At 40.2% G+C, this 965,177-nt stretch overlaps 484 protein-coding genes and 19 non-coding genes across 503 annotated transcripts in view, besides 2 other annotated features; 243 read left to right on the plus strand and 260 right to left on the minus strand.

Annotated features, from left to right (window-relative positions):
- Positions 1–1,302: 1,302 nt before the first annotated feature.
- On the minus strand, positions 1,303–1,376 carry HG535_0Dtrna8V. The gene has a single exon. It is a non-coding gene; the product is annotated as a tRNA-Val (tRNA).
- A 1,092-nt stretch (positions 1,377–2,468) lies between these two features.
- Positions 2,469–3,686, minus strand: MSS11 (Mss11p; the record flags this gene model as incomplete). Its single annotated transcript, XM_037288267.1, has 1 exon — positions 2,469–3,686. One exon carries the CDS (start codon positions 3,684–3,686, stop codon positions 2,469–2,471), a length of 1,218 nt encoding a protein of 405 aa, XP_037144162.1.
- A 470-nt stretch (positions 3,687–4,156) lies between these two features.
- PAH1 (phosphatidate phosphatase PAH1) lies at positions 4,157–6,556 on the minus strand (the record flags this gene model as incomplete). The annotated part of the gene is made up of 1 exon (XM_037288268.1): positions 4,157–6,556. The coding sequence occupies one exon, from the start codon at positions 6,554–6,556 to the stop codon at positions 4,157–4,159; it is 2,400 nt and encodes a 799-aa protein (XP_037144163.1).
- Positions 6,557–7,121: 565 nt separating this feature from the next.
- Positions 7,122–8,240, minus strand: MME1 (Mme1p; the record flags this gene model as incomplete). The annotated part of the gene is made up of 1 exon (XM_037288269.1): positions 7,122–8,240. The coding sequence occupies one exon, from the start codon at positions 8,238–8,240 to the stop codon at positions 7,122–7,124; it is 1,119 nt and encodes a 372-aa protein (XP_037144164.1).
- A 303-nt stretch (positions 8,241–8,543) lies between these two features.
- QRI7 (putative N(6)-L-threonylcarbamoyladenine synthase) lies at positions 8,544–9,920 on the plus strand (the record flags this gene model as incomplete). Its single annotated transcript, XM_037288270.1, has 1 exon — positions 8,544–9,920. The coding sequence occupies one exon, from the start codon at positions 8,544–8,546 to the stop codon at positions 9,918–9,920; it is 1,377 nt and encodes a 458-aa protein (XP_037144165.1).
- Positions 9,921–9,948: 28 nt separating this feature from the next.
- Positions 9,949–11,136, minus strand: NSE4 (Smc5-Smc6 complex subunit NSE4; the record flags this gene model as incomplete). The annotated part of the gene is made up of 1 exon (XM_037288271.1): positions 9,949–11,136. The coding sequence occupies one exon, from the start codon at positions 11,134–11,136 to the stop codon at positions 9,949–9,951; it is 1,188 nt and encodes a 395-aa protein (XP_037144166.1).
- Positions 11,137–11,818: 682 nt separating this feature from the next.
- MLH1 (mismatch repair ATPase MLH1) lies at positions 11,819–14,014 on the plus strand (the record flags this gene model as incomplete). The annotated part of the gene is made up of 1 exon (XM_037288272.1): positions 11,819–14,014. One exon carries the CDS (start codon positions 11,819–11,821, stop codon positions 14,012–14,014), a length of 2,196 nt encoding a protein of 731 aa, XP_037144167.1.
- Positions 14,015–14,030: 16 nt separating this feature from the next.
- On the minus strand, positions 14,031–15,887 carry CEP3 (Cep3p; the record flags this gene model as incomplete). The annotated part of the gene is made up of 1 exon (XM_037288273.1): positions 14,031–15,887. The coding sequence occupies one exon, from the start codon at positions 15,885–15,887 to the stop codon at positions 14,031–14,033; it is 1,857 nt and encodes a 618-aa protein (XP_037144168.1).
- A 433-nt stretch (positions 15,888–16,320) lies between these two features.
- On the minus strand, positions 16,321–17,832 carry HG535_0D01490 (uncharacterized protein; the record flags this gene model as incomplete). The annotated part of the gene is made up of 1 exon (XM_037288274.1): positions 16,321–17,832. The coding sequence occupies one exon, from the start codon at positions 17,830–17,832 to the stop codon at positions 16,321–16,323; it is 1,512 nt and encodes a 503-aa protein (XP_037144169.1).
- Positions 17,833–18,110: 278 nt separating this feature from the next.
- Positions 18,111–19,625, plus strand: HG535_0D01500 (uncharacterized protein; the record flags this gene model as incomplete). The annotated part of the gene is made up of 1 exon (XM_037288275.1): positions 18,111–19,625. The coding sequence occupies one exon, from the start codon at positions 18,111–18,113 to the stop codon at positions 19,623–19,625; it is 1,515 nt and encodes a 504-aa protein (XP_037144170.1).
- A 393-nt stretch (positions 19,626–20,018) lies between these two features.
- PHO2 (Pho2p) lies at positions 20,019–21,569 on the plus strand (the record flags this gene model as incomplete). Its single annotated transcript, XM_037288276.1, has 1 exon — positions 20,019–21,569. The coding sequence occupies one exon, from the start codon at positions 20,019–20,021 to the stop codon at positions 21,567–21,569; it is 1,551 nt and encodes a 516-aa protein (XP_037144171.1).
- Positions 21,570–21,931: 362 nt separating this feature from the next.
- Positions 21,932–23,665, minus strand: EAR1 (Ear1p; the record flags this gene model as incomplete). The annotated part of the gene is made up of 1 exon (XM_037288277.1): positions 21,932–23,665. The coding sequence occupies one exon, from the start codon at positions 23,663–23,665 to the stop codon at positions 21,932–21,934; it is 1,734 nt and encodes a 577-aa protein (XP_037144172.1).
- A 422-nt stretch (positions 23,666–24,087) lies between these two features.
- HUL5 (ubiquitin-ubiquitin ligase HUL5) lies at positions 24,088–26,838 on the minus strand (the record flags this gene model as incomplete). The annotated part of the gene is made up of 1 exon (XM_037288278.1): positions 24,088–26,838. The coding sequence occupies one exon, from the start codon at positions 26,836–26,838 to the stop codon at positions 24,088–24,090; it is 2,751 nt and encodes a 916-aa protein (XP_037144173.1).
- A 226-nt stretch (positions 26,839–27,064) lies between these two features.
- On the plus strand, positions 27,065–28,813 carry GPI10 (putative glycosylphosphatidylinositol-alpha 1,2 mannosyltransferase; the record flags this gene model as incomplete). The annotated part of the gene is made up of 1 exon (XM_037288279.1): positions 27,065–28,813. One exon carries the CDS (start codon positions 27,065–27,067, stop codon positions 28,811–28,813), a length of 1,749 nt encoding a protein of 582 aa, XP_037144174.1.
- Positions 28,808–30,049, minus strand: MSS2 (Mss2p; the record flags this gene model as incomplete). The annotated part of the gene is made up of 1 exon (XM_037288280.1): positions 28,808–30,049. The coding sequence occupies one exon, from the start codon at positions 30,047–30,049 to the stop codon at positions 28,808–28,810; it is 1,242 nt and encodes a 413-aa protein (XP_037144175.1).
- A 237-nt stretch (positions 30,050–30,286) lies between these two features.
- HG535_0D01560 (NAD(P)/FAD-dependent oxidoreductase) lies at positions 30,287–31,492 on the plus strand (the record flags this gene model as incomplete). The annotated part of the gene is made up of 1 exon (XM_037288281.1): positions 30,287–31,492. One exon carries the CDS (start codon positions 30,287–30,289, stop codon positions 31,490–31,492), a length of 1,206 nt encoding a protein of 401 aa, XP_037144176.1.
- Positions 31,493–31,583: 91 nt separating this feature from the next.
- On the minus strand, positions 31,584–32,556 carry KIN28 (TFIIH complex serine/threonine-protein kinase subunit KIN28; the record flags this gene model as incomplete). The annotated part of the gene is made up of 2 exons (XM_037288282.1): positions 31,584–32,473; positions 32,541–32,556. 2 exons carry the CDS (start codon positions 32,554–32,556, stop codon positions 31,584–31,586), a joined length of 906 nt encoding a protein of 301 aa, XP_037144177.1.
- A 173-nt stretch (positions 32,557–32,729) lies between these two features.
- MRF1 (Mrf1p) lies at positions 32,730–33,935 on the plus strand (the record flags this gene model as incomplete). The annotated part of the gene is made up of 1 exon (XM_037288283.1): positions 32,730–33,935. One exon carries the CDS (start codon positions 32,730–32,732, stop codon positions 33,933–33,935), a length of 1,206 nt encoding a protein of 401 aa, XP_037144178.1.
- Positions 33,936–34,129: 194 nt separating this feature from the next.
- On the plus strand, positions 34,130–36,163 carry HG535_0D01590 (lipase ROG1 family protein; the record flags this gene model as incomplete). The annotated part of the gene is made up of 1 exon (XM_037288284.1): positions 34,130–36,163. The coding sequence occupies one exon, from the start codon at positions 34,130–34,132 to the stop codon at positions 36,161–36,163; it is 2,034 nt and encodes a 677-aa protein (XP_037144179.1).
- A 35-nt stretch (positions 36,164–36,198) lies between these two features.
- On the minus strand, positions 36,199–38,247 carry TIP20 (Tip20p; the record flags this gene model as incomplete). Its single annotated transcript, XM_037288285.1, has 1 exon — positions 36,199–38,247. One exon carries the CDS (start codon positions 38,245–38,247, stop codon positions 36,199–36,201), a length of 2,049 nt encoding a protein of 682 aa, XP_037144180.1.
- A 311-nt stretch (positions 38,248–38,558) lies between these two features.
- TMA17 (Tma17p) lies at positions 38,559–38,924 on the plus strand (the record flags this gene model as incomplete). Its single annotated transcript, XM_037288286.1, has 1 exon — positions 38,559–38,924. The coding sequence occupies one exon, from the start codon at positions 38,559–38,561 to the stop codon at positions 38,922–38,924; it is 366 nt and encodes a 121-aa protein (XP_037144181.1).
- Positions 38,925–39,030: 106 nt separating this feature from the next.
- Positions 39,031–39,792, plus strand: RRT6 (Rrt6p; the record flags this gene model as incomplete). Its single annotated transcript, XM_037288287.1, has 1 exon — positions 39,031–39,792. One exon carries the CDS (start codon positions 39,031–39,033, stop codon positions 39,790–39,792), a length of 762 nt encoding a protein of 253 aa, XP_037144182.1.
- Positions 39,793–40,020: 228 nt separating this feature from the next.
- RRP42 (exosome non-catalytic core subunit RRP42) lies at positions 40,021–40,815 on the plus strand (the record flags this gene model as incomplete). The annotated part of the gene is made up of 1 exon (XM_037288288.1): positions 40,021–40,815. The coding sequence occupies one exon, from the start codon at positions 40,021–40,023 to the stop codon at positions 40,813–40,815; it is 795 nt and encodes a 264-aa protein (XP_037144183.1).
- A 72-nt stretch (positions 40,816–40,887) lies between these two features.
- On the minus strand, positions 40,888–45,162 carry TRM3 (tRNA (guanosine(18)-2'-O)-methyltransferase; the record flags this gene model as incomplete). The annotated part of the gene is made up of 1 exon (XM_037288289.1): positions 40,888–45,162. The coding sequence occupies one exon, from the start codon at positions 45,160–45,162 to the stop codon at positions 40,888–40,890; it is 4,275 nt and encodes a 1,424-aa protein (XP_037144184.1).
- Positions 45,163–45,470: 308 nt separating this feature from the next.
- On the plus strand, positions 45,471–47,465 carry ATG20 (Atg20p; the record flags this gene model as incomplete). The annotated part of the gene is made up of 1 exon (XM_037288290.1): positions 45,471–47,465. One exon carries the CDS (start codon positions 45,471–45,473, stop codon positions 47,463–47,465), a length of 1,995 nt encoding a protein of 664 aa, XP_037144185.1.
- Positions 47,466–47,561: 96 nt separating this feature from the next.
- On the minus strand, positions 47,562–48,431 carry HG535_0D01660 (short-chain dehydrogenase/reductase; the record flags this gene model as incomplete). Its single annotated transcript, XM_037288291.1, has 1 exon — positions 47,562–48,431. The coding sequence occupies one exon, from the start codon at positions 48,429–48,431 to the stop codon at positions 47,562–47,564; it is 870 nt and encodes a 289-aa protein (XP_037144186.1).
- A 495-nt stretch (positions 48,432–48,926) lies between these two features.
- On the plus strand, positions 48,927–50,042 carry IWR1 (Iwr1p; the record flags this gene model as incomplete). Its single annotated transcript, XM_037288292.1, has 1 exon — positions 48,927–50,042. One exon carries the CDS (start codon positions 48,927–48,929, stop codon positions 50,040–50,042), a length of 1,116 nt encoding a protein of 371 aa, XP_037144187.1.
- A 364-nt stretch (positions 50,043–50,406) lies between these two features.
- Positions 50,407–50,982, plus strand: RPL9A (60S ribosomal protein uL6; the record flags this gene model as incomplete). The annotated part of the gene is made up of 1 exon (XM_037288293.1): positions 50,407–50,982. The coding sequence occupies one exon, from the start codon at positions 50,407–50,409 to the stop codon at positions 50,980–50,982; it is 576 nt and encodes a 191-aa protein (XP_037144188.1).
- A 217-nt stretch (positions 50,983–51,199) lies between these two features.
- NUP84 (Nup84p) lies at positions 51,200–53,374 on the minus strand (the record flags this gene model as incomplete). The annotated part of the gene is made up of 1 exon (XM_037288294.1): positions 51,200–53,374. One exon carries the CDS (start codon positions 53,372–53,374, stop codon positions 51,200–51,202), a length of 2,175 nt encoding a protein of 724 aa, XP_037144189.1.
- Positions 53,375–53,652: 278 nt separating this feature from the next.
- CYK3 (Cyk3p) lies at positions 53,653–56,271 on the minus strand (the record flags this gene model as incomplete). The annotated part of the gene is made up of 1 exon (XM_037288295.1): positions 53,653–56,271. The coding sequence occupies one exon, from the start codon at positions 56,269–56,271 to the stop codon at positions 53,653–53,655; it is 2,619 nt and encodes an 872-aa protein (XP_037144190.1).
- Positions 56,272–56,786: 515 nt separating this feature from the next.
- ARO2 (bifunctional chorismate synthase/riboflavin reductase [NAD(P)H] ARO2) lies at positions 56,787–57,917 on the minus strand (the record flags this gene model as incomplete). The annotated part of the gene is made up of 1 exon (XM_037288296.1): positions 56,787–57,917. The coding sequence occupies one exon, from the start codon at positions 57,915–57,917 to the stop codon at positions 56,787–56,789; it is 1,131 nt and encodes a 376-aa protein (XP_037144191.1).
- Positions 57,918–59,268: 1,351 nt separating this feature from the next.
- INO80 (chromatin-remodeling ATPase INO80) lies at positions 59,269–63,645 on the plus strand (the record flags this gene model as incomplete). Its single annotated transcript, XM_037288297.1, has 1 exon — positions 59,269–63,645. One exon carries the CDS (start codon positions 59,269–59,271, stop codon positions 63,643–63,645), a length of 4,377 nt encoding a protein of 1,458 aa, XP_037144192.1.
- A 148-nt stretch (positions 63,646–63,793) lies between these two features.
- Positions 63,794–67,120, minus strand: NUT1 (Nut1p; the record flags this gene model as incomplete). The annotated part of the gene is made up of 1 exon (XM_037288298.1): positions 63,794–67,120. The coding sequence occupies one exon, from the start codon at positions 67,118–67,120 to the stop codon at positions 63,794–63,796; it is 3,327 nt and encodes a 1,108-aa protein (XP_037144193.1).
- A 100-nt stretch (positions 67,121–67,220) lies between these two features.
- Positions 67,221–68,261, minus strand: PEX14 (Pex14p; the record flags this gene model as incomplete). Its single annotated transcript, XM_037288299.1, has 1 exon — positions 67,221–68,261. The coding sequence occupies one exon, from the start codon at positions 68,259–68,261 to the stop codon at positions 67,221–67,223; it is 1,041 nt and encodes a 346-aa protein (XP_037144194.1).
- A 181-nt stretch (positions 68,262–68,442) lies between these two features.
- Positions 68,443–69,270, plus strand: LYS5 (holo-[acyl-carrier-protein] synthase; the record flags this gene model as incomplete). The annotated part of the gene is made up of 1 exon (XM_037288300.1): positions 68,443–69,270. One exon carries the CDS (start codon positions 68,443–68,445, stop codon positions 69,268–69,270), a length of 828 nt encoding a protein of 275 aa, XP_037144195.1.
- A 355-nt stretch (positions 69,271–69,625) lies between these two features.
- On the plus strand, positions 69,626–70,519 carry HEM25 (Hem25p; the record flags this gene model as incomplete). Its single annotated transcript, XM_037288301.1, has 1 exon — positions 69,626–70,519. One exon carries the CDS (start codon positions 69,626–69,628, stop codon positions 70,517–70,519), a length of 894 nt encoding a protein of 297 aa, XP_037144196.1.
- A 77-nt stretch (positions 70,520–70,596) lies between these two features.
- CDC43 (protein geranylgeranyltransferase type I subunit CDC43) lies at positions 70,597–71,688 on the minus strand (the record flags this gene model as incomplete). Its single annotated transcript, XM_037288302.1, has 1 exon — positions 70,597–71,688. One exon carries the CDS (start codon positions 71,686–71,688, stop codon positions 70,597–70,599), a length of 1,092 nt encoding a protein of 363 aa, XP_037144197.1.
- Positions 71,689–71,987: 299 nt separating this feature from the next.
- On the minus strand, positions 71,988–75,230 carry AMS1 (alpha-mannosidase; the record flags this gene model as incomplete). Its single annotated transcript, XM_037288303.1, has 1 exon — positions 71,988–75,230. The coding sequence occupies one exon, from the start codon at positions 75,228–75,230 to the stop codon at positions 71,988–71,990; it is 3,243 nt and encodes a 1,080-aa protein (XP_037144198.1).
- Positions 75,231–75,501: 271 nt separating this feature from the next.
- On the minus strand, positions 75,502–75,735 carry PBI2 (Pbi2p; the record flags this gene model as incomplete). The annotated part of the gene is made up of 1 exon (XM_037288304.1): positions 75,502–75,735. One exon carries the CDS (start codon positions 75,733–75,735, stop codon positions 75,502–75,504), a length of 234 nt encoding a protein of 77 aa, XP_037144199.1.
- Positions 75,736–76,033: 298 nt separating this feature from the next.
- On the minus strand, positions 76,034–76,576 carry YFH1 (ferroxidase; the record flags this gene model as incomplete). The annotated part of the gene is made up of 1 exon (XM_037288305.1): positions 76,034–76,576. One exon carries the CDS (start codon positions 76,574–76,576, stop codon positions 76,034–76,036), a length of 543 nt encoding a protein of 180 aa, XP_037144200.1.
- Positions 76,577–76,815: 239 nt separating this feature from the next.
- Positions 76,816–77,220, plus strand: EXP1 (Exp1p; the record flags this gene model as incomplete). Its single annotated transcript, XM_037288306.1, has 1 exon — positions 76,816–77,220. One exon carries the CDS (start codon positions 76,816–76,818, stop codon positions 77,218–77,220), a length of 405 nt encoding a protein of 134 aa, XP_037144201.1.
- Positions 77,221–77,567: 347 nt separating this feature from the next.
- HG535_0D01820 (uncharacterized protein) lies at positions 77,568–78,248 on the minus strand (the record flags this gene model as incomplete). The annotated part of the gene is made up of 1 exon (XM_037288307.1): positions 77,568–78,248. One exon carries the CDS (start codon positions 78,246–78,248, stop codon positions 77,568–77,570), a length of 681 nt encoding a protein of 226 aa, XP_037144202.1.
- Positions 78,249–79,813: 1,565 nt separating this feature from the next.
- On the minus strand, positions 79,814–82,135 carry UBP1 (ubiquitin-specific protease UBP1; the record flags this gene model as incomplete). The annotated part of the gene is made up of 1 exon (XM_037288308.1): positions 79,814–82,135. The coding sequence occupies one exon, from the start codon at positions 82,133–82,135 to the stop codon at positions 79,814–79,816; it is 2,322 nt and encodes a 773-aa protein (XP_037144203.1).
- A 606-nt stretch (positions 82,136–82,741) lies between these two features.
- Positions 82,742–84,091, minus strand: PUB1 (Pub1p; the record flags this gene model as incomplete). The annotated part of the gene is made up of 1 exon (XM_037288309.1): positions 82,742–84,091. The coding sequence occupies one exon, from the start codon at positions 84,089–84,091 to the stop codon at positions 82,742–82,744; it is 1,350 nt and encodes a 449-aa protein (XP_037144204.1).
- A 674-nt stretch (positions 84,092–84,765) lies between these two features.
- On the minus strand, positions 84,766–84,839 carry HG535_0Dtrna4I. The gene has a single exon. It is a non-coding gene; the product is annotated as a tRNA-Ile (tRNA).
- A 2,070-nt stretch (positions 84,840–86,909) lies between these two features.
- On the plus strand, positions 86,910–87,983 carry CAB2 (phosphopantothenate--cysteine ligase CAB2; the record flags this gene model as incomplete). The annotated part of the gene is made up of 1 exon (XM_037288310.1): positions 86,910–87,983. One exon carries the CDS (start codon positions 86,910–86,912, stop codon positions 87,981–87,983), a length of 1,074 nt encoding a protein of 357 aa, XP_037144205.1.
- Positions 87,984–88,057: 74 nt separating this feature from the next.
- Positions 88,058–89,518, minus strand: SAM50 (SAM complex subunit SAM50; the record flags this gene model as incomplete). The annotated part of the gene is made up of 1 exon (XM_037288311.1): positions 88,058–89,518. One exon carries the CDS (start codon positions 89,516–89,518, stop codon positions 88,058–88,060), a length of 1,461 nt encoding a protein of 486 aa, XP_037144206.1.
- A 258-nt stretch (positions 89,519–89,776) lies between these two features.
- On the minus strand, positions 89,777–91,387 carry CRZ1 (DNA-binding transcription factor CRZ1; the record flags this gene model as incomplete). The annotated part of the gene is made up of 1 exon (XM_037288312.1): positions 89,777–91,387. One exon carries the CDS (start codon positions 91,385–91,387, stop codon positions 89,777–89,779), a length of 1,611 nt encoding a protein of 536 aa, XP_037144207.1.
- A 665-nt stretch (positions 91,388–92,052) lies between these two features.
- On the minus strand, positions 92,053–93,339 carry TRM12 (tRNA(Phe) (4-demethylwyosine(37)-C(7)) aminocarboxypropyltransferase; the record flags this gene model as incomplete). The annotated part of the gene is made up of 1 exon (XM_037288313.1): positions 92,053–93,339. One exon carries the CDS (start codon positions 93,337–93,339, stop codon positions 92,053–92,055), a length of 1,287 nt encoding a protein of 428 aa, XP_037144208.1.
- Positions 93,340–93,549: 210 nt separating this feature from the next.
- On the plus strand, positions 93,550–94,623 carry SDS3 (Sds3p; the record flags this gene model as incomplete). Its single annotated transcript, XM_037288314.1, has 2 exons — positions 93,550–93,562; positions 93,671–94,623. The coding sequence occupies 2 exons, from the start codon at positions 93,550–93,552 to the stop codon at positions 94,621–94,623; spliced, it is 966 nt and encodes a 321-aa protein (XP_037144209.1).
- A 779-nt stretch (positions 94,624–95,402) lies between these two features.
- HG535_0D01900 (glycosyltransferase family 15 protein) lies at positions 95,403–96,986 on the plus strand (the record flags this gene model as incomplete). Its single annotated transcript, XM_037288315.1, has 1 exon — positions 95,403–96,986. The coding sequence occupies one exon, from the start codon at positions 95,403–95,405 to the stop codon at positions 96,984–96,986; it is 1,584 nt and encodes a 527-aa protein (XP_037144210.1).
- Positions 96,987–97,159: 173 nt separating this feature from the next.
- On the minus strand, positions 97,160–97,471 carry HHF2 (histone H4; the record flags this gene model as incomplete). Its single annotated transcript, XM_037288316.1, has 1 exon — positions 97,160–97,471. The coding sequence occupies one exon, from the start codon at positions 97,469–97,471 to the stop codon at positions 97,160–97,162; it is 312 nt and encodes a 103-aa protein (XP_037144211.1).
- Positions 97,472–98,191: 720 nt separating this feature from the next.
- Positions 98,192–98,602, plus strand: HHT2 (histone H3; the record flags this gene model as incomplete). Its single annotated transcript, XM_037288317.1, has 1 exon — positions 98,192–98,602. The coding sequence occupies one exon, from the start codon at positions 98,192–98,194 to the stop codon at positions 98,600–98,602; it is 411 nt and encodes a 136-aa protein (XP_037144212.1).
- Positions 98,603–98,907: 305 nt separating this feature from the next.
- AIM19 (Aim19p) lies at positions 98,908–99,387 on the plus strand (the record flags this gene model as incomplete). The annotated part of the gene is made up of 1 exon (XM_037288318.1): positions 98,908–99,387. One exon carries the CDS (start codon positions 98,908–98,910, stop codon positions 99,385–99,387), a length of 480 nt encoding a protein of 159 aa, XP_037144213.1.
- Positions 99,388–99,424: 37 nt separating this feature from the next.
- SIW14 (putative tyrosine protein phosphatase SIW14) lies at positions 99,425–100,249 on the minus strand (the record flags this gene model as incomplete). The annotated part of the gene is made up of 1 exon (XM_037288319.1): positions 99,425–100,249. The coding sequence occupies one exon, from the start codon at positions 100,247–100,249 to the stop codon at positions 99,425–99,427; it is 825 nt and encodes a 274-aa protein (XP_037144214.1).
- A 275-nt stretch (positions 100,250–100,524) lies between these two features.
- On the plus strand, positions 100,525–101,907 carry AVT7 (Avt7p; the record flags this gene model as incomplete). Its single annotated transcript, XM_037288320.1, has 1 exon — positions 100,525–101,907. The coding sequence occupies one exon, from the start codon at positions 100,525–100,527 to the stop codon at positions 101,905–101,907; it is 1,383 nt and encodes a 460-aa protein (XP_037144215.1).
- Positions 101,908–102,043: 136 nt separating this feature from the next.
- HG535_0Dtrna6E lies at positions 102,044–102,115 on the minus strand. The gene has a single exon. It is a non-coding gene; the product is annotated as a tRNA-Glu (tRNA).
- A 692-nt stretch (positions 102,116–102,807) lies between these two features.
- Positions 102,808–103,809, minus strand: SSN8 (cyclin-dependent protein serine/threonine kinase regulator SSN8; the record flags this gene model as incomplete). The annotated part of the gene is made up of 1 exon (XM_037288321.1): positions 102,808–103,809. One exon carries the CDS (start codon positions 103,807–103,809, stop codon positions 102,808–102,810), a length of 1,002 nt encoding a protein of 333 aa, XP_037144216.1.
- Positions 103,810–104,921: 1,112 nt separating this feature from the next.
- Positions 104,922–106,400, minus strand: ICE2 (Ice2p; the record flags this gene model as incomplete). Its single annotated transcript, XM_037288322.1, has 1 exon — positions 104,922–106,400. One exon carries the CDS (start codon positions 106,398–106,400, stop codon positions 104,922–104,924), a length of 1,479 nt encoding a protein of 492 aa, XP_037144217.1.
- Positions 106,401–106,842: 442 nt separating this feature from the next.
- Positions 106,843–108,999, plus strand: UTP25 (rRNA-binding ribosome biosynthesis protein UTP25; the record flags this gene model as incomplete). Its single annotated transcript, XM_037288323.1, has 1 exon — positions 106,843–108,999. The coding sequence occupies one exon, from the start codon at positions 106,843–106,845 to the stop codon at positions 108,997–108,999; it is 2,157 nt and encodes a 718-aa protein (XP_037144218.1).
- Positions 109,000–109,184: 185 nt separating this feature from the next.
- Positions 109,185–109,403, minus strand: KSH1 (Ksh1p; the record flags this gene model as incomplete). Its single annotated transcript, XM_037288324.1, has 1 exon — positions 109,185–109,403. One exon carries the CDS (start codon positions 109,401–109,403, stop codon positions 109,185–109,187), a length of 219 nt encoding a protein of 72 aa, XP_037144219.1.
- Positions 109,404–109,952: 549 nt separating this feature from the next.
- On the plus strand, positions 109,953–110,738 carry RSM25 (mitochondrial 37S ribosomal protein mS23; the record flags this gene model as incomplete). Its single annotated transcript, XM_037288325.1, has 1 exon — positions 109,953–110,738. One exon carries the CDS (start codon positions 109,953–109,955, stop codon positions 110,736–110,738), a length of 786 nt encoding a protein of 261 aa, XP_037144220.1.
- Positions 110,739–110,849: 111 nt separating this feature from the next.
- On the minus strand, positions 110,850–113,687 carry FAP1 (Fap1p; the record flags this gene model as incomplete). The annotated part of the gene is made up of 1 exon (XM_037288326.1): positions 110,850–113,687. The coding sequence occupies one exon, from the start codon at positions 113,685–113,687 to the stop codon at positions 110,850–110,852; it is 2,838 nt and encodes a 945-aa protein (XP_037144221.1).
- A 280-nt stretch (positions 113,688–113,967) lies between these two features.
- Positions 113,968–115,077, plus strand: LYS12 (homoisocitrate dehydrogenase; the record flags this gene model as incomplete). Its single annotated transcript, XM_037288327.1, has 1 exon — positions 113,968–115,077. The coding sequence occupies one exon, from the start codon at positions 113,968–113,970 to the stop codon at positions 115,075–115,077; it is 1,110 nt and encodes a 369-aa protein (XP_037144222.1).
- A 44-nt stretch (positions 115,078–115,121) lies between these two features.
- On the minus strand, positions 115,122–116,618 carry RCM1 (rRNA (cytosine-C5-)-methyltransferase RCM1; the record flags this gene model as incomplete). Its single annotated transcript, XM_037288328.1, has 1 exon — positions 115,122–116,618. One exon carries the CDS (start codon positions 116,616–116,618, stop codon positions 115,122–115,124), a length of 1,497 nt encoding a protein of 498 aa, XP_037144223.1.
- A 261-nt stretch (positions 116,619–116,879) lies between these two features.
- On the plus strand, positions 116,880–119,009 carry HDA1 (histone deacetylase HDA1; the record flags this gene model as incomplete). The annotated part of the gene is made up of 1 exon (XM_037288329.1): positions 116,880–119,009. One exon carries the CDS (start codon positions 116,880–116,882, stop codon positions 119,007–119,009), a length of 2,130 nt encoding a protein of 709 aa, XP_037144224.1.
- A 190-nt stretch (positions 119,010–119,199) lies between these two features.
- Positions 119,200–121,242, minus strand: HG535_0D02050 (Ark/Prk/Nak family serine/threonine-protein kinase; the record flags this gene model as incomplete). The annotated part of the gene is made up of 1 exon (XM_037288330.1): positions 119,200–121,242. One exon carries the CDS (start codon positions 121,240–121,242, stop codon positions 119,200–119,202), a length of 2,043 nt encoding a protein of 680 aa, XP_037144225.1.
- Positions 121,243–121,750: 508 nt separating this feature from the next.
- HG535_0Dtrna5I lies at positions 121,751–121,824 on the plus strand. The gene has a single exon. It is a non-coding gene; the product is annotated as a tRNA-Ile (tRNA).
- A 262-nt stretch (positions 121,825–122,086) lies between these two features.
- HG535_0D02060 (uncharacterized protein) lies at positions 122,087–123,271 on the plus strand (the record flags this gene model as incomplete). The annotated part of the gene is made up of 1 exon (XM_037288331.1): positions 122,087–123,271. One exon carries the CDS (start codon positions 122,087–122,089, stop codon positions 123,269–123,271), a length of 1,185 nt encoding a protein of 394 aa, XP_037144226.1.
- Positions 123,272–123,488: 217 nt separating this feature from the next.
- Positions 123,489–124,841, plus strand: HG535_0D02070 (putative alanine--tRNA ligase; the record flags this gene model as incomplete). The annotated part of the gene is made up of 1 exon (XM_037288332.1): positions 123,489–124,841. The coding sequence occupies one exon, from the start codon at positions 123,489–123,491 to the stop codon at positions 124,839–124,841; it is 1,353 nt and encodes a 450-aa protein (XP_037144227.1).
- Positions 124,842–125,096: 255 nt separating this feature from the next.
- Positions 125,097–126,833, plus strand: BDP1 (transcription factor TFIIIB subunit BDP1; the record flags this gene model as incomplete). Its single annotated transcript, XM_037288333.1, has 1 exon — positions 125,097–126,833. The coding sequence occupies one exon, from the start codon at positions 125,097–125,099 to the stop codon at positions 126,831–126,833; it is 1,737 nt and encodes a 578-aa protein (XP_037144228.1).
- Positions 126,834–127,042: 209 nt separating this feature from the next.
- Positions 127,043–127,591, plus strand: GPI15 (phosphatidylinositol N-acetylglucosaminyltransferase GPI15; the record flags this gene model as incomplete). Its single annotated transcript, XM_037288334.1, has 1 exon — positions 127,043–127,591. One exon carries the CDS (start codon positions 127,043–127,045, stop codon positions 127,589–127,591), a length of 549 nt encoding a protein of 182 aa, XP_037144229.1.
- A 246-nt stretch (positions 127,592–127,837) lies between these two features.
- On the plus strand, positions 127,838–128,809 carry BMT5 (25S rRNA (uracil2634-N3)-methyltransferase; the record flags this gene model as incomplete). The annotated part of the gene is made up of 1 exon (XM_037288335.1): positions 127,838–128,809. The coding sequence occupies one exon, from the start codon at positions 127,838–127,840 to the stop codon at positions 128,807–128,809; it is 972 nt and encodes a 323-aa protein (XP_037144230.1).
- Positions 128,810–128,845: 36 nt separating this feature from the next.
- FYV10 (glucose-induced degradation complex subunit FYV10) lies at positions 128,846–130,354 on the minus strand (the record flags this gene model as incomplete). Its single annotated transcript, XM_037288336.1, has 1 exon — positions 128,846–130,354. One exon carries the CDS (start codon positions 130,352–130,354, stop codon positions 128,846–128,848), a length of 1,509 nt encoding a protein of 502 aa, XP_037144231.1.
- Positions 130,355–130,716: 362 nt separating this feature from the next.
- IDH1 (isocitrate dehydrogenase (NAD(+)) IDH1) lies at positions 130,717–131,826 on the minus strand (the record flags this gene model as incomplete). The annotated part of the gene is made up of 1 exon (XM_037288337.1): positions 130,717–131,826. One exon carries the CDS (start codon positions 131,824–131,826, stop codon positions 130,717–130,719), a length of 1,110 nt encoding a protein of 369 aa, XP_037144232.1.
- Positions 131,827–132,398: 572 nt separating this feature from the next.
- On the plus strand, positions 132,399–132,890 carry FMC1 (Fmc1p; the record flags this gene model as incomplete). The annotated part of the gene is made up of 1 exon (XM_037288338.1): positions 132,399–132,890. The coding sequence occupies one exon, from the start codon at positions 132,399–132,401 to the stop codon at positions 132,888–132,890; it is 492 nt and encodes a 163-aa protein (XP_037144233.1).
- Positions 132,891–132,976: 86 nt separating this feature from the next.
- Positions 132,977–134,845, minus strand: SGA1 (glucan 1,4-alpha-glucosidase; the record flags this gene model as incomplete). The annotated part of the gene is made up of 1 exon (XM_037288339.1): positions 132,977–134,845. The coding sequence occupies one exon, from the start codon at positions 134,843–134,845 to the stop codon at positions 132,977–132,979; it is 1,869 nt and encodes a 622-aa protein (XP_037144234.1).
- A 1,497-nt stretch (positions 134,846–136,342) lies between these two features.
- Positions 136,343–136,981, plus strand: NCE103 (carbonate dehydratase NCE103; the record flags this gene model as incomplete). Its single annotated transcript, XM_037288340.1, has 1 exon — positions 136,343–136,981. The coding sequence occupies one exon, from the start codon at positions 136,343–136,345 to the stop codon at positions 136,979–136,981; it is 639 nt and encodes a 212-aa protein (XP_037144235.1).
- A 947-nt stretch (positions 136,982–137,928) lies between these two features.
- On the minus strand, positions 137,929–138,555 carry HG535_0D02160 (uncharacterized protein; the record flags this gene model as incomplete). Its single annotated transcript, XM_037288341.1, has 1 exon — positions 137,929–138,555. One exon carries the CDS (start codon positions 138,553–138,555, stop codon positions 137,929–137,931), a length of 627 nt encoding a protein of 208 aa, XP_037144236.1.
- A 99-nt stretch (positions 138,556–138,654) lies between these two features.
- Positions 138,655–140,145, plus strand: XBP1 (Xbp1p; the record flags this gene model as incomplete). Its single annotated transcript, XM_037288342.1, has 2 exons — positions 138,655–138,736; positions 139,022–140,145. The coding sequence occupies 2 exons, from the start codon at positions 138,655–138,657 to the stop codon at positions 140,143–140,145; spliced, it is 1,206 nt and encodes a 401-aa protein (XP_037144237.1).
- Positions 140,146–140,336: 191 nt separating this feature from the next.
- On the minus strand, positions 140,337–140,409 carry HG535_0Dtrna4T. Its single transcript has one exon. It is a non-coding gene; the product is annotated as a tRNA-Thr (tRNA).
- Positions 140,410–140,586: 177 nt separating this feature from the next.
- COG6 (Golgi transport complex subunit COG6) lies at positions 140,587–143,073 on the plus strand (the record flags this gene model as incomplete). Its single annotated transcript, XM_037288343.1, has 1 exon — positions 140,587–143,073. The coding sequence occupies one exon, from the start codon at positions 140,587–140,589 to the stop codon at positions 143,071–143,073; it is 2,487 nt and encodes an 828-aa protein (XP_037144238.1).
- Positions 143,074–143,124: 51 nt separating this feature from the next.
- On the minus strand, positions 143,125–144,393 carry DPH1 (2-(3-amino-3-carboxypropyl)histidine synthase; the record flags this gene model as incomplete). Its single annotated transcript, XM_037288344.1, has 1 exon — positions 143,125–144,393. One exon carries the CDS (start codon positions 144,391–144,393, stop codon positions 143,125–143,127), a length of 1,269 nt encoding a protein of 422 aa, XP_037144239.1.
- Positions 144,394–144,572: 179 nt separating this feature from the next.
- On the plus strand, positions 144,573–146,051 carry SHQ1 (Hsp90 cochaperone SHQ1; the record flags this gene model as incomplete). Its single annotated transcript, XM_037288345.1, has 1 exon — positions 144,573–146,051. The coding sequence occupies one exon, from the start codon at positions 144,573–144,575 to the stop codon at positions 146,049–146,051; it is 1,479 nt and encodes a 492-aa protein (XP_037144240.1).
- Positions 146,052–146,076: 25 nt separating this feature from the next.
- BOP3 (Bop3p) lies at positions 146,077–147,216 on the minus strand (the record flags this gene model as incomplete). Its single annotated transcript, XM_037288346.1, has 1 exon — positions 146,077–147,216. The coding sequence occupies one exon, from the start codon at positions 147,214–147,216 to the stop codon at positions 146,077–146,079; it is 1,140 nt and encodes a 379-aa protein (XP_037144241.1).
- Positions 147,217–147,759: 543 nt separating this feature from the next.
- YIP3 (Yip3p) lies at positions 147,760–148,405 on the minus strand (the record flags this gene model as incomplete). Its single annotated transcript, XM_037288347.1, has 2 exons — positions 147,760–148,266; positions 148,382–148,405. The coding sequence occupies 2 exons, from the start codon at positions 148,403–148,405 to the stop codon at positions 147,760–147,762; spliced, it is 531 nt and encodes a 176-aa protein (XP_037144242.1).
- A 2,367-nt stretch (positions 148,406–150,772) lies between these two features.
- On the plus strand, positions 150,773–152,857 carry HG535_0D02230 (uncharacterized protein; the record flags this gene model as incomplete). The annotated part of the gene is made up of 1 exon (XM_037288348.1): positions 150,773–152,857. The coding sequence occupies one exon, from the start codon at positions 150,773–150,775 to the stop codon at positions 152,855–152,857; it is 2,085 nt and encodes a 694-aa protein (XP_037144243.1).
- A 116-nt stretch (positions 152,858–152,973) lies between these two features.
- On the minus strand, positions 152,974–154,701 carry ALG11 (alpha-1,2-mannosyltransferase ALG11; the record flags this gene model as incomplete). The annotated part of the gene is made up of 1 exon (XM_037288349.1): positions 152,974–154,701. One exon carries the CDS (start codon positions 154,699–154,701, stop codon positions 152,974–152,976), a length of 1,728 nt encoding a protein of 575 aa, XP_037144244.1.
- An 830-nt stretch (positions 154,702–155,531) lies between these two features.
- MOB1 (Mob1p) lies at positions 155,532–156,206 on the minus strand (the record flags this gene model as incomplete). Its single annotated transcript, XM_037288350.1, has 1 exon — positions 155,532–156,206. One exon carries the CDS (start codon positions 156,204–156,206, stop codon positions 155,532–155,534), a length of 675 nt encoding a protein of 224 aa, XP_037144245.1.
- Positions 156,207–157,358: 1,152 nt separating this feature from the next.
- On the plus strand, positions 157,359–159,959 carry PFK26 (6-phosphofructo-2-kinase; the record flags this gene model as incomplete). The annotated part of the gene is made up of 1 exon (XM_037288351.1): positions 157,359–159,959. The coding sequence occupies one exon, from the start codon at positions 157,359–157,361 to the stop codon at positions 159,957–159,959; it is 2,601 nt and encodes an 866-aa protein (XP_037144246.1).
- A 206-nt stretch (positions 159,960–160,165) lies between these two features.
- Positions 160,166–162,241, minus strand: HG535_0D02270 (putative metalloendopeptidase; the record flags this gene model as incomplete). The annotated part of the gene is made up of 1 exon (XM_037288352.1): positions 160,166–162,241. The coding sequence occupies one exon, from the start codon at positions 162,239–162,241 to the stop codon at positions 160,166–160,168; it is 2,076 nt and encodes a 691-aa protein (XP_037144247.1).
- A 596-nt stretch (positions 162,242–162,837) lies between these two features.
- SEC24 (COPII subunit SEC24) lies at positions 162,838–165,558 on the plus strand (the record flags this gene model as incomplete). The annotated part of the gene is made up of 1 exon (XM_037288353.1): positions 162,838–165,558. One exon carries the CDS (start codon positions 162,838–162,840, stop codon positions 165,556–165,558), a length of 2,721 nt encoding a protein of 906 aa, XP_037144248.1.
- A 364-nt stretch (positions 165,559–165,922) lies between these two features.
- HG535_0D02290 (uncharacterized protein) lies at positions 165,923–166,701 on the plus strand (the record flags this gene model as incomplete). The annotated part of the gene is made up of 2 exons (XM_037288354.1): positions 165,923–165,939; positions 165,993–166,701. 2 exons carry the CDS (start codon positions 165,923–165,925, stop codon positions 166,699–166,701), a joined length of 726 nt encoding a protein of 241 aa, XP_037144249.1.
- Positions 166,702–166,730: 29 nt separating this feature from the next.
- On the minus strand, positions 166,731–167,879 carry COG5 (Golgi transport complex subunit COG5; the record flags this gene model as incomplete). Its single annotated transcript, XM_037288355.1, has 1 exon — positions 166,731–167,879. The coding sequence occupies one exon, from the start codon at positions 167,877–167,879 to the stop codon at positions 166,731–166,733; it is 1,149 nt and encodes a 382-aa protein (XP_037144250.1).
- Positions 167,880–168,002: 123 nt separating this feature from the next.
- Positions 168,003–169,118, minus strand: HPM1 (protein-histidine N-methyltransferase; the record flags this gene model as incomplete). Its single annotated transcript, XM_037288356.1, has 1 exon — positions 168,003–169,118. One exon carries the CDS (start codon positions 169,116–169,118, stop codon positions 168,003–168,005), a length of 1,116 nt encoding a protein of 371 aa, XP_037144251.1.
- Positions 169,119–169,471: 353 nt separating this feature from the next.
- HG535_0D02320 (cytochrome c oxidase subunit IV family protein) lies at positions 169,472–169,930 on the minus strand (the record flags this gene model as incomplete). Its single annotated transcript, XM_037288357.1, has 1 exon — positions 169,472–169,930. The coding sequence occupies one exon, from the start codon at positions 169,928–169,930 to the stop codon at positions 169,472–169,474; it is 459 nt and encodes a 152-aa protein (XP_037144252.1).
- Positions 169,931–170,513: 583 nt separating this feature from the next.
- HOS4 (Hos4p) lies at positions 170,514–173,843 on the minus strand (the record flags this gene model as incomplete). Its single annotated transcript, XM_037288358.1, has 1 exon — positions 170,514–173,843. One exon carries the CDS (start codon positions 173,841–173,843, stop codon positions 170,514–170,516), a length of 3,330 nt encoding a protein of 1,109 aa, XP_037144253.1.
- A 727-nt stretch (positions 173,844–174,570) lies between these two features.
- SDP1 (mitogen-activated protein kinase tyrosine protein phosphatase SDP1) lies at positions 174,571–176,010 on the minus strand (the record flags this gene model as incomplete). The annotated part of the gene is made up of 1 exon (XM_037288359.1): positions 174,571–176,010. One exon carries the CDS (start codon positions 176,008–176,010, stop codon positions 174,571–174,573), a length of 1,440 nt encoding a protein of 479 aa, XP_037144254.1.
- An 869-nt stretch (positions 176,011–176,879) lies between these two features.
- On the minus strand, positions 176,880–180,071 carry VAC7 (Vac7p; the record flags this gene model as incomplete). The annotated part of the gene is made up of 1 exon (XM_037288360.1): positions 176,880–180,071. One exon carries the CDS (start codon positions 180,069–180,071, stop codon positions 176,880–176,882), a length of 3,192 nt encoding a protein of 1,063 aa, XP_037144255.1.
- Positions 180,072–181,170: 1,099 nt separating this feature from the next.
- Positions 181,171–182,016, plus strand: POR1 (porin POR1; the record flags this gene model as incomplete). Its single annotated transcript, XM_037288361.1, has 1 exon — positions 181,171–182,016. The coding sequence occupies one exon, from the start codon at positions 181,171–181,173 to the stop codon at positions 182,014–182,016; it is 846 nt and encodes a 281-aa protein (XP_037144256.1).
- A 515-nt stretch (positions 182,017–182,531) lies between these two features.
- NUP159 (FG-nucleoporin NUP159) lies at positions 182,532–187,559 on the plus strand (the record flags this gene model as incomplete). The annotated part of the gene is made up of 1 exon (XM_037288362.1): positions 182,532–187,559. The coding sequence occupies one exon, from the start codon at positions 182,532–182,534 to the stop codon at positions 187,557–187,559; it is 5,028 nt and encodes a 1,675-aa protein (XP_037144257.1).
- A 112-nt stretch (positions 187,560–187,671) lies between these two features.
- Positions 187,672–188,823, minus strand: HIS5 (histidinol-phosphate transaminase; the record flags this gene model as incomplete). The annotated part of the gene is made up of 1 exon (XM_037288363.1): positions 187,672–188,823. The coding sequence occupies one exon, from the start codon at positions 188,821–188,823 to the stop codon at positions 187,672–187,674; it is 1,152 nt and encodes a 383-aa protein (XP_037144258.1).
- A 983-nt stretch (positions 188,824–189,806) lies between these two features.
- OCA2 (Oca2p) lies at positions 189,807–190,325 on the minus strand (the record flags this gene model as incomplete). Its single annotated transcript, XM_037288364.1, has 1 exon — positions 189,807–190,325. The coding sequence occupies one exon, from the start codon at positions 190,323–190,325 to the stop codon at positions 189,807–189,809; it is 519 nt and encodes a 172-aa protein (XP_037144259.1).
- A 1,504-nt stretch (positions 190,326–191,829) lies between these two features.
- On the plus strand, positions 191,830–192,792 carry HG535_0D02400 (uncharacterized protein; the record flags this gene model as incomplete). Its single annotated transcript, XM_037288365.1, has 1 exon — positions 191,830–192,792. The coding sequence occupies one exon, from the start codon at positions 191,830–191,832 to the stop codon at positions 192,790–192,792; it is 963 nt and encodes a 320-aa protein (XP_037144260.1).
- Positions 192,793–192,932: 140 nt separating this feature from the next.
- RHO3 (Rho family GTPase RHO3) lies at positions 192,933–193,646 on the minus strand (the record flags this gene model as incomplete). The annotated part of the gene is made up of 1 exon (XM_037288366.1): positions 192,933–193,646. One exon carries the CDS (start codon positions 193,644–193,646, stop codon positions 192,933–192,935), a length of 714 nt encoding a protein of 237 aa, XP_037144261.1.
- A 1,011-nt stretch (positions 193,647–194,657) lies between these two features.
- Positions 194,658–199,847, plus strand: HG535_0D02420 (uncharacterized protein; the record flags this gene model as incomplete). Its single annotated transcript, XM_037288367.1, has 1 exon — positions 194,658–199,847. One exon carries the CDS (start codon positions 194,658–194,660, stop codon positions 199,845–199,847), a length of 5,190 nt encoding a protein of 1,729 aa, XP_037144262.1.
- A 215-nt stretch (positions 199,848–200,062) lies between these two features.
- ARP5 (actin-related protein ARP5) lies at positions 200,063–202,330 on the plus strand (the record flags this gene model as incomplete). Its single annotated transcript, XM_037288368.1, has 1 exon — positions 200,063–202,330. One exon carries the CDS (start codon positions 200,063–200,065, stop codon positions 202,328–202,330), a length of 2,268 nt encoding a protein of 755 aa, XP_037144263.1.
- Positions 202,331–202,516: 186 nt separating this feature from the next.
- On the minus strand, positions 202,517–204,445 carry NOP2 (rRNA (cytosine-C5-)-methyltransferase NOP2; the record flags this gene model as incomplete). Its single annotated transcript, XM_037288369.1, has 1 exon — positions 202,517–204,445. One exon carries the CDS (start codon positions 204,443–204,445, stop codon positions 202,517–202,519), a length of 1,929 nt encoding a protein of 642 aa, XP_037144264.1.
- A 278-nt stretch (positions 204,446–204,723) lies between these two features.
- GCD10 (tRNA 1-methyladenosine methyltransferase subunit GCD10) lies at positions 204,724–206,205 on the plus strand (the record flags this gene model as incomplete). The annotated part of the gene is made up of 1 exon (XM_037288370.1): positions 204,724–206,205. One exon carries the CDS (start codon positions 204,724–204,726, stop codon positions 206,203–206,205), a length of 1,482 nt encoding a protein of 493 aa, XP_037144265.1.
- Positions 206,206–206,256: 51 nt separating this feature from the next.
- Positions 206,257–207,198, minus strand: MTQ1 (S-adenosylmethionine-dependent methyltransferase; the record flags this gene model as incomplete). The annotated part of the gene is made up of 1 exon (XM_037288371.1): positions 206,257–207,198. The coding sequence occupies one exon, from the start codon at positions 207,196–207,198 to the stop codon at positions 206,257–206,259; it is 942 nt and encodes a 313-aa protein (XP_037144266.1).
- A 2,132-nt stretch (positions 207,199–209,330) lies between these two features.
- Positions 209,331–210,488, plus strand: RPI1 (Rpi1p; the record flags this gene model as incomplete). The annotated part of the gene is made up of 1 exon (XM_037288372.1): positions 209,331–210,488. One exon carries the CDS (start codon positions 209,331–209,333, stop codon positions 210,486–210,488), a length of 1,158 nt encoding a protein of 385 aa, XP_037144267.1.
- A 1,796-nt stretch (positions 210,489–212,284) lies between these two features.
- On the plus strand, positions 212,285–213,508 carry YDJ1 (type I HSP40 co-chaperone YDJ1; the record flags this gene model as incomplete). Its single annotated transcript, XM_037288373.1, has 1 exon — positions 212,285–213,508. The coding sequence occupies one exon, from the start codon at positions 212,285–212,287 to the stop codon at positions 213,506–213,508; it is 1,224 nt and encodes a 407-aa protein (XP_037144268.1).
- Positions 213,509–213,870: 362 nt separating this feature from the next.
- On the minus strand, positions 213,871–215,556 carry AQR1 (Aqr1p; the record flags this gene model as incomplete). Its single annotated transcript, XM_037288374.1, has 1 exon — positions 213,871–215,556. One exon carries the CDS (start codon positions 215,554–215,556, stop codon positions 213,871–213,873), a length of 1,686 nt encoding a protein of 561 aa, XP_037144269.1.
- A 654-nt stretch (positions 215,557–216,210) lies between these two features.
- On the minus strand, positions 216,211–218,004 carry QDR2 (cation transporter; the record flags this gene model as incomplete). Its single annotated transcript, XM_037288375.1, has 1 exon — positions 216,211–218,004. One exon carries the CDS (start codon positions 218,002–218,004, stop codon positions 216,211–216,213), a length of 1,794 nt encoding a protein of 597 aa, XP_037144270.1.
- A 641-nt stretch (positions 218,005–218,645) lies between these two features.
- POG1 (Pog1p) lies at positions 218,646–219,893 on the minus strand (the record flags this gene model as incomplete). Its single annotated transcript, XM_037288376.1, has 1 exon — positions 218,646–219,893. One exon carries the CDS (start codon positions 219,891–219,893, stop codon positions 218,646–218,648), a length of 1,248 nt encoding a protein of 415 aa, XP_037144271.1.
- Positions 219,894–221,095: 1,202 nt separating this feature from the next.
- On the minus strand, positions 221,096–222,412 carry HG535_0D02520 (SUN domain-containing protein; the record flags this gene model as incomplete). Its single annotated transcript, XM_037288377.1, has 1 exon — positions 221,096–222,412. The coding sequence occupies one exon, from the start codon at positions 222,410–222,412 to the stop codon at positions 221,096–221,098; it is 1,317 nt and encodes a 438-aa protein (XP_037144272.1).
- Positions 222,413–223,407: 995 nt separating this feature from the next.
- Positions 223,408–224,469, minus strand: AYR1 (acylglycerone-phosphate reductase; the record flags this gene model as incomplete). The annotated part of the gene is made up of 1 exon (XM_037288378.1): positions 223,408–224,469. The coding sequence occupies one exon, from the start codon at positions 224,467–224,469 to the stop codon at positions 223,408–223,410; it is 1,062 nt and encodes a 353-aa protein (XP_037144273.1).
- Positions 224,470–224,702: 233 nt separating this feature from the next.
- On the minus strand, positions 224,703–227,768 carry KGD1 (alpha-ketoglutarate dehydrogenase KGD1; the record flags this gene model as incomplete). Its single annotated transcript, XM_037288379.1, has 1 exon — positions 224,703–227,768. One exon carries the CDS (start codon positions 227,766–227,768, stop codon positions 224,703–224,705), a length of 3,066 nt encoding a protein of 1,021 aa, XP_037144274.1.
- A 1,315-nt stretch (positions 227,769–229,083) lies between these two features.
- RPL9B (60S ribosomal protein uL6) lies at positions 229,084–229,659 on the minus strand (the record flags this gene model as incomplete). The annotated part of the gene is made up of 1 exon (XM_037288380.1): positions 229,084–229,659. One exon carries the CDS (start codon positions 229,657–229,659, stop codon positions 229,084–229,086), a length of 576 nt encoding a protein of 191 aa, XP_037144275.1.
- A 265-nt stretch (positions 229,660–229,924) lies between these two features.
- On the minus strand, positions 229,925–233,992 carry STH1 (RSC chromatin remodeling complex ATPase subunit STH1; the record flags this gene model as incomplete). The annotated part of the gene is made up of 1 exon (XM_037288381.1): positions 229,925–233,992. The coding sequence occupies one exon, from the start codon at positions 233,990–233,992 to the stop codon at positions 229,925–229,927; it is 4,068 nt and encodes a 1,355-aa protein (XP_037144276.1).
- Positions 233,993–234,543: 551 nt separating this feature from the next.
- Positions 234,544–235,173, plus strand: RRT14 (Rrt14p; the record flags this gene model as incomplete). The annotated part of the gene is made up of 1 exon (XM_037288382.1): positions 234,544–235,173. One exon carries the CDS (start codon positions 234,544–234,546, stop codon positions 235,171–235,173), a length of 630 nt encoding a protein of 209 aa, XP_037144277.1.
- Positions 235,174–235,231: 58 nt separating this feature from the next.
- On the minus strand, positions 235,232–238,309 carry MET18 (Met18p; the record flags this gene model as incomplete). Its single annotated transcript, XM_037288383.1, has 1 exon — positions 235,232–238,309. The coding sequence occupies one exon, from the start codon at positions 238,307–238,309 to the stop codon at positions 235,232–235,234; it is 3,078 nt and encodes a 1,025-aa protein (XP_037144278.1).
- A 1,234-nt stretch (positions 238,310–239,543) lies between these two features.
- On the plus strand, positions 239,544–247,076 carry TAO3 (Tao3p; the record flags this gene model as incomplete). The annotated part of the gene is made up of 1 exon (XM_037288384.1): positions 239,544–247,076. The coding sequence occupies one exon, from the start codon at positions 239,544–239,546 to the stop codon at positions 247,074–247,076; it is 7,533 nt and encodes a 2,510-aa protein (XP_037144279.1).
- Positions 247,077–247,201: 125 nt separating this feature from the next.
- On the minus strand, positions 247,202–250,129 carry ASG1 (Asg1p; the record flags this gene model as incomplete). Its single annotated transcript, XM_037288385.1, has 1 exon — positions 247,202–250,129. One exon carries the CDS (start codon positions 250,127–250,129, stop codon positions 247,202–247,204), a length of 2,928 nt encoding a protein of 975 aa, XP_037144280.1.
- Positions 250,130–250,173: 44 nt separating this feature from the next.
- HG535_0D02610 (uncharacterized protein) lies at positions 250,174–250,836 on the minus strand (the record flags this gene model as incomplete). The annotated part of the gene is made up of 1 exon (XM_037288386.1): positions 250,174–250,836. The coding sequence occupies one exon, from the start codon at positions 250,834–250,836 to the stop codon at positions 250,174–250,176; it is 663 nt and encodes a 220-aa protein (XP_037144281.1).
- A 256-nt stretch (positions 250,837–251,092) lies between these two features.
- Positions 251,093–253,438, plus strand: HG535_0D02620 (uncharacterized protein; the record flags this gene model as incomplete). Its single annotated transcript, XM_037288387.1, has 1 exon — positions 251,093–253,438. One exon carries the CDS (start codon positions 251,093–251,095, stop codon positions 253,436–253,438), a length of 2,346 nt encoding a protein of 781 aa, XP_037144282.1.
- Positions 253,439–253,676: 238 nt separating this feature from the next.
- Positions 253,677–254,330, plus strand: CSM2 (Csm2p; the record flags this gene model as incomplete). The annotated part of the gene is made up of 1 exon (XM_037288388.1): positions 253,677–254,330. The coding sequence occupies one exon, from the start codon at positions 253,677–253,679 to the stop codon at positions 254,328–254,330; it is 654 nt and encodes a 217-aa protein (XP_037144283.1).
- A 606-nt stretch (positions 254,331–254,936) lies between these two features.
- Positions 254,937–255,824, plus strand: RPL16B (60S ribosomal protein uL13; the record flags this gene model as incomplete). Its single annotated transcript, XM_037288389.1, has 2 exons — positions 254,937–254,964; positions 255,256–255,824. The coding sequence occupies 2 exons, from the start codon at positions 254,937–254,939 to the stop codon at positions 255,822–255,824; spliced, it is 597 nt and encodes a 198-aa protein (XP_037144284.1).
- A 307-nt stretch (positions 255,825–256,131) lies between these two features.
- Positions 256,132–257,073, minus strand: FLX1 (flavin adenine dinucleotide transporter FLX1; the record flags this gene model as incomplete). Its single annotated transcript, XM_037288390.1, has 1 exon — positions 256,132–257,073. The coding sequence occupies one exon, from the start codon at positions 257,071–257,073 to the stop codon at positions 256,132–256,134; it is 942 nt and encodes a 313-aa protein (XP_037144285.1).
- Positions 257,074–257,437: 364 nt separating this feature from the next.
- Positions 257,438–257,620, minus strand: TOM7 (Tom7p; the record flags this gene model as incomplete). The annotated part of the gene is made up of 1 exon (XM_037288391.1): positions 257,438–257,620. One exon carries the CDS (start codon positions 257,618–257,620, stop codon positions 257,438–257,440), a length of 183 nt encoding a protein of 60 aa, XP_037144286.1.
- Positions 257,621–257,947: 327 nt separating this feature from the next.
- On the minus strand, positions 257,948–259,351 carry LAT1 (dihydrolipoyllysine-residue acetyltransferase; the record flags this gene model as incomplete). Its single annotated transcript, XM_037288392.1, has 1 exon — positions 257,948–259,351. The coding sequence occupies one exon, from the start codon at positions 259,349–259,351 to the stop codon at positions 257,948–257,950; it is 1,404 nt and encodes a 467-aa protein (XP_037144287.1).
- A 488-nt stretch (positions 259,352–259,839) lies between these two features.
- Positions 259,840–260,787, minus strand: RNH201 (ribonuclease H2 catalytic subunit RNH201; the record flags this gene model as incomplete). The annotated part of the gene is made up of 1 exon (XM_037288393.1): positions 259,840–260,787. The coding sequence occupies one exon, from the start codon at positions 260,785–260,787 to the stop codon at positions 259,840–259,842; it is 948 nt and encodes a 315-aa protein (XP_037144288.1).
- A 167-nt stretch (positions 260,788–260,954) lies between these two features.
- MSK1 (lysine--tRNA ligase MSK1) lies at positions 260,955–262,604 on the minus strand (the record flags this gene model as incomplete). The annotated part of the gene is made up of 1 exon (XM_037288394.1): positions 260,955–262,604. The coding sequence occupies one exon, from the start codon at positions 262,602–262,604 to the stop codon at positions 260,955–260,957; it is 1,650 nt and encodes a 549-aa protein (XP_037144289.1).
- Positions 262,605–264,204: 1,600 nt separating this feature from the next.
- Positions 264,205–265,755, plus strand: MLF3 (Mlf3p; the record flags this gene model as incomplete). Its single annotated transcript, XM_037288395.1, has 1 exon — positions 264,205–265,755. The coding sequence occupies one exon, from the start codon at positions 264,205–264,207 to the stop codon at positions 265,753–265,755; it is 1,551 nt and encodes a 516-aa protein (XP_037144290.1).
- A 451-nt stretch (positions 265,756–266,206) lies between these two features.
- Positions 266,207–267,076, minus strand: IMP4 (snoRNA-binding rRNA-processing protein IMP4; the record flags this gene model as incomplete). The annotated part of the gene is made up of 1 exon (XM_037288396.1): positions 266,207–267,076. The coding sequence occupies one exon, from the start codon at positions 267,074–267,076 to the stop codon at positions 266,207–266,209; it is 870 nt and encodes a 289-aa protein (XP_037144291.1).
- Positions 267,077–267,339: 263 nt separating this feature from the next.
- MKS1 (Mks1p) lies at positions 267,340–269,223 on the minus strand (the record flags this gene model as incomplete). The annotated part of the gene is made up of 1 exon (XM_037288397.1): positions 267,340–269,223. One exon carries the CDS (start codon positions 269,221–269,223, stop codon positions 267,340–267,342), a length of 1,884 nt encoding a protein of 627 aa, XP_037144292.1.
- Positions 269,224–270,082: 859 nt separating this feature from the next.
- HG535_0D02730 (uncharacterized protein) lies at positions 270,083–271,525 on the minus strand (the record flags this gene model as incomplete). Its single annotated transcript, XM_037288398.1, has 1 exon — positions 270,083–271,525. One exon carries the CDS (start codon positions 271,523–271,525, stop codon positions 270,083–270,085), a length of 1,443 nt encoding a protein of 480 aa, XP_037144293.1.
- A 929-nt stretch (positions 271,526–272,454) lies between these two features.
- On the minus strand, positions 272,455–273,969 carry APJ1 (Apj1p; the record flags this gene model as incomplete). Its single annotated transcript, XM_037288399.1, has 1 exon — positions 272,455–273,969. One exon carries the CDS (start codon positions 273,967–273,969, stop codon positions 272,455–272,457), a length of 1,515 nt encoding a protein of 504 aa, XP_037144294.1.
- A 1,035-nt stretch (positions 273,970–275,004) lies between these two features.
- On the minus strand, positions 275,005–275,301 carry NCW1 (Ncw1p; the record flags this gene model as incomplete). Its single annotated transcript, XM_037288400.1, has 1 exon — positions 275,005–275,301. One exon carries the CDS (start codon positions 275,299–275,301, stop codon positions 275,005–275,007), a length of 297 nt encoding a protein of 98 aa, XP_037144295.1.
- Positions 275,302–276,093: 792 nt separating this feature from the next.
- On the plus strand, positions 276,094–276,708 carry HG535_0D02760 (60S ribosomal protein eL15; the record flags this gene model as incomplete). Its single annotated transcript, XM_037288401.1, has 1 exon — positions 276,094–276,708. The coding sequence occupies one exon, from the start codon at positions 276,094–276,096 to the stop codon at positions 276,706–276,708; it is 615 nt and encodes a 204-aa protein (XP_037144296.1).
- A 539-nt stretch (positions 276,709–277,247) lies between these two features.
- HG535_0D02770 (uncharacterized protein) lies at positions 277,248–279,026 on the plus strand (the record flags this gene model as incomplete). The annotated part of the gene is made up of 1 exon (XM_037288402.1): positions 277,248–279,026. One exon carries the CDS (start codon positions 277,248–277,250, stop codon positions 279,024–279,026), a length of 1,779 nt encoding a protein of 592 aa, XP_037144297.1.
- Positions 279,027–279,933: 907 nt separating this feature from the next.
- Positions 279,934–281,907, minus strand: ASI1 (putative ubiquitin-protein ligase ASI1; the record flags this gene model as incomplete). Its single annotated transcript, XM_037288403.1, has 1 exon — positions 279,934–281,907. One exon carries the CDS (start codon positions 281,905–281,907, stop codon positions 279,934–279,936), a length of 1,974 nt encoding a protein of 657 aa, XP_037144298.1.
- Positions 281,908–282,238: 331 nt separating this feature from the next.
- Positions 282,239–282,309, minus strand: HG535_0Dtrna1X. The gene has a single exon. It is a non-coding gene; the product is annotated as a tRNA-OTHER (tRNA).
- A 261-nt stretch (positions 282,310–282,570) lies between these two features.
- On the plus strand, positions 282,571–283,836 carry AAT2 (aspartate transaminase AAT2; the record flags this gene model as incomplete). Its single annotated transcript, XM_037288404.1, has 1 exon — positions 282,571–283,836. The coding sequence occupies one exon, from the start codon at positions 282,571–282,573 to the stop codon at positions 283,834–283,836; it is 1,266 nt and encodes a 421-aa protein (XP_037144299.1).
- A 267-nt stretch (positions 283,837–284,103) lies between these two features.
- Positions 284,104–285,072, plus strand: SED5 (t-SNARE syntaxin; the record flags this gene model as incomplete). The annotated part of the gene is made up of 1 exon (XM_037288405.1): positions 284,104–285,072. One exon carries the CDS (start codon positions 284,104–284,106, stop codon positions 285,070–285,072), a length of 969 nt encoding a protein of 322 aa, XP_037144300.1.
- A 96-nt stretch (positions 285,073–285,168) lies between these two features.
- On the minus strand, positions 285,169–285,861 carry SNF7 (ESCRT-III subunit protein SNF7; the record flags this gene model as incomplete). Its single annotated transcript, XM_037288406.1, has 1 exon — positions 285,169–285,861. The coding sequence occupies one exon, from the start codon at positions 285,859–285,861 to the stop codon at positions 285,169–285,171; it is 693 nt and encodes a 230-aa protein (XP_037144301.1).
- Positions 285,862–285,868: 7 nt separating this feature from the next.
- On the minus strand, positions 285,869–286,372 carry HG535_0D02820 (uncharacterized protein; the record flags this gene model as incomplete). Its single annotated transcript, XM_037288407.1, has 1 exon — positions 285,869–286,372. One exon carries the CDS (start codon positions 286,370–286,372, stop codon positions 285,869–285,871), a length of 504 nt encoding a protein of 167 aa, XP_037144302.1.
- Positions 286,373–286,700: 328 nt separating this feature from the next.
- On the plus strand, positions 286,701–287,441 carry HG535_0D02830 (uncharacterized protein; the record flags this gene model as incomplete). The annotated part of the gene is made up of 1 exon (XM_037288408.1): positions 286,701–287,441. One exon carries the CDS (start codon positions 286,701–286,703, stop codon positions 287,439–287,441), a length of 741 nt encoding a protein of 246 aa, XP_037144303.1.
- Positions 287,442–287,783: 342 nt separating this feature from the next.
- On the plus strand, positions 287,784–288,320 carry SDH3 (succinate dehydrogenase cytochrome b subunit SDH3; the record flags this gene model as incomplete). Its single annotated transcript, XM_037288409.1, has 1 exon — positions 287,784–288,320. The coding sequence occupies one exon, from the start codon at positions 287,784–287,786 to the stop codon at positions 288,318–288,320; it is 537 nt and encodes a 178-aa protein (XP_037144304.1).
- Positions 288,321–288,514: 194 nt separating this feature from the next.
- Positions 288,515–290,062, plus strand: TGL1 (sterol esterase; the record flags this gene model as incomplete). Its single annotated transcript, XM_037288410.1, has 1 exon — positions 288,515–290,062. The coding sequence occupies one exon, from the start codon at positions 288,515–288,517 to the stop codon at positions 290,060–290,062; it is 1,548 nt and encodes a 515-aa protein (XP_037144305.1).
- Positions 290,063–290,390: 328 nt separating this feature from the next.
- CTK1 (cyclin-dependent serine/threonine protein kinase CTK1) lies at positions 290,391–291,961 on the plus strand (the record flags this gene model as incomplete). Its single annotated transcript, XM_037288411.1, has 2 exons — positions 290,391–290,393; positions 290,981–291,961. The coding sequence occupies 2 exons, from the start codon at positions 290,391–290,393 to the stop codon at positions 291,959–291,961; spliced, it is 984 nt and encodes a 327-aa protein (XP_037144306.1).
- Positions 291,962–292,085: 124 nt separating this feature from the next.
- HSK3 (Hsk3p) lies at positions 292,086–292,298 on the minus strand (the record flags this gene model as incomplete). Its single annotated transcript, XM_037288412.1, has 1 exon — positions 292,086–292,298. One exon carries the CDS (start codon positions 292,296–292,298, stop codon positions 292,086–292,088), a length of 213 nt encoding a protein of 70 aa, XP_037144307.1.
- Positions 292,299–292,452: 154 nt separating this feature from the next.
- Positions 292,453–293,121, plus strand: SPC24 (kinetochore-associated Ndc80 complex subunit SPC24; the record flags this gene model as incomplete). The annotated part of the gene is made up of 1 exon (XM_037288413.1): positions 292,453–293,121. The coding sequence occupies one exon, from the start codon at positions 292,453–292,455 to the stop codon at positions 293,119–293,121; it is 669 nt and encodes a 222-aa protein (XP_037144308.1).
- Positions 293,122–293,233: 112 nt separating this feature from the next.
- Positions 293,234–293,629, minus strand: MRPL31 (mitochondrial 54S ribosomal protein mL60; the record flags this gene model as incomplete). Its single annotated transcript, XM_037288414.1, has 1 exon — positions 293,234–293,629. One exon carries the CDS (start codon positions 293,627–293,629, stop codon positions 293,234–293,236), a length of 396 nt encoding a protein of 131 aa, XP_037144309.1.
- Positions 293,630–293,821: 192 nt separating this feature from the next.
- Positions 293,822–294,145, plus strand: CMC1 (Cmc1p; the record flags this gene model as incomplete). Its single annotated transcript, XM_037288415.1, has 1 exon — positions 293,822–294,145. One exon carries the CDS (start codon positions 293,822–293,824, stop codon positions 294,143–294,145), a length of 324 nt encoding a protein of 107 aa, XP_037144310.1.
- A 121-nt stretch (positions 294,146–294,266) lies between these two features.
- Positions 294,267–296,378, minus strand: APL2 (Apl2p; the record flags this gene model as incomplete). The annotated part of the gene is made up of 1 exon (XM_037288416.1): positions 294,267–296,378. One exon carries the CDS (start codon positions 296,376–296,378, stop codon positions 294,267–294,269), a length of 2,112 nt encoding a protein of 703 aa, XP_037144311.1.
- A 2,011-nt stretch (positions 296,379–298,389) lies between these two features.
- On the plus strand, positions 298,390–299,101 carry ASC1 (40S ribosomal protein RACK1; the record flags this gene model as incomplete). The annotated part of the gene is made up of 2 exons (XM_037288417.1): positions 298,390–298,398; positions 298,679–299,101. The coding sequence occupies 2 exons, from the start codon at positions 298,390–298,392 to the stop codon at positions 299,099–299,101; spliced, it is 432 nt and encodes a 143-aa protein (XP_037144312.1).
- A 331-nt stretch (positions 299,102–299,432) lies between these two features.
- On the minus strand, positions 299,433–301,793 carry OCT1 (metalloendopeptidase; the record flags this gene model as incomplete). Its single annotated transcript, XM_037288418.1, has 1 exon — positions 299,433–301,793. One exon carries the CDS (start codon positions 301,791–301,793, stop codon positions 299,433–299,435), a length of 2,361 nt encoding a protein of 786 aa, XP_037144313.1.
- A 205-nt stretch (positions 301,794–301,998) lies between these two features.
- On the minus strand, positions 301,999–303,558 carry HG535_0D02940 (uncharacterized protein; the record flags this gene model as incomplete). Its single annotated transcript, XM_037288419.1, has 1 exon — positions 301,999–303,558. One exon carries the CDS (start codon positions 303,556–303,558, stop codon positions 301,999–302,001), a length of 1,560 nt encoding a protein of 519 aa, XP_037144314.1.
- Positions 303,559–303,686: 128 nt separating this feature from the next.
- HG535_0D02950 (putative peptide hydrolase) lies at positions 303,687–304,805 on the plus strand (the record flags this gene model as incomplete). Its single annotated transcript, XM_037288420.1, has 1 exon — positions 303,687–304,805. The coding sequence occupies one exon, from the start codon at positions 303,687–303,689 to the stop codon at positions 304,803–304,805; it is 1,119 nt and encodes a 372-aa protein (XP_037144315.1).
- Positions 304,806–304,831: 26 nt separating this feature from the next.
- Positions 304,832–306,118, minus strand: FOL3 (dihydrofolate synthase; the record flags this gene model as incomplete). Its single annotated transcript, XM_037288421.1, has 1 exon — positions 304,832–306,118. One exon carries the CDS (start codon positions 306,116–306,118, stop codon positions 304,832–304,834), a length of 1,287 nt encoding a protein of 428 aa, XP_037144316.1.
- A 160-nt stretch (positions 306,119–306,278) lies between these two features.
- MED11 (Med11p) lies at positions 306,279–306,620 on the plus strand (the record flags this gene model as incomplete). The annotated part of the gene is made up of 1 exon (XM_037288422.1): positions 306,279–306,620. One exon carries the CDS (start codon positions 306,279–306,281, stop codon positions 306,618–306,620), a length of 342 nt encoding a protein of 113 aa, XP_037144317.1.
- Positions 306,621–307,544: 924 nt separating this feature from the next.
- On the plus strand, positions 307,545–308,786 carry EUC1 (Euc1p; the record flags this gene model as incomplete). Its single annotated transcript, XM_037288423.1, has 1 exon — positions 307,545–308,786. One exon carries the CDS (start codon positions 307,545–307,547, stop codon positions 308,784–308,786), a length of 1,242 nt encoding a protein of 413 aa, XP_037144318.1.
- Positions 308,787–308,917: 131 nt separating this feature from the next.
- SHE2 (She2p) lies at positions 308,918–309,637 on the minus strand (the record flags this gene model as incomplete). Its single annotated transcript, XM_037288424.1, has 1 exon — positions 308,918–309,637. The coding sequence occupies one exon, from the start codon at positions 309,635–309,637 to the stop codon at positions 308,918–308,920; it is 720 nt and encodes a 239-aa protein (XP_037144319.1).
- Positions 309,638–309,990: 353 nt separating this feature from the next.
- HFD1 (hexadecenal dehydrogenase) lies at positions 309,991–311,577 on the plus strand (the record flags this gene model as incomplete). The annotated part of the gene is made up of 1 exon (XM_037288425.1): positions 309,991–311,577. One exon carries the CDS (start codon positions 309,991–309,993, stop codon positions 311,575–311,577), a length of 1,587 nt encoding a protein of 528 aa, XP_037144320.1.
- Positions 311,578–311,684: 107 nt separating this feature from the next.
- Positions 311,685–315,383, minus strand: MYO5 (myosin 5; the record flags this gene model as incomplete). The annotated part of the gene is made up of 1 exon (XM_037288426.1): positions 311,685–315,383. One exon carries the CDS (start codon positions 315,381–315,383, stop codon positions 311,685–311,687), a length of 3,699 nt encoding a protein of 1,232 aa, XP_037144321.1.
- Positions 315,384–316,030: 647 nt separating this feature from the next.
- On the minus strand, positions 316,031–318,088 carry ILV2 (acetolactate synthase catalytic subunit; the record flags this gene model as incomplete). The annotated part of the gene is made up of 1 exon (XM_037288427.1): positions 316,031–318,088. The coding sequence occupies one exon, from the start codon at positions 318,086–318,088 to the stop codon at positions 316,031–316,033; it is 2,058 nt and encodes a 685-aa protein (XP_037144322.1).
- Positions 318,089–318,452: 364 nt separating this feature from the next.
- On the minus strand, positions 318,453–319,358 carry PMU1 (putative phosphomutase; the record flags this gene model as incomplete). Its single annotated transcript, XM_037288428.1, has 1 exon — positions 318,453–319,358. One exon carries the CDS (start codon positions 319,356–319,358, stop codon positions 318,453–318,455), a length of 906 nt encoding a protein of 301 aa, XP_037144323.1.
- Positions 319,359–319,583: 225 nt separating this feature from the next.
- SPG4 (Spg4p) lies at positions 319,584–319,961 on the minus strand (the record flags this gene model as incomplete). Its single annotated transcript, XM_037288429.1, has 1 exon — positions 319,584–319,961. The coding sequence occupies one exon, from the start codon at positions 319,959–319,961 to the stop codon at positions 319,584–319,586; it is 378 nt and encodes a 125-aa protein (XP_037144324.1).
- A 2,720-nt stretch (positions 319,962–322,681) lies between these two features.
- HG535_0Dtrna9K lies at positions 322,682–322,754 on the plus strand. Its single transcript has one exon. It is a non-coding gene; the product is annotated as a tRNA-Lys (tRNA).
- A 140-nt stretch (positions 322,755–322,894) lies between these two features.
- On the plus strand, positions 322,895–324,745 carry YKU80 (ATP-dependent DNA helicase YKU80; the record flags this gene model as incomplete). The annotated part of the gene is made up of 1 exon (XM_037288430.1): positions 322,895–324,745. The coding sequence occupies one exon, from the start codon at positions 322,895–322,897 to the stop codon at positions 324,743–324,745; it is 1,851 nt and encodes a 616-aa protein (XP_037144325.1).
- A 448-nt stretch (positions 324,746–325,193) lies between these two features.
- Positions 325,194–327,308, minus strand: HG535_0D03060 (serine/threonine-protein kinase; the record flags this gene model as incomplete). Its single annotated transcript, XM_037288431.1, has 1 exon — positions 325,194–327,308. One exon carries the CDS (start codon positions 327,306–327,308, stop codon positions 325,194–325,196), a length of 2,115 nt encoding a protein of 704 aa, XP_037144326.1.
- A 269-nt stretch (positions 327,309–327,577) lies between these two features.
- On the minus strand, positions 327,578–329,296 carry HG535_0D03070 (uncharacterized protein; the record flags this gene model as incomplete). The annotated part of the gene is made up of 1 exon (XM_037288432.1): positions 327,578–329,296. One exon carries the CDS (start codon positions 329,294–329,296, stop codon positions 327,578–327,580), a length of 1,719 nt encoding a protein of 572 aa, XP_037144327.1.
- Positions 329,297–330,652: 1,356 nt separating this feature from the next.
- Positions 330,653–332,642, plus strand: RRN3 (rDNA-binding RNA polymerase I transcriptional factor; the record flags this gene model as incomplete). The annotated part of the gene is made up of 2 exons (XM_037288433.1): positions 330,653–330,856; positions 330,948–332,642. The coding sequence occupies 2 exons, from the start codon at positions 330,653–330,655 to the stop codon at positions 332,640–332,642; spliced, it is 1,899 nt and encodes a 632-aa protein (XP_037144328.1).
- Positions 332,643–332,831: 189 nt separating this feature from the next.
- Positions 332,832–334,577, plus strand: SSH4 (Ssh4p; the record flags this gene model as incomplete). Its single annotated transcript, XM_037288434.1, has 1 exon — positions 332,832–334,577. One exon carries the CDS (start codon positions 332,832–332,834, stop codon positions 334,575–334,577), a length of 1,746 nt encoding a protein of 581 aa, XP_037144329.1.
- Positions 334,578–334,736: 159 nt separating this feature from the next.
- On the minus strand, positions 334,737–335,243 carry SRP21 (signal recognition particle subunit SRP21; the record flags this gene model as incomplete). Its single annotated transcript, XM_037288435.1, has 1 exon — positions 334,737–335,243. The coding sequence occupies one exon, from the start codon at positions 335,241–335,243 to the stop codon at positions 334,737–334,739; it is 507 nt and encodes a 168-aa protein (XP_037144330.1).
- A 357-nt stretch (positions 335,244–335,600) lies between these two features.
- On the plus strand, positions 335,601–338,255 carry DGR2 (Dgr2p; the record flags this gene model as incomplete). The annotated part of the gene is made up of 1 exon (XM_037288436.1): positions 335,601–338,255. The coding sequence occupies one exon, from the start codon at positions 335,601–335,603 to the stop codon at positions 338,253–338,255; it is 2,655 nt and encodes an 884-aa protein (XP_037144331.1).
- A 565-nt stretch (positions 338,256–338,820) lies between these two features.
- OAC1 (Oac1p) lies at positions 338,821–339,789 on the plus strand (the record flags this gene model as incomplete). The annotated part of the gene is made up of 1 exon (XM_037288437.1): positions 338,821–339,789. One exon carries the CDS (start codon positions 338,821–338,823, stop codon positions 339,787–339,789), a length of 969 nt encoding a protein of 322 aa, XP_037144332.1.
- Positions 339,790–340,076: 287 nt separating this feature from the next.
- On the plus strand, positions 340,077–341,132 carry SRT1 (ditrans,polycis-polyprenyl diphosphate synthase; the record flags this gene model as incomplete). The annotated part of the gene is made up of 1 exon (XM_037288438.1): positions 340,077–341,132. The coding sequence occupies one exon, from the start codon at positions 340,077–340,079 to the stop codon at positions 341,130–341,132; it is 1,056 nt and encodes a 351-aa protein (XP_037144333.1).
- A 3-nt stretch (positions 341,133–341,135) lies between these two features.
- On the minus strand, positions 341,136–341,783 carry VPH2 (Vph2p; the record flags this gene model as incomplete). The annotated part of the gene is made up of 1 exon (XM_037288439.1): positions 341,136–341,783. One exon carries the CDS (start codon positions 341,781–341,783, stop codon positions 341,136–341,138), a length of 648 nt encoding a protein of 215 aa, XP_037144334.1.
- Positions 341,784–342,027: 244 nt separating this feature from the next.
- On the minus strand, positions 342,028–344,010 carry MUB1 (MYND-type zinc finger protein MUB1; the record flags this gene model as incomplete). The annotated part of the gene is made up of 1 exon (XM_037288440.1): positions 342,028–344,010. The coding sequence occupies one exon, from the start codon at positions 344,008–344,010 to the stop codon at positions 342,028–342,030; it is 1,983 nt and encodes a 660-aa protein (XP_037144335.1).
- A 909-nt stretch (positions 344,011–344,919) lies between these two features.
- Positions 344,920–344,992, plus strand: HG535_0Dtrna6A. Its single transcript has one exon. It is a non-coding gene; the product is annotated as a tRNA-Ala (tRNA).
- Positions 344,993–345,393: 401 nt separating this feature from the next.
- SBA1 (Hsp90 cochaperone SBA1) lies at positions 345,394–345,981 on the plus strand (the record flags this gene model as incomplete). Its single annotated transcript, XM_037288441.1, has 1 exon — positions 345,394–345,981. The coding sequence occupies one exon, from the start codon at positions 345,394–345,396 to the stop codon at positions 345,979–345,981; it is 588 nt and encodes a 195-aa protein (XP_037144336.1).
- A 100-nt stretch (positions 345,982–346,081) lies between these two features.
- On the minus strand, positions 346,082–347,065 carry HG535_0D03170 (glucose-6-phosphate 1-epimerase; the record flags this gene model as incomplete). The annotated part of the gene is made up of 1 exon (XM_037288442.1): positions 346,082–347,065. The coding sequence occupies one exon, from the start codon at positions 347,063–347,065 to the stop codon at positions 346,082–346,084; it is 984 nt and encodes a 327-aa protein (XP_037144337.1).
- Positions 347,066–347,231: 166 nt separating this feature from the next.
- On the minus strand, positions 347,232–348,722 carry PRR1 (serine/threonine protein kinase PRR1; the record flags this gene model as incomplete). The annotated part of the gene is made up of 1 exon (XM_037288443.1): positions 347,232–348,722. One exon carries the CDS (start codon positions 348,720–348,722, stop codon positions 347,232–347,234), a length of 1,491 nt encoding a protein of 496 aa, XP_037144338.1.
- A 276-nt stretch (positions 348,723–348,998) lies between these two features.
- Positions 348,999–350,078, minus strand: APN1 (DNA-(apurinic or apyrimidinic site) lyase APN1; the record flags this gene model as incomplete). The annotated part of the gene is made up of 1 exon (XM_037288444.1): positions 348,999–350,078. The coding sequence occupies one exon, from the start codon at positions 350,076–350,078 to the stop codon at positions 348,999–349,001; it is 1,080 nt and encodes a 359-aa protein (XP_037144339.1).
- A 237-nt stretch (positions 350,079–350,315) lies between these two features.
- Positions 350,316–351,461, minus strand: RAD27 (multifunctional nuclease RAD27; the record flags this gene model as incomplete). Its single annotated transcript, XM_037288445.1, has 1 exon — positions 350,316–351,461. The coding sequence occupies one exon, from the start codon at positions 351,459–351,461 to the stop codon at positions 350,316–350,318; it is 1,146 nt and encodes a 381-aa protein (XP_037144340.1).
- Positions 351,462–352,293: 832 nt separating this feature from the next.
- On the plus strand, positions 352,294–353,898 carry ABF1 (DNA-binding protein ABF1; the record flags this gene model as incomplete). Its single annotated transcript, XM_037288446.1, has 1 exon — positions 352,294–353,898. One exon carries the CDS (start codon positions 352,294–352,296, stop codon positions 353,896–353,898), a length of 1,605 nt encoding a protein of 534 aa, XP_037144341.1.
- Positions 353,899–354,164: 266 nt separating this feature from the next.
- On the plus strand, positions 354,165–355,994 carry ATP25 (Atp25p; the record flags this gene model as incomplete). Its single annotated transcript, XM_037288447.1, has 1 exon — positions 354,165–355,994. One exon carries the CDS (start codon positions 354,165–354,167, stop codon positions 355,992–355,994), a length of 1,830 nt encoding a protein of 609 aa, XP_037144342.1.
- On the minus strand, positions 355,991–356,929 carry KTI12 (Kti12p; the record flags this gene model as incomplete). Its single annotated transcript, XM_037288448.1, has 1 exon — positions 355,991–356,929. One exon carries the CDS (start codon positions 356,927–356,929, stop codon positions 355,991–355,993), a length of 939 nt encoding a protein of 312 aa, XP_037144343.1.
- A 182-nt stretch (positions 356,930–357,111) lies between these two features.
- Positions 357,112–358,173, plus strand: MTG1 (putative GTPase MTG1; the record flags this gene model as incomplete). The annotated part of the gene is made up of 1 exon (XM_037288449.1): positions 357,112–358,173. One exon carries the CDS (start codon positions 357,112–357,114, stop codon positions 358,171–358,173), a length of 1,062 nt encoding a protein of 353 aa, XP_037144344.1.
- Positions 358,174–359,089: 916 nt separating this feature from the next.
- HAP4 (transcription factor HAP4) lies at positions 359,090–360,595 on the plus strand (the record flags this gene model as incomplete). Its single annotated transcript, XM_037288450.1, has 1 exon — positions 359,090–360,595. The coding sequence occupies one exon, from the start codon at positions 359,090–359,092 to the stop codon at positions 360,593–360,595; it is 1,506 nt and encodes a 501-aa protein (XP_037144345.1).
- Positions 360,596–360,657: 62 nt separating this feature from the next.
- On the minus strand, positions 360,658–361,542 carry SNZ1 (pyridoxine biosynthesis protein SNZ1; the record flags this gene model as incomplete). The annotated part of the gene is made up of 1 exon (XM_037288451.1): positions 360,658–361,542. One exon carries the CDS (start codon positions 361,540–361,542, stop codon positions 360,658–360,660), a length of 885 nt encoding a protein of 294 aa, XP_037144346.1.
- A 636-nt stretch (positions 361,543–362,178) lies between these two features.
- On the plus strand, positions 362,179–362,811 carry SNO1 (putative pyridoxal 5'-phosphate synthase; the record flags this gene model as incomplete). Its single annotated transcript, XM_037288452.1, has 1 exon — positions 362,179–362,811. The coding sequence occupies one exon, from the start codon at positions 362,179–362,181 to the stop codon at positions 362,809–362,811; it is 633 nt and encodes a 210-aa protein (XP_037144347.1).
- Positions 362,798–364,084, minus strand: CTF13 (Ctf13p; the record flags this gene model as incomplete). Its single annotated transcript, XM_037288453.1, has 1 exon — positions 362,798–364,084. The coding sequence occupies one exon, from the start codon at positions 364,082–364,084 to the stop codon at positions 362,798–362,800; it is 1,287 nt and encodes a 428-aa protein (XP_037144348.1).
- Positions 364,085–364,259: 175 nt separating this feature from the next.
- Positions 364,260–365,378, plus strand: SLD2 (Sld2p; the record flags this gene model as incomplete). The annotated part of the gene is made up of 1 exon (XM_037288454.1): positions 364,260–365,378. The coding sequence occupies one exon, from the start codon at positions 364,260–364,262 to the stop codon at positions 365,376–365,378; it is 1,119 nt and encodes a 372-aa protein (XP_037144349.1).
- A 117-nt stretch (positions 365,379–365,495) lies between these two features.
- Positions 365,496–367,037, minus strand: UTP15 (snoRNA-binding rRNA-processing protein UTP15; the record flags this gene model as incomplete). The annotated part of the gene is made up of 1 exon (XM_037288455.1): positions 365,496–367,037. The coding sequence occupies one exon, from the start codon at positions 367,035–367,037 to the stop codon at positions 365,496–365,498; it is 1,542 nt and encodes a 513-aa protein (XP_037144350.1).
- A 614-nt stretch (positions 367,038–367,651) lies between these two features.
- Positions 367,652–369,484, plus strand: AIP1 (Aip1p; the record flags this gene model as incomplete). Its single annotated transcript, XM_037288456.1, has 1 exon — positions 367,652–369,484. The coding sequence occupies one exon, from the start codon at positions 367,652–367,654 to the stop codon at positions 369,482–369,484; it is 1,833 nt and encodes a 610-aa protein (XP_037144351.1).
- Positions 369,485–369,729: 245 nt separating this feature from the next.
- NPL6 (Npl6p) lies at positions 369,730–371,085 on the plus strand (the record flags this gene model as incomplete). Its single annotated transcript, XM_037288457.1, has 1 exon — positions 369,730–371,085. The coding sequence occupies one exon, from the start codon at positions 369,730–369,732 to the stop codon at positions 371,083–371,085; it is 1,356 nt and encodes a 451-aa protein (XP_037144352.1).
- A 558-nt stretch (positions 371,086–371,643) lies between these two features.
- On the plus strand, positions 371,644–374,139 carry YTA12 (m-AAA protease subunit YTA12; the record flags this gene model as incomplete). Its single annotated transcript, XM_037288458.1, has 1 exon — positions 371,644–374,139. One exon carries the CDS (start codon positions 371,644–371,646, stop codon positions 374,137–374,139), a length of 2,496 nt encoding a protein of 831 aa, XP_037144353.1.
- Positions 374,140–375,670: 1,531 nt separating this feature from the next.
- VBA1 (Vba1p) lies at positions 375,671–377,365 on the plus strand (the record flags this gene model as incomplete). The annotated part of the gene is made up of 1 exon (XM_037288459.1): positions 375,671–377,365. One exon carries the CDS (start codon positions 375,671–375,673, stop codon positions 377,363–377,365), a length of 1,695 nt encoding a protein of 564 aa, XP_037144354.1.
- Positions 377,366–377,403: 38 nt separating this feature from the next.
- Positions 377,404–378,225, minus strand: PDL32 (putative ADP-ribose 1''-phosphate phosphatase; the record flags this gene model as incomplete). The annotated part of the gene is made up of 1 exon (XM_037288460.1): positions 377,404–378,225. One exon carries the CDS (start codon positions 378,223–378,225, stop codon positions 377,404–377,406), a length of 822 nt encoding a protein of 273 aa, XP_037144355.1.
- A 632-nt stretch (positions 378,226–378,857) lies between these two features.
- Positions 378,858–380,153, plus strand: AAT1 (aspartate transaminase AAT1; the record flags this gene model as incomplete). Its single annotated transcript, XM_037288461.1, has 1 exon — positions 378,858–380,153. The coding sequence occupies one exon, from the start codon at positions 378,858–378,860 to the stop codon at positions 380,151–380,153; it is 1,296 nt and encodes a 431-aa protein (XP_037144356.1).
- A 171-nt stretch (positions 380,154–380,324) lies between these two features.
- On the minus strand, positions 380,325–383,087 carry HG535_0D03370 (uncharacterized protein; the record flags this gene model as incomplete). Its single annotated transcript, XM_037288462.1, has 1 exon — positions 380,325–383,087. The coding sequence occupies one exon, from the start codon at positions 383,085–383,087 to the stop codon at positions 380,325–380,327; it is 2,763 nt and encodes a 920-aa protein (XP_037144357.1).
- A 396-nt stretch (positions 383,088–383,483) lies between these two features.
- On the minus strand, positions 383,484–385,658 carry HG535_0D03380 (uncharacterized protein; the record flags this gene model as incomplete). Its single annotated transcript, XM_037288463.1, has 1 exon — positions 383,484–385,658. The coding sequence occupies one exon, from the start codon at positions 385,656–385,658 to the stop codon at positions 383,484–383,486; it is 2,175 nt and encodes a 724-aa protein (XP_037144358.1).
- A 635-nt stretch (positions 385,659–386,293) lies between these two features.
- APE1 (metalloaminopeptidase APE1) lies at positions 386,294–387,844 on the minus strand (the record flags this gene model as incomplete). Its single annotated transcript, XM_037288464.1, has 1 exon — positions 386,294–387,844. One exon carries the CDS (start codon positions 387,842–387,844, stop codon positions 386,294–386,296), a length of 1,551 nt encoding a protein of 516 aa, XP_037144359.1.
- A 968-nt stretch (positions 387,845–388,812) lies between these two features.
- On the plus strand, positions 388,813–393,021 carry HSL1 (protein kinase HSL1; the record flags this gene model as incomplete). Its single annotated transcript, XM_037288465.1, has 1 exon — positions 388,813–393,021. The coding sequence occupies one exon, from the start codon at positions 388,813–388,815 to the stop codon at positions 393,019–393,021; it is 4,209 nt and encodes a 1,402-aa protein (XP_037144360.1).
- Positions 393,022–393,186: 165 nt separating this feature from the next.
- Positions 393,187–394,308, minus strand: ADH3 (alcohol dehydrogenase ADH3; the record flags this gene model as incomplete). Its single annotated transcript, XM_037288466.1, has 1 exon — positions 393,187–394,308. One exon carries the CDS (start codon positions 394,306–394,308, stop codon positions 393,187–393,189), a length of 1,122 nt encoding a protein of 373 aa, XP_037144361.1.
- A 449-nt stretch (positions 394,309–394,757) lies between these two features.
- Positions 394,758–396,650, minus strand: YPF1 (aspartic endopeptidase; the record flags this gene model as incomplete). The annotated part of the gene is made up of 1 exon (XM_037288467.1): positions 394,758–396,650. The coding sequence occupies one exon, from the start codon at positions 396,648–396,650 to the stop codon at positions 394,758–394,760; it is 1,893 nt and encodes a 630-aa protein (XP_037144362.1).
- Positions 396,651–396,826: 176 nt separating this feature from the next.
- UTP11 (rRNA-processing protein UTP11) lies at positions 396,827–397,657 on the minus strand (the record flags this gene model as incomplete). Its single annotated transcript, XM_037288468.1, has 1 exon — positions 396,827–397,657. The coding sequence occupies one exon, from the start codon at positions 397,655–397,657 to the stop codon at positions 396,827–396,829; it is 831 nt and encodes a 276-aa protein (XP_037144363.1).
- A 156-nt stretch (positions 397,658–397,813) lies between these two features.
- MTC2 (Mtc2p) lies at positions 397,814–398,743 on the plus strand (the record flags this gene model as incomplete). Its single annotated transcript, XM_037288469.1, has 1 exon — positions 397,814–398,743. One exon carries the CDS (start codon positions 397,814–397,816, stop codon positions 398,741–398,743), a length of 930 nt encoding a protein of 309 aa, XP_037144364.1.
- Positions 398,744–399,274: 531 nt separating this feature from the next.
- On the plus strand, positions 399,275–399,997 carry HG535_0D03450 (uncharacterized protein; the record flags this gene model as incomplete). The annotated part of the gene is made up of 1 exon (XM_037288470.1): positions 399,275–399,997. One exon carries the CDS (start codon positions 399,275–399,277, stop codon positions 399,995–399,997), a length of 723 nt encoding a protein of 240 aa, XP_037144365.1.
- A 252-nt stretch (positions 399,998–400,249) lies between these two features.
- HG535_0D03460 (uncharacterized protein) lies at positions 400,250–400,894 on the plus strand (the record flags this gene model as incomplete). Its single annotated transcript, XM_037288471.1, has 1 exon — positions 400,250–400,894. One exon carries the CDS (start codon positions 400,250–400,252, stop codon positions 400,892–400,894), a length of 645 nt encoding a protein of 214 aa, XP_037144366.1.
- Positions 400,895–401,105: 211 nt separating this feature from the next.
- Positions 401,106–401,179, minus strand: HG535_0Dtrna9V. Its single transcript has one exon. It is a non-coding gene; the product is annotated as a tRNA-Val (tRNA).
- Positions 401,180–401,709: 530 nt separating this feature from the next.
- HG535_0D03470 (uncharacterized protein) lies at positions 401,710–404,823 on the plus strand (the record flags this gene model as incomplete). Its single annotated transcript, XM_037288472.1, has 1 exon — positions 401,710–404,823. One exon carries the CDS (start codon positions 401,710–401,712, stop codon positions 404,821–404,823), a length of 3,114 nt encoding a protein of 1,037 aa, XP_037144367.1.
- A 1,824-nt stretch (positions 404,824–406,647) lies between these two features.
- On the minus strand, positions 406,648–407,304 carry VPS20 (ESCRT-III subunit protein VPS20; the record flags this gene model as incomplete). Its single annotated transcript, XM_037288473.1, has 1 exon — positions 406,648–407,304. One exon carries the CDS (start codon positions 407,302–407,304, stop codon positions 406,648–406,650), a length of 657 nt encoding a protein of 218 aa, XP_037144368.1.
- Positions 407,305–407,602: 298 nt separating this feature from the next.
- On the minus strand, positions 407,603–409,828 carry CTF18 (Ctf18p; the record flags this gene model as incomplete). The annotated part of the gene is made up of 1 exon (XM_037288474.1): positions 407,603–409,828. The coding sequence occupies one exon, from the start codon at positions 409,826–409,828 to the stop codon at positions 407,603–407,605; it is 2,226 nt and encodes a 741-aa protein (XP_037144369.1).
- Positions 409,829–410,109: 281 nt separating this feature from the next.
- HG535_0D03500 (SEC14 family lipid-binding protein) lies at positions 410,110–411,176 on the plus strand (the record flags this gene model as incomplete). The annotated part of the gene is made up of 2 exons (XM_037288475.1): positions 410,110–410,118; positions 410,274–411,176. The coding sequence occupies 2 exons, from the start codon at positions 410,110–410,112 to the stop codon at positions 411,174–411,176; spliced, it is 912 nt and encodes a 303-aa protein (XP_037144370.1).
- Positions 411,177–411,603: 427 nt separating this feature from the next.
- Positions 411,604–414,711, plus strand: BUD2 (GTPase-activating protein BUD2; the record flags this gene model as incomplete). The annotated part of the gene is made up of 1 exon (XM_037288476.1): positions 411,604–414,711. One exon carries the CDS (start codon positions 411,604–411,606, stop codon positions 414,709–414,711), a length of 3,108 nt encoding a protein of 1,035 aa, XP_037144371.1.
- Positions 414,712–414,851: 140 nt separating this feature from the next.
- NAM7 (ATP-dependent RNA helicase NAM7) lies at positions 414,852–417,659 on the minus strand (the record flags this gene model as incomplete). The annotated part of the gene is made up of 1 exon (XM_037288477.1): positions 414,852–417,659. One exon carries the CDS (start codon positions 417,657–417,659, stop codon positions 414,852–414,854), a length of 2,808 nt encoding a protein of 935 aa, XP_037144372.1.
- A 331-nt stretch (positions 417,660–417,990) lies between these two features.
- Positions 417,991–418,677, minus strand: HG535_0D03530 (uncharacterized protein; the record flags this gene model as incomplete). Its single annotated transcript, XM_037288478.1, has 1 exon — positions 417,991–418,677. The coding sequence occupies one exon, from the start codon at positions 418,675–418,677 to the stop codon at positions 417,991–417,993; it is 687 nt and encodes a 228-aa protein (XP_037144373.1).
- Positions 418,678–418,790: 113 nt separating this feature from the next.
- Positions 418,791–419,297, plus strand: HG535_0D03540 (uncharacterized protein; the record flags this gene model as incomplete). The annotated part of the gene is made up of 1 exon (XM_037288479.1): positions 418,791–419,297. The coding sequence occupies one exon, from the start codon at positions 418,791–418,793 to the stop codon at positions 419,295–419,297; it is 507 nt and encodes a 168-aa protein (XP_037144374.1).
- Positions 419,298–419,573: 276 nt separating this feature from the next.
- On the minus strand, positions 419,574–420,503 carry YJU3 (acylglycerol lipase; the record flags this gene model as incomplete). Its single annotated transcript, XM_037288480.1, has 1 exon — positions 419,574–420,503. The coding sequence occupies one exon, from the start codon at positions 420,501–420,503 to the stop codon at positions 419,574–419,576; it is 930 nt and encodes a 309-aa protein (XP_037144375.1).
- Positions 420,504–420,661: 158 nt separating this feature from the next.
- On the minus strand, positions 420,662–421,435 carry YJU2 (mRNA splicing protein YJU2; the record flags this gene model as incomplete). Its single annotated transcript, XM_037288481.1, has 1 exon — positions 420,662–421,435. The coding sequence occupies one exon, from the start codon at positions 421,433–421,435 to the stop codon at positions 420,662–420,664; it is 774 nt and encodes a 257-aa protein (XP_037144376.1).
- Positions 421,436–422,180: 745 nt separating this feature from the next.
- On the plus strand, positions 422,181–425,099 carry HG535_0D03570 (uncharacterized protein; the record flags this gene model as incomplete). Its single annotated transcript, XM_037288482.1, has 1 exon — positions 422,181–425,099. One exon carries the CDS (start codon positions 422,181–422,183, stop codon positions 425,097–425,099), a length of 2,919 nt encoding a protein of 972 aa, XP_037144377.1.
- A 334-nt stretch (positions 425,100–425,433) lies between these two features.
- CUE2 (Cue2p) lies at positions 425,434–426,858 on the plus strand (the record flags this gene model as incomplete). The annotated part of the gene is made up of 1 exon (XM_037288483.1): positions 425,434–426,858. The coding sequence occupies one exon, from the start codon at positions 425,434–425,436 to the stop codon at positions 426,856–426,858; it is 1,425 nt and encodes a 474-aa protein (XP_037144378.1).
- Positions 426,859–427,567: 709 nt separating this feature from the next.
- Positions 427,568–429,301, plus strand: MIF2 (Mif2p; the record flags this gene model as incomplete). Its single annotated transcript, XM_037288484.1, has 1 exon — positions 427,568–429,301. The coding sequence occupies one exon, from the start codon at positions 427,568–427,570 to the stop codon at positions 429,299–429,301; it is 1,734 nt and encodes a 577-aa protein (XP_037144379.1).
- Positions 429,302–429,484: 183 nt separating this feature from the next.
- Positions 429,485–432,421, minus strand: STE20 (mitogen-activated protein kinase kinase kinase kinase STE20; the record flags this gene model as incomplete). Its single annotated transcript, XM_037288485.1, has 1 exon — positions 429,485–432,421. One exon carries the CDS (start codon positions 432,419–432,421, stop codon positions 429,485–429,487), a length of 2,937 nt encoding a protein of 978 aa, XP_037144380.1.
- A 529-nt stretch (positions 432,422–432,950) lies between these two features.
- Positions 432,951–437,429, minus strand: UFD4 (putative ubiquitin-protein ligase UFD4; the record flags this gene model as incomplete). Its single annotated transcript, XM_037288486.1, has 1 exon — positions 432,951–437,429. The coding sequence occupies one exon, from the start codon at positions 437,427–437,429 to the stop codon at positions 432,951–432,953; it is 4,479 nt and encodes a 1,492-aa protein (XP_037144381.1).
- A 389-nt stretch (positions 437,430–437,818) lies between these two features.
- MRT4 (ribosome assembly factor MRT4) lies at positions 437,819–438,532 on the plus strand (the record flags this gene model as incomplete). The annotated part of the gene is made up of 1 exon (XM_037288487.1): positions 437,819–438,532. One exon carries the CDS (start codon positions 437,819–437,821, stop codon positions 438,530–438,532), a length of 714 nt encoding a protein of 237 aa, XP_037144382.1.
- A 127-nt stretch (positions 438,533–438,659) lies between these two features.
- SHU1 (Shu1p) lies at positions 438,660–439,154 on the minus strand (the record flags this gene model as incomplete). Its single annotated transcript, XM_037288488.1, has 1 exon — positions 438,660–439,154. The coding sequence occupies one exon, from the start codon at positions 439,152–439,154 to the stop codon at positions 438,660–438,662; it is 495 nt and encodes a 164-aa protein (XP_037144383.1).
- A 1,383-nt stretch (positions 439,155–440,537) lies between these two features.
- Positions 440,538–441,776, plus strand: MRP4 (mitochondrial 37S ribosomal protein uS2m; the record flags this gene model as incomplete). Its single annotated transcript, XM_037288489.1, has 1 exon — positions 440,538–441,776. The coding sequence occupies one exon, from the start codon at positions 440,538–440,540 to the stop codon at positions 441,774–441,776; it is 1,239 nt and encodes a 412-aa protein (XP_037144384.1).
- Positions 441,777–442,020: 244 nt separating this feature from the next.
- Positions 442,021–443,274, minus strand: HG535_0D03650 (TLC domain-containing protein; the record flags this gene model as incomplete). The annotated part of the gene is made up of 1 exon (XM_037288490.1): positions 442,021–443,274. The coding sequence occupies one exon, from the start codon at positions 443,272–443,274 to the stop codon at positions 442,021–442,023; it is 1,254 nt and encodes a 417-aa protein (XP_037144385.1).
- An 815-nt stretch (positions 443,275–444,089) lies between these two features.
- On the plus strand, positions 444,090–445,466 carry HSE1 (ESCRT-0 subunit protein HSE1; the record flags this gene model as incomplete). Its single annotated transcript, XM_037288491.1, has 1 exon — positions 444,090–445,466. One exon carries the CDS (start codon positions 444,090–444,092, stop codon positions 445,464–445,466), a length of 1,377 nt encoding a protein of 458 aa, XP_037144386.1.
- Positions 445,467–445,675: 209 nt separating this feature from the next.
- Positions 445,676–446,473, plus strand: CAP1 (Cap1p; the record flags this gene model as incomplete). Its single annotated transcript, XM_037288492.1, has 1 exon — positions 445,676–446,473. One exon carries the CDS (start codon positions 445,676–445,678, stop codon positions 446,471–446,473), a length of 798 nt encoding a protein of 265 aa, XP_037144387.1.
- A 75-nt stretch (positions 446,474–446,548) lies between these two features.
- On the minus strand, positions 446,549–446,928 carry SFT1 (Sft1p; the record flags this gene model as incomplete). Its single annotated transcript, XM_037288493.1, has 2 exons — positions 446,549–446,806; positions 446,893–446,928. The coding sequence occupies 2 exons, from the start codon at positions 446,926–446,928 to the stop codon at positions 446,549–446,551; spliced, it is 294 nt and encodes a 97-aa protein (XP_037144388.1).
- A 1,070-nt stretch (positions 446,929–447,998) lies between these two features.
- On the plus strand, positions 447,999–448,607 carry RPL14A (60S ribosomal protein eL14; the record flags this gene model as incomplete). The annotated part of the gene is made up of 2 exons (XM_037288494.1): positions 447,999–448,127; positions 448,320–448,607. The coding sequence occupies 2 exons, from the start codon at positions 447,999–448,001 to the stop codon at positions 448,605–448,607; spliced, it is 417 nt and encodes a 138-aa protein (XP_037144389.1).
- Positions 448,608–448,845: 238 nt separating this feature from the next.
- On the minus strand, positions 448,846–450,312 carry BYE1 (Bye1p; the record flags this gene model as incomplete). Its single annotated transcript, XM_037288495.1, has 1 exon — positions 448,846–450,312. The coding sequence occupies one exon, from the start codon at positions 450,310–450,312 to the stop codon at positions 448,846–448,848; it is 1,467 nt and encodes a 488-aa protein (XP_037144390.1).
- Positions 450,313–451,410: 1,098 nt separating this feature from the next.
- On the plus strand, positions 451,411–452,661 carry AUR1 (inositol phosphorylceramide synthase; the record flags this gene model as incomplete). The annotated part of the gene is made up of 1 exon (XM_037288496.1): positions 451,411–452,661. The coding sequence occupies one exon, from the start codon at positions 451,411–451,413 to the stop codon at positions 452,659–452,661; it is 1,251 nt and encodes a 416-aa protein (XP_037144391.1).
- Positions 452,662–453,139: 478 nt separating this feature from the next.
- MRP17 (mitochondrial 37S ribosomal protein bS6m) lies at positions 453,140–453,529 on the minus strand (the record flags this gene model as incomplete). The annotated part of the gene is made up of 1 exon (XM_037288497.1): positions 453,140–453,529. The coding sequence occupies one exon, from the start codon at positions 453,527–453,529 to the stop codon at positions 453,140–453,142; it is 390 nt and encodes a 129-aa protein (XP_037144392.1).
- Positions 453,530–453,825: 296 nt separating this feature from the next.
- Positions 453,826–454,623, plus strand: DID4 (ESCRT-III subunit protein DID4; the record flags this gene model as incomplete). The annotated part of the gene is made up of 2 exons (XM_037288498.1): positions 453,826–453,885; positions 453,982–454,623. The coding sequence occupies 2 exons, from the start codon at positions 453,826–453,828 to the stop codon at positions 454,621–454,623; spliced, it is 702 nt and encodes a 233-aa protein (XP_037144393.1).
- An 88-nt stretch (positions 454,624–454,711) lies between these two features.
- Positions 454,712–455,320, minus strand: MET14 (adenylyl-sulfate kinase; the record flags this gene model as incomplete). Its single annotated transcript, XM_037288499.1, has 1 exon — positions 454,712–455,320. The coding sequence occupies one exon, from the start codon at positions 455,318–455,320 to the stop codon at positions 454,712–454,714; it is 609 nt and encodes a 202-aa protein (XP_037144394.1).
- A 1,046-nt stretch (positions 455,321–456,366) lies between these two features.
- VPS1 (dynamin-like GTPase VPS1) lies at positions 456,367–458,463 on the minus strand (the record flags this gene model as incomplete). The annotated part of the gene is made up of 1 exon (XM_037288500.1): positions 456,367–458,463. The coding sequence occupies one exon, from the start codon at positions 458,461–458,463 to the stop codon at positions 456,367–456,369; it is 2,097 nt and encodes a 698-aa protein (XP_037144395.1).
- Positions 458,464–459,050: 587 nt separating this feature from the next.
- PAP1 (polynucleotide adenylyltransferase PAP1) lies at positions 459,051–460,823 on the plus strand (the record flags this gene model as incomplete). The annotated part of the gene is made up of 1 exon (XM_037288501.1): positions 459,051–460,823. One exon carries the CDS (start codon positions 459,051–459,053, stop codon positions 460,821–460,823), a length of 1,773 nt encoding a protein of 590 aa, XP_037144396.1.
- Positions 460,824–461,098: 275 nt separating this feature from the next.
- OSH6 (oxysterol-binding protein OSH6) lies at positions 461,099–462,430 on the plus strand (the record flags this gene model as incomplete). Its single annotated transcript, XM_037288502.1, has 1 exon — positions 461,099–462,430. One exon carries the CDS (start codon positions 461,099–461,101, stop codon positions 462,428–462,430), a length of 1,332 nt encoding a protein of 443 aa, XP_037144397.1.
- Positions 462,431–462,553: 123 nt separating this feature from the next.
- On the minus strand, positions 462,554–463,738 carry ECM9 (Ecm9p; the record flags this gene model as incomplete). The annotated part of the gene is made up of 1 exon (XM_037288503.1): positions 462,554–463,738. One exon carries the CDS (start codon positions 463,736–463,738, stop codon positions 462,554–462,556), a length of 1,185 nt encoding a protein of 394 aa, XP_037144398.1.
- A 1,981-nt stretch (positions 463,739–465,719) lies between these two features.
- Positions 465,720–466,508, minus strand: MRPL13 (mitochondrial 54S ribosomal protein mL50 MRPL13; the record flags this gene model as incomplete). The annotated part of the gene is made up of 1 exon (XM_037288504.1): positions 465,720–466,508. One exon carries the CDS (start codon positions 466,506–466,508, stop codon positions 465,720–465,722), a length of 789 nt encoding a protein of 262 aa, XP_037144399.1.
- A 242-nt stretch (positions 466,509–466,750) lies between these two features.
- MEH1 (Meh1p) lies at positions 466,751–467,248 on the plus strand (the record flags this gene model as incomplete). The annotated part of the gene is made up of 1 exon (XM_037288505.1): positions 466,751–467,248. One exon carries the CDS (start codon positions 466,751–466,753, stop codon positions 467,246–467,248), a length of 498 nt encoding a protein of 165 aa, XP_037144400.1.
- Positions 467,249–467,491: 243 nt separating this feature from the next.
- Positions 467,492–469,168, plus strand: RSC4 (Rsc4p; the record flags this gene model as incomplete). The annotated part of the gene is made up of 1 exon (XM_037288506.1): positions 467,492–469,168. One exon carries the CDS (start codon positions 467,492–467,494, stop codon positions 469,166–469,168), a length of 1,677 nt encoding a protein of 558 aa, XP_037144401.1.
- A 384-nt stretch (positions 469,169–469,552) lies between these two features.
- HG535_0D03820 (glycosyltransferase family 15 protein) lies at positions 469,553–470,788 on the plus strand (the record flags this gene model as incomplete). The annotated part of the gene is made up of 1 exon (XM_037288507.1): positions 469,553–470,788. One exon carries the CDS (start codon positions 469,553–469,555, stop codon positions 470,786–470,788), a length of 1,236 nt encoding a protein of 411 aa, XP_037144402.1.
- A 358-nt stretch (positions 470,789–471,146) lies between these two features.
- On the plus strand, positions 471,147–471,452 carry QCR10 (ubiquinol--cytochrome-c reductase subunit 10; the record flags this gene model as incomplete). The annotated part of the gene is made up of 2 exons (XM_037288508.1): positions 471,147–471,155; positions 471,234–471,452. The coding sequence occupies 2 exons, from the start codon at positions 471,147–471,149 to the stop codon at positions 471,450–471,452; spliced, it is 228 nt and encodes a 75-aa protein (XP_037144403.1).
- Positions 471,453–471,702: 250 nt separating this feature from the next.
- FOX2 (bifunctional hydroxyacyl-CoA dehydrogenase/enoyl-CoA hydratase FOX2) lies at positions 471,703–474,414 on the minus strand (the record flags this gene model as incomplete). The annotated part of the gene is made up of 1 exon (XM_037288509.1): positions 471,703–474,414. The coding sequence occupies one exon, from the start codon at positions 474,412–474,414 to the stop codon at positions 471,703–471,705; it is 2,712 nt and encodes a 903-aa protein (XP_037144404.1).
- A 382-nt stretch (positions 474,415–474,796) lies between these two features.
- On the minus strand, positions 474,797–476,416 carry APM3 (Apm3p; the record flags this gene model as incomplete). Its single annotated transcript, XM_037288510.1, has 1 exon — positions 474,797–476,416. The coding sequence occupies one exon, from the start codon at positions 476,414–476,416 to the stop codon at positions 474,797–474,799; it is 1,620 nt and encodes a 539-aa protein (XP_037144405.1).
- A 181-nt stretch (positions 476,417–476,597) lies between these two features.
- SNF5 (Snf5p) lies at positions 476,598–479,615 on the plus strand (the record flags this gene model as incomplete). The annotated part of the gene is made up of 1 exon (XM_037288511.1): positions 476,598–479,615. The coding sequence occupies one exon, from the start codon at positions 476,598–476,600 to the stop codon at positions 479,613–479,615; it is 3,018 nt and encodes a 1,005-aa protein (XP_037144406.1).
- Positions 479,616–479,927: 312 nt separating this feature from the next.
- BSD2 (Bsd2p) lies at positions 479,928–480,857 on the plus strand (the record flags this gene model as incomplete). The annotated part of the gene is made up of 1 exon (XM_037288512.1): positions 479,928–480,857. One exon carries the CDS (start codon positions 479,928–479,930, stop codon positions 480,855–480,857), a length of 930 nt encoding a protein of 309 aa, XP_037144407.1.
- Positions 480,858–480,956: 99 nt separating this feature from the next.
- On the minus strand, positions 480,957–481,853 carry CTP1 (Ctp1p; the record flags this gene model as incomplete). Its single annotated transcript, XM_037288513.1, has 1 exon — positions 480,957–481,853. The coding sequence occupies one exon, from the start codon at positions 481,851–481,853 to the stop codon at positions 480,957–480,959; it is 897 nt and encodes a 298-aa protein (XP_037144408.1).
- Positions 481,854–482,616: 763 nt separating this feature from the next.
- On the plus strand, positions 482,617–483,681 carry LEU5 (coenzyme A transporter; the record flags this gene model as incomplete). Its single annotated transcript, XM_037288514.1, has 1 exon — positions 482,617–483,681. The coding sequence occupies one exon, from the start codon at positions 482,617–482,619 to the stop codon at positions 483,679–483,681; it is 1,065 nt and encodes a 354-aa protein (XP_037144409.1).
- A 130-nt stretch (positions 483,682–483,811) lies between these two features.
- Positions 483,812–485,125, minus strand: HG535_0D03900 (tRNA threonylcarbamoyladenosine dehydratase; the record flags this gene model as incomplete). The annotated part of the gene is made up of 1 exon (XM_037288515.1): positions 483,812–485,125. The coding sequence occupies one exon, from the start codon at positions 485,123–485,125 to the stop codon at positions 483,812–483,814; it is 1,314 nt and encodes a 437-aa protein (XP_037144410.1).
- A 271-nt stretch (positions 485,126–485,396) lies between these two features.
- Positions 485,397–486,821, minus strand: TFA1 (transcription factor TFIIE subunit TFA1; the record flags this gene model as incomplete). The annotated part of the gene is made up of 1 exon (XM_037288516.1): positions 485,397–486,821. The coding sequence occupies one exon, from the start codon at positions 486,819–486,821 to the stop codon at positions 485,397–485,399; it is 1,425 nt and encodes a 474-aa protein (XP_037144411.1).
- Positions 486,822–488,084: 1,263 nt separating this feature from the next.
- MAE1 (malate dehydrogenase (oxaloacetate-decarboxylating)) lies at positions 488,085–490,049 on the plus strand (the record flags this gene model as incomplete). Its single annotated transcript, XM_037288517.1, has 1 exon — positions 488,085–490,049. One exon carries the CDS (start codon positions 488,085–488,087, stop codon positions 490,047–490,049), a length of 1,965 nt encoding a protein of 654 aa, XP_037144412.1.
- A 69-nt stretch (positions 490,050–490,118) lies between these two features.
- Positions 490,119–491,369, minus strand: NEM1 (Nem1-Spo7 phosphatase catalytic subunit NEM1; the record flags this gene model as incomplete). The annotated part of the gene is made up of 1 exon (XM_037288518.1): positions 490,119–491,369. The coding sequence occupies one exon, from the start codon at positions 491,367–491,369 to the stop codon at positions 490,119–490,121; it is 1,251 nt and encodes a 416-aa protein (XP_037144413.1).
- Positions 491,370–491,591: 222 nt separating this feature from the next.
- On the plus strand, positions 491,592–492,452 carry NAT4 (N-terminal L-serine N(alpha)-acetyltransferase NatD; the record flags this gene model as incomplete). Its single annotated transcript, XM_037288519.1, has 1 exon — positions 491,592–492,452. One exon carries the CDS (start codon positions 491,592–491,594, stop codon positions 492,450–492,452), a length of 861 nt encoding a protein of 286 aa, XP_037144414.1.
- Positions 492,453–493,681: 1,229 nt separating this feature from the next.
- On the plus strand, positions 493,682–494,584 carry MOT3 (Mot3p; the record flags this gene model as incomplete). The annotated part of the gene is made up of 1 exon (XM_037288520.1): positions 493,682–494,584. The coding sequence occupies one exon, from the start codon at positions 493,682–493,684 to the stop codon at positions 494,582–494,584; it is 903 nt and encodes a 300-aa protein (XP_037144415.1).
- Positions 494,585–494,664: 80 nt separating this feature from the next.
- TVP18 (Tvp18p) lies at positions 494,665–495,168 on the minus strand (the record flags this gene model as incomplete). The annotated part of the gene is made up of 1 exon (XM_037288521.1): positions 494,665–495,168. The coding sequence occupies one exon, from the start codon at positions 495,166–495,168 to the stop codon at positions 494,665–494,667; it is 504 nt and encodes a 167-aa protein (XP_037144416.1).
- Positions 495,169–495,461: 293 nt separating this feature from the next.
- On the plus strand, positions 495,462–497,486 carry HG535_0D03970 (RING finger and CHY zinc finger domain-containing protein; the record flags this gene model as incomplete). Its single annotated transcript, XM_037288522.1, has 1 exon — positions 495,462–497,486. The coding sequence occupies one exon, from the start codon at positions 495,462–495,464 to the stop codon at positions 497,484–497,486; it is 2,025 nt and encodes a 674-aa protein (XP_037144417.1).
- A 520-nt stretch (positions 497,487–498,006) lies between these two features.
- HG535_0D03980 (NHP6B family protein) lies at positions 498,007–500,149 on the plus strand (the record flags this gene model as incomplete). Its single annotated transcript, XM_037288523.1, has 2 exons — positions 498,007–498,016; positions 498,939–500,149. The coding sequence occupies 2 exons, from the start codon at positions 498,007–498,009 to the stop codon at positions 500,147–500,149; spliced, it is 1,221 nt and encodes a 406-aa protein (XP_037144418.1).
- A 337-nt stretch (positions 500,150–500,486) lies between these two features.
- IRC21 (Irc21p) lies at positions 500,487–501,116 on the minus strand (the record flags this gene model as incomplete). The annotated part of the gene is made up of 1 exon (XM_037288524.1): positions 500,487–501,116. The coding sequence occupies one exon, from the start codon at positions 501,114–501,116 to the stop codon at positions 500,487–500,489; it is 630 nt and encodes a 209-aa protein (XP_037144419.1).
- Positions 501,117–501,411: 295 nt separating this feature from the next.
- Positions 501,412–503,445, minus strand: HG535_0D04000 (uncharacterized protein; the record flags this gene model as incomplete). Its single annotated transcript, XM_037288525.1, has 1 exon — positions 501,412–503,445. The coding sequence occupies one exon, from the start codon at positions 503,443–503,445 to the stop codon at positions 501,412–501,414; it is 2,034 nt and encodes a 677-aa protein (XP_037144420.1).
- A 335-nt stretch (positions 503,446–503,780) lies between these two features.
- On the minus strand, positions 503,781–504,245 carry SDD2 (Sdd2p; the record flags this gene model as incomplete). The annotated part of the gene is made up of 1 exon (XM_037288526.1): positions 503,781–504,245. The coding sequence occupies one exon, from the start codon at positions 504,243–504,245 to the stop codon at positions 503,781–503,783; it is 465 nt and encodes a 154-aa protein (XP_037144421.1).
- Positions 504,246–504,825: 580 nt separating this feature from the next.
- RCO1 (Rco1p) lies at positions 504,826–506,955 on the plus strand (the record flags this gene model as incomplete). The annotated part of the gene is made up of 1 exon (XM_037288527.1): positions 504,826–506,955. The coding sequence occupies one exon, from the start codon at positions 504,826–504,828 to the stop codon at positions 506,953–506,955; it is 2,130 nt and encodes a 709-aa protein (XP_037144422.1).
- Positions 506,956–507,076: 121 nt separating this feature from the next.
- Positions 507,077–510,958, minus strand: PDS5 (sister chromatid cohesion factor PDS5; the record flags this gene model as incomplete). The annotated part of the gene is made up of 1 exon (XM_037288528.1): positions 507,077–510,958. One exon carries the CDS (start codon positions 510,956–510,958, stop codon positions 507,077–507,079), a length of 3,882 nt encoding a protein of 1,293 aa, XP_037144423.1.
- Positions 510,959–511,386: 428 nt separating this feature from the next.
- Positions 511,387–513,213, minus strand: HG535_0D04040 (uncharacterized protein; the record flags this gene model as incomplete). Its single annotated transcript, XM_037288529.1, has 1 exon — positions 511,387–513,213. One exon carries the CDS (start codon positions 513,211–513,213, stop codon positions 511,387–511,389), a length of 1,827 nt encoding a protein of 608 aa, XP_037144424.1.
- A 523-nt stretch (positions 513,214–513,736) lies between these two features.
- Positions 513,737–516,865, minus strand: TTI1 (Tti1p; the record flags this gene model as incomplete). Its single annotated transcript, XM_037288530.1, has 1 exon — positions 513,737–516,865. The coding sequence occupies one exon, from the start codon at positions 516,863–516,865 to the stop codon at positions 513,737–513,739; it is 3,129 nt and encodes a 1,042-aa protein (XP_037144425.1).
- Positions 516,866–517,142: 277 nt separating this feature from the next.
- ETP1 (Etp1p) lies at positions 517,143–518,876 on the plus strand (the record flags this gene model as incomplete). Its single annotated transcript, XM_037288531.1, has 1 exon — positions 517,143–518,876. The coding sequence occupies one exon, from the start codon at positions 517,143–517,145 to the stop codon at positions 518,874–518,876; it is 1,734 nt and encodes a 577-aa protein (XP_037144426.1).
- Positions 518,877–519,396: 520 nt separating this feature from the next.
- On the plus strand, positions 519,397–520,359 carry PRS3 (ribose phosphate diphosphokinase subunit PRS3; the record flags this gene model as incomplete). The annotated part of the gene is made up of 1 exon (XM_037288532.1): positions 519,397–520,359. The coding sequence occupies one exon, from the start codon at positions 519,397–519,399 to the stop codon at positions 520,357–520,359; it is 963 nt and encodes a 320-aa protein (XP_037144427.1).
- A 171-nt stretch (positions 520,360–520,530) lies between these two features.
- HG535_0D04080 (haloacid dehalogenase superfamily protein) lies at positions 520,531–521,202 on the minus strand (the record flags this gene model as incomplete). The annotated part of the gene is made up of 1 exon (XM_037288533.1): positions 520,531–521,202. One exon carries the CDS (start codon positions 521,200–521,202, stop codon positions 520,531–520,533), a length of 672 nt encoding a protein of 223 aa, XP_037144428.1.
- A 691-nt stretch (positions 521,203–521,893) lies between these two features.
- YRA1 (RNA-binding protein YRA1) lies at positions 521,894–523,227 on the plus strand (the record flags this gene model as incomplete). The annotated part of the gene is made up of 2 exons (XM_037288534.1): positions 521,894–522,160; positions 522,829–523,227. 2 exons carry the CDS (start codon positions 521,894–521,896, stop codon positions 523,225–523,227), a joined length of 666 nt encoding a protein of 221 aa, XP_037144429.1.
- A 305-nt stretch (positions 523,228–523,532) lies between these two features.
- On the minus strand, positions 523,533–523,937 carry COI1 (Coi1p; the record flags this gene model as incomplete). The annotated part of the gene is made up of 2 exons (XM_037288535.1): positions 523,533–523,836; positions 523,918–523,937. 2 exons carry the CDS (start codon positions 523,935–523,937, stop codon positions 523,533–523,535), a joined length of 324 nt encoding a protein of 107 aa, XP_037144430.1.
- A 468-nt stretch (positions 523,938–524,405) lies between these two features.
- Positions 524,406–525,410, plus strand: HG535_0D04110 (uncharacterized protein; the record flags this gene model as incomplete). The annotated part of the gene is made up of 1 exon (XM_037288536.1): positions 524,406–525,410. One exon carries the CDS (start codon positions 524,406–524,408, stop codon positions 525,408–525,410), a length of 1,005 nt encoding a protein of 334 aa, XP_037144431.1.
- An 80-nt stretch (positions 525,411–525,490) lies between these two features.
- On the minus strand, positions 525,491–526,384 carry ORT1 (Ort1p; the record flags this gene model as incomplete). Its single annotated transcript, XM_037288537.1, has 1 exon — positions 525,491–526,384. The coding sequence occupies one exon, from the start codon at positions 526,382–526,384 to the stop codon at positions 525,491–525,493; it is 894 nt and encodes a 297-aa protein (XP_037144432.1).
- A 668-nt stretch (positions 526,385–527,052) lies between these two features.
- On the plus strand, positions 527,053–527,388 carry RPP2B (ribosomal protein P2; the record flags this gene model as incomplete). Its single annotated transcript, XM_037288538.1, has 1 exon — positions 527,053–527,388. One exon carries the CDS (start codon positions 527,053–527,055, stop codon positions 527,386–527,388), a length of 336 nt encoding a protein of 111 aa, XP_037144433.1.
- Positions 527,389–527,509: 121 nt separating this feature from the next.
- On the minus strand, positions 527,510–528,220 carry NKP1 (Nkp1p; the record flags this gene model as incomplete). Its single annotated transcript, XM_037288539.1, has 1 exon — positions 527,510–528,220. One exon carries the CDS (start codon positions 528,218–528,220, stop codon positions 527,510–527,512), a length of 711 nt encoding a protein of 236 aa, XP_037144434.1.
- Positions 528,221–528,365: 145 nt separating this feature from the next.
- On the plus strand, positions 528,366–528,437 carry HG535_0Dtrna4D. The gene has a single exon. It is a non-coding gene; the product is annotated as a tRNA-Asp (tRNA).
- Positions 528,438–528,638: 201 nt separating this feature from the next.
- Positions 528,639–529,475, minus strand: ATO3 (putative ammonium permease ATO3; the record flags this gene model as incomplete). Its single annotated transcript, XM_037288540.1, has 1 exon — positions 528,639–529,475. One exon carries the CDS (start codon positions 529,473–529,475, stop codon positions 528,639–528,641), a length of 837 nt encoding a protein of 278 aa, XP_037144435.1.
- Positions 529,476–530,240: 765 nt separating this feature from the next.
- HG535_0D04160 (putative haloacid dehalogenase-like hydrolase) lies at positions 530,241–530,879 on the minus strand (the record flags this gene model as incomplete). The annotated part of the gene is made up of 1 exon (XM_037288541.1): positions 530,241–530,879. One exon carries the CDS (start codon positions 530,877–530,879, stop codon positions 530,241–530,243), a length of 639 nt encoding a protein of 212 aa, XP_037144436.1.
- Positions 530,880–531,161: 282 nt separating this feature from the next.
- VPS17 (retromer subunit VPS17) lies at positions 531,162–532,841 on the plus strand (the record flags this gene model as incomplete). Its single annotated transcript, XM_037288542.1, has 1 exon — positions 531,162–532,841. One exon carries the CDS (start codon positions 531,162–531,164, stop codon positions 532,839–532,841), a length of 1,680 nt encoding a protein of 559 aa, XP_037144437.1.
- Positions 532,842–533,230: 389 nt separating this feature from the next.
- Positions 533,231–535,759, plus strand: EFT1 (elongation factor 2; the record flags this gene model as incomplete). Its single annotated transcript, XM_037288543.1, has 1 exon — positions 533,231–535,759. One exon carries the CDS (start codon positions 533,231–533,233, stop codon positions 535,757–535,759), a length of 2,529 nt encoding a protein of 842 aa, XP_037144438.1.
- A 252-nt stretch (positions 535,760–536,011) lies between these two features.
- On the plus strand, positions 536,012–537,877 carry MUS81 (Mus81p; the record flags this gene model as incomplete). The annotated part of the gene is made up of 1 exon (XM_037288544.1): positions 536,012–537,877. The coding sequence occupies one exon, from the start codon at positions 536,012–536,014 to the stop codon at positions 537,875–537,877; it is 1,866 nt and encodes a 621-aa protein (XP_037144439.1).
- An 88-nt stretch (positions 537,878–537,965) lies between these two features.
- On the minus strand, positions 537,966–539,615 carry CIN10 (Cin10p; the record flags this gene model as incomplete). The annotated part of the gene is made up of 1 exon (XM_037288545.1): positions 537,966–539,615. One exon carries the CDS (start codon positions 539,613–539,615, stop codon positions 537,966–537,968), a length of 1,650 nt encoding a protein of 549 aa, XP_037144440.1.
- Positions 539,616–540,086: 471 nt separating this feature from the next.
- On the plus strand, positions 540,087–541,514 carry RVS167 (amphiphysin; the record flags this gene model as incomplete). The annotated part of the gene is made up of 1 exon (XM_037288546.1): positions 540,087–541,514. One exon carries the CDS (start codon positions 540,087–540,089, stop codon positions 541,512–541,514), a length of 1,428 nt encoding a protein of 475 aa, XP_037144441.1.
- Positions 541,515–542,282: 768 nt separating this feature from the next.
- HG535_0D04220 (Rho GTPase-activating protein) lies at positions 542,283–544,268 on the plus strand (the record flags this gene model as incomplete). The annotated part of the gene is made up of 1 exon (XM_037288547.1): positions 542,283–544,268. The coding sequence occupies one exon, from the start codon at positions 542,283–542,285 to the stop codon at positions 544,266–544,268; it is 1,986 nt and encodes a 661-aa protein (XP_037144442.1).
- A 187-nt stretch (positions 544,269–544,455) lies between these two features.
- UBA2 (E1 ubiquitin-activating protein UBA2) lies at positions 544,456–546,357 on the minus strand (the record flags this gene model as incomplete). The annotated part of the gene is made up of 1 exon (XM_037288548.1): positions 544,456–546,357. The coding sequence occupies one exon, from the start codon at positions 546,355–546,357 to the stop codon at positions 544,456–544,458; it is 1,902 nt and encodes a 633-aa protein (XP_037144443.1).
- Positions 546,358–548,638: 2,281 nt separating this feature from the next.
- IDH2 (isocitrate dehydrogenase (NAD(+)) IDH2) lies at positions 548,639–549,745 on the plus strand (the record flags this gene model as incomplete). The annotated part of the gene is made up of 1 exon (XM_037288549.1): positions 548,639–549,745. One exon carries the CDS (start codon positions 548,639–548,641, stop codon positions 549,743–549,745), a length of 1,107 nt encoding a protein of 368 aa, XP_037144444.1.
- Positions 549,746–549,948: 203 nt separating this feature from the next.
- Positions 549,949–551,616, minus strand: SIA1 (Sia1p; the record flags this gene model as incomplete). Its single annotated transcript, XM_037288550.1, has 1 exon — positions 549,949–551,616. One exon carries the CDS (start codon positions 551,614–551,616, stop codon positions 549,949–549,951), a length of 1,668 nt encoding a protein of 555 aa, XP_037144445.1.
- Positions 551,617–552,020: 404 nt separating this feature from the next.
- RUP1 (Rup1p) lies at positions 552,021–553,874 on the minus strand (the record flags this gene model as incomplete). Its single annotated transcript, XM_037288551.1, has 1 exon — positions 552,021–553,874. One exon carries the CDS (start codon positions 553,872–553,874, stop codon positions 552,021–552,023), a length of 1,854 nt encoding a protein of 617 aa, XP_037144446.1.
- Positions 553,875–554,450: 576 nt separating this feature from the next.
- MIM1 (Mim1p) lies at positions 554,451–554,783 on the plus strand (the record flags this gene model as incomplete). Its single annotated transcript, XM_037288552.1, has 1 exon — positions 554,451–554,783. One exon carries the CDS (start codon positions 554,451–554,453, stop codon positions 554,781–554,783), a length of 333 nt encoding a protein of 110 aa, XP_037144447.1.
- Positions 554,784–554,821: 38 nt separating this feature from the next.
- Positions 554,822–555,259, minus strand: RPR2 (ribonuclease P protein subunit RPR2; the record flags this gene model as incomplete). Its single annotated transcript, XM_037288553.1, has 1 exon — positions 554,822–555,259. One exon carries the CDS (start codon positions 555,257–555,259, stop codon positions 554,822–554,824), a length of 438 nt encoding a protein of 145 aa, XP_037144448.1.
- A 17-nt stretch (positions 555,260–555,276) lies between these two features.
- On the minus strand, positions 555,277–556,077 carry VLD1 (Vld1p; the record flags this gene model as incomplete). The annotated part of the gene is made up of 1 exon (XM_037288554.1): positions 555,277–556,077. One exon carries the CDS (start codon positions 556,075–556,077, stop codon positions 555,277–555,279), a length of 801 nt encoding a protein of 266 aa, XP_037144449.1.
- A 239-nt stretch (positions 556,078–556,316) lies between these two features.
- MDM38 (ribosome-binding protein MDM38) lies at positions 556,317–558,224 on the plus strand (the record flags this gene model as incomplete). The annotated part of the gene is made up of 1 exon (XM_037288555.1): positions 556,317–558,224. One exon carries the CDS (start codon positions 556,317–556,319, stop codon positions 558,222–558,224), a length of 1,908 nt encoding a protein of 635 aa, XP_037144450.1.
- A 444-nt stretch (positions 558,225–558,668) lies between these two features.
- On the plus strand, positions 558,669–560,279 carry HG535_0D04310 (uncharacterized protein; the record flags this gene model as incomplete). The annotated part of the gene is made up of 1 exon (XM_037288556.1): positions 558,669–560,279. One exon carries the CDS (start codon positions 558,669–558,671, stop codon positions 560,277–560,279), a length of 1,611 nt encoding a protein of 536 aa, XP_037144451.1.
- A 166-nt stretch (positions 560,280–560,445) lies between these two features.
- GAS5 (1,3-beta-glucanosyltransferase) lies at positions 560,446–561,864 on the minus strand (the record flags this gene model as incomplete). Its single annotated transcript, XM_037288557.1, has 1 exon — positions 560,446–561,864. The coding sequence occupies one exon, from the start codon at positions 561,862–561,864 to the stop codon at positions 560,446–560,448; it is 1,419 nt and encodes a 472-aa protein (XP_037144452.1).
- Positions 561,865–562,149: 285 nt separating this feature from the next.
- HG535_0Dtrna5T lies at positions 562,150–562,222 on the minus strand. The gene has a single exon. It is a non-coding gene; the product is annotated as a tRNA-Thr (tRNA).
- An 836-nt stretch (positions 562,223–563,058) lies between these two features.
- MRPL10 (mitochondrial 54S ribosomal protein uL15m) lies at positions 563,059–563,958 on the plus strand (the record flags this gene model as incomplete). The annotated part of the gene is made up of 1 exon (XM_037288558.1): positions 563,059–563,958. The coding sequence occupies one exon, from the start codon at positions 563,059–563,061 to the stop codon at positions 563,956–563,958; it is 900 nt and encodes a 299-aa protein (XP_037144453.1).
- A 76-nt stretch (positions 563,959–564,034) lies between these two features.
- HG535_0D04340 (uncharacterized protein) lies at positions 564,035–565,165 on the minus strand (the record flags this gene model as incomplete). Its single annotated transcript, XM_037288559.1, has 1 exon — positions 564,035–565,165. The coding sequence occupies one exon, from the start codon at positions 565,163–565,165 to the stop codon at positions 564,035–564,037; it is 1,131 nt and encodes a 376-aa protein (XP_037144454.1).
- A 13-nt stretch (positions 565,166–565,178) lies between these two features.
- HG535_0Dtrna6R lies at positions 565,179–565,250 on the minus strand. Its single transcript has one exon. It is a non-coding gene; the product is annotated as a tRNA-Arg (tRNA).
- A 1,534-nt stretch (positions 565,251–566,784) lies between these two features.
- On the plus strand, positions 566,785–567,243 carry INO4 (Ino4p; the record flags this gene model as incomplete). The annotated part of the gene is made up of 1 exon (XM_037288560.1): positions 566,785–567,243. One exon carries the CDS (start codon positions 566,785–566,787, stop codon positions 567,241–567,243), a length of 459 nt encoding a protein of 152 aa, XP_037144455.1.
- A 71-nt stretch (positions 567,244–567,314) lies between these two features.
- Positions 567,315–567,388, minus strand: HG535_0Dtrna3N. Its single transcript has one exon. It is a non-coding gene; the product is annotated as a tRNA-Asn (tRNA).
- A 1,734-nt stretch (positions 567,389–569,122) lies between these two features.
- Positions 569,123–569,722, plus strand: MET28 (Met28p; the record flags this gene model as incomplete). The annotated part of the gene is made up of 1 exon (XM_037288561.1): positions 569,123–569,722. The coding sequence occupies one exon, from the start codon at positions 569,123–569,125 to the stop codon at positions 569,720–569,722; it is 600 nt and encodes a 199-aa protein (XP_037144456.1).
- Positions 569,723–569,804: 82 nt separating this feature from the next.
- HG535_0D04370 (uncharacterized protein) lies at positions 569,805–572,573 on the minus strand (the record flags this gene model as incomplete). The annotated part of the gene is made up of 1 exon (XM_037288562.1): positions 569,805–572,573. The coding sequence occupies one exon, from the start codon at positions 572,571–572,573 to the stop codon at positions 569,805–569,807; it is 2,769 nt and encodes a 922-aa protein (XP_037144457.1).
- A 532-nt stretch (positions 572,574–573,105) lies between these two features.
- On the minus strand, positions 573,106–573,909 carry PRE6 (proteasome core particle subunit alpha 4; the record flags this gene model as incomplete). Its single annotated transcript, XM_037288563.1, has 1 exon — positions 573,106–573,909. One exon carries the CDS (start codon positions 573,907–573,909, stop codon positions 573,106–573,108), a length of 804 nt encoding a protein of 267 aa, XP_037144458.1.
- A 1,723-nt stretch (positions 573,910–575,632) lies between these two features.
- On the plus strand, positions 575,633–578,170 carry SFL1 (Sfl1p; the record flags this gene model as incomplete). Its single annotated transcript, XM_037288564.1, has 1 exon — positions 575,633–578,170. One exon carries the CDS (start codon positions 575,633–575,635, stop codon positions 578,168–578,170), a length of 2,538 nt encoding a protein of 845 aa, XP_037144459.1.
- Positions 578,171–578,301: 131 nt separating this feature from the next.
- On the minus strand, positions 578,302–580,884 carry ARP8 (Arp8p; the record flags this gene model as incomplete). The annotated part of the gene is made up of 1 exon (XM_037288565.1): positions 578,302–580,884. One exon carries the CDS (start codon positions 580,882–580,884, stop codon positions 578,302–578,304), a length of 2,583 nt encoding a protein of 860 aa, XP_037144460.1.
- A 734-nt stretch (positions 580,885–581,618) lies between these two features.
- Positions 581,619–582,098, plus strand: HG535_0D04410 (uncharacterized protein; the record flags this gene model as incomplete). Its single annotated transcript, XM_037288566.1, has 1 exon — positions 581,619–582,098. One exon carries the CDS (start codon positions 581,619–581,621, stop codon positions 582,096–582,098), a length of 480 nt encoding a protein of 159 aa, XP_037144461.1.
- A 1,593-nt stretch (positions 582,099–583,691) lies between these two features.
- Positions 583,692–584,678, plus strand: LSC1 (succinate--CoA ligase (GDP-forming) subunit alpha; the record flags this gene model as incomplete). The annotated part of the gene is made up of 1 exon (XM_037288567.1): positions 583,692–584,678. The coding sequence occupies one exon, from the start codon at positions 583,692–583,694 to the stop codon at positions 584,676–584,678; it is 987 nt and encodes a 328-aa protein (XP_037144462.1).
- A 222-nt stretch (positions 584,679–584,900) lies between these two features.
- On the minus strand, positions 584,901–584,971 carry HG535_0Dtrna6G. Its single transcript has one exon. It is a non-coding gene; the product is annotated as a tRNA-Gly (tRNA).
- A 681-nt stretch (positions 584,972–585,652) lies between these two features.
- On the minus strand, positions 585,653–586,642 carry THI80 (thiamine diphosphokinase; the record flags this gene model as incomplete). The annotated part of the gene is made up of 1 exon (XM_037288568.1): positions 585,653–586,642. The coding sequence occupies one exon, from the start codon at positions 586,640–586,642 to the stop codon at positions 585,653–585,655; it is 990 nt and encodes a 329-aa protein (XP_037144463.1).
- Positions 586,643–586,782: 140 nt separating this feature from the next.
- SPT3 (transcriptional regulator SPT3) lies at positions 586,783–587,775 on the plus strand (the record flags this gene model as incomplete). The annotated part of the gene is made up of 1 exon (XM_037288569.1): positions 586,783–587,775. The coding sequence occupies one exon, from the start codon at positions 586,783–586,785 to the stop codon at positions 587,773–587,775; it is 993 nt and encodes a 330-aa protein (XP_037144464.1).
- A 59-nt stretch (positions 587,776–587,834) lies between these two features.
- On the minus strand, positions 587,835–590,150 carry ELG1 (Elg1p; the record flags this gene model as incomplete). The annotated part of the gene is made up of 1 exon (XM_037288570.1): positions 587,835–590,150. The coding sequence occupies one exon, from the start codon at positions 590,148–590,150 to the stop codon at positions 587,835–587,837; it is 2,316 nt and encodes a 771-aa protein (XP_037144465.1).
- Positions 590,151–590,353: 203 nt separating this feature from the next.
- Positions 590,354–591,172, minus strand: PNO1 (Pno1p; the record flags this gene model as incomplete). The annotated part of the gene is made up of 1 exon (XM_037288571.1): positions 590,354–591,172. The coding sequence occupies one exon, from the start codon at positions 591,170–591,172 to the stop codon at positions 590,354–590,356; it is 819 nt and encodes a 272-aa protein (XP_037144466.1).
- A 486-nt stretch (positions 591,173–591,658) lies between these two features.
- On the plus strand, positions 591,659–593,545 carry MDM32 (Mdm32p; the record flags this gene model as incomplete). Its single annotated transcript, XM_037288572.1, has 1 exon — positions 591,659–593,545. The coding sequence occupies one exon, from the start codon at positions 591,659–591,661 to the stop codon at positions 593,543–593,545; it is 1,887 nt and encodes a 628-aa protein (XP_037144467.1).
- Positions 593,546–593,688: 143 nt separating this feature from the next.
- Positions 593,689–594,354, minus strand: SPP2 (spliceosome ATPase-activating subunit SPP2; the record flags this gene model as incomplete). The annotated part of the gene is made up of 1 exon (XM_037288573.1): positions 593,689–594,354. One exon carries the CDS (start codon positions 594,352–594,354, stop codon positions 593,689–593,691), a length of 666 nt encoding a protein of 221 aa, XP_037144468.1.
- Positions 594,355–594,537: 183 nt separating this feature from the next.
- SHE9 (She9p) lies at positions 594,538–595,905 on the plus strand (the record flags this gene model as incomplete). The annotated part of the gene is made up of 1 exon (XM_037288574.1): positions 594,538–595,905. The coding sequence occupies one exon, from the start codon at positions 594,538–594,540 to the stop codon at positions 595,903–595,905; it is 1,368 nt and encodes a 455-aa protein (XP_037144469.1).
- Positions 595,906–596,166: 261 nt separating this feature from the next.
- RPT3 (proteasome regulatory particle base subunit RPT3) lies at positions 596,167–597,447 on the plus strand (the record flags this gene model as incomplete). The annotated part of the gene is made up of 1 exon (XM_037288575.1): positions 596,167–597,447. One exon carries the CDS (start codon positions 596,167–596,169, stop codon positions 597,445–597,447), a length of 1,281 nt encoding a protein of 426 aa, XP_037144470.1.
- A 124-nt stretch (positions 597,448–597,571) lies between these two features.
- SMP3 (glycosylphosphatidylinositol-alpha 1,2 mannosyltransferase) lies at positions 597,572–599,113 on the minus strand (the record flags this gene model as incomplete). The annotated part of the gene is made up of 1 exon (XM_037288576.1): positions 597,572–599,113. The coding sequence occupies one exon, from the start codon at positions 599,111–599,113 to the stop codon at positions 597,572–597,574; it is 1,542 nt and encodes a 513-aa protein (XP_037144471.1).
- A 272-nt stretch (positions 599,114–599,385) lies between these two features.
- Positions 599,386–602,241, plus strand: SXM1 (Sxm1p; the record flags this gene model as incomplete). Its single annotated transcript, XM_037288577.1, has 1 exon — positions 599,386–602,241. One exon carries the CDS (start codon positions 599,386–599,388, stop codon positions 602,239–602,241), a length of 2,856 nt encoding a protein of 951 aa, XP_037144472.1.
- Positions 602,242–602,925: 684 nt separating this feature from the next.
- Positions 602,926–602,933: a sequence feature (Short protein (HG535_0D04540, QLG72745.1) was converted to a misc_feature.).
- Positions 602,934–602,997: 64 nt separating this feature from the next.
- Positions 602,998–603,034: a sequence feature (Short protein (HG535_0D04540, QLG72745.1) was converted to a misc_feature.).
- A 439-nt stretch (positions 603,035–603,473) lies between these two features.
- Positions 603,474–605,399, plus strand: UTP5 (Utp5p; the record flags this gene model as incomplete). The annotated part of the gene is made up of 1 exon (XM_037288578.1): positions 603,474–605,399. The coding sequence occupies one exon, from the start codon at positions 603,474–603,476 to the stop codon at positions 605,397–605,399; it is 1,926 nt and encodes a 641-aa protein (XP_037144473.1).
- A 76-nt stretch (positions 605,400–605,475) lies between these two features.
- HG535_0D04560 (aldo/keto reductase family protein) lies at positions 605,476–606,360 on the minus strand (the record flags this gene model as incomplete). The annotated part of the gene is made up of 1 exon (XM_037288579.1): positions 605,476–606,360. One exon carries the CDS (start codon positions 606,358–606,360, stop codon positions 605,476–605,478), a length of 885 nt encoding a protein of 294 aa, XP_037144474.1.
- A 1,142-nt stretch (positions 606,361–607,502) lies between these two features.
- HPT1 (hypoxanthine phosphoribosyltransferase) lies at positions 607,503–608,141 on the plus strand (the record flags this gene model as incomplete). The annotated part of the gene is made up of 1 exon (XM_037288580.1): positions 607,503–608,141. The coding sequence occupies one exon, from the start codon at positions 607,503–607,505 to the stop codon at positions 608,139–608,141; it is 639 nt and encodes a 212-aa protein (XP_037144475.1).
- Positions 608,142–608,369: 228 nt separating this feature from the next.
- On the plus strand, positions 608,370–609,386 carry URH1 (trifunctional uridine nucleosidase/nicotinamide riboside hydrolase/nicotinic acid riboside hydrolase; the record flags this gene model as incomplete). Its single annotated transcript, XM_037288581.1, has 1 exon — positions 608,370–609,386. One exon carries the CDS (start codon positions 608,370–608,372, stop codon positions 609,384–609,386), a length of 1,017 nt encoding a protein of 338 aa, XP_037144476.1.
- A 65-nt stretch (positions 609,387–609,451) lies between these two features.
- DIT2 (putative cytochrome P450) lies at positions 609,452–610,969 on the minus strand (the record flags this gene model as incomplete). Its single annotated transcript, XM_037288582.1, has 1 exon — positions 609,452–610,969. The coding sequence occupies one exon, from the start codon at positions 610,967–610,969 to the stop codon at positions 609,452–609,454; it is 1,518 nt and encodes a 505-aa protein (XP_037144477.1).
- An 803-nt stretch (positions 610,970–611,772) lies between these two features.
- On the plus strand, positions 611,773–613,380 carry DIT1 (Dit1p; the record flags this gene model as incomplete). Its single annotated transcript, XM_037288583.1, has 1 exon — positions 611,773–613,380. One exon carries the CDS (start codon positions 611,773–611,775, stop codon positions 613,378–613,380), a length of 1,608 nt encoding a protein of 535 aa, XP_037144478.1.
- Positions 613,381–614,178: 798 nt separating this feature from the next.
- On the minus strand, positions 614,179–614,694 carry RPB7 (DNA-directed RNA polymerase II subunit RPB7; the record flags this gene model as incomplete). The annotated part of the gene is made up of 1 exon (XM_037288584.1): positions 614,179–614,694. One exon carries the CDS (start codon positions 614,692–614,694, stop codon positions 614,179–614,181), a length of 516 nt encoding a protein of 171 aa, XP_037144479.1.
- Positions 614,695–614,953: 259 nt separating this feature from the next.
- MRPL23 (mitochondrial 54S ribosomal protein uL13m) lies at positions 614,954–615,430 on the plus strand (the record flags this gene model as incomplete). Its single annotated transcript, XM_037288585.1, has 1 exon — positions 614,954–615,430. One exon carries the CDS (start codon positions 614,954–614,956, stop codon positions 615,428–615,430), a length of 477 nt encoding a protein of 158 aa, XP_037144480.1.
- A 240-nt stretch (positions 615,431–615,670) lies between these two features.
- On the minus strand, positions 615,671–619,342 carry RPB2 (DNA-directed RNA polymerase II subunit RPB2; the record flags this gene model as incomplete). Its single annotated transcript, XM_037288586.1, has 1 exon — positions 615,671–619,342. One exon carries the CDS (start codon positions 619,340–619,342, stop codon positions 615,671–615,673), a length of 3,672 nt encoding a protein of 1,223 aa, XP_037144481.1.
- A 484-nt stretch (positions 619,343–619,826) lies between these two features.
- MRP20 (mitochondrial 54S ribosomal protein uL23m) lies at positions 619,827–620,549 on the plus strand (the record flags this gene model as incomplete). Its single annotated transcript, XM_037288587.1, has 1 exon — positions 619,827–620,549. One exon carries the CDS (start codon positions 619,827–619,829, stop codon positions 620,547–620,549), a length of 723 nt encoding a protein of 240 aa, XP_037144482.1.
- A 132-nt stretch (positions 620,550–620,681) lies between these two features.
- ATG40 (Atg40p) lies at positions 620,682–621,455 on the minus strand (the record flags this gene model as incomplete). The annotated part of the gene is made up of 1 exon (XM_037288588.1): positions 620,682–621,455. One exon carries the CDS (start codon positions 621,453–621,455, stop codon positions 620,682–620,684), a length of 774 nt encoding a protein of 257 aa, XP_037144483.1.
- An 809-nt stretch (positions 621,456–622,264) lies between these two features.
- HG535_0D04660 (uncharacterized protein) lies at positions 622,265–622,753 on the plus strand (the record flags this gene model as incomplete). The annotated part of the gene is made up of 1 exon (XM_037288589.1): positions 622,265–622,753. One exon carries the CDS (start codon positions 622,265–622,267, stop codon positions 622,751–622,753), a length of 489 nt encoding a protein of 162 aa, XP_037144484.1.
- A 503-nt stretch (positions 622,754–623,256) lies between these two features.
- Positions 623,257–627,744, plus strand: HG535_0D04670 (pleiotropic drug resistance family ABC transporter; the record flags this gene model as incomplete). The annotated part of the gene is made up of 1 exon (XM_037288590.1): positions 623,257–627,744. One exon carries the CDS (start codon positions 623,257–623,259, stop codon positions 627,742–627,744), a length of 4,488 nt encoding a protein of 1,495 aa, XP_037144485.1.
- A 150-nt stretch (positions 627,745–627,894) lies between these two features.
- On the minus strand, positions 627,895–629,229 carry ISN1 (IMP 5'-nucleotidase; the record flags this gene model as incomplete). The annotated part of the gene is made up of 1 exon (XM_037288591.1): positions 627,895–629,229. The coding sequence occupies one exon, from the start codon at positions 629,227–629,229 to the stop codon at positions 627,895–627,897; it is 1,335 nt and encodes a 444-aa protein (XP_037144486.1).
- A 589-nt stretch (positions 629,230–629,818) lies between these two features.
- On the plus strand, positions 629,819–631,495 carry PNS1 (Pns1p; the record flags this gene model as incomplete). Its single annotated transcript, XM_037288592.1, has 1 exon — positions 629,819–631,495. The coding sequence occupies one exon, from the start codon at positions 629,819–629,821 to the stop codon at positions 631,493–631,495; it is 1,677 nt and encodes a 558-aa protein (XP_037144487.1).
- Positions 631,496–631,715: 220 nt separating this feature from the next.
- Positions 631,716–634,631, minus strand: MTR10 (mRNA transport regulator MTR10; the record flags this gene model as incomplete). Its single annotated transcript, XM_037288593.1, has 1 exon — positions 631,716–634,631. The coding sequence occupies one exon, from the start codon at positions 634,629–634,631 to the stop codon at positions 631,716–631,718; it is 2,916 nt and encodes a 971-aa protein (XP_037144488.1).
- A 199-nt stretch (positions 634,632–634,830) lies between these two features.
- Positions 634,831–635,112, plus strand: SME1 (mRNA splicing protein SME1; the record flags this gene model as incomplete). The annotated part of the gene is made up of 1 exon (XM_037288594.1): positions 634,831–635,112. One exon carries the CDS (start codon positions 634,831–634,833, stop codon positions 635,110–635,112), a length of 282 nt encoding a protein of 93 aa, XP_037144489.1.
- An 88-nt stretch (positions 635,113–635,200) lies between these two features.
- Positions 635,201–636,121, minus strand: PET123 (mitochondrial 37S ribosomal protein mS26 PET123; the record flags this gene model as incomplete). Its single annotated transcript, XM_037288595.1, has 1 exon — positions 635,201–636,121. One exon carries the CDS (start codon positions 636,119–636,121, stop codon positions 635,201–635,203), a length of 921 nt encoding a protein of 306 aa, XP_037144490.1.
- Positions 636,122–636,307: 186 nt separating this feature from the next.
- Positions 636,308–640,111, minus strand: TRS120 (TRAPPII-specific subunit TRS120; the record flags this gene model as incomplete). Its single annotated transcript, XM_037288596.1, has 1 exon — positions 636,308–640,111. One exon carries the CDS (start codon positions 640,109–640,111, stop codon positions 636,308–636,310), a length of 3,804 nt encoding a protein of 1,267 aa, XP_037144491.1.
- Positions 640,112–640,402: 291 nt separating this feature from the next.
- Positions 640,403–641,188, plus strand: PUP1 (proteasome core particle subunit beta 2; the record flags this gene model as incomplete). Its single annotated transcript, XM_037288597.1, has 1 exon — positions 640,403–641,188. The coding sequence occupies one exon, from the start codon at positions 640,403–640,405 to the stop codon at positions 641,186–641,188; it is 786 nt and encodes a 261-aa protein (XP_037144492.1).
- Positions 641,189–641,260: 72 nt separating this feature from the next.
- Positions 641,261–642,001, minus strand: ADE8 (phosphoribosylglycinamide formyltransferase; the record flags this gene model as incomplete). Its single annotated transcript, XM_037288598.1, has 1 exon — positions 641,261–642,001. One exon carries the CDS (start codon positions 641,999–642,001, stop codon positions 641,261–641,263), a length of 741 nt encoding a protein of 246 aa, XP_037144493.1.
- Positions 642,002–642,589: 588 nt separating this feature from the next.
- Positions 642,590–645,040, plus strand: HG535_0D04760 (uncharacterized protein; the record flags this gene model as incomplete). The annotated part of the gene is made up of 1 exon (XM_037288599.1): positions 642,590–645,040. One exon carries the CDS (start codon positions 642,590–642,592, stop codon positions 645,038–645,040), a length of 2,451 nt encoding a protein of 816 aa, XP_037144494.1.
- Positions 645,041–645,116: 76 nt separating this feature from the next.
- On the minus strand, positions 645,117–645,857 carry STE14 (protein-S-isoprenylcysteine carboxyl O-methyltransferase; the record flags this gene model as incomplete). Its single annotated transcript, XM_037288600.1, has 1 exon — positions 645,117–645,857. One exon carries the CDS (start codon positions 645,855–645,857, stop codon positions 645,117–645,119), a length of 741 nt encoding a protein of 246 aa, XP_037144495.1.
- A 207-nt stretch (positions 645,858–646,064) lies between these two features.
- On the minus strand, positions 646,065–646,859 carry VPS71 (Vps71p; the record flags this gene model as incomplete). The annotated part of the gene is made up of 1 exon (XM_037288601.1): positions 646,065–646,859. The coding sequence occupies one exon, from the start codon at positions 646,857–646,859 to the stop codon at positions 646,065–646,067; it is 795 nt and encodes a 264-aa protein (XP_037144496.1).
- Positions 646,860–648,140: 1,281 nt separating this feature from the next.
- CAT2 (carnitine O-acetyltransferase CAT2) lies at positions 648,141–650,147 on the minus strand (the record flags this gene model as incomplete). The annotated part of the gene is made up of 1 exon (XM_037288602.1): positions 648,141–650,147. The coding sequence occupies one exon, from the start codon at positions 650,145–650,147 to the stop codon at positions 648,141–648,143; it is 2,007 nt and encodes a 668-aa protein (XP_037144497.1).
- A 632-nt stretch (positions 650,148–650,779) lies between these two features.
- DFM1 (Dfm1p) lies at positions 650,780–651,595 on the minus strand (the record flags this gene model as incomplete). The annotated part of the gene is made up of 1 exon (XM_037288603.1): positions 650,780–651,595. The coding sequence occupies one exon, from the start codon at positions 651,593–651,595 to the stop codon at positions 650,780–650,782; it is 816 nt and encodes a 271-aa protein (XP_037144498.1).
- A 288-nt stretch (positions 651,596–651,883) lies between these two features.
- RRP17 (rRNA-processing protein RRP17) lies at positions 651,884–652,558 on the plus strand (the record flags this gene model as incomplete). Its single annotated transcript, XM_037288604.1, has 1 exon — positions 651,884–652,558. The coding sequence occupies one exon, from the start codon at positions 651,884–651,886 to the stop codon at positions 652,556–652,558; it is 675 nt and encodes a 224-aa protein (XP_037144499.1).
- A 2-nt stretch (positions 652,559–652,560) lies between these two features.
- On the minus strand, positions 652,561–653,721 carry ERD1 (Erd1p; the record flags this gene model as incomplete). The annotated part of the gene is made up of 1 exon (XM_037288605.1): positions 652,561–653,721. One exon carries the CDS (start codon positions 653,719–653,721, stop codon positions 652,561–652,563), a length of 1,161 nt encoding a protein of 386 aa, XP_037144500.1.
- Positions 653,722–654,496: 775 nt separating this feature from the next.
- Positions 654,497–655,672, plus strand: RML2 (mitochondrial 54S ribosomal protein uL2m; the record flags this gene model as incomplete). The annotated part of the gene is made up of 1 exon (XM_037288606.1): positions 654,497–655,672. The coding sequence occupies one exon, from the start codon at positions 654,497–654,499 to the stop codon at positions 655,670–655,672; it is 1,176 nt and encodes a 391-aa protein (XP_037144501.1).
- An 89-nt stretch (positions 655,673–655,761) lies between these two features.
- HG535_0D04840 (putative aminopeptidase) lies at positions 655,762–656,892 on the minus strand (the record flags this gene model as incomplete). Its single annotated transcript, XM_037288607.1, has 1 exon — positions 655,762–656,892. The coding sequence occupies one exon, from the start codon at positions 656,890–656,892 to the stop codon at positions 655,762–655,764; it is 1,131 nt and encodes a 376-aa protein (XP_037144502.1).
- A 125-nt stretch (positions 656,893–657,017) lies between these two features.
- VMA8 (H(+)-transporting V1 sector ATPase subunit D) lies at positions 657,018–657,845 on the minus strand (the record flags this gene model as incomplete). The annotated part of the gene is made up of 1 exon (XM_037288608.1): positions 657,018–657,845. The coding sequence occupies one exon, from the start codon at positions 657,843–657,845 to the stop codon at positions 657,018–657,020; it is 828 nt and encodes a 275-aa protein (XP_037144503.1).
- Positions 657,846–658,145: 300 nt separating this feature from the next.
- On the plus strand, positions 658,146–660,587 carry SYF1 (mRNA splicing protein SYF1; the record flags this gene model as incomplete). Its single annotated transcript, XM_037288609.1, has 1 exon — positions 658,146–660,587. The coding sequence occupies one exon, from the start codon at positions 658,146–658,148 to the stop codon at positions 660,585–660,587; it is 2,442 nt and encodes an 813-aa protein (XP_037144504.1).
- Positions 660,588–660,623: 36 nt separating this feature from the next.
- Positions 660,624–662,147, minus strand: AFG1 (Afg1p; the record flags this gene model as incomplete). Its single annotated transcript, XM_037288610.1, has 1 exon — positions 660,624–662,147. The coding sequence occupies one exon, from the start codon at positions 662,145–662,147 to the stop codon at positions 660,624–660,626; it is 1,524 nt and encodes a 507-aa protein (XP_037144505.1).
- A 529-nt stretch (positions 662,148–662,676) lies between these two features.
- Positions 662,677–664,989, plus strand: MAK10 (Mak10p; the record flags this gene model as incomplete). The annotated part of the gene is made up of 1 exon (XM_037288611.1): positions 662,677–664,989. One exon carries the CDS (start codon positions 662,677–662,679, stop codon positions 664,987–664,989), a length of 2,313 nt encoding a protein of 770 aa, XP_037144506.1.
- Positions 664,990–665,803: 814 nt separating this feature from the next.
- On the plus strand, positions 665,804–666,301 carry RPL12B (60S ribosomal protein uL11; the record flags this gene model as incomplete). Its single annotated transcript, XM_037288612.1, has 1 exon — positions 665,804–666,301. One exon carries the CDS (start codon positions 665,804–665,806, stop codon positions 666,299–666,301), a length of 498 nt encoding a protein of 165 aa, XP_037144507.1.
- Positions 666,302–667,151: 850 nt separating this feature from the next.
- On the plus strand, positions 667,152–669,104 carry RAD30 (DNA-directed DNA polymerase eta; the record flags this gene model as incomplete). The annotated part of the gene is made up of 1 exon (XM_037288613.1): positions 667,152–669,104. One exon carries the CDS (start codon positions 667,152–667,154, stop codon positions 669,102–669,104), a length of 1,953 nt encoding a protein of 650 aa, XP_037144508.1.
- Positions 669,105–670,138: 1,034 nt separating this feature from the next.
- HG535_0Dtrna9S lies at positions 670,139–670,220 on the plus strand. Its single transcript has one exon. It is a non-coding gene; the product is annotated as a tRNA-Ser (tRNA).
- Positions 670,221–670,653: 433 nt separating this feature from the next.
- HKR1 (Hkr1p) lies at positions 670,654–675,483 on the plus strand (the record flags this gene model as incomplete). Its single annotated transcript, XM_037288614.1, has 1 exon — positions 670,654–675,483. The coding sequence occupies one exon, from the start codon at positions 670,654–670,656 to the stop codon at positions 675,481–675,483; it is 4,830 nt and encodes a 1,609-aa protein (XP_037144509.1).
- A 573-nt stretch (positions 675,484–676,056) lies between these two features.
- ARO80 (Aro80p) lies at positions 676,057–678,618 on the plus strand (the record flags this gene model as incomplete). Its single annotated transcript, XM_037288615.1, has 1 exon — positions 676,057–678,618. The coding sequence occupies one exon, from the start codon at positions 676,057–676,059 to the stop codon at positions 678,616–678,618; it is 2,562 nt and encodes an 853-aa protein (XP_037144510.1).
- A 1,079-nt stretch (positions 678,619–679,697) lies between these two features.
- Positions 679,698–681,833, plus strand: GIS4 (Gis4p; the record flags this gene model as incomplete). Its single annotated transcript, XM_037288616.1, has 1 exon — positions 679,698–681,833. One exon carries the CDS (start codon positions 679,698–679,700, stop codon positions 681,831–681,833), a length of 2,136 nt encoding a protein of 711 aa, XP_037144511.1.
- A 79-nt stretch (positions 681,834–681,912) lies between these two features.
- Positions 681,913–684,135, minus strand: SIP1 (Sip1p; the record flags this gene model as incomplete). The annotated part of the gene is made up of 1 exon (XM_037288617.1): positions 681,913–684,135. The coding sequence occupies one exon, from the start codon at positions 684,133–684,135 to the stop codon at positions 681,913–681,915; it is 2,223 nt and encodes a 740-aa protein (XP_037144512.1).
- A 411-nt stretch (positions 684,136–684,546) lies between these two features.
- Positions 684,547–686,385, minus strand: HG535_0D04950 (uncharacterized protein; the record flags this gene model as incomplete). The annotated part of the gene is made up of 1 exon (XM_037288618.1): positions 684,547–686,385. The coding sequence occupies one exon, from the start codon at positions 686,383–686,385 to the stop codon at positions 684,547–684,549; it is 1,839 nt and encodes a 612-aa protein (XP_037144513.1).
- Positions 686,386–687,473: 1,088 nt separating this feature from the next.
- ERG6 (sterol 24-C-methyltransferase) lies at positions 687,474–688,592 on the plus strand (the record flags this gene model as incomplete). The annotated part of the gene is made up of 1 exon (XM_037288619.1): positions 687,474–688,592. One exon carries the CDS (start codon positions 687,474–687,476, stop codon positions 688,590–688,592), a length of 1,119 nt encoding a protein of 372 aa, XP_037144514.1.
- Positions 688,593–689,265: 673 nt separating this feature from the next.
- HG535_0D04970 (uncharacterized protein) lies at positions 689,266–691,005 on the plus strand (the record flags this gene model as incomplete). Its single annotated transcript, XM_037288620.1, has 1 exon — positions 689,266–691,005. The coding sequence occupies one exon, from the start codon at positions 689,266–689,268 to the stop codon at positions 691,003–691,005; it is 1,740 nt and encodes a 579-aa protein (XP_037144515.1).
- Positions 691,006–691,219: 214 nt separating this feature from the next.
- DYN2 (dynein light chain) lies at positions 691,220–691,627 on the minus strand (the record flags this gene model as incomplete). The annotated part of the gene is made up of 3 exons (XM_037288621.1): positions 691,220–691,450; positions 691,516–691,538; positions 691,606–691,627. The coding sequence occupies 3 exons, from the start codon at positions 691,625–691,627 to the stop codon at positions 691,220–691,222; spliced, it is 276 nt and encodes a 91-aa protein (XP_037144516.1).
- A 176-nt stretch (positions 691,628–691,803) lies between these two features.
- SNX41 (Snx41p) lies at positions 691,804–693,666 on the plus strand (the record flags this gene model as incomplete). The annotated part of the gene is made up of 1 exon (XM_037288622.1): positions 691,804–693,666. The coding sequence occupies one exon, from the start codon at positions 691,804–691,806 to the stop codon at positions 693,664–693,666; it is 1,863 nt and encodes a 620-aa protein (XP_037144517.1).
- Positions 693,667–693,843: 177 nt separating this feature from the next.
- On the plus strand, positions 693,844–695,091 carry RPN9 (proteasome regulatory particle lid subunit RPN9; the record flags this gene model as incomplete). The annotated part of the gene is made up of 1 exon (XM_037288623.1): positions 693,844–695,091. One exon carries the CDS (start codon positions 693,844–693,846, stop codon positions 695,089–695,091), a length of 1,248 nt encoding a protein of 415 aa, XP_037144518.1.
- A 33-nt stretch (positions 695,092–695,124) lies between these two features.
- BNA7 (arylformamidase) lies at positions 695,125–695,883 on the minus strand (the record flags this gene model as incomplete). The annotated part of the gene is made up of 1 exon (XM_037288624.1): positions 695,125–695,883. One exon carries the CDS (start codon positions 695,881–695,883, stop codon positions 695,125–695,127), a length of 759 nt encoding a protein of 252 aa, XP_037144519.1.
- Positions 695,884–696,087: 204 nt separating this feature from the next.
- Positions 696,088–696,933, minus strand: TIF35 (translation initiation factor eIF3 core subunit g; the record flags this gene model as incomplete). The annotated part of the gene is made up of 1 exon (XM_037288625.1): positions 696,088–696,933. The coding sequence occupies one exon, from the start codon at positions 696,931–696,933 to the stop codon at positions 696,088–696,090; it is 846 nt and encodes a 281-aa protein (XP_037144520.1).
- A 281-nt stretch (positions 696,934–697,214) lies between these two features.
- On the plus strand, positions 697,215–697,427 carry MRPL39 (mitochondrial 54S ribosomal protein bL33m; the record flags this gene model as incomplete). Its single annotated transcript, XM_037288626.1, has 1 exon — positions 697,215–697,427. The coding sequence occupies one exon, from the start codon at positions 697,215–697,217 to the stop codon at positions 697,425–697,427; it is 213 nt and encodes a 70-aa protein (XP_037144521.1).
- Positions 697,428–697,606: 179 nt separating this feature from the next.
- On the minus strand, positions 697,607–700,798 carry SPT5 (transcription elongation factor SPT5; the record flags this gene model as incomplete). Its single annotated transcript, XM_037288627.1, has 1 exon — positions 697,607–700,798. One exon carries the CDS (start codon positions 700,796–700,798, stop codon positions 697,607–697,609), a length of 3,192 nt encoding a protein of 1,063 aa, XP_037144522.1.
- Positions 700,799–701,071: 273 nt separating this feature from the next.
- Positions 701,072–701,593, plus strand: RAD33 (Rad33p; the record flags this gene model as incomplete). The annotated part of the gene is made up of 1 exon (XM_037288628.1): positions 701,072–701,593. The coding sequence occupies one exon, from the start codon at positions 701,072–701,074 to the stop codon at positions 701,591–701,593; it is 522 nt and encodes a 173-aa protein (XP_037144523.1).
- Positions 701,594–701,608: 15 nt separating this feature from the next.
- Positions 701,609–702,250, minus strand: ERV25 (Erv25p; the record flags this gene model as incomplete). Its single annotated transcript, XM_037288629.1, has 1 exon — positions 701,609–702,250. The coding sequence occupies one exon, from the start codon at positions 702,248–702,250 to the stop codon at positions 701,609–701,611; it is 642 nt and encodes a 213-aa protein (XP_037144524.1).
- Positions 702,251–702,465: 215 nt separating this feature from the next.
- CYM1 (pitrilysin family metalloprotease) lies at positions 702,466–705,435 on the minus strand (the record flags this gene model as incomplete). Its single annotated transcript, XM_037288630.1, has 1 exon — positions 702,466–705,435. One exon carries the CDS (start codon positions 705,433–705,435, stop codon positions 702,466–702,468), a length of 2,970 nt encoding a protein of 989 aa, XP_037144525.1.
- A 388-nt stretch (positions 705,436–705,823) lies between these two features.
- Positions 705,824–707,023, plus strand: NPL3 (mRNA-binding protein NPL3; the record flags this gene model as incomplete). The annotated part of the gene is made up of 1 exon (XM_037288631.1): positions 705,824–707,023. The coding sequence occupies one exon, from the start codon at positions 705,824–705,826 to the stop codon at positions 707,021–707,023; it is 1,200 nt and encodes a 399-aa protein (XP_037144526.1).
- Positions 707,024–707,723: 700 nt separating this feature from the next.
- Positions 707,724–709,544, minus strand: UBX2 (Ubx2p; the record flags this gene model as incomplete). The annotated part of the gene is made up of 1 exon (XM_037288632.1): positions 707,724–709,544. One exon carries the CDS (start codon positions 709,542–709,544, stop codon positions 707,724–707,726), a length of 1,821 nt encoding a protein of 606 aa, XP_037144527.1.
- Positions 709,545–709,836: 292 nt separating this feature from the next.
- TRM9 (tRNA (carboxymethyluridine(34)-5-O)-methyltransferase) lies at positions 709,837–710,649 on the minus strand (the record flags this gene model as incomplete). Its single annotated transcript, XM_037288633.1, has 1 exon — positions 709,837–710,649. The coding sequence occupies one exon, from the start codon at positions 710,647–710,649 to the stop codon at positions 709,837–709,839; it is 813 nt and encodes a 270-aa protein (XP_037144528.1).
- A 562-nt stretch (positions 710,650–711,211) lies between these two features.
- GPI17 (GPI-anchor transamidase GPI17) lies at positions 711,212–712,771 on the plus strand (the record flags this gene model as incomplete). The annotated part of the gene is made up of 1 exon (XM_037288634.1): positions 711,212–712,771. One exon carries the CDS (start codon positions 711,212–711,214, stop codon positions 712,769–712,771), a length of 1,560 nt encoding a protein of 519 aa, XP_037144529.1.
- Positions 712,772–713,032: 261 nt separating this feature from the next.
- Positions 713,033–714,079, plus strand: TAF11 (TATA-binding protein-associated factor TAF11; the record flags this gene model as incomplete). Its single annotated transcript, XM_037288635.1, has 1 exon — positions 713,033–714,079. One exon carries the CDS (start codon positions 713,033–713,035, stop codon positions 714,077–714,079), a length of 1,047 nt encoding a protein of 348 aa, XP_037144530.1.
- Positions 714,080–714,087: 8 nt separating this feature from the next.
- Positions 714,088–715,053, minus strand: PPM1 (leucine carboxy methyltransferase; the record flags this gene model as incomplete). Its single annotated transcript, XM_037288636.1, has 1 exon — positions 714,088–715,053. One exon carries the CDS (start codon positions 715,051–715,053, stop codon positions 714,088–714,090), a length of 966 nt encoding a protein of 321 aa, XP_037144531.1.
- Positions 715,054–715,772: 719 nt separating this feature from the next.
- Positions 715,773–717,899, plus strand: PPZ1 (salt homeostasis regulator; the record flags this gene model as incomplete). Its single annotated transcript, XM_037288637.1, has 1 exon — positions 715,773–717,899. One exon carries the CDS (start codon positions 715,773–715,775, stop codon positions 717,897–717,899), a length of 2,127 nt encoding a protein of 708 aa, XP_037144532.1.
- A 370-nt stretch (positions 717,900–718,269) lies between these two features.
- Positions 718,270–718,686, plus strand: GPI19 (phosphatidylinositol N-acetylglucosaminyltransferase GPI19; the record flags this gene model as incomplete). The annotated part of the gene is made up of 1 exon (XM_037288638.1): positions 718,270–718,686. One exon carries the CDS (start codon positions 718,270–718,272, stop codon positions 718,684–718,686), a length of 417 nt encoding a protein of 138 aa, XP_037144533.1.
- A 152-nt stretch (positions 718,687–718,838) lies between these two features.
- On the minus strand, positions 718,839–720,530 carry PSP2 (Psp2p; the record flags this gene model as incomplete). Its single annotated transcript, XM_037288639.1, has 1 exon — positions 718,839–720,530. One exon carries the CDS (start codon positions 720,528–720,530, stop codon positions 718,839–718,841), a length of 1,692 nt encoding a protein of 563 aa, XP_037144534.1.
- Positions 720,531–721,501: 971 nt separating this feature from the next.
- On the plus strand, positions 721,502–722,707 carry HG535_0D05170 (DMT family transporter; the record flags this gene model as incomplete). The annotated part of the gene is made up of 1 exon (XM_037288640.1): positions 721,502–722,707. The coding sequence occupies one exon, from the start codon at positions 721,502–721,504 to the stop codon at positions 722,705–722,707; it is 1,206 nt and encodes a 401-aa protein (XP_037144535.1).
- Positions 722,708–722,861: 154 nt separating this feature from the next.
- On the minus strand, positions 722,862–723,830 carry OST6 (dolichyl-diphosphooligosaccharide--protein glycotransferase; the record flags this gene model as incomplete). The annotated part of the gene is made up of 1 exon (XM_037288641.1): positions 722,862–723,830. One exon carries the CDS (start codon positions 723,828–723,830, stop codon positions 722,862–722,864), a length of 969 nt encoding a protein of 322 aa, XP_037144536.1.
- Positions 723,831–724,028: 198 nt separating this feature from the next.
- On the plus strand, positions 724,029–724,805 carry LRS4 (Lrs4p; the record flags this gene model as incomplete). Its single annotated transcript, XM_037288642.1, has 1 exon — positions 724,029–724,805. The coding sequence occupies one exon, from the start codon at positions 724,029–724,031 to the stop codon at positions 724,803–724,805; it is 777 nt and encodes a 258-aa protein (XP_037144537.1).
- Positions 724,806–724,984: 179 nt separating this feature from the next.
- On the minus strand, positions 724,985–726,916 carry HG535_0D05200 (uncharacterized protein; the record flags this gene model as incomplete). The annotated part of the gene is made up of 1 exon (XM_037288643.1): positions 724,985–726,916. One exon carries the CDS (start codon positions 726,914–726,916, stop codon positions 724,985–724,987), a length of 1,932 nt encoding a protein of 643 aa, XP_037144538.1.
- Positions 726,917–727,228: 312 nt separating this feature from the next.
- On the plus strand, positions 727,229–728,266 carry UNG1 (uracil-DNA glycosylase; the record flags this gene model as incomplete). Its single annotated transcript, XM_037288644.1, has 1 exon — positions 727,229–728,266. One exon carries the CDS (start codon positions 727,229–727,231, stop codon positions 728,264–728,266), a length of 1,038 nt encoding a protein of 345 aa, XP_037144539.1.
- A 216-nt stretch (positions 728,267–728,482) lies between these two features.
- Positions 728,483–730,171, plus strand: DOT1 (histone methyltransferase DOT1; the record flags this gene model as incomplete). The annotated part of the gene is made up of 1 exon (XM_037288645.1): positions 728,483–730,171. The coding sequence occupies one exon, from the start codon at positions 728,483–728,485 to the stop codon at positions 730,169–730,171; it is 1,689 nt and encodes a 562-aa protein (XP_037144540.1).
- Positions 730,172–730,544: 373 nt separating this feature from the next.
- APT2 (adenine phosphoribosyltransferase APT2) lies at positions 730,545–731,108 on the minus strand (the record flags this gene model as incomplete). Its single annotated transcript, XM_037288646.1, has 1 exon — positions 730,545–731,108. One exon carries the CDS (start codon positions 731,106–731,108, stop codon positions 730,545–730,547), a length of 564 nt encoding a protein of 187 aa, XP_037144541.1.
- A 222-nt stretch (positions 731,109–731,330) lies between these two features.
- On the plus strand, positions 731,331–732,899 carry NSE5 (Smc5-Smc6 complex subunit NSE5; the record flags this gene model as incomplete). Its single annotated transcript, XM_037288647.1, has 1 exon — positions 731,331–732,899. One exon carries the CDS (start codon positions 731,331–731,333, stop codon positions 732,897–732,899), a length of 1,569 nt encoding a protein of 522 aa, XP_037144542.1.
- Positions 732,900–732,938: 39 nt separating this feature from the next.
- On the minus strand, positions 732,939–736,991 carry SSN2 (Ssn2p; the record flags this gene model as incomplete). Its single annotated transcript, XM_037288648.1, has 1 exon — positions 732,939–736,991. The coding sequence occupies one exon, from the start codon at positions 736,989–736,991 to the stop codon at positions 732,939–732,941; it is 4,053 nt and encodes a 1,350-aa protein (XP_037144543.1).
- Positions 736,992–737,345: 354 nt separating this feature from the next.
- HG535_0D05260 (glutathione peroxidase) lies at positions 737,346–737,825 on the minus strand (the record flags this gene model as incomplete). Its single annotated transcript, XM_037288649.1, has 1 exon — positions 737,346–737,825. One exon carries the CDS (start codon positions 737,823–737,825, stop codon positions 737,346–737,348), a length of 480 nt encoding a protein of 159 aa, XP_037144544.1.
- A 1,162-nt stretch (positions 737,826–738,987) lies between these two features.
- On the plus strand, positions 738,988–740,943 carry HG535_0D05270 (putative hydrolase; the record flags this gene model as incomplete). The annotated part of the gene is made up of 1 exon (XM_037288650.1): positions 738,988–740,943. One exon carries the CDS (start codon positions 738,988–738,990, stop codon positions 740,941–740,943), a length of 1,956 nt encoding a protein of 651 aa, XP_037144545.1.
- Positions 740,944–741,409: 466 nt separating this feature from the next.
- HG535_0Dtrna10K lies at positions 741,410–741,482 on the minus strand. The gene has a single exon. It is a non-coding gene; the product is annotated as a tRNA-Lys (tRNA).
- A 215-nt stretch (positions 741,483–741,697) lies between these two features.
- ECM11 (Ecm11p) lies at positions 741,698–742,636 on the plus strand (the record flags this gene model as incomplete). Its single annotated transcript, XM_037288651.1, has 1 exon — positions 741,698–742,636. The coding sequence occupies one exon, from the start codon at positions 741,698–741,700 to the stop codon at positions 742,634–742,636; it is 939 nt and encodes a 312-aa protein (XP_037144546.1).
- Positions 742,637–742,834: 198 nt separating this feature from the next.
- RPS17B (40S ribosomal protein eS17) lies at positions 742,835–743,534 on the minus strand (the record flags this gene model as incomplete). Its single annotated transcript, XM_037288652.1, has 2 exons — positions 742,835–743,242; positions 743,532–743,534. 2 exons carry the CDS (start codon positions 743,532–743,534, stop codon positions 742,835–742,837), a joined length of 411 nt encoding a protein of 136 aa, XP_037144547.1.
- A 731-nt stretch (positions 743,535–744,265) lies between these two features.
- Positions 744,266–745,570, plus strand: ADA2 (chromatin-binding transcription regulator ADA2; the record flags this gene model as incomplete). The annotated part of the gene is made up of 1 exon (XM_037288653.1): positions 744,266–745,570. One exon carries the CDS (start codon positions 744,266–744,268, stop codon positions 745,568–745,570), a length of 1,305 nt encoding a protein of 434 aa, XP_037144548.1.
- A 36-nt stretch (positions 745,571–745,606) lies between these two features.
- On the minus strand, positions 745,607–746,944 carry UTP6 (snoRNA-binding rRNA-processing protein UTP6; the record flags this gene model as incomplete). Its single annotated transcript, XM_037288654.1, has 1 exon — positions 745,607–746,944. The coding sequence occupies one exon, from the start codon at positions 746,942–746,944 to the stop codon at positions 745,607–745,609; it is 1,338 nt and encodes a 445-aa protein (XP_037144549.1).
- A 301-nt stretch (positions 746,945–747,245) lies between these two features.
- Positions 747,246–748,136, plus strand: YML6 (mitochondrial 54S ribosomal protein uL4m; the record flags this gene model as incomplete). Its single annotated transcript, XM_037288655.1, has 2 exons — positions 747,246–747,272; positions 747,354–748,136. The coding sequence occupies 2 exons, from the start codon at positions 747,246–747,248 to the stop codon at positions 748,134–748,136; spliced, it is 810 nt and encodes a 269-aa protein (XP_037144550.1).
- Positions 748,137–748,898: 762 nt separating this feature from the next.
- RPS18A (40S ribosomal protein uS13) lies at positions 748,899–749,663 on the plus strand (the record flags this gene model as incomplete). Its single annotated transcript, XM_037288656.1, has 2 exons — positions 748,899–748,945; positions 749,270–749,663. The coding sequence occupies 2 exons, from the start codon at positions 748,899–748,901 to the stop codon at positions 749,661–749,663; spliced, it is 441 nt and encodes a 146-aa protein (XP_037144551.1).
- Positions 749,664–750,020: 357 nt separating this feature from the next.
- Positions 750,021–751,211, minus strand: YHP1 (Yhp1p; the record flags this gene model as incomplete). Its single annotated transcript, XM_037288657.1, has 1 exon — positions 750,021–751,211. One exon carries the CDS (start codon positions 751,209–751,211, stop codon positions 750,021–750,023), a length of 1,191 nt encoding a protein of 396 aa, XP_037144552.1.
- A 761-nt stretch (positions 751,212–751,972) lies between these two features.
- Positions 751,973–753,991, plus strand: PPN1 (endopolyphosphatase; the record flags this gene model as incomplete). Its single annotated transcript, XM_037288658.1, has 1 exon — positions 751,973–753,991. One exon carries the CDS (start codon positions 751,973–751,975, stop codon positions 753,989–753,991), a length of 2,019 nt encoding a protein of 672 aa, XP_037144553.1.
- A 115-nt stretch (positions 753,992–754,106) lies between these two features.
- Positions 754,107–754,697, minus strand: TSA2 (thioredoxin peroxidase TSA2; the record flags this gene model as incomplete). Its single annotated transcript, XM_037288659.1, has 1 exon — positions 754,107–754,697. One exon carries the CDS (start codon positions 754,695–754,697, stop codon positions 754,107–754,109), a length of 591 nt encoding a protein of 196 aa, XP_037144554.1.
- Positions 754,698–755,029: 332 nt separating this feature from the next.
- On the minus strand, positions 755,030–757,708 carry USA1 (Usa1p; the record flags this gene model as incomplete). The annotated part of the gene is made up of 1 exon (XM_037288660.1): positions 755,030–757,708. The coding sequence occupies one exon, from the start codon at positions 757,706–757,708 to the stop codon at positions 755,030–755,032; it is 2,679 nt and encodes an 892-aa protein (XP_037144555.1).
- Positions 757,709–758,001: 293 nt separating this feature from the next.
- RCF1 (respiratory supercomplex assembly factor RCF1) lies at positions 758,002–758,487 on the minus strand (the record flags this gene model as incomplete). The annotated part of the gene is made up of 1 exon (XM_037288661.1): positions 758,002–758,487. The coding sequence occupies one exon, from the start codon at positions 758,485–758,487 to the stop codon at positions 758,002–758,004; it is 486 nt and encodes a 161-aa protein (XP_037144556.1).
- Positions 758,488–760,259: 1,772 nt separating this feature from the next.
- On the minus strand, positions 760,260–760,820 carry GUK1 (guanylate kinase; the record flags this gene model as incomplete). Its single annotated transcript, XM_037288662.1, has 1 exon — positions 760,260–760,820. The coding sequence occupies one exon, from the start codon at positions 760,818–760,820 to the stop codon at positions 760,260–760,262; it is 561 nt and encodes a 186-aa protein (XP_037144557.1).
- A 620-nt stretch (positions 760,821–761,440) lies between these two features.
- NHX1 (bifunctional K:H/Na:H antiporter NHX1) lies at positions 761,441–763,327 on the plus strand (the record flags this gene model as incomplete). Its single annotated transcript, XM_037288663.1, has 1 exon — positions 761,441–763,327. One exon carries the CDS (start codon positions 761,441–761,443, stop codon positions 763,325–763,327), a length of 1,887 nt encoding a protein of 628 aa, XP_037144558.1.
- Positions 763,328–763,401: 74 nt separating this feature from the next.
- On the minus strand, positions 763,402–765,237 carry NDC1 (Ndc1p; the record flags this gene model as incomplete). Its single annotated transcript, XM_037288664.1, has 1 exon — positions 763,402–765,237. The coding sequence occupies one exon, from the start codon at positions 765,235–765,237 to the stop codon at positions 763,402–763,404; it is 1,836 nt and encodes a 611-aa protein (XP_037144559.1).
- Positions 765,238–765,512: 275 nt separating this feature from the next.
- On the plus strand, positions 765,513–766,850 carry RAD52 (recombinase RAD52; the record flags this gene model as incomplete). Its single annotated transcript, XM_037288665.1, has 1 exon — positions 765,513–766,850. The coding sequence occupies one exon, from the start codon at positions 765,513–765,515 to the stop codon at positions 766,848–766,850; it is 1,338 nt and encodes a 445-aa protein (XP_037144560.1).
- Positions 766,851–767,258: 408 nt separating this feature from the next.
- TOM1 (E3 ubiquitin-protein ligase TOM1) lies at positions 767,259–777,047 on the plus strand (the record flags this gene model as incomplete). Its single annotated transcript, XM_037288666.1, has 1 exon — positions 767,259–777,047. The coding sequence occupies one exon, from the start codon at positions 767,259–767,261 to the stop codon at positions 777,045–777,047; it is 9,789 nt and encodes a 3,262-aa protein (XP_037144561.1).
- Positions 777,048–777,722: 675 nt separating this feature from the next.
- Positions 777,723–780,302, minus strand: HG535_0D05440 (uncharacterized protein; the record flags this gene model as incomplete). Its single annotated transcript, XM_037288667.1, has 1 exon — positions 777,723–780,302. One exon carries the CDS (start codon positions 780,300–780,302, stop codon positions 777,723–777,725), a length of 2,580 nt encoding a protein of 859 aa, XP_037144562.1.
- A 271-nt stretch (positions 780,303–780,573) lies between these two features.
- AMD1 (AMP deaminase) lies at positions 780,574–782,991 on the plus strand (the record flags this gene model as incomplete). The annotated part of the gene is made up of 1 exon (XM_037288668.1): positions 780,574–782,991. One exon carries the CDS (start codon positions 780,574–780,576, stop codon positions 782,989–782,991), a length of 2,418 nt encoding a protein of 805 aa, XP_037144563.1.
- A 361-nt stretch (positions 782,992–783,352) lies between these two features.
- Positions 783,353–784,321, plus strand: TFB3 (TFIIH/NER complex subunit TFB3; the record flags this gene model as incomplete). The annotated part of the gene is made up of 1 exon (XM_037288669.1): positions 783,353–784,321. One exon carries the CDS (start codon positions 783,353–783,355, stop codon positions 784,319–784,321), a length of 969 nt encoding a protein of 322 aa, XP_037144564.1.
- CGI121 (Cgi121p) lies at positions 784,307–784,920 on the minus strand (the record flags this gene model as incomplete). The annotated part of the gene is made up of 2 exons (XM_037288670.1): positions 784,307–784,396; positions 784,474–784,920. 2 exons carry the CDS (start codon positions 784,918–784,920, stop codon positions 784,307–784,309), a joined length of 537 nt encoding a protein of 178 aa, XP_037144565.1.
- Positions 784,921–785,130: 210 nt separating this feature from the next.
- LFT1 (Lft1p) lies at positions 785,131–786,423 on the plus strand (the record flags this gene model as incomplete). Its single annotated transcript, XM_037288671.1, has 1 exon — positions 785,131–786,423. One exon carries the CDS (start codon positions 785,131–785,133, stop codon positions 786,421–786,423), a length of 1,293 nt encoding a protein of 430 aa, XP_037144566.1.
- Positions 786,424–786,570: 147 nt separating this feature from the next.
- On the minus strand, positions 786,571–786,774 carry CMI8 (Cmi8p; the record flags this gene model as incomplete). The annotated part of the gene is made up of 1 exon (XM_037288672.1): positions 786,571–786,774. The coding sequence occupies one exon, from the start codon at positions 786,772–786,774 to the stop codon at positions 786,571–786,573; it is 204 nt and encodes a 67-aa protein (XP_037144567.1).
- Positions 786,775–787,190: 416 nt separating this feature from the next.
- Positions 787,191–787,847, plus strand: MRPL28 (mitochondrial 54S ribosomal protein mL40; the record flags this gene model as incomplete). Its single annotated transcript, XM_037288673.1, has 1 exon — positions 787,191–787,847. One exon carries the CDS (start codon positions 787,191–787,193, stop codon positions 787,845–787,847), a length of 657 nt encoding a protein of 218 aa, XP_037144568.1.
- A 206-nt stretch (positions 787,848–788,053) lies between these two features.
- On the plus strand, positions 788,054–789,379 carry YMD8 (Ymd8p; the record flags this gene model as incomplete). Its single annotated transcript, XM_037288674.1, has 1 exon — positions 788,054–789,379. The coding sequence occupies one exon, from the start codon at positions 788,054–788,056 to the stop codon at positions 789,377–789,379; it is 1,326 nt and encodes a 441-aa protein (XP_037144569.1).
- A 584-nt stretch (positions 789,380–789,963) lies between these two features.
- On the plus strand, positions 789,964–791,781 carry STP1 (Stp1p; the record flags this gene model as incomplete). The annotated part of the gene is made up of 1 exon (XM_037288675.1): positions 789,964–791,781. The coding sequence occupies one exon, from the start codon at positions 789,964–789,966 to the stop codon at positions 791,779–791,781; it is 1,818 nt and encodes a 605-aa protein (XP_037144570.1).
- Positions 791,782–792,132: 351 nt separating this feature from the next.
- Positions 792,133–796,434, plus strand: SPP41 (Spp41p; the record flags this gene model as incomplete). The annotated part of the gene is made up of 1 exon (XM_037288676.1): positions 792,133–796,434. One exon carries the CDS (start codon positions 792,133–792,135, stop codon positions 796,432–796,434), a length of 4,302 nt encoding a protein of 1,433 aa, XP_037144571.1.
- Positions 796,435–796,725: 291 nt separating this feature from the next.
- On the minus strand, positions 796,726–798,324 carry ERG11 (sterol 14-demethylase; the record flags this gene model as incomplete). Its single annotated transcript, XM_037288677.1, has 1 exon — positions 796,726–798,324. One exon carries the CDS (start codon positions 798,322–798,324, stop codon positions 796,726–796,728), a length of 1,599 nt encoding a protein of 532 aa, XP_037144572.1.
- A 412-nt stretch (positions 798,325–798,736) lies between these two features.
- On the minus strand, positions 798,737–799,924 carry RMT2 (protein-arginine N5-methyltransferase; the record flags this gene model as incomplete). Its single annotated transcript, XM_037288678.1, has 1 exon — positions 798,737–799,924. One exon carries the CDS (start codon positions 799,922–799,924, stop codon positions 798,737–798,739), a length of 1,188 nt encoding a protein of 395 aa, XP_037144573.1.
- A 163-nt stretch (positions 799,925–800,087) lies between these two features.
- Positions 800,088–800,774, minus strand: SOD2 (superoxide dismutase SOD2; the record flags this gene model as incomplete). Its single annotated transcript, XM_037288679.1, has 1 exon — positions 800,088–800,774. One exon carries the CDS (start codon positions 800,772–800,774, stop codon positions 800,088–800,090), a length of 687 nt encoding a protein of 228 aa, XP_037144574.1.
- An 822-nt stretch (positions 800,775–801,596) lies between these two features.
- PKH3 (protein kinase PKH3) lies at positions 801,597–804,086 on the plus strand (the record flags this gene model as incomplete). Its single annotated transcript, XM_037288680.1, has 1 exon — positions 801,597–804,086. The coding sequence occupies one exon, from the start codon at positions 801,597–801,599 to the stop codon at positions 804,084–804,086; it is 2,490 nt and encodes an 829-aa protein (XP_037144575.1).
- Positions 804,087–804,255: 169 nt separating this feature from the next.
- Positions 804,256–806,001, minus strand: TDA3 (Tda3p; the record flags this gene model as incomplete). The annotated part of the gene is made up of 1 exon (XM_037288681.1): positions 804,256–806,001. The coding sequence occupies one exon, from the start codon at positions 805,999–806,001 to the stop codon at positions 804,256–804,258; it is 1,746 nt and encodes a 581-aa protein (XP_037144576.1).
- Positions 806,002–807,370: 1,369 nt separating this feature from the next.
- Positions 807,371–808,009, minus strand: TLG1 (Tlg1p; the record flags this gene model as incomplete). The annotated part of the gene is made up of 1 exon (XM_037288682.1): positions 807,371–808,009. One exon carries the CDS (start codon positions 808,007–808,009, stop codon positions 807,371–807,373), a length of 639 nt encoding a protein of 212 aa, XP_037144577.1.
- Positions 808,010–808,144: 135 nt separating this feature from the next.
- Positions 808,145–808,360, plus strand: SDC1 (Sdc1p; the record flags this gene model as incomplete). The annotated part of the gene is made up of 1 exon (XM_037288683.1): positions 808,145–808,360. The coding sequence occupies one exon, from the start codon at positions 808,145–808,147 to the stop codon at positions 808,358–808,360; it is 216 nt and encodes a 71-aa protein (XP_037144578.1).
- Positions 808,361–808,391: 31 nt separating this feature from the next.
- Positions 808,392–809,858, minus strand: UGO1 (mitofusin complex protein UGO1; the record flags this gene model as incomplete). Its single annotated transcript, XM_037288684.1, has 1 exon — positions 808,392–809,858. One exon carries the CDS (start codon positions 809,856–809,858, stop codon positions 808,392–808,394), a length of 1,467 nt encoding a protein of 488 aa, XP_037144579.1.
- A 1,069-nt stretch (positions 809,859–810,927) lies between these two features.
- On the plus strand, positions 810,928–811,715 carry HG535_0D05620 (60S ribosomal protein eL27; the record flags this gene model as incomplete). The annotated part of the gene is made up of 2 exons (XM_037288685.1): positions 810,928–810,958; positions 811,336–811,715. The coding sequence occupies 2 exons, from the start codon at positions 810,928–810,930 to the stop codon at positions 811,713–811,715; spliced, it is 411 nt and encodes a 136-aa protein (XP_037144580.1).
- Positions 811,716–812,048: 333 nt separating this feature from the next.
- DIA4 (putative serine--tRNA ligase DIA4) lies at positions 812,049–813,398 on the plus strand (the record flags this gene model as incomplete). Its single annotated transcript, XM_037288686.1, has 1 exon — positions 812,049–813,398. The coding sequence occupies one exon, from the start codon at positions 812,049–812,051 to the stop codon at positions 813,396–813,398; it is 1,350 nt and encodes a 449-aa protein (XP_037144581.1).
- A 173-nt stretch (positions 813,399–813,571) lies between these two features.
- On the plus strand, positions 813,572–814,550 carry VPS29 (retromer subunit VPS29; the record flags this gene model as incomplete). Its single annotated transcript, XM_037288687.1, has 2 exons — positions 813,572–813,619; positions 813,693–814,550. 2 exons carry the CDS (start codon positions 813,572–813,574, stop codon positions 814,548–814,550), a joined length of 906 nt encoding a protein of 301 aa, XP_037144582.1.
- Positions 814,551–814,978: 428 nt separating this feature from the next.
- Positions 814,979–815,632, minus strand: ARD1 (peptide alpha-N-acetyltransferase complex A subunit ARD1; the record flags this gene model as incomplete). The annotated part of the gene is made up of 1 exon (XM_037288688.1): positions 814,979–815,632. The coding sequence occupies one exon, from the start codon at positions 815,630–815,632 to the stop codon at positions 814,979–814,981; it is 654 nt and encodes a 217-aa protein (XP_037144583.1).
- Positions 815,633–815,815: 183 nt separating this feature from the next.
- On the plus strand, positions 815,816–816,664 carry TRS31 (TRAPP subunit TRS31; the record flags this gene model as incomplete). Its single annotated transcript, XM_037288689.1, has 1 exon — positions 815,816–816,664. One exon carries the CDS (start codon positions 815,816–815,818, stop codon positions 816,662–816,664), a length of 849 nt encoding a protein of 282 aa, XP_037144584.1.
- Positions 816,665–816,843: 179 nt separating this feature from the next.
- SPO13 (Spo13p) lies at positions 816,844–817,767 on the plus strand (the record flags this gene model as incomplete). Its single annotated transcript, XM_037288690.1, has 1 exon — positions 816,844–817,767. One exon carries the CDS (start codon positions 816,844–816,846, stop codon positions 817,765–817,767), a length of 924 nt encoding a protein of 307 aa, XP_037144585.1.
- A 265-nt stretch (positions 817,768–818,032) lies between these two features.
- Positions 818,033–818,114, minus strand: HG535_0Dtrna10S. The gene has a single exon. It is a non-coding gene; the product is annotated as a tRNA-Ser (tRNA).
- A 224-nt stretch (positions 818,115–818,338) lies between these two features.
- Positions 818,339–820,126, plus strand: AHC1 (Ahc1p; the record flags this gene model as incomplete). Its single annotated transcript, XM_037288691.1, has 1 exon — positions 818,339–820,126. One exon carries the CDS (start codon positions 818,339–818,341, stop codon positions 820,124–820,126), a length of 1,788 nt encoding a protein of 595 aa, XP_037144586.1.
- A 210-nt stretch (positions 820,127–820,336) lies between these two features.
- Positions 820,337–822,922, minus strand: BUD27 (prefoldin-like protein; the record flags this gene model as incomplete). The annotated part of the gene is made up of 1 exon (XM_037288692.1): positions 820,337–822,922. The coding sequence occupies one exon, from the start codon at positions 822,920–822,922 to the stop codon at positions 820,337–820,339; it is 2,586 nt and encodes an 861-aa protein (XP_037144587.1).
- A 916-nt stretch (positions 822,923–823,838) lies between these two features.
- Positions 823,839–826,424, plus strand: EPL1 (Epl1p; the record flags this gene model as incomplete). Its single annotated transcript, XM_037288693.1, has 1 exon — positions 823,839–826,424. One exon carries the CDS (start codon positions 823,839–823,841, stop codon positions 826,422–826,424), a length of 2,586 nt encoding a protein of 861 aa, XP_037144588.1.
- A 449-nt stretch (positions 826,425–826,873) lies between these two features.
- Positions 826,874–830,002, plus strand: BST1 (Bst1p; the record flags this gene model as incomplete). Its single annotated transcript, XM_037288694.1, has 1 exon — positions 826,874–830,002. The coding sequence occupies one exon, from the start codon at positions 826,874–826,876 to the stop codon at positions 830,000–830,002; it is 3,129 nt and encodes a 1,042-aa protein (XP_037144589.1).
- A 74-nt stretch (positions 830,003–830,076) lies between these two features.
- On the minus strand, positions 830,077–831,486 carry STE2 (alpha-factor pheromone receptor STE2; the record flags this gene model as incomplete). Its single annotated transcript, XM_037288695.1, has 1 exon — positions 830,077–831,486. One exon carries the CDS (start codon positions 831,484–831,486, stop codon positions 830,077–830,079), a length of 1,410 nt encoding a protein of 469 aa, XP_037144590.1.
- A 994-nt stretch (positions 831,487–832,480) lies between these two features.
- GYP8 (GTPase-activating protein GYP8) lies at positions 832,481–834,139 on the plus strand (the record flags this gene model as incomplete). The annotated part of the gene is made up of 1 exon (XM_037288696.1): positions 832,481–834,139. The coding sequence occupies one exon, from the start codon at positions 832,481–832,483 to the stop codon at positions 834,137–834,139; it is 1,659 nt and encodes a 552-aa protein (XP_037144591.1).
- A 45-nt stretch (positions 834,140–834,184) lies between these two features.
- Positions 834,185–836,230, minus strand: SPT8 (SAGA complex subunit SPT8; the record flags this gene model as incomplete). The annotated part of the gene is made up of 1 exon (XM_037288697.1): positions 834,185–836,230. One exon carries the CDS (start codon positions 836,228–836,230, stop codon positions 834,185–834,187), a length of 2,046 nt encoding a protein of 681 aa, XP_037144592.1.
- Positions 836,231–836,426: 196 nt separating this feature from the next.
- On the plus strand, positions 836,427–837,290 carry CAF16 (putative ATP-binding cassette family ATPase CAF16; the record flags this gene model as incomplete). Its single annotated transcript, XM_037288698.1, has 1 exon — positions 836,427–837,290. The coding sequence occupies one exon, from the start codon at positions 836,427–836,429 to the stop codon at positions 837,288–837,290; it is 864 nt and encodes a 287-aa protein (XP_037144593.1).
- Positions 837,291–837,840: 550 nt separating this feature from the next.
- Positions 837,841–838,941, plus strand: ERG3 (C-5 sterol desaturase; the record flags this gene model as incomplete). The annotated part of the gene is made up of 1 exon (XM_037288699.1): positions 837,841–838,941. The coding sequence occupies one exon, from the start codon at positions 837,841–837,843 to the stop codon at positions 838,939–838,941; it is 1,101 nt and encodes a 366-aa protein (XP_037144594.1).
- Positions 838,942–839,235: 294 nt separating this feature from the next.
- On the plus strand, positions 839,236–840,318 carry CAK1 (cyclin-dependent protein kinase-activating kinase CAK1; the record flags this gene model as incomplete). Its single annotated transcript, XM_037288700.1, has 1 exon — positions 839,236–840,318. One exon carries the CDS (start codon positions 839,236–839,238, stop codon positions 840,316–840,318), a length of 1,083 nt encoding a protein of 360 aa, XP_037144595.1.
- Positions 840,319–840,327: 9 nt separating this feature from the next.
- On the minus strand, positions 840,328–840,552 carry HG535_0D05780 (uncharacterized protein; the record flags this gene model as incomplete). Its single annotated transcript, XM_037288701.1, has 1 exon — positions 840,328–840,552. One exon carries the CDS (start codon positions 840,550–840,552, stop codon positions 840,328–840,330), a length of 225 nt encoding a protein of 74 aa, XP_037144596.1.
- A 210-nt stretch (positions 840,553–840,762) lies between these two features.
- On the plus strand, positions 840,763–843,120 carry MNL2 (putative mannosidase MNL2; the record flags this gene model as incomplete). Its single annotated transcript, XM_037288702.1, has 1 exon — positions 840,763–843,120. The coding sequence occupies one exon, from the start codon at positions 840,763–840,765 to the stop codon at positions 843,118–843,120; it is 2,358 nt and encodes a 785-aa protein (XP_037144597.1).
- A 241-nt stretch (positions 843,121–843,361) lies between these two features.
- On the minus strand, positions 843,362–844,771 carry SHM2 (glycine hydroxymethyltransferase SHM2; the record flags this gene model as incomplete). Its single annotated transcript, XM_037288703.1, has 1 exon — positions 843,362–844,771. The coding sequence occupies one exon, from the start codon at positions 844,769–844,771 to the stop codon at positions 843,362–843,364; it is 1,410 nt and encodes a 469-aa protein (XP_037144598.1).
- Positions 844,772–845,694: 923 nt separating this feature from the next.
- HAC1 (transcription factor HAC1) lies at positions 845,695–846,474 on the minus strand (the record flags this gene model as incomplete). The annotated part of the gene is made up of 1 exon (XM_037288704.1): positions 845,695–846,474. The coding sequence occupies one exon, from the start codon at positions 846,472–846,474 to the stop codon at positions 845,695–845,697; it is 780 nt and encodes a 259-aa protein (XP_037144599.1).
- Positions 846,475–846,872: 398 nt separating this feature from the next.
- On the minus strand, positions 846,873–847,778 carry REX2 (Rex2p; the record flags this gene model as incomplete). Its single annotated transcript, XM_037288705.1, has 1 exon — positions 846,873–847,778. One exon carries the CDS (start codon positions 847,776–847,778, stop codon positions 846,873–846,875), a length of 906 nt encoding a protein of 301 aa, XP_037144600.1.
- A 552-nt stretch (positions 847,779–848,330) lies between these two features.
- Positions 848,331–853,151, plus strand: RIM15 (protein kinase RIM15; the record flags this gene model as incomplete). The annotated part of the gene is made up of 1 exon (XM_037288706.1): positions 848,331–853,151. One exon carries the CDS (start codon positions 848,331–848,333, stop codon positions 853,149–853,151), a length of 4,821 nt encoding a protein of 1,606 aa, XP_037144601.1.
- A 1,328-nt stretch (positions 853,152–854,479) lies between these two features.
- On the plus strand, positions 854,480–856,267 carry FRS1 (phenylalanine--tRNA ligase subunit beta; the record flags this gene model as incomplete). The annotated part of the gene is made up of 1 exon (XM_037288707.1): positions 854,480–856,267. One exon carries the CDS (start codon positions 854,480–854,482, stop codon positions 856,265–856,267), a length of 1,788 nt encoding a protein of 595 aa, XP_037144602.1.
- Positions 856,268–856,437: 170 nt separating this feature from the next.
- Positions 856,438–859,725, minus strand: MIL1 (Mil1p; the record flags this gene model as incomplete). The annotated part of the gene is made up of 1 exon (XM_037288708.1): positions 856,438–859,725. One exon carries the CDS (start codon positions 859,723–859,725, stop codon positions 856,438–856,440), a length of 3,288 nt encoding a protein of 1,095 aa, XP_037144603.1.
- A 531-nt stretch (positions 859,726–860,256) lies between these two features.
- HG535_0D05860 (60S ribosomal protein eL22) lies at positions 860,257–860,907 on the plus strand (the record flags this gene model as incomplete). The annotated part of the gene is made up of 2 exons (XM_037288709.1): positions 860,257–860,268; positions 860,560–860,907. The coding sequence occupies 2 exons, from the start codon at positions 860,257–860,259 to the stop codon at positions 860,905–860,907; spliced, it is 360 nt and encodes a 119-aa protein (XP_037144604.1).
- A 246-nt stretch (positions 860,908–861,153) lies between these two features.
- Positions 861,154–862,104, plus strand: BMT6 (25S rRNA (uracil2843-N3)-methyltransferase; the record flags this gene model as incomplete). Its single annotated transcript, XM_037288710.1, has 1 exon — positions 861,154–862,104. One exon carries the CDS (start codon positions 861,154–861,156, stop codon positions 862,102–862,104), a length of 951 nt encoding a protein of 316 aa, XP_037144605.1.
- Positions 862,105–862,337: 233 nt separating this feature from the next.
- Positions 862,338–863,213, plus strand: MOB2 (Mob2p; the record flags this gene model as incomplete). Its single annotated transcript, XM_037288711.1, has 1 exon — positions 862,338–863,213. The coding sequence occupies one exon, from the start codon at positions 862,338–862,340 to the stop codon at positions 863,211–863,213; it is 876 nt and encodes a 291-aa protein (XP_037144606.1).
- Positions 863,214–863,514: 301 nt separating this feature from the next.
- Positions 863,515–867,507, minus strand: RPO41 (DNA-directed RNA polymerase; the record flags this gene model as incomplete). The annotated part of the gene is made up of 1 exon (XM_037288712.1): positions 863,515–867,507. The coding sequence occupies one exon, from the start codon at positions 867,505–867,507 to the stop codon at positions 863,515–863,517; it is 3,993 nt and encodes a 1,330-aa protein (XP_037144607.1).
- A 405-nt stretch (positions 867,508–867,912) lies between these two features.
- TUB2 (beta-tubulin) lies at positions 867,913–869,363 on the minus strand (the record flags this gene model as incomplete). Its single annotated transcript, XM_037288713.1, has 2 exons — positions 867,913–869,253; positions 869,352–869,363. The coding sequence occupies 2 exons, from the start codon at positions 869,361–869,363 to the stop codon at positions 867,913–867,915; spliced, it is 1,353 nt and encodes a 450-aa protein (XP_037144608.1).
- A 575-nt stretch (positions 869,364–869,938) lies between these two features.
- Positions 869,939–870,802, plus strand: PER33 (Per33p; the record flags this gene model as incomplete). Its single annotated transcript, XM_037288714.1, has 1 exon — positions 869,939–870,802. The coding sequence occupies one exon, from the start codon at positions 869,939–869,941 to the stop codon at positions 870,800–870,802; it is 864 nt and encodes a 287-aa protein (XP_037144609.1).
- Positions 870,803–871,589: 787 nt separating this feature from the next.
- On the plus strand, positions 871,590–872,219 carry YPT1 (Rab family GTPase YPT1; the record flags this gene model as incomplete). Its single annotated transcript, XM_037288715.1, has 1 exon — positions 871,590–872,219. One exon carries the CDS (start codon positions 871,590–871,592, stop codon positions 872,217–872,219), a length of 630 nt encoding a protein of 209 aa, XP_037144610.1.
- A 241-nt stretch (positions 872,220–872,460) lies between these two features.
- SND2 (Snd2p) lies at positions 872,461–873,057 on the minus strand (the record flags this gene model as incomplete). The annotated part of the gene is made up of 1 exon (XM_037288716.1): positions 872,461–873,057. One exon carries the CDS (start codon positions 873,055–873,057, stop codon positions 872,461–872,463), a length of 597 nt encoding a protein of 198 aa, XP_037144611.1.
- A 454-nt stretch (positions 873,058–873,511) lies between these two features.
- ACT1 (actin) lies at positions 873,512–875,189 on the plus strand (the record flags this gene model as incomplete). Its single annotated transcript, XM_037288717.1, has 2 exons — positions 873,512–873,521; positions 874,072–875,189. The coding sequence occupies 2 exons, from the start codon at positions 873,512–873,514 to the stop codon at positions 875,187–875,189; spliced, it is 1,128 nt and encodes a 375-aa protein (XP_037144612.1).
- Positions 875,190–875,509: 320 nt separating this feature from the next.
- On the minus strand, positions 875,510–882,192 carry HG535_0D05950 (uncharacterized protein; the record flags this gene model as incomplete). Its single annotated transcript, XM_037288718.1, has 2 exons — positions 875,510–881,485; positions 881,521–882,192. The coding sequence occupies 2 exons, from the start codon at positions 882,190–882,192 to the stop codon at positions 875,510–875,512; spliced, it is 6,648 nt and encodes a 2,215-aa protein (XP_037144613.1).
- Positions 882,193–883,693: 1,501 nt separating this feature from the next.
- On the minus strand, positions 883,694–885,253 carry HG535_0D05960 (uncharacterized protein; the record flags this gene model as incomplete). Its single annotated transcript, XM_037288719.1, has 1 exon — positions 883,694–885,253. One exon carries the CDS (start codon positions 885,251–885,253, stop codon positions 883,694–883,696), a length of 1,560 nt encoding a protein of 519 aa, XP_037144614.1.
- Positions 885,254–885,531: 278 nt separating this feature from the next.
- SPC3 (signal peptidase complex subunit SPC3) lies at positions 885,532–886,119 on the plus strand (the record flags this gene model as incomplete). Its single annotated transcript, XM_037288720.1, has 1 exon — positions 885,532–886,119. One exon carries the CDS (start codon positions 885,532–885,534, stop codon positions 886,117–886,119), a length of 588 nt encoding a protein of 195 aa, XP_037144615.1.
- Positions 886,120–886,411: 292 nt separating this feature from the next.
- On the minus strand, positions 886,412–889,246 carry PET309 (Pet309p; the record flags this gene model as incomplete). Its single annotated transcript, XM_037288721.1, has 1 exon — positions 886,412–889,246. The coding sequence occupies one exon, from the start codon at positions 889,244–889,246 to the stop codon at positions 886,412–886,414; it is 2,835 nt and encodes a 944-aa protein (XP_037144616.1).
- Positions 889,247–889,589: 343 nt separating this feature from the next.
- On the plus strand, positions 889,590–890,036 carry FYV7 (Fyv7p; the record flags this gene model as incomplete). Its single annotated transcript, XM_037288722.1, has 1 exon — positions 889,590–890,036. The coding sequence occupies one exon, from the start codon at positions 889,590–889,592 to the stop codon at positions 890,034–890,036; it is 447 nt and encodes a 148-aa protein (XP_037144617.1).
- Positions 890,037–890,130: 94 nt separating this feature from the next.
- MEF1 (Mef1p) lies at positions 890,131–892,431 on the minus strand (the record flags this gene model as incomplete). Its single annotated transcript, XM_037288723.1, has 1 exon — positions 890,131–892,431. One exon carries the CDS (start codon positions 892,429–892,431, stop codon positions 890,131–890,133), a length of 2,301 nt encoding a protein of 766 aa, XP_037144618.1.
- Positions 892,432–892,651: 220 nt separating this feature from the next.
- FET5 (ferroxidase FET5) lies at positions 892,652–894,514 on the minus strand (the record flags this gene model as incomplete). The annotated part of the gene is made up of 1 exon (XM_037288724.1): positions 892,652–894,514. The coding sequence occupies one exon, from the start codon at positions 894,512–894,514 to the stop codon at positions 892,652–892,654; it is 1,863 nt and encodes a 620-aa protein (XP_037144619.1).
- A 373-nt stretch (positions 894,515–894,887) lies between these two features.
- Positions 894,888–895,955, minus strand: XYL2 (D-xylulose reductase XYL2; the record flags this gene model as incomplete). The annotated part of the gene is made up of 1 exon (XM_037288725.1): positions 894,888–895,955. The coding sequence occupies one exon, from the start codon at positions 895,953–895,955 to the stop codon at positions 894,888–894,890; it is 1,068 nt and encodes a 355-aa protein (XP_037144620.1).
- A 176-nt stretch (positions 895,956–896,131) lies between these two features.
- RGR1 (Rgr1p) lies at positions 896,132–899,488 on the minus strand (the record flags this gene model as incomplete). The annotated part of the gene is made up of 1 exon (XM_037288726.1): positions 896,132–899,488. The coding sequence occupies one exon, from the start codon at positions 899,486–899,488 to the stop codon at positions 896,132–896,134; it is 3,357 nt and encodes a 1,118-aa protein (XP_037144621.1).
- A 436-nt stretch (positions 899,489–899,924) lies between these two features.
- Positions 899,925–902,708, plus strand: LAM6 (Lam6p; the record flags this gene model as incomplete). Its single annotated transcript, XM_037288727.1, has 1 exon — positions 899,925–902,708. The coding sequence occupies one exon, from the start codon at positions 899,925–899,927 to the stop codon at positions 902,706–902,708; it is 2,784 nt and encodes a 927-aa protein (XP_037144622.1).
- A 759-nt stretch (positions 902,709–903,467) lies between these two features.
- OTU1 (ubiquitin-specific protease OTU1) lies at positions 903,468–904,403 on the plus strand (the record flags this gene model as incomplete). The annotated part of the gene is made up of 1 exon (XM_037288728.1): positions 903,468–904,403. The coding sequence occupies one exon, from the start codon at positions 903,468–903,470 to the stop codon at positions 904,401–904,403; it is 936 nt and encodes a 311-aa protein (XP_037144623.1).
- Positions 904,404–904,447: 44 nt separating this feature from the next.
- BUD20 (Bud20p) lies at positions 904,448–904,930 on the minus strand (the record flags this gene model as incomplete). The annotated part of the gene is made up of 1 exon (XM_037288729.1): positions 904,448–904,930. One exon carries the CDS (start codon positions 904,928–904,930, stop codon positions 904,448–904,450), a length of 483 nt encoding a protein of 160 aa, XP_037144624.1.
- A 512-nt stretch (positions 904,931–905,442) lies between these two features.
- On the plus strand, positions 905,443–906,108 carry RPL10 (60S ribosomal protein uL16; the record flags this gene model as incomplete). Its single annotated transcript, XM_037288730.1, has 1 exon — positions 905,443–906,108. The coding sequence occupies one exon, from the start codon at positions 905,443–905,445 to the stop codon at positions 906,106–906,108; it is 666 nt and encodes a 221-aa protein (XP_037144625.1).
- A 339-nt stretch (positions 906,109–906,447) lies between these two features.
- Positions 906,448–907,212, plus strand: SEC53 (phosphomannomutase SEC53; the record flags this gene model as incomplete). Its single annotated transcript, XM_037288731.1, has 1 exon — positions 906,448–907,212. One exon carries the CDS (start codon positions 906,448–906,450, stop codon positions 907,210–907,212), a length of 765 nt encoding a protein of 254 aa, XP_037144626.1.
- A 67-nt stretch (positions 907,213–907,279) lies between these two features.
- FMP32 (Fmp32p) lies at positions 907,280–907,894 on the minus strand (the record flags this gene model as incomplete). Its single annotated transcript, XM_037288732.1, has 1 exon — positions 907,280–907,894. The coding sequence occupies one exon, from the start codon at positions 907,892–907,894 to the stop codon at positions 907,280–907,282; it is 615 nt and encodes a 204-aa protein (XP_037144627.1).
- A 214-nt stretch (positions 907,895–908,108) lies between these two features.
- On the plus strand, positions 908,109–909,893 carry FMP25 (Fmp25p; the record flags this gene model as incomplete). Its single annotated transcript, XM_037288733.1, has 1 exon — positions 908,109–909,893. The coding sequence occupies one exon, from the start codon at positions 908,109–908,111 to the stop codon at positions 909,891–909,893; it is 1,785 nt and encodes a 594-aa protein (XP_037144628.1).
- A 62-nt stretch (positions 909,894–909,955) lies between these two features.
- BOS1 (Bos1p) lies at positions 909,956–910,777 on the minus strand (the record flags this gene model as incomplete). Its single annotated transcript, XM_037288734.1, has 2 exons — positions 909,956–910,699; positions 910,775–910,777. 2 exons carry the CDS (start codon positions 910,775–910,777, stop codon positions 909,956–909,958), a joined length of 747 nt encoding a protein of 248 aa, XP_037144629.1.
- A 577-nt stretch (positions 910,778–911,354) lies between these two features.
- SIC1 (cyclin-dependent protein serine/threonine kinase inhibiting protein SIC1) lies at positions 911,355–912,206 on the plus strand (the record flags this gene model as incomplete). Its single annotated transcript, XM_037288735.1, has 1 exon — positions 911,355–912,206. The coding sequence occupies one exon, from the start codon at positions 911,355–911,357 to the stop codon at positions 912,204–912,206; it is 852 nt and encodes a 283-aa protein (XP_037144630.1).
- A 136-nt stretch (positions 912,207–912,342) lies between these two features.
- On the minus strand, positions 912,343–914,508 carry RGD2 (GTPase-activating protein RGD2; the record flags this gene model as incomplete). Its single annotated transcript, XM_037288736.1, has 1 exon — positions 912,343–914,508. The coding sequence occupies one exon, from the start codon at positions 914,506–914,508 to the stop codon at positions 912,343–912,345; it is 2,166 nt and encodes a 721-aa protein (XP_037144631.1).
- Positions 914,509–914,715: 207 nt separating this feature from the next.
- On the plus strand, positions 914,716–915,102 carry HG535_0D06140 (SelT/SelW/SelH family protein; the record flags this gene model as incomplete). The annotated part of the gene is made up of 1 exon (XM_037288737.1): positions 914,716–915,102. The coding sequence occupies one exon, from the start codon at positions 914,716–914,718 to the stop codon at positions 915,100–915,102; it is 387 nt and encodes a 128-aa protein (XP_037144632.1).
- A 220-nt stretch (positions 915,103–915,322) lies between these two features.
- On the plus strand, positions 915,323–916,606 carry HG535_0D06150 (uncharacterized protein; the record flags this gene model as incomplete). Its single annotated transcript, XM_037288738.1, has 1 exon — positions 915,323–916,606. The coding sequence occupies one exon, from the start codon at positions 915,323–915,325 to the stop codon at positions 916,604–916,606; it is 1,284 nt and encodes a 427-aa protein (XP_037144633.1).
- A 35-nt stretch (positions 916,607–916,641) lies between these two features.
- Positions 916,642–918,330, minus strand: SWP82 (Swp82p; the record flags this gene model as incomplete). Its single annotated transcript, XM_037288739.1, has 1 exon — positions 916,642–918,330. One exon carries the CDS (start codon positions 918,328–918,330, stop codon positions 916,642–916,644), a length of 1,689 nt encoding a protein of 562 aa, XP_037144634.1.
- A 2,073-nt stretch (positions 918,331–920,403) lies between these two features.
- HG535_0D06170 (SDR family oxidoreductase) lies at positions 920,404–921,429 on the plus strand (the record flags this gene model as incomplete). Its single annotated transcript, XM_037288740.1, has 1 exon — positions 920,404–921,429. The coding sequence occupies one exon, from the start codon at positions 920,404–920,406 to the stop codon at positions 921,427–921,429; it is 1,026 nt and encodes a 341-aa protein (XP_037144635.1).
- A 773-nt stretch (positions 921,430–922,202) lies between these two features.
- HG535_0D06180 (MDR family NADP-dependent oxidoreductase) lies at positions 922,203–923,321 on the minus strand (the record flags this gene model as incomplete). The annotated part of the gene is made up of 1 exon (XM_037288741.1): positions 922,203–923,321. The coding sequence occupies one exon, from the start codon at positions 923,319–923,321 to the stop codon at positions 922,203–922,205; it is 1,119 nt and encodes a 372-aa protein (XP_037144636.1).
- Positions 923,322–924,065: 744 nt separating this feature from the next.
- HG535_0D06190 (uncharacterized protein) lies at positions 924,066–924,698 on the plus strand (the record flags this gene model as incomplete). The annotated part of the gene is made up of 1 exon (XM_037288742.1): positions 924,066–924,698. One exon carries the CDS (start codon positions 924,066–924,068, stop codon positions 924,696–924,698), a length of 633 nt encoding a protein of 210 aa, XP_037144637.1.
- A 773-nt stretch (positions 924,699–925,471) lies between these two features.
- HG535_0D06200 (MDR family NADP-dependent oxidoreductase) lies at positions 925,472–926,590 on the minus strand (the record flags this gene model as incomplete). The annotated part of the gene is made up of 1 exon (XM_037288743.1): positions 925,472–926,590. The coding sequence occupies one exon, from the start codon at positions 926,588–926,590 to the stop codon at positions 925,472–925,474; it is 1,119 nt and encodes a 372-aa protein (XP_037144638.1).
- Positions 926,591–926,935: 345 nt separating this feature from the next.
- ZRT1 (high-affinity Zn(2+) transporter ZRT1) lies at positions 926,936–928,144 on the minus strand (the record flags this gene model as incomplete). Its single annotated transcript, XM_037288744.1, has 1 exon — positions 926,936–928,144. One exon carries the CDS (start codon positions 928,142–928,144, stop codon positions 926,936–926,938), a length of 1,209 nt encoding a protein of 402 aa, XP_037144639.1.
- Positions 928,145–930,623: 2,479 nt separating this feature from the next.
- On the minus strand, positions 930,624–931,637 carry HG535_0D06220 (aldo/keto reductase; the record flags this gene model as incomplete). The annotated part of the gene is made up of 1 exon (XM_037288745.1): positions 930,624–931,637. One exon carries the CDS (start codon positions 931,635–931,637, stop codon positions 930,624–930,626), a length of 1,014 nt encoding a protein of 337 aa, XP_037144640.1.
- A 2,401-nt stretch (positions 931,638–934,038) lies between these two features.
- On the minus strand, positions 934,039–935,961 carry HG535_0D06230 (uncharacterized protein; the record flags this gene model as incomplete). The annotated part of the gene is made up of 1 exon (XM_037288746.1): positions 934,039–935,961. One exon carries the CDS (start codon positions 935,959–935,961, stop codon positions 934,039–934,041), a length of 1,923 nt encoding a protein of 640 aa, XP_037144641.1.
- Positions 935,962–942,321: 6,360 nt separating this feature from the next.
- HG535_0D06240 (2-hydroxyacid dehydrogenase) lies at positions 942,322–943,323 on the plus strand (the record flags this gene model as incomplete). Its single annotated transcript, XM_037288747.1, has 1 exon — positions 942,322–943,323. The coding sequence occupies one exon, from the start codon at positions 942,322–942,324 to the stop codon at positions 943,321–943,323; it is 1,002 nt and encodes a 333-aa protein (XP_037144642.1).
- A 1,608-nt stretch (positions 943,324–944,931) lies between these two features.
- HG535_0D06250 (SRPBCC domain-containing protein) lies at positions 944,932–945,414 on the minus strand (the record flags this gene model as incomplete). Its single annotated transcript, XM_037288748.1, has 1 exon — positions 944,932–945,414. The coding sequence occupies one exon, from the start codon at positions 945,412–945,414 to the stop codon at positions 944,932–944,934; it is 483 nt and encodes a 160-aa protein (XP_037144643.1).
- Positions 945,415–946,121: 707 nt separating this feature from the next.
- Positions 946,122–947,264, minus strand: HG535_0D06260 (uncharacterized protein; the record flags this gene model as incomplete). The annotated part of the gene is made up of 1 exon (XM_037288749.1): positions 946,122–947,264. One exon carries the CDS (start codon positions 947,262–947,264, stop codon positions 946,122–946,124), a length of 1,143 nt encoding a protein of 380 aa, XP_037144644.1.
- A 6,828-nt stretch (positions 947,265–954,092) lies between these two features.
- Positions 954,093–958,088, plus strand: HG535_0D06290 (uncharacterized protein; the record flags this gene model as incomplete). The annotated part of the gene is made up of 1 exon (XM_037288750.1): positions 954,093–958,088. The coding sequence occupies one exon, from the start codon at positions 954,093–954,095 to the stop codon at positions 958,086–958,088; it is 3,996 nt and encodes a 1,331-aa protein (XP_037144645.1).
- A 3,929-nt stretch (positions 958,089–962,017) lies between these two features.
- Positions 962,018–962,138, minus strand: HG535_RND5b. Its single transcript, XR_005101500.1, has one exon. It is a non-coding gene; the product is annotated as a 5S ribosomal RNA (ribosomal RNA).
- Positions 962,139–963,751: 1,613 nt separating this feature from the next.
- Positions 963,752–965,177, plus strand: part of HG535_RND18b — a 1,800-nt gene continuing 374 nt past the window's right edge. The window contains exon 1 of the ribosomal RNA XR_005101482.1: positions 963,752–965,177. This exon is cut by the window's right edge and continues 374 nt beyond it. This is a non-coding gene — a ribosomal RNA (18S ribosomal RNA).

Raw genomic sequence — 965,177 nt, forward strand, 5'->3', positions numbered from 1 at the left:
AATAGTCAAGATACTGATTATGATCGGAAAACCTACCGGCAGCTGTACATATAGCTAGGTTTCTTGGCAGGCTGTACTGTCGCTGTGGAAGGTTTTGACACGCTGAATAAATCATTGTAGTGCACTCTAGTATTTGCGGTTGTCGATGAATACAAACTGTCCAGCAAAAACAAGTCTATCGTATCGGTGAAAGGGTACTGTCAGCTGTTATATGAATTCCTCCTCTCATCACTCGCGAGGGTTTGTTTCGGATTTAGACGTGATTCAAATGAAGAAGGCCATTTGAGACGAAAGTTTTCCTTACGCTCCCAGGTAATACCTGATATATGTTGGAATAATCCTTTTAGACGTTGGTGATAAAAACACAGTGCTCACTTGTGAGGTTACTAAGTCTCTGCTTTCTTATATCATGAAACGGATTCTTTATTTAATGAATCTTGATTGAGCTTCTGGAATGGCGCGAGTATTCATATAGGAAAAGCAACCTAGTTGAACCTTATTACAGGACGAGGAGTGCAACATTCCTAACCTTATAACTCTTGCGGTGAGAAGACCCATTATTTCAAACCCGAGGGAGATATCACGGCTGTTATTTCTAATTCCATGTCATATATTCCTCGGTAATCAGATCCATTTATTGTGAACTTCTTGCTGGGGATCATCAGCTGATAAACGTTCAAGGTAAATTGATGTTCTGCTAGAGCTTCATTCGGCTGTATTCTTACAATCGAACCATTAAGCTGAGCTTCCTCTCAGATGTCTTTTCTTGTGCTTTAGTATCAACATCTATTTCGACATGGGTGCAGCGATGCTCTCCCCACTTCCTTTCGAGTTTGCAAAAGAGGAACTCTTAGTACAAGGATACTTACGTATATACAGGGAGTTTGTTATTCTCACAAAATAGCCGCCGAAGTGTTCCTCAAAAAGACTTTTCAGATATACGTTTGTCGAATGTCTCTTATTAAGGAGTAGTTACCCTTTGCTGAAGTGGAATCACCTCCTTAATATCGTGTACTTACTACCCCATACTATCCACATGTTAGAAGTGAGAATGGTCGTATCAGCTAGGTGGCACATTGTAAAAGAAATGGTGCATAAACTCTGTTCTTCACGTGGGCATGTAGTCAAATTGATATATTATACTGGGTGATAGATATGATGGCGACATCTTTATTTAGAGGAACAATAAAAGCTGTTCCTCGGTTAAAGGTCGTGTAGAGGCGGTCTTTCTTCACAGTTAGGGATTTTTATGCAACCTTTAATCATTCAATTATTTTAATATTCAAATAATAAAAATAATAATGATTTCGCCCAGGATCGAACTGGGGACGTTCTGCGTGTTAAGCAGATGCCATAACCGACTAGACCACGAAACCACTGTAATTGGTGATTATTTTCGATAAATCGACATTACCCATAAAGGTTAATAAATCTTTGTGATAAGGATTATACACTTTTACTGTTGAAATATAAATCAAGATTGTAAGATATATTAAAGAGATGACTTATAAGCATCAGAAATAAGACAATCGGTCTGTAAAACAAAATAAACGAAGTCAGATGAAACTATTTAGAAAGAATGTTTTCTTCGGCGTTGTCGATAGTAACTTGGTTTGACGTTGATGATAATGCTATGATATTCAATTATAGAGATATATAATTCCTTCATTCGCTATATCATGAATTGAGATAAAACTAATTGAATTTGAATTAATATCTGGAAAATACGTCAGTATTTATACCTAATACTTCGCGCCTATTGAACCATAAGAGAGGACGACGAGTGAAGAATTTTCATCGTCATCACACCATTTCTAGTCCCATATAATCCACAGTACAACTGCTATTTCGTGTTCATTCCATAGACCCCTTTGTAGTCAGATTCCTGAATTATAAACGTCTCGCGATAGATTATCATCCGATATCTTTCCAAGATCGATAGATATACTGTTAGGGCTTCATCTGACTTCAGTTCTTTGTACCATACTTTCTAATCAATATCAACAGTTACCTTGTATTGGTGATATTTTGCACATACTTAATGGTCGTATTTTTCGTATTGCTTTGGGAGCAAGCGCAGCGTCAGAGTAAAATATTCTTTCTGTCACATTCGTGTGTTTCAGGGCTATTTCACCATTGCTACTTCGTGTTCATTTCTTACGTTTAACACACTAATGCAGTCAAATCATTGCTTAGTATTATTCAATGTCTTTATAGCCATAGTAGCTGTTGGTGATGCATCTTCATTATTTTTGTTCTATGCCGCGTTATGCGTTATACGGCCTTTGAAGCTATGCAACCTTTCTGATCATTATTTTTTTATGTCGATTCAGACTTGATAACTTGTCATGTCGGATGTAAAGAATTTGTTATAACAAGCATTCCTCTCTCTATTCTATCATATATTCTTGAAAAGTGAGTTCGTGGTGGAAAGAATAAAAGGGTCTGTGGACATTAAATTTCTGGTTTTACTTTTTTAATCTTTGTTGTTTCTGGTTCTTTGACTGCTGCTGTCGCTGTCGCTGTTGTTGTTGTTGTTGTTGTTGTTGTAGTTGTTGTTGTTGTTGTTGTTGTTGCTGTTGTTGCTGTTGCTGTTGTTGTTGTTGGAGGATCTGCATTTGCTGCTGTTGAAGATGTTGATGCTGTAGGTAAAACTGATACTGTTGAGCTTGCTGTTGCATGAATGCGATATTTCCATCCGCAAAATTCCTACTATTTGCTTCACTTTGCTGTTGCTGTTGATGAATAAACTGTTGCTGCTGAAGTTGCTGTAATTGTTGTTGCTGTTGCTGCTGCTGCTGCTGCTGTTGTTGTTGTTGTTGTTGTTGTTGTTGTTGTTGTTGTTGTTGTTGTTGTTGCTGTTGCTGTTGCTGTTGTTGTTGTTGTTGTTGGTTTTGTTGTTGCTGTTGCTGTTGCTGTTGCTGCTGCTGTTGTTGTTGTTGTTGTTGTTTTTGTTGATGTTGATGTTGATGTTGATGTTGATGTTGATGTTGTTGCTGTTGCTGTTGCTGTTGCTGTTGCTGTTGCTGTTGCTGTTGTTGTAGTTGTTGTTGGAGCTGCTGGGGTTCTAGTTGGTTGGGAGCGAAATTCGAACTCCAGTAAGCCTGAGGGTTTCCGTAGAGAGCATACGGGTTCATAGTCGGAAACATAGAAGAAAGCGGCTGTTGAAAACCGTTCGGGTTTGCCTTACTGCTTAACGTCTCAGATTGCAGCCTACTAAGAGTCGCTACATTTACCGGGTCCGCATGTGTCATTGGGATTATAGGCACCTGATCCGCATGGTTTGTATTCACTGTTCCAGTGGTGCCTCCCACACTTCCGTGTAATGCACTAAAACATTTCCACCATTCTAACAGAAAAGTATCTTCGCAGTCCATCAACATTTTTGTGGGGAGTAAATCCTTAGGGCCTTGGACATTTGATATACCACCAGTATTCCCTTGTTTGGCATTTCTTTGTTCATATATAGGAACATCCGCCTCCAGCAAAAATTGCTTCGCGCTCTCGTACCGTTTATTGCTGATCAGATAATTATATATATGAGCATAAAGCAATTGCTTAGAATTTTTAGCCATTGCATCTGATACTATCATGTTCAATTCACGTTTATAATTAGCCTTCGACTTAGGCTGTGCTTGTATGCTATCATCTTTTTCCTCATTGACATGAAAAGAAAATTCGCTCATAGTGGGACCCAGTGCCCTATCAGTTTTACTGAGACTCTATAAGAACACTTGTTTCCAGATTTCGTAATCGTTGAAGTCTCTACTCTCTGTTTTTAAATATTTTCAGTGGTTAACATTCGCCTGTTCCGCCCTAAAAATATGGGTAAAAAAGAAAAAAGTCACAACAATAGGCTTTTGAGATCTAGCTGTTCGGCAAGATCCGATCATTAAGAATAAGATTGTTTTAGTAATAAGTGCAATTAAAGCTTTAGGTCTATTATGTTTATATATATGTGAACGTCGAGTACAAGTTCAACATTGCCTATTTTTGCTTCTCGGGATTATGCTTTTCCAAACCGTTCCTGACTGATTCGCCTGCTATGCAAACCGAAGAACAAGATAATTGGCACATGTTAATAAATTGAGATCCCAAGAGCGCTCAAAGAGATTGGTACTGAAGTTATTTATATGCAGTTCAATTGTGAAAGATGCTAGGTGTCAATAAATTCGTCCTCATCAAATTCATCATCCAGACCCTCTTCTTCCTCATCAGTATCATGATTGTACTCATCATCGCCATCATGATCCGATGACAGCTGTCCTGCTTCCTTTGTGGATGGAGAATGCACATCATCCATAACACTGACCTTGGAAACACCAGATATGGCGGGTGCTGGTTTTGACAGTGAAATTTTGTCTAAGCCCTGTGCTAAATCCTTCGTGTCGATGTAATTAATCTTGGGCGAGCTTAACGGTGAACCAAGTCCCAGATAAATTCGTTTACCAATTTCGTCCCTCGAGGATGTAGCTCTCTTTTTCTTTGGCGTACACAAATCTGCATCATACTGTGAGCTCCAACTTCTATCGCCCGTATTATATTTGTGGAGTTCTGATGATTCTTTCTTGTCCGTAGCGAGCGGTCGGGCTTCCGATGGTTGTTCGACATCACTGTCATTCAGTTCAGATAAATCATCAAGCTTCAAAATTGGTTCCCTCCAAAAATTCGCATCGGTAAACCTGTTTTCTTGATTACTTCTGAATAGGAAGTTGCTATCGGTATTGGCTTCCATATCCATTGTATTATTCTGTGGTGAGCCGGGTGTCGATGCTATACTTCTCTGCTCATCATCAATGCATGCCACAGGGGGGAAAAAATGATCAACTAATTCATTGATGAAAACGTAAGAACTCTTGTATCCAGCCAGTTCAAGTAACTCCATGTGTACTTCGCCCTCCGTATTTATGGTGAAAATCCTAGAACTTGGGATTCCAACGGTTCTGTATGAAAGTGCATCAGTTATCCTATTTCCGAATCCCGCAAAAAATGGTGTTGGTTTTTCATCTGGATTCTCGCCTTCCTCATCGTCAACACTCTCTCCCTTCATTGATTTTTGATCAAAATATAACGACCTAATATCATTCAAACAAGCAATTTTGAAAACCTCAGGTTTCTTTAAAATGACCTCACGCCGTAGAGCTGCCATGGTTCTATCAGGTGACAATATGACGGGGCCTGCGGGCAGATGGTTGCCATTTTGAGAAATAGACCTAAGATAACTCCTAGTGGAATCCGCCTGTCCAGCACTTCTTGCCGTTAGATACATGACGTTATAACCATTTTTATAGATTTCGGAAAATAATTTGGCAACACCCACATGTGTCCAATCCTTCCCCAGCATGGTCAAGACATGCCCCAATGCATCAGATTTCGTAATTGTTCCATCAATATCACTGATAACTATGGGAACATCCCACCTCCAAACGAATAATTTTGCTGTGGTCACTGCCCTACCTTGGTCCACTGAAAAAGTTACCTCATTTTCACCGTATTTCAGGTCCAGACACTTTAATTGATCGCTAGATAATCTCAAAGTTTTGATATAATGATGACCACTGCTAGTCTCAGAGTTTTCTTTCGATTCCAGATGGCTTTCACTATCAGATGATAAGGAGAACGCAGAACTGTCTGCCGAGTCGAATTTTGACTCCAAATTTGAAGCAGATTCATCAGCACTCGCTGGAGGTGACACTAACGGAGTACCCAAATGCTTTTCAAATGGATTGACTATTCTTACATTTCCTTCAGAGTCCTCCTTTATGAAGTTCGATATATCAAATTCGGTTCCCAGTTCTTCTTGAAGCAATTGTTTCAATTGATTATCGGCATTATGAACTTTGTCCTTGTTGGGCTTGTAACCCTCAATATCCAACAGTAAATCCCCATTGTTATCCAATTTACTGGGAATGTGAATCTGAGTTAGTTTTTTATTCAGTTTTTCCTGGAAAATCTTCGTCTTTGATATCGGTACTGAGTCTTTTCCAGTTAATAACGGTATGTTTAGGTCTGCATCTGGCCCCACGTCATTTATATCAAGAAAGTCTGGTTCTTCTAGAGTACTGGGCCCGCTGGACTCCTTCTTTTGGTCATTACTATTCCCACGTCTATCATTGCTATTGTCATTATTTTCATTCTCATTGTTATTCTCATTATCTTCGTCATTAGTACTGATTTCGTAGCTGTTGTCCAATTCCGTACGACTAGACTTGGGGGACTCTGGAGGGCTGCTTGTTGCACTTATAACTGGCGATGATAACAATTCATTTGGTATACCCTCAACATCGGATGTCGTCTCAAAAACAAAATACGCTTCCCCTGAATCTCCCAGTTTCATGGGAATATTAGTTGATTTGCCATTTACCAAAACTTCTACTTTCTTTTGGGATGGCTGTAATATCTGAAACTTACCAAATCGAACATGAAATGGTGAGCATGCTAGCGTACCGTCTGGATGATCAACCACAATAACGTCTATCGCTCCAGACAAAGTCGCAGGGTTCAGAGAAGACCATGTTTTTGATACAGACCCAATAGCTCTTCCAAAATATTGCATTCGGCTCTTGAATACCTGAACTTTTGTTCTTATTTTCTAAATCAATTATTGTTGAATTTAAGGAAGTTCAGTTTTTAAATGTAATAGTTATTTTCGCTGCGTCTGAAAGGCTATTCCAAACCAAAGTAAAGCAAATGTTTAAACGAAAATTGATAGTGGCCTCAAATATGAAGGCTTATCGAAACTCTATAAGTTCAATTCAGCTTCGGTAAAAATATTTTGATAAGAATGGATTAAATAATCTCCTTAAATATTCGATTTCGCTTCAATAACTTTTAGGATTTCTAGCTGCAATCTAGGAGAAACTGTGACGGAAATGGTAAATTAAGAGCAGAAACATAAAAACTATGTGCCCCAATATATATGAAAAAAAACAGCTAGCGATCTAGAGAGGAAAAGTAAAAGATTACCACCAGATTTAATATGTACAGAGGGAAATAATATATATAGATGGCAGTTTTGAGTATCGACAGAATAAGAAATGCTGTACCCGATAAAACATAGCCAGTAATGCAATTAAAAAATTCAGATTGAAATTGATGTTCAACTGGATTAGTTTGTATGCTTATTTAATTTTATCACTTCTCGGGAAGAATTCATTGAGATCCCTCAATGCAATTTGATATAATAAAAGCATTATACTACTTTGAACACTTGTCCAAATAAACCGGGGCCCAACACCGCTGAAGAATCCTAAGATTCCTTCAGATTTATAAACAGTTCTGAGACTGAAAAATAGCGAGTTTGACAAATTTGCGGGCTTAGCAGAAGAGGTATATTTATTAGGATTTATGGGCTGTTGAGTCTGAACTCTAGTCTTAATGACATCGAGTGGCGTTGTCAATATACCTGCTAGGCCACCGGCTACAGCACCGGTTATGATTTCACTCGATAAGGACAATTCGTCTTTCATAATATCTTTATTTTCTACTTTGTAAGCCCATTGTCTACATTTCTCATAAAATGCAAATTGAAGAGCACTAAATGGCAAGTCTCTAGCCAATGTCGCCTTGTAGCCAAAAAGCAAAGCTCCAGCGCCTTCAGCCTTGATCACAGTTTTGACTGTATCACGCAGATTTTTATAATTATATCCAGAATTGAAATATGGATTATTATATTTTCCCTGCAATTGTAACCTTGTTTTCAGAACTTCTGAAGGTACATAAACAATACTTGAAAACAGATCTCCCAGAAATCCGGAAGATAAATGAGATATTGTTTCGTTTATCTTCCAATGATCGATGAACTTCCTTTTGAAGTATTCGTAAGTCCCAAAGAAAATCGCTGCACTAGGAAAAGATCCTAACATAGCCGCACAGTATCCACCATATAAGCCTTTTCTGAAACCTTCTTGCATGAATATGGTGCGATAAGCGCTAAGCATATTTCTATAGCTAGGCACAGAAGGCGCACCCTGTTGTCTTGTTTTGACTGTATCCAAGGAGTGCATTGAGGTGTCACCAATAGCACCTCCTATACCACCTGCAACTATACAGAGCAACAAAGGACTATTGTTTTCCTCTAGAGACCTTCTAGCTGATCCATTTTGTTTGTTATTATCATCATCCTTATCACTGTCATCATCATCTCCAGCACCTTGATGCGCAAAAGCCCTGGTAGGTTTCATATGAGGGTGGTCGTGGTGGTAGTGCGCCACGGGTATCGAAGAGGTGTAATTCCACATAACATATATGTAGAATTTTTGTGCAGTTGACAACTAACCTGCTGACTATCCTAACTTGGGTTACCTTTGTACCTGTCTTTTTTCGCAAAGAGATAATCTGAACTATAATACAATCCCTTCCATAAAATGCGGAGATCCAATTGGCACAAATTATTGAGACCTAAATAATTGTACCAGATTAGATGCTCGAAGTTTGAATTAGCAAATCTGAAATCAATTTGCAAGTTCGAAATCGAAGCGATTGAAAAAGAAGTTCAGTAAGCCTCTGATTAGCAGAGATGAAAGATATCTCAAAAATCCTTGATGCGGGCGATGAAGGGTTCGATGATCTCACTGCACTACTCTCTCTTTTCGCATCTTTGGCAATATTCTCATCTTGATAAATCATTCCTATTTTCTGTCCCAGGGCGTAAAGCTGAGGCGCGAAGGCTTTCCGATAGGTGGAAAAGATCAAAAGCGAATAAGAGTGCTAACAGAGGATGCCCTCTATTGGACGTGCAGTATACCGATCAATGCTACATGAATGCCCTTGGAGCAACTCGAAGAGTTGCGTGGAGTAAGATTTGGGGCTTCGTTTCCAGAGGCTACAAGATATTGGCGATCGAAACTTCCTGCGATGACACCTGCGTCGCAATTTTGAACAGACACACGAAAAATGAGCCTCCGAAGGTTCTTGCTCATCTTAAGGATACATTGAATAGCGATTCTTATGGCGGAATCATCCCAACGAAGGCGCATGTGCATCACCAGCTGAAAATAGGAAGTCTCACCCTTCAAGCATTGCGAGAAACTGAGGCATCTGACATAGACCTTATATGCGTCACTAGAGGCCCCGGAATGCCTGGATCTCTTTCCGTTGGCTTAGATTTTGCAAAAGGTCTCTCGGTGGCGTGGAAAAAACCTATGATAGGCATGCATCATATGTTGGGCCATCTCCTACTACCCCGTATGTCAACCAATGGGCAAGCTCCTTGTTTCCCGTTTCTGAGTTTACTAGTAAGTGGTGGCCACACCGTATTAGTACTCTCAAAGAGTGTATTAGAACATGAGGTACTTTGTGATTCGATGGACATTGCAGTAGGCGACTCCTTAGACAAATGTGGGAGAGAGCTTGGAATTAAAGGAACAATGATTGCGAAAGAAATGGAAAAGTTTATTGATCAAGACCCGCTATGCTCTAAGAATGTTAAGATCAAGATGAAGCTGCCTAACCCTTTGCAAAATAAACCTAGTAGAGTCGACGCAATGGCATTTTCGTTTTCTCCATTCATATCAGCAGTAAAGAACAATTTAGAAAAGCCACTACAAGAGTATTCAGAAGAGGAAATTCGATCAATGGCTTTCCAGGTACAGGAGGCCACTTTTGCGCACATTATTACAAAGTTGAAAAAAGTTATCGAACTAAATAGGGAGAGCTTGGGCAATGTCAAACATTTTGTTTGTTCCGGTGGTGTTGGCGCCAATAAAAGGTTGCGGGTCTTGTTAGAAAGATCATTCGCGAATGATTTTGAATCATTTCACTATCCACCACTTGATTTATGTTCTGATAACGCAATGATGATTGGTTGGGCAGGAATCGAGCTGTCTGAATTCTCTGGATTAAGGAGTTCTCTAGATATGACACCAATTCGAAAATGGCCATTGTCCGATATACTCAACGTATCAGGATGGGTACATTAGTGCCTGATTTTTGTCGTTTTCCAAGCACTTATTCCAGAAATGCAACTTTAATATTAAATTTATCTATAAATGTCCTCCAAGAAGGCATATCCAATTGGAAGATAATGTGATTTTGCTGTGCATCACGTCTTTTTTGAGCTTCAATAGCTTTCTCTTGCGGATCTCTTGGAAGTTCTTCCTTGATACGTACACATGGGAAACCCTGTGCATCTTCTTCCATCACTACTCTTCCTTCTTTGACCAAGAAACTGGCATAAAAGAGATTTTCTACAGACTTCGAAAACGAAATCGGATCGATGATAAACTCATACAAATTTATAGCTTCGTGACCCTTCTTCTTCAAAAGAACCTTAAAACACCGCCTGACGTGCTCCGGTGTCGTGGCCTCTTGAACACTGCTCAATGAATTTTGGGTGACTTTTTCCGCTGTTACAGCTGCACCCACTGTCTCACGCTCCCTTCTATTTATTACAGATCTGGCTTTCCTCGTAAGCGACAGTGGCCCCAAAAGATGATCCACTGATTGTGGCATTTTTGATAAATGTTCAAAAAGAGCTCCCATCCTCGACCAGTTGAACTGGTCAAATTCATTGTATGTAGCAAATTGCTGTAGATGGGTTCTTCTTATTATGCCCTCTTTGAACCGGTCGACCTCACTGACCTCTAGATCTCCTTCCACATGCGACGCTGCGCTCTCCTTGGGCTCCTTCGGACTCCCATTCGGAGACTCGCTATTAGAAACGGTGTAAGCATCACTTGTTATAAGATTCTCTGAACCTCCACTGCTGGCGAGGTATTCCTTCAGCATATATTTTTTTAGACTGTTGACAATATCATGCAGATTAACCAGACTTTTGCCGTCGTCAAATTTTAGATTTCTGACACTTATTTCAGCTAGTTCGCTTATACAGACCATAGCACGGGCATCGTGCGCAAACAGGCCATTGTTCTTGGTCCCTTCGACTTTCTTATATAGTGCATCTACCTTGTCTAAGCTATCCATGGCAATTTTGATGTCACCCGTGCGTGCAACTTGAACCCTATCTTGATTCATAGCTTCTTCAAATTTCCTATACGCTTGCAATACTTCGAATTCAGTTCCTGCTCCAATATCACGAGTCTCAACATTGTAGCCCTCCGCACCGCGTCTTTTACTTACACCTTCTTCATCTGCATCTCCAGGACTACGTGCCCTTTTATTTGACGGATTTGACATGCTACTTTCCTCTTTTCAAGGCTTTTTTTCTCATCTGATTGATATTAATTCACTTATTTTGTTATGGATTGACATTTTGTTATTTCAGCTCATCCCATGTAAAGGTCGCGATGATTACCTACAAGAAACAAGATACTTAAGAAAAACAAATACTTCTTCAATCATTTAGTGCAGCGCTATTTACTTTACCTCATATTTCAGGTCTCTTGAGTTTTATGTGCAAAATTTTCCTGTATTTCTTGCAGCTATTGCACCGCCTAGTTCAAGGTACTGACTGGGGAGCACGCTCTTGGATCAAATGTAGGTTGGTAATTAAACCAATAAGTCGAATGTAGGCACCAACTGATGACCCAAGGAAGTTGGAGCAAACCGGCATTCTTCTTCCAGCAAAATCGAACCTTAGCCTCGATAAGCATGAAATTCTTCTATTATACTACTATCCCATCTTGAAAGCTCTTTAACTGTGCTAATTCTGCGTTGTGCTAGCACCACTCAGCAAGCGCCCCATTTTCAATTCTTTCAGTTTTCATTACTGTTTTGTCTTTAGTTCGTATATCTATTTTCGATTCAATCACTCGCGAACTTGGATTGTGACTTCACCAAATTTAACTCATAAGATACTCAATAGTACGCGAATAGTACGACTGAACTCAAACGGAGATCAAGTCTTAGCAAAACTGAGATGGGAGCTAGTATCAGGCGTTTGGACGAGTCCGTGGTAAACAAGATTGCAGCCGGTGAGATTATCATCTCTCCAGTGAATGCTCTTAAGGAGATGATGGAGAACAGTATCGATGCTGGTGCCACCTCATTGGATGTGTTAGTGCGAGATGGTGGTATAAAATTGTTGCAGATTAGCGATAACGGATCTGGAATCAGTAAAGAAGACTTACCTATATTGTGTGAAAGGTTCACCACATCGAAGCTCAGCAAGTTCGAAGACCTCGAGAGTATAGCGACATATGGGTTCAGAGGTGAAGCACTAGCCAGTATATCACATATCGCTAGAGTTACGATTACCACAAAGACTGCAGCAGATAGATGTGCCTGGAAGGCAAGCTACAGTGATGGCAAAATGCTGGAGCCGCCGAAGGCAGTTGCAGGAAAAGATGGCACTGTGATTCTTGTAGAAGATCTTTTCTATAATATGCCATCAAGATTGCAAGCCTTGAGGTCTCCAAGTGAAGAGTATGGAAAGATTCTGGATGTAATAGGCCGCTATTCGATTCATTCTAAAAGTATCGGATTCTCATGCAAGAAATTTGGTGACTCTCAGTTTGCATTGACTGTGAAAATGGATTCTACTGACGAGGATAGAATAAGGACTGTTTTTGGCAATTCTGTATCTAAAAATCTACTGGACATAGCATTGGATGCTGATACAGAATTAAATATAATGAGCGTTAAGGGAAAAGTAAGCAACCCCGATTTCAACTGTAAAAGATCTATACCACCTGTTTTTTTCATAAACAATAGGCTTGTATCGTGTAATCCTCTGGCAAGAGCACTGCGACAGGTTTACTCTAATTATTTGCCAAAGGGCAATAAACCTTTTATCCATTTGAGCATTATGATCGATCCAAAGTCCGTTGACGTTAATGTGCACCCTACAAAGAGAGAGGTCAGGTTTTTACATCAGGATCAGATCATTGAAAAAATCAACTCGCAATTGAACGAAAATCTTTCCCACATAGATACCTCACGCTCTTTCAAAGCTTCATCCATCTTGACTGGGAGACAACTAGGTAGTTCATTAGAGACGGGTAGCAAAGCAAATGAGCACTACCAACACATATCAGCAACACAAAATTCTGGGTTTGTCCAAAAGGATTATGAAGCTAAAACTTCGAAGAGATATGAGAATAAGCTAGTTCGAACTGATGCTTCTCAAAGCAAAATCACTTCTTTTTTACAATCCAATCCGACGCCTTTGATAAGAGGCTCCAGCCAAGTTCTGAACAATAAAGATGCTGTTCCTAATTCTGATATCTCAAATGATTTGGAGGAACCAACTCAAGTAGCGACTTTAAGCTCTCGGGAGTTCACGAAAGGCAATAAATCTTACAAAATTGTTACCAAAGAAAGAGTAAATGTTAATCTGTCTAGCATAAAAAGGTTGCGAGAGGTTGTTGACAATTCGACCCATAAAGAGTTGACAAATGTATTTGCTAATTTGACATATGTGGGAATCGCCGATGAAGAAAGAAGACTAGCCACAATACAGCAAGATTTGAAACTATTTTTGGTAGATTACGGTGCTGTATGCAATGAATTATTTTACCAAATTTGTTTAACAGACTTCTGTAACTATGGTAGTATCGAATTACACTCAGATTCGAAGGAAAATCTTTGTCTTGTCAATTTACTAATTGGATTTCAACACTTAGAAAAAGATGAAATAAACAGAATAGTTGAGAAAATATGGGAGATGCGCGATATGCTGCTTGAATACTTCTCTATTAGATTAGAATCTGATGAGAAAGATGTAGATCAACATGTTGGCAGTATCAGACTTTCCGGTCTGCCATTACTGCTGAAGGGCTATAATCCGCCCCTATTGAAGCTACCGTTCTTTATCTACAGAATTGGAACCAAGGTAAACTGGGAAGAGGAAGAGCTATGTCTTGATGGCATAATGAGGCAAATTGCTCTGTTCTACGTACCCGAAATTATTGAGCAGGTTGATGAGTGCGATCAGAGCTTGAGTGAAGAAGATAAAATCACTTTTGTCGCAAAATCCAATGAAATGTCCTCAACTTTGGAGAATGTGATATTTCCTTGCATAAAGAGACGGTTCCTGGCTCCACAAAAGTTAGTTACAGATGTCATAGAGATAGCGAACCTCCCTGGCTTGTACAAAGTCTTCGAGAGATGCTAAATCCGCTCTTACCCAATCATGCTATGGCACTTTCAATGGGATGCTGTGATTCAAATCTTGAGATAATCTGTCTCAAGCTATTGTGCTCAATTACGTTAGATTGATGATCGTCAAAGCTTCGCTTTCGACTGATTGAATTGACATTCCTGATAAGCGATGGAAATTGTTGGAACCTTTGAGATACACTGTCCACATCATTCTGCAAAATTTCAATAACTGGATGCTTCAGATAATCAGAAGTATCCTTCAATTGCACTGTAGTCCAGATAGTCCGTAAATAACTAAATCGGCTCAGCAAATACTGCAAATTCACAAGTTTTGACTTGAATACCGACGGGAGGTTTGAAATAAGCTCAGAGATGTCAAGATTCAATTCCTCTACTGCATCCGACTGTTTGAATAAACTATAGAATGCGTAAAAGGAGCTTATTCTGACCACTGACTGAAGTACCATATAATGCGAATTGAAAATAATCTTTTTGGACTGTCTTATATTTCTGACGATCAAAGATATTAAACTTTTAGCGTAGTGAATTGATTTATCAAAAGAGTTCGCGGCGTCATGATAAATAAAATAAATCTTATAGAGTTTCCACGATATCATCCTTAAAAGATATGTAATGAGAAATTTCTCGAAATCTGATTTCAAAATGTTACTTTCCTGCTCCATAGAGTGCTTTTCATTGAATATCTCTATTTGTCTTTGGATAGCGTCAAGAGTTTTGAGGGGTGGCTTGATGTCTTTGGTCAAATACTGATCTAAATCTCTGTCCAACGATACAATCTTCCAAAAAAAGACCTCGAAATTTTGCTCACTTTGATAAACGTCAACGTTTGGCAGATCCTCCAAATAAGCAGCGTGCTGTAAAAGTGAGGATAATTCAGTGTGAAAGCAAATGTTCGAGTTTGGATTAGAATGAAGATAGTCACATATGCATAGACGATACCATAATTTCTCGCAATTCAATTTTGTTAGCCTCAAAAGAGTAGAATCGCTCATAGAGAGCTTGAAATCATTTAAATGGAAAGCTTTGGAAATTTGGAAACATATTATGCGCATACTATTCGCCAAACAAATGTTTGTCCAAGGAAATGACGTGTTTGCTAGGATAAGATAAATTTGGACTAACCTGACATCTGCCGTCGACAAAAATTTGGCACAATAAAGCTGTGATACTGTGCATTCAGTGAATGCTCCAATAATGTCGATTTTTACGTCCTCCGTCCATTTCTGTTCGTCATTTTCCTCTCTAATACTCTTGGATAATGGCTGGTGATTGAGAGGTAGAGGAATCACTTTTCGCAACTCTTTCAACGGCATGTAGTATACAGTCAGTGTAAATAATGACCAAAGAAGTGTGTCAGAATAGTAATCATCAGATGAAAAGAGCGGGGGATCTTCAGTGTTTCCACTTTCCATATCTCTCCTTTGCCAGTACTCTTCCAGCAGTAAATAGAGCTCACCTATGTCGCTAAAACATCCAAAGTATAGTGCCCCCAATCTTTCCATCGAGTAATCCAGTAGTTTAAATGACTGATCGCGCTTTAGAAAAGTCATCCAATATTTGCACTCCTGCAAATCATCTGAGACATCCACGAAGTTGTCTGCTACCTTAGTATTATCAGTCTTTAATAATCCAATATCCATAATCCAATACTCATACTTTTGCCAAAGTTGCAAAATCTTAGTGAAGGATAGGTAGGAATTGGTCTCTAGCTCCGACTTTCTATTCGCTTCAATGCATTCTTTTTCTTGTCCTCGTTTTACGCAGTTAGTGCAAGGTATCAAACGATCGCATTTTACCTTCCTCTTAGCACAAATAGGACATGGGTGCGCTGATCTTTTCGTCTCTGCACTTGCACCATCTCTCATAACGAGTTACTACCTTCTCTTGTCTATACTGCTCAAAGATAAACAATCGGCTGTTTTTCTTGATCTTAATCATGATAATGCGCCTTGAAGAGACCTGAAAAATCAACTACGGTTGGATTGATTAATTCGAGGAACAGTAAATGAGGACTCACTTCTTGCTATCTTGTTTTGCAAGCATGGTGGACATAATACTGGAAGGCGATATCAGTTGGCTGATTCACTGCTTTTTGAAACGCGTAACAGATATCTGACGAGACCAGCTGATAATCTGATGCTATTAGTGGTATTACAAGATCAGTAGTACTACAGTTCTTTTACCCCATTATGTAAGAATGCACGAAAAATGTCTATTTTGAAACTTAATCTAGCTATTTAATTGAGTGCGCATTTTCCCATTTCGTCTAAAACATATATAGACAGCCCTACCGATTCGTTAATAATCCGATATATTGAAATGAGCTGCCTTTGTTTGACAATAAGCAGTCACTCCGCTTTCCCCCAACTCTCTACCTATCCCCGAAGACTTGAATCCACCGAATGGAACCGAAATTTCCTCATCGTTAGATGAATTAACCCAAACCGTACCTGCGTTGATATCTCTCACGAATCTATTTGCTAATCTTATATTTTCTGTAAAAACTGCCGAAGCCAGCCCATAAGCCGTATCATTTGCAAGCTCTATAGCCTCGTCGTAGTCTTTGAATTTGGAAATAACTGCCACTGGACCAAATATTTCCTCTTTGTTCAACTTAGATATCTGTGGAACATCTGTGAAAAAAATTGGAGGAATGAAATAACCCTTTGAGTTAGCGGGAAAATCGCCGAGCGTTATGATATTTAATTTTTCTTCGTTAACGCCATGATCAACGTAGGCTCTAATCTTCTTGTACTGAACTTCGGAAATGACGGGCCCCAACGTACATTCCTTGTCGAACGGATCTAACCGCGTACCAAACCTCCATTCTGACTGAATATGTGACTTAAATTTCTTGAGAAATTCATCATAAATTGTTTCTTGAACGTAGATACGGGAATTTGCCGTACAATTTTGACCAGAATTATATAAAATTCCACCGGCAATCCACTCAACAGAATTATCTAAATCAGCATCGTCAAATACCACAGCCGGAGATTTACCACCGCATTCCAAAGTGACATCCTTGAGATTGGATTGCGCTGCAATCTGCATAATCTTTTGCCCTACAGCTGTACTTCCTGTAAATGCAATTTTGTCAACATCAGGATGATTAGCCAAGGCTGCCCCAGCGACTGATCCCAACCCAGGCACAACATTCAATACACCGGACGGGAAACCTGCTTCAGTAAACAATTGTGCCATGTAGAGTAACGAAAGTGACGTATTCTCCGCCGGTTTGATAACAATGGTATTGCCCGCTGCAAGGCAACCTTGGATCTTCCATGACGCCATTGCCAAAGGATAATTCCAAGGAATCACCTGTCCGACAACGCCATACGGCACTTTGAAAGTTAACGCATACTTTTCATGTTTCAAGGGTACGGTTTGACCCTTGGTATATTTATCGGCTCCTCCAGCGAAATACCTAGTTAGCTGTATAATCTGATCTAGATCTCCCTGCGCATTCGAATGATACGGCTTGCCGGAGTCCAAGGTTTCCAAAGCAGCAAGTTTGTGCCGGTTTTTTTCTATCAGCTCCCCCAACCTGTATAACAACTTACCACGGTCCTCAGCTGAAGTCTTCGACCAAACAGTTTTATAGCATTTTCGAGCTGCTTTCACAGCCTTATCGACGTCGTTCACACCAGCTGCATAGAAAGACGTCAATTTCTCTCCAGTGGCCGGATTGAATGTATCAATTTTTTCATTGCCTTCACTTGCAACATATTCGTTTCCGATAAACAACCCAACAGGAACTTTATCGTCCCAACCAACTTGTGGTGCATTTAGAATCTCAAACAGTGACATGGTCTATCTTTACAAAAAACGCTAAATCTAATCCCGCCAGCATTTGGACCCTCTTGTCCCTTTATATGATTTCAGTAAATACTAAGTTCCGATAAGCTCAACACCGCGATTGGCGCGATGAAAAAGTCATATCGGGAAATTGGAGGCGAGAAGATTTATCAATGTGGCATATTGGATTTGATGGGTATATAAACAGGTCGAATACTGCGATTAATAGGTCCAATTGATATGTATTCGGTAGTGGTGGTCACAGATATCTGGTAAATTGGTGGTGAAAAATGACTCTAACCAAAGAAATAAGCTTGCCATCAGGTGCAAAGTATACTCAACCGCTGGGTCTTTTCATCAACAATGAAAACGTGGATTCTTCTTGTGAAGATGTTGTGAAATCGTATAATCCAGCTACTGGTGAGGCAATAGTAGCAATTCAAGCAGCGGATCCCAAGAAGGATGTCGATAGAGCTGTTAAAGCCGCAAGAGATGCATTTGGGGGGTGGAAAAATTTGCCAGCAACTGAGAAAAGAGACTTATTCTACAAGCTATGCAGTCTCATAGAGGAAAATTTGGAGCTGCTGGCGGAGGTTGAGTCTCTTGATACCGGGAAACCCGTGGAGACGAATGCAAAATATGACATCCAGGAGCTTATCGCAGTGCTGAAATATTACGCTGGTTGGATTGATAAGAACAACGGGCAGTCATTTGTTCCGCAACCAAACAAGTTATGCTATACTGTGCATCAGCCATTGGGTGTTGTAGGATGTATTATTCCGTTTAATTACCCATTAGCGATGATGTCGTGGAAATGGACAGCCATCGCCACTGGTAACACGGCAGTTTTTAAATCTGCTGAGCAAACGCCACTATCCATCCTTTTCTTTGCGCAACTGGTGGCCAAAGCAGGTTTTCCGCCTGGTGTGTTCAACGTTATATCTGGTTTAGGTGAAACTGTGGGCGATTCGTTGGTCAAGCACCTTGGCGTTAACAAGATTGCCTTTACTGGTAGTACAAAAGTTGGCCAGATAATCCAAAGAAACGCCTCAGTGAACTTGAAGCCAATCACACTTGAATGTGGGGGGAAGTCGCCGCTTATGGTATTCGACGATGCTGATATTGACCAAGCTGTAAAATGGACCGCTTTCGGCATCTTTAATAATATGGGTCAGATTTGTTCAGGTACTTCTAGATGCTTTGTTCAGGAATCGAGTTATGAAGCATTCTTAACAAAACTAGCGAAACACGTTGAAGACGAATACATCGTAGGCAACCCAATTCATGCAAAAACTGTCGTTGGTCCTCAAATATCAAAAGACCAACAATCTACAGTACAAAAATATATTAAGATTGGCATAGATGAGGGCTGTAGAGTGGTACTTGGTGGTCTGGGACTGCCAGAAATTGTGGAAAATGATGAGCAGTTGTCTAAGGGTTACTACGTCAAGCCGACCATTTTGGCTGATGTGAAGAATCATTTCAAGATTGCACAGGAGGAAATTTTCGGCCCCGTTATCGTCATTGGTACGTTCAAGGACTTTGATGATGCTTTGGAGATTGCTAACGATGTTCAATACGGTTTGGGATCTGCCATTTTCTCCAAGGACTTGGTCAAATGCCACAAATTCGCCCATAATGTTGAAGCCGGTATGTGTTGGATTAACTCATCCAATGACGTAGATATTAATGTGCCATTTGGTGGTGCAAAAATGAGTGGGTTTGGCCGCGAATTGGGATCATACGGGTTATCCAATTTTACCTCTGTTAAATCTGTCTACGTAAACCTTGGCGATCAACTATAATCAGAAACTGGTGATTCCAAGGATATCTTACATAGCAGTCATATATATCGCCAACTAATGGTATGCATACTCACCTTTATACCATTTGAGGGACAGTAAAAGGGACCTTATTCTATATATCTAAACATTATAGTATCATATTCTTTATGTTCGTGCGTGTGCAGCAATCTATTATTGCATCATTTATTACGCTTTGTTTTCTGGATCCGCCATGAACAATCAAGATACAGGGATTCGATACAGCTAAGTTCAGTAGTAGTCTTTGATCAGAACTAGGTTGGCTGAGGCACATACTAGCGGAGAAGCTACAGGGTGCTCAGGAAACTACATACAAGGTGGGTGTGACATATTTGGGGGAGCCTTTTTCTCTGAGAGATCGCTTGTAATAGCAAAATGAGTGGTTATGGGGAAAGTGAAGAGCATTTTGCATCTGATTTTAATACTGGATTCGATATACTATCCGAGGAGAATCACGAAGAAGAGCAACATCAACAGCAGCCCGAACATGGGAGTCGCCTGGAATGGGAACACAATGGTGATGATCAGCATGAAAGTCATGATATTGCGCATGGCGGATCACGGGCTGCAGGGGATGAAGGTGAAGTGCTAGGTAACTCTCACAATAGCATTGAGATAATGAAACCATCAAAATTTGAAGGAGACATCTTACCAAATGAGGCAAATCCGAATTCAAATTATGAAGATGATAAGCGGCATTCCAGACCAAGAAGGACGCGAGCAAGAGGTGAAGCATTGGACCTTTTGAAAAAAGAGTTTAATTCCAATCCAAATCTCACCTCCCAACGTAGAAAGAAAATTTCAGAATCAACAGGATTGCCGGAGAAGAACGTGAGAATATGGTTTCAAAACAGAAGGGCCAAATATAGGAACAAAAAAGGCGAACAACGTGATGCGTCTAATGGGGCAGCCGATCAGGGAGGCTCAGATCCATTGGCTCGTTATAGCAGTCCTGATTGTCTCACATTTTTCGACAAGATACCACTTAATATAAATAACAACTATTACTTTATTGACATTTGCTCAATAACCGTTGGGAGCTGGAACAGAATGAAAAGTGGTGCATTAAGAAAGGATAACTTAGAGATCATTAAGGATTTATCAAACTTATCACCAATTTCCATCAATGAAATTATGTCAAATGCGACAGATTTACTAGTTTTAATCTCTAAGAAAAACTTTGAGATAAATTATTTTTTCAGTGCAATGGCCAATAATACAAAGATCTTGTTCAGAATATTTTTCCCTATAAATGCAGTAATAAATTGCTCATTGAGTTTGGAAACTGACGATATTATAGAAAGCAGTAGTGGTCAAAGAGACGGTGACAAGACTGAGAGCAAAGTAGTTGGCAGTAGAAAGGATGAAGATGGTGATAAAGAATTCAATGAGAAATTCGCGGAGCTGAAAATAACAGTTTCAAGACCGCCAAATTTTGCTGTTTATTTTTTGGATGCTTCTGATGAGGCAACAAAGAATCAATGGTCTATTTGCGAAGACTTTTCGGAGGGTAGACAAGTCAATGACGCATTCGTGGGCGGTTCAAATATACCGCATGCATTGAAGGGATCTCAGAGCTCTTTAAAATTTATGAATTCACTGATATTGGATTATAATAGCACCAATCAAATAATACCACCACCTCCAGTCCCAAATGCTCATGACACAGGTCTCTTAGATGTACAGCCTCTGTCTTTACAACAACAGCAGCAGCCATTTTTTGATCATTATGATGCCACGGGTGATCTATTGAACATTAACCGAGGCTCTCCAAGTATTGTTGAATCTGTTCACCAAGATAATATCAATCTTCAGGAAACCAATAATACGAATTTGCTATCCCTACCCCATGAAAATCATTTACCGAGTATATCAGATTTTTTTAAAAATTCGAATGAATTAACTGATGATAATAGATGGCTATGATTTGTGCCAAGAAAAAGTCCGATATAAAATCAAAACTATGGAGATTTATTCCATCTCAAACAGTGCATCGCTTGAACTATTTGTTTAGTTGTAGATAATTAAGTAATAGAAGCATATATATAAACAAATCCTCATTGCATTAAAAGAATATCCGATTCGTCTCGGGTATATAGGCCCAGAGGCCCTAATTGATTGGTATCTACTCGTGAATAAAAAAAATTTGGCATTCCCATAACGAAGTTTAGAAGCAATATATGCTTGAATGCCCTCCGTGCCAATAAAAAAAGAATAAAAATTCAAATATTGATTTCCTTAGTATAAATTGTGGCTACATCATTCTTTTAATTTCCTCTCCATAATACTCAGTCCTGAATAAACTGATTTGCTAGGGTATTCCCCTTTGTATCTCCATTGTTTCCAGTGTTTCCATTGTTTCCATTGTTTCCATTGTTTCCATTTTCATCATTTTCATCATTAGCGGTGGCATCATTACCATTAAGATTTTCCATATCACCCACGTTGTCTGGATCATCCTCGTGCTCGTCATCTGTAAATCCATCGACCTCCTCCTCAATTGCTTGAACTCCCGGATTAATATGACGCGAGCTACTTCCAACTTTTGGGGCATTCGACTTTAACTTTGAAGATTGCTCGTCATCTGAATAGCTTGGTGGCTCAATCGGTAAAGAATCTAGATCAATCTCTTCGACGTTTCGACCCAATGAGTTTTCAAAATTTGGTGAAGTGCTATATTGAAAGCTTGGAGGTGGCGGTAAGAGTTCGCCTTGACTATCTATAATATCACCATCATTAATCGATGAGTTGGTCTCATTATCTGATCCTTCATCCTCACAACCACTCTCAAGCAAAGTATCCTGTCCATATTCCTCGTATGAAGGAGGCGGTAATTTGGTACCGTTTGATTTAGCATATCCCCATTTTTTAACATTTGCTTCAATATATACAAATCCATAAGTACCAAAATTGACGTGAACCTTACAAGGGACGTTAGAACCCACTATTGGGTATACGTATTTGAATTTCCAACCCTTTACATGTCCGCCAACAGAATCTTCCTTCAACTTTTTACCATTTCTAGTGAAAAAAACTGTGCCACTATTTGATCTATACCCAATACCAACAACATCACCCTTCTCCAAACGGGGGAACAACGTACCCAGTTTAGGTTCCAGTTCAAATGAATCATTGAATCTCCGTGCACCGTTTGAGTCGTATGCAATAGAATGATGGTGCTTACCGGGCAATCTGAAATAAGGATAAGGGCACGTAGACAATCCAAATGAAATCGTTTGCCCATCTTCTAAGTGATTACTGGCGAAACTGCCACCATTATCTCCACTATTATTTAATTCGAATATTTTAAACTCACAATAATACACACGGTTTATTCTTGGAATAGGTAAGTTTGTCATGATCGATGCTTCGTAGTTAAAATTAAGGAATGTAATTTCGGTTTTATTTTCGACTATAATTGTATCATTAGGTAGATTTGGATCTGGTTGAAATTCCCACGCATAAGCCCCTTCATCATTTATATATTGCCTAGTGGTATCATCTATCACAGGATCTTCTATCTGCTCTTGGGAAGATTGCGCATGTGGAACGATCAAAGGGGGATTCTGTTTGATATATTCTTCACCTTGCTTGTAATAAAACTGTTCTTCCGGGCTTAACCGGACCAATTTGTTCTTGACGAGTTCCTGGTCATCCAAGATATTGGGCCATCTGGCATTTAGCCGTTCCGTTGTCCTCCGATGACGTCTATTTTCATCATCATCATTTAGCAAAGAGATTCTATTATCCCTTGCAAAGACGTTCCTTACAAAAAACCTTATTAATATGTAAACGCAACAGACGAATGCGTATACCAAAATCATGGTGACCAAGGAGAACAGTAAAAGGTTTATCTCATCTTCATCACTGCTTATGCTCACCTCCTCGCCAGACTGAAGTGGCACATCATACTCAGATGTATCGCCTTCATCAAAATTCAAAAGGCTTCTGGGGATAAGGTGACAAAATACTCCATCATCCAACACAGACAAGCTGATTAACAAACTCGCTACACTGATCATTTCGAAACACCTCAAAGAAAGGAAACAGTTATAGCAGCTCGCTACTCGCTAAACACAGCTTTCTTTTTATAGTCTCCTCTTACCGATAGGTAAATGTTCAAACGTATAGCTAAAATTTCTATTCCTGCGAGCACTGAACTAAAGAGTGACCTTTGTTTTTTGGTTCAAACTTTGTAACTTCTTTGAGCCTTGCCTCAATGGAAACCTCCTATTTTTTCCTCATAGCTTTTCTGGCGCGGTTTACAAAGGTGAATGACAAAAACAGAAACTGATTACTTCGAAGACAGATGATACACTGAAAGAGATCGTATGTAGCTTGTCGAAAACGTTTATAAAAGTAGTAATGGGAGGCCAGTTAAGTTCCGAATGTTTTCATATATAAATTCTGTTTACGTGCGCGGTGAGTCCTACTATAGTGGCAATTAAGAAAGGTCAAACCGGGCACCCGAGTTTATTGCGTAAAGAAGTTTCCTGCGCAGCAGTTCTTTATTTTGATAATCAGGTAATTTGAGTAGATTAACGCATGTTGAAGCAGTGGGCAGTCTATCCAACTCTCCTCCAGCGTTTCGTATCCCGAATTTGGGCTCTAACGATCCAAAACCTTGCAATGGAGCTCGAGGCACGGACGTTACAAATTTGATGAAATTTAGCCTTTCTTCTGGGGAAAACTCCTTGAGTATCTCCCAAAAGGCCTGTATACTCTTGTCTGTATCGAGATATCCTCCGTACTCTGTGTTATCTCTCAAGTCTTTCAAATCGATGTCTTTGCCTCCCCCAGAAATGAGCATTTGTAATTCAACAGAATTAAACATTTCCATCCAATGTGGGGCTATTACCATACTCATACCACCGTGAAAATTACGAATTTGTTTATTTAAAGATCTGTTAAGCTTAAAATCAGCAACTTTGAAAATGTAAAGCAACACGTTAGATTTGGATACTTTTATGTTGGAACCATTCGGAATCAATTGAACAACTTGAGAATCGTTCTTGTTGCTGTTAATCTCGAAACTCAAGTCTAATGCTTCTATTTGCTCAGAGCTCATTGATAGAAGCTTGACCAGATTCGAATACAGAGAAACATCTAAACTGTAGAGGTCGTCAAATGATGAAATAAATTTCGAGGAGTAATTTAATATTTTCTTAAGGAAAAAATCAGCAAAGGTAACATCAATTAAAACATGATCATATAAACATTTGCCCACTATTTTGCCCATAAACCACATGTACGTAAGTTTTTGGGAATCAAACTCTGTTGAGGGGTACAATTCGTGTTGATCATTCGTGTCAAAAAGATGATATTTATCACCTTTGAAGCCTTCATCAGAAACTGAAGTTAAAAACTCTTTTGTTATTCCACCACCATCAATACCTGCTTCCGGCCCAAATTCATTGACAAATGTTACCGCTAATTTCGATTTGAATCTTTCACCGATACCATTAAATGCGTTACAGGCATCTTCCAAAACGTGCTCTCTTGATATAGTAGCCGACTGTCTAGAATGGGCGCCTAAATTCCAAGGCATCAGTAGTGCCATCATTTGGCTATCATCGGATAAATTTAATCTTTGTTTATCTATAGCGATGAACATGTAAAAAAGATTAACTCTTTGCTCGAATGGTATAAAAAATGGGGCCTTTATGAGAATTTCCAACTTTTTAAACTGTCGGGTGGATACAGAATTTTTGTAGCTCAAGCTTAAGTGATTGAGAATCTCGTACTTCATTGAACCCAAGTCGTCAACACCAGTGTCATCGTCAGCCTCCGAAAACATGTCCTCTCTTCTATCGGCGTATTCTCTATACAACCGCTCATAGTCTTCAATGTATTTGAAAGGACTAACACGTAAGAATTCGGGATTCTTATTACACCAAAATTGGGGGTCATTTTTTGTCGAACAGAAATGCAAACGAGAATCTCTTAAATACAGCTTTTGCAAAAGAGGTAAGGCCGCATCCGCCATGTTAGTTTTTGACTCTGAAGTTGGTTCCCAAATATTTGAGAACACAAAATGTTTCAAATCTGTTGTAAATTCAGTCAAATCCTGATCTGTGAATCCAGAACTGCCAGAGAGTAGTTCGTGATCTGTAGATACCAAAAGATGCATTTGCAACAGTCTGGTAAATAGTATGAAGGATGCGCGTGATTGATCTTCACTTGTCCAGACGTTATTATGTTGTTTGAAGGCTATATACGATTGTCTCAGAAAAGAAGACCTCGATAGGAGAGCAATTAACATAGAATTTTTGGAGTTGTCATCCGCAGCGCCTTCAATGTATCCAATCACATTTTCCATATCTATATCGTATGAATTCGGGTCTTCTATCATGCCAGCGATCTTATCAATAAACGATGTTTCGTACAACTCAGTAACGTACGCTTCTAGATCGCGATTTACCGGCGTATAATGTAAATTTCTAAAGCATGACGCAATACAGTGCTCCAAACCTTTTTGTTTTTCGGGAGTATTGAAGTAAATATATGATAAATTCTCCAACAGGGAAGAGGAGTTCTTATTTGGTTTTGGAAAAATACCTTCAGATGCAAGGAATTGGTAGAAATCCAGCACAATTTTAGGATATAGAGCTTCGCTCGCATTAATTTCAAATAATGGCGTTATTATTTCAGAAGAGTTGAGCTTCCAGACCATCATAACATGCAAAAGAGCCCTGGCAGACTCTTCTTCTAAACTTCTGGTTTTCTTCAAAAATGACTTCAATGCGTTCAAAAAAGCTTCTTTTGTTTCTTTCTTCAAATTGATACATTTTAAGGTTTCGACCATTATCGAGGCATCATCGTAGCTTGAAATCAAAGAAAATATTTGCAAGTTGCCCAGAGTTCCAGGATATGTGGTTAAAGAGCTCGAATGTTTGATGATTTCGAGAGTAGATTCCTTGGTGAGAAAGGTGTGCAGCAGACATCCAAAAGCAGGAATGATATGCTTAACCTTTTCTTTAGGGATGCTTGGTAGCAAATCGGTAAACAACATTTTGATTGCCTGGTGCCTTCTAATGTAACATTGTAACACTATGGCTGCTTGTTCGCGCTGTCGATTTTGAGCTCTTTTCTCCCTTTCCAATTGGGCTTTTGCTAAAAGATCCTGCTTACTAGTGACTGTCCTATTCCCGAGATTGATATTCCTTCTTCTACTCTGACCTGTGAAGTTCAGCATTCCTTTAGGATCGCTTAGCTATCGTCGAAACGCTACGCCTTCGTAGTACGTATTTGATCTTTCAAAGTTAGGTCAACTTTTTATTTTGTTGATCTTCAGGACGTCGTATTAATGCCAAATACTCGGACCTTGAAAAATGGCAGAACTGTCAGAAGTTCTTTGAAACAAAAGAATACAAGTGGCTCCTTATACATTTTTTGTTGTTAAACATTTGAAAACTCATGAGATGTCAAATGTTCTGCTGCTAATCTTGGCTCTCAGAGTCCTCAATTCTTTTCTAACTCGCACATATTTCCAAGCAGATGAATTTTGGCAGGCACTCGAGCCTGCTCATTTTAAAGCTTTTGGATATGGGCACTTGACCTGGGAATGGGAACACGGATTGAGAAGTTATGCGTTTCCATTACTTTTCGAGCTTGGGTATCGATCTGTGAAATTGCTCATGATTATCCAGAATCACTTTTTGGCTGCTATCGCATACATCGTAGATATTATTCCTTTGACTACAGATTGGGGGAGCAAACTTACATATTATGCAGATGTTTACTCTACGATATGTGAATATTACATGGTATTATACACACCTAAGATAATAATGAGTGCTGTGGCAGCTACTGGGGAGTATTATACAATCAAATGGATACAGAAAATATATCTACTGACAATGGATAAGAGCAGTGATTCGAAAGCGGTAGAGAGACTACCTAAGTTGACCCAAATTTCGGTACTGCTTACTCTTACAAACTTTTTTAATTGTTTTATCATAACAAGAACATTTATTAATTCATTCGAAATGTGTTCGACATGCGTTGCCTTGTTTTATTGGGATTGGTCTGGAGGTGTTTTTATTGAATCGAAAGAATTCACTACATCCCTAGCGATTGCCATGTTTACATGCCTACAAAGACCAAGCAATGGCTTGATATGGCTAATCTTAGGAGGATACCTGATACTAAATCTGCTTTTCGCTGGGCAAACGATGAAAATTGCATATTTGCTGCGCAAAGTGGCATTGGTACTCATTAGTACAGTTGCCTGCAACGCATTGATTGATTATTATTTTTATGGAAGTTTTGTACTGCCAGTTTTTCGTTTCCTGAAGTTCAATCTCACCACTTCCTTATCTAGCTTCTATGGTGTAGCGCCGTGGCATTTTCATGTAGCACAAAGCCTGCCAATTATTTTGGGATACAGCATCCCGCTGTTTGCTTATGGTATGCTAACACCGCAAACTAAAAAAAAATTCCCACATTTCTGGATGAATCCGTATGTTCAAGTTAAAACTGTGATCGTTTTTAACCTAGTAATATACTCATTGCTACAGCATAAAGAGTTCAGATTCATTTATCCATTGCAGCCGCTATTCATTCTCATTTCTTCTGTATCTGCCATAAACATACTTGATCGATTTAAAGCCAATCAGAACAAATTAAAAAACTTGACATATGCCCTTTCATTCATTTCCGTTCTGGTAGCATGTATTTTGAATCTTCTCTTAGAAGGAGGTGTGATCTCGGTTGTGATAGATCTACACAAGGGATCGGATATTCACAGCATAGGCTTCATTATGCCCTGCCACTCAACCCCATGGCAGTCACATCTGCATAGAAACGATATCAACACGTTATGGTCAATAAGCTGCGACCCACCATTGCATTTACTGGATGATTCAGATGCTCAGAACAAGCTTCTGCTTTATATGGATCGAAGTGATTATTTATATGAGAACATACCGAAATTCATCCATAACAATTTCCCCCCACTGACATCCCCGCTGAATGAGGGACTTGAGAAAGAATTTAGATATGAATGGCCACAGTATTTGATTATTTTTGAGCATCTTGATGATGCCTTCATGAAATCCTTCCTACAGGGGACACCTTATGTTCAGTCCACTCGTTATTTTAACACGTTCTCTCATTGGGATCATAGGCGACGAGGTGATGTTATCGTATATAAAAGAACTGATCTATAGCCCCCATTTACTGCTTCTGAATATTGACTGCTCCGTTGCTTTAGCTTCCCCGATCAATTCTTTGTTAAAGACTGGTTGGAAACTGTACTGCGAAGATGTCATTATTTTGTCAGAACGCGCTACGTCAAATTCTTCCAGCAGAGGTCTATATTTTGGATTGATCTCTGCCATTCTTTGCAAACTTTTGTAGCATTTATTTGCCATTGCCCATTCTTTCAGTGTACAGCAACAATCAAAATACCCAATGAAGCATTCTATATCGAAAAGCTCCATACCTAACTTAAACCATTCTTGTGATTTGTAGTAATCTTTAAAATAATTCATTTCTAAGTAACCCAGAGATCTAAATGACTCCTTGAAACCTTGAGTGGCACAGTTTTCCATCAACGTTCTTGCCTTCAACGGATCAGAACTCATATACATCTGACTCAAGTAAAAATATGAGTGCACTGAGTATTTTAAAGGTGATAATTGAATGGATTTAAGAAAGAATCTTTCAGCGTCAGCTAAATTAGATGCTCTTAAGCCAATTAGGCCCAGCTGTCCATAAACCTCGCCAGCTAGAAAGGTATCATCTTCCACATCAAGAAACTGCTTGTAATAATTTTCAGCTTCTTTCAAGTTATTATTTTTGAATGCTAGATCTCCTGTTAACTTCAACGTGAGATGATGTTTTCTTTTGTACAGATCTTTAATAAGTAATTTGGAGTATTCGACATCTTCGCTAGTGTTTTGAGACGGATCTTTCAACACATCAAATGCCAGCAGTGCTACAGCATCCTTATTACCCATTTCGGCAGCACTATCAAGTAATGAGTTTTCTAATTCAAGTAGGTGCTTGTTGATGCTTTTAGTTCTATGCCTCACCTTCTCAAGAACTTTCTTCATAATCATAACATCTGAGGCATTGAAACTGTTAGGAAATTCCCTTGTATAATTCTCCTTATCAAGATTGTTGTAGACGCTTTCATAAACAACATAGAGCTTTCCTGACGCATACCTACTGTCCAGGTCAAATAGTATCTTATTAATCATTCTTTTCGGTGGGAATATCTCATTGAATGGAGGCCTCTTCAAAGCTGAAAAGTTACCATAGTATCTCTTAGCAATTTGAACACTCAATCTAAACATTGCGGGTCCATAATAAATCCTGCAAGCTAGAAGAGCAGTCAAGAGTGTTCCTTTTCTTACTTCACTTTTAGTTCGTATGTGAAAGGCGCATGGCATTGAATCCATAGAAACTAAATTACTTGAGATAAAGTGACATCAAAGAAAAGGATGTCAACAAATAAGCATATAATCATCAACATTAAAAATTTATCTGCTTAGCATCGCAATTGTTTCTGGACAAACGCTAGCTAGGAGGAAATCGGCAGCAGGACGGTAGAAGTAGGAGATAAATATATGGCCTGCAAGGAATATTTGGATTACTATTCAGAAGATCGAGGCAATTGACGATACTTAAAGTGGGATATGTACACTGTACCGGGCTTGGTATTGAGCCGTATGTTAAGATCCTTCAGTGTGTCGTGCGCGACCAGATCCATGGACTACTCTCATGTAATTGTGGGAGGCGGCGTTGTAGGATTGGCTATTGCTGCTGAGTTGAGTAAGGTAAAAAGCAACAGCGTTGTATTACTCGAGAAAAATGATATGATTGGTGCCGAAACGTCTTCACGAAATTCAGAGGTCATTCATGCAGGCATCTATTACCCTAGTGATTCTCTAAAGACTAAACTTTGTATCGAAGGAAAAAAAATCATTTATAATGAACTGGATCCTTTGAAAACCGGTGTTTCCTGGAGGAAATGTGGCAAATGGGTAGTTTCACAGACAGGGTACGAAGATTCTATTGTTGAACAATTTTATAGAAAGTGTAAAGATCTCAATGTCGATGTTATGCTTCTGACTTCGGAACAGGCTAAAAGAATCGAGCCCTCAGTGCTGGTGAAGAAATCCGTACTGAATTCCCCTACCTCAGGAATTATTGATTCGCATTCACTGATGGAATATCTAAGTGGTGTTATCCAGAGCAACGATGGAGAAGTGATTACCGGATCTGAGGTCGTTGATCTACAATATAAAGAAGGACAAGGCTACGTAGTTGCAGCAAATGACCGATTTGGTGATGAGGCTTCCATTATTGAGTTAAGAACTGAAAATTTAATAAATGCGGCAGGTCTTTATGCGGACAGGATTTGCAATATGCTTTTACCAAATGAACGGCATATGAAGCAATACTATGCTCGAGGAAACTATTTCAAGCTTTCAAGAGGCGGGTTCCCTCCAGTCCATAGACTCATATATCCAGTACCTCCGAAAAATGTTAATTCACTTGGCACTCATCTTACCATAGACTTGGACAATCAGGTTCGATTTGGCCCTGATTTGGAATACGTCAAATCACCTACAGATTATAGCCCAAATCCTGCTAATATCCCCGCTGCCTATGAAGCAATATCAACTTACTATCCTTATATTTCCTTGCAAAATTTAGAAGTGTCATATTCAGGTATTAGACCAAAGCTTGGTGGACCTGGTGACAAAACATTTCGTGATTTCTACATAAAAGAGGAGGACGGCTTTCCAGGCTTTGTCAATCTATTGGGGATTGAATCACCTGGTCTCACTGCAAGTATAGCCATAGGTAGGTACGTGAAACGTATTTACCACGACTAGAGCATATATACTCATCCTTTTAGGCGGCATTCAAAGAAGTGCACATTAATTGGGTATCGTCCTACGCCAGACGTACATACATTATACATACTTATGATATTTTGATTTTTGATGGTTCTGTTGGAGATGGTGCTTCCTTGAAGTACTCACTTTCCAAGCACTGAACTGTGTTCCAACGTTTCTGAGGGTTCATGGTCAACATTCCGCATAGATAGTCTAATGCATTTTCGCTAGCCGCTATGAATCTTCTTCTCAGCTCTTCTCTGGATGGTGGTGTGTACATTTGAAGCTTATTATAGGCGGGAAAAGAAGATACGTCCGGCCAGTCTCTATCTGTTGGAGTTCCCAATGCTCTGAATGTGACTTCGACCTGGTCAATGTCACTTTTCCCCGGCAAGTAAGGGATTCGAAGCATAAGTTCTGCAAATATCACACCGACAGACCAAACATCAATTGCCGATGTATAGTGCTTTGCGCCAAACAGTAATTCGGGAGCTCTATACCACCGTGTCACCACATTACTCGTTAAGATTTCGTGCGGGGAAGGAACAGTTCGTGCCAACCCAAAATCTGCTACTTTTATTTGTCCATCAGGTGCTATCAAAAGATTATTTGGCTTCAAATCTCTGTGCAGTATGAAATTTCTGTGGCAATGATGAACACCTCTTAAAGTCATTAACATCCAGGACTTTATATCAGCAGGTGTGAACAGTATTGATTTATCCTTAATTATAACTTCCAAATCAGAAGGTAAAAACTCTAAAACAAGATTCAAATTTTCAGATGCCAGAAATATATCCACAAGTTCAATCACATTTTCATGCTGTATCTCTTGTAAATACTTTACCTCACGAATGGCAGACATATCCAAACCATCTTTAAATGCCGAACTTTTGATTTCTTTTACTGCAATGCTCCTTCCTGTTGACTGCTTGGTTCCAAGATAGACAACAGCATACGTTCCCTCACCAACCTTTTTTTCTAATAAAAATATGCTTTGTTAGTAAATCTAAGGAAAAATTGATATAGACGCTAATGAATATCATACCCTTTGTGTACTCCATTTGAACCACTACCTAGCATTCGCCTCCTTGAACTTTTTATATGTAACAGCTTTTCTAGATGTGATCACTAAATAAGAGGCATTCTTACATCTTATTCGCATGCCGAAATAGCTAAAATTCTAATATCACAACTAGATGAAAACATCGAAAATTATCACGAGCCAGAGACATAAATGATCTCCCGATCTTTATTTCCTCGACTATCCTTCAATAAATACTTCCGTTTAGGGCCAACAGCAAAGAAATGGTTTTCTTCTGCCGCTGAGAATGGTTTTATCATTGATGAATTGCATCCATCTTTGATCAAGAGAGTGGTGAAATATGTTGATGATATGCACTCATTAGAGGCTTTGCTCTCTCAAGGTGAGAGTTTCGATGAGACTACGCAGAAGAGGTATGCGAAAGTGTCTTTTATTAAAGATATGTACGAAAGATATCAGCAGCAACTACAGGGACTGGAAGAGCTGCAGGAGCTCATAGAAGAAGACCCAAGTTTGAGAGATGAGGCTGAGATAGAGTTCACCAGATTATTACCAGATTTGAAAGGCACATCCAATGAATTACTGAACAGACTAATACCTCCACACCCCTTCGCGGAAAAACCCTGCATATTAGAATTAAGACCTGGGGTGGGCGGTATTGAAGCAATGATATTTGCGCAGGATCTGCTGAATATGTACACAGGCTATGCTCACAGCAAGAGATGGAAGTACCGTATAATTTCGAAAAACGAGAACCAAAGTGGATCCGGTATCGTTGATGCGATTTTAAGTATTGACGAGCCTGGATCATATGATCGGTTGAAATATGAAGCCGGTGTACATAGAGTCCAAAGAGTTCCAGCTACAGAAACTAAAGGAAGGACACATACTTCCACGGCAGCTGTTGTCGTCCTTCCCCAAATGGGTGATGATAAGGAAGTAGACTCCTTTGAACGAACATTCAAGCCAGATGAAATTAGAATTGATGTTATGAGAGCAAGTGGTAAAGGTGGCCAGCATGTGAATACCACTGATTCGGCGGTGAGATTGACTCATTACCCTTCGGGAATTGTCATATCCATGCAGGACGAACGTTCTCAACATAAAAACAAAGCCAAGGCATTTGCAATATTGCGTTCCAAACTGGCCGAAAAAGAGAGAAAGGAAAAGGAGGACAAGGAACGTTCAGCAAGAAAAGACCAGGTCAGTACAATAGATCGATCAGATAAAATTCGCACTTATAATTACCCGCAGAACCGTATAACAGATCATAGATCTGGATACAATTTGCATGATATGGAAGGAATTATGTCAGGGGAGAGACTTGACGAGGTCATCGATGCGATCCAAAAATTTGACTGTGATTTGAAAGCAAAAGAACTTTTGAGTGCAGATTGAAGACTGATACCTCTGTAAATAGCATTTGTATAGAAATCCCTTTAAAAGATCTGTCTGCACTTCGTACATTTTTCAACAATATATATACTTGCATCACAGCGCGATGACATTTTATTATATATATGACGAAACCAAGTCATACAAAATAGTATACATCCATTCGACACACTAGGATAGCAGCAGAGCCAGGCGCTATGACAAACGATGAACCTGGTAATCTGCTGTTTTTCAACAAGTCTTCGGTGGGTATAGGTGATCTCGAGCGTTATGTGATCACATATGACCTATACGAAGGTGACGAGATTCCCGATGACGTAAAATTGGACTCACTTTGGCTTAAAGTGAAAAACATAGAAGGTTTGTCATTCAGGGCTGCATATCTAATGGGCCCATTCATGTTATATTGTGATGTGAGGACTGAGGACTATCATCACTCACAGAAAATCATAGCTTCGGCGGATCAGCCAAGATTCGAATCTACTCTGCAAGCACAACAAGATTGCATCGTAGAGCTGTCAGTACACAGGCTAAAGCCCAGGTATGTTTGGGTAGTCGATATTTTGAGTCAAATCGTATTCACCACGAACACAAAGGTATCGTTCGAGATAAATGTTGCGAATACAAAGAATTCATTATGCGGAGAACAAGACTGTGGTATAAATAACTCAGTTTCAGATAAAATCACAGTAACCAGGCTGACCACATTAGATGTTTGGAATTTACCGGCAGAGATAGGTTTACCTAAAAAGGCAAAACACTTGGTTATATTGACTCATGGCCTTCATTCTAATGTCTCTACCGACATGTCATATTTAATGGAGCAGATCTATAAAAAACAGGAGAACTATCCAGATGAACAAATTGTCGTAAAGGGCTACACAAAAAATGTCTGTCAGACGGAAAAGGGAGTGAAATATCTCGGTACCCAAGTAGCAAACTTCATAATTGATGAACTATACGACGAGTCGGTAACTAAGATTAGTTTTGTTGGGCATTCACTGGGTGGCCTAGTACAGTCGTTTGCTATCGCATATATAGCTGTAAAATTTCCATGGTTTTTTGAAAAAGTGAAACCAGTTAATTTCATAGGCATAGCGTCACCTTTTTTGGGCATTGTTACAGATAATCCGGCCTATATCAACCTCTTATTATCATTCGGTGTTATTGGCAAAACTGGACAAGATTTAGGACTTGAGAAAGACTCCGGGAACAATGAAGCGCTGCTTCACCTTTTACCGGGGGAACCGTTGAAAAGTGTCCTCCAGAAGTTTAAGCGGAGAACTCTTTATATGAATGCCGTCAATGACGGTATAGTTCCATTATACACTGCCTCAATGCTCTTTTTGGATTATGATGAGATATTGCAGCAACTAGAAAAAAGAAAACTTCAAGGGCTGCAAATTAACTCTAGCAATATTGATCTGGTGAGTCAATCGCATTTTCTGAGCAGAAACATCATTTCTCCTTTTGTGAAAATTCTTGGGATACTAGCTCCTCAAAAATTCCCATCAAACAACCCTTCCTTACCTAGAATATCATTTCTCGAATCAATGGTGTCGACTTTGGTCCCGCCACTTCCAGAGAAATTATATATAACAGACCCTTCTTCCCGAAACCCCGTCATTATTCATGATAAGGTTTATACGGAAGAGGATCTTCCTCCTATAGCTGAAGGTGGCATTGACGCTTTTGAAGGTACTCATAACATATTATTGGATCAATTTATGATGGATAGGGGTAAACCTAAGTGCCAAAAACTTGAAGAAAGAATAGCACGGGAATGGCATCAAGGCTTATCATGGCGAAAAGTTGTCGTAGCACTAAAGCCGGATGCTCATAATAATATAATCGTGCGTAGAAGATTCTCAAACGCTTACGGCTGGCCCGTAATTGATCATCTTATTGATGCACATTTTAGTGGTGAAGATGAGGAAAGTGCATATGAGGAATTGGCTGACAAAATCAATAGCGATGTTACGAATAACTTGTCTCCTCGATCTATTCCAGACAGCAGTGACATAGAACCCAATAAGAACTTTGCGTGGATTACGAGAGTCGAGAATCCAAGGTTGTTCGATGAAGGTCCAACAGGAATGATATCAACCATGAGTGAAATGATTGAATCATTTGCTAAAAGCCGGAATGCATTGGGAAATGATGTGAACCTGGAGTCGTCAACTAACAACAATTTGATAAGCTACGAAAGTCTCGACAGCAATTCTATGTAAAAAGTATTGCTCCTCCGCTTCAGTGATTTTCTTTTCTATAAAATGTTTCCATATGCTATTCTATAAAGTGCATCTTGAATTTCGAAATCTGTCAGTGTCTTGATACGCAAATGATTCTTCAGATCACGATAATTTAATTCTTTGATATAGGCAGTTCCGAAGAACTTTTGTCCATCCGGGTCGTATTTGAGCGAAAGCACTTTGACAAGTTCAAAAAGGACACCTTCTTGTGCATTGGTATTGTCATTTGAGAGATTCAAAGCATCTCTAATTGTCCGGAAATCTAATTCAAACTGATCTAGTCCCTGTTTGCTAAACTTGTTCAATTTTAAAATTGATTCGATGAAGTAGTTGACTATTATATTCAAGAGTTCATTCTTAATACAGGTTGAAACTGCTAACGGAATGGATAAAGAGTCTAGTTTCATCATTATTCGGGTGATTAATTTTATTGCGTCAACTAATTCTGATGTTGCTGTATCAGAATCCGGATTTGCAACCGTTGACCAAACTCCTAACTTAAAGTAATTTCTCAATGACTCTTTCAATAACTTCTTGACTCTATGAACAACAGTTGGTTGGACACTTTCCTCCATAATTTTCCTGTAGTCCTCCAGAACGTTTTGGAATAACGTGGTATAATTTTTTGATTCCCATTCGTTAACAACATCTGTTAAATGAATGAAGATATATTCCTCCGATAATTCTATGATTCTTTCATAAACAATGTTGATATTTTGCAGCTTCATTAACGTCTGATTCAATTCATCCTCTCCTGTGTGTGTGTCCCCTAAAGAGTTAATAGTCAGCAGGCGATCAAGATAGAGAGAGGATAGCTTAATAAAAATCTGGGAACAGCTCAATAGTTTGTACTTTTTTAGAGGTTCAAATTCCAAACCATAAAACGGTTTTAAATAGCTGTAGACCTTATTTAAGAGCTTGATAAAGTCTGATGATGACTCAACCATTTCCTTCGGATTCGAAATAAGCTTATCGAACTGGTTTGTGGCCGTTTCCACTTCGTAAGCAAGCCACATATCCCAAATCTCTGCAGGCACCAGAGAAATCATGCCCCTTCCATGGTAATGAAAGAAGGTTTCCAAATTTTTATCTGTATTTAGAATTTCAGAAATCAAAGATATCAGCACCTTGCTGTCAGCATGAGATAAACCGCTTACAACTTTTTCTCTTATCGGTTGCAACACATGATCGATGAATTGCTCATGTATTAACTGTCTTGTTATTCCATGTACCTCATCGTGAAATATACTGATACACCTATAAAGATTTTTATTCAGGTAATCGTTCATGTATTTGAAAAATGTCTCCATCTTCAAGGAATCGTCATGAAAGTGATAGGTAAATTTTATTTCAAAATTGTTAGCAATACATTGGAAGTTCCAAAAAAAGGAGGATTGATTATGGTTAAGGTTACCTATAATCAACAACGACAATTTATAAAGATCCGTGGATCTACGTCTCAGATCTCCCATCGTATCGCTGGATATAGTCGCAGAAGTATCCCATTTCGACTCCAGCAGGCGATCTTTGAATTGACCACAGAGCACTTTGGCTCGCAAAGATACAGCGCCATTCAACTGGTTATACGCGGCCAATCCTTCATCCGAATCATCGCCTAGTCTTTCGCGCACAGATGCAACCCTCTTGCCGACCCGGTCAAGTTCTTGCAATGAGGTCTCCTCCTCAAAACCATCCATTTCCTCACGCAAAGATCCCAGCTCTACCAAGGCCAAATCTTTTGTCTCCCGCTGTTTGAACGCCCTCTCAAGCACGTCCAGAACCCGCAGCGCACCATATTTGGTCCTCAGCCTGCGTATTCCTTCCAACGATGTCGCATTGCTGGTAATATCCTTAGCAATGCTTCTAAGATACTCCTCACTGTCTACATCAGTGCCCATGGTATCCATGATGCCATCACCCACATTGTGATTGCCGCCGCCGTTGCCGCCCACGCTCACCTCTTGTGCCCTCTTCAATCGCAGCGCAAGCTGCTCCCGCTTCTCATTTATCGCGGAAATTCTCTTCTCGACCTCAAGAACATCATGCACAGATGTTAATGCCATTTTATTAGACTGTATAAGCTTTCAATCCCGTTCATTTCGAACATCGAATGTGGCCTTTGTTTCCACCATCTCTTGTTTTTTCATATCCTGTTTCGCCTTCCCCATAACACACAACAGCAACAAAGAACTTTAAGGGACAAGGGGGGGTAACATGTAAGGCGTTGCTTTCCTACATATATAAGGAGCAGGAATAGAAACATCAGGACTTTAAGGTATTCGAATGTTTCTTACTGGCTCCGTTGTACGGATTTGGCTCGTTGGGGTTGTTCTGTGAACGAGAGACTGAAACCGTTTTATTTGAAAGATTGATTATGTGTTCCGCCGGAGGTATTAGGAGACCAGTTCAAATTGAGGAGTTCAAGACGGCGATTGGAGAAATGACCAAGGAGGAGCTCACACGTTTGGAGCAAGAAATAGAGAACAGTATTAGCCATTTAAACCGTTCCAATTCCAGATTGCAGAGATACATCGCTAAATTGCAGGGAACTCACGCCGGTGGGGACGAAGAGGAGAGCGAAGAGCTCGACATGGAGAAAGTTGAAGATGGTGATTTGCAATTGTACCAGGAATCTTTGCGGGAGAATGACATTTTACTCAAGAACAGTGTAGAAAGACTGGAGGCACTACGCCAGGAGGACTTGTACAGGTCGAGCCATTCGGGAACACCTGAAGTGTAACGGAGCGTAATGGCTTCTATATATATATATAGGCGTAAGGTTTTTATTGCATTTGCTTTTTTCTAGTATATTTGCCCGCAATTTGAATTCTTGGTTGAACTAGCAAATGCTCTTGTTGAATGCGTCATCATATGTCTTCATCGTAACTTTATATGGAGGCATCGGTGTGTGCGACATTGTGGGCTCTGTTGGGCCGGAATTCAGCCCCAATGTGCATTTGCAGCTGGATGTGATGCCACTGAAGGCATCGTTGCATTTTCTGCCCCAGCAGATGGAAACATGCGTTGAGTTGAGGTCGCCATTTGAAGATTGCACCGAGTTGGTGTTTACGTTTGCAGTTGACGATACTATACCAACAAATGGAAATTCGGGAAGGCTCAGCAGAATGCAAAGTAGGATTAGCAAACAGGCATTAAGTTTTCAAATCATTAATTCAGAAACTAGAGAAAAAATTAGAGGTAAAAGGTGTCTCAAGGCCGGTACGACTATTGTGGAGATTGATTCGCGTGGTTACAATTATTTTACAGTATGTTTTATTAATCTCAGTTTTGATTCCTCGTGGACCGCTATAGACACAGTGAAAAATGTCGATATCAAGGTGACTGCTAATGATTTTGAAAGCAATCCGTCAGAGCTAGCGCGACAAATGAAGGACGATACCATACTGATCCTCCAAAATTCTGCCGAAATGCTAACTGAAATCGCAGACACAGACAAGAGTACAAATCTGATCACAATGGAAAGCTATCGAAGAGATCTAAATGAAGAAGTGTTTTCTAAACTGTTGTATTCGGAGATCATCTTTATTATTGCGCTTTTAGCCTCCCAGTTGCTGGTAGCATCTTATCTCATAAAAGAAAATGGTTAAAAGACCCATTTAACAGTAAGTTTTACCCAGTTTGATTAACGTAAGTGAACTATTCATTTTGTCTATGAATTTTATGTGTGTAGTTTAGGTCGAGGTGCCATTTCATATCTGTTAGCTGCTTTTTCCTTTAAATGAAAAATTAATCTTGCAAAAAAAAAACATCTTTTGAAGAGATGCAATCGAGAAGACAGAAAAGTAATCCTCAGAGCTAAGTTTCGCAGAGTACAGATGCTGTCTGTAACGGAAAAACTCTATCTTTATGATTCATTAGCGGGATCTCCTACGGTGAGACCCGATGGAAGATTGCCTCATCAATTCAGACCCATTGAGATTTACACAGATTTCTTACCCAGCTCAAATGGCTCCTCTAGAATCATTGCAAGTGATGGCAGTGAATGCATTGTTAGTGTCAAGGTAAAAGTTGTTGATCACACAGTATCGGACGACCTATTACAGGTAGAAGTTGATATAGCGGGGCAAAGAGATGATTCTCCGCAAGTAGAGACAATTACCGCCTTTCTAAATAAGGTTCTCGAGCCAACAGTGGGTATCGATACCTCAAATTTGACACTTACTAAGAAATATAGTTTCAAAATTTTCATCGATGTCCTTGTTCTTTCATCATATTCGCATCCAGTCTCTTTAATATCATTCGCAATTTATTCTGCTTTAAAATCGACCTATCTACCGAAACTTGTGTCAAGCTTTGATGATTTGGAAGTCGAAGAGTATCCCACCTTCCACGATCATGATTTGGTTAAACTAAATATCAACCCGCCACTAGTTTTTGTTACCGCAATAATAGGCGATAACATCTTCATGGATGCATCCGCCAGTGAATGTGACGTATCAAGCAACGGTCTCATTGTAACATGGTTAGATGGCAAGGTGATAGCACCTATAAGAACGACTATTTTAAGTGATAATGATGTAAAAGGATTCAATCCCCAAATAATTCCAAAGGCAATCAAGATGATAGAGCAATATGCTGGTGATATTTTGCAGGCTTTGGAAAATCTATAGATATACAAAGGTCCGAGAAAAAATATAGAAGTCAATCTGATAATTTTATATGATATTATTATATTACATCATTTACATGTGTTGTACTGTATAGGAATGTGCTATAACTGCGGTGGCAGTTTGAATATTCATAGATCTGATTACACCGAATTGCTTGATCTCCACGCATATATCGAGCTCACTTAATAGATGGCCTGGAATACCAAGCGCTTCAATGCCTAGCAAGATAAGCGATTTTTTTGGAAATTTAAAGTTTTCATCTAATTTGATAGATTGATCAGTTTGTTCTAAACCAATTAGCGTATAGCCCTCTTTTTTTTTCCCTCTCATGAACTCTGTTATTTGCTCGACAGTAACCTCTTGAATTGGCATCCATCTGTCAGCAGTAACGGCAACTCTCTTAAATTGCGGATGATTTTTCACTCTCAAGTCTTGAACAGTTAGCAACCCAACACCAAGAACGTCACATAATCTGCAGATGCCCCCCAGGTTAGGAGCCTTGTCCACTAGCGATGATACAATAATCAATTCTGATCTTTTCACATTTCTCATCGTTTCATTATCGTCAATGTCAAACATTGCTTCCCAAGCACCACTCTTGGTTTGGAATTGTGAAGAGGTCGGAGGGCTATTGGACGTTATTTTTTCCTTTGGTTTGGTTACCCTTTCCCCTACCCACAAATCGCATTCATCTTCCCCAATCGGTATCGAGTTTTTCACCTGTAAATGAGTTTTGAATTGTTGCTTGGTGATATATGGCAAATCATGGTCCATGATCTTCTTGAGAACTCCTCCAAATAGGCCGGTCAAGGTGATATCTTCGTAAAGAGACCATAAAATCGCATCACCAGCTCTATAGTGTCCCTCATTTTTCTGGCTTTGAGCATTTTTGTAAAGTTCCTCAAAAATATTTCGAAGTGTCTTATCTTTGATTTCTTTTTGGAACAAGGGCCAATATGATAGTGTTAAGGAGTTCGAAAAATGTCTCACTAAAGGCTTATTGGATGTAGCATTTGAAACTAAAGTGCTGGTAAATCTTTCCATGAATCTCTGGATATTAGCTTTTCCTTTCAATGCTTTTAAAACAATGAAACATATTCTTTCGGCTCCAACAACCAAGATAGGTTTGGAGTGCTCATTCATTACAGAAAACACCTTGTCTTCCAAAAATATCGCAGCCTCCTCTTCGTAGTTTTCTGCCAGTGCTAATGCAATAGACCACTCCATATAAACCCTGATTGAAGGGGAAAATTCTGTCAAAAATCCATTGAAGATCATCTTTTCAGCAATTTCAAGCATCATTATGGGATTGATATCTGGAATACAAAGCACAAAGAGCTGCCATTTCAAAAGTCTTTCCCGCTCTTCATCGCCATCCGTCTTTCTGTTTGCAGTCAAAAAGTTTTCGAGTTCACTTAATCTACATACGAATTTCTCTTTGAAGCTTGCTGGAGAGGTAATAAGTGTCTCAATCACTGAAATTTTTGCTGCAATTTCGTTTGATTTGTAGATATCTAAATAGAGCCCATTCTTACTCTCACTGTATAAGCATATGTTCTTATCATACAGTTCAGCAATTACTGGCTTTATTTGGAAAATGCTAACTTTGCTTTGCTCCATAGCGAAGATCGATGCCATTAAGTAGACAATCCAGTCATATTTTGAGTTTTTCGTACCCAGTAATTCCCCATATCTTTTGATAAAACTGCAAATAGAGCTACTCAGCAAAGGTAAAACACCCCTTCTTGATTGTGCCTGCTCTAAGATGTCCTGTCCATACTCACATAACTTCTGAGAGACTGAGTTTGAATGGTGGTTTTCCGTGAGACACGCATAATGCAAAACTTTCGAATGAAATAAACAGTTAATAGTTGACAAATGTAGACTCCTCTGTTTCAAAACAAGTCGTTCGCTGGTTATTGATTCCCACATAGTGGATACGATGAGGAAAACACTGAAGATAGGATTGTTGTTCTCTTGTGTCTGAAACGTTGCGTAATTTTCAAGTAGATAGCTGCATATATTGGAAACTTGTAAGTTTCCCTCAAAATTGCCATTGTCTCGATCAATATTCTCTTTTAGAAGATTCAATAGTTCTGTGAGGTCAGCAACCTCTAGTGAATGAGATTTCATGTAAACCAAAACAAAATCAAAGTAAGCAGAATAGGTTTTATCTCTAATCTTGAAGAAAATACTTGTGCTTTTTTTAATCTGCTGTTGTATAGTTGAATATAGATCTTTGACTTCCGTAAACTTTAAGTCATCAAATTCAGTACTATAATCAGTCACTTTCTTAAAAGCAGCTACAAAAAAAAACAGCTTGTCAGGACAAAAATCTGAGAACAGTGAATCAAATAAGGGTTTCAGTTTGATGGACTTCCAAGTTAGGGAACTGAAGCAAGAAAGATCGAGCAGCAAACTGGTCGATTTATAGCTAGTGGAGTCTTCTACCAGCAATAACTGGCTTAAAATATCTGTTGCTTCCTTTGCATAGCTGTTGACTGACTCGTTTGATATAGCAAGTTCTAATAAAAAGGATTTGTTGATTATGACAGAATCATTTTCAAATAATATCACAGACAAGACTTCAAATGTCGGGTCATTACTAATATATTGGCTAATTTCATTTATAGCTGTGTTTGGATCGAAATAAGTGACGGCAAAATCTTTGAAGATATCCATTAAAGGAGTCAAGTACTTGTAATTGTTTTCATTGCATTTCAAATGTGTCACAATTGCCTGAATCCATTGAACCGGCGTAACACTTTTATCAACATGAAGGAGAAACTTGAGGTAAATACTTTTTATGGTAGTCTCAAATAACACCTCTTCACTTTCAAATTCAAACAACTTTTTGATATACCGTAAATGTTGAAGTGATATGACCCTTACATGTTTCTCCTTTAATGATTTTAGAACTCCATAAGATAGATATATTCTTGCAGGATCATAGGACGTTCCATATTTGACTAAGACGTCCAGGAGAGCTTCCAAAATGGCTGATATTTGATCTCCAGAATTTGAAATGACAGATGTTACAAACTCAACTAGTCTTTCACCGTAAAGACAAGATTTACCATCAGAGGCAAAATAGTGGGCCTCCATGGCACTTGGAAGAATACTTTCCTTGAGTACATCAATATCGGCAGAAAACACAGCTGGATCGTCAACCTGAAATAATAGAGACATCATGTACTTTCTGATACCCTCCATCGGAGCTCTCAATCCGGTGGAAAATAGAATAAGGCCCCAAGTAGGCGGTAAAAAAGGATCGTTGAAGAGCTCCAAAATATAGTCACTTGCAGCCTGAATCTGATTCAAAGCGCTCTCAAGAGAGACAATCTCATAAAGAGTAGTGAATTTTTCCCAAGCTTGTATTGTTTTTATCTTCTCCGATGAATTCCAGAAAAAAAGTGGAGATTCGAAACTCTCCATATTATCTGATGACTTTTGTATAGATAGTTTCAATATTGAAAGTCCTAGTTTACGGTATTCATGCGAGTCATGGATCAATGCATTCTTAATATGATCCCAAATATCTGTTTGCATAAAATTAACCAACTGAGGGGATGGCGGTGTCTGTAAAAGAAGTCTTAGTAATAGTGTGAGGCCAATTTTCTGCTGCCATGCACCATTGTGCTTCCCTTTGAAGGTTTCTTTCAAAGACTTTAAAGTAAGGAGATCGAAAATAGCTGATTGATTGCATTTTTTTGAAATTTGGGAAACACGCCACTTGATTAAGTTGGAGCATGTGTTTGCAAGCGTCTCGTCGTCGCACGCAAGAAGTCCAATCACAATTGCGTCCAGCTTATTGCACGATATCAGGCTAGCTTCACTTGCGAATGTGTAAGAGAGTTCCAGTACTTTCATCAGCGCGATGAACTCAACGTCATCATATTCTTTTGCGATTGTGTCACCCTTAGTTTTAAATTCACTTATCAGCTGTTGGAAAACTTTATCGTAAAAATCACCACGAAAAAGCTTTTCTTTTCTCTCTACACTATGGCGCACAAGTTTTTCACTTAGCCAATCCTCATAAAGTGCCCAAACATGAGGCAGTTTGCACGCCAATTCTGCTAATGTCTTTAGTTCATCACTCTCCAGTATTTCTGAATATTGATGGATGTGGTTATCAGACGAGCGTATTACGTCAATAACACCAGATATTTTCAAAATCAGCTTTTCAAACAGAAGTCTGCATAATTTAGCATTGTCTGAAATATCCACGAGCTGGGAATTCAAAATATCAACTACTTGTTCAAACTTTTCATGATTTGTCAAATCCGTCAATAAGGCCGCCTGAGCCTCCTTAGTAAGGTAGTTCGACAAAAAAAGGGCTGTGCTCATTCCAAGCCAGTCAATTCGGTGTTAACTCGTGAGCGATGTCTTTTGTACGCTCCAACAAGCTGCTAAGCTATTTCATGCTCAAGATACTCAAAATGCGATGAGATATGGCTACTTCAATTGGAAAAACGTCCGAACTCATCTCCAACGAAGTTCTCTTTTTAGCCTGATAGGCGCGATGAATTATAACAAACCAAGGCTAAACCACCAGCAACCCCTAGCTGTTGAGATAAGTTAGCGTGGCTGCCCGTAGTAGTTTATTGCCCGGAAAGCTTAGAAAGGAGCTATCGTTACAGTAGTTGGTATTTATTATGAATGTAAATGACGAAAACGGGTATTCTAATTATTCAACACAGCCCCTAAATATGAGCGCTGTTGAGCATGTAACTCATGATGATGAGCCAGCTACTAGCGGCTCAAACTTGCTGGCTGCTGCTGTCGATACAGCTGGTGTGGAAGATCATGATGAAGCAGATGATGGCAGATCACTGTCGGAAGCTAGCGGCTCGAAAGAGTCCAGCGATTTGAAGGCCTCTAGCGTCGATCAATCCATGGTTCATACGGCGATTACTGTAAACGATAATCCCTTTATAGACCAGGAGGAAAAGCTTTTTGGAATTAATGGAAATGGAAGCACAGAGGTTTATGATGGCAGGTCAGCGAAGGTAAAGCCTTTCCAAAATGGGAAATCTCTGGTCAATCCCAATGATATTTACCAAGATGACTTGGAAGACCTTTTACCACTAAACCATGGACCATCTGAAACGACACGTAACAGTAGTGGCGACGATAGCATCAGTGTTTCAAATCATAATGGTGTACCGCCCAGTTCGCACAATGACATTGTTGCAGTTGGAAACGCAAAGCACGAAATTAATAGGCGCCCAAAGGCACAAATACTAGAGGCCAACAAGCTATCCGAAGGTCAAGGTAGAACTTACATTGCTTATACTATCAGGTACGAAGATTCTCTGGTTCGGAGAAGGTATAGCGATTTCGAGAGCTTAAGGAATATTTTGGTCAAGCTTTTTCCCATGACTCTATTGCCACCTATACCGGAAAAGCAATCCTTTAAGACTTATGGGAAAGCGATAGCCGGATCTAAATCGAATTATTTGCTGCCTTCAGAAGGGACAGGATCGGTGGATTTGTCACTTTCTGTTATCAATGGATCTGTGAACAATAGTGATGAGAGACTTATACGGCACAGAATAAGAATGTTAACAGGATTCCTGAACAAGCTACTTCAAAATGAAGAGATTACAAAGACCACTATTATTTCTGATTTTTTAGATCCTAATAATTCTAATTGGAATGACTTCGTGACGAGTTCGGCAACCTTTTCTTCATTGCCAAAAAGTGTCCTTCAATGCAACCCACTAGATCCAACTAACACGACAAGAATTCATGCTTCATTACCAGTTGTACATTCTACGTCACAGTCCATTTTGAACAAAGACAGTTCATCTGCAACTTTGGAGAGCAAAGATGGGTTTGTTACCATTGAACAGGACTACAAAAGATATGAAAGTATTTTGAACAATGGATTATATAAATACAATAGGAGAATTACGAAAAACTTTCATGATTTAAAATGTTTGATCAAAGAACTGGGCGAAGCGTATGCCCAATTTGCTACCAATCAGAACCGTGGAGCGGACTTGGCAGAACAATTTTCCCACATTAGTGATACCTTTGACGAGTATTCCATACAATTAGATAATCTAGTTGGGAAATTTTATTACAATATTAATGAGCCGCTGAGTGAGTGTGTTCACATGGCCGGATCCGCTAAGGATTTAATAAAATATCGCAAGTTGAAGCTAATGCAAACTGATATGATAAAAAAATCATTGCAAAATAAAAAACAACAACTAGCTAAATTGCAGGAACACGAAAAAGATGTACAGGATGTCGAAAGTCAAGTAAATGAAGAGGTAGGTAGTAGTCAAAAGATTAATTTGCAGCATCCTCAGCCTAGATCATATAGTGGTAAACTGTTCAATAAATTCAATAAATTGGCAACAATGGTCAAGGAATCTGTCAGCTACCAAGACCCTGATCTTCATACGACTATGGAAAGCTTGAAGAAGGATATCAAGGAATTAGAGAAATCATCAAAAGTTTGTGAAAGTGATATGACTGTTATAACTGAGGTTATAAAAGATCAACAATTGAGCGCTTTTTCCAAACAAAGGGAGCAAGAACTAGTGAGCATCTTAGAAAACTATTCCAAGTACATGCGAGAGTATGCAGAGAAAAATTTGGAGATATGGCGTGAGATTAAGGCAAAACAAGCGCAGTAGGATGGATTTTTGGGACGATGTGGGTCAGATACTTTATAGATTTTCTATAGGTTTCAGTCAATATCTTGGATTAAAAAATGGGAAAAAATAATATTTTTAAATAGCAGTTACTTTATTCATGCCACTGAATTTCTTGAAAGCTTTTATATGGGGCCAATTGAGCTCCTTGAAAAATGGAACAATGTTTGTGTAGTATGGGTAACTTAGAGTATTTGTGGCGTTGCATTCGATTGACGTGAGGATTCGTTTAGCTAACTTCGAAGGTTCAACATCCGGAGCCAAAAACTTCGAAGGTGTTTCGACATTTTGAAACATCGTAGTTTTTAGTTTCCCTGGACAAACCAACAGTGTTTTGATGTTGTTTTTGCCGTAGTTTGATCTCAGATAGCGGGTAATTGATATATGCAGAGCGATGAGACCTGCCTTAGAAGCACCATACGAACTCAATCTTGCTGGAGTTATAACGCCAAGTATAGACGCAATATTGACTACATAGCCTCTGTTATTCTTGATCATTTCTGGCAAAAAGATCTGGATCATATTATAGGCCCCAATAAAATTCACATCTATGACCCGCCGCATGTCGTCATTTGAAGAAGACTTGAGTAGGGAGATACTGGTTAACCCTGCATTATTCAAAAGGATACTCACGGTACCATGCTCATATTTTATTCTATTATAGAGTTCCTCTACCTGGTCGTAGTCTGTAATGTCACATCGATAAAATACTACCCTATCAGCTGTACCGAAATCAGTCGTGGGCGGATGTATGTCCACAATGATGACCTTATTTTTGCATACAAGTAGTCTTTTTACAAGTTCCAATCCAAGGCCACCGGAGCCACCGGTGACTAAAACAATGGTATTCTCATCCAAAAGATTTTCGTCGAATAGACTGAACCTGTTAGTGAAAAACTCTAAAATGTCGGAGGTAAAACGGCATCCTTTATCACCAATGAATACCATGATCTTTCCTGGGAAACAGCTGTTATAAGGGTAAAAATTAACTGCTTTCTTGAGAAAATATTAGGCTTCACCTCAGTTCATTTATAGAAACTATTATGCTACAAGAGATACACAAAAATAACACTGTGAGTCCGCGTCAGTAATTACTGACGCGGATTGCCTGAGCTGAATTGCTTTATCTACATTAATAAACACAAAAGCGTTTAAGTAAGAATCTGATCCATTTTAAAAAATTGAGCTGCTGCTAGATGGAGATGATCCAAGTCCGTATTTATTGCAGGTTACAACAAGACTAGATCCGATCTAAAGCCACCGTACTCCATAGTCCAAATAATACTGTGGAAAGATCAAATGCCGGGTAATGCATATATATTCAGAAGTGACGACTTTGGACCTATAGTTCCAGATATAACGGCTTAAATGATGTGAGTATGATTTCTTTAACCACAGCTCACTCAATGAAGACGTGCCACAAGGGGCACTATACTATGCAATATGAACGATGCTCCTGAATTCATCCGTTTAAAGAGAAGGAGAGATGAAGGGAGCGTGAACAGTCTCCTTATTGATGATCAGAAACCAGTCAAGAGAGTAAAATTTGTGTTCAAACTTACGAGAACTGTAGAACAGCAGTTTTACGAGACGGATGGGCAAAACTCGACACCACTTTTGAAACTGGCAGACAATGAACATCATCATTTTGTTCTGGAACAAAATAGGAAAAGACGCAGAGAATCCCAGGACAAAAACAGAGGTGATGATGACGCAAGACATCAATCGTTTGATGACCCACTCGAGGACTCTTCCGACGGTGATGGCTTGCCTCCGGAAATCAGTCAAATGTTAAAGCAACATCTATCATTAAAAGGAACGGACCCAGATGCGTCTCCAACTACCAAGATACGAAAACGGAGCAAGAGGCATTACACCGGGCAAGCCGCCCCGGTTATCAGCATGCCAAGCCTTGATTACGTTTATGATATTTACCATCTGGAAAAGGTCACCGAAGATGAGATGAGCAAATTTGAGAAAAGTGACGTTGGATATGTCAAGATAGTTAACAGAGACGTAGATCTAATTCCTGATGAGGAAACAGATTCAGCAAATGCGGCCTCAGACGACCAGGATTCGAATGAAGAGGGCTTCTATCAAAACGACTACCCAGAAGACGAAGACGACGACCGCTCGATACTATTTGGAAGTGAAGGTGAAGAGGTTGCAGCCGACGAAACAGCGGACCTTATTCAAAGTTTATATGACTCAGATCGTATGCCATCGTCCACAGAGAATGGAATCGAACTGAAGGAGCAAAAAGAATATATTGAGCTCTTCAATCAACTGGGAAGCAGCGGCGACATCCTCAACTCGCTCAACGCAATGAATTTTGTTGATCTCGATGACAGAGATGAAGATGCAGCCGTTCTAAATTACAGCGACCTTGAAGAGTGCTGCGACAATGAAGATGAGATGAATGACACTGTTGACGATGCACTCGATCATGAAGTCGAATATGCTAGAAATACGTTCTTCAAATCTGATGTGGAAGATCCCCTAGCTGTTCATCGTGATATAATATTCGGCAAATTGCAAGACATGATTAACAAGACGTAACAGATTGATATCTTCAAGGTATCTCTTGTTTGTGACTGTTTTTAACGCTGTTGTGTCTGGGTTAAAATGAAAAAGTCGGACAGATAGCCCTGTTTTTTTGATACTTTTTGTACAGTGACACATATTTTTGACCAGTTTTCTTCTTTTTGAATGTGGTGTTTGGGTTTGGGTGAAAAATTCAGCCTAAAGTTCGTGAAGGACGCAGATCTGGACGTTTGCGCATGGAAACTTTCCAGCCAGATTGGAACCGTAGCTGCAGAGGATGATGGCCAGAGTAATTGGATTGGTATATGGTGATAGGGTTAGATTACATAGAGTTTAGTACTGTGATAGGAGGCAGTGAAAAGACTAAAGCAGCGACGCAATGAAGTACATCCAAACTGAGCAATTCATTGAAATCCCAGAAGGCGTTACCGTTAACATCAAATCCAGAGTTGTTAAGGTCACTGGTCCAAGAGGTACTTTGGTCAAAAACTTGAAGCACATCGATGTTACTTTCACCAAGCTCAGCAGCAAGCAAATCAAGGTTGCTGTTCACAACGGTGACAGAAAGCATGTTGCTGCTTTGAGAACTGTTAAGTCATTGGTTGACAACTTGATCACTGGTGTCACCAAGGGTTACAAGTACAAGATGAGATATGTTTACGCGCATTTCCCAATCAACGTCAACGTTGTTGACAAGGACAGCAAGAAGTTTGTCGAAATCAGAAACTATTTGGGTGACAAGAAGGTCAGATTAGTTCCAGTTAGAGAAGGTGTCGACATTGAATTCTCCGCCAACCAGAAGGACGAAATTGTTCTATCTGGTAACTCAGTCGAAGACGTTTCTCAAAACGCTGCCGACATTCAGCAAATCTGTCGTGCCAGAAACAAGGATATCCGTAAATTTTTGGATGGTATCTACGTCTCTGAGAAGGGTGTCATTGCTGAAGAAGAATAAGCAAATCTATAAACTATATTAACTGTATCATATAGGTAGTTTATCTTCAAATCCTCAAATTCTTTAATGCTAATTTTATAATTTTATTATTTTGTTTGTACGAAAAGACATTCGAAGGATTGTAAAAAAAACTCATTCGCTCTTCTTGAAGTCTTCTCTCTCTATAGTACAGATTTTTAAATGAACAAAATTACAGAATTAGAAGAAAATCTTTAAATTATAAAAAATCTGACCCTGTGAGAGTTGCTGTACGAGCAACAAGACGTAGATACTCTTTCAATTTACCGCTTGATTGAAACAAGAGATATATTTTATCGGCTTCGTTCGCTACTAAATTGGCAATGTTTAGAGCATCCTTAATAAAGGTAGGTATTCTTAATAGACTTGCCGCTTCAACTAATCCCTTGTGAAGTTCGATAATCAAATAAGGGGTATACAGAGCTCTTATCTCGAAAAAAATGTCTTTATCAGCATGACTCTCCAATTCCGAGAGTTCAACTAGAAAGCCTTTTATCAAATCATGCGTACCTCTGGAATACTCTTGGAATTTTTCTATTAATGAGGGAATGTTGGATTCAGAGTTTAGTAAACCTACGATTTTTTGCCATTCTTCATGCTTTTTTAGTTCATCAATCAATAATCTATAATCTAAGAGTTCTTTTGTCTTATCATCTCCTTCATCAGCAAAAATTCGATTGGATATTTTCTCCAAATCATAATTTTTTATCAGATTCTCGATATTGTTATGATCCATAAAGTATTCCAACGATTTTATTCTACCATTCAACAGGAATCTTCTAGATAGAGCAATTACTGAATCCATAGCATCAATATAAAGTTTGCCTTCAATCAGCCATTCAACGCCGAGGATCAAGTGCTTGTCGACTTCTGAAACAACAGTTGTAACTTCTATTTCACCTTTTGGAGTATAATCATCTTCTGTTTCCATAAAGACTCGTTGTGTCGTTTTTCTGAGGATATTTGAAGTAGGCAACTTGAGGAAATTTGCGATTTCAATTTGTTTAGTCCTAATCTCTGGATGTTTCAACGTGGAAAGAATGAATGAAAACGCTTCTATGATATCTTCTTCCTCTAAGAAACTGATATATATAGGAATAATTTCGTATAGGCCACGTAATTTCATTATGCTAACATAGGCAGTAATAAGTTTCGATTTGTCTGATGAAGACACAAATCCTGGAGATATGATATCCAATACGATACTTATGTGCGTCACAACCCTTAACAGATAAGGGTTCTCCCCCAGATAGTCTTCAGTGGTAACACCTTTGATAATATCTAGCAGCACTTCGACTGAGGAATGAAGAACGGATGGCAATGTATCCAATATTACTGCCGCAATCAATACTCTCAATGGATGCTCGCTTTCACTTTCATATCTAGCAGATATTATATCTAGAACGTTTTGAATGCTTGGCGATTGTGAAGATAGACCTCCAAGTATTAGTTCACCTTTTTCGATTTTGTTGTTTTGTAACAGGTAGTTTTCAATTTCAGTCTGTAAGATTTTGTTCAAATAGAATAAAAGTGCTAAATCCCAGCTTGAAGTAGCCAATACTTTGTCAGGCGGTATATCACCTGCCAGAAAGCTGTAAATTGCACGTTCATAAGAACTCAGTTCGAGGTTCTGTGAAAGAGAGAAAACTGCTCTTCTCCATAATGCATGCTTTTTAATCCCCTGATGAGTCTCAAGCTCGTCACCTAGCTGTGTGTCTATGTTTGGGTCCATGTATTCTTGCATCCCAGTTAATATCATGCTCATCGTTAAATTATCTGTAAGTCCGCATGCTTCTATGGCCTCCTCGAACTTTCCTGCAATTAGCAGCTCAAAAAGATACCGAAAAAAAACATTATCTTCTTCTTTATCCCTTGGATCTATCTCTGCCTCGGAGTCACGTAGAGGAAAGTCTAGATCGCAACTTTTTAGTCCACCACTAATTATTGTATTTGACCATTTTGAAGTCGGAAGATTGGAGGGTCTTTCAACCGGTTTCATGTTGTCCTGAATCCAAACGATAACAATCCAAATCTGGTAAAGTTCCCTATTTTTTTGCAAAAGCTCCTTTTCCATGACAGCATTAGAATTGAATGGATGCACATCAATTGTATCCAGATCGTGATCTGACGTTCTATAGTTCAATAGTAACTCTAGTATATGCCATAGTTTAGCTTCTAGCTCCCAATCAAGACTAGCCTCCGAATCAGTTTTGGAAAACTTGAGAGAGGCCTCCCCTGCGATTGAGCGAAATTCTTTTATGATGTTGAAAGGATCAGGGAGCGTCTTCCCATCAAGCCCTTCAATTTCAAAATCTTTCAAAGTATTTGCTGATTTTAAAAAAAAGTCAACGTCTTTAGGGCCGTCAATCTCCATCTTACACCACGAACCAACTTGAAAGTGGGTCAGATAATGCCCAATTGGTCTTTATCAAGCGTGTTCTGTTTTTCCGCAGTCATCTTTCTTGTTAGATGTTCTTAATGAATTTCATAATACACATTTATTTTCAAGAGACCGTCCAAAGTGCCCACACCAAATCCTGAAGTATCAGTGGGGGGATCATGTCGAACACATATTGAAAAGTTGAGTATTAACCTATTGATTATTTATTTCTATCGTTTAATATTAAAGATAAGCTTAGTATTATATGGCCTTCATAGACATAGCCATTCAGCAAAGGTACACGATCCGCAACCTGAATCGGCAGCCACGAGCGCTTTCCAGATACCCGGCTCTTTCACAGTAATAGTTGTCCTGGATGTACCGTATGCAAAATGTGGATCATTCTTCTCAAATTCGTATCTCTTTCCAGAGGGTGCCTTTATGATCATTGGTTGTCTGCGATTTCTTGTGGGCGATGAACGCTCGTAAATTATTCCATCGAAGGATTTTTGAATGATTTCGAAGTTATATTCGTTGTTTTGAAAGAGGTACCTATTCTGAGGCTCAACAATATACATTTCAACTTTTTGAATACTCTCTGATGGTTTTCTAACAGTGAACTCATACTTCATTTCCGTGCCGCTATGATACAAAGGCACCATCATGCTCAATGGATGAACGTTCACGACAGAAGTTTGTTCGCCTCTTAACCCGGCATGAAGGTAAAGGGAACCTTTTTTGACACCAGGAGGCAGGACTGCTTTAACCACGGCAATTCTGCGTGTGCTATCGGATTTGTGGCTTTTTACTTGTACTAAAGCCAGTTCCATCTTCCCGTATGAATGCTTCCTTTGAACGTCATCTGTGGATACAACAACAGATGCGAAAAGTTCAACATCGCTTGGAATTTCCAAAGAACATTCGTAAATTTCAGAATCTTCAAGATAGCTCAGAGCTGTGCTGAATTTGTAGAGACTCAAACCGTATTTGAAAAAAGATGGAAAAACTAAAGGTAAGTATAATGCTGATAATCTATCAATGCTTGGAATAATATGCTGTTCATATTCTCTTTGCGGAATATGTGTGTAGATGAATTGTAGTGGTTCAACCAGGAAATAATCGTCTTCTGCCTTTGTTATCTTTTTGTTGTTCACGAACTCATGAATAGGATTAGATATATTACCCAAAATGATATCAATGAATCTCCACTCTTTGTTGACTAAAACACGCAACCAGCAATGGTTGTATTTGTAATCGCTATTGTCATTAACAGGCGTCTTTAAAAAACCGTATACCATCTCGCATGTTATTCCCAATGCCTTCGAGAGCTCTTTGAAGAGACATGTTAGCTGAAACGGGGTACAGTGTCTGCTGTAAAGAATTTTTTCCAAGTCTCTAGGTGGTTTCGAAAAATCTGTACCACCATTATCGTCAACTAGTTCGAAGGTCTCGGCACAGAAAATGTATATACCTCTTAGTGTTTCTGCAGTTGTAGAATATCTTGCAGAAAAAGTGGTTTGTGACCAAGTGCTTAGGGTCATCGATCCATCTTTGATGCATCTTTTTCTAGTCATATCGTCAATATATTCCAAGTTCAAACCTGCAAGTTCTATGTCGATAAGACCAGGTTGACCATTATATCTGACCTCATTCGTATTGAGCCCATTACTGACGGCATCTTGGGGGTGTAAAACCAGGTCGTGATTTTGTTCTAGAACTCTGATATACCTAGGGTGTTTTTCGTATTTTGTTAATGATCGTGATCTATTAAGTTGGGCTTTGACTGTCAACCAGTCACGGGCATCATCGTGTGTGGAAGTTATTTTCAAATTTTGAATATCTGGGAGTTTTGGATATTCTGCTGTAGGTGAAATTGGACTGTTCGGCGAATTTGAGTAATTTGGATGCCCTCTTGGCATTAATTTCCTTAGAATTCCACCCATTTTACCATTTCCAGATCCCGAATTTATTGACTCTAATGAGGAAAATGTTTGAGATCTTTCTAGGGAATCTGAAAAAGATTGAGCAAATCTATGTCTTGCTAAACTGCCCGCACTTGTGGCACTAAAATCACTCATAAGAGCGAAACTATCTTCGCTACTAGTGGTAGAACCGTCCATATATTTAGAATTAGAGAATAGATCACTTGAATTTGAATCATCAGTTACTGATGACCTCTTTGAAGGAGAGTAATAGTAATTTCTATCACCGTTATAAGCTTGAAGACCATTATGACTTATGCGAGGATCCCTTGCACTTCGTGTTGTAGAAACATCGTTAAGGGAGGAAGATTTAGGCATCTTTTGTTGTGTAAGATTGCCATGATGCTTGTCGGCACATGGGATCGGAGGAAGAGGAGGGATGTTATCTGCTTCGTTAATATAGCGATTAAATTCAGGAGAGGTTCTCTTTTTTGTCCGTGTATTCTTGTACCTCCCATAATCAAGTTTATCGTGCACATGTACTTCAGGTAAGTTTGGTGTTGAGTGATGCTGCGAAATCTTGTACATGCTCGAATCTTTTTTCTTTACATCTCTAAGAGACGAAGATGACGAAGATGACGAAACTGAAGAGCGAGGGTTTAACCTAGCAGGAATTGGTGGAATTACAACCTTTACAGGAGAGGTAGGTTGAGACTTTGAATAGACTTTAGTTTCATTTGCATTGTTTTGATTCATTTTTTCCCCCAAAACATTAACAAAATTATTTGGGAAGTAGCCAGAACATTTACGGTTTCTTAAAAGTCTACCGTAGAACCAATCGCCAGTAATTTTAGTCACCTCCATGACATCACCCTCTAAAAAGCCTAGGTCACCCCTTGCCTGACCTGACCAACCATATCTTGCTTTGACTTTGAAGGGTGGTGCTAATTGTTGTACGCTGACAGACATATCTCCTGATAATGACTATAGTAAGTGTTATAATTGTGCAGGTGTAGAAACGAGCAAGAGAGTGTTATGAAATAGTTGGAAGTAATTAGTTTGAGTGAGTGGATTGATCCTAATCCTTGACTGGCGTTACTAACATGTAGCGAATGATCCTAAAAAACACTCTCAAGTTAAAATAACACTATCTGTACTAAAATAAATAAAAAGATAGAATTCTGCAAATTTGGCAGGCAGTTATGGTATTGGATAGCTGTTTCATGTTTGCGAATACAGAAGCTTAATTTTATTTTTCAGTATAGTTTTCGTTTTGATCCGTTAAAATAATAGATATGCCCGGCCCAGCCATTCCAAAAAAATGTAAAAAAGTAAACAAAATGAGAAAGCGTTGAAATGCAAAGCAGTCCAAGGAAACAAGAACATGTGTAGCAGGGTGAGCCGAGCATTTTATTTTATTATATGGCAGTGAATACATTAATACTAAATTTATTTCGAAATGAAAATTTTCAATCGCTTACCAACTAGTGGGTAACACTCTTAGCGAAATCTCTTGATTTTTGAATTAGCAAAGCATCTGCCAAGACCAATGCTGTCATTGCCTCAACGATTGGGATAGCCCTTGGCGTGACTGCAGGATCGTGCCTTCCCTTTGCTGCCAAAACACCTGGCTTACCGTCATAATCAGCAGTTTCCTGCTCTTGAGAGATTGTTGCAACAGATTTGAACGCTACCGAGAAGTAGATATTTTCTCCATTGGAGATACCACCTTGTATACCACCGGAGTGATTGGTCTTTGTTCTTAGCTTTTGCTTTTCCTCGTCGAAGTAAAATGGATCGTTATGCTTCGAGCCTGGGACAGAAACACCTTCAAAACCAGAACCAATTTCAAAACCCTTTGAGGCAGGTATAGATAACATCGCGTGGGCGAGCAGCGCTTCCAACTTGTCAAAACAAGGCTCGCCAAGTCCCGTTGGCACGTTTCTCACCACACAAGTAACAACCCCCCCAATAGAGTCTTGATTGCCTCTGTATTTCTCGATCTCTTTGACCATGCCGCCGGCCAGGTTTGGATCCGGACATCTGATGGGCCCCGCGGAATCGACTTTCTCCCTTGTGATAGTGTTTAAAAGATGATGGAAACTGGGATCGAACGGATCTCTGTTCATCTTGATAGACCCAATCTGGGTGACAAACCCGACTATCTGCACGTTTGACACCTGTGCCAAAAACTTTTCAGCTATTGCGCCCGCGGCAACACGCCCGATGGTCTCTCTTGCAGACGCACGCCCCCCGCCAGAGGATGCCTTCAGGTTGTACTTCTCCAAATACGTGTAGTCCGCATGCGAGGGTCTAGGGAAATTGTCCATGTCGCTGTAGTCGTGTGGCCTTTGGTCCTCGTTCCTGATCAGCATCGCAATCGGCGTACCAAGAGTTTTCTTGAACTCCACACCAGACTGGATTTCCACCTTATCTTTCTCATTCCTTGGCGTCGAAAGCTTTGACTGCCCAGGTCTTCTTCTGGTCAGCTGCGGTTGGATATCCTCCTCGGTCAGCGTCATTCCGGGAGGCACACCGTCCACAATACAGCCGACAGATTTACAATGCGACTCACCATAGGTGGTTACACGGAATATATAACCAAACGTAGACATCTTCAGCTCCCAATGATTACAGTGTCCTGTTCAAGCAACACAATAGCACTTTATCTGAGGTCTCTGAGTACTTGTCTTCCTTCTTGTGACCACATACCTGTCCTGCCCGATGACTGAGTTTCCACTTTTTCAACTTTTTCACATCATCGTCAAGTTACGCCGGAGATCACAAAAAGTTCGTCCATCGCGACATTTTAACCCTAACTTTCGCCATTTCCAAACTGTTTCTCAAGCGGTTCCCATTCTCACACTGTTCGCGTTCGGCTTACCGCGCAGTAAAAGTGCCACAAGGTTGTCACGCTGTAGTCACGTGCAGTTTTCCCGAATGCTTCCGAAACGTTTCTCAAGCCCATTTGGTTTCCAACTCCGCTGAAAATGCAATTTTACATTACCAAATTTATTCATCACGCTGCACTCTGCGGCCGGGCAACCCTCCGCACAGCAGTACGAGTTGCCATCTGTCGCTTAAAGGGATGGAGAGACGGCTAGCTGCGCTAGTGCCATCTCTTGCGACTCCATTCAAGAGGCCAACAAGACGCTGGCGGTGGCCTGAGATGCCGCAATGGGTTATACACGACAATACGCTGTTTGTGCGACACAGCACTCGATATGCCTTCTTATCATAAAGTGAAAAACAAGTTTCTTCCGGCAAGAGAGAAAAGACAGGGAAGTAGAGAAAAGTAAAAGAAGACACAGAGGGTGACAGACACTTGACAGTCCTCCTGTACGTTGTGCAGCGTGTAGGGCATACTAACGTGATATTCTCGCATCTGCGCCGGTGTCTCTTTTCTTACATGTTGGTTCATTCCCCTTATCTTTCTACAGTTGAGAGAATGTCACGTCAAACCTCTTGAACTTGACAAGGACGACACAAAAGCAAGGTGCCCATGAGTGGTGACGGTGCGCGAGCCTTGATCTATAGTGGGCAATTGCACGGGATGCTGGATACACGCACTTAGTAGATGGTCGCAGTCAGTTGCGATCAGTGTAAAAATTTTTCAGTTTAGTTTTTTTTTTTTTTTTTTCGAACCGAAAGGCTTTCAATGCTTGCTTGATCCTGCTCCTATTGAGTGATTTGAAGTGCAACAAGAAGAACGACAAGCCCCAGGTGGGTGGAGTGGAAGTTGGAGGACAACGGGGAGACAAGACGAAAGCCGGGACGTAAAAATATACAACAAGGTAAATTTATCTTAAACACTACTCTTGCGCACAGTATTTATTATTATCTAAGAACATATTGCATGTATTAGTAGCTAGCTATAGCAGTAGCATTCAACAGTAGCTTGCATTGTATTAGGTTATTGATATACCGTGATCGGTAGTTAGTAGTGGTTGTCCGAGCAGGTGAACAATGTCGTTAGCGTCATTACTCAACAGGGAGGACAAGGATATCGTAAGGAGGGCATCAACACCGTCTTCTGGCGAAACTGTGGTTAAGGCCAATGGGGGAAGTGAGAGCACACAGCGAGACAGAGAGAGGTTTGTAGAGAGACTGAATCGGGATTTTGATGTGATAAGTCAGAGAGATTTGCTGGAACATGGGTATCAGGACTGGAAATTCATTAACTTCCAGGAATTTGAGCTGATATCTGAGTGGAACAACCAGTCCAAGGACTGGTCACAAAATGACGAGAGCTTCAGAAAACTGTACAAAGATATGAATGCTATTCAGAAGGAGTGGAACTCGTACAGCAAGTACAAGGAGTATAAAGCTGCTTTGGTGGAAGAGATCAACGAGAAGCAACGCAAAGAGCAATTGAAGAAGCAGCAGCTCCAACAACAAGAGCACCAGCACCAGCAGGAGCTGCAGGAGCAACAACAACAATTACAACAGGAGAACGGTGGCACACTCCGGGAGCACCATAATGGTACTGCCAACGACGGAGACAAGAAGAAAAGAAAGCGTAGGGCCAAGAGAACTGTTACTCAGGAAGTATCAGCACAGGAGCCAGACGAGAACGTTGAAAATTTGAAAAGGAAACGGAAGTTTGCCGAGGTGGTGGACGCTGATGTTCAGTCTGGTGATGATAATAGTAATAAATTACAGGAGGAGGACACGCACGATGTGTCGCCAAAGAATGAGCAGGATGATCGGATAATAGATGAAGGCGAAAGCGTCACTGAAGATCAAGAAAATCACAGTGAGGAACACGAAGAGCCCGATGATGTAGAAGACGATCTTGCTGGCGGTGAAGATGACAAAACTTCTGTTGATGATGCAGAAGAAGAAATGATTGATCAAGAGATACCGATTGCTGAGGACGACGAGTATGATGATAATGATAAAGACTTTTCACCAGACGATGAAAATAGATTGAAGGGTTCAGGCAAAAAAAATAAGAATGTGAACCTAGACAGTGAAAGATCAAGAATTGTCCGTGAGTTGATAAAAATGTGTAATAAGAACAGAAGTGCAAAGGCTAAAAAGAGAAGATTTACAAACTCAACAGTCATTGAATACAATCCATTGGATAGTAAATTAGTACTCAAGATTACTCTAAAACAATTTCATGTAAAAAAATTGAAAAGATTAATTAATGAAGCTAAAAGAATTGCCGCATTGGAAGAAGCGGCCAAGAGTAATCCAGACGATCAATTAGGATCCTTGTCACCAGCAAGTAAGAAAAGGAAAATTTTAGCTAAAAATGGTGCAGTAAATGGCAATCTGTTTGCTGAAGTAAATTCATTGGCATCGTCAAATATAAATTCTGAAACAAAGGACGGATTACCAACTTATGGATTAAGAATGACAGCAAAAGAAGCACGTGCAATTCAACGTCATTATGATAATACTCTATTTACTATATGGAAAGATATGGCACGTAAAGATTCAGCGAAGGTTGCTCGTCTTGTTCAGCAAATGCAATCCATTAGAGCTGCAAATTTCAAGAAAACTTCATCATTATGTGCAAGGGAAGCAAGAAAATGGCAATTTAGAAATTTCAAGCAAGTAAAGGATTTTCAGACTAGAGCGAGAAGGGGTATAAGAGAAATGGCTAGTTTCTGGAAAAGAAATGAACGTGAAGAAAGAGACTTAAAGAAAAAAGCTGAGAAGGAAGCAATTGAACAGGCAAGAAAAGAGGAAGAGGTCAGAGAGAATAAGAGACAAGCAAAAAAATTAAATTTCTTGTTGACACAAACAGAATTATATTCTCATTTCATCGGTAGAAAAATAAAAACAAATGAACTCGAGGGTACTATGTCAGACAGTCAACTTGCTCACTCAATGGATCTTGGTCATGATGGTATCGATCTTGATAATACTGAAGCCAATAAAAATGAATTCCATAACATTGATTTTGACAATGAAGATGATGAGCAATTAAGGATTAAAGCTGCTCAAAACGCATCAAACGCTTTAGCTGAAACAAGAGCTAAAACCAAACAATTTGATGATGATGCAAACGGTGAAGAATTAAATTTTCAAAATCCTACTTCTTTGGGTGAAATTACCATTGAACAACCAAAAATTTTAGCATGTACATTGAAAGAGTATCAATTGAAAGGTTTAAACTGGCTGGCCAACTTATATGACCAAGGTATTAATGGTATTTTGGCTGATGAAATGGGATTAGGTAAAACTGTCCAATCCATTTCTGTTTTAGCCCATTTAGCCGAGAACAATAATAATTGGGGGCCTTTCCTTGTTGTAACTCCAGCATCAACTTTGCATAATTGGGTTAATGAAATCACAAAATTTCTTCCACAATTCAAAATCCTACCATATTGGGGGAATGCTAACGATCGTAAAATTTTAAGAAGATTTTGGGACAGAAAGAATTTCAGATACACAAAGGACTCTCCATTCCACGTAATGGTTACATCTTATCAAATGGTAGTTTCTGATGTTGGATATCTACAGAAGATGAAATGGCAATACATGATTTTGGATGAAGCTCAGGCAATTAAATCATCTCAATCTTCACGTTGGAAGAATCTTTTAAGTTTCCACTGTCGTAACAGATTATTGTTGACCGGTACACCAATTCAAAATAGTATGCAAGAACTATGGGCGTTGCTTCATTTTATAATGCCATCACTTTTTGATTCCCACGACGAATTCAACGAATGGTTCTCGAGAGACATCGAGTCACATGCAGAAGCTAACACAAAACTGAATCAGCAACAACTGCGTCGTTTACATATGATCTTGAAACCATTCATGTTGAGGCGTGTCAAGAGAAATGTCCAATCAGAATTAGGTGATAAGATTGAAATTGATGTTCTTTGCGATTTAACCCAACGTCAAGCCAAATTATATCAAGTGCTAAAATCTCAAATTTCGGGAGCTTATGATGCAATTGAAAATGCGGCAGGTAATGATGATGCCTCTGATCAAAATTTAATTAATACGGTCATGCAGTTCAGAAAGGTCTGCAATCATCCGGATCTTTTTGAAAGAGCAGATGTATCATCCCCGTTCCGTTTTGTTGATTTTGGAAGAGCGGGTGCTACAGGTAAAAATGGTGAAATAGCAGATGTATTTTATTCCACCAAAAATCCAATTAAATTCCATTTACCTCGTTTGATTTACGATGATTTGTTGCTGCCCAATTACGAAAATTCAATCACCGCAGCTGCTAAATTAGTGAACCATACAATGAATATACTAAATCCTAATATTAATAAAGAACTCACACAAACGTTGTCATTATTAACAGGCCTCGCATCTTCAAAGTTTGCTGAAATCTTGAACAAGAGTTTAGTCGAAAGAATACTAGATTTCTCTCGTGAAAAAGAGCCACTTCCTGAAAGATTATCTTTGTTATATGAGGGTGATTTGAATTTTAACCCTAGATATGAGATACCAGTTGTGGATAAACTAAAACGCGTTCAAAATCTTGGGAAAATCACAACAGATGGCGTTCTCAGCTCACTTCTGAATATTAAAGAGTCAGTATACACTCAACAGTACTTGAACTCACTACATCCTGCATTCCACCCTGGTGCTTCTGCTGCACCAATATCTATCGACGTCAAAGGATGTAGTAACGTATCAGGAAAGGTGGAGCGTGAGCTTTTTGATCCTGTGATGTCTACGGCACTTTCAGGTATCCCAGTGGAAACCCAATACAACATGCATATCACCAAAGGTATTCCTGTGGAAAAATTCCCTGTATCTGAATTGCATCCACCAGCCCTCAATAAATTCTTCTCCTCGTATATATCCATGCCATCTATGGATAGATTCATTACAGAGTCTGCGAAATTGAAAAAGCTGGATGAAATGTTAGTTGATCTGAAAAAAGGTGGCCATCGTGTACTAATTTATTTTCAAATGACAAAAATGATGGACTTAATGGAAGAGTATCTGACTTACAGACAATACAAACATATTCGTCTAGATGGATCTTCTAAACTGGAAGACCGCCGAGACTTGGTTCATGACTGGCAAACAGTTCCTGATTTATTTGTTTTTCTTCTAAGCACTAGAGCAGGTGGACTCGGTATTAATCTAACTGCTGCTGATACAGTTATTTTTTACGACTCGGACTGGAATCCAACCATAGATTCTCAAGCTATGGATAGAGCTCATAGACTAGGTCAGACTAGACAGGTTACGGTCTACAGATTATTGGTTCGTGGCACAATTGAAGAAAGAATGAGAGATAGAGCCAAGCAGAAGGAGCATGTTCAACAAGTTGTCATGGAAGGTAAAACTATGGATAAAAAGATAAAGACAATCGAAGCACATAGTGATGAGGTCAACATGGAGCTCAAACAATAATTTACAGCACGTCTCTTGAATGGTGTTTCGTTCTCTAGACCACTAAAGAATTTTCATGAACAATTTTTACTCAAACAGATCCGCATCTCTTCCTGAGTTATCTAATTACGTCGATTGTCTATATATTCTCGCATTAAGACGCATTTCATTAAAAATTGCAACTTTTTAATACTTGTAAATATTTTTCATGATATTTGCAAATTTTATCGTAATTCTCTTTGCTTACGTCGCCCGAGGATACAGCCAATTCATAATTCTTTTTCATTTCATGAATAATCAAACCAAATGACCTACGGATAGGTACAATGGTATCTTGATTTGCTTGTATTTCGTTATTGGGTTGAGATACTGGTAAATCCTCAGCGCCCTGTATGCTGGTGTCGTTTTCTCCAAACAGCATGTCAAAGTCATCATCTGGCGCAGTCTCCTGCTTTGGAGAACCCTCCAGTTTCAAATACGCTCCATCAACAATACTGTTTGCTGAATTGCTATCCATCAGTGATAACAGTTCGAGTGCATCTGCAGGGGATTTGATATCATTCAAAACCAGAAAGTAAAAAAAATAGTTTAATACGCTCTCCGATTCTACCGAAATAATCTTATTTCTTGTTCCTGGGACACCATAGGTGGCAAGTTTGTATTCTAACGTGCGGAAAACATCAACTAGAAAATAACGAGGTGTGACCAAATCGATGATATAGTTCAAATAGTCCAGATTATAATAGGTACTGCTATGAAGATTCCAAAATGAGTTTATTTGATTGGTCATAATCTTGTTGATTGGAGTCTCATTGAGTATTAAAAAACTAGAGTATCCCAAATGTTTCTGGGGATAATCATTTTCTGTATTCAAAATTCGGGGGTCAATGTTGTAGTTCGGAGAAATTTGTAAAACGGTCAAGAATTTTTTGATTAACAGCTCCAAATCGGGATTACCTGTAGCTTCCGATGAATATATCCCATAATTTGACTGCGACTGTACACGAAATCTTCTCAGTACTTTTAATAATTTCGTTGCATTTAGCCTTAAAACGGCACTATGAAAAGATGCGGAATCCTCGTTCAGGGAACTTGGATTGAAAATAACATTCAACAGCATGAAGATGTTCTCGATTAGCCCATCAGAAATGGTATCACTTTTAAGTGAACACAAATACTGCTCCAGCCAATAAACTACTTTTATGAGTCCGATTAACATGAAAGGCTGCAAAAAGTATTCTAAACCACCGACCACATCGGAAACCTTATTAATCGAGCCAACTTCAAAGCCTAACAATATTTGTTTAAAGATGAATGGCACTAGCAAAGATAATTGCTTAGCGTTGATGCTTTGCAGTAATGAGTCCGAAATAGATCCATTTATGAACAGATCTTTCAACCAATTTTCCACCATTAGATTGGATGCCATTTGTATCTCCTTATCATTGGGCTTTTCTAGGTCTAACGAAAACACATCGGGTATCTCAGTGAGCTTTGAGATAAATAGCAATGTGAATGAATCCTGTGTCCGCAAGTGAGGAGATTTCACAGCTACATTTATTAGTGAAAAGTCGTAAGTTTGCGCAATCACAATAAGCAGAAGTAAGGACCAGCTAAATGATAAAAAAATATTCATTGTTTCAAATTCAGAATCACCGAATTCTTTTCTCTTCACATCGACAGACGTTTGCCATGTTTTATCGACGAATCGCATTAAGATCTCACATACTTTCGAAGGTGTGACAAAAGCCAGCATAGATGTCAAGGAATGAGAAAAGTTAAACGAAAGAAGAGCACATATTTTTGTTACACGATTGAAGTCGAGATTCTTTGTTGCATCATCCAACATGCTTATAAGACAATGTGAAAGCTCCTTTTGCTTTGTTGGCGATATGTTCTCAAAATCATTTAGAATTTGCTGCACTCCATCGCAATTCTCACTAGCGGAGTTCCCAATAAGTTCCACTTCTAGAGAATCTAAAGATGTAGAAATAAAGCTGTCGATATCCTTCACAACCTCTTGGACTCCTTGTGAATTCTTAAGTACCAAGTCATCAGTGACCAGTAATGCTTTGACATCTATCATTTGATCTTCTCTAAGATATTTCATTATTACATTTGGTGATTGCAAATTAAGTCGGATCAAATTTTTAATGAAATCATGCCTTATATCGAGGCTTGTCGATGGATAATTATCAAATAAATCTTCGTTTCTATTCTTGAAGTCATCTTTCTCTGAGTAATAAGTCCTAATGGACTTCATGACTTTACCGTCAATATTATCCAAAGCGGTTGTAACGATTTGTGGGCTCTCCGGGACATGTTGCAGTACTAATAGCGGTATTTGCTTTGTTATAAATATGATCCACTGTCTTTCAAGTAAGCTGAAATATGAATTTGACTGATGGTATTGCTTATTACTCACAAATTGTGCAAAACAAGTAAATGATGTTTCTATTAAGTCAGCAATAGCCAGATCGAAGGGTTGTAATTTAATATGTGACTCTTGAAATACAGAGGATGCAATTGATGCATATTTCTGAAGATATTCGGGGTGGCCCGTTTCCCAATTGAAAATTTTGTTATTCAACCAAATATTCTTAAAATATCGAAGCAGTTTCATATCCTGATATTTCAAATTATTGTTACCCTTGGTCATTGTATTTTTTGCCATCGAAAAGGGACTCGCAATAAACTGGGGTGAGGTTATCGATGGCGAGCTGATTGCTTCATGTGTAGAATCTCTTTTCAAAGAGACTTGAGCGTCCTTGAAGACTAGTTTGGATTCTATAATATAATTCAGCTTTTTGAATAAAAGCTTATTAATTTTTGACAACTGAGATGTCAGTTCATGCAAATTATCTCTGACACTATCCGATGAGATTGTTACATTGGATGGAATGCATGCTAGAATGTCGTGCAAAAGTTTACTTCTTGCAATTATAAGGTTATTACCACCAGTGGCATTGGTACTCAGTATATTAGGCAATATGGAATCTGATAAATCGGCACATACTTGGTCTATCACAATCGCATCAGTTAAATTTGCAAAAAATGAGCAGGAATGAGAGAGAAAGTGCTGTAACATGGAAATGTTCTCAATTGAATACATGTGCGGCAAAAAGCAGCGCACCAAATTGGAGTTGTAGTTAACAAACAGCACTTCAACTGCATAATCAGCCAATATGAGTAGGTCATGAGTGGTCAAAAGCTCAACAAAATCTGAAGCCAATGTGCTACATATATTAGACAACTCAGAGTCATCGTTCGGCGTGTCTGCATGTTCAAGTCTGTTTGTAACTTTCTCGTTGTAAAACTCTTTGTACAGATTCAAAAAGTCGGCTGCTGCGATTTGTCGATCAGCGCATCGCAATGCCAGCTTACTTACACTCTCAAATTCCATCCCACAGTCACTGAAAATCCTACTAGATAAACCTATACTGCTGTGTGTGTCAATATCTTGCCTATTGATCTCATATTCAATCAAGGCTTTCATATTTGAAAAACATGCAGCTAACGAGCAGACTCCGATCACATGATCATAACTGTGTAGTTAAACTAAATAATACATAAAGGAATATCATATTCAGCTTCAATCAGTCCGATTGTTGAGTTTCTGTTGCTTTTTCCTGCTCTTCTTCAGCTTGCTCTAAGGTGTGTTGCCAATTGGGCACTGTAACCTGATTCAAGGGACTCTTCTGCCATTCTGGAATAGAATAGGTACTTGACCCCAAAGATTCTTCTCTTGCCTTCTTCCACGCAGGTTCATTGGAATCAATACTCTTATCCTTCTTATTCATGTTGAGCTTTGCTAAGATATCCGCAGCTGAAGGTATAGAATCAGCGCTTGGGACAGCATTGTTAGGTATGGGCGATTTATTTCTTCCCAAGCTTTCAGCACTACTTCCATGGGAGCCTTCTGCAAATCCAGAGTTTTTGATGAGACTTTTGAGGGAGTTCAACTCACTGTTGATTTTTTCTAATGCTGCACTATTATCCTTCTTTATAATAAACTTATCGATAGAGTTTTGCAAGTTTGTCATTTCCAGTTTAAGCATTCTAAAGTCATCCTCCATTTTTTCCCTTGTCCTTGTTGTATACTCAAGACACTTCTTCAACTGCCCAAGAGTAACATCCAATTCAGCAAGTTTCTCCTGATCTCTAACTCTGAATGCTTCTTGCTCTTGCTCAATGGCGTCCAGCACTTTATCCACACGGGAAAACTGGTCCTGAATCTCTTTTTTATCTTGCTCCAACTTGCTTTTAGATTCTGGCAAGATATTTGGTACCACATACCTTTTCGTAAATTCATATACACCGTAAATTAGACCTGCTGAGACGGATGCCATTATGAAGTAATCCTTCCAATCGCGGCGCGGTAATGGCGGTGGTACAGCCTCGTAAACATAATCATTCCTCGTTGGAACCGCACTCCACTGGGTATTATCTGCTAAATTTTCCGGTTTAGATTGGTCCTGCGATTGTCGCAAGGCTGCCTCCACCTCCTCTTGCGAGAGACCTTTTGTTTGTAGAAACTCTACCTTCTTCGTCAAAGGAGCATTCTTTATGCTGGGGTCACTCAAAAACGATACCGCAGACTCAAGAAGTTGCTTTCTATCCTTTTGAACAGTACTCATAGATAGTCTAAAAATTCTTCACAGATCAGTTGTGTTAACCTTCCCGTATATTATATCTTTTAACATCTTTCTAGTGGATGTAATGTCGGATTTCCTTACAAAGATCACTGGATTTTCAATCGCATGAGATTGATGGTGGGCAAAACAACGGCAATGAAAAGAACCAGTGCCTGACTTCTGTATGGAGGATCTTTTCTCTGATTTGCAGTCCAGTGAGATTTGGAGTGGTGTTTTACTGGTTGACTACCAGAATTCGAACCTTGATGATCCTTATACATTTGAAGAAGCACTGCGATTTCTTCCTTTCGAGGTTCAGAGGAAAATACTGAGCAAGCGAATCTCTACTGCCAGAAATGCATCACTATCCAATGCCTTATTACAGACATTTGGGTGCAGTGTTGCTTCCAGCACAACAATGAATGAATTATGCCTGAAGTATGGTACATTCGGTAAACCCTACCTCGATAATGACCATTCTATTGCGTTCAGTATGTCGAACGGCCAGCAGTATGTCGTTCAATATCTCGTAAAAACTGCTGGCGAGACTGTAGACGTTGGGATTGATATTGCATCCAAACAAGACTACATTAACGATCAAGATATAGATGTGTTTCGTGCCATATTTTCAACCATGGAGTACGAACAGTTGGAATCATGTAGTCAATATAATGAAAAGCGAGAATTGTTTTCTTATTTATGGTCTTTGAAAGAATGCTACACAAAGCTAGTAGGCTGTGGACTTAATTGCGATTTATCGCTGATCGACTTTGGTAAACCTCGAATTCTGGAATCACCAGCTGTCATACACAGAACAATAAACAATACGTCGGTTACGTTCTATTCCCAATGGTTAGAGCCAGAAAAGGAGGAAGTAGTCACTGTATGCCATTATACAAGCAGCGCCACAGAACGTTTTTTGACAATGCCCCCAAAATTTTACAAGTTAACATTAGATGATTTGATCAAGTACTTTACCTCTCACATAGAGAAAGAAAAGGAGTGTACCTAGCGCATGTTTATCCCTCAACATCCAATAGACTCAAGGGTGCTCATATTCAGTATTATCTTTCTTCCCTGAGGTGCTCCCGCAACGTCGCTCTAGGCAATACCAAATACCCATACACTCTATTTCTGTGAATTTATAAGCATTACTTAGTTACACAGCACTTGGTCTCGATGAGAAACAAAGTTCTTACAGTTCTATAGGAAATCACATTAGCATTAATACTGTTTAAAAATACCTTGCTGAATCAATAGCGGCAAAAACTCTTCTTGAAGGGGAAAAATATACGCAATGGAATTGAGCTTACTTTGGTACAAAATTAGAAAATATAGAATCTGAAACATTGGGAACAGACCTGTAAATGTCTGAAGGCTTTTCCAAAACTAGGTCTCATCTGGTTGGTGGTTTCTTTGGTGGACTTTCTGCTGCGATTACGTTGCAACCTTTGGATCTGCTGAAGACAAGGATCCAACAAAGTAAAACCACATCTATATGGTCCATAATCAGTCAGCTTAATAGTCCAATTGAATTATGGAGGGGAACCGTATCTTCTGCAATCAGGACTTCCGTGGGTAGTGCACTGTATCTTTCAAGTCTGCACATGATGAGAGTAGCATTGGCATCGAATAAAGGATCCGAGTTTACATTGAACAAGAGTAGCAGACTACCACAACTGCAAATGTATGAAAATTTACTGACAGGAGCTCTAGCCAGAGGACTTGTAGGATATTTTACCATGCCAATCACTGTCCTCAAGGTAAGGTACGAGTCAACCTTTTACAAATACACTAGCCTTGGAGAAGCAACTCGTCATATTTATAAAGAAGAGGGCATCAAGGGATTTTTTCGAGGCTTCGGTCCTACATGCTTGAGAGATGCTCCTTACTCTGGCATATATGTGTTATTATATGAGAAAACCAAGACTATTTTGCCAAGTATACTGCCAAGTCGAATGATTAATCAAGACATAGATGGAAATTTCACTACTTACACATCTACAACAGTCAATGCACTTAGTGCTATTTTCTCAGCCAGTTTAGCAACAACAATAACAGCTCCTTTCGATACAATCAAGACAAGAATGCAATTAGAGCCTTCAAAATTCAGGAGCTTCTTTGGTAGTCTTGACCAAATAATACGACACGAAGGATTTTTCACGATTTTTAGTGGGTTAAGTATGAGATTGGCCAGAAAAGCCTTGAGTGCAGGTATTGCGTGGGGTATCTATGAAGAAATTATCAAAAGATTCATGTAAATATTTTGTTCATTAATGATACAGTAAATAGTTATTTCCGGAATAGTACATCACAAACTTATTTATTTGTCCTCTTGTTAGGAAGACACATCTATGGCACTAGGCAGGAAAAGGACACCATTGAATGTACCTTCTATAAGTTTGAGTGCCGCCACCCCTAAGCAGGTATGATAAAGATCTGGATCATCAACGTCATTCTTGCTGAAACCACCAATAATTGTATTTTGTGTTCTACTCAACAAATACATTTTTGCTGATTCGAAAGTACCTAGTGTAGCGCTCGTATTGAACTGTAATATATTCATTGAATTCAAACACCAAAAAGCGTAGCATGTATCGGCAAATTTATTCTCTCTGCCCTGAAATCCACCATGATCTTCTTCGTCAAAGAATGGATTCTTACATTGCAATTGCATGCAGCCCTCATCTGAAACTTGTCGATGCACCAGCCATAGCAGTGTCAATTCCTTGAATTCGTCAGTCAAGCAAGCTAAACTTTCAAGAAGACTCAGTGTTGAAAGAGCACACGAAGTGTATCCTGCATGTGGTTCACCATACGACCCAAAGCCTCCCGAATCGCATTGCTGTGATAGAATGTAAGCTATCAATTTGTCGACGTTTATGTACTTGGAATAATCCTGCAGCTTTCGACATCCGAGTAAGCATAAGATCTCTACTGCGATAAAACAGAACCGGAGATCACTTGCATCAAGTGGTGAAGGTAAAAAGTGCTTATTAGCCAGTACAGAAGTGAAAGAGCCATCCTCCGCGACCTGGCAAGTTGATACGAACGCACATATGGTTTCTCTATTTCGCACACTGCAGAAGAACTCATCACATTTTAGCAGCCTTAATACCAACAGTGCGAAAAGTGTGTTGGGTAGGCTAACTGTGTTTGTATTCGGTATATCCAACGTTAAACTACCAACAAAACCGGATAGCGCCACCTTGGAGCCAGAAGACTCCAGGGCAATTCGATGTCTGCAAATCCATTGAGCACTCGATCCGTATTCTTTAGCAACATCAATACCGATAGCAGAGAGACTTACTAATGAATAAAATATGATTGCCATTTTATTTACATCATGACTTTGTTGGGACGAAGGCAATAGGCCCAAATGCCTCTTTAAGTATTTAACATGTTTCTCCGTAGCAAATTGAGTGTGCATTCTGATGAAGCCATTCAAACAGGCCCTTGCAAAGCACGTTCAGCGTACTAGCCAGCCCAGAAAATTCATTAAACTGCTCTTTTGGTTATTCTTTTTATTTCATTTAACCACATTTCCAATTTCGATCAAAATGCGCATCTCACGGGAGTTCAAATAATCATAAAAATAACATACATAACTATATGTTCTTAAAAAGAAGAGAATTTAGCTTAGATGGGAGATACCAAAGTGCAATCAACTTACATCAGGCGTCACTGGTTCTATTGAAGTTAGCCTATTCAGAATTGCTTGCATGAGTTTTAAAAGAAAAGTTTGAAGGACGCAATCTCAAAGGGTCTCAAAGTGATTGGAATCTCTTTTATTTTTTTATTCTCCTTACAGCATGAAAATTCTACCTTACCCAAGATTTTCAGCTCCAGATTATCAATCTTTTCAACCCGTGATATAGGTAAAGAAGTGAGCAGAGTTGCATTGGATTCACCACCCAAGGATTCATATACTCTGACTACCATGGATGAATCATCGCTCTTTTTAGAAAGAGCATAATTGGAATGGAGATCTTGATCATCCTCACCTCTTTTAATGTTAGAAAGAATAACGTTTGAATCCCCTCTAATTTTGATGATGTTCTCGAAATCCTCATATATCTCAGCGGATATCATGTACTCATAGTTGTAGTTAAATTCAAGAGCAAGTTTAACAGTTTTACTAGAGAGTGGACCACGATGAGGATAAATGGAGTATTTGATTTCATGTGATCCCATGTCAGCATGTGCATCCGGAGCCTTCGAAGACCGCAATAAGGACAGTCTCATCAGATTACCATGCGTAGCAAAACCGTATTTGGAACTGTTCAAAATAGAAACACCTTTATTAAATTCAGAGTAATCAGCAAATTTATGGTGACAGACTTCAAATTTAGCAACATCCCAGGAGGTGTTGTAATGTGTTGGCCTTTTGGTGATACCGAATTGCGTCTCATAGGAGGCAAAATCGTTCCGAACATTGACTGGAAATTCTACCTTCAAAAACTTGTTTCTCAAATTCCAGTTCTCAACATGTGTCGTTATATCAATTCTGCTTTCTCCGACAGTGCCAGACTGCACTGCAGCTAATGAGATTTGTGACCTGATCTTACAATTTTCCGAAATGGCAATCACAACTTCCACTGTACCTATATACTTACTGGATTCCAAAATATTAATGCTCTCCAGCTTTGTTAGGTAATTATACTGATTCACTGAATACAATTCGGTATCCCATGCCTGCCAAGATAATGGTTTATCATCAAAAATGACAAATTGATTGGCACCCAACTTATTTCTACCATTTTTCAGATCTAAAAATTGTGTGCCACTTTTTTTATCAATAATGCTTATAATGGATCCGCTCATCTTACTTATTTCAATTGACAATTCACTATTTCCTAAAACAATCGCGTCATCCTTCATGCTCACATTGACACCACTGAATGAGTCTGATTTTTTTGGCACTTCCAATTGTTCCGGCCAAACAATCGTTTTTACAGAGATGCCGTTTTCAGATTGTTTTTTCAAACATTTAACTGCTTCTTTAATTAAAGATTGGCATTTATCAATAACAGTTTGAAGCATAGGTACTGCTTCATATTTATAAACCATTTCAATACAAGATCCGGGCAAAACATCATGAAATTGACATAATAAAACATCTTCCCAAAGATCATTGATTTTGTTCACAGGATATTCATATGAATTTTGGTGAAGGATGGAAGCCTTGGTTGCCAACCATTCAAGATCGTGTAAATTAATCTCAGACAGTCTCATTAATTTTTTCGTTAGCGCCTGCGTTGTATATGTTCCTCTATGAAACTCAAAGTACAATTCACCACACCAAGTAGCAAGCTTTTTACCATTGTTAGTTTTTGATAATATATCATCATAAAAATCATCAATCGTTTTACCCACATGCAACTTAGGAACAATGTTGCCATTGCGATTACTCATGGATCTGATACGCCTCATTTTTTCCAGCATTTCTCTTGTAGGCCCACCTCCACCGTCACCTATACCGTAAAGCATCAACCCCGAAGGATAAGTTTCGGCAGTTTTGTTCTGTTTTGCACTACGTAATACATCGCCAAAATGAGAGCTTGCGGTGTAAGTATTACCTGGGGGCATATGTGTTAATAATTGAGAACCATCAATACCAGCCCAATTAAAAGTCGAATGTGGGAAACTGTTGATATTATTCCAGGATAATTTTTGAGTTAGAAACTTATCAATGCCTGATAATTGACAAATTTGTGGAATTTGAGATGAATAACCAAAAGTATCAGGTAGCCAAAAAACTGTCGATTTTAGACCAAAATATTTTAAGAAAAATCTTTGACCGAAGAAGAATTGCCTTGCGAGAGACTCACCACCAGGTATATTAGTATCATTTTCGACCCAAGAACCACCGATTGGGAAGAACTGGGACTGCTGAATCTTTGGTATAAGTACTTTATTGAAAAATTCGGAATGTTCTTCTAGTAACCATTTGAACTGCTGCCCTTGCGATGCGACAAATTGATATTCAGGATATTCATCCATAATTGTGCATTGAGAAGACCACGACCGAACAACTTTCCGCTTCGTTTCGGCAAACGGCCATAACCAAGCGGTATCAATATGACAATTACCCATTGCAAAGACGTTATTCACAATCTGTGAATCCCCTTCAGAATAAACTTTGTCAGATTCAATGAATTTATCAAAAAATTCTTTCTTCACGAAATCTCGACATTTGCTTACTGAAGACCTGTCATTGGGATCAAACATATCAATAATCTCATTCCCAATTTGCCTAGCCTTGTGTTTCTGCCAAGAATCCCCAGGAAGCTCTCTTGCAGCATCTGTCAACATCCAATAATCAATATACAACGCACGCGCCTCCCAGTCTGGCCACACGATATCTGCATTTCTAAGGTGAAAAAACCTATTATCATCAGGCGGATTGATTGTGCCACCAGAACCACAACCGAACATCCCATTGTTTCCAGCTTCGATATAAAAGAAGTATTTACCATCCTCGTTTTTGGGCAAAATATACTCTTTTCTGTCGCCGCCAGAGAATGCTGTGGCCGGAATTAGCCTCTTTGCATCGATGACAACACCCTCATTCTCACAATTCCATTCAAAAACCAACCTTTCGGACGAGTCTCTCCATTCACTCGGCAAAGATAACTCTACTTTGAACCAGGTAGTCGACCAACTCGGTCCAAATGGCTGTCCCATGGACGCTTTACGAAACTCAAGCTTGCCAGCTTTATCCTGATCGATGATACTCTTCCAAGAGGGCCTCTTGTCCGGTGAAACAGGCGAAGAACCCTTTTCGAAGGCCACCTGATACCACCACACCTTCACGTGCTTGTCATCCAGTGAAATTCGTGCCTTGTCATAGAACTTGGGCAAATTCAAATCGCGGTAGTCGCCATTATCGGTAAACTGTCTCAACCTGTTCTCGTAAATGCTCTGAACCGACTTGAATTGCGGGTCGTAGCCAATATTTTCATACCCCATACTGGCTATTAAATATGTAAGTATGTATGGTCGTTTCAGCACTCCTGGACCTGAAACTGCTCTCAGTAAATCGCCATTTGACGCTTGGACATTTACAATTACAACATTGTAATACACTTGTATTTATACTTATGTTCATTTATTTATATATAGATATTCCATCCCCTAAAAAAAGCTCCGTAACTTGGTGTTACCCTGCGCCCCGCGCTTATCGAGATCTCCAACTTATCATAGACATATCTATTAGCATTCCAAATATGGCACTTGGACACTACTTTTGGATAGATACCTCTTTGTCCTCTTCGACACTAGCGATCATGGAGTCAAAGCCGTCCTTCAACTTGTTGATGTGAAGCTCTTCTGGTAACTTGACCGTGTAGCCCTTAATTAGAGAGAACTCATGAGTAATTGAACCACCGAGGTTTCCAACCGTTTTCTTGAATTTCTCAACCTCAATGTCTGGGGCTGAGTCTTTGAGAGTAACGATGAATGATTTTGGTGCCATTGCTATAATCCGTGATGAGATTCAAGGCGTGCTATACGATGTTAGGTATATTAATGCCGTAGTTATGCCGTAAACTATAATATGACTTGTTATCGCTCCTTTTTATATACTTGAAAATGAGGAATCAACAGCAAAGCTGGCCCCTTGGAACAATCGCCAAGCTGAATCGCTAATAACGACGTTCTAACAAGGTACAGAAGGTGGTAATAGGCCAACAAGATGACGGCGATGTGACTAAGTAGCATGCTATATGGGTGCACAACCGTTCGCTGGTCCTTGCAAACCGCGTGTCGTGCCATCACAGTGAGATACTGCCCTGTTCTTGTGGTATTGCGTCGTTCATCTCATGTGTTAGAATCTCGAGAAGCTTGGTGTCGTCCCTGAGAGAGACCCACTGATCTTGGTAGAGATCGAATCTGTTTGGCCCTGAGACAGGCGACGAGAGCCATATCTGCTTGTTCGGTGGCTGTTTGTTAATGACATAGGTTCCGACCTCGTCAACCTCCAGTGTCATCACGCCTTGAGAGTACTCGACATCGGGGATTTTATCTGGGTACCGGTCGCTGAGTGCTTCTAGCTTGTCAAGCAGAGCTTCGAGGAGTGTGTCTGACTCTTTCTGATACCTCTCAGCCGAAAGCTGTAAAATTTCCTTTGGGATTCCATGTCCGTCGGTGGATCCAACGGCAAACGACCTAGAGCAATTGACTATCGTAGGTACAAATATATAGGAGTGAAGGGCAGGTGAGCGAACCGACCTTCGTGCGACAGGTGCAGCATTGTGCTGCAACAGCTTGGTGCCAAAGCCACGACAGTTTTTTATAATACTTAGCCTCCTCATCATTGTTGAAAAAGCTCTGAAGAAGAAGAGAAGCAGTGAACAGAATCAAAGCTATGTGGGATGCTGTAATAAATGAGAAATCTATTTCACTCCTTTCTGCCCTTCCACTTGTGCCCATATGCCTGCGAATGAATTTTCGAGATGCCGAGATACTTTAAGTTTTGGATATTGAAAAAATCAGTGGTCAATGGGAAGAACAGTTTACGTATTCGTTGAAAAGTGGACCGAAAACAACTTTTAGGATGAACTTCTACACATTTTTGATTGCATTTGTACTGGTTGTGATTTTTGCCATATTACTCCCCATTGTGTCAGGTATCGGCACTTTCAAAGTAGAGAAGCAACAGAGGGGAAGCACAAATGCACATTTGAAAGACAAAAGGGGCGTCAAATTTGAGTTATCAAGCAACACTGAGAGTTTTGGGACCGCTTCTTCGACTAATAGGAAAGAGCGTAACTTTGACATCCATTCGAGAACAGGTTTGAAGAAAAGAGTCATTGGTAAATACGATGAGGACCCCAATACTTATGATTACGATGTGAATGAATTTATCAATGAGGATGCTGAAGAAGAAAAAAGAGCACAGGTCGAAAGACTGCAGAAGTTTGATGGGAGCAAAGAAAAGGCCTATGAGGAGCTTGTATGAAAGAATTTACTAAAAAGGGGTCGTTATGAACAAAGCCACGATAGAAGATCAATATCATAGTCGCCAAACTGTAGTTTTATGTAGCATGTTTCGAATGTTGTAATTTGAGGCTTTAATAAACCACCTGCGAGGCTTCTTAATACAATATATGATTTGCGCACATGATAGAGTATCATTAGTTGTATCTTGCAATAGGATTCTTGTAACTTTTTCAATTGGATATGGTCTTCAGCGGTGCCAAGCGGATTCAACCTCTCGCAGTAGGGAAGTTGTGAAAGAAGTGAACGCTCTTAATGGGATTACCATGAGTCGCTTCACTCTATTTTGAGAACCCTATACTTCTTATCTTAAACTATTGATTCATCACGCATGAGACTATTCCAGAAGTCATCCACACTCTCTTGATAAGCTTTGACAGCTTCTTTAATGTATGGCTCAAGCTCAAGTTTTTGGCTTCGCTGCACAGGTGGTTCATTTAAATCGTGAGCGGCACCATTGCCACTTGACTGGTGTTGTTCGTTACTGCTTCCACGTTCACCTTGATTTTCGATTTTTAAATAAGGGTTAAGAAATTTCGATCTGAAACATGATTGGCACGACTCTCCATCATAAAAGAAATATGGGGTGGCTTCCCTAGAATTTTGGTAGAATACCCGGTTCAGATTACCAGCAATGGTATCCCACTTTCTGCTATCAAGACCCGGTCTTATTATGACCACTTGCTTCAGGAATAACAATTCATTCTCTTTAGTAAATTCTATTTTGTAGGCTATTAAAAGAGCAAAACACCCTAACAAAATCATAGTGAGAGATCCAAAAAACATCAGGAAAAATATCGCAACTTCATCATGTCTCTGAAACCATATGAGCAACAGCATAATGATTAATACACCAAAGAAAACAAGCGAAAAACGCTTGTTAGTGAAAAAGAAGTGAGAGAATCGACAGAAAAAAACATCCCGCGGCAACTGAGGAGTTTCCTCTTCATATTCAAGTCCGTTCTCCCTGCCATCCTTTTGAGAAATCATCTTCAACCTTGAATTCAGCGAGCCCAAGTTGCAGTGATCCCCTTAGTATCGAAGTATGCTTTTTTGCCAAGCGCCTTATTTGGCCGAATGTAGACGTCAATCCAAAAATCAAGTCCGCGTTTATAAGAGTTTTAATGTAATATTTGGGACTGTAGAAAGAGACCTGTATCAAGTCATTGAAAACTGGCGGCAGTCTGCCCACTATAGAAATTGCTTATATTTTACCTGACTTGCAGGAAAGTGACCTTTCAAAGATAGCTGCCTTAAAGAACATATTTTGCATATTCAAGAGTGTACTATCGATTCAGAAAGCTCGCAGTAAAAATCGGTATGTTCGTTGTACTGGAACACTGAAGCAATCATTTAATGGTTAGTAGCGAAGAATATACGGGTTGCGGAAATTGATGGTCAGCACGCACATAATTAACTATTTAAATCTCGTCATTCATTCTAGGAGTCAACTGCATTTTGGCAAGAATATATACCTTCATCTCCAATCAATGATTCTCTACGCAAGATGTTTTTCCAGCAGGCATTGAAACTCCCTTGATAAGCTTTAACAGCCTCTTTGATGTAAGGTTTTATCTCAAATCTTTGGCTATGCTACGCTGGTGGCTCACTAAAAGCTTCAGGGACAGAATTGCGAGCTGGCTCAGCTTATTGGTTCCTTATTTCACCTCTAGTCTAATTATCTCTTTACAGATATGAATTGAAGGCTTCTCGTTTGAAAAATGATTGGCACAATTCTCCATCATAAAAGAAATATGGGATGACTGATGTCGAATTTTCGAAAAAAATGAGGTTCGGTTTTATAGCAGTGATATCGCACTCTCTGTTAGCAGATTATGGTCTTACTGTGATCATCTCTCGTAAGAGGACCAATTCATTTCTCTAGTAGATCCAAATCTGCAGACTGCAAGAGACAAAGCTACATATACTGAGAGGAGTACGATAAGACTTTCAAGTAATGAAGTGGCAAATATCACAACTCCCTTATGTGCATGGGTGAATATGAGCAATAACATAACAAATAATTCACCAAAGATAACAAGGAGAAAAACTCTGTGGGTGAAAATGAAGTAAGAGAGTCTGCAGAAAAAATATACTTATGCAAACTGAGGATCCCTCATTTTCATATTCTAGTCCGCCTACCGTACTCTCCCTCCTGAATTTATATTTGTCTTGATAGGCCAGTAGTTCCAAGCTGGTATGCGCATGCATTTTCACTTTATAGTTTGTATTTTTAAGGAAGAGCCAGGTTTCAATAGCTCTCGGAATCTGAATGTAGAAACTAATTGGCTAGCAAATCATTTTAGCTGTTGAAGACTCGTGTTCATCTAACACGAAGTATAAGCGCCCACACTGTTTAATAAATTCTATGTCGTAGTCAAAAACGCACAACTAGAAATTTTATGGATACTATGCTAAATGTTTAATTTGTATTTGATGATAACTAGGATAGGATGAAACACACATATACAAAATTGCGGAAGTTGAAAGTGAAGCAATGAGAAGCCTTGACCTCTTTGACTAACTATGCAATCTGCCTAGTATTTCTGTATTAACTAGTCTTCAGTAAGACCTTCACTACCATCAGCCTGACGTTTATTTGATATTTCAATTTTATCAAACGCACTTTGCTCAGCTTCGATATCCTCTGACATTCTACCGCTAGCTGCATGGTAATCATATTCATAAAATAGCATAAAGACACCAGGTGTTGACAGCACTTCAGCCTCTTCGACGACATACACTGTCTCATCTGAAATTCTCCACCAGCAGCCTCGGTACTTCCTGAAGGCGATGTAATGGCCGTAATTGTGTGTACCGTAATGGACAATAACAGATCTCAGCACGTACGTTAAAGGGCCCGCTGGCACACTGTAAGGAGCTGACGAGGCACTCGAAAGAGGGAGAACCGGATGTTCAACTTCGGTCTCAATTTCGACGTCTTCACTTTCTGACTCAGAAGATAGACTATGAGCACCATTCTCACGAATTTCGACACTCACTAAGTTATCATCGTCATCACTATGAGAAATTTCATTTGATTTGTGAATGACTTTTTGAATTGTATTGCCAAGGGCATCTGTTTCTTCCAGATATTCAGCGCTCTCCTCATCTTCAGCGTCTTCTTCGTAGTTTGAAATTGACGAAGAGCTCTCCACATCTCTATTTAATGGGTCATAGTTACTAATGTCTCTATTAGTATATCCGGTGCCTTTTTGTGCGGTATTGTCATATTCATCTTCATCACTGTCCTCAAATTCTTTTTCGTAGGTTTGATGAAGCTTCGCATAGTATTCCTCACCGGAATTTTCATCTTCGCCAGAGTCAGAAACAACTACTTCCTTCTTAGACATTGGCAATCGCGCATCTAAATTTAGCTCATCAATGTCACAACACCATGGGGATAAATTCAGTCTTGGTTTAAATATGACTTTTGAATTATTCTTTCGGATCATGTATGTCCTAGGGTCAAATACGGATCTATTGATATGGATTGCTAATAAGGGTGGTGGTCTAGAAATTAAGATTTGTTTTGACTTGGAAGATTTACGTACCATATTTTCTGTATGCAGTTTTTTATAGTCTTCATCATCAATAACAGGTTTAGCTAGTATTTCCTCGAGCTCTTCTATTCTGGTTTTAAAAGCCTTTATCAACTTTTCTGGAATCGTATTCTCCTTTTTGCTTTTATATTGCTTTAATTGTTCTAGTAAATGCTCATGAACGGCTTGCAATGCACAGCGATTACACTCAACTCCATCAATTATTTCAGGTTTGATCCATTCGTTCAAAAGATCTGTTAACTTTATTGCGGACCCCATATCATCATTAGGTAAATTTAAGCTCAAACCAGAAGTCACTGAGTATCTTATACCACCATTTTCACCACATTGAAGACACCCGATCCTTTCGACTGTTATACCATCTAAAGGGGTAATGAGTTTGAAAGGGGAATAATAGCGTTCCTTATGGTCCTCCAAAATTATGTTAGGCTGGATTTGCTCGGTTGGTATGTAAACTGTGCCAACTTTGTTCAAATGGGCTTGGCCAATCAACGCGTCATCAGGCAATTCACTCTCTGGGATGGGCTTTTTATCTGGTTCATCTTGATACAGTGATTTAACATTTTTTTCCAGTTCGGACAAAATGTTTTGAAAAAACTCTTGTGCATCTTCCTGGTCGTATCCCAGTAACATGTTCTTATGCGGTGTCTTGGTCATTGTCTTCAAGAGCTTATTGGTCTTGAAGTAAGGTTTTTCATTGTAATATTTTGTGTTTAGCTTATCCAACATTTCTTTAAGGGCTATAGTAAAGGACAAGTCTGGAACCGATTCTTCTTTTTCACTCAATTCTTTAGATTGTTTATTTGTGCTTCGTTTGCTTCTACCATATACTTTATTCTTTGACTTTTTTTGATTCGAATTACTATTATCACTAGTAGTGTCCAGCGATTCATCGGTAGTCTCACACTCAACTGTGAGTTCGGATTGCATATTTTCCTTCGTTTGGATTTCTTGATCTAGAAACGACATTAACTCTGTTGATGATGCAAGAGATTGAATAACAGAGTTCATGAAGCACGTATTACCATCATTGAGTAAGCCTGCAATATATCCACCTTTTTCAAGCACGCGAGGGTCCATCTGTCCAATTCTTGGCATCCAACGACGAAACGTTCCATTTTGATTGAAGTTTCTTGTGGCCCCTCTGATATTTTCCATAATACTCTTCTTGTTCCTGACAAAAATGAATGCTGTCGAAACGAAGATTATAACCAAAGTAAAAGACAGATTTTGTTTACCGCTAAAAATTCTGTTGTATGGCTCTATGAAATGAATGCTGATGGTTCGTGATATTGATTCTCGTAATGAATTCATACAAGAACAAAAAAAGCGACGCAATAATGAAGGTGAGCAATCAATGGTTAGAACTAAAAAAACAGTACAAAGAACTACCCCCCACAAATTTCTAATGCAAATTCCTCAATATCTGAATGAGGAAGTTTTACTGCTACTCTATTTCCTAGCGCATTCGCTTTCTTTTCGATGAGTATTAAAATCGCATGCGCAGCTAGGAAACCAAAATTTTTTCAATCATAGAAAACGGTTAAATCAACGAAGAAGGCATTACAGCTATTGATCTTAGATGGAGGGGATAGATCCAAACAACAACATCAGAGAAACATATTTAGAGGCCTTGTGCGGTCTGTTGGCATATATAAAAAATTAGTTAGTGCAAATCAAGGAAGCATTTATTTATCTTGGATGATGCTGGAATGAAAGAGCAGGAATAAACAAAACCTCGACTTTCCTTTGTACCTATGATAGCAATCAATAGAGAGTGCTATTTAGTGTAAATAGCTAAAATTAACAAATTTTTTCAGTTTGTGAACATAAAAGATTGAACCAAAAAAATATTAATAAGTGGAAAAAAGTAGATTAGATAATGTTTTGATAGTAGTACAATCGTCAATTCTATTATTATTATTCTTGCTGTGGCTGCTGCTGCTGCTGCTGCTGCTGTTGTTGTTGCTGTTGATGTTGCTCTTGAACTGCATCTTGTTGCATTTGCATGTGTTGCTGATCATGCATTATATGGTGCATAGGCTGTTGCTGTTGAGTAATCATTGGAACCAAACCTGCTCTTTCTTTACCCCAACCAGTTCTTAAATTTCTGCCCTGGAATGGAAAACTGGATAAGGCGACAATACAGACAGCTGCCTGTTCATGAGTGTCATATTTGATAAAGCAACAGCCCTTTTCTGGGTAATGTTTGAAATCCAAAATGAAGCCGAAATTTTGCAGCAATGGAATTAAATCAGCTTCTGTAGCAAAATGAGGAATGTTACCAATGTAAGCTGTTGTGACTCTTGGTGGAGCCCTTCTAATTACAGCGTCAACAGCTTGCGGATTTACTGGCGGTGGAACAGTAGGTCCAGAAGGCGGAGCGCCAACTGCCTGTGGAGGTATAACACCAGCTAACTGTGGCGGTAAGCCCATTGAAGCTGGAGAAGGCATTGACATACCTCTATTACCGTTATGGAAAGGACGGAACCCTCCTGGAGCACGAGGACCATTGTTATGGCGACGTTGATTATTACTCATATTATGGCTGTTATTGTTTTCACGTTTTGAAGCCCAGTTAATCCTTAATTGTCTACCATTCAATTCAGTACCTTGCATGGCATCGATTGCCTTTTGAGCATCTTCTTGATTACTAAATGAAACAAAGCCATAACCTCTTGAACCGCCAGTCTGCATATCCCACATGACATGCGCTTTTGTATATGATGGGAAATCCTTGAAAGCATTTCTTAAAGTTTCATCATCTACATCAACATTCAAGTCACCGACAAATAAATTGAACGTTTCTACATCAGGAGAGGTTTGCTGAGATTGAAAAGCCCAGTTGATCTTGACAACATTGTTTTCAACTTGTTTTCCATTCAAAGTTTGCAGAGCAATATTTGCGTCATGAGCTTCGTGATATTCAACAAACGCATAATTTGCCTTATTATTGTTCTTGTCAACCATGATTTTCACATTGGCAATTGGCCCCCCAACTTGAAAATACTGCTTTAGAATTTCTTCCGTAATGGAGGTGTCCAAATTGCCCACGTAAAGAACTCTGTCGGAAGTTTCTCTACCTCCTTTTATAGCATTGGCAGGCACTACTGGCGTTGTGTCCTTTTCAGCACTAGATCCGGAACCTTCTGCTCCCTGAGAAACTGTCTCAGGGCTCTTTTGGTTCTCGTTCTCCATTTGGTGGGAGATTACCTCAGATTGCGGCGTCTCGACCACTTGTGGTTCTTCTTGCTGTTGTGCTTCAGACATGATGTGCTACGATACTCACTATATGTTAACACGATATCTATAACGTCTATCGGATAAGTGTAAAATGCAATTCAAGTGTTAAATAAAATGAATGGCAAAGAACAATAAAAAACAAAAAGAGTAATTTTTCAGGATTTTCAGGTCACCCACGTAATCTTTAAGTAGCAGAAACAGAATTAAACGACGTTCTTGATAGAAGTAACAGTCCAATAACGATAGGATGAAAAAAATCAGAATGCAATTGATCTAAACTGAATGAAAATGCGCGCTTTAAAGATGTCTCGAGAAGATTTCTATACTCACCGTGCTCCCACTAATAAAAGTTGGACCGCTGCAAAGAAATATAGATGGTAAGTTCATTCTCAAGTGTTCTACTCTGTTTCGAAGGAACTTCGAAACTTGATAATAGACGGCGATCGAACGTTATTCGACCTACTTTCCACTGTCTGTCGTCCGTCAACCAGACAAACACATGGCCCAGTAGCTCGTAGCCTTCGTTTTCGAACCCGGAAGTTTTTTCCTCTGCGCACATTCTTAACGTCCAGCCACCAGCGTAGAAAGTGACAAAACCTTAGCATCTAAAGAGGAGATTATGAGGAATTGGGGCCTAACAACCGGACAGCAAACAATAATCTCGGACAATTGGCAGGCAAAACCTTAAAAAATAAAGTGAGTGGTCTCTAGCGGGATCGAACCGCTGATCCCCGCGTTATTAGCACGGTGCCTTAACCAACTGGGCCAAGAGACCATACAATTGTATGTTTTATGCGAGGTGTTTATGTGGTCATACCGAGTACACAATACCATTTATTTTTTTGTCGGCGGCTATTTGTTACACACTTGCTCTTGATTAATACGTGGAATTGCCGTATTTGGAAAGAATGTTTTCTTCGGCGTTGTCGATAGTAACTTGGTTTGACATTGATGATGATACTATGATATTCAATTATAGAGATATATAATTCCTTGGTTTTCTATATCATGAATTGAGATAAAACTAATTGAACTTGGATTAATATCTGGAAAATACGTCAGTATTTATACCTAATATTTCGCACCTATTGAACCATAAGAGAGGACGACGAGTGAAGAATTTTCACCGTCATCACACCATTTCTAGTCCCATAGAATCCACAGTACAACTGTTATTTCATGTTCCATGCCATACACTCCTTCGTAGTCAGACTCCTGAGTTGTAAACGTCTCGCGATAGACTGTCATCCGATATCTTTCCAGTATCGATTGACATTCTGTTAGGGCTTCATCTGGCTTCGTTTATTTTGTTTTACTGACCATTTGTCTTGTTTCTGATTCTTATAAGTCATCTCTTTAATATATCTTACAATATCGATCTATATTTCAACACAATTATTGTCTTTTGTCAGTTATATAACAGCACTTGTTCCAGAGACTCAATATTCATCATTTCATTTTTTGTTTTCCGCCACGTAACGGTCTAACCACTTTGGTGATATCCATTTGATAAAGATCAACTATCATGATATATCGGTCAGATAATGAAAGTGAGCTCTCACCAATGAGAGGGGGATAGCTCCTAGCGTTTATTGAACTGGGTATCAAGCGCGTTTATAATAGGTATAACTCATGGGTGCCCCTTTTAGAACTTCATTCTCATTATATGCTGTTTAATTTCACTTGGAATATTGAATTGCTAAATCTGTGTGACTTAACAACTACCTATCACCAATGCCCCTTAATCGAGTATCGAGAATGCCGTAAAGTTTCAGTTCTTGAGAGAGCGGATTATCCTCGGAGTTATATTTGAATAGTAAATTTCATTTTAACATCATTTTTTCTGCGGAAACATCTATTTCTTCCTTAGTATCGCTCAAAGGTACCGCAATATTAATAAAGGTAAGTCCTTTGCTTTCAAGAAAAGCATTTTTCTACCCTAGTGGCTGCTGACGCAACTTATACTCAACCTTCACGCAAAGGTGACACAACCAAAGCAAGCAGTCGTAATGCGATTCTTGGGCTGTTGTTAAATAATATGGCTCTTTTCAAAGTCCCTCCTATGTGTAAGATCCCGAGGGACAACTCTCGCTCGTTGTTACAAGTGCCAGTAGCTTCCATCTGATGCTATGCTAACAATGGTTTTTATTCCGCAACTGTCGGAGATTAGTTTCTAGCAGCAGCCTAACCATCATATGCCGTTCTATTGAATATCGGGTATGTATGGATGGTGGTGCAAATTTCTCGCAGCTGTTGTGGGAAAGGGAATTTAACATTGATGAGCCGTTTCCATTGAGACTACTTGAGAAATATTCAGATCTATGGGAGGAATAATATTATTTAATATTTTGTTTAATTTTCGACTGTAAAAAATGCTAGCAGCAAAAGTATAGCCAGTGCTGTGAACATTGAATGACAAATCGCATTCCTTTCAGTTCTGTCATCACAACAGGATGCATGAAGGCTCTATAATGTTAAACTCTAGTTTCACCATATATTGCTCCTCAATAGATCCATATTTGTATCATCTTTGGTGCTATTAGAAGCATTATTATTCCTTTTTTATTTTAGGGGCACTGGGTGAATTGAGCCTCTCATCTGTCGAGGTGTGATTACACTTGACATAGTCAATACCTCTTGAATGTTGGTTTATTAGTGTATGAGAACCGTTTTATCAGATCAATAGATTAATTAATGGCTAGCGAAAAAATAGAATCTTCATTAATGTATCCTTTTTTCAAAGTTTGTCGTTTCCTCTATAAGAGACTTCCGGCGACATTTGAAAAAGTGTGGTCAGCATCTTGAGTAAGAAATATAGTCGTTACGAAAATCTATAATTTCAGCAATGTCCTCTAATTCCCAGAAACGGAAGATTCATTCTTCCATCACAGAAATATCTCATGCAATCGATAGGTCGATTAGTGAGAATGTTTTCCCTATTGCCAAAACAAGTGATGAGGATAAGTACTTCTTGACCAACCCATCACCACCTTATCTCGAAGAGTTGGTCAAAGAAGCTGCTAGCTTTATTGAATTGCAACACTCCTCGAATCGTGAGAGAATCGTTTTAGTGACATCGGGTGGTACGACAGTACCTTTAGAGAATAATACCGTGAGATTCATTGATAACTTTTCTGCTGGGACAAGAGGTGCTTCAAGTGCTGAGCAATTTCTGAAAAACGGGTACTCAGTAATATTTCTTCATCGTGAATTTTCGTTGACACCATATAATAGATTTTTCACCCACAACGTTGGCAGTTGCTTTTTGGACTATTTTAATGAGATCGGTACAGTTAAGGAAGATTTCAGAGCAGAGATATTAGAGAAAAAAAAGCTTTACGAGAAATATACGAATGATGAGAAGCGCCTAATACTTTTGCCATTTACTACAGTTAATCAGTATCTTTGGTCCCTCAAAAGTATTGCAAAGTTATTAAACAGCAAAGGAAGCTTGTTTTATCTTGCGGCTGCAGTCAGTGACTTTTTCGTTCCCTATTCGAGATTACCAGAGCATAAAATTCAATCAAGAGACTACGGCGATACCACCGAAGCAAATAATGATGTCAATTCCACCACGACACCGGATGGGAAGTTAGTGGTCAATCTAGACCCCGTTCCCAAGTTCTTACGAAGATTAGTTGAATCGTGGGCAAAACAGGCAATGATTGTTTCCTTCAAATTGGAAACTGATATAAATGTACTAATTAAAAAGGCCACCCAAGCATTGGACAGATATAATCATCAATTGGTGGTCGGAAATCTGCTGCAAACGAGGAATAAAGAGGTCGTATTCGTTGACCAAGAAAACAGAAAAGGTGATTGGATTAAGCTTGACCATAGCGAGAACGTCATCGAGGCGCTCATTATCCCAGAAGTAATAAAACACCACGATCGCTGGATAAAACTTCAAGAGGATTAAAGGGAGCAGCTCGATTACTACTAAAACTTTTATTTTCTTCTTCTGCATAATACTAGAGCTCTATAAGTGTTTATTTACAAAAATGAGATTCCAATACCATATTGAAACCCTTTTCTTACAGCATCTCCTGTGTGGCATGCTAAAGGAAGTGTGAAATTTAACTCGAATCTCGCAACGGGATGTCTCAATACAATGCCCACACCTGTTGAAAGAGAATGTTGCGACGAAAGTTCATTAATTAGTGTGTACAGTGATGCGTTATTATGATTTATTAATTTTCCGCCATTCAAAAACCAATGTAGTCTAAAATTTGAGTGCGCCCACCTTTTGATTGGCAACCGGCTGAATAAACTAACACCATAAGCGACAAAAGCGTCACCGCCAATTGAATCGAAAAGATCCTTCGGACCCAGTCCCTTCACTGTAAAACTACGGATATCATTGGCGCCACCATTCTGAAATTTATCATAGGTTTTTAGTGAGTTTGTATCTGGTTTCAAATTTTTAATGTAGCCAGCTTTCGTAGTGCAAGATACTGTTATGAAGTCATTTTTTAGCCAACTTATGTTTTGTGATAATTCAATCTGAGATTTCCAAAATTTCCCCAGTGCGAGCTCATTATATAGCTTCATGAAGCCTCCTTTTGAGGGAGAGACTGGATTGTCCCTTTTATCAAGAACGACAGTGTGACCCAATGAACATTTTAAATCATCACCTGCCTGAAATAACAATGTATCAGACGCATTTAAGGATGCGACTTTAGATTTCCTCCATTCAGTTGCGTAAGATAGCTCGTGGTTAAAAGCTGAGGAGCCCACGAAACCACTTCTGAGATTTGTTCTGAATCCATTGATTAATAAGCCAGTCAAATTATTCTTGAATAGCATAGAATCCCAAATCCACCATGCTGTCACTGGCTGGTTATAGTTTAGCACATAGGATGAATGTGTCTTTGTGCCCTTTGTAAAATCCAGTTTCAAACTTTCGCCGGCACCGAACATATTACGAAGTTGAAATTCCAGATACCCATCACCTTCATTGTTACCAATATTTGTTCCGGTTTTAGCAATGAATCTTTTAATCGGTACTAGCTGCAAGCGAGAAACAATATCAATAACTGGAATATCCTTCGGAATCGCTTCTCCGGAATAAATCATACTGGGATACTGCATATTTGCCAAAGGTAATGAATATATTCCTCTGCTATCGAGCGATTGTGAGACTTGTTCTACCAAACCATGTTGTATGAGTTTTTGATTCAGTATATCAGCCTGCTCGCAAAGTTCATGGAAATTAACGGCTTGTAGGATGGTAGCGTCAAAATATTTCTGCAAAGTACCAGCTCGAATGGACTGTGAGTTTTCAGCAACAACAGCACCCACTGATATTGGTGAATTGGCATTTTTCGCAAACAGCTCCGTCAATGCCTTATGTTGTTCGTTTGCCAAAGTTTCACTTGGTTTTGCGACACCAATTGTCTCATTAGAGGTCGGTTTCGGGCTTCCGTCAATGAAGGACTCATGAAAGTTTTCCATGTGTAACTAGCAAAGCTGTAGAGACCTGGTTGTGCCTATTCAGCTTTATATTTGCTGTTTGATCTGTACTTACTTTTCAAAGCAGATTTGTTATTTTTCTTAACTCGCATTTAATTAGAATATGTAGAAAAAGTTAATTAAGCTTGAGAATTAAATTTATATTACAACTTTGAATTCACTTTACTAAGGTAAGTCCTATGATATTATAACAATTCAGGATTTCTGAAACACTTACTGGCGTATCTGCCCTTATTCTGCTTAATCGTTTTGCAGTTGTTTTTCTCTAGCAGCTTCAGCAAACAAAGGTGCAATGCATTTTCTACCGCTCTCAGTCTTGAAGTGTCTTCCCAAGGCATCACTTCTAGCAAACTTTTTACCGCATCCCCACGGAGTACCATCCTTGAGTACACCGCCACAAACATATCTTTTCTTACCAGTGTGCAAATCTTCATGTCTTTTCTTATCATGTTGCCTCGCAAAAGCTTTGCCGCATATATTACATATGAAAGGTTTCTCATTGGTGTGAGTTCGCAAATGAGATTTCAAATTATAAGGTCTTGTAAACCTTTTACCGCATAGCTCACATGCGAAGGCAGCTGTGACCTTCTGCCCATGCTTTTTTTTATTCTCGCCGGAAAGGCTCTGTGAAGTTTCGGTGTCATCTAATGGACTTGAATTACTTGCCTTGTTGTCAGAGCCTTCCCGTGGTGTTGCAGGATGTAAATTTGCAAGTTCAAGAAGCCTTTCGCTATCTCCACTTATTGCGCGAGCTTTCTCATCCGGAGAGACACTTCGGCTAAAGCTCCTATGCGACGACCTCGAAGAAGCTCCTGTTGATGAATAGGATCTTCTCTTCGCTATTCTGCCATGGCGCTTTTCTTCGTGAGATATGTCACCCACATTATCCGGAGAAAGCAATGCATTTTTTGGTATGTCTTCCTGTTCTTCTAGTTTTATGGGTACAACCGAAGATGAGAAAATGTCTTCTTTCTCATACAGCGGCCGACTTCCTTTTTGCTCATTTTCCTGGAACTCTTGAATTGATATTACAGGAGGAAATCCGAAAGGTTGTTGATCTGGATTATCTGATGGTAAGGATGGTTCCGTAGAATCGTAAAACGTTGTAAAATCTGACTCGGGAACTGTCAGTAGATTGTCTAAATCGTTTAGATTTGTGATATATTTGTAACCACCGGAATTCAACGGTAAAGAGATGTTGGATGTTGCACTCACTTCAGAGTTAATACTTAAAATATCATCAATTTCATCATCACCAGTTGTCAGATATGACATTACTGGAGATATAGCGGGGTCCATTGGGGCGATTGTAGGAGTTTGGTACATTGATGAGGCATAACTGGATTCTGTATCGCTTTTATATACATCATTGTGATATCGACTCGGCGTAAAAGGATTCAAATATTGAATATCTTGCTGGGTTGAGGTTTCGTTCAGGTCCTGAGCATATGCGTGTGATGAGGGCAACATATCTTGCCAAACATCTTCGTGGCATTCGATCTTGAGTGTAGGTGTTACAACATTCCTATGCGATGAAGAGGAGCTTGGTGAGAACAGCAGATCTGCATCTAAACCTAAATATTGATTGACTGTTTGTTGCGGGCCATGCTCCTCTGCCCCGCTTTGAGTGTAATTAGAGTTTGGTAAAAGGGACCCGATAAAGCCTTCATGATTATGGCTGCCGTCATCCGATTGCAATAGACTTACATAGTTAACATGCTCAGCATTCCTCTCTAGCTTCTCAAAGCTCGGTATATTTAGTCTGAGGTCATCCTTCTTGTAACCTTTCTCATTTTCTGCACGCTGGGGTTTATCGGGGAGCTTCTCACCATATCTCTGGGCGTCACACATGGCCACACCTGCACTCTGATGTAAAAATTTCCTGAGAACACGCTATTTACAGCACTGATTGATCCTGATAAACTAATGGTTTGCGTCAGCCTTTTGCACTGTATCCCTACGGCTATTTCGGAGGCTTGCAGGTTCAACGTCTTTCAGTTTTCACTCCTCATCGGGAAGAAAAATTCGACTGCGTCCTACAAGATACAACAGAAACAACAGAAACAACATCAATAGAATATAGCACAAATGTTTAGACCATCCGCTTAAAAAGGCTAATGTAAGTCCTTAACTTTCTTTTCAATTTAAGCAAGACTACCGCTTATTAAGTGGCACATATTTAATTCAAAAACTGATCACCAGAGCAATTGGCATTAAGTAAGCTGCGCAGAACGTTTTAGGGGCAACATCTGGTGAAAAAGTATTCACGCGCGATAAGATCAACTGTTGGCATGCTTGATTGACAATGAGCTTCATGATTGTACTTCTTCGTGCAATCATATACTTTGAGTTGTAACTTGTCCTTGAAGCACAGCAAGTAACTAAATAGATCCGTAGCGAAAAAACGCGATAGATAGAGGTCTTGGCCTCTTTCACTGTGATAAATCCGCAGAGGCCTTCAAATATTTGATGTATTGCAAATTACATTCAGTGTCTGAAATATGATGAATCAATGCTTAAGTAAGCGGTACAAGACTGGAGAGCTCAAGACATTTAACATCTACATCAAGACAAATATGCCAAATGTCGGGCGCAAAAGTTTTAATCCTTTCCAGATGCTTGGCCTCGTAACACATATCTTTGTCAATAGCCTTCAATGCATTTAGGGTCTTGGTGATGAAGGAATCATCTTGCAGGTGAATAATGTGGACATTTTCGTGTATATGCAACGACACGATGTTCATCGAACTGGTGCTATACTGTAATCTGATTACTTCAAGAGCCAGCGGCCAGCTCGGCTTACTTGTTGGTAGTAGACCTAAATTTATGTGTCGTATGCGCATTTTTCTAGTGACTGCTTCCCTGATTCTTGCCGTACAATTCTCATTACTCTCGTTGTATATTTTACATCTTTGAGGGTCTATTGCATTCGCATCTAAACCCTTTCTTAGAGCTTCAACACTCCAAGGATTTATTTCAAAACAATAGACTTTTCTTGCATTCCTTTTTAGATAGCACAACGTGAAATACCCTATCCCAGCGTACATGTCAACGACATCGTTACCTTCAATGTCTTGAAATTTGTCCAGTATTCTTTTTTTCTCTTTAATATTACCCCTGCTAAACATTGTGAACATTGGTGCCCAGTATTGATGAATTCCATTCTGTATTGTATGGCACCAAAGAGTACTTTGAAAATCAGTTTCAGTGGGGCTGTCCCACAATTCTTCTGCCCTTACATCCAAAGCGGGTGATACCAACTCCCCATAGAGTGGATATATGTTGAAAGGTCGTCTCATTACATCGGCCTCTATAATGGGCATATTTATAGCTACATGTGTTAGTTTCAACTTCACGAAAACTTTGGACAGCATTTGCTTGCAGTACTCATCCTTAACAGGAAGCCCTACTAATTGAAAAAATTCCCTCCATTTTATATGGTTGAAAGATTTCTCTTTGGAATTATTGAATAGTAGCAGCGGAGTATAAACGGTATAACGTATGGGCAAATGACTGATGAGCTCTTCAAAGTTTGCCACATTGCGAGCTTTTAGAAATGATCTGGTAAAGCCCACAATGTTGTTTTCATCATTTTTGTCACATAAACGTCCTGCAGTATACTTTCTCAATAAGTACGACTTTTGTTTCGCTAACAATGGATGATCGTCTTCGGTAATGGTCGTTCTGATAACTTTATAACGGCCATCTTGATAAATTGGCTTCACAAACTTCTTCTCGCTCTCCAATTCGAGCTTGATGTCTTTTATCAGGGTGGAATCAGTCAATAAGAGTTCGTACGGCATGTGGTAAGTTCAAGGCATTTTATGTAAGGAGTAGCCTATAAAATAGATTTTCCACTAAGTTTTCTTTTTCTTTTATCGCTTGTTTTTAAAATTGAATAATCACGGAAAAAAGAATAAAGGAATATATTTCAAGAGTCTATTGTAGTAAGTACCCAGAAGTCAAACAGAAAAGGTAGAAGTGTTTTCTTACATGGTATGAATCAGAAACAAATGAATCAAGAACGTATGTTAAATAACTTTTTTCTCATCCCCTTCGAAAGTTTCAGCGGGAAGGGACCAATGAATGGCGGCATGATGGACTAACTTATAATACCATCTTTGTTCTTGACAGTATCTCGAAAGGATAAAAGAAGGCATAACATCGAAACAAAGGTAAGTAAGATTTACCACAACTTCATATTGGACAAGGATTCGCATTACAAAAATCGTTTGACTTCTTTACAAACAGATTTGACTACATTGCACCAGGGCAACAATAAAGCGTATATTCGTAAAGTACGTGATTTGGAAGAAGCAAGAGATTTGGAGTTAGTAAGACTGCGTCTATATGAAGAGTACAGAGTATCTCGCTCCAGTATAGAGTTTCAAGAGGACATTGAAAGTGCGAAAGCAGAGCATGAAAAATTGGTCAAATTGTGTAAGGAGAAACTGTATGAGTCTATCGAACAGAAGATAAAGCAGCTGCAAGAAGACAGGCTACTGATGGATGTTGCGAATACACATTCGTATGCGATGGACTATACCAGAACAAAATTTCAAAAATATACAAGAAGCCATACGGCTAGTGGTTGGGAATCCTCGTCTAATGAGCTTGGTAGGGAGTCTCAGAATGAAAGTGCTACAGATACTGGGAATGAAAGAAGGTTTCTCAGAAAACGTGTGGGAGTGAAGGGAGTAAATGGTTCCTCAAGACTAGGGAAAAACGCAGACGAATCAGATTTCCAGACCAATTCCTCTAGTAACGTTGTAACGAACCTCAACGGTAAAATTAGCACTCTTTCCAGGCAGACCAACAACGAGCCCCGTACTGACGTCAACTCTGACACTGATTTCCTTCAATCAATAAGCGATAGCGGGAATCTTCATACGCTGCTATTTGGCGAAAAGGAATCCGAGAGTAAAGCTAACGACAAAAAGAAGCACAGAACATCTCAACGATATACAGCAAAAGCAGCGCCTCCACTCCAGTCGTTGAAGCCAGATGAAGTAAAGGACGATATAGCTTTCATAAGGCAGTTGACCAGCCAACCACCCGCACCATTCAAAAGTCGTGTCGTGGAATGAGCTTTGTCGTGGGATAAGCTTCGAGAATATCTTTTGAACTGCTTGAGCATGAGGAGATTATAAAATCATGGCACAGGCTGTTCGTGCAAATTTCAAAATAAATATGCAAATCTCATTATTTCCTTCGTATCCTGAGCTACGGAGCAGGATTGTAACTATAGCAACCAAGAAACCATCTGTAACAGTAGGCATAAAGTAACCAGAGGAAGTGCATGCGTCAGACCTGTATTCGCGTTGGACCATTCGAAGTACGCAACGAGCACACTTTTTGTTAATGTACTTCGCTTAACTTGTTTACATGGCACAATGGAAAGCTAATCACGAGAAGGAGGTGTTGCACAAGTTGAGCGCTGTATAAAAGAAAACTCTGGTGTAAGTTGAACATTCTAGCATGGACTTTTCCGTATACTAGTTTTACAGTTGTGCCGATGAAAAGCGACTCTTCAATATATATATATAACGGCTGTTTGTGTAAAAAACATGTGCACTTGATGAAGATGATGAAAAATTATCACTCTTCATATTCATATTTCTCTCCAGCAAAACAATTTCTATCATACATATCTGAATGGGCCATCCATTCTAAAACCATTAAAAGAGTCTTTTGGTTGCGTCTGTTTTTCCGATATTTTTACGTCAAAACGGCTATCTTCGAATCAAGCGGATATTTACGAACGAAGCAAGTGAGCAATATATTCGTATTTCAAGGCGCTTCAGTTTAAGAAGGTGAAATTAGTTCTACATGTGTAATTGCTTATAAGGATCTGCCATTGTAAAAGATGCTTAAATGGAATCTCCACTTCAAAAGGCGATGTAGACGAATACTGGGTAAATATAGAGTCATTATAAGTTGTCTCGTTATAATATTATTCCCTACTTTACTAGTTTTAACGCTAGGTGCTAGAAATTCCAGTACATCCCTCGCTAATGAGGAAATAATCACAAAGAGGGATGGCGTTTTCTTCAAAGGATGTGTCGATACCCCTGAATACTTGGAGGATCCATATTACACCAAGATGAATGCGACATTCGTTATGTTGACTAGAAATGAGGAAATGGACGAAGTTTTGAAAACGATGCAAAGTATAGAGACTCATTTCAACCAATGGTTTCAGTACCCATATGTTTTCTTGAATAACGAGCCATTCACGGAAGAATTCAAATTGCGAATTACTTCGATGACTAACGCCGAAGTTGATTTTGGCATGATTGAAGAGACTGATTGGGAGTTTCCTGAAGATATCCGCGATACTTTTGCATTTAAGAACGCTATTCAAGAACAAGGTGATAGAGGTATTTTATATGCGCACATGGAATCATACCACAAGATGTGTCGATTTTATTCTGGTATTTTCTACAAGCATCCACTGGTAAGGAGACATGAGTGGTATTGGAGGCTGGAACCAGATGTAGAGTTTTTCTGTGATATATCGTACGATCCTTTTTACGAAATGGCCAAAACCAATAAGAAGTACGGATTTACCGTCGTACTCCCGGAGATTTATTGGAGTGTACCCAATCTTTTCCGATACACTAGGGCCTTCATTCGTGAAAATCGAGTCAAAGTGGGTAATCTGTGGAACTTATTTGTCACAAACTATGATATTCTGGACACCGATGATGAAGAGCTGTCGGAATTTGTCAATCACGAAGAAGACGTCGAACCAAAAATGAGCGAAAAGGTTGCAATTGACCATATGTTTGACACAAAAGAATTTGATGAGGACAGCATGGGGATGCACATGCTGATTAGGAGAGCAAAATCGAAAATACCGACCAAAGAGGACAAATTCGATAATCAGGAGTACAACTTATGCCATTTCTGGTCAAATTTTGAGATCGCAAGGATCGACGTTTTTGACAACGATTTTTACAATTCATACTTTGAGTTTCTAGAGAAGAGCGGCGGTTTTTGGAGAGAAAGATGGGGAGACGCCCCAATCCATTCCCTCGGGCTTGGGATGATGTTGGATGTTGACGATATACACTATTTCAGAGATATCGGCTACCGCCACGCCGACGTCCAGCATTGCCCCAAGAACTGGAACGGTTTCCAACAGGAAAAGAAAGTAGGCCATGGCCAACTGCCCTACATGCCGTTCGAAGACAGGTTCAAACGCAGAGCCGGCCTGTGGAACTCATACGACACAGGGACCGCAGCAGGATCTGGCTGCAGATGCAAGTGCAGCAAGAGAAGGAAAGATATAGAGGACCGCGCGTACGAGTGTATAGATCTCTGGGCCTCCCTGGTGTCTGCCAGCGATTCATTCCTGGAAAGCGGAGGTTTCGTGCCCAACATGAATGCCCAGGAAATCGAGTCCAGCATCGAGCGCGATTACGAATCTCACTTTGCCGCCCAGTAAATAGACACAATTACGCACACATACACACATACAAAAATTTTTCTGAAAAAAACACCATTGACCCTGATAAAATTCTCTAATTTAATGAAGATGATCTATATATGTATGAAATGTAGATACAGTCTGTTATTTTTATGTTTACCCAAAAGCTATCGAAAATACACTTTCCATGACTAACCGCCGAAACCATACAAAGTTCTACCTTGCCTCTTCAACGCGTACACCACATCCAACGATGTGACAGTCTTTCTCTTGGCGTGTTCTGTATATGTGACAGCGTCCCTGATAACACTTTCCAGAAACGTTTTCAAGACGGCTCTAACTTCTTCGTAAATCAAACCCGAAATACGCTTGACACCACCTCTTCTTGCCAGTCTTCTGATGGCTGGTTTTGTGATACCTTGAATGTTATCTCTAAGAATCTTTCTGTGACGCTTGGCACCACCTTTTCCTAGACCTTTACCACCTTTACCTCTACCGGACATTGTATATATATATTAGCTTTGTTTTTGTTTTCTTGCCTTTGTCTATACTCATAAAAGAGCTTGAAAGAAAGGTATGGGACGAACTACAGGAGAAAAACTCGCTGGTTATATAATCATTTATCCATCTTTGCGTGCAGCGAAACGCAACGTCCTTCGTTCCACGCTACTCGCCCCAACAGGAGGCCTCATAATCTTCCATACTATGGGAGCCGGTAAATTCACGCTCTAAAACACGAATTTAGTGTGCAAAACCACGATTCGACGTTCATTATGCACACTTCAACAATCATCTAAAAGGGGACGAGGCGTTTCCCCGAAACTTTCAGAACGGCCTGCACTACGCGGTCGTCGCACAGCATACGACCATAAGAAGAGAAGAAACTGATGAATTATGAAAAAAGAATGCGAAATTCTGAGACCGGCTGTCTTCTCGCGTGACACGGCGCCCGTGTCAACAATGCGGTCGTGCTCAGAGCTTCGCGCCACGAGCTGTTGCAGTGCGAAGCCACCAGAACGGGCCCAAACAGGTTTTCTACTCGGTACGAATGGGCCATAATTGAATCTCGGGAATTTGTATGGCAATTCGTCGTGGTGTCTTATCATGCATTGATGGCGATTTTTACGATATTTAAACGGGATGCAATCGGTCAGTTTTACAGATGAATTTTCTTGTCACTCTTGGACTAGAATCAACCAGTAGCACAGAAAGGGAAAGCAGCAATGGCTAGAACTAAGCAAACAGCAAGAAAATCCACAGGTGGTAAAGCACCAAGAAAGCAGCTGGCCTCCAAGGCAGCCAGAAAGTCCGCACCATCTACCGGTGGTGTCAAGAAACCACACAGATATAAGCCAGGTACCGTCGCGTTGAGAGAAATCAGAAGATTTCAAAAATCGACCGAACTTTTGATCAGAAAGCTGCCCTTCCAGAGATTGGTCAGGGAGATCGCGCAGGATTTCAAGACAGACTTGAGGTTCCAATCTTCAGCCATCGGGGCCTTGCAAGAGTCGGTTGAAGCGTACTTGGTCTCTCTGTTTGAAGACACCAATTTGGCAGCCATCCACGCCAAGCGTGTCACCATCCAGAAGAAGGATATCAAGCTGGCTAGAAGATTGAGAGGTGAAAGATCGTGAACGTGACGTCTTTTGAGTTGGAAAGCGGGTGTGTGTCATACCATTCAAAGAGTAAGTTTCTACTTTTATGTTATTTGTAATGGTTAATCGATAATAATGGGATGTTAAATATAAATTTAGTGCAATATGTATATTTATACTATCAACGATAACAGGTTTTAGTTATGTTTTTTTTGCGGAAGGGGGGACTGGGGAACTGGGGTGAAAAAAGGATTCTCTGCTGAACTACTTCAACAGCGAATGTCACTTGTAGAACAAGTCAGGGTCGGGGTTGTCGCTACAAGTTGCAGACAGGTCGAATCACTATGGAGAACCCAGCAGATGCACAGGGCCGTCTCAAGAGTCCAGTTCCGGAGAAGCCAAATGGGAAGCAGCTATTTAGCTACACGGATACCCCAACGCCAGCACTGCTAAACTGCTCTATGTTATTGCTGACGCCAATCATATCGCCAGCGACAGTTTCACCAGTTTCTGTGGCTCAGAGATCAGCTAGCTCACGGTTGGCGAATATGCTAACGAAACCGAAATACCTAGGACCTACAAAGAAAACGGCGCTGCTCTTCGGTGGTGCACAGGCACTGGGAGCATGGATGATACATGACGGCGATCTAGAAAGCGGATGTGGATTCTTGGCTGCATGGTCGACTTTGTACTTAATTGTAGGCGGGCGTGGCTCGCTCAAGAGTCTCAGGTATGGCAAAGTATGGCCGCTGATGTTAAGTACAATCTCATTGGGTAATGCATATTTGTATGGTAGAAGATTCATCTCTGGAGGCTTTTCATGAAGGAAGCAAATAAAATATGTTTATATATGTATGAAAATTACCATTGTATAGGAAGCCAGTTTTTCTTATTTGCTAGAGTAATTATCTCTTTATCGTCATACATCTCAATAAATTGCTGATCCAAGGCTCTTGCCTTGGGGAATGCAAATCTTCTGTATTCGTCAAATATCATTGTTAAAGACCAATTTTGTAATTTACGTATGCATCCGATTAAACAACCGGTTCTGTGCTTACCTCTGTTGCAGTGAATTAACACCGGTTGATGGTCTGGATTTAACACAATCTCCAGAGCTTTTGTAAGTAAATCCGACGGTATGTTCACGAACGGTTCCTTATTACCACTCATGCCAACCTGATACAGTTTAATACCCGATTTTTCCAAAAATTCTTTATTTTCCGCTGGATACTCTTCCGGTATCAGGACCAGAATTGATTTCAACTTTAATCTTGTCTGTAAAAACTGGAAGTTTTCAACCCTTGGAAAGCTACTGCGATATATTTCCCCCGCTACATGACTGAAGTTCTCTGGCGGTATTACTTCCTCTTGCTGTGCTTCACTTTGGAATTCACGCTTTTCCTCGCTTTTAGTCATATGCTCATCCTTATCAAACAAGTCTTCCTCATCCTCTTCTAATAGTTGTCCGTCTTCTCTCTTGCAATTATCATGAAATCTCTGTAGAATATGTTCAAATTCTCCTTTCAATATCTTATCCTCATTGATAATTCTGTGAATATCATTGCCATTACCATTGTCTCTCAGCATACTGACATCCTTTTGTATCAGTCGTATAATTTCCGCTTCATTTTCTATTAGACTATCGATAGCACTTGCTTCGCCAGTTTCATTATTGGAACCTGTCATTTTTTTTGAACTCTAGAATATAAAATGATTACGAGGCCCCCTCGATCAATAGATTGTATACTTTTCTTATTGCATTCCATTATCACTTAACATTTTAGTTCAAATTGTTTTTTCACCAGGCGGGATATCCGCGCCAGCGGAAATTGGCTGATTGGAAGAGGCCACTTCAAATACTTCAATGCAACAAACTACGAAAACAATAACATAAAGGGAGTGGTAAGAAGGCCACCTAAATTTCAAGTCAAGCGTTCGAGGTTTACAGTCGTTAGTTTCTAATGGAACCAACTGCTACTGTTTTGTCGTCCAGTGCAAACTTATTAAAAACTATCGTCGGTGCTGGTGTCCTGGCAGTTCCATATGCTTTTCGGAATGACGGCATATTAGTTGGGTCTCTGTTGATACTACTGGCAGCGGTAACATCAGCCTTTGGTCTTTTTGTACTTGGCAAATGTTCCAAGACTTTGATCAACCCCAGAAACTCTTCTTTTTTCACATTTTGCATGCTAACATATCCTTCCTTGTCTCCTCTTTTCGATTTAGCAATGTTCATTCAATGTTTTGGTGTTGGTCTGAGTTATCTTGTTCTCATTGGTGACATTTTCCCGGGATTATTTGGGGGTACTCGCGAGTATTGGATTTTGGGTTCAGCACTGTTAATAGTTCCACTTTGTACACTCAGAAAGTTGGATAGCTTAAGATATTCTAGTATACTCGGTCTGTTTGCACTTGGGTACATATCTTTGCTTGTTCTCTCAATATTTGTCTACGATGTCATTCTTACAGATAATTACAAAGCTTTTAGGGGGGACGTGTATTGGTTCAAGGTTTATGATTATAGCGGATTGCTGTCTACGTTTAGCATTATTATATTTGCATTCACAGGTTCCATGAATTTGTGCAGTATAATTAACGAATTGGAAGATAACTCGCTTTCAAATATTTCTACTGTCATTGGCTGGTCTTTATCCATTGCTACAACACTTTTTATGGCCATAGGTATAACTGGATATCTGACTTTTGGCAGCAATGTATCAGGCAACATTATTTTAAATTACGACGCGGATTCTCCATGGGTTTTCCTTGGCAAGCTATGTTTAGGGACCATGGTCATTTTATCGTTTCCGCTCTTATTTCACCCATGTCGTATATCTGTTAATAACATGATCGTATGGGGGAAGTTAAAGTTCGAGAAACAACCTCATAGTGAACTAAATACTAGATCAAGCGAGATCCCAATTAGACTCTCCATACAAGATGATGACAACGAGTCATTGGCATCTGATCAGACTCACGAGTCGCATGAAGCGGTGGTCAGTGTCGAAAATAATACAAGCATTACACACGATGTTCCATTTCCACAGCGCAGATTTTATGTTAGCACTGCTATCTTGTTATTTGTGATGTTCTTTCTCTCATTGCGCGTTACCTCGTTCGCACTCGTATTGTCTCTGGTGGGAGCCACGGGTTCCACTTCAATTTCATTTACTTTACCTGGTCTTTTCGGGTACAAGCTTATTGGAACAGATTCCTTAGCGGTAGGTCAGATGGTTTCTCCAAAAGATAGGTTCTATAGAGGTTGCAGTGCGCTGCTGGTGTGGTTCGGCTTGGCAGTTACATTTTTCTCCTTATACGTGATTTTTTTTCATGGTAACAACTAGAATAATAATCTTTTAATAACTTTATAGCATTAAAAATCGAATGGAGTGGTAGGATTGCCGTCTGTAATATTAAAAGAGTTGTGTTCCACAATGATCTTATTTTCGAGATGTGAAGTGAAGTAAATGAAAAAATAAACTCCGAAGCGGGGAGTCGAACCCCGGTTTCCACGGTGAGAGCGTGATGTGATAGCCGTTACACTACATCGGATTAGTACTTGTTATGTTAGTAGAGAATTTCTTAATGGTATATTATGCAGAACATTCTGAATTGAGACAGTTACATTCGGAGCAATTAATATTTGGAAAGAATGTTTTCTTCGGCGTTGTCGATAGTAACTTGGTTTGACATTGATGATGATACTATGATATTCAATTATAGAGATATATAATTCCTTGATTTTCTATATCATGAATTGAGATAAAACTAATTGAACTTGGATTAATATCTGGAAAATACGTCAGTATTTATACCTAATACTTCGCGCCTATTGAACCATAAGAGAGGACGACGAGGGAAGAATTTTCATCGTCATCACACCATTGCTAGTCCCATAGAATCCACAGTACAACTGTTATTTCATGTTCCATGCCATAGACTCCTTCGTAGTCAGATTCCTGAATTGTAAACGTCTCGCGATAGATTATCATCCGATATCTTTTGATATCGATTGATATTCTGTTAGGGCTTCATCTGACTTTATTCCTTTTATTTTGTCATTTCAAAGGTGCTGTTTCTTGTTCTCGCAGTTTGTCTCTTTCATAATATTTTGCTTCTATCAAAACATCGATTTATAATTCAACACAATTAAAGGCCCGATAGTTTTCGCATTTATGATGAGCTGGTGTCTAACACATCATCCGTTCCAGGATTCGATCACCATGTTGAAGTATTTGGTCCCATTAAGACGAGGAAACAGAAGGAGGTGGCGTACCTGGACGCAAGTATAATGCATGAAGTAAAAATTTGATCCAAGGCTCATGATACTTGTCCCAATGCTCATATAGAGTTATTAGGCCCTGAATAGTATCCATAACTTCTTCTAGGTCCACTTGTGATTCTGCTATAAATCGGTTAAATAACTCCTGCTGTTTAAGAGTCTTCATGAATACTGGATCGTCTTGGTTCATAGTGTCGGCGGACGCTGTAGAACTGGACAGGGAATTCTTAGCTGATCGGCCCCTTATGCAAATTGTAATGAAAAGGCATGCAATAGCAATGATATGCGGTGGGTATATTAAATGCGCGTCATTGATATAGCTGTCGTTTATCAGAGACCAGCAACTTTGCAGCTCGTCTTGGGACAAACGCAACTCAAAAGGTGGCTCCTTCAAAACATCGACTATTTGCTCCATAGACTTGTAAGGATGATGCACAATTAGAAAGCTCTGCAACTCCTCTATCAGATAAAACTCAAATTCTGTCACCTTCGTCGGATCTGGTGGCACAAACTCCGGCCATAGTGATCTCGCCTCACTAACCAACGTTCTTATATATTGCGGACTCTCCTCAACCTTGCAGGCCAAATAAACGCAGGTTGTCACCAAAAGATATAAGTTGATTTCTCGTACCGATACACGCAGTAAAAACCTAGAAAGGTACACATGAGCTGTCGCCAGGGCGCATTGTCTAATGTTTAATCTTCTGCCTAATTTCATTACTAAAAAATAGCAATATATTCGCAAATTATAGTCTCTATCATAATGCAAATCTCGATGCGTGATAGCGATATTTTTAGTCATTGATCGCTCAGACCCATTCGTCTTACCATCCATAACTATATTCAAACCCTGCGGAAACAGCTGACATTCCATGATCCAAAGCTTTTCTCTCTCTTTAGCGAGCGAATCCTTGGTGAATTGCCACTTATTTCTCTGGGTGGACGTCCAATAACTTCCAGACATTGTTTATAATTGCTAAGTTCTCAATTTGAACACACTCAACAGCCTCTAAAATACATCTCTTCCCTTATTACTCGATCACTTTCATCTGTAGGAGATCCATATTGACAAATGTGAAATGACGAATGTCCGGCCCATGCTTGATCTCTGTCCGAACAACGTCAAAAAGGACAATAAAAATTTTCGATGAGCATTCAAAAAACTTTTGGTATATAAAGGACAGCCGTTTGAAATTTGGAAGATAAAGAATACTAACCATTTCTTATTACTTTCCGTTCTTTTTTTCAGAAAAACAATCCATGGCCGAAGAATCGTCACTGTTCGAAGCTTGCAAACTAGAATGTGAGAATCATTCAAGTATTATGCTTTGGGTAGAAAGTCTCCGACCAGTCCGTATGCGGAAACGCAATGAGATTTAAAAATTTTAATTATTAAATCAACTCATTAAGTTAACGCGAGGTGCTCTTTTGCGCTTTGTGTTTGCTTTCTGTCCTGGGGCAACTCGCTCCAGTGAATTTCGGTAGGGAAATCAGTTAGATTTCAAACGATAGTTATGACGATTGTCCAACGCCCTTGGCATTGGATAACCCAATGGAGCTTACTACTCGGCTCATGGATTCACTTTTTTTTTTCACAGTTTGAAGCTTTTAAGAAGTTTTTGCGTAGTCAAATGCGCCAAACTGCATAATTCTGTAAATATCATCTATCGCTCCATGGATTCAAAATGTCAAAAGTCAGACGATTTTTCCTTTTGAGCATTAATGTTTGGAGCAACTAGATTTCAACTTGGAATGAGACTGGAATATCATGATGAAATACCAATGCAACATAGAGTCAAGCTCTGAGCCAAAAGGCATGGACGAGACTTGCTTTTATTATTATAACTGATTTTTTAATTTCCATTTCTTCAATTCTTCGTTGGTCCATAGAAAACAATACTGTGTGGAAGGTTTTTATCTTCAAATCGTAAATCAATCTTAAAGATTATTTATGTATCGTACTTAAAAATCTTGATGGAATGAAATGGGACAATATTTCCGTCTTCAAGTTTCAGTTGGAGGGAAATAATGTGCTATGCAATGCTTTTTCATGACGAAGTGATAAACCACACTAGACTATTTTTTCCCTCCTATCAGTTCGCTACCATATATCAAAATAGTCCAAAAAATATTACACCAGTTCCAAAATCCCCATGAGTCTACTAAAATTTTAGGCTGGTCGGAATTGAACCACTTGGAATTACAGCCCCATAAACATAAATCACCACTCAACTCGCCTGAATACTGCAAAATCAGATGGGTGTACATAGCAATTAGTATACATGGGCTGTACCAATATATCAGGCTCAGCATGCGACGACTTTTCCTCAATTCAGTTGGACTTTTGCGCTGTAATGCAGGTATTATCTTTGTTGCTGAATAAAAGATGAGTATCCTGAAACAAAGATTTATAACTATAGCGGGGGATACAGACTCCGCTGCCATCTTTAGAGTAACTTGAAACATACCATTTATGGACGACGGTACGGAGGCAGTAAAATTCTTAACGAGCCCCCAAACGGGTTTCAATCTAAACCAAAGTTTACTGAATCTTTCTAATGTTAGATACGAGGATTTCTGGTATAGCGGATCAGATTGTTTGGTTCTAGTTACAATTGAATCCCATACCATTTCGAAATTGCTCAAAACGATATCGTGATAGTAGGATAATAGGCTGTTCGTGCCAGATAAGGTTCTTTGATGTCTTTGCCAAGCCTCTTTGAATACTTCTAGGATTTCATCGGTTGCAGCAGTAGCCAATTTTGGTGAAATTTCATAAATACAACGAACAATGTAAGCGAAAAACAGAGAGCTTTCTATTACGGATCCACTTTTACTAATGATTCCATATAAGCCTAGCCCACAAACCAACGACAGTGTAAATCCCAAAAGAGAGGCTGTCTGTATTGACAGGTTCCATATTGGTGTCACGTAGATCCTGTATAAGTAATAAAGAGACGCAGTGATTACACCACCCGAAGTAAGCAGTGAAGAAATAATCCACGTATTAGAATTACGCTCATAGAGTAACCATCTATTAGTCTCGCCAATAGCTTGAATCCCCAAAACAGCAAAAAACCCTTCGGAGAGAGCGAAAAATGCTGTGAAATGAGATAACGTGAATTGCCATGGCTGCACAATAAAACGATAGTAGTAGTAATATAGCATCCAGTTAGAGTGACTTGAAAAAACGTTGCTCTTCAGCATATCTACAAAAGATTTTTCAGGCTGCGAACCATCTTCTAAAACCCTTGTCAATTCATCGTTCGAAAAGCCTGACAAAAACAGATATAACAGAGAAGCAATCACAAAATGCTGCAGATAGTAGAGAAATGTCGTCCAAACCACATGAAAATGGTTTCCGTAGCTGCGTGCAATGATGGACAAAGTCGTTGTAATGAAGTATAAATTGAAAATCGTAACCGTAAATGATAGCCCACAATACAGTCCGCCCACCTTAAATGCCACTGGTATCGAGATCAATATGGAAACCAAGTAGAAACAGGCCAAAGCCATTCTCATACCCTGGAGAAAGCTCTGTGAAAGTTTTGGCATGTTTTAAAACAATTCGCAGCTAGCTTGAAAGTAGAAAATGTACTGAAAACACCAATCGATCACTGTAAAATTCGCTCTCTTTGCTCACCATGCAAAAGACAATTTTTAGCTCCCGTTTCGCTGTTTGATCCGTACTGAAGATTTGAGTTCCAGTATTTCTCTTATTCGGACCTCGGAAATCAGCTCACAGCACTATTTTCTTTACAAATAAGCGCCATTCAATCAAGAATTCCTTAAAGGTGTGTCCTTCTTGTTGATGCGGTATTCGCGGAGCTCATCACCAAACAGCCAAATCGACCTAAAACATACCGTGCGCTGTGATTGATAAAAATTTTAAGCTCATCGCATCTAAATTGAAAGTAGTTGGAAACTAAATGATAATATAGCTCTTCGAATTCTCCCTTTATCTCTTTTTATTGCATTACATTATAGTATTATAGATATGAGCATTGCTGGAAATTATGCCAGTAAGGATGGTAACGCAAACAGTTTCAAAAAGAGAGGTAGAAAAGAGTTGAGAACGATTAAAAGAGCTGACCACAGATATAATAAGGAGAATGGGCCAGTGATCAGTGATAAGGACATAGGTCATATCGACAGTGTCGTGCAGGATAAAGAGTCTGCTGGAAAACGTCGAAAACATATTCGCTCCGACGAAGAGGATGATGAGAACAAGGAGAGGGCATATCAGGCGTTGCTGACAATATTGAAATCAGAGCATCCCAAAAGGAAGCCCCAAAAAAAAATCAAAAATGATCGGAAAGAACCTCTAGAAGGTTCTGATGGAGAGGCTGAGACAGTCACTGAAATTGAGGAGCTCGAAGACAACTTAGAAAGAGTTGCGGACGAGCATCAATCCGATGAAGAAGTGATGGACGCAGAGGATGATGTTGAAGATGTAAAGGACCCTTTCGAGTTCCATTTCAACCAGGTATCAGAGCAGTTCATCAACAAGTTAGATCGTGGCTTCAAGGACAAAGAGATAAAGTACAAGACGAAGAAATTTTACATGGGAGATAAAGAACAGATGATATTTTCGAAGCCAGAACTGTCAATGGACAGTGATAAGCAATTGATTGTCCCTGATATAAGTAAGCCATCTCTGCATTCATATTTCTTAAAGCAAAGGTTAAAAGTCCAAAATGATCTGCTTGATTCAAACACGAATAATCTAACAACTTTACAAAAGGAAATTGTGGATCCGATGTTTCAATATAACGACTTGTTGTATGAGTATGAGTCATACGGGAAAGACGAAGATGAGTATCGGTACCTCTACGTATTGCATGTTTTAAACCATATTTACAAGACAAGGGACAGAATCTTAAAGAATAATCAACGACTAAGTGATAATCCAGACGCTGAATGTTTAGATCAGGGTTTCACTAGACCGAAGGTACTAATTGTAGTTCCAACAAGAGATACGGCATACTCGGTTGTTGAAAAAATAATTTCAGAATCAGGAATAGATCAAGTAGACAAAAAATCAAAGTTTCGCGACCAATTTTATCAAGACTCTGTTCCACCTTCAGCTAAACCAAAGTCTTTCCAAAAGGTTTTTAAGGGTAATAGCAACGATTTTTTTGTGCTTGGTCTAAAGTTCACCAGAAAAGCCATCAAGCTCTACAGCAATTTCTATCAATCGGATGTTATTGTCTGTTCACCGTTGGGTCTTCAACTTATCATAGAAAACACAGACAAGAAAAAGAGACAAGACGACTTTCTTTCATCAATCGAAATAACAATCTTTGATCAGTTACATTCAATTGAGTTTCAGAATTTTTCTCATGTTTTATCCATATTTGATCATCTCAACAAGATTCCACAAGAGCAACATGATACGGATTTTGGTAGAGTTAAAATGTGGTACATCAATGAGCAGGCAAAGTTACTGAGGCAAACCATGATATTCACCAGATACGTCTCTCCGATGACAAATTCTCTGATCAACAATAGATGTCGTAATTGGGCAGGTAGATGGAAGAATCATCATGTAGTGGCACCTGCTGATTCAAGTATTGAACAGCTGGGTTTCAATATAAGACAAATATTTCAAAGATTTGATATTGGCGGAGCGTCAATCGTAGATGAACCCAATTCGCGGTTTAAATATTTCACCAGCGTCGTTATACCCGGTATTGTGAATTCGACCGGTTATGAAGATGGAATTCTGCTTTATATTCCTGATTATGCAGACTTTATCAGGATTCGTAATCATCTAAAGGACAAGACAACGCTCCTCTTTGGAGATATCAACGAATATTCTGATCAAAGACAATTAGGCAGCGCCAGAGCGTTGTTCCAGCAGGGGCGCGTTAAAGTATTATTATACACCGAAAGATTGCACCATTTCAGACGTTACGAAATCAAGGGTGTCAAAAGCGTAATATTCTATCAACCACCAACTAATCCTGAGTTTTACAATGAAGTTATAAGATTTATAGCCAAAAGCTCATTTCTGGGTGACGCCGACTTGAATATTTCTACGGTAAGATGTGTGTACAGTAAGCTTGATGGACTAGCCCTGGAGAGAATAGTCGGAACCAAAAGAGCTGCAGTTCTCACGCATGCGCAAAACGAAGTTTACGAATTCAAATAATTGAGTAGTTAGATAAGTTTTTTTTCTTTTCGATTTTTTTTTATTAATCTTGGAGTGTGAAAGCTTATATCGAGCAGCAAAATCTAAAAAGTCTCAAAATAATACATCGAGTGTTAGGGTTTCTTGACCTACATATTTATGTATCGCAAAACTTTCCTTTACATTTCGTTATTAGTGCAAAGGTATCAACTGTTCAGTTGGTTGACGGCCATGATGATGCAGGCCAAACTTACGTAGGGACTAGCCCTTTCTCCGATGCGTGCCATCTTCCAAAATGCTCCGTAAACTCCATGTGCCTTATAGCGATCCAGGATCGACGGCCACTGGGTGTGGATATATGTGCACGAACATATGAGAAGAAGAAGCACTTGTAGTAAAGCCTTAAAATTGAATAATGCGGACATTCCAAAGAAACACGAGGTAAAGATAAAAGGAAAGGGCAGGACAAACTTCTATTCTCTAACGGTCTCACTGAGATAGTCCTCCGCTCGCAACAACAACCTCCCTGCCTTTTTTTGGGCTCGTAGTAGTTCTTTAATCTGTAGCTTCTTCGATGTTCATACTAATAAGTCTAAATATGCATCGCGTACTACGGCAAACTGCCAAGGTAATAGAGTATAGTGAATAACACACAGGAAGAATGAATAGAAGGATTAGTAACGCTCATTACAGCCGTCTAAGTATCATGAATGCTTTGAGTCTAACCAGTCAAGTGACACTAGATTTGTACGTCTTTAGGAGTCGAGTTTGTATGGGTAAATCCGTACACCTCAGTGATAAAAGTGATAACATCCTCGACAAAGCTCTAACTATACCAAAAATTTTCGTGTGATGTAGTTTGATGTAGAGCTCTATTATTTTGTAAAATGCAAGTAACTGAGGCTAAAAGGATAGCAATCATATTCTAACTGTCAATCTGGCAATCACTTGGAAGCCATTAATAGGTTTGCGGAATGAAAGTTCAAACGAATGCCGTGAACGTGCTCCAACGCACATCAGCCTACTTGAGGTCTGGACTGCTGTTGAACACTCCTGCATGGTACGAAGTTGTTGCTTCTTTACCACCAAGTAACAAATTTACCCGTGAGCCTAGACTGGTGAATCCGTCATCAAATGAAAATATCGCCTGTTTAAAGGAAGCTTCTCAACATCCGAATGCCAAGGGCTTATATAAAACGAGAACAAAGAGATCTGAAAGAAGAATAACTGCGAATAGGCTTTATAAGGCACCACAGTTGAAATTTGTTGAGGACAAATTGCGGGAAATCTTTTATCAACAGCACCCTTGGGAGCTCTCAAGACCCAAAATCCTTGTGGAGAATGAGGGGGGAGAAGAATATGACTGGTGTAACATTCAACAATTAGGGAAGCCACTTGACGGTGAAAGTGTTGTACAAAGGACTCTTTATTTATTGAAAAGGCAGAAAGAGTTTATAGAAGCGTACGACCAGGCCAGATTTGAGTTTTATCGTTTGAGAATGCAGCAGGAGGTGGAACAGCAGGTAGCGCAGGAAGAGGCTGAAATGTTTGGATCAGTTTATGGGCCATCTGCTATAGAGTTCGGTGTGGAGCAAGAGCAAAAAGTTATTGATGCTTGGAAGCAAAGGGCAATTGAAGAAACTGAACTGCTTTCAGCAAGACGGGCTAACCCCTCTGAATCGTGGAGCAGTAATGCGAATGAGGAAAATGAACGGGAACAGAGGAGGGATGAAGATGGTACTGAAGAAGTCATACTATAACCATTGCAATTTCAGAAATACTCAAGTAAATGGTTGAATTCACAAGTGCTCTGTATATAAATACGTACAGAGTTGTAAATAGTTAAAATTTGGGGACTATTTAGCCCTATACTATAAGCCAATCTGGTCTTCAGCAAGTAATCTCACGTCAAACTTGCATAGTCCAACGGTTTCTGCAACGAATAAATCCTTGATGATGAAATCAAAATGACCTACAAGTCTTTCTAAGTCCTCTTGTACATTAACATTAACGTTGGTATAATCTTCCGGAAATATAAATGCAGTTTTTCCGGCAGCATCCAATTTGTATCGTGGATTTTTAACCAAAGTGTGCTTAAGGTATGTTGAGAAAATTCTCTCGAGATCTTGCTCTGTTGTCCCCCTAGCGATATTTTTAATTATAAATGCATTTTTTTCAGCAGGTTTGATCTTTGGAGTATCCATTGAAGTGTAATTTATGAGCCTTACTGTAGTTTTTGATTCGAAGTGATCGGACTTCCTTTCTTTCTCGAGCTCCTTGAAGGAAACATATATTGGCAGTGACTCGTTTAACGATAGCAATGGTTTACCATACCCGCTTCCTTCCATTTTATTAATGTAAACGGACCTCTTTGGCTCACGGTCCTGAGATTCAGAATAAAGCTTGTATGCCTTTGCAAGCTCATGAATGAAGCTACGTTGCGGTGGTTTCATAGGTTTGAAGTGAAGACTATTTTTTTGTGAATCGTCCATAAAAGAATTCAAAACCTTTTCTATTGAAGAGCACCATGCAAAATGTTTAGAGTAGACATTTAAAGCTACCTCGGTGAAGGGCAACTCCAATTCTTCAAAGGTCGTTGCGCTTGAAACCAATTTTTCATGAGAGATAAGGCCAGACGTGGAGGAGGCATTAGCCTCATCGGATATTCCAAATGCAGTTTTTAGCTCCAATTGCCTCTTTCTCATTTCACAAGAGTCATCACACGGTAGGGACTCGGTGCAGGCAGGGCTCGAAGCTCTCGAGAAAGCCCCACAAACAACTTCCTTTTCTAGCAACCCACACGAACAGGTAATTTTGATAATAGCGGTGCATGGCGTGTCAGGGCAGCTTTCTTTACCATGACATGGTCTCGTGCATTTGTGGTCACAATATTTCTTTTCAGCATTACATGTACCCTTGCATTTTCTTTGGCAGTTTCCTGGAGAATGGCAGAGCTTCTGACAATTATGTCGACACGTTTGCAATGGTTTGTTACATATCTGACCACATGAGACATCATTTTGAAAACAAACTGTCCGAACCGTATCCCTTTTACCACATTTGCATCGCTTTTGTACAGGAGCTGTACAAGGAGGACATGGTCGATCTAAAGGATGACATGTATGCGGCATTGGTTTATGTCCACACTGATAAAGACCCTGTACGACTTTGATGCAGGGATAGTCACAAGTAGGTAGCTTGGTTCCGCAACGAACGGGTGCTTCAACAACTGTTTTACCACACGGACATACCAGATCGTCAGAACTGCTCTCTAGACATGGAGGACATTTCCCAGGATGACACTTTCGCTGGCACTTATGCTTTCCGCATGAAAGCATCAGATTACAGTCCTTGAGACAAATGTGCTCTGCTTCAACAAGTGACTCGTCCTGCAACTCATTTGATCCGTACGGGGTCTTTCTTCTCACTTCTGCTGCCGGTTTGCCGGAACAACACCTCTCTATGCATCTATGACGACGACAGGACATCAAAGATTCACATTTAATGTTGCAACTTGGCATATGCTTGAAGTTGCAGGGAGTTATGAATTTCCTTTGTTGACATGAGCAGTTGAGGATATTTGTTTGAATGCACGGGTCCATGCAAGGGCCCTCATGACATTTAAAAGGACATGTATGCTTACCGCACCTCAGTTTCTTACCACATCTCGATTCGCAGGTGAAAATTGGATCTGTACACACTTTTCTCTTTGTAGTCAAATGCTTTAGTGTGGTCTTACCACAAGGGCAAGTTTTCATAAACTTAGGTGAGAAAGGACATCGATTCTTGCCATCTATTGATGGATTTGACTTGCAACCCTCAAGAAATGAATGCTGATGACATGAATATTCAACTGATCTGATCTTGCTACATGAAAACAAGCCCACCCATGTGTCACCATTTGCGTTTTCAGACGGTTTCTTCGCCATCCTGATATCCTTGCACTTGATGGATTTGAAATGCGTGTTCCCGCAATAGCATACGAGTGAAAGGTCTGTGTTGGTAGTTGTCAAAACCTCTGGACAAGGCCCACAGGACTTAGAGTGACATAGTCTCTTGCAAGCGTGTCTACCACAATGCAGTGATTTCCCGCATTTATTCTCACACCTGAATCTTCCCCTTTCCTTGGCGTCGTGGAATTCGTGGCAGAAAACATCTTTCTTATGCTTACCGCACCTACACTTGATACTTATCGTCCTCATACATTCTTCATGAGGCCCTAAGTGACATATCTGGGAGCAACCATGGCGACAAATGCGCGCGTTGCAAGTCTGACCACATGAGTTCGGGTCCATGGGGTTCGCATCCGGTCGCACAACCTTCCCACACCAACATCGAGGCTTGTCTTTTGCAGGCACTTGCTTGGATACGTGCAAACAATTTGGACATTTCCAACTGCCATCAGCTGTCCGTTTCGTCGATTTTAGGGCCCATTCCCTTATACATTCGTAATCATATACCCTATAGCACTTTCCACATGCATACATGCTACATGTATAGTCCATCTCCACGGTGCAGATCATACACACGTATGAGTCGCCTCGAGCAATCTCACGCACGGACTTCTCGTAAAATGCCATCTCTTCATCGTTCCCCACATTTGAAACATGTCCCTGCTGGTGATCAATATCTCCCACTACTAGATTATCAATTGTCATGAGGCTGAGATGTATTATAGCCTCTCTCTTCCATTGCTTCACATAGCTCATCCTAGCTCATCACGAAGTCCTTTTATTTTGAAGTATAATTTTTCAAAAAACCCACGCAACTTTTTCAGGTGTCAAAATGTTGAAATTCCGTAGGAAATCGTCGAAGTTTTCAAGGTGAATGAATCATATGGTGCCTTTTAGCCAGGAAACCTCATACGCTTTGTGTTGCAGGTCCAATTCTATATAAGTTCTGGAGGTGTTGCAATTACCATTGTTTTCAAGTTAAAGTGTTTGGCAACAGTAAAAGACAGACAAAAATTTTAAGACATACTTCCATATCATGCTAAGGTCGAGTTCTCTAAGGGCTGCTGCGAAACGTGCTTATGCTTCCGCTCCAAAATCGATGACCATTGGGTTGATCCCAGGTGATGGTATCGGTAAGGAAGTTATCCCTGCTGGTAAACAGGTGTTACAAAGCGTGCAAAGTAAGCACGGATTGAAATTCGACTTCATCGATCTGTATGCTGGTTGGGAAACTTTCCAGAAGACTGGTAAAGCTCTTCCTCAAGAGACGGTGCAAATTCTGAAAAACCAGTGCCAGGGTGCATTGTTCGGTGCTGTTCAGTCTCCAACCACCAAGGTTGAAGGTTACTCTTCGCCAATTGTAGCACTAAGAAAGGAATTGGGATTATTTGCCAATGTTCGTCCCGTAAAGTCTGTTGAGGGAACCAAAGATAGAAAAGTAGACATGGTCATTGTCAGAGAAAACACTGAGGATTTGTATATCAAGCTAGAGAAGACGTACATTGATCCAAAGACAGGCACCAGAGTTGCAGACGCTACGAAGAGAATCAGTGAAGTTGCAACCAGAAGGATTGCGCAAATTGCGTTGGACATCGCTTTACAGAGATTGAAGACATACGGACATGCCACTTTAACTGTCACACATAAATCCAACGTTTTGTCTCAAAGTGATGGACTATTCAGAGAAGTCTGTAAGGACGTTTATGAAACCCAAAAGGATAAATACGGACAAATTGTTTACAACGAGCAAATTGTCGACTCCATGGTCTACAGAATGTTTAGAGAACCTGAATGTTTCGACGTAATCGTCGCACCAAATTTGTATGGTGATATCTTATCGGATGGTGCTGCTGCTTTGGTCGGATCTTTAGGTGTAGTTCCAAGTGCCAATGTCGGCCCTGAGATTGTTGTCGGCGAGCCATGCCATGGTTCTGCTCCTGATATCGCTGGCAAAGGTATTTCCAATCCAATTGCAACCATCAGATCTACTGCCTTGATGCTGCAGTTTTTGGGCCACAATGAATCCGCTCAAGACATTTATAAGGCTGTCGATGCTAACTTAAGGGACAACCAAGTTAAAACCCCAGATCTTGGTGGTAAATCCAGTACCCAGGATGTTGTTGATGACATCCTATCCAGATTGTAATTTAAATGTTACATATCATACGTATAATTGATGAATGATTTTTATTATCTCTCAAAGCAGACTGCAAAAAAACCTATGCCTCCGTCTTCCCTTGGCAATGCCCTGATACAACTATCAGCCAATTCTTGGCATTTCGCAGTTTCCTTCCTAAAAACTTGGTCAAACTCTCCCTTGATACCCCTTCTCGGCCAATCAGGAATCACATTTTCTCGCCCAGCAACTTTCCAACCCCATTCCTGAACTTTTCTATCTAGTAGTAAATCTATCACCACTTTTTCATTCTCTTCTGGATGTACTGAACAAGTGCTGTAGACAATTTTTTTGGCATTAGGTAAACTCATTGCATGTTTTACTACCTGGAATTGAAAGGAAGACAGCTTAGATAGACGACTTTGCAAGTCTGGGTCATCCGAAGCGACCGCCTGCTCTTCTTCTTCTAGGATAAGATCATTTTCTTCCTTGTCATTTTGTTGATGTTTTTTCTCTTGATCTTGTAAACGCTTGGCCCTATTTAGAGAATCGACATATTTCCTCCCAAATATTCCACTACCGGAGCAGCTGGGATCTAAAATTAGACCCGTGACATCTTTATATTGGTCCGGAATTGCAAGTTTTGTAAAGTCACCAACGTTAATTTTGACCGCTTTACCACAACCAGCAATATTGGTCATTTTTTGTAATACTTGAGCTCTTCTCGGCTCTTTTTCAAACGCATATATTTTAGTGAGTTGGCCCTTTTCACATTTTGGAAGAAGATGAGCCGCTACATGAGTTGTCTTATTTCCAGGAGCAGCACATGCATCTATGATAACATCGTTTTTATCTGGGTTCAATATATGAGCTGGAAAACACGAGGCTCTGTCCTGTATTATCACTTTACCCTGACGATACAGTTCATGAGAGGTAATTTTGTCTTGTGGATGTATACCGAAAACGTTAGGGATGAAATCATCATGATATATACATCCTGGCACAATATCTTTCCAATGGTCCACTCGCTGCGTAAATTTTTTTTCCAGCTCCGCTAAGACAGAATTTACATCATTTCCCGGACATCTAAGTGGATTTATTCTTATCCACCTCACTGGGGTTACATCATTTGAAATCTCCTCTTTTTCAATTAGTTGACTCAGATCTTTCACTTTAAGCTTCAACTTCAATTTGACCAGCTCACTATGAAGCCTCGTCTTATGTTTCAAAACGTATTCTTTGATGGGTAACTTCCCCATTTGTATTCTCTTCTGTTTGGAAAATAACAAGTCGTGACAGAGCAAAAGTACTGTCAGCCTTGAATACATTGGGCTCCCTTTCTTCTTTGGAATGTCCTTTAGAATGTCTGATTTCTTCATGATGATTTCCAAATAAGGCTTATATTTCCATGCAGAATCCACCAATGCATAAATATGTTTTGGATTACTCTTCAGCTTATACCTTGTGCATGCTCTGAGAACCAAGGATTGCATCGAGCCTTCAATTCTACCCTTCTTATCCTCCTCTTCAACATACTCTAGCACCCATGTAGCATCCCGGTAAACATTCATCTCGGGTTTCTCTTAGATCACTGAAATAAGAGGTTGTTAGCTCATCTCATCTTATGAGTCCTCGTTTTTTTTTTCAGATGAGACAAATTCTCTTTTAGGAGTGAAATTTTCAAACTTATCATAAAGGAAATAGAAATGAGAAAATATAAATCTGATAGAGAACAACAGTCGTTTAATAAATTCAATGAAAGTAGCTCTTAACTCAATTGCTAATACTTAGTACATAGAAAGGGTGGAGAAAAAAATTAGGTTGCTTTTGCCATGAGCGTAGAAGTGGTGAAGAAAGAGGAAATGCATACTCTGGATAGGAAACATAAACTAGAAGACTCACAAAGTGAATTGGTGGATGGACACGACAGTTCTAGTTGGCAGAGTAATGGGAAGAAGAAACAGGTAATAGTACCTATATGCACACCAAAGATTCATTATACTCCTTTAAAAACCGGTCTTTGTTACGATGTTCGAATGCGGTATCATGCAAAGATATTCACCTCGTATTTTGAATATATCGATCCTCATCCCGAGGATCCAAGAAGAATATACCGTATCTACAAAATACTAGCTGAAAACGGTCTCATAAAAGATCCCACGTTAATTGGTGCTGATGATATTGGTGATTTAATGCTCAAAATACCTGCTAGAGCAGCTACCGACGAAGAGATTCTGCAAGTACACTCCAAAGAGCATCTTGACTCCATAGAGAAAGTTTCCAAAATGAACCGTGAACAGTTACTGAAGGAGACAGAAAGTGGAGACTCAGTTTACTTTAACAATGACTCCTACTTTGGAGCCAAATTATCATGTGGAGGTGTCATTGAGGCTTGCAAAGCTGTTGTTGAGGGAAGAGTAAAAAATTCCATAGCTGTCGTGAGGCCTCCTGGCCATCACGCCGAACCTGAGGCTGCTGGTGGCTTTTGCTTATTCAGCAACGTTGCAGTCGCTACACAAAATATTCTTAAGAATTATCCAGAGAGTGTAAGGAGAATTCTAATTTTGGACTGGGATATTCATCATGGTAACGGCACGCAAAAAGCTTTTTATGAGGATGATAGAGTTCTTTATATCTCTATACACAGATATGAGGGAGGAAAGTATTACCCCGGTACAATTCACGGCAGATATGATCAGGTCGGAGAGAGCAAAGGTGCCGGTTTTAATTGTAATATTACATGGCCTGTTGCAGAAGTTGGTGATTCAGAATACATGCTGGCTTTTGAGGAGGTTGTGATGCCCATGGCAAGAGAGTTCCGACCTGATTTTGTTATCATCTCATCTGGATTTGATGCTGCAGAAGGAGATACCATCGGCCGATGTCATGTCAGTCCAAGCTGCTATGGACATATGACACACATGCTGAAATCATTGGCTAGAGGAAACATGTGTGTAGCACTTGAAGGAGGATATAGTTTAGACGCTATTGCAAAAAGTGCTCTTAGCGTTGCGAAAATACTTATCGGCGAGCCACCTGACGAGCTACCGGACCCCAAAAAGACCCCAAAAATCGAGGCTGTTGAAATGATCAATAAGGTTATTCGCATTCAATCTAAACACTGGAATTGCTTCAAGTACAAAAATGGTAATGCTGGCTACAAATTTAACGAAGAAATAACGGAATCTCTCATCAGTAGGACATTCCCACTTCAAAAGGCAATCCGTGAAGAGCAATTGCGACAACTGGCAAAAAATTATGGATTCATAACTCTTCCTTTGAATGAAATAGAGGTTCCAGAAGACACCATTTTATGCTCACCCGATATCTTTCAAGAAAAAACGATCATAATATTAGTGCATGACACACCTGAAATATGGGCTGCAGGAGACACAATAACTGGTTTAATTGATCCATCAACTTCTATCATTGTAGATTCCACTCTGGACTTTCTCAAATGGGCTGTAGATCGCAAATATGGTGTTATTGATGTGAACGTTCCACAGTCATTATATGAACAAGACAATTACTCTGCAATGATAACTGCACAGGAAATTTTATTGAATCTATGGGATAACTTTATCAAATTTTTACCGTCAATTGCGAAAGTCGCTTTTATTGGTGTAGGTGACGCATATTCAGGAATTGTTCATCTGCTTGGTCATAGAGATACTAGAACTTTGGTGAAATCATCAGTCAGTTTTGTCGGTAGAAAACCCTTGAAACCACTCGTTCCCTTAGTAGACGAATCGTTAAGCGATTGGTACTTTAAAAACTCTCTGGTATTTACCGATAAAAACCATCCTTGTTGGGTAGATAATGAGAATAAGAAGCCAAGAAAAAAGTTTGGAAGGGTGTTAAGGTGTGAGTCAGACGGCTTAAGCAGCAATATGCAGGAAAGGTTCGAAGAAGGAACAGATTTTATTTTGGACTCTTTCGAGGAATGGAGCGATAGTGATTGAAAGAAAGGTGTTAGCGCGGGCGACCTTCTGAGACTCTCCAAAACTGATTTAAGTATTAGAAAGGACACTGGTTGACGTCAAGTCTTCTTTAGGTGTTATGAATTATTGAATTGAATCTACATTTTTATGTAAGGAACTCGCTGTATGTAACTTCCAACTACTTAAATAGCAGGAAATTTAAGTGCGCTTGTTAAAGGGTACTCGCAACCTCCTTTCTGACATTTCTCGTCAATCCTTCAACTTCGCCATCCAAAACGGCTATCTGATCTTCCTTCTTAATTTTAGCTCCACGAAGAAAGTTTGGCTTTGCTGGCTTTTTCGGTCTCAAATGAGCTGGTTTTGGTGGTAGCGGAGGTGGTGTCGCCTTTCCTTTCCTAGAATGTGGAAAGATTGGTTGAGTTTGTCTATCAGCGTTTTCGCGGTCATGGTCTTCTTTGGGGCTGTTTCCTTGTAATGATTCCTCAGAAGAGTTCAATAACTCATGAACCCTTTTTTGTATGGCCTGCTTTGAGTCCTCTCTCGAGGGACCGTCTCTTTCATATTTGCTATCAAGCTTCTTCACAGGATTCAATCTCGGGTATTGCAATGTATGATCCGATGATAAGTCATTAGTTTTGGTGTTCAACGAATACGGTTTTTCGCGGTGATTATCTAGGGTGTCAGGAGACAAACTGCGTCCCTGGTCTTTTGCGGTGAGGTTTGTCGATATACTAGATCCTGTTTTAGAGGCACTTTGAGCTAAGGCCCTTCTGGTGAGCTGCATGGTATCAACTGTAGGCTTTGGAAGTGAAAGGTCTCGAGGCTCTTTTGATTCGAGGGATGTGCTTGTATCAAAAGTCTGTGTCTCTGAGTCCACATAAAGCGACCCGCGATGATACTGAATTGGATTTGATTGCATCATTTGACTGATTTTCCCTCGACCACTCTTTTCTGGACTTGTTGATGCGATGCTGAGATTTGAATGGGCTGATTGATAGTTTTGAAGACCATACATTTTTCCACCTTCCACGTCCGCAACCTTTGCTGTCTGAAAATGACTCTTGAGATCATCAAGGTGAGCACTTGATCGTGCTTGTTGTATCTGCGGTACTGGAATAAATGTTGACAATGTATTTGATGTAGTGATTTGATGCATTTGCTGAGGTACCGGTGTCGCCTGTTGCATACTTGGTAAAGAATTAATATGATGTGTATTTATGATAGGAATGGACGAATGGCCAAGTGTTGGATGCGTTTTACTATTGTATAATTGATAGTTCTGAAGGTCTTTGCTCCGGTCATTCTGCTCCATTGCGCGTAGCAGATAAAAGTCCCGAATTGGACAGGGTAGACCTTGCATTCTCGAGACCTCTTCAAGAACTTGGCAAATGTTAGGTCTTTGAATAGGCGATTCCATCAGCATAGTTTGAATCAAGTTTTTCAATCTGCCGCTATACAGTGGCTGAGCGGGAAATTCGTACCTTGAATGTAAAATTGCCAGTTCACCGCCTTTTTCGAATGGTGTGGTATAGTAACATAATTTGTATAGGAAAACACCAAGTGCCCAAATATCTGATTTTTCATCGATTGGGAATCCGCGATACAGATCGATCATTTCCGGTGCTCTATATTGAGCTGTTGTACTTTTCATGATATCGTGTTCGACATATGCCAATTCTTGAGGATTCTTGGGGGGCCTTATAACTCCACAAACTGAACCAAAATCGCAGACTTTATACTCGCCCCTTTGTGAAATTAACACATTTTCTATTTTAATATCTCGATGAACCAAAGGAGGTATTAACGCATGCATGGCGGCAATACCTTGCGTCACTTGACTCATTATATTCAAAATTTCGAATTCTTGAAACCTGTTTTGAAGTCTAGTGTTCATGAAATCAATTAAACCTCCCCCAGCGCAAAATTCCATCAGAAGAAACACCTCATAACTTCCATTTTGGAGGCTCGACTTTGCGGCATGCGAATCTATGTAGGACACAACATACTTTCGATCCTTCAGTAATTTCATCGCATCCACCTCTGCCCTGAGAGTATTCAAACTGGGTTTGTCTGGCACAATGACTCTTTTCAAACATACTACATTGGACTCTGAGGTGCCATCATTGGGAAACATTTCGGCTGTATAGACTTGCGCATATCCACCACTTGTAATATAGTTCAGCACTTTACACTGATGTGATCCAACTGTCAGAACTGTGCCAGGCGCATACTTACCGATATTGGGCTGATTCATCGTCTATCTTGGAATGTATAAATGCAATGTATCGTGACAGTGAAAGAACGTGAGTGCAAAATGCAAAAACTGTGACGCTGAGATAGAAAAATGAATTTCAAATATGAATCTAAGTGAGAAAAGAATGAGAGTGATTCAAGGTGAAGACCAGCAATGCAAAGAAGGCTTGTACTCTTGCCGTATTTAACGTTTCGATTTAATTTGATCTGCGTCTTCTTCTCAAAAATGGGCTTAAAATTGCAGAAAAGGAGACTGCGGCGCACGCACGCTTGAAGCGAGATCGTAAACTTGCAGCGTATTACATTATATAGCCAAGATGAGGCCGGAGTGGTGCCGAATTTGTCTACTGCGCTCGATGGCTAAAGGTCTGAGGCGCTATTATTGCTGAAGTGCAGGACAAGAGCTGTTGTCTCTTCATCTGAACAGCAAACTGCACTGTTTTCGGTAGGTCCTTGAAGTTCATGATTTGAGAACAAATGTATGAGACCCTGAAAACAGATAATAAATAGGTCTCTTGGCCCAGTTGGTTAAGGCACCGTGCTAATAACGCGGGGATCAGCGGTTCGATCCCGCTAGAGACCAATTTTTTATTCACTACCTGTACTAGAGGTAGTAGTGTCTTTATCTACAGAATTACATAATCCATTCTGTTCTGGTAGATTTGTTTCACTCAATGTACCATCTGAAGATTTTCAGACTAGCGTGAAGTTGCGATTATTTCTCTTTTTTCCTGCCTTGCAAAAGCATTGCAAGTGATGCCTTAGTTTGTTATATCATAAATTTCAAGATATTTGAAAATGTAAATCGTCTATACAATTTATTCGGGAACTAAATCTTCGAAGAAATGGATGAGACGCCAAGTTACAAGTCACTGGAGTGCATTGATTTTGGCGCAAATAATTGGTGTTTAGCCTTTCAACCGCTTTATAAACACGCCCTTCTGACAAGTTTGAGCAATGGCGAAGTCCACCATTTAGACTGGGACACAGGAAAATCAAAGCAAGTCACAGAGACAGGCGACATCTCATGCAACGATTTGAAAGTCATAAATAGTGACTACAATAACGGCACACTCTATGCTGTAGCGTCTGGTAGCTCAGTTAAAATCTTTGACATCAGATCCCAGAATGCTGTGGCACTACTCAAAAATGATAAAAATGCTCCGTTTCTGTCTCTGGATTCTCGTCATAACTTTCTAGCTTCAGGCACGGAACTAAGTGGTGTCGATGCAGAGATTTTAATGCATGATATCAGGAAGTGGAATGTACCTGTCAAAACCTTCATTGACTCTCACCACGATGACGTAACGGATCTCAAATTTCATCCTAGTGACCCTCATATATTGCTTAGTGGATCCACTGATGGCTACACCAACATCTATGATCTCAGGCACCAAGATGAGGAGGATTGTCTGCATCAAGTTATCAATTTTGCTTCAATCCATTCCTGTGGGTGGCTTTCACCAAAAAGAATATATACGCTATCGCACATGGAAACTTTTGCCATTCACGAATTGAATGATATTACGGATGAAGCCCGCGAACCCAAGCCTCTAGACTTTTGTGACGTTCGAGAAACATGGAACTGCGGTTATGTTATTGATATATACCCAGGTTTCATCGCAGCTGGCAGTTCACAACAGAATTGCGGATTCTTAAAGTTGCTTCCTTTTGAAAACGAGATAGTGGAAGTCAAAAATTCAATTGTCATTCCGTCTGCCCACGGTAACGAGGTAATAAGAGATGTTTACATTCCCCCAGAGCAATCAGATCTACTTTACTCTTGCGGTGAGGACGGCTGTGTTAGAATCTGGAAAGGCCGAAAGGCCTTGAACGTCCCTTCCGAATTTTGGGAGTACTCTGCAAAATTAGACGTTCTATCAGATTCGACACCAGTGCCTGTGCAACCAAATACTTTAGACGCAGAAGCCACTAAGAGACCAATTGAAGTGATTCATTCTGATAGCAGGAAGGAAAAGAATAAGAAAAATTCGAAAAAGTCTCAATCAAAAAGATACAAACCTTATTAAGATCTATAGATAGGTATGCCTCAGCGAGTTGTGTAATTGCGATCAGCCTACTTCTCTCTTTAATTTGCATGATAGTTTTTCTGTCACCATTTTCCGTTTTTTGCATTATAAATGCGAGATTACGAGTTAATCGATATCAAACAGAGATTTAACAGATTTAGCAATGTAATTTTCTTACTCTACAATTATTTTGGCAAGCAAAATATATTTGTTCTCAATGGAAACTGAGGCAAGCGTTAAGCGTACGTACGTTGGAAGTTTGAGATGTCAAAGGGAATCTCTTCTATTAGACGGTTTTAAGACATTCGTTATTTCGAGCGACCCTATTGAGAATAACGGCAAGAAAGCTAAAGGTGTGAAAAAATATGAGGTTGAATTGCAGGACACAATTCTTTTCCCTGAGGGCGGTGGACAACCCAGTGATACAGGTTTTCTCAAACTTATAGGTGATGCACAAAATGTAAACATTCCGGTGGATTACGTTCATAGGGCAGGATTGCATGCAAAACATGAGGTCGATAGGCATATTGAGCCGGGAACAGAGGTAGAAATTACGGTTGATGCAGACAGGAGATTAGATTACATGCAGCAACATACCGGCCAGCACCTGCTCAGCGCCATTTTAGATACCAAGTATAAGTTGAACACAGTATCATGGTCTATGGGAGGCGTGCCCACTGAGAAAAAGCCTCAGCTTGAAATAAACGATTACTTTAATTACGTTGAACTTGACGGAAAGTTGAGCTTTGAAGAAGTGAGTGAAATCTCCAAGATAATTGAAGATTATATCATCCTCAATCATCAAGATATATCTGTTGAAGAGAGTACTCCTGAGCAGCAAGCCGACGTCAAGACCCATAAGGTCCCGGATGATTATGATCTTGAAAAAGGCATTTTGAGGACCATTCACATAGGCTCGCTAGATGCGAATCCGTGCTGCGGTACGCATTTAACATCAACTAGTCAGATTGGCTCTTTCCTTATCTTACCCAATCAGACCAACATTAGGGGAAACAACTCACGTTTGTATTTCATATGTGGTAATCGTGTAGCCAAATATGGCCGTTTGGCAAATGAAATTCTCTTCAAATCGAAGAATATTTTGAGCTGTCCTGAGCAAGAGATAACAGGTAAAATTGAAAAGATGAAAGATCAAATACAGAAGTCAAGTAAACGAGAACAGTTTTGGATGAAAGAGCTGGCTACCTATGACGCTGAGAAAATCTCGCAAAAGCTTAATGACACTGGAAAGGCCTTCTTGCTTAGAGATGAATTCGGTGCGCTTGATTATCTTTTGCAAGTATCTAAAGAGCTTTCTAGCACAATTTCCAATTTTTCAGAATATGAGATTGTACTGTGTGGTCGTGAAAAACAATCAGCCAGTGGCTCGTTGATCATATTGTCAGAGTCAGGAGATAAGATAGTAAAAATAAGTGACTCACTATTTGCTCTTCTTGAAACTTTGAAAGGTGGTGGTGGCAAGAAGGGCGGTAAGTGGCAAGGAAAAATTGCAAATTTTTCTGACTCACAATACAACGCCTCATTGGACTATTTGAGCACAAACTTTTGATTACAGAGACTGTTTTTAATAAATGTAGCACACTTTATTTATTTTTTTACTTGCGCATAAGAGTATTATCCTTCAAATGATAGCCCGGTTTTGGATGCGGTGACGAGATTTTTGTGTCACTAAAGAACGTTTTTCGCATGATGCGCAATTCTGAACGATAGTATACAAAAAAACATCACGAGAAGAAGCCTCATAGTGCCTTCAAAAGTCGGTATAAGAAGTTACTTCCTATCTTTAGCAGTAGTACGGGTGATAATGAGTAGTGTAGTTAACAAAAGTGGTGTTAGGTTTACTCCTAAGACGAGGCAGCGTCGGCTACTGACAACTGCGAGAACAGTACAGCCTTCAATAGTTGCGAACGAAGAAAGATCACAGGCAGACAAGAGTGGTGATGGTAACGAAAACGAGGACACGGCTGTGGAAACTCGAGAAACAGTCAGTCAAAATGCGCATGATGCGAGCGCTGACGAAGATGAGGGCGATGAGGAAGACGAAGATGATAACGATACATATGTGGCAGATACGAAATTAGGACCTCTAGAAAAGCTCGACGGCACACATATTAATGCAAAACTTAAAGTTCCTTCCACTGTAAGTTCTAGTAGCCGACGTCGACACTCAAGTAGACTGGACTCTCTTGGCGGTGCAACAAGTGCGAAGCCATTATTCAAACCAGGATTCAACGAGCCTTCGATAGGTAATGATGGAAGGAGATTATCCACAATCTCAAATTCAACGACAAGAAAGGTTAGACTCAGCAGTATATCAGAAAAAGATGTAGCCCTGCAAGCACTAAAACGAAGTAGAATGTCGGCCAGAACGTCGATTTCGAAAAAGTCTGGCTCTGCTCATAGAATCAGTATAGTATCTAGGATGAGTTCACCTGATGCAAATGTGCACACAGCTACGGCAGTACCGAAATCGGAGGGTAAGAAAGAGTCATCCGCAGATCTTTTCCAAAGAACAGATAGCTTATATGAAAAATACACAATAAAAAATCTTCAAGAAATACCCAAAAATATTCAAGACTTCGATTCTAACCGTTATACCTTAGATGAAGAAGAGTTTACGATGGCGGAGCTATGTAAACCCAAACTTCCGATTGGTGAGCCATCTGAGAATTTTGAAAGAGCTAAACAGGCTTGTAAAGCCAAGATCGAGAAGAGGAAACTGCGTCGAGAACTAAGGCACAAGGCCCGATTGGAGTTTAAGTCTTTAAAGTCTTTGCGTAAGGAGGAACAAGAAAAAGAACTAGAGGAACGTAAAAAGGCAACAGAAAAGCTTCTTAATAGTGATGTTCCTGAGAGCCAAGGTTCACATGCGGCTATCCAATTAAAGATGGGGCCAGATGGTAAATTGATCGTTGACGAAGACTCCACGGTCGTAGATAGACATAAAAATGCCAGTATGGAAAACGCACATAAGCAAAAACTTGATGAGAACCCTTTTGAAAATTTGTACAACTCAGCTACCTATGGTAGAAATGCCTACACTGATCCATGGACGACCGAGGAGTTGATAAAATTTTACAAAGCATTATCTATGTGGGGGACTGACTTTAATCTCATTGCGCAATTATTCCCTTACAGAACGAGGAAGCAGGTGAAGGCGAAGTTTGTAAACGAAGAAAGAAAACACACTATTATCGTGGAACTGGCGTTACAATCAAAGCTACCCCCTGACTTTGAGCAGTACTGTATAGACACGAAGAAAGAAATTGGTACGGTTTCTGAATTCAACGAAAGGTTGAATGAATTGAAAGTGAAACACGAGGAACATTTGAGGGCTATTGATGCGGCAAAGGCAAATGCCAAAGAAGAAGATTTGAAGAGCTTCAAGCTAAGTGATGGTGATGATTCAAAAAAGAAAACTTCCGGTGGTTTCACGAGAGACCAACTGAAAGTCTATAGAAAGTCTGAAATCGTATTGGGAACAATCGAGGAGAAGAGGAAACAGGCTATCAAGGAAGCTGAAGAATATGCTATGGGTTAGAATAAGAGAGGTTAAGTAATTAAACGATATATATATAAATATACTTCACATATGTACCTATCTGTAGTGTTTTGTCACTTCGACTCTTTTTTTGCCTTCGATGCCTTGGAAATTGATGGCATTCGTTCGCACAGAGACAGCTTTGAAAAAGAACAGGCAAATTTAGGCGTGTTCAAGTCCAGGACTCGCTATATGGTTCAACATAAGCTATGTCTATTATCGAATCAATCTCTTTGGAGCCACTGATGAGGCAACGCTATAGTTTAGAGATTCATCAAAATAGCAATGGAGGAATCTTGAGAATCACTATGGTTCCCACTTGGAACACAAATAAAAACGCAATGAACTTACTAATAGTCGCTTTAGGAACTATAACAGGGATTTTTACATTAGCAAGATATGTTCAGCTCTCAAATACTGGGCAGCTGTTTTCAATTGCCACCATTTTCTTCTTGTTGAGCCTCATTTTCAGGAGGCCTACGATGGAGACTCTCACGGTTCTGGCAAATTATGGAGTGCAGATCAGAAAGGTCCGAGGACTTGCGTTCTTGCCTCGCAGTTTCAACAGACATTGGTTTGCTGAGACCGAGTTTATACCGAGAGACCAAGTTGTTGACGTTGTCATCAATGAAGGTTTTGTTAGAGGCTTTCAGGTGATCTTTTACTTAGCCGTGCTTGTCAAGGAATCAACAAAACTCAGGCTACTATTTGCGGTATGTAAACACGTTTTTTCTCTTACAACCAGGGCACTATACTAACTACATCACCCTATGACTATAGACAACAAGACCTACGCTCGAGGATCAAAAATTAATCTACAATATGATTAGAAAGTGTCTGTTTAATAATGGTGAGAGTCCGACTCACACATGAACATTTAACCCAGACATCTTTTGGATAGAGATGAGATGAAAAAAGTTATTTGATTGGGATGAGACGACTTCCGGTTACCAATATGGAGATACATTCAAGCAAGTAGGCCGAGCTATCGAATTGTTCAAGTCATGGGAAGGCCATTAAAGGGCAAGTCAGGTGCCAAGTCATTGAAGGCAGCTCTTCAAAGGCATCAAACACATGACCAATTAGCACAACAGTACAGGAAGAAAGCTGAAAATAAGCTAAAAAAAAAATCTCAGCCGAGTACAAAAGTGAAGAAGAATCAAGAGATGCAAAAGCTGATGCAAAGCAATTTTGTTCCATTTGAAAAGAACCAGACCTTGCTGTTGATAGGTGAAGGTGATATGTCCTACGCCAAGTCCATAATTGAAGAGGGATATGTCGTGCCAGAAAATTTAATAGTGACCAGTTATGATAATTCAATTTCTGAACTAGAGCTTAAATATCCACATTCTTTTCATGAGAACTATCATTACCTTCTGGGCCAAAATGTGAAACTGTTCTTCAAAATCGATGCAAAAAACCTAACCAAATCTTTCAAATTATCCAAAAAGACACCATGGAACAAAGTTCTAGGTCCTACATGGAAGAATAAAATATTACAGAATATATTGTTCAACTTTCCTCATACGGGAAAAGGTATTAAAGATCAGGATCGAAATGTTGCAGATCATCAAGAGCTAGTACTCGGATATCTACGAAGTTGCAAAGAATTATTCGAATTGGTAAATAAGCCCATAATGACCAATTTATCGAATTACAATCAGGGCTACGACATAAAGGAGTCTCAGAATAACCAGGAAATTACCAGTGAAGGATATGGTAAATTTTTATTAACAGTCTTCACTGGAGAACCTTACGATTCATGGATGATCAAGACTTTAGCTAAGAGTATTGGTTTGTGTGTACAACGCTCCGGAAAATTTCATTGGGATCTCTACCCATCTTATCAGCACAGGAGGACCAATAGCGAGCAGGATACTACGAAACCTGCAAAGGAAAGGGATGCAAGAGTTTACGTTTTCGAGAAATTCGAGCGTAAAAAGAAGAAAAATCAAGCCTCTGACGAAGACGATTAAAAAAAGACCCAAATTTCTGCTGTAACAGATAGATATTCATGTGGGATACATAGTAATGAATTCTGATTCCGAGTAAATGTTCTTATCAATGGGATCCATGACTTTGCCGTCATCCAATGAACATAAATTCTTACGATTTAGCGTTGTCGCTAATAATTTCAACTTCTTTGCATCATATATATTCCCATTAGGTAGCATTACAGGATTTTCGAAAAGTTTTGATTCAGTATGGTGTGCATAAGGTAAATTTTTAGCAATTGGTGCGAACTCTTCACTGCAAACCGGACAGTTACTTGTCAATACGTTTTCGTCTATGAACGAATCTAATTTCTCGTTATCAGATGATATAACCACTCTATGGTTCACGCATTCTTTGGTTTTCAACGCCGATATTCCAAGCGATAAATACATCAAAAGTGGTTCTTGATGCGATATTCCATACATTGAATAATACTCTTTAGTAAATAAGTCATTCAACGTGCTCCACCTTTTCTCATCCAACAGATCTGTGTATCTTTCAAAATCTAAATTTTTATTGCAGTAATTTAAATTAAAATCATTGCTCGAGTATGGCAAGCTAGGTTTTGGGAGAACTTTTTTGTGAAAAAAGTGCTTGTATATCTGGTCTCTAGTTGTGAAACAGGCCTCAGATTTCCCATTTGGTATGTTGTTATTGCGCTCTTGATCGTAAGATATTTTGCTTTGGCTCATTATTTGATTGTACTCGCAGCTTTTAATGAAGACTAATAGACCCGAAGCCAGCTTCAGGTCAGCGAAATTGCTCTCCATGAACTGTAGAAGATAATTCCGAAAACATGCTATAGCATCAATGAAATTAGCAGTTTTTATGAGCTCCACGTATTCTTGCAGTCTTGCTTCAAATTCTAAGAAGGAATAATTTCTTTTAAGAAAAGATTTATTCTCACCAATCCAAGATAATAGTGGACCTAAATCATGACTTTCTGTTAACGCTTTTGATATCCTATTAGCTGATAATAGTATATCATAATCTAATAGGGTTTTGAGATTCTGTTGTCTTAAAAACACCACTCCTGGGTTCCAATACTTTTCATCTTCATTTGAAATATTTTCTGGTACTGACGAATTTGAACGAACCGTACTGTTTCTCATCAGATAATCGCCAACTAACAAATTTGTGAATTTTTGATACCACTCCGTCAATCTTGAGACATCTCTTGAAGCTTTTGATTCCTCCAATTCTTTGAAGAATTTTATCCTTGAATCAATTCTATTCAATAGTTTCAATTCTTCTTCCCCTCTCTTATTTAGCCTTTTTTCTATATGATCGACATGTTTTATGATATCATTTAATTTAACGAGTGCCAGTTTATCCTGCTCCAATGTGTTTGATTCTAACAGTTTATTCATTTCAGTAAACAGTTTTTGAAGAACTGCTGTTTCTCTGTCTATAAGCTTCTGAACTTGTTTAACATTTTTACGAACCAATTCATGAGGAATATGGAAAAGTTGCTCGTTAAGCTTAAGATGGAAATCGGTATCCGGCTCGTTCATTAATGAACCCATTCTTTTAGGACTATAGAACGTTCAGTTATTAGCGTGAACTGACGTTTTTAATGGTGTTTTTGAAGGAAATAACAATCTACTTTCATTTTTTTTTTTTTTTTATGTGTTCCCTTAAAGTTCCATCTAATGATTTATGCCCTTATCGAGATAAATTCTATATTCATAGTACTAAATTATGCCTTTCTGCTGCTCTGTTGACTTTGAGATGTATATATCTAATTTATATTATTCATGTTATTTATATATAAGAATAGAACTAATTCACGTTGCTCTTGGGACTTTCATTAACTTATTAAGAGGTAAAGTGGGTTATGAATCTAGTGATAAAGAAAAAGAATCTATCATTTACTTCGAATATAAGTTCATTTGTAGGAAGATAACTTTTCGATAACAGCCTTCGTAAAATCTGTTGTTGAGGAAGAGCCACCGATATCCTTGGTGGTGGATTTACCCTCGGCGATAACTTCATGAACGGCTTTTGAAATTCTAGCGGAAGATGTTTCCAAGCCTAGGTGATTCAACATAAGCGCAGCTGATAGAATCATAGCAGTGGGGTTTGCGATATTTTGGCCCTTGATATCTAAACCAACATGCCTTGAACCGGGCTCAAAAACTGCATATTCTCTGCCAAAATTGGCACCGGCGACTAAACCTGGGCCTCCAATCAAAGCAGCGCCGATGTTACCCAGAATGGTACCATACATGGAGGGTGTAACTAAAACGTCAAATTGATGGGGTTTGGCAACAGTTTGCATTGAAGCATTATCAACAATGATGGAATCAACTTTAACATCTGGGTATTCTCCCTCCCCAATTCTTGTAACTGTATTTCTGAATAGACCATCACCTAATTTCATGATGTTTGCCTTATGGACAGCGGTTACCGCCTTTCTGTTGTACTTTTTGGCAAAATCAAAGGCAAATCTCGCAATTCTCTCAGTCTTTGCCTTGGTCATAATTTTCAAAGACTCTACCACACCTGGAACGGACTCGTGTTCCAAGCCGGAATATTCACCTTCAGTGTTCTCCCTGATAACCACCAAATCCACATTTGGGATCCTTGTCTTGACACCTTCGATAGATTTGAATAGGGCGACATTAGCGTATATGTCCAATTCCTTTCTCAAAGCAACATTCAAAGACCCGCCCCCGGCTTGGTCTGCTGCATTTGTGTGCCATATACCCTTCAGACCAATCTTGTTTCTTTTCAAAGAGTCAACAGCCGCTTTGACGTCCTCCTTGCGGTCTACCCCGGAGATATCAACTCTGTCCCAATCAATTGGTAAATTTTCAGCTTCAAAAATCGACACAACAGAATCTGTGATTTCTTTACCAACACCATCACCAGGTATCAAAGTAACGACAAAACGACCACCGTACTTCTTTGGCAGAACCTTTTCAGTCGTGGCAATTGAAGCAAACGTTCTCTTTGCGGCGCTCTTGGCGACCATTGAGTTTCTATAAGACATCATCCTTAGTACTTGGGGTTGATTGATCCCTTACCCTATCAATCTGGTTATCACGTTCGATGTCGCTGACGTCGTTAACTAACAAGTACTCAATGCAAGCCTGCAACTTTTATATTGAAATCATGATCCATTAAATGGATGCACGAGAACCCCCAAATTCGAGACCCCCTTCGAATATCATGCATTTCGGCTCCGAAATTCGGCCATTTTTAAAATCATATGAAAAAAAGTTTCGGAAAATTCGATTCCGAGATCGGATGGAAAATGGAACAGATTAACAATGTACCTTCCCACGAGAGACCTCTCGGCACGGTAGCACTATTTCTGGGACCGGGTAACTTTATAGTTCATTTTTCTTCTCTCATTGTGCACGGCTCAGTTCTCTCAGTCCTGTGCTCGCGCATGGCCAGGGCAGTTCTTGATTGAGATGGTGGTAGTCAAGGTGAGAAGTACATAGTGATATGATATTTGAGTTATGAAGAGAAAAAAGAGATGAAATAATGAATTGATCGGAGATCGTGAAGTGAAGGTTTATTGGTCTCAAGACTGAGCTAGATAAGTTTTCTATTTACAAAATGGGCCCACTCCAATCAGAAGCATTACATGCATACAAAGCTGTTATAAAGGCAATGGTTCGAAGTAATAAAAAATCAAAAATTGCACTGCGATTGGGTGAGAAAAAGCAAGAAATTGCGGTTCTGACATATAAACGCATGAATGTGGTCAGAGAAATGAACGTGAAGAACATAGACGTGTTGCGAAAGTCAAGATTAGTTAGAGACTTGCAAAGTTTGAATCGTAAAGTAGAAACACTGAAAAACAGCGATCCATCTAGGGACAGAAAGCTGCATTTCATCGAAGACAGTGGATCGATAAAGAAAGAGTTCCTGTCACATGCGTTGAATGAAAGGAATATCATCCACTTCAAAGACGTGGCATCATTTCTGACGAATCAAAGAGAATACGATGAGTTAATTGAAAGGTACAACCCAGGTACGAAACTGTCACAGGAGGAAATCGTCAAACGTACAGCGGAAAGGGTTGGATTGAATGTGCCCTTTCAGTGAAGAAAGGGAAAAATAGCGGCGTTTAAAGATAAGATGTTTTTAGAATAGACTGCTATCTGGTTAAAATTTAAAAAAAACGATCTGATTTATTGTAAAAGCTCAAGAACTTTAGACCTGACGTTACAACTCGTCCAAAATGCACCGTATGACCAACTTAAATTCTCAGCTCCTTGTAGATATCCTGTATATTTGTTAAATTGCTCGCTCATATTCCCATCATCACTGACATGCTCTCTAATTTTGTCCAAAAACGACTCAGCAAGATCGAAAATTGATAACATTGTTTGATTGAAGGCCGGGGAATTAAATGGTATAACCAGCTGATAGGTGTTTTTGTTTCCGTTTGAATTTCCGTTATAGTTGAGGTTGTCTTCGGCAACATAATCATCGAACCCTTCAAAAATTAGAGTCCAAAATTCTGATTCCCAATTATCTAACGATATAATTAAATCATCACCAAACTGATAGTTTCTCAAAATCAGTCTATATAATAATTCAGATGCATATGCAGTTGATAAAAACCATGGATTACCTTCGGATGTCTTGACACCGTCATAGATATCTTCCGGATATCTGCCCAGTGCTACACCAGTTTTTAGTTTTGCACGTTGATGATTGATGGGGTAAATAATTTCCATTGACCGAACCATTGAATACAACGTATTCAAAACTCCTGAATCGTCAACATCAAATGGAATTGAATTCGAACTGTTGCTCAGTTCATAGTTATGTGTTAATATGGATCCAATTATAACTGCTATATCTAATCCCGATCTCGAATGTAACATTGATGGCGTTTCGACTATAAAATTTTTGTTTGGATTTAGGAATCCAGATTCCTCAAAAATAAAGCTAGTTAACTCATCATAACAGGTCTCCAAATCGTTCACAAATTCTTGCAAATCTGACCAATCCTTCTCATGATCTTTTAAAAAAGCTATTGCAACTTTGATAGAAGATATTTGAACAATAGAAGTAAAGAAATGTTGTCCTTGAATTTCTTCCCAGAGATCAAAAGTATTGTCTTTCCAATTTTTCACCACAAATTGTAGATCCCAAAATATTATATTTTCATATAATTCTCTTTCATTTTCAAAAGGTAAATCCAATTCATGTTGAAAGTGTGATTCGTACTGCGCAATAACGTCTTCCAGTGAAACCGAGTTTTTTTGTAGTTCCCTTAGAAAATGGAATGACGTTAACGTTCTCAAAGACGGCCCGTCATTCTGTGGACGCCCCCACGCATCTAAAAATGGTCTATTGTCTACATTCCATTTGGGTTCGCCCAGTCCCTTTAGGAGATCGCTATCGACTCCGCTGCCGGATGGATTCTCTAATCTTTGCAACTCGTATGAATTTTTCAGATATTTCAAAACTGTGCCTGCGAGAGTTACATTTAAACCTGCACTTTCTGCACTTTCTGCATCCAGTGAAAATAAATTGAACACAATTGTATTCATCGCAATCGCAGAATCCCTAATCCATTGGAAAAAATAATTAGGTTCATTTTGCGATGGCGACGCTATAATAACGCCTTCCAACACATTATTGCCTCTCAGCGAGTCATAGTTTGCTAGATTTTGGTCCCCGATATTCAACAACAACCTCTCGAACGAAATATCATATTGCTCATCAATCCACACGGTGAAATTGACTCTTGGAATACTGTAAGGCGATAGCGGTCTCAAATTGATTTTTTTGAAAAATCTAGACGTGGGTGCGGAGGTGGGATAAGCTGGATCGTACGGTTTGAAAAAATCGACTATCGTAATATTGTTCCCACTCCTATTGGCGCCATCCACGTCATTGCGGTGGCTATGCCCCACAAGGGGGTCTCCGGTAACCGAATAGTGATCTTTTGATTTGAGGAGAGTGACTAGTGCCAAGAAAACTACCGTCAGTACAACCGTGAAGTTCCTGAATTTATTGCATCCTTTAGCTTTTTCAAATCCCATCTTCGAAGACCTTCTCTACAGTTTTACCTGATAAAAAACCTAGAAGAGGCCAAGGAGGCGATAAGCGTTTCTTTGAAATATATAGTCGCGACAAAATTCAAATTTACAGTCCCCACTGATCGATCGTAATTATATTTACACAAAGACTGTACCTGTAGGTGCCATAACGCTAATCAGCTAGAGACTGTAGACGATTGTTCCACAGGTCCTGAAATCCTTCTTACATTTGTCCTTTTGTGGCATCGAACGCCGCCGCACTTGCTTTCCGCTCCCGGCTCCCCTGAACAAAATGCAAAAAGCTGCTTTCGGTGCATCTCACCTGAAGGAAAGAACATGGTCCGCAAGGGTGATCTTCGAGCCGTTTAAGGGACACCCCATGGCTCTCCCTTATCGCTGCTCGTGCACAAGCACAGCTACTGTAGCTGCGCTATCAATACGGTCGTGGCTCCCACTATCAGAAGCGTAAGATGCTAGTCCATCACTTCTACGGCATACTGATCCATGCTGCTCTGCGCTGATCGGAATCTCTGGTGGGTGGCCAGAAGCGTGTGAACCGATATCTCACCCTGCTGCCGCCCTGCTGGGAGCTATCAACCAGTGTCGTTTTTTTATTGCTGCACAGTGGCTCTCGTTGTGCACGGCGCAGGCCAAAAGCAGTGTACAAGTCCTGTTGAACTCAGCTTTCTCGGCGGCTAAAACAGTGGAAGGCCATTCACCGATCAATGCATGTTACACACCTCGATTGACGCCAAGCAGCGATGACTCCTTCACAGTTTCCACCACAAGTCATGACCGCTTCCGGAATGTAAATCATCATGACACTTCAAGCATTTCCAATAGAAAGTTTATTGCACCTGTAGTCAAAGATATATGTTGACGTATTCAGTACCAGTGTCGTCACGCATTATGGTGGAAACGAATGATGATCGTATGCGATCGTTTTTTCTACTCAGCCATGACAGAATATGCGTAACCCTCAGTCATGGTGACGTCAAGAGCCGTCAGGCGTGACGCCCGCACATGCATTTCACGAAACTCGAACGAGCTCTCCGGCGATACCTCGATGATCCCGTTGTCATACAGACTACGCCAGGCGGAACGAGGAGCAAAGCGAGGGGCATGGGGGCAGACAGAGGGCCGACGGAGGGGCAGAAAGCTGTTTTGTGGCATCGCGTCTCACGACATACGTCCTTCTGCATCCCGTTACAAACGGTTGAAAAAAAACAATGGCTACGCAACATGTCGTAACTCAGGTAGTGACGAAATAGTTACGAAAAAGCGTTGAAAATCTTAATCAGTACACATGTCACCGATACCTAGTCAACGACGTGACGACTTAGTGAAAATCCTTCACCTGCAAGAAGCACATGGGTATATGTATGTATATATATATATATATAAAGATGGTGGGAATCTGGGTCGCAGAGGGAGCTAGTGTTTGGCTGCTCACAACACCAAGAACCCAGCCCAACCCGACTCACTTCCCACACAACAACTATGATCAGCGACTCCCCATTCACCCTGTCACATGACTCCAAGCTAGATGACTTGCTGCAGGCGAACAAACTCTGGGCGCAGCAGATGAACCACGTACACCCAAGTCTTTTCCCGGAGTTCAACGGCAAAGGCCAGCAGCCACACACACTTTTCATTGGCTGCTCGGACTCGCGCTACAACGAGACGTGTCTAGGGGTGCTGCCGGGCGAGGTGTTCACCTGGAAAACCGTCGCAAACATATGCTCTCACAAGGACCTGTCGTTCAAGGCAACGCTGGAATTCGCAATCAGGTGTTTGAAGGTAAACAAAGTCGTTATCTGCGGGCACACCGACTGTGGTGGTATCAAGACGTGTCTAACGCACCAGCGCGAACCGCTGCGCGAGAACAAATGCGAGCACCTGCACGAGTATCTGCAGGACATCGACGACCTGTACCATGAGAACAAGTCGTCGCTGAAGCGATACACAGATTTGACCTCGCAGAGCAAATATCTATCCCAATGCAACGTCGCAAGGCAATTCAACAGAGTAATGGAAAACGAAACAGTCCAGGAAGCCGTCCAGGAAGGTATACTTGCAGTTTACGGTTTACTGTACAACGTCGACTCTGGTCTTCTCGAAAAGGTAACCAGCAACTGAAAAGGGCGTCCCCTTTTGTCCCAGGGGATTGCAGGAAAGCGGAAAAAACGAAAAGAAGCCCGCAGCGGTGCCTCGGAACAATATCTGCACGTCAAGGCAAGCCACTGTCCGAAGACGTAAGCACGGTCTTATAGATATTTATATATTCAACGGGTAGCTACATGTATATCATTCAACGAAAACAACACGAAACAGTCCAGGTGGACCAGCAAAAACTCACCGTTATTCTCACGCTTCAGTTGCAAAAAAATTCTCTGAGAGTATTACTACTAGTGATCTATGAGAGAGAGCCTCAAGTCCCTCCAGGAATTAGTCCTGCACTTGACACCGTGCGCCGGCATACAGAGATGTTTCTGTATGCACCACAGCGCCGGACAAATCGACTAAAACGATAATCACCTTGTTTTGTTAGATACAACGCGGTTCATGCATTTACCTGTTCATGCATTTACCTGTTTTGTTCTCCCAGCGAGGCACGGAAGCCTGCAGCAGCTTCATTCCATACCTTGAAATAAGATGTTGCGCATATTAAGTCTTAATTCGAACAGCAGACTCGACAGATGATGTGCAGACTTGCTACTTAAACCTTTGCTGATAAAATAAGGGGACAGAAAGGGAGGAATCCTTTCGTGGACAACGGTAATTAACAACATGCAAGAAATGTTTGAGAGAGCTTAGGATTTTCATTGCATAAAATTGTATTGACTTGTGCACGGATTAGTAGTAGCGCATATTTATTCCTCATTCACACATTCCACAATCGTCGCTTTCCTATCTTATGAAATCATATAATGTTCTCAATAAGAAAAGCCCAATACAAGCTCTTCCGTCTGGTCTACTTTTCTTTTCAAAGTTTTTTCTTTTACAATGCGGGTTTCAAGGGATGGTGAGAACGAAAGTTTAAAGGCCACTTTTCTAACTAAGGGATGCTCTGGACTTGCAAAGTTTTATTGTATTGTATATAAACTTGAAGGGAGGATATTGGTGAAGTGAGTTTTGAGTGAATTTTTTGCCACATTTCTTGATATCATTTTTTTGCTACCAACAATCAAGGCGCTGTTTGGAGGATGGCGTTGGTTCAGGACAACGGAACGCCGCGATTCCCAGTGCATCATGTGAATCTCGATGAGGTGGTTCTTTCGGACAGCCCGCTCGATGATTACCAGAGGTTGTATTTTGGAAGTTTGGGGAGCGACGAGGGCGAGGGCCATTACAAGACAAAAATAGCTACGTACAAGTCTAATATAGCGGAGTCGTTTGCGAATCCGCTCAAGGTCTCGGAGGAGACGGTGCGGCACCAGGCTAAACAGAGTGTTCTCAATTGCTTTGAGTATCAATTGCCGGACGTGTTGACGTCGAAGGAGACGGCTGCTACAGAGTTCGAGAAGCTTTCCGCGACTCGAAGAAAAAACCTGCAGCTGGACCGATATCCGCAGCAGGTGCTGAAGGTGGTAGTCATAAAGGATGGCGATGCTTCGAACGAGGATGTTCATGTGGTGGACCCGGAGGATGTGTCTGCGACACTGACGAAGAACCAGCAGTTCAAAATGCGTAAATTGGACCATAATTTGCATAATAACGATAAATTAATCAATCCGAACAACTGCATTCTTTGGACCAGAGATTCTGGTTATGTCTTCCTTACAGGTATATGGAGACTGTACCAGGATGTTATGCGTGGGCTGATTCATGTGCCGCGAACGGGACAAGAGGAGCATGATCATTCCTTGCAGGATTCGTGCCTGAGAAGTTTGGGTATGATCATTGACTATGCGCTGTACGAAAACCCAAAGGATGTGACGTCGCCAACTTCGAGTACTGGCTTTTCAGACAGAAGAAGGAGACGTTCATCGCTGGCCAACGAGACTAACTTTGCCACTCCGCCGTCTAGCAACTCGAACGGGCAATCTCAGACTCATCCTCCATTTTCAGCTCAATCCCAGCCCCTAGCGCAGACCCAGCTTCCACCTCAGTCGCAGTCGGGTGACAGCTCTGGTAGTGCAGGTCACCCTGTCAGCGCAGGTGGTTCAGGCAATGCAGGTTCATTCTCAACTGCGTATACAGACTTGCATTGGAACAATCTTGTTAGAGATCTGAAGAGTCAAATGTTAGAAATGTACAAAGACTATCTAATCGATGAGAAAGGTCTTGGAAGAAATGAAGTTGAAGATTTATCTATAACAGATATAATAAAGAGAATTAGAGGTGGTTATATTAAGATTCAAGGCACCTGGCTACCTTTGGAAATTGCCAAACTACTATGTGCCAGATTTTGTTTCCCCATACGGTACCTTTTAGTGCCGATATTTGGCGAGCAGTTTCCCGAAGAATGTGAGACCATGTTTAATAATATTCATAAGCAAGTTGGCAGTAATTTGACTACAATTAATCAAACATCTTACCTGTCACCAAATCCCTGGATGGACGTGAATTCTTCTGTCATGTCACCCATTAATCAATATGCTTTTATGCCCACCCAAAAGAGAAAAAAAAAGAATGACTATGCAGCTGCAAGAAAAAAATTACTACCTAATTATGTGGCGGTTCCGGAAGTGAAACATTTTGTGAACAAATCACCTTCTCCTTCGTTTTCGAGAAGAAATAGTACCATGTCTTGGGGCCCTGAATCGAGCCATTTCATGATGAGGAAGTGCTCGAATGAAAACTTGCCCCCAATAAGTACTATTATGGATACTCTTTCCCAGCAAATATTGCCGGTCCCTGTGAATGATAGCTATAACTATAACCAAAGTCAATACCAATATCAAACACCACATAACGTTTCCATAAATGGTTCGACATTTACGCCTCACCAGCAGGTTTTTTCCGAACCCACTGTACAAACGCTGTCGCATCTTGCAACTTTTTATACCACGAATGGACATAGATACTCATATCCTGGTAATGTGTATCTTTCGAATCAAAAGCAATCGCCAATAATGGAGAATTTTTCAAATGATTATTTTGCACCAAAATCGAATCAAGCGTCGTATGCTCCAACCCACGATTACTCAGCGTGGAATAATATATACTCTACAGAAAGAAGTGCAGAATACTGGCTACCGAAAACGAATAATGATTATTCGAAGGTTCAGAATTCGCAACGAAATGAAAGTGTTAAATACCCTGCTACAAACCAAGGACCATTCAGCGAAAGTCGCTGAAATAAGAAGAGCATTGAATTTATCTACGTTAACTATTACGTAGTTTGTAATTTTATTCTTTCCATGTCTTACGACATATATATGATGACGCAAAAGCGTCAGAACCTCTTCTTTTTGATAATAGTCTGGACGACAACTTCTAAACAATTTACCTTATCCCGGCGTTCAAAAAGAATGTTTTTTTCAAAAAATGCTTCCAACCAGAGTCGAACTGATGATCTCCACATTACTAGTGTGGCGCCTTACCAACTTGGCCATAGAAGCTTACTCTAAGCTAGTTTGTCTAATTGCAACATCGATTGTTACCGGTTTGAATGGGGATGGTCTGGTTTTTTGAACAAGCAGAGACATCGTGCAAAATAGTGCCTGATATGTCAACTTCTGCATAAAACCAAGATACAAACTATGCATTATAATATTAAACGCTAATGTCTAGCTGGAATGGATTTCATTGATTACGAGTCCTTTGCTGTAATAGATCAGTCAAGCGGGGAAGATGCAACTAACTCTTTACCCGAACCCTCGTCAACCCTCAACATATCGTCATTTCGAGAAGAATCTAAGACTCAACAAGACGAATTCAAGTTGCCTTACTTTCTGAATAATGGGACTGCAGATGAAAATGGTAAGAAGTCAAGCTTATATGACAAAATGGCGGTATATGCCAATTTGTCGATAGAATCATTGAATCTTAATGAACCAAAAACAAGCAAAAAAGAGCAACCTGTGGATACTGTACCTCAATTCAATGAACCAACAAAAGCTGCTTTGCCTAGTTCTGGTATTTCTGATTTTCTTTCAGGCAAGAGTTCTAAGACTACAGATGCAGCCAATATGGTTTTATCTAGAAAACTCTCGAACGTCTTGACTGATTATATTTTGACTAATTATAAGAGTCGAACTCAATTGAGAAAATCTCTAGACTTTTTGGAAGAAAATGAAGACCAGTTGCCTTTTGATACAGAAAAGCTAATAGATTCAGGCTACATCGGGACATTAGCAAGGAGAAGTCTTCGGAGTGACATCGAAAATGAGCTTTTGAAGGAGCATCTTATTGTACTGGAGGAATTTAGGCCTATAGTGAGAAGGATCAAGCGTTTTTCGAGCTCTGTCGAAACTATAAGAGTTGCTGGCGATGATATTCTCAAAGACAACGAATCGGTTGACGAGGACGAAGCTAGTGTCATGAATGAGTTAACTTCTTTGCATACAAACTTGAGTTCTTTACGCCTGAAGAAAAGTTTGTTAGTATCTTTGCAGAAACTTTTCTCTTTGACGCAAGTTGAGGACGACGTTATTTTTAACGGAACTGTCGATTTGGAATTTTTTAGAGTCGCTGACAAAGTATTGTCTATAAAAAAGCACGCAACCTATTTGTTATCCCTTCCTGATGCTAAGGCGGGTACCTCCTTGATAAACAAGCTCAACAACACTTTGAAATCTATCAACAACAAGGTATACAACTACTTAGTTGACTTTATCTATCACTACGAGTCTAGTTCTAATTATTATGGTGAAAAGACTCTTGAAGTGAATACAAAAAAATTAAATGTTTTCCGAAAGGGTCTTATTTATTTGACAAATGATTTGGAGTATTTCAACGAGTTCTTGAAAAAAGTCACCACTGTTAGATCAAAGATCGTTTTGGATGAGTTCCTGTCTGTATTTGACTACGACCCTAAAGATTCTTTACCCATAGCAATTTCAGCGCATGACCCATTACGCTATATTGGTGATGTTTTAGCAAGTGTTCATTCCTCAATTGCCAATGAAGCCGATTTTGTGAAATCATTGTTTCAGTTCCAAGTCACACAGTTGGAAGCTGGATCGGAAACAACAAAATTACAAAACGAAGAATATTTGGATTCTCTCGATGTAAAGCTTTTAAATCAAATTGTTCAATCCCTTTCAAATTCTTGTAGAATTAGAATAGAGCAGATTGTCAGATTTGAGGAGAACCCTGTTACCAACCTCGAAATTGTGAGGCTCTTGAAGTTGTACCAGATTATGTTTGAGAGAAAAGGAATAAATGCTCAAAGTTCAATCATCTCGAGTCTTAAAATGCTTGAAGTCCTTTCTAAGGAGAAAATTACAAACTCGTTTACAAAAATTATCGATGGTATATCGGCTATAGGTAATGAAAACAACGATACCATGCCTCCTGAATGGCTCGCTGACTATATCAGTAGACTGGTAGAATTTTTTGAAGCATATGAAAGGGGTAAAGATTCTGACTCCAATGAGAATGATGCGCTTGCCAGTGCATCATTTCTTAAAAAGGCTGTGGAGGATCCAATTCAAAACAAACTTTCAAAAATGATACAAAATGAATTTCCTACAGCAAGAAAAAATGAAGAAGTTAGATCTTCATTACTTACTATGCAAATCAACTGTTTCGATCTGATAAAATCTAGGTTGCAACCGTTTTCTACAACTATATTCGCGCAAAACGAGGAAACATCAGCAATTTACCAAAAAATCACGGATAAATTACAGCAATTTATTAATCGCATGCTGGAGCTTCAAAACAAGCTTCTTTTCGAAAATAGCGGATTAGAGCTTTATTACAACTTATTGAATATGATCTTTCCTATAAGCTCTATCCAGGATGAATTGGATTATGACATGTACTTATCGCTTTCTGACAACGCATTAATGGAACTTGATACAATAATGAATAAGGTACATGCTAAGCTAACTGATTATCTTCCCCAAGCGCTTACGGACCTGCAGGAGAATTTATTATTCAGATTAACTTCTCCTTCTATCGCTGATGAAATCTCAGAGACCTGCTTTGAGAATCTCTTTAAATTTTACATTAATTTCAGAAGGATTTTGATGCATCTCTACCCTGATAGAAAGGAAAAAATAACCAGCATCCTAAACTTTACCGAGGAAGAATTCAAAACATTGATAGGGCTAAATTGATTATGTAAAAATAGCTTTTATCCCAATTTTTATGAACAGCTTAATTTTGTATTATGTATTGATTTGACCTTCATGAACAGGATTTTGACCTCTTCCATATCCTTTGCTTTCGTAATAATCCATCGGATAATATTTATCGGTGAACATTACATCTTTTTGTAGCAAAACATTGGCTTCGTATGGGGTCAATAAGGGTTTGCTGAATGCGTAACCCCAGTCAATAGACAATCGAGGGCACGCAACTTGGACAAAAACATCAATATCATCAAACATTGCGAGTTTCTGAGGAAAAATTTCGCTTAATATTATTTTAACGACTTTTTTACCGGAATCTTTTAATGAGTTCTCTAGCTTTTCTAAAGTTGCCAAATTTCCTTGTCTACCGAGAGCACCTAGGATTAATCCAAAAGTCTTTCCATGTCGTGCTGCATTGATCGCTTCAGATCTGAGTTCTACAAGTCTCTTTTGGTCATAGTATTCGCGAGTGAACTTTCTACTGTAAGGATCGTATCTGAAAGCCGGAATTTCAGGATTGTGGATCATTGACGATTCTAAATGAAATCTTCCATCCCCAATATATACCATAGCATCTGTTTGTTTCTTATCCAATCTTTGAGATGTACAACCCAAAACCTCACCCTTCGACAAAGGTCTAGTTTGCGGAGGAATGATGTATAACATATGGCCATCGTCATTGAGTAGTTTATCTTTTATGCTATGGATGGCTGGGTTGAATTGAATGGTTCCAAAAGTTGCTAAGCGTTCACCCTTAGCAAAATTCCTTTGTAAAGTCTTTATTATATGGTCTTCATTAATATTTATGGTTACGAACACATAGAGCACTTTAATTGAAGTGATATCTATAGGCACTAAACAGGAGTGTGCGTAATGTACCAAAAAATCACAATCTAATGCACGCGCTGTATAATCATCAATGCAACATGCACCATAGGAAACATCCCCCATTACAACAGTTTCACAATTACAAAACTGCTCCAATATGTCACTTATAACCAAAGAGTACATCAGAAGACCTTCCGGCATTTGTAGCGCTACTCGTTTCGCAGAGTGCTTTTTGATATTCCAAATGGTCTTGTGCACCTCGAAGTTATAGTTTGGCGGTAATAATTTAACACTTTCATTGAGCTCCTTGTCATTTAAAATTTCATCTGGTATATGATTGATAGCTCTCGTAGCATTGATTCTGGTTCTTGGTCTATGAACTACCGCAGATTTGTCATTACCTGAGGAAGAGTTAGAATAATCATCTTTTTTGATGCCAACGAATCTTCTCCTGGCAGTTTTAGTCACTTCGGCCATCCTAGTTGTGCAGTCTGTGTAAACGCACAGGTCTTCATCGGCTACAAGAAACTTGAGTATATTTTTTTAATAGCCATAACAAATTTTTCAATTTTAGAAGGTCCGTCCTGTCCGTAAGTTAAAAAATCGATGAGCATCTTACAGAGAATGTTGATGAAATAAAACCAAAACGACCAAAGATGTTGACACCCAAGTTTGAAGTAACTCAGGATGATGAATTTGTGTTTGTGACTGTTATAATATCCAGTATACGTTTCAATGCTGCCGGTCTTGAAATGGTAGTGAACGACAATGTGTTCGTTTTTCACTTGTCTCCCTACTATCTGAGGTTAAGATTCCCATATAACATTGTTGATGATGAAAGATCGACCGCAAAGTATCAAGCAGGCAATGAAACCATCAAAATTCAACTACCGAAGGAGGAGAAGGGTAAGTTCTTCGAAGATTTAGATGTGCCCACGAAATTGCTGGCACGCCAAGGCGATTTGATTGGTGCTGATACAATTGACGAGAACAAAAAAGAGGCCACTGGGCCACTTATTCAGGAAATTGACGTTACACCTAAAACTTTGGAGGTTGAGAATATTCAATCAGTGGGAGAAGCATTCAATTGGGAAATCGAGCAGACGCCACATGATGTCGCAGATGGTTTGTTAGCTATAAAGTATGGATTTGAAAATCAATATAATAGTATAATACAAGTATCAGTATCAAATGGGAACGACATTAATGAATTAAATGATCCGGAACATACCTCAGCCAACGATCGCGTTGAAGAGCGACTACAGAAAGAAAACTTGAAGTTTGATCCTGAATACTACGTCTCTGAATATATGATTTTTAAACACGAATCACCAGAAGATCTAGAAATCAATGGAATACAGGAGATATTAAAATACACACCACCTGTGGTTAAGGAGTACTTAAAATGGTATAAAAAGAGTAATGAAGATGATAAAGCTATGCCAGTTGAATTTACAGAAAAGGAGCAAAATCAAATGCATGAAAATATACCGCGTAAAGAATATTTAGTTAGTGATGCCAAAAGATTGTACATTACTATTTTGAGCTTACTTTTTGCACACGTTTTCACTCTCTTAGAAACTGAGGGTACCCAAAATCCAGAGATACCGTGGACGATCGGAAAGCTAACACCACAAATATCATCTTTGGATCAACAACTTTTAACTGACGATGCAATCAAATATCATTCAATAATAAAAGCTGCCATTGTGACAGGTATTAGAAGATCATTAAGTTATCCACTTCATAGGAACTATGAGTTGTCTTTGAAGGCATGGACTTTTGTATACTACCTTCTTCGTGGTGGTAAAAGGTTGGTCATTAAGTGTTTGCTGAATATTCATGAAGTGTTTAGGTATCATGACGTCTATTACGTCTATAATAAAATGTTATTGGATGACCTATGCTCGTGGTTCATATCGCAGGGAAATGAAACCGTCATTAAAAGTCTCGCGATAGAAACGAAGAAGGAGATTGATCTACTAACCAAAGAAGACATCGGCTTTGAATGCATGTCAGATTTCAATCCTGAAACGGGGGAACCAATTTGGGAAAACATGACAATAAAAGAAATGGAAATTTTGGCAGAAATTCAATACCAAGAGTCTCAGTTGGCGTCTGATCAACAATCGTGAAATATTTATATATTGCATTTTTCCTTTAAGAATTGTTCAACAACTTTGCAACGGGATTAAGAGCTTTGATATCGGTAGAATCGGAGGCTTTGCGCACAGGACTTTCATTTCTACTGCTACTTTCACTGCATGTTTTTTCATCGTATTCGTGATGTTTTTCGTGACTTGATCTTCCTTGCATATCTCGCTGTTTCGCCTCATCTATAACATTCAAATCTATCACACCAAATGAGGAAGCAGATCTTGTTCTTCTATGTTTCTTGGCTACGCCGGAAGGTTTCCGTAGCGTCGTAGCGTTAGTATTACCATTGCTAGGTGCGTGGCTTTTGTTGTTTGACGTTGTGGTAGTGTGAGAACTGCTGAACGTCAAAGCTTGTGGGTTAGATGTGGACGCTGTAGTGGGTATGGTCGATTGAGTACTACTATTTTCCGCATCTTCCTTGTTGAAACTTAATATTGAAGTCATTCCGGAAGGTATCGTAGCATTATATAACTTTGTAATGGGCAGCGAAAGGTTGCGATTGTGGTACGTTGATTTCCTAGAAAACGGCGACTCCGCTGTATGATTGTCTTCTTCTTTTATTACGATAGAGTCGTTCAAAGCTGCAACGGCTGACGCGCCAATCCTTGCAGGTGAATTAGTTCTCCAGCTCGAAAGCTCCCTGGAGCTGTTAGTCAGTGATACAGGTCTCGGTAGCAGATTACTCCCGGCAGGAGGGAACCTATAGCTGAGGGGCTGTCTGCTCAGAGAGTCTGCGCCTCCAGATCCTGACTCTAGTGAGCTAGATCGGCCATTTTTAGTCGCATTTCGCGACAGTGGAGGAGCCGAAGGCGTCGGATTCGTCCCAGCACCGCTCTTCGCTACCGCAGGTACCGCAGGTACGTGAGAGGACTCTGCACTAAACAGCCTGCTTATCTCCTGCGAGGGAACGCCCAGGTCCCTCGCCAGTTTGAACAGCTCGATCGACCTGTTTATATTCTCCAGTCTGTAGTACTGCTGCTTCGTCCTCTCCTGCTCAACTTTGTAGTCCAGAGCCCTCTCAATCGCTCTCTCGCTTATGTCGCTGTCCTTCAGCTTCGTCCCGAACAAGACCTCCATCAGCGACTTGGGTTGCTGCTGCTGCTCGTCATCCATTGGCGAGTTTGAGTTGTTTGGCGTGTTCATCTAGAAAAAAATAAAAAAAGGAAAGAAAACGAAACTCTTGTCCATTTGTTCCACCTTATCTTCCACCTCAAACCGAACTTCCACAGCTCCGTAATTCTGCTAGCACAGTTGTTGTTTAGATCTTTCAACCCACCCTACGCATCTGCTCCAGAGTCACAACTTCTTGAACTAAAAAACCTGGGCTCAAAAATAAATATATATTGCTTGACCGGGAGCATCCTTCCAAATTTTGCATAGAACGAATATTCCGAAGCCTACAAGTGCAATTTAGATCGAAGATGTGCCCCTTCGGGAAATATTCCAAACTAGTACTAAGGAACCGTTTTGTGCGATTTTAATGAAAATTACTCACGAAATAACACAGCCAGCAATTCCCGACAACGATATTTGGCATGGCATGCCCAAACAAGGACGACAGCAATTGTAAGAAATGACGGTAAAAAAATGTTTCTTGTAAAATTTGTATTCTATGTAAAGCGGGTACTGCTGAATATATAGTGCCCTCAGTAGACAGGAAAATAGCGGGCCAGCTGTACTGGCGAGTTATACCGTCTCTTCTTCGAACACGGTCTCGATTGGCTTTTCCATAAAGGAGGCGTGGCCGAATACAGTAACGGCAGAGGCACCGATCAACCACAGCAAGGTCGAAATGGGCGATGCCAAGAACCCTAGCGGGATGGCTACAAACATGACGGCTGTGTAGAGCTGGTTGGTCTTGAGTGTGCCGAAGGGGGTGACTAGGTCTTGGCCGTTCAACTTGTTGATACCAGCGAGACTGAGAAACACAAAGACGATGACGAAGAGCAGCAGCGGCTTGGTCAACAAAGTGTAGATACTCAGCAACGCGATGATGGCAGCGTAGTTGGTCGAGTAGTACTTCAAGTTGTATGAAACGCGAGACTGCAAGTCAGCGAAATTCTGCGGCTTGGAGACGTTCTTGACATTGAAAAACTCCTGTGGAGGACGAATCGAGGACAATCTGCTTTGTATGTTGTTGAACTCGCTCTTGATCTTGTCCATGGACAGGTTCTCGGTGAAACGGGACACTTGCTGCAAGCACTCAAGTTAGTAAAAATACGTTCGCTTTCATCATTGCCATTGCGATCACTGGGGCTACCACGCAGCTTGGTGCTGCTGGACGACGGGACGAAGTGCGACTACATACTGCTAGCGTACCTAGTTGGTTCATTTTCGGCCTGTTTCAGTGCGGGAGATCTAAAGTTGTTGTATATTTTCGATCATGCTCTCTCATATGTTATGTTTACTTGTTTACGCCATTGTACCAGTTCGTGGCATTAACGCGATCTATGCACACGAAAGGTGTCCAAAAAATTTGTTTTTCGGGCGGGGCTCTGCTGAAAAACGGCATTCTTCGCCCTTTCAGCTTATAGCTATAATATAAAAGAATATACAGAGCTACGGGACGTTGGGAAACTTGAATCTCAGTAGCGAGTTAGAAAGTTTCCAACTCATAGCTGGATGGTCGTCTGGCGTTCAGCGGCGTTAGCGCAAGCTGACTCGCCTAAGGCGCTGTCCAGCCTCGGATGACCCAAACGGCACTACTTGCCATCGCTTATTTAGTGGAGCTATTCTTGTATCTTTCGTAAAAGTCTCACGTAACAGCATAGCCAGATGATGCAACAATGCCGGATACCGTGAATATGATTTGCAACTGCTAGATATTGCGTAGATATTGCAGTTTCGAGGGCAACTCCATTGCCTCTTGGGCTCGGCAGCCTGAGAGCCTAAAGCATCAGAACGCATGAGCTGTTTAACTTTCCATGCAGAGCAGCTGGAAACAATAGCATGTGAAGTCGAGGGATATCTTGGGCTGTGTGGGATGGTTGTTTTCAGGCTATGTGCCAACCGAGTAGCCTCTTTTCAGATGGACAACCAGCATTTATATATTTGCAACAAACAGCGAGTTGAACCGAAAGCACTCTCGTATTGTTGGGATGGTTGCCATGTAGGTGCTTCAGACTCACAGATGGCTGCCGCGAAGCATGTTAAGGGGAGGTATGGATACGTGAATGCAAACAATACTTCAATTGCACTGTATAATCTGATGAATCAGTCACTTACGAGCTTTGATCACGGCTTTTCATGCAACAAAACAATTATATCAACTTGGGCAATCAGTAGGAGGACATACAGACACGATACATTGATACATTGATACATTGATCCATTGTTGTCTTGACAGTCCACAAAAGGTGCAGTTTACTGAGAAAGAGCAGTGGAAAATGGAACACACTGGCGTACAACATCATTTTTGCGTCAGATGGCGTAGAAATAGCTCCAATATGGCACTGAGTTGTTACTTAAAACGCAACCTCATGAAGCTCAAGAAATACAACAAACATCTTTAACGTGCAGAGTCCCGGTGTACCATTAAAAAGCTGCATTTCCTGGTTGAAAACATTGGCCGTTGGTTAAGAACACTTGTTGTAGTTCCTGTTTGTAACTGCTACAAACATGGCGCGCGGGAAACGACTGGCGGCTAAACGACATAATCAACAGAAATACCAACTAACAGAAACTAATACGAAACACGTTTGAACATTTGAACAATGACACATGAGTACGAGTATAGCTTTGTTATCGGAAGTGTCCCTTGGCCGGAAAACAGCGAGCCCAAAACGAGCTGCCATTTCAGTAACACAGAAACAAGTCCCAGCAGATCGTGCACTATGAACACTGAGGCCATAATCGCGCCAAACGCTAGAACAGTAAGGAAGCACAAAAATACTACAGAAGATACGGGCAGATCCTTCAGATGTTGCAGACTTCTGCTTATCCTATCCTGTGATGGCTTCCGTTTCTGCTTTTGTGTCAATCCTACATGCCATTTGCTCCAACCCCGTCTAATAGGTCTCACGCTCTCCCGCTTCGTTAACCATATGCTTCTGATACTCATCCAACTACCTGATCAGTGTTGTAATTGGGTATCAGCGTTCATGACCCTCATCTTCCCTGCTGCTTATAACGCTGCCCCATTAATTTGAATGGCTGGCTTATCAAAATAGTCACCCGGCTCTGGAAGGTAAGCATTGTTCTGTGCATTTACCAATGGGATTGGATCCCTAGGAGCTCCAAGCCCCGGGAACCTGGGGCCTGGATAGTTTAGACAGTAAAGCTCATTAGCAGTCGCTTCTGAGACAAACTGGTATCCTTGTTGACTAATTTGAGAAACTTCAGTAGAGCAAAGTGGGCTCTTTTTTTTGACATTTTCATAGAAATTTTAGTCCTCAAGCTGCAGGGCGTTCTATGCGTGGTGATAAAAATTTCGAGAGATACCTTCTTTGAAACTCAGCAAGGGCGCAAAGGATAGCAAAAGAACACTACTACTTTTCGGAAGTGTACGGTATTGAGAGTCATTGCCAGGTATAGGGAGATATAGGACGAGTTATTTACCACTGTAGCTTTTAACGGTTGAAGCACGTTAAGTTTATAATCCGTATAGTCACCGAATCGTTACCTCCGTTGCTTCAAAGTTTGCTTAAGAGACTTTCGACCTAGCACAGAGGTGGTGGGCACGTTTTAGAATCGAGGTATCATGTCAAAGCATAATACGATGACTTCGAATGTCAGTGGCATGTTATCTCAGAAACAGAATAACTTACAGCAGTTACAAAACCTACAGAACCATACTAAAAGTTTAACATCCAATGAAGTGCCACCTTCAACTAACGGTTTTGCCCCTGGAAGTATTTCTGGTAGTTCCCAACCGCAATTTCAGCAGCCGGCTCCGTACCCTTTGGAAGGGTTGACGTCGGAGACAACAGCTCAAAATACCTTAACGGGGCAGCAGATTCGTTCAGATAGCGGGTCTACTTATCGTAGAGTTCAATCCGTTCAGTTGCAGTCTCCTCAGCAGATAAATGGATCACCGGGCCTGCAACAAGGTTTCCAGCAAGTAATACCGCAGGGCAGCTCGCAGGGGCATCCTCAGATGCAATCTCAAGTACAATCTCAGGGATTTCCTTCACAGATGCAGTCTTCCGCACCCGTCGGTTACAGCACTATGACAACAAATACTTCTGGCAGACCTTTGCAGGGAAGAAATTCTTTGACTAGTACTTCAAACATCTCAAGAGCGCGTACCTCTGCTCATCGGCAAAGAAACTCATTGATTAATCAACATGACCCAAGGTCACCTTTAGTTGTTCTAATGCCTACCTCAGCACAACCAACAGAGATTCTGGCCAATAGATTTTCTGCATGGAGGAATATCATCAAATCAATAATAATATACCTCACAGAGACCGCTTCTATTCAGGATGAAATTGTAAGACAGCAGCTGAGACTAACTCATGCAATTCAGTTTCCTTTTTTCGTTATCGAAAACCAGCATCAGCCGACAACTTCAGAGGAAAAAGCATCGCAGAAGTTCTTCCTTCCATTGGGAAATGGATCTATTCAGGATCTACCAACCATTTTAAACCAATACCATGGCTCTTTGGCATCACATGCCTCTCGTGCATCGAAAGAATTAACAAATGACGTTATTCCGCGTCTAGAAGATCTAAGACGTGACTTGCTGGTCAAGATGAAAGAAATCAAGTCTCTACAATCTGATTTCAAAAATAATTGTGGTAGGGAATTGCAACAAACAAAGCAGGATATGAAGCATTTTCTAGAATCTATCGAGGAAGCGACTTTTGGAACAGCAAAACAAGACCCCTATTTAACAAAGATTATCTTAGATAAACAGATAAGAAAGCAGCTGACGGAAGAGAATTTTGTCCATGAAGCTTTTGACAATTTGGAAAATTCTGGAGCAGAATTAGAACGAGTTGTTGTTATGGAAATTCAGAATGCTTTGACGTTGTATGCGCGTTTGCTTGGTGAAGAATCGCAACTTGTGTTCGACATCTTGATATCTAAATTGGATAATGGATTCTTCAATAAAGATCCTCAATTTGAATGGGAAAACTTCATTTTAAGAGATCCGAATTTCATCGTTCCAAATCTGCCAATGAGAAAAATGAAGGAAATCGTTTACAAACACCAATACAATCCTTTAATTCATGAAATTAAGTCAGGCGTACTGGAAAGGAGATCAAAATTCTTGAAGTCATATTCAAAAGGTTTTTATGTCCTAACACCAAGTTTTCTGCATGAGTTCAAAACAGCTGATAGGAAGAAGGACATGATCCCAGTTATGTCATTATCATTAAGTGAATGTACTGTAACTGAGCATTCGAAGAAGGGATCTGCTGATGATAGATTTGTTGTACATGCTAAACAAAATGGTATAATCCATCGTGGTCATAATTGGGTTTTTAGGGCTGATAATTATGAGACAATGATGTCGTGGTTTGAAGATTTGAAAATTTTGACCTCTACAAGTAATATTCAAGAAAAGACTAAATTTGTTACGGAGAAATTGAATTTGCAACCTGACGGTAGGCCAAAGCCAAAGTCAAGTTCTGCACAAACGTCAGTTACAAATACGCCAACTCGTCCACATGTGGAAATTGCGAGCGCTAATAACTTCCCAACTTCAACGCCCAGATTGGACGATCAAACAAATACTAATACGACTTCATCAATTCCGGACACAAATGATATTCAATTGGACGCTATACCGAATATTTATGTTGACGCCCCTGAACGTCCAACGAAAGAAGTAAGGTAACAATATTATAACAGCAGCAGTATCACTGTTGCAAAGACATCGCTGTCTAAAAGTGTGTGTATATATAAACTTTTTTTTTTTATGATATATATGCAAATGTGTAAAAGTATTACTATTCAAAGATTCTTTTTACTCTCGTTCACTTGTCTAACAAAACTTTCCAATTGTATCAGAACCTCTGTCCAATCTTGATTGAACTTCATATCTGAAAACTTGAACAAGACACATTCTCTACCACGCTTAGATAATGAAAACTTCTCTTCATCTGTTAAATTGGTCACCGTTACAAATAATTCGCTTAAATCAGGATATTTGTTACTGTCCGAAACGTCTTTGAAATCTGGGTCAGTTTTATCTCTGAAAAAAAAGCCCGTCCTTGTTTCTGTTGTATTATGCTTGGCCTGCTCTTTCCTTGTAGTGTCCCAAGGTACTACAATATCAAGCAACGGTCCAGCAGAAGCGTGGACCATTGGTATTAGCCCTGAAGCTATATATTCAACGACAGCAATGCCAAAGTGTTCATTCCACATAGCATTAATACCATAAGAAGATTCTTTCAAATACTTTTGGATGGCGGAGTAGGGACAATCCGTATGGAATTCGATTAAACTCGTTGGAATTTTGAATTCTCCTGTAGCCAGTTTATTTAAATATGCGACGTAGTCTTTATCTTCCTGAGATCTAGTAGATCCTATCAAGATAAGAGTAGGAGATTCCGATACATCTTCCGTTGCCGCCAAATACTGTGCAAAGGACTTTATTATCAATTCATGTCTCTTTTCGGGTCTAAATTGTGCAATCACTACGGCCTGGTTCTTTCTATTCCACTTTGAATCATTAACAATTAGCTTTTCCGTTGAACATGGCGGATAAATTATTCTTGGTTCAGAGGATGACCATATTTGCTTGATGTGGTTACAGGTCCAAGTTGAATTGGTTATTGCAATGGTAACAAATGAACCGACAAATTTGTAAGCAAGCATGAACGCTTTCCAATAGCAGTACTTCAGAAAAGTTCTCAGATTATGAGAATTAGTATTCTTCAACTTATTTAACATATCAGAAGAGATAACAGGATAATGAGTATATGTGACGATTGGGATCTTGGTAAAAAAATTCACAATTGGATATCCAAAAGGATATCCCATGGTGTCACACCAGACATCAGGCGGGCATTTTAAAATTGCCTCTAAAGTTAGTAAAATGGACCCAACCGCTTGCCCTAAAAGGGTTAAATGTGGCCACATTTTGCTGTCTACGAATCTCCTCTTACTCAAGTATATGAAAACAATACGGTCCTTGTCCAAATTGTAATCAAAACGGTTGCGAACATTTTGTAAAATCACATCAACACTGGCATCTAAGTCACCTGTGTAAACCAGCGCAATGTTGTCATCATTTTTTGATAGAGTCGATTCAATAGCTTTCCAAAGCACTTTCTCTCCACCACCACCAGCGTTACAATAAGGATGAAAAAACCCAAAGAGAATCCTTTTCTGTTTTCTAAATTGTGGGACCAAATTGTTTATGAACTCTTGTCTGTTAAGTTTATCTGATTGTCCAATGGAAATTCTGTTATTTTTACCACGACCGTTTGTATACTCACAAGGCCTTGAACTTGCCAAAATCATATTCCTCCTAACGGCACCATTTTTCCAAGCACCAAAGTTCAATTGAACATTCTTCGTTGGGTTCGACTCTATCTTTTTCATGCAATCATTGATTCTTACCCTATATTTTGGAGGTGGTTCCAAAGTCAAGGCGGAAAGATCTGTTCGACTTAAAGCAAAAAGGATTATTGCAAAGATAAAGAGTGCCTGAGCAATAGTGTAAAGTGCTGTCATTTCCTGCTATCTCTACGCCAAATCAGTTCTGAGATACGTTCACATGGAGATTTGTAATCTAATGTTCAAAAACCTTCCTTCTCGCTCACTGCGCGATGATTTGCCTTGGAAATATCGATAGTTGATGTATTTCAAAAACAGAGAATTTTGATTATGAGTTGAACTCAAACATGTTCAGGTGCACACATGAATACCAATTAAATGTTCTTGCTTCCACTGAAAAGTCTTTTGATAAATTACAAGCGACCATCTGGAATTTCAACGCAGAGTTTTCGTTGTACTTTTTGATTATCATATTAATGCCTTTGTCGTAGATAAGTTGTAACTAGCTAAAGCACGACCCATAACGATTCGCAAAATGTCTTCAACTTAATGGAATCCATTTCTTCCATGAAAACCCGTTTTATTGGCAGGATGAGAACGATAGGCCTGATAGGTGTCTCTGATTTAGACATGCATTATCAAGGAGCATAAAAGCGTTTCTCATGATGGCTGCTCCTACAGGATATGTTGCAAGTATTGATCCAAATGTTCTTCCTGCTTTGCTATATTTCATTCATATGTTCACTTAAAAGAACAAGGCTGATTGCCAAAGTAGTTACAATCATCGGTCGATATGGCGCTCTGAGTATGTATTAGACTTTGAAAAGGCTAACTCCTATATACTTGATTTTCACAATAGCAGGGCGATGGTAGTTCCTGCTTAATTAGTGCGCGTTCAAGTCATTATTCCAAATTTGCTTAATGATCTTGATCTTCCTGTTGTTTCTTGGGTGAATGAAAGAAAATTATAATATACAATACATAGTAAACACATATAAACCGTAGTGTTACCTGTCTCTCAGTTCCATGACTAATTCAAGCAGTGGGCCGAAATCTGCCGGTCTCAGTAACTCAAATTCCTGCGAAAAGAGACAGAAATGTCTGAAACTTGTGTTCAGAACCGTTTGTAGATTCAGTTCTAAGATTTCATTAAAATGATGACAGTAGATATGAGCGTAGACTCTAAATAGTCTTCTTAGCATTTGAACCACGTATTTGGAGATAAATTTTGGGGGAAACTGGCCAGACAGTTTTGCAGGGAAAATGCTTTCGTCGTCAAATTGATCCTGACACCATCTCATCAAACATTCAACATATTTGGGGGCTGAAACAGCAACTGGGACCTGCCCCTTCTGAAAACACCAAAGATATTCGTATTCATTTGTTGCAATCATTCTTGGACAACTTTGTGGTGAGCAAAATTCTGTTATCGTTCCATAAAGCATGTTGATTTGATTGTAAAAATCGACACAATGCACTGCACACCATTCGTTTTCATCTTCACCACGGGGAAGTTTGACGGCCTGATTGAGCACACCTTCAGATCCCAAAGTCATTTCCACAATTTGCTTCAAATCTTGATGCGAACTCACAGTGGTACCCACCGCGGGCTGTAAAAACTGTTTCTGATGCGAGGGCGTGTAGTTAAAATCGGTCACTACAGGCCCGCCATTCTCCCTCATTGTTTGCTGCTGCTGCAATGCTGGCAATAGATCGAAATCGACATCATTCCTGGCTGGCTTAGTCTTTGAAGGTGTAGCCCATATTTCGTTCGTTACGGTATTTGGTTGAAGATTGGCGAAAAGCTTGGGCTCTTCCTTTTTTGGCGAGCCTTGCAGATCCGTGGCATTCGTGTTCCATTTGAAACCCCTGGTCGACCTTATGGTTTGGCCCGGACTTAGATGACTGTACTATACTAGTTAGCAACAATGAGCAATAACGCAAATTGGATTACGAAAGATCGAGCAAACTTTCACACATACAAATTTTGCAGGAACGACATGACTATGGGCGCGCTGATTACAATGACAAACTGAAAACCGATACTTTGATCCCTTCCTGTTCCAGCCTTCAGCTTTTGGTCTTTGGTATATAGTTTTCAAGGTTCACTTGCCCTACGATAGTCTTGCCGGGATAGTGGCCTTTTGCAGTAACTAACATAAAAGTGTCAGAAACTTCTATCTTTGGGGCTTTCTTAGCGATTCCTTCCCGATTTTCACTTTCCTGTTTACGTATTGTGTTGACACATTTTCGAGCTTTAACTGTATTCGGAGCCTCACTTTGCACGCTCGGCGTGGCTTCCTTTTCAGGGGACTCCTTTTTGGGATTCTTTCTTGTTTCGAAAATCTGAAAGAAAATGTACAGAACCTCACATCATACGAGTATATCATCCTGTACGTCAACGCCGGGTAATGGAGAATGCACACCGGGTAATGGCCTAGTCACATTGCTCGGGTAACGTGTATGAGTATGTCCGGGTATCGCAGTATTCGACGCCGGGTAACTTTCTCCAGTATTTTGCAAAAAATCATGTAATTCCGGGTTACACCCGTTCTCACTCTTGCGGATTCAACAAAGAGTGGGATTGTCGTCCTCTGCAGAAGTAGGGGAGAGTAAGCACTCTTGAGGGGAAGGCTATGAAGGCGGGTATTTCCTGGAAGAATAGCTTTCACTCTACCGGAGACTTATAAAAAGAGTAGGGAAAGCTGGGAAGCTGTAGTATTGGAGGCAGTAGTATTGGAAGCTGTGGTACTGTAAGACTGTAGTGTTGGAAGACGGTGAGGATTTACTGCTACTAAGAGTTGCTGCAGTATACAGAGGCAAGTAGATGGGATATGTTCAAAAATGATATATTTGATACAGCAGTGCCCTCTCCGTCAGATTCGGAATGCGAACCGACGGAACCACTGGGAAGAGGGAATGTGAACAGTGGAGGCCAGTCTGAGTCCGAAAACAGGACAGAGACGGGCCCGAATGAGGACCGCAAGAGCGGTCGCGGTCAGATGAAGCATGTCAGAATAGTAGTGGATGAGGATACCAGCGGTGGCGACGAGGAGGCCTACGATGAGGACGACGAGGATGGCGGGGAGGATGACGGCAACGAGGGAGAAGAAAGAACCTCTAGACTGCCGAGTCTACCGACGTTCCAGAAGAGACCGTTGAGTGATACTCCAGTCACAAGTACGTGGAATTCGCCATCAAGCTCAGCAGACACAACACCGCTGACGTCTCCGGAAGCTAGTTCTACGAATTTAGCGCAAATGCACCGTGCCTTGTTACGTCCTGGAGCAACAGCGACGAGGGGTAACCTGAGTGCACCAATGGTGCCAACCACAAACAATAATGCTAGCAATGGAAATATCGCGACATCTACGGTGCTACCTATGGGGGCTACAGGTGCTATATCGCCTTCAAAATTTCAGCATCCTGCTAGACGGCCTACCACCATCGATGTTCCCGGTTTGACTAAATCGAAATCTTCACCCGACGGTACCATCTCTAGAGAAGATCCTGGATCCAAGTTGGTTATCGTAATGGTTGGTTTACCAGCTACGGGTAAATCCTTCATTACTAATAAACTGTCAAGATATCTAAACTTTTCAATGTATTACTGTAAAGTTTTCAATGTTGGTAATACAAGAAGACAATTTGCCAAAGAGCACGGTTTGAATGATCAAGATTCCAATTTTTTTGACCCAAAGAACAGCAAATATTCGAAATTAAGGGATAAATGGGCTCTGGATACTCTAGATCAATTATTGGATTACTTATTGGAGGGACCGGGATCGGTCGGTATTTTCGATGCAACAAATACAACAAATGAACGAAGAAAAGTGGTGTTAGAAACTATAAGAAAGAGAAATGCACATCTGAAAGTCCTTTTTTTGGAATCCGTGTGTTCAAATAAATCAGTCGTGGAGAAGAATATTCAGTTGAAGTTATTTGGCCCCGATTATAAAGGTAAAGACCCTGAATCTTCATTAAGAGACTTTAAGGAAAGACTGGTGAATTATATGAAAGCCTACGAGCCAATTGAAGATGAAGAGAATATTCAATTCATCAAAATGATAGATGTTGGCAAAAAAGTTATCGCATATAATATTCAAGGATTCTTGGCTTCACAAACAGTTTATTATTTATTAAATTTCAATTTGACGGAAAGACAAATCTGGATAACAAGAAATGGCGAGAGTGAAGACAATGTTTTGGGTAGACTAGGAGGTGATTCAAATTTGACTCGTCGCGGTGAGAATTATGCTCGTGCACTAGCAAAATTTATGGATTTTCAAAGAGCAAAATTTTATGCAGATGAATGTGAGAAGCAGCACAATAAAATTCATCAAAATGGTGGTGTGGACACAAATAGTAATGATAATGATACCGACAATAATAAAAAAAACAAAAATGACAAAGTTAAATTTAATAATGACGATGATGAAGGCTACCAGTGTAATGAGTTTTTCGTTTGGACAAGTATGCGTAATAGATCGATAGAAACAGCAAAATATTTCAACGAAGAAGAATATCCAATCAAGCAAATGAGAATGCTTGATGAATTAAGTGCAGGAGATTATGAGGGTATGACATATCCAGAAATTCAAGATGAATTTCCAGATGAATTTGAAGAAAGAAGAAAGGATAAATTAAGGTACCGCTATCCTGGAATTGGTGGCGAATCATATATGGATGTTACAAATCGTTTGAGACCTGTCATAACGGAAATTGAAAGGATCCAGGATAACGTCTTGATAATTACACATAGAGTCGTTGCAAGAATTTTATTAGGATATTTTATGAACTTGAATAAAGATATTATTTGCAATGTTGATGTACCATTACATTGTGTTTATTGCTTAGAATTAAAACCTTACGGAATTACATGGGCTCTTTGGGAATACGACGAAGTAAATGACAGATTTTTCAAAGTTCCTCAATCTGAAATGAATACAACGAAGGTTAAAGAAAATGAATTGGTCTTTGCAGAAAGACGGTATTCTGTTGTTCCTACGGCTCCACCGAGTGCAAGCAGTCCATCTAGTGATTCGCTACCAAAGAGATCAAGTTCAAGCAGATCCTCCTCGCTCTCAAGGGTTGAAGAGGGAAACGAGTCCTCCAAAACTTCTGAAACTAAAGGAGATATTCATCCTACCTCTCTGACTTCAGTCCCATTTCCTCCCCCTATATCGAGTGGAGCAAATCTTATCGATGGTGGTGGTACAAGTATATCGACAAGTAGGCAAAGGCTAGCCATGCCATTACAATCGCATCCAAAACCCTCAGTTTTAACTAATAATAATTCTGAGAATTCAAAGCTTGTCAGATCTCCAAAAAAAGGATTTGAAATTGATCAGTTAAATGAAAAATTATCAAAATTAAAAGCAAATGCCTCCGAGAATGAAACGCTCAAAAGTATTGACAAAAAAATTACTGATTAATACTTTCTAAAGAGATGCTGTCAGCAGATATACTTTCCGTTTTGTATTAACGACCATGTGCCGGAACTGAAGACAATCATGAACTATGTATCTTTAGATATATTTGAACATATTTAGTAAAACATGCATTACATGCAGGCTCCTTACTTTTATTGGGCGGGGTAAAGGCTACTTGAAAGGCTGTATACAGTGTAGTACTGTTTTGATCAAAGAGGGCCGTAAATGATTCCAAAGGCATCAACCCATTGACCTATTCTACCTTGCAATCCTAAAATATACTGGCCTGCTGGTGGACTTAATTCACCAAGACCTCCTCCAGCGCCGCCCATCATACGTGACACACGGCCTTCGCTTGTTAACACTTGAATAGCATCAACCCAACCACCAGATCGAACATTGAACCCCGTCAAATACTCACCTGGCTCTAATACGACATCTGTGAAATCATTGGTCTGCTTGCCAAATAGTACACTATCGGTGTTATTCTCATTGACAGTTGCAGCTTTAAAAGAGTGCACTAGTTTCTTGATTGAATTTCTCGGTGGGATTGGTGGAGCGTTCGTGGAAGTAGGACGCCTCATATAAACTCTCACCCCATCGAGCGCACCACCATGAAAAATTCTCAGCGCAGTAACATTTCTTATGTCAATTGGTATTATTCCAGCGTCCTGGCCACCATTTGGATTTCCAAACAATTGAGACTTAAATCCCACAACCTCACTTGAGAATCCATATTTTTTCATAGGAATAGGTTCGACGTTCAAAAATGAGGGAAAGTTTGGAATTGTTACCTCAGAAGCATTAACCGACAACACTTTCAGAGCAAATGAATTTCCGAACTGTTCAATTTTATCCTTCGGTAGGCGGGAACGAAGGTCATCTAATGAGACAACTATGTTTCTTTGTGGACCACTTCCACCTAAGCTTTTGGGTAAATATTCAATAGAACCATGAGCCAAATCTCCACAAATAAGTTCAATCAAAAAAATCCCTGTCTCACCACTTATATTGCACTCTCCTTTTCCAATAGGATATAGAGAAGGTTGTGGGGCAATGAAATTACCAAGCATTCCCGGTCTTAAGTATGAGGCATCATAGTAATCTGCTGGAAGTGTAAAGGAAGGATGGTATAAAAACCTTACCAGGTCTAAACGATTCCATGTACATTCCTCTTTTGGGTAAATGGGAGATGCTGCCCCATAGGAGTTGTTTTTGGAAGAGAAAGCTTCTTTTGTAAGAAATGATCTGTTTAACCGCACATAATCTCGCAACATCACACCATTCACTTGATGAGGACATCCTAATAAGTGACCAATCTCATGCATGAAAGCACCAAGTGTCACATTGAGAGTTTCCCAATGAGTTCCACATTCACCACTATCGTTGGCTACTTCGTTTAGTGAAGTTCGAGTGTCATCCATAAAATATGGAACGACATCTTCGATACAAGTAGGCCATGAATATAATCCATGGGATCCGAATATCGCTAATTTTATTCGATCATCACCACCGCCAAGAGCAGCGTGGGCAGTAATAAAATTACCATCCCAGTGAGTGTCTAAAAACATGACAGCCGCTTGTACAGGCTTATTCTCTGCAGCAAAAGGACCGCCATAGCCTTTCAAGGTTTCCATAGCTATACCAAACAACCCGCCAGCATTTGAAGCTTTGGGATTTTGTTGTGCAAGATCGTGATTCCTCAGCTCGCTAGTCGTCTTATTGCAGCGAATGATGTGGATTTTAACCGAGTTTCTCATTTCGGTTTGTTGCTTGAAAGTATAATCTGGGCCAAATTCTTCTTCGAACCTGAACGTCCTATTACCAAATCCAGCTCTCAACATTTGTTCGTTAGTGAAGGCCTGCATCAAATGAGCACCCATTTTTAGCTTTTTTATTGCCAAGTCGAGCCCATTACCTCCCTCCCTATCTCTTTGGATCTTAGGGCAGTCATATGCTAAAGGAGAATCTTTGGCGATCAGTAGACACATGTGAACGGGTGGATTCTGCAATAGAGGCGTATAGGAGCAGGTGACAGTCTTGCTGACGTTCGTGTCTGTCACAAATGTCAGTATATTTTCGCCTGGAGTGAGCATGATTGTAGCTTTGAAGAATCCCTCGTTGATGGGATATGTAACTGGTGCTAATTGAGGATGCGACACCTGCATCATCTTAGCATCGGTACTTTTTGAACATTTGCCATGAACAATCAGACATGGTGACGAAAGCTGCGCCTTGTCCTGTAAGTTGAATAGTTCAATGTGATTCGACCCTGTAATTCTCATTCTTAAACTTTTCCTATCTGTTTGTTGCCCTTGAAATTTATCTCGATATCAACTTGTCCTGATAGTTGTGTATAAGTTAAGATCTCCGTTCACATTCAGATGCCACCTTAAACGGCGCAAAAGAAAAGGCAAGATCTATATAGCGAATTCACCATTACTACCTGTGTTGGCGCATTGAAAAACCTCACTTTACGCACATCACAACCCCCTCAAATACACTACCGTAACAAGCATATATGCGGCCAAGATGGCATTCTTAAGTGGACGACATAAACTTCTACACTTCCACGTACACGTGAGCTACGGACACGACAGCGCAGAAGTTGCCTTATGGACAAGTGAGATCCCACATGTCAGTCATTTGCTGATTTCACGGTGAGATTAAGAACTAAAGGTTTCCTCAACAACAATCCTTGACCATGTACTGTTCTCAAGTTCAAAAGTTTCCATGTTCACTAAAAAAACCGTTTTTTCGTCCCGGAGCACGAAGGGACATGGTGGCAAGAAATGATGAAAATAAAATGGATCCTGTCAGGGCAGTAATAAATAAACAAAAGATTTAAGAGATAGTTAGGATATCAGAATCATAGGCAGCGATGTCTCATCACAAGAAGCGAGTTTATCCTCAGGCACAGTATGGGCAGACTCCAGTACAGCAGCCAATGGCACCCCTTAACGCGAATGGTGTTTATCCTCCAGGAGGTGCGTCGTCAGGAGTCTATCCTCAAATGCAGCAGCCCGGAGAATCTCAACAGCCTCTACAGCAGCAGTTCTTTACCCCGGTTCAGCAGCAATTGAATCAGCAAATTGACCAGACAACAGTAGCCTTGGAGAACATGCAATTGCACAACGTTCCTGTAGTCGATCCCAATGCGGCGTTTTATCAGCAGCAACAGCAAGCGCAGATGCCTATGCAATCACAGGTGAATATGCCAGTACAATCGGATGGTATGCATGCTAGAGGCGGTAAGGCAATGAATCAGTTGTATCCTGTTGACCTCTTGACCGAACTTCCTCCTCCAATTAATGATCTAACTCTTCCTCCTCCACCTTTGATGGTTCCGCCCGAGAGAATGATAGTACCATCGGAATCTTCAAATGCATCTCCAGATTATATCAGATGCACTTTGAATGCAGTTCCAAAAACTAATTCTTTGTTCAAAAAGTCAAAGTTGCCACTAGCTCTGGTTATAAGACCCTATCAACACCTACAAGATGACATCAATCCACCACCTTTGAATGAGGATGGTTTGGTCGTTCGTTGTCGTCGCTGTAGGTCCTATATGAATCCGTTTGTCACATTCATTGATGGAGGGAGGAAATGGAGGTGTAATTTCTGTCGTTTATCGAATGATGTACCAATGCAATTCGATAAAACAACCTCCGGCGTTCCATCAAATCGTTACGAAAGAAACGAGATCAAACATGCTGTCATGGAATATCTAGCTCCAAAAGAGTATACCATGAGACAACCTCCACCTTCTACTTACGCCTTTATTTTAGACGTTTCTCAAAATGCTATCAAAACTGGCCTGTTAGCTACTACTACAAGAACTTTATTAGAGACTTTGGATAATTTACCAAATCATGATGATAGAACAAGAATTTCTATTCTGTGTGTTGATAATTCTATCCATTACTTTGCCATTCCATTAGATGAGGAATCTGACCAGGTCACCATGATGGACGTTTGCGATTTGGATGAGCCTTTTTTCCCAAGACCAAACTCTATGGTTGTCCCATTGAATGCATGCAGGAACAATTTGGAGAAATTACTTAATCAAATTCCTGAGATTTTCCAGTTTAATATAATGAGTAAATTCGCACTAGGACCAGCCTTGAAATCTGCTTTCAATTTAATCAGTGGTATTGGGGGTAAGATTATTGTCGTATCTTCTACTTTACCAAATATTGGAATTGGTAAATTACAAAAAAGAAATGAAAATGGTGTTGTTAATAGCTCAAAAGAGTCGGCACAATTACTTAACTGTCAAGATTCGTTTTATAAAACATTCACGATTGATTGCAGTAAATCTCAGATAACTGTAGATGTCTTTTTAGCCTCTGAGGATTATATGGATGTCGCGTCATTATCTAACTTAGGTCGCTACACTGGTGGTCAAACACATTTCTACCCTGGTTTCTCAGCAACAAAGTTAACAGATGTAACTAAATTTACAAATGAATTTTCGAAGCATTTGTGCATGGACATTTCTTTAGAAACAGTTATGAGAGCCCGTGGTACGACAGGATTAAGAATGAACGCTTTCTTTGGTCATTTTTTCAACAGATCTTCCGACTTGTGTGCCTTTTCTACCATGCCAAGAGATCAATCCTACGTTTTTGAAGTTACGATGGATGACTCGATTGTTGGTGATTACTGTTGCTTTCAAATCGCTGTTCTGCTATCGCTGAACACCGGCCAACGTAGAATCAGAGTTATTACTGTCAGTTTACCAACTTCAGAGTCCCTACCTGAAGTTTATGCCTCAGCGGATCAACTCGCAATGACAGCTTACTATACACAAAAAGCGGTTGAAAAGGCAGGTTCCAATCTTGAAGACGCTAGAGATTATCTTAACAAAACAGTTCAGGATATATTATCTGTTTACAAGAAAGAGATTGTTGTTTCTAACACGGCAGGGGGTGCACCGCTACGTTTATGTGCCAATTTAAGAATGTTCCCACTTTTGATGCATTCTCTGACCAAGCATATGGCATTCAGGCCAGGAATTGTTCCAAGTGACCACAGAGCCGCGTCGCTGAATAATCTAGAATCAATACCATTGAAATACCTAATCAAAAATATTTACGCAAAAGTCTACTCTTTGCATGATATGCCTGACGATGTTGGTTTGTTTGACGATAATGGCGAAATTATTCTTCCAAAGCCAATAAATGCATCGGCGTCACTATTCGAAAGGTACGGTCTATACCTTATTGACAATAGTAATGAGTTGTTTCTCTGGATCGGTGGTGATGCTGTCAATGAATTAGTTCTAGATGTTTTCGGTATCGGCGATATTTTCGAAGTACCAATCGGTAAACAAGAGTTGCCGTTTGTTGAAAACTCTGAGTTTAATGAGAGATTAAGAAACATCATTGCCAAAGTAAGAGAACATAATGACGTTATTACGTACCAGTCTCTCTATATTGTCAGAGGCGCTTCTCTAAGTGAGCCTGTCAATCATGCATCTGCGAGAGAAGTGGCTACCCTCAGGTTATGGGCAACGAGTACCTTGGTTGAAGATAAAGTACTCAACAGTGAAAGTTACCGCGAATTTCTACAAAATACGAAAATGAAAATAACGAAATAAACTTGAAATTGAAAAAAAAAACATTTAGTAATTTGAATACTACGTAAATTTGAATATTCAGACTATAGAAGAGAGTCAAAAGCTAGTATTTTTGTATACAAATTTTTTAGTAACTGTCATATGTCATATTGTATATCAAACGTCACCCATGGGTTCGTGTATCAGGTACTCATGCCAATTATATTTAAGCTTCGGTGGTTTCCTTGTGTTAAAAGTTAAAAACCATTTGGTTATCTTTTGAGCGTGGATCTAAAACTGGAGGAACCCGAAATTGGCAGAAACACAACTAATAATAAAAAATGAAAAATTATTAGAAAGTGTGCATTCTTCCGTCAGTAAACGTATATGAATTCAAGTCCGCAATATGACTGAATTCAAAGTGTATGTTACCAAATAGTAAGTCTACGCCAACCAACGAGTTTTTTTACTGACAGCAATTGCAGTGTTTCACGGAAGGATTTATATGAAGGTGAAGTTAAATTAGAGAGAAAGACCGGATTGCGTGATATAGTCCCAGAGTTTGAACTCATTGAGGTAAGTAGTGCGCAATCTCCAGTTGAAGTATCCACCCAATTAGAACAGGATGAATTTGAATTTCCATTGTTTTCCTTTGCCCATGCAGAAGTACAAGAGTCGAATGAAGATGAAGCAAATAAAGCAAATTACGACGAGTCAGGAAATAAGACTGAATTACAATTAACGAAAATTACCCTTCGAGAATCGCCGTGCGAGACATTTAAGCAGGAGAGGCCACAGAGCTATTATTTTGCCAGGTATAGTAAGGAAGAGTTGACAACCTTTGAAGAAAGTGCTATAGATTACGATACTATATTCAAGGATGCAAAAATTGGGCCCATTGTAGGCTGGGAAAGATCTAGTCGCAAAACCGTTGTTGATATTACCCAATGCAATGAAGAGATCGAAAGAGCTATTCTTCGAGAAGAAAGGCAAAGGAGAGCGAGACCTAGTAAGAGGCAGAGATTGGGAAAACGACTTGGAGCAGAACGTGAAAGAGAGAGGGAAGCAAAAGATAAGCAAATAAAGAAGCTACTCAAGAAGAAGTTTCACAAGCGCGGAGGCAAAAAGAACAAAAAATCTACAACCTCATCGAAAATGGCTCGCATATCGCCTTTTCCGAAGTAATTATTTCGAATAGGTACAATAAAATATAACTAATCGTTCTGTAATATAGAAACAGATGCAAGCATCATATCTAGGTAGCTGTTGATCGCAGCGTTATTACTCATCGCTTGTTTTATTGTGTCCGCTATCATAGTTTCATGTCTAGATAAAGACTTACCAACAGGTCCACCTCTTGTGTAAGAAAGGTCAAATTCTTTTTTGAAATTACTTGCTATTCTGCTCCAAAAAAGTTTGGTCGGCGAAAGTGGCTTAGGTCTCATTTGTGACATGAATTCGTTGAGTAGATTGAATTTTTCGACTTTTTCTTTCCGCATTATTTCTTCTAGTTGATATATGATAGATCCCCTACTGACAACTTCCTCGAATGCAGTGGGAAATGTTTTAATAGAGTTCAACGTCTTAGCTAAGGTTTGTGCGCTAAGAGCTATACTCGTTAAAACAATTTTATGAATTGTTGATACATATTCTTGCTTGGATAAGCCGTATAATGATTTCATAAGTTTTGCTACTGTTTCTGTATTGTCTCTTGATTTGTCATAGTTCGTGCACTGCTTTGAGAGAGTTACAGCTATGAAATTTAGTACCTCTTTCTTATTTGGTAGGGCAACTTCGGCTTCTAGCTTCTTAATCAATCTTAATGATGTCAAATTGGCATTCTTTTCCATATTGAGTCTTAATTGAGTATGTATCGATGCTAATTGCAAGGACCTTTCTGTAGTTAATGTGGTCTGCTCTTCAAGTAGCGATTGCATTCTGCTTACCAAATGAATATAGACCAGAGCATCACGCAATAAAGAAGAGGTTTGATGTACCTTGCTAAGCACATTTTGAAGTTTCTGTGCCTTGCTATGGGGTTCCAAAACCTCATTTTGCAATCTTTGATATGACATATCCAAATACTCTAAACTCGGTTTCAGGCCCGCTGCTGTTGTCTTCTGCAAGGACTTTACCCTAAACACCTCATCCATAAGTCCATTATGATTTGTCTTTATCGTGTCATCAATTCTCAGATTTATTTCGCCTATATCATAGTTAATCTTTTTAATCGAAGTTCCTAAATCTAGTTCTGCTGTTGATGGTCCACCATTCGTTGCCTTCAGAAGGTCATTGCTAAATTGAATGGCACTAAAATCGGTATCCAGCAAGGCCTCGAAATCCTCCAGCTGTTCCCCACTCATATCTCAGTTGCTATATGTTGGTTCAGTCTTCAAAACACTATTAAGATCTTCATTTTTCCAAGTGAAACTTCAATGTTTAAATGACTGGGGGAAAAGCGCGAAAGTACACAATACATGAAGAGATTATTCTAAAGAAACGATAGATCTTTTAAGACCTGCGTCAATTTTATATGTATTTAGAGACAACGGGATAGATCTGTTTTTAATAGCGATATTCAAATACTTTTCAAGTTCCACTATACTACCTCCAACGCCAAAATATATATCTTTTGCAGCGATTAGGGCCTTTGACTTGTGAAGATTCGCTAAGAGCATTTCTATGAGCGTTTCTGCCACAACGGGGAGGTTTTCAGGCTGATAAATAGTCTCTGATGTGATTAAAAGCAAAGAAGTATTCACGACAATCTGAGATTCGGCAATTTTGTTGAAAAAACGTCCCCAAGTACCTGAGATAAACACAAGGGATATATTTCTCGATTGAATATCTTGATAAAATGCATCTAACAATGTAGGAGTCAACAACAATTCATCATCTTGGATAGTTACATCAGAACTGTTCCCTGATTGTTGAAGTAGATTCCATTGTTCATTTGATAAGGTTGTTTTTGCCCAAGTAATTATTAGATTTGGAATTGTTACAAGTCTTAAAACGCTTTTATTGTAATCCGACAAGATTAATCTGAGTCCATGAGTAACACTCTGTTGCAAATATCGCTGGAAAATGTATTCTGAAGGAAGTGATGTACCGCAACCCAATTCCAAAACACAGTCAAAATCATTAACGAGATCTGCTTCATCAGAAATTGTCTCTACTACATCGATTGAGCATTCCCACGATTTCAAGCCTCCTTCATAAACATTTTTGCGCAAATCTTCAGATGTTTCCCCCAACAGGATATCTAATTCAACATTTTGCAGGGGGTCATCGCTGTCACCTACTTCACTCATAAGTTGATGCTTTACATCAAAGAGCTCTCTTCGATAGAGAGTAACATGCTTCTTTGGGGTTTTGAATTGCTCAAAAGAGATTCTCACATTGTTCAAACTGGTAAGAAGATCACTTAGATCGACTAGCTCGGGTTGCAGCACATCTGCAGCTTTAAGACGATCCTCATCTAACGGATTGCCATTATTGCTCACGCTACTGTATTTAGCAGAGTTTGTAGCACTCAATTGCGACTCACCTTCGAGTTCGTCGTCACTCAAATCATTTGAATTGAAACCAAATGAAAAGGACATCTTATTATATGTTTACTGATTGACTTGTTCCGTCATTTTTCTCTACATCAGGAACTACTGTAGCGATGAGCGATCGAATTTTTCACTATCCTCGGCACCACTTTAACAAATGATATTTTGATTGTTTATTATAAATAGTTTATGAATAATAATATAAAGTAGTAGAAATTATGTTGTAGTCGTTTTTTCGTTTTTCCAACATCCGTGGGGAAATAAAAATCGTGTCCAATTTTATTGAATGTAAACAAATCGTAATAGTAATGATAGAAAAAAATAAATTGGAATGCTTTCTTGAATGTATATTTTGTGGCGTTTAGTAGAAATGAAGATTAGTGAGCTGCGCTCGAATTGAATCATTTCGATTGAACTTGAGAGTAGCCACCCCATGGATTAGCATTCTTCGATTTCAAATACTCGTCAGACTTTAATTGCCATTCCTTGTTCATTGTAATTGGTGCATCTTGGGCAAATTGTCTAGAAAAGGCAAAGAGTCCAAAGGAAAAGACCAAGCCAACAACCACACCTTTTAAGATGTAACTACCATCACCCTTGGCATGAACTGGTCTTCTTGGTCCCCACTCACCGTAAGAGATATACCAAGCTGCTTGCTTTTCAGAATCCGATAAATCCTTCCATGCTAGTTTTTGACGCTCTGAAAGCTTTGTAACAATATCGTTTTGCTCTGCAGGTGGCATGCTCTCCCATCTGCTTGCTAAATCACCAATGGCGGCCTTTGAAAGTGCCTGCGTAGAAGCCAATCTCAAACCAGCGCTGTGTGCAATTCGTGAAACTCTACTGAATGAACTCAACATCTCTATTTATTTCTCTGTGACAAAACTGTGAGTTATGTTATATTGTGCGGTGCTGAGCTTTGCTCTTGTGTGCTTTGTAGCGCTTTGTTTTGCAATGCTGTGCTCTAGTTTAACCTCGCTACTTAACTTAAGAAACGAAATAAATACTTCTACCGATATTTGAAGTAGTAAGAACCTGTGCAACTGACTGATATTATTTCTTCTAGAGGCTTCCCCGGTTGCAAGAGTTTTATCTCAACCTTTAAATTCAACTTTATCAGCTCTGTCTGACCATTCGCGCCTATCGGAGGTTCTGGTCGAAAAAAAATTTACTGTCTGTTATGCTGCGAGCTGCACTTCAACCAATCAGATCGCACGAAATCACACATTTGGCATGAAATGGATAATAAAAAAATGTCAGTTTCTCGTACATAGCGATACACATGGAGTGACAGTAAATGATGAATAAAAGGTGACAGGAAATGCTGACGTCAAGTTCCGAGGGACTGAGGACCCAGTGGTCTGGCTAGAGCATCAATAGACCCGAAAGGTGAAGAGCATTGCGCAGGAATTGGTAGGTGGCAGACCGCGTCATTGGGCTGTTTCACCACATTGGTCGGGCGCTCGAAGGATCCGAGAGCCACGAGGTTGATTCCCTGTGTTGGAACTTGATTGGCAATTTTCGAGTTTCGGGAGCTTGCGGCAGGGCTTCGGATGAAGATGCAGGTGTCGATGAGTGACTGAATATTGGTGAGGGCCCTGTCGTCGATGGGTCTATGAGAGATAACTCGATCATTTCGCGTTGAATTCGCTCTCGCATGAGTGGATCATCTATGTTAATGTCATCCCATCTGATCCAATGCAACGGAAGTTGCAGGAACTTGCGATACTCATTGGTCTCGAATTGTATTCTCGCCTCGAGAGAGTTGCCGTACAGGTCGACAAAGTATTTGTAATCATTACGCGAATTTCGATAGCCACCACAAAGCAGAATGAAGCGTAGTACGTTCCATAGTTGTTGGTTATGAGCTGGCGAAACTTCTATTCTTTCTTTGATCGCACTTTGACTGGAAAATATTGTTTTGTCCTTCAAGATTACACATACTTGCAAATCCAAAACATATCTGACGTCGCCTTCTGCGTCACTTCCATCGCGTATGCTCCTTTTTTCAATATAATACAGTGGTAAATAATCCAAATAGTCCTTATTGTCTCTGAAATCAATCAACTTGAGTCCTAATGGATACATCGCTCGTACTTCCTTTCTTCTAGCGAGCTCCGCTTCTTGCTTGCGTTTCCCTAGTTCCATTTGCCTTTCCTTTTGCTGTCTTTCTAGTTTTCTAACCTCTTCTACTTTTTGTTTCTGTTTCTCCTGTTCTCTTTTCTCCTCGTCTTCAGCCAGCTTCCTCAAAAGCTCCTGTTCTTTCTTCTTTTTATTTTGCAATCTTTTTTGAATATACTCTTCTTCTGCCTTCAATTTTTGCTCCTTCTCCTCTGGTGTCTCCTCATTTGCTCTTACTACAACGTTCCCACTTGCTTGATCTACCTTGATATCTGAATTGAGAATTTTAGCTGTGGATATTGCATCTGAGTTTTCCGTTAATGGCATGGATCCTGGAGATAGGGCCTGTCTCTTGGTTGGCAGTGGTATTGGTGATAGCGTCTTCCTTTTACGACCTGTATTTACTATGTGTTCTGCATCACAACTTGGACTATTGTAATTACTGTCATTACTATCATTGCCTTTATCATTAGGTTTCGCGACTGCATTGTCTTTATCGTTAAATATGCCACCAGCATCAGAGTTCATTTCACCTTCATGATTCTGTGGAAGGCTGGAATTTGTTGCCTCTTGAATTTCATTATCACTTTCATCCTCTTTGTTTCGTACTGGAATCGTTTTCTTTTTAGAGCTAATGCCATCAGCAGCATCCTTTCTTATCTTACCATCCTTTTCATTATCATACGCATATTTTTTAATCGTTTCCCTCAATATTTCTATCTCTTCAGGCTCGAGAACACCCATTGCGCTGTTTTGCGCATAATAGAGAGCTGTATGACCTTTCTTGTTCTTCTTAGTGGGATCAGCACCGGCAGCTATTAGTAGCTTGACCGTCCCTACATGCCCTCTTCCAACCGAGTTCATCAATGCTGTAGTCCCATCTTTTAAAACGGCATTTACCTCGGCACCAAATGCCAGAAACAGACTAGCAATATCCTCATGTCCGAATTTGACCGCTTCAAAAAATGACTTAACATCGACGCGACCACCGTTCTCCAAATAAGCTCCCACATACGCTAATTTACCATCCTTAGATGCCTTGAACAATTTTTCCCGGCCAGCTTTCGAAGTTATATCCGTCCAAAAGAATTCATAATCTCCTAATGGTTCCTCTATTTGCCTATTGATGGTAGGTGATGCTCTCTCCCCAATAGGAGCTGCATTTTCTGATATCTTTCCAACAGGCAATTCAGCATTATTTCTTTTACGGGCGGCAGACCTAAGGCAGTTTCTGATACCATGCACAATCTCTCTTTCTTGTTCATCTAAATCCGACTCCTCCTCTATAGATTCATATGCTGTTAGATCCTTGGCATTTGATATTGTTGGATCAGCGCCGTGATCCAGTAGGTATACAACTACATCCAAGTGCCCATTTGCTGATGCATCTATTAAAGGAGTATCTTTGAACATCTCGAAGGACTGAATGTTAACGTCGGCTCCATGTTTCTTTAATAATTTTACTAGCTCCAGATGCCCATTCAGAGCAGCTTCATGTAAAGCTGTGTTTCCAGCATTATCCTGATCATTCACATCGTAATTTTCTTCCTCGATTAATTTCTTGGCTAAATCGTAGTTTCCCTTATCACATGCTATCTGTAATCTTGTTCTACCACCTGCATCTCTATACAACCCTCTTTTTTGTTTGGGAACTTTAGAGACAGCAAAATGGGCTCTAGGTTTCTTTGGTGAGCCTTTTCTGGGTGATGATGATTGTTGTGACTCTCTATAATTATGCCGGGCCTGTCTTGTCGGCGAGGAATCTTCATGTAGTATGCTGCTCGACAATTGTAGACTTTTTAACTCATCTATATCTGACAATTCGGAATCAGAATCGTTATCAAACACATTATTTCGAGGTGACAAGGAAGAAAGTCTATCTGCTCTAATTAACCTACGACGTCGCGGTTTGGGAGGAGAAGCAGGTTCTGTGGGAGCATCACTATCTATCTCGTCACTATTTGTTTCCAGTTTTTCATCATCATTATGACGGATATGATTTTCGTTGTTTCCCTCCGATGATAGCTCCTGCTCGTAGGCCTTATTCTCTGGATCTCTGAGAGCCCTATGGAGATCATTCCTGTATAGAGGCTTCACAGGAGCCTCAGGACTTCTATCTTCACTCCCGCTACGTTCTGTTTGCGGTACTGATTCTTGAACGTTAAACTGATCACTTCCACTAATGAGAGCTGTTTGTTTGAATTCAAGTACTTGTTCTTGTAAAGAAGATTGTGCTGACGACTTTTCGTCTGATTTCCGAGTATCCACTTCCTTATGATTATAGGGAATGTCTTGACGATTTCGATCTATTTCATGATCGTATTGCTGCTCTGTTTGTGGTTCTGTTGTCAACTCTTTCTTTTCCAGTCCTCGTATTGCCTGCTTTAGCGTTTGTTCAGTTTCTACAGAGTCTTGTTCTTGCTGCTGTTTTAAATTTTCTTGTTTTACATTTTCTTGTCTGACATCCTCTTGTTTGACATCCTCTTGTTTGACATCCTCTTGTTTGACATCCTCTTGTATGATATCTTCCCGTTTGACATCTTGTTGAAACTTTAACTTCTCTAGCTCTTCTCTTCTAGATGTGACATTAGACAAGTAGCTGCTAAGCGTTCTTTTCTTGACAGGCAAATCTGAACCGCTGACAGTTGACATACTCAGTTTTCTTATAGCAAGCGGCCGTCTATGCCCTTTCTTTCTTTAACTTGTGTTTTGTTAAAGCGTTTGTGTTCGTTTTTCGCCTGGCGCCTACATAAAAAGACATGTTGATACTAAGCTTCATAGATTTAGAATTTAAGACGCAACTAAAAGGACAGAAACAAAGGGTGCACTCATGATATAACTTTCATTGTCTAGTCTGCAATATTTAGTCTTCATTTCTACCCCTATGCATCAGTTATATATCGTATTATGCATTTCCAATCCATCAGGGTTGATTCCCTCTCCCAGAATCCCTGACTCAAGTTTGTATGGGGAACAAAAAGACCTTTTCTTCAAGTTAAGGGCACTTCCTATAGCTCTAAAATTTGTAGGGAGGTGCTGATGACCATTTGAGCCAAATATCGGCTAATAGCTTTACTGTGGAGATTCCAGCAGTAGCCGATATTCAGAGGGAGAAGCTCGACGCAAATTGCTTCAAACCGCTGAGCTTCAACATGCCACATTAGACACGCAGATTTCTCAAAGAGATGGATGCACATGTCTGTAAACGTAAGGAGAAAGATATTAGAAGAAATGAAAGGCTTATAGAAAGCATTATATAAAATTACAGAATAAAAGTACAAAGTTGAACATATACCTATGCCTGGCCAGCAGAAAGAAAAAATTTTGAAAAATGTAACGCCCATATTTTTGTCGAAACAACTCCCCACAACGATGTATACTATCTCCAGATACTTGAGCTGCTAGAGACTGATACTTCACTTGAAGTTGGTATGTAGCCTTTTAATTCTGAAGGCATTTCGAGCGATTCCGGGGTTACTTGACTTTCAACGATTGTGCTACTTGAAGTTGATGCTGACGATGATGCAGATGAAGTTTTGAAAAAATCATCTGATGTTTTAGGAGTATTTTCTGGCGATAAGGTAATATCATTTTGAGACGAGAAATCTGATATTGGTATACCAAAGCTCTCTAGACTAGGACTGTTTTCTTGGTCTATCGCAATATGTGCCTCCACCGACTGACATTTATTCAGTTTATTTTCCTCATTTTTTGTTGAAATTGCATCTTTTTTCTGCGAGAGTTGTTCGCTCCACTCCATCAACTGGAAGATTAATCCCATATTTGGACTCATTTCTGTGGCCACCTGTTTCAGCTGACCGTATGCATCATTTAAACTCATATCGAAGTATCTCATAATATATGCTACAATAAGTGAAGCAGAGCGTGAAACACCACATTGACAATGAACCAAAACTCTCTTATTTTCCAGAACGGCAACTCGCATAATATTCGTCAGATACTCAAGATCGAGAGATATTTTTGAACTATGGGTCCACGGTATATGATAGTACTCTAATTTTCCATCCCTTGGTATCAGATTTGTATAATCCACAATTTCTTTTGCAACATTAATAACAACATCGAAACTTAAAATTTCTTCTAGGTTCGGCTCTGAGTAAAGAAATATTTTCCGAGGTATAACTAACAGCGGCCCATTTGGATATGCATTTTCTTTGTAGACTTTCGAAAAAGACACATCCACATCATCGTTAAAGTTACTCTTCAGATTATATGATCCCCGTTGTGATATATTGAAGGAACCTTGCTCAGGTATAACCCATGTTTTCTTGCCTCCTGATTCAGCTGCTAATGGAGTAGACGTCGCCAAAGAAGAAGACATGGTCTGCGAACGAGACCTTCCGCTAGCCAAAGACTGCAGCTCCTTCGTGTTGACAGAAAGCGATGGGGACTGTACTCGTTCACTCTTGTTGGACAGTGAACGTAAATTCGAGTTACTGCGACATTTGCGTGCTGCGTACAATGGAGATGTACAGACCGCGCTAGGTAACGAATAGATAGACGTATCATTACGTTTGAATATGGGCGATGAAGGCGAATACTTGGAGTTTGATGTCGGTGTTAAGACCTTCGTTACCTGCTGTTGACTGTGTCCGTTACCATTGAATGTACCAATAATCATTGGTTTAGCTGTACTGTTCGGCAGATACCCGCTAGCCCTTTTCGAATCTGTTCCCGTCGCATTATTGTCCCCTATGTTCAAGAAGAGATTCTTGGTATTCTTTGCCTGTAACGATCTCGGCGACTTGGAATGCCCATTCAACATGGTCGAAGCATTGTTCGCTCCCTCCTCGACCATGGCTAACCCCTCTATCAAAATCGAGAGACACACACGTTAAAAATAGCAAGCCAACGCCAATATGATCAAAACTGTATTTCGACAGGCACTAAATTTGAGCCTATTATACCTGTTCAACTATGAAGAAATATGTTCAAAACTGAAACACGACTCTGTCTTCAACTGCGTCTGCTTCAACGAGTGGTCTGAACGTATATTTGAGCGTGCAACTTCAACGTGTGACTTCACTAGTGACTTCTACTCGAGCCTTTCTTACTACTTTTGGTTCTTCTGTCCTCCACAAAGTGTTCTTCAGTGCTTATGCCCACCAGTAATATTGGATAGTTGACAAAACAGAATAACGAGTACTGCTACCTAAATTCTTGATCTTTCATAATACATATCTGATCTGTTTCTTTTTCTAAAACATTTCCAAATTTGTTTCGAATTTTTACGTTTTGGGTTTTCTCCTGGTACATATTGAGAACCGGCTTGATATCGAACATCGAATGGAACAAACCGGCCTCGCTGAATCTAAAAAAAGCAAGAGAGTGACGAGCCGTAGAAAACGCTGTTGGCGGACAGGATTCAGAGTTGCCGAACAATGCTGCTGGACACATGATAGCTATAGAACTGTTGAAGTGGAATCATCGAACTTTGCTGCTGAAGTTTGAGACCCATTAAGTCTCAATTGGTCGAGCTCAGGACTTGTTTCTGGTGCCCCCGAGAATGCCACGGTTGTCTTGAAAAACGTAGCGGCCTAGAAGGTGAAAACAGAAAGAGCAAATTTAGTTATTTAGACGTATAGAAACATTTCAATATTGAAATTTACAGGATTAAACTCCCATGTGGTAGAATGCTGTGTACAAAGGACTGATGACAGCCACCCATCACAACAAAACTATGGGGGAAGATGTGTGTGATGTATTTTGATCATCATCGTCTTTATCTGGATGCACTTCGACGCTTCCCTGCACTGCAATAGATTTTTCACTTCTGAAAAACGGGATTTTGTATTTCATATTACCTCTGAAAATCAAGTCATAGTCGTGTTTGATTAGAGATCTCCATTTTTTTGTCTCATCATCTTTGTCTTGTCCAGGTGATAAAAAACGACTCTCGTTGTCCTCGGGAGAATCGAGCTTTGCTCCGGGGTCTAATAGTTTGACACTTGATACACTAACATCATAGTTTCTTTTGATGAAGCCGCCAGCGAACTTCAATGGGGTTTCCAGTTTATAAACGGTTCCAAGTTTCAAAGTCTCCATTGCGGGTGGCTTATCTTCATCCTGCAGCTCTTTGGTCTTGCCAATATATGCACTTTTAGCAAAAATGTCCAAATTTACATCCTGAATCTGCAATACGAAAAACCCTGGATTGAACGCTGTGGCCGTGATATCGAACAGTAATTCATCCGCGCTCGATAAAATATTATCTATAATGATAATATTAAAGTCCTGTAGCTCTTTATTAGTTGCTAATAGGAAACCCAGGATAAATCCCACCGTCAACAGCGAAACAACAACAAATGTGAAATAGATAAAATGCTTAATTTTGGCCCATGAAGATTTCCTCGTATAGAAATTGTGAGGTGAGTACCCTAGCGGATCTCTCAAGAACTGCTTTTTTGGTTGTAATGAAGTGTATTCATTAGCATTTGGATTAAATGGACCGTTGTGACTGTAAACCCCATTTGGTTGAAGTGTGGATGGTAATGTACCAAAATATCTACCCTGTCTGTTCAGGTTCGAATTTGGATTGATGTTGCTATTGCTCACATAATCGTTACCATAAGAGTAGTTATAATAGTGATCATCCTGATTATCATCATCTAATTCTTCATCATCGTCATCTTGATCATAGTCTGAAATTTGGGGCCTTGCTTCCAAATCACCTCGATGATTATAATAGAACATAGAACGCATATCATCTTCATCGGCCTCTTGATCAGTGCGTTCCTCTGCTACCTCCTGTATTGCGCTTGTATGCTCAAAATCTGTTAAATCGTGACTAGCACGTTTGAAATCATTGAGATGATTGTTTTCCATATAGTTTTTGAGTCTATCATCTCTTTTAATGCTGTTTGATGTTGTCGTCATTAGATGTCCATTTGATTGCTCGATGTAATCCTCAAGATTAACATCATCCGGTACTCCAGAATACCTCCTCAATGGAGCTCCGTTGGCATCAAATAGTTTTGACGCAGTAGTTCTTAGGTTCCTCTTACCATTATTGGCCGGATTGATCACTGCACTGCTGATACCATCAGAAGACGGTGCCTTGGTCCTTGGGACGGCTGCTTGTGATGATGTAAAATGCCTTAATGTGGAGTTGGATACTGAGGGTTTTCTCGAAGTTGAGAATGCATTGTTATTATTATTAGTATTATTCATACTGTTATTGTATAAATTATTACTCGTATTATTATTATTATTATTATTATTATTATTATTAGTATTAGTAGTGTTATTAATATTATTAGTATTATTACTGTTGCTAATTGGAGCATTAGAATTGATGTTATTCGTACTATATGTGTTACCGTTCCTATTCCCATTCGTAACCCCTATATTGTTAGTACCTTTGGTCAATGAAATTAAACTCATTCTTTTATCAGGTGATCGTGGTTCCGAAACAAATGACTTGACTGACTGCATATCGATCTGTCGACTGTTGCTATTATTGTTGGAATTCACATTATTATTCTGGCGGTTAGATGAACTCATACTTTTTAAATCATCTGCTTGGGGGGCATTTGTACTAGTGTTTGCCAGTGAACTTGTTGGCATACCCGTTAATACATTGTTCATAGGCGTAAACTGTGGAGAATTTACATTTTTTGTAGATGCATTCAGAGGAAGTGCACCCATGCTTGTGTGTCTTGTATCTTTAAGTCTCGTTAACAATTTTGCATTGTTGTTTAGAACAGGAACACTCATTTTTGAAGCAATACCATGGTTGACTTGCTGGCTCTGTGATTGATCGAGCTGCATGTCAATTCGTATTGGTGTCACAGTATTTTTCGTAGAGTTTGCTGCAGATTCATAGATAAAAGTCTCCTCAGAATCACTTATTTCATTTTCTCCAACAGCAGAGGCTAGTCTGGCCGCGAATACATCGGCTTTCGTTTGCTTATTCGTTGCATCTAATTCGTGATCAGAATCTTCATCACCCGCGCGATGACCGGAAGAAGAGCGATGCCGTACATTCAAAGGGTCTTCGTTGCTATTCGTCGACGATCCGGCCTTATTCGAACTTGTATTGTTATTATTGTTATTGCTATTATTGAGCGCAAGCGAGTTTGTAAGGGCATTGTTGTCTTCCAATAGAATTTCTCTGGAATGCATCAGGGGAGCTTTTGATCGTTCTAGCGTCTTGGAAGATTTCGAATCGATTGCTGTAGCTGCCACCGGAAGCATCAAAGGCGTGGGTACGGCCGAACCATTCTTGGACGAATGATTGGATATGCTGTGCTGAAGAGTGTGATTTTGACTGCTGTCTGATTTTTTATGAGCATCTTCCGAAGACGCCACCAGCGCGGAATCCCCATCTTTCTTAGATCCAGTTGTCGAATGCTTCGGTACTTCCTCGGTGTCTCTAGCCTTTTTGCCCTTGTGTGACAGGGACGAATCTATCAGCAAAGAGCTCTTCTTATTCCTCAAAGACGTCTGCGTTACGTGAGGCGATAGCGGGTTGAGATCTATCAGATTAATGTTGGTGCCAGGGACAGTGCTGCCCCCCACAGCTCCGTCGCGCACCAACAAAGGCTTAGATCCACTAGCCACATGAGACTGCGACTCAGGCAAACCATTCGTGTTGCTCTGCGAACGTCTCTGTCCCTGCGAATTTGCCAATCCTCCCTCATCCAGCGTAACGCTCTCAGCATCCGCAGCCGATACAGCGGCGCCAGCCGCTGTACCAGCTGCGTTGCTGCTACCAACCCCGCCAGCCCCAGCCCCAGCCCCAGCGTTCTGCTTGACAGACGACGGCCTGTTAGCCTCCGCAGTCGACATCAGTAGGCTCGAAACTGGCGCCTCTACCGTTTCCGTCTCCACTGTAATTTTGTGATCATCTTCGCTCATGGTCCACCTCTCTGCACACTTCCAAGAACCAGGTCACCCAAAACACGATCTCAATATCTTGAACAACCAGAATACCGATATTGATATACAACTTTCTGCTTACTGGTGCTATTGTGATTCATGTAATATTGCATCTACTTCCCACTTGGCGGAAAAATGCGCGCCAAATGATGATCATCACCGCTCTCGCTAGCGCTCTCCCTTTAACCAAGTCACTGTAAACCCGACGACACAATAGCTTCCAAAAATCCATCGCAAGATCTGGCACCAGACGCTTCTCCTGCTTACCACACTTCTAAATTTGGTATTTATTCTCTTTTCGGAAAGCGGACAACTGGCAAAAGCAAAAAACGCTGCCAATGCTCGTTGAGTGTTGATCGTAACCAGACCCGTCTGCAGGGTAATCACAGAGATCGATCGTTACCCGGGTACCTAAGTCATATCCCCCCTTTCCACCACTCAACATCATACCATACGGCAGAGCCAGCGGCATTTGAGCCCCGCGTTCTCTAGAATGTTCCACGCGACCAGCAGCCCCCCGGACAGCAGGTGTCTCCCGGACACGCGCTCTCTCACCGCGGCGTATTGCGAGATCGGCTAATGCCCAAACTCGCATGTGAAAGAGAGAAAAAAGGGCGGACAAAGTGCTGCATTATGCTTTTACTGGAAGCCAACGGCGGTAATACCGTGCAGAACGACAGAACGACAGAACGGGAAAAAATGTAGCTGTCTCGATCCGCCTCGGTCTGTTGGGCGAGCGTCTTTCCGATGTTTGGTGGGCGTGGGCGGCTTACGCTTACGGACAAATCCCCAGTAATTGACGCACACCTAGACAATGATAATTGAGCTCTAAATTCAACAGTTGTTAACAGACAAATTGGAACACGTTTAAATTGTGGAGACGTGAAGGTGTTTTGTACGAAGTGCGTTTCCACCAGTATATATAAGGACCGTGTGACGCCTGGAAATATACATACTGCTGTGAACCAATATAGATCTTGATTATTCCGTCTTACTTGTGTTTCTTGCTTGTTTCTGAATAGATAGAGTTCGGTTCTTCTGGCCTTAGTTTAATATATTCATACAATCTTTCATAGCAATGGCTCCACCATTTTTTTCCGACATCAACAAGGGTATCAATGATCTATTGAACAGGGATTACTATCACAACAGTGTTGCGGCATTTGATGTCAGCACGGTTGCCAAGAACGGTGTCAAGTTCAATTTGAAAGCCAAGCAGACCGTGAAAGACGGCCCACTTGCCGCCGACGTTGAGACCAAGGTGTCTGACAAAGCGACTGGGTTGACTTTGACCCAGGGATGGTCCAATAGTAACAATTTGAACACGAAGATTGAGTTGACTGACTTGACTCCTGGTTTGAAGAGCGAGCTGGTTACGTCTTTGGTGCCTGGTGTTTCCAAAGCAGCTAAGTTGAATGTCAACTTTGTGCAGCCATTTTTCACTGCTAGAGGTGCGTTTGATCTGTTGAAGGGTCCTTCATTCGTGGGAGACTTGACTTTGGCCCACGAGGGTATTGTCGGCGGTGCCGAAATCGGTTATGACATCACCGGCGGCTCTTTATCTCGTTATGCTGTTGCATTGGGTTACTCTGCTGGCGATTACTCTCTGGGTCTTTCCGTTAACAATGCTCAATTGACTACTGTATCGTTTTTCCAAAAAGTCAGTCCAATTTTGCAAGTTGGAGCTAAAGCCGTTTCCACTCCAAAGCAATTGGCCAACGTCAACATCGAGTTCGCTACCTTATATCTGCCTGACGCAACTTCTCAAGTGAAGGCCAAGGTTGCTGATTCTGGTGTTGTTGCTTTGGCTTACAAGCAACAATTGAGACCTGGTGTCACTTTGGGTGTTGGTGCTTCGTTCAACGCCTTGAGCCTATCTGAACCAGTCCACAAATTGGGTGGCTCTTTGTCTTTCTCTGCCTAGATTCTGGCAGGACTTGCAAGAGGAGGTGTGTGTGCTTAATAGCCCACGCACCATATAATATGTTTAATAATTTAAATACCATTATGCTGTAATTAGGAAAAACTTACCCAGTCCTTATCTGCATAGAGATTAGGCAGTAGATTCAATCTACCTCAATTATATATTCTGTTCCTTAGCGGGTAATAGATCTTTTTCTCCAAGTGCATGGAATACATGAGTATAATTCGTTCTTTTACAAAAAGCGCTTGGCAATGTCCCTTAATAGTTGCATTTGATGGAGTGCGCTTCAGAGCTTAAGTTGCTTGTTGTAGGAGCTTAGCGGAGTGCTTACCAGGTAGAGAGACGTCTGTACTATAGCAATTCAGCTGAATCGATATCACATGTCACGAAGGCTTAAAGTGCCGACTATTTACAGTACTTTCAAGATTGAAAAGTAAAAATGAAGGAAGGGCTAAACCTCATCGATAATTCAAACTATTGTAAGACCGATCTGTGGGGCCACCAGTAGTCCAGACATGAGCACCATAGGTGAAGAGATAGGTACGATAACTTCGGAAAATTTCGGCTTCAAAAAGCTGGGACAATCAACTATTTTGCCCTCATATGACGAGAAAGTACCGTTTGCTGCATTACAAAATTTTGATATCTCAAATACGAATAATAGATATGTGGCAGCTTCTGCTGACAAAATTGTTATTGGCGAACTTCAGCTTTTGAGAGACTTTATACAAAATGACTCTCATGATGATGCGTCATTTCTATGGGAAAGCAACTTGCGAGACATCATTTTGGTCAAGATATTTTCGAATGATACAGTGATTGCCATTCTTAAAAATGGTACTGTGTATTCGGTAAGCCTCAGTCGCTTAGGTGATTTAAAAGAAGTTCATAATTTCTCTCATGGCATCGTCCAATCGTTCGCATCAAAACGACAGAACAGGGGATTCGTCCTGGAAAGCAATGGAACGCTGCATACGTATGATCCTGTCAGTGGCGAAACTCATAATATATTAGATTCTGTTGCATCATTTGATGTATTCGATAATGTCATTTATACCTTTGGGAAAGACTACACAATAAGGGCACATAGTTTGGAGTTCAATGATGGTAAGGTAGAGTTAAAATATGAAGTCAACACCCCAACCGAGATGGTAGAAGAATTTCATGACCAATATTTTCCTTTAAGCATTAATGTCTTAGACACAAATCACTTTTTACTCGTTTACGGTTTACTTAATTCAGAATCTGACGATGAAGTAATATATGACCACAAGATGTTTATCATGAATAATTCAAGCACTGAGCCAATATTTCAAGAATCCTTTGATATTACACCCGCGTTTGGCTCGGTACTACGGTATCCAGCTTATTATAATTTGAGGTTATTTGATTTAGTACCGGAGAGTAAAATCACTAATATAATTACTTCTTCCTGCTCAAGCGAGGTTACCATTTGGGATTCGAAAGAGGTTGTACAACCTTCTCAAGATAGCGAAAGGGCGGTTTTACCAATTAGTAAAATAACAGATAACGATACAAACCCTGTCGGAATAGCACTTGATATATCAACGACTGGAGTCATCGCAAATCCTTGTCCAGGCGTTGACGTTGTGGAGGAACTACCATTAATTTACATATTGAATAATGAAGGAAGCGTGCAAATCGTAGGATTATACCACTCATCTGCCATCAAGCAAGGGAGATTTAACATTAATGCACTTAGAGAGTATACCACTGAAGAGGAGGTAGAAGAGGAGAGAGTGACCTCAAATGTATCGGATATGTCTGTAAAAAAGGGTGATGATGAGGGCCATTCTGATAGAGATTTCTCGAAGTTAACCTTGGTAAGTTCTGTAGATGTTGAGACGGGAAAGTCAAACCCTATTCAGAGGAGCACCCCTCCAAAAGAACGTCAAGCAACAGACACAGAGGGGCCGCTCCTTTCTAGTACTGCAAGTGGAAAGTCGTTCTTCGATGGCGATAAAACGACCTGCGCAACAACATCCATTGCAGGTTCTCCTGTAAATACAAAAGAACAGTCAGATATCAACAAAACATTCATCGATAAGCAGTCAGAAAATTCGGGATTTGGTTCTACGTATGGCAAACCAGCATTTGGAAAGACAGAATTTGGTAAGGCAGAGTCAGGTCCAACGGTTGGAAAACTATCATTCGGTAAAACAGCATTGGGTGCCACGGAGGCTAGCTCACCATTTGGCAAACCATCATTTGGTAAGACAGAATTCGGTGCCACGGAGGCTAGCTCACCATTTGGCAAACCATCATTTGGTAAGACAGAATTCGGTGCCACGGAGGCTAGCTCACCATTTGGCAAACCATCATTTGGTAAGACAGAATTCGGTGCCACGGAGGCTAGCTCACCATTTGGCAAACCATCATTTGGTAAGACAGAATTCGGTGCCACGAAGGCTAGCTCACCATTTGGCAAACCATCATTTGGTAAGACAGAATTCGGTGCCACGGAGGCTAGCTCACCATTTGGCAAACCATCATTTGGTAAGACAGAATTCGGTGCCATGAAGGCTAGCTCACCATTTGGCAAACCATCATTTGGTAAGACAGAATTCGGTGCCACGGAGGCTAGCTCACCATTTGGCAAACCATCATTTGGTAAGACAGAATTCGGTGCCACGAAGGCTAGCTCACCATTTGGTAACCCATCATTTGGTAAGACAGCATTCGGTACCGCAGAAGCTAGTCCGCCATTTGACAAAATGCAATTTGGCAGCCAAGAATCTGGTTCAGCATTTGGCAAGCCATTATTCGGCAAGACAGGATTTGGCTCCACGGAAAGCAGCGCATCTTTTGGCAGTTTAGCATTTGGCAAGACACAGATTGGTGGCGGAGGATCCGGTGCAGCATTCGACAAACCATCATTTAGGTCCACGGAAATAGTCGCAGAGAAAACTAGCTCACAAGATGAAAAACCGTCACTTGGCAGGACAGAATTCAGCTCCGCGAAAGTAAGTTCGCCATTTGGCAAGGCGCAACCTATTAGCGCGAACTCAGGCTCAACATTTATGAAGGCTGAGCTTGACAAAATGCCATCCAGTAGTACGGATACATCTTCATCCGATAATAAAGACCATGCTCCGGTATTTGGCAAGCCAGAGTTTGGTAAAGCACAATTTTCCAACGCGCAGTTTGATAAAGAATTTGGAAAATCAGGATTTCGCGGCAACTTACCCAGTTCGCAATCGGACTCTTTGAAAGCAGGAAAGCAACCTTTTTCAGGCTTTGCAAGCTTCAATTCTCAAACAGGTAAACTGGACAACCCATTTCTTTCCTCTTCAAATTCTCCTTCACCCTTCGCAAATCTTTCAGATCTTTCTTTGAAAACAAGTGAGAAAAACCTTAAAACTGCCCTGAATGATAAGGGTGAGGAAGAGGTTGATTATAGTGAAGTTATTCCAAAGGACGCGAATGCAGAAGGTCAGACCGTTCCGGTCCAGAACAAACAAGCATCCGATGAAAAGTCGTCCCCAATAGCAGAAACTGCGGATAAAAACGTAATCACAAATGAAAAAAAGTCGATTGAATTAAGGAAGATGGGTACATCAATTAAAAAAGAGGAAGGTAATATGTCTGAGCAAGATCAAGATCTGAGAGTAGAGGGAATTGAGGAATCGCAACCAGAGTATGAATCAGAATTTAAAGGAACAGAGACAGGGTCTGAGATGCAAAGTGTCATCTCGAGTAACTCACTTGCTAATGATAAAGCCGAACTTCAGGACAGTGAAAAAGGTGAATCAATACAGGACAGCGTTGTGAACAGGGATCTGAGCGATAATAGCAGTTCTACTAACGAGGAATTAACAAATTTATCTGACAGCACGATAGAAGATACTGCTTCACTTACAAAATTATCTAACAATGACCTCACTAAAGAAAATTCCATTTCTTCAATTGCAGCCCGCTTGAAAGATAGCGCCAATATTCTAGAAACGGGGTCCACTATCCGTCAATCTAAAGTGAAATCTGATGTCGATAAATCACTATCTCCATCCTCTTCTTTCAACAATGATATGAAAACCTCTTCTAACTTAGGTTTCACCTTTAAGAATATGGGCAGCACTAAGGAAAGAAGAAAAAATTTGATTTCAGAAACTAATGCGGACACTAATAACTCATATAGCACTATTAAAGGCGCGTCTCCAGTAATATCTGATACGGAAAACTCAAAGATCAACCCGGAAGTTCATCAAACGGTGAAAGAAGGCAGTTTCATGAGAAATGACGATCCAGCGCATATCAGTAACAACTATTCAGAGCAGAAAGAAAAACGAGAACACTGTACGTCTACAATTGCAGGACCCAAACATGAAAATAGCGGTGTATTCAAAACGGAAGTCGCGAATGCCAAGAGCTCAAAACAGAAAGAAAGTGCAGACTTAGAGGTCCAGAAAAAAGAATCAAGACAACAATCAAATTCCAAAGATAGCAACAGTGAAGAGTCTTATGATGCTTTGGACGACTTCACGCAAGATGAGCTGGAAAGCGCGATGGATAGTGATCAAGTTACTTACAATTCTGAGAAACAAAATACGGATAAAGAAGTTCAAACAACTGAAGTATCACTGGAGGAAGCTTCTACTCAAGCAGTACCTAGTATCGTCTCTCAAAGCAATCAGACCAACCCAATCAAGTATTGCGATTTTCAAGTCCAGGCATTCGAAAACAATGAGGTGCATTTGGCAACGGCTCACCTACCGCGCCCATTAAAAGAGTATTTGACAGGGGCAATGCTGGGCCAAATAGAGTATTTCTCACAAAACCCTACTACACGGTTGATTGAAAAGAGCTACCACTTGCTCTGTGCCGAAATGGAGGTTCTTTTAGATAACATCACGTTTTTGAATGAGTTCCTGCAGGATCAATCAATGAATAACCTTTTCGAGCGAACTGTAGAAAGTTTGCCAAACCTTTATACTTGGAGGTTAACGGAAGCTAGGAAGTTCCAAGACATTATGACAGAAAAAGTGGCAAACTTTTCAAACGTTTCAAAGGTTCAGACTGTATATGAAGAAATTTCCAAGCTAACCAACGAAGATTTCAAATCCCTTTCAAATGAAATTAAGAGATGTAAGGAGATCTATGAACAATTACAGTATAGCGAACAAAACATAAACATTAATGGATTAAGAGATCATCAGTTGAAGATGCGGATGCAACTGCGAGAAAAGATGTCTCAAGTTTATACAAGACTCGATAACGTTGAAAAATCATTACAGGTACTAAAGCTATGCACTGTTCAGAAGGATAAATTAGGAGGAATTTCTCTTTTTGAAACATTATCAAGAGATCTTTCAGGGCGTCAGAATCTGCTGTCAAACATTGAGCGTTTAAGGGAGGAGCTTCATGATCTGAAGGTAGGTGAGTTATATGTCAAAGAAAAGAAAGAGAATGATACACCACTGATAAAAGGCGAGATGGAAACTCTTTCAATTGTAAATGTCGGTCTAAGTCTACACAATAAAAAGGAGCTTGGAAATATCCTAAAATACCGATCTCTCGATATATAAATTCGCCATTTGTATATCCCAACTTTTGTGTTAATAGTTTGGTATCAACACATAAAAAACTCTTCAAAGTGAAAAAAGATGTATATACGATACTTTTATTCAATTTCTATAATTAAGCTGCTGTCAATTCGGCTAAAATCTTTGAAAACTCTCTGAAAAGTATATCGTTTTCTTCAGGTGTTCCAACTGTTATACGTAAACATCCCGAGCAGCCTAATTCATTGCCCCTGAACCTGACGACGACCTTGGATTCAGTAGCTAACTTGTAATAAAGTTTCTGTGCGAGCTCATTATCACCATCTTTGATCCTGATCATCAAAAAGTTGGCATCCAATCCACCAACATGTTCATCATCAACGTTTTTCAAAGATGTTAATCGCTTCAAAAGGCGAAGTTTCTCTGTATTGATTTTCTTGGCATTGTCTTCCATGGCCTTCAAACTACTATCTTCAAAAGCCTTCAAAGCGAATTCAGATGTGCTTGAAGAAATATTATATGGTGCTTTCATTGCGTTTAATACACGCGACATTTCTTTGGACGAAAACGTAATACCCAATCTTATGCCAGCTAATCCAAACGATTTGGATAATGTTTGCAAGACACATATATTTGGATATTTATTGACTAGCGCCGCTGTAGATCCACCGCTGAAGTCAATGTAGGCCTCATCGACAACAACCATTCCTTTATCCCAACTTTGTAACAACTGTTCAATTCTACTGGTTTCAATCTTGGCACCAGTTGGATTTCCAGGGGACGTAAGGAAAACAATTTTTATCAATGGGTCCTTCTTCAAAAGATCATGTACAGCATCCGTATTCATTTGAAATGAGTTATCCTCCACTATCAATGGGCATTTAACGACTTCGACATCGTTAATGCTCGAACTGACAGAATACATTGAATATGTGGGTGGAAGAACTAATATTTTATCTTTTCCAGGAACACAGCAAGCTCTAATGAGAGCATCGATGCTCTCATCTGACCCAACACCAAAACAAAGGTTCTCAGCCGTTAGTTCTTCCTTGATATTGTCGCAGCTGTTTGTTTTATTACGATATTCAGCTATAGCATTTTTCAATTGGATTTGATGTGGATCTGGATAGCGATGCAAAGAAGTATTTAATAGTGCCTGTGGGACTGGACCGTGTGCATTTTCATTTGCATCCAGAAGGATACCCTCTTGGAAATCGTCTCTTGCACATCGGTAAGGTTCTAAGTTGTAAATCTTAGGCCTGACTATATTTTGAAGGTCGAAAGCCATTTTAAATCAATGTTGCAGCTGTTCTAGTTGTTTCTGTGCCTATAGGTATAGCTTTGTTTAATTTCGAGAGCTATTTTTCATTTTCTTTATATACAACGGGCGTTATTCAACATGACTCACAAGATAGCTTCCTCGACGTTGTCGTCTTCCCATATAAGGAGGCCGTACGACCAATGTAAAATTTAAACTCTAGCTAAAACTAAGCCAAAAATGAACCTAACTAGAGGCCCTATTGCATCTAAACAAAATCCAGAAAAGAACTAAGGCTGTGCTGAAGAAAGTCAGAAGCATGCCTAAAATCAACATGACGGAGCCTGCAGCACTTCCACTTCTCTAAAGTAATACATCCAAGAGGCCACATTAACTTATCGTAATAGATTTAGGCTTGATTATGCTACACATCTACCTCTCACCCGTCGGCACATTAAACTGCTATTTAATTGCTTAAAGTGGAAAAATTTTCACGAGCATGCCAATAAAAAGCGTTTTTATACTAGAAAGGCACATACCCCGTTTCATTAGAGCAGAATACCCAATTTGAATAGTTCAATTCATTCTTGTTTGTACTCTGTCAATCATTTTCTGCACTTCGTACAACTGATAGCTCAATTTGTTGAGTTCCTGAGTGATAGACACGACTATGTGAGACTTCTCTCCAGAGACTTGTTTAATAGTTCAATCAGAAAGTTCCATCTATTTATTAAATGTGCGACTTTGCACCAATGTTGAATCAAGTATTGACTATCTACTTCCGAATCGAAATGTATTCATTTTATCAAATTTCTGGTAATACTAGAGACCAGAAGGTAAAATTCCAGTCTATTGAACAGGTGCATACTGTAAAACTGCACAATGGAAGATTTTAACAGGGTTGCAAGTATTTGAATTGTAAATCTCCCGTGAACTATTTAGAAAACCGTGATATTAACCGACAGAGGGAGGTTAATCAAATTTGTCAAGTAACCGACGGACATATTTAGTACTCAAAATATAGCAAATCTTGGAACCTTCTCTTTCGGTACCTTGAGACAAGTTTCGAACATTGTTACGTACTCCATGTCGGCTTCCCCTTTGAGGCCACCTGAGAAGATTCCGTATTCCTGATATATTCCCGTAAGTGACCAGCCCTGTAAAACCTTTCTAATGATACCTACTACGACGCCAACTCTGTGTTTGCCCTTATTCGAGTGAATCAGGATTGGATAATTATCGATGTCAAGAACGAGCTTTAGTACTTCGTTCATACGTTCATCTACAGCTGGATCACGGCACGAGTCCATGAATATGTTGTGAAATTTGATATTTTCTGTGGCCAAGAAATCTTGATATTCTTGTGAGAGCTCTTGTTTATCGCCGACGTAAATAATGGTTCGCAGGTGAAGTTGGTCCCTAATAAAGGGAAAGTTTAAGGGCATTGGATACCCTGATCTATATAGAGACACATCAGTACTCACTACTGGAGAAAAGCTTAAGGGTGGAATGTAGTTTGTGGACTCTGGCATCTTTATTGTGCTTTTTGTAGCTTTTTTCGAGGTATTGCGAGGAAAGAGCGATCTGTTTAAATCAGGCCTGCAAGAAACAAAAACAACAACTTGTATTCAACAAAGGAACAGCAGGACAAAAGGAGCCACCCTGCTGTATAATATCGAAATATAAAGGGAATCGTGTAGATAGTTTACAAGCGGCATTATTCATGAGATGCATCGGGAACGAGTACGGGTACCTCCAATACCGCAGAGCAGTTTGGCTTGCCCATCTAGTTCAATGCAGAGCTGATACCATAGCATCAGCACATTACCAGAAAAGTTAATCAGTTTGATGCGTGTCGTGAAATCTTTTTATTAGGGTTTTCAATTTATGTTCTTCCACCATGTTGGAACGCATCTGTTCACCATTAAAGGCCAATAATTGGCGCAAATGACAGACCTTATCATATGTGTCATTAAGAAATTGACTACATTTGATTTCCACGCTTTATTCTTGGAAATCCATTTTTATTTATTAACACCATCATGAGGGTGTATCATTGGCCAGTAAAATGTGAAGTTCCTGACATCCTGTCGCTTGGTTTTCATACATCAGTCAAAATTCCTCGGTATACTCAGCGATTCCGATATTAGAAGTCTGATATCTGCCTACTTCTGGCCTGATCAGCACAAGGATCCCATAAAATGAACCTTCCCACCAAAAACTCAAGCCCCGAAGCAGCGACTCTCTCACTGTCGTCATTAGGTTGATCGATATGCACTACTATGTCAATATCACTTGATTAAATTGGCTGGAAAAGGTCTTGTGTAAAGTTAGCTGGCCTAGTTAAATGTGTTGGTGTCACCTGCGCTAGGAATAACATCAGTGTCATATATTCACGTCATCTTATGAGCAACAAATATTTCCGTGCCTCCTTTTGCTCTACTAAGCAAGCCTACTCGAGTCTCAAACAAATAACAGACGTTCCGTAATTTTCTGCAAATTTAAGCCGATTGCAGGAATTCAAAGTAGAATAAAAAGCTCTCTTTTACGTTTTGCTACAGACAAGGGTTCACCAACTATTTCCAGTGTGTCAGTTCCATAGGATATGGTTTTAAATGTTGCTGACAACTCAGATGAGCTCAGCTTTAGTATTATACTATTTCTGAAATATTTCAACGCCGTTCATTGCACCTGATAGGTTAGTTAAGAAGAGTAAGTGTATGGTGAAAAACATGAGAATCGTCTGTGTATGTGATGCTTGTTGGAGTGCTATTATATAGTTCAGGAAACTGAAATGACCGCTCTAACATTCGAATATATGTTCCGGCGGTACGCTGATATACACGTTTCGTAGGTTTTATTCTTTTTGATTATTTCTGTTTTTCTTTGTTTAATAGTTTCTTTATATAATGCCAAATCGGGCAATGCATCAAAGATTCTTTTTCGGTATTGAGGATTCTAAATATATATCAGCACAATTGTGGGACACAATTACAACAAATGGAATAGAGTCGGTCACTGAAGTCGTGGCATGAAATGTTGTCAATTATGGGTGCCGCAAGAGATTTACCAAGGCTGTCGACTTCTAGAGCGACTTCAGCTGCTACAAGCGCCGTCTCCTCAAGTACAAGGACTTCCAGCTCTTATACGGCAACTGTGACACCACCCTCCCCTTCAGGAAATCCTAATATATTTCATAGTGATAGCAGACCCGATGGAACTGTTTTCATAGCGGTTGGAAGTATTGTGGGAGCGATTATCGCTGCTTTGTTTCTATGGTGGATCATTACAAATGTAATATCTCGTAGAATTGCGAGAAAAGCATTGTATGGAGGTCTAGAAAGTCAATCAAAAGGCCACGGAAGCTCGCCGCTTGAGTATAGCTATGGTGATGATAAGGACATGTTTCTTCCATTGAGAGGCTTACCGGATGCGTATGAGGAACGCGCCTCCAGATCTAAATCAAGACTATTTGTAAATGGCGGTGGCAGTGACAAAAGTAATCTAAGGGATTCAACTTCGTGGGATTCCTTACCTGAGTTTCAGCCCGACGCACATGATCTAAACCCGGTTGAAAAGGTGAATGCTATTCAGGATAATGTTTTCAATCACTATAAGAGGAATTCACTTTTCGTTTCACCAGTAATGGAGGTTCTTCAGCAGCAACAACAGCAACAAACAAACAGATCACGAGCAACAGAATCTGAAAATGACTCAAAAACATGCCTATCTTCCTCACTGACACCACCATCTGGCGAATTGAATAGACCTGAGAGGGCTGCTTCACCTGAGAGAAAACTGAAAAAAACCCCAGGAAATGACTATCACAAAAGAAACGGTTCGACACTTGGTATCACTCCAGTTGATTCATCCGTTAGTCAGTCAAATATTGCCAGCAGCGATTCTAGCACAAATAAAAAGAATGGACATAGAAAGCAAGTGCCATCAATGTACTTAGAAGACATGTTGGAAGGAAATGACAAGCTTAATTTACAGTAGACAAGCATTTATCTATTAGCTATATATATAACTATGGGTTAGCGAATATAAAATTAAATAGAGACTTAAAATATTATCACTAATTATTACCTAAATTCAATTATTTATTAATTTTTTTTATCTTATTCTCTTTTACCAAGCTACATAATTGAACAGCTTGAGTCCGATTCTTCCTTTTTATTATTCTTCATTTCATCTGTTAATACTACTCGAGCGGCTTCAGTGAACGCTTCATTGACACCTCTATTGAACTTTGCACTACATTCCAAGTAACGCAAAGCGCCAATTTTCTTGGCCATTGCCAATCCTTCTTCATATGAAATATAGTCGTTCTTTGCGTTATTCATACCAGAGTTTGAATCACTGAGGTTATTCTTCATATCAACTGTATCAGGCTGGGATCGCTGTTGTTGAATCACAGCAGGGTTGATCGCTTTGGCATCATTATCACTGCTTCTCAAATCACATTTTAAAGCAACTAATACGAGTTTAATACCTTCGCAGTGATCAGCTATTTCACCAACCCATTTGTGTTGCACATTTGCCAATGAATCACGAGAGTCAACACTGAAACATAACATAATTGTATCAGTGTCAGAGTAAGAAAGTGATCGCAATCTATCAAACTCCTCTTGCCCTGCCGTATCCCATAAAGACAGTGTTATATGTCTCCCATCAACAAAAATATCATGAATGTAATTTTCGAAGACCGTTGGCTCGTAAACCTCAGGAAAATATCCCCTGGTGAAAACATTTAGTAATGATGTTTTACCACACGCACCATCTCCAAGAATCACTATCTTCTTTTCAATAGGCTTCTTAGAACTGCTTGACGACCCACAAAGAAACGACATCAAGTTATTGCGTACACTTGATCAGGGTCCACTTGCAACAACACTTCAAATACCGAATCTTTCAAGATATTATGATTTTGGCTATTGATTTGACACCAAATACTTCATTTTTGGTGTTGTTTATTTTTCTTTTAGGATGAGGCTGCGAAAATCAAAGGGACAAAAACCGTTACCCGCAATATATCACCTAAAAAACAAAGAAACCCACTTTTACGATAAAAATACGCTAAAGAACAAAGTAAATGTCAAAGCCAAGGTCATAAAGGGTAACCACTGGCGTACGCACATAGCTGGCTCCTTAAAACCCTACTGCCAGGAACGGTTATGTAGCATGTCACGAGATAGCAGCGTAACTCGTTACCCATTTTTTTAGACATTGAATCATTGAATCGAAGGTAACAGTGGGCGGCTATCTTCAAATTTTACAACAAATATACACCTGTTAACAACAAGCAATGTGCTTTTATGTCATTTTTGTTATGACTGTGGCACCCCGTTGCTGCGTTTGGTTCAGGGAGGCGCAAAGAATAGGAACGACAAGGTTAAGAGGACCTGACATTAGTCATGACATTAGTCACGATGCCTTAGCACCCTTTATGCTTACTGCCGACCTCCAAGGCCGCACACGTTATGTTGTTTTCCGCCTGATGTCTTTGTTGAGAAATCTTCTGTTGACTGTCAGCTTTATTCAAGGTTTGGGTCGTCGTTTAGAGCGCTGCGGTCCAAACAAATTCGGCGAAAAACAAAGGTACGGCTATATTGTTAACTCATGTGGCTTATCGAGCGTTTACAAATTTCAATGCTTGACCAACATAATAATTCAGAATTATGTTGGCATTAATATGATATGATTTTTCTATATTGTTGGGCCGCTTATTTTTAGTGTAATTGGATTAAATGGTGTTGAGATATCAATATTTGATTTTTTCATTTATAATGAAGTCGCCAAACACCTAGCGGTGTTCTAATCCTGACCAATTTTCTCGCCACAGAGGACCAATTTGCACTAAAATGACTATTAAACCAGAATATAGGGATGAACTTTGCGTCACGCTTTTGACTGAATTATTGGCGTACCAGTTTACGTCTCCTGTCAGATGGATTGAAACTCAAAATGTCATTTTGAATGATTTCAAAGCAGAACGAATTATTGAGGTTGGCCCTTCTCCAATTTTAGCGAACATGGCAAAGAGAACCATAAGTGCCAACGAATCTTGTGAAATGGCTAAGGCTTCGCTTCTCAGAAAAGAAGTTTATTGCACTTCAAATCATCTGGACAAAATTTATTACAATGGCGAGCCACCTATGGTGATGAATAAAGAAAATGAGAAGCAAAATGTTGGTCAATTAGTTGCAGTACCAGAAACGGCTTCTCCTTCCCCGTCTTCTAATTTAAGCACAGTGGATTCAAGACATCGATTGAACATTGATGTCAAATTGAATGCAGAACACTTGGCGAAAGCCATAGTTTCAAGTAAGCTTCGAGCTTCAAGATACTCTGAGCTCAATATGACTAAAAGTCTGAAAGAATTATGTCATGGAAAATCCACTTTGCAAAATGAAATAAAATCGGATCTTATCAAAGAATTTGCAACTTTTAGTGAAGACAATATCGAAGATACAGCCTTATTGGATATCTGTTCGGATATAACCGTAGATGGCTTGGGACCTGTGGTACTTCCTCAAGTCATGAAATTTGTTGGAAAGAATCTTACTGGTCGCTTTTCGACCTTGAAATATCTCAGGGCCTATTTAACAAATGAATGGTCTATGGTAGATCCGAACCCATTTTTGGTTTACCTCACGTATAGTAATGATTCGATTAGTCATAATTGCACCTCAGAAACCATATGCAAGGAGCTTATTGATAAATGTTGCCACTCGTTCGCTGCTAGTGAAAATGCGTTTGTCATTTATAATCCTGTGTCTACAGAAAATTCAGATGATATCGAGTTGCTGAAACCATCTACTATCAGCATGGAACAGTTTGGCTCTTTCAAGGACCAACTCTGCAGATTACATACGGAACAGAACAACATCCTCAGTACGCATATCTGTGAACATTCTAATAGAGCAACGACCACTACAAACGAGGAATTGCAGCAAATGAAGGATAAGATGACATGTCTTGAGAATGAATTTGGGAAGGATCTTTTGAACAATTCTATTGATCTGATGTTTTCCTCAAAGAAAGTTCGAGTATATTCTTCATCGTGGAATTGGGTTAGACAAGATGTATTGAATTTCTGCCATCTTGATCTGACTGAAACCACGAGGAACTCTCTTACTGATATTCGCAAAAAAATGAAGGATATCCAAAACCGTGTTGACCCTATCTCACTGAAAATGCTTCAATATTTTGTAGATAATCAGTGTCATGATGGGCCAAAGAAAGAGCTGCTGAATGTACTTATCAAGGATTGTGTAAATATCATTAAGTTGAATCCAGTTTATTCTGGAGAGTTGGAATCTTTTGGGTTTCAAATTGTTGAAAACGGAAACTCAAAGGTAATAGACGAAAAAGTCAACCTGGAAGTCTATATCAAAACTATGTCCTTAGGAAAAGGCACAAACGAGGTTCAAAAAAATACTTCTGTTGTCTCATCCAAGTTGGATATAGATGTTTCCAGTTATTATAAGATTGAAACTGATCTCTTTCAAGTTTATTCAAAGATTATACAATATGCTCTAGCGTCATCCAATTCAAATCCAAGTGAGTTGTGGGGTCAATTCAAATCCTTATACGAGCAGATCCTAATATTCCTAAAAAATTCTGATCAGATCGCGTCGTACTTCAGGGCCATTGTGTCTGATGCTCTTTCTGCCATCAACAAACCATTGTATTCTAAGACTGAAAATATTCTTGTTGAAGACTATTCGGTGGACTCTTCCTCAGATGATGAATCTGAAACTTCTGCTGATGAAGAAACTGTTGTTTCTGAGACAGCAAAATCTCACTCCATATTGCCCAAAAAGGAGAAATCTATAGATTCATGTGCAATACCCGTTGGTGTCATCCCTTTTTTGCATATCAAAAGACACTCTCATACCAATGAAAACTGGGTATATGATAAATCGAATACTCAAGTCTTCCTTAATAACTTATTAAATATTGGGAGAAATGGTATATCCCTGAGAGGCAAAACTATATTACTATTAGTTTCCCACTTTGGAAATGATTTCACTCGGGAAGTAATCAAAGCTTTGGTCCAAACAGGCGGAACTGTTCTTCTGGCTACAGATGACTACAAATTGGAGACTACGAGGACTCTACAGAAAATTTATCATCAACATGGTGCTAAAGGTTCACATCTTGTTGTATTGCCATTGAATCACGCTTCTCAAGTAGATGTTAAACGCTTGTGTGATTATATTTATTCGAAATATGGCGATATAGACTACCTGCTGCCGTTGAATGCGCCAAAGCGAGAAAAAAGTGTGTTCGATGTAAGCTCTGAAGATGAGCTGCAAATGAGGGCCACTATTCTCAATGTGCTGCGATTATTAGGCAACATCGTAAGGATAAAGAAAAGCAAGAAGATAGAGACTCGACCAACGTTTGTTTTGTTGCCACTGTCACCGACATTTGGATCTAAACCTTGTAATGGATTTCTGTCAGAATCTTATTCGTCACTTAATAAAGTGCTTGACATGTGGCATATTGAAGATTGGAAAAACGAGATTAGTATTTGTGGATGCGTTTATGGATGGACCATTGAAACTGGTGAAGACATGGATATCTCCGTTACAGATTTAGAACACTTGGGAATTAGGACATTTTCTCCAAGTGAGATGGCTTTCAACGTACTTGGTTTGCTCACTTATGACATTGTTTCTTTGTCCCAAGACTCTCCAATAGTGGCTGACCTTAATGGCGGTCTACATACTCTACCTAGCGTGATGCCCGTCTTGAATGCGATGAAAGCACACACCTTTGAACAGAACCTAATCAAAAAAACGCTTCAAGCCGAGACACATCTTGATTTTAGCAATAAGAAAAAAGAGTCCATTGTGAATGCAACCGTGATTTCGCCAAGGGGAAATATCAGTATTGATTTCCCTGCGCTCCTGAACTACTCTGAATTGCATGGCAGCTTCAATGGCTCTTCCCTGGAAGGGTTGATCGATTCTTCTCATATGGTTGTTGTGACAGGTTTTTCTGAGATAGGACCTTGGGGGAATGCGAGAACAAGATGGGAAATGGAGAGTAGTGGCACTTTTTCTTTGGAGGGCTGTATAGAGATGGCATGGATTATGGGGCTCATTAAGTATGAAAAATCAAATGATTATTGTGGATGGGTTGACTCTAAAAACGGGGCACCTGTAGAGGGATTGCATATTAAAGAAAAATATGAACCTACTATACTTAAACATGCCGGTATAAGAATCATAGAGCCTGAATTATTCTGCGGGTATAACCCATCTAAAAAGCAAATGCTGCAGGAGGTAGTATTAAATTTTGACCTGCAGCCTGTACGAACGTCTGCTGAGCTTGGAGAACAATACAAACTCGAGCAAGGTGAAAGGGTGGAAATAATCCCGCTAGAAGATGATGAATGCCTCGTTCACTTCTTAAAAGGAGCTTTGTTATACGTTCCAAAAGCATTAGATACACAGAGAACGGTCGCAGGCCAAATACCTAGTGGGTGGGATGCTAGATCATACGGTTTACCCGATGAAATTGTATCGCAAATCGATCCAATTACTCTTTTTTCCTTAGTTTCCACAGCAGAGGCTTTGATTTCTTCGGGGGTAACAGATCCTTATGAGATGTATAAGTATGTGCATGTCTCTGAAGTTGGGAATTGCGTTGGTTCTGGCATAGGTGGAATGAAGTCACTACAAGCTGTTCAGTTACTGAGAAACAAAGGTGAAAATATTCAGAGCGACATTTTGCCAGAAACATTTGTAAATATGACTGCCGCCTGGATTAACATGCTGCTAATATCATCTAGTGGACCTATAAAGACACCGGTAGGAGCCTGTGCTACTTCTGTAGAGTCATTGGAAATAGGCTACGAAACTATTAGAGCCGGAAAGGCAAAGATATGTATAGTTGGTGGTGTTGATGACTTTCATGAAAGTGTCTCGCACGAATTCGCTAACATGGGTGCAACTTCCAATTCGACTGAAGAAATGGCTAGCGGCCGTGAGCCCCAAGAAATGTGCCGTCCAGCAACTTCAACAAGGAACGGGTTCATGGAATCACAGGGTGCAGGTATTCAAATTATTATGAGAGGTGATCTGGCTATTCAGATGGGAGTTCCTATTTATGGAGTGGTAGGATTGACTTCGACAGCGTCAGATAAAATAAGCAAATCGCTACCCGCACCAGGAAAAGGTATCCTAACCTGTGCTAGAGAACTATCAAACAAGCCACGATTCAATATTTCCAAGCTGGACATCAAGTATAGAAAGAGGCAATTGGAATTTAGAATAAAAGAAATAAACAATTGGCGTGAACAGGAGATACTTTTGGGATCTTATCCTGGACTAGTTGATGAGTTAGTGCAAAAACAAATTGTGGAAGCCAAGTCTCTTTGGGGTTCGGATTTCTGGAAAACTGATCCAAATATTGCTCCAATCAGAGGCGCTCTAAGCGTTTTTGGTCTTTCAGTTGATGATTTAAATGTGGTGTCTTGTCATGGGACATCGACAAAGGCTAATGAAAAAAACGAGTCACAAATCATTGACAAAATGATGGAACACCTGGGAAGAACAAAAGGAAACCCCTTGCCTGCGGTATTTCAAAAGCATCTTACCGGTCATCCCAAAGGGGCAGCTGGTGCCTGGATGCTGAACGGATGTTTGCAAATGATGAATAGCTCTGTCATTCCAGGAAACAGGAATGCGGACGATATTGATAGTTCGTTTCAGCATTTTGAACATTTGCTTTTTCCTTCAGCATCTCTTCGTGTAGGTGCCGTGAAAGCTTCTATGTTAACGTCGTTTGGTTTCGGGCAAAAGGGAGCAATGGCACTTGTTTTCAATCCAAATTATCTATTGGCCTCCCTATCTGAGGACGAGTACACTTTGTATGCCCAGAAAAGGGCACAAAGAGAGAGAATTGCTCAAAACTTTTTCGTACATGGACTGGTTAATAATAATATAGTTCAAATTAAGACCTCTGCACCTTATAGCAAAGAGGAAGAGGAACGCGTTTATCTGGATCCATTAATAAGATTTCCTGTTAATCATTAGACTCTATACTTCAATAGCATTATTTTTTAAATTTCTTTTAGCTTTCGCTTTTTATATTGAATAAGTTAATCTTCGCTATCGAATGTTGAGATTTCGGCCGTCGTCGCTTCAGGAACAGTTACTTATTTCAATGCTCTCTTTCTCCTGCCATGTCCAAACACAAAAAATTTCCATTAAAGACGGCGTGCTGAGGTCAAGATAGAAATAGCGACTCAATGACCAGTTCAACCATGTCGAGAGACTCATCGCTAGCTCCACTGAAGGTGTGTGTTATTGATGATCCACCCTTATTGGAAGCCCAAGAGAAGTTCGACGATCGAAGTTCCTATGACACATCAACGCCAATCGCTATTGATTTTGGATCTAGCCATGTCAGAGCGGGTTTCACAAGTTCTAAGAGACCTTCCCATATCTTTACGAATAAATTAACTAGATATAGAGATCGCAAGATAAGTAGGACCATGACTTTTATTGGTAATGATGTCTGCTTGGATCAAACTGTTCGAGCTCAGGCAAGGACTCCGTTCGATGGACCTCTTGTCACGAATTGGGAATATGTTGAGGAGATAATGGAGTATACTTTCAACCATCTTGGTGTTCAAGGTGATGGTGGGGTATCCAATCCTCTTTTACTTACAGAGCGCATGGCAACGATTCAGTCCCAAAGAACGAATTGGTATCAGTTGTTATTCGAATGCTTTGATGTTCCAGGCGTGGCATTCGGCATTGATGCATTGTTTTCTTACTATGGCAATAACTCATCAAATAGCACCGGTTTAGTAATCGGGTGTGGAAATGAAGATACAAATGTCATACCAATAATTGAGGGAAGAGGTATTTTAACAGATGCTAAGAGAATTAACTGGGGAGGTCATCAGTCGGTAGACTACTTGACAAATCTCATGTCTTTAAAGTACCCGTATTTTCCAGCTAAGCTATCGAACTTTCAATTTGAAACAATGTACCAAGACTATTGCTATGTTTCCACCAATTATGAGAAGGATATAGATTCATATCTTACTTTGCAATCACTAGAGGCTAAAAATATCGTTGTCGAAGCACCATTCACTGAAGTCATTCAGCCACAAAAGACTGAAGAGGAGTTACGAATTCAAATTGAAAAGAGAAAAGAAAGCGGTAAAAGACTTCAAGAGCAAGCCAAGCAAAAAAGAATCGAAAGGCTTGTCCAAAAGGAAGAAGAGTTCGAGTATTATTGCCAAGTTAGAGAACAGCTCAAGGACCAAAATAAGAAAAAAGTGCTATCAATTTTGCAGAATGCAGGTTTCGATGATGAGAGAGATTTTAAAAAATATCTTTACAACCTAGAAAGGTCCTTAAAGAGGTCCCAGGTAGTAAATGCTGATGATGTCGAAGATGTCGATCAAGACCAGGAATTGGATGACAAATTTGATCTTTTGGACATACCAGACGAGGATTTGACGGAAGATCAGGTCAAGGAAAAGAAAAAACAAAGAATATTAAAAGCCAGCTCTGATGCTAGAAACAAAGTTAAAGAAGAGAAAGAAAGACTTGCTCAAGAGGCGGAAGAAAGGGAAGTGCAAGATCGGCAATGGAGAGAATCCGATCTAGTGGGATGGATTAAGGATAAACGAAAAAAGCTTTCTGAACTAGTGAACAGAAGAAAAGAAAAAATCAAAATCAAAAACGAGATGAAAGATCGGAAATCTCAGATATCTCAAAATAGGATGAAAAATCTAGCAACTTTGGCCGAGGACGGTGCTCGCGGAAATTCAAAAAGAACACGGCAGCAGGCTACGATAGATAACGATCCTAATGATACATTTGGTGCGAACGATGACGATTGGTCAGTTTATAATGATATAACTCAAAACCCAGAGGCGTTGGAACAAATTATCGAAGAAGAATACAAGGAAATCGTAGATTTGGAGGGTGTACTTCTAGAGCATGATCCTAACTTTACTGATGAGGATACAATGGATGCTCAATACGATTGGAGGAATTCGGTTTTGCACTTATTTCTAAGGGGTCCAAGACCGCATGATAGTGAGAACTCTCATGAACAGCATCAAATGCATCTGAATATCGAGCGTATAAGAGTACCTGAAGTCTTGTTTCAGCCTACCATGGGCGGAGAAGATCAAGCCGGAATTACAGAACTTTGCCAAAATGTTATTTTAGGTAAATTTGGATCATCTCCACGCGGCCTGAGTCCGATAACGTCTTCAATGGCCTCTAATGTATGGATAACAGGTGGGAATGCCAGGCTTCCTGGTTTAAAAGAGAGAATGGTGAGGGAATTTACCGAATTTCTCCCGGCACGTACACCATTTAGTATCAATATAACAAGTGAGCCAGCATTGGATTGCTGGAAGGGAATGGCTAAGTTCGCTAACAATGAAGTCGACTTCAAAAAAGGCTTTGTTACTAGAAAGGAATATGAGGAGTATGGACCAGAATACATAAAGGAACATAACCTAGGCAATGTCAACTATTTTGAATGAACGCAGTCTTGATCTTTTTACGAGAAACACTACATCGCATTGCAAATAAATTAGTTCGCATCACTTGATTTTAGTAATTATTTAATATACAATAGGCGCCTTCTAGTTAATACAAGATATTGCTTATAAACAGAAAAATGAAATCGCATTCAGACATTCGAAGTGTTAAATTTGCATGTGTGGCATCTACTTCTTTTCAGATTTCGCAGCTTTGGGATTTATACCTTTCTTCAATAAGCTGTTCTTTTGAGATTTCTGAATATACTTCTTGTCTTCCTCGTCGTTGAAAGTCGAGAAATCTGAATGAATTATACCTTCTTCCAATGCTTCCTGTCTTGCAGCGAGTTCCTTTTCTCTTGGAGTGGCTTGGTTGTCGTCATGAGGTGATGGGCCAATCTTCTGAAATTTAGCGACAAAAAACCCATCGACGTTATAAGTATGTGGATAATATCTTCTCGTTAATTTCACACTTGGATGAAACTTCTTACCCCTGAAACTTGTGAAACCTTCCTTACCTATTTGTAAGCCAGTTTCTACTAGTTTAACATTTGGCCTTTTTCTTAATGCGTAATCGACGACGGATTCATCCTCTTCAACTGCAACCGAACACGTCGAATAAACGATTATTCCACCACTCTTAGAGTGAGAGTCCACTGAGTCGATGGCAGAAAGTAATAGTTGTTTTTGAAGGTGAGGGATTTGAATGAAATCTTTCTCAGTACGTGACACCTTAACCGATTGATCCTTACCAATGACACCAGTACCAGAGCAAGGCGCATCCAACAAAATTCTATCAAAACCTCCTATAACCTTGGGAAATTCACGAGCATCATAATTACAAACGATAGTATTTGTACAGCCAAGACGATGAATGTTAGCAATTAAAGATTTGGTTCTTGCCTTGTTGGCATCATTTGCAAAAACGCATCCTGTGTTTTTCATTAATGCTGAAATGTATGTTGTTTTTCCGCCCGGGGCAGCTGCCATATCAAGAATACGCTCATTTTCTTGTGGATCCAAAGCAACGACAGGTAAAAAGGAGGAAGCGGCTTGCAAAATGTACTGACCTGCTAAGTACTCAGGGGTTGCACCAATGGGAACTTGAGAATCAAAAATCTGTAAACCAACCTTCGTCCAGGGACCAATAGGTTGTAAGTTAACACCTCTATTTACTAACGCTTGCGCTAAATCCCTTCTTCTCGTTTTTAAAGTGTTTGTTCTGATTGTAATAGGTCTAGAGATCTCGTTGGCCTCGAAAAATTCTAAGGCCTCCGCTGGGGAGAATAAGTTAAACAGCTTTTCTGCCAAAAATGGGGTATAACCAAAATATTCACAAATATCCTTTAACAATCTATCGGTATAGTCTGTTCTTGAACGTCCTTCAGCACCCAGGTTCTTAAAATCCTCAAGAACCTTGACAATTTCTATCATTCTCGTTCTAATGGTAGTTAAATCAGGTGCTTGCTGAGCCATAAGCTCTTCTTCCTCTTGCGTTGGAAGTACATCTGCTCTTGGCTGAAGCTGATCGGCTCCCGTTAATTCTTTCTCTGCATCCTGCTCTTCGGCTGCGTTTTCTTCGTCTAACTTTCTCGAAAGCTCTTCCATATTTGCAGCATTTAGATCTTCCAGATCAATTCCCTCTTCATCGGAGAATACCGGTTGCTCATCAGCATCTTCTTCGTAATCGTATTCTTGCTCCAGATCAAACTCATCCTTCAACTCATCATCTTCATCTTCCTGATCATCATCATCATCATCAAAAAGTGACTTTTTAGCTTTAGAAAGCTCTTCCAAGTCGACCTCTGGCAAGCCATCATCCCGATGCTCAACCTCTTCTGTCTGAGAATTTTCTAATGCTGAATCTTCCGAATCCTCAGTTATTGAGGTCTTATCCTCTTTGGAAGCTTTTTTCGATTTAGTCTTTGAGCGAGCTCCATTAACTTTCTGCTTTGAGCGTGAGTCTGTTTTCTGTTTCTTCACTTTATTGTTTTCATCAGAAGCTATCGATTTCTTGGACTTCTCCCTTTCTCTCTTCAACTTCTTATCCTTTCTGGCTTGAAACTCCTCAATGGATGGAGGATCTTTTTGCTTATTCTTTGCACGTCTACTACCCATCTTGTCGTTCTGGGTTTGGATCTTTAAAGCACCTACTGATTCTCTCACTGTCCTTTATATTGTGATCATTTTAAATGCGATGAGCTTGACATCAAATTTTTCATCGCATCTCACTTTCGTCTGCAACGATCTGAAAATTTTTGGGAAAATGAAATGAATCAAGTAACTCATCGCATCGCATCTTATCTGCTTTGAAGAAAGGAAGCATATTGGCAGTGGGCCCCGCTGTTAGCACGTAAGGTTATCTTTCGAAATTCGCCTCAATTTATTTGTAAATCATGAACCCCAATAAGAGGCTAGGATTCAATCAGCATGTTATTTTAAGGCTGCCGTCTAATAATTTTAAAATTGTGGAATTGAAACCTGATGGCTCTATATCCTTGGGTAAATTTGGCGCCTTTTATACAAATGATATCGTAGGATATCCATTGGGCACTACTTTCGAAATATATTACGATGGGAGCTACGAACCTGATGAAAAAAATAAAAACAGAACACCAATTGGTAAGGTGAGAGTGATGAACACGGGAATCGACCAAAGTGACTTGGAAAGTACACCGACTCCATTGCCAATGGAACTAACCAATAAAATGAGTAGTGCAACAAATAAAGAACTCATCAATATAGGTAATGAGATACAAGGGATGACAATGGAGGAAATTGAATCGTTAAAAAAACAATCCGCCACACACGCTGAGATTATCTCCAAGATGATTGAATCGCACGGAAGCTTCCATAAGAAAACAGTCTATTCACAAGAGAAATACTTAAATAGAAAAAAACAGAAATTTTCCAAGTTTTTTACAGCTGAGTATTTAAGTAGCTCTGCAATGTTACAGTTCTTGTTAGAGAAAGGTGACGTTCAGAGAGTAATGGATCTGTCACAAGAATCGATTGGCATGCTACTCAATTTAGGTAATATAAGGTCCAATGGCCAATATTTATGTGTGGATGAAACGGGCGGTCTTCTGGTGTATGCTATGCTGGAAAGAATGTTTGGTGGTCAAACTAGCAGCGCACTTGAGGACGTTGGTTCGATTGTTGTGATACACGAAAACGAGCATCCAAATCTTGATTTGTTAAAATTCTCGAACTATTCGGACCAATTCATCAAGAATCACGTCAAAGCGATCTCTTTATTAGATTTTTTTGAACCACCAATTATGGAAGAAGTTAAGCAAGCATTCAAGCCACTGAGTAAGGAAGAGATCTCTAGTTTGAAAAGTGGGAAAAAAAATGCATATTATAGGAGGCTCAAATGGTACAATACACAACTCCAAACAATTGAGCTCTCGAAACATGTAGAATACGATGGTTTAATTATTGCTTCCACACTACATTTACCAACTTTAGTACGCAAATTGGGTCGAAAAGTCCATGGTTCAAGACCGATTGTGTGTTACAGTCAATTCAAAGAAACACTTCTGGAGCTCACGCATGTGTTGTACAAAGATCTAAACTATTTGGCTCCATCAATATATGAAACAAGATGTAGGCCGTTCCAATCTATTCGAGGAAAACTACATCCTCTGATGACTATGAGAGGCGGTGGAGGTTATCTTATGTGGTGCCATAGAGTTATTCCCGCTCCCGATCCGCCAACCAATTTGGAGACAACCAATGGCAACGGCACTGATATTAACATCAATAGCAATGGTACCAATGGCAATGATACCGAAAACGATGCCAATGGCATGGAAAAGAACAGCCATGGTGACGCCACTGCCCCTGAAATGAACAAAAAGCAAAAAACTAGATAAATGTATTCCATGCTTCCGTCTCGTTAATATCGCGGAGAGACACTTAGTTCGCTAGTTCAGCTTACCAAAATTGTCAAATAGTTCATGATATTTAAACGAGGTATTGTTTTTTCCATTTTTTCGAAAACCGTAGAGAACGCGAGGGTTACCGTTTGCATCACGTTTCACGCCTGTAGACCAGACTGTATTCAATTCTGTATCATTTATAATAGCGTTGTGAACAAAATCTGCTTGATTGATGTCACCAATCTCATAAACGAATGAATTGATCTTCGGCAACCAATGCTCGATCAGGTTTTGGTAAAATTCCTTATCGCCAACAAGTGCCAATCTTGGCTCATGAATCTTAACTGATCGACTTGTCTCTTTGACAAAACTGTCCTCTGAAATATAGGGTGGGTTACACACCAGAATATCAATCATCGAGCCAGGGTTCGGCGGGTTATGTAGTACATCGGCGGATATCACAGAAACATCCTTGATGCCGTTTCTTGCCATATTTCTTTTTATCAGACTGATTGCTTTTTGCGAGATGTCTAAAGCTGTTATATTTACATCCTTGAAAGCTTGCAACTCTTGTTTCAGCAGCAAAGCAATGCATCCCGAGCCAGAGCACAGATCCCAGATTACCATCTTCTGCTTATTGTTCGTGGCATTCTTTCTTATTCTGTGAGCAAGCTCGTACGACCATTCTTCCGTCTCCCATCTAGGAATAAGAACTCCTTTTCGACACACGAGTTCCAAAGACCCAAATGGCTGAGAACCAAGTATGTATTGCAAAGGCAAATACCGAAACCGTTGCAAACATGCATTATATATTGCCTCTCGTAATTTGCGGTTGGTGTTTAGATGTTCTAAACTGCTGAGTTCATTGGAGATCCATTTGAATTCCAAATTGCTGCGTTCCACTGTCCTGCACGCCGGTAGAAGAAGCCTGAGAAAGCGGTTTACCCTGTTGCAAGCTCTTACTGAACTGGGCGAGATTCGAGGCATGAAAAGAATTGGAATGTGCCCGGCAATTACCTTCCACGCTTCTTCAGTTGCCTTTCCACAATACCCACAATGGGAAAAGAACACCTGTCTATGCTAACAGTGTTCCACTCTCTTCGTAACCCTTTGTACTACTTCTGTTTTCGTGTTTCTAAGTCTGTTTCCATCCTCTGGTTCGATATTCGAACATGATGAGATCATCAATGATGCATAGTAGATCATGCTCGTTTGACAGCATACATCTTGCAACTGGAACCTACCTGGGCAAATGCTCCCGTTACCCGACGCTTCTGGAAGCATCATATGCATATCAGTCTTTTGTTTCTCCGCCACTGTTGCGATACTTCGAAATTCCAAAGCAACCTGACGACGACAACGCTGACATCATCGAATAAGCAATTCTATCTTTCTATTTTCGGCGATTCGACCAATGGCTTTTTCTTTGTTACCCCTCTTTGGAACTCGCTGTTGGGGTAACCCTCCTGAAATGAGGAATACGAATATCACGCCGAGGGTGATCTCGTTCATTGTTTTCGTTTCCTGTTCTGCTGCATTAGGGCCGATGTTAGCGGCCATCGTGTGTCCCTCTTGGGCTGGAGGCCCGATCGAGACTCCAGTGCTAACTTTTTTTATAGTTCACACACATAGACATCCTCGAAGCTGTCAGATAAGAATTGGCTTGAAAACACAGCAGGTTATATGATAAACGAGTGAATTCTTGTAGCGTTTCATGCCACAATTAATTCACAGCTTCAAGAATCAAAGGGATATTTTTACGTCCACTGCAGAGACAAGTGGGGACATTGGGGGAGAAAAAATACCGATGCAAATCCAAAATGATGGAAAAAAAATTCGGATCAGCGGATTAACCATTGTCTGTCCCCCGTAAAGTCGAGGAACATTGTTTCAAAGAAAGGAATTCGAGTCAAAAGGTAACATTTCTCGTCAAATGATTGCCTGCACCTAATTGGGACACATTTTTGTGCCATTTCCCAAAAGGGTCAATTGGTCGAAAGAGTTCGAGACCAAACACAAGAAATACTTCAAGAAAGGTATTCTTGTACGGAGATTTCTTGGAGCATGACTTAAGACAATGGACCCAGCTATGATTTCTTCGATAAATAATGCATACAATACCCAATTAGAGAGTAGAATTTTTGGAAGCCTGGAACAATTTATTGAAATAAATCTTGGGCCACCCAAGTTTCTTTTTGTGTATTCTATAAATGTCATGTTTGTAATAATCGATATACTTGATATGTAGAATTTTCATATCAATGACTTTTTTGCAACACTGATCCGCTGGACTCTGAAAGGGGAGGATGTGATGCGGTGTGGTGCTGGCGATTAGCCAAAATCGTAGATCTGATAAACTTTGTTGCCGTTCGCTTTGATGGGTATCTCTCGTGGTATTGCAATCACACCAATGGAAACAGTTACTACACTGTGGTAACAGTCACTTCATTGTTTTGACCCATTCTGCACCTCGCCATCTCCGTATTCTACTCTTGCAATTTCGTATCTTTGTAAAATCCATGGTACCATATGTCTTTTTCTTGTGTATGTAGGATGGCCACGGTCTGATACGCTGTGACGTTATGTTTACCGCAAGTTGTGCGGGTCAATGTTTTGCATTGTCAAAGGCAAGAAGAATAAGAAAAAAGGACCAAGTGACTATGATTTTTTTGACTTTTTTCAAAACTCGTTCAGATGAGCATACACGCAAAGGCGGCCTTCCATTTCTTCGGCAGACCACCTAACCACAATTTAATCACCGGGGAGATAAATTGCATATTGCGGTTTCCATATCTGACTCTAAAGCTAAAATTCGTGAAGTGGCCAAGATAAATACCAGGCACATATCATTTTTTTTTTTCTTCAGTTCTTAAAATTTCGTTTTTTGAGTGCTGTTTAAATGGAAGAAGACTTTTAGCCCAATTGACTAATAATAGTATTAGAGATTCTATACCAGTAGGATTGAACATACTTATCGGTCTAATTTTTTTTCTATTATTTTTTTTTTAATCGTTAAACTGGTTTCCTTTCACTCTCTTTATTTATATCAGTTGACCTCTTTCTTTATCATAGCACACTCGTTTATATTTTATGGTAACGAGTAATAATATTCATTCGAGATGGACATTTTTCAATCAGATCTTGGGCTTTTTCAAGAAAACTCAAGGGCTTCGGATGGAATCAGGCTAAATACTGACAGGCCATTTATGTATTTAGCTCGAAATGACGACTGTCCATTTGATTACAAGCCAATTGATATGGACAATGAAGAGTCGCCAACCAGCTGCCGCGAATTTGAAGATACGACAAACTCTCTAAAAAGAGAATCTATTTCGTCGTCTTCTCTATCTTCGCTATGCACAACACTATCGTCAAACAATATTTCCAAGGACTTAAACGGAAGTCCAACTATTAATACTAAAGCATTAACGACTACAGTTAAGATGGCAGGAGCAACAACAGCAGGATCTACTACAACAACCACTCCAGCTACAACTACAAGTGAAAAAACCGATACTGTATCCCCAGCAGAAAAAGAAATGAAAATACCAAGAGCATCAGCATATGATAACGAGCATCAAAGAAAAACCCGGAAAAAGTGGAAAAAGACCGAAGACTTAGCATTAATGGAAATGTTACTACAATACTCACATCTACTTAACTTTGTAGAATATTTTAAGCCAATGAAGAAATTTTGGATTAAAATTTCTCTGGTTCTAAAGCAACATCATGGTTTCGAGAGAAACGCGCGGCAATGCCACGATAGATTCAAAGTGCTTTACTTCAAAGCGATGAAACTAAACGAGAAGACATTGGGATCCAACCCAGATATTACAAAGACCCTCTTCCTCCAAACAAGGAACACATTTATATTTTGCAATGGTAACATAACGCTAAAATCGCCGCCAGCTCCACTGCAGTCTGTGAGTGACGTCTCGTCCCCAGATAGCCAAGGATTTGTACATCATAATAACCGTCATACCAATAATGATAATCCCAACTATCACAAGAACTTCAAGAACTACAACGACCTCAACGATCTTAACGATCCTCCTCACATTTCAAACGCCCAATTCATGTCATTTTTGCAGCAACCATTGGTCGACATGCGTCAAGCGCCCTACAACTCTGCCCAGCAGTATTTCGTCAATGGCTTGATCAACCTACAGACGCAGATTGACGTGCTGAAAACCCAACTGCAAGCAAGCGAGAGGAGAAACACTGAGCTGACTCGCCTAGTTGAGAGCCTCCATGCCGGCCGATACAATACTCGATGATTCCAAGTGGAAATACTCCAGCGACGCACCGCACACCCAATATACAAGAAAAACCTCTCTACAATAAAAATTACACACCTACTAAGAAGCACCTTTAAACGATAATAGCAAACCGCTCATGCACCCGCACCCGCGAAATATACGAGCCCCACTGGTACCTGTTCTATTTGCATAATGTATAACATAAATAGCGATAACGTATAAGCCATCGAGAAGACCACAAAAATCATCCATGTTGCCTCAGCAATCTTTTACGAGGCACGCAAGACGTAACATCGGCTTTTATTAGCTCACGAGAGGATAAGAGGGCATTCCGACCGAAACTCAGCTCAAAAAAATATTGTCCTAAAAGAATTTGAGAGACAAAAACGATCCATCTCACCAGCCCATCGCTCCGCTCAAGGAGACACCAGGTGAAACGCCAATGTCATGGATACCTTGAGGTTGTCCCACGGTCTTCCCCGCTGCAAAGATATGGTATGCCATACCATACTCGATCCGCCGCCACATTCCCAAATCTCTAACACCTTCTAATCTTCTATCTTATCAATTAAGATTTCTGTCAAACTTATTTTATTTGTGAGATGAGTGCCACTTACGGCATAAAGAAGCCGTGTGCATTCTCGACGCAGTTTGCACCTTGACAAAAACATTCCCAGTAGAGAGAAGATCTCGCTGCCACTTTAGTATACGGAACCCCGGGTAACTGTGCGGGACTGACCCCGGCCCCAGACTCAAAAAAGAAACAACAATTGTGGTATTGTGGTATTGTCGTATTGTCGACTTTGTCCGTCCATCCTCATACTCAGATGTTGCGCGAGTATGCGAGAGGACAAGCCCCACGTGCATGTGTCCCTATTACGAGCTGTCCTGCTGGCACACGGTCTCCCGTTGGCGGTGGACGACGAATACACGAGGGTCACGAGGGCATGTAAACCGCTTGCTGAACGAGGGTCGCGCAAGAAACAAGTTGGAAGCTGGAAGCAGGGGAGAAACGTGTGGGAAATGAACCAGAAACGTGTGAGAAATGCGTGTGAAATACATCGGAAATGCGAAGGAGATCTGACCGTGTTGTACTGGCCTCTCAGCTGTGGCGCACGCATATGCTCATACGTCGACCGCCGTGGCCGTGCGGCAGATGGTCCCTAGAAGGTTCGAGAAGAACTCTTCGGCGTCGGAACCACTGCAATCCGACTCCGGGCCGGGTAGCGGCGACGGACGCCACTTGTTGCGTCTGTATTTCTTTTTTTTCTTATATGTAATATTTCGTTTTTCGCAGACCTAGCGCGACGGGAAGTGTCCGGGCGCGTTAAAACAGTAAGGGCAGCCCAGTCTTTTGGCAACGTAGGCTTCAGTTGCTACAGTGTCAGAGGTTCGTTAAAAAAGAACAGAGTTAGACTGTACAAGGAGCTCGTTGTTGCTTGCTGGTGGCTTCTTGTTGCCTGCTGCTTCTTGTCTTTACTTGTTTCACGTGTTTTGTCTTGTCTTGCCCCCCTCCCCTTCGGTGTCTCGCGTACTTCGCGTAGTCGCGCTCTGCTTTGTAATCTTCTAGAAGTTTCTTTCCGATCACGGTCGATTTCAAACTGGAAAATTTTTCGTCTTTGTCTCAACATGCGCACAACGAACGAACGATGAGTTTGGGCCTTGATACATCGCAATCAAGATATAACAAGCAGATATCGCTGGATTCGATGGTATATCAGTGGTTGATTCATAAAGGCTCCAAGTTGCTCTAGTACCTTCACTGTAGTAGTGTTTCAAAGCTGTCCTCGACAAGAAGTTATAAAAGATCTAAAATGGTTGCAGACACAAAATTGTATGAGCTCCTAGAGGTCAGTGCAACCGCAACTGACATCGAAATCAAGAAGGCATATAGAAAGTCTGCTCTGAGATACCACCCTGATAAAAACCCATCTGAAGAAGCAGCTGAGAAGTTCAAGGAAGTTAGCTCGGCGTATGAGGTCCTTTCAGATCCGCAAAAGAGAGATATTTATGACCAGTATGGTATGGAAGGCTTAAGTGGCAGCGGTGGGCCAGGCGGCCCCGGTGGATTTGGTGGATTTGGTGACGACATCTTTTCACAGTTCTTTGGTGGCGGCGGAGCTCAAAGACCAAAGGGCCCACAAAGGGGTAGAGATATCAAGCACGAAATCTCTGTCTCACTAGAAGAATTGTTCAAGGGTAGAACAACCAAGTTGGCGCTTAATAAACAGGTTACCTGTAAAACTTGTAAAGGTTTAGGTGGTAAAGAAGGCGCCGTCAAGAAATGTACGGCATGTAATGGTGTTGGTATCAAATTTGTCACCAGGCAAATGGGACCTATGATTCAAAGATTCCAAACAGAATGTGATGTTTGTCACGGTACGGGTACTATAATTGATCCAAAGGGTCGTTGTAAGGTTTGTTTGGGTAAGAAAGTTGTTAATGAAAGAAAAATTCTGGAAGTACACGTCGATCCAGGTATGAAAGACGGTCAACGAATTGTATTCAAAGGTGAAGCCGATCAAGCACCTGATATTATTCCTGGTGATGTAGTTTTTGTCGTTTCCGAAAAGCCACATAAGGATTTCAAGAGAGTAGGTGATGATTTGGTGTACGAAGCGGAAGTTGACCTATTAACCGCTATTGCCGGTGGTGCCTTTTCTCTAAAGCACGTGTCTGGTGACTGGTTAAAGATTACAATTATCCCTGGTGAGATTATATCTCCTGGTATGCGCAAGATCGTCGAAGGCAAAGGTATGCCAATTCAAAAATTCGGAGGTTACGGTAATCTTTTGATTAACTTCAAGATTAAGTTCCCAGAGAATCACTTCACCACTGAAGAGAACTTGAAGAAGTTAGAAGAAGTTCTACCACCAAGAAAACAGGAGGTTATTCCTGAGGGTGTGCACGTAGAAGAATGTATCTTATCAGAATTCGATTCATCCAAGTATAACTCAAACGGTAGAGGCCAAAGTTACGACGAAGATGATGATGAAGGACATGGTGGTGCTGAAGGTGTCCAATGTGCATCCCAATGATTCATTTTATTTTCACATCGTTTTGTTTTGTTTTTCATCACTTTTCGAAATTAGAGGGGGGTATAAAGTAAGTTTCAGTTGAAATGGTACTGCTGATACATCGTAATATTAATCATATGTCTTTGAAATTATTATTACTTTAATAACTACTATTTTGCTGTATAGTTTATGTGTATATTTATAAAAAAACTGAGACTACACTTGAAATTATCATAGGAAATATATCAATAGTATCATTAGTGTTATAACTTTTATTGGTCGAGCAAATAGCGTCAAGTATAATCTATAATTAATATATTTACAAAATTTCTATAAGGAACATCGAATCTATAAAAAATGCAAAGGGTTTTTTTTTGTGGTGTTTATTTTGTCATCAATTTAAGTTCAGACTTTAAAGCTCTTTGACGTCTCCACTTCATTCCGGAACGCATTGGAAAATATAATAAGAAATTTCCAACAAACACTAATGCACATAGGAAACTAAAAGTGCCACCTACTGTCATTGAAGTTTTCATTTTAGCGAAACAACCCATGAAAATCGCGCTTAAAATGCATCTAATGAAATTAAAGCAACTTGTTGCTGTAGATGACCTGTTAGGATATAAATCGACTAATAATGTGGATGACGTTGATAAAGTAGACATTGTACAGAACGAGCTCACACATGACGTTATTAATACGGCAGAAATATGCCAGCCTTTGTCGACACTCCAACCAAATAATAAGAACGAAACAACTGCAATAAAGTTTTGTGGTAAACCTGCCATTACACGAGCTCTGAAAATATTAAATTCGGCTTCTTCAGCAATTAAACCTTGTTTTTTCCTCTCCTCAAATTTTTTTAGATAATATTTGTAGCATATATCAATGATTCTCCCGGTGATTAGTGATCCAAATAAACCTCCAATACCACCCGGTAGATAACAAACACCTACAATTGTTAATTTGTAATTATATGGAGAAGAAGTCAATTGAGAAGAGATTGCTGCAAGCATTAAAGTCCACATAGCAAACTGCAACCCCGCTGGAAACAGCGACAATATGATTTCAGGTTTTGAAATGATCTTAAGTGGAGAAATTAGATCCAGTTTTGGCACATTTTTATCTAATGTTGAAATATCGGGACGATCGTATCTAAATCTTTTCTGGACTCTCTTTAACAAAAATATTGGGGTTCGATTGACAACATTCTTTGGCTGAATTGATAAATTGCCTACAATTGTTCTCTTTGTTTCAGGTAACAGACAAAAGACGATGGCTAAACTTGTACCGCAACCAATGACTAAGAACCAGAAGATTGCTCTCCAATCCCAAGCTGCGGCTAATGCTGCACCAATTAAAGAACCAAACGCCTGTCCCAATAAAGCAAACCCTGACGTCGCGCCAACAAATGTGCCTCTTTCGTGTTTCAACGTAAAGTCACCAACCACACCGGATGATATAGCTATAGTAGGAGAGATGCACGCACTTTGTACACATCTCAAGAAAATTATAACACCGAAAGAGTTGCAACATGCCAATGCTGCTGAAACACCAACGTAGATGATCATACCTCCAATGATCACTGGTCTCCGACCATAAATGTCTGCTACACCGCCGCTCACTGTGGGTGCGATACCTTGGAATAGCAAGTAGACCACTACTGTTACATTAACCATATCCTCGTCCACATTGAACTTTCTCTCTAACTGCTTCAAAGCTGGATAATAAATTGGTGAACCCAATGACGACCAAAAGGTACACATGGTCAATAAAGCGACCATTCCCCATTTTTGTGCGTAACTGAGAAGAGTATAAGGCGGTTCCTCTGTTTTTTCCTCACCAAAGTCTTGTAAAGTAGATGCCTCTGAGTGTTCGGCTGTGTCTGCGATTTCTCTTGTCGTTGTTCTTGACAACGACCCAATATTCTCCTTCCCACCAAACGACTTGGAATTCACGTCCTCTGTAGACATGCTCGCCATGCAATGCGGTACCTGGCTGTTTTCCTGGTATGGACCCTCGCTTGCAATACTATCACTGTCTTGCGACAATTGTACATCATGAACCATTTTCCACTGCTAGCTATGATAATTTGTCACTGCCTCTGGTAGACAATCAATTGCTCCATCCTGCCAAATAACAAAAGTTTTGCTGCAGCTTCAATATCTACAATCTGTATATATATATATATATGTGTGTTCATCTGCAAGAATACCTTTACAGTACGAGATGGATTCAGCGCATGGCTCGTGAACTGAGCTGCAAAGCATCTAGTAGCATCCTACAACTCCCGCCTTCCCTCTCGTCTACTCCGAAGTCTTGTTTCACTCGAGATACTTTGCATGAAGATCTGGCAAGTGCACTGCCATATGCTGATACATCGGAAGTTGTCATGTTCTATTTCTTTTTGTTCCTTTTTCTGGAAAAAAAATTTTTCGATATTTCACGTTTCGCCGATGGTTCGGAACTGTTCGGAAGATAGGAGCATTTTTCAGAATCGAACATGACAACTTCCGATATCAGTCCGTTCGATATCAGATTAGACCTCGAAGATTAGAAAGGTGCTGCAGTGCGAACCTGGAAGACTCCGATGATTCATAGGTGATAGAGAGCACCAACATTGCTTGCGAATACTGAGGTTGAATGTAATGTTGAAGGGAAATGTCATGTTGAATGAAAATGTAATGTCGAATGAAAATGTAAACTGGTGATGTCAATTGTTTCTAGTTTGTCGCTGCGGCAGCCCTCTCAGCGTTTTTCTCAATAATCAAGTTTTCTTGTTGTCTTCTCTTGTACGTCAGTTTTTTTCCATGTGTTATAATGGTCAGTAAAACAAACGATGAGGCACCCGTTAGGCCACCCATCAATGTGAATACACCTCCGTAGGTCATGGAGGCGGCCATTCTGCTTAAAGCGACAACAAACACTGCTGATAGAATGCATCTAAAGAGATTTAGGCATCCCGTCGCTGTGGAGGACTTTGATGGGAAAAGGTCCACAATTAGGGTAACTGACATGGTTAGAATGCAGTTCGAAAATAAAGACGAAAATCCGCTTAAACACAGTAAGGCGGCTATGGGGGCATGCGCATATATGCACCAGCCAAACGAAATGAATCCACAACAGCTGATGAGTATTGTTACTAATGCTGGCTGCAGTCGTGCCTTGAAGATGTTGAAAGTGTAACGGAAGTCGCCTTCCATCAATTTCCTCGCTTCTTGAATGTCAATTTTATGCTCCGTCATGAATTTGGCTTCTTCCGTTTTGATCCATTCACGATGTTTCACTATATTTCTCTCGTAACTCCAGTTCAAATACCTTCCAGATGTGACAACACTAATCAAAGTGCATATACCTGCAGGTAGAAAGCATAATCCAATCTTTGCAACGGACAAATGGTAATTCTTACTTAGCACGATCGATAAGGCCGTTTGATGAGTTGTCCACATTGCGAATTGCAAGCCAGCACATAGTAAAACCGCTGAGATTTCAGGTATCATAAATACCGATAGCGATGCCAAAATATTGATTTTTGTTGGTGGTAATAAAGTATCATAATCCGGATTATCTAAATGAAGAGATTTTCTAACCATCGGTAAACCTAATATTGGAGCTTTGTTGACAATCTGTTTAGGAGGAATGGACCCATTGCCCGTTACAGTTCTTTTTGTTTCCGGTAGTATTATAAATGATACTATCAGACAAATGCCAGATCCAATAGCCAGAAACCAAAAAATGGCTCTCCAACTCCATCGCGATGATAAACCTGCACCAATTAGTGCACCAAATGCACTTCCAACAACCTGAAATCCAGACACATAGCCCACATAGCCACCCCTCTCCATCCTAGTGGTCACGTCACCCATAATCCCACTATTAATGGCAATTACTGGTGCGATACCTGCAGCTTGAAGACATCTCAACCCAACGATTTGACCATACGTTTTCGAACATGCTAAACCAACACAGGCTACAAAGTAAACCATAACAGAAAACAAAACAACTGGTCGTCTTCCTAAGGAATCCGCAAACCCACCCATAATCGTAGGTGAAACACCTTGAAATATAAAATAAACAACCACGGTTACATTAACCGCTTCTTCACTGATATTGAACTCTTGTTCAATGACAGTAAGCACAGGATAATAAATTGCACCTGCTATAGTAGAGAAAAACCCGGTAAAGGCACATTGGATGACTAGCGCCAGTTTTGCCCTTCTCCCAAATCTAGAATATGGTGGTGAAGAAAAATGTGGCTCTTGCTTCTCTGACCTCGTTCTTGTGAGAATAGTTTCTTCTTCCAGGGAGTTCAGCGACTCAGATCCAACCGCGTCATCCTGATCGTTGTCAAAGTCGCACTCAGAACCATGTTCTTGTTCATGTTCATTGTCAACGTAGGTGTCACACACCGGGACGGATCGATACCGCTCCCTTTCTGAGTTGCCAGTATAGCTAGGTAGCTCTCTACTTGATTTCTGATTGGCTGAAGTTGAACTGTCATTATCAAAAGTTTTCATTCTATTGCTTCCTAGAATCCCGGAAAGTAGCTCTGATGTACCAGCACTATTCTGCGGCTGATTTTATATAACGGGTTTATTATGCTTACACTTGTACAATAAAAAGTCCTGCTGTCTCTAAGTGATATATTATATTGCATACCAACCGTTTACATATGGGCACCAAAACGGGATCCATCATTTCGTGATAGGCATATATGTATTTGATGTACATGTATTTTGATCTTTTATATTATCTAATACACAATGGAAATTGTGACGGAAATAAGAAAACCTTGATAGCTCTTGGCATTCATTCATGACGCAAATTAAACAAGAAACGTGAAGGGCGATGTGATAAATATGAAAAACAATATCAAGAGATAAGCGAAGCATACAGACAGGCTTTAAAGATTCAAGACCTTTGAGAATGGCTAACAATAAATCTGTATTTTAAAATTAGGTAATTCGTTATGTTGATCCTGCGAAATTTTGATAGTAGTTTATAGATGCTAAGAAAACGCTTTTTCAGAATATGTATGGGGTATAAGTAGTATTTCCGATGAAGTCTTCTTCTTTTTTTGGCCTCATACGTGAGTCCTAATCCGTGATTATTGCACAAGCATGTAACTGGGTATTGCGCATTGGGGAATATATTATATTTAGGTTGGAGGAGGATATTTTGGGGTGTGTATGAGAAAGTTGACTGGCTTCTGCGGAGTAGCTTGCAATTCCTTAATAGGCGATCTCAAGGAATAATTCGATGAGGGTGTTATCGAACTTTGTGACCTTCGATGGTTTCCTTGTCTTCGAATTGGTACGCCCTCTCCCTTGAAGCGAGAATGAGGTTGAAATTGCTGTGTGGGTGGCAGATAATTTGGGATACCTGCTTGAGTTGATTCTTGATTCGTATTTTGCTGTGCCATCAACCCAGGAGGTCGACGTGTTGATCCAGGAGGCATCAGATAAGATGTGGGTGTCGCGTACGTAGGATTAGCAGGTGGGTATGCTAAGTTTTGTGAAGCGGTAGTTGATATTCCAGACGAAACGTTTTGCGATGTAGTCCTTGGGTTTGATCCACTGACTGACTCGGCAGTGGTGGCGTCTGAATTACTTCGTGGAGATAAATTTTGAGGTCCCAGTCCTGCTAGGATTTGACCCTGTGGCCCAAGTTGCTGCGGCAGCCATCGATTTGGTCCCTGGCCACCTTGGTATTGAAAATGGTAGGGGAACATAAACGGTTGTTGTAATTGAAACTGTGACTGTGAACGGCCCTGTGAATGACCGTGCTCAGGACCCAAGGGTGCATACTGAAACTGTGACTCCCTCGCGTAATCTGAAGCTACTCCCTGGCGTGCATTGTGGCGCATTATAGGAGGTTCCAGTCGTTTTCTTTTTCTATCAGAAGGATATATATCAAAATCGTTTTCCTGACGCGGTGTGGCATGTCCTCGATTGCTAAAAATATCAATGATATCATTAACGGATTGGCTTGTTAACGTTTCACTTGAGCTGCATTTATCTAAAATGAAGTTCAACTTCTCCAGGTTACAATCCCGTAGTTTTTCTACATCCTTTCTTTCTTGCTCCAATTTAATTTGCAAAAAATAGCTTAGGAATTCATCGTCCTCTTTATTAAGGGCAGATATATTTTTGATTCCCAATTGTTCCAGAATCTTTAATTTGAGAGTAACAGATGATTCTGCAGTTGTGGAAGAAGCCGATGATGGCGCTGGTCCTCTACTTCGATCCGTTGTAGCCTCTGAGGAGCTAATAGTAGTCTGAACATCGGACTTGGGTTGCTTTTCCGCTCTTTCGCCGACATTTTCAGTGTTGATTTCAGATGACTCCGCACTCATTTGCCCTGCATCTGGTGTCTGGCTCTCCACATTTGCTTTATCAGCTGACATCAACGATCTACTGAGCCTCTTGATTGAAGTTTCTCTCGATGCGATGCGAGTTATCGATTTCAAATATATTTTTGTAATTCAGGAAGTACCGAAAAAGAAAAAGTTTGTGTGGGTCCCTCAGTACCGCGACCAGGACAGTAAATGGTTCACGATAAACCAAAAAAATATGTATTCAATATGCGCTGTTTATACTAAGAATTACGTGACCTTGCAGTTTGTTCACTTCCTCTCTGTAAGAGATAATTTTTCCTCTAGACAAAAGCTTGCCATCGGAGGACACAGGGATCAGGAGTTCGCTACGCCACTCCCCACTAACCCTCCTACAAATCCTTTTATAGTGTGTTCCCTGATTGCCGCAAGAGAGAGGGCAAGAATTGTGAAAATTGAATAGAAGATGTCGTAGCTAGAACGAACAAGTTTTCTTCTTGCATTGTGTCATTGCGAATGACTACCGCTAGCGCTTGCCGCATGATGGGGTAAAAACTGAGCCTCTCAAGTTATAACGAAACATCCTAGAATGAAGACTTCCATCCAAGCTTTCTTGCAAGGAAATGAAATATAAAAATATTCCATTTCGAACAGTAATACCCAAATGCACTCAAATTAAGGGTTCTTTTCCGACCTTCCTTTTCTCACATCAAATTCAACACGTATGTGGGGCTACATTCGCGCAAAAGCAGAATATAAATAGTCTCCCAAAAGGGCTGTTCTTGCCAAGTCGCAATGCGGTCCATTTGGGATTGTGAATTTCGATGCATAGTACTTTCTTAAATAGATTTACGCTTCCAGAACATGGAAGTGCTGATTCCATGAAACCCATTCATTTGATTGTTTGGTTCAGATAACGTTCAGTTCAGTCTAAGGGGATGCCTCATAAAAGGCGGGGAAATCAAAAGTGAATTATCATGGTTTCTGTTCAAAGAATGGACCTTGATATGTAGAATACGCTTCGCGATCCCTGGTATAAGATAATTACATTAAAAAACAATTTTATGTAAAAAAAATATAAAACAACAGCAGTCATGATGTGATGTCCTTACGGTGGAATGCTGGAAAAAAGATAATCTGATGAGTTATCGAAGAGTATAGTTCTAGCCTCTTAATGCTCCTTAGCGATGAGGATACAACAGACCACGCCATAAAAACTTTGAGAAAGGAAAACTTTAAAAAAAAAAGGCCAAGGCCGGGCTTGAATAATCAGCTTAGTTGTATAACACGAATTTAGCCATTCCAGATGTAACGGAAACGGTACAGCCATCAGAGCCACCCTGGAATGAACCATTTTCGTAGGCACACTCTCCGATCACGTTTGCTGAAGAGTCAGCTGCAACGATCTTTACATTGAAATTTAATGGGGATTTGTTGTTTGGATTTGGGATCAGGGACAAATAACTGACACCGCTGGCCGAACCAGCTCCGAAGTTTAATGGAGCCCAGTTACCGATACCGGAGCCTGGTTCACCCCAGATACAACCGTCTTCCACAGAAACACCAGCATTGTTCACATAATATTGAGCAGATGTTTTCATACCTCTCCAAGTGTAATAGGTGTCTTGATTGACGATGGTTAGTGGTGAGGAATTACCAGCCTGAACAAAAGTTGGAATGACCATATTTTCGGTACCTGGATAGTCAGTTCTGCAAATAGCAACATCTTTGTCAAGTTCAGAAACAACTTCGGCAGCTTGTACACCCCATTCGCACAAGTAATCGTGATCAGTGTTGGAACGATACAGAAAGCCGCCTTTACAGTACAATCCACCAATGGATCTACCGTCAGATGGTTGATTGGATGGCCATTGGGTCTTTGACATACCTGATTGACAGGCATAAGAACAGTAGGAGCCTTCAGAACAGCTGCCACCGACGGAAGTGTCTGGATTTTCGATTCCAGACCAGCCACCCTGGTTCATCCAATCGATTGGAACAACACCTTGACCAGCTGGGAAGTGGCTACAAGGGATAGTACCATCAGAGAATTTCTCCGTTGGAGGAGAAAATGAATTCAAATCGCCGGCAAGACCACCCGAAGAAGACGAAGTTGAAGAGGACACAGAGGACACAGAGGAAGTAGCGGTTGATGAGGTTCCTGCTGCGGATGAAGTGGTTACCGAAGAAGAGGTAATCGAAGATGCTGATGGAACTTCGCTAGACGATGTAGTGGTGCTGGATACAGAAGTAGCAACAGAGGAAGAAGAAACTGGAGCAGCAGAAGAAGAAACTGCGGAAGCAGTGGCAGTGCTAGAGATTTCTGGTACCAAAGTTGAGGTCAAAACTGATGAAACACCTGAGTATGAAACTGCAGGTTTGGTTGCTGCACTGGTGATTGGTTGACCGCTGTTGTCAACGGTAATAGTCTCGTAAACATATTCGACGGCAACGGCTCTCTTATGCTTGTGAGAGTCATTAACAGTGGTAATACAATCGTCGTCACGCTTGACGTGGAGATGGGGTAAGCCAGAAACAATAGCGCTAGAGCCTAACAAGCAAGCAGCTAGTGTAACAGATGAAACTTTCATTTTATCTCTTTTCAATCAATTAATGTAACTCTTATTTTCTAGTATCAACATTATTTTGAACTGTTAGTGGATCATGTCTTGAAGTTAAAAAATTTCGCCCATATCCAGTCCAATTGCTCGAATAAACAATCCCATCTTCGACACCTGTACTGTTGAACAATAACAATGTTTGTCTGAATCGGTATTTTTCATTATCAAACGCGAAATTTTCGCTCAAAACGACACCGCGAAAAAAATGAAAACCGCTGAAAAGAGAATTCTATCAGAATGGCTGGTCAATGTACAGTTGAAACGTATCGATATTCCGGCAATAACTGTTTTTTTTGTTTCGACTGGTACATCAAAATGTTAAACACGTTTCTGGGGCTTGGATGTTGTTTCGGCCAATGGAAATGTTTCGAGGTTTCAGACATGGATGGAATAGCAGAAAACGCTGTAAAATACATACTTTAGAGTAAGCCAAACTTCTTTGAAATTGAACAAGGTCTGTTTGATAAAGGAAGGAATAGTAGTTGGATTAATGAACGGTCAATACTTTGGAAAAAGGTGAAAACACGTTCTAAAAAGGAATGTAAATAGTTGGGATTTTTTTAAATGAGTGTAAAAGGTTGAGTTCCTAAAAGTTCAATATCTTCAGTTAATAGGTCAGTAAATCGGTAAGTCGGTTAATGAAACTATGTAGTTCTTAAGTAATAAACATAGAGTGATAACAATAAATGAGGAATAAACAAAAAAAAACCCACCTGTATTTATCAGCTTTTTCCCGCTCATTTGTCACCTCGAGAAAAGGTAAAACATGCAGGTGAAAAAATTACTTTTGAAAAACGTAAACAATGGGAGACCAGTAAAAAAAGTAAACGAGTTTGAAAATAAGAAACAGGCGTGGCTATGCCCTGCGTTAAGGTTTGAGAGAGAGCATAGCTCGCGGAGGTCTAGTGGGAATAAGTTCTTTTTCAAGAACATGATCATCATGAACATATCTGTGTGCATGATAATCAGTGCTGTTTTTCTCTCAACACTTTGTAGGCAGCATGGAGTCTGAATTTCTTCTCAACCCCCCATTCAATTAGCCAGTACGGCAAAAAAGTGTATACCAAGGTTAGAAGTCTGGCCAATTTTCCTCTGTATACATCCAGCGGATCTCTTGAACTTAGAATATCGCCAACGACTTGTTTTGCGTACTCCTCCACAGGAGTTGGGTGGTTTCTTTTTGCCATTTCACGTCTTCTGTCAAATGCCTCTATACCTTCCTTGAAGTTGAGATAAGAATGATCAGGTAACGGTCTTTTCTCAGCGATATCTGTGGCGACACCACCGGTGATCGTGTTGATCACTCTAACACCAAAGGGTCTCATCTCTAAATGCAAAACTCTGGCATACTGATGGATTGCTGCTTTCGTAGCACCATAGATGCTTCCGAATGGAAATGCTGCAATACCTGCCAGAGAACCGGTGAATGTAATAGTCCCTTTAGCGTTGATTAGGAACTCAGCTAGTTGCGCGCACATGTTGATATGGCCAAATACGTTGACTTGGAAGCATTGTTCCACCATCGCATCAGTAACATCGATGGCCGGGACTGTACAACTTTGGCCTGCATTGTTGAACAAGAGATCCAGCCTCTGGCCAGGTAATTCTAGGCCCAACTTTTCTTTAAATTTTTTAATCTCAACAACCTTAGAGATGTCCAGGTGACATGGAATAATGACGCCTTCGGCAAAGTTCTCAGCTAATTTCTCTATGGCTTCAGTGTGCCTCGCACATGCGTATACTTTATAATTGTGCTGGGCTAGCTCACGGGAGACATGGTAGCCAATACCTTGAGAAGCACCTGTGACAACAGCAATCTTTCTGTTGGATAAGTTTGACATCTTCGACGTTGGATACTTAATGCGAATAGAGTAATACTGTGAAGGAATGAACCTTGACCGTATTGCATTTTTTATATGTTTTAATTTTTTGCTGGAGCAACTTACAAGTCCCTTGAAAAAGGGCATTCGGGCGAACCTGAGTGATGACATGTAGTAGAAATCATCCGAAGTATAGTGTTGATACATATATTCAAGCAATGCAAAGGTTAATTAAGTACCATGGGGCGGACCAGGCGTACATATGAGCTTGAAACTTCATCGTAGACAATAAAAGTGTTTTTCGTTCTCATAAACAAACACCAATCATCCATGAATAAAATATTGGATTGAATACATATAATCTAATGTAATAAATAAAAAGGCGAGATAATCATAAGAATGTTATATTTGCAAAGTAAAGATGATGATAATTAGAACAATCACTGCTGTTGACCAAATACCTCACTTAAGAATGCTTCTTCTTCTGCGGTATGTAAAGTCTTGTTACCAGCCGCAACAGCACCACTTGGATTTCTTCCACAATATTGCACATTGAAATCCTTATACTTTTCTGTCTCCTTCAAAACAGTAGCTATTCTTGGAGCTTGGTAAGACCATGAACCCATATTTAATGGCTCTTCTTGACAGAATTTAATTTCTTCTAAGTTTGGATAAGAGTTGATTGTGTCACGTAACTGAGCAAATGGGAATGGATGAGGTTGCTCAATCCTGAGGAAAGCGGTTGTTTTATCACCCAATTCAGCACGCTTCTTATGCAATGCAGTGTACACTTGACCTGTCAATAATACCAGTCTCTTGGTTTCTTCTCTGGTACCAATGCTCTTTCCATGTTCAGCATCTTCGATCACCCATTGGAAACTTCCATCAGTAAACTCTGATAGTTCAGATCTTGCTAATGGATGACGTAGCAGCTGTTTCGAGAAGAATAAAACTAGTGGTTTACGGAATTGACGATGCTGTTGTCTTCTCAAGATATGGAATAAGTTTGCTGGTGTTGTTGGATACACAACTTGGAAATTACAATCCTGATGTTGCCTCTTCAGTTTCTCTTCCGATGGGAAAAATCTTTGATCTTCATTCGCCAACTGTAAGAATCTCTCCAATCTGCCAGAAGAATGTTCAGGACCTTGACCGTCATAACCGTGAGGTAAAGAAAGAACTAAACCTGAACGTTGTTTCCATTTTTGTTCGGCACCTGCAATGAATTGATCAATAATAACTTGCGCAGTATTTGCGAAATCACCAAACTGAGCCTCCCACATAACAAAATAATCTGGACTTGTTAAAGAATAACCATACTCGAACCCCATAACACCGTATTCCGATAGTGAAGAGTTTGAGATCGTGAAATCACCTTGCTTTTCGCTTAGGTTTTTTAATGGAGTATATATATTTTCAGAATTCTGGTCATGTAAAACAGCATGACGTTGAGAAAATGTACCTCTTTCGACATCTTCACCAGAAATTCTGACATGATAACCTTCAAGAGCCAAAGTACCAAAAGCTAAGGCTTCACCGGTAGACCAATCAATTCCTTTTTCAGTGTCAATAGATTTACCTCTATTATTCAATATTCTTTTCAAATTTCTGTGAATTTCAAAGCCTTCTGGTGCTGAAGAGATTACTTTACCGATATGTTTCAGAGTATCAGCGGGAACGTTTGTTGGTTCATGCGGCAAAATTTCAGTTGCTAATTCTTTTGGTGATTTGAAATTTTCCCAGGCAGCAGTTAACCATTCTCTTGAGTTTGGTTTATATTCTTTTCCCTTTTCAAAAGCTTCTTCAAATAATCCCCAAACCCATTTTTTATGTTCTTCAATGTCAGCCTTCGTAAATGAACCTTCAATTATCAATTTCTCAGTGTAAACATCAATAACAGATTTTTGTTTAGCAATCTTTTGATACATCAAAGGTTGAGTGAAGGATGGTTGATCTGTTTCGTTATGACCATGTTTTCTCCAACCAACAACATCAATTATAGCATCAGTATGGAACTTACTTCTCCATTCGGCGGCTAAATTGAAGATGAATGTAACAGCTTCAACATCATTAGCATTAACGTGGAAGATTGGTGCATCGATAGCTTTAGCAATATCAGAGGGGTATGGTGTGGATCTAGCAAATCTTGGGTCTGTAGTGAACCCAATTTGATTGTTGAAAATAACGTGGATGGTACCACCTGTAGAATATTCTGGCAAGTTCAAGAATTCCATTGTCTCATAAACCACACCTTGACCGGCAAAAGCGGCATCACCATGCATTAAGACGGATAAAGCCTTGTCTTTCTTCTCAAGGTCGTTCTTTGCATGAAGAATAGACCTTGTCCTACCCAAACAAACGGGATCATTTGCCTCTAAATGGGATGGATTTGCGACCAACGAAATGTTGACATATTTACCTGAAGTTGTTGGTCTTTTGTAATGCATACCTAGATGATATTTCACATCACCTGACCCTTCGATATCGTCCTGGGCAGTTGACCCCTTGAATTCAGAGAAGATAGATTCATTTGGCTTACGAACAACGTTCGATAAAACATTTAATCTACCACGATGAGCCATACCTAATACAACATCTTCAACGCCTAATTCAACAGAACGATCGATTAAGGTCTTGATACCTGGGACAGCGACTTCAAGACCTTCTAAACCGAATCTTTTATCATTTGGAAATTTTGTTGATAAGAAACTTTCAAATGAGGTAGCCCAAGTCAGCCTATCTAATATTTGTCTCTTTTGATCAATAGTGTACTGGTAAGGAGTTGCAATTTCAATTCTCTCTCTTAACCATTCACACTTCTCCTTTGATGGAATATGAGTATACTGCACACCATAAGATGAACAGTATAACTTTTCCATGGAGCTAACAATCTCTCTCAAAGTCATCTTCGTCTTACCATCTCTAGCAAATCTGGGTAAGATACCGGGACCTAAGTTTATTTGCTTGTCGAGATCACGCTCAGTGAAACCATAGTACTCTAATGTTAGTTCTTTTGGAACCGGCTTTGTCTTGTCATCACCAAAAGAAATCTGTAAAGGATCGATGTGTGCTTTCAAATGGCCTCTGACCTGGTAAGCTCTACATAGAAGCTGGATCTTCAAATGGCACATCACATTTTCGTCAACTGTAGTGCCCATTGGCTTATCTAATGCCAAATTCTCAGCACCCGTAGGACCGCTTACTAAATTTGGTGGCGCCTGAAATGCGCTAGACGACTTGATGTTCATGTTGCCCATGTTTTTGAAGTACGCATTCCAAGACGCATGGACAGAACTTGGATCCTTCTGCCAAGCCTCATACATCTCGTCGATATAGTTGGCGTTAGAAGTAGACAAAAAAGTGTCTGTGCCGCTGGCAAACCCTCTCGCTCCCCTGGCAGCACACAGCAGTGATCCTCCCAGCGGTCTCGAATGCGAGCCTGCATTCTTCAACAAGCAACGCCTTAGCATGTTACGCGATGAAAGTTGTGAAACTGTTCTCAACATATTCAACTCGCGCCTTAGACTGCACTCTGTGTTTTCGTTCTCGTTCTCCTTCTTTTCCCCCTTTCTTCAACTAAGAGGCAGAGCTATCTTATTCCGAAGTTTACAAGACACACGACAACTCTTTTTTATTGTGCTTTCTTTGATTTATCCTTTAAATCTTTTTAAAAATGCGAGAGTACCCGGTATGAAAATAATACCGAATTTAACCCACTCGCAAAAACAAAGACAAAAAAAAGGACAATTGCTACGCTACTAAACCCTCTTTCAGCAATGCTCAAACGACACTGGTCGATCAAGTACTAGTTTCTGTCATATCTTGAACCTACATGCACGTATTTACACTTTATACAACCGTTAAAATCGCCGTGTTTTGAACGATCCGGTGGCATCAAGATCTGGTCCAAATAATAACTGCTTGATTGTCATTCGTCTACAGTCATAACAACAACACGCAACTGTATCAAATTCGACAAATAGGCCTCGATGAGCTTCTTTCCGGGGGTGAGAGGTGAGGACCTCATCCAGGACAGTTCAGAGGCAGCTGCATCATCAGTTCGGGTGCCCTTGTCCGGAGCCTTTTCGGCATCGGGATCGTTCGGAGCCGCTCGGAGAAGATATCACGGCTGAAAAGGACACCGCAAGTATTATATTCCGGGTCCGATTACGCAGTGACATGTTTCGTGTGTAGCGATGTTATTCGATAGTTTGTTTTTGTTGATTAGATGCCCTGTTTTAGGGCTTGTATGTAGGTGGTTCAATGATACAACTTAGCGATCAGGCAGAGACTACCTAAAAAGAAGAGTGTTGCGACATGCATACAATGCCTTATCACCCAGGGTGGTAGCACTTGTAGCACTTGTAGCACTTGTAGCACTTGTGAGCATAATGACGTGTAGCACTTAGGGCAGCGACGCTATGTAGAGCGCCCGTTTAGATCTAGAGATTTCTTGATGGAGTAGGCTCCCTACAAGATTGAATTAGTTTCTGTGCTTATGATTCGAGCTATGAAACACAACACGTTAAGAGCCTATTGTAGAGATAGAGAAAAATAGAATAAGCTGTCTAAGGTGACATTTACATTAAATGGTTTGGGTTTTGCTTAAAAGAACAGAAAAATAACTTGGTAACGTAGATATGTGGCTCTTCATTATTGGAGCACAAGCAACGTTACCTGATGCAAGGACGGACGAGTCCCTGCGGTAGTGGGTAAGGCGCGTATCCGCGCCGCGGTCTACATAAAGGTCCTCTCGCTACGTAAAAATAATATACATGGGTGTGCTGCTTCATTGAATTGAACTGATCAAGTGTAGGTGGTTCACTCTTCTTCAGCAATGACACCCTTCTCAGAGACGTAGATACCATCCAAAAATTTACGGATATCCTTGTTTCTGGCACGACAGATTTGCTGAATGTCGGCAGCGTTTTGAGAAACGTCTTCGACTGAGTTACCAGATAGAACAATTTCGTCCTTCTGGTTGGCGGAGAATTCAATGTCGACACCTTCTCTCACTGGAACTAATCTGACCTTCTTGTCACCCAAATAGTTTCTGATTTCGACAAACTTCTTGCTGTCCTTGTCAACAACGTTAACGTTGATTGGGAAATGCGCGTAAACGTATCTCATCTTGTACTTGTAGCCCTTGGTGACACCAGTGATCAGGTTGTCAACCAATGACTTAACAGTTCTCAAAGCAGCAACATGCTTTCTGTCACCGTTGTGAACAGCAACCTTGATTTGCTTGCTGCCGATCTTGGTGAAAGTAACATCGATGTGCTTCAAGTTTTTGACCAAAGTACCTCTTGGACCAGTGACCTTAACAACTCTGGACTTGATGTTAACGGTAACGCCTTCTGGGATTTCAATGAATTGCTCAGTTTGAATGTACTTCATTGTCGAGTTTCTTGTTTTGTTTTATTATTCGAACGACGGACGGCCTGTAGAGCAATATTCACACAGAGGTGGTTTGTGATCAACACACTCTTTTATATACTTTTTCATTTGAAAATTTTTTCGTGAGTTGCGTCGTCGTCGTCGTACATCCCAAGATGGAAAAATCGTAGTGCGGGTAATGAGTCCACATTTCAAATATAATTACACTGGGTGAATTAGAAACTATAAACATATTACAACGTTGAGTATACAAGTATTTTCTCGTCTAACTGTTTTGATTGAACCACTCATCAGTAAATACGTTCAACTTATCTGCATCATTATAAACCCACGATCCTTCCTCATTATAGAAGCGAGCATTATCGTACATAGTCTGGATATCATTTTTCACATCATCTAAGCTCTCGTAACTGCCCTTCTTATTCTTCTTCGATATTGTGTCAAGCGCTATGGGCTTTTTGATTACAGCAAAATAATCAGGATACTCTTTTTTCAAAGGTAATTTTTCAAAAATTGAAGTCCTTGGATGGTCATCTGTTTCATCAACTTGCCCACGCATAGCATCGATCAGCTCAGTTATCTTTGTGGAAACTTCTAATTTGGCATCGTTTACACAAGTGGCCTTATTGCTCGCAGCATTAGTAGTCTTACCTTTTTTTGCCTTTAGCGACTTTTCGTTTTCTTCCTTAACGTCAACTTTACCTTTTTCATTAGTTTCCAACTTTCCTGTGGCTCCTGGTTCGCCTTTTAATTTTAATCTTATTTTTAACTTAGGCTTCTTTTTCTCTGGCTCATCTATTTCCATAGGAGTAACATTCTGCTTATCAGGTAGGTTTTCCACAGCAGATGCTGTTCTCTTTTTCCTTGATCTAACCTTGCGCTTAGGTGCCACCACCTGAGGTGATTCATTTTCATCGACCACAGGGATGTGCTGGTCAGAGATCGTTGGCTCTCTGTTTTCGTCTTCGACAGGCTCCTGGTAAGACGGTTCCGGCGAATTATCAATTGTGTCGAGCCCTTCATCCTCTTCAAACCTGGGTTTTTGTCTTTTGGTCCTGGCCTCCCGTCTCCTTTGAATTACTTCTTCAAGGGTGCTGCCCTCATCTTCTACAGCTTGTAAGAATTGCTCTTCAGTCAGGCCATCATCGTAATAAACTTTTTTTCTTTCTCTTACCCTTCCCACTGCCACAGGTTCTGGCTGCAGATGGGTTGAAATATCTTCCGTGAAAACCTCCGGAAGCTCATCGGTTTCTATTAGACGTGGTAATGGTTTTGATAAGCCCTCCGCTTTGGCTTCCAACCTTTCCTGTTCTATTCTCTCGCGATCAATTTTATCAAAAAACTCCTTTTCACCCTCACTACGCGCTAATATTTCATTTAATTCTTCATCATCGAGTTCAGCTTTATCATCGTCATCTTTACTGGACTCACTTTCAATTAATCTTCTTAAAAATGCTTCTTGTTCTTCTGCCGTAGATTTGTTGTCAAATTTACCAGCTTGAATAACTTTCCCATCAATATCCAGCTTCTGCATTGCTCTTTCAAGAATGACCTCCTCAACGGAATCAGTTGTAATTAATCGTAAAATTCTAACCTCATTCTTTTGACCAATTCTATGAGCTCTATCTTGTGCCTGTAAATCTTGGTGAGGATTCCAATCTGTATCAAAGATAATAACCGTATCAGCAGTTTGAAGATTCAGACCTAAACCACCGGCTCTTGTTGACAACAGAAAGCAAAAGTAGTCAGAATTTGGCGCATTAAATGCTTTCAGCATCTCAGTCCTTTCTTCGGTCTTTGTAGAACCATCCAGTCTCATATATTTCAAATCTCTCAATCTTAAGAAGTCTTCCATGATATCCATAACTTGAGTCATTTGAAAAAACATCAATACACGATGCCCTGTTGCCTTAAACTTAGGCAGCACCCTATCTAGCAATTCGAATTTACCGGCTACACGGTAAAGAAGAGAACTATTCGCACGAGTTGGATTAATCACACTTTCAACTTCGTCAAAAACAAATGGATGGTTACAAATCTTTCTCAATTGCATGATCTTATTATTTAGACCTTTGATTCCACCTTTTGTAGCTCCTTCTGTACCAGCTCCCACAAAAAGAGCATTGTGATTAAGCATTTGTTGATACAGCTGATGCTGTAAACCCGAAAGTCTACATTTAACAACTTTTTCCACTTTATCGGGTAAATCCTTTTCAACTTCTTTCTTCAAACGACGTAACAAGAAAGGTCTCAAAACTTTATGTAATCTCCTGATGATCAATAACATCTCTTCTTCTGTTAATTCAAGTTTTTCTTGAGTACCAGTATTTGCGAAAGGAGTATTAAACCAGTCTTCAAATGTCTTTGCTGAATTAAAGATTTTGGGAAGAACAAAGTTCAAAAGTGCCCACAGTTCAGGTAAATTATTCTGCAAAGGTGTACCTGTCAAAATTAGTCTGTTTCTTGTGCGATAGTAATGTGTGATGGTATAAGATAACTTAGATTGAGCATTTTTCATTCTGTGACCTTCATCAATGATCATATGAGCCCAATCCGGTTTAGCCAAAACAGAACGATCTTTGATGATGTATTCATATGTAGTTAAAAGAACATCAAAGTTTCCGATTCTTACTTGTTGCTGCAATCCACGTCTTTGGTTTGGCGTGCCCTTGTATATAATTGTATTCAAACCGGGGGCCCACTTTTCAAACTCCAAGGTCCAATTTGTGATAGTAGATAAAGGTACAATAACTAGGAATGGCCCCTTTTCTTTTTTGACTTCAGATAAGTATGTGATAAGAGATATAGACTGAATGGTCTTACCGAGACCCATTTCATCTGCCAAAATACCATTTAGATGATTGTTGTATAACGAAACCATCCATTCTAAACCACGAATTTGATATTCCTTCAAGGTACCACCAACTAACATGGATGGCTGTTTAACCACCTTCTCCTTAACCGTATGTGCAACCTCGTAATAATCGACCTTTTCCCTTTCTTCGTCTGTTATTGGGGGAATTTCTTCACCTCTAAGTATCTTAGCTTCATTCTGTTGAACCTTAACTGCCTGAGCTAGAGAATCTAAGAAGGTGTTGGTTTGTTTCAACAGCTGTGTAATTCTTGTATCTTTTGTTTGATCTAACAGTTTCAAATAAGCTTCTTCATCATTAGACTTCAATGCAGCCAAACGCTGTTTTGCAGTTCTTTCCATTCTCCTTTGCTCCTCCTTTTCTATTTGGTTATGAGTCATCTGTCCCAATTTACCAAATTGGATCGCACGATCACGATACGACCAATTGTTTGATTGCCTATTTTGCACAAAATCAATAATTCCCGTGACCTTCTTCATATGCAAGTTACTTTCCTTTTTACGTTTCTCCAGCAGCTGTTGTCTCTCTAATTCTTCTGCAAGTCTTACCGTCTGTGGAACAATTACTTTGGATCTCACCTGAACAGATCTTTGTGCAGCCATTGTGAAAGGCGAATCCCTCAAAAAAGGAACTGTGTGATGAGCTTGACTTAAAACGTTTGTAATCAATTTTTGCCTCAGAGATTTTTGCTTCGTGAGAAGCTTAAGACTTTTCAACTCAACAAGTGCCTTTATCTTCAATTCGTCAATTCTAGATGGTATATCGTCCTTCGTAGTAAACTCTAAAGAATCTTCTAAAGAATAGGTACCCAGATTGGCAGGCAGCCTCTCCAGTTCGCTGATTCTCTTAGCTATATGCGAAGATATCATAGTTTCTGTTTGATAATGACCAAGTTCTGTTGGTGTAGTATTTGTAAATTTATCAAAAAGCTTGAACTCAATTGCTTTCTGATCAAAATCCATTGAAACATTTACTGGTCTCAATTCTTGCTCAGTCGTTATTTTCGAACCATAATTCTCCTGTTCATCATTGTTTTCTGATAGTAAATTATCTGGTATATCCAGGTCCTTTTCCAGTAGTTGGAAAGCTAATATCTGTTTGCTTAATAAAGCATCATCATATTGACATTCCTCATTTTTCACTGAACGCAATTCCTCGAGACGTTGAATGTATACATCCTGATCTCTAGAAATTTCGTAGAAGGCGCGTTCAAGCGCTTCTACTTCCACTCTGCTCGCTTTGCCCTGATCAGATATTGCCCGATAACGATACAGCAATTGATCCAGCTGCGCTATAGAATTCGGTTTGGGTATATGTATTGTCAGTGACTTCTTCGGGTCATCCGTTGTGGAGCTCGCTGCATCTGAAAGAATGTCAGAAGATACATCTATCAGACCTTCCGGATGAGGCTGATGTTGCTCCATTCCAATCATATTAGGAGCAGTTGAAATTAAATCCATCGTAGATGCTCACCAATTGCCTTCGTTGCTCAAACGTTGTCCAACCTTGGTACTGATTCGTTTCTATCTACGTGAGCGGCTCTCTCGTCGAATGAAGTACTTTCAAACTTATAAAATATCGTACGCCCCTCCTTGTAATGCCAGTAAAAAAAACTTCGCTCTTACTGTAATCCTTCTATATACGTGCGTATATTAGCTTGTCAATTCTTTTTCTTTTTCTTTTTCCCTTGTTCTTTAAAACCTTGATTTGCCCTTTCGTGTTATTTTATCTTTTCAGAAGATCCTCTTGATATTCAGTATTGCATTTAGTTCGCCAGTTCTTATTTTTCCCAGAAAACAAAAATTTGATTTTTAACAAAATACAAATGGTTAAAGGTAGTCGGGTAACAGATAATCAAACGACGGGTAACACCTACATTTGAAAAATTTCATGATTGTTTAATGTAAATGGTGCGATGAGGTGATAGTACATCTGATTCAGGGAACTAAAGTGCTATTAGTGGTGCTTATTATTGCTACCCCTAGTACGTCTTGACTACGAGAAAGTTCACATGTCATCGTTTTCGAAATCCACGGAGTTCCAAGCCACCAATGCGGTGAACAGTCTAATAAAACGCATACTTCCAGGTATGCAGAAGATAGCTGTACATAACAAGGATAAAAAGAAATCGAAGTTTAAGCAAAAGGGCAGTACAGCACAATTCATTGACCGTAATTTAAAAGAAAGAGTTGAATTGAATGAGAAAAATGTCTTTCTGTCAAAGAAGAGGGAGCGCAAGGTGAGAAAACAGGAAAACAAGTCAAAAAGAGCACATAATGAGAAATTGGAGCAGCAAGCGAGGTTGCAGCTACTTGTAAAACACCAGGCTGAGGGTACCTTAACAGATACGGAATGTGACTATCTGAGTAAGCTGACAAAGAGAAATGTATTAAACGCAAAGGCATGGGATTTAGACGAAGATGACGAAGATGAGTCAATAGAATTACAGAGGTATATACTAGAGAAGTTATCGGAATCTCAAAAGGACTCAAGAAGTCTGAACAGAAGAAAAAGAGTTAAGCTTTTCAAAGAGGAGATTAAGGAAAAGGCGAACACTTCTTTGGAAAGGAAATATCCCGGTTTGACACCAGGTCTGGCACCCGTTGGACTAAGTGACGAGGAATCTAGTGATGATGAATAGAGGGAATATTTACTGGTGTCTACTAATAGTAAGAATGTGTAATATATAGTGTCTGAATTTATTCGAAAGGGACTTGCCCCAATTCAAAAAAAGCTTGACGGGTGATAACACATTGAGTCCTGACGACTCTTTTATTATCGTCTAAAACCGATTCCAGCGATGAAATTATCTCTTTCTTCATTGGCAAAGTGTAATTTAAGGGCACAATTTTAGTTAGAGTCTCTAAGAGCTCTAAAGATTTTAACCTGACCACGACATTATTATAGTTACCGGGAACCGAAAGTTTCAATAAAGATTTCACTAGCGTTTGAGCTTGCGGCGAGATTAGTTGATGAAATTTTTCTGCTGTGTCTTTCAAGGTATCAAGTGCTGAAATGACAACATCAGATATTGGTAAGTCCAGTGCTTGCAATAGCATCGGCAACATTTCATCCATATGTGTTTCGATAAGTTGACTTGGAGTATGTTTCAATACAAGCGATAGAGCTGTTAAGTAATTAGACTTTAACATGGGATCAGAAGCATCCTTATAAGATTTAACTAAGCTGTGAAAAATCTCACCGAAAAACTTTTGCTTGTATAAAGTCTTTGTATTATTACACCAGGAGTTTCCTTTGTACCTTTCCATCGAAACGATATCTATGACAAATATTTCGAAAAGTTTGGCAATATAAGAGCCATTAGTCTTATCTGACAATAATGTGAGAAAATTATTGTTGAATTCCACAGCTAAAGATGAGTTTTTCATCAATAGTCCTTTATTGATCCAAATTAAAGTTTCCAAGTTTTTCCTTGAATTATCTTTCCAATCACAGTGGGCTCTTATTGAGTCTTCCTTGAGCCACTTGTTGGATAGAATCATGAGCAACTCCAAATAACCTAATCTTTGGGAATCTTTGATACAAGAGAGACGGTCACTCACCAGAGCAAGTGTTTTTTTGAAAACTTCCTCAACACCATCGAATTCAGAATCTTTATCAAGGGCACATATCAATTTCACAAACGGAACGACTAGTTGGGAAGGTGCATTGAGAATATCTAAATCATCAATGAAATGTTTTTGATACTTTATCAGCTGTGTTTGATGTGTCTCCTTCGCCGTTTTTAGATTAATGAAAAATAAAACATTCGACAATAACATTAAATTGTGATTATCTAGCAGAATATCACCGTGTGTTTCTAACGCTGAGAGAAGCCTTGTTTCAATCGTGGCTTTGATCAAACTTGAATCTTCCTCCCTTATCATGTTGATGTTGTTTACCAAAAGAGTGTATAAAGAAGATATTATCAAAAAGCAGTATCTCCCGGCATTTTGTTGAGAAGCAACCAAAGAAAGTTTCTCTGATAATCCGCATAAGCTTTCTCTGATTAACGTATGTTTAGACGTTGTGAAGTCCAAAATAACTTTGAGAATGTGTTCTTTCTCTACTGGTTCATTGTTTGACAAATGAATATCTGCAATTGGAGTTACAGGTAAGAGATCGAGCAAACTTTTCAACGAGACCGAGTAAACCAGTTCTTCATAACTTTCACCAATGGTTTTCAGTCCCTCCAAGCATGTGTGATAAGTCGTCTTGTTAGTGTCCGTCAGGATGGTATCAGTCAGATACTGCAGGATCAGAGCAACTTCTTCGCGATTCAAGTAATTATTCATTTTGACCATCTTAGTAAACTGAATTACGGCCAAAGTTCGTACCGTGGTTTCAACTTTCGAGCTACCGGTCAGCGCTTTCCCTAGAATAATTAGTATATCATCTTTGAATTGATTTAAGGAAGCATCCGGAATTTTTTTCATTATTTCAGGATCTGCAGTATTAAATACTGTAATATAAGCATCAAAGAAAAAAGAGAGGTTCATAATTACTAATTTTAGCTTTGGAATCTCAGAAGTATCTTTTAAAAATAGCGGCAATGAACACTCAATAACCTTGTTAAATGATGTAGTGTTTGCACTACCAATGGATGCTAGAACGCTGCAGCTCTGCTTTAAGTCCTTTTCATATTGGAAGTTAGGCTTCAACTCTTCAAGTATGTGAGACAAAAACGTATCAAACGCATGCTCGTCTACATGAATCAGTTGATTAGCTAAAGATCTCAAAATGTTCAATGCCACTTGGAAATTGCTTAGCTCAAATGTTTCCGATGAAACTGAACCAAAAGGCTCTGAAGCTGTAACCTCACCGCCATCACTTCCATGCATTATTTCAAACTTGAGAGCATTCCATAGTGGAAGCCAATACTTCATGGAAGGCTGACCGCCAAAATTATCGACACAGGCTTCGATAGTCAAAAGCGTGTCATTTTTAACATTAGGGGAAGAAGCTGTCAATTTATCAATGAGGTTTCCGAATGCATCTTCAGCAAATAGAGAAGTTGAGGAGATAGCTGATCTCAAAGCGATTTTTAAATCATTATTAGAAATGTTGTACGGGTCATTTTTTGGCGGTTTGAAAGTAATAGGGAAATAGCAGAAAAGTACATCGAAAAGATCTTCCTTGAACTGATCGATATCGCTTAAACTGGAGGATATCCTACGGTTTAAATTGAAAGATATTAGAAGATTTTTTGGATCTTTCTCCCCGTTAGCGATATGCAGAAATGTCTTCACAAATGTATACGTCAAGTCGTCCTCTTTCTTCAATATATCGTTGAATTTTTCGTATATGTTCTCCACAATTTTGAATGTGAAATATCTGACGGGTGCCAAAAACGATCCAGGTTTGTATTGGTTCAACAAATAGTCGAGGACAGATCTTACATCACCAATCGTTGTGTACCTCATTTGGACGAGAGAGCAGAATCCAAATAAAGAATCTTCCACTAGAAACTCATCTTCTATCTTCGAGAAGTAGAAAGCAAAAAGTACAGACACCTCCTTTTTAGTCAAGCGGCTTTCAGATATCTTGGAAAGAACACCCGATAGGCAGAACAAAGCTTTTCTCCTATTTGAGTTGTCCTCAGAGGTTAAGTTATCTTTAAGTGCAACCACCAACTGAAGAAGTTTGAGCTTGTTTGCAACAATGCCGTCTGCCAATTGCGCCGAAAGCTGTTCAGCTTTATCTTGATTAGCGTCTACATTGGCAATGAAAGAGATGATTGTATCACTCAAGAACCGTGGCACGCCTTGATTAGACATCTTGTACGCCTCCAATTAGTAGGGAGCTGTTTATTCCTTATTCATACAATTTGGCTAAAAAGCTCTGATTTTTTCATATACACACCGATGCTTGAAAAACTTGACAAATGCTATAAAACAATTTTGAAAGACAGCAGCGCATTTCTTCATGACTGCAAAACGCTTAGTTCTATAATTGAGTTGTATCATGAGATTATGAACTTTAAGCCCCATGTTTCTTGCAGAGCAATTTCATACTATTTAGAATATGTCATTCTTAAAATCGATGGGTAAATAAATAGTCGTGGAATAACTGTTTCTTGAAGGTAATAAAGACATCAAGACATATCAGTTCTCAGTAAATTGAACACTTTTCTCCATTTCTGCATACTATATGTTTTTCTTTATGACCTCGGTGGCAGATCTGGCCAAAGATGACCTTGATATTTCAAGTTTAGCGAGAGGGCCATACCATCTGGACGCATGCTTTGCTTAGACAGTGTAAGCAACAAATCAGATAGCTATTTTCCAGCTCTATGATTACATGTAACCTCGTCAAATTGTCTCAAATTCTAAATGATTGTGGTGCCAAAACTGCAAAAAGGGGCCCTTTCGGCAAGATTGTCACAAACAAGTATGATCAAATCAAATTTGGCGGTGGTTTCACGAATAGAGTTAATATTTTATTTTGCCGTAATGTGATGAATGTTGGGATAACACCGATTGCTTAACAGTTAAAAAATTTGGCTCTTATCATTCATACGAAAAAATATTTAATGTTTCTTTTCAATTCTTTGAGTTTTAACAAAAAGCAGAACTAAAGAATAAAAAACAAAAATCCAACACTGACAATTTAAAGATTTATCGTTAAACCAAAAGTACACTCAGAAACCTCAGAGGTGCTGAAATGTTGTGTTTTCTTCTATTATATGTCTAATAATTTAGGAATTACCGACATCTCGTATATCCGGGTAACATGCAGCTTCCTCATCATTGGTTGATTTCGATATGAAGCTAAAGGCAGAAAGAGTGCATTGTGAACCAGTGAGGGATACTTCAAAATACAAAGTGAAACACTCAGCTGTCTGGTTAGTCGTTAGATTTCTTTCTACGAAAAGCAAAGTCGAATAGCCTGGCTAAAAAATTAAATCAGAACTCCACTAAAAAATCAGAATCAAGTCAGTTTTTCAAGGCCATCACAACACTCAGTTTTAGTGCAAAAAGACAAGGACGATCTGGTCCAGCAAAAGAAGAAATGGACAGCAAACCCGAATCCAGCTCTCCAGGAGTTGGCACAACTTCATTTAAGTTTCCCAGCTCTCTTCAAACAGACGGCGCGGCGATTTTGCTAGAAGCACAACCAGATATCCAAACAGTCGATCCCCAACATATTTTACAGCAAGTGGGTTTCAAGCCCAATTTGAAAAAGCAAGTTGACGAGATAGCACCAATTATCGATATTCCACCCCCATTAGAGAACAACGAGGATATAACCAGACTTTCACTGATCAGGAGCCCCGAGCATGCTTTAGATCACCACTTATCAGAAGACGATATTATTCCAAAAGTTTCCGCTTCGCCGAACCATGTCGCAGTCGTTGTTAATTCAGAAGGTGCTAATCACTCTGTAACTGAGGAATACGTTAACAGCCTGAGGCAGAGATTGGCAACTGATTGGAAAAGTCCTTCGGAGTATGCGTTGCACATTTTGTTTACAAAATTTGTTCGCCATGCCGAAAGTAAGCTTAACGCTTGCCTACAGTATCCAATTGTGTCCGAACCACCGATTGTCGACATATTAGGTGATGGAGTGGATGTTATGTTTGACAAAATAATCGAGTCTCTAGGCCATATAGCAAGAAAGAAGCCCAAGCCAGTTATTGACGCAATGATGTTTTGGAGGAAAACAAAGTCTGAAATAGCGAGCCTGGCCGCAGAATCTGTAGACAAACTGATCAACGGCTATGAAAATGAGCAAGCAAAAGGTATTCCTGCCAAATCTCAACCCTTATCGTACAATAATATCTCCAGAACTCATAGTAAGACGTTGAGCAATGGCAGCAAAATTTCTCACAAGAGAAATAGCTCATCAAAATCGTCTGTGGGGAGTAAGAACGTATTAGAGAGTAGCAGAATAAGGGACTTGGAACTGCAAATTGAATCTGCCAAGCAGGCTGCTTTTCAAGCAGACCGAAAGTCCCTTATAAGCATTTTCCTCCTATGTCGGGTTTTAATCGAGATTGTTAAACAAGCACCAGATGATAGTGATATAGACTTAAGTGATAAGCTTGAGGAAATAGTATTTACACAACTTAAGACAACCGATCCAATGTCAATCTCATCTAGCATAATTAAGTCCTCAAACTGGAATTCTTTCGCAGAGCTGTTGGGTTGGATGTCCGAAAAAAAATTTCTATCTGTCAGTGACAGATTCATATCAGATTTAGAGAAGTTGCCGAGATTGATCCCTACTTCCCTAGAACCTGGTGTACATCTACTTATACTAGGTATGAGATATTTGCGATTGAAAAACTATCCTTTGGACAAATTCGAAGAAAGTGCCGATTTCATGAAAAGTATATCGAAGTTTTTCTTGCATGCTGAAAACCCATCGGTGAAGTTAGCTTACGCAGAGGTTATCAGCCAGCTTCTTTTGCCTTTGGCAGGTTCTTTGACAGCAGAAGTTAATCATCCAACCTGGGTAGAGGCTATGACAACGCTGCTAGATGCGGCAATCAATTTGCAATCCGAGTCAAAATACTGGGCAAGCGGATTCAGGTTAACTGTGTCGGTACTCTGTACCTCACCTGCAGACTTATTTTCACAGCATTGGATTCCTTTAGTTGAAAAAAGCTCAAAAAAAATAAGAAATAAGGATCTATCAGCCCGAGTACTCTTTGTAGTCGGTTTATCGAGACTTGTGTGGGTGTATTTGTATAGATGTCCTGAGACTCTTAATAACACTACTAGGACACTTACAAAAATCATGGCTTTGTATCTCAATTCAAAAAGAAAAGAATCATGGATCACAGCCGATTTAGAGCTCATAAATCCACTCTCAGATGTATTAGTCACAGTAGGGTACGCTTATCCAAGCTTTTTAATGGAAAATACGTTAAGTCCTCTTATCCGAAGATCCTTTAATGGAACAACCCTAGATGGTATTAGTTACGAAAAGCTTATTTTAGCCATAAGTACTTATCGAGGTTTACTTATGACAAACAAAAAACCAGAATTCCCAGAAAGCGACAGTAGATATTACGAACTAGGTTTGAATGATGTTTCTGTCCGGCACAGTGAATCACTAAGCGCCATTCGTGAGGAGATATGTGGAAGTTTTTATCAGCTGTTCCTTCTGTTGGACTCAAATATTGGCTCTGAGGTTTGGTCGCCAGAAAACCGTCATAACAAGCAGCCGACCACCCCATTCGAAAAGATTGCCTTTAGTTTCTCTAATGAAAGCAACATTAATGTGAACAGAAATCTCAATATCGCGCTCTTTGCAACTTTGATAGAAACTATTCCCAGTTGTTTATGTGTCTCTTCACAAATTCCCTTCAAGTCAACTATAGAGATTATTTCAAGGAACGCAGTTCATGCAGACTTGCTTATTGCAGCAAGTTGCCAAAATGCTCTCAAAGCTCTGGCCTCCAAGAAAAATCCTTACACTTTAATCACCTGGTTTGCCAAGTATTCTTTTGATTTTGACGAGAAAACGCAGTCAAGCTACAATATGTCATATTTATCCTCTATTGAATATAGAAGATTACTAGTTCTCTATGTTGAACTGCTAGAATGTTGGCTTGAAGAGTTTCAATCAAGCAAGTTGGAAGAAAAGAAGCGAGAGACTGGACTAGATGGTATTCAACTTATATCTGTTGAGAAAGACTTAGACGAGTCCAGTGAGACGAAGATGCTAGAGTGGAAGAACACAGTAACTGTTATAGAGGAAGTTGAAGGAAATGGCTTATTCTTCTTGTGTTCCCAAGATCCTGCAACGCGGAAATTGGGGATTCAAATACTTCGAATAATTTCCAAATTCGATGAAGCAATGATGGAAAAAACGATTAAAGGGACGCAAGGACATTCGCGCTCTTCATCACATTTTGCTGCTGATAGAGGTACTCGACTAGTTGACTTGCTGAATGAGTGTGACTATCAGACGTTACTTGACCACAAGTCAATGGCAGCGCTTAGTGATGCTGAAAGAGATAGAATTGCCAAATTCAACTTAAAATACAAAAAAGGTGTGTTGATCAAGTTGGCAGAATCCGAGTATGGCGTTGACGCTGCTCTTTGGCAAAGAGTCTTTCCGAAAATTCTATCTATAATATTTGAATCTTGTCCTGTAACGATGGCTCTTTGTAGATCAATCGTATGCATCAGACTCGTACAAGTACATGAAATAATTTTGCAAATCGCTAATAATGTGGACTATCGAATGAAGGATGTATCTCCAGAAACAATTGTCGGACAATGGAAGCTTTTCTTAATAGTGGCTTGCACTTCCTTGACATCCACAGGCAATCAGAAACTTCATATTCCAACAAGCAATATTCAACATGGTAGAAAAAAGAGCCAACAAATATTTACTGTGCAACATCAGAAAATAAAATCAGCAACATCGATATTCAAAATGGTATTGCCTCTTTTAAATGCAAAATCGAGTATAATCAAAGATGCCATCATCGTTGGCCTAAGCTCCATGAACGTTAATATTTATCGAGCTTACCTCGAGAATATCGAGAAATTTTTAACAAGCTGGAAGATCGAAAGCTCCAACAACCAGATTAGGCTAGAGATGTTTCACATTCTTGCTATCCTGGCATGGCTTCTGCGCGAACCCATTATCTCGGATGACATCTGGACACTGAGTAAGCTGTCCGAATTCATAAGGCATGCAAAGACCTTTTTGGAAGAAGATGTTGTACAGTGTTCATTCGAGTATCAACCTTTGAGGAGCCATTTCGCGGGCCTTCTAAAAGTTTTCTACGCAGTAATAAGAGAAAGACCTAACTTGGATTATTTATTTCCTTTTCAAGCCCGAGCTTCCTGTTTCAATTATTTGAAAGAGTGGTGTGGATATGGTGAATATGCATACATTGCTGAGGAAAGATATGCATCCATGATTCGAAAAACTCCAAACCAGAGAGATCGAACAGCAGTAGCGGCTGGTGTTGAATTCCAAAAGGGTAGACTTCAAACGATAGCTCTTGAAACCATGGTTGTCTTATGTTCAGATTCTTTCACCAAAACACTGGATAATGTACCGGACTTACCAGTTATCATCTCATTTGACACTGCTGGACTTTTGTCCTGGATTGAAGCATTATTTTTGTCAGAGGACGAGAGCATTCGGAAGTTAGGAGTGCTTGCATTGACAAACGCATTGAGCAACAACAGAGAAAATGCCCAGTTTTTCAGGGACGTTACTGTACAATGCATTTCGCATCACAGCAATCCGGGCATTTCCAATTTGTATTACACAACCCTATGCAAGAGCTTATTAGAAATGAAAGATTTCATTCTAGAAGAGGAGGAGCTTGTGTCTCTTGGTCTTTGCGGCATAATAGCCTTTCAGGAAGAGACAAGATCGTATGCTGCAGATTTATTATCTGCGGTGGAAACAAAGCTGCGTAGCACATCCTATACCAAGGTTTTTAAGGAGAGACTGGGAAGCTCTTCAAGGACTGTCTATATTGCCACCGCGAAGGAAATAACAAGTATTTTTGCAGATCTTTTATCTCAGGATTTGAGTTTGAAAATATTCTCAAATATTGTAAGAGTACTGATTTTGTTCCCGCCTGATCTCAAAAAATATTACCTAATTCTGTTGGTACCATGGGTGAATAAGTTCTCCCTAAAAACAGTAGATGATATAGACACTTTCATGGTTTTGAACAATCTTTTTTACATCACAATTGAACTGAATCATAAACTACCTATGGAAGTCGAGCAGCTTTGGGTATCGTTGGGAAAAGGTAATTCCTTTCAAAATATTTATGTCTCCCTTGAATATATCATGGCCATGTCGATAAATCACCGCAATCCGCGGTTTGTTCAAATTGCGAGGGATGTTGTTCTGTATCTAGCGAATGTCCCTGGTAGTATCGGTCTCGTAGATGCTCTTACAAAAAATCTAGATCCAAAATCAATTATACCGATTGCGAAAACAGCTATTAATGAGCCAAAAGAAAGCGATAAGTACTCCTTTATTGCCAATATATGGGAACAGCTAAATTACAAAGGGAAAACAGTGACTTTCTCAAGAACCCATTTGTCGATCATTTTTCTTGTTAATCTATCAACAAATCCATCTGAGTTTTTGAGAGATCATATACCCTCTTTGGTGCATATAACGATCTGTCTATTGGATCATTATATGCCACTAATTAGAGGAAGTGCATGTAAAATATTGTGCGATATCATATGTGGCATGCATGCCACGCATGAAAAATCTGAAGTTACCGTTGCGCTTTTAAAAGACAAGCACAGGCTTTGGTCTTACGATACTTTAGTGAAAGATAAAAATGGCGCGCGTTCCCCTAAGGAAATGGATGCTTTAATTCGCAATATTGTCACAATCTTTTCTGAGCAAGAGGGTTTTCATATCAACTGGCAGAGAACATCTTTAAAGTGGGCTACTACCTGCTCCGTGAGACATGTTGCTTGTCGCTCATTCCAAGTTTTCAGATCTCTTCTTACATTTTTAGACCAAGAAATGCTAAGGGATATGTTGCATCGACTTTCAAACACTGTATCTGACACAAATCATGATATTCATGGATTTGCAATGCAAATACTGATGACATTGAATGCAATTACGGCAGAACTCAATGCTGCGGATTTGATAAATTTCCCTCAGCTCTTTTGGTCCATAACGGCATGCTTAAGTAGCGTTCATGAGCAAGAATTCATCGAAGTTCTTTCTTGTTTCACAAAATTCATCTCCAAAATTGATTTAGACTCTCCTGATACAGTGCAATGCCTGGTAGCGACCTTCCCATCAAATTGGGAGGGCAGGTTTGACGGCCTGCAACAGATTGTCATGACAGGGTTGAGATCCTCAAATTCCGTTGATATAACGTGGAAATTTTTGGACAAACTAAATTTGCTGCGAGATAGCCGAATAATTGCAAATTCAGATTCACGTCTGCTGTTTGCTCTAATAACAAATTTGCCAAGATTTTTGCATGCCATGGCTCAAAAGGACTTCGCGAGCATACAAACTGCAGTGGACTCTCTCATTAGCTTGTCGGATGCTTATAATCAACCATCTTTATCCAGGCTGATTGACTCGTTATCAAAAAACAAATTCCGATCGAAGAGGGATTTCATGAGTCAAGTTGTGAGTTTCATTTCAAGAAATTATTTCCCTACCCACTCGGCACAGACGCTTGTGTTTCTTTTGGGACTGCTCTTGAATAAATTAGGCTGGATTAAAGAAGAAACGATGGCGATACTTAAGTATATTCTTCCTTTAGTTGATTTGAAAAGTCCAGAATTCACAGGTGTCGGAGCGGATATAATTTCTCCTCTATTAAGATTGCTTTTGACAGATTATGAAGCGAAGGCGCTTGAAGTTCTCGATTTTGTACCGACAGTATCTGGTAGTAAGCTGGACAAGGATATTTTGAGGATATGCATGGGTAATAAGGATGTGAAAAATAGTACTGGTAATAGTACAACACTTTTTGGAATACCAGACGAAAGCGGATGGTCTATACCTATGTCGGCCATGATAGCTGCCACTACACGGCATAATGTACATGCCGTCTTCATGACATGTGTGGTGAACACGGCGGGAGACGAATATACCGAAGACCCGCCAGTAATGGAAGATATTGTCGAATTTCACGCCGATACTGACTATGGACTTGAAAGAACAGAAACAAACGACTCGCTTTCACTAGCAGAGGAAAAAGATGCCTCCTTGAGTCATATGTGGGCAGAACTAGATAATCTGGATAGTTTTTTCACGAAGAGCACGGCAGGAGCGTCAAATGTTCCTGCTGCAGGATTGGGTATTCTTCGTGATCGCACAAACTCCGTGGAGACGACACGAACTGAACAAACGTTTACGCTGGATTCGGCCCCCCAACTATACGATAAGAAAGTGTCGGAACTATTAAATGGGACTCTGACAAAATTTCCATCTAATGTGTCTTTCAAAACATATTTGGCCGACTCATTTGCAGTTGATCCCAGTAATGATGACCTAAGTAAAGAAGTTGGTCCGAAAGTTGCCTATCATAGTCCGCTATTGTATAACAAAGAAACCACTCCTCGCTCGAGAAACTCAAATATTTTGAAATCTCCGGGGAGTGCAGTTTTAGGTGCTGTCTCATCAAATCGTCTTAAATCTACAGAATCACCGCAGGACAGCCTATTTAGATTCGAAGGATTCCTCAGAAGTTCACAAAGAGGTGGTAGTAGAAGGAAATGGCAATACCAGCAACAGCATCAGCAATTGTTGTCTCAGACAATTCATGAACAGACTGCTCCTGCACAATACGATGTTGAAAGTTCGTCTTCTCCGGTACGTGCTTCTTCTGCGTCTCCGGTGCTGGCATTAGGAACGCAAAACAACTTCATCCTCAACAACGAGGCGAATAAGCCGTTCAAATCGGTGGCTAAACAAGCTTCGGTTAAACAAGCGGGCAACAAACAAAATAACAAGCAGATTAACGGCAAACAAGGTCGATATCAAAAGCATTATCATTTGCCACATTTTTCAGGCAATAAGACACAAACATGGACAACTAATGTCCACAATGAAAATGAATGAGCAACGTCAATAAGGCAGTGTGGGAAGATGATTCATCTGGTACTGCACAAGCAAGAATTACAGTAGCATAAACATTAATTATTCATAATCTATAATAGTACATACGTAGAACGTTAATCACTTCATTATTGCTTGAAGTCACTTTGAGGAGTTGTCTGTTGGTCGTTTCCGTTTTGCTGTGACATATATGGTGGTAAGTATCTACCAAATAATTGAATATCTAATTGATCAAACACACCAGGAATGTACGATTCAGAATCAATTGGTTCCTGTTTTAATTTTGGTGATACGCCAGCATTATTGCCATTTATTTGATCACCAGATAGAGATATTTGATCAAGTCCTTTCAGTGAATTATCAGCCGAAGTACCTTCACTAAAGAGTTCTTTCGGATTGTTATCAAACATGAATAACCCATCCAATGGTGTATTATCTGAATTAAGGAAAATATCATTTTCATTATTCGAAAAGTTGGAAGTAGCAGCAGTGTTTATTGTATTCACACCACTTATAGTCTTGGCTGTATTGGTAACTCCCTTAAATGGTGATTGATTTGAGCTATTGGCCTGAGGTGATACTTGATTTTGTAGTCCAGCAGCGAAATTAGCATCAATATAGGTTTCTAGGCTGTAAGGGTTGGATTGTTGAGATATGGAGGTTCCACTATCATTACGATCGGCACTTAATCGTATTTGGTCGATAGGTTGTTGCTGTTGTTGCTGTTGTTGCTGTTGTTGCTGTTGTTGCTGTTGCTGTTGTTGTTGCTGTTGCTGTTGTTGCTGTTGTTGTTGTCGTTGTCGTTGCGGCATTGTTTGTGGTTGAGATATATTATCCGTAGAGATTCCGTGAGTTGCCGAGAGTCTGATAGTTTTATAGTTCAATCTTTCAAACAATTTATTTAGCAAATTATAAGTTCTGTTAGCAGCCATACTTGAATCTTTTAATTGTAATAATATATTTCTACCAAGTTCAGCATCTTTTAAAATTTCATTATACTCTTTAGCATTTTCCTTATCACATGGTTCAGCCTCGTGAATGTAAAATAATACACCTGCAACGGAATAAAAAATCGTATAGTTACCATACCAATATGAACCCATTAGTAAGTTTTTTTTCACCATTCCTTTAGCTAAATTAACAACTGTTCTTGCAACGCTTATAGAATTTCTCGCTCTTTGGATTGATAAAGAATCTGGATGGTTAGCCACAACTTTCCTTGATAAGTAATGAATGAATGGTCTGTACAAAATCAATTGAACATGTAAGAAGGATAGATGTAGTAATCGGTTTGCAGTTTCGTATTTTTTGGGTACATTCTCCAGACCTGGTATCAATTCTGGGGGTAAACCATCCAACCAGTTTCTCAACTTTAATTCTAATTCTGTGACATCTTCATGTGAAATCAGATTGTTTGTCTTCTTAATTGGATATAATTTTCTTACAATAATATCAAGTATCAAAATTAATTTCGTATGTTGATTAGCGATACCGGCACTGGACAATATACCATTTTGATTGACTGGGAAATATCCCTCCTCCGTGATATTTTCATCTGCCAATTCAACCGGTAAAACTTGATCATAGTCACAAGGTGCAATCGATCTTGGTAAACCTAACATCGCGTTGACATAAATATCTAATTTATGAATTGTGAAAAACAGTCTTTTCCTCATCTCAATTTCGATTGGTGAAAATCCAGAATCTTGACTTAAACATCTATGAAGACCTTCTCTCAGAGCACTTCTCATTGCAACACCAATATACGCATAGCATGTCGATAAACGCGCAGAGCACTGCAAAAAAATGAATAACATTAATATAGTTTGAATGGAATTAAGATCTCTTGCATTGGTGATGTCAATCAATTTTCTTGCTGCAATAAAATACTTGTAACCTTCATCCTCCAGAAATTTGTCCCTCGCACTTTTCATTTCGTCGTCATTCTCCTCATCCGAGTCGGTGTTGACTGATTTTGAAAAGAGTGCACCGACCGCCATAGTGGAATAGCATAGCGGTAAAAACTCCATTTGATCGTGCGTGTAATTCTGAGGATCGCTTTCGTAGAGAACGTCCAACTGTTTGATGAACGTCGGTCTGTGATAAAATCTCAATAACACACAACAGTGTTCCCACGCATTCTTCATAAACTCCAGCGCTATTGGTTTCGGGGGCAGAATTATCTTGATTTCCCGACCAACCGTCGATTGGATGGATCCGTCAATTGATTCCACTATATCTGAGTTTAGAAAATGCGATGAATTTATCGAATTTGCATTTGAGTTCGAGTTGCAGCCCTCAGGTGTCGTAGTCGTCGAGGACAGCGGCGTGGCGTGGCTGGCAATCAGGTTATATTCTTTGATCGTATCATCGAGGGTGGACGAATGCTCGCCCTTGTCCGAGCTGAAGTTCTGGTAGATCTGTGAGAACGTCGGAAGATCCAACGAATCGATGTCCGGCAGCTGGGGCAGGATCTCGTGAACAAGGTTTTTATATTTGTTCAGCTGCGCGGCCAACTTGCCACTGGTGTTCACACTGGCGTGGCGCTTGCCGCCGCCCGCGCCCGCGCCCCCGCAATGATGAGCAGGGAGACCCGGCAGCGGCGATGGGATGCGTTGTGCACTCGACGTCGAACCAGCCGCACCAGCAGGAGCAGCCCCAGCTGCTCCTGCTACCGCACTGCAGCTGGCACCGCTGGCACCGCTCCCCTCGCCGCCCAGCCGCGCCGCCGCCTGCGACTGGTTCCTCTTCGTGGGCTGGTTGTACGTGCACTCATACGAATACACTGTGCAATGAATGCACGGCTGCTGGCCGTCACACTTCACCTTCTTCTTCCGACACTCGTCGCACGCCCTCGTCACTCTCCTCCTCTTGACCTGCTGTCCGTGAGCGCCCACCAGCGGCTGCACCACTGGCGGTTGCGACACGTTGCACTGGCCCAAACTGTCTTTGCCGCCGCCAGGCTGCCCGCTCCCGCCTCCACCTACATCGTTGTTTCCAATGTCTTCGCGCGCCTCTGGAGCACTCGTCTGCGCACTTTCGCGTTGATCAACCATTCCTTCTGGGCCTCTCTTGTAAAAACCAGAGATCCACCTATTGTCTATTGATGCTGTGCCACCGAGAGCGAGTAAATGTATGTATATGTATGTGTGTGCAACTTCAGCGAGCACTGTGTAATAACAATTTTTTCTTTCTCTTGAGAGCCAGAGCCAACCAAAAAGTAAAAAAAACTTTCTTTACGGTCCTGCCCTTTCTGCCCTGTTCGCCCTGTGACCCTGTTTGTTGTTGTGAAAGAGCCACCGATCGGGAAAAAAGGCAGAAAGCGGCCCAAAAAAGCAAAGGCCCGCGTTTCTTGTTGGAGCTGACGCTGCTTGCTCCGCAGAAACGGCTCTAGCAGAGTCACGCCATTTCGGGCCAAATGAGGGCCAAAGGGGAGCCAAACAGGAAGCAGAGCGAAACCCTCACGGCTGAAGGGGGAAGGTTGCACAGGCAGGGACTTAGCGTCGATCGCGCACACCCCTGAAACGTATGCGGCGGGCCGTAGGGCTGGGGGACGAGGGCGCTGTCCGGGGCATGGGTGTCGAGGTAGGGCTGCGAGAGTAGGTCTAGGGCGCGGAGCATAGGGCTTCCGTCTCTGCCCCGAGCGCGCTGTGATCACTGGACACGGCCAGCGCTCATCGGTGACAGCTGTTTCCCTGCAAGCTGTCCGTGCTGTCCGGCTTTCGGCTGTAGGCTCGATTTCTGTCTCCTCGTCTGTTGTCATGATGAAAAATTGTTTTTCTTTGCAAATGTAAACAAACAATTCAAAGGATAGAGGTGTTTAGATGAAATAGAAGGCATCAAACAGAGCTTGTTGGTGTCTGCGTTGCTTCAGGGTCGGTCAGCAGTAGTGTTTTCGCACTTTTTGAGCACAGTTCGGGCCAGGATCACAGGCTACTGTTTTTTCTCCACTAGGTTTCCCCCTTCGCAGTTAGCACGTTCTTTGTATCCAGCTGCCCCTTTCCCCTCCTCCGGTTCCGATGTCTATTATCAATAGTGCTGATGCGGCGTCGCATCGTGCACGTCAGGCGAATGGTGGCGCCAGCGCCAGTAGCAGGTCAAAGGGCGATCTGACAAACGCGATAGATCTGTCGAGATACAGCTCTCAGCAGCATCAAGGTCTCATTAATGCGGTCATATCCGTTTTGCAGACTCCCGAGCAGGCGACCATGGTGTCGAAGCAGTTTTCGAATGAGCGAAATGTGGCTTCGGAAGTGCAGGCGTACGCCAAGATCTCCGGCAAGGACTGGACCTACTACGTCAAGGACCTGGAGATTTCCATCGGCCGAAACACCGACAATCCACAGCAGATGAATGTGAACATGAGCGGCAACGACAGCAACGACAGCAACAGCATCAACGTCGATCTCGGGCCTGCCAAGGTCGTTTCGCGGAAACACGCGATTATCAAGTTCAACATGCAGCATGGGGGGTGGGAGTTATTGGTGCTTGGAAGAAACGGTGCCAAGGTGAATTTCAAAAGGATCCCCGTTGGTTCCTCTTCGTCGCCTGTGCTTTTGTCCTCGGGCACAGTACTGGATATTGGTGGAACTCAGATGATGTTTATTTTACCGGATCGTGAAGCGTTTGTCTCTCAATCCTGTGTCCAACATCTGATTCAAAAGCTAGTAGCAGCATACGGCACTGGCATCGGCAACAATGATCCTAATGACGTCAATGCTCTACTCTACGATATATTGCGAGAATCAGATTACGTCAAGCAGAATCGATTTCAGTTACACCAGCATCAACAACAGCCGCATCAACAACAGCAGGTAAGAGCCTTCAAGATGTACGGCAGTAATACGCGTCCTGCAACGAGTGGCGATCCAAATGGCATCAATTACAATAATGATGCTAATTTCACCAGTAATGGTATGAATTCCATTTACGATAGTAACAGTAATAACAGATTAATGAACCAATCATATTCAGCATCCAATCATTCAATATCCCAAGCAGGCTTCCCGCAATCGTTGGATTTTGCTTCAGATCTTTCAAGAGATGAAAACAAAAACGTCAAACCACCTCATTCCTATGCAACGATGATCACGCAAGCAATTTTATCTACACAAGAGGGTGTGATTTCCCTGGCCGATATTTATAAGTACATCTCGACGAATTATGCTTATTATAGATTTGCGAAGACTGGTTGGCAAAATTCTATTAGGCACAACTTATCATTAAATAAAGCATTCGAAAAGGTGCCACGAAGACCAAATGAGCCTGGGAAGGGTATGAAATGGAGAATAAGTGAAGATTATCAACGTGACTTTTTGAATAAATGGAATGCTGGTAAGATTGGTAAAGTAAGAAGAGGTTCTTCTGTTGCAAGACAATTACAATTACATTTATCGAAGTTTAACACTTTGCCACAACAACAAGAATATATTGATAGAGAAACAAAAATTATAAAGCCCCAGCGAATGTCTCATCCACGGATGCCAAGTCTAGATGAGCTTGACACTTCATTATCGCGATCCACAGATACTCAAACAAGTTTTGTCAACATTCAACAACAACAACAACAACAACAACAGCAGCAACAGCAGCAACATTCTCCACAATTGCCCTCGTTGCAATCTCATCCAGATTCTCAATCACAATCTCACTCAGGCATATCGTCTCAGGCACATTCTGAAGCGGACCATACTCAATTAGAGTCTCAGCTGCAACCGCAAACCTCTAATCTCATGCAACCACCTACATCTGTAGCATTGGTACACAAGAATGCAACAAACAATGCACTTTCATCTTTCAATAATGCTTCCCCCGCAGTGGCACGATCGAGCATTGCGCCAATAATTACTGCGACTGCTTCCACAGGTCCTCATCTATCGCCAACCCACTCTTCAATTTTGAGATCGCCAACCAAAGCTTTTCACATCACTGCAATGGAAGCCTATACACCAGAGAGAGGGAGTGCTCAAAATAAATCCCCGACCCAATCAAATATGAACAATCATAATACAAATTCCAAACTCCTATCTGCTGATGATACAGAGACAATTCTCGATAATAATAATGGTAATTTAAACCTGAATGAAAAATCGAATACTGCCAATAGAAGTTCACCTGGTGTCTGGAATCTCTTACAGTTCAGTTCAGTGAATAACACTCCAGCTGTTGATTCCACTGAAAATGGCAACACAAATCGTAGATCCGTTGAGAATAATGCAAATCCATCTCATAATAACAATATGCCCGATCTTAAAATGAAGGATGTTCAATCGTCACCATTGAAAAGACAAAAGAATCAAAGTAGTACAGGGAAAGAGTTAATGCTAGATACAGATGGAGCTAAAATTAGTATCAGTAACGATTAAACGATAAACATCAATAAAAGAAACTCTTAGTTCTCAAAGACTTGTATAGAAAAGAAACATTATTGTAAGACATTATTTCTTGCCTGACTGTGTGTCAGTAGGGCTCATCATCTGCTTGTTGATCATGTTGTTTTTTACCTACAACGCGCCCGCGCTTAAAACGCGAAACGTAAGAATCAATGAAAGCTGAGTTACACCGCCCAATCCACATTGAAATGGAATCAGCAAGCGGAAGAACATGGCATTCCTCAATTATACCGAAGCTAAGTTACTTTCCGTGTGGTTATCTCCCTCTCCCCACAATATCGTAGAAACAATACGAAAGAAGTTCGCAACGAATGGCGGCGTTGATGCCACTGTTAATAGTACAGTCTATTTTTTAGACGCTATAAATGACTTCCCCCTAAAAGAATTTCAAAATACTATACCACTGGATAACAAAGTTGTCTACGATAACATCAGGATATCCACATGCCTAGATTTACAGGAAATGATGCAAACCGTTACCAAAATAATGCAACAACTTACGATGAATGTACTTCAAAAGCAGAATTCAAATCAGGAGTCCCACAAGCCCGTGGAAATTCTGCTTCTCATAAATGGTTTGAACGTTATGTTTCAAAACACTCAAATTAAAGAAACTGCACCAATTGCCCTGCTTCGTCTACGAGATATACTCTTAAAACTCCGTTTCACTGCCAACAATCCGCAATCCGACGGTTCAAATTTGAAAGCTGCAGTGATATTCCCCGAAGAAGAGATTATCAAGTTCAGCTCAAATCAAGGCGGCGAAATCAACAATAACAACAAGAGGGCAAAACGCGGAATTTCGAATGACGGTAATACTCTTGCTCAATACATTGCTAAATTTTATGCAGATGCTGTGATATAGATATTTCTATGGAAAAATGCGATGAGATGCCACTGAACGAAAGGAAAGACTGAAAAAAACAATCAATAAGTTTCAAGTGACTGCTCTAACATCTGTACATCTACATAGCATTGATACATCCATACACCATGGATCCGGTAAATAATTTTCGTCAAACTCATGAATATCTAAGAAAATCTCTACAAGTAGCGTTCATTTTCAGTCCTGTCGCAGCTGGAAAATGCGTCAGGCGACAGCCTCAGAGAGGGTGGTGTATCTCATTGACCAGCGTACGCTCGGCGCCATTCCCAGGCAGATGCGTTGTGTTGCCACAGCGCGTAGGCAGAGCCTCGTGGGGTGTTGCAAGACAGGAGCAGCAGGTCTCACTGTAACGATGGGCCTGTGCTGGCAGGAAGAACAGTAAGTAAGCGTTAGAGTTCGGAAATCTGGCTTGGTGAGACTGAGAGAGTGCAAGGTTGAGCATTGAGAACTCGGGTAGTGTAGGATCGTCCAAGGTCGCAAACGGTGTGAAATCAAGTCAAAGACTGATAACTTTAGATATACTTAAAGTATAGTGTTAGCATTGTGTTAAGTTAATTCGACGAATACACAACCAACCTCTAAGAGATGTCTGAACCAGTTGTTGTTATTGATGGTACGTAAAACTATAACATGATATTCCAGATGCAAGGGCTTATCGATAATCATGCAGAATGTCATCAAGCAAAAGATATTTAGAAATGGAACAAGAGTTGAGTGAATGATCAGCCAACAGTCGAGCTTCACGATGGACGTGTTAACGGAGTGACATCAGCCAGTAAGAATGTCGGTTCATTATTGTGAAATCTCGCGTTGGGCTTGGATAACATTCGATGATATGTCGATTGAGCTTGATATCTCCGTTTCTTTGAGGAATCGTTACTAACAAATATTATTTTTTTAATAGCTAAGGGTCATTTATTAGGTCGTTTGGCCTCCACTGTTGCTAAGCAATTGTTGAACGGTCAAAAGATTGTTATTGTCAGAGCTGAAGCTTTGAACATCTCTGGTGAATTCTTCAGAAACAAATTGAAGTACCACGACTACTTGAGAAAAGCTACCGCTTTCAACAAAAACCGTGGTCCATTCCACTTCAGAGCCCCATCCAGAATCTTTTACAAGGCTATCCGTGGTATGGTTGCCCACAAAACTGCTCGTGGTAAGGCTGCTTTGGAACGTTTAAAGGTCTTTGAAGGTATCCCACCTCCATACGACAAGAAGAAGAGAGTTGTTGTCCCACAAGCTTTGAGAGTCTTGAGATTGAAGCCAGGTAGAAAATACACTACTTTGGGTAAGTTGTCTTCCTCTGTCGGCTGGAAATACGAAGATGTTGTCGCCAAATTGGAAGAAAAGAGAAAAGTCAGATCTGCTGAATATTACGCTAAGAAGAAGGCTTTCAACAAGACTGTCCTTGCTGCCAGTGCTGCCAGTGCTGAATCCGAAGCTGCTAAGAAGTTGGCTACTTTCGGTTACTAAATTTAATATTAATGATAATAGTTGGGTTTCCCAATATAAATCATTTTTATTTTCACTTCATCACTCTCAAAAGAAAATTTTTTTATTTTTGTCAATGAATTATCTACACTTTCGAGAATGAAACCATTGGTATAGTATTGTGTTTTTACTTACTCATTTGTACCTTAAACAAAAATTAATACAATTTTTATCGTTAAGCAAAATTTTTGATGAAAGTTTCTTGAGCCATAAACAAATACGAAGCTGTTGAATATATAATTTATCTTGATAAAGGATTGACTGTATAACGCACCACGAGAGTCAATGATTAGAGCAAACTTTTCAGATTTTCGTATATGCCGAATGTAATACAAGTAGAAGGGATTGCTCGAAACAGATTGGCTGACAGCCCTTTGTAAAAACCTTTAACCCCCTCAGTTCCATATATGAAATTGATCAATCTATTCATTGTATACTTTTTTTCCCGTGCATCAAAGCATTGTAAATTCGATTTTAGTAATTGGAAAGGATATACGGCTGTCACCGAAATAAGTTTGCTAGCCGAAGAGATCACAAAGATCTCAGAGTTTTTTAGGCCCTTATTTGATTTTTCATCATCACTATAATGACGTAGAGAACTGAATCTATACTTCAACGTATCATAGATCATAAAATATATTGCCCCTTGGGAGACGCCGAACAACGAAGGTATGAGACCCCTCCAGAATGAACGTGGACCTTCCTCACTGAGCAGCCGTTTTACTCCATTTAATGTAGATTTATACGAATAGTGATCACTGCTACTCGTTGACATTATGCGTGTTTTTATAACCCAAATGGGGTTAGTCAATACAGCTGTTATTATGCCGCTCAAAGCACCGGCGGATAAAAACATTAACGATGACATCTTAGAATCTTTTTGAACGTCATTCTTAGTTCCTGAAACATGGACAGCTTTATAGTCATATAGCATATCTTTGGAAGTGCGATACAGCCCGAAATAAAGTCCCCAGGCAACGGCATTACCAAATAGATTTATTCCTAGCCCTCGATACAGCTCCCGTAGCAGCCCTCCTTTAATGGGGTTGGTATCCGCTGAGCGAGAAATGCTGCCAAAGATATATCGATATCCTAGCTTTGTGGTGCTAGTTGCTAGAAGTTGAAGCCTAATTTTAATCAAATCCAAAGGATGCACCACCACTGTCGTCAGGGCACCCGTTGTCAGGCCTGCCACAAGTTCTTTCTGTATCGGGGTCAGTGCATCAACCATATGGCCATCCTTATTATGAGAAAATTGCTGTAGAGGTTCCGGTCTGGCCTTCAAATTTGATTTCACAGCACTTGTCTCCAAAATAATGACTGTGATAATAAAAAAAAGTGTGATAGAAAAAGGCAGGTATAATAGACTGTCACATTAAAAGCTACAAAAAGCTCGGATCATTATCTGCTTGGAATCTCATTGCAGTCCTATAACGGTCTATTTGAGAGTATTTTAAGTATTCATTGATTTGAACGTAAATATCCTTATATACATGAAATGATCTATGAAAAAGATGACAGCAGATAGCAAAATGGAGAAATACCGCTCTAAGCTTGACTCAGCAATCAACTACAGTCAAAAATCATACTTTAAGCTAGATGCTTGGTAATGGGGACAGTAAGTTCAAGACATTTGGCTTGTTTGAACTGCTTGCCCATCCTAAATACAAAATGAATGGAACCCAACCATAGTGAGCAACCGTGTGAGTTATGTTGATTAGCTTAGTGATTCTTTCCTTTGACTCATCACTTAAAATGAAGGAGGGTAAAAATGCCATTTCAATAATGAAGTGCTCGTCTTAATGGGCTTAGCTTTCAATACCAGTCAAATTTCTAGAATGTTGAAGTACATACACTTTTTGGTAAAATACTGAAAAAAGTTCAGTTCTTCGTTTTCAGTGACAATATTCAACTGGAAAGAAGCATGTTCACTTCAAGAATAAAAGGCACTTCTGGAAATAGCTCTTTATCAAAAATGTGCCAATGTAAGAAGAATCCTATGCGTAGGCTAATTTCAAATATTATGGCAAGAAAACTATAAATTGTAAAATTATCAAAGTACAAGATAAAATATAATCAATTACATTAATTAAAAATGAAGGTACTCATAGAAGTAGTTCCAATGGGTTTTCGATAACTGTTTTCAACTCTTTCATGAATTCACCACCTTTAGCACCATCGATCGTCCTGTGATCAAATGTACCTGTGATATTAATCTTATCATCGAAAGAAATACCATTTTCCGAACCCGCATCCTCAACGGCAACTCTTCTGACAGTACCGATAGCTAGGATTGTTGATTGGGGTGGATTGATGATAGAAGTGAACATTGTAACCGCAGCGTTCATACCCATGTTGGAGATACAAATGGTACCACCTTGGAATTCCTCTGGTGTTAATTTGTTTATCTTAGCGCGAGACACAAGTTCTTTAACCTCACTGGAAATGGCCACTAAACCCTTAGATTCAGCGTTTTTTACAATAGGTGTTAGCAAACCTGATGGTGTAGCTACAGCAACAGAAACATCAACATTCTTGAACTTTCTTATAATACCCTTATCCTCTAACCAATATGCGTTTGCGTCAGGAACTCTTTTTGCTGCCACAGTGATACCTTTTATCAAAATGTCGTTTATTGACAATTTATATTTGTCTTTTGCAGACGCATTCAAGGATTGCCTCAATTTCAATAATTTGGAAACAGAGATTTCAGAAGAAACAATGTACGAAGGAATACTTTGTGTCGATTCCAGTAAGCGCTTGGCAATAATTCCCCTCATAGTAGATATTTCGACATCTTCATAAGAAGCTGAGGCAGCATTGACAGCAGCGGAACCAGAGCCAGCAGTTGCAGAAGCAGATGAAGATGGTGCTTTTTTTAAGAATGCTTCGACGTCTGCTTTGGTAATTCTACCACGAGGACCTGTGCCGCTAACGTTCTTCAAAGCAATACCCTTTTCCAGAGCGATAGTCTTAGCTAACGGAGAGGCAAAGATTCTATCAGTTGGAGCAGAGGGTTGGGCTGAAGCATATTTTGGCTCTGCTTTCTTTTCGGAAGTGGCGGTTGGCTTCTCTTCAGTCTTCTTTTCTGTTTCTTTGCCTTTCGGTTCCCCCGAACCGCTGTCTTCAACTTTGAAGTCCTTGAACGCGGCAACATCACCTTCATCTTCAACATAAACAGCAATTGGCTTGTTGACTGGAATATCCTTGGTTCCCTCAGGAACAAGAATCTTAGCCAGGTAACCATCTTCTTGGAATTCGAAGTCCATCTGAGCTTTGTCAGTTTCCACTTCGGCAATCACTTCGCCAGGACTCAACTTATCACCTTCCTTCTTGGACCAAACAGCCAAGTTACCTTGTACCATTGTTGGAGATAAAGCAGGCATGCCAATGATAGTGTGTGGAGGATAAGACGCGTAGCATCTCAATTGAAATTGAGTTTGACATCTAGCTGCTGATAAGAGGGAAGCTCTAGAAACCCTTGGAATTGCTCTGATAAGTGCCGACATTTGTTAATGCTCTTTTTTTTGATACGTAACTTGATGAATTGCTTGCGCAATAAATCCTAACGGTTGAAATGAGGTTTTACAAATGCTGGAACTCCTAACAGATACTACAGATACTAGCTGCAGTCTACGAATATGAAAATGTACCAAAAGACAAAGTGGGAACTAACCTTTTCAGTAGAAAACACTATTCCTAAGTTTCTTAACACAAATAGCGCTTGAAACTGGTTACAAGTTGATATTCTATATTATAAGCTAGTCTATCGAAACGAGTTCAAACCCAGTTCTCCTCAATTCGTGTGATGTCTAGTTGTCCAAAAGGTGGGTAGTAATCATATCACCCAGTACGGTATGGACAGCACGCGTTTATACATGCGATATGAAAAGCTGTAACAAATAGGCATCCTTCTGGCTCTTAAGGAACCGAAAGTATATGCTGTGAAGAGTCTATAGGATCTGAAAGATCGTATGCAGAAATTTGTCGTGACAGTTTAGGAAGAGAACCAATTATCGAGCGTTATAGGTTCATTGTTAACCATTGATTTTGCAGCCCACTGCTGTGCCATATTCTTTTTTGAGTTTAGAAACTGTTCTTCCCATTCGATGGGAATACTGCCTGTGGACGGATTATTCATGAGCGTTTCACACGTTTGCCACGAGAATCTGACCATCTCTTTGGGCCATGCAAATAATGGTGATTGGTTTTTCCTTAGCCATGCAGTTGTCTTGGGATCAGATGGATAGCCGGAACCGATAATTTCGCCTGGAGAGGACCTCAATGAGTCAACCAGAATGTCTCTTGTTACTTTTGCAACGACACTGGCGACGCTTACAATGCAATAAAGTGAATCAGCTTTCTTGGCCACCGTAAATTTGACATGGGGAAATCTACCCTCTAGTTTTTTCTGGTAAGATGCTGGTGGTCCAACGGTATCAACATAGACATGATCTATATTGACACCTTGATCCAAAACACCTTGAATGAGGTTCATTGTAACATCATGTGCCTGAGCGTTCAAGTTATAGTTCTTTGATGGAGGGTATCTTAACATCCCAGTAGAAATGTCTACGGGAGTAATGCAAGTGGTCGCATAGCCCACACCATCAATTTCTGTCCTTTTCGCAGAGCCGGTAGGTGGTTCATCTTGAACCTCTGGCAATGGACACCACATTTTCTGGAACAGTGATCGGCGCACCGGATCAGTCAGCTTCTTTGAATCGTCGAATTCATATTTCGGGATCAGAATATTGTCTTGGTAGTCTTTAGTACAGTAACTAACCGCGTATACCATAGGTCCCATCACAGGGCCACGACCAGCCTCATCAACACCCAGTATTATGGGGGACTGGGGATCGAGATTCAATGGCACTTCAGAGAAGAAATTTTTTGTATGAAGTGAGTTCAGCGAGCCCGGAATCGTAGGTGGCAATTCTGTCATCCCACAGATCTGGTGAATTTTAGGCTCTTTCAGTTCTCTCTATTTCATATCGAGAATTTTTAATTGAGAATGCCCAGTTGGTGTTTTACGCGTGCGCGTTATTGATCAGCTGCTAGCTGTACAAGAAAAAGAAGAAGCAAACTAAGATATTTACATGCATTTTCTATCTACTGCCTATTTACATCATCAAGACAGCCAAAGGCGATTACTTCCTCCAATCGTTTTTTATTCAGAAGAAGCATGCAAAGTCTATCTATTCCCAGACCAAATCCTCCAATCGGAGGCATCCCCCATTTCATTGCTTCTACGTAATTGTAGTCGACGTTCAAAGATTCCTTATCGTTGTAAGTTTCGCCAGCTTTCTGTTGTGCCTCGAATTTGGCCAATTGTAATTGAGGGCAATTTTCTTCTTCATACGCATTGATATACTCTTGGCCATTTATAAAAATCTCGAATCTTTTGGTAGTATCTGGATTTAGCGGATTTGTCTTCGCCAAGGGTGACATTACAGTCGGATGGTGATATATCACTGTTGGTAGCAATGCATTACAATGCAGGGGTTCGATATACTTCGCGCATAGTTTATTCAGCAATTGTTGCGAGGATAAATTCTTCGGGATTTCTGCATCCCTTGGCAGCACACCATAGATTTCATCTGCGTTTTCCAAATTGACCTTGGAAAAATCTACACCTAATTCCTTTGTCAACGTGGGCAGGAACTCAACTCGCTTGAATTTCCAGTTGTTCTCGCGTAATACACTGTTGAGTTTTCCTAAGACATCGTTATCGTGGCTTTTGGTTAGGTCTAATAACACCTTTTTGAACAATTCTTCGCTGATCTCAATGAGCTGTTCCATTGAAGTGAATGACTGATAAAACTCGAGGGTTGTAAATTCAGCATTGTGAATTGCATCGACACCTTCGTTTCTAAAAACTTTACCGATTTCATAAACTTTATCTAGTCCACTTACTACGAGTCTCTTCAGCCATAACTCTGGAGCAACCCTCATTTCCAGCTCATTAGCATTTTTCGGTAAAGAATGCGATGTCGTCTTGAAGGGCTGGGCTGCGGCACCATTACTCTTTGATGACAAAATAGGCGTTTCGACTTCGACAAATCCCCTGGAGTCAAAGAAGTCCCTGAGAGATTTCAATATCGAATGTCTGAGCAGTAGAACTTCCACGCCGTTAACTTGGTAATCTACCACGCGATTGTTTTTGATTTTTGCAGCGTCACTCAGTTTAGGCGGCAGTGAGAGCTGAGCCGCTGAGAGCAGAACCGGTAATTTCGTACAGTTCAAAGACATCGTCCTGGCCCTGGATTTCGAGTAGCTCGGGAACCCATAAGCCTGGATGAAATCCCCAACCTTCAGAAATTCCAAACTGCCTACAAATTCACACTGCTCCTTTCGATCGATTCGCTGGAAATTTATTATCAATTGCAGTTGCGCCCCTGATTGGTTGCTGTAAACGTCAATGAAACAGATTTTCTTGCCAGAAAACCTTATACTCTTGACTCTGCCGTTGACGTAAAACTGATTGCTCTCGTCATCAACAGGGCCCTCTTGTGCAACGACATAATCCGCTCGGAACTTTTCCAGCGTGGTAGGCTTATACAGGGGATCAACACGAATGTTGGAGAGCGAGGGATAGTACTGCTTCAGTTTTCCCTCCAAGATGCCGTTTCTCTTGCTGAACTCCAGTGTGCCCGCATCTATGCTCAGCTGTTTTCGGCTACCTGAAGAATAAAGCCTCGCAAGTGCCCGGCGACATGCACCGCTCCTCAACGCAGACATGGACCCGCGATACGCCAACATCTAGCTTCTTCTGACGGAATATGAGCCTTCCACCCACGAGTGGAACCTCGTTATACTTCGCAAGACGTGAACAATTTCACCGGTCACGTGACCCCAATGCCCAGCCAGTCACTCCCGCCCGGCCTCCCTTCACGCCAACTATATACACAAGATTCAAAGGTATCTCAGCAAGGTGTTAATAGACGATTTCCTGCAACTGATCCGCTAGCAGTACTGAAACCACGAGCTTACGATCAGCATTTCAAGACGATAACGCAGTTTTCGAACTCATCATTTGATACCAAAATCAAGAAGCACCAAAGGTGCACAATTGCGCGACGCAGCACGACGCAGCACGACACAAACCGAGAGATAGACCTATCTCTACGTGCTGTCGATGTGCCGTCGCTGCTGTGTCCCGATTCCACTGCTCCCTACGCCCTCCTCGAAGACAAGTGCAGCTCAGGGGAGTGTTCTTGAATATCGACAACTCGCCAGCGCCCAGTGCGAAAAACTTTTCATGTCCGGAACCTACTCTGTTACCCTGCCCTCTCACCGATGTCACAGCACACGGGCAGTACACCTGGAGCCCTATACGATATCAGCTATCTCCTCCAGCGCGTGGCACCGCTCGCCGTGCAGTTTCCTATCGCACTGGGCCGCAAAAAAAGGGGCGGAGGCAACGACAATTCCCGAGCTGCCTCGGGCCGCACACAGGCGTGGGGACGGACACTCTGACGCACGGATCAACGGACAGCAAAATGCCGTTACCCGCCCGAGTTGCGATCGGGACATTTGGAGGCTGGTTGCTGCGACAATCTGAAACTCAAAAATACCGCTCGCACCCCTCGCCCCCCTTCGCGCCTTGTGCCGCGTCCGCGCAGTCGCCACGCACGAAAAAAGGGGCGCCCCCCCTGCCGCGGGGTCCACCGCTGCCTCCTGTTGTTGTCAATCCTTCGTTCATCCTCGGCGAATCAAAACAACGCAGTCGAGCCAAAAAATCCTCAAGGCACGAAAACTGTGGGCAGCAGCTAAACATAAACATACACCCTGACACCCTGCATGATAACCCAAAATAGGATCAGCTCTCTTGAGGAACCCAAATGCGGTGTTGTTGTGCTGCTGTCGCGTTGTCTCCTTCTGCAGCAATGGGCGGCCGAGGCGCTCGCTCTCGATTTCATGTCCAGTTTTTGTGTTTTTGTCGCTTTATGTGGCAGCATGTGTATGAGCGTTTTAAATGACTTGTAGATGGAACTATACACAATTTATAATATGGTTATTCGGAATGTGGCAGTACAGGAGGGTATCAGTAGATAATCAAATAGATTTTGACAGAAAAGTCAGTAGATAGTTGGGATTTGTTTTGCTCTTTGTAGATTATCTAGTAAGCAAGCAGCGTTGAAGTTTACAGTACTCTCGACTGGTAGAAGATCGTTCTGTTTTCTGAAAGGTAGGTAGACTTTGAACGGGTAGACTTTGAACAGGTAGACTAGTGGGTGTCAGTTTTCGATTGTTGATATCCGTCTGCAGTTTCAGGGCACAGGGTGTTGAGAAACAAAGAGAGAAGTAGAGCTAGGCGCGTTGCCATACAGGATATAGAGATACAGAGAGGCAGTGAGGTATGAACGACGAAGCTCTTTCACGTTCGAGTACGCAGGCTACGACGTACTCGTTGGAGGGACACAGCCATGCGGACGAGATGCACAGCACCTGTCCTCCGTCGCCCACGCTGAGCGACTCGAACCAGTCCATGATTTTTGAGCGGAACGTGGAGGACCCTTATATGGTGTCTGCGGGCATGAACTCGAACCCGATTTCCAAGCACGGCAGCACCACGAGTCTGCTATCTAGACAGTACAGTAATGCTTCGCAGCATCTGCAACCACAGTTCTACGGCGGCGGTGCCGGGGGCCATAGACAGAGCGTGTCGCATCCGTTGCCACACTCTCCGCCCTCGGAGGGGCATTCTCCCGAGGTTGTTATGCCGAAGCTGGATCGTCGTCGCACCTTGGAAAACTTCGTTGCGCCAGCCTTGGATGCGAGCTGTTCGATTGTCACGGATGATAACGCAGATTTGGACGACCTTGACATCGTCTATATGCGCAGACCGTCTACTTTGGGTTTAGACATGGCGTTGGGAAGAACGAAGAGCAACTCATCGGCTACGATAACCAGCTCCCAGAACATGAATGCCAGTAATAATACCAATACCTATAATAATAACAACTACAATAATAATATTACACAGACTCCTCTTTTAGGACTATCAAGATCGTATTCCAATTCGAATTCGAGCCCAAATCCAGCCGCAAATGCGAATGGCGGTGGACAGCAACAAGATGCGAAAACTCTAAGATTTTACTCGTATGCTGATATGTTGTCGGACGAAATGGCTTCAAACCCATCCGCCAAAAATTTCAGAAGACCCTCTTTATCGCATTCTTCATCACTTTGCCATCTTAGACCAAATCAATTAAAGCCATCATTAACTACCAATTTTTCAAATCCGTTTATTAAGAAACGTGATTCTGTTTCAAATCCATCCTCTGCATCCACATCAAATTTGTCTAGGCATTACTCAAATACGGTTTTGTCAAGATCTCCAACATACCAACCTTCTTCACAGCAGCAAGAAAGGGCAAAATGCTGTTGCGTTAAAGACGATATGAATGAGAAGGGATCAAAATTCCAAAATAAGGACAATCCAAACCTGAATGTGAACCAGAGTATAAACCAGAATCTGAATGCAAATTCTAATCCTCGGTACGCTATATCCAAAGTGTCACAGAGATCTGGCAAATCTAATTTTCATATAGAATCAAGTGGAAGTGAAGAACTTTCTACAGACGACGAGGATGATAATTTTCATCCCTTAACCACAACCTCACCAAACGTTATGTCACCATCAACATTCTTGGGTCCAAGAGTTTCAAGATCTTCAACACAAAACAGTATTAATAGTGGTTCGCCATTATACTCTTCAAGGACATATTCCAATGGTGGGAATAATCCAATAAGTCCATCAATTATAAGAAGGAGAGAAAGCGGATCAGCTTTTTCGCCACACTCAATCAATAATGTAATGATGTATGATGATACCTTACAAACTGAAACAGTTGGGGAGGCTTTGCGGAAGAAGGTAAGTAATAGAAGAGACAATGCTATAAATTGACTATTTTATCACCGGTACCATTCCCTTCAGTTTTAATATCCAATTTAAGGTTGTTTTTTTTAATCCTTAATTTTTTACTGATCGCATAACTTTGAATCGATCGTTTGAGGATTGCCACATTTTTTATTTTTGTTTTTCACAATTCATATTATTTCGTTATCTGTTGACTTGTGGAAAGAGGACTTTTGCCTCGATATTCAAAAAATATTTTAACTTTTGATCTTTTTTACCATAACATGTTGATTTTGTTTTATCTTTTTATTATTATTTTGCCACGGTTTTTTTCCACAGGCAGTATATACTTTGGTTTTCTTCTTTATCCTGAAAAGCTTATTTGATGACAAAAACAATAAAATTTAAAAAATGTTCATGTACGCTTTATAAAGAAATTTGTAAGAAAAACATAATTAAGAAGCTTAAAGTAGATTGAGTGAAATCTAATTAAAAAATTCTATAGATATTCTTTTCTACTTGCAGTTCTTACAAATCTCCTTAATTGCCATTCTACATCAGCATCTTTATTATCTAAAGTACCTAGTCTTAGTTCGAACAACCTCATTTCAAATCTTGGCCCAACTTCTGCAACTTCAACTCCCTCTCTAGTCCTTACATAGACATGCTGTCTTACACTAATAAAATCACCTCTGTTTGCAAATGTTATCACTCTTGCAGAGTCTTTTTTTGGTCCAGGTGAAAATAAATGCTTTAAAACCGATACGACTCTCTGACCTAATGGTGTTGTAAAATTGTCAAATATTAAATGAGGATTCACTTCACTCTGATTTCCCTGATTCATAATATCATGCCTCAATACGACATTGTGTAGACTAAAATATGCAGTTGGTCCATGTGGAAAATGCGATATTGTTAATGATGTAGGTACACCTCTGTGTTCATGTAATACAACGAGATCGGATGTACCTGATTTGATACAAGCGCCCACCAAATTAGGCATAATGTAATTACCCCTGTTCAACCTAACTGCACCTGGGAAAAGTAACTTTATCTCTTTAGCAAATTGTGACAACCTCGTACTTGGATCTCTCGATGTCGTTACAATTATCCTTGGATCACTAATACCACTAGTAGCTGCATATTCATCATCAATTCGTTCTGTGTCATCGTTTGATGCCTTCATAGATTGATCATATCTAAAATCTTTTTGAAGTTGCTCATCTTCTGCTAATTCCCTCGGTAGTGGTTTACCTTGAGCTAAAGCATCCTTGATAATCTGCCTCTTTTGTTCTAACTGAGTTTCTTGTAATTCTTGAGCCTTGCGGTACAAATACTCCCTTCTTTCACGTGCCTGTCTTCTTAACATATTCAATAATTTGTATGATCAATCTTCAGTTTACCTTGGACGCTTGAACCTGTAAAATGATCACAACAATTGGTGGTCTACCTCATCGCATTATAAATTTTTTATTTTTCAGCTTCCAAGTTTTCGTTTTTTTTTCATATGTCAATCACAGAAAACGAGCGAGAATTGTTAAAAAAAAAAAATTATGTACACACATTCTACAACGATTTATAAATATGATCTATAGCCTTTAAACAATTACCTGAATTGACCTTGATTCAGTCTCATAAATTTCGTCGCGAATAAACTCTTGAAAACTTTTCTTCCTCTGAGATCTCAACTCGGGTTTTCAAAGACGTTTTGCTTCTATTTTTCGATGGTATATCCATAGATTCTCGCCGTGCTTGTTTCTCCTTGAATTCATGCATTATAAAGGAATGCGCCTCATTTCTGCCAATTTTCCTCCCCAAGTTTTCTGATGCGGCACTCGCCGCCATACGTTGCTGATGAATATTATTTGGCAGAAACATATGGGTTGTGAGAGCGGTTGGAAGGATAGTTTGGGCCGCTGGAGGAGCATTCGATTCACCTGTATAGCATTGCCTTGTTGAGTCGGAAATTATGCTACTGAAACTACCACGAGCAGACTTTGTTGACCTATAAAGTGCTGCCGGTAATCCGCCGTTCGTAGATGCCACCCTTTGCGGAGGAGTAACCGATCCAACAGCTGTAACGTTGCTTGTCTCTAGAGTAGCTCTTTGACTATATATTTCTTTTGCACCTGTGTGAGGTACACTAGTAGACATTAAGCTTTGTGATGTTTTCGTCCTTTGTAGAGTGGAAGAAGGATCTTTCTCATTATCTAATTTCTCATTAGAGTTATTTTGACTTCTGCTACCGTTGTTGTGGTGATTGACATGTTCACTTAAAAACAATCCACTGAGCAAACTTCTTTTTATTGGATCATGAGAAGATGTAGATGTCGGCGTAACATTACCCGAGGAAACAGCACTAGAAGAATGATGACCTTGATTCTTTGTGAACAAGAGTTTATCCCATTGTCTTCTATAATATTGGTCCTCTTCTTCATCATCGAAATGATCGTCTTCTTCTTCATCATACAAAAGTGAATCGTCATCCCAATCCGTATCATCCTCATCCTCATCTTCGCTACTGAAGAACAAGGTACTTCTATTACTTGCAGATGTTCCATTGTTAACCTCAGTGGTTGGTTGTTTACCAAATAGCGATTCTTGTCTTGAAATCAACGTTTTTTGTGAAGTCGAAGTGTTTGTAGCTCCTGGCTCGGGTGAGGGACTTGCTCCAATGTAAAAAGTGTTCTTTTTTTGTTTTGAGTCATCTACATTATTCTTTGATCTCTCCTTTTGAGAAGCGGAACCATCTGTTGAGTTAGCACCTTTGGTACCAGTAATTAGTGTATTTGGAATAAAACCTTTGACAATAGTTTGTGGATCTTCTTTTTTCGAGATGCTATGAAAAGGATGATGATGGTGATTAAGTTGATGATTAGAGTTCTGATTGATATTATTATGGGTTGAGTGTGCGTGATGATTGGACAATGTATGTGTGAGTGCACCCGTAGATTTGTTTTGCTTTGAGGCTGTGAATAAAGAAGTGTTCGGGGCCTCTTTTCGAGATGGTTCCAATGACTGAAGCCGCAAAGGTGTGTGTTGCTGCCTATTACTGCCGGTGCTTCCGATTCTTGATACATGAGACCTGGCGAGATTATCTTGCGAATGCGCCTTCTGCTGTCGTTCATGCAGTTGCTGTTTTCCTTGCTGTTTTCCTTGCTGTTTCCCCTGCTGCTGTGCTTGATGCTGTGCTTGTTGATTTACTTGATGCTTATTGGTCATGGGGTTTAAAACATAGTACAAATTCTTAACACCCTCTCGTTTCTTATCTTTGTTTATATCTCGATCCTTAAGCATCGCTTTATTTATAATTCTCCAACTGATATTGTGCAATCGCTCACCTTGCTCGATGTTCTTACTGCATTTGATCAAAGAGGCATAAAGATCTAGAGAATCAAACAAATGTAATCTATCTGGCGTGAATAGATTGGGAGTAACTTTCAAGAACTTACTGTCATCTTCATGATCCTTCACCGTGAGCGGAGTCGGTACCTCCCGTTTCCTCTCTTCTGACATGTGTATTGCAGTCTATAATAGTAAATTAAAATTACGGATCTTGCCGCAGATTTCGTTCCTTTAAATTGTATCTGTTCGTGTACAATTGGTTTCGAAATAGCAGTGTTATAACTGTTTATGAGTCAACTGCGTTAAATGGTAAGAAATCTTTGATGCTTCCTCGTTGGTGATACAGGTATCTTTACGGATCAGTACATTCCTTTGCTCTTGCCACTAAATGATTATTGAGTGACCTTAATCACGAGTCGATGACGATCTATAATATTAGGGTGTGAGCCACCTTTGCTTTAGCCCCTCACTGCTAGTGCCATTCAATGGTCGGAAACTCTTGTTGGTCGTGGTCACACATCTTTCATCTTGCATCATTATAAGAAAACGCCGTATGGCGTGACCCGATCAGGTAGGCACCTTAGCGTCGCTTCATGACGATGACGCCAGAAGGTAATCAAGAGATGATAATAAAGTTTTGGCAATGCCAAGACACCCGATGCACCTGGAGATCAGTGGTGTTTCACCCAAGAGCAGTTTGATTCTAGATTCCAATATACGAAAGGAGTACAAGTGGAGTTCAGATGGGAGCAAGAGGAAGACATGCGAAAAGGATAGTTGCTGATGGTAACAATGTCGGGGTACCACGTCATTACTTAGTTCTACATCTCTATCGAAGCCGCATGGTATCAAAACGCATGATTGCGAATTTCAAGACAGCTACAGATGATGCAGAAATCGTTTCGTAAGTAACTTGATAATTACATTATTTACTGATGCATTCTTGAATATGTATTTTACTGACTTGTAACCGTTGAGAAAAAACGTAGGACATAATGGCTAATACGAAGGGATGATACTCTCGAATCATCTACTCTTCTAACAATTGCTCTTGTTCAACATTATCCTGCGAATCGTGCAATTTCCCCTGAGTTTTGTCACGGGCCTGATCAGCTGCATTTTGTGCAACTCTTATAGCATCGTCGGCACTACTCCAGAATTTGGCAGAGGATTTATCACTCCAATCAGAGAGTGTTTTCTTTGCGGCTTCGTAATTTTTTTGCGCCTCAGCATACTTTTTAGATGCTTCATCTGATATCTCATTTGTTTTCTCTTTGCCCTTGCTCCACCACTTTGAACTTGTCTCATCAACAGTTTTCTTTGCGTCTTGCAACTTTTTCCAAGCGTCGTCGACTGCTTTGGAGGCATCTTCTCTGGAAGCGATGTTTCTGGCCTTATTTGCAAGTCTCTTCGATTCGTCAATCTCTTCTTGAGCAAACTGAGCAGCACTTTCTCCCCATCCTGACAAACCCTTTGCTGCTGCTTTAGCCATTTCTTCATCGGTAGAAGAACCTTGATGATGTTGGTACCAGCCCTCTTCTTTCAGTCTTTTCAAAACATCAAGCCTTTTCTGAGCCTCGCTTGGTCCAATTTCCTTGTTTCTTAATTGTTCCTCAATTTGCTCTTGACTGAAAAATGCAGCATTTTCACCGAACCCAGCAAGTGGGTTGTTTTTGGTTGAATTGGTTTCATTACCGGATTTTTCCTTCTCACCTTTGACTGGGGTCCTGGTCAACCATTTGAAAAATCCGCCTTCTTTTCTGATTTTTTCATCTTGTTCATCCAGCTTGTTGGAGATTTCATTGAAGTTGTGTCTCGTGTAATCCGCGTACTCCTTAGAAGCCTTATCCAGGGCTTCTTTCTTCTCCTTGACGACATTTTTAAAATCGTCTAGCTGCTGCTTCAAAAGAGCGTCACCGGAATCAAACATACCTTTCTTACTTTCGTTAAATCTTGCCAACAAAGTATTGAACTCTTTATTGACCCTGTCGTAGTCGCCGATAGCAATAGCCTTAGCTCTTTCGGCCTCATTGAAGCTTCTGTTGAAGATCGACTTGTTATGGTCTTTTGCCTTCTTATCATCATCGGAGCCTAGTAGAGCCTCTTTGATACTCTTACCGTCTTCACTGACTCCTTCCTTGATCCTTTCCCAACCTCTTGAGGCATCCTTTGAAGTATCTGCCGCGGTTGACTGGACAGCTGCTTTCTGATGTTCAAACTCGTCTTTGACACTTTTCTTCTTCTCTTCAGCTTGTTCTTTGATCCATTTCGCAGACTCGTCCTTCCGTTGCTGGACCTCCTTGCTCAAAGCACGCGCTTTTTCATCTACGGTGGCACCGCTGCTCCTGTCTCGAGTTGCAGTACTTGGGGGAATTAGCGCGCTTCTATTTCTTTCATTTTGCTGTTGATACTCATATATCATGTAGCCCGCAGCTGCAGCGGCAGCACCTCCCATTATCAATCTTCCTGACATCTCGTATATATCCTAGCTACGTCAATTGTTTGTTCGCTTCTTGCGTGTCTGTTTGCTTGTTCTCAAACCTACTTCTTCAAACCTGTGATTAACATGTTGGCTAATGGGAAAGTATATTAAACGAACACTCTTTCTTATATAAATACGCCCCTTAAATGGGAGGGGTTATTGATTTTCGTTAAGGGTTAGAGGACAAAATACGATTCTATGCACTTGTCTCTGAATAAGACTATTTTGACCCACACAGCTTGCATAATTAACCGCTCATTACCTCCAAACTTTGAGAACTTAGGGGCAAGCAATAACACATCTGAAGAGCAATTATTAAATCGGATCCGTTAATTTCATCACCTTCCCACCGTAAAAGCAATTCGCGAAACGCAAAAAATGTACGGAAGTCCGAATCCGGGTACCGTCTAGCTTTTAATAAAGTGCGGCTGATCACCTATATCACACATCAATTGAGATTGACGACCCTACGAAAACAGATTCTCACGAGAAGACAGGCCCATGTTAGATCAAATTATTCTCTGATGGACTGATGCAGTGGTAAGAGGCGATTCGGTCACAGTAATGCTGGTAAGCATATATCAACTATGAATATCGGCTTAGTTTGAGCTCAGTTTCGTAATTGGATCCCGACAGGCACTAGATGCAATATCGGGGGAAAAGCGGGAGCAGACGGTTCTGATTCGCAGGGGATATTTTTTGATATATAGCGGTATCGGGGAAGGTTGTGTGTGGAAGCATATGCGAAAACCAAAGAAATATATATTTATCTATATGTATATATAAATATATATTTCGATGGGTCGGGTAACCCACCATATAGCGCAGCCGTTTTTAGCCGCCGATGTGGTGCAGCCACTTCACTCATTACGATGCTATTCTTTGATATATATGTAATCCTTGCCCTATTTAACGAATATTTAGTGAATAGTACAATCCTGAGGTTCAGCCTTATCCCTGTCGTTAGATGAGCTACAATCGGAGTCGAATTCCAGGTCATCCTGTTGACTATCAAAGCTGTCACGAGCTCTCTTCCTATTGCCGGATTTGTCTCCACTGTTGTGTTTTGATTTTTTATGCGTAGAGTTTATGTCATTGAAATTTGGCACGAAATCGCTTAAAACGTGGTCTTCCATTTCAATGCAATCATCCAGCCTGTCGTAAACGGTACTTTCCTGTGACGTTAATTGATCTTTTACACTTTTATCGTTTTTGAGAACCTGCATCAGATTCTGAACAGTCTCTGGTTCGAGTTTATCTGGAAAGTCGACTTCAAACTGAATGTAAAGGTTGCCGTAACCTTCCGTTATTATGTTCCCCTGGCTATCCTTTTGATTGATATACCTGGGCATCCCCATGTTCTCAACGCTTTTGAAACAGTTTGGCTTGATGATTTCGCCCGGAATGATGGAAATCTTGAGAAGTCGGTTGTTTGGATGTCCATCTATATAAATTTCACCACCGCAGAGACTTGTTAAAAGTGGTATTTTACAGTGTCTCATCACTAGATCACAACCGTTTTTGTTACATCTTTGAAATTTTTGGTCTGTCACCTGATTGATTGTTATAACGACGTCACCTGGCACAACCTTCTCAGTGCCATAGCTTGTAGTTATTATTTCATCAGCTTCTCCTGGAAGCAAAATCGCTTGGCCGTGGTTCATACCCGGTTTAACCTCAACATCAAATATTTTACGCTCTTTAATATAGCATTCTCCATGACAATCCTTGCAAAGATCGCTATTCTTCATTAGATATCCACTACCCCCGCAATCCGGACAAGTTTGTGTCCAGGTCTGCACCATGGGCCCCATCCTGCGTGTCTCCGTGATTTGACCTTGTCCCTGACACCTTTTACAATCTCTTTTTTTCATGCCCCCAAGGCCTCCACAACTTTGACAAATGCGCCGCCTATTAAGGCCTAGTTTTGTTTTTTTACCATAATAAAGAGCTGATAATGTGCAGTTCAAAGAATGCCTTATATCTGGACCACGACTCGTGCTTGATGATTGAGATGGTACGGAAACGTTCCATCCCGACATATTGCTCTTACGACTTCCAAATCCAGGCATAGGCATAGAAGATACGTTATCAAAAAATTGTGAAAACAAATCACCAGGCGACATCCCCATGGGACCAGTTGACCTGAAGAACGATGATTCTCCCATGAACCCTCTCTGTTGTTGTTGCTGCTGCTGCTTAATTGCGATTTCATCGGTAGTCCCATACTGGTCATATAATTCTCTCTTATGGTTGTCGCTCAAAATCTCATACGCAGAGCATACTTTCAAAAACTTTGCCTTTGATTCCTCAGAATGATTATTCTTATCGGGATGATATTTCAGCGCCAAAATCCTGTAGGCTTTCTTAATGTCCGCCGTTGTTGCCTCTGCTGGCAGATTCAAAATATTATATAGTTCCATAAATTTACCCATCGCAATACCAGAAAGATACTATCCTTCAAATCTTATCTAACAAATTGTATATTTCGTCCAAGTAGCTTACGTATGAGCCAGCGTAAAATGTTCCAACATTAATAGCATAGGAATGCGTTCACCTATCGTTACTAATTCTTATTTCAACTATATTTTAGGAAACGCGTAGCATTTTTCTTCTCTTAATATTGAAGATTGTCACATCTCTTATCTTATACCAATTGCGGACTGCTTTTTTTTTCTAGAAAAAACGAGAAAATCACTTTTGATTTTTTTTCGAAAATCCGAGAATTCTGGCAGAATGGCGATATCGCCGATGCCAGCTAACTATCTCGAAGTAACGTGACTACCAAGTGACCAAGTGATCGGTAGTTGTGTACTAGAACTGTATCTACAAATGAATCCTGAATTTCAACAATCTACATTTCGGGATGTCTAATGTACCTATCCTAGGATTGGGAGTCGCAAGCGTTCCAAAATCTCAGAGCCTCACGGATGGAACACGTTAGTTGCAACATTGTTATTAAATAGCGAAATATATAACGGCGAATGTGCGGATGAGGTAAATTAGAAAGTGCCCCAGATTGCTTTTCACCTACCCTGCGTTCGTTGCATAAATGCGGAGGAAAGCAGAAGCTTACCAATGCAAGTCTAATCGGCTTAAGATACGTTCTTCATAAAACTGAAGACAAACGCATATCTCAAGTTAGAGTCCCCCCAACCTCACTAGGATATTCCATTCAAAAGAGACCACTAGAAGCCATATGATGTCACTTCCAAACTTAATTTAGTAAGAGCACGACAACGTCGACCTCTAGTTTCCTTGGGGTTGTTGCAATGGACCTCATTGTGGAATCAAACGTACAGAGGGCAGCAACCCCGGATTAAACATCAAAACGAACATGGGTCCAAATTATGTAAACTTTTTCTCACAAATCATTAGTTATATACCTGGACGTACACATTATTGATGCAATATAGAGGGCACATCCGCGTGCGCCGTTATAAAATACAGTTACAGGACTCCCTCGGGAACTAGATACCTGCACCTAAAACGAAAGACCCTGCAACAACGGCTCCTAATGCAATACCGTATTTCCAGGAGATTGGATGAGCAACCATGTTTGGCGAGGCAGCATTGCTGCTGGAGGAGCTGGAGGATGCAGATGAAGCAGCGCTCGATGCGGAGCTTGAAGCTGCAGAAGTTACCGACGAAGCAAATGAGCTGACCGAGGACATGACTGAGGATACCGAAGAGGCACTGACCGATGAAGCGGCAACTGCACCGTTTGAAACTAAATTGCTGTTTGTTGTGTGAGCGCTACTGGACATTTCTTGCTATGATACGATGTGAGGAATTGGTGTTGTACACTGTGAGAAAATGATGCCTGCGAACTACGAACAGCGACTACACGGGGTTTTAGATGAATTATTCATCCCACTTATATATCAGTTACTAGAACTCTCCGTCTCTGATGCAATTCAGTTATATTTGGCGTAACCTCTTTACCTGATTCGGCAATGTCTCGAAAATCGAGAACTAGCTGCGATAATTGAAATGGCTTGTAGTATTTTATTCTTTATAACGATTCATGTAGTTATTAACCAGTTGCTAAGGACATTTGTTGCCAAGAATGTATAACCCATTCGGCTTGTAACAAGACGCTGCACGAGGTGTCAGGCTGCAAGCTACTTCTAATTTTAGGTCTCATTTAATTAAATACCAGAAAAATTCCTTTGAGATCGAAAGATGCCCTCGTATGCCTATTATTGCGCATCATGCTTGCAAATTCAATAATGGTGTGCATTAACGGCAGAAATGCTCGCTAATGACGTAGGAAGGAAAATCAGCGCCTAGGGTTACCCGAATAGAAAAAATCGCTGGTGCGAAAAAACTGGTACGGTTACCCGGATAATGTGAAAGGCACAGAACGCTAGACGCAAACGTTCAGTTTTTTTTTTCACAAATACCGTCGGGACGACGATGGCAAGCATCGTCGTCTCCATATATAGTTTTTTCACATCATATATAGTGTAAACTAGCATATCATTTTACAATTCAGTTCATATTCAGTTCTGTCTTTTGTTTGTTTAGAGGAACCATCAACAAGTTATCAATCAGCAATGGGTGCCTACAAGTATTTGGAAGAATTGCAAAGAAAGAAGCAATCTGATGTCCTAAGATTTTTGCAAAGAGTCAGAGTCTGGGAATACAGACAAAAGAATGTCATTCACAGAGCTTCCAGACCATCTAGACCAGACAAGGCTAGAAGATTGGGCTACAAGGCCAAGCAAGGTTTCGTTATCTATCGTGTCAGAGTTAGACGTGGTAACAGAAAGAGACCTGTTCCAAAGGGTGCTACCTACGGTAAGCCAACCAACCAAGGTGTCAACGAATTGAAATACCAAAGAGCTTTGAGAGCTACTGCCGAGGAAAGAGTTGGTCGTCGTGCTGCTAACTTGAGAGTATTGAACTCCTACTGGGTTAACCAAGACTCCACCTACAAATACTTCGAAGTTATTCTTGTTGATCCATCTCACAAAGCTATCAGAAGAGATGCTCGTTACAACTGGATCTGTAACCCTGTTCACAAGCACCGTGAAGCTAGAGGTTTGACCGCTACTGGTAAGAAATCCAGAGGTATTAACAAAGGTCACAGATACCACAACACCAGTTCTGGTAGAAGAAAGATCTGGAAGAAGCACAACACTTTGTCTTTGTGGAGATACAGAAAATAATCTGGTCGTTAAAGAATTATTTAGCGCTGTATATAAAATTTTTATAGCACTCTTTTCCTATAACAACCTTTTTTTTTATTTTCGAACTCTTAAAGGCTTTAAAACCCACGTCTAGGTCGACGTCTATTAAAGAGTGACTTCCTGTTAGTTTTTTATGGAGGTTAAACCTTTTTTGATTTTTTTTTTTTGACTCGTCTGCATTGGCTCATTAATTTTAATGGAATGTAATGCATTGCACAATATTGGAAAAAAAAAATCACGGGAGCACTTCAAAGTACTTGATCTTTTCCTGGTGATTTTATCGATTGTATATTTAAGAATTCTCGGAACTGTTTAAGTGACGACGTTTTGCGTTTATAGCCTTTTTTATTTCTTTCAATTGTTGGAGGTACTATCATATTTTGTCGCAGATTGTCGTTTGAAGATAGAGACTTCAAGAAACGGAGAAAAAAATTGTTCAACAGTTTAACAATCAGAGTTAGATAAAGTATCCTTTCAGAAGGCACAAATTCTATTACAGTAATAAGAATATAGTTGCAATGTCAGAGTTCAAGAAAACTGCTATCCTATCGGTTTATGATAAGACAGGTTTGTTAGACCTTGCCAAAGGATTGGCTGAAAAAAAAGTTCGCATTCTGGCCTCGGGAGGTACTGCACGTATGGTTCGTGAAGCTGGGTTTCCTGTTGATGATGTCTCATCCATTACTCATGCACCTGAAATGTTAGGTGGAAGAGTTAAAACTTTACATCCTGCTGTTCATGGTGGTATTTTAGCAAGAAATTTAGAGAGCGACGAAGAAGATTTGAAGAAGCAGAACATTGATAAAGTTGACTATGTTGTCTGCAACTTGTATCCTTTCAAAGAAACCGTTGCCAAGGTTGGTGTTACTGTCGCTGAAGCCGTTGAAGAAATTGATATTGGTGGTGTCACTTTACTAAGGGCTGCCGCTAAAAATCATGCTAGAGTTACTATCTTATCTGATCCAAATGACTATTCAACCTTTTTGTCGGAATTGACCGAAGAAGGAGATGTCACTCAAGAATTGAGAAATAGATTGGCTTTGAAAGCATTCGAACACACTGCGGATTATGATGCTGCGATTTCTGATTTTTTTAGGAAGCAGTACTCCGAAGGTAAAGCACAATTGCCATTACGTTATGGTGCTAACCCTCACCAGAAGCCAGCTCAAGCTTTTGTAGCATTGCAAGAAGAACTACCCTTCAAAGTTCTAAGTGGATCTCCCGGCTATATCAACCTACTGGATGCTTTGAACTCTTGGCCATTAGTTAAAGAGTTATCCGCATCTTTGAATTTACCTGCAGCTGCCTCTTTTAAACATGTATCCCCAGCAGGTGCAGCTGTTGGTATTCCATTGTCTGATGTAGAGAAACAGGTTTATTTCGTCTCCGATATCGAAAACCTTTCACCTCTTGCTGCTGCCTATGCTAGAGCTCGTGGCGCTGACAGAATGTCTTCGTTTGGTGACTGGATTGCATTGTCCAACATTGTCGATGTGCCCACTGCCAAAATCATCTCAAGAGAAGTCTCTGATGGTATCATCGCTCCTGGTTTTGAGCCAGAAGCCTTGGAAATGTTGAAAAAAAAGAAAGGTGGTAAATATTGTGTCTTACAGATCGATCCAAACTACATCCCTGATTCTGTTGAAACAAGACAAGTTTACGGTGTCAATTTACAGCAAAAGAGAAATGATGCCATCATAAATAAGTCTTCCTTCCGTGAAATTGTATCTGAAAACAAAGCTTTAACAGAACAAGCTGTTATTGATTTGACAGTTGCCACCATCGCATTGAAATACACTCAATCGAACTCTGTATGCTACGCTAAGAACGGTATGGTCGTTGGATTGGGTGCAGGACAACAATCGAGAATTCATTGTACTAGATTAGCTGGTGATAAGGCTGATAACTGGTGGTTCAGACAGCATCCAAGAGTATTAGCATTTAAATGGGCTAAAGGTGTTAAGAGACCAGAGAAATCAAATGCTATTGATTTATACGTTACAGGCCAAATCCCAACTGACGACCCTGAAAAATCGGAATACGAATCTAAATTCGAAGAAATACCAGTTCCATTGACTGAAGCAGAGAGAAAAGAATGGATGTCCAAATTAACTAATGTCTCCTTATCTTCTGATGCTTTCTTTCCATTCCCAGACAACGTTTACAGAGCTGTCAGATCTGGTGTCAAATATATTGCCGCACCAGCTGGTTCAGTTATGGATAAGGCTGTTTTTGGTGCTGCTGATTCTTTCAACCTAGTCTATGTCGAAAACCCAATCCGTCTATTTCATCACTGATAGACTATAAGTTTGTTTCTTCTGTAATTTTCTCACCTCTATAATACACTTTTTCATTATTGCAGTAGAAAACGAGATGTAAGACCTGAGACATAATAAATTACCAAGAATTATTTATTTATTATTGGATCATGCGTCGCCTCTCTATAGCGTCCAGCCTGATGTTTTTACTTCTAAACAAATCGATAATAATTTAGCTTTAATAGATGTTTGCAGTATGGTTTTACAAAAGTGATAATCGACCAAATATGATCTTCACAGTGTTTAGGAATATACTGCCATAGAATGACAAGTTGATCGAGCTCAATCACCCAAAATGAATTGAATGAGAGCTCAAAATCGGCATTCTACTCGATCTAAAATTGACTTGTTGACGGGGCTACTTCTGTCTTATCCATATACATCATGACAAAAGCCATAGACGTGAAATGACATTATCGACTCAATACCCCAACTCCAAAGAGTTAGAGGAGAAGACTAACGCCAAAGCCTAATGACTTCCTAAGACTATGCCTCTCGAGCGCCAAATCGTTAAAAGAAAATAAAGGAAAGTTAAGCAACAATAGCAAGGAGCAGACGTGCCGGTCTGTGACTCAGTAAATGAGCTAAGAAGCAGCACAACTCCTCTTTCCATAGTATTCTTCCAACACAAGCCTATGGTTACTTAAACATTCAAAAGAGAAAATATGAAAACGAGACGTAGAAATGCTGAAAGCCCACTTATATATGTTTTTCTCAGTTGGCAGATCGAAAATTTTTCAACTGTTACCCCGCCGTCTGATTTTTTTAAGATAAAGGGCTTATAGACAATAAGACAAGTTAAACTTCAAAATAAAGTCAATGTTTTTCAGGTCGTGATCATCGTAATCATCAATTTACATTATCTACCGCACTAATTAATCTATACTTAAACAGCGTTTAACTTACTGTACCCATGTACTTCACTCCTGCAGCAAACGCAGGACTTGAAACCTCTTAAACCTAGTGAAACTCTACAATCCTCGCATATCGCAAAACATCTACAAGGCCACAGGACCACGTTTCTTTGGTTTATTCTACAAACGACACAAACAAGTTCCATTTGTTGATCACTTGTGTCATTATCCGTAACTTTTTCGTTTTCGTAGAGAGTACTTTGCAACTTGAGATTTGAGCTTCTTTCTACCATAACTTCCGCCAGAATGCCTTCAGGATTTAAAGAAGCATAAGTAGACCTTGTTATCCGTTTCTCAGTAAATTGGGTGCGGCTCAGAATTGACCATACTGACATGAACCATTTCATGTCCTCGTGCAAGTTTTGCGTATCGTTTGGTGCCAATAGCTGAGACAACTCGCTAGCCATATTCTCACCCGAGGGAGTATTATTAACGTCTACAATCTCCAATTCGGCAGTGTCTGAGTCTTCATAATCATTTTCAATTGGTGAGTAGTCTTCTGAAAGATCTTCGTCAGGTAGCAAAACCTCCTTTACATTCTCTGTACCGACTTTTCTTGGTTTCGTCAAAAATTTGACATAATTTTTGTCAGTAATAAATCTGTTACAATCCTTTGTTTGAGTCTTTGCCCTTGATCTCTTCAGACTCTTATTTGTGGACCCTTTCCTCGCTTTATATTTGCCCTTGAGATAAAACAAAACACCATGCTTGATAAGATTAAAAGTCAGTTTTACTCTTGTCACAAAAGCGAGGGTACCGTTGGAATTCGTAGTTTGGTCAACGCATTTTGCGGACGTGTCTGCGTCATCCGGTATGGTTGAGATCCGATTCATATATGGACTCACGAAATAACTTGGGTGAACATTTTGGGGCGCGTTCAAGGGCGAAAACTCCCTGTGTATTCCTTTTTCCATCGATTCTGTTCCACTACATAGTAAGAGTGCCAATTTGCTAATGACACTAGAAAATTCTTCCTCTCCTGTACAGTTCAAGTGATTCCACCAGTTATGCATAAAGGAATGAAATTGGAGCTCTGATGTATCGAATTGCCGAGAGCTGAAAGGATTCTTTCGAACCAGACATGCTAACAGATACGTCAACACCGAGAGAAGTATCAGAAATATCGAAAATATTTTGGGGAAATGCCTAATTCTTGTGAAAGCAGGTAAGGAATCAAGACCTGAATGTTGAACTCTGTACGCTAGATAGCCAATACTAAAGAAATTCAGTATAGTACTACTCCAGAGTCTATAGCGCCTGAGGTCCAACATTTCAACGGTATGGATCAAAACTCTGCCAATTAAGGCCGTCAGGAAATCTGGCAAGTGCCCTTGGAGCTGCGCATAATTTTGTGGACTCTGACATAGAAAATAAAACTGCAGAGAGAGTTCAAAAATTGTATAATCTGATTCTTCCAAAGGTTTGAGATTTGTTGTGGTTGTGATAAACGTTTCCACACAATGTGACCATGCAAAAATCAAAAAGGTACGCGCAAGGAAGAATGGCACTTCTACAGGCGGAAATACTGCTATAACTTCCAGCTGGCATAACGCTTGCGTTATATTATAAACCAGCGGAACGATTGCCATCAGATGTACAGTATATCTGGACCAAACAGGCAACAAGACAGTCCTGGTGTTTGATCGTAATGAAGCCATAAGCACGAATCTGTTCAAAATCAGGGCAATTACGAAGCACGCGACTGCGTACGTGCTAAAAAAGTACCCAATAATATCTAGTGCAGATTGGAGATTAATGAGTAGTCCACTTGATGCAACGGCTTCTTGGTAATGTACATTGACGGCCTCCATCAGGGAGAAAGCTAGCCTATAGGGGTAGTTGACTAAATGGCCCAAGATAATGTCATCCGGCAATAATGAGTGTTTCGTTTGATTTAAATATGCAAATGCCTCCTTTGTTGTTTCTCGACCATCTGTAGCGTTCATCTTTGCCCTTTATATCAACTTGTATCGACTTGTATGCAGCTATCTGCAAGTTGCTTACGAAATCTAAGCGCTTGCTGCTGCTGCCCTTTTCACGACTGCGGGTCACCTCTCGTGATATAACTGATATATGCTGTTCTGCGAGTACCAAAGTTGAACTTCTTACAGATAAAATGTCAATAGGCCCAAGCAAATAGACATATATCTTGATGGACGCCTCAGTTACTCGTACCAACTTCTTGATTAAAAGTCATAAAAACAAAAAAATGATGGTTGCTAAGAGATTCGAACTCTTGCATCTTACGATACCTGAGAATTCCTAAGTGTGACAGTTTGCTGCACACAAGATTCGAACCGGAGCTCTAAATCTTGAATCAGGCGCCTTAGACCGCTCGGCCAAACAACCATGTTAATACTGTTAAAAATACAACATCGAAAGAAAGCTAGATCCTGCATGGGATCTCAGCCATGAAAGGAAAGGAGTCAGGTGTTAGTTTGTTTAATGGTTGAAAAATTTAAGGCGAATTGTAGAAATGATTCATCTCCAACATAATGATTCATATTCTTAAAATTTATATATATTTTAAGACTTTTAAATAACTTTCTTTCCAAGGTTAATTTACAAATAGAGTATTAGTGCGAATCTACTTGGCATAAATTCACAAAATGTCTCAAACTGTTCTAAATAATATTCCACAACTTCCCGCTGACGCTTTGTTTGGCATAAAACAGAGGTCATCCCGTGATGCTAGAGACTTCAAAGTCGATTTGGGTATCGGTGCCTACAGAGATGAAAACGGCAGGCCATGGGTATTACCAAGTGTACGGTCTGCAGAGAAAGCTATTCATGAAGATCCATTATACAATCACGAATACTTAGCGATTAATGGGCTACCCGAGTTGAGCATTGGAGCCGCTAAGATTTTATTCGGCGAGGAGTCACATGCCTTGAAAGAGGGAAGAATTATTTCCGTGCAGTCAATATCGGGTACTGGTGCGCTACATATTGTTTCGAAGTTTGTAGCCAAATTCTTAGCAGGCAGAGCAGTCTACCTTTCTGAACCTACCTGGGCGAATCATAAGGCTATTTTCAAGACACAAAATGTCAAGACAGAAGCCTACCCATACTGGAAGTCTTCTACTAAAACGTTGGATATGGATGGCTTTCTAGGAGCAATTAAGAGTGCACCAAATGGTTCGATTTTCCTTTTGCATGCCTGTGCACACAACCCAACCGGTTTGGACCCAAGCAAAGAGCAATGGCCAACTATTTTGGACACACTTGCCTCCAAGGAACACATTGTCATCTTTGATTCTGCTTACCAAGGCTTTGCCTCTGGTAGCTTAGATAATGATGCATTTGCCGTGCGCTTGGGTCTTGAAAAGCTAGCTAAAAGTTGCCCAATTTTCGTTTGCCAATCATTTGCAAAGAACTTTGGTATGTACGGTGAACGTGTTGGTTGTTTCCACCTAGTTTTGCCTCAACAGGACGCCAATGTTGATATTTCAAAAATTAATAGAGCCATATCTTCGCAATTATCCACCATAATTAGAAGCGAAGTGTCCAACTCTCCAGCTTATGGTGCCAAAATTGTTGCTAAGATCTTAAACAGTCCCGACTTGACCAAACAATGGCACAAGGATATGATCACTATGTCATCCAGAATCACCAGCATGAGACATGCTCTGAGAGACAAGTTAGTTGAGTTAGGAACTCCAGGTAATTGGGATCATATAGTTTCCCAATGTGGTATGTTTTCGTATACAGGCTTGACCGCTAGCATGGTAGAAAGACTGGAAACTCAGCATGCCGTATATTTGGTTTCCTCCGGTAGAGCTTCTATTGCCGGATTGAACAAAGGTAACCTTGAACACGTCGCCAAATCTATTGACGAAGTAGTACGTTATTGTTCTAAAGATGCCAAGTTTTGAAATGTAATCCAGCTCCCACTTTTCTATTACCAATGCTTCATATATATATAACCATATATAATAGTTGTTATACATCTGCTCGTTACCCCGCCGTTTTTTTGAAGATGACGTTTTGGCACGCGTTGCCAACGAAAATTGTAAAAGATCTAAGATTGCACAGCTAAATAGTAAATAAGGAAACACCGATTATCAGTAAATGTTAATTATTTATCTAACTCATCAAAAGTGCACCGTGATTTGAAGCCTATCCAAAAAAGAGTAGTACGGATGAATATCAAAGATAGATCAACAGAGTTTCAACAGAGCGTACTTGTTTGCAAAAAGCGTAAAAAGCTTAATATACGAACCCAAGATGGCATGAATGGCCAGGAGCCAAGGCGTGCTAAGTCATCTGAGTTTCAGACTAAGGCATCTGCCATTGCGCATGAAATTTCATCCACAGCACAACTACTCTCAAAGTTGGCCATTCTTGCGAAAAGAAAGCCTATGTTTAATGACAACCCTGTTGAAATAGCCGAATTATCATTTTTAATCAAAAGGAAGATTTATACTATTGAGCACAGTTTGGTAGACTTAAGCAAATATCAAAGGTCACGGCAGCAGTCACAGACTAGCACACCTGGAGGAGATTCACAACACTCAAAAAATGTTGTCACTCTTTTGAATACAAAGATGAAGAACATTTCAGGGAATTTTAAGGATGTACTGGAAGAGAGGCAAAAATTAGAAATGAGCAACAGGGAACGATGGGAAAAAATATCGGAAAAGCAAGACAGTAGCCTTGAAGACGAAGAGTCAAGCAATGTCAATCGAACAACATACAATAGCTCGAATCCGTTTATGTCTTCTATGATAGAAAATGATGAAAATTCTGGTAACAACAAGCAAACTAATAACGAGCTTTCTTTACCGCAAGACTCGCAATTGATGCTAATGGAAGAGGGTCAGCTCTCCACAAATCAATACCTACAAGAACGTAACCGCGCCGTAGAGACAATTGAAAGTACTATTCAAGAGGTTGGTAATCTATTTCAGCAGTTGGCGTCAATGGTCCAGGAACAAGGAGAAGTTATACAAAGGATTGATGCCAACGTCGATGACATAGATATGAATATAACGGGTGCACAAAGGGAACTTTTAAAATATTTTGATAGAGTTAAGAGCAATAGATGGTTAGCGGTTAAGATTTTTCTCATTATATTCGTCTTCTTCTTAGTCTGGGTATTAGTGAATTAGACAAACTGCCGGTAAGCTGGAGCAGAAAAAAATTAAACTATAAAAAAGGAAGCACATTCAGATATATATATATATATATATATATACAAGTTACTATTATTGCAGACCCATTTCCATTTGTAATTCTCTTAATGCACGTTCATCTTCATCCTCCTCATCCTCAGCTTCCTTGCTTAGCTCCTCACGACTTGTCGATTTTATTTTATCATCAGGAACATTGGGTAGGTTCATCTGTTCTGTAGCTTTTGTTTCCTTTACAGGCACGGACTCTTGTGCTAACATATCAAGCTCTTCGTCTAGCTCATCCTCATCCACTTCATTGACACCAGTATACATCGGTCTGGATATCGCGTCGCTGATCTCTTCACCCAGCTCAACCTGTTCTCTGATCTCATCCATCGTCTCGTCCACCTTATCTATATCCAGCCCGTTATGCATGGTTTTCATGGCTTTTGCACCTTGTTTCATCGCCCTCATGGTTTCGAGGTTCAAATTAGCACTTTCGATCGAGAACAGTTGCTGTTCCAGCAAATCTATTTGTCCATCCAGCTTGGCCGATTGCGCTTCATATATTTTTTTCTTCTTCAAAGAGTTTTTGGCCATATTCTTGTTGTTTTTGCTGAGAAATGTGCGTGCCTCATTCTCCTGATTCACTATCTGTGTCTGCAAATGACTCTGCTTCTTCGAGAGCAGATTTATCTGCTCTCTTAATTCCACTATGGCCTTCTTGGGCAGGTCTTTACTCTTAGCGCTGGAGCCATTTGATCCCCCAAAAAAATAAGATAACATCTTGAAACTAGATTACCACGCAATCAAAAGAACCTGACACACTCGGTACCCTAACGTTCCACAAACTGCCCGTTGTTATCCCTCTTACTCTACGATGATCTTTATCTCTTAGAAAGGGTGAACCAGCAAACCCAGACTTGTTACCTTCCTTTGAAGATACCATACTGATAAAAAACCGTTTAAAGGGATTTTTGAAATATATCAAGAAACAAAGAAACCAAAACAGCATGTGAGATTCACGTGAAGCGTTGTATTGCTGATCTGTAACTCTCAAGAGATCTGCTAGATATCCAATCCACTCCAGTGGCCGAATTCGACTCAATAGGATCCGAAAGTCCCGGCACCAAGCTACGCAACTACTGCCATGTGTGTAGAACAAACGGCTTGAAAGATAGAATGAGATCGATCGTGCATTTGGCGCAGGCATCGAGCACGCTCCATTTCGCCCTATAAATGGGTTGCCCTGGTTCCATACGTTTGCAATGGCATTTTCTTGCGCCTGCTCCCCCATTCTCGACCGTTCAGACAACCCCGGACAGGTTGTCGATCACAGAACGGCTGAACGCCTCTTCTGCAATGTTGAGTCTGGACTTTGCAGCTCTCATGGCAGCACAATTAAGGCTCCTACCACCATGCACATCTTCTTGATTAGATCGAGTTTCTCATGTTTTTTCAGTTTTTAATCTCTCTTTCCCGGATTCTTTTTTTCTTTTTCGCTTGGTTGTCGTATTTTCATCTTTTGCATTATATATCGAGCAGTTGCACCTCGTTGAAACAGCGTCGTTTAGATTTCAAGGATCCAATTGCTCCTATGCTCAGTGTGTATCGGCGGGCTTGAGATGAATATAAGGAATTCTTCAGATGCACAATCACGCCTGATACCAAACCACCAGCGGATAATCTCTTCGAAACAATGGATCATAGAGGACAAGAACAGCAAAAACCAAGTAATGACCAAGAGTGATGGAAAACGCACCACAGCGACTACCAAATCAGATAGGAAAAGCTCCAAGGAGCTTGAAACAGCTAAGCTGCAGATGGAGTACAACTCCGTGAAACAGGAAAACGATAAGCTGAAAAACGTGATTGGGAAGCTAAAACAAGAGATAGATATATACACGAACCTGCTGAACCACACGAACGGCGCATGCCCAGGGACCAAGAGTAAGGGCAGGTCAGGCAAGTACCAGGACAACGCAATGATGAAGAGTCTGCTTATAAACACGCCAAAGAGAAGAAAAAAGTCTGAAGTCTCGACGACTGCGCCGGCTGCGATGCGAGCTCCCACACCTGCACCGGCTCACGCCTCCGGGACGAAGCACGCAAGACAAGCGACGCCCAAGGCTGCAAGTGCACCAGAACCTACCGACATCAAGAGCACGGCAACCACACCTGCCCTTGGTGCTACATTTGCATCTGCGTCTGTTCCAGGCTCCGCCTCAGTATCTGCCTCAGGCTCTGCCTCAGTATCTGCCTCCCCTTCCACTCCCACGACGTCCCAGACTTCCGATGACATGGTCAGCCCAGATGATCTCATGTTAATGAACACCCTCACAGACGTTTTGAATCACATGAAATAAAATTCAACAAAATCAGACTTACATATAACTATATATTCACGCAGCGCTACATAACGATATTCTAATGATAATTAACGATTCTTACCTCATCTAAGTGTCACCATTGGTATTGCCAGTGTTTTTATTGCAGCCTGGAAGGCTTCTTAGATAGGCGATTTCGGTCCCGGCGAATTGCAGCTCGGAGCTTTTTAGGCCCTTCCCCGTTCAACGCGGTGTGGGCAAACAGAAAATTTTATAAGCCAGCAGTATAAAAGGGAAACGTCTGGAGAGACCGCCGATAAGAATAATAAAAACGAGCAGTTGTCGAAGGGTCGGTTTTGGCAATTTGAAGGGTTGGTAAAAATGATCGTTACGCTCGGATTGAATAGAAGTAGCCGCGCTTTCTTTGGACCAAGTGTGATTTCAAGAAGTTGCAGGCTTTTGATAAGCAAGAGACTGAACAGCAATGTGGCCAAGACAACATTTAAACAGGAGAACCAGTTGCTGGTTGCACAGAGGAAGCATAGACCTGTCTCACCGCATCTAACTATTTATCAGCCACAAATTACGTGGTATTTGTCATCTTTACATCGTATCTCTGGTGTCGTCCTGGGGATGGGGTTCTTCGCGGTGACCATGGCATTTGGAGTATCGACCATCTTTGGATTGGGGTTGAATACTGACAACTTGAAGGCCTTCTACAAGGAGAAAGTGCCCTCGTGGGCTGATCTGACGATGAAGGCAGGCGCGGCTTACCTGTTCGTCTTCCATTTTGGTAACGGTATTAGACATTTAGTTTGGGACATGGGTAAGGAACTGAGTATCAAGGGGGTCAACAGAACTGGTATTGCAGTCCTAATTGTAGCTGCGATTGGTGGCACGTCACTGCTTTTCAAGTAAGCAACAGTCAGTCGATATATATGTCTATAGGCTATATTTATTCATCTATTTATGAAAGTGTTATTTTGTCATTCTGATCTGTTTTGCTTCTTGGAAGCTTAGGTTTCGTTTAATTTATTACTTTTTTCATTTATTTCTCTTTACCCTTTGAATGCAATATAAGAGATGGGAACAAAATAAAAAAATAATCTCCGATGCACCACCAGACAACGAAGTTGAGGAATCAACGTGCCAAGATGTCGATATTCGGTAGATTTTCTATAATCGACACGGTCATCATGATATTGGTCTATGTCGAGACCGTGTTGGCACTAACGCTAAGACTGGTCCCACAGCCAATAATATCGTTTGGTACATGGTTAATAAACCTATCAGAAACCTCTGATGAGTACACGATGGAGCAAAAAATCAGGCATGCCGCTACTATCCATGAAATTTGCCGTCTTTTTGATATAGATGTCGAAGACCATCTCGTTAGGACAGAGGACGATTACATACTTACGATTCACAGAATCCCGCCAAAGAGACGTATATACAACGGTAGAGTTGTTTACTTACATCATGGACTACTAATGTGCTCGGACGTTTGGGTTTGTAATTTAGAGAGAAATAAAAATTTGCCTTTTGTTTTACATGATCTAGGATTTGATGTTTGGATGGGTAATAATAGAGGTAACAAGTATTCAACGGCACATCTTTTGAGAGTACCGAAATCCAAAAAGTTTTGGGATTTCTCCATTGATGAGTTTGCTTTCTTCGATATACCAAACTCGGTCCAATTCGTACTGGACCGTACCAAGGTGGAACAATTGATTTGCATTGGATTTTCACAAGGTTCCGCTCAAATGTTTGCTGCATTCTCTTTGAGTGAGGAACTAAATAGGAAGGTTTCTCAGTTTATCGCTATTTCACCTGCCATGACACCCCGAGGACTACACAACAGAATTGTAGATGCTATGGCCAAGTCATCACCGGGATTAATGTATCTTTTTTTCGGTCGTAAAATTGTTTTACCTACCGCTGTGCTTTGGCAAAGAACTTTACATCCTAAGCTTTTCAATCTTGGCGTTGATTTGGGTTGTCGATTGCTGTTTGATTGGAACGCGAGAAACATCACTGCAAGACAAAAGCTGGCTTCCTACGGCAAATTATATTCCACAACAAGTGTTAAATCAATTGTTCATTGGTTTCAAATTTTACATTCTCAGAAGTTTCAAATGTTTGAAGAATCAGACGACATATTGAACTCCCTACACAGACCGTATGAGGTCGCCACATTCCCAACGAGAACAAATATAAAAATACCTATTCTTCTAATCTATGGTGGCAGTGACTCATTGGTTGACATCAAAGTAATGAAAGAGAATCTGCCAGCAAAAAGGGTGTTTGATATCAGAATTGATGATCACGAGCATTTAGATTTGTTGTGGGGGAAAGATGTTGACACATTAGTCGTTTTGAATGTAATAAAATTCATTCAATTTTTCGACGAACCAGTCAAAATTCCCTTATTGGAGGCTCAAAAGGATGTCCTTGATTTACCTTCTCCAAGAGCACTCGATTCCAACTCGGGTACAAATGAGGATAACGATGACAACGATGACAACGAATCACAAACGATATCCTACCACAAATATAACGATGACTACTCCAATAAAAATGGCATGAACGAAATCAGCAAAATATTCTCTAAACAGCAGAGGATGCTAAGTGAATCGTTCCTAGACGAACTACGTCTATGACAAAGACCCTTAAAGAGAAGATACGAGGTCAATTCAGAGGTGGAATTTTGATGCTTAGGGCTCATATTCAAATACTTTACATATTCGCTTTCAAATTCAGTAGCTGATTTCATTTCAACATTATTCATTATTTCAATGTTATATATTTTAAATATATGTATATGGTTCTTGTTTTTTTTTTCATTTCGCTTTCAAAAATTTAATGTGAGTTCCCATTGCCTAGATGCTCACTTAGTTGAAAATCCCAAAAAGAAGCCATCAATAATTGAATTACTTATCCCAGGCAGACATTTTAGAAAGCTTTCAACGTACATGATGGGATATGATAATGGTATGTTCTTAAATTAGCGGCACTTTCACTATGAATTACTTTACTAACCATTAGATATGTCAGGCCATCATAACTTGAAAAGAAGAGTGGGCAGTCCGCCACCGGCAAGACCAGCCCCCAAAAGGCTGCGGGCCGCCAATACTCCACGTCTACCATTGCCAAAGTATCCCAGCACAAATGACACCAACCATCACAAAGGGCTAGAATCTCGTTATGGCAACAATGGAGGAACTACAAATATTAACACATCAAACATAAATAGTAACACTAGACCATTTTCTCGCTATGAGGGATCACAGACCAACCAAACCTTTACAAGAGGAACTAACAATCGATTCAAAAATGGCAGCTCAAATGGGGCCATTTCAAAGGATATCAAAAAACCTCCTGGCCAAAGTAACCAAGACGGTTTTCTTTCGCAACTACCAAAAGGGCCTAAAAAACCAATATCTCGGTTCAACAATGGAAAGCCATTAGCAGGGGCTACATCGACATCATATCAAAGACCTATGGCACCCAAAAAGCTTCCGACTCCATCGTTGGTAATTCAAAAGAGTAAAAGTTCTATTTACGAAAGAATAATACAGGTTGGAGAGGGTACCTATGGAAAGGTTTATAAAGCTCGAAATACAATAACAGGTAAAATGGTAGCATTAAAAAGACTGAGACTAGAGGGAGAAAGAGACGGATTCCCTATTACATCCATTCGAGAAATCAAACTTTTGCAAAGTTTTGATCACCCTAATATTTCTACTTTAAAAGAAATAATGGTAGAATCTCAAAAAACCGTGTATATGATATTTGAATATGCGGACAACGATCTGAGTGGGCTTCTTTTGAATAAACAGATAGATATTGGACCTGCACAGTGTAAACATATTTTTAAACAACTTTTACTTGGAATACAATATTTGCATGAAAATGGAATTTTACATCGAGATATCAAAGGATCTAATATTTTAATAGACAATAAAGGACAACTAAGGATTACAGATTTCGGTCTAGCAAGAAAAATTAAAGCGAGCCATGACTATACTAATAGGGTCATAACGTTGTGGTACCGGCCACCTGAACTATTGCTCGGTTCAACTACTTATGGTTTTGAAGTCGATATGTGGGGATGTGGATGTGTTTTGATTGAAATGTTCAATAAAAGCTCAATATTTCAGGGACAAAATGAGTTGGAACAATTAGATTCCATCTTCAAAATAATGGGCACACCATCAATTGAAAAATGGCCCAAGCTTTTTGAAATGCCATGGTTTTTCATGGTCATGCCCCAACAGAGTAAAAGATATGATAATGTCTTCAAAGAAAGATATGGCTCCCTTATTCCATCCGAGAATTGCATAAAATTAATAGAGGGTTTACTAGACTATAATCAAAGAACGAGACTTACAGCAACCCAAGCATTACAAAGCGAATATTTTAAAGAAGACCCTAAACCTGAACCATTAAGTTTAGAAGGAACACCAGGATGTCATGAATATGAGGTAAAATTAGCTAGAAAACAAAAAAGAGCTAAAGACGTCGAGGACCAGTCTTCAAAAAAAGATATCTCCAAATAAATATCAACAGCGTAATGGTATCTAATGTGAAACTTCTTGTTACATAGATCATCAAATTATTCATTCTCATTTACGTTCAAATTTCATAAAAAGTAATCAAAAGATACCCTTTTGAAGATGCAGTTTATTTTTGCTTGCCAAGCATTTCTTCTTCAAAGTACCTGTTACTACCAATAAACCAACTAGCATGCACTTTACCCAATTGATCGACGACACTTTTGTTGCACTGTTCAGACATCCTCTCCAGCTGACGCGTAGTTTCTAAGAGGTTGCTGTGCAAAGATTCGAGCTGTTTGGCCATATGAGCATACTGAATTCGTTTTGTGGAGTTGGGCATATTAGCCTGTTTAGTACACGTTTATGTCTTTCAATTGTGCATTCCCGTAAGATGTATTTACATTTTTCTTCGAATAAGAGAGCATCACTCCGTTGTAGAACTAACTTATACGTGCCAGAAAACAAACAGAAAAATAAAAACACACAAAAGTTCAATGAAGGACAATCTTCTCGAGAACCCAGCAGACCTATTGCGAGATGTTCGTGATAATTTCATTATTGAAGAAGATGTGGAGTCCATCCTAAATATAGATAAAAGAATAGACGAGATGCGAAATAAATCTCACCAAAATACTGAGAGCAAGAAAATCGAAGTTGCCAAGCTGAGCGTTCAATTAGAGTCACGAAACTCCAAGATAAGCGAGCTTCAAGCAGCTATGGAAAGGATCAAGGCAGAATCAGAAGAATTGGCCAGTCAACACGAAATTGTAGATTATGTTGATGAACTCGACGAGCTAGAGAAAAGCATAATATCCCTGAGGTGCCAATTGGACGAACGTATTGTAACATTTGTTAAAAATGAAAGGAGCATGTCCAATGACCTGACACTAGGGTCGCCAAATGTACCAGTAACTCAAATAGAAGGTCTAGCGGCGACGACCGACGATACAGCAGAAATAATGAATGATCCTATCGCCCGTGCCAACATTCTAAAGCTGAAGCTTTGTAGAACGATGGGCCTAATAATAGATGAGGACACTAACCAGGTTATCATAGAAACTGCTGATAACAAAGTCGAGACTTTGCCCTTGGACGATGACTTGAGTGATTTTTTCAAAACAAAGTATATTTGGCAAAGAATTCAATCGAGAAAAGTAAGGTAAACACAGTGGATTGAGCCAATCTACGTTTTAAAGTAATGAATAAATGTCTATTTAGATTATATACAGGAGAATAAAGAAGACCATAGTGTACAAAAGTGTAAAATAGACGCCCCTAATAAAATTTGGGATTTCTTCTTAGAGAGAGCTTAGTGAACTTGGGTACCTTATGAATTCCTTTTCTGTAATCCTTTTCTTTCTTATCAAAGACCGTATATTTGTCTTTTGATGACATCTGAAATTCTTTAGGAAAAATTGAGGATTTGTTCAGCAGACGTAATGTCTTAAGTCTTGGTTTGAGCAATGTTTTGGAACTTATGGCTTTATCATAGGCTAATCCTTTCTTTTCACTCCTTTCGACATGCAAGCCTAAATTAACTTGCCTCAACACTTCATCAACGTCTTTTAATCTTTGTCTAACTCTTTGTTTTTGGTGTGAGGACATTCTCCAAGGGATCTTCCACAATAGCCCCCCCATTAGTGTGCTTGTCGCCTTAAATGGACCAAACATAGTAATTGATTATCCCTTTTGATGTCTGTCTTTTTTTGTGCTTCAGGCTGTCAAATAATTTCCCACCTTTTCAGATTTTTCTTGCAGGCGAGCTAGCTGTTAATCAGATAGGAACTTCGAAATTAATAAATGAAACAGTTTGCTGAATGATAAAATAAACATAGCCATTCAGTTTGCTGATTCCACATTGAAATGGCTGATAGTCCAAATACACACACAGGAACAAGACTGCCTATCTGGGTGCTGGGGCCGCAGGAAGAAAAGGAGGCACGTGTCAATTTGAAATCCTTCGCGTATCAGAAGTGTGATGAATTTGTAAAGGCAATGGCAGATTGTGCTAAGACCAATGGTATTAGAGTTTTCCCTACCTGTGAGAAGCAACGTGAGAAAATGGGCGAATGTCTTTTATTCTACCAAGTGGATACAAGATATCTAGATGAGCAAAGGGACAAGATAGTTGAGCGAAAGATCAACCGATTAGAAGAAAAGATACGGAAAAGGGAACAGGAAAAGTGAATTGGAAAGATGTGAATTTAGTTCAACTATGACGCTATGTAAATATCAGTTAAGCTCAATACTAGTAAATATTAAACACGTTTTCAAAATTTTTTTTGTATTGTTCGATTACGCTAATACTTTAGAACAAGTTAAGAAGATCTTGGGTATTGGTAGTCGATGTGTTCATCTTGTTAGTACTTGATTGCATATCCTTAGTTTCACTTGAAGTTGTAGCTCCCGTTGAATTAAACCCAAATATGTCATCTAAATCATCAAGCAAATTTGATGAAACATTTCCGCTTGAAGACGTTTTCGGTTCATCATCACCAAAATCTAATAATACGTCATCATTCATGTTCTTTGCAATTTCATTCTTTGCCATATCTTTGAGTTCATCCATGCGTTTCCCTCGGACAATGTTTTGGCGTAGAACATACCTTTTAGCTCTAACCGACTGTGGCCTGAAATAGATAGAGCTTATTGTTGACAACTCATTTAGCAGCTTTTCTAAAGTTTCAGTTGAAAAGTTATCCAAAGCGTTTTCGAATATAGGGGCAACAGATTTACATAGCTGATCAACCAAAGTATCTGAATTTGGCATTGACAAGCACCTCCAGTAGATCATAGCCATGTCTCTAATGTCTATCTCATTGACAGATGTGGTAGCCATCTCTAATACGTTTTGAAGTGTACTACCTGGCAATTGCGTGTGCAGTCTTACGACAGTCATTAGTATTGAAGCTTGCGTCATGCACTCCTCCTGCACAAAATTTTCTATCATTTGATCTAGCTTCCCTTCAAGATCAGTAAATTTTTCGGGATAATGGCCCATTAACCATATGTAATTGCATTTTGCTGCATCTGAGATTAATGATGACTCTGGGACCGCCCATGAATTCAATAAGGCACAAATGTCACTAGCTATTTTTTCGTTTGTGGGGCAATGTCTCAGTAAATCGCACATTGCTATACAGCAATCGTCTTTCAAATTCTCTGTTCTATCTACTAACTCCAGCAAATCATCTAACGCCTTCGAAACAAATTTCTCACCAGAGTATTTAATAGCAAGTTGTGTAATTCCCTGAATAGATTTCGACACAAATTCAGGTTCAAATTCCATCGCATACTCTTTCAATTCCGTTAGTAATAAATTACACTGCTTCAAATTTGTTGCATCCACCAATCTAACCATAATGTCAATTTTTTCCAATTTCACATATAGTGGGTCATTAAACTTGACGTAGAAAATTCTTAGTTCTTTTACCAAGAGTTCAGGATACTTCTCCAGTATTATTCGAATATTTTTCAAAGCAACGTACTGCATCTCAGGCGGTGTTGACATTATAGAAACTAGTGCAGATGACAATTTCAAGCTTATCGCTTTGAAATTCTGTTGCTGTATTTGAGGGAGATTTCTGATTATGACCTTTATAGTGGCCAGCACTACAGCAGGATTGACATGTTGCAGATGAGCCGAGACGCGATCTATGATGTCTTGTGCTTCCAGTGAATCTTTTGCGGAATAGTCGGCAAGGGCCCCCAAAATGGTAATCCTTGCCCATTCCGTGCATTCGTTCAATGCTAGTAAAAACTGTGAAACATGTGAATTTATTAACTTTGGTAAGGATACCACACTTGGATCCACACCATGAATTTCTGTAAGCGCAGCTGTTGCATTTGCAACGACCATTGGGTTGGAGTCGTCTAATGCCGAAACGAGATCTTCCAAAACACCGAGTTCAATGCAGAGCTCCTGATTTAATTGGAAAAGCTTAGCAACACATATAACTGCAGTTTTGCGAACATATGGATTATCGTCCTGCAATGTGCGGCGCAATGGAATCTCCACATATTCTAGAATTTTGTCTACTCTCACCATTGACATAGTCCTGATAGACATACAGCGAATCAAGGGATTGGGATCTTGTGCATCAGTCACAAACGTGTTCACCGCCAGGATACAGAGTTCAGGATGTGATTCCGCATAATTCATGACATACAAATACACCAATTTTTTCTGTTCGACGTCATTCGTGGCAATATTTTTTAGAACGTCAGGAAATAGAGATGAAACATCCTTCCCCAACGTCATCTGTTGAATGGTCTTTTTGATTGCATCTTTACGAGTTTGTGGGTATGGCGACACTAAACCATTTCTCAGTTCGGCTAGCTCACCTTTCTTTGATATCTTAGGGGCAACTCTTATCGAATCTTTGAGGAACTTTTGAATTTTTTTATTCAATGGAGCCATGTTTCCCTATCCTGAACTATTGACGAGCCACGATTATCTCAGCTGGTTACTGTCCCCTCGTTACCTTTGACGCCAATATTTTGCAAATCAGTCATTAGTATTGTTTCAATTCGTTTACTCGCCCAGAACTTCCCTTTAGCAGAGCACGAGTTTTAGAAGTTACCCGCCCCTGCTTCACCTTGAACACCTGATATGACATATCTAAATATATGAGCTTCAACCTAATAACATACCCTTACATAGTATTGCTGCATATCTGACTTTACGTTTCGGGTTCTGCCTATAGTCATGAAGAGAGGAAACAGCTGGGCCAGAAGAGAGCATCCTCAGTAAAATTTAGTGCAGGATTTTTTTGTATATGACTTCCTTTGTCGATAACTATGTTTCCAGCAATGGACTCCCATGATAAATGATCAAACTTGGCTGAAACAAGAAATACTTTTTCCCACTTTTAATTTAAATCAAAGCGGATACTAGCTAATCCCAAGTATCTTCGCAAGGCTCCTCCTTTGATTAAAACTTCTAGGTCATCAAACAGCACAATTTATCCCCCATGATGCTCTTTTAGCTCGTTGATTAGTATCCCACTTATTGGTGTGCTTCTCTGGACTGTCCCATACTCCCTGTACCACCTGAACTGCCCAAGAAAGGGCTAGGCTTGAGTTCGCGTACCCAAAATATGAGTTCGAGATGCCCAGGTCTCAACTTTTCTCAAATCGCTTCCCTGTCGACATCTTTCTGAGCCAAATGTATATTTGCAGTAGGAAAAAACTCCAGTGAGTCACCAGATTCGTACTCTCATGTGGATATCAAAGTTGAAAGAGCCTTGCCTAGACTCGCTTTATGTTTTGGAGCGGATATGTATCATTAAGGCTCATACATCTCTAGACGTAGTACAAATCTCTGTTTTCTCTGAAAGTTTTATTTTATTTCTCCTGTCGTTATACTTTTCTTTAGCCGCCCAAGTCACATATATCCATTGTTTTAACTGCTCAACCCAGTACGGTATCATCACTATAGCAACAAAGGCGCACCGTCCGAACCTGTTTTTACCACTTAAATCAACAAACTCCTAACCAAAACTGAATACACTTTAAAAAATCTAAACATTTTCTTTGAGCTATATGTGTTTGGTGCGGTGTCTGAGTGTTGATAAAGGAAAAAGTACAGAAAATGTCCGGATTTTGGCAGTCCCTCAGTGTCGTGCTGAGTCCTTCGCGCAAATTTGACAAAAAGCCGAACACCACGAGAGAAAATTGAGTCACGTTTGGTGAAATTTCTGCAGTAGCTCACTTGGATTCTACCAACGCACAACATATTGCACGCTGACGGGAGATGGTGCTGTTTGGTTTGGACAACGATCGACTCCTTCATGCGTTGTTGAAGACACCTGGATTATTCTTCAAAACAAAATGTTCTTTGTAACTGTTTCCCACTTCTTTTTCAATCGGTAAATTAGCAAATAAAGAGCATACAGTATAAAATGTCTAACGCTGAAGTTTTAGTTCTAAGAGGTACTTTGGAAGGTCACAACGGCTGGGTTACATCCTTGGCTACTTCTGCTGGTCAACCAAACTTGTTGTTGTCAGCTTCTCGTGACAAGACTTTGATTTCCTGGAAATTGACTGGTGATGACCAACAGTACGGTGTCCCAGTTAGATCTTTCAAGGGTCACAGTCACATTGTTCAAGATTGTGCTTTGACCGGTGACGGTGCTTACGCTCTTTCTTCCTCTTGGGATAAAACTTTGAGATTGTGGGATGTTGCTACTGGTGAAACTTACCAAAGATTTGTCGGCCACAAGTCTGATGTCATGTCCGTTGCCATCGACAGAAAGGCTTCCATGATCATCTCAGGTTCCCGTGACAAGACCGTCAAGGTCTGGACCATTAAAGGTCAATGTTTGGCCACCATGTTGGGTCACAATGACTGGGTTTCCCAAGTCAGAATTGTCCCAAGTGAAGATGCCGACGATGAAAACATTACTGTCATTTCCGCCGGTATGGATAAGATGGTTAAGGTATGTTATTTTCTTACTAATTTTTTTTATGAAACGATCATCGGGATTTTTCTTCAGAAAGTGATGATATGAATTGATTTTATGATTTCAAATGATGCAATTAATATATTTGCTACTTCAGACAAGTTTTAAAGCACTTGAATGAGACATACTAATTATCACCAAGATCTCTGATGGAACTAAAAAATCAATAATTGTCACCATGTTTCTCGGGACTTTCCATGGGGATTGTATTATGGAGGGAATTTATTTTACTAACAAAATTTTCACTTTACAATAGGCATGGAACTTGAACCAATTCAAGATTGAGGCTGATTTCATTGGTCACAACAACTACGTCAACACCATCACTGCTTCCCCAGATGGATCTTTGATCGCTTCTGCTGGTAAAGATGGTGAAATTATGCTATGGAATTTGTCTGCTAAGGCCCCAATGCACACCTTCTCTGCTCAGGATGAAGTCTTCGCTTTGGCTTTCTCACCAAACAGATACTGGTTAAGTGCTGCTACCTCTTCCGGTATCAAGATCTTCTGCCTAGATCCAAAATCTTTGGTTGATGAATTGAAACCGGAATTCGCTGGTTACACCAAGGCAGCCGAACCACATGCTATCTCCTTGGCTTGGTCCGCTGACGGTCAAACTTTGTTTGCTGGTTACACCGACAACGTCATCAGAGTTTGGCAAGTTATGACTGCTAACTGAATAGATAAATCTTATTTCAGTTGAGTTACGTTATTAAATATCACCTTGAAAAAAGATATGGATTTCATCGTTTTCTGTATAGATATCAATGAGACTCATCTATCAAGATGTGCATAATTCTTTTCATCCATCGTGATTTACTACAAATTATTAACTACGTATTGTATATTATAATGGAATCATATCAAGTAAAATGACGTGATTTTATTGTCGTAAAAACAATTGAGTGAATATTTTGAAATTATATGAACGGTTCATTTGTTATTTACATATTTACATCCGGCAAAGTATACCACTACCTGAAGGAGCTGCCGATGGCCTCTCTTGTCTTTTATAAATCTTGAGCCTGCCCAATAAACTCCATAGCTCTTGTTCCTCCTTTCGACAGTTCTGGTTTATCAAAAAGGTCGGCAATACAAGCCCAAGGATCTCTCGAGCCTCCCCACTTCAGGACACATTCAATGAATTTCTCTCCATTTTTTCTACTGTAAGGTTCTTTCGAAAAAAGCTCATCCCAAATCTTTGACGCTATAGCGCGATCAAACAGATAACTGTAATATGTTGCACCGTACCCGAATAGATGTCCAAATTTGCCACACCAATTGCTCTTGTCATCAACTAGAACTTTCATTTTTCTCTCTAATTCTTGATACAAATTAGTGACATCCAAAGTCTCAAGCCCTTTAACTATCTTTTCACTGTGCAACTCTTGATCCAACATTGCCATTTTCGCTTGAGAATAAGTTTCGCAATATTGCATAAAATTTGATTCTTGGATATGTGACTGTAGCAAACTGTCAGGAATTGGGGCACCAGTTTCGTAGTGCCGTCCTATTTCTTTCAGGACTCTTGAATCACGCGCGAAATGTTCCATAAGAATACTTGGTAATTCCACAAAATCTGTGACACATCGGGTACCCGAAATATTCTGAAGACGTGTTCTACCAAGCATCGAATGCATAGCATGACCCATCTCATGAAACAAAGTTTCAACTTCGCTTAATTGCAAGAGGCATACAGATTTTCCAGTAGAATCTGTTGCCGACGAAAAGTTGCAAATAAGACTTATTATGGGTAGTTGAAAACGGGTGCCATCACGATTTCTACCCATTTGTACTGTTGATGTATCCAGTTCATGGGGATATATTTGTCTCGAACAACAAATGGTGAAATGGGATGGGTTGCTTGTTTTGCCCTGACGTTCGAAAAGATCGCAATATACCACACCGATCAAGCCATCTCTCTCTGATACAACATTCAAGCGTCTAACTTCGGGTGACCACGTCTCACCTCTCTCAGCTATAATTGGTTCAAGTCTGATTCCGTATATTCTTTGAAACAAGTCTGAGAGACCTTCCATTACGGTACCGAGTGTAAAGTATGAGCTGATCTGCTCGTCATCTGCGGCTGACCGCCGTTGCTGAATGGAATGAACAGTACTGTAAAAATCACGGTCCCAAGGTCTAACGTCGGAAAGTATGCCATCGACGGAATCAGCTGCCATCCGCTTTTTATCAAGATTGGGATTCTTCAAATTGTGAATAAATTTCAGTTCATCAGCAGCCTTGGGTTTTATATTATCCATCAGAGTACTAATGAAATCGCAAACTTGTTCAGGCGTCTTCGCCATCTTACCATCCAGCTGATACTCAGCAAAACTTTTTCTACCCATTAGATTTGCTAACACAGCTCGAAGACTTATAAGCTGTTTCAACCTTTTTATCTGTTTCTCGGAACAACTATGCATCGCCGCCCAGACCTTCATTCTAATTTGGTCATCGGGACAGCTTCTCAATATAGAGTAAGCAACATAGCCATTTGTGGGAACTCTATAGCATTGCCCACTAATATCTTGGGATAGTTGATTTAGGATTAAAGAATTGAGCCCGCTTTTTCTCAAATCCTCGCATTTTATCTTCAAATAATTGGACTGCACGTAATCTGTATTATTTATAAAATCTTGTCCCACAACACTTATTTGCTGAGAAAGTGCAATGAACTGTTCCCTGATATCTGGCTCCATTCGAATACCTGATTTTTCAAAGTCTTCTAGAAGAAGTTTCCCCACCTTAATCTCTTCTTCTGACAATCTGGAAGATATTTCTGTATTGCTTAAAACGCTTTTTAAAGTGTCACAGAGAGCGACATCTGTATTTAGAACATTCATGAACTCAAACATCTCTTCGTGACAGGCTTGCGCTGCTTCTAAATAGGAGTTATCAGGGTGTGATGATCGTATGAACTCGCATAGATCAATTACTCTACACAATGTGTCACTCAGTTGATCCAATCTCATAATGTACTTTAAAAGACCTTCCTTGGAATGATCTGATCTCATATCTTCCAAAGCACTCTCTGCTTGCATAAGTGAATGCCGACTAAACTTTCGCAGTCCGTCTGGGGATTTTAAATATGGGTTCCTGAAAAGACCTGCATTGGATTGCGATTGACCACCGAATGTGAGGTTAGACAGCACCTTTCCCTTTACGGTTTTTGCAGTAAAGTTATCTCTGTTCGCATCATGCCAATAATCAAGATCATCAAAAGTTCTTCTTAGCTGCCCATTAGCTTTATGTGATGCACCAAATGATGTATAAGGCAATGCTTCTGTCGCAAAGAATCTAGCATGATATCCAGAGTTCCAAAGATTTTTTATACCTGTAACATTTCTCGAAAATGTTGACTTCAACATGACATTACTCTAATCTATCCTCCACTATATTTAAATTTGTCTCTTCTTTATTATACTAACATAAAAAATATTTCAGTCAGTACACTTGTGATGTAAGCGAGTCACTATTTGAGTTGAAATTGACGGTCCCCATCAATTTCGTAAAAGGGCAAAAAAAACACAACCAAATATAAACATATATATAGTGGTTGAAACATACCATTATTTATTGATTTATTTCTAAAGCTGGTGATTGCTTTTCCAATTTTAGTTTAGCTGTTTTCTTCAATTCATTCTGCGCTTCTTTCAGTAGCTCATCAAAGTCAATTTCTTTGGCCATCGCCATTGAATCTTTAAGCAGTTTCTCAGCTTCTGCTAGCACACCTTGATGTAAATTTAATACACCCAATCCATATGTGGACAGAGCAATAGCCTGTGAGATAGAGGGATCCAGCTGATCTTTCATATTAAACCTTAATTTATTGTTTTTCTTGGCGAACTGCACAACACTATCGTAACATTTGCTGGCCATTTTTAAACAAATATCTCTATTCCTGCGGAGATAGCGAAGAGATTTTATTAAATTATCACTTTCTTGATCACCTTGGTCAGCAACAATTTCTTTGCGTTTCCCTTCTGCTTTGAATATTTCAGCTTCGAATTTTTCACCTTGTAGATAAAGAAGGGATCCTAGATTTGCTTGGGACAGCAATATTTGGCCCGGTGGCATATCTGCCATAACCATCCATTCTACGGTGGTCATTTTGCAGCTTAAAGCGGCTGAGATATCCTTGGCAGACAAACAGAAAGCAGTGTACAAGTCTCTGGCCGTGAAGAATTCTTCCTTGAAAGGCTCCCAGGCACTGCTATTTTTCTTCAAATCTAAAATCATGTATCCGTCATCATTGAATTTGATATTATCTGTATTGACAAACGTTTTGAAATCAGATGCGTCATGCGCTTTACCTTGAAACATGTTATTGGCCTTCTGCTTCCTACTCTCGAAAAACTCTTTAAGTTCCGGAGACCTGCTCAAGACCTCTTCTTGGGCTAATAGTAAATGTGCCAGAAGATTTCTTTTGGTAATGCTGGCATCTTTATTGACGTCTAAAGATTGAACCTCGAGAGATTTAATCAAAACTCTCAGATCTCTTCTGATCATATCTGGTCTTTTATCTTCTGGAACCTTACCTGGTGTGTTTAGAGCATCAAAGTAACGATATAAAAGCTCTAAATACACCGAATTAGCCTGTTCCATTAAATTTAACTTCTCATACATCTCGGCGATTTTTAACTCAATTCCGGTGTACTCATCAGTAATCGGATCCATGCTAAGCTTTTGGCACTCCTCTATTGCCTCTATATAAAATTTGAGAGCTTTTTGATAATCATATTGCTGCTTATCAGATTCAGCCCAAATGCCCTTCCTCAATGTGGCAGCTACAGACGGTGGAAAAGTGTGATGTGGCCAGTAGTAATACCACAATCCATAGGAAACAGCCGATAGTCCTACCAAAGACAACACCAATTTTTGAAGTTTGTCGTTTTTCTGACGCATTTGACTTTGAAATAAAGAACTAGTGTTCCTTAAAACGGCATCATGGTGCAATAACCGCCTACTATCAAATGGCACAGTAATTAGAGCCTTTCTCAATTGCTTTATCGAAGGCTGCCTGCTGGCTAGTCTGAACATTACTGCTGGGTAGATTTTGGGGAGTGTTACTTCTCGGATTCTATGTGATACCTTTTTCATCGTTGACTTATTTGTCCATGGTTGAAAGGTCATTGTGTTTAGCCGAAAAATATTGAGAGCAAATGAGCAATAATATATACATATTTTGAGTTACAGTTACAAACTTACGTTTGCAGAGTGTATTAAATGTGCCTTAGGATAACTGTTGACAAGTAGTTACGATGTGTGGAAGATACGCACTTGCGTTCGACAGCAACGAGATTGCCGCACAATTCAAAGCTTACAACTTGGAAGTCCGTCCAGAATTGGCAAAAGATGAGTATCACTCAAGGAGTTACAATGTTGCACCAACTAATGACGGAGTTGTATACCGTACAAAGGACAAGGAACTGAGGTATATGAAGTGGGGTCTCGTGCCGCATTGGACCGAAAACGTCTCTGAATTCAAAACCTATAGAACGTTCAATGCTCGTTTGGAGAATCTACAAGAGAGCAGGATGTGGATCCAGTGTTGCAATAGAAAACGGTGTGCTATACCTATCAGCGGGTATTATGAATGGAAAACCCAAGGGAAGGCCAAATATCCTTACTACATAAAGAGAAAAGATAATAAACTTATGTTTTTGGCCGGGATGTATGACTATGTGGAAAAGGAGGATTTATGGACATACACAATTGTAACGGCAGAAGCCCCACATGAGCTCTCTTGGCTCCATGCTCGTATGCCGATCGTTATAGTGCCTGGGTCGGATGCGTGGGATGCTTGGATGAATCCCAAGAAGGTTGAGTGGTCAACTAACGGGCTGAATTCTATTTGCGCAGCCCACTATGACAATAACGCTCTGACAATTTATAGGGTAAGTGAGGATGTTGGCAAGGTGCAGAATAATGGTGAGCATTTGATCAAACCAATTTTTAGAGAGGATCGTATCAAAGCAGAAATAAGGAGAGAGGATGAATCGAACGAGTTACCAGTAGAAGAAGAATATGAAAGGGATCAAACGTTCAAAGATGAGAAAAAGGGTAGCTCAAAAGTACCTGAAAATCTTGAAAAAGAAGCAAAAGCTGCTAAACTCAAAGAAGAGGCATCTGTTAAGGAAGAAGACAATCCTTCCGGAGAGAATGAGCTATATGAAGAGAAAGCCGATCAACCAAAACATGCACTACGCGGTGCTAGTCGTGGACAAAAAAGCTCTATGAATGAAGATACCGGCAGCGAAAGTAACAAGACAGGACCTTTCGCAACCCGAATCCGTAAGAATTCCAATGGAGCAAAGAGACTTAGGAGAGATATTAAGACTGAATTAAAAGAGGCCTCTGCTAAGAAGAGACGCAAGTAAAAATTAAATACACAAGTCCGAGATGTCTAAGAGTTCAGGTTATCGCTGTGAATTCGAAGCAATTCGCCACAAAGGTATAGAGATCCACAAACTACTATCGGACAGATGCCATCATTATGGCACGCGTCCACTATTGAGGGTATAACTTTGGTCAATAATGGTTGGGTCTCCACGTTTTTCGTATATTTTCGTTTAATATAGGTAGCCAATTCAGTGTAGGGTGTGGCGTGTATCCATGGCATACCGTCCACTTTTCCAAATTCTGTTGTAATTACCTTGTCCTCGCTTCTTAACAAAGGCGAAAGTAATGAATCCAAGTTTTTGCCTGACGTTACTGCTAAAACGAAAGTTAATGGCTTATCGCCGTACTTATCTCGTAGATACCTGGCTAGTTCAACAGCTGCTGCACCGTTGTGAGCGCCATCGAGTAACACAGATACAGTGGACTTTTTCTCAGAATCGAAGCAGTAATCTAACTCGTGCAATCGCCCTGGCCAATTAACATTTTGTAAACCTCCATGAATGTCATTCGCGGAAAGGCAAATATGACCCTTTTGTTGTAAATTATCTAACATAGAACAAGCAACCCTAAGATTGTTTATTTGATAGAAACCATTCAGCGGGAGTTTTTTCGGAGTGATGACTTCCCAAGATTTCGTCTTTACTGAAGAATCTGCATAGGTAGCCTCCGTAATGTCGAGTTCACACAATTTATCGTTACATTGTTCCTTTACCTCTTTGATGACCGAAATATCGTTAGATCCATCAACCGCAGCAAAGGGAACACCTTTAGTTATAATACCAGCTTTCTCTTTAGCGATCTGTGCCAGATTATTCCCAAGAATCGATTCGTGGTCGAGCCCTACCTTTGTTATACCGCAAGCCAACTTACACCGTCCCGGAATAACATTTGTAGCATCTAATCTACCACCGAGACCTACCTCAATAACGCACCAATCACATTTTACATCATGAAAGTATTTTAGTGCTGTGCACGTAAGTAATTCAAATTCCGTGCACTGTAGACTGTGACTATTATTCAATGTATCGAGGTGATTTCTGATATCCTCATAACAATTCCATGGTATTGGTGTCCCATTGATTGTAATTGAGTCCGTCACATGTATTAAATGGGGGCTCGTGAATTTACCAATAAGGCTAGGTTTGTGCTGTTGAAGGATCGATGTTAGGTAAGAACATACAGATCCTTTTCCATTGGTGCCTGCTACATGTAGCACCTTCAAACGCTCCTGAGGATTTCCAAGATAGCCTAGAAGTGCCACAACTCTTCGCAACCCCAGATTGATACTCATCAGCTATGCTTTTTAGGCTTAATTCGTAATTACCTATTCTTTTTGGTACATCCTTTTGCTTGTCATCACCGCTGGTAAGCGAGGGTGAAAAATGTCATGAATTTAAAAACGACATCAAAGCAGCAAGAGATCAAACGTCAGATAAAACACTACATTGTCAATGCAGCCAGTGTATGTTCAAGAAAGGTTGGAATCACTTTCAGAGATTGATTCAAAGCTTTGCAACTTATTGAAAATCGCCTCACAAGTTGTATTCACCTTTAGTGAGCTCAAGCAAGGTAACCATGATTTGAAGCCTCAATTCGAACAGCACGTTAAGGATTTCTACACTGATTTGGAGGGAGCAACAACTAACTTAAGAAAAGAAATTAAACTGCTAGACAAAAATGTCGGGACACGTCTGTTGCCAATCAACGTTAATAAAAAAGCCACTGGACAGGACGATGATAAATTAAAAGAGCAAATAGCTCTTCTTGAGAGAGTTCTAACAGAACAGAATTGAGCTTCGAAAGACCTGACAAATGGTGCAATATGGGATTGCAAGTGTTAACAAAGTGATGACAGATTGGTGCCAATACGCAATAAGATGTTCATTTCAAGCCCACCTGTGCGCGGAAACATAGTATTTCTCATTTACCATTTAAGTCAGAGGGCTTTCCAATTGGATAGTATGTTCACAGCAAATATGCTCAATCTTAAATGCTAAGTGGAATTTGAAGTGGTTTTCCTGCCGTCTGATATCGAAGAAATTGCTTCTAATATTTTATTGTATCATTCTGACGACGAAAATGCTTTATATGTGCACCTTGTTTAACCGTTTCTGCTTCTTATAAGCAGAATAACTGCAGAGGTTTGAAGGGGTAAGGATGACATACCACGCCAATTATTGAATAGTTGAGATGTAAATAGTGTATAGACTGCACTTCCTGAGCTTAAAGTGCAAATAGTTTTACAGATACCAAATGGAGACTGTATCTGTCAAAATTTCTTATAAGAAGAAGAAAACACAAATATCAAACCTCATGCATGGAAACATAGGTCGCTCACTATTCGTATATTTTCCGACTTGATTTTTCTTGAAACTGATGTTGAGTAGAATTATTGCAAACAGGTTATTTTGACATATTATCCGACAGGTACTCATTTCAACCTGAGATTATCTCATAAAAGATATTCATCATCACATTTGAACCACTGGTCTCAACAATGTATGGTGCGATTGATATTGATGATATTGTCTTGTTTTACGGGTTATATATTAAAGACCCTTCAAAAGGAGCTTGGCAATGAAAGCGTTTCTGATGGACCGATGGACCCGAGATCTCGAATTTGCGAGTCACGACTGGTAAAACAGCCTGAGGAAGTTTTCGAGTTCACTTAAACTATCTATTTCGCGATTGCACAGTGGTTCACTCTGAAGTTGGATATGACACCCTCCTCTCGAGATTCTTTCTCAGGCCCTAATGCTGAATCGCATCCTGATAACTTGTCACAAAATGGTAAGGCTAAAACAGGAACGAAGAAGGATAGTCTAGATAGCATAGAATTTCAATCTTTCCTCATAGACCAGTTGGCTAAAGTTCAGGAGCAAAATGAGGACTTGCTGGCTAGAATCAAACGTTTAGAAAAGGAACAGGAAGAGTTTTACATCAGTGGTCAAAAAAAAATGGAAACAGGATTCAAAAACGTTAAAAAATGTACTGAGGACGTCGCTGCAATGAAAGAAGTATTCAAGGAGATCGTGGGAATCATGACTGGCGAAAGAGTCAGATTTATCGATCATGCACAGGAGAGTATTACAGATGGAGACGCTCAGCGAGTTTCATCGTCAAGTTTGCTGGCGTCGAATTCGAGGCAAGAAACTAGAGCAAGAGTTAGGCAGTCTATTTCTGATGTAGCTGCCCTGAACGGGATTCCTGAATTCAAAGTGGAAGAATCAGAAGTTTATTCGGGGTTTCTTTCTCCAGATATCTATGACGATACACGTCGAAGTAACAATGGACAGCAGCGAGTATTTGGAATGGGCAGCAGTGAGCAAACTCAAAACAACGGTGGTGACTCTGATGGAAATGAGGATGTTCAAAACAATGAGACAAATTCTCACGATTTGTGGATACCGACGGACTCCGGAGGTACTCCTCACGTTGATAGCGCTACTAGTTTATCGATGGATAGCATACCAAACTACAGAATGAACCGAGCCATACAAAGTGTTCATGACGTTGCACGTGAATATTTCGAAGGATTTCCTGGAAGACCATCTCTAATGTTTTTGGAAAGGCGGTACGGTTCAACCTGGAGACGCAGTTCTAAAGAGAGAACATTATTTGCCAAGCGTATGTGTATTATACACAAAATCAATGATATCAGGGACAATCCGAAAAAGTACGAACTGCCAGAAAGAATTCATCGTAATCAGGCTATCAAAGTTGTAGAAAATATTCGGCTCGGAAATAATAACTTCAAAGGCCACAATTGTAGACTGTCAATATCACAGCTATACACCTATTTTTCCAAAAAGATGGATACACTACAGGATTATTCTTTAGAACTCAAAAAGAGAGGTGAACCTAGAAGAAATCATCTAATGAGGGAAAGAATGGCACGTCTAGAACGGACAAATGCTGGGTCTGAGTCAATACCGACCATAGCGAACCACTCAGAGTAATCAAGGCTTGTCCTATTTTTGGAGGAACCATTTCACATGTATTATATAACCTACTTGTCATGTGGTGTATATCGACACTAGCTATTAAATAAAGGGAGCAGATATGTTGTTTTAAATGAAAAATGCATTTCTCATTTAGCGTCTTTCTTTTTATCGAATTTTTCACTCCAGTGATTCAAAATCTGAACGAAATGAATATCGAGTGCAAGTGTCTTTTCTTCTAAAAGTAATGACCACTCTTTGGAGAGATTATCATATTCCTCAGAATCCTCCACAGGAGCCACTTCTTGCAGGAATATATCATTCGTGCTTTCAAGATCTACGTTATCTTCAATTGCGCATTTCTTAGCAAACTGTATTACTTCAATTTGAAGAAAAGGGGTTCCAATGTCTAATGATTCAATCATCCACTCGGCAAACTTGACAAAATGATTGTAGCAGTCCTCAATAGTGGATATGGATTCCTCTGGTAGGGTCAAGTCATTATTCAAGGTTTTCGAGATGATTTCTTTCTGCAATGATTGTGTCAAGTAGAAATTCAGCATATCTAAAAGTTCAACGATCTTCAAGTAGAAAGATGCCATAGGCAAGATTTCATTTGCCAATGCTGTCTCGCCATCAATATTTATGTCTGAGTAGACATCGTAACTCGTCAAGGTATCATGCAAGAACCTTAATTTTTTGACATATTTGATTAACGTCGTTCTCTCAAACCTCAGAGTAGCTACTTTCCGTAAGTGACCAATAAACTTGTTCAAAAAGCGGATATAATCTGAAATATATTTTGCGAAAACCTTGCAAATCTCATGCAGATTGTTTACTATTCCAGTTGTTGCTACTACAGTAGTCATTGTGGAAGTTTGATCCTTTTATTTTCAGATGTCAGACTGAGGTATAGTCCTTTCACTCAGAGTATGAACAGTACCGATTCTAACGTGCCACCGCGACGAAAAGCCTATCCAGTGTGATGCCAATGCGTGATTTTATCTTTAAACTCGATTATCCGCTAAGTATGGCGACTGATTTTGCTAGAAAATTCATTCTGCTGTTGCCGTTGAAGCATTGGATGGAGATTTTTGCTCCATGTCCCTTTGAGGTAACCCAAAATAAAAGACGATATATAACTTCTTCCTGAAGCCTGTTTGCAGTACCTACATCTACACAAGATAATTACATTAATTAAGGTGCTGCTATCTTCAGCGGCATGACAGAGAACACGACTTTGAAGTATACTCCCTTGCAGGAGATAGACAGCAAAATTCGTTTAGCCAACGAATATTTTCATGAGAAACAGTTAAAGCTGTCCAAGACCCCATCGCCCCGCAAGGCTGATTTGAAAATACGGTCCTTGCAGTTAAAGAAGCTCTATTATGCCATCAAAAATCATGAGCAAGATATCTTAGATGCCATGTATAGGGACTTCCATCGCTCACCTACAGAAACGACAGTCTTGGAAATTATACCGGTCTATAACGCTATTTTGCATATTATAGATCGGTTGCACATTTGGATGGCCCCAAAAAGGATCAGGGACAATTCGTCTCCGGCTTTCATGTTCAGCAAAATCGTTATCGAAAAAATTGCAAGGGGTTCTGCTCTCATTATTGGACCATTCAATTTCCCGTTTTTCTTATCATTATTACCGGTTGCGTATGCAATATCTGCTGGGAACAGTGTTATATTGAAGCCAAGTGAATTGGTGCCTTCATGTGCGCAGCTTCTGGAAGAGATATTATATGATGCTGATTTCCCACAAGGGATGGTCCAGGTGGTACAAGGGTCAATTCCAGAAACTGAAAGTTTAGTTCAAAGTGGCAGATTTGACTTGATTTTCTTCACAGGGGCACCAAAAACTGGGTCAATAATAGCCCAAGAAGCCGCCAAAAGCTTAACTCCATGTGTTTTAGAACTCGGTGGAAAGTCTCCTGCATTCATAACAGAAACCTTGGAGAACAAATATCTGGAGACCACTTTAAAAAGGCTATTTTTCAGCTCGTTTGGTAATTCAGGTCAGATATGTGTTTCCCCAGATTATGCGTTAGTGCATGAATCTAAATATTCAGAGGTAGTTGACTTGGCAAAAAAAATATTACAAGATTTTTTTCCAAGAATAGATGAAAGTGTAGAATATTCGCATATGGTAAATGAGAAGGCTTACAACGAAGTCTGTAAGAAATTAGAATCTACCAAAGGGACAAAATTCACATCGGGAGGGCAAACTCCAGAAAAATTGGACTTTTTCATACCTCCCACTCTGGTTTTCGATGTGGATTGGAATGATTCGCTTATGCAGAGCGAAAATTTTGCTCCTATCTTGCCCTTTATCAAATACAGGGATCTAGATGATACAATAGAGAGACTGCTTCGGTCTTGTGATACGCCATTAGCCCAATACATTTTCTCAGGAAGCGATCAGGAAATACAACATATTTTGAGCCGTGTGAGATCGGGTGGTTGCGTTGTTGGGGACACCTTGATTCATGTTGGTATTACAGATGCCCCATTTGGTGGTATAGGCACATCAGGATATGGAAGTTCTGGCGGAATTTACGGCTTCAATGCTTTTTCGCATGAAAGAACTATCCTTAAGCAGCCATTTTTGGTTGAAAGATTGTTATCAATGAGGTACCCACCCGCATCAAGCTTCAGAAGAAGTATCTTAAGAGTTGGCATGGAGAGGAAACCTTGGTTTGACAGAACCGGCAAAAACAACATCCCCTTTTTACGTTCGGTTGTTATCTCAGTCCTCGTTCTTTGTTTTTCAGTGTGTTTTTATTCGTACAAGTCCTAACTACCTTGTTAGGTAAACTTCCTTTCCAAATTTGAACTAACAGAACGTTCACATTTTGTGCTTATTTCTATTTACATAGCTATATGATATATGAGAAAGACTATTATTTACCAATCATCATCTTCTTCTTCACTTTGTGCGCCATCTTCATCATCGCTCTCTTTCCGCATTTTGGTGGCTCTGGCGGCGAGCGCCGAAGCGAGACCGTCACTGAAGCTTTGTTGTTGCGCAACCGGCGCGGCAGCAGCAGAGTCATCGCTTAGCGTTATAGCTGCTGTGTCCGAGATAATTGCAGAGACCGCTGAAACATTGTAATTATTAGCAGCAGGAGAAGATGCTGTACCAGAACTGGTTTCTTTATGCTCAACCATGTACGCAGTAGGGACCCAGCCTTCCCTGGTCCCATCCAAGGTCTTACCTAAAGACCATCCGCTTGGTTCGTGCCTATTGACATAGACTACATCTCCCTTTTTTAATGGTAGTTCGGATGGAGCACCTGAACCCGGAAAATCATAAGCTGCCTCAAACATTGGCTCTGTTGGCTTTGACATCTGAGGAGGAGGAGGAGGTGGTGGAACGGTTTTGGCTGCTGGCTGAGAAGCCGTCGTGGGTTCTGTTAATGGCCTAGATGTGGCTTCTTGTCTTGCAACAGTGTTACTTTGTTGAGGTGATGCCGTCACATTAACCGCATGAGTGTTCACCACTGCACCGTTAGGATGATAAGCAGCTTGGGCAGCAGAAGCAGCAAGAGAGGTCGAGTTAACCTGTTTACGACCCGGCGGTGGTGGTGCCGCCTTTTTTACAGTTCGTGAAATAGGAGTGGAGGGTTTCTGTTTAGCCTTGGAAATCGTGTGCCTCCTAGGCGCCGTATACGAGGAGTTGGCATAGCTGCCTTTATTAGGTTTTTTTTTGGATTTTGAGTTAGCTGGATGACCTCGACGAACTGATATAGTGCTCGACTTGTAGCAATCACTATATTTTGGAGCAGCTTCACTGATTTGGCATTTGACTGAGTGCAGTTTTCCCGGCTTTTTTTGATATTGAAGTGTCGGCCCTATTTTAATCTGAATGTTACCATTCAATTTCTTCAGGTGTGTTATTAATTCAGTTTTAAAGTATGTGTTAATCAAAGGGTCGGGCTGAGTAGAATTTATCAGATTAATACCAATCCAATCATCCTGAAGGTTGGTCATGCTCACCCCACTTATGCTTTTGAGGTCTATCTTGTAGTCCACCATATATTGCAAGGTATTTTGAGTCATCACTTGGCCAACTATATAGATATGGCTCTTCGTAAGAATGAAGGTTTTTTTCATTCTTTGAGCAGATCTTCCAAACTTACTATGCAAAGACTCACCATGTATTGAAAAAACTGCTTTATCTGATATTCCAGCCTGCTTTTTTATGAAGCTTCCTTTTGATTTTTTTTCATTACACGACAAGTAATCGCCCATGAAGGCACGGTAACCAAGAAGTGACATTGATCTTCTTTCCTTTCGAGAGCCTAGCAGTTTAGTACCATAATCGCGCAGCTGTTCAAATTTATTACCGCCTTTTCTTTCTTTGATTGCGCGTTGTATTTTGATGGCTGCGTCAATTCTTCTTTGTAGAAACCTCCGCCAAGCTCTTTGAATTCTGGCAGCCATATTGTACCAATACTTGTCTCTCATATGCTCGAGAGCAAAGAGTGTTTCTGGTGTCTTGATAAATACGCTGGTGACACCAAGTTGATACTCCTTTTCTGGTATTGAGGCATCCGCCAAAATCATCTTTACAGCCTCCAAGGTTTCACCATGCCATGTATAGTCACCAGCGTACGAACAGCGCGGAGATAATAAGTAGAATCTCTCTACAAATTTGTCAAACACCTGTCTATAAGCGAAACCTGCTCTTCTAATACGCACATTTTCCTGTAAACCCAAGTATTTGACTTGGTGAAGAACCTGCTTATCATCGTAATCATTTGGAGACTTTGTTTGATTGGGTTTTATTGTTCTAATGTATGCAGGCTGAGCCTTTGATAAAGTTTCGACAAGCTCGTTGGCACTTTTAATAATCTTATCACCGGCAGTCGGTGGCCTTCTTTTTGAGTTTTTATCAACGGCATCTGGATAAATAGAAGAGATAAAAGGGTTTACAGTTGTTTGAATTAATTCCACCAAATCTTTTTGAAGCTGGTCTTTATTTTTATCGGTAATTCCATTCACGTCATAAGTCACATCACCTGCATAATGCTTGATAACAAACTTGGAAGATCTCAATTCAAAATGAGGATTTGTGGTAAAGAGATTCAAACGCTGAGCAAACGCTTGATCAGCTGCGTTGGAATCGGCATGAGCTGTTGCTACAGAATCATTCATAGCGGCAAAAATACCTGGTGGCCTTTTGGCTTCAATCAAATCACAGACGACTTTATTATCAAAAAACTTGATTGGGGTCCACTTGATCTTTTCCCTTTCATATGTCTCTTGCTCTGATTTTAGAGTTAATTGGATGAAGATTTGTTGCAGTTTTTCGTTGACATAGTTAATACAAATTTGCTCAAAAGAATTGTGATCAAAGATCTCAAATCCATAGATATCCAAGATACCGATCGATTTATCAGCTCCTGGAAAAGCCTGGAGTGATACATTAACTCTATCAACAATCCAATCAAACAGATTATTGTATATGGACTTTGCAAGTGCATCCTTGACAGCACCTGCTTGGACAGCATTCAAGGGAACATGATAAACGGAGCCTCTTCTCATACCATGGTTTGTTTCTAGGACTCTTTCGACTAGAGATTTTATCAGAAGTTGGGCGTCAACCTGCAAAAGATATGCAACAAAATCAGTCACAGAGGTATCTCTTATTTGTGCATTGCCCTCTGCATCTTCGATAAAAGTAATATTACCGATCCACAAAATGGCAGCTAAAAGCCTAAAAATCTGATCTTGCTCGTCCTGTGATAACCCAATAACTTGCATAGCCTTTAATGTATCCTGGAAATCCTTCGAATCATCGATCGTATCCACTGATGTACATTTGGACGCTGAAGTGTATACATATTGCTCAGGCTTTTGGACGCCGAATATCTGCCTATAGTTATCTGAAGCGCCTTTGGTAAACTGGTAAAAAATGTGAAAATTTCTCTCGTTTTGAATCTGGCTTACAACTCTTTGCTTCTCCAACAAATAATTGGTAATATTACCAGCGCATGGTTCAAATTGGGAATTGAATCGAATTTCTAAATATTTACCGTGTCTTGAAGAGTTATTATTCCTTAGAGTCTTTGCACATCCAAATGATTCTAACAAGGGGTTAGTGGCCAAGACCATATCTTTGATTTTACCAATTTGATCAGAATGAGTCGTTGAAGCTGCTGCAATATATTGCATAATTCTCTTTGCAGCTTCAGTTTTCCCTGCTCCTGATTCACCAGAGATAATGACACATTGGTTCTCATTGTAAGCCTTCATATTATAGTACATGGTCTCAGCAATAGCAAAGACGTGTGGTGGAACTTCTAATCTATTTTTACCTTTATAAGTTTCCATTATAGCATCTGTATATATACCCAAATCCCTGAATGGATTAACACTGATCAGCACATGGCCGATATATGTATATATTGTCCCGTTGAGAAACCTCTTCTTCAAATTTTCGTTGATTGCTTGATCAGATATCGTACTCAAAAGAGTAAGATCAGAAACACCAACTTCTTTTTTCTTTGACGAGTCGAAGGTAGCCTTCTTTATATTGGTTGATCTCTTTGTGGGCGCCACTGCCGTCTTGTTACGGGCACCTCTTTTGATAATTGCCATCTTTGCCACTTGCAAATGTCAATGCCACTGGAAAGATGAAGAATCAAAATTTCGATTCAGTGGCTCGAGCTCTAGATATCGTCAGCCTTGTTACCAATATTGATCCGGAGCCTGCTTTTTTTGCCCCTTTTCAGGTACGGTTTTTTTTATCGTGCGAAACGGATCGCCTTGAGCTTCACAAAAATAAGAATATTTGTTTAATACTCTCTCACTTAGCTTCAAACAGTCCCATTAAAGTTTAATGGAAGCTCATCAAACGACCCAATCCATTATAGAAATGGGCAGTCGAAGTTGAATTAACTAGAAGTGAGCAAGAATATTTCTGTAGAAAGGCTCATGAAAATTTATTGTGGTGCTTCGCATCTTTGCAGTCTTGTGTGCACATCTTCTTTTTGGATGTCTCCAGCAAAATATAAAATGTAAGCAATATGTGCATTTTTGGAGACTGTCAAAAGTTTAATAGAAGCTTATCATGAAAAGAATGACAGATCGCCTTTTTTGTTTTCCGTTTTAGATACTATCTATACATACAAATTATGACATTAAATGAAAAACTCCCCGTAATGTGAAAAAATTGAGAAGCTTCTGAAAAATTTTGAAACTTTTATTAAATCTCGAATTCTGTGTCTTATATTTTCTATGGAACATTAATGTTTACCGCCAGTACGTTTGAAGCGCAGTTCATTTTGTTCTCTTTCCATGTCTGGATCGAAGTTGATGAACTCATCCAATCCTTTACCTGCTGGGACCATTGGCAGGACAGGGACCTTTGGTTCAACTTCGACTTCCAATAAAACTGGGCCTTTACAATCGACAAACTCTTTTAAAGTTGAGTCGATGTCCTTTTGGTTTGACAGACGCATTCCCTTCAATCCCATAGCTTCCGCCAATTTTACAAAATCAGGATTCAGTTGATGTGTGTGGGAGTAACGGTGTTGATAGAACAATGATTGCCATTGTGTAACCATACCTTGCTCTTCATTGTTTAGTAACAGAATTTTGATGGGAGTACCAGCTTGAACTGCAGACGCCAATTCCATCAAAGTCATACTGAAAGAGGCATCACCATCGATATCAATTACCATAGCATCTGGCTTTGCGACCTGAGCACCTATAGCAGCTGGTAGACCAAATCCCATAGTACCCAAGCCACCGGAAGTGATGAAAGTACGAGGTGTTTTCCAAGTCCAATGCTGGGCCGCCCACATTTGATGTTGACCAACACCTGTAGTGACAATAACTGGTCTACCACTAGCATTAGCTATTTCAGAGAGTCTGGAAATAACAGTTTGAGGTTTGATCTTGGAGCCTGGAGTTTCTTTCATGTATGCGTAAGGGTATTCTTCTTTCCATTTCTTAATTTGACCTAACCACTGAGGTCTCTCCTTAACGGGGAATACCGAAGGAAGCAATTTTTCCAAATTAGCAGCAGCATCGCCTTCAACAGATACCTGAGTGTCAATGATTTTGTTAATATTTTTTGGGGAGATTTCGAAATGAATAATACCACCTCTTTTTTCTAGAGCTGCCCGACGGGCTTCAGGCGCAAACTTTGGAATACAACAAGTTACACGATCATCAAATCTGGCACCAACAGCGATAATTAAATCTGCATTTTGAATAGCAAAATTAGCTGTTGCACAACCATGCATACCTAACATATCTAGCGATTTTGGATCTTCTTGATTATAAGTACCTAAACCTTGTAGCGTAGTGGTAACTGGAATTTGGGCGCGGTCACTTAATTCCTTTAATAATCTTGGGCCATCCACATTATTTAGGATACCTCCACCAACATATAAAACAGGTTTCTTAGCAATGTTAATTAAGTCTGCAGCTTTTTTTATGTTGTCATTGGTAAAATCGTCTTGGGCGCGTTTCATTAATTGAGCTAGTGCTGTCGATGGCAAGGTGGACTTTGTTGGGATTGGATTTCTTAAGATAGCTGCGGTCACATCTTTTGGTAGATCAACTAAAACTGGGCCTGGTCTACCACTGGTAGCAATTTCAAAAGCTTCATTGATACGTAAAGGCAATTCCTCAACAGTCTTCACCATAACATTCCACTTGGTACAAGACCTAGATATACCAACGACATCAGCTTCTTGAAATGCATCCGTACCAATGGCTGAAGTAGCCACTTGACCGGTGAAAACAACCATTGCGACACCATCAGCAAGTGCATCAGCCATTGGTGTGACGACGTTTGTGGCACCTGGACCAGATGTAACCAACACCACACCTGGCTTACCAGACGCTCTGGCATAGCCTTCTGCCATGTGCCCAGCACCTTGTTCATGTCTTGGCAATACAAAGTTAAATGCTTTACTATCGTGAATAGCATCGTACACAGGTAAAATTGCACCACCTGGGTAACCAAAAACAGTATCCACGTTGTGTCTAATCATCATCTCATGAAATATCTGTCCACCAGATAACCCAATGAATGATGTATCCATCTCAGATTCCTGACGGAGTCTTTCATTTAGCTTAGATGGTTTTTCAGCAGTTTCAGCATTAAAACTTGGAGCGGGTCTGGGCCTTTCCTCATCTACTGCTGTGGCAGCTGATGCGCTGTATTTGCGTGTTATATTACTGTAATAGCGAAGATATCCACTCACCTGTGCAGAAGCGCCCACTTTGCTCGCTAGCTGTTTGAAGCAACGTTTGGCAGCAAGCTGCTTAATCGTAGTTTGTCTGATCATTTCTAGTAAACTTCAACCACGTTCCTGAAGTATATTTGTCTTCTCCAAAAATGGTTTGAATTAACCGAAGATGATATAACAAAAAAAAGTACCACAGTTATCGAGTTAAGAATAACTAATTTTCACTTTCTCTTGGTTTAAAATACGAATCAATGGATCGTGAGTAATGCAGACCTAACTGAAGATTTTACTAGGTTTGGACTCACTAATGAAAGAAAAAAGTATATATGACTAAATGGCCCTCGGCATTTCGTATGTGAAAAATTTTCAGTTTGATATGCGCCTGACTCATTATCGGCTTGAGAGCCAAAAAAAAAAAAAAAAAAATTGAGATTTTTCACCTGATCGAAACGAAAACATCGCTTTACTTAAACGTATTTATCTTATCAATATCAAGTTGAACTACTGCACAGACAATGCCACCAGTATTCAAAAAATTTACTCTGGGGTGTCTGAGATTACGCAAAGTGCTGTGAATAACACCTGAATGACAAGTAAGAGAAACAATTTTCTGGTGAGGTTGAACATGATTGAACATTTTCAACAATCCTTTGCATACACGTTGATCCATATCTCCGACACTCTCTCTAACATTCGGTAACCACAGGGTGTCATGTTCTGGGTAGTTAGCTTCAAATATCCATTGGATAGTGTGGCCAGAAGTAGTCTTGAAATCTTGGTACTCCTCGATAAGTTCGCTATGAGGAACTCTCTTGTCGCAGTAGTGTTCACCGAGTGTCTCCCTGAGCTCTTCTATGATGTTTACTGGAATGACAGCATCTCGAGCCAATTCCTTATGTTCTGCTAAATTCGGGGTCCAGGATCCTACAAAAGTCTCCAAGCAGCGTCTCATGGGAGAACTGAAAAATATGTGAGGAAAAGAGCCCAAACTTTTGACAATCGGTGAAAACAGTTCTTCACCGGTTGCTTGAACCTGTTTTTTACCCACTGGCGTCAATCTTGAATCTACCCAGCTCCCGTATTCATCTCCTTCAAGCATTGACCAGTGGCCTTCCCACTGTGCTAAGCCGTAGCGGGCAAGCGCTGCATTGTGATAGCCCTGACCATGTCTTGCCAAGATAAGAAGTTTATAGTGGTATTTCTCTGTATCTGAGGGGATCGAATGATATAAATCTTCCCAGCTGGTGTGACTTGCGAATTCAGTTGGATCCTGGATCGTTGAGTCGATGCCAAGGGAATCTTTCTCTTCGAAGGCTTTAAAGTATCCCGGCAACGCTTCAAAATAGCATGGTAAATCTTCGTAAGTCATCGAATGCTCTTCTCACTTGAACCACCGAGTGGGACCTAGTAGATCTGGTGTTTACGGTACTCTGTACTCTGTACCTTGTTATCTATATATTACCGCACACCACGCGCTGTCCGTCAGATATAAAAAGAAAAAACGCGCTTCAGAATAAAAAAAAAAATGCTTAATAAACTATATACTATGTTACTGGTTGCTCCACCGTAAGAGGAGTGTTGCAAAGCGGTTAGCTCAGCGATTGACCCTGTTATCGGGCTCGCCCTTCCTCATCGAATCATAAAGTCTCTTGAACTCATTAGGCGATAGCTGCGAAATATCCACCAAGTTAGTGTTCGCATTTTCCGAGCCCATTATCTTATCACCACCAATACCGGACGCCTCGGACGAATCTGAAGACACCGACGACTTCCTTGCATTCACCAGTTTATCTCCATCCATAACCAGTTCCTGGTTCTCGACCATTTTTTTATGCGTCCTAGGCTCATAGTACTCGTGCGAGTACAAGTACGTTGTCTTCTGCTCGCCTATATTAGAGTGATTTCCACCGAACATGCGCGGATCTGAATGCTTATCTTTATTATAAACCTGAAACGAATCCCAAAATCCCATTTTGTTCTCTTTTGTTTTTAGCTTTGTGTTGCGTTCTCTTTGCACTTGATAACTCTGATGACGGTAGTACAAAGCAAAACCGACTGCTGATCGCCACGAATCATGAGGGTCAGACCGAACTCCCTGCTATTTATACTCCGATATTAGAGGGGTCAACCAGTCATCACATCAACGATCATTCAGCAAAAAGAACCTCCTAGTGGTTGGTACGGGTTCTGTTCCTCGTCATTCGATTATTTCCTGTAACAGCCATTTCCCCAACTTTTCTGAAGTGCTTCCCCATCGGCTCTGCGTGGTAAAGAGAACGGAGTTTTCTGATTATGATATCACTTGCAACGGAAGGAGTTAACTAGAGGCGGAGAAGTACCAGACTCGATATACTTCGCTCGACAGGAGTCCTTCAAGACTACAAGCAACAACCTGAACAGTAACGTCAGATGGCTCCCACTCTCATCAAACTCTTGATAAGTGGGCAAAAGATTGCTGATCAAACTCGCATTCCCCAGCACCCCTTTATAAATGTTTTTTAGTCGATATAATGCTTCTCTTCGTAGCGTGTTCCCTTGTCGGAGTCACCTCACCACTGCAGTCGGACATCCCTTGAGGCGTGCGATTACAAACTTTTAGAGGATGTCAAGGAATGCTGATCAAAAATAGTATGACTGGAGGATTATACCTATGGTGGAAATATGTTTGCGAGGTAAAATCATGATTTATCGTTGCGTCCCGCGTGTCTTCGAAGAGTCTTCCTCCGTAATTTGTGGAGATACGTTTTTACGGCATTTCTTGTTGATAATCTGTCGTGAGGCACTCGTGTTGAAGTATAGCATGGGCCAGTTTAAACCACATTTTTCTCAATAGGATAGTAGACAGATGAAGCGCCAACTGGACATCATTCGATTCTGAAAAGTTTTCGGCTAATATTCTATCGCAAACAGTGTAATCGAGGAATCTGATTAGGGTGAATCTATGGTATGCAATAAGACACAACACTCGTGCTACAGAATCTATGGGATTGAAAAAATGGTGTGATGACAGCGGAATTATGAGCAGAGAAATTTTTCCATTTGTCGTGCTCTCTTGTGGTTCAATAGGTGCAATTTTTCAGTTATAAACGGTTTAGCGTCTTTTTCAGATACCAAATCTCGTTCCGTGTAGTTTAATTTCAAGTTATGATGTAGAGAATCAAGGACTTATCTATCACCATAACCGAACACCAGGATATCATTATCGATGTCTCATCTGTCTAGTAGCAGCAACACTGAAGGCAATCAACCCTTTCAATATAATATCGCTATCAATGTCGACCCAATTCAGTATCAACAACTCCGAGGTTAATGCATCGTCTTATCATTTTTCGCTTTTTCCACATTTCAGTAAAAAGCTAGATAAATTTCTTGGCACATGTGCAGACAAGGAACTGTATTGATCGTAATTATCGTAGCGCGTGATAAAGGTAAAGCTACAACTATAAAAGAGATCAGCGGCTATTAGCTATTACCGATTACTATTTCTATCACTGTTGAAATAGGAATGGATATTGTGAGAGAAGTTAGTTACATTAAAGAGATGACTTACAAGAATCAGAAACGAGACAATTGGTATATACAACAAAAGAAATGAAGTGAGATGAAGCCCTAGTAGAATATCAATCAACACTGGAAAGAAATCGAATTATGATCTATCGCGAGACGTTTACAATTCAGGAATCTGACTAAGAAGGAGTCTATGGCATGGAACAAGAAATAACAGTTGTACTGTGGATTCTATGGGACTAGAAATGGTGTGATGACGATGAAAATTCTTCACTCGTCGTCCTCTCTTATGGTTCAATAGGTGCGAAATGCTGGGTATAATGTTGAAATATAAATCGAGATTGTAAGATATATTAAAGAGATGACTTATAAGAATCAGAAAGAGACAATTGGTCTGTAAAACAAAATAAACGAAGTCAGATGAAACCCTAACAGAATGTCAATCGATACTGGAAAGATATCGGATGATAATCTATCACGAGACGTTTACAACTCAGGAGTCTGACTACGAAGGAGTCTATGGCATGGAACATGAAATAACAGTTGTACTGTGGATTCTATGGGACTAGAAATGGTGTGATGACGATGAAAATTCTTCACTCGTCGTCCTCTCTTATGGTTCAATAGGTGCGAAATGCTAGGTATAAATACTGACGTATTTTCCAGATATTAATCCAAGTTCAATTGGTTTTATCTCAATTCATGATATAGAAAACCAAGGAATTATATATCTCTATAATTGAATATCATAGCATTATCATCAATGTCAAACCAAGTTACTATCGACAACGCCGAAGAAAACATTCTTTCTAAATATATAAATACTGACGTATTTTCCAGATATTAATCCAAGTTCAATTAGTCTTATCTCAATTCATGATATAGAAAACAAAGGAATTATATATCTCTATAATTGAATATCATAGTATCATCATCAATGTCAAACCAAGTTAATATCGACAACGCCGAAGAAAACATTCTTTCCAAATAATCATCAATTTCGAACCAAGATACTAGTAATAGCTCCGAAGAATACACTCTTTCCAATCACTGATGAAAGTAATCTCAAGATATTTTACTTAATTGAACTAGACCTCAACGACAGAATACAGAACTTGCTTATCATATGGCATAATTGTCAGTTGATAGACTACTCTGATATCTTCAGAACATATCAAATATAAGGCCTTGTTGGCGCAATCGGTAGCGCGTGTGACTCTTAATCACAAGGTTAGGGGTTCGAGCCCCCTACAGGGCTAATATTTTTATTGAAAATAAACATATTTGTTTAAATTCCATCCTTTGGATCAAAAACACAATTATTTAATTTAAACACTTTTATATATTCTAATCTTAATGGGTATGCCAAGTTCATTAAATTCAAAGGGGTCTTCTTAAATGTCCGCTGAAAGTACCTCTTTTATCATTGATGCTTCCCGTTCTATGGTTCAGGACGGGAATGTTGCCAAAGCGATGGCTTATTTGGAATATGCATTGTTAGAGAAAGTTAAGAGGCAACGTAAAACTGACTGGATCAGTTGCTATTTGTCGAATTGTCACAATACCAAAAACTCACAAGATATTCCGGGAATATATCAAGTGCAATCATTTGTTGCACCAATTTCCACAGAACAGACGTTGAACATACTTCGAGAGGTAAACAGCTATTCGCAGGATTTAGTAAATGATGAGGTTAAGAAAGAGATTCCAGATAATGAGTTGCAATGTATGATTCAATGTCTTCTCGTGGCCTCTCTGGATTTGAAATCCCAATTTAACAAGAGAAAACTGCTACGACAAATTGTTATTTTTACAGATGATTTAAATGGGTTAGATTTAACTCCCAATGAAATAGTCGTTCTTCAGGAAGAACTGAATTTAAGGTTAATACTCGTTGACTGCTGTAAAGAGACTTCCAGCGAGGACATCTTTGGAAGTAAATGGGGTTTGTTGATCAAAGCCATTCCAGGGTCTAAAGTATACAGAATAAATGAATTACTGATCGATATTACTTCCCTAAAATTTCCTATTATCAAGCCTGTCAGAGTTTTTAGCGGTGAATTAAGACTGGGATCAGATCCAATTGGCCTTATCAGGAACAATTTTGACCCATCCGCAGATTTTAAATGTTTAAGCATTCAAGTCGAAGGTTATCCAGCAACAAAGCATGTTCCATCGCTCAATAGGAAGACTGTTCTGAAAAAAGAAGAGTCTGGTGAAGTAGAATATGAGCCTGTTAAGTCGATAGTTGAATATGAAACACTTGGCTATGACACAGATAAGCGAATCAGCATTTCGCAAGAATCAGTCGCAAAGGCATTCAGGTATGGATCGGACTACGTTGTGCTACCATCAATTTTGGATGAAAAGAGATTTTTAAACACTCTCCCAGGACTGGATGTGAGAGGATTTCTGGATAGAAAAAAGATGCAAAATTACTACCTAACTTCTGAATCGAGATTCATACTTGCAGACACTAAGTCGGGCGGTATTGCAGACGTTACAATGTTCAACGCCTTAGTTGACGCAATGTTAGAGTACGACAAAATAGCTATCGCAAGATTTGTAGCTAAGCGACAAACAGAGGTGCAAATGTGTATACTATGTCCACTTCTTGTCGATAGCGGCGTTGTAGTTCCAAATCAAGTCAATGGTGAAAATTTCCAGCGCACATTCATATTGAGTAGGTTACCGTTTGCTGAAGATGAAAGAGTTTCTGACTTTCCCCGTCTAATCAACAGAACAACTACTTCAGGCAAAGCTATATCTCAGGGCAAAGATTCAGAACAGATAGACGCACTAATGTCTCAGTATGTAGACTCTTTGGATTTGGATGCTCAAAAGTATGAGACTGTCCCAGATACAAAGTATTACTCAATGTTGAATCCAATTGCTAAAGAGACCTCTCTACCATTACCCGATGATTTTGAAGGCGAGTCAACCAATGATCCTTCAAGAATCCCCGCAATTCACATACGTAGACAGCAGCAAGTTCTTCTTGAATACATTCATCAAAAACTGATAAACAGATCATCAGAATTCCAAATTCCGGAGTTGCCGGATATGTTGAGAGATATAATTACTCCACATTTTGATTCGCATTCTGCAAAAGAACAAACTGAGTTAGTCAAACTGCTTGCAATAAAGAAGGTGGAAAAGGAATCTAAGAGGCCGGATGAGGTTTACGAAAGTGACGATGAAGATAATATACCCTCTTTCGAAGAAATTATGGCGAAAGGTGCCCGCTAGAATACCCCCTATCTTGCTAAGAGGGCGAACCTCCTTTTCTTATGATCCAGACAGTATTAGCAGCCATTTGTAGTACAGCAAGATTCACTCAACAGAACTGTTTCAAATTCTATTATTATTGTGCTATTTACAGATCTTTGAGGTCTTTTACGATATTCATCGATGATACTGGCTTCTCTTATTTGAGTACGTGCTAACAGTAGAAAGATAACACTGATAATTTGCAGATGAATAAAAATAGATCAAAAAGCCATAACACATATATGAATCTATTATTGATGTGTATGTAGATAGGGACTCTCAAGTAAACAATTCAGGTAGGCTTATCTACTTCAATGTAACTTGAAAAGTTTTTCCAGCACTGGAGAGGATTCCCGAATTATTCCATCCAGTTCCATAGTGACGGAAAGTTCCTATTAAATATATTTGTTTATCTAGAAAAATGGTTTCATCTGATGCTCCTGCCTTGAGGCATTGAGCTACCCAATTGTTCAGAGCCAACGTAGGTCCAGCCCCCAAACTGCTTTTGTACGCTTTCGCTCAAAAATTCATCTACCACACTGTCTATTGGCTTTTCTTTGGTAAATTCTTGATCAAAGTTACTAGTATCCATTGCACTTGTTACAGGTGGCTTGTATGGAGGAATATAGCCCTTCATTAATAGACGCTTCCATGACATTTGACTAAAGAACGGATGATGCTTTATTTCCTCGGCACCAGCGTAGCCCAGTCTTCTCTTTGGATCACGACTCAATAATCCTATGAGCAAATCTTTTGCGTCCCTATCGAAACCGTCAGGAAACCTCAGTGGTTCTTGTAGAATTTTTTTATACATTTTTGGAACATCTTCGTCATAATATGGAGGTAGACCCGTCAACATTTCATATAGAAGAACACCCAAGGTCCACCAATCAACAACCTTCGAATAACCTTGTCCCAGTAAAAGTTCAGGTGCCAAGTACTCGGGAGTGCCACAAAAAGTGTCAGTTTTATCCTTATCTTTCATGTTTAATTTACATAATCCGAAATCACATAATGCAATGTGGCCTTGGTAGTCCAACAAAATATTCTCTGGCTTTAAATCACGGTAGATAACGTCAAGATCATGCAAAGTTTCCAATGCACATAGCAGTTCCGCTGTATAAAACCTAGCACGAGACAAATCAAATCTTCCTTCCTTCTGTAAGTGATAAAAAAGCTCTCCACCATTGATAAATGCCAATACTAAGTATAATTTTTCAGGAGATTGAAATGAAAATTTCAGAGGAACAATAAAAGGACACTCAACACGAGCTAAAACTGTCCTTTCCGCTAGAGTATGTGTAACTTCAGACTTGGAGACAATGTATGTCTTCCTTATTGCCTTTAAGGCATAAATTTTCTGCGTATCTTTCTTTCTAACCTGCATAACTTTTCCAAATGAACCTTTACCGATGACTTTCAAAAGATCAAAATCATCAATTGACAAAGGCTTGTTTTTAGAGGGTTTATAATCGACACTGATATTAATTCTCCCATAGCCATTTTCAAGTTCCACCCAATGATGATTAAATAGTCTGATAGTTGCTGCAGAATCAAATTGTAAATTAACCGGCAGATGAAAAGAATCCAGATGAATATCTTGATTTGAATTTATCTTTTGTAGCATAGCATTCATCTTTTCATCTGCAGCACACATTTCCTGTTGCCAAGTCTTTGATGGCAGCAAAATGGATGGTATTCTCGCAAAGACATCAATTTTCAAATATGGCATCTTTCTAGTGACATCAAATGTTGATATTTTATTGAACACAGGTTGGGCCATGGTACCACGTTCAGGTTCAATAGTAGCAACCGTATTATCAAACTCGATAGTGAAATAAAGCAGTGGGTTCAAAGCTGTAGAGCCTGGTAGCATTATTGTTGAAGGGATGAACTTCGTGCTTTGATCTCCTGGCAGTAGGATATCGTCAGCAGGACCCTGCTTTTGTAACTGTATCCTAGATAATTGGGAGGTTAATGAGTCTATTTCTAGCGAATTCGTTCTTTGAGCGTCAGCTCCGGAACTCAACAATTTGCTCAGTATCGGCTCATTAGAAGTAATAGGGAATGGAAGTCCGAAATTATCTCCATTATATACTTTGATGGTCATAATACCGGCACTGGTATTGGTGTTGTGAGGATGGAACGAAGATGACGATATTACACTCTCATCGTGTTTTGTTGATGAAGTGGGGATATCATGATTAACGCGACTAGTATCAGAAGAAGGTCCATCACTTACACCGCTGGCCACGTCCTCCCTCACTGCCGAAGCAGTTGAAGATGCATCGTGGGACAGACGGACTGGAGCTATTGAAGCGGATGATGGTACCATAGTTTCCTTCCTATCCATCGAGTGACGATCCATCGAATTGTCGAGGAAAGTAGAGCTGTCAGATGATGTTGACCGTTCATGATTGCTGTGAAAGAACCCGCTACTGCCACTGCCCTTTGCCTCTTCCTTTTTATCTTTTTCCTTTTCGTTCTCTTTATCTTCCTTGGATTTACCAAACTTGAACTTCGATATCTTCCAATAGTACATCGTCTTGAATTTATGGAGTATGAACTGGAAGTTGTCCTAAGGGTCTATGACAAATGGCCAATTCTACAGTTATTTTATATATCGTTGTTTTTTGATGACGCCTCATTCATCAAAATACGCGATTTTTTCGAACCCCCTTTAGCGAAGGCAGGATCTTTTACGGAAATATTTGACATAATCTAGCTGACATTAACATATTTACGATGCATATATAAGATATACGCACATATACATAAACATACACATTACTGCTTTCGTATAGGTATGTATTATGTTTTGACGGTTGGTTCAGTAGTACCCAGAATTTCTTGGAAGTTCAAAAACTTCGTCACAGCCTTTATGATCGGCATTAAGTACTCTTCAGCCGTCAAATGGTAGGTAGACTTATCATCTGAGTATTTTTCGATGTACAATCTTATAGTTGCACCCGAAGATCCTGTACCAGATAGTCTCAATACGAATCTTGCACCATTAGAAAATTTGACGTACAAACCTTGATTCGAAGAAACTGAACCATCGAGATCAGTATATTCGAAGTCACCGGCATCAACCACTACTAAAGAAGGATCAGTGGGGAATTTAGAATTTTTAACATTAGAAGTCGTGACGAACTTATTCAAATGTTTAACAATTTCATCAGCCTTCTCATTCGTAACGTGTTCAAAATCATAACGAGTGAAGAAAACACGACCATACTTTAACCAGAATTCATCTTGTATAGTCTTGATCGACGCTTCATTTTCAGGATGATGCTTGTTATAAATTGCCAAAATATTTAGCCAAGCAACAATGGCCCAAACACCGTCTTTCTCTCTAACATGGTTAGAACCAGTACCAAAGGATTCTTCCCCGCAGATAGATAACTTCTTGGCGTCGAATAAAGCACAGAAAAATTTCCATCCAGTTGGGACTTCGTAACAGTTCAAACCGTTTGCAGCAGCAACGCGATCGATAGCACTTGCTGTCGGAAATGAACGTGCTAAACCATAAATACCCTGCTTAGCAAAATATGGAATCTCAGGCGCATACTCCGCAATGATGGCAACCGAATCACCGGGAGAGACAAAAGCAGGCCCACAACCGTAAATCATATTTCTATCACCGTCACCATCTGAGGCAGCACCGAATTCTATCTGCTCTTTATCAACTCTATCGACTAACGTTCTTGCATACGTCAAATTTGGGTCGGGATGAATTCCGCCAAAATCTGGTTTTGGGTGGCAGTTTTGCAAGACTTCAGCTTCCGGTAACCCCAATTCCTCAACAAAAATAGCTTTACCATACGGGCCTGTAACACCGTTCAAAGCATCGAATAATAGCTTCCAATTTTTGGTCTTACGTTGATTCATAACGAATTTCTTGATCAAATCAAAGTCAAAAATTTCCCGCAATAGTTCGACATAGGCTGTAGTGGTATCAATGATATCAATTGACAGCGGACCGTATTTACGTTCACCAATTGTTTCCAGGTCAATTTTTGGGAAATCACGTACTATTTTGTAAGAAGTCAATTTTTTGGAGACCTCCCAAATGGCGTTCGTAACAGATTCTGGTGCTGGACCACCGTTTGACAAATTATATTTGATACCAAGGTCATTTTCTGGACCACCAGGGTTATGTGAAGCCGTTAGAATTATGCCACCAGTAACCTTCTTTCCGTTGTCATCCTTATACGTCCTGATTATATGAGAGGCCGCAGGAGTCGAAAGCAGTCCTTTATGACCAATAACCAGCTTACTTACACCATTTGCGGCAGCAATGGCGCCAATCTTATTCAAAATAACATCATTGTAGTAACGGCCATCACCACCCACAACAAGCAGCGCTCCTTTAGCTCCCTCTGGAATGGCTTCTATTATAGATTGGATGAAATTCTCCGTGTAGTGGGGTTCCTTTTCGAAAATCTTGGTTTTCTTACGCAAACCAGAAGTACCAGGCCTCTGATCTTGGTAAGGTTTAGTCTCTATGGTATCAACGGCAGAAGACATGGCAAGTCACAGTTTAAAGTCAAAGCGAAACAATTCAGTTCCTCTGGTGATATACAAATAAGAAAACAATCAATGCACGATTGGTAAAAGTAGATGCAGTATTATTTCTTCTTTTATAGTGAAAACACTTAAGGGCAATCAAGGGGTTGAGGATTTTAATCGATGAGTTTTTTTCTCTCTTATATTCCATTTGATGGAATCCTTCCCTTAGTGGAACCAAACGGGAGTGAAAATGAAGAAAACGACAGATAACCGGGCCACAGCGAAAGAAGGAGAGATCGATAGAATTAAGACAGCCCTTACCCTGTAACTCGTAGTGACTAGATATCAAGTTTGCGGTTTCTATAAGAACGAAATAACATATCATCTGTAAGTAGCTTTTTGACATTCAATTGAGCATTACGTTCCTGTGCACTTTGCTGGGCATCGACAGCGAAGTGGCTCTTCACATACTTTCAAAATTAGAGTGATTGATTTACACCAAAATGATTACTTGCAACAACGCAAGAACTCCGATTGAGATCTCGGAAATGAGCTAGATGCAAGAAAAGTGGGGGGATATGCAAACGATTCGAGACTTGTTTCCATAAAAGGAACCAGCTCTTGTGTTCTTTCAAAAAAGATGGCAACTGATGGCGGACTGTGAACTTGAAGGCTTGTTAGCACACACGTAGTGAATCTACAGATATCTCATATGATCCGGGTTCTGAAAATACTTGTGCTGGACTCTGCTGAGAAAGCTCCCCGTGATACTAGGATGATTCTGAGCAAACATGTCTCAAAATCATGCCTCAGTTCAATAAAGATCAAATCACACAGGTTATCATTATCGCAGACTTTTGTGCTCAGTTTCAATCACACGACCCAAAGACAATAAAAAATACGGCTTCTCTGCGGCACTAAAAGTGCTGTTTGTGGCAGATAGCTAAAACCATCAACTAGAGTCATGTTGGCAAACAGCAAACAGCAGCATTGTTGATGTTTAGATTGGTTTCTTAACGAGATAAAAACTGGAATTTGTAAATTCGAGCATGTCACATACGAAGTCGTACTTAGTGTGCCAACCAATTTACGCCATAGAACCCAGGGAAAGTGGTGCCTGAGCTCCACATGTTGTCCTCTCGTCCTCTTTTCCTCTTGTCACTTTCCTCCTTGCCTCCGTATCATCACGGTACATCATAGAAGAATCATTCGGTTCTTTTATGGTGTGTAAAAGTCACTTCGTACTATGCGAGAACAACCGAAGGGGCAACAGATTATCAAAAAATTTTAAGCGATGAGCATCTCGCTAAACTGCACTTACTTCAAGAGTATTTCCAAAGTTCCATATTTTGCAATAAGGTTAGTTTCTCCACGATGATGATGGCGTTCGAGAATATCGGCAAAAGACCTGCACAAGACCTGGCGGCAAATAGGATAGAACAGCCAAAAAAGAGAAAAGTCGAGTTCTCAGATGAAATAACATCACATCCGGCGCCTCAAGATATGAATGAAAATGGAGCCTTCTCAATGGAAATTTTCAGAAGATTTGTCAAGTCAGGATTAGACGAAATGGAAAAAGTATGTATCATTTTTTGTTGCTTGCGGATTTTCTCGCAATCGATTGTCAACTAAAATGAAGTACTAACAGTTTCATGAATAATTGTTATAGAATGAGTCCACGCACATCGATCAGATTGCCCAACAGATAGCCCTTCCGAGCAACAACACAAACAGAATCAGCGCAGAGCATTTTGGTGTCTTACTAGATGTTCTATCCAATAACATTAACAAGATTGACTCGGGACGGGGAGCAATTTTGATACAAGCTATAATCAACTTTGAGAAATGGTGGGAATTACCATCACCAACTCTAAGTAAATATATATTCTTCATTAGAATCCTCTGCTCCAGTATACCCAAATGGTGGCAAGACGTTTCTATGATTCTGATATCAGGCTTTCATTTGCCACTTGAAAAGACGGCATGTCATCATGAAATGCTGAAGTTTTTCTTAAGAATGATACCATCATCAATGGGATTCATTGATCTATACATGATCCGTTTTTTTCCAAACAACAATGACACCCGCAAAAAGCTGATTAATTATATCTCGAATGTGCTGCAACTGACAACATATTGCAAAGAATTACAGTTCCAAGCGTGGTCACTGTTAATGGAAAGGGCAATTTCGTTAGACGTTGCACTACAAAATGAATTAGATGAACTGGATGATGACATTGAAGATAATCTGAGCGAATCTTCGGACAATGACAACGAATCAGATAGTGACGATGCTCCCGCTGCTGCTGCTGCTGATGATGATGATGATGATGATGATGAAGATAACGAAAATGGGGAAAAATCAGATGAACCAGAGGATGAACAAGAAAATGAAATTTTAAGCGGTGACGAATATGACGAAGGTGAAGAAGAGTATAATGTCCAGGCTTCCATGAACATCAAAGAACTCTCTTGCAAGCTAGATTCGATTTTAACCTTGATAAGTACACGCCTCGGTGAAAGACTAACCCCAGAAAGTTTGGAAAGTGGTGAAGGTGTATCTATCTTTAATACCTTGAGTACCTTATTCAAGACACACGTGCTTCCAACATACTACACAAGATCAATTCAGTATATCATGTTCCACATGTCTCAGCAGCAAGTCGAACTAATGGACTCATTTTTAGTGACACTGATCGATATTTCATTTTCGCCGAACGAAACTTACGAGAAAAAGATCAAGTCACTGCAGTATTTGGGTTCTTTCATTGCTCGCGCTAAGAAACTGTCGAGGACTCAAATTATCTTTGTTGCCAGTTATCTAACGTCATGGCTCAACCGCTACGTAATAGAAAGGGAGGATGAAGTTGAACAATCGGGTGGAATGGATAGATTTAAGCATTTTTATGCTGCGTTCCAAGCCCTCTGCTACATCTTCTGTTTTAGGTACTCTTTATTCAGGGACGCAGATGGGAATTGGGAGTGCGAACTGGAGAAATTCTTTCCTAGAATGGTTCTTTCAAAGTTCAATCCATTGAAGTATTGCAATGAAAATGTGATGCTTATGTTCTCACGCATCTCACAGCATGAGGATGTCGCATATTGTTTTAGCATTATAGAAAATAACAATAACGAGAGATTAAGAGGTATTATTGGAAGAGGTGACAAAAATAAAAAAAATTCAGTAGCATCGGCAGCTGCATCAACGTGGTCTCTGGCTACAAGGCAACAGTTTATTGATTTGCAAAGCTATTTCCCGTTCGATCCACTATTCTTGAAGCAATTCAAATCGATGATGAAGGAATACTATATCGAATGGAGCGAGGCGGGAGGAGAATATGAGAGTGACGAACTTGATGAATAAGTCGATATTGAGTGATGTTCTATAACCCAATGATCCGTCTATCATTTAGATATATATATGCATGATAAGTAGACTTTCAAAACAGCATTTAACTACTTAAATCGATATTATGTTTCTTCGTATTTCATGATTAACACCTTTTTTTTAAAGAGACATTTATTAAGCATCTGACTTTCTTTCGATAGTTCAATGGGTTTAATAGGGACGAAGTCTGATTTCTTCATATTCATCACTCCTTTAAGAGTCTCACAAACTTCGGGTTGTATTATGTATAATACTGATACAGATACAATAAAGGATATTGCATATAGCCCGTCAAACGTAAAGCTATTTGATGAGCTGTTCACACCGCCAACGATGGATGACTCAGATACGATAAGCTTAGCATTTTTGATAAGTCTCTCCGTTACATTTGCGGTACTTATGGTAGTACTAATTGTGGTAGCTATATACGTTACTTTCTGCGGTGCAGATGAAAGTGAATATGATGAAGAAGCTGGTCTTGGGCGCAACACCGGAGGAGGGATTCATGGTTTCTTCCAGAAGAAGAAAGGAGGTATCCTTTTAGATTCCAGTTTCGCATCGCCGGGTCAGTTTGATGATGACGCCATATTTCAGGAGCAGGAAGCTGCACAGGTTTCTAAGATGTCTGCCTTTGAGCTTGATCTTTACTATCGTGCCAAAGAGTTTCAAAGAATCAACCCGCCTAATGTCAAAGAATTTGGAACATTTTTGAATGAGAGTGATATCCAATTTATTAAAGATCGGGGTATTCAAAGCTACTTTCTTTTACCTAGCATAAACGACAATACTGATCAAGACGGGAATTTTTTACCTAGCTTCTTGATTCAGGATAAACTTGATATTAGTTTTACGAAATACAATAAAAGCTCATCAACTATCATGAACTATCCATTGCCTTTCAATAAAAAAGATGCAGTTTACTTCGAAGTCAAGGTATTCAAGCATTCAGGCAGTTCTAATGCTGTCTTCAGTATTGGATTAATGACGTTTCCCTATCCATATTTCAGGATACCGGGAATGTCACTTTATTCCATCGCTTATGAATCTACAGGAAAACTACGCATAAATAATCCTTTTATGGCAAGTACATTACTTCCAAAATTACAAGAGGGCGATGTTGTGGGGTTTGGTTATAGGTTTAGAACAGGAACGGTATTCATCACACACAATGGTAAGAAACTGATGGATGTTACGCAAAATGTGGGAATTGATCTCTTCATTGGTATTGGATCATTAAATGCTGCATATACAAGAACTTACACCAAAGACGGCCTACTCGAGGATCCTGATAATGTTGAACTTCGCGAATTGTTATCCGAAGGCAGAGATATTGATTTGCCGGGAGATTTGCAGACTGTTCATGATCCAACCTCTTCTTATGAAATTGAATCTGATGAGGTTGAGTTGCATGTTAATTTGGGCCAAGTGGGATTTGTTTTTATAGAAGCCAACGTGAAAAAATATGCTTTCGGTAGCCTCTACGGCGAAATTGGAATTCCCCCATCTTACAATGGTACTGAGATCACGAAGGATACCATTTTACAGAAGGGAGAAGATATACCACCAAAATATCATGACGAAGCTCAAAGCGACACATTTTTTGGTAATATCACAATTAATAATGGCAGTAATCTTTCGGCTGTTGCCTCCGGCTCTCGCCTGTCATCAGCAACAAAGAACCAAGGATTGCCATCCATTTCGGAAGAAACTGAAGAAGACAACGAAAGGTATGAAAGGTTTTCGTCAGCCTACGATAGGGAACATAACTTTAGCAATGATGATTTACCGAATAACAGTAGCACGGCTAACGATGAAAATGGGCAAGATATGCAAGAGAATCAGTTGAATGCTGACACAGGTAGCAAAAGGAGTAAAAAAAAGAAGAAAAGAAAGAAAAGATCTAAGAAATAGTAAGCTTACAGGTAGATAAGATAATATATTCTACACAAATGGGAAACACAGGAGGACATTAATGAGGATGCATATATTTACATAATTTTATAATATACACAAATTTACTGGTGATTTATAATAAAAATGGTACCCCAAAATTTTTTGGGAAAGGTGAATTTAACGCTTCTTCTTATTCTTGTTCTTATTTTGCTTCTTCTTCTTGGATGAAGACCCTTGCTTACCATCAGTCTGTTGACTACTGGCCTCCTGCACAGGCACATACTCTTTAACGTCAGTATTCACTAACAAGGTACTTATGCCTGCGATGTCGTTCGATTTGAACTGCTTAACATTGTCTCTCTTCTTTTTAATCTGCTGATCGTTGGCCTTGGTCGATTTTCTAATTTTTTTGTCCACCTTGGAAACTGCTATCGTGACACCCTTGGGGCCTAAGGCGCTTAGAAGTCTTGAGACATCCTTGCTTTTCCTCGTTGTGAATTTATAATTTGTTGACAGCGAGCCATTATGAGTTTTAAACGAAACCTGTGGTATGTTGTTGGGTTTCTCTCCTGTATATTTACGAGCACGATGTTGATACAATATCGTGAACGTTGTTTGCGATGGATTCACCTCAAAGAGCTTCACGCTGTTCGTAATAAACGTATCTATGGGTTTGACAGACATCTCTTAGAAGAATTGGGAGCTCTTGCTATTGGTTCTGATGAGCATATGTGTCTCTTGATATTTTTTACTCATTTCAAAATTTCATTTAACGTAGAAAAGTGATTAGAAACGAAAATCAAAGGGTTCAATTCAGCACTAGAAAACGAAATGAAAGCTAGAAATATATTCAATCTATCACAGCATTATTTGAACCATTGAGCTATTTTTTTCAATACTTTTCTTGAGACTCATCCAACAGGGTTTTTTGCAACTTGACAAGCTCTCGATAAAGAAGAAAGTGTATTCGCAAGAGTTTTTCACTAGCAAGTTGTAAGAGGGTCCTTATTTGCCATTCAAATATTGGTAAACTAGGTGGACATGGATTTATTTAGAACTAGGTCAATCACACATGAGAGTCAGAAAAAGCAAGCTGCACAGTCGAAGAGAGAAGAAAACGGTGGCAAAGGAATCGAAAAGAACGGCAATAGTGAATCTGTGGTAACTCCTGCTACGGATGACTCGACTGTACTTTCAGTGCCTATCAAATCAAATGATGTCGATAGTGCTTCAAACGTGGAATACTCGGCAGACATTAGACCCTTAACTTTCAATGTCAGTAGATCGATGTTAACTAAAGAGGCAGGTCCTACGGCAGACGCTCACTTCCGGAATTCATTGTCGAAGGTTAAGGAGAAATTGTCCAAGAATCATAAAACGTACAATAAACCTGATGCAATGATCAAAAGCCTTTTTGGCTCTATAGACAGAGAGCAATTTGAGGATTATCTTAGAGAGCCTCATTACATCAAGATGCTGAAACGTGGTAAAAATTTAAAACAATTCAGGAGGCTATTCCTGGCACAAGAGATAGTTGTAAATGATAGTTCATTCGGAGAAAATAGTCCCAGGGTTCCATCTTTAAACTCAGAGGCAGCACCCAATGCTATTTGGGTGACGCGGTTTAGTCAAGATGGAAATTATATGGCCTCTGGAGGGAAAGACGGCGTCTTACGGCTTTGGAAAGTCATTGCATCTCCTTTAGAAAGATGGCATTTAGATTTTACAGAGGAGAACATTCAGGCACTCAAAAATAAAGCAATAGTACTAAAGCAACAGGCATCCCCGGGAAGTGCTGCAGCTCCCCTCCCGAATTGTACAGGCAAAGACACTCATAAAAATGGGCATAGCTTCAAAACTGGAATTAGTAATTTATATGCTCCAGTCTTCCATCCCACCCCTTTTAGCGTATTTAAGCACCATACAGCTGATATTTTGGATATTAATTGGTCGAAGAATAATTTTATTGTAACAGCATCTATGGACAAATCGGTATGTCTTTGGCATCCTGAGCGCGACCGCCCATTGAAAAGCTTCATGCACCCCGATTTTGTCACATGTGTGGCTTTCCATCCAACTGATGATAGATTTTTAATCACTGGATGTCTAGATCACAAATGTCGGCTCTGGTCAATACTAGATGATGAGGTTAGCTTCGAATTTGATTGTCAGGACCTAATAACTTCAATAGCTGTCTCTAAAAATGATGCAGCCTATACTTTTGTGGGTACGTTCAATGGTTACGTCTACATCTTGGCTACAAAGGGGCTTGATTATATCAAATCGTTTCACGTTACCGACAAGGAAACTCAAGAAGGAAGTTTTAGTGGTAACGCGAACATCAAGATGCATCATGGTCCTCGTGTAATTTGTTTGGAGTCTTATCGCGATGCTGTTGATAAATCGCTTAGGCTTTTAGTTACATCAAATGATTCGAGAATACGAGTATTCGATGCAAAGACAAAAAAATGTCTGGAAATAATGAAAGGCTTTCAAAGTGGGTCCTCTCAAACAAATTCTCAATTAACCATGATGGGAAATAAAGCTATTGTAACATGCGGTAGTGAGGATCATTGGGTCTATGCGTGGAAAATTAGAGCACAAGCTAAATCGTCTCATGTGCAAGAAAAAGAGAACGATCAGTCTATTAAAAAGACAGGTCTCCGAGGTATTTTTAGTCATCATAAGGACAATGACAATAAACATTCAAAAAATGAGCAACATCAGCAGCGCCGCCACAGCATAAGTCACAATCCGCTGCACTTAAAAAGTTTTTTTCAGCATGCTTCGGGTGGATCAAATGATCAGATTATAAAAAATAATTACTCCATTTCATTTCATGCGCATCATGCTCCTGTAACTACCGTCAATATTGCACCCCCAGTCACTACTAAATTATTATCATTGTCGAACGACCTCATATGTGAATTATCACTACAATTCTATCTGGAATCTGACAACTTAGATATTGTTACTGATCGCGCCGAAGAAAAATCACTAGACAACGAAAGTGATTCCGCATCTGTGTCCACTTCCTCATCAAACCCGAGTATCTCGAATCATTCTTCCCTTCTTGATTTGTATAAAACTGAAGAGAATGCCAAGTCTCATGAACAAGCGTTGCCTAATGTTGTTGACGCCATTGGCACGATAATGGTAACAACGGATTCTATGGGTGTGATAAGAGTATTCAGAGCTGATTTACCTGTTAACATTCGGAAACGAGTTCTTGAAAAGCTCGAAGAATATCGAATGTCTGAGACCAATGGAAGGAAGTACGCAAGTTCTGATTCCTTAAACACCCTCGGTCAAGGCAGTATTTACAGTGCAAATGTAGCCTCGGGAACGGGTAATGCACAATGCAAGAACAATACGGGAGTCGTGGAAGATGCATTTTGTGCAGGTGTCGGTGCATCAAAGCGTATCAGAGCTAGTTCGGTCTTCAAAAATTCACTTTTCAATCATTCAAATGCGAGTCTTAGCTCTTTGAGAACCAATAGAGGAAGCGCATCTTCGTATGCACCTGAAGAAGACACTGTTAAAAAAAGTCCACTCCACGGTGCGGGGGACACAAGATTACGATGTGATGTATGCAACGGTACCAAATTTGGCACGACTCCGATGTCCACTCAAACTTCTCGCGATGCTGGAAACTACTGCTTGGACTGCGGAACTATGCTTAACAATTTCAGATGAATCAAGCAGAAATTTCATCATCGCAGCAACTGTCAACGTATCCTCATCTGTAAATAGTAAATAGGTCTATCTGAGTATATAATGTCTCATCATTTACCGCATACATGTTAAGTAATGATCTACATCGGAGAAAAAGACGAGCGGGCCGGTACCGGCCCGATCTATGAAATTACAATTGCTTACCCCTCCCCTCTCATCAAATTGATTGCAGTTGGACGGTCTCACTGTCTTATGGCAGCTAGATGAACATCTGACTATATTGTTGGTATGAGAACTAATGGTAAAGATCATGCCTTCTCCTTAGACTATCTCTTTTTCCTTTTTCTATGATTTTTGTTTTTATCTTTCCGCTTATTCTTGATTTTCATTTTTTTTCTCTGAAAAATATCTGAAAAAATAAAAGCGATATCTCATAGTGAAGTGAAAAAAATGGGTTGCATAGAAGTATTTAAGATCTGTAGTTTGATAGGCCACTTGATTTGATTTACCTGTTGATAGGCCACTTGATTCGTTTTACGCACTGGATTGAAATACAAACGTCAGACGCTTAACTTGTTTATAACCAATGTCAAAGGAAAAAGATGACAAACTGAACCAAAAAACCGCTGCTCAAAAGGTGACCAAGTTCGGTTCCTTCGTTGCAGGTGGATTGGCAGCATGTATAGCAGTAACGGTTACAAACCCAATCGAATTGGTCAAGACGAGAATGCAGCTTCAAGGTGAGCTATCGGCATCTGCCCAAAGAATTTACAAAAATCCGCTCCAAGGTATGGCGGTGATCTTCAGAAATGAAGGAATAAAGGGACTACAGAAAGGGCTGGTTGCCGCCTACATCTATCAGATTTGCTTAAATGGTTCAAGGCTAGGGTTTTACGAGCCTATTAGAGGCGTTTTAAATAGTACATTTTACCCAGATCAGGAGTCCCATAAAGTCCAAAGTGTAGCTATTAACGTCATATCAGGTGCTTCATCTGGTATCATCGGTGCCGTTCTAGGATCTCCTCTGTTTCTTGTGAAGACCAGATTGCAATCTTACTCTGAATCTATCAAGATTGGCGAGCAAACTCACTATAGAGGTGTCTATGATGGTTTGAAGACAATTTTTCAGAAGGAAGGCTTTGTCGGTTTGTATCGTGGTATCGATGCAGCAATCTTGAGAACGGGTGCTGGTTCTTCTGTTCAGCTGCCCATCTATAACACTGCTAAGCGAATTTTACTGAAAAACGACATTATGGAAGAAGGCACTGGACTTCATTTGGTAGCAAGTACCATCTCTGGTATTGGTGTTGGTATCGTGATGAACCCTTGGGACGTTATCCTTACAAGAATCTACAATCAAAAAGGTGACCTGTACAAAGGCCCTGTAGATTGCTTTATCAAGACAGTGAGAATTGAGGGTGTCACAGCCCTTTACAAAGGTTTTGAAGCACAGCTGTTTAGAATTGCTCCTCACACAATTATGTGTTTGACATTTATGGAACAAACCATGAAGCTTGTTTATTCTGTGGAAAACAAGATTTTTGGCTACGACTAGAGTAGATGACTGAAACGGTACTTCAGCACTATGTAGCAATTTTATAAGGACTTGTAATAGTTTCATGATAGAGTATAAAACAAATAGCCTGTGCTGGATTTTTTTTTTTTTTATAAGTGAGTGTTTGTCTTGGTGTTTCATATCCGTCGCTGTCTCTTTGCACTTTGGCGGCTATTCCAAATAGGGCAGTAAAAAGGAAATCAGCTATAAAAAGTAGATTATCTGAAAGATGGAGCCCACAACTCAACTCACATTACCCTTAAGTTTCTTTCATCCAGGACTCATCCATGAAACTACCAAATGTGTTCAGATCGCGTTTTGTTGATTATGCAACAAGACGTAACAAGTCAACAAAACTAAATGCAATTACGAACTATTTGGTGGAGAAGTCAAAATTATATATTGTATGGCTTCAGGAACTCAAAATATCTATCAAATTGTATCAAAAATTGCAAAATATTTGTATTGCTGTACTTTCCACGGGACCGGTGCCGGAGCATGTTTCTTTCATAATGGATGGTAATAGAAGATACGCCAAAAAATCTGGACTGGTAGTCAAGAAAGGACATGAAGCTGGAGGATTGACATTGTTGAGCCTATGTTACGCATGCAAGAAGATTGGAGTAAGCTGCGTGTCTGCATACGCTTTCTCAATTGAGAATTTCAACAGATCGCCACAAGAAGTGGATATATTGATGACATTGTTCGGAAGCAAGTTAGACGAATTTGCAAAAAGAGCTGTAAATTTTCAAGACCCACTCTATGGGTCTCGATTGAGAATCGTGGGAGATATTTCATTGGTGTCGAAGGATCTGAAAACCAAGATAGAAAATGCGGAAGAAGTTACAAAAGATGGAAAGGATTTCACTCTCTATATATGTTTCCCATATACTTCTAGGAATGACATTTTTCATGCTATGTGTGATTTGATTGCGAAATGCCAAAACCAAACGCTAGAATCCAAAAATCTGACAATTCCCCTACTGACTGAAGACATGTACCTCGATAATTTTTCAAATAAATGTGACCTTCTAATTAGGACTAGCGGGCATATGAGATTATCGGATTACATGCTGTGGCAAGTGCATGAGAATGCAGACATTGTGTTTACCTCAACTTTATGGCCAGACTTTGATTTCACCAAATTGTATGTCATGATTTTGAAATGGTCATTTTTTACCACACTTCAAAGATATTCTGAAAGAGGTGTCACTTTAAAAGACCGAATACTTTTCAATACGCCTTTTATTAATCGAAGTAGACCAATTGGTCCTTCATCAGTTTATGATTCACTACCAAAGCCTCCGATTGCCATGTCTATCACGGGAGAAACTGATTCATGATTGCTAGATGATGATTTTTTTCACAATCCTTTTTGTTTCCTTTTTGTTCCTCTCTCTTGTCTTTGCGTCCTTAACTTTGTTCAAGTAGCTATTATAAACGACTACATCGGCGATCAATACCAGAACCCCAAAGAACAAGCATGCAATAACTCTATAATGAAGCGCAAATTCTGTTGAAGATCCTGTCCAGTACCAGACTGCCACTACCACGGACGCAACACTGACAAGGACATTGAACACAGTTGTCACTTGTTCCCTTATCGCTTTATTTAAAGTGGCAAATGTAATTTCTTCTTCAGCATTGTTTGTAGCTGTCAACTGGCTGTTTAAATCTTTCTTCCTAATTAAATTTTGGTAATCTATTTCCTGTTGTTGAACTCTTAGCTTTTCCAGATGTTCCTTAAATTCAGGAGTATATTTTAATCCTGGTGTGTATCTGGGAGCGAAATGAAAATTCAAAGGCATCATTAACTGTTTGAGTGAGATATCAGTTTTCCAAAAGTTGTTGTAGTAATCCAGCAGTGCATCCATCGGTATACTTTCTTTCTTCAAAAAAGACTGAATTTCTTGGTGCCGATTGGAGCAGGACTCATCCTTTTCTAGCTTCAGTAGATGAGACTTTATGTTTGAATTTAATTCAATCTCGAACATTTGTGGCGGACTAGTTTCGTTTATTGTTAATAGTACAAATATTAATCAAGTTGGATGCTTTTATATGAACGAGAGAAATAACGGGAAAAAGCTTAATTAAAGTTTTTCAGATTCTTTTCTGAAATGAAAGAAAAAATTATCCTAGTAAATTCATACTATGTATACGTAATCTAGCTACCTTATAAAAGATTTACACCTGTCCTCTTTTTAAACAAGAGATTTTACTCATCATCTTTGTCTTAGATTACCTATTCTCACTAAGATGATGCGAGTGATCAATAACATTTCGGTTTTGAATAATATCTAGGGGCTCGGTAGGGGCAGCTACTCTTTCCAGTGTAGCAGCAGTTGTGATGTTCGCCTCAGCCCCTGAGTCCTCTGCACTAATGGTAACGGACGTGTTTTCAATGATTGTTGCATTTGGTTCATGATCGTTCGCTGCACTTACTAATGTGTCAGCTAAAGGAATATTCCCATGAATAGTACGAGTGGCAGTTGTTGATGTATCCGAGTTTTGGGCAGTACCTGGTGTGGTTTCGCCAGTATTACCACCTGACGACTCAACACTAGAACCGCCTTCGTGGCACCAAAATCTATGATATGTCCATGCCTTCAATTGACACTCTCGGGAACAGTATTTCGTTCGCTTGCAGCGGCGGCATTTAGCGAATTGTCTGGGATAGTCTTCCCACTTCCCGCAATCGAAATTTGCACATTGACGCACACCAGTGATTTCGTTTTTTCTGCAAGAATTTCTCATTATCACAGAGCTCCAATAAACCATATCATGAGGATTCTCATGGCTAACTGTACACCTCTCGACCAGAGGGAATAGATTCAAGTGTCTCTTTGAATTAATATATGTCCATGTATCATCATCAAGATCGATCGATAGGTTATCATAGTTCCATTTTTCCTCAAAATCTCTAACCAAATGCTTCTCTTGTAATACTCGTGATTTATCTGTTACAGTAAAATTGCTGGTATCACGAAAACCATACGATCTTTGATTCCCGAACATGGCATTGGAATCACTTTTCGTTTGTGTGTCTCTACATTCGTCCACAAGCTTTTGAAGCTCTACTAAAAAAGGATCTATTTCTGGGCGTTTTTCAGTACCTATGGGATAGGCATCTAGCATATCGGTGTCTTTTGCTAGTGGTAATTTTAAAGTCTCTATTGGGTTTCTGGTGAGTTTTATCCTTTCCTTTACTCTCCCCAAAATCGCCCTGAATGAAAGAGTTTCTATAAGCTCAACGTTTTGCAACTGCTGCTTCATGTATGTGTACTTGGAAATAAATGCTAATAGTTGTAAAGACCAAATTACGTCGTCCTGTTTCGGAACTATTCTTCCCAGGAAAAAGTCCCTCGGAATGGTTATGGATAGCTGATGATCATCTTCCTCGTCCAGCTGGAAATAACAATCTTCGTTGGGCTCTTTGTCCGCCAATGTTTCCTCGCTATCATTATGGTGCTTACAGCTGTGAATAGCGTCATCACGAGAATTTCCTGCATTTTTGTGATGACACTTTGAATCAGAGCACCAGATATCAACAAAATCTGACGGAAGTGTCATTGATGGTCTTGATAATTCCTCATAAACAAAATCCTTATCATTCGATAATCTAAGTGGTTCCCGTCCAGTAATATATTCGATGTATTCTTCATAAGTTTCACTCGAGTCCTTGCGAAGCTTTAAATAAGATTCTTCAGTTTCCAATGAAGGCAGATCTATATCGAGTTGAGCTCCGGTAAAATGATCGTAATTCTTATGATAAATTAAATAATTATCAAGCTCAGTTGCCAATAACGGCACTACTCCTGATGATACCACTTTTTTCCTTATCTGTTCAGTGCCTCTCGTACCGGTAAGTACCAGGCATTGAAATGCTAAAGTCCATTTCCATGCACACATTGCCAAATTTTTCTGTCTCCAGATCATTTCTGCATGTTTGTGCTTGCTTACATGTTTCAAATCATGTCCTAGAAGCTGGAACAGCGGTATATAGCAACCATGTAATATCGAGACGAGCCTTTCCAACGCACCATCGCTCGCTAAGGTTTCTCTGACTTTTTCGGAGTTCGAAGTCAAATAAGTCAAATGATTTAGAGAGTTTATTAGAGGAATGTTCGAGTCCACATCCAAAGCTCTACGATCGTAAACTGTTGGTGTGATCGTAACTACGGGTCTATTCCCCAGTACAGATCTATGATTTGAGTCCCTCATAAATGTATGTAAAAAGCACTACCCTCGTACTTTTTGCCGCCCTGTTGAATCTCCAGGTCTTCCAACAGTTAAATATCCTCTGTAAATCTACTGTAAAGTAATAGAAGATAAATATTAAAACAATAATAATATCAATAAACAAACCCAAAAAAAAAAAACAATGAAATGTAAACCCAAACGAAGTCCGCTGTAATCAATCCTACCGGGACTATCTTATGCCAATCTGTATATGAAGGGTTGAATGTTATCTATAGAAACTCAACGAGAACGTAGCCATTAATCTCTTTCGGCTATTGAGAATGTTTATCTCTCGGTTTGCCACCACTAAATTCTAGTTTTTTTTATGTTCTCCTTCAAAAAGGAGAAAGGCGAAGATAATATAGAACTACGAGAGTTTAACGAATCGAAACTACACAGAGCTCAAATACTCCTGGTCTCTCGTGCTGCTGAGATCTATCAGTTTATGTATTTATGTCGAAAAGGATTAGTCTAGCTAACACTTCTCTGACAGCCACCTGCCATTGCAGAACGCCTTAAGCCTCAAAGGAGCCGATATTTCTCGCACAACTTTCAATCGGAGGTCAAAAGCGTCATCATCTTGAAAATGACACATTGCTCATACAATATACTGCCTTGTTATACCTAGTGATTCCAAGAGTGGGAAAAACGTACAATTTTGATAAGAATTGCCCGTTACTTGCCATTTCGCGGCTATAACCCCATTACGTACGCCTGAAAGAGTATTTTTGTAACAAGGGTGCTTCCAACACTATCAAGCAATTATAAACTATGTCAAAAGTATTCTTTCCAAATAACCATATGAGTAATACATGTCTGGTTGAAAGGTCATGTTACCTTTCTTTTTGTACATATATGACTTGACTTGTTCTCAGTTGTAACCTAATTATTGGGCATGTGGCGTAGTTGGTAGCGCGCTCCCTTAGCATGGGAGAGGTCTTCGGTTCGACTCCGGACTTGTCCATTTTTTTTACTTTTCTGCAAGTGGAATTCTTCACTCACCGCTCTCATGATTCGCTTTGCTGATCATTAAGCTGAATTGTTGATAGGAGCAGTTACGTATCTCCGTGAAACAACGAAGCACGCTGCTCGAGATGAAATGAGTCGATTGCTTCTTTTTTCGCTTACCGATGCTTACTGTCTACTTTGCCTTTCACTCTATGTGCCGCCGGCTTGTTCTGGAATATTCGGCCTCCTGGCCCTCAGAAAAAACATGTATTTTTTTTTGTATAAAGGGTTAAAGGTAAAACCAGCTATATTACTAGAATGGTTTGGATGGTAGAAGAGCCTTAAATCAACAGTCAGAAGCTTTGGAGTGGTTTTTTGCACAAACAGCTTCCCTCAATTGATCAACGTATAATAGGAATGTCTCAACCAAAAGTATTAACCCCTGAAGTCCTATGGGCACAAAGATCAAGTGAAAGTATTCCTGAGGAGAATTATCTGCTCGTTACAATTGCAGTACCAGACTGTGAAGAACCAGAAGTTAAAGTTAGTGAAAAGACACTTGATTTTAGTGCAGTCTCGAAAGGCCATGTTGGTGACGAGCAACCACATCACTACAAACTGAAGATCAACTTTTACAAGGATGTCGATTCAAGCAAGACGTTGAAGAAGATTGCCAATGGACAGCACTATTTCTTAAAGATTTTCAAAAAGGATTTGGGAATTGAGTATTGGCCGCGTCTGACTGAAGAAAAAGTCAAATATTCTTACATCAAAACAGATTTCAACAAGTGGGTAGATGAGGATGAGCAGAACTCGGTGCCAGAAGCAGCAGCAGCCGCTGGTCCAGACTTTAATGAAATGTTAATGAACGGAAACCCGGATATGGAAATGCTAAAGCAGCAATTGGCGCAAGGAGGTGGTGGAATGCCAGATCTAAGTGCTGCAGGTCTTGGCGAAGAATTAGGGGATTATGAAAACGAAGAGGAAGAGGAGGAGGAAAAATAAGGCTTGTCATTATCAATTATATAAAATATTGTGTCTATGTATTGTAGAAGAAGGAATTAGTTCCTACGCGCTAACCCACTTAAAATCGTCTAGGGCTTTATCACAATTCGACACGTTGGAAAGCTATGGAAGTTTTGTCTAACAACTGTGCCGCTTTCCACGACTGACCTGGTTCAAGAGTAATGAAATCGTGTACGTGACCCGGCTCCACGCAAATCATATGCTGATAACCTGACTTAGGTTCAAAATCTCCCATCGATTTTGATTTTTCAATCCATGGATTCCAGACAACGGCATCTGGCAAATTAATTCGCTTTATGGTATGCAGAGCTACGCCTTTGTTGACGATCTGAATGATACGATCATCATCGACATTCTGGTAAATAAGGTCTTTCTCCTCGTGAATAGTAATAACAGGATGTTTATCGACATAAGTTTCCTTTAATAACTGATCGTAAACTTTCATGCCTACAAGGTTTGAAACAAAGGCACCTTCAACATCTTCGATTCTAAAATAGCTGTGAAACAACCAATTGAACTTCAATGAGTCAGTCTTTGATGGATTATTAACTTCAATAGATGTCTTTAAGTGCTCCAGGCCCAGTTCAACCGTCAAAATAAGGGAAAAGTCAACTGGCCATAATGCAGTCATTTCTTGGTTAGCGATCTCTGGATACAGTGCGAATTGAACTGTTGGTGGATTACTCTTGGTCTGACCTAAAAATTCCCAAGTGGAATTCCTTGCTAAACCATGTTGCGGTAATTTGCTCAATAGCTCATCAGAAGCGTTTTTACCGAAAACTGGGAAAACTAATGGAATACCACCCCTGACGGGTTTTGATCCATCCAATTTGGCACCACTAGAAAGCCACAACTGCTCGTCACCTTTTAATTTCCAACTTATAACAGTGGCACCGTATTTTAAAATTGTGGTAGAGCAGCTTGAATCATCTGGATGAGTTAAGATAACCTCGCTTTCGTTGGACTGAACAGACATCTTTATCTGGTTCCCTTGCAAATTTCTTTCCTTAAAATATCTGGTTTCGTGTTTGTTATAGTTTTCCGTTTTTTTATGCCTTGCCATCCCCGACAAAAATATAGTTTCCCTTATTGTTCATGATGCTACAAATAAATTATTATTATTATTAAGATTATTTACATAAAATGCGAGGATTAACAAACATGCTAACCTTAAATTAATGATGTTATAGCTTGAGGATACGTTATTTGAAACATAGGGCTTATGGAGCTTACTCTATTTCCTTTTTCTTTTGCTGTACATTTCTATGTTGAAAAATCAGCGAAATAGCCGTATCCTTGACGAATGCTGACAGGAATATCTTATTTATGTCCCACCTATGACTTTTTCTTGTGAGAGTATTTTCCACAATCTCTTTGGCTTTGAGATCTTCACTAGCCAATCTAACCCATTTCCAATCGTACCTTGCAATTCTGTGTGATGTTGCTCTATTTCTTTGTCTTGAAGAGGAGTTTGGAGGTGCATCAAATGGTAATCTATCTTCGAGTAAACCATATAATATGACACCTAATGCCCAGGTATCACTTAAACGGCCATCATAGGGCACCCCCATTAAAATTTCAGGTGACACATAATCTTCAGAGCCACATCTTGCGGTACATAATTCGCCAGCTTCAATCTTTTTACAGAGGCCAAAGTCAGCCAACTCAATTATATTTTTGTGGGTGAAGTCAATGGAATCTTTCATATTATATATTTCATTCAGTGAGTACTTGAGAAGCACGTTTTCCAACTTTAAATCTCTATGAATAACAAAGTTCTCGTGCAAATATTGGACTGCTATTACAAGCTCTGCAAAAATTCTTTGAATCAACCATAGTTCTAGGTTTCCATTGCAGCTAGCGGCTGCCATTAACAGATCTCCACCCGGGCAGTAAGACATGATCATATCGCAACGAGGGAGTTGCTTATTTTTCAACATTAAATTCCTCAACGGTTTCTTACTTTCGATAAGAATAGGATTATTAACACCATATAGTTTCACGATACAGGGGTGATTCAAAGATTTCAAAATTGCCAATTCTCTGGTCAAAGAGCTTTCCAATCGTGACAGCAAATCTGTATACAGTATCTGCCCTCTCACATTTTCATCCAACAGTTCCTTAGGAAATTTAATTCTCTTCACACAAACTTGTTTAAATTTATAATCCACGGGTCTCAGAGAGTGGTAAAGATAAACGGTGCTGAAATTACCTGAACCAATTTCTTCAACTCTTCTCCATTTAAGCGGTGTAGTTAGATCATCAAGCAGATATCCTGTCAAAATATCATCGTCGCTTTCTGTGTCATTGAAGGAAGGAGCAGCGCGTTCTACGTCTGCTGTTGACGAGGTTTCGCTAACTGTCGGAAGCGAACTAATCCTCTTCTGCAGAGGATCCGCAAATGGTGGTAGTTCAGAGACAACCCTCAGCTGAGAGCCATTTTCAAATCTCTGCAAAAGATTCACCTCACCCCTTCTTTTTGGTACATTTAGACTGTGACCTAGTGGTGATCTTTGTTGTGATGACGGGGGTGTATAAGTCATGGGAGTCGGCAGCATGTTTACGGAATCAAACTTTGGGATAACGAGCGCTAATGGAGTCCTATCGCCAAACGCTATTGCTTCATCAACCACCTGGGAGCGATTTATTGTATCATCATTCGCAAATTCATTTTGCTTTAGCTTTGGAGCTGGTGGGAACTCATCTTGTCGGTTTGTCATTTATAATTCTGCAATTGTTATTAGAACCAAGTTTTTCTCTCCCAATAAGTATATTTGGAAGAATGAAATTGGATGAATCACCAAGAGATTCTCTTGCTTCTTGATGCGCTTCTCTTCTCATTGTTTTCTTGGGCTTCCCAGTTTTTTTACATGTTTACTGCTATAAAAAATGCCGATTGGCACATGCGAGACAAGATAAGGCCAACCATAAAAAAGACAAAAATCGAAGCACACTTGAAGAATAGAAGGTCTTCACCGAAGAAGTCATTATTACGATCATTCCTTTTTTGCTTTCAATCTCTTATGTTGTTTAAGTTGATCTTGAATAGAATTTTCAGGCTTCGCAGAAAGCTTTCTCTTGCTATTTGTTGATTTCTTCTTTTTTGCCTCGAATTTGGATAGTTGTTCTTTCCTTGCTTTTTCACCTTTGGCCTGTAAAGCAGTATTCTTTTCTTGCACTTCTTTATCGTCTTCATCTCTGGTTTCAATCCATTCCAACAATTTGATCTCTTCTCCATATCCCTCATCTTTTTTCTGAGGAGTTTCCAAAATTATTGGAAGATTCACTAGTTTGTCACAGTGAGAAATAAGCCTGAACACTTCTAACCCCAAAAAGCCTTCTCCGAGAAGCTCATGAAGGTCCCTGTTTGCGCCCAATGGAGCTTTGGAGTCATTGAGATGAATTGCACTTAAATATTTGAATCCAATGATTTCATCAAAATCATTCCAAAATTTATCGAAACTATCTTTCGTGCTAATATCGTATCCTGCTGCATAGGTATGGCAAGTGTCAATACAAACACCTACTCTGTCCTTTTCTTCAATTAGATCTATAACATTTCGAATATCCTGCAATTCACTGCCAATTAAACTACCAGTGCCTGCCATGTTTTCCAGTACAATCTTGACAAATTTGGTTTCCTTTAGGGCCTTATTCAAATATTTTGCCAATTGTTTAATTTGTTCATTATGATCCGCGTTCAGCGAGGATCCAGGATGTAAATTGTATAAACCAACTCCCAGTTGCTCACATCTGTGAAGATCATCTAGCAGGGAATCGTAAGCCTTCTCTGCCTTTTCTATATCGGGGTTTGCTAAATTAATGAAATATTGGCCATGCGGTAGAATGTCTGTCAATGGATCGTAACCATACTCTTTGCAGTGTAATTTAAATTTTTCAATTTCTTCCGTTGTATACTGTGGTGAAACCCATTTTCTTGGAGATTTCAAAAACATTGCAAAGGCATTGCATCCGATGTTGAACGCATTGAGGATACTCTTAGAGATTCCTCCGGCAGCAGAAATATGAGCACCAAACTTATACTTAGAGGTAGTAGATCGAACAAAAGTAGACATTATATTTTGTTTCTTTAAACTTGCTTTTTCTCTTCTCTAGTGTTCCCTTCATTTCTCTCTTGAGCTCGGTCGGTGATCTATACATTTGCTAACTGCTACGCCCTGATACTTCATTTTAAAGATCAAAAAAGAAAAAAAATACACATGTATACAAGAAAATCTCAACAAGGTAATACAGAGTTCGACACCGGCGCAAATAAAAGTTTGGCCGAAATTCGTAACGTAAAGGAGAAACGACTAGTTACCTCTCTTGCCAACTTTGCCTTTAGTCTTAGCATTCTTTTTAGCTAATTTAGCCTTCGCGGCAGCAGCGTCTAGTTGTTCTTTTGTCTTTGGCACCATTTGAAAAAAGCCATCCAACCGTCCTTGTGTCCCCGATTTTAGACCCTTGTGCAATCTTTTGATGCCAGCTTTTACTCTTTCTTCACTGAATCTCTTTTGTACGCATAAAAATTCGATTAATTCGTCCTCCTTTGGTTGAGTCCATTTGAGGTTAACGTCTTTACCGTCAATAACCTCTGGATCGGCAAAGAGTTCACGAACTTCTTTATATGGCCAATTTTCTGGAATTTTCCATTTAGCATTAGCCTCACCAGATTCAAAAAAATCTGCTATTTTTTCCAACGATCCATGTTCTTTGATTAGTTTTAATGCTGTCACCGGGCCAACGCCTTTTATGCTTTCGCAGTAATCACATCCTAGCATAATGCACAAATCTATGAACTGTTCTATTGTAAGGTCCAATCCTTTCAGTACGAGCTCAGTGTCTATTTCATGAATTGGTTCCTTTTTGGCTTCTGAGAATGTTAGATGTCTCAACAAATAGGGAGTTCTGTAACAGAGCGTATCCATATCTTCACTTGCGGCCGCATAAACGACTCCTTTCTTAGCTAGCTCCGCACACTGGGCCTCCGCTTCTGTGGGAGCATTAACGTACGGGATCCCCATCAGTTCGAGAAGGTGCTTGGCTTCTTCGTTGTGCTCCTTCGACACTTTCACCAGGCGTCTCTCCTGTTTCATCTTCTCGACCTGGTCAATTGCTTCTGCTAATTTCTTTTCAGTTTCAGCTCTTCTTGAAGTTCTCTTGTCCAACTCATGGGATTTTAGTGTTGGTGGTTTACCATCGAATACGTAACAGGGCTTGATACCGTTATCAATCATCCTCAGTGTACGATAGAACATTCCCATCAAGTGGGATGTAGTCTCACCAGTCTCGGTCGTCAGTTGGCCACCATCCTGCTGTCTCACTGCGATCAAGAATTGATATAACGACATTGAAGCGTCAATTGCCACTTTTCTGCCAAAAAAAGCCTTGATATCGCTCTTGCGAATTGCAGTGGGAACATGCTCAGATATTATTGCATTTAATCCCTTAATACCCATGATTCTAAGTAGCACTACGTCTTTTGTTGTCTGTCATTTGGCTCTTGAATCAAGAGTTCTGCAACTTTTCAGCATGGACGCGATGAGCAGAAGTGACGCGACACACTCAAAATTTCCCTACATACAAAAAAAGGCAACTTTTTTCACAGAACTACCTCGAGGTGCAATAATTGCCTGCATGGCTTCATTAGAAAATGATCATGCTACGAACTGCAGTTGATGTACAGGATTTGAGCGTACAGAACCACATGTCTTCTCTCAACCAACCCTTTTTTTACGATTAGTGTGCAAGATGAAAAATTCAAAAAGCACCCACCTTCAGAAGTTTTTTTTAAAAAATATAAAAAATAATAATGTAGAAAGCATAAGTTATAGTACTCGCATTTTGACCAATGATTCTACGGCCATCATATAATTCCTCTCCCCACCAGTTCCTCATTCGGGCAAGCTCTTCCTCTTTCTTGATATTCAATTCTGCGCATCTTAAAACCGCCAGGCAAGCCTTCTTCGTTAAAAAGTACGGTCAAAGAGTGTCCGGGACTACGAGCCCGGACACTTTGCTCCCCCCACCTCTCGGGTACAATCCCCCCACCTTGAGTGGCACAAAGCGCAGAAAAAATTTAAAAAACAAAGGTCGTTGCCAGCGATCACTGGAGGTCAATTTTGTAAGATTTTTCGTATTAAACAACAGAACAAGGAGACAACCATTGATGGTACCAATCTAAACATATTCAACATCTCATCTAACGAAGAAAGGTAGTCCAAGACAATCTACAGCTAGTCGAACTGGACAATATCACTGAAATATATAAGGTAGACAGGTGGGTATAAAATGACAAGTTTGTATGAGTACAAACATCCGATTATCAACAAACAGCTTGCTTCGGGAACGGATGATCAGTCTGGTAGAAAGTTTCCGTCTCTAGAAGCCTGGTATGATGTTGTCAACGACTATGAATTTCAAGCAAGGTGTCCGATCATCCTTAAGAATTCGCACAGAAACAAGCATTTTACGTTTGCTTGCCATTTGAAGGATTGCCCTTTCAAAGTTTTGCTCAGTTACTGCGGTAATCAAAGTGGTAATATACAGGATGACCTGGAAGGTGGTGTACAGCACGAACATAGTCATCATGGAGATTCGTTGGTGTCGATGGATCAGAAGGCCAAGTTGCCAGGACAGGAGCAAGATGGTAAAATCAAAGGAAACGATGGAGAGGGGTCCCACCAGGTTGATAATGGCGATCACAATCATAACGGCCATGGGGACAACGTTGGGCCGGATACAAGAAAGTACACAGATGCGGACGCTGAAGATGATGACGTGAGTGCGGCTATTGCTGCGGCAGTTGCAGCAGTACAAGACGTGCGCGGTAAGGAGGAGGGACAGTTCGGCGAGGAGTACATGTCGGCGCCCGCTTTACATGGTGCTGCCGCTGGTGGTCAGTCCACTGAAGCTGTGGTGAGGGGACCGTTCATTGTTACCAAGATCGAGCCTTATCATAACCATCCTTTGGAGTCTAATTTGTCGTTGAGCAAGTTTGTGTTGACAAAAGTACCAAGAATATTGCAACACGATTTGAATTTTGATCAAATACTGGAGAGTTTGTGCAATGAAGAGGATAATACTGTATCTAAATTCCGTGTTTCTCAATACGTTGAAGAGTCGGGTCTGTTAGATATTTTGAAGGAACGTTACGGCCTCACAGATGCTGATATTGATAAAAAATTACTGTCACATATTTCAAGACGTGTTACCACGTACAAGGCACGTTTCGTGCTTAAGAAGAAGAAAAATGGAGACTACGGTACTGTATCTCAGAATACTGGCAACGGCAACGCTAGCGGCGCCAGCCATTACGGTCAACGTTCAGGAAGGGGGGCTTCAATGAATTCCCGTTCCACTGGCGATCAAGGAGAACATCACCTTCATCAAATGAACCACCATCATCATCAGCTCCAGCAGGCTATACAACGTGCCGTTGATGATCATGAAAATGCAGGTTCCCATGGTCACTTGCAATCATTGGAGGACAGTAATTTGAATCCTGAATTGAACGACGATGCTGAAGCACAAGCTGCTGCACAGGCTGCAATGGGTGAAGCTGCAGCATTGAAAAGATCTGTTCAGGAGATGGTTGATCAGGAAGAAACAGATGACGAAAACGCAAGAAAACGTCAAATGATGAAATTAACAGCTTCAATGCACAGTAATCTAGTTAATGATGATGGCTCTCTAGTTTCATTAGATGATACACAAGACGATAAACTGCCACGCGATGTAGCAGAACAGCTAAGATTACTTTCGTCCCATTTCAAGGAAGTCGAGGCACATAACATGGGTAATCAGTCAGGTGGAGATGGTGAGGATGAATCAAAACTCATTGTCAAGGACGAGATTCCAGATGAAAATATTCAACCTGAATTAAGGGGACAGTAATACGCTAAAGTCGGTTATTGTTCCCATGATAATCATTACTACTCTTATTACTTTTAATTTTTTTTAGACTATTTTGTTGTAAACTATAATATATATGTAAGTAAATTTGTATTTTGGAGAAATATGGCTTTATTTTAACTCAAGGTGATAAGGATGGCACGTGACTCCTGTGCGCATAAGCGTTAACAAAATTGAAGCTGATTTGAGAAGACATCGAAAGTGAATCGAAAATAACTTGTGGCAGATTGCAAACGATTAAAACAGCGATGCTTACCCCAAGAGTGAGACTTTTATTGATAAGGCGGCTGATTACTGTTGGGCCTATTGTAACTCCTTTGCGACATACTATTACCAGGAAGTACTCAACTAACGGCACTAAATTGCTCGAAGATGAAGCACTGAAAGATAATGGTGCAAAGAATGAAAAGGGGCCTGCTACTTCCAACTCACCTGTAGATACTAAGCCATGGTATTTGTCTATGGTTGACAGAGACATTTCTCAGAATCTGTCTGCAGTCGAGAATGAATATATTAACTTGCCCGATGAATCACCGGAATCACTACTCAAGATCACAAAGTATTTAAAAGGTGAAATGGGACTAAAAGATATCTTGATATTTGATCTCAAAGAAAAAAAAAGTGGTGATTATAATACCGCAGTAACCAAGATAAGTGATTTTGTTATCATTGCAACGGCTAGATCAGCAAAGCATTGCCAAAGTACATTTGTTCAACTGAATGCTATGCTGAAACAAACATTTAAATCAGTCGCATATGTAGAAGGTAATGTAAATTCCAAAGAGGAAAGGAAAAAATTCAAAAGAATGGCCAGAAAATCTAATTTAGGTAAATCTTGGGGAGCAAACTCGGGAACAACTTCAACAGGATTTGCAAAAGATTCAGAAGCATGGTTTATGATAGACTGCAATGTGGATAAAATTTTTGTAAATATTTTAACTGAGAGAAGACGTGGTGAATTAAATCTAGAAGAATTATATGCACCAGAGAGTGAAAGAGATAAATATCAATTACGCCAAAAGTCAACAGCTACTCAACCTAAAGACGATAATCTATTACAAGTTGGTGAAGAAAATAATGTTCTTTCAGGATTGAGACGTTTAGCATACCAGAGAAGACAGTACTCAACATCGTCGCCAATAAACACTGAACCTACAAAGGAACATTTCAAAGATTTTTTGAAAAAGGCTTTAAATGAAAAAAATTTCGAAGAAGCTCATAGTATAATTAAACAGAGTCAAGAGCTAGAATCCCTGTCGTTGTTACAAACCATCACTGATTCTTTGGCCAATGTTAATGTTACGACAGACGCTATAAATGAAATAGATAAATGGCAAGACATATTTGAATATTGTTGGCCACTACCTTTACCCATGGAAACATCATTTCAATACTGGTCATTGAGAATGAAATTTCTTAAAATGTTAAATGTTGCAAATCCACAGCTATACCCGTGTTCCAAGATTATCGATGATTATCTTATAAGAAAAAAAACAAGCGGATTTTACCTAAGTAGCGATGATCTGTTGCAATATTTGCAGTTGGTAAAGATAAATTTGAATCTAATTCAAGGTGGGAATTATTGGGATTTATTAAAAAGTAACGAAAACATAGTAAAAGCTTTAAAAGTTTTTAACGAATTGAATTTAGCGAATGATCATATAATCGTATCAATGTTGTTGAAACTCATGGTAATGGAAAATAATACATCTATCAAACTGCATTCACTATATGAGGTTATTGATTTTTTATGTTGCCAAAGAGATAATTTAAGCAGTAATGTTATTGTAGCAGTTCTAGAAACATTAGCGTCAGTTAAGGATTGGAATAAATTTTTCCAGTTTTGGGAAGTAGGAATCAAAGGCGTGGTTCCTGGACAAGATTATAGACCATGGAGTAAATTCATAAGAATAATACTTAACTCAAACGACATTGAATTAATGCAAAAACTAATAGAAGAAGGCCATCTTTTATGGATAAAGAGGAATGAGGTGGAGATTACGAATGATTTAATTGAACAATTGCGTAAATTGTTCCGAAGGACTGATTACGATCTGAAATCATATTTAGATATTTAATCGTTTAAATTTTTACTCAAATAATCTGCAAATAACGGTACAATTCTTTTTTCATCCATGTCTCTCAATTTATTTAATGTGACAAACTGCCTTTTGAGTCTTTGCAAGTGTGGTAAAGAGATCGAAATCGTTGGTAGATCGACGTAAAAACAATTGTCGTCATTGATGTCTGTCACACCTTCGGAGACAATGACTCTTGCTGAGCAGTTAGAATTTCCAATCGATTGTAAAGTCTTTATATGGTTCATGATCTTTTTCACAACAAGCGTCGTTTCGGAATCCAGTTTTTGAATGAAGTTTGTTTGTGAGGCGGGCTTCAAAATTGTGGCACTGTTGGGCTTCTGCAATGCTTTGGAAAGTGAATCGCGAGAGTTAGCTGCTCTATTGAACACCGCAACGGTGATATCATCGATGAAGTCCGATATGGAATCTTGAGTCGTTAATACCGGGAACAACGGCGAGTCCCATCGGGTTTGCGCGTTTGGCTCTTCATACCTCTGTATCAATTGATCTAACAGTTCCCTGTCCCAAACGTCCTCGGGCTCCCCGCGCTGTTGATTCCATTCCAGGATCTGATCTACCGGGCACATTGTCTGGATCAGACAATAGGTTGTAGACACATTTTTCACCTCGCAGTGCAACTGGTACCTAAAACCCTTGATATAGTTCAACGAGTCGACTATCACAATATTGGTTTTGGTCAAATCCCTTTTCACAGCGCTGATGATTTCAGAACGCAGTTTCCTCTCATTTTTCGACGAAATGTAGTCCGAATGCTTGATGCCCAGAGACTTGTCTGAGTGATAAATTATGTTATAATTTTTCTTCGCCAGTTGCGGATCGCTCTCTAACCGTTTCTGCAACAGCGCTACCAATTCTCTGGCAACAGTTGTCTTCCCAGTACACGGATACCCGGTGAGCAAGATTAGTGGCATTGCTTTCCCTCCATCTTCTACATCTCCAACGCCATATCCGCACACCGTCTACTTTTTCCAATTATTTTTTTATTTTTTTCATCTTGTTGCAATGCAACAAATTTTTCTGCAAGCCTACATACATAAGGACCTCGATCGATGCCCGCACCCCGCTGCTGCACCACACCCACAGCAAATCAGTCATGTTCATGCCCAGATATGTGTTCCCCACATACAACATAGCAAAACAAGATTTCAAAGGACACCAGCTGAAAGCACTGAGAAAACTGGACTCCCTGAAGCCGCAAATCCAACTGATCTGCGAAATCAGAGATATAAGGGCGCCGCTCTCCACACGCAACGTGCTCATCGACAAGATAATCGACAAGAGGTTCCACGAAAAACTCGTAATCTACACCAGGAAGGACCTGATGACACACAATCCGGAGTACCTCCAGAAGCTCTCCGCATGGCACGAACAAATTGGCGAAAACTACATAATGATCAACTCCAAGAGAGCGCCTGATGTAGCGAACGTCCTCAAGACGCTGCAATGGTACAAGAAAAAGTATCACGACAACCTGGACGGCATCCCGCCGCCAATGGGATACAAAGTCCTCGTCAGTGGCATGCCCAACGTCGGCAAGTCCACGTTAATAAACTCATTGAGATACCTAGGGAGCGACGCCAACAGGGGCAAAAAAGTCGCCAGAACCGGGGCCGAGGCCGGCATTACGCGCTCGACGAGCGAGTTGATCCGGATCGGCGCGGCGCACGACCAACTCTATCTGATCGATACCCCGGGAATTGGCCTGCCGGGGCGACTCAACGTCGGCAACAAGATGATAGTGCTGTCGCTGTGCGGATGCATCAAACAGGGCGTCATCGACCCGATAATAGAGGCTGACTACCTGCTGTTCTTGATGAACCTACAACGCGGGGCAACAGAACGCTCGTCTTTCCTGCAGTGGTATCCCGCGATCGGTGAACGCCCGAGTAACGACATCTACGAGGTACTGGAAAGGATGAGAAAGAACAGGAAATCGACGCTCGAAGACCTTGCCAGATCGTGGATCCAGAGGACCATCCTTTCGCATGATCTCATTTTTGACAAGGAGCTGCTGCTACCCGCCGACGACTTCTCCTTCCGAGACTATGTCAGGAACGAAGTTGCGTCATCCGCAAGTTTCGGAATGTCGACGGAGAACACGCGCAGAACGACGCGTCAGAACGACTCGTCCTTGTTCCGAAAGCACATACAATGAGCGCACGACTGCGTGCTGCGTGCTGCGTGCTGCGGGCTGCAGGCTGCGGGGCCCCCTTGCCCCTCGGTTTCCCCTCGTTTTCCCCTCGGTCGCCCCTCGGTCGCCCCTCGGCGCCGCCCCTGCCCTCCTTGTGGGGCACTGCTGCGTAACTGCCGCGCGTCATTGTCTCTAGGCTTGCTTCGGCAATGCATAGCAAAGACGTCGCCCTGAAAGTAATGTTTTCCTTTTGACATTTCCGTGTCGGGACACGGAAATGTTTGCTTCCACCCAGAGGGCGGTGGCAGGCGGGCGTTCGAAGTGATCGGAAATCGTTCTTTTTTGTTTTTCTCTTTGTGGTAACGAAAACTCAGCGTTCTGTTCGGCGTATTTTCCCTCCGCGCGACGTTTCCCCCCCAGTAGGGCGATGATCCCGGATCCTGAAGTCGTACTCTCACGGTTGAGAAAATTTTCATGTCAAACAAAGCTTCAGATGCAGATGCAGTTTTTGGTTTTTTTTTTCTTTCTTCCTTGAAATTATTTAAGTTTGTATCCGATGCAACATCTCTCAAAGTATCTCAGGCTCTTGTTGCTCGTTCCGATCCTATAGGAGTGGTGGTTACATTTTGTAAATATTCTTCTCATATATATATACACACTGGCAGCAGCAGGGTTTGCATATCAGCTGGACGATTTTTCAGGTGAAAGTAACGAACGCTGATTTCTATTTATTTTCTTCTGAGTGGCTGTCGAAAGTGTGATTTTGAAGTTGAATTGAGTTGAACCGCAAGAATCTAGGCATGTTGTGGGGATATTAACGTTGATGTTTTGAAAAAAAAAATTTTTATTACTATTTATTATATTCTTACCATACACACGCGCGCTTATTGTACATTTACGCTTCACGTTTTAGGATTTACTATTCTTTTGTTATTTATTGATGTCTGTAACGAAACATTTGCCAATACAGCCATATCCGGGTATTCACAGCGCAGTTGGAAGCGATGCGCACGATCACGCAGGCAGCGGAAATGCGACTGCGAAGGAGTGTTCCAAGGGGCTCAAGATAAGGACGTCGAGACACTGGGTGCTGCCACCTAGACCCAAGCCGGGGCGCAAGCCCAACCATTCGCATGATAGTTCAAAAAAGAAGAAGCAGGCCCAAAGCCAGACCCAAAGCCAGGTGCGAACGCAGGCCCAGACGCCCGTGCCGGAACCAGTGCAGGCGGAAAAGTCGAACAAAGGTCTTCTCAAGAAAGAAATCATCTCGATCAAGTTGGAGAACAACAAGTTGAAAGTGGAGCTGGGCCAGCTGGTCGACAATCTGCAGGATCTGAAGCAGAAGTATAATCTAGCGAGGCAAAAAAGCCACGACAACGATCTGATAAAGGAGAAGGCGAAGCAGAAGCCCAAAGACAAGGCGAGACCGAAAAAAACGACAAACACGAGCATGAGCGCTAGTGCTGGCACGAAAGCTAATCCCAAGAAAAGAGAATACCTTGACGATTCGACGTTCGCATTCTTGAAGTTTGAGGACGAAAGCGATGAAATGCGTACAGAATCTGAATCAGTGGGCTTATCACCCATTTTGATCTCGAACGCAAAGATGAACTGCACGTCGTCGATTTCCAGCTGCAAGACAATCCTAACTGATGATGAGGACATTCTAACGGTGTCGTCATCTACACCGAATTCTCTATTCTCATCAGATTTACAGCATTCCTCTTCGATTTCGTCCGCTTCTTCCATCAATGTGACTGCTGCATCTACGACGAATCATCAATTGAACAATAGAGCTTCGCCAGGTAAAAATACAGTTGCGGCAAGCAATGATCTAAGGTTTTTGGACAGCTATGAACAAATGCACTTTTATGACAAATACATGTGTGCCGAGCCTGTCGCTCAGCCGGTGCTCGAAGCAGAACACCAGCATCAGCAGCACCAACCACAACAGCAACAGCAAAGTTTACACTCCATCAAGGAAGAAGACTCTGATTTCCCATTGATGTCACTTGCATCAAACGATAACGAAAACGTTTTGAGTTTCTTACAACAAAACAATGATAGCGAATTACCGTCCTTTACTTCAGATCCAAGTAAGCCATGCTACAATGGCCTTTTTTTTAACTCAAAACCAAGTTACGAAACTGATGATTTATTTCAAAATATATCTGTACCTCAAGATACTGATGATACTTTGATGACAACAACAACTGCAACAACTGCAACGACTGCAACAACAAGCTTCTACGTTCCTCCCTCATTAGAGGAATTGATGGAAGAACAAGATGGTGGAACGAAATTTTTCTCAATGATAAATACTACCACTACCACGGCTACCACTATTCCCGCTAATGCTGATGATGATGACGATGCTTTAAATTTACATAATTACGATGACGATTTTGATATGTTAAAAGTTGAGGTTTTTGACATGGTTAACTAAAATAATTATATATATATATATTCCTTCTAATGCTAATGTCTTTTACGAAAACTCTGCAACTTCTACCAGCCGATTTCGGCTAGTCTTTTGTCACTTTGCTTTATGGATTCAACGGAAATACCGCCCATTAAATCACCCAAATCGCTTGAAACCTGAAGCAATTTAGCTGCATCGTTATAGTGTGTCGTTGCTTCAACGATTGCCTTGGCCAACTTCTCTGGGTTGGATGATTTGAAAATACCTGATCCAACAAAGACACCTTCACAACCTAGTTGCATCAATAATGCAGCATCTGCTGGTGTGGCTACACCGCCTGCGGCAAAATTAACCACTGGCAACTTGCCTTGTTCGAGCACTTGCATTAATAATTCTGTAGGAACTCTTAATTCTTTTGCTTTTGCTTTTATTTCTTCATCCGTCTTCAAGGTTTTCTTATATTCTGCAATTTCACCTTTAATTTTTGTGATATGTTTGACTGCCTCTGATACATCTCCAGTCCCCGCTTCACCCTTCGTACGGATCATTGCAGCACCTTCATCAATTCTCCTTAGTGCCTCCCCCAGATTCTTGGCACCGCAAACAAACGGAACATTATATTCATTCTTTTTAATATGATGCTCCCAATCAGCAGGCGTCAATACTTCACTTTCGTCAATATAATCAACTTCCAGAGCTTGTAAAATCTGTGCTTCCACAAAATGCCCAATACGTACTTTTGCCATCACAGGAATCGAAACACTTGCCATGATGTCTTTAATCATCTTTGGATCGGACATACGACACACCTGGCCAGATTTACGCATATCGGCAGGTATACGTTCCAACGCCATAACAGCACAAGCTCCGGCTTTCTCTGCAATGATGGCCTGTTCAGGATTAACGACATCCATGATAACACCACCTTTCAACATTTGGGCTAAGCCACTCTTAATCTTCAACTCTGACATCTCCTTCTATTGGTTTATTCAGTTGAACTTGTCAAGTATTAAGATATGTAAGGCAAGACAATATGTAGCCGAACATTTATCTTTTCCATTCTTACCTCAATTATATATGTTCGTTACAACAAGCCGTATCAATCATTCTCCACTTATTATGCTCAGCTACTGCAGCGTTCCTCAATTGCCCTTTGATATCCTTCTCCGTCTGAATTAGTTAGTGAAAGATCGCCGTGACATTTGCTCGCGCTAAAGCCTCGTCAGTGAAGAGCGACTCATTGAAAGAAGTCAAAAGATGATAAAACAGCCTTAGAAAACAATAGCGGAATCACAGAAGGAAACTGCATAGGAACAATCGCTTTCAATTATTATGACTCAATGCGCATAAAGAGTTGTTTCTTCTTTGTTATGAGTAAAACTCCAAATAGGCCACGCTGGCATATCTAATTAACAATCTACATGCACTATGTAGAAAAAAAGAACAAAAAAAATCGGGCGTCAGAAAAGGGTCTTATTTCTTGCCTCGTCAAGTGCACATATCTTTTGTTAAAGACCTGCCCTCCGTTACTTTCAATATATAAGACAGATATTGTAAAGGCTCATGAAATTTCCTTATTGTAGAGTGAGGCCGTGTTGATATATAAGATGGGCAAATGTGTTGGTATACTAGCTTTACAGGGTGCCTTCATAGAGCACATACAACATCTTGAGAAATGTATAACAGAAAACAAGTACGATCTGAGTGTTACCACGGTGAAGACGCCTGAAGAACTGGAAATATGTGATGCATTGATTATACCTGGTGGTGAGTCCACGTCCATGTCATTAATCGCACAAAGAACAGGGATGTATCCTCATCTGTTGAAGTTTGTACATGATCCAAGCAAAGCTATATGGGGTACATGTGCTGGACTAATTTATCTGTCAAAGGAACTCTCGAATGAAAAGGAACTTGTAAAGCCGCTGAATTTATTGAAGGTTAAGGTTAAGAGAAATGCATTCGGTAGACAAGCTCAATCCTTCATTAAGGATTGTGATTTTTCAAGCTTTATCCCAGACTGCACTGACTTTCCTACTGTTTTCATTAGAGCACCAGTCATTGAAACAATTCTTGATCCGCAAGAAGTATTGCCACTATACACGTTAGATAATGGCTTGATTGTTGCCGCGACTCAGGGTAAAAACATATTGGCGACATCATTTCATCCGGAATTAGCTGAAAATGACAGCAGGTTTCATGATTGGTTTATCAAAAAATTTGTACTCAAACAACTATGATTTCTTTTACAGTCCGCATAGTTGTTCCATGTAGCAATATCCTTTTATTGTCATAAAGATTACTTGGGACAACGATTTTGTTTCCTTTTATCTGCTGTACATCCTGTATTCTAATTAGGTTTAATGACCCCAAAGCATTGAAGACTAATGTTTTGCATTCTTCAATTTTATCTAGATCATCAATCGAACTATTATTTATTCTCTTTAAGGTTGTGTAACCATAAGGAGAGTCATTTTTCCATTTTTGAAAATGATTCTCTTGAATTCTAGCTTCAATGGCATCTAGAAGCAGCCACCAATTCAGCGTATTGACTTTTCTGACGTTCAATACCTGACATTTGCTCGGTATAACAAGCATATTTAAATTGATCTCCTGCACATTGATTAAAGTCAATTCTCTTAAATTTTCCCAACGAGTCAAGTCACATAACCCTAACTTTGGAATTTGTGTCAAGTTTATTTTTTTAATTCTGCTTCTAACAATATAATTTATTGTCTTTCCTGGATTGTCTCTGACCCCATGCATATTAATCAAAGTCTCATATAAATGATATCCTCTCACTCCAATCTCAATAAGGTTCTTCATAGATTCCATATTTTTTATTATACTGATGACACTAACATCTGTCAGTTGGTAGGGTGAATCTTCGTCTAGATCCTGATGATACTTCATGCTCAAATCATCTTCTTTCTCATCCTCCAGCAAGATGCAGTTGATAAAGGGAAGCATTTCATTTTGCTTTAAATCATGCAGTAGCGTGTCTAGTTTTGCGGATGTATAATTCTCTAAATTGACCCTCACATAATCTATATCCATCTCGGTCCCTATATTGGCAATCCATCGTACATATTCGCGATACGTGTACCATAATTGAATCATACTATCTTTGAAGTATGCCAGTCGTAGCTTGTTGCCCAATTCAACGCAATCGATTTGTCCTAGCAGTTCCCCGCCGTAAACGTGATTCAACCGTAGACTGTCTAGTACAATACCATCATATCTTAGCCACAGCGAATACTCTAACCATTTATCAATTAATGCAGGGGAGTACTCAAAAATGTCGAGGTATTGAGAAAACCAGTGGTAAAGCTCTTTGTGAATTAGTTTTTGGTATTTGGTCCTTTTGTATAGCCCAGTAAGCACCTGAACAGTTTCTGCTGCATACAACTTCTCTATGCATTGCGGCCCGGCCAGAGTGAATTCTCCATCTAGTTGGAAATAGACTAAGCAACGAATATCAACAGGTAATTGTAGAAATAAACGTATATCCATTCCCTTGATTTAATTCTCTTTTTTTACTTCAATGCCTTATTGGATCTCATTGAGCGCGTCTTTTAAAGCTTACGCGCAATATGTAAATTGACAGTCTCTTTTCAATGGATCAGGCGGCTGGATGTATCTAAAGCAACACTAAAACAATAACAGGTGAACCAGAGAAAACTAATTGATGGCACCACAAATAGATGAACTGAAAATTGACTTAAAGAAGTGGGAACATAGCTTCATAAAAGACCGAGGAAGAGAACCAACAAAGGATGACATTAAACGATTGCCTGATGTGAAAAAGTTGTACAAGCAGTATTCTGCCTTGAAGAAAGGGAATACGTCACAAGACACCAAAGAGAGGGTATTTGCAGAAAATCGATCTCCAAAAAAGAACCTAGCAGCCTCTTTAGAAAGCATATCACTGGTAGAGTTGGGGCCGACACCGCAGATCCATGGCAAGGCAATGAGCATATTTGAGATGGGGATTTCCCCAATCAAACAACCCAATCCAATGGATGAAACACTAGATCATCCATTCGCTGTAGTTCCAACGTCTAAAAGTGGCTATTTTTGGTCTGATAGGGACGACGAAAAGAGCGTGAAGAGGCAACTGCAATTCACAGATACGATACCCAATTCATCGCCCTTCAAAAATCAACAAGTACATCTCCGACCTAAATATTATGGCCCAAATTCCCCTCTAAAACTATCCGACACAAATATTGAACTCAGTCTTGTACAATGGCAGCCTATTAGAGGTACTCCGAGAAAGCATAAGACAGATGTCAATGAGATCAATTCCTTCAGTCCCTCTCCTTTGGTAAAGAGACCACTTACAAAGTCACTGCTTGAACTAGTACAAGAGCAGGAAGCTATTGTCGAAGAATTCAAAAATATGAGTGCTGAGCACGACTCTTTAATGAACCTGGAACAGAGTACAGAACCGGAGGAGCTTTCCGAGCAAGAGACCGCTGGACAAGGTCCTAGTAAGCCCAAAAGAAGAATTCTGCGAAGATTTGCGCCAGCTGCCACTCATGAGACTGTGAAAAGAAACATTTCGGAAGAATTGATCAAATTGAAGCAAAGACATGTCAATGAGTTCTACGGAAACCAGGTCTTTGCGGAACCTGAGGAGAGTGAACAGCATGAGAAAGATCCGAACAAAGCAGAGAACACGACTGTAAAGAAGACTGTAAAGCGGAAAAACAAGAAGTATAATCTGGTGAGCAACAACTTTAAGAGACTCAGATTACCAAAAAAGGGCTCTTCCAAAAAGTTTTGGGGTAAGAGAAGAAGATAAACATAATATACCAAATAATTACTTACATGCATTTTATAGAATTGACTAGTTTGTCCCTTTCTTGTCGTATGACGATTTTATCACATTTCAAGGCTATCTCCACTACAAATATCTCAATTACGAGGTTAGAAGTTGAAGCATACCTTCGATCTTTTGTGCTTCTTTGGCCTTGTAAACTTCTTGTCTTACTTTATTTTTCATATTCAAAACCATCTCTTTTAGTATTGGTGAACTCTCTAACACTCCTCCATACAGTTCTATTACTACAGCGATCCAATCAGACACGACAGGTGCTGCTCTGACATCTTCAATGCCTTTCAGGCACCAATTTAAAAGAGGTTCTAAGGATGATTCATCTCTGTTGTAAAGCGCAACGCGGATTTTTCCACGCTTACGCAGTTCTTCTAGTACCGTCAAAGTGAGCTCTTTTGCCATTCCTGGCACAAATGCACTATCCAATGCCTCACTCCATTTAAAATGGTTAAGGTTCCTTTCGAATGCACGTACGCGACGTTGGGGCTTTGTTTTATCATTATGTATAATATGCTCTTGATCACCCTCATACGCTGATCCACGCATCATCCTTTGAAAGTTGTTACTCTTCTTGGAAACAGATAGAACAATTTGCTCTGAGTCAAAGACTTTTTCTTTCTTTTCTTTCTTCTTAGTTCTGATAGCTAAAAGACCCGACGACATTCCTGCTACTAAGTGCTTATTTCCTTGCGCATCGCTAGGTGACAGAGCACAGCTTAGCACAGCTCCTGAGAACTTCCAGCCGAATTTGACACGGTAATTATCCAATGGGTCAAAAACTTTAACGTGACCATCCAAGGAAGAGGCAATCAATGCCGAATGACTTCCTTGTTCGTAATTTTCAACATAATCAAGACAAGTGACGGTCTTATTGAAATTACCACGTTCGTAAAGCTTTTTGTTACTGGCCAAGTCCCATACCTTAAAGTTAGAGCCACCACCAGATATAATTTGAGTTGGCCCAATAGATATGACGCTTTCTACTGGATCATTATGTTTAAACATATGCACTGGGGTGGCTCCACTGGATCGCGTATCATATAATCTCAAAAACCCGTCATACGATCCTGTCACAACAAGATGTGGCGCAGAGGGTACGAAACACAGCGTGCGTACATAATCTGTAGCACCCGTTAATTCTAATTGTGGTTCATATGCGTGGGAAATATCCCAGAGTCTAGTAACTCTGTCATCACTTGCTGTCACTAAACTCTTGCTGTCCTGACTGTGAAACTTCGTAACATGTGTGGGATGTGTAGACGCATTAATAGACAGTAGAAGTACTCTGGGGTTATAACTATCATAAACGGAAACTAATCCAGTGGCATCACCTGCGCATAGAAGCTTCCCATCATTTCTGAAAGAAGCTGAATATACCACGTCTTTAAACCGAGAAAACGTTTTTATAACTTGTCTAGTTCTTGATGAAAAAATTTGGAGACGAGTGGAGGATGTTACTGCAAAATCATGTGGATGTTGAGGATTGAAAGCAATATGTGTCACGCTGTTATGCTCTTTCACTAACTGTGCCGAAGCATACTGACGCCAGTAACGCTGTTCTGGCGTAGTCTGTTGCGGTAGCACAGGTGCTCTGGATGTGACAATTCTCTGTCTATTAGATGACATGTTGTGATTGCAGACCTCGAGTCAGATAATATGAATATTTAGTCAATTCGTCCGTGCTATTCAATCACTCATACACACAAGTTTGATCAGATGCGATGAGCTACTATGATAAAAATTTTCCATATCGCCATGTACGTTTACTCGTAAATATAAATGAAACTGAGAGTTGTTATGGAAGCATTCCTGTAGAGAGTATTGTGGGGGTATCAAATAAGCTTGTATGACTAAACTAATAGTCTCACGCCATTATTCGTATTAATACGCTTTGCAGCTCCCAGTATCTTTGCTCTATTCATGCCTGATCACATCTTCTTTGCACTATTTAACCTGAGGTGCTAGCAAGAATAAATCTAGCGACTAGCAGCTTGATAAATGCGAACTTGGGCTTAACATAATTCAAATATGTGTTGGTCAATTTATACCACTTATCGTTATCATTAGAGATCATTAGAAAGATGTTGTATTATTATCTAGAAATATTGTGGTGTGTAGGTGGAATTGTCTTCTTGGAAAGTTGACAGTATCGAAATATATAAACTAGTAGCTTTTATTGCAAAGGGGCAGTGTTTACTATTGAGAAGTGTTGCAAACAACGACTAAGGGTGCACTTCGCAATGCCGTCCATTCAATTTGATTCTGTAATACCGCCACAACCGGCTACCCAGAGAAATTTCACGACACACCTGTCGTATGACGAAGCTAGCAATGCAATTGCGTATCCATGTGGCAAATCTGCATTTGTTCGATTTTTTGATGAAGATGAAATTGCGATCCAGTTTACGGGCCACGGAACTGCGAGTGTTACCGTGGTAAGGTTCTCTCCAATCAAGGGCTCCCAATATATCTGTTCAGGTGACGATTCAGGTAAGGTGATTGTATGGGGATATGCACGTGATGAAAAGTCTAAATCTATTCAAACTACAATCAAATCCGAATTTCAGGTCCTTGCCGGGCCTATCACCGATATTTCTTGGGATTTTGAAGGGCGCAGGCTTTGTGTTGTCGGCGAAGGACGTGACAAGTTTGGTGCCTTCATATCTTGGGATTCCGGAAATACGCTGGGTGAAATATCGGGCCACTCTCAGAGAATCAATGCCTGCCACTTCAAACAATCGAGACCCATGAGGGCTATCACAGTGGGCGATGATGGCGCAGTTGTTTTTTATCAGGGACCACCTTTCAAGTTTATTACTAGTGATCGTGTGCACCATGATCAAGGTAAGTTCGTCAGGGATGTTCAATTTTCTCCTGGTAATGGTGAATATGCCATTACTGTTGGGTACGACCGAAAAATTGTTTGCTTTGATGGCAAGACGGGTGAGTTTGTGAAGTATGTTGAAGATAAGAAAAATGGTGAAGAAATTGGCGGCGGCATTTTTGCACTTTCCTGGATTGACGGTGACAGGTTTGTTACAGCAAGTGCTGATGGCTGCATCAGAGTTTGGGCGGTTAAAAGTTCAAAAATTGTCCAAAAGTGGCAATTCTCTGGCAAAAGCTTAGAAAATCAGCAGGTAGGCGTCGTAGCAATTAAAAATGACCAAATCGTCTCGCTTTCGTTGGATGGAACCTTGAATTTTTTCAGGATTGGTGAAAGTTCCATAGTGAAAACTATAAAAGGTCACAATAAAGGAATCACGGCACTGACAGTGAGCCCTCTACTTAGCGGCTCTTATGACGGGAGAATAATGGACTGGAGTACTAATCCGGAGACAATGCATAATGATCACTCCAATCTCATTGTCGCTATCGATAACAGCATGCCACCCAAATATGCAAGTGTTTCTTGGGATGATACTTTAAAGATTTCCGGAATTCCCAAATATGAATTCAAAGGTCAACCAAAAGTAAGTTCGTCTGCCAATGACAGTGGAATTATGGCTGCCGTGACCGATAAAGATGTTTTGATGATATTAGACTCTTACAAGGGAGAAATTCTGCATGAAATAAGTTTGACTGAACCAGCATCAGCTGTCGGGATTACAGGAGATGTAGTCGCTGTTGGTCTCGCACAATCTTATAATATACAAGTTTTCAGAGCATCTGACCTGTCTGTCAGCTACACGCTGAGTACACCACTTCGTGCTAATGCGTCATGCATTTCCATTTCCCCTTCCAAAAAGTATTTAGCTGCCGGGGACGTAATGGGTAAGATTCTACTCTACGACTTGGAGACCAAGAATGTCACCACTTCCAGATGGGCTTTCCATACAAGCAGAATCAATGCCATCTCATGGAGACCAAGTGATACAGATGTAGAAGATCTAGTTGCGACGGCCTCCTTAGATACCAATATTTTCATTTATTCTGTCAAAAGACCTATGAGAACAATCAAATATTTGAACGCCCATAAGGATGGGGTTACTGCTGTGCTATGGGACACTTCAGCTTCTTTAGTAACAGCTGGGTCCGATTCCTGTATCAAAAAGTGGTCTGTTGATTTTGAATAGTCGTAAAGAACCGTTTATAGAGTTTTTTAATTAGATTAGTCTCAATAACTTATTGAACCGAAGGCCGCTGCTTTCATGTACTTGATTTAGCTTCCTCGTTTATAGTGACTAGCTGAAATATTCATAGATCGCAGCGTTTGTTGAACATCTAAATCTGTAAATAAGTAGCCCTATCATAACCTACATATGGAAACTCTAGTGGAAATAGACGAGTTCAATATTTACTACGCTAACGAATTTTCTCGATGAATTCCGAACTCGAGGATGGAAATGAAAGCTCAGACACTGGTAGTAGAGGCGCAAGCAGAAGCAGAAAGAGAGCCTCGAGAGCAAGTAGTGCAAGACCGCAGTACCAGTTAGATATGGAGGACGTGGATGTACAAAGAAATGAGGAGGACGATGAAGAGTATCACGATGAGGACGAGGACCTTGGTGATGATAGGCAGGCAGGGGACGATGACGTGGAGGAAGTAGTGGTACCATCAGTTTCAAGACGGGGAAGGCCCTCTAAAAGAAGAAGAGGAGATATCACAGACGATAATAAGTCAGAAACTGAAGACTCGAGAAGCGGATCTGCCGTGCCGCCTGGAATGTTTGCAAAAAGACCTCACCATGCTTTCCCCGTAGATTCGTCCGGAGCACCATTATCTGTTATCAATGAAGAATACGATCTCCCTGATGATCCAGAGGGAGAAACCAAAATCACTGAAGATGGCGACCTTTTAGGAAACAGACAGTTCTTAGTTCGCTCATTTACTGTGAAAGACAAGGGTCAGAGGAAGTATATGTTATCCACAGAACCTGCAAGAGCTGTGGGATTTAGAGATTCCTACCTTTTTTTTCAATATCACCCAAATTTATACAAATTTATCTTATCACAGGACCAGAAGAATGAGTTAATTGATCGTGGTGTCTTGCCGTACTCCTATAGAAGTAGACAAATTGCGTTGGTTACCGCTAGAAGTGTTTTCAAGGAGTTTGGCGCCAAAATAATTGCTAACGGAAGGAATATTACAGACGACTATTATGCAACGAGGCTGAGAGAAGAAGGGCGTGTCGTGGAAGGAACATACGTCAAAGATCAATCTAAAAGGGGTAGCGTTAGAGGCTCAACCGGACTAGAATTTGCTAGCACAAACTCGATAAATCCTGCCAAGAACGCAGTTGAATTTTTTGTTAGGAGAAATCAAAATCAGGTTAGTAGTGGGACAGGTGTAGATCCCTCAAGCAAAATGACAGCTACAAATTGGCTTTATCAACATGCGGCGGCATGCAGCAGGTTGAACAGCGATATGTATTATGACAGGGTACGCGTTTTATTAATAGAGCGACAAGGACTCAGAGATCCGTATACTAATACGTTACATATACCAGGTTCTACACAATCCTCCAGGGTCGTAGCACGGTATAGAAAACCATCGAACAAGCAAGAATTGGCAAATGACCATTGTATAACATACGAGACGGTGATAGAGGATCAAGATTTGACTAGAAATAAAACCGGTTTGCTAGATGTTCCGAGAGAGCTCTTTGACGATATTGTAAGCGACGATGTGAGAGAAGCCATATTAGAGCAACAGACTTTTGAAAAGGCGATTTAAAGAGATCCAAGGTCAATTGCGTTGTAGGTTCACAGTCATTATAGTTGTATCATTAAAAAAATGAATCAATACGTACAATCAATGCAAATTCCTAATAGTTTGGGCGCTTTATAAGGAAAATGAACAACAGAAGCGGAATTGCGTAACTGCTCGCAAATATTAGGTGTTTTGCTGACAGAACAATAAGTAATGCTTCTTTTTATTATGTACTACACCACCTTAAATATGCATCAATTACTTTTAAAACTAACGCTCACATTTCACGAGCAGGGAATATCCCAAAAATGATAGGGCGGTAATAGGTACTTGCCACTGATAGATCCACTTGTAATGAAGTGATTGAATTCATATTCATTATAGAGAAAAGAGTTAAGTTAAGACAGAAGTTCAATCGTGGGTGGATTTCGTCGCGTCAATTGTATGTTAAATTTTTGAAAGCCGTAATTTCTATGCATTTTGCAATATTGAAAAATATTGAAATTGAACATAATATTGGCGTTGGTAGTATATTGAACATTTAAACTGACAAAGAAAGCCAGATAATACGTTATAAATTAGATGTTAGGTATTTCACGGCCATACGCAAGGATAATAGCCAGGAAGTGGGTACACTCAAGAGCAGGTAGAGCTTTGGTGACCTCACATATAAGTCCATTGACTTACAACAGACAAATTCACACCTACTCTCCACTACTGCTAAAGCAAAACGATCACGATAACGACAGTCGGGACAAGGGCTCCAGAGACAATGATCAAAAGAAAAAAGATGCTGATGCTTCATCAGAGGACCTTGAAGCAATTGAAAAGGAAGTAATGAGATTTTTGAAGGAGGCCAAGAAAGGTACAAATGAAGATCTAGAGAGGCAGAAGAAGAATTTAGATGAAAAAATTAAACGATTGCAAGGGACAGTAGCAAGGCAGCAAGCTAGGTTGGATAAGGATGACAAATTGGTCGGAGAAAGTAAATCAGGTGCCACAAACAAGAATGAGGACCCATTCAATTTTCATTCAAGACAGGCGGAAGAAATGCATAAAAGAATTAATGACCAGAAGAAGAAAGAATCCGAAGACCTTAAGAAATCTTTAAACGATCCAAATGCATCGATGTCCAATAATATTGGATTTGTACAGGTAGGTTTGATATCGCTTTTACTCTCGTTTCTGCTTAATGTTTTCGCAGAAGCAGAAGAGCAACGTGAGATAACGTGGCAAGAATTCCGCGCTAAACTACTAGCAAAGGGCTATGTATCCAAGCTCATCGTTGTCAACAAATCATTTGTTAAAGTATTGCTAAATGATACGGGCAAGAATCAGCCAGAGAATAATGGACATGATTATTATTTCTTTACCATTGGCACAGTAGAAAGTTTTGAACGTAAATTACTGAAAGCTCAGGATGAATTAAAAATCGAAAGTGATTTTAGGATTCCCGTGGTGTATGTTCAAGAGGGAAATTGGGCTCGAGCAATGTTTCAGATCTTACCAACTGCTCTGATGATCGCCGGTATAGTCTGGTTAACACGAAGATCTGCATCCGCTGCTAACGGTGGTAGAGGAGGAATATTCGGTATGGGAAAGTCCAAAGCGAAACAGTTCAACACAGAGACTGCCGTTAAGGTCAATTTCAAAGATGTAGCTGGATGCGATGAAGCTAAAGAAGAAATTATGGAGTTTGTTAGCTTTTTGAAAGAGCCCTCAAGATATGAGAAAATGGGTGCAAAAATTCCAAGGGGTGCGATTCTGTCTGGACCTCCAGGTACTGGTAAAACTCTGTTAGCTAAGGCGACTGCAGGTGAAGCAGGTGTCCCCTTTTATTTTGTGTCAGGATCAGAATTTGTTGAGATGTTTGTCGGTGTCGGTGCCTCGAGGGTCCGTGATCTATTCAAAACTGCTAGAGAAAATGCACCATCTATCGTTTTCATCGATGAAATAGATGCAATTGGTAAGGCAAGGCAGAAAGGGAATTTTTCTGGTGCAAACGATGAAAGAGAAAACACATTAAATCAATTATTGGTTGAAATGGATGGTTTTACTCCGGCAGATCATGTTGTTGTTCTCGCAGGTACGAATAGACCTGATATCCTGGATAAAGCCCTATTGAGGCCAGGGAGATTTGATAGGCACGTGAATATTGATAAGCCAGAATTAACGGGTCGTCAAGCAATCTTTGAAGTCCACTTGCACAAAATTAAACTAGCAGGCAACATTTTTGACCTAAAAAATAGATTAGCCGCATTAACTCCTGGATTTTCTGGCGCTGATATTGCTAATGTATGTAATGAAGCTGCGTTAATCGCTGCAAGAAATGATTCGCACTCAGTAAAATTGGAGCATTTTGAACAAGCAATTGAGAGAGTTATTGGAGGCGTAGAAAGAAAATCCAAAGTGCTATCTCCAGAAGAAAAGCGTGTCGTTGCATACCATGAAGCGGGACATGCTGTATGCGGGTGGTTTTTGAAATATGCGGATCCATTGTTAAAGGTAAGTATTATCCCTCGTGGTCAAGGCGCCCTCGGTTATGCGCAATATCTGCCAGGTGACTTGTATTTACTATCGGAACAACAGCTAAATGATAGAATGACTATGTCTCTTGGAGGCAGGATCTCGGAAGAATTGCACTTCAGTAGTGTTACTAGTGGAGGTTCAGACGATTTCAAAAAAGTGACCAGGATGGCAACTGCTATGGTTACCGAGCTTGGAATGAGTCCCAAGATAGGATGGATTAACTATCAAAAAAAGGATGAAAACGACTTAACAAAACCGTTTTCCGAAGAAACTGGGAATATAATCGACAGTGAAGTTCACAGAATTGTACGGGAGTGTCACGCGAGATGCACTACTCTGCTGAAAGAAAATGCCGATGCCGTTGAAAGGATAGCTCAATTACTTTTGAAAAAAGAAGTTCTTACTAGGGAGGACATGATTTCTCTTCTTGGCAAACGTCCATTCCCGGAAAGAAACGATGCATTTGACAAATACTTGAATGAGAGTGAGACGGACAGAATCAAGAAAAGCGAGCACCATAAAGATGATGCAACAAACGTAGAGCCATAAGAATCGTAGATAATATCCCAATTGTTATATATATATATATAAGAAGGCTCTAAAAGCATGTAAATATTTAGTAAACCTTATCAGTGGGAGTATTTGTCCATCTGCATGGCAGGATCTCTTCTTCGCACATCATGAAACTCTAAGAAGCTGTTTTAGACATATTCGAGTCTGTCGGACAGTTTTATAGACAACTATGACTGCATCTCGGCCCCCTTCATTTATTTTTCGTTGGAAATAAGCCTTTAAGCTGAGGAAGGAAAACGGACCCCAGATAAAAACTATTCAACGCAAAATTTAGAGCTTTGAAAGAGAATTTTAATCGAGTATCTCTGCAAGAGACCATTGGTGATAAAATGTTAGGTTGATTGAACCAGCCAAAACCAGGATATCCTGACACCAACAGAAAGGAGCTAAAGTATCAAGAGCCACAGTCAAAATATATTCTCGAAATAGCTGTATAAGTTTACCTTTTTATCAAACCGAATATAGAAAACACCTTAAACATCACAAAGACAAATCCCTGGAGCTGCAGAACGGTCCTTCTTTTACACTCAGATACAATTTATCTTATCCATTATGTCTTGGTTTTCTTTTTTTGCCGCCGGCGAAAAATACAAAACTCAGCGGCTATTTTATATTACTGTTTTATACGATTGAGAGGTACAAATGAGGCAGAAGATCATTCAGGTCACCAACCCTCAAGCAACCTACCAAGGAGGTAGTACTTATGATTCTATGGAGATATAAATGACCAGAACAGATAAATACACTGTGAGATATTTCGGCACCTCGATATTATTGAGATGATTATTATCTTGCTCCCACCTGAAAAGTAGCGGATTATATAAAGGGTTACAATAGTTTCCCAGGTCCGTGGCCTTATTCGAAGTATAAAAATCAAATATAAACACCCTAGCTGCTATAAGGAAGAAATAGCACCAGTGTATAAGAATTCAAAGCATCATGAAGGATTCAGAAAGAAAATACCATTGCAATGTGTCTAACACATTTGATAAGTCAAGGTTTGATGAGAATTCAATTTTAAGTATGGCATTATATTTGAATATAAAGTGGATTCTCTAGGTGCCATAAGAAGATAATTTAAGGTGGAACAAGTTGGTAGATAAGTGCTCCATCATATAGCACTTAATTGGCGGAATGAGAAAATAATGCCAAGTATGCCATGCCAAAGAGCTTTTAAAGATAACACCACAGTAAAACTCGGGAACGAAAATCTTAAGGAGCTAAAAGGACTATACATTCAATACGCTCTTACCGGGTTATTCGTATAATGCCTACTACAGTCAGTGCTCGGGTATATGTCTTGCTGGTTTGCTTATCTAGGCTTCGGCGGATTGCGAAATATGAAAAATGAAAAATACACTTATCTTTCCAACAACATTGACTCTTGTCTTTGGAAGTCACCAGCTATACCATTCAATAATATTTACCTACTGAAAGTTTTGGTAATCCTTCTACATTGCCCGTGAATCTTGCATTACTAATATTATAGTACTAGTGAACGACTGCTATGGAACCTCTTGATGAGACATCGTACTTATTGCCTAGAGAAGCAACAGAGGACCACAATGAATTGGAAGAGGTGTACCACCGTCACAATCTTTCAATACCAAAGGGCCCTATATTAATTTCCCTCTGGCTGGGAAGTTTCATCAGCTCATTAGATGGTACAGTTGTTGCCAATATAATGAATAGGGTGGCAGAAGAGTTCTCTGAATCCGATAAGAAACAATGGATGGCAACCAGTTTCCTTCTGACAAACACAGCATTTCAACCTCTCTATGGTAAGCTATCTGATGTGACAGGGAGAAGATTTGCTCTATTAACAGCATATTTTTTCTTCAGCATCGGATGTGTTTTTACTTGTTTTGCGCAGAATGTTACACAATTTTCAATTGCAAGAGCTATTTGCGGTATTGGTGGCGGTGGTATGAATGCATGTAGTAGTATCATTGTCAGTGATATATGCTCAGCGCAGGAACGTGGTATTTATCAAGGCTACGCAAACATTGTCTTTGGTTTGGGACAAATGTTAGGTGGTCCATTAGGAGGATTGTTTATTGGCACAATCGGATGGAGAGCGATATTCGCTATTCAAGTGCCAATCATCATCCTATGTACCATTATCGCTTTATTTAAGCTCGACATCAAGTTGGTTCACGTACCGGTTGGATCTAAAAGATTCAGTGCCGAAAATTTGGCAAGAATTGACATTTTTGGCTCTCTATCATTGACGGCAACCATCTGTGGATTGATTTTCCTTTGTTCTACTGATCTGAACAAACTCATTCTAACGGTGATCACATTGTTGAGTTTTTTTCTGTTTATGTGGATTGAACTGTACTACGCCAAGGAAAGAATTTTACCAATAGAGTTATTGAAGGGCTCTTTTGGCCTCTGCTCCATTGCGACACTTGCTTCCTCTTTTATCATCTTTGGGGACCTTTTCAGATCTCCAATATATTTACAATTGATCCATAATATCGGCGTAACTAAGAGCGGTCTGTATATGGTTTTCCCATCGATTTCCGTCGCAGCTGGTTCATTAGTTACGGGGGCAGTACTGAGGAGAACCAAGATGAATTTAGCGACCTGTTCGTATCTCATTGCCTCTGCAGGCATTTGTTTGCAATTAATAGGGTTGGTGATCAACTCAGTCCTGACAAGCATCGTTACTCCTGACTCTACAAGTACAAATATTTCACCGTTTCTTGATGAACTCGTCTCGTTTTCCTCCGACTCTGTCGTATGGAAAATTATTTACATCTGCGCATCTGTGTTTGTTGGCTTTGGCTACGCGTGTCTACTGGTAGCAACATTGGTGAGCATTGTTTTCTCAGTTGAGAAATCTCAGCAGGCCACCATGACCGGTATTTTCTACCTGTGGCGATCCATCGGTAATGTTCTCGGTGCTTCGTTGACTCTAGTTGTATTCGAAAACGCTTTGGGTAAAATGTTGTGGGACTACATGTTCAATAAATCCGACCACGGCGACTACACATTCAAGGAAAAGGAGTACACAAAGCTACTAAAGGATTCCAGCTATCTCAGAGATCACTTCTCCACCGCTGTGGTCGGCGGCCTACTAAAGGTTTACAAATCAGCTCTCGTGATGTCGTATGCGCCTAACATAGCTGTGGGAATTATCGGGGTGACAGCCGCGTTCATCCTAATCAGGGCTCACCGGGAAGCAAAGACACCTTAACTATGCACCTCTATACAATGCTCCTTTACGCTCCGACCCTAAACCGTGGGGCACGGCCGGTTGAAAGGAAGCAACCTATCAATGTCATCGACCTTGACGTCAAATTTGTCCAAATCTTCCCATTCTATCCCCAACAATTCACATTCTTTCATGCATTCTTTAGCCCAAAATGGCTTAAAAGGATAACCTAAAAAACACATAATCAAGACATTCTTCAACTCTTCGGATACGTCATTCTCCAATAAATAGAGCTTTAACGCAAATGCCATGCTTTTGCAACTCACCGAAGCAGGTACCCCAACGTATCCAGTGCACATGCCGGGCATGACCAGAGTCTCCACATCTTTTGGAGTGCCCGTCAGCGCGCTCCAAGTGGCGTTGAACACAGGCTCGTAGCCTGTTCGCACAGCCCTCGAAGCTTCGAATAGTGATCTGCACGGCGCGACCACCGTTGGAGTATAAACGACGTATTTGACGTTATTGCGCAAGTTACGGCTGTAGCTCGTTACGTCAATCGCTTTTACAGACCCCACGGGGCTGTAACTGCAATGCAGCGCCTCTCGTAACCACCCTTCAAAGGGCACTCCACCGAAATAGTCGCGAATACCAAGGTCGAACCCTCCGCCGAGGAACCCAAATGAGTTTCCCGGTGAAACGATGGCTATGCTGCAATTACCCACAGCCTTCGTGCCTGGCGCCCCGTTGTCTGTGTCTCGTTCTTTCTGGCCAGATTCTAGTTCTTTCATGGCCTCGCATAGCTCGCCGTGATGAATACGGGCTGAGTACGGGCTCAGGCCCTGTAAGAGTTGCCGCCAGAGTCTGCATACGGTTTCGTTGGTGTCGCACAGCACTACCTTCATAGCTGAAATATTAAATTACTTTTCGCCGCTTACCCCAACTTTTAGTTGTACTTTGATGGAAAGGCCCTTAAATTCAATCAACTTTTGAACGTTCCTTGTTCTTGATCCCCGCATACCCCAACTTTTGACAATGTTGGGGTCATATAAATACCAATCGTGACAACAATATGACAATGCTTTATCGAATGTGGAATCGTCCGCAAATTCTTTCTGGGAAGCTGGAATTTAGAGAACCCTTCCGGTTAGGAATCAGGTCAACTTTGCGCCATCACGCATACTTTCTTGGCAAGGTTGCAAAAAAACAAGCTGTTGTGAAAAACAAAAAATAATCAAAAAAAAAAAAAAAAAATAAAAAAAGATAAAAAATAAAAAGAGATGTATTATTTTAATTCGATGTGGAACGATCAATTGGTTGATAAACATAAACGACGGCTGTTATACAGGTTCAACAAGCTTAATACGGATCTTCAACTTACACTGCCTACTGTGAGCTTATTGTTGCTAGGTAGAACTGTCGATTTCTTTCTGGAGGTTTTAGAGACATAGTCGGAGTTCAAGGCAGCCACACACGCACACACTCATTTGGCTTAAGCACAGGCATAAACACGGATACAGACGAGGCAGTGTATCAGATGGACCGGAGCAAAGGGATAAGGACACTGGGAAAGCGGTTTTTTGCTTCGATAGATAAGATTCCAAGGGCACCTCCAGATCGCATTTTAGGATTGACTGAAAAATTCAATGAAGATCGCAACAAGAAAAAGGTAAACTTGACAGTTGGAATTTATAAAGACGCATGGGGTCAGGTGACCACGTTTCCTTCTGTAGCAAAGGCACAAAGACTTATAGATGCTGATTTGGTGCTGAATACAGATCTTTCTTATCTACCGATAACCGGTTGTCCGGATTACAGCGAGCATGTGCTGAATTTCTTGTTCAAAGAATCGTGTCCCCTATCAGGCCCCAAACTATTGAAAGAAGGTAGAGTTAGTTTCACCCAAACTTTGAGTGGAACAGGCGCATTAGCGGTTGCCTCAAAACTGTTAGCTTTATGGGTCTCACAAACCGTTTGGTTACCACAACCGTCGTGGTCTAATCATCGAAATATATTCAGAAGTAACGGATTCACAAACGTGAAAGAGTATCCGTATTATAAAGACGGAAGAATTACAGTTGAAGAGTGGCTTGATCATCTAAGGAGCGCCGTTGACAAGAACTCCAAAACTCGTGATTGCATTCTTTTGCATGCATGTTGTCATAATCCTACCGGGTTAGATCCGACAAAGGAGCAATGGAAACAGATCTTGGACACAATTCATGAGTTAGGTATGATACCTATTATCGATATGGCTTATCAAGGTTTAGAATCAGGTAATCCTCCAAAGGATGCATATCTTTTACGATTATGTCTGGATGAATCTCTGTACAAAAGTTGGCCCCATGGCTTATTTGTTTGTCAATCATTTGCTAAAAATATGGGTCTTTATGGCGAAAGAGTTGGTTCATTAAGTGTAGTTACTCCACCTTTTCAACCTGAAACGAAGGATAATGTCGATTCTCAATTGAAACAGATTGTTAGAAGTATTTACTCTTCTCCTCCGGGGTATGGTTCTCGTGTTGCCACAATGGTCTTATCAAAATCCTTTCTCAAGATGCAATGGTATAAAGATGTAGAATTTATGGTGAGTAGATTATCACAAGTGAGAAAGGAAATGCATGAACTGCTAGAATGGCCTTCTTTGATAGATTTTGATAGGCAACATGGAATGTTTTACTATACCGGTTTAAACCCTAAACAAATAAATGCTTTGAGGAACGACTACTCAGTGTATATGACAATGGATGGTAGAATATCCCTAAGCGGAATTAATGATTGCAATATCGAATATGTCTGTAAAGCTCTAAAGAGTGTTACCAAAACCATTTAATTTTTCTAAACCAAAACAAGACGAGAGAGAAAGGTTAGTGTTCTAAGTTATTAAAGGGTTTGATTTAGATTTTGATAAAACTACACTTACATAATATGCATATTATCGAAATATCAACTTTCAGTATATTTTACCTATCAAACAAAAAGATTAAAAAAATTAGTATTGAATTTAAGATTTTCTCCCAAATAGTTTTTTCAGTTTTTTACCAAGGGCATTCTTCTTTTTTGTTGGTGTCCCATCATCAACAACAGTATTTGCCCTTAACGTCTTGGATTTCATCACTTCACCCTTGTTATTATTGTTGTTATTATCATTATTATTGCTATTATTACCAGTGTTCATAGTTGCATGACTATGATATCTTTTCTGACTTTTATCGCTCTTCGGTGTTTCTAATGAACGTAGCTCATGCACATCACCTGTACTTGAAGATCGTAGTGACATTCTACTCAGTTTTTTATTAATTTTGTTTGGTGTACTATGTGTAGAATCAGCAGCTGATTTTTCTTTCGTCAAATTTGCATCCAAGTATCGTGGTTGTGGTGGTGAAAAATTTACCTCTGTTTCGTTACTCTGCTGTTTACTTTTATTTTTATTCTTGAAGAATGAAAATCCTTTACCTCCATTTGAGCTGTCAGGTTGATTGTCATTACTTGTGGCTTGTGTTGATCCACTCGTACCAGCACTGCTGAAAAGCGCGACATCTTCTTCAGAATCAGAATCATGAATTCTTGACTTCCATCCACTATTCTGCAGGAAATTTCGATTCGCATCATATGCGTTTACAGCGCTATCATTTCTTTGCTTGTTGGACATTTTTCCTACATCGTTTCCTGCATATCCCTTCTTGTACCCCTGATCATTTCCTAAATTATCAGCCACAATAGTTTCATCTCTCAAAGACAACTTCTTGAAGCCCATATGAGAAGACTCCTGATTTCTGAGCTTCTCGAAACTTGATTTCTTGGCAGGCGGTTCCCTTGGATATAGTATATCATTATTAATCGATGAATTGCGTTTACTTGTATGTGATGTTTTCCTTGCTTGTTCTTCGGAACCATTTTGATGAAACTTAGTTGTGTTACTTGTTGATGTCATAGGTTTACGTGAATTGACTGAAACTTTTGCTGCGTTAATCGCTACGCTTGCATTAGAATCGTTGGAAGTTTTGTATACGGAATTTCGTGTAACCTTCTGCGGTTGTCCAGTGGACTCTCGTTTTGTTTTATGACCATCCCTCGCTACTGGAGATGATGACCTATTAGCAGCCGAATTAACCATTGATTGTGGTCTTGCGGGATGTCTTGGTTTATATGAAGGAGTTTCTGTCTTGACTAGTTTTGCATTCAATCTTGTATTTTCAGCTGTTGTGAGGGATAAGTAGGCATCATTGGCGGGTGAGTACTCCGAATATACTGAAGACGTATTGCTAGAACGAGTTGTACTTTTTTTCAATGCCGATTTCATAGGAGATGGAACCTTATAGAGATCCTTATCATTCCCTTTTGAGCTCTCAGCAGTTAACTTGCCATTATCTGTTGCTTGGGCTTGCTTATCTTCTGCGTTTTCAACTTGGCTCAGGTAAGGGTTCATCGCACGAAGGTGCTGTGCCAAACTTGTACCACCTCTCGTATGCGTACTTATTGGCAAAATAGTTTCCTCCTCTTGACCATTAAAATGATTTACGACCGGAAGGGGTTCTATAACTTCTTTGGAGTCGAAAAATTCGGTATCCGCAGTATCTGAATGTTTCAGTTCAGAATTTAATTCCGTTCTGAGACTGTCATCGACTGTTGTTTCCACCATCTTTTTTGTTACTGGTGAAGATTCACTCTTCTCTTCGGTTATAGCTTCATCATGTTTTATCACTTTTTCATTTATCACCACAGTTTCTTCGAGCGGTTCTATAGGATTTCCTTTAGAATGCTCATCTGTAGAGGATACTGCTTCCGTGGTATTTCTGCCTTTTTCCTTTCCTTTCAAATTGATATCTGGAGCATCGACTTTTAACTCTGACTCTAGTTCCGATTTTGGCTCTCGGTTTGCTTGTAGTTGAATTTCTTTGCTTTCTGATACTTTTATTGGCCTAACTACATCCTCTTGGTGCAATTCTTGCTCAGTCTCTTCCACTACGTAAGTCTCTATCAAAGGATGCGGTGCCATTGAGTTTGTTGCAGCTCTTGTGGAGGCGCTGTGTAACTTCGACGAAGATACCGATGACGAAGATACCGATGACGATTCCGTTAATGAGGAATGTCTCTTTTGTTGTGTTTTCGAAGGAGCATTAATGGTCTTCTTTCTCGTCAAAGAGCCACTCCGAGATAGCGAGAGTCCGTTCGTAGAAGCAGATCTTCTTAAGGATGATGATCTTGATTTTGCCCCCTCATTATCTTGAACTGGAACCTCAATCGCTATTAAACCGTTTGCACTTGGAACGTACCTCTTGACCATTCTCGGTGCTTCAGATGGCTGATGAATAACTCCGCTGGCCTGCACACCTCCAAATTCGTGAAATGCACGTTGTAAATCACCATTAGACTCTCTTTTCCTACTGATAAGTGAATTGTTCCGACTAGAGTTTCTTCTTTGAGATTCTAAGCTTTGAGAACGAGAATTATTTCCACCACCAATATATGACACGGGCCGTGAATTATGAATATTGTGGTGGGAACCACTGCTCATACTGGATCGATTGCTCAAACTGTTATTCCTTCCTGCAGACATTCCTCTTTGTAACGAGTTCTGCCTTGATCCCATCATGGACGAAGAACGCTTGATTTCATTGGGAACCTGATTGTAAAAAGGCAGTTTTGTTCGATCAACTGCCCTTCCATTATTAATAGTGGCCTTACCAATCGCTGACGCCGCGGCAAGAGCTCCTGTGTTTATTGGCTGACTGGCCTCCCTTGAATGTCTTTGCTTAGAAAACATCGAATGCTACTGTGAATGCTCTCTGCTTCACCTCTCAAAGATGGAACCCCTGCCAAATAGTCACTGCGCTGGAAATATCCACCTAAGTAAGATGTTTATTTTGTAGATCAAACTGGCGTTAATACGTTAAGGCAACTAGGTGGGTTTTCAGTTTTTGCTCGGCAAAATCATAGCGCCCCTGGAAGAAATTTTTCGTTTCTCGAAGATAAGTTGAATATGTATAGAAAGTGATATAAACGCACAATTGGTCTAGATATAAAAATAGTAAAATCAAAATTACATCAAATCGTTTTATGTATATTAATTCAATAATAGTTGAAGATTGGAAAACGTTTAATTAGGAGATTCTCAACAATCGAGGCAATAGGATTGTCAAAAGGATTAATTGGTGGAAAACTACTCCACGGTGACTGATTTCGCTAAGTTTCTTGGGAAATCAACGTCAATACCTTTGTTGACAGCCAGCCAATAAGAAATCAATTGTAGTGGAATGATATTCAATAAGCCCTGTAAACAATCCACTGTTTGTGGAACTTCCAAGGTTTGCATGTTAATACTCTTTGCTTTATTTTCCCAGACTTCATCATTTTTGTTACAGATAATAATTGGATGTCCCTTTCTTGCCGTTACTTGTTCGATAGAAGAAACGACTTTTGGAAACAATGAGTCTCTTGTACCAAATGCAATGATAGGTAAATTTTCATCGACTAGTGCCAAAACACCATGTTTCAACTCACCAGCCAACACACCTTCCGAATGCATGTAAGAAATTTCTTTTATCTTCAAAGCACCCTCTAAAGCCGATGCAAACTGGTAACCTCTACCTAGTAATAGCAAAGATTTTTGATCTTTGAGATCGTTCTCGCAAAGATACTTAATCTTGTCTTCCAATTGTAAAACTTCTTTAATTTGCTCTGGAATCAATTTAAGACCTTGTATAATTTCTTTTCTTCTTTCCAATTTAGAGACCCTGTCATCAGAAAGTGACAGTGCAAACATAACTAACGCGATGTATTGTGAAGTGTAGGCCTTAGTAGAAGCAACACCAATTTCAGGACCTGCATTGATATGAACACCACAATGGGTAACCCTTGAAATTGATGAGCCAACACTATTAACAATACCCACTGTTAATGCACCTCTTTCCAAACAATAAGTCAATGCTAGCATTGTATCAGCGGTTTCACCACTCTGTGAGACAAAAACACAAATATCATCTCTGAAAACAGGAGACAACCTATCAAGAAAATCCGATGCCAATTCTACACATACCGGAATTTCAGATAATTCTTCAAATATTGAGCGAGTAGCTAGACATGAATGATAAGAAGTACCACAAGCAACCATGATAAGTCTACGCGCTCTCCTAATAGCGGGTAGCCACGCTTTTAAACCACCCAACATAATGCTATTATTTTCGAAATCAGTTCTACCTCTCATAGTGTTAAACGTGGATTCTGGCTGTTCAAAAATCTCCTTTTGCATAAAATGTGTGTATGGACCTTTCATTATTTGAGCCAATTCCATTTCCAAAGTCTGGATAGATCTCGTCATAGAAGCACCGACTTCTCTTCTGGATCTATGAATATGAATTTCACCATCATATATATGTGCAATATCATTATCCTCCAGAAATAAAACTTTCTTTGTATGCTTAACAACTGAAGAGGCATCAGAAGACAGGAAAAATTCAACTGGATTTGGCGTACCGTCTTCTGACAGGAAAGCTCTTGATTGAGAATGTCTCAGATTGAATTCATTAGCAGCAATTGGTAAAAGATTGTTTTGGCCACCGTTTTGTTCATAAGGACGCATTTTTCTGCCGTTAACAGTTCCACCATTTAAATTTTTCAAACCTCCATTGACCTTATTATAGCCCAAAGGTGTTTCAGGCTTGCTATCATCATCGGGGAATTCAACATCAACAAAATCAACTTTCAACTTTTTGTCGGATTTCACACCAATCAACAGAGGAGATCCCTTTCTGGTGGCTATCACCTCATCCGGGTAGTGAGATGATCTGCATAATAGACCATAAGAGCCTTCTAGTTCTAGCAGCACTAATTTAGTCAATTCATGAAAATCCAATTCATGGCCGTTTTGCAAATTAGTATCGTACAAATGTTTGAACAGTTTCGCGATACATTCAGTATCCGTGTCACTTTCAAATTTGTAACCTTTGTTCAACAATAACGTCTTCAACTCTCTGAAGTTTGTAATAATACCATTATGAACAATTACAAAATCGCAGTGCGGGTCAGATATTTGGGGATGACAGTTGGATTGTTTTGGTTCACCATGTGTTGCCCATCTTGTATGTGCAATACCACAGTGAGACGCGAAAGTAACTTCCCTGTTAGGATTCTGTTCTGCAATCTCCTCCTTCAAGGCACTAACTTTACCAATTTGCTTGTACACAAGGGTAGAGTCAACTTGGTCTCCATCAATGGCAATACCAGTAGAATCGTAACCTCTATATTCCAAGCGTTGCAACCCTTCGACCAGTGTGTCAATGATCTCTCCTCTTGATCTCTCAACCAAAAAATTACAGTACCCAAAAATACCACACATGTTGCTATTGCTTAAATCGTACCGAGACTAGTTTGAAATCTGTGATCTTCAGAGGTTTTTCACTTGTAGAAATCGTGACGGGTCGTTTTTTTATATCTTATTTTACTTCTTAAAGTAGTAAAAACTTGTTGTTATTTTTGGTGTCAGCGAGCGCCCTGCGAATAGACAAAAGAATGATTCACTCTAGTCTATTTTACAAATAAAAAAGAATGTAACATTAAGAGAGTCCAAGAGCATATTCTACCATATTTATAGCTATGAAAATGCTGAGAATTACGAGGAAACCAAGAATCTACCACACTCAAGTTAAACTTTCCGGTATTTCAACCGATCTGAAGGATACGTGCTCTCGGAACGGTAGAAAACATGAGACAAAGAATGGAAGAGATGAGATTCGTGATTTCCTCTATTCGCTGTAAAAATTAAGTTAAGATCTGTAGTCGATTTACTCGTTTTTTTTCTGTGATTTCTTCACTTTGCTGCATGTTTCACTCAAAGTAAAATGTTTCTCTATTCGAAACGTTGCATATTTCTCAAATAAAAATAGAAAAACTTCTCTGATAAGAAGAGAAATGTTTCAAAAACCAAATAATACTTTTACGGATGGATTACACATACATATCTCGAGTTTTATTCTATAAATCTTCGAATTGATCGTAAACTGGTCTCCAATTTTTCAAAAAATTTCTGAAGAATTTGATACCGAGGCCAATATCTTTGGAACCAGTGGCTGCTCTAATACTATGCATGGATAATTGAGCAATACCTAAGTCAATAGCTCTTGCACCTGTTTGGGAGGAAATTGATGGACCAATAGTACCACCTGATCTTGAATTATTTTTGATTTGGAAGTATTGCACCTTGTCGTCATTCAAACGAGCTAGTTCTTCCACAAATGCTGTGCCAACCACATCTGTTGACATGTGGACATTTGGATCGAGGGATAGAGTCACTCCAACATTTGGTTTTGGCGAATGATTCTTCATGTAAACGCTTGCAAAATTTGGATTGAACATGTGATTGACATCAGCTGACAAGATGATTGAATTAGCATACAAAGTCCTTAAGTCAACGTCCTTATCTTGATCTTTGAAGTAAGCGCTAGAAACACGATTGACTACCGATTCCAGTAGGCCACCTTTAGCACCTTGTCTAGAAAGTGACCCAATTTCCTCATTGTCAAACAACGTGACATCAACAAAGGTGTCCATTTCTTCAACATTGATGGATTGTGAATATTCGACCAAAGAGTTGACAGCTGCGAAAGTGCATAATCTGTCGTCTAGGCGTGGGGCAAAGAGAAAATCGCTGCTGATACCACCGATAACACCTTTTTGGACATCGAAAAGATCCAAATCCAATTGAACTAGTTGCTTGACTTCAACACCGGCTAATTTGGCAATATATCTTAGGACACTGATATCATGTTTATCGCTTAAAGGTGAATTTTTTTCGTCCTCAGTAATTCCTTTATCTGGTTCTGCAGATGCATAGCTTATGATTGGCACTGCTTGGTCCTCCTTATCGAATGGGCCTACAGCAGGAGCACCGAAATGTGGTGCCAACGTTGGTATCTTCGCAATTGGGTGTGGGGCGGAATTAATCAACTTGCTTTTAATATGGTTGTCGCTGTCCTTGTAGAGAACGCGGCCACCAATACCCAAGTCTCTGTCGAACCACATATCATTCAGAGTACCTCCATATGGAGCTACACCTAATAAGCCAAACCCTTCGACTTGGTCCTTCTTAGAAGAAGGCTTCAATTTTGCTGTAAGCGCATCCGCATGCGACCCAATCACACCAACCCCCTTTTCCAGCGTCCATTTTTTACCAACCACAAACGCCGACAAATTGGTACCATTTCTGATAGTATAAAATTTTGAACCCTTCGACAGCTTAGCATCCCAATTCTCCTTCTCGCTCAGATACTCGAACCCTGACTTTTCGAACATTTTTGAAGCATAATCAATTACATGATATGTTGTTGGATTTTCAAACGTGAAATCGATGTACGCATTTGAGTAGTCTTCGAAAGATCTGCTTGGCTCAACGCCGTTTAACTCGTGTCCACTGCTGCTAAAGCCCCCCCTGACAGAGCTGCTTTCATGGGCTTTCTCGTTTCTCTCCACTCTGAGAAGCTCCAAAGTCTTAGTTAGTTGTTCGATTATTTGCCTCTCTTCACTCATGATTACCTCAAATCCAATTGTACAATCTGAAATTGACGAAGTTAAATCAGAGACGACCTAGTGTTACCATTAGCTCTGTTTGCCCTTTATATATGTGCAGCAACCACTCTCGAAGCGATGATCGCTGATGACGAATCTCATCAAACATGGAAGGCCATTTACCCCCTGCATTCAATCCGGTTCTACCCAGGTCTAGTTTTTCTTTCATTCGCACATTACACTATGAATTAATAACTATATGTCCAGGGCCTGTCACCATTCAACACGTTATGTCAGCTTTCCTTAGCCGGCTGACTCGAATTCTTGGTATCCACATCAGACTTCATACCGTTGAAAATGTCAAGGAAAACAATTCAATCGCACGCCCCGTCGTTGACATGCTAACCAGCATGCCAAGTGCTCTTCTCACACGCGCACCAGTAGCTTATGTTTCATCTCAAAATCGACATCTTAGTCTTAGTTTTCAACTTCTGTTCATTCTCACCCAGACATGTTATTATGAACCGCGAAAATATCGATATTTCGTTAACTTCGCGTTTTGAGATGGGGGAGAATATTTCTGAAAATAAATAACAAAAGGTTCTAACTTACAACTACTGTTTGACTAGTATTCCATTTGGTCTCCATCATCAAGCTACAGACAATCGTTCCTTGTATTTATTTATTGGGTATTGATAGAGCTGCCATTTTTTATAAGGTGAGCACGGAGTGACTATTTGTTATCGATAAGTGCGCTTGAAGTGGTAGTTACCGGTTTGAAACAAACTACACTGAGACGAGTCAGTTAAGCTTTCTTTGACTTAGTTTTCTGTTACTTCGACCTGCTAAACTTTCGTTGGTTTTGTCAACCGCATTTGTATCAACTTGTTGGTTCTCTCTGCATCTGAGCTAGAGTACGCAATATCAAATACACCAACTATTATTCATTCACTTTTGCAAAACTCTCGCCAGACAGTCAGTAATCCAGCATGCCAGCTCCTGCTAGGAAAAGAACTATCAACAGCCAGCGCTCATCCTCTGTCGCAAAGAAAGCAGCTAGAAATGCGATGTTGAAAGTCGCGGGAACGACAAAAGTTTCTCAAACGCAGTTGGAGAGAGTAGTCCAGTCTGTCAATGATGCAACAAAACGTTTATCCCAGCCGGAATCCATCCTAAGTACGAGCACTACTACTAAATCGTCAAAGCGTAAGTCGAGAGACACGGTCGGGCCATGGAAGTTGGGGAAGACATTGGGCAAGGGCTCTTCAGGACGAGTGCGCCTCGCCAAAAATATGGAAACTGGTCAACTTGCGGCTATCAAGATTGTCCCGAGGAAGAATAATAAGCATGCCAAAAATGAGCCTGCTTCCACATGTTCTTCCGTATCTCACGTGTCAGCATCCTCAAACGCTACGTCGACAATGGTCAATGGCACTGCAACAAATAGTACGAACACTGGCGCAGAAACTGATCCTATCAATCCTTATGGTATTGAGCGTGAAATCGTTATTATGAAACTAATATCACATGCCAACGTATTGGGACTTTACGAAGTTTGGGAGAATAAGTCCGAGCTATATCTAGTATTGGAATATGTTGATGGTGGTGAACTGTTTGATTATCTTGTTTCTAAAGGCAAACTTTGTGAAAGTGAGGCTGTCCATTACTTCAAGCAAATAATCCAAGGTGTTTCGTATTGTCATTCATTCAACATTTGTCATCGTGATTTGAAGCCAGAGAATTTGCTTCTAGATAAGAAAAATCGTAGCATCAAGATTGCAGATTTTGGTATGGCAGCACTCGAGATATCTAATAAACTATTGGAAACGTCTTGTGGATCTCCCCATTATGCTTCACCCGAAATTGTCATGGGGAAACCCTATCATGGTGGTCCCAGTGATGTATGGTCATGTGGTATTATATTATTTGCTTTATTGACTGGGCATCTGCCATTCAATGACGACAACATCAAAAAACTTCTACTAAAAGTTCAATCTGGAAGGTACCAGATGCCGATGAGTCTTTCAAAGGAAGCACGAGATTTAATTAGCAGAATTCTGGTAGTTAACCCAGCAAGAAGAATAACAACGGAAGAAATATTGAGCCATCCGCTAATTACGAAGTATGAAAAGCCCCCTTTCAAAATAAGAAGTAATAAGACTACTAAATTCAGTATGAGACAAGGTAAATCAAATGCAGACCTTCATCTTCTCAATGAATATGATAGATCAACTCTTGAATTGAATTCGAAGGAAGATGTAGATGAACGGATCCTAAGCAATTTGCAGATCCTTTGGCATGGGGCTTCGCGGGAATTAATAATGGCAAAGCTACTTCAACCTAGTATGTGTGAGGAAAAGGTATTTTATTCTTTGCTTTTAAAATACAAGGAAAAACATAGAACTAGAGTCGAAGCAGAATCTGAAGCTCTACTTCAAAAGAACAAAATAAACATAATTGATGAAACTAATGAAACTAATGAGGCCAATGAAACCAATGAGGCCGATGAAACTTTAGAGGGCAGGAGAATTTCAGATCCGAGTGCACCACACCTTTTACAAAAGTCTCAGTTCAGTATCCCATCGTTGAAACAAGAAAAATCTCCTTCAGTCTCTGCATTACGCCCCACAGCTTTGCCCATATTTGCCGTATCATCTTCAAGAACCTTTAAGAAAAGTGGCTCGTTGATGTCGATGCAATCCCAGAGATCATTGAAATCAAAAATAAAGATAACCAAATCCTCATCTAAAAAATCTATGAGCGAATCATCGTCTAAAAGAACGCTGCAAAACTCGTCTTCGAAAAGATCTCTTTACTCGTTAACATCCATTTCCAAGAGATCTTTGAATCTAAATGATTATGTGACGAACGAAATTAGTGAACGCAAGGCTGAGCAACTGCCGCCATTACCGTCGATTGGTTCAAATAACGATTTTGAAGACCTTTGTAATCAAATTCTCTTTGGAGATGCTCTTGATAAAATTTTAGAAGAAGAGGAAGAAGAAGAATATGATAATAAGACTGTGGACAGTGCCTCTCGAACTACAAATAAAACAGACACAGAAGTCTCAAGTGGTAATAGCAGTCCGGTTGTTACGCCGCCTCAAGAAGCTTTGAGACCAGCTTTTGTTTTTGGTCAACAGTTATCAGACACTACCACGTCTGTAAATAATTCAACAGCAGATCTGTCTTCTCCTCCAAGAAGTGCATTTAAGGACCTGACGAACACTGTTACGAATACTGCTCTTTCAAGGAAACCGAGTTTCTCCGGGCTCAAAAGGGATATCTCTCAGAAATCAAACTTAAAAGACATGTTAGCGAGGCCAAATCAAAACTCAAACTATCCTTACCGTAGTGTTCACAATGTAACAGCTTTCTCTGGCACTTTTGCAAGGGAGCAGGACTTCTCATTAGATCCTCGCCGCAATGCTTCGCAACCGGCAAACTCAAAGGTTGTCGAATCGTTATTAGATAGGTTCAAAGAGAAATCGAATCTAAAAAGCAAAAGAAAAAGCAATGGCTGGTCATATGAAACTGGCTCAATATTTGGCGCCAACCAAGGTGTGGAGGATCAATCATCTGGATTAACAAAAGAATCAGATGTAGAAATGTCATCTTTTATGAACCATAATCAAGGGCTCGAATCACTTTCTGATTTTCACAACATGGATGCAGATGTTCTAGCCCATTCGAGTACAGTTCGCACGAAGCCCTTGATTTCACTGCCGAGCTCGAGCTTGAATCCCACCATGTCTTTCAAAAATCTGAATGATTACTTGCGAAATCCTGATGAATCATACGTCACAAGCTCAAGGAGAGCAAGTGCTAGTCGAAATTCTACTACAGCAAGAAAGCAATCGACGAAGATTTCTCAGCCGCAAAAAAGTTCTCTAGCCGTTGGAAGAACACATAGCAAAGCTAATTCTTCCACCAGTAATGATTTTGATTTGATATCTGATATGAGTTATGCCTTAGATATCCCAACTAATACTTTTATGGCTCAAGCGGTCACAATTTCCAATCATGGCTCTGCAGAGCGTATAGTACCAGACCATCTGGGTCACGTAAATCGCAACGAGAATATGAAGAACAACAATGGAAATAATACTCTAGCGACAATTTATGATGATACCAAGGTAAATATCTTCGAAGATGCACCAACAGATACGGAATCTTTGGATGTTACTTCATCAGAAGGTGATTCGATCCCCAACGTACATCGTAAAGCCGTTTCGATAGAAACTTTGAACAACACAAATGTTTTGGCACCATCTACTAATGTAAGGGTGAGTTTATATGTTAACAACAATACGAATTCGAATGCCATTCTGCCCCGTGAGACAACGGAAGAAATTATATCCAAATTTCAAATGCCACACGAGAAATTCTCAGAGGATGCGCAAAGAAGAGTTTCATCGACGAATGCTACTGGAAAGGGTAATGATGCGATAGAAAACTCGCAAAGTGTGTTGCCTATGTTTAAAGATGTTGAAGAAGCAGATTCCGAAGACAGAAGTGCGCATAAGGACATTTCCTTCAATGGCTTACAGCAGAAGGATCTAGAGCCCCAACCAAATAGGGTGACTATGCTCTTTGATGCTGATGAGGAGGAGCACCGCAAATCTGAAGAGGAAACCCAGCAAAGGGGAAAAGACACTCCCAGTAAAACAGAAGCAGTGAAGGAACATAATGGGACTATCAAAACTACCATCAAAACTACCAAAAAAATTAGGGAAGAAAAGATTAAAGTGAGACCAAAGGTGAAAGTTATGAATTCAACTCTTAATGAGCCACCAGCGAAAAAAAGCTGGTTTAAAAAATTGTTTAGTGGATTGAAAGCTAGTCGTGAAGATCTTAGATTAGTACAAACTCATAAGACATCACTTTCCTTCGAAGACGCACATTTATTAACGTTAAACGAATTTGATAAAAACGCGGTAGATTATTTTCTTAAAAGTTCTAGCAGGAATAATGTTAGTGAGATAGTTCAGTATGATTGCAAATTCGTGAAGGGAAATTTTAAATTTAGAATAAAGATTATAAACGATGGAACACTAAGAACTGATAAACAGACATTAATTATAATCAAAAAAAAGAGCGGCAGAAATACATCAGAATCGGAACATGCCTTCCAAATATTCAATGCTGACGTAGCAAGAGTCATCAGACGTCTTGAATTGAAGACCAAGACAGAGTGAGGTGAGGCGAGGCAGGGCTTCCTTTCATTTGACATGATATAAATCGAATTGTATAGTAACTTAATACTTTGAAATTATTTTTTTTTTAGAAGCTTAGTTTTAAACATTCAAATTGAGAAATAAGGAGAAGAAAAAAAAATCATAAAATACCTGATGACCTACAGATCATTTGTAGGTGTCGACCACATATCTACCTAAGATAGCACCCTTTTCCATTAAATCGTAAACTTTTGGCAATTCTGATAAACCAACCACCGTAATTGGCGACTTCACAAGGCCTCTCGAGAAGAAATCGATAGCTTCTCTTGTGTCAGCCCTATTGCCCACATAAGAACCTTTGATGCTAATAGATTTAACAACATGCGAGAACACTTCAGATTTCACATACGCATGTGCCGGCAAACCAACCAAAACAACTGTACCCGTGGGTCTAACATACTGAGTGGACATTGAGATTGCAGCTTCTGATACAGCGACATTAATAACTGCATGTGGACCACCCTGAGTTGCTTCAATAATCTCTTCAGCGGTATTCTTGCTCTTTGTGAAATCGACGAAAACTTCACCGCCGAGCGACTTGAACAACTGCTCTTTACCTGGGCCACCATCGATACCTACCACCCTTAACCCCATAGCCTTAGCGTATTGCACTGCCAGTGATCCCAGACCACCAGTTGCACCAGATACAGTGACCCACTGGCCGGGACGAGCATTCGATGTTTTCAATGCCTTATAGACAGTCACACCGGCACACAAGATTGGTGCGACTTGCGCCAAATCTGTACCCTTTGGAATTTGAGCCGCTTGAACCGCATCCGCCGTGGCATATTGTTGGAATGATCCGTCGTGAGTGTAGCCTGATAAATCAGCCTTAGCACAGTTGGATTCATACCCTGTCTCGCAGAGATCGCAAGTCATACACGAGCTGTTCAGCCATTTGATACCAGCTAGGTCGCCAATTTCAAAGTTGTTGACGTGCGAACCTTTAGCAACAACAACCCCAGCCCCCTCATGACCACCGATTAAAGGCAGCTTGGTGTCCAAAGGCCAGTCTCCCTTCCATGCGTGTAAATCCGTGTGACATACACCGGAGTACTTGATATTGATTAAAATCTCATTAGGCTTGGGCTTCGGAACAGGCACATCTTTGTAATGCAGTTCTCCACCACTTTCATAGAATATTACACCCTTTTGAGTCTTCGGAATTTCAAAGGTCGATTGTAATCTGATAAATTTGCCATAATTACCCACTGGTCTTGTTCCTAACCTCGTAGCTGCTCTAATCATTGTGACTCTTAGTGACTCTTAGTGACTCTTACGTTACTTACGCTTCTTGCCTCCTCTCTTACACTTAATCTGTGCACTAACCATTCGGGTACCAACCTTCTTGAGTGCGTTTATGCCAGTGAGATATATACCTGGAAATATTCCACCCTATTTTTGTGTCAGCACCCGGTTCTCCCCACATATAACTTCCCTTTAACTTCCCTTTGGTTCGCTACGTTCGCCCTTCGCCCTTTCGCCCTTTACTTTGTTTCTTTTTGAATCATCTCGAAGAAAGATGAAAAAAAAATTCAACCAAAACTTGTTACAGGACGGCATTGACGGACTTCCTTACTAATGATAGGTCATTACATGAGCATATGTTGAGTAAACTTGTGAGGATTCGCGAAAGTTGGAGATGGAAGGCGTTCAAGGACTTTCTTTTTCTTCTTTTACATGCAATTGTATGTACACTATAATTCGTCGGCATCAAGGATGACGGTGTCTGTTTCGCTGTCCAAGTCAGGACCGTCATCATCAAGAACAAAGTCTGCGTCTTCGCCTTCTGGTGAATGTGCTGCGTCGTCAAGCAGACGTAGTATGTCGGTAGGCTTGTATTCGGGAACAGCGATTTCGAAGTCGTCCTCATTCACTTCGGAGTCATAGTCTAGGTCGTCGTCGCTTTCGTAGTCTATTAGAGCATCATTGTACGTGTAGTTCTCTTCTTCGTCGTCATCGTCGTTTTCTATGCAATCGGATTGAAAAAAATCGGAGTATGTTACGGGGTATTCTTTTGCGTCGGTGTTACTGTCACTGTCATCATGTTCTGTACTCAATTTGTTTTCCCCCAACTCAATAACGTCATATTGGAAAGTCCAAAATTGAGCAAGATCGCCCTGGATCCAAGCCGTAAATATCGTAGAAATTAATAGAAATGGAACGATGTACAATAATGCTGGTTGTGCAACTTTGTATTTTGCAAGGGCAAACATGCAGGTACCCAACGCCAGCAGGTAACTGATCATGGATGTAATGAAGTATCTTCCCACGTAAGACCAATTCAGTAGATGGAATTCGATATCGTTATTTTCGTAGTGCCATTTCCAGATGTCATATTTGTAGCACAGTGAAATGAAAGAGCCAGGTAGGACAATATCACCTAACCCTAACATGGAAAACTCGAATTTACCTTGGGCGACATTGAAGTTGGTAGGTAGAGAAAGCTTGATTGGTAAATCGAGATTCGTGGCAACGGTGACCATGACATTTGTGCCAAAAACGAAATAAATATCGTAAAGGAACAATGCGAATAATATCAAGGCACCAGACTTCAAGTTCTTGAGCTTCAACTGGGAAATTGTCCAGAGGGCGAAATTTATGCTCACGACGTTTCGAACAAGCCAATCGTTTGGGCAGAAAAAATAGCAAGCGCTCAGCATGATAGACAGTATGAGAGAAATAGCTGTGGTGCCGTTGGCATAAATGTTTGCCATCTGTCTATTGGATTTGACCTCTTTTGGTTTTGTAAATTCTCGAGAATAAAGTCTTTTCAAGTGAGAATCTTCCTTGTTAAGTTTATCAACGGTGTCTTTGAATCCCAGTTCATTTGTAAGGACATCACGGTAGGAAAAATTTTGAACAAAACACCCACTTCTGGTAATCTCTTCATTATCGTCGGATATAGTTATCCTCACTCTAGAGCATATCTTGAGTGGATTGCAGGATATCCAATGGGAAATATGTCTTGTGATAGTATTTGCAACATAGTTGTACACAAAGAAACTGGCTGGAACGCTCATAAGTATCATTATGAAATTCAGGAATTTCAACAGATATAGTTTCCATTGTAATTCCAGTTTGGTCACAATAAAGTAGAGTACTAGTAAAATTGCGCCACTGCGGAGTGGTAATAAAATCGCTTGTTTCTCATCTAAATGTAATAGATCAGTTTTTTTGTCCTCTGTATCTGCGTATACGATTTCACAATCTTGTTCCAGGTCAAAGTCGCTAGGATCAAATAGTGGGTGTAGCTTTGTTGGTGGAAGAGCAGTATAGGGTATCGAATCTATGGAGGCAAATGTGCCATACATCACAAGTAAGGTGGCAATTAGGGTCAAAACAATGTAATTTATGAAAACAAAATGAGACTCGAGGAGTTTCACTAGTAAGCGTGCAGTTTCTTGCGAAAACTTGTCAACTTTGGTTACAAGGTACGACTCATTGTTCTCCAATACGTTACTTATTTGCTCGAAAACATGCTCGAGCTCGCTACCACTGTTTTTGGATGAAATACGCATCGAATCCTGTAAGACCCTGCGTGGCAGTTTGCCTAATTGATTGGTAAGTAGTTTCAAATACTGATTCATCTTCAATGAATGTACTCTGCGTGTCTAGCCTTCCTCTTCTTTTATTTTTATTGGTATTTATCTACTTTCCTTTAATATACAATTTTCGCTATCATGATCGATATTCGAAAAAAAAAAGTATTTGCTAAAATACATAAAATTCACATCAAAAGACATATGTTGCTGTTTTGTTTTCCTTAACGCTTACGCTGTTTCTTCCACTTGAATGAAACGTTTCCATTGGCATCAGTGATTTTTTTCTTGGATCCATTTTTCATCACTTCTCTTTGGAAATCCATTTTTTGCTGTACCCTCTTTAAATCAGCCTCTCTTTCTAGATGCTCTTTGACAAGTTTTAGTTTTTTCAATCTCTTCTTGTCCAGAGATTCTTTTGGCATGATGGCTTTTGGGTTAGGTACAAAACTGTTTTCGGAGCCCAAATTTGAAGTCAACTGTTCCTTGGTTAATCTATTTTGTCTTCTGTTTAACATTTCCACAGTTGTATTGAAGAATTTCTCCGGTGTAAACTCTCCTAACTCCTCCTTCGTGTCGACAAAGACTGTGTGCGAACCACTTGCATCAAACGTCAAATCGTTGGACTTTCTTGTCATCTTATGTAATTCCATTTGTCTCAGTGTTCTAATGTAATTGCTATCCTGGGTTTTAAGCAGCTTTACCTGGTCTGTTGATAGAGATGCGTCTTCATCACTACCATGACGACTTGCATGCAGCAGACCTTGAGCGTCCGTACTTCGGGAATGCATCGCATGAAAGTACTCATCTGGATTCCTTTCTTTGGCCTTAGTCCTTAGAATCTTCAGACTTTTCTCCTTCTTGTGATAATCTTGTGCACGTTTAACGTAGTCCTTGTGTTTCTCAAGGAACCCCAACCTAGAGCGTCCTGCCAACTGGGAACGCTCCTTATGTTGCTTTTTTTGAACATTATGCACTAGTTTAGCCATATTGAAGCGTCTCACAATCGATTTGATCCTCCTAGATATGATTGCTGCGGTGCGATGAGATGCCATTTCATATTTTTCAACTTTTCATTTATTCGAGGACAAAGAAGCAAACACCGTTCATGATGATGATTTGGGTTACAAGGTTGACGAATATCCTTCAAGATACTTACACACACAGCTAATGGTAATGATATTATCTCTTAGTGGACCAAAAGAAGTGCAATGCTGGTTAAGGCCTTACCTGATTTCGGAACCTGTTTAAGCTACTCCATTAGCGCGAGGAGGAATCTTGTCTATATTTATAAGAAGCAAAGCGGGAACAATATTGATACCGAACGACACTCCGAAATTGTGAAGAATACGATCGACCGCAGTTATGAGGGCCGCGGAATCGTATCCCGCATCATGGAGAAATACCCCAGTGAAGAAGACCAAGACCTGCTATCACCTGCTGGCAACTCCGTCTCGAAACTGGAAATCGTAATTATACCTAACATTTGTCAATATAACAAGGAGGAACAAGTCAAACTGGTCAAGATGATCAAAAATTGCAACTCTGGAGGCTCCAGGTCTTCCAGGATATTCATCGGGATGGTTCCATGGGCCATGGCTGACCACGAAAGACATATCATTTCGATGAGAGATTGGCTCAAGCACAGATTTTGGATTGCTTGTTTAGAACCAAACGAAACTGACTCTGTGAATTTAAGAACAGAGCCTAGTTACGATATCCCGTATACAGAGGTCCATTGTAGTCCGGCAGTTCGTCGCTACGTGCTAGATGTAATGGTTCATCTGCGAATGCACCGATTCGTGGATATCACCAAGGGAGGTGGCATCCAAACCATGGCGCTCAATGACGTCATCGTCTTAAGCCAACTCATCAGTAAAACCACCTTCAAAAAAAACTTTATAACCCCGGAACATGTCAAAATCGCATGCATCTGGTACTTTCCCCTGCATATTGACATGCTGAAGGATGCATCCATCGACACAACCGTACAGTACGGCAGCCGACCTGATATGATAGATGATTTCCTGGACAAACTCTATAAACTGAATGACGAAGAAGCTAAAAAAATAGAAAATCCTCTTTTTTTAGAAACACTAGTTGTGCATGACGTGCTGAATAAAATCGTGCCCCCCGTATAGTCAAGGCATATCAACTCAGACCTGTTGCATAGTCTTACCGGTATCTCGCCTCCTTTACAAGCTACCCCAAGCCTATGGGTCTTCTCGAAGATCTTTACACGGTTTCTAACCCACTGATTTCCTTTTTTGGAAATGTGTCAAAATACAGCCGTGTCAAAATACGGCTCAAAACTTACTTTTTTTGCAAAGAGTCCAAAAATAGAACATTTTTGACGTCATAACGTCATTGAAGAGTGGAGATACCAAAAGAAAAGGACACCCGCTATGATGTGAATCTCTACATGCCGAAGGCTAATAGCACATTGTGAATGTCCATGCCAAGCGATTACCGCTGACTTTCCTTTCTTGTTAGTGGTAATTATAGAAGCATTCTGTCTCTGTAATAAAACGGGTCTCCAAGAGCGCGCATACGTATAAATGCTGGTGGTAAGCTCTAGCTTTAGGTCTGAGATCTGAGTCTGGGTCTTGTTCTCTCGTATGGAACTTAAGAAGAAATACAAAATACATTTGACTCTTGTACTTTGGTAAGAAATGCACTTTTCGGCTTCCTTTCAAATAGCTTTACTTTCTTTCGCGAGAGTTATCACAGCAGCGTCGGAGTCTTTTGGCTTTCTGGGCATCCATTCAGGAACCGATCTACAGTTCTCTTCCGTTTACAATGAGAACGGGAATCTCATGATAGGTTCCGGAGAGAACGGCGTCTCTGGCATAGTCACCGATGATGGTTCTGTTAGGTTGGACGGCAATACTTACATCACCGTCGCCTCCGACGGGACGATGAAAGAAGGCACTCAGGCAGAGAGCGCTTTGGGTTTTTCGATTCAAAATGGCGATTTAGCGTACAGGGGATCGGAGGGTTTCTACGCTATTCCGATTGGTAGTGCATATCTCTTCTCGACTGCTCGTGGCAATGGGTCTATCGGTGTACTGATTAAGGCCGTCTCTAACGGACAATCTATACCAGATTTTACGCCAAACGGTCAAAACGGTACATCGAGTTCTGCGACCACGACGATGGCACCTACCTCCTCTGGTGATTCCACAGTCAGCACCTGGCTCCCCAATTACAATTCTACAGCATACTACCCAGACAACAATGCCACGGTGACAACAAGGACTCAGACTTCCATAAATACTGCAACGGAAACATGCACCACATGTCCAACAATTTTACCCACTGAAGGGGGTGCAAATTGCGTTGTTCCTGGTATTGCAGCTGGTGCAGTCGCTGCAGTCGCTGCCTTGCTGTTATAATAGTTAATTATGTGTTTATAGGTTTTGTGATCAGTTTCTCATTTAAATTAATTGTGCTATGGAGTTTGCCAGTATTGTATCGTTGTTATGCACGCAGTCGTTCATTTTTGTGTAGCAAAATCTTTAAAGTGGTTATGGCGGGAAAATATATAAATGCCACAATCTGACACACAATCGCTGCATCGCTCTGTGACTTTTCATGTAATAAGATCTCAATACTAGTCAAGATAACGTTCGACTTTTTGGTGAGCTATGAAATTGTCTATTATAATTCCTGCTAGTATACTTTCAATTGTGGCACTGGTTGAAGCTGACTCAGACCCCTTTGGCATGATTGCCATCAGGTCAGGTTCTGATTTGCAATACGCCAGCGTTTTCGCTCAAAATAGTACACTTTATTTTGGCCATGTTGCAAACTCTTCCTTTTCTGGGATAGTTACAGATTGTGGTCAATTGAAACTCTCTGACGATAGCTATGTCTCTATTGCTAATAGCGGTGAACTGCAAGAAGTAAAAGGGTCTGCGTCGGCAACAGATGGATTTGCTATTCAAGACGGTCACTTAACATTCAAGAGCGGCCAAGAGATATTCTACGCGATTCCCCAAAGCCCCTCAGCTTATCTGGTATCAGCTCAAAATCATGGTAACGAATCACTAGGAGTTATCATTAGAGCTCAAGGTTTTTCTGGCAGCGTTGTGAGCGATTTCTATCCAACCAAAAACTGTTCTGTACCAACGGGCAGTCATACAAACTACTCAAACAACACTTCTCCCAAGCAACCAAGCTCAACAAACCCAGTGGTCAATGTGCAGAACCAGGCTGGCATAGTCGATATTTTCAGCAGCTTTGGTTTAGGCTGCGGTGCTATTGTTGGTATTGTTGCATTGCTCATTTGAGTCTCTATATAAAAATTCAAAAATCTGTGAACAGGCTTGAGTGAAAATACTTTTTTAATTTGCATACCTGCAGCTTGTTAAGAAGGACTATTTGCTTATTTTAATCATAACCTATTTAACTATCATTTAATTATCATTCATTTAATCTGATTTTGTGTCATCCATCAGTCAAAAATGAAAACTAAAAAAATGAAAATAAAACAAAAAATAATGATTTCGCCCAGGATCGAACTGGGGACGTTCTGCGTGTTAAGCAGATGCCATAACCGACTAGACCACGAAACCACTTCAATTGATGTTACCGATTACACATGAAGGATACTTGAGTGACGCAAAACTGACCTTAGCACTAGAGGTGTCTATCGACAAATTGAAAGAATAAGTCAATTGCAGAGCTATTGATACATACTTGGTTAGCAATCGATAATCTGTTGAAATATAAATCTAGATTGTAAGATATATTAAAGAGATGACTTATAAGAATCAGAAAGAGACAATTGGTCTGTAAAACAAAATAAACGAAGTCAGATGAAACCCTAACAGAATGTCAATCGATAATGGAAAGATATCGGATGATAATCTATCACGAGACGTTTACAACTCAGGAGTCTGACTACGAAGGAGTCTATGGCATGGAACATGAAATAACAGTTGTACTGTGGATTCTATGGGACTAGAAATGGTGTGATGACGATGAAAATTCTTCCCTCGTCGTCCTCTCTTATGGTTCAATAGGCGCGAAGTATTAGGTATAAATACTGACGTATTTTCCAGATATTAAAACCCAGTTCAACACAAAGGTACGCAGCTTCCAAATGGACAGAGGATCCGAATATACTAATAAGACAATTCGTAACTTCTTCAAGGAGTACGGAATAATCCCGTGCTACACTTCCGTAGGTGACTCAAAAGCAAACGGAGTAGCTGAACGCCTTAATTATACACTGCTCGATGATTGCCGGACACTGCTTCGCAGTAGCAATCTACCATTACATCTTTGGTTCTATGCAGTGCAGTTCTCGACGCTAATGAGGAACTCATTAATAACGTCCAGTGTTGGCACTTCCTCCAGGGCCAAAGCAGGCCTGACAGGACTAGATGTCAGCACTATTTTACCATTTGGACAACGTGTCATGGTAAATATTCCGCCAAAGAACAAACTTAGACCACGGGGTATAGTGGGATTCGCACTCACACCATCCGCGGAATCCCATGGCTATCTAATATACATCCCATCGAAACATACCGTCACTGACACTACGAACTACCTGATAATTCGGGGTGATCCTCACGACAGAACAGATGACGCCGACGCAGTCATTGCTCCCCTACTTGATCAACTCGAAGCCAGACAGGACGGTGAATTCGATAATAATATGTCCACCCATTCGGGTGGTATGGAAATGGATGTGTCAATCCATTCGGGTGGTACCATTCATCAAAGGCCTGTATCACCAACCCCAACAGCCGATAACCTATCTACCTCGTCGGGTGGTAATGACCCCATCCAAACTGGAACCACAGATACAACTGAAGTCATACCAGAGTATATCCCCGAGGGCAACAATGATGTTCTAGGACCAGACATCCATGATGATCCACCGGAACATACCAATGATGATCCTCCTGAACATACCAGTGACGAGATCGCTGATAATATCGAGGAACATGGTTCAAACATGATCAATGAAGATCCCCGAATCAATCTTCAAAGCGCAAACCATGCTGTCACCTATGATAATACAGAAGGTGACGATCAGCCCACGCAGAATGAACCAACGTCAAACCCCATAAATGATCCAGCAAACGATCACCCATCGTCCGCCATCATTGACAGCACTAAGACACCGGATCCAATTCCCGATACCGTCTCAAGAAGAACCATCAATAATGATATTGACCCAAGCAGTGCAATTGCATCCACAGTCGGAATACAGGCATCTGCTTACGATGATGTTGCTCCTATTACGGAAGATGAGCGCACCACATCATCGACCTCCACAGCAGAACTCGATCCACTTCCCAGCGAGGAAGACTCCCCCGTACCAGAGAGTACTACTGTAGCAACTCCCGATAGCGAAACACCTGAGTCTATCTCCAATGTGGGTGGTAACGATCAGTCTCCAGAAGTTAATGCTAAAAGTTTAGAAGAAAGAAAGAATAGAATTTTTCAGTACCGTAATGGCGACATCCCGAGGGTAAAGCCACCAAGTACAAAAAGAAAAAGTAATTTAGCTCTAGGTGAAATTGAAGATAGGACTCAACGCAAGAGACCAAAGCGTCATATACTTTATGTCAACGCAGTACACTCGAATCCAACTCCTCATGTTAAACCCTCCTTAAGTTACTATGAGGCAATTGTCAATAATGATGATAAAAATGATGCAAAAGGATACAACGAAGCCTACATGAAGGAATATGACCAATTGATCAAAATGAAGACCTGGGATCCTAACAAACCTATGAATGAAAAGACGATCCCTAGACAACAAATAATAAACTCCATGTTTATTTTCAACACTAAGAGAGATGGAAGGAAGAAATGCAGATTCGTTGCAAGAGGTGACCAGCAGAAGGCTGGAACTTACAAAGAAGACCTCAAAGCAAACACGGTACATCATTACGCCCTGATGACCAGTCTCAACATAGCACTAGACAAGAAAATGTTTATCACCCAATTAGACATATCCTCAGCGTACCTATACGCTGAATTGGAAGAAGATCTGTACATCAGAGCACCTCCACACATGAAGCTCAAAGGAAAAGCATTCAAGTTGAACAAGTCACTATATGGACTTAAGCAGAGCGGAGCGAACTGGTACAAGATGATTGGCAGTTACTTAACCAACTCTTGCAACATGACAGAATTAACCGGTTGGCCATGCGTGTTCAAAGATGAAAATGAATGTTTTGTATGCCTCTTTGTAGACGACATGATCGTCCTGTCTAAAGATATCAAGGCAGCAAACAAACTGGTCAAAACTCTAAAGAAAAAGTTCGAGACCAAAGTGATCCATGATGGGAAATTAGACGAAAACAACATGGCCACATACGATATTCTAGGACTGGAAATAGAATATACGTTCGGAAAGAAAATGACAATAGGAATGGAAAACTCCTTAACCGAAAAGCTTCCACATTTAGGTTTTGATATCGAAAAGGATAACAAGAAGTTTCTTGTGCCAGGCACACCAGGTGAACATATCCACAAAGATAATCTGGTCGTTGAAGAAGACGACTACAAAGAAAAGGTTAAGCAAATGCAGAAGGCTATAGGATTGCTATCATATGTGGGATACAAATATAGATTCGATATTCTATATTATGTGAACATCTTAGCTCAGCATACACTATACCCCTCAGAGCAAGTGGAGAAACTCACCAAACAGCTGTTGAACTTCGTGTGGCAGTCAAAACACAAAAAGCTGATTTGGCATGCCAACAAGCATACCAAGACAAATAGGATTACCGCTATCACTGACGCATCGTTTGCGAATGAAGAAGGATTCCGATCACAATTGGGCCATTACTACTGCCTAAATGGAAAAGTCATCGGTGGGAGATCTTCTAGCGAAAAACTGCGTGTCATATCATCTACCGAAGCAGAAATATATGCGGTAAGCGAGTCAGTCCCAATGTTACAAGGATTAGCATGCCTAGTAAAACAAATTGATCCATCATCATCACTTAGATCGAAGATACTAACTGACTCAAAACCTACTATATCAATAGTAGAGGACCAAAGTGAAGTTTCAAGAGCGTTCAGAAATCGTTTCTTCGGGACACGAGCTTTCAGGTTAAGAGATGAAGCTAGACGCAACGATCTGAAGTTCGAATACATAAAGACAGAAGATAACTATGCGGACATATTGACCAAACCTACATCAATAGCCATATTCAAGAAGCTTACTCATTCATGGGTGAAATAGCATTATTGAACCATGGGTGGTATGTTGAAATATAAATCTAGATTGTAAGATATATTAAAGAGATGACTTATAAGAATTAGAAAGAGACAATTGGTCTGTAAAACAAAATAAACGAAGTCAGATGAAACCCTAACAGAATGTCAATCGATAATGGAAAGATATCGGATGATAATCTATCACGAGACGTTTACAACTCAGGAGTCTGACTACAGAGGAGTCTATGGCATGGAACATGAAATAACAGTTGTACTGTGGATTCTATGGGACTAGAAATGGTGTGATGACGATGAAAATTCTTCCCTCGTCGTCCTCTCTTATGGTTCAATAGGCGCGAAGTATTAGGTATAAATACTGACGTATTTTCCAGATATTAATCCAAGTTCAATCAGTTTTATCTCAATTCATGATATAGAAAACCAAGGAATTATATATCTCTATAATTGAATATCATAGCATTATCATCAATGTCAAACCAAGTTACTATCGACAACGCCGAAGAAAACATTCTTTCTAAATATAATCATATTGTGATATTCAGTTACAGAGGTACCCAAGGCCTTGATTTCCTAAATTGGAATGAAATAAAGGTGAATAAAAAGAGATTGAGTAGCTGGAAATATGTTAGTATAATAACCTGAGCCTGACGAATTAAACACATTGTGCCACAAACAGGAAGGCGAATTTTTACTCTCATCAGCTCTTAATTTAAAGTATCATCACACCCTTATATCAAAGCCATAAAATCCACTGGACTTAGACTCCGAAATTGTAAGCTTCTCACGATAGATTGTCAGTTGAAACTATCGGAATGTATTGATACTGTTGAAATATAAACTGACAATAGAGCTACTGATTGATATTATGATATAACAAGTGAAACTAAGAAGAAAGCCTTAGTGAGTCAAAAATGAAACTTTCACAGTGACATTGCAAAAGAAATGAAGTCATATGATGCCCTAAGAGAATATCAATCTTTTTTAGAGAATCGTTGCCTGATGTTCCATCGGGAGACGCTTAAAATTCAGGATCTTACTACGGAGGAATCTATTGCGTGAAATAAGAAATAACGAGCTGTGTCATAGATTCTGGGAGACTAGAAACATATCGTCATGACAACACGACCTATGAACTGCTAAGGGTGAAATTATATTACTCATTATACTGGTTACGGTGCAATAGGTGCAGAATGTCAGGTATAAATACTGATGTCTTTTCCCGATATCCTATCTCATTTCATTTGGTTTTCAACTCATTCTATGATATAGGAAATCAAGGTGTTATATGTCTCTATAAGTCGGAATCGCTATACTATCACCAATCGCTGAGCATGCTAATATCGCTTACTTCGAAGTTAACGTACTCTATCAACGGATATCTTATTAGAACTTCATGGGACCTGATTTCTCTTGCTATGTCCCAGGGAAAAATTCCATCTCGACAAAACTAACTCTGTTACGGCTGATAATACCAATACCATAAGGAGTGCATTTTTTTAGATATGATATATTTAGAGTCTGTGAGCTTCATTATCTTTTCCTGAAGAAAAATATGCCGTAGTTGCAGTTTTTTTCCAATCGATTGACATTGATAATTTGAAACTATATTGTGAGACTTACCCCGGCTTTTAAAATGCAATCGCTTCGCCACTCATAAAAATTTGGCATACTCTTCTAAATCCACCGACAATAAATGGAGACCTGAATTCATGTTTTTGATAACTCAACTCGTTGTCATTTAAAAGAAATGAATAGCGTTCCTTTACCTTCTTTCTTTGAGCAACTACAGGAGATGATGAAAGCCTTAGCAGTATAAGCCTGTATCAGGTTAGGCAAGTAAAGGCGGTTCTTCGGTCTGCGGTGCTTTAATATTTTCCTCTGCGTTCAGTGATGGCCCCTGTATTTTATTCGATTCTTCATTTTGCTGCAAAGGCGGTAGGTTATCAGTCGATGGTAAATGAAGAGATGTTTTAGGATTGACCTCGCTATCCAATTGTTCCAACTCTTTATCAAGTTCGTCTTCAAAGTCATCGACACCTACAATGCTGTGTGATAAGACATTATCAATTTCATTTTGATACGATATTTGTTCGTGCACGCCATCCACTAGTTCATCGACATTCTTGAATTCTTGATTCAATTTGCTTAGTATGTCTTTACCTCTTTCTAAACCTTTTATGAACTGCACCTCAACTAATTTGAATTCCAAAGTTGACACTAAATTCTCTAAATTTATCAGCTGTTCAGAAGCTTGTTGTAATAGATGGTCTTGATAGTGTATCCTTTTCAACAGAAATCGAACCTTTCTATCATTTTTATAGCCCTTTGGATTATCCTTTATCATATGTTTAAGCCTTTCACGTTCTGTTCCAATCAATTGGTCAGTTTTCCTTGTGAATTTATGTATTTCATCCTTGGATCTTTTCAACTGCAAAATTGCGCGATCATTCTCTGTTATCTGGACTTTACTACCTTTCTGACCCATAATTTCACCGTTTGAACGTGTCTAGACTTGTTCTTTGACCTACAAACCATACGTATATTCAGTTTGTTCATTAAACATCTTTTACAAGACTTTCCTTTTCTTTGATTGTAGAAAGATACTTCGGATGTGGGCTGTATCTAGATTATGGAAAGCTAAAAAAAAAGAGAAAAAGTTTAATTTCATTATTTTTCAGCATAATGGGTTGATCACATCAGTAAATGTTGGCATACAATCATCTATAAAATACTATTTACCATTAGGGGTTCACTTATTTTGATAAGCCGCACCGCTACATAGTTTATGACCAAAGATCCTTCCAAGACACATTCTTCCTGACCGCGTCTGAAAATCCTTCTTTGTATTTGACCCAAATCCTCACGCCATCTTTCTTTTCCCTTTTATTGAGTTTATCATTGACTGCCGCTTTGGAGTCAGGCTGCCTCTTGTCGCCCAACCCATACTGAATTTTGAAGAAATCCACCGAATTAGCACCGGACTTCGCTTTTTTGCTTCTAATTTCAAGGTTTTTGTCCTTTTCTCTTGTTACTTGATCTCTGTGTCTTTTTCTAGCCTTGCTTTCCTCTGACTTTGCTAGTAGAACATTGTAGATCGGTGGTCTTTTAGTGAGGGTTTCCTTCTGGCGTTTTTCATCGAGTAAGACAATGTTCTCTATAGGCGGTTCGATTCCCAGTAAATTTCTCGTTTCTAGACCTTCGTGATATTTAGGTTGTAATGTCAGTTGAAACTCCCTCAAAACACCCACCATCAGATCATATATTGATTGTCTCAGCTTCAAATCTCGGCATTTGTTGACATCTGAAGAAAGCATATAGTCAACAAAAGGTAATATGTGGGATATCAAGGATTGCTGACTGATAAAAGGTGCTCTAGATGGCATATTCACAGTAATTCTATGTTGTAGCAGTCTACAGACGTCCAAATTACTTTTCTGCTTCTCTTTAAACTCAAAATCCGAGTTTTTTATTCTCATATCTTCCCTGTTTGCTATATCTGAGAAATAATTATAAAACGCCAGTGGAGTAATAGAACAGTACCTTAATAACTCGCCGTTATGGTCAAATAATGATTTAAACATAAGATCATGGAAAATTAGCCAATCAGAAAGAGCTGCAGGCTTCATCAGGCCATTATCGGAATACTTTTCAAGAAGGTACAGAGAATGACATCCGTGTACAAGCCTCTCATAGTTTCCATTCAATTCAACCTGTCGTGTCAGTTCTTTTATTTCAGACTTGGGATCCGCTCGAGGATCTTTTCGAAACAAAGCATTGCATATTCGAAACCAAGACGTGGAAAAATCCTTCGAGCTTGACTCCAACTTATTTGCAACCCCGACCTGCACTTCAGAATTAAACTCCTGATTAGATGATAAGAACTGTAAGTTGTTAATGCAACTTCGGACATCACCTTGAGAAAGATCCATTAATTCCTTGAGTGTCTTTGGTGCAATTTCCAAATTTTCTATCTGGCAAATTCTCTCTAACCGCTCTTGCAACGAGCTATCGGACGGTCTTTTGAACGAGATTATTTCGCAATGAGGCTTCAATTTTTCTAATGCAGGTGCGTACAAGTTATTGCAAATCGCTATTATTGGTCTAAGTAGCATTTTAGAGCTTTTTTTCTTCTTTTTTGATTTAACCTTCAATTGTGACCCCAATATCAGCTTTTGTGTGGCCTTAGCATCATTACTTACAATGTCTATCAACACTTTTATAAAACCGCTCTCCACACTCCCATCTATTTCATCCGCAACGAGGCACACTGCACTTTCATTGAAGGTGTGATTGAAAAGTGTATTATGCGTTTTGTCTCTAACCACGGTACCTGCCCTTTCATCGCTCGCATTGATCTCAACCACTGAGAATCCAGCCTGCTTAGCAACAACATGCGTTACAGATGTTTTACCCACGCCGGGAGGGCCGTGTATCAATAAGATCCTTTTCTGCGGTCTCTGTAAAGGATCTAACAACTCCTCGTCTTCTGAATTGTCTTCTGTATTCTCTTGCGGTTTCTTCTGAGGACCCCTAGGTAGGGCTTCGTTGAATACACACGGCGACCATTGTCTCAGCCATCGCAGAATTCTTCGGTTGGTCTTATCGTTTCCTACAAGATCAAGAAAGTTTCTAGGGCGCCACTTCTCAACCAGCAATTCACTTCTATGGCGCTTCGAGTGAGTTTGATAACGAGAACTTAAGCCCCCTTTGGCCTCATTTTTCGCTTCAATCCTGTCCAATAATGCATTGATATTGATCCCGTAGGTCTCGTCATTTCTCCAGGCGCTTTTGGCGTACCCGAGACGCGTTGCATCCAGCCCCTCAGCTACTGACACCTTCTTCTTTCTTAATTTTACAACTTTACCACAGCTGCTTGTAAACTCTGTGGCCCTCTGCTCGCAATGGTCATTTTCTCTATCATCGTGGATTGCTCGATGCTCTATAACGTCTCCAGTGTCAAAAAGAGTACTACCTCCGGTCAATCCAGCGAAATTAAATAGATCACTCATCAATTGATAAACCGATAGAGCCACAGAGTGATTAAACAATCTTTCATGATATCCTTACGTTAAACAGTAATATTCTAAGGAAGACCTTTCGCGTATACTTATTATACTACAACACGTCAGAAATGACGCCAGCTATTTTTGCCATCGGAAAATCAACAAAGAATCAAGACGAAACAGAAACATATAGGAAGAGGCCTTTGAAGCTTACCTTTTTTTAATGCATATCAGACTTTTTGCAGTGCTATTTTAGCGTCCAAGACTATTATTATTCCAATCAAAGAATGGTTACCGTATGAGTTAATATTCTTGCGTTCTTTTCCAGTGAAGGGCTTGTGGTGTTCTTCGAAGAACGCTCTCACAAGAACTTCAAAAAACGTGGAACGAGCTTATGGTATCTATGAAGCATTATACTAACATTGATCGGTTTTAATCTCTTTATATCCAGCAAGAAGAAAGGAAGCTTTTAGAGTCATACCCTCAGGTTTGCGCACCGGGTTCCTGTTCAGGATGCCCAGGTAACACTGATGAGGCCCAAGAGAATGCACTTTCACAACTCAGAGAGGAGTTGACGTCAGAGGGTTACGAAGAGCGTCTTGATGACTCTACGCTTTTGCGTTTCCTGAGAGCGAGAAAGTTTGACGTTGCTTTGGCTAAAGAAATGTTTACGGCGTGCGAGAAATGGAGAAAAGAATATGATACTGATACTATTTTGACAGACTTCAAATATGAGGAAAAGCCATTAGTCGCTAAATTCTATCCACAATACTATCACAAGACAGATATCGAGGGACGTCCAGTCTACATCGAAGAGTTGGGCTCTGTGAACCTAACAGAAATGTACAAGATTACGACGCAAGAGCGTATGTTGAAAAATCTGGTTTGGGAATACGAATCATTTGTTAAATATAGATTGCCTGCATGCTCCAGATATTGTGGGAATCTTGTCGAGACTTCGTGTACGATTATGGATTTGAAAGGTATTTCTATTTCGAGCGCATATCAAGTCCTATCCTACGTGAGAGAGGCATCCTACATTGGACAAAACTATTATCCGGAGCGCATGGGTAAGTTCTATTTGATCAATGCACCATTTGGATTTTCCACTGCTTTTAGATTGTTCAAGCCGTTCTTGGACCCCGTCACAGTTTCAAAGATTTTCATTCACGGTTCATCTTATAAAAAGGATCTATTGAAACAAATTCCGGAAGAAAATTTGCCTGCAAAATTCGGTGGTAAATCAGAAGTTAGCGAAGCGGACGGTGGTCTGTACCTATCCGATATTGGTCCATGGAGAGATCCAAAATTCATAGGTCCTGAGGGAGAAGCTCCACAGGTTTATCATGTATAAAAAGGAGGGCTCTTCGTATCTTCAAGATTTCTGATAGATGTCCTTCTTGAGTTTACTGCTATTTCATATATAATCTTATCCTTTCCTGCTCCGTTGAACTGGAACTTCATTCACATCTATCTTCGAATTTGTTTTGCCAATCATTGAGCAGCAATGGAGGTTATAGTATCGTCTACTTCGCCAGCTGATGAACAATCACATTTTATTTCATTTTTATACGGTTTATGATATTATCAATCTTCGGTCGCTTCGCGCTTCGTTCTAAGCGCTGTCTCACAATTAGAGACTCTCGATAGTACATCTTATTGCTTTGTTTAAGAATCTTATGCACCATTCAATTGAAAAAAAAGAGGTCGAATTCATGATCGCTATCTCAGTTGTGCTATTTCCCATATATATCACCATTTAGCTGGCCTTGGTTTGAATCATGGGTAATGCGGACCTTTTGCACAAAGCGACAGAGCGATCTTTCTCTTCGAATACAATGGAGCTGAGGACAATTTTATCGGGAGTTCAGACATACAACGGGACATTCAAGGGTCAAGTTCAGTGGTGTGAAAGTTTGGTTGAAGGGCATTGGAGATTGCAACACTTGGAGATTACCGAACATGGATCACTGAGATATCGTTTAGATTCAGCGACACTTACATCATCCTGCATTGAAGATGATACTTTTATATTTGAGAATGTTAGGACGAAAGCTATTATTGAACATTTGCAGAGCTGTGTACTTCAATTGATCGAAGGTAATGAAGACTCACTACCAACAATCAAGGTGGAGTTAAAAGCGCAACAGGCGCAGTACCTTCGTGTTGAAGATCCAAGCACTTTTGAATCGCTATTTTTTTCGTTGTTATGGTGGAGTGCACTAAAGCCTGAAGGTGTTTTCAGCAAAACTTTACTGAAAGCTCCATCTGCACCTGAGGAAAGGAATCCTACTAAACTTTTGGTTTCCCAGCTTTTTGTATATGGACCTTTACCACAGTCAAAAAACATTGGGGTTTTGCAATTGAGTAGGCCCAGTTTCTTTTCCGAGACTGATGCAGAAGAAGGATGGTTTCCAGCCATGGGAGTTTTGAAGTCTAACGGTATTCTTGACCTGCACCTGCAAAGTGATGGTTCTTTAATATATTCATTTGATATTACCATTTTAACAAGGTCTGAGATCAGATTGGTTGATTCCTCATTGAATTGTGACAATTTTTTATTTATGGGGGTCCTTCCCAAATTGAGGGAACAACTCAATCTCTCGAGTGCCTGTAGGTTTATTCTTAACGGGCGTACACAGAGGAGGAGTAGCGGAGTTGTATTCAAATTTCCTCTGACGATAGATGTAGAGGATTGGATAGTTGCACTAAAATCTTTTGCTCTCGCAGAGAGCATTTCACTTATAGGCAGTCATGACTCTAACAGACTTCGTGTTTCAAATCGTTTCAAAGTATCGATTATTGAAGGTTCTTTTACGAGATCCGATCTAATGCCCCACAGCCCAACCTTGTATGTCGAATGTCTTTTGTGGGACCGTATTTGGGCAAGGACTCCGATAGTTTCCGGCAGTTTCACCCCTTTTTGGAGAGAAGAGTTTATGTTCCATGAATCTACTAGAATTGATAAGTTGAGAATTGAAATTAAGGAAAAGGGAAGTCAAAAGAATAGAACTGATAAAACAATTGGGGTCATTGAATTATCCCAAGAATCAATATGTGACGGTAGCTTAAGCAAGGAAACCAGGTTACCTGTTTTGAGTCCGCAAGATAAAAAGATAAAAATAGGAACGCTGTGCATCAAGATAACATCAAGTCTAAATTTTGTGCTTCCATCTGTAAATTTCACCACGTTTGAGAGAATTTTATCTGAGGACTGTCATAGAAGTCTTGCAAACTACGTGAATGATTCTTCATTTGCATATGATTTCAAATTTGAAGATTTTGCGATGGTGCTGCTAGACATATTTCAGGCAATTGGTAAGGAAAACGCGTGGCTTTCAGCTCTGATTGATAGAGAATTGGTTGATGTTGATGGCTCCATTACAAGAAATACAATAAATAACAAAACGTCTTCGCATATTTACAGCACGCTATTTAGAGGGAACTCGGCACTAACAAAATCAATGGAAAAGTATTTTTACCGCATTGGCAAGGAATATTTGGATAATTCTATAGGAAGCATATTGAGGCAGATTGTTTATGACAGGATATCGTGTGAAGTTGATCCAAGCAGAATAGACGAACCAGATCCAGAACGGAAAAGAAAAATATTGGAGAAGAATCGGGAAACCCTCCTAAATTTGGTTGAGAGCATTTGGGTTACAATATACAAAACAAGTAATGATCTTCCAATGTCGATAAAAACACAAATGAAGACTTTCCGTACAAAAGTTGAGTTAATTTGCATGGGTGAAAATTCGAACACTATCGTCCATTGCGTTTCCAGTTTATTATTTTTACGATTCTTTTGTCCAGTCATTTTGAATCCCAAACTTTTTGATTTCGTTAGAAGTCATTTGGATGATACCCCCAGAAGAACACTTACGCTAGTGAGCAAAGTACTTCTCAACCTATCAATTGTCACATACTTTGGTAAAAAGGAGCCCTATATGGTAGAGTTGAATGATTTCATTGGAGCCCATAAAGAAGAGGTTCTAGATTATGTTGATAAAGTGACTCAGAAAAAATTGGATTTTTCACCAAAAACTTTGAAATTAAGTAGCAGTTTGTCCAGACCTAAATTGACAATGAATGAGGATTGTCTGATTGATTTGCCCAGCAATCCTTACCTCATTGATAGGTATTTACGTGAAACAGAGCTGTTTACTGCATTGGCAACAGTTGCAACTGAAAGGGATGGTGATCCTAAAATATTGCAAAGTGTTAGTATAGAGCAAATAACAAAAAATGTTGCTCATCTGGAAGTATCATCGGAACATAAAGTACTAGATATAGGAGAATTAGAATTTGAAAAGATAACCAACAATAACACTGAAGTATTCGGCTCTGATTTAATGAAATACCTGGAGAAGGAAAATAGTTCAAGTCCTGTACCGAACGAATATCTTCAGCAAAGTTTTAAAGATGATTCCGCTAGGATGAAAGTGCTTGAACAAGAATCGATATTGCTCATAAATCGAAGTGAGCATCTGAAACAAGTGTTCTCTGATTATGAAATACCCGCACAAGAAATAAAGGAAAGGGTAAATCATACTCAATACCTAATTAAAAACTCATATTACAATAAAGATTTGAAGGTTTTTGTCGATGGAAACGCTAAATTTGATAAAAACGAAGCACATAAGAGGCTATTTGACCTCACCACTGGGAGATGCCCTTTATTAGAAAGTCTCATTCCGGATCCAAGGATTGAGTATGCGGAAGGATCTAGCGCATCGTCTTCTTGGAATTCTCCATCAGTCAAGACAAGAGGCTTCTCGAGACTTAAATCTACAAAGATACAAAGAAAGCTAACAAAAAGTTCTGAAGACACAAAAAGGCAAGAAAGCACCAGTGTGATAAAAAGATGGTTCAAAAGAGGAACGTAAGTTCAGAAGGACTTACAATAAGAATAATAGAGCGAACGGGAGCATAAAAATAAAATGTGTTTCCAAATTCTGTAGTATATTTTGATGTTAATATTTTTAAATGGAATTATAAATTCAAAAATGAAAGTGAATTCAGCTATTTAAATATGAAGTGAGTTCAAACCTTTGCGAAGCTCATCTGATAGAAGTTCTTCTCCATCGTGTAGCTGCGAATGCATGTTATGTGATCCATTTGCAGGATTTGCTCTATCGCGACGGCCAGCGGGGTTTTCAGTACTCCAAAGTTGATTATTTAGATAAGAGGATAATTCTTTGGTAGCATTGTTAAAAGTTTCGGCTTGACCAAAAGACATTAAACTTTGAGTATCAAAATCCTGATAGCTGGGAAATTCACTGGCTCCTGCGCCCAAATTGAATGCATATCTATCTTTTTGATTTCTTTTCGGGTGATTTCGCGTTAGTTGTACCGTGCATAATTGTAAATTATTCAAAGAACCTTCAACTAAGCAACCTTTCTCTCTAAAATGTAATAGAAGATTATTCCAGATAATATTTCTTGACAGTGCACTAGGGTTACCTAATATCACTAATCCATATTTTGCACGAGTTAGACCCACATTTAGACGACGTGGATCACTTAGGAAACCAATCACCTGTTGATCATTTGCACGAACACATGATAGAATTGTATAATCCTTCTCACGACCTTGAAATGCATCAACGGATGCGACTTCCACATTAATATACAGTTCTTTATCCAATGAACCATTCATTTGCATGTACTGTAAAATAAAAGCTCTTTGACCTTCATAAGGGGTTATAACACCAATCTGTTCAGGTTTAACACCGTCTTTAAATAGTCTTGTTATTACTTTTTCACAGTTCATTGCTTCTATTCTGTTTAGATACGAAGTACCTTTAGCAGATATTTCTTCTCTACCATAATTAGCCCAAAACATCATTGGGACGTCATGGATAGGCCATGGAAATGAGCTATTTTTTACGGTACGTTGTTCTATGGTTACACCATTTTGTAAACTACCTTCGTAAAACATATTACTTGGTAATTCACTTAAATGAGGATTCATACGGTATTGAACTTCTAAGCGAATAGGAACGTGGCCTAATGAGATGAATCTTTCAAATAATGACTGGTTTAACCCCGCATCACCAGCTTTACGTTCCAATATAACAGGACCTAATTGTTGATGATCACCAACTAAGATAATTTGTTTTGCCCCTTTCACTATTGGAATTAAACATTCAGGTTCAGAAGCCTGCGTACTTTCATCAATCAAAACGGTACTAAACTTAGTATCTAATCTCTTATCGCCAGCACCGACACAAGTACAACAAACAACATCAGCTTTTTTCAGAATTTCAGATTCTGCTTTCTTGACTAATTTAACAAATCTCTTTGTATCTCTTAATGATAACTCTCCAACATCTTCTTTCAACTTTAATAACTTTTTCAATTCACCTTGTGATGACCTTCCAACCAAATTGTGTAGTGCAATATCAGAAACCGAGCTTTCCACGTCTTCTCTGCTCTTTGCAGTGACCCTAACAACTTTAAGTCCAAGATTTCTTAGTTTCAAAGCTAAATGATCAACCGCAACATTTGATGGAGCACATACAAGGATACGATCCTTATGTAGTTTGGATAAATGATAGACGATTGTTGCTGAAGTAACTGTTTTACCTGTACCTGGTGGACCTTGAATTAAAGATAATGGCTTTTGAAGAGCATTCTCAACAGCATACGATTGTGATGCATTCAACTGTGCAAATGCCGGTATTGAGAATTCTTTTGGCAAAGGAACATTAAAATCAATATCAACAATTTCATGACCTAAGATTTTATAATATAAAAATCCGGAAACTGATTTTTTATCAACAGCGAATTTTTTCAAAGCATCCTGCATCCTGGTATAAGACGTACCTTTCCAAATGAACTCAGCTGTAAACCCGGTACCTAGATGAATCGGTGGTGGTACTTTGCTTGGCCTTAATTCAAGGGTAAATTCATCCTGAAAACTACTTGGTAATCTAACGATATACCCTCTACCCTCCCATTCTGGATGTTGCAACCCTGAATATCTAAGAAGCATTTCATCACCAACAGCCACCTTTAGCTCATTCGATTCGAATGTGGATAATGCGAATGATGCTAGACGCCTATTATTCAACGCGAGTGACCACGTGACTGAAATGTGTTCTAATGCCTGTGACTCCTTCAGTTGTTGATCGTAGTCGGCCTCCAGCTTGATCAGAGGGCCATAGGTTCTTTGATATTCATAAGCATCTTGGTATCTCAGCAATGTTGGCGGGATTTCCTCCTGTTCTTCGGATATTTCGATGTCATTCAAGGTTGCATCTTTATTTGATTTCCACTTTGCTTCCAGTTTAGACATTTGTGACGGGGTGATCAGTCTTGCCTTCAACTTATCTTCATTTGGAGGTTCTTCGGCGACCCAACTCAACAACTGTCTATCTTCGATTAAAGGTTGCCACTGATCTGTGTCCCAGTTAGCGTTCTTCGTCTGGGCACAAGGGATACGACATAATAATACAACCACCGCTTCTCTCTTTGCGGAAACAAACCCCAACAGGAACACGTTCTTGCAACCGCAATTATAGCATTCCAGCACAGTATCACCTAAATCAGAATCCGGATGCAAAGAAACGACATTATGGTGAGACAGAACCAAATGGTTAACGATATGCGAGCTTGAGCAGCCGTGCTTAGAGTTACAGAACCACTTACGACAGGTGTAACACCTGACCACAGAGGTTGGTGAGTCGATACCACAGTAAGCGCACGCATGCTCAGAAGTAACCAGACTTCGCTCAGTGTTCAGTTGCGGATCAACCTCGTTCATCATCTCATTGATCTCATCTTCGTATTCATTGACCTCCGAGTCAGCGTCGCTACCCTGGCGGTACATATTCGATCGTTCGACGTCTTTGAGTGGTTCACCCAGATGTCATCGGAGCCATATGGCCTGAATGAAACTCACAGCTTTCTGCTTTATGATTTTCAGCAAGTAGTTCGAAAAAAAAAGATGCTTCGTATCGAGCGATGTCTTGATTTAAATAGTTGAAAAGATCACAGTACGTATCATGTAGATAATTAAGATTCGAAAATGTAGAGGGGGAGCCCCGGTGAGCCGCAAATTAGATCCGATGCAGCTCAATGCAATGTAATTTGATGTAGTGTAATGTTGATATTGTGATAGAATTAGAGCGCAATGCGGGAGGCGCCGGCGGCGTTGAAAACTATTGTGAAAATGACTTGGCCAGTGACGTTTCGATGAACGATTTCTTCCTCGAGTCGCACTGCGGCTTCGAGAAAGACGACGATTGGCTTGACAGCGGAGACGAAACCGCAGACTCCGCAGCCGTCAGGGACTCCGGCACATCCTGATAGTCGCCCGTCGACAGCGCGTCCAAGACCGACGAAACGTATTTTTCAAGTCCATACAGATGAGTTGGAATACAAGCGCACGACGACCGCGTGCGCTGCAGCGTGGGAGTCGGCGACGGAGTTTGCTGCTGCGTGGGAGTCGGCGACGGAGTTTGCTGCTGCTGCTGCTGCTGCCGCTGTGGTACGAACTCCATCGGCTGGCCCTCCTCGATCGACATCCCCGCTGGCGCTACCACGTCCAGCGTCGACTGCCGCGATATCTGCCGGATCAACGTGGCGCTATTCGCCCGCCGCCTCGCCGGCTGCGACGTCTGCATGGCGGGCGACGACTGGTGGCGCACCAGCGCATTTCGAACACACTTGGTGCCGCCGCCCCCGCTCCGCTCCTCGAGAGGGTCGTGTTCCTCGTCCCCGTCGCCGTGCTCGCTTCTCTCGTAGCAGCGCCCGTCCTCGTGGTCGCAGCCGTCGCAACATGGATCCTGCACCGCCCTTTCGAAGATGTTCAACGAGAACATCTCATTACTGAATTCTTTGCCCATACTAAACTACACTTAACCAGTGCCTTCTTTGTTGAGTCTCGTCAACCTGTGTTGCAAGCTACCTCTGAAACACAATTCTTCCTACCACCCCACACACGCACACATATATTTATATGTATATGTATGTGTATGTGTATATGCTTGAAGCCAGGAAAAATACAAATCCAATGGTGCCCCTTGTTTGCGTTCGAAAATCTCCTGGGGATGCAGAACCGTCAAAACCTTGTTTCCTTGATATCTCTCCTGTTCATTCCTTCCGTGTTTCTGCTGTTCCTGCGAATAGAGCAAAAGGACAAAGTCTTGACCGTTATCACGACATACGCCCCGATGCCGTTGGTGGAACCACACGCCGCTGTAACCACAGTGCGCTTTGGGAACACCCAGCGCCCAGCCCAGGTTCGCGAAGCCAGACGCGGAATGGATTCTCAGAATGCATCGAACAGCGCGCTGCTGCGATAAAAGCCAAAATCGAGCTTTTTGTGGGTGAGCGAGCAAAAAAGAAACGACGTGGGCCAGATTGCTGTTTGGTTTCGACGGGCCGTCGCGATCCCGCGTTCCGTTGCCGAGAGTCCGCTGCGCGACGCGCAGCGGACGAGAAGGGGATAAGCCAGAACAGATAAGCAGCAACCGAAAAAGAAACGGGAGGCCATCGACCGACTAATTTTTTCTTTTGCGGCACAGAGCTGCGCTTGGAGACCGTTGGAGACCGCCGGGCTGCGACTTTGGGCCTCGCGCCAGCAGGGCCAACGGACGCGCGTGGCACAGGTTCTGGATCGTCGGTGCCTCCTGGGCCACGCCCTCTCCCCGCCCCGCTGCATTTGTCCCTCCTGGCCCTCCTGTCCCCTACGATCTGCGATCTGCGTGATCTGGTTGCTGAGCACTACAAGCGCGGCTTCTTACTTCGATACACAACATCTATTTAGCCAGGCCAGATAGTCATCGAACACGGTGCGGAACACGTCGTCCGTCTCCAATGACAATATCGAATGTTTGGCCTCCCGGTACAATTTGAGGGTCTTGTCCTCCGCTGGACAAACTGTCTCGACAAAGTGTTTGGAAGCCGCAGGGTCGTTGATGGTGTCGTCGGTTCCGTGCATGACGAGCACGGGTCGGTCCCGGATGAAATTGGCGCTGATGTGGCCGCCCCGGTTCTCATACAGCGCCTCTCCCCGCTTGAGGAAATCGTAGATTTGTCTCAGAGTGCCGATCAACGGGGTGCTCAGGGGGATGTCGTGTTTCAGGAAGTCCTGGTAGCGTTTGTCGCTGGTGATTCCGTCGAGGTCTAGTTCGGTGTCGATCTGGAAGGATGGCAGACATTTGGCCAGGAGCGGCGACAGCAGGGACACCAGTCTGCTCGGTCTCGAGTGCGGGTGCAGCAAGATAAGCGGGCCGGTGCAGCTGAAGGCGGCGACGCGGCTGCGGAAGCGGCCGTGTGCTGCATACTGCAGCACAATGCCGCCGCCCATCGAGTGGCCGAACAGCACCAGTGGTGTGTTGTTCTCGCGGCACTGTTCCAGATTCTTCTCGACGAAATGGTCCAGATCTTTGAAGGTGTGGTGTTCGTCGGTGCGGCCCCTTAATTTGCCCGGCGAGGTGAGCCCTGCGCCGCGCTGGTCGAAGGTGAACGATTCGTAGCCGTTCTGGGCCAGGTTGTCCATCAGTCTGTGCTGGATCTTGCAGTGCTCGCAGAACCCGTGGACAATCAGCACACGTCCCTTGGGGGTCTCGGTGGCGGTCTTCCATTGGATGAAGGCGAAGTTGGCTTGGTCGAACTGCTCGTATTGCGTCTCGGGGACCTCGGTCGCACACTCGTAGGGGTAGCTCATTCTGGCGGCTGCTGGGTCGATGGGCCTGTTGTGTCACGGCATCGCAGGCCAGGTCGCGTGTGTGTATATTTATATGTTTGTGTTGCGGCAGCTTGTTGGCGGAGCGATGGGGAAAAACGACGAGTTCCGTATGAGACGACATCGCAGGTGGGTGACGATCAACGTTTTTTGATTGTCACTCCGAGTGGGTTCTTCTTCTTCTTCTTGGTGAGGCCAGCTATCTTGGCGACGCGCTGGTGGGACGGGGCCGTGGTGTGTGGTTGTGGCGCGGACCTGCGTTTAGCGAATGCTGCTTCAGCCAGCTGATCCAGGTCCGCGTCTGCGTCGTCTGTCGGCACCTCGTCCTCCTGGTGCGCTAGCTTCGACTCGTTGGCTCTTCTCACGTCGTTGAGGCGTTTGACAAGCTCGAGCTCTTCGTCTGCTTCTCGTTCCCTTTCCAGCTTCATCAGTCTTTTCTCCAGGACCTCCATTTTGTCGTCTGCGTCGTTGCCGATTTCTGCCCGTTTCTGTGCGTCGACGAGTCTCTCCAGCGTTTCCTTGACGCTTTCGATCTTATCGGCCCCCGTCGCGGCGGTAGCTGGTTCGTAGTTTCTCTTGCCGCCCAGTTCCATCACGTAGTCGGCGCTCTTCGGATCGGTCCTGAAACAGATCACGTTGTTGCATCTCGGGCACTTGATGGAAAACCTGTAGATCTTGATGGTGTCAAGGTATCTCTCCTTCGCCAGCTCTTTCTTGCCGTTGAACTTCCGGCTTTTTGCAATGTACTCTGAGCATTTCAGACAGCGCATGCTGAACGGTGTCATTAGTCGAATGGTGATCGAGTCCCTGTTCTTGCTTTTGAGTTTCTTCGCGGCCTTCTGGACCGCATTTTCGGCTGCCAGTGGGTTGTAGTCCGGTGGGTAGTACTTGTTGATGGATTTCCTTTCAGACATAGCTGTGCTTGGTCACCTCTGGTCTCAGCTTACCACCAGGTCCGTCCGATCGCATCTCATCTCATCTGAGTCTTCTTTGTATTGCCTCTGCTCCAGACAGCAAACAGCGAAAAACGAAAAAGAACACGTGAAAAAAAATATCAGACCAAACGAAAAAGAGATGCAGCTGCACAGTCACTTGACGGATTTAAAGGGCTTGCCAAAATGCCTTCAGGTATGCGTGCAAATCAATGTTTATTAGTCAAACAAGTAGGCGCCGCGCATGCGAACACGCCGTGGTGATTGAAGAGCGCCAAGATGTATGAGCATTCTCAGCTCTCGGCTCTGCTTTGACAGCGCAGTCGCTGAATGTGTGCATTCCTGGTAGATCTCAGCCACTTTCGCGAGTGGCAATTGTTCAGCGTCAGCTTTGTGCTCACGTTGCGGCCCCTTCTTCCACTTGTTCTTGCGCTTTCAGCAGTATGCACTCTAGGGTGGTTTTCGTCTTGAGTGATGGGATGCGATATGTATTGTGAATCATCATCACCACCCAGGTTTTTAAGGTATGTTGATATGCATATGTGTTAACCTACAGCTACAAGCATTTAAAAGTTATATATAACAAGGTATCCAGCGAATAGAAATCGGAGCAAGACAGTGTTAGAGTTGCTGCTACTGCATTTTCCTGTATCGGTCTTCTTCGTCATTTGATGAGTAGGTAACTCGCCTCTTTCAGTCAACAGGTGTACGTGGAAACGTTCGAATTATGGCTACAAATTTACATTCAGGCCATGGGAGCAATAGCACTGAAAGCTCGTACGGCGGCAATAAGGATTCTCCCGGTATAGAAAACTACAACTCCAACCTAAATGACACGCATATTGGGGCTGCTAGTAACGAAGTCTTTCGTAAAAGAACGTCCAAGGGAGTGGCGGAAACCGGTGGCGAGGGCAGTGCGGATGGTAACGGCACGGTCAAGAAAAGAAGGCGTAAGGCAATCAAATCGTGCGCATTTTGTCGCAAGAGAAAACTACGATGTGACCAACAGAAGCCTATGTGCTCCACATGTAAAGCTAGAAATCATAAAGAATGTGTCTACAACACGGGCTTTGAAAATGAATTGGATAACAGCGGCTCCAGCTGTTCCGGTAGTGGCGGTGTCAGCAAGCTGGGTGGCGCAGGAATTCCTTGCGGAGCCGTCGCTGGTACAGCCAGGACCACGTCAGATGGTGGGTTCAATGACGAAGGCGGAAATGGCAGTGTGTACAGAAAGGAAAAGTCGGAGTCCATAATGGAATCCACCATCCCATTAATGGAAAGACTGAATCAGTTACAAAAACAGCTCGAAGACAATGGAGCGATTGTGAAGGAAAGCGTCTTGTCGGCGAATAGCGGCACAAACATTCCTACAAATTCTACTGAAGAAAGCGCTCCTATTGATCACTATCGTTCCAAAGATTCTTTTGAGGTTTCTATCTATAATCAAAGTTCTTATGGTAATAGGAAAACAGACTATGTCACTTTGACGCGATCACAATTGCATGAAAATACAAACGGAAACATTTTAAAAGATTATTTTACATTGCAATGTAAAGAGAGTGGTAGAAGAATTTTATATGGTCCAACTTCAACAAGAATTTTTATCGCAAAGGGAAAATGGGCAATGCTGGATAAATTTCGTCAAGTTTGGTTAAAAGTAAAAGCTGCAAGAGCTAAATGGAAGAAGGAAACTAACTACACAATGCTAAAAGAAATGAAATGTGTTGAGCAACCACTAGAGAAACCCCGTAACTTTGGAAATAGCGACTGTGGTAGCGATTGTGGAATTAATTCAGAAATCAATTTAAAAAGTCTAGTTTGCTCCTGCTTGCCTACTTTTGAAAAAATTGATTCACTCATTGATTTTTTTTTTTCCAACGATACACTTTTTGAAGCTTCGGATGTTCTTGATAAATTTAAAGTTAAAAACGATTTTAAATCGGCTTTTATTCCTGGTAAACCATCACCAAATCTCAATCATGAAAGACCAATTATTGCTTTAGTTGCCAATGAAAAGAAAAATTACTATAAAATAGGCGTTATTTTAATGATTTTGGCAACAACTCATTATCAATCAGAGTTACCAACAGAAATTGAAAATTTTTCTGTTCATTTATCAGGTCTCAGTACAGCAAAAGCTCTATACATTGAAAGAGTGCAATTTTTAGTCGTTAAATTCCATTACCGATTAAAATATGGGTTTACTGGTGGTGATGGCTCTCATAATATGTTGGTAATCGATGACGCAATAGCATCTTCTACCGCTATAGGCTTAAACCGTAATATCAAAATACTTTACAAAGGCCAGGAGTCTGTTGTTGGCAGTCTAGAAACTTTACAAAAATTGTGGTTGTGGATTTTATTTGCTGATTGCGATATTTCTATTCAAATTGGCAGACCGTTAAGAATAAGTGATGATGAAATAGATGATTCTGTTTTTCTCAATAATGATTCTTCCAGGACTTTTTATGACACATTCAAAAGATTCATACTTATGACTCGTCGTATGTTATCCGATATTCACAATAAAGATAAAAAGCCACCACTGGGTGATCATTGCGAAACACTGATAAATTTTATTGAAAATGAATTTCCACCGTTGAGTGAATTCACAGGTAAAAGTTTAACTACTATTATTCATCTACGCAAGGCAAGATTACTCGCTCAGACTGTTTCCCTCTTAATAACATTCTATTGCCTAAGATATTTGGCTTTTAACGAAATAGGTATTGGTTTAAAAAATGGAGTGATGAAAGCAAGTTTAATCTCGTTCTCATTATATGTCAATATCCTGTTATACTCATTCGAATTGGATAAGAAAATTTTCCCCGAACGATTAGACCTAAATTATAAATTTGTTCCGCCATATCTTTGTCATTCATTTTCTATTGTGCATGGATTGCCCTTTAGAGCAATCATTGTATTTTATTCATTAGCCTATAATTCATTAACACTGTTTGAAAGTGGGCTAATGTGTTCAAAGAAAAATCTGCAGACAACAGAGTGTGATTTGAGTACCTTACGTGTGCAAAATGAATCATATATTTCATTTTTAACTTTTTTCAAACTTTTTCTAGAGACTTTTGATAGGTTAATGGGTCCTCACAATCAACAATTTGCAATAATAGCTAGAAGAAGTCATGTGTTTGTTATTGGTGCTGCTTTTGAAAGAGTTTGTAGAAAAGTTATAGAAAAAGTCATGGAGTGTAGAACAAATGCAGAAAATAATTGGATTAACGAGTCAAAAAATCAGCAACCAAATTCAGATTATGCATCGTTTGAATCATTCAAAAAGACAAATGAACTACAGCAAAACATCAAAAAATTTCAAAGCGATATTGACAACAGTTTAAACATGAATATACTGGATACTGCAGATTATATTACTGCACTCCCTTCGATGAACATCAATAGTGATAACAACTGTAATACAGACAAAAGCCCAACGGCGCAAATTGCTCAGGCCACTGAAACTGCACAAGCCCCTCAGCCTGGTCCAGCACTCTCACTCTCACTATCACTCTCAGAGCAAGAAGATATCGCGCAAACGATTTCAGATGATTTTTGGCAAAGCTATAACGTAGGTTGGCAAGAAATTTTGGATAACGCGGAATATGATAACTTTTTTCAAGAATTAATTTTGTAGTTAAGCATGAAATGCAACTTGTATATAGTCAACTGGTTGAAGATTACTCAACGTAATAAACTAATGTATCAAAACTCTATCTTGGTGCTAACTCTTAATATACAGTACCGATTTTTTTTAGTGTAATCTAAATTCTTGTTTAGTTCGGCTCTTTTTAAATTAGTTTTTGCTAGTCCGTTGCAATAAAAAAAAAAGTCTTTCAAGGCAAAAATTTATTGAAACTTAAGCGCTTTGACAAATAAATATCTACCTTCATGAAAAGTTTGGTAAATCAAACTATATTGATTAACACACAGAAGCCTCCAATTAGAATTGCTACTAGCATGGCAGTAATATGGATGGTATAATAAATAATAATTTCAATACTGAAGGTCAAATAAACGAGTACGAAGAAAAAATAGCTGAATTATGCGATATTTTTCCTGATAAGAGTCAAACAGAAATACAAAAGGCATTCCTGTCAAGCAACAAAAATCTACCAGCAACATGTGAGCTATTGCTGACGGGACATGAAACACTTCTCAAAGAATCCGATGTGGCGGGAGTCGATCCTCAAGTAAATAGGAAACAGGAATTTACACCGGTTGATGAACTAGGTGCCATGTTTCCTAACATTGACCGCAAAGCAATTACGACTGCTTTGCAGTCTAATAAAAACTCCTTAGATGATACTATTGGGGATTTACTCAATTTTGATATCCTGTCTGTCGAGCAAGGTAACGAACAGAAAAGGCTGGAAAGCCAAATCAAGAAAGGGAATAGATATCGTGACGTAGACAAAAACGATTGGAAACTAACATCAAATTATCTGGAAATAGTACAGCAGTATACCAATGTCGATAATGATACCGCAATGAAGTCCTACTATAACAATTTCATGAACATGGGCAAAACAATAATAAATATAATTTGGACTGCCGAAAATGATCACAATGCCAGACAGAAAAATGATAGCAAAATTTTGACCAGGAAACCAACTACTGGTGGCAGAGTGCAATCAGCGTATGGATATGCTCACGAAGCGACTAATTCATTTACTGCTCTTGAGAAAAAGAGGTACCTCAATGGAAACGATAAATCAATGCAAAGTTCACCTTATGTATACAATCCAAACACTGAAGAGACAAAAAAGGTCAGTGAAATACTCACGGAAAATCCGATTGTGAAATGCATAAGTAGGGATTTCTTGAAGAAAGCTCTCAAGTTTTATAATGGAGACATGAAAAGAACCCTTTCCGTTATATTATTCATTATTGACCTGAATGCTTCAAAAGACACCTATTGCAGAGTGAACGCTTCAAAGGATTGCGCTGGGTATAAGCATCATACGGCAAGCAGCTACCCTAAGGCCTTTAAACAAAAGACCCCTTCTGCTGGCACTATTGCCTTGCGATGCAGCGATTTCCAGAGTGAAGAGCATTATAAAATAGGATGCGAAATGATTGAAACAATCCTTATTGCACCTAGGTTAGATTTTCATGGGTTTATACCGGAAGATGCTATTCAGATCCTCAAAATCTGTCTGAAGAAATGGTGGAATCATGAATTATTGGAGAGAGAGCTCAAGGCACAGAAATTATCTATATCCAAGGCATTTAATGTATCTGCAGTAGAAGTAGTCACAGGGCGAGGAATCCACAGCGTGGGAGGCGTTTCTGTCTTGAGGAAAAGAGTCAAAATGTTTTTAGATCGGGAGAATTACCTCTATTGGGAAGAGCCTTCGTATTTCATTGTCACCGGTAAAAAACCAGTGAAGTAGCAGTGATATCCCAAATTTAGCTCTGTCAATTCACTTAGATCTGAACTATTGTACTGCACACGCATAACAAAAAAAACAGGACCTTTGATGAAAGGATACCGGTCACAGTATATCAACTTAGGATTAAATGGAATAAGTGCTTGATCAGTATGCTTAAGGCTTGTTCTGATCATTCTGATCGTACTTCTCCATCGAAGGAAACGAAAAGCTAAGCGTTGAAGAACATCGCTAGATCGGAGCTACGTACCAAGATTTTTCCAAGATGATATTCGTGTTCCCATGCTTTTGGCGCAAACAATATGATCCGACTTTACATCCTCAGACCTTTGAGCTTGATCGCTATACGGATTGTCAACGGAAGCAGGTAGAACTTGCTACGGCAGCCTCGACCCTTCTTATTGTGAAAGCTGAGAATACGCAGCACCGTTAAAGCTCTCGAAATATGCTCAAAAATTATTCACTGGGTAGCAATTATGTACGTTCGACATATATATAGTGTTCAATCTTTTAATTTTTTTTCCTATTTATATGAGGTTTTTGTTTATTTCTGTCAAGTTACCACTTTGAGTCTATGGGCATAAGGCGCACGCGTATATAGAGAACTGCAATAAGCAAGTGAGAACACTACTTGAGAGTATACACTTGTAACGGCAGAGCTAAAACTTCTGCATCGTCCAGTTAGGTGAAAATTTTATGAGCTCTTATAAGGATGGATTACATGCTGTTAGGAGTGCAGTCAAGAAAGACTGGTTTAAATGTGAAAGAAAATATCAAGAAAGATGAGTATAGTATGGAGAATATTGATGATTTCTTCAAGGATGATGATACCAGCCTAATAAATTCAAAAGGAAACAACAGAAGGTCATCTTTACTCTCATCTCTCACTAAAAATAACGTTTTATCTCATACGGAACATCAATCTCCCATACTGAAAGGACTTCAAAGTAGCAATTTTGACTCGTCACGCCGTTCTACCGAGCAGTTTCATGGGCAGAATTCTTCCATAATACAGAATCATCTTAGTATAGTCGAAGAAGATCTGTTACCAGTCGATAACTCCCAGTATGAGGAGATTGTCAAAGATGCTCATCTCACACCGAAAGATTCAAAGATTAGACGCGACACAACTATCGATAGAGGTTCCATAAGGCTCACTCCAGAAAAGCCGCTCAATGACTATCTCTATAATGATGTGCCAGACCTAGTTGATGATGATGACGAAGATACGAGAGATTTCACTTCGTTGAATACATCTGAAAATGCCCTATTGGAGGATGAATTGGACGATGACTTCGTCCTAGAAAGTGAGGAAGATAGGGATTATGTAGAAGGGGAGTCTATACTGAATGAGGAAGAAAATAGTAATGATGATGATGACGACGAGAGAGATGATGAGAGTAGTAACGACTCAAATGACACTGATAATGGGGATGAAATATCAAGCCAATCCTTAAGTCATCCGAAATACACATATGGTGATGCTAAATTGTCTACAGAAATTTACGATTCTGATGAAGAGTCCATACGAGAGCAGGCGCGTGAAGTCATCGATACCGAAACGGAGGGTAGAGCGAATGGATTGAGGCGATCACGAAGAGTAAAAGTAGCTCCTTTAGAGTATTGGAGAAATGAGAAAGTCGTATATAAAAGAAAATCAGGAAAACCGGTACTGGATATTGATAAAATTATTACTTATGATCAGAATGATGACGACGAAGAAGAAGAATTAGGAAGAGGGAAGAAGAAAAGGAAAAAATCCGTCAGAACGAGACCTTACAATTACATTCCCACAGGCAAGCCGCGAGGTCGACCCAGAAAAAATAAGCTCCCTGATGGCGATGCTTTTGACCCGAATACTGAATTGTTGGATGATATCAATTCAGGCAAGGTAGAGACTGCAGAGTGGCTCAAGCACGGTATATTGGAGGCTAGCGTTAATAATGCCAATGATAAGGTCTCAAAAGAAATCGTGGCATTTGCTCCAAACCTAGCTCAGTCAGAGCAGATAAAGGAAACGGATGAAGAACGTTTTTCATTAGAAGTAATGTTTGACAAATACAAAGAAAACTTTGCTAGCGGAATGCTCAAACTGCCTGTACGAGGTAATAAAAAAGTAAGTGACTCTCACCGCACCTTTATTACCTTTTATATCATTGAGGGCGTCCTCGAAGTAACACTAGCGGGAAATGTCTTCTTAATCACGAAAGGGTCCTCAATTCAAATACCAGCATTCAATCAGTATAGTTTCCGTAATAAGGGCAATAATGAGGCTAAGATGTTCTTCGTCCAAGTCACACTTTCAGAAGCTGAAAGTAAGGTTTTTATGAATGAAAAGGAAATGGAAAAACAAGACCATTCGCTCTCGCCAAGAGGAATCGACAAGGCTTCAGAAGAGTCAGAAAGTGAGGGCTCCCTGAGTAGTATGAGCATTTCAGAGATTTAGTACATAACCGATAATGTATAGAAAGTGAACATTGTGCAATATGCACATTTCATTGGCCGGTGCTCGCGTCAGAGTGGCTAAATAATACAACTACACTATCTTCCCATTAATATAAGTTTTACATAAGTGCAACCAAACATAACTGCTGTTTGGCTATAATTCGAGTTACCGTGATGATGACCTCTATGCATCAGCCTCATCATCTTCCATCTTTTCAGCTATCTTTTTCATGCGGGCAAGTTTAACCAATGGCGCAAGAGATTCGTTTTTATCAGCATACTCGGAAATAAATTGGTCATGCAAAAGTTCAGTGGCGCTTGCTCTTTCATCGGGATCAATATTTAAACACCAAGAAAGAAACTTTTTCAACTCCTGGCTGAGATTATCAGGTTCTTTCAGTTGTGGTGTTCCATTGGTTGCAATCAGATATAGGGCTCTGAGAGGTGTTTCATTCAAGTAAGGGGGTTCTCCTTCAATCATCTCTATAATCATAATTCCCAATGACCATATATCGACTTTTGGTCCATATTCTTTTCTAGAAACAACTTCTGGAGCCATCCAGTAGGGTGTTCCTACCATAGTCGTTCTTTTGAGGTTTACTTCATTTATCTGGGCACAAAATCCAAAATCAGTGAGCTTGATTTCACCTTCCATTGATAGAAGAATATTGTCAGATTTTATATCTCTATGAATAACACCTTTAGAATGTAAGAACTTAAGTCCAGCTAATGTTTCGCGACATACAGCTCCGATTTGTCCCTCTGTTAGAATACAATGGGTTACAACATCGGTCAACGATCCACCTTCCATGTATTCCATCACCACCCACAGGTCTCCTCTTAAGAGATATGAATCAATGAAATTTACAATATTTCTGTGCTTACTTCCTTTCATAACCAAGATTTCGTTAATAATTAATTCTTTTTTCGGTTGCTTTTCTAGATTCATTTGCTTAATTGCTACAGATGCATTCGTGCCAACTTCATAGGCAGTATATACACCACCTGATGCACCTTGCCCAATCTTGGTTAAGTTCAAGTATATTTTACTTGGGTCTCCATCAGTGCATATTTGTGAAAGTTTAGCATATAGTTGTTTCGTTTTTCTTTCTCTTTCTTCTGCTTTCTTCTCAGCTAGAGCAACATTGGCTTTTCGTGAAGCATCCCGTGACAATACGTTGGAATGTCCGTTCGTTTTATCAGCAGAAGTAACATTTTTCAGGTCTTGAGTCTCATTATTTATATCACTGCTATTTTCTTGAGTACATGTTTGAGGTATTGGAGGCAGCGGTTGTTCCTCTCTTTTGATACTTGCTTGGCGAGATGCGAGTGAAAGTGAAGAGCCGGAAGTGTCTTTAGGAACGGTTATCGAGGACGATGTGGTCTTGGAAGCATGCGCTGCTGACGTTGACGTCTTCGATCTTTGAACGGGTGGTTTTGGGGCCGGCCTACTGGGTATAAACTTTTCATTCGAAATCTTTTCTGTCGAATCAGGCCCACCTAGAGAAGACGGTGGAGAAGGTGGGTTTGGTGGAGTTCTGTAAGCATTCACTTGCGGTGAAGGAATTGAGGAGCTTTGAGCCAAATTTGGTGTTTGCCGACTAAGATCAGGCGTCGACGAGCCACTGGGAGTGTAAAATTTGTTTACAAAACTACCTGAACCCGTTCTAAATGAGGGTGTGTTATGAATACTATAGCCAGCGTTTCCAACATTGTAGGTTTTGAAGACTTTATCTTCTCCGCTTGCCTCTGTCACATCTTGATAAAATTTTACAATATCGACAACAGCTTGCATATTCTGTTGTTGCTCCTTTTTTGTTATACCGCTCGATGTCAACAATCTTTCCCATTCTTCGGGTAAACCCGTGTATTCACCAGTTTTGATATCTATTCCAACATGGTGAAGGTGTTTGGCGTTATAGGGAGTTGATATCTTGACTCCGTTAGGGGTTTTGTTTTTCTCTCCTTGCGAATTTCGTTTGATATTTTGAACAAATGATGAGAAAACACCCTTCATCCTGCTGCTTCCGCTACTTTTTCTTTTACTGGACTCATTTCTGCTTTGCGGTTGAATAACAGGTGAAGATGATGGAGGAGAAATATTTCTAGGACTCCTTACAGCCGATTTACTGGTAAATGCTTTAAATGGCGAGCTTTTCGCAACACTAGTTTGTGTAGGGCCTACTATGGGCGCAGATGCATTTTGCTGTGGGATTTTCGGTGTCGTCACGGGCGTATTGGTCTTCGAACTGGTTCGTTGCTTCGTATCTAAATTATTCACGGGGAGTAATGGGATCTTATTGCTACTTGTATTGGCCTGTTCTGAGGATAGTTCAAAAATACTTTCACTGGTAGTCGAAGCTATTAATGTTCCGTTTACATGTTGGTCTGATTCGGAAGCTCTGATAGTTGAATTTGTTTGATCACCCACTGAAGAGAAGTCCCTCATTCCATTGTACGCCGAGCTCTTGAGATCCGAGCTTGTAGGAGGTCTATCATCTGCACTCTGACCCTCAATCTCTTCTTCGCCGGATTTGGTAAATGTTCTGCTATCCATGCCTTCATTTTTTATTGCCGGATTGTTGGTCTGCTCCGAATTTTTGATCGAGTGTTCTTCATTTTCGTAAGAGGAAATTCCACTCAGTGCAGACGAGGATGAAACTCGCGTAAACTGTATTGGCTCGTCTAATGAAGCAGAAATTGCTGTTTCTGTTGTGTCCTTGGGTGTGTCAATGGGCGATTTCTTTGGGTCCATTGACCTATATTCGCACAAATCGCGCGTGCGGTCATCCTCCTCGGAATGACCATTCAGGGCGTTGACATTCAATGTACCTGGTGCTCTTGGTAGCTCGAACGTGTTCTGTTCGTTATTTTCCACCTCGTCATGGGTACTTAGTGATGGTTTTGTGGAAGCGTCCTTAGTATGACTAGCCTTTTCGGCTCCAGGATTGCCATCAAGCCCGTTCGCGAGCTCAATACATGCGTCGGATTCACCAGTAGCTACTTCTGTAGATGATCCATCTTTCTTTATTATTTGTTCCGGTCGATTGGCGTCATCACCCTGTTTTAGTGTGCCACAATCCCGTTCCCTAAAACTGTCATACTTGTTCTCGTCACTCATTATCAATATAAATGAAATTCTTCTACAAGTACAGCTTGACCGTCACTGAGATACAACTTCGCAAACTAAAGTATGTTTATTCAATTGCCTCTTGAAAAGGTTTTTTGATCTGAAAGTTTATGATTTCTTCTGATCGGCAACAAACAAGAATTTTTAAAAAAAAAAAATCGATAATCTGGGAAAAAAAGCTTTTCAGTACAATATGAATGACTATATGTTCAGGTCGAATTGTCTCATAAACTTTCACGTTTGTTTATCTTCCCAGCCTTATTATTCTGCACAAATTTCAGTACAGAGGCAGTTGTTTACATAGTTTGTGTGAAAATGGCTCGTCTGAAGATATTTCCTGGGATGAACGTTCAATATGCTAAAATTTTTCCGTAGAAGACGCCTTTGAGAAGGTTCGAAGTACCATATCTCAAAGCGAGGTCTAGATGTTTAATATTTAGCTGCACAGAGTTTTAGGAAAGGAATGTGACTGCATCCAATATAATATATGTAGTTGCATAAAAAAGAAAGAGAAATGAAATCAGGATAACAGAAAAGGTCCCATTCCTTCGTTCATTGCCTGAACGATCCTGGACCGCATCATGTTCCGATCACTGTACTTTGGTAATTTGAAGTAGTTTGCACAGGTCATAACACTTGGGAGATATGCGTCTGCAGTTAAATTGTCGTCGGGATGCTTCAAAACTACCGTCAGTTTGGGTTTGAGGCTCTTGAATCCACCTATTGGAAGCTTTGGTGAACCCGTCAAAAACTGTAAGAAAAGACGTCTTTCTTGTATGGAAAAAGATCCCATGATAGATACCAACTCGTGAATGGAAGGTGAGTCCATAGTGTACCCATGATCTGCATTGATGGTTGCGTATAGCGTCGCAGAGGACCAGTCCTCTTGGAAATTACCATATAAGCCAACTAGCTCATCTGGATCCAGTAACAGTAAAGAAGTATAGGGAAACACCTTGGAAAACCCATCGATAAAACGGTCCAGTTGTTCTTTGATACCACTTGCCAGGACAAAATCAATCACAAGGGTGATATAGTTTTCAACGTTTTGATTGGTGACTTGTATGCTTGATCCATTCTCTATCAAATCTATATCGTAGCCTGGCAAAGTGAAAAAAAGTGTTAGCTGTTCCAAATCAACCTCACTGTCTCTGTGGTCATAGAGGAATTTCAAGGACTTAGCCAAATGGCCGTCCACAAGAGACAATAAAAATAAATTATCTTCGAGATCTTCATGAAACTTCATATTGTTTCTACTTCTGCATCTTCTGTGAGTTAACTCGAAGAAAACCCTATTGAAGTTGAAATCCAAGATTCTGTTGTCTAACATGGACCTAGCCACAAATGTCCCTAAATGAAGGAACAGTTCAAGAACTTTTTCGTTGTCTTCCTTCGGGTCAAGTGGTGCAGGAAACAAAGGGGTAGCCACATAATCGGCGTCTTGATGCGCGTATCGATCATAACGCCATATTTGCAAGTTTTTTTTGGTAAACTCTCTCGACACAGACGCATAGAATTCCAATGTAGGCCCCAAACCGGTCCCAACTTCATCTTGATATTCAATTTCTAAGACGCTGGGACTTGATCCATATTTATCCAGGATTTTCAGACCGCTTAAAAACATCGAGCTTCTAGATATGCGCAACTTGTGTCTTGTTATCCTGCCCAGTTTCTGTAGAGAATCATCACCATGCGAATCTTTCACAGTCCCAGTCTTATTCCTCCAAAGTTGAATTAATCTACCGTAACCAAAAGACGTACATTGCAGAAAAAATAACCTGGTATCAAAAGGAAACAGAAAATAGTACCTCTTTGTAAGCTGCAGAGTCCAATGAGGCAGAAGCCCGCTTGCTACAACCAGGGGCTCTTCTAACTGTCTCGACAACTTGGCACTTAACTTTGAGTTGATAAAGATGTCACTTGGAAGCTCCTTGATTCTCAAAAATTTCAAAAGTGTGAAGATATCATCTGCCGGCTTCAAGATTTCGTTCTTATCGTCAAGTTCATGGTCATATAGTGCCATCAAAGACTCAACTTGCGCGACAGTTTCATTAACTTTCTTAAATTTGATGACCTGTGGCTCATGCCATAACGTATTAAGATCTTTCCCAGATGCTTTGTATGCTCTAAATAAACCATAAAAGATTGTATCATTTAGTTTGAGCGTTTCCTGCTCGGTAGAGAATTCAAAGACCCAGTTTCGGACTTCTTCTAAGCCATTATTATTTGAGGAACCAGGTTCAGTTGATGTCAAGCTTGGCATTACTGAGCTCAAGAACCTTGCCTGTGCCATTCTGTGCTTTAAGAACTCGTTCAGAGTTTTAAAAGATGCAATACAGTGAATGTGGATCGTTGATCCTGATAAGGTTTGCCCAATTTGGTCAATATCAGAATCTTCATCATAAACAAGCTTAATTTTTACATGCTTGCCCAGAGAAGCCACCCTTTCTTCGCTTCCCTGCAGGCCACATTCTGTGACGCGAAATGATTCAAGTCTAGTTAATGTTGATTGCAAAATAAGCACAAGCCGTTTAGCATCATCATCCCGAAACACTTCCAAAAATGCTCGCCTTGGTATTGAGCCAATGATCCCAAACTTTCTGATGGTCGCAGCAAGCGCAGCTGCCAGTCCGGTTGAAATAAATTCGAAGCTAGATATTTCAAATCCTGCCTTGAAAATACAATTTCTTATCCGGACCCAAAGCTCTCTCCAGCTCTGCTGATTGTTCTCCTTCCATTCGATATGAAGCAAATACTCAACTAATTTCTCGATATCACGTAACTCCTCGCTCACGACACCTTCATCTACGTCAAATGTCGTAAGCAGTCGGTCGCTAAGTTCTAGAATTTTCCAATATATGAAGTCTTGGGGCATGTATCGCAACACTTCAAATTTGATGTTGTTTGGCTTGATTTCTGTTGGTATATCCATTGTGCTAAACTGCATATCATATTCGTCATCACCATCATCATCATCATCATCATCATCATCATCATCATCATCGTCTTCGTCGTCTTCGTCGTCTTCCTCCTCTTCAAAAAATTCTTCACTCTCAGTGGTTGGAGACCTCTCAATATCAGAATCCTGAGCGAAAATGGTAATTGTACCTTCATTCTTCCGTTCTAGGAGCATACGTTTCAAGCTCTTTACTAGATTGAAGATGCCCTCTCTTTTGAGCGGAGTTAATACACTAGATGAAAACCTCGCAGCCAAGATATCAAGTAAAGATAATACACCAACGAACAAAGTGCTCGAGACCATTATTTGATCTTTTTCCTTGTCCAAAAGAGAATCACTCTGGGCCAAGGTGGACCCAGCTAAACCAATGATTCTTTCACATATTGGACCTGCTTCTGAAATACCGACACATGTTGCAATTCTAGCTAGAGCAATCAGAACTAAGCGACGAACATCGAAATCGACGGTATTTACATATATTTCAATTAATAGTGGAGTGAGATTCTTCATGAGTTTATCAAACCCCTTTCTGTTTAAATGCAAATCCGGTTTTTTAGCATTATCCATCGAAAGAATTTGTTCTTTCTCTGAAGGAAAGATCAATACGGCTGTACGTGAGATTGCATGTAGAAGTGGCTTCGGGACATATATTAAAGTTTCATGAAGGGCTGCTTTTGAATTTTTAGAATAACTATTGAAACAGTTTAATAAAATATCAACAACATTGCAGTTTTCAATGAAATCCTTCGAAAGAAGGCAACTTGCTTTCACCAAGACTGAAATGATATCAAAGCATCTGACCTTGCTTTCTAAACTGGATTCCGGAGTCGACGCCAACTGGGCTAATCGTTGCATGACATCTATTGTAAAAAGCGATTCCAACAATGGTTTTTTACGTAAACCTTCACAAATACCATATAGAGCCTTTAATATTTTATCCAAAATTAAAAAGTCAGAACCATTCACAAAAATTGGTATCAAAGTAGGAAATATCTCTTTAATTATCTCGAAATCGTCTGTTCGTACTTTACAACATGAATTGGAAACTATTGTAACAGCTTTCCTTTGTGCATGTATTGTAAAAAAGTCAAGGTATTGTAAGCATGCTGTCAATGCGCCCGACCTCAGAACTTCTTTACCGTGAACTCTTGATATCAGTTCTAACGTTTCCAGAATTTGTTCGGCTAAATCAATATAACTAATCTCCTGTAACTTAACTTGAAGATTTGGAATAAGCCCCTGATCAACCGCCGCTGTTATAGTGTCCGGATTCATTTCAAACAAGTTGTAGAGGCATCTACAGGACATAAGCTGCAATTCCAATTCCTCATTCAATGCTGAGTCTGAAATAATGCCGATTATTCCTTTCAAAAGCTTTTCTGTAGGTAGCATTCTTTCTAGCACTAACTGATCCATCATCAGTAAGTGCTGGGAAAGTTCTTTTAGACTTTCCATTGCGATGTAGGTATCTTCTGGAGCATTTAAAACGTTATTAACAAGGGTTGAAAATCTATCATTTCGCTCACCATTATTGCCCCTCCTCACACCATCGTTAATTAATGAAATTATTTCCGGAAATGCCTCCGCTAAGTTTCCAAGGCCTTGCCGAGTTCCAAATACATGTGTTCCACCACCACCAATATGTCCTTCATTATCATTGCTCTCACCTTCAAATCCCTGTGCCATGTTCCCCAAAAGATTCTGAACAGAAAACAATCTTTCGTTTACTCTACTGAATGGTGTGGAACCACTTCTGTCCGTATCATGGCCACGATTTCGACGATCAGATACATCACTTTCATGATCCATGTCGTCATCTGCGCCGACTAAAATGCCTTGATCTTCCTCTTCATTGCTCCCTTCCTCGCCATAATAATCGCCACCCGAATGATTGTCTTCGTAATCTTCATCCCTGTCGCTCATCCCTATAATTTCCTCCTGGTGATAGCTGTAAGGCTCGCTGCCCTCCCCAGAATTATGATCATCCATTCCATAGTCACTGCTACCCAGCGTTTCGCTATTCTCGTCACCACGGCTCATAATTGTGCAATCTATAAGCCAACTGCCACACCTTATTGCAAAAAACTAAGAGATCTTACCAGTCTATTCAAGGCATTCACCTTATTCTGACGTTACTTGTCCTAATTAAAAGACTACAAGAAGATCCACAGCAAAGCAGTGTTAAGTTGGTACTTATACCCTCCGAAGATGACGACGGTATTATCCACCTTTTCAGCTGAAACTACGTCAGTTGTGACATTTCCCTTTTTCCTTTCATCACATTGAATTGAAAATTGTCAAAAATTTTCAAGCTCATCTCATCTCATCTCTGCCTTCGATTTGATGAGAGGATAAAACCAGAACACACAGAGTAGATAATTCCTCCGGCTCAGTGGATATCATAATCTCCCGTAGTAAAAATATAAAGTATGCCAAGATCAAAACGTTCAAAGCTAGTTACGCTAGCAAACACTGAAAAGAAAGGTAGAGAAAACAAAGAAAGAATTTTTGATGAAGTCAGGGAAGCTTTAGATACCTATAGATACGTCTGGGTACTACACCTGGACGATGTGAGAACTCCTGTCTTGCAGGAAATTAGGTCTTCCTGGGCTGGTTCTAAGCTGATTTTGGGAAAGAGAAAGGTTTTAGAAAAAGCATTAGGAAGCAAGAGAGAAGACGAGTACAAGGAAAATCTTCATCTATTAGCTAAGGATTGCGCAGGTGTTACTGGATTGCTATTTACTGATGAATCCTCCCAGACAGTCGAAGATTACTTCAAAACATACAGCAGATCTGACTACTCAAGACCAAATTCTAGAGCTCCGCTAACATTCACCATCCCTGCCGGTATCATTTATTCTCGTGGTGGACAAATTCCTCTTGAAGAAGACGTACCAATGGTTCACTCCTTGGAGCCTACTTTGAGAAATAAATTTCTCATCCCGACGAAAATTAAGGCTGGTAAAATTACACTAGAAACACCTTTTACGGTCTGTGAAAAGGGAGAGAAGCTTGATGTCCGTAAAGCACTGATACTCAAGCAATTTGGTATTGCTGATTCTCAGTTCAAAGTGAAAGTAGCTTCCTACTACGATACTGAATCGTCAGACGTGAAAAAAGTATCTATTAATATGGAAAAATGAGGTTCGCTGCACACATTTGTCCATCCACTATTTTTCATGCTCTCTTCTGTCCTCTGATGCATTTTTACCTTGTACAATATATCTATGTAGAATTATAAACTACATAAATAATTCGCCATCGAAGTATTCAACAGACATGTCTCCAATATCGCTCAAGCCTTTGCAGGGTCATTGTTAAGTCACTGTTGTCATCAAATGGTACAAAGGTGATTGCCTTGAGGGAATGTTTTCGCTTTATGCGAAAAGCAGCATTGAATATTAGATTTGAGAGTCTTAATTGATCTTCATTAATTTTATCATTTTCGTCATCGACCTGTTTCAAGAGGGCATCTAATCCGTATACGACAAACCTATCGTACTTCACAGCTGATGGGTCCTCTTCCGCCTCAAATTTCATTAAATACATGAATAAATACTGTAAGCGATTCAAAAATAAAACATGTATTGCATCTCGACTTTTCACCACCGCATTGATGGATGACAGCAGATGTGATTCTGTTTTCTTGCCGTTTTCTACATGAGCTCTTGCTTTGTCACCGAGAACAAAGATGAATGTTTGTACTGCATCTTCATTGGATTTCTTCGGTTCCAGCAGAGAAGCCAGTACATACTCGATAGACATCCAAAGAGCATCAACTATACCGACAGGGCAATAGGAATAATAAGGAAGTACTCACCTCGTTTGTTTTCTTCACTTAAGAAGGAAGGGCTCCAACGCGTTGTCTCGTCGCCATAATATGTATTTTATTAAACTATTCGCAACAGACAAGAAAGAGTCAACATACACTGCTTCATCTATGTTCTGTCAAACACTTGGGTATGTTATTTCTTCAAACATGGCAGTGGCTGCTGAAAAATCAGTACTTTCAATATTTGTTACAGTCATTGGTGGTGAGTGTCTTCTGAGAAATTCTGCTTCAATACCGTTGTTCAGTATGCATTGAAACGGCTCGAGCCCATAGAGTACTATCTGCTGAAGAGGATCTTACTAGGCTAGTATTCTAAGAAAAGTTCATGGATTGAGTAGTGATTACCGTTTTGGAGCATGAATCGGGCTTTTCATGATTTTCCTGGTCATGTCGCCATAACCCACGTAATAGGTGCCCACAGTTCATGCATTTTTACTTTCTGAATTACATTTTGAGTTCTGAAGAGTTCTTCTGATGAAAGCACAGGGATGTTGTATGGTGACGGTTCTTTTGTACTAGTTTTTTCTCGTCCCTCTATAGGGCACATACAAACACATTCATATCGATAGGAATAAATAGGGGGGGGTATCATAACTATTCGATCTTGCTTTTGTGAGCGCAAAGTCGGATGACAGCATTGATATAAAGGGCCATTCTTGCTATCTGATTAGCCGCCGAGGTGTATTGAGATTCTTGAGACGTAAAGATGTAGTGCGGAAGGTCCGTAGAGCTAAAGATATCATTACTACAAGGAGAAACTCTTTTCAACGTTTGTCTATCTGCTTCATGAATTGTACGCTTCACATTCGCCCGTCTCAGGCACCTAGTTGCCACAGTTTGATGTAGTCATTTGCTGGGTTTGCAGCTCACGATAGCCATCTATCACATGCACTTCTGCTCTTGCCTCTACAATTGAGGAGTGAATGGCGACCAACAGAGTCTGTTGCCTGTCATTTTGAAGCTATTACACATCCACTACATCGCGTTGAGACACTTCTACAATAAAACAAAAATGATAGTTAACTGGGCAAGAGCTGAATTATAAGATTCGAACAAAATGTGAGCTGGCATTCTCAGTAAAATTCAACGTACCAAAAATCTGCGTTGAAATGGCCATTTGCCATGATCGCCTAACCTATATTTAAAGCTTGGGCGAAAAGTTCAGATCGTTTTGTGCGGCCTGCTTAAGGACTTCCTCGTTTTCAGTATGGAAAAGAAAATTTTAGTAAAGCTGAAAATCCATTAAAATAGAAAGAAATATTCGAGATATCGTATTGCCGAGTTACCAAACTTCACGAGTCATAATCCCCTCTGTTATGAGTGCAATCATTTTTTATAGAGGCATTACATATTCACGACTCTCAGCGAGAAAGCTGTTGGGACGGTTTCAATCAACAACCAGTAGGGCGGATAATAGGATTGAGCCTGAGACTGTTGAAAGCGGTTTGAAAGCCAACATTGAAGATCCCGAAAAGGCACCAGAGGATGAAGTTTTCTCACTACGCCAGAAACAATTTAACGATCAAGTTGTTGAGCAATTGAATTCAATTTCTCAGCTGTACAAAGATGAATACAGCACCTTTGAGTCACAGTTGAAACAAAACTTAACTGCAAAGGAAAAGCAATTAGATGAAGAGCTGGCTGATTTTCTCAAGAAGTATTCTCAATTGAACAAACTGATAAATGCGGAGGATGACGCTCAAGATTTATCCCATAAATTTATTTCTGCAGCAGCGACTCAAAATAGAAGATATCCTTACTTAGTGCCATCTGCGAGGGATAAACCTTATACACCTCAAGAACTTTTCTTACGTCAAATGAAACATGCCAAACATACTGCTAGACTAGGCGCAAACATAGAGAAAGTATATTTCCCCCATCGGGATGTGCATAATCCACCTACAGCTGATAAAATGTCTATTCAAAAATTGCTAGCGGCAGGGGTTCATTTGGGTCAATCAACCTCATTATGGAGACCTTCTACACAATCATTTGTGTATGGTGAGTACAAAGGGATCCATATCATTGATTTGAACAAGACATTATCCTATTTGAAAAGAGCTGCAAAAGTTGTTGAAGGCATTGCCGAAAGGGGCGGTATTATCTTATTTTTAGGAACTAGAGACGGACAGAAAAGGGCGCTAGAGGAAGCAGCAAAAAAAACTCACGGCTTTTACATATCAACTAGATGGATACCTGGCACTTTAACCAATTCGACGGAGATTTCAGGTGTTTGGGAGAGACATGAAGTTGATTTTGCAGACCGTCCGACTGGCAGAGTACTGTCACCCGATGAAAACTCTAGTATTGTTAAGCCAGACCTTTTGGTCGTCCTGAATCCCACAGAGAATAGAAATGCTTTAAAAGAAGCAATGCAAGCTAGGATTCCTACGATTGGTATAATTGATACGGATTCAGAGCCATCAATTGTAACGTATCCAATTCCTGGTAATGATGATTCTTTACGCTCAGTTAATCTTCTGTTGAGTGTCTTAGCCAAAGCTGGTGAAACCGGATTGCGTAATCGTATTCGGAAAGTCGTTGGTACTGAATGAAACTCAAATAATTAGTTCAAAAATCTTGTATATACACTTGTATGTCACGACAACAATATTCACATATGAACTTCCAGTCTGACTTTAAACGCTATTGGCAGGTTCCATTTGTTTAAAATAATTTTCTATTGGTTATTATGTAAACATAAATATATCTATGTCCATATATTTGTTTAGCTGTGCTTATAGGTATGCTTGTAAAAATTGCGAGGATAAAAATCAATCCATTCAATATGTGTATTTTTCAATTCTGTTTCTCCGCTTTTAGGTCATCTTTTTCATCGTCAGATTCATCAGATTCAGTTTCGCTTCTCTCATCTTTTTGGATTCCCTTCCATAGTAATCTGTACAAGATCCTGAAAATCAATAACAGCCAATATATGTTGACCAATTGCAATGCAAGAATGAGTACGAAAACAATAGGCAGTGAAATCCAACATTTGTATTGCTGGGTAGCAAAATTTAAAACATAGCTGCCTTCAGTACGGAACTCGGTAAGAACCGACCAAAGGATACATATGTTGATATAGTGACGCAAATATATCCAAACGGCAATGAAAGTGAAAAAAACTGGGGGAACTACTGGTGAGTCCAAATAATTTAGGGTCTTGGACAAAGAGAGGAAAAAATCGGAGACATCCATAGTAATATATATCAGAAGTCCGATCTTTGTGAAATGGAAAGCATAAGAAGACCAAATCAAAAGTAACGTGACAATATGATGGAAAACCAGTTCTTTATAATCCTTCCTTGGCTTCTCTAATTGTAATACGAGAACACAGGCTTGTTGGGCCCAAAATGCGGCTTGACACAAATAAAACAGTTTAAAATCGAAACTGTTGGTCAAATCTGGATATGTTCTGTACATTGGCGCAGTTTCAAAAAACCATAAGTCGCTATTATACATAATGTAAAGACCAGCAGGGCCTGAAACTCCATAGTAGATAATTGCATAGACCTGTTCCATCATTCTTTTTACTCTGTGAGGAGAAGTGACATTCAACCATTTCGTGAGAGGCCTGATTGCTATATCCATTAAGAACTCCCTCAAAAAGGTGAAGAAGATCATGTAGAAAAAGACAAAGTATAGATCTTTAATACCCTTCCCATACATATTACTATCACCAATTTGATAAGAGATAGTAACAAACATATTCAGTGGATTCGTCTTAGTTCTGTTGCCCGATGAAAAATAGGCACCGTAGACAGTGGCTAACACTACTAGTGGAGTGACCCAAGCATGGCGATAACTCATCTCTCGGTACGTTAACCAAAACTTCTGTAGTAGATCCATATCATTCTTTGATGCCGATGCCAATGCCTTCATCCGTTGATTGGATGCAGCCCGCGCGGCCCTGGTCTCTGACATGGTGCCAATACCAGGAACAGTATCGCCAAGATCAATTTTCCCCACAGATGAGGTACGTCTTGTCCTTGATTTCGCACTCAACTTGGTAGCTGGTGTCATTGGTCTTAAATTGTTGCCCGATGATGACATGACCAATGTGCCCCTTGAGTATTATATAATGATATGCCCCTAACTTATACTTCTTTCTCCAATGAGCCAAATCACTACGTGAGGAAAAGAAAAAAAATAGGTTTCTTGTTGTGCAGTTCTGACTTGTAATTATTTCAGGCAAGTTATCTATATTTATTCTCGTGATGGTTTTTAACGTGATGAAAACTAACAACTCCTTTTTTCAAATATCATGCAAAACACAAGTTTTCAATGAAAAAATCCCAGTTGCAAGAGCCAATCGGCAATCGGCCGCATCCACCAAAATTTCTCTTCTCCTGTCGTTTAATTTTTTGTTTTTTTTTACTTTTTCTCTACTAATCTTCACCCCAGCCATCGCCAATCGTCACTTAGCACTAAGCTTGTCCCTATTACTATCTACATAACACAATACAACAGGACCTGCTTCCACGGAATACGCCATAAAGGCAAAGGTGCATTGGCAATTGGCGTTTCTACATACCTACCAATATAGACAATTTTCCATCTGCATCTACCTCGTTTTTGTAAAAAACAAACGTCATCGACGTAGACTAGTCTGACCTCAGAGTGAAAAGAAGGCATTCGGCTGAAATACTTCAACTTGTACCGTAGTTACTGCATAAGCTAGCACATCACCAAGACTGTTAGCCCCATAGTAGTAGGCTTGCTTCGAGACATACTTTGCCGTACCGTACGATCTAGATAAAATGGGACATCTTTTAAGTTATAGAAAGGGGGACCCTTGGCCAATGTAGATGAATTTAGATGAATGTCACATAATATGCAGAGCAGCTTAATTGAATAGTACTGGGAGAATGAGTATAAGACAAGCTATATTAAAAGCAACGGACGCTAAGTTAAGGGCTGATAACTGGCAATATATCCTCGAGGTTTGTGACCGTGTTAGTGAGGACCCCGAAGATGGTGGCGAAGAGGCTGTCGAAGTTATAGAGCAAAGGCTGGGGCAAAAGGACGCTAATGTTGTACTTAGAACGCTTTCACTCATCATTTCGTTGGCAGAGAATTGTGGGTCACGATTAAAGCAGGCGATAGACTCTAAGAAGTTCACCAAGCTTCTATTGTCACTGATAGAGAACAGATCAGTTCATAACGAGGTGAAAAAAGAGATCGTGAAGACCGTCCAGCAATTATCACAGTCATTCAACGATGATCCCTCTTTACGTTACATGAGTGATTTGCTCAGACAAATAACGAAAAGCTATCCTATGCTGCTGAATGATCAACAACCAAGCGTTCCTTCCAAAAAAGAGATGACACTAGATTCCAAGCAAAAAGAGGAGAAAGAGCTTGAAGAGGCTTTAAAGTTATCGCTAGTCGAGTTTGAAAATCAGAAAAACACGCAACATTCACCAGCTGCACAACAGCAGCAACAAGACGAACCAAGGCAGCAAAATGCAGCAAGGCAACAAGGGCAGGTGGAAGGCCTTGCGGCTCCTGCCTTAGTTAAAAAAGTAAGAGCTATGTATGATTTATCAGGTACAGAGCCAGATGAGCTATCATTTAGTAAGGGTGATGTGATAATTGTATTGGAGCAGGTTTATAGGGATTGGTGGAGGGGCACATTAAGAGGGAAAGTGGGGATATTTCCATTGAATTATGTTATGCCAATAGAAGAACAATCACCACAAGAATTGCGGATGGAAATAGAAAAGGAAAACAAAATAATGGGACAAAAGGCCAACGTTGACCAATTATACTTTACGCTGAAAAGTGCCAAAAGCGGAAATAATGAAAATCTTGGTGACCCAACTCAAAATCCAGCAATAAACGATTTATATGGATCAGTTACGCCATTACGACCAGAGGTCGCAAAAATGATCGGTAAATATGCACGTAAGAGAGAGGACTTGGTGTCACTGCGCCAGGTCTTAGCTAATGCTGAAGTAACATACAACCAGTTACTAGATCGCGCAACAAACGCGTACACGTCTCCCATTCCAATGGCTCAGAGTCAGCCATTCGATGCGCGTGTACAGGAGCACCATTCTTATCAAACACAACCATCGGAAAATGGTAATAATACACTTCAACAGATGCAGCAAACAAGGCAGCAAGATCTATATCCCATGCCTCAAGCACAGCTTCCCCAACCGCCTCAATATGGGGCGAATTACGCTCAAACTCATACACTATTTCAAGCTCCATCATATACATCGCGTACAGAATATTGAGTCGGATTATATGTTAACATATACCTATTATTTAAATTGTGTATTCACTTTCTCACTCACTACTAATGAAAAAGCGTACTTCATACCCAGGCGCGCGACATGGGAAAACTGACCTTGAACCGTTTCACAACCCCTTTACAAAGAAAACAGTAGAATCTCTATTAGACCTTCGTGTAATATAAGTTCAGTTAACCGATACTCCGCTCGTTATGTCTGACTCTCAATTCGAGTCAATCATATCGCAAATCATTTCAGATACACCTAGTGGTGAAATCAAACAAGTGTATGAAGATTTAATTACCATTGCAGGAGAAAACTCCAAAGAGACTGTATTGGATGCAATTGAACAGTACAATATAAAAAATTTGATTCCCATAGAAGTCGACGGGAAATCAGTGGTTCTTTCAAGGTATAATAGGGAGGGTTCGAAATTTTTTGATCCCGCCTCTTCTATATCCTTCAATGTGGATCACTTAAATAGGGAAGGCTTCGATATCCAACCTTTTCAGTCTACTCAATTGAATCAGGTGCAGGAAGATCTGCTCAAAAATTTACAAAAGTATGCTGAAAAGAACTTTCCTGGATATTTGACCACATCGATTTATCCAATTCCAGAGGAAAGCAATAAGATTGTTCTCTCAATTGTTAGCATGAAGTACAATCCCTCGAATTTCTGGAATGGGCACTGGAGATCTGAATACATCTTCGACTCAAATTTCAATAAACTCAAAGGTTCAATAGATGTTCAAGTACATTACTACGAAGATGGTAACGTTAGCTTCAAATCTAGCGAGACATTTGATCTGGATGATATTACTGATGTCATAAAAACGATTGCAGTAAAAGAGAAAGAATTTGAAGAGAACTTGGACACTTCTTTCTCGCAATTGAATGAAACCCAATTCAAAAGCTTAAGAAGGAGATTACCAATCACGAGGTCAAGAGTTAACTGGGGTAAGGCAATTGGAACGTACAGACTAGGAAAAGATGCCGCTCAAGGTAAGTAGGAGTTGAAGAATCCTCATACTCTCTTGAGGGGAATGGGACGATATAGTGAGGGAAGAAGAAGAATGCAATATATTTCAAAATAGTTTAAATAACGTATACAAGATGAAAAAGAGTAAAAGTGTCAAACCGACCATTTTCCATACGTTATTTCCTATGTTCATCGACCTCGTTAGTCGTTGTGAAGAGTTTTTAACATTATTCAACATAGAATCAAACGCATTTGATACCTGATTGGCTACCGAACTGTCATTCACTGCCTGATCACCAATATCTTGGTTTATGCTTCTAAAGGTTGCCAATTTACTTGCCAGATTATCTAAATTCTGGTCATTCTAAAATGAAATTAATTAGTGGATTCCAGAAGTGTTAGTTATAGGTCAAAACGAATCATGGCTTGTCATAAGGCAATGCTACATACTCTATTCTCGAGTTGCGAATATCTGGAATTGGACATTTAACCGGCCTGCTCCATATACTTACGTATTGTTTTTACCATTGGTATTTATTCTGATTATCCTTTTTTTGAAGCTTCTAACTCTTATAACCAAAATAAAGTTCACAAGGCATGTATGTCAAAGCAGACGAAAGCAAGGCTATAATACTAAATGTAATGTCATATACAAAGATTGTAAAGATCAAGGTGACTTAATCCACAGAATTGACGAAGTTATAGAGTCAGAGTAGATCTTGGTGTAATAATATGCTATATTTTCATCAAAATTTCAAAAAATTTGGCGATATTTTTTCATCATCTATATAACTTCGAAAACTTGCTTAATTGCCACAGTAATAAATATTAACAAACATATGACTTTCCTAAGTCATAACACCATCATAATTGCGTATGCATTGTGCAGTAGATATCAGATTAATAAATTTTTCGCATTCCACAAGACACCTTTAATGAAACTAGGCATGTCCCAGGTAATCTCGTCCTAGATCGCAAATTATATCATCACATAAATCTAGTTACAAAATGCAGACAACAATCATTTATGGAGATGTCTGTTGATAGCTATTACATTTATAGGCGTTCTCCGTCAATGGATGTATATTAGTTGAGAACGTTAGGTTTGTTATACATTTGTCTTCTTTTTCTTTATATATACGTGAAAAACTCTTTTGTGACTGTCTGATGTTTTTCGCACCTGTACACTTATTTGACTTTTTTGCGTTTACACGCCATACACCACATCACTTTTTCCAGTACCTGCCTAAAGGATTCGACGGTGACTATCCCAGGCGGGTTCGCTCGGCCCTCGCAAAGGAAGAAGCTGAGCCTAGCAAAAAGCTAGTGGGAGTTTAGGACGAGCAGACCGGTTCAGATACGCGAAACAAACAAACCGACGGAATTGGCAAAGCTCTGTAAATTCCAAATTCTAAGTTCGAGTAACGAGTAAGCCTTTGACGAAAAGCTGTAGATATTCACCAAATTCAAAGGTGTTTAATAATTTATATTCAAGCCTTGCTTAGTATTGGTTACTGGTTTCTAAAGCAAAAAATCCGTGTAAAATATTGCGAGAAATGTCCACCGATTCTATTGTCAAGGCTTCTAACTGGAGATTGGTTGAAGTTGGCCGTGTTGTCTTAGTCCAAAAGGGCCAATCCGCTGGAAAGTTGGCTGCAATTTCCGAAATCATCGACCAAAAGAAGGTATGTTAACTTATTACATAAGAATAAAAATCAGGAGCGTTGAAGTTGAAGCAATTTGAGTGCACCCAATGAGAGAATTCCCGAGGAAACAAAAACGAGTGAATGATTGCACTGCAGTTTTTTCCTTGTATTGCCCTGATTCATTGCAAGAATATAACATTACTAACAAGAATAATTAATTTTTCATTGCAGGTTTTGATTGATGGTCCAGAAACCGGTGTCCCACGTCAAGCTATTAACTTGGGTCAAGTTGTTTTGACTCCATTGTCTTTCAGTCTACCAAGAGGTGCTAGAACTTCTACCATTTCCAAGAAATGGACTGCTTCTGGTGTCACCGAAAAATGGAATGCCACTTCATGGGCTAAGAAGATCGCACAACGTGAAAGACGTTCTACTTTGTCTGACTTTGAAAGATTCCAAGTTATGGTTCTAAGAAAGCAAAAGAGATACGCTGTTAAGAAAGCTGTTGCTAAGGCTTAAAGATGTTGAAGAAAAAACTTTATTTCAACAAATCTTAAAATAAGAAAGCCAGAACAATTAAAAAAACAATTAGTAGTAGTTGTTTTTTTTCTTACGGTATATCGGATCCCATAAATAAATTACACATTTTTAATGTATTTCATATGTAATTTTCTTTTGAATCGTTTTTCATCATTTTTGAACTAAAAATAATTGGCATAACATTATTATAATATTATTATATTATTGTACTATATAATTACAAGAGTTCAGGTTTGATCACAATCAGCATAAACAATTTTGTACTATCTTCGACGACATTTTTTGACAGATCACTACTCATTACGCTCCCCATAATAATAGATTGACCAATGTATTCTGTCGGGATTAAGTAGATGTTCTTTTCATATTTTTTTTTGCACTCAATGCCTATTACCTTTTCATTTTTTATTAGAAAATCATGTAATGAGATGAAGTTTTCTTCTGATACTGGTGATTTACTTTTATTCGGATTTATTGAAAACAGTAAAAAGTTTCTTATGGATTTCATCTCATTCAAGTAGCTCAATACTCTACCTTTAGATAGTCGACCTTCAACATTTAATCGACCATCACCTAATGCTGTCATGTAAGGGTTTTCCTTAAGTTCTTTGGATGAACCTAGATACTTCACAGCACCAGCAAACTCATTATTGATTTCTGGATAAGAAACAATGACTTCCATTGATTGGCTTGTAGCCTTTGTTATATTGTCATCAGAGACGTGTTGATGCACCTCACCTTTCGGCGATAGGAGCAACGGTTCTTCTGATGGTTCCTCAAGGATGCCGCTGCCGCCTTCATGCTTTTCTTCTTCTACTTTCATGAATTCACTGTTACGTCCGCGGCCCATGATGTTATCTCTTTCAAAGATTATATCATTTTCAGGTTTAAACTCGTCTTGTGCTTCAACCAATTCTTCCCCTTTGTGGGTTTTTATCCATCTGGGTTTTTCGGTTGGCGGTTCAATAATCAGCTTGTTAAGCGATTTTGTATCGATTTCTTCTTTGAAATGCTGTAGATCTGGATTAGCCAATTCAGACGTATTCATTCTGACTAAGTTCGCAAAAGCAATCTTCCCATTGATAATATGATCTTTTAGGGTCAAATTTTTTGGATCTTTTATATTGGAATACAGTATTCTCACTTTTTCAGCATAATATCTGTTCAATTGGTTCAGTTCCTTATCAAAACAGGCATTATAAAGTTCTTCTTCCAGAGACCTAGACAGCTTTTCCGTCAACAAATCCACAGATGTCTCAGCTTGCAACGTGTAGACGTTGGCATTCACAGTGTCGGGTATTATGAATTTAGCGAAAAGATCAGCGAACAGTTTCTTCGCATTTTGTCTCAGTTTCAAATCTTTGTCGGCGTGCGTTCCCGTATCTTTTTTGATCCGTTTATTCGTTTTCACGCCTATATTTGTTTTATTTGGTGCTGTTCGATGACGCTTCTTAGCTCTAGTCCCGCGAAAATCAGTATCCTCAGCGTCATCAATGAAATCGTCATCATGATTCTCCTGGACGTCTTCGTTCTGATACTCGGCATCGCCATCATTAGCTATTTTCACGTCTTTCTCTGTAACATATGAATCCTGTGCGTTTTGTTGTTCCTGCTCTTCCCTCAATAAAGCTTCCATATATTTATTTGTACCTTTGTTAGACCTATTGGATCGACGTAAGGACATCTTAAACGGTTTGGCTGACTACAAATATAAGTATACAGAGGGGTGGTGGATACGAGACGAGGAGATAGGAAGGGAAACGATGTAGTCAAAGAAATAGATATACAGTACGAGATATATTATAAGATAGCGTGTTATGCGTCACTTGTTTTACACCTTGTAACACAATACAGCAAAATACCGTTCGTTATATGAGTCTTCCTTTCAACACCTGCCGATGGCGCTTGCCAGTCAATCCATATACTTGACTTGATTTCTCACAAAGTATTGTTCAGGTTGTTAAAGACCTTCGGCATCCTTTGCGGCACATCTCCGAGAACGCAAGGGAAAAAAAGCAGTGTGAAAGGAAGGGCAAACCAGAGAAGAAGTTGAAAACAAGAAACAAACAACGGTAAACAGAAACGAGAAACATCGTCGTGCAAAGTCATCATTGATGGCCTTTGACGGGTAATCTTGCCACTTTCAAAAGGGGCCGAAATAGAATTCTTTAGACAGGTTATCCTCTTCTATTACCCCAGGCCCGCCCCCAAGTGCCCGAACATATACGTAATATTTATTAATGCGACTACTAAGTAGTCGGGTAACTGGAGAGGGGAACTTTGGCATCTGACAGTACATTTTCCGCATTTTCCCTTTTTTTTTGTTTGTTGAGACTGTTGGCCCCAGGTGACAGAATAAGAGCATGAGAAAAATCAAAATGGCATGGTGAATGACCGCATGGAAGACCATTCTATTCATGACATCATGAGAAGCAGTGCAAAGCTGCTACTTGTTAAGTGCAAGATGTTATAAAATACCTGTGATAGCATTTGTAGTAGTAATTCGAGCTGACAGAATTTCAGCAGTCGGGTTTTGTTCTTTTGTCCATCAACTTACTTTTTCTCTCTTATTTCTCCTATTTAACATTCTCTATTTATGCACATCTTATACGACCGCAGCAACTAGCTTGTTATGTTGTTTTTTTCTTATTTATATGGAATTGAAAAGGTCATCAAATGGCGGAGGAAAACAAAGGAATATAACACACACCAACGGATTAGAGTTGTTTGTTGACTTCGGCTGCAAAATCCAAGCTACTCGTCGTGTATTCGGTTTTGAATAATGGCGACTGCTATACAAAGGTTTTTCCTTTCGGATAAACCGCCCTATTCCCACATTGCTGATCTAGAGAGAAGTTTTAATCCCAAGGTAACCTTCAAGAAGGTGTCAAACTACAAGCTTAAGGCAAGCGACTATATCCATTTTGGGTTCCTGGGGTCCGTTTTTTTATTTGTGTTATACGCAAATCCTGCTCCGCTTTTTTACAAGCTTTTATTTTATGCTCTTTTATGTGTGTTATTCATCATTCCAGTCACATCCCAATTTTTTTTTAATGCATTACCGATTTGGGCGTGGTTAGCGCTTTATTTCACTTCCTCTTACATTCCAGCGACACATAGACCAAAAATTACAGTCAAGGTTTTACCAGCTGTTGAGACTGTTCTCTATGGTGATAACTTGAGTGAATTACTAGCAGCCTCAACTAATATCTACCTCGATATATTAGCCTGGATCCCCTACGGGTTGTTCCATTTTGGTGCACCGTTTGTCGTGGCCATAATACTGTTCCTTTTTGGCCCTCCAACAGTATTGAGGGGGTATGCATTTGCATTTGGTTACATGAATCTCTTAGGTGTTATAATTCAAAATTTGTTTCCAGCCGCTCCCCCTTGGTATAAGATTCTGTATGGGCTGAAAACAGCATATTATGGTATGCATGGTTCTCCCGGTGGCTTAAAAAGAATTGATAAATTATTAGGTATTGACCTTTACACAAGTGGTTTTGAAAACTCTTCTGTTATATTTGGGGCTTTCCCATCCCTGCATTCGGGTTGCTCGACAATGGAAGCTTTATTTTTTTCCTATTGCTTTCCAAAATTGAAACCTCTTTTCATTGTTTATGTTTGTTGGCTCTGGTGGTCAACGATGTACTTAACTCATCATTATTTTGTTGATTTAGTTGCTGGTTCCGTTCTTTCTTACGTTTTTTTCCAATATACACGGTTATACCATCTGCCTTCTGATACAAGTTTATTCTCTAGATGGTCGTATTCTACCATCGAGAAATATGACATGAATAAAATGAATCCATTACTTTCGGAATCAAACGATATAGAAAACGTTCCTTTATCAAATCTGGAGACAGATTTTGAGCTAAATTCGATGGGGGAGAGAAGTACAAGTCCTTCAATCTTTGATGGTGCTACTTCAACCTCGAGATCATCCGCCACCTCCAACACCTCGTTAGGTGAATTTCAAAATGAGTACGTTGGTGCATCACCCCGCGTAACAAGTAAACTAAGATTTGATTGATTCAATCACAACTTAGATAATAAGCGAACAAGAACAGAAAACTGAAAAAAACGAAAATACCCTCTGCATATTTGAATTCTCTGTTCTAAACTTTTCGCCATTTTTCTCCTTTGATTTTTCTTTTCAGTAGAGTTTTTGTTTTTTGTCGTCCTTGTTCTTTGATAGATATTTTTAAGAACACCAACTTTAATCGAGTGTCTTCTATGAGTTCTACCATTGCTCGTTGTTTATGTTCACATCATTATAATTGGTAATATTACTACTTTAACATATGCTATATAGTACAGTATTGGTCCTTTTTTGTAACAATTAATAAAAATCATGTATATGTATATGTCCCTTAATTTTGACATTATGATCTATGAGTTGTATTTACAAGTTTTACCTACTGGAACCGCCGATATTTTATTAGCCTTGGTTTTAGTAAACTGATTTTATTATGCACTCATTCTCCTCCAATCAGCCCGTGTCCTCTTTACTAAATGAAATCTTTACTTACTTTTTCCAAAATTGAATTATAACCTGAAGATTTTTCCACCGATGAAGCAATATCTAGCTGTTTATTAGTCTTTACCTTAACAATAGATGATCTAATGACACGAGGATCGTTCTTCAAAGTCCTTAAAATCTCACTTTGAACTGCAGCTGATGAATCAAAGAGCATTAAGAAGTGAAATCCTTGAAAATGTTGCTCTTGATCTTTTTTTAATATTCTCGGTAGTAGTTTATTACCCATTGGTAAGATTCTTCTGACAACACCTCTATTTTGAATGACTAATTTACCAATTGTTGTAGCGAGTTCCTTAGCCTCCTTATTAGCGCTTGTAGGGTTAACCACACGCACAATACTTACAAGTTCATACAGCATTTCTCAAAATCTAGAAAAGTAATTAGTAAATGAGCGGCTAATCTGATAAATAGATAATAAACGGCCGCTATCTTCAATATTTTTATCTTTGCTTCACAGCATGTATATATTTTCAGCGTAGTGCCATGCTCTATCATATTTTTTCACTGATGGCTGGTCCGGGTATCCCGGAAATTATCATCAAGCGTAAGGAAAGGGAGATATGTTTACCACTTATTCATCTGTGGGAAAAGTAAATCTATTTGACAAACTATCTGAATCAACTATTCTCCGCCCTCACCAATAGCGTTCCTGCTATGAGCGTACTTGAATGGTTTTTTGGAAAAAGTTTAACCCCACAGGAGAGGCTGAAAAAAGTATGTTATGTTCCGCTTCAATACGTTAATCTAATTGCAGAGATACACTTTAAAATACGGAATCATATATTAACAGACATTTTGAAATATTAACAGAACCAAAGAGCGTTGGAAAGGACGCAAAGAGAACTGGATAGGGAAAAACGAAAATTAGAAGCACAAGAAAAGAAATTAATCGCTGATATTAAAAAATCTGCAAAAAATGGTCAAGTGAACGCTGCCAAAGTACAAGCAAAAGATCTTGTAAGAACCAAAAACTACGTTAAGAAATTTGAAAATATGAGGACACAACTGCAGGCAATATCTTTAAGGATACAAGCAGTAAGAAGTAGTGATCAGATGAGTAGATCAATGAGGGAGGCGACAGTTCTTCTTGGAGGTATGAACAGATCGATGAATATACCTCAGCTCCAAAGAATTGCCATGGAATTTGAAAAACAAAGTGATCTTATGGATCAACGCCAGGAGTTTATGGACGAATCCATTGACAATGTGATGGGAGATGAGCTTGAAGATGACGAGGAGGCAGAAGAGATTGTCAACAAAGTTTTGGATGAGATTGGTGTCGATCTAAATGCACAATTGCAGAGTACGCCTCAAAATCTGGTTTCAGATGGTCAATTACAAGAATCAAGAGAACGAGTCGCACAGCCGTTGGGAGCATCAGGCGAGGTAACATCCAGCAATCCAGATGATGAATTACAGGCACGTCTGGATAGTCTGAAACGGCAAACATGACACGAAGCTAATATATACGTTATTGATTTTTCTATTGATTTTCGTATTTCTTTTTTTGTTATCTAATGGTATTGAGTATCATTTTTTATTAATCGCTACCTGGAATAATTTTCTCTCTACTTAAAAATGCAAAAATCTCTGCTGCACATTCTTCAATAGATTTTAAATCAGTTCTCATATGTATTTCTGGATTCTCAGGAGCTTCGTAAGGTGCAGAAATACCGGTGAATTCCTTGATAACTCCCTCTCTGGCCTTTTTATATAAACCTTTTGGGTCCCTTTGTTCAGCAACCTCTAGTGGAACATCTACGAAAACTTCAATAAATTTTAATCCGCTCTCTTTGTGTAATTCACGAGCTTTTTCTCTATCAGTTCTGTATGGTGAGATGAAAGAGGTAATACTGATTGTACAAGAATCAGCGAAAAGTTTCGAAACCTCACTTATTCTTCTAATATTTTCGTTTCTGTCCTTTTCAGAGAACCCGAGGTCTTTGTTCAGCCCAAATCTAACATTATCACCATCTAATCTGTAGGCGGCTATGTTGTTTTGTAGTAGCAGCTGCTCTAGGGCACACGCAATAGTACTTTTTCCAGATGCGCTTAAACCTGTGAGCCAAATGGTACAACCATCTTGCTTTCTCAAATTTTGACGTTCTTTATAGGTTAAATTATGATGCCAGGTAATGTTCGTTGCCATGATTATAAAGCAGGAATTTTATAATAATTAATGAAAGATATACGAAGAAATCTTGAATGGTCAGTGTACAAGTAAAAAAGCTAAATAACTGATCAATTTATCAACGCTCAACTGCTCAAAATACTGTGTGTATATATATGGTTGGCAATTACAAAGAATCGACGTCCTCAGAGTACTTACTTACCAATAAAACCCTCCAAGCCGCACAATATCTAACCACACTTTCATAGTGGCTGACACTTTGGGCACGTGATATGACCTATTGCAGGAAGAATGTGAGAACAGTTGGCCTAAGGAAACTCAATGACACTGTTAGCTAGTGCGCCATACCTGATGCATTTAAACGATTTTGACGTCGTTGAGCTCCAGCAACCAATGGTATGTAATAACTGAAATTTCAGTTGGTTTCACAACAAAAAATGTTGAAATTCTAGTAAAGCTCACAACAGCACAATACCAAAAAAAGCTCTGCTAACTAGAAGCTTTACGAGCCAACCCATGCACCATAACTTAAACCGTAATCCAGACAACATCGCTCTTTCGAAGAGTAATCAGGTATCTGTCGTAAAGAGTTACTTTATCTTCTTACCTTAAAACCTAGTATCGATGTTCGGAAATAAATTACAAAGGCACTTTTGCATAACAGTAAAATTCCTGGCTAATACAAATATGGATCGTTTGTTCTTTTATCTTAACTGTAAAACTATTTTTTCAAAACTATTAATAATTTAATATAATGTTAGTTTTTTAATATTTAATCAGTCATGTGACTGTCATCATTTCAACGTGAAGGTATGTATTTGCTAGATTCTTGAGATGTCTAGTTCGGTAGAGAGAGCGAAGGGATCGCAGTGTTTTCACAATGTTTTTCTGTGTGAAAAAGTCAATGTCGCTCTATTATGTTCAAGTTGTCATTAGTGTATGATGTTAAAAGTCAGCATTTCTAAAATACGATTCATGCGCCGAATAGTAAGTTCATAGCGCTACATTTAAAAAAAGTATACAAGTTACTTCTACCTATTAGCAAGAGTGATTTAACATTTGCGCTACACAGACGACACTATATCACTTGCATGTCTGAGAATTTCAACCATTTTCTTGCATTCCTTTCTTCTTTGAATTGTGATATCGTTTTCTTTCGTCAAGTCTTCGATGTCTTGATTGCCATACAATTTCTCCAATAGAACTTTCTGAATATCAGTTCTACTTTTCACTATAAGTTTAAGCATCAACGCCTTGGGGATTATATCGGCAATTGTACGTTTAACAATGCAAAAGTAGCTACTAATTAATAGTTTGATCACCTCGGTTTCCATGGTTTCTCTCTCTGTCATTTGACCACTTGCTTTTAACACAGGTGGAGGAGATTCCAAAGCTGCAAGCTTCTTCTTGTTTTTTGTAGAGAAGAACCCTCCGAAAAACCCAGATTTCTCTTCGGCTTGTAATGGCTTAACAGGAGGCTGATTAGCTAATGCTTTTCCGGTTTTAGGATCGACAGCTGGCTGACGAGGATGTAGCTTCTCTTCTACCATTGTCATCGCTTGAGAGCCCTTCAATAAGTCTGGGTGCGCCGTATTGATATATGTCTGCTCTGCGTTTACAATGTCTACAACGAAATCATTCGTTGGTATGATTGCCTCCTTTAGATATTCGACAAACTGATTAGAAATTGCCTCTCTCAAAGCTGGGTACCTTGCATACTTTGGCTGGGAAATTATTTGTTTCAGCATACGAACTAGTTCATCGAAAACTAAATTTACTAATCTTAGAGATGGTTCCTCGAAACGCTTTATTTGCTGCTTCACTAACACCTCAAAAGCGTCGGTTCCGACAAAAAGAGATGGTGCTGAACCAGAGCTGTTGTACATTATAGTTCTGATGTCAGAGTCCTTAATCTGGTCGAACGGATCCAATGCATCAACACCATTCTTGAAGACTTCATGGAAGACAAAAGAAATCCTAGCACCACCTGATAGTTCTTGACTGGAGAGTTCCCTAGCTTCACCATCTAAAATCCCAGCGTACTCATTGGAGAAGTCTGTGATCATACTTAGAACAACAGAACTAGCGGAGTCCATAGTTTCGGGACCAAGGTTGTATAGTTCACTTTGGTATTTCTTCAGCGTTGCCTCAATTTTAGCCTTAATGTCAGGCAAGGTTTGTCTTATATGATGTAATAGAATGGAATTAAGTTTCTTGGCAAGGTAAGGTGTGCCGCAATAGTGAGCTTTGGAGCTATAAGAAGGATGATTCTCAAAATATTTTCTCTCATCTTCTAGCGCTTGTCTAATTGTCTTTTTGCGTTCGATATCCTTTTGACCTCTATTTATAACCGGAATATAGCCATATCTTAAAGGAATGACTCTACCGGCCAGAATATCAATAACATCAGTCCCTTGGTCCATTAAGTCGACCTTAGTCAAGACACCTATGGTTCTAGTTCCTTCCGGATCAACTTCCCTAGCCAACTTTAGGCCATCGCTATTCGCTAAATCTGTATTCGCAGCATTTACAGATAATATGATTGCATTTGGTTTGGAAATGTACTTCAAAAGCATGTCCTTAATCTGCCTTTCGATGTCTGGGGGCTGATCACCTACCGGAACCTTCGTCAGGCCTGGTAAATCCACCAAAGTTAAAGTCAATACATATGGAGAGTATATTCTCAAGTTTATTGGGACTGAGGATATACCAGCATTCGCCCCAGTGACCTTGTCAGTTTCTCTAACGATTTCTTGTCTTATCTCATCGAAGTTAAAAAACTTTTTTCCTGGTAGATGCAAAAATTCACCCCATTCCTGGGAATTATCTTCAGACTGACCCTGGTTGTTCTCTGGCTTATCTTTATTGCTGTCTTCAATGTTGAGATCAATCAATTGCTTCGTCGTGGAATCAGCGCTGTGGTCGTTTTTCTTGACTCTCCTATTGATCAATTGTAGCACTAACGGTCTTCTAGTAACAATACCTGTTCCTCTGGGAAGGAAATCTCTTCCCACAATGTTTTCAAGAACCGATGACTTACCTGATGACTGAGAGCCGACCACAGTGATTTGCGGTAAATCAATAGGAGATTGAGAGCCACCTCCTAAAGGTGCTAAAGCATCTTGCAGCTTATTAATTGTTGAAATTAAATGTTCATCCATTCTCCAAAACAATCTGCTATTTTTTGGTGTTTGAGAATTTCTGTACACGTAATTGAGTTGTGCTTAATTGTAAATCAGGCCTACCGTGTTTTCCATCAAAGATTAAGATTAAAGATTCCGCCACCTTTTAGCCCCTTCGGGGTAAATTACGTTACCCGGACGCTTTCGTTATTTCTTTGTTTTAGGTTGTGGAAGATCAGAAGTATAACTCACGTTTGAATTAAGAACAAACGAAAACAGTCTATCTAGCATCCTCCTCTTAGTCATAACTTTTTCGCAAGCTATATTGCGCTGTTACGTAGATCTGCGTGCCGCCAGTTTGTACCAAGTGGGTTCCTTTTATAGTAAACTTCAAAATTCCACAAGAAAGGAAGGCCAACTCGCCAGTCGGTACTCTCGATCGCGATTTTTGGTATCTAAGCGTAGAAAGCGCAAATTCCGTCAAACAATCCCTGTCAGCTTATCATAAGCAATCAACGGTTCAAAGAAAATTTAACGAAAAAACACGTTTGGAACTCCAGCATTCCAACGCAGATATAAGCAACTGCAGGAAGTTTGAAGATAACGGTAAAGCGAAAGAAATAGGAATGAACTATCAAAAGATCTACGGTATTACAGGACCTGTGTCCACTGCAGGCTCTACGGCAGCAGAAAACAGGCTTAATGATGAGCTGATTCAGGAGCTGAAGAGGGAGGGCTCTTTTGAAACGGAGCAGGAAACCGAAAATAGAGTTAAAGTCCTAAAAATTCTGCAAGAATTGGCTCAAGAGTTTGTTTTCAGGGTATCCAAAAAAAAGAATATGTCAGATGGTATGGCAAGAGACGCTGGTGGTAAAATATTCACTTTTGGTTCTTATAGACTTGGCGTCCACGGGCCTGGCAGTGATATAGACACATTGGTTGTTGTACCTAAACATGTCACTAGAGATGATTTTTTCATGGTTTTTGATGAGCTTCTGAGAGCCCGTCCTGAATTGGAAGAAATTGCACCGGTACCGGATGCATTCGTGCCTATAATAAAGATAAAATTTAGTGGAATATCCATAGATTTGATTTGTGCTCGACTTGACATTGCACAAGTCTCGCAGTCCTTAACTTTGGCGGACAAAAATTTGCTGAGAAACTTGGATGAGAAAGATCTTCGAGCCTTAAATGGTACCAGAGTAACTGATGAGATTTTGGAATTAGTTCCAAAACCCATAGTATTCAGAATTGCGTTAAGAGCTATTAAGCTTTGGGCTCAACGCAGAGCCGTGTATGCCAACGTTTTCGGATTTCCTGGAGGTGTGGCTTGGGCTATGCTAGTTGCCAGAATATGTCAATTATATCCGAATGCTAATAGTGCAGTTATATTAAATAGATTTTTCAAAATTTTGTCTGAATGGAAATGGCCCCAACCAGTTGTTTTAAAACCTATTGAAGATGGACCTCTACAAGTACGGGTGTGGAATCCGAAAATTTACGCTCAAGACAGATCACACAGGATGCCAGTTATTACTCCAGCTTATCCTTCAATGTGTGCTACGCACAACATTACCGACTCGACAAGAAAGGTCATTCTAGAAGAATTTGAAAGGGGCATTCGTATAACGACTGACATTTTTTCAAGCAAAAAGAAATGGGTTGATCTCTTTGAAAAGCATAACTTTTTCTATAAATATAAGTTTTACTTGACGGCTATGGCTGCTACTAGAGGAAACGACGAGCAACATTTAAAATGGAGCGGAATGGTTGAAAGTAAGGTCAGGCTTCTCGTTTTGAAATTGGAAGCATTGAGTGGAATTAAATCAGCACACCCATTCACCAAGCCATTTGAGGCAGTATATTGTTATTCTACCAATGAAGATTGTAAGCATATTTTAGACAGTTTCGGTACGCATAAGACTGAGGAGGAGCTTCGGAACTTTAAAAGGGTCACTGACGAAAATAAAGGTGATGAGGAAATAGAAAAACAATCAAAAGTCTACATTACTACGATGTATATTGGGTTGGACGTTAACGTGGAGGATAAAAAGGAAAAGATTGATATACATGTTCCTTGTAATGAATTTTTTAATTTGTGCCGGAACTTCAACGAGGAATATCAGGATTCTGAGGTCTATTCATTGGTGATAAAATACGTGAAATTGCATGATTTACCAGATGACGTTTACGAGGAAGGTGAAGAAAGACCAGTAAAAAAGAAGAGTAAGAGAAAAAAAATGGATAAGATCAGCAATGGCTCGAAAAGGACTAAGTCTGAAACATCAAATACTAAAGAGACTTGCAACAATTCGGACTCTGCAGAGACTAATGGTTCAGGCACAACTCAAAACGGTTCTGTTACAGCAAGTACGGCAACCGAGGTAACGAAGGCATAACAAGTGTTAATTTAGATATGTCCATATAGCATTTTTTATAAAATCGAGATAACCGCAACCTTTCAAATCATTTTTCAACCGGTAAAAAGACGTTATCAACGGCCTGATATTACACGTTGAATTCCGCAAAACACCCTGACGCGGAAAAAGTGAAATCATCTTCACAAGAGAATATTACGAATAGGGAGGAGAGAGGATAAGAGCGCTGCAACTTAAAACATTCTTCAATAAACTGCTATTATTTTTATCAGGTAAGGTGAATTGTTCGAGGCACAATGGCATTAGGAAAATTGAAGGCAAAATCGCTGCAAAGTAGCTCCTCTAGTGTTCTCACGAAAGATGGAGCCACCGGGTCGCACGAAGAAGTGTTAGACACGGACGATGTGGATGAAAATGATGAGTCAGGCCAAAACATTCTGTTGAACATCATTTCCCAATTAAAACCAGGCTGTGATTTGTCAAGAATAACTTTGCCTACGTTTATTCTCGAAAAGAAGTCAATGCTTGAGAGAATAACAAATCAACTACAATTTCCGGACATAGTTATGGATGCACATAGAGAGCACGACGATTTACAGAGGTTTGTGAAGGTTGTTAAATGGTATTTGGCCGGTTGGCATATTGCTCCCAAGGCTGTGAAAAAACCTTTGAACCCTGTTTTAGGAGAGCACTTCACTTGTTATTGGGATTTACCTAATAAGCAACAGGCCTTCTATATTGCCGAACAGACAAGTCACCACCCTCCAGAGTCGGCTTATTTTTATATGATTCCAGAATCCTCAATAAGGGTAGATGGTGTGTGCATACCAAAATCCAGATTTTTAGGCAATTCGACCGCCGCTATGATGGCAGGTTTAACAGTCCTGCAGTTCCTCGATATAATGGACTCCAAGAATAAACCAGAAAAGTATACCCTATCTCAGCCAAATATGTACGCTAGAGGAATATTATTCGGAAAGATGAGAATTGAACTTGGAGACCATATGATCATTAAAGGGCCAAAGTTTCAGGTGGATGTTGAGTTCAAAACGAAAGGTTTTATTTCCGGAACATATGATGCAATTTCAGGTACTATTAAAGATTATGAAGGCAAGGAATATTATGAAATCAGCGGGAAATGGAATGATGTTATGTATATTAAAGACCTCAGGGATAAATGTTTCAAAAAAACTATTCTTTTCGACACAAGCAAGGCAACCGTGAGCAAACCAAAAGTCCGTCCATTGTCTGAACAAGGAGAATACGAGTCAAGGAGATTGTGGAAGAAGGTCACAGATGCGTTAGCCATGCGTGATCATGAAGTTGCCACAGAGGAAAAGTTCAAGATAGAGAATCATCAGAGGGAGCTTGCAAAGAAAAGACTTGAGGATGGGGTTGAGTTCCATTCAAAGCTTTTCAAGAGAGCTGGTCCTCATGAGGATTTGGATTTGGATTATTACTTATATAAAAAAATACCAGGCGGAAACAACCATGAAGAGCAGATCAAAAGTATTCTAGAAATAGCCCCCATCCTACCAGGTCAAAAATTCACGGAGAAATTTCAGATCCCCGCATATAAAAAGCAGGAGATACAGGAAAAGGTACTTACCCAGAATTCGAAGAGCTAGTTATTTCGTTTCTGGTTTCAATAAGGGGCTATGTACGTGCTTCATTTCACATGAAGCGATATAGACTAATTACGTAAATGTAGAGCTTTGTGCAGAAATTACTGTGGTTCAAGCATTAGATAGCTAACAGTTGCTGTCTGTTTTACATGATTGACTTGGCAAGCAATCTAGGAATCGCTTTTTAAACCCAACGTTTTTCGATTTTCTGAAGAGCATCAGATCATTTGATACATTAATAGGTACTATGGGATTCCTCCTTTTGAATGTGACCGGACCGCATACCGTCTCGAAAGCCTGCACCTCTTCCTTCCAAGATGTGAGAAATGAAAGCGTTCCATTCTTAGGTAGAGCATTCAAAGCGGAGAGCAGACAAAGAAAAGGAGGCCAATCTTGAATTGTCAAGGTATTAATGCTGTGTGCAATATCGCAAGCAACACCTTCGATGTCAACATCAAATCCTGGGGGTATTTGCCTAAAATTCAATCCGCATTTCAAGCTGTTCTGTAATCGAATACTATCATGCCAATTGAAATCAATTTTTGCCTTCTTTTGACAAATCATGTACGCCAGGGCACTCCATGAAGACGAGTCCCTCGTGTTTTGAAGGCAAAAGATCTTCGTTGCAGAAAATAATTCCATCTTAGCAAGCTCAGTGGGTACCACATCATAAAACCATCTGACAGTCTCCCAGCAGTAATAATTCGAAAAGTGGCGACTGGCGGAACACACAAATATAGTGATGTAATCAATGGTACCAGCTGCATCTCTGAGCAATAGGTATAACTTGCGATACAAACACCATAGGGAGGAAGATTTATTTAGTTTATTGTTTGAAGATGTCAGAAGACGGCCGACGAGGGTTGCTTCTTCCTGTAGAATTGCGGCCTTATAATTGGTAAGACCTGAAAAATCATTCAGTTTATACAGCACTGAATCTAAATATAAGTTTATTGCAGTTTTATTTTCAGGGGTTGTTAAAAGAAGCCCTATTGTAGCGACATAAGTGTTCATATCTAGTGGTGCTTGATAAAGAGGAGGTTCTTCGTTAGTAATCTGTTGAAACATGGTTAACCCATTTCTTTTGCACTTACTATTCTTATACCCGTTTGTGAAGAAGTAATTGTGGCATTCTTCAAAAATTGATATATAAGTTTTCTTAAAGCACACAATCTCGATATGCTGATCCTCATTTACTGAAAAGTATCTCTCCGTTATGCCAGCTTGGTCCGGAGCAAATGTTAACCGAAATTTACCTTGGGCAGAGTTTGCAATTAGAATTTTATACAATTCCTGGCAAAGTTGAAGCATGAATTCAGGCGTATTGAAAAATCTTGCCCATTATTTTTTAGAAGTGTCTCTCTTCTTTCTCTGATTGCTATGATATAAAAATTTATAATTGAAAAACTAAACTAAACATAAAAACATCGCTTTGGCAGAAGTAGATGTAGCGAAGCAGATTCCGATCAAGAGATAGGGACACATTACAGAAATATTAGAACACCACGAAGGATACTCTTTCGAAATCTGAAGGGGTAGATGGATCTCCCATTCGCAAGAGGTAGTCGTATCAGCATCTGTCGGAGGGAATACGATGGCCTTGCCTTTATTTCCTCGCATTTGGTATCATGATTACCTATTGTATTATATAGAACCCTAACTCCAATTAGAAAGGTGAAGGTGGCTACATAATTTAGAGATAAGGTACTGTCCCCGTAGCTCGCACAATTGCCATCAAAAGAATAAACTTCATCTCCTAGCTAATAAGATACATTGCAAGTATTTGGAAACAGTTTTTTTTTGGACTGTTTCAAAGGGTGAAAACGGTGTAAGATCATCAGGAATCAAAAAAAACGCATGCTTCAGGCCGGATGCTAACTTCTCTAGCTCCTTCATTCCTTTCGTCCTCTCGTTAGATGCCTGATGGGGGAGTGGCATGATAAGTATTTTCTTTCCACTGCATTTCTTGTGGACGAGCTTAGATCTTCCTTCTTATGCCTTGATCTCTGCAATCATATATTGAGCCTGGGGTGTTGCTTAGTTTCAGCTGTCTGAAGCGCTATTCTCATCATTTTTGTATGGTTCAGTCAGCATCTTTGATTCTGCGAGGTTCAAGATAAATTCTGCTCTCTTGGAGGGCAGACGCTCAAAGAGCACACAGCTTACTTTATATTATTAATTGGTAACATCACTTGCTTTGATCTTGGCAAGTTTTGTGTGGACCGAGATCCAGACAAAACTTTCAAAAAATGAATTGTTACAGCGATTCATTTATTTTATCACAGTTGTTGTTCACAAAAAAGGATGCTCCCATCATTTTCCAAATAAATTGGATACAGCTTCAATTGTAAATCGTTATTTCTAGAAGTGCAGAGGCATTATTGGTGTTCCTACCAAAATTTCGAAAGACACATTTGCTTTAACTGGGACTCCTCTATCACGTAGTGGGACCTGTATTGTAGTTAAAGCAACGGGATAAAATGAATGCATTATATAGAGTCGTATTCAACAAAATAGGGGGCATCAGGAAATATGATTCGTGTCGCGTCAGGAAGCTCTTGAAGATGCCACGTACTATAAGGATGGGCAGATGAATTTGATCAACTGACACAATCTAATCTCGGGCATAATCAGGGCCACTGTTCTTCAGTTGAATGCGTTTGAGGACGAATACTGTCGTCACTAAATACTCCGGTGTCACAAATTCGTGTTTTATTTGCCACAAGCCATGTCAAAAGAATCACTACACCCCATACAAAAACCGAGAGTAAAGGACAGTGTCTGAAACTGACATGAAGCAGCCAGTCAGTGCATCAGCTTTTTAACCTGTGAATTATTTAGAATTATGGCAGTACAGCATCAAATTCGGATTTAACAGACAGATCAGTTTCGACAAATTGTGTTGAAGACGACCAGTTCGAAGTGAATGTTCACCAAATAGTTTGGCACCCCGATGAGCAGAAGCCAAATCAGGGAAAAATAGAGCATGATTAGTAAGATTGATTGGCTCCATTTGTCACTTATTGCTTGGCTCAAGATCTCCATGACAGGTTATAAACCACTTTCAAATCTGAAACAAGTGAAAAAAACTTGAATATCACGGCAAAGCGCTCTCTTAATAGTGAAAGCTTTTTACTCCGATGTGACGCACCTGCATCCAAGATAACTAGGTTTAACATTTTACTATGTACAGGATGAAGGCAATTGCTATCATATACAGGAGCATGCCAATGCATTTAAGACTTAATGAGCCCTAGTTTGGCCAACAAATTGACACTAGCGCTGAATATTCTCAGATTCTCTTTATAAGTTCGATCGATTTTTTGGTATGCTCTGCTTCCAGTGATTGGGCCTCATACATAATCTTACCAAATCTCTTCTTTTGAGACTTTGCATCAATATCTGGTGCTATGTAAACGTTCGGAGGGCTATGCCTGGTGGAAAGATTAATCGCGTGTGGCTCAGATTCTTTGAATTTGGAAGACTTTCCGGATATTATTTCCGTGCAATAGAATTCTACAAATTGTGAGGGTGAATTCAATATCGTCAATTTATTATCCGGAATCAGATAGCCCGTCCTTGCCTGCAAAAGCTTAGTGAAATTGAACTTGGTTACCAAATCTGTAAAGTCTGCACTATATGGTGCCTCATCAACCGACGATATTGTTAAGTCTTGCGACGCTGCGTTAAAACTTTCTATAGCGATGGACTTCAGCTGCTGGTCATTGGCAACCTTAGACCCATTAAGCCATACGTTAAAGGGTACATCCATAAGCAGTGCTTGGCGCGCTTTTCTTTCAATTTTGGCTGAATCATCTCCTATAAAGTTCTCTGGTCTGAGATCGAGCTTTTCCCTGTTTGAAATTTTCGATTTTTTACCACTTTCAATGTCTTTAATAAGTTCTTTAGTATCTTGTGTCGCCACAAGAGAATCAGCCTCTTGCTCCTTCTTCTTTCTGAACCATGAAAAGAAATCAGACTGTTTTGATGTACTATGTAGTGCGCCCACAGCGTAGCGTTGCATCTGTTTCTCAGCAGTTCTAAAGGCAACTGCGCAGCCCCCCGCACTCAAAATCATCATCACCAGTGATCAATTCGGAATTATAGACTAAACTAATAATGGTACTTGCATTTATGATACTTTCAATTCTTCCTGACTTCGTTTATCCCACCCACCCAACCTGAAAATTTGATAGTAATAAAATATGTTACCCGCTCAAAAAATAGTATGGCTTTACAAAGTGGTAGGGAAACACCTCAATATGCTTTATATTGTAGCTGAATGACCACATCTCTCATAAAAGTTACTTAATAAGCTCTAGCATGGGCATCGTGCTAAGTTGCTGCCAGGACAACGATTCTGAAGAAAATGAGGCTCTGCTTGCGGGACAGCAGAATGGTTTTGGCGATGACTCCGCGGAAGATTACAATGCTCGACAGCTTCAGACGAAGCTTCATGAGGAGCAGATGCGTGCAAGAGATGAAGCATTGAAAGAGATTGTATCAAATACGAATGATAAGCTTATAGACATTTCTATGATTAGCAACAGTGGAATTGTGATTCAGGGTACGGATTTGAAGAAAGGTCAGGGAGAAATGGAGTGCATATCTCAAGAACGACCTCGATCAGATGCCGATGAATTGATACTAGAAGGTGTAGGTACGGGCGCAATGAAGTACACTGTTCTGGATGCAGAGAAAGTACTATCAGCAGAAATGAGGCAACAGCTGAAAGCACTCCACAACGCGATATTTGAAAGTCTTGATGAGCAATTACAGGAAGAAATACCAAGCGATCTTGTCGTTAGTCTCTCCAAATAAAATCTCAGCATTTCTAATGTCATCAAAACATAGTTAACGCCCGGTGTGTTTTAGTCAAAAGCTCAACTCATAATTAAATAGTAACTTGTAAAGTGTAACTAATTATAGTTTTGAACGAGGTACCGCTAGCGGCGGACTACTTTCAAACAGCTTCAAAATAATGTATTCGACAGGTGAATGAATATCTTTGGAGACAATTCGCTCAAGAAGTTAGCTCCAAAGAGGGCACTATAAGAAGTCAATATGCCACCAAAGAAAAGAAAGCTTGTAGAAGAAGAGGAGGAGAAACCTGTTACGAAATATGCAGCAGGAAAGCAGCCCAGAAATGGCGTTTTACCTGAGGTCGTGTATAATCACCCTATGTATCCTGAATCGGAGCTTCATCAGGAAATGTGGACTATCCCCAAATTTAATCTTTTTATTAGTTTCACATTAAATTATTTGATTGAGTCTTATAAGGCGATGTTTAAGGATTTCATCAAATTGCCAAGCAGAAAGTTCCATCCCCAATACTATTACAAGATTCAGCAACCGATTTCCATAAATGAAATAAAGTCAAGAGATTATGAGTTTCCAGACGGACCACATACGTTTCTTCTAGATATTGAATTGCTCGCTAAAAACTGCATATCTTATAATGAGCCAGATAGCCTGATTGTCAAAAATTCTCTTCAAGTAGTTCAGTATATTGAATATGAGGTGTTGAAGGCCAAAAATGTTACTCGAAACTATTTAGTATCAGATGATGTCAAGTATCGATTGTTAACCTACCTAAAACGTGTTATAAACGCAACTGACAAGAATATCGAGGAGGAAATGGGTGTCGTACATTCCAATACCGACGATGTTATGAAAATAGCAGAACCCTTCATGCAATTGGTAGATAGAGATGAGCTTCCGGACTATTATGAAGTGATTCATAGGCCAACGGCTTTGGGGCTGATCAGACAAAACTTAGAAGTGGGATATTACTCTAAGATATATGATTTCATTGTAGATACGCAAGCAACATTTCAAAATGCGCTGGTGTTCAATGATTTAGATACACTGATATACCAAGATGCCAAAAAGCTATTGGGATATTTTAATCATCTGATGCAGCACAAATTCTTCCCAGAGCTACAAGACGCTAGTGAAAGGGGTGAAACTAAACTTGAATATGACAAGATTGAATACGAACAGTATCTTGCAGACGGTGGAAATGAAAACACTAATGAGTTATTAGAGGATGATGATTTAACCGATTACGATTTTAATCATATTGAAGGTTTGGGAAATGGCTATAATAGAACTATACTTTCAGAGGATTATCTTTTAGGGCCAAACGCGACGGAGTCTCAGTCAAAAAAGCCAATGCTCTCCACGCCAATTGAAGAGCCACCAAAAATATTAAAATATAATATAATAAAATCCATGCAAAAGGAGTTGATTTCTCAAGAGCACACAATAGAAAAAGTACCTTACGATATGATAGATCAGGTCTCTATTTTTTCTTCAAAAAGTTTGTATCACCAGGCAACAAACCCCGGTCCAGGTGCAAAACCGTCATGCAATCAAAACTGGGTTGCTTATACGTTCAATGGCGCACAGATGAATCAGAATGAAAATATGTATTCCTTTAATTTACAACCAGTTCAGACTTTTTTAACACTGACGGCAAAAATAAGGCATGCCGGATTAGAGTCTTCTTTGATGGTCAATTCAGAGAATATAAAGTCGCTTAAGGTGAGCACCGATGCAATGAAGCAGGAGGATGGTCAACAATTGGAACAGAATGAAGAGAAAGAAGTAATAAAGAATGATTCTGAAAGATTTGACATCCGATTAAACGAGGGGTTGAATTATATTGTATTCAAATGTCAAAATTCTGACAAAGAAAAAATTGAATTCATGAAGTTTTGGGTAAATGTATTGCCATGATCTATAAGACGTGATGATGTACCAATAGTATCATGGTAACGACATTTTGAAGTACACTTTGCAGTTCTGGTCTTCAATGTCACCAGAAATCTCTTTGTTTTGTTTCATTTATTTTATTGCCATACGACTCCTTGAAAAACACAAAAACGGGTGGATCAGACTGGCAATTTTATGTATTCTGTTGTAATGCTTGTATTTGCACTTCTGTGCAAGTGCTTTTTATAAAAATCCACTTCGCGACGAGAAAGGAATCTTGACATTTTCTGGAAGACTCAGTCAAAGAGTGATGTGTAATATAGAGCGTGAATTGCGGTTAGTAAAGGTTTACTGAGTGATCAAAAGCGTCAGCATTACTTGTAATTAATCAGTCTTCCAACGGTGACGATGCAATTCTCAATAATTTTCAGGCGATATTTGCATGGAAAATACTTACGGGTTGTATTGTTACTGCTTGTAATATCTGTAACGACAATATTCTGCTCATTTAAGATAGGCGATACCTCACTGCTAGTCCCGAAAGGCAACTCTTATAGCGAAAAAGGTAAAAATTCGGTGAAAACGTCTGCAGAGCCTACCTCGAACTCCAAACTTCGAACTGGACAGGACATCATTTTGACACTCGCAAGAAATTCCGAGTTAGAAGACATGAAAGATTCGATCATATCATTTGAGAGAAGCTTTAACTCGAAATTTCATTACGATTGGTGGTTTATGAATGACGAAGAGTTTGATCAAGAGTTCAAATCAGTGGTGAAATCACTGGTTTCAGGTGATGTAAAGTTTATTAAGATCCCAAAAGAGTATTGGTCATATCCGGAACACATCGACCAGAAGAAGGCAGCATCGAGCAGGAATGAGTACGAAAAGAAGAAAGTCATGTACGGCAAGAGTGAATCATACAGGTTTATGTGCCGCTTCAACTCCGGTATGTTTTACAAACTGCCCGAGCTAGAGGGCGTAGATTATTATTGGAGAATCGAACCAGCTGTTCGCTTTGATTGTGACATTACCTATGACGTTTTTCAGTACATGAGAGAGAACGATAAACAATATGCTTTCAGTATGGCATTGCAAGAGGACATTCGAACTATTCCTAGTCTTTGGGATGTCACCAAGGAATTTTTTAAAGATAATCCGGAATTAATAGCACCTGGTAATAGTATTGATTTTGTCACTGATGATAGAGGAGTTTCGTATAATTTGTGTCATTTTTGGTCGAATTTTGAAATTGCCAGTCTTGAATTCTTTCGCGAATCAGGTTACGATGAATATTTTAAATTTTTGGATGAAAGAGGAGGATTTTTTTATGAGCGATGGGGTGATGCACCAGTGCATACTATAGCTGTCAGCGTTCTGCTACCTGCCGAAAAGATTCATTTTGTAGGGAATACTGGTTACTTCCATAACCCCAACCAAGACTGTCCTAGGAATAGCGAACTAAGAAGCTCACTAAAATGTCGATGTGATCCAAGCACAGATTTTACGTGGCACAAATGGAGTTGCGTCAACAAGTTTTTCGAGATCCACAACTATGTACGACCAGATTCGTTAGACAATATCAAGAAATATTATCCCACAATATATGAAACCATAGATCTGCACGAAAGCAAAGATACGTAAAGTAAGACGAATTCGAACAATCACTTGCTCCTCCTTTCGAGAAATTCCATCATGTACATCGTGAGCTTCGTTTCTTGACCAAATAGGTGTGATGGCATGTATAAAGAGTATACAATTGTATCTTCCTTTATGCAATTTCAGGGCCTATTTAAATGGAACAATTTTCACGTGATAATGCACCAATGAAAACATACGACTAATCACTCGTACAAGGAGATGACCGGTAAATTGCATCAAGAGTAGTAAGTCAAAGAGAGTCGTAGTTAACTTATAACTAGGAAGGAAGCCTTTCATTGTGCAATATGCTACATATTTTGATCTATATCCAACGAAGAACAAACTTCACAAATAAGCTTTAATGGTCTCAGTATGTAACGCAAATGAAAAGAACCACACGCCAACTCGTAACTAATTGACTAACCCGTTTTTTTCGATATTTTGTTAGTACATCTCTCAATTAACTTCTAAATCTGCCGGTAGATTCAACTTTAAAGGCATGGCAGCGATTGCGCCAGACCTTTTTCTATGGGGAGGTGCTTGGGCTGCCAGCTTGATGGTTTTCACTGAGGGTTGGCCAAGATTTCAATCTACACTTTATGAAAAGATCCCATATTTCGGGCAACATTGGGTCGACAATACCCCAGCGGAGGACAAGCCAAACTAAGTTGGTCTGAAACTGAATATAAACCTCTTATCAAGGTTGAAAGACAGATCGTATTAGGCTATTTAATTACTACTTAAGATAAATGTTGGCGAGTAAGATTTAACTTCAGCAGGAACTACAAACAAATTTCATGAGACAGTCAAATTTTGCGATTCAGGCCCAAATATTGAAATTCAACTTATCATTTCTATTCATACAGAAAGAAAAAACTAGTAGAGTATGTAGTATTAACGTATCAATTATTCATATTTCATAACCTGGCACCCGACCCGACCAATTTGACAGCGGCAAAGTCCAAAACGGTAACATTTCTGTTGACATCCACAGTTTGGAAAATTACCGTCCCATTATCTTCTTTCCACGCCCTAATTTTCAGTTTATCTCCAGGAAAAACAACGTTTGTGAATCTAACTTTTAACTCATCATATGCACCAAAGTGTTCTAACAGAGCCTTGGCACTCACGCCCAACGTACATAACCCATGTAAAATTGGTCTGGGGAACTTCACAGATTTGGCTACTTTTGGGTCAATATGCAACGGATTGTAGTCGCCCGATAACCTGTACAGAGCAGCTTGATCCTCATCCGTTTTGACTTCTGTTTCAAAATCCGGTGGCCTATTTGCAGGTGCTTTGAATACCTTCGTGGCAAACTTAGCTCTTTCACCTTTGATTGGTTTCCTGTTCTTAGCCTCACGCGCACCTCTAATGAAGAAAGTACCTTCATTATAAGCAAGCAACTTATTCGTTTTTGAGTCATACGTTTTGAAACCACCAATGATTACGGCAGCTTTACCACCTTTGTCCGAAACTTGCAATGGCTCTGCGATAGTTTTCAAAGACCCTTGTGTCGGTAAAGGACATTCATACAATTTGAAATATTGCTCACCATGCAACAACATCGAATAATTGAAGTTGTCAACTAAGCGATCCATTTTAAGAGGCGAAATATTCGACATAAATGGAATGACCACAAACGAAGGCAATACCTGAAAATTTGGATCATTTTCATAAACATATTTCAACTCCTTACTGGAAGCTCCCAAACCCAGGTTATAAAGGATACAGTCTTTAGACGTATATTTAAAGATATCTTTAGACTTTGTACCCATTTGCGCATTTTGGACAGACTGCAATATTGCCATAGATGAGTCCTCCGTAGAGCTTGGATTGAAAGTGTCTCCTTTGAAATTTGTAACTTCACTCCAATTAGCACGTAAAAGCTCAGGCTCAACAGGATCATCAACTGCGACAAAGCCTTTACTCCTTTGCCATCTCGTTTGTCCACACCAGCCACCACCCACCTCGAACAGCTGTCCATTCACACCTTTTGCACCACATAATGTTTGCAATTCCCCACTTGCGAGAAGCACCACAAATGGTGAAACTTGTGAGGCATCAAAATGGTTAATCAACTCCCTTTGAGTGAATATAGTCTTTGTCATGGCAGTTTCAGCATGTGGAGCGATCACATTTACCCTGATACCCCTCTTAAAGCCTTCCAAAGCAATGGTTTTGGAAAAACCTAGAATCGCAGCTTTCGCCGCTGCATAATTAGCCTGACCAAAATTACCATAGATACCCGAGGTTGAAGTGGTGTTGATTATATACCCTGACTTTTGTTTGACAAATACCGGCCATGCTGCCTTTGACATTGCAAAGGTAGCAGTTAAGTGGACTTTCAAAACATCAAACCATTCTTGATCAGTCATCTTCTTGAAAGATCTGTCTCTTAAGATACCAGCATTATTGACTAATACATCGACACGACCAAAGCTCTTCAAAGCAGTTTCAATGACTTGAAAAGCTTGCGAAACTATATCATGAGTGTCAGCAACAGCAGTGCCTGCGCCAAACATTTCATTTAGCTCTGCAACGACATCAGTGGGATTCCTAATATCATTGATGACAAGTTTAGCACCATATCTTGCGAACCATTGAGCATGTGATCTACCTAAACCCCCACCAGCGCCCGTGATTACAACAACCTTGTTGCGCAATGATTGGATCTTCTTTTTGCCTTGATCATTCTCAACTGGCAACTTTTTAGCTTTTACGATCAAATCATTATAATCTGAAAGTTGAATTGGATGCTGAACCTCATTAAATGACTTGTCTTTGAAGTCTGTAACTGCTTTCCATTTATTTAAAATAGCTTCTGGCGTAAAGAACTTTGGGTTGGGATTGAAAATTTGACCGGACGATCTCTCCCATCTCAACTGTCCATAAAATCCCCCGGCAAGCTCAAAAATCGAGTTAGTTACATTTGTGGATTCGTGCGTTAAGTATAAGACTAAAGGCACAATCTTTTCTGGACCTAATTGTTTTAAAATATGCGGGGGCAATACGTTTTCTGTCATTCTCGACCTTGCTAAAGGTGCTATTGCATTAACTTGAATGTTATGCCTAAACCCCTCTTTAGCCAAAGTTTCTGCCATTCCGACCAACCCTAATTTGGCAGCAGAATAATTCGCTTGGCCATAGTTACCATATAGACCTGCTGGTGAAGCTGTATTTATAATTTTACCAAATTTTTGATCCAACATGTAAGGCCACGCGGCCTTACATAACTTATAAGCACCATTCAAATGGACGTCAACTACCGCGTTAAATTCATTTTCAGTCATCTTAGCGAAAGAAACATCTCTCAAAATGCCAGCATTGTTTACAAGAATATCGACACGACCAAAATTGTCAATAGCGGCCTGTACAATCTTATCACCATGGACATTCACGGAGTCGTAATTTGCCACGGCAATACCCCCATTTTTTTTAATCTCCTCCACAACTACATCAGCCGCACGACTGCTGGATCCTCCTCCTCCTAGGGTACCACCTAAATCATTTACAATAACTTTAGCACCTCGTTTAGCATATTCCAAAGCATACGCCTTCCCTAAACCTCCACCGGAGCCCGTTATAATAACAACCTTATCCTTAAATAGTAACTTTTCAGATACCATTATCTCTTGCACGTATATTCTACTTTTGCTAATGCACTTGTGATCTGATAAAAGGAAAGAAGGTTGAAACTAATTTTCCATCTTCCTTTATACTTTATAGAACTGTCTATGGATTAATACTCCAACTACTTTACTCCTTTAACCGCCAATACATCTTGTCCCCTTGTCATCAAGTTTCACTTTTCGTGCCGTTATTATGCCCCCGCTTCTTTTTCCCGGTGTTAAGAGTGCGAGTCCGAGTCCGGTTTTTAAGGAGGGTAAGAAATCGAAAAATGTTTAATGACGTGCATTGCATCAAAAGATATAACTTAAAATATACAAAATATCATTTCAAGCACAGGTAACATACCCTTTTATATATTTGAGAACAGGCCTACTAAGGCTATCCTCTTATTACAAAATCTCCAGATGCTGTTGTATATTTAACTCCCTTGAACAATTTCAAGCTCTTCAAATTCCGGACTCCGGAGGTGATGTTTATTGCATTAACCTGTATCCCACTCGCCAGTTCGCCTGCGTAATTGTAAGAAACTGATACCCTTTTAACCTTAACATAAATGGCGGAATTCCAAACGTTTTCTACGCACCCCCTAAGAACCGGTAACGCACCTACAGCAGTATCTTTTTGAAATATCCAGGTACCTTTTCCTGGAACGACGTCATTTTCAAATCTGCCATGCGTATTGCGTAGGACTTTAATCTTGTGTTCTGAGAAATCTGGATTGGGATCATCCACTTCTTGGTTTTTATTTTTATTTGACCTTTCATCTGTGGTATTGTTTCGTGGCATAACTTCGGGAGTGACCTCCACATCGATTCTTAAATCCTTAATGTCAGTAACTTTAGTTGAATTACTGATATTTATTATAATTTCGAATTCATCATGTTTACTTCCTAACCCGTCTTGAAAATCAACACTGACCATGCCGATGCTTCCACTTTTATACACTGCATTTCTTGCCTGCAACATATCCAAATCAATGTTATACTCCATCAAACAAAATTTACCATCTGGAGGAATAAACCTGAGTTTATCTACAGGTTTTCCAGGCTCACTTGACGTTTCAACGGATTCGTGCAGTGACGGGACACCAAGATAATTGCCAGCGAGATTTAAGTCAAGTTCAATGGTTGGATTCTCACTTATATGCGATCTGAAATTAATTTGACCACATATTGAGCCACAAACCATCTTGATTTCTGCACCAGTTTCATTTTTACCTCTGTAGGATCTGCGTCTTTTCTTTTGCCTCTGTGAGTAAACCAAATGCATAGTTTCTAGTACATCAACATATATTTCATTATCTTTATACTTTAGATTGCCAGTTCGCCAAGGAACAACTTCGTTTTCAAAAGCATCGTTGGTACTGCTGCCACTGCCCTGTTCGAATAATAATGAACCTTTAGTTGCGGAATGTTCGAATAATCGTTGATTTTGCAATGCAGGTTGACGTACGGCCTTTTGAAAGCTATGTGCAGTAGAATTGATGATTTTTGATAAGTCGGATCTCATTGGAACCATACGTTTAATCATATTCTCGTGTAGTCTTCCTACAGCTGGTTCCCCTGAATCGACACACATATAAAAAATCATTGAAAGACGATCATGATTATTGATTAGTTTGCTCACCGTCAACCGTTCCTTCTCAAAATATTCTAACAAAATTCTATCCATGTTTTCTAAGAAGAGAAGAGGTTCAATACTTGCCTGACCTTTCGAAAGCGATGTTAAACAGAAATAGTTTATGTTGTTCGTGACCGAATGGTATTTATATACCTCTAAATCTTTCCCCAATGAGCTATGGATGGAACTTGTATATTTGAGTGAATCTTGGCCCATGATGGACTCATCACGCTCCTCATCATGATGTTCAGAGATTAATTCTGGACATACGTTCTGTATTTTTGTCAATAGATGTGAAAATAAAGGTGAGCTGGAGCTTAAAAGGTATTGAAAAATTAATGCATTCTTCGTATCAGCGATATAGAAAGATATAAACATCGGATAAGCGGAATTGTCCTACTGCAGCTCTTCTGTTCCCGTTATGTACTCATTTGAACAACGTTCACATTTTTATTTTTCATTTTGAGAAAGAAAGCGACGACAATGAAAACAAACAAATAAGCACAATATCAAGAGGTGAAGTTTAGAGAAGGGTGACAGCAGCGAGCAGAACAATCGGATGAGTGCTAGTGATGCAAATGGTCGGAACAATGTTTCCAGCAATAGCCCTAGAGGTGTGGGACAGGGGCAGGCCAATCCATTTAGTAAAATAGGAACACCTTCCTTTAGCATTTCCCAAATTCCTGCCCAAATACTACAAAATTTAACACCCGCGCAGATTCAGATGATCCAGCAAAGACACCAACATATATTGATGACCCGTATGCAACAGCAACAGCAGCAGCAACAACAGCAGCAACAACAGCAGCAACAACAGCAGCAGCAACAACAGCAGCAGCAAGCACAACAGCAGCAAACACAGCAGCAACAACAGCAGCAGCAGCAAGCACAACAGCAGCAAGCACAGCAGCAGCAAGCACAGCAGCAGCAAGCACAACAGCAGCAAGCACAACAGCAGCAAGCACAACAGCAGCAAGCACAGCAGCAGCAAGCACAACAGCAGCAAGCACAACAGCAGCAAGCACAGCAGCAGCAAGCACAGCAGCAGCAAGCACAGCAGCAGCAAGCACAGCAGCAGCAGCAGCAGCTGGGACAAACTCAATCGCCACATCAATTAACAGGTCAGAAAGGACCAATACAGCAATCGCAGAAATCCATGGTTGTTCCAAGCCAAACTCAAGCGCAAGAGCATAATCAATCTTCAACTCCTGGCGGAATGCAGCAGTCGCTTCACTTACAACAATCACCATCATCGCATCCTGTGGCGTCCCAACAGTATCAGAGTCAAAAAGAATTTAAGTCTTCTGGTATGCAGAACGGTGAAGAGGAAGGAGCCTCAAGGTTGGTAAACCCACAGAATACCTTGCCTACACAGTCAATGGGAAACAGTGGAACTCAGTCCGCTCCTATTAACCTCCCCCCTCAAATAGCTCGGCTACCACTGCCGACACAACAAGGAGTGCTTGATTTTTTGAAGCAGCAAGCATTGGCAAGGAACAATCCTGCAGTGGTTACTGCCGTCACACTGGCTCAACAGCAGTTACAGTTACAAATACAACAACAGCAAGAACAGGCTCAAATATCACAGCAGAAGAAGACATATGCACAGCAAGGTCAAAAAGGACAGCATGCGCAATCAACTCCGGTGCATCAGGTACAATTGCAAGAACAAGCACGACAGGTGCAACAAGGACAGACCTCAGAAATACAAGGAAATTTAGGACAAGCAAACGCTGGAACGGTAAAGAAGAATATACAATTCTCTCAACAGAAGCGACAGCAGCACATTTCAATTCAACAGGAGCGGTCAAGCCACCTAAATGCTTACCCAAACAAGGATGCTTCTATGCAAGTATATCCTTCGAATGCTACTGCTCAATCGCCATCAATGGAAGCAGCCATCAATTCTATGCAACTTCCGCCCATGCCTAAGCTTAATCTGCCAAAGTATCAAACTATCAACTATGATATGCCTGAAAGAAACGTGCCGAGCTCAACTTTTTGGTCCTCCCAAAAGAGAGACACCGACACATTATTGTACGAACAAATAATTCAACGTGATAAAGCTAATAAGTTCGACCTTGCCAGAGAGAATAATGGCTGCGAACCTTTCAGCATTTATGGCTTTAGTAACAAAGAGTACTTAGGAAAATTGTGGCATACATTGAAATATTACCAAGAGCTCAAATCAACCAGGATGAAATCCATAACAAATACCTCTCAAAATATACCAGCTGCAAGCGTTTGGGGTAAGGGATACTCGGGTTACGGCAATGGAGTTACCAACACAGTGACACAGGTTATACCAGAATCCCGTGTAGATGATCGTCCACATGTTTATCAGAACAAATTGCAAGTTTACAGGCAGGCAATGAGTGAAAAATCCGAAGATTTAGTTCCTATACGGCTAGAGTTCGATCATGAACGTGATAAGTTTTTTTTGAGGGACACTTTATTATGGAATAAGAACGATTCTCTTGTAAAAATAGAAGAATTCGTAGATGATATGATGAGAGATTATCGATATGCACCATCGCATAGAGAACAATTTGCTGAAAATTTAACAAATTCTATGAAGGAGCAAATCTCTGAATATCAACCCAATCCATATTTGGAATTGAATCAAGAGCGCATTGGGGGTGATGACATGCGTATAAACATCAAACTTGACATAGTGGTGGGTCATAACCAGCTGATAGATCAGTTTGAGTGGGATATATCAAATAGTGAAAATTGTCCCGAGGAATTCGCAGAAGGCATGTGTCAAGAATTATGTCTACCAGGAGAGTTTGTTACCGCGATCGCTCACTCAATTAGAGAGCAAGTTTATTTGTATCATAAATCTCTTGCACTGTTGGGGTACAATTTTGACGGATCAGTTGTGGAAGACGATGATATCAGAAGTCGGATGCTGCCGTTAATAACTGTAGATGACGTTTACAGGACACCTTCCGACGCAAAGGTTTACACACCAAACCTGCTTCAGATATCCATAGCGGAACTAGAAAGACTGGATAGGGATAAGGATAGAGATACGAGACGTAAGCGAAGGCAAGGCAGATCCAGTAGACGCGGTGTCATTCTAGCAGGTAATGTCAATAATGGTGCAATAACAAATATTGGATCCAGCGCCTTAGGGAATGGTGCTTCGTCTACTACAAACGTGCCGTCAGCATCTGGTATCATCGAAGTATCTCTGCCAGATATTGCAGACATACCAAGAACATTCCGCACTCCCGTACCAACTACAACGCAACCTGGAGGGATAGACTTAGGTCCGCCAGTGGGGTCATATCAGCTGGAAACGGCAACGGAGAATGTTGCGAGACCTCCTCGATCTCCTGAAGCAATGCCTCTTTGTCATATTGTTGATCATGTACCAGGAAAGTTTCTGCTCATTTCCATAAATTTGAAAGATAAAATTAATCGAAATTTGACGGACAAGAGGGAGGTAGGGGATGAAAAGACATTTATCTCTTCACTTTCTTCTCAGCCGGAAGCTAGTAATTATCGTCGTAGCGAAACTGAACATCGTGTCCCGGCGAACAGCAATGAGGCCGTAATCGAAAACGAATGAAGAAACAAGTATGTATTTGCGTAATATGATCTTATATAAAAACCACCAGTTACTAATGGATATTGCCTCTCTTATAGTTCGTCCATATAGCGTCGTCTGCTGCGGTCTATTTCCAGGCTTTACAAATGTATATCCGGGTAAGATTTTGAACGTCTAAGCTGCGCTTCGGAGGTGTCAGACAAATGGAGTAAGATATTATATAAGCCTCTAACGTATATCACAAAAAAGACAATTATAACATAAGAAGGCCTATTCGCTAATAATCTTGCAGATTTCTGTCAATCGTTCAAACAGACGGGTTCAAAAATACGCATGATAGAAGGAAACTTGGCTTCGGATCAGCAACAAGTCGGAAGCTCAACGGCGGCGAGGGAAATACATGAAGGTCAACCTTCACCCAATGTCATGGTAACTGAAGCAGCTGATGATGTGGCTCCTGAGCTAAGAACCGATGAACAGAATCAGGAGGAGGCAAGCAGTTCAAGTGGATTAGGTGCAAATAGCTTTTCAGTTAATTTGCTCAGAAGGATTAAGGTTGCGGGCAAACTTTTTAATATTCTCGACAGAATATACAAAAAAAACAACCAGCAAGCATCGCATCTACAGCTAGGTGCAAATTTTGATGGGGTATTCAGTAATTTAAGTGCAAAACCTGATTGTCAAACTAACAGCTCTGGTAGTGAACAGGATCATCCTCCCACATACGATGAAGCTGCTGTAGATATGGCACCTTCTTATTATGGTGTTGATGATTATTCTGGTTTATACAATAATGAAATATGCATCGAAGGATTGCCTGTCGGAAACCTTGCCAATCTAATATGGAATATTGTTGTGAGCTCAAGCTTTCAGTTTATTGGATTTCTAATCACATATATTCTTCATACGTCGCACGCTGCAAAGCAAGGGTCTCGCTTTGGCTTAGGAATCACATTTCTCGGATACGCTTATTCGATGATTCCGAACAATGTAACGTCTAAAGTTGGTAAGGATAAAGCACTGGACAGAGTTGAATTACAAAATCCGAACGAATATGATGATTTGAGCCCATCATCTCGACCTGCTAAAAGCGGTGGATACACCTCGAACTTGAGTTCAGGTTTGAAACAAGAGAAACGAGAGCTACCGGCTCTCGCCGTCGTTATTGGGTTGCTTGGTGGATTTATTATTTTAAAGAGCATATACGATTACGTCAAGGTGAAAAAAATGGAGCATAAATATCAATCACAGGATCCTAGCTAGGACACGGCTAGTTCAAATGGTCTCAAAAATCGGCTGAAGGAGCAAAATTAAAAATTCTATAAACTATATATCATGTAACTCAGGAGAGAAAGGAAATCGTTAACCTAATACTAGTAGGACTTTTTCATAAATCGTAAACACAATACCTCCACTTAATATTAGACGACCAAGTCTTGGAGTTGCACCTTTCCAAAAAGTCTTCAGGCCTTCTTGTTTGAAAATTGTTGCGAAACAATTTAATGTTGAAGAGTATTGGGAAGCATTCAAACTTTGCATTCTTGTCTTGACTGTATCAATTGGCATAGTGGCGTAAACAGTAATGACACCGCTAAAGGCACCGACAGCAAAGGTCAAACCTGATGACAGAGGTTTGTCTTTTGGAGAGTTTGTATAGTCCTGAATCATCGTTTTGATCTTATTGTAACAGCCCAGTCTCACAGCTTGATTCGCAGCCTGTCTCATCGAAACGGGCAAGACACCGTTGTAGAGACCGCTAAGACCTTTATCACGGACCAATGATGCATAATTCCGTGCAATACCTAAACCATTATTATGGTATTTTGGTTTTAATGATTGCTTATCGTCAATTAAAGCCGTCTTGATAGCTTCGAATGGTGTCACCGCTACAACGCTTTCAAGTAGACCAGCTCCTAGGCCCGCAATGATACCCCGAGGTCCACTTAATTCACCGGTTTGCGGATCTCTCAAGACATTTTTGATAGCATCAAACCCCAAGAATCTTACACCTGCTTTGGCTGTATTACCAACGATGAAAGCGGGACAACCGACATAGATAGAGGCAATCGACTGAGTTTTTGCCGTATTATATATCAAAACCAATGGATTTCTAGAACTCTTTGATGCTTTATCCAGGAGTTGAAGTCTGGTTTTTGCGAATTCAAATGGATACGTTATGGACGCTTCGACGGCACCAGCAAGAGATCCAGCTAAGAAAGATTTCAAAGGATCCACTTGCTTTTTCGGTTGAGATGACATTTTATTGTTATTTCTATTTAACTTGAATTCGAATCTAAACAGTGTATTCCAATAAAATTATACAAGCAAGCGCCTTATGCATAAGCTAGACTTGATTGTTACTTATACTCACCCAAACTGAAAAATTGGCTCTATTACCGATCAACTGCTCATCTCTAAAAAACTTTTTTCCCACGGAATATCTGATGAAATAGTACTCCAAGGTGAGTTCGACGCACATCAGCATACTTTGTTGGTGCCGCATACAACGGCGAAAAGGGACTAGGTGTGATACATATGAGTTGGTATCTTATGATACTCTTCGCGCCACAGATTGTGTGAGACCCTCGAGCCGCAACTTTGAGTTTGAATAGCTCTGCATTGGCGCTGAAAAGGTGTGGAAATATCCATCTCTTATTGTATCATCAAGACAGTAATATTCGTAGTCTCACAGCATGATGAGCCTAAAGCATTTCTCTATATCAGAATTGTCAGTCAGCAAGTCTTGCAATCGCGGACTCTTCAAGAATTAATAGGTGAGTCAAATTCACTTTACATTTGTCCGAGTTTTTCATTTCGAGCTTCCAAAGGTAAAAATAAAATACAATAAAAAAAAAAACTGTGATATAATATCATTCAAATCCAGGAATTTTCTCCGGCAGATCTACAGTTGTTATTTGAAGAGACAACACCGTACTTCATTCTGTTGTTTGAACGCTGAGCAAAGGGGCATTTAACGCTGTCAAATTTGAAGATTTTGCACCGCCATTGCCTTAGTGTGCAAATGGCCAACGAAATTGAAACAACGCAGGCAGATATCAATGCTAAAAAGCAGCAAATCGTAACGATCAATAAAGGCTCGTTAGATTATGTGATACGTTCAGGGATAGCGGGCGGCATTTCGGGTTCATGTGCTAAAACTCTCATCGCTCCGTTAGATAGAATCAAGATATTATTTCAGACGTCAAACCCGCATTATACAAAATATGCAGGTTCTCTAGTCGGCTTGGTGGAAGCGGCAAAGCACATTTGGATAAATGATGGTATACGAGGATTTTATCAAGGCCATTCAGTAACGCTAATTAGAATATTTCCTTATGCGGCGGTCAAGTTTGTTGCCTATGAACAAATAAGGAGTTTTCTTATACCGTCTAGAGATTACGAGTTACATTGGAGGAGATTAATGAGTGGCTCGCTTGCCGGATTATGTAGTGTGTTTCTCACTTACCCTTTAGATCTGATAAGGGTTAGATTAGCGTATGTCACGGATCACAATCGGGTGAAATTAACTAAAATAATAAGGACTATATGGTCAGAACCGGCATCAGTGACGCTCTCCTCCAAACCGTATGTACCTCAATGGTTTGGACACTGGTGTAATTTCTATCGAGGTTACATACCGACAGTCTTTGGAATGATTCCCTACGCGGGAGTCTCCTTCTTCGCCCACGATTTACTACATGATTTATTAAGACTACCCTCCTTGGCTCCACACGCGGTACTTAAACTATCAGACGAGGAAGAAGAGCTACGTAATCATAAGAAGCAAAGGATTCCTCTGAAGACATGGGCAGAACTTTTCTCCGGTGGTTTGGCTGGTATGGCGTCTCAAACAGCAGCATATCCTTTTGAAATTATAAGAAGAAGATTACAGGTCAGTACTTTGGCTCCGAGAAATATGTATGAGCATAAATTTCAATCGATTGGTGATATTACCAGAATCATATACCAGGAGCGTGGTTGGAGAGGGTTTTTCGTCGGTCTGAGCATCGGATATATAAAGGTAGTACCTATGGTTGCTTGCAGCTTCTTCGTTTACGAAAGAATGAAATGGCATTTGGGTATTTGAAATCCTATCCTAGTTCTATGTTTTTCGACCAGAACTCTCAAGAAAAAGACATATACTTCTTGTGCATATTATTTATTTTCTATATTCATGAACAAACCAACAAAGAGAAGTTATCTATGGCGGACTTTTTTTACCTAAATTGCGAGTAGTATCTTTCCTCTTGAAATTTTGCGTCAATCCTATCCAAAATGTGTTTGGGATATACGTCCTCCAGCTTTTCGCCCCCATTTAGTACGCGGTCCTCATGTTTCTGTCTTTCCTCTTTGGTCAAAATTACAACGTTTTGCAATGAAACAGGTTTTGAGGGGTCCCACTTGGATAAAGTAAGCTTGGTCGAATACCCACTAATTGGAGATTTACCTCTAAAAATTTCTTCCAAAACATAACTTACGTCTGATAAGGCTACCGGAACACGTTGATCTTTTATTCCAATCCGTGTCATTTGTCCAGCCAAAGTCTGAAATAATCCATCATAGAGCTTCATTCTGTTCTTTCCCTCGATTGGATCCATTGGATAACCAGATACTTTTGCCAGGATCCATGTGGCAATTGTCAAGCCAAATATTCCGGGCATTGTGCCTAAAACCGGAAGAATTCTTACACGAAAATCTTTTAAAGCACTCAACTCACCTACTTTACCCTTTTCATACTCTTCATCGGGCAAAGGCAATAGTTTTGCCTTACGTGGATCGGGCTTTTCGGCACTGAAAGCTACTGGTATACCCGTGTGTACACCCTTAAGCTTTAAGCGCCTTCTCACAGAACGTGCCAATGGGTCTTCTTCGGTCGCTGTGATATCTCCAATATTTATACGGGTTGGGTCGCTTTTTGTGGAAGCACCCATAGATGATATAACCTGCAGTTTTTGATCATAAACATATTTCAATAAATCAACTTTCGTATTCAAGTTATCAATACAATCAACAACCATTGTTGGCTTCCCTCCGCCATAAATAAGTCTTTCAGCATTTTCAATAGTCCACAATTCATTTATAGCTTCAATTTCACACCATGGTGCAATTTTCAGTAGATGCTCTTTCAGGCAATTCACTTTTGGTGTCCCAACATCACTCAAATTGGCACAGCTATGCCTATTTAGAGAGCTCAGTGATACTTGATCAAAGTCAATCACTCGTATATGGAAACATCCTGAGCGTACTAGCATTGTAACAACCCACGAACCTACGCCACCAGCTCCCACTACAACAATGTATTGTTCTTTGAGTTTTTCCATACCTTCCTCACCTAAGAATGCATAGTTACGAGCAAGTTGTTCTCTGAATAATTCATCATCATATTCTTTGTCCTTTGAAGCCTTATCTATTCCTGTATTGACCTTCGGGGGTTTTGAAGACCTCAACTTCCAAGCTATATCTATACATTTCGTGATGGCTACTGAACATAAGGCTGTAACAGCAATAATTTTCCAGGCATCTTTAGACATCACTGCAAGGCTTTTTTAACTTATCAAAGACAAGGCAGGTGTTTACAAGTGCCAAGGATTCGTAGACAAATAGAGTTATGGCGCTATATGATTTAATGTTTCATTTTTCAATTCTAAATTGTAGCTCATCGCGTAATTTTGAAAATTTTTTAATTCTTCATTTTCTTTACTTCGGTCAGAGCAGAAAGGCGTTAAGTTGATCTATACATCTATCTAGTATAAAAAAAGCCGAACAAAAAAAAAAAGTATGCTCGATGAGTTGGTGAAGCGACTAAACATCTTCAAATTCTATATCCATTTCTTCATCGTCATCGTCGTTGTCATCACTGGTTCGTCGATTGGTATTGCTATCAGTAGTACCACTAATGCCGTTGATACCATTGACTTTAGGTTCCTCTTGTTTAATGTTCTGTTCCCCCTCCTGATCATTTTTCTCAGCGACGTCTTCAAGATCGTCGTCATCATCATCATCGTCATCATCATCATCATCGTCCTTTAACGGAACATCATCATAATCTCCGGGTTCATCATCATCATCGTCATCATCCTCTTCATCATCTTTGAGTTCTTTTTGTTTCTTGGCTAGAGAAGCATAATATTCATTTAATGTTCTCTCATTTTCCCTTTCTTCTATTTCTTTCTCGGTCAAAGGACGATGCTTTGGATAAAACTCATCAACACCTTTTCCATCACCATTAACACCATCGATGGCCGTTTCTTCGAGAGACATATTTGCCTGTGCGGTAGTCCTTGGATCAAATTCTTCATCCTCATCCAGCCTGCCCAACGCAGATTTTCCAATAGTACTCTGCTTATGCCACTCAGGAACAGCATTTTGCTTTCTTTTCTCTTCCGCTTGACGTTCTTGTAGCACCCGTTGAGCGATCTCATCATTTGCAGTTGTAATATTGACATGTAGCGTAGCTTGTGAATTAGCTCCTGCACGCCTGCTACTATCATTACCAAGTAAAGTACCATCCACACCAGCAGTCAATGAGGAATCCCCTGGTCTGAACATCGTACTGCCCTTCTTTGGGTTATATGTGTAAGCAGCACGAGATTGATTTTGCGGTGGTATTAATCTTGCTAGAGCGGTTTCGAAGGTATTTTCGTCGATTCTTGAGTCATCAATTTTTTTCAGATAATCAATAATAGGTTGAACTTGGTCCATAAGTCTATTCAACCTATCTTGTTTTTCTTTATTTTTCTTACCCGAGTCATCTTCCACCAGTGGATGATCACATAATGAGCAGACAAACTCCGTTCTATCGTAATTCAATAGCTGTACAGCTTCTAGTTGACTATATTTCGTAGAGCATATTTCGCACATGTACCCATTTGGAGCTGAATTTTTATCTAGATCATCTTTCAGTCTTTGTACAACTTGATGAACCTTCCATTTTATTGCATCAATAGCGTGTGGAAACTTAATATAAAAATATATCCTCTCTACACTCTTGGAATTTGGTGGATATTCTCTCTGCTTATGAGTAGACATTAAACCGTCAGATCTAAGTCTAGCCACCAAGGGTCCTAAATCTGTTTTATTTATGCCTAGTAATTGCTTTAAATCCTCTTCTGCCAGAACAGAGTGGAAGAGTATCGCATCCAGTAGCAAAACGTACGAACCACCGTAAAATCCTCGCACTACGAATTTCAAAAGATTTTTGACGATTTCATCAATAGGTCTATCCATTTTCTTTTGTCGTCAAGTGTATCTGAAAAATCCCTATCTTATCCTGCTAAATATAGAGTGTAATGGGAGCACAGATATTGATACAGCTATAAGATCAGCAGAACCTTGGTTAGCCTGCGTTGTTGTAAATCAGCGAAATGCTAATTCATCTGATGGCTTTTCATGTTTCCATATGCTTCGCTTCCCAGTGAAAAAAGACAGCATTAACGTACAAAGTGATCATCAATTGTCAAATATCGAATACCAAAGCGATCAAAAAATTTCAAGGAAACACACTCAATTATAGGCTAACTAAGCTGAGCCCCCCTACGTTGTGCTATGCGAAGCGGTACATGCTCATCATACAAGCACTCCAAATAATTCCATAGGCAATGCGTAACCTTAACATAACTCAGTACAAGCATGCCTATGCTCTAAAAAGAGCAGTACCGGCGATGCGGTGAAAAAGAAAAAGTACCGAAAAACGATAATTTTTCAAAAATGTACCAGTTTGGCCGATAAAGATAGCGAGTGCAGCATCTTCTCTTCGTATTGTGTGGAACTGCAACGTTTGTTTACTATCAGTGATTTGTTGCCATGTAGCGGCCCGATTTACTCCGGTAACCACTGCATTAGAGAGTGATTGGCAGTTACTGTACCTGTGCCGTCAAAAATTAGAGGCTAATTGTAAGTGCTGAAGTCAAATATTTAAAAAAAAAAGATTGCTCATCAAGCTAGCATCTCACTACTTGGAGCCAAAAATTTCCACTTGGGCGGCTACATTAAACGAGGTCAAAACGCGCAAACACTGCCAAGACACACATTTCTCTCTGCAGCATTGTCAGTTTTTACTGCAAGTATCATCTGATTATACAGTCGCTTTCTGCCAAATCTCGCCGAAGTCTTTCTCTTGATGCATTGAGTGTTTAACGGTTTTGATGATAATCATATGACGAGCTAATCATCAGACTTCTTCTCGAATTAACTATACAGACGACGTTTGATTTTTTACACCTGATGCGCGATTCCTCCCGATGAGCTTCATGCGAAGCGTTTTTTTTTTCAAGAAATTTTTTTTTCTTCTTTACATTCACCGAATCGGATTAATACGGCCAGAGAGATACAGTTATATACATACATATATATTAGTCGAAATCAAGTGCGACTGGCTAGTTAACACGTCAAGTTAGGGCGAAATTGGATGATCTAACATACAGCGGCTTTAGTCTTCACGTTTTTTTCTCACACATAGATTCAATATTTTTTTTTTGTCATTAGCTCGATATGTTAGCCTCGAAAACTGCAAGCTCAGTTACTAGAAGGGCATTACTGATTAGACAAACATGTCGTCTATATACTTCCAAATCCAGAAGTAACTTCGCAACCACAACGAGGGACACAACGTTTAATCAAGCCAATTTTGACGAAAGTCAGGTCCAAAAGACCCCAGTTGGTTCCAAGGCAAAGCAACTCTTCGAATCCGGCAAGCCAAAATTAACTCGTCTTTCTGTTGATGGCCCTATCGAGTGTCCTTTACAAAGTTTTCAACTTTTGAACTCACCATTGTTTAACAAAGGCTCTGCTTTTACTCAAGAAGAGAGAGAAGCTTTTAACTTGGATGCTTTGTTACCACCACAAGTGAATACTCTGGATGAGCAGGTGGAAAGAGCTTACAAACAGCTTTGTTATCTGAAAACACCATTAGCCAAAAATGATTTCATGACCTCAATGCGTGTTCAGAACAAAGTTCTTTATTTTGCGTTGGTAAGAAGACACATTAGAGAATTAGTTCCCATCATTTATACGCCAACCGAAGGTGATGCTATTGCAGCATATTCTCATAGATTCAGAAAACCTGAGGGTGTTTTTCTAGATATCACAGAGCCCGAGTCTGTTGAAAGAAGACTATCTGTTTATGGATCAGATAAAGATGTTGATTACATCGTTGTTTCAGATTCGGAAGGTATTCTTGGTATCGGTGATCAAGGTATCGGTGGTATTCGTATCGCAATTTCAAAGTTAGCATTGATGACTCTTTGTGCGGGTATTCACCCAGGACGTGTTATGCCAGTTTGTCTTGATGTTGGTACAAATAATAAAAAATTAGCACGTGACGAACTATATATGGGTAACAGATTTGCAAGAGTCAGAGGTAAACAGTATGACGAACTTGTTGATAAGTTTATTAAAGCTGTCAAGAAAAGATTCCCAAATGCTGTTTTACATTTCGAAGATTTTGGTGTGAAAAACGCTAGAAGAATTCTTGATAGATATCGCAATGAATTATCATGTTTTAATGACGATATACAAGGTACAGGTGCTGTTGTTATGGCTTCGTTAATCGCAGCTCTAAAACACACCAATAGAGATCTAAATGATACTAAAGTTATTGTTTACGGTGCAGGATCAGCTGGTTTAGGTATTGCTGATCAAATTGTTAATCATATGATTACACATGGTTTAACAAAAGAAGAAGCTCGTTCAAAGATTTATTTGATGGACAGACGTGGTTTAATTCTATCGTCCCTACAACAAACCTCTACCAACGCGCAACACGTTTATGCAAAGGATGATAAAGAATGGGAAGGTTGTAATACAAAATCCTTATTGGATGTTGTGTCAAAGGTCCAACCAACTTGTCTGATAGGTTGTTCAACGCAAGCTGGAGCTTTCAACAAATCAATTGTTCAAGAAATGTATAAGCATAATCCAAGACCAATTATTTTCCCATTATCAAATCCAACAAGATTACACGAAGCTGTTCCAGAAGATTTAATGCAATGGACAGATTTTAATGCTTTAGTTGCTACAGGCTCACCATTTCCTCCAGTTAATGGATATCGTATATCTGAAAATAACAACTGTTTTTCATTCCCTGGTATTGGTCTAGGTGCAGTTTTATCTCGTGCAACAGTTATTTCTGATAAAATGATTTCAGCGGCTGTTGATCAATTAGCATCACTTTCGCCACTAGAAGAAGGTAACTCAAAGCCGGGCTTACTGCCACCTTTAGAAGTTATTCAAGACACTTCATCAAAAGTTGCTGCAGCTGTGATTTTGCAAGCACTAAATGAAGGTGTTGCCCGTATTGAAGATGAAGAAGTTCCTGGTTTACCAGGCAAAAAGGTCCAAGTTCCACGTGACTTTGACAAATGTTTAACTTGGGTGAGAAACCAAATGTGGGAACCAATTTATAGACCAATGATCAAAGTCAATCATGATCCTTCGATTCATACTCATCAAATTTAAGATACAGTTTTTGTAATATATTCCGTAGTGTATATTAAATATGCATATTTTAGAACTAATTATATGTAATTATGAAAATGCTTGTTCACCATTCTTCAATGCCAGAATATCTCTAACGTCGGTTGTATACCTCAGAGCCTCTAAAAACGGTAAAAGCGTTAAAAGATCTGTATCTGAAGGATCGCTTATCCAGCCTTCCACTTGAATTGCATTGTCAACATTCAATGCATAGCTAACAGGACTGTTATCCACCAATATGATCTCACCAAGACCACCACCATTCAAATTTGCTACCGCCATTTGATTTGAGTTACCACAAAGTATCGAAAGGTCCTTAATATATCCAACACCATCTCGCAGGATACAGTTGTTTCTGTATAACCTTTTGGTGAAATTTCCAGGAATCGAACTTTCAAGCCAATCAATGACGGGGTCGGCATATTCCTTCATCGAGGCCGTGAATACGACCAAATCGTACCACTTGCTTACTTTTGAGAGGAACAGGTCGCAGTACGGTCTCTTGTGAACATAATACAATGTCGAAACCCCGCTGACCGCGAACCTAACTTCAACCATATGGCCTTGTGAGGAATTGCTGTGAGAAGTATTTCGCGATGCAGAATGAATTAGCGTCTCGTCCAGGTCCATGACTAGAATCTTCCTCCTCTGGGCGTTCAGCACCGATTTTGGTATGAGTTTCTTGGGGAATAAAAATCTCCCCATTTTCTTTGTCCCCAACACGTTTCCGGACGACGTATCTGACCTGCCCGAAGACCTGGCGTGCGCATGCCCCGTAGCGCTGAGATTGCCGCCGTTTGCCTTCGAGTTTCTGGCCGGCGTGGCCGTCGTCTGCAGCAGCGAACCCTTGACAAAGTCCCTCTGCAAGTACAACTCGCCGCCCCCGCTCAAGTCGTCCTCATCGTTTTCGCTGATCTTCGCCAACGTGCTGCTCACCTCACTCTTTGTCGCCGCCAACGCTCCAGAACTCTCCTGCCCCCCGCCCTTGTTTCGATTTTTGTGCAGTTTCGACTTCACACCATACTCTATGAGCATCAGTGGCGAAGTCACGAGGAACCACAGAAACTGCGTCGGCTTCAAAATCAGATAATGCGGACAGAACAGAACGATCGACCACACCACCAACCTGATCCGTGTTCTGATGCCGACCTGCTGTTTCGCACTGCTGCCCTCGCCCTCGCCGCCGCCGTCTGCTGCACTCGAACACCCAGCTTCCTCGTTCTGAACCTCGCTGTAGTCGCCGCTATCATCTTGCTGATTGGAACTCTGAAGATTACTACTTATGTAAGATAGAGCATTCATGAGACCATTACTGGAGACCTGACAACAAAGTAGACCGAAGATGATCGACTGACTAGTAGCAAGTTTTCCTTTTTCCCTCTAATTTTTCATATGGCCTGCCCTTAATCCGCTGGCACCGGGAGTTGAAGTACACGCGATGGAGGCCCAAACCGCAACAACACGGAATTCTGTTGAACTCCTCGTACACAGTGACAGACTCCTCTGGCCCTCCAGCAGCTCTTCATGTGCCCGCCGCGACCCACGCGCCGCAATGTGACGGAACCACTCTTCAACACAGCTACCCAGCCGCAACCTGTCCCCTTGGCCACGTCCTCCAGCCTCACAGGAACCGCCCCCCCCTCGGAAGAAGAAAAAACGATCTCTCCCTCCATGCAAATCAACACGCAAAGATTCCTCGAGCTGATACACGCCGAATTCCCCGATCAACTCGCCACACCGCGCGCAGACACGCTGCACAGACGAACCTTCAGAATCGACCATGCCACCCCCGACAACGGCTGCCCTAGCTCCGCCACGCTGCCCAAGCTCCTACACCTGCTCGCCACCAACCTCGGACAAAAGTACGATGCCTGCAACGCGCGCCTGTACCACAACTCCACGCCGTGGCAGCAAAACAAACTACACGAAATGAACACCAGCGGGCTAGCCTACGTGGTATACTCCAGCAACGACGAACCTCAGATGTTTCTCTCCTTCCTGATATGCGAAGAATGCGACATCCGCAAACAGCACGACCAGCACCAGGTCCTGTACCTGTACGAGATTCAGATCCATGCAGCGTATCAGAGAATGGGGCTCGGTCGAACCTTATTGCACCATTTGAGGCGTCTCGTCCCGTCCATCAACTCCAACCTCCAGCTATCGGTCTACTGTATAGAATTGACTGTTTTCGGAGATAACCACAATGCAATACGCCTGTACAAGAGCGTTGGCGGTAAATTGACTTTTGGATCTCCCAAAATAGAATTCGAAGTCGAGAACGAAAATCAGAGAGTGACGCGCACAACTGCCGCGGCCCGCAACGCAAGATCGTCAAGATGTCGGTTTGTAATTCCACTTTATTTCACCTTCTACATTACCTAACTGACTGTGCGCGCCAGCTTGCTGGCTCCTGCTGCCTGTCGCAGCGACTGTATTCCGGACCGAGCTCGCGTGCCCCTGGATCCTCTCTGGGTCCTCAGTCCGTCGTTCTTCTTGCGTTGCGATCCTCTCCCACGATCGCCCCTTTTTTCCTTCCACGCTGTGGCAGCCGCGAGTTCCGGTTCCTACAGAAGAACCCCACCAAAAAAAGCGCGCCCCCATCGACCAGAGATCAACGCAGTTGCTCCAAGACGAAAATTCGTGACGTACAGCTGATGCTTCGTGACGTACGGATGTCCCACTTCATTCTCGAACAACCTTTTTTTTATTTTTTTTTTTTCATTTTTTATATTTTTAGTTTGTTCCACGAATGGAACAAAAACAAAAATTGCTCTTGACATGTGAAGGAACAATTCGATCATTTCATCATCCTTTATTTTTTCATTTTTTTTTTTTTGTTTTTTCAGTTTTTCATTTCCGCACTTGCCTGATTTGTCGCGGTACGGCCCATTCTTGGTCGTCGGAGAATCCCGCAAATCCCTTTTACGGGCAATGAAACAAAAAAGACGGAACAGACGCAAAAGAACGAATGAAACGAACAAAACGTACAAACATTACTGGAATAGTGCGAACGGTGCCCTGTCAAATAATTGGAAATTCCTGCCTTAAAGTTTTTCCACAAATCCGTTCCTTTTGTTGGCTTTTTTTGGATTTCTTTTAACGGGCACTTTTAGCCGATTTTCTCACTGCACTGGTATCTGGGTAAATGCTTGTGGGCTTATTTATCGAAAAACAAAGTTTAAGGTACAAATTACAGTACAGTACGTGAATTTGGCTGTTCTTTCTTTCAGCGGGCGTGAGCTTTTGAAGCGAATGATGGGAAAATGTAGTCGTTTTTCTTTTCGAAGGAAAATATAAAGGAAAACGAAAAAGGACGGTTATTGTTTGCAATCGCTTGTGCTGCGTGTGGGTATTTTTTTGTATATATATTTCACGTTCACGTTACAGTTGAGTGAGTTCCTTGGATATCGGTGTGTATATATATATATATATACATATTTATGCCTACATATATACTGTCTGCAAGATATATATGTGCATGCGTGTATATATATCTGTATATATATACACATATTTAGATATAGTCGATTTTCAAGTTTTTCCTTATATGCAAAGAAACTTCTTTTAGGGTCGGAGCTGGCTTATTAATTGAGATTTTTTGACTCCAAAAAATGATGATGATGAACTGGAACCATGAACAACAACAGCAGCAGCACTTTCCCATCCACCAGCCGATGCTCTCCGCGCAGCAGCAGCAGCAGCAACAGCAGCAGCAGCAGCAGCAGCAACAACAGCCGGCACAGCCTTCTGCTCCACCGCCTCCACAGACTCAGGAAGGCGCTTTTTTTTTCCCACAACAGCATCCTCCACAACAACTGCCGTCACAACGACATCAAGCACTGCCGTCGTACCAATACTTTCTTAGTCAAACTCGTTCGTCTCCGCAAAATCGGTCTTCATCGACAGAGGGGCCACAGCAACAACAGCAACAGCAGCAACAGCAGCAACAGCAGCAACATCCCAAGTTACAACCGTTTTTGCCTGGTTTATCACAAGCCCGAAATACTAGTGTAATAAACACCCAGACGAATACAATCGTTGACAATACTGCAACCACTGTAAGAACAAATCCGACTGATGAAAACAGTCAAAGCAAAAATTCAAGCGTAGATTCTTCAACGACATCATCAAAATTCCTAAATATTAAGTCTGATAATAGAGCTACGTCGGTTGATGAAGAATCACTCATACATAAATGCCACCTTTGCGAAAAATCTTTCAAAAGAAAATCATGGTTAAAGAGACACCTATTATCACATTCTCCAAGGCGACATTTTCAATGCCCCTGGTGTTTAAGTAAGCATAAGAGGAAGGACAATTTATTGCAGCATATGAAATTAAAGCATACCGATTACGTATTAAGGGAATTAAAACGCAACGATATTTCTTTCAGTCCTCCATCAGACACAACCAATGAAAATATTAGAACTTTACTTTGCGAAGGTAGGCTAAATAAAGACGAAGTCAAAAAGGTTTTAAATTTATTGATTGATAAACACAATGATGAGACTTGAAAAAAATAATACTGGAGAACAGAGTTCATTTACTATACATACACATATAGATATTGATATAAACACTAAGAATCCATGGTTCATAACATTTCCCTTACAATTGCTTCATGTGGGAAATCGTCATCTTGTGGATTTTTCAATATCTTTGTATTTTGAAATTCCTGATGCTTACTGAATGCAATGCCATAGCTGATTGCTGATATTGTTAGTCCAACTGCAACAACTATTAAACTTGTTGCTTGTAGAATTATTGAGCACCATTGGATTACACTCATACCAATATAAAAGAGACATCTGTAACCATTAGTTTCGAATTTCTTAATAAATTCAATAAAATTATTACTCAATGGACATATCTTCAACAGAAACGGGATCTCAATAAAAAGTATAATCAGTCCTTGAACTATACTAACAATTCCAAACGCGATTACTGCGCTAACATGAAATAAGTTTGCTATGCCTAATGCGAGGCAAAGAATAATATTGATGTATCCAAACCATTGCCCATATAAGCTGAAATTGAAACTTTTCAAATCACTGATAATACCACCAACATTTATAAATTGTCGAATATTTACAGCCATGTCTATTCTTACTCGATTATATGATTGCGTGGCGTTTCGATAACTGTTGTCTTCTCATAGTCTATATGGGCTTTTTCTCTCCCCTGGGTGCTATCTTTTTTTTTTTTAGTTTTGGGCTCATCGTAAAAAAACCATCGATGTAACTAGTGTAAAAACGAGCTTTGGTGGACTCCGCCAGAAATGAGACGTACTCTCCCAAATACAACCTTACGAGTGCAACGTCTTACTTTACCAAGTAACTTTAACTCACTGGAATAAATTATAATATTATCAGTTATCTGTATAGTTTGGCAATGAATAATCGGGAAGATCTTATGATTGATGTTTCCACCAACTGTAATATACGGGATACAGAAATGGCTTCCCAGGCAAAATTGCCCAGCAACGAAATTACTTCTCTCTCCAGAAAATTCCAATTAAGTACTTTCATTTATGATTTGCAACATGGTCTAAGTTTTAGTAATGCATTAACAAGGCTTCAAACCATGAAAGCTCTGATGGAGCAAGTAGTTTCAGAAGCTATTGAAAATAATATTGATAGCGAGGAGGATATTTTCGAAGATGCAAGCTCTACAATAGATGAAGGTGATGAACCTATAGGTATTGTACCCGTTACAGAGCCCAAAAAGATACCGACATACAATAACGTGATAATACCACAGGATAAAGATCCCATGATCAATACTGGAAGTAACAATGATCACGATGATGAACATGAGCATAATAATATTAGCTGTCAACATCACCATACTGAAACTGATACATCTTATGATCATCTTACGGTTATCTCGCAAGCAGAAAAGACAGATCATCAATTTTTAAGACTGCGTATTGGGGAAATTAATGCATTAGATATTAACTCAAAACAGAAGGCAACCATGGTTCAAAAGCTCATGATGGGAAATTATAACATAGAGCCTCCATCATTCAAGGATGGGGTACGGCCAGAGCAAAACCCTTCAGAAGTTCAAGATACCTATTTAGATGCGTTATCTAGTGTAAATTCTGATGATTGGAGACCCGAATATTATAAGCCAGGGGTTTACGGATGCCCTCACTACCAGCGGGCCTGTAAATTACAATGTAATATATGTCATTCATGGCATACATGCAGGTTTTGCCATGACGAGAAGCAAAATGAAAACTCAGCGTCATATCATCCTCTCCAAAGGAATGAAACAAAATGGATTATGTGTATGAGATGTCAAAATGTTCAAAGACCATCAAGAAATTGTGAAAAATGCAACGAAGAATTCGCACTTTACTATTGTGATAAGTGTGTCCTTTATGATAATGATGAGGCAAAGGATATATATCATTGCGATAAGTGTGGAATTTGTAGATTGGGTTTAGGATTGGGAATCGATTTTTTTCATTGTGATGGATGTCAGGCATGCCTTTCCATTGAGCTACTCAACAATCATAAATGTATTGAACGTGCAACAATGTCAAATTGTCCAATTTGTGGGGAGTATATGTTCACATCGGTAAAACCAGTTGTTTATATGTCACCTTGCGGACATGCGATTCACCAACATTGTTTCGATGAATACACAAAACATTCTTACAAATGTCCACACTGCCAAGTAACTGTTCTAAATATGGATGCCCAATTTAGAGTTCTTGATAAAGATATTGAAGAACAGCCATTACCAGAACCATATTGCAACTGGATCTGTATCGTTTCCTGCAATGACTGTAAGGGAAGAAGCAAATGCCCGTATCATATTTTAGGTTTAAAATGTGGCCACTGCCTGAGCTATAACACTGTCCAATTAAAATTGATAAAACCTGGAAATAAGGATGACGAAGATGTTGATCCAGCCGCATTGGAACAGTTCAATCATTCTATGAATCGTTCCTTAAGTGAAAATTTACTGAACGATCATTTTCAAACCGAAGACATATCCCCGCTAATAAATATGGATAACTTTGTGATGTCAAATATCGACCACTATATGAATTCATATTTCAAAGAAAAACCAGGAAAATTAAGAGAAAGTGATAATGTTAACGACTTTATAAATACTAACGGCCTTTTTAAGAGTCAAACAAAAGCAAGATATTCAAATGAAATCATGGCTTCAACAAGTATGCAAAGAGTGAGTTCGCTAACGGAGAAATTCAAACAGTTTATAAGCGGTAACGCCACAACCACCTCAATCGATAGTGCTATTTCCTTACAACATACAACAGAACGGTCAATCGGTGAAATATTTCAAGTGTGGCGAAGGGACGCAGCGCAATTCCGAGGGCAAGACCTCAGCAAGGACGACAGTCCAACTATGCCCAAAATTCCAGACTCCGAAGGCTCTTGAACTCATAGTATCCAGCTGTAGTATTTTATATAACTTAATCTAGTGTACAGGTCAACGTTTTTTAGCGATAAGACACATCTCTTGTTTCAAAAAAAGTTTTTTAGGGGCGAGAGTACCTACTTCTGTATAAATAGGCATTTGATTTTTTCCGTCTGAGAAGGAATTGACTGCCTGTGAAAGCGGCTCTCCATCTTAACAGATAGATCTTTCAAAGAATACAATTGACTTAGGTACGTAAAACCATCTTTAAGAGGCTACCAGATATATTAGACTTTTACCACTCAGGAACAAAATGAAGTTTTGGTGAAGTGATCAATTTTGTCGCGTGTTTTTGCATTGCCTTTGGTTTGCTTAGCTGGGCGGCTATGGGACGAAGAATCTCAGCACTTTATTCGTTACCCTCACGCAAGATATTGGCTCTCGTTTTCGTATGAAGGCATCACATTTTAATAAGAAATTGGGAAATATGGGCTTCAGGGTAACAGCCCAGTGACGGAGATTATACTGCTGTCGGCCGGGAATGGGTGCTTGTATGTCCGCTTTGGTCAGGTTCTGGTGAGGTCTTTGCTTGCGTTGCGAGAGGCGCATGCTACGCTGCGGTTCCTCATCTCGTACAGAGCGTTTTGATGCCGCAAGAGGCAATGCATGTATTTCCGGCAGCGTTTGGCAGTAAGTTTGTCTACACAGCTTTGTTTGTTGCATTTTTCATGCTAATCCCTCCCTGGACACTCTCTACTGGTTCATCTGCAAGCTAGCGAATTTTATTTAGGCTTTTTTTTCTCGTAAGTGTTGCCACTTTACACTAATAGGCATTGTGCAACATCCGTTCTGCTTCTTTTTTTCCTGCAAACCTCTACCTGCGTTCGCAAGCCACTACAAGCTTTCACAAGGTACTAGAGCAGAAGACAAATACCGCATCTTCCACACACAAGCGCCTACCAACTGTCAAGTTCAGGTAGTCACAAATAAGATTTCGAGTTGTGTACGTCCTTCCCCGTATTATTTGAAACGTTGTTGTTCCTAACTGCTAGGGGCTATTCAGAGAGTACTTCCAGTTTTTTTCGTTTATTCCTCCAAATCATCCATCCGCTGAAAATTTGCGCTGGATCCTTCCATAGGTACTTGTCCCCATTTTGTTTCGCTGAAAAATAAAGGAGACACAACAGACTCCCCGAAACAACAAAACAGTACATCTAAAACAAAACAGCTGTTTCCGAAAACAGAACGGTAAACAATACAATAACGTAATCAGGCTCGAAGGAAGAGCTACTGAATATTGTACTTATTGATTTGAATCCTACTGAGATTGTCTTATTAGTTGCCATTCTCCCTCATTATTTTTAGCTCCATTTTAGACTTTTACAATTTCGTTCACAATTCAAGTTCCTAGTTTAAATCCCGGTGACTCCCCTAAGCAGGAGGATACTTCTAATAATACTAACAACTTATTAGGGATTTCCCACGATCATCCATTGCAATTCCAGCAACTTGATCATACGGATAATCAATTTCATTCACCTCCACAACAACAAAGTTTGAATCAATTTCAGCCTCAAGCTTTTCAACCACCATATCATCAACAGTTTCAACAGCAATTTGGTGGACAAGGTAGTCAACAGCAGTTTAATCAGATAAGACAGCAACCGCAGCAGCCACAACAACAGCATCACCAACATCAATCGCAGCAGCAACATCAATCGCAGCAGCAACGTCAATCGCAGCAGCAACCGCAACACACACTGTCTAATCAACAATCGCAACAACAGCAAGCTCAATATTCACAAGCAGGTCTACCTCATCAACCAAATAATAGTATACCTCAATTACCTCAGGACTTCAGTTATATTCAGGGCAATTCGGGTGTTCAAACCATCAATCAACAACAATTATCTGAACTAATGTATAACTCTTTTCTGTCACATTTGGCTCAGAAACAAGTCTCTACTGCTCTAACGAGCGCTCTTGGGACTGCTTCTCATATCAACCCAGCTACAGCGGCAGCAGCTGCAGGTAATACTTTTCTTAATCAGCCTACTCAAAGATATTTCCACAATAATGTAAGCAATTCAGCTACAATGATGGATGCAACTCATCCGGCTATGATGCAACCATCTCAGGAAGTTCAGGTTCAAGCACCTCAACCAGTTGCCAAGAAAATGTCATCTACTCAAAGTAGAATTGAGAAGAGGAAACAGCTGAAAAAGCAAGGCCCAAAGAGACCCTCTTCAGCATATTTCTTGTTCTCTATGTCAATAAGAAACGATCTTTTGCAACAATTTCCAGAAGCCAAGGTTCCTGAACTATCTAAACTCGCCTCTGCCAAATGGAAAGAACTGACTGATGATCAAAAGAAGCCATACTATGAAGAATTCAGAGTAAATTGGGGCAAATATAGGGTGTTAAGGGACGAATATGAAAAAACTTTACCACCCAAGAGACCTTCAGGCCCATTCATTCAGTTTACTCAAGAAGTTCGTCCAATTGTTGTCAAGGAAAATCCTGATAAAAATTTAATTGAAGTAACAAAGATGATTGGTGAGAGATGGCGTGGATTGGATCCTGAGAAAAAAGCAGAGTACACGGAAACTTACAAGAGGAGATTGAAGGAATGGGAAAGTTGTTACCCAGAAGAGACTAGTGAAAAAACTTCTAAGAAAAAATAGACCCTTTCCGATACTCTCACAATAAGTTTTGTGAGGCTTTTTTCAACCTTTTTCGTGATGAAAGGTTTTGTATTATTTCATTTTCTTAATATCCATTGATTCTATTCTATTCTATAATACAGTTCGAAGTAATTTAAAATAGCTTGTTCTCTTATTTGAGACAATGTAACGCCTCTCCGTAATTCTAGCTTTTTTTTGCTTTTCTGAACTGCTCAATTAGCATCCGATCAATAACGTTGTTCTCTCTATATGCAAGTTAAATAGATGTAAGCGCTAACTACTACCTGTTTTACAATGTCAGGTAAAAACTGCCTATTTCCCTTTGACAGGCAGAATTTCAATTGATCCAAATACCAACAAGACTTATTTCTAACAATTTATCAACACTAACCCAACGGTGATATTTATTAAATGCTGCGGTGCCATCTCTTCCGGCGCAATGTTTAAAGAGAATGTCAACACCACCGGGGTGAAAATCAAAATAATCTGTCATGGAGTAAACTCTCCCATTTATCACACTCCAGCAGTCTTCTTGTGTATTGTGCTTCCGTAATATTTCTGCATTAATTCTTAATGGTGGTTTAATTAAATATGGCGGAACTCCATTTTTAAGCTGCGTAAGACTATGAGGACTATTCAGTTGTTCTAGAGTCTTGACATCTTCACCAAGTAGTTTATCTACACGGGTGACTAAACCTTTTGACCTTTTCTTAGTTACTAATGCATGCCAATCTAGGGCACTATGACCAGGTTTCAGACTTACTTTCTTACGATATCCTCCACCTTTTAAGGTGGTACATCCGGCTTGGATGGGTACAGCAGACGTATCTTGGAACCGCACATGTGGAATGTTCAGAGATCGTGACGCGTTAGCTGCTGATTCTTTTGTTATAGGGATATGTGGTCTCTTGAAGGTATCATTCGAATCTTCCTGATTTCGAGATATTGGAGTCCTTAAAAAGTTCATTTTCGAATCTATAAAATTGAAATTTTGTTATGTTAAAACGATTTTGGCAATAGTCTTACTATCTCTTTTTTTTGGCTTGCTTTTTAAATTATCATATAGTACTTCAAGGATCACCGAGCGATGGCCTTTCTTACTCTCAAATTATTGACTACAAACGTCTAGTATCTGAAAAAACAGGAAAAATAAAGTAAAATGATCTCGACTTGTACATATAAGCGAGTATGAATAAAAGCTTATATTTCAGATAAGATATAAATATAGAGCTTTCTAACGAATATATTATATAGTTGGATTATCATAAATTGCTTTTGCAACAGGAAGCTGATTTGTTCACCGACTCTTCAAAGTAAACGGATTTGTTGAAGTTATTAGACGCTAATGGTACGTCAAGTGCTGGATTCTGAGTGAAAAATGAAGCGGGAGTTACTAGGAATTGCATGAAATCTGACGTCATGACTGGAAACTGTTCAGTGACTGGAGGATGAGTTAAGGCAAGCGTTGCCCAGACAACAGTATCGGTATTTCTGACGGAGTCAGTACCATCCGCCCAGTCGACCAGACCATTGTCCCTTTGAGACTGGTTGGTAAATTCACCTGCTGGGTAAAGTTGATCTTCTCCATATTTGGTAACCCAAAACTGTTTAGTGGCATAGTGTGCCCTCTTTACGTTATACGATTTTGGAGAAGCCAAAATCATTTGTTTCGCTGGCATCTCAAACTTATACCCAACAGGTTTCAAGGTAACAGGATTGATAGAGTTTTCATTGATAACTTTATAAGTTCTATTTGTGAAGGGTGACTGATCAACAGACCCTGATTTCTCAACGAAACTTCTTTTTTGATAACCTCCAACATTATATTTATTGTGTGGCAAATCTTCCTCCATGGGGACAATATCATCATAAACTACACTATTTTTATCACCATCAACCCTTGTATCAAATCTAAAGGATAGAAGATGCTGATGGAAAGCTGCTGTAACACCGGGTGCCACAATCGTTCCAAAATCGGTAACGTTATTTAAATCATTCGGCATAGTGGAAAGTATACCTGTTGCTCTTACTTGAACCGTGATAGCACCAGCTTGATCAAATATCATATTTATGATATACTCATAGTTTGCAACGGTAGCAATTGTTTGAATGACAAACTCTCTTCTACGGGTCACAACTGAATTGTCAGTTCTATAATTTTTGTGCAAAAATAGTAAACCATAATCCTGCTCATGCATACAAATGGTTGATGGTATTAAAACAGGATTACCTTCCATATCGGATCTTCTAGTGTCAAGATATTTGATGACCCCCAGACAATGACAACCTAAAGCCAATGAATTAGCAGTGTTACCAAACCCACAGTCGCCTAAATCGAAGGCCTGCTTCCTATGGAATGGAGGACGTGAGTCCAGGTAAGGTACCGTCATTTCTACTAGGGAAGCTCGGTAAAACAAAGATCTGCCCTTGAAATGAACATCGTAAATGGCAAAACCTTCTCTGACATTGGAGCACACCCTAAATTCCCACCCTTGCCAGGTGATCTTAGAACCATCAACATTGAAAGATGGCCCCTCTGGTTGACTAATGATAAGTGGTTTTAGACCTTCCCTAGGCTGATAGTCTTCAACTAGATCGGGATGATATTCAACAATTGCAGGTATTTTAGAGAGAGGTAACGTTTCGGTTATGAATCTTTCATCAGCACCTGAAGGTAAGTAGTCCATTCTAACAAATTTATGAGAGAGATACTCAAAAACAGGTGAAAATTTGAGCGGAATACTGTAATGGTTACTCTCGCTGTGATCAACGGCCAAATACATATAGGCTTGTATCATTGGTATCTTATCGTGAATGGAGTCTGTACCATACATCCATGGCTCACAAATAACTGTATATTTAAGTTTCCCCAAGGAGGGATGAGAATACGTGTGTTTGTCCAACTTCAATTTGGCAATTTCCGCTTGCACAATCGGATGATCCAGGATTGCCTTTTCGATAGCGGCAACACCGTCTGGTTGCAATGGTCCCACTGTACCCTCTGGAGTAATCTTGGAACTGATAACGAATTTCTCAGACACGTTAACAACTGCTTTGTATAGCGGCATCTTATTGTTTACATAGTAATATGCGTACACTCTTCTTGGAACATATGGCAATGGCCCACCACCGTATCTCTCGATATCAAGATACTTAATCGCATCCTTCTTTGGAGGATCTAATCTGTCTACTTGTGAAAACGACAGTTTACCGTCACCATGCAAATCCTTGAGCAAACTGGTCGCGGTCACAATCTCCTCGTCAGTGACAGGGTCAAATATATGCAGGTTTGCCATTTTCAAAGATCCGAAATTCCTTCAATAGTTCTTGTATAAGGAGACGAGAACAAGGAAAGAAGGTTAAGAGAATCAAACTTATAAAGGTCGAAAAAGCGTACGAGACTCGTAATCCAGTTTATATATGTATCGATGTTCTCAGCACAATCACAGATAGGAGCAACGTTCAATCAAACTTCTAAAATTGAATTGTCCTGAAAAGATTAGATATCTAAAGGCAGGCTAGGCCGCATGGAATTACCGTATTGGGCGAAGGCCGCATTTTACAAGCGCTCGCGCGCGCGTTGCACTCACTATCAAAAAGTTGACTAACCGTTGCAAGTTCCAATCAACGTTCAATCAAAGAAGTCATCCTCATCGTCATCAGTATCATCATTGGCCTTACTATTTTTGGTACTAAAACTGAACAATTCATCGTTGCCAACCAATTCTCTTCTGTTGAATATGATCTTGGTCTCATTCTTCTTGTTTTGTTCTCTGGCTACGCCATGTAAGATTTGAACGATTTCATCTTCCGTAATCTTGTGTGTTACTGTACCCTGTCTGAGAAGCTGTACAAGATACTGCTCGACAGCCTTGGCACGATCTGGCCTAACCAAAGAGACTCTGGTCAACCTCTCAAGTGCCTGTGGTTGCAGATGGCCAGCGATCAGGGAACCAATCGCTCCTGCCCCGGGTTCATCTCTGGCGGCGCCGTTACTGCTGCCGCTACCGTCTCTGTCGCCGGGGCCGGGGCCACCGGAACTTCTCTTTAGTTCAGCCAATCTGGCTTCTCTCAAAGCCTGCAACTCTGGATCCATACCGTATTTTTAAATTTTGCAATTGGCAGTTCTCATCGAGGAAATCATCGCGAAATGTATTCGAAAAAGTACATTCATTGTAGATATATCTTGTTCTTCACTAGATTTCCAGATTTTGCCATACTTTCGCATCTCAACTAACATAACAGCGGAAAAAATTGAAAATTGTTAGACTTACCCGGTCATACTGCCTGTCCGAATAGTTTCTCAAAAAGGTCTCCTCGGACAATTAATGGTTACCCGAATGTACTCGAAATTTTCTTGAAAATCGAATTTCGGCATGTCAAATTAAAAGTCTGAACAAGAGCATCAGCGCAGGTGTAGAAATATCAATTAAAGCCAAAAGATCTGCACTAGCAGCCATTTATTGGCATTGAAAACTGGCTTAAACTGCTCTGATATATTTTGGAATTATTTTGAATTGGTTGTTTTTATTGATAGTACCAAATTCGGTTTCATTGAGGTCATTTTTTTTCATTTTATTGTGGTCATTTTTTCCTGGTGCTACCTGTTTACATAAAACGGCACTGTTTGCCTCATAATATCCAGTCTTCTCTTTGAAAGGTTCTTACATATTACCATGGAGCACTCATCACGGTCCTCTGCCCCTCTAGAATCAGGAGGTAACCCTGAGACGAGTTTAAACAGCCTGATGCCAGCACCAACATCCGCAGATGATGCACAGGTTTCTTCGAAAACTGTGCCGAAAAATGGTAAAAATGGACGTAAGGCTGTTGAGTCTATCTCCTCTGATAAGCCGAACTCTCAGGTTAAAAGACCTAGGAGAACCACTTCTCAGTATGTGGATTATAACTTGAAAAAGCGAAGAATTATACCGCCTGATGACTATTCCAAAAGGGGGAAGCCCAGTAGTGTAACAGCCAGTAACTCAGAGGGGGACAGCGATATTTTCGAAGAGGACCAAAAAAGTATTATAGACCTCGATGAAAATGGTACACCCCAAATGAATGAGCCAAAACATATTATAGATGCAAAAAATGGAGCCACAGGAGTTTTTCTTAGTCAAGGACCTTCAGAAAAAATCAAAAAGGAGTATCTTTGGAATTACAAGAAGAATTCATCCGGATCACTCACTAATAACATTAATAATAATAAAAACTCAAATTCTGAAATGATTATACAGCCAGATTGGAATTTTCAAGATAAGTTGCTTGAGAATGAACTATACAAATCAAAGCTTAGAACGGTAAAATCTGAGTCAATGACTAAGTTAAGTAGTTTGCGAGAACAATTAAGGGCAAAGGATATACACGAAAATGAAAGGGATAAACTAATAGATAATGTCAATCGAACGGAGCAAGAATCCAACGATTGCAATCATAGTAGTCGCCATTCTACAACGCACATAAAAATTAAGGCCACAATATCAAAAGAATCAAAGAGCAAGTTATTTGGACAAAATTCAATTGCAAATTTGCCCCCTAATAGCAATTGTACAAAACCAAATAACTCAAGGTTAACAAATCCAGCGGAGGAGATTGAAAATGATGATTTTTGTTCGTCCTGCTCACAGACAGGTTCATTTTTATGTTGCGATACATGCCCTAGATCGTTTCATTTCCTTTGCTTAAATCCTCCGCTAAATGCAAACAATTTACCCGAAGGTGATTGGTCATGCCCACAATGTACATTCAAGCTCAAATACAGCAGTCAAACCCAAATTAAAAAAGTTGAAAAAGATTTCATACAGAATAAATTACCTACAAAGGGAAAGCTTTTTGGCAAATTAATTTTTCAGTTGGGGGCAACAAATCCAAGACAATTCAAGCTACCCCATGCGATAAGGGACTACTTCGTCAATATAAATACAGGGTCAAGAGATCAATATCAGGACGAAAAAGAAAAGGACCCTTTAACAGAGAAGCAATTGTTCGGTACGCCGTACGGCCAAAGTATCACAAAATTAGACGCATATAATCCAGATTCGCATTTCGACCCAGAAACAGGAGAGCTATTACTATGTTATAAATGCGGCAAATCCAAAATGGGCACTTGGGATAATCCAAACGATTCTCGTTTGATAACGAGGTGTGATTATTGCCGTACTCCTTGGCATTTGGATTGTATACCTGAAGTTCCCCGAGCTTCTTTAAAAAATTTGGGGACAAATTGGAAATGCCCTCTTCATGCTCCGACGGACAAATTAATGCATAAACAGCGAAGAATGACGAAAAATCAAAAATTTATAGAGCCATTCCAAACTTGTGGTTTTAAAAATAATGGTGATATTGATGTAGACTTAGTCGAAATATCAGCACCAGGCTCCAGGCAGATGATAGAATCGGCAAAAAATATAGGCAACTTTCCTCCAGTTCCCATATTAAAAGAGAGCTCTATTAAATTAGATTTCATGGACAAAATATATCGTGCTAAAAAAGTTCGGAGGGATAATGAATTAAAATGTCAGGAACATTTAATTGATCGACTAATTGTATCTTCATCGTTGGTAGCAATGGAGAATAATCACAGCAACTTAGCAGAGCTAATATCATTCATCTATTTCACATTAAATAAAGATGCACATGCAAAAAAGTTGTGGGATTTCAAAGAACTTTGCCATGTTGCCGAACAGGAATTGGAAAAGGTTGAAATATCCTCTGGAGAAATAAAACAACTCATAATACTAAAGAAGCTGCTAGAATCAAAACCGAAAGAAGAGTTGATAAGATTTTTTAATTTGGAGCCTTAAGGAAACGGTGTTTCCCATAGCAAATGAAAACTACCCATTTTAAAGCGCATATAAATCATATATTCATACGTATTTGAGGGGCTCTATAGCAGCTTATGCAACGATTTCCGAGCAATGAAAATTACTCAATCCCACCATCATCATTCTTATTATTCTCATCATATGCGACTTGGCCCTCTTCGCTTGAATCTATGTCATCATCTGCATCTTTATAGTCAATTTCCTTTCTAACTCTAAGGTTCTTCTTCACAATCGGAAGAGCGCCCCGTTTGCCCTCTGCCCTACTTGGAGAAATGTAAGATTGATCATCGCCATTTGCAATCGCAGACGACTCCTTTGGTTCTTTTACGACTCTTCTCTTTTTTTTTTCATTTTCATGATACTCATTCGCCAACAATCTTTTTTGAGCCTTTTGACGTTGTGTTTGAGATGCGGTTAAAACTCGACCGACCTTGGCCTTTATGTTAAGTCGTAGCTTTCCTGCAAATTTATCAGGGAGATGGGTCCTAAAAGAAGCTTGTGCTTCTTGCACACTCGAGAAAGGCATGAACAGGTCTGCCGGTAAATTCAATTTTCCGGGATATGTGGAATGCTGCCATCCCTGACGTTCCTTTAATGATAGTAAGATCATCTGTGCAAGTTCACCAATAATATACATCCGGAGGCAAGCAGTTTCGAGCTCATCCCCATTTGCAACTGTTGTGGACTGAGTTTCTTGATCATCATTATCTTCGAAATCTTGTTCATTTGATACAGCATCTTTGTAATTTTTGACCCTTTCTGCCAGGTAGTAAAGCAAACTGAAATTCTCTTGTGTTGCAACAGAATCAAAGTAGAATAACAGATAATCTATGGCAGTAGTCAACGAATTTAAATATGTATCATCTTTGGATGCCAGTCCTTCGACAATATCTGGGTGATGTGCGACAGCGTGTATTAATCTAGGTAGAGCTCTTTCAAAGAAAGTATTCTTCTTGAAGGATGGTTTGGTAAACGTATAATTTATCCAGGTTTTTGTACTAGACTTCAGTACCGCATCAGGTTCATAAGCGGTAAAAAAGATGAGTGGCAAAAATTTAATCGAAATCAGCTCGTATGAAATATAATGCTTTAACTGATCAAGAAATTCTTTTCTCACAGGCAGTGATTCATCCTCCACTAAGTTAATCAACTTGACAATATCTGTTGGATTAATAAAATCTCCTAAAATGGGAACTCGAGCCAATTTGAGTACCTGTAGCCCAGTACAGCATCTCAACTTAGTTTGATAGTTTGCAGGAGTTGGAAAGTATTCTTTATTCTGCTCAGATATAAGCTCACCACCACTTGCAATTAAATATGAAAAAAGTTTCATTGTTTTCTCGGTAAACGCCCTTGATAATTCGTCATTTGGAATTTCGAATGCGATTGATCTGAGCTTGTTCGTAAACAGCTTCAGTGTAAACAGCTTTGAACTCAAAGCAGAGTATCTTATGTCGTTTAAAACAAAATTTTCAAGCCATTTTGGCTGATTTTTGGAATCACCGACAACCTGATTTTTTAGTAGTACCTCTTTAATTAGATATCCCACAATATCCGTCGAATCCTCCGCTAAAATTTCGGGTGCATACTTCATGATTTCAGCTAATACAATAATATGGGAAGATATATTATTATCTTTCTGCAGATTCAATGGTAATAAACAGGACTTCACTTCTTTCAGTTTCTGTTGAGCAGATGGCAATAACGCAATTAATTTTGTAGCGTATTTGGCCTCGAGTGGATTACCCTTCAAAGCAAGTTTTTTCAGATTGATATGAAGGATGGTGTCGTCCAATTCTAGATGATCTTTCATTACCTTAGAGATCTTGTACAAAGTCTTCAGCGTTTCATCCACACTCAACACGTCTTTATTGCTGTCAATTACATCGTGTTTTTCGACAGTGTCTTTCAACGTCTTGATCTGCTCCTTAAAAAGAGAGGGATTCACTTCGGCTATATTATCAAGCAGTTTTCGTTTCAAAGTTATCTCATCGGAGGAGTAATGACTTCCGACATCCAGAAAGACAGAAATATTAGAAACGTTGTAAATAAATGGAGAAGACCTATAAAGGAGGACTTCAAGCTCATGAGCAATTTCTTTTGGGATGATATTTGAGACATTTCTCACATTATTCTTTCTAAATAATGCTGGGTCTTGTATCTTTATGATGAGCTCCTTCATACTGTTGACCAAAGAACTGTATGGCACGTCGTTTGCAATACAAGTTTTGATAAGATAAAAAACTCTTTTGTCATTAAGTAGTTTTAATACCTCTAAAGCTGCTGTTCCTTTTTGCTTATCAGCTAAACCAGATGCTAGCCAATCCACTGTTTTTCTAAACCTATTGGCTGTATCAGTATCATCTTCTGAATCTTTTTTCGCATTCAATTCATCGCAGAACTCAACATACTTTGAAAGTGCTAATGAAATCTGCAACTGCCTTTTATTGAAGGCGAAAAAGGAGGCAAATGCCTTTTTGTCAAAATTCGAAAGCATATTCAATATCTTCTTCACTCTCTTTTCATTATCCAGCTCAAAAGGTAAAAGATATTTGAATATTGCGTGATCTACTTGTTCGTTGATATGTTGATCGTTGATGTAATACAGTTCAAAAAGAACTCGGGGAGTAGTGTCGACAACCTCCCAAACATCAGCGTTTTGGTTCGTTCTTGCTATTTTTTCTAGCGATTCGGTATAAAATTGTGCAACTGTTAGTATGCATAACTCTCTGACTTCTCTGTTTTTCTCACGAGTTAATTGCAATAGACAGGAGAAAAAGGTTGCATTGGTTATCGACATCCAGATTCTTTGAACGCTTACGTCGCTGAGCACTAGCACAGAGCTCTTACGTATTTTATACTCGGAATCTATTAGTGTTTTTGTGAGTCCTTTGCTAATTTCTTGTGATACGTCATCCCTTACAGACAGCACTTCGGGAACCGATTCAACCCATTGCTGTCTTACTTCAACACTTACGTCTGCTATTTTAGACAACCAAGCTTTGAAAGTATCACTATGAGTTGTGACAAAATTGATACTGGAATTTACACTTAACAATGAACCAATCAACTTAGTGGCCTGTTTACGCAAAGTTTCGTTATCTGATAAAAGCTCATGATAAATAAACCCAATTACAGCAGACACCAAATCCGGAACATTTTCCCAGAGTCTAATGACAAGCTTATGAAGTTTTTCCACTGTTCGGAATGCGCTTGGTTTTGAATCATAAGCAGATACTGCATTTTCACCAGTGATTTGATACAAAATCTCGGAATAGTATTTCGTTAAATGCCGACTCATTCTGCTCGAGTATGAGTCACACAAAATGATAGATACTTCATAACCACAATTCGATACCACACCTAATCCCTCTGGGACTTTACCGGGGTTATAGGTTAAAAATTTGTTGAAGATCATTTTCAAAACTGGCAAAGGGACAGAGTCAAACTCCGATATCACTTCACCTAGAATTCCTCCTATGACTTTGAATAATTTCTGCCCAAAAACCTTTGTATCGTCGTAAAAAATTTGGAATAGCTCTTCCAACAATCGCCCGGAAGAGGGCAAATCTGTAAGCAATACTATAGATCTATATTCCAGCAGTCTTGTTATTAGGTATGTTTGTTGAATATAATAACCATTCTCGGGATCACCAAGCTTCTCAAATTGTGCCAAAATTAATTTGAAGATATCTGTAAGCTGTGGTTCAGTATAAGGCGCATCTGGCGCGTACAATCTGAGAACATCGCTAAGGCAACACGCAACAAAGGAACGAACACCTAGATCCTTGTGCCTCAAAAGCTTTTTACTAACGAGCGCTAATCGATAGGCATCCAGACTTGAGAGTTCCACTTCACCTTGCACTGTTGTCGATAATTCTTCATGAAGGGCAGCAAGCCTAGAGAGTAGTTCATCTGTAGCAATGAAACTGTCTGAAGTTGATATAATCGGTTTGTTGAACCTAAAGGTTGTCTTTGCCATTCTGGTCACCGATTCTTGAGCGGAGTAGCTGCTTTATCATGTATTGCTCAGATTACTCTCACGATGTGTTTTGTATATACAGTATTAAAACAAGTTTCGGAATTTCATGTTGACGCGTTCGAAAAGTGCGGCGCGTCAACAAATAGCCTTTTCAATGTTATTAAAAACTAGGACATGATATGTATATATAGTCGAGTGCCTACATCAGTCGAAGCTACTGGGAATCATCATCCGGCATACCTCTTAGGCAATGGAAAATAACAAAAAGTCGGTGTATGCATTTAGGGACAAGAATTGTTATAAAAAGGGAATGTAGACTATTTGAGAGCAGACCCTTCACAGAACTGAATCTCCGATAATTGATATACATAGCGAAAATGTTTATCGATAGGGAAGAGAAAAAGTCATGGGAGGGTCTCAACTTGTTTCTAAGGCGTGCTATGGGAATTGTGTTTCCTCAATGGAGCCGTTATTGGTGTCGGAAAATCCATAGGACTGTAGTTTGCAATGCCAGCCACACTGTTGGATGAGGCGGCAGCCTTCTGAGATACTCCGGCCTGCTTAAGTTCCTTGTTAAAATCGTTTATATTTTCGGAATGCCTTCTCGGTATAAACTGTTGCGACATTGTCCTAAAGAGGCTACTGTTTCTTGAGCTGGGACGTTCGGAGTATGTGCGACTATTAGCTGCGGGTCTGTTGAAAGGAAACGTGTCTTGGGTGGTTCTTGGTAGTTCCGCAGTACTTTTTCTTTCTCGAGGTTTACGCTCAACTAATCTCGTTATAGCTCTCTCCAACTTTGCACCCGGCCTATCATCAATTGCGCTATAGCTACCTGCTTCATGAACCTCATCACTTCTGTCATCCACAGCTCTAGATGCTGGTGGTACTTCAGTTTGGGATCGTTTTATCGGCAGACTGCGGGGTATTTGAATTTTCTTTGCTTCGACAGAATCAAAACCATCAATAGAAGAACGGGCAGATACTGAATATGGATTTTCAATCGTTTTCTCTCTTGCAAGAGGCTCACCCATTCCTCTAACCGGAAATACACCCTGCGGTGACCTCAATATAGGACGTTTTCTCGAACGTGTGGAGATAAGAGAATGTCCGCTATAATTTGATTTAAGAGTGCTGAACCTTGTTAGCAGGTTAGAAGGTACATCCGAAGCGGTGTACGCGCGAGGAGCACTCTCTTCTGGCAGTGAGGCATATGACCCTTGAAAATTAGCATGATCGATATTCTCATCTTCTTGATTGCTAAACGAATCATCTGTCGCTCTTTTTTCGGAAAGTCCATCCAAGTTGTCTCCTTCGGACTCCTCAGCTTCTTCTGCATCCTCTTCTTCAGCTCTATTTTCATGAGGAGTGATCCTAACAACTCTGGAATCAAAGTTAAGTTCCGGTTGCTCATCTCTAGCCTCATACTCAGGTAAAGAGAGTCTCTTTCTATCGCGTTCAACCACAACTAGATGCAAATAAAATGGTACTACGAGGCTGAACGAAAATCCACCAATAATATTACCGATAACCGCAGGAATGAGTAGCTTCCAAATGTATTTCCCAACCGAGACATCGGCTCCATTAAGCATACCAATAAAAGACAATGTCATATCTGCTACAGTATGCGTGAACCCGCATGCAACAAAAGTAAATATTGGTGCCACTAATACCATAAACTTGACATGAATAGGCTTTGCTAATAGTTGTAAATAGATAGCAAGACACACCAAAAAGTTACCCACAATAGCTTTTAACATAGTCTCAATAAACGAGAAGCTTGCCTTGCCTTCGACGAGTGCTCGAGAACCGGTTTTCCAGAGCGGCTGTGAACTCACACCAGATAGATGACAAAAAACATAAGAGACAAGCAAAGACCCACCAAGATTGGCGAAAAGGCATACTGTCCACGATACGAGTAGATCGAAAACTGATACAGCTCTTCTCAGCACTCCAACGGAGAAGAATAGAATATTGGAATTGAAAAGATCGGCTCCCATTATGACCACGTAGAAAAGACCGATACCAAAAGCAATACCGGACATCATATTTAATATCCCAGGGTTATTTTCCTCTATCCCAGGATTTTCTGAGTGTATCGCGACACATAATATTGATCCCGAACTAAATAGTATCCCACCAAGAATTGCATTCACGACTAAAGTATTAAACTGCAATCTAGCTTTTTTCATGGATGTTGCCACGGCAGCAAGTGCTGCCTCGTGAGGCGTAATGTAGTATGCATCATCGACGACCATAAATGTAATTAAAGTTCCTCCGAATCAGACCTTTTTTCTCTCCTTGTCGACCAATATTACCTAATAGAAGCTGACATAAACCGTTTCCAAAATATGTCTTTTCACAAAGTTTTAAAAAGTCCTCAATATCGGTTCATGCGTCACGTAATGTATCCGACGTGATATAATTTATCACCAATATCTTGTTTATATATTTCAAATGTCTGCTCTTTGCACATTGCGGTTTAATGTTAATAATTCCCATAGAGCTAATTGTTATAGTGCGGGAGAATCCGATTTAGGATATTGCCGCTCTAAGACATCCATAAACCGGTCTCGCAAGGAAGTACGGCGCCATACAAAATGTCAAAAAAGACAAAAAAAATACAAAAAAAATACAGATCATACCAAGATGAGCATGGCTGTAAATGCTAGTTACGATCAACTCAAATGTTAAATAGAAAAGAGTTCTTATTCTTGATGCAAGTTTGTAGAGTTGTCGAAGCTTTGCTAACTTCAGAAATTCCAGGAAATTTCGGCAATTTCAGACGAGATCGTGAGTTATAGCGTAGACTACATCGGCCGCAACGAAGGATTGGTTACTAACAGTTTTGGCCGGTAAGACCTGTAGGCAACCGTAGATCATTTCTTTTAATGTGGAATCGGTGAGCATTAAACCGGCCACGGAAATTCCTTCCAGTAAGACGTTGCACATGGAGAGGAGAGCTTTATATGCTACTGGGGGGAACTTCGTCTTATAAAGTGTCAGTGATTTGTTAGAATTATTTTGAATGCTAGACCAGCGCCCTGGGTGAAGTTCTTTCAGAAGTGCAGATTTCTCTTGCCATCTGCCCCAGAGGTCAAGAAACCGCTTGGTGATAAAATCTTGAGAGCAACGAGTCATTTCCTGAAGACAGTCGCATGAATACTTAACAACTGCGAGGTCGTGGTCTATCGAGCATGCAACCATAACATCCCAGGATTGTGCAATCTGGGGAAGCAAGGAGTCGTATTGTGTTGCGAGCATCGGAACTATTAGTTTAAGAGTTATTAAAATCTGAATTCTTAACTGCCTGGATCTGTGCGTCAATAGTCTATCACCATAGTTGAAGATTTGCAACAAAATCCGGTACGAAGCTAACGGTATAGGACTTATCCACTCAATCTTCTCGTTACCACCAAAACTCTGCTGTGCATTCCCGTTTGCGTCATCTTCTTCCTCTTGGTCCTCATCGTCACTGTCAATTTCTCTGACCTTTGAGTTGAATAATTCCTCAAAATTTTTAGGAGTGTTATCGTCATCAAATAAGGCCGTATTCTCGGGCTCCGCTTTCCCTATGTTTTCCTCATCAAGAAGAGACATCAAATCTTGAAGACTCGTCATTCCCCAAGGTTCATAGCTGCCCCTCATTGTGCTGTCACTAGTAACCTTAAACTGCGCATCATTTTGAGAGTAGTATCTTTTTTTCATCTCCAGCACGATCACCTCAAATAGTTGAAAAAATTGCAGGCACATCTCATCATACCCATGGTAATGATCTATCAGTTTAAAAATTGATTCAAATATATCTTTAAAACTTTCAATAATTTGATATCCTGCAATTTTGCAAATAACGCCTAGAACTGTACTCACACGCTCAGTCAATCCGGAGTTGAGACGCACAGAGACAGATTCAGTCAAATAGTCTATATTATCCAGAACCATCTCTCTCACTGACCCCCCATATATATTTTGTGCAATAGACAGGGCAGATGATTGTGCAGATTGGCGAATGGTTGGAGAACTTGAGGCCAAATTTTCGATCACCGTGTAAATATGATCAATGAGTTCACATTCGAAATCCTTTTTCAATATACCGGAAACAGCTTCAATTGAAAACAGAATAGTACGCAGCGCGGTCTCCGTTTCCCTATTCAATGCCTTCCCTTCAGATGCAAGAACGACTTCTTGCGCCAGACTGTCACAATATTCCAAAATGCTATAACACCCTGTGACATCTCTCTCTTGCACTTCTTTGAAAACAAGCAGTTCTTGGGCACTCGTCTCAGCATCTTCTTTCATTCCTTTTAACAACCAAGTTGACAGCCATAGGCTGGCAGTCTTACGGTACAGTGACACTGTCGCGTCTTCAGTAAGAATTGTCTCAATTAATTCTGACAATCGATTTCTGTCAGCGGAAATACTTCCGAGAACAATTAGAAGATCACCCAGATACTCTTCTATTTCATTTGAAAAGCACGAAAAGATAGGTGAAGGCGTATTTGCAGACTTTACTAAACTTTTATCGAATGCCTCACTCATAAACACATTGCTACTTTGCTCCAATATTTTATGGTGTCCGTTCATAGCGCTACTTTGTTCTATTATTTCGGTAACTTGCATACTCAGGTCAGGTATCATGAGGTCTTCGTACTTAAAAGAACACTGATTTAAAACTTTGATTGCGAATAAAAGCGATTTGAATCCATTCACATCTTCAAATTGTATTATATGATTAATTCGCGAAATTTTCTCTCTTATGATGTCAACAAGACATTTGTGATGCTTCGGCAACTGATATTTCGGATCCATTCGCAGCTCAATCAATGCTGATAGCACCAGGTGCTCGCAATTCGATAATGAAATTGAACATCGCATTAGCAGATGTGATAGAAAATCCGCTAAAGCAGTCATGATATTTCGATTATTCCTCTTGGTCATTTTGTGAACAAAGCTTTTTAATGCAATTTTAATCTGGCCCGATGTGGCTCGTAGCCAACTTGAATCTCTATGGCGCTTAAAATCTGTTGCTTTATCAATTGTAATCATGTTACTTTTAGCAGAGTCTTGATCTTGATTGTGTACTTGTTTGTTTACAATGCCCTGTATATTTGTAGGACGATTATCATGGACCATCAGTGAAAAATCATCGTAAACAAGCGCTAACAGAGTCCCAAAAATCTCCAAAGTTCTTATTACTACTTTATAGTTCACAGTTAAGCCAGGTTTCGACAGTAGCTTGGAGAAAGTAGATACATTTCCTGGCAAAACGAAAGACAGAATTTCGCCATCTTTAAGAATACCTTGATACAGTAAAAATAGTGTTTCCAACGCCGAGAGCTGTACTTGCGGGTCAGGTATGGAGCTTTCGAGTATTTCCAACAAAATGGTAATGCCATGGCCTAGACCTGAAAGATTATACGAGTTAACAGAAGAGAAGAATTCGTGAACATAAACCTGGTTTTTCAGAGATCTAAAATATTCAAGCAGGACTGCAGCACTCGAACTTCTGTAGCTAGTCGATCGTTTATTTAAGGTCATAATTTTAGCATTCGGAGCAATCAAAAAGTTTATCAATGTCAATAACTGCTGAGATAGCTCTTTAGGAAACGTACCTATTTCTCGCCAAGATAATCGAAGCATGTGTGAAAGTATAAGCAGTACTAACTCAGTATGCTGGTCACCGAGCCTTTCTTGCTTCAACAAGCTCGCAATTGGTACAAACAAGTAATCAGCCAAACTTTGGGAGAAGACCTCATTTTGATACAGCGCCAATTTAGTGTCTAGTCTTGAAAGCGCATTCAATAGTGCTGTAGAATTTGGATTGAAAACTTTTTGTGGTTGAAAGGCGATGCGAGAAAGTTCTACACACAGTGGCCTCAATTCTTGGAATATTAATGATTCATCTGTCATCAAAACTTCTGATGATGCTGTTGCTTTATTATCGATTTCTTATTTCTCATTTCGATTTAGTCATCTATTTTTTTACTTTGTTCGACATTAAAGGGCCGCCTTGAGATGATACTTTCCATAGTCTCAGACTGCAATGCTGTCGATGCGGAAAAAAAATCATACCTCCCTTAAGTGTGTCCATGAAGTCAATTAATCAAATCATCGGACATATATGTATAAATAAGGTAGCATCAAGTAAAACTGTGTACTAGCGAAATTCTCTTGTCTGATTGCACTTATGGAAGCAATATACCGCATTCAAGTCGACTTCTTAAACACAAAACAGGTCAATCGTGCATATAATTCATTCATTGCGGAGGAAAGACATACTACTGACACGTCAGTGTCTGAAGCTTTAGAAGAAAGGACTGAGTGTAAGGAAGGTTTCAATCAAGATAATAAGCAAGATTGGAGAATTGGTGAGCTGGTAATAGAGAGACAAGCAGAAATGAAGCAAAATATGGATACACAGGACAAGGATTTGTTAATTTCTAGCTACTTGGGACATGGAACTGTTCGTCTGTTCAGACTTAATGAGGCTCATGACCTGGCCAGTTTTGACAAAGATTTGAAGATCGTTCCAGGAGACGATACGATGGTGTGTATCTTATTTGTACCCACATATTTCACTGTTCATGATCTACTTCATTTCTACATTGGTGATGACATAATTTCAAAACAAATATCAACTTTCCGTATTCTGAGAAATAAAAAAGATGAATTGGGATACAATTACATGGTGCTCATCAAGTTCAGGGATCCTGTACTTGCCAAAAATTTCAAGGAAGAGTTTAATGGCAAAAAATTCAGTAAGGTAGATCCAGAGACTTGTCATGTCGTGTCTATCAAGGAAGTCGTATTCAAGAAATCATTATTTGAGCGTCTGGAAACAGAAAAAATACCGTATCTTCTCACAGACCCTTTCACAACGATTGAGGGTGATATTGCACCATTGAAGGAAGTTGAGCTCCCGACGTGTCCAGTGTGCTTGGAAAGAATGGATTCAGATACAACAGGCTTGATCACAATCCCCTGTCAGCATACTTTCCATTGTTCATGCTTAGACAAATGGAAAAATTCACAATGCCCCGTTTGCAGATACTCGACTTTAAGACTTAGCAGAAATTCAGCAATCAGACAGACTGGGGAAACAAATGGCTGCAGCACATGTCAATGTCACGAAAATCTATGGATCTGTCTGATATGCGGAAATATTGGATGCGGCAGATACAACTCCAAGCATGCGATTCAGCATTATGAAGCCACTTCACATTGCTTTGCGATGGATATGAGAACTCAAAGAGTATGGGATTATGCCGGGGATAATTACGTTCATCGGCTGGTTCAAAATGAAGTGGACGGAAAACTTGTAGAGGTTCAGGCAGATGGTTTAGCGAGACAAGGCAATTCCCACAATGGTATAGAAACTAATAAGGATGGCGAAATGGCATCAAATTTCATGAGGAATAAAGAATATCATTTAGAATATGTTCAAGTTTTGATTTCTCAACTCGAATCACAAAGGGAGTATTATGAAATGAAGCTTGGACAATCTAGAAAAGTGGAGAACCAATTAGAGGAACAAGAAATAGTCCCCGTAAGAAAGCAATTCGAGCAATTAAAAGTGACAATGAAGAATAGTCGCTCGGAATGGGAACAAGAACGAGCAACCCTAAAAAAAGAGGTGGATGAAGATAGCCTCGTTATTCGTGGTTTACAGGAGAACTTGAACCATGCAGCAACTCAGAGAGCCTCCTTGAGCAGCGAAATCAATAATCTGAAAAAGAGCAATTCTGAACTTAAGGAACAGGTTCAAGATTTGATGTTTTACTTGCAGACACAGGAAAAGTTCAAGGATGCGGATGAAAGTGTAAGAGAAGGAACGATTGTCATTCCAGCTGCCCTAGATCCACCGTCGAACTCTGCCAAAAATAGTCGGAAGAAAAAGGTAAAGAAAAAGAAGAAGACGTGAGGAGAGCAGTAGCTCGGTTCGTTACTACAACCATTTCAAATGAGCTCAACGGTCAACCGAGTCAGTGCATCATCGCAAGAAGTGAGGCAAACCTCAAAGTTCTCATACAGCACCTGCTGGATCATAGTCCAATTATTTACTGGTAATCTGATTTCACAAAGCAACCAACCAGTTTCAAACACTTTTGTTAATCCTCATGCTGTTATTGAGTACTTGCCTGTCGGGATTTACCCGACGGGATTTGATTATATCCACCGGCATTTGCGAAAAAAATTTTTTATCATAGTAGCGGTAATGATATGATGAATTTTCGAAGTTATACTGATGAGCATGACTTACTTGAAGTAGTCATTTAAGCACTTATCTTTGTTTATTTAATTATTTTTTAAGGTTTATTAGAAGTGAATGTTTATTTCTCTAATCATTTGTTGGGATATTCAATCAGTTAAGCTGCAATCCATTTAAAGAATCGGTTGAGTTATTCTTTGCTGGAGAACAAGTTTTATTCTTAATAGGTGTAATGGCTACAAATTCTATCAAACTTTTGGCACCCGATGTCCACAGAGGACTAGCAGAGTTGGTGTCGAAAAGATTGGGTGTCCAATTGACAGATACTGTATTGAAGAGAGATCCTACGGGTGAAGTTTCATTCTCTATAGGTGAATCGGTCAGAGATCAGGACATATTTATAATTACACAGATTGGATCCGGTATCGTCAATGACAGGGTTTTGGAACTCCTAATCATGATAAATGCCTCCAAGACAGCATCTGCAAGAAGAGTCACCGCAATAATCCCAAATTTCCCGTATGCTCGCCAAGATCGAAAAGACAAATCTCGTGCTCCAATCACCGCAAAGTTAATGGCAGACATGCTAACTACCGCTGGTTGTGATCATGTTATCACAATGGATTTACACGCCTCACAAATACAAGGGTTTTTCGATGTTCCTGTAGATAACCTGTATGCTGAACCCAGTGTGGTGAGATACATCAAAGAGAACGTCAACTACAAGGAATCTATAATAATCTCTCCCGATGCAGGCGGAGCGAAACGTGCGGCAACCTTGGCCGATCGTTTAGATTTAAATTTTGCTTTGATCCATAAGGAAAGAGCTCGTGCCAATGAGGTCTCCCGTATGGTCCTCGTTGGTGATGTTACGGATAAAATTTGTATCATCGTTGATGATATGGCTGATACCTGCGGTACTTTAGCAAAAGCGGCTGAAATATTACTTGAGAATCAGGCTAAATCCGTTATTGCCATCGTTACACATGGGGTGTTATCAGGAAAAGCTATACAAAATATAAACAATTCAAAGCTTGATAGAGTTGTTTGTACCAATACAGTGCCATTTGAGGAGAAGATGAAAGATTGTCCTAAACTAGATGTCATCGATATTAGCAGCGTTTTGGCAGAAAGTATTCGCAGATTGCATAATGGTGAAAGTATATCTTATCTGTTTAAGCACTATCCTCTATAATAAACGATATCTTCATACACAATAGCAAACCAAAATTGTGATAGGAGCGCTTTCATAAAAAAGGAACTATTGTGTACTAGTATATATCCGCATATACATACATAATATATGTATGTATTCAATTCGGGCTCAACACGAAATAGATCGCTTGAAGTTGACGTCATGCGCTCTTCATAAACCATACTTTGACTTGTTCAACAGTTCTAGGGACTTCAAAAGCTCGCCATTATTGCCCAACAGCATTTTCGTGTCACCCAGATACTCGTAGGCCCCAGGATGAGGAACCCAAATAACGTTGGCGCCAAATGCTAACCCTGATTTGACTCCGGGTATACCATCTTCGAAAACAAGACATTCCTGTGGTTCAATAGCAGTGCCAAATTTTTCGATTAATTCCTTCAATCCAAGCTGCCAAATGTTTGGGAAGGGTTTTCCTCTTCCTTTTGGAATTCTTGGGTCATCACCAGTGACAATTGTATCGAACAATTGAAAATTCTCCTGCAAATGTTTTGTCTTCAACTGGTACTTGATTTTAGCTGATGAAGTGCAGAGCGCAATTGGTATTTTTTCAGAATTCAGGTATTTAATAAGCTCTACAGCACCGGGAAGAAATTTACACTGGCCCCACATTCTAGCCTGGATATCATGATTCAATCTGTTGTATTCCTCATAGCTGATTGGCAGGTCATATGTGTCAATCACTTTTTGTCCGGCTTCCTCACCAGGTAAGCCCTGTAAATGAATTTTAACATCCCATGTCAGTGGTCCTTTGCCATAAGTTGCAAGGATTTCATTCAGCGACAAGGTATAAATGTCTTCGGTATTAAGTAACAATCCATCCATGTCAAATAGACATGCCTTTACTCTATATATTAGTTGTTAGTCACCCATTGAACTATAATGTAGCGAGATTTGAAAGACATACTGTTTCGAATTTGACATTATAAAATGGTTAGGCTCTATCCGCGTATATCTCGTGTTATTAACAATCTACAGTATATTTTGATGTGTCTTTAAGTTACTTTCGAGGAGCTGTATGATACGAGAGCATATCTGACGATCTGAACATCGTACAGATCATTACGGATACGTGACAGCGGGAACGTTTAAATCTACGGCTAAACCTCCAGATCGAAAACAAATAGTATTTGACTAGAGCAAAAGCATGTATGACCCCAGCCTATGCTCTTCATCACTGCTACTAGCTTTTACATATTCTTTCTTGCTATCCATCTCGTGTTATATTGTTCATCCAGGAAAAACATGAAATAACCTTGAAATAATTATTTTTTTTGTTTCCTTTTCATAGTGACGGTAAAAGTATAAAAGGGGAGGAAAGATTGCGGAAAAAAAACTTTTCGCCACCGGTCGCCTTATGCTCAATATAATTAACAAAAACTGGAAAACAAGTTAAAAAGTTTCCTTTGATTTTCAGAAGAACTTAAGAAATCGAAAAGAGCTTTACCTTCCTCCCCTCTTTTTGAATTCGATATTCAGCACTGGAATCAGAATAATAAAACAAAAAAATATAAAAATGTCTGCAAACTTGGATAAATCTTTAGATGAGATTATTGGCTCCGGAAGGAAAGCGGTTAGAGCACGTGTTAACAAGCGTGCCCTAGGCCCTGGTCCAAGAAGAGCTCCTAAACAAGTTCGCCGTCCAATTGTTGGTGACAGTAGAAGGGCTAAGTTCTCTGCTGATGGAACTGCTACTAGAATGGCAAGACTTCTGGATGCTTCCAGAGAAGCCAAGGTTAACGTTGAGGGTCTTCCAAGAGACATTAAGCAGGATGCCGTCAAAGTATGTTATTATATCGCTTGGTAACTTGTGAGCGCAAGTAAATCAAAGACGGAAAGTGAGATGGGAAAGAAAAGCGTGAAAATAAAGGATAGCACCAATAGGTTGGAACAAAGCTTTGATTAGCTATAGCTTTTTAGTACTGTCATGTTGGCTGGGTTATTCTCGAAACATCTGTAAAATATTCATGTCGTTGGTGATCACAACCGGTTTCATTGTCACTCAATGAAACCATACGATGAAGGAAAAACTGGAGAAGCACATGGTTGAGGGTCATATTAGCAATAAGGAGCAATTGAATTTGTTATCTTCACTGGGGAGGGAATGATGCTCGTTCAATCGGCGATTAGTATCTCAAGATCGAGATTCGTTGCCATAAAAAACTTTCGAGACGGAATTTCTAAGTTTTTGTTTTCTTGCTACTCCAGTGTATCGTGCCAATGATCACCAGACATTTTACGTTTTAAGAGTGAGACCATGAAACCTGCATAATAGGAAATATTTCGAAATTTGGCAAAGCACAATTTTCAGATTTCAAAGCTTACAACAGTTTTGTTGTCTATCATTTCAGTAATCGCAAATCTTTTCCTTTATCCTTTCTCGGTAGGAAAGTCACATTAAGCGTAAGAATCAAATGACTAACAAATTTACTTAACATTTTTTTTAAATAGGAGTTCTTCTCTTCTCAAATTGGTGGTGTCCAAAGGGTCTTATTAAGTTACAATGAAAGAGGTCAATCGACTGGTATGGCCAATGTAACATTCAAAAATGGTGAAATGGCAAAAAAGGCTGTAGCTAAATTCAATGGTGCTCCTATCGATGGCGGCAGATCTAAATTGAAGTTGAATTTGATTATTGATCCTAATCAACAACCTGTTAGATCTCTATCCGATAGAATTAGAGCTGTTCCACAGAAGAATAATAGACAGTCTAATATTCCACAAAAAAAGGCACCAAATAAGAAGGCTGCTTTAGTGGAGAAGCAAAAGGTCCCAAGAGCCAAACCTGAAAAAAAGAGTCTTGAAGATTTAGATAAGGAAATGGCAGACTACTTCGAGGAAAAGAAATAGGTTAATTTAGGAAACAATTGAAGATTAGATAGGTTTTTTCTAGAAAAAATTGTTGTTAAAGTTTCTATTTAAGTATTTAATTAATGTATTATTAATCGTGTTTTTATTGAGGGCTGATGTAATGAACGAATCTCAAGAAGGGACGGAACGTTTTCACTCATCCACCCTATATGGAAGCCCGCAGTACTAACAATATGCCTTATACATAATAATATAAGCAGCCGTGTTTTGACTTGCTAACTCATGCACGGGAACCTCACGCTTTACGTGAAGAACTTGCCTGACACGGGACGTCAGCATTCGAGCTATTTTTCACTTCTTCTGTCGATGAAACCCAGTCTGTCTCCTCTTTTCCTACTTAGTACACTCATCCCAGAGCCTTCAAATTGACTCTTTCTGGTACTTTGGTCTTCCGGGTTGTCCTTTGGCAACGGAAAACCTGGCTTCACATCAGCCAAATTATCGTAATATTCTTTCGATTGCTCACTATCATTCTTGCCGCGAGCTAGTGCTGGTGGTGTATATCTAGCCTCTTTTTTGGATCTTATTATGCCTTTGACAACAGTCACTGATATTACTGCAAGGATACTTGCATAGAGAATATTTTTACTAAAACATGATAGGAAACAGTGTTAGTGAATGGCTTCGATTTGATCATATCACTTAGTAAGTAGATTCTATTTCACATACCCTACGTGCTTGGCAGACATGGCTTTCAGCGATTCTTTCCTTTACGTATTACGTCTTCGCTTTGTCCAGCAGATCTTTGTAACTCCAATCGGTGATATACAATTGAGACTCCAATTCAAGAGTACCCTGTGCGAGTGAAAAAAAAAGGGAACACACCAATACTCATATCGAAATACAATATCTTGCTGATGCCTGATGATTGTAAAGGAGGTTTGATGCAAATCCTTTTTGAACGCATGTCGTAAGTCCAGACTCCGTTCTGTATTGGCTGTTGTTTAGTAAAAGGGGTGTCCTCGAGTAAGAGCTAAAAGCAAAGTTATATCAAGTGTCGAAGTTTTCAAAAGCCTACTCTGAAGTTTACATAATCCAAAACCCCAATCTTTTTTATCTATAACTTGAATCTTGTAAAAGGAGATTTCCTTGAAGAACGCATCTATTTTATTTTACGTTTATTCCTGGAAAGAAAGGCCACATTGAGAAATAAAGGCATGTCGACTGAAGATAGAGCTAGCCAGCAAAATGTTGGTGAAATTGTACATGCCCTTTCAGGAGCTGGGGCTGGAGTACTGTCACTATCAGTAACATACCCTCTGCTAACTATTTCAACAAAACTGCAGTCTGAAGACAAAAATAAAGACGCTCAAATTGAACAAAAGAAATCTGCAAAGGAGATCATCAAAAGCATTTACGCAAAAGACGGTCTACTTGGGTACTATGCTGGTCTCGAAAGTGCCGTTTACGGTATTGCCGTAACAAACTTTGTCTACTACTATTTTTATGAGTTAGCCGCAAACTCGATCAAGAGAGTTCGTGCAAATAATCAACTAAATACCCTCCAATCTATGGCTACTGGTGCAGTTGCAGGTTCGATCACTGCTATCGTTTCTAATCCGATCTGGATAGCCAACACAAGAATGACGGTCACGAAATCCCAGGAGAGTACTTTATCAACTATTATAAAAATAATCCAAAAGGATGGACCAATGACCCTTTTCAATGGATTGAAACCGGCATTGATCCTTGTTTTGAATCCTGTAATCCAATACACAGTTTTTGAACAGCTCAAGAATATAATCTTGGCATTACAGAAAAAGAAAAACCAGAAAGAAGTATTATCACCCCTTTGGGCATTCGTCCTTGGAGCTCTGGGCAAACTCATAGCTACCGGTGCAACCTATCCATATCTTACTTTAAAAACTAGACTTCATCTAGCTGGGCATGATAATGTCAACAAGAAATCGGCAGAAGCTGGTCAGAGAAGTGAAGAAAAAGTAACTATGATCTCGGAAGCGCTTAAAATCATAAAAAAAGATGGTGTATCAGGCTTTTACAGTGGCATTAGTTACAAATTGGTCCAAAGTATATTGAACGCCGCATTCCTATTCTTTTTTAAGGAAGGGCTGGTGATGTGGTCCGTGCGTTTGATATCTGAAATGCGTAGTGTAATATCTATGAAGAACAAAATGCTGAAAATACAAGCTGTGAAAAAATAATTGCAGAGGGCCAGAGTTTTTGTCTATCTATCTATATGTCTACAGCTTCTAATTGACATTTTCCTTTATGTCCGCTTTCACTAAAAACTCATTTTTGACAGTGATTCATAGGTGTAAAAGACGGCTGCGTTAGCTGGTACTGCTCTCGCTAAAGTTATACCTAGCCCACGATAAAATCCACTGATACCTGATTTTGCAAAGATTTTTTTGGCACAGTCAATTAATCCTATTTGCTCTGTTTGCATCATTGATTTTAAGGTATCGACGGGAAAAATACTTGCATTATATGTCAGACCTGCGGATGCACCACTGGCAAGCAGCTCCCAAGTGTAAACATCACTACCGTCCTTGTGGGTACTTTTCAGGTACTCCTTCAACAGTTCGTAAGTGGCAAACCATGCGCAGCCACCAAATGATTCTCTCAAGAAGGTGCCTGACTGACCTTGCCATAAACCCAAAAGTCCTCTTTCCTTAAGAACAGCTTTTATTGTAGGTATGATTTGTGTAGGCCTTGTTTCGCCCTTTGCAGCATTTTGCAAATTTGAGACCTGCAACTTACATTTGATCAATTCCACAGGTGTTAATACTAAACTTGCGCATGATCCCGCAAAGGCACCAGAAGTGATAATTTGTTGTAACTGCGAGAATTCTGTGTGCTTCTCCAGAAGTGCTGCACATTGATTATAAGAAAAAAATAAAACAGCATTTTCTAATGATGCTCCAAACACTGGTGATCCAATACCCTGAAAGAATCCTCTCATTATACCCTCGTTCTTATAAGTATATTGTATGCAAGACCACGTGGTTGGAAAAAGTTTCGAGTCTTGCGTTTGCAATCTCACCTTGATGGTATCGAAAGGGTATTCAATTGTCTTACCAATGGCTCCTGCGATAGATCCATTGATTATATCTCGTAATGCTTTACTTTGGAGCCCTCTGTCCCTTTGTTCTGCAATGATAATGCTATCCTCCATCGCGAAGTGTTCTAATCTGATGAATCTGCTGCTTTAACCCACTAAATTTCAATGCAGAAGATTCAGAGTACTACTGCCCACGCCGTTGAAATGCTTTAATAACTGTACGTAAATATACACGAATTCATCGTTTTTCAATACATCTTGTCATAATGAAATTTTTTTTCTTCCGATGTCAGCTTCAAAAGATTGGCGCGATGACAGAGTGCATTAAGTGAAAAAAGGAAAATCCCAGATGATAGGATACTTTCAGATTTGAGCTTGGACATTGCTAGTTAGGATTATAGTCCGTCAACAAATCGTCATTCCGAGGATAAATTGGTACTAAAACTATCACGTGATATAATATCTCTGTTCTGAGAATTTCGCTGTGCGCGCGAAACTCTCAGACTTATTCGTAAGCAATGACACAAGCGGAAAAGATGGTATTTTTTTTTTTTTTCATTTCCTCACTGAAAAATTTTCGATGTTCTTGCCAATATGGAGTGCGTTGAGTTGATGCTTTCTGAGAAGTTTCAGTTAGTTAAATTCAATGATAAATTTTTCAATAGAGATCATTTATCATTAAGACTACTTTTAAATATACTAAGGAATAGTCTGCGCTTTTAAATATCGCTTAAATTGATTATTTCATTAAACCATAAGTCTCAGATTTAGTTAAAAACAAAATGAAATACTTAGCTGCTTATTTGTTGTTGACCCAAGGTGGCAAGGAATCCCCATCTGCTGCTGACATCAAATCTGTCATTGAATCTATTGGTGTTGAAGCTGACGATGCCAGAATCAACGAATTGCTATCCTCTCTACAAGGTAAGGGTTCTTTGGATGAAATCATTGCTGAAGGTCAACAAAAATTCGCTTCTGTTCCAGCTGGTGGTGCTGCTTCCGCTGGTGCTGCCGCTGGTGGTGCTGCCGCTGGTGGTGATGCTGCTGCTGAAGAAGAAGCTGCTGAGGAAGAGAAGGAAGAATCCGATGACGACATGGGATTCGGTTTATTCGATTAAGAGTAGTCATCGAATTTACTTCTCATGATTCTCTAACTGCTTGTATTCCATTGTTATATAAAAGCATATGTGTATTTTTGTATATGTATGTTCGATTTAGCAAAAAAAGTTGAATAAATTGTTAGATTGAAACCCTTTTCATCATTTCTTTGAGGTTAGCTTGCGTAAGTGGAGATGTATCGGAACGTTTGATAGCGTCCTCGAGTAAAAAAGTAAACTCTTCCAGATTTAGCCTTATCTCTCCATCATATCGGGCAAAAAAATCAGTTATGTTTTCAGTTGGGTCGAGTTTTTCTTCAATTGATTCCAAAAGATGTCGTATTTTGTTTAATTTGTTTTCTGTTTCTTCAATCTTTGTATTACCAAATGCAATGGCATGGCATTTGTTTACTAATTCTTTCCTTAAATTGCTGTATTCATTTAATATTCTTACGTCTCTTTCTTGGTTGTCAGCAATTGAATTAGAAGATGCTATTCCAATTCGAGGTAGATTTCCAATATCCTGCATTAGTTTCTCTAGTGACAATCCCGGATCATTGCTATCGTCATCGTCACCTCTCAATTCAGTACCAATTGAGTACCGCGGTATATCACCTATAAGATCCGAAATGAGGTTTAGTTGTTCACGTCTCCAATCTGACTCGAAATCTACAACTTGTTTGCAAATTGCATCCTGCTTGCTCAACTTATACAGTTCATGTCTCTTTAAGTCAACTTGTGCCCGCAAAGCTTGCAAGCAGGCGTTGGGAATTTGCTCCTGTAGATCATCAATAGGCTCAACTGAGTGTAAACCGGCACTATGAGACACGAAGTCTGCTATTTCTTTGTACATTGGAATGTCTCTTGGCCTTTTCGTGGAATGTTGTGCTATTATTCCCAGTCAGCAGGGGAACATTTGAGAGTAGGTGCTGCCCCATTTGGTCATGCCTCAACTTTATAAAGAGACATTTCTTTTTTTACTTCGTGAAATCTACTAATCCGCGATAGTTTAATGGTAAGAATGGGCGCTTGTCGCGTGCCAGATCGGGGTTCAATTCCCCGTCGCGGAGATTTTTTTAGATTCCTGCTGGACACAATCTGTCCATGTGTCAGCCTGCTACGACGCAACACAAGTACCGGCACTAATACCTATCTCTATCTCTATTTCTAGCTCTATGTGTGCAGAGTCTCGTACTTGTCATCATTATTACAACTTGCTTAGCTATATATATCTCCATTATCATTATTTTTTGTTAACTATATATATGCGACTACACCAGACCTGCATCAGGCATCGGGTATGCAACTAATGGAACATAGGAGTTACTAGGACTAGCGATAGCACAATACAACGAATACCAACCGCAGCAACTACTCAATATACCAAAATAACCACCTGCCATAAGAACATTCACGTTGGAGATGAAAGTGCCGATGCATAACATTAAAAATGTCAAATCTAGGAAGAACAGCAGCAAAAACAATCCCCAGGTGCTCTTCATCGAACAGATCATAACAAGAAAAGTAAACACCGTCCACCCAGCAAGGAAAAATCCTTGTATGCTACTCAACATTTCCGGGTCATCGGCATACGCTCTGGCAACCCCGAATTGCTCTATATTGATACAGCCCCAGCAGATCCAGAAGCCGCCAAACGAACTGAAAACAGTCATCGCATAGGTGTCCCCCGTGCAGAAACACAGCAACCCAGCAAACAACTCAATGGCCCCACCGAAAAACATAAAGGCAGAAATCAGAAGGTTGTTATTTGTAACTCCGCGCACCCTCGCATTGCACAACGACAGCGTCAGGCAACAGAACGAGAAAGAGGCTAACCCCAGCGGAATCGGATTGGCGAGCTTCTTCGACTTTGGTCGCCTCCTATAGGTTTCCTCGTCCAAATCACTGGCGAAAATATTCACAAATTCGCTTCTTCTGAAAGTCTGGTCGCCGATTGTCACGTACTCGCCTTCCGCGCTGATGCTTCTCACAACGCGCTCCTGTGGTCTTGTTCCCTCCGCGCCACGAGAAACGTTGTCTCCGTGGAGAGCCCTGATGCCGTCCTTTTCACTCCCCTGCGATATCGATTCTGATGAGCCCGACGTCATACTCTAGAGTATATTGGTAGTATATCGATAGTATACCGATAGTATATGGATAAGATATGGAGTTCAATTTAGTATTCTTGCTCCTTAGACCTTTGATCTTGTCACGACGACGCGACACACCACCACGCAATACACGTATTCTTTTTATACATTTACGTTTTCTGCAGAGTCACATACACTCACCACCCTCTTCCTTGGCCACCACCGCTGTCCCTTGAGGAGTGGCCTCGTTTAACATCTTCCGTTGAACTCGACACAATGCCTCCACCATCATTTCATCCATTTTATTGGAAACTCGCACCATCTTGTTATTTCACTCGCCAATTGGAGATGCATCATCATTTGAGAATAAAATTTCTTTCTCGTCTCGCATCAGCTCATCTTGTGATGCCCTGTTTGCTGCATTGCTGCTGCACCGCGGAAGCGAAAAATCGGAGAAAAAATATGTGAAAAGAAAAAAACAGAAGGCGTTGCCGTTGGACCGAGAGGGCCGAAACAAGGCAGCATCGAACGGTGTGCATCGTGTTGCAGCGTAGTGTCGTATCGGTTGGATAGTTGAGACTGGAGAACAGCAAGTGATGGGCAAAAGGTCTTTGAAGAGGGTCAAGGTGGTATATAGTAAGAGGTGAGACTGCGCACCATGAGGAATGGTGGAGGGTTGGGGGATGAGGAATGGAGGAATGGAGGAATGGAGGGTGGAAGGAATGGAGAAGAGAAGAAAGGAGAGGAGAGTGTTGACGGTTTTCTATAAAAATTTGTTGGATTTCAGTCTATCAAAGATATGATTTCAGAGAGGTCGTCCACTGCGACGTCTATCAAGGAGGAATGCTCCCCGTGATCTAGCATTGGGCTGTTGGCGGGGTTTCTTAGTAGCACAGTGACACAGCCTGCCTGACGACCGCTCTTCATGTCGTCATAGGAGTCACCCACCATCATTATCTGGTCTGGAGCCAGCGAGAGTAAACCGGCAATGTGAAGCAATGGTTCCGGACTGGGCTTGGGGGGCTTGAACTCTCTTGTGATTATGTGATCAAAGTGTCTGTACTCGATTGGGATGTAACTTGTAATGAGATGCGTGACAGGAGGTAGCAGGTTTCTTGTCAGGACGTTTTTGCTCAAATTTTTCAGTGAGAGATATTTCATGAGCGGAACTAGACCTGGCTGCGGTATCATCTCGCGCATTGCCTTCGCTTCGACTGCTTCGATTCGCTGCAATGCTTGTTCGCGCTCGAGTGACGAGGGGGCCTTCTCGATGAAGGTCAGGATGTCCATCGATTTGTCTGTGAGTCCCACAGACTCTCGCATTGCTGGGAACATCCATGGTTGGGGCAGGCACAGGGTTCCGTCCATGTCGAACACCACGGCGCGGATACCCTTGAACGATGTGGGCAGTATCTTGGTCATTTGAAATTGGTGCGTAAAACTGGTATCTTGAGCCCGTGTTGCTGACACTCGGTTCTTGACGCTGGGCTGCAAATCAAGCGGTGTGGAGCGAAGAGGAGTTTTATATCTTGCAGATTCCTTTTTAATAGTAGGTATTTTTTACTTTTTTACAATGACGAAAAACCAAAAAAAATTCGGCAGTAGGGGTTTTCTGTCAGTACTTGAATGATTTTTTTTTTTGATGTAACGGTGCAGAACTGTTGTCACTTGAGCAGCTGATTGAGTTCAAACTGTGTCGTGATCATGACTTCAGTTGTAGCTTACGATCCTAATGAAGATGATGACGATATGATAGATAACAATCCGTTTGCGAGGTCGATACTCGAGAACCAGCCGTCAATAGGGGAGACGCCGCCACAGGAAGAAAACGAGAGTGAAGAACGGAGAGAAAACAGTCACAATGAAGCTGAACAGGAACAACAGGTCCTAAGAGATGCCAGCTTGGATCCCAATGACGACAATCAACAGGAGGAAGAGGAGAGCTTCAGAATCCTCCCTGAGCGTAGACCCTCCAAATACACATTGCTGGTGAAGATTAAGGGAATGGAACGAATCGGATCGACCAGCAACAAGAAGGAAAACCCAACACTGATCATGGATGTACAAACCAATTTGCCAACATTTAGAAAGCAGAATCATAAGAATATACGCAAGACGCCTGACGAATTTCAGCAGCTTTTCAAATATCTCAATGGAGCTATTCAAGAATCTTTTATTCCGTCAGTTCCACGATCTTTCACCAATTACGGTATAAACAGTAATGAAGATTACGAAAAAACGATTAAAAACTTTCAGGAATGGTTTAATAGAATTTGTGAGGACCCGTTGATTTTAAGAAACGAGGAAGTTGCATTTTTCATTGAAAGTGATTTTAACACCTACTCGCCAATAAATAAATCAAAATTGCCCGCAACTGGGTTGAAAAGGAAAACTCTGAAACAGCTAGCACCTCCATACGATGAAACGGTTGAATTGGCAGAATTTAGGCCGTTGGTTAAATCTATTTACTGGCGTTGCCAGGATATTGATTCAAAATTGTCAAAAGTAAGTAGAAGCAAAAAAATACTGTCACAAGAAGAAAACTCCTTCGGTCAAGGCTTTGTCAATATGGATGACCAGGGTCAAAGTCATTTGTATAAAAAATTTGGCAAAATTCTAATTGCTGTTGGTGACATAGATAGTGTTATTGCAACACTGGATATCGCCACGTTACACGATGCTCTCGAATGGATCGTGAAGGATTCATATGTTGTCAAAGAGGCGTTGACCAACCGGCATTTGATCATGAGAGAGCTAATGCAAGCACAACAAATTTTGAGAACTAGACAAGACCAAGCAAGAAAACTGAGAGCCAAGAGGGACATCAATCCTTTGAAAGTTGATGAAGCACTTCGTCATCTGAAAACTTCAACAATGGATGAACAGCTTTTGACCAATAAGTTGAAAAGAGTCACAATGAACATGCTTATAGAACGTCAAACATGGTTAGAATGGTACGAAAACAAAATGTCCAATTCCATCAAAGAATATGCACTGCGCAAGATAGAATATGAGCGCAAAAAATTAACCTTACTGGAAAGAATAAGATCTGATGTAAGAAGAGCTGATACAAATGGTGGTCTTTCGCGACTGGGGCGTGAAGGACGTGTTTCCGGTAATGATGCCATGACCACAGATATAATATCCCAAAGCGTTGATGGCGACGACTGGACTGGCGAAGCTCGTCGTCGCTCAACAAGCCAAATGGATAAACTGGCACATACGGAGTTCGATAAGGCGCTAACTATCGAGGCAGGTGCTGCCACTTTTTCAGAAACACAAAGCTCTTCGCCTTTTGATACAAATGAAACTGCAAGAGCTTCTGAATCTACGTCACTTGATGCTCGCAGTGCCGCTACAATGCTTGGCTTACCAACTTTCTAATGCCTTTTACGTATCTGAAATATAACTGTACCGTATTTAATCACCATCCTAGTATTACCATCATGTTTAACGATTAGCGAAACTTTCAGCACGGGCGCAGTCTCGTAATTTCTCAGTACGCGGGAAAAAGAAAGTTCGAAGTTTTAATATGAAAAAAAAAAAAATGAAGGGCATATTGCAAATTTTGAATGAGCAGATATGATGGGAAGGAATGGTTAAGGAAAAAATTTTTTTACTGAATTAGTATAACTAGTTTGGAATTTTTTTTACTACACTTACTTATAAGTTGTATATATATTATTTATTTGGGTTTTATTAGTATTAGTTTCAATTCTTGAAACCCTTGTGCGAAAAGCTAATCATAGACTCATTGAATAATTTAAACAGAGATGGTTGCTTTCACTGTTGACCAAATGCGTTCCCTGATGGACAAGGTTACCAATGTGCGTAACATGTCTGTTATTGCCCATGTCGATCATGGTAAATCTACCTTGACCGATTCCTTGGTCCAAAAGGCTGGTATCATTTCTGCTGCAAAGGCTGGTGAAGCCCGTTTCATGGATACCAGAAAGGACGAACAAGAAAGAGGTATTACTATCAAGTCTACCGCTATCTCTTTGTTTGCTGAAATCAATGATGAGGATGTCAAGGACATTAAGCAAAAGAGCGACGGTAACTCTTTCTTGATTAACTTGATCGATTCTCCAGGTCACGTTGATTTCTCTTCAGAAGTTACTGCCGCTTTGCGTGTTACCGATGGTGCTTTAGTTGTCGTCGACACTGTTGAAGGTGTCTGTGTGCAAACTGAAACCGTCTTGAGACAAGCTTTGGGTGAAAGAATCAAGCCTGTTGTTGTTATTAACAAAGTTGACAGAGCTTTGTTGGAATTGCAAGTTACCAAGGAAGATTTGTACCAATCTTTCTCCAGAACTGTTGAATCCGTTAACGTCATTATCTCTACTTATGCTGATGAAGTTTTAGGTGATGTTCAAGTTTACCCATCTCAAGGTACCGTTGCTTTCGGTTCTGGTTTACATGGTTGGGCTTTCACCATCCGTCAATTCGCCAACAGATACGGTAAGAAATTCGGTGTTGACAAATCAAAGATGATGGAAAGATTATGGGGTGACTCTTACTTCAACCCAAAGACCAAGAAATGGACTAACAAAGAAACTGATGCCTCTGGTAAGCCGTTGGAAAGAGCTTTCAATATGTTCGTCTTGGATCCAATCTTCAGATTATTCGCTGCTATCATGAACTTCAAGAAGGATGAAATTCCAGTTCTTTTGGAGAAATTGGAAATCAATTTGAAGGGTGACGAAAAAGAATTGGAAGGTAAAGCTTTGTTGAAGGTTGTTATGAAGAAATTTTTACCAGCTGCCGATGCTTTATTGGAAATGATCGTTATGCATTTGCCATCTCCAGTTACTGCTCAAAACTACAGAGCTGAACAACTATACGAAGGTCCTTCTGATGATCCATTCTGTTTGGCTATCAAGAAGTGTGATCCAAACGCTGATTTAATGTTGTACGTCTCTAAGATGGTTCCAACATCGGATAAGGGTAGATTCTACGCTTTCGGTAGAGTTTTCGCCGGTACCGTTAAATCTGGTCAAAAGGTCAGAATTCAAGGTCCAAACTATGTCCCAGGTAAGAAGGATGATTTGTTCTTGAAGGCTATTCAAAGAGTTGTTCTTATGATGGGTTCCAGAACTGAACCAATCGATGACTGTCCAGCTGGTAACATTGTTGGTCTAGTCGGTGTCGATCAATTCTTATTGAAGACTGGTACTTTAACCACCAACGAAGCTGCACACAACATGAAGGTCATGAAATTCTCTGTCTCCCCAGTTGTCCAAGTCGCTGTCGAAGTTAAAAATGCCAACGATCTACCAAAATTGGTTGAAGGTCTAAAGAGATTATCCAAATCTGATCCATGTGTTTTGACCTACATGTCCGAATCTGGTGAACATATTGTTGCTGGTACCGGTGAATTGCATTTGGAAATCTGTCTGCAAGATTTGGAAAATGATCATGCCGGTATTCCATTGAAGATTTCTCCACCTGTTGTTGCCTACAGAGAAACAGTCGAAGGTGAATCTTCTCAAGTCGCTTTATCTAAATCTCCAAACAAGCATAACAGAATTTACTTAAAGGCCGAACCAATTGATGAAGAAGTTTCTTTGGCAATTGAAAATGGTAAGATCAACCCAAGAGATGATTTCAAAGCAAGAGCTAGAATCATGGCTGATGAATTCAACTGGGATGTCACCGATGCCAGAAAGATTTGGTGTTTCGGCCCAGATGGTAATGGTCCAAATTTGGTTGTCGACCAAACCAAAGCCGTCCAATACTTGCACGAAATTAAAGATTCTGTTGTTGCTGCTTTCCAATGGGCTACAAAAGAGGGTCCAATTTTCGGTGAACAAATGAGATCTGTCAGAGTTAACATCTTAGATGTTACTTTACACGCCGATGCCATTCACAGAGGTGGTGGTCAAATCATTCCTACCATGAGAAGAGCTACTTACGCAGGTTTCTTGTTAGCTGAACCAAAGATTCAAGAACCAGTTTTCTTGGTCGAAATTCAATGTCCAGAACAAGCTGTCGGTGGTATTTACTCCGTCTTGAACAAGAAGAGAGGTCAAGTTGTCTCTGAAGAACAAAGACCAGGTACTCCATTATTCACTGTCAAGGCTTACTTGCCAGTCAACGAGTCTTTCGGTTTCACCGGTGAATTGAGACAAGCTACAGGTGGTCAAGCTTTCCCACAAATGGTGTTCGATCACTGGGCTACTCTAGGTAGTGATCCATTGGACCCAACCACTAAGGCTGGTGAAATTGTTCTTGCTGCTCGTAAGAGACACGGTATGAAGGAGGAAGTTCCAGGCTGGCAAGAATACTACGACAAATTATAAGCAATGTATTTTAGGTTTGTTCTTCCTTTCTTAAGCGTTTATTAACAGCGTTAAATATAATATATATTGCCAATTTGTTTGTAGTTTTTTAACATAGTATCAATTTATCATATCAAATATTTCACAGTAGTCATTTTCGTTTTTATTTTTTTTTCTGCAAACGCGTGGCGGCTATGATTTTTATCTTGCCATTATGATAATTGTAAATGCTAAAACCAGATTAAATTGAACTATGAATGGAGGGGTTGCTGAATGTCATTACCTTCGAATTTGAAGAACTTATATGCGGAATGGCTACAGGAGTTGATAGTTGAATTAAACCCCCGTCAGGAGCAGCTAAACTTGACCTATGAAAAGGCCAGAAGGCACCTCTTGGAAACTGAAGGGATCATCTTCTATCCCAAGGATCTTAAGAAGATAAAAGGGATAGGCGAAACTATCATGAAAAGGCTTGAGAAAAAGCTTATGCAGCATTGTCAAGAGATTGGAGCCGAGTTTCCACAACCAAGGCCTGCTGTGGAGTCAAGCAGTTTAGGTAAAAGAACAACTACAATCCTACGATCTAAGAGTTTTAATGGAGGCTTTGATGAACCAGAGGAGCAGCAGTTACCCAAAAAAAAAAAGGTAAGCTACATCCCAAGGAAAAGATCCGGTGGTTACGGTATTCTTCTTGCTCTTTTGGAACATCGTGCAATACTGAAGGGTATTAGCCGAGACGATGTGATCAAAACAGCTCAGAAATATTGTGACAGCAGTATGGATCCAAATTTTATGACAAAAGAGTTACGCGGTGCATGGTCGGCAATTCATTCATTAAAAAAACATGATCTAGTTCTAGAAGGTGGCAGGCCAAGAAAGTACTCTCTAACTGAAGCGGGCGTAACGATGGCGACTACGCTTAAATCAGCTGCCGACATAACTTTTCCATTTGAGAATCAAACATCTGCGGGTCATCAATGTGAAAGTGAAACTAGTTGTGCTGACATAACCGCTGACTTCTGTGCTTTGTTTGAGTCAGATAGCAATAAACGACGGGAAGCACTACTTGACAATGAAAGCACATCATTGATGGACATGACATTTCATAATTCTATTGTAGCAGAATCAAAAGAAGAGGATATTCCACGAAATGATGATACAATGACCACATCTTCACCAAAGCTGACTTCAAATCGGCATAAAACTGTCAACCGGGACCACATTTTGAAAAGAAAATTTAACGGAGTGAGTTATGAACTGTGGTTGCAAGGTAGTTATGAAGTTTACCCCATTATTGACCATCGTGAAATAAAATCCCATGGAAACCGTGATTTCTTTTCAATTGCATTGGAGACGAAAGGAATAAAATGTGGCATGCGGCAACTCGCATTAGGAGATATTCTTTGGGTTGCTAAACATAAAAAAAGTGGGAGTGAGTGCATTATCAATACAATTATTGAGAGAAAAAGATTGGATGATCTTGCTTTTAGTATCCGTGATAATCGATTTATGGAACAGAAAAGTCGGTTGGATAAGTCAGGTTGCAGGAATAAATACTACCTAATTGAAGAAACAATGTCTAAGGCGCTGGAAGGCATGAACGAAGCATTAAAAACGGCACTCTGGTTGATACTTGTCTACTATAGATTCTCAATGATAAGGACATCGAACTCTGATGAAACTGTTGATAGATTACATGCCCTTCATACTGTTATCGTTAAAGAATATTCCAAAAAAAAACTGATAGTTATATACCCCACCAGTTTGAGGAATCAAGATGATTACCTTAAGGTTCTTGAACAGTTCCGAGACGAGTTTGAAAAATTTCCAGATATTGAGTGCTGCCATAGTTTCCAGTGCTTTCAAGAAATTTTGGGTAAAGGGGAACTGAGCACCATACGAGAGCTAACTATCCAAATATTAATGTACGTGAAAGGCGTTTCTATAGAAAAAGCAGTTGCTATACAGACGTTATTCCCCACGCTGAATCATCTCCTGGTGGCTTATCGCAATTGCCGTACTGATGAAGAAGCTAAATTGCTAATGTTTCACAAATTAGGAGAAGCCCCTGGTGCAAAAAAAATAACCAAGAGTCTATCAGAAAAGTTGGCCGGGGTATTTGGATCATTTACGTCATAAATAATACACGTTCTAACATTCTTATGCAGAATCCTCACAATAGAAATCAGATGCATCCATCACATGTTTGAAGAAAACATAACCTAAGTCAATGATAGTTTCTATAGACGTAATGGACGTCGATACCATTTTCAAAAACTTTGCCGATCTCCTCCAGAGAAAGTCCTTTAACTTCTGGAAAGAAAAAATATACGAATATCCAGTTGAGAACAGCAAAGAAGACAAATATCATCATTGTATGTTCATTTCCAACTCTATTCATAATTGAAAGATATGACATAGACACAATAGCATTAGTTAGCCAGTTAACACATGATATGCATCCGCTACCAAATGATCTTCTATTCAAAGGAAGCAGTTCAACAGTGCTCCACGGTATTGCCCCCATTCCTGAAGCATAGGCTGCCACAAATATTAAAAGTGATGTTATTATGAGCCTTGTATCAGTTCTTGCAAATCCAACACTACTTAGTAAAAGTCCTATAATCATAATGAAAACTGTACAAAGAAGTGTACTCCTTCTTCCGACCGAATCCACAAGTTTTAATGCAACGAATGTGAAAATGAAATTAGTAAAGGCAACTGCCATTGCGGGAATCAATGGATTCTCGACTTTAAGGTTCGCGAAAATAATTGTAGCGTAGTACATAAATGCATTAAATCCTGTAATCTGCTGAAAAAACATCAAAACGCATCCAACAGTTAGTGCTCTTTTTGCTCGTGGTTCCATTCTGTGAATGCGCCTACGAGTACTTCTTTGACCCGCGTTCTTTGGTAAGATGAAGACCTCCGAATTTGAAGGATCCGTAGGTGGTTCTTCTAAGAGTTGTAACGAATTTGAAGAATGGTTGTATCTAAAGAAAAAACATGAAGAACGTCGTAAAAGTGGCTCCTCCACATCTTGATACCTCCGCATCTTATTGATATCAATAATAAGTCTTTTCAATTTCAATGCTATTTGTCGAGGTGTTGCTTTTGGATAAATAATTTTTATCGATTCATGAGCTTTTGTCAAACTACCAAATGAAATCAGCCATCTTGGCGATTCCGGTATGAAATCCAGCAGACATATGAAGAGCAGAGCTGGAATTGCAGATAATCCAAATAGGTACCTCCACGACTGATCTATACTTGAAAAGAAAAAGGAAATAATGTAAGAAATTAATTGTCCTCCCGTGATGGCTAATGAGTTCAGCGTAAGTATAGTTCCACGAGCGTTCGAGGGAGATATTTCACTCATGTATACTGGAACACATTGAGCAGCAATTCCAACAGCAATTCCAACAATAAATCGCCCAAAGACCAAAAATGTGAGCGTCATTGATGTCGCCATCAATAGTGCGGCTAGGACGAATACTATGCAACAATACGCTAATGTCATTTTCCTGCCATACTTGTCCGCCATCGGAATAGCCAATGCAGATCCAAAGAAGGAGCCCACACAAGTTATGGAGGTTATGATTTCTTTATCAAAATTGGTGATAACAGATCTTGATATATCTTGCGGTTTCAAACTTAAAAGTACTCCAGAAATCACGCCCGTGTCGTAGCCAAATAGCAGCCCACCCACAGTAGCTCCTAGTAGGATGAAACATGTTCTCCAAGTGAAGGAGAAGAGTAACTGTTCGATGTCATTGGCAGTCGTCGATGTGACCTGAGACAATGTAGAGTATAAATCTGAGTAAACTTCATCAACTTCATAAGAGGACCTTACATTAGCCTCCCGACGTTGCTCCATATCAAAGATGTACTCTAAAATGAATATGAGAACAATTATCGAAGAAGCTGATCTCTCGCAAAGTAGTGATGAGATTCCGAAATTTCATTATTCTGACCTTCGGTTTCCATACATCTTGAGGGAACACAAATAGAAAACCCCGCTCCCAATAAAGAACATAATTCGAAAAACGCTGTAATAGAAACTCTGCTTGTGACTTAAATTCAAAGCAGATACGGCACAGTTAATAGGATCATTAATCGTTCTAAATGGAACTATTCTTTACTGAATCACAGCGTTTATCTTGATTTGACCAGTCTCACGTGATGTCCCAGCCCTCTTTTAACTTCTCGGAAATGAACAAATAAAGGAGAAAAGTCATGCTTGACTGGAAAAGTAAATCTTAGGATTGATATAACTAAGTTAATCATCTGAATAGAGCAGTATTGGGGCATTTGAAATCGAGCTATAGGCTACTCGTAAAACTGTGGTATGAGTTTTAAGGGCTTTACGAGGGCTGTTGCCAGAGCACCTCAATCGTTTCGCCATAAATTCAATATGGGGGAACAGATTGAGGATCCTGTTTATGAAGATGCAGAACGTCGTTTCAAGGAGTTGGAAATAGAGGTGAAAAAGTTAAGTGATGAGTCAAAGAGATACTCAGGGGCCGTGAACGGTATGTTATCGCATCAGATCGGTTTTGCAAAAGCAATGGAGGAAATATTCAAGCCAATAAGTGGTAAGATGAGTGATCCGAATGCAGCTGTTCCTGAAGATAATCCTGAAGGTATTGAAGCGTGTGAACAATACAAGGCAATTGTCGCGGAGCTTCAGGAAGCCTTGAAGCCAGATTTAGCTTTGATCGACGAAAAAATTATGGCACCGTGTCAAGAACTGTTGAAGACGATTGGATACATTCGCAAAATGTCAACTAAAAGAAATCACAAAAAGCTGGATTTAGATAGACATTATAACACATATAAAAAGCAGGAAACGAAAGCCAAACCACAGCCAAAGGATGAGGAAAGATTGTATAAAGCACAAGCAGAGATGGAAGTGGCTCAACAGGAGTACGATTACTACAACGATATGCTAAAGAACCAATTGCCTCTGTTGTTCACTCTGGAAGCGCAGTTCGTACAACCACTTTTTGTCTCATTTTATTTCATGCAGCTAAACATTTTCTACACCCTGTACAATAGATTTCAAGAGATGAAAATTCCGTATTTTGATTTGAACAGCGATATCGTAGAAACTTTCCACTTTAAGAGGGGCAACGTGGAGGAACAATGTGATTCTTTGACAATAACTAACTTCAAAGTAGGTTATTCCAAAGCAAAGTTGGAAATGACAAGAAAGAAATATGGTGCTGGCGGAGCGCCAGGTATGCAATCTCCTACTTCTCCAGGTACACCAGGCGCGCCCTCGGGTTACGATCCAGTTACGGGACAACCTATTTACCAAAGTAGCCAACCGGGCTACGGTAGTCCTGCAGCCGCAGGATATGCTGGGTCTCCGGCAGGCTACGCCGGTGCTGTCCCAGGGTATGCTGGTGCTGCAGTCACTAGTCCAGGGGCCTACGGTGCTCAATCTCCACAGCCTGCCGGTTATGGGGCAACGATGACACCAACGGCGTATCCCGGCTCTTTCCAATCACCAGATGCCGCTGCAGCTCCACCAGCATACACTACTGGCGTGCCAATGCAGACACCTGTGCAACCACAACCTACTCCAGCTGTAGAAACCGTAACAGCCTTGTACGACTATCAGGCTCAAGCAGCAGGCGACTTATCCTTCCCTGCTGGTGCTGTCATTGAAGTTGTCCAACGTACGGCGGACCCTAATGAGTGGTGGACAGGAAGATACAATGGCCAAGAAGGTGTATTCCCTGGCAACTATGTTCAAGTGCACAAGCAATGAACCATTTCAATATGTTATTCTTATTCATAGTTTTTCGTATTACTTCTCCTAATTAGGCTTTGTACTCAATTTATTTCCCAAATGGACATAATCGTGTGGACTAAAAGGGAACGGAATGGTGACCAGGCTCCATTTTGGGATATAGTAAAGCAATGGCAACCGTCATCAAATACGATATAAAATTAAAATTAGAATTCCAAGTTATAATTACTATCAAAAGAGCCTGGCGACTACGTTCCTAGTTGCACAAGAAGTGATATCTAGCGGAATATTAGACTCAATTCACAGGAATCCACTATTTTAAACAGCCAGTGGTTTTATAAGCAGACATTTCCTCTCTCTCATAAGATTTTCTCGAGAGCAGAGTTATTTTTAGGTTCGTAAAGATTGTGATTTACGTGTACCCGTTGAGAGGAGAAACCAGTCATCGCGGAGTTCGCCAGGGAAATAAAATCAGAGAAGTTAGATTGGCATACTAGTCTCAGCCGTTATAGTTTACAGTGACTCAGAAAGTAGGACGGGTTCTGGATTCCAAAAGTTTAGCTTCTATACAACGTTGTGTCTTCTCTTTCCAAATTCGTGTACAAAAATACAACGACCTGAGAAACAAAGTTCCATTAATCTGGCATCACGCATACTGACCGTTTTTGAACAGACCAGCCGCAGTGATTCTATTTTGGGATAATAAAAATAAGGTTTGAGATATCAATTATATCTGGTTCCATTCTATTTGGTCTGAGTTCCTTTTCTTGATATAAGTCTGCTTCAATGACAAACAGTAATCCTATCGTTACAGTATCACCAGCGAAATCGCCAATATCAGCGCTTTGGAAACAGTGGAGCAACAATCCTAAAAGCGCTTCAAGTGAATCGCTAGGGCTTCCGTCGATTAATCAAAGCAAAGCCGGATCAGATTCAAAAAAATCGGTATACTCAGACGTCAACTCGCAAGCATTGAGCAAAAATACCATGAGTGCACTGTCATCGTCACCCCAACCATCGGATGATTACAAAAACTATCGAGATAATTTTTTATCGAATCGACATGGCTTTACTGGAAGAGTTTTTGGAGTATCATTGTCTGAGTCCTTAAGCATAGCTAGTGCCGAGGTTATTGTTCAAAGTGAATTGGTAAGCTTTGGAAGAATACCCGTTGTGGTTGCTAAATGTGGGGCATATTTGAAAAAGTACGGCCTTGAGACTTCGGGTATATTTCGAATTGCAGGAAACAGTAAACGTGTCAAGGAATTACAGTATATATTCTCGTCTCCCCCAGATTATGGAGCAAAATTTTCTAGTTGGGACTCGTATACAGTACACGATGTCGCATCATTATTGAGAAGATACTTGAATAATTTAAAAGAGCCTTTGATTCCTTTAGATCTTTACGAAGACTTTAGGAAACCTTTGAAGGATAAACCTCGGATAATAAAATATATGACAAGTCAGCCCGTGATGAATCCAGGTCAATCGGGAAACAACGCAAATACAATTAAGAGTAACAAAGATGCACAGCAGGCAGTTGTTCCCGTAGATGACAGAGAAAATGATGGTGACGAGGAACTAGAAGATGATAGTAAAACTTTGGCTGAAGAAGAAAACAAGAAGAAACAGCGTCACAAGAAAAGGCTAATACGGGATATCAGAGCGGCGATTAAGGATTACGAAACACTTTTCATCTCAATTTCCAATGATGCTAAACAATTAACGATCTATTTGTTAGATCTGCTAAGTTTATTTTCAAGACAATCGCAGTTCAATTTAATGTCTGCTAGAAATCTGGCTGCCATTTTTCAACCTTCAATACTTTCACATCCACAACATGACATGGATCCAAGGGAATATGAGCTGTCCAGGGTTGTAACAGAGTTTCTAATTGAATACTCCTACAAACTATTACCTCATCTCCTAAAATTGGCGAAGTCAGAACAAGAAATAGCGAAAATCGAGTCACAGAAGAAGTCTAAAACATCTGCTAAGGAAGAGCAGTTAAAAGAACGGGTAAATGCCGACGTAGTAAAAACTGCGAAAGTTGTAATCGCAAATGAGGAAAAGGAAGAGTTGACGACTGCCATACCGTCTTCAAAACCGATCAATATCTTACCTCCTAAAAAAATTGATATTAGTCAAGCGACTGGTATCAGTTTTTCTGCGGACAAAAAATATGAGATGTCCCCAAAGAAACAACAGCTGCAACTGCCGAGACATGGAAGGCCACATTCGAAATCTTTTGGCTCTGTTGTGACACCGCCTGATGTGATTGCGAGCAGCAAACGGAGATCTAAGTTGTTTCCTTGGCTACATAAACCGGGCATATTAAGCGATAACGGTGGAGACCTAACAGCAACCGAAGAAGAAGGTGAGGAAGGATATTTCGATGAAAGAGAAAGTGATGGCTTTGCACAATCTCCTGGAAGTTCGTTCTCCAACTCGGCGCCAAGACAGGTTTACCTGCCAATACCGAATATGGATCGTAGCTTAAGTTGGAACAGCATCACATCTCCTAGTCGTCGACCTATGTCTACGATCTTCAGTGGCAGTAGAAACAACTCAGTTGAAGCCTTCGAGGGGTTATCATCTGCAAGAAGAGCAAGAAGCTCGTCGGGCAACGAGCAGTCTAATCTGGGAACATCCTCAAACCCAATGGCCGATGGCCAAGAGGAATCGACGGAAGAACGCCATTCGAGATCCCGCAGAAGCGAATCTTGGTTTAGGAGGCTTAGAAGTCGCTCAAGATCTAAGACACGTTCCTAGCCTTCGTGAAACCTTTTTTGTGGGGCTAACTTTTTCATAATTGTTCTTTTATAGGGAGTTCATAGTGTATTATTATAGGGGTTGTCTTTTCATTTTATTTCTATATCAGAGCTTCTAATTACTGATTTCCCTACTTGACTACTTATCATCATATTTGCGGTAGAGAAAATTGATTACTGGAAAACATCTAATCGAGTTCGATAACATTGTCTTCAGCGGGGGGTTCGCTAATCTTGTTTTTCTTTCTGATCTCCTCTGTTACTTCATCAGCTGATTCTTCTGGTAATGGACGCTTTAGGCGCTTGTTTTCCGGAGCAGTTTCTTCGTCTTCATCAAGTATTATAGTTTGGTCTTCCTTTGACTTGTCCTGAGGTTCTCGTAGATCTTGCTCACTTGTTTCATCATGGAGACTTCTCCTAGCTGTAATGTAGGACGACTCGATTTGTGGCAATAATATTTCGTTTTCCAAAGGACCAGAGGCAATTTCAAAATAGAATTCAATGGGCTTTTTGAATTTCAGATCTGTTCCATCGCCCTCTTCATCTGAAAATAACAAAACAGACCCCTCGCCTAAGCTGAGATCCGTAAGTTTTTTGCCTTCAAGATCATCAAAATCAAAATCATAGAGAAGTCTGTTATCACTTGTATCAAGAATGGAGACTTCTTCCGGAAAAATGTACTTTTCGCGAAGTAGATTAGTCAATTGATATAGTGAGATTGTTGATAACCCCATTTCGGTAATTTGAATAATGCCACGATTTACTCTCGAGCTTACTGGACAATATGGATTAGATGGAGCTAATTTTGGATTAGATATATATCGGTCTTGAGAGAGATTACTTGCTTTAGCCGTGAAAGCCATATTGAGATCAGTAGCGCTTTTTGTGGCGGCGTAACACAACAAATTGAGCACCCTCAAAGATGTTAAAGTCGACAAACCTGCTATTATAGCATTTGTAGTGGCAATTGCTGGAATAATATTTCCAGCTATTTGTTTGATATCAAATAGCGTTTTCATCGGGATGTTGAAGATAAATGATCTGATATTTGCTGCTGTTGCCACAAACTCTAAAGTATCTTTATCATCTTTATGGAATTCGATATCAATTTTTTCTTTCTTTAACCTGAGCATTAGCGACTTGATGCTTTGAATAAATTTATTGACCTGCTCTTCAATTGTCCACAAGGAGTTTTCATTAAGATGCGCACCTGAATTGTTATGTAGCGCTTTTTCGATTATCAATATACTTAATGGAACTGGTTTAGTTCTCGTTTTCCAGAGGTTTTCAATTTGTAGTAGCTTTTCAATATCATCTACAAATAACTTTTTTAAAATTTGTTCTATTCTGGATTCATCCTGTGCTGTAATGATATTTTTTAATGCACTTAGCTCGCCTGTTTCTTGTTTGATTCGCTCAATTTCCGCCTGATCATCCGTACCCCAATCATTGCCATTGTCATTCTCAGAATCGTTATCAAAAGTGAACAGTTGGCCAAATAAAAAATTCTTGGCCCATGCGATGCAATGTATAGATTGTGAAGGTGTTGATCTTATGGTACACACAGGAAAAGTTTTTTGAGTTTCTTTTTTAGTGCAATCAAAACATTCTGTTTTGCCTGGAATTATTGGCTGAATGTAACCATCGAACCCCGATGTACCAGATTCAATTAGCGGAGTCGATAAGAACTGGGACATCTTATTTACGTAGCGTCTTGCGGCTAAATTATCCAGCCCATTGAAAATGATATCAAATTGTTTAAACCAGTTTAACGGAAATTGTGCATTGTCCATAACGTTCCCTTGATATGGTACTAATTTTGAGTTGTTAAAATATTGAACCGCGTTCACAGCAACAGTCGATTTTGGCCTTTTAATATCACGTTGTCTAAAAAGAAATTGTCTGTTCAGGTTGGACAAATCGATAGTGTCCAAATCAACAATGTGTATCTCACCAAATTCCATCAATATACAGTCTTTCAGGAGCTCGCAGCCTATACCACCAGCACCGACTATGAGACATTTAAATGACCTTAACTTTTCATAGTTAGATTTTCCAACAATCTTGATTAGATTCGATTCTCTGGCCATAATTCCTGACAGCTCGAGAGGTTTCCTGACTTCTTTTCGTGGTTCTTTCTTCAAAACTGTGATTTTTGCAAACTTCAAGTACTAGCTGATGTCAGCAAATCAACATAATAACATCACGTGAAGAAAATTATGTCTATTGCTTCGTCTTTGAATATGGTGCTTCTCACAACAGCAAGATCACTTCTGTTGGCTGCATTCTCCTCGTTAGCGACTCCCGATGAATGATTTGAAGACATCTTTTCACCTACAATATTTCCCGCCAACACTTTGCGTGTGATGTTCGGCAAACCGCACATTTATATGATAATTAAACAAGTTGAACATGACCGGGATTAGACCTCAGCCAATGTGTACGAAAGTACAAACGAAACCACTAGATATCTTTCGCAAATTGTGGTGTACCCTTCATTGTTCTAGAAAACCTTGGATCTGTGTGCATGGCAATCAAACTGTTCAAGCAGCACCGGGTTGCCCCTCTTTCTGATGACTATACGAAAATTGCAGAGCTCTTATGTTTGAATGAACGGGGGATGTTCCTTTCTGTAACTAACTGAAATTCTTGTCGTTCTTTAGCCTCAATTGTCCTTGAACCTCAATTGTTCTGGAAAGAGCGGACTTTTCTGCATGCAGTGTACAAGGCTAAGAAGCACCACAAAACACATTGACGTGGTGAGCAGCACAGACAGCTTATGGTTACTCCTTGTTCAAATCACAAGGTATATGTGTGCGGACCAACTTTTTCTTTTTAGTTTAAGAAACCCGTTTTCAAGTGTATTTTTATGATATTGAAAACAGCAACTCCTGTTCCTTTACCTCTATGTTCTAGAGCAAACAGAATACCACGGTCTGCTTCCATTTTGACTCCTTGCGATCTTATGTCGGTTTCGACAATATTCTGCGCCTGTGGCGTCGTATTTGGAGCTTCCCGTACTTCCTTAAACTATCTTCTTCTCATGCTAGCAGCCAATGTCACCTCTAAGCTAACAATCACCTAGCAACTGTGAAGTTTTCCATTTTTCACAGTTGCGCCATAGGCTGAAAGAATTTTTGCACCAGCCGCATCCTTCACCTTTATATCAAGGAATATTTTATGGCAGCGTACGACTTTATTACATTACGTCGAAAACTCATCTAAGAAACGTCGTGAAAACAGGATTAGATCGGTGCCTGACTATCAAAACAGCGGAGCAGAATCTGCTGCTCTTTGAGTACAATTTTGGCCAGCAAAGATCGGGTGCTTTTTTTATCAGAAGTGGAAGATATCTCTCAAGTTATAGTGAAAAACTACAATCCGGCAGTCAGCTGCAAAGTTCCGCATTTTTTAGTTTCATAAATACCCCAGTTTCAGGAGCATCGTCTCATCCAGGGAACAAGTCTAAAATATGCCGCAGCCTCGTGCACTATTTTACGCCACAGAGGGCTCGTCACGAACTCGCGAATACTGCACCAAGCATATAGCTCATAATGACTACTGCATATGTCATGTCACTCCTGAAACTCACTCTACCAACCTTTTCCAGGTGCCCAGCAATGGGATGGGCTGTCCTCTCGACTTGTGACATTACAGCACTAGAAACGTCTTACTGAATCTTTCGCTTGATACCTTTCCTTGCCTTGATTAATAACAGTTTTTTGGCGTTCAGCACTGTGTTTCCATAGAAAACCATCCTTTGAGCATTAATAGTGCCAAAAGAAAGTGCTGATGCTCAGCGGCTAAAATTGATGTCTTCACATCCCTTCTCTTTTAGAACTAACTACCTCGCTGAAAAATATCACAATCACCATATCAATGACTGAATGAGCTGTACAGTCCTCCAATGTAGAGTTCCATCATCTAGCCGTCTATCATATCTCTTGTGGTTGGAATCTAATAGATCTTATGTTAATAGTAACTAGTCTCACACTTGATGTACAATTAGGCTTTTGGTGCTCTATCAGAGTCATGCGTACAAAGCGATGTCCGATCTTCGGTTCCGAAATTTCGGTGATCCTCGGATCCGAAACGTAACTTGAAGTATCATTCCAAAGAGACCGGGTTAACATGCAAGTGCAATCATCAAGGGGAACATGCAAAGTGGAATCTTTTAAAAAGAAGCAGCTTGAGTTCGAAAGATTGCTTGAAATATCTAATTGCTAACCCATAATCATCAACATTTCGATCGCGACAGAGCTGGAATTGATCAAATAAAAAGAGATATCTGGTGATCATCAATCGACATTTTCTTTTTTATTTGCAAACATTGAACATTGGGATTAAATATAGAACCGAAGCGTTTTAAAGATGTTTAGGAGCCAGGTTTGCAGACGCACATTTGGTAGATTGTTAGCTACCAAGCAACCAACAATTGGTAGATACACTGGTAAACCAAATCCAGCTACAGGAAGATACACGGTGTCGTTTATCGAAGGTGACGGTGTGGGACCGGAGATTTCCAAATCCGTTAAGGAAATTTTCAGTGCAGCCAAGGTTCCAGTGGATTGGGAAGTGTGTGAGGTCAAGCCATTGTTGGTTAATGGTGTCACTACAATCCCGGAGCCTGCAGTGAAATCTATCAACAAAAACCTAATTGCGTTGAAGGGTCCGCTAGCCACGCCAATTGGTAAAGGTCATAGATCGATGAATTTGACACTAAGAAAGACCTTTGGTCTTTTCGCGAATGTTCGTCCAGCTAGGAGTGTAGAGGGCTTCAAAACTACTTATAGCGATGTTGACTTGGTTCTGATCAGAGAAAATACTGAAGGTGAATATGCAGGTATTGAGCATGTTATCGTGCCAGGGGTTGTTCAATCGATTAAATTGATCACCAGGGAGGCCTCTGAGAGAGTCATCAGATATGCTTATGAATATTGTAGAGCTGTTGGTAGACCAAGACTGGTTGTTGTTCATAAATCTACCATTCAGAGACTAGCTGATGGTTTATTTGTTACTGTGGCTAAGGAGATGGCTTCTGAATTCCCAGATATTAAATTGGAGACCGAACTAATCGATAATACAGTTTTGAATGTTGTTTCAAACCCAGGTCAATATACTGATGCTGTCTCAGTGTGTCCAAACTTATACGGTGATATCTTATCTGATTTGAACTCTGGTCTGAGCGCAGGTTCTCTAGGTTTGACTCCATCGGGTAATATTGGTCACAAAGTTTCTATTTTTGAGGCGGTTCATGGTTCTGCTCCAGATATTGCTGGTCAAAATAAGGCAAACCCAACCGCTTTATTATTATCTTCAGTTATGATGTTGAACCACATGGGTTTAAATGAATACGCTGATAGAATTGAAAAAGCCGTTTTGTCTACTATTGCCGCAGGTCCAGAAACTAGAACCGGTGATTTAGCTGGTAGTGCATCAACTTCCTCATTCACGGCAGCTGTCATTGGAAAACTATGAAAGATAAACTATGCGCTTTTACTATATTAAGTCAATTACCGGTACTTCACTTTTTCTCAAATTTTATCTTTCTTTTGTTCCAATTGTTTTCCCCATACATGCTAATATGTAAATATTATCCAGATAGAAGTATGTATAGTACTGATATATATTATATATACCTATGTTGAAACGAATAAGACTAACAAAGAAAAAAGCAAGATTTATTGCACGCTTCTTATGTACTGATAGTCATAGACAGAGTCAACTGAAATGAAATTTCTCTTCCACGATGTTATCTCACCTTTATCATCATCGATGTTAAAAACTCTCACATTCGCAGGCATATCAAACATCTTGCCTAACCCGACACCAGAACTTCCCCCATAACATAGCCATATTTCGTCATTTGATTTCAAACAGCAGTCATTGTTGTGTTCGTAGCCACAGCTCATTGCCATTATCTTGAATCTTTTCAGAATATCTCCCAAATTTGAATCTATTTTTAAACTGGATTCAAGAGCAAATCTTTCATTATATTGTCCAATCAATGGAAACGATCCTTCCGGTCTATATTCTTTGATTGGCAAGCTTCGGAAAGCTAAAGAATATTTTGGCAATGACAATCTCTCTCTTTCAATAAAAAAAGGTTCCACGCTCTTGAACGAATCCAAGACATAAAGCACTATGTCAGATCCCGAGTTCAACTTGATATCAATAGCCATGTGATTGTTTAAGGAAGACCATTTATTCATGCAAAATGGTAATCGTGAAATAAATGCCGTGATCTGGGTCTCTGTTGCATATAGAGAATAATCGGCTTCTCCAAATGAGAACGCGTAAGATATACCTTTTCGTATCATCGGTTGCACAAGTTTTAAGATGCAAGCTTGGTAATCGAACGACTTGAGACCATCAAGAAAATCACCGGTAATAACAACAAGGTCGGGAACTTCTCTATCAAGTATATTAATAATGAAATTTACAGTCTGGAATTCATTCAACAATATTGTCCCATCGTCAGAGCATCTAAAGTGCACATCCGTTATTTGCAAAATTTTGAATGACCTATCATGAGTCATAGGTAATTTTAAGCGTAAAGAATCGTCAAACGGCTCCACTTCGGGCTCAGAGAGACTTTTGACCTTTTTTGTTATTGAAAGCGGTATATATTTGTTCGATTTGACATAGGGCCTGAAATACTCACTGATAACTTCTTTCCATTGTGGCCTGGATTCAACAAATCCTGCTCCTAGATATACTTCAATGTCAACTAGTGGGTCGTTCCTGCTCTCGTATTTACACCATATGCCACCCCCTTTGTATTGCCAATCTTCACCTAGCAGGTGTATTTCTCCCTTACTTTTATGATTCCACGGGCTAAATCTTTCCCATATCGATGGCTCTTGCTGGTATATATGCTTATGAAACGCTGAACTATCCCTGGATTGTATCAACTTTTGTACTTCGGACAAAACACGTAGCGGTACAGTCAATGGATCTTTTGAGATAGCAAGATCAGTCATGGGCTGAGAATTGCTCGATTTTTTCCATCTATGCACGTATACGTAAGTGTCATACAAAACACCAGATTCTATAGCGTAGGAAGTCTCCTCAGACAGATTCTTTGAGACTCTCGCCCATGCTGCTAAATTTCTGTCAGCTGAACTAAGGGGCCTAATGAGTGACTGGCATTGTCTGAACCAACGATAACATTTGATAAATTGGATGTCATCAATCAGCCCACCTTGATACTCCGAAGTTTGAGGGTGGAAGATAATGTTAGCAATATGAAAAATCAGTTGAGCCCTGAAAAAGAAGACTGCAAAAACGATCGTGAATACAAGTGTTCTATTGAGACTTCTTATGCTTCGTTTGCGTCGTAATCTCATCAATTAAGACTATGCTGAGGAACCTGACGCCAATAGGAAACTGCTGTCAAATGATAAAAAAATAAAAATATGCCCTCAAACTGAACAAGATATCGTGGTCAGTCCATGAATACACGACTAGCACCTGAGCTTCATGAAAATTATGAAATTTTCAATCATAAATTGATATATATAGTATTTCTTTAGGCTATTCCGTTCTCAAAGGCATTCTTTTTTTTTCACACTTATATACTTAAATATAGATCAGATCACATTTCCCGATTTGTTAAAAAAGCATACACGGAGCTGCAAAGAATGAAACACGAGCATATCACAGAGAAGGCGAAGACTCGACGATTGAAATAATCGTTTAGTTGGATATTAGCCTCGGAGCTTCACATTAGACTATTCTGTACAGCTGTATTCTACGCACTATAATCATGGGCATACTCCTCATGCTGGTGCTTCTGATGAGACTTGTTCAGTTCCAGCTGGTCCAGTTTCGCAAAATTTAGGCAGCCTTCGTTCATTTCTAGGGCCCTGTTGACCTGGTCAATTTGCGGAATAAAGTGTTCTTTGCAATATATGAACATTAAAGGTGATTCACTTGCTTGCTTGGTACACTGTTTAATAGAGTCTTGAACTTCAAGTTCGGAAGAGCAAGTTCGTACCTTGAAATCCGATCCTGCCATGTTGCAGTGCACGTAGTGCCAAGTACCAGATCTGTCTCTTGAGAAGTAGTTATAGGGCGAAATTGCAGCCAATGTTAGGATGTATGGTTCGTCTATGAGACCTCTGTCCTTTGCGGTATTCACAAGAGATATTTCTGGGTGTGATAAGTTCCACTCTGTTTGTAATTGTTGAGCTAAATGTTTGTATTCGTTAGTTCTAGTGGTCTTCCTTGATAATATTTCATCTTTCAATAACAGTAGCTGGTTTATCAAATCACTATCCTTATTGTCAAGCTGCAAATAATCTATTGTACTGTTCAAAAACTTCAGAATATCTTTACCTTGGAAGCTTTTCAAATTTGTAATATCTTGTAAGATGCTCCTTGATAATAGTTGCGCCTGTTTCCTTTTCTCCAAAATTGGTCTGATTAATTCATCCTTACATTTCTTCGTGTATAATTGAGGGTAAAATTTTAATGGAACTTCCACACCTTCAGTGAGGTTAACGTGCTCTGTGGATTCGTCCATTTCATCAAACACTATGGTTAGAATAGGCGCAATCACATCCAAAGAGTTTTCGTTCTTCTCTGCTTCGCTATCGTTTTCATGATTAATTTCAAGATTAATTGATTCGTCAGGATGCAGAAGTGCATTAAACATCCGGTAAAGATTTGAATCATACTCTTCAGGCAAAAAATGAAACAAAGATAACCATGTTTGTTTAGTAGACTCATCAACCGACGGTGTATGAAATGCTGATGAAATGAATAAATTTTTGATCTCATTTGTGTCAAAGTCTGGACACATTTCAAGATCAATGGCCAAAGATTTTATGAAAGCCGGTAGTATTTCATAAAGGTGCTCAGCTTCACCGAGTTTCCTTTGTATTTGAGAATCTAATGCTATGGCGAACATCTTGGAACGAACAAAAGCTCTATCTGAAATGGTTGAATTTACGATCGATCCGAATTTTTGCAACTGCCAAAGTAGTTCAGGCTGCATTATATTACTATCTTCTGATTTTGCTGTTGGAATTAGTTCCTGCTCCTCGTTAAAATCTAGCTTCAATAAAGGCTTATTTACGCTGATTCCCTTGAACCAGTTTTTGTCATAGTTCAAGTCCTTGAAATCAGGTCTGAACAAGTACTGCGGGAGATAATTGACAACAAATAGAGAAAATAAGGCAAAGTAGTTTTCAAATAAAAAGTTTGGTGGCAAAGGTAAAACGATTGTACTATCGTCAATTTCAAATTTATGAATGGACAATTTGTCGTCCGATGTATTCGGTGGGGAGCTCTCAAACTGCACATCGGAGTCATCAGAATCTGTATCAATTATTTGCTCAGTTCTTGTCGTAGCAATTATATTTGAGAGATCACCCTTATTGAAGCCATTCGCGGACGATGCTAACTCTACATGCTCACCCTTACCGATGAAAGAGCTGTCTTTCACATTTTCCCTGATTGGTTGGTTAATTTCGTCAGGTAATTCATTCGAAAATATGTAGCTTGCTGCTGCTTCGATATTGCCACCCGCTTTATTTAAAGCATTTTTGGCCACATCTTCTGGGATACCCATATCCATCAAAGATTGAACAGCCCTCTCCATATCTATTGAGTCGCACCAAGACACGCGGTATTCCTCTATGTAAGATCAGCTGGCTGAATTAAAACAAAACCCTTTTCGTATTATATATTTGGAGATACATAGCTGCAAGACTTAGATCACATGATGCATGCGTATAATAAATGAAGCGGCGAACCTTACCAAGCGTACAGGTGGCGTTTAGTATAACTTTAATTTTATTGATGCCTATTAATCATATTCTCAATCAAAAATTATCTTGTTGTAAGATTCATGCTAATGGACCGGGCTTGCATTCTGATTGGATTTACAAAATAAGCTGAAATGCATACCCGCAGTATGCAGATAATTCATTATTCAAATTACTCTGACATTACAGACCCCCTCTTGATCAATTTCGAACCTTTCCAGTGCTAGAAATCCCCTACTATCACTCTCTGCCATGCCAAATATTTCTCTTGGTCAAAGCGGGCCTAGCTTTGCAATAAGTCAGGTGATAATACCTTCAAGACAAACGACATAGATTAATTAGCAAAGGAGTATCAGTAACGTAACCTTTGTGTGACATATTCAATCTCATCTTTCAAGCAGCATTGAGCGATGGATAACGAATTGCTCCAGGATATCCCACATCAGGTGCTGGAGACGCTAGAGGCAGGCACTGTTAGAGAACCGAAGAATGACGACGTTGACGTACACAGCTCCGGTTTCAACGTCAACGGTATACTGTCATTCACTGGCTCGTGTATGATCAACTTGATATTACCATTTTTCAATGGTCTGATGTTAGGATTCGGTGAACTTTTAGCTCACGAAATATGCTGGAGAAAGAATATTTTCAACCGTTTGACCAACAAGGGCTATAGGGTGTACCCACAGACAAGAATCACAAGAGAAAGAGAAAGAAATTCGTCAGCAGGGAAGTTTCTCTAAAAGTTCCATTTGACTATATTTAACTATATAGTTTATTATTACATATGTAACAAGTTTTCTGGCTTATCATAGAATGTTCTGTAGCTCCTATTTGTACCGATAGGAAATTTCTTGATGTACCCGCATCGACATTCCCAAACCAATATGTCCTTCCCATCAGAGGCTTGCTTCAGAGTCATCTGGACAGTACGTTTTGGCACCAGTACTCTGTGACATTTCTTACAAAAGGTTCTCTTAACATAAGGCAAAAGGCTGCTTTTTGTCTTTTTGCTAACCAGATCCATATTCTTGATGTACATTCGTGAGAGGCCTTGATCTGTATCCTGCCTATTTGCTGCCGTTTGCCACATCGACAACTGATACAGGTAGTTCATCCGCTGAAAATTTTCAGCATTACCAATGCTCTTTGGTGGATCCGAAAGAATCGTTCCATCTTCATTTACCGCAAGCGTCCTTCTTTGTTTGATCTTAGCCATTGCGGTGCACCGTCGCTTCAGGGAAGTAGACCGCCCATCTCATCACCAGAAACAGTATCCTCTTCTTCTATTGTTTGTCCATCGGACGTGCTTCCGTAGTTTGGGTTACCCGCATGTGGTCTAGGGACGATACAAAGATCGAGTCCACCATCAACAGCAAGATCCTCGGACCATAAATTCAATAATAGAATACTCAAAATCCCGTGCTTCTGTACTTGGAGCTGCGTTATGCTCAAAGATTTATTCCTGGAATCAGATCTCAAAGAATTTGTGACTATAATCAGTTCAAATAAGATGATCAAAACATCAAGGAACCAAACAAACCATTTGCCCCGTTCAGAACAATCTAATTCTCCCAGCAACAGCAGTGTAGTAAATCCAAATCGGTTCTGACAGAATTTCTCATCCAGCTTCAAACAAAAATGGTATGAGAAAGAGTAAATCGTTTGCGTTAAGATAATTATTTGGAAATATTTAAGCGCTCTTAACAGTATCGCCTTTATAGCTGCATCATCCAGTATCACGCTGACATCGCTATCATCATCGACCTCAGCTTCATTAGCAGGTCCGGAATTGCCAGCGGACCATTGATTTCGTTTGAGATATGCCAGCATCAGACTCTTGATGAAGTCGCTCAAAGATATTAAAATGAGTGCGAAGACAGCCAGCATTAAGGAGCCATCCCTCACGTAGCGCAGGTACACACAAGCGTAACAAGCCATGGCCAGCTCCCCTGTAAACAATAGCTTGTTCCTAACATTATCTGATGCACTACTGTTAATCATATCTTCTGGCATATATACCACTAAACGGCTCATAAGCAAGCCTCATAGATGGCTTTAATGCTTCCTTATACTCCTCCTAAAGGGCGTCTATTTTTATTTGAATATGTCGTGATTCGTGACATTCATCACTTGCTGCGCAAGTTTAAGTCAAGTCGGAATTGAGATTTTATTGAGATTTCAGTTCACTTTGAAACTCAACATTTTGAGCCATTGAAGTCTTGAAGTTGCCGTTTCCAGTTTATTCACGACTTCATTAAGATACTGTAGGTATAATGTTCCGCTACAATACTTCAGAAGCTGCTGTAAGGACCGCTTTCTCAACGGTTTCGAAGAAGCAGTTGGGGTTCAGATTGGCAAGTAAGAAGACGAGTCCATGGGCGGCTTCAATTGTGGCAAGCTCCATGATTCATAGGAGATATGTTACGCTTTCTAATGAGAGACAGGAACCATCCATATCTGATGTAGAAAGTATTCCAAGAGCGAAAGCAGGCAAGAACGCATCGTCACCGTTATCGTCACCATCGGTGAAGTCTGGTGTCGCTAAGGCTGCCAATGCCTCTGCTAGTAATACTTCTAATGCCTCTAGTGCTGCTAATGCTCCTAATACTCCTAATGCAGCTTCATCATCTGCTGTACCTCCATCATCTGCTGCATCTTCATCTCCGGCGCCAAATGTGTCGAAACCTAAAAAGACAAAGGAACCACTTATGCAAAGGATTAAGCACGAGATTAAACATTATGTAAATGGTACAAAACTTTTGGGATTTGAAATAAAAGTCTCAACAAAATTGCTTTTCAAATTTGTGCAGGGCTATGAGTTAACAAGACGTGAAATCAATCAACTGAAGAGAACTATGGGAGATATATTTAGGCTAGTGCCATTCTCAGCTTTTCTCATTATCCCGTTCGCTGAACTGCTGTTGCCGGTGGCTCTTAAAATTTTCCCAAATCTCTTGCCATCCACTTACGAGTCCGGTAAGGACAAGCAGGCGAAAAGAAACAAACTGATCGAAATTAGAAAAAAAACTTCAGATTTCTTGCATGACACACTGGAGGAATCGTCTTTATTGAGTTATAACTCTATTGAAAGCACCGAGAAGAAGAAAACATTTTTGAATTTCTTTAAAAAACTCTATTCGCCTAAAGATGGCAAGGCCAACGTTTTCACACATGAAGAAATTCTAACAGTTGCCAAAATGTTCAAAAATGACACCGTTTTAGATAATTTATCGAGACCCCAATTGGTTGCAATGTCAAAATTCATGTCTATCACACCTTTTGGAAATGATAATATGCTGAGATATCAAATTCGTCATTCCTTGAAAAAAATCATGGGTGATGATAAAGTTATCGATTATGAGGGCATCAACTCTCTATCGACCGATGAAATTTATCTGGCTTGTGTCTCTAGAGGTGTAAAAGCATATGGTGTACCTACTGAAGAGCTTAAGGAAAATCTTAAGGTGTGGTTGGATTTAAGATTAAGGCAAAAAGTACCATCAGTACTACTAGTCCTAAGCTCAACTTACACATTTGGTGGATTGGAGAAAAGACATGAAATGAATCAAAAGGCGTACAGCCCTATCGCTGAAGAAAAGGAGAAAAAAAACAGGTACGATGAGCTCATGGATGTCTATTATGATGGTATTTTACAGGTCTTAAGTTCTATCCCTGATCCAGTATATAATGTCGCAAAATTGGACGTCTCAGAATCCAAATCACCTGCTGCTCCTACCCCTCCTGCTACAGTTGCATCCGAACACTCAGACTCTGGCCCAGTTGCGAGTGCGAACGAAGTTTTGAAATCCCTGAAGGAAGCAGGAAAAGAACCAAATGATTTCGCTGAAGCTGCTGAAGAAGCGCAACAAGCAACGAAGGCTGCAGAGAAACAACCCTCCGTTGCAGTGAAAACATCAGAACCCGCAAAGGAAGAACAAACCGAAGAAGTTGAAAAGCAACACGAAGAAGAAGAGCCTATTTCAAGAACTGATGAGAACGAATTTAAGTTGAATGTTTTGAAGGAGCAAGAAGCCTTGATCAAAAAGGAACAAGAAGAAGCAAAGGAAAGAACGTCTGCACTTCCTATTTCTGATGATATAACTCTTGATGAAGATGATAAATCACAACCACCAATTCCGACTGACCAGGCTCCGGAAACAAAAGTCATCAAGAAGGAATGAAGGCCATATCTGTGATCTATTTATTTATTTATTGCTTTCCCTCAGCTGGTTGTCTTATCAAATATATTCCTTATATAAAATGTTCAAAAACATACATACCATAGTAATAACAGAAGGTAAATATTCTATGATCGTGATAATTGCCGACGTTGTAGTTGGACGGGCTTTTTCTTGCATTGACATGACTATAAAATGGGTGCCATGTTCAGCTTTTCACCCTACTTTTTCTCCCGCTTGACTACAAAAAGAGTAATCCTTCTACAAAGAGAAAGCTATAGCAGAGGATACAAATGGTTTCATCGAAGAACATTCAAAACGGATTCCGCATTCCCCCTACAAATCTTTCAGAATTCTTTACATAGACTGTTAACAGTTTTCTGAATATAATTTGCTGTCTAGCAGTGAATTCAAGGCCTGGCCCTGGTACGTGGTACGCGGTAAAGCATGAAGGCCAGATCAGAACCTCTCTTCAACAAATATGCTAAACTTGTTCCTAAAAATCCAATTGAGACCGAATTAGCAATGTCAAAGGTTCATCTTTCGAAGAACTGGAAGATCCCACCTCGTTTGAAGCCAGGGAGGCGTCCTGATCCTCGCAGCGATGTTAAGAACACATTAGGGAATGAAACAGAACCAAATGGCAAGGAAAGCAATGGTTTTGAGTATGCTTCTCAAGAAAAAAGGAAAATTCAGAATAGGGATGCCCAGAGAGCATATAGGGAACGGCGTGCCAATAGAATCGATGAGCTGGAGGGAACTGTCGAGACCCTTCAAAATATGGTAAAATCTTGGAGAAAAAAGTGTAAGGCCACTCAGGAGGAGCTTTTGCAGAGTAACAAGATTATCTATAATTTGCGAAAAGAAAACAAGCAGTTGAAAGATAATGTAGAGCAGCTAGAATTAAAGACAGCTTCAAAAGCACTTACGAAGACTCCCCGCAGAGTGAAGAAAACATCCATTTCTCCCGCTCAATCTTCCGATAGCAACGAAAGTAACACCTGTAGTAATGATAGCATGTTGTTCCTGAATCCTGTGTTACAAAATGTCATAAAAAATTTCAAGCCCATGAAAGCTGTCACATTAAAGAAACGTAAAATCTCAACGCTATCACAGCCTTCATTATTCGAAGATTCCGCTACTACGCCAGTTTCATACAACAGGTCATCTTCATTGTCAAGAAGCTCTGAGATAACGGTGTCTCCAGATGGTAAATGCGGGTTCTGTTCAGATTCTACTACATGTGTTTGTAAAGAGTTAGAAAAGGAAGCCCAAGAAGTCAAGCTAAAGGATGGTTGCAATGGAAACATTGCTACATGCTTTCGTTGCAGTTCCAAAGTGGAAACGCTGGAGAAGTTGAAAGGGAACTGTGACGTGTCAAGGGAGTCTGGCGTTATATGTCCTTCAAGTCCCCTGATCACCCATTCGAAAAAGAAACGTTTGAAACTTAACGATGCCAGTTGCATCGATAAACCTCCAAGCGTTTCATCCCACAAATTAGTGGGACATGCTGACGAGAGTGAAGAAAAAAAAAAAGATGACGATTCCCTCAATATTTTTGAGATTTCTGATCGATCGAGACCAAATACCTTGAGTTCAGAGTCAAGTCCAGATTCACGAGATAATTCCCTAGCTGTTTCAATAGTCAGAGCTGCTCGCGATGCCTCAGGGCTAATTAAAAATGATGAGGTCACGCGGACCCAAATCGGGAAGACATGTAGAGGTTTGGAGCCTGGGTCGTGCGTTCAATGTCGAGCCGATCCACAAAGTGCAATTTTCTGTAAAACGGTGTGTACACGAGATAAGGAACAGAAACTCAATGGTTCTCAGTCGAATCCTGTACAAAGGCCTTCTGAAGTAATACCTATCAGTGATGCATATCAAAGGGTAAGGAAATACATGAAATTGAAAAATATGTGCGAAGACCAGGTAGGCCCCTCGACTTTACCAGTCTCATTGCATAAGGTAGCATCGGATCTACGAATAAGTGATAGAGAAGTTGAAAGAAGAAGTGTTGACGATGCTATTAAGGAGTTAGATAAAAATGCTATGGAGTAAAATATAAATCAAAATGTTTAAAAGGCGTAATATAAGAAAATAAAGTAAATATGTATGGAATTTTTGGTAGAACTGGGTAGTTCACAAAACTTAAAATGTAATAACTCATTTAATATATAAACAATCGATAAGAAAAAAGTGTAAACAATAGTAAAATTTGGTACCGCTAGAACATCATGTTGAACATTTCGCATATTATTTGGAAGAATAAGGGAGTCTCTAGAACTGCTGCCGAACCTCTTGAACTGCTTGAACTTTCTCTGGAAGATGATGATGATGATGATGGAGTTGCGGAAGAACTGGAAATCCCGCTTGAAGAAGCAGCTGAGGAAGTAGAAGAAGAGGATGATGATGAGGATGATGATGAAGATGAACTCGAGGAGGAGTCGTCATCATTGTCAGAGGCATCGTTATAACAACTATCTTGAGTGAGGAACCCAGTTCCTTGCGCAGCACCTGCTCCACTTCTAAAATAAGCAGAGGCAGCACTGGGCATCTCTGGAATAGTGTTATTTGCTTCCCATGTACCTGCATCATAATCTGGGCAACTAGAATGATCATTTGACGTCGAGTAACCGCCGCCGCCAGAAGGGTTGGAAGTGTTACCATATTCATATTTCAGATTATAGAAGTCTGGTAACCTGGTAACCTCAGTTTCACTTTCAATTTGAACCAAACCGTATCTGTTATCTTCATTAGAGTACTCATACACCAAACCACCAGAGAAAACCGAAGACATCCGAGAAGAATAAATGGAGCCAATTTCAGTAAACGGTCTTGAACTGGGAACCTCATTGCATCCGAATTCACTCAAAAAAATGGGAACCGAATAATCCTGATAAATTTGCATCTTAGTAGAGTATCCCGAAACTTGAAATGAAGATCTACCGCACCATGAATAGTCATTGACACCGAACATATCAATTCTAGCATCTGCATCATCACCGCAATTGAAGTATTCCGCAACTAGTTGTCTATTAGAAGATATATCAGCGGCCGAGTACCCAACAGGAATTCTCCTATAGCCTCTAGTTCTGATGTACCTCTTCATATCTCTCACAACAGATTTCACATATGGTGCGGTATAGGTGTTATTCACCTGGTTGATAACTTCATTTCCAGCAAAGAATCCAAGGACATTGTCATAATTGGCGAAGGCATCCACAGTTGCAAAGATGCTCTGCAAATAGTCAGTGTTATAGGAACAATTTGGGTTGCTACGAGAAATTGAACTATCAGGTGTATTGACATCAAGGATTAAATATATGCCTGCATGCTGTAGCATTTCCATGCATTCTTGATGGTCTAAACTATTATCAACGGTATAGACTCTAATTGTGTTGATGCCCAATTCTTGGAAGACTGGAATATCTCTTCTGCAGATAGTAGGAGAAGCTAACGGATCTGTCAAATTCGAAGACCCACCTGGCTGGTAATCAACACCTCTGATATAAAATCTTTCACCAGTTGCTGAATTGAAGAAAGCGTTGCCGGTTATATTGATTGCTGAACTGTTAGTGTCATTAGCACACCTTGCAAATCCAACCAAAAATAGAAGGCCTACAAATGAAGCGAATGAAACCATTTGATTACAACCTGACTAGAGGAACAAAAGGAAACACAATTGCTCACGAGCGACAATTAGGGATTGCTTAGCAACAGGATTAATATTTTATAATCAAAATCACTAAAGATGCTCTTTGTTCAAATCGTTTTCTGTTTTGTTTTTGTTTTTGTTTTTTGTTTGCATCGAAATCATTTTTTTCTTTTTCACTTTTTCATTCTTCAGGAAACTATCTTTTTGGGAACAACCAGGGTGATCTGAAGAATGCGCGGAACAATCGAAGATTACACAGAGGATTAAAAAAAATGCTTCCAACCAGAGTCGAACTGATGATCTCCACATTACTAGTGTGGCGCCTTACCAACTTGGCCATAGAAGCTCTAAAACACGTTGTCCTTGAGAGAACTTTGTTGTGTATGTAGGATTTATTGAGGGGGATGTTGCTGGACGATTGTTGGCATTATCGAGGAAATAATATTTGGTAAGAATGTTTTCTTCGGCGTTGTCGATAGTAACTTGGTTTGACATTGATGATGATACTATGATATTCAATTATAGAGATATATAATTCCTTGATTTTCTATATCATGAATTGAGATAAAACTAATTGAACTTGGATTAATATCTGGAAAATACGTCAGTATTTATACCTAATACTTCGCGCCTATTGAACCATAAGAGAGGACGACGAGGGAAGAATTTTCATCGTCATCACACCATTGCTAGTCCCATAGAATCCACAGTACAACTGTTATTTCATGTTCCATGCCATAGACTCCTTCGTAGTCAGACTCCTGAGTTGTAAACGTCTCGTGATAGATTATCATCCGATATCTTTCCATTATCGATTGACATTCTGTTAGGGTTTCATCTGACTTCGTTTATTTTGTTTTACAGACCAATTGTCTCTTTCTGATTCTTATAAGTCATCTCTTTAATATATCTTACAATATCGATTTATATTTCAACATCAATAATTGCACCATATGTCGACTGGAAAATATTGAGACTCTCTTTAAGTGGTAAACTTCAGCTCTTTTTGTCTTGCTAATTCTCATGTATGCGCCGAAGATCCTAAGTCACTTTAGACGCGTTGCCAATTTTTTGTTTCATCAATGCAACGAACATGTTAGAAACGAGTCTAAATGACAGATTCAGTGTAACATACTTACGTTACAAGCGTTCAAGTCGGACTGGTGCTGATAAAGTAGCTTAATGATCGGGTTGTTTCTGAATAATACCCTTAATCCATGTGGTTTAGGTGGAAACTTTTTTTCTTTCCGCAATGTGCGCCTATTGTCGATGTTAGGAACATTGAGACCTTCTGAAGGAGCAGTTAAAAAATATAGAAGGGTGGGTAGAGGTCCTTCAAGTTCTAAAGGTAAAACTTCAGGTAGGGGTCAAAAAGGTCAAAAGGCGCGCGGTAAAGTGAAATCATGGTTTGAGGGTGGTCAAACTCCACTGTACAAGTTATTTCCGAAAATTGGGTTTACCAATGCCAATGCAAGACCACTTAAAGAATTGAGTTTAGAGAAAATTCAATGGTTTCACAGTGTGGGAAGACTTACTTTGAAAGAAGGAGAAGTTCTTGATATGAAAAAAATGAGAGATGTCGGACTTGTGACCGGCTCGATTAAGCATGGTATTAAAATATTAGGCAATGGTAAGACAAGTTATAATCTTCCAATCAAGATTGAGGCCTCGAAAGCTACCTCAGAATCCCTCAAGGCTATAGAAAGTGCAGGCGGGGATTTCACCGCTCGATACTATAACAGGTTAGGCTTGAGAGCACATTTATCACCCAACTGGTTTCTGAATAAAAGGGGAAGAATTCCATTACAGGCAAGACCAACCAGAAGAAAAGATATTGAATATTACAGTGATGAATCTAGGAAAGGTTATTTAGTCAAGGAAAGTCATGACTTGTTACAGCAAATTGATGAAGCAAAACGAAGCGGTGCTTCAAACATTGCAAGGAAAGCAGGCAAGAGGAGTGCACTTAGAGCACAACTAGACGATATCACAAAAGATATCTCGTATAGCAGCTCCACACCATTCAATATCGACTCAAATATAATGACAATGGAAGACTTTAAACAGTTGAAGAGTAAATAGAAGTTCTACATAGTAAACATTTCCTGTAAATAATATTCCCCAAGGTAAAAAAACAAAAAACAGAAGAGGTTAAGATTTATGGCTCAACCATTCGCTCTTGAAGAATTTGAAGTGCAAGTTGTTTGCGTCTCTCTTCAGTTGTATTCGTAATTTTTTTGGCACCTCTATGCTCAGCAACGCTGTTACCTCTGTCGATGTCGTCAATTTCAAATGATCGTACAATTTTGAGTCTGACAGATAGAATGTTGTATGTAAAATCGAAAATTGGTCTCAATACCGGTTTGATAAGATCTGGGAAAAAATAAATTAGTTGAAAAGTGTCTGAAGCGTCACCGAGGAGGCAGTCTCCGGTATTCTCAAAATTAATCTGCAAAACCTGGTAAAACCTTAAGTATGTCCAGGATGAGAAAAAAGTTATCCAAATAGACAGCAGTTGCGCAAAGTGGTGAAAGACAAACAGTTGCGAAAATGTCAAGATGAACATAATGAATATAGGTAAAAGCTTAAACCTAAAATTTTTGGAAAAATATCCCAAATTTTTCAGTCGGAATATCGTGGTCTCTGGATACAGTTGTTTGAGTATTATTGGGAATCCAATAATCATGGTATAGTTTCCGTCCAATGGTGAGTTCAAATCTATGGCGGGGAAAAAGAGCGACAAAGTAGCAGTAATTGTAACTGTTAACATGTTGGTCAATGATCCAATTATAAGGACAAACTTTAATAGCTCTTTTGAGCTGTTCCAACTTCTTTCAATGTGAGATCCGCCAATAAGTAAAAAAACTAAATTGGCTATCGCTTTCCAAATCTTGACATCGATCAAATTCGATAAAACAATCGAGTATGGATACTTAAGCAGTGTTGCTGGAATTAATTGTAGTATAGGGGAGACGATGGAACTGAACTCCAGATTGTCATCGCTCTTTTCCAGCTTGTTGTATGTAGATCGTCTCAGAACATACAAAGTTGTTGAGAATATTGTATAGCTTAACGTTAAGAATTGTGTGGCACCCGGCACATCTCTGATATTTAATAGAGATTTTGACGTATTAATCTCAATGAACCTAGAATTCCAGTGCATTATTATTACACTTTCCGTCCTCTCTGGTTGTTGAGTAGTGAAACTTATGTGAGAAAATAGGGTTGGACTGTGTAAAATCTGCAAGCAGGTCTTGCATTCATTCACCCCACAGTTAAAAATAAGCATCCAAAGTAAAAAACACTCACGGTGGGGGTCGAACCCACAATCTTCTGATTAGAAGTCAGACGCGTTGCCATTACGCCACGCGAGCTTATAACTTGTATAGTAAGTGAAGTATCTTTCACATAATACTGCATGTTACGGTCGTGTGCAGGATGTAAAGTGTCTTCTTTTGTTGAGTACCAATTAAATAAACTCAATAATTTTTATTTGGAAAGGATGTTTTCTTCGGAGTTGTTGATAGTATTTGGAAAAAATGGTTTCTTCGGAGTTAGTGATGATAACTTGGTTTGACATTGATGATAATACTATGACATTCAATTATAGAGATATATAATTCCTTGGTTTCCTATATCATGAATTGAGATAAAACTAATTGAACGTGGATTAATATCTGGAAAATACGTCAGTATTTATACCTAACATTTCGCACCTATTGAACCATAAGAGAGGACGACGAGTGAAGAATTTTCATCGTCATCACACCATTGCTAGTCCCATAGAATCCACAGTACAACTGTTATTTCATGTTCCATGCCATAGACTCCTTCGTAGTCGGACTCCTGAGTTGTAAACGTCTCGCGATAGACTGTCATCCGATATCTTTCCAGGATCGATTGACATTCTGTTAGGGCTTCATCTGGCTTCGTTTATTTTGTTTTACAGACCAATTGTCTTGTTTCTGATGCTTATAAGTCATCTCTTTAATATATCTTACAATATCGATCTATATTTCAACAAAACCAACATAACAAACAAAACAAACAAAAGCTTTTCGTAGTATATAACGTAATCTGATTATATTCTTTTATATTTCTTTTAGCTGAAAGTAAAAGGAAGAGTAATAGCTAAAAGCCAATAGCCGCTGATTCTTTTATAGTCGTAGCTTTACATTTATCATGCGCTACGATAATTACGATCATTAAAAACGTGAAGTGTCAGCATGTCAAGACTCCTGAAGGTGGAATATGTCACATGACTTCAAGAAGTAGGATGATTCTAATACCAAGTTTAAGAGGATTATGTTTGATTCATTGCGATTTGAAAGCGGTATTGCAATCAATTACCAACTATCAATACACATTTTTTTTAAGAACTTTGTTTACACTTTTTATTTTCTTGAAAGCTTTTTTAATTTTAAATGAATTCAATTAAGGACCAACAAAATGTTAATTGATCAGATCTTGATTAAAATCAAAAGTAAGAGGGTTTAATGTATAGTATTGACAATTCAGTTCAACTTGGCAAATATCTACTTCTTCACAGCGATGTGCTCCAGATTTACTCACTTTAATTCATCATAGCTAATACTAGCGTATGAAGAAGGTGTAGAAAAATGGGATCGCAGACTGTCTCAGTGTTTTGAGAGACTGATATCTGTTCAGTTTCTGCACCTTTTTTTTCTGCAAAATATTGCAATGATACAGTGTCTGTGCGATATCTCATATCTTTGTAGTTCTTCAGACTTGCTTATAACGCTGTCATATAAAAATGATTTCTTAGCGTCCCTTCGCGAAAAAATCGGAAGTTTGACAGGTGCGCTACAAATATTCATGATTCGAATACGGGAAAGCTATAGTTAAAAATATCATTGACTCCGAAGCCTTCCTACAGCAGTTACTGAAATGAATCCTAAGGCAGTGGAAAATGGAGTGGCCTGTGCCAAGGTTGTCACAGAGAATGAAGGAAAAGCGAAGAAGAGGAAACCAAGAGCAAAGAAGATGAACAATTTGTCGCTGGACGAGGTACGAAAGAACCACGTTGTATCCGAAAAGAGAAGACGTGAGTTGGTTAGGGCCATATATGATGACTTGGTTAACATAGTACCAGATCTCCGTCCCAACGAGAACAGATCGGAAATGGTGATATATTTGAAGACGATGAATTATCTGAAATGGATTTATCGGCGAAATAGACATCTGAGAAGTCAGCTTTTACAGAACTACAGTTCTGATTCAAACAAAAAAATACCTGAACATCTTATATGGGAATTTTGCAACGAATCTGACCTGCGGGAAGAGCAGAAATCGTCACCACAACTACAGGACGTGCATATGATAGACAAATTACCTAGTTCTAATTAAAGATCTCCCCATCAGTATATAGTGTTAAAAAAAAGAATATCCTAAGAAGACACATTTTTTAACAAAAAGAACGACCCCAGTGAGGATTGAACTCACGATCTTGCGATTAACAGTCGCACGCCTTAACCAGCTTGGCCATGGAGTCTACTTATTTGTGATGTCTCGTAGTTGTCCAGCTCTCCTGTACGTCTGGCTTTCAGTGGAACTCTGCCTTCCATTATCATTAAAATGAAGTTAACATTCCTGTGAAAATAGAGATTATTTGAAAAGAAGGGTTTCTTCTATTTGGAAAGAATGTTTTCTTCGGCGTTGTCGATAGTAACTTGGTTTGACATTGATGATAATACTATGACATTCAATTATAGAGATATATAATTCCTTGGTTTCCTATATCATGAAGTGAAATAAAGCTGATTCCATTTAGATTAATATCTTGAAAATACGTCACTATTTATACCTGACATTTTGCACCTATTGAACCATAAGAAAGGACGACGAGTGAAGAATTTTCATCGTCATCACACCATTGCTAGTCCCATAGAATCCACAGTACAACTGTTATTTCATGTTCCATGCCATAGACTCCTTCGTAGTCAGACTCCTGAGTTGTAAACGTCTCGCGATAGACTGTCATCCGATATCTTTCCAGTATCGATTGACATTCTGTTAGGGCTTCATCTGGCTTCGTTTATTTTGTTTTACAGACCAATTGTCTTGTTTCTGATTCCTATAAGTCATCTCTTTCATATATCTTATAATATCGATCTATATTTCAACAGAGATTGATGACAAGACAGGCAAGAGTCGGCTCATAATGGCATTTCTAGTGACACAGTCAATCGCATGAATCCAGATGCAATCCTAGCGGAATATCAATTGATTCTAGAATGGTGTTGGCTGTTAGATATCGTGCGACCCTAACAATTGGAACCTCAGAGATGAGAAATTAATGACAGTAGGCGAGAATAACAGTTGTGCTAAAGACTACATGGAATAACGAATTTCGAAAAAAATTAGTGCCTAATGTTCCGAGTAGGACAAGATCTCTCAAAAAATCTTCAACTACCGTCATGCTCGATGGTTCAATGGCATCATTTATTTTAAGTGGTGATATTTTCAGATACCTGAGTGAGCGTGCTCTTCCACAGAGTTTCATGCGAAGGAAGGTAAAATGTCACCCACTCCATAATGAGATAACCACGTTTAATAGCAATGGCTGAAACGACTGGCACTGGATTTTTGGGAAAACACTCGGAAAATGACTATGTGTAATGATATGTCAGTTTTGTACCTGTCATTCCAACAAAACGTTAGGGTGCAGCTAATAGGCGTACCTCACGCAGAAGTCATTGCACTTGTACATGATCTTTAGCATTTGGATTTGGATTCCATCGCTAGTGCGAAGGGTTCGGTTACCTAACGCTGGGATAATTTAGATCGAAGCTCGAGATAATTAACAACAAAAGGACACAATTTGCCATATAATGATTAGGTATAGCAGATGGTAGACTCTTGTACCAACGTCTTGCCGGTAGGACCCCTTCGACGTTTACCTATAAATACAACTTGGCGGGAAATCAAGCAGTGGCTCCACCACCACAGTTTTGGCGAAAATGCGTCATTAGAAGGAGTTTCTCACAGGACGAAAAAAAAAAAAAATTTCAAAATGAGCAAGGGCGTAGACATAACTAAAGCTATTCTAACTATTTGTAATGTTTAACAGCCTGATTCTACAGACCCGTTGCTGGAGTGTTGGGCGGATTGTATGAATAGTGGGTAGCTGCGTAAGTGATCTCGATACTGACTTTTATTTTTGCCGGCTGAAGAATCTAGAGCGAAGACAAAAGAGTCATCTCAGACACATATTTATAAAATAAGCATGACAAAAGGGAAAAAAAATAACAATGAATCTGATGAAAGTAATATATCATCTTTGAAAGTATCACAGGACTTGCAAAATTTGATATCGAGCAATTCTGAACTGGGGTCAAGATTACTATCACTATTGCTGGTAAGTAGTGGTAATGGGAAGGAAATTATAGATGCAATAAATAATGGCGATATTGCAAAGATTCAAAATTTAGACATAGATTTGAACTTGAAGGTGCCAGAGATGCGCAATGAAGAAAATAATAATGATAAAAATAAGACGGATAATTTGGGTATAACTCGTTTGGAGCCGAATGAGGTAAAAAAATCGGGGAATGCAGAGGATAATGCTATAACAAACCATGTGGACAAGAGGAGACGGAATACTGAAGCCTCAGCACGATTTCGTATCCGTAAAAAATTGAGAGAACAAGAGAAATTGAACAGAATTCAAGAATTGAATGCCAAAATCAATGGACTCTACAAAAATATCGATCGCTTGTTGGAAGAGAATCGTCATTGGAAAGCCAAACTGGAGGAGCTTAATGAAAGAAAATCTAAGGAACTTTTAGAGCGAATTAAGAGTGGCAATGCCGCCTCACCTTTATAAAAAAGGATAATAAATAATACTTAATTATCGACTACATATAGCAAGTTTTGCAAATGTTTAAAGTAGTTTTTTTTTTCTCCTTTCAATAATCTAGCTTGCTTTGATAGAAAGAAATTCTTTCAGCCCATCTTTTACTAATGATGATTCTTTTTTGTTTAATTGATCTTATATCATCTTTGGAACACCAACCAGATTCAGTAAAATTTCTCTCGAGTAAAGCCAATCTCTCATCTTCTACTTGTTGTTGTTTCATCAAAATTCCCACGTACTCCTTTAATGTCATCATTTCTGGTTTATCTGACCCATTTTTCGAACCTATTTCTGTACCAGAAAAAAACTGTTTATGAATTTTCTTCCCACGTCCCATATACACAGCATCCAAAGATATATTTGACTGTTGCTGAATTGATACACAGGATCTCGAATTAATTTTATCCGTGACAGTTATTACCGGAATAGATTTTGTCAATTTATCCAAATCGACAGTTACATCATATTCATCATCATTTTTTCCCATTTGTAGTTTTTTAGTGCTACATTTCTCCCTTAAACCGTGTATTTCATTATCCGTTGAACTATTAAATTGTTCATTGGTTAACTCAATATGCCCCGTTGAACTGGCATCATCGTTTTTGTCCAAACTATCATTTATTTGCATTACCGCTGATGCCACTGGTGACATCATTGTTGAAGTAGAAATTGGTGTAACGTTTGTAATAGGATCTTTTGATCTAACATCGATTGGTGAACTGCGTTTTGTTGAACTCGAATTTGAGCAAGATTCACCCATTAGTACTAATGCATCTTTCTTCTTCGGGCTTATACGGTTTTCAATTGAAAATGTTTCAAGTGGAGACGAAAGAGCTGTTACTTGAGTCATCCTCATGTTCATCTCACTATCATTTGACTGGCCATTGCCATTACCAATTCCTTTCCCAATCCTGTCTTCATTCTGTGCTAACATATCAGTTTTCAGAGATGATGAGGATACTGCTCTTTTAACGGACCCGCCTGAGCTCATAATCCTGGAAATACCCTTTCGCATTCGGGATCGAATTGAAGGATTCCTTGACGGTGGTCTATAAGAATCATTTAGTTGTGTAACATAATGTAAATCATCTTCTTCAGCATCCGATAGACATTTTGGGAAGTAATCTATACTGTCGTCTTTTTCCATAAGTGATGAACAGTATTTCTGTTTATTTAAAGGTGGAGTTCTTTTAACCGAGTCCGCATCAAAAAATGAAGAATTTGGTAATATTGGTGTTGTTGATGCACTTCTACTTCTTTGAAAATCCTTATCAAAATTACTTGTGCCATTATTTTTCATCGAGGTTTTCCTTAACAATGCAGTCGAAGCTCTTCTCAATAAAGGTAATTTTTTAATGTTTTTATTTGAATCACGAGGAAAAAAACTGTTAGTTGCAGTGTTCGTTGATGTTACGGATGATTCATGATTCAGTCCATCCAACGAAAGTGTTGACGATACTAAGTTCGAATTTGAGTTTGAACGTGAGCGTGAACATGATGGTCTCTGCAATTTTGGTGGTGGTATTTTGTATAACAGCTCATCTGATACCGATGCATTGGAAAATGAGCTACTGCTACTATTATTAGTACTAAATTTTTTGTTTGATCTTTTATCATTTGATATCTTTGAAGAGAAGGGATTGAAATTTTCGTTTGTACTACTTTCGAGTGATGTAGCATCTAGTCCTGCGTTAAAACTGGGTAAGAAGTATTGGAAACTTGTTGGATTTGAATTACTATTACTCCTTAATCCATTAATCTTGGAATCGTGGAATTGTGATAGATCGATTGGTGATGAACCTTGTGATAATGCATTATGGGTGTCAGAGCTCAATAAAACATTTGAGCCCTTTCTTTTAGATGAATTGGTCTTGGGTGTTGCAATAATTGAAGTGGAAGAATCACTATTATTATTTGATGAATGAGTTGTGGAGTTAAAATTCCCAATGCCAAAGCCGACTCCGACGCTATTGCTAGCATCAGTAGAAGTAGTATTCACACTAATTTCTTGATTCTTGATATTGCCGCCGAGAGGATTGTTACCCATTGTTCCTGGTGTTGTTTTAAAGGAGGTAGGAATCTCCAGAGCTTTCGAAAGGTCGAATGGTGCACCGAGACCCTTCATAATATCATTATCATGTTCGATGGTGCTCAAAAAATTCTCCGGATCTCTAAGCTGTTGTTTCAGACTTCCTGGTTGTATGCTATCAGTATCTATAATGCTATGAGGTTGATCGTTTACTCGATCGATATGCAGTTGGTTATTCTTGTTATTATGATTGTTATTATCATTATTATTATTATTATTGTTGTTATTATTGTTGTTATGACTTTCATTGAATTTATTGCTGCCATCGCCGTTGCCAATGCTGTCATTATTATCATCATTGCTAATACTAATGTCGATTTTACGTGAACTGATTTCATTATCAAGATCATCCCGTACTGTCAATGATGGATGCGTAGAAATAACATTTTCAATAGTGTTTGGTAATGGAGGTAACAGCGATAGGTCGTCGATGCTTCCCGCTTTTCCAGCAATAATACTTAGCTTATCATTCTGAATGGACACGCTGTGCGAGCTAATTGTAGTGCTCTCGAGCTGGTGGCGTCCACCACTTGATAAAGATGAATTCGGAGAGCCTTTATTTTTGCTCAAGCAACTGCCGTTACTGTCCAGCTTGGTTAATTCTATGTCTTCTTCTTCTTTGATGTCCTGCAGGTGAGAAAGGGCTGCAACTGTGCCCCCTGGCAAAACCACACTCGTTGGGCTGCCATCAGGGTGTGTTCGCATATCTCGTGCACCATATAACGTGCTCATCGGAGAGAAAGCTATGAACTAAAGCGAGACTTGTTGAATTTTGATACTATTTCGAAAAAGGAGTTATTTTTCTATTTTGGATCCAGCTTCAGCAGCTTTTCCACTTCCAATTGCTAGGGAGAGGCCTTCTATTGTAAATTCAATTTGCAAATTGTTAGAATTAAATAAAGCCTTCGTTCTTTAGGCTGAAATTTCAAGAGCGTAACGAAAAAACGACCTGATAGATGTGCTGAGTGAAGTGTACAACGAGACGTAAAAACCGATGTATTGAAGAAAACGCTTGTTAATTTCAAAGCATACCAAAGGAGAATACAGATCTAGTTCAGATTTTCCTGATGGCTTCATCAGGTAAGAAAACCTGTCCGGGATTCCAGATTTCTTTTTTGGTTGCCGAATGGACAAGAAAAATGGGTTTCGAGAAAACAAAAAGAAACGACGAGGCCAAAGCGGAAGCCGGGTAGCGCAGGTAATGTAGTGAAAGATGATACTACAGTACATACTATATTAACATACGTTGACATACATGAGTATACTATAGTGCCGCTGTAGCTGGCGTTGGTGCTGCTGGTGTGGATGCGGATTTCTTCTTCTTCTCGTGCTCCTCCTGGCTCTGTTGTTTTTCCCGTTCTATTTCCTCGACAAACTTGCCAATCTCTTGAGAACTCAAAGTGGCAATCTTTGAATCTGGCTCGACCACTGTGATTTCTATGTTTTTGGCACCCGTCTGGACAACTTCTAGCAGCGACTTTATCGTCAATTTGACACAATCATTTACAGACGCCGGGGGATCGTCTCTGTTATAGTTTTTCTCCAGGAATTCTCGAACGGTTTTCGAGTTTCTCCCGATCGTCTGCGCCGTCCAGGCAGAGTATATGCCGCTGGGTTCTGTCTGGTACAGCTTTGGCGTCGAGTCTCGTGGGTCGAAACCGGCGATCAACGTCGACACACCGAATGGCCTGACACCTCCGGACTGCGTATACCTCTGTTGCACTCCGGCCACGTACCTCGTCAGGTACTCGATCGTAACCGGGTCTTCGAGCGTCAACCTGTGACTTTGCGCCTCCACTCTTGCCTTTTCGATCAGGATCCGCGAGTCTGCGTTCAGACCGGAGAACGACAGCACGACGTGGTTGTCAATCCTAGATATCTTGGATGGCGTGATCCTCGTGTCCTGCAGTTTCAAAGTCGACCTCCTTTCGCAGCCCAGGACCACACACTGCTTACCCTTTATGCCCACAGCGCACGTACCCCTCTTGACGGCCTCCGCTGCGTACTCGACCTGGAAGATGTGGCCATCTGGCGAAAATATACTCAATGCTCTATCGTACCCACTCATACTTGTCCCGATGTCCTGGCTGCTCAGAGGCGCCCAACCGTGTGGGTTGCACTTGTCTTGTATCTAGCGAACCTTTACGCTCTCCAGGTGGCAAAACCCAGGTCGGCGGGCACCACCGGTCCTTGTCCGGGGCTGTCCCCGGACACCGGACACCGGACACCGTCCGGCTCCCAGTCCCCAACCCTACACCCAGCGCTGCCTGTTGCCCGGACACCGCTCGCCCCCCCTGCACCCGTCCACCAAAACCAGGTGCAGATCCGTACCGCACACCGCCGGAGATCCGCCACCTGCCACCTGCCACCTGCCACCTGCCACCTGCCACCGTGCCCTCCCTGCCCCTCGGCCCTGCGCCGGCAAATCCCACATTCTCCCCTGGTGAAACACCAGACTGAAACTCTCTGTCCGCCCGCGCGCTTCTTTCTCCCGGGCTGGCACATCACTTCTCCTCCCTTTGCTCCTCTTGGTATTTTCTCCCCTTCGGACGCACACAGTATGCATACTATTGTGCGTCCTCCGCCGTCACTTGCCCGAAAGCATCTTTTGCTGTGCGTCTTTTCTGTCCCGCCTCGGCCGAAAGTGAAAACAGGTAAAGCAATTTACAACAAGTCAAACAGGTAAAAACTGCTTGAGAAAGCAAACTTTATTCCGGTATCATTTGCCATTCTTCACGGCACTGTCATATCCGCTTGACACTGGGCCCATTGCACCACACCGCTCAACTTTAGTAATCATACTGTGCCATTCCCACGCCATTCGCGTGCGCATTCCCTTCCTCATTCCCAGATATTGTTTCATACACGCAAGTCACAGCGCCAGAAAAATTTTTTTTCCCCCCAAGTGTGCCCGATTTCTCCATTTTTGACTGATATTCTGGACAGAGATTCTGGACAGAGATTTTGGACAGACAGACAGACAGACAGACAGGCCAGCTCAGGCCAGCGCAAGACAAACAGGGAAGGCGAGCAGCAGGAAAACCTGCAGAGCGCCGTCGGTTGCACAAGGTCGGTCAGTTGGTGGGATTTTCCTTGGGATTTTCTGTTCTGTGTCCGTTTTCCAGAGCTGTTCTCTTTTAGGTTTTTTGGGTTTTCTTCGCCTTTTCAGGTCAGACGCCACTTGAAAATCACATTTATTATTTTTATTACTATCGCCTGGTAAACTAACTACATTGCCAAAAGCATAAACGAACAGGAAAGGGGAACAAGCGCAGCAAGAAGTTGTCAATTCTCTCTCACAAGCGATTAGCCACATTAGAAAAGCTTGCAGGAAACAATAAAAGGCAATCGTTTGGTCGGTTGTTCCACATTGAAAAGAAAGATTTGCATCACTTGGCTTAAAATTCGTCACCTTTTTGCGGTGTTCTTGTCGGTTTCTTTATTTTTTTGTTTTCGAGTTTTCGTCCTTTTCCCTATTTGAAGTTTGACGCGAACATCGATAGTGATACTTATTGTATATAGACATCAGTGTTTTTGCGGTGCTTCCGGTGAGAAATAGGACAGACTTGGTGGAAGTGAAGAGCGAGAAAAAAAAAAAAAGGATTTGGTGTACGACCCCAAGGAGAAAAGTGATTTTCAGGACTAGATTCCCCCAGGAAAAATAGAAATATTGATTTGAAAAGGTAGATTTTTTTTTTGGTTTTTGGGTATACGGGCGGGAGCTGTGCTTTTTTTTTAATCTCTATATTACGACGACTGGATCCACCCTTGGTGCAAGGATAGTGCCAGGCATGGTTCAGCAGCAGAGGTCCGAAGACAGTGCCGCTGGCGTCCACGGGACGGGCAGCGGCAGAAGAGCGTCCATCTTGTGCGGGAACAATCCGCAGGCGAACACGGGGGCGGCCACGAGTCAGCCGCAAGGGCAGGGCCAGGGCCAGGGCCAGGGCCAGACACCGGGGTCGTCGAGTTCGAGCAGCAATGCGGGCCACGGTCCGCTGCAGAACACAGTGTTCATTCACAAGCTGTACAATATCCTGGAAGACGACGACCTGAAAGACTTGATATGGTGGTCGTCCAGTGGGCTGTCGTTCCTGATCAGGCCCACGGAGCAGTTCAGCCGGGCGCTGGCGACGTATTTCAAACACACCAATATCGCTAGTTTTGTGCGTCAGCTGAACATGTATGGGTTTCACAAGGTGTCCAACGACCACAACAAGGATGTGCAGACATCGACAACCACGTCCTCAGCGCAACAGCCGCCGCCGCCACCGCCGAGTGCGCACGGAGGCCCGCAAGTCGATTCCGACGGCATAAAGATATGGGAATTCAGGCATAGCACGGGGCTTTTCAAAAAAGGCGATATCGAAGGACTGAAATTCATCAAGAGAAGATCTTCAAGAAACATCACGCCTCTAAGCGTCAGAAAAAATTCCAACCCAAACAGTGCGTTTGCGGGTGGTATGGCGGACGATGACAGGGAGAGAGAAAATGAAAGCTTGAGAATATCGAGACCTCCCTCGCAGCCGTCGCAAATTCAACTCCAGCAGCAGCAGCAGCAACTCCAGCAGCAACAACAACAACAGCAACAGTATCATCAACAGTTACAACAGTGGCAAAGATCTCAATTCATGTCGAATCCAGATTTAGAGGTTCCCGCTCAAGCGCAGCAACAACCAGCATTACCGCGGTCACATTCGCAAATATCGCATCAACAATCTGCTGTTACTCCAGCAAATGGTCCTGCATTCTCTACGTACCCATCGACTGACTCTTTTTTCAGCCAGAGGTATCATCAACATAATTTCGATACGAAATATTCCGAATTATCACAAAACTTTAACGATTTAAGATATGATTACTCTAATTTACAAATGAAGCATGAAGAAAAACTTGAAAGTCTTAGAAATTTGAGTTTCGATATGACGAAACTTTTAGACTTTTTAGCCAGCTTTATTTCCCTCCACAACAATTCATCAGTCACATATCGCGAGCTAATCAGTATTCATATAGATGAAAAGAAATTGAGCAACGATTCTCAGAAAAAGCTTAAGAATAATGAAATCGAATTAAATAATTTGGAGCAAGAATTGATAAAGTTTAAGGCGAGCTTGATATCTCGTTCTCAAAAAAATCCAGATTTTGTACGACAACAACAGCAGTCGCAGCAACCATTACAACCACAACCACTGCATAAGCAACAACCGCAACCGCAACCGCAACCGCAACCGCAGCCCCAACCACACCCCCAATCTCATGCATCTACAAATTCCATTTCAATTCCGACAGCTCCAAATTTAGCACCTAATGTTTTCGTAGTTCCTGCTCCACCAGGAACAACTGTAAATCCTCCTCAACCAGCTGGTCCTCCGTTTTTAGCTACTGATAATTTTGCTGCATCAGGAATGATGATGATGAATCCTTTCGAGAGTAACGGTCATCAGACTTCAGCGAAAAGAAATATGAGTATTTTAATGGATCCATTATCTTCTGCACCACCAATAAATGCAATGATACCTCCTCATTTAACTTCTTCACCTGTCAGACAACCATATTATACAAGTCATACTCCAGGAAGTCAAATTGTTCGTAATCCATCTCCATTAATGAACTCAACAAAGGCTCCTAAATTCGAAAATTCAAACAATAGTGAAACATCAAATAATTTGTCATCAGCAACAACCATAAAGAGAAATACTCGTTTATCGGTTAAAGACGGTACTTTTGTTATGAAACCATCAAAATCAAATGCAACAACAGTAGCGGCGAATGGCAAAAGAAATAGTGTTCAAAGTGATGGTAGTAGTAGAAGTAATAGCGTTGTTTCACTGGCAAATGAAAATTTCATTTCAAATGCTTCAAACACCGAATTAACAGGTTCAAAAGATAGTGCAACGCTTGGTTTACCATTCAAGACTTTTTACTCGCATAACAATTCAATTAATGAACCTAATAGTAGTGCTAATAGTAATAATGAATCCACGGTTTTACAAAATTATAACCAAAAAACAACGTCCGAATCCAATAATAACTCCCATCAAAATAGACAATCACCATCAAATGCATTTAGTCAAAAGAATTATAAAGCTGCAGAACCAGAGAACAACAATAGTATGTCTGAGCTTTTTCACAAGCGTGAATTAACATCAACTGTCAATGACGTTAATATTGACGCTCAAGTTAATATCGTAAGCCCAATTCCAACAAGGTCGATTAATGCAGATATCGGTAGTAGCCGCGGGAGCAGCGGTGTTTATTCCTTGCTTAACAAAGAAGGCTCAGCTGCTTCAACAAATGAAGAAGAGAATTCAGCAAAAAGAGTAAAATTATAGTTATACATTTATGAGCTTATTGTGACATTTTTTACTACCTTTTCTTTTATTTTTTTATTCATCTCACCTATGTAACAATAATTGTTAATAACTTTTATTTATAATAGTTTTCCTTCACATATCAATATTTATCAGTATGTGAAGAGGCACTTGTATTGTAAAATTCGGCTACCATGAATATCCCAATCTGTACTTGTCAAATATAATTCTTCCACCAGTTTGATTTGTGCTAGCACACTTGCACCTTTCCAAATTAACATTGAGGGATCCATATCACGAGGTGGAGGAAGTACATTGACTGGCAATAAGTGTTCATTGCCATTTTGTGCCTCTATACTATCCCAATATTTTTGCAATTCTTCTTTTATCATTGAGTCAACTTTCAGTTTCATCTCTTCTTCTTCTTCTTCTGCCTTTCCGGATTTAACAGTTGCTCTCATATCCTTTGCCTGTTTTAAAACTTTCTTATAAAAGTTTGGGAATGTAGTTAAACTTAACAGCCTTGGTCTCCATATATTAATGCGATCCGTTAAGATAAAATCTAACGCTGGGATATTTGATCCACCACCCACTACTAAAATGTTCGAGTAGAATGTTGACATTTTAGCGATATCCAACGGAATACTTGCATTTGTGATACTTTGAACAATAGCTTTTTCTAATGGAGTATAGTTTTTTCTCATATCAGGATTCATTGGGGCTTCGTTTTGAAAGTCTTCAATTTTCGTGGGTAAATCCAGTATTTTCGTGATTACATCGACATCATTATTGTTCCCACAATATAATGTCCCGTTTAAACAATCATTTTGTGAATATGATCTCCAGTCATTAACACACTCAGTAAATATATCTTTTGAGATAGGAAGTTGAGCTTGCAAGATTTTGTTCTTTTGTTCATTCATTTTGGTAGTGGAATGCAAAGTCGAAATTATTTCTGGATAAAAAATCGCTAGCGGAGCCAACATAACCTCATCGAATACTTTCAACTCGTATTTTTCTAGTGGTGCCTTTGGTACACGGTTGTTGAAATTATAGAGCTGAACTGTGACATTAGCATCTTGAAACGTGACAAAGTCTTTCTTCAGTTGTTCCGCCAATAACCATCCATGGGGTGACGTTATATCCCAATCTTTATATGGAAATGCACTTTGCATTAAAAAAATTGCAAATAATTTCGTTATATCATCGCCACCGTAGTTTAGATTCACTAAGCTGTTTTCTAATACAGTGCCTTCATCAATACATGCTATACTAGTTTGAGTAGCGCCAATATTAACTATACATGTCGAAGAGCTCAAACCAGCTCCATAGCATGTTGCAAGTGATTCCTGAATGATTGCGACAGCCTGGAATTGCATTTCAGTCAGTAAAGTCCTGATGAAAAGTTCAACATGACTTTTCTCGAATAAATCAGGTATGACGAGTACAACTTTATATTGGGAGAATTGTGATGGTGTCAGATTGAATTTTTCCATTGAAAATGCGTGTTCCAACAGTTTAATAACGTCGCTTAGTAGATCCTGCAAAGAAGCATAGTATGGTGAAGAGATATTGAAGGATCCTCCATTGTGGAATGGATACCTAATGACAAATTTTTCCAGTGAGCATTTGATGGCTTCGTCGCCGTAATAACGTTTGTCTCCATCTAATATCCAGTTTATTCTTTGCGGGTCACCCTTAGAATCTATTATTTGTGGTTTAGAGGCTTTATTATAACTTAAAACTTGTTCTCGGGAATTTGGCTGCATTTTTCTCTTGTAATACCTCATTCTATCTCTGAAACTTTGCTGAATCTCCAATTTTTCATTTTCGAATTTCTCTGACTGTTCTTTCGATATTTTAGGTGCCTTTGGACTTTTCTCTTTATCTGCAAGTTCACTTTTTGGTATAGCCGTACAACACGGTATTACGGTAGGAGTTTCATCTTTCGCAAATCCGATTTTCAAGAACTTTGAGCCTGGATGTATGACAATTGTTGTATTTGCATCACTCAAGTCAATGTCTTCATCAGGATTATTTATGATATCGTTAGCTTCCGTCTGACTATTTTTTAGGTCAGTTACATCAGGTGTGTTATTAACTGTTGACACTTGAGCATTATTTCTAATAGTTTTTCTTTCTCGTAGTGCAAACACCTGTTCATCTTTTTTGAGGTAATCAGATGAGTAATTTTTCTGATTGATCAATAAAACAGGTTGAAATAGGCCTGTTGGGGGCAAAGTATTGGCCTCAATTTTTTCGATACCGATCTGTTTTAATTTTCTAGCAAATTCCTCTGCAGCTTTGATACGACCCAACCTCCTCTTCTCTAAAAGATGCAGTGGGACTTTTTTGCCCGGAGGCGCTTTTGTAGGGTCCAGTTTCGCAAACTTGTTTACTCTATCCTGTGAAGAAGAGGGTGATCTTTTCCCATCCTCCATATCTCCATCATTGCCGTCAGTGTCTCCAGTTTCCGATACCGTATTAGGACGACTGATCGGCGTTGCGGTGCTGCTTCTCAGAATCTCACTTCCCTGATTGTCGCCATCATCATCATCGTCTTCGTCATCCTCGTCGTCGTCATCATCATCATCATCGCCACCGCCATCCTCCTCGTCTTCACTGTGACCAATCTGCTCATCTTCCTCGTCTTCCTCGTCGTCGTCTTCCTCCTCTAGTGGAATATCTATAGGATCTTCATACACTATACTAGATTCTCTTGTCTCCTGACTCATACCTGCGCCAAAATTGAGATCGATTGAGCCCTACAACCATTAATTGTCTTCTCTTTCATCTCAATTCTAGAGATTAGAAGCTTGGAATTTTTCTAAGTAAAGCCATATTGAAGAAAACGATGGGTTACCCGCAGAGTACCGTACAACACTACAACCCAAAATATCACAAGGTTCTTCAGCGCGGGTAGGCATTCGGCAGGGTTTGTGTCGGGTAACGACCTATCAACTCCATTCGTATACAGCATTTTTTTTGTAGCACCCATTCTGTTACCCGTCATGATACTTGTCCAATCTATCAGGCACTGGTTCGAAAATAGTGCTGCTAAATAACACTACCCGGACATCAAGTAAACGCGAAAGAGCTGAAATTAGAACATATGTTCAGGATATTACAACAGCGGCTAGCATATATGAAAAGTTAGAAAGATTATTCTCGTTCCTAGACCCTATATCTACTATCTTTAAATGAGCGAAGAAGAAGCGAATACGCTAATCAATGAACTGAACCGCAGCTTCGGAAGCCAGCATTCGATAGCCAGCATTCCCCCAGTGCTTAGATTGCGGCTCTAGTCAGAGTGGCACAACTACTGTGGAAGGGGAGCATTTGAAATGGATTATAAGGCAAAGCTTAGTGTCACTTCAGCATATGAGAAGAAAGAGGCCAGAGAATTGCCACTTGCTGACATTGCAAAAATGGTTTAGGGAGAGTATGTATACGCGAAATCTATGGAAGCATGTCGATTATGGGTCACTTCTTAGTGATAGAGCAAGCTCACAACAGTCACCTTCAGGACTATGTAGACGTCGGTGGCTTTGGATACAGCGGTGAAAATGTTTTGACAGCCATAGTGGCAGGTTTAATGAAGTACCAGATTGTTCAAAAAGCAGCAACGATTACTGCCAACAACGCTGCAAATGACACTTGTGCGCACTTCTATTTGACAAATATGAAAGTTTTAAAAGTGGAGGTCCATCGCTTTTTGAATGGCTGTCACCTCATTCGTTGCCGCAACCACGTTTTGAACAATTTATTCAAGACAACAGATAAACCTCTCAAGATTTACAAAAATATCGGTAGGGTACTCATCAATTTAACGAAGCTGGCTAAATTGCTTACAAAACTACCCTTTTATGAGCGTCACTCTTCGAAGAGGGTTGCCACTGATACCCGTCACAACAGGGGCACAATGGTTGTCCATTTGGAAGCAGTTTGATGCGTACTTGAAATATCGAGATCGATACCTGCGGTGGTTGGAGGTGCTGCAAAAGTCGTCTCAGTATGACAAAGTCGACGTAAAGGTACAGCGGTAGATCGAACTCGACGCTCATACTCAACATTTGCTTCAATATTTCGTAGAGATGATGTTCAATTTTCAGTTATCTCAACGATCATCTTCAAAATGTAGACTTCATTCGCCTTCCGAAGCCGGCTACCTTCTATTACATTATGAAACGGTTTTGCTGAATGTGTAGCTTAGCTGGACCGGAGCATATTGAACTAGCTTTGGAAGGTCATTTCGATTTTACACCTAGCGCAAGCCTATCAATAGCGGAAATAAGCAAGCTTCCCATAGTATGCCAAGGAGACCTACCGTGGGCGCGTTGACGTGGTTGGGCAGCGAAGAATGGGACTTTTACAAGAGAAAACTCAGATAACGATAGGATCTGTAGTTGATGCTTTGAAACGGGTGGTAATCCAGAAGCTCGATCTGTCCAAATTTATTTCGACCCGCGGTTCCCCTCTTTTGTTCTTAAGTCAGTACTTGTGGGGTTGAGAGGACATTCACTATTAGTGGAAGACAGATGCGTAAGGACAGCATTTATTGTTTTTTTTAGGTAGCGCCAACACGAAAAGAGCGATGCTGCTCAGAAATCGCTTTGCAACGTATGGTCGTCAAGACAAAGAGCTAGAATTGTGCCTCCGAGAATGACGACTTTTTGTTTGTTCTGTCAGACGTAGGTGAAGATGATCTGGATATGAGTTCGGATTACGCCTCCCTTGTCCAGTAACAATCTTGTCACACTACATAAGAGGGTATAGTAAAATATTCTCATCTAAGAATGACTGGTTTGGTTATACATACGATCTGGTGGACGTACCCGCTCAACTAATCAGGTTCGATGCCAACCACCCGCCGCGCCAGAAAACGTAACTACAGGACTACCTCTAAGCGTCGACTTCGTACACAATGACTATTAAGAGTACTCAGTGTGTAACTCGGACTGTACCGTTGGGCCGCTCTGCGAATATAAACATTTCAAAGCCGGGTAAAGTACATGTGTTACCCGAGTGATATCTTGACTCGTCTCTCTTTCTTTCCCCACTTTCAATCCATTTTTTACGATGGGTGGGACTTGAGAAAAACACCCGAAGTGTCTTCTCGGACACCTCGGACAGTTTCGGGGAACTTGGAATACTTTCGGACGAATTCGTAATCTTCTTGTAGGACCAAGCAGCTGACCGCCCAAACCACGAGAATCGGAAAATATCACCGTCTTCGAGGTCAGAATAGAAACAGGAAACAAGAACAAGAACCAGGAAACAAGAATCAGGAAACGAGAAACTGATAGCTTTATTATTAATCTTTTGATAATCCATCAACTTGTGATCAATTGTTGAATAGGTGCTTAGGTTTCCGATATCTGGATCAACTTCAATTGGCACGGCTGACTTGCTCGAGTAGTAAGTTTTGTTGATCTTTAAACTCGATACGAATTAACACGATATTCGTGCATTTCTGTATTTTTATTTCTGACATCTATTGAACTGGCGGTTAGGTTAGTATTTCCGGACAACTATATCAATCATGCTAAGAACATCAGCTGTTAGAGGGAGACCCCTATGTCGTTTATTCTCGCGTGAGGCCACCCCAAACGACAAGACTATTAAGAATTTATTGCTGAACAGGGATACAAAGGTCATCATCCAAGGATTCACAGGTAAGCAAGCAACTTTCCATGCAAAAATTTCGCAAGAATATGGCACCAATATCGTTGGAGGTACCAATCCAAAGAAGGCTGGTCAGACACATTTGGGCCAACCTGTTTTCGCGACGGTCAAGGATGCCATGAAGGAAACGGGTGCCACAGCTAGTGGAATCTTCGTTCCACCACCAATTGCAGCCTCTGCTATCAGGGAAGCGATCGAAGCTGAGGTTCCATTAGCTGTTTGCATCACGGAGGGGATCCCCCAGCACGATATGTTGTACGTCGCGGAAATGCTGAAATCACAAGACAAGACTAGATTGGTTGGACCAAATTGCCCAGGTATTATAAGTCCAGTAAATCGGGTTAGAATCGGTATCCAACCCACCAAGATCTTCCAACCAGGTAAAATCGGTATTGTATCTAAATCCGGAACTCTAACCTACGAGGCAGTTCAACAAACAACTCTAGCCGGCTTAGGCCAAACCATGGTTATTGGTATTGGTGGAGATGCTTTCCCTGGTACAGATTTTATTGACACTTTGAAATTGTTCATGGAAGATCCAACTACAGAAGGTATTATCATGCTAGGTGAAATTGGTGGTAAAGCAGAAATAGAAGCGGCTGAGTACTTGAAAGAATTCAATTTTTCAAGATCGAATCCATTACCTGTTGCGTCGTTTATTGCAGGTACTGTTGCCGGCCAAATGAAGGGCGTCAGAATGGGTCATTCTGGTGCCATCGTAGAAGGTTCAGGTACTGATGCTGAATCCAAAAAGAAAGCCCTAAGAGAAGTCGGTGTTGCAGTAGTTGAATCGCCTGGTCATCTTGGTAAAGCTTTACTGGACGAGTTTGCTAAGTTGAAATAAGCTAATTTATATTCTTCAGCCTAAGGGCACATTGCTTTTATATATACTATCATATATGTTATTAAATTTTCATAGTATATTGTTAAGCAGATCTGAATTGGGCCCCATTAACGGTTAACAGTAGCGAATGCAGAATCATCTCAACACCTATTAAAAAAAATTCAACCATGGAGTTTCCATTTATGACATGTGGAAAAATTACGAGCAGCTCATACGAAAAAATGCATGCACCGGGAATCGAACCCGGGTCTTACGCGTGGGAAGCGTAAATTCTACCACTAGACCATGCATGCTGCTATTTCTTTTTATTTGGAAGTGATACTAGCTCCATATGACTCGTTGAGATCACTTGGCTCACCATCAGCTTGTAAGCTAATTTATGACACTTTAATGTAGCCTTAAAATGAGATCTGTTGAAACATAGATTGTTGAAATATAAATCGAGATTGTAAGATATATGAAAGAGATGACTCATAAGAACCAGAAACACGACAATTGGTATATGCAACAAAAGAAATGAAGTCAGATGAAGCCCTAACCGAGTATCAACCGATTCTAGAGAGTTGTGAGCTGAATTTCTATCGCGAGACGCTCACAATTCAGGGATCTGACTATGGATGAATCTATGGCATGAAGTAAGAAATTACGAGCTTTGCATTAGATTCATGAAGAGTAGAAATATAGCTTCATGGCAACATGGCCTATGAACTGCTAGGTATGAAAATATTTTATTCATTATCCTGATTATGGCTCAGGTGCAGAATGTGAGGTATAAATACTGGCCTCTTTTCCAGATATCCAATCTCATTTCATTTGATTTTTATCCCATTCTATGATATAGGAAATCCAGGACCTATCTATCTCTATAAGTTAGAATCACAATACTGTCACCAATTTCTGAGCAAGCTAATATATCTCTGACTCCGAAGCTAGCTTGCTCTCACTTTAATTATAACATTTAATAGGAACTAGGTCTATATATAGTTGTATAGTTTATCAGTAAATACTTCAATGTTCATAACAATGCCTTCTTTGCAATCCACAAAACATTTATCAATTCCTGAAAACCGATTGCTGCTGCTTACCTTGCCAGATGCTATGCTTGTGTACCAATTTCCAACATCCCATTTCAGACCACGAGTCTCATAAATCTCTGTAGGCCCCCCCAGGGGCAAGAGACCACAACATCCAATACATTCATCTCGAAATTTCTTTGAGTACTCAATCAGTACTCCTCCGGGCGATATTAGAAAAATGAGATCTGTGGCACTCAAGTAACATAGATTGAATAGGCTCTCTTTAACTGATAATTGGTACAATTGAGTTATAGAATGAATCGTTTGGTCAAATCTTCCGTCTATAGCACCAATAGCCAGTAGCCTTATACTTTTGGGGATTATGATATTTGAATCTTTGAGCATGGCATCATATAGATCGTGAATTCCCGAATAAGCTTCAATTGTTTGTTGGTTAACTATTTTGTCTCTAAAGCTGCCTGAATAGATATGTAGCGCTATCAAGCACAAACATTTTGAAAAATCTGTTGAATATTGTGTCTCTTGTTTGATAAGCGGTACTCCTGATTTCTGGTAGTATTCCCCTACGTGAGGTTTTAAGGAATCAAAATCGCCGATTATGTAGTCAGGTAAATATTTTGATCTTGCATCCTCATTCTTTTCAAAAAGTTCGTAAAGACGGTTGGCACCACCATCAGCACAGACTCTTAATGGATATTTATTCCATAGTTTGAGGAATAAATTCGGTGTGCCAATTGCTTGATTCAGTATTAAGAGTGCTGCTTTTTCACTTTTAGGAGGATTTACATAATCTTCCAGATTTACCGTACGAGAATATTTTGACTGAGTCGCTGAAACATCTATCCTGTCTTCATTTTCTATACACCATTCAGCCATTCTGATACTTGTGTTCAGAGCTCCTGAAGTATTGCTGACTTTATTCAACATTAAAGTGACTTTTGTATACACGATTCATTTCGCTCGGGGCATGGCGGCCAAAAATTGATTCAAAGGTGATTTATGAACTTAAGTGCTCAAAAGTGATATTAAAGAATCAAACACAGATACTCATTCACATCTTTACCACCATGGATAAACATAAATATCGTTTAGAAATACAGCAGATGATGTTTGTCTCAGGGGAAACGAATGAGGCCCCCGTGGAGACTACGTCTTTGATTGAAGATATAGTGAGAGGACAAGTCATAGAAATACTACTACAGTCAACAAAGACAGCCCAGATGCGTAACAGTAAATCAATTTTACCAGAAGACGTAATATTTCTTATTAGACATGATAAGGCTAAGGTAAACCGTCTTAGAACGTATCTTTCATGGAAAGATTTGCGTAAAAATGCTAAAGATCAAGATGCAGCGGCAGCAGCAGGGTCAGGTTCAGGTCCTGGGGGAATCGAAGATGATGAAAAGAAGGCTGGTCCTGAAAAGGATGAGAAAGAAGGGGGTAATGTCATGAAAGTAAAGAAATCTCAGATCAAACTACCTTGGGAGTTGCAATTCATGTTCAATGAACAACCCCTGGAAAAAAACGAGGACGACGATGAGCTGGACGAAGATGAAAGGGAAGCAAATATGGCAACTCTAAAAAGGTTGAAAACTGCTGATGATCGTACTAGAAATATGACTAAAGAGGAATATGTCCATTGGTCTGACTGTCGACAAGCAAGTTTTACATTTAGAAAAGCTAAAAGATTCAAGGAATGGTCAGGAATATCTCAGCTTACAGACAGTAAACCACACGACGATGTGATTGATATTCTAGGTTTCCTGACATTCGAAATTGTTTGCTCTTTAACCGAAACTGCCTTAAGAATTAAAAAACAAGGACAAATACTACAGCTTCAAAAAAACAAGTCTCAAAAATCTGCTCCTGACTTGAAATTGGAGATTACTAATATACATAGGAAAAAGAGACTTTTTGATGGTCCTGATAATGTAGCGAACCCACTTAAACGGAAACATGTGGAAGAGGCGTGGAGAATACTTCAAACCATAGATATGAAGCACAGAGCATTGACGAATTTTAGAGGTGGTAAATTAAACTCAAGACCAGTTATTATGTAGTTATGCTTTATGTATTTGTATGTGGTTTCTAGAATCTTACCACAATAAATGTATTAATGTCAATTGTCTATCACAAGTTTCGGATTTCCTTTGAACCATATTGGCTTCATTGCCCCATGTGCTAGCAACTTATACACAAGTTCATCATACTGGTCCTTTGCAACTCCTTTGGAAGCGTCCAGAAATACTTGCTTATTTTTTTCTTTAGATAGAGCATCCGACTTGGCTATTTCATATGCAAATGGATACACTTGCTCCTTGATATTTTTGCTTACTGAAACAGCAAAGTCATGCTTGATGTTCTCTTCTGTCGAAGTCTGGGCATATTTTCCATCAAAACTATCTAGAATTTCTTGATATTTTTTGGAATTTCTCGTTCGTCTTGCTTGTACTTCCGTACCTTGTTGTTGGAAATCAATTCTAGTGCTCAAGTAAGATATAGCTGCTCTGCAAATATTATTAAAACTTTTTTGTGTGTTAAGATGACGAACCTCAAATAATGGATATATTTTTTTGAGTGTTGAGTTGATTTCTTTAGCAATATTAAGTTCAAAGGGCAACATTCGATGGTTGATTTTGTTCAGAAGATGCAGTCTATAATCTATCAAATAATCGTTTCGAAGCTTCTCTTGGTCTTCGCTAAAGTTATTATATTTTGCGACTACTTGTGGTGACATCAAGGTTAAATCATCGTGCTGGGCTATTGATGACATCCATTCAGTTTTGGTGAGAAGGATATTACATGAGGAGATGCTATCAGCATATAATGCTGCTTTGTTCAGATCGCCCGGATCGAAATCCCTTTTTTCGTCACTTTGAGCAGAAAAGCCTCCCGGGAAAGTGCATATAAATTGCAGTTCCATCAGGCATTTTCTTATGTCATTGTTATTGGAATTCACAAGTAGTTCCAATATGGGTACACTGATATCGAGTCCAAGCCTTTGGCAATATCGCTGTAAAAATCTGATAACAGTTTGGCTTGATACCTTTTTCGCATGGAAAAGTGCACCTTCATCGGCTGCTAATCGAACGATACTATAGGGAATGTAGTTAAGATCGCGACACAGCAATAATATTGGTCGCCTGCTGCCTAAAAGCACTCTTTCAACGGCTTGCCAAAAAAATTTGTCATGTTCTTTGAAAAGAACATCAACGTCATCGAATAATATGACTCCCTTGGCACCCTTGCCTTTAACATAATGAGAAGTTGAGAACTCTTTCAAGCTGTCAAATATGTTTTTCTTGGATCTGTTCGAAGACGTATCAATTTCGTAAACATGCCCTCCGAGCTGTTTCATTATAACCTCAATCAGTGTATTCTTGCCAATACCTTCTCCGAATAGAATCATGATAGGTACAAACTCTCTAATCCCAGTGGCGTCTTCATCCGTTTCATCGTTCACTATGAAATCATCTAGAGGCGTTTTATCCTCTACTCTCTGCCTCTTTAAAAGTTTATGCCTTGTGGTTGGTCTTTTTAGCTTCATAAAAGCTTGAGAGATCCATGCAGAGACGTTACTCTTAAGTGATTTATCCAAAAGAACATCATTGATTGATTTCGGTTTCATAAGACGTGTCCATAGGGAGGCATGTTTTTCGTTATTTGTGGATATTTTTGTGAACATTTTATTGTGTTGTTTGTTTTCCTTTGCAGTCAGCAGTTCATACTCAAAAGATTCAAAGTTTGAGGTCGATTGGTCTGTTAGATTTCTTTTTTTGCAAGATATGTGCAACTTTCTGTATTTAATATTGTCATTATCAGGTTCTATCAACTGTTTAGACGGGAATGGCGCTTCGATAGATGTGGGTTTTGAGCACGTTTTGCGTTTCTTCTTACTTATTCCATCACGATCAAGGGTGCGAGTAACTGTAGCAGAATTTAATTCAATTGGCTTCGAAGGGGCTTGCTTTAGGTCTTTGAACAAGTCCTTTAACCTTGTTGTTTTGAAATTTGCGGGATATGAAACTTTACTTGGCATCTGCTTCGAACTGCTTTTTTCATAAAATTCGACATTATCAACAAATACTCCATCTTGGCTGGTTTCTTCAATATCTGATGAGATAATAACAGTATTGTCTAAGTCGTCAATCGGTTCCACCTTCCTTTTATTTTTTCTACTCATTAGAAAATCTTGTACTGATTGTGGCTCCTTTTCAGCCAGCGTTTGAGAACTCGTTTTCTTTACTGGTGGCAGTATATCTTCTGATATTACCATTGAGCTTGCGTCTATATCTTCGTCCTGTAAACCAGAGTTGTCACTATGTAACTCATCTCCTGATATTAGCGGCTCGTCTGGATTGACGATAAGTCGTTCCAGCTTTTTTTTCTTCGAGTTACCATCCAAAAGTTCCGTTAGAGAAACGGCATGACTCATGGCGTCAAAGGGGCTGCTATCTTTCCCCAGTTCTTCAATTTAGAACATTTCAATTCATTTTTATCCTTGTGCAAATTGAAGTACGCGTAATACTGATACACGCGACTAGCGAGCGCACAAGTGAAATTCTGCAATAGAAAAAAAAAATCCAATTTAAACGCGACTACTTTACAAAAATTAAATATATGAAAACCCAAAGTTCATTAATAACGTTCCTTTAATCTTGAAGCAACGGTACGCAGGTTACCATAGACCTTACCTGGAGGAGAACCCAAAATTAAACTGACCACAGCTTCTCTGGCCATTCTAATATGCGTGAATCCACCCAAAATATGAATCTTTGTATCGGCAAGCACTATTCTGGTTCTTGTGGCATTTTCAATTGCAAACTTTGTCTTCCCGTCTTTACCTGCAATACGACCAATTGCTCTTGAAAGATGATCACCCGTCAGCGTTTTCACATCCTTGACCTCAAAAGTCTCAATATACAGATCATCCAGTCTGAGCAATGCAATTGAGTCATCCAAGTCAAACCCTAATGTGAAAGCTTTGATGAAATCTGCACCCTTTTGCAAAGCTCCAGGATCCGTTGTGTGTTTGGGATTCGTCCTTAGTTCAACCGATCTGGTTTTCAAATTCATCCTCACTTGAAGTTTTAGATGATCAACCAGGGGTGGATATATTTTTGTCCAGTTGTTTCTCAGTGGCGTCATTCTATGTGGTGGGACAGGCACTTTTCTGCCTTCCAGCTTGACTTTAGATTCGTTCGAATCCTTAGCTGATGCAAACCTAGGTTTGCCCTCTTCGTCAAGCACAACGCCCGCTTTTTCGGAAACCTCCTTATCATTCGAGGACCTCGCCGTAACCTCTACAGCTTCATCCTGCCCTACAAGAACCTCATCGTCGTCCTCGTCATCGATATGCTCTGTATTATCAATTCCAATGATTCTACTGGAACCCCCAGCTATTTTGCCAACAGAAACTGGTTCATTATCCATTTTCAAAGCAGTTGGTGCAACCATCACTTGAGCTGACACTGTAACTCTATATGCCGATCCTCTAGGTACTCCACGACCTCCAGAAAAGCCCTATATAAGACACCTAAAGGTAATAGGTGATGAGATGAGCTGAAAATTTTTTCAGATTTATTCTATTGATTTAAACGGGAAAAAGTGAAAAAATCTGATGTCCATCGTCACGTGAAATCTCAAAATAGCATCCTAAGCAAGTTCAAGAGTTATATCAAGCCTTTTGAGGTTGCAATCCCTTACAACTGCCATTTATGATCTAGTGAGTCTACCTTATGTGGTGGCAGACGGGTTTGCGACATTTGCCTATGCTGCTTTTGTGCTTTCTAGGCCCTTATAAAGGTTTTATCTTTTGACACAATCAGGGAATACCAAATTATGAACGACGGAGAAAAAACAGAAACCCCATATTAAAGAGGGTTGCTGGTCAGAGTAGCTTTCCAACACGTCTCTTGATCCGTTTTTGGGATTGTTCGTGACATGCAAAGGTTACTGTGGCAAGGTCTTGCCAAAACGGTGCGAACTTCAGCAGTTCGGTGTAGTACTAATGGGAGTTTTACAGGTCACCGATTTGCGCTGAATAGATCACGCTGGAGGGATACTGCTATGTTACTTAACTACCGCACATTTCATGAGGGGGCAAGTTTACAGACTAAGAGAGGAAAGAATCCCGAAAACGTTTTTTCCAATAGCACTGATTATTTGCATATACAAAATATTCTTCTGCAGAAGAACCAAGCGAGAATGGACAAGAAGAAGCTGTTATCCGAGGCTAGTAACTTTTATGAAAGATTCAGAGTTAACACAAAATGGCTGCTCATCCGAGGAGACAGACCATTCTCTGCTACTGAAATAGGCACGATGTTTTCGTGGCTACTGATATCGCAAATACTTTGGATCATCTTGGGAACAACAACGTTCATTTCTATTTTATTATTAATTTTGAATACTGTTTTTGCCAAGGAAATGGTGGGGAAGTGTGTGGGGAAATTATTGAATACTTTCTTGGATGATGTCGATGTCAGTTTTAAAGATGCTCTGGTACCCGAGTGGAAAAAGGGATGTATACGATTCAATCAAGTTCAGCTCAAAACATGTGCCGGTGATCTAAAAAATGAAATATATGATGATGATGATGATGATGATGATGATGATGATGATGATGATGATGATGAAGCAAGCAGCTCTGTCAAACCGACCCTGACTTTTGACCTTAAGTTTCATCAGATCGAACTAACACTTTCACTCAAGAAGTGGATGTTCGGCCATGGGCTTATCAAAGACATATCAGTTTTTGGAATGAGCGGTAACGCTACCATTAATTATAGCTATACTGCCGATTCACCAGAAAATACAAAATTATTTGTTGATTGGTTTTCAAACAAAGAGTACCATTTGGGGAGAGTACAAATAAATGACTCCTGCATCAAGGTTTACGACAAACAACTCGGAATGCATTATAGGGTATCTATATATAATATGCTGATGCCACAGTTGAGATTTGGATATATGCTCACGGATTTCTTTAATTCTGCAGTCGTGACAGGATCCATAAACCATTCGCTTTTCACAATCCATAAGAGACAACACAAGCTTGCTTATTTGGACGATTTAGAGCAAGATTTAACGCCTTGGAAGAGAATTACAAGGTTAAGGCTTGATTCAATCAATGCCAAAGATATGGGTCTAACAAAGAGCAATACTTTCAACTGGATAGAAGATGGCAATTTGGAAATAGTAGCAGATATCATGCTTCCTCATGAAGAAGACGGTGTAAAACAAAATGAGGATACGAACAAATATGTGGTTTTGGATTTGAAGTTCAAATTCAAAGATCTAAAAGCTGCGTTTCCAGATGTTGCACCACGCCTGTCTACAGGTGAAACAATAATATCTTTGAACGAATTGAAACCACTCATTACCTACATTAATACTCAAAACAGTCTCTTTCGATCAGTGATGAATATAGAAAATGCAAGTTCTGCGTGGAATTATCCTTACACCTCAATAACAAAACCGAAGTCGTACCCCAATGTCACCATTATCCCATCAAGTGTTCAATGGCCAGAGGACGAAGACGGATCTACTGCTATGAATCAAGAAATCATTAAGTTTCATGATCAGCCAGTCAACACTAACAACGAGATCGTTCTTCGATGTAGAATTGTGAAAAATGTTCAAGAATTGAAAAACATGGTAATGTTTCAGGAAACTGGAATTTACGATACATTAAGCATGGAGCTTTATGTTGATTTGATACGAATGGTGGAGGAATGGGAATATAAAAAAAAAAGTGATTGGATGAAATTGTGGGGCACCACCATTGCTTCGCAACTTTTATTATTTGGATTCGGTGCCATGGTTTAGTTCGCATTAACCTTCACTTAACGAAACGATATGAAATGAATGCATTACGACTTGGGCTCATTAAAATGCCTTTCGCTTGTTATATACTCTTTATTTTTTGTATTAATCGAGGACACTTTGTGTCTTCAAAATTCTCGATCCTATCATGCTCTTTTCTTAGTATCTTTTTTGATCTTAATTATAGGCAAATATGTTTGGTCTCTTTGGCTGTTTTTTAATTTACCGCCTGAAGGTTCAACTTCGGCGCCAATCCCTGCATAATCGGGCCTGGAAACATTCGGTAGGTGTAGTTTCTTCTGATGTGGTTCTTTAAATGCTCGTGCTTCGTCATCATCATATCTCCCATCCCATCCCATACCTCTTAATAGAGCATCACCGAATTCTTCAACGGGGACATTTTCGTATTCTTCCTCTTGCGTCATTTCTGGCGCTAATCCAAGCAGCTCCATCTCTCGCCGTTGCAACTGCTCTTCAGAATTTTTGATTATACTTCTGCTGTTGCTGGTATCGTCTTTAGTAGCACTAGTGCAATTTTTAGTGAGCCCAAACTTCAGCTCTTCATTATGCGTTTCAGTATCATCAGACCTTGACAAGGAATATCGCAGACTACCCTCAGGCTTGATTGTTAATTTAGGCTGTTCTTCTATTTCCTTCTCTACAAACTCGTCTACATGCGTCAATTTGGTGATATTGCTCTGCTTACCAACATTTTGAATACCAAACACGTTTGCACTCTGTGTTGAGCCTTTTTTCTTGACCCTCAACGACTTTTTACCTTTACTTTTTAGGTTTATCGAAAATCCACTCATCGCTTACTTTAAATTATTACCTTTAAAAGCAGTGGCATTGTGCTTTCGCTGCAATGATACTTTAGCTCATTCATTGTCTCTTGGTATCTGTTCGGCATATGAGCCCGCATATAAACATAAAAAGACTCTACACTTTTGGAAAACATCAACTTTTCAAAAAGTAGTTATAATGAAGCTCAGAAGATGTTGTTACGATGCCGATTGAGACCCTTGGTGATCAATCACAAGTGCCCATGTTTGTCTGTTATAAGACTTGCGAGTTATAGATCGTTTTCTAAAACTACACTTGTATTGGAGGCGTCGGATCCGAAAGGTGCAAGATCAACTACAAAGGAGCACCAAAAGAGTTTAGGCAACATTGCTGAGCCATATTGGAGAGCGTTCACCTCACGAATGCAACAGTATAAATCCGCGGTGGCCCGAATAAAGCACCAGTTTTCCATTCACGCCAAGAAAGCACAAGATTCAATTCGTGAAGCCAACCAAAAATTGGCAGAACAGGAGAGGAATAGAATGGACACACGCTTGAATTATGATAAGGACATCGAAACCAGCAGAAGGATTGTGGATCTGCCCTCGCAAAGAGAGGTCCATCGACGTCAATGGTCCAGAAAATTAGAATTTTACTTGGACTCGTTACAGGAGACTGTTCTGACGGCTACGAAAGCTCTAAACGACGTCACAGGATATACTAGTATTCAAAAGCTTAGAAAAAGCATTGATCTCATGGAGCACAATCTAGAACAGAACAGAACCTATCTCAAATCGTTGAAAGCAAGGTATGCCACTGCGATTGAACAGCGTACCGAATCCCAAAGGGAGCTCAACGAATTACTTCAAAGGAAAAGTTCATGGTCGCCTGCAGATCTCGAAAGGTTCACTAAGCTGTACAAGGACGATGCCATGAATTTGAAAAGAGAACGAGACCTGAAGGAAGAAGTCAGAATAAAGGACTCTGAGCAAGAGGAACTTATCAATGACTTGTACCATGCCATTCTTACCCGCTATCACGAGGAGCAGATATGGTCCGACAAAATTAGAAGAACTTCAACATGGGGTACGTTCATTCTGATGGGTGTCAATATTGTGCTCTTCCTCGTGTTTCAATTACTACTAGAGCCATGGAAAAGGCGGAGATTGACGAAATCCTTTGAAGATAAAGTTAAAAGAGCACTGGATCAATATTCAATTGAACAAACTCAGAAATTTGAGGAGTTGTCAAGTAATTTGAAGGAATCAGGGAACTTGGAGCAGTCAAAAACGAAAGAGAAGGATTCAGAACGAACTGTTACATTTGAAGAAAACGCTTCATTAGAAAACTCTTCACATCATTCAGAGGTGCTGCCAGGTGTAAAGGTTACTACACATCACTTTCCTGCCGAAGATATGTCATTCAGTAGAATCTATCATTGGCTAGTCAATTTCGCAACGAAATTGAAACCCTCCACGGTCCTACGGCTTGATTCCGTATTTAGCTTGTCCAGCATAGAGCTTTACCTCTATTCAGCATTACTACTATTTCTTGGTGCCCTATCAGGATCAATTTTATAGTCCCATAGAACGTTATAAATCTTGTAAATACCAAACTATGTGAGTATTCCTCTATTACATTCATTTTGTATTGTCGCGTATACAGTGATGTATTTTTCAAATAATAAGGTCTTGAAGGATCGGTGGCAAATTGCTAGGTGGACAGATAAAAGTAAGCATTTACAATCTTACATCCACGAGTATCGGGGGAGTGATTGAGTCTACAATTACCAGTTGTTTGTGAGCTTACAGGTTAGACTCACGGGTTAGATCAGTTTTGCAATGGAAGAGCTCGGAATTCAAAGTGCAGGAGAGACCCTTGTAGAAGAAAAAAATTCAATCAAGTCTTATGGCGCCCTTATCTCACAGTTAAGTAATAATAATGTCAGTAATACCAATAACACTAGTTCCGATATATATTTGAAGTTGAAAAGACTCGAGAAGGAGTATGAACTGCTTACTTTGCAAGGCGAATATATTAAGGATGAGCAACGTCATTTGAAGCGTGAGTTATTGAGAGCCCAAGAGGAGGTTAAAAGGATCCAAAGTGTACCACTAGTGATTGGGCAGTTTCTGGAGCCTATTGACCAGAACACAGGTATCGTGTCGAGTACGACGGGTATGAGTTATGTGGTGAGAATACTTTCCACCTTAGACCGTGAATTGTTGAAACCATCCATGTCAGTGGCACTTCACCGCCATTCGAACGCATTAGTTGATATTCTACCACCAGATTCCGATTCTAGCATCTCCATTATGGGGCAAAACGAGAAGCCTGATGTCACATATGCGGACGTTGGTGGTCTCGATATGCAAAAGCAAGAAATTAGGGAGGCAGTTGAGTTACCTCTTACTCAAGCAGACTTATACCAGCAGATTGGTATCGATCCGCCAAGAGGTGTTTTATTATATGGTCCACCAGGTACAGGTAAAACAATGCTTGTAAAAGCAGTTGCAAATAGTACGAAAGCATCTTTCATCAGGGTTAATGGTTCTGAATTTGTACACAAATACCTGGGAGAAGGTCCCAGAATGGTAAGAGACGTTTTCAGATTAGCAAGGGAGAATTCACCCTCCATAATCTTCATCGACGAAGTCGACTCCATTGCTACTAAACGTTTCGATGCTCAGACTGGTTCCGATAGGGAAGTTCAACGTATTTTGATCGAGCTGTTAACTCAGATGGACGGTTTTGACCAGTCGACGAACGTAAAAGTTATCATGGCCACCAATAGAGCTGATACACTAGACCCAGCATTATTAAGACCAGGTAGATTGGATAGAAAAATAGAATTTCCATCACTACGTGATAGGCGTGAACGTCGTCTAATCTTTGGTACAATTGCAGCAAAGATGTCGCTAGCGCCAGAAGCCGATTTAGATTCATTAATTATAAGAAACGATTCTTTATCAGGTGCGGTGATCGCTGCTATTATGCAGGAAGCGGGCCTAAGGGCTGTAAGGAAAAACAGATATGTCATTCTGCAAAGTGATCTGGAAGAAGCATATGCCTCCCAAGTGAAAACGGATAGCGATGTCGATAAGTTCGATTTCTACAAATAATCAAAGGAATGAAAACCTATGGTAACTTAAAGTACATAATCAAAAGTATAGAGGTCATTTTTTATTTTAAAGAATCCAAACAGGCGCGCAAGTATTTGGAAACAAGTTCGCATTGAGTTATTTACTAGGACGAGACATTATAGGAAGCGAGTCCGAGAGCCAGACTACTCGGATTCGAGAAATCTATATGATCTAAATCCAGATGGAGCTTCCATTCGGCGAGCCTCTCTAATCTGAAATTTGTAGTATCTTGCATTGAATTGAGAAGTACTCTCATAGAGTTTGGGGCTATCAAGGTGACAGATGCGCCAGCATTCTCAAAGTGGATCAGTGACTTGATAAGAAGCTCTAAATTTGAACCTCGTAAGTCAATAACATGATTGTTCACAACATGAAATGGAATTTCATCTATTGATTCTACACCATTTACAGTATTCATTGCTGAAACGGTCAAATTTTTATTCCTGTACATCCAGGCTGGGGGTGAGTACGTTTTCCACCAGATATGAACATTTATAGGACTTTCATTCTTATGAAAATCATTTATAGCTCTGAGAATTCCCCCTTGATGAAGAACGCCCATTATAAGCCCCGCAATGAGATTGAATAAAAACCATGCTCTAAATATGTATTCCCATTTCAACCTCTTGAAAGGTGACCTTGGTATAAAACAGGAAAACAATAGAGGAGCTAATGGTGTAAGAAATCGAAGTTCTTGATGTTTGAATAAGGATAAGAAAGTCATTCCAGATAATACAGAAAGCGCAGCCTGGTTTTCGCAGACTTTTGAGAAAGAGCGGAATGCATTAGGGAGCAAAATAATTCCAGGACCGACTATCTGGGGCAGATTGACGAACATGTGGGTTATTCTAGGATGAATACCATGAAGTGCGAGATTAGATTCATCCAGGTTGTAAAGGAGATTATTAATCGGAGCCACCACATATGATGAACTCTGGTAGATTGCTGTATCAAAACATACAAAAGTGACAGAACAGGTTATTATCGAAATAATTAGCACAAAAAAAGAACGCCATTGGCCGCAATAGAAGCGTAGAAACAGTGATACGAAAGGTAACAGAATAAACCCCGCAAATGTTATCCGATTGAAAGTTCCTAAAGTTATGAGAGTCCCCAGTAAAAAAGATTTTTTATATTGATTTTCATGTTCTCCTGATTTCCGTTCAACAAACTTGGTGAATAATGCGAGCACCGCCAACAACAGAATAGTTTCGATGGAATTGGAGAACGAGTGACTCTGATACGACCATGTAATATAAGAGGATATCACAAATAGCTCAGCTGCGCTCCTGTTTCCGTGCTTCACATTTATCGCTTTCAGAGCAAAGTGACATACTATCGTGTAAACCAAGTAGTTCTGAATCCTAATAATTCTCAAAATTGTCAAAGGCTGCTCGATAAGATGCCATTTCAAAAGAGGCCGTAAACCACAAAGTAAAGGACCATAGAATATATACAACGGAATAAAACTTCGAGCGGCATGCTTGCTTTCAAATTCCCAAGGAACGAACCCTTTATAATTGTAAAATTTGTCACATAAGATCTCTAGGCTCTGGAAATGCTCATCCGGATGCAAATACGAGGGTTGTACCGCAAACCATAACCCAATTGAAAAGAGTATGAAACGATTAGATATCGATGTCATATGTTATTCGCTCGTAACATCACTGCCTTTACAATTTGGTTCCTTCAACTTGTGATGGGGGGGATCCTTAATGTTCTTCATATTACCCTCATCTCTTTGAGACTGTGCAAAAAAATTTTTTCAGAATTTGTAACGATCGGTATTTGAACAAAAAAAAGAAGGAAGTAGCATATGAAAGATCGGAAAAGAGCGATCGTGATAGCATTCCCTCATCAATTGATTGTAGCTCACGGAGGCTGGGGGGATTAGTGGCTGAGTTTTCGACGAGTACAATGAATGAACAGGACGAGCGAGAAATTCTGCAATGTATTGAGCATACTATGGTTGCTGATGCTAAGGTAATCAAACTCGCTGAGCAACAATTGTTTGAATTTCAAAAGCAATCAGGTTTTGCGACATTCCTGTTGAGAGTAGTGTCTAATACTGATATTCCACTAAACATACGTCTGTCTTCGGCAATATATTTGAAGAATAAAATCCAAAGGTCATGGAATGCTATTAAGCGGGAAGACGGGATTAAAGCGGATGAACAGCAAATTATTAAAGAAAATTTGATTCAAGCATTGGTTAGTAACTCCCAGAACAATCACCTGAGACCACATCTGACCGAATCCATTCGACGTATTCTCAATACCAACTGTGAGTGGGATTTAACAAGCGCAATAGTGGAGCTTCTCTCAAGTGGCAAACAAGACTATGTATATTCAGGTCTACTTATACTGTTTGAGGTCTGTATTGTTCATAGATGGGATATGTCAGATAGTCGTCAAACGATTGATGACGTTATATCATTAGTTTTGCCTATCGTTGAAGGAATTGCCTCGCAATTAGTTTCTCAAAATGACTACAGGTCAAATGAGTTACTGTATTTAATTTTGAAATGTTTCAAATATGCGTGTCTGAACAACTTTCCACAGTACTTTAACAATACGGATAAACTAAGTGCGTGGATCCAAATGCATCTTTTTCTTTGCTCAAAACCATTGCCTGCCGAAGTTTTACAATTAGATCCAGCCGATAGATCTTTAGATAAAAGGGTGAAGGTAAACAAATGGGCATTTGGCAACTTGAATAGATTTATTCACAAGTTTTCCCGACCAACAAAATCTATCTCGGAAGAATTTGTTTCTTACGTTTTAGCAAACTTGATTCCTTCCATATTGGAGGATTATTTCAAGATCATCCAGAGTTGGTCAGATCAGTCCCTCTGGTTGAGCCAAGCTTCTTTGCATTTTTTGATACAGTTTTTGGAGAAGTGCATGGTGATGGACCAGATATATCCTTTACTAGAGCCTCACTTAGGTACAATTTTGGAAAGCGTTATTTTTCCCTGTCTGTGTGCCAGTTCGCAAAGTGTTGAATTGCTTGAAGACGATCCAGAAGAATATACGAGGCGTTATTTTGATATGAATAAAGAAGGATCAACAGCAGATGTCGCATCTTCAGATTTTATATTTGTTGTTGGGCACAAGCGCGATTCCCAGCTAAGTAAAATCCTTCCATTTGTCAACAACATCTTTTTGAGCTACTCAACAAATGAAAATGATATCTATTGCGCTTATAAACAAGAAGGTGCAATGAGAATCATTTCAACTTTATTCGCATTTATAGATCCTTCGGCCGATCTAGAAGGTATCTTTTCCCATTATATTATTTCCTTCTTAACCCAAACAAAATATCCATTTCTAACTGCAAGGGCTCTTGAAACTATTGCCATTTATGGCAATCCTTTTGAAGATATGGGGACTTTATCAAAATTATTTGAATTGACATACACACATTTTCTGAATAGTAATATCCTGCCTATTCAAATCGAAGCAGCGGATGCTCTTAAAACTTTGGTTGTTTCTAATCCTAACATACACAGCCATATCTCTTCACAAGTTCCTGGTATTATGGAAAAACTGCTCAAGCTTTCAAAAGAGTTTCAAATAGATATAATATCCGAAGTTATGGAGGTATTTGTGGAGCGATTTTCTGACGAACTAACTGCGTTTGGAGAAGACTTGGCAGATAATCTAGTCGACCAGTTTTTGACTCTAGGGAGATCCATGGTCGAGTCTTCGGGAGGTACCTATTCAACTGGTGATCAAGATCAAGAAATCCAGGTTAGTGCTTTATTACAAACTATGACTACCATGGTGATGTCCATGACCAAAGTTCCATTGATAGATAAATTTTTACCTGTTGTCAAATTCACCATTGTGAATGCACAAATCACATTCTTAAGCGAGCTTGTAGATTTGATGGACTCCTTGGCATTGTCCTCTCAGACTTTGTACAATCAATTCACTCCAGCTGTTTGGGAAATGTTCCACGACGTTCTTGATTCATTCCAAACATATGCAATGGATTATTTTGAAACATACTTGGTTTTTTTTCAAACTGTTGTAACCCATGGATTTCCAAAGGACCAAACATTTTTACAGCCCTTCTTGGAAATTCTAAGCGTCAAGATGGAAAGTGAAATAGATTATGATGTTGAAGGTGTTTTGGATATTCTGGTTCTTTACGCTTTATCTATGAGAGACACCCCGTTATTCGATAGGGCTCTAAAAGCATCGTCTAATGATGAATTGGAGATAGATGACGCTCGAATTGTGAAAACATTTTTGGCCAACCTGTTCGTTAAACCAATTGAAACGCTTCAAACGTGTGAAAATGAAGGGGCCACGTTATCCATGTTGACGAAGTGGTTTTCGTGCAAATTTTCAAGTGTTTTCGCTATAAAGTTGCAAATACTAGCTATAATAGCTCTGTTCAAGTTGCCAGAGTTACCTAGCTGCGTAAAAGGTTTCACTAATCAGTTTTCTGATAAGTTGATTACGCTAACAGAGCAATTGCCCGAAGCTATAAGGAAAAGAGACGCGATATCCAAGGGCGATGATTTCATTCAAGAAGCTCTTGAAGTAGGTCCAAATGGAGAGGATGATGAATATTTCGATGAATATGAGGACGATCTAAATGAAACCGTGTTGGATCAAATCAATGCATTCCAGGAAATCCATAATTTCTTCTCTCAGCTTCAAGCTCAGAATCCAAGCAAGTACCAGCAGATCGTGGGTTCACTAACGGACGTAAAGAGACATTCATTGAATGTAATTCTTGAATTTGTGTCGCAAAACTGAACCAGAATCATGCGGGCCGTGATGGGCTGCTTTTGTACATCGGTACTACAGAATTTGGCCCTTCACAAACTTGAGGCTGAGTCACGCGCATAAGTATAAATACATACATTAATACAACATCACAGACTACCAGTGGTGTATTCATTGGAAAATACCATTTTTCGTACTACACATAATATGGCTCTGAAAGCAACCGTAATGAAATTACAAAAGATTTAGTTTCATCTGCTAAAAGTCTTCACATTTGGCCGAAGCATCTAGAGCTCATATGTTATTCCTCAGACTTAACGCTCTCATCATTACTTGCCCCGCTCACACTGGATTGATGCAACCGTGACCTCGATTGTCTGAACAATTCTTCTTGTTGTCGTAGTAGTTCTTCTTCGGAAAGCCCTGACTTCTTGAACTTCGCATCTCGCTTCTCCTTCACTCTTTGAGACCCCTTATACTCCACCAACTGTTGCTCCAAATATGGGATAAAGTCGCTATATTCTAGTTCTTCTAAAGCTTTTATCACGTGCTCCGGTGCAATGGTCTTTTTAGCATCACTTTCGGCCATGTCGGATGCCATCGATGACAGTATCATGATAAACTCGATACCAGACTTGATAATTATCTCCCGAGCTTCCTTACTGAATGTTAAATCTGTCTCCAGTACCTCCGAAATGATTTTTTGTACCGTAGCTATAAAACTATGTTAGTACCATAAACAAGCTGACACTAAAAGTGGAGAAAATGCACACTTATCTCACATACCTTTAGGGAGTGATATGTCATCTAACTCGTTTCCCATCATTGCGAAGAGTCTTATCTGCGCTGTTCTCTACATAATTTGGCACAATGCCCATCTTTTTTATGCCAAATTTAAAGACGTTCCAGCCTATTTATACTTTTAGCGACAGAAAATAGCTACCTTGAAAAACTAAAAAAGAGGAAAAAAAGTGTTTTTACTTAAAAAAAAAGCTCAAAGAAGTCCTCCATCCTAGTACATTGTGTCTTCCGACATAAATTGGTATACACTAATGCAAAATTAAGCTCAGCGTGGCTCTTGACGACTTTCTTTTTACAGACTTTATAGTACTTGCAATTAGAATTACCTTAGACTCACTTTCGACGAGGGTGAAAATTTTTGGTTAGCTGTTAAAAATCGAGATGAGATGAGATGAGATGAGCTTTAAAGTGAAACCTTTGGTCGAAATTTTGAGGATAGAGTCAACAATTTACGGTTCGATATGTCAACAATTGAGTCACCTGTGGTCCTGTCGAAGTTTGATAACGATGGCCGGTCTCTATGTAGTGTCTCAGTGGCGTTGAACAAACAGAGAGTAGGCGTGGAAGCTGTGCATGGCGGTGAGACACTCAATACAAACTTTTTATACCTGGAAGACTCTTCGCTTAGAGTTGGATCGATGCGATGGAGTCAAATTTCTTCCACTGATACCCTGTGCGTCTTCCTTGGTCTTAACAATGGTGAAATATGGATATATTCCCCTGCGGCAAATGAGGTAGTTTATAAAATGAGCACCGGTAATTCTTACGAGATCAAGGACATGAAAATCAGTTCTGGAGGTACGATTTTATGGTGCATTGATTCGGACGATTTTTTTTACAAATTTGACCTTACGAATTTCACACTGAAGGATCACTTCAAAATTGAAACGTGCTCCCAGTTGTCAAAGCTGTGTCTATTACCTAAGGATAGCTCAAAAATTTTAGTCGCATCCTTTACGATTTTCTTGGTGGATGTGGAGTCTAGAAAGGTATCTCAAACTTATCCCGGTCATGTTTCACCTGTGACACATCTTTCCACGTTAAACGACGATTATTTTTTAAGTGGTGCAATCAATGATAGGTTCTTGAACATCTACGACATTAAGAGTTCTATGACAAAGAGTGTGTTAGTGCTGCAGTCAAATTTAAAAGAAGTTTCCATATACAACGACGAGTCAGTCGCTGCCACCACGGAAGATGGTGATGTTGAAGTCTTTTCAGATCCTTTGGTGAGTGCCAATACTGCAAATAACAAAAGAAGAGGTAATAATAAATCCAAGCAATCCAATAAAAAACTTCATGTTCAGGAGACTCCCACCAAAGTTCTACCAGTGATAAACGTTTCTATAAAAAAGGATATTTTAACAATTTGTTGGTTACAAAATGCAATAATACCACATTTTGAACAGCTAAAATGGCAAGACTTACCTTTGAACTACACCTTGGAAGTATCTAGTGATAAATCGGGCATCGCTGGTAAACATTCTCGCTCCTTGTATGGAACAGAGTTGTCAGCAAGTAAAAACTACGTGGAAGGAAATGCAAAGATTACATCGGGTGACAACTTTAAGCATGTTAATGATGCTATCAAGCAATGGGAGCTCGAAGTTACAGAGCAAGAAAGAAGTAATGATCAAGACAGTGATAGTAACTTGAATGAATCCCTGGCAGATAAACTGGAAGCAGCAAGCATATCGCATGTCCAGATAGGCAAAAAGAAAAATTCAACAGCAACAACTGTTGGTACAGTAACAGTTGTGCTGTCACAGGCATTGCAGGCTAATGATCACTCTTTGCTGGAAACAGTTCTCAATAACCGTGATGAAAGAGTCATAAAAGATACTATATTCAGATTGAAACCGCCGCTAGCTGTCATCTTACTTGAAAGGTTGGCCGAACGGATAGCAAGACAAACTCATCGTCAAGGTGTATTGAATGTTTGGGTTAAATGGTGTCTAATCATTCATGGTGGCTATCTCGTCACCATTCCTAATCTAATGTCATCACTTTCATCGCTACATTCGACATTGAAAAGACGATCAGATCTCTTGCCAAGGCTTTTATCCCTCGAATCTCGTTTGGAATACGCTCTGGATAGGTTGAGCAGTGATTCATTGCATGAAGATGAAGATAACTTGGAAGAACTACTGGAGGAAGAATTTGAAGAAGATGTTGAGTACAACGAAGAATTGGATGATGCAGGCCTGATAGAAGACGGTGAAGAAGACGAGCAGTTTGAAGACGACGAGGATGAAGAGAGTGACAATGATGACAGCGAAGAAAGAAAAGTCAATGGAACACGTAGCGACGGGCTGTCCAAAAATGAAGTAGATGTTGAAAGTATCAACAGCGATGAAGCTGGTTATAGCGATGTAGAGATGCAATAAAAAGGCCATAGATAGGCCGTTTGGCGTATAAAATATATATTAATATATAAAGTAGATCAAAAACAACATTAAGAAGCTAACCTTGATACTTTACTGGATCCCAGCCTGCAATCACTCCATAATCATCTGGATGGGTCAATAAAGCCATATCGTCATCGGTTATCTCGAAATCATAAACATCAAAATTACTGATTAGCCTGTCTTGATGAACGGTCTTGGGAATCACTATAAATTGCAACTGTAGAGACCACCTCAACAAAATTTGACCTGGATCCTTTTTATACTTTTCTGCTAATCGCTTAACAGTGGCATCACCTAATTTTCTGCCTCGTGTTAATGGGGAATAAGCCTCAACTTGAATATCATTATGGTGGCAGAAGTCCACCAGATCCTTTCTAAGCAACCAGGGATTAATTTCAACCTGATTAATTACTGGTCTTGTCTTTAATCCTTCCCATTCTAAGAGCTCTTTCAAGTGTCTGACGCCATAGTTAGAAACACCAATCGACTTGACTCTCCCACTTTCAACAAATTCTTGCAGTGCCTTCCATGTACTTAGTCTTTTCTCTGTATTTGACTGCGGTGAATGGACCAAAACCAAATCGATATAATCCAGACCTGCTGCGGTTTTCAAGGACTTTTCTAATGATTTCTTCGTCTTCTCGTATCCGTGACTGACATCCGCAATTTTTGTGGTGTAGAAGACATCTTGTCTCTTGGAATTAGGTACGTCATCTAACCATTTTTCAATCCCATTTGATACGCCGGCTTCATTTCTGTACAGCTGTGCGGAATCAAAATGTCTGTATCCCACCTTCAATGCTTGATACACAACTCGTTCTGCAGTCTTGTTATCCACCTGGTAAACACCTAGCCCTATGCTCGGAATGCTTACGTGATTGCTCAAGCGTTTAAACTTACTGACTTCGGCCATCTTAATACCCTTACTTGCCAAGCTCATTGCTAAACATGTTTGTCAAGGAGAGCAGCTTTCCGTGTAGACCACCATCTGATTTTATACCACTCATATCAAGTTACCGGTGGCGCTTATAATTCTACTTGAGGCAGAATTTTTTGGCAGCATTAAGCGTATTCTTCTAATTGCATCCTTCCAGAGCGTAACACCAAGAGCGAGTCTGTCAATGAGCGGAAATGAGCTTGTAAAAGCCTGCGAAGAGAAAAAGCTACTCCGTTACTAATTTCACAAGGTCCAGCCAACGTATTTCAGCAATGACTAGACAATAAGCGAGCGATCAAATACTTTGCTCTAACTGAACGCATCGCTTTGGGACGGAACGAATCGTCAGCGCAAAGAACGCATCATCCTTTCCAAGGGAGATATCAAGCATTGTGTGGCCCACTTCTCCCGCAAGATTACACTTCACGCAAAGGTGGTGCATCTATGAGGAAACCGAAAAGATCTCTGCCCTGTGTCACACAATAGGGTGACTATTATTCATATCAATGAAAAGAAGAGCGTATAATCTCCAATACGCAGCACAGACACTGTGCGTCACCACTATCTATACAATTTACTGCTGGAGAAACTGTTCCGGTGTAATGGAACTTAGCAGTTTTCTTGCCATGATTGGCTATCCTGAGCGTACATTTCGATTCGCAGTCTCATTATATATCCAGTGCTGGATAGTAGGGATAAGGTGTTGCCCTCTAGTGTGACGTCTAATTCGTTCGTCCCACGGTTTTCCTCATCTGTGCTGCTGGAGATTTGGGCTACTATACAATGTCAAACTCATGATACCAATCACATTTTACAGATAGCCCTGTAGCTTTATCGACATCAAGTTCTAATCATCTATTCTTTGAACCGATTTGCTTGTTTCTTCACTTCTCAACTATACAACGGCTTTTCCACCCGGCTTTCAAGAGTCGCTCTGTGTTGGTTGGCTTTTCAGCGTAACTTCTTATCGCGTCAAATTTTTGCAATAATTATGAAAATGCACATTTATATTATAATGAAGTGCTGAAAGTTTATTCCAGGTACCGCTTGCTGAAGTCATCGAAAAACGATACTCAAAGTTAGTATTCTGGTAGCCGTTTCAGATTGGTGCCCAAAAATCAGTGATTTTACAATAGTACTGGAAGATGTCCGACGATAAAGAATACATTTCCTATAACAACGTCCACCAGTTATGTCAAATTTCAGCCGAAAGGATTAAAAATTTCAAGCCAGACCTTATCATTGCTATCGGCGGTGGTGGTTTCATCCCTGCCAGAATTTTGCGTACCTTTCTAAAGGAGCCAAACTCCCGTACAATCAGAATTTTTGCCATTATTCTTTCTCTGTATGAGCAAACTGGCTCCAGTGGCGAGGAAAGTATCGGTACCAAGGTCCAGAGAACCCAGTGGATTGACTATGAGCAATGTAAGCTGGATTTGGTCGGCAAGAACGTTCTAATCGTCGATGAAGTCGATGACACACGTACCACCTTGCATTACGCCCTCAGTGAATTAGAGAAGGATGCAGAAGAACAGGCGAAGGCCAAGGGTATTGATCTAGAGAAAAATCCCGAGTCAAAGACAACTTTTGCCATCTTTGTCTTGCATGATAAATTAAAGCCAAAGAAGGCTGACCTTCCACCAGAGATCATCAATGATAACAATCGTTATTTCGCTGCTAAGCAAGTGCCAGACAAATGGTTTGCATATCCATGGGAATCCAAAGATATTGTATACCACACAAAAAGAGCTATGGAACAAGGTAATGACGTATTTTTACCATAGTTTAGTTATATAGTTATAACAAAGCCAATTTTAGCGAGTTATTTAGTCGTTCACCCATCTGAATTATTTGTGTTACTTTTTACTATCTTGATTATGTGCACATCGACGATTGTACGTTGAGTAGGTATACTTTTATCACGTACAGTCGCCTTTGCTGATTAAGAGCGCCTCGGGGGTGTTCTTTATTAAGCACAAGATTGAAACACAAATCTATCAACAAGAAGTAAAATGACTATAGGCAAGATCCCAATATGGTTAGATTGTGACCCCGGGCATGACGATGCAATCGCATTGCTTCTCGCTTGTTTCAATCCCGCTTTTGACTTGTTAGGTGTAAGCGCATGTCATGGTAACGCACCCCAGTCAAACACATCATACAATACAAGATCTTTGATCACTGCATTTGGCGAACAGAAAAGGGTTCCAGTATATGCTGGTGCTATTAAGCCTTGGGTTCGTGAACCCAAATATGCCCCCGATATTCACGGAGCAAGCGGTCTGGACGGTACTACACTTTTGCCGGTACCTGAGTGTGAACTTCATACGGGATCATACTTAGATGCGATGGAAGAAGCCATCATGGAGCACCAAGGGGAGATCTCCCTCGTTTCTACGGGGTCTTTGACTTCAGTGGCTACCGTTTTCAAAGAAAGGCCACATCTGATAAAGATGATAAAGTATATAAGTATTATGGGTGGCGGCATTGGCATTGGAAATACAAATATGAACATGTCTGCTGAGTTTAACATTTGTATTGATCCTCAGGCGGCAAGTTTCATTTTTGGTCACAAGGTTCTTAAAGATAAATGCATTTTGTTACCGCTGAATATCACCCATAAGGCTATTGCGACCGCAGATATCCTTCATAAAATCCAAGGAAATGATGGCAATAAGTTGCGTCAATTGTTCTTTGAATTGTTTCAATTTTTTGCGCATTCGTATAAGGACGCTCAAGGCTTTGATCTTGGCCCTCCTGTTCATGATCCGCTAGCTTTAATTCCATTGCTAGAATTCTATAAATGGGAGCCTTCCTCCAGAGTTCAATTTTCCTACAAGCGCTTTGATCTACAAGTCGTTGAAGACCTTGACAGTGCAGATGTTGGCAAACTTTGTGTCCTGAAGGAATACTCCCCAGAAGACTCCCAAGGGTCAATCGTCGGCTTCGATTTGAACTTTGACTTTTTCTGGGATCAAGTTTATGAGGCGTTGTACTTGGCAGAGAAGTCATCTACGATCGAGGTCTAAAAGGTAGTTGCGATTTGAGCTGATCGCTGTATGTATCAGCCATTTTAAAAAGGGAATTTTATAAATTATGTAGTCTCTTTTTTCGATAAACCGAATTCGAGTCTTTTCAACTTCAGTTCCAGCTTGAAAGGACTTAGAGGACCGGCAGGCGTCATTTTTTCTTTCCAGTGTGGTGACAGTGACCATTCAAAGTTTCTAAGCATTTCAGCAATTGTTATTCTCATTTCCGCCATTCCTAGTTTTTCTCCCAAACATGCACGACGCCCACCATGGAACGCTGACATAGCATGTGTGCTTTTGGCACTTTTCCATTTTTTACTTATAGAGGCCATGTCATCACCCCATCTCTCAGGATGAAACTTGTCAGCTTCAGTGCCCCAAGATTTAGCTTCATGAGCTGCTCCGAAATTATTATATCCAACGTAAGTGTTCTGCGGAATTATGATATCTGACCCAAGGCGACAAGAACGAGATGTACGGCGATTAATGATAGTGTTCAAGGGCGGTAACATTCTTGTAGCTTCGTATAAGAAAGAGTTAAGCAATGGAAGCTCTCCCAACGTTTTTGGCTCCGAAACATTCTCAATTTCATTTCTAATTTTATGTTGCCATGTATCCTTGTACTTACCTAAAAAGTAGAGTGAAGTAGTCAATAGTAGCTGAGGGTTCTCATGACCGGCAACGAGCAAGATTACTAAATTATCTGTTAACTGTTTGTAATTTATTGTTTGATTATTGAATGCTCTTACCAAATCACTTGAAACAAACGTAGTCTGCTCAAACTTAAAATTTTTTATCAATTGCTGTTGAATGTGAGATACAAGTTCTTGACGAAAATATTCAACTTCTTTGAATGCTTTCTTTCTTGCTGGAATTGGAAATGAATCGAAGAATGGGAATGTTAGGAAAAAAGGATGAAATATTTGCTTCTTGATATTAACAAGATGCTCCAGTAAAGGGTTATACTCTTCACGAAGACCTCCGAAGTCAAATCCGAGAGTGACTTGAGATATGTTGTCAAGACACAGACGTTGAATATCAGCAGATATAGGAATCAGCGCTTCATCTTTGTCTCCGATTTTTTTTTGGAGGATGTCACAAAAGAGCTTTGCGTTATGGTAAAATGGTGTCTCATCGAACTGTTGTAATCCATTGGCCATAATAGATCTATACGTTTTCCAGACTTCCCCATGAGCACTAATTATATTATCTCCTGTGTATGCAGCTATCACACTATAAGGAATTTTTTTCTGATTGCCACTCTTAGCAAAGGTTTCTTCATCTTTAAAAATCTGTGCGAGATACTCAGGTTTGCTTACAACTATATTCCAACGGGATCCAAAAAATATTTTGGCGGCACCGTATTTCTTCAAAGGCTCTTTCAAATATAAATTGAATAGATCCACCTGGTCGATGTCAAAGATTGAGGGTAAAAATATGACATAGAAAGGTATAGTCGGAATCGTTCTCGGAAAGTTCAAAGGTGGCACGACTATTCTAAATGCTAAGTAAAAGAATAAAATAAGTAACACCACCAGAATAATTTGCATCATTTTGGATTCAAATAAAAACGGGGACACCATTTTGCTTTGCTTCCTTCATTTGCCACAATAATGTGTCGCAAGTTTCAATGATAGAGCGCCATTAAATACCAATGTCAGTCGCGCGTCTGCTTTGCGAAAAGTGATTCATACTATAGAAGCTTTGCGAAGTACTTTAGAGAAACAAAGGCATTTTTTAGGTTCAATGGCTACGCTGTGTACCATATGAAGGCTGGCTATTGAGCTAAAATATGCTCTGGACTAAAATTAGATGGCACTATGTCACACAGAAAGACAATGTTCAATAACCATTCGTGAAACATTGTAAAAAAAGCTACCTAATTTTAGCAAGTATGTCCAGCAATAGAAAAAGAGAGAAACTTGCTTTTATATCATCCCTCTGATTCTATTGACTTCCAGTTGCAGTTATTTTTTTTTTATGTTTTTACTTAGCAAGACATATTCCGTGTGTGACAAAGGGAATATCATAAAAGTTTCAACAATAAACAATTATAGCTTTTTTGTTTGCACTACATATACACACAACTTGAAATAAACATTATTTCTAGCTTTCTTGAGGAAAAAGGTCTGTAAAGTCTAGATGCATGTTTCCTTTCCACACATATTCCTGGGAAATGGCAATCCGTCAAAATCAGCTCATGCTAATTTCTCTTGAAAGGTTGAACAAAGCACACTATCAATTTATATAAATTCAAATATTTTATAGTATCTCTGGATCCTCAAAAGTTAGAAATATTTTTTCTTATATGATGCTTTATTTGTGCTTTACTGTATTGTGATATCCTACGCTAAGTTGGGCTAGTAAGCTTTACAATTAATTAACAATGACAATAACAGAAAAATATACTCCTGCAGCACAATCATCAATTAAATGCAATGGAACGTATTTGGATTCGAAAGGAGATATTGCTATTCCTCATGACTTGAAAGATCTTTCCACTTACAGTAAATTTTTAGCTCTTTATACCAGAGACCGCCAATCTAGTGCATACAAATCAATAGAAGAAAAACAGGATTTCAATGTCAAATCACAGTGGACTTCCTTTATTCAGCTAATTAGTGAATTTGAACCGGTAAAGGCTTCTGTCAGTGACAGTATAACCGAGTACCATATTCCATCAGACATCGCAGACAAGTACACCGGTGGCCTTTCGATACCTATTAAAATATCCGAGTATTGCAAAGAGAGCGAACATCAGGTCAGAGGTTGTGTCACCACAATTGAAAACGAAAATGAATTCAACGACTGGTTCATTTTCCACATTTTAGACCAGGCTCGACTGGGTTTGAGTGAAAAAAAAGTGTGTGAGACAGGGAAACCATATCATGAAATATTTAGCGACTATTTTGAAAAAAAATTGAAAAACACCATCAAAGATGACAAATGGGATGCTCAAGGTCGTGAATATTTTACGAAAAGGGTTAAATACTTTACCGATAGATATACAACGATTGAATGTGTCCTACCGGCATTCCCATGCAAGTCGTCGAATATCGATAAAGTGGTTGACGAGAGCCCCGACAAGGGCGAGGAGCTTGCCTTGAAAAGATTGATAAAAGCCACCATTGAGGTGGGCAAAATATACCCTCCAGGAATGAAAATATGGATTATTAGTGATGGCCATGTCTTCTCTGATTGTATAGGTGTCGATGACGATGTAGTTAACAGCTATACTGTCAAGTTACATCAGCTTTATGAAAAGATTGCAGTACCAGGGGTCGACGCTATCGGATTTTGCGGTTTGAATGATCTCTTTTTCAATGGTGCTGCAGCTTCGTCATTTAATCCTCAAATGATTGAGGATATCGTGGTTGACCATTTCACCGGCTCGAAGATATGTGCTCTGTCAGATGTTTCCAGGGCGATCTTGATGAAAGGTTGTGATACCGACGATGGGAGACTAAGAAAACAAATTTCAATTGATGGACACCCACGTTTAAATCTTTACAGAGGATTCTCACGTTTCATGTCGGAAGACTTGGCTCTTTTACCAAATTTTCAGGCAGCTTCAAAAAAGAGCTTCAAAAAAATAGTCTCGAAGATAGCTTTCAATATGATCAAAAGGAACGATGCTTACTCTAACTTGGTAGAGCTGGTATTTCCACACCACATGAGACTATCAATTCATGCCCATACGAACAGTGGACCGAAATTTGGAGTTAAAGTCATTTCTATGGAGCAATGTATGATTGTGAAATCTTTGAACAGCGGACAGGAGCCAAAATTTGAAGACTTATTGCATATACCCACACCATGGCACAATTGTGTTGCACTGCTAGACAATAACCAATATGTTCTGACAAAATCAAAAATTGTCAAAGAGGCTATACTCAACGGCACCTACGAGGGCGAATGGCAAAACACATGTTTGGATACAGGCGAAGGAGGATTTTATGTTATCAAAAAGAGGAAGGAGATGAACGACTTTTAACTTGGCGTACACGTTACCCTTTTTCTAATGAAGTGGATCTCTTCTACCCAACTATTTTTCATTGCTATTAATACTCTTATTTTATTTTACTTTTCCCATTGAAAGTACGTTTTGATTTCAACTAGCTTTAGTATGATCACATCTTTCAGATTGACATAGTTTTTAGTTACTTTTCATATTACTTCACATCTTTTTAATTGCTTTTCATGTTGATGTTATCTCTTAGTTTGAATGTTCAAATAAATGTAATAACAAAGGAAATTAAATGACAGGTTTTCTCACCTAAAAAGATGCAGACTTGACAATAATGCAACGATGGCCAATCAGCATGTTTACCTAGCAACACCAAACGGTTCAATTTACGAATTAAAAAAAGGCAATCTTAAACGTTCTCGATAAGCAACATAAAACTAGCAAGAGGGAATGCTGGCATTATTTTGAGGATGCAACTATTAAAGTTTAATTTTTGTAACTATCAGGAAAGTATAATAAAATGCTTGAATGATACAGGTTGTGGAGAGTTCTACACTAAGATGGCCTTATAAATGTAATGGAGTCTACGATTAGGAACCCAGAAGAAACAGGACAGTCTTCAGTATTACGATAAAGTAGTTTAAAATTGAATAGTGCCAATATTCAGTGATGCGATATACTGCGAACATCTGATGCGATAATATTTGTAGTTTTAGCTCAGTAGGGTAGGTCCTCTCCTTCCGTAGATAATATAATACAATTCACGTTTGATTCACCATGTTGAGAATGAGTAAATTTCTGCTGAACAAAATGAACCATGGTGACTCAAATGGCACCCAAATAATCTTCCTTGATACTACCAATTGCATGAATAGAGCTAACTTGACTTATGCAACCTTCAATTTTCACCCGAATTCGACTTTTTATTGTGATAACATCTTCTGAACTTTGGTATGATGGTGGGTTTGAACCTGCATTGAATACTAGATCCTGGGGCATCAAGTGCTTGGTAACGAAAACTTTCATAGGACCAACCTGAACTTCAAAACCATGTTGAGAGCAGGAAACCACAGTCCCATCAACGACTTCACCTTTGAAAGGTTTGAATACAACAGCACGATACTTAACAGTAAATTCAGCAGATCCGTCAGTGGGTAAAATACGGCCACGTTCAATTTCAATACTCTCGTAATCTAGTACGCAGAGAATGTAACCAAATTTACCTGTACAAGACCCTTCTACCTCCTGCAAAAGCTTAGTCTTCAGGTAGTCCTTCATACGAGGTCCAAAAAAAGAAGGATGAAGTGTAATGTTAAGCGAAAGATCCTTAATGAAAAACATGGTTGATTCACTTCGTACCCCAAACTGACAGATTTATGGGTATCAATGGCTAATCTAATAGTCACAATCTGCTTAATAGCTTGCAAAAGTCCATGTAAAACTTCACCATCTTTTTTCATTCATTCTTTATTTTGAAAAATTGTCCGTCAAGAGCGACGATAAATTTTTGTAAAGTACTCGAACAATGTCATACATTGCCTTTAAGTAAAAATAAATTTTGAGAGAACTGAGCAGTAAAGAGTCATCCAGTGCCAACACTATGTCTCAGAAACTAGGTCATACTGGTATTGCATTTGCACGCTTGTGGCACCACGTTGATCTTGCTCGCGATAAGAGGACATTGGGTAGGTTAGCCTCAGCGATCGCAATCACTTTAATTGGAAAACACAAGCCTGTGTATCATCAGAGTCAGGACTGCGGTGACTATGTTGTAGTATCAAATTGTCAGGCTTTACGTGTTACCGGTAAAAAATTTGAACAAAAGACATACTGGTCCCATTCTTCGAAGCCAGGGCAATTGAAATTGAGAACAATGGAGAAAGTGGTGGCTGATAAGGGTTACGGAGAAATCTTAAAAAAAGCTGTTAGTGGTATGTTACCCAAAAATAGATTACGTAAGTCTAGACTGGAAAGACTGAAGGTGTTTGATGGCGGAGAGCATCCTTATAAACAGAATATCACAGCATTCGCGTATGAGCAGCCCCAGGTAGAGGCAATAATGGCAAAAAAACAATAAGATAATCATGCAAACGAAGAATCCTGCAAAGAAACACATAATATATTCAGGGGTTCACTCATTCTTGTACATACGATAAATAAAGGAAAATTACTAGGCTGAAAAATACAACAACCAGAAATATATTACATGCATTTTATTTTGATTTATTTCGTATAGTAGTGCAGAGACTTTTTTATCATAGGTATAAAGGTATAAAGCGGGAAGCGGGCCCTATTAACATATCAAATGTTCAAAAGTTCAAAAGTCTCTTGACCTGTCGGTGTACAAACGAGGGGTAATGTTCATTGCCATCAGTTCCTGGAACAACAGCTTGGCCGCATAAGGAATATGAATTTGATAAATATCTATCTTATTATCACAGCCTTTACATTCAAATTGATTGTGATTTAATTTGGCAATAACACTCATCAAACCACAGATACCACAAATATGGACTCTGAAGGCGTCGGATGCCTCCATTAATCTTTCCTTCAAAAAAGCAGCTGCACCATGGGCAATCATACAATCACGTTCCATTTCACCGAATCTCAAACCACCATCCCTAGATCTACCTTCAACAGGTTGCCTAGTCAAAACTTGCATTGGACCACGGGCTCTTGCGTGGATTTTGTCGTCCACCATATGTCTTAGACGTTGATAGTAAGTAGGTCCAAAAAAGATTTGTGCCATCAACTTTTTACCAGTATGACCATTATACATAACTTCAAAACCACGTGACTGATATCCATGCTCACGCAGAAGTTTAGATATACCTTCAACTGTAATATCTGTAAATGGAGATGCATCACCCTCATTACCAGATAATGCAGCAACTTTACTCAGTAGGCATTCGATTAAATGCGCAACTGTCATACGAGATGGAATAGCGTGCGGATTGATAATCAGGTCGGGAACAATACCTTCTGATGTGAATGGCATGTCCTCTCTACCATAAGTTATACCAATAGTACCTTTTTGACCATGACGAGAAGCAAACTTATCACCAATCTGTGGAACTTTTGTTGTCCTCACACGAACTTTGACAAATTTCAAACCATCTTGATTTGTTGTTATGAGAACTTGATCAACAATACCATTTTCTGTACTACGCAATGGTGTTGACGCATCACGCTTTGAATGATAAGCTGTTCTTTGACCCAACTCTTCTTCATCCGGTGAAATAGGTGTAGTCTTACCAATGATAATATCTTCACCTGACACTCTGACACCAGGAGCTATTAAACCGTCGTCATCCAATTTATCATATGTACCATGCTTCATCCTTAAAGTATTTGTACGCTGAGGCTTTTCGAAAGTCTCTGTAATGGACATACCATATTTTTTTTCTTGATCCATATAAGATCTGAAAAATAAAGATCTGAACAAACCACGATCAATCGAAGATTGATTCATAATCATAGAATCTTCTTGGTTATAACCTGAGTAACAAGCAATTGCAACAATAGCGTTCTGACCAGCGGGTAGTTCTCTGAACTTTAAGTATTCCATCGCACGTGTTGTTCCGAGAGGTTTTTGAGGATAGTATAGAATGTTAGCCATTGTATCCATACGGACGTTATAGTTAGTTAAGAAAACACCCATGGCCTGCTTACCCATGGCAGATTGATAGGTATTACGTGGAGATTGATTATGATCTGGAAACGGAATAATGGATGCTGCAACACCCAAGATCATAGATGGATGAATTTCACAATGAGTGAATGTTGTAGCATGTTGGGTTGCTCTAATACGTTTAGCCAAATCGTCTTCTTCATCAAATTCTGGAGTCTTTTGAATCGGTTCCAAATCCTCAGGTTGCATAGATATTAAAATGGTTTCTTCTTCCTCAGCGTCTATATATTCCACTAAACCTTCATTTAATAGAGAAGACCACGTGTAGTCTTCTGAATCTTCAAAACCACCTTCGATATCTTGATATTCTGTCGCCATAAGTTTTGAAATATGACCTTTTCTGACCTTCAATTCTTTGTGACCTAAGGTTTCATCATCTTCAACAATAAATAATGGTCTGTAAACTCTACCAGCATCAGTAAAAATCTTCAACTCTTTTTCACGTATATCTCTAACCATAGAAACCTCTGGATTGATATCACCTTTTCTTCTCAAGGTTCTTAAAGTTTCCATCAGTCTTGCTGGGTTTCTGTGAACACCATGCCACACACCATTCACAAATACACGAGTGGCGTCTGGTGATTGATGTGGTACGTAATCTTCCAATGGTTCCATACCCCATTCACTCAAGAAAGTAATAATTGGCATTGGATCAGTACCAACAGAAATACATGACATTAGTGACAAATTCTTGACCAAGCCACAAGCTTGACCTTCGGGCGTTTCTGCGGGACACACCAAACCCCAATGGGTGTTATGTAACTGACGCGGTTTTGCTAATTTTCCATCACGACCAATAGGAGTATTAGTTCTTCTTAAATGGGATAAGGTTGATGAATAAGTGTAACGGTTTAAAACCTGTGAAACACCTGCTCTTGAAGACATTGCCTTTTTCTGCTCACCCCAATTACCTGTAGCCAAAGCATATTTCAAACCTGAAGTAATTGTCTTTGCATTTATTGCCAATTTCATATTGAAATCTTTAGCTTCTTCGACAGTTCTTTGCATATAACGGAAGATATCTTTTGTCAATTTTCTGAATAATGTCTTGAAAAGTTGGGCTAACAATGGGCCAGCCAGATCCAATCTTTTCTTACCAAAATGATCACGATCATCTTGATCTTTACGATCCAATGCACATAATAGTAATCTGTTGATCATGTAGCCCAGGAAAAATGCTTTTCTACTTTCAAAACCTTCCAATTGTGTAATATGCGGTAAAAATTCCTTTTGTAAAATATCTCTAGCATATTGAATTCTTTTCTCTTTCTTGATACCAAGTGCGGTACCACGACGGCCAATAAAATCTAAAGCAGTCTCACGATCTTGAATGACAAACCCGTCTTCAACACAAGGCTTTAGCATTTCTAACATTTGCCAATCGTTGACGTCATAACAAATATGTTCAAGGATTTCACCATCTGGAATAATACCTAAAGCTCTGAAGATAATAACAATAGGAATATCTTGCTTGATGTATGGTAAAGTTGCTTTTATGGTACGTGCAGAATTACCTTCACGACCATATAATTTAACTTGCAACGTACTAATGAATCTTGAACCTTTTTCTAATGCCGATCTTATTTCTGCTACATGGGAAATTGGAGATGGTGCAGCCTTCTTGAACACTTGAACGATATTACCTGCAGAACGTTCCTGAGCAATCAGAACTTTTTCGGAACCATTGATAATGAAATATCCACCCATATCAAATGGACATTCTTTCAATTTGTATAGATCTGATTCTGTGGCTTCACTCAAATAACAATTTTTCGATCTTAACATGATAGGCATACGGCCGATGAAAACTTTGCCACTTTCGTTGTCATCTTCCGACTCTTCGGCGATCAGTTCATATTTCAATTCCCTTCCCGGCACATCAACCGCTTCATAGGTTCTCTTTTTAACGTCAACGAACAAACCTGACGAATAGGTCAAATTTCTTAATCTCGCCTCTTGAGGATACAAAGCATGTGTCACACCGTCTGACTCATTAACCATTGGCTTGGTTACGTATATCTTTCCGAAACCAATCTCATATTTCCTACTGACATTATCAGCCTCGGTTGTGTGTTGGGCCAACTGCTCCAGTATTAGTGTTGAATCCTCTGAAATGATATCTTGGAGAGTATAGTCTACAAACTGATTGAATGAGTCCAACTGTTGCGATACCAAACCCTTCTCACGGAAGAATGCTGATATTACAGCCCACGAATCCTCTGCGGTTATAGGCGAATTCTCATCTTCGTAACCATATGAATCTTCATTATAGTATTCATCATCTACAGAAGCTGACATGATCCCTTTGAATTGCTCTATCCTCTATAGATCTCTGTCCTGTAAAGACTGACTTGTCAACAAAAACACTCAGCGTAAGAACTTCGTAAGAACTTCAGGAATCCTATATTGCCCTTGAAACAAAAGTTCCTACCAACACTTTACCACTCCTTGCGACCAAAGTGTTTCAGTTGATCACTTGACTTAAGTTCAATCTTCGTTTCTCACCAATCTCCAGTTAACCATTTCAGTGGGGATGATCGTGGTTACATTTCCTGTGTTCGCCACCAAACTGCAAAAAGGTGCCATAAAAAAATTTCATATCGTATCCCACGAAGCTTTTTCCCTCAACGAACAAAATCGAAATTTCAAAGTTATCATCTCATTTCATTATAAGACGAAAACGGCTCACTGAATAGCACAGTAATAACCTCGACTACTCAATTGCTGTTATTATTTGCGTAGTAAAGTGATTAAGCCGCAAAATTATTATAGGGTGTCCAGAATGCTCGCTATAAATACGTTAGCATCACTGATATCTTCAAAAGGGCTTCTAGGACTCAGATCTTTGGCTACTGTAGCAGGAACAAACGTGGCAGCATCCACAAAAACCAGGGTTAGTGATACCATCCTTTCCAGGAGTCGCGAAGATATCGCTAAGGGGACAGCACATTTTAGACTTGGTGGAAAGAAACTTTATTTCCCAAAAGCGCGTGTCATCCTATTGAGACCCAATGCAAAGCACACACCCTACCAGGCAAAATTCATTGTTCCAAAGTCTTTCAATAAGCTAGATTTAAGAGACTACTTGTTTCATCTTTATGGACTAAGAGCAATGAATATAACAACTCAACTGCTACATGGTAGGTACGCAAGAGTCAACTTGGGCACACCAAGATATAGAGAACCACAAATCAAGAAGATGACAATAGATATGGCAGAACCATTTATTTGGCCTGAAGAACCTAAAAAAGAAGAGAATAATGCATGGAACGATTATTTGGTGAAAAACTTGCAAAAATACAGAGAAGATAGATTACGTCTGGGGTCTGATGAATTCAAACCTGGTACAGCCTTTGACGGAGCCGTAGGACCTTTCAAGCAAGTCGCACAGCCATTCATTCCAAAATTCTTGGGTAAAAGAATTGAAAACAAAAAAACCAGGTATCAAGCCAAGCTTACACGCATGAGGCAGCTATCAAAACTAGACAAGTTTGTTAATCTTTGACAAGAGATGAGAGAGCCTCCTCTGATTTCTTTCCTCCTCCCATGTAAATAAATAAAAAAGTAATTAAAAAAAAAAGATTTGTTCCCCCTTTACCTTTACTGTTAAACTAATACTATACTATTCCTTAATAACCTAATTTTTTCGCTGTCTGCTTTCTTGAAGGATATCGTCGAGCATATCGTAACCTTCACTGAATCTTGAAGCTGTTGATTTCCTGCCAACATTTGCTGATGTATCCTGCTCGTGATCTCGCGGTTGTCTGGCTTGGCGCTGCTGCTGCTGCTGTCCGTAGGCTTCACGTTGCATGATAATCGTGTGCGTGAATTGTCTCAAGTACAGTTCCATAATGTTGAAACCACGGTCCAAATAATCAGTGCGTGAAAAAGGAGACCTGTTGGCCAGCGAGATGACGAACTGTGTCAGTTTACCGAACACAAAATTTGAAGCAACGTTATTTTCGTCGTACGTCGTTGCATAATTCACCCACTGCCACCAAGTGACGTTCGAGTCATTGAACTTATTGAAGAGAAAGAAAACCTTGCCGTCTTGACTCTCAATGAACTCAATAAACTGATAAACTAACTCCAAAGTGACAAATCCGTTGAGACACAGAAAGCCAAGAGACCCAAATGGCAAAACGCTCAAAAGCGTCCACGTTAAATTAGACAGCATCCCAAACAGCATCACGTACAGCGTCCAGTATTTCAACATATAGATAAGCGTCCGAACATTGACATCTGATGACGAAATTGTCGGGATTGAGGAACTCGACCCCTTTCTGCCGCTTTTGCTGGCTGCGTTGTCGGTGCTCTTCGTGGTCAGACACACCATGTTGAGCACTTCCAGCGTCAAAATCAGCGGGATGACTAACGACACCAGATGGATGAAGGGCGAGAGTAGCAGCATTGCGAACTTGCAACGAGTCTTAGCTTAGAAGAGAAAAGACGCAGCGTGTGGCCAGTATTTTCCTCGGTATAGTACCACCAAAGAACAGCAAAACCTAGTGATCCACTTGACGATTACAAGTACTTTCTACGAATATCGTCAACCTTGTCCGGCCCTGCCATCGGCTCCCCTGCTCCACTTCCATTTCGATTTCCTTGATAGCACGCGCTGAAAAACATCCCAGGGGTTACCCGGCACACACTTTTGTCAGTCCTGCATTTTTCGCATGCATTCCATACGGCCCACATACGGCTGTCACACCGTGCCCCCGTGCCTTCGTTCCGTGCATATGCATCGAAGTCAGTTTAGCGGGCTAAAGTTAAAAATAGCATTAGAAGGAAATACTCTTTCTATTGATAGTGCGGTACAAGAAGTTGCGGCGAGTCCGACCGCAAAGGCTGCCACGTTGCGAGTCCCAGTTGCACGACACAGACCACACAGAGCCTGGCCTGAACAGCTCTTACTTTGCCAACGTTTGCCAACGGCGTCAGCGCAACATGTATGTCAGCGCAGGTGCATTTCAAGGCGACTACGGCCGTTCACAGTAGCTGGGGATATATGCCAAATAAAGTTACAGTTCTGAGCCAGCAGTGGACGCAAAGCGGGTAACAACCAACAAGTATCCGCGTCTGTCCCAAGCTATCAGATGGCCCCCCATCGCCCTTCAATTATATAGTTTCAATTACCTTCACGAAACTCATATCTTGACTGCTATCATTGTGTACGCCCAGTGCGTATCGCCTCGATAAGCCATATCTGATACCACAGGCATGTTGGCTGAGGAACCGCGGAAACCTGTTTTTCACTCAGTCCGTGGACCGGCTGCCCTCCGCGGCTCCGCGGACCACCTTTCTGCAGCAGCACCCCTCACGCACAGCCCTCTTCGGAAGGTTTCCTCCGCGGAGCTAACGCCCCTCAATTCCTTAGAGCCCCTCCTCCTCCGCCGCTCTCTCCTAAACGACGGTGCATGTTCCAATGCCCGCTTTAGGGGCGCTTATCGCATTCCATGCCACCAGTCAGATGTCCGCAGAGGCCATGAAGCAACGGCCGCACATGGCGGGAAAACCCAAAAGTCAAAGTCAAAGGTGCCATCTCGCCACGGAACGCATCGCAAAGAATCCACCGATCGTGAGGCGGAACATACCAATGCGGTAATTCTCATTCCGTTAGGCGTCGTCACACATGACACAGATCCCAAAACAAAACACTTTCTTCTGTCCAAGGCGAGAATTCTCATACTGCAAAGTAGTTTCCATTAGTGTAGATTATTCGGACGGATTCCATCACACGTACGGAGAAAGAAAAAAGATCTGTTTAGTATGTATCTCTGCGATGATGAAGACTGACACGGAAAGATTAAATGTCTCTCAGCGGAACAAGAAGAAAATATGAGCGGTTAGTTCCTTCTTCTTGATATGTCATCATGACGGCTCCGCTCAGGTCAATTTTGTTTTTGTTAGTGTTGTTGTTGCTGCGATAGTACTATTTTAGTTCTTGCTGGAAGTGTTTTTCTTGCGGGTGGCAAGATATATAAGGATAGAGTTTGTTCTACATTTTTAATTTTCAGCTTATTATTTATCGGGAGAACACAGCATACTCACACTAACACTCATCGGTATAGTTGTGCTCATCGGTATAGTTATAGTTATTGGTTCTTGTGGTCATTGTTGTGCTTATACTCATAGCCCGTATAGTTATCGGAGACAGCACAGTCAAGAGAGGACATAATAAGTAAGGTAACGCAGAGTAGTGGTGTTTGACGATGACTTCGGAAGCGCCAAAGGAGGACTCTAGCTCGTCCTCTGTGCAATCAGAGAGGGTTTCGTACAATGGATTCGACGAAAAGACGCAGGACGAGATTCACCAGTTGGCTGAGACGTTCTCACATCAGAGTCTAGCGAAAGTGGCATCTTCAATCGCCGCGGAGGGTGTGAACCCGGTTTTTGATGGCGAAACAGACGCCAACTATAGTGCCAAGCTCGACCCTACGTCAGACGACTTCAGCAGTGCTGACTGGGTCAAAAATATGTCTCGACTAGTGCAGTCGGACCCGGAATATTTCAAGCCGTACGAACTGGATTGTTGCTGGAAGAACCTGAGTGCTTCGGGTGATTCTGCGGACGTTGCTTATCAAACGACCGTTTCGAATCTGCCAACGAAGCTAATTTCTACAGCCTATAGACAGCTCAGACCTGCAAAGGAGACTGATACTTTCCAAATTCTGAAGCCAATGGATGGTTTAGTCAAGGCCGGCGAACTGCTGGTCGTGCTGGGTAGACCGGGTTCTGGTTGCTCCACGCTGTTGAAGACCATTTCATCGAATTCCCACGGGTTCAAGGTTTCCAAAGACTCTGTTATCTCATACAAAGGTTTATCGCCACTTGATATAAGCAAACATTTCAGAGGTGAAGTTGTCTACAATGCAGAAGCCGATATTCATTTGCCTCATCTTACAGTCTATCAAACGCTATTGACAGTGGCACGCTTAAAGACTCCAAGTAATCGTATACCAGGCATTTCAAGGGAAGCTTGGGCCAACCACGTGACCGAGGTTGCAATGGCAACTTACGGTCTATCACACACGAGAAATACCAAAGTTGGTAACGAACTAGTACGGGGTGTTTCTGGTGGTGAAAGAAAGCGTGTATCTATCGCAGAGGTTACAATTTGTGGTTCAAAATTCCAGTGTTGGGATAACGCAACAAGAGGTTTGGATTCTGCCACTGCATATGAATTTATTCGTGCTTTAAAGACTCAGGCAACCATTCAAAACACTGCTGCCACCATTGCCATTTATCAATGTTCACAAGATGCATACGATTTATTTGACAAAGTTTGTGTCCTTGACGCTGGTTACCAAATTTTCTTCGGTCCTTCAAATGAAGCTAAAAAATACTTTCAAGATATGGGTTATTACTGTCCTGAAAGACAAACTACTGCAGATTTCTTAACAGCTGTTACAAGCCCTCAAGAGAGAATTATAAATCAAGAATTCATTGAAAAAGGTATTCATGTGCCACAAACTCCAAAAGAAATGTCAGACCATTGGTTAAAATCAGAAAACTATAAAAAACTACTAAGAGATATCGATGCCAATCTGTCGGAAAATGACGAGGAGAGTAAAACTGCAGTTAGAGAAGCTCATATTGCAAAGCAGTCTAAGAGGGCCAGGCCTTCTTCACCTTATACTGTAAGTTATATGATGCAGGTGAAATATCTAATAATCCGTAATTTTTGGAGAATTAGAAACAGTTCAGGTGTTACTCTTTTCCAAGTTATTGGTAATTCTGCCATGGCCTTAATTTTAGGTTCCATGTTTTATAAAATTATGAAAGTCCCCGATACTGATACTTTCTATTATCGTGGTGCTTCAATGTTTTTCGCTGTTTTATTCAATGCTTTTTCATCGTTATTAGAAATTTTCTCTCTATTCGAGGCAAGACCAATTACTGAAAAGCATAGAACTTATTCTTTATACCATCCAAGTGCTGATGCGTTTGCATCAGTTCTATCAGAGGTTCCAAGCAAAATACTTACTTCAGTTTGTTTCAACATTATCTTTTATTTTTTGGTCAATTTCAGAAGAAATGGTGGTAGATTTTTCTTTTACTTTTTAATCAATAATGTTGCAACATTTACAATGTCACATCTTTTCAGATGCGTTGGTTCACTCTGTAATAGTTTTACAGAATCAATGGTTCCTGCTTCTATGTTACTATTAGCATTCGTTATGTTTACAGGTTTTGCAGTGCCAGAGACAAAAATGCTTGGTTGGTCGAAATGGATTTGGTATATCAATCCGCTTGCATACCTCTTCGAATCATTGATGGTAAATGAATTTCATGGTCGTGATTTTGAATGTTCAACCTTTATTCCTAGTGGATCCGGTTATCAAAGTGCTACAGGTACCGAACGCGTTTGTTCTGCAGTTGGTGCTGTTGCCGGCAATGATTTTGTCAATGGTGATGCCTTTTTGAGTACATCTTACAATTATGTTAATAACCATAAATGGCGTGGATTCGGTGTTGGTATGGCGTTTTTGATTTTCTTTTTCTTTGTTTATTTAGTCCTTTGTGAATACAACCAAGGTGCAAAGCAAAAGGGTGAAATGCTAGTATTTCCTCATTCTATTGTTAGAAAATATAAGAAGGAGCAAAAATTGAACACACCTCGTAATTCTGATGATATCGAAAAAACTGCTGGAAATGATTCTATAAGTACTACAGATAAACAACTCCTACAAGATTCTTCTGATTCTTCATCCGATAGTAACGGTGTAGGTTTGAGTAAATCTGAGGCAATTTTCCACTGGAGAGATTTATGTTACGATGTCCAAATCAAGAAAGAAACCAGACGTATCTTGAACAATGTCGATGGATGGGTTAAACCCGGTACTTTGACAGCTTTAATGGGTGCTTCAGGCGCAGGTAAAACAACTTTGCTGGATAGTTTAGCGGAAAGAATTACCATGGGTGTTATTACCGGTGATGTTTTCATTGATGGTGAACCTCGTGACAGTTCCTTCCCTAGATCTATTGGTTATTGTCAGCAGCAAGATTTGCACTTGAAAACTGCAACTGTGAGAGAATCTTTAATCTTTTCAGCACACTTGCGTCAACCAGCTTCTGTTTCTGTTGAGGATAAGAATAAATACGTGGATGAGGTTATTAAGATTTTGGAAATGGAAAAGTATGCAGATGCTGTTGTTGGTGTTGCTGGTGAAGGTTTGAATGTTGAACAAAGAAAAAGACTTACAATCGGCGTTGAGCTAGTCGCTAAACCAAAGTTGTTGGTTTTCTTGGACGAACCTACATCTGGTTTGGATTCTCAAACTGCTTGGTCTATCTGTCAATTAATGAAAAAACTTGCTGATCACGGGCAAGCAATTCTTTGTACAATTCATCAACCTTCTGCTATCTTGATGCAAGAATTTGATCGTTTATTATTTTTACAACGTGGTGGTAAAACCGTATATTTTGGTGAATTAGGTGAAGGATGCCAAACCATGATTGACTATTTTGAATCACATGGCTCACATAAATGTCCGCCAGATGCAAACCCCGCGGAATGGATGTTAGAAGTCGTAGGTGCTGCACCCGGTAGTCATGCCAATCAAGATTATAACGAAGTTTGGAGAAATTCTGAGGAATACAGAGCTGTTCAAGCGGAATTAGATTGGATGGAAAGGGAGTTACCAAATAAAGTTAAGAACACGACTGACGATGACGATAAGCATTCACAGTATGCAACCTCTTTATGGAAACAGACTTGCTATGTTTGCATTCGTTTATTCCAACAATATTGGAGATCTCCAGATTATATTTGGCCAAAATTCATTATGACAGTGTTCAACAATTTATTCATTGGATTTACTTTCTTCAAAGCGGATAGATCACTTCAAGGTCTACAGAATCAAATGTTGTCAGTTTTCATGTTCACAGTTATCTTTAATACCCTTTTACAACAATATCTTCCATCCTTTGTTGAACAAAGAGATCTTTACGAAGCTAGAGAGAGACCTTCGAGAACTTTTTCGTGGAAAGCATTTATCACTTCTCAAATTGTCGTTGAGGTACCTTGGAACTTTTTGGCTGGTACCCTCGCATATCTCATTTATTACTATGCCGTTGGTTTCTACTCAAATGCTTCCATGGCAGGCCAACTTCACGAAAGAGGAGCCTTGTTTTGGTTATACTCAACTGCATTCTACGTTTGGATTGGTTCTATGGGGTCCATGTGTATCGCTTTAGTTCCAGTTAAGGAGGCAGCTGCCAATTTAGCTTCTTTGTTGTTCACAATATCGTTATCGTTTTGTGGTGTTATGGCTACTGCTTCAGCAATGCCAAGATTTTGGATTTTCATGTACAGAGTTTCACCATTGACATATGTTATTGATGGTTTACTAAGCACTGGTATTGCTAATGTTAATATTGAATGTGCTGATTATGAATTGGTTCACTTTGATCCAGCATCGGGACAAACTTGCTCAGAATATATGCAACCTTTTATACAGAGTCGGGGAACTGGTTATTTGACAAATCCATCTGCTACTTCCGATTGTTCTTTCTGCAGCGTTTCTCATACTAATGATTATCTGAGCGGTGTTGGATCGTCTTATCACCACAGGTGGAGAAACTATGGTATATTCATCGCTTACATCGTTTTTGATTATGCTGCGACCGTATTTTTGTACTGGTACATGAGGGAGCCAAAGTCAGCAAAGAAAGCTAAGAAAGATAAGAAAGAGTGATTTAACTCTTCTTTTTCTGATTTACATTCAATTTGTTACATTGTTTATAATATACATCTTATAGAAATATTAATTTGTCTATTTCGATGAATAGTTAGAGGGATACCATATATTCCCAGACAATGATTTTTTTCTATCTATATGCGCCAACTACTCGATTAATAGTCTATGTAAATTAGTTACAGTTTCAGCAGGCGATGCAATCCAGATAGTACACCCCGCTAATCTAGCCTTGAAATCGTTTGCCGAACCAATTGGGGCAAATTGATCACCGATGTGCAGAGTTTCGCACGGTTTTATAGGATCATCAGGCGAGTAAAAATTCTGCAAGATACGCAATCCTAAATCTTTACCACCAATATCACACCAAACATCACTGCCACCATCAAAACAGCTAAATTGAATGTTTCTTGCTGGCAAAAAACTTTCTAATGTTGCTTGCAGAGTTAGAACAACTTCTTCCAATTGTTCTCTTGCTAATTTAACGCTGGCTTGTCTCTGAGTCACTGGATCAAATCTTTCACCAGGAATAATCCCAACGGCTCTTTTCTTCCTAATTATTGTTGCTTCAGCGGGCAAATGCAGCCTTTCTCTCAAATTGCGCAATGTTTTTTCCGCAAAATCTAGTGTCTGAGTCATATCCTCTTCCTCCCATGCCTTCATTGATGGTAAAAACCATTCTTCATGACTGATTGACTGAAATCCATAATCATCAGGTTCCTCGCCTTCGAAATATCTGAAAAGGTAGTTAGATTCGCCACCCATAATGGTCAAACTGTGCTTTTGTTCCAAAGTCAAGACAGAAGAGTCATGAATTGCGACGATCAACCCCCTCAACCTTTGATCATACTGAGCTGCCTCATCGTAGCCAGCAGCCGTGACGATGCCTACTTTAATGTCTGATTCCAAAAGCTTCAGAATATAGCTGATTACCGGATTCGTGTAGTCCAGATTCCCGCCATCCTCATACAGTGTGACATCACCATCAAACGTGACCAGTTTCAATGTGTTCCTACTGTACTTACGTCTCTGGTCGGTGAAGTAGAAGATCTGCGCCGTGTTAAGGATTCTTCTGACATCGTTGAAACTCGGTGCAACCATTCGGCGTTCACTTATCCCCCGTTCAGCGTCCTCCCATAAAAACGCCTTTTCTAGCGGCAACTCAGTGAAGAATTTACCGATAGTAGGGACCAGTTGGTTCAATCTGGACTTGCCCATCAATTCATACTTTTCGTTGTCGTCCACCGACTCGTTCAATTGCCCGTTTCTCGAGTCAAACTCTATTTTGTTCGAAACTAACGACGATATGTCGTCGAAGATCTCCGCATATTGAGATCTCACTCTCTGTGTGGTGGTCAAGTCGTCCATATCGTGCGACACTGCATGCAGCACAAACGGCGTAGCCAGCAGCCCTTTGATCCAATCGACAAATCCATCCTTACGGTGGCTTTTCAAATGGTATTCAACCCTATATCTTGAAGACATTACGCAAAATTCCGGTCTGTTTTCGTCCAAAGAAGCCACAAAAACCACGCTTCACGCACCCAGTTACTTCAATTCTGAAACTATCCAATCCAAACCGAGGATGAATCTCTTCCCTTCAATTGACCTTCACGATTCTATCTCAGATCTTGTCGTTATCGTCAAATTTCACTATCATATGGATATATCGATAGCACGCCCCTGTTACCCGGAAGTGTCAAAAGTCGTTTGACGTTACTCGCATAGAAAAAAGATGCCATTTCCTCTTTTGTCAATTGTTTCTGTGCGTTCTCTCTTTGAAGCCGTAGAAGCTTTTACGTCAACAAGGAAGCATCACCCAGGATGGTAGCAATATAAAAACAAGCCGCAATGACATATCTTCGAACAAGCAGAAAAAGAGAAACAGACTCTTATTTAAAGGCAGCACTACCGTGGGTGTTGAGGTAAGGTTCGTGAGCTTGCTTCCAAGTGTCTAGAAAGAATCTTGATTTGAGAAAGGTCGTCGTAGAGGTGTAAGACTGATTCATTTTTGTCATTAAAGCACCCTTTCTAGTGTCGGAGTTATATATCTCGAAGTTTTAAGCATCAGAAAATGAGTGATGAAAAATACCAGAGGCCAAGTAAACCCCCTCCCAGCTACTCAACCGGAGGGGACAGCAACATGGGGCAGACGTCAGAAATGTCAGGTTCGGGACAGGCCGCTTATTACCAGCACGAGCCTAATACCGGTCAACAGCCGCAGGGCGGGCAGGGCGCGCAGCAGCCAGGGCAGCCTCAGTTTCGTCAGGACCAGTACTATAATCTGAACTCGAAGAGCGACGGGGCGCCAATAGAAAGTTTTGCGGAAGCTTTTCCAACTGAGAACGACAATAAGCCCAAATTCAATGATTGGCCCTTCACGGTTTTTTTCATTTTGACAGTGTGTGCGTTTATTGTCATTTCCTCGATAACTTTAAGAGCGTGGGCTCAGACCTATTCAAGCAACGGTGCGGGAATCTACTCTGATTACAATACGGGGACAATGAATACCAATTCAGCTATTTTGTTAGTTTTTGCTGCGGTAATTGCACTTGTGATAGCTTTCTGTGGTTTCGTGTTGTGCCGAATGTTCCCTAAATTTTTCATCTATTGCGGTATGATAGTGAACATTGTAGCAGGTTTGGGGACTGCGGTTATGTATCTGTCATTGAGATATTGGTCGGCCGGAATTGTTTTCCTTGTTTTCACGGCGATTACGGCATTGTGCTACTGGGGGATGAGATCAAGAATTCCACTTAGCGTTGCAATTTTGAAAACGGTGATTGATGCAATGAAAAAATGTCCCCAAACAATGTTTGTCTCATTTGTGGGAACTTTATTTGCGACAGGTTTTTCTGTTTTATTTTCTCTTGTGCTTGTCGCAACCTACATCAAATATGATCCAAAAAGCTCAAACGAAGGTTGTCAAGTTAGTGGAGGTGGCTGTTCAAATTCTAAACTCATTGGTATCCTTGTCTTGGTTTTCTTTTGTGGATTTTACATTAGTGAGGTCATAAGAAATGTTATTCATTGTACAGTTTCAGGTGTTTTCGGTTGCTGGTATTATATGTCAAAATCAGATCAGGGAATGCCGAGGTGGCCAGCTTTTGGATCTTTGAAAAGATCTCTAACTTATTCTTTCGGATCGATTTGCTTCGGGTCGTTAGTGGTTTCACTTATTGAAACTTTGAGGACCGTTATAAATATAATAAGACAAAGTGTCACTGCAAATGGGAATGGTGGAATTGCAGCGCAAATTGGATTTATGATTTTGGGTTGGCTTATTGGTTTTTTAAAATGGTTAGCCTCTTATTTCAATCATTACGCCTATTGTTTCATTGCACTTTACGGTAAACCATATCTGAGAGCTGCAAAGGAAACGTGGTATATGCTGAGAGAAAAAGGTATCGACGCATTAATAAATGACAATTTAATCAACATTGCTTTGGGTTTATATTCCATGTTTGCAAGCTATCTCACTGCATTATTTGCATTTTTATTTTTGAGATTCACAAATCCTTCATACAACTCAACTGGTGGGTTTAACGCTCCTTTGATTGCCTTTTCGTTTCTACTCGCTTTACAGATCACGAATATCGCAAACGAAACCATTAGATCGGGCACTGCCACGTTTTTCGTAGCATTGGGCAACGATCCAGAAGTTTTTCATGCATCTTATCCAGACAGATTCGATGAAATATTCAAGGCTTATCCTGATGTCTTGAAGAAGTTGAGCCATCACAATGTTTGATACTTCGCAAAACAAATAATTAGTATCTGATAAGATTCTTTCTCACTGCAAAGGTTAATATATATAATATAAGGACCAGCATGCAATCTTCTTCTTTACTTTAAGACGACGGTGGTAAACCTAATTTAATAATAAACAAGTAGGGAAAAATTGGTAATTTAATTGATTATTTTCTTGTTATGCTACAGGTTTGAGTGGGGACAATCTCTTCTTATAAAAGCTAATAGCATCGAGGATTTACATTCTTTCTCAAATACCATTCAATAAATGCTTTAATACCTTCTCTCATTTTCCGGGAATCTTCTCGATTAAGTCCATTCATAATGTTACCACTTAGATTATCCTTTTCCTTTGTAGTTACTTGATCCAATTGATCAACAGATTGGCAAATCCATTGAATGCAGATCTTTGGATCATTATTATTGGCCTCAAATGCTAGTTTCAAGCACTTGACAATGCAAGTTACTGCCTCGGAATGTGCATTCATGTGCAGATTTGTCACAAGTGCAATAAATAAACAAGAAATTAATTGAGCACCTCTAGCTACAATGACTTCCCGCATAATTTGTACTCTCCAATCATCTGGAACCTCGACAAGTGAGACTGTTGAAATTGGTGGAGTTTTAAAGCCCCATGAAATTATATCGTCCAAAGAACGTAAAATTAACATGTATGCATCGAAATTTTCAAGCCTGATCAAACTTTTTAATGCAACATCCACGACTTCGCCAAGTTGCTGGCCAGATAATATGAATTCTCTTGGATAAAACATGACTAGATCCGTAACCATAGTAAAAAAATCCATTATTAGTTCGTAATAATCATTCAAATGTGTCAGATCAATTTTGTTAAAAGCCTCAATAAAAGTTTTACATTGTGTGGTTGCGAACTGCCATACCGCTCCTTTAAGATGAGACGGAACAGGTAATGATTCATCATCACCAAAGACTACTATGATCGAACCTGAACACCAGAGATATGACCCTAATCCGGTAGCTGCATAACCTTGTGCCAGTAACTCAGCAACGGGTGCTAGAATTGGTTCACAAAACAAATGGAAATTATCGAAAAATCTTCTAAGAAGTTTGCTGCTTCTTTCAACAATAATCGGTTCTGTCATTGCTCCGAAGTTCACCAATAGGCTGTTCAGGGTGTTCCAAATATATTCAATTTGTGGTACCAACGGTTCTGAACCTTGTTGTGGAATTTCAAAACGAGGCCTTAGCTCTTCAAATAAAGCATATATCAAATCAATTTTATCAGCAATTTGAAGGCTAAATGACGAAGGGGAGCTTTTCCATTTGGGAATCAAGTCAGAGATCCTTGACAAATTGTCGTCTAACAATTTCTGCAAAACTGATGCAACTATATCATTAGGCTGCTTGTTAATGACGGCGCTCAGACCCTGGCACAACTCAAATTGAGATTCAATGTCCATGACAGCTTCCACCTTGAAATAGAAGTCAATCAACTGTTCAATATGTGTGCTCAACAATTCTGAACAATCTGTGCAGAAAAACATAAGCGCATGAGCAGATGCTGTCATAATTTCTGAATTACCATTACCATGCGAGAATCCATCAAAAATATACTGTAATTGCATCTCTAATAGTTCGGGATGCTTTGCTGTCCATTCTGTGTATCTTCCAAGAACCAAGGTGGATGCATATCTTAGCTTTGGATGTTCGGGTAGGTTGCATACGATGTTTAGGATCTGTGGTAATTGTGCATTCTCGATATGTGATATTTCTTGCGCCATGGTTCTCAATGAAAATAATGGAGCTTCAAGTTGTTGCCAGGATCCATTAATATTTAAACCTTCCTTAATTTTGGTCAAAGGCTGGCTGAGCGCATTTGAAGTTCCTACGACAGCAGCACAATCTTTCAGAACATCACCCATATGGTACCTGAAATCCTTAAACTTGTCTTCAGCTTCCTTCGTAGAGAAACCATCTGATGGATACTGCAAATGTTTGATGATCCCATTGATTAAGTTAATGAAAGTTGGTATATATAGCTCTCTTGAATTCTTATACCTGGGTAAGACCAAATTTTGCTTCAAGTTGAACCAAAAGGGAAATGAATATGCCACAAGATCCAAATCCGTGTTCTTACAGGTGAGCATCAATAATATGGAAACGATTGGCTGATAAACCTCAGGAGATTTAGATATGAAGACACACCATGCCTCGCCTGCCTCCACAAATAATCTTGTAAGTCCTTCCATGAGTTCTTCATCTTGTTCATCCTCATCTTCACTCTGAAAACTGAGCAATGAGGGCAGGAGCTTAGTTTGTAAAGATATTAGATCTTGAAGAAGTGACAGAACCAATTGTTCGTTGGGGGCGTCTCGACTTTCTCTAAGAATGACGGAAAGACAATCAATAGCTGCATCGAAAACTCCAGGCTCACTGTCAACACCGCGGAGTAATGATTCAAATATCAGAGCTATCAGCGGTTTCACAGTAAGTAACTGATCAACTGGAAACTCGAATGACCATGAACCTAAACAGCGCATTATATTTTCCAAGGTAATATCAGTGTTTGTATGTTCCTGAGATTGCAAAATATCAATGCAAGATATTAGGAATTTCAAGACATCTTCAGCAATGGTATTGATAAGCTCATGAGTTCTTGAATTAAATTCATCCTCGGTCAGTGGCGTCGATCCAATATCTAATGTTTCTTCTGGTAAAATTCTCAAAAATCTAAGCAACTTTGAAGGATATGGATTTAGTGTGCTAATTATTTCCATTATGGGATTTTTCCATTCTAGATATTGAATGGCTAGCCGTGCTAGGGCAACATTTAGTTGAGTAAGCACGACGTTTTGATTATGAATGAGTAGGAATTTTAGAAGAGAGTCCTTCAACTGTGCCAAACCTCCATCTAGCTGTGATAAATCATAAGTGACTTTGTTCCTCAAGGTTTGTGCAGAAAATATTTGAAGTTCCAATTCAGTGGGATCTATTGTCATTAAAACCTCATAACATATGGGCCATGCTTGCGGAGACTTTTGAAACTGCTCTAAATAGTGCAGAGCTTCATTTTTTTTCTCCTGGGTCGCAGTGGAAGAGATACATAGGAGCGAACTCTTAAGATTGGACAGATTGTATGACATCATTAGTCCAGTCATAAAGACCTAGTTGTACTTTATTGTAGCTCTACATTTTACTGTGAAGATCATTAACCTTCAAATTTACAGTTGCAGGATGCCTACGCGAATTTTTTTAAAATGAAAAACCATCTGGAAGTACAAATGGACGGAATCAGCCAAGAACAAAACTGATTGAGCACCGTTGAGCACCGTTGAATATAACTGGGCTAATTTTGATATGTCATCCAAATCTAGATCTGTGATTCCACCTATAAACTGTATTTTCAATCATCTTCAGCAACAGACTATTGTGACATTTTGGCTGTTTGAACAGATTGGTATAAGGATAAGAGGTAAAATAAGCGGATTCGACGAGTTCATGAACGTTGTGATTGATGAAGCACTAGAAATACCCGTAGATTACAAAACAGGTACAGAAAATATTGAAAACGCTAGAAGCTTGGGTAGAATTCTTCTAAAGGGGGATAATATAACGCTGATAACAACTGTAGATGAATGATAATAAAAAGTTAGCGGCTTTAAGATATGTATATTTACATGACATGACATAGATTTTACGTAAAGTTTTTTTTTTGGATTTTTCTGTCTTAGATCTGCAGGATGTTATCATTATTTTCCTTCCGCTGATTAAGAGCTTCAATGCTTCTCGACTCTACTTCCTCTGCGAATTTTTTCATCTCGCCATTTAGATATTCTTTCACAGTAGGAAGACCGACATGCTCACCATCTCCAATGGTGCCGAAAAGAGCGTCGCCTAACTTATTCTCATTTCTAGCTCTTATTCTAGATGTGCCCAAACTTAGTTTCGTTCTTAGGACATCGGAACCCTCATTGTTGAAGGCCTCATCAATCTTTTCCAGAAGTTGTTCTTCGGTGACGATGAATTCACTGGAAACATGATACAGTTCCAGAAGTTTTTCCAGTTTTCTTTCATTCGACTTAAACTGAATCATTTCCCTATTATATTTTCTCTTCATGGCAAGGACTTCTTTCTCCTCTGGCGTTCTTTGCCTCATCAGAGGTTCTTTTATGATACTTTCCAGAGTTGGTATTGTTAGATCAGACGATCTACTCTCATTGAGTAATGCTAACTCGTTACTTTTCTCTTCCTGTAATGCTTGTGCTCTTTGTTTCATTGTTTGCTCCAGTTTGAGCAATCTGCTCTCCTCATTCCTGAAGGCTTCGGACAAAAACTTCCTACGAAGTTCGGCCATTCTTAACTTCTTTTCCTGTTGAGGGGAGACCACGGATCTTATGCTGGAAGGTGGTGCTGACGTCTTCGCAATTAAGTCCTCCACGTCAATGAATTTCACGGGGGAGGGCTCCCGATGAGACCCCTTCGGATGCTTTACACCCTCGGCATAACCTACACCATCAATACCCTTTGGTTTGGGTGCTTTAGCTTTAGCAACTATACTCTCTTGAAGGACAGTTGGCTTCTTCAAAATTGACCTGGTAATCGGTAGTACACCACTTTTGAAACCGTGCTTTGCTGCACCTTTTCCCATTGGGTTCTAATTTTAAATTTTAGTGGTATAAAAGATGCTTAATAGAATATATCCTGCAAAACAGCTATATATGAGGCACGGACGGTCGATAGTTTCTCATTTTTCTATAATGCTTTGAGTTATCCGATATCAAAAATTTTTCCAGTGTAAAGATAATCAATGATAGTCACGTGAAATTAGAGAATATCAAGTAACAATGAATGGAACTGGCTCGAATTGCGACTGGACAATTGTGAGTTCATCATCTCTCGGTTCCGAAATACATGCGGTTATCTCATAATTACCTTTTTCGATGGGAAGAAGCTCAATGTTGGCTTGAGTATGCTCTGAAGCCGAAATGTGTTGCGTTAGAGTTCCATTGTAAAGTATTCTTCTGTTCGACTTTGACAAGACTTTAGACGCAGATCTATCGAATATGATGATGTTCATTGTCAAGTCGTTTGAATTTGCTTTCTTCATAACATTGTTCTTTTTTGCCTTTGTTTTTGTCCTAGAATGTGGATCTAGAGTTGCTGCGGTTGTTGGAGTGACACTAATCTTGGCCTCGATCTGTTCCCCTACAGCCACTTTATTCTTGTCGATAACTACTGATATACGACAGAAAGATGTAGGGTGATATAGGACCGCGACCATTCTGGAATCAAACTTATCTAAAAACTGAGAAAAATCCACTGTTCCGTTGATACAGGTATCGGCAGATAATTTCCAGTTACAGATGAGGTGGGACAGTACATGCTCCCTAGACCAGAACTTTTCCCTCATCTCATTTTCTTGTTCTACGTTGAGACCGCTGCTCAAATATTGTCTTCCTTGGAATAATCTGGGAATGGGCTTATTCTTGAATTGAGTTTCATTTGGATGCAATTTTTTAATAGGTATTATGACCCGGGTGGTATGAGAACCTTCTATCAGGTGCGATTTGCCTTTGAAATCGCCGTACTCCATTTCTGCAATTATGCCTTGAAGCCATGAATTTCGAACATCAACGAGTAATAAAATGAAATCTTGAACTTTAAACGCCTTATCCATTCGTCTCTGCTCCATAATGTAATTTATCCAATCAACGGACTTCACACTTGGTGCGGGTAGCTCATTTAAGGGTACTAGCTCAACATTTGGGATTTCAATACTTCTTTTCAACGTCACTTTGAAAGGTAAAAGAAGTTTTTTAAGGTATATACATTGCTTGTCACCGGAAATCATCCCATAATCTATCCAAAGATCAAATCCGTTATATTGAAAAGGAACCGAAACAGCATCGACTTCAAGCTCAACAGTGACAGTCTCATTAGGAATAATTTTGGACGGCGCATTGATTATTTTTACAGATGAGTTTTTTAGCCACTCCAGCTGTTTATCCATGGCGTAAATGTCATCTAAGGGTAATTTTTTCCAGTAATTTGGCTTCATTGATTTTTCTACATTGGTTGTATGTGAAAAATGCAAATAATCAATGCTGCAAGATAATGATTTGTTTCTGAAAGTTATGAATAACCTCTTCTTAGTTCCATGCATTATCATGAAAGAGTTATCAGGCATATTTTTTGTTTGAATGAATTGTAATTCAGGTTGATCAGGTAAAATTTTCATCTCAATCTTTTCCGTATTGTACCGTTTATGATCCTGTTGCAAGTTTTGCGATTTATTTTCAGAGGGAACTATCTTAAATTCTTGCAAAGGCAAACCTATGACAGAAAATTTCAATGAGCTCAATGTGTGCCACTTGTGGTTTGTAGAAGATCTAATTTCCATAGGCAGGTTGATCATTCTTATGGATTCAGGTGATACTATAAACGGCGTCTTCGCACTGATATTATTCTTCCCTAGGGCGCAAAATTTGAGTGTACTGGAGTTGAATTGTACCTCATCGATACTTATTTCAAACTTGAAAGGATTCTGTACCACACATGTAATGACTCCTTTATCTTTCTCCAAGAAAATATTTCTCATCTCATTCGGGGTCGCCTGATCAGAGTCTTTAGTAGGCTTAACTTCCTTGAAAGGATTGAAGACTTCGTGTGTATCAATTTGCGAAGCTGGAGCATTTGATTTGTCAGACTGCGTCAGCTTTGATTCGACTGGAATCCCATCATTTTCGGCAGAATAAGTCCCATTTTCTAATCTAATTAGTTTGATTTCTCTGAGCATGAATGGATCCATATACTCTTTTATATGACCGCCTTCTACCAAAGGCTTTAAGAAATCTTCAAAGAGGCTTTGCTGTTCTGAGCGATTCAAAAGATGTGTGTATTTCTTGATCAACAGAACAGCAAACCGTGCTGCGGACTCATTATCGCCGACTTTATTTGCTACAGTCAGGCACAGCTGAAGACATCTTTTTTGCAAAATCAACCAAGTCGGTTTCGTTGAGTTTGAGAAAGGCAATACATTTGAAGAGCAATAAGGATCGACACCATACAGTATTAATATCTCACTAAAAAGACTTTTATAGTCTAGATTCCAGCACATTTGAGAAGAGTTTGACATCAAGGCAACCATTAACAGTCTGAGGACAAAAGATTTCTTTCGCATAAATCCAAGTGAGCCATATATCTCTGCCAACACAATATATATTCTTGTTTGGGACTCAATACTCATTTCCTTCAGCTGCAACTCGAAAATCTTGTTCGCAAAATAGTATATCTCTGGCTTCGAAAAAAATGGTTCAATTGAAGCGTGCCTTTCTTTGTCATGCAAGGGCAACTTTCCTTCTGTGATTGATTTCAGTACATCCGGTGATAATTCGGTATTATTGGAGAATGAAACCATGAAAGTTAGTGTCTTCAATAGTAGCTCTGAATAAACAACCTGAGGAGCATAATCAGTGATATCTGATAAAGTCATTTCATAATAGTACAAAACTTTCTCAGATATTGCTTTCACTAACAGAGGCAAGTTGACATTTTGAGCGTCCACCACAGCCATTGACACAGCTGAACTAGAGGAAGCTCTTGGAGATCCGAGGGGAGTAAAATTAACACTGTTTCTAGGAGAGCTCATATCTGTCGTACCATTTATCGTCTGAGTCGGACACAGGACATTTACAATTTGCGGTATTTGGAAGGGCATGTTCAAATAAGAAAGCATTAGAAAACAAATTGCCACACCGTCGAGCGCGGATCCAAGCCAAAGATAGTCTTTGATTTTATGCAACGAAGCTACAGCTTCTGTAAAACTCTGTAAAGCATCTTTATATCTACCTGACAATAGCTGGAAGTTACCTAGAATCTTGAGCTGCCTTCCTTGAGATCGTTGTTGATTTCTATTTTCCGACGGAGTCAATGTCTTCGAAATTTTTAGCGATGCTGACCTTTTGATATTATTAGTTGTGACTTCCATGGACGATAACCTCTTAGATGCCACATTTCCAGCAGAAAAGGATATTGTACTTGCCGAAGCTCTGACGGTCAAACTCGTTTTCAGCACAGAATTGCCACCAATAGCGCCTGGTGATCGCAGAGTCATATGCTTGTATGAAGAGTAATAATGATTCAAAGCTAAAAGGAAATTTTTGCCGATATCGCACGCGATTGTTTCCAGACCTTCGATCATACCAGGACTATAAAACACGTTAGAGCATCCTGAACCTTTAGTCTTCGTTGTGTATATCATATTATGTGAAATAACAGTAGCGTATTTTTCTTTCAGGATCTTGATATTATGTTGTGCATCGCTGTCATCATTCACTAGTCCAATGACTACAAAAGTTTTCCTGAAAGGCTCAAAATCATACAAAAACAGATCCATAGAATCATTGATTCCGACTGTGAGGAACTTGAAGAATAGCCTTCCTTGCGGAAACCCCTGTGGAGTGAACAGTGAACTGTCAATTGGTGTGATGTCCAGCAGCCTGATTTCACTGTACTGTTTCAAACGGTTTACGGCATCCACAAACTCCTTTCTTCGCCATTTACCGACAGGGACTACGAGCACACGTATTCTCGACGGCTCTACAAATGACGAGTGATTATCTGCTGGCTCCATAACCATATCCTGTACCGGCACAAAACGAAACAGACATACACCTTCTGCAGCTGCTTGTAGTTTCCAATCTTTAAAAATTGATCTTCAAAGCCTTCTGTTCTTTGAGATAGGACTTGTCAAGCTGTACAATCTTAGCTTACGAGCTCTAGGAAGTTTATGTGATCAAGCCGCTCGCGTCGCACGGGCGACTTAAAGCTCGCTTCAATAAGCATTTTGGATTGAAAAGTGGAAGCTTTGCCACCCTTTGAGTATGGTTTATTTGAACAGAAGAACCATTGAACCATCTATTAGATCGATATGGCTGGTCTGTCCTTTGAAAACTATCAGAGAAACAACTTCTTGTCGTCTACGTCAAACAAACAGCCGAAGGCGACTTCTACGGGTACCACAATTGTTGGCGTAAAGTATAATAATGGTGTAGTCATTGCTGCAGATACAAGATCAACACAAGGTCCTATTGTCGCCGACAAGAATTGTGCCAAGCTCCATCGTATTGCACCACGTATTTGGTGTGCTGGTGCGGGTACGGCTGCAGATACCGAGGCTGTTACACAACTGATTGGATCTAATCTGGAATTGCATTCATTATACGCTGGAAGGGAACCAAGGGTAGTTTCAGCATTGCAGATGTTGAAACAGCATCTTTTCAAATACCAAGGACACATTGGGGCCTACCTTATTGTTGCTGGTATCGATCCAACGGGGGCACACCTTTTCTCTATTCATGCACATGGTTCAACAGATGTGGGATTCTATCAGAGTTTGGGTTCAGGCTCTTTAGCGGCCATGGCAGTCCTAGAGTCCAACTGGAGGCAAGACCTTTCAAAAGATGAAGCTATAAAATTAGCATCTGATGCCATCCAAGCTGGTATATGGAACGATTTGGGATCAGGTTCAAATGTGGATGTATGTGTGATGGAAATTGGCAAAGACGCAGAATACCTGAGAAACTATTTGACACCGAATGTGAGAGAAGCAAAACAACAAAGTTACAGATTTGCTAGAGGTACAACTGCGGTACTCAAAGAGAGTATCGTGAAAGTATGCGAAGTTGAAGAAGAAACGGTCGATATCGTTGGATAGAATGGGGCTATATAATGTACTGTAGTTTTTTGTACAAATACATACTTAAAATTTGCACATATAATGCAAGAACTAATTACTCTTTTGAAGTATTACTTTCCTCGTGGCTTCAACTATAGCTGAATGTTCCGTATCATGGACTCTTTCTTCGTATTCTTCTAACGTCTCCTTGCCTGGGACGATTTCCAATTCCTTAATGACAATGGGCTCTCCTCTGTCTACTTCCTCGATGACATAATGTACCATACAGCCCGCTACCAAAGGTTTCTTTGTATCCTGCGCTTTCTGCCATGCCATTTCGATTGCATGCGTCGTACCATCGAACGCGCCTGGCAAGGCTGGATGTAGGTTGATTATAGGAACCCGCTTTGTGCGTCTCAAAAATTCTGCTCCAAGAATTAGTAACCACCCTGCACATACAACTAGATCAGGTTCATCACCTAAGACCACTTCTGCAAGATCTTTTTCAAACTCCACCCTAGCGTCTGCTCTTTTTTCTCTATCATCTTTTGAAATATCTCTTGTATATGGGAACAAAGAGTGCACCCTTGTTGGAATATTAGCTTTAGTCGCCCTTGTCAATCCAAAAGCCTTTTTGCTTGACGAAATGACCGACACAATCTTGGCATTGCCCAATTCTTTCTTAGCCTCTGCGTCAATTAGCGCTTGTAAATTGGAGCCAGATCCAGATATTAATACACTTATCCTTAGAGCCTTGCCCCCCATTATGCTAACGAGCGAAAAGCGAAATACGAAGAGTAATAACCTTGTATATTGAAGCGTTGTGCTCTTCAACATGTAATTTGAAAACATTCACTTTTTGTCACTTGACTCAATTTATTTTTCATTTGATGCAGTCACAGTACGTTGATATCCAGCAGGACATAAAGACAGTTTTTAAAATCATGAAGATAAATATTATGCCAATGGTGCCCTCTTACATGATAAGTTCGTATTCATACAAGATACCGTAAATTCGTCATACATATAGTGAAATGGTTCTACTTTGCGTGTGGCTTACTTTTCTTGACAAAAAATAATAAGCATCTCATTATGAAGATCAAAACCAAAATGTTTGCAGCTGGTACTCACAATTATCACGGTCGAGCTCTGCAGACAAAGATAGAGCAGTTAAGAATCACTATGTGAGATACTAGATCCTATGGTTGATTATTACGTATTTTATAATTGGCCGGGTAACATTAACTACTTAGCATTACAAGCCGTCTAAGTTTCATTAACATCAAATTGAAATCGATGTGCCAAGGTCAAGTATTAAGGACATTAGTTTATCAGATTACTCTTTCTAGTAGGTATATTTGGGTATCCACTGCCCGGTTTTACAAGTATCGGGATTTTTAGGGGGGGGAAGCTATTAGCAGGTTTCACAAAAGGCAGTATATGTCTACTGCTGGCCTAAGTATGTCTGTGGGGTCCGGTGGTGGGTTACACCATGAGATACAGGAAGCAATAGCACAGATGGAGCTTTTGAAAGTACCGGAGCTCAAAGCTGTTTGCAGATCAATTGAACTCCCGATAACTGGTCGTAAATCCATCTTACAAGACCGAATACGAGCGTACTTAAAAAATTCATGCTCCATAGGACGTATAGACCCTTGGCGACCCAAGACAATAAAGATATTAATAGAGAAATCCAAGGCTGGTCAGGTGCTGCCGAAATACGAAATGGTGTGGCAGACGATAAGAAGTGGGGCTTTCAATCACCCCGTGGCCACTGGACAGCTTCCCGTGAGTAGTCTGCAGGAGGATGGTACGTTGACTGTTGGAAATCAAGTGGACTACAATGCCACAAATACCGTGAGACCTAGTGATGTTTATGTGGGCCCTACAAGACCCAGTATGTCTGTGGAGCCTAGGAAAACCTACATTCATTTTAAAGAGTCGCCATTTTACAAGATGAGAAAACTGATTCCCGAAACAGCTCAAAAAATTAATGTTACAAATGTTCGAGGAGTTTGCTCTTGCAAATTCAAATTCACAAAGGCTGAATGGAACTTATTACAGGGAAATAAAAAATTCAAAGTATACCTGTTTTGTGCAGCGGCAAGCCCATCAGCGGAAGCTGGCAATGTGCCTATTCAATTTCCACATCCGAACGAAATAAGATTCAATGATACGCAGGTGAAAGACAATGTTAGAGGATTAAAAAATAAAGTGGGGACGGCTAAGCCCGCAGATTTAACTCCATATCTACGACCACCGCCTGCTCAAAACGTTTTAGAAATTGTTTATGCATTCACGAAAAACGAGTTTTTCACCTACTGCTACATTGTGGAGGAAGTGCTCCCAGAAGAGTTGTTACAAGAAGTTTTAAAGCATCCAAAAATTATAAAACATGCAACGTTGCAATATATAAAGCAAACATTGCGTGAAGAAGAAGATGACGACTTGGTAACCACCTCAACAGTCATGAGTCTGCAATGTCCAGTCTCGTTCACCAGAATGAAGTATCCGGCCAAGTCAATAATGTGCAAACATCTTCAGTGTTTCGATGCACTATGGTACATATATTCGCAAATGCAAATTCCCACTTGGCAATGTCCTGTTTGTCAAATTGAGATTAACTTGAAGGACTTGGCTGTATGTGAGTACGTTGATGAGATTTTGAAGAATTCTGAAGAAGATGTCGAACAAGTTGAGCTATCTTCTGACGGATCCTGGACTCCAGTGGTCGAAGAAACGACAGCAAAACCAAATGATCGACAGCAATCTAATACAATGGTCAAAACAGAGAATGATTATGACGATTACGACAATGTGCCTCTTTCTAAACAAAATGCTAAAGAAATTGGAGCTTCTGCTTCGAACCAGCCTGTCGTTATCTCTTTGGATAGCGACTTGGAAGATGAAGATGACATTGAGCAGAATGACACACCGAATTCTGATAAGACACAAGAAAATAATAGAAGTGCTGCAGTACGATTGAGTAGCGATGCTGATCATCCCGGATTGTATATGGACAGTTCCTCAACACCTTCTGAAGCTACGCTGGACCCAAGGGCACACACGGCAGAAACTCCCACGGCTATGAGAACAGAGAGTGACAGAACAGAAAGTAACACAAGTTATTTCAACAGAGAGATACCGAACTCTTTGGATAAGACCCCACTTAACAATAGCATATCAGATAATGACACATCATTACCTGACGCCAGCACATCGTCACCAGCACCGTCTACCATAATTCGAGGGTTATTTACACCGGCGTATCAACCGGCTTCCAGTGTTGGACACCCATATAATGGTGTAAATGATAGCCATGGCTCTCCCACAATTAGAAGCAATGGTACTTCATCGACGATGACAACCGTTGGCACACCTGATCTCAATAAACGGGAACATTCTAGACGCACCTCCCAAGTCGTTTCCAATTCACTTTTAGGACTGACAGGGAACTCAGTTGTTGCACCCTCTCTTCCTGTGATGAATTGTGCTCTTCAAGATGCTGAAGGCACAGCGAATAATGGTGAAGGAAACGGTATCATCCCCCAACTGCCTCCATTGCCTGTGACGCAAGCGATCGAGATCGCAGCTCATGGAGCAAGGAAAAACATCAATGGAAGAAGTAATTTAGCCACACATGGCAGTAATCTTCATGCGAGGACCAAAAAGCCAGTAGTGTCCCCATTTATTCCCAAGAAGCCGTATTTAAACATGCTTCCGCAGAAAAGAAATATCTCAAATGCGAGTAGTAGATCTATACTATCACCAGAGTCACCGGCATCAATACATAATAATCAAGGCGCTGACAATAATAACACCACATCTCAGCCTATTGAAAGCAGTTCAGAACCTCGTGATAGTTCTGTCATAGATTTGACATCAGATTGATTAAATATTGAATATGTACTATGCAACGTAGTAAGGTGAAACGAGTGAACCTATATACACGAATAACTTCTCATCTTCACTCAATGAATGGGATTCTTACGGGAACACATGTCTTGAATTTTATATAGTCATCGCCAAAAAATTTAATCAAATATATCTCCTCTGTCTTGATTCTATCATGAAAGAACTTCCATAATACAACTGCAAAAAGTGTAAAAGAAACTGGGTTGAGCAAAATCATTTGTGTACCCAACGCCCACCAAAAGAATCCAAAATAACTTGGATGTCTAAACCATTGATAGACTCCTGATTGAATCAACGTGTGATCTTTTTTTTTTTTGGTTTGTAATACATGAGAAAATGATTTACCAGCAGTTGACATGGCTAAAGATCTTATCGCTTGACCAGCGCTTATGCATAGATATCCGGCAACGATAATTGAAAAACGAAACTTGGAATGTCCAGTGACCTTTATATTTGGATAGAAAATGTACTCAATGACGTATTCCAGTGTTGCAATAAGATGACACAATATGTAAACCGATCCATTATTAAGTAAAAAAGAATCTTGATTGACTTTCAAAGGGTTGTACTTGGCAGTAATAAAATACTCCATGAAATGAAAGAAGCAGAGAAACACAATATAGGCATTCAAGTTTTTCATTTTGACGACTTTTATCAAACCCAAAAACAAACCTAGTACTGTTCCCAGTGCAAACGACGTAAATGTAACGGTGTGTAATGGGTTATTACTAATATCGGCATAACGATTCACATCTGCAGAACTTTTATCCATTGAATTGGTAACCCTTGACATTTTTAAAGTCAAACCGATCTCTCATAAAGTCTTTGATACTTTTCTTCCCATCCTGAGAGACTTTAAAATACATCTTTCTTATTTATTGAAGTTTTTGAACCTATATCTATTTCATTGTTCACCTTGCAGAATTCGAAATTTTCCTGATAGGTGTAAGACAATGAGCGAAAAGAGCCCCATCAAAACAAAGTAAAAAATGCTTTGTGGCTAACGATGTATACACCTCGTTTCATTATGTAAGTTAAAGCATCTCAAAGAACAAATTTTGCTGCCACAGTGAACGCAACTAGAAATACTGTCATAGCCTCCGCATACAGAGCAAATTGTAATCACCGGCAGTACTTTTAGAAATTTTTTATTTGAGACATTATGGTATATGATTGATCTATTGACCTGATCTAGAGTTTCAAGATAACTTTGCAGTGTTCTTCGTGATGACAATGTTTTTTTCAGTGCAACGATTCTATTTGTATTTTTTCTCTTCGGTACTGGTGGTTTTGTTGATCGGTAAGAAAGATGTATATTTTTAGGCACTTCAATTTTATTCTTGTGTCTTATAACACCAGTTCCATTAGAGCCACTGGATACTTCTATCTTATTTCTATCGACACCGGTAATGGTACTCAGCAGAGATGGCACCTCCACGATATCTTTTTGATTTTCCATATCTAACTCTAAACATCGCTTTTTTGATTGTAGAACCTCCTTTTGGGTAAATTTATCTAGCATATTCAGATTGGTATCATTGTGTCCAGGATTTGACGACTCGTTGTTTGGTTCTCTTTGCTGGTTGAATAATTTGTTCTCCAAATCGGCCAACGAGTAGTTTATGCGTTTTGTCGAACGAGACGATGCATTTGGTTTGGATACTCTACTTCTTGATCGCGAAAGTGAAGCAGGGTCATGCGATGTGAAATAGACATTTGGATCGTAAGTCCGCTTATCAATCTCTTCAACAAGCATTTCTCCTGTCGTACTACTCTGTTTGGTTCTTTCTGACATATTATGAAGTCCATTTTCATTTTGTAGAACTTGAGCGCGATCTGAGCCAAAATGACCTTCCGCCTTTACTAGACAACAATTTTGATAATCAAAGTATATTGTGCATTCTAAGGTACAGCATATCTGAACTAAATCATACAAACCGCGTTGCTTCAATCCGGAGACCCTAAAATGATCAAATGAAGTAATCTTGCACTGTAGACAGAAAGCAATTCGCCAAGTGTTTTATGAGTTTGGTATAACAGTTTTGGGCAACCTAAAACGATTTTTCTTATGTGCTTCAATTGGGCATGGATCAGGAAATACCAGGAGATGATCCCGGCCTTCTGATCACTTTTTTTTGAATAAGAGGAGCTCATTAATCCACAAAAACTGGTCATAAATATCTTTTCAAACATTCTTCGATTACGAAGTTTTGATGTCAAAATACATCTTTATAATCATGTGGGAGCTTTTCTTTCGACTCCATATTCTGCTATTTTTGAAGTTTAAGTAGCTCAGTAAAGTCACGTAGCGCAGTTAGTCTCCAGGCAGACATAAATTCTTGAGTTGACATAATACTCGAAATCTGCAACCATTTGTCTGATTTCCAGATAGCCTGTCTGTGAATTGCTTTCATAAGCACATGAACCCTTGAGCTCCACTCACTGCCATATGTCAAATTACTTTTTCTCAATAGAATACCATCAGTTTCACCCTATCTTTAGTAGAGCTTAGTATTTTGTTATTTGTCATAAAGCAGTTGGCTATCAGTTCTGCACAGCATTTATTGGTCTTGTGAAACGGTATATTCTTTAAGGCTCTTGGAGATACGCTGCTTAAAACTTTTATGGCTCGGACTTTCTAGCCGCCGAGCTATTATAACGAAATCGAGTAAGTAAATAAGACTTAAAACACTGTTCAGCGATCTGATACATATTGATAAGGTACTGAGCAAATTTCATCCAGGAAATCATGTGAATTGAGGAGAGTCTGTGGGGGTATATTGTTTGAAAAGAAGTCAGGCTGCGAGTGATGATCACACCGCTGCAGAGTATGTCAAATATCGAAGATATTGAACATTCTAATACTTGCCTTAATTCTAAGGCTCCTGTGACCAAGACTATTTATATTGCTGTAATTTTACAGAGAACACCTACTGTACAAGGGCATAATTCGCTTTTTCGCTATTGACCTTGTGCAAAATTAATTGCCGATTATTAGAATTTTTTTGATACACTTCGATATTACAAATAAGTGTGGATGTACGCATATATAAGGCATTAGAAATATAAATTGTTGTCATAGTTTCGATTTCAAAGGTTCTGCAGATGATATTAAAGTATCCGCGATTTCATCCGCTGCTTCACACAAGTAATAGTGCATGCTGTTTACCGACAGCCCACTTTTCATAGGTTTGTTAACGATATTAATATGCAACCACTCATTATTCAGCATATAAGCCAGACCAAATCCATTGTCATTAACTTGGGACCAGCCATAACCACTAAAGAACTCAGATGACAGTTGTGAAGTTGAAATTAACCATGTCGATGAATAATTAAAAAGTGGATCTTGAAATAATTTCGGAGTCTCATCAGAATTCTGTAACATATTTTTCATACCAAAGAAATGTCGGTCAATACCATTACCTGCTGCAGCTGCTTTCAAATAATCGGAGTGGTATTTAGCTGATTTTTTCAAAACGTCAATTTTCTCTGAAATTGTCGCTGATGGGTCTTCCCAAGTTGAAACAAACTTCGCTGATGGAATTGATACCGATCTACCAGTTTCAGTGCGACCTTTGAAAAACTTTCTTGTTGATGCTGCCTCATAAGTTGGTAACTGTTTACCCAAGTATCTATAAACTGCCAATTGAATTATTTGTTGGATGAATGCATCTGGTGACATACCTTGTTTTTTGATGAAATTCTTGCCATACCTATTATAATGCCACACCCTCAAATCGTGTTCATCCATTGTTTCAGCAAATAATTCATTAGCTTTTTCAATCCAACCTTTAATAAACGGCGTTATCAAGAATGGTAAATGAGTAACATCTTTTGCAGGCAAGACTGAACTTTTCTGTCTATTGAATACGTTATCAATGAATTCTGTTGGTGCCAAATTTGAAATTTCTTTGCAAATGTAGTGGTTTAAAAAGCATGTCGGGGTACCATCCATCTTCGAGTGTTCACCCAAGAATCCTGAACTGCCATTACCACAAACAAAGAACTGTACAAACTTATCGAAAAATCTATTGATGCCATCACCGTGCCACGCATTTCTTGATTTTTCCTCCAGGCTTATCGGTTGATCATCTAAATCCAGTGCTAATAAATACGAGGCCTTGTGGATTGTCGACAGGGAATCCTTAGACAATGGGTTCTTTGCTAATTCGTGATGCACTTTTCTCCATTGGTCACGTGGCAGACTCGTTAACAATCCGATACCAGCATTGGTGTCAGATTGCAACTGAGAGTTCAAGCCACTAACGATGAAATATAGCTGTTCCCAGATTTCACGTGGGTTTAAAGGAGTACCGTCACTCTCATTATGTGTCAGAACTTTGTAGTAATTACCTTTGAAAGACACAATGATGAAGTTATTTTCATAGATCGAATAGAAAATACTTGTATCGCGATTGTCCTCGGCATTGCCCGGTAATCGACAACTGTTAAACATCAACTCAAAGCTGTTCATACAAAAGGGCGTCCCCTTAATCAGTTCCTGCGGTAAAGATTGGTCCTTCAGCGCCTCGATGAATCTACTAGCTGTGACTATAATTGCGGTAGCCTTCAACAGCGGATCTGCATCGATCCGCTTGTGCGATTTTGGCAGCCTCTGATGGGTGTAGAAATAAGACACATACGGAACTACAGGGTCGTTGTACTCCAAGTACGACTGGTTGTCCCAAAACTCCGACATCCAATTTCTCTTGCCTTCCGAAAACTTGACGAGCCGCTGATGCAGAACAGGCCCCATGTTGCCCAGGAAATCCCTGACCAACAGCTCCTGTTTATAGTACTCCGACGCGTCCTTACAGAAAGGCTTGATAGACTCGAGATACTTTGCCATTGTTTGGTTCAGTTCGGGCACCACCAAAGATGGTAAATCCGCTTGGTGCGCGAATGTGGCGCCTTTGAATCCTGCCCTCGCAGACTGATAGCTCCTATTATCTTTAGCCGCCCAATAATGCTCGCCATTTTGCGTCTCAAATGGGAACCGCTGTAAGCTGCTCATACGTCTCAAACTTGATAAACTATTTTTCACACCTGCAAGTACAGACCGCTTACTGCACACCTTCATCCCACGATTGTATAGAAGCAAGAAAGGTACTGTTCGAATAGAGTCCTTAATTACCCGCCGCTGAATCCGATCAGAACCCAATGCCCACACGAGCAGTCTCAACCAACTCCCTTATCCAATGTCTCTTTATATACCTTACCGGATACTGACCTTTCACTCCAACAATCCGAATAAATCCGCATTCTATCTGATTTAGCAATCCCTGTACTTCAGTGATCACAATCCTCAAGACATGTTTCTTGTTTCTGTCATTTGGTATTTGAGTCAGCCATTTCTACCGCGGGGTATCGCACACAATCTCCGAGCCCGCCCCCTCCCCCGCGTGCATGACGGTGCTTTTTAGCCACACAGACACCCCGCATGTGACGGGTAACCTTTTTAGATTTCACAAAACCGCCATTGGACCGCCTCGAATACTGACACCGACGCTGACGCCAACGCTGACGCCAATGCTGACGCAAATAGTATAGAAGATATGCATTGCTGTATGTATTCAGCAATAAAACTAGACACGAAAGATTCTATCATGGCGCACCATCGTGCGCCAGCGCCAGTCGTTCCACTGCCCAATTGCACGATCCACGTTCTGTAAAACTCACAAGTGCTGCTGAGGCATGGAGACAACAAGTAACTCAGTCTCCGAGCCGTCTGCCCTTTCCAGGAAACTCGTGACGCACTGGTCTCGCAGACCTCGCAGAAGCGGCTGTAGGTGCGCCCGGCTGGCGGAAGCTGTTGTTTCTGGTTGCGAAGATGTTTTTGACGATTTTCGGCATACCAAAGTGGCCCGTTGGCGAGAAGCCATAGCCGTGGATATGACGTATGGAGCCGTATATGGGTCCTAAGGACGTGGTATCGAGGCACTGGAACACGTAGGCGACCATCAGGCCCATAAGGGGAGCGATGAAGTTCTCGTTGAACAGAAAGGCCAAAAACAACTCCATTATCGGTATATATTTGGCCAAGATGGGGAACAGACCAAAGTACACAACCCGTGCATTTGCGTTGTCGACAGACCAGGTGTAGGATAGGAAAAACTTGAAACTAGTCTCCAGATTGACGTAGGATCTTAGTCCGAAGAATGCGGCAGCTAGTGCAGCAAGTGCCGAAATGCAGAACCACATGTAGAACAGGTAGTCCAATGTGTTTCTTCTTCGCTCCAGGTCGGCCGATCTCGAGTATATGGTGTACAGATCCATCAGGGCCATTGCGGAGCTGGGAGGCAGCAGAAAGCACGCCGTAACGGGCCTCCAGATCTGTAGTTTTTTTGCGGAAAGGGCGAAATGGTAGTACGTTTTCTCAGCAGGGAGAATCTCCAGTCTGATTACGATAGTTTGCAGTATTATGGCACCAATCACCCATCTGGTCACAATGGGTATTTTATTGAGCATCGAGCTCAATTCGCTGCGTGCATATCCACTGTCGCGGCCTGTATGGATGTTCTTGTTCATTCGGATCTGCTGTCTTGATTGTAGATTCGGTAGGGACGCTTTCTGTACAAGTCATATCCTCCGCATCCAAATCTTATCCCTCGTATGCTTTCCTTTGGATCCTTTCCTTGCAGTGTCCTCTAGAGTCTGTGTTACCCGGCTCGGAACATTTGGACGCGGAAATGAAAAATTTCACTATAGTGATAGAGATGATCTATCTCATCGAAGGGCCGTGCCAGGTCTTTTATAGATATAGCATCATTTAGAGGTACATGTATCCTCAGATATAGAACAGCACACAAAAATATAATGTCATTGAGGACTAATAGACAGATCCTATCGCGTGGTAAGAATTATGCTAACAAGCAGCTGAAAAAATTCGGGACAGATGAAGTGACGTTTGATAAAGATCAAAGATTAGATTACTTAACTGGGTTTCATAAACGTAAAATACAGAGGCAGAAAAAGGCTCAGGATTTCAATAAAGAGCAGGATCGTTTGGCCAAAATTGAGCAAAGAAAAAATATACGTGCAGAAAGAAGACAACAACTAGACGAAAAATTACGAAATTTCAAAGAGGGGCTTGATTTGGATAGTGACCATGACGAGCAAGAAGTACAGGTTGGCGAAGACGAGGAAGAGTGGAAAGGATTCGATTCAGATAACGGAAGTGAAACAGAGAAAGTCAAACCAATTTTGAAGACTCTCTATAGTGATAGTACCTCTGTTAGTGTGGAAACGCTGGAGCCAAACGATAACTTTGAATATTTGGCAGAGGTCAATAATGTCAAGCTTGATAAAAGTCGCGAAATACTCGACCAAAGTATCACAAGAGCAAGCAAATATGCAAAATTCTTAGGTATTAAAGATGCCGATGAAAAGACAAAACAGAAGCAGAAAAAGAAAAAATTTAGATATTTAACCAAAAATGAAAGAAAAGCCAATCAGTATAAGGCTAATGGAAACAAGAGAAGGAGGCAGTGAATTTACTTCTCATCATTGTTCTTTGTGATTATGATAAACTCAGATTCTAATTTGAAAATTATCCATATTGATCTTCTTAAGATTTCGAAATATTGCTGCTCATTAGCAAAGAAAATTTCATGCCTTTGACCATTTATGGTCCAGATCCACCAGAATTTAACTAGTAAATTGAATAATGTACCCATATAGTAGAAGTATCTTGGAAACATCATAGTTTCATGTTTTTTATTGATTGCTCTTATCTTGAAAAATGATTGAAATTTCCAATCCATTTTAATATCCCAGAAAAATGTGTAACAGGAATTGAGGCATAAGAACCATCCATGTTTCATGTAATCATATTTTTCGGGTTGTACCCTGCTGTACCACACATATGTGATTATTGGTATACTTGAACAGTACTTTATTGTATTGAATATCAGTGACCTATCCTTTGTCAAGTAAAACTCTCGTATACATTGGGTTACTCTTACTATTAATGGGAGTAATGAAATCAGCAAATCAAAATGTGTCCAAATGCTATCCTGAGGAAGACAGAGTGCTGTTAGGTATAGTGAGAAATCAACCAATGGCTTACCAAATGAAGTTAATGTGTCAGATAATAGAATATACATATTTCTTAACACTCGAGGCGTGGGTTCAATAAGAAGAAGTCTCTCGGTACAATACCTGATGATGACAGAATCTTTCCAAATAAAACCAAGAATTACGACAAATTGTAGTAGTGGAAGAAAAGATATTGCTGAATAAATGAAACTACTCGTCTCCTTGTCGAATGATTGAAATGCAACACTAATTATTATAAGCGGCACAATCATTTTGGAAAGCTTGATTCCAAAAGCTCTTGAGAATCTAATCAGTTGCGAATGTGCTAACGGAACTTTCAATTCATCTGGTCTCCGTGTTTGAAGCACACTTGATATATCAATTTTACGAGAGTACATTATTACCAATATCCAATGCCATAGCCATATAGCAATTAGCAACAGCACATTAACGCGCTCTGCAGGGGGAATTTGTAAACTCCAACCTTTTGGCAATTCTCCTGATACTTTTTCGCCATCCATTGACCCTCTTTGACGTCTTTTGTTTGCCAATCGCCAGTCAAGGAGGAGCAGATGTATCGAGTTTTCGTGTTTCCATTTTTTTTTCATTTTCATCATTCAAGACAAGAAAAGACCCTTTCATCGTTACAACATTAATCAGAAAAAACTGTTTTTAATCATTATAAAGATGCTTATTATGGCTTCTTTAAATCATGATTAGCATGGAAATGTATATTATCTACAATCATCATAAAAAAATATTGTTTTGGAAACTTTTGAAAGTCTCAAATTTACAAAGAGTAGGTATTTGTGTTATTAATGAATAGAATACGTTTCAGCTCTTGCTTTCACTGATAAACTGTTTCAAAGAGTCTCTTTTAACATTAGATCAGAATTTTCAGTGTTTGGCTAATGTGTTGTATAGATCGGTCATTTCGGTATTAGATCCGCTTGGGGCGACAACTTGTCATCATTCTAACGTCAAAGTGAAAGTCCTCGAACTAGTTAAATGCAGTAATATATATAGCAAAAACCGTATATTCTATTCAGCAGCAACATCTGTTCCTGCAAAATAATATCCACAAATCACCGGAGCCGTGCCTGAGATGCGTTAAGCAATTATCTAGCTACTCAGAGAAGAAGCTTATGATGGCTCTTTCTTTTAAACTTACATTGTACAATGTAGCAAATGGAGGTTAATATTTAGCTTTTCACATAGAAAAATTTTCGGAATTTATAGGTTGAGAAGTGTTGGACGGGTAATGTCGCGTTCATTTCGATTAGGTTAAAGAGAAAAAAACGGGCATGGAAAGGTTCAATTCGAGGATTATTCGAAGTATACGGTTGAAGAGCATAGATTTAGGCCTAATATAATCAGTAGCAGTCTGCCAGGATGCTTTTATTGACAACTGTAAGAAACCAGTTATCGATATACTTTCGTGGCAGCTCCTTAGTCGCTGCTTCGTCTGCTCTCGGCAGTGGTAAAAGATGGCTTTCTTCAGCAACACAGCCGGAGGTGAAAGGCTCTAAAATGGAGATGAACTCCACATATGTATCAGCACAAATGTTGAAGATTGTACCCGATAATACTGACGTGGCCACTCTGGAGAAACAGGATGAATTAGTCAAAAGACGTCGCAAGTTGTCCAAAGAAATCACACAAATGAAAAAACTGAAACCGATCTCACCTGGTCTCAGATGGTACATGTCGCCAATATATCCATACTTACATAAAGGAAGACCAATATACTCGCTGACGATAGCGAAGAGGGGTAAAGGTGGCAGAAATAACTCCGGTAAAATTACAGTCCGTCACAGAGGAGGTGGTCACAAGAGGCGTATTAGAATAGTCGATTTCCATCGTATGGCATCAGGAAAGCAAATAGTTGAGAGGATTGAATATGATCCAGGTAGAACTTCTCACATTGCATTGTTGAAGCACACTGTCACAGGGAGCTTGTCTTACATTGTCGCATGCGATGGGTTAAGAGAGGGCGATACGGTCGAATCATTTAGAAATGGTATCCCACAGGACCTGTTAGATGAAATGGGTGGGAAAGTAGATCCAGCAATCTTAAGTGTGAGAACTGCCCAAAGAGGTAATTGTCTACCAATTTCTATGATCCCAGTGGGTAGCATCATACATAACGTCGGTATCACACCAGTTGGACCGGGCAAGTTCTGTCGTGCTGCCGGCACTTACGCAAGAGTACTGTCCAAAATTCCTGAGAAGAAAAAAGCTATTATTCGTCTGCAAAGTGGTGAACATCGTTATGTATCTTTGGAATCATGTGCCACTATTGGTATCGTATCAAACATTGATCACCAAAACAGGTCTCTTGGAAAAGCAGGAAGATCAAGATGGTTGGGTATAAGACCAACTGTAAGAGGTGTCGCGATGAATAAATGTGATCATCCTCATGGTGGTGGTCGTGGTAAATCAAAATCCAAAAAACTGTCTATGTCTCCGTGGGGTCAGTTAGCAAAAGGGTACAAGACAAGAAGAGGTAAAAATCAAAATAAAATGAAGGTTAAAGATAGACCAAGAGGTAAAATTGCAAGGCTTTGAATGCCATTGATACACTGATATTCTCATGATATGTATAATATATCCCAGTCTTTTGTGCAGCTTGTAAATAATATTATGTTGAACTTTCCTTACTTTCTCTCAACTTTCCAGTTGTCAAGCTCAATAATAAATCCCAGCACTAGCTTTACATGCTCTTTCATGTGGTCAAAGTTGAGCCTATCTATCGTATCCATCGTTGTGTGAATATACTTATTGGTTTTAGCATGAACAGACTCTAAAACAAAGGAAGCTGGGAACCCATTCTTAATGGCGCTGCCATGATCACTACAGGCGTAGCCACAAGTTGATTCTTTAAATGGTATCAACAAATACGTGTCAATGACAATTTTTAAAAAATCATTGAGTGCTTCTGATGTAAAATCTGTCACGATGCTAACATGTTCATCTTTCATGTCGGGGACGTATCCCGTCATGTCTTGTTGTAACATGGCAACAACACTTTTACCAGCCTCTCTGTATTTGCTAAAAACGTCGAATGAACCCAATAACCCACCTTCTTCGGCAGAAAAGAAATGAAATTCTACGCTATTCTTGGGTTGATATCCTTTGCGCAAAATTACAGAATAAACTCTCAATGCCTCAAGCACGGTAACTGTCCCAGACCCATTATCATCCGCCCCCGGTGCGGCTATCCAGGATGGGAATAAAAGATTCATTGAATCCTGATGAGATCCTATCATGATTATATTCTCTGGAGTTTCAATTCCTATTACTCTTACACTAATGGAAAATTGCATCCACCCCTCATGATAATGATGTTCTACAAGCACTGCATTTTCTGACAGCCCTGCTACTGTTTCGTTAATTCTCGAAGACAGCCACTTGGCAGAATCGTAGCCATGTTGTGATTTATAATATCGAGTGAAAAAACTTGTAAATTTTGCTAAATTATCGTATAGCTCTTTTCCATTTATAAATGAGGCCAACTCCTGAAATTCCTTCCCATTTGTCAGCTGATTTGGATAGTTGTATACCGGTATCTCATCGAATTTAGTATATTTTTTGCCCCAAGGTAAAGTGCCGTGTTTGCTTATATCTATAAATCGAACTCCCCTTCTTCTTAAAGCTAGCTTTTCTGATTCCCTAACAACTAGAGGTTTATCCTCGCCAACATCTAATACTTTCAGCGGATCATTAAACAATGCAGTGACTGTAGTTAGTAGTCCTAAAATCACTGCGATGAATATAGAACACAGCATCCTATATTACTCCGCTCTCTAAATGCATAAATTGTTACATTTCACTAGACAGCTCTCTTTTTTATTATTTGTGGTAGGAGTCAAAAAACATGAGGAAATGTTTACGAAAAATATAAATCTATATATCAAAAGATAACATCGTCCTCCTGTTCTTGTATCAAATCAGCCGATGGTGAACCTTTTGGAGTTGCGGCAACTCCTTGCGTCTCACTATTTTGTTCACTCGACAATTTCTCGTCACCCAGATCGGTATCATTATTTCCATTCTGTTCGGCCAATTTAGCCTGTTTCATCTCCTCATCTATCCGAGCAGTTTCTATTTGTTTTTTCTCTTGGACTTTCTTTAATCTATAAAATTCTTCTCTATCCAATTCATCCAGTTCACTATTAATGTAAGCGATAGTATTCTCAGTCCTTGGAATAATTACGTGCTCGATGGCATTAACTCTTCTATTAGTGACTTTGATAACTTCATCCAATATAATAAATGCAGTCTGCAATGAAGCCAACTCTACTAAAGTCTCTACTGCCTTGGAATAGATTTCTTTTGCACGCTGAACTTGTTGGCCACCACGACCTAAACCGGTCAATTTGAAATCATTAATACTTGAATCAATATACGCTTCGAACTGCGGTAAATACACACCACTAACGTTTTCTTGACGTGCCTTGACCTTGAATCTAGCATTGTAGACGCTTTCTTGAACCTGATAGCCGATGTTTTCACCGGTCGCATATGAAACCTCAGCTAGAGAGAATGCAGCAGTCTGCATTACGCGACCCATTTTTTGCTTGGCATCGTCAATCCGCTTGGTAATATCACGAAATCTCTTGGTCAAAGCCTCCGATTTACGCTTTAAAAGTGAGTAACCTTGGTTGGCTCCCTTCAATTTGGTCTTCATTAGCCCAAGCGTCATACGCGTGGGAAATACCTGTTCTCTGGTACCAGACATCACGCTGTATTCACAAAAGTTGCCTTCTCCTTACAATTGTGCACGAATGCTCTGCACTGCACCTTGCTACCTTATATCAAACGACAATACTACCATTCTTGAAGTAATTGAATCTCCCATCCCTCACTGTGCAGCCAAATGATTTCCCCGAAGGCAGGGTAATTTTCCTTCAAAAAGATGTTGTGGTATAATAATGACATCTTAGCGGGCCATCGAGCAATGCAAAGAAATAACAAAGTCAATCACCAATAGCTAAACATTCTCTGTGTCCATTTCAAGCTGTACATTCGGCAGTCACTTATGGAAGAATATATAACTGATAGTGATGATATTGCCTTTGAGTATGAGTTGCAGAGCACGCCAAACAATAAAGTGACTTGGAAACGATATTTGGACAGCTGGAAGTCTCAATATAATAAAAAGAAATCGGTCAATCATATTGTCTGGCTTTATGAGCGATTTTGCTTACAATTCACTCGTGATTTGGAAGCATGGGAGGAATACATCAAATGGGTGCTCGACAGCGACATGTTTGAGTACCATGCAATTACCAACCTGTTTAAACGATGCTTGGCGAATTTTAGCCATAAGTGCGATCGAATATGTTTGATGTTCCTAAAATTTGCAATTGCTGAATATGATCTTTCAGTGATCAGAGTGGCGCTTGATGAAAGCTTATCGAAAATCTCAAGGGACTCGCACGCCAAAGTTTGGGGATTACTTCTCCCTTTTATTTGTCAGACAATGCTTCCACTGTCTAGAATAGAACATGTTCCCAACGAGGGTCAGTATGAGGAGCTGTTGGAAGTGGTGCATAGATGTCTATTCAAAAACAGAACTGAGATCGAAAGTCATGCCCAGGGTGATATGTGGTCGGCAGAACTTCTTGTAAGATATCTAGAGGTTTGCCCCAAGGACAAGATACCTGAAACGCTCATTTATTTGTCTTCAACCGGTGTTAATGAGGTTGTTGTCTCTTCATTTGACAGGTATATAGGAAAAAACGAGAACATCTCCCCCGATATCAATTTACAGTATCAAATTTATACCAGCTATTTGAAGGCACTTAAACAACTGCGACAGTTCAATGAGTACAAAGAATTTTCCGCTAAGGTGCAAACTATCTTTCCACATCAAAAATTTACACTGATAGTAGAGTTGGTTAGGTTTTATATCAAGGAAGCAAGATTAAAAGACGCGGAAAATCTGCTTAAATCCTCTTTGGCAGATACATTAACCGTTAGAGATTTTGCTGCAATATATGACTTCCATATTGACTACGAGAAAGCTTGTGCTGAAGTCATCTTGCAGGAACTGGATACACCGGGCGTAGAGCTGCGAAAAGATCTTTGGGAGCCTATACTGATTAGTCATATGAACAATTTAGAAACTTTGACCAAGGAGCGTGAGCTCAAACTCAATGACCTGAAGTTACGGCAAAATTCAAACGTAGTAAATACTTGGCTGGAGAGAGCCAGCTTATTCCATGCAAATAATGAAAAATGCGATGTATTTGCTCAAGCCATTCTGCAAATAGATCCCTCTAAAATAATAACTCCGGGATCGTTTGGAGAGCTGTGGTGCCGATATGCTGCACTATACTGGGAAGCTGGTCAGTACGAGAATGCTAGAGAGGTTTGGGACAGGGGTTTGCGCGTGCCTTACGTACATATGGAAGACTTAGAAAAAATATGGGACTGCTGGGTAAACCATGAACTGGAATTAGGACCACATGGAATGGAGAAAGCTATCAAGTTGCTGGAAACAGCTCTAGAAGTGCCTGAAAATCCCGACTTACAACTCGAGAAGTACAAGAAAGGCAAAAAAAAGATGCCATCCCAAATAATAGTATTCAGCTCATTGTGCTTATGGAACTTACTGCTGGATCTTGTGGAATCTTTTTGTGATAGAAATCCTGAAGAGGTTGGTAAAGTAATTAATATTTACGAGCAGGTGATCATGTTGAAGGTAGCAACACCTCTTATCTTCATAAATTATGCTCATTTCCTGCAAAAATACAAGAGCACTGAGGCGGGCTTTCAAGTTTACGAAAGGGCTATTGCAACCTTCCCTCCGGAGACGCAATTCGAAATATGGAACATGTATCTTGCGGAGGGTATGGATAAAAACGCACCATTATCCACTGAGCATATACGTGATTTGTTTGATCAAGCATTAGAAACACTGCTACCAAATAAAATTGATTGTAAAGCGATCTTCATTCTATACAGTGATTTCGAAGAAAAAAATGGTTTTGCCAACCGCAGTGTTGAAATCTTGTTTCAAGGCTGCAAATGTACAGAGGATATTGAGAGTAGACTCTCATTATGGAAAATATGTCTTTCTAAAGCAAAATCATTGCTAGGCGAGGGAGGGTCAAGGAAACTTTACGAGGAATGTATACAGTCTATGCCAAATTCTAAAATTATAGGTATTGTTATAGATTTTGCAGAAACAGAAACCCGTTTGAACGAAATAGATAGGGCCAGAGAAATTTTTAGATATGGCGCACAATTGTTACCCCCGCAAAAGAATATAAATTTATGGGGGAGCTGGGATGAGTTCGAACTGCAACACGGTGATAAAGAGACATACAAGGAAATGCTTAAACTGAAAAAGAATTTGGAAAATGAGATGCTGGTTGATACAGAATCTGAAAGTAAATTTGAAGGTAACGTTGCGTTTGTTTCAGCCTCAAATAGCAAAGCAGTCAATCCTGAAGAGATAGAACTGGATTTATAGGTTATTGAAGCCTTTCGTATAACGTTTGACGTATTTTCACCTCCTCTCCACCCAATCTGTAGAGCTCATTTGGGTTAGCCTGCTGAGCGCCCTTGCAAAAGCAAACCTTTCTTCATCAAGTGCAAATATTTGTGCTTTTTTGGCAATCTCTTTTGAAAATCCATGATTTTTAACCAGATCATCGTCACTTTCATCATGTTCCTCAATACTCTCGTTTTTTGGTCTGACTATTAACTCGTAATTACTTTTTATCTCTTCAGGCTCAACAAACAGAGATGTAAAATCTGCGGCGCCTGTAGTAGCCAATTTACCTCCATTATCGTAGACTGCATCTAAAAATGTGATAAACCTTCTGATTTCGTCACGCACATATACTGAGAGATAGGGAATATCAGTAACGATGAACGCCTTGAAATTTTGTGCCAATGCTAAGTAGTCGCCAGCTGCCAAAGGTCTTTCACATAACTGCTTGAATGTGAATTGGGCCACCCGAGGTGCAGTGCATTTTGGAACGTTAAACTCACGACCCCAAATAGTCAATGTAAAGTCATTTATAATATCATGATCAACTTCTATAGTGTTTTCATCTTGAGCAAAATAATCATACCATTGTCTAATATGGGACTCTCTTGCTTTTTTACATTTTTCACTATCATATTTCAATTCATTCTCAGGATAATAATAAACTGAAAGTGATGGCCTCGGAATCTTACGATAATCGGTTGGAGAGTTTAAAAATATGACTTCGGTTCTTCGTTTTATTAGTTCAATACAAGGAATGAAAGACTTTCTTTGAACACCATTAATATACAGCTCGTCCGGTGGTCTATTTGATGTTGCAAAGAGAACGACACCATGATTTTTGGATAATAAAGTTGAGATCAGTCTTCTCAAGATCATCGCATCTGCGACGTCAGTAACCTGGAACTCGTCAAAGCACAGTAGCCGAGCAGTATTGGCGATCTCAGCAGCCAAGAAAGGAATTGAGTCGATCTCTCTCCCCTTGGCTTTACCCAACACGTCTAAGTTCTGTTCTATCATAATTTCATGAGACCTCCTATGGACGTATTGCATGAATTGGTGGAAGTGAATTCTCTTTTTGGTGAGGTGCGAAGGTACTGTGGAATAGAAAAGATCCATTAGCATTGTTTTGCCGCATCCCACATCACCATATAGATATATGCCCTTGGGAATCTTCTCCGATATTTCATCGCTGTAGCTGAATTTATTAACCCCCAGAAGTTTGCCTAGAAACCCCGACTTCCAACCAACCTGATCCAAAGCATCTGGGGATACGATTTCTGCCGGTTTGTACTCCACTAATGAGTCATAGAGGGAGCCTAGAGATTTTATAATGCTTCTCTGATATGGATCGTCTCTTAATTTCTTCAGCTTTACCAGGCGTTCGTATTCTTGCAGTGGTGTTACCGCAGAATGCGCTGCCGGGAGATGAACCACATCTGAGCAACCCCTATTGAACTGTTGGACGCTGACACGAAATTTTCGAAAGCATACCCACTGTAGTCTTCCGCTTCTCACGACCTGAGCAACATATATCATTTGATAGGCGTCTACAATTCAATTTTAACCCGCAAAAGTGACCAGTATGAATCAAATTACTCTTCAATCTCTTCTATTCCTTTTGAAGTTCCTCGAAGGAAACTTCTCCACAAATAACCCAATCTCGGTGATCTCAATAGGTTTTCCATGCGGACCGCCATGGTAACTGATTGACACTTCCGAGACTCCAGAAATTTTTCAGAAAAAAAAAACGGACATTTTGAAAGTCATTATCAAAGGAGTAAAACTTCTCATTAAATTTGATGGCAGTAACTTGTGGTAGATGACGGTGGTACTTCTGCAAATATCGTGTTAGATCGTTTGCGGTGCGTTAAATCATCAACATTGCAAACAACGTATTGCGAGACATGAAGAGCACTTCCCGAATTTCGGACAGTGATGACCGAAAATCTTGTGCACTCGAAACGATTTCGTGATTCAAAAAGGTCACTGTAAAACACCTACGAAAGAACCAAAAAGAACATTGCTTTAACTGTAGCAAGCAGTTAGCTAGTGGTAGGTTTTTTCGATGGTACTGGAACAAGGACTGAGGAAATTGCATGTGGAGGAGCAGAGAGGGCCACAATTGTTTTCGGATAATACTGTGACGGCAGATGATCTCATAGACATTACTGAAACCCTAAAAAGAATGCGATTGGCATTGCAGCCTGATTCAATCATAAAAGAACCTAGTTTCGATCTTTTTGAAGGAACACACTCCCTTGAAGTGAACAATAAAAAATTGGATACCAGTCTTATCACCTTATCGCAAGAAGAGACTGAATATGATTGCAACACAGCTCATGGTGAGAGTCAAGTTGAGAAATTGGGATTCGTAACAGGAATTGTGGATCAGTTGTGTCGGTATTTGATATGTTGGCTGAATGATTATCAACTGCTACCTACCACCATTCTTAGTTGCCGCTACTTAGAGTATCTGCTAATAGAGTCTGCAAATATTGATGACATGGTGTATTTGAAAACTGGTGATTTGCTGTATGATCAAGTGTTATGCAGTGCTATCTATGGTATCAGCTACTTTGCCAAATTTGTTGAAAGGTTGATGAAAAACGGTGGTGTTTGTCCAGAGGAGGATCTGAATTTTAACAGCATGGGCCTCGATTTCCTGTCATATGTTTGTGAACCAAGCAAAATCAATAAGTCTCTCAAGGTAAGTTTAGAACATTTAAGCGCGTATGGGGACACCGCCAATCATTTGGTGCATCTTTTGAAATTGATCGAATGCCTCGTCTGTATGGAAGAGTGTCTGACAAAATATTCAGCAGGCACAGCGCACCTTGATAAATTAATGGCGGAAGCCCTGTACTTGCAGAATAAAAATGACTCCGAGACTTTCATTCTGCCGCTGGGTTGTTTCTCAATGGGCATTCAGAAAAGGCTTTCCAATCAATCGCCTCCAAAAAGTCTTGTAATACCGTCTAAAAACTACGATGGATTCATTGTAATGGCCACTGATCTAAAACTGATCTTGAGCGTAAATGAGGCAAAAACAGTAATGGAGCTTATGCAATTTACGAAGTTTTTCAACAAGGCTACACAACGACACGTTATTTCAAGAGCTGTATTTTTTGCATTCATCATTAGACATGATGAAACTGTGCTTGGAAGGTATACGTTTTCACAATTTGCGCAACTACATCCTTTAGAATTCTCTTTGGCCTCAACAGAAATTTCAAAAAAGTTACCGGAAGAAGCAGTTCCAGTTCTAGAAGATATTACCAACGTCCTGTTCGATTGGTATCAAAATGCCGCTCAAAATACATCCCGTTATAGGCAAGGTTACAACAGACAGTTGTTATTGTGGGATGCATTACAAGTCCAAATGGAAAACATTGAGCTCGAGTTCGAATCAAAAATGATGGCTGATCGTGCCAATGAACCATTTTCAGACGATAGCATGCTTCCCTTCACATCATGGATATTTGCAATGAAGGTTACAGCAATGATTGAGTTCGTTTTAAAAGGGTTTGATCTAGACGTGTATAAACCGTTTGAGTCTTACGTAATGTTCTGGTACTCATACTATCTTTCGTACCAACTAGAATCGTGTCTGGAAAAAATTCATAAATTCGTAGACTCAAGGATCAATAAAATTGTTAGCCTTAATAAAAAGATAAAGAAACTGAAAGCAGGCGAGAAGAAAGAAAAGCTAAGAGCACAATATCGTTTTTTGATGGACACAGAGATGGCGCAATTGCAAACCAATAAAAAATTTCTGACTTTTCTTCTAATGGAATGCACAATAATTAGATCATTATCGCTATCACAGGTTCTGCAGTTTGCTATTTTGAAATCTTTTAACGTTATTGACAATAAATCAACCACGAAGTGTCAATTTACGAGTAATGAGCTTCTTTATGAACTAAGAATGAAGGTATTCTCATCAATCGGTGTTCCAGAAGTTGTCCCATATAACATGATAGAGTCTACTTTGAACGACTTCATGATCTCAGAACCGATGTTTGCTTTAAAACTCAAAAAAACCATGGAGTGTATCCAAAAGGAAACACAGAACGCCTCTATTGCCGTCGACAACGTTATAAAATGTATAGCAAGCGATAAGGATGGTGAAGTGCTTTATTCGGCCACAAGATTGGTGAAACCACAGGCGACCGACTATTTCCAAAGACTCAAAACGTCAGCAAAAGCCATCCAGCTCAATAGCAAGGTGATAAATGCAAAGCTAGAGAACAAGCAGACAAAAAATGACCCCAAAAGTTTATTTACCATGAGATTGAAATCTTGTGAAAATGCATCATCATTTTTCCCCCTGCTTGAGTTAGTAGATACTAGGAGGCAGAAAAGCAAATCTAAAAAGTGACTTGAGAGATGGCACAAAGGTTATTAAACTATACCTACATACGCAAAAGCTCCATGTTTTTTGTAGAACTTTATAGAAAACGATGTCGAATTTTTATTCATGAAATCCATTCACAGCTCAGAACTTAACCGCCGAGGTCACAGAGCCTAAACTCTTATAAGACTGTTTCAACTTCAAACACCCACACATCTCGGATGTTTATTGAATTTATCTTTCTGATGTGGGGGGTGGGTTTTATGAGACTATCTTAAAAAACGGGTGAAAAGCCATTTCTTCACGACTTATTTAGTACAGAAGTATCGATCACCGTCAGTGCTCTCGAATCGGTATGTGGCTACCCACAAGCCTTACTCTGTTGCAGTGCCCTTCGCCATTTGTACTTCATGTTAGCTTTTTTGCGTCTTTCTCCGTGTGTTGAGGGAGCGCTCCTATGCTGCGAAATTATTGTCGCACCGCCCGGCCCCGGCGACCTCAGCAGGCGGCCCTCGCGCAGGGCTCATTTCCTGATCATTCAGCCTAGCTATCCTCGACCTTTCCGATCCCAGGCTCAATTGCCATGCCGGCCGGGCTGAGCATTCACTCTAGCTACACCGAGCGCTAGACTGCTCAGTCTACACAGACTGCTCATGCCCTCCGGCGACTCACAGGATTATGGATGCATCTTCGCCATTCTGGTCTGGAGCTCGCCCCCAGTAAGATAGTAATGAAAGATGAATAAAATGATAAGATGTATTAGAAGTACTACATATGTTTTCTTCATTGGACTTACAAATAAAGTAGAGTGCCCCAAACACGAGCTTAATATTAAGACACTATGCCTCCAAAGTTTGACCCAAATGAAGTTAAGTTCTTGTACTTGAGAGCTGTCGGTGGTGAAGTCGGTGCTTCTGCTGCCTTAGCTCCAAAGATTGGTCCTTTGGGTTTGTCCCCAAAGAAGGTTGGTGAAGATATCGCCAAGGCCACCAAGGATTTCAAAGGTATCAAAGTTACTGTTCAATTGAAAATCCAAAACAGACAGGCTACTGCTTCTGTTGTTCCAGCTGCTTCCTCTTTGGTCATTACTGCTTTGAAAGAAGCACCAAGAGACAGAAAGAAGGACAAGAACGTCAAGCACAGTGGTAACATCCAATTGGATGACATCATTGAGATTGCCAGACAAATGAGAGAAAAGTCATTCGGTAAAAACCTGGCTTCTGTCACAAAGGAAATCTTGGGAACTGCTCAGTCCGTTGGCTGCCGTGTCGACTTCAAAAACCCTCACGATATCATTGACGCCATCAACGCTGGTGAAGTTGAAATTCCTGAAAAATAATGGATTTCTTCATCTCATAAGGTTTAATATCCAAAAGCAAGAAACATCATTACTCAATTTCTGTATTTTTTAGTCTAGGGTTTTTTATTGAAAAAAAACTATAATGTATTTTTTTCGTTGATGGATTAATTGAAGCTGCTCCGAATTTTATTTTATTTTTTGCCCCAAATGCGTTTCTTGTCATTCACTAACGTTTGAGACACTCTGGAATTTGGTTTTGGTATCGATATTCTGGTTTCAGGATATTGGGCTGAATTTACCTCCATACTATCTTCCGATTTATGATCAAACAAGATTTACTTCGACAACTACTCACCAACATAGCCCTGTAATGACTATATTGGTCCTTTTTTCACTGTCGTAAATTTCTAACCAATCATCGTAGATCTGTCTTGTTCTTAATCTTGATGCTTGCAATTCTCAAAGAGTTCTTTGAGCTATAATCCAGTAAATTGGAATATTGAAATCGTAACAGAAAATACCTGATAGCTATAATCTTTAAGAGTCTGCACCATCCTCTAAGTTCGGATTGTAGCTGCTGTGTTTTGCTGTTTATTATAATGAGCTATTGATTTTGTATAGTAAATCATAATTCATTCCGCCTTCGATACCAAAAACTGCAAAAGGTTGTGCTGTTACATCATGTTCTAAATTTTCCGTTAGAGAACATCAAAATTTAATTTTGTGCTACAAGACATAATTACTATTCTCGCTTGTTATCAGCACAAAATTGAAAAGAAAAATGATACTGCCTCAGAGATTGCTTGCCTGCTATATGTCTAACGCTATTCATTGTATATTTCACAGTAACTAGTTTCATGCATAAGTTGTTATTTAAACCTACTCTCTGATGTCGAAATTCAAATGGAGTGACCTTATCAAATTAAATTCAAAGGAGGAAGCGTATATCTCGCCATTAGCAGTGCTTTCCCACATTGACGCAAATGCCTTCTTTGCACAGGTTGAAGAGGTCAGATGTGGCTATACCAAGGACGCTCCCGTTGTATGTGTACAGTGGAATTCTATCATCGCTGTCTCTTACGCTGCAAGAAAATATGGAATATCAAGAATGGATACTATTCAGCAAGCTTTAAAAAAATCAGACAAAATTATACCTATTCATACTGCTGTATTCCGGAAGGGTGAAGATTTTTGGCAGTATCATGATGGTTGTGGATCCTGGATGGAAGACAAGGACAAACAGCTACCGAATGAACTTTATAAGGTATCGCTAGACCCTTACAGGAGAGAAAGCCGAAAAATATTCAAGATTTTCACACAGTTTTGTGACCTGGCAGAAAAAGCAAGTGTTGACGAGGTTTTTCTAGATCTAGGCCGACTTTGCTTTCAAAAGTTGATGTTCAGCAAGGAGCTTATACCCCATCAAAAGAACGCAGAGGATTTGGAAAGAATCCGAGAAATTTTTATCAATGGACAATACCAACTTGATGCATACTTACCACAAATTCCGGATAGTCTTAGAAAAATAAAATTCGAAGGTGATGTTTATAATCCAAATGCTATTCCCCTAATAGATGACTGGGATGATGTTCTACTTGCGTTGGGATCACAACTTACTCAGCTTATCAGAGAGCAAATCGAGAAGTCTCTTGGGTACACGACCTCATGTGGTGTAGCGAAAACAAAAACAGTTTGTAAATTAGCATCAAATTTTAAAAAGCCTAACGCTCAAACGGTAATACTGAATCGGTGTACCGAGACGTTTCTGGATTGTGGGAAATTCGAAATAACAAGTTTTTGGTCATTAGGAGGCTTATTGGGAAAAGAATTGATCGATGCTTTGAATGCACCCAATAGTGGTAGTATTAAATTTATAAGGGAGAAGTGGTCATCTTCCCCTAATGACCTGAAACAATATATTGAAGTGCAATTGAGTTCAAAAGATGCAAACCACAAAAGTACTGTCATAGAGCGCTCAAAGATCGGATCCTTGGCTGAAAAGCTCTTTGCGTTGGTCAGAGGCGACTACTGGTCCCCCCTAACACCGCAAACAATGGTCAAATCTATGATGTCAAATAAGAATATGAACGGTGACTCTTGTAAAACATTGGTGGACTGTATTTCTTGGCTTGAGGTATTTTCCGGTGAGTTATCATCTAGACTGCATGAGTTAGAGCAGGAATATGATAAAACTGTAATTCCAAGAACAGTCACTGTACTTGTTAGAACAAAATCCGGCTTGACACATAGCAAATCAGGACCGCTTACAAAGACAGGCTCAAAAATAGATAGTCAATGTCTCTTAAAAGTAGGAAGCAAATTAATTATGGAACTTGGTACAAAGTTTGGAAAAGAAGTGCAATACTATCCACTGCAAAATATCAATATGTCCGTTTCTCATTTTGAAGTTTTTTCATCAAAAAAGAGTATAGTCGATATGTTTGGTAATCAGGCACAAATTTTGGAGTCAGACGATCCTGCAACTCGATCTGTCTCACCAGCAATCGTGGACCCGGGCAGGCAACCGTGCTTATCAAGCGAGGTAAAATTTGAATGTCAGCCATGTCGACTGACATTTGCGACTGAAAAACATCTACAAGAACATAGAGATTATCACGTAGCAATGCGACTCTCCGAGAATATTAACGGAGCTGACGAAAACTCACAGAATATCTCTATAGGAGAGAAAAGACTTTTGCTCACAAAAAGAACTCCATCAACGCCGGTACAGTCACACTCAATTAAAAGGATAAAGACCAAAGGACCGAAAGGTATCAAGCAAACAAAAAAGAGCAAGCCTGAGTCATCGAATGGCATCATGAAGTATTTCTCAAAACAGTAGAAGAAGTGGTGGGCATGCAGTTTAAGGCAGAAATCCGACCTCGTTCCAACATTCAATGCAAGCGTCGTGACATCCTTTCAGTGAAGCAAATTTGTTGAGTACGCACGCATATACAGCTCGCTGCGATCTTGAAGGCTTTTTGGGTTTTTCGCACTATTACCGCCAATGGTAGCACAAGCCAACTGAAAGCGATAACATATTCGTCATATTTCAATTGGTACTGCAAGAATACATAATATATTGGTAAAAAAAATGCTTGATATGGATATTAGATGTCAATGTTCCGCAGGGGTGGCCAAGCTACTGTTCTCCAAATGGCATGATGATCAGTGAAGAGAGAAAGACCAATCAAATACCAACAAGATATCGATCGAGTTTGAGCATCTACTTATATAGGATATTTCCGGAACTGTCGATACTCAGTTGGTTGAGCTGTAGTAATGGTATTGTATTATTCAGTATAGAGATATATAAGTCCTTACTTTCCCTACATCATAAAATGAGATAAAAACTAAACGACTTGAGATTGAATACCTGGCAGATATGTCAGTAATTATACCTGACAAACTGCACCTTGTGCGCCATAAGAGGGCGACGAGTAAAGAATACCCGTTGTCATCAGCTTAGAATTCCCGTTGTCATCACACCAATTTTCCGATCCCATACAATCTATAGCACACCTCGTTATTTCTTATTCCATAGCATAGATTCCTCTGTAGTCAAATTCCCCAATTGTAAGCTTCTCACGATCCAACATCAGCCAAGGAATCTTCAGACTCGATTGATATTTTGTCGGGGCTTCATCCGACTTCACCCTTATGCTGTGCCGTTGCAAAGGTTCTTTTTCATACTCTTTCAGGTCGTTTCTTGAGCGCGTCTTACTTCTATCTCAATGTAAACAGCCAGCTCTTTTCTCAAAGATCTCGACACTAGCAGTGAAACGGCTTATTTATCACTTATTGTGACTTCATTCTTGCTCCATTTATTCATTTCTAGAGGATCTTGGCAACACATACATGCATGTTATTTTTCTAGGCAACTTGGCCGAGTGGTTAAGGCGAAAGATTAGAAATCTTTTGGGCTCTGCCCGCGCAGGTTCGAGTCCTGCAGTTGTCGTTATTTTTGCCCATTTTCCCTATTTGAGGCTCTTTCCTAAACGGGAAGGCTCTTTGAAATGGATATTTCCCAATCTGTCTTGCCGAAGTTCTCTTGTTTTTAGTCAACGAGGCGACGTGGGGCGCCTTTGTTCAGTAAAAATTCGATATCTGGTTCCTTTTTGGCCCCGTAAGATAGGTGAAAAAAACGTTTAGTTTCTTTTTTTACTTTTATTGTATATGCATTAGAATTAACAATTGGAAAATCTTCAAAAGAAGGTATATTTAGAACAGATAGAGAATTATCATCATGAATTAGCGATATCAGGAAAAACCTCCACATCAATCCTTTAGTTCGCATAGCATTCAGCCATTCTGTAACAAAGGGCACGCAAGATCATTACACGCGGTGAGATATATCGATCAGAGTTTGTTTTCAAGGGCTTCATGGTCATATGCAACAAGTCCAAGTAATAATACGACGTTTGTGCATAATATGCGTATTCATACTTGCTGTTCGAGCCCAATCGAACACAGAGAGAGAATCAAATACAGTTGGGTCAACACTCTCGAACTACGATGCCAGTGAAAGTACACTGCCCAGTATTTCGCGAAGCTTCATGCCACTTGCAGGGTCAAGCGCAGGAGCAACGTCCACTACAAGCACAGAAGCAACTTCCACAACAAGCACAGAAGGAACATCCACAACAAACACAGAAGGAATATCCACTACAAACGCACAAGCAACTTCCACAACAAGCACAGAATCAACTCTCACTACAAGTAGAGCGGGAACTTTGACCTCAAGTGCCGGGGCAGGTGTAGCCATAAGTACTGATGCAGTGCTCACGGCAAGCGCAGAAGCAACCCCCACCACAAGCGCAGAATCAAGTGCCATCACAAGCGCAGAATCAAGTGCCACCACAAGCGCAGAATCAAGTGCCACTACAAGCGCAGAATCAACTCCCACAACAAGCGCAGAAGCAACATCCACAACAAGCACACAAGCATTGTCCACCACAAGCGCAGAATCAAGTGCCACTACAAGCGCAGAATCAAGTGCCACCACAAGCGCAGAATCAAGTGTCACTACAAGCGCAGAATCAACTCCCACAACAAGCGCAGAAGCAACATCCACAACAAGCACACAAGCATTGTCCACCACAAGCGCAGAATCAAGTGTCACTACAAGCACAGAATCAAGTGTCACTACAAGCGCAGAATCAATTCCCTCAACAAACACAGAAGGAACATCCACTACAAACGCACAAGCAACTTCCACAATAAGCGCAGAATCAATTCCCACAACAAGTAGAGCGGGAACTTTGACCTCAAGTGCCGGGGTAGGTGAAGCCACAAGTACTGATGCAGTGCCCACGCCAAACGCACAAGCATTGAGCACGACAAGTGCCGAGGCAACTTCCTCTAGTGCAGATGATAGCTTTACAACAAGCACTAAGGCAATAAATGCAAATTCTGTCTTCACAACGAGCAGAGTACCAACGCCCACAACAAGCACAGATGCAGTTTTCACAACAAGCACAGATGCAGTTTTCACAACAATCACAGATGCAGTTTTCACAACAAGCACGGATGCAGTTTTCACATCAAGACCTAATCCAGAGTTCACAACTACAGATGCTGATTACAGGAGACAAACAGAGCCCAGCACTACCTCCCGGCGGTCAACTAGGGATTCCGCCTCTTTATATACTGATGAAGTGGAAAGCGCTATTATTTCGGTAGGCACTTCGACTGGATCTAGAATCGACTCCCGCAGCAGAGAGCCTGCTGCTTATTTTGGTTCAGCTACTACTGCAGCCACATTTTTCTCTGACTCTTCGCCGGCATCGCAGATATATACCGAGTTACCAACCTCATCTTCTGCTGCAACCACAAACTTTGAAAGTACCTCAGACAGTAACGCACCTGTATCATACGAATCAGTTGCAGCTCAAGAAGGTTCCTCACTTCTCCGATCGACTTCAAGTTTAACCGACTTGCCACATGGTTCTTCCTTACCTTATGGAGAAGCGACGGATTTGGAGACAGCAACTACTTCTGATACCCAAGGAACTTCAAATATCTCGCCGCCAACCACATATATGGTGTCAACTGCATTTTCGCCAACTTTTCAATCTTCTGGCATATCAAGTATGTCATATGTGACAGCATCATCATTTTCTACTGAACCAAATGTCGAAACTTCTGATCCCCAGGATTCCACAGATCAATATAGAACGATTCTCTCAGGATCATCTGAAAGCACCTCCCAAATTGTTTCTTCTCTGGACACAGAGAGCAGTATTACCGCGCAGGATGTGAGACCCTACAGCTCCAGTGAAAGGTCTAGATCGGTTGAAACTTCAGAAGCTTCAACACACTTTTCTTTCACAACAGATATTTATTCCGCTGCAAGTCGGGTCGATGGTAGCACCAGAACGGACCAATCATCCTCTAGTAGCTTGCTAAGCAACATAGAGTCATCGGATGGGTACAGAAATACTATGCGAGTTTCAGCTACAACCGCTCCAACGGGAGGCAGCAGCGCTGCAAGAGGCGTCTCAACAAGTATAAACCAAGAAACACTATTGACTAGTTCTGGCGCTGCTCAAAACTCGGCGATTGAACGTCCTAGTGCATTATCAACTAGTAGTCGAATTGTATTCACTACGTCATCGGAAATACCTATAAATTCATTCTCAAGAAGTGCAACAAGGGCACCTATAGTAACAACAACCAATATGATTTCAAATGGAGCATCCACCGAACAATTGATCCTTAATAGTGACATATCATCCAGTGATACTTTTTATTCTTCCGATATTCTTTCACCAGGGGCTTCATTCAGCAGTATGGGTAGACAGCAACTTTCTTCGAGGTCGACGATTGTCGAAGATCAAAGCAGATCTTTGCAATCAACAGCGGTAAGCAGAGTGACGGGATCGTCGAGCTCTTACTCATCAATTACAAGAATCCAAAGTTCATCACAGAGCTCAGGATCAGGACAACTGATACAGACGACATCAGGCACCAGTGATCAGTCCCGTTCACTTGACATCCTCCAATCATTATTGAGTCATGGCATATCAGCATCAGTGCATTCCGGTGCCTCTCACTTTGCTTCATATTTTTCAACTCAGGTCATCACTCCAAATAGCAATGCAGTTTCCAATAGTGCCATTCACTCAAGACCATCCTCCTCTGCGTCTGCCAGCACTGGTCAGACCAATAGAGATCAAAGATCTGAACAATCGTTTTCTTCGCAAACGAAAAGTTCCAGTCGTGATGTTAATTCAGAGTTCATTTCTATCAATCCGACACCTGTGAAAACATCTAAATCTCATAAATCCACTACCACTAGCAATATGTCAATTGACACCGCTCGTCCCCTTCCTTCAGGTACAAGGGGAACCCAGCTTACTTCCGATGGCTCCAGTCCTATCTATATCGGCTCAAGAGATCAAACTAGAGTTACTGAACTTCCAACTTGGCTGCCGAAATCTATCGTGATGCAATCGAGTTTGCAGACAACATTCACTTCTACGTTTAATCCCAGTGTTACTGAGACTCTTCCACGTTTGATAGCTCCGCCAACAGAGGTCGTCCCAGATCCGGATTCAGTCGTTGTAACCATTGGTTTCAAATATAGTTTGAATTACGAGTTTTTAGTCGGGAACCCACTGGCCTCTGCTCAAATTTTTCAATTTTTGCCTTCTGTTTTAAGCTTTCCTTTTCAATTCCAAATGGAACAGGATGAGGTAGTCATAGGCAATGTCCTACTTAGTTCCACGAACAATAAAGTGATAACAACAGTTTTATCACCCTCAGATAAATCTTCAAGATTAAAGATTAGAGAAGTCAGACAGAGCGTGAATGTTTCCCAAGTTAAGGTGAGACAGATTGTTCCAATGTTGATCAGCGGCCATAATTATCTAGTTTCATTAGCCGAAGTTTATTTCCCAAACATTTATGTTTCTGATTTGGCTCAATATGTGAGCAGAAACGATTCACAGTTATACAACAATACTGTTCCAAGTTTGTTTTCTTTAGCATCCCTAATAGATCCGTCTATTCCGATAACTGGTTTGGTCAACTCAGATGTATCACCAAGTCGGTCCACGCGTACTAGAGTGACAGGCACATGGCAAACGGGACCAGTTATTTCCGGCGGTGGAAGCTTTGGTGGTAATGCATCACCAAGTTTGAACCATCGAATCAAAATAAGGCTTGCAATATTCCTCACTTGCTTAGTTATCGGTCCGTTAGCGTGGATCCTGCTATTCATGTACTTTCATAAGCTGTTATACGGAAGGTATCGGGCCGGAGGCAAAATGTGCGACGACCAGGAAAACCCTCTCCAAGAAGGAGCTGTTCTTGTGCAAGACAACACCAGTGAACATAGTTTGCCATCAGCCTTTGCAACTCCTATATTTGATGAAAAAAATGGCAGTTTGGAGCGGCAATATGATTCCAATGATACATTGCAGGTGCCAGACGATCTTATTATCACGGGGGAGAACACTGTTTACAGCACTTCTCATGGCTTGGAGTACTTTGTTGATTCAGAGGGAAACTTTTATTATTCTGGCACTAATGAGCACTTTACTAGTGATGAAAATGGAACCACGAAGGATGAAGAATTCGAGGAAACCGAAAATACCGAAGATATTGATGATTACTTATATATTGAAGATCAAGAAAGGTCCATTATCACAGCTGATGAAAATTCGTATAATGTGGGTAGTCTTGAGCTAGATGAAGATGGAGATTATGTTGTTGAAGATATCAATATCAGCGAGAAGAATTTTTCGGCAGGCACCAACAATTCCAATACTATTGAAAGCTATAACAACAGCAATCTTTATCAATTAGCAAAGGCTTCACCGCATTATGAGCGAAACCATCATAATACTGATTCAAATACTCCGGGTTTTACAGGCAGCAATTCGGACAGCGGTCATCATCTTTCAACCGAATCAAACCAAGCCCCGTTATACGTTAATGGCAGTGGAGAATCCTACAATCAGGATACTAAGGATTTGGCGAGATTGGCTGTGAGCGTCGATGATATAGACGAGTTCTTGTATAACGATGACGATGATGGTGATGATCCTCTTGATATCGAAATTGACGACATTGATGATGGAGGTGTCGCTGATATCCATGTCGATGAATTGGATGAACTGGATGAAGAGATTTACAAGAGACTTTCAAAGATTGCTAACCAAAAAAGCCAAAATAATGTTTTTCACAAGGGTCCCTTCTTTGCAGGAAGAAGCTAAAAAGCCCACTTTGTTATAACCATTTTTTTTTGATCTATTATTTTAGCGTAGCTGTTGCTATTATTAATGACGTGCCTCAAGGTAGTTAGCACATATATCATGCAGCATGCAGAATAAAAGCCATTTACCTCTTGCTTGGCGACAGCATCGAATTTTAGCCAGAGGATTGCGAGCCATGCTGTACGCTGAGAGGTCTTCTCCGAAAAGAAGAATCATAGACCTTACCCTGGTAGTGAGCTGATGCTTGATAATCTTCAAGTATTCTAACTTGTGAATTAGAAGAAAGTTTTTAGGATGGTAGCGTGAGGCTATTTACGTTCTTATATTACTCAATTGCATTATTTATACGTCATGTATTATCTCATATTTCAATACCCATATACCACAACTCATCCTTGTTTTCGGATTTCCGAGTAAACAGACATATATGTAAAAGTGCCAGAAAGCTGACATTTCAAAAAACCCTGTATTTCGGCAAAATCTGTAATTTGACCTGGTCTACAAGATTACAAATATCACATTCTTTTCCTTCAAAAAATATCTTTCACGAGCAGGTATCGTTTGACAGATATTATGGGTAAGCTATCGTCGAAGAGACATGGAGAATTGACGAAAGAAGGGACCGCTAAATGGAGAAGAAGTTACAAAGCATGCCTCAATTGTCGTACGAAAAAAGTCAAGTGCGACATGGGGCCTGTTGGCAATCCTCATGGACCACCATGTTTGCGTTGCCGAAGAGAAAGAAAGAAATGCGAGTTCCCGCCCTCAAAACATCGTGTTGACATAGGGCAAGAGGTGAGTGACATGTGTGGGATTCCAACCGCGAGTGCCGTTAAAAAGTGCGGTTATGAATCCAGTACTCATTCCAAGGAAGTATCTGACAGTGGTACTAGTGCATTGGACTCTAAATGGAAGATCGAGGTTTATTCAATGCAGAATGCTCTCGAATTTCTGGCGAAAGCTGCTGGCTCAGTTGCACATAGTGAAGGCCCTGACATAAATTCAGAATTAAACAGTTCCAGCATGCAGAATGCTCTCAGCAAGATAGTCAAAAGCTTTTCTATTGACCAAGAATCATCAGCACCTCCTGAGTGTGCACATAATACACAGAGCTCAGCCAGAGCTGCGCCTTTTTCATTCGAAGGGCTAGGCAATATGCAACCTCAATTATTCACGAAGCTCACCGATATTGAATTTATTGGAGATGATAGGGTGATTTCTGAAATGGAGGCTATAAAACTAATAGATGCTTTTTTCTTAAGGATGCATCCCTTTTTTCCACATATACCTCTACAATTGCAAGAACCTGAGGAATTGGTACGATACCCTCTACTACTTTGTGCTATCCTGACAGTGTCAAGCCGTTACCAATCATTTCGCGAATTGAAATTATTTGAAGGTTCGAGTGGTGACCGTGCATTAGATATTCATGAGAAATTATGGGCTTACAGTCAAAGATTAATTTCACAAACCATTTGGGCTGAGGCAAGCACGAGATCTATAGGCACGGTTCTAGCCTTTTTACTGTTCACCGAATGGAACCCTAGAGCGATACATTCAAAATGGCAGGATTACGCTAATGATTCTGAGTCAAGTGACAGCTCCAGGAGAGACACACGCGATATTGGTACAATTAAAGAAACAAAAGGACTAATCGGTTTGGAATCTATCAGAAGAAGTGATAGAATGGCCTGGATGCTGACTGGATCTGCTGTGAGACTAGCACAGGATATGGGATTCATTGAAACAAACTGCAAAATCTTTATCGCCACTCATATTGCTGAAACACAAACTGCCATGCAAGTTAATCAGAGACCAATATTAGCCGAATCACTCAATGATATAAAATTCGAAGAGAATGATGAAGCAGAAGATATTCAGAGTTTGTATTTTAATCATATTTTAGAGAATGATAAAAGCAGAAAACGGTGGCTCAAGTTTGTACAAGAAATGAGACTCTACGAAATTCCTGAGGGAAGCAGAATCTGGAAAGAAGTGGAAACTGAATTTTTGAATGACGAGTATATCTTGTTTCATGCAGCAAGTAATGTAAACGAAAACTTATATTTCAAAGGACAGAAAACAACTCCGTTACCGTCGCAATTGAAATTTACCAAGAGTCAAAAGGCAAAGATAGAATTATTGAAAATAATCTCAATCGGAAATGAGACTATATATTGCGATAAGGGAAATCTGCAATTATTCATAAAAGATCCGAGAGCTAACCTGGTCATATTAAAGATTTTGTCACCTTTAATCGAAAATTGGTATAAGAATTACAACGACTTGTTGAGTCCCGCAACAAACAACCCGAATTATCACGCATTAATGGTAGACGGAGAAAGTCTCATTTGCGATTATTCGTATTGCCAGTTGTACATATACTCACTGGCGCTACAAGTCGATGTGAGGGAAAATCCATTTAAATTGAAAGAGATCGCCAAAAGCGCCAAATACGTCGAAATTGCTTACAGTGCCGCCAAAGAAATTCTGGTCTCTGCCGAGAGGTTGAGATCATTTGGATTGGCTCGATTTCTACCTGTAAGATGGGTAGCGCGAATAGTCCGTGCCATTGCGTTCATAATCAAGTGTTATCTAACACTAACCGGTAACAAAACCAATACCATCGGCAATCCCGTTGCAAATACCATCTTGAGACTGACCGTTATCCCCATCGAGGAGACTCTGCCGTTGGTAGAAACTGCCGCTGAGATACTCAACGAGACCTCGCCCGACGAATTGCATCTAGGCAAACGGTACTCGACCATAATTTCATACCTCTGCTCGGAGATGAGGACGAACAATTTCAAGAACAAAAACCGTGAACAAGAATATCGCGCTGAGAACGAGACAAGCAATTTGCCGCCAAGAAGAACAGAACAGCACGAACAGACAGACACGATCGCAGAGTCCCGGGACACCAACCACCTTCCACAACACACTACTGCTCCAGATATGAGCCAACACGATGCACCACTTCAGCCTATGAACTCGCTCCCGAACGAGATCATGGACTGGTTTTTCACGAGTGAAGACATAGGCTTGGATTTTGTGGATCCATGGACAGAAATGATCGAACAAAAATACATGGAGAAATCGCATTTCCACCAGCAAGATTCACCTGCTGCTGGCTAGTGTCTCAAGCGCTTAAAACACAGACAGGCAACCAACGCATGCGAAAAGCCACCATGGCGCTAAAGCCACGCTCCCACGACCAACCTCTCTTCTGTTGTCGTGGCCCAGTTACGTCAGCAGCTGTTGCAAGATCCGCACGTAACTGAACGGGTCCCCGAAAGCCCTACAAGACATGGAACTACAAAGCAGCCTTTCCAGGAGCCTTACAGGAGCCTTCCAAGGGCTGCATGCATACACATGGCGGGCGCAATACACACACAAGAACAGCGCACTCAGAGGGCTCAGCCACCGGTAACCTGCTACCACTCTAGCTCCTACCTCAAAGGCATTACATTTTCACTTTCTCGCCAGCTCGTTCAAATTTTCCGCTTGCGCTTTCGCGTTCACCTGCGCTGAGCTGCGCTGCGTGCTGCAGACGGCAGTGCGCGAGTTTTTTAATTGCAGCCAGAATTGCAGCCATGATTATGCAGGCAGAACCCGTTAGAACCCGTCTTACCATACTGAGCAGAACTGCTGAATGAACCGAAGAATGCAGCTGAAATGCGCTCAAAAAGATTACGTTTTTGCTTCTTTCGCTGGGCTTAGGCAGGTACATTCTGCCGGAGCGTTATTCTGCTGGGGCAAGAGTTCCGGGAAGGGATTGCCGCAGCAGCTTGCAGGGGTAACAGGTTAGAGCGGCTTTTTTATGGAATTTGATGCACTTTACAGCCCGAAATGCTCCAAAAGTGTGTTTCTTGATTCCGGAAGATCGTCGTTGATCATGTTTAACGGGGGAAGATGAGAGTGTTTATTGACATGGACAACATACGATGGATGGATGAATGAACGTAGATGTATTTTCATTTCTATTATCTTGATGTTCTTTATGTAGTTAGTTTTGGGGTTGGGGGGTTGCGTGTTCTCCGGTTGGAAGTCTGAGGAACTCATCGTTCAGGCATTGTGTGGGGATTGCGTAGATAGGAAGGAATTTTCCAGTGACTCCAGGTACTGGGAGGCAGTGTATCAGTAGTTAAACGCGCTCAAGAAGTCTGTATTGACCAATTTCACAGTGCTGTACTAAATAGTGTAGAGTGGCGAAGATGCAGAAGTCGGTGAGGGTAGACGATTACTTTGATAATGACGACGGCGGCGTTTGGTCGTGGTATCTTATGAACATACGTAGCGGAAATTTTGAGGAAGTCAGCAAAAACAGACTGAAGGCCACGCTTTTGAAGAGGTTCTTGAACGAAAGGTTCGATCCTTCCAACAATCAGCACCACCGGCCGAACACGAAGATTTTATTCATATCGATTCCGGATAAAGTGCACCGAGATAGGATACTTTTGGAGAATTTTCTTAGAGACTACTTCCATTTGGAACGCTTGGAACACATCCAAATAACGAGACTAACCCATGGTAAGATTTACAACCACGAGAATCATTATATCTTGATCGACACGATGAACAATTTTGAAGATCCGCGATTTTTGAAGTTGGTGAACACCAGATGGCCACAATGCGACATTGCCGCCAAAGAATTGACCAATAGTAATAATAAGAGCAGCACCTATAGTCCTAATAACATCAACAATAGTCATAATAAAACTAATAACAAACGTGGCAGGAGTAATCACAACGAAGATCCAAGGTCTTATGGGACTGTGTCGGAGCGTACAGATTCATCGAAGTCGCTGCCTACCTCACAGCCGTATTCGAGCGGCATGCAAAATGGTATCGGATCAGCCTCTGGAGATAATATGCAGTTGCAGCAAAGGGTTGAGGTTAAATCTGTACTATCAGAAAGCGTAAACGAAAACGACGATACTCTTAGTACTAGATTTTTCAATGACGAGCAAGGTCACGAGACAGGTTCAGAAGAAGCTCACAAGGCTGAAGAAGATCAAGATTATCAAGACGATTACGGTGAGTCGATAGTACTCGATTTCCCACACACAATTGTACGAAAACAATTCACTAAAATGAATTTATACAGTCCAGCACAATCAGAAAATGTATCTTTCAATAGTTATGAGGATAATCTCAAGGATGCTGGCAGTGAAAGTGCAAGTGAAGATGAATCAGAAATTACAAGCTATCCCGGTCAACCCTTAACTTTAACGGTAACAAGACAAGAAGATGGTTTGACAAATGGTTCACAGAGTTCTCAGGAAGGACAAAACCATGATTCGGTTTCGGAACTATCAAGTGTGAGCAGGTCTCTACATAGTCTTGGTTCAACAACTTCTTTGGATGAAGATGATAACATTGATGTTGACAGTGATTCCTCTGATTATTCTGTCCTATCAATTCTACCTTCAATATCAATATCCGATTCATTGGGCCATTTCAGATTAGTGTTACAATTGTCACTTGTGCAAAACCCAGAAACGAAAGAAATTTTCACAGCAATAAGACAATCAAATAATGAACCAACTGTTGCTAATGTAGAGGATGACTGGTTATTGTATGATTCGAATTTCTCAATGGATAATCTACAAATGCTTACATTACAAGACTTTTTGGATAGCAATAGATCATTTCCAAAGATAATATTTTATAGCATGATTGTTGTCTCAGATGACGAAGACGAATCTACGCAACCAAAAAGTCCGCAACCTCTGCTTTCAACAAACAATGCATTTGATCCCTCGCAACATACCTTATTGAGGGATTCTTTGAATAATGATCATGTATCAGATATTGAATCAGATCTTTCATTATCGAACGAGCCAAAAGGTTTTTATCCTGCTTCTGACCGCGACGAAACTGATAACGATTATGAGTACGATGATGCTTCGTTATCAGAAAAATCTGACCCCAGAATGTTTGCTCCAACAAGAATTCAATCGAATGCAACTGCTCACAGATCCATTCGCACTGTGAATAGCATTGGTGATTGGGCTTTTCTTCACAGTCATAATGATGTTCATCCATCGGGCAAGATGAATTTAAGCAATGATTCACAACCGACCGAACAAAATGTTCACTTTAATAAAGATGCCAATGGATTGCATCTCTCTGCGGTCAACACTTCATCAAAAGGAGGGCTGTCCAAGGTTAATACGGTAGCGTCAATGGGTGCTGTTGAAAGATCAAAGAGTACTCCTTTGCCTGTTATATTGAAATCTTTATCCATTGACAATGAAGGTAAACGCTGGAAGTCCAGAATGGAAGCGTTCAGAAAAAAAAGATCTCACAGGAGCAATAATGGTGAAAAGAATTGTGCAATAATGTAAACATACATATATATATATATGTATATATTTTTTAATATCCTGATTTTACCCGTAAATTTCTTATCTGGAATATGCGCTACTACTCTGTTGGATGACTGGCATAATAACAAGGTGCATATATCACTTGGGTAATAAATTTACCCTCATAACGAGTTGTACAGCCTACACTGATCATCTCATCCCTTATACTACTTGTCAACAAATGATTCAGGTTGACATGTGGTATTATATGGTTTATTCCATCCGCAACACCATTATATGAGTTGTTCTGAAATTCGGAAAATATCTTATTCAAATAGGTTGAATTTAGGTAGATGGGTAAATCTGGAACAACGTATTGTTCCAAAAATTCTTGCTCTGCAGTTTCTGCATCTAGTAATCCACCTTGTTGCAATTTTGCGAATAAAGTGTCTTGATCACAATCTAGAATGTTACTTGTGGTGCTTGATAGTTCATATAGTGGCGGAGCAGTGGGTTGTTGTAAAGTATTTTCGTCACTTTGTCCTAACATATTACCAGCTTTAAAAAGTTCGGGTATTTCTGAAGAGTATTCATACTTTTTCGGTTGCAAGGCGGTTAAAAGATCGAAACTACTTACAGTCTGATGTCCAGGAGGTGATTTTCTCACAGCAGAACTTGTCCTGCTGATACCTTTATAATCTGAATATGGTGTTCCTGTACGGTCTTGTTTGAAGTACGACGACGTATGACGTCCTGCAAGTACAGGTCGCGCAACTCTTGCAGGCACAGGTTGTGCAATTAAAGTGTGTTGACTTGTACGATCAGTGCTTTTACCGCTATAACTCTCATCAATATTATCATTATCATTAACAGCTTTGTCAGCATGTGGGGGGATATTATCATTATTTTCGTTTCCGTTGCAGGTAACAAAATCTATTTGTTCTCTGTACGGTTCAATGGTCTCATACCCAGGAAGCACTTCAAACCAGTTAACTATGCTTCCGACAGAGTCTGTCGCACTGGGCAAGAAATTTGAATGTCTAACGAAACCATCAACCAAAAATTGGAGTTTGTAGATTCCAGGGGGTAGCTTTAAGTCAGGAACAATCCAACACCCATCATGGTTATCATATTGCAATGGCAAACCACCAGATATTGACGAAGGTTGGTAGTTTAGGGCCGAAAGAATATCAGCACTAATAAGTGCAACTTTGGAGGCATTGTTGTCTATTTGATCTCTGAATTTCAGAATTACATTTACTCTCTCCGACTCACTGAAAGAATTGGAAGAAAAAGAGTGAGGTAAACTTTCTGCACCTTCTCTATGCTCAACAGATTTTTTCTCAAAAGAGTCAATTCGGTCAAAATCAGTTATGCCAAGATGAGGATGAGGAAAAGAAGGGGACCGGTCTTGATTTTCGTTCCTTACGGAAGTTGAATGAAACGAGGGTAAAACCCCTTCATCGGTGCTTAGCGACTTCGGTTTTTTCAGTTCTGGTAATGCTCCACTTTCCAAACTTTCATAAGAGAAAGAAGTACTGCTCACCTTCAATCTCGCTTCGTGACTTGTATTTGTGGTGATATTAGATTTTTTCGAATCATGTCCATTGTTAATTGATCTTTTCCTTTTCATATCTTTTTTCAGGACGTTTTGTAAAAGTGACTGATTTAAAACAATATCTTCACTTTGCAAATAGCCATCATCAAGAATATTTTCGAAATCCATTGATTTATCAGCTCCATTTGACTGTGATTTTAAACTTAGCGCTCCGTAAATATCCATTGATGGCGATCTTGTTGTTGCCTTTGAAGAGATAACCGATGTGTCCCCATCTTTGCGAAGTGAGTTCATCAATGCCACAACACTAGGACGATGCGAACTTGAAAAATCTGGATTGCTTCGACTTACGGAATCTGCTGGAATTAAATGTCCCCCCAAGTCACCGACCGATAGGGCGTCCTCCCTTGTTGGCTGAACGGTTGAAGCGGATGGCCCGGGACTTAGAAAAGATGGTGTCTCTGCATTATGGTCATTTGACTTCTTTAATGTAAGTCCTGCCATATCATCCCTAATAGATTCTGTAGAACCTGACAAATTGTCCTGCGAATGTGCCATTGAATAATTTGTTTTGAATACCGAGGGACCAGAAAGCGTATGCTTACGATTTCTACTAGCAGTTTCGACTGCTGAATGCCTTGTTTTTCGGCTTGGGAATAATTGGGAAGTTATACTATGTTGGCGACCCTTCTCCAATTCTTGCAATCTAGCATACTTATGAGACAAGTCTGCTGTGGGACCCTCTGAGCCCGAACCCTGCTGTGATGCCGGAGTGTTACCCATTGATGAATTTTTAGAGTGCTATTGTATTATTGGTTTACTTTTCAGTCCATTAGCCTTCTTCTCTTTTCCTATCTCTTGGTTTATTCTGAATACTCTGCTTATATATTCCTTACAACCCTTTTGTTCGAAGTTTTTGCGAGCGCTCTTCAGTAAAGAGGAAAAAGGTTTAGAGCAAAATGCATGAAAACTAGGTATTGGTAATGTAAAAGAAACGGAACATAATAAGCTTTACCAAGAAGAACACAAGTTTTTTCACTGAAACAATGTATATTTGAGAAGTAAACTTCCTAGAACCTATAACGTATACAGAATAAAGAAAAAACGAACGACCGATACTGCAGGGTGCATCCGGGGAGCTGTTTCACGTAAAAAAAGTTCTTGTAATTCTTAGAAAATCAATCAAATCTGAATTCAAAAGAAATCTTTATCCACAGCTGCTTGTTTATCCAAAGCCTTTTGAACATGTTCTGCCTGCACCACTACACCTCTTTCAGAACATTTCGCCTTTGCCATTAACTCGACACATAAAACATCGATATCAATTGACGCATATTTTGGGTGAGAAGTGATGCGATCCCAAACTTCAGAACATTTTAATAACTTCCCATCCCTTGCTGGAACTACATTATCAACATCATTTGCATTTTGCTTGAACGGAAATTCTATAGGTTCCTCATTGATTAAATTCGTTTCAAAATCGTTATTTTCAGCCGTTTCTTCCAATAATTCGGCTAGAAGACTACTATCTTGATTATCTCTGAATATTAGATTTTGCTCGCTTTCATTTGGAAATGCAAGTGAAGTATCTAAAAATGGGAAAATGCCATTCTTTTGCTTGTGCTGTTGTTCTTGTTGATGTTGCTGTCGTTGTTCGTTGTTGGAAGTCCGTCGTTCTACCGACTCATTGTCATTCCCTATTATGAAGTTATTGATGGAGTCGTTATTCAAAATGTTTAGAGGCCTTTCATTGGATATAGATGATGACGATATCGATGTTGATAGACTTGGTGCACTTGGAGCACTCAGAGCGCTTGGAGCACTTGGGGCACTTGATGCATTTGCTGGTGCGTTATACTTTGAAACGTTGCCTTCAGATCCGAGGTCAAAGGAATCTTGCGGAAGCTTGTATCTATTGTCCGTGCTTTTGGAATCATTATTTTTAACGTTGTCATCATTACTGCTCTCGTTCTCGTGGCTAATACCAACCCCAGAACCAGCACCGCTAACATCATCACCTGGGCTAATGTTTGCGTCCCACGTATTAGATAGCACCATAGGACTCGCTTTTGGAGCTTGTTTGGGTATTGGACACTCTTTCGTCCCGCAAGCTTCATTCATTTTTGAACAGAATTTTGAAACTTGCTCGTCAAACTCATCCTCAAAATTGAAATGATTCGAAAACAGGACACTATCCTGCCCAAGAGGATCAGTCACAGACAGCGTTGTTCCCGGAGTTGCTGTGCCGGCATTATTAGGAAAAGAGGGTAATCTCTGTGCATCATCCGAATAAAAAACGTTGTCCATCCAACCAGATGTGGTGGTCGTAGAGCTTGGTGTATTGTTGTTGTTGACACTATTGTTGATGTGGCTATAGTTACTGTTATTGTTGTTTGCGCCAATGCTGTTGGTCAAAGTGTCCGGCGTCGTTTCGCTCATCTTCCTCTTGGACAGCGTCTGCGACGCTGAGTTCGAAGAGGACGAGCCCGGGGATGGCACCTGGTCGCGTGACCGCGATTCGCTCCTGTCACTTTTGTCCTTCCACGGGAAGGCGAACGTGAAGTCCATTTTCTTGTTCACGTTCCCATCCTCGTCCTTGAGCCCCTGAAGCCTCGAACCATCGTTCTTCGACAGATACGCAAGCACCTGCGAGTCGTTTGTGCTGACGGGCCGGTACCTCTTCAACTCCCCCATCAAAGTCATGAGCTGCGACCTCAGAAACTCCGTTTCAACTGCACTCTGCTGGTTCACCTGTTCGAGGCTGTGTACTTTGTCTTCCAGCTCCTTCATTTTCCTCTCTTTGCGTTCCCGGAACGCCCTCTGAGCTGCTCTATTCTGCGCCGTTCTCTTGTTCTTGGCCTCATCGTCCAGCAGCTTTCTCCCCGGGTTGCCCCCCTTTCTCCTGGGCTCCTCGCTCTCGTTCTCCTGCTCCAGATACTCATGCGACTCGTGCTCGTTGGAGCCCGCACTCTCCGAGCTGTCTGCGCTCGCACTGCCCAAATCCAGGGGCCTTTTAGCTGTCGTTGTACTCATTACTGCCACACCTGCCCTACACTTTTACCACTGCACTTATATCTCTGCACTCGCACCGACCTACCTAGTCTGCTCCAAGTCCTTTAGAGTTGCCAACTGTTCAAAATCCTCCTGTTGCCCAGACGGATACTGTCGTGAATTCGCCACCGACGTGCCAAATATCGGATAACTGATCATCATGCCTTGTAAAAAACGAAGGTTCCCCCATCTCTGGTCCCAGGCCTGACTAAACAGTACAGAACATGACAGAACCAGAAGAAAAAGAAAAAAAGAAACAGAAGCCCCGCCGGCCAATCCCCCAATATCCCGCCGTACGAAACAGAGCCAAACTGTACCGACGTACGAACCATCACCAGGTCCGCATTACAAATCTTCCGCAATTTCAGTTTCGTTTCGTGTTCGTTTCGCATTGACGCATTTGCGTAGATTATCCAGGTGCGGTAAACCTTAAATGCGCTCTGCGGTGTGGTGCCGGGGCGCACGGTGCCTGCAGGCTCTAACTTTGTGTTTATGGCTCGGCGAGGGGGACATGCGAAACAATTCGCGGAACATTACGCGGAAAGCCGCGAGACGGTGATCGCCGGGACAGTGGCGGGTAACACGTCGACCCCAGAGCCGAGGGGCTGAGAAGCTGTGCGAAGGAGGTGAGGGGAAAGAGGGGTAGCGAGGGGCAAGATAAGGGCGCGGTTACCCGCCGCTGGACGTAGCAAGGGATGCGACGCTCGGCGCCTGTCGTTTAGCGCCTGTCGTTTAGCGGGATATCGGAGCCGTGGACGATGATCTGGCATCTCGTTCAGGTGTTCGGGAAAGATCAATTTCAGCTGTTAAACAAAACGGGCCGACGTCTCGTACCTCTCGCTGCTACCTTGGTACCGGTTTGTGCCCTGAACGAGATCTGGAAGGTTTTTCTCGTATCGTGTACCCAGAGAAGGCAGAGGCGGTAAACGATGGGCGTAAGCAGACAACGCAATTGATAAAAGTCGTATTCCGTAGGCGTTATATAAACAGATATATGTGCAATGATGGGAAAAAAAAAGCAGCAGCAGCCAATTGGTCAGTATTGGATTGCAAGAGGGTGAGCAGCAGAAATGTCGGAAACAGAATTGAGGCAGAGACAAGCACAGTTCACTAAGGAGCTGCATGGAGACGACATTGGGTCGAAGAGCGGGTTCAAGGCGTTCATCTCGAAGAACAAATCTGCGCAGAAGTCTGCGGTGGACAAGTACTTGAAGCATTGGGACGGTAAGGTCGACAAGGAAACAGAGGACAAAAGATTGGAGGACTACAACGAGGGCACGCACTCGTACTATAACGTGGTGACGGACTTCTACGAGTACGGGTGGGGGTCGTCATTCCACTTCAGTCGGTACTACAAGGGAGAGAACTTCGCGGCAGCGTGCGCCAGACACGAGCACTACCTGGCCTACCAGGCAGAAATAAAGAAGGGCGACCTGGTTCTGGATGTGGGGTGCGGTGTCGGTGGACCGGCGCGCGAGATCGCCCGTTTCACAGGCTGCAACGTCATCGGTCTGAACAACAACGATTACCAGATTGCGAAGGCCAAGTGGTACGCCAAGAAGTTCGGGCTGGCTGACAAACTGGACTTTGTCAAGGGCGACTTCATGAAGATGGAGTTCGACGCGAACACCTTCGACAAGGTCTACGCCATCGAGGCCACGTGCCACGCGCCAAAATTGGAACAGGTCTATTCGGAGATCTACAAGGTCCTGAAGCCAGGCGGTACGTTTGCCGTCTACGAGTGGGTCATGACTGACAAGTACGACGAAAACAACCCAGAACACAGGAAAATTGCGTACGAAATCGAGCTTGGTGACGGAATCCCAAAGATGTTCACCAAGAAAGTCGCCCAGGACGCGTTGAAAAACGTCGGTTTCGACGTGCTCGTCGAAGATGATCTAGCTGCAAAGGACGATGAGATCCCATGGTACTACCCGTTGACAGGTGAATGGAAGTACGTGCAGAACCTCGGGGATCTAGCGACTTTCCTGAGGACCTCGTACTTGGGCAGGAAGTTTACGTCCACAATGGTTGCCGCAATGGAGAAAGTCGGTGTCGCTCCCGAAGGATCATCGAAAGTTACCAACGCCTTGGAGGAAGCTGCTGTCGGCCTGGTAGCCGGTGGCAGAGCTAAATTGTTTACGCCAATGATGCTGTTTGTTGCAAAAAAACCATTGGATACTAAATAGACTATGTATATTCATTATTGAGATAAAACGTCATTTTCACAAGCACGCATATCGGTTGTCTTTCCGCAGAGCAGTTTGGGCATTGGTCGGCGCCTCGACTGATTTATGATGTATTGAGGTATTGTCTGATATGCTGTCCTGGCGTGCTTGTCGGACCCCCAGAGATCCCTCAAGGTATGCAAGATCTTCCATCGTACCCATAGGAAAGGGCTTATTTGGCTTCTGTATGTATTGCGCATGAAAAATAGAATATTTTATTGATAAGGGGAGAAGCCCATGTGAAAAAATAAGTCAACTTGAAAAAAAAATTATAGTTAATACTTAAGCAACGTGGGTAAAAGTTTTCTTCGAGGAGATGCAACCTGAATGCCAAGGCCTGGCTTTCTTCTTGTTACTGTAGTTGCTATATTAACGTGGATAGCATCGTGCACAATTTAGTGAACTTTTGAGACAGAACAGGTATAGTGACATCTTGGTAAGGGACGATTTCAGCAATTTTTCCCCGACATCTCTAGTTATACAAATTAATATCATTGCAGGAGGATTGCAATACACTGAGAAACGTATTTAAACCAGGTTTGATTTACACGTCTTTTTATTTCATTTTTTTCCGGGTTTGAACCGAACAATAGCTCTTCGAAGAAAGACAATAGATTGGAAAAAGAACAGAGCTATGACGACAAACTCTAGCGATAACAAGCACATTGACCGCCCGTGGCTGAGAGATATTCCTTTCAACAGCAGTGAGTTGAGGGATCGTCTGATTGATCAGCCCTGGAAGGAGATCACTCTCTTCAAAAGTCAGAAGGAGCACACCGATGGGGCTGCCGAGGGCTCCGGAGCAAGCGGTGCCAGTGACTTCTCTGCCGAAGAAAGCGATTCGAAGAACGAGGATAAAGGTTTGAGGTACCACATTTCTGGAGGATCTGCTACATCCAAAGGCTCTCGCGGACTGGGCAAATATTGGGCTATTATAACCACCGGTGCAGGTCTATTTTCTGATGGGTATATCAACAATTCTATCAGTACTGTGTCGACATGCTTGTCGACGATATATGGTGCTCAGTATACGGAATCTAGAGCGATTCAAAACGTTTCCTCGATCGCATTTGCCGGTACCGTTATTGGTCAGTTGACTTTTGGCTACCTGGCAGATTATTACTCACGTAAGATGGCTATGTTAACGGGTACATCGCTGTTGATTTTGTTTTCCATTCTATGTGCAGGTGCATGGGGTGTTGGCACCACGGGCACTCAGGCCGGTGGATTGTTTGCTGCTATTACGGCATATAGATTCTTCCTTGGTATCGCGATTGGCAGTGAGTATAGTAGTAGTTCACCTGCGGCCGCTGAGGCTTCAAACATGCTACCTTCAGGTAAGAGAAACAGATATTTCTGTTGGTTTACGAATATGATGATCGATCTCGGTTTTGTTGTGAGTGCTTTTGTGCCACTTGTCCTACTTTGGATCTGTGGTGAGCGCCATTTGACTCCTGTGTGGAGAATTACCATAGGCCTTGGTGCTATTCCACCAATTTCTCTTTTCTTCCTGAGATTGAGGTACAGGGAAAGCGATGCATTCAAAGCTACCAGATTTAGAAAAGTAATGCCTTATTGGAGAATTATTAAATTTTACTGGTTAAGACTTGCGTGTGTTTCAATCATTTGGTTCTTATACGATTTCTCGGCATACGCCTTTGGTACTTACTCCTCAATCATTATCGGAATTGTTCTAGGTGATGATGCATCACTTGTTCAAACATTTGGTTGGAATGTTGTCTTTAATCTATTCTATATGCCGGGTGCATTTTCAGGGGCAATTTCTGCTGATTGGTTTGGACCTAGAACTACTTTGACAGTGGGTTTAATTTTACAAGCAGCTCTAGGCTTCATCATGGCAGGTGCTCTAGAACATTTGCGTAAACATATCGCAGGGTTTGTTGTTGTTTACGGTATCTTTATGACATTAGGTGAATTCTCCGCTGGTGATAATATTGGTCTATTAGCATCAAAGGTTTTTGCAGTTCCGGTTAGAGGTCAACTTTATGGTATTGCAGCCGCGGTCGGCAAAGTTGGTGCATTTGTTGGTAGTTACGTATTTCCATCGATTATTAGAAACGCGGGTGGTTTTGATACAACTTCTGGTTTGCAAGCACCTTATTGGGTAGCATCTTCCTTATGTATCTTCTCAGCTTTGGTCGCATATTTATTTTTACCAGCTGTTGATCAGGATGCAAGTGCGGAAGAAGATCGCAGATTTTTAGAATTCTTAAAGAGCACAGGATTTGATCTATCAGAATTAGGTGACGATGGTGCTTCCGCTTCGGTTGATTATAGTTTTGAGAGCTCGACGGGATCAGAATCCTTGATCGTGAAGGAGAACGTAGAGGAAAAAAACATTGAATTGAATTAATCATTTCTGTAAAACAACACCCGCTTTATTGGTTTTTTGTCTTTCTTCTCTTTCTTGCAAAGAGTACCCATATTTATATTAATAAGAGGAAGCCTCTCGAACAAACCTTATGACGAAAAATAATACATTTGTTAAAGCCATAATTCGACTATATTTAAAAAATTTACTTATTATGTTTATTAACATTTCAGGTATACATATCATGACAGTGACGTTAAGCAGTCTTAAAGACTAAATATGCTAAAGGCCCGATGTAAAAATAAACGAAATGCCCTTTCTCATGGGTTACATAACTTCCAAAATTCTTACCAACAATTACATGCCAGGTAGTATCATATTTCAAATCCAATTGTTTTTTTATCGATCCCGCAATATCACGCTCTAATTCAAATTTGTTCGTGGCCTCCAAACTAATGGCAAATATATCGTCTTTCAATTCATCACTCTATAAATGAATGTTAGTATCATTCCTCCAACTGCTTTCCTAAATATAGCTGTTTGGGCACATACGATATCTGACGCCTTTAGAATTGCTAAATTGTATAAGTTGTCTAACGTTAGTATACCGATATTGATTTTGAACAGCAAACTAGCCCATACGTTTAGAATTTATACTACTCATGTTAACCTGGTATTCTCAACGAAATCCTACGCGTTAGTTGTGCCTATGCTGATACTCTTTCTATTGTTTTTAAAAGGGGATACACATCAACATGTCTCGCTTAAATCAATAAGGCTTGAAAACTCCATAGGGTTGAACGGCAAAAACAGCAAGATAACAAAGTAGGACAAAGGGATATGAACATATTCGGTGAATCAGAGGAAGAAGATAATAATCCATTTGCAGGCACAAATCATTTATATGCTTCTGGAATTGCTGCTGTGGCCGATGGAGAGGATGATTTTATCCCTAAAGGAGCAACAATATATGATGAGATCAACAAAGACAATGATGAAGGTGAGGATATTGAAACGGGTAGCCCTGTAGACTCACCCATCAATAGTTTTACACAAAATACTATGAAGCATGATTTGAAGGAACAAGAGAAAGGAATGAACTCTTTTGAAAACGCTGCTCCCACAACAAGTACAAAGTTTGAACCATATGTTTCGTTGACAATGTCAATGGCTATAGGTTCCAATGGCCAGAACTCTGCCGAAACACCAGATATAAATATCACAGAGGCTGGCGATTATAAGGATCCATGGGGAAAACATGCGATCGGCTATGTGATACAATTCCAGGGCAAAGAAGTTGTTAGAAGATACTCAGAATTTGATACACTTCGCCAAGCATTGATAAGACTGTTGCCAACCGTAATCATTCCACCAATACCATCTAAGCATCCTCTCATCAAATATTTTTTGAATCCATTGGCTGCGGAAAACGACTCAAAGATAATTGACAAGAGAAAAAGAATGTTGACATCATTTCTGAACAATTGCTACGCTGTAGAAGAGATAAGAAATCAGGTAGTTTTTACAAAGTTCCTGAACCCTGAGTACTCATGGCCAAATGTATTAAAATCTCCGCCAATAGCTATTTTACCGGTAAACAATTTGTTGGCACCACCGTTAAATCCTACAAAACCAAGCCCGCTACATTTACTGCTTCCAGTTACAAAGTCGTTATCGAGACTTGATCCGCTTGCACATAATGGCAGTACGTTGGAATTGGAAAAACAATTTGCGCACCTGGAAGCCCGGTTAAAGAAATTCAGGTTGCATTTAGATCCTTCGCATAAAATAATCAAACAACATAGATTGCATTTTCATAATTTGGGATCACTGTTTGCTGAGTTAGGCGCTTATTACAATGCATTCAGCTTACAGGCCAATGTAATATCTAATGAAGACACTGTCAAAGCGATCAAAATGTTGTCAAATGCCATTGAAAAAATAGGCCATGGATTTGATGTCAACTACGTCTGTTCAGAAATTTTGATAGAAAACCTTTTGAATTCCCTAGAGGAACCAATTGGGGAAATCTTACACTTTTTGGAAGATGCACAAAGAGTGATAACGTTTAGGAAGCTGAAAAGATTGCAGTTTCAGATCATCGAACAAACCATTCAAAAAAGAGAACTAAGAATCAAGAATTTAAAGGAGGCACAATTTCAAATGAAAAGACTACAAGAGGCATTACAAAGGAACGCTCAGGAATCTCCTACCATAGCAGAGGCTATAAAACATATAGAGAAAAAGATGAGCTTAAGTCCGACAGATGACGTACCAAAGCAACTACAGGAATCGGAGCTGCGTCCGCAAGAAGAACAACCGCGAATAGAAGAAATTAGTGGCGAGGCACCTCCTGACAGAGACCAGATTTCAATTTCAAACAGAAGAACTACTACCCGCAAGAAAAATAGACGATCGGGTGAACTGGAACCACATCTGTTAACAGAGCATGAAAGACAACAAGAAATTCAAAAACTTTTTAAAGAGATTGAAAAATTGAATGAATGCTTCAAATTAATTAATAAAGACATGGAAGATGTCAACAAATCTACTTTGCAGACTTTGAGAATGTTAGAAGATTATATCAACAGGAAAATGGGCATCATGATAAAAAGTTTTACAAAATTCGTAATAAACTGGTTGACAGAGTGTTTGAAAGCCTGGAAAAATGCTAGGTTGATCGTAAACAACATCGAAACGTAATTTATTATTTTCTACTTCAACATGGTTCTTCCATACTATAGAACTCGCATAGTTGACATATATATTATGTATTACGGCAAGAAATATATTGTCCGGCGCCCTTGCGCAACCGGACAGAAAGTTTCCCTGAATAAAAATAAGACATATTTATTATATTTGCCACCTTAAAGATGAAATATGAAGCATTACAGTAACATATACAGATTGAGGCAATCCATTGCACCTTTTAACACCTTAATGAGCGGCGCACATCAAATTGATACTGTGTTGAGCACACTTCGTGTGGAAGCTGACCCTGAATTAGAATCTCTTTTCTATGAATTTGAAGATCTTTACGAACAGAAATTATGGCACCAGTTGACACAGAGATTGTCGGTTTTTTTTGAAGATCCTAGATCAACACCATTAAGGTTAAGAGTTTACGATAATTTTGTTACGAGATTCTACGACAAGATCAATCAATTGAGCGTTGTAGAGTTTTTACTCTTATCCCTAAAGGACAACGATGATTTTGATGAATCCCTGAAATTCCTCATGGATTTGAAGGAATCTTTCAAAAAGATCGACGAGAAGACTCAAAGAAACAATGGGCTAAAGAATCACGATTTTGGCTGTTTGCTTATAGATATTGAAATTGCAAGAATATATCTATTCAAGGGCGAATTGGTCAAAAGCAGAGATTCACTCGACGACTTGGAAAAGGTGCTAGACATGGAGGATTCAGTTCCGCTTAAAATCACCAATGCATTCTATTCCACAAATGCTGAATACTACGGTTTAAAAAAAGATTTCAATTCCTTTTACTACACAAGTCTGTTGAATTTATCTACGATGACCACACCGGAACAACAAGGTCGCGATGAACAAGAAATGAAGGAACTCGCGTATAAATTAAGTATCGCCGCTTTGCTGGGGGATAAGATTTATAATTTTGGAGAAATCTTGAACCATCCAATAATGAATAGCATTGTAGCGGATCCACAATATAAATGGCTTTTCGATTTACTTAACGCATTGACCTCTGGTGACTTTACAAAGTTTGATAAACTTATTGGTGTACAAATTCCCAAGGTGCCCATACTCGCAGAGAATGAATCATTTTTGAGACAAAAAATATGCTTGGTGACTCTTGTAGAGAGTGTTTTTACCAAAGATATTAGAGCTCTGTCATTCGAAGATATTGCATCAGCTACTCATCTACCAAAGGATAACGTTGAACATTTGGTAATGAGAGCAATAAGTTTGAACTTAATCAAGGGTTCGATTGATCAAGTCAACGAATTGGTCACTGTCACTTGGGTTCAACCACGTATTATCAATAGTGAACAAATTTCAAGAATGAGGGACAAGCTGGTTGATTGGAATGAAGAAGTTGCCAAGTTAGGTGAAAAAATTGATGCTCATGGTAAATCAATCTGGGTATAGAAGAGCGCAAAAAGATACGCCAGTGTATAAAAGCTATGTAAATTTTAAATTATCCAATAAATATCTTGCCAATTTTGGATTTTCATAAACTTCATTATGCAATCCCATATCACTGAAATAACTAATGTAGGGGATTGCATTCTCTTGCAAAAGATCGGCCATGTATCTGGGCTGGCGTAGTGTCAGCAATTCGTCCTTATATGAGTGCAGCAAATGAATATAGGAAATCCAACATGGAAGCCTCTTGATTGAATAGCTAAGCTCCTCAAACTCTTTGCCATTATTTTGGAAGGCCTGAGACACAAAATATATGTATTCCGGATACTCATCCAATAATTCAGAAATGGAGAATATTCCGTCGATCAAATACAAACCTGTCAGACACGACTGAACATATATTAACTTTTCTGATGACGAACATAGTTCATTGGTAGCAGTAGCAGTAGCAACTTGCCATGCCAATGTTGCCCCAACAGAATGTCCCACCAGTTGTAATTTCTTAATACCTTTATCCTTGATCAGTCTATATAAATTCTCAATTACATCACAAATATGCGTAGGATGTTTTACCGTGGGTGACAATCGGTATGTGATCCCATACATAGCGTAATCCAAATCATTGTCCGACATGTTCAACATTGCTCCACATAGAAACTCAAAGTCATTAGGTGTATTTTTTTCATCTATCCAGGCACCACCATGGATAAAGACTATAGCATTTGGTGACCTATTTTTAACCGGCTCATAGAAGCTCACAGATCTATCATATAACCTATCAATGTTTTTAGTCATGTCTCGGACGCATTCATTGATTTCTGTACCAGTAAATCGAAACTTATAAAGTGACTTATCTCAACACGAAAAAATGATGGATGTTACAATTTGATTTTGGAAACACCTACGTATGAATAATGCATAATAGTATATATGTGGAAATGTTACCGTTATACAAAGATTGTGAAGAAGATATGGATGAATGTCTAATATGTTACATTATTATTCTTTCGTCTTTGGCTTGGACCATTCAACACGTAAGATCAAGTTCATAAAACCTCTTCCATCTAAGAAATGCAAAGCCTTTTCAGCTACCTCTTCACTTACAAAAGTGACGAATGCAAGTCCCCTTGATTTACCAGTTTCTCTATTCCTAACCACAACAACTTTAGGAATCGGGCCAAATGGAAATAATAGTTCTTCTTTTAGTGTATTCTCGTCTGCATTTTCGTTCAATTGTGTTATCTTCAAAGTACTCATATCATCACGCTCTCTAGCATCTCTATAAGCGTCTGACGATGGATCCTTGGCACCGGCACGGCGAGAAGGCGGAACATATCTGGATCCACCTTCCCCACCAGCAGTGGCACTTGCATCAGCTGGGATTGGTGTTGCTTCTGGGGCACCGGGGCCTTCGCCAGAGCCATCGGCAGCTGCAGCTGCAGGATCCTCCAAGGCAGCGATATCGTTTAGTATACTCTTGAAAGGACAGTTCATGGTATAATGCGCACCACCACATAATCTACAACTGATAACAGTCTCCGAGGTGATCTTTGATTTCTGAGTCTCCTCTTGCTCCATCTGCCTCCAGTTTCTGCTCAATCTCAGCTGGACTTCTTCACCCACTTGCGTCGTAGAGTGATTGGGACCCGCTGGTGAGCCTTTCTCCTGTCCATATTTCACCCATTGTCTCCTCAAAGCGACTGACCTGTGCACCTTTTCTGTAACTTTGATCTCTTTAATCTTCTGAGTTATCTTATACTTCTGGCCATCTTCAATCCTGTAACTTATAACAGACTTTGATCCGTCTGAGTTCTCAATAACCTCTGGCTGAAGCACGTCACTCATTTCTTGCCTATATACTTGATGTTATCGTGGAAAGCCTTCTGATGAATCTCTGTTGCGACTTCTCAGATTATTGAATCGCTCATCTTGTATCACATCTCCACCGATTCTGCCTTCATTCAATATTTTTTTTCTGAAAATTTTTCAATGTCGTGCAGAGCGCTTGGAACAAACGGAGGTAAAAGTTGCCCACCATTAAGACTTATAGAACTAAAAGATCCGTGCTAGTGAAACGGGATTCCTAAAAGTTTGGACCTGAGCATTGGTTAAAGTGCTTTTAAGCGATGGCGAAGGCCAAGAGTAAGAACACGATCATCAAGCTGATCTCGACAGCCGCAACGGGGTTTAGCCGTCATATTACAGTAAGCAGGGGCGCTCCTCTTGTGACGCAAGTGAGATACGACCCAGTAGCGCAGCGTCATGTCCTATTTAAGGAAGCCAAGAAGCGGAAAGTGGCTGAAAAAAAGCCCTTAGACTTCTTGAGAACTTCCAAATGACTCGAACGGGCTTTCACTTAGTGAATATTCTTTGTAAATAACTTGTGGCGTTATGTTATTAAACCGACAAGAGATGAAAATAATGAAATTATAAATACAAATATAACTACATATGTAATGCGATAATAAACATGAATAGGTTTGTCATTTCTTTTTAGTTATTGTTGATGTGAAGTTTCTCAGGCACCCCATGTACTGCCGTTTCCGTAACTGGATCTGTTACCTTGATCACCCCAGGCTGACTTATTACCAGTCTCTTGTTGAGCGCCGCCCCAGGTCGAATTATGGCCCTGCTGTGCTGCGCCGCTGTTTCCCCAAGAAGAGGATCCACCATTATTAGTATTGTTGTTACCGCCCCAGGTTGATGTACCACCGTAAGCAGATTTGTCACCGCGACCACCCCAAGTAGAGGACGCGCCATTGGCTTCACCTCCGGACGCCCATGTGGATGCACCACCCCAGCTTGACTTGTTACCCCACGCTGAATTTCCGCCCCATGTTGATGTGGCTCCAGAACCTTGACCACCCCAGGTGGATGTACCACCCCAGGATGACGCGTTTCCGGCGCCTTGGCCACCCCAGGTGGATGCACCACCCCATTGAGAGCTGCCACCCCAAGCAGAAGCACCACCTGCCGCTTGTGCAGTAGCAGCAGGCGTCTTACCTCCATCGAACGAACTCCAGCCTGGTGTCATTCCGCCCGATAATGGCCTTCCCTGAGCACCAATAGCAGCAGGACCATTGCCACCAGCCGCCATATGTCTTGGCGCACTAACATAGCTAGGCCCTATTCTTCCCTGAGGTAATTTACCACGTCTATTCACAAGTTCGTCATAGGTCAAACCATCACCACCTTCTCTATTGTAGTACGTCAATCTGTGTTTGTCAATTGTTATGTGTTTGTTCTTTGAATGAAGCTCTACAATAGCATTATCTCCATTAACATCCTTCACAATACCTAACTGACCTTTGTAACCGGCAGTACGGATTCTAACAGTCTTTCCAAGAGCTAAATCGCGTCCCATTCTCAATTGCTGTGGTTGCTGTATGGCTACCTTGGATGGTGGCCCCATCTTTGACATGAGGTCCGGATTGATTTTATTCAAATCTAGTTTATTATTTAGAACATTATCCCTTGATGCTACAGCTTCTACATTCAATGGATTTACAAGGAAAACACCTGCATTTTCCACTATTTTTTTTGACATCACAAAAACTTGTTGAGATTGAATGTACAAAACCTGACCCTCTCTACGAGCACCAACTTTCTCCACAACAGTATCTCCAATTTTGATTTCATTACCGCTGGTATCCACAGTTGCTACACGAGAACGAGAAGTATTGATTTTTCCGAGAATTGAACCCTTTGTGATTGTTGATACCTTACCGCTTTCGTCAATTACTTTGAATATATCATGACCGGCCTGGATAATACATGCTGCATTCTTTGCACTAAGTTCAACGATATCATGTAATGAGTATTCACTTGATGTTGGAGTAGAATCTAGCGATTTTGCTAAATTGTTTGCAGTTATAGTAACCTCTTCTCTTGTCTGGTTGGACATAAATGTAACTTGTCCTTGCTTTACGGTAAGCACCAAACCAGCATCACCTTGATGCTCACCACTTATGACTGTAACATGATCACCAGGTTCAAAGATCTTTCTTAAACTTGACATTAAAAATTCTAACGGTTTCGGAAATTCAGGGACTCTCACAGTTGCAACATCCGATGCCGTTTTGACCACAATACCCTTAGAGCCGCGCTGCTCCCCGTTTAAAACTTCAACACGGTCCCCAGCTTGAAAAGTAACACGAGCTGCTTGTGCTTTCTTTATTGTTTGAGAAATTGTTGTCAAATCAACAGCACCTTCTTTAGACCCAAAGCGTGCCAGTTCTTCAACCGTTGGTTGAATGTTTTTACCTTCTATGTGTTGAATCCTAAAAGATTTAAATAAGTATCCATCCACATAATCGTCGTTTTTATAAGTGAAATGATGGTCATCCCTCTTATACAAATTGGCTTGATCCAATCTCAATGCCATCGTTGGATTAAAAAGCTGAGGAGGCGGCCTTTGAGCATATGTAGGGCGTCTTGCCTTACGCTGGTTCGTCACTGGATCTATCTCATCAAACTTACCATAATCCAACCGAGGAACCATCTTTAACATAACTTCTAGATTGTTTTCACTGATTTGATCAACTACAGCTAAATCTCCCTTATAAATACCTCTTTTGATACGCACGTAACTACCTTCTTTTAACGTTACATCATCTGATTTATTAGGTTTCAATAACAATGGTAATTCCTGCACTGGAATTAGCAGCTTTTGTGATATGTATATGTCTGGAACACCGTTACAAAACTTTTCGACGACAGACTGCTTTGGTGCTTCCATATAAATTCTGCCAGTGTAGTTGTCTCTTTGGAAGATTGACAAAATCTTAAGTTTTTTGTTTCCCATAGCTCTGTCCAAATTGAATTTTTTCTTCAGTAGTTTACGAACTAGCTCCTTCTCTTTACCAGGTCTACAACGAACACCCCATATAGTAGCAGTATCAACACTAGGTAATAAAAACCTTTGAGGAACATAGCCGTCCTGTGCTGCTGCACGATACTGCTTTGAACTACTTCTACCGTAACGCTCCCTTAATTCCTTAGCCAATTTCTGAGCATCCTCCTCTGAAGACTTGTTTAGATCCTGATCTAGCTGTCTATGTAGCCTATCCTCCCGCTGTGCCTCCGAACTTTCGTCTTCATCATCACCACGTGTGATGAAACCTTCACGCACCAATTCAGATTCTTCCTCGTCTTCCTCGTCCTCGTCATCATCACTCACTTCAGCTTCAATATCTAAAAATCTATTCCTTTCCTGGCGACGCTTTTTGGAGTGACGTTCAACTCCATTCTCTTCATCTTCATCTTCGTCATCTTCATCATCTTCGTCATCTTCGTCCTCGTTGCCACCATTGGTTTCTCCTTCCTCCTCAATCTTTTTGGCAGCATAGACTTCTTCGTTACCTTCTTCAGCATCCTCTTCCCATGGACGTTTTTTAGAGTCATCATCATTAACCTTGGACGAATCACTGCTCTGTTGACCGTGGACTCCGCCTTGCTCTTGATTTTGAGTATCTTCAACTTCAGGACTCATAGATTCTTGCTTCTTTTCAGAATCAGCTGAAATACCTTCTGATGGTGTTTCTGATTCCACAGCAGGACTGTCGTGCTTACTCTGATCTGCACGTTTCTGTGTTTGCGGGTCTATCTCCACTTCTTTGGTAGCCGCATCCCCTCCTGTACCTTCTAACACTGAAGAGGGCCGCTCTTGGACTTCACCTTCTCGGTGTCGACCGATTTCTTCTTCGTTCATCTTTGAAGTAGATCAAATACTTCAAAACCACGTCAGTGATTGCTTGTTTAGTATAGCTCTTCTATGTAAAACGAAAATAGTACCGTCATATGCCAAATTATTATTCCGGTTTACTGTCGCCCGTTTTCCTGGAAAACTTTTCTACAACAAAGAAAGCAGGCTGGGTAAGCTAGCTTAAAGACCCTTTCAACTGAAGAGATATGTCTATGTAAGGTGTGTTGCGAGACCAGTTGAGAGCTTTCGGAGGCATCAAGACGCTATGAACCGTTCCAAATGGACTTAAATTATAAGAAAGTGGAAGCTTTCATGAAGGTAAAGATTCCACAAGAAATCGAAGATGAGATATTAGCTGTTTATGCGAATTGTTCAATGGAGCATGATATGACAATAAAGGAACTTGACTTTTATTTTAGTGAGTTACAGCTGTCAAAAGAACTTCGGAAGATGGTATCCCCGTCAGAATTGAGCATACTGGATACAGATATCATAGATTTTGAAAGGTTGTTGCAATGCACATACCATCTATTGATTTTCATGGATAATGAAGAGATTATAGATGAAATGTGGAGACTTTTGATACATGCCAGTGGTCGAGATGTGTCGTTCCCACAAGTTCTTTTGAAAAACCATGTTCTAAGTCTCAAGGATGTCCAAAAGATGTCCAACTCTGTTGGTGCAGAATCTTCCGATGGGATTATTGAGATGGTTTCTTGCGCTACATCGGGCAAAAGAGTTTACATAACATATTTGGATTTTGCTTATATATTAGGTAAATTGGGATATTTAAGGTTTTGAATATGATGAAATCGCTTAAATGATATGCTTGGCCTTGAAATAATTTCTTAAGTAGTTGACTTGCCATAATCCCAAACTGATGAGAACAATAATGACAATCACCGAAAAATTTCTGACCCTTCTGTTAGTTGACTCATTTGTGTCTCTGAGTCTTTCTTCTCTGTTTTTCAAATATTGTAACTCCTCAACAATTTCGTCAGCTAATTCCTCAATTTTACGCAACTCGACTTCAATAGGTTTCAGCTTCTCTGAAGCGCTGATCTTATTCCAATCACGGGCCTGTGAACCACTTTCGATGTCCAGCTCGACAGATCTACTCATAGATCTTCCTTTGAATTGAGCGACATTCTCTAAACAAATATCAAATGAGGTGGTTGAAGGAGCTGTGAAAACAACACGCACTTCGTCTGCGAAGTCCCTCTTTCTACGGTACTCGTTTCCAATAGAATCATAGATATATAAACTTAGAACTTGGCCATCCCCGACATGACCGTCACTTGTAACATCAACAACGACCAATTGACCTTCAGATACAAAGTCACGAATGCAAATTGGCTCCGGCTTTTCCGAGGCTGATATTTCATAGCGAAGAGCATTTACACTCTGCACAAAACATGATAGGACCAAGTATACTAAGCCGTAGATAGCCTTCTGCATTCTTAACCGTGGATTGCGCTTTGAAGTTATACTTCAAGGAGAAGTTTGAATTATTGTACTAGTTAAAGGTACGTTTTGTATATTCCAGGTTGGCCTTTAAGCCTGGACGCGTCAAAATAATGAAAAAAAAAAAATGAAAAGCGATCTTTTAAACACATTCGAAGTATTAATAACTTGAAAATGAATTCTATATACAGAATAATGCAGTGTGTTATTTACATTTTTTTGATAGCCCAGGAAGATGGTGGGTACTTATCGTTTATATTAGGTCCAATGATGGCTCGAACGGGTTTCTTGTTAAGCAGATAGAGTTCACTGACGCGATGAATATCGGGCACGGAAACATCAAGCAGCTGCTCTCTTCTTGTTTGTCTCATCTTATCAGTGACTCCAGAGTAGAAAAACATCGATCCCTCACTCTTTCTACTAACTGGAGCATCTATTTGTTGAAATATGGTTAGTTTCGCTTCATTTAAATCGGAATTATTCCAATTAGTATCGTTCAGTACAAAAGAAACAGATTTGTCAAAAGTATCTAATGCGGCCAGCGGTCTAGGGTCTCTGTAGGAGTAGAAATTGAACAACCCTTCCAATGCGCTGTATGCAGCACCTCCGCCATATGCCCCACCTTTCTCTCTGATTTCACGATGTAAATATTTGAAAGTTAGCAAGTTCGCCAGTACTTGTAATGGAGCACCATCTTCGTGGGTATAAGACACTCCATGTAAGGAAGCAGCAGCGTAGCTGACCTGAAATGGAAAATCGATTAACGTATTATTAATGGTTCCATTTTCAGAAAGTAACGGAAATGCTGTAGTGCTAATACCGCCTTTATTAGTTGCGACAGGGAGGGTTCTCATAAAGCGTTGAGCTTTCTCACAAGTTTCATTTGCGCATACAGTTGAATCGGTAGTAATGAAAAATTCCAAACCTTGAGATCCTATCAAGTGTTTTTTTAGTTCTACCAATTTATTTACAATGTGTTCTTGAAAAGCTGGCTCATCTTCGAGCATGCCACTTAAGTTCGCAATAAACTGCACCTGCTGGATTCCTGATAGATTTTCGCATATTGCCTTTGTTTGACTTATGTGGGCAGCAGCAAATCCACGGGCAAACGAATGCCCCGATTCCGCTACCGAGGCGGTATTCGACGAAACTAAAGACCTAATGAGAATTTTAATCTTCTCGCTATGTTTCTTGAAGTCCGTCTCGATTAATAACTTTTTCCAAATATCGAAAATATGATCAGTCTTTGAATTAAGAGACCATCCGTCAAACCTGAGAGATAGTCTGGGTTCGCATGTAACGGGATCAGCTGTAACTTCGATATGGGTTGAAACGCCACCGGTATGAAGCTTCATATCATCTTCAATATCACTGTAATCTTGAGTAGAAGTGCCTAAGCTGGTCAAAGAATCAGCAAACAGAGGTAAATAGGGATACAGTTTCAAAGGAATGGAATCGTTCAATAGCCTTTTGGCTCTAAGGTATGTGATCCCATTAGTGTCGGTGATACGGCATGTGATATTTTCGGCTAAAGGATCTAGCTCATAGGTATCACCTACGCGAGGTATATCAGTCAATTTCAGACTTGGTAAGGAAGACAAATCTTCGACTGAGTTTTGCTTTTTTTGCAAATATAATCCCCTATCGTAAATGGCTTTTCGGTCGTCCTCATTTAAAGACTTTATCTTTGTTTTAAGGCGTTCAGATTCTTCTATTTCTAATTTCTTAGAAAAATCTGCATCACCTTCCATAGAAAAGTTGAAAGAAGGTTTGCCAATTATATATTTCTCCAACAGGTCCTGAAATAATTTGTCACCATGCTGCTCCAGCTCTTCACGAAAGCGAGTTAAAATGTCGTCAAACTGAAGTGTCTCAAATGGGTCAACACCATTTGACCAGTTTGGCAATATAGAATATAACAATTGTAGCCCAAAATCAGACTTTTGATCCTTTTTACTCAACTCAAGTTGCTGGATGATAGCATCGATCTTCTTGCGATCAAAGGGTGTTGCTTGCAATTCTTGAAAGGTTTCTATGACTATTGTTCTAAACTGATCTAGATCACGCACTCCTTGGACACCAATGGTCAGAAAATTGGCAGCAGTAGCCGATTCAAAACCTGAGTTAACAGAAAAATCCAATCCAACGCCTGATTCAATCAATCTTTGAAAGAATACGGAAGAATGACCATCCATTAGTAAATTACCAAGCACCTTAAGAAGGAAGGTTTCATAGATGTCATGTGGAGAACCACAAATCCAGGTCATTGACGTTTTTAACTGTCTATCTGGTGGTAACATCGTGTCCAATTCACCTTCAGTATTCACGTCAATAGGTACTGATAACTCTACTGGAAGCAAAACTGTTTGATTTTTTATTCTCTTTCCATAGCCCGCAAATGCGTTGTTTAAAGATTTCAAAGTACTGTCCAGAGGAAAGTTACCATAAGTAAATGTTTTTGCATTTGATGGATGATAATTTGTTTTGTGGAAATCCACCAATTCGTGATAGTACAAGTCTGTTATTTTCTTGGGGTTACCACCAGAGTCATTCAATGAGGGATATATTGAATTTTGATATGCTACCCAAAAATAGTAATTGGCATTCGATATTTGGCCTTTCATTTCATTATACACAACACCTTTGAATACAATATCACTCTTGGAATCCATAACATTTTCATGTTCTAATCTCCAGCCCTCCTGATAAAAATCTTCCGATTTAAGTAATGGGTTCAATGTGGAATCAATGTAAACATCTCGTAAATTTTTGAAGTCTGTCATATTAGTCGTGGAAAAAGGGAAGAGAGTGTAATCAGGGCCTGTCATTGCGTTCATAAAATTTGAAAGAGATCTATTCAACATTTTGAAGAACGGGTCCCTGACTGGATACTTTTGAGAGCCACATAACGTAGTATGCTCCAAAATGTGAGGAACGCCGGTTGCATCCGGTGGATTAGTTTTAAATGCAATGCTAAAGCTGTTATTTTTATCATCTCTGTCGATATGTAAATGCTCTGCCCCTGTCTGACTATGAACCAACCCGACAGCAGTTAACTTGAATTCTGGTACTGCCATAGTACGTTTGACTTCAAACCCATGGATTATTCCACCAACGGGATACTTTCTAAGCACCTTTTTCTGGGCATAGGATGAATAAAATCTCTGAAACCGCAACATTTCAAATAGAGAGCCCTTTTACCAATTGTATACTTTGTAGTCACTCTCAGGCGCTATTAAACACAATCACAAAAAATACAGCCAAAAATCCTATCTAAGCAAATGAATATAGCACTCTAAGCCTTGCATAGGCTTCAGTATAGTTGAATCAATCCTCAAACTGTTGAGCTAGGTTACTTATGCCCGCATCAATATGCCAAATCAACGCTATCCAATCTTGGCTTACCTATCGACGTAACCCGTCTTCATCATACTTGACGGCATTTGGAAGTTTTTTCATTTTATAAGCAACTGGTGGCAAAAAAGACGCCAATATGTTTTATGACACTTCAAGACGAGTTTAGTGTGAAATATTGAGAGCGTTTTACCTCATTGAACGTAGAATAATATGTCAGAATCATACGAACAACCACCAGTGGCCCCAGAAGAGTATGAAGCCCCAGCTGCTGAACCTGTAGAACAGACGGGAGCTCCAGAAGAGGAAGAGCAGGTACCTCCTCCTCAGCCAGAACACGATGAAATGGAACGTCAGCATGAACCAATGAGTCACCATGAACCAATGGATCATCACATGGATGATCGTTATCATCAACCGGGTCCTCAACCATACTACCCACCTCCCCCACAATTGGAAGGTGAATTATCCACTACTAGACTTTTTGTCAGACCATTCCCTTTCGATGTTCAAGACTCCGAATTGAATGAAATATTTACGCCATTTGGTCCTATGAAAGAGGTCAAGATTCTTAATGGCTTTGCATTTGTGGAATTCGAAGAAGCTGACTCTGCCTCAAGAGCAATCGAAGAAGTCAATGGTAAGACCTTTGCCAACCAGCCTCTGGAAGTTATGTTCTCCAAACTACCACCTAAAAGATACCGTATTATGTTAAGGAATTTACCTGAAGGTTGTTCGTGGCAAGAACTTAAAGATTTGGCACGTGAGAATAGCTTAGAGACCACTTTCTCAAGTGTCAATACTAGAGATTTTGACGGAACTGGTGCCTTAGAATTCCCAACTGAAGAAGTTTTAGTTGAGGCTTTGGAGAAGTTGAACAATATTGAATTTAGAGGCTCTGTCATTACAGTTGAAAGAGATGACAACCCCCCTCCTATCAGAAGATCTAATAGAGGTGGCTTCAGAGGTCGTGGTGGCTTCAGAGGCGGCTTCGGTGGCAGAGGCGGATACGGTTTCAGAGGTGGATACGGTGGTCCAAGAGGCGGTTTCGGAGGCCCAAGAGGCGGCTTTGGTGGCCCAAGAGGTGGCTACGGTGGTCCAAGAGGTGGATTTGGTGGTCCAAGAGGTGATTACGGTGGCCCTAGAGGTGGATTTGGCGGCCCAAGAGGCGGCTATGGTGGTCCAAGAGGCGATTATGGTGGTCCAAGAGGTGGATTCGGCGGTCCAAGAGGTGGATTCGGCGGTCCAAGAGGCGGCTATGGTGGTCCAAGAGGCGGATTCGGTGGCCCAAGAGGCGGATATGGTGCCCCAAGGGGTGACTACGGTGCTCCAAGGGGTGACTACGGTGCTCCAAGAGATTCTTACAGAAGTAGAGATGCTCCTCCACGCGAAAGATCCCCAACAAGACAATAAACGGATATTCTTTTCCGTTATTGAACATTGCCTGAAGAGATAAGAAACTATCCCAGTTACGTATCATTTTTAAGTTTTTTTGTTCCATGTTCCCTTTAGTATAGTTATCAAGATTTCTGTTTCCTTCTAGGCTTCCTGTATCCAAAGTATTCGAATGGATCAATAATAAAGTGGAAAAGAAGAGCAAACAAGAAAAAAAAATTTTATAGTGGATCTTATCATTAAGTTATCTCTCCAATCTCCAAATGTATTAATTTTCCTTCAGTATCCAATTTGTAAATATTTTTTCTCGCCTAATATGGAATATCAGTGGGCAGACCTTTTACACTCACAAATTGAGGGAAGGTGTATTATAATCGAACGTGTATCTTTATTTTCCTCTGTTTTCTGATTTTCACCTATCACACTAATTCTTCAACGACGTTGCAAATCTTGATATATTGTTTTTTGTCGAGTTGCAGATCGTAAAAAGAACCCTTTATGCATATCAGCGCAGAAATTCAATATGTTTCATTTTCTGTGACTGTCATTTTGATCCTTCAGCATTTGCGTCTTCAGAAAAATTCAACTAATAATATTTTTGCATGTTTTATTTATCTGTATAATATCTCAATTATAAAGTATAGCATTCCCATTGGAATGCGATCTCACAGCTTTTATTGATGGTGTTTATCATGAAGGTCATCTCGCATATATTTTATCAAGCATCGTCTTCCTCAGAGCCGGAATCTCCTCCACTGTCCTCTGTCACTACGTCCTCGATCAGCACACTTCCTTTAGGCCACAGCTGGTTTACATCTTTGATAGTGACAGTGCTATTTGCAGGGATCTCATGTCTAGGAAATGGTGAAACTAGTTCGAAATCAAAGTCAACGTAGGTTTGTCCAGTAAATACCTCGGGAACATTGCTTAATTCTTGCTCGATCAGTTTTTTCATCTCTTGCATATCAGAAAATTCAGGAATAATATCTTGACTGGTAAAACATTGAACTGACATGTCTTTCGACAGCTCTTTTATTTTGTTCCGTATTTTACTTTTCCATTGTTCACTATCAAGCTTGGTTTCACTTAAATATAAAAAGCATCCTAACGTAACATAAATTGTGTATAGTGTTGTATTGCTTTTAAAATTTAATATCATCCTCAAACCTTGAGAGGTTCTTGCTTGTAGGGTTGCAGTATCTTCTTTTGTCCCTGATATCGGCATCTTCTCGTCAAGCAGATTGACACATGCGCGGAGCCAAAACAAATGCTTTGCTGTTTCTTTCCACTTTCTTTTTCTCTCGAGTTCCAGCTCGTTGTTCTGTTTTGCGACGATCTCCTCATTTTCTTTTCGACGCATTTCATCCTTAACTTTCTGCTGTCTTAGGGACTCCTCATAAGCTGCATCCTGTTTGCTTCTAATTTCTCTCGCCATACGTAGTTCATGCTGCTCATTTCTACTAACAAGGAGCTCTGCATTGTATCTTTCGATTGATAGCTTCAAAGATTTGTAAAATCTTTTTGCAGAGGTCAATCTGAGTCGTGATAAAACTGAGAGTCTTGTAACACCATTAATAGAGCCACTTGAGTTCAAAACATTGCCAACAAGAAGGCATTCTGGTGTATATCTCACTTTCAGCTGCTTGGCTACCAACCACGGCTCGAGCTCTTCGACGCACCCTGCGTATATCACTAAATCCTGGGCATGAGACTTCAACAAAGATAAAACATTTTGTTCTGATATAATCTTGGATAAAAACAGCTGCGAGTTTTTGTCACGTTCATCTGATTCTAGTAAACTAATATTTCCAATCAAAATCACAAGTAGAAATTTGAACTCTTCTTGGCATTCTTTCAACGCATCGTTGAATGTCATTTTAGTACAGAGGATGTCTAAAAGGGGACCCATGGCATTTTCATCAGCGATTTGTGGCAGTATTTCTTCCATACGCATGTTATTTCCACTTGGAAGTGAAGGAACTTTTGAAACCATATTTTCATTCCCAACATTGGATCGAAATCCAAACGTAATTATGCCCCACAATAACGATATTATGCCAATTCCAAGTTTTCCCAGCACCTTTGGTATAAACATTAGTATTACTAATAAAGGGCTGCTCTCTTGCATTATCTTCCAGGACTCATTTTTTCTTTTATTTAAACCAACAATTGAATAAGTCTCCAAATAATTTGCAGGTATTGGTTTTACAATGGGTAGAGATGGGACCAGATTCATATCGGAGATCAAAAAAGGTGACAAATCTTGATTCTGCTCCCCTATAGAAACATTCACATTGGGTGTTGAAGGCCTTTCTGGTATTGCCGGTTGCGAATTTTCTGCCTCCAATGACGCCTTCCAGTCATTGTCGTAATAGGAGCTCATTGCTCTTTCCAATTTCCAACCATGATTCTGCAGAAGTCTGATGATCAGCGGTAGGTCAGCATCGGGGAAGGTAGTTATCATCTGAAATTGGTTCAGCTGGTCCTGTTCCTCGTGAGACAGATTGAACTCCTGTCCTTCATGGATAATCAAAGGCATGTCAAAGCACCTAACTTCAGTTCACTTCGTTACAAGATAATAAATTGTACTAAAATTAGCCAACAGCAGCTGCAACTAATATATGAATGCAAGTACTGTAGATTAAATTTTAGTTATATTTTACAAATTACATCATTATACTAAACGAAGTTACACGTTAATTCGCTTCTATGATAATAGCGGTATCGATCACATGACACTGTATTGAAAGACAAATGAGAGCATAGAATAAGGGTAAAAAGCTGCGGAACTGAGGTAATGTTCCACTCATTCAATGAAAAGGTTTCTGATCCTATTTCGCTACTACGACGTACCAATTATCCTTTTCATAACCTTTATCCAAGACGGTTCCACCCGCGAGCAAACAATCCTCTTCTAATTCGCCCTCGCGGTATAAATGATAATATCTGTATTTAGTATTTTTTTCCTGCGTATCTGACTCAATGTTTTGGGGATCGAGCTGTTGCTCTGATCTCTTTCGGTCCTGCTCTTTTTTCCAATTGGCCATGAATTTGGCTCTCTCGTTTGGCGGTACGCCCGTTAAATCTGGTTTAATGGCTTTATCACGTTTCCTTTCCTTGAGTGCCATTTTCGTTTTCTTTTCTTGGAGCACCCATGGTACCAAGATATCTTGTTCCATGCCTTCGTGGTAACCTCTTCTAGAATTGCCTTGTTCCAATGCCCAACAGTATATCAGCGCCTCACCGCCTGCTTTCAATTTACTCAGTATATGGGCTATCGCAGAAACACGTCTTTCTCTGGTAGACCAATGATGTATCACTGCAATCGAAATCGCAAAATCGAAAGAGTTATCCTTATGTGGAAGATGCATTCCATCCGCAACCATAACATTGTGGCTTTTATCTATACTATGAGCACACTGAATGAGTCCCGAGGACCGGTCAGAGCCAATAATAAATACATTCGGGTTTATTTTCAGATATTTGCCGTTGCCGCATCCCACATCAATACCTATACTTCCCACGCTTCTTTTATTGAGGAAACCTATGACAATCGGCCATGGCTTGTAACGCGTTTCTGAAAAATGGTCCGCTATTTCGTTGTACACTTTGTGAACGTATTCTTCCTCCTTGATTTCAGCCATTGTACTCTATGCTATCAAAAGTGGAAAGTACGCACAAATCACCTTCTTTCGAAGATAGTCTTCTCGTTATCATCCGATCTCGTTTTTTTTCAAGTTTTCGATGCTCATCGCCCTTTCAGATTGATACACTATTGGTCCCGGTGAAAGTTGGAGCCTCGCTACGGTCTTGAAAGATGAATTCAAAGAGGTAATACGCATCATATACTTGAGATATGGAGTGCTAAAGGCAAATGAAAAGATCTATGCGAAGAACCTGGTACGAAACAGTATTCTATTAACTTCACACCATTCGATATCAGTCGTATGAGATGAGACGCACTTTTCCTTTCAAACCAGCATATTGTGTAAGTTTGACAGGTATAATGAAAAAGACCTTTAAACAATGCAATTCTTAGGAGGTTGCTTAGTTACTATAGGTATTGTAAAACTTTGAATCGTGGAATAGCATTCTGCAACTGTGTAAGGCCTATCACGGGTTGTTGTTGTTGTTATTTTTTCGACAAAATCTCTGCCTGTGTGTGAAGGACCGGGAACTTCAGAGATCAGTTGGAAATCTAGTAAAATGCCAATCTGCAATAATAACTTACGACTACTCGTAGGGTTGTGCTTTGTGGGGCTGTACCTACTGGTAGGTGTCCCATTATGGTATAATCTGACTGCTGTGTACAGGGCGCCGTTGCCAGTGGAGTATATTCGCTCGCTACACGAACAAAAATTCCATGATGTGCATATGGTCATTCCTGTCTATATCAAGTCAATTGTGTATCGCTTTCCTGATGTGCACGAGGCAGTGCAGGTACAGGTCAATCATTTGCTGAACTCTCGATACCAATTTGTTCCATGGTCGTTACAAGTCTTGCCGCATTCGGAGATGAAAGGGCCTGAGAGTGAGAATCATGTTATATCCTTGGTGCTGGACGACTTCGTTGGTTATTCGATATCATATAGCTCGAAGGAGACTACTGTGTTTTTTGACGATCGATCGGTGATCAGTAACGATGTACCGTTTTTTGTTGCACAAACCATCATTGAGCATACCTTTACATTGGAGCTCGAACAGTTGTCCTCAGACTTTAGCAGGAAACACGAAACTACAGCGATTTCCTACAATCCGAATATTCATCTGAGTGTGTCTCTATTGACGGGCGACGGCTATCCTATATCATGGGAAATTGATAGTGCATTAAAGGAATATTTCACTCCATTGCGTAAACTTCTGTCGCCGCTAGTGAACTTTACTGTAGATACCGGAATTACGTACTACAATGATTTGAATCTACATATTCTAAATGAATCTCAGAGTGTAACTGAACAAGACATATCGCATGCTATTGATCTGTCAGAACTGTCGTCAATGAATTACTTTGAAGAGCCAGTATCTCTGAATCTTGCTATCATCTTCCCAAGTGAATTGACAGCACCTAGTGGTCTACAATTTATCAATAACAACTCAACTCCCGAGGACTATGGCAATAATTGGAAAAGTTATGTGGTCCCTCAGTGGGGTGTCTTTGTTATCAATAAGTATCCACTTCAAAGGGACTCAAAGTTAACGGGAAGCTTTTTGGTACCCATAATGTATCAATTTGCCAATGACCTTTTCCAGTTGTTGGGGCTGGCCAAAAATTCCGGCGACATAACACATCCTGGTGTTACCATAGATTCCTTTAAGAGGTGGACAACATTACGAAATATAAACAAGGCTGAAGAGACGTTGTGGTCATTGGTAAAGTTGGCAAACTCTTTTGAACAAATGTCTATTCCGCATGAAGTGCTGACGAATACAACGGCGGCACTAGATTTAAGGTTGGATATCATAGATTTATTGAATGATCCAAAAAAGGGTGGTGACCTTCTCTGGAATCAGGCATTAGCTTTAAGTAATCAACTAGTGAAATTATCAGAGACCGCCTTCTTTCACAGTGAGATGGTCCAACAGAATTTTTTTCCTCAGGAGCATAAAATTGCTGTTTATTTACCGCTATTAGGACCTTCTAGTGTAGTCATTTTCTTTGGCTTCATCAAACTGATGAAAGAGAGAAACCAAAACGCAAAAGCTGAGAATGAGAAAGAGGATAAGGATAGTCAAAAAAGTGAACCAAGTAATAGTACTGAGAAATGAACCTCGAATTGAGCATATGCAATTACTAGATAAATGCTTTATACAGTATTTTTTGTCGATATTTAATATCTTAGATTTTGTCTTTTTCTTGTTTTGTAATCTCATCCTCAAAAAATGAGAGTATCAAGAGAGATGTATAATTAATATTGCATTCTCAGATGAAAGCACCATTACTGAATAGCGGTAGAGATTTGACCAACGTGCGAGTCACTTGTGTATATTTTTTAAGGCATTTGTCTTTCGAAAGGACGTTTAGGCAATATGGCTGACCCAGAAGGACCTTTGGATATCATTCCAAGGACAAATTACTCGCCTTTACTTACAATGGCCAACTACAACTCTATCAAACAAATGATAGATCAGGTCCTGAATGAAGATCAGGAATATGTTTCCTGGAAACTAAAAAGCTTGCGAACTGGTGGAACGATGAACTCTCACATGGAAGATCTTAGTGGAAACGCTCAAAGCAACGATCCAAGTAACTCTGAGCACCTTGTGTATCAAGCCCAAAACAAACGCCGGCATCCAAATAGAATATCTAAATCGAGACCTGATAGAATTAATGAAGTGCCCAAGACTTCGCGATTTCCGAGAGACTTTTATTTAGAGAGCATTGAAAAGATCCCACTTCCAAGAGAATTGGATCAAGACGAGAAATTCAAGCTTTTGGTTACCAATCTAGATGACGAACAAACCAACAGATTTGAAGTTTTCCATCGAACTTCACTAAATAAAACGCAGGTTAAAAAGTTAGCAGGGCTTGTCATAAACCAAAGCGTGACAGAAAATATCAGAGTCTTTTTGCAAGCTATTGGTAAAATGTATGCATGTGAAATGATAGAGTTGGCATTAGATGTTAGACAAAAATGGTTCGTCAGTCTAATGATGGTTGAGTTTGATCGCCGTAAGGTGGTCGGCAAAAAGCTAAAAAAGTATTTAAAGAAGCTGACACTTTCAGTAGAACCTGAAAATAAGGTAGATGAAGATTGTGAAGACAGCGTAAATGAGAGTGAGTGTGATTCCTATTTTGATGATGATGAGGCTGAAATGAAAAGGATTCGTAAGGGAAACGTTCTGCTGGGCGGTAAGGTAAATACACCAGAAGGACGATTGGGCCTCATTGAGCACTATAATGAATTGGTAAAAGAATTTAATCGGATAGATGTCAGTGTGGAAAAGTACGCCAACAGTCCTGTACTGCCTGAACATATCAGAGAAGCTTGGAGATTATATCAATTACAAAGTGATAAACTGCCATCGTCAAAGTGGAGATCTCAGGGTGAAGGAAACGGTCAAATGTTCAGATGAGTAGGCATTTACCATGATGCTTTTAATAGTACGTAATGCGTTTGCATTATTTTTAATTCTTCTACTTCATCCAAAAATTGGAGACTTTTTAGCCTCGAAATCTCTTCTTTAGGTATGTCATTCTCAAAAATGTCCCACATATCTTTGATTTCAACATTGCAATTGGCAAATCTACTGCTATAAGTCTCTTTAGAATTATAAATCATAAGGGTAGGCATCTCTAGATGCCTAGATTCTCTCAGATTAGACTGCATTATAATCCCAAATCGGTCACTAAACTTGGAGCCTCCGATGGGGTCGTAACTGATCCAAATTCCCGTCTTGTAAATATCTAATACTACGCTTATCAGTTGTTTTGATGCGTGATCATCCATATAACAGAGAACACATTCGCTAATAACGATTGTTGGTGAATCAGAACTGGTCGATTCACTCAATGTACGAACTGTTTGAGCCTCATCGTTCAAATCGCAAGATATCAGTTTATATCTGTTCGTCTCACCGTCGTCATCTGACTCAAGAGCCTTTTTTAGAGCTCTGTTTTGATCTAATATCTTCCGTTTCATTTCTATGGAATCCTTATAATCTATGTCGATATAAGTCACATTTGTAAAATTCTTTATGATCGGTATCATTCTTAAATCTGATCCACATCCCAAATTAATAATCTGCACGTTCTGGAATTTGCTGTGCGACTTCAAAAAATCGTTTATCTGTATATCAATTGACACAGTACGTAAATATGTTCCATAGTTCATTACAGGAAATGAATTTTGCATCGCTCTAAATATCTTCGAGTGAATCCTTCTGCTGACACTTTTTAAGCTATGTAAGTATTCCATATGCATTTCTTTATAGCCATGATAATTGCACCTCTGCACTTGGAATGCTACAGATGGTAGGTAACCCTTTGAGATTGCTGCCAACCTACAAGACAACGCATCATAATCCGTCTGCTGTACAACTTTCTCCATTTTAATAATGCAAACCTTGCTGAAGTTGAGGACCTTTTCAACAGTAAGAGTACTGATAAGTAAGTTCTTGGTACGTGGGGTCTTCGCCTGAAATCTTAGATTTAATCGGTATTATCGCTCACTTTTGAAGAAGTATCGGGCCGGGTAGCATCATCAAGTCTTTGAAGTTCAACTTTTACCTAAGTTGCATTGATGGGCACTCTGGCGCGCATATATTCGGAGTGCATGCTCCACTCGCAGGAAAATTATTGCGGACCTTGTATAATAATCACGTCGAGCTCAGTTGGTGTTTGATTGCATGTCTTTGTATCATGATTTCTGTTTTCGCTTGCTCATCTCAAATATCTAAAGGCGAGTTTGGCGAAGTAAGGCCCCCCTCCCTCCCTTCGGTAGCAAACGATAAAAAAACGTTTGTGCAACATCGAAGAAATTATGATAATGAAGATTAGAAGAACAGACACAGTTTCCTAGCAAGAAATTCTACACATTAATTGTATTCCACCTCTTCTTATTAAGAGAGTATTGGCATCTTTTCTTAAGTTTCTTTGTTTGAATTCAGTTTTGCTACTGATTCACATTTTGAGTCATAAAAGAGGGAGTGCTTTCAAAGGAGGACACATAGGTCGTTGTGATATTCGCAGCTTGAAACAAATTGGGCAAACAGCAGCGTTTGAATTTAGAGTGCGGTCCCTTCTTTGGCAAAAACTTTCCTTTGAATAATGGGAAACACAGGATCTAAGTCTGCCAAGTCAACAAAGTCAACAAAGTCCTCCAAGGTGAAAAATGGGAGCAAATCATCCGATGGTGATTCTTCTGCATCGCCTGCATTCACCAGAACTGATACTTCTCAGTCGGTGAGGTCCACAAGATCGATGAGATCGCTGAGATCAAGGCGATCAGAAACAAATAGTTTGAACTCTAGAATCAATTCTAAGGAGGAGGCTGGATCCAGTACAGTGGATAATGCATCCGAAGCGAATACGGAGACTCCAAGAAGAGATGGCCTGCATCATCGTCACTCGGAAAGCGATTTTCTGCATCAACCTAACACATTAGCGGATAATAATCACCTGCGTCCGTCAACCCCAACTTCTAGCAGGGCGCAATCCAAGAGATCAAGTTTTGCAAATACCGATTTACCACCGTCGATGATTCAGATGGCACCCAAATCGCCCATTTTGAAAAATAAAGTGTATAACAATACAAATGCAGCAAATTATAATGAAAACGCGTTGACAGATGAAGATGACGATGATGATTACGATGATAGCAGTAGTAAAAAGAAAAACAAAAATGGTGGTAGTAATAGATCGAGGGATAGTATTTCGAAACACAGCACATCGAAGAGTCAATTGGACAGCGTCAGACACAATATTTCTTCAAGACCATCGAGTGTCAGAAGCGGATCTTCGTCTAAAATACGTAGGAGATCAGATAACTTTGACGGTCACGAAATGTCTCCAAATCAGCATATTATGACGCGAACTAATTCACATGCGTCATCGATACAAACGAGAAAGTCTTCAGGTTCCGCGGGAACCACTGCATATAGCACACCATTAAACTCGCCTGGAATTATTAGAAGAACGGATCAACAAGATGATTTTATTGATGGGCAAGATGACTACTTTGGAAGTGCAAACATTAATGTAGGCAATCATACAGATGGGCAAGAGGTTGATGAAGTTAATTCGGAAAATGATGTTATGGGCGAAAAGCATCATCATTTAAAGCTTCCAGATGTCAAAAATTTATCGCGACGTGAGTCATTGAATGAGTATCCATCAAATATACCCGATATAGTGGTTGATGATAGCTCCCCTAGCGCTAATGATCAGCGGCAATCGGGACCCAAGAAAAAGAGAATCATCAAGCCTATCAATATTGATGAAACAATACAAAAATTGCTAGATGCAGGGTACGCCGGTAAAAGAACCAAGAATGTCTGCTTGAAAAATTCAGAAATATCACAAATTTGTCAATTAGCTAGGGAGATGTTCCTTTCGCAGCCGTCTTTATTAGAACTATCTCCGCCCGTAAAGATTGTTGGAGACGTTCATGGACAATATGGTGATTTATTAAGACTGTTCACTAAATGTGGGTTTCCCCCCTCTGCTAATTTCCTATTTTTAGGCGACTATGTCGATCGTGGAAAGCAATCTTTGGAAACGATCTTGTTGTTGCTTTGCTATAAAATAAAATATCCGGAGAATTTTTTCCTTTTAAGAGGAAATCACGAATGTGCAAATGTGACTAGAGTTTATGGTTTTTATGACGAATGTAAACGGCGATGCAATATTAAAACATGGAAATTGTTTGTCGATACCTTCAATACCTTACCATTGGCTGCAATAGTTGCTGGTAAAATTTTCTGTGTCCATGGAGGTTTATCACCAGTTTTGAATTCGATGGACGAAATTAGACATGTTAGTCGCCCAACAGATGTACCCGACTTTGGCTTAATCAATGATTTATTATGGTCAGATCCGACGGACTCGCCGAATGAATGGGAAGATAATGAAAGAGGTGTCAGCTATTGTTATAACAAGGTGGCAATCAACAAGTTTTTGAATAAATTTGGTTTTGATTTGGTTTGTAGGGCACATATGGTCGTCGAAGACGGATACGAATTTTTCAACGATAGAAGCTTAGTGACAGTTTTTTCAGCTCCAAATTATTGTGGTGAATTTGATAATTGGGGAGCCGTTATGAGTGTCAGCGAAGGTTTGCTTTGTTCATTCGAATTACTCGATCCTCTGGATGGTGCAGCTTTGAAACAAGTCATGAAAAAGGGAAGACAAGAAAGGAAAGTAGCTAACCAGCAACAAATGCAAGACACTCAATGAATAAGAAGAAGACAATAAACTGTTAGCATTTTTATTATTCCCCTTTTCCTCATATTTCATATTCTACATCACTTCTGTTACTCTTCATTCCTGAACCAGCATAGGTTATCGGCATATTAATTTAACGAACAACTAAGGAAAAGTCTATGATCACGTCTAAATATCTCAATTGTACATCGTTTTCTATGCATTTCAACTCAAGTCAACTATCTTATCTATAACTTTTAAATTTGTAACTGAATGTATAGAAATTTGCAAACCCGCAAACAAGAACTCGTTTTAATTTGACATGCCGTTTAGCACACATGAGTAGACAAGTTACAATAGTAGACAAGTTACAACAGTGACCAGGCATATCAGGAAATGACCAATGACAGAGGACTATAGTGAGGAATACGAGTGGTTTGCCTACTACATAACCGTAACATCAATTTTGGTCTTCATTATAGTATGGTCACTTCTTCCCAATGAAAGTGCTATAGGTCAACTACACAACGGGTTATTTAAGGCGATCTTAGAAATTTTGCCACAGCGAAACTGGGTAATCTACTCGCAGGCGTTTATATTAATGGGGATGCTATATACCTATTTTGGTATTCTAATGTACAATGAGGATGTGTTAACGCCTTCACTCGATGATCTACGTACCATCACGGATTCAAAGGGTAAGGTTGCTATTGCTGATAGCGAAAAGAAGCTCATCGATGAATATGTATTCAAAGAGACTAGTGCGATTATCGATATACCCATAATGGATGTGTGTAGAATATTATATGGCGATAAGTAATGTATTTGTTTTTAAGCATATGAATGTTTATATTTCACAAGTTTTAAAAAGTGGACTTATTTCTGAATCAATATGTAAAAAGTGTACAGAATCTAAATAAACGCTTTATCTAACATAGAGATTTCTTTTGCTTTCGCTCAACTACATAATAGTTAAGCTGGAGTGAATCCATTATTGTGGCGACCACGATTATTGAAACCGCCGCGACGGCTTCCTCGATGATTGTTATTATTATTAAATCCACCTCTTGAATGATTTTGCCCATCATTATTCTTGCCATTTTCCCATAGGAACCCACTTGCGGGTTTGAACATCGAGTAACGTTTTTCCTCCTGGTTGAAACCTTGATTTTGTTGACTTTGATTCTGGCCTTGGCTATGTTTATTGAAATTTTGATTCTGATCGTGAGACTGGTTTGCCCTATGATTGTTATATGTACGTGGTTGGTAATTCTCGTTTTCATTTGCAGAGTCATATTTATTGTTGTATCTGGATTGATGAGGGCCATTTCCACCGCGATTACCTCCTCCAGTGCCGCCTCCGCCTCTTTTATTACTATTTCCTCTTGAATATCCACCACCGCGGCCACCTCTTTGTGGACGCTGATCCCCATATGTACGATGAGATGGACCAGAAGAATAACCACCTTCTGAATCTGAAAAATTTGATGTTTGTCCCGTTTCATTCCCACCATTCTGTAGTTCGATATTATCGTCTAAAATTAATGTATTATGCTGCAAACTGGCCGACGTTTGTTCAGAACATTTAACATCAATGTCTCCCGTAGATGGCAATGCCGTCGTTGCCGTTGGGCTTGTTTTTTTTTTCTGCTCTTCGCCAGATTGTTTTTCCATAACATCAACGTAACGTAACGGCGGAGGAGAAGGTTGAGCTTCTTTGCTCACTTCCTTGGGTTTCTTCAGTATCTGTACCTTACCTGATTTGAGGGAAGTTGGGCCATTTGTGGTTTCGCCTCCAGAGAGCCTTCTTAACGTCCTGGTGTCTTCGATATGCAATTTACCCACGGTATCTTCAATTGCCAAAATTTTCGATTGTGTATCTACAGGTTTTGCAGCTCCAAATGGATTAGATTTTTTCCTAGCCATAATATACGGTTTGCCAGCATCGTCGTTGGGATCAGTCAAAAGTTCCACTTTTGTTCTGTACTCTTTAAAATCGTTGAATTCCGCTGGTTCCACCTTTATATTATGTATCTTCAATAAAGGCGTTGACCAGTACTTTAAAATCTTATCCATATCGCGGCCAGTATATAATTCAACAAAGCCAACTTTGGTGGTTTTTCTGAAATTTTGGTCAAAAATTGAACCTGATTTCACAACATCAATGGACGGATTCTTGTTCAACTCCCAGAACAATTTGAATTTCACAAATTTTGTGAATTTCTCGTGGAATAAATCGTGAATGTCTGCATCTGAAAACCGCGGTGGTAGCAGGGAAAACTTTACAATGTATGGTGGACCTTGCATTGCAAAAGAGTCGCCACTTCCGCCATCATTTTCACGTCCGAACCCTCCTCGGTGATGGAAATCAAATGCGCTCTCATTGTGCATACGGTTCCCACTATGTCCGTTAGGGCCAGACTCCGTATTATCCGGTCCTGATTTCGTCTTAAGAAAGTCAATATTCGTTGTATTACTTATTGCATCAAGATTAATTTCGTCCTCGTTCCACACAGAGTCCCCTAGAGTGTCATCGCCCAAAAACTCTTCAAGCGACATCTTTTTAATTGCACCAGCATTGTTTGAACCTGTTCGCATAATACACAATTCCATTACCATGGGATTGTAGTCGCTGGTTAGTATTATATCTCTTGAATGCACCATATCAATAGTACAAAAAAACTGCAAAAGAACTCCACAATCACGTTCACAAGCTCCAATATTAATTATACGTACTCATAATATTATCACTATATTACTGTATGACCTCAAATTCGATCGATACGGCCTGTTTTACGCCTACTTTCTGCTGTTTTCTTTCTTTCTGTTGCTGACCAGATGCTCTTATCCTGGACCTCTCACCTTTTTTCTCCATGGCGCACATCCAAAAAGCTATATTCTACTATATAAAAAATGCGCCCTTATTAGGGCACTCCTCACCATTATTGCAAGCACGATATAGCGAAGTAGAGGGCAGCTCGAAACGATTTGCATGCCTATTATCGCTCTACTACGCTAGCGGCATGTTACTGGAGTATTTCAAGCGTTACACAGGTGTGCAACGTCCGCTTGGAAGCGCAAACAAGAATTTATTCTCTGTTTGTTCTTGAGAGGTCGTATCAAGCAAATCTGTATGTAGCAGGCCTACATCTACAATAAGGGTCTTGCGAATTCAAAGGAGGTATGTAAGCCTGACGTTTTACCTGAACTTGAGCTTTTATCTAATGAACGACCGCACAATTGCGACAGCCTTTCTGTGCAAATTATAAGATACCTGAAAAGCCCGCGATTGCTTCGTGTCCACAATTCTTTTCGAAAGCATCCGATGTCAGTCCCCTCTATTGAGCAGTTGTGGGACTTGAGGTTGTCGTTAAACTAAGCCTGAGGTGCTGATCTTGGCTTGTTGTCCCGCCTAATGACATGAAATTTTTTTCATTGCAGCCACAGTTGCAGAACGGCGTGAAAACAACATGATGATGAGGAACGAAAAATAATGCGACTAGAAAGAGTCAAGTTGAGGTCCTCATCATCTCACCAGTCAGCATTTAGTTCATTTGATTTTAAGTTTACTTGCTATTGATTGAACTTGCTTATATGGGACTACGGAGCAGTATTGATACCTCAGGCACTACTCTATGATGATAAGGAAGTTAGGTAAAAGATGGACGTTGGGTCTAGTTATGTTGGCGCTGGTCATTGTGCTGTGGGTTCTATCATCGTTTTTGCTGAACCTGATATTTCAAGATAACTCATATAAAAAGCCATTTTTCATAACATACATCAATACAGCATCATTTGTATTCTATCTGATACCAACTGGAAGGAAAATGGTGAAGAACTACATTCAGACGGGTCACTTCCACGCGCACGACGAGCTGGTCCTGGAGGAAGAGGGAGCAGCGCAGGATGTGGTTGAGTCTGAACAGGACCCGGATACTAGCATAACTGTGCATAGCCCGTTGATACCAAAAGACAGCAATGTAGATCATGATGGATCCAGATTGTCGCTTCCTGAAACAATGAAATTAAGCGCAGAATTTTGCGTACTATGGTTCACTGCAAACTTTGTTACTAACGCATCCTTAGCATATACATCTGTGGCATCTCAAACAATTTTATCATCGACATCGTCTTTCTTTACATTATTTGTTGGTGCGCTATGCCATACAGAGACACTTAATCGTGTCAATATTGTGGGGTCTATTGTGTCTTTTCTAGGTATTCTACTTGTAACAAGATCGGACGCTTTACAATCTCACATTCATATAAAACCTTTCCCTGGCTCAAGTACGTTTGATGATAATGATGATACTTCCGCGGATGCTATGAAGACTCTTCTAGGAAATGTGTTAGCGTTGCTAGGAGCATTCTTCTATGGCATATATAGCACGCTATTGAAGCATAGAATTAAAGATGAATCAAGAGTGAATATGAAGATTTTTTTCGGATTTGTTGGTTTATTTACTTTGATTTTTGTGTGGCCAACATTATTATTATTGCATTATACCGGATGGGAATCTTTTGAATGGCCATCAACGCCTCGTATTATTACAGTTGTCACAGTCAATTGTTTAATAACTTTCATCAGCGATTTTTGTTGGGCTAACGCTATGTTACTAACAAGTCCATTAACAGTAACTGTCGGTCTAAGTATCACAATACCATTTGCGATGTTTGGCGATTTCATGTTGAAGAATAAACCGATGACATTGTTATATTTCCTCGGTGCCATGCTTATATTAGGATCATTCTTTATTATCAATAAGCATTCTGAAGAGGAGACTTTGGATCATCTACTGGAGGATACAAATAGTAGCGCCACTGGCGAATTGACTGTATAATTAATTATAGATTTTTTATTTTATTTTTTTGCCTTAGTAAATAGTGCTATGCATCAATTATTGGGTTGAAGAGAACAAAATAACTGTTGTTTACTGATTGTTGTCTTGAGGGTGAGGTAATAGTTTTCAATTTTCATTGAGGTAGTTAATATCATTAGAATTTATAAGGATAGCCTGGGCTCTTGATGTCAAAACAGGAAACATAATATGAACAGAGGTAGAATAATAAGCACGAGCAAACTGCAGATAATACCCATCTTAAGCGATCATTCATACTGAAGCTATGGATATAAAGCATCATGCAAAATAGTACTCCCATGACGATGTACATGGCAGATACACTCAAAATTTCGATACCAAATTGCCATCCTGTGCCTCCACTGAAATACATTATATTACCCTTAGGATCACGAGCAATGAATGGAACAGAGTTTATTTGTGTGAATTTTAGACCAGTTATACTTAGCAGCAAAATTAGTAAAGAGACTAGCATTGAAAAGAATTTAGGTTTATTTGGAATCTTTGGTAGCACCACTCTTTTGAAGATCGAGAATATCACAATGCAAGCAATGAAGTAACTGAAGAATTCTTGATATTCAAACTTCTGATCAACTTTAATAAAAACCTTTAGTATTTTAGCCAGAAAGTCCCCAAAATGTAAGGCATCACGAATCCGTTCTTCCTTTAGTTCATATTGATAGAATGATGAGCTCTTCCATTGAAATTTATCATCTACTGGTGGTGGGAAAATTAACATATGCGGAATGGAAGATATTTTCAGATCTTTTACTAGTAACTTATTGAAAGCAACATCTGCCTTCAAAAACAATATTTGAGCATGAGGAGCTTGTTTCGATATTGTTACTGCAACCTTGCGTAGTATCGGCTCAAAATCATCACAAATGACGCACCGCACGCCTTCTTTAACAGGTCTTGATGTAGTTATAAAAAGTGCCATGAAATAGTTGGGGACCCCTCGACTCAATTCCTCATAGTTGTCTTCGGTAACAGTAATTACTCCACTGAAGTCCTTCAATTGCAGCGCATCAGCAGCTTCCAAAACGGCTTTGCTTTGCCCTGCAAAAAGAAGGACCAATAAATACAGTATCCGAAGAAATTTCATCTCAAAATATATACTGCCTTCAGCACCAATTATAGTTAATATATGTTTTTGTTTCTTGCGGGATATGGTATAAATGCTTCATGCAAGTTCTAAGGTTGTGCTTGAAATCATCGATACTATAAAAAATTCACAATAATAACGGAAGATAAGAGAAAAGACAATAGGCCGCAGGCCAATACCTTGAGATTAAAGAGTGTTATGACTACTTTAGTTCAATTGCTAGCTAACTACTACAAATCAGTTGTCGAAAGTGAACGTATTTATTATGAAAATGTTATAAGGAAGTCTGTCACCTCCGATACTTCTGACAAGGAATTGCGAGAACCCTCTCCCCGAATGCTGCAAGAAATGCTGCTTTTACAACGCCAAATAGGTCAATTGACTGTGGAAATTCAGGTATTACGAAAAGAAAACGATACTTTGAAGGAACTACAAAAGACACAGAGGGCATTGATGGAGTCGAAGCTCAATAATTGCAAAAAAACGATTGAAAAACTGAAAAAAAATGGTAAAGATGAGCTGAGTGAGCAAAGAAACTCCAATTTACAAGAAAGAGACCGAGCGAATTTCCATCTTTTATCCCCTCTAAATGTCAGGACGTTGGATGGCGTCTCAACACAAAATCATTATGCCAATTCCAACGGTAGACCTACAAGTCTGCGACATGTCATTACAAATAAGCAACAGACGCTATTTGATGGCGATGATAGTCGGGAAAATTTAAGTGCAGACAGACTCGAGGATGTGGCATTTGTCAATTCTCTTAAAAACCGGGGAGAGTTGGCAAAAATAGTGCTACCAAGTGACGGCCTATCTGTGAACGATGATTCAGTGGCGAAATCAACTTCAACGTCTCTACAGAGTTTAAGTGGCAGACAACTGGGCAACAAGAAGAAGAGGTTAGCGAGAAAACGTATTAAAACTGGTGATAGTGAATCTGATGATGAAGACGTGATCAAACACCCACTGGTGTAATGATCTTACAAGTTGGTAGAGGGAAGAAATTGCGACATTCTATTCACACCATATATATCAATGCTTTTACAAAAAAATACTTTTATGTCAGCAGAAGAAAATGCTCTGAGAAAATAAATGGAAAAAAATATGGATAGAAAAACGACCTGCATTTTTATATATGTATAAATCTAATGTAATCATAGCTTTGATTTCAACCCGTTTAATCTATATTTCACGTCCTTTAGTTGTTTTGTTTCTGGTTCCCATTCCTCAAATTCTGAGAAAAGTTGATGTGTTTCATCATCATCGAAGCGTCTGCCTGTTTCGTAGAGGAGGCCCCTCATGCACCAGGGTAGATGAAATGGATTTGCGCCAAGTTGATCCAGTTTGAACGGTTTGAATTCAACAGGGGTGTCAGCAATGCAGTCTGTTGTTTCTAGAGCAAATTTTAGCCCAATTTCATACACCTGAGCTTCGTTGTACACCGTTGAATGACCACCTCCGGTTAGTGTTCCAGCTAACGCTCCACTAATTTCTTTGATGATGCCATGATCATCGTATCCCAAGTTTATTAATGTTCCAGCTATGTTTACAAGTCGCTTAATAAACTTTGGAGTACGGGACTCGATATCTATGAATGTAGCCCTAAATATATTTGGATGATGAGCAAACAAACACATTGAGGAGTACAGGGGAACCAGCTGATCATTAATGGAACCTATAAACGAGATTTTCACGCCACTCCTTATTATTATTCGTATGCTTCTAATAAGTTGTCGTGACAATATTGAGTCAAATTTTTGAAATTGGAATAGCTCTCGAAGAGATTCTTTTTCAATTGTTTGATATGCTCTCACAAATAGAGTTTGATCTGCACCGTAAAAGGGGCCATTATTAATACCTGCCATAGCTAAAATAGAAATAATCTTTTTGTTCTTACATTGTGGAACAAGTTCTTCATTGGAAAACATAGCTGTATCCAAGTTTACAATTCCACAATCTATTAATCTTGCTAATAACAGGATCGTCACCGGACAGCCTTGCGAATGAGCAACAAAATAAACGAAATCAGCCTGATTGATTTCCTTTGCCCAGGATTTCATAACCTCAAAAAAGAAATCAACACGATCCATTACCTCGCCTTCACGTTCTAATGCAATTTTACTGATTTGAACTTTTGTTTCGTTTTTATTGAAATACTCTGTTAGTACCTTCTCGGCCTCTGAAATGAACTTAATTGATGTTCCGGTTGGCTCTCCGATAAATGGTCTAATCATTTTTGTAGGGAAGAATCCATGAACGCCCACAATTAGTACTTTGATGGGATGGGAATTGTCATTTGATAGTTTCAATAAACTCTCTTGTGGGTCTCTTCGATATAAACATTTCTGCTTCAACCTCTTCTCCGAAATAATACTCCAGCTATTCGCCCATTTATTAATGCAACTCGATATACTCGTCCAGGTTGTCTGATGAGGTAGCACGTCAAAACTTGGCACAACAATGTTAGGATGGGGATTCTCATTAACCTGGATATTCTCTTGCTCTGTTATTTCAGTAGCTGACTTACCTTTGATAAGTATTGCATCCGTCTCAGAGTACGGGATAAACGTATTCGTCATTTGGCTGTCGTTTTTGGAAGAAGTAGCTATTTGTTCAACTTCACTTGTAGTGCCGTTTTTTTGATTGTTTGAGACTCTATTCCAGAAAAACCATGTTCTTTTATTGGATTTATCTTCTCCTTCGGTTGTCGGATCTTCTTTTCGAATGTTTTGATGTTCAGACGGTCCCATTTGATCTGCCTCTTGCGGTACCATGTTGCCTGAAGCTGACGATATTACTTTCCCATTTTTTTCATATGATTTGACGGAGGCCTGAGTCATAGCTGACTTGTGGCTCGGCTCGATATTACAAACACTAGATGTTTCGAGACCTGAGCTTTTGCTATGTGATGCAGATTCCTCGCTCGTCTTCGGTCTTTTTAAGTTTACTTCAGCTTTATCACCTCCCCACACAGACCATGATCGACTGGTTTTATGTGGAGCCTCTTTCAGATCTACTCCTGTTGATTTCCTGTCAGAACCAGCTGATCGTAGTGAAGCATGGGATGATGACGGTGTAGAAATCATAGCAGGTTAAGGATTCTATAGAACTTCTTGAAACACTCTATAAAACAGAAGAGCTCTTCTTTTAATCCTATTCAAAGTTAAATAAACACTTTGAGTTCGGTGCTCTCTCGGCTTCCCAGTAATTGTCCCTAATACTCTTTGTCTTTCCTTATTAAGGATATTACTGCATCGTTGGCCAGCTTTTATACATATTACGTTTCCATTTCGGACTTGAATAAAAGGCGCCGCCATCATACTCTTTTAAAATTTTAAACTATTCAAAGACAAGATCAAAGCAAATGAGATATAAGCAGATAACCTTGCCTTCGTAGTATGACTGTAGAACTCAAAAGAAGGCAAACAAGTATTGCTGAATTTTTTGGTCCTAAATCCAAGAAATCTAAGAAACTTGAGAATGAAGAAAGCGCCAATACAAGTACCACTGACGCGTCGGATGAAGTGTCTACAGTGAAGAGCATCGAGCAAATTCAGACTACTCAGAAGAAGGAGTCTGAATCAGAAACACTGGAAGGATGTGAGGATTATATGACGGTAAGGGAACTCTTTCAAAAATCACTGAGCTCCATGTTGGCTCAGCTGTTGGCTTTAGAAATTGAAACCATAGAGCCTGGCTGGTTCTCACATATGAAAGAAGAATTCAGAAAACCATATTTTGTTAAACTGAAGCAATTCGTCAATACAGAAAAGAAGAACCACACGGTATTCCCACCTCCTCGAGCAGTATATTCCTGGACGAGGCTTACGCCGTTTGATAAAGTGAAAGTGGTCATCATCGGACAAGATCCTTATCATAATTTCAGTCAAGCTCATGGATTGGCATTCAGTGTAAAATCACCGACACCTGCCCCGCCATCCCTTAAGAATATATACAAAGAACTGAAGAGCAATTATTCTGACTTTTCAATTGACAATAACTACGGAGATCTGACGCCATGGTCCATGCAGGGTGTCCTCTTACTGAATACAGCTTTGACGGTAAGAGCACACAATGCCAACTCACATTCAAAGAAAGGCTGGGAAGTTTTCACCAAGAGGGTTGTGGAATTGCTGATTAGTGACAGGAAAAAGAACAACCATAGTTTAGTTTTTCTTCTTTGGGGAAACAACGCTATAAAGCTAGTGGAATCCCTGTTGAGTCCGCAAGAACTGGCACAGAACAAAAATCTCAAAGTCTTCAAATCGGTGCATCCATCACCGTTGAGTGCCAGTAGAGGCTTTTTTGGAAGTAATCATTTCAAGCAGACGAACGATTGGCTGTATCACGAGAGACACGAAAAGATGATAGATTGGAGTGTTGTACCAGGGTCACATCTCAAAGAAGTGTTTGAAGCCAATACTAAGGTCTCTTAGGCAGGCATATATAACTAAGTAAAGAACATCGGCTGGTATTCTTCATTGGAAGCTTCTCTACCTTGCATAAGCCCGTAAGGCGTGATTTGGCATCGGTATGACGCCAAATAATGAATGATTGATTATTTACAATGAACAATTAACCTTTCACAGGTACAACTTTTCATCAGAAGATGATTGTTGTGGCACCACCATCTGAAACAGTGTAAGCCAGGCATGGAGGATGAGTTTCCATCTTTATTTTCATCACCCAAGGATGAATCCGCTTCTAGTTTCAGCAGTGACAAAGAACAGGACTATGGTGTTCTGAAACTACAATTTACCGGAGAGACCACCAATGGTCAGGTAAAAACAGCTAAGCGTCGCTCTAAAGGCCTGGAGAAGCTGCTTGAGGAAGCCAGCATATATACTCCTCGGTATGAAAGCTCCTTGCCTCGTGGTTTCCTCAGGGATAGACATAAAAAGAGCACTGAATCAAAAGATCCAAGTTATGCAAAAACAGGTGATGAACCTGTTGCGAAGAAATCAAGGGCTAAGCTGACAACTATGAAAAAGCAATTGCATACGAAAAAGAGAGCTGGCATCACTATACGAAATGTCATACCTAAGACAACACGCCCTTTGCCGGAGGATCATAGAGGACAAGTTGAAAAGGATGATCCCTCGTCAAATCAATCACACGCATTTGAGAACAGTTTGAAGCCTACAAAATTCTACTTCGTTGAATGTGAAGGACCTCCTCTGAAGCTGCGATATGACCTATTTGATGTACCATTTCTACAAACTCATGCAAAATTTCAAGGTAGTCCAACACCATCTACGATTTTAACTGCAAAGAGCAGCCAGAGAAACGTTAATTCATATACGATTATGCTCAAATCAGTCTTGTTCCTTGATTATGAGGAGGAATATCACGTTGACAGTGGCAGCAGCTCCATGAAATTTGACTCAATGAGCGAGATAGGGAAAATCATAGAGTATACAGCCATAATTTATGTGCCAAAGCCCTATTCTAATCTTATTCTGGAAAATATTTTGCCGCACCTGTACGAAGCGTTCAACACCTCTAATTGTAAACTTTTCATTGAGAAAGTTCAAGATTATAACGAATTTATACAGACAATACCGAGAGAAGAAATACTAGAGCACCTCACTCAAGCACGTTTCATTCCTAGATGTTTCATTCATGATCTATTACACATTGTGTACTCGAGAAGCATATTACCAAGTTTTAGAAAATTGAAAGAATATGAGGCATTCAGTAGCTACGTTTATGGCGAATTATTACCCAGTTTCCTATCCGATGTTTACTCCAAATGTGAGTTGGAACCAAACCATGTATTCATGGATCTGGGTTCTGGTGTAGGAAATTGTGTAGTCCAAGCAGCCCTCGAGTATGGATGTAAATTGAGCTTTGGATGTGAAATAATGCCGAATGCAAGTGAACTTACTGAGGAACAGCACAAAGAACTGGCGGAACGTTGTAAACTATTTGGATTGAAATTGCATCCAGTTGAATTTTCCTTGAGGCAGAGTTTTGTAGATAATAGTCGGGTCGACGCGTTAATTCCCCAATGTGATGTTCTATTAATCAATAATTTTCTCTTCGATGCTAAGCTGAACAAAAAAGTTGAAGAAGTCATAAAAAGTCTTAAAACGGGCACTAAGATTATATCATTAAAAAACCTACGAGGCCAGGGGTACGCTATCAATTTTTTCAATTTGGATAGTATTTTAAATAGACTAAAAGTTGAGAGATTTGATTTGAAGCAAGGTAGTGTCTCCTGGACTCATAACGGTGGAGAATATTACATATCAACAGTCTTGCCAGACGTTGATGAATCACTTTTCGATCCTAGTGAAGGGAAAAGAAATACAAGGCGCCCACAGCGATATACGCGCTAAATTTGATCAGACGCAACATCACTGAATATAAATTATAGAGAATCCCGGTACAATAGTTCGAAATGCACCAAATCTAGTAAAGATGATAGATTGATATCTAATCTTTGACACATACTATAAATCATCGTCTCATTATATGAATGGCGATCTTTTTGACAGATTACCGTAATCTTTCATTTTTATTGGATATATATGTTATCGATGGTGTCACGGCTATCTCTTGGAGAGAAAATTGAAGGGTTTATTAAACCTGCAATTAGTTGCTGACATATAGAATCTAAAATAATTAAAATTACTCTTGAATACAAAGATAGAGATTTGCCGGTACAACCATGAGAACGTGCCCTCTGTAACAGACGAATTGTCATTTAGTTCAATGTTTCAACGCCTCTTGCTGACCACTTAGCAAAGTGAAGACTGGTGCATCTAATTTCTGTTTACCTTTCAAGAAGTCCAGTTCCAAAATAAAGCAGTACTCTAGAATATTGGCTTTAACTTGTTTAACTAAACTTCCCGCTGCAGAAGCAGAGCCACCCGTGGCAATGATATCATCAACGATAACAACGTTGGAATTTGCTGGAATGGCCTCTTTTTGCATTTCCATGCTATCATCACCATACTCCTTTGTATAGGCTGCGGTCACCAACTCACCTGGCAGTTTTCCTGGCTTTCTTATTGGGATGAAACCAACCCCCAGTGCAAGGGCTAAAGATGGGCCGAACAAAAACCCTCTGGATTCTAACCCAACAATGAAATCAATGTTATTTTCTGCGAAAGTCTCCTTCAAATGGATGACTAAAGCATCTATCAACTTTTGAAACAAATCAGGTTTTCTAAATATTGGTAGAAAATCCTCAAACAGAATACCTTTCTGGGGGAAATTGGGATATTGATGAAGAGCAGCCTTCAATTCTTGAGCATACGCCTCAATGGACATTTTGATTAACTGTTAGTATCGAAAGTACGAACAATTCCTCAGAAAGCACGGACTTCGCAATTCTTTTTCTACAGAATCTCCCTTTCAAATAGAATCTAATTGCAAAATTTTCAGATTATTTCACTTCGCCCTTGAACGGCTATCGCAGTGCAGAACAAAAGAAAGAGTTAAAATAAACCCCGGATTTCATTCATTGACTAGATCATTGGTGTCTGTTAATATATGTCATATTCGACATCATTGACCTATGCAAAGGGAAGAAACGGTCACAATCAGGATCTGCACTACTTTGTTGATTTGAACCATACCCATCAGTCCTCTTTTGAAATACCTCATTCTATTTGCCTCCTAGATCATTATGATCATTTGATTCTTTTTTTCGAATGTCAAATGGGCACAGGTGGTGCATTTGTGGTTCCATTATTCGACATTATCGTGATTCTGATGACTTTAGCCACAATTTCAGATCATCATAAAGAACAGATATTAAGAAATAATGATCCATATAATGCTACAAGATCATCGTTGGGCAAACGAGCTTTGAAATTGCTCCGATTTTATATCAAAACTTTGAAGGACTTCGATCATACAGAAAAAAGGTTATACGATTTGGAGCTGCTAAGATGTCAATTCTTCATCGTTATAGATCAACTTTTCGTGAATACAAGTTTAAAGAATCCTTACGCATCATATATCAGCTGCCTAGAGCAGAAGTCTGGAGTTTTAGGGACCGAATTCATAACCTCGACAATTGGCAAAAGAGCAAATTTTTTAAATACCATACTGTGGACTTTTTCAAACTCGTTGCAAGATGACCGCGCACTTTATACATCTATTCATGAGGTATGGATGCCTATTCAAGACATTATGTTAGACTTAATCGAGTTACGACACGACTATTATATTAGAAACGAAATTGACAAAGGAGATGGAAGACTTGAAATTTTTAAAGCACTGGCTCGAAGTCCTTTGGCTCGTTTTCTGACGTCGATGGATTCATCTAGACAATTTTCCAGGCGTTTTTGTGGGTATATATTTATCATGTGCGATTACAAGTCCAATTTGAAAGCAACTGAAGAATTACAAATCTATCCAGTCCATCGAGGTGAAGAGTCGTTTTCGCCAACCTTTGTATCTAGGGTCAGGTATACGAGAGACTACAAGTTGCAGAAATCCTTTTTGATGCAGCGAAGATTTCTTAAGATTTGTTTTAGACTCTATTTAGATATTCCAGCTGGTTTTGAATTATCAAGCCCATCTTTTAACCTAGAAGATTTAGTTGAAGAAATTTCAAAGAACTTGGCAGAATTCAACGATATAAAGCAGTTTGAGGCATTCTTTTTCGCTAATTATCGTCAATCACTGCATATGATGCCATATATTGCACAGACTACGTTAATCCGAATATTTTCAGGTTTTATTGACCGAAGTCAAAAAAAGAGCATTAGCTTGCCAAAAGTTAATCTCGTTGATATACTGAACAACGCAGACTCCTTTTTGACACAATGTATTTCCCTATTTCAAGAGGGGTTTTTCATGCTATGGGATATAGAAAGCAAAAATAGCTTCATACTTGACAATATGAAGGCTGATACTTGCCTAATTGTATTATTAAATCGCATGCAGTATTTGAATGGAAAAAGCACCCTAATTGATTCCAAATACTATGATGAATTTGTTTCATCAATTAACAAGAATGACAGTGAAAGAAGAGATATTATTAATAGGCATTTTCTGGGAGAAGAAGTTTCAGATTTTCATTCTGTAATTACACAATTACTAGATATCTGATTTGGATCATTTACAAGTATAGAATCTGGGTTCCTCCTCTCATTCAGATACTTTCACCTTTGTGTGAACCAGCGTTCCCAGTAATTTTTTGACAGCCAAAACATGCCAAGGTATATGAGCAGTTTCACCATTGGAAACGCCAAACCATGAACTCAGTGCTCCCAAATTTCTAAATTCTTCTAAAATTGTCTCTAGCAGACTTGTACTATCAGAATGGGGACAGTTTAAAAGGTTGACCTCAAATTTTCTCAATATGGAATCACCTAACTCGTTCCCGAATTGAATAAGCGCACCACTTTTAATTGCGCATCTATGCTGAGAGTTCGTTAAGGGGAATGGGTGACAAAATACTACAGCATGAACATCTTGCACAATGTCCCTGATCTCAAAGTCGTCCAGATCTTTAGCGCTCATCTCTTTGCATAAACTATCATCATTTAAAAGGGGCTTAAAAGTAGGGTATATTTTCTCCTCGTCGAAAAAAGATACCTTGGTATTGTCGTCGACGCATACTACGGCTAGATGCAAAGTTCTACCTGATAAACGTCGCCAGTTCATTAGCTCGTCGTCAGGCAGAACACCATTTAGTCTCGTTAGAATCAAGCAGGTTTTGCCGTATTTTTTAGAGCTCATTTTTAAAGCTAATGACCATATCTCGTTACAGGCATCATCAAATTTGTTTTTGGAGGTTCCAACATACCAAGCTTTGACCATGTTTTCATTTCCTCGGCTATCTGAAAATGCAGCGAACACCCACGCTTTGTCAACGCTGCGAGCATATGCTAAATGAATTAATGCATCGTAGTGTACTCCAGGAGAACCATTATTTTGTTGCTGGGTTCTGAACACAACTTTTTCTGGCAACTTATGAGCAACTGAGGCGAACTTGATACTCTTTGGTGGTAAAATATTGTATATGCTCATGCATAAATCGCTATAGGAGTCAACTGAAGTTAGAGGATTTCGGATAAAGTCTATTGGCATTAGTTTTAAAAAGATCTGAGCACTCGGTATCTTTGCTGTCACTTCGCTTCGTATTATGTTAAATAAGGTTACTTTTGTGACAACCTCCTCCAGCGTATTTGAATCTATTGGTAGCATGATCATAACTGGCACATCTTTGCCTGCATTTTTATTTGTCGAGCAGTAGGTAACGATCTGAGCAGCAAGGAGTAATAGTTTTCCCTTTTCCAAATCTTTCAAACATACTAGGCCTTGTGCATCTTCATTCGCTAGTTTCAATAGTTCGCAAAATCCAAATTCATAGCCTATGTAAGTTTGACATAGTGTTGAAACGAAGGACAAACAGTCTTCGTGAAAAGCAGTTGTAAGCAGTAAGAATCTGATGTTCTTGATTCCATTGGCAGGTTTAGAGTTCAAATACTTGTTGAAAGGCTGAGAATCCGCATTCAATGTTACAGTTTCATGGTGCTTTTTGACATAGACTGATGGCTGGTTGATAGAGTAAAACTTACTTATTAGGTCACCACCATGCAGTCTTGTAAATTCTGTGAAAACTTGCTTCATTACATGAGAAACCAATCCATCGCTGCAAGTCTTGAGTCCTAAATTCGTTATCTCGTATTTCGCCATACTGTCCAAGATTTGGTAGTCGAATACGATCTGTTCTGCTAATAAAGCCAAAATCGTCTGGTCTTTTTCGCTGACAACAATAGTAGGATTCACAGAGGAAAACGTGCATGGAATTGAAGATAAAGGCATGTGGCGTAACAGGAAAGGTAAACTACTAGAAGTTTCAGGTATCAAAGAATCACCACTTGGATTTACGCCAGAATTAGTCGCTTCGTTCTCCGCTAAATCGAAAGAACTGGTTCCGTCGCTAATAATTTGTTTTCTTTCGTGAGATGTTTGTTCTGCCGCGCTGGGCTCCATTAAATCAGCATTTTGTAAAACAGTTTCGCCGGTAGAACTAATTAGTGGTTCGTTTTGAGATAAATCTGTTGGAGGGATTCTCCAGATGGCGTTAGAGGAGTCTTTAGTAGGTTCGTTTACGACTGATAGATTTGGGGAAACTAAATCACTTTTACTCCCCTCAGGAGGTACTGAATCGGGAATGATTTGCATTGCCTGATAATTCCCGTATTGAAATTCCTGCATATTGGGCTCTGCAGAAGGTCTTGCCACGAAATCAGCGAAATCATCGCTTGAATCACTTTCTTCCTCAGAACTGGAAAGGTCTGCGGTTGATACATCAAATTTCAAAGATTCCTCATTTAATAACGGGCTGAATGAAAACTTTCCGCCATTTTTGTACTTATTATCAACATTATTTTCAATAATTGGATTGAAAGTCAATGGCGCAAAAACGCTTTTGCGCCTATCCTTTGGAGTTTCAATTGGAAGAGGAGCTCCAGGATCCATATATAAGGGGCTATTAGATAAAGTCATCTCCTCCATAGGTATATCCAAATATTTTCTTTTCAAGCGAGAACCTTTTGCGGGGAACCCCTGCTGGGACTCGTCGTTATCACCAACATGATACAAGTCACGTCGAGGGCTGATGCACTTGTTACTATCATCATCATCAGACATTCCAAACATGTCTTCTGTAATTTCATCAGATAGATTCTTGTCCAAACTCATATCCTTTGGCTTGGGTAAACTTCCAGAGGAACCATCCTGCTCCCCAAATAAATCTTCATCATCACCATCATCATCCTCACCAAACAGTTCGTTTTCTCTCGTGGATCCAACCAAACCCTGAGAGTTCTCGCTAGTCTGTGGGGTTGCTTCAAGTGAGTGCACGCTTAAAGTTTTCGTACTCACTTTGTTGTTTGCAATATCTGGTTTGACTGGACTTATATCCAGATCATTTATGAGATTTCTTCTCTCATTGAAATCATGTTCATTGATGTTAGGCGTTGTCAAGAAGGCACCGTTTCCAAAATGATCAGATAACCCACTCAACGGTTTATCAAGGGTGGTATATGCTGGAGACAGATCCTGAGGACTTCCTTTTCCTCCCACGTTTACTGCTGCGTAAGTCGTACTCGGTGCACTTCCTGTTGTGTTTCTATAATAGTGTTGAAACTGGTCAGTATATGCTCCTCCTGAACTTAGGGGGTTGGTTCCAACGGTATTGACGGCAGCACCTCCTGAACTGTTCGGAGTGCGATATGCTGAGGTTTGCTTCAACTGCATGAAATCGTCTATTATATCAAAAGCACCGCTCAAATGATTGCAGGACAAATCATTTTTAGAATTTTCAGGACAGTTTGTAGCTTTTTGGGCAAAACAAAGGTCGACCGGCCACACTATCGTCCTCATGTCGGTTGGGGGATCCATATATGTTGCTACGTTTGGTGTATGACCATTTAAATGACCCAAATGCGGAATAAATTTGGCCCATTGAATGTTCTTTTTATGACATAGGTTTATACCGTGTGAAATGTACAATGTCATTAGGAGTATTTCAGAATTCTTTGGCGGTGGTACCAAACATTGTTCTTTTTTATCAGAATACATGTACATTCTTATACCTGAAGGAGCTAGGTAGAGTGCATGCTGCCGTAGAAATGATTCTTCAATTTTGTCCACACTAAGTCGAACCAACCCCATTGGTTTCGAGCATACGGTGACTGCCAAATTTCCATCCTCAAACAAGTGTGGTTCAATTTGAAGAATTTGATTTGAACAGGAATAGCCAAGCGATATGCAAGCGTTACCGTATGGGACTAATCTGTTATGGGACCTCGCTGTAATATTTATATAAATCATTCTTCTCAAGGCTTTCAGGAAAAGTGCATAATGTGGTGGCAGATTGGGTTTTGAATAATCTGCCGTGAAATGGCCCGATTTGTCTGGAGTGGCAGTGTTATTAGTGCTCCCAGTTGCCTTCGGAAGTGAAGGTATCTCTCGCTCATTGATACTGAATAACCAGAGTTCCCTAGATAGAAGAGCTACCAAATTTCTAGGGTTTTGTTTCCGTATAAGTAATTCCATTTGGATGGACCATTGATCATCTTGTTTCTTCGGTACATATTGATGGTAATTGATCTTTTCCACTTTCTCCACTCTATAAAAGCTCGATAGGAGGTCTTCCAACCTATAAATGGAGGAATCTGTAACCATAATTAGCCTAAAAAGATAGTTGGATTTAAGAGCACTATTGTTATGCTAGAGCAGCCCCTTTTCTTATGTATCACGCTAGTAAATCCGTTAATATGTTACTTTACAATAAAACACCGGCTTTCGTAATGTTGGCGTCAAATATGATCAACCAATGTCAAGAAAAAAATGAGTACCAGTATAATCAATAATTCCAGCTCAACTCTTGAGCTTTATTGTTACAGTATTGATATATTCATAATAATAGTCAAGTTACTGTAATTTAAGTACATTTAAAAAGCAGCTACAAAATAATACGCGATGAACGAGGGAAAAGTATCCAGCAAAAAGCGGAGAAAACTGTACTTCGGACTTGGTTCACAGGAGCTCCAAAATAGCAGGCTCTATCATCGATGGTACGGTGAAACAAGTGAATCTGGAGACAACTTTACCGTTTCTGTCAACCAAGAATTTCTCAAAGTTCCATTTAACGCCTTTGAATCCCAACAGTCCAGGCTTTCGTGATTTCAGAAATTCATAAACTGGACTAGCATCACTGCCGTTAACATCAATTTTTTGCAAAACCGGAAATGTAACTCCAAAGTTTATCTTGCAGAAATCGCTAATCTGATCGTCTGTTCCCGGTTCTTGAGCACCAAACTGATTACAGGGAAATGCAAGTACAACTAGACCTTGTTCTCTATATTTTTTATACAATTCTTGCAGTCCCTCATATTGAGGAGTAAATCCACACTTCGATGCAACGTTCACAATCAGGACAACTTTGCCTTTTAAATTGGTGAAAGGAAACGGCTCATTTTTTCTAACAAATGGACATAACTTGTAAAAATCAGACATCAGATCGAATCTGCATTTGAGTGTAATACCTGTAACGAATTGCGAGGGTTGCAGCGACACAAAGTTAATGAACAATTGAAAAACAGGATCTGTTTTTCTTGCTTCGTTTGCTGCGATTCTTCAAGGAAGAACGATCGACGTTCAGTTTTGGTATACTAAACCTTAACTTCCCACTTTGGTTTGTTACTAATGCTAAATCGTATAAAGCAGCTAAGCCTCAACATTCGTGGATCTTTCCTCAGAACTTCCTCCCTCACTTTTCATAGGTTTTGCAAACCATATAGAACGAGGCTTTTCATGTATCTTAGTGGTTACTAAACGACAAAGTTTATGTAACCCATGAAGACAAAGCACTCTGTGGATTCTACGAACGAGCAGTGATCACTCTCAGTTGCACACGACGCAGCGGCAGTCTCAAGGAGATTTAGTGTAGCCATTGATCTCAGCTGCTGGCGCATCTCCTCGTATGTTCAAGATGATGCGTGGTATTGCTATATAGTCTTCAATCTTGAAATAATACTGGGGTTCATGGAAGGCCGCAGAAGCATTAATAACAATGCATCGTAGCAGGTACATACACAGCTATTATCGCGAGATTCGGTCCGCTGAGAATATATTAATAATGCTTTCCGCCTACCAAATTTTTCAAAAACTCATGTATTATTCAACAATTTGTTTTACTGTACACTTCTACCTAACGTAGAGCTATAATCATAAACTGCCCTGGGTGTATGTAAACCTAGGAGGGTTGAGAAGCTCGCTAAAATAATGTAATAATTATTAGCTTCAATAAGCCGCATTATCAACAGTGAAAGACTAGTTCTTCAGTCTTACTATCGATATCAGTCTCTACTCCATTTGCATGTCAAGATGAGTTTCTAATCCTACACATTTAGTTCTCTATTTGGAAATATAACGGTGCTGGAAGATTTTTGCCAGCATCTTCATTTTTTTCGCTATCAATGCCAATCTCCGAGATTTCCTGTCGCGAGGTTCAAATTTAAAACTGAATATTTGTTCCGTGGAGGGCACAAAAGGCAGCCTTGTTAAGATAAATAGTCGCAAGAACTGCTCTTGTTTGTTAGTCAAACTACTTTTGGATTTTAGGTGCTTCAGTTGTGAGCTTACTCAATTTCTTCATAAGCTTGTAGGTGTGCACCCAATGAAGCCGTGGACGATAGAAAGCAAAACTGTTGAAGGTAGTCTAATATATGACGATATAGAGTCCTTAGGAATTGGATCTCTGTGTCGATACAAAGTGATTGTTGAAAAGGGGGAGATAGAGGGAGCAGAAAATGAGGAGCTCACCAAGCTTTTTTTGAGGGTGAAAAACAAAGAGAGTCCGTTACTTCGACCGGTTTATTTGACAGGGCCTTATGCATGTTACGTCGATGTAAGGCCCTATAACTATGATGAAGACCATACATTTGATAAAAATGAGCCCATTCAGTTTACCAGTGACTTAAGACCGGACGAGCATTTCAAGGCTGATCTGTGGCTCAATGAGAACTCTAGAATGGAGGATGGTCGCTATTCCTGGACGATAGATGTTATTTCACAGGTTAGTGTTAGCAGTGTTCCAAAAGTTGAGTACCAACTAAAGATCGGTACTACAAAGGCAGCTACAAAACATATCAAAAAAGTTACGAAATCCTTTAAAGGTGTGGTAGTGGAGAGATGGGACACACGGAAGCTGTGGAATTTACCACCAAAATTTCCGCATAAACCGGTGCATTTAGTAATTTTAACGCACGGCATATTTGCTAATGTTGGATGTGACATGTTGTACATGAAAGATAAGATCGAGGAAAAGGCATTTACACTACCGGAGGAAATTAATCCAAACGTAGTGGTTAGAGGATGCATGGATAACATGGGAAAGTCTGCTCGCGGAATCAGATATCTCGGAATACGAGTTGCAAAGTATATATTGCGTACTTTGGACGAATTAAATGAGGATTATAAAGTGGATAAACTATCTGTCATTGGTCATTCATTGGGTGGTCCTGTTCAAGCAATGGCAATACATTATATTTCAGTAAAGAGACCGGATGTTTTTGATCCAGCAACGGGTGTGAAGCCCATCAATTTTATTGCGTGTGCTAGTCCGTTTCTTGGTGTAGTAGGTGATTTTCCATTATATGTATCTTTGGCTTTAGATGTTGGTGCGCTGGGGTTGACTGGAAGAGATCTTACATTGCGACATACACCCCTTATATCTACAGATGGGATTGTCGCAGATAAAGATGAGAGGCCGCTTCATAAGTTCATATTAGAGGCACTTCCACAATCGCCCGCTTTAGAAGTGTTTCAAAAATTTGTACACAGGACAGTATATGCCAATGTCCTTCACGACGGGATTGTTCCATTAAGAACTGCGGCTCTGTTATATCTGGATTGGGGTAGTTTGGCTAAAGTGCATGATATTCGTAAAAAACAGTCACTTGCGGCATCAGATGGCTTAAATACTCCGATTGACGCATCATCCTCTGATGATTTGAAGAGCGATGAGAAACATAACGCAATTGGAGAGATTCCAATTGAGGGAATGGAAAAAAAGGCTGCGTTGCAATGGATTATGCCACAAGTATTAAATAAAGGCAAAAAATTCAGCAAATATGAGAGAACGCAAACAAGAGATTTTGATTCGGATTCATCCGAAAGCGACAATGGTTCGAATATTAAAAAAAGACTGTCTGATAATTCAAACTTTAATCCACCACCAGAAGCTTCTACTTTCATGGCTGCAATATCTGTTATTGTATCACCGGTACCGACTCAGGAATATTTGAAAAATCCAGCGATTAGAACAGACGCCATTGTCCATGATAAAGTTTACCATCCGAATGAGTTGCCGCCACCACATTACAATGATAGACCCTTTATTAAAAAAGTTATATATTTGAACGAATCAAATAATAGATGTCAGGAGCGCATAGCAAGGGCTTGGCAGGAAAAGATGTCATGGCGAAAAGTTTTGGTTGACTTGAAACCAGATTCTCATAATAATATTTGCGTGCGTAGGCGATTCACCAATTTATTTGGTAATGTTGCAGTAAAGAACTTGGTCGACAGTCATTTTGGAGAGGAGGCATGCCGGAAGTATGCAGCGCTTTAGTATATTGATGACATCGTGCGACTTTTCCATAGTGTGCTGTTACAGTTGAGGGACTTGAACCTAACTGCGAGGAAAACGAGACGTTTCATTCTTTATCAGAATTTGCCTCGTGAAATGTACACACTTGCCGCCCTTTTCTTCTTTAGTGTTGGCTAAACGCCCATATATAATACTCTGAAATAGATATTGTTATTAATGCAAACTGGATTGCAGTTCAAGACGACAACCCTCCCATTTATTCAACACAAGGAGCACGGTTAGGCGAAGCTCTGACAGGATGTTGACCTTTGAAGAATTGTTAGCCGACTTTCTATCGAGACACGTTTATGAATTTTACCAAGAAGACATATATGGCATGAAAAAGTCCATCTCGTAGGCTTTATGAGTTTATCAGAGTAAGTATTTGTGTATCTTACTTCACAGCATCTAATCAGTCATGTAGAATGAGAGCGAGGTCCAAAAAGAAAGCCCTGTAGGGGGCTCGAACCCCTAACCTTGTGATTAAGAGTCACACGCGCTACCGATTGCGCCAACAAGGCTTTTTAATGTTGTTAGATTTGATCATTGTTACTTAATCAGGTAAGGTTTGTTAGGTCAGAAGACAGTAGCTATTATATATCTGTGTACATTTTTTTTATTGTTTTTTCTAGTTTTCGCTACTTGATTAGAAAGAGGTATCAATCTATATAACATAAATTTAACTTTGGTTGATTTCATAGTATTCTCAAACGAAAGACACACAAACAGCTGCGCAATGACACTTATCAAAGCGGAAGAGAACCCAGAAACAAGATTGAAGAGCTCAGTTAGCACTGACTCAACCATTTTTTTTGGAAATTCCAAAGCACGCGAGCCTGATAGTCCGAAGCGAATATGTGGTGCCAAAGATAGCCGCCCAGCTTTGGTGAATAAATCCTTGAACGTTGCTAGTCCCAAAAAGGACAGTACAATAAATCTGAAGAAACCAAAACCTGAGGACTCCTTATTAAGTGCGGTTAATGGATTATCATCACCTGCCCGCCAACGTAACTTGGAAATGTGTATTCCAAGTGCTCCCAGGATCAAGTCCGAGTTCGAAGCGACAAAGATGGTTTTACAAGAAACTATTGGAAGTCCTAAGGGTAAACTTATAAAGAGCAGTTCAAATATTAACTTCTCTCGCAGCAGTCCTGTTGCAAGTGGCCCTGGTATAAATAGTCTCCCCAGCAGCATCAAGAAGAAAAAGTTGAAGTCGACGACTGACAAGTTTAAAAAAATTAGCTCAACGGAGCTGTTTGGCAATTTAGATAAAGGCATACTTCCATTCACAAATTATCAGCATGCGTTAGACGCTCCTGGGGAGTATTTTCCGATAACTCGGTTTCTCTATGAGCTACATACTTCGGATGAAGATAGTCAGAAGAAAAATGATCTATTTGCTGATATCGAACAAGATAAAGAAAGGAAATTTTGCCAAAAGACGTCACAATACTCGCTCTCAAAATGGATCGAGGAAGGGCAAAACCTGATGAACAGGCAAACAAATCTCATTGGAGAACTAGTTCGTGAAAGGATCGAGTTAAGCCATAAGTTCCGAGTAATAACCACAATTATCAACCAAAGAGCTGAAGCTTTAAACGGCCGGGGAGATATACTAGATGAGAAGTTGAACAAGATTAAAAGTTTGGGAAAAGAAATTTTGAATATAATTTAAGGTGCGCGAAACTAAAAGTGGATGTGGGATAAGGCTGAAATAAACCGCATGCATAGCGGCTAGCTTGCTAATGAAGATTTTTACATTAGATTCAATGATTATTGGCTGTTTATTTTGATGTGCTATTTAATTTAACTGTACACAGAAACAAATAGAGAAAAATGAATTAAAAAGCTGCATAAGATTTTATTAGCAACTTTAAACTCTTCTTCTGAAACGTCTTTCTCTTTGAGCAGATACGCTGGTAACAGATAATGGCAATTTCAAACCAAGGTTTTTAACCAAATCAGCGGTTTGGTTGTCAACGTTCAAAACACCCTTGGAGTGAGACAAGTCCAAAGCGGAAACTTCTGGAACGTATTGATCCTTTCTTTCTCTCTCTTCTTCTTGCAATTTGAAAGAGATACCTCTAACTGGACCTTTTTGAATTCTCTTCATCAAATGGGTGGTGTAACCAGCAATCTTGTTTCTCAATCTCTTGGATTGGATGGTAGCAATTTCATCACATAATTTCTTGTTGGTTTGGAAGTCCAAAGTCAACTTTGGATAGTAACGTTCAATCAAAGCTTTGGAAGCACGCTTGACGGTCTTAGTTCTAACTCTACCCTGTTTTAATAATCATTCTAGTTAGTAAAAATTCTCATTGTGCCACGCATCAAGTGTCGGGTCATATTCGAAGTCGTATCCATATTCGTGCTTATTCTCATATTCGTCCTGGCATGTGTCTCATTCCCAATAATGCTTCAAATGCAACTGTTTATGAAAGTGGGTTCACGTAACTGTTGGGCTATCCTCTTTATCACTCAGAGCCTCTCGTGCCATTCCTGATTGCCTCATCGAATATAACTGTCTCATGCCATGTCCTGTTTAAAGTTGTTTGATCTATATTACGTACCATTTTTGTATTGCTTGTTTCGAGGTTTCAACACTAGTTCTTCAAAATGCAATTTGCTTAATTTAACTGCGATATAGTTGAAGTGTTCTCCAAAACTAACCTTAACGTGCAATCGCTTGTTGTTCGCCAGCCATCAGACGCTATCTTACCACCACTGTCTGCAACTTCGTCAAACATCCACCTCTGTCAGTGTCCTGCCGTATGGTTTACCTCCAGTGCGACCGTGAGCACCCGGTGTCCACCAGACCAGGCTCTAGGCTCGACAAGACTGAAACCAGTTCCGCCGCCAGCGGGAGAGTGAACAGACAGGAGAGGAAAGTCTCCCCATGCGCTTCCTCTCCGGCATGTTTCCGTCCACCTGCCGACAGGCGGCTTCCTCTTCCATCCCATACGGCCAGTACCACGCAGGCAGAGACGGCATCTGTCTAGCCTGTAGAACGCTAAACCTGTCCTGAAGTGTGGTTTTTTGATTTTCCGGTGTAGTCGATTTCCAGAAAAAAAGAGTTTTTCATTTTTGATCTGGTGTCCTGATGGTTTCGAATGACTATTTACGGAGGTGTGGGTTCTATATATTTCTGACAGTCACAAAACAGTTCTGTGGATATCAAAAATCACGAAATTCTTTAAATGAGCAAAAAGGTAAATAATGAAAAACTGGTATTACACCGGCTGGAAAATAGTGAGACGTGAGCGAAAAGGTGAATGTTAAGGGATGCACAAAGGAGAGACCTCAGATGTCCAATAAATTTCATTGCGATGTTTGTTCAGCAGATTGCACTAATAGAGTTCGAATATCGTGCGTAGAGTGCTCGGAGTATGATCTTTGTGTACCATGCTTTTCGCAAGGTCTATACAATGGCGGTCATAGGCCCTATCATGACTACCGAATAATAGAGACTAATTCGTTCCCCATACTCTGTGTGGAATGGGGTGCTGACGAAGAACTGGCGCTAATAAAAGGGAGTCAGACGTTGGGGCTCGGTAATTGGCAGGACATTGCCGATCACATTGGTAATAGAGACAAGGAGGAAGTTGCCAAGCATTATCTGGACTATTACATTAGTAGCCCTTACTATCCTATTCCCGATATCACAAATAATATAGATGTTTCACAGGAGGACTTTCTGGAACAGAGGAGGCAAACTATCGAGAAGTTTAGGGAGAAACCCTTGCAGCCTTTAAGAAAGCCTATGGCCTCAGTGCCCAGCTGTCATGAGATTCAAGGTTTCATGCCTGGGAGACTAGAATTTGAGACAGAGTTCGAAAATGAGGCAGAGGGTCCCGTAAAGGATATGGTGTTTGAACCGGATGATCAGCCATTAGATATCGAATTGAAACTGGCCATTCTGGATATTTACAATTCCAGATTAACCACAAGAGCCGAAAAGAAACGAGTTTTGTTTGAGAACAATTTGTTAGACTATAGAAGATTGCAAGGCATTGACAAGAGAAGAAACAAAGAAACTAAAGATCTTCATAATAAAATTAAACCGTTTGCCACAATAATGACAGCAATCGATTTCGAAGAGTTTTCTAGAGATATACTGGAGGAATTGCGGTGCCGATCAAGAATACATCAGCTTCAGGAGTGGAGATCCAACGGTATAACAACGTTAGAAGCAGGATTAAAATATGAGCGTGATAAGCAATTAAGGATTGCAGCGTTAGAAAGATTTGGCACTTCGACTTATACTCAAGCAAATGGAATTGATGGTAGACACAGAACAAGCTCGGCGCACAGATCAAATGCAGACTACTCACAAAATCATAATGAAGTTAGTGGTAGAAAGAAAGTCATGACTATAAGCGATATTCAGCACGGTTCTGATTTTGGTTTACTATCACCGGACGAACAACAACTATGCACCCAGCTCAAAATTCTTCCAAAGCCATATCTCGCGATTAAAGAACTTTTATTTAGAGAACTTCTGCGAAGTGACGGATCTTTGAAGAAAAAGTCATGTCGAGATCTACTTAACATTGAGCCTATAAAGGCAAACAAAATCTATGAATTTTTTGAGTCTCAAAACTGGATATGATATGTGTATGTATATATTAAAGGGAAATGAAAAGGATCAAAGTTTTTTGGTAATTGTTTCCAAAAGATGATAGCTTTCATTATTTTCTGAGCTCATCTTTGTAATGAAACGATCTCGTATAAATTCACTGTATTTTTCCTTAACTTTCTTAATTGAACTCTCATCAAGTTTAGATTTATATGCAAAATATTTCTTCACTGAAAGTTGTAGTTGGTCAACATCCAAAGATTCAACTTGCATATATCTTATATTTAGAGTAATATCCAAAAAAATAATTCCATCGTTAAGTTCCGGTAGATCATCCTTCAACAGAATATTTTCATGTTCGTTTTTCCAATATTCAAGCACATGATTGATCAGGTAATCTCTATGCAAATCTTTAAAGTTATCAAATAGTGAAATCAATTCCATTGATTTTTCAAATAACGTGGATGTGGTCTCCAACTTTAGTTCTTTAAGTGTTACTGAATCTGAGATATCATAATATCCTTTATATTTATTAATGTAATAGTCGCCAAGTGTCTTCATGCACATATCAAATATAGTCAGAGCTATATCACCCCGCAAAGCTGGATTCGTTTCATCGTTCCCAAGCATATTCATATCTGCTTCTGGTAACTGATTCAGTTTATCTTTCATGACATCACCTGCTGTTGGTATATAAACTGTTGCATCCTCGTTCTTGCTTCCATTTTCTTCGCTACTTTCTGTGGAGGTTTGCTTGAGCATATCGAGTTCTTGCTCCCTCTCACTTAACAGTCCCATGACTTTTCTTCTATTAATCAACTTTGTGATAAAACTCAATTCAAATTTAATGTACTCATACCACAACTTGAAGGCTTGTGGATTGAATCTCAGAGCATTCTGGAACAGCAGTCTACAACTTTTGAAATTCGCATGTACTTCATATTCATACTTGGCGCAACTGATCCAGACTTCTACGTTGGTCGGATGTAACCTTAGCAATTCATTATATACCTTTTGAATTTTCTTATACGACGTTTGGTTGCCCCTAGTCTTCAGATATTTCAAATACATCGCCCAAAACTTCAGTTCATTTGGAAACTTGTTGCAACCTCTTTGATAAATGTATGCAATTCGTTGCTGGACTGACCAGTCTGATATGGTATTCTTTTTTGAATTTTGCAGTACCCTTTTGACACGTTTTTTGCGAAGGCTTTCCACACTGTTCTCGTAATTGATATATTTGATATAATCGTTAATCGATGAGCCTCTAGAATTTAATCGGTGTTCAAAATCTGTTCTCTTTTTCATGATTAGCGACACTTCCTTCTTGGTGAACAGTCCTAGATCAACCAAATCGTTCACCTCCGGAATACATTGCTCCAAATAATATCTAGTCTTGGATGACATCTTAGATTAAATTGTTACTGAACGAGTTTCAAAAGAGTAAATATGGGAGTCCTCAATAATCTTTACCAGATTTCAATTCTATTATGCGATGGTATGAGATGAGATGAGATGAGGTTATAAGTTTGTTTTCCATTTTAAAATTTTCTAGAGGTTATTACCCTGCATTTTAACTACCAAAAATTTTCGGTATTTTCAAACGACAATTAATACACTTATAGATGGAAATCGGATGACCTGTATAGGGAAAATGATGATCCCCGAGGTTGACCTTTAATATATATCTAGTACACTATCAACAACTATGTTCTCCAAATGTCGATTGACTAGAGTATGTGCTAATCTGATGATATCGATTCTTGATTCTCTTTTTCCACAGTATAACAATTTCAACTAACACAAGCAATAACAGCTGTTCAAAACAATTCGTCGTCAGTCCACTTTAGCGGCAGAAAGTGTATCACTTCCTAATGCAGCAACTCCTCCTCGTTTCACATTGGCAACCGTGCGCTCATTCCCTTCCCTAGAGCCATTAACTTTTGCGCCAGTACCAATCAACGTGCTTGCTGCACCTTTACGGAGAGATATACTCTGGAGAGCTGTAGTATATGAAAATGATAATAAACGTGTAGGATCATCCAATCCTCCAGGGAGAAGCGAAAATGGCTATTCAAGACGTAAGTTATTACCCCAAAAGGGTACAGGTAGAGCTAGAGCTGGTGACGCAAATTCACCAACCAGACACAACGGTGCAAGGGCATTGGCAAGAAATGCACCAAATGATTACACAACAGCTTTGCCGTATAAAATTTACTCACAAGCAGTGCTGAACGCTTTGAGTCATCAGTATAAAAGCGGGAATCTTTTCATCATCGGCGGGGGGAATGAGTTGGCGAAAACAAATGAACTTGATTTGAATGAACTAGACCTCGTCCCAAACCCGAACGCGGAGGCAGATCACGGAGATATCGTCTTCGCTCGATTCCTCAAGGAGTACAATTTGGAAAACAAAAGGCTACTGTTCATAACCAGTGATTTAAGAGAAGGTTTGATGAAACATACTGACGCATTCAAAGACAAAGTCGACATTGTCCAACAAGAGTTTGTAGATGTCAACGATCTCCTGAAGGCTCAAAGAATATTTATCGAATTAGAGTCACTGGAGTTCCTAGCAGTAACTCACTCTCCCGAATAGAGGTTTTCTCATCATTTCATAACACGAAAAACTCATCTGTATATAGTTTGGAAATGTATTTACTCTTTAAAATGACATTCATGTAATCAAGATGCGTAGGCATATATCCCATATTTCATCCCCATCTCCCATACGAGATCCTACAATTGAAGATATGAGATGTACATGTAGCTCTGCAAATTTCATTCATTTCATTCACATTCGTTAGCAGTCTACGGAAAATAAAGATATTCTATGACTGCTTCAAATTATTAGCATCCGTACACCTTTTAAGAATTTCTCAAAGATCCGGACACCCACTTACTTTATTCTTTGTGTGCTTCCGGACACTTCGAGTTTGAAAAAGGATGCGGCAGGCCTCAGAGGGATAGTGCCCATTGGAAGCTCAGCTCGCGGGCCGTATGTGGTGCACAACACTTTGGCTTGTCGGGGGAAATGTTCAGTCTCATGCTTCTCTCTTCGCACAGGCGGTGTGGTTCCCCAGGCTGACGAGCTAGGCTGACCGGCCCAGAGTTCCCAGCGGGAGCCGGAGGTAACGTAGCGTCAATTCCCTGTCGTAGATGTCGCTGAGGGAGCCAGGCAGAATTTCATTCAGGAGTCAGGTCAGAGGTATCTGGAAATACAGGATCACGGCTTCTCTGAGTAGTGGGAAAGTTGTAATACTGCGTTTTTGCAAAGGTCTAAGTGAAGAATTGGTAAAAGTGCCCGTTAAACTGTTGCAACAGCCTTTAGGAAACAAACGTATAGCAAGAACGGGTAAAGATGTCTCTAGTTGTTCAAGAACAAGGTTCCTTCCAACACATTTTACGGTATGTCTAATGATTTAATTCGAGAAAGATGAGCAGAGAAGATGATAAAGTGAAACACACCAGATTTGAAAAATGGAAATGTAAATTTGGGAAAGTGAAGTGGAAGATCAAGCGTACCCTGGTGGCTTTATGGATCTAACCATGAACTGGATAGATACTCCTGACGCGAACCGCAGTTATAGCGAAGCAGAAGCAATTCATAACGGGACCAAAGTAAAAAGGTGATTGAACGTGTACCGACCCCATTCTGGATTACACATTTTAAGCGCATCTTTTGGGACAATTGGAACGTTTTACTAACAGAAAATATCTATTTTTTTACAGTTTGTTAAACACCAATGTTGATGGTAACATCAAGGTCGTTTACGCCTTGACCACTATTAAGGGTGTTGGCCGTCGTTACGCTAACTTGGTCTGCAAGAAAGCTGATGTCAACTTGTACAAGAGAGCTGGTGAATTGACCCAAGAAGAATTGGAAAGAATTGTTCAAATCATGCAAAACCCAACCCAATACAAGATCCCAGCTTGGTTCTTGAACCGTCAAAGAGATGTCAACGATGGTAAGGATTACCACACTTTGGCTAACGGTGTCGAATCCAAATTGAGAGATGACTTGGAAAGATTGAAGAAGATCAGAGCTCACCGTGGTGTCAGACATTTCTGGGGTTTACGTGTTAGAGGTCAACATACCAAGACTACTGGTAGAAGAAGAACTTAAACAAAATTGCCATAATTGTACAAGTATTTTTTATAACAATTTAATATTAGTCTTTTTCAATTGTATATCAATTATTAAGTTCATCTATGCATAAGTAGCTTAAGAAGAAAACCAAAAAAACAATAGAATTAGTTCAGTAGACAAAAACTTGAAATATACACGATATTCCGAGTTGTCGTCGGCCATCTTTCTGATATTATACTCCGTAATTTATTTCCGTTAACTATTTGAAGATATGTAAAAAAACATAAGTCTAGCTAGTTCAGTAAATGGCACCATGAAGACATCACACAGCCATAACTACTATTATCTTGGTCATTATTTTATTATTACAACTTTAGCAGCATACCAACCTGGTTAATGCACTAAAGTATTGGTATTCAATTCTCGTAAAGGAATCTTCTTGTGCTCGAGAATAGGTTTCGAATTATTCTGTGTGATTGAGTATTTTCTAGGAAATGGGCTTACAGATCCAGGAGTGCCATTTATCAATCTGTTTACTCTTGTATTCGAAGGGGTTTTGATGGGTGTTAAAAGTTTTTTGTCGGATGTCAAGTGGAAGGTTAATGCTTGTCCTCTCTTAGACGACGGCGATAATTTTGTCGGAGTATACTTGTTGATTGACTTCGTTGGAGAAATTTTCTCCTCAGGCAATACAACGGAGAGATCATCTACTGTCGAATCACGGCAATTTCCTGTTTCTAGGGTATTTATTATTTTGTTCGCCAATGGTGTCATATGAAGGTTGTCCTCAATTATCATTTCGCTCATTTCTTTAGTCTCAGCTGACGCTGCAGTAGACTTGCTGGCGGAGTTCTTCTGTTTTTTCGAAGCTTGCCTTCTATTCTGGAACCATATTTGTATAGCTTTCACTGACATGTTACATCTGTCCGCCAATTCTTGTCTTTTTCGTTTATCAGGGGCGGGACACAGATCAAATTCTGCCTGTAGAATTCGTAATTCCTGTGTCGAAGTTCTTCTTCTCTTCCGACGTGCTAATGGCGCGTTATCAATTTTTGGTTCCTTCTTTGGGAACGTCTCCTGTGAATGGGTGATAAACGCAAACGCCCTCTTTTTATCATTTGCGGAGGGTGTTATTATAGCCCTGGCAGCTGACAAAGGTGTCAAAACGTCGCATCTCTTACCCAGGCTGCTGGAGGCACCAAGAGAGGAAGTGGCAGATTTAGTTTTCGATAATGGTGTCGATGGCTCAACTTTCGTCTCCGTATTAGCAGGTTGACTCACCATGGTGTGTCTCAACCCACTGTCTACAGATTTCGGCCTTTGCACGCCGCCCTCCAGCGGTGGCAACCGAATCACACCGTTGTCGCTATAGAATCGTGGCCTCATGGAGTTCAAAAGCGAAGAGCACGGCTCCGGCATTGGTCCTTCCGTGTGAAAAATGCTTTGCAACGATGGTAGTAGTGGCTTGCCGCTGGTCGTCATTATAAGATATGCCCAAATATCGAAGCAGACAGATCTACGCAATTGTTTATTCAACTTGATATTGGAATGAATAAAGATGTGACTACGTTTCACGAACTTCATGTCTATTTAACACTGCTTGTTTATATAACAATACGCTACCCTCAGCTTGTTTATCCTTCGATCGCCGCATGGCAACACTGAGGTAACCTAATCGAGAATGGAGATTAAAGTGAAGTCGCGTTCACTATGATAGTTACAACAGAATCGGTTAGATAATTGAGTGCTTTGGGAATGAATCAGCATCACCGCGTCTCGCGTCTCCCTCATTTCCTAAATTGGTGATGTGATTGTCAACATGGCGTTTAGAGGCTCCGCACTTCCACCTAATTAGGAAATCACTTTCGACAACACGAAATTAAGCTTTTCTTGAAAAAAAAGGTTTCTGGAAACAAAATGGCGTTTCTCATTTTTTGACTAGAACATTAAAGCGCGCGCGGTGCTGAAAGACATGTTTCAGAAAACATGTTTCAATATCTGTTTCAAAATAGAAGAAAGTTTTGTTTCAGCGTCTAAAACGACCTGAAATGTTTCAGACTGAAGCCCTAGAAAATGGGGCTTTTAGGGTAACAAAAAGGGGATGTAAGCACGTGCCAAAAAAGCACCCTTTTACTTCACAGCATCTCTCATTCAACGTCCTACATAGCCAGATGAAAAGTGGTAAACATGTGGAAAAGTGAAAATGGCAACAGCAAGCTGGATTGAATCTTCAGCGCCCAAAAGCAGCTGTGCATGGACATCAGGAACTGGGACAGATATTGAGGGTGGATTTAGACAGTTAGAGTTGGAGTAAGCGAGAGTGAAAGCAATTGAGAGAGAAAGAGATGGTAATAAATGTCTCGACGAAGGAGGCGCTCATCGCACCTAGACAGGGCGGGAAACACCATAGGGGGCTTGCAGTACGTTACGTTGTCGTTCTCTCTTGTCTAATTGCGGCTTTCTACTATCTATTAGGCACTGTGAGGGTACGGGATGACGAGGATGCAGTATTCGAGATTTTATCCGGCGAGGAGGGTTGGCATGTCGGGTCTGAAGGGGAGAGGGAGCGGTTGGCTCAGCTGGGGCTGACACCTCGTGCCCCTGTGATCCTTCGGGACTCGCAGACTGGCAAAGAGAAAAAGCTGCATGGCCGGTTCTTGCATATAACAGATATCCATCCCGACTCGCATTATAGAGAAGGTTCGTCCATTGACAAGCAGTGTCACAGAGATAAACCAGAGGATAAAAAGGACCGCGCTCCGCGGTTTGGAAGGGCTTGCGCTGGTTGTGACGGGTCCGTGGATCTGATGGATTACACGCTTAAATGGATAAAAGAGAATGTCAGGGATGAAATCGACTTTGTCATATGGACGGGTGACAATGTGCGCCATGACAATGATCGTCAAATTCCGAGAACGGAATTTGAAATTCTAGACATGAATGAAGTTTTGGCACAGAAGATGCACTCGTTATTCTGCGATCATGAGAGTAATAATCCTCGAGACTTTGATGCAATGGTGGTGCCAAGTCTTGGTAATAATGACGTGTTCCCCCATAATTTGTTTGCAATGGGGCCAACTCTGCAGACAAGAGAGTACTACAGAATTTGGAATACTTTTGTACCGCAGGAACAGCAAAGAATTTTCGATAGATCTGCGAGTTTTGTCACAGAAGTTATTCCTGGAAAACTGGCCGTCATTTCGATTAATACACTTTTCCTGTTTAAGTCTAATCCATTGGTTGATAACTGTGACTCCAAAAAACAACCAGGTTATCAACTATTGGTTTGGCTCGGCAACATTTTACAAGAGATGAGAGAAAGGGGTATCAAGGTATGGCTATCAGGCCATGTTCCCGCAATACCGAAAAATTACGCGGATTCGTGTTATGACAAATTCACTTTATGGACTTACGAATACAGAGATATAATTATTGGCAGTTTATATGGGCATATGAATATGGACCATTTTATACCTGCTGATGGCAAAAAGTCATGGAAGATCATCAACGAGCGGGAACAATTGAATGGTGCTTCATTATATAAATCTTATAGTGATAATGAAGCTGACGCTGAAGTTGCTGACGATGATGATGATTTTTTCTTAGACCATGCAATGTGTGCCAGTGAAACCCATTTATTAGGTGCCAAGCCAGTACAAAAAGAGTCTTACATGAATTCAGTCAAAAATGTATTCTACCAAAAGATTTTTGACAAATTTGAAGATCAGGAAGCATATCAAACTGGGAAAAGAAAAAGAAAAAATCTCAGAAAGAAAAGAAAATCGATGGAGAAGCTTTGCGAACGTTACTCAATTGTCCAAATTGCGGGATCTGTGATTCCAACTTTCAATCCCGGTTTCCGTATATGGGAATATAACTTAACCGGTATCGATAATGATGATCAACTACTGAGGGCGCAATCTTGGGATAAATTCTACCAAAATCTAGAAAGGATAATGGACAATGATGTGAGAATTGATGAAGATTATAGTATAGTCGAAATAACCGGCAAAAGAAGCAAGAATGATAAAACACTACCTGCGAAAAAGCCCAAAAATTTACCTCTAGGACCTGCACACGTTGCTCAATTGTTTTCGCCAACAAAATTCATTCAATATTTTGCAGACTTGTCAGAAATTGATAAACAGTATAAAGATTTGCTCAAACAGGGTAAGAATGCATCTGAGGCTGCAGATTTTGCTTTCAAGTACAAAGTTGAGTATACCTCACAAGATGAGCCGTATGCATTAGGAGGATTATTGGTTAAGGACTATATTTCATTAGCATCTAAGCTGGTTAGTGATAAAAAACTATGGAAAAAGTTTCTGGAGAGAGCGTTCATTTCATCAGGTTATAAAGATTAACTCATGCTATCGTAGCGAGCCTTTATAGTCTTTATAGCACATGTACAAAAAACAGCTTAATACTGATTTCCAATTAATGTTTATATATAATATTTTCAGGCTAAATAACGTTTGATTATTTGTTGGCTGTGGAAAAGTATTCCTTGGATTCGTCAACGGATGGCTTGATGGTAGCGGCACCTGGAGTCCAGTTACATGGCAAAACAGTACCATTCTTATCAGTCCATTGGAAAGCTTCAACCAATCTCAAAGCTTCTTCGACATTTCTACCGACTGGCAAATCATTGATGGTGATGTGTCTAACAATTCCGGCTGGATCAATCAAGAATAGACCTCTTAGAGCGATACCTTCTTCTTCGATCAAAACACCGTAGTCTCTCGACAAACTGTGGTTGGTGTCAGCAACCAATGGGATGTCAACAGAGCCTAGACCACCATCTTTTCTGGCAACATTGGTCCATGCCAACAAAGAGTATTCAGAATCAGTAGAAGCGAACAAGATTTGAGCTCCAATATCGGTAAATTTCTTAGCAGCCTCAGAGAAAGCAATGATTTCAGTTGGACAGACAAAGGTGAAAGCCAATGGGATGAAAGCCAAGACGACGTATTTACCCTTGTATTTCTCCAAAGAGACTTCGTCAAAGACACCGTCAATGACAGCGGTTTTCTTGAAAGTTGGAGCTGGTTTTTGAACTTGAGCGACCATTTCTGTTGATATTATCTGTTGGGTATGTTGGTTAGACACTTAACTTAGTTATGGAGTCGTGGAGTGTTCTTAAATCAAATATCTCCCCCTTATATACGTTTAGTTGTTGAGTATTCTGACTACCCGCTAGGTTACCCGGCAGGTTATATGATTTGTAATTTTCAAGGATTCCGTTAAGCGGTCTCGAACGTTCTTCATGCTCGAGATGAATCCCTATGAAATGTCGTTTAATGCCCAAACATAAATCGGGCCAATGATACCATTATTAATATAAAGGTTCAATTGGCAAATGATTGTTTTTGGATTGAATGCTATATAGATATGTATGTGATTCACCTCGCAGTAGGCTGTTCTTGAAGATGATCGTGTGCCTCTTGATCGTGCAATTGTAGACCTGTGGTTACAGATGGCTGTTCTGATATTAGTAAAATATCATCTTCTGAATGCAATTCTTCGTCTTTCTCATCTTCGTTGATATGTTCATGCGCCCTCGCACGTTCTTCTAAGATAGTATCCACTTTATTCTTGATCGGTGGCAGAATTATGAGGAAAAACAGAACTATGTTTTTCACAATCGATGCTATCAGAGTATCTTGTCTTGGATCGGGAACAACGTGCTCCAGTACTATGATGGATACCTGGGACTGCCTAAATCTTTCAATTGCAATTCGGAAACCTCTTAACATCTTTTTGTGCAAAGGCAGCTGTTCAGGATTTGTTTGCTTCGTCAAGTCTCTTTTGACCATTACAAAAATTCTCCGCATGGAGTTCTGGTAGGTTTCAGGCATTGTGTACCTAGTGGTTTCATAAAGACACAGGCAGCTGATCATGAATTCGTCGATAGGCCCCTTTTCGATATCACGGTTAGAGACGTTCTCCAATAATGCTTTTAAAGACGCTACACCGTTGCTTTCATTTGCATGTTCAATATTATATGCCTCATACAAGTGCTCCCTAGAATCACGTAGCGTCGATGACATAAAAATATCGATGACTGAATCACTGGATATACATTCTTTGAAAAAATCTTGAGAAAGTGACTTGGAAGTGATGTGTTCTTTTATTTTGATGTAACTCTCGTCATCGATTTCGCTTAAACTGAAATGATCCGACCATATTTCCCATATTTCCCTTGTACTCCATATGGTTCTAAGCAAAAACAAAATTGCAATTAAAGCGGTGTATTTCCAGGAGAGAAACGTGGAAAGTTCCAAAATAAAGAAGAATGGCACGATAGAGTTGTTACCAATGAGATATAACGTTCTAAAAACCAACAGTAGCACGGGCAATATCCTGGTGAAAAATGTTATGCGGTTTCCTTGTTGCATTTGGTGCGCCGTCATGATATTTTGATTCGTTAAATTATCGAAGTCCTCCCCAATGATCGCTTTTCTCATTATCTCCATATCAAATTTAGACTCCAGCCTGGATATAAGTTTAGGTGATAGTTTGATTATTCCGTTCTCGATGGTATAATCCAGCGAGGACAGAGACATTTTCGAGTCATCGATTTCCAATGTGATCGCTGCAGGTTCAAGTACATGTGCAGGAACAAAAACCTCATCTTTACCGTCAACTAAGCATTTGAAGTAAGGCTCATCTCCCTGAAGTAAGGAAAGGCTGGATTCTGTAGAGAATTGGAACCCAGCTTGATCACTAACTTCCATCAAAGGAAGCTGTGTCTCTGGTGGAGACATCGGAGTTAATGTGACCCTCGACTGAGACGAAAATGAAGGCATCATGGGCTGTGATTCTAAGTTTCTCTGAGGAAGAAACTCGAACCTATCCGCACCATTGAATAACTCCGACCAAAATCCGGGGCCTGGCTCATTGTACTCTTGGTTTATATGGACATGGATTTTGGCGCCGTCTGTGCCATTGATATAGTCCGTGATCTTGGAAGGCTGTCCAGCGAAGTCCAACGTATGGATGAGTTGACCCTTGTATATCAACTTGATATCGTTTGTTGATAATCTTAAGGAATGTGTGTATGCAGAGCAAATGAATTCTTTAACTTCCTCCACGCTGGTCTCCGTGGTGACAGACATCTTGTTCACTGAAAGTGTGGAGTCTGAAATAAATTCTATAGTGATTGAGTTATCTAAGCATTCCGCAGGTAAGTGCGCATGCGTTACCTTGAACATAACGGTAAAATAGCTCTGTTTTTGAGGAGCGAAATCACAACCTAGAATTTTGGTGAGCGTTAAATCATCATACAGTTCAGCATTGGAATCATTGAGATAAACTGGTGACTGATCGCCTTTCACTATGAATGCGAGTATATCAGCGATTGAATGGTTATTTTTAACGAGGCAAAGATTTTTACTATTACTTCCTTCTTCATACTCGTACAGTACTTTCATAGCAATTTCTTTAAGACCCTTCACTGTAAGACCCATTGGAACATTCAACTCCATTTGTGACATTATCTTGTCTACTGATAGTGCATTTATGTTAATCAGTAAATTGGTTGTCTTGAAATTAGCATTAATTTCATATTGCGAGTTAATCGGCTCTTCCGTATGTGTACCTCTTTTGTCAAATAGCAATCTGATGAATGAAATGTTCCCGCTTGATTCCAGATCTTGCAAAGTAATGTCAACTGGCTGTTCTTTCTTCGATCTATAGTAGATACAATAGTCTGAAACGCTACCCAAGTCTCCCCTGTCCGTATAAGAACTGTTTCCGCTCTGATCCATCGCTTTCAACTCCTCGGAAAGCTGTGAGTAGATATATTCCACCAGTCTACCTATTGCAGTTCTTGGATGCGCGCTAATAACGATGTTGGTGCGTATCAAGCCCTTATCCGAGGACCATACTATGACTTTTAAAGGCGCCAAAGCTAAACATTCCATCATTCCATCCTTGTGCAACAGCATTCTTGAGTGGAGATGATCAGGAAGGTTCGGATTGCTCAAATACCTCAAAGTTCCTCTGATTCCATGTCTTTTTATATCACTTTTGCCGCGAAGTTGGAGAACCCTGCCTAATAACAATTTATGGCAAATCATCGAGCCACCTTACACGACCGACAGAGTGCGACGTTAAGGGTGATTTCGAAAAAGTACGTAGTTTGTTCTTATTATAGTATTTAATAGTAATATAGAAAGATATCTCAGTATGCTACATTCCTTTATCGGCAGTGTGGATTCAACATGGATACACTATGGTACATTTTGGTATCATATCATTCATTTTTCGAGTTCATTCTGCGGAAACCGCCAGAGTTCTGCTGTAAGGTTACAAGAAAGAAAGGAACTGAAAACTATCAGGTTTTAAGGTGTTATAGCAAACTTTCCACGGCTTAATCTGTTTCACCTCTTATCTGGAATTCTAATTCTTTTAATTCTTTTTGCAATCTTGCCACCGCCTCTTCGTCGTTTTTAGTTCTGACTCTAGCCATCTCTGCTCTCTTCTTTCTGTATTTCGTCTCTTGATCTCTTCTCTCAAGCTCTTGAATCCATAATTGTTCCCTCTTCTTGGCCTTCTCTCTCATTTGGTCCTCTTTGGCCTGCTTTTCCTTGACTGATGTCCCGTAGAGATACGAACCTGCCACAAGCGCTACTAAAGTCGCCGCTTGGAATCCAACACGCCATCTGAAGTATATTTGTGCCTTGGCCTTGTTACCACTTCTGACATTCTTCACTGCAAGAACAACGGCAGCGGTAGTCAATAGACATCCTACGGGAACGAGAGGCTGTTGCTTACAATGATAAACGATCCTTTCACCGAAAGGCATTTCCGTCAAATCTGCATCTTTCACATCAAAACTCGAGGGCATGCGTGACATCTTTGATCTCTAGTGTTCTATTGGAGCCAAATACGGTTTTTTAGGAGGTCTAAATAGCTGAAACCTTTGAAGTAAGCTCGATTTGCTCTGTAAATACTTTTCAGAATACCGTGTATTGATATTGCATTTTTATTTTGCGAGCGGTCTCTCAGCGGGCTTTTGCACATTTTCCCCATAAAAGGGAATATCGGGCCTATAGAGGCTGGAGAATCAACCAACCAAAAGGCTTCAGAGCTCAGCATATTGACGTTGACATATTCAACGGAGTGTTATTAAAATACTAGAACAATGAGAGAAATTGTCCAGATGCTTTTAGCGCTGGGGCATTTTGCACAGTGCTTGTATCAAACTCACGATTGCTCTTGTGCAATGGAACCGCTATCAATTCATCACCGCCGAATATCAGTCCGACTGAGATACGAACAAAAGGAGTGATATCTGTAAGAAGGCTAAGCGAGCCTTGTCTCATTTCTGCCTTTACCTTTGACATTATTTGAAAAACATGCCAGCAATCTCCGATGTTCCAAGGTAGGTGCGGTTCCTGACAAAAGGGGATAGCCATATGGTAAATACCATCTCAAACCTGTGACAGCTTAACATAGTCTCGAAGCTGCCGTTTCTTTCTTGCTCTGCAATTATATTTTCAAGTTCAAGAACTTTGAGCCTACGTACAGGATCCGGACTGCAAACTTTCGCAGGCAACAACAACGTTGTTTGAAGAAATTGCTGGAATTGTGAAAAAAAGAGGACTACTCTGTCATTATGAAGAGGAGTTAGGCCACATTCTACTTGGCAAAGTGGAAATTGGTCTACACCTTCTTAAAGCTGTGGCGTCGAGTCCAAGCATGTACTGCAGTGAAAGCGATCGCTTCTCTGCCTGTTTTTGCGTTTGTGATATTGTTACTATTATCCCCTTGCGTCTGTTGGCTATCGCTCACCTAAAGAGTGAGAAGGATTTCTGAATATTAAGGAACTCGAACGAACATCATGGTACAACAACTAACGCTGATGGAGCGACTTGAAAGCTCGGCGGCTAATTTTTAACGACCCCAACGGTAAATAAGGGCATATGATGCTGAACGCAAGTAGAGGTTTTATTTTTCCATCTCACCCGTTCGAATCTCTTGCTCCTTGATTAATTTGGAGTTGCGAGCTATAACTTTAATCGGGGATCCTGCCTACCTTAGAGTCTTCCTACTCTATGTTCAGTGGTGTTCCTGTTTATACATCTCAATTTCAGGAGCGTTACGAAGCCTTCAACCACAAGTATTCTGCTAGAAATGCCGTGCTATCAACCTCGATTGGCGGTTGGTGAAGTTATGTTTTAGCATTTCTTGATGCATGTTGTTCGCTTTGCGCTGAAGAGGCAAAGAGCAAATCTCTTGATTTTTGTTGTTTTATAGCCGTAAAAATCGGGGATTTCAAAGAAATGGCATTGGCTTTTCTCTTAGGGGGAACTTTGGCAACCTGAGCGTAGCGCATCAGCTCCTTCTTTGTATTCTTCCTTTTCCCGCATCATTTTTGATCAGCATCTTACAGATCTGTTTCGCTAAGTGCTCCCTCGATGAGGGCGAGACTAGCTGTATTACATAAAACTGTGAGTCAACACATCCTATGTCCTTCAGTATGGATGATGCAATTCTCAATGCGTGCTACACATGCCCTTCTAACATCCAAGTTACTAGTGTTGTGCTGAGGTGCGTTGAAGGTAAATACATAGGGGTAAGTTCAAAACAATGCGTATATGCGTACATAGAAGCGTCTACAGTAAACTATTCTGAAAAAATAAATGCCTTCAATTCTTCGTAGGCTTTATTCAAATCATCGTTAACAAGAATCTTGTCATGTGCGCCGGTCTTCGCATATTCCATTTCGGCTTTGGCAGTTTCCAAACGCTTGGCAATCGATTCCTCTGTTTCCGTACCTCTTCCTCTGAGTCGTTTCTCCAAGTTCTCCATGGATGGTGGTGCAACAAATAAAAACCTGGCGTTCAAATCCGTCTCAAACTTTACGGCTTTCATGCCCTGCATTTCAATGTCCAATATGCATATTTTCCCAGCATCTGCCACCTTCTTGACTGACTTCACCGTAGTACCATAGTAGTTTCCTGAAAATTGTGCCCACTCAACGAATTCTTTGTTTTTGATCATCTCTTTGAATCTATCAACAGTAATGAAATCATAGTCCTTGCCATCAATCTCACCTGGTCTTGGCGATCTCGTGGTCGAAGAGACACTGAAACCAAATTTGTTAGGGAATTCGGCGAACAGTCTCTTCAAAAGAGTCGACTTACCTGATCCGCTGGGACCGGAAAGAACAATTGGGCGTGTCATCTTAATAGCTTGGGAGCAGTAACACCGATTTCGCGCAAGGAGGGACCACACCAGTGAATTGGCAATATATGCTGGCTGAAAAAGAGCGAGAGTACAAAATTAAAGTCAGCGCCCTCACAAGAAAACATGCGAATAGGTTCATTAAAAGAGTTCATTCACCATAAATCCAAAAATAAGTCCAAAAACGCGTAAATGAAAAAAATTTTCGAGCTCACGTGGAGGAAGAAGTGACCAAGCTGTTTTCGTTAAAGAATCTGTAGCCTACGTAAAGTGATCAGATTTTAGTTTCTGCAGAGTCCCAAAGACCTGAAAGATCACCATGGCTATAGCCATTAGTCGAATCGACTACGGATCTCGCAACGATTCAATACATCTTGTTAAATCATGCGAATTTGTTGTTGATCTTCGCTTACTTTGAAGACGTACACATCGTTTGTCACGGAGGCAAATGGCGGCAAAGAGGCGCGGAGAAAGTTGTTCATCCAAGTCGCAGTCCCCTAAAGCGACGAAGGAACTTGATCGTCATATAGATATTTCTTGGCAGTCGTGGAGCTATGATAGATAGCTGATTGCAATCAACAAGTCCTGATCGAAGTTTGCAGTGTGTAGCTGGATGAGCAATGCTGTCGAAGTTCTTGCTTAGCGTTTTACTCAAGCTGGTATGGTGTGCGGCGAAGGTAACAAGTGATGTACAGGATGACGACGATGAAAGGTTGCCGATGCCAGTAGCTCCTGGTAAGGACGATCCACTCAACGGGGATGGTGGCGATCATGTAGATCCAGTTGCAGAAGAGATGTTTTTCTCATGGGCACTGTGTATCCTGCTTTTTCTGTTGATCTCAGCATTATGGTCGAGTTACTACCTGTCGCAAAGACGGATAAGGGCCGTTCATGAGACTGTGCTTTCCATATTTTACGGGATGGTGGTCGGATTGATCATCAGGATGTCACCTGGGCATTATATCCAAGATGCAGTGACGTTTAACTCGTCGTATTTCTTCAATTTTCTACTGCCTCCCATTATTTTGAACTCAGGATACGAGCTCAACCAGGTGAATTTTTTCAATAACATGTTTTCGATCTTGACATTTGCTATACCTGGCACATTCATTTCGGCAGTCGTACTAGGTATCATCATTTTCATATGGACCTCTTTAGGGCTGGAAAGCGTCAACATTTCGTTTCTGGACGCGTTATCTGTTGGGGCCACTTTGTCTGCTACCGATCCAGTCACGATTCTTTCCATCTTCAATGCCTATCAGGTTGATCCCAAACTGTATACTATAATTTTCGGTGAGTCCCTATTGAATGATGCGATTTCCATTGTTATGTTTGAAACATGCCAAAAGTTACTTGGATCTCCCGCAAAACTGTCCTCATTGTTCGAAGGTATAGGTCTCTTTTTGATGACATTTACGGTTTCTTTGTTAATAGGTTTGCTTATTGGTATACTGGTTGCATTGATCTTGAAACATACTCACATTAGGAGATATGCACAGATTGAAAGCTGTATTGTGCTGCTGATTGCCTATGAGTCGTATTTCTTTTCCAATGGTTGTCATATGTCAGGTATTGTTTCTTTGCTATTTTGTGGTATCACTTTAAAGCATTACGCGTACTACAATATGTCAAGAAGAACACAAATCACAATAAAATATATATTTCAACTACTGGCAAGACTATCAGAAAATTTCATATTCATATATTTGGGGTTGGAGCTTTTCACACAAGTTGAATTGGTCTACAAACCCGTATTGATCATCATCACGGCGGGATCTATCTGTGTAGCACGTTGGTGTTCTGTATTCCCCTTATCGAACTTTATCAATTGGGTATACAAAGTTAGAACGGTGAGATCGATCAGAAATTCAGGTACCGAAGCATTCGCTATTCCGGATGAAATTCCGTATAATTACCAGGTTATGACGTTTTGGGCTGGCTTAAGAGGTGCTGTTGGTGTGGGATTGGCGATGGGTCTTCAAGGAGAATTCAAATTCACGTTACTGGCAACAGTGCTGGTGGTAGTCGTTTTAACTGTTATCATCTTTGGTGGCACTACGGCAGGCATGTTAGAAATTTTGAACATCAAAACTGGATGCTTTGACGAAAATGATTTAAGTGATGATGAATTTGACATTGAGGCCCCCAAGGCGTCGCCAATTCCTGAAGCTGCCGGGCGTACTAACCGGGAGCCATATTCAGATAACACTTTGCACACAGAATCGTCCTTAATGGTTCCCAGTGATAGCGGCGTTGGCGTGGTTCCAGATGCTCCTTTATTAGCAGACAATTCTATGCTTGGCAATTCATTGGACCCCGAAAACGCCAGAATATCACTTGATAAACAAGGATTGAGAGACGCTTTTGGTAATATTTTCAGGTCGGATTCTCAGTGGTTTCATAATTTTGATGAGCAAGTGCTGAAACCTGTATTCTTGGATAGTAGCACACAATCAGTTCGAGATAGCGGCAGAGATTCACCCTCTCTCGGAAATAAAAGACCATAAGCATCTTTAAACAAACTAAATATATAAACACATGATAATTTTGGAGAATTTATATACTATAAAAATAAGCAAGCCTATTGTCCGCACATATCCAAGACCCACCTACTTAACTTGACAACATCATCATCCAAATACAAATCATTCAATAGAGCATTGTATTTTATAACGATTTCTAAAAATGAGCTGACAGAGAGGTCGTACAGTATTGTGATAGCATCTGGGGTGGCCTGCGTTTCAGTTGGGTGCTTGACCATATCCGGATTCCAATCCGCAAATCTGCCTAAGGCGCCGACAGATCTCTCCAAGCACTTCAGGACTTCGCCGACAGAAGACACAACACCACCTTTTGGGTCTTCTTCTAGAGCATTTATTAATAAGCCCATCAGTGATACGATACACTCGGCATGGCAAACTGGCAGAGGCACTAGTTTTTCTGCTTGTCTTCTTTTAGAAATGCACCAAGCATCTATTATAGACAGTTGCTGAGTTTGGTCTTGTGGTTGCGCACCGGATGGGAAGAAGAATAGGCTTATACTATTCTTGAAGTTCGTGATAAGCGTTCCTAACAGGGTGGTCAGGGTTGTATCATGCGTCATAAATGGTTCGTTATAGTAATGTGCCATCTGAATGTTGTCGTCTAGCGGATTGGTACTTCTTCCTCTCTTGGAATCCAAGTTTCTTTTCAGCAGCACATTATCATCTTTTAGTGTAATTTTGTGGCGGACATCATCAGGTAGACCTGGTGGCGCACCTGGTAGACGATCTTGCATGGGGTTTGAACTGCTTTGACTTACGGATGCTTCATTTCCAAATAGTTCATCTCTATCAGTTCCCATCGCATCTCTTACTTTATAATTTGAGTTCTTTTGTGATCTCAGACTTCTCTCCAATGCATTCAAATAATTCGTAACTGACTCATTAGTCTCTTGCATAGTCATCAAACACTCTTTCAAAATCTCTGGCCATACGTGGCTATTTCTGTAACGGGTATGATAAATAGGTAATCTTAGTGATAAATCTGTAGATGTGGCTCTGTAGGATAACTCTTGAAAGGCAGTCAGCTTGGTGAAAAGTCGATTTGAGCTCAAACCTGTTATTAATGATTCCATGGGTGTTGACGACAAAGAGGAAATGGGTTTTCCTTTGTGAAGACAACCAATTGACATATGAGCACTGAAAGCAACGTTGACATATTCTATGTTAAAAAAGATGCAAAAAGTAAGAACAGTCAACTTCAAATAGTCCTTGAATCCAATAGCCCACTCCGATGATACAGAGAAAAAGACAAATGGGGAGCAAACAGTTAACAAAACAGTCATAATTCCAGATTTTGTGAAAATCCTTTTCAAGGACGAAGAAATATACTGCTGTGGAGGATTGAAGTGGGTTTCAAAACTGAAAGATAGTCTATCCAAGTCAAAAATACAGTGCTGAAGAGTATAGAGTGTTGGAATCATTATGCATATGAGCACTCTATAGCATTTCATAAACTCATGGCATGGACTTGTGAATCCAGAAAACCCAAAAAAGTCACTGAAAGTAACTGAGATGCAAAGACTACAGAAACAGTGAATCAATTCATAGATCACGAAACGTAGACAAAATAATTGAGCTATCGTACTTTTCACTAGGTTGGCATAACCCCTGTATTGCACATGCAGGTAGTTCTTCCTACAAATGATAATGGAAAGGTTCGCCAAATACAATAATGATAATCGCAATGGAAATATTATAAGTAGTTCAAAGCTAGAACTATATCCTCGAGAAAGTATAGTAAGTACCAAAGCCTCCGACAGGGTCGTTATCAACAAAAGTCGTGTCGCCAGGTGGTTGAACCGTGTTTTGCATATGTCTGTAAAAATGGTGTGATAACTGTATCTGGAGCTAAGTGCTACAGGAGCATTCAGCATATTAAGTCCTATTATTTGTGGCACAGGTTCGTGAATGCTTTTCAAAGCCCTTTGTGTACTTAGTTTTTCTTTCAAAATTCGGGATGGAATACTATTCTGAAGTTGAAGTTTTTCAGCTAATCGCACAAGAAGGCCGCTCTTACCGATCTCTAAGCGCGTTTTCCATCAACAAGCGTTAGACATTCTACAATTCTTGGTACATCTTCCCATCCAAGAAGACAACTATCATCTGGAAAACCTGTGGGGTGTTGGATACATTTCTATTGGTAACCATAATGGAAGGAAAAAAGTCAATTGCGGGGCATTCAACAGAAGACATTCAGCTGAAATTGGACAAGAAGCTCGGTCCAGAGTATATTTCGAAAAGAGTAGGCTATGGAAGCAGCAGGGTTGCTTATATAGAAGGTTGGAGAGTTATCAATCTAGCTAATCAGATATTTGGATATGACGGCTGGTCCACAGAGGTCAAGAGTGTAACGATAGATTTTTTAGATGAGCGTCAAGGCAAGTTTTGTATAGGTTGCACCGCGATCGTTCGTGTAACACTCAGTGTAGGGGGGTATCGAGAAGATATTGGCTATGGAACTGTGGAAAATGAAAGAAGAAAATCGGCAGCCTTCGAAAGGGCAAAAAAATCTGCGGTTACGGATGCGCTAAAGAGATCTTTAAGAGGGTTTGGCAATGCGCTTGGCAATTGCCTTTACGACAAAGACTTTCTCTCAAGAATTGATAAAGTGAAGTTTGATCCACCAGATTTTGATGAAGGCAATTTATTTCGTCCATCTGATGAGATAACTGATAGCTCAAGGTCAAACACAGTGGATACCTCAGAAGTAAGACAGAACAAGAGGCGACAAATAACTAAAGTGGGGAATAGTATAAAAACAACTACTGCGATCGGAAATGAAGCACAACCCACTGAGGAGATTCAAATCAACAGAAATGATTCACAGCCCGGGAATAAAGTTGATACAGATCACATGGATGTCGATACAGTAACAAAACAGGAACCAGATGAGCTATTGGACGACTCCTTGATGTTCAGTGATGATTTCCAAGACGATGATATAATAAACATGGAGAGAAAAGATCAGCCACGACCTGTGGAAAAAAAGGCGCCACATGTCAATGATACATCAACACCTGAAAACGCAATGGAACCGATAACCTTCGTGACAGCAAGGGCTGCATCTTCCTTGCAGAACAAAATACCCGTGACGCATGAAAGTGTATTTGATCCAAAGTATCAAGCCCAATCGATTAAACATACAGTTGATCAAACAACTTCAAAACATGTGCCAACTACAGTTTTCAAAGAAAAGGGTATTAATGATTCGAGAGATACACTTTATGAAAAATTTGCGCCAAAGGGTAAAGAGATTGGTTTAGCGAGTCCCACACTCACTAGCGACGCCAAGGAAGTAGCGCCTGGCTCGTCTACACCGAGTGCATCTCCCCCCTCAGTCCCTTCTCCAGCTTTTCCAAGGTTTGCACCTCCTACAACTGCGTATACAAATGGTTCAGCGTCGATCTCCACCGTACTAAAGCCTGCTAGAAGAGAAGTCGGGAGACCAAAACTTGGTCCTGTATATCAAAGAAGAGCAAATCCTTGATCCTCTATTCCTAAATTCTACCAATCAACTCAATATCTGCTTAAAAATATGGAATGAAAGAAAGTATTAGCACGGATAACAGCATATAGCACATTTGTACTTAATAAATAAAGTATTTATTAATATATTACCCGGGGATTGAGTTTGGAATTGTACGTTTCGGCCCTTTAGAGAAAGAAAATCAAATTGTAAATTCCAATTTTATACGTTGATTACAAAATAGCAATAACTAAGGGGAAACGACGTGTTCTTTCCATCATTTGCACTCTGCTGCGTACATCTAGATATTGATCATTGTGAATATCTTCCTTTTTTTGAGGTTTGAAGTTCCACGTACTCCTTCTTTTCGACTCATTTTCATTTTGAGAAACAGGTCAAGACCATAACTGGAAAACCTAGCTGGAAAAAATGGTGAAGCTGAGCAGGTTTGAAAAACTGCAAAAAGAGCAGAATGCTAGCACTTTCAAGCCCTTGTTAGATGAGTTGGTGGAATGTGATGAGCCAACGTTCGTCGAGAAGCTTAATCACATCCAAGAATGGGACAGGTCAAGGGACGACTTGTTCGTTTGGACTCCCGTATTAAACAGAATTGACGAAATATTGTCAAGGGTTGTGAACAACTATTCATATGCGTCTTCCGATTTCAAGAAAAACCCAGTCAAATTGATTGAAATGTCAAGAAAAGATGAGGAACTAAGTATAAATTTGATGAAATTTACCACGAGACTACTTTGCAATACGGAAAACAGATACATATATTCCTCTATGGATGTTATGAATAGTTTTTTAAATTGTCCAAATTTCAGGATCAAACTTTATGCGGTAAAAATTCTGGCTATCATAGGTGAACGATACATAATATCTCGGGAAAGAATTGACTCCGAGAACATTTTGGGAAACCCATTCTTAAAGAAAAAGGTACTTAAACTAGCATTGGCGTTGCCCTCTTCTACCATAGATGATAATGGCGATCATTTTTCCCTTGCCGATTTGTTTTTTGACAAGAAGAAATATCCATTGAAATGGACAAAACTGAAATATACATATTACACTGCATCCACTTCACACCCTTCAAAGAAAAATGGCTCTTCTACGGGGGTACAACATCCTAAAGATACCAATTGTCAAATGTCATCCATGAAAAAGATTTTCTTTTCCAGAGAAGATTTACAATCTCATTCCTTGCAACAGCTATATGACAAAGGGATGGAAGTATTGCCATCGGAAAACTGGTTTGACTTCTCTGTTAAAGTCAATATTGCTAAGGCATTCAGTGATAATTCTTTTGACAGTATAGAGCTAAGAAACTTGATATTGCGAACAAAATTCAACGCGATCGCAGCTACAAATACTATTTATCATCCACCTCAAGTGAGTTCCAAGCTTTTTGAGGTAGATCCATATGCATTCAACAGTTTGACGGATTTTATCTCTTTATCTGAAACAAAATTACCAAAGGAACTTCGATTGGATTCCATCTTTGCCTTAGAATGTGTTTCATTGAAACATGTTTGGTGTTCTGACATTGTAAGAAATTTAGGTGGTAACATGTCACACGGGTTGCTTTTTCAGATTCTTCGTTTTATCGGTAAAATTCTGCGAGAAGAGTCATCAGAGGTTGACGAAGAGTATAATGTTCGTCTTTTCTATCTCATTTCGAATCTAGCCGATGTAAAAGCGTTGCATGACTCACTACTAGCTGCTGGTTTGATACCAAGTTTGTTGGATATAATATCTGCTAGACAATCGCCATATCGTCGCACAATGGCTTCCGCAACCCATTTGCTGGAAGCGGTCATAAGTGATGGAGAGTCTTCGGCAGAATTCATCAATAATGATGGATTCACCATTCTCATTGACTTGATTACAGAAGAGGTGAACTTTGCTCTGGAAAATCCCGATTATGGTAGTCCTCCAAAGTATTCGGTAGTTTATTATTCGGTATCCTTCAGGCAGTTGGCTTATATAAGAAGCTTGCTGAAGTTGGTTCTGAAACTTTTAAAAACAGATTCTGGAGATCGAATCAGGAATCTTATGGACTCTCCAATACTCCACTCTCTTAGAAATATACTTGAGAACAGGCCTGTCTTCGGCTACACATTGATTACCTACGTTTTAGACATTTTGCAAAGAGTTATAAACAGTGAACCCACCATTTATCCAATTCTGGTTGAAGCTGGACTCATTCCATATATCATAGAGCATTTTTCCGAGCTACTTGGTCCTTACTCTGAGCTCCTATCTATCTTGCCCGATGTTATTTCTGCACTTTGTTTGAACAGTGAAGGTCTAAAAAAAGTTAAGGAGAAAAACATGATTAGATTCCTGTTTGATGCTGTAACAGATTTGAATTACGCCAAAGTACTGTATTGGAAGGAAGAAAGTGTCGATTTGGGAGCCTCAATGGATGAGTTAGCAAGACATTATCCAGAACTAAAGCCCCTCATATTAGATTGCTTTTCCGACATTGTGCGAGAGTTGCCTCGCCGTATTTGTTTTAATCAGTCCTTTCTTTATTTATCTTTAAATGGCGGAGACTTTTTTTACCGAGGCAAGGATGAGGAGGTAGAACTGACCGAAGAAAACGGGAAAGAGCTTTCGTTCTGGGATGTGCAAAAGTCAACACCTATTGTGGATTGCTTTGCTGATGTTTTTTATGGTATGACTCTAGAGAACTCGGCTCTGGGAAAACTACCTGAAAACATAACAGTCAAGGACCTTTTTTCGATTATTGTGATGGATAAACCTCCATTCGATTATACCTCTTCACAGGCACTCTTAAACTTTACCGATGTTTTACAGCTTTTTGACGAACAGCACAAAAACTACGCGTTTCCCGAAGTTATCATAATGTTGGCAGAGAATCTGTGTGATGTGGAGCAGTTTCTGACTTCTTCAAATGATGAAAGTTTTCTTTTGAAGGCCTCACTTGGCAGAGATAACTCTGATGTGGAGGACACTGTGAGTAAGTTATCCAAGTTGTCTGCTTTGATTTATATCGTGACAGACGTGTACATTAATTTGACATCTCTTTCACCCAAGCGAGTGCTACAGATTTTGGACTATTTTGACAAGAACGGCTTCGAGTTGATCAAGAATCTGCGGTTATTGTTCCAAAAATGTGCCTTGGAAGAAATGTACCTAATATCACAAATGCCGGACGAAGCAATCGACCAGACTTTGCCACATCCCGGTGGCCATTCTCCACCTGTTCAAATACATGTTAAAAAACCCTCCAAAAGAGAACAAATGGATAATTACACATCTGCAAAGTTCAAGAATTCTTTCCAAATTAGGGCGATTTTAAACAAGTTACAGTCGTGTTCCTCTATGATATTTAGATGTTTACTAAGATTGTCACGCGTCAAAGACTTGGATTTGGAAGATTGTGACAGGGCCCTGGAGGTGCATATATCTGATGAGGTTACAAAGCAGGTAATCAGCATGCTGCGCGCAGTTGAGTTAAAAAATCATATGCCATATTTCCTTGTTGTATTCAACTTTAATACCTATATCTTCACATTTCCCAAAACAACTATCACCGGTGCCGGAATGTTGCAAACCATACCCGCTTTCCTATTCTATCAGAATGGTGGATACAAAGTGTACTTCGAGGCTATAAAGTATCTTTTTACTAATATGTCAACGTTTGAGAACTTGGCAGCAATCGAAGAGGTCGATTACGTTAAAAATTCAGAAGATGTCTTAACATTAAGCTGTTTATTGAATGCCTTATCTTTCTTCAATAAATCTATGCAAATTGACACGATGGAAAATATTCAGAGCATGGAAGTATTTTATCCATATATGGATAATGATTACAATCTGACAAAGGCCCTAATGCTTGTGGTAAAAATACTTGCATTAGGTCTGGTAATGGATCTCAACAAGATGAATCTGCTTTTTTGCTCCCAATCTCGAACTGTTCCATATGCTGTCTTTAAGCATATTTTAACGATGTTGAAGAATATTTTTTCAGGCAAAAACGAAGGGGAAGAAGAAGTATATGAGCTGCGTTGGGATTTGATCCCCCCTTCGCATAGAAAAATCCAACTTTTAAAGGCGTGTGGCATTTCTGAGGAGGTTGCAAGAGGGTTCATAGAAGAGACAGACGATGAGATGCCTTCCGAAAAGCCAAATCTTTTCTCTGAGACAGAATGGGAAAAGTATCAATATCTTACCAAGGGTGATACATGGCAGTTGCACCCGGTTCTAATGGAAGCACAGTACGAGCAGATGTATACAAATGACGATTTGAACTCTATGCGAAATGAATATTTTCAAACAGGTTTATCACAAAAGGTTTTCGACGTATTACCGTTTTATCCAAAACTGGTAAACGCTTTTGCTAAAACCTTGCTACAGATGTTCAATATTCATGGTGAGCGTAGTGAGAATTTTGCGGCTCAAGTGTTAGATAAAATAACAAAAACGAATCTTGAAAACGGCGCAACGTTGTCCTCTTTTATTCATCTATTCGGCATATTTCTGAATGAGAAATATGTTTACGAAAACTCACATTCGTTGATCGACTCCTTTTTGGAATACCTCCAAAATTCGTTAAATCCGAGATTTATCAATTGCCCGTGGTTTTCCAAAGCTTTATATGTCTATGAAATCATTTTGGCGAAATCTGAGGTTCCTTTAATGGAGCCCTATCCACCAGGACTGTGCGTCCATTATCGAATGCCTGCTATTGCTCCAATATATCGAATTGCTCCTGATACAAGAAAAAACTTTTTTGATGTGTTAATCAGGGTAGGCGACATAACAAACTTTTATTCAGCATTGGCAACTTGTAGAATATTATTATTTTATGCGAGGGACGATGTTTATGCTGCTGAAGTCTCCCGTTCTGGCATATTGTCCAAGCTTCTTAAAGTTATTGGAGTTTATCAGAAGTCAGAAAAAATAAATTATCTCGAGTCCTCATTTTTACTTTTAGCCAGGAGAACTTTTGAAACGACGGATATCGTTTCATCCTTGATCCGTTTTGAACTGAATAAAAGTTTCACGACTAGAGTCATGGGTGAGCCTAAACCGAGGGAGCGCGATCTCGGCGGAGTAATTGACGAAAAGCCTCATGTTGTGATGAGGAACCCAAAGATGTTCGTTGATGTCCTTTGTGAGGATGCCCGGTTTCAGAATTTTAATGAAGATGGCAAAATAGTTGACTACGATCTTATCAGATCCTCTCAAACTGGCGCAGCTGAGAGAGATGAACCCGGGGAGAGATCGAAGAATTCTTTAACTGTTCAAAACAGAACTGGAATTATCCATCTATTGTTATCACAACTAATGGCAGCTTCAAAGAAAGACTGGGTGTCTGAGCCACCTTCTACGGAAGAAGGACCCTCAGGCTCTAAACAGGAAAAGATCGAGCCAGCGAGAAATCCAGTCTGTGCTTACATGATTTTTCTCATGAAAGTGTTGATTGAGCTAATCAGCAGCTATAAGCAGTCAAAGTTTGAATTTTTGACCTTTGACAGGAGAAACGCATATACAGAATCTCCCAAGCCGAGAACTACAGCCTTGAACTTTTTTTTCTACCAATTACTGGACAGGTCTACTGATTCTGAGCAAAGTAAGCCTGAAGCTAAACGTAGGGAAGTTATGAGTATGCTTTCCAGGTCTGTTATCGTAGGGTTTGTCTCCACAGTACAAGACGAGAATAATAAAAAAAGTGATTTACGGGCAACTGATCCTGATATGACTTTTATTAGAAAGTTTGCCATAGAGACAGTTATACGAGCCCTAAGAAATACAGCTTCAAATCCAAAGATGCTCGAGGGAAATGTTAGTAAGTTAGATACCTGGTTCAAGGTTATATCATCCATGGTGTTTTTACAGGCACCTTGCCTCCGCCTGATATTGGATTCCAATAAAGTTGATGCTGATCAGTACCAAATTTGTAAATTAATGATCGAGATGAATGTGCCCTCAGCAATAACGGAATGTATAGCATTATTGGATCTTAACTATCCCTTTTGCAAAAAATTGTTTAATAGTGCTGTGGATCCCTTGAATGCCATCAACTCAGTTAGGCTTAGTTACGCAGGGATGTTCAAGGTTGAAAGTAATGATGACGAGGTAGAGGTTGATGATGATTCTGATAAAGAGGATCCGTCTGATATGTTCAGGAATTCGGCTTTGGGAATGTATGACGTTGCAGATATCGAAGAAGACGATGATGGGGACGATGAATCCTTGATTGGAGATGATGAGGACATCGCTTTTGTAGATGGTGAGGATGGTGGTTTTGAGGTGGTTTTCAGCGATGATAATGACGAAGAGAACGATCCTAGCAGTGACGGGAGTCATAGTAGCAACGAAAATATGGAATATGATAGTGCCTCTGAAAGTGCAACGGACGAATCTGTTAGCAGTGTTCACACATCAGTTGAAGGCCGTGAAGAATCGGATTCACAAAATGAGGGGTATTATTTTGAAGACGATGACGAGGATGTTGAAATCATAGATGTTAATGCTGAAGAATATGACTCGGATCTAGAGATTGATTTGAGTGACTACAATTTGGAAGACTCTGATTGGGAATCTGGGTTGTCGGAGCTTTCTGCATCTGATGAGGAAGGAGAAGGCAGCATTATAGCAGAAAACAATGTTTTTGGAAGATCCAATGGAAGCAGACGGAGGTGGATGACTAATGAAGGTATGGAGATTATTGAAGGTGAATCTGACGAGGAGGGTGGTTCTGGTCTATTTCAAGGAATAGAACACGTATTTCATAGTGAAAGTCAACCGTTATACAGAGTCCAGGATGGCAGAAGTCATGGTCGACACCATCATAGATCGTTCCGTAATCACGAACATCCGCCGCTAGGGCTGCCATCACTTAGCCTGCTAAACGGACCTCGTCGTCAACAAAGTAATCTAATAAACCCACTTGGCCCTTCTGGCTTAGAAGAGATTGAGAATGGTATTTCTGAACAATTAAATAGTCCTACAAGTCTCAGAAATAGACCTGAGCATGCTCATTTTGGAGGTGTTTTGGTTTCCGGTGAGTTTTTCGACGACAGGTCACCCGATGGTATAATTTTGAAGTCGACAGTCATGAGATGGAAGGATATCTTTGATATGTTTTATGACACTAAAACATATGCTATATACATTATCCCAACAATTGTTGCAAAATTGTACCAGCCTAGCTTGCAATTGAATATGGAGCAGAAGCGCAAAACGGCGGAAAAGGAAAAAGAAGCGCAGACCAAACAGCAGAAAGCAGTAAAAGTCACATCTTCAGTGCCTTCAGAAGCTTTAGAAACAGCTGCAAGCGCCATTTCGAGCGATGCTCAAAACGATTCGTCTCGTGAGCACCATGACCCAGTTTATGTGAATATTGAAGGTTCGGAAGTTGATATCGGTGGCACTGATATTGATGCTGAGTTTTTGAATGCATTGCCCGACGATATGAGAGCAGAGGTTTTTGCACAGCATGTGCGCGAGCGAAGGGCAGAAGCGCTGCATAGTGATATTCATTCCAGAGAAATCGATTCGGACTTCTTGGATGCAATACCTGAGAATCTACGAGAGGAAATACTAGATTATGAAACAGCAGAGTCCAGGTTTTCAAATATTGTGCATGCAATGCATGATCATGTTGATGACGACGAAGACATGGATAGCGAGCATGAGGATGATAACGATGCAGATGCTACTACTGGTAGTAGCAATCCAGGTGACGAAAGTGAAAAGAAGAAATCGGCCCGTATATATTTCTCCCCGCTTGTAGATCGTGCTGGAACTGCGGCTCTCATGAAGTCAACCTTCATAGCCCAACCATACGTTCAACGTGAAGTTTATCATGAACTTTTTTTCCGCTTGTGTTCGAGTAAACAGAATAGAAGTGACATCATTAACATGCTACTTATTATTCTTACCGAAGGAGTGGTTGACCAATCCTCATTGGAGAAGGTTTACAACCTAATATCATGTCGTGCTCAAGGGCAAAATAGGCTTCCAGGACATGCAATGCAGCGTCAACTACCGGTTGAATGCACTCCTCTAGTTGTCGCTAATCAAGCAATCGAAATATTACAAAATTTGATTGACTCTGATAACAGGTTGAAATATTTCTTTTTGACTGAGCACGAGAACTTGATGGTCACTAAAACCCCTGCTAAAAATAAAAAGGATATTTTCAGTAAGAATCTAAAGTGGCCAATAAAGTATCTATTCGCTTTGTTGGATAGTAAGATAATCACGGATGAAACTGTTTTGATGGATTTGTTGACTAGAATTCTGCAAGTGTGTACGAAACCTATCCAGGTGATTGCCAAAAATACTGATAGTCCCACAAACTCGAAGAAGAAGTTTTCTTCTCCGCACTTTGATCGGAAAGACTTGGAAAAAATTGTCTCCATTATCAAGTTAGATAGTTGTAATACTCGAGTGTTTCAACAAACTCTGAACATTATACACAACTTAGCTCCTTTGAAAGACTCAATGAGAATTTTCACGGAGGAGTTAATATCCTCGGCCATTGAAACGATGGCTTCTTTGATTTCTGATCTGGAAAAGCTGACAACTATGGGCTCTCAGGCTACTAGTGGTGCAGAGATCAACTCAGAATTGGTCCAGAAGTTTACGGTACCAAGTTCAGATCAAGCAAAACTGTTGAAAGTATTGATTGCAGTCGATTATCTTTACACTCATAAGAACAAGCTAAAAAGTGACGAAGTTGGCCAGTTGATGGAAGTTTACAATAAGATGGAACTTAACAAAATTTGGGAGCCCCTAAGTAAATGCTTATTCGAATTCGAAAGTCGAAAAGGGTTGAATACGTCAGCTACAGTTCTTCTGCCTCTAATAGAAGCTCTCATGGTTGTCTTCAAACACAGTAAAACATCCCAAGCCAAATTTGCAACCTTGAGATATGAAGATGGTAAAAATGTCGATCTATCCACGATTCCTTCCGAGAATCTGTTTTTTTATTTCACTGAAGTTCACAAGAAACTACTGAATCAAATGATTCGCACCAATCCTAAACTGATGAGTGGTCCTTTTTCTTTATTGGTGAAAAATCCAAAAGTGTTGGACTTCGATAATAAAAGGTACTTTTTCACTGCTCGACTCGTGACTGAATCGCGGGACAGGTCCACACTGGCGATTACGGTTCGTCGTGAGCAGGTATTTCTAGACTCTTATAGAGCTTTGTTTTTCAAGTCAAACGAGGATATCAAGAAATCGAAGTTAGAGATTACCTTTAAGGGAGAAAGCGGGGTTGACGCCGGTGGATTAACTAGAGAATGGTATCAGGTGCTGTCTAGGCAAATATTTAATCCAGATTATGCTCTCTTTTTACCTGTCGCTTCTGATAAGACCACTTTTCGCCCCAATCGTACATCAGGTATAAATCCTGAGCATCTGTCATTTTTTAAGTTTGTTGGAATGATAATTGGCAAAGCTATCCGTGATCAATGCTATCTCGATTGTCATTTCAGTAGAGAAGTGTACAAAAACATACTTGGAAGGCCTGTTGCCTTGAAAGACATGGAGTCATTGGATCTAGATTATTACAAGTCGCTTGTTTGGATTTTAGAAAACGACATAACAGATGTCATCGAAGAAACGTTTTCAGTAGAGGCTGATGATTATGGTGAACACAAGATCATTGAGTTAGCGGAAAATGGCAGCGAAATTGCTGTGACTGAGGAAAATAAGCAAGACTATGTGAAAAGAATAGTAGAATATAAATTGCAAACATCTGTGAAGGAACAAATGGCAAACTTTTTACAAGGCTTCTATGCGTTAATCCCAGTCGAATTGATATCAATATTTGATGAACAAGAGTTGGAACTTTTGATAAGTGGGCTACCTGATATTGACGTTGACGATTGGAAAAATAACACTACTTACGTCAACTATACATCAAACTGTAAGCAAATCAGCTATTTTTGGAGAGCTGTTAGGTCATTTGATCTCGAGGAACGTGCGAAACTCTTGCAATTTGTTACAGGTACAAGTAAAGTACCTCTAAATGGTTTTAAGGAATTGACAGGAGTTAGTGGTGTGTGTAAATTTTCCATCCACAGAGATTATGGACACGCTGAGAGACTTCCAACATCTCACACCTGTTTCAATCAGCTGAACCTTCCTTCTTATAATTCTTACGAAACTTTACGTGGTTCATTGCTATTAGCGGTTAACGAAGGACACGAGGGGTTTGGGATTGCGTAAGCAAAATGACAATTCCGCATATTTGCTGTTCTCTAATTCCATGTATTCACAAAAGCAAAGCTGTTTATGTAAAATATATCAATTTGTAGCATCTAGTGATTTATTCTAAGATTGAATGTTGTGCATTAGCTTTCCTCCATTTTTTTTTTCCGAAACTTGTTGTTCTGTCATAAACATAAAATTTGAAACGTATTCGAAACTTCAGAGTCTGTAAAGTATCAGGTTTGCATGAATATATTCCAATAAAATATTTTAATGCCTATATTATTTCAGGGAGCTGTCATAAACCCTTCAATTTAAGCATTGAAACCAGACTTGTTAAGCTAAATTTAACCCTAAGCCATCATGCTGTGATAGCAAAAGCTATTTCACCAACAAAAATATACACTATGATTTCCATATGATCACTCCATAAGATAATGACTCCATTACGACTGGTTAAAGCTTAATTGAATAGCATCAACGCAGAACGAAGATACAATGTTGAATATGCAATCATCACTTACTCATATCAGCTTGTCGAATGCAATGACAGACCTTACGGATCAACTCTGCTATATAGCTTTCATAAGTCCATGAACAGAAAGAAAAATACGTACATTAAAAAATACCTAAGTAATTACACATTAAATGATAGTCCCCGAGATACCAAAATCACCGTCACTCAGAGCGCAGCTATTTTTCACGATCGGAGCTATCGCTAAGTGGACCAATCCATTCCCAACACTTCATAATTTCTCCGTGAATTTCTACTAAATTTGTTTTGATATTGGTGTTGTTGTGTTCCAGTCTTTTGACAACTTTTTGCCATAAAATATTCTTGTAATTAAGATCTGTTATATCTGCCAATAGAACGTCTCTTAACTGAACAGTGCTCAAGAAAGATATAACGTCATTCCCAGCACTATCCTTCTTCGCCTCCTTCAATCTTATTACTACCCTTCTTGTCAGTTGTTCCATTTTCTCCTTTTCCATATAATATTTTCTGAGCTTATAGTTTACAGTTTTTACCAGAATCAAGAGAAAACCTACACCCCATATGATCAATCTAAATCTATAGTATGTTTGATATATTTCTCTTTCAAATTTACATCTCAAACTGATGTACTTCTTGGATGTCGAGCGAAGAAACCTCGCTTCTTGCGGCTGGGTTGTTTCCCGAAGATATCCTTCCTCCCCCTGAAAGTCATCGGTTGCAGTGGAACAACTGGAGTTTCCAATGCTTGCAAATTCAGCTTTTGGTAGCTGCGTTGAAGTGGTAATATTATCTGTTAGTATAGATACTCTTTGAGATTGATTGCTTCCTAAAATGATACTCACTTGCCTCCATGTTATTTCTGGTTCTTTCTGGAGATCCGAAATAGCTTGAACCCATAGTTCGTCAAACTCATGATCACTAACCCAAGGGGCTCGCGATTCATTGAATATTTCATATAATTCTTTTTCACTTATCCCACTTTCCACCTCATTTTGACACTCACCACATGACACTTGTGCATTTTTTGCCCTCAGAATTTCCAGAGATTTTTGAACAACTTCTGAAATTAATTTTTCTCTTTTGCTATCCTTGATACATCGATCAGATAATGGTAATAGTCCATGTAGACTCCAAGGGTTTTTTTGTATAGTGTATTCTGGCTTACATTTGATTGAAAATTTTGGGTAACAAATTGCATTGTCAGGGCATGGCAAGCATTGGGGCTTATAATCTCGCAAATAGCGGTCCATCGTAGTCAAAACAGGACCACATTCTGCATCTTTTGATAAAGACGTTTCATTGCCACAGTAACCGACATATATCCTTTGTTGGCGATACCACAGGCCATAGGAGATCGACACTGCTATAAGAATGAAAAACATAAATTTCACGAAAATTTTGCAAAAAGATTTCAAAAATGTGCTCAACCGTGCATCAGCTACTTCAACCACAGGTGAATCTATAACGTCATTCAGAAAATCTTGCATTTTCTCAACGCGTGCTTCACTATCTTCAACGTCCTGCTTAGTTGGTAACTTAGGAGACTGAATATCCGGCATTTGCCGAGCACTAGGTATATCGTCTGTAGCTGCCTCAGATGTAGCTTTTTCAACATTGATAGATTTGATTGTTTCTTGAGAGGAAGACTGTGTTTCGTCATCTTCAGAACTTGCTGCTATAGGGGCAAATAGTTCATCACTTTGAACTGGAGAAGATGCTTTATGACGTGACACTCGAATACTGCTATATGGTCGCGAACCATATTCTTGCTCGGATTCTGAGCGTGATGGGGTATTTGAAGCAGTCTTCTGAACAGCACTTTTCAGCTGTTCGGCAAATGCTGCACTAATCTTCAACTTGCTTAGATCTGGAGAAACTGTTTTCCTTCTGTAACTGAAATCGCTTCCCTCAGAAACAAACTTTTCCGGCGTACTTTCCTCGTGGGTGATAATAGGTCCTGCATTGGAAATGTTTACTTTCGAACCATTATTGAAGGAAGAATCAGATGAAGAGCTTTCAAATTTATCAATAATCAGTGATCTGTGAGGTGATTTTTGAGGTGATTTCCTGGCAACTTTATTGGTAATTGGAGTGTTTTCTCCATCCCCAATCCTTCTTCTTCTTTTTCGTGTTTTGCTCTCTCCATTATCTCCTGTCATCTCATCTTTTACAGGAGTAGCGGTTTCTGAAACAGTCGACTCCATAGCCACATCCCTACTCTCCTCCTTGTCTTCATCAATCTTCAAATCATTATCCTCACCCATATGTTCATCCGCATCTCTATTCTCTGTTTTCAGTTCACTTCCTCTGCGTCCGCTACCCATCTGCATCTCATTTACCTCACTAAATGGTGTGATTTCTACGTCCGATTCCTTCTCAGATTTGACCGTGGCATCAACGGAGCTCTGCTTACTACTCTGAATATCTTCCCCGGTCGGAGTCATACTTCCATTCTCCTCGTTCCGTTCACCGTCCTCAACCTTTAACTTGGATTTACGAGCCTTCGATTTCTTCTTTAGTTTGGACCTGTTACTTTTGCCTTTACTCTTGTCCTTGGATCCAACCTTTACAATGCCTTTATCGCTGGGCAGCAAATTTTCATACTTCTTCCTCAACTTTGGAACCTTTGGTTTCACCTGTTCTTCGAAAAGCTGTACCAGTTCAGCTTTTTTTGCATGCGATGCGAAATCCACCTTATTTTCAACCAAAATTCTTCTCAGTTGGGCGACTTTAATACTGTTAGGGTCAAAGCCGCGCCCCAAATATTCAGTGTCCATACTTGCTTGACCGAAATATCAACTTCCCAAACCCACTGAGATTCTACTGTTGGACCTTATTGAGCTTTGCGTTTGTGTCTTTCAGTGATCACCATTGAAACCTTCAACTTTCAAATAGCCAACATAGGCGCAAAATGTAAACAAATAGATAAGTCTGTCACGTTATACGTTAGGTACTAAAAGACGAAGGGTGAGAAAAGGATTTCAGTAAGGCTGAATACCATAGAAACGATCTAGTTGAAGGAGGAATTGCGACGGATGATAATGAGCTATGTCTTCGAACAATAGTGAAATGGAAATTAATGAGACCTCCAAGGAATTGAGTGAATTTTCTTTGGAGCCAACTCCTTCATTTGATGTTCCAGACCCAAATAGTTCTGGCATGTTCCGCGAAACAGATGTCAGACGAGAGGATGGGCAGTTGGATCCTTTGGAGCTAACGAATACGGAGGAGGCCCGCGAGGCACAAGACGAGGTCGAAGAAATGACCTCAGCGAACTTCTCCTATCATGAAAGCAGAAAACTGCACGAAAACGGGTCTAAACAGGTTGCATTGAATGATAATAGTTCTCCCTCATCGTTTGTGGCACAACCTCCTTGGAGGAAAGTGCTCAGCGAAAACGATCATGAGGAGAGTTCTGAACCAATTATTCGAAACAGAACGCTATCCTTTGGTGCCCAGAGGAGTTTGCCCGATATACCTGGTGGCTCGTCTACTTGGAAGAAGAGCAAGAAGTTCGTTGGTGGAGAGGACACTAATTATAAGATGGGGATGCTTGCTGATGAATCAGGGCAGCAATTTCTGGAGGAACCATCTCCAGAGCTCATCGGCCTTTATGCTAACGTAGCAGAGTGTAGAAAACTAAGAACCAAGTACCAAGATATATCCTTGCAGAGGAATGATCAAAATCCCAAGAATAAGCCTGATTGGGTTGTTTATCCCGCTCCGCCAAAGCCAACTTACGACTCAGAAACCAAGACTGTTATTAAGGTGGATAATAAACCTGACTGGCAGATATTCGATTTTAGCGCATGCGAAATTCCTCCAGAGGACCAAGATTGGGACTTCACCACAAATGCTGAGGATTGCTTCGTGGTTCATAAATCCAAAAATGCTGACGAACTCATTACTGCAGTACCTAGTCTTCGTGAATATTATCTTGATTTGGAAAAATTAATATCTATATCGTCTGATGGGCCCGCAAAGTCCTTCGCATTTAGAAGGCTACAATACTTGGAAGCACGTTGGAATCTTTACACATTGTTGAATGAGTTCCAGGAAACAAGCGTTTCCAAAAGAAATCCGCATAGAGATTTCTATAATGTCAGAAAAGTTGACACTCACGTTCATCATTCTGCTTGTATGAATCAAAAACATTTGCTGCGTTTTATAAAACATAAATTGAGGCATTGCAAAGACGAAAATGTCATCTTCAGAGATGGAAAAGTGTTAACATTGGACGAAGTGTTCAAGTCCTTGAATTTGTCAGGCTATGATTTATCTATAGATACATTGGATATGCATGCTCATAAGGATACCTTTCACAGATTTGACAAATTTAATCTGAAATATAATCCAATCGGCGAATCTCGTTTACGAGAAATCTTTTTAAAGACTGATAACTATATTAAGGGATCATATCTAGCTGAAATCACGAAGCAAGTCTTGTCTGATTTAGAGAATTCCAAATATCAGAATTGCGAATATAGAATTTCGGTTTACGGAAGATCCATTGATGAATGGGATAAGTTAGCCAGCTGGGTAATCGATAATAAAGTTTTTTCGCATAACGTTCGTTGGCTGATTCAAATTCCTCGACTCTACGATGTATACAAGAAGACAGGAATTGTTAAAAATTTCAATGAAGTAACAATAAATATATTCAAACCACTTTTCGAGGTCACGAAGAATCCTCGGTCACATCCAAAATTACACGTCTTTTTGCAAAGAGTCATCGGATTTGATTCCGTTGATGACGAATCTAAAGTTGATCGTCGTTTTCATAGGAAGTATCCTATTCCATCTCTATGGGAATCCTCTCAGAACCCTCCATACTCATATTATCTTTATTACTTATATTCAAGTTTGGTATCTTTGAATCAATGGAGAGCCAAGAGAGGGTTCAACACCCTTGTATTAAGGCCCCATTGTGGTGAAGCAGGTGATCCTGAGCATTTGGTTTCTGCATATCTACTGGCTCAAAGTATTTCTCATGGTATTTTGTTGAGAAAAGTTCCATTTGTTCAATACTTATATTACCTGGATCAAGTCGGTATTGCAATGTCGCCTCTATCAAACAATGCACTATTCTTGACATACGATAAAAATCCTTTTCCAAGATACTTCAAGAGAGGTTTAAATGTTTCACTGTCTACAGACGATCCATTACAATTCTCGTACACTAGAGAGCCTTTAATTGAGGAGTATTCAGTGGCAGCTCAAATCTATAAACTATCCAATGTTGACATGTGTGAGCTGGCAAGAAATTCTGTCCTGCAAAGCGGATGGGAGGCACAAATAAAAGCGCATTGGTTGGGAAACGATTTCGAAAAAGAAGGCGTTGAAGGCAATGATGTAGGCAAGACAAACGTTCCAAATATAAGGGCTAATTATAGGTGGGACACTTTATCAACAGAACTGGAGCTCGTTGATCATTTTGCTAAATTCAAGGGTGTGGTCATAGAGTAATATTGAACCTGATTATAGCGCTCCATTTTTGTCCTCGATGAAGGGGTTGTTCATTCAGTTATCGTGTCTAAGGCCATAGTTAACTGAATATATATTTTTTCCGGTTGCAAGCTTCTAAGCGCCTACTCACTAGCATATAATACCAGCTTTTATGTAAGGATTTGTATATATCGTGATTTTATTTTATTTGTCATGATCAATTTTTGATCATCAGCTTTATTTTAAAGATGAGGGAAGTTTGGGAAAAATGAAGCAAATTGATGGCAATTAGTAAAAGGGTAAAACAAAGAGCATTAACCAGCAGAAAGTACGTTTAAGCCGAACATTAATTGGGCACTTTAAAACATATTATAGGGATATAATGAATCATGCGGTGGACGACTATTATGAGAATAAGGACATGTGCCCGATCTGTAAAACAGATCGGTATTTATCTCCAGATGTTAAATTTTTAGTTAACCCCGAGTGTTACCATAAAATCTGTGAGTCGTGTGTGGATCGTATTTTTAGTTTAGGTCCAGCTCAATGCCCATATAAGGGATGTGATAAAATTTTAAGAAAGAACAAATTCAAGACTCAGATATTCGATGATGTTGGTGTCGAAAAAGAAGTGGATATTAGGAAACGAGTCTTCAATGTCTTCAACAAAAAATTAGGAGATTTTGATGAAAATTTGGAGGAGTTTAATAAGTATCTCGAAGAAGTAGAGGATATAATCTACAACTTAGACAATGGCATAGATGTGAATAAAACGGAGGAGAAGTTGCGATCCTACGAGGAGCTTAACAAGCAGCTGATAATGGCCAACATTGAGAGGAGCAAACAGGATCTAGAAAATTTCGAACAGAGGCAACAGTTTGAAAAAGAGATGAGACTGAAAAAGAGAATGCTGGAAAGACAGATCGAGGATGAAGAGCGAATGAACAAAGATTGGGCAAAAAAAGAAATAGTGAATAGACTTTCAAATGCTGATGATGCCGAGGATGTTATCGAGGGCGTCAAAAATACTGTAAAACTAAAAAAGTCTTCGGCGAGAAGGAAGCTGGAAGAACTAAACAGGGTTATGAAAAGTAATCCGTACTTGGCAGCTAATAATAGCGGACCCAGAAAAGATGCGGTGCCATTCACACCATTCAACGGTGACAGAGATGCTTCGAAGCGTTTTACCATTAACGACGCCCTGTACGAGGATCCATTTATTAAAGATTTGCAGGAAAGGAAAGAATTTATTGCATCGGGTTTCAGAGTTGATTATGTCTATAATAGAGTTCTCACAGAGGCGTTTATGGGACTCGGCTGCGTATTAGCTGAAGAACTACAAACCTCTTAATTGAATAGCATTGACTAGAGCTCTTGAAAATTCATCAGGGCGCTCGGGTTGGAAGGTTTGATCTAATTTGTATATCTGCAGCATTTCAAATATCATAAAATGAAAGTTAGTATTATTATTTGTAGGTTAATAAATAATTTAGTAGGACATACCTTCCTTAAAGTATCTGCATCACATTTTTTTGAGAGATTCTCATCCTCCAAAACGGCAGATTTACCTTTGACAAGCTCGAAAATAGTCTCATCAGGTCTCTCTATCGAGTCATCGGTTGTCTCTTCTATATTGACGCAAATTATTCTATTTGATGGATATTTCAAGCCAAACTTCTGACTTTCAGAGACTTTTGTTGACGCTGACAACCGCAAGAGACATTCAGAGCTGAACGACGCTGTCTGTATCTTGTTATATGTATGCTCTATTAATACTCGGTATACAGCTGAGTACAACTGCTCGACACTGAAAACCAGGGAGGCATTGATCAGTGCAAACGGCAATGACGAATTGGCTTTTGCTCTAAGTTCCTCCACATTGGTCACATCCTCATACAGCGCGATAGATATCTCGTAATGTGGAAATTGAGGGAAGCGACTGACAATCATAGTTGATCCTAGTATGGGCTTCCGTTAGTATCGTTTTGAGCTGCTCGTCTATGAAAGGATTATATCAATATCAAGATCAGATAGCATTCTCAGATAGCATTCCGCTTTTTCAAAGGATTCAATCGATGAAGAAATAGCATTAAAAAAATGGTCTTCACTTGAAGAAATTAGCTTGCTGTCGGAAGCTAGAATATCTTCACGAACTCAGTAATGGATATCACAGAAGTTGGAGCTCCACAAGAAGATCATCTACTCGACCATGAGATCTCCTCATTAAATCACTTGATAGATGATCTTCTACCCATGCAGATAATGACGAATCACATTGTGAATAATGAAAAGGTTCTTTATGAGATATTAGATGAAGTACCGAATGGTCGCAAATCGATGAACAAACTGTTTTATTCCAACTACGTTCCAAAGAAGGGTGATGTAGTCTTAAATTCTTACCCTAGTGCACGATTGCAAACATTATCGACCACCATCGCAAATGAATGGCTGAACGCAGAAAGACAAAGCATATCTCAAATGAACTCTTCTACCTTACAGATAGAAGAACCTATCCTTTTCTCATGGAGAGAGAAATCGCAAGGAACAAAAGACTCAAGAGGAAGTGTTGATGGCGTGGATGAAATAAATAAGGAGACGCCGACGGTACGACAAATCACCAACCATGTATTGTTCAAGAAGGCATCTGCACAAATAAAAAAGCTTTCAAGTGAAATAAGGATGATTGAACCAACTGAAAACGGATTAGCCGGTGACAGGGACAGGGAGATCCACAGACCTAAAATATTGACCTGGGCAAATCCCGACTTCCATGTGGATCCATTGCAAACCTTTGTAGCCACAAAGCTACCAAAATCCCCAAAGAATGAGCCAAAACCAGAGAAGAGAAACAGTACAAAGAGGAGAAGCTTGTTCGGGTTTTGGAGTGGTCGTCGCAAGAAGGATAAGGAGAAGCTTACAGACACAAAAGAGAGAGGCTCACATGGCGACAAACAACTGGTATCTTCCACATCAAATGCTGACATAGATGATCTATCTGCTGAAGGCCAATCTGATAAAAAGACCCGGGCAACCGAATTAGAGAGCGCTGGATCGACGCAGCACTCAGGGAACAAAAATCTCGAGTTTGAGTTGGACGTTCTTGTCTATAAGAACAAAAACGAAGAGCAAGAGGAACCAGGTGAGCAATTGGAGCAAGGGAAAAAGGAAGAGAAATGCGATCAACGTGAGAGATGCAGCAAAAGCTTTGAGTCCGATAGAACTAATGAAATTGATAGACCCAATGTTAATAGCGAAGATGATCATGAATTCGGTGATTTTGAGCAGGCCTCAGAATTGCTCGACCAAGAATCAATCTCACGAACAAATGACCATGCAGATTATCCCTCTTTCACGGCGGCGACGCACATGCCAAGCTTGCAAGACCATACAGACAGCCCGGTAAGCATGGATTCTTTTGTTCTTCTTCAACCGAAAAAAAAGGCAGTCAAGTAGCTATTTCAACGAATATAATACCATAATACAACCCGTTTTATTTTTGTAGATATACGTATATATATATATATATAGTTTCAGGCATCCTCAGTTTTGTGGCTTATGTCGAAGATTATGCCTGAATAATCACGAACATGGTTCAAATCCTTAGCTTTTAGAGCCGTATGTCAACCGGTTACCACCTGGATAACCACGAGTTGATTTTAAATGGGGATTGTGTACATGGTAAGCACCACCATTTTCTTTGGGTGCAGTAGGCAGGCTAGGTGTCAGAGGTTCTGTCTGACGCACGGTATCCTGCATCATAGCTTCCTCATATGTGGGTGGTTCACTACTTTTCTCATCTGTCATTTCTTCTCGTTCTTAGCTTACTGTATACTGCTCTCTAGTTGCACTGCGGTAACTCTGCATTTCACGAACAACAAAGTAATCATTCTACCCTTTATTTAAATATTTTCAATGGTTTAATCCTTGCTTTGCAGTTTGCACAGCCGTATAGCAAGAGAAAAGTTAAACAGTGCATGACGACTAGACACGGCTAGTCAATCATTCAGATCAACAGTTCTACTAGTTATCAAACTTGTGCAATGTTTGACCCTGTCCGGTGATGGTCATATATGGCCGTATGACCTTTTTCTTACACAAGCATGCTACTGTCTAAAGAACTGACGTGCAGATTTATGATATACTAAACAAGGACCAACTAGCTGTACGTCCGACCCAAAATACTAGAAGGCATCAGATGCAAGTCATTCGAGAGATGGGGCATGTATTTTCAAGTTCCTTGTATAGATGGCTTAATTATTGCATTTGTTGTAACGTTCCATCCGTTCTGCATGATAATAACATTTTTTCAAATTCAACATGCTACATTAACTGACTTACTGACCATACTTGAGCGCCAAATCAAACAGATGTTCGAGAGTTCGTCAGGAAGCCGGCTAGGCCTTACACTAATGTCAAACATGCTTCTAATCAACAAATGTGCCCTTGGAGCTGCCCCAGCAAAGAATCCTAGTATAGGCCAGTTCTCCGTCATTTTCACAAGAGGCAAAAGAACAAAGAGCAAGGGCGGTCTACCACCTCTAGCTCAGAGGGTCATCACCCAACTTAGTGTGTTATCGGCCAGCAGAAAACAGCCCAAACTATTAAAACTTTCAAGAGAAGATTTGATCAAACACGAAACGATACAGCGCTGTTGGTCCACATACCAAGCAGAGCTACGTGCAAAGCGTAACGAACAGCTGAAGTTGCAGTACAAGAGCATTAGCAAAGCAATGAACCTGCTGAGTGAATTGAATCCAAAATTATACGAAGCTGCCAAGTCAGAGGAGCAAGGTAAAAGATTCCCCATGGACCTGAGGGTCCCGACAGAGTACCCACCAAACAAAATTTGGTATCACGCCTTCAAGGAGAAAGAGTAGGGTGAGACTCAAGTACATAAAAAGAACAATAAATCAATTAAATAGTTGTGTGCTGGAGTAGCTTCCTGGAATGCAGCATGTAAATATCAAGCATTTACCAAATTAAACCTTTTTCCGCCCATATCGGAGCCTTCTTTCGATTTTCTGTCATCACTGCAAACGGAGATGCCTATACTTCATGAACCTTTGAAAGGGCATATCTACAAATGATAGTTGAAGCTCCCAGTTCTCCGCTGTCAAGTCGCTGTTCATTCGCCTGCTGTAAGAATCTTGATAAGAAAGTTGTGACCGTGATTACCATGGCACAATCTCTACTCATCCTTATTACAGGCTGGTATTTTTTCTCAATGACTTTGGCGCTTTATAATAAATGGATGTTTGACCCAAACAGAGGCATGCAAATTTCCTGTCCTATAACAGTCACAGCGTTCCATCAATTCGTTTTATGGGGTCTTTCGTACACGTTTGTAAGATACAAGAGGTCGAAAAGGCTCGAAAACGCGTTGGATAAGGAACCTCGCACTGATTGGAAATTTTGCCTAAAATACACGGTACCAACCGCAATTGCGAGCGCAGGAGACATTGGCTTTGGCAATGTCTCATTCAAATTTGTACCACTGACAATCTATACCATAATAAAATCTGCAAGCATTGCTTTTGTGTTGTTGTTTGGTTGCCTTTTTAAGCTTGAGAAATTTCATTGGAAGTTGGTATTGATCGTGCTCGTAATGTGCTTAGGAGTTGTGATGATGGTGTTATCACCAAGTAAGAACAAGGACGAGGAAACTGGAATGCAATCAACTGTTTTCTTTGGCTCATCACTCGTCATAGTGAGCAGCTGTCTATCGGGATTAAGATGGGTTTTCACCCAGCTGATACTCAGATTTCAGGAAGTAGAGCAGGATCAAGAGGTAGCACTTGGGAACGCAGAACAAGTATTATACGTCAAAAATTCCATTAGAACGAAACCGCATGCAATCTATACAATATATCAACTGGCACCGATTATGGGGGTAGTCCTTTTTGTCACAGGACTTATCATTGAGAGACCATTCCCAGCCGTACTGAAATCTCGCCTATTCACTCTCCCGGAAGACTCCACACAGCGCAGCGCATTATCCGTACTTAAGGGAATCGTGCTACTCCTCATTCCCGGAATCGAGGTGTTTTTCATGACTATATGCGAATTTGGGATACTACAAGTAGCTCATGTGTTAACGCTCTCGATTGCCGGCATCGTCAAGGAGCTACTCACCATTTTCGTGAGCATGTTGCTCCTGGGCGAAAGACTAAGTGGTATTCGCAATTGGTCTGGAATGATCATCATTTTGTTAGACGTGGCCTACTACAACTATTTCAGATACCAGCAAGATAAGAAGCTTCTGGTGAAAAATTACAGCGCCCTTCCGAACATACTACATGGTGCTGGCGATGGTGCTCGCGACAGCATGAAGGACGGCAGCGAGTATGCAAGCGAACAAGAACTTGTACCACCTGTAGCTTCGCAGGACTATGAGATGGATACAATCTGAGCGAAGATCCACCTATCACGCTACTTGAACACACTGATCAAACGCAATGATCAAACACACGAAGCTATCACACCAGGTTCATAACAGACGACTTATAAACGTTAACTGCATTCACCATCAGCCAATACGACTATGAAGAGCTGTCTTACAGACATAACATCCTCACACCGCATTCAGTTATGTGATTTTCATTAAATAAAATATAATTCTTATCCAGTCTGTACCGAAGTACGACACAACTTGGTATCGGAATCATCACGGAATCCCCCCCTGGAGGAAGGATGTGAAAAAAAAAAAATTCAGGAGATGAAAAATGAAAATAGAATTGAGGAATTGCACAAGAAGTGCACGAAGAGCAGCATAATATATCAGATTATTCGACCACAGTAGGAGCGTTTCCATTTCTTGGGTAACAACCTTATTCGTTTCAGTGTTTGTGCCTTTTTTGTACCTGGGAAGGCGTATTGATCGATAGAGCTTTGCTTTTGCTCTTCAAATATATTGGCTGTAAGGTTTCAGGATCTCGAAGTTGGACGTACAGCTTCCATTTTTTCAATTTACCGGCACATAGTCGTCAGGGCAACATGCCATCTGTTGCGCTCCTAAGAGTAGAAGGTTCTATGTTGAGAAATTTGGCTCTTTCGATTGCAAGCTTTTTCCGAGAGCTTGTGGATGTTGTCGTCCCATCAGATAAAGGTGAGGAGTTCAAAAAGGACGAAGAGGTCAATGCCGAGAGAAAGGCTGAAGATGTATTCACAGGAAAGAAAAAGAGAGAAATTGTGAGAGAAACCGAGACTGAAGTCGTGAGAGAAACCGGGACTGAAGTCGAGAGAGAAACCGAGGCAGAAAATGATTTGGAACTTAAGAGCAGTAAAAGTGCAGCTAGTTTATTCCCTGCCAAGCACAACGTTGACGCAATGTTATTTGGTAGGTCATCAGTGATTCCGTGCTCTCTGGACGTCGATACCTTGGACACACCAATGACATTATCCGTGACACCAGAAGGTAATTTCAGTTGCAAGTTGAATAATGCGCCATTTGCGCCAACTGAAGATGGAAGTAACAACCAATCTGTGGGTGATATATCACCTGTTTTCAAGAATTCAGTCTTGCCAATATCTCCACAGAGTAATATTTCAACCACACCATTGAAAGAGGAGGAAGGCACAATGAAGGATGAAGGGAGTGCAGAAACCGATAAAGAGGGCAACTACGTTTGCCATTACTGTGATGCGAAATTTAGAATTCGCGGCTATCTAACCCGTCATATCAAGAAGCATGCTATCAGAAAAGCTTATCATTGCCCATTTTACAACTCAGATGCACCGCCTGAATCACGGTGTCATAATTCAGGTGGATTCAGCAGGAGAGACACTTACAAGACTCATTTGAAGGCAAGACATTTCATTTATCCGAAAGGAGTCAAGCCTCAGGATCGTAACAAATCGTCAGGCCATTGCTCTCAATGTGGACAATACTTTGAAAATACAGACCAATGGGTTGAGCAGCATATCGAAACTGGCGAATGTAAAGGACTACCAGAGGGATATCTGAAGAATATTAAGAGCGAAAGAACATCTGGAAAGCTAAGAATGATAAAGACATCAAATGGACATTCTCGTTTCATTTCAACGGCTCAAAGTGTTGTAGAACCGAAAGTTCTACTGAATAAAGATGCCTTGGAGGCAATGGCTATAGTAGCTCATAATACCAACAGATCAGATATCCTATCAAAATATGGAAATAATAAGATTATGATGAGCTCAGACGATTTTAATGGCGTTCCAAAAGTAAAAAGAAAGTACACAAGACGTAAGGGTATACTTACGAAGAACAGCAGTGCCAATTTTGAAAAGAAAGATACCAATTCGGGGCTGACTCGGTATTCTGACACGCCTCGAGAAAGCAGGGCATCACCTTACGAAAGTAATTGCCCCTCAGAATCTATGGATGATGAGACTGCTTTAAATGAGATTTCATCCTCTATCAATCCTTCCCCACTTGACAATCATGTACTGGAACTAGTATCAAGCGATTCTTCAGAGTCATCTCACGAGGAACTTCATCACAATGGATTGGAAAAGAATGGTCAAGCAATTCAACCAATGAACATTTCAAACTTTACAAATTCAGTTAAATTTAATGATCCATTTAGCGTGCCATTAGATATGGAACAATGCTCGTTTTTTGATGGAAGTTTCATATCATATTTCTCAAACAATGAAGAATTAAGAAATGTGCACAACCACGCTAACAACGATTTCGCAGCGAACGGAGCCCTTCGAAATCAAATCAATTTGATAGCACAGGCAGAAAATCATCTACGGGAAAACGAGCAATATTTGAGCTTTTACAATTTCAAACAAGGTAAAGATAATACTCTAGCAAGTTCCGATGCTTGAGTTATTTCAACATGGGTATAAATGGCGAATAAATGGGATATTCAAGGAGTTATAAAAAGATCTTCGTATTATCTCAGATAGTTAAATCAACAAATTTAGAGAATACTGCGCAAACTTATATATACTTAACAGTTAGTAAATAAAACATGTATTTCTTGTTGGTAAAGAGATAGTGTATCATTATTCACGTCAACACTTCAAAGTGGTGTAAATCAAATTTAAGCCATCGGCATCTGCTAATTCAAAATAAGTGAAATAATTTAGATAATACACAGTAGAAGCAAGAACTGCATCAGAAGGGAAGTTGATTATAGTATCATTATCAAATTATCTTTCAATTCTAATGCTATCATGTCTCAGGATGAAGGGGATGATATAAATTTCAATGAGCTCGTGGGAAACTTATTGAGCACCCATAACGCAAGCAACCGAAATGAAGAAAATGATGACAATAGTTCAAATGTGCCAGAAAATAGTTTCTTAAAACAAAACTTACCGCAAGATGAAGATACAAACCATGTGGACCTCCCCGATTTCAATGTGGAGGGAGACGACGATGCTTTAGCGGCAGTTGTAGCTAACGCCATCGAAAATATGGATCAAGAAGGGGCACCCTCTGAGGATTTCTTTGAACAGGAGCATGCTGGAAATGTCTCAAAAGAACAAATAGAAGAGCATCAACAAGAAGACTGGGCTCGCATCTTGGAACAGGGCCTTTTACAGGGTACAGATACAGATGCAATCCCAGATGGACAAATCGATGTTCCGCAGGAGCAGCTAGACCAAGACGATGAGAATCTGAGAAGGGCAATTTTGGAATCGCTACAAGAATTAAATGTCGATAGTAATGATAAGGGAACATCAGCAAAGAAATCTTCAAAGAAATCATCAAAAAAGAAGAAGAAGGATAAAACAAAGGAAAAGGATCCGGAAAAGCAGAAATCTGCAACTTCCAAGAAAAAGAAGCGCTCAAAAGACCACAAGAAGAGCAAACATGCAAAAAGTGCAGAGAGCACGTCGATTTCCGAAGATGTTATCAGAGGATTTATGCAGCGTGGAGCTGGCTCTTCGGAGGCAGAAATTGATCAACCAGCCGATACTGAAGACGCTGAAACGCATGCTTTAGTGGAGGCCACATTGAAGGCATTCGAACGTGAGCTTTTGGGAACGCCTACGATCACCCCTGTAACCCAGCAACGAAAAACCGCTTCTAAAAAGAAATCAGCGACAAATGCCCCATCTTCTACTAAAAAGAAAACTTCAAGTAAGAAAAAGCCCGAAAAAGCAGAAACTGTACGGATAGACCCTACTTCTAGTACAACATTAATACATCCGACTATTAATCAGCTCAGTGGACCTACCGAAGAGGATAAAAAGAAGGACAACAAAAAGAAGAAGAAAAAGGCTGCGAAGGATATTTCAGAATCCAACGAGGTTTATGAGGATGATGAATTTTCAAAGGCATTAGCTGAAATGGTCAATCAAGTTGTTAATACTTCCTTAACAGAGACAACCAATCAACCATCTGAAGCAGTTACAAAACAACAGAAGGAGTTTGTGGAACCACTCACGGTACCGGAGGAAAACAAAAAGATCGAGAGGCGGAAAAGCAATGAGGATTCATTCGATTTGAATCAAATCATGCAGAAGGCTATGACGCTTGCTTTCCAGGAACAGCATCAAGAAGGACTCGACAACTCAGTCATGGAAGATTTCAATCGTGGCTTAGGTGATTTTGGAGTGACTAATGTGCTTGATCCTACTTCCGTTGAAATAAAAAAGAAGAAGTCAAGTAAAGCATCAGCTAAAAAAACCCCTCCTAAAAAAAAGAAGATCGGCAAATCATCTACGAGTATTGAAGCTTCTGGCTTGCGAGAAGAACCCTTCAGGAAAGTGAAACCGGCAAAGCCCAAACGAGAAAAAATTCTGCCTTCACGAGATGAGCTCTTTAAAAAGAAGTATCATCAAGCTGCCAGGGCAGCTGCTTCCGCAGCCAGAAAGCTCATAACGGAAAGAAACAAAGCCAGTAAAGCATCACTTCGGATGGAGCGCAAAGTGGCCCGTGAAGAAAAGAGACGAAAGAAGAAGCAGGAGGAAGAAGAACTTGCAAGAGAAAGAAAAGAACTGAAGGATATAGTAGCTAAAGGGCCACCATATCCTCCAGACTTGAGACTTACAAAAAGTGGAAAACCGAAGAAGCCGTACAGAAGATGGACTAAAGAAGAGATGGACAAAAGGGCAGCTGTACCAGCTGATAATCTTAATCGAATAAAAAAAGAGAAAAAGGTCAAAAAGAAAAAATCTAAAAAGTTAAAAAGAGTTCCTTTATCTACATTGAAGAAAATACCTCTTTTCAATTTCGTTAAAGGCAATGTTCCATCAGATATACGACAAAAGTTGAATGGAATCGATGAAAGCTTAAAAAAGATTCCTCTACAAAATTACAAGCTGGATATAAACAGGTTAGCGCCACCTGAGAAAGTTAGTAAAGAAGAAATGGAACGTTTTGATGCAATCAAGGAGGATTTTGACGCAGCTATAAAGTTAAAAAAGTCCTTTGCATTGGCTTCTTTCGATATAACACGTAAGACAGTTATTCGAAGGGAAAAAATTGCCCTCCATCCACCTTGGGCAATTCCAAGTCAACCACCCTTCGCACTTCCAGTTGCCAGGAGAAGAAGGAAGGAGAGAACCAAGAAATTGAAAGATTTCAAAAGTGATAGAAACAGCAGAAAAAGGCAAAGAGATTACTCAATCGCCTTTAATGCACGCAACAGGATTATACCTGCTGTGCTATTTCCCATTATCAATACTCTTAAAGCAGCTGCCAAAGCAAAGGCTGCATCAGGTGCTAGCTCTGAAGAAGCAAGCAATCATTTATTGACAATTATCAAACATACAAAGAAATCTATAGCCCAGACACTACAAATGTCACGGAGAAATTATAAACAGGATTATTCTACGATGAAAACGGAATCTGATATAAATAGGTCGCAGGAAAGGATGAAAAGGGTGAGAAGAATGCCTATTTTCAGTCTTGCAAACATTAGACAAGTCGAGGCGAAGGAAAGGGCGTCCTCACAGAGTTTGCAGGAGAAAAGCACTCCTCCCTCTGTTATAAAAATTGAGGAAGGTACCGTGCCTCAAGATTCTCTGAAAGACATTCCTGGAGATGACCACAAGGTGACATTTGAGATTAATCCCAATTTTTCTTCCAAAGAGACTGCAATTGAGCCAATAGCCATTGTCGGCACTAATGAAGCTCGAGAATTTAAAGTTAGGAACAGTAGTGATGTTTCTGTCTCAAAGGGTCCGCAAGAGTGCGTGGATCACACTGAGACAGGCTCTTCTATTTCTCAAAGAACAAACAAAGATAAGCAAGATTTGACTATTGTTTCGGAAAATCTCAGTCCTCAAGTCATTTCTGCAGAGAAGGGTAATACGGTACTGCAGTCAATGGCGACGAATATATTGACAACATCATGCGAAAAAGAGACCACTAATTCGCAAAATGTTCAAAAATCGGAAACTGTTGAACATAAATTTTCTTCAGCTTTGATACCTTCACCAGTAAAAAACGAATTGGACAATGAAGTCCAATCCTTGACAAAACAATCGTATAGCGGAGAGCAAGAGGTTCGCAACGTAGTCGAAGTTCTCATGAAGCGACAGTTTTCTAGGAGTGATGGAAGTGTTGTAGATCTTCCACCGAATTTGCAAAACATTATATCGGCTTCTATCGGAGAATTAATACCTGCTTTTGAAGACGAAAATCGTTTGGAGGCAACTATTGAAAGAGAGAATAAGCGCCCTAGGCGGGGGCCTTCTCAAGTGTTGAACCTCGACGGGCTTGTGCCACCTTCAGCGCAAAATTTCGTGCCAAAGGTAGAAAGAAAGGAAACATTCTCTCCAGCTGTGACCAGATCTAAACCTCTCAAGAAAAAAGGAGAACAGCCAACGTTAATGTACACATTCAACATACCAGATTATAGAGGAACGCAAGGAAAACGTTTAATGCTATTGAAAAGAGCAAAAAAGCATCTTACAAATGATGAAATGAATGCGTTGAAAAAGGAAATGAACAAAGAGCGTAAAAGGAAGTGGCGAGAAGCCAATGTGGAGAAAAACTGGGAAAATGATCTTCGCTCAAGGCTTAGGAGACGAGCTAACCTTAAGTTCGGGGACAGGGACTCTGAAGACAAGGAAAAATGGTTTGAAGTTGAACTAGCAAAGAATCTGGCTGATAGAGGCATAAAGAGGTCAAATGAAACGGATATGAAGAAGAACAGTTGCTCGACCAATTTAAGTGACAATGAAGTTCTAAACATGATTGCTGCAACACTGAATAAACTAGAGGTGGCTCGTCTGTTGGAACGAGAACTTAACGATGAAGTCAACAAAAAGACTGAGGGTGAGAGAAAAGACGAAAACAGCGGAGAAGGAAAACATGCAGCTTTTGAAGCGAAAAAATCTTTGACTGAAAAAACTACTGATGAAGATCTGTCTGTAGCTGATGAGAAAGATACTAATCAAGAAAGAACAGATGAGTTATTCGAAGACGGCACACTCAAGAGACCGTATCCCGATGATATTCCTGTGATAATTCCGCTATCAAAGAGACCAGCATCTTCTAGCAGTAGTACTGTTTCGTAATCACGTTTTCACATATGTAAAACCTTAGGAAGGCTTTGTATTCGTCTTGCAGTATTGTTTCATCGTTTGCAAGATTATCAAATAAACAGAAAATCAATGTGAATTTCATGATTTAATATTCGTTTATCCACAACTAAGAAATGAAATATCATTAGCTATACGGATTCATTCGTTTATAATGGTATATATAATTTATCCTGGCTATAAATGACACAAACAATAAATATGGAAAAAGCTTCACGACGATAAGAATAAAAAATGGATTGAATTGAATCACTTCTTCAGGAGTATTTAAATAACTTGAGCTGGGTCTCTCTTCTCCCACACAATCTCCGCTGGTCCAATTGGGAGTGTAACCATACTCTGGAAATCTGGAGAAGGAACGTCTTTACCTGGAGGAAAATGCCACTTCATAGTTCTTATGAAAATAGAAAGCAAAACACCTAATTGAACATAAGCAAAATGTTCACCAATACATCTATGTCTACCACCACCGAATGGCAAATATGGAGAGGAAACACCTTTTGAGATAGTGCCGAATCCGTAGTCAACTTCCTCGCCGCTAGCAGTTGAAGAAGCTGCATCGTTGTCCCAGCGATGGATATTGAATTGAGACGCGTTTGGAAAGTAAGTATCTTGCAAATGACAGAAACCTGGAGAAACTAAAACGTGGTAGTTCTTTGGAACGACAAATGAGGTATTTGGAACTTGCATATCCCTCATAACCTTACGGAAAAGAGAATGCAAAGGATGGTGAAGCCTTAGAGTTTCCTTGATAGTTTGGTTCAAAAAAGGCATTTCTTGCAGTGAGTCGTATGTCAATTCTTTCTTACCGTTATCCAAAACACGCATTTGCTCTTGATATAACTCTTCTTGAACATCTGGTCTAGCAGCTAAATGTAATAGGGCCCAAGCAGAAGTAGCAGCAGAAGTATGTTGGCCACCCATCAGCACACCGATCAATAAATTAGCAATTTCTTGATCTGTCATTTTAGTGCCGTCTTTATAAGTAGAGTTTTTCATTAAAGAATCAATCAAATCTCTATCTTGAATATCGTTCCTTTCACGTCTTTCACGGATTAAGGATTTGTAAGCATCAGAAATTGTCTTTTGGGCATGATCTCTTCTCTTGTTGACTGGTAATGGAAGATTTGGGAAAACGAAATTGATTGGGATAAAACCTTTATCCAAATCGCCATACAAATAAGCAAAACTGGTGTCCAGTTTCTCTCTCATCTCCTCACCTAACAAACTCCTAGAGGCTGTGAAAATAGTCATTTCAGGTTGCGTAACCATGACATCAATTTTACCACCTTTTTCCTTATTTATCCCGAAATTGCTTGAAGTTCTGAGATATTTGTAAACTTCATCGGCAATCAGTGGAACATACTTCTTGAAGGCATCTGTAGATAGAGCAGACTTACAGAACTTCTTTTGGTCCATTAAACGACTGTTCGAACAGTCGTAAATGACACCCTTACCGAAAACAGGCGTGGTCAAATGAGTGTAAGCAGCCTCAGCTGACACATCAGCTAATTTGGCGTTGAAAACAAACTCGTGACCCTTGGATCCCAGGTAAACAGTCATAACCTTACCTAAAAGAACAAATGAAAAAATATCACCGTATTTCTCCTGGCACTCTTTGAAAAACTCATACGGTCTCATACCATATGGTATAGCGCTGCCAAACCATGGAATCCAGTGGAAAACCATTGGAGGGCGATCACTTCTCAAAGAGTACAGCAATTGCCAAACGATGTTGTACACAAACGGAGTGATTACAACGATAGAAATCTGCTGTGCTAGTGACAGTGATAGAAATTGCGATAAAGCCAACTGACCATATTCGAAGATCTTAGCTACAAACGACTCTGAACCAGATCCCGACATATTTAGATAAAAATTTGCAACAGAACGGCTTGTCTCCCTTAATACACAAACAACCGCAAGATAACTGCTAATGCCAAATCTATACTCTCCTTATTATATATATATATATATATATAAATAATATAAGATAACGAGCTGCTACATTGTTACGAAGAAAAAGTTCAGCATTAGTGATTTTTCACTTTATCGCGTGTTGCAGTACGAAAGGTAAAATTTTGAATTTAAACGACTCTTAAACGAAGCCTAAACGAATAGTACTCGCAGATCACAGAATTAAAAAATGGTGGAGGCGTTTGTGATGCCCTAGCGATGCATTGTTCAGCTGCAAAGTCGTATGATCACAATTGGGAACTTCTGAGAAGTTATCGGTATTAAGGCACTTAATAACATGCGCGTATGCGAAAGAGACCACTTAGGTGAATGTGATACGAGGATGGTAATAGTAGTTGCAATTGAAATACGAACGTTTCACATTTTGCCAGTCTTGATTCAAATTGACCGATACATTGGCATACTGACAGTTCATGCCGTAGTTATTGACGTCTATCGTAACAATCTCGCGGTAAACGTCGTAGCACAATGGTCTGTCAGCACCTAGACCGTTGAAAAAGGAAAAGACACCTTCTGGTTTCAAGAGACCGACCACCACATCGTACAGATCGAGCATGTCCTGGTAATGCTCGCTGAAAGTGTCATAATATATTCCGTCAAAAAAAGTATCACCTTCGTCCAAAAGCTTATTCAAAGAGTCTTGCCATTTGCCTTCCAGAATTATAACATTGGGGCGATCGTACCACCCGTCAGTTTTCATTCTTGCAAGTACATCAGGATGTGCTTCGCATATGTAATGCTGTGTGGGCTTTTCTTTTTGAATAAAAGTGTCAATGATGCCCATACCGAATCCGACGTTGAGTATGATTTTCTCTTTAGCAGAGCCTGTTGAGCATATAGTCTTCGCAGCTACCGCCATTATTTCAGTTTCCCAATCCATCATCACACCGTCTTTGTTGTCCTTGGTAATGAGAGAATCGTCAGTGTATTCCAAAGGCGTTGCAAGGTATGTCTTTGAATCATCTGCTGTGCGGTCGGTATCTGGCTGAACCACTGCGGCAGTTGTGCTGACAGTTTCTTCTTGTGCTTGGTCATCACGATCAACTTCCAAAAATTCGATCTCCCCTCCATTTATCTTCCTCAACAGTAGCTCCGCACTCACACCAGCTGCAACCACTCTTTTGTACAGTTTACCATTTCGATCCTGGCCTTTCTCTAGTAATAAGTCTCCAATTGTTTTGTTTTCGTAATCGATAAAGTTCCAACCAGCTCCATATTCAAAGAGAATATCCATCATCTTCAGCACAACGTCAGTTTCTTCTTCAGTTAAACTGAGAGGTAAAGATCTAGTCAAAATGTGCAATGGAGTAGTGTTGGATCCATCAATATCGTCTTGCTCCGCTCCCCTTCCTTGTTCGAATGCCGCAACTTGCTCTAAAGTGTATGTTGCTGGTATGCCACTGGCCAAGAATCTATGGAGCTCGGTGGCATACGCAGCATCCGTGATTGGTCGTGAAGGGAACGTAAGCAGTCTATGCAGTTCAGACATGTTCTCACTTGTGCTAGCTTTGGTTTATTTTATGTAGTTCTGTCGATGACTTGACTTTTTTCATTTTTCAATGGTATGTACGTTTTTTTTCATCTCATAAGACATATAAAAATGAATCGTTAATAAAAGAATGTATACAAGAGAGAACCTATAGACGCCGCATCTATTTGGCTTCGTCGAATCTCTTTGAAGCTTCAGCCCAGTTGATGACGTTCCAGATAGCCTTGAAGTATTCAACTTTCCGATTTTGATATTGTAGGTAGTAGGCGTGTTCCCAGGCGTCAATAGCGACCAACGGAACCAATGGGCCCGTTAGAGTATCCTGGTTGTAAGTCTGAACCACATCCAATTTACCGCCATTTTCCAAGTTCTTGACAATGAAGGCCCAGCCGGAACCTTGCACGCCGGCCAATTTGGAGTTGGTCAAAGAAACCAGGTTGTCCAAGGAGCCAAATTGGCTCTTGATGGACTCTCCCAAGGCGCCGCCTGGTGGTTTCCCTCCCCCTTGCGACTCGGGGGCCAAGTTTTTCCAGAACAGACAATGGTTGGTGTACCCACCACCGTGGAACTTCAAGTTTTGCTGCACACCAACGATTTTTTTCGCAATCGTCGGCGAGGGATCGGACTTCAACTGGCAGTTCAGGTCTTCCAGTTGCTCAACTGCGGTGTTGAACCCGTTCACATACGTTTGGTGGTGCTTGGTATAATGCAACTCGTTGATCTGACCGGAGATATTTGGCTCCAACGCATCGAAATCCCAGTCCAGCTTTGGCAAGCTCACCTTGGTTCTCTTGGCGACAAACACCGAGCTGGTTTTGCCAACATTCTTAATTGCACTTCTAGCCAACATCCCTGATTTTTGACTCTTGGCTCTTGTCTTCTTGCTATTTCGCTCGCCACTCCTTGAACCAAGCACAGCAACTACGTCTGAGTAATTTTTCACCTCAACGATCCCTTTTATATATGTATTCTTCTTTATACTATCTATCCCCTAGCGAAAAACGCAAATTTTTTCGGAAATCAGGTCGGCCATTAAAGTACAAGAGACAAACTGGAGCTCCAAGGGGACACGCAACTCAAGCAATGCACAACGAACGTTTGGTCTGCTAACTACCGCAGACACTTGCAAACGACAACCGCATCCACCGGTAAAGAGACCACAGTTTATTTGATTCTTATCTTCTTAGTTCATGATAGACAAATTATCGATCTGCCTGTGCTGCCAAAAGACTCTTCCCTTTCTTTTGTCCGGAAACTCTTTTATCCGGACACTTGTGCGTTTTGTCCGGACCTTTTTATTCTGTCCGGCATTGTGTCCGGCTACCGGGGAGTGTCCGGTATTGAGCGACCCCGGTAGCCGGACAATGATTTTGGCACCTGAAGCTTGTTACCCGGGGTAACGAAATAATGCCGAAATTTCTCGGAGGCATTACTATGGCCCTGCCGCGTACCAGCAGGAGGGATCAATTGATCAATCAATGATTCAATGCTTGGTGGGGGTCGTAGCAAGGCTACAAGGAGGAGAGTAGGCACGTTATTTGCACGGGAAGTATAGTGTAGCCACCAGCAGCTCGTTCGGCTCACGCACTGTAAGTTTGAATAGTGTTAAGTGACCTTTCATAGTGGAAGCTGTGAGTTGCATAGGTGGGCGTGTTGCAGTTTGTAATGGCATATGTCGTCCAAGAATCTTACTCGCAAACGGTCGCCACATGATTTTGTGTTCAAGCAGGAACTGGGTCATGGATCGTATTCAACTGTGTACAAGGTTTTCGATAAACACAGTGTGAACCATGTTTACGCTATCAAGGTGTGCTCAAAAGCGCACATCATCAAGGAAAATAAAGTCAAGTACGTTACGATAGAGAAGAACACTCTGAATTTGCTGGCCAGGGCGTGCCATCCCGGAATTGTGAGGCTGTATTACACGTTTCATGACGAAGAAAACCTGTACTTTGTGCTAGATTATGCGTCTGGGGGTGAGTTACTCCAGTTGTTGCATAAAATGGGCAGGTTCAGCGAGTCGTGGTCGTTGCATTTTAGCTGTCAATTGATTGATACTATAGAGTTTATCCATTCGAAGGGTATTATCCACAGAGATCTCAAGCCTGAAAATGTACTGCTCAATAGGTTTGGGAGGTTAATGATTACAGATTTTGGTACTGCAGCAACTCCGTTGAATCAACAAAAACAAGAAGATGATCAAAACGAAAGCCCGAGATGCTCCTCTTTCGTAGGTACAGCGGAATACGTTTCTCCTGAGCTTTTGCTATCCAATCAATGTGATTTTGCTTCAGATATATGGGCCTTGGGCTGTATAATATTTCAGTTCATCATGGGAGTGCCTCCGTTTAGAGGAAAAAATGAACTACAAACGTTCGAAAAAATTGCTAGCTTGGACTATTTATGGAATAATCAGCACTACTCTTCAAATAAAATAGACCCAGTGATCATAAAGCTCGTTCAAAAAATTTTGGTATTGAACCCACAGGAGAGATTAACGCTAACTAACATGAAAAAAGATGAATGGTTCGATAAGGTTGACTGGAACAATAAAGATCACATTTGGAGAGGCATTTGGCAAGTTTCAGAACCGGCATATGGATCCAGCAATGGGGTCGGTAACGGTATCAACAATGGTATAAGCAGCGGTTCGACTAATGGCTCAACAGGTGGGTTCCCGCCAAGACAGAACCTGATTTCTAATAAACCGCTTCATGTTATTGATACGCCAATTAGGAGTATACCAATAACAAAGCAGAAAAAGAAAAAGCCAACAAAAGTATCAAACACAACTAGTAGCATAGTAGAATGGAGGAAAAAATTGGGAATTTCATTGCAACAAGCTCAAGTGCCATCGTCTGTTCCCATTAATAACTCAAAATTAGTTGTACCGTCTCCTCCACTGGTACCACAACCGACCTCGACCTATCTGCGGCCAGCTGTATCACCTCGACTAATGCCATCATCTACTACCCCATCCCCCTCTGTGAAACGATCAACATCTCAGCCATCACTCTCAAAGGCAGCTCCTTCCCACGACGATTTATATCGACCGGCATCATCCCCCGATGATCCAAACATTACTGATCATAATAGCAACAGTCATAACAATAATATCACTGTTAATACCACCACCAACAATAATTATAATGATATTCACAGACCGAAAACTATGGTGTTAAAGCAAGATTATGTTAATATTTTTGAGATTCCATTCAAGCCTGATGGTCCTCCAATGTCATTAGAGAGTTATAGCAAAATCAACAATGATATTATAACCGAATTAGTTTCGAAATTTAGGCCTGAATTAAAGTCATTCTCAAAATCACCAGTATTATCAACGCTTTTTAAAGATGGAACATTATCGTACAAAAATGATGGATTCTCGAAGCATATGGTAAACGTTGGGGATCCAGATTTATCAATGTATGATTTTGAATTTTATGAACAAAAAAATGACGGCTTCTTAATTTTGGAAAAATATAAATACAAAATATGGTTCATTTCGTTACCAACAATACCGGTGACCAATGGATTAGGTCCAATTGTAAATTCGGATGAAAACTGGGTAGATTGTTTCTTCAGGGCTAGACAAATAATGGATGAACATAAAACAGTGATAAACAAACTTAAGAATGTTCATTTAGATGAACCATTTATGGCACTTCCATCTCCAATTGAAAGTCGCCCTTCAAGTTCCAATGTAAACGACAGCATCAAGGAAAGTGCAGCAATTTCAAGAAAGACACAAATTTCCGACAAAAGTGTAAATACCAAAACTAGTACTTTTACAGAATCAACTTCACAAGTAGTAAGGAACGTTTCATCACCGCCATCTTTTGGCAATGGTGTAAAGCGTAATGGACAAAAAAATTCACCTTTAACGTTGCAACCTCCTTTATCGTCGCCTGCAATGGTCAATCAATCAAAAAAAATGGGTTACAGGTCGCCGTCTTCACCAATATACGTTAGATCACCAACGCTGAGTCCACAATCACAATCGATGAAAAAGTATGCAGTGCCAAATAATATGGTTATTAGTAGTAGTCGTTATGAGGTTTTGAACGCATTAAAGCAAAACTCGGGCACTAATGTCGCTAGCAGTGGAGCATCAGCAGCATTTAAAAATTTACAAAAAAAGAAAATGAATCAGCATAAATAAATTGAGGTGGAATTGTATTTCCGTGTATTTCGAGCTACATATTTTTTTATATATATTTTGTCATATTTTGTCATATTTTGTCATTTTAATCTGTTATGTCAGGTTGGAAGCATAAATGGGTAAAGGTGGTGGTGGTTTAAATTGTTAATTAAACGATTGAATAATATATTTATTCAAGAATACTTGCATCAAAATACAAGCTTGGATCCAAAGCAGAAATATCAGCAGATTTTGTTTCACGCTCCAAGAGTAACTCTGCCATGACTTTACCAGTACCGGGGGCATTATTAATACCCCAACATGAATGACCACTAGCAATATATAAATTGTCAACATTTGTTTCGCCAATTAATGGACCTGAGCTTGTGGGTACGTTTAAAACAGGTAAGTAGCAAGCTTGTCTTTTTAATATATGACCATTTGATAAATTTTTTGATAATTTGGAGACGTAATGATATAATTCATCACATTTTTCACGTACAACTTCAACAGCATCTGTTGTTTCTGGTAATTCTACTAAAGTATCGCCTTCACCACAAACATAGACTTCGTCCTTTCTTGCATACATTTCCGGTGAAAAATATTCATTTTTACCAATTTTTAGTTCTGTGAAGATTGCATATGGTGAAACTGTACCCGTTGATGGCTTTAAAGTAATTGAATGAGCTCTCAAGCCCGAAATCGGACAATCTGGTAGAAGTTTAGATGTCCAAGGACCCATTGTTAATACAACCTGTTGAGCATCCAGAATATCAACAATATCATTACTTACTGAATCATCATCAGTTGTTGAATTATACGAAATGCCACAGCAAGCACCGGATTCATTATATTGAAGTTTCGTAACCTTACCCAATATTAAATCAACAGCTTCGGTCTCCATTGCTTTTAACAGTAGAAAATGAGTGAATTTATATGGATGAACCTGAGCGGTTGAATCTGTACCACCAAGCGATGACCAGTCCTTGACTAGATTTTTTTTGATCCAATTTAAATCTGAAGGTAACGGATTCGATGGATCACCTAATGGTATTGAATTTGAATTCAAATTTGAATTGGTAGCTGATGTAGATTTATTTTCGCTATAATCTGCCGACTGTTTCATATCAAAGCCTGAATTTTCATCAGAATTCAAATTCGTTAAAGGAATATCATCATCATCATCATTATTATTACTACTATTATTACTATTATTACTGTTGTTGTTATCATTATTACTAGTGCTGTTATTACTGGCGCCACCTTTCTTTTTGCTTTCCTCACTCTTGTCACTCTCCTCAGCATTTTGCGGTATATTGGAACTTACTATATTTGAGCTGCTATGGAAGCGAGAACTGCCTTTTGGCGAAGGATCCTCACTTCCAATCTCTAGCTCCGAACTTGATGTCTTGCTCTTGTTTTTTGAAGCCAGTTTAGCCTTCAGCTTTTTCTTCAAAGACAGCCTGTTTCCCGTTGCACTAGAATCCGAGCCGGTAGACGTGCTCGAACCCGAGCACGAGCTCGAGTAGCTCGAGTAGCTCGAATCGCTGTCCTCTCCATCGTCATTCGGCCCCACGTTCTGCACGTCTGCTTCCAAAGACACCGTGGTGAGTCTCCTGTAGTCCCAGTTATTCTCGCCGTCGTGCTCATCGCTGAGGTCTTGATGCAGCTGAAAGCTCAACGGAACGATCTGCTGCGGGAACGCCCAAGATGCCAGCAGCCCCCCCGCTTTGCCCGACGCCCCGCCAGCCACCCGCTTGCTCTCCAATATCGTGATGTGATGTGTAGACGGATCAAAGTCCGCGTGTCTGGTCAGGTAGTACGCCGTGCATACTCCAATGATACCGGCCCCCACAATCACAATATGGTGTTTTCCCTGGCCCTTGCCGGATGGGTGTGACAAAAACGTCAATTTGTCTATGAAATCCGTCGCCATTGCTACCTCTTCTCGAGCCTAACCTCTTGATTTGCTGTTTCACACTACTAAGCACAACTTCCCGGTCTCTTCTCTCTGCGAAGCCCTGCTAAACGTTCTCCTGGGAACTGAAGGTGCACGCACCGATGTATATATATATTTCTATGAATATTGATCACTTTGCAACTGAAATTTGATAAAAAAATATGCAAATATCAATGCAAAACACCAACGCGGATATATATAAATATATCCAGGAAAAAAGACCGATACTTGAACTGAATTAGAGCCGAAGCAGGCCCGAATTAGAACGTACTGGACACATGTAACAGTCTGTGATTGAAGCAGACCAGAAACACGCCAGAACCAGACGCCCAGAGACACCAGAAACACAAAGTCTCGTCCAAACGGCTACTGACCTCCATCCATAAGAGCCATGTTCCCAGGCTCCCAAGCTCCCCGGTCTCTGTTTCAGAGTGACTTGCAATCGGTAACGGCCGTGAGGGGGGTTGCTGCTGTTGCATATGTGGGTACGTGCAAGCATACGACATTCGTATAAAGGCAGCAATAGGCGTTTCGTTCCCGTCACGGCTCGTTCCTCGCCAAACCAAAATACGAGCTCGTTTGTGGCGCGTCGTTCACGCTCTAGGAGGGGGGCTCGTTCACGGACCCGCGGTGTACAGGTGTAGCTGCCGCCTCGAGATGGAGATGTCAACTGTTACGGCAGAGGCCGGAAACCCGGGTGACGCGGCCGTGTGTGGTGATGGACCGCGGTGTTACCCGTTCTCGGCACGTGTTTTAAGGGGAGTGCCCTTGGCGCCCTACTCGTACTGGAACACAAGCTTGGGAGCACGTCTGGTGTTGGGGAATGATGATCTGCAATCGGCAGGTGGGCTTCTGGTATGGGTAACGTTGCACGTGAAGCGATGAGCAATTAGCTCGCTGTGTAAAAGTCCATGATCTCTGGTCATCTGTTGCGAGAGTCAGGCGTTGCTGGGGAGTGTTGATCTGGCAGCACCCTGATGCGCTTGGGGTTTCCTGGCGTGTAGTGCTGACCTCTCTCCAGGAGCTCTGGGTGAGCCGTCTTGTGCTGGCCTCAGTGGCGCTCCGCACGCAGGGTCGATCTTGCTAGGATGTGTATTCTTGGTCGAGTAGCAGTGCCGCACTTCTTATGTTTTGCAGCTGGTGCGGTATTGATGCCAGTTTTGCAGCGTGTAGTGTGTTGTTGCTTCGATGTGCAGTGTCGTTCTGGCAAGATTGGAGCACTTGGCACACTTTGAAATAGCCGCCGTAATCTCCAGGGCCGCGGTCACGTGACCGAGAATGAGCAGTATTCACATAAATATACACATATATATCGCCGAACAGGGCCTGAGCAGAGGAGCAACAGCTATGCTATGAATGCCAGGACCAGAAGAACGATCAATGCAATAATTAGCAGGACTATGCAACAGTCATTGAACTTTTCTTTATTCTTTTCATATACCCATTCCAATTGACGCCGGCCTCGCGACAATTTGTTTGTCAATGTATCCATATTTCCGTCCATTTCGTCCAGCAGTTGTCCCTGATCCTGTAGCTCTTCCCCCATTGTCTGTGCTTGTGAATGCAAATTCGTCATCGTGTGATGTATACTGTCGAGATGCGTGTCCTGTTCCCTCAGCATCTGCTCCTGGAACGGGTTCTCATACATGGGTGACATCTCTTGATCTGGTGTCTGTGTCTCTTCAAATGCCAATTGCGGCTGCGCTTGCGATTGTACTTGTGGTTGCGACTTCGATACCGCTTTGAGCTCCCTTAAAGCCCTAACTAGTTCATGCACTTGTGTTTCTCGTTTCGATACATCTTGGCCACTTCTTTGCATCACTATGCAACTCTTTTCGAGGTCTTGTATCGTTTCCTCCACATCTTTCAATATATCGTACACTTCGTCATTCTCTTCCCTTGAGTTACTGTTGAAATAATGCGCTAGCCTATCTATTTGTTCCCCTGTGTCGACCACTACCTGTTCAAAGGGATCTTGGTCCATCTTTTATTGGTCTTTATCTTCCTGTTTTCTCCTTATCCTGCTTTATTCAAAGATCCTGGCATAAAGAAGCTTCATTCGGGATATGTGTTTTCAACTTTCCCACTTGACAAAGGGCACACAAGACAAACAAATACGATGAATGAGCAAGACCAACCGCGTGACCATGATGATTTGAACAAACTAATCAACTTGTCAGAGACTGTTGGTGGTTCACAAACTAGAAAGTATCTGAACGATAAAGTTACTCCTCACCTACTGAATGGTATGAGACTTTTGGCAAGGGAAAAACCAGAAAATCCATTGAAAGTGCTTGGTGAATATCTAATAAAACAGAGTGACATTGAAAAATGAATTTGTGAAATTTACGTGCATATATACATGTTTAAAATTTTTCTTGCTCTAAATCGATTGGATCGTTATTCATCATCTCAAATCCATAATAACAGACTAAACTCATCAAGCTAACTCTCCAGCCGTTCCAAAGCTCCATTGTCATTTTTTTGCTCTTGATAGAGTTCCATACTCCCTCATATCTAATGGGTTTTATAACTAGATCATTCCTATCAATACTTAAGGAATTTTGATTCGAATTAATTAGATAATTAACCTGACATCGACGTAATAAATTCTCAATCGGTAATTTTGCGAATAATTCCATAAATTGTGAAACGAATTTCAGTGAACTATACCATTTTATCTGGGAGTGTTTTTCCACGTTGAATTCATGGTAAATTAATACATCAAATAGTTTATTGAACGTTACATTAAAGACAGATTGTAGGATTGTTAAAATCCACATATCTATTGATATCTTTACCCCATCCTTTGACCAGGACCAGTTCCTAATAAGTTTTTTTAAGCTCCTTATGGGTTTCGCGCCTCTGTGAATTGAGGTTACTATAAATCTTGTCCGTATAATGTCTAATGGTAAAAGAACTATCTTTGTCAAAATATTTGCCGATAAAGTCAAAATAATCGAAGCTTTTAAATTTGGTGAGTGTATTAAATCCATAAAGTATGGGTCCGGTATGCCTAAAAATGGCGATATTATCCCTGTGAACCACGCATCCAAAGTTATCGAGAGAAAATTGTAGATAAATGTCGTATTATTTGCCTTCCATAAACCACGTATACCTTCATTATCCATTAACGCGTTCATGATATCCATGGTGTGGTTAGATTCTGGAGTAATTATTATCTCATTGGCATTAACGAAGTCCTCATGTTCCCTCTTTGATTCTTCCTCATTTAGTACTGCTGATCTCCACCTCGATGAATCATTCGTTGTGGGGAAGAAATCAATCTCTTCATTGAAATCATCCTTTTCAGGATACGCAGGATCGTCAGCTAGCTCATTTTTCAACTCAACTGGTAATCGTGCCGAACAATTATCACGCTCAACAATTTCGTTAAAATCACCAACCTGCAGTAATACTCTGGCCACTTCAAAAGGTTGTTGTATCAAATGTTTGAAGTACTTTCTCAAAAATTGATCGCAAAGCTGGCCCAAAATTTTTTTCCATGTCCTTACATTCAAAAAGTCACTCCACTCCATATCACTGATGTTTTTGTGAGACTCTATATTAGTTCCATTTGTGTCCCTTGTGAACAGTTTTTTACTATCACCGAACGATAGGCCTGACAGAAGACTTCCAGATGCTTTTTTGCTGAATGCATTTTTGCCTATTCTGCTGCCAGATGATTGGACTACGGCCAATTTCGACGCCATCGTCTGCCCATTCACGTCTACCACTCCCTTGTCGGGCCTAAAGATCGCCGAATAACCAGCGTTGAAATCTTCAGGATTGTAATATGGCCTTGCCTGTAATCTATTGCCTGAGTCCTCCATCCGTTCCGGTGCCCAAGATGGCTTCGAGTCGTTTATTTCCTTCGCAACAACCTCTATTATCTCATCGTTACTCTTGTCATCCCTCTTGTCTTTTTCTTCACATTACCAGTCCCACCGTAAACAGAAAAAAAGGGAAGGTGAAAAGTGAACCACCTACACTGACGACAAGAAACCAAAGAAATACATCCCAGCCTGAAATGTGTCCCTGCAATCATGCTCACCTTCGGCGTAACCAGAGCTCTATTCTAATAAGTCTATAGATACAACTACAAATCAATGTAAATACATATGACAATTTAGTATGTTCAGCCGAGGGCCGGGTATGGAACAAACTGTATGTTTCTCAGAGGAAGGATAGTAGTCAGCAGTAAAAAGAGTATATTTTTCTTGCCTTAGAACGGCCCTTTCACGTCATTCTCATGTTTAGGGCGTTCTTCGAGGTCTTGAAAGTCATCGCACTGATAGTCATATCTTCGTCATTTCAAGTAGTCAGCTGAGAGATGAATTGAAAAAAGGGAATTGATGACTGCTTTCTCTATCGAGCATCCCTGCACCCTGTATTTAGCATCCATACATTTCAATTATCGTTTTTTTCTTGTCGCGCAGGCGTGCTGGATGACCATATTTTTGCGTGGTGCTGTTCATATGTTGCGGAAAGCCATTTGCGGAGCCCGCGTAATGAAAAGATCCGAAGGAGATGGGAGGACAGTTGGCTCGGCTCGGCTGGGCGGGGCTGGTTGGGCTGCGGTGCAGCGAGCTTGCTTGGAGTTAGTTGGGCATACACAGAGAGCGCCCTGTCGCGCGGGAGGTAACGAGCAGTCCAGCACAGTGCCTGTCTGTTTCTCTGCCTCGGTGTGCTGGACAGACAGGTTGGCTGCTCACGCAGGGTGGTACCCGGTTGGCGACATTGTGCACAGGCAGTAAAGTCCCGTCTGACTGTGTGAACCTCTGGAAAATCATGAGTGGGGGTAGTGTATGATATACTTCAACACTGAAAATATGTCGACTTAACAAGTGCATTCAGTCTTCCCTAAGAGAGCTGTTAAACAAAGCATATACATCACCAAAAATGGCTAAGTTCTTGAAAGCTGGTAAAGTTGGTACGTATTAAGCACAGAATTAGATTACGAGTGGACCACAGTGATTTTAGACCTCGCCTACATTGAAGATTTTGGAGTTTTGAAAAGTTGCAGGCATACTATGTGTGATCGAGGGACAAATTGAAATGCTCTCAGAGAATACTCACAAGGCCAATTACGAATGAGATTCCGGATAAACAGTGGCCTGCCAGAATTGTTGAGACTAGTTGGCAACGGCTGGCGGAAGTTGCGACTTCGTGTCATAGTCTTCGTGCCAGACAGGAATAGATGTACAGATAACGTGAGGGACTCCTCGGTGCAACCAGATAGGCAAGGTCTTTCACTCTGGGAATATAAATGGGACATTAATTTACTAACATTTCTGAATATTTTTATAGCTGTTGTCGTCCGTGGTCGTTACGCCGGTAAGAAGGTTGTTATCGTCAAGCCTCACGATGAAGGTTCCAAATCTCACCCATTTGGTCATGCTTTGGTTGCTGGTATTGAAAGATACCCATTGAAGGTTACCAACAAGCACGGTGCTAAGAAGGTTGCTAAGAGAACTAAGATCAAGCCATTCATCAAGGTCATCAACTACAACCATTTGTTGCCAACAAGATATACTTTAGATGTTGAAGCTTTCAAATCAGTTGTTTCTACTGAAACTTTTGAAGAACCATCTCAACGTGAAGAAGCCAAGAAAGTCATCAAGAAAGCATTCGAAGAAAGACACCAAGCTGGTAAGAACCAATGGTTCTTCACTAAGTTGAGTTTCTAAGTCAATCAATATCCAATATTCATTCTGTAAATGGATATCGATAGGGGGATTCAATGGATGGATACTTTTTTTTATATGTAACTTTTAGCTCACAGCTCATGGCTTTTTTTTGCCTTTTTTTTTAGTTTAATAATCTATGTAAAAAAAAAGAGGAATAACTTCAACTATAGTAACAACATTGAGTGTTTGAATTCTCTTGAATTGCAGGGTCATATTCTGATCTTCCTGTCTTTACTGATTTGCTACGTGCCAGTGTCTCTGATTTTCTGGAAAACCAAAAAAACGGGCACTTTCAAAGAATAAGGATGAGGTTTTATTGCACACCTATAGCACATGGAAAGATTGATGTCCTTTAAGCGTTCATTGTCTTATTCTTTGCCATGCAGATTTCTCAAAGCTCCCAAATTTGATGTTAAATTTGTAACGAACAATCTGCATCTATATGAAAAATCAATCAGGAATAGGAACCTAGTGGATGGTTCGAAACTTCTGGAAGGTCTCCAAGCGTTACCTGAATTATATCAAAATGAAAAAGTTCTGCTTCAAAAGATTTCTGACATACAGTCACGTCGCAAAAGTTTAGAAGGTTTGATTAAAGTTGACAAGTCAAAGATTGAGGAATTAGGTGAAGAGTTTAAACATTTAAAAGAAGCGTTTAAGACACTATCAGATGAATTGAATACTTCTGCAACCAAAAGTTTTGAAATATGTTCATCACTGCCAAACTTGATATCTTCTGATGCCCCGTTGACCAAACCCGAAATTATTCAATGGATCAATCCAAAGGAGTCTCTTCCATCAGATGAGAGGCGTCACCATGTAGATATAATGGTAACAAAGAACATGTTGGATTTGAAAACTGCTTCAAATATTAGCGGGACTTCATGGTATTATCTATTGAACGAAGGTGCGGAATTGGAACATGCATTGGTGTCCTTCGCAATTGCGAAAGCTAAGGAAGCAGGGTTTCAAATTTGTATCCCACCAAGCATCGTTAGAGATGAAATTATTGATGCCTGTGGATTCAGACCGAGAGATATGAATAATGAACAGCAAATTTACCACATTGATAAAAGTCAATTGGGATTAACAGCAACAGCGGAAATAAGTCTTGCAGGTCTAGGTGTTAATAAAGTGGTTGATCTATGTAAAGGTCCGAAGAAAATCGCTGGCGTGAGCCGCAGTTATAGATCAGAGGCTGGAGCAAGGGGTAAGGATACGAAGGGACTATATAGGGTGCATGAATTCACAAAAGTTGAGTTGTTCTGCTGGAGTAAGCCGAAAGACAGTGAAAATGTCCTGGAGGAATTAAAAGACTTCCAAATAGATTTGATAAAGTCATTGGGATTAACAGCAAAGGTGTTGAACATGCCAACAAATGATTTGGGTGCTCCTGCTTACAAAAAGTATGACATTGAAGCCTGGATGCCGGGAAGAGGTTCATTCGGAGAAATTACAAGTACTTCAAACTGTTTGGATTTTCAAAGCAGAAGAATGAACACGAAATTCAAAAACGAATACACGGGCAAATTAGAATTTGTGCATACCTTGAACGGCACCGCAATGGCAGTCCCAAGAATGATACTGTCATTAATAGAGAATTTTTATGATCCTAATAACAAAAGAATATCGATACCGGATTGTTTGAGACAATACATGGGTGGTAAGGAATATATTCAGTAAAACCAGATGGAGATTGCCTTGTAGATATGTAAATATTTTGTAGTATGACAATTTTATTTTCCTATTCACTTTTCCGTTTTCGAACGTACATTAAAACATAGAATACAAATCCTAAAAAATGATTATAATAGGAATAGAAGACTAAAAGCAACAAATAAATAAATACCATCTCCATGCTGATTTTAACTTTAAGTGATGCTCATATTCCAGACCGAGCAATTGTATGTCAGAGCAGCGGAATAATGTATCGTACCTATCGACTCACTAACATTGACACTCCATTTTTTTACGTAGGATTTGCCCCTAAAATTTAAAAAGCTACTTGGCATTCCAAATAAGATATCGCAAGTAGTACTTCTTGGAAACTGTACCAAATCATATGAATTTCTGAAATTTGTGAATGAGATATCTTCAAATGTGACGTTTGTACGCGGAGAGTTTGATAATGAACAATTGCCTACAACAAGAAAGAATATAAACAAGCAGGGTATACCGATGGACACCGTTATCAAGCAAGGAGATTTCAAAATTGGTTGCTGTAGTGGCTACACGGTGGTACCCAAGAATGATCCACTATCGCTTCTAGCCCTAGCACGTCAACTCGATGTCGATATCCTACTCTGGGGAGGCACACATAACGTCGAGGCGTACACTTTGGAAGGGAAGTTCTTCGTCAACCCTGGCAGTTGCACAGGCGCGTTCAATACAGATTGGCCCATTCTTGGTCAAGAGGAGCCTGCAAGGACGAAGGCAAGTCCCTCCCCGAAAGACGGAGGTGACGAACAAGATAAATCCAATGAGCAGACGGGGCGTAATGAACCCGCAGACAACAGGGAGGAAGACGGTAACAATTCTTCTGAAAATGTAGCACAAAGCGATAGCTTTGCAGACAAAACTAGTGAAGACGGTTCTCAGAAAAAAAATCAAGACGCAAGTGGAAAAATCGATCTGGAGAAAGTTAACGATGAAGATGAAGACGAACATGAGGATGAAAACGAGGAGCTCGATATACCCGATCTCGAGCTAGATGGTTCCAATGACCCTAGCTTCTGCCTTTTCGACATCCAAGGTAGCACTTGCGCATTGTATATCTACATATATGTCGACGGAGAGGTCAAAGTAGATAAAGTGGTGTATAAGAAGAGTAATTAGTAACATGCTACTCAGTTGCCAAACCCTAATAGATAATGGCAAAGTTCTTCGTTTGACATGATGCAATTTTTCTAAATTTTTTGGTATATAAACTCGATGATAGTCTTTCCAGGACTTCATCTCTTAGTACATCTTTTAAACACAATAAGGAAGTTTTTTCTTTTAAATTTACATGATGACTGTGAGTGCATTTGGCTCGAGATACAGCAATCTTTATTGTATGTGTCGGTGTGGAAAAACTCAAGCTACCTATACTTTATTGTCTGATTCAACACAATTTGAAAAAAAAATTCTTGCATCGTAGAGAAAAATAGCCTGTAAAATGCTGGAGTTGTGTGCGGATGCTGGTCTCTTGGCTCTACCGAGTGGTTGTATGAAATTTCAATGCAATTTTAGATAGTATATACACTTCGAGAAATTAATTTTGACTAAACTGTAGCATCTAATAAGTCACTTTCAAAATCGTCTTCGATCCGTTCTGCGCCTTTCGCATGGGCGTAATTGCTGGGTTTCAACTCTTCCAAATCAAGTACCTTTTTCATGGCATATGCGTCTTCTCCATCCTGGTAATAAGATTTTTCGACACTAAGAACCTCAAATTCGAGAGTGTCTCTGTATAGATGTAAAGCCGCTCTGTTGGATTGTCTGACATGCAAGGAGACATACTCTGCTTTGTAAACCTCTCTTAAAGCGAAAAGTGCTTGTCTCATCAACTTCTCAGCAATACCCATTCGTCTGTATGTTCTCATTACACTCAAAGAGGTTATATGACCATTGGGGGCTTCATTCTGCTGATCTGGGTCATCATTCATCTTTGCTAAAACGTAGCCAACCAGTTTTTCTCCCTGTCTTACATAGTTTGGATCTAACTTGGTTTCGTTACCATTCTCATCAGCAATTGTGAGTTCATCTCCAACAGAATCGCTGATATCAGTTGTTGTAGCGACAAATGAGGCTTCTGGCCAGGACAGAACATGATACATATAATATTTAAGCACGTAGTTTTCTGGTAGATTATGCAAATTGGCATTTTGCATACCTACCATGTCCTCGACCGTGGCTCTTCTGATTGTAATGGGCATGATTGACTACCGAAGCTTTGTTGCGCTCCCTTTTCAGTTACCTTTAAAGCTTTTCAATATACAACAAAGTGTTTCTTAATTGTATTTCATTTCGGCCTTATAAAATATGCGACTTTCAATAATGCAGACCAATGACGAAAAGACAGTAAAACCAGACGAGGGGAAAATCAGTCCCATATACCCATGTCGCAACGAATTATACTACCCAGTACTTCTGATGACCGCGTGTTCAATAATAGTGACGGTTACGAATACACTATAGGCCCAAAGCAATCACTACCCAATGAAGCATCATCCCAACCCACTCCTTCCAGGTTATATTCTGAATCACTTATGTTTAGAAAGCAAGAAGTATCACTGTCGGCCGTGACTTTCCTGTTTGGAGAAATGATTGCTCATATTCATAATACAAGTAAAACCGCATCTGAATGCGAAGTAAAGCTGAATGACTATGGGTTCGTGATAGGGTCAAAACTGTTAGAGCTGCTGAACCTAAGAGCTTCGGTACCCAGTAATACATATTTAAGGAGTTCCAATTTCCTCTCTTCATCTACACCTACCAATACTAGTGCCAATGCTATGCATTCCGGATCAAACACAACAGCTTCTCGAACAGTTTCCGGAGTATCAGATATCTACTATAATCAGGAGAATAGTGCCGAATCCCTCACAACGCTTATCAGTAGCATGAGATCTCGCGATTTGACAATACTAGATATATTACAGTTTATACATGGCACGGTATGGTCATATCTTTTCGGACATGTTAGTGATGATTTGGTGAAGTCATCAGAGAGAGAAAATGAATATATGATTGTCGACAATTTGCCACTGCTAACACAGTTCATTCCAAATGGTGTTTCCTGTGATTTTTTTGTATGCGGAATCATTCAAGGATTTCTGAACAATGCAGAGTTTCCCTGTTCCGTGACACCTCATCTGATGCCTCTGAAGGGCTTTGACCAAAGGGTTATCTATTTGATCCAGTTTGATAAACATGTGTTAGAGAGAGAGGGTTTGAGATCTGAATAATCCTGCAAATATCTCATCCAACACATTGATATAGACTTAGATAGTTTCTTGCAGAATGAATCAATTCCTTTCCTATTTTTCACTACATTTAAAAATACTCACGGCGCTTACAAGAGAGCGTCAGTTGCATACTTCTTTCTACTTACCCATTGGCGGTCCCAACAAAAAAACAAAAAATAATGCCACAGAAGCGATATAGAGTTATCAAAAATAGTGAGGTATCAAAACCTTTGCAAGCTCGAGCTGTTAACGTTAAAGTTCCGACTGTTGAATCCATATTGAAATCGTCAAAGCCTAGTTATTCTCAAACAAGTAGGTCTAATGGATCACCGCCAAGAAAGCAAAGCAAAAGAGTAAAGAAACACGATCTTAAGGCAAAGAATAGACGGTCGTCGACTATATTCAGCTCGGATGACGTTGAGTTGAAACTGGTATCGCAAAATTGTTTTAGAAATACGAGCGTATCAAAGAGGAACCCTGAGCGGCTAACGGAAAATGAAGAAGAAAACTCGCTGAAAATAGAAGATTTTGATCAGCCTCCACAATCGACCTCAACTCCCATATTGGGAAGCAGCTCTTACAACAGCTTCCAGGATCTAACGTCCCCTCATGCACCAAATGCACCATATCAGATGTCACCTCTCCTTTATTCCTGTAATCCGGTCGTGCATCAATACCCATACTGTTACCCACAACCGTATGTCTATTCCCAAGCGATGTTTACCAACGATTCTCCTCTCCAAAAAAAGGCGTATCAAGACCATTACAAGTTATCTCGCAATTATGTCCATCCCACTGCTGGGTTCCCTCAGTATAGGACGCAAGAAAACAAGGATGTGCATCCTCAAATTCAGATGAGCTACCCTCTAATGAGTGGTTACGATAATGCAAGAGTTCAATATACCACCACTGAGCCAATTTTCTTACCAATGATAGAACCCAACCCGAGAAATCTAGTTGGACGTGATTTTTCAGATTCAGAACTGCAACGTCATGCTTCGCAAGTAAACTATTTAAATGCAAAGAGACATGTCAGTAGTGGAAACTCAAGTTACAAATCTAGTGGTGGAGATGCAACATATCAAGGTAGTGCAAAGTCCTAGTTTGAGTTCATTTAAAACTCTTGTTGCTAAAGTAAATATTTTTTTTCAATAGTTATTGTTCCGATGTGACAAATTTGAATCAAAACATAAAAATAAAGAAGAAAAAAAAAAAAAAAGTACATATCATTATTGGTAGAATACTCCAGAATTTTCCTCATCAGTAAGAGGACGTAGAAAGCATCCAGTTTTGCTGTTTCAAATAATGTAACGTATATGTGACGGACTCAGAAAGATCAGATCGAGGATATTTGTAAGAATAAAAAAACGACAACTGCAGGACTCGAACCTGCGCGGGCAGAGCCCAAAAGATTTCTAATCTTTCGCCTTAACCACTCGGCCAAGTTGCCAGATAACTTATTACGTTGAATAATGCTTAAAAACTGACAGATAGAGTAAATATGGTCACTCACATTTTTTTTCGACTGGCTACAGAAGGCAAAAGGTGATGATGGTTACATCAAGTTTTCAGAAGGTGATGATTATTCAATAGATATCAAAAATCCTGGGCTGGAAAGATCTTAAAGATATCCTGCAGTTCAGCAAGCACATTTGTAAGGAAGTTTTGATATTGATGGATGATCAGGACGGATCTTTTACATTGCATAGCTCGTTAGGAGTTTTGGGGAGTCAAAGCACGGGGAACACAGTTCCTTCCCAAGTACTATTTATGGATACACATGATATGCCTTCCAGGACAAACACACATCCACCGGCATCTGCGTATTATCAGGTAGCTACGCCGAAGTCACCCCATGAGCTTGCCTTAGATGGAGACGACGAGGTACACGGCGGTGACTCCAGTAACGAAACCATAGGGCCTATTGGTCACAGTGGCCATCCTACAGAAGGCCATCATATGATGATGGGGAAATCAAGCAGAGAGAGTGAAGAAATGGAAAGGTTGAAGTATGAAACTGCAAAAAACGAAATACTCGATAAACTTCATTTGCACACACTCATAGGTCACAAAGAGATGCAGAGAGTTCAGCTAGAAATCAGAAGAGCGGATGCACAGATGCACCTCTTGAAAAAACTACATGAAGACAAGGACCTGCTTGGGAAGATCGAGAAGTGTCATGAGCGTAAAAATGAAATGACGAGGCAGGAGTTGTCAGAAATCAATGCAACTAGGAATAGTACATCCGGTCATCTCGCTGATGCTAGTTTGATCGGTTTGCCACCTGGAACGTCCCCAAATGATGTATCGTCTGCAAGTAGCGGAGTACCTACTCACCACTATCACACAAGAAGTAAAAGTCAGGGAAATGTCAATGAGGTAGCACATTTAAGACCCGCCAATTCTGCGATTATTGACCTTCGGCTAACGGGTTCCAAGTCTATTTCGAATTCAGCTTTTAAAGGCGGAAACAAAGAGCCTGAATATGAAATTCTTCCATTCAGGCCCAACCAAATGAATCTCCATCACAGAAGAAATTATAGCAGTACTTCGTTGACAAGCAATAGTGGTGTTGTCGGAAAAACTGAGAGCAACGAAGCTATTTTTAGACGATACGATGGCATTCTCATTGTCATAACGTGCGCGAACTGCAACAGAAGTGGATTCACGTCAGCACAGGGAATCGTAAATCATGCTCGTCTGAAACATGGCAAGACATATTCGAGTCAGCCCTTGGCTGTTCTCCACAATCAAAAAGTGTTAGATGATGACAAACAGGATCCTCAGGTTCTAGAAAAATTCAGAGGCATTGGCAAAGATCCCAAGACGGATTATCTACCATGCGAGATCGCAATACCTTCTGGAAGAAGATCAAGTCATAGGGAAGTAAGTCCAAAAAATACTTTAAATAGGAAGTCAGAGAGCCAAGGCCGGCATCAAAGTCCACACAGTTCTGTTCATTTGGAAAAAATGTATAATAAAGATGATTTTAAAGATCTAGTAGCAATGGTAAATGAAGCACAAAACGATTTAGATGTTGTATTAAAACATTCTGAGTCAGAGAGTAGATTGTGTGAGAGTGAAGAGGGTGATAATAGTTTGAGGGATCAATGTGATGAATCAGACTATATAGCAACATCTTCGAAAAACATAGCAGAGAATAGTAGTGCGTCTTTCTCTTCAATCAAGAATGATCCTGCTAATGCTCCGTCAACAAAAAGGTCAGAAAAGGAGGGCCCGGCCATATCTTCAAGAATAACACCAAAAGAAAATGGCAAAAAGCGTAAAAACGAGACGAATGGAGAAGAGAGAGATTTGAAAGAGAGACTTAGACCCGCAGAAAAAAAGGCCAGACGTGATGCACTAGCTTTAAGCAATATTCCAGATCACGAAAAGAGGTCATCGCATTACAATCTACGAGCTAAGTCCAAACTAAAAGGTATTAACAGCAAGAATCAGTGATTTTAGAAATGAAAGGTATACATCATAGGATTTGACGACCTAGTATATATTTACACTTTTAGCAATCTTCATATATTCGCATTTAGTCCGTGGCTTCACCGCATCAACTATCACCAACATTTTGATTTATCTCGCTCATTGAAATACTCTTAGAATGTAGCCATGCGCTATAGTTAACTACAAATAAAAATTACAGAACGCTCTATCAGTCTATTGAAAATGCTGTGAATCTCCTGCCTGAAACATTTGAGACCTAAATCTGCTAACCTTCACGGGATTACCATATTCATCAATGGGCTCCAGTTGTTTCTTTTCATCATCGTTTTGACTACTCCTGAAGTGCAAATAAGAACGCCGAGAAGCCATTTTTTCTTTGAGATGACTGTATTCAATTGCGATGGATTCACTGAGTCTACCATATTCCAGGCCTAGATCATCATCTTCATCATTAAGGACATCTCGGTTAGTGCTATTACCTCCCGGGTAGTTCTCAGGTATCTCGTTTTCCTGAATATCTGACACCAATGCATCGTCTAAATGTTTCGTCTCTGCTTCTTCTTCTTCAAGTGAGCTGGAAAGTTTGAAATGCTCGATTTCATCTTTCAATAGATTAACTTCTTTATTATGCTCTTCAAAATCTTCAATTCTTTCTATTATAACACCAGGATCCTCTTCAAGATCATCATCATAAATACCAAGTGCATAAGCCCTCGCCATATCGTCAGTATTTTCTGATAGAGCGCGGTAATCTATCGTGGGCACTTTGACTGATGTGTCACTGTTTACTTTGTTGTTGATAATTGTTTCTAAGCGAAAATCTGAGGGATCCTGACTATTCGACGGCAGTGTTCTCTCAGCACTATCTTCACTCTCATCTTCATCAGAAGCCAAATCGCCGAGCGATTTCAGGCCAACTTTTGATGAATTCTTTGTATGCTTATTTGTAGTATTAAGAGATATCATCTTTTTGCGGAAGAACATCAAATCTTCCTCACCAACATCAGCCTTTTTTGATTCATTCCATTTGCTATATTGAGTAGATTCCACTGCTAAGTTGTTATTCGATTTTACCAGTTCGCAGGTTTCATTCTCCGGAGTTCTCTCAGGAATTGCCGAAAAGTTGTAATCGTAGTCACTAGAATCATTAGTTGTTCGTTCTTTGATTACAGTCGATACTGGTTTCTCTTCGCGACCACGCGATGACTTTTTTGTAGTGTTTACAGGTACTAAATCATCCCCAGAACGTTGTATCACCATGCTATTGATGGCAGACCCTGCTGCGATACCACCAGCCTTATTGCTACCATCACCTAAGGACAACGGCTCTTCTTCGTAATGTTCTATCACCAAATCCTTCATGGCCGAAACTGCTTCAGAGTCATGTGTACTGGAAGCTATCGAAACAGGTTCACGATTCCTCTCCTTTCTGAATCTCGAGAACCTTTTCTTTCTTTCTTCTCTTTTAAGCTGAGCCGCATGATTATTCACTTCTTTACTTACCTGTTCCTTGTACCTTTCGTGAATCTCATCCGGACCTTGAGCACCAATCAAGTTAGCAAACAGCTCACTATCAAATTCATTTTCTGATGATACTGCGGACCCAATACGATCATTAGGTGGAGGTTGAAATGAAGACGAAACGGTAAATCGTTGTGTATTTTTCTTGTTTTCTGCCTTCAAGTTCTCCACTTCTTTAATATCAAGTTCAGCCGCGAACCCTACGGTTTTCTTGCTCTTTTTATTTATTTTATTGCTGTCTTTTAGAATTGATTTAACGGATGATTTGTGCCCATCAACTTCATGGTGAAATTTCGCCCTACGGAGCTCTTCTTCAGCATTCACATGCTCAGTTCTGGTATCGGAAGCTCTTTTCTGATTACGAAGCTTGTTGATTTGATTCATAAATGCTTGTTGCGCTGGAGCACCACGTATAAAGGAGAATTGATTGATTTCTTCTCCGTCTTCCACTTCATCATCATCATCATCATCATCATCATCATCATCATCATCATCATCATCATCATCATCATCATCATCATCATCATCATCATCATCATCAGCGCAGTGCATATTCTCCCTTTCATCATCCTGCTCGTCCTGCTCATCCAACTGCCGCACCAGATCCGCAAACGTATACATGTTATCCCTGTCTATACTTGCGGGTAAGCCATCACCAACCTCTTTCTGACTCTCCGGAGGTGCGCTAATGGTAACCTTGTTATCAGTGCTAGCCTTGCTATCTTTAGCAGCCAGTCGGTCCCTTAAGTTCTGCTCGAAACTGCTCAACCCATCCTTTTTCTCGTCTATACCCAACCGTTCTTTTTTAGTTGATGTTGGTGTGACAGTACTAGATATGACGTTTCCCTCTTCATCTAGCTCCTCCCTAATTTCCACAGGAGGCAAATACTCACCATCCATTTCCCCTTGAGAACCATTGCTGTTCGACAGACTTTGGATATTTTTCAGCGTCTCCTTGGCCTCAGAAATTTTTTCCTGAAATTGCCTAATTGCAGTCCCCATCAAGTCTAGTTGACCTCGGAGGAACTCCAGCACTTCTTCACACTGTTTTTCGACGTAATATTCATAACCAATACTCAGATAAACCTTTTTCGCCGCAATTATCACATCCCCAAAAACTAAACCATCGGAAGAATCCTGATGCTCATCACCATTTTCTCTAAATTTGTGCAAATGCTGTCTGATGGTAACGTAGTGGTCCCTTTTTACTTCAAGAAATTCCTTTTTCTCGGTCAAACTCTGCAGACTAGCATTGATAGAATCAGCAAATGCTTCCATGACTCCTACGACGGCCTCCTTGCCTCGCCTATGGCGCTGTTAATGGTCTAATTTGATATACTTTTTTTTCAATGGCATCTCATTACTGATCAAAACTGTCCGGCTCCCACCAGCCAAGAACCCCAGCCGGACAAAAATCCCAGCACCACAATATCACTACATACGTACCAGCTGCTACTTCAGAAAACAATCACGAGATGTGCCCTTCTGAAGGGCATAAATAACACCCGACGTTCGCACACACATGCACACACCTCTCGAGCTTCAAGCGGGCGTCGAGCACACAGACACTGAGATACAGCGATCCCGACATGCCCATAGTGCCGCAGTATTTCAGCTGTTCTCCGTATTTGCAGCCACTTTCGTCGCCTTGTCCGGTTAACCCCACCTGAAAGCGCGATCCCGGACAGGGGAAGCTTTTCTTACGCACCTTTGATTTCTTTCGGTTTCCTGACGTTTTCCCATTTTTATTAGTTTAGTTGTCCGTCCGGCAGGTATTAGCAACAAACAAGGAGGTTTTCTTACTGTGTACGTACAAATCGGAAAAGTTTGAGGGGAATAAGAGGTTCGTTGCTTGAGCACTCATTCAACTCTTCTAAAATCTATCTAAAGGGACTGAAATCCGTCATCAACTGTTAGGCATCAAGACACTTCTACCGACTGCTTCTGGTGTGTGTCGTCTTTGTTGTCCAATTTTTGCAGAGTTTTTCTCTTTATTTTCGCCACTCCATTTGCCCCTAGATAGTGCCGGAGCGGAACGGTAAAGAAAATTTTCATTTCTTTCTCGACTTCGGGTGGCAAACCGGACAGAGCAGGAGACTTTTTTCCGCGACAAAAGTTTTTCAGGAGCCAGTCCGGACAGAGCCGTCGAGTACCTGGATCCGGGTAGCCCCTGTGGTGATTCGTTTATATTGTAATGCCGCAGCCCAGCGGGAGTGCAAGTAGTAACAAGAATAAGAGCATCAATGGTGATAAGAGTGGTGCCATAGAGGGCTCCAAGGGGGCCAGTGGTAGCAATGGTAACAGTGGGGACATCGGGGCCAAGAATGGCGAGCCGACGTCTGCGGATGTTGTCGGAGGCCCGCGGTTCAGACATCGGAAGATCAGCGTCAAACAACGGTTAAGAATCTACAAGCCTAATGACCTGAAGAATTTAGACCAGGAGGAACTGCAGCAACGGGTTGCAGCGGACATCGAAACGGGTGTGGAGAAGAACGAGGAGAAAGAGGTCCATTTGCATAGGATTTTGCAGAAGAGCAGCGGCCAGTTGAGCATCCAAAAGAAGGACTACATTCCAACACCCGATGCGTCAGAAACGTGGAAAGAGTTCGGTCAGTTCTATCAGGGCAACTTCGACGAGCCAGCCAGTTACATCAAGTTTTCAGCTACAGTGGAGGACTGCTGCGGGTCGTCTTACATCATGGATGAAGTTGACGATACGTTTTTATCTGAGCAGATAAATAATAAAAAACAGCCTTTGTTATCGGAAGATGAGTTCGAGCTTCTGTGCTCTTCGTTCGAGAGCGCAATCCATGAAAGACAACCTTTTTTGAGCACAGATCCACAGAGTATTTTGTCGCTTGATGAGCTGAAGCCTACTATTATCAAGTCAGACTCCAATCATCAGAGTTTGAAAATTAGTCTCGCTAAAGATATTGGATTTTCTGCGGAGAAACCTATAGTAACAGAGTTCGATGCAGAATCTCAATCTAAAGTAAGGTCTTTAACTTTCCTTCTGGAGAAGTTTGGTGACCAGTTGTATGAGCATTGGAAATCAAGAAAAATTGAAAGTTCTCACACAGAAATTTTCCCAAAGCTAAAATTTGAAAGACCCGATGAGAAGGAAGAAGTAGATCCATACGTTTGTTTTAGAAGGCGTGATGTGAGACAACCAAGAAAGACAAGAAGAATAGATATTCTGAACAGTCATAAATTAAGAGCTCTCCATGAAGAACTGGAACATGCACAAAAATTGGCACTGTTAGTTGCCAAGAGAGAGCAGGTGTCGCTGAACCTTCTGGAGAAGGAGTTACAAGTTTTTGATGAGAGAGGGGAATTCAAAAAATTGAAAAGGGCTCTTTCCATAAAAGAGGATGATGAACTGTTGATTAATCCCAAGAGCAGAAGATTGAATATCTTTGCCAACCAAAAGAAGCAACAGCAACAACAAGCAGCTGCCGATGCAGCAGCTGTTGAAGCTGCGATCACGTCTGATTCATCTATGAAGAAAGGCGCTAGGAATAAGGCTAATAAAAAAGACATAGACCAATGCAGTAAATCTCACCAAAAACTCAACAAGCAACAGCAGCTACAAAGTCAAAAGAACGCCATAGAAAACTCAGGCTCAGCTGTTGATAATAAGCAAATTGCATTACCTGCTGCTAATTCGACAGGACAGCAGGGTCCGCAACCTCAAATGGTTGCTTCGCATGTCTATGTTCGTTTGCCATCTTCCAAAGTTCCTGATATCGTATTAGAAGAAGTTGAAGATCTGTTATCAGATAAAGAGAAAAATGCAAGGAAATTTGTTCTTGATAAAATGGATAAAAGAAAGCTGGAGGATGGTGATATCTTTTTCAATATAACAGATGATCCTTATAACCCAGTTTTTGATTTAGTCTTACCCAACGATGTTATACCATCTACCGCACCATTCTCATCTATTGCGTCTTCAAGATTTGAAGTGGATAGATCTTATTATTCTCCGAATTTATCTGATTATATGAATGGCACAACAGATAATATCAGAGCATATACTAGGACGGGGGACAAATTACCTGATAAAAATTGTAAGGTGAAAAAAATTGAACTTTATGATCCATTCCAAAATCACAATGAAATTCACTCTAGAGAATATCCTGTGAAATTTAGGAGAAGATTTGGTCGTCATGGAATTGAATACATTGATCGTAAGCCAAATCAATTCGATGCGAACGTTGAGGCCACTTTGGGAGACTTTCTAAATTTTGATGAAATTGAAAGGCAAGAAAAACATGCTACTTCGGCAATCAATGTTTATGAATCCAAGTGGGATGAACTTTCAAGACTTTATGATAAGTGGAAACATGACTCTCCTAGAAATGATTATGGATTGAAAGTATCTGAGGAACCTGCCAGATTGAATCAAATTTCAAATGAGACTCAGGTAATAAGATTTGGTACTATGCTTGGTAGTAAATCTTATGAACAGTTGCGCGAAGTTACTATTAAGTATCGTCAAGAGTACATTTCTCGTATTAAACAGCAAAAGATTAATAATCAAAAACAATTGTTGTTACAACAACAGCTGCAACAACAATTGCAGCAACAGCAGCAACAGCAACAACAACAGCAAAGTAGTGGAAAGAATATAAATAATGGGACACTTTCACGAACACCATCTATAATTGCCTCACCAGCGGCATCGAATAAGATGAATGACACTTCAGGTTCAAGTGACAATAATGAGGCGAACTTGTTTGCTGCCAATCACAAATCATCTAACTCATCTCAAACTGCATGAAGAGACCTAAAAGAGGTCTTTTACTTCCCCCAATCTAAACAAAGCTTCAAGCCATCACATCGGAAATATAACCTGCTAGCAGGCCACGATGGTTGTATTATTACTATTAACATTAAACCATAACGTAACGACCAAAAATTCATGATATAACTTTTTAAACAGGACGATTGTCTTTGATCATATATATAAACTGTAAATATATAAAAGAATATGCATTTTTTTGTTTACTATCCTCTTCTCTTCTCTCCAAATACTTCGGCTTTTCTCTTTTAAATATCAAGCTTTATGGCCAAAGTTAAAAGAAATTTTAGGATTCTGATGCATATGTAATTAGACAAAATTGCGGGCCCTTGAGGGAGACAAATTAGATTCGTTACGTATTTCTAAAATAGTCTATATGCTGGTTTGATTGACTGGGTCTGAATAGTAATATTTGTGGCTTAATTAGTATGGGGGTGAGGAAATTAATTCAAAGTCTTTCTCGAAGAACAACAGCTGTATGGATAAATGACCAAAATGAGAAAGGTTCCAGCCTCAAGCATAAGCCACCACAGAGGCAACGTGATGATAGGATAGCTACAACCGATGCCGACAATCGCACCTCCAATAAGCCTAGATGTTTAAAAGCGACTATATTTCATAATTATCCTTTACGAATATGTGTTTTGATTGGTGCTTTCCTGATGTTGCTAATCGTTAAATTTACAATTATAGAGTCTTTCGAGGGTGCAGATTCTTCGCAATGCCGATCCATCTACATGTTTCCCTCATACGGAAGGTTAAATGGGTTTGACTTAAAGCATACTGCCTTAGCTCAAAAATACCATTTATATTTATACAGAGAACAGGGCCTAGATAAAGAGCCCATGAAAGACGGCATGGCTCAATTGGATGGTATCCCTGTGCTTTTCATTCCCGGTAACGCAGGTAGCTTTAAGCAGGTAAGATCCATCGCTGCGTCGTGTTCCAGGAACTATTTTCAGCAGAGAGAAGATATAAAAAATCCTAATACAAGAAATTTAGATTTCTTTGCTGCCGATTTCAACGAAGATTTTACTGCATTTCATGGTCGTACAATGCTAGATCAAGCAGAGTATTTGAATGATGCCATTCGCTACATTTTATCACTCTATGGGCATTCTTCAGATTCCTCGACCCCAGCTCCATCTTCTGTGATAATAATTGGGCATTCTATGGGTGGAATAGTCGCTCGAATACTACCGACCTTGATGAACCATGTCGAGGGCTCTGTTCAATCCTTAATTACTCTTTCTTCTCCTCATGCCGCTGCCCCAGTTACATTCGACGGAGACATCCTCAAGATCTATGCTCGAACTAATGATTTTTGGAGAGAGCAGATGCAAGACAGAGATTCCTTTTTCTCAAAAAATATGTCGTTGATCTCAATCACAGGTGGAATTCTGGATATGATGTTACCTGCTGACTATACTGCAGTACAGGATATCGTTCCTTTGGAGAATGGCTTCACGACATATTCTTCAACAATTCCTAATGTTTGGACACCGATTGACCATTTAGCTGTAGTTTGGTGTGATCAGCTAAGAACAGTAGTTGCAAAACTTCTTCTGGAAACCGCCGATTACACTGCTTCTAGCAGGTTACGAACATTGGAAGAAAGAATGAAAACCTCCAGAGAACTGCTTCTTTCTGGCTTTGAAAATTATACACAGCACGATCTAACTATTGTCAATTCCTCAATTTCTCCAGATAATAAATATGCCCACTTATCACAGGTTGGCAGTGGAATAAACGATAAGAGCCCTGAAACATCAATTAGCGCTATTGAGAATCTGGAAAACGAAGAAAGAAGCTATCAGATATTATTGCCCAAAAAAGGAAGTTTGAATCTCGCAATATTAGCATCCACAGAAGGCCTTTGTATCTCTTTCTGTAAAGCCAAATATCCATTTGATCCGAAAAACATTGAACCAGACGACAGCGATAGCTGCTTTCGTGGTATTAACTACATGAAATATGCCCCTGCTTCATTCAAAACTACCGGCCATGCCTCCGACTCTTCTGTCAATAGCAATATCAAGCCTTTTCAGATGATGAATATTGGGAATTCAACTTTGTCTCATTATGACTACGTGATTGTTGATAAGCTGCCTTATGCGAAGTTTGAAAGCAATGATTTCTTCATTAGCGAATTAACAATTAATGGGATTGAAAAATCTATCGATGTTACTCCATTGCATATTGCTACTATGGGGTTGAAGCTCGAATTGTCTGGCAAGTTGATTGAAACGGTGAGTTTTCCCAACGTGTGGGATTCTCTTTTGTCATACAAAGTACGTACACACTTAATCACAAAAGAAACAAAGGAGCTCCTGTTTCAGCCCTTCGTGAGACAATGGATAGATGACCCGTTCGAATCTAAGTGGCACGTCAATGTAACTGATTTTGATTTCAACATAAACATGCACGGCGTGGCACCCTTTATACCTTTGGAGGAAACGCATGATAAATCTTTGAAACTCGCTGTAATGACACCGCCTGGTGCTAAGTTGATATTAGATTTTCGCATAAACTGGGGTTTAACAATCAAAATGCTTTTCATACGTTACAGACTTACCTTTTTATCGTTGCCGGTCAGCGTTGTTTCGTTCGTGCTAGCGTTTCAATTTTATCGCTACCAGGAAGTACGTGTTTTCCCCAGCTTTAACAACACCTTAGCTTTTTTGTTGAAAACAAAGGGAGTATACATTTTCTTTGGTATTTTATTTCTTAGTCCATTAGTGAATACAAGATTGATACAGAAATTACTTTATTTTTTTGATCCAGTACGTCTCAACAGACCATTTTTGTTAGATGAGCGGAATATGCATACCAATTTTTACTTCCTGGGAATCAGGAGCTGGTTTCTCTCCGGAATTGGTATTTTATTTGTGCTAATGTCGATAGCATGCCTATTCCTGGTTGCAAAAATACACGATATCGCTGAGTATTTCGTGAGGAAGACTAAACTAAAATTCTCTTCTTCGAAGAGTGGCTCCAAGTCGCCATTGAGAAACAGAAAGATCTATGAATCTTGGAAAGCGCGAATTTTTGCTTGCATTATATTGACCTTTGCCGTACTATTCTACATACCATATCAGTTGGCTTCAGCAATCACCTTAATCATTCAAGTTATTACATGTCTGAGGGTGCTGTCAAACGCTGAAAATTTAAATCCGGAAAAATACAACAATTTAAGAAACTACAACTTCTCCGTATTTCTACTTCTGCTTTTTGTTGTACTTATTGATTCTCCGATTATAGTGGTGTTTCTGCATAATGTTGCAATACGGTGGGAGACTCCTTTCAGATCACATCATAACTTCTTAGCGATAGCCCCGACGATTTTCTTGGTGAATTTCAATTCCGGTCTCAAGATACCTGGCTTCAGATCCAAGAAAACATACGAAGGATTTGCGACCGTACTATTGCTGCTCTATCTCTCGATCTTTAGTTTAATATATGGTTCCAGGAATCTTTATTGGATACATCACCTTGCGAATATGCTGTGCGCTTGGCTTTTATACGGTGCATACGCAGCAAGTCTTCCTGAAGAATGAATTCAAGAACAAGTCTTGCATTTTTTAAAACTTATATCGATTTAAAATGAACAATTGTAAATATATATAAATGATTATTTTTTCAAAGTGATTCTCTTGGTTTCAATAAATCCTTCGTCTTTGCTATCATGATTAAAATCGAGTTTACCACTCTGATCGTCCTCTGAGGACTCCGTTTTACCAGCAGAAATGGGCCATGTTGATTGTTCACCACTATTGGTCCAAGATACTATCCTAATTGGATGAGTATGGTTTACTTTTTCAGTTTCCTGCTGGCTAGTAAATCCATGCCCATCTACCTGACTAATGGGTGTTGATAATTCGTGAAGTTCGCCTTTTTCTAAATCTCCCCCAGCACAATAAGTTCTTTCAGATTGCTTATCACTTTCTGCTCTAGATTTTGGATATGTTTCAAAAAGCTTTTGTTTAATACTTCTTTTAGAACTGATGTAATCACTGTCTGAACAGTAGTTGCTAGAACCATCGGAATAACCACCTGAGCTTGGGTAAAATTGAGAAACGGAACTCGACTTAAATTCCTTGTTCGAGGCCGTTGCCCACATAGAAGATAATGGCAATGAAAGTACTACGACCAATGTCGCAATCGGTATTAAATAATCTGTTCCTTTGTCCTCGGGTAACGAATAGGCAAGAATGAACAATATTGAGGGAATCATTAAGGTCTGAAAGGAGATGATCAAAAGGATATAAAAACTATCAAATTGCTTCAGTCCGAGAAATCTTCTTGATTTAACTGCAATAGTTAGTTTGATCACTAAAAGGAAAGTTGTAAAATTGATTGATGAAGCAAGTAAAATAAGGGAAACATTGAAAAAAGTTGGAGACACTTCGGAGGAATCACTGTGAAGGCTAACAATCGGAGCTATTGCTGAATAAAAGTACATGACCACCGTTGCAATTCCCAGGGCAGCAGCAAGAGTTGTTAGAATCAGACCAACCCTTTTTGAATTATCGCCTGCAAAAATCACTCTGACTTGGAAGAACAATGATGTCTCGATAGAAGTAACTAGTAGTGCCTGCACTATATTACAAGCAGCATACGCATGTAAATCGCTTGCTTTTACTAGCTGGGGGAAACCTGTCAAGGCATATGCAATGGAGGCATAGCCAGATAGAAGATATCGGCAATAGAGAGCGGAATGCACAATAACAAGCGATAAAGATATAAAATTTATTATGAAAACTGGCGTTTTCCTGCTTTTAGATATCATCCACATAAGCACGAGGGTCAGAACTGCTGCACCACACCTGGTTCCAAAAACAATGCCTTGAGAAGTTCGTTCATTGACCAATGCTTGCACATACTGAAATGTCACAGCCGTATTGTCACCATAGATAGAGTTGAAACTTAGAAGTCCGTCATTTGGGTTATAGCTTTGGTTGTAGGCCTGACTATTCAAAGTCGAATCCATCATTTCTTGTGTTGCAGCTATATTATCTTGCGAAAATAGTCGATATGACATTGGGAAAAGGAGACCTGGGGGGGCAAGAGGGACCCCACTTAAATATCTTTTGGAAATCAATTAATGCCGGGTATGTCTCCACAAGATTGAAGAATCCCTGCATAAATCTGCCTAAATCTGGCTAAGTAAGCATGAGGTTTCATGTAATCACCCAATTGGGTAATTACAATGGTTTTAGTGAAGAAAAAGCTTTGACTGTGTTGTATGAAGACAAAGATATTACTACCAATCATTCTTTATTAGTTAGTTTCGCTGGAGGCATAACTCCTCTGATAAATCAGTGTCAGAAGAGGAAACGATATGAAACATGCCTCACCAGGCATTTCAGCCACAGCCTTATACAAACCAAAATTAGCAAAAAGTTACAATACAATTGCGGTAACTATGTTTAGTGTTGGTTCTTGATGGCTCGAGTGGCTTAACGTTCAACCTCAATTACGCTTATTCTTATGCATTGCCTTGCGACTTATTTCCTCGGTAGTCTTTGACTGAGAATTGACGCCCCCTCCCCCTCTACCTTTAGTAAAGAGATCTAGTAACAAAAACATATTATCATCACATAAAATGAAACGTAAGTACTCAGAGATCTGCGCATATATCTTGATTACTCGGCAACTCTATCGCTATCAAATCCATTCCCTGCATGATTGCACATCTAGTTCGACAGAACATTCCGATTTGCAAGTAATACTTGCAGTGACGAAGTGCTAGACATAAGGATTACGTTAAACGAGTAGCATCAAGCTGAAATATTTGAACCCGCTGAAGCGTGATGACCCAGGGTCAGTATGCTTTGATCCATTTTTCCAAAATAATCTTCTTGCCACTTTTTACAAAACGACTTTCATGTGAGGAAGATGCGAAAACGAATCATACGGACTTGAACAAAATGTTGATAAAGAAAATACGAAGGTATTAGGGCAAGAAGAATAGAAAATAAGGCCACTAAGGTAAAATAACATTCCTATAGAATCTGTAGTGTGTCTGGATAGATATGGATACGCTTGTTGGAGCCGAGAGTCCCTCGCTCTCTTCAAGTGAAGAATCATTGTCCCTGCATTGTGACATATTAGCCGACTCTCTCTTTGATGAGAAGTCTCTATTGAACTTCTTCAATGAGCAAGAGCAAAGGGATTTCAAGACAAGCGTCATACGCAATATATTGCATGATCGTAATTACAAAACTCTTTGCACGCTCGGAATGAGCAATTTTGGATTTGTTAGCACTCCCCTTAGAAAGGAATGTTGGTTCGAACTGCTTTCTCGACAATTGAGAGTGTCCCAAGGTAGCGGATACACTACCAATAAGGGCTGTACCAGAGAGCATAGAGATGAAAATCAAGTGAGCTTGGACGTTCAAAGGTCCTTCACAAGTGTTACTGACGAAGGGCGCAAGGAAAAATTGCGGAAATTGTTAGAACGGATTATCGTGAAGATACTTCGTAGATATCCCAAACTAAGTTATTACCAGGGATACCATGATGTTGTGTCGGTATTTGTTATTGTATTTATTGAGGGACATGACTATGACGATGAATGTAATTTCCTATCCTTGAGTGGTATGACAAGTAAAAGTGATGATAACCATTCTAATGGCGCAGCCGAGGATAAAAGCAATGGCGTGAGTTCCTCGACTACTGATTTGTACGAAAATGAGACGACGTCTAAAATCGGCTTTGATGAGGATAAACTGTTGCGTTGTGTTGAAGCATTTACTCTTCTTTATCTTAGAGATTTCATGATGGATTCCTTGGATTTCCCCATTGATCAACTTAGGCTTATACCGGAGTTCATTAAAAAAAATAGCAAGGCTTTCTATAAAAAGCTGAACTTGGATAAAATTGAGCCATTCTTCGCAATATCTTCAATATTAACAGTTTTCTCACATGAACTGAAACCAAGTGAAAATGAGCCCGATTCTCTTATATTTCAAATTTTTGATTTCGTCATTTCTTCTCAGTCAATGGTAGTGCCCCTGGCCATGTATGCCACATTGATAATGGAAAAGAAAGATACCATAATAGAGGCATACAACGCAAATATCGACAATTTCGAAAACAGCGTAGATCTTGTTCATGGCGTTATCCAACAGGTTTTGGTTCCTACCAGATGTGCCGAAAAAATTTGGAAACAAATTCTCGAAGAAGTAAGGTCCAATCCCTCGAGAGAACATATCTCGAAATACAGAGGGCTTGTTAATAGGTACAGTACTCTACTAACGACAGCTTCAGGCCAGTTACACACCAGTTATGAGGTGGAGGATGTCATCAAACTATTAGAAAAAGAAATTGCCCTTAACAGCAAGAGGAAAACATCGAAAGCTCATGCCAAACTTCACAAAACGAACACAATGAGAACTTTTGCTCGTTTATTTTCATCTCGATCATTCCCACTTATTTGCAAAGTTTCCATTTTTGTTGGCATGCTTGCAATTTTTATGAAGCTTTATCGCGATGGATCGATAAAAGCCATGCTTCCCACCCTCAGAATTTATTTGAAGAAATACCAATGCTCCTCTTTTGCAGGTCTTTACCGGGGCCTTAATTATGTATGGCTGGATCCATTACATGAGCTTTTAAAGAACCCTTCACTACCTAGATGGGCATCCAAAGTATCAAGGTCCATCTCATCTTCGAAAGATTCGGACTTTTAACTTTTTTTTTAATAGAATATAATGTCCATGATATATTTTTTTCAGCTAGTTTAAGTCTATCTCATATATGAAAGTTGTATCAGTTGAATTACCTTGCCAGCCGCGATTACCACTGGTGCTTATTAAGAATCTACACGTTGGATCCACATACATGTTGGATATTACACCACCGTGATGCCCCGGAACAATCAGGAACGGCACAGCGGTGCCCTTAGAATTCATATCATTCGCAGTATTAAAAAGTCGTATATTATCCCGCGAAGCACACAACACCTGTTTGTTATTAGGCATTGCTCGTACGCACGTCACTGGTCCTGATATAGCCGGCAGTTTCAACACATTACTTGGTGCTGAGGGCATCCGCAATTCAAATTCTTCAACGGTGGCATTTCTTCTTCCGGCGAAAACACGATCACCATCCATATACCAGCAGGCAGATTGACACCATGGAGGGGTCTTTGGCCCTTTCTCCAGATTCAAAACTGGCGAAGATGGCACTCTACGATCCCATATATGTACAGTACCGTTTAATCCAGATGACATGAAAACCGATTCATCGTATACAACATTCAGCGTTGTTTTCGAAATTTCCTCCGAGATATTTCTATTTTTTGTGTCTTCGTTTTCCCTCTCAGTATCAGTATGTGAACTTAAATCAGCTTTATCCTCATCTTCATCACCGAACAAAGAATCCATATCATCGTCTTTTTCGTTTTTTTCGATGTCGGTCTTCAAATTGATGGATACATCTTTGATATCTACCGTTGAGAACAAAGGTCTCATTTCCAATGATGAAAGTTCTGAGGTCGAGCCTTTGAACTCGTTTACTAAACTTCCGGATTCCAGGTCCCACTCTAGAATTTTTTTATCCCAAGAACCACTCAAAAATCTAGTCTCATCATCGTTCATCTTCAGCAAGTTGACAATATTTGAGTGACCGTCTCTGCCTTTAAAATAATGACTTATGGAACCCTCCATGTATCTAACACCTTGAAGAGTGATGCCACCATCATCGAGACCACTCAGAATAAAAAGGCACTCACTTTGAACCTCTAGAGAGTATACGGGGCTCACTTTTGGTTCATATTCTTTATTATTCTTGAGCATTTTCAACTGCGATCTCTTTTGTGGGACTTCATTTTCCCAATAAGACACAAGTATACCGGCGTTTTGAATGGATTCTGCTAGCGAATGTCTTTGTAAAATAGTAAGAGAGAGTTTACCTTCAACAGTGTTAAGGAAATCGTACTTTCTAATGAATCCATCATCTCCACCGAGAAACAAATACTCCAACCCCTTGGACATTGTCAAAGCATTAACATTAGTTTGAATTGGGATTGCGGCTGAGGGATATATATTGTAGGTGTCTGCAACTTTTGCCGACAGTAACATCTGTGTATAATAATTGTGAACTTTATCTATACCACTTGGTTTGTCCATATCCACATCTTTGTCCTCTTCTGTGACTTCGTTTTCCGCCTGCTGAACGGAGCTTGCATCAAAATTAGAATTATTCTTTGCATCGTCTTGGGGATGGCTGAAGTTCATACCATCTGCACTGTCTACATGTTTCTCCCCGTTCGCATTGGTGTTGCCGTTGGCGTTTCCGTTGCCATTTTCATTCTGCTTTGCTCCATTGATATGTCTGTGCTCATCTTCCGAGTCCATAGTAGTTGAAAATGTACGATTAGGATGATCTGCTGCATTACTCTCGCCACCATTGGCATTATTAACATCGTCATCGTTACGGTCATCTTCATTTTCATCGTCATCGTCATCGTCATCATCGTCGTCGTCGCCGTCGTCATCGTCATCGTCATCGTCGTCGTCGTCGTCGTCGTCGTCATCATCACCGTCATCGTCGTCGTCGTCATCATCTTCGTCGTCATCTTCATCGTCGTCGTCGTCGTCTTCATTGCCATCGTCGTCGTCTTGGTCGTTTTCATCTTCCTCGTCACCCTGATCCTGATCCTGATCCATATCGTTTACTTTACCTATATTACCGTGCAACATGGTGTCATCTTCCTCTTCCTCTTCCTCGTCCTCTTCAGGCACCCTATTTTGGTTCAGAATCTCATCGACCTCATCCATGGCAACTCCCTCGATGCACCAGCCGCTTTTGACCCTCTAAGTTTTATACTTCTATCTGCTTTCTAAAATTCGACTTTTTCAAGTGTATTTTATCCAGATGGCGTTGGCGTCCATAGATGAAAAGCTGAAAATTAAGGTCGTAAGCAATTAAGTCAAGAAATCCAAAAGAATACCACAAGAGAGGAGCAACCCAAACATGTCCTTTGCCGTCGAAGTTTTAAACCTTACGTACCAGTTTCCAGGAAGCGAGACGCCATCGTTGACCAACATCGACCTAAAGATACCGTGGAATACACGAACCCTGATCGTCGGTGCGAACGGAGCTGGTAAATCCACGTTGCTGAAACTCTTGAGCGGGAAGCATCTGTGCTTGAATGGGAAGATTCTCGTGAACGGCTCGGATCCATTCAGCCCCGTTCATTCCACCAAGGACGGCGAAGAGGAGTACTTGATAACTACGTATTTGGGTACCGAGTGGTGCCACATGAGCATCATCAATAGGGACATCGGCGTCGCCGAACTTCTGAACAGCATCGGCATGCCGCATTTCCAGCAACGTGGCGACACCCTCTGCGAGATCCTCGACGTCGATCTCAGCTGGAGAATGTTCAAGCTAAGTGACGGCCAGAAGCGCCGCGTGCAGCTCGTCATGGGCTTGCTGAAGCCGTGGAAAGTCCTCCTGCTCGACGAAGTCACTGTCGACCTCGACGTCATTGCGAGGTCCAAGCTCCTTGGCTTCCTGCAGTGGGAAACAAGAACAAGACAGTGCTCCGTGATATACGCAACCCATATCTTTGACGGCCTTTCCGAGTGGCCCGACCGCATCTGGCATCTGAAAGAGGGCTCCATGGTAGACCAGCTGGACTACCATCGTGACATCAAGTTTGTCGACTCCTCAGAAGCTACAGGAAACGGTTCAGTTACCTTCTCCCCCGATGGGCCTACTGTCCACATCTCCAAGGTCAAGAGTCTGCACCCATTGGCGCAATCCTGGCTACACGGAGACCCATCGGATCTCTCTCATCTGCTCATAAGTGATGTTGACCAGCCACTGTTGTAGCCTGCGACCGCACATCACTCAATCCCACATCCCATCACCAATAGCTATCGTTTTGTACAACAACTGTTTATCGTGTTTATCACCAATCCGTCGTTCCTGTCGTTGTCCGGCTGCTCTGTCCGGAACGAGGTATCGGTCCCCAAACAGTCCGGACAGCTCGTTTGGAACAGTCCGGACGCTCCGGACAGTCCGGATCCTCGAACGTATCGCTCCTTTGGGAGAAATGACTGCCAATTGGCGCTACGAGTGTCCGGAGATGATCATTTCGCTGTTTTCGGCGATCTGTCGTTTCCGAAAAGCTTGTTGGTCGTTTAGTTATCCGGACAGCTCGTTTAGAGATTTGGTCGTTAACGCACCGAGAAAGTATTTAAAGAGGTGAAAGATCATAAGATATGCGATAATTGCAAGAGCAGAGCAGTGTAAATCGTTGGTAGTTGCAGCAGTCTTCTAAGCGGGTTACTGGCGGTCATTGTGGTGGCGACAGAGTGTTAAGAGACAGAGTGTTAAGAGACGCGGCACGCAATAGGGAAACAGAGAAAGACAGATAAGGATGGATTTAGTTTTAGAGGTTTGCGATAGGTACGTCTTCGATGAGGTTTACGCGAGGGTGTTGCCTGCGTCGATCACGTCTCATTTTTCGAACAATGCGCAGTCACTGCTGGGGTTGAACAGGGGGTTCAGCAATTCGACTTTCCTGGAGGAAAGCTTGCACAGTCTCAACAACTTGCCGCGGGTCAACAAGGATGTGTACGGGTACACGCCATATCTGGTGGATTTCACGCAGAGAACGTTCGAGTCGTTGCTGCCACGTTACAACATGCTGAGAGAGTTTCTGTCGCTTTGGGCGATCGTTACCGTTTTCGGATGGTTGTTGTATCTGATTGCAGCTAGTTTGAGTTACGTGTTTGTGTTCGACAGAAGCATCTTCAACCACCCGCGTTACTTGAAGAACCAGATGTCGCTGGAGATCAAGATGGCGCTGAGTGCCATTCCCATCATGTCTGTGTTGACGGTACCTTGGTTTTTGATGGAATTGCACGGCCATTCCAGACTTTATATGGAAGTCGACTGGGAGAACCACGGATTGCGCAAAATATTTGTAGAGCTGGCTTCTTTCCTTTTCTTCACGGATTGCGGTGTTTACTTGGCTCACAGATGGCTGCATTGGCCACGGGTCTACAAGGCGCTTCACAAGCCACATCACAAATGGTTAGTTTGCACTCCTTTTGCTTCGCATGCATTCCACCCGGTCGACGGTTACTTGCAATCCATCTCATACCACGTTTATCCAGTCGTAATGCCACTAAACAAAGTGTCTTATTTGATCTTGTTTACATTCGTTAATTTCTGGACAGTTATGATTCACGATGGCCAACATATGTACAACAATGCTGTTGTCAACGGTACGGCTTGCCACACGGTTCATCATCTATATTTCAATTACAATTATGGTCAATTTACCACTCTCTGGGATAGACTAGGTGGCTCTTACCGTAGGCCAGAGGACGAGCTATTTGATCCTTCTTTGAGATCAAAGGCTACTATGGAAAAGCAGATCAAAGAATGTGAAAGATTCATCAAAATGATGGATGATGAAGACGATTCTTATAGAGTCTATGGCACTGAGGAAAGATTGAAGAAAGTCAACTGAGCGAGCTTTTTTATTTTCTATAGCTTGCTCCGTTTATGTGCTCATGAACTCCTTTATGACGAAATAAATATAACGATGAATTCATCATTTTGAATGAAAGACTATATTTTGTTTTACCTTTTGCCTGCACCTTGTATTTTTTTATTCTCACTCGAAATAGACTTTGTTCATCATTTAGTGTAGTTTTGTAGATTATTACGCTCAGATCATTATTTATAATATACACTCACAGGAAGAAAAAAGTTAGACATAGCACAGCGTAACAAGCAGTGTTTTGCAAGTTTCTGTGCCTAAATGACAGCACTTTCGCAGCTGAACGCTAGTGAAAAGAAATTGTTGAAGTCGACTAGGCTAGCAACGATATATACTGCAGACACATATGCTATAAAGTCCGTTTCAAGGGATTTTACCATTGAACCACATAACCCGAATTTTGAACTTTCCGTACTTTTGAAACTATCGCCGAAATGCAATCCATATGTTATACAGCTTATAGATTGGAGATCTGTCGGGGATGACTTGGAGCTACTTTTTCCTTTATATCAAATGGATCTCCATGACTTCATGAGAAGAAAATATAAATCATCCCTCAACCCTTACTATACTATATCAGAAGGAACATCTTGCCATGCCGGTTTCAGAAACAGGTTTGATGTTGACAAACACGCCTTTAATTTTGTATCTCAATTGGCACATGGTTTAGACTTTTTGCACTCGAATGGGATAATTCACCGTGATATCAAGCCACAAAATATTTTGATTGACCGGAAAAACGATTTGACTACTTTGGTCATAACAGATTTCGGAATTTCCTATGATTCTCAAAATTTGCAGCAGCTGAAAGTGGAACCACTTGATAAAAAGATCACAGATGTTTCTACATCAGTTTACAAAGCACCAGAACTTTTATTTGGTGTGAAAAATTATACTTATGCTATAGACATATGGGCTTTGATGGTCTTGATCTCTCAATGGTTTCAAGAGAAGGCCGAGAATCCACATCACTCTATTCCTGCGATATTTGATGATGGATCCGGCTCTTTCAGTGATGGTGGCTCTGGTAGCGACATAAAACTCATAATTTCCATTTTTGACCAATTGGGAAGACCATCTATAGCCGAATGGCCTGAAGTGCAAAATTACGGTTCCTGTGACGCCTTATGTGGTATGTTCGGCTCTGATGGAGATAATAAATATATCTTAAATCAATCATACGAGGATCGGCTGAAACGACTCCATGCAATATTACCAAGATTAAGCGAAATTTCGAACAGTAAAGAACAATCTGCTCTCACGAATTGTATTCTTGGCATGTTATCTTTTGAATCATCGAGTCGTTGGAAAAGTATCGACATAATAAATGAATTATCCAGGTAATTACCATTGTCATTTAATATTGCATTCCCTTTCTAGCTTTAAATACTCATTTAGTTTCTTTAAACGAGCCAATTCATTCTCCTGAATAATGCATTGTTTTTGCCAGTCCATACTATTCTCTTTTGATCTATCATGTCTATGTGGGGAGCCGTCTAATGTACGTTTTTTATCCGCCGTGGAGCCTGGGTTGGAGCTGGGGGTCAAAGTGAGAGATCTTTTCTTCGAATTGTTCATTGGAAATAAAAATAATTGGAAACACCCTTGCTGATGTCAAGCACCTCTTCTCCTCTGTATTGCTTGTTTTCTTGTTTTATTATTATTCATGATTTTGAAGTGCACATCACTTCGAGCGGCGAATGCTAAACGTAGCGTATTGGCGTATTTTTAATAGAAATCTCGAACTTCTCATAAGATTTGAATTGTGAGTTCTGTAAGAAGGGCGAAATGTCCCTCCCAAAGGCGCTGGGCTCGTCAATTCGAAGAATACGCTCGGTAATATTGTTAGCTTTGACCATATCCCTGCTGTTTTACTACACATTTCAAAATGAGATAAACATGCTCAATTCCTTCGCGGAGAATGAGTACATCCCATCGAACGTCTCTGACTTAACCGCTGACGAGCAAAGAGATATGACTGCTGATGAGAAGGATTTGATTACTAATGTTGAGTCTAGCACGTCAGATCTTTCAAATCCCGATACTCTTAGAGAGAAGAACAGGTATTTCCCTTTGTTACTTCAAGATGCGTCCAATGATCCTTCTTTGCTGTTGGGAGCATCGAATAAACTTGACACATCCGCTTTATTCACATACAAGGAAAAATATCCAGTGCTTAATGAAGTATCTTTACCTCTCACGTTTTCTTACTTAGCCAACGACTACCCTAGAATTCAAACCAGCCAATACGAAACGGGTGATTTGCAGCGAAACGACCTTTTATCAAAAATACGACGCGTCTTCTCAAGCACCTGGGCCATAGATGTATTGCCAAGCACGATTTCTACTAGTATTAGTCACGAATGGCCTATTTTGTTGGTCGATTCTATGGATACATTATACATCATGCGCTTATTTGATGAGTTTGAGCAAGCCGTCAAAATTATATCAAACGTCAATTTCAAAATACCTCCTGAGTCGATTAAAGTCATAGATGTTCCAGATTACGGGTCTAGATTATTGGGTGGCCTCATCTCAGCCTACGATCTATCACAAAATTCAATTCTCCTCACGAAAGCGATAGATGTAGCAGATTTTCTGTTGAGATCTTTTGACACACCTAATAGGATCCCCATTTTGAAATATGATTGGCGATCAAAGACAAGTAATAAGTTCCCGTATCAAAATTCCCATTCAGCTGGACTGACAAGTTTGAGTCTGGAATTTCTCAGGCTTGCACAAATAACACGCTCTGGCAAATACTTTGATGCTACTGAAAAGATTTTTAGAACAATAGCCATGTCAAGCGACGAATTTGCTCTTCCACATATGCTTCCGCAGATTGTTGATGCTTCGGGGTGTACCTTGATTTCCAAGAAGGATGTCTTGTCAGGCAAGCACCTTCGTGACTCAAAAGGAATGAAAAGTATTGATCAAAATTTAAATTTTGTTCATTGTCATCAAACAGGTAAGCTACTCCGAACTGCTGCTGATAAGAAGGGGCACCAAGAAATTTTCGAGATGAAAGCCCAGGATCATTCTTTATATGGAAATTTGCTCAAATCACTGCATATTTTGAATGGAAATGATCTTATAGCGATGAAAGATGCCCATGTGGATGATAATAGAAAAGACTCGGCTACCAGAAACAATGGCGGCAGGCTGGAGAAAACCACAGAAAATAATTTGGATAAGGCTGCTGCAATCAAACAAATTGTCACCAGAGCAATGGATCAAATTAATGAGTACATGAGTTTCAACCCGCTCACCCCCCTTTCTGAAAACCTTACTTTCGTTTCATCTTTGAAGGCTATAATACACAAGGCGCCTGCTTCTCAGCAATTCAGCATAGAGATTATAAAAAGTTATGATATGCATCACGAGAGATGTTCATTAGCTGGCACTTTGGGACTCGCCTCGAAGATTGCTGACTCCGGCAGCTACATCGAGATTGCAAAAAAGTTAACCTCAAGCTGCTTCGAGCTATTCCGGCTTTTCAAAGGTTCCTATGTTGAAGATTTATTGCTGGATCCTTGTGAAGCTCAACAATGCTTATTCAATGTACCTGAAAAGTTACACAGATTATCTCAGAACTATTACCAAGTAGAAGGATCAGGAAAAATTAAAAGTGGAGATAGAAAGACTATAACGACGGAAGAAGACATTGAGGGAGGAGATATAGAAAGGACTTTATGGTTTAGTGAAAGCCAAGGCCCTTCATTTCTTAATTTGAAATCAGATGACGTACAAGAAGAGACTCAAGAGTGGAAACAACACCCGTCAATGCCTCTTTGGGTGAATAAAATGGGAAAAACCAATATTCTCTCATCTACTCTCATTGAATCCGTATTTTATCTATATAGAATTACAGGAGAGACAAAATGGAGAAAAATTGGAGAAACTATGTTCAAAAATACGCTGGAAAAATTACAAGCTTTGAACGCTGGAGCCAAAGGCGTATGGAAAGTAGAAGAAATGCATGAAGATCTTGAGGGAAAGTCCTTAAGTGAATGGTACTCACGGACACTGAAGTACTACTATTTGTTGTTCTCTAGTTCAGATGATTATACTTTGGATGATTATGTTTTTACATCAGGTGGGCACTTATTGAAACGAGAGCCTAAATTAAAAGAAGTAACGAATTGACCTAATGTTGAAATTATGATAGATAGTGCATACATATGTATGTATTTGTGTATTAATATACGAGTCCTAAACCACGCATCGTATGATTACTATATTGACACCACAAAAATCTACTGATGACGGAAACAAAAACCAAAACCTGAATTCGTAAAGTAATCGTAAAAATGTAAAAAGGATAGATGAATGAGATAATTTGTTGAAAATATTAATGAAATCCAGTCTCAAAAATGTTCAAGTGCCCTTACACTGGTAATGGGAATTCACCAGCCCAGTTGTAAATTTCTTGCTTCAAGTTTGTCAACTCTTCAGAACCTTCATCAATCTTGGCTTTAAAGTCCTTCAATCTGTTTGCCTCCTTTGGTAATGATTTTTGAGTGGCACCAGCGTACTTAACGGCCTTATCAATGTATTGAACAATTCTGTGGAAATCTTCTGCTCCCATACCTCTAGTAGACATAGCTGGGGCACCAATACGAACACCACCCGGGACCAAAGCAGATTTATCGCCTGGAATAGAGTTTTTGTTTAAAGCGATATTGATATTTTCGCAAACGTATTCAACACGAGCACCATCAACACCTTGTTCCCTCAATGACACAAGGACCATGTGAGAATCAGTACCATCAGAAACTAGTCTGTAACCCAATTTTTTGAATTCTTCTTCCAAAGCCTTTGCATTTTCTAAAACTTGCTGTTGATATTCTTTGAATTCTGGCGTGTTGGCTTGTTTCAAAGCGGTTGCTAAAGCTGAGATAGTGTGGTTATGTGGGCCACCTTGATGACCTGGGAAAACAGAAAAGTTGATAGGGTTTTCCAAATCGTAGATGACTTCTTTACCTGTCTTTGGATTGACGTTTCTAACACCTCTTCTGAAAAAGATCATAGCACCTCTTGGACCTCTTAAAGATTTGTGTGTGGTGGTAGTAACAATATCAGCGTACTCGAACGGAGATGGGATGACACCAGCGGCAATCAAACCAGAAATATGAGCCATGTCAACCATCAAATAAGCACCGCACTTGTCGGCAATTTCTCTCATTCTCTTGTAATCTATCAAACGACAGTAAGCAGAAGTACCAGCAACCAAGATTTTTGGTCTGTACAACAAAGCGTTCTTTTCCAAAGTGTCATAATCAATGATACCAGTAGCTGGGTCAACTCTATATGGAAACGACTCAAAGTACGTGGAAACTGCGGAGATTTTTCTGTTCTCAGTAGCGTAACCATGGGATAAATGACCACCATCTGGCAAGTAGAGCCCCATCAATCTTTCATGTGGTTTCATTAAGGCTTGGTAAACTTGTAAATTGGCTGGGGAACCGGATAAAGTTTGAACATTCACGCCCCATCTATCTGGGGTAAGATTGAAGGCCTTCAACGCTCTCTTTTGACACAGCAATTCCATACGGTCGATGTGCTCGTTACCACCGTAATAACGAGCTCCTGGATAACCTTCAGAGTACTTGTTACACATTGGGGTTCCCAAAGCATCGAAAACAGAAGTAGAGGTAAAATTTTCCGAAGCAATCAAAACAATGGAGTGCTTTTGTCTATCAATTTCATCCTTGATGATTTGTTCAACCTCAGGGTCACTTTCGCTCAAATGAGCAGAAACCATCTTCTTGTGGGCATCAGATAAGGCGTATGGCATTATAGATCGTTACTTCGCGGGATTGGTTGTATTTGCTAATTCAATTGACAGCCAACTGCAGATTCGTCACTTCGAAGAGAGTTGAGCAGGATATATATATATTCTTCGTCTGATTCAATTCCTAAAAAATTAATTAAATTGTATAATTAATGAAATATGATTACGGGCAATGAAAGTTTTTTTTTCACGAGTCATTTGAAGAGAAAAAAATGGAAAAACTCCAGTCATCGTGCATCACAAAAAAAATAAGAATAAAAGTAATAAACAGGACAGCGCTTTTTGACTCTTGACGGTGACCTATAAAATGACTTCTCACCTCTTTGATATATCTTGACTCCCACTCCCTCATACGGTCTCCAAGAGTCAGACAGGCTTTGGGGTAGTCATGACAATAGCTTGTGCGTCGATCATAAATGAATCTTATACTTTGAAAACTACACAACTTTACGTAATAAAATAACAGCGAAGATCACCATCACTGTACGTGCTGGACCATGCGATCATATCTCTTAATTCTTTGCAGAAAAGGGCAGACGTAACATAACTTAAACTTGAAAAGTCCTCGAACGTCGCAGCCGCAGTGCTACTATTTGCAAGGGCGCGCCAGTAAAGAGAACATGAAATCAGATTTAATACATCAACGTGTCCCTGGAATAGTGACAACATGGGTTCAGGCATTGAGCACTGATGGTGAGAAAAAAAAAAAAACAGAATCGTAACCCCTCCCATGAAAAAACCTTTGAAGTCTTAGAACATGTGTCCTAAACTGAAAATGTAGATGGTTCAAATGACATTAAACTCGACTGCGCTTCAGACAGTACAAGTGCAAAAAGAAAAATTTTAGAGTGTGTGAGAGTGAAGGTCACAAGAGGAAAGGGATAAAGTGGTAACATAGGGATCATCTCACACCTCTCAAAAATTTTCTAGATGCATGTAGTAGCTGTAATCACTGCTGGATTACGCCAATCATCAAGCTCAAATGAACTCTCTTCAGTTCCATCAAAGGGGAGCCACAGTTGGGGAAACAGACTATTATCTTCTCGTGATGCCATTGCATTGTTCGTTTCGTTGTTTGTACTCACAGATCTTGGATCCGCTACTTCCGCATGTGTATTATTCTCATTTGTGAGAAGTAGGTCCCAATTTTTCGCATCAGCTTCGTCCTTAACGAAGCTGATTGGCGTTAGAGCCATGTTCGGAGAGAAACTAGAGCTGGATTCAGAACTAGAGTGGCCTGCCGTTAGAAAATCACCGTCTTCCTTTTGCTGTTGAGCTGGAGTAATGACATCGTTCATGTTGACATTCATGTCGACGTCCAGCCCAACACCCACCTCACTCTGTTTCACCGCATTCGTTGGCGAATAACTGCTTCTGGGGGTAGAGCACTCATCGGACATGTTTTCGTACTCCCTGAGAAGAGCAATCCCAGCCTCGTCGTCGCCAACCAGTTTCTCTATATTACCAATCTTGCCGAGAATCTGCTCCATCACGTGACACTTGTGTTCTAGCACTTGTAGATGGAGTCTCTTTTTTTCTCTACTGTGGTGAGCTGCCTTACGGTTTCTCAGTATTCTTTCGATTCTTCTCTGTTCCTTTTCTTCCTGTGTCTTTGCTCTTTTCCTTGGTGGCAAAGCGACTTTAAAGTCTGCAGGAATATCTACACTAACACTACGTTCACCACTTTTAGCAACGTTTTCTCCCATTGTACCACTATAGCCCTATCAAAATTTCCTCTTGTTTCCTTGACTTTCTTGAAAAGTATCAAACAAATGAAATGTTGCTTCTCTTGTGGAACTTTATATACCTTTTTGCGCCACGTAACCGCACTAAGCCACCGTTTTTTGGTGGTGCCCAAAAAAGATACGAAACACGAAGAAAAAATTTTTATTCTAAGAATTTTGATAAAAATAGCCAAGAATTTGCGCAATTGAAGATCTCTCGGAGACATGCTGGAGGCATGCAAGGGAATCAAGAGTTCGAATCGCACATGGCTCTCTCTACTTATTGCGAAAGTCTCTTTTACATGACCCATGGCAGGAGGCGGCGGGAGTAGGCTCTTTTCTCTTCTACATAGTTTAAGTACTACGTGGATAACAACAGGCTATAGTTTTCGCGACTTCAAGACTGGCCCATGCTCGATCTCCTTTGGTCGCTTTTCGGTGGTTGAGGGCAGGTCTTGGGTCTGGATCTGCGCTTGCAACGTTTGCAGCTGCTGCTTCAGCTTATCTAGTTCTCTTTCCTGCTGTTGTTGCTTGACGAAATATTTTGTCTCTTGCTCGTCTTTCAGGTAGTTGTCCCTATACCACCTCAGCTGCTCTATGCTTTCAAGAATATCGCTTTTAGCCGTGTGATTCTTGTCCTTTCTGGGTGCAAAACTGGCCAAAGTCGGGTTGTGTCTGAACGAGACCTCCATTAGACTGCTCACATCGACTATCCTGTAGAACAGATGGTCAATGACGTGGGGGAAATCCTTCAGCATAAAGAGTCTGTCCATATGCACAGAATTGCCAGCAAGCACACCAACTCTTGGTTGAGGCACCAGTTTTTGTATGAACTCCAACAGCTCTTTTTCGACCTGTTCTCTTGTCTTTTCGCACTCTATCACTTTTCTCGTCAAGCCACTCTTACCATGGTGCTCTACGCACCATTCATTCATCTGGGCCATCACGTCTGCATCGCAATGTAATACACTCTCATAGCAGTTATCGTCAACGATGTTCAAATGGCCGTCAGTCACAATGCAGCATATTTCGATTATTCGGTCCTTTGTGTGGTCCAAGCCTGTCATTTCGCAATCTATCCATACCAAGGGTTTGAATATTTGTTTCGCCGGAGTCGCAACTGCTGTATTTACCATTGTGCTCTTCGAGATTGCAACGTTCAAACTAGTCACCTTTTGGTCTAAATATGGATTCCTCTTTCTGCCTAACTGACTGTAGTTTCTTCCGAAGACCACAATTGAGCTGAATGAAATATGCACAGGAAAGCTCAATCGTTTTATTACCATTAATGCACAGCTAACAGCATCATATAAAGGTTGGCTGTTGCCATTCTGGTTGACGATAAGTTAAAGCATGGTCAACATAATTTTTCCATTTTCCTTCCGTGCCAAATCACATAGGTGATAAGATGAACTAGATGAGGTGTTCCGCTAATTGGCAAATTGCCCAAATTGATCTTCGTCAATTGACGCAGTGCGATTCAGATTCCTAAAGGAAATACGTAACATACTCGAGCAGATAAACTCAAATATCTCGTTGATTCTTGTTTTTTTAAAATTTCTGCGATTTAAGTTCGCTTCAAGTGGGGGGGATTGCTTAAATCGAAAATCACAAAAAACCATAAAATATCCAGTCTGCAAGCCCATTTAGTGATCTTGCTAATTGTCGTTCTATCTTGGCTACTTTCTCTACAGCATCCACTAGTTTGGAACAGGTTGCACTGTGCATTATTTGTGGTTCCAAAGAGTTTTCAGTTGTTTTCTTTTATTTAAGGAGTGTAAATCGCTGCCTCATTCACGCCATTAATTGCATTTAGAGTATCACAAAGTTCCGAAAATATGGACACAGCAACAACTGATGATAATCTTTTGCCAATAATTTCGAAGTCAGCATCATCATCCTCGTCGACATCTTCTTCCGGTTATGACAAGCAATTGCGGTTGGCTACAGAAAAGAACCCTGTCATATTGATGGAGTTAGCGCAGGATGGCGCTATAAGATACATATCAGACACCTGGGAAACCTTGATAGGTCCAAGACACAGGACACATATTGCTGATTTGATCGTGGGGTCTGAAGACGATAAGCAGGTGTTTCATAGAGCTATTGAGATGATGCTAATGAACGATGATCTTAGCTATACAGTGACGTTCAATGTTTTACGTACAAAAGACGAGTCTATATCAAGTGCAGAAGTGAGTGGAGTGCATAGCAATTGTTCTAATGAAATTATATCTGCGACTGAAGGTGACAGTGATGATTCTAGGATTATCACTTTGGAAGCTTGTGGGATATTGATTCGTGATAACGAAACACATTTGGCACTGCACTCGATGTGGATTGTGAAGCCATACAGTCTTCGAGAGTTTGAAGAGGAAGTAAATTCCATCCTACCACCTGATTTTATCAAGCGATTAGGTTTCGGTGCGACTCTTTTTGCTGAGTACTTGAAAGAGATTGAAAACGAACAAATAGTGGACCAAGATGATCTGCCCAATCCAAAAATGGTACTATGTAGGGTTTGCGAGACAATTGTCCCCGCATGGTGGTTAGAAACGCATTCCGAACATTGCGTTTGCGAACATAGGTTGGATTCCCTGATACATTTATTGCACGATAACCTAGTAGAGGCGTTGATGCTTTTGAAAAATGATGCAATTCAAGAATACAAGCAACTGCCAATAAATGTACGATCAGCTTCTACACAAATGGTTCTACAATCTTTGAAAGAATTATGTGACATCGCAATAAATGTAAATATAAGCGAAATTCGCTTGCCGGGCAGTACACAAGCAGCAACAGAAGATATACTGATGAATCCGATTACTTTGACACAAGGTTACCAACGAGCAATCTATGACTTTTCTCCAAATACTAAATGGAATATTGAAAATGTTCAGAACTGGCAAGTTAATATGAAAGAGGAACTGGAATCAAATGTGGGGTTGTCTCTACTAGCTCATGATACCATAGACTTGGCCAAAAAAAAAATAGATGCGGTCTTAAGACTGGATAATGCGATGACTTACTCTCTCAAAATAAAAAACGAAGTCAATAACTGGGTATTGCAGTTAATTCTAATTCAAATTGAAAAGAACAGAAATAATCTTCGGGATAATGCTAACGCTCCGGATAATATCTGTTCATTGAAAGGAATTGTCTTATCAGATCAGGCTAACGAACCACCTGCACAGGAGAATGAAACTTTTAACTCTAATGAGCTACATTCATTGGAGGTACACGCTTCTCTTTCAAAGGCTGACGTAGAGAGAGAAGGTCCTAATGATTATGTAAGATTCCAACAGCCGCAGTTACATCATGTCCAAGAGGAAATATTCGCTAACTCCTATATGCAGAATGATAGCATGCCCGAAAAGAGAAAAGAAGGGCCAGACATTGAAGTACAACGAAGTGGAAGGGTTTCCAGCGATCAGAATTCGAGTTATAGTAGCTTCAGCAGCACAAGATTTGAATCGAAATCGTTATCGAGGTCGCTCACACCGAGACAACGGTTAGACGACCAACAATCTATATTGCAAGCAATTGGGAACGAATCGTCCAATAAAAAAGATTTATCGACAATTGATGTCACTGCAATTGTGGATAGGACGGCTACCAGTCCTTCCTTGCCCAGTATCATCTCCACAAAACCAAATAGCTTCACAAATTCATCATTGCTACCGAAGTATAAATCAACAGTTTCACTGACTCAGGGAAGATCTTCCCCACTTCCTTCAATGGATGCAGTTCATCTGTCACGAGAGGACAGCAGTTCCAGACGCAGTGACGATAAATCCCCAGTTCTATTAAATAGCGGACTTCCAAAGAATTATCTTACTCCAGAACAATATCCAAGCTCAAGTAGTCTGCCGAAGCAACCATTATCCCCGTTGCTGTTGGCTACCAACCAGAGTAAAAGTACAGTTTCAAGCATTAAGGATTATGATATTTTGAAACCAATTAGCAAAGGTGCATATGGAAGTGTTTATCTTGCTCGGAAAAAGCTTACCGGTGATTATTTTGCCATCAAAATACTAAAAAAATCTGATATGATTGCAAAGAATCAAATCACCAACGTCAAATCGGAGAGAGCTATTATGATGGTGCAGAGTGATAAGCCATACGTCGCTCGTCTTTACGCATCATTTCAGAACAAAGACAATTTGTTTCTTGTAATGGAATATCTTCCCGGAGGCGACTTATCCATGCTTATAAAGATGATGGGCTTTCTTCCCGAAAAATGGGCCAAGCAATACATAAGCGAAGTTATTGTTGGTGTCGACGATATGCACCAGAATTCTATCATTCACCATGATCTTAAACCTGATAACCTTTTGATAGATCTCAACGGGCATGTTAAACTCACAGATTTTGGACTTTCAAGGGCAGGGTTGGTTCGTCGTCATCAAAACCTGTCTCGACCTCGAAAAGCTAGTCTTTCGCTAGATAGTGGAGATCATAGTTCTGTGGGCTCTAATGACGTTAAGCCACAGGTAACCTACGTGGATCATAGGACGAGATCAAATTCAAGTAGTAGCAGCATCATAAGACCGTCATCTTGTAACAGAAAAGGTTCCATCAAACATGCAGATATAGAGCAACTGCAAGCAGGTCAGTTAGCACATTCAGCTCAATCTTCTCATTCGATGGCTCTAGGGGATATTACTCTAAAGGAAAAGTACAGAAATGATTCTCTGACTAGCTCAAATTCTAATACAGATATTTCTGCCCTACAAAGAAGTGACTCTCAAGTATCTTTTTCTTTATTGAATATATCGAGACCTAGTACGCCAACTCTACCAATTCTGAATACCATGCACGTTCGAAATACTTCTAACGCATCTGATATCCTGTCCGATACACCTGTTGACTTGGCTCTCTTCCATCCCGAAGACTCGAGGCAAGATAAATCATTCTTTGGCACACCGGATTATTTGGCTCCTGAAACCATAGAAGGAACCGGGGAAGACGACAGATGTGACTGGTGGTCTGTTGGATGTATTCTTTTCGAGTTGCTTTATGGCTATCCCCCATTTCATGCCTCTTCCCCTGAGGATGTTTTCAAAAAAATTCTTGCTAGAGAAATTCAATGGCCTTCTTACTCGAATCCTGAAGAGCAGGAAGCATTCGAGAATTCCTTAGCCAAAGATTTGCTCTCGAAGTTACTTGTCATAGATCCTTCAGAGAGGTTGGGGTCCAATGGGGCTCAAGAAATCAAGGACCATCCCTATTTTGCAGATGTTGATTGGAATCGTGTCTACGATGAAGAAGCATCGTTCGTTCCTAGTATTGAGCATCCGGAAGATACAGATTATTTCGACCTTCGGGGAGCAGTCTTGGAAGATTTCGATGATACTGAGGGTGAGTTGGGTGATACTACTGTTCCAGGTTTCACACCATTGCTTAATGCTGGCGGCTCTGATCGCCGGCACTCTGCTTCTTTCTCCGCATCTCACGGTGAATATAGTCCTAATACGCCGCTCAACAAGCTCTGTGTGTCATCAGTTTTGGAATCCGTGTCGAAGGAAAATAGCAACAGATCTTCGCCAACTCTAAAGCATTTTCCATTAGCAATACCGCCTCATATGAGGGATCGCAGAGTCAGCAAATTGAACGACTCTCAAACCGAGTTTGGCTCCTTTTATTTTAGAAACCTCTCAGCCTTGGATAAGGCAAACAAAGATGCTATTAACAGGTTGAAGAGTGAGCATTTAACAGACTCGCCAGGGGGTCATCGGCGCTCATCTTCGGCTTCCCATGTGAGCTCTTCTTCTGATAGTTCAGGCGCTAGGACAAGGGCCGGTAGAGTTTCAGCTTCTGGATCACCTGGTGGTGTAGGTCATGGCCCTAGTAAATCTTTTAGTGTCTTCGACTCTCCATCTTTAAAAGTTTCTTCACCGGATATGAGTTTTGGCACTGATTCTAATATTTCAGCAAGGAAGGGAAGTGGAGGAAATAATCATAGTTCAGCTAGCAGTGGCATCTTACATTTTAATGATGATTTTTCAACTGCAAGTAAATTGAGATCGCCATTGTCACCCACGTATGGAAATTCGCCGCATATGACACCATCCCACACTGCAAGAAGTAGATTGATAACAAATAGTTCGCAGCCAAGAAGGGGCTCTAACGATGTATCGATGGAAGAGCACGAGCGACTGTCAGCAATATCGAGGGTCAATTCACTACGTTTCAGAAGAAGAAGTGGACGGAGAAGTTCTGGGAGCAGTGAGGTTGGTTATCACATGGATGTTCTCGTCTGTGAACCCATTGCAATCCATAGATACCGTGTTAGCAAGGATCTAGAATCCCTGGGTTGTTCAGTTGTAAGCGTAGGTGCTGGCGATGAACTCATCAGCAGAGCCACAAGCGGAGTAAAGTTTGATCTTATATTCACAGCACTCAAAATCCCAAAACTTGGTGCAGTGGATATCGTTAGGCTGCTAAAACACACTAACAGTGTCAACTCAGCAACACCAGTCGTTGCGATAACAAACTATTACCAGGAAGCCATCAATGACGACGTGTTCGACGAGGTTCTTGAAAAGCCAGTCGCTTACGATCAATTACGGAAATCCGTGGCCAAATACGCCTTACAGAAGGCCCAACAGCAGGAAGATACGATCATTAGTGATAGTGACTTTGAGTCCAATAGCTAGAGGTCTTTTTGTATCTTATACTGGCATCTGAGACACCGAATAGAAATTTGAAGTCATTAAGCTATATAATTAATTATTCAACTTGTGCAGATTGTCTAGGTAAGAATCTTTTCAAACCTGCCATTCATAGGTGTGATAATCATTACTACTACACGTTTTGGAGGCGTGGGAGTGCAGATGATATGGTGGATTTCTAGGAGGTGGACGGTAAAAATGGGTGAGCATGAAAGCGAAAATTCGAAGTATTATGTCACAAATAAAGAAGTCAGCATAGGTCTGTTTCGCAAATATGGAAAATATATGCATAGGACACTGTTTTTCTGTAAAAGGTAAGGCCTTCCATTTCTCATCTTTCAATCCTTTCAGTAACGCTGGATGTCTTATCTGAATGGCCTTTCAACAGCATCTTGAATGCATAATCAGCTTCTTTTAGAAGTTTAAATTGTACAATGTTCAATTGTTCATGAACATACCTCGATATTCCTCCCATATTCAGGGCATGCCAGTTCAGATATTGTTGTCGAACATCGCCTTACTGCCGACTTTCTGATCTTCATTCCGCCAATTTAGTAAGGGAATAGTGCTTGGCAAAGTCTGATTCTTCTAAATGATCAATGGGCTCAGCTTATGTGAAAGCACTTTATGTTGGAGAGATGGTATTCTCAGTTCAGCATTTAACCGCGGAAGTTTTACCCCATCAAATCAGAAGGGAAAGATCTCGGTTGTTTAGCCCAATTGCGAGCTGACATACCTTGCAAAACTTCTGCTGCTTGATTTTAAAAACTTTGCCATGGCCGATCGAATTAAGGCTCTGAAAGATGTGTACAAGTGCATTTTTAAAACGAGATTCTCCCTGCGAAACGCCTTTCGATACAAAGGTTTTCTTCAACTGGCACTAGTAACATCAGCGAATGATGTCAAATACCTTGGTTAACCTAAGAAAGGTCTCCAGTTATCCTCGCATCATGGAATCATCGAAAAATAGAAGAGGAATGGTAGAAAGTGCTCCCCTATCAAATCGAAGCATACTCACATAAATAAGATCAAAGCACATAAAGCACACAATCTCATAATAAGTGAAGCGAAGTTCAGCAAATTTTCGGCGATTAGGAAGGTGTGCTAACGAGCCTGATGTTGCTTTAATCAGACCTTTCCTCAATTGAAGATAGTTGTTTTCCATAGTGATATTTGTCATTTCTATATCACCTCTAACGAGTAAAATTTTTCGAGAGACCATCTCGGATTACAATATGATATGAAGTATTCCCCAATGGAAGCGATCATTAAGAACAACTGTGTTAGGTAGCTGAGCTCGAACGTGAATCATTATGCCTACCATTTCCGTCAATAAGCAGCAATTGTTTGATCAGATAGGCAAAAACTATACCACAGATGAATTTGACGAACTATGTTTTCAGTTTGGTATTGAATTAGATGAGGACACTACAGAAGACGCATTGAAGAATAATGAGGAGCCGGAATTGAAAATAGAAATTGGTGCTAACCGTTACGACTTGTTGTGTATCGAAGGTATCGCACAATCGCTGAACGAGTACCTTGAAAGGGCCGAAACTCCAAAATATAAATTGAGTAAGCCCACAACGAAATTGTTTATTGATCCATCCACTGAACAGATTAGACCATACGCATGTGCAGCTATTTTGAGAAATATTAAATTTACCAAATATTCCTATGCGTCATTTATTGCTCTGCAAGACAAGCTCCACTCTAATATTTGTAGAAACAGAACACTTGTCGCCGTGGGTACCCATGATCTAGATTCCATCAAAGGACCATTCTATTATAAGGCTCTGCCACCAAGAGATATTAGCTTTGTACCACTCAATCAAACGAAAGAATTTGATAGTGCTGAACTGATGGAGTTTTACAAGCAACCTGAACAAAAAAATAACCTGGGACGTTTTGTTCATATAATCGAGAGCTCACCAGCCTATCCTGTCATAAAAGACGCTAACGACACAGTTTGCTCTCTTCCTCCAATCATCAACTCCGAACACAGTAAGATATCTCTAGAAACGAAGAATATTTTTATTGAAATTACTGCCACAGATAAAACGAAAGCAGAAATTGTCCTAAATCAATTAGTGGCCATGTTTTCTCGTTACTGTGAAGATCAATTTTGTGTTGAACCCGTCGAAATTGTCTCTGAACATAATGGTCAGTCTCGGATTACTCCAAATTTTGAAGAAAGAACTGTCGATACTTCGATCTCTTATATCAACTCTGCTTTAGGTCTAGAACAATCACCAGAACAAATTGCTTCTTGCTTGAAAAAACTATCCCTGCATGCTACGCCTTCAAAGACTAACGCTGACGTTTTAAATGTAAAGCTTCCAATTACCAGGCCCGATGTTCTACATCCTTGCGATGTTATGGAAGATGCCGCTATTGGTTACGGCTATGATAATTTGCCTAAAGGGACCAAGCTATCTAATGCGAACTTCATTGCATCAGCATTACCAATAAATAAAGTTGCCGATATTTTCAGAATTGCTTCCTCACAAGCATCTTGGCTTGAGGTTATGCCACTGACCTTATGCTCTCATGATGAAAATTTCAAATTTTTAAGACTGGAGGATGATGGCAGCCAAGTTGTTAAACTTGCAAATCCAAAAACGTTGGAATATCAAGTTGTCAGAACTACCTTATTGCCTGGTATTTTAAAAACAGTGAAGGAGAATAGAAAACATTCTTTGCCAATTAAGGTCTTTGAAACCGGTGATGCTGTCTTTAAGAATGACAAACTTGAGAGGAAATCATATAATGAACGTCATTGGGGTGCTATATATGCAGGCAGAACATCCGGTTTTGAAATCATTCAGGGCTTGTTGGGTAAAATAATGCAAACTTTCCGCACAGAGTGGCTTGCTGATTACGGAGCAAACTCATCAGGTAGAGGATATTGGACTGAGCAAGACGATTCTTTGGCTACCTATTTCCCCGGCAGAGGTGCTAGTATCTTCTTCAGAACCAGAGAAGGTGAGCAACCCAAAAAAATTGGGCATATGGGTGTTTTGCATCCTGAAGTCATGAACAACTTTGAAATTCCATACGCCGCCTCTTATGTTGAGTTAAACGCCGAGGCTTTTTTATAAAATAAACATCGCTTGATATAGATTATACTTTTGCGACCAGTCATTAACTATTTAGTCTATCATGCCATTAGTTTTACCCATTAATTTCATCTATTAACTAGAAGAATTTACAAACTATTGTGATGCTCAATTAAATGCACTACAATATGCAGCGAATCGATGCAGTTCTATTAGAAATCATCTGCAAAAGCAAATTCCATTGCTTTGTTTTTGGAGCTGTCATCCTCTGGCAGCACTGTCCTTCCTGCTGTCAGAAGCTGGAAATTGTTTGAACTTACTGCAGGAGGTGCAGTCTCTTCTCGGCACTTTTCTGCACTCTTTTGCTCCCTTTGAGGGGGTTCGATATCTGCTTTACTGGGGATTTCCTCCTCTATATTCTGATTATTTAACTGGCCTTCGTGGAGAGCAGCTTTTATGAGCTGTAACTCGTGCATTAGTGCAGCGTGATCCACGAGAGCATGATCTCTTTTTTTGACTTGAGGAAGCTCAGGAGATAATTCTTCCACACTTTCTAAATCATTCGCTTCCTCAACAGCATCTTCTACCATAGTACGCCATTTAGATTTTTTGGGCCTCATCCATTTTGGTATCCATCCATTATGTGATTTTTTTTCGAGTAATTTTTTTTGAGCTGCATCAACGTCGTGCACCAGCTTTCTTTGACGCTTTACTTGTTCTGGATCCATGGTTTCTTCAATTTCGACAAATTCTTCACTGACCACTGAAACACCTAACTGCTTTAGCAGCTTCGGCATGTTTTTACGATATGCTAAATGACCATCGACGGTCTCTGTGCAATCAAAATTTTCGACACCTTCAACACCTTCTACAGGAGCGATGCCCATGACTTTACTAAACCCGCCTGCTGCAGCACGGAAAAGGTAAGCAAGCATCCAATCCTTTAAAGAATATGCATTTACAAATCGACCGCTGACAACGGATCGTGCCATAACCAAGTGTTCCTTCTTTCTTACTACCGGTGTTCCGAAAATGAACACGTTCTCAATAAGGCCATGCGCTTTCCTTTTACAAAGTTCCACTAGACATGAATAGATTACTCTTGATCCTAATGAAAATCCCATTAAGGTAACTGGTCTCTCTCCAAGATTCCTCGACATAAGCGTATCGGCTAAAATTAAGCCAGCAGCCCATGCTCTATCCAATGAGACGCTCCACGGATTGTCCAAAATATACCCCAATTTGGAAAGGCCCATTGGCCATTGAATTGCAGATATAAATGCAGTCAGGATCGTTGCACCGAGAACTTGTTGTATGACTTGTGTGAAGACCTCATTTGCAACAATGTTTATTGTTTGACCAATAGATTTTAACATCTCAGGCTCCCAGAATAGCGAATACAAGTCACCCTCAACTGGATCAACAGTGGAATAAGGTAAACGAACATCATCTTCATTACCAATCATCCAGCCAGAAACGCTTATTATCAGGTTTACTCGACGGTTATTATGTAATGGACGAAATTCAAATGTTCTCACGCTTCCCATTCGTTTTGACATACCTCTGGCACCAATATTACCCCCGATTGCGGTGCTTGTGAGTGCCACAACTGTTGCTCCTCCTGCACCTGTCAGGAAGCCCGTAGCACCCGTGATACCAATTGTAGATAGTCCTGCGGCAATACCTGCACCAATTACCGGTGCCAGCAGACCTCCACTTAAACCTAGAACCAATGAACCTCCAACCATTGCCAGTCCAACGTAACACATTTTCCTTCGTTTTCTTCTTTTGCGCCTATCTTTCATGTGTTCACTTTCATTCCAAACTTGATCCTCTGTGGATTGTTCCATGTCAAGTGAGTCTGTTACACGTCTTTCAAATTCACATATTTCGACATTATTTATATTCAGTAAATCACCAAACTTTATAAGCAGTGTCCGAGATCGAGCATCGTAAGTAGCATCTTGCAGTAAAAGCAAAAACAAATCACATATGATAGTCCAAGTTATATCAACTTCCAATTGACCTTGATTTTTTATATTTTGAGGTTGAATTATTTCAGTTGGAACCACATTTACATCAGGAGTATCTGCATTGCTCTCAGTAGTTTTATCATTTGGGGTGTCATGATCTCGCACACTTCCTGCTTTCACATCGCTTTCACTATTAAGCAAGACCTCTTTCACAGGCGCTTGCGTATCTTCGTCAGCTCTATCATGTTTTTCAGTTTCTTCCTTGGGGCCTTCCTTTTCTTTTTTCTCAAGAATGTCTTGCTCTTCAACATCATTCACCTCGAATGGATTGTTTATACTTTGTGTCGTTTGAAGACATTTGCAGAGATCCTCTAAACGAACGCCATGCATTGATAGCTTTTCAATCATTTGAATTTCTTCGAATATAAGGCCCAAATGCTCATACAAACGATGCAATATTTCGGTTTTCCATCTTGCCGTATCTTTCTGTGCAAATTGCAGCCTTTGAGCTAGTTTTTTATGTGACACAATATCGGTACAGAGACATAACGTCGCCAGATCTGTACAAAGTTGATTTGACAATACATTTATGGCACCTACATAGGCAAATTTTTCTTTATCGCTCAACAAGCTTCTTGTTATATTCAATTGAGTATCAGCGTTGAGATCATCCATCGGTTCAACATCCTCTTCATATTCATCATATGAATCCTTTTCAGTTTCTGTGTGTGATACAGAATCCGCATTTCCACTTAATGAATTCTTTGAATCATTCAATTTTTTCATTCTTTTATGGTCGAACAAAAAATCTGTCTTACGATTAGCATTGTATGACCTATACGCTTGTTCTTCGGCGGCTACTTTGGTGTAACCAAATGTAGCAGTTTTCTTCTGTTCCGGACTAACCCCATTATAATTACCTAAATGATTCATAGTTTGAGAGAGCATTTCTTGTGATAATGTTCTCGTATTGTCGTCCCCATGCGTTCGTAAGTCAAGTTCTCCCTTCTCATTGTATACATTGTAGGATGCAATAGCATTCATATTTTGCCACTCGCCATCTGAATCAGTATCTAAATTGAGATCCAGATCATGTGCTAAATCTAAACGCTCCTGATCGTTAGCTGCGTTTTCATTATAGTCGCTCCCAGTAGTCGTTTCATGACCCATTTCAGTACTCGAAACCTGTTCAGGACCGCAGCTACGGCTGTTTTCAGAAGCCCTGCTGCTTCTCAATGATGTTTTTTCATAATCAAGAGCTTTGGACTGATCTTCATTTGGCTCCTCGTTTATTTGTGCACCCTCCATCTTGTCCTTCTGTCTATCCCCTTCATACTGATCTGTATCAACACTCTCATTTTGCACCACTGAGTTTGTTGAAGGGGCTGCTAAATCCCCATACTCTTCTTCCGGCATCATGGCATTCTTGAGATTACTGCTATCATCACAACCGTGGCGACTCTGCGCCTTAGACGCTATCTTCAGCGTCTTCAGCTGAAAGCCTAAATCCTCTTCAGAGTCGGACATTTCCTTCCACCGTAAAGATGCGCTGAGGGTGTACGCAGCTACTCTAACGTCAAAAAGAGAGGCCTGCTACTTCTATGTTACAAAATGACTCTTCTGATGGGATATATATATATATGTAGAATATTCAGTAGGTTACAAACACCAATGTTAACAATATTAGGGCTTATCATGTGTAAAATGTAGGGCGCATCTGTTTTTCATGACTGCTTTCAAAACACCAAACTCCGTACACCCTTAGCAGCATCTGTACATCCTACTAATATGAAAATAGCTCTTCACAAAAGTCGAAAATGTCCCGGACAGCTTCCATTCTCTTGTGATCATCCAACTCGGACGGTTTCCCGGACAAACAGTACCGACGCAATAGGCGATGGTTGAGAGTTGTATAGCCAATTCAACCAAATTTCACTCTGAATCGGCACACCTACTCTATGCCATTTAAGAGATACTTGGAGTTTACTATTTGATCTATTAGTCACATTTATTAGTGTATTTCAGAAAATCCGATCACCTCTAATCGAATAGTACACAATGGCTCCAAACGTATGTCGTTCTATAGTCTGCTGATGCTGTGGTTGATATATTCTCACAGTGATGCAGTGACAGTTACATCGTTACTATTACTATAGAACAGGAATTTTCTGGCAAATGATGGAATTTCAACAGAATCATGAAACGGGAAAATGCTAGCATTTTGCTATTCTGTTTGTTAAAAATTCACGAAGTTGAGGATCTGATTCTCACAGAAAGTGATTGTTAATAGCAGTAGGCAACAAGTAACTGAAAAACATAGTGTTTCTTTACTAACAAACATTGATTCGTCTTTTCATTCAGACTTCTAGAAAGCAAAAGATTACCAAGACCTTCACTGTTGATGTTTCGTCTCCAGTTGAAAACGGTGTTTTTGACCCAGCTTCTTACGCTAAGTATTTGATCGACCACATCAAGGTTGAAAACGCAGTTGGTAACTTGGGTAACGCCATCACTGTCGAAGAAGATGGTTCCGTCGTCACTATTGTTTCCACTACCAAGTTCTCTGGTAAGTACTTGAAGTACTTAACCAAGAAGTACTTGAAGAAGAACCAATTGAGAGACTGGATCAGATTTGTTTCCACCAAGACCAACGAGTACAAATTGGCCTTCTACCAAGTCACCCCAGAGGACGAAGAAGCCGAAGAATAAATCATCTGAAATAGTATGGTTAAAAAATTATAACACATGCCAGTATGGCATTTTCTAAATGTAATTTTAATTTAAATTTCGCCTTTTTCTCACATTTTAGCATTTCTTCCCAAATTAGCATTTTACCATTAGGTTACTTCGGTGCTTTTTTTTCAATAGAACCTGTATAATAAAATTATCGTATAACGGATTTATCAGTTTTGACTTCACTTCATTGCAAGATTCGCCGATCAGAGCCGAGCAGACATGAGCGGACACCCAAAGTCATCACAATTGAAGGTGCATCACGAAGATACTGTTGCTCCAGAAGATATAGTTGACTTATTCAAAATTGCCTTTATTGCTGAGCTCTACAGCAACGATGAGCTTGCGGATTTACAATCTCAAATACAAACTGTAAAGGCAGACCTCTACAACAGGGACTATACTTCAGCATTTGGCAATGATTCCAAGAGAATAGCTTACTGTTGCAGGTGGTCCCCTTCCCGTGCAACGGCTTATGCATCATTATTTGCCCATTTGAAAGAAGTATCAAACGTGATGCGATGCACTGATGGCGATAAAAATATATTATGTGTCGGCGGTGGAGCTGGTGGAGAACTAGTAGCTTTGGCTAGTTTGTTCGCTCCCTCAAGGAATTTTAAGGCCAAGTACTCAAAAGTAGCCACTGAAAAGTACAGCTTAAACATCCATCTTGTTGATATCAGTGATTGGTCAAACGTTGTTAGTAGACTGTCCGAAGCAATACGACAAAGATGGCTTTATGCAGGTGAATCAGAATTTTTCAACATACAATTTTCTAAGCAAGACATACTTACGTCAGATCATATGACGTTGGGTCTGGCAAAGCTGGATTTTATCTCTCTTTTATTTACTACAAATGAACTATTTGCCGAAAATAAGGCACAGAGCATCCGCCTGCTACAAACCTTCAATCAGTACTGCAAATCCGGATGCTATTTGCTGATAACAGAAAGTGCAGGTAGCTATTCTCATATCACTGTGGGTACTAAAAAGTTCCCAATTCAGTTTTTAATTGATACTGTTTTAATGGGTAAAAGAGGTGAAGAAACAAACTCTCCCTGGACTCTTGTGCAAGAGAGTGATAGCACATGGTACCGTGGAGATCCACAACTAGATTACCCCATGAAACTAGAGAATATGAGGTTTTTCTACCGGTTATATAAAAAGGTATAAGTACTTGAAACAAACTGTTACACGTGACTGTGTTCTTTTTTAGGCGAAGTACATCATTTTGAATAAGACAATGAAATGTGAAATATCAATTCGGCGTCTTTAAAGCCAGATACTGAAGTCATTTGAAACCTACGTTGATTCATTGGCATAGTAACTAGCCTGTAAAGCATGTCTTTCTTCAATTTCAAGTATGTATAGCTATTATTGAGGGTCCTATAGAACGTTTATACGCAATGGCATTTGTTACCTTTGTTTACAATGTACTAACAACAATAAATTATTATGATTTTTCAAACAGAGGATTTGGAAGAAACTCTAAAAAGAATAAGGTTCAGCCACCCACCGTGGGGAACAATGCATCACCACCGATAAACAACGTGTACTCTAGCCCGCATAATAGCAGCTCAAAGCTTTCATTACGAAGAACGCATTCGCCGTCGAGGAATTCTCAGCATAGCTTCCCAACGTCACAACAACAGTCAAATAATGTGGGAGAAAATATACCCGAAAAATCAGAGTCTCAGCAAGTAATGTTCTTAAGTGAACCCTTTGTGAGAACGGCGCTTGTGAAGGGATCATTCAAGACAATTGTACAACTTCCCAAATATGTCGATGTGGGTGAATGGATAGCATTAAACGTTTTCGAGCTCTTTACTAATTTGAATCAGTTCTATGGAGTAATAGCAGAGTACGTTTCACCAGATGTTTACCCAACCATGAATGCTGGACCTCACACGGATTACCTGTGGTTAGATGCCAATAATAGGCAAGTCTCCTTACCAGCAAGCCAATACATAGATCTGGCTTTAACGTGGATCAACAACAAGGTTAATGACAAAAATTTATTTCCTACCAAAAGTGGTTTACCATTTCCTCAAGTTTTCTGGAGAGATGTTCAGAGAATTATGGTACAAATGTTCAGGATCTTCGCACATATTTATCATCACCATTTTGACAAAATAGTTCATCTTTCCCTTGAAGCACATTGGAATTCATTTTTTGCACACTTTTTGAGTTTTTCCAAAGAGTTTAACGTCATCGAGAGAAAAGAGATGTATCCGCTATTACCTCTAATAGAAAATTTAGAAAGTCAGGGGAAAATAAATTAGGATATTTATTTAATGGTGCATAAATATAAAACAATCTGAAAATAATAAAACGCATAACTCCTTTTATATACTATATGGAAAAACAACATTCTACGTTGTAATTGCCGTTCTCTTGTAGGAGGCACAAGATTTATATACATGAAAAAATTTGGGACCCTTGAAATTTTTACCTTTGCTAAATGTATTTACAGGAATAATATTATATAAACGACTAAATTATTTACAAAATGCTAACCTCTACGTCACGAGGAACATTTAAATGCAAATTATAAAAAAACTCCTTCTTGTGAACCGCTCCCTATCAAGAAAAAAAATATTTACTATTTCTCAGCTCTCTGACGTCAAATTCGCCTTTTGGGGGTATACTCGGTAATTTTAGTGGAACCAGTATCACCATTGTAGACATATCAGCTCTTTTTGACTCTAATTCCTCATGACCTTCTTGTTCTTCAACTAATGAAACCGTACTTACCATTTGCCTACCTCTCTCAACTTCATCATAATGTGTAGACCGCATTAACCGAACTCGCTCTTTTTCCATGTATATTTCATCTGCCAATGTTGCTGGTCTTCCGAGAGATTCTGATAGTTTGTTCCTTACAATCAGAATCTTCTTGGCAAGTTCTGAATGCTTGTCTATCCTTGCAATCTGAACATAATTTTTGTAGCGCTCATCGAATTCGTTCTTCAACCTTTCGATCAGATCAACTTCATGAAGTTTGATAAATTGTTCCCTCAAACAAATATTCATTTGATCAACATCGCAACCATGTGTCCAGTAAGAGTCATGAACAGAAGCAAAATCCAGTCCGTGTTTACCACACTCAGTAGCTGATAAAAGCATATGAGAAGCATCCAGCGAATGGATGAAGTTGGGAGGGAATCCCGCTTTCTGCCTTCTGGCATTAATTGGGTTGACTGAGAATGGATCGCTGATGAACACAGTCTGCAAATTTGTTGTAACTTGTTTCTTGCTCAATTCACGATATGGTTGTACAATCGGCAGTCCTAATGGAGTTGTCCAAATTACGGAGGACATGAAATCCGGTTTATTTCCATTTTTAAAAGACTTTTCGTCAACATCTAGTCTGATCGATTTCGATACTCTTTTAGCACACTCACCAAGCCAATCTTGTATCAAATGAGCACCTTGAAATAATTCCCGAACGGCGGCAAATACATGCTTTGTGAGATATTTTGAAAGTTCCAACGAGTATTTTCGATCCTCAAAAATGTGTGATAATTGTTTATCAATTTGAAATGTCGCACCCACATAAGTAACACCGTAGACGTTAGTCATGACAGTCTGTTTGACCACCTTTCTTGTTATCTTATCTTGTAGTATTTTCGCGTACTCATCGCCTTTTTTGGCCGCAACCTCCAGTCTTGAAGCTACCAATTTGGCGACGTGGCTGTAGACATCCTGTGGTACATCATTTGGAACTAAGTTGACTTGCGCTGCACCTTCTATATCACCACCTAATGCAGCATAGTGCTGTAATCCATTACATGTCCCGTCTTGATGCACAGGCTGATGTGATATAAAATCTTCAGGATTTTCCAGTTTATATGCTTCAGTCAACTCCATACAAGTAGCAAGAGTTTGCCAAGGCTTTTCCGCCTGCATCCACCATCTGTTTGGACCGAGGGGAGATATGGCGCACTCTTTGATGTCTTTCATATGCCTATCGGTGAAAGCGATACGTTCAGTAAGTGATGCCTTGTCAAACCCAAACAAATTAGATAAGTGTACTTTCAACCACTTCAACCCTTGCGGACCTAGTCTCTTCCCCTTCCAAAAGATCAATAATCCCCTACTCATATCATTTCCAAGATGATTAAAGTGGGGGGACAACGGATAAGCGCGTCCTCTGAAGTCTAAATTATGAGGAAAATAAAACTTTTCCCCTAGGTATGCTCTGGCAATCTCCAACTTGTAGTTGGAATCACATCTTACAGATCTATTACTGGAAAACTTATTTGCAAGTTCCTTATTCTTCAGTTTCCACTCTCTATGAATGGAAGGATCAGCATCTCTGGGAGGTGGTGGAAGCAGATTCAGTTCCTCCTGGATGCCTGGTATTTCGAGAAACAGTTCACCCTTGTTCCACACTTCTGACATAACGTTGAATATATTTCTGTTGATCGTCCAAGCGGTTTCACCTAAAACGTTCAGACCGTCATAAACTACGTCAATTGCCTTCGCATCAGAAACCGCTTTCAAATAAGCAATTTGTTCTGGAGAATCCTTTGATCTGACAAGCGTAGATTGAGTATAAAAGTATCCGCCTGACTTCCAATTCTTCCACTGTCTAGGCTTCACCAACATAGGCAATAGTTGTGGCTGCACTGATGCGACCAGTCTTTCTCCGTTGAGTTGATGGATCAAAGATCTATGTATTTTCAAAACACCCAGTTTGGAGCCATTATGGTATTGGTAGCCATGAGAAAATGCAGGAGCTTCCCCATACACTTTTTCCTTGGTAAAAGGATCTGTACCCTCAATATTCACCTTGCCGACGTGAATTAACATTGATATCATAATCGACCCAATTTTTGCACGAGCTGATTGAGGCCAGACAATTTTCGATTCTTCTATCTTAATGGATCTAAAACTAGACTTGGCTCTCTGAACATATTTTTTGAATTGATGAGATTTCCTGTTGACATCTTTGAAAACTTGTGACTCACTCTTCAGCAGTTGCTCAGAACGGAATTCCATTTCTATGGCCTTTCCTACAGCGATAACCGCTCTAGCTGTTCTCATCCCTTCAATGACACCTCCAGTTGAGTTCAATTTTAATAGCTCGAGGATTGTAATGACGCACATTTTTCCAGGGTCTACTAAGGATAGATAAGGTCCGTACTCCAATCTGGCTTTATGCTGTTTGAATTCTTGCGTACTCAGATCCTTTGATTTGGGCATAGTACCAGACATAGCTTCGTTGCACTGTTTTACTTCTTCCTTCACTAAAGGTAACATGGAGTTGTACCATTTCCAGAGTTTTACATTAAGCTTCTTCTCGATAGAAAGATCCCCCCTTGCTCTAGCCTCTTCGAAATCATGTTTCCAACGTTCTCTGGCTGCATCTGTTGCACGATTCTCCAGAGCACGCTGTCTATCTTGGTTAAATTCGTCAAGCGAACTTTCAAATGCAGTCCTTTCTGTATCTGATTTCAGTGAGCGAAAAATTTCAAAGAAATCGATGCTTTTATTCTGATCCACATTTAGGAGATTCTTTTCGGCGTCGAAATGAAACTTTGCAATTTGCTTCCTTTGATGTTCATTCAGCGACAGTCCCAACAAAGTGTGCCTGACGACTCTCATGCCGAGGGTATCAACTGCCTTCAATTTTTCGGCATCTTTTTCCAGTGAGTCACTAACAGCATCCAAGCTGACCTGTGTAATACTCTCGGGGGTCGTTGATAAGTTGTTCCGTGAAGCGTTATCAAGATTCTCGTGAGCTATGTCATGAGCTACTGAGTCTTCATTGGAAATATGACTTGAGGAAGCATCTTTGTGGTGTTGCTCATCAATCTCTACGTCATTTTTCGAATTAGTCGTGATAGGCTGTTTTTCCACTATTATTTTAACCGTTTCAGGCATATCACTTACTCTAATCAGATTTAACCTCCAATAAAGGATCTTAAAATCAGAAAAAGTGAGAACATCCAAATTAGACATAATCTTTTTGACACCATTCATGTTCATTTTCAAATACGTTCTCAAGCTTTTTATTGTCGATGGATTTTCACTGTCAAATTTTAATGCATTATGAATCATTATTGCTAGAGTTTTATCATTATACTCAATGTCAGGAAATTTTTTTTCCAGATGTTCGGCTAAAATCGAATCTAGCTCTTCAATTGCTTTTATCGATCCTTTTTCCACTAGACTCGATAAATACATGTTATAATCATCAATGAAATAGGGTCGGTGCGAACGAATCATATACAGTGACTGTAGAATGGAAAAAGCCCTGTTAAGATATTTTGAGCATAAACATGCCTCTAGCAAAGACCACAGTTGCATGACGTCTCTGGATTGTGTAGTTGCTCGGAGCGTTGAAGCGTGCGACATATCGAACGGATCAAAACTTGGTGACGTAGTTACTTGTGATGACTCTAAGAATCCTAGATTATGATGAGCACCAACTGCGATGGAGTCTGTCGGTAAAGGGCGGGACCTCAAAACCTCCGCAGCAGGTTTATGCAATTTCGAACCTTTAGAGCTGATCGATCGTGTTTGAATAAGTGTAGAGCTCCATATATGTCGTGTCAGCGGTCTCAGCATTTTCACAGCTTTTCAAACACAATCCTCTTATAAGACGGAAGTTCTGTATCTAGCAAAGGGCCACAGTTTGAGATCTTAATACTTTGTTCACCACACCTATAAAGTACCAATATTTTAATTATTTTTCACTATCCTCATCTCAATACGAATGCAAATGAAAAAAAAAAAAATAATTACAAAAAACGTAATAAGCGATGGTGGTTTGGTGTGGAAAGGTCGTATTTTCCCTTCAATAAGACAGCTGGTAAACGAAAATTTTGGTATTATAAACTTGTACTTCATCTAAGCTTATATTAAAAATTACAAAAATAGGTATCAATAGAATGAAATGAGTTTTCAAATGTGACGAAATAGCGACAATGGAAATTCATGGTTTTTTATGAAGTAAAAAATTTAAGATTTCTCTTATTCAAAATTTTCTGCAATTGGTTGATCTTCAGTTACATAATCCACATTATCATCATCTTCAACTGTTGCTTCTTGATATTGTTGATATTCACTTACCAAATCATTCATATTAGATTCGGCTTCTGAAAATTCCATTTCATCCATACCTTCACTTGTATACCAATGTAAAAATGCCTTTCTTTTGAACATTGCACTGAATTGATCACTAACTCTTTTGAATAGTTCTTGAATGGAAGTAGAGTTACCAATAAAAGTGGCAGACATATCTAAACCTTTTGGAGCTACCGAGCAAACAGCTGTTTGAACATTATTTGGAATCCACTCAACAAAGTATGATGAATTTCTTGTTTGAACTTTATGCATTTCATCTTCAACTTCTTTGACGGAGACCTTACCACGAAAGAATGCTGCAACTGTTAAATATCTTCCGTTTCTTGGATCTGACGCAGCCATCATATTTTTAGCATCAAACATTTGCTGAGTCAACTCCGGAACAGTCAAAGATCTAAACGATTGTGAGCGAAGTGCTGTTAATGGAGCATAACCAACCATGAAAAAATGTAATCTTGGGAATGGAACTAAATTCACCGCCAATTTTCTTAAATCGGAATTTAATTGACCTGGGTAACGTAACGATGTTGTTACCCCCGACATGACACTTGAGACTAGATTGTTTAAATCGCCGTAGGAAGGTTGGTTTAGTTTCAAAGTTCTTTGACATATATCATAAAGTGCTTCATTATCGATACAAAATGTTTCATCTGAGTGCTCGACCAATTGATGTACAGAAAGAGTAGCATTATATGGTTCCACAACAGTGTCTGAAGTTTTTGGAGATGGCACAACAGAAAAAGTAGCCATCATTCTATCAGGGAATTCTTCACGAATTTTGGAGATCAAAAGAGTACCCATACCTGAACCAGTTCCACCACCTAAAGAATGTGTGATTTGGAACCCTTGTAAGGAATCACAGCCCTCGGCTTCACGTCTAATAACGTCCATGACAGAATCGACCAATTCGGCACCTTCTGTGTAATGACCCTTTGCCCAAACATTACCTGCGGAGCTCTGTCCAAAAATATAGTTGTCAGGTCTAAACAAATTTCCTATTGACGAATTGCGTACAGCGTCAATTGTACCCGGCTCCAAATCAACATTTACAGACCTAGGTACCCATTTTCCTGAGGAAGCTTCGTTGAAGTATACTCCTAAACGTGCCTTTTGTATGTCATCAGTACCATGGTAGTTACCGTTATAATCAAGACCATGTTCCCCACAAATAGTCTCCCAAAAGGCAGCACCAATCTGATTACCACATTGACCAGCTGAAATATGGATCTAAATTCAAATCACCAAGGTTAGTATATTTGCTCTCCAAATCCTATCCAAATGCTATCCAAATGCTATGGATCAAAACACAAAACGCGTCAACATACAATCTCTCTCATTTCACTCACGGCGTACAAAAAACAAGTAGTTTCTATTAGCTGCTCTTTTCCACGTCTTATAACTTCAAGAGACCTCTTTTCACTGCGCACCTAAACTGCTACGTTAGGCCTACTGTTTCAAATAATCTAAAATTATATTAAAAGTTCTTTGTTTATCAAATGCTTCAATTAGTTCTGTGTTGTTTTGTTTTTGTGTTACCCTTTTGAGATACACTGTCACCGAGTACGAATTAGGCCGCTGATCACTATGCGAAAAAACATCGCCATCTAGAGATCTTAGAGTGGCAATATCGATAGCGTCAGTGGTCTCAGTGCTGATTGTAAGGTCAATAACGCGGCTGCTACAGGCGTTCAGACTGTAATCACCTGGTATAAGCGATTTGGTGAGATATTTGTCATACTGATACCCGCTGCCCTTTATTTCAAGAATCAGTTTCTTTCCGAAACACTGAGTTACTTTCTATTTCAAAAATTCTATCAAGTTCTTTAGTCTGCGTGATAAGCAGTTCATTTAAACCCATATTTTATTTCCAGTGGAGCAAATAGAAAAATACAAAGTATTTGAAAAAAGTATTATGGGAAGAGCAGCGGAGTCTAGAAGAGGCGGGCCTGGTAGTAGAATGGATGGTGGTTCAAACGTAGATGAGCGTCGGCCAACAGCACCACTAATGACTATATTGAGATCGAGAATAAGGCAGCCGCAGTTCTACTGGTTTCTGGGTCACTTCATGGCATGCTACCATTTCGTAAGGTTTTACCTTTCACTGTTTTCCGTGGTAGGGCAAAAATATCACTATACAAGGGTGTTGTTCTATATTTCAGTGACGTATGCTATTGTGCTGTATCAGTTCTACAAGAGTGGGCAATTAGAAATGGGGAAGCTTGTGCGGCAATTGCAAAAATTAGATAACTTGCAGTATTTTTGCGTATCAACGCTACTTTACATGTGTTCATTGAACAATGCAATGGTTAACGGCGCTCTGAATTCGCCAATAATCTTTTCGTTTTTCCACACTTTGAACTATTTTAAGGAGAACCTGTTGCCATTTCTGCCCGTCAAGCCCATCCTACGCATGGCAATTAAGACTAACATTGGTAATTTCATCGGCTCGTATAACGGGTACTGTTTACGAACAGCGCAGGTTTTTGAGATCATCTGCGGTGCGCGCTCTGGTTTGATCGACTTGCCGCTCACGTTGGTTAAGTTGATTCTATTCGGTTTCCACACTGAGCGTCTATTCACCCTCTGTGCACTGCTAACTTATGTTTGGTTTTTCAAGTTGCGCTACAATCAGTGTGAATCGATCAGAGTTATGTTACAACAGTTTGTGCATCTTGCTGATACAACCGTCCATTCCAAATTCCCTCCATCGATCGGTGAAAAGTGGCAGATGCTCAAGAATGTCGTTATAATCTTGTTTTCCAAGATACCTGCATAAATCATGTCCAATGCCACCTATTCCCCGCATGCCTAGAGCTCGCAGGAACTTCACAACGCAAAAGTTGCCATTTGCCAAGGTACTGCTTGCAAACAATGCGAGTTAGAAGAAATAGATAGACATAGAGCTTTGGTCATATGTAGCACTCATTTTATAGCACTCCTTTTCATGGAAAAAAAATTGGGTATGTGCTCATACTACACTTGAATAGCGTGGTAAGAACGACTGCATTTGCGACTGATTAAGATGGCCCGTTCACCACGGAACAGTTATATACGTGCAAGGTCTAATTGGTGGATTGGAAACATCCAAGCTTTAGACAAAAAATGGAAAACAATACGTTTCAATTAAAGAACAAGTCGTGCATGGACCTGCACAGACGAAGTCGAGCTCCAAAGCTATCAGCCGTAGAATCAAAATGCATAAAGGATTAAGCGACTTCCAGCACAGATTGGGCAGAGCATTTTTTATTATTTAATTTGATCAAGCGTAACTGTTGTTCAGCTACCATGCTTCAGCCAATCCTGGTCAGAGTTTCCAATTATTTTAGCAGATAATCACTGAATAATATGTCTAGTTGGTGTTTTTCCCTCATTGAGTTATCATGATCATTTAATACGCCCTGTCATTGAAAACGATTCATCAGGTTCATTCCAGCCCATCGAAATCTTGATAGGTGGACATCAAAAGGAGCAAACCACATAAGTTGAGGGTAGAGACGTAGGAGGAAAGGGATCGTAACGTACATTCAACACACGGAGTTTGTCTATATTGCAAAGTATCTACCATGAATAGTGAATACGATTATTTGTTCAAGTTATTGTTGATCGGAAATTCCGGTGTTGGTAAATCGTGTTTGTTGTTGAGATTTTCAGATGATACGTATACAAACGATTATATATCGACCATTGGAGTAGATTTCAAGATCAAGACTGTTGAGTTAGATGGTAAAACCGTTAAACTACAAATCTGGGATACTGCGGGTCAGGAAAGGTTCCGTACTATAACATCGTCGTACTATCGTGGATCTCATGGTATTATTATTGTTTACGACGTTACCGATCAGGAAAGTTTTAATGGCGTCAAGATGTGGCTACAAGAGATTGACCGTTACGCCACTTCAACAGTTTTGAAACTGCTGGTGGGAAATAAATGTGATCTGAAAGAAAAACGTGTTGTCGAATATGACGTTGCTAAGGAGTTTGCTGACGCTAACAAGATGCCGTTTTTGGAGACCAGTGCCTTGGACTCAACTAATGTTGAAGAAGCTTTCTTGACCATGGCAAGACAAATCAAGGATAGCATGGCACAGCAACAAAGACACGATGGGAACTCAGGTAATCAAAAAGATGATAGTGGAAACGTTAACTTGAAAGGTCAAAGTTTGACAGGTTCAAATGCTGGTGGATGTTGTTAGTTCCAAAACAGTATATATCACAATACAAATAGAGAGAGGATAACAGAGTTGTGTTGCGTTTTCTTTCCACAGCAGATGGGGAATGGAATCTAAAAAAATAGAACTAAATAGATGTAACTCGTTTGCTTTATATCACTATGCCATGTATGTACCTATGTATGTGCATGTACCCCCTCACTCCACTTTATTTACGAAAGCCATTTTTACGGGGTGCAGTGTTGCACATTTCGCGACTCGCGGATCATCTATACCTGACCTTATTCTTGTCGCCTCTTTTCTCTCTCTTGGCCTGTCTCTTTGATTTATCCTCATTCACAGCTGCGGCGCCGCCCTTAGGGATACCACTGCCATTACCACCGTTGCCCATAAACTGGTCCTTCAAATGGTACAGCTTGTAAGCAGCATACGCTGGAACGACCAGTAAAATGTACCACAGTTTCCTGGTGTTGAACAGTATCTGTCCAGCATCACCAAAAAGTGACAAATAAATAACATCAAACATGTATTCCGTAAGACCACCGGCTTGCGACAGATCCATGCCTTCTTTGACAATCTTACCCTTGGCATCGTACAGCGGCCTCCCGGACTTGTCGAGAACATAGCAGCACCCAATCAAGGGGACATGCAGTAAAGCGAATTTGATCAGTTGTCCCAGCTTGATTCCGCTAGAAGCCCACGACCGAAGCAGCGCCAAGATCACAATTGGTACTGTTACTCTATAAAGGCTTTGCAAAGCAGCCGAATTGGACAGCGCCTGTTTCTTACCAGCCTGACCAGCCATCGTCACAACACGTACAATCCACCGTTCTCCTGCTGTTCTACATCTCCTGCAAGCCATCTTTCTAGATCCACCTTTTCGCTTTTCACTTTCAACAGTTCCTATGCCCGAATGCCGAACAGAAACTGGCTGTCCGGATTGCAACTTTTGCAAAACTAGCTGTCCGGCGCTTTGCACTCACCCGGACACTGTCCGGATGGAGTGTCCGATGATGTAGTGTGGTGTCGGGGTGTATTCCACGGTGAGAGCGCGTTTATGGCTAATCACAGTAAAAACAACGCCCGAGGCGAAGGAAAAAAATGTTCTCCTTTTTTCGATTACAGACGGTACCTCTTGATACGGTTTAGTAACAATTTACTGAACCTCTCGCCTTAACTTTTGTTTATTTAATAGACGAAAGAAACACCTTTCAACTTCGCTGTTTAATAGTAAGGCCTGCAGGAGACCACCGATATTGTACTTTGCTTTACAATAGTCTACGACAAAACAATTTAGTATATTGCTGATATAAACAATGGATTCTGGTATGTGCACATTGAATGATTTCTAGTCCACTACAATTGGCAAACGGGAGGGATTGAGTGACTGCGGGAGAGTGGAGATATATGCGGTGAGCGGATCGAAAGGGCAAGATCGAGGATGAGGCTGTGAATATCACATTCAAGGAGATCTGATTGCCTCTTTTTCGAGACGGCGTTGAGCAACAAGAGCGTTTTGCATTGTCAAGATCGGCTCGCGGAGGGACGCGACGCAGGGATATGGTTCAATGCAACTCGTGAGTCTTCGAGGACCTGTCTGCTGTTTGGGCCGTGAGCAATTGCTCGTTGCCGTGTCATTTTTCTATTTGCCCCTATTCCTCTACGTGTTTTGGCCCGTAGTTTCCCAGACATGTTGATCTATCTGAGATTGCCATCACAGCTTACGAGATTACGTTGAGAGTGATGTGCACAGGGTAGTAACCTCCAAATGCTTTTACTCTCTTCCAAATTGAGTGGAACAGACTACCTACTGGTCAATATAAGGATCAAAATACTAACTATATAGGATCGCTGGTCCTTCACATTTTTTGAACAGAAGTTGCAGCTTTAGTTATTGACAATGGTTCCGGTATGTGTAAAGCCGGTTTCGCCGGCGACGACGCACCACGTGCCGTTTTCCCATCCATCGTTGGTAGACCAAGACATCAAGGTATCATGGTTGGTATGGGTCAAAAGGACTCTTACGTTGGTGATGAAGCTCAATCCAAGAGAGGTATTTTGACTTTGCGTTATCCAATTGAACACGGTATCGTCACAAACTGGGACGATATGGAAAAGATCTGGCACCATACTTTTTACAATGAATTGAGAGTTGCCCCTGAAGAACATCCTGTTCTTTTGACCGAAGCCCCAATGAATCCAAAGTCGAACAGAGAAAAGATGACTCAAATTATGTTTGAGACCTTTAACGTCCCAGCCTTCTACGTTTCTATCCAAGCTGTTCTATCATTATACTCTTCTGGTAGAACTACAGGTATTGTTTTAGATTCGGGTGATGGTGTTACTCACGTTGTTCCAATCTACGCTGGTTTCTCGTTGCCACATGCTATATTGAGAATTGATCTAGCTGGTAGAGATTTGACTGATTACTTGATGAAGATCTTGAGTGAGCGTGGTTACTCATTCTCTACTACCGCTGAAAGAGAAATTGTTCGTGACATCAAAGAGAAATTATGTTACGTTGCTTTGGATTTCGAACAGGAAATGCAAACTGCTGCCCAATCATCATCAATTGAAAAATCTTACGAATTACCAGATGGTCAAGTTATCACTATCGGTAATGAAAGATTTAGAGCACCAGAAGCGCTATTCCACCCATCTGTCTTGGGTCTGGAATCCGCTGGTATTGATCAAACAACTTATAACTCTATCATGAAGTGTGATGTCGATGTTCGTAAAGAATTGTACGGTAACATCGTGATGTCCGGTGGTACCACTATGTTTCCAGGTATTGCTGAAAGAATGCAAAAGGAAATTACCGCCTTGGCTCCATCTTCTATGAAGGTGAAGATCATTGCTCCACCAGAAAGAAAATACTCTGTCTGGATTGGTGGTTCTATCTTGGCTTCTTTGACTACTTTCCAACAAATGTGGATTTCAAAACAAGAATACGACGAAAGTGGACCATCCATTGTTCATCACAAATGTTTCTAAGGTACACAATGGAAATATTGAGAAATTTTTTTTATCTTTAACATAAAAATAAAATAAAATAAAAGATAGAGAAAAATCTTAAATAGGATTAAGCTTTAAAATACTTTATTTAATACAATTCCATAAATTTGTATTTTCTTGAGTTAAAATTATCAGTTAGGTTTTTAATCCCCCTATGATTTAAGTTTAAGCAAAAAATGAAAAAAATGATAAAGATTAGTTGGCGATAAATATAATACATAAGATGAGAAGCTGAAGGATCCCAAATTTTGATAAAATCTTGATAGAGGAAGAATAAAATGCAAAAAAGATTTGTTGAATCAGAAGAATGCTAATGGAATTGCAGCGAATAAGAAGAATAGCGAGCCAACCCTTTTAGTAGCCGCCGACCCTTCATATTGAGAAGTAATTGGGTTCGATATTGAATGAGATGTAGTTAATGGATTAAAACCTGAACTCGTTGAGTGTACTTGTGATGCAAGTGTAGTGGTTTCGTAATTTAATCCGTTTTGACTTGATATTTGTAGAGATAGATGATCAAATGAAGTGTTGACGCCAGCTGTCTCGGCGCTAAAAGAACTATGCTCGGTGTTCGAGTACGTCTTAGTACCTGATTCTGTTGGCTTAGAAGTAGGATTTAATGTAGACGTAGTTGAAATTGTTGCAGAGGATGAGTCTCCTGTCGTCACTGGAATTGAAGTCGTGTGAGAAACTTGATTAGATTGAGATGCTTCGACTAACAAACCACTTAATGAAACTAATGTTTGCGATGGATGTGCAGATTGCATTGATGAGCCGCCCGAAGACGTCAAGTCTGGATGCTCCTGCGAGCGTCCAGCTGGAGAAGAAGTTGAACGAGCTCCATTTAGTGTATTGCACTGGGTTGATACAGATGAAGTCTTAGATGGTGAATTTCGAGTAGCCCGAGAAGTTTCCAATGAAGGCATCACCGAAGAGGGAATAGAAGAGGTCACTTGTGAAGCATCCGTTAGTGAGGTAGCCAAAGAATGTGACAGTGTAGTTGTTTCTGATTTTTCCAATGAGGTTGCTGTTGAAGAGGAGACAGATGAGGTCACTTGAGAAGCATCCATTAGTGAGGTAGTCAAAGAATGTGACAGTGTAGTTATTTCTGATGTTTCCAGTGATGACACACTTGAAAACGATGCAGTTGGACCTCTTTGTGATGTTTCTAATGAAGTTGCTGTTGAAGAGGAGACAGATGAGGTCCCTTGAGAAGCATCCGTTAGTGAGGTAGCCAAAGAATGTGACAGTGTAGTTGTTTCTGATTTTTCCAATGAGGTTGCTGTTGAAGAGGAGACAGATGAGGTCACTTGAGAAGCATCCATTAGTGAGGTAGTCAAAGAATGTGACAGTGTAGTTATTTCTGATGTTTCCAGTGATGACACACTTGAAAACGATGCAGTTGGACCTCCTTGTGATGTTTCTAATGAAGTTGCTGTTGAAGAGGAGACAGATGAGGTCCCTTGAGAAGCATCCGTTAGTGAGGTAGCCAAAGAATGTGACAGTGTAGTTGTTTCTGATGTTTCCAATGAGGTTGCTGTTGAAGAGGAGACAGATGAGGTCACTTGAGAAGCATCCATTAGTGAGGTAGTCAAAGAATGTGACAGTGTAGTTATTTCTGATGTTTCCAGTGATGACACACTTGAAAACGATGCAGTTGGACCTCCTTGTGATGTTTCCAATGAAGTTGCTGTTGAAGAGGAGACAGATGAGGCTACTTGAGAAGCATCTGTTAGTGATGAACTTGAGATGAGCAAAACTGAAGTAACTTTGGAGGTTTCAAATGATAATGTGTTTGCTGTAGATGGGTCGGCAGGTGTTGGAAAGCTTGAAACAAGAAGAGAGCTTGGAGAAGATTGGTCTGTGGCTCCTTGCTGAGATTCTGATGATAAACTACTTGAGCTCAACAAATTGGTCTGAGTTGGAGTGCTACTCAAAGTCGGAGTTACCTCAGTCAAAATGCTCCTTGATAGGATCGTATTCGTGACAATTCTGGATTCTCCCAATGAACTGCTTCCGAGAGTTGTGCTGTCACTACCATATGACTTTGATTGTAAGGCTATGGCAGAGGAGGAAGGCACACTCTGTACTGATGAATGGATTTCCGTAGAAGGGAGAGCGACAGATTTTTGAGTTGACGTGCCGCTTTCAATAAAATAAGAAGCACCTGCTACAGTAGTAGTGTTTCTGTAGTAAACAAGGGGTGTTTCAACGAGATAAACGGTGGACGTTCTGACCACCCCATTTGATAGCGATACCGTTTCATACCCAGTGGAGTATGTTGATGTAAAAGTCCCTGTCCAGGGTGTATAGTGAGTGACATCTAGTGAAGATTCACTCGAAAGTGTACCTCCGTAAGAGTTCTCAATAGACGCGCTACTCCTGGAGGTGACCACGATGCTGTTGGTTGGGACACCGCTAGCAAAAGAAACTGATTGAATACTGGGGAGTACCGTTGTAGCATAATTACTCGATAAACCAGTGGAAGAAGAGCTTGAACTTGATTCTACTGAAGAAGAGGCGAAGGGCAAAGAGGCTATTGTAGATGATAATCCAGCTGATGACAGAACTTCTGTCGTGGAAGATACTTTGGGAAAGGAAGATGATTCTGATAAGGAGTATGATGGAGTTTCAGAAAAAGAAGCGAGTACACTAGAGTAGCTGCTCTCTTGTGGAGCACTAACAGTAATGAATTTAAAAGAACTGGATGATTCTGTTGAGAGGTATGACAGAGTTGCAGACGAATAACTGGCTCTACCGGAGGAGCCAGAATCTTGTGAAACGCTGATTGTAATGGATTCAGAGAAAGAGGAATTGACTGTAGAAGACTGCATACCTGTGACCGAACTATCTGAAGATAAGACAGTGGGTGACCCGCTAGATGCAGATTCGTTGACGAAAGAATCAGAGCTAGATGCGCTACCAGTTGAAAAAGTGCTCCTTGAAGAAGAAGAAGGGCCTGAGATATCACCCGCAACAGATGAAATACTCATCGGAGTACTGCTGTAACTGGATAAACTCGAAGGAATCAGAACATAATAAACATCTGCAAGTGTGGTGATCCCCGCAGATCCAGTCTCGATTGTTTTCCCTGTGGAGTATGTGGAAGTGATATTCCCCGTCCATGATGAATAAACAACATGGCGTTCACTTGTGGCGATGCTCTCTTCATTCGTATAGGTTTCCAATGAAGAAAGTTCAATTGAGGAAACTGTAGCTGTAGAAGATAAGTCCGCCGAAGAGTTACCTGCAAAGGTGGAAGAACTGACCAAAGTTGCATCACTGGAAGAAACTGTAGCTGTAGAGGGCACGTACAATGAAGAGTTGCCTGCAAAGGTGGAAGAACTGACCAAAGTTGCATCACTGGAAGAAACTGTAGCTGTAGAGGGCACGTACAATGAAGAGTTGCCTGCAAAGGTGGAAGAACTGACCAAAGTTGCATCACTGGAAGAAACTGTAGCTGTAGAGGGCACGTACAATGAAGAGTTGCCTGCAAAGGTGGAAGAACTGACCAAAGTTGCATCACTGGAAGAAACTGTAGCTGTAGAGGGCACGTACAATGAAGAGTTACCTCCAAAGGTGGAAGAACTGACCAAAGTTGCATCACTGGAAGAAACTGTAGTTGTAGTAGATAGGTCCACCGAAGAGTTTCCTGCAAAGGTGGAAGAACTGACCAAAGTTGCATCACTTGAAGAAACTGTAGCTGTAGTAGATAGGTCCACCGAAGAGTTACCTGCAAAGGTGGAAGAACTGACCAAAGTTGCATCACTGGAAGAAACTGTAGCTGTAGAAGACACATACAATGAAGAGTTGCCTGCAAAGGTGGAAGAACTGACCAAAGTTGTATTTCTTGAAGATAAATAAGCTGTGGAAGAAACATTTTTAGTGTATGATGAAGACGAATTTAACGGTTCAGCTGTAGTCGAGGAAGCGCTTATCACACCAGTGTTGTAACTGGATGAACTCGAAGGAATCAGAACATAATAAACATCTGCAAGTGTGGTGATTCCCGCAGATCCAGTCTCAATTGTTTTTCCTGTGGAGTATGTGGAAGTGATGTTCCCCGTCCATGATGAATAAACCACATGGCATGCGCTTGAGGTAGTACCGTTTTCACCTGTGTACAAATGACTTGGAGGAATCTCGCTAGAAATAGAGTCACTGTTCGTTGCAGAATTGTTTACGTGTGAACTAGTCTCCAAAATTGAGCTCGCGATTGTAGTGAGTGAGACACTAGTAATCAGATCGACAGTTGGTGTTTGCACTGTGTAGATCACATATGGGGTGGTCAAGCTGTCGGAACCGATAGAATACTCGGTTGTGGTGCCGACAGTGGAAGTAGCCTTTCCATGGTACGCAGTGAATGATGTGCTGGTGATTGGATCAACAGTTGGTGTTTGCACTGTGTAGATCACATATGGTGTGGTCAAGCTGTCGGAACCAACGGAGAATTGGGTTGTTGTGCCGACAGTGGAAGTAGCCTTTCCATGGTACGCAGTAAATGATGTGTTGGTGATTGGATCAACAGTTGGTGTTTGCACTGTGTAGATCACATATGGGGTGGTCAAGCTGTCGGAACCGATAGAATACTCGGTTGTTGTGCCGACAGTGGAAGTAGCCTTTCCATGGTACGCAGTAAATGATGTGCTGGTGATTGGGTCAACAGTTGGTGTTTGCACTGTGTAGATCACATATGGGGTGGTCAAGCTGTCGGAACCAACGGAGAATTGGGTTGTTGTGCCGACAGTGGAAGTAGCCTTTCCATGGTACGCTGTGAATGATGTGCTGGTGATTGGATCAACAGTTGGTGTTTGCACCGTATAAATCACATATGGGGTGGTCAAGCTGTCGGAACCGATAGAATACTCGGTTGTGGTGCCGACAGTGGAAGTAGCCTTTCCATGGTACGCTGTGAATGATGTGCTGGTGATTGGATCAACAGTTGGTGTTTGCACTGTGTAGATCACATATGGTGTGGTCAAGCTGTCGGAACCAACGGAGAATTGGGTTGTTGTGCCGACAGTGGAAGTAGCCTTTCCATGGTACGCTGTGAATGATGTGCTGGTGATTGGATCAACAGTTGGTGTTTGCACCGTATAAATCACATATGGGGTGGTCAAGCTGTCGGAACCGATAGAATACTCGGTTGTGGTGCCGACAGTGGAAGTAGCCTTTCCATGGTACGCTGTGAATGATGTGCTGGTGATTGGATCAACAGTTGGTGTTTGCACTGTGTAGATCACATATGGTGTGGTCAAGCTGTCGGAACCGATAGAATACTCGGTTGTTGTGCCGACAGTGGAAGTAGCCTTTCCATGGTACGCAGTGAATGATGTGCTGGTGATTGGGTCAACAGTTGGTGTTTGCACCGTATAAATCACATATGGGGTGGTCAAGCTGTCGGAACCGATAGAATACTCGGTTGTGGTGCCGACAGTGGAAGTAGCCTTTCCATGGTACGCTGTGAATGATGTGCTGGTGATTGGATCAACAGTTGGTGTTTGCACTGTGTAGATCACATATGGTGTGGTCAAGCTGTCGGAACCAACGGAGAATTGGGTTGTTGTGCCGACAGTGGAAGTAGCCTTTCCATGGTACGCAGTAAATGATGTGCTGGTGATTGGATCAACAGTTGGTGTTTGCACTGTGTAGATCACATATGGGGTGGTCAAGCTGTCGGAACCGATAGAATACTCGGTTGTTGTGCCGACAGTGGAAGTAGCCTTTCCATGGTACGCTGTGAATGATGTGCTGGTGATTGGGTCAACAGTTGGTGTTTGCACTGTGTAGATCACATATGGGGTGGTCAAGCTGTCGGAACCAACGGAGAATTGGGTTGTTGTGCCGACAGTGGAAGTAGCCTTTCCATGGTACGCTGTGAATGATGTGCTGGTGATTGGATCAACAGTTGGTGTTTGCACCGTATAAATCACATATGGGGTGGTCAAGCTGTCGGAACCGATAGAATACTCGGTTGTGGTGCCGACAGTGGAAGTAGCCTTTCCATGGTACGCTGTGAATGATGTGCTGGTGATTGGATCAACAGTTGGTGTTTGCACTGTGTAGATCACATATGGTGTGGTCAAGCTGTCGGAACCAACGGAGAATTGGGTTGTTGTGCCGACAGTGGAAGTAGCCTTTCCATGGTACGCTGTGAATGATGTGCTGGTGATTGGATCAACAGTTGGGGTCTGAACTTGATACACAACTAGTGGCGTTGATTTGCCATCTGAACCAACGCTGTTTGTTGAAAGTGTACTGTATGTGTTTGTTGACTTACCAGAATAACCTCTGTAAGATGTCTAGTCACAGTTGTGAGGCAGGCACTCTCATCTTGGCAATTTGCTAGCCAATAGAATCCCGGCATATTCGTTTGTGAGTGCCCTTGATTATCATAGTTATTACATCCCATATTCATGTCAAAAGTGGATGTTCCCCATTTCCATTTGTTTTGACAATATTGGTAAGCGGTACTTTGACAATACTCGTAATGGAACTGAAAATTTGGCATCCAAACCCTTCCAGAACTATCAGCATTCGCGAATACCTGAAAAGTTACAGTGTAATCCGTAGGATCTGTGATTAGTCTAGTGGGGGGTGATGTATTAAGACTGTATAACACTATGTTCCTAGTGGGCCCATTGATTCCATTGATTTGGAGGCCCCATAGTGTATTTATTGGTATACTCTCTCTACCTTTCACATGGATAGTTAAGTCATAAACGTTACCTCCACGCCATTGAACTCCAACGACGCTGAGAGTATATGGCATAATTCCCTGCTGATTTGTTCTCCAAGAGAAATCTAGATTGGGACAACCGTTTGTAATTTTACAGCATGAGGGTGATGAACTTCTTTTCATCAGACCATAGTCTTCATTTTTATCGCTCATCAGTGCTGGAAGACCAGTGGTAACAGAGAGTAAGCATGATATAAGCAGCAAAATATTTATTACCGAAAAATTTATTACCAAAAGCTTCATTTGGGCTGCTGGATATATTGAAAGTGCTTCCTAATAGGATTGGAGAACTCATTATGACTCGAAAGCCATAGCCCCGAGAGACATATCAACACTTCTAGTCCGAACTTAAATACTTATTTGCCCGCTGTCTCGAGGATAAGGTAATGAAATAAACTTTCGACTCACAATGCGACTCATCAAGGCCTCCTTCTGAGTGGCTCATAAAAAGAAAGAACACAATTTAAGGCAATAACTACCGGTAAATTTCATGCACATATCGCACATCAGAATGTGAAAGCTGTACTTCGCCAACTTGCGCCAATACTTTGCCTATGTCGGGTCATTGAAGAAAAATCTCCTTTTGTTCGACAGACAGACAGCCTCGAAGGCACCTCACAAACTAAGATCGAAAACAGCGATCCAAAGATGTACAGCCATGGAAAAAAAGAAAGAAAAACCTTACGAAAGATCGAACACTCCATTGTCGACCATTTTTCCAAACGTATACCTTGTTCACCAACCACTTCGTAGCTGTGGGAAGGAATACGCCTCCGTGGGAAATATGATATGCTGCGAACTGAAATGGCTTTACACCATGATGTACATAAACTTCCATAAAAAGAAACGTTTTCCTTTTTCCCGCACGTCATGCCTCAATATAGAAAAGAATTCCTAGTGCGTTCCCCGAGGGTTCTTGCCTACCCCTCAAGAAGCTCGATACACGATAAAATTCTTAAGATACTTCTGCGAATGTTGCGTTCATCGTTTCCGAATGAAGAAAGAAGCTAACGCGTGCAAAATACGTCGACGGGCATTGAAAACTTTTCACCGCAGAACGAGTCGCAGTAAAACACAATGCCCACAGCTCAACGCACGATGTGGATCATCACTAGAAGAGGCAAGTCTATCGGATGGTGGGATGAGATCTAAAAAGTAACATGTAGTTTTGCCTTCTCGCTGCAAATGCGTGCCGCAAAACTCTACGGGAGGAAGGCACCTTTGTTGGCTGTGCTATTTCTTTGCCCTTTCAGGAATCCTGAGTGTCTGTGAGACGCTTGCATGGCAGACTTTGCTGATTAACACTTTGAGGTATTGCAGTAGGAAAAGGTCTGGTGATGTGGAGTTGAAGGAAGTCTGGCCAGCCTGCTTTCGCTCTGCACCCCACCACTTGGAAAAAGGCCAAGAGGACGAGTGGTTCCTCAAACTTGTAAAGGAATGCTGCAATTCTCTTTTCTAGCATGATCACTTGTTCTCGCTGGGTGTTTTGTGCTGTTTTTTGCAGCATGTCGTCCTCCGTCTTAGGTGCCTTCTTTTGCTCACTGCGTACCCCGCCATACCCCAACCAGTCCTATTTCGTCCATGTTCGTCTGGAATGATAATAACTTCTCTCTTCATGTTTACTTGGTGATATACAAATTTCAAAAATAGCTACAGTGGGCGATTACAGGCAAATAAAAAAAGAATACATAATTAAAAATCCCGAGATATCTCCTACGGATCGATTATGGTGGCTACATCGTGATTATGTCCTCTGGTCTTCAATTACGATGGGGGTGAGATGCTGGGAGGTGTCGGGGCTTTCTGGATCAGAAGACGAAATGCTGGATTGGTCTTTTGGTCGCTCTGGCTTTGTGGCCTTCGACACTTTGTTTTTGGCGTAAAGTAAATCGATCTCAGTTCTTGATAGATACTTCGTTTCAGGAAACAGAACTAGAATTGCTATGCTGATCAGCAGAGTGACTGCTCCAAGCAATATGAAGGTGCCCCACTTCAAAGACACCATCATCGTAGGCGCTAGCAGCGTCAGCGAGAAATTGGCCAGCCATCCAGCAGACATGCAGATTGGCAACGCCTTCGCCTTTGACCTTGGTGGCAGTATTTCATTTGTGTATATCCACGGTCCACAGGACAGTGTCACGGAAAAGATGGCTATGAACAGATAGCACAGGCCCAGTATTAGTGGTCCGGTGTTTCTGTCTACCGCCCAAATTAACGATTTGTTACCATTTATGGGCTCAACTTGATGCCCGTATACTGCCATTAGGGTACCAATTGTAATCATAAGAATGCCCAGGGGGAAACTCCCAGCCAGTGTAATGTCTTTTCTTCTAACATGGTCAAGAAAAGTAATAGGTAGGAGGCTTAAAAAACAGTTAATGACATACGGAATCGATGCAGACGCAATCCTAGCTGATCCTTCTAATCCGATCATGTCACAAATGAAGGTAATGTAGTACATCAAAATGTTGATTCCACTAAATTGCACTAAAAGTTGTAAAACCGATCCCATAATAGTTTGTCTGCAGCAGTTCTCTTTAATGAAGTCTCTGAACTTAAATTCTGATGAGCATTCCTCATAAATGAGAGCCAAATCTAATTTATTCAATAGTTTAGCGGAACAGTTTTTGTTCTCTTTATTGTACTGAAGGGCTAGGTTATTTTGTATCTCCTCTGCCTTATCATATTGACCATGCAAAATTAGCCACTCTGGCGATTCTGGTAACCATATCGTTGAAACTAGTAGGAGCACAGCGGGAATCATTTCAAGTGACCAGGTCAGCCTAGCGGCTAATTGCATCTGGAAATAATTCAAGCTAACACTCACGTAATAAATAACTAAAATTGATGATGCAAATGACAACTGTACAAATGCCATTGATTTTCCTTTTTTCTCTTTTGGCACCACTTCACCAATATATGCAGCTAGTAGAATCGAAAACAGTCCTGCCGCGAGCCCTTTGATCCAACGAGAAACAGCTAATATCCAAATATTGAAAGCTAAAACATTCAATATCGAACCTTTGATCCATATCATAGCACCTAATCGAAATAGCGTCACTCTATCGATCCTTCGGACAAGAATGCCATACAATAGACATCCGACCAATCCTCCCAGGGGACTGGCACCAACTAAAAGTCCTTGCTCAATTGGATTCGGTTTTTCAAAAATTGTTTCGAAACCTTCTGTGCCAATGAACAGAGCCAAAGAAGAGATATCCATTCCCATCACAAAACCCGATATTGAAACGATTGCTGATATTTTTCTGACACTATAAGTAGGGCTTCCTAGTATTTTTAACATTATTAAATATTTCTCTAGACTTCACTAAATTAAATACTCGAGCTATAAACTAGCTTGTAGTAATGTTGGGCTACTGCAACAAGTAGTATAGTTGGTGCGTTTTTTATTCTTATTACTTAGTGTCACAAATTCCATTTTTCTCGATATGTATCTGGCTAGCTCTTCGTCTAAAAAGATAGAAAATAGGAATATCGAAATCGCCAAGTTACAAGTTACATATTCAAACCTTTAACGAATTTCTCTATTATTCTGCAAACGGAAGTGCTGTAGTAAGGAATATGTTTTCACTATCCCAAAGAATCCAGACACTTTCGAATCAGGCACTTACATTTGCTTGTTTCATTTTCGTATTTGTCATAGCCACGTCATGGCTACAGCTCATACAGCAACATGCCTTCATGACGCCTTCCAGCATCGATAATATAAAAACTTCAATAAACCTTCGGACGAGCAGATACTACGGCTCGATGAATGGGAAACCGAAAGAAAACTCAAAAATACTCTTCGATTTGAATACTGATTTGTCACCTCTTTTCAATTGGAATACGAAACAGGTATTTGTATATTTGACAGGGGAATATGAAGGTCAATTGAGGCCACAAACAAAGAGTGAGGTTACTTATTGGGATAAAATCATTACAAAGGGTGACAACGCCAAATTACAGTTGAAAAATGTCAGATCAAAGTATGCGGTGTGGGACCTGGAAGAAGTGTTTGTTGGGAGAGAGCTGACATTCAAATTGAAATGGAATATACAGCCATGGATTGGTCCGTTGATATACGGAGAAGCAAATGGCAATAAGACAATTACTATTACGTCAGGAAAGCCTGCTAATGTGAAAAACGAAAAGAAATCTTCTGCTTAGTAAGTCATGGTCGAAACTCCAAGGCCATGTGCCAGTATTTAGTATTAAATCTAGGAAAATCTGATTCACAAGATGACTTGAATATATTTTCGAGGTAGGAAATAACAGAAAGTTCTTCCCCACCTCTCAAAAGGTTGTATCGAGAGGTATATGTACAGGATATTGAGGATTTAATATATTTACAGATGCTAAAAATGATTTATCTAATCTTATATAGGGCCCCATAAGGTGCGCTTTCAGGACTCCAACTATTGCTAAAGCTGTTCAAGCTCTAAGTCTAATGCATGAAACGTTAAAATTCCGACGCTGGAACAATCCTCTTCTTCGATCTAACACTTTCCAGATATGATGCATGTCTATCTTCAATTTGAGACCATCCATTGACTTCCATTCTTGGTTTCATTAAATAGTTTTTCATAAAGTAGGGGTACTTTTCGATGAGTGTCTTAATTTCCTTTGATATTTCAGAACAATTATTCAAGTAGCGATCCATGGACTCCATGATTTGCACATATACATCTGATTTGAGATACAAGGTTGGTTCAAAACTGTGAGGTGCTTGCTTTTTTTGCTGAAGCAGCCATGGCTTCTGTTCCATTGTTGCTGATGTTTCCGCAAGCTTCTTTAGTAGCCTATATTTATGGATCAAGTTATAACCATGAATCAACTTTTCGTTGACAATCTTCAGAGCCGCATCAATTGTTCTCGAATCTTCAAACATGACTTGGATTGCTTCATTCCACGAATTGTTATCTATCACGAAACGCTTTTCCTCTAATTCCACCAGCAAAGGAGGCAAAGCCGTGATATTCTGCATTGCAGCCAGGTGCCGAATTTTGTAAAATAGGATACCAACAAATAAAGTACATAATTTTTCATTTCTTACTGACGAAGAGCCCAATCTTTGATATTGCGAAATACGTGACACATACTTTTGAAAAATGTTATCAAAATCTTCCCAATGCTCGGTTTCCGCTGATAAAACTAAAAGTGAGCGCATTATACTGAATCTGTTATTAGACCATGATTCTTCCTTTGGATAAAACAACTCGTTATAGCGATTCAAAAGCTCCAGTGCCTTCATGGGACTATAAAATTTTGCCACTATTCGTACAGGCCATGACATCACAGATGGATGCAAACGCCAGTACGTGATATCTAAGCTGTGATTAGCAGCGCTCTCCATTACTCTATTCAAAAGATCGATCGCCTGTTGGAGATCTCCCTTAGTTTGCATTTGAACTTTGAAAGTGGACTTTATAAGAAGATGTAGTATTTTTGAATTTACAGCAATTTTGTTCTCGACCATTTTTTTATACAAAGTCAAGACACCGTCTCGATGGGAAATCTTATCGTATGCACTCATGATTGTCTCAAAATGGGATGCGTTGACCTTAACTTTGGGATGCTTCATTAAGTGCTCCAGGGTCTGCTCAGCGGTTTCAAAATCTCGTTTCATTTCAACCAAATATCTGATGGTCATATTGTAGAATTCGGCATCTGTTGTAATTTTCCGTGCTACAACTTCATTAAGAACGATCTCGCAATTACGTCTATCATTCATATTAATAAAGGCCTTGATGGCTTTATTATAAACCGATATCAATCGATGCTCCACTGGTTTCAAATTTCCATATCTTTTGAACAATTTAAGTGCTTCTTGGGGCATGCCACTTTCGATGTAAACATCCATCAAGGCTGCTATCGAAACCCCGGTTGGTTCTATATCGTAATGATTTAGCATGACAGTGAAAAGCTCTTGTGCGACAGCAATATTAGTAAACCTCGAGCACAAGTGTATCGGAATAGCAAAATGTTGTTCCGTAATTGTATTTCTATCATTTTCAGTCATTCTTTTTAGCAGACGTAAACTACCATCTAAGTCACTAAGGCCTCGATAAACCTTGAACATTATTGTATAAGTAGCAGTGGAGGGTACTACAGAGTATTTGCCAAACAGTTCAAACTGCGCAAAGCAGCTATTTAAGTCACCGGTCTTGTAGTGAGCAAGAAGCAATGATTGAAGGACAGGATAGTTGGGAATCATCTCTCTCCTCAACAATTGCGTATAGAGTTTATCAACACTTTCAAGTTCCCCTATTCTCGCCATTGAGTACATTACAATGCCATAGTGTTTGATGTTTGGCAATTCTCCGACTCCAAAGAGAGCATTAAATTGATCTTGCAGTCCCTGCCAATTTGCTGAGTTCGCATAAGCTACCAAAAGGTAATCAAACTGCGATTGATCATTGTGTGCCTCAGGATATTTATCATAAGTTTGCTGTACTAGAGAATATTTTTGGAAATAACAATAGCTTTTCAAAATGGTGGTTAAATCTGATGCGACAATGGGTAAGCCTTTTTCAACTTTGAAAGACCACATGGTCTCCACCAAAGGTGTGTTTCCGTCGTACGCAAAGAGATACATCAATGTTGTTGCAAACTGTGATGCTGATGAAGGTCCCTGGGTTGTGTTTATCGCATTCAGAGACCTTTGAAAAAATATCTCATCATTTTTCCTTTTCTGTCGCAGAAAGAACAATAAGGTCTTGAGGACATATTTGTATTGGATATAATTTGAAAAGTCACAATGACCCATTAATAACTTTATCCACCTGTTCCACTTCAGGATCGGTACTATTGCGTCAATTTCATTTTTAGACTTGACATAATCATTTAAGTCGACAAAAACACTATTTATGATATCAATTACCGCGCTCCTTCTGTTTAATGAAAACTGAGAAATTACCTGTGTCATCACAACATCGAGAAAGTAAAATCGTTCCGTTCTTATAACAGCCTTGAGATACCTTTTGAGTTCATTGAACGATGCATCCTCCCGTAGATTACTTCCTCCACCATTCACGAACAAAAATTTCTTTCCAAAAGTGACAACATTCGTGAATGCATGCTTTTCATATAAGTACCTTATGACATAGTTTCTCTCGGTAAGCGTTGGCGCTTGTTTTTGATTTGCCATATAGAAATTAATTAAAGCGGAACTGTCGGCTTGTTTCAAAGGTTCAACCGTCCTGTCATTCAGAATTGTTTTAACCTTTTTCGGTACCTCGGGACTCCATCGAATGTTCTTATAATGGTTTACAAGCGGTTTTGCATACCGCCTCATGATCGACCACCGTACTTCACTGAGAGCTTAGGAAGATCAGCAATAGAGCCTTGGGACAGGTTTAATTCGTTCAGTAAATATGACCTTTGAGCCTGGATGGTAGTCCTTGCCAATGAATACGTCTGATTGTTCAACGTGTAAGAGACCATTGCCTGAATAAGGCCGATCAAAATTGTTTTCACGGCTTTCAATAACGAACTCGGACAAAAGTTATGTCCACTAGTTGAAAAAAATTCAAATTAGCCCTTCCGTCTCATCTCATAGAAAAGTGCAACATGACTACGCAAGTCGAATCATCTACATTTATTCACATCTGAAGACCCGGCTTGACGACTCCATCAAGATGGCAACCACAAAGCAGCAGGAAAATCGAAAAAGGTTTACTAAAGAAGGCAAAGTCAAAGAGATTAGAAGAAGTCTGACCAAAAAAGCAAGATTGAAGAAAGGGTATCTCAAAGCACTGAAAGAAGAAGGCTATAGCATTCCTGAGAAGCAGCCAAAACTTATAACAGGAGAAAAGGCCAGGCAGAATGATTCACACGAGGGAAAGATGAAATGGGATGGAAAGGTTCAGATTAAGAAACAGAGAAAAAAGCTTCAAAGAGATCTTCTTGAGGAACGTGGGAAAAAAGAGGCACAGAAGGTGAAGGAGAATAAAGAGAGACTTGAGACACGAGAAAAGAGAAAGGTGAATATGACTAAGAGAACGAGGTCGGGTCAACCGCTAATGGGTCCAAAGATTGAGGATCTTTTATCAAAGATTAAGGATGATGAGACCTACACGAGGTGAAGAGAGTCCGAGAATATACAGTTTTAATATAATATAGATATGTACATGATGGGTTAAAAATACGCGGCGTAATTGCTAGATTACTGCCTTTACTTTATTTGTTTTGCTGTTGTTTTTTGACAAATTCTGCAATCAATGCTTTCTGAACATGGGGTGCGGTTGGAGCATAGTGACTGAACTCTAAAGAGAACTCACCTTTGCCTTGAGTAGAAGCTCTCAAAGAGGTTGCGTACCCGAAGAGATTACTCAACGGACATTCTGCTTTGATAGTGAATTCGTCATGACCATTCTCCGTATCCTGAATCACTGCTTGTAATTTGTTTAATGATCCGATGACATTTCCTTGAAATTCATTTGGTGAAGTAACCGAAACTGTCATTATAGGTTCCAATACAACAGGATTTGCATTCAAAAATGCTTCACGGAAGGCAGCCATTGCAGCAGTCTTAAAAGATAGTTCATTAGAATCGACAGCATGAATGGCACCATCGTTTATCAACATCTTGACACCTATTACTTTATGTCCAACCAAGGGACCCTTCTCGCAAGAGTCATCAAAACCCTTACCACAAGCTGCTAAGTATTTATCAGGTATACGACCTCCTACAACAGCTGTTTTAAAAATGTTTTCTTTGTTTCCTTCTTCTACTGGCGACAAGGTACCAATAACTCTACCGAATTGACCGGCACCACCAGATTGCTTTTTATGGGTATGATCGAAATCAGCTGGCAAAGTGATAGACTCCCTATAAGAGACTTGTGGTTTACCTGTCGTACACTCGACGTTATACTCACGGTTCATTCTTTCGACATAGATCTCTAAATGGAGCTCACCCATACCTGAGATGACTGTCTCTTTGGACTCAGCGTCGAATCTCACCCTAAATGTTGGGTCCTCTTTCTGAAAACGATTCAAAGCTTTGGAGAAGTTAGCTGCATCCTTTGTTTTTGGAGTGATGGATAAAGAAACCACAGCATCTGGAACATACATTGAAGACATTGAATAATCTACTGTTCCATCTGTGAAAGTATCACCGGAGGAACACTCTATTCCAAATGTAGCGCAGATTTCACCAGAGCCAACTTCTTCAACATCTTCCAATTCGTTGGAATGCATTCTAACCAATCTGGAAATTTTGACTTTTTTGCCAGTTTTGACATTTGTAATATAATTACCTTTTCTCATGCGTCCTTGATAGACACGAATATAGGTTAGTTGACCGTACTGCCCTTCTTCAAGTTTGAACGCTAAGCCAACAAAAGGCTGCTCAATTGATGGAACCAAGTTGATCTTTTTTTCATTGTCAGCCACATCAAGGGCAGTATTTAGGATCTCAGAAGGATTAGGTAAATAGTCAACGATCGCATCTAAAACTGGCTGAATACCAGTGTTAGCTAAAGCTGAACCCATTAACACTGGACTGAACTTTCTAGCTATTGTAGATCTCCGAATAGCACCTTTGATTTGGACATTGGTGGGTTCCTTTTCGTCCAAAAATAGTTCTGCGATCTCATCATCTACATCAGCTAATGTTTCTATCAAAAGTTGTCTTTTCTCTTCAACTAATTCTTTCAAATCATTTGGAATAGGTCCTTTCACAATGTTCTCACCATTATCACCTTTGTTATACAGTGCAACACGATCGATGATGTCCACAATACCTTCCAAATCTGATTCAGCACCAATTGGAACTTGAACAGCAGCAGCGGGGATTTTCAGTTTGGAATTGATTTGGGAAATAGCCTTAAAAGGATCAGCACCCATACGGTCCATCTTATTTATGAAGGTGACTCTGGGGATGTTATACCTACGCATTTGACGATCAACCGTGACCGTTTGAGATTGTACACCAGAAACTGCACATACAACCAATACAGCACCATCTAAAACTCGCAATGCACGTTCAACCTCAATCGTAAAATCGATGTGACCAGGCGTATCAATCAGATTGAAATGTAAGTGTGCTCCATCCTTTTCCCAAGAGCAGTATGTAGCGGCTGATTGAATAGTAATACCTTTCTCTCTCTCCAAATCCATGGAATCCATCTTGGCACCAACATTATCACGTCCTCTGACTTCATGAATGGCTTTGATCCTTCCAGTGTAGTATAAAACACGCTCAGTGAATGTGGTCTTTCCTGAATCAATATGCGCAGATATACCGATGTTACGCAGAATACTGGCTGCTTTCACATCTGCGGGTTCGAGTGTTTTTGCGATCTGACTCAAGACTACTGCTTCTTCTTCATAAGTAGATTGCAGCTTGAAGTTACTATGAAATGATCGTCCGTTCTGTAGTGGACCAGTGACATGTCTACCAAATTTTATCGGAAACGCACATTTCAGTAGCGAGAGTCCACTTCTTAAGCTACTAGAGGGCCTATGAAGCAACATCTAGATGCAAAGCGACTGATAACCAAGTAGGATTGTCACCTTCCAGCTCGAATAGCTTCATATTTCGAGAGTTTTTCTTTTGGGTTTGTCTCTGTCATTAGATTCAAATTTTTGCAGTAAAACCGTGCACCGCATCAAGGTTTTTTAGCGGTATATGCTACATAAGCTATGAATTGTTATACTTACTATTTCTTTATCAGTCGTCATTAAAATCGTTAGATTAATATGCAATATTGTTTTCATCTAAAACTTTCTTCAGTGTATCATACACTTTTTGGTCATCGGGAATCACTTCGGTTAATCCGTAATCTGCAATGGAATATAATCCCCACAAAGCGACCAGCGTTGAAAGAACAAATGCTATGTAACCTTTAGCAGTGAAGCCTGTTGGTAAAGGATTCGGTTGTCTAGGTAGGCCATCCATATTGAACCAGTCATCCGAATGCCCCGCGGCATTCCCGACGTTGAGAATACCGGCAGCAGAACAAATGTCTTTGTAGTTCTCAGATAAAATATTTGCCTTTTGCAATGCGAAGGGGTCCTCAATAAAGACTGATGCAAGACCTTGTGTCAGATGCCAGTCTACGTGACAATGGAAAAACCATATACCAGGATTATCGGCTTTGAATCTTAGTACTACGTGCCCGTTTGGCTGTAAGAGCACAGTATCCCTCAAGGCCGGTTTCTCTGGGAATGGCATTAAAGGAGCGGATTCGTTGTATCGAACTGTAATTTCATCTTGTTGATCAGGTGAGTAATCACCATCTTCACGAAATCCAGGTGACTGTTGCACTATTTGAAAGTTGTGGCCATGTAAATGGAATGGATGTTTGCCGGGATCGTAGTTATTTAGCACTACTTCAATAATCTCACCCCTCTGAAAGACGTACGGGTTTATGTTGTCACCATAGATCCGTGAGTCATTGGCATATTTACCAGAAGTCAAAACTGTCGTCAATGTTGGAACTTTTGGGTGAACATAAGTGACATTATTGAAAAATGCATAGCTCACACCGTCACCCAAATTATCCATTCTAATATCAAAAGTAATTTGAACATCGTAATCGTCATAGAGTTCAACTTCATCAAATGTTGTTAAAAAAAACTCATTCGCAGCTTCCTTAAAATCATTGACAATGAAATCTTCCGGCTTACCATATTCTTTATTATAAGATATTTCGTGAGTTCTGTTCAATACCAGCTCTGGAGGTATTACATCTAACATGACTTCATCCATAATTTGCATTAAAGCGAAGTTTTTATGAGGATCCTGCTCCTTCGCTTTCACGAGAGCACTTACCCTTTGTCCAGTGGTCAAATAGAGTAAATTAGTGGTATTTGGCTTAACGTAAACACCATCAATTTCGACAATAGTAAAATTATGCGATTCGAATGCGACATATTGAGAAACGAAGAGTCCTGAATTAATGAAACGTAACAAGTATGTTTTACCAGGCTCAAAATCTAGAGTTGCATTTAGCGTGTTGTTGAATAACAGATTCTGTGGAATTGGTTCGGCACCAGTGGGATTATACCTTGTTAAAAACTCGTCAGTGACAGTATAATAAGGCTTCCAGTATAACTCGGAGAGCTGGATTACCATTTCCTCATCATACTCAAAAGGTTCGTCGTCATCATGAATTATGAATGCACCTCTCATACCATCACCATACTGGGACCCAGAATGCGCGTGATACCAATAAGTCCCAACTTGATCTCCGACAGTGAAATTATAAAGGTACGTCCGGCCTGGCAATATTGGACATTGAGTGACCATAGAAGGCCCATCCATTTGGATTGAGTTACCGTCGCTGATGTTATGGAACATCCCGTGAAAGTGAAGCGACGTTGATGCGCCATCCTCAAACCCATTTGTAAGATAAACTTCCAACCGGTCGCCTTTATTAACGTGAATATCAGGTACAGGCCAATGCCCATTGAAACCGATCATTTTTCTTTCATGAACACCGTCAGGGTTCGCAGTAACCCATCCAGTTGTGAAGTTAAAAGTGTGAGTCCTGGCACTCGCCAGAGAGGCACAGAAGAATGATACGAACAATGAAAGCACGGACTGAAAGATCATCCTTTTGTGGCAGAAAACAACAACGGAAAGAACTTGGGAAAGAATCAAGCTTATCACCAACAGTACTGGTAGAGATAAATGATATTTTAGTATCTGAATCCTTTAAATGCAATAGTCTTCTCTTCAAGTATTCTCTTACTTGCTTTTGTGACTTTGGTGTGATGGGCTTCTAATAATTCATTTTTTTCAGTTTTCAACTTATCGAATCAATGCCTCTCTTTGCACCCTGAAAAACACAGGGACACCTACGAAAAGGAAAGAGTACATGTCAAGAGGATCAAAACTTGGATGATGTTCGGATACACACTATTTAGCTATTCTTTATTAATCATACATAAATCAGATGATACCATTCTGCATACAGGAGTTCCGATCATTCGGGTCCTTCTATAATAGTCTTAGTAATCTCGGCGGCATGGTCAACATTGTACTTGTATGCTTCAACAGCCTCTGCAAATGGAAATCTACGGGTGATCAAAGGCCTCACATCAATTTTGCCCGTGGTAATCAAAGAAACGGCATCTTTGTAATCACCTTTGTAGTATCTGAATGAACCGTGAAATGTAAGCTCTTTAACACCAAGCTCGGTAATGGGGAAGAGAACATCGTCCTTACCCATACCTACTTGCACTATAGAGCCGCCTCGGTTGCAGACCTTTACTGCAGCTCTGATGCATGATTCTGCGCCAGAGCATTCGAACACAACATCTGGCTTCCTACCACCTAGCGCTTTCGAAATCTCCTTAACAATATCAGCTTCTTTTTCGTGTGGCTTCCAGCGTAGGGCATGTGTAGCCTTGAATTGCTTTGCCCTCTCCAGTTTATGTTCGAAAATGTCAATGAAAACAATCTCAAGCGCACCAAACGCACTAGCTGTGGCACCTGTCAACAATCCGACAGGACCTGCACCAAACACAACAGCAACGTTCCCAAAGGTAGTCTTGGCTAATTTATTTGCATGAACAGCCACAGATAGAGGCTCCACGATAGCACCCTCTTCAAAAGACACATGGTCCTCCAATTTGTACACAAAATCTTTTGGCACCAAAAAATACTTCAATAGAGTACCATCGTAGGGAGGCGTGGCACAGAATCTCATATGTGGGCATAAATTATAGTGTCCAGACATCGTCTCTTCGGAGTATCTGCTGGGGATACCCGGTTCAATAGCTACGCGATCGCCAACTTTCACATTCTGGACTTTGCTACCAACCTCAACTACTACTCCACTTGATTCGTGGCCCAGAACCATTGGCTCCTTCACAACAAAGTCGCCGATGGCCCCTGTCTTATAGTAGTGAACGTCTGATCCACAGATACCTGTGGCCTTGATCTGAACTTTGACATCGTTCGGATCTTCAATCTCTGGAATTGGACGTTTGCCAATCGTTATGAGACCTGCTTTTTGCAATATGACTGCTTCTTGCTCCGCTTGAACCATCTTGCTTACTACTTAACTTAACTCCGTTATATCTCTTGTATATCAAAAAAATCCTTTATTTCGAAATAAACTGCTGACTGTTTCTATGTGCTACACATAAAAGATATAGAAAAACTTCAAAATGTAAAGTGTAAATATTACAACTGTTATAGTTGATAGGATTAAAGATTCTAAATTTATTCTCTTTCATCCCGCATTTTATCAGTTTTTGGCACGAGAGTTCCCCGGGTTCCCCGTGATGCGCTTGCCGGCGATGAAAAATCCCAAGATGCTGTAATAGGAGTAACTTTGCTATCACCATTTTCGATTCCGGTTCCATTGACATTTGAGGTGAGAGTAGAATTTGAGTTAGATTTGAACTTATTACTACCCGCGACGGGTGCCGCATTCAGGGTTGTGCGGGAATCATTTTCGTAAGTAATGTTACTATCTGTCTTGAGAATACTGTGAATTTCTTGCAAAACAGGTCCAATGTCCGATGGGTCGCATGCTATACCGTCACCCAGTTTTATGGCATTACGGTACTTGATCTCACGATTGCTTGCCAGGGCTTCCTTTGTATCTAACATAAATATCTGGTTGCGAACTTGATGCACCAGCGGATATGCCAGAGATTTAGTAGATATGTGTTCCTCGTCTGAAAAATGCACGTAAAATTGAGTCTTGTTCCGACCATTGTGAAATACACCTTTCAGCTCTATTATAAGGGTGATTTTTGTGCCAGATTCGGGGTTATGATACAAGAGCTGGTATTCACGAAGGTTGTGCAGACCCAAATTGATCATTGTGAAACATTCAGAATTCTCTTTGTCTTCGGAAAGAATCACTTTTAAAGTTGTGAATAATGACGACGTGAACTGTAGGTAATTGAAAATGAATTGACAGTCCAGGCCTTCATTATCGATGAATGGTTGAACAATGTATTGCGGATTACCTGGAGAGAGTTTAACTTCTAGCTTCTCTACGGTTTGCTCATTTGTTTTAATGCTAATGGTGCAATCCCGGTCATCCGAACTATGCACCAAGTATTTGAAAGAAACTTCATTAGGCTTCAGTGCAACAATCCTGAAATTCTCCGAAGCAAAGTTTTTGTGTAGCCTTTCAACAACATCTGTGAGTACAACTAATTGCATCAATTTTTTTCTGAATTTCGTCAAACATTGGATGATATCATTCAGGTTGGTGAAATTCTCACTTAAGTAGAATGTTAAGGGGTCTTTAGGGACAAAATGAATCAGCAATTCATCACATGTGCATTTGATCATCATCGTGTTCCGTTTGAACTTTGCAAACAGATGTATCTCTGAATTTATGTAGTCGAACTTCATAAACATCGAGCTTTCTAGAATATCATTCAAAGCTTTAGATCCTTCCAAAAAGGATTCGAGCTCTAAAGTAATGATAGGGGTGGATGTATTATCAGCTCCTGGTTGAGTTTTATTAGTGCTGGTGGGTAATGCCGAGCCGTTCAATTCATTTGATGGTTTGACTGGGCATGTGATATATTCGGGAAGGGGTGAGGACAATGCATCCACACGACATGCTGTATTCCGAATCTTCAATTGATTCAATGAGTCAATTAATGTGTGATTTATAATTTTATGAAATATGGCCTTTTGTAAATGCAAAACTTTTTGATATGTAATCGATTCCAACTTTGCAGAGGTGACACCTGTATTACTCAAATACGATAGCTCCCATTTTCCCCTAACAGAAATGACTTTACCCACACGTTTTTCGATTATGCAGGATTTATTTGATGAGACTACTGTTAAGATCAAATACCAATTTGCCAACCAACTCGGCAGTCTAGTGAAGATGTCATCCTGGAGTAAATCTGACGAATTAGCATAAGCAACTTCCACATGTTGTTGGCTAATGATTGGTTGATCAAGTTTGATGACTTTGCTACAAACCCAACCAGTTTTCTCGAACATGTTCCTTAATGCGTGTGTAATCTTTTCAAGCTTTAACCTTTGAAGTACCCTGGTCAACTCATCCGCATTTTCTGCTCTGTTAATTCTACTGACGTATTTTGATAAAAGGGCCGTTGGATTTCTGAAATAAAAAACACCGGTGATCAAGTCTATCTTCAGTTGAACTGGAGCCATAGAAATACAAGTAGTTGGAATTTGAAAAAGAAGGACGTCTGGATTTTCTTCATCTTCCTGGAAAACATCTTTGGCTAAAAGGTCTGCCTTTATTATATGCGAGTGATTGAACATTATCTCATCAAGAATTGCCTCCAGATTTTGTAAAATATCACTGTAAACTGTTGGTATGCGTGATTGGTTGGCCATGGGATTATTCCACTTCAAAATGAGATTTCGCGTACGGCGGTCAACACCAATTGTGATGGTAGCCTTTTGACCCATTTTTGAATGAATCCAATACTTGATTGAGATTCTGCTCCTTTTCGAATCATACCTATGAAGCAAATTACCTCCAGAAAATTTCCCGCTACTTTCTAGTTTCAGAAGCTCTGTGTGAACCATGTAGAGCTGTAATGTGAGTACATATTTGTGGAGGAAGTTGTATAGACTTACCAATGGTTTATTACTTTTGTAAAGTATTTCATTAATGACCTTTTCAATTCTTGCTTTATTAAGAGGTAACATATGGCTAACAAATAAAAACTTTAAGTCAACGAAAAAAAGCGGTGAATGACAATCTATAGTTGCCAATTGAATTTCGAATTGTTCTTGTACTGTAATGTATATTCGCCCATTTTTTATTGTGTAATCGTGGAACTGCTCCGGTACTTCGACAAGTGCCATCTTCAATGATACTCCTAAGTTCAAATCCTTAAGCCTTTGCAAAATGAGTCTTGTTGGTATAGTCTCTACACCATTTGTTGGTTGTTCAGAAACTTCTTGCTCGCCACTGATTTTGAAATTATGTGTAGGCAAGTTGGTTCTCCCTAAACTCAAAACTTCCAATGCAGTGACCAAGTCAACGTTGGGCAACTTAGCATTAGACATTGCTGTCAAATTGTTCCTGAGAGCCCATATACAGTTGTTCACAGTGGCATTAGTGACTCTAAACCAATTCAAAACATCAATCATTGTGTGAAAATTGTTATTCTTAATCGTGCGACACCACTTCAATAGGACATATAATTTTAAAAATTGATTCCTCAAAAAAATTATCAGCTGTAAAAACTTAAGCTTCTTCATTGAGGTTAATTTCCCAGGATTGGAGTGAACATTAGTTTTCATAAACTGTGATAGTTCTGTTACGGTATATACCGTCAGATTTCGTATCGACATGGTAAGAGGAACTTGATTGACTTCAACATGCGGAATTGGCGGAGGATCATCTGACGATACGTACTCCACTACCTCACTATTGTTCTTCTTTGGTTTACTGTTCACTCCGCCGCCTGTTATATCATTTTGACGTATTACGCCATCTAAATCATCACGATGGAGTCTCTGTGCGTCTTTTAAAGTATGCGACTTGTCTGAACTGCCAGATCCATTATTATAATGACCACCATGCATCATTTGATTAGAATCCAGTTCTGTAGTCATCTCTCTTATTCCACAGACGGGGGAACTTCCTCTACTGCTGTCACGTCTCTACTAGTGACGAAGAGATCGGAAAAAAAATTGAAACACAAATTCACAGATCAAGCAAAGAAGCGCACCGCAATCAGAAAGTCAGAAATTGTGAGTACTTCTCCCAACTCTATCATTTGATATATGTTCTGGTGATTATTCTGCGATCAAAACCTTCAATTTCATTGTCATATTATCTTCCAGACGGCTTCAAAAGGCCGGGTAGCATAGTCACATGAAAAGGGGTGGTTCGTAATGAAGAGTTCGCTTCCCAACGACGATTTGAACATCTTGTGAATAAATATAGCTTGAGTATACCCAATAGCTCGGCCACGTAGACTTTAGAAGGAATTAAGTTGCTCCAAGACAACACTGGCTAACTGAGAATAAGACTTAGTGTATATTGCCCATGTCGTTCTCGAATGACAAATGGGAACCTGTTTCTGATGATGTGGTAGAAGTGGCTGAAGCGGCTGAAGCGGCTGATGACAGTGAAATGACATTGACTTACCGCAAAGGTAATGGCAGCAATGGGTGCAGTGATAATTTCACAGCTACTGAAGAGAAAGAGGAAGATGGGACTTCGAGTAATAGCGACTTTGGAAAAAGTTCAGCAGGTGTGGATATTATATCTTTCGAGGACGAGAACGAAGACACCAAGGCAGAAGAGAATGACGAGCAAAACGATAAATCAAATGAGGTTAAACGGAGCAGCAGTAAAACGGAGCATAATGAGGAAAATGTCAGCAACAATGTGGATGCGCTCAGTTTTACGGACTCAGAAGACTCTAGGAAATTAGTTGATAAGAGAAGGCGATCTCAATTGAGCTCTCTCCCTTCTCCAAGGTCTTCCAATCATAGAAAATCTGCATCTTCATTGGATGTTAGTGTCCCACTTACTTTAAAGTCTAGTCCCGCAGACCCCCATCTATCAGATGTAAATTCTATTTCCAGTACAGAAAAGATGTCTCAAAACAAATATACCGCTTTAAACTCGGTAAGCAATATAATGAGCAATGCCGAACAAGACTCTCAATCCACCATTAATAAGCCCGCTCAAGAAATCCCACAGCGAGTAGCGCAAGCGTCCTTTTTTGATAATATGATTTCGTCTCTTTCATTTAAAACAGCTGGACCAAACGGCTTTTCAAATGCAAACAAAACTTCACAGAACGGTAACGGTAAACCAACAAATCCACCTGATATCATAACGCATAGGAGACAGACATCTGTTGATAATAAGAAATTAGGAAGCAGGAAAGACTCTGTGATGGATATCGCTGAATCACCTTTACAACAAGCGGAGAAACCTAAAGAAGTATTTTATAAAACGCTACCATCGGATAACCAAAAATTCGACCCAAAGAGGTTTGTGGATGAAAAATATCTAGATACGCCATTTCACTATGCATCGGAAGAGAGGAATGTAGAATTTCACAGTTTGTTCACTACTATGTCTAAGAGTGATCGACTTTTGGATGATTTCAGTTGCACACTCAGCAGAGAATTTCTGTACCAAGGAAGGATATACGTGTCAGTGGATCACTTGTGTTTTCACTCCAATCTTCTAGGATGGGTTGCGAAAGCTATAATACCTTTCAAGGATGTGACGTACATGGAAAAAACATCGACAGCAGGTCTGTTTCCTAACGCAATCTCTATTGAAACAGAGAATGGAAGGACACAATTCAATGGCTTCATTTCGAGAGATGGTGCATTTACTTTAATCAAGGAAGTGTGGTCAAGAGCACTGTTGCAGTTAGGAGAAGGCGGAAATCAAAAGTCAGTTCCTTTAGATTCTTCCGTAGACAACGAAACTCTTTTGATGGATTCTGGATTCAACAATAAGGCCTTTGGAAACATGACTAGGCCAAGCGAGCCACCAAGTCGCGCTTCTTTCATCAGCGAGAACGACTCTATAATAGAGGACGCTATACGATCTGTGGACGACTACACACCCTCATACCCTAGACGTGATTCTGAAGCCCTTACCGATGAATATTCAGATGATGAAGAGGACAATGGAGTCGAAGCAAAGGACGAAGCTAAAGTAAAAGTATACAAATTGAAACAAGGCTCCAAATATGATTACGACGGCCCCTATTACGGAAAAGAAACTCAATTGCCATTTACGCCTGAGAATGGTAATGACTATGTTCTATCGGAATTAGAGTATAATGCTCCACCGGGCGTAGTTTTTCAGCTATTATTCAGTGGCAACAATCCATCATTCTGGCTCGAGTTTTTCCAATCACAAGACTCCTCCAATTTTTCAGATATTGGAAATTTCGAGAATGTAGATGAGGAGGGTTGTCGCTATAGAAATTTCACCTATGCTAAAGGACTTCATTTTCCGGTTGGACCCAAATCAACTAAATGTGTTGTTGAAGAGAAAATTTTGCATATGGATTACTCGGATTATATAGATGTTCTGAACACTACAAGAACGCCTGATGTTCCAAGTGGAGGTAGCTTTTCCACAAAAACAAGATATCTTTTTAGATGGGGATCGGCAACAACATGTATTTTAAAAGTTTCATTTTTCGTGGATTGGACAGCTGGTAGTTGGATAAAGTCTATGATAGAGTCTAGTTGCAAAAGTGGTCAAATATCAGCTACAAAGGATTTGGTCAAACAGATACAGAGATACGTTGAGGATAATACCTTTGAGACCTTTTCAAGCATCCCAAGCTCGCCGAAAAAGACGCAATCAAGAAGTAAGGGTTCATCCAAAAGTTCCAAAGATGTTTCAAAGAAAGCTTTCACCAGCAAGACGGTTCTTCCCATGCCCAAGCCCACTGCTTTTGAAAAACCAAGTGCATTTAAAAGTGGCAACTCTGTGGTTCTTTTGTCACTTGTCGTGATAATAGCACTGCTGGCTTTAAATCTCATATATCAAATTATCATCAAGAAAGACCTTGACAGAATAATTGATGCTCCCTTTTTCAAGCTGCTCGCTCCAGAGAATCACAACTTTCATGCATTTGCTCGATCACTCGTTGATATTCCAGCAAAAGCTAATAATAGTAAATTCCGAGAGCTGCTAATACCTAAATTATGGGCTGCATTGCAGGATAAAGTGGTTGCGAACTTCACTGATGTGTCCGAAGTTGAAAGCACATCTAATCAAGTATCCCGAGAGCAGTTGATAACGTTTATTGAGACTCTGCTCAAGGAAATATCTGATATTTAGAAACTGCAGAGACTGCACAATCAATTTCTCTCGCATACATGTACATTTTAATGGTTTATAGATTTAAGCTTGTCAAAGGCGTTTGAATATTGCTTTTCTGGTTATAAGCCCATCAACGCAAAATGTTGACGATCAACAACACTCCCACTGAAGTAGTGATTTATTACCATGTTAAGAGCATTGAAGTTGAGCTCTCCTGTGTAGAAAGCTCCCACTTCATCATATTTCTCAGTCTTTGAGGTTTGTCAGATGGTTCCCGTATTAAGAGCAGGTGAGAACTCTTAAATTGTAAGTAGGCTATACACGTTCAATTAAAGGAAGGGCACGTAGGAAGCCTGAAATAAACCTCAAAGCATGGTAGCTGGAAGAAAAGCTGAAATATCGTTGCTTCCGATTTCAGTTTTTCAATTCAGATGTAGGTTTCAATGAAAATGAATGCCCAAAGGTCTCTCTATGTTTCAAAAACTATCGGTGAGGCGACTTTTTCACCTCTCACAGGTAGCCTCAGTTGGTAGTGTTACCAATATGTACGCATTGATAAATGCACAATTGTACTGGCTTCTCACGGGTGGTCCTGGCGTATTGTCTGCCAATTGAGAGTCCTTTTCACCATAAAGAGAGCTCCTCGCCCGAGTATTAAAAATTCGGGCTTTAAGGCGTGCTACGATACAAAAGGCTAACACAACTGACTGAACCCTTAATAATGTCAATACATGAAAAGTGAATATATAGTTATAGAAGCTGTCTGGTTAGTCTCTAATGAGGTTGAAGATAAGTGGTCCTAAAGGATTAAATAAGGTGATATCTCTCGAAAAGGAAGATTCATTGGGTAAGCTCTTGAAAGTAACGACGCCACCCTTTGAAGTTTCTGGTGTCAGATTCGGTTATCCGCCACAAACCATAAGCATATCTGAGGATGCCCTTGAACAAGCTGTTGACTCTTTCGGAATCAGCTCAGGTGAGAAAATTGTACTCATAGAATCGATGGAAAAGAATTCAGAATCTGTTTCTTTGCAAAAAGAAACTCCGCCTGTTGAATCTCAGCCGGTTGAATCGCCGCCGACAGAAACAAAGATTGATTTGCCTGATGGAACATGCCAGCTATTGAGAGTTCACAAAGTGCCTGATGATAACTCGTGTTTATTTCATGCTATTTCGTATTGTAACTACAAAGATATATCAGTCTCTCAGCAGCTGAGATCTGTGGTGGCAGACAAAATCAGATCGGATCCAATAGAGTACTCTGAAGCTGTCCTAGACAAACGTAACGATTTATATGCCCAATGGATCATGAGGAAGGATTCCTGGGGAGGCGGTATCGAAATTGCACTGCTATCGGAAACGCTGGGTACTGCAATATTTGTTCTTGATATGGATGCACAGCAGTTTGAAAAATTTAATGAAGATAGGTTCAATCAATTCATGATAATACTATTCAACGGAATTCACTACGACTCAATTGAACTCTCCAGTGGACGTACTATCTTCGACAAAAATGATGACTATCTCAGCCAGCTTATACTTTCCGGATCGTTGCAAATTGCAAAACAAATGAAACAGCATGGATATTCCTTCAACACACGGCAGGACAAGATAATCTGTAACATCTGTAATTCGGAGTTCGCTGGCGAAAAAGATGTCGCAAAACATGCAAAGAAAACAGGCCACATCGATTTTGGTCAAGCCTCGAGCTAGAAAAATCCCCCTTTTTAAACATAATATATGTATGTATACATTCACTACTCTGCCATTACTTCTGCCCCATCGGCCGCAGCGTCGGTCGTCGCCTCGCCCCATGGTAACGTGGGCTCTACAGTACTGATGTTGGCCAACGCAGTGGAGAGATGTTCTTTCAACAACACTTCGTTGCTTTCCTTCTCCGGGCCCACCCTATTCTTGATATGCTCAACCCTCTGCAAGAATCTATTCAAATTTACCCCTGCCGCCGCATTGGCTACTTCCTGCGTGTATGGAATGCCCTTGAGTTCTTTTACCCTTCTCTTGTGTTTTTTACTCTTCAAATGTGTCTTCAGCGCCGCAGCTGTCTCAAGGTAGAGAGCACAATGTATGCAATAGTGTTGCCCCAACCCCGGCTTTGTTTCGTCCAGCGGTTGATTCAGCAAACGCTGTATCTCCTCCTTGGAACCCAGCTCATTATAGATAAGATCCAGATCCTTTGTTCTCCTCTTGGTCTTGTACCTCTTTACCGAATATCTACCCATTGTTGCTGCCGTATACTCCAGATAGGTGCCAGAACCCTAAACCAACGCCACTATTCGAATGATCGAACCTCTGCTTCCACCACCTGCACTTGTAGGTTCATTATCCTGTGCAGGCGATGAGATGAGAAGGCTAAAAAATTTTCCACGATGGTTACCCGCCCTCGTGATTTTTCAGGGACTGTTCTTCACCAGAACCTATACACCCCATCCTGTGCGCGAAATGCTCAAGATGTCTGGAGCTTTCCGTCTGTTTCTGACTGAAGATACCAGAAGTGAAGCAACGCAACATGACGCACAGCGAGGTCTGCTTGTGGTGACGTTGGAATGTTACGACACAGACAGAGAGACAGTGGACTGGGACTGGAGACAACGGAGGCGGTGGAGAGCAGCAGGCGTGATGACAAATCTCAGTTTGCACTGGATGTTGGCAAAGTGAGTATTAAAAGTAGTGAGGTTTCATAGCAGAATATAGTCGTTACGGTCCTTAAGAAAGCAAGTATCCTCGATTCAAGATGGCTAGAAGACCAGCTAGATGTTACAGATATCAAAAGAACAAGCCTTACCCAAAGTCTAGGTACAACAGAGCTGTTCCAGACTCCAAGATCAGAATCTATGATTTGGGTAAAAAGAAGGCCACAGTCGATGAATTTCCTCTATGTGTCCACTTGGTCTCCAACGAATTGGAACAGTTGTCCTCTGAGGCTTTGGAAGCAGCCCGTATCTGTGGTAACAAGTACATGACCAAGATCTCAGGTAGAGATGCCTTCCACTTGAGAGTCAGAGTGCACCCATTCCACGTTTTGAGAATCAACAAGATGTTGTCCTGTGCCGGTGCGGATAGATTGCAACAAGGTATGAGAGGTGCTTGGGGTAAACCCCACGGTTTGGCCGCTCGTGTCGCTATCGGTCAAATTATCTTCTCTGTCAGAACCAAGGACAACAACAAAGATGTTGTCATCGAGGGTTTGAGAAGAGCTAGATACAAGTTCCCAGGTCAACAAAAGATCATCATCTCCAAGAAGTGGGGTTTCACCAATCTGGACAGAGAAGAATACGTCAAGAAGAGAGACGCCGGTGAAGTCAAAGATGACGGTGCCTTCGTCAAGTTCTTGTCCAAGAAGGGTTCTTTGGAGCACAACTTCAACGAGTTCCCAGAATATTTCACCGCTCAAGCTTGAATGCGACAATTTGATAAATTAGTTCATGTCTAAGTAGAATTACATAGTTTATCTTCCATATAATTGCAGTGCTCCAGTATATTGCTTATTCTATCGTTTCTTCCACCGAACGACCAGCGGTCCTGTTTCGGTAAAAATTTTCCCGTTTGTTAGGTAACGCGTCCTTCTCGTGTAGTGAGTTGGCGTTTTTGTCGAAACAGGCAGGACCAGCGAGCGTGTCTATGGTTTCATATATAGTTGTGCATGAAAAAATATTAGACGTCTGTTGCTTCCTTGTCGCTATTCTCTCGAAAGAAGATTGAGCATCGTTCACTTATAGTCCCCTCCCCAAAATTCTCAATGGCTATCCCAGAATTCGCTTACAAGGAAGACCCTGAAACCTTAGTCCTTTTTGATGTCGATGGCACATTGACACCAGCCAGATTGACTGTGTCTGACGAGGTTAGAGACGCTTTGGTTAAATTGAGAAAGAAGGTCTGCATCGGTTTTGTTGGTGGTTCTGATTTGAGCAAACAGTTGGAACAGCTAGGTCCAAACGTTCTAAACGAATTCGATTATGCTTTCTCTGAAAATGGTTTGACCGCTTACAGATTGGGTGAAAAATTGGCGTCACAATCATTTATCAACTGGATTGGTGAAGAGAAATACAACAAACTGTCTGTTTTCATCTTGAAATACCTGGCAAGCATTGAACTGCCAAGGAGAAGAGGTACTTTCCTTGAATTCAGAAATGGTATGATAAATGTTTCGCCAATTGGTAGAAACGCCTCTACAGAAGAACGTAACGAGTACGAGAAGTATGACAAAGAGCATCATATTAGAGAGAAGTTTGTCGAAGCTCTAAAGAACGAGTTCCCTGATTTGGGTTTGACTTACTCAATCGGGGGTCAAATTTCCTTCGATGTTTTCCCAACCGGTTGGGATAAGACCTACTGTTTGCAACACGTTGCCAACGATGGCTTCAAGAAGATTCATTTCTTCGGCGACAAGACTGCTAAAGGTGGTAATGACTACGAAATTTACGAAGATCCAAGAACCATCGGACACGCCGTTAAAACACCACAAGACACCGTTAGAATCTTGAAAGAGATCTTTGATTTATAAATTGATATGAAATAATTCTTTTTTCTTTGTATAACCAGTTCCTTTGCAAGTTTACCCATTTTCGAGATTAAGATAATAACCTCACGTACGCCAAAACAAGGGCGAATGTACCGGTACATACACCTATCAGCCATTGCATCACCTGCGTCTTGACAGAATCGATTTGCATCCGCATATTGTTGACTTCTTGATCAATTTTGGTCTCAATCTCCTTTATCTGTAAATCATGGTGACTACTTTCCTCCCTTATTCTACCTTTCTCTAACGAAAGATCCAGTTTAAATCCTGCATTTGCCTTTGTAATTTCTTCCCTTAGCTTGTTCCTGAGCTTATCCAAATCTGTGCGTACTCTTTCGTATTCATTTTGTAAATTGTGAAATTCGCTGCTATCTGCACATAATAATTGATCTCTCAATTTTGCAAAATCAACACGTTGCTGGTACGACAACTGATTAAGTCTCTCTCTTTTGGCTAGGTCTTGTGATACATGAGTGACTCCTCCTTGCATAGCTTCTACCATTAGACCTACAATCGAGTTTGATTGCTCTTCAGTAAACTTACCCTTCTCCATCAATAATTGTCTGTATTTACTTGTATTGTCGATATGAACACTTTCAAAGTTTGAAAGCGTCTTCAAACTTGAGTGAAATCTCCTTTTGAACCCCAAACCAACTAACCTCATTACTCGAATCCACTACAACCTCCACTTTTTCTGGTTGCTCCAGTTGGTTTTATTTATTTATCTATTCATTTTCGTGTAAAGCCGCTGCTGGTATTCTTCTTAGGGTACATAGAAGAAAAGTGGAGGATAAGAATGAATAGCATAGAAAAACGTATTGAAAAACGTATTGAAAACCATTAATTCAAAGACGCTATATTGTAGCACTCCATTTATCATGTTGAAACGACAGTGCAATTTGTCTGTACTAAATAACAGTATAAAGAGACATGGTTTTCGATCTCTAAACAGTAGCAGAGAATTGTTAAAAAGTAATACGCCCAAATTCGATGATGCTGATTTGCTTTCTTCCCAAATAACGTCACAACCTTATAAGGCCAGAAAACCAGTTGATGAATTCCATTGGCCCACGAAAACTGATGAGCAAATGAAAAAGGAATATCAGGCTCGGGTGGAGAAAATGATGAGACTTTCGGCGGTATTTCAGGGCTTCTTATTCCTTGCAGTCTTTGGAATTGCTGGAACAGCATATCAAAAATGGCCACAAATCAAGAGTTGGTGGATCACAAAAGATATGTCTGTCGATGATGATACGATTGAGAAATTAATCCATATAAAAAAGAGGAAGAGTATGGCAGAGATCCCCATGGTAGCTGCCAACGAACTAAGCCCAGAGGTCCCAGGATTGTATTTTTGTGGAGGTTCCGAATCCACTACGAAAAAAGGTAAGCCTGGTATCATATTTCCAACTCGAAACTCAATTTTTGACAATAAATACCTGAGGGATGTTTGTTTGGCTACCGTAGATGGTATCGAGAGAAATCTTGCTATAGATGACAAAGGGGATCTCTTGGAATGGAACCAGAAAGACTATCAAGTGCTACTTCCTGCTCAAAATTTAATATCAGTAAAAGAATCCAATGGATGCGCTTATGCATTGAATGCAACAGGTGAAGTTCTCGTGATTCCGTTAGATAATCACAGCAACTCTATATCAAACCATGTAATTATGCAAAGATCATGGATCGTACCGTGGAAGAAACTTCCTAAATATGCCTTGAAATTGGACGTCAGTCATTGTTTTACTGACAGGGGCGAGAAAAAAGTGATTCAGTTCGATACTGGGAAAGAGCATCTCGTTCTGATTTCCAACGCCGGCAAGGCGTACACCTGCAGTACAGGGATGAAAGCATGCCCCGGTTCCAAATCTTACGGTCAATTTGGTATCCCAGGAATGTCCCAGTTTGATGAATTTCCAATCTGTAACAAATTGCATGAAATTGAATTATTGAACTGCAGTTTGAATGATTCCAACGAAATCGACAAAAGAAAAATTATCCAAGTAGCATGTGGTGACTATCATACGGTTGCAAGAGATTTGGCAGGCACGCTATTTGTGTTTGGTTCAAACAAATTTGGGCAATTAGGGTATCCAATATCGTATGACTCAGAGCAAATTGCTTTCCCAAAGACACTCTCAAGATTTCAATCTTATTTCAAGAGAGGCAGTATAGTCAAATGCGTAGATGTGCACTGTAGCGGTCAAACTACCTATGTTACAATGGATTCGCAGCCTTCAGATAGACAGCCTTTAAATAATGAATCATCCCTCAGTCATCTTTCCTACTTCTCATTTGGGAATGGTCAGTTTGGGGAATTGGGAAATGGAAGATTTATGAACTCGCAATCGGAACCCACCCCAATTATGGTTTTGAACAATGAGCACCAATCAACTGAGGTTCAACATTGGAGCTGTGGCCTAAATCATGTCATTTGTAAAATGCAATCCGGTCAAGTACTAGCATGGGGTGGCAATGATAATGGTCAATTGGGTAATGGAAAACGCATAAAACAATGCAAACCTCAACATATTCCTCAATTCTTATTGCCGGGTGTGAAGAATAGTTCAGAAGGAATCAACAAGTCTGAAATGCTACTGGCACCACAGCAAGTTATTGCAGCTGGCGAAAGATCCAGTTGCATCTATTGGAAAAAGAGATGACAGTGTAAATTTGTGTATGCATTTTAAATCAAAGAGAACATGCGTTGAATCATATAAACTGTTTATTTAAACCACTTAATTACAAAGTAAAATCCCACCAACAATAAGGCCAGAGCAAAGTAAAAAATCAGTTTATCCTTGAAAGCTCGCTTATTTATTTTTTGGATTGTCGATTCTGAGAGACCCAAAGTCCTTAAAGTACTTGACATTCTATCTTGTAGCTTGAGTAAAATCTGATTCTGTTCGACAAGGTCATCAAGGGATTGATGTCCCATTTCCAAAATTAATTCTAACTGGGTATTACCACGTTGAAATATGGACTGCTCCTTTTGTAACCCCTGATATAACGGAAGTCCCGAGCCTCTGTATTCCATGGAAGAACGCGGCGAGGTCCCATCCCTCGACTGTCCTACATTCCGTTTGTTGACTACTGACTCGATTCCATCCATTGCATAACCATTGGTGTTGCCAAAAAGCTGAGTTCGAGCATTAGAGCTATTGAATTCTTTCTTTAACTCAGCAAATCTGGCAGAAAACTCTCCATGCGCCTCCTTAAGAGATGACAACCTGTTTTCGTATTTCTTAGTCTGTGCATCCTCATCTTCGTCAGCGTCACCATTCATCAAAGACTGCTCGTATTTTTTCAGATGATCTCCATATTGTTCGATTGTCTTTTGAAAGGATACCAAAGTTGCGGAAATAGATCCTTGCAAAGATATAGGCGATCCGTGAACATCTTTTCCAAACTTTTCTAGATCCAACTGAAGTTGATTTTTTTGTTTAATACCATGATTAAAAAGGGCATTCTTGTCAAAACAAAGAGGCAAATGTTAGTATGCATGTCCAGATAACTAGATTCGACAGCAAAAAGTGTATCATACCATCTCAGACACCGACGAAGATGACCAGAGCTATTTGACTATGTGTGCTCCTGCTAGCTTCAAGTTAGTTCAATTTCATCGATTTCCCATTGCAGCGCATTTCGGTTAGGGTTTTTTGGATTCATGAAAGGCGTTATATAGGAAAAATCGTGACAGTTAGCAGGAAGAAGGTATAAGAAGCACCTCAAAGCAGATTCAAGAGCACCGTTCGACTCAGTTGTATGGTTCAGAAGTACGTTGGTGAGGTCGATCAAGTACATGATCTAGCAGTTCGAATAGCCGGCCAGGCTTATCATAGCTGAAGTTCACATTCTTCATTTCAGCGTCTTCAAAGAATCGAAGCAGCGAACATCGCGCAAAAATTGGCATGGCTGGTAAAATAAACCATTTAGAAGTGAAGCCCAAAAATACGTTAAAAAGATACTTGTAAAAGAGATACCTGATCTGGAATTCTGATTACTCGCACATTACTATTTAAAAAGTTGAGGATTCTTCAGGATTGCAGTTCGACTTGTCATCGTTGAAGTGGAACAGCGAAGGCAAGAGCATATATTTGGGTCGCTGACGTTACAAGGTCGCTATGACACCAGCAACACCACCGTCTTCCAGGGAACAGCAAAGTGAACCTAGACCACAGAGGACTAACTTCCAAGAAGAACTGGTAGAACGTAAGAGAATTCTGATGGAGACACCAAAAAAGTCGTCGCAACTTGACGCCCCTGTGACGCCCTCCACTGCAAGGCAAATTGATAAGCGAGTACCTCTACTGGGTCCTCCACCGGCTGAGGACGGTGACAAGTCACCGTTCAAAGGATTCCACTCCCCAGAATACACACCGCACAGATACTCGACCGGTAAAAGGCGGCCCCTGCAGTTCGAGCAACCAAAGGGTTTGCAGAGAATAAGTCGCGTGCTATTTCCAAAGGTTGATGATGTTAAGCATAATGATGATGTTCAAATACAGGCTTCATTGCTGCCGTCCGCAGCAGGATCTTCTACTGCGAGGAGAAGGCCGTCTACCGATATTAGGTCAGACTGTAATGATGAGTATTGGAGTGCTCAATTCAAACATTCTAAACAAGACCCAGGAACACCAAGTCATAAAGTGGTGACTTACGAGATGGCTGAGAAGTGGCATAACAGCGAAGCACAGGGAGACGAAAACGAAGATTATTCGGACATTTTGATTACGGAGTCAACTTCATCAAATCCATTCCTGTCAACTGAAGTGGCTGATGAAAAAACAAGGGAACAGCGTAGAAAAGTGTTGCTAGAAGAAAATCCTGACATTGAAGACGTAATAACCTACCTTGATAAGAAGGGAAACGTGGTCAAAAAGGTGCATTTATCGGAACACGAAAAAAAAGTATCAATGCCGAGGAGGCTTTTTGATGAGCAATTGAAAGAACTAGAATCCAAGGAAGACCGCTAGTTAACTAAAAAAGGTAATATTATTTGAATGGGATCAAACAGAAAATGCTTTTCTGGGCATGGGAATTTAATTGCATATATTTATTTATATATATATGTACAGATATAGAAATAAAGGTAACGATTTCTTATGACTTTTATGTACTTCCCCCTCTACTCTTTGAACCTTGTCTTTTCAACTCGCCAAAAACTTGTTTTCTATGTGTTAGGAGATCATAAAATATTCTGTAACCCAAGTCATTGCCGTCGGGCATTCGTACTTCAATGATACAGTTCGCAAACTCTTTCGAAATTTCTGAAGTGAACTCTACCGCGACCTCGTCACCATTTTCACCTATCTTTAAAATTTTTATCAATCGATAAAAATGTGAAATGATTGCATCTAGAGTTGCTATATGAGGTTTGGGCAAGGAAGAAAGAGTCGCAGAAAGACCTGTAATCCTGTTTGTTTCTGTTTCATTGATTAAATCTTCATTATTGTCTTCGCTTTTTTCTTTCGAGGAGGCAGCTTCTTCTGTTGACAGTGATGGTTTCAATGAATATTCAGCATAAAGTACCTTCAGGATGTCATAGATATCGTTAGATATTAATGGTTCAGGCAGCTCCAAAAGATATATTTTCAGAACACTTGCAACGATGCTGGGTTCGTTATCGTGTTGCTTGAGTATTGAAATGACTTCCTTCTCGTCATTTGATTGTCCTTTGTTCAGCAACTGTCTTAACTGATGTGTGAGGCTAAGTTTTACTGGTGCAATCCAAACAGCGGTCCTTACGTTATCGGAGGCCAATTCAGGATATATTCCGTCCATATATGATAAAATTAAAGTTACTATTGATGGCACCATTCTCTTATCGAGCCTGCAGCGAGTTTCCAAATCGATCCCAAAATTTTGGAAAGCGCCAGGGTTATAATAATTATTGTAGTTTAGAACTCTAGGCTTGAAAACACCAGTTCTGTATTTGGATAACAAGTGCAATAAGTCCGCCGCAGGATCCATCTTACTCTCCCTTTCTAGCATAGCATCAATACAAATCTTCAAAGCCGATATCTTGTTTCCAACAGCACCTAAAAAGTCAAAAGTAACCTTTTTTATTGCCTTTAGCCTATCCATTTCACATTTTTCCATGAAGGAAAGATGGTCAACTATGAGCTCCTCGATAGAGCATCTCAAAAGATCCATCTTACTGCACTCATGGCGATATCGATTGTCGTAATTCTCCATGTCTTTCAGCATTTTCAGTAACGTCTTTTCTGACTCAGAGATCGCAGGGGCTGTGATTGCAGAAGGTGTTGAATGGCCGGATGAATTTGAAGGTGCCGAAGATATTTTAGATGCAAAATCTTGTATATAATTAGATATCTTGGGTTCCATTTGAGGTAAATTAGATTCGCTATCAGCAAATGGCTGGGCCACATTGGCAAACTTATAAGCACCGGTTTTCCATTGATACTGAAACTTTTTAGAGTTCACGAAAGTGTTACCCACACCATTGCAATATTTCAAAAAACCCAAGTCCAAAAGGTCCTGACCAAAAGTTTCTGCTTGATCAATATCCTTCAATGACATATTTTCCAAAATAAATTTTGTTATTTCTCCCCCGCTATTTGTATTTTGTAATGTAAAATTAATAAGTGGTACTTTGTATTCATTTTTCGGAAGTTTTGTAAGCAAGAGTTGTAGTGTTTCCCTCATACTCTTGAAATCGAATGCTATCCCCCCCACACTACCAAAATGCTGAAATTCTTGTTCTCTAGCAATATCTTTCTCGTATTTCTTTTGCAGCTTCAAACCTTCCATTGCTGCGGCTAATTCCTCATCATTAAAATTGCTCAGCTTGAAATCCTCCAATTGTCTACATTTATTCAAGTACTCTTGCTCCAATTTTGAGACATATTTCTTGGATTTGTGAAAATTATTAACGTTGCTCTTCAAGGTCTTTTCCGAATACTCAATACGTTTTCTATGGTCATTGCACCATTTACTAAAAGGTTGGAGAGCCATCGCTTCGATATTGGAGGCTATTGCCAAGTGCTGGCTTCCCTCGTTAGAGGTCTGCTTGATTAACTCTTTCAATGCCGTTGTCGTCGTCACTTCAGGATCATCATCAATCCTATCAACGTGATCAATGCCACTCTTGATACTACCAAGCTGACGACCATAACTCACTTCATATTGCATCCTCGATGCGAACACTTGAATAAACATGTCGCATTCTTCACAGCCATCATATAACTTCTCAAAAAGCACATTCAGACCAGTAGTGTAGTCCGCAGTCCAAAAACTATCTGCAAATATCGGCATCGCTGATGTAATCTCCTCAGATATATCAATTGAAAAATGCGAGATTCATCCGTCAGCAATTCTCTTTTGCAACCTTCTACTTTGTCGATGATGAATTTATATACTAGGCGTTTCACTCTCGCGTTGAAATTACACTGGTAGTCTCTCTCCAAGAATTCCCAGTGATACAAATAGGTGACAAAGTGTTGATGGACAAATCGAATAAAAATGCCATACCCAAAAATAAACATCATTTTTTGTATCAAATGCAAGTGGAACTTAAGAAGCGCTTGGTATCTGCAAGAGTTACTGCAGACTTTTGGGGAACAGATCGGTGAAATATCAATGATTCCCGGCCCCTCTGGAGAATTCAAGATCACGGGCCAGCTGACTGCGAATTCCGAACCAATATGTATATGGGACCGTAAGATACACAATGGTTTCCCAGAGAGCAAGCTTCTCAAACAAAAGGTCAGGAAACTGCTGTTCGAAGACAAAGTGACTATTGGAAGTCACAACGAGCGAGCATCAAGTGATAAACCTACATCCTCAGCGCTCCAACAATCCCGAACCTTGATTTCAGACGAACCATGCAGAGAATGTAATGATATATGAGCCATGGGCTAGCAACTTGTCTATCAACTTGTCTATCTATGTCAGTTATATATGAACTATTTATGTGAAAAGGTCTTATAATTATCAACGAGAATTTATTAGGATCAAGATCGGCACTGTATAAGATTTATCAGTGTAGCAGAATAAATTATTGTTCAATTTTTTAAAAACTTTATTTCACACCACTCTCTCTCTTTCATTTGGTACCCATTGCGATAAAATGAGATTTGTAAAGAGCTTAGGAACCATAGTAAGTATACTAGCTCTTGTTAGTGCTCATCCAACCGAACATGCGGATACAATAGATCTCAATACAGACTTTTCACTCGTTGATCTGGTGAAAGGCAAGGAAATCCCATCCACCTGGACGCTGGGTGATTCGTCTGTGTTGGAAGAAGGAAGAATCAGATTGACACCAGATCAAAAGAGTAAGGGATCGCTATGGGGGAAGAATACCTATCAGTTAAAAGACTCTTTCTCCCTAGAGTGGACTTTCAGAAGCGTCAATTATGACGGTGTAAGCAAAGGTGGACTTTCTTTTTGGTTTTTATCTTCTTCAGACTCGAAACTTCCCCTTGAAAAAAGTTTTTATAATGGGCCTTCGAAGTTTGATGGTTTACAACTTTTAGTGGACAATAACGGGCCTCTAGGTCCTACATTGAGGGCTCAGTTCAATGATGGTGTACAGACTTTCACAGACGACAATGTTTATGATAACACGTTTGCTTCCTGTCTGCTGGGATATCAGGATTCTTCTGTTCCTTTAACAGTTCGTCTAACTTATGACAGAAATTACAATAATTTTTTGAAGGTTCAGATTGACAATCGCGTTTGTTTTCAGACTAGAAAGGCTAAGCTGCCCGCAGGTAATTATTTTGTTGGTGCCACAGCTGATAATAGCGACACTGATGAATCTTTCGAAATTTTAAAGGTCCAAATGTATGACGCTGCTACCGAAGTATCATTGATCCCTAATGTGAATCCCCAGCCGCAACCTAAGGTTTTGACAAAGATCATCGATGAGGCTACAGGCGAAACAAGCTTACTCGAAAAAGACGTTTATGATGCCCAACATGATAAAGTTTCCAACTTTGAGATCTATAAGAAACTGGATAAAGTTGAAGGTAAAATTTTGGCCAACGATATTCATTCTTTAAAAGTCCAACTGGAGGAGATTTCTAAATCCCAGGCAGAGACAATAAAGCTAGTGGCACAATTAAGCCAAGCTCTACAAAATGTAGGTACCCAATCAGCCCCAACGAAGGATGAAGATAACAAGGATTATAAGAACTTTTTCGCAGTTAATGAAAAACTGGAGAAAATGTTAGAGGAAGCTAAGAAACTCAGAGAATCGTCTAGTCATTCTGGTTATGCAGGACCTCATGTTGATGAAATTGCAAAAAAATTAGCTATTTGGATTGTTCCCTTGATAATAATCATGCTAATCATGGCATATTACACATTCAGAATCAGACAAGAAATTGTGAAAACAAAATTACTGTAATCATTATTAATAAATACATATCGTTGTCATGAGAGTCACCTCCTCTCTTTTTGGGAATCTTGTTTTATATTAACAGGCGCATTTGCATATGGGGGTTTAAACCCGTGTATATTAGAATGTCCAAGAAAATTTGCATTTGGGACTCTTTTTGTAATTGAAATTTCATCCATGTTTGTCAATTCGTTGTAAACTGTCACTGTTTTTGTCTGCTCTAGAATCTCTTTTAAATACCTGTTTTTAAACGTCGGCACATCGATGTTTCGGAGTCCAACGGAGACGCCACTTTTGTGTTGCCAGTATTTAGTCCATTTTTTGGCCCTTAGTTTTCTTACGTTTTGTAGTCCTGTGTTTAAGAAGAGTGAATCGTGTAGATGTTCAATTTCTCTGACTTGATTTGGTGTTAGCAACTTCAATCTCTTGATCAGCCTGTCCTTTTGGTAGAATGGCAACCCTCGAGGTGAAAACTCAATGTTATTTGTATTGGAATCTGTTGTTAGACGTAAGGATTCAAATTTCCAGCCGTTTATATTCAATTGCTCATTCGTCAGCGCTATATCATTTGTCGACTTGATCAACTCATTTTCCTCGGATTTCTTTCTTTTTATGACCAAAGTGTCGGTATCTAGTATGCTATTCAAGAGGCGTTTCCCAGATTTGCCACTTAAGGGAAGTGAACCTGGTGAAAATCCAATGTTAGTTGACCTACTAACATCTGACTGTTGCGATTGCGGATATCGTTGTTGTTGTTCTAGTTGTGATGGTGAACCTATTGGTGTGTTCATTGCGTTTTGCTGAATCGCCTGTTGGAATGAATTCTTGTTATGATACTTCGGAATCTTGAACTGTGAGCTTATCTCTAAAGAACCATTTATATTTTGGCCCGGAATGACAGCACCTATATGCTCACCTTTACTAAATTCCCTGCCGTATTCTTGTCTAACTTCAAAAGATATCTGTTCTGATACTGTTAAGTAAGGATTCTCAAAATAATAGTTTTGTTCATTTTGGTCATTCGTGATACTATCTTCTTCATTGGCATTTCTATTGCTATGGTATTGGATAGTGGGTTTAAGATCGATCAGAATGTCAAGCAATCTTTTAGATAATTTGCAAACCCTGTGATGAGGAGTAAACCCTTGTTCTTTTGCAAGTGATTCCCAATAATCATCAATAACTCTTACACCGGATGCTATTGTAGCGGCACCAAACCTAACGAACGCAGATTTCGCTGTTATGTATCTGTCATTTGTGTTATCATCTGATTGAAGCAATCCACCTTTTTTCAGGAATGCCTTTTCATCTTCGTTCAACTGCAAGGGCAGTAGTTGCGAGTACTCTTCTAAAAACTCGATTTCACTTCTATCATACTGCAGAGCTTTCATCAAATCGGATACCAGTACAAGTATATGTGCTGAATTCGATAGAGTAAAAGTGTCCATCAAATAAGACCTGCCATTTTGTAACTCACCATATGCAGAAATTTTTCTTTCGCCCAAAGGATCTGTTTGAATCATTTTATAAGAGAAAGATGATTCATCTCCCTGTTTTTCTGTACCTGCGTAATTAGGAACCTGCACAACTTTAGCTGGGAACATATCTAATGCGCCCTGTATCAATTCAGGCTCGGAAGATATCAAAACAATTTGCTTAATTAAAACACGCTCATGTTTGATAATTGTGTTCTTCGAAACTTTAAAAATCTTATTTCGATCATTCTCAGACATTTGAGTCAGATGTAATTCAAACTAACAACTATATCGTTTAAACGAAAGATAAATTACGACAGATGCCGGCCTGTACGTTTGCTATTGTTTGTTTACTCCCTTTAATTTCGCTAGGGCAACGGATACATTTTTTTTTCGTTGTTTGTTCTAAAACGAAGTCGGCCTGCCCACCCGCCTGTGAGACAAATAGCCGAAAAGGACCATCTGAACAAAATCAACTGCATGCAGGCAAATGAGGAATTAGATAAACTAACACGATGGTAGCTGCAACTCAAGAGAATGATTCTTAATAGGAATGTAGCATGTTTATTGAATTTACTGATACACTACTTAACAGCTGCTAGCTCCTGCGGGGTTTTTGCACGCTATTGATAATTTTATGATACTTCTCCTGTGAACGCAGCTATCTGGGCTTAAGTCGATACAGTGCTTCTGGAACGAAAAATGGTATGGTCCATGTAACAATTTCTTGTTCTCTTATAATATCTATTAGACGTGGAAAGCTCAGAAAAAACGGTGCTAAAAGTGCATACCATCTTCGTATTATAGGCGATGCAAATCAAAGCCGAATACGTGCAAGTTTTCAGCTCTTGAATAACGATGTTCCACTGTCCACCTACTTTACTTTTTCCAGAATGCACAATATCGTCGAGAATTAGTTTTGAGAAAACTACAAATGCATACCCATCCCACCGTATTGTGCGAAGAATGAAGGCCAGCTCAATTGGTGGAGCGTTTCCTGGTAGTCGAACAGTTTGCGATTCGTAGACGTGAGCGATAACATCGAAGACGTCGAGGCCGTGTTATTGGTAAGGTGAGTGATTCCAGGCACCACAAGTAAAGTTTCAGAGAGGCCATGGTAAAGTAAACGGTAAAACGATGTTGACACGAACTTACATCAGCAGGAAGAGTACAATCCGTGAAAACAGTGTATGAAGCAAGAATTGAGGTGGATATACTATTGTCACCTCCTTGTATGCAACTCATAAGTTGAGTGGTTCACTATCCAGTGCCAATGACAACGCGGATGGAGAATCTTGGACGATAATATGCCCACCTGAAGAAATCTGCCATCTCAGTGGTGCTGTTCGATTGTACTTACACCAACCTTTTTCATCGTATACGAAAGGTGGCCTCGTAACAGGCCGAATAGGCTTCGATATCGAGCAGTAGAATCAAGAGGTCTGCTTTAGTATTTAAACTCGTTTGTAATGGCACAACAAAAAGTAATGAAGTCCACGAAGTAAAATACCGCCAGATCTGCTTTCAAGTTTTCAGTTGCGCCGCAAGAGTTTGAGTACCGGATATCTCTCAGCCTCTTTTACACTGCATTTCCAATAATAACTAAATCAATCGACTAAAATCAAGAGACACTGACGGGATTTGGGTGCACAACCCGCGGCTGCGTGGCGTATGACACCTCTCTACATGATAGAATACAGACGTCAAGGGCAACTCTTTGGATTATGTCGCTTAGTAATTGATTGCGAATATTTCTACTCGGATTTCTTGCTACTTAGCGATGTGTAGCACTTACTACAACAAGCCCGGTGGGCCTTCAAATGATTGAACTCTACCTCATTCATCGTACAGTTTATTGTTCAGTTATTGAATGAAATAAAGAAATACGCGGATCAAATGCTTCTCCGCGGACCGTAAAAAAATGGGCTTGGCTTTGAAAACCGAGATGACAAGCTCTTGAGCCCAAGTAAATAAACTCAAAAAGGCATATTTCTTTGCATGAGTAAGTGGCGTGTTTAGTGTTATCTAAGGTATTAAGCCTGTCTAACGCAAGTGTGAGGCGCAGTGCATTGTTTGTGGCTGTTGTCCAAATTCTAAAGTTTCGAGGGTTTTCGAAGGCTTCTATTGTAAGAGCATGTCAGAATATCAAAACTAGTGTTTCTTTTTTTAGCAGGACTACAGAGTTGGAAAATGAGATAATGATTAATAATCAAAAAAAAAAGCGTTAGCATAAAAGAGAAGCAATTCCTGGTCAATTATCAACCAGTCGTTATCATGCAAGGCGGAAGTACAGTATTATCGAGTTTTTCGTAAGAAAGTATTAAAGGGGACATGTCTGTATTAGTTACTGGTGCTACTGGGTTCATTGCCCTACACATTGTTGGCGATTTGCTAGACCAAAATTACAAGGTTATTGGTACCGTGAGATCTGAGGCAAAAGCTGATAAGTTGAAGAGACAATTTGGCAATAATCCAAATTTTGTCACTGAAATCGTTGCAGACATAGCAGCTCCCAATGCATTCGATCATGTATTGCAAAAATACCACAAAGACATCAAAGTCGTTCTGCACACGGCTTCACCTTTCCACTTCCAGTCTACTGACTATGAGAAGGATTTGCTTAATCCAGCCGTCCTTGGTACTAAGAGTATTTTGGAGTCTATCAAGAAATACGGTGCCGACACAGTAGAGCGTGTTGTCATAACCTCGTCATTTGCTGCAATCATGGATGTACGTACCGTTAACGATCCTTCCACTACCTATACTGAAGCTGATTGGAACCCGGACACTTGGGAGGGTTGTCAAGCCAATCCTATGACTGCATACTGTGGATCCAAGAAATTTGCTGAGAAAACAGCTTGGGATTTCTTGGAAGCTAATAAGGACGTACTCAAATTCAAGTTGGCTACCGTTAATCCTGTGTATGTTTTCGGTCCTCAAAAGTTCGACGAGGATGTTACCGAGCATTTGAACACATCCTGTGAAGTTGTCAACGGCCTATTACATTCATCAGCAGATGTCCCAGTGAACAATCAAATTCGTGGTCAGTATATTGATGTCCGTGATGTATCAAAAGCCCACTTGTTGGCATTCCAGAAGGAGAATACCATCGGCAAGAGATTAGGTCTCAGTGTTGAGAGTTTTGTCTGTCAAGATGTAGTTGATATCTTGAACGAAGATTTTCCAACACTGAAGGGTAAATTACCAACCGGAGATAGAAAGGCAGCTGATGCTATTGCTTTCTCTTCTTTCGACACCTCTGAATCCAAAAAGATCTTGGGCTTCAAATTCAGAACCTTGAGAGAAACCGTCGATGACATGACCACTCAAATTTTGAAGAAGGAGGGAAGGTTATAGATACATTAACCTACTAAATATAGTTTTTCGGTAGATAGATGATGTATTTCAAACTTCAGATCATTTTTCTCAGTTAGCGAAAGTCGTTTAGGCTATTGCAATCTAAGCTACAACAGATCTGGCAAGTGGTATTGCAGTTATTCAACTCAGAATAAAAACCGGTTTTCTTCAATCCGATGACTGATGTAGACGACCAGAGGAATGCTCGTTTTGATAACTCCTTAGTGAAGTTGTGTTAAAGTGACACTTCGATGTCTTCTGTGTTGTCTTATCCGTTTCGTTCGTAAAGCCCCATCGCGGAGTGCCTAACAATTGTGACAGCAATTGCCAAGTTGACATTAAGTGCCAAATAACCCGCGATTGGACATCTCTCTGCCTGAGTTACAGCAACTTAAATTAACGGCCACTATATAATGTCGGAAAGTTTTAAACAAGTTTTTTCGTGCGCCTTCTCTTCTCTGTTAAATTACAAAAAGATAGACGTATGCTTTATGCATAATAATTCTTAATGACCATTACAAAAGCCGGAATAGAATACCAGGAACAGCACATGCCAGGCCTACATACCCGGTATATCACTTATGGAATACGAGCTTATCGCTGCAAGAATGTTAATTACAACATTATGTCGAGAAAGTTCCCGATACTTATACATAAAACTGTTGCTTGGTGCAAAACATCGGTGGGCGCTAGAAGCGCATCATGAATATCACTCTGAGGCACTACATGAATCGATGTCAACGACAGAGAAGTGCATTTCAACCAGTAATTATTCATTCACCCTTAGCAAACCGACTCTGATCCATGCCTTTAACGACGGTTATCAGTTTTCCTCTATTAATACCTTGAAATAATCCACTCCAAATAGTAGGAACGTAAATGAACTTATCATCCTCTGCATCCACGAGAGTAGCAGAATGTTTAGCGTCAATACTTTTATCTTTCACTAATTTTTTTAGCTTCTTCATTGCTTCTGGAAAATTTTCTCTACAGTCTGTGACTAGTAAACCCTTCAAAGTCAATCTTTTTGTAATTACTGAAACATAATTCTTGAAAACTAACTCTTCGGGATGGTTGTAACCGCTAATTGAGCCACAAGCAATTATTGTCCCCTGAATTTTTAACGTTTTCACACCTATATCTAGTATCGAGCCACCGACGTTATCAACAAAGTAGTCGACACTGTTTTCAGCAGCTGCTTTTATAAGGTTTTGCTCAAAACGTTCATCTTTATAGTCCACCCCAACGACAACTTTTCCTAGACTCTCCAGGTAATTGATCTTTTCACTTCCACCCGCAATTGCAATTACTTTTGACGCTTTAAAAACGTTGACAGCTAGTTGTACACAAATAGTTCCAACAGCACCTGCAGCACCAGATATTAAAAATTGTTTACCATAGTGTTTCTCAGTCTCGCTCAAGCCCAAATACTTGTAAAAGATGAAATATGCAGTCAAAGCGGTGCTCCCATATACAGATAAATACCACCATAACTCGTCACCTTCCTCAGGGCAAATCTTCCGAACATCGGCAGCTATGGGGTCGCCTATAATTATAGCCGTAGTCCAACAAAGTCTACCAGTAACATAGTCGCCTACAGAGTAATTATCATTCTTGCTTGCCAGAATCTTTCCGATACCTCTTGCGGGGATATTTTCACCTAATTGCGTTCCTTTCGAATAATTCCGATCTACAGTAGCTATCCAAAATTTCTGGGCCGGATCATTAGAAAGCAGATAAGTTTCAACTAGGATTTCACCTTTCTTTAAGTCATCTGGAGATATATCAAAAGATTTCAGTTCAAATGTTGCATTTGGATCATCATTATCAAAATTAAAGGGTGCACCAAAATCAGGAGTGTTCTTTAAAACCCATTGTTTAGCTCTGACCATCTCAAACCAATGATATGTGTAATGAGCTTCTTGACGTCAATTTCTACCAGCCGTAATGTGCAATCAACAAGACTATTACTTAGGAGACTTCATTATTATATTGTTCTTTGGTAATATAATATCATCTTACGAAGGTACTATATTAATAATCGCGCGCTAACCAAATGATGAACAAATTATCGTAAAAAAGGTTGGGTGAATGCCCCTCCCCTCGCCAACTTAAAAAAATGTTACTCTGTACACTATCCTAGTATCCTAGTAGGCTTATTATTTATATAGAAGATTTGTATAAAACTGTATTACACGTATGCATTCTGTAGAAGCATTCAAATGAATTATGTATGATTAAGCCCATTTACCCAGTAGAGCCATTAAACCTGCACCCCAAAACATACACCACAAGCTGAATAGCATTTCTTTAATGCTCTTGGTTCTGTTAGGGTTGAATATATAATCTCTTGCTAGAAGTTCGACCAAACCAGTGTACATTAAAACACCAGCGGAAATAGCATCAAGGACACCAGAGACAACGTTGACGGCGTATGAATTACCGGAATACTTTTCTCTGACACCTAGACCGATAGCAACACACACTGGGGTTGTCAGACCGTAAGCAATACATAGAACATATGGCCACCATCTCTTGTTGCGAGGAAATTCGATCATAGACAATCTAGCACCGATACCTAAACCTTCGAAAGATTGGTGGAAGACCAAAACAGGGTATAAAACTTTGAATTCATCATGGATGTACGTACCGTTAACGATCCTTCCACTACCTATACTGAAGCTGATTGGAACCCGGACACTTGGGAGGGTTGTCAAGCCAATCCTATGACTGCATACTGTGGATCCAAGAAATTTGCTGAGAAAACAGCTTGGGATTTCTTGGAAGCTAATAAGGACGTACTCAAATTCAAGTTGGCTACCGTTAATCCTGTGTATGTTTTCGGTCCTCAAAAGTTCGACGAGGATGTTACCGAGCATTTGAACACATCCTGTGAAGTTGTCAACGGCCTATTACATTCATCAGCAGATGTCCCAGTGAACAATCAAATTCGTGGTCAGTATATTGATGTCCGTGATGTATCAAAAGCCCACTTGTTGGCATTCCAGAAGGAGAATACCATCGGCAAGAGATTAGGTCTCAGTGTTGAGAGTTTTGTCTGTCAAGATGTAGTTGATATCTTGAACGAAGATTTTCCAACACTGAAGGGTAAATTACCAACCGGAGATAGAAAGGCAGCTGATGCTATTGCTTTCTCTTCTTTCGACACCTCTGAATCCAAAAAGATCTTGGGCTTCAAATTCAGAACCTTGAGAGAAACCGTCGATGACATGACCACTCAAATTTTGAAGAAGGAGGGAAGGTTATAGATACATTAACCTACTAAATATAGTTTTTCGGTAGATAGATGATGTATTTCAAACTTCAGATCATTTTTCTCAGTTAGCGAAAGTCGTTTAGGCTATTGCAATCTAAGCTACAACAGATCTGGCAAGTGGTATTGCAGTTATTCAACTCAGAATAAAAACCGGTTTTCTTCAATCCGATGACTGATGTAGACGACCAGAGGAATGCTCGTTTTGATAACTCCTTAGTGAAGTTGTGTTAAAGTGACACTTCGATGTCTTCTGTGTTGTCTTATCCGTTTCGTTCGTAAAGCCCCATCGCGGAGTGCCTAACAATTGTGACAGCAATTGCCAAGTTGACATTAAGTGCCAAATAACCCGCGATTGGACATCTCTCTGCCTGAGTTACAGCAACTTAAATTAACGGCCACTATATAATGTCGGAAAGTTTTAAACAAGTTTTTTCGTGCGCCTTCTCTTCTCTGTTAAATTACAAAAAGATAGACGTATGCTTTATGCATAATAATTCTTAATGACCATTACAAAAGCCGGAATAGAATACCAGGAACAGCACATGCCAGGCCTACATACCCGGTATATCACTTATGGAATACGAGCTTATCGCTGCAAGAATGTTAATTACAACATTATGTCGAGAAAGTTCCCGATACTTATACATAAAACTGTTGCTTGGTGCAAAACATCGGTGGGCGCTAGAAGCGCATCATGAATATCACTCTGAGGCACTACATGAATCGATGTCAACGACAGAGAAGTGCATTTCAACCAGTAATTATTCATTCACCCTTAGCAAACCGACTCTGATCCATGCCTTTAACGACGGTTATCAGTTTTCCTCTATTAATACCTTGAAATAATCCACTCCAAATAGTAGGAACGTAAATGAACTTATCATCCTCTGCATCCACGAGAGTAGCAGAATGTTTAGCGTCAATACTTTTATCTTTCACTAATTTTTTTAGCTTCTTCATTGCTTCTGGAAAATTTTCTCTACAGTCTGTGACTAGTAAACCCTTCAAAGTCAATCTTTTTGTAATTACTGAAACATAATTCTTGAAAACTAACTCTTCGGGATGGTTGTAACCGCTAATTGAGCCACAAGCAATTATTGTCCCCTGAATTTTTAACGTTTTCACACCTATATCTAGTATCGAGCCACCGACGTTATCAACAAAGTAGTCGACACTGTTTTCAGCAGCTGCTTTTATAAGGTTTTGCTCAAAACGTTCATCTTTATAGTCCACCCCAACGACAACTTTTCCTAGACTCTCCAGGTAATTGATCTTTTCACTTCCACCCGCAATTGCAATTACTTTTGACGCTTTAAAAACGTTGACAGCTAGTTGTACACAAATAGTTCCAACAGCACCTGCAGCACCAGATATTAAAAATTGTTTACCATAGTGTTTCTCAGTCTCGCTCAAGCCCAAATACTTGTAAAAGATGAAATATGCAGTCAAAGCGGTGCTCCCATATACAGATAAATACCACCATAACTCGTCACCTTCCTCAGGGCAAATCTTCCGAACATCGGCAGCTATGGGGTCGCCTATAATTATAGCCGTAGTCCAACAAAGTCTACCAGTAACATAGTCGCCTACAGAGTAATTATCATTCTTGCTTGCCAGAATCTTTCCGATACCTCTTGCGGGGATATTTTCACCTAATTGCGTTCCTTTCGAATAATTCCGATCTACAGTAGCTATCCAAAATTTCTGGGCCGGATCATTAGAAAGCAGATAAGTTTCAACTAGGATTTCACCTTTCTTTAAGTCATCTGGAGATATATCAAAAGATTTCAGTTCAAATGTTGCATTTGGATCATCATTATCAAAATTAAAGGGTGCACCAAAATCAGGAGTGTTCTTTAAAACCCATTGTTTAGCTCTGACCATCTCAAACCAATGATATGTGTAATGAGCTTCTTGACGTCAATTTCTACCAGCCGTAATGTGCAATCAACAAGACTATTACTTAGGAGACTTCATTATTATATTGTTCTTTGGTAATATAATATCATCTTACGAAGGTACTATATTAATAATCGCGCGCTAACCAAATGATGAACAAATTATCGTAAAAAAGGTTGGGTGAATGCCCCTCCCCTCGCCAACTTAAAAAAATGTTACTCTGTACACTATCCTAGTATCCTAGTAGGCTTATTATTTATATAGAAGATTTGTATAAAACTGTATTACACGTATGCATTCTGTAGAAGCATTCAAATGAATTATGTATGATTAAGCCCATTTACCCAGTAGAGCCATTAAACCTGCACCCCAAAACATACACCACAAGCTGAATAGCATTTCTTTAATGCTCTTGGTTCTGTTAGGGTTGAATATATAATCTCTTGCTAGAAGTTCGACCAAACCAGTGTACATTAAAACACCAGCGGAAATAGCATCAAGGACACCAGAGACAACGTTGACGGCGTATGAATTACCGGAATACTTTTCTCTGACACCTAGACCGATAGCAACACACACTGGGGTTGTCAGACCGTAAGCAATACATAGAACATATGGCCACCATCTCTTGTTGCGAGGAAATTCGATCATAGACAATCTAGCACCGATACCTAAACCTTCGAAAGATTGGTGGAAGACCAAAACAGGGTATAAAACTTTGAATTCATCACCAGTAGTACCTAAATTCAAACCGATCATCACAGAGTGGAACAGAATACCAAATTCCAGAATTAAAAAGGCAGCGAATTCACCTTTGAATGACATCTCAGCCTTGACAGAATCAACATCGGACTCGGTGTAAGTTTGTAGAGATTTGGTGTCACCTAATTGTTGCTTGTCCTTGGAATAAGAGTCACCTTCGTCAGATTCGTGCATGTGTGCACCTGTGTGATGTTCAGCATCGTGCACTGGTTTTGCATTACCAACGATAGCATCCTCGATCTCATCCGAACGATGGTTGTGAACGTAACCGTACTTTCTTTCGACGTAGAAACTACTTGTAACATCGACCAAAAATGTTAACATGACGGTAAATAGAATAATAGCAGGGCACCACGCGTAGGTACTCCAATTACCGTTCGATCCAACACAACTCAAACCACCGATTTCCGTATAGGCGGGATCCAACAAATGGATGTATGCAGTAGCCACAATAACACCAGTACCGAAATTACGAGCAAATTGGTAAACGTATTTGTGAACCTTTAACCACTTGACTCTCTTCGATACAACAGGAAACAAAGTGCATGCTGTACTGACGAATAGAATGACAAAGATGGAAGAGATACGGGCACCTAACCAACCGTTATAATCGTTACCTCCGAAGTAGACACCTTGTATGACACAGTACTTCCAGGAATCACTTGGACCATCGTAATCGTCATCGTCCTCAGTTGGGGCGACTGTGATGTTATTTGGGTCCCACTGTTTCCACCACGGGTCGGTGCTAGGTACGAAATCAGAATCGGCGTCGGACATCTTAGTGTGTAGAGACTGGATGGTTATTTGGGTCTCCCTCTTCCTCTCAGACGAAACTCAAGGTAGCAGATCTAACAAGCCAGCAGAATGCCTAAGTTATATACTTGATGATATCCTCTAGCCAAAAAGAAACAAATGAACTGCAGCTGAATGCACAATACCGAATATGCGATTTTCACCCAGTTAAACCCAATAAAATCCAATATTACCCAATGAAAACCTTAACCATTACCTTTCTGCGAAGCCTTCTGGTTGCTGAGAAAAATTTTCGGCTCCCCATTCTTGTTTCCTCACCTATTACCTATTAGACAGAAAAGGTCCGTAACCTTCAAGGTACCATTATGTGTTAATTTTCACGCAGCTTGGTACTTCCAGCTTGTCCACTATGGTAACCTCTCAGGTCCTTTCACATGCTGCCTTCTTTGGCGAAAATGTTCTTTCTTTTCGCTTGCCTGCAGCGCCGTGCAAAGGGCCATTGAGGAATAGTTTTGAGTCCGTGAAAGATGGAGACAGCGCATTCTAAGCTTTTCTTTTAGCTGATCCACTCGAGAAGAATATGCTTAAGCCGTGCACGGATGAGCGCAAGGCGATGCTTTGCACAAACACGATGGGATGTTTGCTTTACCTCGGAGAATTCGAATGCTGAAAAAGAAAAAGTTTACTAGTGAATGTTTGGATCGATGAGCGGTTGACTATGCTGAGCCGGCGGAGTCACGAATCAGCGACCCTTTCGCCTGCGGTGGGTGATTCGGCGTTGTGTCATTGACAGGGTCATGGTTGGTTGCTGTGAAGGTGTACTGTAAGGGTAATAGAGACAGGTACTGGAAGCCGAGTGATGGACTGTGCTATAGTGCGGTGGGGCTGCAAGTTGCGGTGGGGCTGCAAGTTGCGGTGGGGCTGCAAGTTATGGTGGCCGTGAAGTATTGGTGTTTCTCGATTTGTGTTGATCGCAGTTTTGCTTTTTGTGGCAGCGTGTGTCAGGGTACTTCCAGTTCGCAACGAGCCTGGGGGAAGGCCCGATGAGCGCTGCCCCGGTGTGAGCGGCACGCGTAGATGTCTTTCAGGCATAGGGGCCAGTGACCCGGTTTTTGTGAGCTCTCCAAGCAGGGTGTTGCATATACAGTTGGTGTTCAAAGCCTGAAATGCGCCGGGGTCGCCGTTGAGCCTCTCTTGTTTTCACTTGCTGTAGGCTGTAGTAGCGGATGAGTCCTGGAGGGTACACGGGCAAATATATGTGCTTTTGGGTTTCGGAATGAAATCGGCGGACTACGAACGACGTATCTGATAGGTGAACGCATTCCGTTGCTGCTCAACGCAACAGGGGGCGTCTAGGTGCTTCTCGTCTGCAGATATTGTGCTCATCTCACTCAATCCCGCCATGCGATCGAAGGGGCATATGGGTCGCAGTAGTTCTTGAAAAGCTGTAAAAATGAGTTACCTTGGATAACTTTGCGATGTCCTGGCAGAGAAGTCTCGGGTAGGCAACGAGGTGATAGATCACTTCCTATGGAGTGGAAAATTACTGAGAAGCAGCGTTGATTCCTCGAATCGTGGAAGAACGTTTTCACGATTCGTTCTCAGGCACTAGACATTTCCATGCGCACTCCAAAGAGTGAAATGAGCGCACCTCCTGCATTGTTTTGCCATCAAGTCTCTTTGAGAGGCGAAAGATTCTTACGTTTCTCGTGGACCATAAGTAGCGAATCAATTAGAGGTTTGTTTTAAACTGTCTATTCTGGTCATGTGACCCAGTTTTCTGGGGTCAGTCTTTTTTTTTTTACAAGGAACGGCTAAAACTTGGAATCAGCTTGGAATTGTTTTGTGTGCCAGGCTTCCATTAGGAGAAAACTGTAATTTCTAGTGTAAAGCGTGAGGCTGAGTTACACGTATATTTGCTCACTTCTCGAGACTCCAAAAAGAATCAAAAGATGAAAAGAGCAGATAATATTGAAGATCACGTTACCTCCCGAGACCGCATTAATAGTTTACGTATTTGCCGTTGTGACCGTTTGGTCTCCATACTCGTAGCGTGCTCTTCGCTTGATGTTTCGTAAAAGCCACCATAAGAACTGACATAAATACGCCTCTATGAATGGCCGAAGGACGCTGAAACGGAAAATTGAAGAAAAAGAGCTTTTCAAGCGTGTGGATCAGTGTTCGTCTCGCCAATGCGGACACTGCGACTGTCACTTTGTCGAGACGCGATGCCAGCAACAATAGGTTGAACAGAAATCTAAGCTTGGGGCTTTAAGACGAATTCTAAATTCCACGTAGAGCTCAAATTATCAAGACACGATTAGCTAGAAAGAATCAGCCTGGCATTCTTGTTTCACTGCTCCCTCTGAAAATATTGGCACACACATGGGTCCAAGAGACTTCACCAAATTAGAAATAAAAAAGTTTGCATGTCAACATTATAAAAGTGAAATATTTATAAACCATATCATACAACAACTAAAAATTTGTTGAGCAAATCAAATCACTGTTGCTTTTTTGGTTGATATGGCTCCTCTAGATAAGCCGATTCCTCTTCAGTGAATGTGATATCAATAGCACCAATAGCCTCCTTTACACGTTCAACAGAACTCAAACCGATGATAGGATAACAGCCCTTGCTCAAGACCCAAGCAGAAGAGACTTGAGCCATACTCAAACCCTTATCTTTTGCAACCTTTTCAACACGCTTGATGATTTCTTTATCAGCCTCGGTAACATCGTGCAAACGAGGGTCAGCATCGGATCTTGCAGTAGTTTGTCCAAATGGTCTTGTCAATAGACCTCTGTTGTTTGGGGACCATGGAATTAGCGCAACATTGTGCTTCTTGGCGAAAGGAATAACCTCTCTTTCATCCTCACGATACAACAAGTTGTACATAGATTGCCAACTGGAGAATTTAAACCAACCGTGCTTCTCAGCAACGAATTGCATTTCTGCGAACTCGGTAGCCTTCATGGTGGATGCACCAATGTATCTAACGTCACCACGTTCAATGACATCATTCAAAGCCTTCATGGTCTCCTCCATTGGGGTATCGTAATCCATTCTGTGGATCTGAAGAACATCAATGTAGGTTCCTAATCTTTCGACAGATTTAGCAACACCATCCATGATGTGCTTACGTGATAGACCACCTTGGTTGGCCAATGTCAAAGCAGTTTGTTCGTCAGTACCGTAAAGGGTGCTCAAAGGTAGAGTCAATGATTCATCAACGGCAAAACGGACCTTAGACAAGATAACAACCGTTTCTCTATTGATGTTGTAGCGTTTCAAAAACTCACCCAGCAAGCGCTCACTTTTACCGTTACTGTAAACATCTGCAGTGTCGAAAGTACGAATACCTTGGTCGTAACAGTATTTCAAAATCTTGAAAACTTCCTCCTTGTCTTCCATCACCCAAGGAGACCAAGTTTTCGAACCGTAGGACATACATCCCACAATAACTGGGGAGATTTTCAAACCTGTGTTTCCAAATTTCACTTGCTTAACAACCATTTTAACTCTATTAATACGCCGACTGTTTTATTGATACAATTGATCTTGTTGCAGTGAATGGAAATGCATCTTGCAGTCAAACGATATATGCTCCCCTTTATATATGAATAATGGAAAGTTTATTTATTTTATGAATGGGTTTTCGTTTAATGATCTTTTGATAAAGAAGTCGACCATGCTTGGCGTGAGGCATTTCCACGGATGGCGCAGCCGTGTTGCAGGCGAAACTGTAAGAAATGACGTAGCTTTATTGCATATAAAGGTTGATTACTAAGAACAATATCTCATCAATTTTCGAATTGATTTCTTTTTGCATAATCCATCCTGTTGTTGACAAGCATTGTAAACATAACTACTGACTAATAGCAAACTGTCCCTCCCTATAGAAGGTTTACTCGAGATGTTTGTGTCTTGGCAAACTGAACTGAATCAATTATGCTATCCCGTGCAATTTGCTGCGCTGATAACGACTTCGAACTCGACATCCTAAATTCTCTATCCTATTTTCACCCCCTTTCCACCCTCTTTCTACCGTCTCCCTACTACTAATGCATGAGAAAGTGAGAACCCTCTTGCAGACCACTGCTAAGCCATTGAGCGCTTGAAAAAGGCGTCTTCAGAATGTCGTAGAGTCGCCTTGGGGTAACTGCGTGATAGCCTTTTCTTGAATAGTACTCAAATGCTGCGTCCCATGCAATTGGACGCTCATACTAATTTCTTACTAACGTCATTCAAGGATCGGGTGCAGCGTGAAATGCTTGCGCTATCTAACGAATTACTGCTACTTTTTTCCACAATTGTTTGAGAAATATCTCACCAATCAGATGACTCAATTGCAAAAGGAATTTCTACGATTAGCATGATAGTCACTGGAGCGTGATCAGGTCTTCCAACCAATTTTGCATTTAAGGGTCGACTCCTTTGATTTGAATTCAATGAGCATCAGTTCTTCGCTTTCAGTTCTTCGTAGTTATAGAACTGTTGCTCTTGAATCAGTCCGAACATAAAATACTCACAAGAAAGCACAGTAGTTAACGGCCGGCTTGCATGTCTTATAGGGCCTACTAAAGTTTTCAAAAGAATTCGCTAGCGGAAGTCACTATCCGTGTACGTGCGCAGTGTTGGTGTCAGTCCGCGATGAATCTTATGTGGGTCCCAATCATATACTTTCATCTGTGGGAGAAAAGACTTAGAAGAATGGAGCATACATGCCAAATATGGTGAAAGAGAATTAAGACCAGTTAATCATACCTCCTTCTAGACAGGCGGGCACGCAAACTCATTACAAGAATAGGAAAACAGATTTTTTTATCAGTATTATTCTTTGTTCAAAGGGCTAGGAAAACACACGCTAGCGGTGAGAGAGCTATCTGCGTTTGATCAACAAAATTTAGCCTTTTGTTCAGTTGTCCTCTTTTTCCAATTGGCAGCACGTAGTAGGGATCGCTATGCTATACAGATCATTAAGTATGCAATCGCGTGTTATTCCGTGAGTAAAGATTTTCTGCACTATATGAAACAGCACATAGTGAACTTGTCTTTCAATGAGAATAGAACTGCTTAGATAAATGTGCTCTCATTTTGAAGTGCTCGGCTATATGAGGAACTTCTACAATCATCTGTTGAACTGTGTAAAAGTACTTCTTCGTTATGGGGCCCTGAATGGATCCACGAGGCAATGTATCTAATTGACTGTTTTTCAGCTTTGAAACTGTAAGTGAGGACACAAGAGTTTATCTATGTGGTGAGCTTTATACAAATAAATTATGCAAGGGGGATATCTCTGATATTCTTGTTCTCATGTCGCTTTATCCCTCACTCAAACGTACTGTAAGTTGCATTGAATTGAAACAGGCCGTTGTTGAACTTCTCACTTCAAAACGCACAATAATGTGCTCAATAAATTTCATCTATTCGTGGGGTATCCAGGAATGTAAAACAAAGACGGCACGTTCAATAGAAGCTCAACTAACCTTTTTGGAGCTTGTGCTGTGTAACTTTAAATCAGTGTTTGTGGTTGCTACGGTGGTGTAGTAAAGCACATTTCGTACTGATCGCACTGATTACTGCAAAGCGTGAGTAATGATTCTTCGCTGACTGCTTTTTTATGTATAATATGGTCAGAGTGCAACAGAGCCGAAACGTCAAAGAGAAAAGTGACGATAAATGTTGTCCGTAAGGTCATCAAATGAATATTCAATATTTCGCAAGGTTTGATGCGTGCTTTAGAATACATCCAGCAAAAAAAGAAGCAAAAAAAGAGTTGTGTAACTAACTATTTAAGGAAGTTTCGGTATATTGATTAAAAGAACTAAAATTACGTGGTATCTGTAATTCATTTTCTGTTGGTCTTCTAGTAGACGTCAACATGAAGAAGGCTAAAAATTGCCAAGTTTTATTTTTAGTTTGAAGGGAAGAGTCTTTGACCGGTGGCAACCTCGTTGATAATACCAGCCTCCCCTAATTTTGCAATTAGATCCAAGACCATGAAATCACAACCTGGTGCTGCACCAATGGCTGCAGTAACAGGTAGGTATTTTTGAGTAAGGGTGATGGTAGAATTGTAAGCAATTTCTCCCAGAGGCACAATAGCTTCAGGAGTACGTGCAAAAGAAGAAATCATTAAGTCTGAAAATCCTGACATTTGACCCCCAGATGGTGCTGTTCTGTAAACGTTTCTATAAGTGGTTGATCCAACATTTGATAAGAACATATACACAGAGTTGGAGCATGTCTCACTGTCTGGAGTGGTGACATTAGTGTTCCACCATTCATCAAACAATTCCTTGTTCGCACGTGCTTCTTCATAACGAGTCTCTGTGAAGTTGAAAAATGCCCAGTCCCATCTAAACTTTGGAATTGGATCTAAGAAAGGAGTGTCACCATCGAAAGCCATTTGGTAGTCATTTGAAAACTTTTCCCAAATGTTAACATACTGGTAGTAGCCAGCCAATCCAGACCATGTGTTGTTACTGACTTCCGTTAGATTTCTTCCTGTGTCAGCAGTGAACTTGGAATAAACTGGTAGGGTCTCATTGGTACCGTTGAGGAAACTGACAACATTGCTTACAAAATCGTGGAACATGGCGCGTGCCTCTGGACCTGCGCGGGTTTCTATGTAAGCGCTTGGTACTTCTTCGATGTCGAAAGTGTATACTGTACTAGGGAAAGATGTGTAGTTGGCAGAGATGTTCTCATTCGCACCATACCATGCCTCACCAAAGACCTTGAATAACTCTGGAGTTCTGGCAAAATAGCCTGCGGTATCCATGATATCACTCATAGGGATGACACCATCCAGGGAAATAGCATCAAAAGTTGGTCTTAAACCGTATAATCCTTGAGATCCGGCAGGACAACGAACAGAACAACCAGTGTCGGAACCAATGGTAAAGTCTAACCAAGGGTAAGCTGCCTCTGCAGCACCTGAGCCACAAGATGAAGATGAAGGAGATTGGTAACCATCTCCTCTAGGATTGAATGGAGCATGGTAATCCACATAATCAGCTGTAGGTGTTTCTCCGTTGGCAAATTGTGTCAACTTCAATTTTCCCACAACTACTGCGCCCATGTCAAGAACACGTTGAATAGAAGGACATGTGACGTTTGCTTCATCATATAAGTCATAATAGTTTCTCGAGGACCCACTGGTTTTGATTCCTGCAATATCATACAGATCCTTTACAGCAACACGGTAGCCTGCTAGTGGTTGTTCTTTTGTCACTGTAAAATACAATTTCGAAGGAACAGCAATGGTTTGTGCATGCGCGACGGCAACACCTGCTGGAAGAACCATGAAATCATTAGCATCTTCATCTGATGGTACGATACCAGATTGGAAGGCAGCATAATGGTCTGCGTATAGTCTGTACGCTCTGTAAACATTTAACTTTCCTTCCAAGAAAGAACCAAAGTAAGGCCCATTTGGTAGCGCATTACCTTCCAAAGAGATAACATTTGACACACCTAAAGTCGATATGGATGAGTTCGAGAGAGAAGCCACCTCGACGTTGGAAGATTGAACCAGCACAGTTTCAAGGAAGAAAGCAGAAAAAACGTCGTCGGAAGAGGAGAAATTTGCAGAAACTGATTCTAGGACAGAGTAGTCCAAACTACCAGAGTGGTTGATAACTGTCAAAGGGAAAAGGAATGAGTCTTCCAAAGACCCGACTAACTCGCTAACGAGTTTCTCATGGATAGTTAATTCGGGTGTGCCTGCCACATAGTAAGAAACGTTACCTAGCTTGACTTGTTTGGATACCGCAATTGCCAGCAAGACCTTGACATAAAGGGATAGAGCAATAATCAATCCAAAAGCTCTCATTTTGGCTGTTGAATTATTGTTTGTGTTTGCTCCTTTAGAAGATATTCAAACCCATCAACTCATCTTCCATAGGAAGCAGCTTGACTTATATACATTTTTATTTGTATTGCACATTGACAATGACACAGATTGTACTACGACACTGCTTGAAGAAAAGTGAAAGAATAATGAATACCGGTGTTGTCCTTGTCAGACATTTTCCTCTTTCGTGCAAAGCTGAGATATTGCTTATTTCAATTCAGGTTGATTTACCTTCGTAAGCCTGAAAACGATCTTGATGATAGATTTCAATCGTTATGAGAAGAGCATTGTCAAAAATACTCGACCAATCACACAGCTGTAAACGATCTTAAAAGCAGATTAGAGTGATTGGAAATATCTGCGACAATAACCCGCCGTATCGTGTATCCTGTAGACTGTCTTATCAGCATTTGAGAAATCTTATTCAAGAGCGTCAGGCGTCGATGAAAATGTAGCCTTTTTTTGGAAAGATCTACACAACCTAAAATGAGACAGACTCGTAAAAAGATAACAAGGAACCTAAAACAGCAGATACTCCTAAAAGATCATTAAAAAAAGAAACGCGGATATGCTCGAGCAGCACCAATCACAAGAGAGGAAGGAAAAGCTTATCTTTGTTAGTGTGGGTGCTATACTCGCTACCTAATAACTAATTGAATCAGTAATCTCAACAACCAGCTTTGAAATTAGATTTTATTATTCAATCAATTTTCTTGACTCTTTCTGAACAGGAAGAGCAGTATGACAAAGATTTGTATCACCCAATAGTAAAGTGATTACCAGATCTCTTCTCGTAAGCAAGTCACGTATGAAGAAGTTAAGTGGCAAGCCCGTGCCAAAGAATTACACTTCAAGAGATGTATGTAGCACACATGTGCAAAGGTATCACGACTAAGAAATTGTGCTGAGACAAACGCATCCGCAGGTTATGGTGTATGATGTAGGGAAAGACAATTGTCAGGTGAAATAGGAGAAATCGATGTGATAGTGAAAGAACTGACAAGCTGTGCAGTTAACGTTGATTATAATTCTGAAGGTCGCTTTGTTTTCGATAAGTTGAATGTAGAATCATGCTTGACGTTATTCGTTTTTTTTTCTGTATTGAAGAGCAAGATCTTGACGGCGGCGACGACATTGGAATAGACTGCCGAACCGAGTAAAAATGGGAAAACTCTTTTCTGCACATGGATTGCACTAATCAAAGTCCCATCCTATTGGGCAAATAAACGAGTAACACAAATGGAATTATGATTCGATCGGAATGATGATTCGATCGACTGCTCTCTCACATATACTGTATTTTTAGCCTCTCGCTGGGTGGAAAAATTGACGTTATTACCCAGCTTTCTTTTTAGATCCAGTGGTATTAAGTCAAGAACGGAAATAAGTTTTCAGCTCTGGCAAATCTAACAATGCTTTGAATTCAAACCACTTCACTAAATTTGACAACATTTGTCAGCAGGGCTGCGCATTAAATGAGCAAGGCAAGTCCGTCGTGACCAAAGTTCATGGCTGCTCTTCATCAACCGTCAAATGCTTGCAGAAGTTGGGGAGGGGGGGGGGTTATGTCCTTTGACGCATTGGAGATTCAAGATTCTTTTTTACAACAGTATAAGATTTTTTAGGCTCTGATCCCATTTTTGGTATCTCCAGTAGGCTTTATTTGGCAGAATCGTGGTATTCTCAGAAAAGGTCACGCGAATAGAGAATCGTAAAGATGATGGCAGTAAATGGAATGATAAATTTAGATAACTATCTATCGACCGGTTTATGCAATGTACGAGGATTGCGCGCATCTTACTATTAGTTTAGGTGTTACCAAATATGATTACCGGTTGTTTATAGGTTGTTTAACTGTAGATACAGCTCAGACAACCAGTACTGATGGAATCAAATTGCTCATGCCTTAATTGTCTTATTTCAGAGAAAGTACCATTTAGATATTTGAAAGTATCGACAACGGAATAGTATTAGAAAGATCACAGCAATTTCCCCCTGTTCGCAGCCGAAAATGAACAGTAGGATCATACTTTTCAGTTGGAGAACGCTCAGCTGAAAATCAGCAGAGAAAATAACTTTTCCGCAATAAAAATCTGTCGAAAACGAAATGACATACACGTAGATTTGGATTCCGGTCAACACTTTGGAGGCCAAAAGATGAATGTTTATGTTCATGTTCATTGAAACTGGAATTTTAACAAAAGAATATTTCAGAATGAGTAGACTCTTGATAAAGTTCTTTCCAGGGCATAATTGATACAACAGAAGCAAAATATTTTTGGACGTCGGGAAATGGTTTCTTGTCAAGTATACCAACATTTTGTTCTTCTCATTTTAAATTTTATCCGTCTGGATACGTGTTCAGCCGCTGATTTTTTATTTGTTTTAGGATGGGCGTGTTGCTTTAAACCCAGAGTCTATTTTAAAAGCTTGAAACATTCCTCATATTTCATAACTAGTGTCCTGTAAGCAGCCGACGGAAAATGCATGTGCTCCACTAACGGAGTCAAACTGGGCTCTTGTGAAATGAAATAAAGGGACCTGCTAGAATATTGAAGCAAAAAGGAATTTGCCTTTGACGTTACATCGATACAGTTTTCCGTAAGAATAAATTCGTTCAAGAAAAAAGTGTTCTCACAGTGCAGTAATTCATTTAAATCTGAATCTGTGTATGGTACTAAGATGGATGCTTAGTTCACCTTACCTTTTTTACTAAACAACAAGAATAGGGCTTTTGAACTGAAATATCTTTAATTTCTATTATACATGAGACGTTCGTTTTGATTATGGAGGTCCAAACCAACAAGCGGAGGAAAATCAAGCTCTTAGATAAGATTACTCCATGTGGAAGACTAAGAAGTGTGATCAAAAAGAGCGAGTCGTTCATAATTCAGAGATTTGACTATGATTGGAAGAAAAGTTAAAAACACCAGATGTGTTTGACAGAATATATATGGACCTTCATAGTAGCGAAAGACTTTCTAAAGTTGTACCATCTATGCGCAGATAAACATCAAAAAGCTATCCGATTGTGAGGAGCTACACTCAAAAAGTGCAATCTGTTGCATACATAAAGCTGGCATTCTTTTCAGATGTTCCCTATTCTTTTACTCACATTTGACTAAATTTTTTTCCTTTAGAGAATCCAATATTTACATTAGTCCAGGAATATTAAATAGTGACTTTTGTACCATTCTTCAATAAAACTACACCAGTGACTTTGAAATCGAAGACCTTTACAAGGAGCACAGGCTAATATTAATATAAATGTTGATATCAGGTTGTAGCGTGTTATTGCTAATGGAAGCTAACAACACTACTACGTCTTAAACACTACTACATTTACAACGGACTACGAAAAGCAAGAATCACACAATTAATAAAAACATCATAAAACACTACAATTGCAACTGTAATTGTGTTTGGTTTTTGTCTTGTTTTGTTTTGTTTTGTTTTTTTAATGTGATTCTTGCTTTTTCGCATGTGTTAACATCCGGCCTGTTTAATTATGCGCCGATAAAGAAAAAACAATCATCCCAACAAAATATAAATTCTGATATAAATCTTCATTTTTTTTTACCATCTAATAAATGGAGAGGTCAAGTCTGCCTCTAGAATGCTAGTATATTACATACTATTGCCTTCTCTTTGCCTTCGTTTCTTGTCATCAATTACTTTAAATCCTCGATGACGTCTTTAACGTAAGTACGAAGAGGACCGACTTCAAACTCTGTATTTCAACTAAATTATCAGTTACCTGTGCAAGAATACGGTATTACACAGTCTCGTACGGCATTCGGAGGTGAAGTAAAATGAAACATTTGTTTTTGAAATAATTTTGTGGGAGAAAACCTAATTTGAATAGAGCACTTGAAATGGTAAGTAAGAACATTTCTATAGCTCGAGACAGCGTGAGCAGGTTCATGTTCAGGCAACTACCAATTCTAGACCCATTTGGTCTCATACCGACCCTGAGAGATTTCGAAGAATCTCTCATAGTCAGACAAGTAACCGGTTTTATTTCTTGGTTACATTGAAAAATGCTCCAATACTACCAATCAAGCGCTAATGAATTTAAGACTATTTATATGACAGAATTCACTAATTCTGCTCGTTGAAGTGCTCTTCCAAGGCTGAATAACACTGCCCAGTCGCTGAACAAGAACAACCATTCAGGATAGTACCAGCCAGACGTATAACCCCCCCCCCCCCCAAATCTTTCAACGCTTAATATATGCTTTTTTCTATTCTTTTCCTTATGCTTTCAATGCAGATCATCATGGTGCATGTCTTGTGAAGATGCACCAGAAATCAACCTTGGCGTAACTTTAAAGCGCGATTTAGAGATGAACTGTATTTGGGGTTCGTATTTTGATACCATGGAGACGTAGGTCAAGCATAACTCGTATAGCTTTCTAAGATTGTCCAAAATGATTTGGTCAACTCCGCTGTCCATTGCTCCTAATACGAAATTGAAACTAAAAAAAATGCATCAGGCAATTTTCAGACCAACTATATCAAGAAAGCGTTTTCTTGATTCAACTTTGTTTTATGGTCCACTCGATGTAGTTTGTAGAAGAAATGCTATACTTTGCTGATTTCACATTTTAGCTGATTGAGGACTTAATTCATTTTCAAAAAGCACGGTTAACTCTCTCATGCTGCCACGTGCACAGGTTTCAAGCCCGCTCGATGAGGGTTTCTCTCAAGGAATGAGAAGGCCTCTATCGATAAGAAAGACTCCTCACGGATCACGACAATCTGGATCGCTATTGAATCCGGGGCCGCCGCCATTCAGCATACGACTAAAGGCGCAAGAAATATCAAAAAAGAGCGGGTGATGATGTCTTGATGGGATGTAACTCGTTGGGGTGAATTTTAGGAGATTTATGTGCGTTCTAATTCCATAGTTCATTTCAAAAGAGTCCAAAAGTGATTGTTTTTCATGACACCACTCGTACATCAGCGAACGGAGCTCTCTGCGTATCTTGACATAAATAGCGAAGAACACCTCTTTCAGAGCGTTCTCTTCCCAGCTTATCGTTTGCAACAGAAAATCTAAAGGCTAGTCTTTTGGAGCCAGATCGTTTGGCGGAATAGCTCTAGTCACGGAACATTTAACAACGACAGAATTTGCACTTGATGCATAGTAGACACCGTGACACTTTCGTTCGGCTTGTGGGTGCGCTAGTAAGCGCAATACATCTTTAAAAATCAGTTTTACTCGCGTTGAGCTATGTTGATCGTCTTGTCGGAGATCGTGTTTTACCAAGTAACGGACACTTGCTTCCGCCTGCACGTTCAGCCTCCACAAACCTTCTCTACGCCAGAAGAACCATCAGAAAAATAAAAACATCAGCTGGACTTTCACCTGCGAAAAATAAGAACACGAATTATTGATAACTACGTTACTCACATATGAACTTGATGGGAGTAGATTCATATTTAGCCATTCCTTCCATGACTATCCAAAATAAGATTGCTAGGCACTCACGGATGTTACACACGAAGTACAGATTTGCAAAGGCCTCCGAGGCCAACTAAACAGCTTTGCAAGCATGCGGCTAAACAAATCTCACTTGAAGTAATGATTGATACCCCGTCGCTATTACAAAGTCCCCACTATATTTCAACAAGCTCAACACCGAATTTGCTGAAGCTAACATTTCGATGCCTTGATGACCACCTTTACATTAGTACGACATCTAGGACTGTAGTACCTATTTGGTCCAGCGCTACCTGTATGCGGAAGTCGATTTCGAGAAAACACAGGCGCGGCAAACACAACTATACAGGCATCCGTCAACAATGGTGCTCTCGCACGTATAGAATGAGCTGAAAAAGCATAATAGTAAGTTACCTAAAAGGCTTACGAACACGCAAGGAGATAAGAAAGGTGTTTTGCCGTAATGCGTCATGTAATTGAGCAATTAAGGAAGTGAAATTTTCTAGCAAGCACCCCCTCCTCCCTCGTTAGTTATAGTGTGCTCGTCCGCAATCTTGTAAGAAAAAAGTTGATCTAGATGGTAAATATCAATATCCTTGCCGTTTCATGTGAATATCGAATTTCGATAGTGTCCTGCGGAAATATAAAAGTCCTTTGTTGACTTCAGCTGCTAAGAGGAGTAAAAGAACTCATGCGGCAAAATGCTTGCTATATAGACAATGGAATGCATTGTTTCTAAAGCAGAGAAATCAAGGGGTCAATTCCAGAATCTAGTTCGCAGTTTTATATAAGGGCCGTCGAATTGCATTCATGCTGCTTAGACGCATGGAAGGAAACCTGACTTCGCTTGCAAGCTCAGGAAAAAAACCAGGAGAAAACAGGGTAACGATAAGATGAGAATTGCAGTATACAGTGCGCAAGATTTTGATAGAGAGACGTTCTGTAGGGCCAACAAAGACAAGGAGCACGAGTTTCTATTCCACAATGAATTGCTGGAGGAGAGCACAACTTCGCTAGCCGAGAGTTGCGAGGGTGTGTGCATTTTTGTGAATGATGATGCAAACGCCAGAATTATTGGAATGTTGGCTCTGAAAGGTGTTAAGCTTATCGCTCTGCGTTGTACAGGTTACAACAATGTGGATCTGGAGGCTGCAGGTAAATATGGTATCACTGTGGTTCACGTTCCTGAGTATTCGCCTTATGCAATTGCGGAGTATACCGTGGGACTGTTGCTTGCAATCGTAAGGAAGATCAATCGGGCCTGGATGAGAGTTAGACTAGATAATTTCAGTTTGAACGGGTTAGTCGGGCAGGATCTGCACGGGAAAACAGTAGGTATAGTCGGTACGGGGCGTATTGGCGCTCTCGTTGCCAGGACTATGAAACTGGGTTTCGACTGTAATGTTGTAGCCATGGATGTCAAAAAGAATCCGGATGTAGAGGCAATCGACATTCCGTACGTTGAGCTGGAAGAGCTCATCAGAACGTCGGATATTGTGTGTCTTCACTGTCCAATGAATAGCAAAACGCGTCATCTCGTCAACATGGAAACGATCAAGTTGTTCAAAAAAGGGGCCACTCTCATCAACACTAGTCGTGGTGGTCTAACTGATGCAAAAACATTGATATACGCAATTGAAGAGGGTATCCTGGGAGCTTTGGCATTAGATGTGTACGAAGATGAAAAGGATTTGTTCTTCAGGGATTTTTCCAGTTATGTTGTCAAGGATGCTAATTTTCAAAGATTGACCGCGTTCCCTAATGTCCTTTGTACGGGTCACCAAGCTTTTTTCACTACAGAGGCTCTGGATTCCATTGCAAAGACAACGTTAATTAGTATTAAGAAATTTGAAGAAGAAGAAGACTTGCCAACGAAACTCGAATACAAAGGATAAGCGGATCAGCTGCTATCACTTCCCTATGTGTTATCTTTATAGTGCAATACACTTTCATTATTGTATAATATGATGAAGGAAAATTAGCTCTTGCGGGGCGCGTTTATAGGATGTAAGATTGAATTGGAGGGGTGGTTAGATATAGACGGGTGACCTCCTGTAACTGCTAATACCAACTGTTTCACTCCCCGTAACGAGAGACCTGTCTCACGATATACTCTGTATATACTCTGTATATACTATCTTTTCACAAGGATTTTCGGGATCCCGAAGCTCTCTCTCTGTGCGAAGACCAACCTCAGTGAGGAAGCCAGTCCATATGGGAAAGAAAGCTAAATGCTTTTTGTTTTTGATACCTACTTTTGTCTGCAGGTTGCGTATAATTCTGTGGATGCACCAAATATGCTGCCATAAGGGGAACATGAATTGAAAAATTTGGTTAGTTCTCCTCGATTTCGATATTCGAGACACCAAGAAAGCATGAAACAGAGATACAACCTCCTTTCCATACCTTTACTTCAGGTTTCGTAGTCAATGTATGTCCTTGTAAAATATCTATCGCTTTTGCTTTGCCATGTAAAGTTTGATAGTGCATTTTTTTCGGCAGGAGCAAGTTCAACAGTCAGAGTTTTCCAGTTCACATCATAGTCTCTGAAACCTAAGACGTGCTGCTGAACTAATCGAAACCAATTTTTACGGATCAAGGCCGTGTTTTAATAAAATTTGGAATAAGAAAGTAGTGCAGAAAGCTGGGGGGCCCGAGAGCACATACCCAAAGCGGAAGTTCATGTCCCTACCTGGATATCTCAAGGCTGTTTCAAGCTATGAATCTAGCATTTTGTATGATTATACTCCGACGCTTGTCTGGTTTGAGGCTGATTACTTATTGTGTTCTACAAACAATCCTGTCAGTTGCAAGTTTTTGTAACGTCACAGTTTTCAAGAGTTTTTTTTCACTTTATAATTTACTTCAAATCTTAGATGATGATGACGCGGATTAATGATGGTCAGTGCCCACTGTGAGGTACCTTCCTAGTATGCCGCCAATGCCTGAATGTGTTAAGATCTTGTGCCGAACTTATATGAGATAAATGTATCATCAGTATAATTTGGTCCGCTCCAGGAGGAAAGGGTCTCGATTCTGATTGTTTTGGAGACTCTTGAAATGTGATCTAATAAATGAGGCACTCGATAACCATATGTTGTATGAGAGTATGGTAGCCGCCGACTTGCATATAGCCTCGTTTTTACTATCCATATGATTGTATTACACTCAACTCTATTGTTTGGTTCTTTAAATGCTGATCGGTCATCAGTTATTGTTCGCTAATGTGGATTATAACAAATACAGTTATAAAAAGCATGTATCTCTTTAGACTAGGATGAAGAGAGAACTAAACCTGTAAAGTCACCTAATCTTTACTTGACTTCATGGTAGTCCGCATAAAAAGTCACAGTACCCTTGAACAAACAACAAAAAAGGAGTCAATTTATTGCTTGCGCAGATTTTCACAACCATCCTACAATCATAGCTATTTAATGGCCTACTAAGTGAAAATAAAAAAATGTATGAATTTGGAAAGTATGTGAATCCTTAAAGCGTGAAAGTTAATCCACAGATAGTGAGGTGTTTTCCACATGTTCTTTGAATTTTTCGTTGAATAAAGAGAAGCCTTTCTGGGTATCTTCACCGATGAATTTAAGAAGTGGCCATGCGAGAAGTCCAGTGAACTCTTCTGACTGAATAAAAGAGGTTTTAGTCCCATTTTCGATAGAAACAAATTCAAATTTGTGCTCGCCAGCAAAAATTGAATCGAATATTAGCTTACCTTTCCACCGAAAACGCTGCTCTGAGTTTTCCAGAACTACCGGATCGAATATGTTCTCTTTCTGTGAAACGGGCAAAATGATTTTTACTTCTAAAGTGTCACCGGAAAGGATGGGGCTATCTGGCGCCTTGTTTGGGGTTGTTACCTTGATGGATTGAATGAACAGCGACCTCCAAACTGAATAAGCTGCAAAGTCCAAAAACGCCCTGCGGACAGTTTCCACGTCTTTATGTATAACTATTGAATCCTGAAGAATTACCATTGCCTACTGTAACAGCTTCGTAAACAGTCTGGTTTCAAAAAAACCTTCTGTGACCATTAAATCACGTCCAAATTTATATAGCACTTCACCAGAATTTTTATCACATGTATAGTTTTCATTTCCTTTAGAACAATAGACAAACTGTGCACACACTATCAATACAAGCTAAAAAGTGTTCTTTATTTCCGTCGAATGTCTTTTTTTTTTCTCATGTCCTTTTTCTGCCTAAAGTGCCTTATCATTTTTCATTGAGAACTGAAATCGATATATGATAAATGATTCCAATCATAGTATGAATACAAAGCAAACGGATCATTAACTCAAGTGAAGCAACGTAGTTATGTCTTTATGATTTCTAGGGTGTTGAATTTGGCTCATCCAACGTGCTCCTAGAGAAATCTCCAAGTCTTATTAATTATTCGTGTTATATGTCTTCATTGTCATTGTTTAGTGCTTTTTGACTGCGGTAGATACTCTTGATAAATATAATATGTTAACACAATAAGGATGCCTATTTAAAAAAATTTTGATGAAGATAGATCAATTGCTCTTTTTCGGTGTGTACTGCAAAATTTACGTCATTCTGTTTGCTTTCACTTATTTTTCTATTCGGTGATTATGGCAAGGTCCAATATATGTTTGGAGCACTTTACGACTATGCGGGGACTGGTATATCCTCTGCAGAAGTGAGAAATCATGATATCAAACTATGCTTCATCGAACCACTCCGTATACGCTTGCTTCAGAAGTGGAAGCCCGCTAAGCAACTCTTCTTTTGAGTTTCCGTATCCTATACGGATAGTTCCCGGTTTTCCAAAGGTTTCACCAGGAACACAAAGCACTCTATGTTTCTCGGCAAGTTTTGAACAGAATTTGAATGTGTCAGAGACACCGTGAATTTTTATCAAGCAAACAGCACCACCGACAGGGATATTGTAAAAGGAGAACTTATCAGCATTCTCATTTACAAAATCGTTGAGAACTGACAAGTTTTCTCTGCACAACTTGAGGTTGTGTTTTAAAACTTCTCTGTAATTCTTCAAAATATATTGTGAAACAAAGTCATCGATTATGGATACTGATATCGTATTATAGTCTCTTCTAGACGCGGCTTTGCTCAAGAAGTGTTTATCTTGTGAAACTACCCAGCCTAATCTCAAACCAGCAGCAGAAAAGGCCTTTGACATCGAGCCGGTTATGATAGCCTTCGGGTTCATCTGGCAAAGTGATGGTGTCGTGTCGCATGAATGAAAGAGAGGACTGTAAACCTCGTCACATAAAACATGAATATCAAGGTCAGCGGCTAGATCAGAAATTTGTTTCAAAACGTGGGGCGGAATAACACAACCCAAAGGATTGTTAGGGTTATTGATCACAATCAATGTAGTTGTTGGTCTTACCAAAACCTTCAGTTTTTCAATGTTCGGCAGGAAATCGTCTGAAGCCTCTAGATCCAGTAAATCGACTTCCGCACCAAACATTCTCGGAACACTGCTCAGTTGCTGATATGTTGGAGCAACACAAATAACATGATCTCCTGGACCAGCCAGAGCATAATTGACCAGAAAATTTGCACCGATAGCACCGTTTGTAATAAGCACATTGTCTTTATTAAGTTCTATATCTTCACTGGAATACAGAGAAGCAACCCGCGAGCGAACTCCATGTGAGCCTTTAATGGAGCCGTACGTAAATCTGACCGAACGGTCGAACTCAACACGTTCGCCTGTGATTCTTTCAAAGTCATTTAAGCTCAGAGAGTGGCAGCAAGTTTCTCCAAGATTGTAACTCACGCACTCTTCATACGCGTCCATAAAACGTTCGACAGCAAACAATTCTTGATATGGCATCTTCTCGAGCTCTTGATTAGATTTCTGATCTACTTTAAGAGCACGACATCTGATTTGCTTTCTTGAACTGATCCAGATGGTCTTATATATGCATTGCGCAATTATCAGATCATTGTAAGTAGGATATTATCATCACAGTAAAAAACTAGAACGCACGCGCGAGATCGGAACAATTAAGAATTACCAGTTCAGTAGCTCATGGGGACGAATGCATCTGACTACATATGAAGCTATTATCCATTTAAATTTGCAGTTTCATCATGCTACAACAAATAGCGAGTAAATGGAATGATGAAAGATAATTGGTGTGTTGTCTGCTGTAGGAAATGGATCCCATATATACAACGTACATTATCTGCAAGTGTAATTTCCTGTTCAAGTAGTTTATTGTGAGAGGAAAATGGTTATCTACATAACTTAAGAATTTCCTCGGAGCATTCGACTTGCGAAACCTGCTTCATCGTCATTCGATCATTTTCCATAATGTAAGGAAGGGCCACATAACATACCTGGCGTATAGTATAAGTCATAAGCGAACGGCACCTCAATAAGCCATAGTCACTAACTCGTTTTAAGTCCCAGAACTGTGAATGAACGAAAAATCTGTACCGAAAGAAGAAAAAACATGATGTGATCGATATCTTATTCAGTTACTCAAGTAAATCTTATTCGACATCACCAACATCCCTTGAATATTCGAGATGTCTAATTATGAGCTTCTGCCTCGTTTTTGCCTTATCGCATACACCGCCTTTCAGTACCTGTCTACCTTAATGGCCAAGCAAAGAAAAAAATGTATGAAAGAAAAAAAGGAAACCACAGGATGCAAGAAGAATGCTGAAAAAACACCGTATAAATGAAGAAGACATACCATAACTTTAGTCAAATTGGTGGGATGAAAATGCTACATCAAAACGTAATCAAAATATACTCTGACTATCAAATTCCAAAACAAATAACATTTTCATTAGATGCATCGTGTATTTCGTGGGAGATTTTTGTCTAACGTCTTATAACGGCCCCAGTACGGGACTTGTCATCAAATAGTGGATACGGTGCTATCGAAACTCCAGAATGATGCAATCAAATGAAAGCAATGTGAAGGAAGGCAACTGATCTCATAAGAGGAAAGCATGGTTGTGTGTGAGGTATTGGATGCCAACCATCAATGCCGACTTGGCATCTGACGCCGTACTATTTCAGTCTATTACATGATTTTTGCAGATAATAAAAACGTTTGCTTTTGGAGCGTTTGACGCTATATTGATGTTGAAAATAAAATATTTATTTTCATTTAAGAGATGTTGAGGGGGTAAGTCACCTTTGGAGTTGTCCATACTAATCGGGTCGAACATTGATAAAGGAAACGCCATATTTTTACAGAAATATTTGGAGCCCACAATTTCATATATTATACATAAAATGAACATTAGGGTAATTTAAATTGGATATCCGGAAAAAATGGAAATGTCTATAACTGACAAATTACACGTGTTGAACCATGACAGAGAAAGACGGGAAAGAAACTCTTAACCTTATCAATTCGTAACTCATGCCGCCACAGGAAGATCTTTGAATTGCAAATGTCTGGCGGTAGCTTGTCAAGTGCTCTTGTCAAGTGCTCTTGCCAGAGCCATCCAACGGGTCAATGCGGGTTGCACATGTGATACTCGAGTAGCAAAGTCAGATATCAAATGAGTACTTCGAGGTAAGCTCTTGTTCACCTTTTTTTTTCCTTTGAGTATCTTTATACCGACTGTTTTTCCATGCAAGTACTGCCCAACTAACCCTTTCAGAGCGAACTTATCCAGTTTAACCCTCATCCACGTACGATTGATTTTCCTTACGATCGCAAGCAACAATCCCACAGTAAACTTTGCCATTCCATAAAGTGAATACTCATGAACATGAACTACGATGGTACCGTATTTATCAGCTAAATCCACATTGTTTTAACCTGGAAAATGAAAAACGCAGAACGAGGATTGTTACTAGGCAAGCGAGTTCAATCCGAATTAACATCCAAATCATCTTCACCTGAGTGTGAGAGAACGTACAAAAAGTCGTCATACTCAGAGGTGTACACATCTAGCTCTTTGTCGTGGATATCATAATTTGGAAAACGATTTCCAAGTAGCATCATTCTTTATATGTTGCCATTACATAAGCTTCTACGATCTTTACGAATTAGCTTTTTAATAAGTGAAAATGTTTTTCCAGCTCCAGAAGTACTGAATAAAGAAGGGAAACCGGAGGGTAAAACAAATTGGGATAAAACGACTTCCTGGAACACCACCATGTCGTAGCATCAACTAGTGGGCCTACTGGTATCTGAATTTTTCTTGTAACGGTCCCATTCCTTCAATGCTATACTGATTGACCACGTCAGTGCATCTCTGATGACACGTATCCGTCCGAATACTATGGGGTGCTTGGTTATCTACGTTATAGGTCGGTTTGCCCTTCTGAACGCACGCGAATCGACAGAGTATGTTCTACCCGATGTGCACCTACCAAGAAAGGTTTGATGCAGTTTTCCACTTTGTTCAGATGATGTTCTGCTTTATTTTCCATCATGAGTTTATCCAAAATCTCGTAGGTGTGGGATCCAGGAAAAAAGCAACAACATATATCGTTACGTTCGCAATAAGCATAATATTCTTCGAATTTCGATTTAGCTGATATAATTGACTGCAATACATGTCTTTTTGTTTCTGGCGGTAAGCCTGGTCTCCCACTAATAAATGTAAAACCGAATGCACTCTACAGCGCAAAATTCGATGCGTTCCGATACAGCCAAGCTACACAAGGAATAAAACTATTTAGTAGTATGTTAGAAGGAAGCTGCATGCAGAAGGCGAACAAACTCTTCAGAAGATGATCGTCGGCATAATTGAAGATAAAACAGCAATATACGAAGTATAAATGCAAATGTTAGGTGTGAAGGTCGAGCTCGATAAGCTGCTTTGTTATGAAGGGGACTTTATCATACTGAAATCAGCTTCATAGCAGCTCAAACCAGACCAGATAGCGGTCTTGATACTATAAGTACATATCAAGCTGCTTCCAAACGTATAACCATCGTACCATAGGTGCGACTGCAATAGCCAGATAAGATCTATTATTACCCCCCTGACCAAATATCAATATCCTCGTTTACAAAATCAGTTATCTTCATGGAGAAAGTTAGGGGCATCGTCAAAAATCTTCGTGTATTTTTGCTACTTTTTCTATTACAGTTGTGCCCGAGTGAATCAGGTTTATTTGAAGAAGTGCTCTATTGATCACCTCCAAGCTGAAACCTCAACAATTGAAAAAGCGGCTAGCTTCTCAGTCAAAAGAGATAGCACTCTTACTTTCACAGGGTTACGTTTAGATACATGAAAAAAGGCGCTTGGCAAGGGTAATGCTCGCCCTTTTAGACAAAGTGAGCCCAGAGTTCTTGTTCAGTGTTGGGTGGACACCGAGCCCTGAATTCGGCGGGATGAATGTTCTTGACGCGCTTCCATATTTTCATACAGCTTCTACATGGATTAGAAGAAGGTTGTGACGGGAATCACCACAAGTGCTACAGAAAAAAACACTATGTACCGGAATACATATCACCGGTACTTAACTCCAAGAAGACATGAACGAGATCTCTACTCGCTGGACAGCTCTTGCCCTTCTGTTGATGCCGCTATTTCGCAAGAAAGAGTCTCTCGCAGACAGAATCGACTTGCTCCTTGATGAGTGCCTGTAAAAACACAACTCAATTTCTACGCCTTTATCAGAACGGGTGATAAACATTCGAGATCGGGAAATGCCTTCCTGCAAAATTGTCTTGTGATGAAGAAACGCCATAGTAAATATCTCTTTGTCTTTCTGAACAGAATACGGAATCGAACGATAGGTTTTTCGATTCTGCTGACGCCTACGGGCATTAGAACATAACTTTTTTCTTTTCCGTACATCAAAAAACAAAACAAACGGAAGCATTCGGACATGTGCGTTCGGGGAGACAATACCTCGCGTGTTCCCTTGTTCCCATCTCTAATCTGTAAGGTTGCATTTCGAAGCTTTAAGGTTGCATATTGCATATTGAGACAGAAATAGAAGTTTTTCGACTGCTGCCTGTTTTTTATGGATTTACAGACACAACTTGTGTAGACCAAAAGGGTAATATGTCTCATCATTCAAGAAAAGTCGACCGACATATACTTCTTATGAATAGATGTGCATTTTTGGAACATACGTAGCATGTCACCTTTACTGAACTAGAATGGCCATTATGGACACAGAGGTAAGAGGTGTAATCAAGAAAAGTTCGCGAAGAGTTACGTTTTCTGACTACAAACAGGCTGATGAGATACTCGAAATGCTTTAAGCTATTTCTGTGTCCCAGCTATTTCTCTCTATAGGGTCGAAACCTCTATTGGTACAAAAGTTGATCAAATTCAAATTGCGTTGCAATTGACATTATCAATAAGTTCGATAAAGCAAATGCTAACGCGAAGTTGATAATATGATGCAAATCATTGAACTTTTTGATAGCATCTTATTCTCTCGCCTTTTTGCCGTCTTCTGTTGTTCAATTGATGAGTGATCATTCCACTCCCACCATCAGTAGAAGATTGCAACGCTCTTTCAACTGCTCTTGGCACTTTTGATAAGACCAACTGTATTTTCTGTTATATACAAGTCCTATCCCTTCTTGTTTTTGAAATCTGTACCGCTTTTGCTTATTGTTTGGTGCTACCTTAAAAAAGCCTTTCCAAGCAGATGTTATTTGACTGTTCTTGAAGGTGAATTGGAGAAACAGACGTAATATGATGAGGAAGTCCTTGGGCCTGTCGAAGAGTTTGAACACATCACGTGGTACTGATTGAGAGATGGATTTACAGGGGTAGCGATTCTGAGACAAAGGCGCGCAATCGAAAAAAAAAAGCAGCAGAGAAGAATAAGATAAAAATAGAGCACTTTACAAAAAGCATCTTCAACGAAGATTTCGATGAATTCTCAATACCTAAAATAAATACCCTAAGAGAGCGCTTAGATATTGAAATCTTGGTCCATATGCAAGTGCTATGTAGATATAATCAAGAGTGTGGCTTCTTGTAGTACAGTGGTAAGTATTTGCTGCCTGCTTTGAGATATAGAGTAGATATCACTAATTGAATAACCTTCATGTCAACGTCAATTGAACGCAAGGAAAAAATTGTACGACAAAATAAGGAAGGTAGACGATATCGATATTTCCTTTTCGGGATACCTAGAAATGTTGACATACTTTTCAAAAGAATGGAAATGCTTCTTCATTTTCTTTTTTTGGGAACTGCAACGCAATGCGGATCTTTGTAGAATGGGGAGCACATTTTTAGCTCTGTAGGCTAGCACACGAATGCAATCATTCTTGATGACCTACCAGAGCATATTTACTAAAACAAGAAAAGAAAAAAGGAACATTGAAAAATACTCAGTGGGGGGGATTTCTCTCTGATGGATGACATCCCAAAAAGTGTAATACTCTTCGAACATGAATCTCGAGAACCTTATCATTGTACTGAAGGCCTCATCGATTTTCTGATCGACAGCTGTAAATAGAAAATAATACATTTGAAGGCAACGAACGTTTCTCTTTGTAGCTCGTTTTTTTCCTTCTAAAAAATATTGATAGATTGGGAAATTATTCTTTCCGTGCGTAAAAAAGGAAGAAATAACACTGAAGATTTGAGTATCACCGATAAACAGAATAACGCTAAAAAAGATCATTCGAAAGATACTCAGTGGGGGGGGATTTCTCTCTGATGGATGACATCCCAAAAAGTGTAATACTCTTCGAACATGAATCTCGAGAACCTTATCATTGTACTGAAGGCCTCATCGATTTTCTGATCGACAGCTGTAAATAGAAAATAATACATTTGAAGGCAACGAACGTTTCTCTTTGTAGCTCGTTTTTTTCCTTCTAAAAAATATTGATAGATTGGGAAATTATTCTTTCCGTGCGTAAAAAAGGAAGAAATAACACTGAAGATTTGAGTATCACCGATAAACAGAATAACGCTAAAAAAGATCATTCGAAAGATACTCAGTGGGGGGGGATTTCTCTCTGATGGATGACATCCCAAAAAGTGTAATACTCTTCGAACATGAATCTCGAGAACCTTATCATTGTACTGAAGGCCTCATCGATTTTCTGATCGACAGCTGTAAATAGAAAATAATACATTTGAAGGCAACGAACGTTTCTCTTTGTAGCTCGTTTTTTTCCTTCTAAAAAATATTGATAGATTGGGAAATTATTCTTTCCGTGCGTAAAAAAGGAAGAAATAACACTGAAGATTTGAGTATCACCGATAAACAGAATAACGCTAAAAAAGATCATTCGAAAGATACTCAGTGGGGGGGGATTTCTCTCTGATGGATGACATCCCAAAAAGTGTAATACTCTTCGAACATGAATCTCGAGAACCTTATCATTGTACTGAAGGCCTCATCGATTTTCTGATCGACAGCTGTAAATAGAAAATAATAGACTTGAAGGCAACGAATGTCTCTCTTTGTAGCTCGTTTTTTTCCTTCTCAAAAATATTGTTAAATTGGGAAATTATTCTCTCCGTATGTGTGTGAAAGGAAGATAGTACACTGTAGTTTTGAGGATCTTCGGAAATAGAATATCGGTAATATTCACCCTCCCACAACGGTCATGATGTTTTAGTGACACCCAATTTGAATTCCGTCTCCATAATGTATATATTCTTAGACTTTTTAATATGTTTTTGAGATTACGTGGCACTTCAAAGGAAACGAAAACAACTTTGAGTTTGGAGAAGATACCTTGTCTTCATGTTTTCTCTGACGTTACTGGTACAGCTACTGCTGTTCTACCTCTCAGCTATTTGCGCCAAAGAGCTTCCAAATGTCTTCACATCGTTAAGCACTAGTACGCCAAATGGTAATACTCCAAGACTGCCCTGGGCAGCCTCCATGAGATTTTTAATAACGCCAAGTATGGACGCCCGAGCTCAGGATACCTTTTCATTAGACTTGCCCTGTACCCTCCTGGTTTATGGGACCAACGGAGGCTCATCAATTGATATGATTGATCAGTCTGGAAATAGTTTTGCAACCTGTGAACTAATTAATGGTTACCATACCGGACCTTCAAGAATTACCTGTACTTTGCAGCAGGATGTATTCTATTCACCGGGACAGCTTAATTTTGGATTTGCTTGGAATGTCGGCCAGTCGCCAAACTCATATTCACTCCAGTGCGCTGCCTCTTTTACAAGTCCCACAAATACCATAACCTGGGGTGGGCAATCTACGACAGTCACCATCAATAGAGAAAGTTTCTATCAAAGCTCGGGTATGGACATGAGTCATACTATAAGTGCAAGTGCTGTTGACACTTACTATTTGGGATATACTTGTTCAAGGACTTTTTCAGAAACGATCGAACTTCAACTAAGTGGTAGTCCTTCAAGAACAGGAAGCATCGTCTCGTGCGCCAATGTAGATGTTTACATGACAAATTCGCTGAATTACTGGTATATGCCTATGACTGCGGAGGCACTTCCTAGCTCATCTACAGTTAACTGCGACGTTCGTACCAATACAATTACCGTCAATGCAAACAATATACCTGCTGGTTACCATGTTTTTGTAAACGCATTTCAAAGTAGACAATTTCTTTCACAGGAAACCATTCAGAACACTTTCATAGATACCATATATTGTGGGAATAGTCCAAATACAAATCGATATTCCAGAAGCTGGAATTACGTTAGCGGAAGTGGTAATGGTGCGGCAAGCATGCAAATTAATCTGCCATCAACAAGAACTACGTTATGGACTGGGACTGGCACAACCACTTATTTAACAACACAAACATCACCCCGAACGACAGTTGAAATTATAGTTGGTACACCGGAAATCAGTTCTACGACATACACCCCATGGACTGGTACTTTCACCAGCACCTATGCTACTTCTACGGACATTTTCACAGGCAGTGACGGTATTGTGACAACCGAAACAGTGTACTACGTTGAGACTCCAACTGGCAGTACCGCTACCACCACTTACACGCCATGGACTGGTTCTTTCACCAGCACCTACGCTACTTCTACCGAAGTATTCACAGGCAGTAACGGTATTGTGACAACCGAAACAGTGTACTACGTTGAGACTCCAACAGGCAGTACCGCTACCACCACTTACACGCCATGGACTGGTTCTTTCACCAGCACCTACGCTACTTCTACCGAAGTATTCACAGGCAGTAACGGTATTGTGACAACCGAAACAGTGTACTACGTTGAGACTCCAACAGGCAGTACCGCTACCACCACTTACACGCCATGGACTGGTTCTTTCACCAGCACCTACGCTACTTCTACCGAAGTATTCACAGGCAGTAACGGCATTGTGACAACCGAAACAGTGTACTACGTTGAGACTCCAACTGGCAGTACCGCTACCACCACTTACACACCATGGACTGGTTCTTTTACCAGCACCTACGCTACTTCTACCGAAGTATTCACAGGCAGTAACGGTATTGTGACAACCGAAACAGTGTACTACGTTGAGACTCCAACAGGCAGTACCGCTACCACCACTTACACGCCATGGACTGGTTCTTTCACCAGCACCTACGCTACTTCTACCGAAGTATTCACAGGCAGTAACGGTATTGTGACAACCGAAACAGTGTACTACGTTGAGACTCCAACAGGCAGTACCGCTACCACCACTTACACGCCATGGACTGGTTCTTTTACCAGCACCTACGCTACTTCTACTGAAGTATTCACAGGCAGTAACGGTATTGTGACAACCGAAACAGTGTACTACGTTGAGACTCCAACAGGCAGTACCGCTACCACCACTTACACGCCATGGACTGGTTCTTTCACCAGCACCTACGCTACTTCTACCGAAGTATTCACAGGCAGTAACGGCATTGTGACAACCGAAACAGTGTATTACGTTGAGACTCCAACAGGCAGCGGTGCTACCACCACTTACACACCATGGACTGGTACTTTTACCAGCACCTATGCCACTTCTACCGAAGTATTCACAGGCAGTAACGGCATTGTGACAACCGAAACAGTGTACTACGTTGAGACTCCAACAGGCAGCGGTGCTACCACCACTTACACACCATGGACTGGTTCTTTTACCATCACCTACGCTACTTCTACCGAAGTATTCACGGGCAGTAACGGTATTGTGACAACCGAAACAGTGTACTACGTTGAGACCCCAACAGGCAGCGGTGCTACCACCACTTACACACCATGGGCTGGTACTTTTACCAGCACCTATGCCACCTCTACTGAAATATTCACAGGCAGTAACGGTATTGTGACAACCGAAACAGTGTACTACGTTGAGACTCCAACAGGCAGTACCGCTACCACCACTTACACACCATGGACTGGTTCTTTTACCAGCACCTACGCTACTTCTACCGAAGTATTCACAGGCAGTAACGGTATTGTGACAACCGAAACAGTGTACTACGTTGAGACCCCAACAGGCAGCGGTGCTACCACCACTTACACACCATGGACTGGTTCTTTTACCAGCACCTACGCTACTTCTACCGAAGTATTCACAGGCAGTAACGGTATTGTGACAACCGAAACAGTGTACTACGTTGAGACTCCAACAGGCAGCGGTGCTACCACCACTTACACACCATGGACTGGTTCTTTTACCATCACCTACGCTACTTCTACCGAAGTATTCACGGGCAGTAACGGTATTGTGACAACCGAAACAGTGTACTACGTTGAGACCCCAACAGGCAGCGGTGCTACCACCACTTACACACCATGGGCTGGTACTTTCACCAGCACCTACGCAACCTCTACTGAAGTTTTCACGGGCAGTAACGGTATTGTCACAACCGAGACAGTGTACTACGTAGAAACGCCTGTGTCAGCTTATTATGGTAACAATACCCAAAGTACCTCTTCAAGTATAATTTTGAGTTCTGAGGAACCAGCTAGGGGTGTTTCAAGCATCGTAACTCCGTCAAGTCAAACGAGTTTTACAAGTTCACCATATTCTGGAACCCCTCGCGATGAAACAAGCACGTATCATTCAACGTTTGCGTCTTTAAGTCACAGTTCAAACATTGTAACATCAGGTACGCAAAGCTCCGAGGTTTCCATCTTTCACTCTGGCAGTTCGTATTCAGCCTCCTCCGCCTCAAGTGTCACAAATGGTAACAGTGAATCCGTAATTACCACTACTATTAGTGGTATCGTAACATCTTACACCACTATTTGCCCTGTGTCCAACCCTATATCTGTCGTGTCAACGACCACTTCGAATGACCGCACAATAGAATCTTCTGGTACTGTCGTTTCTCCAACTTATAGTACACCTTCTGCTTATAGCGCTTCTCCAAAAAGTGCTACCAGTTCAGACGCATATGTGAAGGCTAGTAATGGTGCATCCGTGTCTACGACCACACAAGATATTCGATTTACCAGTGCATCTTCAAAGAGTTCTTCGCCTTCAAAAGTCTCCGTTGTAACGGGTTCCTCAGAACCAAGCGATTCTTACATTACTGAAAGTCAAGCACGTCAGCATTTGACATCTGACACTGTGCAAACCGCTACGGATTTTGATACCTCAACCGTGGGCTTAAGCACCGTTATGAGTGTGACTTCCGCATCACAATCGCCACAAACTCTGACTCCAGAGCTAAGCGCTTCTACAAGAGCACCACAATCGGTGTCGTCTCTTTCTATATACGAGGGTGTGGCCAACAGGCTCAGGGTAGGCATTCTGTTTGCTGTACCACTTGCACTTCTCTAGTCAATTGAAAGCTGATTGTGCCTATTTCGAATTTTTTGATGGAAAATTTTAAGTTGCGCTTTGCTCTAAGACAATCAATTTTTTCGAATTATCTATTGTATGATACCTATGTTAAGTATTGATATAATACTGTTTTAACTCCTTTTATTTAGTGTTTTAACTTTACAAGAAGTGCGAGAAGCATTTCTTTATGTCAACGAAGGATTTTGGCGGCACGTCATGGCTCTTTAAACCAAATCAAATAATAACTTACCATACCTTCTGTGCTTCACTAAGAGTGTTGAATGTACTCTATAGCTCCCCCATTTGAACGCTCGACTGCTTGCCGTGAGGTTAGCAAAACACAAAGGGCCAAAGGAGGTTCCATGTAGGCATGTATACGACAGAACAGTACTGAACAAATGATTCACTCAAGGGAATCATAGGACGCAGACTTAGGGATTTACAAGATTCAAACCACACCGAAGACATAGAGGCCGCAGAGAGATTTTCGGGGAGAATAAGAGAAAATGCAAAGTACTGAAAAAGTGGGTTTTATCGTGGCTGTTGATACTTGCCTGACGGGACATTGGTAAATAGATATGTCAAGTTCCGCTATAGAGACACATCAGCCCTTGATTTGCTATATCATGAAATAATAAAAAAAATGGATCGAGATTGGACAATTGGAAAAGATGCTAGTGTTTATGCCCGAAGAATTTCACTTGTTAAAGCATAAAAATGAGATGAAGATTGAAAATTTTCACCTTATTAGTTTATTAGTCAGACTGTCATCGCACCATTTTTCTAACAGCATTAATCCGCAGGAAAACTGTTATTTTTTATCCGATACTATAGGTCCCTTAGCAGGCAGATCCTCCAATTATTAACCTCTTGCAGTAGAATAATAATCGATTACTCTCTAGATAAATTACTTTCTTTTAAAGCTTTTTTGGAGTTATTCTTTTGGCCTTTCACTAAAAAACTTCACGTCTACTTTTTTACGTTTTATCCTCGAGAGCTCTTGCTTTTACTTTAATAATAATATCTATTTCAACACTATGAAATTATTTCATAGCTCCGTGTCTGTGAAAGAAAGTGATATTCATTGTGCGTTGACAAGCATTCTTTTGTTTATTATGCGCAGACCCAGGTAAGCTTCAAAGGTGCTCAGAAATGCTCCATCGTCAATGTTAGGACATCAGTACCAGTAGCACATGCGCACGTGATGTGCATATAGATAGTTAACCGACGCTCTGAATACAACGAGCTCGAATTCAACATAACAATGTCTTTATTTCTCGCAGAGGGGTGTTACGTCTCTCCCACTCCTGCTCGCACAGTGCCATTTGGCTAACTAGAATTCAGGGACATTCAGTTGTTATCCCTATCCAAATGCGTTTTGACACGATTGTAACATGATACTAAATATGCTCAGAAGATACTGTACGGATAAACAAAAAAACGAAAATGATTGTAACTGCTAATGTTGCAAACACAGCAAACCGCAGCCAGAAGATTTGCGTTTTCGTATCTTCAAGAGACGTACTGAATTTCGCCAAGATTTCTTTGGTCTTATTTTTCATTCGGTTTTCGTGTACACTTTTCTATACCTGTTGCTATTTATTATTTTTGTCTCCTTTGTTTTTATATCTTGCTTTTCTTATATCCTAGTAACCCTTCTTTCGCGGCCTTTCATATTGACTTTACCAGACAATCGGATAACTTTATAAACAGCAGCTGTTGAGTGTCCCTGACACACTGCTTAAAGATTAGTTTCACATCGCCATATTTTTCTGCTTTGAAACATTTTCTATGTCTCAGAATCTTCCTATCAAATCCTCTTGATACGCTGTTCTGAATTCCCTTCATCACCTTAAAGAATCTGGACGGCTCCTGAGGAAAATTTGCTTGAAATGTATCTATTAGTCAAATAATTCTTATAAAAATGGATCTCCACCGATTGGTTTTGGCATCAGGGAAATAAATATCTGTCTTTTGATGCTGTTGATGCAATTTCTCTGTTCCAGTCGCTTTCGTCGTGCTTTTAACATTAGGGCTCAGATTGTCAACAGGAAAATAGGAGAAGGAAACTATAAAGACTGACTATAAATGAGAAGTCTTCTCTGTCATGACTAAAATACCTGGCATTTCGTTCACATTGGTTAGGGAGAACAGACGGATAGAAATGAGAAATTTTCAATCTATTATAGACATTAAATGATTTTACATAAGAACTCTACCCAGGGGGCCTGTAGAAATACATGTACTCCTGCGCTACAATTTAGGGTTTTTTGGTAGAGAGTAAATAACTGACCGAAGTAGCTGAGCCTGTACCAGATTTTCAGGATTATCATCATGCAGTTTCCTCGGTATAAAACATATCTTTTTACCAGCTTATAAGTGTCGGAGATAATTCCAATACAGTCCAAGAAGCGATATCGCATACTAAGACCACTCCTACTTATAGTCGGATGGATGTGCTTTCCTTCCTGGTATTACACTCTTGTAAGTATTATCTTGGTGGATGTTTACAGTTTCTTCTCCTGAACTATAGGCATATTTTTTAAGAAAGAGTAGAGCTCGCATTCTTTAAAAGCACAAGATATACAATTCCAAAATATCTGCAATACAAGGGTAGTTTATTCAGCTTTAACCGTTCATAATCCTTTCTGCATTTATGAGTGATTGCCTGAATTATCAGCAACACAAATTCAGAGTACTAGCAAAATTCCGTTATTGCTTGCATCCGTTTTAAGACGTTAAACGCTCAAAAACTGCCATTTCAAATGCACCTTTAATTGAAGTACACCAGTGATAAGTCCTATTCTTATCTCTGTGGTAGTCCAAACTACGTTTACTTTCAAATGCATCAAATGTCAAAGCCAGTAAACTGCATAGATGAATGCAGAGCCAAAAACGATTGCAGCTGTTAAGATGGCAAACTGAAACGCTCTCAACCAAAACACAAGCTTCCTGATATCTTGAAGTTCACTAACGTTGTCCAGCTCATCATTCATCTTATGTTTGATCCGCTGCCTATTGTTGTCTCTGAGTGCTGTGGTTAACACATCTACGTCTTTTATTTTTGTACGGTTATGACTTGCTTGACGCTCTCTTGTTACTCCTTTTGTTTTATCCTTCTACTATTTTGTGCGGGGTAACTTACTTAGCTTAAGGCCAACGTTCGACATCTTAGATCTGCACTGTAAATAGTCTAGATATTTGAGATAGGCAAGAGAATGACAGACCGATCTACATTTATGTTGCGTAAAGTTCTAAAGTCTTACCTTGAAATTTCATTGTCCTTTCTTGAATACTCATGTTGAAAGCTTTCACAAGTGTTGAAATATAGATCGATATTGTAAGATATATTAAAGAGATGACTTATAAGCATCAGAAATAAGACAATTGGTCTGTAAAACAAAATAAACGAAGTCAGATGAAGCCCTAACAGAATGTCAATCGATACTGGAAAGATATCGGATGATGATCTATCGCGAGACGTTTAAAACTCAGGAGTCTGACTACGAAGGAGTCTATGGAATGAACACGAAATAGCAGTTATACTGTGGATTCTATGGGACTAGAAATGGTGTGATGACGATGAAAATTCTTCACTCGTCGTCCTCTCTTATGGTTCAATAGGTGCAAAATGTTAGGTATAAATACTGACATATTTTCCAGATATTAATCCAAGTTCAAATAGTTTTATCTCAATTCATGATATAGAAAACCAAGGACTTATATATCTCTATAATTGAATATCATAGTATCATCATCAATGTCAAACCAAGTTACTATCGACAACGCCGAAGAAAACATTCTTTCCAAATAGCAGTGCTCAGAAGGAGACGTAGACGTAGACTTAGAAGACGGAGACTGCAAGACTTGAACCTCAGAAGACGTAGTGGATGGCAAGACCGGGTAAGAGTATGGATTGTGCAAAAAGATTGCAGCACCTGAGTTTCGCGTATGGTCACCCACTACACTACTCGGTCAGGCTCTTACCAGCTTAACTACAGTTGATCGGACGGGAAACGGTGCTTTCTGGTAGATATGGCCGCAACCGAAATAGTTAGTGCGGCGGCACGCAATATGGAAGCGCGGGGCGGCTTTGCCGCGGAAAAGACGGAGGAAGCGGAAGAGGCGGGGTCACATGACCGGGGGAGTGGATGGCCGTAACAAGGGGGCTAGCGGGAGCTGGAGGGGGTGTGTGTGTTTTGCAAGACTACGGGGGGGCTCCCTGGGGGGGTGGGGAGCGGGAGCGCCGGGGCTGGTTGAGCAGCGGGGGCGTTTGGGGGAGCGGAGGTGGGAAGCCGAAGTATTTATGTTTAGGAGGGGAGAGAGAGTATTTGGAGAAAAGTGGGAGGAAAGTGAGAGGAAGAGGGGGGGGGAGGGAAGTAAACAAGAAGGGGAAGGGAAGGAGGAGCATTGTGTACGGGGAGGATGCGGGCGTGCAGGGCGTTGTGTACGGTGGTGAAAATTTTTTCGCGTACGCTCTGTCGCGATTCTGTGTCACACTGGACGCTCTGTCACGATTCTGTGTCACTCGCTCTGTCACGCTGTACGCTCTGTAGTCACGCTGTAGTCACGCTGTAGTCACGCCTCTCTGTCGCTCGCTCTGTAGTCACGCTGTAGTCACGCTGTAGTCACGCCTCTCTCGCTCGCTCTGTCACTCGCTCTGTCACACTGTACGCTCTGTAGTCACGCTGTAGTCACGCCTCGCTCGCTCGCTCTGTCACTCGCTCTGTCACACTGTACGCTCTGTAGTCACGCCGTAGTCACGCCTCTCTCGCTCGCTCTGTCACTCGCTCTGTCACACTGTACGCTCTGTAGTCACGCCGTAGTCACGCCTCTCTGTCGCTCGCTCTGTCACGCCTTAGTCACGCCTCTCTGTCGCTCGCTCGCTCACTCAGCACTCGCTCGCTTAAATCAAGTGTTCCGCACGCAGAAACGCGGGCGGTGGAGACGCGCGAGGACACGAAGCGAGGAAAAACCAAGACAGATCCGGTGGCAGAGGGCATGGGCGGTGAGGGAGACAACAGAGACATGGCAAAAAGGGCCGGGAGGTACTTCATGCGAAAGCAGTGAAGACAAGTTCGAAAGAGACTGGGAACAGACTTGAGTAGGCTTGGGCGTTCGTAAGAACAAAGGCCTCGTCGCACGGTGGAGAGGGTCGCTGGTGGTCGTCAGACAGCCAGTCCCTGTACAGCGGCGACAAGGGCGCGGGCACGTTGTGTGCCGGCCCGAAGAGTCCCGTGGCAGACTTTGTTGTTCTGTGGCGGGCAGTGAAGGATTTGGTGGATTACTAGCTGATAGCAATCCGTTCAAAGAACTCATGTGGGGGAATGCGTCGAGGAATAGCCGGTCGCAAGACTGTGATTGCTCGGGAGCGACCTCCTCTCTCGCGGGGGATGCTGGACGCGGTCTGTGAAATAGCGGAGCGATGTGCAGCGGAAGCCCAGCGTGAGGAACTCAAAGAGTGCTATGGCAAAGGGGAGAGGGCCGGCGGCCGGTGTAAGAGCCGGGCGGCGGGCGTCTTCACGGCGGGGTGCGGGAGGAGGATTCGTCCTTGTTTCGCAGGCCCGCTGCAATCACTAAGTATATTCAGAGGTGCGCGGTGTTTTTTTCTTGCGGGGAGTTCTTCCCTGTAAGAGACGGCGCGGACAGCTAAGTATAGTTATCTGGTTGATCCTGCCAGTAGTCATATGCTTGTCTCAAAGATTAAGCCATGCATGTCTAAGTATAAGCAATTATACAGTGAAACTGCGAATGGCTCATTAAATCAGTTATCGTTTATTTGATAGTTCCTTTACTACATGGTATAACTGTGGTAATTCTAGAGCTAATACATGCTTAAAATCTCGACCTTTTGGAAGAGATGTATTTATTAGATAAAAAATCAATGTCTTCGGACTCTTTGATGATTCATAATAACTTTTCGAATCGCATGGCCTTGTGCTGGCGATGGTTCATTCAAATTTCTGCCCTATCAACTTTCGATGGTAGGATAGTGGCCTACCATGGTTTCAACGGGTAACGGGGAATAAGGGTTCGATTCCGGAGAGGGAGCCTGAGAAACGGCTACCACATCCAAGGAAGGCAGCAGGCGCGCAAATTACCCAATCCTAATACAGGGAGGTAGTGACAATAAATAACGATACAGGGCCCATACGGGTCTTGTAATTGGAATGAGTACAATGTAAATACCTTAACGAGGAACAATTGGAGGGCAAGTCTGGTGCCAGCAGCCGCGGTAATTCCAGCTCCAATAGCGTATATTAAAGTTGTTGCAGTTAAAAAGCTCGTAGTTGAACTTTGGGCCTGGTTGGCCGGTCCGATTTTTTCGTGTACTGGTGTTCCAACCGGGCCTTTCCTTCTGGCTAACCCGTGCTCCTTGTGGGCGCGTGGCGAACCAGGACTTTTACTTTGAAAAAATTAGAGTGTTCAAAGCAGGCGTATTGCTCGAATATATTAGCATGGAATAATAGAATAGGACGTTTGGTTCTATTTTGTTGGTTTCTAGGACCATCGTAATGATTAATAGGGACGGTCGGGGGCATCAGTATTCAATTGTCAGAGGTGAAATTCTTGGATTTATTGAAGACTAACTACTGCGAAAGCATTTGCCAAGGACGTTTTCATTAATCAAGAACGAAAGTTAGGGGATCGAAGATGATCAGATACCGTCGTAGTCTTAACCATAAACTATGCCGACTAGGGATCGGGTGGTGTTTTTTTAGTGACCCACTCGGCACCTTACGAGAAATCAAAGTCTTTGGGTTCTGGGGGGAGTATGGTCGCAAGGCTGAAACTTAAAGGAATTGACGGAAGGGCACCACCAGGAGTGGAGCCTGCGGCTTAATTTGACTCAACACGGGGAAACTCACCAGGTCCAGACACAATAAGGATTGACAGATTGAGAGCTCTTTCTTGATTTTGTGGGTGGTGGTGCATGGCCGTTCTTAGTTGGTGGAGTGATTTGTCTGCTTAATTGCGATAACGAACGAGACCTTAACCTACTAAATAGTGGTGCTAGCATTTGCTGGTTGTCCGCTTCTTAGAGGGACTATCGGTTTCAAGCCGATGGAAGTTTGAGGCAATAAC

Source organism: Zygotorulaspora mrakii, chromosome 4 (assembly GCF_013402915.1).
Source record: "Zygotorulaspora mrakii chromosome 4, complete sequence".
Lineage (NCBI taxonomy): Eukaryota > Fungi > Ascomycota > Saccharomycetes > Saccharomycetales > Saccharomycetaceae > Zygotorulaspora > Zygotorulaspora mrakii.